Source organism: Thermobia domestica, chromosome 15 (genome assembly GCF_964235325.1).
Source record: "Thermobia domestica chromosome 15, izTheDome1.hap1.1, whole genome shotgun sequence".
NCBI lineage: Eukaryota > Metazoa > Arthropoda > Insecta > Zygentoma > Lepismatidae > Thermobia > Thermobia domestica.
In genome coordinates, this window is record NC_137468.1 from 121,099,626 (window position 1) to 122,253,058 (window position 1,153,433).

Sequence of the window (1,153,433 nt, forward strand, 5' to 3'; positions counted from 1 at the left end):
GAACGATAACACGAAAATTGCATACTGCAGATCAATGATGTCTTTGGAATGTCCTGGTAATTCCCTTGCCCTTTCTCAACAAACATTCGTAAACCGTCTCTATCATGATACAGGTGCTTGCTTTTATATTCTTACGTAATGCTTGTCCAGTATGATAAGTCGATTCTTCACAATCATATTGTAAAAATTTTAACTATGACGTGAATAAGATTTGAACCTATGTTAGATAGTTGTATTATGCGTAAAGCCACTGCGTTACCCGAACACTTTCATGCCACCTGAAATTAGAAGCCAAATATTACTTACTTTAGGTGTGATCTTTGGAACGAATGAAAGTGCACAACGAAATTGATTTATTCGACGGCCTAGAGAAATTAGTGCCCACTAATATATAAAGGAAATGCATACAATCCGGGAAAAATTACAGAAATAAAACATATTTTTCAGTAATTTCGTAGTGCAAGTTCAGAAGTACGTGAATAATAATAATAATAATAATAATAATAATAATAATAATAATAATAATAATAATAATAATAATAATAATAATAATAAATGTGTACATTCACACTATAGTAGTCTATTATTATTATTATTATTATTATTATTATTATTATTATTATTATTATTATTATTATTATTATTATTATTATTATTATAAGCATCAATTACCCGCTTCATTGGGTTAAATTGAGAAAAAATGTTAATATGTTCCGTTACTCAGTCACTGTCAAGTATTACTAAAGCCCTCTTTAATATCGGTCGTTTTCGATGAGTTTTATATATCTCCTCCCCAGCCTATGTTGTTGGGCACAGCATCTGCAGTGTCATTGTTGATCTCAGCGAGCCGGAAAACTGTGAATTCGACACTGATATTGGTTATTTCGATCATTTTTATATGTCTACCCCTCCTCCCAGTAGAGGGACTGAATTTGGATTAAAAACAGCATCAAATGTGTCACTATTAATCTCAGCGACTCCAAAAATTACAGATTCACCACTTATACCAGTAATTTTTCATTCTTTGTTAAATGTCTCTCCCCCTCTTCATCTCTTAAGTTCCAACGTCCAAGTGATATGACAGAAACCAACTCAGGTTCGAACTTCATCTAGGCTGAAAATTTGATCGTGATGGATCATTTGTTTCGCGAGTTATCACCTTTTATTTATATATTTTAACTTCTCCCTCTCCTCAACCCTAAGCTATATCGTCAAAGTGAATAGATAAATGCTATCTTAGGCCCGGACCTGATCTGTGTTGAAAATTTGACTGAGATCGGTCGGGTGGTTCAAGAGATTAGGAGCCACACACATAGTTACTTTCAATTTTATAATATAGGTTATAATAATAATAATAATTATTATTATTATTATTGTATTATTATTATTATTTGCTTACTTTTGAACTTGCACGGAGAAATTACTGCAAAATATGTTTTATTTTCACATTATTTCCTCGATTGTAAGTTTTTTTTTTATCAGTGGGCACTTGTTTCTCTCTAGGTCGTCGAACAAATCAATCTTGTTGTGCACTTTGTTGCAAATAACGTTACAGCTAGAAGCCGATTTGTTCCAAAGATCAGGGCTAAAGAAAGTAATATTCGGCTTGAAATTTTAGATGGCATGATAGTGTGGGGTTAAGGTAATGGGCTTATGAATAATATTGCTATCTACGAGGGCCATCCAGAAAGTGATACCCGTTTGTGCCGCTTGAAGCGCTGCCGACACGGAAAGCCGCTGGGCAAGGTCATACCGCGTCAGTGGCTTGTCTGCCTGCTCTGTGCGAGGTTGCGTGATGCTAGCAGTGCCTGTGTTGTGTCTGTGCTCATTTATAATGATTAAACGAATTGAGAACCCCGCCAGTTGTGAAGTGAGGGCCGTGATTAAATTTCTTAATGAACGAAACGTTCGACATTGTGAAATTCATCCCCAATTAAAGGAGATGTATGGAGAAACTGCGATGGACGAGTCGTCTGTTTGGCGCTGTTGTCGCAACTTCAACCTGGGGAGGGGAAGTACACACGACGAGGAACGTTCAGGGAGACCATCTGTCATTACAGACGAACTGCTGAGGTCAGTAGACGAATGAGTGAGGAACGATCGGCGCGTCACATTTGATGAATTCTATGAACATTTTCCTAATGTGTCTCGACTTTCTGGCGGGAAAAAGATTTGACAGCGATGAAGAACTTAAACGAGGCGTAACTACGTATCTCAATATGCTGGCGGCGGAGGACTATGACGCTGGAATAGAAAAACTCGTCACACGGTATGACAAATTGCACAAAAGTGTACCACTTTCCGGATGACCCTCGTAACATAGTGATTGTGAAGAATCGATTTATCATACTGGACAAGCAATACATAACAATGTGCAAGGAAACACCTGTATCATGATAGAGACGATTTACGAATGTTGGATGGGAAAGAGCAAAAGAATTACCAGGACATTCTAAAGACATCATTGATCTGCAGTATGCAATTTTCGTGTTATCGTTCTCAGAAAGAAACACTACACCATTTGTTAAACAAAGTTTGACTAAAGCAATAGGTGGTGTAGTGGTAACGTGTCAGACTTCCAAATGGAAAATCTTGGTTCGATTCCCCACCACGTAGTATGATTTTTTCACATAAAATAATGGCTGCAAACAGAGATTCATCTTCTGATGGAGAACTTACAAGGCACCACTAGCGATAGTTCAAGTAAATAGTGTTTGCGTTCTATATCATACACTGCAATAGTAAGTATGCTTCATATTTATATTCGTCCCCGCCCTCTATTTCTTTCTTTCTTGACATTTCCCTATCTGTCTTTGCATTTTTCACTTCTCTCCCTCTCACACATACATGCAGTTCATAGGTTTGGGTACAAAACCTTGCGGCCAGAACCTTGCGGCGACAACCTCGCCGGGCCGAAACCTCGCCTGGCCGAAACCTCGCCGCCCAAAACCTCGCGGCCCAAAATCTCGCCGGGCCGAAACCTCGCTTGGCCAAAACCTCGCCGCCCATAAACTTGCGGGACAAAACTTCGCCTGGCCAAAACAGCCCGGCCGAAATCTCGCCGGGCAAAAAACTCGTCTTCCAAAACCTCGCGCCCCAAAATATCGCCCTACCCACTATATATATTACTATATGTATATATTTAGTAACACATAATTACATTCAAATAATGACAAGAACAATTGTAATGCATGCTTTGGAAATCTATATATATATAAATTAAATTACTATGTTACATTATACTTCTTGAGCCATCTTACCGACCTCAATCAAATTTTCAACATAGATGAGGTTCGAGCCTAGGATGTCTTTTATAATTTCACTTTGTCGGCACAACAAAAGGAAGGGGAGTGGGATATATATATATATATATATATATATATATATATATATATATACAGAACCGTAGCTAGAGATTTCCCCTACTCTCACCACACTAAGCTCTTCCTTTTTTCTTTTTACTTATAAGAAAAGCAGCAGATATTGTTATACTACACTAAATTTTGGCTGCGAGGTTTTGGCCACGCGATGTTTTTTGTGTCGAGGTTTTGGCCCGGCGAGATTTTGGGCGGCGAGGTTTTAGCAACGCGAGTTTTTGACCCGGCGAGATTTTCTCCCGCGATATTTTGGGCGGCGAGGTTTTGGCCCGGCGAGATTTTGTCCTGCGAGGTTTTGGGCGGCGAAGTTTTGACCACGCGAAATTTGGGCGGCGAGATTTTGGCCAGGCGAGATTTTGGCCAGGCGAGGTTTTGGCCGGCGAGATTTTGGGCGGCGATGTTTCGGCCGCGAGATTTTGTCCGTAACCCCAGTTCATATTCCAAAGTTAAAACGGAGCAGAAGCCCGCTTTACCTGGTCCAGGGAATCTAATTAACTGTTAACTTCGCCGTCGTGTTTTTCGTGCTCTGGGGATAACATCAACGGTCCTAGTCATCTCTGACCGAAATACTGATTAAACGCAAGGAAATAAGTAAAATCTCTTCTTTATCCTCTGGGTTAACGAATCTCAGTCGAATAACTGGTTCATTACGGATTTAAATTCCTCGATCCAGTGGTGGTCTATAACCTAGCCAACATCATACGACTGATACGATGATGCGTATGAGTTCTTCGCGTGTTCTTTCTCTCTGTGCAAATTACGTTATATTCGGAAGAGATTAAACCATGCTGGATGTTCGGAACAAATAACTCTTCGGAAAAGACTAGAAAATGGCACCTCTCTGGTTATTTGAAAACAAAATTTTATTTTACTAGTTCGACACAATATTTGTTCCCGTCCTATAATTCAATGTGTTTTATTCACGTTGAAATTTGAAAGATGCTACATCTATGAGAAACATGAACTTTTAGTTTCCAACATTTGTAGCTTTTCATTACGATACAGTTTGGACTCTTAATATAGGTTATATCTGATAGATATTTAGCAATAAAATAGCACTCTTCAATTTTCTCTTTTTTCTTTCTTTCTCTTTTCTTTTCGTTTCGTTTTTTTCGTTCAGTTTGCATTAGTAGTCTGAAATGGAAGATATGACCAACGCTATCTACTGGATATATTAGAATGTATTTTGGATCATTACGTCAAACGAACACTACCGAATTTGCAATCGAACCACGCGGAAACAAAGCATGTGAGTTAAATCTTTCACATTATCCTAGATGTGTCTCAGAGATCTACAGTTCTACTTGAAATTGAGTATGCTATTCATTTTGAAAGTAACATAATAAGTATTTAAAGGATCGTCTATATATTCGAATAGTTCTGAAAAACTATGTAAAAATAAACGTTATTTCTATATTACTGTTGGATTCTGGAAACGGAACATTATAATGTTAGGTTATTTTCTTACTACGTTTGAATTCCACAGTCTTATCTATTATCCCGTTACTTTTACTTCTTCTCCTCTCCTTTCCTATTCTCTCTCTCTCTCTCTCCCTCTTTGCTCATTTCTGAATCTCTGTGTAATAGACATTCATTGGTTTCAATTTTTCATTGTGAGTGTTTCAGTTTCTCCCTACATCAACCTATGAATCTTGTTTCGTCTCGGTTTTGTTACTTCTTTTTATCTATACTAATACATGTATAGTTTGAAACAAAAATTGCGCTGATGTTGTTAGCTAATTTTAGTATGGAAGAGAAGAAAGGAGGTGAGAGAGGGGTCTCTAGCTAACACGCCTATGTTATAAGAAGATGTATATTTGGGAGCCTATCTGCACGGCGTTAGCTGTCGCAATTTTTTGATGCGGAGTTTACCATTTGAAAGGCTGCTGTATTGTGATAAAACGAGACCTGAAGCATGATCATACGATAAATGGGGATGATGCTGATGTCGCTTTACTGAATGTCTTTAATTTACTTTTAAACATCGGACACCTTGTAAAACAGAGCATACTCTGTGTCAGATGTGATGTAAAACAGATGTGTCACAAACGAGCTCGCATTCTAATTTGTAGGAATATTAAGGTATAAGTTAGTCTGAAATCATAACCTTTTATATTTAATGATATTGTGTGATATGCAATATGGCGGAATTCAAGATCAGTTCGAAGGTGACCCCACTCCAAATCGATGCAATAATGCCAATTGTAACATTTTTTGCCTCCATCCCCGCACGTCGTTATTATTGTTCTCTCCCAATACTTTTGACTAACCCTGTATACTGCTCCACATGTGTCTTCTCACTGCAAAATTAAACTAATCGTTTTCACATAATATTTTTCATACTATACTTTGATCGAGGGCTAGAAATGGGATTTTAGAACTAAGGGGAAAATTAATAATAAGTTTGATTAGGCTATGTAACGGGAATACAAACTCCGAAAGACGGGAGTGCAACCTTACTTTAATGGAGAATGACTTAGGCAATAGCATTTGTTGCAGAACAATCAACAACCAAACAAAACTTATATCACCATTCAAATTTCCTATTTGTTACTAATAACTACATATATTTTTCCTTCTTTTGCACAAAACCATCAACTTACCAAAGGGACAATATACACTTGTGCATGTCTGATTTTTACTCGTGCTTTGATCTCAGGCTTTTTAGCCGTGGAACCGGGCCCTTTTGACACGGAGCCTTTTTCACTCGGGACTATTTTACGCGTGGCACTTTCGACTCAAACCGTATTGACGCGTGGCTGTTTTGACTCCGGACCTTTTGACCAGGCCACTTTTGAAACAGCGCCCTTTAGACGCGGGCTCATTTGTCGCCGACTCCTTACCCGGGCTCTTTCTAGTCGGTGCCGTTTTGACTTGGACCCTTTTGACTCGGCCCCTTTAGTCGCCGAGCCCTTTTGACAAGAGCCCTTTAGACGCGGGACCGTTTTTGACTAGGGCAGTTTTCTCATGGGGCCCTTTCGCCCGGAGCCCTTTTGGCTCGGGCATTTCGGTCCTCGCCCTTCTGGTATAGAATATATATTCACCAGCTGAAATGCGTTGGGCAGGGAGAAGTTATGAGTAAATAGATGATCAACGATCCAGGGCACAGTAAAATTACTTACGCAAGTGGTCATATATCTTTCTTTCTCCTGATTTCCACTCCTGTTCTCAGGCTTTTTAACCGTGGAATTGTATTTATCGGGCCTTTTATCGCCAGGCCTTTCTGACGCGGGGCTTTTTTAGCACAGCCTCTTTTAACGCGGGCCCTCTTTTGAGTCGGGGCATTTTTTAGCGTGGCCCTTTCGACTCGGGATCTTTTGACACGGGACCGTCTTCACCCGTGCCGTTTTGGTGCGGTGTCCTTTTTCACCCAGCATTTTTTTAGATAAACCCTTTTGTCGCGACGACCTTTTGACTTGGGCACTTTTGACAGCGGGGCCCTTTTGACTTGGACCCTTTTGTCGCCGATCCCTTTTGGCCGGGGTCCAGTTTACTTGGGCATTTCTGTTTTTGCCTTTTCGTCCGTGTCCTTCTGACAGAACTATATATATATCAACTCTGCTTGGGGCAGGGTAGGGGGCAGGTATGATTAAATAGATGATCAATGATCAGGGCGCAGCAAAATTAATTATACCGCTGGTCATATCTCTTTCTTTCTCCTGATTTCCACTCCCGATCTCAGGCTTTTTCGCCGTGAAATTTTATTTGCCGGGCCCCTTTGACGCGGAGCCTTTCGAGTCGGTCCTTTTTGACGCAGGGGTCTTTTGACTCGTCCCCTTTTAACGGAGGCCTTTTTGACTCGGGCTTCCTTTCGCGGTGCCATTTCATTTGTAACCCTTTTGACACGGGACCGTTTTGACCCGTGTCCTTTTTGAGGTGAGGTTCTTTTTGACTCGGACATTTTTGATAGGGCCTTTTTGTGGCGACGTCCTTTTGATTCCGGCCTTTTTGACAGCGGGGCTGTTTTGATTCGGATCGTTTTGTCGCAGGGCCCCTTCGACCCTTTTGATTCGGGCATTTCTATTCTTGTCCTTTGTCCGTGACCTTCTGATATATCTTATATATAAAAGAGAACGCACAAATCCTTTGTTCCCTCATCACGCTAATACGGCTGAACCAATTTCTTTCATTTTTGGGGGGTTATTAGGATTTGGACCCTAGATGGTTTTTATCATATCACTTTAATTTTGAATTACCAGTGTCTTGAGATAATTGACCATTCAAGTGTCCATAACGTACAAATCCTTTGTTAGTTCATCATAGGTAAAAATAAACGTATTTATATGCAACCCGCATGAACGTGTCACTCGGCGGGTTAACATAAATGACAGGCGATATAATGTTAACATTTACTGCAATCTTCTATGGTTTTTATCATATCACTCGAAAGCGAAAAAGTAAAAATTATCTAAGTAACAAAGTTTATTGCGTTCCGGGGTGACCGCAGCGAAGCGGGGTGAACGCTGCTAGTATATATATATATACCAGCTGAAATGCGGGCGGCAGGGGGAAGGTATGAGTAAATAGATGATGAACGATCAGGGCACAATAAAATTAGTTACGCCACTGGTCATATGTATCTTTCTCCTGATTTTCACTCCTGGTCTCTGGTTTTTTACCCGTGGAATTGTATTTGCTGACCCCTTTGACGCGGGGCTCATTTCACTTGGCTCCTTTTCACGCGGGGCCTTTTGTCAAGGGGTTATTTTGACACGGGACCGTCTTGACCTGTGCCCTTTTGAAGCGGGGTCCTTTTTGACCCGGCTTCTTTGACATAAGGCCCTTTTGACTCGGCCTTTTTACTCGCAAGGATCTTTTGACCCGTGTCCTTTTGAGGCGGTGTCCACTTTGTCCGGTTGTTTTTACATAGGGCCCTTTTTCTTGGTCTCTCTTCCCGCGATTATCTTTTGACCCGGGCCCTTTTGACGAGAGGAACATTTTTGCGCTGTGCATTTTCGACTTGGGCATTTTTGTCGCGGGGCCACTTTTGACCTTGCTCTTTTGACGCGGGGCCTTTTAAAACCGAGCCCCGTTTTGACTCGGGCCTTTCTATCCTCGGCCTTTTTCGGGCCCTTCTGACATGGACATATATATATAACGCAGCAGTTGAAATGCGTGGGACAGGGGGCGGGTATGAGTAATGGATTATCCAGGGCACACTAAAATTTGTTACGCCACTTTTCATATCTCTTTCCTTCTTTTTCTTTTACATTATATCTGGAGATGTATGTTCTGACTAATAGGTTACACTGGCGATTTTAAAAAGTAAGAGGATATACGCTATCAATGATAAACTATGACTTTTAATATATATAGGGTAATAAATCGAAAAACTCTATATCGGTCTTTTGCCCCCCCCCCCCGTTCGAAAAAAATCCTGCGGGCGTTAGTGATTATCATGTTGGTTAATTACTGTATTATATTGTGCTATACATGGAATAGATACTTCTGTGTTTTATTTAATAATAAGAACCTTATTTACATTTATTACAACCCTTGCTTGACGACAGCGAAACATACGTTCAGCATATTCAGTTTCCATTCTGAAATAAGGACAGTGAGACGAATGAAATAATTCACGCATACATTTAGGACTTAGAAAAGTATCTGCGAATATGTCGTGTTAAATTCCTGAAGAGTGAAAAGCGCTAGTAGCAGTTGTCAGCAGTTATTAACTTAACATATAAGAGAATAAAATGAAAAACTGAGAATACGAATCTTTTCAGAGATGATAGTGTACTGATGCTTCAAATCTATGCCTTTACTCCCTATATCTATGTTATTTCCCTAGTCAAAATCAAAACTGTTCAAAATTAATCACAATTTCTTATGCAACCATCCCTTCCTTGGAGTACTGCGCTGCCACATACCCGTCACGGCGATGTAAAGGCACTTTTGGCGACGAGGATACAACATATTGCTTATGTTTATATTTTGGCAATTTTTTACCCATCAAAGGGAACAAGGTGGACCACCCAAATATATACTGATACATATTGAAGTCATGTACTATGATACTTAATCCTTAAATTGGAAAATTTCCAAAATTCAAGGGGTGGGTCAAGGTACCCCTCCCAAAACTTTAAAGAGGTGCATCAATGTACTTATGTCTGATGATAGGTAATGGACCCCTATACACGACCATACACCCATATAATGTAATAGGACCTCATTCAAGGGGATAAATTAGGTCAAAAACCTAACACGTGGTACAACGTATTGCTTACGTTTATATTTTGACAATTTTGTACCCCTAAAAGGGAACAAGGGAACAAGGTGGACCACCCAAATTTATCATGATACATATTAGTGTCCAGTACTATGACACCAAATGTTTAATTTTGACAATTTCCAAAATTTAAGGGGTGGGCCAAGGTACCCCTCCTAAAATTTTAAAGGGGTACTTTAGTGTACCCACGTGTTATGAAAGCTAATGTACCCCAGTATACGCCCATATAGCCATATAGGGTAATATTACCTCATCAAAGGGGATAAATTAGGTCAAAAACCTCCGAAATTTGAATTTTTGGCAATTTTTACCCATGAAAGGGAACGAGGTGGAACCTCCAGTACTAATAGAGGTACACACTATGGTTCCAGGCTACAATATCCAATTTTTAGATTTAGCAATTTCCAAAATTTAAGAGGGGTGGTCCTTCGTACCCCTGCCAAAATTTAGGGGTGGGCCAAGGTTCCCCTGCCACAATCTAGAGGGAGTGGTCCTAAGTATCCCTAGGTCATTGAGCCCGGGCCTAGGGCATTGACCTTGACGTCACAAAAATTTTGCTGACTCGACGCAATATACACCGGGGCATACTACTACAGCTCATCCCAACCGAGTCAACTCGTGCTGATGGCTTATCCCAATAGAGCAGACTCGAGCTTTTCAATCAGTTGAAGCGAGCCGATACGGTTCACATCACTACCCATGTTGGGATTCTGCTTGGGCTCGAAAATTCGACCGCAACACTAAAAGTATTCCACGTTACTGCTTACATTGCTCATAGCTTTCGCTTTCCAGTCTAATCACTTAGAAGGACCATGGATGATGCACATAAAAATGAGATCTTACTCTTTTCTCAAGATTTTGAGATTAATCTCAAGATTGCATACATAAAAAGTAGTGTTGCCACGGGACGAGACATTTTTCGTGACTCGTCTCGTAAACGAGACGGGACGTCTCCTGAAATGTCTAGTCTCGTCTCGTGTTTCGAAAATGCGAACCGCTGGCGTGAAAGGCCAAGATTGAAGCTACCAGCAGTCATATAGATTGCAAAAGGAAATCCTCTTTGTGAGAAAACATGTTGAAAAGCCATCCTAGAAAAATGTCCTCTGTCTATTGAATGAAACAATCGTGATACATGAGCTTCCAAGAATATCATCCTTAATCTCTTGTTCCAAATTTCCCTTGCTGTAAACTCAGGAATTCTCTCTTTTTTATTTCTGGCTGGAATGATGACAAACAAAACAAAGACGGAAGATTTTTACAAGGTCAAGAAACCGAACTACCACCACCAGCCATTCAATTTGAAAACTGGGGTAAGGTATACACTCATCACAGGCTGTAGTTGAAAGTTCTGGCTTTGGTGGCGGGTGGCGGTATTCTTTTTGCTAAATGAACCGAAAACGGCAATTGAAGTACGTCATGTTGCAACTAAAATTTTGTCTTCTCTTTCTCTCTCTCTCTCACACACCACACACACACACACACACACACACACACACACACACATATATATATATATATATATATATATATATATATATATATATATATATATATATATATATATATATATATATATATATATATATACATATATATATATACATATATATATATAAACACGCTTTTACCATTTTACCAATCGCTCGCTTACAGCAGTCAGGTTGTAAAATTCACCTCTTCGTTTAGAAGGCGGGCGAAGGACAAAGAAAGCAAAGATATTGTCGACGAACCCTTCAAATTGTTTGCTTTCAGCAAATTTATGATACTAAGAATAACACTGAGGTAAAGAGGTTTCACAGGGGGGCCTTCATTTTGTGTGCGAAATTGCCCTCTGCTCCGTTGAAAGCAGAAAATATAATGATCAAAATTCGAACATTGAAGAATATAATTAACAGAAAAGAAATAGGATACCCAAACCATATTTTTTACCTTGCTATAAAATGTATATCCTATATTTTTACTAATTCCTTACTCCCATGAAAGTAACCTGGGGAAGATATTCTCTCCAAATTTTTCAGACTGGAATCCTTTTATCCCGTACGATTTCGCCACCTGACACAATACGAAAAAAGAAATGCTGTTAAAATCCGTACAAATGATCCTTCTGGGACTCATCTCGGAGCATTCAAGCCGATGGTCTATCGCCTCAGACCGCTCGGCTTGGTGTGAAAATGTACGTTGTATGATTACGAATAGATCACGATAATATAAGAAACTTAAATCATTTTTTAGACCACTAGCTAATCTTGGTGTACTGTCATGAGTTTGTTACACAAACGGGGCAACCACCATTTAGGGGCATACACACCGCGGGTATGGGAACAGATTTTTACCATGGAGTTGAAGACTGGCCCCAAGCATTCTTTCCTCCGATATGTCGTTAAGCTCACATTACAATGGCATTTTAAGTAGAGCTTACTGTGCAGTAACGTATAAAATTTCAATCAAATACTTTGCATTACTCAATAAAATTATTTGGTTCCAAGCTTTAAAAAAAATTGCAACAAATCTACACAAGCTAAAAGAAAAATTACAAATCTATCTATCTATCTATCTATCTATCTATCTATCTATCTATCTATCTATCTATCTATCTATCTATCTATCTATCTATCTATCTATATATCTATCTATGTATCTATATCTATCTATCTATCTATCTATATCTATCTATATATATATATATATATATATATATATATATATATATATATATATATATATATATATATATATATAGATAGATAGATAGATAGATATTCCGACACTATAAAGCAAGTGGGCTGATAGTATACGGTAGTGTCGGGGATGGTGTGACACCTTTACATCGAACTTTCCTTGTCGAGTAAACATTATTTGACATTAGTGTCTTCATCTTCGACGTACCTATGAGCAATTTACTGTATATTCGTGTATTGAAACTGGTGAAACAAATTTCAGTTTCAAAATGTAAAAAAAAAAAAAAAAAAAAAAAAAAAAAAAGCCAGGGTCGAGAAGCCTCAGACAACTAACAGCAGAGATATATTATCTTGTAAACTATTTGTCCTTGCATTGTGAGCTTATTTGAATTTATTTTTTAAGACCTTTAGGCAATTTTGGCCCACTCCGAATGGATGATGATTGGAAAATTAGTGGAATGAAGAAAGTGGTAGGATACAATTCAAGTTCGAGAAAACACACACACTCGATGTTTGTCCACCACAAAGTTCACATGGCACTAACCGAGATCGAACCGACTACCAGACACTCCAAAGGTGAATGCTTCACGGTGTAGCTACCGTGACATTTCTTGTCTTGTGTGTTCTGGGTAATAACTTAGTTGTATCTTGATTAGCATGGTGCAGTCTGCTACATTTTACTTTCGTTCCCATGGTATGCTACTATATTTTTTACGAGACAAAACGAGACGAGACGGGACAGAACCTCTCGAGACGAGACACGAGACTAAATGAGCACATTTTTTCGAGACGAGACGAGACAGCCTGAAGTCTCGTCTCGTCTCGTTGCAACACTAATAAAAAGCGAGACAACGTGACGTCATTTGAGTTTAATCTAAAGTGCCTGACTAATAGAGCCCATACACGGTCCACGGTTTGTGCAAAGAAGGCTGTTTGTGCAAACAGTTTGACCGTGTATACTGCTGTATGAACTGTTTGCGCAAACGTTTGTGCAAACATTTTCCACATCGAACTCGTTCGAAAATTGTTTACATGAACATGATGTTTGCGAAATCACATGGACCGTGTATGGGCATGTTTGTGCAAACACGAGATTTATTTGTTTATTATAGAAACGCTTATTTCTTGCGTTGTGGCGTCAATGAATAGGATTCAAGAATTCTGGGGAGAATTTATTGAACTTTATGGAAATTTACCTGAACTGTGGAAGGTAAAGAGTGAAGATTATAAAAACAGGAATCTGAAAATTTCGGCCTCACATGTTTCTATAATAATTTGTTCAAGCGTCTGGGGTGCAATGACTGTTTCAAATTTAAGTCCTCGTACGTGTTTCCCCACACAAGATAACGCAAAGTAGCAAACAACTTCTGATCGGGAGATATCGCATCTCTCATATTTGTATCCTGCATCTGAATAAGAGGCGTAACCATTTCCAATATTTCACCAAACATAGTTGAATCCATTCGTAAATAAGTGCATAGTCGAACTTAATGTCAAGCTCGGCTATTAAATTTTGATGACTAAACTAGACCGTTTCTTGAACCACCCTTTCATCCACACCCTCTTCTTCCTTTTTGGTTTCGCGGGTCTTTTCCCTTCCAAAGCACAAGCAATTACTATCGCTAAACAAGCAGCTTCAGTGGATACGTTTATGCGATCAAACTCAAAATTGAACTGAAGTTTGTGCAAATAGTTGAATCGTGTATGGTCGAGTGTTTACGCAAACACAGGGTTTCCACAAACATGATGTTTGCACAAACCGTGGATCGTCTGTGGGCCCCTTAAATGCTCGGAACTGATGAATCAATCTGTGATTTCTCACTTTTCGTATGCATAAAGTTGAGTATAGCTCTCAACTAGCTGAGATTAATCTCCAAATTTTGTGAACCACCTCAGTACCTAATTCACTCGTCTAACAGTCTGTTAGATTGGGTCGATGGCTGTATTTACGGATGTGTAAGTACAAACTTCGAAGAGACTCTGATGTGCATGACTATAAAAGTCTAAATAGATTTTAAAAAAATCAAAATGTACAATGGATGGCACAGCGTTTGCTTGGGAATTTACTGGAAACCAGAGGTGAGGCTCTGAATAATGAGAAGAAGAAGAGAGTTTTTCTCTCACGTTGCACTCTCAATGATAAAAAATACAATAAATAAAAAAGTGTTTAAAAAAATAGTGGCCCCGCTTAGAGTAGTCGCTAAAGCTCTCGCCTTCGGTGCGAGCGGTCCCGTATTTGATTTCCGGTAGAGGCACTCAGTGGAAAAAGTGGAAAAGCTTTCTCAGACCAGCCATCCCTAATGAAGTTTTCCTGGGTTTTCCTCATTCACACCAAGAAAATGCCGGGGTGGTACCTAAATTCTAGGTCCCAGGCCGCTTATTTCCTTTCCCAATCCTTTCTTCCTTCCCTTTCCCCGGATAGTGTGCTCGCCGAAAGACGTCATCCCTCATGTACGTGACGGGCTAAATGGCCTTCGATGCCGAAGGCTCAAAAATCTAAAATCCTAAATATTAATATATCATCATCATCATCATTATAGGTATTCAGCCTTTATTGGCAGGTCACTTGCCGCAGCTGAGAAGCTTCCATGCTCTACGGTCCTCCGCTAATTTCTTCGTATTCGCGTATGATCTTTCTGTTTTTATAATATCCATTACTTGTAGTCTCCTTCGACCCCTCCCTCTCTTTCCCGCCACCATACCCTCTAAGGACGTCCCTCATGATAGAATCTCTTCTTAAGCAATGTCCCAATCAGTTTCTCGTCCTCCTCCTAATAATATCAAACAGTGTTCTTTTCTCACCCACCATTTCTAACACTCTCTCTTTCGTTTTCCGCTCGACCCAACTAATTCTTTCCATTCTTCTCCACACCCACATTTCGAAGGCTTCCAGTCGATTTTCATCACCTTTACGTAATGTCCACGTTCCCGCTCCATACAGTAAACACTCCACACGAAGCATTTTATGAGTCTTTTTCTCAACTCTTTATCCAAGGTCCCAGAAAACAGACTTTTCTTCCTCCTAAAGGCTTCTTTTGCCCATTCCTATCCTTGCTTTTATTTCACGTTCTCACTTCATGTTATTACTAAGAATACTACCCAGATATCGAAAACAATTCACTTGTTCTATTTTCTCCCCTTTTACTTTTATATTTGACACAGACCCCTTCGTTCCAGTCACCATGGCTTTTGTCTTTCTAACATTTATTTTCATCCCATATTCTTCAAAGCCCTTTCTCATTTTTTCTAACATTTTATTGATTTTCTTTTCAGATTCTGCAACAAGCACCATATCGTCTGCAAATCTTATACATCTAATCATTCTACCTCCTACCGAAATGCCATCATCATCATGTAGGCTCTTTTTCACTATTTCTTCTACATAGACATTAAATAGTGTTGGCGAGAGGCAGCATCCTTGTCGAACTCCCCTTCCAATTGCACTCTCTTTCGTCAGTTCTTCCCCTATCCTAACACTTACTTGTTGTTTCATGTATAAGTTTCTTATGAGTCTTCTATCTTTCCATTCCAACCCTATCTCCGTTAGAACTCCCACCAACAATTTCCAATTCACGCGGTCAAAAGCCTTTTCTAGATCAATAAATATAACATACACCTCTTTCCCTTTTTCTATAAATCTTTCACCGATCGCCCCTAATAATCCAATTGCATCTCTTGTGCCCTTGCCTCTTCTGAACTTGAACTGCTCCTCCTCAACTTCTTTATTTGTTCTTTCATATAATCTTCTGTTCAGTATTCGGAGCAGAATTTTAGCTGCATGAGACATGAGACTAATAGTTCTATAATCCTCACATCTCTTTGGGTTCGATTTCTTAGCGATGATCGTTTTCAGAAAGTCTTTTGGCCATTCTTCTGTTTCATATATTTCATTGCATAGTCGAAACAATTCTTTCTTTCCCTTGTCTCCTATATTTTTAATGAATTCGATTGGTATGTAATCTATTCCGGTTGCCTTTCCATTCCTCATCTCGGATATAGCCTTTTCAAACTCATCCCTAAGAATACTAAATCCTTTATCATCCTCGCCTACTTCATTTTCTACTTCAACATTTAGGCTACACCGTCTATCCCTACTCTCATATAGGTTTTCAACGTATTCTTTCCACCTTCCTATGACCTCATTTCTCTCGCTGACTACCTTCCCATTCTTATTTTGTACTGCCATCATAATACCCCCTTGTTTCCTCCGAAATTCCATAGATTTAATCTCCTTGTACATTTCCCCATATTTCACAACTCTTTCTAATTCTTCTATGTCCTCGCATTTTCTTTTGTAAAACTCTTCCCTCGCTCTGTCTGTTTCTCTTCGTAATTCATTATTTAACTTTCTGTACATCTTTCTGCCCTCTTCTGTATCAACCTGTTTCCACATCTTCCTCTCCCTCATTTTCTGCAACATCCGCTCTGTAACCCATGGTTTCTTAGCAGTTTTGTGTTTGCGATAACCTACTGCTTCTTCTGCAGCCTGCTGTAAGCAACGTTTAATATGTTCCTACCGTACGTTACTATCTGAACCTATTCTTTCCTCGTTTGAACATTTTTCTTCGAATTTTTTTAACGAAGAGATTTCTTATTTCCTTGTTTTTCAACTTTTCAGTATTCAACACTTTGTTACCTACTTTTCTTCTTCCTACATTTTTCAGTTGAATATCTAATTCGGCCAGCACAAGATTATGATCAGAGAAAATATCAGCCCCGGGAAGGGTCTTCGCGTTCTTTAAGCTATTCCGATACCTGTCCTGAATCATAACATAGTCTATCTGATATCTTCCGCCGTCTATTGGTGATTTCCATGTATATTTTCTTCTCTTGTGCTGATTGAACCAAGTGTTTCCAATTACTAGTGAATTCTGTCTACAGAAATGCACCAGTCCCTCTCCCCTTTCATTTCTTTCGCCTAAACCATATTTGCCTGCGATACTACCTTCCTGTTTCCTCCCACAACTGCATTGAAATCTTCCATTAGAATTATGCATGCACCCTTCTTCTCCCTATCTATATTTTCTTCTATTTTCTCATAATTTTCCTCTACTTCTTTAGTTGCATGCGAAGTCGTCGGTGCATATGTCTGTATCACCACTAGATCCTTCGTTTTTCCTTTAAGTCTTAACATCATAACTCTATCATCAATAAATTCTACTTTCACTACCTTCTCCTTTAAGCGCTTTCCAAGAATTATTCCTACGCCATTATGACCGCACTTTTCACTACCTGAGTAAAACATTCTATATTCTTCGCTGTTCAATACCCCATTACCCTCCCATCTAACTTCACAAACGCCTACCAAACTAAATTATTTTGTTTCATTTCTTCTTTAAAATTTTCTAATTTTCCTCCCTGTAACATAGTACGTACGTTCCATGTCCCTATCCTAAACCTTTTGCTCTTCCTTGTCTTTCTTTCTCTGTCTGTCTTCCCCCCATTATTACTTTCTCGTCCAAAAGTCCTTCCCAAGCCATCCTCCTCCCGGAGATCCGAATGGGGGGATATTTTACCTCCGGAACTACATTTTGACATGCGGAAGACATTGTTCATATGTTCTCTTTTTGCTGCCAGCAAACTAGGTAAAATAGAGTGGTGGTTTCCCGCCACTCCGCAGTATCCCAACCGTTAAAGTCACTCTGAACACGCCTGGGAGTAATGTCCAAGTTGCCGTACCGATCACTATGATTTCCGCCAACTTGGCTACTGGAGAACTGCTGCCTGCTCCCAGAACACTCTTCGTCTGGCTACTCCATTTAGACCAATTCGGTAGGGGTAGCCCTTCTGGTAGTGAACTACCACCGACACAGCTCTAAATTTCACTGTAGCACGCAATCCTCCCCACCCGACACATAAGTGTCTTCGTAAAGGTGGTGTTTATCGGGGAGGTATATATATATATATATAATATGATAATGTACGAGAAACCACTTCTTGTTCTTTAGTATTTCATACTGGACTCCATTTTAGGGTCAGTGGTTCCCCGTCCACTATCAATTTTAATATGTTCGCTCTAATACTTGCTATATGTGATTACATGTAACCAGTGATTTGTTTGTGGATTTTGTAGAAGGGGGGAATATTTATGCAAGATTGGGTTCCGTATAACACAACTTTAAAGTGGGGTTGGGACAACGTTATTATTAAACCTACCTACTATGAAATTATGGTACTCGTTTGATAGGAGACCCCCCCCAGTTCATAATTTTTAAAAGTTTTTTAAGAACAATTTTATGATAAATAAGGATAGGTACGTTAGGTAAGATTTGGTTAGGTAGATTAGATTGCATGCGTTAGTTATCTTACTACTTTTATCTGCACACCTTGTCGTAACAAGTGTCACACTCCTACGTAAAACGGTTTTGCTATGACAAGTAATTCTTTAGTCTGTTCTAATTTGGTCCTAAGACCAAATTCCCCGCCAAATACAACAAAAGGTAAGAGCTTACTTTGGGCAGAACAGTGATAGGTGTACATATACTTGAGCCTAATTTTATTAAATAGAAGGGGAAAGACGCTACTAAATGTCATTCCTCATTATCATAAATAAGTTTTAGTATCATTTTGCTCCTTGTACTTAATAAAATTAGATTTAAGGGTGTGTGCACCTATCAGTTTTCTGCTGAAAGTAAACTTTTGGCCAACAAAACATACTGATATTAAAATGAATCCAGAATTGAACAAAGACACGGTTAAGCTGAAGTATGATTTACGGCATGTTATCTAACACTGTCTTTAGAAATTAACAATACTTTCACACCGTACCTCACTTTAGAATAGTGTAGCAATACGAGGTTGTTTTACATCGGATTCCGTCTTTTTTCCAGTTGGTTTGTTGGTAGTAGCATAATGTCATGATGTCCATTTTTTATCCAGCTGATGGCATACTTTTCTGCATTGAACGAGGTAATATCTGGTCCATTAACGTTTATGCAAAGAATAAATTCGAGGGTTTTTACAGATAAATGGTTTCTAGAATAAGTATGCTGGAAGTTTAAGCTGAAATGGCCTTTCTCATACTCGGCAGAAGAAACTGGAAAAACACTGATTTCCATGTTAAGATTTTGTAGATTTGGGCCAGTATTAGGTTTCATCTTATGCTCTCGAAATTCCTGCAGAATTTTGGCTGAATCATCAGAGGAAAATTTTAATTCTTTTACTTTTTATTTTATTTTTGAAATTTGCATTACTTCTTTGTCGCCGTTTAACTTTCTTGCAGACAATTCTTCTCGCCAATTGGATTGTAACAAAATCTCGGTCGCACTAAATGTTTCGATCGTATGTAATCTGCTAGACCCTTGCAATCTTATTTTCTGGTGCTTCTCAAGAGAATTGCTTAAGGATTTTGCCAGTGAGACTTTACAAAACTGACTAGTTTCTTCAAACTGACGTAATTGTTCCATGGACATGCTGCCTTATCCTTTCAACGTTTCCAGAACATTTACAGTTTTTCAATTTTGTTTATTACCTGTACAAAGGATGCAGACCTTTCTTGTAGAAACAGGTTAAGGATATGTAGAGGTTCCAGAGCATCTCGGATCATGGACATTTCATAAACAAAATTCCACTTAGTGAGTTTTATGTACAGATCTGAAAATATTGCACGTTGCTGAAAACTTCTCTGCAAATTTGTAGAAGCTTCTCGAAAGTGTTCCACTAACGCAGGGTAGGACTTCCGCAATGCTTCTACTGAACGGAATGAAGAGCCTAACCACCGTACATCAAAAACTTTAGTAATATTAGAGAAGCGAATACTTAGTTCTGATATTAATTCGATTTCTCTCCTGTTCTTCGGGAACATTGAGTAAACACTGTGCAATCGCTCTACAAGGCTTTGAAAATAGACCAGATCTGTATTTACAACGTTGTGAACAGCCAGTTCCAGCTTATGACTCATGCAGTGAAACACGAATAAATTAGTGTCTAATTCTCGCTGGAGTAAAGAAACAACACAATTTATTTCGCCTTGCATCTTATTTGCGCCATCAATACAAACTGCTATAAGCGGTGTTTGAAGTGGAAAAAAGGCAGAGGCGGTATGTAGTAGTCATAGTAGGCGGTTTTACTATGATTTTGACTCAACATACCGGCTATTTAAGTATTGTTTTGATCACTGAAAAAACAGAGACGGTATGTCCTCATTACTGAAAAACCAGAGGCGGTATGGCGTACCACCGCATACCATCTCACTTCGACCACTGGCTATAAGTCTTTCCCCTAATATCATTTTGGAAAGATTCATACTTTTACATATTTTAACTATGGAATCACAAACTTCTCTGCCTGTTGTTACCTATAACTCAAATAAACCTAAAAATATGTTGCTACACACCTGATTAACTACAGTATGGATATACACAATGAGAACAGATTTATGAGACACAGTGAAGGATTCGTCCATCATTAGCGCGAAGGATTCATCGGAATTCGCAAGATACTGGGTCATTTTTCGTTCATTTCTGTAGCTACAAAATCAATAATATTTGAGCACGTAACATTAGAGTAGAGAACTCGTTCGAGGTTCATTCCATTTATTTCTCCTTATTATTTAATAAGATGCACGGTCAGTGGCGTATTTACGATTTTGTTTCGGGGAGGGCTTTGCCTGTAAATATGAAAATTCTGCAAGATATTTCATTTACATCACTATAGTAAGATTTCGGGGGGGCTTAAGCCCGGAAGCCCCCCTTAAATACGCCACTGTGCACGGTAAACGACAGACGATTTTGGGTAATAACATAGGCAGTTCTAAATATCACAGTTGTTTTTTAAACACGAATTTCATTCACAATTAACACGAAAGCCTCATACTTTCTTACCAGCTTGCGAGCCTTTGAAGTTTTAACTGTCCTCTATGTTTCTGTGTTCGTGTATCTGTCGTTAAGGAAGTTACTGGGAGACCTGTAGACCTGTGTACTGTGTGCAGTGAAAAATAGTAAAATAAGGAAATTAAGTTACTGCTACTTGTTCGGTGAATCAGTTAACTTTTAAAAAAGTGGTAGAGCGCTAACCTCTAGTGCGTGGGGTTTTCGTTTCGGTCCCCAGCCAAGTGAGGTGGTGGACAACATCGTGTCCGTGGATTTTTTCGGGATATTCACATTTCCTTAAACTTTTTCATTCCACTAATTCTTCCATAATAATTAATTTGCTTTAATCATCGTCCTCCTTAGTCTAAATCAGCGTTTCCCAACCGGTGTGCCGCGGCACACTGGTGTGCCGTGAATGGACTGCTGGTGTGCCGCAAGGAAATCGAAACAAAATTATTAATTTTATAGCAACCAAGTTGCAAGACACAGGAAAAAATGTATATTTTTGTATTTCACATTACTATGAATTTCTATCATGGAAAAAATTACTGTAATTGTAATATATTATTCTACATCTATTACTGTGTAGCAGACAGTATTTCGGCTCGTACACATTTCCACGGTTAGCGGCTATGTTACGCTTCAATTGAGGGTCATACTAAATCCGAGAAATGGAAGAACTTGTACGGTACGCGTCAAGTGAACGTTCGTAGAACACTCATTCGCACGTGAATGACAGAACAACATTTTGTTGAACAGGTATGTTTTGACTTCGACACATTGCAAGCTGTGTGATTGCAATAATATGCACCGTTTTGGTTAAAACAGCAAAGTTAAAAGTACAAGACATTTGTTTGTTCGTTCGTTATTTAGTGATCTTCGTTCTTAGTGAAAGGTTGGATACAGTTTTCGAAAAAGAAAGCGTATTTTTAAAAATCTGAGTACTATATTTCATTGTAAATTGTTTTTTTTATTTTAAAATTAGAATAAAAAATAAGGATAATTAATTAGCATAGGGGAAAACCAATGATCGAGCTTTCATCTCTGCGAGAAGGAGATCAGTAATCACAGCAAAAAATTGCCATGGTATTTTATATTTGCAAATAATAATAATAATAATAATAATAATAATAATAATAATAATAATAATAATAATAATAATATCTATGAGTGTGCCGCGAGAATTCAAGTTACACCTGTAGTGTGCCGCAAGTTGAAAAAGGTTGGGAAACGCTGGTCTAAATGGTATAATAGTGAGACGTTAAACTGTAAGTTTTTTTTTTTATTTTTATTGTTGCATGATCTAGCACTTCCGTTTTGTTTCCCTCTCAAAAATGCAAGTTTTCCCAACTTTTTTCCTCACAATTGAAACAAGAGTTTCGGCCGTATAGTGAAAAAAAACTTGGTCGTCACTGATTTAGTTGCTGGAGTATTCAAACGAAAGTAGCCGTACTATAATAAATTTCCAACCGAAGGAAAAGTCGTACTTTTGTGCTGAATAAATAACGCTAATGATTTTCATTTTACTGACATGCTTTTACTTGCTACATACCTGTGAATTCCTAATTTAGAAAAAGGAAGAAAATAAACATCTCATTCATTACGTCATTTCTGTATGAAACGTCATAAAAGCCAAGTTTACATGAGACGGAACTGCCTGTCACAGTAGAACAATCTCATTCTTAATCGTTCTTTTTATGCATACGAATTACGACTAAGAGCTCACTTATAGATTAATCTCGTTCACGAGGTGAGATTATACTCACTAGTACTTAGTCATCTTTATGCATATCACCCCATGATTTCAAAACGATCTAAAACGAGCTGAACGAGCGAGCCATTTATCAAACTCGACTCGACTCGACATTTTTACACATGGGTTTGCTGTCCATATCGAAGGATATGAATTAATGTATGTGGTTAGAGTTCAGTGGAAGTTTTATTTTTAGTTTTGTTAGTTTTTTTAATGTAATTTTATTATTATTATTTTTTTTAAAGCATTTGAAACTGCTATAAGCAATGAATAAAATTACAACAGCATACAACCTTTCTTTTCTTCTCCTTGGCCAAAATCTACATGAATACTCCATAATTTACTTTTAAATTACGGTAAAATATTTACAATCATCCACCTGCGTCTTCCTTACACCATGTCCAGGGTTCAAGTCCTGATTAGAAGAGCCTTGAAATTTGATCGTATTACGTTGCTTACGACTCTACCTTAAATTGAAGGTCACCGTATCATATAACCTTGGTACTCAAAGGTATGCTCGAAACGATTGCAATAAGCAGTCCTATCTGCTGGTGTAGTGGCTAGCGCGTACTTCCTTTATTGTACGTGTTTCAAGGTTTGATTCCCGGTAGGAGAGAACAAAGTTTAATTTTTCATCATCACTCACTTTCATTAACCATTTATCTCCTTCAACCGAAAGATCATAATGGTGGGACTATAAATTAAGATTTTTTTAATGTAATAAGCAATCGAATATGGTTTAGTCTTTGAACTGTATACACGGAAGAATAAGAGGTTTATTCAAAATATTCGAAATGTATATTTGAAGAGAAATTTATTTGTTATCACAATCTTCTAGTAGGTTTAATAGTTCTATTCATCTCTAAAAGTTATCAAAGGTTCTACGGAGATCTATTTGTTCTATTAGACTAAACTTGAGATTGAATGTCATATCTTTCACCAATCAGCTTAGGAACTCTTAAAAATGTGGATTCGACATGGATATAGGTCGTTCTCGATTATTTTTACATGTCCCTCCTTCTATCCACCGCTAGGGGGACTGGAGATGTCTTATCCCTACAATATTATTTTCTGATCGTATGTCATATGTGTATCAAACTCGATTGAAATTGCTCCTAGCGTTCCAGAATTATGCTTGAACATACACAACATACTCTAGGGATGATACCGAGACCGACACTACTCCAAGTATCTTGTTTCTCGTCTTGAAATTTCGAGACGACACCGAGTTTGAGACAGACTTTAGTAAATCGAAACGAGACCGAGATTCAACATATCGAGCCTTTCTCGAGAGTCCAAAACAAACCCGTGAACGAGACAGAGAGTTGCATTTCGAGACATGCCGAGACAAGACCAAGCTCAATCTCGAAAGTCTTGGTCTCGTATCGAATAAAATTACATGCCTTGCCCAAAATTTGTTACTATTAAGTTATATGTTAGTTGGTGGAACAATTGCCCTTGGGTGGTCTAAGTCATAGACGTGTGCACGCGAGAGAGGGAGAAAATGTCACCTCTAATAGCTTAATATTTAGGTATAACGAAAATGAATTAAACAACACATAATTTGAATTGGGATTCAATATATCTTATTCTCTTTCCAGTCTTCAAAATGACCGAAATACTACGTTGCCAAAATATTCCGAAACTTAGTTTTGTTAAACAAACATATAATGTTTCAGTTTTCAAACATTTATTTTTAGACAGCTTAAAAATTGTTCTTGGAAGGATATGTTTCTTTTATTTTATTTATTTATTTATTTTTTACTGCAACTGCTCGTGTTGTATCAACTTTGTTCTGAAACTGAGAATAAAATGCTAAGATTGGTAGAGAGTAGGAATTTCAGAATAAGACAAGATCATGGGAAGAGAAGAATTATCAGATTAAACCAGAGAATTGATTAAAAATATCAAGATGTAAATTGCATAGTTGGTTGGCTTGGAATTTAGCGTCCCTTTCAGCACTGAAGCTATACGAAATGTCGACCTACGGTTTAAGGTGGAATCTAAGCTACCGATATGCGTTGAAACTTTTCAATGACCTTCCACCAAGATTTGAACCTGGAACTCCATGCTCCCAGGCACGTGCTCTGGCTAGTAGTATAGTGTCTGTCTGTCTGCTAGTTAAGAATAATGTAATGCAAAGTGTTTTAATTAATTGATTAAGGTTCAATGTTGATTTTCGATACCGATGATATCTCAAGCAAAATGTCTGTTGCTCCGTCACATTCGACTATATCAGTGAGGCTACATCAGATGTAAACTACAGTTTAACGTGGGATCCTAACCACATGATCTGCCGGGAATCGAATCCGGATCTACCACGCCAAAGGCACGTACGCTCAAGCCCGTGCTGGCCCACCGGGACATGTCCCGGTGCACCCTCCGAAATATCACATTATAAATAAAGGTACATTTTTAATAATAAATTCTTACAGTTATTGATAAAGAACCGTTATAAACGGTTTTATTTATTCTTCTGTATGGCACAGTTCTATACAATGAATACATAGTGTTACTGTTAGTAAAGAACCCGTGAAGGATACAGTGAGCCCTTTACGTAAGGCGCCCTTGCAAAACCACATCAAAGATAAACGGTTTTATTTATTCTTCTGTATAGCACAGTTCTATACAATGAATACATAGTGCTACTGTTGGTAAAGAACCCGTGAAGGATACAGTGCGCCGTTTACGTAAGGCCCTTGCGAAACTACATCAAAGATAAACGGTTTTATTTATTCTTCTGTATGGCACAGTTCTATACAATGAATACATAGTGTTACTGTTAGTAAAGAACCCGTGAAACGTAAGGCGCCCTTGCAAAACCACATCAAAGATAAACGGTTTTATTTATTCTTCTGTATAGCACAGTTTTATACAATGAATACATAGTGTTACTTTTGGTAAAGAACCCGTGAAGGATACAGTGCACCCTTTACGTAAGGCGCCCTTACGAAACTACATCAAAGATAAACGGTTTTATTTATTCTTCTGTATGGCACAGTTCTATACAATGAATACATAGTGCTACTGTTGGTAAAGAACCCGTGAAGGATACAGTGCGCCGTTTACGTAAGGCGCCCTTGCGAAACTACATCAAAGATAAACGGTTTTATTTATTCTTCTGTATGGCACAGTTCTATACAATGAATACATATGTTACTGTTAGTAAAGAACCCGTGAAGGATACAGTACGCCCTTTACGTAAGGCGCCCTTGGAAAACCACATCAGAGATAACCGGTTTTATTTATTCTTCTGTATAGCACAGTTCTGTACAATAAATACATACTGTTGATAGTGAACCCGTGAAGGGTACAGTGCCCCTACGAAACATCACATTATAGATAAGTGGTTTTAGTTGTTTTTCGCTATGTCAGTTCTGTATAGTAAATTCATATAGTGGGTGACAATAGAGAACATGTTAAGGGTACAGTGCACCCTTATAAAAGGCGACCTGCGAAATATCACATTATAACTATTCAGGAGCGTCATTTCAGATTTTGCTTGGGGGGAAAGACCCCTTGATATAAGTAAAATTTCGCGTTTTTCACTGATTTACTACTATTCTATTTATTATTCTATATACATCTCAAACTCAGGGGGGGGGCAAATGCCCCTCCCTGCCCCCTAAATGACGCCCCTGAACTATATATTTATTTTTAAATTCTTCTGTACACCAGTTTTGTATAATGCATTAATAATTACTATTGGCAGAGAACAGGCAAAGAACACAAACACTTTTCACAAAATATGTATAAAGCCAGTATAGCCATAGGGGTTTTTCGTGCTGCTACAAATTTATTGCCAAAAAACTTCCAAAACCTAAGTATAATCTATATAGTGCAGTTTAAACAATTCAAGTTTTTAAGCTCTTTATTTACAAATTTGATTATTCCCATATGTTTTAGAGCAGTGCTTGAATAATCAGTGCCTATTGTATTTCTATTAACAAAAAAGTGTTTCTCTAGTAAATACATTTTCACAGCTCAGCTATGTACGTTACTAAACAAATTTAGTGGTTTTAATACATAAAATGGCGCCCGTATATATACAGGATGCAACTTAATGACTAAAACAAATGTCGGGAGGTGATTCCTGACACCGGGATAAAACGAAAAGCATACAACAAGCTGTGTGTAAAAATGCCTCTTTTCAGCGCCTTGAACATCCGAAAATTTGTCGGAAAATGTAAAAGCAACCATAACTTAATGACAAAACGTCGGATCGAAATCTGGTAAAATAGAATATCCATTATTTTTAGTCATAGATTCCATCAGTGTAAAATCGGAAATAGTGCAGTGGAGGCGCAAGAGTGACTTTCAAAGAAACAAAAATATTCCTTTGAGTATTTTATCAAACGTTGATTGAGGGAAATGAACAACAATCAAGGACAAGATTTGAACAATTGAAAATAATAGTACATCGTTCAAGTTAGAAGAACACTTAGAAAGACAGATACACATATGTGATTAGTATATTTCGTTTCAGCACAGAATAAACTCTCGGAAGAATGTAAATGAAACGAAGTCTTTAACGTATCACAGTTATATCTTTTAGGCTAATGGTGACGGATGATAAATGAACGTCTTCCCGTCCACGTTACGAGTGTGTAGAAATGAAAAAAGAAAAAATAACCCAGGTTAGTTTTAAATCGAATGTGCATAGGACAGTCAGGCGGCATGTAAAACATATTTCATATAGTATCCAAAAATGCAAAGATCATATGTGATGAACGAGTGTATAAGAGATTCTCCACATGACAGGGATTCTCAAATATTGCGTAAATACATATTGGGGCAAAACTAAGCTGCATTAAAAGGTTTCCTCCTCGTAATATGTAATTCTGTGGAATATGATGTTTCTGTGTACAGAAGCAACAAAAATGGAGGAAATACGAGACGTTGTACACATTGCATAACGATACAAAAACTGCTCTGGGACAGTATACTTGATTTATCCGTTAGGTGAATCTTCTTCCAGGGATACTTTCAAGGGGCTTTCCCCCTCCCTTGGAGTTGGCAAACCTCCTCTTACCCCTGATCTACGAACAACTACATTGCTATTGTGAATGTACCAAAATAGCGTCGAAGTGTGGCCCACTTACATTTTGATTTTGTCGCTGCTGGAGAAATTTTCTAGAAGGAAGCTCGTTGGAATTACATCCCAAAATTGGAGAAAATCTTTTTTCGACGTTCTAATGTACCTTGGAACTGAATGGAATGCCTACACGGAAGAAAGAGAATGTGGCACTTTTGCATACACTTAGTAGCACGTACGTAGCTCATAGTACTTTCACTAAGGGTGTGATGCTCTGGTCGCACACTACGGAACTATTGTCCCTTGTGTGTCAATTGGGAGTGGCTCGAAAGAAGGCTGTCTTGCAGTTTTGTTGTGAAATGACCTTAATTAGCGTAGCTGTATTGTAGTATGCATCTATGTAACTTGTGAGTGATATACATAGTCCGATGCTCTGGTGTTACGTGTGGATTTGCTGTATAACAGGATATTAAGTGTTGCGTTCAACGGTAGAGGGTTATGTGTAGGTATTCACAGTAGTGTAACGGTGTAGACGTTGGTGTTTAAGTAAAATTGATTATGTTAATCTGCACGTATCTGCGCTATGGCAGATTACTCTGTCCACAAGCTGGCAGATATACATCTCATTTATGGAGAGGCAAGGGGAAATAGCCCAGAGGCAAGGCGTTTATATCGTGACCGTCGCCCCCAAACTCAGAGTAACTTTCCTTCTATTTTTTCCACGACTCCATCTTCATCTTCGAGAGATAGGGTCTCTTCAATTTCCTCTACGTGAAATCGGAGGAAATTGTACTATGTGGATAGTTGAATTTGAAGACAGCGTACTGGAAATGAGCAGATACTGTCCTGAAACTAGCAATAGCCATGTGTAGGGCGTAAAAATCCACATGCCACTCTAGTGAACAATCAGCAGCAAAGATTTAGTGTGAGCGTGCGTGCGGTGTGGTGGATAATTCTGTGATAGGACCTTATTTATTACCGACCCGAGTGTGAGGGAGTGCGTATCTTTTTATTTTTACGTAATGTTCTCCCAAAATTGTTAGAACATGTCCTTGAACATAAGACAGCAGATGTGATTGCAGCATGACAGTGCACCTGCAAATTTTGACAGGAATATGCAGACCTACCTAAATGAAACATTCTCAGGTCGTTAGATTGAGAGAGATGGACATGTGTTAAGACCACCTCCTTCACCTGAAATCACGCAAATTTATTTCAGTTTTGCGGGGGAAGAAACGCCTTTGTATGCAACACCAGCCACGACAGGCGAAGAACTTTTTGCTTAAGTCAATATATCTGCGGCAGTGATCTCCGAAAATTCAGGTGTGTTTGACCGCACGCGGAAAAATTTGTTTCGCCGATATTATCATTGCAATGCGGTCAACGGTCAACAATATCAAATTGTGAACTGTTATTCTTTACAGCTGTCTCGTGTACACGTATTGCATTGCACAGATACTGTATAAGGTACCTCTGAGTATTTTACAGCTTTCCTACTTTGTACGGAACAGGATGAATCGGTAGTTCGAAACTGTATCATTGTGCAACACGCGCTACAGCTTGTGTTTCGTCGAGTTTCATTGCTCCTGTGCTCGGGATTATAATCTTCCACGGAAATACGTATTATGAGGAGGAAATCATTTAATGCAGCTTACTTTGGCCCAAATTGAATTCAAATAATTTGTGGAAATCACTGTTGTCAAGTAAAATAATCCGTTGTACTCTCGTTCATCATACATGATCAGTGGCGAAGGGTGATAGTTTCAAGAGGGTAGGCCCAATGTTCTACTACTATTACTAATAATAACGATAATAATAATAATAATAATAATAATAATAATAATAATAATAATAATAATAATAATAATAAAATGAAACAGATTAGACATAAATATTTTACTACAGAAATACAAGAAGACGAATTCACATAAATTTAATGCAATTGTAGCTCATCGACAGCACTTATTCGATCCGGATCTCAATCTTCATAATGAAATTGACGTATCTGACTCATAGATGATCTTAATTCGCCATAATGCAATTTAATTGTTTTAATTGGCGTGATCGGGTGGGGAAGATGGACTATCACATTATCTGTGCTTCACAAGAAACATATATTGTTTAGTCTACATGTACTGAAACAAACTCTGCTTGTAAAATTTTTTCTTTAATTATATTGTTCAAAACACATGACAAGCATTCAATCAAGATATTTTGTCACTTAATTCCCCTTTAAAAACAGAATCAGACTTAAATATTTTTATACACTGCTCATTATTTCAACAACTACAAATATATATATTTATACCAATTCATGCAAAACTCTCTTGCCCTCTGTTTGTTCTATTTTCAACACAGGCGTTAGTCTTCGTTCCTTAATAACACATTAATTTTCAAAAGACCACTGACATAGAAGATTCTTTAATAGGAATTATATTACGTATATTCATATTCTCCAATTACTGACATTTCCTTTCATTCACTTTTGCAAATGTAAGAAAAAAATCTCTCATAATATTTCAAAAACATACACTCTTTCTAATGAACTGTAAGAGGCTGATTTCGTCCAGGTTTGCGCCAACGCAGGGGAATAAAGGGGCATTAGTTTGCGTTAATAGGCGTAGCGCCTTTAGAATTTCTTGTTCCAGTTTTTGCGTTGCGCTAGAGTACGCAAAATTAAGCAAAGTTGGAAAGGAATGGAGCCCACGTTATCTTGTTCTTTATTTGCTTGATATATCGAATCGAAATCGAAGGTCTCGAGAGAAACTAGTAGGTAAGAACGAAAGTCGATAAGCGCTGAGGCCGGTCTCTTTCGCAAGTTATACGCTGGTGAAGAAAACGTCATTTCCAACACGTTCTCTCGCGGGGTTTTCTGAGTAGCTTGGCGGTAATTCTACTGTCGCCTGAGACACTGCTCGGTGAGCCTCCCAGCAGTGGTGCCAACCATGATTTCTTTATCGAACTTTTTTTTTTCTACTCAGAAAATATCATGCATTCTGTGCAAAGAAAATAATTATAAATTATAATTTCTGAAAGTAAATGGGTAGGCCGGGCCTCAGGGCCTCTTACCACCCTTCGCCACTGTACATGATCTTTACCGCCTGACTGTCTTAGGTACAGTTGTTATAAACCTAATCTGGATCAAAGTTATTTTTTCCATTTTCACACACTCTTGACTTAGACAAGAATCCCTTCATTTTCATCCGTTGCCATTAGCTTAGATAATATGCTATAACTTTGATACATTAAAGACTTATTTTTATTTAAATTCTTCTTCGAGAATTTATTCTATGCTGAGACAAAATAGACCAATCACACATGTGTATCTCTCTTTCTTTCGAATTCTAAGTGTTCTAATTTGATCGATGTACTATTACTTTTGATTGTTGAAATCTTGCACTTGACTGTTGTTCATTTTCCTCATTCAACGTTCGAAGGAATATTCCAGTTTCTTTGGGAGTAACTCTTGTACCGCCACTGCACCATATCCGATTACACACTCATGGAATCTAACATTATGACTAAAAGTAATGGAAATTCCCTTTCGCCCCATTTCGATTCGACATTTTGTTCTTGAGTATGGCTATTTTTCTACACCCAGATTGGTCTATACTTTGCATTTTATATTTTATGTCGGGTACAGTAATCAATCCCCCCGCGACGTTTACTACATTAAGTTACACACACACACACACACACACACACACACACACACACATATATATATATATATATATATATATATATATATATATATATATATATATATATATATATATATATATATATATATAGTGATGTGAGGCGGAAAATTTTCCGCTATATTTTTTCGAAAAATTTTCCGTTTTTAAAAAATATCAGTAATCAAGTAACAATTCCTCAGCAAACAGAAAATTGATTGAATTCATGTATAGAAATGTTAAAAACTGAAAGATCGTTTAAAGAATCTGAAAATTTTCATGGCTCAGACAATTTTCAGTACTATGTAGGAACAAGTTAAACAATTGTTCATGAATCGAAATATTTCCTGCCTTATATGGAAAAATTGAAGAATTTTTTATGAGTCGGAAAGTTTTCATCATTTCGAAGCAAGAAGTAAAACAACTGTTTTCTGAATCGGAAAGTTTTATTGCTCTGTAGAAACAAGTGAGAGGAATTTTCATAGATCGGAAAATTTTCATCACGATGTAGAAACAAGTGGAAAACACTTTTCATAGGCCTGAAAAATTTGGATATTATGTATAGTGATGTTAGGTGGAAAATTTTCCACTATATTTAACTGCACATAGAGCTACAAAATTGAATTTCGGTAGAGGAAAGTTAGTCAGTAACAAATTATAATTTTCCAATTAGCTTTCGGGAACCGGAAAATTTTGTATTTCAAGTTGGGAAATAAACTTTTACCACAGTTTTTTTCTCTCTCTATAGAAGAACATTTTTCACCTCACATCAACGATGTAGGAATAAGTGGACTATTCTTTTACGAATCGGAAAATTTTCCGTTTCAAAATTTCCCGGAAAATTTTCATCACTGTAGAGGACACAATTTTTCGATTCATGAAAAATTGTTCCACTTGTTCTTACATAGTACTGAAAATTGTGAGAGCCATGAAAAGTTTCAGATTTTTTTAAACGATCTTTCACTTTCTAACATTTCTATATATGAATTCAATCAATTTTATGTATACTGACGAATTGTTACTTGATCATTGCTATTTGTTAAGAACGGAAAAATTTCCGGAAAATTATAGAAGAAAATTCTCCACCCCACATCACGGCTAAACAACGAAGTAGGAATAAGTGGAGTATATTTTTACGAATCGGAAAATTTCCCGGAAAATTTTCATCACTGTAGAGGACACAATTTTTCGATTCATGAAAAATTGTTCCACTTGTTCCTACATAATACTGAAAATTGTCTAAGCCATGAAAGTTTTCTAATTCTTTAAACGATCTTTCACTTTTTAACATTTGTATATATGAATTCAATCAATTTTATGAATACTGACGAATTGTTACTTAATTACTGATATTTGTTAACAGAAAAATGTCCGGAAAAATATAGAGGAAAATTTTCCAATTCTCATCTCGACTAAACAACGATGTAGGAATAAGTGGAATATATTTTTATGAATCGGAAAATTTTCCGGAAAATTTTCATCACTGTACAGGACAGACAACTTTTCGATTAATGAAAAATTGTTCCACTAGTTCCTACATCGTACTGAAAATTGTCTAAGCCATGAAAATTTTCAGATTCTTTAAACGATCTTTCACTTTTTAACATTTCTATATATGAATTCAATCAATTTTATGAATACTGACGAATTGTTACTTAATCAATGATATTTGTTAAGAACGGAAAATTTTCCGGAAAAATATAGAAGAAAATTTTCCACACATCTTAACTAGACAACGATATAGGAATAAGTGGAGAATGTTTTTATGAATCGGAAAATTTTCCGGAAAATTTTCATTGTACAGGACAGAATTTTTCGATTCATGAAAAATTGTTCCACTAGTTCTTACATCGCACTGAAAATTGTCTGAGCCATGTAAATTTTCAGATTCTTTCAAAGATCTTTCACTTTTTAACGTTTCTATATATGAATTCAATCAATTTTATGAATACTGACGAATTGTTACTTAATCACTGATATTTGTTAACGGAAAATTTTCCGGAAAAATATAGAAGAAAAATTTCCACCTCACATCTTAACTAGACAACGATGTAGGAATAAGTGGAGTGTTTTTATGAATCGGAAAATTTTCCGGAAAATTTTCATTGTACAGGACAAACAACTTTTCGATTCATGGAAAATTGTTCCACTAGTTCTTACATCGTACTGAAAATTGTCTGAGTCATGGAAATTTTCAGATTCTTTCAACGATCTTTCACTTTTTAACGTTTCTATATATGAATTCAATCAATTTTATGAATACTGACGAATTGTTACTTAATCACTGATATTTGTTAACGGAAAATTTTCCGGAAAAATATAGATGAAAAATTTCCACCTCACATCTTAACTAGACAACGATGTAGGAATAAGTGGAGTGTTTTTATGAATCGGAAAATTTTCATCACTGTATATACGTATATAGAACATTTTAAAACATTTTTCTGACCAGAAGTAGTCAGGAAAATGCTAACTGACGGCTGAGGAAGATATAAGATTTGCTGTCATCTGTCTTTTCTCAATGTCTGATGAAGAGGACGTTAGATCCTTGAAACTGTAACAAAAATAGTATAGTTATTAAATAATTCATTTTGTTCTGGTCAGAAAAATGTTTTAAAATGTTATTGTGATTATCCAGAACTATGGAGTATATTTAATATATAGAACGTATTCACGTTTGATGGACGCCCTTTTGATTGACTTGTCCACCGCCCTCGTTAGTAACCGAGGACGGCCCTGCGTACGCTAACCGCTTAGTTAAGAAGGAGCTTCATATATTGATCGAAACGACACCGAGACTGATACGATGTTTTTTGACTCGAGACGAGACCTAGAGTGTATTGAGTTCCATCTCGTTTCTATACCATTCCTATCGTACACATCCTTTTTATACAGATACATAAATTAATATGGATGTGGGGATAAATTGAAATAATATAACACCAACTGAGTTTTCCAAGTTTGATTAAGATAAAGTAAGCTGTTTTGGTCGTTTACTTCGTCTGTACTTAGTTCAACAATGTGGAAAAAAATAACCGTGACAAAGTTTCCTATATGCTAATACTATGGTGATAAATTTACCGATGACGAAATTACTGTGTTAAAATTTCCGGAGATGGAATTACCTACATGCTAATATTTTGGTGGCAAAATTACCTAAGTTCGGCAAATTGCCCAGAATGGAGGTAGCACATTTTCCGGTTTAAGGAAATTTGGTGCAAATTGTTCGGTGTCAAATTGACATACACCCCTTAAATGGGACTTGTATCCAGTTAATTTTGAAACCACACGCACGATCACTATGATCGCGCTAAATTTGGTCAACATAACTCAAACCATTTTCGAGAGAATTATCTGTAAATAAACGTTTACAGTGGATGCATAAGTTACGTACGTTCAGCTTAATTAAGCTTTGTTGATTGATAAAGTTTAACGAAGTTTATGAAAGGCGAATCTCTATATTAATTTGGAATCTGAATCACATGACTTCCCACTGGTCATCACACCATTTCTTCTGTACAAGAAAAAAGAATTTAGTTTGGAGGTAAGTTTATATTAATTAAAAGCATTGCTAGTTCTTATAAATTGATTATTATTAAGCATTTAAGTTTGATGTTTTTACTTTTCTCTGAAGAAAAAATACATTGAATGTTATGAGAAAGAAGAGGTGAGATAAACTTAATACGATAATGAACAGGAAGTACTTAAAGCTCCCTAATTTTCTACATAATCATCTTCGTATTTCGGGTAGAAATCATGGAGACTAGATCCTAAAATGAGTTTCTACGCCAGATTAAACTATAAGTCTCGATGATGAAAACGATCGTTTGAAGTGACATCCCTTACCGGGCCAAAGCATCCGATTTGGAAAGAGTATGCCTATCTACTGCTGTGGCATTCAATGATAAAACTTAAATATAACATGTTTCTGACCTCTTAGATAGAAGATGCTCGAAAATAATATTTTTTCAGTACAAAAAAAAGATATGGCTTCATATCAGTAAATTTATCGAGTTTTGTGAAGTAGGCATGATGGTAATCAGAATCTGATCAGTATTTAGGAAATTTGAAGAAAATTACCAGCTTCCTTCTTTGAGATTTCCCCTCATGTCATCATCATCATACGTATTCTGCCTTTATTGGCAGGTCACTTGCCGCAGCTGAGAAGCTTCCATGCTCCACGGTCCTCCGCTAACCTTTTCCCCTCATGTGATGAGGAATAATTTTTAAAAACACTTAATTTTCAGCCTGCTGTTGATTAGGAATCTCAAAGCCTAATCTGCCGTAAGCAAATTAACTTTGAGGAGTAAAATAATTCAAAATTTTGGATAAAAGTGAGTGTGCAAATGAGAAATCTGATTTATCTGTGAATGTACGTGACATTGAGTATGAGTACTTACAAATATTCTATTTTGGTAGGATCAGTCTTTCTTCAAGAGAATTTTGAGGGAGCAACATCATAATGTTAAGGGCTGCACTGGGACACTATCTCCTAAAACAACGTTCACAAAAGTAACATATGTTCGCAATTTATAATTTATCTTAGTTCCGCGGACTTTGCCCCAACTCCACCCGCGAAGTGTATCTGGAAGAAACACTGACGTGAGTAGCATTAGGAGCTCAGGAAATATAAAGGAAGAACTAGCAAACTTATTCCGCTCTGATACGCCGCCATGTAGATAAAGAGGCTGGAATTGGAAAGAAAAATTTGAGTTCCATTGTTTTGAGGGCGCTACCGATTTCTAAGTTAAAAACCGATGAATCGAAATTCGTAGTCATCTCCCACCTTTCAAAATAATACCTATTACTATTTACTTAAATCATTGGCTAATCCACGCTTAATATTACCATGAATATGTTCAGATAAAATTTGAATAAAGATTCCTTTACATGTAGATATATAAGATTTGTGTAAGGGATTCAGTTAGTTATTTACACGAAATTAGTTTAGTGAATTTCGTTAAAAATTCCAGCAAGAATACCCTTTGTAATAGGTCTATGTGGTATATATTTCCTATGTGGAAAAATCTTTGACACACTTTTTAAAGTTTGAATACAAATGTCACTTTTATGTGTAAAAGTTATTATTTTTACGTATCACAGAAGACACCTGCACTAAATTCAAAGAAATTTCCGAGTCATTACAGGACGAAGGGTTATTCGGTTTTCCCTAAGGCGAGAACACTCACCACTTATTCGCAAGAAATCAATACGAATTTAAGTGCCCCGCAACATTTGGCTGTTTCGTCAGATATATGCAAATCTTTTTTGGAATAGGAACTAATATATCCTCAATTAAAATATTGTCACAAACAACACCAAAATCGAGTTATGGCAAACGACATACCATTGTTTCAGAGTAGGTTTCTTAAGTGCTACTCTTGTTTGTTGGGATCTATAAAACCTACACTGTAAAAAATGAGGTGTTGAAACAACACAAAATGACTCCACTTTAGCGTGTTACTTGTGTTTTAATTCAGCACCAAGCCTTTTTTTTAATGCTAGCCCGCAGGCTAGCTACCCTGTAGAGGGCTACACCCTCTTTAAGGGAAGGGTTGCATAGGAATTATATGGATGTGGAATGACGGGCGTTGGGCTATGAGACTTTCTTTATTTAACAATTACTACAGATGTCAGGTCATTATGGTCTTTGCGACCATAATCATTAGTGAGGCAAAGGGTACACAAGACATAGGAAAATACATACCATACATACATTATAGATTACTGAACTAGTGGATTAAAAGTATTTTATTGCAGAGATGATCATGAGGGATGGAATGAGTGCAGATGACGCCACAACACGTAGGGAATGTTAGCAGAACAAATGCGGGTTATCTTCTGCCTAGGGGCGACGCTAGGCCAATGAAGACGAGGGAAGCCCTGTTAGGTACAGAGGGTAATCACTGTGCTTGATGCGAGGGAAAAATATGAGGAAGATGGACATGCAATCGATGATCCTGCAATAGTGCTAGGTCGGGATGATTTGGTGGTAAGGTATAACAGTATAATGTAAACAGCAAATTTAGAGGGAGATGGTAATATCGAGGGCGAGCAGATGAATTGGCAAGGTAGTGCATAGTGGCGAGTAGAAGTGGTTGCTGCTGCATATATCGGACAGTGATGAACTTGAGGCGAAGAGATTCGAGGTGGTAAAGTAATGTAGGGAAAGTAATGAGTGAATATAGGTATCTAGTCGGACTGGGAAGAGAAATGCGGTAGGCAATGCAGAAGGCATGACGTTAAAATGTTGCAAGTTTGTAGTAGTACGAGGTAGGAGCTGAGAGCCAAGCGGTGAAACCGTATGTAAGGACAGGGCGGAGAAATGCTTTATATGTGTTGAGAACCATGGTTGAGGTGGGGCCCCAGGTAGTGCCAGTGAGACGTTTAAGGAGATTCAGACGATTATATACTTTGGTTTTGGTGTAATTAAGATGAGGAAGCCAGGTGAGATGGTGGTCAAAAACAATACCAAGGTAAGTAACAGTTTTTGATGGACGGATCGCTGTATCTTGAATTTTTAGAGAAAGAAGTGATGGATTTCTGTGGGTCTTGGAGCGTTTGTGTGGCGGCAGAAATACTATGGCCTGTGTTTTCGAAGCATTTATGGTAAGGTGCCATTTATGACACCAGTGCGAAAAACGATTAATAGATTCTTGTAAGATGAGGTTGATATTGTTGATGGTGCGACCAAGGGCAAGGAAGGCTGTATCATCTGCATATTGGAAAGTATACACGTTTTCTGGAAGAGAAGGAAAATCGGAAACAAACAGTAAATACAGCAAAGGGGACAGAGCTGAGCCTTGTGGGACACCAGAATTTAGGAAGATAGGATGTGATAGATGGTTGTTGATATTAACATATGTGATACGGCATGCCAAGAAGTGAAAAATGAAGCGAATGTAAGACATGGGCAATTTAAGCTTGATGAGTTTGAAAATAAGTGCAAGGTGCCAGACTTTATTGAATGCTTTTCCTAGGTCGAACAGAACAAGGCAGGATGGACGAACGGAATTATAGTGATTTGTAATGAGAGTGGTTAGACGTTGAAGCTGATCGTTAATGGAATAAGACGGGCGGAATCCGGCTTGAAAAGAAGGAATGAGATGACGTGCGTGGAGGTATAGATAAAGTCTGTTGACAAGGATGCGCTCAAGAATTTTGCAGAAAGTGGAAGTAAGTTGTATAGGTCGGTAGGAAGAGACTGCGCTAGGAGGTTTGTTTGGTTTCGGAAACATGAGGGTTTTGGACATCTTCCATTCAGCGGGGGAAAAGCCAGTTCTGAGAATAAAAGTGTAAATAGAGGCTAGAAGAATAAGTAGAGAAATAGGACTTTCTTTGATATGACGATATGTGATGGAATCAAACCCAGGAGCAGAGTTTCGTTTATGCTGCACGACTGTTGTGATGTCTGTAACAGTGATTGGAGTTGTGAGTTCATGCTGCGGCAAAATATGATTAAGGTTTGGTTGAAGGATAGGATGTGCGGTGTTGACATGATCGACTGGATGAGCAAAAATGTGATGATGACGGGATGGTGTGAAAATGTCTTGTAGATAGTCAGCAAAGGCGTTTGCTTTAGCTTGATCAGATGGTGCGTGACTGTTGTCGATGATGGGAGGATATGGGGTTTTGCTGTACTCGCCACAGAGTGCATTGAGACGTTTCCAATAACGTGAAAGGTGTGCATGGTCAGTAAGGTTATTACAGGCTTTGATCCATTGACGGCGTTTGTATGCTTGAATGTAGTTTTTGACTGAACGTTGCAGTTGATGGTGAAGTTGAAGAGCCTCGGGGTTTTGTGTTCTTATGTATTCTCGATAAGCTTGCCGGGAACGTTTGATGTGAGTGAGGTAATGCGGAGGTAATTTAGGCTGATAAGGGGTGGAACTGGTGGTAGGAATATACAGTTCTGATGCATGGGTGATTTCTGAGGTGATCGTTTCAATATGTGTGTAAAGCTCATCTGATGTAGTGGGAGGGTGCAAATGAGCTACGGCAGTGGTAAGATAGTCGCGGTAATGATCCCAATCAGCTTTGTCGAAACGTGGAGTTCGAATTGGCGGAGGTGCATCGTGAGGTCGAGCAGTGCCCATATGATATGAGAGCTTGATCGGGGCATGATCACTACCGAGTAGGTTCAGGACTGTAAGGGTGATCTTAGCAGCAAGTGTATTTGAAGTGATAGCAATGTCAGGGGTGGTATTTGATACAGGTCTAGTAGGAGTCGGAGGAATGTGTAGAATGCCAGTGGTGTGCGTGGTTATATGATCTGAGAATTGTGTGCGTTCAACAGGAGTGCGACTATGATAGTTGATGTCAGCGAGGATGATATAATGTTTATAGGTGTGAGAGATGTGACTAAAAAATGCGAGTGGAATAGGATGACCTGGGCGAACGTAAATAGTAGCGAAGGTGATCATGATAGACTTGAAATATAAGGTAGTGATTATATGCTCTGGGAGGTGAGGAATGGAACAAATGTGATTGCGATGAGGTATGTGATTTCGAAATCCAATTGCTACGCCCCCATTTGCCCGTAATGCTGGTGCTGTGTTGTCGCGACGTACAAGCGTATAACGAGGAATGTTACAGGAGGTGGTTTTCGTAAGAAATGTTTCGTTCAGCAAGAAGGCTGAGACTTGTTCTTCAAGTAAAAGTGCTTCAAATAGAGTTTTATTCTTGGGTAGAGAGCGGATATTTAGGAAGAGAAAGACTAAATCCATAATGTACAGAGTTAAACGGCTGTTTCTTGTGGAGTTGTATGGAAATGGACGTAGTTGTTCGTATAAGTGGCGTAGAAGTTAACGTTGAAAACAGATTTAGCGGCCTTGGTGAGTTGCTGTAGAATGTGATTGCGCTGAAAGGGATGGATGTTCTGTAAACCGAGAGTTAGAAATTGAAGTAGTTGTTGAATGGTAACTGGATCGGTAGTTTGTTGGCTGGGAGGAGGTGAAGAGTCTGGGATACGGAGTGGAACTACTAAATGTGGGTGTTGTTGGTCAGGCTGTGGTTTATTCTTGCACTTATAGCTGTAGGCCGGATGTTGGTCGTGGCAGGTTGGACATTCGGGTGGCCGTTCGAGATTTCGACAAGTGCGTGTTTGATGAGGGCCTGCACAATAACCACAGACTGGTGGATTCTTGCAACTATCTGTGCTATGATCACTGTAAGTTTGACAATTTTCGCAACGCACAGGAAGAGGAGCAGGCGAGCGTGAGGGTTCGACCCTGTGCCGACGATAATAGATGTAAGCGCCAGTAGTGAGCAATGAATCTATGGTATTTTGTGAGGCAGTGAGTACACGTACCATATATGTCTGCCCAGCATTGTTACGTATACGCATGACTTTATGGATGGTGTGACCTGCGAGTTGGAGTTCTTCCTGTATCTCATTGTCAGAATAGGATGGGTCGACCCCTCGGATGACGACAGACAGGAAAGGTGGACGTCTAGGTGGCGGTGGTTGCTTCTGACGTGCAGCAGAAAGAGTGGTAATGGTAGCATTCTTTCCAAAGATTTCGAAAGAAGCCTTATTCCTAACTGTGATGGCAAACTGTGGATCTGTGGATTTTAGGATATAACCATTTCTAGTTTTGATTACTTCTGTAAGTGGTATACTTGGAAGATATTTCCGAAGTTGTAGGGTAATGAACTTTTCGTTACTGTATTTAGTGTCGAAATGCTGGAGAAGGAAGGAGTGAAGTATAGGTTTAGGAGGTTGGTTTATGTTCGATTGTTGAAATTGAGGAATAATAGGAGTGCTCATGTTTCCGGTTTCCATGTCAGAAGGTTCTGAAGTATTGTCTCTGTGCGGTTTCTTGGCCTGATGGTGAGGTTGTTTGATAGTTTCAGAGTAGAGTTGATGCTGCCTTGGAGACCTGGATCGAGTAGACACATTTGAAGCAGTGGATGCAGTTGAACTGCCCGACTGCGATTGTTGTCCTTGCCCTTATCCTTTCTTTTGACCACCTTCGTGGTTGAAGCAGACGGAGTGACGAAAACAGGGGGTAAGCCAGAATGGCGTCCTTCCCCTAAGGATCCAGGAGGAGCATCTGAATCTCCCATCGCAAGAAATCGGTGTGTGCTGGAATGTCGTAAGGCAGTACAATGAATATATGAGAGATGTAGTGGAGCTGATGAAGATAATGAAGGTGGGACAACCCGTTTGGATAGTTGTCCAGGGGGGGACAGGTCCCCTGACTCGATCTGTAAAACCAGCTGCCCTTGGCTTGATGAGTCTCACAGACGGTTTTCGAGAAAGAGGCAGTGAGAGAAGCCCAGGATGTGGAAAAGGAAGGTTATAACAAAACTCGTCACCATGCAAGTGGTGGCGCTTCAGAGCAGAACTCTGGGAAAGTATGAGCACCAAGCACATCGCCTTCCGAGCACATCATAAATAGCTCGTTACTACCTGGGAGAATTTGCATTGGCATTTATCGTTTAATATGATCAAAGCTTTGCGAAATATATTTGGCACTTATGCCAAGTAACGAATAATGTTCTATGTTTTCTGTAATCATTCACAATAATATTGTTGTAGCCTGTGATTCGTCTGACAAAAGTTACATAAGCAACAGTTCTGCCATCTTCTGTTCATACGTGCTAAGACACAAGAACAACAGATAAAGAAAACAGATGGAAGCACTTCTATCTATGTAACTGTTGTCAGATGATTCACAGGTTTACAACAATGTTATTGTGACTGATTACAGAAAACATAGAATGTTATTAGTTATTTGTCATAAATGCAAAATATATTTCGCAAAGCTTTGCTCATACCAAACAATAAAAAACATTGCAAATACTCACAGCCAGTAACGAGGTATTTCTGATATACTCTGAAGGCGATGTGCTTGGTGTTGAATTGACACACAAGTAACATGCTAAAGTGGTAGTCATTTTGTGTTGTTTCAACACCTGATTTTTTTGCTGTGTACAAATAAAATAATGCATATTTCGCCCAACATTTTTATAAACGCATAGTTTCATTAGTTGTTAGTATATAAATTTCCTATCTCGGAAGTTCAAAAGGTTTCCTTACTGTACGATCTTTATGTAAAAAGAAGGGGGTCATGGAATTTGTTACTAAAACAACAAATACAAATGCCAGCCTCAAACACCACTCATAAAAAACTATGAAGAAAACATTTCTATTTCCAAAAACACCCTCAAATGTCACACATTCTTCAAGTGGATAAATATAACACATTACAAATAGTACATCGGCTCCCTCGTCCGACCCAATCGATACGCTCAGCCACTCTCACCCTCAATCGACTCCCCCTGCCACCATCATTCTCAATCGACTCCCTCACACTCACAGTTACTTTCATATACTAAATAAACAATAAGTTAGGATAAATAAGGTAATACAAAGCTCACCGGACATAAGCTCACCGGCAGTCTTATATTACAGGAGCGGACAAAAGCTCACTGATAGCAAACATAAGCTCCATTGAGGGACTTGTAATAAAATGCACCAAAAATTGAAATTTAGACTTTGGCTACTTCCTAAGCGTAAAGTGGAGCTACTATTGCATATGACTTATCAGGTATAAAAAAAATAATAAGGTCGTTGAGAGGTTGAGTTGTATTAAACGTGGACGGACCTTAAGGAACTTGTAACAAAATGCCCTGGATATTAAAATCTAGCCTTCTACTACAATTACAAATAGGCCTTATAACTCAGTAGAAAGTAGAGTTACTAATGTCGTATAGCAGTTATCAGGTATCAGAATAAAACAGGGATATTATAAGTTTAATATGTGAAGCATGGGAGACAGTAGGCCTAATTTTCGCCCTGGAAATTTTGGAACCAAATTTTTCTTATAGGCCGGACAATTCATCACTGCATGAATACTTACATAATAGAATTTGCTTGCTTAACAGGATTCGTGATTCTGGTTTGTGACTTTTTTTTTTTTTTTTTACGAATTCATCATACTCAGATATATTTAGGCCTTGCTTCTTAGTACCGTCGTCTTGTTTGCAGACCAACACTCAAAGAAATCTCTTTCTTATTTACTAAGCTTTCTTTTGATTATAAGTTGTTATTTTGTTCTTAATAAATAAAATAAGAAAGAGATTCATTTGATGCGTATTGGTCTGCAAGTATAATGACAGGCTTAAGACTTGAACTCTGTAACATTCTTAATATTTTATTCTGATGTCTGATAATTTCTATATGACATTAGTCATATAGCCTACTTTCTATTGAGAAGGTAGGCCTACTAGTAGTCAAAGCCCAGACTTAAGTATCTGGATCACTTTATTACAAGTTCCTCAAAGCCAACCCACGTTTAACACATTAAACCCTGCAACATCCTTATTATTTTATTCTGATATCTGACAACTGATATATATTGTGTTTTTGGCAACACTTAAATAATCTACCTTCCTACCAAGAGATGGCGTGTCGAGGTCGGGTCGACTTACGTGACCTGCAGCAGTCACGTGCAGCCGCAGGCAGTGAAACTTGTCGAAACCAGTTGAGAAAAAGGCCTCCTTGTGTTAAGCCGGGTGAGTGTCAGTGTGTGATAATGCCGTATTCGATACCCGAGCGTGTTGCCATTGTTGAAGGGTTCATTCTCACTGGATCTTTTGTGAAAACAAAGAATTTGTTTCGGGAGAAATTTCCAGGACGTTCTGTGCCAGCAAAAAAGCACCATTCAGGAATTGGTTGAAAAATGGCGGCGTACAGGATCGGTTCAAAATGCTCCCAGGAACAGACGACCATCTGTCTGCACACCTGAATTAAAGATGCAGGTGGAGGAGATAATGACAAGAAGTCCTCGAAAGTCAACCAGGAGATTGAGTCAACAGGTTCAATCGAGTGAGAGAAGTTGCAGACGTGTTTTAAGGGGATTGAAATTAAAACCATACCGGATAAGTGTTGTGCAAGAACTGAAGGAGCCTGACCTGCAGAAGAGGGTGCATTTCTGTTCATGGCTGTTGAGCAATGTTGCCAGTGGTTTCTTGGATCCACTAATGCTCATCATGAGTGACGAGGCGTGGTTCCACCTGTCTGGGTACGTAAATTCCCAAAACAACCGGTATTGGTCGACAGAAAATCCACACGCAATCCAGCAGGTACCCTCGCATGATGAGAAGATTGGTGTTTGGTGTGCCATTTCCGCCACACGCGTTATTGGGCCCATATTATTTGAGACGACAGTGAACAGTGACGTGTATATGGGAATCCTGGAGGAGTTTTATACACACTTGACCGAAGAGGAGCGTCAGTTATGTTACTTTCAGCAGGACGGTGCAACATGCCACACATCAGCTGCATCATTGTCCCTTGTGCATGAGATGTTTACACCAGAGAGGACAATCAGCAAAGGCTTGTGGCCTCCTCGGTCACCAGACTTCTCCACGTGTGACTTTTACTTATGGGGACTGTTAAAGGGAAGAGTATACGAAACAAATCCACACACAATTGAAGAACTCAAGACCAGGATCCAGGATGTCACCAATAGCATTACAACACAAGAACTGACAAGGGTATATATGAATCTCCTCAATCATGCTCACATGTGTGTTGAAGTGGGCGGAGAACACTTTCAGCACCTGCTGTGAAGGTGAGTAGTCATATTCAATACATTACATTTCATTTTATGTGTTCACTTTACGGACCGGTTTAACGTGCCGCACTCTGTATATATATATATATAGATAGATAGATAGATAGATAGATAGATAGATATAGATATAGATATAGCATTAGTAACTCTATTTTCTACCGAATCAGTCCTACTACTAGTCAAAGTCTAGACTTTAATACCTCCTCATACCCATCATACGTTTTTCTAAAGGGGGTAGTGGTGGCTGTCGTAGAGCGTTCACCTCTAATGCTTGGAGTCCCAGATTTCATCCCAGCCAAGGCCAAGTGAACCTTGTGGTGAAGAACCACCGTGTGTGTGGCTTTCCTTGGGGTTCTTCCGTTTCCTCCATTTCATTCATTACTCATAATCACCATCTCCTTTAGCCTAACCGGCATAACGGTGGGACGTAAAACTCAAAGATTCACTTTTTTCTAAAGGAAAATGAAATATATCTGAGTTGATTTCAGCCATAGTACAGTGAAACCTGTCTATGTTAGCCACCATCGGTTCCATCGAAAAGTGGCCAACTTAGACAGGTGGCGAACTTACAGAAGATAAGTGTGATTTGTGTATTTTTAGAATAGGATTTCTAGTATTACTTGATTGTAAAATTTTAATAAGCAGTGGCACGACAGCTACTTATAAATAATGTATATAGAGTATTCATAAAGTATACAGTACTAGAAAATATTACTATAGTATGCAAGAGCGCCGATTTTTCTGTAAATTTTGGGGGGGGGGGCATTCAGATGCAGAAGGTATATATATGAAGATTTTAAGACAAATTGCACTCAAATTATACCAAATATTGTATACTCATAAATAAAATAGGGGCCACATGAGCTTTGGGGAGCCGGGTCCCCCCAGGATCGGCCCTCTTGATAGCATGTTTAATATATATGCATACCTTTCTCTTCCTGAAAACTAGTCTGGTACATTGGATTATTCGCATTGAAACCACAATAACACAAACAACCATGAAATACAAGTGTATGTAGGCAGTTTATTGAAATTGATATTATAGCACACTGAGTTAATCAGATTGAAAACAAGAAAAGCTAAGTTATAAATTGAGAAATTCATATGCAATTTATATGACTTCTTTTCAGTTGTTACTGAATGGTGGTTCATTCTAAACATATTTGCTTTATTCTTTTTGGCAGATATGCACATTCTAATATTGTAGTTAACTACTTCTTGTTAATGAGGTAGAAGTGTTTCCCTCGGAGCAAAAGATGTTTTGAGAAAATTTTGAGGGAATTCATATCTCAAAACCTCCGCTACGTTTTGACATGCGGTCAGGTGCCAATAAATGACAATTGAGCTTTAACCTTGAGAATTTTCGGGAATTACTAAAGCTTCCCACTGATGAAAGGAGTCGATATAGCTAATGGTTTTACCAAAACAGACAGGGTAAACAAATACGTACACACATCTTATTCACATCTTCGTTCAGCACACTTTTATGAGGATAGTCATCTGGCCATTGACCTCCAAGAACAAATCGTGCGAATCTAAGCTTCTTTGTGTCCAGTCACAAATACAGAACATCTGCCTTTCATATCGGAATTCGAAAGAGTTAAGAAAAATAACAAAACTGTATTTTTCGTGGCCAAGATACGCAGGTAAATTTACCATTATCATCATAGGGTAAACATTGCTTAAGTGTGGCCAACTTCCAAGATAAGCAGGTGGCCAACTTAGAGAGGTGGCCAAGTTGACAGGTGTCACTGTAAAAAGAAAAAAAAAAACATAACAAGGAGATACCCTTTCACCAAAATTTCGTTTACCAATATTTCTGTGCTGCAAAATTTCCTGCACCGAAAGTTTCAGCAGAGGTGAGGGAGTTGGATTGCTTTCTTCAGTAAAAGGAAGTAGTATTTTTTTGTTTGTCCAAACCTGTTTTCAATTTATATTTTAATATTAAAAATCTACTTCATGTTAATATTCAAAGCCTGGTTTTCATTTTTGTCTTATTTTCCGTTTGCTACTTTTCGTTGCTTTTTTTAAATTTTCCTTTGCAATTAAATTGGTTAACCTATAAATGTATGTAGTTATCATTATTGTATTCTTTGTTGCATTTATTATCTTATAATACAATTACATTATTAGTGGTGGGCTTGCCAGGGGAGTTTTTGTCCGCTTTTGCCAAGCACACAGGTGAGTTTATGCCCGGGGAGCTTTTTGCCGGTGAGCTTATGTCCGCGACCCTACAGTGGCAGATCCAGAAATAATAGTTTGAGATGGGCTTCACTCAGAAAGGCTTTTTTTTTTTTTTTTTAAGAAATTGTGGACGTTTTCAGGGGCTTGAAGTTTATACGCATAGGAATTACTAACATGATTTACAAATATATATATATATATATATATATATATATATATATATATATATATATATATATATATATTTGGGCGGGCTTCAGCCTGAAAGCCCCAAACAATGTAAATCTTCCAATGATTTCGGTGGAGATTATATTCTTGGACACAAAGAGCAAGCAAGGAAATTAAGTTCAGGGGATTTTTTTTTTTTTGTTCCTCAGTTGACATTCTTGTGGGATATATGGTAAGCTATCAGAATGTGGTTCCTGTGCCGGTTCCAGAAAATACATAATTTTCTTTACAAATATCGACAATTCCTACAAAGTACTGATACCAGTACCAAATTCTAATATCAATATTTGTAGATTGCTTTAACAAAAGAGACACTGACCAAAGCTTAAAACCCACTTTATTTTAAATTATAATTTGTAACTGTTTCGGATATCTAGCATATCCTTCTTCAGACACTATCGAAAATAAATGAAAATACAGATATATATATAAATATTGTTATGACAAAGTTTAAATTATTTAACCTTTGTATATAAAAAGTTACAAATTATAATTTAAAATAATTTTTTACGCTGTTCTACTTCTTGGCGTGAAGTCGATTTACTAGAGAAGTTTGACACCGTTCTGAAATGTGGACTGGAATCGTTACTCAACTGTAACCTAAATAGCAACGCATGGATACAGGCCTCCCTTCCAGTTGATTCTGGAGGTCTTGGTATTCGTCGGGCTGTCGATTTGGCGTATCCTTCATTTTTAGCGTCGTTCTATGACTCCCGGCATACCATTGAGATACTCCTCAACCAACTGAATGAGCCTCACATAGAATCTGACGTCCAAGACTGCATATCTGACTGGTCTAACCTAGTTGGTTTAAGCCCTCCTGAAATAACGGGCAGAAGTTCGCAATCAATTTGGGACAAGCCAATCATCAAATTACATCAATCAGTGTTATTACAAGAAGCAGACAGTCAAGAGGATAAGGCTAGACTTCTCGCCTCCTCATCAGCAATTTCAGGTGCTTGGCTACAGGCATTACCTTCACACACCCTAGGACTGCACCTTCCAAACGAAAGTTTTCGTATTGCAGTTGCACTTCGCCTAGGAGTAGACATCTGTGAATCACACAACTGCTCTAAATGTGGTGCATCAGTCAAGCAGAATGGTCTACATGGTCTGTCTTGTATAAGTAGCTCCGGAAGACATGTGAGGCATTCGAACGTGAATGACATTATCTGGAGAGCACTCACATCGGCGGAAGTTCCATCTGTCCGTGAACCTGTGGGGTGTAACAGATCTGATGGCAAAAGACCAGATGGCATGACGCTGGTACCATGGAAGAGGGGAAGGATTCTTCTCTGGGATTTCACATGCTCTGACACTTTCGCGTCATCTAATTTGACTCTTTCTTCATCTCGAGAAGGAACTATTGCAGCCCGCAGAGAATGCGAGAAAAGAAGAAAATATAAAGATCTGCTCAATAGATACATGTTCGTGCCCGTAGCCATTGAATCGAGCGGCATTTGGGGTCTCGAAGGGCTCAATTTCATCAAAGAAGTAGGCCAACGTATAGCACACCTTACTGGTGACAAGCGGGCTTCTACTTTTCTGATACAACGTATCAGCATAGCAGTTCAGCGAGGAAATGTGGCTTCCATTTTAGGTACATTACCTTCTGGAAAATCATTAGAAGAAGTTTTTGTTTTATAATTAATCTATACTGAATAGTATGCAGTGATAATATGTACATATATATTATCTCTCTTTTACTTAATCTTTTACAAGTATCGAATTGTAATTTAAAAACTGGATTGTTTCGATTTACGAATCGTTTTATATATTTCAGGATTTTATTAACATTTAAAATGAAAATTTTAAAAGTAGCTTTTCTAAATTTGAATAATTATAAAATTTAAAATAAAGTGGGTTTTAAGCTTTGGTCAGTGTCTCTTTTGTTAAAATAATCAATCCAAAGCCATGGATAGTCTTACTATTGTAGATTGCGTGCAGCTTTGTGTAGGAAGTGAAACGTATAAATACTGAAGGGAAAACATTGCACAAAAACATTATGTTTCGTATGTTTGACGTATTTTTTGTACGTGGTGCAAAGTATACTCATCTATGGTGTTGCTTTACACCAAAGTTTGTATTCCAAGAAAATTATTACTACTGGCACCCCCTGCCTTCCAATTTTAGGTAAATTTCCTGTTTAGGTAGATGCTGGAATGGATTTATTGTTGGAAAATAAATTACGAACGTTGGCAGATCCAGGAAAAAAATAATTTGACATGGTCTTCACTCAGAAAGGCTTCGTTTTTTTTTCTTTCTTTTTTTTTTTAAAGAAATCGCTGGACCTTTTGGGGGGCTTGAAGCCTATGCGCATAGGAATTACTAACATTATATATATATATATATATATATATATATATATATATATATATATATATATATATATATATATGAGATATAAATAATTAGATACCGTAGATATAATGTATACCTATGTATATTATAATATATAAATTTCTATCACTTGAATGAGAATCATATTTACCCTTACTTATTGTTTATTTAATACATGAAAGTAACTGTCAGTGTGAGGGAGTCGATTGAGGGTGAGGGTGAGAGAGTCGACTGAGAGTGAGTTGGCTGAGGGTGAGAGTGAGGTGGCTGAGGGTGGGGTGAGAGTCGACTGAAGGTGAGGGCGAGGAAGTCGATTGAGGGTGAGGGTGTGTATGAGGGGGTCGATTGAGGGTGAGGGTGTCGATTGAGGGTGAAGGTGGCTGAGGATGAGGGTAAGGGTGGATGAGGGTGAGAGTGAGAGTGAGTGAGTCGACTGAGGGTGAGGGTGGCTCAGTGTGAGGGTGAGGGAGTTGATTGAGGGTGAGGGTAAGAGTGTCGACTGGGGTTGAGGATGACTGAGTGTGAGGGAGTCAACTGAGGGTGAGGGAGTCAACTGAGGGTAAGGGAGTCAACTGAGGGTGAGTGAGGGTTAGCAAAAATGCCCATCTCTGCTCAGAACGTACGTAGATTGCCAACTTCGAACATCCCCTCAAGAACAAATAGAGAATCTCGCAAAAATTAGGGACATTGCAAGGACGAATCTCATAAGCAGCAGGAGAAATCTTATAACAAGTGTTATAGAAACACTTTTCCAGACCAAGAAATCGTTATTTACTTCTCGTTCTGTAAAAAAGCCAAGCAGAAGGTTTTTCTGAAACTTTCCACGAAGCAGCGATTATTATTTGTGAACTAAATTCTTATACAAGGTAAAGTTATCAGAAACATTTAAAACAAAAATCCAGGATCCTTCGTCGATCGCATTAAATGATTGTTTTAAGAATAAAGAAAAGGGAGTGAAGAAATAAAACAAGACATAAAACTAATAGGGTATATTTACTACTAATATATACTGAATATGACGTCTTATTCAGCATGTTTTAGAATGTACTTCTTATAACGCACGTTTACTTATTGTTTTTCTAGTAATTCGCGTAATCCCTTATTATCCGTATAAGTACAGTAAACATACACTCCTGATGCACCTCACGCAAATAACGAAACCCCTTTAGAATTTTCCCAAGTAGCTCAGGTCATCGGGCCGATGTATTTTTATTGTCGGCATCGTCCATTTTCGTGCGGTCATTTTCGGGACAATGTAGCACGTAGGCCCTACGTCCCAAATTGTCGGGAAAAAGACATCCTTTTATGCACGATTAATTGATGTCGGCCCGATAATCAAAGACATCCAGAAAAGAACTGCCAATATTTGCCGGCATTTTTCTTCTGCCCTACATCGGGAGTTTGTCGGCAATTCCGAAATTAAGAGATTGATTGGAGAGATCTAAAATGATATCTTTCGTTTACATATTATGAATTCCATTTGTTGTGAATCCAGATAATGGACTAAATTAATTTGAAATGTGTGTCTCTAGCAGAGATTACTCGCGATTAGCTGAATTCTAGGACTGAGAATTGGAGACCGTTTCAGCTGTGGTTTGAGGAAGTTTAGTTGAAGCACAGATATAATAACAAATTGTAATTGAAGAAACGTGGAAAGGTGAGTTGTATTTCTTTATTAATTATAAATTGAATATATTTGTATTTTCATTGAATAATTACAATGTAAAAATGCTTATATTTTTTTCTCAAAATTTTTGGTGAGAAAGTTTTAATTGTCATCCTTAATGTAATTTATATGTGCCGAGTTGTTTGTTTTGCTTGAAGAAAAAGCCCATCAGCTTACATTCATGTTATGTATACTTAACGATACCCTGTCTTGTCTAAATTAAAGCCGTAGTGTTTATTCATTATATGTACGGTACGTGGTCTGAGCCACAGATACTAGAGGGTTTTAATACAAAATTCAAATGTACGGTTCGATGGAGAAGTGGTCAAGAAAGAGCAGAACCAATCGTAGTCCTACATATACAAATTAACTAGATTCTGAGGCGTAATTTTTTTTCATGACTGCACAACCGAGCGTCACACACAAAAGAACGACCCTAACAACACAAGTAACCTAACGTAATTTTCATCATTCTTTATCGTTCAGGTTTACTTTTGCCGCACCAGTCAAATTTGTTGAAAAATTATAGTTCTTCCGCCAATTTCCTTCTTATTGTTTCTTAAATGAATTGCACACGGCGACATAATAATATCTCACTTGACATAGATGAAATTCAAGGGGGCCGTCAAAAGTAATTATTGAAAAATTACAATTCTTTTACGATTTGCGTATATATGAAGTCTGGAAGTGTGACATAAAAGCTACAGCGGCAAAACACAAACCGACCTGTGCTAGGTGACCACTAAAAAGCACGAGTCATCTAACCAGGTCAGGGCGGGGTGAAGCTGGGGACCCGAGCGTTAGCGAGCGCGTATATTCGAAGAGATCTGGCGCGTCAGAAACTGTGGGTAGACGCTCAAGCGAGAGTAGTGAAAACAAGTGAGTGTTGACAATGATACGAGTTGCAATAGTAGTTTTCATATTTTCATACTAGTAGCTCTCCACTTGCAAACATACAATGCAGCTTCTGTATACTGTACAGAAATATGCCGCGGGCGGAAAATTGTATCTAATACAGTCGTCTTTCACATACACTCATTTATTTTACCCGTCGTAAAGCACTTGTACCGGTGTCACAAATATGATTTAGTGACATTTCTTATTATTTAATTTGCATTTATTAAATTACCTCATATTATTTCAGTTCATTCTCATATATTCAAGTATTCAAAGTTATTTTTGTAAGCTTATTGAATGTGTATTTGTATGTGTGTCAATGTTAAATAGTATTGTAACGATGTAGTTACAAATAGCGGCAGGGTTCAAAGCTCAACTTGTATGCAAGCGGTGCTCGAATTTCATCAATTCACTCACACAGACAGGTTCATGCGCACCGAAAGACCTTCGTTGCTAGGCAACGGCAGAAAAATTCTGATTGGCTGAATCCAGTCACCTTATTCTTTTAGCAGCAAGAAAAGGAAAAGAATAAGAGCAGCGTTTGTCGCTTTGTGTGTAACTTCGTAAACGTGTTCCAAAGGAAGTGGCTGTTTGTAATCTTAGATTTTAATGAGACTTTTAAAGAAAACTACAGTATAAAGGTCCGTCTAAAGGGATATTCAAGATGTGGAGTCAACGTAGTTTTCGTCGCTGGATTTGAATGGGCAGTTTCTTGCTCTAAAATGGTAAAGGAAGGCTAGACATAAGTATACGAGCTTAGATGCGCGGCTCTTATGGAAAACAAGGACATTTGGTTAATATACTCTGAATCTTTACACATTCGGAACTATGTTAAACTCAACTGTATTATCATTATTTGTTTGTAATTACTTCAATTCAACTAGTACCATTAAAGTTAGTGTTATTACTGGAACTTGACAATCTTCCTAGATGTCAACAACCTCTTAAAATTGTCGATGCAACCCTTTCCGAAGTGTACGGAGACCACTCAGTACGGCGGGAAGGAGTAATTACCAGGGAAACAAGTGTGTTGAGCTATTGCTCCCTAAATAATAATAATTTGTCAAATGTCTATCACACCTGAGGGAACAGTTTTCAATAGTTAAAGTGGACGAGGCGGCTCCTCAAGGCTATTTTCCCCTTTAGGTCGGTGATAGATAAGTGGTGCCGGGAGTTATTTTGTGTCAACAATTAACACTATTCGCAAAAGGATTATTAAAAACAAACTATAACAAAGAATTTTTGAAAAGTGTATATTAAAATAGAAAAAATGTTGTATTTTATTGCTACAAAACAACACCTCAAGTTAATGCAGAACATTGTATGTTTACCGTTTGCTTAAGAAATTGCTTTTGTGTGTGTGTGTGTGTGTGTATGTATGTATTTGTTTATCATATATGTATATGAATTTTGTTTGTCTCTCTAGTAAGAAATATCTTCCCTTTGACTAAGAATATTGTTTGTTCACATAATGGATAAGAATACAGGTGATTTGAAAAGCGTGTTTTCTGAAGAAAACGTAAATGTCGATAATGGCGCGTTAGACCTAGCTGAACAGAATGTAATTGCGAGTACTCCGGAAATTAACCGTAATATGACAATTGAGGACTTAGCTAAGATAATATTAGCTAATTTGGGTGTTGTAAAGAGCGAAGTTAATTCAGAAATTAGCGCTGTCAGAAGTGAAGTTAATCGTGTTAAAACTAGCATTAGTGAAGACATTAAAACGTGGATTAATGATAAACTTACCTCTGCTGTGGAGTTACTAGAAACCAATGTAACCACATTAATTCGTGATATAGATAATTCTCATGGAGAATTTGTTAAGCAGGTTAATGAAAAGTTTGAAAAGGTCAGTAAGCATATATCTACCGAAATTGCTAATATGCGTGCTGAGATTTCTGAAGTTAAGATAGCTTGCGAAAACAGTACTAGAACTCTCCAAGAGCAGTTTAATTTTCAGACTGAAATTCAAGCTAGGGTCAGCGAATCATTCAAGGATAATATTCGTGGTTTGACGTTATCTGTTACTAATGTTGTTGATCGCGTTGATGAGAGTGATCTTAAAGTTGCGCATGTTGAGCAAACCACAGAAAGTTAACAAAAACAAGTTGATAATGCTTTTAAGCACATTGAAGCTTTAAGACCTAATGTGAACTTTGCGTGTGAAAGAGTTGTCGATCTTATTGGACAAATTAGTACTTTAAAGCAGGAAGGTGAAGAAAACCGAAAGGTTACCACTGCGCTAGTGAAAACGGAAGTAGAAGAGAAAGTACGTGAACTTACGTTCCAATTTCCTATTGATGGTAGAGATTTTCGTTTTTCACCTGTTGGTCATAAGTACGCCTAAGCATGTAAGTTTTAGGATATCACCAAATTTGAACACGCGTTGCGGGCAAGTTAGTCCAGACTCTCAATATAGTTCGGATGCTGATAGTTTTTCTGACCTGAGGATTAATGACGTTGTGAATAATAAACCTTTCGCGTCCTCACAATTTCATCGAAGGAAACCTCGTAAGATTCCTCATTATCGGGATCGTCCTTCGCAAAGTAATCGACACAGTCATTCGCAATTACGCTTAAATGATTTGAAGTCTCTTACGAAATTTTCAGGAAATGTAATAGTGAAGAGTGCTTCCGAATTCTTACGTAAATTTCGTGCTATGATGGAGTTTAGTAGCATTCCCGAACACAAATATTTAAGATACATTCCTATGGTTCTTGACGATGGTGCTAATTCATGGTACCTAAGCAATTGGTTTAGTGGTTGGAACGATTTTGAGGCAAAATTCTTGCATACCTTTGTAAATACTTGCATCGTTGCTACACGTTTGAACAAATTGCGTAATTCTCGCTTCAATCCCAAGGAAGACAAGTCTGTCGTAGATTTTCTCTTAAGCCGATACAAGTTGAAGATGGCTCAGCTGAACGAAGAAGAAGAAATGCTAATGTCTAATCTCGTTAATTTACTACCTTATAAAGTTCAATGTGCTTTGTTGGGACGTCGAATATCGTGTTTGTCCGAGTTAATGCAAGCTGCACAAAATGTCGAAATATTCTTTCATCAAAATCGGAAATGGGAAATGGCTGAAAGGAAATCGGCTGAGAATGTGAAGCGTGTGAATAATGTTAAGGTTCAAAGCAAGAATTTTTCTGCGGAATCAAAATCTCGAGGGCGTAATAAAACACTCGTGAAGAATGAAGAAATTTTCAGAAGAGATACCAACAATGAAGATGTGGAAACAAAGGACAGAGTGGTGGTCGCAAGTGCAGTTATTCCCAAGAGCAAGGTAAGCAAGACAGCTACAGCGGCAATTATCAGAAATCCGACCAGTGCCATCACGACTTTAATGGAAGTCACAGAGACAGGAAATTTGGAAGAAATCGGCGAGGGCGAAGCTTCAATCGGAACAACTGGAGAGATCGTCGAGAAAGCCGGCCAACCAGGAACAGGAGTCTTGTAGATACTCGGAATCAGCTGACAATTGCAGATGTCCACATGATAATGGCGAACAAAGGGGTGATCCTTTAAACATGTAGTTCCTTGTTCAGACTGTGCCCCGTGGGCAAGGAGTGACGCTCTAAATTTCTCGGAACATTCCCAGCATATTTATATGAAACCAGGAAAAGGGGGCACCTATTCAAATGGAAGTTGTGAGAGATTACCATGGAAAGACGCTCGTGCGGAGGAATTTATTTCCACACCATCAAAGATAGAGGATGAAGATAAGAAGATACAAGTTTGTAATGCCGAGTTGGATCGATCTAGTGTAGAAGGTGATCGGGACAGTGAAGGTGCTTCAATCACAGCCTTGGACGACAGTATATCATCTATGAGGATTTTTGCGCATTTGAATGATCGAAAATTAAGTTGCCTAGTTGATTCCGGATCTCAAACCTCGTTGCTACGTAAGGAACTATACAAGTCGGTAACTGGCTGCATTTTCAATGCGAGTTTATCCCATAAGGAAAACTTACAATTACGTGATTTCACTGGGAAGGTTGCAGTCAACAGAGTATTAGGAACAGTCATTTTACCCGTCCGTGTTGGACAAATGGAAGTCTTGACTGAGTTTGTAGTTATAGAGAGGTTAAGAGAAAACGTGATCCTTGGATTAAATTTTCTGGAGCGTTTGAAGGGCATTATTGATTTGAAGGCCGGAGAAATAACACTATGTAAGGACGATGTTTGTGTTACCACCCTCATATTGCCGCCGAAGATCGAAGAATATTCGTCTGATGTTCGTTTGGTTTGCATTGAAGAAGCTGTACCCCGCCTCCTACATTTTATCGATTCTGCGAATGTAAAGTTCAAAGTTAATGGAGTTAACCCCACTATTGTCCATTATTGTCAATTAAAGCCAAAGATGGAATAACAAGAAGAATCAGAAGCTTTACAGTCTATTTGTACTGAAGATTCTTGTAGCGTAAATAAAATTAAGAATGAACATTTTTGTGATAAAACTTTGGTGTCTCGTTCTTATCCTTGCGAATTGAATTCATGTAATAGTAATCTTTTAGATGTTAAGTGTGCTCAAGTTAATGATCAGTTACATATAGGGAAAGTCTTTAGTTCTAGTACAAACCAGGTTGATATCAATGTCAAACAGGGTTACCAACCTGTAAAACAACCCTGTAATCCTAATAAAGAAGATTTTCCGGAAGATTTATATTTTTCAATTCAAGATATATGGGAATGTGTTGTTAAAGCAGGAATGCTTAACAATGAGCAAAAACAAAGTTTATTCCTATTACTAGTGAAGTTCATACCAGTATTTGCCAAGTTTCCTGGCAAATGTAATAAGTTTAGTTATAAGATAGAGCTTCTGGATGAGAAACCTCTCATCGGACCAGTGTATGGTATTCCAGTGAAGTACCGTGAACAAGTCCCAGAACAACTTCGGGAAATGGAGAAATTTGTAGTCATCCGGCGCAGTAATAGTCCATTCTTAAACCCGTTACACGTAGTACCCAAAGCCAATGGTAAACTAAGGCTAGTTCTTGATTTACGTGCCCACAACGAGAAGGCGTTGCTTCCAAACTTGAGAGTAAAGAAAATACCCGACTTATTGCATAAATTCGCCAATAAACCCTACCTTGGGCAAATTGATCTCGTCTCATCGTATAGCCAGGTACCCTTAGCTAAGGAGTCGAAGAAGTATATGGCATTTTCGTTTGGTGGCGATTTATTTGAATATGAACGCTGTGTATTCGGACATAAAGCTGGCGGAGCTGCACTTCATCTGGCGTTGAATGAGGTGTTTCCTGAACATCTAAACGATAAATTATTCCGATACGTTGACGACATAGCCTTGGTAGGAAGAACGTTTTACGAATTCCTTGAGACGCTTGAACAAGTACTTACCTGTTTGCTCAATGCTAATATGACAGTTAACCTCGAAAAATCCATTTTCGGAGTAAAAGAACTAAACTTTCTGGGGAATATTGTTACACCTTATGAAATACGAAAAAATCCGTCAGCTGTGCAGACTTTAATGAAGTTGCCACCACCACATAACTTGAAAACCTTGAGAAGTTTGATTGGTGCATTTCTGTGGCATTCGCGGGCGATTATAGGTTTTGCAGTTATTGCTAATTCTCTATTTTCTCTGCTCGAAAATTGGAAGAAATGGCAATGGCTAGAAAAGCATCAGAGGTGTTTTGAGACAGTGAAAGCTGCATTAGCCGAAAATGTCTCATTGTCTCACCCGGATTTCCAGTACCCATTTTTCATAGAGACGGATGCATCCACCTTCGTGTTGGCTAGCGTCGCATATCAGATTATCAATGGACGTAAGATTTTGGAATATGCGAGTAGATCTTTGTCCAAGTCTGAGAAAAATTATTCTGTCGTGGAACTAGAATCTCTTTGCTTGGTGTGGTCTACACGTAAGTGGCGATCATGGTTGGTTGGCAACAAGATCATTTTCGTACCGACCATAAAAGCCTCATTTATTTACACAAATTCAGGAGTTGGAATGCTAGATTACAGCGATGGGCTTTAGAAATTCAACAATTTGATTTTTCCGTTGAGTATATCAAGGGGAAGGATAATCTTCTCCGCGACTATCTGTCACGTGCATTTCCAGAAAGGGAGAAAACCTTCCATGTGAACCCAGTACAAGCTCTTCAAGACGATGTACGGGATATCTCTTTAGACGACTTGAAAGAAGCTCAAGGGAATCATGGACCTTACCTTGCCATCATCAAGTATCTGGAAGAGCAAACCGAGGATCAGTTAAGCGTTCCTGGTAGCAGAAATTGGCATAAATGTTTCAAAGTTGAGAATGGAATACTTCTAAACCGAGATTTCCATTTTTCTGATGTTTGGAGAATTTGTGTACCTCCGAAGTTCGTTCGAAGATCTTACGCGCATATCATGACAGTTAAGAACATTTTGGTGACGATAAGACTTGGACTTTTATCTCCAAATCATTTTATTGGAAGGGCATGAGAAATGACATCAAGAGGCACGTTACGAATTGTCTAGATTTGCTAGAGAACGAAAGCTGATAAACATTCTCTTCCAACTTTAATGGGGACTATTCCCACTAAGGGAATAAATTATATAATTGCGATCGATCTTATAGGGCCCCTTCCTCGATCTAAGGAAGGCTATGTCTGGATCCTATCTGTCTGTGACACCTTTTCCAGGTATACAGTCATCTATCCGTTAAGGACGGCGACATCGAATACCATCATACTATCCTTGACCGAGAGATACTTTCTCCATTTTGGATTAGTTTCGTACATACTCTGTGACAATGGTAGCCAGTTTTCCAGCTGGAAATTTCGTCAGGAGATGAAGCGTTATAACCAGGGCCCGGATTTTGTTGACCTAAAATTTTCTAAAAAGTGACCTATAAAATGACACTAAAATTCCTGAAAAATGACCTAAAATTCACAAAAATTGACCTTAAAACTTGCGATTCTTAAAACGTTTATTTCGTTAAATATTGCCATTTTTTGAATACCTATTAGATTTTAGTTACTACTTTTCATTCTCAAAAGTTTTTTTTCAGTTAGTTGCAGTCTATTGATCAGTCCATTGTATGGCATTGCACGTACTGAAAGCGTCAATTCACTCCCGAGTTGAAACTAGGAAACACACTTAAAGAATAGATGTTCGCAAGTGTAGACTTTATACATGAGAATAACAGATAAAAACCCCGTTTAAAATCTTTGAACATGTTCTAATCCATTTTTAGTTACTCACGTGATCGCATTCTTTGTGGTCAATAATCCAAAACCATCTGTTTGGCCACCTACGAACTCAACCAGCTAAAGCTTAGTTTTCATTAACTTTTTAGAAATGCTGTTTTTCCACTCCAATAGTCAGGAAACAGGAAAAGAGGTAACTTCGTATTTTTCAAATCCGTAAAAAGCGTTCATTTTAAGATTTCCTTATGTAGAAGGAAAAGACTAAAATGACCATAAGTGACCTGAAAGTTACCTTAAAATATTTAAAAAATGACCTGAAACTTCAAAACGGCAAAAAGTGACCAAAAGTTGACCCTAAAACAATATACTTCTAGAACCTTGAGTTGAAGGATAACGTTTTTATTTCAGCTTGCCTTGCCCTATGTGTAACAGAAAAAAGTTGACTTGTCAACAAGATCCGGGCCCTGGTTATAACATTCACATTAAAATTCACATTCACGCCATATCACCCTCGTAGCAACATTGTGGAACGCATCATGCGGATATTGTACGAATCCTTCGACTTTTGTGTCGACAGAAGCATCAACGGTGGCCCGAACAAGCGTTACAAGTTTGGCTTTTACTGAACTACACTATTAGCAGTAGTTTAGGTGTGGCACCTTGCGAATTGCACTTAAACGTTTGGCCAAATTCCCACGTCTTGGACCATTTTGGTATCCTGGACATCTCTAATGATCAAGATAGGGAACTTTGAAAGAACAAATTGGTGATGGCGGACATCAAGAGAAGAAGAATCATACAGAAGAGAAATGAAAAGCTGAATCATGACGTTAAGGTAGAAAGATGCGTCCGGGAAGGAGATTGGGTGTTCGTAAAGTGTCATAACCAGAGTAATCTCCTATGTATATTCTTACTTTTTGTCATTTCCTATGTATATTCTTACTTTTCTTTGTTACCACCGAAATTTGAAAGGGTATGTATTAAAGTTTTGTTACTTGTTGATTTCTTTGCATGTATAATACGTATGAAGGAAATAACTAACCGGCAGATAACCAAGGTCAAGCACCAAGAAATCAATCTTGTCTAGGATGAAGAAATCATCATAATGGCGAGATGGAAATTTATAAACAGTTCTTGGACGATAAAGGATAAGGAAAAGTCCGAAGTGAAAATTCTAAACAAATATAAAATATTACATTTCTTTGATTATGTTGAATTGGACGGTATAGTATGTGATTTTATATTTCGATAGTAGCAAAATTGCTGATCATATCTATTCGTGTTTACTTTTTTTGTTATGAGGAACTTTACATAAACAATACTAAAAAAAACTGCAATCAAAGATTATCTTATATCCACAAATTTATGTATATTTTGTAATTTTTCTTTTGGATCCCGTTCATGTGAACGAGTGTAAAGTTGTGAAGTGGTTCGGTCCGCTTTTCGGGCGCCACTGTCACAAATATGATTTAGTGACATTTCTTATTATTTAATTTGCATTTGTTAAATTACCTCATATTATTTCAGTTCATTCTCATATATTCAAGTATTCAAAGTTATTTTTGTAAGTTGATTGAATGTGTATTTGTATGTGTGTCAATGTTAAATAGTATTGTAACGATGTAGTTACCAATAGCGGCAGGGTTCAAAGCTCAACTTGTATGCAAGCGATGCTCAAATTTCATCAATTCACTCACACAGACAGGTTCATGCGCACCAAAAGACCTTCATTGTTACGTAACGGCAGAAAAATTCTGATTGGCTGAATCCAGTCACCTTATTCTGTTAGCAAAAGAAAAGGAAAAGAATAAGAGCAGCGTTTGTCGCTTTGTGTGTAACTTCGTGAACGTGTTCCAAAGGAAGTGGCTGTTTGTAATCTTAGATTTTAATGAGACTTTTAAAGAAAACTACAGTATAAAGGTCCGTCTAAAGGGATATTCAAGATGTGGAGTCAACGTAGTTTTCGTCGCTGGATTTGAATGGGCAGTTTCTTGCTCTAAAATGGTAAAGGAAGGCTAGACATAAGTATACGAGCTTAGATGCGCGGCTCTTATGGAAAACAAGGACATTTGGTTAATATACTCTGAATCTTTACACATTCGGAACTATGTTAAACTCAACTGTATTATCATTATTTGTTTGTAATTACTTCAATTCAACTAGTATCATTAATGTTACTGTTATTACTGGAACTTGACAATTTTCCTAGATGTCATCAACCCCTTCAAATTGTCGATGCAACCCTTTGCGAAGTGTACGGAGACCACTCAGTACGGCTCGAAGGAGTAACTACCAGGGAAACAAGTGTGTTGAGCTATTGCTCCCTAAATAATAATAATTTGTCAAATGTCTATCACACCTGAGGGAACAGTTTTCAATAGTTAAAGTGGACGAGGTGGCCCCTCAAGGCTATTTTCCCCTTTAGGTCGGTGATACCGGCAACGATTTTACACTTGTAAACATAAAATGCAGATGTATTACTTTGTATTTAATTTTAACACGTGCTGAAATTTGTCTTTTCATGCAAAGTATTTAATTTTACCTGTAAATCTTCCAAAATGCGGTACACCAAAAGTAAACCAGCACCTTCTTTATAACAATTTCAAACAATAATAATAAGGCCGTAATGTGACCCCAGTTGCATAATCCTTTACTTCGTGGATTCAGTAGAGAATCCATCAAAAATGTAACCCTTACAAATATTCATTTACAGTCTTTGTATCTCTAGCGAGAAAGGAAGTAGGTAGTCCTATCATAGAACATGTATACACGACTCTAAAATTGCATTACCACCTGCAATTCTACTTTTCCTGCAATAGCAGGCAACCCAAAAAGCCCGGCGTTTGGGTTGGTTGCAAATTCGAAAGGCGTTGGACTAAACCTCAATTTTGTGACAAATATATCTGTGTGGCAAACTGCAAATAAGAGAATAAAACAAATTGTTAAGAATGACAAGTTTATTATTGTGACGGAGTTGGATGACTTCAAAAGTTAAAAATGACTTACCTAAGCAGTTCAAACAAGATGAATGGTAAGAAACAGATATAAGAAAGCATTTCTTTCTTTCCCCCATCCCACCCGAAAAAAGAAACTTATAAAAAGAAAAAGTTATATAATATAAAGGTTTCATATAAAAGCCTAACAGCACAAAAACAAATAGATAAACGAAACGAAAAAGAGACAAACACAGAATAGGGGACACCAGTGGCGTAGCAGACTTGCGGCCCTCGCATGCAAGATAAAGAAATGGGACCCTAGTTGTAAACTCCATTTTAATAATAATAATAATAATTATTATTATTATTATTATTATTGTTATTATTATTATTATTATTATTATTATTATTATTATTATTATTATTATTATTAAAAAGTCGTTTCCTTTTCAAAATCTCTGACTGCCTAAGAGCATGAATGCATATAGCGATCATGTGTGCACCTTTTGTCAATGAGCAGTCCCAAAGGCCAAAAGGGGTAATAATCTTCAAGAGAGAGAAATAAAAAACTTTCTTATGGTAAATTCTAGTTCAAAGTTCGAAGCACTTGCTTTTGCACGTGATTTTTTGTTTCTTTTTTCAGGGAACAGAAAAGTTCTGGCGCCTAAGAAATTATACCATCTAATATTGTAAATTTGCAAGTGGATGTATTTACATTGCAATTTGTGGTAATAAAGTTATTATGATTAGAAAACAATGTTGTAAAAAGTAAGTTTAATTTCTTCATCTCTCGCAAGTCTTAGGGGCCCCTTATACCTCGCCGCCCCCCGAATATCGATATCGAAAATTTAGAATGATATACTCATGTCCATATATTCGCGATATCGAATGTTGATATATGATAATATAGATATCGACGATAGCGGTGTATCGACATATCACAGGCCCAGGTCCGAGAAGTGATGCTTGAAATATACTGGAATCAACAATCAAATTCTAAATAAATTCTCCATTTCCGTTTTCAATATTGAGGGGGAAGGGTGTGAACCCGAATAGAAATTTTCAGAGAAACAAATGTTAAGATAAAAGTAGGTTTTTCGTCTCCCCTTGAATACAAAAATTAATAGAAAACTATTACTGTAATGTACCTTTTACTTCTATTTCTGATTGTTATCACAAATCAGCGACAGTACACATATTTTACATAGTATACCAATACACTCTATAACTTTTCACAACCAAGCAAGCCGGAAGATGAATTTCCTGTGATATTAAAGTGGAATGTTCTAAAAAAAAATAGTCATAATTCATTGGCCATATTTCTATCAGAACTTTGGTACGGACTAAGAGCTACAAGACTAACAGAACTAGAAATTAGAGATTTCATTCTTTTTTTTTCTCTCAGACTAAAAGACTTCTGCATTTTCCTGAGATTTTCATTTTCTTAATATACGTCCCCTATCGTGGGCTAATTCTGGCTACCGCGGTTTCGAGGTAATCGGTAAACGAAAGAGCAAAGTTTGTCGACTCTCAACTTTCGACAGTTTGTGAGAAGATATTTCACAGTTCATGTTGTTATTTCTTCGTTACAAAAACACTTCTAGTGGTGAATCACAGAATTTATAAACATTTACAATTATTGAAAAACGAATAATTATTTTTAAACATAAAAGTCGTTACAGTTCAGTAGAATGCAGAAGTGAAAGAAAATATTGTTTATTTGTTGAGACGTGCAAACTGAATGTGAATAATAAGTGTTTCCCATTCTCTTGTCAACAGGCGGATCTACGATGGACTTCTGGGGGCTGGGTGGTTGGTAATACTCCTTTTTAGAGCTACTTTTAAGAGCTCCAAACTCTACAATGGGTTTTATTTATATATAAAATCAGAAATATCCCTTTTCTGGGAGGCAATTGCCATGATCGCACCATGGATCTGCACCCGCTCTTGTGTCGCAGACTTTGAAGATATTTAGCTCGTGTATGCTCCTGACGATGCTGATTAGGAATTGCCACATCTGGATAGTTTTTTATATTGAAATCGGATAGAAACTTATCCGGATTTGCAATTCCGGTTGACGGATAACAAAACGGATGATGGATAACGGATAATATCAGGATAACGATGACGGATAATATCGAGATAAGGTAAACTATCCGCAAGATGGATAACGGATATTATCCGAATAACGAATGACGGATAAGATCCGGATAACGGATGATATCCGGATGACATATAACGGATAATATCCGGATGTCAGATAATATCCGGATAAGGATTTATCCGGATAATTTATAAAATTAAGATAACGGATATCTGGATAATAGAACATTCGGATAACTGATCACATCCGGATGACGAATAAAGGATAATATCCGGATAACGTATATGGTTTGAAAAAGACCATATAGGAGAGGAACATATCAGTCCTTTCTGCTCATGGAGTTATTAAAAGACGATCATCGGGCAGTGGTCTTTACCATTGAAAGATATTGCTTTTTAAAATGTTTCCTAGTAACTTCCAATTTTCTTGTTCTTGTTGTGGGGCTCAATGGTAAACCGCTTACTCTGGTGCGTGTGGTCTTTATTGTTTCGATCCCCGGCCAAGTGAGTTTGCGGTGGACAAGATCGTGTCCGTAGGTTTTCTCACGGTACTCCCGCTTTTTGCCACTTTTCATTCCACCAGTTCTTCTATTATCATTAACTTCTAATCATTGGGTGCGGTGGTTCAGTGGCAGAGCGCTTCCTCTCGTGCGTGATAACCTTATCTTTTCGAACCCCAGCCAACTAAGTTGTGTAGGGCACAGGATCGTATCCGTGGGTTCCCGCTGGGTACTCCCGCTTCTTATCACTTTTCGTTACACCAGTCCCTCTATTATCAATGACTTACTTTATTCATTGAGCACGGTGGCTCAGTGGTAGAACGCTTCCTCTTGTGCGTGGAGTCCTTATTCTTTCGATAGCTGGCCAAGTAAGTTTGTGGTAGACAAGATTGTATTAGTGAGTTTTCTCAGGGTACTTCCGCTTCTTCCCACTTCTCATTCCACCAATGCCACTATTATCATTCACTTGCTTTAATCATTGGACGCGGTGACTCAGTGGTAGAGCACTTGCTCTCGTGCATGGAGTCCTTACTGTTTCGATCCCCGGCATAATAAGTTTGTAGTGGACAAGATCGTATCCGTGGACTTTCCCAGGGTACTCCCGCTTTCTCCCACTTTTCATTCCAACAAATTTTTTCTATTATCATTGACTTGCTTCAACCATTGGACGCAGTGGCCCAGTGTTAGAGCGCTTCCTCTGGTGGACCAATTAAGTTTTTGGTGGACAAGATCACACACGTTGGTTTCCTCAGTGTACTCCCGCTTCTTCCCACTTTTCACTCCACGAATTCATCTATAATCATTGAATTACTTTAATCATTGGACGCGGCGACAAAGTGGTAGAGCGCTTCCTCCCGTGCATGGAGTCCTTACTCTTTCGATTCCCGTCCTGATAAGTTTGTGGTGGACAAGATCGTATTCGAGAGTTTATTCAGGGTACTTCCGCTTCGTCCCATATTTCTTTCCACCTATTCTTCTATTATCGTTGATTTGCTTCAATCATTGGGCGCAGTGCCTCGGTGGTAGAGCGCTTCCACTGATGCGTGGGGTTCTTATTTTTTCGAACCCCAGCCAAGTAAGTTGTATAGTGGACAAGATCGCATACGTGGGTTTCCTCAGTGTACTCCCGCTTCTTCCCACTTTTCACTCAACGAATTCATCTATAATCATTGAATTACTTTAATCATTGGACGCGGTGACTCAGTGCTAGAGCGCTTCCTCTCGTGCATGGGGTCCTTACTGCTTCGATCCCCGTCCTGATAAGTTTGTGATGGACAAGATCGTATCCGTAGGTTTATTCAGGATACACCCGCTTCCTCCCACATTTCTTTCCACCAATTCTTCTACTATAGTTGAATTTGCTTGAATCATTGGGCGCAGTGGCTCAGTGGTAGAGCGCTTCCACTGGTGGGTCTAGTAAGTTTGTGGTGGACAAAATCGTATCCGTAGGTTTTCTCAGGGTACTCCCGCCTCTTCCCACTTTTCATTCCACCAATTCCTCTTTTATCATTGACTTGATTTTATCATTGGGCACGGTGGCTCAATGGTAGAACGCTTCCTCTGGTGCGTGGGGTCCTTACTGTTTCGATTTCCTGCCTGATAAATTTGTGATGGACAAGACCGTATCCGTGGGTTTTGTCAGGGTACTCCCGCTTCCTCCCACATTTCATTCCACCGATTCTTATATTATCATTGACTTGTTTCAATCATTGTGCGCGGTAGCTCAGTGGGAAAGGAAGTTTGTGGTGGACAAGATCGTATCCGTGGGTTTTGTCAGGGTACTCCCGCTTCCTCCCACATTTCATTCCACCAATTCTTCTATTATCATTGACTTGCTTCAATCATTGGGCGGAGTAGCTCAATGGGAAAGCGTTTCCTCTTGTGAGCCAAGTAAGTTTGTGGTGGACAAGATCGTATCCGTGGGTTTTGTCAGGGTACTCCCGCTTCCTCCCATATTTCTTTCCACCAATTCTTCTATTATCATTTACTTGCTTCAATCATTGGGCGAAGTAGCTCAATAGGAAAGGAAGTTTGTGGTGGACAAGATCGTATCCGTGGGTTTTGTCAGGGTACTCCCGCTTCCTCCCACATTTCATTCCACCGATTCTTCTATCATTGATTTGCTTCAATTGGGCGCAGTAGCTCAATGGGAAAGCAAGTTTGTGGTGGACAAGATGGTATCCGTAGGTTTTGTCAGGGTACTCCCGCTTCCTCCCACATTTCATTCCACCAATTCTTCTATTATCATTGACTTGTTTCAATCATTAGGCGGAGTAGCTCAATGGGAAAGCGTTTCCTCTGGTGAGCCAATTAAGTATGTACTGGACAAGATCGTATCCGTGGGTTTTGTCAGGGTACTCCCGCTTCCTCCCATATTTCTTTCCACCAATTCTTCTATTATCATTTACTTGCTTCAATCATTGGGCGCATTAGCTCAATGGGGAAGCGTTTCCTCTGGTGAGCCAAGTAAGTTTGTGGTGGAGAAGATCGTATCCGTAGGTTTTTCAGGGTACTCCCTTTTCTTCCCACATTCCATTCAACCAATTCTATTATCATTGACTTGCTTCAATCATTGGGCGCAGTGGCTCAGTGGTAGAGCGCTTCCTCTGGTGGGCCAACTACGTTTGTAGTAGACAAGATCGTATCCGTGGCTTTTGTCAGGGTACTCCCGCTTCTTCCCACTTTTCATTCCAGCAACTCCTGTATTATCATTGAATTGGTTTAATCATTGGGCGCAGTGCCTCAGTGGTAGAGCGCTTTTTCTGGTGGGCCAAGTATGTTTGTGGTGGACAAGATCGCATCCGTGGGTTTTGACAGGGTACTCCCGCTTCCTCCCACTTTTCATTTCGCCAATTCCTCAACTATCGTTGACTTATTTTAATCATTGGGTGCGGTGGCTTAGTGGTAGAGCGCTTGCTCTGATGGGCCAAGTAAGTTTGTCGTGAACAAGATCGTATCCGTGGGTTTTCTCAGGATTCTCCTGCTTCTTCCCACTTTTTATTCAACCAATTCCTCTATAAACCTTTTCTTGGTGTACTCATTGGAGAGGTCTTGGTCCCTTGAGCATTGCGGTGATGTCAGAAATCAGATTTGGTCCCAAGCATTTTGGTTGTGATGTAAACCTTTGCTGTGGTTCAATCTCAGTATTTTATTACCCGAGATAAAAGCATCCATACAGCTATAAATGTTGTTCTATCTTGCGCAACCAGGTATTGATATTGAGCCAATTCGGAACCTGATTTCTAGCGCTTTGAGGGCAGGAACCTATTTCAGACATTACGCTGTCCTCAAACGACTAGGATCTTTCCAATGTTACCATCCGCGTCCAACAACCCTATGTTTAAAAGGGGAATAGAAAGGACCCGTGTCTAAAAATCCTTTCAAATGCCGCGAACGCCGTCCAAGAACTTCATCTTTAATAGGTGAAAAAAGGACCCGAATCCATAACGTCAGGACCCCATTCCTTGAGCTTCGTGGCCTGGGCCAGACTTCTGACATTACTACTGCACTCAGGGGACCCCGACCTTTCCAACGCTACCACTCGCGTCCAGCAACTCCATGTCTAACATGGTCGTCCTGACGTAGGAGAATCGACTCCATGCTTTTTTCGTAATTATTCTCCAAATGGATTTGTATACAAGGTAGTTTGGCAAGTTTAGCAGCAGGTCTAAAATAAACCTCTTGAGAGCAGCTCCTATTTGTTAAAGAATACATAACGATCGCTTTTGGCTGTTGCAATGGTCTGTCCAAGCGGCTTGGTAAAAAAAAGAAAAAGAAAGAAAATCAGCGTAGCATAGCAACAAAAAGGTGTTTCTCTTATATGTTAAAAATAAAAGCAAAGAAAGGAAAAGTCAAAATTTGGTAAGGTGAGTGTCGGGGGACGCTGAATTCTACTTCGCCCCGGGCAACGAAATTTCTAGCTACGGCTCTGAGCTCCAACACTTATCGGTCTTTCAGAGTCTCATCTCTTACCTACAACAACGTAGTTTGATTAACCTGTTATACCAAAACGTTTGAAAAAACCTGTGAGTGTGACTTATTGATAGCTATGCAATATGTTGACAGAGTGCTAGTCTTCAGTTTAGCAACGAAGGTGCCCTTAGGCGAAATATCAGGTTGCTCTCTACTTTTGTCTGTGCCTTGAAAATCGTAACATTGTGTTTAAGGCTCGGTTCAGACGTGCAGAAAAGTCTGTTGCGGGTCCGCAACAGACTCGCAGCAGACTCGTGCGGGCGTCAAAGATCAACCAGTTCAGACGTGCAGAAAAGTCTGCTGCTGGCCCGCAGCAGACTCGTGCGCGCGTCTCAGCTTAGCCACTTCACATAGACATAGAAAAAAGCTCATTTTATTTTCAGCTGCAGTTGAATGAAGATGGAAATTGAATGAAGAAAACGTGCTGTTTTTGTATACTTAGCTAGTAAAATCCTAAGGAAGAAACAGAGACGATACTGGGTTCATCCGTACGTAAGCTCACGACTGCTTAAAGGTGAATTTTCTTCCATGTTTATTAATTTGCGCAATGACGAAGGAAAGACCTTTAATTATTTTCACATGAGCATCACTTCTTTTGATGAACTCTTATCGAAAATAAGTGATAAAATTAAAGCAGAAGGTACTTTCATGAGACTTGCGATACCACCAATTGAAATATTGGCTGTTACATTAATGAGTTGATTTTGATTTTAACGTCCCGCTCTGCAGCGAGGCTATATGAGACGTGGACCTACTGATTAACGTGGAATCCGAACCACATGAGCTCCCGACGAGAATCGAACCCGCGCCTCCCACGCCAAAGGCTGGTACGCTAACCGCTTAGCCACGGAGGAGCTCTGGCTGTTACATTAAGTTAAGTTAATTATGTTAACTAGTTATCGTTTGTAAGAGCACAGAAAGTTAAACATTCGGAGACCTATTCATAAACATTTTCAGACGTTATTAGCGGCCACTGGCGTAGTTTAACAATTGCGTGACTAATTTCGATTTTTTGAGATAGTTTGGCTTTAAATTAAAAATAAGACATTTATTTGAGATTTCCCGAATATTCCGCCCAAGAGGGGGCGTTTCAATAATAGTAAAATTTCCCTTTATTTATTCACAAATTACCGAATGTGAGGATTCGCTTCAGTTAGAGATGTAAAATTCGGCATATAAACTCATATTAAAGATAATGGAGCACAGGTTTCAGCGTCTTTGAAAATTTTCTCTTGAAGGGGAGATGGGGGATTTCTATAGTAGTGGGATCCGGTGGCTCAGTGATAGTGTGTTCACCTCTGGTTTGATCCCAGCTTGCGTCAAGTGGGCTTTGTGGTGCGAGAAGCACCGTGTGCGTGAGTTTTCTCGGGGTTCTCCCGTTTCCTCCCACTTTATTCATTCCACCATTTCATTCATTTATCATCATCATCATTATTTCCTTTAGCCTACCCGGTATAATCGTGCGACGTAAAACTCAAGGATTTAATTTCATTCCTATAGTAGTGACATTTCCCGTTATATATTGAGAAAGTATAGGACTCGCTTAGATTGGAGATGTGAAATTCTTAATGTAAACTCTTAAATAAAAATAATGGATTTAGTGTTTCCGAATAATCCATTTCTAAGGTGAGAAAAAGGAAACATTTTTATAATTGTGACATTTAACGATAGAAGGTTTTGAGGAAATCTCCAATACGTGTAGCACACCAAAAGGAGGCAACACAGCCAACGGAAGCAGAAACAGATGGGCTGATTATTTTGTAAGCGACATAGGTAGAGTTCCATGGCAAGATAACTATGTTTAAGTTGTTCTTTATGTAATAAAACATTCAGTTGTTATCTCTAGAATAGCAACGACGTGCACAATATTATCAATTGCACGAGAAACAAAAATATTTCTGTTACATCTCGAGCATGCTTTTTTATTTTTTAACCACATGAGTACCCTGATGTTCAACAATTTTCGTGTTAACTCTAATTTTTTTTAAATTTAGTACATTAACAAATAAAGACAAGAATTGTCAGCTGAAAAACGATGTTTTTTCTTTCTTTTCTGTTCTGCTATTATGTTGATGGTTGTTTAGGACTTCAGCGTCACTTTTGAGCACAGAAGCTATATAATACGTGACCTCGACCCATGAGCGCCCATGTTGTGGTTTTTTAAGGGGGGGGGGCAAATATAAGCGACTTTTCAAATATAGTTTCATTTTTTGCTGCAACTAAACATTGTTCAGCGTAAGCTCTAAACTCCGATATTTGTATCCTTCCGCTTGTCACAAATACGATTGGCTCCCCACTCCCCATGGGGAGGAGCAAATTATGCATGTGCATTTTAATAATAATGTCTCGTGTTGTCCAGATACTTACAGCAGCAGCAGAAAAGAAAGAAAAGGAACTCGAAAGATTAAAAAAAAGTATTTGAATTTCGCTCGTAAACAATTGTTGCTTAGTGAATAATAAAGTTTTACCTTGTTGGTGTTTCACCACACCACTCGCGGAACCGGGATTCATGCCAGTCTTCTTTCAGACTTTAAAAGCAGAATACCCGTCCACAGTTGAGTTGGCGCCATAATTACTGCGCATGCTTAGTGTTTATTTCTATTGTTTCATTAGCCACACTCGATTGCAGTATTATTAGATAATCCGTATTATATTTTTGTCATTTATAATAATATAGCAGTTTTGTATGAAGCTTCATAGTAAAAGTAATAATGCAATCACATGAACTATTTTGCGGAGAAGTACAAGCGTCGGTAGGACAACAGCAAATTAGTGAGTTTTAGTTTCACGTGGCTTTGTTTATCGCAGTTTAGAGCTTACGCCGAACAACGTATAATGTAAAAATTCTATTGGGTTTTCGATATTCCCAAGTACAATTTCCTCTTAGGAGGGGGGGCTACCGCCCCACCTTGCCTCCCCCCTGATGGGCGCCCTTGCCTCGACCTAAAGTATAATGCAACGTACGTTATAAACAACCGGTTCATTCCGGAGTGAGTGACAAGAAATCTCATCAAAGAAACTGCATTAACAATAAAGGCTTTTTCTCCAAGGGTGTTTGTTGTCTGTTGTTATCACAAAAAGATATTCATAGCCTCTCTGCTGGAAAGGGACGCTAAACGAAAATCAAAGGTAAACACTACATGAATATTAGATTTTTACATTGAAAAGTAATAATAATACATACCAATGCTGTTTTTTTCTTCTTCTGTTTTTTCATAAAATTTCTAACATAAGGTTTCATACATCTTATTCCATGCATCACGTTTTTTATTTCAATCTCTATACATTTCGCACTTTAAATTCCATATCTAGTGATATTTTTGTATTTCGTTAATGAATAGTTCTTCATTCAGTTCTTCGCTTTCCATTTCTGCGGGCGCGAGAAAGTCTGCACGTGTGGCTTGCCTCATTGCCGGCAATGGTTTTCCGACCCGCAACACCTGTGCGGACTCGCTGCGAGCCAGCAGTCCCCGCAACTCAATTTTTGCCCGCTGCGGGTGCGCAGCAGAGGCGTGCGGGAAAGTCTGCACGTGTGGCATGAATGATATGAACCAATGTATTTCCGGCTCGCGCGGGTCCGCAACAGCTTTCTGTTGCGGGCCCGCAACATACTTTTCTGCACGTCTGAACCGAGACTAAATGCAAACAGAAACAACGTCAGTTGTTTAGTAGTTCTTTGTAGAACCACTGATAAGGCGTTTGTGTCTTTTACACAAATACTTTTTGCCAGTTTGCTTTTTGAAGCCTTTTTGCATTATACACTATAAAACAAGGTATCGAGATTCAGAGAAGCCCAAAGAAATTTTAAAGAAGGGTGAAAAATATCTTTATTATTCAGATGCTTTATTATTATTATTATTATTATTTTCTTGAGTACAGAGATACAAAGAACAAGAACTCCGTCACCATTAACATGGAAGCGAAAATGACTTCGAATTGGAAATAATAGATCAATGCTTTTAATTTCGGGAAGAGGCTATAGGGCAGGGACGGATCCAGGGAGCGATCGGGGCAATCCCCTCCCTCCCACGGAAGAGGAAGCTTTCTTATTTTATATATAAATAAAACCCATCCCAGAATTTGTAGCTCTTAAAACTAGCTAAGTAGCAGTATTACAATCCACGCCCCCCAGAAGTCCGTTCTTGATCCGCCCCTGCTACAGGGGTACTTAAGGGTTCACTGCTTTTCCTTGCAATCCACGCTCATTGTTGGATAAGTATTATATTTTATTATATTATTGGTCAAATTTTGCGAAATAGTTTTACCACAGCGACAAATTCAAAATTTGGTTTAGGAAAAACAACGCATTGGTTCAAACACACACAGAAATAGAGAGTTCATTTGTTCGGGATGTTTTTAGAGGTTCGCTGCGTCTCCCAAGAAGAAATCTTGCTAAAACATATGTTGGTTTTAACAAAGAACGTAAATGGGCATCCGGTATATCAGTACTTCAAATGAAAAGCAAAAAGAAAAGAGAGACAAAGATGAGTGTATTTTCCTATACTGTATTTTCGGCATTGAAGAATACCGTTACTGTTTTACTGATCTACTGTACGCACTTCTGCGTTTTACTAACCAAGCCCCAATCACGCTATATATACCATATATCGGCAAGGTCCAATCTGCTGCCAATGCGCCTTTTCTTCAAGGAACTTCTTTTATTATTATTACACGCTCAGAATCAAAGATAATGACCCGAAACCTGAGAAGATCTGGAGAATGACCCAGTAACAATAAACTGACAAAGGGAAGGAAAGACAAAAGTGGAAAACTATTGTAATTCAAAGTCGAGGCATTTTTTCTTGCAATAACCGACCCTTCAAGTCGGGGGAAGTTTCTTGAAATAATAGTAATATATGTTTAACTTGCTCTTTATTTTAGCTTACGTGGTAATTTAAGACACAAAGATGTATGCAATTTGCAATACATTTTTCAATTTGCATTGCAATTTCATGTTTGCACTGCATTGCATTCTCATTTGCACTCCAAAGTGCGATGTGATACTCCATTTAAAAAAATGCAAGGAGATTCCTGACCAGTTGTTCTTTCAGAAAAAAATGTTCCGGGTGGGGTGGGGGGGCATTGCTGGTACTATTCAATTTATTATTGTATTATAGACGTATTATTTGGTCTCCTCCGAGGGACACTTTCAGAGCTCCGGAGGGGGAAGCAGTGCCCCCAAAGACATATCTGGAAGAAATACTGTTCCTGCACCAAGATAAGACAAAAGGTAATAACCAAACTGGGTGCACAAATGATTAATTTCGGAGTTATAGGCTGCCAAAAACTTTATGAAGAAATGAACTTTAAAGATCCATAGCTCCGAAACTAGGCGACCTACCGTAGTAGGGTCAATAATTTATTTAGGAACTAGTACGTGCGTTATCCAAATATCCATACTTCAGCATTCTGCCATACTTCAGCAACAATTTCTATACAGGTATTTGCTGAGTACTTCAAATTATATGCACATAGCCAAAGTTCCTAAAAATTGTCGCGTGTGTACTTTAGATTCTGAAACATTGTATTTTTGGATAGCGCACATATTAGTTTCTAAGTGAAGTCTTAACCCGACTACGATAGGTAGGGATGCACACGAGACAAGATTTGAGGCTGTCTCGTCTCGAAAATGTGCTGTAAAAGTGATGTCTCGATTCGAAAAATGTATTCTTTTCTATTGGAAGAGCTGTGTCTCGACTCGAAATTTGTCAGGAAAATTCTGTCTCGACTCGTTTCGTGCGCATCCCTAACGATAGGTCCCATAGTTTTACAGCTATGGACCCTTAAAGCCGCGGATCCAGGATATGATCAAGGGAGCGACTAAATCACAGTTTGCCGCTTTATCCAGTGTAAATCACGATTGAAGCCTATTTTATCCAGTGTATACCTGAGTGTCAAGAGGGCTGTAGCTCCCCTTGGATCCGCACCTGTACAATATATATATATATATATATATATATATATATATATATATATATATAACTGTTTCTGAGTGATTAGTTTCTTCAAAATTATATTTAAAAATATGTGAAGAGTTTTGAGACATTCGAGTCGAATCAAGATTTTTACGAAGCAGTCTCGATTCGACTCGAATTTTACAAATTGTGTCTCGACTCGTGCGCATCCCTACTTCTCGGTTCGGTTTGATATTGAATAAGCTGTGAGCCAAACCGCACAACTCGTTTGCAACCGTATACCCAGGCAGAACAGTTTTAAACATGTTTGCTGGTACGTTATAACTTTTAACACATTTTGGCCCAAGCACGAATACTTGCTCCTCCGGAACTCAAACCCAGAACCTTGTGAACGATGTCCTTTGGACTTTGATTTCACGACTACCGAAATCGGCAGTCAACTAGTTTTAGTATTCAGACGCAAACGGCTTATCTTTCAAGTTTAATTACAGAATTTAATAATAATAATAATAATAATAATAATAATAATAATAATAATAATAATAATAATAATAATAATAATAATAATAATAATAATAATAAGTTGTAGTGGAAGTAGCAACATTGATCATAATTATATTGTTTATGTAGAATAAGTGAAAAGGGAACTTGAAACTAAACACAATATTAGCTCGATTTGGGTCGACTCGACTCGAAACTCGATCCAAATTCGAGTCGAGTTTCGAGTCGAGTTGGAAGAAATTTTTCGAGTCGAGTTCTCGAGTCGAGCTAAAAGATGTCTGTTTCGAGTCGAATCGAGATAAAAAAAAAACTCGCTCGTGCCCATCCCTAACCACTGCCCCTGAGAGCAGTAGTAATGTCAGAAATCAGGCCCAGGCCACGAAGCTAAAGGAATGGGGTCCTGATGTTATGGGCTCGGGTCCCTTCTATTCACCTATTAAACATAAAGATGTTGGATGGCGTTGGCAACATTTGAAAGGTTTTGATCCGTTGAGCACAATTGTGATGTCAGAAATCGATCCCTAGCCTTGAACCTCAAGAAACTGGATCCGGAAGTTTTAGACACGGGTCCTTTCTATTCCCCTTTTAAACATGGGGTTGTTGGACACGGATGGTAACATTGGAAAGATCCTAGTCGTTTGAGGACAGCGTAATGTCCGAAATCGGTTCCTGGCCTGAAAGCCAGAAATGAGGTTCCGAATTGGCTCAATATCAATACCTGGTTGCGCAAGATAGAACAACATTTATAGCTGTATGGATGCTTTTATCTCGGAAAATAAAATACTGAGATTGAACCACAGCAAAGGTTTACATCACAACCCAAATGCTTGGGACCGAATCTGATTTCTGACATCACCGCAATGCTCAAAGGACCAAGACCTCTACAATGATTAAAGCAAGTCAATGATGATAGAAGAAATGGTTGAATGAAATGTGGGAGGAAGCGGAAGTACCCTGGGAAAACCCACGGATACGACCTTTTCAACCACAAACTTACTAGGCCGGGAATCGAAACAATGAGGACCTCATGCACCGGGGAAAGGGCTCTACCACTGAGCTACCGCGCCCAACGATTAAAGCGTCAATGATAATAGTGAAATTGGTAGAATGAAAAGTGGAAAGAAGCAGGAGAACCCTGAGAAAACCCACCGATACGATCTTGTCCACCAGAAACGTACTTGATCCACCAGAGGAAGCGCTCTACCACTGACCCACCGCTCCCAATGATTAAAGCAAGTAAATGATAATAGAGAAATTGGTGGAATGAAAAGTGGGAAGAAGCGGAAGCACCTGGAGAAAACCCATTGATACGATCTTGTCCACCAGAAACTTACTTGGCCGGGGATCGAAAGAGTAAGGACCCCACGCACAAGAGGAAGCACTCTTCCAATAAACCACTGTGTCCAATGATTCCAGCAAATGAACGATATAAGAAGAATTGATTGAATGAAACGTGGGAAGAAGCGGGAGTACTCTGAGAAAACCCACGGATACGATCTTCTCCACCAAAAACTTACTTTGCCCCTCCAGAAGAAGCGCTCTACCACTGAACCATTGGGCCTGTGTTTACAGTAAGTCAATGATAATAAAGGTATTGGTGGAATGAAATGTGGGAGGAAGCGGGAGTACCCTAACAAAACCCACGTATACGACTTTGTCCACCACAAACTTACTTGGTCCATCAGAGGAAACGCTCTACCACTAAGCCACTGAACACAATGGTTGAAGAGAGTCCTGAGAAAACCCACGGATACGATCTTGTCCTCTACAAACGTACTTGGCCTACCAGTGGAAGCGCTCTACCACAGAGCCACCTCGCCCAAAGATTAAGGTAGGAGAATGATAATAGAGGAATTGTTGGAATGGAAAGTGGGAAGTAACTGGAGTACCATGACAAAACCCACGGATACGATCTTGTCCATTACAAACATACTTGGTACATCAGACGAAGCGCTCTACCACTGAGCCACAGTGTCCAATAGTTAAAGTAAGTCAATGATAATAGAAGAATTAGTGGAATGAATTGTGCGAGGAAGCAAGAGTATCCTGACAAAACCCAAGGATACAATCTTGGAAACCACAAACTTACTTGGCCCACCAGAGGAATTGCTCTACCACTGAGCCACCGCGCCCAATGATTAAACCAAGTCGATGATAATAGAGGAATTGGTGGAATTAAAAATGGGAAGAAACGGGAGTACCCTTAGTGAACCCACGTAATATATATATATATATATATATATATATATATATAGTAGTAAAGATTTAGTATTGTACAGAAAGGAAGCCGCTCTCTATTTATTTTTGATAAGATTAGGTATCTATTTAATTAAGATAATGATATTTAGTGTTTCACAATGATAGATGACGAAATAATGTTAGGAAACAAGAAAGAGTCGTGACCACTACGAAGGTCACAGTGGATGCTCCCTACCGCATGGCCCCTGCTTTTGACGTTATTAGGACCCAAAAAATGGCTCCTTCCATGACCCCTGTATAGGGACCATGGTCTTTTTGGGACACCCTCCCAAAGAATCTATGATTCTGGTGTAATAAAATGTAATTATATTATATGTATAACATATTCGAAAACTTTTCCTTTACCCTCATCCTCCTCAACCCCCAGGACCCTGCAGGCACCCTCCTATAGCCCCTGATTATTAATTGGTTCGCTTCATTAGAAGCGGGTTGTTAAAAATTAAAATTAGTGTGATCCCACCTATAGAACACCTCCCCCTCCTCCTTCTCTTTAATGAATTTTTAAAAAAATATGAAATTATATTTATGTGAAAAGCTGTACACATGAATTGAACTCGGGAAACCGTTTAATAGGAAAAAAGGGAAGTAACTTTATTTTATTTTATTGCATTATTTTGTATGTACAGCCATACTTGGCGCCCGTACATCCATCACCGAAGAACTCAAGACATGAACTGAAGTTTTCGCGCGCCTTTGGAACCCGAATGAAGTGACCTTAGTACCATTAGATAAACTTGTTGAACGTTGATACATGACGAAACATTATGTGACGACGCCACGATGAGTAATTTTGGCCCTTGATACATGATTAAACATCATGTGATATTGCGATAAGTAATTGGGGTTATCGACGTATGAATAAACATCATGTGATATTGCGATAAGTAATTAGGGCTACAACCGTATGATTAAGTAACATGTGATCGATGACTAACCACGTTTGATTTTGCATATTGTGAACACGTGATGGGATGTTCACCAACACATGAATTAGCATCATATGACATTGCGACGAGTAATCATGATTTTGCATATTGTGAACACGTGATGGGACGTATGATTATTAGAGAAAGTCGTTGACGGAATGATAAGATATTATAAAAGAAACTGACAACGTACCACGAAATAAGATAGATAGGGTATTGAACTTATACGATTAGAGAACCATGTTATTAAGATTGGCAGAACGTTGAATACACAAGCGAGAGATTACCAATGATAAATAAAACTGAATTTAACATTATAGATGGATTGAACTTTGAAATAAAGTTTGTCATAAATAAAAATTGAGATAATGAATGTTAGAGAAAAATGTCTTGGAATAGTAAAAAAATTTTAATATGATCACAACCTATGATTGTTCTGTTAAGAAATACATGTTTTATTTATAATTGATTAAGAAGAACAACATTATTGTTTTTCCTTAAAACATACACAAGATGTGAATGACTGGAATATGGTGTTGTTTTAAGAGATTAAGTAAATAACACGTATTTATGAAATTGTTGAAAACTTGTTGTTTTCGAAATAATATTTGCATTTTTTGTAATAGGTCGGCTTAAAATATCATGTGGTATGATCTCATTGGTAATGTGAATGACCACAACATGATATCATATTGTTGTTTAAGTGCTCACATGTTTTCCTTATATCATGTGTTTATGATCACGGGTTGTTTTCGAAATTATATTTTAAAATTATAATGATCATGTGATATGACGTCGGTGATAAAATGTTTCTTTATATATTGGGGTTTGAAGAGAAGTTGATCATAGAGTCATCAACGTTGTAGAGTCGTTTAAGAATCAAGTAGAGAGGCAAATTTGAGATGGATTGTAATTCATCGCATTATAATATTGAACCGGCGAAGAAGAAGTTTAAGTCTTCAGAGTATTTTTCTGAGATATACATAGACGCTCCGGAATCTCCAGATATAATTATTGAGGAGATCATTGATCTTAGAGATGAACCGGTTTTAATTCCCATATCTCCAGTGGGATCACCATCATTATTGGAATCATCATCATCATCATCATAAAATACTGGACCGTTCTTTGGTACACCATTAAAATACCAACAATGAAATTTACCTTAACGCCAAAAGAAGCAGGATTATCATCGTCATATGTGGAAGAAGAAGCAAGGCCCCCATTGATATATGTGGAGGAAAAGCAAGGCCCCCATCGTTATATGTGGAGGAAGAAGCAAGGCCCCCATTGTTATATGTGGAGGAAGAAGCAAGGCCCCCATCGTTATATGTGGAGGAAGAAGCAAGGCCCCCATTGATATATGTGGAGGAAGAAGCAAGGCCCCCATTGTTATATGTGGAGGAAGAAGCAAGGCCCCCATTGTTATATGTGGAAGAAGAAGCAAGACGCCCATCGATATATGTAGAGGAAGAAGCAAGGCCCCCATCCTTATATGTGGACGAAGAAGTAAAGCCCCCATCGCCAGAATTATTTAGTGAGGTGGAGGGAGAAGAAATCCTTCGATTATTTCAGGAGTTGAACGATTTTAAACCTGATACATCAGATGCAAATGTTACACCATCAGCACAAAAGGAACCATTGGATTTGTCAGTGCAACGGAAAGAAAAGTGTCAGTGCAGTTCTGATAATGTGGACAAAAACTGTGTTCAAGAAAGTATTTTAAATTGGAAACCGGAAAGTGTGCTATAATGTGAAGGGGGTACCTTTAATTATTAAAAACCAGTTAGGACATAAATGTTTGCTGGCAAACAAACTAACACTGGAGGCAGAAGCTTGGCTTATTATGGCAAGTGAAAATGTGAGAAATGATGTCTATGTTATTTATATGAACTCACATGTTAATATTCAAGTAAATGAACATTTGTTTGGCGAACATTATGAACAATTATTACAAAATCCAAAATATATTGAGGACTTACCAAACATACTTCTGGAGAAAGACAGAAGTCTAACATTTAATACGTATTTTTTGTATATACTTTTCTTTTGTTCGTATATTATTTGTTTGTATTATTGTTATTTTGCTTGTATATATATTTGTGTTACTGAAACAAATATATAGCCAAAATTTTATTTTTTGATTTTTATTTATTATTAAAAACTTTTCCTGAATAAAAAAGGTAATATACTATTATTGGGTATAAGAATTGGTATTTACAATGAGCTTTAATACGAAGAAACTTAATTTTTCACATACACAAATTGTAAATCATTAAAAGTTATTTTCATATACGTTAATTAGAATTCCAGAATCTTATTCAAGCAATATAAAATGAATTTTTATACATGAAAATTTGTTTTCATCATACAAGAATGAAAACTGTAGAAAGTTTTTCACATACATGCGGTATAAAATGCTGAAAACAAGTTTAAAACAAAATGCAAGTTGTCAAAATGAAAATGCAACTTTCAAAATTAAAAACAAGTTTAAAAACAAAATGCAAAAACGTAAATTAAAAATTACGACTTTCAAAATGAAAATAAAAGTTTAAAACAAAATGCAAAAACGCAAAATAAAAAAGTTTTCTCACATGCATGCATTATAAAATGCACAAACAAATTTTATGTACCTGGATCATGACATGTGGATTTTGTTTTGTTATATGCACATGTTAAAGTTTTTAGTTGCATGAATCAATTTTCACAGAATACTTTAAGTATAATAATGTAAAACGCATTTACACATAAGAAAGTTTTAAAAACATACATATAAGGAAATAATAATAAAAATGAAAACAAGTAATATACAATGATAAAATTTTATTTACAAATTACAATAAGATATATATTTTACAGACAGATACATTTGTAATTTTAATAATGTTAACATTCTTTGATATATTGTTTAATACATTCAAGATTTATTGTATTAAACAAGAAGGCACAATTACATATTGGCCAGTTTATTGCTGAAAGTCTTTTACTTTTCATTTTCTGCTAATTTATATACATTGTTTTTATTATTTTGTAATTGATTAACAGAAGAGTTTTCATTTTCCATTACAACTTTTAAAAAATGCGTATTATATTTTAAATCTTTTCGTAAAAATAATTCAGTAATTTATTCAATGTTGTCTTTGTTTAATAAAATGTTATATAATGCATATGTAAATTCCCAATCATCAATTTCAAAATTAGTATGCACTGTTGCAAATTCTTAATATAGCTCATCAAAAGTTTGTGTGCTTACCAGTGTACGCCATGCATTATAGCATAACATATCATAGTCCGAAGTAATACAATCGTGTTCTTCTATTTTGCTCCTGTTTTGAAAACATCCGTAACACAAATGTTCTCGCTGTGGTTTCCAACGAGGAATACACATTAATACACATTGTACTTTTATAGAAAAAGAACACTGATATTCGCAATAGTCGTATGTATTTAGGGAAATACAATGTTCACACTGACGATTGGTGAAACACATTTTTATCCTTTCCAAGATATGCTTCTCTTAAATCAGAAATATGATAATCATTAAATGTAATTTCCTGATATGTATAGTTAAATTTGTTTATAAGATTTGGAATAATGTTGGTATCTATATATTTGACATGAATTTTTAGATATTGTTTTAATATTTGATCACGTTTTGATTTTTTAATTAGGAAATTCCATACAACAGTATTTAATTCCTCATCGGTTTCAGTTAAACTTTTGTGCAGTTTCATTTTCACTACGATTTGAACAGCCTTCACAAAGTAAAGGTTCAGAAAGTTTATAATTTTCTAGTAATTGTTTTACACAAATTTCACTTACGTTATTAGGAGTACAATCACACTTTAGCTCGTTGAATATAAGATTATCATTAAAAATTGTATTTTGATTTGTTACTTCTTCTTCAAATGGTATTTCATTTGAATATCTGAATCTTCTTCTATACACTTGTTGGAGTATTGGCTTCTGTCTGGGAAATATTGTGGGACATGTATCATCTTCTTCAGGAATTTCAGCATCATTTGGATGGACAAGAATAATTTTCTTTTGTTTTTCAAGTTGAAATTGTTTTTCACGTGGTGAAATATACTTAGAGTCTACAGTATTACTTTTGGATAATAAAGGATTAGTTTGAATTTCACCTTTCCGTTTTTTATTATGAGAAGTTGAAAATGGTTTTATATGTAGTGATGTATTTCTTTTTCGTTTTGCACTAGCGGAAACAAACAGCCTTTGACTGTAAATCTTATCACGGTAGAATCCGCTTTATATCAGTATGAACCATGACCTGATTTATACTCACAAACCTGCGCAGAAGATTGCGCATTAACATATTTAATTTTCTATATACATTGTTTTTTATTTTCAGAGAAGTTTATGAAGATTTTTATGTGAGGACATGCTATTGTTTTAGAAAACATTTTACCATGTTAGTAACGAATATTGTACTTTTAAAGCATTAAACCATATATTATTAAAATTTCAAAGACAAGGTAAAGGACACAATGCATAGGAATATATGCATATATTTAAAGGTTGAAAATATTATTGAGCGCAATACGTTTTGCAGTGCATAAAGCTATACAGTGTATATAGTTAAAATAAAAGGAAATTTGGGAGTGTCAGAGAATTATATAGTTTATTGCAGATTCCTTTAAATGAAACAAGAAGCATGTGGATTTTATGTGCAAGTAAAGGATACAAGGAAAAAATATGTACATAAGAATATCAGGAAGAACCAACGACTGAGGTACATTTGTAAAATATTCTTGAACTTATTTTATGTGGACAGCGAACTAACTTGTTAACTTACTTAATGTAAACACAATGTTGAACACCAACTTATTATTACATATAAAGACATTAAAAATGAAAATAAACCGCTATCGTTGTACTTGCTTTTGTTTATTACATTTTTGAGCGCAAACTATTTTTTATATTCTCCCAATATTTTTTATGGTATGCTTCATTAGAAGCTCAGTTTATTTATTTTAATTCTTTCGCTTCCGTAGGAAGCTCTGAACACTCAATGAGTGTAAATTTATTAAAATTCATTAGAAGCTCAGCTTATTTATTAGATCATTTTATAGCAACTTATTTTTAATTTCTCCTTTCATATAGAAAGTCGTAAGAACAAACGTAGTTTGTGAACTTTTAAAAAAATTCGTGTTATTTCTTAATTCGTGTTATTTCTTATTTCGTGTTATTTATTTCTTAATCGTTTTATTAAAACTCAGAGAAAATATGTTTCGAAACTATTAAGAGTTCGTTGTTAATATAAGATTGTGGTGGACAGTAGAACTCGAGAAAAAATAATTTTGAACATGTTTATGATTTAGTACATGCGAAGGAGTGACACAAAACAAGACATTTTATAAAGTAAAAGAATAAAGACATATAGTTGTAAAAAGGTTAAGTATGAGAAATTCCTAGACAAAACATTTGAATCATATGATAAAAGTTGTAGCGAAACTATTAGTTAAATTATGATTCATATAAGCATGTTTTCTCTAAGTTCCTAACACATTAGTGCATAAATATCAGGTAGAAGTTTAAATATGTACATCGTGACTACTACTACTACTACTACTACTACTATTAAAAGCATAAACTCAGCAATATTTAAAGATTCAATTCTTATATAAGAGTTAAACTCAAAGGTATTTTTCACGAAATTATATTTATTAGTAATGATCATGTAGTTGATGTACTACTAAAACTGGGTAAACTACAACAACGCCGTGGAACACTATTTTTGGGATGTCAAAAAATAATAATTATAAACAAGTATATCTATTAACGTTCACGCAAAACGCTCACTGATCAGTACAATTGTACTATTATTAATGTATACTTTGAGTAACAAAAATCTCACACATGACAATGATTACTATCTTTCATATATTCCTTATACAAAGTTGATGTCTAGTAAAATAGATGGTATAGGTTTAAGAATATAATTTGTCTTTTGATTTATCTACAGTCTTTATTTTAGGTTTTCCATCATATTGTATCTTAAGGAAAAAACTGTTCAGATTTGCAGAATACAGAGAATCACTTGTTATCATTAGAACTATAAAAAAGTCACTTCTTCGAAACGTATGCACCCCTTATACTCAAAAGAATTGTTTAATAATAGTTCACAGCAGTGTACATCAGATTTTTTTGTGGTCCAGATGATAACAGTTTTACGTCAGCACTGAAACATTTCAAGTTTTAGTTACACACATACAACATTTTCAAGTTTATGCCTTTTAAAGTCCTTTTCTTGGAATATTTTTATTAATTCATTAATAAATTCATCATTTTCAAGTGCTTTTTCATATATATTAAAAATTGTTGTAATATTGTAAATGTTTTTCCATGGGATTTCTGAAATTGTAGTAATATTTCATCTTGAATGTCCATATTATTAATTAAACATAAGACACTTGTTTTTAAAATATCCTTGTGTATGACCAGACATTCTCGGTTAATACTTTGTTTATATTTGTCTGAACACAACGCACACTAACAAAGTTCTTCTCTTGGGCTCCCACAATTGGAAGGTTTTTATTAAACACTGAATGTTAATTTCATTATTTATGCATTGGCGTATGTTATCCGCCATGATTCAACAGTACGTAGAAACAAATTTTTTCAAATAAGTCTTTTTCATATATACACAAAACGGATAAAACTAAGGAATTGACTAGATCTCTTCATTTTAACGCTGTATTTATATACATTGTTTTGATGTCATTGAGCAAATCTTAGTGGAAACGCCCACTTAAATTTATGCAACCAATAGCTTTCACTCTTTTATGACTCTTTAAGAGCTCTCTTGTAAGAAGTCTGTATTATTTTAAAATTATTATTCAAATGGTTAATAAAATGTATTTTAGGACTCCTCATAGCTCAGATTAGTACTAGTACTACTACTATTACAAATAATTATAATAAATTGGTAACTTTAAATTACGAGTTATTTTTTCAATAACAGTCTTCATTGATGAAAAAATGTTCTTTTTTATAATGTTAAAATGTATCGATAGACTGAGTAACTATTTCTTAACTTTAGTAAAAAATAAATTTTGAATGAGATTCCCCAAAGCGTAGAAACTATTGTATAAACTGGTAATTATAATTAGGTGTGCCATGCCTAGAGCACACTTAATATCTGTTTCTAATTTTTAGTTTGGTTATAATATGTTGGGGAGTGCAAAATATATTGGTTCAACTCACTTATCTGCTTAACATTTTCAACTACCAAAAGATTTTTATTACTTTAACTCTGATGTGATATAGAGATACAGATTATGGTTAGGTTAGGTTAAGAATTCAATCATAAAATAAATAATCAAATAACCACATCCAGAGAAAAGAAAAAAAGAAACAAAGAAAAGCAAATTAATACAAAACGAAAGACTCCAACTAACATGTGACAAAGATGCAGAGTAAGGTTAGCTTGGGTTAGGTTAACTTAGTTCTTAGGAGCATGCTCTGGCATTTTTTACAAGTTCGCAATTTTTAATATGTTCGAAATTATTTGTAGGTTCACACTGTAAGTGTTCTGAGCTTGCTTAGCAAGCGATCGAATTAAAGTTAACAACAAGCTTATTTTAGTACATTCACATATTGTTCGAACATGTTATACATGTGAGAAAATAAAAGATACAAACCACCAAAAAAATTGAAATCGATTCGTAAAAATAAGTTGCTACGACTAATTTATTAGGAGAATACAAAAAAGAACGACTTTCTATAAGAAAGGAGAAATTAAAAAGCAAAGGAAGTTACAAAATAAAAAGCAAAAGATAATTAGAGAACATACATAGCAAACAGAACAAATACCCAGGCAGAGAGATAGCTATGAAAATAGGAAAGAAAATTATTTGTGTATGGCATAGGTAAAGAGCAGTGAAGACAAAAAAATGCAGACGAGAATAGATACAGAGGAACAGAGGGGATACTACAAGTGATGGAGAAGGAGGAAGAGCAGAAAAAACCAGAAGATAAAGAAAGGAAACAACCAAATAACAGAAAACATAGAGCAAAGAGCTTAGTTTAGATTTAGTAGTTAATAAATGATTTAAATAGAGGAAAAACAAATAATATCACCACATATTCATCCTAAACGCCTAGTAAACAAATAAGTAGATACTCAGGGAAATAAACAGAATACACCTACGTAAAGAGAGAGAAGGAAGTAAAGAATGTTGGAAATACACAGATCATCATGTAAAAAGAAGAGAGGGGTAATAAAGAGAGATAAAGAAGAAAAAGAATAAAGAAAATCTCCACTGAAACGTATTATTTATAAGTTGACACTGTAGCGAGACACAGACTGAAACGATGTTTTACCATAATAAAGATAGAGAATTTTTCGTTTTGGAAATTATTTGTAGGTTCACATTTTTAATATGTTCGCAATTTTTTAAATATTTTCGAAACATTTTTACAACGAGTATGCTCTGGCATACGAACCAACAAAAAAATTGAAATCGATCCGTAAAAATAAGTTGCTCCGAGTAATTTATTATGAGAATATAAAAATATGTATGTATAATTTACCGTTTTCAGAACTAATAGCTAATGTATATCCTGTCTTAAATAAATCTTGAAATGAGGATGTGAACCCTACGTATTAGCACTTTTCGTGTAATAAAAGTCTGTCAAAGGAAGGGAATCACGTTTGTCCATTGCATGCTGGCTCACAAATGTGTTCAATTGATATTTATTGTCATACAGTATTGCTTTCCATACTTAGTTCATATTTGCAATTCTTTTTGAACACTATTATATGGTTAATGGACCCAATAAAATATGTTTTTCCGTTCCTTTATAGTATGCATTCCAACACTACGACAGTGTAGTACCTGATTGCCTAACCTCATAGGATAAAACCGTCCTAATATTGTTGACAAATGTACTTGAAGGGAGCCCTTCCGCGTACTGTGTAGTATCCATGTAACTGTATTTGCTTAACTAATTATAAAACAAAACCGTGACAAGTCACAATGCCATTTTCAGTAAACCGTCCCAACACTCTTATCTTGCGCCGCCCCTGTCATGGAATTATTTGTAGGTTCACAATTTTTAGTATGTTCAAAACTATTTGTAGGTTCACACTGTAAGTGTTCTGAGCTTGCTTAGCAAGCGATCGAATTAAAGTTAACAACAAGCTTATTTTAGTACACTCTCATATTGTTCGAACATGTTATACATGTGAGAGAATAAAAGATACGAACCAACAAAAAATAGAAGCGAACCGTTAAAAATATTAGGAAAATATAAAAATAAAAGTGCACCAAGTAAAATTGCTTAGTCCAGGATCAAACCGGGGATTGCAAGTGTATGAGGCAAGCGTTTTACATACTACACCACAATATGCCGATGTCACTCTAGAGGCGGGTGCGCTGACTTAATGTTTGCAGCCTAATTGTATTAACGTATGCAAGTTCTGCATTTATTTTATATACAGTGTTGAATTGTTTTTTCTTATCTATAAACAGCACTGATCTATAAACAGCCCCTACTCTCATAATTTTGGCAAATGTAGCTATTAGCTCCGAAAACACACAGTGTGGATGTTCAATTAAGTTTATGTATCTTGCAAACTTTCTTCCGACATTCCCTATGATTTACTTTTGTTATAAGTTGTCTCGTGTCTTCCGTGAAAAAAATCTTATTACAGCCTGACCGAGGATCAAACGTGTGACCTTTAGTGTATGAGTCCTGCGCTTTACTCACTAGGCCACGGGACGACGTGATCTCAATCTAACGCTACGCTTTCCCGGGCGACACATGTGTATGTCTACGTATCCAAGTTCTGTATTTATTTTTTACCACTGATATAGTATGCTAGTCGAATTATATTTCGGCATTGAATATGGTAGTACATTTGGTTTCTACACTGTTTCATTTAATTTTTATTACAATATATTTAAAAACTTGGAAGAGAAGTTTCTACATTAAATATGTTTCACCCCAATACAAATAAATTCGATATCCTAGTATATTAGTAAGTTTCCCATTACTGTAGCCCAATGCACTCCCATGAAATTGGAATTTATTTCTGTGGATTTGTATTTTCAAACATGTATGTATATATGTATTACTGATACCCTAATATGGATGCCCTTCTACACTTGTCTACAAAATTTCAATTTAGTATATGTATGACACCATTCATCTTGCTAACATGTAAATGGATTTTAACTATATGACCTACAAAATCCGTCAACCCTAACTTTGTGGTGCAAAACAGAAAAGAACTTTTAAAAAATATGCAGTAAGAACCGTAAAGTTTAGTAAAATTTTTGCAGAGTGTTTGCAATGGCATTATCCATTTGTCTTACCTTTTTAAAACATGATTATATTCCAATAAGCTGATTGAAAGTTAAGTGTTCAAAATATTTTCATAGTTAACCGACACCATAGTAAGTAACTAAGTAAGTAATTTTTGATTTCTAAGAGAAAGTTTCTATTTAATCTTCACAAATATTGAGAGTTTAATTCCTGGGTGCACAAAGAAAATATTCTGAAATTTAAAAACTGCTGTGGCACCAATAAGTATCTGAACTAAACTGAAGTTCTTCTTCTTTGGGGATTGCGCTGGGGCAGTGGTTAAGCGTTCAGCTTCGGTGCTTGGGGTTACTGATTCGATCCTAGCTTACTCCAATTATTTGAATATTTTCATGACAAACACCAAGTTTGGATTTTGCGGTAAGTAAACACTGTATGCCTGTGTTTCTCAGGGTCGCTTTCTTTCTTTCTATAAAGTTTAAAGAGCTTATATAAAAGCTATATAATACAACAAATCATCGTAGCCTAAGTGTGGGGGTTCCATTTCATTTTTCTTTAATCCAAGTGGATAAATGGTATCTGAATTAATATACATTTTATAGTTTGTCATTCTACACTGAAGCCCTTCATCCATACTTTACCTTAGATAGCTGGATATTATCATGTTTTTGCAGAACATTTCATATAAAATAGCTTAGGTCGCAAATCTATAATTTTATACCCAAAAGAAATACATAATTAATTATTCAAGGAACTCATTGTATGTTCCCTGCTACCAAGTAAATTTTACTATTCAGAAAGGAAAAGTTTTCAAATTCTTTTAACTTGTCTGCATAAAATTTCTCGAAATTCTTCCGTTACCTCCCACTCTCATCATATACTTTTTCAAGAGCTTTTATAAAGCGAAACAACATAAAATCATTCATTCAGTCTCTTAAACGGATCTACTCTGATTTAATCAAGAAATAAAATTCAAAGATTTATCTTTCAGTATTGGCTCATTTCTTAAGAACAGACTAATTAGTAAACGAAAACCATGTTTTAATTCTTATTTATGGACACAAGCAATTATCTCAATGAGTTTGTTTCACCCTACAACTATGTATATTGGTTAAAAAAACTACATGAAAATCACACTAGTTATCCTGAAAACTCAAGTGCAATTTAAAAACTAAAGGGAAACCAAATTAGTTATGGTAGACATTGTATCAAAACTTTAAAAAAAAACTTTTCATTGGTGGTTGTTAACTAAATAGTGCGTCGTACTGGAAAAGCATGAAGATTTTTTCCTGTTTTTCTTAAAAAAATTCTAACGACAATTCTTATTATCAAAAGATCCTTTGCGTTCTCCAAAACGCTGATGTTAATAAAAGACATCTATATGTTGCATTACACAATATTCATCAATATAAATTCAATGTGACCAGGAAAGAAAAAAGTTAGACATTTATAACCTTTGTTAGGTAGGTTTAAAAAATGCAAAGGAAAGAAAACTCAAATTTTCCCATTCACCCAAAAATACACATTTATTTCACAATATTTACATTTTTATTTTTTTATTTAAAATATTTCTCTTTAAGTTTTCTGGCCCTCTCTAACCTTTCCCATCTTGCGTAGGCCCTTATAAATACCTCGTCCTCCCCGTCATTTAAAAAAACGTAAATCATCATTTCCCTCCACCACCACTGCTACTGGTACTTTTGGGTCCATCGATGGTTCTGCTACTGCGGGTTCCATTGGTGGTTCTATTACTGCCGGTTTCGCTGCGTTAGCGTACGTGCAATTTTAAAAAGTGCAAGCAGCATGTGCTAGGTGCATACACTAATTTTCACTAATTCGCTTTTTTAAACTTGTAGACATAGCATACTATAAAAAATTACCATTTCTTAATATATAATACGTTTATTAATAAGTTATTTCAATTAGTAAAGACACTCGCAATTCGCAAAATTTAGATGCGGTATCGCAAAGCATCATTAGTGCTGCCTCCTGCTGGGCGTAATCCTAAGTATGCAATGTGTTGCTGGTAAGTGATTAATCATAATGTGATACGCAGATACATGGAGTTCTGGTGAGTAAGCTGTTTTTTCAATTCTTTTATATGTATATATAATATGTTCCAGTACGTTAAAAGTATACAATAATTTTTGCGGAATTAGATATAGCATCATTTATTATTAATAGGTGTTCCGTGTTTGTGCTTTTACAAGAAACAATAAAATATTACGTATTAATTCCTTCGCTAGCGTTAAAAGTTAAAGTTAGTAAAAATCAAATATAGTTGTTGCTACGATCATGAAAAAAACACAAAAAATTATTCATTGAATATCTTACATGTAGGTAAAATCTAGAATACTAATTTATTGATAAAAACGTACTAGTGTGCTTGTACTTTCTGTATAATATTAACCATTACCAAAAACACGTGTTCATTATCTTAAATTATATATGTATCCACTAACAATAGTTTACGTTTCATATACAAGGAAAAAGTACTATTACTATTCAATAAACTTAAAACATTAGCCAACGATAATTGTACTATGGAATAATGCTGCTCGAGCAACAGCAAAAAGTACATGCTATGTGAGGGGTGGGGCGCCATCAATTGTACTCCAAGTGCTTTAAAGTTTTACAATCTTCAGTTTTTTTGTGAACGCGTCGTCAAATATAACTTGCTATGCAATGTAATGCATTCAAGCCCAACTTGTGATAGATGGTCCCCAAAACAAGTGCGCGGTGTAGACCGTCCTACATGTATTTTATTGCATTTAAAATACAGTGTGTGTGTTATTACTAAATTTCACGTCCCTAAGCGTATGTTAGTAAAACAAGGTCGTCCAGTAAAGGCGCGTTAGCGGCGGTTACGTTAGGTTAGGTTAGTAACAAACCACAAGGTCGTCCAGAAAAGGCGCGTTAGCGGCGGTTACGTTAGGTTAGGTTAGTAACAAACCACAAGGTCGTCTAGTAAAGGCGCGTTAGCGACTATGGGCCGCTTAGGTTAGGTTAGTGACAAACCACAAGGTCGTCCAGTAAAGGCGCGTTAGCAACTATGGGCCGCTTAGGTTAGGTTAATGACAAACCAGTTTTACACACTTTTAGTACGCTTACACTGTTTGAATAAATATTATAAGATATTAAAAGAATGCAATCAAGACCAACTTGTAATAGGTGACCAATTTAATTTTCGTGCTAGCAATAGTGACTAAATGCAACTAATTCGTCCGCGCAAGTTATAATAAATAAATAAATAAATGCACCATGCCAGCGCGTAAAATTAGAAGTTCGATCCCAAACAAGGCGCGGCATTAATGGTAAGAATATTTTATAATTGTTCACTTTTTGTAAACGACGCGTTCTCAAATATAAGTTGGTATGCAATGCTATCGTGACCACTTTGGGTTAAATATCCGTATTAATTATCGCGTTAGCGTACGTGCAATTTTAAAAAGTGCAAGCAGCATGTGCTAGGTGCACACACTAATTTTCACGATAATTTTTATTTCGCGTTCGCGTAAGTACAATTTTAAAAAGGTACAACCAACTTGTGTTAAATGGCGATGGCATTTTTGAAAATTATTTCATCTAAGTCCGTAAATGCTTGCTATAATAAAAAAAATAAATCTCCGTGTGAGCGCGCAAAATTAATGGCATTCCGAACAAAGGCGCGGCATTATTCGTAAAAATATTTTACAGTTGATCACTTTTTTTGTCAAAAATTTACATTACGTTTCAATGTAAATGTCCGCGGGGCGCGTTAACGATTATGTGTTATTGCATTATACTTTTAAAGTGATTTACAATTTTTACATTTGTTCGTCAGCCCTAGGTTTAAATATTAATTTACAAAAGGCGCGGCAGTGAATATGTGCGGATATATCCATCAAGTACAATAATAACTTACAATTTTCGCTGGTTGTCCAAACTTTGTTTTAGAAATCGCAAACACACACACACACACACACGCAAAGTCACACAATTAATTATTATAAAAGGCACACTCAATAGTAACAATTATATTATACAAAAAAGGGAACAGAGGGATTTATATAAGTACTTTATTTAGTATAGGCGGAACCATTTTTCCCATAACTCCGTGTACTTTATTGCATATAGGCGGGGCATTATTTTCATAGATCAATGACTTACTCAATGTTCTCACCATGGACATTGAATCCGCACAGTAATAATTAATATTCGTATTACAATTCCATTAGTTTATTGTTCAGTTCGGGGCATTAATTTCTGAAGTTACAGCTTATTTTTTCGCCGTTGTCAGGTTATCTCTAATAATAGCGTTTCCGAAATTGTTTATATATATTTACAAATACAAGTTCAGTTTGTGATCCATGAGATAGGTCAGGCGTTCAATAACCCATGTGTGTAATCAGTTCTCGTGATTTTGATTAATCTATTTTTTCTAAATACCCGTGTTCGTATCAATTAAACTTGGACACATGATCTCGTGATCATTCTGTGATTAACTCTGTTAGATATTAGTCATGCTTGTATATAATAAAGGTTTTTAACCTCGCACGTAATTGTTATTCAAAGTTCTCGTGATACACACAGTTTCTTCATTCTGATTAAGTTCAAATCATACAAATGTTTGTAGATGATTGCAATTAATCTGTGTTTCTTGTAAATAAGTAAAGTCTATAATGATATAGGTCAATCAGTTTCCTCAATCTGATACTGTACAAAGTTAATCTTGACGTCACTAAAGCCAAGCCAAACGGCTTTCGTCTCGTTCATTTCGATTTCATCGCCTCTCAAGGAAGGATGTGTGGGGCTGTTACTCTTCAGCTCACAAGTAAAAAAAAAGATGTTTTTAATAAAGTTTATATCCCATCTCACAATAATGTTCGTGACGTCTTTTCAGACGGAGAATCCATAAAATGTCCCATCTTATAGCATAGCTATACCGTATTCACAATAATCTACGCGATGTCTTTTCAGATGGAAAATCCACAAAATCTTCGCGACGTCTTTTCTTTAATAAGTATTGTAAGGTTCTCGGTTCAATTCCTGTGTCCATCTTTCATTTCACATTCATGAGTATGTATAGCATACGATCCAATTAAGAATACATAAGCTAGGGTCCATTGTAGTAGGGGGAAGGAGGAGGAGGGGGTCTTGCTTTTAATATTTCAAATCATACAATCTTCAGTTTTAACAAGGAGTATAGCTTGCTATACGAAACAATAAAAATATGCTCACATGCTGTTCGTTGGGTCCTGCACAGGGGCAGTCTTCAGTTTTAACAAGGAGTATACCTTGCTATACGAAACAATAAAAATATGCTCACATGCTGTTCGTATGGGTCCTGCACAGGGGCTCTGTTCAGGGGCCATTTTCTTTTATCTGCTCACACACATAGTGTATGAGTATAGATTGCTATATTTTTCACTTCTCACATATTGTTCGTGTGGGTCCTGCACAGGGGCAGTCTTCAGGGGCCATTTCCAGGGGTCATGCGGTAGGGAGCATTTCCAGGGGCCATTTTCTTTTATCTGTTCACACACATAGTGTGTGAGTATAGCTTGCTATATTTTTCACTTCTCACATATTGTTCGTGTGGGTCCTGCACAGGGGCATTCTTCAAGGGCCATGCGGTAGGGAGCATTTCCAGGGGTCATTTTCTTTTATCTGCTCACATGCTGTTCGTATGGGTCCTGGGAACCAGGTATCATCGAGTAAATTGCGAGAGAATAAAAGACAAAGGTCATTCAACTACCAGCAGGAAAAAAACCTCACCCATTTTCATCAAACTCTTGCATCAGCTTCCTCCATACTGACTATCTTCCTTTATCCATAGTTAAACAGTAGATATGTGTTATCTCTTATCAAAAATAAATAGATAGCGGCTTCCTTTCTGTACAATACTAAATATTTACTACTATATATATACAGGGTGCGGCACGTAAAACCGGCCCGTAAACTGTACACATAAAATGAAATGTAATGTATTGAATATGAATGATTAACTACAACGCATAAATGAAATGTAATGTATTGAATATGACTACTCACCTTCACAGCAGCCTTCACGGCAGGTGCTGAAAGTGTCCTCCGCCCACTTCACCACACATGTGAGCACGATTGAGGAGATTCATATATACCCTTGTCAGTTCTTGGGTTGTAATGCTATTGGTGACATCCTGGATCCTGGTCTTGAGTTCTTCAATTGTGTGTGGATTTGTTTCGTATACTCTTCCTGTTTCATTTTCACAAAAGATCCAGTGAGAATGAACCCTTCAACAATGGCAACACACTCGGGTATCGAATACGGCATTATCACACACTGACACTCACCCGGCTTAACACAACAAGGAATTTTTCTCAACTGGTTTCGACAAGTTTCACTGGCTGCGGCTGCATGTGACTGCTGCAGGTCACGTAGGTAAGTCGACCCGACCTCGACACGCCATCTCTTGGTAGGAAGGTAGATTATTTAAGTGTTGCCAAAAACACAATATACCAGAATATTACGTGCCGCACGCTGTATATATATATATATATATATATATATATATATATATATATATTTACATCAGCTAATGCTTCTGGCAACAAATACTATTCGAAGCTTTCTTGCACCCACTGGAAAACGGGAAGTATATTAATATTTATTTGCATATATTGTTATTGTAGACTGTTCCCATAATGCCCACCGACTTCGATTTTACAAAATTTGAGAAATAAATTTCACTTTTTATTTAGTGATCAATTTGAAGGCATTTTGTTATACTACCATTAAGAAACCCATATACATCATATTACGAATCAATCATTATGGAACAATCTCATGTGTGACACGCAGCAGTGGTACCAATCTTTGAAAGTTTCATTTACAACTTTTTTCTTTTTTCTTTTTTAACTGATTTTGTGAGTAATGGTGCATTCAGTATAAAGGTACAACAAGATATTCTCTTTCTCTCTCTCTGTCCCTGTGTGTGTGTGTGTGTGTTTGTTTCTAGTTTCCGGCGTAAGCGTGTGGATACTACCAGGTATACTTTCGTGTGTACAAATGCTAGTGTGTGTGTGTGTGGCGCGGGTATATGAACTATTAATTGGGATCGCGTAGTGGAACTTATCAATATTAGTACGTACATACAAACGGCTGTTACTTCACACGATAACTTTGGACGAATGCGAATTTTTAAATTCTGCTTTTTGCAATAAATAAGTAGAGTGATTCCTCTCGAGGGAGTTCCCCTAAATGGTAGCCCCTACCATGTCCAATTAAATCACAAATTGCCGCAATCGTTTGTACATCGTTTGTACAGAAATGTGCACCCGAAATTTTCGTTTGTACATAATTAAGGGCGTCGCCAGAACAGAAAAAATGGGGGCTGTCTAAGTTGTAGCCCCCCCCCAAAACCAATTCAATCACAAGTTGTCGCATTCGTTTGTGCATCGTTTGTACAGAAATGTGCAGGCGAAATGTTTGTTTGAACAAACTTAGGGGCGTCGCCAGAACGAAAACAAAGTGGGGAGCTGTCTGAGTGGTAGCTCCCCCCACGATGTCCAATTGAATCACAAATTATAGCAATCGTTTGTACTTCGTTTGTACAGAAACGTGCAGGCGAAATTTTTGTTTGTACACAATTAGGGGCGCCGCCAGAACAGAAAAAAATGGGGGCTGTCTAAGTGGTAGCCCCCCCCACCATGTCCAATTGAATCACAAATTGTCGCAATTGTTTGTACTTCATTTGTACAGAAATGTGCAGCGGAAATGTATGTTCGCACGCCATTAGGGGCGCCGCCAGAACGAAAAAAATTGGGGGCTGTCTAAGTGGTAGCCCCCGACCATGTTCTATTCAATCACAAATTATCGCAATCGTTTCTACTTCGTGTGTACAGAAATGTGCAGGAAAAGTTTCGTTTGTACACAATTAGGGGCGCCGCCAGAACGAAAAAAATTGGGGGCTGTCTAAGTGGTAGCCCCCGACCATGTCCTATTCAATCACAAATTGTCGCAATCGTTTGTACTTCGTTTGTACAGAAATGTGCACGCGAAATTTTCGTTTGTACATAATTAAGGGCGCCGCCAGAACAGAAAAAAACGGGGGCTGTCTAAGTGGTAGCCCCCCCCCCCACCATGTCCAATTGAATCACAAATTGTCACAATCGTTTGTACTTCGTTTGTACAGAAATGTGCAGACAAAATGTATGTTCGTACACAATTAGGGGCGCCGCTAGAACGAAAACAAAGTGGGGGACTGTCTAACTGGTAGCCCCCCACCAACATGTTCTATTCTATCACAAATTATCGCAATCGTTTCTACTTCGTGTGTACAGAAATGTGCAGGCAAAAGTTTCGTTTGTACACAATTAGGGGCGCCGACAGAACAGAAAAAAGGGGGCTGTCTAAGTGGTAGCCCCCCCCACCATGTCCAATTCAATCGCAAATTATCGCAATCGTTTGTACTTCGTTTGTACAGAAACGGGCAGGCGAAATGTTTGTTTGTTCACAATTAGGGGCGCCGCCAGAACGAAAACTAAGTGGGGTGCTTTCTAAGTAATACCTCCCCACCATGTCCAATTGAATCACAAATTGTCGGAATCGTTTGTACTTCGTTTGTACAGAAACGAGCAGGCGAAATGCTTGTTTGTACACAATTAGGGGCGCCGCCAGAACGAAAACTAAGTGAGGCTGTCTAAGTGGTAGCCCCCGACCATGTCCAATTCAATCACAAATTGTCGCAATCGTTTGTACGTCGTTTTTACAGAAATGTTCAGGCAAAATTTTCGTTTGTACACAATTAGGGGCGCCGCCAGAACGAAAACAAACTGGGGGCTCTCTAAGTGGTAGCTTCCCACCAACATGTCCAATTGAATCACAAATTTTCGTAATCGTTTGTACATCGTTTGTACAGAAATATGCATGCGTAATTTTCGTTTGTACACAATTAATGGCGCCACCAGAACGAAAACAAAGTGGGGCTGTCTAAATGGTAGCCCCCACCATATCCAATTCAATCACAAATTATATCAATCGCTTGTACATCATTTGCACAGAAATGTGCAGGCGAAATTTTCGTTTGTACTCTATTAGGGGCGCCGCCAGAACGAAAACAATGTGAGGGTTTGTATAAATGGTAGAAGCATTAAAAAAATGTGTCACATTTATGGAGTATTTTTCTAACAGGACTTTGTTCACACTATTGTGTGGTTTGGTTTGTTCACACTATCGTGTGATTCACTATATTGATCTTATCCTAACGATGATGGAATTAAATGTTTGTTTTTTTTGTTTTTTTATATTTATATTTATACTTACAATCATTATTGCTGAGTTAGTTTTTCACTCCTCGGCTCTTATTATTAAACTTATTCATTATTTCTTACGTGAACTGAATCCTTATGAGAAAAATGTATTTTTTTCTTTCTATCTTGCGCAGAAACCGTTATTCTCATCTCGTACAGGAAATTGATAAGTGGAAGATATAACAAATCCATAAAGTAGACTGTTAAAGGGAAAATTATAACACAGTATTTTGTTTTATATGATCATCTTCATTAAACTCATTTTGCAGAAACTATAGAATGCATGGTGAAGTATTTTGGTGCATTCAGCATTCTGATTTACGAGTAGAGTTGCTAACTGGCCGGTATTTGCTTTAATTTTGATTAAGGCCGGTGACCGGTACAAACTTCTTATTAGACCCCTTCTGACCGGTATTTTGGAATCTGCAATCCAGAATATAACATTGAACATCGAAATTTTTCAACAGTGCCTTTACAAACACAAATTTCCGTTGTATTATACATTATCGATATTTTTTTAACGTATGGCAGTTTTTTTTATTTATTTAACATAACAAATTTGATAACACTTATATCTTATTGTAAAAGAATTTTATTCATTTATTGAGAGTAGAAAATGACTTTTTAAAGCAATTTCCTTTGTTTGAAGTGAAGCTTATAGAATAAATTTCATTTTATGAATCAACTATTGTTACATAAAGATTAATATCCAGTATTATTCATCTGTTTCGATAATTTTAAACAAGTGGCAATTGCTGGTAAATACAATAACGATCAATACAGTCTTCAGTTTCTCATTTGTACAGAGAATTTTGAGGGTGTGCCGGTAATTTTGTTTTCCTGAGTTGGCAACCTATTTACGAGGTTTTGTTTCAACTCTGCTACGTAGTGGCTCCGTACTGACACTCCGCATGCAAATAAGTATGTAAGGCTACCATACGCCCCGGTTTCTTAAAATTTGTCCCGGTGTGCAGAAATTTTCCTTCTTGTCCTGTTTTTTTCTTTATTATTATTATTAATTACATATCAAAATTTCTGAAAAGATAATAAAATCGACTTATTCCTTTTGCTTTCAATTCCGACAATACTATAGGAACAATTTCATTCTAATCTTTATTATTATTGCAATCGCTGCTTCCCCGGATATAACATGCAATGTTTAAATCCTCCTAAGTAGCACTCTTATCACTAAAAGTAAGAATGTATACCCCGAGGTGGCAACAAATTCTTGTGACGTTGCAGACCAGCCCCGAAAACACATTTTTTTTCTGCTTCAGAAAAACAATTATGCAAATTGCTTTCTTTTAGTTCGCATTTTAGGTTAACAACAATAAATTAGCCTATTGAAATTTTGAAACAACTTCATAAATCTGGATATTTTTCTTTATAGACATGTAGAGCATGTAAAGGTGGTATGCGTAATAATATTGAAAATATAATTTTTGCCTAAATATTGTATGTTCACTGATTGCGTTTATATTGTATAACAGCTTCTAGCTTCTATAATAATTTTTAGCACTGTTGATTAAGTATGGATAGTGGCGTACTTTTCGATTTTGTTTCGGGAGGGGCTTTGCTAACTTCCGGGGGTGCTTTGCCTGAAAATATGAAAATTCTGCAAATATTTCATATACTTTACTATAGTAAGTAAGATTTCGGTGGGGGGCCTGAGCCCGGAAGCCCTCCCCCTAAATACGCCACTGAGTATGGACTATATTAATACATTATTTTAAGTTGTATAACTAGTGCGATACTGTAGTAAAATTCGAAAGATAAAATTAATACAAAATGCAATATTTACTACTAATTTGTAAGATGTCCCGTTTTTTCTGTTTTCAAAAAGTATGGTAGCCTTAAAGTATGCTAAACCATACAAAATAAATTGTACTGTAAATAGTACCCCTCTGATAGTGCTCTCAAACGGGTCGGGTTGTCGGGTCGGGTCAGTCGGGTTAGCTCGTGTCGGGTCACTCGGGTCGGGTCGTCACATTCTTCACTTATTTTCTATACGGAATACTATAAAGAGCTTTGTTGTGGAATTCAATTCGAAGTTGGTGAATGAATGATAAATGTGACTAATTGAAGGTGAAATAGTAATAAAATTTTAATTTTACCCTATATTAACTAATTGGTATTGTAATTGTAATTAATATTACTACTGACTTTTTTCCTTTCTGCGTTTCTATGTCAAGTTAAATGTCACATTAAGTGAAATTGAAAGGAAATATCTAGTTAACGTCCCACGTTATGCACCAACGCTAAGAGAGACAGTGATGATGAGAAATAATTGAAGTGGTTGAATGAAGAAAGTGGGAGGAAATGGGAGAACACCGAGAAAACCCATGCACATGGGGTTTGTCCACCAGAAAACTTACTTGGTACGAGCTGGAATCAATACCCATGGACCTTCGGATCAAACATCTGCCTTTGGGCAGGACACATTATTATTATTATTATTATTATTATTATTATTATTATTATTATTATTATTATTATTATTATTATTATTATTATTATTATTATTATTATTATTATTATTAGTATTATTATTATAACTTTAAGAGTGCCCAAGAAAGTTCCGCCGCCTTTTCACCAACACCTTCGAACATTGGTATTTAACCTAAGACGTACCTGGAATATCAAACATCGTCTCCATCAGCCTCGACGACCTTCTGAAAACGTTCTGGAAGACCATGGATTCCATCGCAGTCGAACTTGGTGGGACGTGAAGTGAAGAAGATATCAAGTGCATATTGAACCTCTACTAGCTGTTTGAATTGGCGTTCTCTAAGGTGATTGTCCAAGGAATGGAACAGGTGGTAATCGGACGGTACAATGTCCGTGGAGTATGGCGGATCCAATAGTGTTTTCCATCCAAGGCGTAGAATGATGTACTGGGTCATTTTAGCCACGTGGGGCTTAGCGTTGCCTTGTAACAAGAGGACCCCTTTGCGATTCAGAACTGCTGGATCCAGACAGTACACAGTGACAGTACACAGTTGCATTGATGATCTGACCAGCTGGTAGCAGTTCCCGATGGACGATACCTCGAGCAGTCCACAAAATGCACAGGAGAACCTTATTCTGGCGTGGTACTGGCTTGGGCTGTTTTTGAACCGGTTCATGGGATGCTAACCAACAATGACGGCGCCGTGGAGCTTCGTACAGGACCCACTTCCCATCACATGTCAACACCCTGTTCAGAAATTGCTCCTTCCTCAGACGAGACACCAAAGAAACACAGGTGTCTGCTCGCGTTGCTTTCTGGCTCCAAGTCAAATCATGTAGGACCTATCAACCCAACTTGCAGTGCTTCCCAAGTTGATGGTGGTGGTGCAGAATGGTTTCTCCACTTACACTGAAAGGTAGTACCAGTTCCTCACATGTCTGTCTTCGCCTCAATTGCTGCCCGAAGATCTTTATTTTGAACATCTGTTTGTCTTCCGGCACGTGGTGCGTCTTCGAGTGTTTCGTCACCGTCCTTAAACCGTCATACCACTGCACTCTCCGCGTAGTCACGACACCCTCACCAAAGGCCTGTCATATCTTCCGCTCCGCGGAGCAGCAATTTGAACTCGTACAGCAAACAAGCCCTTATGACGCTCTGTGAAGGCTCCATGTTCACCCAGTCCTTACGCACGTTCACGGTGCATCTGAACAGCCACAACCAAGTAGTATGTTGGATATACTCACTAGTGTTGCTCACGAGACCTGGTTTGGGGCATTCTCGTTTCGAAAATGTGTCGTGAAGGTAGTCTCGTCTGGAAAAGTGCATATGTTTCTATTGAAAGAGCTCTGTCTCATCTCGTACCCTTTCATGAAAATTCTGTCTCGTCTCGTCTCGTCCAACAACTGACCTTCACCTTATATCCATTCGTATTCAACTCACGGTGTGAGGGCCAATTGAACACAGACCTCCACAAAGAGACAGAACTTTCTTGGTCACCTTCAGATTATTATTATTATTATTGCTGGAGTAGTGATTTGACTTTCTCCGCAATAAAATACTTGCTAATTTTATATAACGTTGCAAATATCTTCTAGATAAATTAATCAAGAAAAAATAAAAGGTAATTCCCTACAGAATGATATTTCAGTGCAATTAGTTCCTTATGATTCTATCAGACAGCAACGCTGTTTTTAAATAGAAAAATCGGAATGTTAACGTGATGAAATTGTTGTTTGTTACACAGCAAAAAATATTAAAAGAAGTTCTATATACATTCCTTACTAGAAAATAATGTTGTCTTCAGAACTTTTATTCTTTTAGCCTTCAGAACTTGTCTTCAGAACTGAATTTTATTTTGACTTTTGAACTTGATTGCCTAAATTTTAACCTTGGAAATTTGGATGTGGAGTAAAATAAAGAAGGTTAGCAGGGTAGAGAGGAAAACGAATAAGGAAATGCTGAAAAAATGCAAGAGACGAGAGCAATATTAGACGATATAAGGAAGCGAAAAATGGACGGATCACAAGTTTTGATCTTGCTAAGGGATTGCATTCTGAGAGATGTAGTAAAGGGGGTGATATCAGGAGAGCGAGAGTGTGTAAGAAGGTTGGAATTGATAGATTGTAATAAGGAGGGTGGTACTTTATGTTGGGTTGCGAGGCAGATATTAGCGGGAAATCGCAAAAATGGAAGCTTCTTACCTAATTCACGGAAACTGGCCTGTTTATTAATGGGAGAACACTGAGGAGGAGGAGGAGGATAATTATACTACAAGTAAAAAAAGCCGAAACAATGGTTTATGCATAAGAATTGGTCAGCATTTTTTTTCTGGTGGCAGTTTTGTAAAGTTCTAGCTCTCTCAAACTGGTTAGATTGTAAGGTCAAGTCACTCGGGTCGGTTGTCGGGTTAAGTCACCTCGGGTTGGTTCACTCGGGTCACTTTGGGTCGGGCCAATCGGGTCAGCTCGGGTCGGGTTGTCGGGTCGGGTCAGTCAATTTGGGTCACGGGTGGGGTCGGGTCGGTCTTCAACACATATAATTTCCACGAAAATTACAATATACCACGGTTTATACCTCATTGGACTTCCAATAAAACGTTTTCAATGATGTGTACACCATGTCACCATTTTTGTATGAGGGAATGTCTAGAGGGATTTTGTGGGAATTTGATGGAGTGTAGATTCCTGTGTGTGTGTGTGTGTGTGTGTGTGTGTGTGTGTGTGTGTGTGTGTGTGTGTGTGTGTGTGTGTGTGTGTATGTGTGTGTATGTATGTATGTGTGTGATACCTTACAGGATACAAGATGTCGAGGAAGTGTGTAAATAAACCGGACAATTTCTGTTATGTATGTGGGGAGCTGATATTTAAATCACAACGTCGATGTTTTACTCCACTTGTGAGGAAGTGTTATCAGTTATATTTTGGTTGCTGTGTAGGAGACCAGGATAAGAACTGGGTTCCTCACTACATTTGTTGTACTTGCGTGAAACGTCTGACTGGGTGGGCAAATGGTGGACGAAACATGTACTTCGCAGTACCGATGATCTGGAGGGAACCAAAAGATCATTCTTCAGACTGCTACTTTTGTATGACACAGATAAAAGAAATAAGCAGTAAATCTAACCACACAGTACAGTACCCTAATTTGCATCAGCAATTAGGCCAGTTCCACACAGTGCAGAATTACCTGTACCGGTACCTCCTCCTCATCTTACGGTAAATGAGGATTACGTACTTGAGGCAACTATTGAAGTTCCAAATGAAGATGATGATCCTACTTATGTAGGAAGCACATCTACATTGGATTCCCATCTGATAACTCCGGGTGAACTAAATGACCTCATACGGGATTTAAAACTCTCCAATACACAGACAGAACTTCTTGATTCTAAACTTAAGGCTGGAATCTGCTCCATCGTGACACTAAAGTGTGTATTTTTCGAAACCTTCATACAGAGTTTCAAAACTACTATTCTCAAGAAAATGATTTAGTGTATTGTAATAATGTCTGTGCTGTGATGGATAGACTTGGACATGCACATATAAGTACAGAGTGGAGATTGCTTATTGACTCTTTGAAAACTAGTTTTAAGGCTGTCCTTTTGCACAATAGCAACAAATTTCCTTCAGTGCCTTTGGCTTATGCAACTAATATGAAGGAAACCTATGAAAACATCGAAATAGTGTTAGAAAAAATTCAGTATGAGAAATACAAGTGGACCGTTTGCTGTGATTTACAAGTCATTTCTTTGTTAATGGGTTTGCAGCTTGGTTATACGAAATATTGTTGTTTCCTCTGCGAATGGGACAGCAGGAACAAAGCGGAACATTACATCAAGAAGGAATGGCCAACGCATGTATTAACTCCTGGACAGAAGAATGCTGTTTATTCCTCACTGGTGAGCCCTGATTAGATAATTCTACCTCCTCTTCACATAAAGTTGGGGCTCTTCCAAAACTTTGTTAGGACAATGGACAAAAGTAATGCAGGATCTTGTTACCTCAAGGAAAAAATTCCTCGGGTTAGTGACGCTAGGGATTTTTGTAGACCCCCAAATAAGATGTTTGATTCGTGACCAAAAATTTGAGGATCTCTTAACTCTGGTTGAGAAAGCAGCTTGGTGTCCATTTAAATGTTTAACAGAGATTTTTTTAGGAAACAAGAAAGCCCCAAATTACCGTGAAATTGTGAGTGATTTCCGGCAATCATTCAATGAAATGGGTTGCAACATGTCCCTTAAAGTTCACTTTCTAGACTCCCACCTGCATTTCTTTCCTGAAAAGCTTGGTGCTGTTAGTGATGAGCATGGGGAACATTTTCATCAGGACATTTCCTCCATGGAGAAGAGGTACCAGTGACAGTGTAGTTCAAAAATGCTAGCTGATTACTGTTGGACACTTAAGAGATGTTCCAGAAACCAAACACAGAAGAAAGTCGACAACTAAAACATATTAGTTGAGGTAAGTAAGTGTCCATTTATTAAGAAGATACCACTCACTTCTTTTGTATTATTTATTAAGTAGATATAAAATGGTGACACGGTGTATACATCATTGAAAATATGTTTTATTTCAAATCCAATAAGATATAAACCGTGCTTATATTGTAATTTTCGTGGAAGTTATATGTGATTTTATCTGCACTAATGAATATTGTAAAATGAACAGTACACATAGCATATTTTTTATATAAATATGTTTATTTCTCTAGATAGAATAATGCTATTCTTATGAAACTTATAGGGCTTACTAAGTATAAATCAGGCTAACATACAATATAATTTGTGCGTTTATATACCTAAGGTACCCAAGCTACAAGTATGAAAATGGTTTTGAAAAAAGAAAAAAAGAAAAAGAACAGAAATTTGAGGGGAAATTTTCCGAAAACACCTCTGTCACGGGAAAACTGAGGGTGATGGAGAAAAACTGATTGCAGATTCGAATTCTACGTGAAAAGTTCTATTAGAATCAGGCATTTTCTTCCGTGTGCCAGAGAAAAAGAATTTTTTTTTCAACTAGTGCAATAGGAACCATTTTCAAACTCATCAACCGTTATCCAAACCGGTTAATGTTGATCGCAGATATTAAAAATACTCACATCCGTATATTATTTAATACAAACGAAAATTTTACCTGCACATTTCTGCACAAACGATGTATAAACGATCGCAACAATTTGTGGTTCAATCGAACACAACTGGTGGGGCTAGCACTTAGACAACTCCCCTTTTTTTCGTTCTGTCCACGCATCTGATAGCTTAGAAAAAAATTTCGCCTGCGCATTACTGCTCAAACGATGTGCAAACAATTGAGATGATTTTCTTTTGAATGGGACGTAGGGGGTGCTACCAATTAGGTAGCCTATACTTTGTTATCGTTTTGGCGCGCCCGCAATTGTGTACAAACGAAAATTTCGCCTGCAAATTTCTATACAAAACCGTAACAAACAAGTGCGACAGTTTGTGGTTGAACTCGACATGGTGGGAGGCCTATCAATTAGAGAGCCCATAGTTTGTTATCGTTTTGGCGGGGCCACATTTATGTGCAAACTAAAATTTCAGCTGCACATTTATGTACAAAGGCGTACAAACAAGTGCGACAGTTTGTGGTTGAATTGAACACGGTGCGAGGGCTAACATTTAGACAGCCCCCCACTTTGTTTTCGTTCTGGCGGCGCCCCTAATTGTGTACAAACGAAAATCTCGCCTGCACATTTCTTTATAACTATATTCAAACGATTGCGACAATTTGTGATTCAATTGCACATGGTGGGAGGGCTACCATTTAGACAGACCCCACCTTTGTTTTCGTTCTGAGGTCGCCCCTAATTGTGTACAAACGAAAACTTTGCCTGCATATTTCTGTACAAACGATGTACAAACGATTGCGACAATTTGTAATTGAATTGAACATGGTGATTGGGCTATCACTTAGAAAGCCCCCCACTTTGTTTTCGCCCTGGCGGCGCCCCTAATTATGTAAAAACGAAAATTTTGCATGCACATTTCTGTACAAACGATGTAGAAACGATTGCGACAATTTGTGACTGAATTGGACATGGTGGGGGGCTATCACTTAAACAGCCCCCACTTTGTTTTCGTTCTGGCGGCGCCCTTAATTATGTACAAACAATAATTTAGCCTGCACATTTCTGTACAAACGATATAGAAACGATTGTGACAATTTGTGATTGAATTGGACATGGTGGGGGGCTACCACTTAGACAGCCCCCCCTTTGTTTTCGTTCTGAGCTCGCCCCTAATTGTATACAAACGAAAATTTTGCCTGCATATTTCTGTACAAACGATGTACAAACGATTGCGACAATTTGTGATTGAATTGAACATGGTGATTGGGCTATCACTTAGAAAGCCCCCCACTTTGTTTTCGCCCTGGCGGCGCCCCTAATAGTGTACAAACGAAAATGTGGCCTGCACATTTCTGTACAAACAATGTACAAACGATTGCGATACTTTGTGATTCAATTGGACATCGTGTGGGGAGCTACCACTCAGACAGCTCCCCACTTTGTTTTCGTTCTGGCGGCGCCCCTAAGTTTGTTCAAACAAACATTTCGCCTGCACATTTCTGTACAAACGATGCACAAACGAATGCGACTACTTGTGATTGAATTGGACATGGTGGGGGGCTACCACTTAGACAGCCCCCATTTTTTTCTGTTCTGGTGGCGCCCTTAATTATGTACAAACGAAAATTTCGGGTGCACATTTCTGTACAAACGAAGTACAAACTATTGCGACAATTTGTGATTGAATTGAACATGGTGATTGGGCTATCACTTAGAAAGCCCCCCACTTTGTTTTCGCCCTGGCGGCGCCCCTAATTGTGTACAAACGAAAATTTCGCCTGCACATTTCTGTACAAACGAAGTACACACGATTGCGACAATTTGTGATTCAACTGGACATGGTGGGAGGGGCTACCATTTGGACAGCCCCCACTTTGGTTTCGTTCTGACGGCGCCCCTGATTGTGTACAAACGAAAATTTCGCCTTCACATTTCTGTAGAAACGATGTACAAATGATTGCGACAATTTGTGCTTGAATAGGACTTGTTGGTGGGGGGGCTACCATTTAGACAGCCCCCACTTTGTTTTCGTTCTGACGGCGCCCCTAATTGTGTACAAACGAAAATTTCGCCTTCACATTTCTGTAGAAACGATGTACAAATGATTGCGACAATTTGTGCTTGAATAGGGCATGTTGTTGGGGGGCTACCATTTAGACAGCCCCCACTTTGTTTTCGTTCTGACGGCGCCCTTAATTGTGTACAAACGAAAATTTCGCCTGTACATTTGTGTGCAAACGATTGAGACCATTTCCGATTGAGTCTGATAAGGGGGGGGCTGTCTAAATAGACGTCTCCTTTTCACCTCTACTGTAATTAAATTCTTCCTCGAGAAAATCTGTAATCAACACTGTCAGTAGCTACGTCCTCGACTAATATACCTTAACAAGTACAGCTTTATTTTCGTATATTTTTCAACAGTTAACCAATTTAAAACTATCGCAAACAAGAATATGTAGTCAACTTCTTAAATACTTCGCTCGCCGAAACCCGTTCAGCGCGTGCAACAAGCAAAAACAACATGTTTGGCGTCTCACAAATGGAAAAGGGGGAAAAAAGAGAAGGAAAAGCAGCACGGCAGTGCCTTATCGCAGTCAGAGCTGACAACATAGTTTCGGTCGTCACTAACGCGAATAGACCTACTAGCGGTGTACAAGAGTTATACAGTTACAATATACGACGTGCCACAGTAGCGCTACAGGCGGAATGTGCACGAACTACAAATGAATATGTTCCCTTACAAGCATCAGTCACTGTTGCACCCTCTTTACATTCTACACATCCTTTTTTCTCCCACTTTTTGACCTTGACAAGCAGAAGTACCAGGCTTTCCGAGTTCACAACCATAAACTGTTTGTGTACAGAGTACGTTTTCAGTTCTTCGAATGACTGTGCGCGCGAAGAACAAGGGTGATGATCAGGCTACCGTATACGGAAGTCAGTAACACCCGGTTGCAATAATAAATGTAAAATACAAATATAGAGCCTTGACAATGCCGTGAGGATGAATATATATATATATATATATATATATATATATATATATATATATATATATATATATATATATATATAAAATCAACAGATTAGATATTAAGATAGGGCCTAGCATTGACAGGAAAAGACACAACACAATTAATCTACTTAGCCTACATTTCATTCACTGGTGTTCCTTGAACAGAAATTCTAGCTGACGAGGACCTCCTTAGCGAATCTTGTAACTGCTTGCTATATGAACGAATTCTTGTTTACAAGCACCTGTTTCCGGTGGGCACAATATACACAGTCCACTGAGTCTTTCCTCCTCCATTCTAGACCATAACCAAGTTTTCGCTCTCATTAAAGTACTAAATGAACGTTCTACTGTGCAAGTAGTTGCTGGAAACGCATGAAATGTTTCTGTTACACTTCCAACAGCGACAGTCGAGGTTTCGGTAGCCGTGTATAGTTGGTGAAAGCAAATGAAATGAAATCTTTAAGTTTTACTTCCCACGAATATGCCGGCTAGGTTAAGGGAGACAGCGATGATGAGAAATGAATTAAATGGTGGACTGAAGAAAGTGGAAGAAAACGGGAGAACCCCAATAAAACCCACCCATATGGTGTTTGTCCAAAACAAAGTTCACTTGGCGCGAGCTGGGATCGAACCGAGCACCCCATGTACCAGATGTGAAAGTCGGTGAAAGCAGTTGGTGACATCTCAGCGATGATTTTCAAACCTCCAAAATAACTTCAATGTGTTCTCGTACCTTGGAAAGATCAACTGCCTCTCCCTGTAGAGAATTTGTAGTTGGCTCTAAAATAGCACTGTATTTGGCAATGTTTTGCATTGATATTATAAATGTACCTGATGACACTGAAGAATGTATGTACGTAATGAGTACTTTGTTGCGCGCTTCTGTTTCCACCAGGGGCAGCTGTTTTATGCAATTCACTATTTTTGAAATTTTCCCAAAAATATTCTGATGCTTTTGTTCTTTGCAGACCACCATGTTTCACAAAAGAGAGGCATATTAGGAACAATACTTTTTCTGACAGATCTTTCACGAAAAAAAAAAATTGATTATATTTTGCATAGTTGCAAGTGAATTTCGAATGTGTTTAACTTCATTAGTGTCATTAATAACCAAATTTAATTTATGGCTAGTACAGTGAAGAAATAACTCCTTAGAATATTGTTTTTGTATTATTCTGTTCACACCACCTTCCGCTCCTATCATTGTGGCGTATTCGCCATAACCCTGCCCACATATTTTCGACATATGGAGGTCACATTTTGACAAAAAGGATAAAACTTAATTACCTTTGCATTAAGTTTCTGTAGAACCACGAAACCAAGGAATGCTTTTATTTTGGGTTGATTTAGAGTTGAGTCTAAATATCTAATTCCTACTGACAACTGCTCTACACCAGAAATGTCTACACTTTCATCAGCAATTACTCAGAATGATTTTCTTTATTTGTTTCCTTAACTAAAACATCTTAAACTTCCTTTTCACAAACTGAAATCAATTCATTTTGAATTCATTGTGAAATATATTTCGCATTGCCAATCGTCCTTCAATGTGTCCTTTGAATACAGTGGGCCTCATGCAGAGTCGTTCTGACGAGTAATTAGTGCCATACTAAAGAGTTCAACTAACATATGTTTCCTACAGTAGTGAGGCCTTTAGTATGATGCTAATCATACGTCAAAACGACTCTGCATAAGGCGGAGTGTCTCCAGCCTCGACACATATGTTTAACAGATCAAGGAACACGCCCGAATTTGATTTATCACCTCGAAGTGATATATCATGTGTTGTGCAGAAAAAGATGGAAGATAATATACGAACTAGCTTTCTTTCTGTTACTTTCAACTTGCTTGATTCCGGAATTCGGACAACGCTATTCGCATCTTTTTGCCTCTTAGAAAAAAAGTCTCATATCCATTCTGAACACTCCACCATTAACAGAGATTAAAACAAAAAACAAGCATCTTCGGCTTCCGAAAGCAATTAAACTCTAACTTTTGTCAGCAGAAGAACCTATAAAAGTTAACATTTCCGAAACTCTAAGGGGGGCAATTACCCCCCGTCTGTGGGCGCCCATGATTGGTTCCAACTTCCGCTGTGATTTGCTACTTGCCTACGGCTTTGTAGATATAGTACGCCATTTGTGACGATGCCACTACAGCTTTGCGTAGATGTAGCTGCAAGACTTACGAAATATTTCGAGTGGAACATTATTCTTGTTTTGGTGTGTGGAACTCGGCCTTAAAGTTTTAACCATTAATTTCTATCCATCCTGTACACACACACACACACACACACACACACATATGTGTGTGTGTGTGTGTGTGTGTGTGTTCTTATGATGAACCTTTAGCTCTTCCTCCACATGTTTATTTGTACTTTTAATAGTTTCTAATATGCAAACAATAAGATTTTTACTACATCTTGCCGATGTATGTGTGGAAACAGAATAGTCCTAAACAATAATTTAATGCAGATTAAAGAGCATAAAGTTGTTTATAGAAACATGTGATGAGTCATTAGTGTGTGTAGAAGAATGAAATGAAATCTTTAAGTTTAACGTTCCCCTATTAAGTGTGTAGAGTCAGTTCTATTTGTTTAATCATTTATTACTGTTTTATGTAAACTACATGCTCAGCAAAGTCGTAAAGAGGAAAGATACAAGCAGTAATAATTATAATGGTAGCAAAAATTCCAGTTTCCAAGTAACCAACGAAATTTTTCGTATAATAAGAGTAATAATCAAAGGAACCAGGATCAGCGTGTAAATAATATGAGAATTGATAGGAATCAGAACCGAGGTCGTACGCGACATGACAATAGTAGCATTAATGAAAGGAGAAATAATAACAGTATAAATGGTAATCATAGGAAAAGAAAAAAGGCAACCAAGACTTTGTATATTGATACAAATTTTTCTTCTAGGAAAGCAATATATTTCGTTTAACCTTTCTTTCGATGTTAGGTGATAAACATGTATTCATTTTTCTTCCTTTTGCTTTTAGTTTTGATGACTCACGGAAAAATGGAAAGAGAACTACGCATAGTTTTCAAACTTCTTTTGCTTCTAGCTTTTAACTGTTCAGCAAAGAGCAGATAACACGCTTTTCCTTCTTTTTTATTTTGATAACATAGCCGCTGCATTTTCGACCACCTGTTTATGTCGATGAACAACGAGCGACACACTGCTGATTGATTCTTTTTCTTTTTCTTCTGTCTTTGCTCATCGTAGTACTTCACACTTAAACCAGCTGTGTACTAGTGTTGCAAACCTTATTAATAATTTCCTTTTACTTTAATGTCATTATTTTTTAAGATGTTTGAATTTAGAATTTTTAGTAAAAACGCATTCTATATACGTAGGGGAACCGTACTTATCTAAAAGCGCTTTGAAGTAGTAGCGCAGTTCCGTACCTTAGCCAGTGGGAAGATATTTTGGCGTCATAATATATTTTATGGTGTTTTAAGATTTTAAAATTCTTTTGAGAATCCCTTCTCACTTTCCAAATGTTTAAGCATGTTATCATACGTATGACACAATTAATGTTCGATTTTCTTTTCAGAATTAAAAAAATATGTATCGAGACACGGAGTATAAGAAAATTTTTAGTTGTTTATATATATATATATATATATATATATATATATATTTGTATATTGGTAATTGAAATTCGATATATAATCTCATGCGTAGAATATGAAATTTTACATTTATAATCAATGTTAAATTTCTTTTCAGTGTTAATCTTAAGTTTTCGTTTTCATCTTGAAGTGATTACTGTAATTTTCTTGTACCTCATTTACGTCTTATACCCGATTTTGACTTATTTGAATTTCCAGGATGTGACATGATATATTTTGTTCGAAGAGAAAAGTTTAGAAAGGAAAGTAGGCTAAGCCTTAAACGAGTGAAAACAGGCATTTCCATGATGGTTAATAGTATTTGCAAGAATGTCGTGTGAATAGCATATTCTCCGAACAAAAGCAGTAATCTTTTTTATTTTAGAAGAAACTATATGAAAGATACTATGATAGTGAACGGTCGTCTTTCTCCCACATTGATATGTATGTGGAAATATGTTTAATACTTACTTATCTTGCAATTTTTGATTAACGTTCTTTTAGTCTCCTATAGACATCTTGCGACCGTAGGGAAACTTCTTCGGGTAGAATATTTCATGGGGATAAATATATATATATTTTAGGGGGGCAATATTTCCTGGAATTGCAGATCTCTTGCAACATGGACGTTTCTAATCCATTGGATATTCCATAGCTAACTGTATATTCGCCATCAATCGCAAAATATAGTTTTTCATTTCTTTTTTTCCTTTATAGCAACGCGTAACTAAGCATGTGTATTCTTAGGTTAGATTTTTTCAGTATATGTTATTGTCTAGTAATATTTCAGCGAATATTTTAATGTTTATGAATTGTAATTAGATGATGTGTATTGGTATAGTAATACGTTGTAATATTTTTCATATTAATTTTGAGAAAATTGTATTTGAGTTACAGTATGTCCTAGAAACTATTTGAATTCGATATAGATCCCGAAAATAAACTTATTGTTTTCTTTCCAACAGCATGAAACCATAACGATTTATGAAAATTACTTTGTTAATTATTTTATATGCTCGACGAATGAATTTTAATGTGTTAATAAGACCATTTTGAATATTTGTAGCGAACATGCCTAAGAAAGTTTAACTGTCATGGTATGACATAACTGTTTCGTAGGGAATTTAATCTGGATGTTTCAGACCGACAAGAAAGTTGTAATGTCGTTGACTATATTGTTGTTTGTATCCCATGTTTTTCTTTTAATAGGTCTCATGTGTTTTGTCTTATAAAAACATACTTTACGATGCTACGAGACTATTTGTATTTTGTGTGTTTACACATCTTTTCTAGGTGGAAGACATACGTTATGTTCCAGGGAACATATGTGTATTTTCTGAATATGAAAGTGTTTATATTTCAGTTATGTATAGAAACATTTTTGTAAGTGCCTTTGGTTGCAGGCCTTTTCTCATTTCTAATTTTGCCTCGCAGCTGTCGATGGCATATTTTGTGTGCCAGTATGTGTAGTATTACACATTTTCCCCACCTATGGTTCTGGTCAATCCACGGTGTAATGACCATTTATTTTCAGGAATGTTTGGACTAGTGAGTCAACTTCCTTGATTCATACCTTTGGAAAACTTGGATCAATATTGTATAGTTTTCAACGCTTTATTAATAAATTTTTTGCAGATAGTAGCCACATTTTCGGATAACCCTACAATATTTACGTTTTTGGAAGCGAATAACAATTATTTTTCTAGGCCTAAGCTAATAATAACTTTGTTTCAGAATGAAACCATTTGTTGTATTGAGCATTATCGAATTAGTCTCGATTTGCACATGGCGAGCAGATGGTATTTTGATCTTATGGCGTACCGAGTTTTCTTCATACATGTCAACGAAATCACTATCATTTTACTTGATATATAGAATCATGCTTGTTTGTTGGAATTACTATGAACGTCAATTTTGACACTTAAGTTTATTTTATTTTTATTTCGTTTTCGGAAAAACGATTTTTCGTTCTTTTTCTTTAAAGAACACAAGGCACTATTAAAAAGGAGGAACATACAGGTGGAAACCTTATTCTGTTTACATATTGTTAGTTTATTATGTGTTTACATTTTCATTCATTTTATTTTTTCAATGATTTTCATATTTTTCAAATATATTATACTAATATCGAAACTTTGACAATAATTTTAATATTTTTATACGTTTAAGATTTTTGCTATTTGTCTATTTACATTTTGATATTTTAAATACAGATATCGGTATATTTACTAATTCTTATTGAGATGTTTGATAATTCTTTAAGTCGATATTTTTTTAATAGTTATTTAGTGTGTATATTTACTTCACATCACACAAAACAAAGTGATCGAAACGGAACACTTAAAACATTTTGCGAAAAGTATTGATTAGTGTTTTAAAAAATAATAATAACAATTTAAATAGCCCTATAAACACTTCCTGCGACCTTTCAGTGAAAAGGAAGTAATCATACAGGTGTTTTAAACAATGCCTCGTTTCTCACACCAGTGTTAAAAAATCTTCCCTTCTCCCCTCATCAACTCATTGTTGGAGAATCATGGAGGATATTCAACACAGGAAGACACCAAGGTTTCAGCATGTGAAGAAACGGAAGATAAGGAAACTCAACTGCACCAATCGTCCAAGAGGATCTTATTACTTCATGGAACACTTGGATTGGATACTGCTCACGCAGGAACCTGATCATGTTGTAGTGAGTGAATAACTCATTTAACTATTTTAAATAGCCCTTTTTCAGGTAAAAAACCATTCAACGTTTATACACGTAAGTCTCAAACCATATCACATTGTTGCCAATTAACTAATTTTAAATTTTTGATGAAAAGCCTAATTTTATTAATCCTTCATTATACGGCCAGAATTTCTCAACCTGTCTACGTGTGCACTTAACAGGTCGTTCCACACGCCAGGCTCCATCTATAACCGCTACCATGTTATAGAAGTATTTTGTGGACGCTCTGTATATTTCATAAAGACAGTGATTATTATTTTCGATGGAACGCTGTCAACTCCTCATTGTCTTGGTGACCCAAACTGCTACAGGCAGAGTGGCTAAGGTCCATAAACAAACTCAGGACCTCTCAAATGAAAGCAATTGTATAGCACACCAGACTTAGTGCGTGGAGCTGTCTTGAAGTATCACAAGTGGAAATTAACGTATGTCGTCTAAAGGCCTCTAGCTGTGGATGGTTGGTCAAAGATGAATTCAGCTCTCAAATAATCTTAAAGATTAGGCCTTCGTCACACAGCAACTCCACGCACAATATGAATATTAGAAGTGAGACCTCTTGACTCACATTGTTTTAGTTTATATAGTTGCCGTTTGCGGAACTCTACATTTTTTAGCAAACGGATTTCTATTTCAGATTTAGGTACTGAGAGTTAAAAAAGAATATTAGATCCTGATTTCTCTTTTTATCTGGACTACATACACAAGAATAAACTGTTAACCAAATGATGTTTTCCATTTTGCAATTATTAAATCAAAATGAATTTATTATTTTTTCATATTGTCCTAGTAATGTACGTGGTGGTGTTAAAGATTCATCAAATTCCTCCTCCAAGCTTTTACCACTCGGAGCAACTCTGAGTAATGAGTGGTATTTGAATGTATTTTCATATTTCCTGGTGGGTGACATGCAGGAGGAAAGTCCGAATGAATGAGGTTCACTGTATGGTAAAATGCACTGAAACTTTTAGATGCACTAGTGTTTCACCTGTATATACGAAAGTTAGGTCTCAAGTGCGTAATGATGAATATTCAACAAAATGTTGTGGTCTTCACCTGTGAATTTGCGTGGTGTCAAAAGAATGAGGAAGTGAACGTTTGGTGGTTAGTCACCCTGTATGAGGTAGTTAGTAAACGAAGATGGTTTTCCATAATTTCTAGAAGTTCTTGCACTGTCATCTATGTGTGTGTTTGGTTTCTCTATTGAAAGCATGGGGCCTTGCAAAATTCAAATATTAAAACACGTGTAATCTTGCATTCTAGAATCACATGATGACAAGAAAAAACGTTAATATCAAGTGTTTAAATGCTTTGGCATATTTTCTGTATACTCATTTTTTTTATTGTAAATGTTATAAAGCTAGAGGATCCGTATCTCAATACCAGTTTTTTGGAACAAGAATGAAACAAACAAAAGAATGAACTTAAATCTAAACACCAAATGAAATTGAAAGTCTTTAACCACATCTATTTTGAGTTGAAAGTCTTTCATTGATGGGTCACTTCATTGTCACTATGAGCATCACTTTAAAAATGCGGTTCCGAAGTAATACATCAAAGTACCTTTCTGTATTCTTTCAGTGACGTCTAGATTCCTCTCTTCTGTCAAAGTCCATGTTGTCCTATCTGAGTACTTTTTCCATCAGAAACAATTCCAGTCGATTATATTGTAACATAAACAATGTGATACGTTAAAATTAAGCTAGTGTCTGAAGTACTAAGGGGATTGGGGAGTATGAATGATTTAACAACAATAACTTATACATACAAATGTAAGGTGTGTCTTATTATGTTAAGAAGCGTGCTTAGAACAGATTGTGCAAGATATAGGCTATATTCTGTAAGGAGGCCAATTAATCAATATCATTAAAATAATCGGAGTTTGTAAGAACTTGAGACGTTAATGGAAATGATGACGAATTAGTGTCATTAGTTGTCTCTATTATAGAAAATGACATTTTCCTTTTAGAAGTGGAAGTACACTGGAATTGAATTGTTTGCTGTGGTCGAGCTACTGGGAGTCTTGAGCCACTGGGAGGCAGAATACGCCACTGCATGCGGGACGGTGGAATTGAGTCGTGAGTGGAGTCTGTTATATTTGCGATGACAACAACACTTTCGTACATGAATGCAATACCACAAGAGAACACTTAAACTAGCCAGAATTACTGTAGCCAAAGGAAGAATCACTGATAAGTGATGATGCAACATCTTGAAGTTTAAGTGATGTACTGTGATTTGCCTTGACCAAAGTCTTATTTCCCAAGTCTGATACGAAAATGAAAGTGAAAGTGATTGTAGAAAGTGAATGAACCTCGTGGTGTGGTCAGTTTTGCGAAAATGTAAACAAAAACAATCTAAATCACACGAGTGGAATAAACTTTGTATTGAAGATTTTGAAGAATGCTAAGCCTGAGGCAATTTCTTGAAATAAATGTGAAAGCTACTTTCTGACAAGAAGTGCATACGAACCTGACAAGATTGCTAGTAGTTTCTTTTGTTTAAAAATAATGAAAGAAGTAAATGCCAAAAAGTCTTGTTTAAATGATTCTTGTAAAAACTATTCTGAAAAGTCATTAATATGACTAAAGTTAGTCAACTTTTGAACTACAAGAAATCCTTGATAAAATTAGCTTGTGAATGAAACTACTCATAACAGCATGTGTAATACACTGGCACCATAGATGTTCTAATTTGCCTGAAAAAGAATGCTCAGTGAGTCGTTGAACGTGGTGTTGTATGAGTGGAACAATTTCTACTCGGTTTTCTGGGATTTTTGCTAAACGGGAACCCTTCAATGTTTAAAGTAAAGAAAATTAGCTCGAAGAAATTGTGTTGATTATGGTTGAAATGATAGTGACTCCTTTTTAAAAAAAGGGGGAAATCTTTAGCTTTCAGTGTGAGAATAAATTCGGAAACTGAAGCATATGATTTTTTAAAACTAATATGTTACAGGCTTACAGAAAGCGTCTATACTTTGTGACAAATTCCGGATGTATGTTTTCATCCTCATAATAGATTTTCAATTTTTTCTTTACTATTTTAGTGTTCTCCTCTTTTATTTCTAACAAATACGAGATCTGATCGAGTTCAGAAATGACTTTGAACGGTCCTTCATATAGACTAGGGAAAGGGGGAGCTTCATTCGCCCTAGTATATAACCGTTTGACTAGTACTAGTGACCTTGGTAAAAACACAGTTGGAGTTTTCTTTGCATGAACTTTCTGCATATGTCTTTCGAAAATCTTTCGCCGTTTGTAGGTTATGTAATTCCTCAAATCTAGAAGGGCTGTCAAGCGTTCATTTACTTCTACGTGTTCAGTAGGTATTTGTAGTAACGTGTCAATAGCAAAAATAGAGGTCATCCAAAAACTACCTGAAAGGGAGAAACTGCTAGTTGGGTGCGAGTGGCAGTTTGTAAGTGATCGCTCCATTTAGAATTATCATCCTTCGTCAGGAAACGTAGTACAGTATGTAAATATCCTATTCTGGATTCTGAATAACCCAAAGAAGAGTGTATAGCGAACCTCTACTCCTAAAGCTTTTAAGAATTCTTTGGTTTTCATACTTGTATGATTGGAGTATTTCTAGTAAGACGATTTTCGGACAAGAATACGGAATTACAATTTTGTGCATGAAGAATTCTATAAATTCTTTAGAGGTGGGACAATAGGATGTGTAATTGTAAAGGATGACATGTGGTCAACTGCTGTATAAAATATTGATACCTTTTGCCACCAGATGGCATTAGTTTGCCACAGATGTCTATTGAGAATGTCTCAGCGCTGGGCCGGGGGTGTTTTTGCGCTGTGAGATTTACTGGTGGTACACCTCGTTTGTAAATTGAGCACTCCTGGCAATGCTGCAATTTGTAATGCAGCCATTTCTTAACCTGAGGGATGAAACACTTGTCCCGAAGGATTAGTATCATCTTTGTAAATCCAGGATGGGAGAGAGAGTGTTTGTGAAGTTCGTCAAAAATGGAATCTCGCATGCTTTTTAGGATACATAGTAAATATTTATCTTTGGGCATATATTGTACTTTTTTGTATAAGATTCCTTTTTGGATAGAAAAACCCTTTTGATATGTAACATATTGTGGATGTTTTGTATCCTCTGTCTGTAAAACTCTAAAGATTTTACCAAGATATGAATCTTGTTTCTGGGGAGTACCAACATCTACTGATTTGTCGAGCGCAAGGAGTTGTAACGCATGAGGCTCCTCGTTTGCTTTCTTATAAGTTTCATCTGTTAGTAGTAACGCATTGCGACTAAGCTGTTCAGGAATAGACTTACTAAGCCCACTGGTGTGTTTAATGTCAAATTGAAACGACATAATTAACGAGCGCCATCTTTGAAGTTTGGGTGTCAAATAATGTGAACTTTTCATGGCTTGTACAGCAGCATTATCAGTAAATAGTGTAAATTTTGAGCCAATTAAGTACTTATAAAACTTTTTAAGAGAGTAGAAAACTGCATAATATTTTAATTCGTAAATTGGAGGGGTCGTTGTTCTGGGGAAAAAACGCGAACTAGCGTACCTTAGTGGTTTGTAACCCTTTTCTCATATCTTTCTTTGTAACAAAACTGCCCCCGTTCCGGTTAAACAGCTGTCAACTGCAACCGCATGTTCCGTGTTATCTGTAGAGAAGATCTGCAAAAGCGTGGGAGAAATCAGTGCATTTTTCATCCATTGAAATGCTTTTTCTCGGGTTTCATTCCATTCTAATTTGCGTGGCTTGTTCTCAATGCTTCATAAAGCGGTGCAAGCTCATTGGACATGTTTTTAAAAATGACCGGAAATAATAAACACTACTAAGCCATGATCTGAGTTCTTTAATTGATTTTGGTTTAGGAATAGCTGAAATGGCTTTTGTTTTCTCTTCATCCGGGCGAATTTGGTCATCTTTGATGTGGAATCCCAGACACTTGATTTCAGTGTTGCCAAATGTAGATTTTTCTAGGTTGAAAATAACTGAATATTTTTGTGCGGCTTGTAGCACTTTCTCAAAGGTTTCTAACAATTCTGAAAATGTTTTCGTCCCTACGTACATATCATCCACATAGACTGCGTGATTTTGAGAGGGCACTTCTTCCAAAATTTGTCTTAATACTCTTTGGAGATTGATTGTGCTATTCGTTGCACCCATGGGAGTCATCTTAAGCTGAAACATACTGTGATTTAAGTGCAAAGACGGGACAGAACACGCAGTAAATTCGCAGTCTTCTTTACGAAGTGCCAATTGAAAGAAGCCCTGATATGTATCGACAACTATGAAGAAGCGAGCGTCCGCGAGCTTCTGAATTGTGTTATCGAGAGAAACTATCGCGTCTTTTACAGTTCCACCGTGACTGTTCAATTTTCTGAGATCAATGACGACCCGAACCTCTTCCGAGTTTTTTGGGGTAAAACAAGGATGGTGTTACGTGTACTACTATTGGAAGATTCGATAATACTTTGTCGCAACAGCTTGCGTATCTGTTTGCACGCTTTTGCCCCTAATCTATGTGGTATTGTGAATATAAAGCTTTGAAAACTTTCACGCGATTGTGGGTTAAGTGAAGATTCAAAGACTGTTATGTTCGTGAAGTCATCAGTGCTCCAGCGGAAAACAATAGCATATTTTAAAAGAAACTGTCGAAGTTGTTCTTGTTGTTCAATCGGTAGATTCTTATTTATATTGAATTTGCAGGCGTCTATGAGATGACTGATTTTCTCTAGTCGTTTTCGAGTATTTTCCTCTACTTCCTGCTGACTGGGGTTGTACAACTTAGTAATAGTGTTTAGTTGTACATTGTTGTCATTTTCTGCGCAGAAAATTGATTCCGTGGCTAATGGACATCCTTGGCGAAAATGTTTAATTTGCTTGGACAGATTTACCATAGGAACCACTAAAAGTTGCTTTTTAGCTACGGTATGTACTATGTAACACTTTCGAAGAGTACTGTTTAGGGGAGTATGTATATAAATATACTCGTTCGTTGTTTCAATGGGAAGTACTAGTTCCACTAACTTAGCACTGCGAGGGGGTATGGAGAAATTCCGTTTTGCAATTAAAGTGTAATGCTTATTTTTCTCTATGTACTTACATAAAGCACAAGTGACAGTGCTTTCTACAGCTGTATTCGTATGTTTGCGTATTGGTTTTCTGCCAAAATGTAATAATTCTACAGTATTTGTAGTGTAATTTAGATTAACAGAATGTTCCCTCATGAAATTATTCCCAAGGATCATTGGAAAATGTGGAACAGGTACTAAACGAAATAAAATGGAATGCCTTTTTCCATTAACCCTGGAATACACAGACAAAAAAAGCTTACGTGAATACACAGGTGGGGTGCCAGCACACCCCATATAATTAAACGCTATTAAAATTATAATACACGAAGTTAAATATATTTATTTTACTTTATCAGTTACAAGAATACACAATAGGAGTTTGTATGTATCTTTGAACAGACACAGCTATACCTTACTTCACGAAATGCAGACTTCCTTTCTGTGCTCAACAGAGCCACAGTCGCGGTGAGTATAACGTCTGGGGTGCTCCAGCACCCCCTGTGTATTCCAGGGTTAAGCTGTACTTTGATTACTGCAGCGGAATTTAAATGCAGGGGTTCTGGACGAATCCCATACAAAATTGTCTGGAGGGGAAAAATTTTACAGTGTTTAGGAACGCTCAAGACCGCACACAGACAAGTCTCTTCCCCAGAATCCAGCATCACAAGCTGTTTTCTATTATTTACTAGACCTTCTACATAAGTTAATTTCCCGGAAAAATGTAAAGACAAACGTATTACTTCAGAGGTGCATTTCTCAGAAGCAACATTAGATGGTTTTAAGATCGACTCATAAGTTCCCATTGAAAGATCGTTTTCAGAATTTGCAATTTTTACACTTTGAACTTCTGATGCAGGCGAGTGCTTCAGGTGGGGAACGGCCACTTCCGAAATAACATCAGGGGAGGAAGGAGAAAGTGAGGCCTTCTCACCTTTTGTCAAAAGTAAGGAACTGGAGGGAACTGGAGAAGCAGTTTCCTTCTCCACTGTTATGCGTGTTTTGAATTGCCAATATGTTCCGAGTTACTGGGGCTTGGGGGAGGCGGTAACGCTGGTATGTGAGGTGGAGGCATTGCAGGAGAGTAAGGGGAGTAGAAACTAGAGTAAAACGGGTAGGGAAATGGAAGTTGGGTGTGAAATGTTTGTTTCTGAAATTTCTTCTGCTTCATTTTAATTTTCTTCTGCTGTTTTTGTTTGTTTTTCCGTACTGTTTTCACTGTGTGAAGAACAAGATTCTTTGGAACTGCTCTGCCGTGAGCAATTGGAACAATAACTGATTTGGCGTTCTGACTGATGACGTCTGTCCAGTCCATCGGTAGAAGAGTCGCGTTTGTTACGGTGCTCCGCGTTTGAATATCTATGATTACGTGAGCTATTTTCGTAGATATACTCTCTCCGTGGAGATGGGGTACTTCAAAACTTGTAGTTTTCAGGAGCGCGAGGGGAGGTTTCCCTTGAAGAATAGCGCTCACCCTTTGAAGCATAATTCACCGATGTGCAAGTTTGAGAATTTGCTAATGTATGCAATTGAAGTTTGAGTGATTCGATTTGTTTTGTTAACTCGCTAATTTGGTCCGCGTTTCCTGAAGGGGAGGGAAGTAGCAAATTGGATGTGGGGCGGCTGCACAGAACCATGCAAAGAACTAGCTTGTCCATTAGAAATTGAAGATTCTAGCCTTTCTCGTTTTAAAGAGTCTGCTGTTTCTAAAACTTGCACCTGAGTAATAAATTCATCAAAATTATTGATTGCTCTTTGCGAAAAGAAATGCAAGTAACCTGGCAACAAACTACATATACATTCTGCAAAGAATTCTTTAAAAGTTAACTTTGGATTGTATTGATCGGCCATAAACTTTGTGGTAAAATGAATTGACACAGAGATTCACCTGGTTTTTGAACTTTGAACTTGTACTCGGTGAGAGCCGTGATAGTTGCTTTTGAGTTCCCAAAATATGTTAAAAATTCCTGCGGGATATCTGCCCAAGATTTATTTTTCACTTTAGCTTCCTGCGTTTTATACCAATAATGGGAGGTGCCAGAAAGAGAAGTAGCAAAGATACTACGGATTCTTTTGTTATCTCAGTTGTGAATTGTGGCCTGTCTTTCAAAGTTGGATAAGAACTCCATGATATTTTCATGCGACCAACACGAAAAAACCTCTAATGAAACGGGGGGCATAATTACAGTCGTGGGGGGAGGGGGCGGATTATCTCTACGTGATGTCATTTTGCAATATCAAAGAAACACTCCAATATCTCTGTAATATTCTCGAGAAAACTTAGACTGGATTGCTCTAATGAAAACAACACACATATACAAAAGGACAATTATTAAACACTACATTAAAAATGCACAAGAAAAGGGGTACATAAAATCACTGTTAGATACACTCTAAAAGAAACTCTCCCTCAAATGATTCCAACGGTAGGGAGTCATAAGATATTACTATTTCAATTTTGTAGTAGTAGTGGTAGTCTGCGAGAGACCGGACTATAAACTTTAACCTTGGCAAGGTAAGATCAATCTCCTTCAAGATAGGCAACAAGCAATGCTGCCCTAATATGAAAATAAATCTTTCTTTCAAAGTGACTGAGCTCTTGGTCACCGACAATACACACTTAAAGGAAATCTGTTTTACAATTACTAAGCTCTTTTGCAGTAATTCATTACAACTAGATTAGTGCCTTTTTTCAACCTCTGGGTGATTATCTTAAGAAATTTTCGACACACTATTTTGTTTTATTATTATGAGTGTTTATTCACATTACTTGTATACTTAGGCTAGGTGAATGCCCTATACAAAGAACTACATCAAGATTGGAGATTTAACGATCCTCACAAAGAAGATTTAGTTACCTACATGCCAGAGCTATGAAATCATTGTTACATTAGTTTTAAAGTATAATTAATAAAATGGATTTAAATCAAAATACATTAATAGCTAGACACTCCATAGGTCATTTAGCAGTGATTCATGAGAGAAACTTCTTTCAGAGTGTATCCTTTAGAATTCAGAAATTTACATTGCAAGAATTACTTACATTGGCCGCTTGGTTCTGTCCCAGCTTCATGAACACACGAATTGAGTTTTATTCACTTCGCACACTAATCATAATATCTGTCTTTCGAGTGATTAGAAGGTTTTTTCACAAGCTCCTCCTCCTCTGTTCTCTGTGATGGAACGCTGTCAACTCTTCATTGTCTTGGTGAACCAAACTGCTACAGGCAAAGTGGCTAAGATCCATAAACGAACCCAGGACCTCTCGAATGAAAGCAATTTTATAGCACACCAGACTTAGTAAATGGAGCCGTCTTGAAGTATCACAAGTGGAAATTAACGTATGTCGTCTAAAAGCCTTTATTTCAGATTTAGGTACTGAGAGGTTAAAGAGAATGCTGGATCCTGGTTTCTCTTTCATCTGGACTACATACATAAGAATAACCTGTTAACCAAATGATGTTTTCCATTTTGCAATTTTTAAATCAAAATGAATTTATTATTTTTTCATATTGTCCTGGTAATGTACGTGGTGATTTTAAAGATTCATCGCACAATGTAAGGAAATATTCCATTAAATTCTCATCAGAAGCAACGTTTACTAGACATAAAAAGATCTTACGTGCTCTATCTCCGCAGCATACTGCATTGAAGAAAAAGAAGTTGTTACTACAAAAAGGTGTCGCGCTTCTACCGTTAATTTTGAGACCACTTCTTGCAGCAGCAGGAAGTAGTATTTTTGTCGCTAAGTATGCCAGAATTACGTAAAACGATTTTACTTCCTGAAAATGCTATACACGAAGCTCAATTGAATCTTATATCCATAGATTCACATAAGTCACGTTTAGATGAAGAAATGAATAACATTTTAAAACGTCGTGGTCTTAGTGTACAACAAAAGTGGAAATTATATCAACAAGCTTTGCATCGTTATTTACAGGATACTTCTTCACAAAAACCTATTACTTTACCTGTCGTTCAGGAAGAAGAAGAAGAAAAATCATCATCATCAACTTTCAAACATGATAACAATAGGGCCTACTTCTATTTTACCATTTGCATCACACATTTTACAATGAGTAGCGAAAACAGTTCCTAGGAAAACAGATCTATTATTAAAACAGCTGACAAGTTCTGATAAAATGAAGTGGGAAAAATCTGTTATAGTACGTATTCATGGAAAAACAATACCAGGTTCTAATATTATAGATTTAGTAAATGATGTTCGTACACGAAAATATTCACGATATCCTATAGGTATTCATGAATTTCAAAATTTACTAGATCTTAACGTTCCTAAAGAACTTATTGGTACACCCATTAGCACACCAGCGTCAAATGTGAATAGTAATACTAGTAGCCAACGTATTCGTGAAGTAAGAAAATTACCTAGTCCTGCAGTAGTAGCTAATTTATTTAAACATTGGAAAGAATATAGTATGTAAAATGAGAAAATTATCAAAAATATATAATGATTATTCAAATTCTGATTCTTAATCAAGTATACAAACATTATAACGCAAAACAGTTATCTAAAAGGAAAATTACGAAATGGTTAGCTTCTCAAGATGCTTATACATTACATGCATCAGCTCGTAAAGTTTTTGAACGTAAAAAATATTGTGTTAGTACGCCAAATGAAACATTCAAATGGATTTAGGTGATATGCAAAATATTGCAAAGTATAATAGTAATTATAAATATTTATTATGTTGAATTGATATTTTTCACGTTATGCATATTGTGTTCAGTTAAAAATAAAGAAAGGTCCTGAAATGGTAAAAGCAATAAAAAATACAAAATTTCAAGTTTCCGTCTTTAACGTACAAACAGATTTAGTTGGTAAATTTTATAATCGTCATGTAAAACAATTGTTTAAAGAATATGAAATTAGTGTTCATTCGAAAATTAAATGCGCGTCAACAGAACGTTTTATACGTACATAAAAAGAAACATTGTATCGTTATTTTACTGCAAAAAATATTTATCGTTATATGAATGTCTTAGATCAAATTGTAAATACTTATAATCATTCATATCATTCAAGTATTAAAATTACACCAGCACAAGTAAATGATTCCAATATGAATCAAGGGTGGGAAACATTATAGGGAATTAAAATGAATGAAAAGAATATTACTTGTGAATTTGGTACTGTGATTACGTGCGTGTTATAAGTATAAACATATATTAGAAAAAGGACATTTACCTAAATGGTCACAAGAAATATTTATTGTTTAAAAATGTATTAAATCAGATCCTGTCACTTACAAATTAAAAAATTGGAATAGTGAAGAAATTAAAGGAATATTTTAAGCACAAGAATTACAAAAAGTAATTTTAAATTCAAAGAACACTTATCTCATTTAAAACGTATTGATACGTAAAAATGGGTGGATATATGTAAAATGGTTGGGATATCCATCAAGTATGACTGCGTGGATTATATCTGCAAAATGAATTCGAACTTTGCACACGACTTTTGCGTTATTCTTCCTTCAAATGCAAGAAGCAATCTTTCTGATAATAATACTACATAATCATTTCGAGTTAAATTAACACAACCTATTGATTTAAGTGATCATGAATAGAGTGATGCATTATCACAAATTAATATTACGTGGAATTTTTATAATGTTGGTGAAAATGCAGAAATATAATTATTACTCTTATCGATGATAAAGTTGAACGTCATCATGTTCCAGTAACACCGGGATATTATTCATCAATTGAATCTATTCTACAGTTGATTCCTGAGAATGTTCTTATGTTACATTATTTACAAAATAAAAATCAAATTGTCATTAAACATTCTTTAAAATTAAAAGATCAATGCATTATTGGTATTACACCAGGATTACAACATATTTTTGGATTCATTAATGAAAATATACTTTGATATTAAAAATGTTTGATACACAAAAGATAGAAATGTTGATTTAATATTAACGTGTTGAAAACTTCCATGTGATTTAGATTGTAATATTACCAATACAATCAATGTATGCATTGATATTGTAAGACAACACGGTCGTATAAAATCTTTTCTGTTTCGCATACCGCATTATGTTAAAGTTAAAAAGAAATATTTTGATACGATAGAAGTAAACTTAAAAGACGAACACGGCTTAAAATTACCTTTTCGTTTTGGAACTTCAAAACTAATACTTCAGATTAAACGAAAATTATTTCTGAAAGTATTGATGATAGTTTTTACATTACATTAGTTTCAAATGCTAGTGCTGATGTATATCCTACAAATAGTCCAACACATTTTATTAATCAATTAAAACATAATATTCGTTTATCAGAATCCGATTGGCATGTAGGATTAAGTGAAGTACATATTCTATTAACATGTTATACTGTTACCGAGAGTGAAAATATTATATGGTACAAATTTGAAAATGCAGATCCTATGAAAAGTAAAATTATTGTTGGATATTATCCATTAATTCATAATCTCTTAGAAGAATTAAACGCAATATCAACTTTTATAAGATTTAATTTTTCAAATGTTGTACATGTTGTATGTAATGAACGTGTTGAATCAGTTACATTGTCGCCTACATTAGCTTTACAATTAAGTTTGTCTGAAAAATCAGATCTTGTTTAAGAATTTCGTGGATTTAAACAACCATGCGTAGTTATCGGATATCCACATCAAATTTTTATTTATACAGATATGGTACAATATCAATTTTAGGTGATACAAAAGCACCATTATTACGTATAGGAACAATCTCTGATATTAAATACGGAAAAGTTTAAACAATTACTTTTGAAGATATTCATTGTATGCCACTTGCAAAATTTTATTTTAACACAATCGATATAATATTAAAAGATCTTGCAGGGCGAAAAATGCCATTTCGTTCTGGGACACTGATCGTAACACTACATTATAAACGCTCTCCTGCATCCGCTAAATAATAATAGTAAAGATAAGACCAGGACGTATTACTTATCATCGTGGTCGTAGAATAACATTTTTCAGGACCTATATGTCAAAGAGGACATGGGATAGGTAGTTTCTTTAAAGGGTTATTTAGTTTTGCTTTCCATTTCTTAAACAAGGTGCAAAAAACTGTAGGACGTAAGGCATTACAAACGGGTATAGAAGTTGCGGGTGATGTATCACAAAATCGACCATTTAAAGAATCTGTTCGTGCGCGTCTAAAAGAAGCTTGTGATAGCTGAAAGTCAAAAGCCATTAATAATGTTGGGCAGTTGCTAACTAGTAACAGCAAGAGACGGTCACGCAGGAGGAAGGCTCCTGCATTGTAAAGTTTGAACCGCCAATAAGACCCAAACATATAAACGATAGTTTTTCATAATGGCGCTCCTAAATTCAAATAGTTCTGAATGTTGTACCAAAGAATTTGATTTATTTTCTATTCCAATGACGCAAGTAGCTATTGAAGCAACTACAAATGCTGAATATGATCCTATTTCTACATTAACCTCAGAAGTACCTATTGAATTTGTTATTCCTGGAGAAACAGGGGAATTTACTCATCTTGCATATTATGTACGTTGTAAAATTACAAAAGCTGATGGTACAACTTGAACTCAAGATGATAGTGTTGAAACTGTAAATAATTTCCTATATTCATAATTTACTCAAATTGATGTTTCGTTAAACTATAAATTAATTAGGTCATCAGGATCTTATCCTTTTCGCGCATACACTGAAACATTATTAAATTATTCTTATGATGCTTCTGAAAACATTTAGCAAGTGCTACGTGGCATAAAGATATTGCAAAACATTTTAATAAATTAGATAATACAAATGCTGGGTTTGAAAAATGTGCTAATAAGGTGATAAATACTAAATCTTTTGAAATGTATGGAATTCTTCATACTGATATTGTAATTTTAGATCGAATGCTTCCCAACAAAGTAAGTTTACGTTTAAAATTACACCGTAGTAAAGATAATTTTTGCTTCATATCTCCTGAAAATTCAAGTTATAAAGTTGCATTTGCGGAAGTTGTTTTATGTACGACGCATTGATGTAGCTGAAGATTTAGCTATGCAATTATATACGCGACTGGTTTCGGAAACGGCCAAGTTACCTCTGACAAGAGTGGAGACAAGATCTTATACTATATCTGTAGAATTAGTCTTACAACATTCATAATCTCTTTCTGGGTCATGCTCCTAAAGGCCTGGTTATTGTATTCTCCTTTAACACAGCCTTCAATGGGAATTCACATCTTAATCCCTATGAATTTCGAAACTTTAACGTTAACAAACTGCAACTACAAGTCGGCTCAAAATCATTTCCTCCCAACCCCCTCAGCCCTGATTTTAATATCGATTTATAGCTTCTAAGTTACTATACTTTCATTTCAAGTACTGGTATATATTATCAAAATTATTCACATACTGTTACCCTTGATGAATGTCCAAACGGATATTCTCTGTATGCTTTTATTCTATCTCCAACAGGAACTTTAGATGACAACACATGGGATGTAGTACGCGATTCCCCTGTAAATTTAAAGGTATGATTTTCAGAAACTCTAACTAAACGTGTTATATGCATTGTGTATGCACAATTTGATTCCTTACCAAAAGCAAAGATAGAAATATTTATACTGATAACACATTATAATTTATTCAGTTGAATACGATGAGGGTTGTTGTACACTCCTCTGCCTATCACGATAATGATGATGAATTTATTGTAAACGAGCAAGCCATTGTAAATCCTGACGTTCCATTTCTTCATAATTGGAATTTTAAACCACAATTTCCTTTAAATAAGTTAGCTGAGCCGATCTTATCTACAAACAAGTATCTAGGTGAGAGTGTGTATGGCATTACCTGGCACGAAGGCGATGTATTATATTCATATCTTAAGGAGACACTTCAAACATTGTTCAAATCCAACAACCATCCACACATACGGAAATACTAGAAAGTGTTTTCTTCAAGAAATTCTTCAGAGTTAAAAATTTTTTAAGAAATAAACTGTCCAAAATATGATGCTTTAAGTTTTCAAGTTCATAGTTGTGCACATATTAAACATAGTTTCGGACAATATAAGTGCAGTGTTCATGAAGCACTACTGTATAGTGAATATGTGAAAGTGTATGATTATGTGTTACATTTCAATAACAGCGATAGTTACCGACTAAAAATAATAATCTTCATCATGTATACTGACGAATTGTTAAAAGTGTTACCAACTCATAAAGTGACTGGTGCAAGTGTTACTAGGATTTGCCCTATTGAGAGAGTTCCTGTAACGTTAGAACCTCCTGTTGCACTTGTGATTAATCTCGATACATCTGATTCAACCGATCGCATTGGGTTGCAGTGTACATAGATGAAAAACATGGCTATTACTTTGATAGTCTCGTTACGGACATTCCCAAGGAAATAAAAACTTTTTATCAAAAAATACTGAAATGTACTTTACGAATAATGATCAATATCAACATGATAATTCTGTGTTGTGCGGATATTTTGTTTTATTCTTTTTGCATCCTATTATTAGCACTCAATCATTTCAAAACTGTTTAAAATATTTAACAAGAAAACTTTGAAAAAGAATGATGATATCGTTTATAAACATGTAAATAAATATTGTTAAAAAATTTTTTTAAATATTTTTTTATTTTTTATATATTTACAATTTCTTATTTTTTACTATATATATATATATATAAAATTTTTATTCTTAATCCAATTATTTTATTTTTCAATAATTTTGTAAACTTACATCCCTGCATTTTATTTACAATTCTTATAAAACATTACAATCTTGATAATGCATTAATTAATGCTGTTGATCTTTCATATTTCCACCAATAATTCAACTCTTGTGCATTACGATATGCACATCCTGATTTCTTTACAATATTTGTGTGAAAAGTACAATCTTCATTAAAAAGGTATTACCACATAATTCACTTAATGAAGGACAATGTTTTGTTTCTAAATCAATGGCATTATCTAGTGCAAATATTCTCTTAATGCAAAGAGATTTCTCTAAACCTTTACAGCAAAAGGTTGAATTTTTTCACTTAATTGATATACAAGGTTTCGTATGCATAATACAGTATATCCAGTTTTCCTATTCCATTTCAAACCATGTAAATTTAATGTTAACCAATCTAATTTTTGGACAACCTAGTGATAATAAATTATAATCTATTGGTGATTTTACGAAGCAATGGAAATTTACTGTATCATCGCATGCAGTTAAACAAAACTCATGAATGATAAATTCGTTATCAGACATTTTTAGAAACTTGAATATCAATAATATACTGATTTACGCATCGTGAAATTTCATTTGTCTGATGAATGAATAATGGTATAATGTGACCAACAAATTCTGTATTTTTTAAAATATCACAAGTTTTACGCATAAACCATATAAATGAGATTTCACTATGTTCTTGTTCAAACAATTCAAGAAGTTCACAGAGAGTTTTATCAAGAGATAAGTGCTTCGCTGCAAATGTTCCAGTATTATGAAGATGAGTACAGCCATGAGGAACATTATCTTGCGTTCCATGCATTCAAATGGGTTATTGTTACGTAAGAATACTTTTATTGTTTTTAATACACAATTCACATTTATGTTTTCACCACTACATAGCACACATGAAACACTATAACTATTCGAATACATTTTTTCAATTTGGAATTTCCGACTTCCGTTTGTCTTTTCTTATGAAAATGTCCAGTAATTCCGGAACAAAGTCTATATCACTTAATAATTCCGCATAAATTTCATAGAATTTTTGTTTTGTAATTATTGCAATATTATGAATGTTTGCATACAGGTAAAACATATCTTCTTCAACACTACGACTTGCTATAATACTTTAAGCACAGGTTTCGAATGACTTTTGGTGCACATTCATAGAATCATGGGCAAAATTATAATGTTATCCTTACCTAAATCCATCGCATATTAATATATCGTTGAAATTCCATTTTTCAATGGCCTTTTTTATACATTCAGGGTCCACGTTTTGCGTATTACAACAACAATCTAAACCCCAAAATCGCGATGTTCTTGATAATACAACTGGAGATGACGCTGGGAATGGTGAAACTGTTAGCACTGTTGATTCTAGTGTATCAAAATCATATTCTTCATCTGACGATGATTCGTTCAATACTAGATATTCCTTCAGTGTTAACTACGTAGGGTTCTCCTTTCTCAAACAGATGCATGATGTCTCTATACATATTTCCCGGTACAATCCGTATTTAAAGTATTTTCATACCCGCAAGGTAATCAGATGTTCGCCATTCGTGGTGCGAAACTTCTTTTCTATTGCCAATTAGCATAAGAGCAAGTTTCAACATGTTCAACTACCGCAACCTCAAACTTCTTTGTATTCTCCAACGACAATGTGTTATGTTCACCTACCGCGGCGCCAAACTTGTTTTTATTACTCTGTCGGCACTCTGTGATGTCTACTCGACATGGCGTCGATCTTCTTTTGTATTTGTCTTCATGTTTTTACACGTACCTGTAAGATCATTACTCGACAACGCCATCTTTCACTCTCGCTCAACCGGTTTCCAAAAAGTGCGCGAAAAGTCCAGTTCTTGTCTTGAGTTCACCAGCGAAACACTTACGAGAACCACGCTCTGTATATGTACCAGAATAGCATAGCATGCAAAACAAATTTTTAATATGTTTCCACTCAAAGAGTGTTCTGAATTTGCTATGCAAATGATCGAATTAAAAATAGCCTGCATGAATAAAGTTTGTTCCCTCTCCCATCTTTAATATGATCACAGCATAGCTGTTCTACGCCTTTTTATTTTTCGGAATATAATTCCTTTGACTTTTCTTTAATGAAAACGAAAGAATAAAAAAGATACGATCCAATTAAAATAATAATATGAAAATCCCTATAAAGAAATCATGTGATACAGGTCATTCAACCTTTTCTAGAAACTACTCCATCCCTCCTAACGCTCAACCTTCCAGGAACCCGTCTGAACACCTCACGGTCGGACAACAATTCCTCCCCCTCCCAGGAACTTACCCAGGGCTGCCCGGCCCCACTGACAAGAAGAATATATAGTAGTTAACAAACATTATCTTCATTCTTGCCTCCATCTTATTCACATTCTTCCATCTTATTCTTGCCTCCATCTCATTCTTGCCTCCACATTATCTTCATCTCCTGGCTCCAAACCTACTGTTAATATTCATATGGTTCCGGTTACAATCCCAATGAAGGTACTTGCCTTTGAGAAATGTCATAGTAATGTTTTGAATCTAATATATGAAATAGGGTTTATCCACATAGCCTCTGTGTTAAACTATAATATTAATACCCAATCAAACAATCGCTTGTGAATTTTACATTAGGATACACGACGATGCGTCAATATGGGTTACACCAAAAAACTCATTTCCTGAGTTGCAATACAAAAGATCAGTACCTGGTTGTCCTGAAGTTTCGAGTATCCATTACTTGTCGAACAAAAGAAAGTCAACAAACATTCTGATAAGACCAGTTGCCACCCTCCCCATTTCCATAATTGCTAGAAGAGTTTCGTGATCAGAATATTCTTAGAAGGGACACAAAAATCACAAAGAAAACTTGGTTGTTTGTAGGCATGCACAATAGGCCTTTTTTCTCTCTCTCTGCCATACATTCTCCATCTATTTTGCAGTATTGCTTGTCTGATTCCATCTACATTACCTGTGTCTATTGTTGAACTCATGTTGTTTGGTTCCGTCCTCTAGTTCCATTAACTGAATCCACTGTCTCAATCCGTCTCTTCCTTCCGCTAAGCGAATCCGTCTTTTGATTCCGCAAGTCGATCCGGTTCATTTCACAGATTCGATCCCTTCATTCCACTAAAGGATTCGTTCTTTGGGAACAAATCGTTGCGGAACTACCCATCACTAATTGAGAGTACAAATATTATCGAAGTTTCGGATATTATCGAAAGTTTGAATATTATTAACGTTTCGAGTATTATTATAAGTTCGAATACTATCGAAGTTTCGGATATTTGAACGTTCTAGTGTTATCAAAATTTCACGTAATTTTGAAAATTTGATTATTACAGAAATTTCGTGTAAACTTGAAACTTCGAATATTAACAAAATTTCTGGTATTCTCAAAACTTAGGGTGTTATCAAAATTTCGAGCATTATCCAAACTTTCAATACAACAGACATTTCGGTTATTGTCGAACCATTACGAAACTTCATTAGTCGAGTATCCAAAAGTTTTCAAATGTCACCAAATTTTGTCAGCCATGATTTTTTTTTGGTGTGGTGTTAGGCTCGTCTCTTATGCGCGAGGCTAATGACGTCAAAAGAAATATACTTACCTGACAGATATTAGAATCAAGGATTTCTAGCTTCGGAGTGCAGCAAGCTAACCCCCTTTGCTATCAAGGTTGGCATGAAATCTTCGACAACAATGTTGATCAGTGCCGATAACAATGAGAAAATTAAGTTGTATTGATTTCGAATTTAACGTCCCTTTCAGCAAATGTGGAAATTAATATTATGTCAGGTATGAAGGAAAAAAGTGCTTATTAATGTTTGATATTTTACCTGTAATTTGAAAAGTTTAGAATTTATCAATGTTGGCATATATGAGAGGGGATGGATACTACTACCCCATCAGGATCCTGCGCCTACAGTCGGACAATTTGTCCATACTGACAAGATGCCGCGGTCGTATTACCGGCCCCGGACACCGACGTCTTTCCGCGCGATTTTTCGACCGCGACGAACAGTTGCCTTGCCGAGCAGTCGGCAAACAGCCGGAAATGAGCATTAAATGCGTTGGCGCCGGCGTTGGAAATTTGCCTTGCCGAGCAGTCGCCAAACAGTTGTAAAGGTGCATTAAATGCGCCGTCCCCGCTGTCGAAGAGGCGGCCGGCAGAAGGAGTCCGCAGAAGGTCGGAAAGAGGCCTTTCCGACTATTTTACCGTCTCTGACGGTCGGGAACAGTCGGCAAAGAATCGGCAAAGGGAATTTTATTTTACGAATTTAGACCGCTTGCCCCCTCGGCAAAAAGACGGCCACTTTGAAAAACTAGATCGTCGTGCCGCTGCGTACTGGTGCCCGCTGCTTCCGGTGGCAATCCCTGTTTCCGACCGCGACTTCCTGGAAACAAACCTTACAGCCGTCGAACATTGCACTCTAACCTACTTGTTCTCCCCATTTAACCCACTATAAGAAGGGACGCGCTAGAGTAACATCTGGTAACGTGTATGTGTGTGTGTGTGCCATGCTAAGGGCACCGGTTAGTGCCACAGACAACAGAACCGGCACCGTAAAAGTAGTCAGTCGCAGCATTTCATTTCAACATGGTACCAAAAGAAAATGGAGGCAACCGGAAAGTGACGAACTATAATCGCACTAATATTCTAAATTGATGAACCGAATCGAGTGATTCTATCCACGCTTACTGACCTTAGTAACCGACAGGTTACAGGCTTATAATTTCACATGGGGCGGGCTCCGGCGGGTACCAAAAGGAATGTTCGAAAACGGCAAAAATGAAGGTTCTTCTGCGAACCTTAATATCTCAGGAGGATTGTCCGATTGGTTCGGTAATTGGTCATAGTCATTTTAAGATGGTCGCAAAACGGAAATATTGGTGATAGAAAGACGCGCTGAAAACAGAAGGCGGTCTCAATTCCCGATTTTTAATCGTTACGTATTACTGCAGTACGTGATCATAGTCATTTCAAAAGGGCAGCAGAGAAGAAAATATAGAGAAACAAGATGGTGGTAAAAAAAAGGCAAACACTGGCGGAAGGGCGAGTGAAGCTTATTATTCATTCACATTCAGCAAGTATTTGATGGAAAGAGATCTTTACCAATGTTATAAAATTTAGTTTTCTATTGTCATTCCAGTATTCGCCTTTTTTGATTGTAGTTTGTATTCTAAAACATGTGAATAATTTATTGTAAAATCTACCTACTTCCCATAACCTACATAATAACATGAGTCTACTATGAAGAAAAGAAAAAGGCTGGAATATATCACTAAAACGTATTAAATGTTAGATCAAAAAATGATAGTAAAAGATTACAGTGGTAATATTAATACGGAGAAAACCGTGAAATTAATAACAGTCATAACATCACGAATACGCTTGAAGTAAGGACAAATACTTTAATTCAAGAAAGTTCACCTTCTCGTAAGGCAACTAAACACAACATTTTGATGAAAGCAAAGAGAAACATTTTAAAGTAAGTTCCTTCAAAATCGTACAATCTGTTCGAAAGCTATCACCGGACATCACATATAAACAGACAGAGCGTTTATAAAGATCTTCGCACTCAAAATTTCCAAAGTTTTTTTAACTGATACTCGAAGTTCATATATTACAGGATATGTAGACAATCTTTGGATTTACTCGCAGGGTTTCATGTACCGGATAATAAATTCTCCAAACCGAAGTTCGATAAGTCTTCAGTCTTATCGAACTTCCTTATTTCTACCTATATCAGAAACTATTTCCATCCAGAACTTTAATTTAAATCCCCGAAACCATGTACAAAATTGTCCTTTTAACGCCTACGATATTACTGACGCAATCGGTTACATGGCAGTTCGTGTACTAAAAGGGTCGTATCAGTTGGTTCTGTCAGGGTACTACCGATTCCTCTCACATTTCATTCCACTAATTCTTCTATTATTTTTGACTTGCTTCAATCCTTGGGCGTGATGGGTAAGTGGTAAAGCCTTTCCTCTAGTGGGCCACGTAAGTGTGTGGTGTACAAGATCGTATTCGTGGGTTTTGTCAGGGTACTCCCGCTTCCTCCCACATTTCATTTCACCAATACTTGTATTATTATTGACCTGCTTCAATCTTTGGACTTTGACAGGACTTTCCCGCTTTCTCGCACATTTCACTCCACGAATTCTTCTATTATCATTCAATTTTTTCAATCGTTGCGGGCAGTGGTTCAGTGGTAGAGCGTTTCTTCTAGTAGGCCAAGTAAGCTTGTGGTGTACAAGATCGTGTCCTTGGGTTTTGTGAGGTACTCCCAGTTCCTCCCACATTTCATTACACCAATTCTGCTATTATCATTGGCTTGCTTCAATCATTGTTCGCATTGCCTCAGTGGTACAGCGCTTCCTGCGGTAGACCACGTAAGTCTTAGGTGGATGAGATCGTATGCGTGGGTTTTCATAGCCACTCCCGCTTCCTTCCACATTCCATTTCACCCATTCTATTATCATTCGCTCTCTTCAATCATTGGGCGCAGTGGCTCAGTGGTAGAGCGTATCTTCTCGTGGGCCAAATAAGTTTGTGGTGTACAAGAGCGTATCCGTAGGTTTTTCAGTGTACTCTCCCTTGCTCCCACATTTCATTCTACCAACTGTTCTATTATCATTCACTCTCTTCAATCATTGGGCGCTGTGGCTCAGTGATATGGCGTTTCTTCTAGTGGTCTGAGTAAGATTGCGGTGGACAATATCGTATCCGTGGGTTTTGTCAGGGTACTTCCGCTTCCTCCCACATTTCATTTCACCAATACTTCTCTTGTTATTGACTTGCTTCAATCCTTGGGCGCATTTGCTCAGTGGTAAAGCCTTTCTTCTGGTGGACCAAGTAAGGTTGTGGTGCACAAGATCGTATCGGTGGGTTTTGTCAGGGTACTCCCACTTCCTCCTACATTTCATTCCACCAATTCCAATTTATTATTGATTTGCTTCAATCGTTGGGCACCTTGTCTTAGTGGGAAAGCCTTTCCCTTGATGGGCCAGGTAAGTTTGTGAAGGACAAGATCGTATCCGTGGCTTTTTTCAGGGTACTTACACTTCCTCCCACATTTCGTTCCACTAATTCTACTATTATCATTGACTTGTTTCAATAATTGTTCGCATTGCCTCAGTGGTACAGCGCGTCCTCTGCTAGACCAAGTAAGTTTGTGGTTTACAGGATCGTATCCGTGGGTTTTTTCAGGGTACTCTCGCTTAATCCCATATTTCATTCCAGCAATTCTTCTATTATTATCGACTTGTTTCAATTTTGGGCGCAGTGTCTCAGTGGTACAGCGCGTCCTCTACTAGACCAAGTAAGTTTGTGGTTTACAAGATCGTATCCCTGGGTTTTCACAGGGCACTCCCGCTTCCTCCCACATTTCATTCCACTAACTCTTCTATCATTTTTGACTTGCTTAAATCCTTGTTTGTAGTGTATCACTGGTAAAGTCTTTCCTCTAGTGGGCCAAGTAAGTTTGTGACGGACAAGATCGTATCCATGGGTTTTGTCAGGGTACTTACACTTCCTCCAACATTTCATTCCACGAATTCTTCTATTATTATTGACTTACTTCAATCATTGTGCGCATTGGCTCAGTGGTACAGCGCTTCCTTTGGTAGACCAGGTAAGTTTGTGGTGGACGAAATCGTATCCATGGGTTTTGACAGGACATTCCCGCTTCCTCGCACTTTTCAGTCCACGAATTCTTCTATTATCATTCAATCTCTTCAATCGTAGCGGGCAGTGGTTCAATGGTTCAGTGGTACAGCGTTTCTTCTGGTGGACCAAGTAAGTTTGTGGTGTACAAGATCGTATCCGTGGGTCTTGTCAGGCTACTCTCGCTTCTTCCCACATTTCATTCCACCAATTCTTCTATTATTGTTGATTTGCTTCAATCCTTGGGCGCTGTGACTCAGAGGTAAGGCATTTCCTCTGGTGGGACAAGTATGTTTGTGTTGGACAAGATCGTGTCAGTGGGTTCTGTCAGGGTACTACCGATTCCTCCCACATTTCATTCCACTAATTCTTCTATTATTTTTGACTTGCTTCAATCCTTGTGCGTAGTGGGTAAGTGATAAAGCCTTTCCTCTAGTGGGCCAAGTAAGTTTGTGGTGGACAAGATCGTATCCGTGGGTTTTGTCAGGGTACTCCCAGTTCCTCCCACATTTCATTCCACCAATTCTGCTATTATTATTGGCTTGCTTCAATCATTGTTTGCATTGGCTCAGTGGTACAGCGCTTCCTCTGGTAGAGCAAGTAAGGCTGTGGTGGATGAGATCTTATGCGCTGGTTTTGACAGAGCACTACCGCTTCCTCCCACATTTCATTCCACCAATTCTATTATAATTCACTCTCTTTAATCATTGGACGCAGTGGCTCAGTGATATGGCGTTTCTTCTAGTGGTCTGAGTAAGATTGCGGTGCACAATATCGTACCCGTGAGTTTTGTCAGGGTATTCCCACTTGCTCCCACATTTCATTGCACGAATTCTGCTATTCTTGTAGACCTGCTTCAATCCTTGGGTGCAGTGGCTCAGCGGAAAAGCCTTTCCTCTAGTGGGGCACGTAAGTGTGTGGTTTACAGGACCGTATTCATGGGTTTTGCCAGGGTACTCCCGCTTCCTCCCACATTTCATTTCACCAATACTTCTATTATTATTGACTTGCTTCAATCGTTGGGTACCGTGTCTTAGTCGGAAAGCCCTTCCCTTGGTGTGCTAAGTAAGTTTGTGACGGACAAGATCGTATCGGTGGGTTTTGTCAGGGTACTTACACTTCCTACCACATTTGGTTCCACTAATTCTACTATTATCGTTGACTTGTTTCAATCATTGTTCGCATTGGCTCAGTGGTACAGCGGGTCCTCTTGTAGACCAAGTAGGTTTGTGGTTTACAAGATCGTATCCGTGGTTTTTTTCAGGGTACTCTAACTTAATCTCATATTTCATTCCAGCAATTCTTCTATTAATATTGACTTGCTTCAATCGTTGAGCGCAATGTCTCAGTGATGAACCCTTCTTCTGGTGTGCCAAATAAGTTTACGGTAGAAAAGATCGTATCCCTGGGTTTTCACAGGGCACTCCCGCTTCCTCCCACATTTCATTCCACCAATTCTTTTATTAATATTGACTTACTTCAAACCTTGTGTGTAGTGTATCAGTGGTAAAGCCTTTCCTCTAGTGGGCCAAGTAAGTTTGTGACGGACAAGATCGTATCCGTGGGTTTTGACAGGACTTTCCCGCTTTCTCGCACATTTCAGTCCACGAATTCTTCTATTATCATTCAATCTCTTCAATCGTTGCGGGCAGTGGTTCAGTGGTAGACCGTTTCTTCTGGTCGGCCAAGTAAGTTTGTGGTGTACGAGATCGTATCCGTGGGTTTTGTCGGGCTACTCTCGCTTCATCCCACATTTCATTCCACCAATTCTATTATTATTGACTTGCTTCATTCTTTGGCCGCAGTGACTCAGTGGTAAAGCATTTCCTCTGGTGGGACAAGTATGTTTTTGTTGGACAAGATCGTATCAGTGGGTTCTGTCAGGGTACTACCGATTCCTCCCACATTTCATTCCACTAATTCTTCTATTATTTTTCACTTGCTTCAATCCTTGGGCGTAGTCGGTAAGTGGTAAAGCCTTTCCTCTAGTGGGCCAAGTAAGTTTGTGGTGGACAAGATCGTATCCGTGGGTTTTTTCAGGGTACTTACACTTCCTCCCACATTTCATTCCACCAATTCTGCTATTGACATTGGCTTTCTTCAATCATTGGGCGCTGTGGCTCAGTAATATGGCGTTTCTTCTAGTGGTCTGTGTAAGATTGCGGTGCACAATATCGTATCCGTGAGTTTTTTCAGGGTATTCCTACTTGCTCCCACATTTCATTGCACCAATTCTGCTATTATTGTAGACCTGCTTCAATCCTTGGGCGCAGTGGCTTAGTGGTAAAGCCTTTCCTCTAGTGGGGACGTAAGTGTGTGGTGTACAAGATCGTATTCGTGGGTTTTGTCAGGGTACTCCCCCTTCCTCCCACATTTCATTTCACCAACACTTCTATTATTATTGACTTGCTTCAATCCTTGGGCGCATTTGCTCAGTGGTAAAGCCTTTCTTCTGGTGAACCAAGTAAGGTTGTGGTGCACAAGATCGTATCGGTGGGTTTTGTCAGGGTACTCCCACTTCCTCCTACATTTCATTCCACCAATTCTTCTATTATTATTGATTTGCTTCAATCGTTGGGCACCTTGCCTTAGTGGGAAAGCCCTTCCCTTGGTGGGCCAAGTAAGTTTGTGATGGACAAGGTCGTATCCGAGGGTTTTTTCAGGGAACTTACATTTCCTCCCACATTTCGTTCCACTAATTCTACTATTATCATTGACTTCTTTCAATCATTGTTCGCATTGCCTCAGTGGTACAGCGCGTCCTCTGGTAGACCAAGTAGGTTTGTGGTTTACAAAATCGTATCCGTGGGTTCTGTCAGGGTACTATCAATTCCTCCCACATTTCATTGCACTAATTCTTCTATTTTTTTGACTTGCTTCAATCCTTGTGCGTAGTGGGTAAGTGATAAAGCCTTTCCTCTAGTGGGCCAAGTAAGATTGATGTGGACAAGATCCTATCCGTGGGTTTTGTCGGGGTACTCCCAGTTCCTCCCACATTTCATTCCACCAATTCTGCTATTATCATTGGCTTGCTTGAATCATTGTTTGCATTGGCTCAGTGGTACAGCGCTTCCTCTGGTGGAGCAAGTAAGTCTGTGGTGGATGAGATCGTATGCGTTGGTTTTGACAGAGCACTCCCGCTTCCTCCCACATTTCATTCCACCAATTCTACTATAATTCACTCTCTTTAATCATTGCACGCAGTGGCTCAGTTGTAGAGCATTTCTTCTGGTCGGCCAAGTAAGTTTGTGACGGACAAGATCGTATCCGTGGGTTTTGACAGGACTTTCCCGCTTTCTCGCACATTTCAGTCCACGAATTCTTCTATTATCATTCAATCTCTTCAATCGTTGCGGGCAGTTGTTCAGTGGTAAAGCCTTTTTTCTGGTGGACCAAGTAAGGTTGTGGTGCACAAGATCGTATCGGTGGGTTTTGTCAGGGTACTCTCACTTCCTCCTACATTTCATTCCACGAATTTTTCTATTATTATTGACTTGCTTCAATCGTTGGGTACCGTGTCTTAGTCGGAAAGCCCTTCCCTTGGTGGGCTAAGTAAGTTTGTGATGGACACGATCGTATCGGTGGGTTTTGTCAGGGTACTTACACTTCCTACCACATTTCGTTCCACTAATTCTATTATCATTGACTTGTTTCAATCATTGTTCTCATTGACTCAGTGGTACAGCGCGTCCTCTGGTAGACCAAGTAAGTTTGTGGTTTACAAGATCGTATTCGTGGGTTTTTTCAGGGTACTCTAGCATAATCCCATATTTCATTCCAGCAATTCTTCTATTAATATTGACTTGCTTCAATCGTTGAGCGCAATGTCTCAGTGATGTACCCTTTTTCTGGTGTGCCAAGTAAGTTTGCGGTGGACAAGATCGTATCCCTGGGTTTTCACAGGGCACTCCCGCTTCCTCCCACATTTCATTCCACAAATTCTTTTATTATTATTGACTTGCTTCAATCCTTGTGTGTAGTGTATCAGTGGTAAAGTCTTTCCTCTAGGGGGCCAAGTAAGTTTGTGACGGACAAGAATGTATCCGTGGGTTTTGACAGGACTTTCCCGCTTTCTCGCACATTTCACTCCACGAATTTTATTATCATTCAATCTCTTCAATCGTTGCGGGCAGTGGTTCACTGGTAGAGCGTTTCTTCTGGTCAGCCAAGTAAGTTTGTGTTGTACAAGATCGTATCCGTGGGTTTTGTCAGGCTACTCTCGCTTCATCCCACATTTCATTCCACCAATTCTTCTATTATTATTGACTTGCTTCATTCCTTGCCCGCAGTGACTCAGTGGTAAAGCATTTTCTCTGGTGGGACAAGTATGTATGTGTTGGACAAGATCGTATCAGTGGGTTCTGTCAGGGTACTACCGATTCCTCCCACAATTCATTCCCCTAATTCTTCTATTATTTTTGACTTGCTTCAATCCTTAGGCGTAGTGGGTAAGTGGTAAAGCCTTTTCTCTAATGGGCCAAGTGAGTTTGTGGTGGACAAGATCGTATCCGTGGGTTTTGTCAGGGTACTCCCAGTTCCTCCCACATTTCATTCCACCAATTCTCCTATTATCATTGGCTTGCTTCAATCATTGGGCGCTGTGGCTCAGTAATATGGCGTTTCTTCTAGTGGTCTGTGTAAGATTGCGGTGCACAATATCGTATCCGTGAGTTTTTTCGGGGAATTCCCACTTGCTCCCACATTTCATTGCACCAATTCTGCTATTATTGTAGACCTGCTTCAATCCTTGGGCGCAGTGGCATAGTGGTAAAGCCTTTCCTCTAGTGGGGCCCGTAAGTGTGTGTTGTACAAGATCGTATTCGTGGGTTTTGTGAGGGTACTCTCGCTTCGTCCCACATTTCATTTCACCAATACTTCTATTATTATTGACTTGCTTCAATCCTTGGGCGCAGTTGTTCAGTGGTAAAGCCTTTCTTCTGGTGGGCCAAGTAAGTTTGTGGTGCAAAAGATCGTATCGGTGGGTTTTGTCAGGGTACTCCCACTTCCTCCTACATTTCATTCCACCAATTCTTCTATTATTATTGACTTCCTTCAATCGTTGGGCACCGCGTCTTTGTCGGAAAGCCCTTCCCTTGGTAGGCCAAGTAAGTTTGTGATGGACAAGATCGTATCCGTGGGTTTTGTGAGGGTACTTACACTTCCTCCCACATTTTGTTCCACTAAATCTAATATTATCATTGACTTGTTTCAATCATTGTTCGCATTCGCTCAGTAGTACAGCGCGTCCTCTGGTAGACCAAGTAAGTTTGTGGTTTACAAGATCGTATCCGTGGTTTTTTCAGGGTAGTCTCGCTTAATCCCATATTTCATTCCAGCAATTCTTCTATTATTATTGACTTGCTTCAATCGTTGGGCGCAGTGTCTCAGTGATATAGCCATTTTCTGGTGTGCCAAGTAAGTTTGCGCTGGGCAAGATCGTATCCCTGGGTGTTCACAGGGCACTCCCGCTTCCTCCGACATCTCATTCCACCAATTCTTTTATTATTATTGACTTGCTTCAATCCTTCTGTGTAGTGCATCAGCGGTAAATACTTTCCTCTAGTGGGCCAAGTAAGTTTGTGACGGACGAGATCGTATCCGTGGGTTTTGTCAGGGTACTTACACTTCCTCCCACATTTCATTCCACCAATTCTTCTATTATTAATGACTTACTTCAATCATTGTGCGCATTGACTCAGTGGTACAACGCTGTCTTTGGTAGACCAGGTAAGTTTGTGGTGGACGAGAATGTATTCGTGGGTTTTGACAGGACGTTCCCGCTTTCTCGCACATTTCAGTCCACGAATTCTTCTATTATCATTCAAACTCTTCAATCGTTGCGGGCAGTGGTTCAATGGTTCAGTGGTAGAGCGTTTCTTCTGGTGGACCAAGTTAGTTTGTGGTGTACAAGATCGTATCCGTGGGTTTTGTCAGGCTACTCTCGCTTCTTCCCACATTTCATTCCACCAATTCTTCTATTATTATTGACTTGCTTCATTACTTGACTGCAGAGACTCAGTGGTAAAGCATTTCCTCTGGTGGGACAAGTATGTTTGTGTTGGACAAGATCGTATCAGTGGGTTCTGTCAGTGTACTACCGATTCCTCCCACATTTCATTCCACTAATTCTTCTATTATTTTTGACTTGCTTCAATCCTTGGGCGTAGTGGGTAAGTTGTAAAGCCTTTCCTCTAGTGGGCCAAGTAAGTTTGTGACGGACAAGATCGTATCCGTGGGTTTTGACAGGACTTTCCCGCTTTGTCGTACATTTCACTCCACGAATTCTTCTATTATCATTCAATCTTTTCAATCGTTGCGGGCAGTGGTTCAGTGCTAGAGCGTTTCTTCTGGTCGGCCAAGTAAGTTTGTGGTGTACAAGATCGTATCCGTGGGTTTTGTCAGGCTACTCTCGCTTCATCCCACATTTCATTCCACCAATCCTTCTATTATTATTGACTTGCTTCAATCCTTGGGCGCACTTGCTCAGTGGTAAAGCCTTTCTTCTGGTGGGCCAAGCAAGTTTGTGGTGCACAAGATCGTATCGGTGGGTTTTGTCAGGGTACTCCCACTTCCTCCTACATTTCATTCCACCAATTCTTCTATTATTATTGATTTCCTTCAATCGTTGGGCACAGTTTCTTAGTCGGAAAGCCCTTCCCTTGGTGGGCCAAGTAAGATTGTGATGGACAAAATCGTATCCGTGGGGTTTTTCAGGGTACTTACACTTCCTCCCACATTTCGTTCTACTAATTCTACTTTTACCATTGACTTGTTTCAATCATTGTTCGCATTGCCTCAGTGGTACAGCGCGTCTTCTGGTAGACCAAGTAAGTTTGTGTTTTACAAGATCGTATCCGTGGGTTTTTTCAGGGTAGTCTCGCTTAATCCCATATTTCATTCCAATAATTCTTCTATTATTATTGACTTGCTTCAATCGTTGGGCGCAGTGTCTCAGTGATATAGCCTTCTTCTGGTGTGCCAAGTAAGTTTGCGGTGGGCAAGATCGTATCCCTGGGTTTTCTCAGGGCACTCCCGCTTCCTCCCAAATTTCATTCCACCAATTCTTTTATTATCATTGACTTGCTTCAATCCTTGTGTGTAGTGTATCAGTGGTAAAGACTTTCCTCTAGTGGGCCAAGTAAGTTTGTGACGGACAACATCGTATCCGTGGGTTTTCTCAGAGTACTTACACTTCCTCCCACATTTCATTCCACCAATTCTTCTATTATTATTGACTTACTTCATTGTACGCATTGAATCAGTGGTACAACGCTTCCTTTGGCAGACCAGGTAAGTTTGTGGGGGACGAAACAGTATCCGTGGGTTTTGAAAGGACATTCCCACTTTCTCGCACATTTCAGTCCACGAATTCTTCTATTATCATTCAGTCATTCAATCGTTGCGGGCAGTGGTTCAATTGTTCAGTGGTAGAGCGTTTCTTCTGGTGGACCAAGTAAGTTTGTGGTGTACAAGATCGTATCCGTGGGTTTTGTCAGGCTACTCTCGCTTCATCCCACATTTCATTCCACCAATTCTTCTATTATTATTACTTGCTTCATTCCTTGGCCGTAGTGACTCAGTGGTAAATCATTTCCTCTGGTGGGACAAGTATGTTTGTGTTAAACAAGATCGTATTAGTGGGTTCTCTCAGGGTACTACGGATTCCTCCCACATTTCATTCCACTAATTCTTCTATTATTTTAGACTTGCTTCAATCCTTGGGCGTAGTGGGTAAGTTGTAAAGTTTTTCCTCTAGTGGGGCAAGTAAGTTTGTGGTTGACGAGATCGTATCCGTGAGTTTTGTCAGGGTATTCCCACTTCCTCCCACATTTCATTGCACCAATTCTGCTAAATTTGTAGACCTGCATCAATCCGTGGGCGCAGTGGCTTAGTGGTAAAGTCTTTCCTCTAGTGGGGCACGTAAGGGTGTGGTGTACAAGATCGTATTCGTGGGTTTTTTCAGGGTACTCCCGCTTCCTCCCACATTTTATTTCACCAATACTTATATTATTATTGACTTGCAACAATCCTTGGGCGCAGTTGCTCAGTGGTAAAGCCTTTCTTCTGATGGGCCAAGTAAGTTTGTGGTGCACAAGATCGTATCGGTGGGATTTGTCAGGGTACTCCCACTTCCTCTTACATTTCATTCCACCAATTCTTCTATTATTATTGACTTGCTTCAATCGTTGAACGCTGTGGCTCAGTAATATGGCGTTTCTTCTAGTGGTCTGAGTAAGATTGCGGTGCACAATATCGTATCCGTGAGTTTTTTCAGGGTATTCCCACTTGCTCCCACATTTCATTGCACCAATTCTGCTATTATTGTAGACCTGCTTCAATTCTTGGGCGGAGTGGCTTAGTGGTAAAGCCTTTCCTCTAGTGGGCCACGTAAGTGTGTGATGTACAAGATCGTATTCGTGGGTTTTGTCAGGGTACTCCTACTTCCTCCCACATTTCATTTCACCAATACTTCTATTATTATTGACCTGCTTCAATCCTTGGGAACAGTGGCTTAGTGGTAAAGTCTTTCCTCTAGTGGGCCAAGTACGTTTGTGACGGACAAGATCGTATCGGTGGGTTTTGTCACGGTACTTGCACTTCCTCCCACATTTCATTCCACCAATTCTTCTATTATTATTGACTTACTTCAATCATTGTGCGCATTGACTAAGTGGTACAACGCATCCTTTGGTAGACCAGGTAAGTTTGTGGTGGACGAAATTGTATCTGTGGGTTTTGACAGGATATTCCCGCTTTTTCACACATTTCAGTCGACGAATTCTTCTATTATCATTCAATCTCTTCAATCGTTGCGGGCAGTGGTTCAATGGTTCAGTGGTAGAGCGTTTCTTCTGGTGGACCAAGTAAGTTTGTGGTACACAAGATCGTATCGGTGGGATTTGTCAGGGTACTCCCACTTCCTCTTACATTTCATTCCACCAATTCTTCTATTATTATTGACTTGCTTCAATCGTTGAACGCTGTGGCTCAGTAATATGGCGTTTCTTCTAGTGGTCTGAGTAAGATTGCGGTGCACAATATCGTATCCGTGAGTTTTTTCAGGGTATTCCCACTTGCTCCCACATTTCATTGCACCAATTCTGCTATTATTGTAGACCTGCTTCAATCCTTGGGCGGAGTGGCTTAGTGGTAAAGCCTTTCCTCTAGTGGGCCACGTAAGTGTGTGATGTACAAGATCGTATCCGTGGGATTTGTCAGGCTACTCTCGCTTCATCCCACATTTCATTCCACCAATTCTTCTATTATTATTGACTTGCTTCATTCCTTGGCCGCAGTGACTCAGTGGTAAATATTTTCCTCTGGTGGGACAAGTATGTTTGTGTTGGACAACATCGTATCAGTGGGTTCTGTCGGGGTACTACGGATTCCTCCCACATTTCATTCCCCTAATTCTTCTATTATTTTGGACTTGCTTCAATCCTTGGGCGTGGTGGGTAAGTGGTAAAGCCTTTCCTCTAGTGGGGCAAGTAAGTTTGTGGTGGACAAGATCGTATCCGTGGGTTTTTTCAGGGTACTCGCAGTTCCTCCCACATTTCATTCCACCAATTCTGCTATTATCATTGGCTTGCTTCAATCATTGGGCGCTGTGGCTCAGTAATATGGCGTTTCTTCTAGTGGTCTGAGTAAGATTGCGGTGCACAATATCGTATCCCTGAGTTTTGTCAGGGTATTCCCACTTGCTCCCACATTTCTTGCACCAATTCTGCTAAATTTGTAGACCTGCATCAATCCGTGGGCGCAGTGGCTTAGTGGTAAAGTCTTTCCTCTATTGGGGCACGTAAGTGTGTGGTGTACAAGATCGTATTCGTGGGTTTTGTCAGGGTACTCCCGCTTCCTCCCACATTTCATTTCACCAATACTTATATTATTATTGACTTGCTACAATCCTTGGGCGCAGTTGCTCAGTGGTAAAGCCTTTCTTCTGGTGGGCCAAGTAAGTTTGTGGTGCACAAGATCGTATCGGTGGGTTTTGTCAGGGTAATCCCACTTCCTCTTACATTTCATTCCACCAATTCTTCTATTATTATTGACTTGCTTCAATCGTTGAACGCTGTGGCTCAGTAATATGGCGTTTCTTCTAGTGGTCTATGTAAGATTGCGGTGCACAATATCGTATCCGTGAGTTTTTTCAGGGTATTCCCACTTGCTCCCACATTTCATTGCACCAATTCTGCTATTATTGTAGACCTGCTTCAATCCTTGGGCGCAGTGGCTTAGTGGTAAAGCCCTTCCTCTAGTGGGGCCCGTAAGTTTGTGGTGTACAAGATCGTATTCCTGGGTTTCGTGAGGGTACTCCCACTTCCTCCCACATTTCATTTCACCAATACTTCTATTATTATTGACTTGCTTCAATCCTTGGGCGCAGTTGTTCAGTGGTAAAGCCTTTCTTCTGGTGGGCAAAGTAAGATTGTAGTGCAGAAGATCGTATCCGTGGGTTTTGTGAGGGTACTTACACTTCCTCCCACATTTCGTTAAACTAATTCTACTATTATCATTGACTGGTTTCAATCATTGCTCGCATTGCCTCAGTGGTACAGCGCGTCCTCTGGTAGAGCAAGTAAGTTTGTGGTTTACAAGATCGTATCCGTGGGTTTTTTCAGGGTAGTCTCGCTTAATCCCATATTTCATTCCAGCAATTCTTCTATTATTATTGACTTGCTTCAATCGTTGGGCGCATTGTCTCAGTGATATAGCCTTCTTCTGGTGTGCCAAGTAAGTTTGCGGTGGGCAAGATCGTATTCTTGGGTTTCACAGGGAACTCCCGCTTCCTACCACATTTCGTTCCACCAATTCTTTTATTATTATTGACTTGCTTCAATCCTTGTGTGTAGTGTATCAGTGGTAAAGTCTTTCCTCTAGTGGGCCAAGTAAGTTTGCGACGGACAAATCGTAACCTTGGGTTTTGTCAGGGTACTTACACTTCCTCCCACATTTCATTCCACCAATTCTTCTATTATTAATGACTTACTTCAATCATTGTGCGCATTGACTCAGAGGTACAACGCTCCCCTTGGTAGACCAGGTAAGTTTGTGGTGGACGAGATTGTATTCGTGGGTTTTGACAGGACATTCCCGCTTTCTCGCACATTTCAGTCCATGAATTCTTCTATTATCATTCAATCTCTTCAATCGTTGCGGGCAGTGGTTCAATGGTTCAGTGGTAGAGTGTTTCTTCTGGTGGACCAAGTAAGTTTGTGGTGTACAAGATCGTATCTGTGGGTTTTGTCAGGCTACTCTCGCTTCTTCCTACATTTCATTCCACCAATTCTTTTATTATTATTGACTTGCTTCATTACTTGGCCGCAATGACTCAGTGGTAAAGCATTTCCTCTGGTGGGAGAAGTATGTTTGTGTTGGACAAGATCGTATCAGTGGGTTCTGTCAGGGTACTACGGATTCCTCCCACATTTCATTCCACTAATTCTTCTATTTGACTTGCTTCAATCCTTGGGCGTAGTGGGTAAGTGGTAAAGCCTTTCCTCTAGTGGGGCAAGTAATTTTGTGACGGACAAGATAGTATCCGTGGGTTTTGACAGGACTTTCCCGTTTTCTCGCACATTTCACTCCACGAATTCTTCTATTATCATTCAATGTTTTCAATCGTTGCGGGCAGTGGTTCAGTGGTAGAGCGTTTCTTCTAGTAGGCCAAGTAAGCTTGTGGTGTACAAGATCGTATCCTTGGGTTTTGTGAGGTACTCCCAGTTCCTCCCACATTTCATTACACCAATTCTGCTATTATCATTGGCTTGCTTCAATCATTGTTCGCATTGCCTCAGTGGTACAGCGCTTCCTGCGGTAGACCATGTAAATCTTTTGTGGATGAGATCGTATGCGTGGGTTTTCATAGCCACTCCCGCTTCTTTCCACATTCCATTTCACCAATTCTATTATCATTCGCTCTCTTCAATCATTGGGCGCAGTGGCTCAGTGGTAGAGCGTATCTTCTCGTGGGCCAAATAAGTTTGTGGTGTACAAGAGCGTATCCGTAGGTTTTTCACTGTACTCTCCCTTCCTCCCACATTTCATTCTACCAACTGTTCTATTATCATTCACTCTCTTCAATCATGGGCGCTGTGGCTCAGTGATATGGCGTTTCTTCTAGTGGTCTGAGTAAGATTGCGGTGCACAATATCGTATCCGTGGGTTTTGTCAGGGTACTTCCGCTTCCTCCCACATTTCATTTCACCAATACTTCTCTTGTTATTGACTTGCTTCAATCCTTGGGCGCATTTGCTCAGTGGTAAAGCCTTTCTTCTGGTGGACCAAGTAAGGTTGTGGTGCACAAGATCGTATCGGTGGGTTTTGTCAGGGTACTCCCACTTCCTCCTACATTTCATTCCACCAATTCCAATTTATTACTGATTTGCTTCAATCGTTGGGCACCTTGTCTTAGTGGGAAAGCCCTTCCCTTGGTGGGCCAGGTAAGTTTGTGATGGACAAGATCGTATCCGTGGGTTTTGTGAGGGTACTTACACTTCCTCCCACATTTCGTTCCACTAATTCTACTATTATCATTGACTTGTTTCAATAATTGTTCGCATTGCCTCAGTAGTACAGCGCGTCCTCTGCTAGACCAAGTAAGTTTGTGGTTTACAAGATCGTATCCGTGGGTTTTTTCAGGGTACTCTCGCTTAATCCCATATTTCATTCCAGCAATTCTTCTATTATTATCGACTTATTTCAATTTTGGGCGCAGTGTCTCAGTGGTACAGCGCGTCCACTACTAGACCAAGTAAGTTTGTGGTTTACAAGATCGTATCCCTGGGTTTTCACAGGACACTCCCGCTTCCTCCCACATTTCATTCCACCAAGTCTTTTATTATTATTGACTTGCTTAAATCCTTGTTTGTAGTGTATCACTGGTAAAGTCTTTCCTCTAGTGGGCCAAGTAAGTTTGTGACGGACAAGATCGTATTCGTGGGTTTTGTCAGGGTACTTACACTTCCTCCAACATTTCATTCCACGAATTCTTCTATTATTATTGACTTACTTCAATCATTGTGCGCATTGACTCAGTGGTACAGCACTTCCTTTGGTAGACCAGGTAAGTTTGTGGTGGACGAGATCGTATCCATGAGTTTTGACAGGACATTCCCGCTTCCTCGCACTTTTCAGTCCACGAATTCTTCTATTATCATTCAATCTCTTCAATCGTTGCGGGCAGTAGTTCAATGGTTCAGTGGTAGAGCGTTTCTTCTGGTGGACCAAGTAAGTTTGTGGTGTACAAGATCGTATCCGTGGGTCTTGTCATGCTACTCTCGCTTCATCCCACATTTCATTCCACCAATTTTTCTATTATTGTTGATTTGCTTCAATCCTTGGGCGCAGTGACTCAGAGGTAAATCATTTCCTCAGGTGGGACAAGTATGTTTGTGTTGGACAAGATCGTGTCAGTGGGTTCTGTCAGGGTACTACCGATTCCTCCCACATTTCATTCCACTAATTCTTCTATTATTTTTGACTTGCTTCAATCCTTGTGCGTAGTGGGTAAGTGATAAAGCCTTTCCTCTAGTGGGCCAAGTAAGTTTGTGGTGGACAAGATCGTATCCGTGGGTTTTGTCAGGGTACTCCCAGTTCCTCCCACATTTCATTCCACCAATTCTGGTATTATCATTGGTTTGCTTCAATCATTGTTTGTATTGGCTCAGTGGTACAGCGCTTCTTCTGGTAGAGCAAGTAAGGCTGTGGTGGATGAGATCGTATGCGCTCGTTTTGACAGAGCACTACCGCTTTCTCCCACATTTCATTCCACCAATTCTATTATAATTCACTCTCTTTAATCATTGGACGCAGTGGCTCAGTGATGTGGCGTTTCTTCTAGTGGTCTGAGTAAGATTGCGGTGCACAATATCGTATCCGTGAGTTTTGTCAGGGTATTCCCACTTGCTCCCACATTTCATTGCACGAATTCTGCTATTCTTGTAGACCTGCTTCAATCCTTGGGTGCAGTGGCTCAGTGGAAAAGTCTTTCTTCTAGTGGAGCACGTAAGTGTGTGGTTTACAAGAACGTATTCATGGGTTTTGTCAGGGTACTCCCACTTCCTCCCACATTTCATTTCACCAATACTTCTATTATTATTGACTTGCTTCAATCGTTGGGTACCGTGTCTTAGTCGGAAAGCCCTTCCCTTGGTGAGCTAAGTAAGTTTGTGATGGACAAGATCGTATCGGTGGGTTTTGTCAGGGTACTTACACTTCCTACCACATTTGGTTCCACTAATTCTACTATTATCGTTGACTTGTTTCAATCATTGTTCGCATTGGCTCAGTGGTGCAGCGGGTCCTCTGGTAGACCAAGTAAGTTTGTGGTTTACAAGATCGTATCCGTGGGTTTTTTCAGGGTACTCTAGCTTAATCTCATATTTCATTCCAGCAATTCTTCTATTAACATTGACTTGCTTCAATCGTTGAGCGCAATGTCTCAGTGATGAACCCTTCTTCTGGTGTGCCAAGTAAGTTTCCGGTGGAAAATATCGTATCCCTGGGTTTTCACAGGGCACTCCCGCTTCCTCCCACATTTCATTCCACCAATTCTTTTATTAATATTGACTTACTTCAATCCTTGTGTGTAGTGTATCAGTGGTAAAGTCTTTCCTCTAGTGGGCCAAGTAAGTTTGTGACGGACAAGATCGTATCCGTGGGTTTTGACAACACATTCCCGCTTCCTCGCACTTTTCAGTCCACGAATTCTTCTATTATCATTCAATCTCTTCAATCGTTGCGGGCAGTGGTTCAGTGGTAGAGCGTTTCTTCTGGTCGGCCAAGTAAGTTTGTGGTGTACAAGATCGTATCCGTGGGTTTTGTCGGGCTACTCTCGCTTCATCCCACATTTCATTCCACCAATTCTATTAGTATTGACTTGCTTCATTCCTTGGCCGCAGTGACTCAGTGGTAAAGCATTTCCTTTGGTGGGACAAGTATGTTTGTGTTGGACAAGATCGTATCAGTGGGTTCTGTCAGGGTACTACCAATTCCTCCCACATTTCATTCCATTAATTCTTCTATTATTTTTCACTTGCTTCAATCCTTGGGCGTAGTCGGTAAGTAGTAAAGCCTTTCCTCTAGTGGGCCAAGTAAGTTTGTGGTGGACAAGATCGTATCCGTGGGTTTTGTCAGGGTACTTACACTTCCTCCCACATTTCATTCCACCAATTCTGCTATTGACATTGGCTTTCTTCAATCATTGGGCGCTGTGGCTCAATAATATGGCGTTTCTTCTAGTGGTCTGTGTAAGATTGCGGTGCACAATATCGTATCCGTGAGTTTTTTCAGGGTATTCCCACTTGCTCCCACATTTCATTGCACCAATTCTGCTATTATTGTAGACCTGCTTCAATCCTTGGGCGCAGTGGCTTAGTGGTAAAGCCTTTCCTCTAGTGGGGCACGTAAGTGTGTGGTGTACAAGATCGTATTCGTGGGTTTCGTCAGGGTACTCCCCCTTCCTCCCACATTTCATTTCACCAACACTTCTATTATTATTGACTTGCTTCAATCCTTGGGCGCATTTGCTCAGTGGTAAAGCCTTTCTTCTGGTGAACCAAGTAAGGTTGTGGTGCACAATATCGTATCGGTGGGTTTTGTCAGGGTACTCTCACTTCCTCCTACATTTCATTTCACCAATTCTTCTATTATTATTGATTTGCTTCAATCGTTGGGCACCTTGCTTTAGTGGGAAAGCCCTTCCCTTGGTGGGCCAAGTAAGTTTGTGATGGACAAGGTCGTATTCGAGGGTTTTTTCAGGGTACTTCCATTTCCTCCCACATTTCGTTCCACTAATTCTACTATTATCATTGACTTCTTGCAATCATTGTTCGCATTGCCTCAGTGGTACAGCGCGTCCTCTGGTAGACCAAGTAGGTTTGTGGTTTACAAGATCGTATCCGTGGGTTTTTTCAGGGTAGTCTCGCTTAATCCCATATTTCTTTCCAGCAATTCTTCTATTATTATTGACTTGCTTCAATCGTTGGGCGCAGTGTCTCAGTGATATAGCCTTCCTCTGGTGTGCCAAGTAAGTTTGCGGTGGATAAGATCGTATCCCTGGGTTTTCAGAGGGCACTCCCGCTTCGTCCCACATTTCATTCCACCAATTCTTTTATTATTATTGACTTGCTTAAATTTTTGTTTGTAGTGTATCACTGGTAAAGTCTTTCCTCTAGTGGGCCAAGTAAGATTGTGACGGACAAGATCGTATCCGTGAGTTTCGTAAGGGTACTTACACTTCCTCCCACATTTCATTCCACCAATTCTTCTATTATTATTGACTTACTTCAATCATTGTGCGCACTGACTCAGTGGTAGAACGCTTCCTTCGGTAGACCAGGTAAGTTTGTGGTGGACGAGATCCTATCCATGGGTTTTGACAGGACATTCCCGCTTCCTCGCACATTTCAGTCCACGAATTCTTCTATTATCATTCAATCTCTTCAATCGTTGCGGGCAGTGGTTCAATGGTTCAGTGGTACAGCGTTTCTTCTGGTGGACCAAGTAAGTTTGTGGTGTACAAGATCGTATCCGTGGGTTTTGTCAGGGTACTCTCGCTTCATCCCACATTTCATTCCACCAATTCTTCTATTATTATTGATTTGCATCAATCCTTGGGCGCAGTGACTCAGTGGTAAAGCATTTCCTCTGGTGGGACAAGTATGTTTGTGATGGACAAGATCGTATCAGTGGGTTCTGTCAGGGTACTATCGATTCCTCCCACATTTCATTGCACTAATTCTTCTATTTTTTTGACTTGCTTCAATCCTTGTGCGTAGTGGGTAAGTGATAAAGCCTTTCCTCTAGTGGGCCAAGTAAGATTGATGTGGACAAGATCCTATCCGTGGGTTTTGTCGGGGTTCTCCCAGTTCCTCCCACATTTCATTCCACCAATTCTGCTATTATCATTGGCTTGCTTGAATCATTGTTTGCATTGGCTCAGTGGTACAGCGCTTCCTCTGGTGGAGCAAGTAAGTCTGTGGTGGATGAGATCGTATGCGTTGGTTTTGACAGAGCACTCCCGCTTCCTCCCACATTTCATTCCACCAATTCTATTATAATTCACTCTCTTTAATCATTGCACGCAGTGACTCAGTTGTAGAGCGTTTCTTCTGGTCGGCCAAGTAGGTTTGTGGTGGACAAAATCGTATCCGTGGGTTTTGTCAGGGTACTCTCACTTCCTCCTACATTTCATTCCACGAATTTTTCTATTATTATTGACTTGCTTCAATCGTTGGGTACCGTGTCTTAGTCGGAAAGCCCTTCCCTTGGTGGGCTAAGTAAGTTTGTGATGGACAAGATCGTATCGGTGGGTTTTGTCAGGGTACTTACACTTCCTACCACATTTTGTTCCACTAATTCTACTATTATCATTGACTTGTTTCAATCATTGTTCGCATTGACTCAGTGGTACAGCGCGTCCTCTGGTAGACCAAGTAAGTTTGTGGTTTACAAGATCGTATTCGTGGGTTTTTTCAGGGTACTCTAGCATAATCCCATATTTCATTCCAGCAATTCTTCTATTAATATTGACTTGCTTCAATCGTTGAGCGCAATGTCTCAGTGATGTACCCATTTTCTGGTGTGCCAAGTAAGTTTGCGGTGGACAAGATCGTATCCCTGGGTTTTCACAGGGCACTCCCGCTTCCTCCCACATTTCATTCCACCAATTCTTTTATTATTATTGACTTACTTCAATCCTTGTGTGTAGTGTATCAGTGGTAAAGTCTTTCCTCTAGTGGGCCAAGTAAGTTTGTGACGGACAAGAATGTATCCGTGGGTTTTGACAGGACTTTCCCGCTTTCTCGCACATTTCACTCCACGAATTTTATTATCATTCAATCTCTTCTATCGTTGCGGGCAGTGGTTCAGTGGTAGAGTGTTTCTTCTGGTCAGCCAAGTAAGTTTGTGTTGTACAAGATCGTATCCGTGGGTTTTGTCAGGCTACTCTCGCTTCATCCCACATTTCATTCCACCAATTCTTCTATTATTATTGACTTGCTTCATTCCTTGCCCGCAGTGACTCAGTGGTAAAGCATTTTATCTGGTGGGACAAGTATGTATGTGTTGGACAAGATCGTATCAGTGGGTTCTGTCAGGGTACTACCGATTCCTCCCACAATTCATTCCCCTAATTCTTCTATTATTTTTGACTTGCTTCAATCCTTGGGCGTAGTGGGTAAGTGGTAAAGCCTTTTCTCTAATGGGCCAAGTGAGTTTGTGGTGGACAAGATCATATCCGTGGGATTTGTCAGGGTACTCCAAGTTCCTCCCACATTTCATTCCACCAATTCTGCTATTATCATCGGCTTACTTCAATCATTGGGCGCTGTGGCTCAGTAATATGGCTTTTCTTCTAGTGGTCTGTGTAAGATTGCGGTGCACAATATCGTATCCGTGAGTTTTTTCGGGGAATTCCCACTTGCTCCCACATTTCATTGCACCAAATCTGCTATTATTGTAGACCTGCTTCAATCCTTGGGCGCAGTGGCTTAGTGGTATAGCCTTTCTTCTGGTGGGCCAAGCAAGTTTGTGGTGCATAAGATCGTATCGGTGGGTTTTGTCAGGGTACTTCCACTTCCTCCTACATTTCATTCCACCAATTCTTCTATTATTATTGATTTCCTTCAATCGTTGGGCACAGTTTCTTACTCGGAAAGCCCTTCCCTTGGTGGGCCAAGTAAGTTTGTGATGGACTAAATCGTATCCGTGGGGTTTTTCAGGGTACTTACACTTCCTCCCACATTTCGTTCCACTAATTCTACTATTACCATTGACTTGTTTCAATCATTGTTCGCATTGCTTCAGTGGTACAGCGCGTCTTCTGGTAGACCAAGTAAGTTTGTGGTTTACAAGATCGTATCCGTGGGTTTTTTCAGGGTAGTCTCGCTTAATCCCATATTTCATTCCAATAATTCTTCTATTATTATTGACTTGCTTCAATCGTTGGGCGCAGTGTCTCAGTGATATAGCCTTCTTCTGGTGTGCCAAGTAAGTTTGCGGTGGGCAGGATCGTATCCCTGGGTCTTCTCAGGGCACTCCCGCTAACTCCCAAATTTCATTCCACCAATTCTTTTATTATTATTGACTTCCTTCAATCCTTGTGTGTAGTGTATCAGTGGTAAAGTCTTTCCTCTAGTGGGCCAAGTAAGTTTGTGACGGACAATATCGTATCCGTGGGTTTTCTCAGGGTACTTACACTTGCTCCCATATTTCATTCCAGCAATTCTTCTATTATTATTGACTTACTTCATTGTACGCATTGACTCAGTGCTACAACGCTTCCTTTGGCAGACCAGGTAAGTTTGTGGTGGACGAAATTGTATCCGTGGGTTTTGAAAGGACATTCCCACTTTCTCGCACATTTCAGTCCACGAATTCTTCTATTATCATTCAGTCATTCAATCGTTGCGGGCAGTGGTTCAACTGTTCAGTGGTAGAGCGTTTCTTCTGGTGGACCAAGTAAGTTTGTGGTGTACAAGATCGTATCCGTGGGTTTTGTCAGGCTACTCTCGCTTCATCCCACATTTCATTCCACCAATTCTTCTATTATTATTGATTTGCTTTATTCCTTGGCCGTAGTGACTCAGTGGTAAATCATTTCCTCTGGTGGGACAAGTATGTTTGTGTTAAACAAGATCGTATCAGTGGGTTCTGTCAGGGTACTATCGATTCCTCCCACATTTCATTGCACTAATTCTTCTATTTTTTTGACTTGCTTCAATCCTTGTGCGTAGTGGGTAAGTGATAAAGCCTTTCGTCTAGTGGGCCAAGTAAGATTGATGTGGACAAGATGCTATCCGTGGGTTTTGTCGGGGTTCTCCCAGTTCCTCCCACATTTCATTCCACCAATTCTGCTATTATCATTGGCTTGCTTGAATCTTTGTTTGCATTGGCTCAGTGGTACAGCGCTTCCTCTGGTGGAGCAAGTAAGTCTGTGGTGGATGAGATCGTATGCGTTGGTTTTGACAGAGCACTCCCGCTTCCTCCCACATTTCATTCCACCAATTCTATTATAATTCACTCTCTTTAATCATTGCACGCAGTGACTCAGTTGTAGAGCGTTTCTTCTGGTCGGCCAAGTAGGTTTGTGGTGGACAAAATCGTATCCGTGGGTTTTGTCAGGGTACTCTCACTTCCTCCTACATTTCATTCCACGAATTTTTCTATTATTATTGACTTGCTTCAATCGTTGGGTACCGTGTCTTAGTCGGAAAGCCCTTCCCTTGGTGGGCTAAGTAAGTTTGTGATGGACAAGATCGTATCGGTGGGTTTTGTCAGGGTACTTACACTTCCTACCACATTTTGTTCCACTATTCTACTATTATCATTGACTTGTTTCAATCATTGTTCGCATTGACTCAGTGGTACAGCGCGTCCTCTGGTAGACCAAGTAAGTTTGTGGTTTACAAGATCGTATTCGTGGGTTTTTTCAGGGTACTCTAGCATAATCCCATATTTCATTCCAGCAATTCTTCTATTAATATTGACTTGCTTCAATCGTTGAGCGCAATGTCTCAGTGATGTACCCATTTTCTGGTGTGCCAAGTAAGTTTGCGGTGGACAAGATCGTATCCCTGGGTTTTCACAGGGCACTCCCGCTTCCTCCCACATTTCATTCCACCAATTCTTTTATTATTATTGACTTACTTCAATCCTTGTGTGTAGTGTATCAGTGGTAAAGTCTTTCCTCTAGTGGGCCAAGTAAGTTTGTGACGGACAAGAATGTATCCGTGGGTTTTGACAGGACTTTCCCGCTTTCTCGCACATTTCACTCCACGAATTTTATTATCATTCAATCTCTTCTATCGTTGCGGGCAGTGGTTCAGTGGTAGAGCGTTTCTTCTGGTCAGCCAAGTAAGTTTGTGTTGTACAAGATCGTATCCGTGGGTTTTGTCAGGCTACTCTCGCTTCATCCCACATTTCATTCCACCAATTCTTCTATTATTATTGACCTGCTTCATTCCTTGCCCGCAGTGACTCAGTGGTAAAGCATTTTATCTGGTGGGACAAGTATGTATGTGTTGGACAAGATCGTATCAGTGGGTTCTGTCAGGGTACTACCGATTCCTCCCACAATTCATTCCCCTAATTCTTCTATTATTTTTGACTTGCTTCAATCCTTGGGCGTAGTGGGTAAGTGGTAAAGCCTTTTCTCTAATGGGCCAAGTGAGTTTGTGGTGGACAAGATCATATCCGTGGGTTTTGTCAGGGTACTCCAAGTTCCTCCCACATTTCATTCCACCAATTCTGCTATTATCATCGGCTTACTTCAATCATTGGGCGCTGTGGCTCAGTAATATGGCTTTTCTTCTAGTGGTCTGTGTAAGATTGCGGTGCACAATATCGTATCCGTGAGTTTTTTCGGGGAATTCCCACTTGCTCCCACATTTCATTGCACCAAATCTGCTATTATTGTAGACCTGCTTCAATCCTTGGGCGCAGTGGCTTAGTGGTATAGCCTTTCTTCTGGTGGGCCAAGCAAGTTTGTGGTGCATAAGATCGTATCGGTGGGTTTTGTCAGGGTACTTCCACTTCCTCCTACATTTCATTCCACCAATTCTTCTATTATTATTGATTTCCTTCAATCGTTGGGCACAGTTTCTTACTCGGAAAGCCCTTCCCTTGGTGGGCCAAGTAAGTTTGTGATGGACAAAATCGTATCCGTGGGGTTTTTCAGGGTACTTACACTTCCTCCCACATTTCGTTCCACTAATTCTACTATTACCATTGACTTGTTTCAATCATTGTTCGCATTGCTTCAGTGGTACAGCGCGTCTTCTGGTAGACCAAGTAAGTTTGTGGTTTACAAGATCGTATCCGTGGGTTTTTTCAGGGTAGTCTCGCTTAATCCCATATTTCATTCCAATAATTCTTCTATTATTATTGACTTGCTTCAATCGTTGGGCGCAGTGTCTCAGTGATATAGCCTTCTTCTGGTGTGCCAAGTAAGTTTGCGGTGGGCAGGATCGTATCCCTGGGTCTTCTCAGGGCACTCCCGCTTCCTCCCAAATTTCATTCCACCAATTCTTTTATTATTATTGACTTCCTTCAATCCTTGTGTGTAGTGTATCAGTGGTAAAGTCTTTCCTCTAGTGGGCCAAGTAAGTTTGTGACGGACAATATCGTATCCGTGGGTTTTCTCAGGGTACTTACACTTGCTCCCATATTTCATTCCAGCAATTCTTCTATTATTATTGACTTACTTCATTGTACGCATTGACTCAGTGCTACAACGCTTCCTTTGGCAGACCAGGTAAGTTTGTGGTGGACGAAATTGTATCCGTGGGTTTTGAAAGGACATTCCCACTTTCTCGCACATTTCAGTCCACGAATTCTTCTATTATCATTCAGTCATTCAATCGTTGCGGGCAGTGGTTCAACTGTTCAGTGGTAGAGCGTTTCTTCTGGTGGACCAAGTAAGTTTGTGGTGTACAAGATCGTATCCGTGGGTTTTGTCAGGCTACTCTCGCTTCATCCCACATTTCATTCCACCAATTCTTCTATTATTATTGACTTGCTTTATTCCTTGGCCGTAGTGACTCAGTGGTAAATCATTTCCTCTGGTGGGACAAGTATGTTTGTGTTAAACAAGATCGTATCAGTGGGTTCTCTCAGGGTACTACGGATTCCTCCCACATTTCATTCCACTAATTCTTCTATTATTTTAGACTTGCTTCAATCCTTGGGCGTAGTGGGTAAGTGGTAAAGCCTTTCCTCTAGTGGGGCAAGTAAGTTTGTGGTTGACAAGATCGTATCCGTGGGTTTTGTCAGGGTACTCCCAGTTCCTCCCACATTTCATTCCACCAATTCTGCTATTATCATTGGCTTGCTTCAATCATTGGGCGCTGTGGCTCAGTAATATGGCGTTTCTTCTAGTGGTCTGAGTAAGATTGTGGTGCACAATATCGTATCCGTGAGTTTTGTCAGGGTATTCCCACTTGCTCCCACATTTCATTGCACCAATTCTGCTAAATTTGTAGACCTGCATCAATCTGTGGGCGCAGTGGCTTAGTGGTAAAGTCTTTCCTCTAGTGGGGCACGTAAGGGTGTGGTGTACAAGATCGTATTCGTGGGTTTTGTCAGGGTACTCCCGCTTCCTCCCACATTTCATTTCACCAATACTTATATTATTATTGACTTGCTACAATAATTGGGCGCATTTGCTCAGTGGTAAAGCCTTTCTTCTGGTGGGCCAAGTAAGTTTGTGGTGCACAAGATCGTATCGGTGGGTTTTGTCAGGGTACTCCCACTTCCTCTTACATTTCATTCCAACAATTCTTCTATTATTATTGACTTGCTTCAATCGTTGAACGCTGTGGCTCAGTAATATGGCGTTTCTTCTAGTGGTCTGAGTAAGAATGCGGTGCACAATATCGCATCCGTGAGTTTTTTCAGGGTATTCCCATTTGCTCCCACATTTCATTGCACCAATTCTGATATTATTGTAGACCTGCTTCAATCCTTGGGCGGAGTGGCTTAGTGGTAAAGCCTTTCCTCTAGTGGGCCACGTAAGTGTGTGATGTACAAGATCGTATTCGTGGGTTTTGTCAGGGTACTCCTACTTCCTCCCGCATTTCATTTCACCAATACTTCTATTATTATTGACCTGCTTCAATCCTTGGGCGCAGTGGCTTAGTGGTAAAGTCTTTCCTCTAGTGGGCCAAGTACGTTTGTGACGGACAAGATCGTATCGGTGGGTTTTGTCACGGTACTTGCACTTCCTCCCACATTTCGTTCCACCAATTCTTTTATTATTATTGACCTGCTTCAATCCTTGGGCGCAGTGGCTTAGTGGTAAAGTCTTTCCTCTGGTGGGACAAGTATGTTTTTGTTGGACAAGATCGTATCAGTGGGTTCTGTCAGGGTACTACCGATTCCTCCCACATTTCATTCCACTAATTCTTCTATTATTTTTGACTTGCTTCAATCCTTCGGCGTAGTGGGTAAGTGGTATTGCCTTTCCTCTTGTGGGGCAAGTAATTATGTGACGGACAAGATCGTATCCGTGGGTTTTGACAGGACTTTCCCGCTTTCTCGCACATTTCACTCCACGAATTCTTCTATTATCATTCAATCTTATCAATCGTTGCGGGCAGTGGTTCAGTGATAGAGCGTTTCTTCTGGTCGGCCAAGTAAGTTTGTGATGCACAAGATCGTATCCGTGGGTTTTGTCAGGCTACTCTCGCTTCATCCCACATTTCATTCCACCAATTCTTCTATTATTATTCACTTGCTTCATTACTTGGCCGCAGTGACTCAGTGGTAAAGCATTCCCTCTGGTGGGAGAAGTATGTTTGTGTTGGACAAGATCGTATCAGTGGGTTCTGTCAGGGTGCTACCGATTCCTCCCACATTTCATTCCACTAATTCTTCTATTATTTTTGACTTGCTTCAATCCTTGGGCGTAGTGGGTAAGTGGTAAAGCCTTTCCTCTAGTGGGGCAAGTAATTTTGTGACGGACAAGATAGTATCCGTGGGTTTTGACAGGACTTTCCCGCTTTCTCGCACATTTCACTCCACGAATTCTTCTATTATCATTCAATCTTTTCAATCGTTGCGGGCAGTGGTTCAGTGGTAGAGCGTTTCTTCTAGTAGGCCAAGTAAGCTTGTGGTGTACAAGATCGTATCCGTGGGTTTTGTCAGGCTACTCTCGCTTCATCCCACATTTCATTCCACCAATTCTTCTATTATTATTGATTTGCTTCATTCCTTGGCCGCAGTGACTCAGTGGTAAAGCATTTCCTCTGGTGGGACAAGTATGTTTGTCTTGGACAAGGTCGTGTCAGTTGGTTCTGTCAGGGTACTACCGATTCCTCCCACATTTCATTCCACTAATTCTTATATTATTTTTGACTTGCTTCAATCCTTGGGCGTAGTGGGTAAGTGGTAAAACCTTTCATCTAGTGGGCCAAGTAAGTTTGTGGTGGACAAGATCGTATCCGTGGGTTTTGTCAGGGTACTCCTAGTTCCTTCCACATTTCATTCCACCAATTCTGCTATTGTCATTGGCTTGCTTCAAAAATTGGGCGCTGTGGCTCAGTAATATGGCGTTTCTTCTAGTAGTCTGTGTAAGATTGCGGTGCACAATATCGTATCCATGAGTTTTTTCAGGGTATTCCCACTTGCTCCCACATTTCATTGCACCAATTCTTCTATTATTGTAGACCTGCTTCAATCCTTGGGCGGAGTGGCTTAGTGGTAAAGTCTTTCCTCTAGTGGGGCACGTAAGTGTGTGGTGTACAAGATCGTATTCGTGGGTTTTGTCAGGGTACTTACGGTTCCTCCCACATTTCATTTCACCAATACTTCTATTATTATTGACTTGCTTCAATCTTCGTTCGCAGTTGCTCAGTGGTAAAGCCTTTCTTCTAGTGGTCTGTGTAAGATTGCGGTGCACAATATCGTATCCCTGAGTTTTTTGAGGGTTTCCCACTTGCTCCCACATTTCGTTGCACCAATTCTTCTATTATTGTAGACCTGCTTCAAACCTTGGGCGGAGTGGCTTTGTGGTAAAGTCTTTCCTCTAGTGGGGCACGTAAGTGTGTGGTGTAAAAGATCGTATTCGTGGGTTTTGTCAGGGTACTCCCGCTTCCTCCCACATTTCATTTCACCAATACTTCTATTATTATTGACTTGCTTCAATCCTTGTTCGCAGTTGCTCAGTGGTAAAGCCTTTCTTGTGGTGGGCCAAGCAAGTTTGTGGTGCACAAGATCGTATCGGTGGGTTTTGTCAGGGTACTCCCACTTCCTCCTACATTTTATTCCACCAATTCTTCTATTATTATTGACTTGCTTCAATCGTTGTGCACCGCGTCTTAGTCGGAAAGCCCTTCCCTTTGTGGGCCAAGTAAGTTTGTGATAGACAAGATCGTATCCGTGGGTTTTGTGAAGGTACTTACACTTCCTCCCACATTTCGTTCCACTAATTCTACTATTACCATTGACTTGTTTCAATCATTGTTCGCATTGGCTCAGTGGTACAGCGCGTCCTCTGGTAGACCAAGTAAGTTTGTGGTTTACAAGATCGTATTCGTGGGTTTTTTCAGGGTAGTCTCGCTTAATCCCATATTTCATTTCACCAATACTTCTATTATTATTGACTTGCTTCAATCCTTGGGCTTAGTTGCACAGTGGTAAAGCCTTTCTTCTGGTGCCAAGCAAGTTTGTGGTGCACAAGATCGTATCGGTGGGTTTTGTCAGGGTACTCCCACTTCCTCCTACATTTCATTCCACCAATTCTTCTATTATTATTGACTTGCTTCAATCGTTGGGCGCTGTGGCTTAGTAATATGGCGTTTCTTCTAGTGGTCTGATAAGATTGCGGTGCACAATATCGTATCCGTGAGTTTTTTCAGGGTATTCCCACTTGCTCCCACATTTCATTGCACCATTCCTGCTATTATTGTAGACCTGCTTCAATCCTTGGGCGGAGTGGCTTAGTGGTAAAGCCTTTCCTCTAGAGGGCCACGTAGGTGTGTGGTGTACAAGATCGTATTCGTGGGTTTAGTCAGGGTACTCCCGCTTCCTCCCACATTTCATTTTACCAATACTTCTATTATTATTGACCTCCTTCAATCCTTGGGTGCAGTGGCTTAGTGGTAAAGTCTTTCCTCTAGTGGGCCAAGTACGTCTGTGACGGACAAGATCGTATCCGTGTTTTTTGTCAGGGTACTTACACTTCCTCCCACATTTCATTCCACCAATTCTTCTATTATTATTGACTTAATTCAATCATTGTGCGCATTGACTAAGTGGTACAACGCTTCCTTTGGTAGACCAGGTAAGTTTGTGGTGGACGAGATTTTATCTGTGGGTTTTGACAGGACATTCCCGCTTTCTCGCACATTTCAGTCCACGAATTCTTCTATTATCATTCAATCTCTTCAATCGTTTCGGGCAGTGGTTCAGTGGTTCAGTGGTAGAGCGTTTCTTCTGGTGGACCAAGTAAATTTGTGGTGTACAAGATCGTATCCGTGGGTTTTGTCAGGCTACTCTCGCTTCATCCCACATTTCATTCCACCAATTCTTCTATTATTATTGACTTGCTTCATTCCTCGGCCGCAGTGACTCAGTGGTAAAGCATTCCCTCTGGTGGGACAAGTATGTTTGTGTTGGACAAGATCGTATCAGTGGGTTCTGTCAGGATACTACGGGTTCCTCCCACATTTCATTCCACTAATTCTTCTATTATTTTTGACTTCCTTTAATCCTTGGGCGTGGTGGGTAAGTGGTAAAGCCTTTCCTCTAGTGGGGCAAGTAAATTTGTGGTGTTAAAATCGTATCCGTGGGTTTTGTCAGGGTACTCCCAGTTCCTCCCACATTTCATTGCACCAATTCTGCTATTATCATTGGCTTGCTTCAATCATTGGGCGCTGTGGCTCAGTAATATGACGTTTCTTCTAGTGGTCTGAGTAAGATTGCGGTGCACAATATCGTATCCGTGAGTTTTGTCAGGGTATTCCCACTTGCTCCCACATTTCATTGCACCAATTCTGCTAATATTGTAGACCTGCTTCAATCTTTGGACGCAGTGGCTTAGTGGTAAAGCCCTTCCTCTAGTGGTGCCCGTAAGTGTGTGGTGTACAAGATCGTATTCGTGGGTTTTGTTAGGGTACTCCCGCTTCCTCCCACATTTCATTTCACCAATACTTCTATTATTATTGACTTGCTTCAATCCTTGCGCGCAGTTGTTCAGTGGTAAAGCCTTTCTTCTGGTGGGCCAAGTAAGTTTGTGGTGCAGAAGATCGTATCCGTGGGTTTTGTGAGGGTACTTACACTTCCTCCCACATTTCGTTAAACTAATTCTACTATTATAATTGACTTGTTTCAATCATTGTTCGCATTGCCTCAGTGGTACAGCGCGTCCTCTGGTAGACCAAGTAAGTTTGTGGTTTACAAGATCGTATCCGTGGGTTTTTTCAGGGTAGTCTCGCTTAATCCCATATTTCATTCCAGCAATTCTTCTATTATTATTGACTTGCTTCAATCGTAGGGCGCAGTGTCTCAGTGATATAGCCTTCTTCTGGTGTGCCAAGTAAGTTTGCGGTGGGCAAGATCGTATCCCTGGGTTTTCACAGGGAACTCCCGCTTCCTCCCACATTTCGTTCCACCAATTCTTTTATTATTATTGACTTGCTTCAATACTTGTGTGTAGTGTATCAGCGGTAAAGTATTTCCTCTAGTGGGCCAAGTAAGTTTGTGATGGACAAGATAGTATCCGTGGGTTTTGTCAGGGTATTTACACTTCCTACCACATTTCGTTCCACTAATTCTACTATAATCATTAACTTGTTTCAATCATTGTTCGCATTGGCTCAGTGGTACAGCGCGTCCTCTGGTAGACCAAGTAGTTTATGGTTTACAAGATCGTATCCGTGGGTTTTTTCAGGGTATTCTAGCTTAATCCCATATTTCGTTCCAGCAATTCTTATATTCATATTGACTTGCTTTAATCGTTGAGCGCAATGTCTCAGTGATATACCCTTCCTCTGGTGTGCCAAGTAAGTTTGCGGTGGACAAGATCGTATCCCTGGGTTTTCACAGGGCACTCCCGCTTCCTCCCACATTTCATTCCACCAATTCTTTTATTAATATAGACTTACTTCAATCCTTGTGTGTAGTGTATCAGTGGTAAAGTCTTTCCTCTAGTGGGCCAAGTAAGTTTGTGACGGACAAGATCGTATCCGTGGGTTTTGACAGGCTACTCTCGCTTCATCCCACATTTCATTCCACCAATTCTTTTATTAATATAGACTTACTTCAATCCTTGTGTGTAGTGTATCAGTGGTAAAATCTTTCCTCTAGTGGGCCAAGTAAGTTTGTGACGGACAAGATCGTATCCGTGGGTTTTGACAGGACTTTCCCTCTTTTTCGCACATTTCAGTCCACGAATTCTTCTATTATCATTCAATCTTTTCAATCGTTGCGGGCAGTGGTTCAGTGGTAGAGCGTTTCTTCTGGTCGGCCTAGTAAGTTTGTGGTGTACACGATCGTATCCGTGGGTTTTATCAGGCTACTCTCGCTTCATCCCACATTTCATTCCACCAATTCTTCTATTATTATTGACTTGTTTCATTCCTTGGCCCCAGTAACTCAGTGGTAAAGCATTTCCTCTTGTGGGACAAGTATGTTTCTGTTGGACAAGATCGTATCAGTGGGTTCTGTCAGGGTACAACCGATTTCTCCCACATTTCATTCCACTAACTCTTCTATCATTTTTGACTTGCTTCAGTCCTTGGGCGTAGTGGGTAAGTGGTAAAACCTTTCTTCTAGTGGGCAAAGTAAGTTTGTGACGGACAAGATAGTATCCGTGGGTTTTGTCAGGGTACTTACACTTCCTACCACATTTCGTTCCACTAATTCTATTATAATCATTGACTTGTTTCAATCATTGTTCGCATTGGCTCAGTGGTACAGCGCGTCCTCTGGTAGACCAAGTAAGTTTGTGGTTTACAAGATCGTATCCGTGGGTTTTTTCAGGGTATTCTAGCTTAATCCCATATTTCGTTCCAGCAATTCTTATATTCATATTGACTTGCTTTAATCGTTGAGCGCAATGTCTCAGTGATATACCCTTCCTCTGGTGTGCCAAGTAAGTTTGCGGTGGGCAAGATCGTATCCTTGGGTTTTCACAGGGGACTCCCGCTTCCTCCCACATTTCGTTCCAATAATTATTTATTATTATTGACTTGCTTGAATACTTGTTTGTAGTGTATCAGCGGTAAAGTCTTTCCTCTAGTGGGCCAAGTAAGTTTGTGACGGACAAGATCGTATCCGTGGGTTTCGTCAGGGTACTTACACTTCCTCCCACATTTCATTCCACCAATTCTTCTATTAGTATTGACTTACTTCAATCATTCTGCGCATTGACTCAGTGGTACAACGCTCCCTTTGGTAGACCAGGTAAGTTTGTGGTGGACGAGATTGTATTCGCGGGTTTTAACAGGACATTCACGCTTTCTCGCACATTTCAGTCCACGAATTCTTCTATTATCATTCAATCTCTTCAATCGTTGCGGGCAGTGGTTCAATGGTTCAGTGGTAGAGCGTTTCTTCTGGTGGACCAAGTAAGTTTGTGGTGTCCAAGATCGTATCCGTGGGTTTTGTCAAGCTACTCTCGCTTCTTCCCACATTTCATGCCACTAATTCTTCTATTATTTTTGACTTGCTTCAATCCTTGTGCGTAGTGGGTAAGTGGTAAAGCCTTTCATCTAGTGGGCCAAGTAAGTTTGTGGTGGACAAGGTCGTATCCGTGGATTTTGTCAGGGTACTCCCAGTTTGTTCCACATTTCATTCCACCAATTCTGCTATTATCATTGGCTTGCTTCAATCATTGGGCGCTGTGGCTTAGTAATATGGCGTTTCTTCTAGTGGTCTGTGTAAGATTGCGGTCCACAATATCGTATCCGTGAGTTTTTTCAGGGTATTCCCATTTGCTCCCACATTTCATTGCACCAATACTTCTATTATTAATGACTTGCTTCAATCCTTGGGCGCAGTTGCTCAGTGGTAAAGCCTTTCTTCTGGTGGGCCAAGCAAGTTTGTGGTGCACAAGATCGTATCGGTGGGTTTGGTCAGGGTACTCCCACTTCCTTCTACATTTCATTCCACCAATTCTTCTATTATTATTGACTTGCTTCAATCGTTGTGCACCGTGTCTTAGTCGGAAAGCCCTTCCCTTGGTGGGCCAAGTAAGTTTGTGATAAACAAGATCGTATCCGTGGGTTTTGTGAGGGTACTTACACTTCCTCCCACATTTCGTTCCACTAATTCTACTATTACCATTGACTTGTTTTAATCATTGTTCGCATTGGCTCAGTGGTACAGCGCGTCCTCTGGTAGACCAAGTAAGTTTGTGGTTTACAAGATCGTATCCGTGGGTTTTTTCAGGGTAGTCTCGCTTAATCCCATATTTCATTCCAGCAATTCTTCTATTATTATTGACTTGCTTCAATCGTTGGGCGAAGTGTCTCAGTGATATAGCCTTGTTCTGGTGTGCCAAGTAAGTTTGCGGTGGACAAGATCATATCCCTGGGTTTTCTCAAAGCACTCCACTTCCTCCCAAATTTCATTCCACCAATTCTTTCATTATTATTGACTTGCTTCGATCCTTGTTTGTAGTGTATCAGTGGTAATGTCTTTCCTCTAGTGGGCCAAGTAAGTTTGTGACGGACAAGATCGTATCCGTGGGTTTTGTCAGGGTACTTACACTTCCTCCCACATTTCATTCCACCAATTCTTCTATTATTATTGACTTACTTCAATCATTGTGCGCATTGACTCACTGGTACAACGCTCCCTTTAGTAGACCAGGTAAGTTTGTGGTGGACGAGATTGTATCCGTGGGTTTTGACAGGACATTCCCGCTTTCTCGCACATTTCAGTCCACGAATTCTTCTATTATCATTCAATCTCTTCAATCGTTGCGGGCAGTGGTTCAATGGTTCAGTGGTAGAGCGTTTCTTCTGGTGGACCAAGTAAGTTTGTGGTGTACAAGATCGTATCCGTGGGTTTTGTCAGGCTACTTTCGCTTCATCCCACATTTCATTCCACCAATTCTTCTATTATTATTGACTTGCTTCATTCCTTGGCCGCAGTGACTCAGTGGTAAAGCATTTCCTCTGGTGGGACAAGTATGTTTGTGTTGGACAAGATCGTATCAGTGGGTTCTGTCAGGGTACTACCGATTCCTCCCACATTTCATTCCACTAATTCTTCTATTATTTTTGACTTGCTTCAATCCTTGGGCGTGGTGGGTAAGTGGTAAAGCCTTTCCTCTAGTGGGGCAAGTAAGTTTGTGGTGGACAAGATCGTATCCGTGGGTTTTGTCAGGGTACTCCCAGTTCCTCCCACATTTCATTCCACCAATTCTGCTATTATCATTGGCTTGCTTCAATCATTGCGCGCTGTGGCTCAGTAATATGGCGTTTCTTCTAGTGGTCTATGTAAGATTGCGGTGCACAATATCGTATCCGTGTGCTTTTCAGGGTATTCCCACTTGCTCCCACATTTCATTGCACCAATTCTGCTATTATTGTAGACCTGCTTCAATCCTTGGGCGCAGTGGCTTAGTGGTCAAGCCCTTCCTCTAGTGGGGCCCGTAAGTTTGTGGTGTACAAGATCGTATTCCTGGGTTTTGTGAGGGTACTCCCACTTCCTCCCACGTTTCATTTCACCAATACTTCTATTATTATTGACTTGCTTCAATCCTTGGGCGCAGTTGTTCAGTGGTAAAGCCTTTCTTCTGGTGGGCCAAGTAAGATTGTAGTGCAGAAGATCGTATCCGTGGGTTTTGTGAGGGTACTTACACTTCCTCCCACATTTCGTTAAACTAATTCTACTATTATCATTGACTTGTTTCAATCATTGTTCGCATTGCCTCAGTGGTACAGCGCGTCCTCTGGTAGACCAAGTAAGTTTGTGGTTTACAAGATCGTATCCGTGGGTTTTTTCAGGGTAGTCTCGCTTAATCCCATATTTCATTCCAGCAATTCTTCTATTATTATTGACTTGCTTCAATCGTTGGGCGCAGTGTCTCAGTGATATAGCCTTCTTCTGGTGTGCCAAGTAAGTTTGCGGTGGGCAAGATCGTATTCTTGGGTTTTCACAGGGAACTCCCGCTTCCTCCCACATTTCGTTCCACCAATTCTTTTATTATTATTGACTTGCTTCAATCCTTGTGTGTAGTGTATCAGCGGTAATGTCTTTCCTCTAGTGGGCCAAGTAAGTTTGCGACGGACAAGATCGTAACCTTGGGTTTTGTCAGGGTACTTACACTTCCTCCCACATTTCATTCCACCAATTCTTCTATTATTATTGACTTACTTCAATCATTGTGCGCATTGACTCAGAGGTACAACGCTCCCTTTGGTAGACCAGGTAAGTTTGTGGTGGACGAGATTGTATTCGTGGGTTTTGACAGGACATTCCCGCTTTCTCGCACATTTCAGTCCATGAATTCTTCTATTATCATTCAATCTCTTCAATCGTTGCGGGCAGTGGTTCAATGGTTCAGTGGTAGAGCGTTTCTTCTGGTGGACCAAGTAAGTTTGTGGTGTACAAGATCGTATCTGTGGGTTTTGTCAGGCTACTCTCGCTTCTTCCTACATTTCATTCCACCAATCCTTCTATTATTTTTGACTTGCTTCATTACTTGGCCGCAGTGACTCAGTGGTAAAGCATTTCCTCTGGTGGGAGAAGTATGTTTGTGTTGGACAAGATCGTATCACTGGGTTCCGTCAGGGTACTACCGATTCCTCCCACAATTCATTCCACTAATTCTTCTATTATTTTTGACTTGCTTCAATCCTTGGGCGTAGTGGGTTAGTAGTAAAGCCTTTCCTCTAGTGGGACAAGTAAGTTTGTGACGGACAAGATCGTATCCGTGGGTTTTGACAGGGCTTTCCGCTTTCTCGCACATTTCAGTCCACGAATTCTTCTATTATCATTCAATCTCTTCAATCGTTGCGGGCAGTGGTTCAGTGGTAGAGCGTTTCTTCTGGGCGGCCAAGTAAGTTTGTGGTGTACAAGATCGTACCCGTGGGTTTGTGTGGCTACTCTCCCTTCATCCCACATTTCATTCCACCAATTCTTCTATTATTATTGACTTGCTTCATTCCTTGGCCGCAGTGACTCAGTGGTAAAGCATTTCCTCTGGTGGGACAAGTATGTTTGTGTTGGACAAGATCGTATCAGTGGGTTCTGTCAGGGTACTACGGATTCCTCCCACATTTCATTCCACTAATTCTTCTATTATTTTTGACTTGCTTCAATCCTTGGGCGTAGTGGGTAAGTGGTAAAGCCTTTCCTCTAGTGGGGCAAGTAATTTTGTGACGGACAAGATAGTATCAGTGGGTTTTGACAGGACTTTCCCGCTTTCTCGCACATTTCACTCCACGAATTCTTCTATTATCATTCAATTTTTTCAATCGTTGCGGGCAGTGGTTCAGTGGTAGAGCGTTTCTTCTAGTAGGCCAAGTAAGCTTGTGGTGTACAAGATCGTATCCTTGGGTTTTGTGAGGTACTCCCAGTTCCTCCCACATTTCATTACACCAATTCTGCTATTATCATTGGCTTGCTTCAATCATTGTTCGCATTGCCTCAGTGGTACAGCGCTTCCTGCGGTAGACCACGTAAGTCTTTCGTGGATGAGATCGTATGCGTGGGTTTTCATAGCCACTCCCGCTTCCTTCCACATTCCATTTCACCAATTCTATTATCATTCGCTCTCTTCAATCATTGGGCGCAGTGGCTCAGTGGTAGAGCGTATCTTCTCGTGGGCCAAATAAGTTTGTGGTGTACAAGAGCGTATCCGTAGGTTTTTCAGTGTACTCTCCCTTCCTCCCACATTTCATTCTACCAACTGTTCTATTATCATTCACTCTCTTCAATCATTGGGCGCTGTGGCTCAGTGATATGGCGTTTCTTCTAGTGGTCTGAGTAAGATTGCGGTGGACAATATCGTATCCGTGGGTTTTGTCAGGGTACTTCCGCTTCCTCCCACATTTCATTTCACCAATACTTCTCTTGTTATTGACTTGCTTCAATCTTTGGGCGCATTTGCTCAGTGGTAAAGCCTTTCTTCTGGTGGACCAAGTAAGGTTGTGGTGCACAAGATCGTATCGGTGGGTTTTGTCAGGGTACTCCCACTTCTTCCTACATTTCATTCCACCAATTCCAATTTATTATTGATTTGCTTCAATCGTTGGGCACCTTGTCTTAGTGGGAAAACCTTTCCCTTGGTGGGCCAGGTAAGTTTGTGAAGGACAAGATCGTATCCGTGGGTTTTTTCAGGGTACTTACACTTCCTCCCACATTTCGTTCCACTAATTCTACTATTATCATTGACTTGTTTCAATAATTGTTCGCATTGCCTCAGTGGTACAGCGCGTCTTCTGCTAGACCAAGTAAGTTTGTGGTTTACAAGATCGTATCCGTAGGTTTTTTCAGGGTACTCTCGCTTAATCCCATATTTGATTCCAGCAATTCTTCTATTATTATCGACTTGTTTCAATTTTGGGCGCAGTGTCTCAGTGGTACAGCGCGTCCTCTACTAGACCAAGTAAGTTTGTGGTTTACAAGATCGTATCCCTGGGTTTTCACAGGGCACTCCCGCTTCCTCCCACATTTCATTCCACTAACTCTTCTATCATTTTTGAGTTGCTTAAATCCTTGTTTGTAGTGTATCACTGGTAAAGTCTTTCCTCTAGTGGGCCAAGTAAGTTTGTGACGGACAAGATCGTATCCGTGGGTTTTTTCAGGGTACTTACACTTCCTCCAACATTTCATTCCACGAATTCTTCTATTATTATTGACTTACTTCAATCATTGTGCGCATTGGCTCAGTGGTACAGCGCTTCCTTTGGTAGACCAGGTAAGTTTGTGGTGGACGAAATCGTATCCATGGGTTTTGAAAAGACATTCCCGCTTCCTCGCACTTTTCAGTCCACGAATTCTTCTATTATCATTCAATCTCTTCAATCGTAGCGGGCAGTGGTTCAATGGTTCAGTGGTACAGCGTTTCTTCTGGTGGACCAAGTAAGTTTGTGGTGTACAAGATCGTATCCGTGGGTCTTGTCAGGCTACTCTCGCTTCTTCCCACATTTCATTCCGCCAATTCTTCTATTATTGTTGATTTGCTTCAATCCTTGGGCGCAGTGACTCAAAGGTAAGGCATTTCCTCTGGTGGGACAAGTATGTTTGTGTTGGACAAGATCGTGTCAGTGGGTTCTTTCAGGGTACTACCGATTCCTCCCACATTTCATTCCACTAATTCTTCTATTATTTTTGACTTGCTTCAATCCTTGTGAGTAGTGGGTAAGTGATAAAGCCTTTCCTCTAGTGGGCCAAGTAAGTTAGTGGTGGACAAGATCGTATCCGTGGGTTTTGTCAGGGTACTCCCAGTTCCTCCCACATTTCATTCCACCAATTCTGCTATTATTATTGGCTTGCTTCAATCATTGTTTGCATTGGCTCAGTGGTACAGCGCTTCCTCTGGTAGAGCAAGTAAGGCTGTGGTGGATGAGATCTTATGCGCTGGTTTTGACAGAGCACTACCGCTTCCTCCCACATTTCATTCCACCAATTCTATTATAATTCACTCTCTTTAATCATTGGACGCAGTGGCTCAGTGATATGGCGTTTCTTCTAGTGGTCTGAGTAAGATTGCGGTGCAGAATATCGTATCCGTGAGTTTTGTCAGGGTATTCCTACTTGCTCCCACATTTCATTGCACGAATTCTGCTATTCTTGTAGACCTGCTTCAATCCTTGGGTGCAGTGGCTCAGTGGAAAAGCCTTTCCTCTAGTGGGGCACGTAAGTGTGTGGTTTACAAGACCGTATTCATGGGTTTTGCCAGGGTACTCCCGCTTCCTCCCACATTTCATTTCACCAATACTTCTATTATTATTGACTTTCTTCAATCGTTGGGTAACGTGTCTTAGTCGGAAAGCCCTTCCCTTGGTGGGCTAAGTAAGTTTGTGACGGACAAGATCGTATCGGTGGGTTTTGTCAGGGTACTTACACTTCCTATCACATTTGGTTCCACTAATTCTATTATCGTTTACTTGTTTCAATCATTTTTCGCATTGGCTCAGTGGTACAGCGGGTCCTCTGGTAGACCAAGTAAGTTTGTAGTTTACAAGATCGTATCCGTAGGTTTTTTTCAGGGTACTCTAGCTTAATCTCATATTTCATTCCAGCAATTCTTCTATTAATATTGACTTGCTTCAATCGTTGAGCGCAATGTCTCAGTGATGAACCCTTCTTCTGGTGTGCCAAGTAAGTTTCCGGTGGAAAAGATCGTATCCCTGGGTTTTCACAGGGCACTCCCGCTTCCTCCCACATTTCATTCCACCAATTCTTTTATTAATATTGACTTACTTCAATCCTTGTGTGTAGTGTATCAGTGGTAAAGTCTTTCCTCTAGTGGGCCAAGTAAGTTTGTGACGGACAAGATCGTATCCGTGGGTTTTGACAGGACTTTCCCGCTTTGTCGCACATTTCAGTCCACGAATTCTTCTATTATCATTCAATCTCTTCAATCGTTGCGGGCAGTGGTTCAGTGGTAGAGCGTTTCTTCTGGTCGGCCAAGTAAGTTTGTGGTGTACAAGATCGTATCCGTGGGTTTTGTCGGGCTACTCTCGCTTCATCCCACATTTCATTCCACCAATTCTATTCTTATTGACTTGCTTCATTCTTTGGCCGCAGTGACTCATTGGTAAAGCATTTCCTCTGGTGGGACAAGTATGTTTTTGTTGGACAAGATCGTATCAGTGGGTTCTGTCAGGGTACTACCGATTCCTCCCACATTTCATTCCACTAATTCTTCTATTATTTTTCACTTGCTTCAATCCTTGGGCGTAGTCGGTAAGTGGTAAAGCCTTTCCTCTAGTGGGCCAAGTAAGTTTGTGGTGGACAAGATCGTATCCGTGGGTTTTGTCAGGGTACTTACACTTCCTCCCACATTTCATTCCACCAATTCTGCTATTGACATTGGCTTTCTTCAATCATTGGGCGCTGTGGCTCAGTAATATGGCGTTTCTTCTAGTGGTCTGTGTAAGCTTGCGGTGCACAATATCGTATCCGTGAGTTTTTTCAGGGTATTTCCACTTGCTCTCACATTTCATTGCACCAATTCTGCTATTATTGTAGACCTGCTTCAATCCTTGGGCGCAGTGGCTTAGTGGTAAAGCCTTTCCTCTAGTGGGGACGCAAGTGTGTGGTGTACAAGATCGTATTCGTGGGTTTTGTCAGAGTACTCCCCCTTCCTCCCACATTTCATTTCACCAACACTTCTATTATTATTGACTTGCTTCAATCCTTGGGCGCATTTGCTCAGTGGTAAAGCCTTTCTTCTGGTGAACCAAGTAAGGTTGTGGTGCACAAGATCGTATCGGTGGGTTTTGTCAGGGTACTCCCACTTCCTACTACATTTCATTCCACCAATTCTTCTATTATTATTGATTTGCTTCAATCGTTGGGCACCTTGCCTTAGTGGGAAAGCCCTTCCCTTGGTGGGCCAAGTAAGTTTGTGATGGACAAGGTCGTATCCGAGGGTTTTTTCAGGGTACTTACATTTCCTCCCACATTTCGTTCCACTAATTCTACTATTATCATTGACTTCTTTTAATCATTGTTCGCATTGCCTCAGTGGTACAGCGCGTCCTCTGGTAGACCAAGTAGGTTTGTGGTTTACAAGATCGTATCCGTTGGTTTTTTCAGGGTAGTCTCGCTTAATCCCATATTTCTTTCCAGCAATTCTTCTATTATTATTGACTTGCTTCAATCGTTGGGCGCAGTGTTTCAGTGATATAGCCTGCCTCTGGTGTGCCAAGTAAGTTTGCGGTGGATAAGATCGTATCCCTGGGTTTTCAGAGGGCACTCCCGCTTCGTCCCACATTTCATTCCACCAATTCTTTTATTATTATAGACTTGCTTAAATCCTTGTTTGTAGTGTATCACTGGTAAAGTCTTTCCTTTAGTGGGCCAAGTAAGATTGTGACGGACAAGATCGTATCCGTGAGTTTTGTAAGGGTACTTACACTTCCTCCCACATTTCATTCCACCAATTCTTCTATTATTATTGACTTACTTCAATCATTGTGCGCACTGACTCAGTGGTAGAACGCTTCCTTTGGTAGACCAGGTAAGTTTGTGGTGGACGAGATCCTATCCATGGGTTTTGACAGGACATTCCCGCTTTCTCGCACATTTCAGTCCACGAATTCTTCTATTATCATTCAATCTCTTCAATCGTTGCGGGCAGTGGTTCAGTGGTTCAGTGGTACAGCGTTTCTTCTGGTGGACCAAGTAACTTTGTGGTGTACAAGATCGTATCCGTGGGTTTTGTCAGGGTACTCTCGCTTCACCCCACATTTCATTCCACCAATTCTTCTATTATTATTGATTTGCATCAATCCTTGGGCGCAGTGACTCAGTGGTAAAGCATTTCCTCTGGTGGGACAAGTATGTTTGTGTTGGACAAGATCGTATCAGTGGGTTCTGTCAGGGTACTATCGATTCCTCCCACATTTCATTGCACTAATTCTTCTATTTTTTTGACTTGCTTCAATCCTTGTGCGTAGTGGGTAAGTGATAAAGCATTTCCTCTAGTGGGCCAAGTAAGATTGATGTGGACAAGATCCTATCCGTGGGTTTTGTCGGGGTTCTCCCAGTTCCTCCCACATTTCATTCCACCAATTCTGCTATTATCATTGGCTTGCTTGAATCATTGTTTGCATTGGTTCAGTGGTCAAGCGCTTCCTCTGGTGGAGCAAGTAAGTCTGTGGTGGATGAGATCGTATGCGTTGGTTTTGACAGAGCACTCCCGCTTCCTCCCACATTTCATTCCACCAATTCTATTATAATTCACTCTCTTTAATCATTGCACGCAGTGGCTCAGTTGTAGAGCGTTTCTTCTGGTCGGCCAAGTAGGTTTGTGGTGGACAAAATCGTATCCGTGGGTTTTGTCAGGGTACTCCAAGTTGCTCACACATTTCATTCCAGCAATTCTGCTATTATCATTGGCTTGCTTCAATCATTGGGCGCTGTGGCTCAGTGATATGGCGTTTCTTCTAGTGGTCTGAGTAAGATTGCGGTGCACAATATCGTATCCGTGAGTTTTATCGGGGAATTCCCACTTGCTCCCACATTTCATTGCACCAATTCTGCTATTATTGTAGACCTGCTTCAATCCTTGGGCGCAGTGGCTAAGTGGTAAAGCCTTTCCTCTAGTGAGGCACGTAAGTGTGTGGTGTACAAGATCGTATTCGTGGGTTTTGTGAGGGTACTCTCGCTTCGTCCCACATTTCATTACACCAATACTTCTATTATTATTTACTTGCTTCAATCCTTGGGCGCAGTTGTTCAGTGGTAAAGCATTTCCTCTAGTGGGCCAAGTAAGATTGTAGTGCAGAAGATCGTATCCGTGGGTTTTGTGAGGGTACTTACACTTCCTCCCACATTTCGTTAAACTAATTCTACTATTATCATTGACTTGCTTCAGTCATTGTTCGCATTGCCTCAGTGGTACAGCGCGTCCTCTGGTAGACCAAGTAAGTTTGTGGTTTACAAGATCGTATCCGTGGGTTTTTTCAGGGTAGTCTCGCTTAATCCCATATTTCATTCCAGCAATTCTTCTATTATTATTGACTTGCTTCAATCGTTGGGCGCAGTGTCTCAGTGATATAGCCTTCTTCTGGTGTGCCAAGTAAGTTTGCGACGGACAAGATCGTAACCTTGGGTTTTGTCAGGGTACTTACACTTCCTCCCACATTTCATTCCACCAATTCTTCTATTATTATTCACTTACTTCAATCATTGTGCGCATTGACTCAGAGGTACAACGCTCCCTTTGGTAGACCAGGTAAGTTTGTGGTGGACGAGATTGTATTCGTGGGTTTTGACAGGACATTCCCGCTTTCTCGCACATTTCAGTCCATGAATTCTTCTATTATCATTCAATCTCTTCAATCGTTGCGGGCAGTGGCTCAATGGTTCAGTTTTAGAGCGTTTCTTCTGGTGGACCAAGTAAGTTTGTGGTGTACAAGATCGTATCTGTGGGTTTTGTCAGGCTACTCTCGCTTCTTCCTACATTTCATTTCACCAATTCTTCTATTATTATTGACTTGCTTCATTACTTGGCCGCAGTGACTCAGTGGTAAAGCATTTCCTCTGGTGGGAGAAGTATGTTTGTGTTGGACAAGATCGTATCACTGGGTTCCGTCAGGGTACTACCGATTCCTCCCACAATTCATTCCACTAATTCTTCTATTATTTTTGACTTGCTTCAATCCTTGGGCGTAGTGGGTAAGTGGTAAAGCCTTTCCTCTAGTGGGCCAAGTAAGTTTGTGACGGACAAGATCGTATCCGTGGGTTTTGACAGGGCTTTCCGCTTTCTCGCACATTTCAGTCCACGAATTCTTCTATTATCATTCAATCTCTTCAATCGTTGCGGGCAGTGGTTCAGTGGTAGAGCGTTTCTTCTGGGCGGCCAAGTAAGTTTGTGGTGTACAAGATCGTACCCGTGGGTTTTGTGTGGCTGCTCTCCCTTCATCCCACATTTCATTCCACCAATTCTTCTATTATTATTGACTTGCTTCATTCCTTGGCCGCAGTGACTCAGTGGTAAAGCATTTCCTCTGGTGGGACAAGTATGTTTGTGTTGGACAAGATCGTATCAGTGGGTTCTGTCAGGGTACTACGGATTCCTCCCATATTTCATTCCACTAATTCTTCTATTATTTTCGACTTGCTTCAATCCTTGGGCGTAGTGGGTAAGTGGTAAAGCCTTTCCTCTAGTGGGGCAAGTAATTTTGTGACGGCCGAGATAGTATCCGTGGGTTTTGACAGGACTTTCCCGCTTTCTCGCACATTTCACTCCACGAATTCTTCTATTATCATTCAATCTTTTCAATCGTTGCGGGCAGTGGTTCAGTGGTAGAGCGTTTCTTCTAGTAGGCCAAGTAAGCTTGTGGTGTACAAGATCGTATCCGTGGGTTTTGTCAGGCTACTCTCGCTTCATCCCACATTTCATTCCACCAATTCTTCTATTATTATTGACTTGCTTCATTCCTTGGCCGCAGTGACTCAGTGGTAAAGCATTTCCTCTGGTGGGACAAGTATGTTTGTCTTGGACAAGGTCGTGTCAGTTGGTTCTGTCAGGGTACTACCGATTCCTCCCACATTTCATTCCACTAATTCTTATATTATTTTTACTTGCTTCAATCCTTGGGCGTAGTGGGTAAGTGGTAAAACCTTTCATCTAGTGGGCCAAGTAAGTTTGTGGTGGACAAGATCGTATCCGTGGGTTTTGTCAGGGTACTCCTAGTTCCTTCCACATTTCATTCCACCAATTCTGCTATTATCATTGGCTTGCTTGAATCATTGGGCGCTGTGGCTCAGTAATATGGCGTTTCTTCTAGTGGTCTGTGTGAGATTGCGGTGCACAATATCGTATCCGTGAGTTTTGTCAGGGTATTCCCACTTGCTCCCACATTTCATTGCACCAATTCTGCTATTATTGTAGACCTGCTTCAATTCTTGGGCGCAGTGGCTTAGTGGTAAAGCCTTTCCTCTAGTGGGCCACGTAAGTGTGTGGTGTACAAGATCGTATTCGTGGGTTTTGTCAGGGTACTCCCGCTTCTTCCCACATTTCATTTCACCAATACTTCTATTATTATTGACTTGCTTCAATCCTTGGGCGCAGTTGCTCAGTGGTAAAGCCTTTCTTCTGGTGGGCCAAGCAAGTTTGTGGTGCATAAGATCGTATCGGTGGGTTTTGTCAGGGTACTCCCACTTCCTCCTACATTTCATTCCACCAATTCTTCTATTATTATTGACTTGCTTCAATCGTTGGGCACCGTGTCTTAGTCGGAAAGCCCTTCCCTTGGTGGGCCAAGTAAGTTTGTGATGGACAAGATCGTATCCGTGGGTTTTGTCAGGGTACTTACACTTCCTCCCACATTTCGTTCCACTAATTCTACTATTATCATTGATTTGTTTCAATCATTGTTCGCATTGGCTCAGTGGTACAGCGCGTCCTCTGGTAGACCAAGTAAGTTTGTGGTTTACAAGATCGTATCCGTGGGTTTTTTCAGGGTACTCTCGCTTAATCCCATATTTCATTCCAGCAATTCTTTTATTATTATTGACTTGCTTCATTCCTTGGCCGCAGTGACTCAGTGGTAAAGCATTTCCTCTGGTGGGACAAGTATGTTTGTCTTGGACAAGGTCGTGTCAGTTGGTTCTGTCAGGGTACTACCGATTCCTCCCACATTTCATTCCACTAATTCTTATATTATTTTTGACTTGCTTCAATCCTTGGGCGTAGTGGGTAAGTGGTAAAACCTTTCATCTAGTGGGCCAAGTAAGTTTCTGGTGGACAAGATCGTATCCGTGGGTTTTGTCAGGGTACTCCTAGTTCCTTCCACATTTCATTCCACCATTACTTCTATTATTATTGACTTGCTTCAATCTTTGTTCGCAGTTGCTCAGTGGTAAAGCCTTTCTTCTAGTGGTCTGTGTAAGATTGCGGTGCACAATATCGTATCCGTGAGTTTTTTGAGGATATTCCCACTTGCTCCCACATTTCGTTGCACCAATTCTTCTATTATTGTAGACCTGCTTCAATCCTTGGGCGGAGTGGCTTAGTGGTAAAGCCTTCCTCTAGTAGGGCACGTAAGTGTGTGGTGTAAAAGATCGTATTCGTGGGTTTTGTCAGGGTACTCCCGCTTCCTCCCACATTTCATTTCACCAATACTTCTATTATTATTGATTTGCTTCAATCCTTGTTCGCAGTTGCTCAGTGGTAAAGCCTTTCTTCTGGTGGGCCAAGCAAGTTTGTGGTGCACAAGATCGTATCGGTGGGTTTTGTCAGGGTACTCCCACTTCCTCCTACATTTCATTCCACCAATTCTTCTATTATTATTGACTTGCTTCAATCGTTGTGCACCGTGTCTTAGTCGGAAAGCCCTTCCCTTGGTGGGCCAAGTAAGTTTGTGATAGACAAGATCGTATCCGTGGGTTTTGTGAAGGTACTTACACTTCCTCCCACATTTCGTTGCACTAATTCTACTATTACCATTGACTTGTTTCAATCATTGTTCGCATTGGCTCAGTGGTACAGCGCGTCCTCTGGTAGACCAAGTAAGTTTGTGGTTTACAAGATCGTATTCGTGGGTTTTTTCAGGGTAGTCTCGCTTAATCCCATATTTCATTTCACCAATACTTCTATTATTATTGACTTGCTTCAATCCTTGGGCTTAGTTGCACAGTGGTAAAGCCTTTCTTCTGGTGCCAAGTAAGTTTGTGGTGCACAAGATCGTATCGGTGGGTTTTGTCAGGGTACTCCCACTTCCTCCTACATTTCATTCCACCAATTCTTCTATTATTATTGACTTGCTTCAATCGTTGTGCGCTGTGGCTCAGTAATAAGGCGTTTCTTCTAGTGGTCTGAGTAAGATTGCGGTGCACAATATCGTATCCGTGAGTTTTTTCAGGGTATTCCCACTTGCTCCCACATTTCATTGCACCATTCCTGCTATTATTGTAGACCTGCTTCAATCCTTGGGCGGAGTGGCTTAGTGGTAAAGCCTTTCCTCTAGAGGGCCACGTAGGTGTGTGGTGTACAAGATCGTATTCGTGGGTTTAGTCAGGGTACTCCCGCTTCCTCCCACATTTCATTTTACCAATACTTCTATTATTATTGACCTGCTTCAATCCTTGGGTGCAGTGGCTTAGTGGTAAAGTCTTTCCTCTAGTGGGCCAAGTACGTCTGTGACGGACAAGATCGTATCCGTGGGTTTTGTCAGGGTACTTACACTTCCTCCCACATTTCATTCCACCAATTCTTCTATTATTATTGACTTAATTCAATCATTGTGCGCATTGACTAAGTGGTACAACGCTTCCTTTGGTAGACCAGGTAAGTTTGTGGTGGACGAGATTGTATCTGTGGGTTTTGACAGGACATTCCCGCTTTCTCGCACATTTCAGTCCACGAATTCTTCTATTATCATTTAATCTCTTCAATCGTTTCGGGCAGTGGTTCAGTGGTTCAGTGGTAGAGCGTTTCTTCTGGTGGACCAAGTAAATTTGTTGTGTACAAGATCGTATCCGTGGGTTTTGTCAGGCTACTCTCGCTTAATACCACATTTCATTACACCAATTCTTCTATTATTATTGACTTGCTTCATTCCTTTGCCGCAGTGACTCAGTGGTAAAGCATTTCCTCTGGTGGGACAAGTATGTTTGTGTTGGACAAGATCGTATCAGTGGGTTCTGTCAGGATACTACGGATTCCTCCCACATTTCATTCCACTAATTCTTCTATTATTTTTGACTTCCTTTAATCCTTGGGCGTGGTGGGTAAGTGGTAAATCCTTTCCTCTAGTGGGGCAAGTAAATTTGTGGTGGACAAAATCGTATCCGTGGGTTTTGTCAGCGTACTCCCAGTTCCTCCCACATTTCATTGCACCAATTCTGCTATTATCATTGGCTTGCTTCAATCATTGGGCGCTGTGGCTCAGTAATATGGCGTTTCTTCTAGTGGTCTGAGTAAAATTGCGGTGCACAATATCGTATCCGTGAGTTTTGTCAGGGTATTCCCACTTGCTCCCACATTTCATTGCACCAATTCTGCTAATATTGTAGACCTGCTTCAATCCTTGGACGCAGTGGCTTAGTGGTAAAGCCCTTCCTCTAGTGGTGCCCGTAAGTGTGTGGTGTACAAGATCGTATTCGTGGGTTTTGTTAGGGTACTCCCGCTTCCTCCCACATTTCATTTCACCAATACTTCTATTATTATTGGCTTGCTTCAATCCTTGGGCGCAGTTGTTCAGTGGTAAAGCCTTTCTTCTGGTGGGCCAAGTAAGTTTGTGGTGCAGAAGATCGTATCCGCGGGTTTTGTGAGGGTACTTACACTTCCTCCCACATTTCGTTAAACTAATTCTACTATTATAATTGACTTGTTTCAATCATTATTCGCATTGCCTCAGTGGTACAGCGCGTCCTCTGGTAGACCAAGTAAGTTTGTGGTTTACAAGATCGTATCCGTGGGTTTTTTCAGGGTAGTCTCGCTTAATCCCATATTTCATTCCAGCAATTCTTCTATTATTATTGACTTGCTTCAATCGTAGGGCGCAGTGTCTCAGTGATATAGCCTTCTTCTGGTGTGCCAAGTAAGTTTGCGGTGGGCAAGATCGTATCCCTGGGTTTTCACAGCGAACTACCGCTTCCTCCCACATTTCGTTCCACCAATTCTTTTATTATTATTGACTAGCTTCAATACTTGTATGTAGTGTATCAGCGGTAAAGTCTTTCCTCTAGTGGGCCAGGTAAGTTTGTGATGGACAAGATAGTATCCGTGGGTTTTGTCAGGGTACTTACACTTCCTACCACATTTCGTTCCACTAATTCTACTATAATCATTGACTTGTTTCAATCATTGTTCGCATTGGCTCAGTGGTACAGCGCGTCCTCTGGTAGACCAAGTAGTTTATGGTTTACAAGATCGTATCCGTGGGTTTTTTCAGGGTATTCTAGCTTAATCCCATATTTCGTTCCAGCAATTCTTATATTCATATTGACTTGCTTTAATCGTTGAGCGCAATGTCTCAGTGATATACCCTTCCTCTGGTGTGCCAAGTAAGTTTGCGGTGGACAAGATCGTATCCCTGGGTTTTCACAGGGCACTCCCGCTTCCTCCCACATTTCATTCCACCAATTCTTTTATTATTATTGACTTACTTCAATCCTTGTGTGTAGTGTATCAGTGGTAAAGTCTTTCCTCTAGTGGGCCAAGTAAGTTTGTGACGGACAAGATCGTATCCGTGGGTTTTGACAGGACTTTCCCGCTTTCTCGCACATTTCAGTCCACGAATTCTTCTATTATCATTCAATCTCTTCAATCGTTGCGGGCAGTGGTTCAGTGGTAGAGCGTTTCTTCTGGTCGGCCTAGTAAGTTTGTGGTGTACACGATCGTATCCGTGGGTTTTGTCAGGCTACTCTCGCTTCATCCCACATTTCATTCCACCAATTCTTCTATTATTATTGACTTGTTTCATTCCTTGGCCCCAGTAACTCAGTGGTAAAGCATTTCCTCTTGTGGGACAAGTATGTTTCTGTTGGACAAGATCGTATCAGTGGGTTCTGTCAAGGTACAACCGATTTCTCCCACATTTCATTCCACTAACTCTTCTATCATTTTTGACTTGCTTCAGTCCTTGGGCGTAGTGGGTAAGTGGTAAAACCTTTCTTCTAGTGGGCCAAGTAAGTTTGTGACGGACAAGATAGTATCCGCGGGTTTTGTCAGGGTACTTACACTTCCTACCACATTTCGTTCCACTAATTCTACTATAATCATTGACTTGTTTCAATCATTGTTCGCATTGGCTCAGTGGTAGAGCGCGTCCTCTGGTAGACCAAGTAAGTTTGTGGTTTACAAGATCGTATCCGTGGGTTTTTTCAGGGTAGTCTCGCTTAATCCCATATTTCATTCCAGCAATTCTATTATTATTGACTTGCTTCAATCGTTGGGCGCAGTGTCTCAGTGATATAGCCTTCTTCTGGTGTGCCAAGTAAGTTTGCGGTGGGCAAGATCGTATCCTTGGGTTTTCACAGGGGACTCCCGCTTCCTCCCACATTTCGTTCCACCAATTATTTATTATTATTGACTTGCTTCAATACTTGTTTGTAGTGTATCAGCGGTAAAGTCTTTCCTCTAGTGGGCCAAGTAAGTTTGTGACGGACAAGATCGTATCCGTGGGTTTTGTCAGGGTACTTACACTTCCTCCCACATTTCATTCCACCAATTCTTCTATTATTATTGACTTACTTCAATCATACTGCGCATTGACTCAGTGGTACAACGCTCCCTTTGGTAGACCAGGTAAGTTTGTGGTGGACGAGATTGTATTCGCGGGTTTTAACAGGACATTCACGCTTTCTCGCACATTTCAGTCCACGAATTCTTCTATTATCATTCAATCTCTTCAATCGTTGCGGGCAGTGGTTCAATGGTTCAGTGGTAGAGCGTTTCTTCTGGTGGACCAAGTAAGTTTGTGGTGTCCAAGATCGTATCCGTGGGTTTTGTCAAGCCACTCTCGCTTCTTCCCACATTTCATTCCACCAATTCTTCTATTATTATTCACTTGCTTCATTACTTGGCCGCAGAGACTCAGTGGTAAAGCATTTCCTCTGGAGAGAGAAGTATGTTTGTGTTGGACAAGAACGTATCAGTGGGTTCTGTCAGGGTACTACCGATTCCTCCCACATTTCATTCCACTAATTCTTCTATTATTTTTGACTTGCTTCAATCCTTGGGCGTAGTGGGTAAGTGGTAAAACCTTTCTTCTAGTGGGCCAAGTAAGTTTGTGACGGACAAGATCGTATCCGCGGGTTTTGACAGGACTTTCCCGCTTTCTCGCACATTTAAGTGCACGAATTCTTCTATTATCATTCAATCTCTTCAATCGTTGCGGGCAGTGGTTCAGTGGTAGAGCGTTTCTTGTGGTCGGCCATGTAAGTTTGTGATGCACAAGATCGTATCCGTGGGTTTTGTCAGGCTACTCTCGCTTCATCCCACACTTCATTCCAACAATTCTTCCATTATTATTGACTTGCTTCATTCCTTGGCAGCAGTGACTCAGTGGTAAAGCATTTCCTCTGGTGGGACAAGTATGTTTGTGTTGGACAAGGTCGTGTCAGTTGGTTCTGTCAGGGTACTACCGATTCCTCCCACATTTCATTCCACTAATTCTTCTATTATTTTTGACTTGCTTCAATCCTTGTGCGTAATGGGTAAGTGGTAAAGCCTTTCATCTAGTGGGCCAAGTAAGTTTGTGGTGGACAAGGTCGTATCCGTGGATTTTGTCAGGGTACTCCCACTTTCTTCTACATTTCATTCCACCAATTCTTCTATTATTATTGACTTGCTTCAATCGTTGTGCACCGTGTCTTAGTCGGAAAGCCCTTCCCTTGGTGGGCCAAGTAAGTTTGTGATAAACAAGATCGTATCCGTGGGTTTTGTGAGGGTACTTACACTTCCTCCCACATTTCGTTCCACTAATTCTACTATTACCATTGACTTGTTTTAATCATTGTTCGCATTGGCTCAGTGGTACAGCGCGTCCTCTGGTAGACCAAGTAAGTTTGTGGTTTACAAGATCGTATCCGTGGGTTTTTTCAGGGTAGTCTCGCTTAATCCCATATTTCATTCCAGCAATTCTTCTATTATTATTGACTTGCTTCAATCGTTGGGCGCAGTGTCTCAGTGATATAGCCTTCTTCTGGTGTGCCAAGTAAGTTTGCGGTGGACAAGATCATATCCCTGGGTTTTCTCAGGGCACTCCACTTCCTCCCAAATTTCATTCCACCAATTCTTTCATTATTATTGACTTGCTTCAATCCTTGTTTGTAGTGTATCAGTGGTAATGTCTTTCCTCTAGTGGGCCAAGTAAGTTTGTGACGGACAAGATCGTATCCATGGGTTTTGTCAGGGTACTTACACTTCCTCCGACATTTCATTCCACCAATTCTTCTATTATTATTGACTTACTTCAATCATTGTGCGCATTGACTCACTGGTACAACGCTCCCTTTAGTAGACCAGGTAAGTTTGTGGTGGACGAGATTGTATCTGTGGGTTTTGACAGGACATTCCCGCTTTCTCGCACATTTCAGTCCACGAATTCTTCTATTATCATTCAATCTCTTCAATCGTTGCGGGCAGTGGTTCAATGGTTCAGTGGTAGAGCGTTTCTTCTGGTGGACCAAGTAAGTTTGTGGTGTACTAGATCGTATCCGTGGGTTTTGTCAGGCTACTCTCGCTTAATCCCACATTTCATTCCACCAATTCTTCTATTATTATTGACTTGCTTCATTCCTTGGCCGCAGTGACTCAGTGGTAAAGCATTTCCTCTTATGGGACAAGTATGTTTGTGTTGGACAAGATCGTATCAGTGGGTTCTGTCAGGGTACCACGGATTCCTCCCACATTTAATTCCACTAATTCTTCTACTATTTTTGACTTGCTTCAATCCTTGGGCGTAGTGGGTAAGTTGTAAAGCCTTTCCTCTAGTGGGCCAAGTAAGTTTGTGGTGGACAAGATCGTATCCGTGGGTTTTGTGAGGGTACTCCCAGTTCCTCCCACATTTCATTCCACCAATTCTGCTATTATCATTGGCTTGCTTCAATCATTGGGCGCTGTGGCTCAGTAATATGGCGTTTCTTCTAGTGGTCTGGGTAAGATTGCGGTGCACAATATCGTATCCGTGAGTTTTGTCAGGACATTCCCACTTGCTCCCACATTTCATTGCACCAATTCTGCTAATATTGTAGACCTGCTTCAATCCTTGGGCGCAGTGGCTTAGTGGTAAAGCCTTTCTTCTAATGGGGCACGTAAGTGTGTGGTGTACAAGATCGTATTCGTGGGTTTTGTCAGGGTACTCCCGCTTCCTCCCACATCTCATTTCACCAATACTTCTATTATTATTGACTTGCTTCAATCCTTGGGCGCAGTTGCTCAGTGGTAAAGCCCTTCCCTTAGTGGGCCAAGTAAGTTTGTGATGGACAAGATCGTATCCGTGGGTTTTGTGAGGGTACTTACACTTCCTCCCACATTTCGTTCCACTAATTCTACTATTATGATTGACTTGTTTCAATCATTGTTCCCATTGCCTCAGTGGTACAGCGCGTCCTCTGGTAGACCAAGTAAGTTTGTGGTTTACAAGATCGTATCCGTGGTTTTTTTCAGGGTACTCTAGCATAATTTCATATTTCGTTCCAGCAATTCTTCTATTAATATTGACTTGCTTCAATCGTTGAGCGCAATGTCTCAGTGATATACACTTCCTCTGGTGTGCCAAGTAAGTTTGCGGTGGACAAGATCGTATCCCTGGGTTTTCACAGGGCACTCCACTTCCTCCCACATTTCATTCCACCAATTCTTATATTATTTTTTACTTACTTCAATCCTTGTGTGTAGTGTATCAGTGGGAAAGTCTTTCCTCTAGTGGGCCAAGTAAGTTTGTGACGGACAAGATCGTATTCGTGGGTTTTGACAGGATTTTCCCGCTTTCTTGCACATTTCAGTCCACGAATTCTTCTATTATCATTCAATCTCTTCAACCGTTGCGGGCAGTGGTTCAGTGGGAGACCGTTTCTTCTGGTCGGCCAAGCAAGTTTGTGGTGTACAAGATCGTATCCGTGGGTTTTGTCAGGCTACTCTCGCTTCATCCCACATTTCATTCCACCAATTCATCTATTATTGACTTGCTTCATTCCTTGGCCGCAGTGACTCAGTGGTAAAGCATTTCCTCTGGTGGGTCAAATATGTTTGTGTTGGACAAGATCGTATCAGTGGTTTCTGTCAGGGTACTACCGATTCCTCCCACATTTCATTCCACTAATTCTATTATTTTTGACTTGCTTCAATCCTTGGGCGTAGTGGGTAAGTGGTAAAGCCTTTCCTCTAGTGGGCCAAGTAACTTTGTGGTGGACAAGATCGTATCCGTGGGTTTTGTGAGGGTACTCCCAGTTCCTCCCACATTTCATTCCACCAATTCTGCTATTATCATTGGCTTGCTTGAATCATTGGGCGCTGTGGCTCAGTAATATGGCGTTTCTTCTAGTGGTCTGTGTGAGATTGCGGTGCACAATATCGTATCCGTGAGTTTTGTCAGGGTATTCCCACTTGCTCCCACATTTCATTGCACGAATTCTGCTATTATTGTAGACCTGCTTCAATTCTTGGGCGCAGTGGCTTAGTGGTAAAGCCTTTCCTCTAGTGGGCCACGTAAGTGTGTGGTGTACAAGATCGTATTCGTGGGTTTTGTCAGGGTACTCCCGCTTCTTCCCACATTTCATTTCACCAATACTTCTATTATTATTGACTTGCTTCAATCCTTGGGCGCAGTTGCTCAGTGGTAAAGCCTTTCTTCTGGTGGGCCAAGCAAGTTTGTGGTGCATAAGATCGTATCGGTGGGTTTTGTCAGGGTACTCCCACTTCCTCCTACATTTCATTCCACCAATTCTTCTATTATTATTGACTTGCTTCAATCGTTGGGCACCGTGTCTTAATCGGAAAGCCCTTCCCTTGGTGGGCCAAGTAAGTTTGTGATGGACAAGATCGTATCCGTGGGTTTTGTGAGGGTACTTACACTTCCTCCCACATTTCGTTCCACTAATTCTACTATTATCATTGATTTGTTTCAATCATTGTTCGCATTGGCTCAGTGGTACAGCGCGTCCTCTGGTAGACCAAGTAAGTTTGTGGTTTACAAGATCGTATCCGTGGGTTTTTTCAGGGTAGTCTCGCTTAATCCCATATTTCATTCCAGCAATTCTTCTTTTATTATTGACTTGCTTCAATCGTTGGGCGCAGTGTCTCAGTGATATAGCCTTCTTCTGGTGTGCCAAGTAAGTTTGCGGTGGGCAAGATCGTATCCCTGGGTTTCCACAGGGCACTCCCGCTTCCTCCCACATTTCATTCCACCAATTCTTTTATTATTATTGACTTGCTTCAATCCTTGTGTGTAGTGTATCAGTGGTAAAGTCTTTCCTCTAGTGGGCCAAGTAAGTTTGTGACGGACAAGATCGTATCCGTGGGTTTTGTCAGGGTACTTACACTTCCTCCCACATTTCATTCCACCAATTCTTCTATTATTATTGAATTACTTCAATCATTGTGCGCATTGACTCAGTGGTACAACGCTGTCTTTGGTAGACCAGGTAAGTTTGTGGTGGACGAGATCGTATCCGTGGGTTTTGACAGGACATTCCCGCTTTCTCACACATTTCAGACCACGAATTCTTCTATTATCATTCAATCTCTTCAATCGTTGCGGGCAGTGGTTCAATGGTTCAGTGGTAGAGCGTTTCTTCTGGTGGACCAAGTTAGTTTGTGGTGTACAAGATCGTATCCGTGGGTTTTGTCAGGCTACTTTCGCTTCATCCCACATTTCATTCCACCAATTATTCTATTATTATTGACTTGCTTCATTCCTTGGCCGCAGTGAGTCAGTGGTAAAGCATTTCCTCTGGTGGGACAAGTATGTTTGTGTTGGACAAGATCGTATCAGTGGGTTCTGTCAGGGTACTACCGATTCCTCCCACATTTCATTCCACTAATTCTTCTATTATTTTTGACTTGCTTCAATCCTTGGGCGTAGTGGGTAAGTGGTAAAGCCTTTCCTCTAGTGGGCCAAGTAAGTTTGTGGTGGACAAGATCGTATCCGTGGGTTTTGTCAGGGTACTCCCAGTTCCTCCCACATTTCATTCCACCAATTCTGCTATTATCATTGACTTGCTTCAATCATTGCATTAGCTCAGTGGTACAGCGCTTCCTCTGGTAGAGCAAGTAAGTCTGTGGTGGATGAGATCGTATGGATTGGTTTTGACAGGTCACTTCCGTTTCCTCCCACATTTTATTCCACCAATTCTATTTTAATTCACTCTCTTCAATCATTAGGCGCAGTGGCTCAGTGGTAGAGCGTATCTTCTGGTGGGCCAAGTAAGTTTGTGGTGTACAAGATCTTATCCGTGGGTTTTTTCAGTGTACTCTCGCTTCCTCCCACATTTCATTCTTCCTCTTCTTCTATTATCATTCACTCTTTTCAATCATTGGGCGCTGTGGCTCAGTGGTATTGCTTTTCTTCTAGTGGTTCAAGTAAGGTTGTGGTAAGGACAAACTGTCACTTCTCCAACTTCTACTTTCATTTTAAACTTTACTTATGTGATAGCGTATCACACAGTGATAGCAGTGACCAGTGCATGTAACTTTACTTTTGTCTTTCAGTGTTATAGTGCATTTCCGGTGTATACTGTGCCCTATTTGCCAATTCCACATGCTGGCACCAACAAAGAAAAAATAATCCATATATTTATTGATTCCAGTGGCTTATATTTTTCTACGCCCCGGGGTAGTAAGGATCCTCAGGTCGCCGAACCATGCAATAGCCATGCGTACAACACGGGTTGATAATAAACGCAAACAAGCATACGACGATCCCGAATTGGAGTCGATCACCATCGCCAACAGTCGGAAGGACGAGAATCAACGAAGGAAGCCGAGAATACAGGATAAAAAGGAACTGCACGCCTCGACTAACATCAATCTTCGCGGATTGATCAAAACACCTAAAACCCCTCTCACGACGCTTGGTCTCCGAGAGGTACCCATCCTTATACCCAGGACGCTTGGTCTCCGAGAGGTACCCATCCTTATACCCAGGACGCTTGGTCCCCGAGTACATTTTATTGCTCTACCCAAGAAATTTTACAATATAGTAAACATATATTTAAAAAAATCAACAGATTAGATATTAGCATAGCATTGACAGGAAAAAGACTCAACACAAATAATTACTTACCCTATATTTCATTCACTACACGAAATTTCATTGACGTTGAACAGAAATTCTAGCCGACGAGGACCCTCCTTAACGAATATTGCAATTGCTTGCACTATGAACACGTTTTTGTTTACAAGCACATGTTTTCGGTGGACACAATATACACAGTCCGCTGAGTCTTTCATCCTCCATTCTTGAGCGTATCTAAGTTTTTACTCTCATTAAAGTACTACATGAACGATATACTGTGCAAGCAGTCGCTGGAAGCGAAAAAAAATATTTCTGTTACACTCCCAACAGCGACAGCCAAGGCTTTGGTAGCTGTGTATAGTTGGTGAAAGCAAATGAAATGAAATCTCTATGTTTTACGCGTCACGATTTTTCCGGTTAGTCTAAAGGAGACGGGGATGATGAGAAATGAATGAAATGGTGGAATGAAAAAAGTTGGAGAAAACGGGAGAACCCCAATAAATCCCATGCACACGGTGTTTCTCCAAACCAAAGTTCACTTGGCGCGAGCTGGGATCGAACCAAGGACCCCATGTACCAGATGTGAAAGTTGGTGAAAGCAGTTGGTTACATCTCAGCGATGATTTTGAAACATGTCCAAAATAACTTCAATGTCTTCTTGTACTTTGGAAAGATCTATTGCCTCTCTCTGTAGAGCATTTGTAGTTGGCTCTAAAATAGCACTGTATTTGGCTATGATGCGCGTTGATATTATAAATGTACCAGATGACACTGAAGAACGTAAGTACGTAATGAGCACTTTGTTGCGCACTTGTTTCCACTAGGGGACAGCTGTTTTATGCAATTCACTATTTTTGAGATTTTTCCAGAAATATTCTGATGCTTCTGCTCTTTGCTGACCACCATGTTTCACAGAAGATAGGCACATTAGGAACAATATTTTTTTTCTCACAGACCTTTCACGAAAAAAAAAAGTGATTATATTTTACATAGTTGCAAGTGAATTTCGAATGTGTTTAACTTCATTAGTGTCATTAATAACCAAATTTAATTTATGGCTAGTACAGTGAAGAAATAACTCCTTAGGATATTGTTTTTGTATTATTCTGTTCACGCCACCTTCCGCTCCTACCATTTTGGCACATTCGTCATAACTCTGCCCACATAATTTCGACATATCAAGGTCAAATTTTGACAAAAATGATAAAACTTCAGTTACAATTGCCTTTGTATTAAGTTCCTGTAGAGCCACAAAACCAAGGAATTCTATTTTGGGTTGATTTGGAGTTGAGTCTAAATATCTAATTCCTACTGACAACTGCTCTACTCCAGAAATGTCCACATTTTCATAAGCAATTACTCGGAATGATTTTCTTTATTTGCTTCCATAACTAAAACTTTATAAAATTCCTTTTCAGAAACTAAAATCAAATCATTTTGAATTCATTGTGAAGTATATTTCGCATTGCCGATCGTCCTTCAATATGTTCTTTGAACACAGTAGGCCTTATGCAGAGTCGTTGAGTGATTAGTGTCATACTAAAGAGTTCGACTAACATGTTTCCTGCAGTAGTCAGGCCTTTAGTGTGCTGCTAATCATACGCCTAAACGACTCTGCATACGGCGGAGTGTCTCCAGCCTCGACACGAAAGTGTAACAGATCAAGAAACACGCAAGAATTTGATTTATCACCTCGAAGAGATATATCATGTGTTGTGCAGAGAAAAAGATGGAAGATAATATAGCAACTAACTTTCTTTCTGTTACTTTCAACTTGCTTGATTCCGAAATTCGAACAACGCTATTCTCATCTTTTTGAATCTTAGAAATAAAAAGTCCATTGTGAACACTACACCATTAACTGAGATTTTAAGAAAAAGCATCTTCGGCTTCTGAAAGCAATTAAACTCAAACTTTTGTCACCAGAAGAGCCTATAAAAGTTAACTTTTTTCGAAAATCGAAGGGGGTAATGCCCTCTCTTGCCCCCCTCGGTAGGCGCCCATGCCTATGTTTCCTTTAATGAACAAAAACAATCTCTGTGGTTTGAAGAACCAAACAGTTTACTAAATTCATATTTAAAAACTTTCATTCTTTTAAATGAAATGCTAAAATTAAAATAAAAAGTGGCAAACGGTGCCGTTACGGTAGCGACATTAAAATTCTTTTTGAGTCTGTAAGTATTGTTAAATGGTTGTAATTCTGTGGGTGGGAGAGAAAAGAAGAATGAAAAGCAAATGTTTGTTGCGTAATACAACACCCTCTGTCTAGAAAAAATCAATTAATACGATAATATGTAATGACAAGAAGGTTAATTTTTATAAATTACACTTTATTTTCAAGGAAAAAGTATTTTTTGAATTAATTTAACGGCTAATAAAAAAGGCAACAATGGCAAAAGAGTTTCATAAAATAAGTTATATTTAAGGCTATAAGCATTTCATAGATTTGTATGGCTAAATGCCTCTCCAAATATGCTAGATTTAGCCAAAAATAGGCTAAATTGGCATCACTGCTCCATAGTTGTCATGCATCCACTCTCAAGCCTCATCGAGTGCGCGGACGTTTCAACAAAGTAAGAGTAAGTGATTCAAACACTTGATTCAAACAAACATTTTTGATTGGCTGAGAAGGGACAGGAGTAGAGAACAAAAGCCAATGATAATTGTCCTTGTTCTTTCCACGTGGTGGAAGTAAGTATCGTTGAAGGCATGCTGGGAAAAACAGACACAGTTCGTCAGCTACTGCAGTTTACAAATACAGACACAATTCGTAGCGCTCGGTGATGAGAGCAGTCACAGTTGCTCCAAACAAGTGTCACTGATAAGAAGTTGAATATATTCGAGCCACAAAACGTTCACTGCGGAAAGGACTGTAGAATCCCTCGTTGAAGAAATATTGCGGAATTTGGGCTGTGATATTAAACAAAATTAGTAACTTACGCTTGATATTCATTTGAATAATTCAGTCACTGTCAAGGACAGAATTAGAACCAAAATGTCTCGAAGACTTTCGATTATATAGAGGAAAAAATTATGAAATATAACAGTGCCTAACAATCTCCTAGATATAGAAGGGAGTATAATAATCTTGAATCGTTGTGTAGCAACATTTTTGCAGAACATAATATTTTAAGGAAATCAAAGAATTTTATTTTTGACCGCGGCGCAGTTTTGGACTAATATGTTGGCTTTGTCATTTCAATGATACTACAAGGATTAAAGTTGTAGTTGGTCAAGTAATGGTAATAATTGCATTCTTTTAAGAGTTTTATGTTTTATTCGATGCATTTTTTTTAAAATTTGTGAGAAGTTCAAAGTGGAATATCCATATATATATATTCTCACTCTAAGAAGAAAATCTAGGGTGGAGCGAAATGCACTATTATTTATCATGTTATGTTATCATTTGAATATTAGAATAAGCAGTGTGCGAATTAGATAATCTATGTTGGGGGGGATAAAATTAGGCCAACAGGACATAAATTTGAAGGTTCAAATTACAAAATGAGCCTCCATTTATATATATATATATATATATATATATATATATATATATATATATATATATATATATATAGGGGAAAGTCGGATAGTATCGGACAGTGTATAGTTCACTATTTTTGGAATAGGATGGCGACACTCTTTAACCACGTGTTAGTAGTTCTTTGTGGGGGAAGCGTGGCGCCAACATTCTGAGATAGTACGTTGAAAGGTGTATATGTGGTGCGACGATTTGTAGTTTTTATGCGGTTTGTGGTTGCACGTACTTAATTTTGTCGGCTAATTACAGAAACAAAGGTAAATGAAATATGAATTTAAGTAGTTGTACATTTTTGTTGTAGTTTTGTATCCTAATTGGCATTATATCATTGCCTACATTGCAACACAAATTATTTCAGGACTCTTTATTATCATGCACGTTGGTCGGGTGGTATCGGACAGGGTGTTGGCGGCCAATATCGGACAGCAATATTCGAAGTTTCAATGCGAAATCTTATAGTTTTTCAGGTAGAAATGGACAAAAAGAGAGGTAAATGGTCAGTGGAAAATATGAAAACAGCAATTGAAAAAGTAATAAGTGGTGGGATGAGTACAAGAGAAAGAAGTAAACAGTCTTCCGCCCTGAAAAGCACTTTAGGTGACAGGGTAAGATTTCTTTCCTTGGGAAAGGAAATTCAAGTAAAACCGCCAATGGGTAAATTTCAAAACACTTTTACGAATGAACAAGATAAGTTACTCTATAATCTTGTCAAACATCTGGACAGCCAGTTGATGCCTCTCAACAAGAAATAATTTTTGAAACTAGCATTTCAGTTCGCTGAACACTTTAAACTGAACCATAAATTTAACGGAAATAAAGGACTAGCCGGGAAAGATTTTTATTGTTTTTGCATGAAGAGAGATCCCGATTTAAGTTTGAGGTGCGCGAAGTCCACAAGTTTGCAGCGAGCTATAATATTCAACAAGGAGCACGTTGGTATTTTTTTGACAAACTCTCTGAACTTATGAATAAATATTATTTTAAACCATCGAGAATTTTTAATGCTGATGAAACTGGTGTGTCAGTAGTTCATCAAAATCAGTAAAAAGTTGTGTCTATAAAAGGGAAAAAGCAGGTAGAGAAATTTAACATCTGGAGAAAGAGGCAAAAACGTAACAATTCTTCTGTGCATAAACGCGTCAGGTGATCAATTTATCCCTCCATCATTTGTGTTTCCAAGAGTAAGAATGAACAACGAACTTACGAAAGATGCTCCCGAAGGAAGCCGTATTTGATGCTCAACCAAGCAGTTGGATCAGCAAAGAAGTCTCTGAAATTCGACGGTGAAACAAAGACTGATTGCATAATTTGTGGGGAAAACTTTGATGAGAACTGGATACAGTGTAATTCGTGCAAAGGTTGGGCACATGAAAACTGTGTAAGTCTTGAGAGAGATGCATTTTATTATAAATGTGATATTTGCAATACCGTACAACATAACAATCTGCAGTTTGTAAGGTATGTAAGAAGACATGTAAGGAATCTAAGAAGGTAATAACAGATCTGTCCGATATAATCCGCCAGTTTTTTATATCTTGAAAAATTAGACTTTTACATTTTTTTCAGTTTCTCTAAATTTTGTAGTAAAAGTAAAATATGGTTTATATAGTGTTATAAAGATATGTATGAGGATTGCACATATGAGGTTTTTATTTAATTTCTGATTATCATAAAGTTGTTACATCACATGTTCCTTAAGTGTCCGATACTACCCGACCTTCCCCTATATATATATATATATATACAGGGTTTTCATAAAGTCTGGACGGATTTAATTTGCTTATAATCATACAAATGCTCATAATAAAATCAAATAAAGTGCAAACGGTAGCGGAAGGATTAAATTTTTACTTGGCAACACTGTTAGATAAGCGGCAACTCTGAACACGTTGAGAGAGGGCAAGGGTCAGTTTCAACAGCCCACAGAAGTCGATTCCTAGACGGTCCATGGAACTCGGAATTCCACAGACAACCGTGGTTAAGATAGCCAAGAAGACGATCAAGGCCAAAGGTTAAAAAATCAAGATAGTCCAGGATCTGCATGATGAAGATTTGGACATCCGGTTCAACTTCTGTGGCATTTCGGATCAAACACGGCGGAACGCTGTGAGTGGATTCCAGCGCCGCCTACGCGAATGTGTGGACGTAAATGGCGCCCAGTTGGAGGTGTGGCGGTGAATGAACTGAGCTGGTGCAGATTACAGGTAAAAATTTAATCCCTCTGCTACCGTTTGCACTTTATTTGATTTCAATATGAGCATTTTTATGTAAATTATAAGCGAATTAAATCCGTCCAGACTTTATGAAAACCCTGTATACCGTGTGTGTGTGTGTGTGCGTGTGTGTGTGTGTGACATTTGTAATAAATAAACAGATTTATTAATTTAATAAATCTACCGACAATAACTGATAATAACTATATATTGTCTGACATATACACACCCCACCAAACCTTTCTGGACGTGTTTAAATGTTGACTCACTCTTGTCCCCGTAGCTCTTTAAGGTTTATTTAATTAGTAATTCGGCCCGAGCAATAGCTGATCACAAGCATATGTTAATTTTTCCACTCATATTGAAATCTTACACTTTGTGTTATTACATACAGGTAGCAAAAATAATAACAATAATAATAAAAACAGTCTTATGAAAACCACTAAAATTATCAGTTAAACCGGGCATACTTTAAAAAAAAAAGAAAGAAAGAAAGAAAATCTAGATATTAGCCTATCAAACAAGAAATGGATTGTTGCTGGTCCCGATTTCTGACATCAAGGTCAAATCGAAGGCCAAATATTTAAAATCTCTCAATTCATATTTCGAGCTTGTGCTCCTACTCCAGGCTAAAGCTGCGTTCTTCACGACTTTTTTTCTTCCAAATATCGATTCCGTGATGGGGCTCAGGAAGTCAACACTTACAATTACTTTACTGTTAAGTTGAAGATGAGTTTCACTATGGGCTATGTTATTCAAATAAAGCTTTTCAGACATTATTAGCGTGGACAGCATACTGTACAGCGAAAAGAAAGATGGAAAAATGAAGGGTTAACTAAAAAAAAAAAAAAACGCTCCAGTTGAAATGCTTATACAGACACGGAGAACCAGTCGTATTAACAAATGCTGAAACAAATCTTTAATTGTGCGCTTATTCACCTAAAAATCACCTTCACTAATATGTCTGCTCACTAGGAGCGTATCCACAGCGTGTACGTAAACATATACTTACTACAGAATACCTATATCTCAGACTTTGAGTACAGTTTCAAAAGTTCATTTCCGTAAACTGTAAAAGGCAGTGATTACTATGCTAATTATCACAAATTAAATGCAACTTTTGAGTTGCATACACACAAACTATTAGGGAATGAAGACCATGTGCTAATAAAGCAGTGACGTGGCGTGACACTTTGACGATTGTTACCGGTTGCTGATACTACAAGTAACTCTTGTTTCTCAATAACAGAAAATCTAGTACTCACTTTTTCTTTCAGAGTATCAACCATTTCAAACTATTGGCAAAGGGGTCAAATTCCACTTCATTTACTCTTGACCTTTTTGAACAATGTGACTCTTCAGGTTCTTGCATTTCATTACTAAATATTATTTTATTACTAAACTGTCTCTCAATGATCTTAGACATTCTTCAAACTCAACTGTTTTCTTTCTGCAGTAACCTACATCATGAACTTTCTTTTGTAAGATATTGAACAAGATTTCTTATCTTGATGCTATAACAGAAAACAGTTTAAGTAAAAAATTGAAGTCAAAACTTTGAAATGTTTGATAGAATTTTGCTACACAAACTTTGGTTTGAGAATCCTATTCGTCCGTTTTATCAATCATGGATTTAAAGACTCCTAACAATTCATCTTTAAAGACATACAGCACATCATTTACCTTACTTCTATAGTTCCATACCCTGTGTTTGAGACTGTTGGGATACTTTTGTTGACTAAATAATCCAGAGCATTTGTTCTTTTTGAAGACTTCGAGGAAGAAGAAGCAAGTCCCAACACAATTTAAAAAAACAACTTATACCCTTTTCCAGTAGCGTAATTTGAAGCTTCAGTGCCCCCGCAACCTAGTTATGCGCCCCTAGTTTCGATATATTTTGCGACCCTGGAGCTCGTGCGCTTCCCCTCCGCCGCGGGGGTGCTATTTACGCCTGTGTCCTTTTGTATAATCAACGGACTTTTCTAAAACTAAATTAAGTCTATGGGCATAAGAATGAAAATATAATTAACAAGAGGCTGCAGTTCCTTACCTCACCAACCATAACTGGAGTTTCATCGTATGTTTGAGCAACAAGTTTTCCGTATTGAAAATTAGTCATACAGTCAAACTGCGGCACGATGAAGACGATTGCACAGTTCTTTTTCAACACATCAAACTGCATCAAAGTGCAAATTCAACTAGTAGGCTAGCGGCTAGAGTTGGAAATTTGTTACATCGAAAGTTTTCTATACTAAATTAAAAACAAAATATTTTCAACTTAATTAGCATAAATCCTAAATAATAATAATTACTCGAATTGGAAGGAGCGCGGGCAACATCTCTGCTTCGCTCTAATTATTACTATTTCCCCTTGCTCTTGAAACAGTTCCCATATAGCACAATGTGTTTCATAGATAGGCATTTCTATATATTTAATGACACTTCAGGGATTGACAATATCTTTGGTCCTTCAGGCATGAGATAACCATCTAAATTTATATATACCGTTTAAACAGAAATAAAACCTCAATTATATATATATATATATATATATATATATATATATATATATATATATATATATATATATATATATATATATAGGTATATAATGCCCGTAAGCTCAAATTAACATTCAATGAGAAACTTTATTTTGAACCAAAGTAAACCTATATTAAATTTTTGTTAGAATATCCTATAGAATATATTCTTCTTGTTCACTGTTGCTGTATTATTCAAATTTAAAGATAACGTATTAACATTACAAAGTCGTGTAAAAATGATAGATTAACATATAAATAATGCACTGGAACATCAGTCTCACAGTAGCACGTGTTAAATGCTATTAGTATGAAAAACCTGCTACTTATATTTGTCCGAAATTGTATGTTGTTAAGACAGTGAAATAACCTTATGAATACTGAAATTACAGCCAAGTTTCTATCCTTAGAATGGGGAAGCAAACGAAACAGTATAGTAGAGTTACCGCCCGCTCGATCCTCACAGCGAGAGGAGAGCATATACATGTTGATGGTATTCTAGATTCTCCTTGTTTTGACAGGGAACGTTCCTATTTTTTCCTGTTCCACTCAGCCGAACGGTAACATAAGGGCTATTCCGAAAGTCCAAATACGAGCTCGCAGGATGCTTCTGGCTGGCACGCTAAAAGGTGCTTCTGGAGTGAACGAACGCTATCGGGGTTCGCGTTACCTCTGAAATCTGCGGTATCAACAACAGTAGGCTCCTATTTGGTGTTGGCATGTTGCATTCGTTCACAATGTAAATGAAGTATAGGCCATCCAAACTTTAAAAAAGAAAAAAGAAAGAAAAGAAAAAGGAAAATGTAAACATCTTCCCATGTCGATAATGAAATTTGAAGACATACGAAAACAACGAAAAACTGTAATATTTTTACTGTTACCGCCGGTAACAGCGGTAATATGCACTACACGTCCCTGTAATAAAGAGTATACTGGAAAATGAAATAACATGTTATAACAAAAATTAAAATAAGATGATAATCGATACAAATGTAGAGGATGAATATGACATGTCCGAACTTCGCCAAGTATGGTGGAAGAAGCTATTTGTTTACTTCTTCTTGGCTAACCGCTAAGAACATTTATAAATCCATAAGTGGCTTTGTTATACGCAATTAGTACATTCAAATTCACGAAAGATGACGAACTGAAGGGTACGTAGGTACAGTTGCAAGTAACAACCGTAGTCATAATAATATAGTTCAACTAAACAACTTGAAAATAGTGGGTAATTAGGTGGTAAGTAGAAATGACCTAAACTGAATAGTTTACATCGATCCTTCAGAAGAAATTTGGAGTTATACTGAGCATAGTTTGGCGGGGAAAGCAAGCATCCCCGGTGGGGATACTTCACATGGCTTCTTTGGGGGGGAACAAAATGCGATTGAGGGGGAAAATCCCCCTCATCCCCCCCGGTAATTCGCACCCTGAGAATAAGTGAATAATTTTAAGAGTTAAGATAAGTTCTGGCAGTATTTCACACAAATATTCTCTCTCTCTTCGAAATGGATAACATATGGGAGTGGGCAAACTATTAGTGGTTTAGAATTGGTAAGATTATATCGTTGTTAATAAAGTATTGTAGAGATGCTTTCGGTGTTTTATCTACTTCGTTTATCAAGACAATTATTGTTGACTACACATTCTTGTGTTATCAGTGAGTAGGCCCCCACAAACCGGTACACCCGAAAGGAATAAGTTAACGGTACATTACGTAATGACTGTGTTATTACACGCCTCCTTTAATGGATGTGTCGCCAGATGGTCTGTTAGGTCATTAGGATGTTGATTACATGACCGATATGTGGTTGGTTTTGTTTTTGGAAAGTTCGTGTCCTCTTTTTGAGTGTGAATACGTGTATGTACACGTTTGTATATTGGATATATTTTTTTTTTAAATAATGGAAATTTAAATTTGAATTCTAATCTGTTCGATTTGAATTAAATCTGATCGTGTGTTAGTTGATTAGAATATTGGTACTTATTATGAAACGCTATTTTGTAGTACTTAAAGTTTTTTTTTCGCATTAATTTATAATATGATTAAATTAATAATATTGAATATATTTACATTATTGAAGTACCTGCATATGATATTTGTTTTATACAAGACCCAGTAGCGTAGCGTGGTATTCCGAAATGGGGATGCCAAAGTTAGTCACTTGTCTGATATAATACAATACAATGCAATGCATGTTCAATGTGTATTTTCCTTAACAAGTGAAAAGATTCACTATGCAGCAAATGTTGCTTCGATGACTCATGTTTTAGAGCTTTCTTCATGAAATTACCCAAATCAGAAATACCGTTTGAACACCACTCCGACCCCTTTGCCCCAAACATAATGCAGACGAAACATAACATTTTATTCCCTACAGAACACCCAGAAAGCCAAGAATACCCATCATCATACCACGAAGACTGAAATATTTGCGTCAGATTGCTAGTTGTCATTTTTATGGAAAGCTTTGGGGTAGGTCGTATCCCATTCAGAGAGCAGCGCTGCTCGTAAGCCAACCGAGATATGGTAGTTGTTAACAAAAAAAAAAAAAAAAAAAAAAAAAAATTGTGTCTGGTACTGTTATCGCAGTCATCATTTGCTAAAAGTTAGTAAGGTACCATACCTTGTAGCAGCCGAACACTTTCCACAGCTTTGTCTCTTAGTTATAAATGTAATTTTCTTCATACTACAGTAAAAAAATAAAACAAATATTCATTTCAAATCACAACGAAAAAAAAAATTATACCGCCAATTTTTCTTGACCACCAACGATCAATGTTGCTAATCAAAAGCATAAAGCTAGTACAGAACGCAAGGGCATAGCCAGGGAGAGGTGAGCCAATAATTTATCACAAGAAAGGAGTGTAAAGCCATGTTCATTAAACAACTTGCAGAAGCTTTATATTTAGCACGGCATAATTTGCAACCATCCCATACGATTACACAACACAAATAGAAGATTAACAGGCTGAGTCTGCTCATTAAGGCCCACAACCAGCCATTAAAGTTTAGGAGAGAGGCACAAATATGCTAGGGGGCCCAATCGTCACAATTTTGGATCTCTTTTATCAATAACTACTCTTAATAATTAGGAGGCCAAAACATTTAGGGGCCCAGGCTCCCGTAATTGCACGCCTGGTGGTGCATACAGTAGCAAATGTGTAGATTACGTTAGACGCCAATAAGCAATTGTCTCAGCTCCTTTTCTGCCACTAGCATTGTGACGAGAAAAACCGGCTCCACTTTTGTATAAATATAGTTTTCAGTATAATTCCCTTTATTTCTTTCTCGTGGGCAGCTTCTTTCTCCGCATACCATACTTCAATCTCGTTTTTTAAAAAAAATGTCACCCCTAGAAATTTGTCATCTTGGGTCCGGACCTCAGGTGCCCGCTCGTGAATATGGGCCTGAGTGTTTATATCATTTGAAAATACAAATAGAAAGCACTTAAAGCAACTCTGGGGGTCTATTTCTGTGTATCTACTTCATTGTCAGATACCCAGATACGGAAGAGCACAAATAAACTTTGTGAAGGGCAGAGGGTGGCCTACCGGATCGGTGATCGTGATTCTACAGAATGCATTACAGTTATGCTTGTGTATGTGAGTCCTCTCAAAGAATATCTGGCTACATTCTGGGACATGATATGTATTTATGATGTAGATTATTAGTTCGTCTTTAATTACTATTACAATTACGATGCATTTAATTACGATTAAAGCATAACTATTTTTATACTATCACTTACATAAGCGACATGCTTCATAATGGCGTTGAACTAACTATTTATGTTTTGTTCTATTTCCTTGACAGCGTTCTATACAGAAACCACAGCTCAGTTCAAAATATATAGAGTTGGCAGTACTTGAGCATACGCCAGCTTATATCTAAAGCAAATGTTGGGTTGCAAAGGGATGGCGGGGAGTAGTTGGGCATGCGCATTCGACAGAAAGCAGACGAAAACCCCGATGCTTGCAGTAGGCCTGGATGCCCGAGGAACGTAGCATACAACAAGAGGAAAGACTGAAAATGTGCATCTGAGTGATGCGCATGCGTAGGTTCCGCTTGCCAAAGTAAAGCGAGAGAGCGCATCCACAAGATTGCAGTGGAAATAATTGTGATAATTATAAGCAAACAATTTATAAATATAATGAAATACGTACTTTTTTCTTATTAACAGGGGATGCCGGGCATACAGGCGTTCAGTTACGCTACGCCGCTGACAAGAGCCCCGTTCGAATCTCGTATTATACAGATGGTTTTGACTAATAAAAACTCACATTGAGATCAAGACCCCCGTTTGAATCTTGTATTATACAGATGGTTTTGACTAATAGAAACTCACATTGAGATATGTAATTTGAAAAAAAAATGAAATCTTTGAGTTTTACGTTTCCCATGGAAAGTTGTTGTTGTTAATTATTTATAAAAGCTCTTCAAATTGGGAGGAAACCATTTTTATGTTTTTGTTTTGTAAAAAGTATTGAAATAGTATATATTATGAAAGTTTACTTGGTGGAGGCTGGGATTAAATTCGGGACCCTTAGCATCAGAGGTGAACGCTGTATGAGAGAATTATTGCGATTCCCATATGTAACTTGGAGAGAAATAACATTGGGAGATGGGAAAATGAATGTGGATTGAATATTTTTATTTATTTATTTCGTTTATATTCATTTTTATTGATTTTGTTCATAGCTTTTAGTTAACTCACTTCTTATAGCATGTTTCTAAGTTACAAATGCAGACACAGCGAATGTTTTTTCTATCTTTCACAGAGGCTATCTTAGAAATGAATACTCATTGTTATTTTGCAAAGGATTTGTTTCCGGGTAGGCAAGTATGCACGCCCTCCCTTCTTACAGTTAGAAAATAGCTGAAATCTGAGTGGCGACCCACTTAATTTCCTTTGTATGGTCTGTGTCTGAACTTGCATAGCTATACAGTGTCATTGAACTTTCTACTTTTATTCCCCCTTTCCCCTTTATGTGTACTGAAGCAACTTCCATTATCCATGATTGACATTGATTTACTTATCTGCATTGTTGAAGACAGATAGATAGACATTTAACGATTGGGACATGTATAAGCATTTCTTTTCCTTCCTCCACAAGTTGTTATGGACAAACACTTGAATGTGTTTTTGGCGATATCTGATTTTCGCAACGTGAAAGTTTTACTTGTAACCCATTTCCTTTAATTACTTGAGAAAATGTGTATATTGGGTAAACAATTGAGAACCGTACGATGTGATGTAGTTTGTACATGAAATATGGCATCAACTTGTCGGGAATAAGGAAAAATGCTAGCTTTCCTTTAAAGTTCAATCACACATGGTTGATAATTTTCAGTGTAGATTTACTGTTAAGATGTTTAGCCCGGTTGGTGAATTTGTAAATAATTTTTTTTAGATTTCCTGCTGGAGGACTGAATACTTTATAACTTTGAACGTGTCGAGTTTTAAGCATGATGAATAATGATCGATACCCTTTATGACCCTCTAGCTTCATAAGAGAAAGAAGCAAAAATTGTGTACATTGAACGTTATAGGACATTATGACTTCAACTATAATTAATGAAAAACGTTTTTTATTTTTTCTTGTTTTAAAACATGACGAAAAGATGTTTGTAATAGGGGAATTTTTGACGGTTAGAAGGAAGTCTGATTTAAGGTGAGAATCATTTAACTTTTTTATATGTTTAAACTTGATTTGATTTGATTTTATTATGACATAAGTTTAACAACGTGGCTATATGAGACGTGAACTTACAGCTTAACGTAGAATTCAAACCACATGAGTTGCTTCCGAGGATTGAACTCTGAACTAATTGTATTGTAACTCTATTAGGAATTGAACTCGGGACCATTTGTATTAAAGGCAAGAGGTTTAGGATTTGTGCCAGGCGGGGTTGTTATTTCACAGTGGAAATGTAATCTGATTTTTTAATGTCAAAGTTGCTTGTATTACCCAGTTAATTATAATGGAAGTTTCGTGACAAAGTATTTCCGAACTACACGAATTGCTTTTGAGAAATTGAACTAGGAACTAATTGCATTGTAGGTCTATTAGGAATTGAACCCGGGACCATTTGTAATAAAGGCAAGAGGTTTAGAAACTGTGTTAGGCGGGGGTGTTACTCCTCAGTGGAAATGTAATTTGATTTTCTGTTACTAAAGTTATTATTATTATTATTATTATTATTATTATTATTATTATTATTATTATTATTATTATTATTATTATTATTATTATTATTATTATTATTATTCTAGGAGTACATGTTTTGGGGGAGTTGAGATATTTTACTTAAGAATATATGGATGAACATCTGATTCCCTTTTAATTATTTGTAAATGAATATACTTGCCTTTCTCCCTTAAGAACCACCACTTTGATTTTATCATTGGCTAAAGACGTACCATTTAGTTGTAGAGTTTTATTTGCTTAATTATAGTGTGCTTAATTACAATGTGTTTGACTGATTTGTTACGAATTTTAACTTTATTGCATATTGTTACACCGATTCTGTACTGAAATATGATCACTTTACACTTTGAAAACACTTACACCCGATATACGAGGGCAAGTCAAGAAAGACATGGACTGATTTTTTTCCCGGCAGTTCTGTTAACGCTGGAGCTTCATAGTTTGGCATACAAGTAGGGTGGGTCTTGCTGTGCATATATATAAAATGTTGTTAAGGAATCATTGCATGTTTGGTAACCACGACGTTTTATTGCAGGTGATGTTCTGCGCCGCCTCTAGAAGTCGCCTGTAGAAGAAATGGAGTCATTACGAGATGAACAATTTGCAGCTATACGGTTCTGCTATCGCCTGGGGAAAAGTGCAACAGAAACTCTAGGAATGTTGAGAGCAGCCTACAAAGATGACGCTCTGCCACGAAGTACCGTGTTCTGGTGGTTCAAAGAGTTTAAAGAGGGCCGAATGACAATCACGAAAGCTGGTGGACCAGGTGTATCAGCGTCAGCTGTTACTGAGGTGAACATTAACACGGCAGCAGTCATTGTTAGAGAAGATCGCCGCATCAGTATCGACGATCTGGCAGCCGCACTACGCATATCTCATGGCAGTGCCTTCAAAATTTTGCATGACCACCTCCACATGAGCCGAGTGTGTGCGCGATGGATTCTGCGACTCCTGACACCAGAGCAGAAGCCGTTCGAGTGGAGACTTGCAGAGACCTGTTGCAAAGGTTTGAGGATGGTGGAGACGCCTACCGCACCGTGCGACTTTTTTCTATTCCCTCTCCTAAAATCCAGACTGCGTGGACGCCGCTTCTCCGATAATTCCGAGGTTCTGAAGGCATCGGAGGCGGTTTTGAAGGACCTCTCAAAGAATGGCCTGCGACACGTGTTTGAGGACTGGAAGACTCGAATGAAAAAGTGCATTCAAATGGGCGGGGACTACTTTGAAAAGGATCATGTGCCTGTTGCTGAGTAATAATAAATTGCCTAGAAAAAAAATCAGTCCAAGTCTTTCTTGACTAGCCCTCGTATGTTCCCACTGTAGACTATTTGAACTTAACTAAAAATGTAATTTAAAATTTTGCCGTTAGATGTCATACAAGTACAGTTGCTACTATATTTGATAATCTTTTAGGAAAACAAATGTTTGAAGACATTTATATAAGGATTAGTAATGACTTATTTGAAGAAAGAAAAAAAAGTTTCAGTTTGGGGGAGGGGAACCCACTGGCATAGAGTTTGTATGTTATACGCGGATGCCTTACACATTTTTGTAGTTGTGAAAGTGTTATATGCACATATAGAAAAAAACTGTAATGATTAACGCACTAAAACTTGTCACAGTTTTTTTTGTATTGTAATGCTTGGAATGCGTAAGGCAGTGAGACTTGTTCCATTGTTTTTGTGCATTTCGTTTGCAATCATTGTGGTGCGTAACACAGTGGAACTCGTGTTTTTTTTGCGGTTGTAATTATATATATATATATATATATATATATATATATATATATATATATATAAACTGCGTTTCTGATTGTGAAAATTTGTTTTTTTAAGAGTCAAGCATTATTACTGGTCCACTGTGAAAAACTTAAAGCTAGATAAAGTTGCGATGCAGATTTTAAAACATGTTTTGCTAAGAGAGGTTTTTTTTTTATTTTCGTGTTTTAATAGTAAATATTACTGAATGTTATTTACTTGTGAAGTGATATTCGTGTGCCCCATGACGCGAACACTAGCTTTAACGTTAAGAAAGAGAGAAAATCGAAATTTTACGGGTAGGGCCCTCCCCTAAATAAATTGAAGACTGTCTTTTGATTTTGAAAATTTGGTGTGTATCCTCGAAGCGAAAGAAAATTGTAAATGCTTATTCCTAGCATGGGACCCTTTTACATAACTATCCCTAGATTTAACAGTATTAAAGATAGATTAAACATATATTGTATTACAGCGAAAGAGAATTATGTAGGCTATTCGTAGCATGTCCCCTCCAACTAAGGGACTGTTGCCCGCTAGCTAGGCTTCACCCTAGATTTTAACAGTATTAAAAAAATATTAAACATATATTGTATTACAGCGAAAGATGGCTCATCTTAGTGAATAACCGGTCAAGTCGGGAATTGTTAATTTTACAGGAGAGAAGTTTGAAAGTTCTACTGGTTCCTGTGAGTATGAATATAGCCAAATCAACTCAATTTTTTGACGATATAGTTATGTCATTATTATGTGTTATGTTGCAAAATCTCATCCAGAATATGCAACAATGATGTGTGATTTTACACTGTTTTATTCAGTTGCCTGCTTATGCACTGCGAAATTGACCTACTTACCTGGTTATGCACGTGTATGCTATATAGTAAAAACCTGTAAAATATTAAAAATGCGAATAGTAAATGTTACCAAAACAGTTTTATTACATATTTCGTACTGAATAGTTACTCCTGAAATTGACAGTTCTTTCAATACTGCTCACTAAGTTTAAAACAGTGGAAGTTATCTGAATAATAATTCCTTTGAATCATGAACTGTTCAGACACAATACTTAAACTTTTTTTTTAACTTCCCAGTTTCATGTAAAAAAAAAAATACAATGTAATGGTTAAACACTGTTCACATAATGGGATTCAAAAAGAACACACGTGCTTGTAATGAATACAATAAGTTCAAGGATCCGGATCAAATTCTTCTAAGTCTGGATTGATTTCGGAAATTTCATCAGATGTTCGTAAATTTCTTTAAAAGTCATGGAATACAGGATCTATCAATGGAAGCAAATCCAGAAGGTCCTTCTTCTTTTCCTTACTGATGGGTACGGGATCTTCATGAATCAAGGACAATGATGGCATTTCTGAATCCTTTCGCCGTCGTCTCAAATTCAGCATCGGGAACGGATCTTCGTCTTTTGATGAGTGCTTCTATTTAAACTGGAAGGAATGCTTCTCATACTGAAGCCACTGCACAGGGTGCCAGAGAAAATTTTCCCTGTTTTTATTTAGCTTTCGCAATACGAAGGGACCGTCACCTTTACACAAATTGCTAAAATAAAAAAAAGTTCTCCTTTCTCATGGAAATCACATTGAAAGGTAACTTCCTGTTACTTGTGCGTACAAGCTGCATCCAGTCATGAGGGTGATGGATCTTCATGCCAGATCGTTTCTTTTCCCTTTCTATTATTGAGTGATCGGTATCACATTCCATATGGGTATGGCCACTTACTAGAAACTTGTGGTTTATTACTTGCAACTCTGTTTTCTTGTGAAGGGCATACATAAACATTAATGCTACATGAATGTTCTTATTTTGCCCTCCACAAGTATCAGAATAGAAAGTCGCTTCTTGAACATGAGATGATAGATTCAGTATTTGTTGGTAAAGACATGATGCTATTTGATTACCTCCTCTTCCAGACACAGATTCATCCCACATGTAACACGTAGCTTCATCTGAAGCGAGATTGTGAATTGCTAGATTAAAGGTCCACAGTAATTGTTCGTAAAATGACACAGATGATGTTAAATAAGGAATAGGGAGGCATTGCTGGAGGTCAAAAGCAAAAGTCATCTTTGTGTTATCTTCTTTAGAGATTTCCTTGTCCCTTCGCTTAGCGCTGTACGCTTCTTCGGCGAGTGTGTGATGTTCGGTACGTTCACTAATAACCTCTTCCAAGTTACCTTCTTCGGAAGCTCTAATTTTAGCTTCCAATAAATCACATTTGTGGCAAATATCTTTCTTGGTTTTTTGAATGCAAATTTCAACACATGAAAGTGCTTAGAATATAGAGAGAGTGAAATAGGGTTGTTTCTTCCTTCTGTATGCAATCGGTACATCTTGAGAACTTTTTGGGTGTTCTTTTGCGACAATAGTGACTTTCGTAGCTTGGAAAAGACAATATGTAATTCCTCGCATCTTGGACTTTCTCTTCTGGTACTGTTTTTGATGTTTTCTTTTTCCTCTCAAGTCTTCAGGAACCACTCCAGCGTGTGACTGCTTTTTCTTTTGAAGAACGCACTCAAAAATGATTTAGTTTCTACAAGAGTTTTTAGAAGGCATGTCTTACAAATTGGATGTCTGTCATTTCTCACAATGAAACTATACGTACAGTGACACTCACGTGTCTTCTTTTTACCTACCGGACATTTTTTCTGTTTTCTTCTCTGTGATAGTGATTAAAGAACTCACGTATTTAGCACGATTATCACGAGAACCTAGTTTCCAGTGCTCATTGAAACAATTGGCCATCACTTTCTGTGAATCTACTATACCCTGGCCGGCGAACGATGATTTCTGACAGCTCAGCTCGCGAGGACGACTGAGAAGTGCGGTGTTGCCATGTGCTTCTCGCGAAGGGGGAGAATCGTCTGCTTTCTCGTTGAGGGTGAGAAGGGGTGAGTGAAAGTTTGGCAATGTGCGGTGGTTACCATGGAGACGCGACAGGTTCTGAACCTCAGGTTGGTTGACCTGCTGACTTCTGCTCGCTCGACGTGGCCTTGTTCAAAGCTGTCAGAAATCATCGTTCACCGGCCAGGGTATAGCACACTTCATTTTACACTCAGTAAGTTTACTCATCTTTCTTGCCGGAACTTCCTTCCCCTTTTCTGTGATATATGCATGCCTTTCATTCCTTAGTCTTTTGCTTCTTTCTCTCTCTTTTCTACTACGTCGTTTTATTTTCCTTTGGATCACTTTCTCAGGTAACGGATTCAAAGTTTCACTATTTTTTGCACGCACTGCGGTAGATTTATGGAAATCACTCCACACTCTAACTTTGCGTTTCCAGTTTGTGTGCAGACTGTATCGACTACAGAACTCGAAGAAGCGAAATTCTCCAAATTAAAGTCTTTGGGAGCACCTACACCTTTTGGTTTTTCCTTCTTACGACCAACTTGTTTTCTGGACGTTATCACTTGTTCGTCGCTACTTGACGAATAGCTTACATGAAAATCTGGATCTCTTGTGCTGTCATCAGAGTCTAAGTCACAATACGATCGAGAGTCATCACAAACAGTTTTTGTATGGGTGGATATTAGTTTCCTAGTCTTCCTCAGGCTTCTAGAATCTGAAAACAAAGAAAAATATGTTGTATTAATCAAAAGAAAATCAGCATTTATAACAGTAAGAAATGTTAAGGTTCTTTGAACAGTTGACTTCGCAATAAACCTGTGATAGTCTCATTCGGATTAGTTGGTACTCATTTTAGTGCAGCTTTGTTGTTGTTATTTCTTTAAATTATTATTATTATTATTATTATTATTATTATTATTATTATTATTATTATTATTATTATTATTATTATTATTATTATTATTATTATTATTATTAACTTTTTACATTCATTAATCCATTACTTAAAAAAAGCTTTATTTCAATAAGAGAATTGGCTAGTATTGAAGCATTGCGTTCCCGTGCAAAGCATTGGTTTCGTATTCGAGAGATCTTGAGTTCGATCCCCACCACTGAAAATTCTGAAAAGAATTTTCGGAAATTTCCTGCTTTACCAAACAAATCTCAAGATGATACCACAGCCGACCCTTAAACCTTCAAACAAACATATTATTTATTAACCGGAAGATTTGAATGATAATTACATACTTCTCTTTTTCCTAAGACTTTACAGTTTCTTATGTAATATGAGTAATTTAAAGAAATATGCTTACCTTCATATTGTAAGCTATATTCACCAGAATCGGACGTGTTTTCGTTTTCAAAATAAGCTCTTTTTGCAAGTCGTACTGTTTCCTGTGCTCGAGACATCTTGGAGTACGAAATTTCACACTCTGCCCAATACGCTGGAATGGATGTTTCTGCTTGCAACACACCAAACAACACACCAACAATGTGATCGGCGCCCTTGATAGCTGCAATAATATTTGCAGCATATCGGCTTTCGGTTCTTTAGAAAGTAAACAAAGGCATCAAAGGAAAGCGAAATGTGACACACAAAGTCTCCGCTTTTAGTTAACATAAAAGGTTATATCAACATGAGAACAACGAAATATGTATTATACGAATTTATTATAACAGGTCATCTCGATTTAACCGCTTATTCACGCTCAGTGCAAAGTTCATTACAACGGATACAAACAGGTAAAATGACTTACCTTGTTATTCACGAAACAAATATTACCATTAATAAGGAGTTAACTCGAGTTACCTTGTCAATTTTGAAATAACTGGTTATACACATGCTGTAACTTCATCAATTTTAGGAATTCGACTTAACCGTTTCTACACTATGTAGAACTCGCCAATAGAAGCTTATATCTTTAAAATCTCAATTTTGAAAAAAAGTCGACTTAACCGGTTATTCACTAAGAGGAGCCTCGGCTATTTGTAGCATGGGACTCTTTTAGATAGCTCCCACTAGATTTTAATAGTATTAAAAAATAGATTAAACATATATTGTATTATAGCGAAAGGAAATTATGTACGGCTATCCATATCATGTGCCCCTCCAACTGAGGGGTGTTGTTTGCTAGCTATGCTCCCCCTAGATTTCAACAGTATTAAAAATAGATTGATTGTACACAGTAATGCTGCAAGAGGGGGCTATGTTCAAGTGAAAATGGGCTTTTGCCCGTTAGGTAGGTACCCTACAAATGATGGGGCTTTTTTCCGGATAGGTAAACGTTTTTTATGCTTTGGTAATAAACGTATACTGTAATAACATAATGGTTATGTCCAACTGATGGGAGTTTTCCCCTATGTATTGGTAGGTAGGTAGGTCCCCTAGGGTTTTGTAACACATTGAACGTGTGTTGGATTACTGATAGAAGAAGCTATGCTTCATAAAGTATTTTATTGATAGAACATAAGTGCGAGAAGGGTTCATGCCACTTATTTAATGTAATATTGCAATTATTTTTTATTATTATTGTTAGTTTTGCTATCACTAGTATTTTTACGGTTAAAAAGAAATATAGCATGCTTTACGTTTAAAATATAAAAATATTCTGAAGCATCGATGATATGTCCGCACTACAGATGGTTTTGAACTGAACTAAGGTGTAATGTAAAATTTTGCCGTTAGAAGTCATACAAGTACTGTTGTTAGTATATTTGATTTTGTATTAAAGTAATGAAAAAAATGATAATTTCTTAGGAAAACAAATGTTTGAAGAGAATTATATAGGAACTAGTACCGGGTTATCCGAAGAAAGAAAAAAAATAAGTATAGAAGAAATGTAATTTTACTGTTTTAATATGGTTATTGAAAACACATAATCTTATTTTTGTTTATCGTTGAAAGAATATTTTTAAGTTTAAATTGATATAGAGATGCATAAGAAAACCGATATACATTTCGTTTGTTTATTTATGATCGATTTAGGGCTTGAACTAAAGACACTACTCATATGAAGCGAACGCATTTTCACTTTTAATAAATCACTTTGTTTGTTTGAGTTTGTCCGGGTGGAAATTTGATTTATATATATGATTTTCTGTTTGCGAGATTTTCTTTTGTATTTATACACTGAAAAAAACTTAATTTGTTTAACCCGTTAGATTTTGAGGGCTGAGTATACTTTTTGGGAAAGGGAGTAAAAGATATATTCAAGTATTACAGAATAAATTTGAATGGGGAAAAACTTTACTTGAATATCCTATAGCTAATTGGACTGGACTGCCATACCTTTGGCATTGAATAAAACCCGAAATTAAATATGGTGCTTGCCATCGAAAATCAAACTTCCGAGCCTTTGCAGCGTTGGCGGTGTAGGGAATTTAAATTAGCTTTGTTTGTTGGCGCACGTAGGCCCGCGCGGGAATTGAATCCGCACGCCGGTGTAGGGAATTTAAGGTGAGTTTGTTTACACGCGTAGGCCCTCCCGGGAATTGAACCCGCACGCTGGTGTAGGGAATTTAAGGTGAGTTTGTTTGCGCACGTAGGCCCGCCCGGGAATTGAACCCGCACGCAGGTGTAGGGAATTTAAGGTGAGTTTGTTTGCGCACATAGGCCCTCTCGGGAATTGAACCCGCACGCCGGTGTCGGAAATTTAAGGTGAGTTTGTTTACGTGCGTAGGCCCGCCCGGGAATTAAACTTGTGCGACTTAGAAAGAAAGGCGACAACATTAAGAACTACGACTCGCGAAACCTGTAGTTGAGATCGCAAACATGTATGCAGCAAAGATGGTTGCTTTAGTGAATATGCTACGTGGTACCAGGGTTTTGTTTGCACCAAAGGCGGAAGCATTAGCGCTTAGAACATGCCGGACCAGTGGAAATTAAATTTTGACTCACTTCTACCAAAGGCGAAAAATTTAACATAGAACCTTTAGGTTACAACCGGAAATTGAACTTAGGTTCGCTAGCACCGAACATTAAAATATTAGCGCATGAATTTTTACGTGGTAGTTTTTATTGACGAACATATTGTAAGATTTATTATTGGTAGCTTAATTTCAGTTAACCAAACGTTCAGCAGCGATGTTATGTGAGACATGAACCTATTAGCGATCATTGTAAAATGAACTCGAAACTTTGGGACCAAAGACGCGTATGCTATCGGTTAAGTTTGAATTGATTTTGAGTTTGCGGTTCCGTTTAGTAGCGTGGCTATATGAAACATGGACCTACATAAAGTTTAACTTTATGAGAGTTTAGCTTAGACATATTAAGAATTTTTTTCTTATTTGATACGAGTACAAAGAAATCAAACAAAATAAGGTAATATCCCTTAGATTTGTTAGTGTAAGCTAGGAATATATTTTGTATAAAAAAAGAATAATTATAATTGATACTAATTACAGGTTTTTATTTTCTTTATTTTCCAGAAGAAAATTGAGTTTCAACGATCAACTTCTGCTGCCTTCCCCTCCTCTTCGTCGCGCCACATCCAATGGTTCAACAAAATGGAACAATATTGGATATGGTCGAAGGAAGGAAAAGAAGAAAAGAGCGGGAGAGCAGCAAATTAAAAAATAAGCGGGGGCGATACAACCCAGTGGTGGAAGAAGAAGTGCACAAAGAAGTAATAGTGGTAGAAGAAGTGATGCCAGTGGGGCAGATAGCAGCACCACCAATGGAACCGGCAGTAGCAACATTACCAATGGAACCGGTACTAGTAACACCAACGATGGAACCGGTAGTAGCAACACCGCCAATGGAACCGGCAGTAGCAACACCGCCGATGGAACCAGCAGTACTGGCACCAGTGGGAGAGGGGGGAAATGATGATGATCATTTATTGCTATTAGAAGATGGGGAAGACGATATTTTAATACACGCATATAATAAATATGAAAGACTCGAAAAAATAAAAAAAAATGAAAGAAAAATATTTAAAATGAAAATGTAAAACAAAGTTAAAATAAATGTGTTTTTGTGGGTGAAGGGTAAATTTGAGTTTTCTTTCCTTTGAATTTTTAAACCTGCCTAACAAAGGTCATAAATGTCTAACTTCTTTGTTTCCTGGTCATATTGAACTTATATTGCTGAATATTGTGCAATGAAACATATAGATACCTTTTATTAACAGCAACGTTTTGAAGCATGCAAAAGATATTTTGATAATAAGATTTGCCGTTAGAATTAAAAAAACAGAAAGAAAATCTTTATGCTTTTCCAATATGATGCACTATTTAGTTAACAGTTACCAATGAAAAGATTTTTTTAAATATGTTGTAGGGTCTACCGTAACTAATTTGATTTCCCTATAGTTTCAAATTGCACTTGAGTTTTCAGCATAATTAGTTTGTTTTGCTTTTATTTTTTTAACCAATATACATAGCTGTAGGGTAAAACAAACTTTTTGAGATATTTGTTTATGTCCATATTATATAAATAAGAATTAAAACAAGGTTTTCGTTTACTAATTAATTTGTTGCTGATAAATGACAGTATACTGAAAGAGAAGTCTTTGAATTTTACTTTTTGATTAAATCAGATTAAATCAGTTTAAGATGATTGAATAAATAAAATACAGGTAGTGAAAACTGGGAGGAAACTGGCGAATTTCGAGAAATTTTATGCAGACAAGTTAGAGAGTTTGAAAACTTTTTTTTCTGTGAACACTAAAATGTACTTGGTAGCAGGGAACATACATTGAAATCAGTTTTTTTTTATTCCTTGAATAATTAACTAGATATTTCTTTTGGGTATAAAGATATGGATTTGCGACCCAGGGCATTTTATATATAAAATCTTGTGCAAAAACACGATAATGTCCAGCTATCTAAGGTAAAGTATGGATGAACGGTTTCAGTGTAGAAGGACAAACTATAACCTGTATGTTAATTCAGATACCATTTATCCACATGAATTATAGGAAAACTTGAAAAATGAAATGGAGTACCACACTTAGGCTACGATGATTTGTTGTATTATATAGCTTGTATAAAAGCTCTTAGAAACTTTATAGAAAGAAAGAAAGAAAGCGACCCTGAGAAACACAGGTACACAGTGTTTACTCACCATAAAATTCAAAACTTGATACTTGTCATGAAAATGTTGAAATAATTGGAGTAAGCTAGAATCAAATCAGTAAACCCAAGCACCAAAGGTGAGCGCTCTACCACTGACCCACCGCAATCCCCAAAGAAGAAGAAAAAGAAGAAGAACTTCAGTTTAGATACTTAATGAAATTATCGAGATACCATAGCTACGCTTTTAAAAAAATATTCAGAATATTTTTTGTGCACCCAGGAATTGAACTCTCAATATTTGTGAAGATTAAATAGAAATTGTCTCTTAGAAATAAAAAAAGATACTTACTTACTTACTATGGTATCTGTGTACGCTTAACTATGGAATTATCTTGAATAATAAATGAAATGAAATGAAAATCTCTGAGTATTACATCTCACGATTATCCCGGTTAGGCTAAAAAATGAATGGCGGAATGCTAAAAGTGGTAGGAAACTAGAAAACCTCGAAAAATCTCACGACCACGGTGTTTGTCGAGCACAAAATCCACACGGCGCGAGCTGAAATTCAACTAGGGACCCCAAGCAGCGGAGGTGAACGCTCTACCACTGAGCCATTATGGTCCCGCTATGACAAATGAATACCCAATGAAAAAGTCTAACTGTAGGAAGCAGTGATCTCCCAACTAGCACCGAAAAACTAACATTGAACGTTTGCCATCATAGTAAGTACCATAATTGTGTAAAACATGAACGTATCTTTTTTATTTTATTGGATTGCTCAGAGGAATTGTATTCCAAAACTGTTAAAATTGATTGTGAATCATGGGACTGACTTGTTATGAAAGAATAAAAGTTTGGTCTTGAGAATCGATAAGAAAACAATAGTGATCTATAGCTAACGTACTTATAGATTTATCATTAAATCTTTGAAAAATTTTGGATAAATCTTTTCTGTTTTCAACAGTACATAAGAAATAAGTAGGCAGTCCAAAGGTAAGGTTAACGGACAATGTGTGTCAAATAAGTAAGATTAATACGTACTAAAAGATGGTTGTTTTCAAGAACTTGAACTGAAAATTGTTTCTAGCAGTCTTCTTTTTAAGACAAGTGGGTAAATGAATAAATGAAATGATAGGAAAGGTAACATAAGTGGTGGAGAATAAGTTTAGTTGACTTATGTTTAGTTTACCTCCCCTTTGAACAGCGAGGGTATTTTATATAATCTCACAGTTATTGTTATTGTTCGTGAAGAAATGTGTAAATAAGTTGATTTCCTATAGGTAATTGAACCCGGGTCTACCACCCCGATGGTATGTACGCTATCCGCTTAGCAAGGAGGAGGAAGCTCATGCTGGAGATTGAATCTAATTCAATACATTAGAGATGTATAACCTATTGCATTTACATAAAAAGCTATTTGAATAAGTAAATGATCTTTGAATACGACATGAAATGTCTACAAGAATAATATGATCCTTAACACTTAGCGAGTTTTCGATAGCATTTGTTTTTCCCTATTGTACGTCGTACTTTATCTGTGCACATATTTTAGCGAAAGTTCAATAGCTACTGTGTCATGATAACAACTCTAATAAATTTTTTCAAGCGCGAAGTATTCTGTAGATAAAATGGTTTCACACAATGCTAAAAGTTGTCAGAAAAGGAAGTAATCCACCATGTCTTAAATGCAAGATAGCCAAAAGTATAGAATAGTCTAGTAGACATTGTTAAAATCTCTCCTATAACTTTTTAAAAGGATTATTTACCAATCAAGTCAAACTGGCACGATGCGTTGGAATCCAACAGTCTAATTAAAAGAAGCAAATGCAAGGGATCTATTGGTGTTCAGGCATCGTGATTTCTAAGTATTGCTTTAAATGTCAGTATATAGAAATTCAAGCAAGCGCGGGTAAACGGTATGGGTGACGACAAGGGTAACTTTGTTGTAAAAAAACTGTTGCAAAAAACTGAGAATATTTTGTTGCAAAAATGTGATGTTCAAGTTAATCTGAATATAAGAATCACTTCATAATCATAAAGAATAACATCTAAAATTAATAGGGGGCTGGAAACTATGAGTTTCAGGTCTACCTTAAACTTGTTCAAACCTGTTTTCATTGGTTAATCGAAATAAGACAATACATCCCACGCTGAAAAGTATATATACCACAGTGAAGAAAGGTACATAAGAATAATCTTGCGCTGGTTGTAGTCGATGAAAAGATTTCTTCGTATAGTGGGATTTAGTCAGCGAAGATATTTGTGCTTAGTGTTTTAGAAAAATACATAAAAAGACTATTTTCAAAATTGCTTGAACATCGGCATCGTTTACTTTTTTCCTTTGTAACTATTGAAGATTCGAACTGAAAAAATGTCTAATGCTGAGAATAGTGAAAACGTATGGGCCTGTTTCTGCGATAGTATTCACATAACCATTCAGTGCTTAATAAACGCGTTTCAAATGTAGGAATCTAAAAGAAGAAGTATGCTACTTTGCAGTGGATTTGCACGTGGATTAAAAGACGCAATAAACCATGACTGTATTCTGTTACATAAAAATATATTGAGAACAAAAGTACTAAGTGTTGTTACGGACATGGATATACAGGATGAAATTTGGTATGAGTTTCAAAAGATACAGGGCAATACTTTTAATAAATTAGAACAGTTTTTTCATATATATGATGATGTCATTCATAATGATACAGTTGTTAATCAACTGATAGAAATATTCTTGCAGATAGATTTTAAGAAATTCTTAATTCGGAATAAAAACCATAGTGATAGTAATACTGTTTGTGATTGAAAATATGAAGAAATAATAGACGTATGTTTTAATGAATGAAGATGTTACTCTTCTGTAGCTGTATTACATGTACAAACTGTGAAAAGGTACGCTTTGCTATGATTTTTTTTGTGAACGTTACAACTAAATCTTACTCAAGTAAATATCTAAGAAAAATAGTTACTGTGTAGTACAATACAGTGCAGTGCGGTGCAGTGCTATCATACTAAACATTTGTTTAGATATTCATGTGAATGACTTGAAAATGTAGCGAAACAAAAACTGATTAACACAATACAGATTAAAAAACCGTGTAGAAATCAATATAAACTAATGAAAGTTGTCCCATTATAGCAAATAAGTGTTTATAAATCTTAAGAAATGTGTAGGTGTGTCTTAAAAGTTTCATAATGGTGAATAAATGAAGACTTTATACTAATAATAATAATAAATCGGAATTTTTTTTGTAATTTTGCAAACAATAATTGCAAAACCCATCGGTTCCCAAAAGTTTACGGATACTGCTTACCAGTTGGTAGTGAGTATTTACGTATAGCAAATATATTCTTTACCACCCTTAATTCCCGGATATATCACATGAAATTCCCCTGTCATTTGATCTGATTTCTTTCATACACATTAATTTGGTATTTGGGTCCGAGGTGGGTCTGTTTCTTTATTTTACTGGATTGGTTTCATAGGAATCTCAGCTTTTATTTATTGGCTCGCTTCATCAGAAGTTCGTTGTTTAAGTATTTCGAATATATTAAAATTTGTTCTGTTGCATTTATTTTCAAGCTTTTTGTCTAATTTCTTGCTTGTTTTAACAAATGTTTTAAACTGTTTTTAATTCGTAAACTTGTTCTTTTCAATGATTGGTTCCTCTCATCCATAGGAAGTAATTTATCTTTAAGAAGTCATCCAATGGAAGATAATTTTTATTGATTTGTACACGTCTTTTACCTTTTCCCTTTTGCGGATGCACAGTATTCACCTTAAACGTAATGTGACTTTCGAATAAAAACTTCTCATTACTATTGAAGGTGTTTTCCACTATGTAAAAGAGAACCTTTGGGTTCAATTCCAATTTTTTGCGCCATGTTATGTACATCGTTTTAACTTCGAGGTAGTGCTCTCGATAGTTATTCCTACATTTGCGTTTTTATTAATGACATTTAATGTATGACACATTACGAAATCAAAAAGATTTCGTATATATTTTTCCAGATCTTCAATTCCATTTGCAGTCATACATTTAATAGTTAGTTTTGTCCCCCTTTAACCCGAAATACGTAAAATTACGAGATCCATTTTTCACAATCTGAAATTCTGGTGCACACATACGAAACATTGCTTTTGGTACTTCCCCAGAACTTTCAGAACTTGGTCCTGGTAAGTTCATGGGTTCACCTAGTAGTTTAGCATTGTCCTTAAGAAATAAGTCAGCTGTTTTTCCTCTTAGTATTAGCTCCTTCAGCTTTTCGTAAGCTTGATTTCTTATATCACCCTCAGCGAATAATCCTGCCCGGTAAAAGTTAGTAATATCGGGATCAAATTTGCACCATGCTAAAATAACATCCTGCATACCTCATAATGCTATTGAATTCATTAAATAATCTCTGATATTGTTCGTTGGGTACACGTACCCCACTATTATTATGAAATTTATCTACTATTGTTTTCCAAGTATAATATACAACTTTAGGAGCATCGTATCCAAAGCGTTGTCCCATGGATAATAGTTCACTTAGTTTTCTTGCACTTGTAGAAGCCATCTGTAATCGGAATAATATATTCTTCTAATGAAATAATAATAATAAAATATTAGAACTTCAGTATTTCTACTATCTAAAACCCGATTGTTAATATGATCTTTGCACAAATATGCATGTATTGTTCTTCTAAGATTGCAAAAGTCCTAGTATTGTCAATACGATATAAAGATTTATTATTGTCTTTACCTTCTCTTTTCCAACTTATCACTTTATTTTTTTTCTTGACGTGCATGTATGTGAAAATCACGTTTATCACCAGTGGGTGTTACAATTTGTACTTCGCACTGCGTTTACATCAGATATGTCAAAAAAATTTTCCGGAGTGTCAACAATCACGGATTGCAACAAGTTCGTTCTTTGTTCTTCATTTTTTTCCACAAAGTGAGTTGACGAATATTTTAACCATATTTCTCAATCCTGGGTTCAATTCAATATTTTCTTCATTTAACTGTATGCATTCATTTGCATGATACTCTTCAATGTATTTATTTCCGTCTTCTTTAGTTTTACACGAAGAAAACCATAAGCTTCGTTTTGATTTGAAGAAACGAATTCTTATACTTGTAAAACAAACTATTTGAATTACTAAGTTCGTAAGCACATGGATTGAAATCCAATCTTCTTTTCTCTGATATCACAATTTATTTATTTTTTAATATATCGTTTGTTCCCACATTGCTTTAGCAAACACTAAGCGTTAGTGAATGAATTACAAAGTATGCATTTGTTAATATTAATTTCATCCCCAACAAAACACGTACATGTCTATTATTACATATAAATGTTCCAATGATATAATAATGCACTGAAAAAAACTTTATACAATCATACCTGTTTCTTTTCTCGATGTATTCGAACATGTCACATAACAATATAAATTCTATGCGTGCGCATACTCGTACTAGGATTTCCGCGCATGTCAAATGCGTGTGTACACTTGTACTTGGTTTTCGCGCATGTCACATTATAATATAAAAGCACGCATGCGTATAGCTGTACTAGTACAGATAAAGTGAGTGATACGCTATTACAATGTACAGTCAGAAGCAATCTGTTTCCGCAGGTAAAAAGCAAAAAAACAAATTCTGGTTCTTCTTCATCTCATAATAAGAAACGGAAAGGTGAAATTCAGTCCAATCTTTCTTTATCGCAAAGTGAATGTGTAAAGTCTAAGTATATTTCACCACCTGAGAAACGTTTTGAACTTGAAAAACAAAAGAAAATTATTCTGGTACATTCAAATGATCCTGAAATTCCTGAAGAAGATGATACATGTCGAATAATATTTCCCAAACAGGAACCAATACCCGAACAAGTCTACAGAAGTTTCAGATATCCAAATGAAATAGCGTTTGAAGATGAAGTAGTAAATCGAAATACAACTTCTAATGACATTTTAATTTTCAATTAACTAAAGTGTGATTGTACTCCTAATGAAGTAAATGAAATTTGTGTGAAGCAAATACTAGAAAAATATAAACTTCGTGAACCATTGCTTTGTGAAGGCTGTGCGAATCGTAGTGAGAAAGAAACTGAGCACAAATGTGTAAGTGAAAGTGATGAATTAAATACTAGTGTGTGGAATTTCCTAATCAAGAAATCAACACGTGAACAAATACTAAAACAATATTTAAAAATTCATGTGAAATATATAGAAGTGAACATTAATCCATATCTTATAAACAAATTTATATATACATATCAAGAAATCACGTTTAATGATTATCATATTTCTGACTTAAGAGAAGCATATCTTGAACACGATAAAAATGTGTATCAACAATCGACAATGTGAGTATCAATGTATTTCACTAAATACATACAACCATTGCGAATATCAGGCTTCTTCTTTTTCTATAAATGAACAATGTGTGTTATTATGTATTGCCCGTTGGAAACCACAGCGAAAACTTTTGTGTTACGGGTGTTTTCAAAATCGCAGTATTTTAGATGAACATGAGTGTATTACTTTGGACTATGATATGATATGCTATAATGCATGGCGTGTGTTGGTAAGCATACAAACTTTTGATGACTTATATGAAGAATTTGCAACAGTGCATTGTGATACTGAAATTGATGATTGGACATTTACATATACATTATATAACATTTTGTTAAACAAAGATAACATTCAGTTAATTACAGAGTTATTCTTACAAAAAGATTTACAATATAATATGCATTTGTGTTAATCAATCACAAAATAATAATACAAAGAAAGTAAATAAATTAATGAAATCATGTGATAAAAGAGTTTCACCATTACATTGACCAACATGTAATTGTGCATATAATAATAATACTATAAATATTCAATGTATGAAACATTATATCAAGGAATATTAACATTTTAAAATCATAATTGAATTTGTAAGTAAAATTTATATATCTTATTGAAATTTGTAAATAAAATTTTTTCCCATTTTATATTGTTTTATTTATTTATTTCCTTACACATCTTTTTTTATCGATTCGTTTCCTATCTTATATATTCTACTTCACCGCGGATAATTTCAAAACACTTACATTGTAAAGGTAAACTATGTTTCGAAAATAGTAAAAAAATTGTGTAAAATAAGATTACAATTTCATACGTAGGAAAAAAGATTCTTTAAAATTTTTTCATGTAGTTAGGACGTTAACATGTGTATATGAAAATATCTTTTTACAATTTTGTTTTTGAAAATTCTATTTTTACAATGTAAGAGTTTCATCTAATGAATTATTTATACGCTTTTAGCACAACTGCTCTTAGGAATTACGTACTAAACAGTCTAAGTAAAATTGAAAATTACATTTTTAATTTTCGTTTTTTATATTTTACAATGTAAGAGTTTCATCTAATGAATTATTTATACGTTCAAAATTTTTTAATAGTTTCGAAACTACTTTTACAACGAGCTTAGTTTAGTACACTCCCATATTGTTCGAACATGTTATACATGTAAGAGAATAAAATTCTATAAGAAACGATTCGTAAAAATAAATATTTTAATACATTCACAATCTTAGATTGTTTAGAGTTTGTGAAACAAACGAACGAATAAAATGATCACAGCGTAGCTGCTCTTACGACTTTCCAACTTTAAAAACGAACTTACTTAGTATTTTCGAAACAAATAATTAACACGGAACTTTTTATGAAGTGATTGAACAAAAAGCAAATGAACCAATTTAAGATAAATAACAAGAACGAACAAAATAATCACAATCTTAGATTGTTCAGAGTTTGTAAAACAAACAAACGAATAAAATGATCACAGCATAGCTGCTCTTACGACTTTCCAATTTTAAAAACGAGTGTTATTTTAAGTAACACGAACGAATAAAATAATCACAATCTACGATTTTTCAGAGTTTCCATAGGAAACGAATCGAAAGAAGATACGATCCAACTAAAGTTAACAACGAGTTTTTAATTTTATTCCATCAGAATCAGATTTTATTAGTTTCAGAACTTTTTTCAACAACGAGTTTATATAGCAAATGAGAAAATACAAAAGCTGAGCTGGAAGTAATCCAACATATTTTAATACATTCACAATCTTAGATTGTTCGAGTAATTTATCATGATATATTAAAAGATACAATCCGATTAATAAATTTTAATATTTTCACACTCATAGAGTTCTGAGTTTCCAACGGAAACAGTCAAAGTAAGATTAGAAATTGGATTTTTATATTCATTCGAATATATGTGTGAAAACTTTTGCATTCCACATTTTATAATATGAAGAAAAATAACCTCTTGTATTTTATATAATATAAAAATTAAGTTTAGAGTTTTAAAATTAATAGAACACTCCATAACTTTACCATTTCCTTTTTATTTTTACATTTCGTTTGCTGTTCAAACTCCTAAGAGCAGCATGCTTGCGAAAATAATAATAAATTTTGTAAAACTTCACGAACAAAATAATTCTAAGTATATTAAAATTATAACACAAACTTAGGTTATTTATTGTTCAAGAAAAATATTCATCAAACTTTTAAAAAATAGTTGAAAAATAAAATAGCATTCATCATATATAAAATCGTGTGCTATATGAAAACTTGCACCTTGTAAATACAAGTTCGTATACCAATAATACTAACCTTTATTATCTAAGAAAATTTTATTATTATTAAATACCAATCATAAAATGATTTTTTATATATATTTATTTATTTCAATATAATAACATAAGCAAAAAGAAATATATACATTTATACAATATGATAATACATAGACAGACAGACAATTATAAAAATATATATACATATATACAAAATCACACGCTGTTCTCTCTGTCCTTTTCTAATAATATCTCAGGTAGGATTTCAATATAATCAACGTTCGTTATTAAATTATTATACGCTTTCATAAACATTTGTTTACTTACTTCAATATTATTATGCGTACTATAATAAATATTGTACAAATCATCTCTTACACTTTTACTCGCCATTATTTTCCAGGCTTCTGCCTTTAACGTAAGTTTATTTAACAATAGCCATGTGTGCCCCAATTGATTGAAAAAAATTTAAGCGGCAGCTATTACATAATGAAACATTATTACGGTTACAGTTAATAATGCTATCTTTTACACACTTTTCATCTACGAAGTCACACTTACACTTACACAGTTTACTTTGTATACGTAAATCCAATGGTGAAACACTTGATGATGGTGTGTGGGGTTTACACTCGTCCAGTTCATCAAATAGGCGAATAATTTCTTCCTCCTCTTCTTCACTAAATAAATCATGTAAGGATGCTCTTTCTTTCTCCTCTTCTTCACTAAATAAATCAGGTGTTGTGCTCTTTCTTCCTCCTCGTCTTCTTCACTAGACATTTGGATAATTTCTTCCTCCTCTTCCTCACTAAATAAATCAGGTGATAATGCTCTTTCTTCTTCAGCATTTAGTGTCCATTTTAAAGATGAAAAATGAATGTTCTCTGGTGCTCTTATTCCTAATAATGATGGGGATGCTGGAAGTACTGATGAAGATGCCACCAATCCAACAGGCGTGGATGGGATTAATACTGGATCCTCACGTAAATCAATAATTTCTGCTTCTATAATGATATCTGAGGATGCTGGTGAAGCTAGAGAAAAATACTGAGTTCCCTCGTCAATAAATATATCTTGTAAATCTCTCGCAGGTTTAAACTTTTTCCTGGGCGATTCTACAAACTCAAACGAAGAATCCCAATCTACCTCTTCGCACAACTGAATTTCTCGTCGTACTTGACTCTGAATCGACTCCATGACGATACTATACCAGTCTTCTCTTCATGCCCCGTATATAAGGAAAACTTTACCGTTAACACCATACCGTTAGCACTCCTACTACATCAATATAAGAAATATTTTCACATGTACGTTTCCAATTCTCTATAGAATTTTTATAAATATAGGGATAGCAAAACATGTTCTCATATAATCTTTTAAAACATCAATATTTGGTATTTTCACTTTGGTAAAATCATTTCCCATTTTTACAACGGTATTCCCTCATTAATGTTATTCATAACGCGTACTATTCAATCATCTGTCATCTATGTGCAAAGAAAAGATTTAGATAAATCACGTGTAAATAAATAGTTTACATGCTTTTAAAATAAAATTTGTTATTTACAACTTCTATTATTATTGTTATTCGTGTAAACAACACATCTACCATACAGCAACATATCGTCCACGTAAAATAACGGAATCAATCATACCACAAACTACCGTTGTATTCGCATTCAATCATTATTACATTAATATAACAATTTTCTATTACAATCGTATTCAACACCCCTTCATGTTTCAACACGATCATCATTCAATACAGGAATGTTCTTTTGCATTCGCCTTCAATGTCGTCATACGTTCTACCATTCGTAATGTAAAACTTCTTTTGTATTCATTGTTAACAAACTATTATAAAACTTGTTTTTATTATAAGTTCATATTCTCTAATGTTTATCCCCAATCTTTCCCCACGTTCCCCAATCTTTCTTTTGTATTTTTCGCCGCTAATGTCTTTTATTCACCTACCGCGACACCAACTTGTCTTTATTAGTGTGTCACCATTCTGTAATGTTTATCTTCCACGTTCGCAATCTTTCTTGTGTGTTTTTCGCCGACAATGTCTTTTGTTCACCTACCGCGGCACCAAAGTTATTTTTATTAGTCTGTCTCCAATCTGTGATGTTTATCTTCTACGTCTGCAATCTTTCTTTTGTGTTTTTCGCCAACAATGTCTTTTGTTCATCTACCGCAACATCAAACTTGTTTTTATTAATGTGTCCCCATTCTGTGATGTTTACCAAACGTGTCAACGTTCTTCCTTTGTATTTAAATTCGAGTTTTAACACCGCCCTGCAAGCACACAACATCATCTTCACTCCTACCCAACCGGTTTCCCAAAAGCGCGCAAAACATTCAGTTTGTCTCTTGAGTTCACCAGCAAAAGACGTACGGAAACCATGCTCTGTATACGGATATTTACCAATACGCTTCTAATAAAGCAAACCAATAAATAATTACCAATAAGCTTTTTAATATGCTCACACTGTTCGAGTAATCAATACGAAAAATTAAAATAAAAATAAGGTCCCGCATAAACAACTATTTCCCACCCATCATAGAGCGTTCACCTCTGGTGCTAAGGGTCCCGAATTCAATCCCAGCCTCCACCAAGTAAACTTTCATAATTATACTTTTTCAATACCTTTTATAAAACAAAAACATAAAAATGGTTTCCTCCCACTTTCAAGAGCTTTTATAAATAATTAACAACAACAAATTTCAATGGGAAACGTAAAACTCAAAGATTTCATTTTTCATTTTTTTTTCAAATTACATATCTCAATGTGAGTTTCCATTAGTCAAAACCATCTGTATAATACGAGATTCGAACGGGGGTCTTGTATAATACAAAGATCATATGCAGGTACTTCAATAATGTAAATATATTCAATATTATTAATTTAATCATACTATAAATTAATGCGGAAAAAAAGCTTTAAGTGCCATGGAATAGCGTTTCATAATATGTACCAATATTCTAATCAACTAACACATGATCAGATTTAATTCAAATCGAACCAATTAAAATTCAAATTTAAATTTCCATTATTTTTTTTAAATATCCAATATACAAACGTGTACATACAGGTATTCACACTCAAAAAGAGGACACGAACTTTCCAAAAACAAAAGCAACCACATAACGGTCACGTAATCAACATCCTAATGACCTAACAGACCACCTGCTGACAGATCCATTAAAGGAGGCGTGTAATAACACAGTCATTACGTAATGTACCGTTAACTTTTTCCTTTCCGGTGTACCGGTTTGTCGGGGCCTACTCCAGTGATGGCAAATGTGAACCCTCATTGGTAAAATGTTATTGAATTCTATCTGTTATATTAGGTAAAAGGTGTAACTTAGACTTGATATTCATGTGAATAACTCAAGTTTTCTTCAATGACACAGAATTCTTGCTAGAAGCAGAATGCACAGAGTGTGTGTAGAACCAAAATATAGGGTTGGTGGCGCTCTTCTATTTAAGCTTTATTTCGTTCAAACGTCTCGAAAACTTTCGCCAATAAAGAGGAGAAAATATTTAAAACATAAAATAGCGTAAGAATTTCTTGCATGTAGAATGAAGTATGATATATTGCTGAGTCGTTGCGTAGGTACTTTTTTGCTGAAAATCAGAAAACTCTAACGATATGAAATAAATTCGTGGGAAGGATTAAAGTCGTACTTGGTCAAGAAGTTGTAATTGAAAATGATAATTTGAAAATGAATAGCGGTTTAGAATCGGTATGACTTTTCCGAACTAAATAAAAGTCATTTTATCGATGCTTTCGATATTCGATATACTTTGCGTAATTCTTTGCGCTTAATGTTGAGACAAAGAAAAATTCTTCTACTTTTCATAATTGCAGCTGGAGTCCTGAGTATAAAGGGATTTTGGTAGCCTTTTTACGTTGCCATTTTTGTTACGGTTTAGTAGCTTTCTTTGCTCGATTAATTTCGATTTAATGCTGTAAATTCACGTTTTTCACATAGTTTTTTCTCAATGTCCTGATTTGATTAATGTATCACGGGCCATATTTTGACAAACTTGAGGGAGTAATTTGGTAACTAACTGTGCAAGTGACTTAATTTTATTTTCAGAATTACACAAATTCAATTTTTCAAAGAAAATGTCTAGCCTTGTATTTGTCTATAACTTGGTTCCAATTATAAGATTTTTCGTGGGGAAAGGGATACATTTTTAAGATGATTTTTAGGTACCCTTTATTGCATTTGAGTCGACATTTCACACTGACCCTCTTAAGTGAGCTTTACGAAGATTTTCGGTGAATTCAAGAGATTTTTATTTAACGTATAATTATAATTACACGAACTACAGGATTGACGTAACGATTATTTCGTTATGAGATATAACTTCAGGAATTTTTATATTAGCTCATGTTTTGTTGTTTATAAGGAATTTCGTAATTGTGACATTGACAAATGAAAAGTGCTGAAATTTTATGATTACTGTTCTACATCTACAATAAGTGAACCGATATAAATTATGTAGTTCCTCTTTATGAAGTTTCCGACATTCACAATTCTCGTTCCTCTTGGGTCCGGATATTTGTCTCAGGATCCTGTTCTTAAATACTTTCAGTCTACGTTCTTCCCTCAGAATAAGCGACCATGTTTCGCAACCATACAGAACAACAGGTATGATTATCAGTTTATATATAGGCCTATTAAGCTTCAAATTTCCCGATAGAATTCACGACGACAAAAGATTTCAAGCTAAATAATATGACGAATTCCCTGCTTTTAGTCGACATTTAATTTCTTCGCGAATATAGTTTTGGTCTGTTGATATTGATCCTAGATATTTGAAAGAATCAACTTTATCGAAAGTATTATTTATTTTAACGCATCCATAATTTGCAATATTATGATCTCGACAAACTTCCATGTATTTAGTTTTCTTTGCATTTACTTCTAAACCCAAGTCCCTGCAAACGTTTAATAAGACCTCTGAATTTTTTCTATAGCTATTCTATCATTCAATATTAAATTTACATCATCACCATACGCCATAACTTGATGAATACCATTCAGTTCTAGGCCTGGGTGCTAGCTTTGATTTTTCTTATAGCGTATTCCAGAACAAAATTGAATAATAATGGCGACAACGCATCTCCTTGTTTCAGGTCATTCTCGACCTAAAAGCTCGTGGACAAAAATTTTCCTTCTCGGACTTTGCTTTGGGGTTCATTTAAACATATCTTAATTAATCTAACTAGCTTTCTCGGCATTCCAAATTCTATAAGAATGCTGTACAATGTTTCTCTCCTAACCGAGTCGTAAGCTTTTCTAAAATCAATAAATGGTAGATGTACGGGGGTCGTATTGCCATTTCTTTTCCAGTATTTGTCGAATGGTAAATATCTAATCGATAGTTGATCGATTTCGCCTAAATTCGCAATGATAATCTCCAATAATTTCATCTGCTTACGGGAGCAATCTGGCTAATAGAATGTTTGAGAGGTTTTTATAGTATGTTGACAGGAGAGAAATGCCTTGATAATTATCGCAATCAGTTTTGTCGCTTCTTTTGAATTGGAAGAATGATTTCTTTTCATTCTTGTAGCAATTCTTTCTTATTTCAGATAAGGAAAATGATTTTGTGTATCTTGTTCCACAATGTTTCCCCTCCAGCTAAAATTAACTCAGCCGGAATTTCCCTACACTCGAAGATTTGTGTTTCTTTAATTTCTTTATAGCGATTTCTGCTTTTATTAAGGTAAGATATGGAATATACGGTTCTGCGGCGTGCATTTCTCTTTCTTCACGCACATCAGTTTCTGGCTGCGTGTTAAGCAAATCGTCAAGGAAACCTTTCCATCTCTTTAAGATACTATCTCTATCAGTGAGAACTGTTCCGTTGGCATTCTTTAATATACCGAACGTATAAGCCTTTCTAAAATTCGTAGACCCCCTTATACATGTCTCGAATGTTTTTATTTTTACTATTATCTTCAAGTTCCTTAATTTTAACTTACAAAAAGTTGCGTTTCTTTGTTCTAAAAGTTTTAGAAGTTTCCCGCCTGATGTCTACGAAATTTTGTGTAATTATTTCGTTCGAATTTTGTAGTGAATGCCATTTTGCATATTTTCTCTTCTCTCCTAGTTTAGTGCATTCCTGGCCAAACAATGGTTTGTTCCTACGTATTCCCACATACATATTCCTAAAGTTTATAAGTTTATATTTTAGAAAAAGTATTGCTATTTTAGAACAAAGAATGAAACCTTTGACAATAATCTATGATAATAGTAGTTATGACATTTTCTATCTTCTGCGAATTGTAAGTGAAGTAGACAATTATAAATTTCCTTCTGTTTGTACTCGAACAACTGGTTATTTATATAATGAATTGATACCATTTATTATAAGTAATAAGGAATGTAATTCAATTTCATTAGCCTTCTTAGATAAGTTCATTTCTTTATCTACACGGGGATATCTTACACCTTCAAGATTGTATGGGCAAATGTAACCTCAAGAAAATACTCTTGACTACGTTCACAATATATTTAATTGTGCTTGTGTTCTACGTATTGGGAATGAAGCGGAGGTGGTTGATATAATAATACAAAGTATCGATTCTACTTACCGTTATAGGTGTTTCGCCTATTCTATGCTCAATAATGTGAAAGAAGTGAAAGCTACGATACAAGCCTTTGATAACTAAAAACAGTAGAGATATTATTTAGATAATCAATCGTTCCTGCTACCTGAGTCTGTGTTAGTTAACCTAGATTTCCCGTAAAGTTCTTTGTGTCTATAACTAGTAATAATTTGTTAGTGCATCCTAGATCCTTTAATAAAACTCAACCTTTTGCTAATTCGTCTGACAAACATTCTTTCGTAAATAATGAACGAGAATATTTACGAGGTGACAATAAAACCCAAGTAGGGAAAAGGAGGGGACATTGGTACGATTTTTACTTATCCGAGATTTTAGAACATATCGTCAGCTTGAAAAACATGATTTTTTCCTACTTAAACTGTGATTCTTTAGCTACATTTACAATGTATAATATTGTTTCTACTAATGTCCTACCTGGAGTAAATTACATTTTACGAAAGGTCTGAAATCTGTACTTATCTTCCCCATGTGGGGGCAGATTGGTACAAGCAAAGTGAAATCGCACAGATTTTTTGATAATAGAGATACCGTAATTTTTTGTTTTAATTTTCCATTAAATATTTTGATATATTTTATTCTATTAAACTTCCACAAACTCCAGTATTTTAACAATAGATTTAAGGATCTACAGCAGCAAAAATACAAAATAAAAACATGTTTCATAAAAAGAATGTGAAATAAAAGATTTGTCAGAATCTTTAGTAATTCAATAGATCTAGTTCAACCTGTTACAAAAATAAATAAATAAATAATATAAAAAGTCCAATGTTGCTTGTGTTTTCATCAAAATTTAAAAGTTCCGCAAATTATTTACAAAGATAAAAACACTATAAATGAGGTTCTGTCTCTATAAGAAAAAATAGAAGTAAATAATCCAAGGGCTGCCTACAGCTTACAAAATTTTGAAATCTTTCATACCTCAACTACTAACTGGAAAATATATTATTTTGGTTCGAGCGTCCCCTTGTCTCCAAAGGAGGCGGGGCTTTATTATTATAAAGGTAACCAAGAAACTTGTGTCGCTTTCTTACCCACAAACTTTGAACATCGATATGCCACCTAAGACGTACCTGGAAGATCAAAAATAGTCCCATTAGCATCGACGACCTTCTGTCAACGCTCTGGAAGACTATGGATTCCATCGCGGTAGAACAGCTGGTAATCGAATGGTTCAATGTCCGGGAAGTATGGCGGATGCAGTAGTGTTTCCCGTGAAAGGCATAGAATGGTATCCCGGGTCATTCTAGCCACGTGGGGCTTAGCGTTGTCCTATAACAGGAGGAACCCTTTGCGATTCAGATGTGTTGGCTCTAGAGTTTTGAGTTGTTCTTGAATACAAACCAACTGCTCAAAGTACACAATTGCATTGATGCTCTGACAAGCTGGTAGCTGTTCCCGATGCACGATGCCATGAGCACTCCACCAAACACAGGAAGACGTTCTTTTGATACAGTACTGGTTTCGGCTGTTTTTGAACCGGTTCCTGGGATGCTAACCAATGATGAAAGTGCCGTGGAGCATCGTACAAGACCCACTTCTCATCATATGTCAGCATCCGTCCAGAAATTTCTCCTTCCTTAGACAAGAAAGCAAAGAAACACAGATATCTGCTCGCGTTGCATTCTGGCTCGGATCCAATCATGTGGAACCCATCGACCAAACTTGTATTGCCTTGCAAGTTGATGGAGGCGCTGCCGAACGTTTTCTTCACTCACACTGAATTGTAATCTCAGTTCCTCACATTTCTGGCCACTATTCGCCTTAATTGCTGCCTGAAGGTCTTAATTTTGTACATGTGTTGGTCTTCCGGCACGTGGTGCGTCTTCCAGTGTTTCGTTGCCGTTTTTAAACTTGTTAAACCGCCGTTGCACTGTCCGCGTATTCACGACATTCCCACAAAAGGCCTGGCATATCTTGTCCCTTGCGTTTGATCCCAGTTTGAACTCGTACAACTTACTCGTCCTTAGGGCTCTCTGTGGAGGTTCCATGTTTACTCTGTCCTTATGCGAGTTCGCTGTGTAACTGAACTGCCACAATCAGGTAGTATGTTGGGCATATCCACAACAACAACTGACCTCCGCCTTATCTCCATTCGTATTCAATTCACGGTGTGAGGGCCACTTGAACACAAACCTCCACAAAAAGCGACAGAACTTTATTGGTTACCTTTATAGTATTAAAGTTTCAAGTACTTCGCCGAATAACTTTCAAATAGGTTGCTGAAAGTTGAATAAATATGACGCTTACTACACGCTGGCTTTTAGCGTCCATGTACAAATATATATTTGAGGTTGATTTTGTTAGACATGTGTCTATTAAAATCACTCGCATGTTATTGGGGAAAGAATCTTTACATATTTGCTATCAAGGCTCCTAAATGGTTAAATAATTTTCCATTCGAATGTGTTTGTACCTATCGTCTATACCTATTGTTCCGGAAAGTCGGAAATATAATAATAGGAAAGGTTTCCATATTATTTTTGTTATCTTTATGCTTTGATTACGGAAATCAAGCGATAACACAAGAAATAGCCTATATTATTAGTAACTTTTTCTACTTGATGTTAATCACAACGAAAACTGATACATGGGAAATGCACAAAGAGTGGTCTACCCTTATAATTACAAATGGAAGGGGTAGATTAGTACAGAGTAGCGGGGGCACATTGATCCGTACCAATCCACCCCACATGCATGTGTACTAATTTGCCTCAACCGAACTGCAGGATCATTAATTCCTATAACTGAAAAATTACTCCGCGCAGGACAATTCCAGATAAATGAAATTATTTGAAAAGAATTACACTTTCATGCCACATTCATAAGTTTTCAAAAATCCAGTGCTTATTACAAATATAAGGTTAAAAAGACATAAGTGAAAACTTACTTTTGCTATAAGAAATCAAGTTTTTTTTCTGCACAGAGAAAAGAACGTTGCATCCATTCATCAACTGTGCCTCACGATGTTCGTTTGTCACCAATGTTGCTAACACCAAACTGTTGTCCATTTACCTCTTCACAGTGGAAAAATCAACCTCGTATCTATGTGCTCCGTGTACTAATGTTCCCCCTCTCCCCTATATTCTGGAGTTGAGATGAAAAATAATTCGAGAAATAATCCCTCAGTACTAAAATAGCATACTAATATCAATAGTAATACATCTACAAAAAGGCAAGGCAGCGTAGAGAGCAAATTTAGTAGGATCCGATTGTGGTTCCAATCTTTCATTGTCAGTGACAACTTCATCGAAATGTGGTTCAACAAATTCAGTCGTATGGTCGAATGCACCAGCTATACGGATCTGTATCTCTGTTATGACTGAAGACTTTGGGCGAATGAAACTTCCGATCTATGTTGATATAAACTGTTGTGTTAATTTGGTGACTAAATAGTTAACTACCTCATGTCGCAAACGTCGCCAACACCTAGTGGCCCACTTGCCGGTAAATGTCGATCGTTGCTATAGCGACTCGTTGAGGGACTACCGCTAGTGTGCCACTGACTGCAGGGTTTCGTCCAGTCAAAAGAGATATCTAGAGTCGGGGTATTGAAGTTACCACTACGTAGCAGAGTGGACTTCATTCTGGCCTGCGCCTAATCGATTCGTAGCGGAGAATCGCGAAGGGACCAACACGAACTATCTCCAGTCATGTGCATGCGGTTATTATTATATATTATTTTTCCTGACGAATTTTTCCTAAAGTGAGCTACGGGGACCAAGAGTAATTCCTGCCTCTACATCAAATGAAAAATCTTGAGATGAGTGCGTATAATTGTATGAATTTAGATGACAACTGTAGCCGATCATTTGAAAGTGAATATGGAAAAACCATTAAAAAAAGTAAATAGATGCGCGTCATTTTGTTATAAAATTACATGGCGAACGGATTTTATCTAATCTCAAACGGTTATTGTTGAATATACACGGTTATAGGAGCACTCTGATTAGCTAAATTAAAAATATCTCAACGATTTATGCCTCTCCATGCGACCGTTTCTCCATCGTCTCCGTGGCCAAGTCGGAAACTCTTGAGCATCGCTTACAATATTGAACAATGATTCAAAATATCTGGCAACAGTTTAGCCTACTTGTAAGTAAGATTTTCGCTTGTCTCCACACTACTTTACGGCTACCAATATTATTATCTATCCTGATTTTAATTATTTTCCTAAAGCAAAAAATAGTGTAATTTGGCTCGCTGTATATACTCTTCTATATGTGCTTACCACACATCGACCGTATCATGTCAATGTGTATTCGTCTTATCTCTGACACCAAGTGCAGAAAATTCCTGTGCAGTATAAACAAAAACATTTCGCAAATTATTTGATTGTCCTAGCTTCATAAACTAGTATCTACTTCTCTTAATTGTAAATTGTTATCTATATTTAATCCATCTTATTTTGTATCGACTGAAGAACAGCCCAATGTAATGACTATAAACTCTTTGCAATAATTTGATCGCCTTACCTTCATAACACTTGTGTTTACTATTCATAATTGTCAATTGTTCTTTCTTTCTTTATTTTTTATTTTTTAATTTATTTTTGCAATTTACTTTTATATATTTTTTCAAATACATTGCTCCTGTATTACTTTTCTAACTGCCAAATGTAACTGTAATTAAATTGTCAATAAAGTCTTAATAAAAAAAAGTCGGAAGAGCACGCGCCTAGTAATCCAAAGGTTGGTGGTTCGCGCCCAGCCCGGGGCGCGTTCCTTTGTGTGTGTTTCGTGGACTCTCCTTAATGTAACAAATTACGCATATAGGCGATTTAACATATTTTGGGGGAGTAATTTCGTTGTTCATTAGCGTTTCGTCGCGTCTCTGCCGCTGGTGGTATAATTTTCAAAACGGAAGTGGGGCCACCGCGGATCGTCGCTGCGAGGTCGCCAATTTTTGGCGAGATATCTCTAGTTGCCCATCGGTAGTCCACCGACACTTACGGCAGGGGGTAATAATCTGGATGATAAACTTTTATCTGCTAAAGGTATATGCCCAATAAATTTAGAGATTGTTGAATCCTCGAAGACAACAGAACCTGTTGAAATGTTGGTGAACCCCGATTCTTAATGAACTAGAATTCTCTGTAAATTTTGTCGGATTGATACATGCGACAATATAATATGTGTGCCATTTTTAAGGGCTTCTTAATCGAAAATTAACAATTGAAGCAAGCGACTGTGGGTTCGGAGCGTACATTTTATATTCCATTGCTTTGAATGGATTTGAGCATACTTTCGAGAGGAACAAGAGTTGTGCATGCTGGTAATAATATTGGCATCCTGGTTCATGTAGTCATGGATGAAGGAGTAAAGATACTAATCCTTGTAAAGGACTTCGAAGTATCTAGAAGAATAAGTGAATCCCAAATTAATGAGAACGGATCCCTGGCAGTAGAGTGTAAAGAAAGTGAAGCTGCAATCGGAATCCTTCAATTATGATGTTTCTGTTGTTTTACCCTTCTTTGATGCCTTATTACCTGGTGTTATGATTATTGGTGTTCACGAAAACCGGTTTTTCGGTTTCTGGTTTTTAGAAAAACCGAAATAGGTTTTTAAAAATTTTCCAAAAACCGATTTTTCGCCGAAACCGTTTTCAGTTTTTCCAATACTGGTTCTATTTCTGACCAGAATAGTGCTTCGTTGTTGTCCGGAATCCAATTCCGTTTCTAGGGAAATAGTTTTATGTGTTTTTCAAAACAGTTTTCACCGAAACCAGTTTCGGTGAAAACCGAATCGTTTTTTTTAAGAAAACTGAACGTTTTGGAAAAAAAACGAAACCGGTTTCGGTGAGAAACCAAACCGGTTTATGGAGAAAACCAAAACCGGTTTCGGTGGAAACCAGCCGGATTTGGAGAAAACTGAAATGTCGGTTTTCGGATTTCAGTTTTTTAGAAAACGGTTTCTGGTTTTTATAAACACTGGTTTTGTCCATCATTAGTTATGATACTTCTAATAATCATTGGTAGTTAGCATTGGAAATTATTGGTTGCTATTTACTCAGTTTTTACATATAAATAATCTTGTAGGTGAGAGCGTATGTGTGTTTGTTTTCTGCAAGGTCGATGTTATTTGGTTTTTCTCTATGAGGGGAAGCTGAGCGTCATCAATGGTAATCGCTCAAAAGACGCGAAAAAAAATTATCGTGAAAAAAAGTAGATTACGTCTCTCAAGTCTCCGAGTGGATGACGATTATAACAATGAGAATTTCTTATTATTACATTGTAACACTTTTGTTCTAGATATATAAAATATAATGTAAAGAATCCATAGAAATTATGCAGAAGGTAACCATATGTTCATAGCTGATGAATCCGAAGATTGATTTATATACAACCTGCATTTTGTTAGTGGGTAAAAGTTTCATTGTTTCTATTCTTAAAGCAATGGCACCCGCAAGAATGTTCCTTGTTTTACCAAACTTTGAGCAAGATTTTATGCGAAAGCGAATACTTACTACATTAAGTATATGAACACCTGAAGTGATACAAAATTCGAATCTTCAATTCACCATGATTAAATTCGGCATACCCCACTGATTTACAACATATACTGCGGCGTATACCACTGACGTTCACTAAGGTAGTTATACTTTTGATATTTTACATTGTTAGTTATCAAGAATTCTGCCCAAGTTTGGTATTTTTTCTAATAACTAAGGAAGAGCGTACGTAGTTATAATAAACATAAAATATACTTCTTTTAAACTTTATTATATGTCAAGAACAAGGTAGTTTGATGTTCATAATAATAAAATAAACTTCGATATCTCAAAAATATTTTCCTTCTACTATAGAGTACTTTTCCTAATGGATTAATTTGCATTAATCCCAACATTTTTTAAGTTAATGTTAAGGATACAATTAATATAAGTATATAAATACTCTTGGAAAAATTAAATACCTAATGACATTCTTTGAAACAAAATGTTTTAGAAATATATATGAATTTAAAGCTAATGAGTGTAGTCATACATTTCATAGTTAACATTGAAGTTACATTTTGATATTGTTACCACTTGTAGTTATAATGTATATTCATGGTGTACTGCCGCATGAAAAGTCTTTTCATTTCCTTGCTAATCTCATGGTGATGTAATGTTTATTGTAGCTTACATCTGAGTGTAGTAGAAAAATGTTCTGTATTAGTGAATATCTTAATTTCTGCTTCCATATGTGTGTGTTAGAATGTAAGGAACGTAAATGTACAGAATATTTGGACTTCGGTATGTGCTTCATGTAAGATTTTGTATTATTTACTCATAAGAAGCCAAACTCTGTTGTTTCTGTGGTGTTTATGAAAACTTTACTTTTCGTATACACATTTTCTTGATCTTCTATTTAAGAAATATACTTCAATTTCATACAAGGTCTTTCCTTTAGTTTCTGGCAACACGAAGAGAACGTAACAAAATCCTAGGAAGGAAATACCACCGTATAGCCAGAAAACTGTCTGTTGGCCTAAAGAATCCAGGAGAAATGGGTAAGACTTAACAACTATAAACACAAATACGTATACAATTGACGCAGTAATACCACTTATAAGTCCTCGACAACGACTCGGAAATATTTCACTCATCATCACCCAAGGCACTGCAAAGAACCCTACTGTATTCATACAGATGTACAACGTTAGGCATAGAAGAGGAATAAGGCTTCCGCCCGTTTCAGTTAGGGTCATTGAATCTTCTATTCCTGATATATACAAATATGTTCCTAAACCCACCATTGCTACAGTCATGCCAAGGCCAGAAACCAAAGACAATGAACGACGGCCACAGTGACGAAGAAGAATACAAGTTATTACGGTCATAATAACCCTTGTAAAGCCAATAATTATTGTAGATAAATTTCCATTCAATTTACTTCCAGTCTTTTGAAACATGGTCACTGTATAAAATACGACAGCATTCATTCCACAGAATTGCTGGAAAAAGAAAAAGGGCAACATTATTATAAAAGGTTCCAAAGTGGAAGATGCAAGTAACTCACGAAAAAGTTTCCTCAAAGATATTTTAACATTTTGCTCTCCGCTGTACGCTAAAATTATTTCAACTTCATTTTCTCCTATCGCTTTGTCGCTTCGTAACCATTGTAGAGATTCTACAGCCTCTGTTGTTCTCTTATTTCTTATAAGCCAATAAGGGCTCTCTGGAACAGTAAGCAACATTAGAAACGCTATAATAGGAAAAGCAGTGCAGATTGCAGCGGTGAATTGCCATGACATCAAGTATCCCAAAATATAGACTAGGAGAACACCAAAAGTGAAACTGAGAGAAGGAGAAGCAGCTAAAGTTCCTCGCAAGTCAGGTTGAGCAATTTCTCCAATATATACTTGGCATGAGGAATCCACCATTCCACCTCCCACGCCAACCAGAAATCGACCAATGTATAACATTGAAACGTCACTTGCAGCCGCAATCAATGTCCAGCCAAAGACACACGGAATGCAAAGAATTTGCAATGTTCTGCGACGACCAAATGTTTCCATCAGCCAACCAGAAAATAGGCAGCCCAGGGAAATTGATACGGCAGTCAAACTAGCTGAAAGAAAATAACGAATGAAAATATTTTGATTAACATGTTGGTCATAATTAGTTTTATACTGATAATAAAAGAAATTCTTGAACTAACAACTATGATGGTAGAATCTTCATTCTTACAAATATTTTTGTTGTTGATATCCAATTACACTGATAGAAACGGGTTTAAGAATATCAATAAATAGTTACATATCTGGCCCAAAAATGATACGCAAGGAGAAAGTGATGAATGAGCTCGTTATCCCTCAACATAACTCCAATGGAAAATTCGGAACATGTTATACTAGAGCTCATGCAATACTAACTTAATAATACGTTAAAGCAATTTAGTCGATCACATAAGCAGCTATTTAGATGGGTAGCCAGTCGCATAGATGCTGAGTGTCCGAGTAAATATGTATTTCACATCCACTATGCATGTTGCAGAGCTAGGCAATGTTTGGTGCCGAAGTCTAGCTAGCATTATGTCCATCACATTTTTAATAAGGCTTTAATTTGGATATTTAAATGGCAGGGCGCAAGGCGCACTAATTACAGCACATTGGATTACTCAGGTGGTATCAGAACTCCTGTTGATCTGATGAAAGACTGGGTATCGGAGAATGTTCAGGTAAGTGCGGAGAACAGGGTTGTCTGCGTCTCGAGTATGTAGCCCATTGATCATACTCTCCTTAATGTAGACCAGAGAGCAGAAAAATACGTACCTTATTGTCATCTATATGACAATAACAGATTGAGTCCTGTATAGCAAGTGCTGGGCTGTAGTGTTGACCTAGACGTTTACGTACACGATAATAAGTCCTATCGCTGAATTGCAGCATCACCAAAAGTGTTCTATAGGTAATGACTAGAGCAACCCACATTATGCTTTATTTTTAGTTTAATTATGCTTTATTTTTTTCCAAATTATGCTTTATTATGCTTTATTGTTAATTTCAATCATTGGTTTACATTAATCGTGTATAATGTATAATATTTACTTTACATTAAATATTCTAAATATCTTGATCTATTTATTTATATTTTATGCAACCAGTTTCTTTCATATTTAAAGAACTTTCTACTTAATGCACTGTAAAGAGATATGCTTTACTCGAGTCATTTTTTAAAATCTTTTGTGTGCGCCTTAGAGGTGAACATATAGAAAAGGGAAAGTAAAATATGCCACCAAAAAGTACAGAAAGTGCCGAAGTTCAAGAGGTACACATAACAATATAGTGTGAAGTTCTTGTGTACTATTCATTGTTGGAGGAAAGTTTTCTTTTTTACCTTTTTTTTCTCAAAACCAAAGGCTTACACCGAAAAGTTTACAGAAATAAAAATAAGCTTTTCATTGTGGCATTGTTATGTTCTCAATGATTTTGCATTGTAAATATTGGTTCTAAAAAATATTAATACAGTATGCTATACTTGCAGTTAAACAGAATTTTCCAATAATTGTGCTATATATTTTAAATTATGCTTTATGCTTTAATTTCTAAGATTATGCTTTATTATGCTTTTAAAATTAGTTTCTTCTGGACCCTTAAGCAACTATATGTGTAAATTGCTATTATGCTTTTTATGCTTTTGGGTTGCCCTAGTAATGACCATCTGTCAAGAAGAAACACTGAAGGTAAACCTGCATTTGACAATCAATTGTTTAGTGGTGATGCGCTTACATATGTGGTTACTGGATTATAGCTGCTATGGCAGCTGCTGCTTGAGTCCACACGGATTCACGCTAGAGTTGTCTGATATTTGGGGATATAAAACGGAAAATATGAGATATTCAGAATTTACATATAACAAACATATATGGTTTCACATAGTAACGTAGAATAATTTGGTTGGAAGCTTTGACAGTTTCCTTATCAATGTTACAAACATAAAAAGCACACAAAAATACCCTGCGGAAGCCCATGTTGTTTAGATCCCACGTTTCTCTATAGGTCTTACATAGCCTCAGTGCTCAAATGCACGCTAAGCTCAAGCTCAACCAACAATGTTACATAACTATAGATTTTGTTCCCTTTAACTTGAATTTTCATGAAAATTTTGCATATCTTAAAAATCCCACATTCTTGTACATTTTCAAAACCCTTTACAAAACATTGAAATTCACAACCACTTTTATTTCTGTTTTTGTTAGTTCGCAGTAGTTTCAGTTCATGGCATCAGTTTATTACGATCGATTGATACTATAATATATTCGAGATAGTATGGTGCTGAGGTGCTTAAGCTTACATGATGCTTAAAGGAAATTATTCTTAAACATGAAACTGCGACGCTAGTTAAATAGGAAAGAAGAAAGCAACCTTTTAGTACTAAGTTACATCGTTCGGTTGCATTGTTAACATTGAGAGAGAAAGCAGTTTCTCTTATTAAATAATCATAGTAAGATTTAAAAAGATATTTCAGCTGTCCAGGATTATAATTTCTTTTATATATTAAAATCGGAAGAAATAGTTTCGTTGGAAATATAAAAATGTATAACGCAAAACGTGCTAGAAAAACGTAAAGCTTACGAAAGAAACATAAGATCTCACAACTCTATTTCACAGTTGTTACATTGTTTGACAATTTTCAATCTGGAAGCAACACAGCCCTGAACAGACACTATAATCAGTCAGTACTTCAAACTAGGAATAGCATGCCGTCTACAGACACACATTCTGTGGTACGTATGTTATCGGAGCGGATAATTTATACGATGTGTTCTTAAATCATTTTCAATCAGTGTATTTGGTCCAATTCGATATTTCATTAATTCGTCCGTACAGTAACTGAGGCTTAAATTAACAACATAATTATACACTAGAGTAAAATACGAAATTTCATGTTTCTATATATTGTAAATCAAAAATAAGTGGATAACTTAACTTTATTTTATTGTAGTACGTTCTGATGTACTAAAAGCAGTTTTAGTAGAGGTTACACAGATACTATGATGGATACTTTAAAATAAAGATTTCTTGCAAATTATCTTTTAACCATTTGTGCCCATACTTTCCAATTCTATTTACCGGTGACTGTAACGTAACCACGTTTTCTCTCTGAGCTACTTGGAGAGAAGTTGAAATCAATGTGGAGTGATAGTTTTATTTAACTAGAAAACTCCCAAATGACACCACACTTCGTTTAGAACTACCGTCTTAAACTACTATAGTCTTGTTGCTGAAAGGGACGTTAAACTCAAAATCAACACAACTCGACGTCTAGCACTGGGTTTTTCTTCGCTATTATAAATGAAGCTTATTTGGTAATGAAGCTTTGGATAACACTTCAAAGTTTTATAAGTTGTTGCAGAACATAATCTCAATTTTGACACTGTTTGCTAGCAGATTTTCTAAACTCCACACAACATGTTAAGAATAATTCTTTATTTTTTAACCATCAATTGATGTAGTGTATGTAGTTTATATTATGCATATATAAGACCATATTCGTAAAGAATTATATGGTGGTAGACTTTACTATTGTCATTGTAGTGATTTCATTTTTTGGTATTAGAACTTTAAAATCCAGTTATCTGAGTGATTAATGAAATATTTTTTGTATTCAAATCGCAATTGGTTGAAATCAATCGCTTTCGGTTTCAACACTGATGGCCATAGGACATCAACGGTAATAGATAGAGAGGTTGTTCAGCGTTCTCAGCTCTCTCTCTCTCTCACACACACACACTTTGATGGTATATTTTTAAATCTATTAATGCATTTAAATTTTAATACATTTTGGAAATTAATTTAAGCGTAATTTTCAAAGTTTGATACACTGTGAACCAGGCAGGTAGCCAGGGGGGGCTCCGAGGGGTCCGGACCCCCCCCCCTTCGAGACCAGAAATGAGAATAAAAATAAGGAAGGATGAAACAAAATGAAATGAGAAAAAGAAGGATCAGCGTTATAAAAAAAAAAAAAAAACATGCAGGAACCTTTTGGTTACTCTTTCTTATGAGGAGATTTGTATTTCTTGCAATACATGGTGGCGAGGTAAGCGAGGTATTCTGGAAGAGTCACGGAATTTGAAATTTCTAGAAAAGTTACGGAATTCTCAGATTCTGCTACTAGTTAGGGAGATTTTAAGCTTCCAAAAGCATAGTGCCGTTGTGTGACAGTGTGGCCATTTTTTTTAAAATCATAGTTTTTCGTCATCGCATCCTTGCAGTATCAAACATGTTATTTCAAGAACAATTTTCTACTGCTCCTTTAATAACCTGTCATTTGGAACCGACAGTAGCTGACGGAATAATAAAAACAAAAAAATATGTGGAAAGAAATTTCTGTTAGAATTTAATTCAACAGAGAAAGGAATGCAGATATTGTAAAATAGTTTATAAGACATTGTTGAGTATGTGCATTTTATAATAGTTGAGGTCATAATGAAAGGAAAATTGTTATATTTGAATAAACAGAGGAAGGACGTACATATTGTAAAATCTTTTTCAATACTTTTTTTTATTATTATTTTACTCGAGATTTCTTCATAGTTTATTAAAATACTTACCAACATATCCTCATTTTATTGTCCTAACAAACCAATACATGTTGATAATAAAGTAGTTTAGATTGATCGATCTCCTGGGCCTTCAGAATTTCATAACCTCCCCCCCCCCCCTGTTACGAAATCCTGGCTAAAAGAACCAATATATGTTCCAGAAAATAGTTTAGAATAATCAAGCCCCTGGTGTGATGACCACAATATTTCATGTCGCGGACCCCCCCCCCCTTCACGAAATCCTAGCTACGTGCCTGTGTGAACATAAGCATATGGAAAAAAATCCTGATTATTATTACTTCCTTTTATTTTCATCAGAATTGTGTGCAAGATCACTTTTCTCGGTCCCACTCAATAAGCAATGATTGAATAGAATATTTGTTGACAAGTCAAAGTAGAATTATTATTATTTTGTAACGAAACCAGCACAATCAAACACTCTTAGCAAAGCTTCAAGGACAAGTGACTCATTTGGCATTTTCTTGATTGCGATCTCAACAATAGGAATGTAACTTCATGCTTCACTTGTTGCAGATTTTTTCCTCACTCCCAAAACTATCCCAAATTCTCCATTTTTTAAAAGAATTTGTGGAATGGCAATTGAAAACAAAGACCAAAACTATGTATCCACTCCCCTTTGCACCGGGATCAACCCCCTCATAGAGTTCTGCAGTTTAGCTACAGTGACTGGATTAAAAGGTTGTGTATTATTGCATTCTTACCTTTCTAGATTTGCTTAGACTTTTAGAGATGGCAAGAATTTTTCCATTCCATATTTTAACCCACATTAAAATTGTGTAATGTAGACCTTGCATATGGGATAAGATAACATACTCTTTCAAGGACAGAATTGAAAAACAAAAAGCATGGCGAGAAGTTTATGCAAGCCTTGCCCAGGATTTTGAGTTCATGGACAAAAAGAAACGAGAAACGACAGGTATGTATGCAACAGCGCAAATCTGTCTTCAACATTGGGGAGGGGGACGGGTAAGATCAGTCGAGAAACAATGCCATGGAGGATCAGGGGAGCAGAGTTGTCTTCAACATTGGGAGGCGGGCACTTTTGAGGCTTATTCTGAGTGGACATTAATTTCATCTCACTTTCCTTTCTGGCGACCGGACACAAATAATCAAATTTCTCCCTTAAAAAACACATTTCTAATCGGATTATTGGGGGGGCAATCTCCCCAGTTCCAAGATTGGAGGGGACACGTTTCCTTCATCCCCCCGGGATTTGCGCCACTATGTATGGAGCAATGTAAAACAAAATCACTAATTCGAATCTTATAATTTAATCTACTATGACATTAGTGTTAATTGCATGGAAAACAAAATAATATACATACATACAATATGTAACAGTGTTTCAACAAAAATTAAAAACTAATATAGTTTGCAATGTACCGCAGCATCAATTCTCATCGAAACAAAAATAGTATGTTTACGACATATATTTAAAACGGCACTGTTAAATCTAAACATGTTTAGGCATAGGCCTATTTTTTCTGTTTTGTACCGTTCTCCACACCTCTTCAGATTTTTAGAAGCAGTGCAGAATATATTGTGTGTGTCGCTTACTTCACTCATCACCGGCAACGATATTGTCGGGGCTTCCACCGATATTGTCGGCGACGTGTGCAAAGTACGCCGACACCGACACCGATATTATCGGGGCTTCCTCCGATTTTGTCGGTATCGTGTGCAAACACGCTAAGTCATACTCTGGCCCAGTAGTTGCAGAACTCAAAATGGTTGATTTACTCATAATACATGTAGAAAGATACTATATTTATATTTGTATAAATAGATAAAACCCGAATTTATCTTTTGGGTATATAAAAGCCTCGATATTTGTATAAATTGATAAAAACCGGAATGCGTCCTTTGGTTACCTAAAAATAGGTTCGATCTTATTTTAGAGGAAACGCGATACTGCTATTATTGATTTGGTTTGTGTTTAGCGTCTCTTTGAGTATTGAGGCTACATAAAACGTGCACTTATTGTGGGATCCAAACCGCATGAACTTCCACCGGATATAAAAAAAAATGAAATCTTTGAGTTTTACGTCCCACAGTTATGCCGGTTAGGCAAAAGGGGACGGTGATTGTGAGAAATGAATGAAATGGTGGAATAAAGAAAGAAGGAGGAAACGGAAGAACCCCAATAAAACCCATGCACACGGTGTTTGTCCACCACAAAGTTCACTTAGCGGGAGCAGAATTTGAACCCGTGACCCCATGCACCAGAGGTGAACGCTCTACCACTGAGCCATCGCAGCCCCCCACCGGAGATCGAACTCGAATCTCCCACGCCTATTGATTGATTGGAGATGCAATTAATTTATTTTCTCTGTTTGGGAGACAACTGTTTCGTCTTGTCTGGAATTTAAAAGATGCACGTCCTTGATTCAGATTGGCTAAAATCAACACATTAGAAAGAATATCAGAAACTAGTATCCCAGTATCGTTTTCGAGAACTGGATTATGACCTAAAGAATGAGCAAGTATAATAGAAAATAAAAGCATATGGCATAGTTGAATTGTAAGGTTAAGTTATAAGTAGTAATCCTATGTGTGTAAAAGAGTGTGTGTGTCACTTCGAAAAATACGAAGATCTACAATTTGCTAGTTAACAGTGCATTAAACTACTCATACATTACGCAAGCCAAGAACTATCTCTTTCAGTAAAATTAAACACTGTCATTTTGGTTAAAGAACCGCATAGTTTTCATCACTACAAAAGCATTTTTCTCGATTTTCTAGATACTACGCATAAGAATTTACCTTCAAACATGTGGTTTTGTTCAGTTCAATGCATTATATTGATGCATACATATAACTAGTTAGGTATATCTCATTTTTGTGCAATGGTACACTAAAACATATTTTTAAACATTAATAATCATTTTGGTATATATTTTGGGGAGAGAGTAGAAGGGGGTAATTGGGCGGAAAACTTTTTAATAATTTATATAAATATTTTGCATTTCAGTATATTTCTATGGAATTTAATGACACAAATTTTGGGTAGGTAGATGTTGATTACAAAAAAAAAAAAGCTTAGGTGAATTTTGAGAGGGTGTAATAATGACAAAAAACCAAAAACTGATTTGTTGAGAAATGACATATTTGGAACCGAGTTTCAAGTGTGTATGTGTTTTGGTTTGAGTTACAATAAATCGCTCATCTATTAATGTTTTGAGCCAGAATTTTTCCTGCTGCTTAAAAACTTCCTAAGGATGGTGCCGTGAAGAGCAGCAATCTTGAATCCTCACTGTGAGGCAGTTAAAATTTTGTTAAAATTTGTTCCTTCCAAATACCTCCACGGGGTTAATTGGGCGCATGGTGCGGGGGTAAATGGGAGGAATGCCTTAAGTGAACATTTTTTGCTTAGAATTCATTGAAATGCTGTGCTATCTTTGTCTTTTATGGTGTACACTTTAGTTTCATAGTGCATTGTGTTTATTAAGCTATTTTGTTCAACTTAAGTCTCTAGTGGCCGTTGCGTATGCCAATAGTGCTGATGCTGTAAATAGGATCTGTTTATCTATCCAGAGTTCCAACACTTGTTCTATTGCAATAGTTTATAGTTATTTAGTGTTAGTCTTATTACTATGTTTGTTTGAATATCAGGGCCTGATCTCTTGGCTTTTCTATTTATTTTATTTTATTTTATTTTTTTACATTTTCGGCTAAAGTTTTGACCGCTTATAGTTTTTTCGTATGTGATACATTTTGGATTAAATTCACAGGACAATCTGCTATGCTATAAACAATAACGGGAAGGCTTGAAAAGGCATTCAAATATCATTGAGATTTAGAAATAAGTTACTTCTTATTTTGCGTAAATAAAGGTATATTTTTTTCTAAGCCACATAAAACTGTTAGTTTTTAAGTGGAATACAAGTTGTTTACACCAAAGGAACGCTTTAGTTTTCTTTATTTACATCCAATCACCCCCATGGTATATATTTACTGCTTACGGACCACCGCACTGAACTTTTTCGCTCTGATTTCTTAAACAAAAATATGCTACCGGTATTATTGAAACATTTGTGAAAAATTCTTTCTTTCTTTCCTGACATTTCTTTCTTTCCTTTTCTTTCTTTCTTTTCTTTATCAAAACTTTGTTCGAAGAAAACAGCCTCAAATCAGACTACCGTATGTAGACTTTGTAATTACAAATGATTAGCAAGTAGTAGAGTTATTTATGGAATTTGTTAATGTAACGTCAGTAAAATCGCATGAGTCATATTTGACGATATAGTAAATACTAACAATAAATAGGAACCCTGTTAAACATTTTCCTAACGAGTGATTAGTACAACATTGTAGAGTTATAAGTGACATATAAACAAAATCTTAGTTGTTTTACGATCACCATACTTTCTTTTCTCCTATCGACACTTGTAAGTAAAAATGGAGAAAAATCGAAGAAAAGGATAAGATCACTCTCGTATAGTTATGCGATAGTAAACTGTCTGCATCACTTAAAAAGAAGGTGGGTGTTTATTTTTCTTTAAAAATAATATTATTATTTAGATCTAGTTTAACTTCATTGTTAGTGAATTAAGAGGTGGCGAACTGTGATCTAGAAAACCACAAATAATAGCGCCTGGGAACCGATACACTGTCACTCCTCACCCAGTTGAATGTGAGCCATGTGGCTAGTCATAGTCTTTCATGGCTGTAGCGTCAGGAAGTTTAATTTATTATTTACCAAAGTTCATCAGTATTTCAACACTGTGTAACTACAGAAAACTGGAAACAATTTAACTTCTTTCTTATCTGTCTCACCTGCAATTCGCCTCACCTCTATATGATGAAATACAATACTAAAATTCGTGTCACAAAAGCCCATGAAGCACTCTGGCTGACCATATGTCCCACATTTCAACCGATAGCGTCACATAATGTTTGCTATATGTGTACGTGTACGTGTGTGTGTGTGTAAGCGTTTTTTTTCGTTATGCAATAATTAGTACTTTCTTTGGTATAGTATATTTATGGCTATGCCACTGATCAGTATTGTACTAATTATTGAATTTGGGAAATTCATAATTGTTATGAGTTGACGTTGTTTAGATTTTTATCTTCAGATCAATATTATTAAATACGATAGTACAAGTAATTCACTCATTAACATAAAGGAATACTTATAGGTAGAAACAAAATTTGGACACGTGATTCCATCACGAAAACAAATCATAAGAAGGCATTTTTAAAAATATGTATATAAGGGGTTCAAATCTTTTTCAAAGAATGAAGAATCTGACATTAGGAAAAACAAAACCTGGCATTTGAGCTCTCCATTAAAATTAACGGAAGTTGAATTTCCATTCTTTCAGAAAATTCCGCTCTGAAATAGCGAAATTAGGGTAAATTCTATTTTACGAACTTCGTCTCTTTATTGTGAAACTGCTAAATGTGAGATAGAGGAGAGGGATTAGATATTTAAACTTTTAATCAAAATAGGAGAATACATGTTTCGAGTGTTCAGGTTACATTGGGGAAAAGTAATAATTTCTATAATATTCAAATTTCCAATTTTTTATTAATAAAGCTTTATGTGAGTATTTGTTAAGTTAGAGGTAAGAAGTCTGGTACATAAGCTTTTAATTGAAATTAATCAAAAACGTATTTCAGCCCTTCCAAAACTTCGGCAGTTTCTATAGTGGGGCAGTGTCTATAACATTCAAATTTCCACTTTTATGTTCGTTTAAACCTTATTCTTCCCATGTAAAGAATTGGCACTTCTATTTGTTCTATTATATGCATTATTTTGCTTTAATAAACATGTTGAAGTAAAGATCTAACAGTCGAACTTCATTTGGGAAACAGGAAGTCATGTGGGAGGTCGAGCCCCAATTTGTCCCCTTGGGTGTATCCCTGCCCTCAACTAAAGGTTTATGGGTAACGAAAAATGTCAAATTTTAAGTCTGGTTCGTAAATAGATGTAGATAAATACCCACATGAGGTCTAGACGGGACGTTATAGGCCCGTTTCGACCTCTTTTCCAAGGCATTCAAATACCATGAGGTCTATAGAGAACTGGAGGTATTTTTTACATGTATTTTTTTAAAAAATAGCATTATTGGACTCAGCATCATGAAATTAGTTTTCAAAAACATGATTAGAAATTTTTCCAAACGTGGGTATTTTACACTATTGACATGATCGTTATTTCTTTAATGCCCACTTTCTGGGGTGAACCATATATGTCAATTTTTAATTGAACGCTTTCGGTCCACATGATAAATGGATTGTTTTCCTACGTGTTTGAGAATGTACCTGCAGATATTATATTACTCTATTCGTAATATCAAGAGTTCTACATATTTTTTGACTTCTTGGGCCTGAAAGCATTAGTTTGATACCAGACTGCGCAATTACGTATATGGTTGCATTATATGTGCGTAAACTTCCTTAAAAAACTAACGTTTATTTACACTTTATAAATCACTTTTCTTTTCACTATCTTGTACAGCTTATAATTACTCGCATAACATCAGGAGATAAAAGTTTTTCTCTCGCTTCATGTACACACACACACACACACACACACACATATATATATATATATATATATATATATATATATATATACTTGTGCTCATAAATTAAGGATAATGCGGATACATGGTGAAACAACGCTCTGGTGGGCGGTTTTCGGTTGGATATCAAATCGGGGTATGACCATGCCGTGCATTTGACCATTCGGTGTGGTGCATGCGGTGCGGTCATCGCACGGTGGCGCTGGTAGCAGTCCAAATACGCAGAGGTGTGTTGGTGCACTTCAGAGTACGGTGCAGCGTGTAAGTTTGCAGATGTTGTCAGACGTGCTAATGGTGAATGTGTGTTGAAAATGGCTCAAAGAACACATATTAATGACGTTATGAGGGGTAGAGTAATAGGGCAACTGGAAGCTGGTCATACACAGCAGGTCGTAGCACCGGCCCTGGGTGTACCACAAAGTGTGATCTCAAGATTATGGCAACGATTCCAGCAGACAGGAAACGTGTCCAGACGCTACAATATGGGACGCCCACAGTGTACAACACAACAAGAAGACCGATATGTCACCATCAGTGCCCGCAGACGGCCACGGAGTACAGCAGATAGCCTTGTTCGGAACCTTGCCACAGCCACTGAAACAGTTGTCTCCGGTCACATAGTCTACAGACGACTGAACAGAAATGGTTTATTCGTCCGGAAACCTGCAAGGTACATTCCACTTGCCCCTGTTCACAGGAGAGCCCGTAAAGCCTGGTGTCAAGAACACAGAACATGGTCAATGGAACAGTGGTCCCAGGTTATGTTCACGGACGAGTCCAGGTATAGTCTGAGCAGTGATTCTCGCCGTGTTATCATCTGGCGTGAACCACGAACCAGATACCAACCCCATAATGTCGTTGAAAGGGACCTGTATGAAGGTAATGGTTTGATGGTGTGGGGTGGGATTATGATTGGTTCACGTACACCCCTGCATGTCTTTGAGAGAGAAACTGTAAGAGGTCAGGTGTATCGGGACGTCATTTTGCATCAGCATGTTCGCCTTTCCAGGAGTGCAGTGGGTCCCACCTTCCTCTTGATGGATGATAACGCACGGCCAGGGTGCGAATTACTGGAGAACGAGAGAGATATTCCCCCTCAAGCCCATTTGAATGATCTCCAAAGAAACTAACTGAAACATCCCTTGTGGGAATGTTTGCTTTCTTCTCGCCTCAAACCGTGTTTAGTGGTTTCAAGTTCGAAAAAATTCCACTGGATTTTTTTTTTTTTAAATATATAATTTTAATCTGATAGTTGTATTTCAGAGCGGAATATGTAAACTTTTGACTTCTAATTTTAACTCAAAACTAACTACAATTTATTATATTTTCTTTTTTTTTTTATCGTTGCCCACTTGAAGTATTGTATAGTCCCTATAGTTGTAACTGTGTTCTTAAATCCTTCAGTTTGTCATCGTAAGTGAATTTGTATGACGATGTTATATTAACTCTTTTAACGAAGTCATTTATGGATTTGAAGATGTCTGACATTGTACATATCTTGTTAGACACATTCAATACTTTACTCGAATGTTCGGAAAGATTACTTGTAGGTATCCCACAAAATACGTCATTAATTTAGTTGTTGTCAAAATTATTAATTTAAAAGTTTTATTTTCACGACTGTTACCAGAGCGGGAGAGGTTAAGAAGACGATGTATCATTTTGAATAATTGCATCTTTAGAAGTCTGTGTCATGTTGAGCGTTATTTTACTTACCCACAATGTCGATAAACGAATTCAAACATTGTATATAACAACGAACGAGCTCCCTTGTGGTACATAGTTAGCATACGCGTCTTTGGGACGGAAAAGCCCCGGCGAAACTCTTGAGGTTCAGAGTCTACGTTAAACGGTAGGTCTCCGTCTCAAACAGGCTCGCTGTTGAATAGGGTGCTCAACTTCAATCGTTGAGCAAAAATAGTGATGTCTCCTAAGTATTATTATGATATATGTCTTGAATGCCGCAGCATCTTTGAAGTTCTTTTCCTTCTTTCTGGCTTGAACGTCCCAGACAAGTCTAAAGGAGACAGTAGTGACGAGACCGAACAAACTTGTGAAATGAAGAAATTAGCAGAAAACGGAAGAATACCGAGAAAACTCATACACAAAACTTTCCCCCCACAATTCCCACTTGGGTAGGAGCTAGGATCGAACTTGGAATCTCATACACCGGAAGTGAGCGCTCTACCACCTACCATTAAGGGCCTCGTTACTAACTTTGGTTGAATATACAAAATTTTAGGTTTGTGCTGGAACACTCAGTTACGTATGTGTTAACACCTTTTAAGTTATATCTTCATGCAAATAGGGTTTCTCACGAGACGGGACGATACAGAGTATTCGTGACGTGATAAGAGATGAGACAACACTCCTCCAAATGGAAATAGTACATTTTCCGAAACAAGACATCCTTTCCACAACACCTTCTAGAGACGAGACAGCTTTAACTCTTATCACGCAGTCAACTCTAAAATAAAAACAAGTTACAAGGAAGGGTAAAAGAAAGATACATTAATTTAAAAAAATGCACGACTTTACAAGAATAGATAATATATTCTCCAAGTGTTGATTTCATCTGTCTCTTCCTACATTTCATTTTGTTCTTGAAGCCTATGCTACATGAAAATACAAGAAAGTTTTTGCAGTTTGTATTAAATGTGTTTGTGACTTGTAACTTTTTTTCTAACATCGATGTTTTGGAAGAACTGGATCGAATGCTGGTTTCAACCAATAATTGAAGTGTTTATTTTGTTTACGACGTAGAAAATGAAGTTGATGGAAAATTACGAATTGCGGTATCGTTTCATTAATGCGCTAAAACTATTAAATGAAGGGAATTCATGTTCGAAGTACAGTATTGTACGATATTATATCAAACATGTTTTATTTCTTATAGCCGCTTTGGAAAATACTACGTTCAATCATATATTTTTAAATGGATATAAAGATCATAATGTAGTATAGAGCAATTTGATATCTCAAATTGTTCCGGAGATGTGATAAATAATGGAGATAAGCTTGCAACAATGCTAAGAGTTATGTAATTCCGAAAATTTTCTGTAGTTCCTTTTAACCAATTCGTGTTATAATAATAATAATAATAATAATAATAATAATAATAATAATAATAATAATAATAATAATAATAATAATAATAATAATAATAGTCGAAGCCTTATAGCCAAGTACACTTTATCACTAAGATTGTTATGATGTAATTGCTTATAATATAAGAGATACAATAGCTACAACATAAACTGTTAACAAAATTGCCTGGACATGAATCCGAATAGCTTGGTCTTAAGTTTAAAATAAGAAATTGTGGTAAATAAACTTTGCCGATGACGCCAGATAAATTGAATTTTTTCTAAATAACATAAAGATTATACCAAAGTAAAAAGAATCTAAAATTGAAATATTTAGTAGAAACTATAAAAACTATGAGTTTTTTAAGCTCGTGTACTAATCTGGCGACCATCATCTTCTTGCTCAATTTGTTATAAATACAATTTTCAAAAACAATCGATATAATGTCATGGAAGCAAAGGAAACCAACAATGTTTTAAAAGGTTCCTACAGATACGCCATTTTATGCAATACAACAATCTTTAACAACGTTCTTTCATATGTAAGTACGGATTGATTTATCAAATTGTTGTAAACGGCATTATAATCTTTGTGTCTATTGAAAACTATTATGCGCTTGGTTGTTATAGTTAGTACCTTTTTCAAAATAAAGAATTTGATGTATCATTTTTTCCATTTCTTCGTATTGTCATCGCAGTATTCGACACTAAGGTACTTCCAATACGGATTTTCCCTTGCAATTCACTTGCCATATTATTGTAGTAGAGACCTTTGAAATTTGAATGTTTTCGATACTGCAACGCCTTCGGTTTGCAGCATTAAACAATAAAGGCAATAAGTTTTCGTTTAACATGCAAATTTCAAATATAGAAAAACATTGCTTAGTGTTATTTGAAAAATCTTGTTATTGGGATGGCAACACTGTTAATTTTGTTGCACCAAATAATACATCAAACAATATCTCCCTGTTAATATTTCCATGGTACGAAATTTCAGCGATTTTTGTTTGTGTAAAATGCAAAATAATTTAATATGTTGCATTTTACACAATATCTTTATTTTGATTCTTGAAGTTGTTTTAAAGTATGTTGGCAGCCCTGAAGTCATATTTAGACCTCGAAGGACCTACTTAGACCTCGCGAGGACCGCGTTAGACCTCACGAGGATCGAAATAGACCAGTGAAGTTCGGCATAGACCTCATAGGTGTTTGAGTGCTTGGAAAAACCGGTCTTAGCAGGACCTTTTTGACATGAATAAACCTCATGCATCTATCTATCTATCTATCTATGCATACATATATATATGTCGGATTGATTGAGGACTAAAAGAGCGACTTCGTAAATTTACGGAACGCGTGTTAACACAACAGTAACGAAATCTCGTAGCGTTGTTACGTAACACACGCAGTGTAAATAAAGTTTCAAAACCAGAAGTCGGAAGATCTGCCGTGGGTAAGTCTGTAAGACGTCTGCTTGCTGAGTGGAGAAACCCGGGTTCAAATCTGGGCTGATACGTTTTTTTTTGTTCCGTTGAAAATACATTTCTATATTTTTGCGTTTGAAATTGCTTTCTTTCATTTTTATAGATTATCTTAGTGAAGGCCAAGTAAGGTCATGTTACATATATGTCTGCTTTATCTGTGTGTACAGTCCAGAGATGGAGTGAGTCAATTGGGTCAAGATTTATGAGTAGGTCAGTGAGTCGTGGGTCAACAGGACGTGACTCACTGTGACACAGCACCCACCGTGACCTCCCTGACTCACACTGACCCTACGTTTTAAATTTTAAGGTCTCCCTCTTTATTCGGCCTCCCTCCTTCAAGGTCTCCCTTCTTATTATTAAATTCAATGTATAGATAATTATTGAGTTGAGTTAATTTTGAGTTTAGCGTCCTTTTCAGCAGCGAGGCTATATGAGACGGGGCCTACTGATTAACATAGAAACCGAAACACATGAGCTCCCGTTGGGAATCAAACCAGGGTCTCCCACGCCACAGGTATATAATTGTGTCTTATATAGCAGTTACTATTCTTGCTATAAAGTATCAAATAACTAAACATTTGATTTTAACAAAAGAGACACTGACCAAAGCTTAAAACTTTACTTTATTTTAAATTATAATTTGTAACTGTTTCGGATATCTAGCATATCCTTCTTCAGACACGATCGAAATTAATGAAAATACAGACATATATATAAATGTTGTTATCTATTTATATATATGTCTGTATTTTCATTAATTTCGATCGTGTCTGAAGAAGGATATGCTAGATATCCGAAACAGTTACAAATTATAATGTAAAATAAAGTAAAGTTTTAAGCTTTGGTCAGTGTCTCTTTTGTTAAAACAATTAATCCAAAGCCATGAATAGTCTTACTAAACATTTGATGTAAATAAATGAGAAACCTAAAATATTGCAGATTACTGCAATTGCGATTTAATTCAATTTTAAGCATTATACATCCTTATGATTGTTGAAGTTGCTTTATAAAGATGCAGATTATGAATTATAGTATTTTTTCAATGAAACTAAATTAAGTTTGACGTCCCATGCTTATGTCGGCTAGGTAAAGGAGACGGTGATGATGAGAAATGAATGAAAATTGTGCAACGATGTAGGTAGGAAGAGACAGGAGAATCCTGAAGAAACGAACGCACACGATGTTTCTTCACCACAAATCTGACTTTGTTCAAGCTGGGATCGAACCAAGGACCCCATGCACCAGACGTGAACGCTCTACCACTACGCCACCCCGGCCCTATGAAAAATAGAACCATATTTATTCTCTCTCTCTCTGTCTCTCTCCATACATATAGGTATCAGAAGCATGAATAATTTTTATTTTGGGGGGCGCGGTGGCTCAGTGGTAGAGCGTTCACCTCGGGTGCTTGGGGTCCCTGGTTCGATCCCAGCTCGCGCCGTTTGGAGTTTGTGGTGGACAATCGCCGTGCTCGTGGGTTTTCTCGTTGTTCTCCTGTTTCCTCCCACTTTCTTCATTCCACCATTTCATTCATTTCTCATCACCACCTTTCTCCTTTAGCCTAACCGGCATAACTGTGGAACGTAAACCTTAAAAATTTCCATTCAAAACCATTACCCTTACCCTTTTCTTATATGGAGAGAAGTGCTGAAACCAGAAATCGTTAATTTGAAGCACTTACAGTATAAATAGAAGGTTAAGGTAAGGAGTAGAACCTATCCTTGCGGCATTAAATCGATCGAAAGATAACGCCACGACATCTTTTACAGTTGATTCTCTGTGAAAATTTGAAACCAGATGTATTAGTCAATTCAACCACTCCTACTTTTGATATGGTGCTGCAAGCTGTGATGATATATATACAATTGAGAGGTTGTATCCATTGCAAATACCGTTTGTCACTATCTATTACCATTTCTGTTTACCATTAGTGATAACCTTTGAAACCAGAAATGTTTAATTTGAACGTGTTTTGGATTGAACATAGACTTAATGGACTTGAAGGAACCTATTCTTGGAAAGCTAAATCAATGGAAAAAATGCATCTCGTATCTCCTACCATGTTTGCTTTATAGAAATACGTATTACAACCGGAAGTAATAGTAAATTTGAATCACTTTCGGTTTAGTAGTGTGTTGTGGATTGTCAATTTATGTTATCTTAAGACACTGAATTGTTTGTGAATAAATATGCTTCTTTCTTTCTGCTATCATTTGCTTTCAATGTCGATAAACGTTGAAATCGAAAATGACAACTTTTAACCACTTCCGCTTTAACTAGAGCTTTAACGAAAAATATGGAATCCATTAATCAGACGCTGTGGTTATTCAGGTAAAACCATTATAAGTCTTTCTATTTTCTCGGGACAATAATGCATAAGCATAGGTCACTTCTACTGTAACTTCGCGGATTAAAGGAAACTTGTAGCTTCACGAAAGGCATTTGTTGGTCCTTCAAGGTCAACACAAGAACAAAAAAACTAATACTAGGTGTGCCTTTACAAGTGACTCTACTATGATAACAACAGAATGCTGCCTACGTTTAACATATTATGCCTCCGGGGGTTAGTAAACGCTTTACTGTGTGCAAATCGCTGCACACAACAGCTCTTAGGAACACTCACAAATACGTAAAATTGAAAGAACAGAAAATAGTGCATTTTTGAAATGACCATACAATTCACACTTCACGCAAAGTTCCAATATGGGAAATCAGTCAATATCTTCAGTTGAAATTAGTGAAAAAGACAGAAACTGGCTATTTAAAACTCCAAGTGTAAACCTGCACTTGGAGCGATTCAATTAGCTATATCACAACGCATTTTCGTGAGTTGCCTCTGTGGTCAAGCGTGCTTAATAGTGCTGTTAAAGTTCTAGAACCGGAGGGCGGCGGTTTGAGCCTGAGTACAGTAAAATTCTTTTTTCAAAATAGGGATGGCTTTTTTAAAAAATATATAAAGCTGTATTTGAAGTGATTGTAAAACAAATTAAGATGAACTTTCACATTTCCAAGCTCACTCGTATTTATTCGCCATGTCCCAAATTTCACCGAAATAATTCCATACGTTAAGCGGGTTTTCATATCCAGACTCCTAAGTATAAAAACATTTACGCTCACTCCAACCTCAATCACTTCATGAATTAAACCTGATTTACGTATGTTATTAGGACGTAAAATTGAATGTGATTTATTCTACAAACACTTTTATAAATTGCGAGAGCTGTGACGCCCAAATATTCACTGAGAACTCATAGTCGTATCGCAATAAACAAAAGCGAGTACGGAACAGTAAACTGCTTTCACAAAAGTTAAAAGAAAGTCTGCAAAAGCATGCAAAATGGTCTAGTGGTTTAGGTCGATACTCTATCAATCATATGTTTGTGTGTTAAAACCCGATAATAAGATTTTCTAAGTGTCTTTCTATTTTCATTTGGAGGCGGAAAACATTTCTTTGAGTGGCTCATTGGAAACTTCTTTTGTTTCAAATTCGGCTAAGACGGAACAATATATCAATTACAAATCTAAAATCCATACCTGAAAACAAAATAGAAAGTAAATTTACCACTCCATTATTATCCTCTGATTTGTGACGAAAAACTAATTATAAACAGTGGTGATTTGACAAAATTACCCTCTGGGGAATTTTTAATAGGGGTGCTGGGTATACTCACTGGTAATCCACATTAAGCATGATCCACGGTATGGTCCCGAAGGTAGAAATTTCTTAGCTTGAGAAGAGTCTCAAATTCTTCCTCTGATCACTCCCTGAAATTATCACTGCTTAAAAGCTCTTCGTAACAAAATATAATATTACACTTCTTTCTCGTTCTACATTTTGAAATAGTAGTATCATAACTTATACAGAATTATAATAAAAACATAAACAATTATAATACTAACCATGTAAAAGTTATCCTGTAAGTTACAATTGTGTGTTTGATTAAAACTCAATTTTTTTTCGCATTGCACTTGAAAGTAACTCATCTCTATATAATCCTGACCTGAAAGCCATTCTTAACTCCAATTAATTAACCAATATTTATTAGAATATGTTTTTACTTTACTATTTTCACTATTCCATATTATGTACACTTCCAAAATAAAACTCTCGAAAGCGTATATTAGACGAGTGGAGACTCACAAATAAATTATCATTTATCATACATATTGGTCTCTATTCGAAATACTATTTAATCGAATCCGACAGGAATATAGACAGAAACATCGAGAACTCGTAAAAAGAGAGAGAAAAAATGCGTTGGACTCTCCGGGGACTCGAACTAAGCTCTCAGGTTATTTTTACAAAAAGGATCGCCTTAGACCACTTGGCCATGGTAGCAACTAGTGATTGTAGCAAAATCTTCGAGTAGCAGTTCTTCTTACAGAATAGCATGTATTTTCTATTGGTTAAATTTTAAGCCTAATTTACTTTGATATAATATGTCTATTAATTTGTTTTATGAACACGTTATTGATTACTTTGACGAATGATGTATGTTGTTGATATAGATTCTATTGCACGTTCTTTCATAAATACTATAGAAAGTATCAAGGCTATGTATTATCTTTCATGAAAGTTGACTGGTGCATGCGCAGTACAGAGTGAAAGCGAAGAAGGAAATGCTAACAGACTGTTAGAATGTTTCGCTCGCAAGCAGTAGTTCTCAACTTGGAGGCGCGCTTCCTCCTTCTGGGGAGGCATGAACAGTTTACGAAGTCCCTTCGTTTCGTTATATCTCTTGAATGATTATATACAATATCCAACGACATCTTCTACACATTTGGAAATGATAAATCGTAGTATAAATTAACCGTCCTCCACACACGGTGTTTGTTGATTTTCCAAGATTAAAAACAGAAATATTTTTTATCTCAATAGAATACAAAAGTTTCAATGAGAGGGCTTGCAACACCTTAATCCCATGACTCTTCGATACGTCACTGCCTGAACTGTAACTTTCAAGTTAGAATAGAATAATATAGATATGTGACGTACTAAATATATTTTTGGTTCACTATACGCTTTCAGAAATATCCACTATTACAATGTCAGTAAATGTTAAGTAATTTATTGTAAATCTTTGTACTTTCAGTTTTCCTCCTTCTTTCCAACTAAGGTTAAAAAATGTAATAATCAGAGGTTAAGAATTCGAAATATTACGTATATTTTAGCGTATTACGAAATTATATTTAACACAAATAGAAACGTCAAGAAGAGGTAAAATGAAAATTGTAGTCTGGTGAGATTCGAACTACCCTTGAGTGGTGCCTCAAAAATCTACAGTCGAATGTCTTAATTCACTTCTTTTTATCTAGTTATTGCTAGTTACTACTTAATTTTATTCACTTTTTACTTGTTTAATTTGCTTCACCAGTAACCTAAAACGACAGGGACATGAGTACAGAAACATCGAGGAAAGTTAAAATTTCAAAGGCTCTCCCACTGGGAATCGAACCCGGGAGCCCGTACTCCAAAGTGGCAAGTGCAAGCCACTAGATCAGCGGGGAGGGCATCCACTCGACTATTGTAAGCAGTTACGATTGTAGTAAGCGTGTTTCATGTTACACCTTTCATTACAGTATGAAATTTACTTTGTATTACCTGAAGTTTAAGCCTATTTTGGCCTTGTGCAATATGTCTATTGAAATTATTTTGTGTTAACTGTATTCATTACTTTGACGATTGATATGTATTGTTTATATAGGCTCTATTACGTATTAGTTCATAAATATTAAGTAATTATCAGGATTATTTGAGCTTACGTAAAAATTCACTGGTGCATGTGCAGTAGAAACAGAAAGATACACTTTACCGACATTATTCATACAAGTCAGAATTCAAATTTCTAAAAGGTTGTCAAAATGCCTCGCTCTAAGGGCTGTGGAGAACTGTCTCTTGCTCTGCGAGGAGAAATCATAGACCGAGCAACAGTGGGACAAACTCTGCCTCACATCGCTAGGAATCTGGGCTGTGACAAGAAAACAGCCAAGAAATGGATTCAGAGACATAAAGAAGGTGGTGAATGGTTCAGGTCTCGGTCAAGAAGTGAAAGGCATAAAGCGACAACTGCAGCTCAAGAGCAAACGTTAGTTACAGAAGCAATCAACAAACCTCTACGCCACGCGTCAATCCTTTTGGACAAAACCATGGAATATAATTGTTCTCACGAAACAATAAGAAGATTATTGGGGGCTGATCTCCACTGCTCAAGACCCGCTAGGAAGACTCTTCTGACTGAAACGCAAAAGACCAGACGAATGGAATGGGCACAGGAGAACACAACCCAACCTCTGTCATATTGAGACTTAGTCATCTGGACCGACGAGAAAGTTTTCAAGTCTAACCAGCAAGGCAGAGTTATATTGTATAGACCACGCGGAACCAGGGATGCTGAACAAAATATCAGTACTTCTTGTTCAGAATGAATATTAGCACACTTTTGTGGGTACATGATGGCTGCTGGTCCTGTACATTTGGTTGCAGTGCCCGAGAGAATGAACAGCACTGTTTACGTTAATATCTTCGAAAATACACTGTTACCGTCCTTAGAAAGAAACTTCCCCGAACAGGAAGAATATATATTTATGCATGACAACAGTGTTGTTTGCACTTCCCGGCAAACACGAAAGTGGCTAAGTGAACATCCGGAGTTAATTTGTATAGTGTGGACCCCTCTAACCCCAGACTTGAACCCAATTGAACATTTGTGGGCCTAGATGGTGCAAGAATGGAAAGACAGAAGTGACGACAAACGCAAAACGTTTCTTCAAAATCAAGTTACGGAACTGTGGCAACACTTACCTGACACACCGTCATATTGCTCGAGACTTGTATCTATAAGTGAAAAAGTTTGTAAACAGAACGCTGCAGCCTAGTTGTTGCGCACCTAATCCTACATTTTCCCACTCCCTTCTCCGCGACGATGATGTTTTGCAGTGTTGCAATCTGGAGGGAGCGGAATGGTCTGAGGATTTTCTACGACATTTGAGTGTAAATGCTGTATATTGACTGCACTAAATTTTTAATGCATTTTAATATTTTCTCTTTGAATATTAAATGAATTAAGTATGATTAGGGGTATTCCTTACCAACGTAATATATGAATTAAAAGGTGGAAAAGTTCGCAATGAATCTTAATGAAAAATAAATAAATAAATGATAACAGAAATCACCTTCTAAATGTTTTCCATTTCTCCTTCAGTTTCACTCTCCCACTCATCTGAGTCTGTATCGGCCGATGAATCTGAGTCTGTATCGGTTTCACCAAATCTAATTATCAGTTCATCTACACGCTCACCTATAAGCCCGTCTCTTTCAAAGTAAGAATCTTCAATTTTTTTCACGTGTTCACAACATTTTACCCATTTCTGTGGTGAATATTCATTAAATAACTTTCTTTTCATCCAGTGAATCGGAAATGCATTGCCTTGCTTTGCTCTTGATCCCCCCCCCACAAGTTCAATAGGATGTAAGTCTGCGTGGTAAGGTGGAAGTCTTATTATAGTGTGCCTCGTGTTTATAAATTTCTTGTCAATCGCGTATTGTTTCACATAAGGTACATTTTGAATTCTTAAGAAAAATTGTCTTTTGTTCATTCTCCACAATGTATTTACTCTATTCTCCGCTTCAATTTCGGTTTCGTTTATAGGTTTGTCTGTCGCTGATAGCCACTGTATCATGTCGCTTTTAAGTGAAGAAATAGATAGTCTTTTATTGATTTGAACATTGTGATAACTGGCATTATCAACGACAACAACGCTGTTTTCGGGAAGATTAGGAAGTAGTTTTTCACCGATCCATTTTGAAAAATTTCTACTGTTCATGTCATCATGATAATCTCCACTTTTTTGCTTAGATTTGAAGAATAATAGAGCATTATCAACAAACCCAAATTCCCCTCCTGCATGGACAATAATAAGACGTGGCCCTTTTCCAACAGTTTCTGTTGCACCTATTTCACTCTTACTTTGCCAACACGCCGGTACTGAATGTGATGCGTGAATGTAGGTTTCATCTCAGGCCGGGCCCGTGAATTAATAATGTGAGGCCCGACTCGAGTTAGAAATATGTGAGACCCGACTCGAGTTAGCATTTAGGCCCGACCCAAGGGCGCCGATTTCTCTGTAAAGTTGGGGGGGTGGCATTCAGATGCAGAAGGTATATACATGAGGATTTTAAGACAAATTGCATTCAAATTATGCCAAATAATGTATATTCATAAATACAATAGGGGGCCCACATGACCTTTGGGACCTCGAACGTATAACTAGGGTGATAATTAAATCAAATATTTTAATTGCAATTATGCCAAATATTTTGATCCGCACTTCTGGAAGAGGAACTAGCTGAAATAAAAGAAATCGTTGAACAAAGTTTTCTCTACTAGTTATCAGTTGTTATAGTTTTTTTTAACACAAGTTGTATCTTCGGTCTTGGAAGTTGAATAATTATTCATTCTTACTCAGAAGGATGGGGGGCGCAAAATGTTAAACATTATAACACTTGAGACATAGTTTGTACTAACAATAGACTGAAAGCAGCTTATTTGTTGTCTTATATTGACAAAAATACTTTTGTCAACTCGTCTCATTGAAGTAAGACAGAAATATTTCCCTTTCAGAAAGATGCGCCCCCCGTTCTGTATTTGCCCCTGGTTCAGTATCGTAATGTTCTAGTAGGCTCGGCTGTCAGTTCAGTCTTTAATGTGGAATCCAGAAAATTAAGTCATTCGCCTTTTGGTTTCTCTTCGTTATAAAGCTTAATAACGAACATACGCAGAATATACTACCGTAGAATACGAAGAGCTACCACCGCAACGCATTTTCAAAAGCGGGACTAAATGAAATGGACCACTGATATGAGAATTACGAGTCGATACTGTAGGTATAAGGCTACACGGTAATATTTGTCATTTATTTTAGCAGGTGATATTTGTTGAAGCATAAGTTTGCTGAGTTAGTATCACTGGTACTTTCAAGGCCAGATCAGTGGATGGAAGAGTAGTGGGGAGGGTGGTGGAATACGAAGTGCTCCGCAGCGATCTGCGCATCTTGGTTTGAAACTTGTCGAGTTATAGTATTCCCTCCAGACTTCAAGAAGTGATTGACTCTGGAGGTGACTACATGAAGTACTAGTGTGTTATTTTTGTGTAGACATTTATTTTTCATTTATTTGTTATATTTGTTTCGAGAGCAAGACATTCGTTCGTCTTTCATTTCTTTTGTTTGTTTACTTATTAGTTCGTTAAAACGTAAAGAAAGAGTAGTATATCTTCAATAACTATTTGTAAATTTACTTTGAACGTTTCTAAGAACACCTTTATGTCTTTTTCTTACTCGTATATCATGCCCAATATTACTTTCATTCCAGTTCACTAATTACTTAATTTCACATCTTGGATAAAAGTATTCTTATCTTTTTAATGATGCTTTCACTTTTGGTTGTTTACTTTCTAGATACAAGTATTATCTTAATTCGAATGAATAAAGCTCATTTTGTTCATTATCACTTCTTTAATAGCTGAGTTCGAATTCAAGAACAATGTAGTGTAATTTACATTCTTTATTCTTCGTATAGTATAGTACTGCCCGTATTAAGTATCATTTCTCATGAGTCTAGTTGATTAGTGAGAACTTGGACAAACTTTAACTGATAATTCTTTACGCAATAAAAACACTAAAATAATTTAAGCTGTTCCTTATACTTCACAACAATGAAACCAATGTTTTGTATTGGTTAAAAAATAAAGCAACCAAGTTTCCTAAGAAGACCTATCCTTCCATACAAAACATAGCCCCAAAGTAAAGTGAGGCAGTACATTACTAAAATATATTAATATTTCAAATTATTAACCTCCTCTTGTTACACCTTTCAGGCTTAGTTGAGAAAAAAGAGGGAAAATGAAAGTACAAAGATTTCCAATAAATTACTTAACATTTACTGACATTGTAATAGTGGATATTTCTGAAAACGTATAATGATCCAAAAATATATTTAGTAGGTCACATGTCTATATTATTCTATTCTAACTTGAAAGTTACAGTTCAAGCAGTGACGTATGAAAGAGTCATGAAGTTGAGGGGTTGTAACCCCTACCATTGAAACTTGTATATTCTATTGAAATAAAAATTATTTCAGTTTTTAATCTTGGAAAATCAACAAGCACCGTGTGTGGAGGACGGTTAATTTATACTACGATTTATCACTTCCAAATGTGTAGAAGATGTCGCTGGATATTGTGTATAATCATTCAAGAGATATAAGAAAACGAAGGGACTTCGTAAACTGTTCATGCCTCTCCAGAAGGAGGAAGCGCGCCTCCAAGTTGAGAACTACTGCTTGCGAGCGAAACATTCTAACAGTCTGTTAGCATTTCCTTCTTCGCCTTCAGTCTGTACTGCGCATGCACCAGTCAACTTTCATGAAAGATAATACATAGCCTTGATACTTTCTATAGTATTTATGAAAGAACGTGCAATAGAATCTATATCAACAACATACATCATTCGTCAAAGTAATCAATAACGTGTTCATAAAACAAATTAATAGACATATTATATCAAAGTAAATTAGGTTTAAATTTTAGTCAATAGAAAGTAACGTTATTCTGTAAGAAGAACTGCTACTCGAAGCCTTTGCTACAATCACTAGTTTCTACCATGGCCAAGTGGTCTAAGGCGATCCTTTTTGTAAAACACCCTGCGAGCTTAGTTCGAGTTCCCGGAGAGTCCAACGCATTTTTCCTCTCTCTTTTTAAGAGGTCTCGATGTTTCTGCCTGTATTCCTGTCGGATTCGATTAAATAGAATTTGGAATAGAGACCAATATGTATGACAAATGGTAATTTATTTACGAGTCTCCACTCGTCTAATATACATTTTCGAGAGTTTTATTTTGGAAGTGTATATAATATGGAATAGTGAAAATAGTAAAGTAAAAAAAATATTCTTATAAATATTGGTTAATTAATTGGAGTTGAGGATGGCTTGCCCGTTAGGATTATATAGAGATGAGTTACTTTCAAGTGCAATGCGAAAAAAAATTGAGTTTTAATCAAACACAAAATTGTAACTTACAGGATAACTTTTACATGGTTAGTATTATAATTGTTTGTTTCTATTATAATTCTGTATAAGTTATGATACTACTATTTCGAAATGCAGAACGAGAAAGATGTGTAATATTATATTTGTTACGAAAACCTTTTAATCAGTGATAATTTCAGGGAGTAATATGAGGGAGAATTTGAGACCCTTCTCAAGCTAAGAAATTTCTGCTTTCGGTACCTATCTTCGATCATGCTTAATGTGGATTACCAGTGAGTATACCCAGCACCCATATTAAAAATTTCCCCGAGGATAATTTTCTAAAATCACCACTGTTTATAATTAGTTTTTCGTTACAAATCAGAGGATAATAATGGGGTAGTAAACGTACTTTCTATTTTTTTTCAGCTATGGATTTTAGTTTTGCAATTGATATGTTGTTCCGTCTTAACCGAATTTGAAACAAAAGAAGTTTCCAATGAGTTACTCAAATAAATGTTTTCCGCCTCCAAATGAAAATAGAAGGCACTTAGAAAATCTTATTATCCGGTTTTATCACACAAACATATGATTGATAGAGTATCGACGTAAACCACTCGACAATTTTGCATGCTTTTGCAGACATTCTTTTAACTTTTGTGAAAGAAGTGTACTGTTTCATGCTCGCTTTTGTTTATTACGATACGACTATGAGTTCTCAGTGAATATTTGGACGTCACAGCTCTCGCAATATATAAAAGTCTTTGTAGAATAAATCACAATTAACTTTGCATCTTAATAACATACGTAAATCAGGTTGAATTCATGAAATGTTTGAGGTTGGAGTGAGCGTAAATGTTTTCATACTTAGGAGTCTAGATATGCAAACCCGCTTACCGTGGGGATTTACTTCTGTGAAATTTGGTCCATGAAGTTATACAAAAACGATAAAATAAGAAACGTTAACATTCTTACAATGAGAACAGATTTCAATTTCCGGTGGGAGTTAGCGTACGCGCGCCTTTATCGTGGGAGACCCGGGTTCGATTCCCGGTGGGAGCTAATGTGTTTCGTATTCCATGTTAGTCAGTATGTTCACGTCTCCCATAGCCACGCTGCTGACCGGGCAGTTAAACTCAAAGTCAGAATCACCACCACACGGCGGGAGTTTACATGGTTCGGGTTTCACGTTAATCAATATGTCCACGTCATATATGGTCTTGCTGGTGAAAGAGACGTTAAACTCCAAATCAAATCAACTCATTAAGATCAGAGTTCTGAGTTTAATACCAACTTGAAACCATACGTTCAAAATAAAAATTGAAATAAAATGAAATCTTTAAGTTTAACGTCCCATGGTTCTGCCGGTTAGGCTAAAGGAGACGGTGATAATGAGAAATGAGTGAAATGGTGGAATGAAGAAAGTGGGAGGAAACGGGAGAACCCCGAGAAAACCCACGAGCACGGCGTTTGTCCACCACAAACTTCAAACGGCGCGAGCTGGGATCGAACCAGGGACCCCAAGCACCCGAGGTGAACGCTCTACCACTGAGCCACCGCGCCCCCCAAAATAAAAATTATTCATGCTTCTGATACCTATATATATGGAGAGAGACAGAGAGAGAGAGAATAAATATGATTGTATTTTTCATAGGGCCGAACTGGCGTAGTGGTAGAGCGTTCACGTCTGGTGCATGGGGTCCTTTGTTCGTTCCCAGCTTAAACAAAGTCAGATTTGTGGTGAAGAAACATCGTGTGCGTTCGTTTCTTCAGGATTCTCCTGTCTCTTCCTACCTACATCGTTGCACAATTTTCATTCATTTCTCATCATCACCGTCTCCTTTACCTAGCCGACATAAGCATGGGACGTCAAACTTAATTTAGTTTCATTGAAAAAAATACTATAATTCATAATCTGCATCTTTATAAAGCAACTTCAACAATCATATGGATGTATAATGCTTAAAATTGAATTAAATCGCAATTGCAGTAATCTGCAATATTTTAGGTTTCTCATTTATTTACATCAAATGTTTAGTTATTTGATACTTTATAGCAAGAATAGTAACTGCTATATAAGACACAATTATATACCTGTGGCGTGGGAGACCCTGGTTTGATTCCCAACGGGAGCTCATGTGTTTCGGTTTCTATGTTAATCAGTAGGTCCCGTCTCATATAGCCTCGCTGCTGAAAAGGACGCTAAACTCAAAATTAACTCAACTCAATAATTATCTATACATTGAATTTAATAATAAGGGAGACCTTGAAGGAGGGAGGCCGAATAAAGAGGGAGACCTTAAAATTTAAAACGTAGGGTCAGTGTGAGTCAGGGAGGTCACGGTGGGTGCTGTGTCACAGTGAGTCACTTCCTGTTGACCCACGACTCACTGACCTACTCACAAATCTTGACCCAATTGACACTCCATCTCTGGACTGTACACACAGATAAAGCAGACATATATGTAACATGACCTTACTTGGCCTTCACTAATTTAAGATAATCTACAAAAATGAAAGAAAGCAATTTCAAACGCAAAAATATAGAAATGTATTTTCAACGGAACAAAAAAGAACGTATCAGCCCAGATTTGAACCCGGGTTTCTCCACTCAACAAGCAGACGTCTTACAGACTTACTCACGGCAGATCTTCCGACTTCTGGTTTTGAAACTTTATTTACACTGCGTGTGTTACGTAACAACGCTACGAGATTTCGTTACTGTTGTGTTAACACGCGTTCCGTAAATTTACGAAGTCGCTCTTTTAATCCTCAATCAATCACACACACACACACACACACACATATATATATATATATATATATATATATATATATATATATATATATATATATATATATATATATATATATATATAGATATGTTGGTGCACCAGTAAGCTCCCAAGGGTACAGATTAATTCATTCTTGATTTTAATCTACAGAACAAATGCTTTTTATGAAAGCAAGGGGACTGCTACCCATAGATGGCTAAGTGAGGTTAATAAAATTTAAACTTCAAATGGAACTGGGGTGGCTCACCGACAATGGCTGATTTGACACGTTTGATAACAGCGCGTGTAATAGCTGATTTATAAACACAATAGATAGAGCCTGTGTAGGTAAGTGGATACCGCGTGAGACTGTCATTTTAAGGGTCTGTGGTTCGAGTGTCGGCCTAGACTGAGTTAAAATTTTTTCAAGGAATTAAACACTATAAATGATGTTCGCGTTTGATACTGAAAGAGATTTATCCTATGAAGGGAGAAAACCCAAGATGGGGACAGGGAGAAAGATGGACACTGTTTATCCTTAAGTGTTAAAATTTAATTTATTCCCATGTCTTTTGCTCTTTCCTTTCCCTCCTTCCTTTTTTTCTTATTTTGTTTAGCTTTCCGTACCTTTTAGGTTTCTGCATGAAGCGTATTATTCTTTTCGTTTTCTTTGCGTTAATTCCTATCTCTTTGAACTTAATGTGAATGGAATTTCTGCAGATTTATGTCGTGGTTGTTTCTCTAAATGATTCTCAGATAGTAATACTTTTTCCTCCAAGCGGAGGAATATCCTAGCATGTTATGTTTTCGGGCACGTATTTGCTGTCTTGTTGGTTGTCCAACTATCAGACGTAGAGTGAAACTATTCTGCTACTGGAAAAAGCTATCATTTCTTATGTATCCAGCCTCCACTTATTACTGTTGCTGACTGTACAATCAAGGTTTCTGAATCCTATTTTATCTTCATTTGCTGTAAAACGCTTTTCATAAAAATTTTTTGAAACATTGTTCTCGGGTATCCAAGTTGGGTCTGCATCCGAGTCATCTTGGTTAAGAATATCATCCTGAAAATAAACGTACAATCAATTTTAATAAGATCCTAAAGTGAAGGGGTCTGACGAATTTTGTAGTGTAAACTACAAAATTTATTTCGTTTACCTGCTATTCTTAAACGTGAAGGAATAAATCTGCTTTAACTCAACATGATTGAATTCAATATCAAATTAATTCCTCATATCTCTATTTTTATGTAGGTATATGATATAAAAAATTGAAAATACAACAATAGCCATTTTACATTGGGTTTAACATAGGAAATGATTTATCAAGGCTAGGCTTGAGCTTTACTGAGGGCAGACTATGTCTCTAGTACTTCCTGATGAATCCAGAACTTTTAAATTTTTATGGAATGCATTCGTGTTACCGAGAAACTCAACATGAGAAAGAGGGTCAGTTTTCCTTCTTCATTATGAAAAAAAAGAAACACTCCAGGCGTTATGAATCACCGTATATCTGGATTGCCAGTATAGTTTCAAAATTATTTTAAGAAAACTTGACTGCCAATTCTAAGTTATAGAATCAAGAATCATGCAATAATAATAATAATAATAATAATAATAATAATAATAATAATAATAATAATAATAATAATAATAATAATAATAATAATAATAAATAATTGAGTTAGAAAATCAACTTACCAATACAGTTGAATCATCACTCCAGTTGTCGGTTTCCTTATCTTTTCTCAGACAATCTATAGTTTCGGGTCTTGTTTCTTGAATACCTTCAATAGTAGTAACATTAGCATCATTCTCATCACTCCTTCTAGTAGCCACATCTGTTATTGTCTCCTTTGCAACCAATCGAGCATCGTTACTCAAAACAATCTGATTACTTTCAGAAGACGTAACTATATCCAGAGAGTCAGATCGATAACATTCTTTATTCACATCCGATTCTGTGCATTCGTTGAAATCCATCGCATTATAACCTGATTGCCTTATAAGTTTACAAGTATGTGATAAGAAGTTTACATATGAATAGAAATGGTCAGATCACTCCGTACACGTGAGCATCTCAATTACAAATGAACTGCTGGTCTTGAAACAATATCAGCTGTATAACAAAAGGTTTCAACAATAAAGACAGCAAGTCGAAGGCGGGAAAGGCACCATTTAACGACAATATCTGGCCATAGGCGGCTCCTATTCCTTCCGTAAGGAATACGAGCCAGCTATGATCCGGCACAAAGAAAACATAAGAGCGGAATTGATGATATGTTGACGAAACAACCCTTTCGGCATGAATAAGTTTTTTTTTTTTTTTTGAAAGGCATAAGCAGATATGTTAATATTATTTATATTGCCAATTTTGAGAAAAAGAATCAGCTTGTTAAATTAAAGATGGCAAATCCAAATATGTTACATATATTATTTTGGTATCCTGTATTCAGCATGCAAAATATGTTTAAAAACAGAGCCAAAATGTTCGAAATAACATACATATTTCTGGCATCTTGGAAATTTTGCAAATATAACATCTATGAAAATGCCAAGGCTTATATCTCCGTAAGTAAGCACATTTACCTTATATTACTTTGGTCACACATAGATCTCAGCGCAACAAGCTTAAAAGTACAAAAATCCGGATTTCGTAAAAAGTTAACATATGTGCTTATGCCTTTTTTTGCGCAGAATTACAAGATTGTTGCCACAGCGTGGACACAGTACAGGATCGAAATGCAATATTTACTCATAGGGAACGATGCCATACAACTGAAATAAACGAAGCCCTTGGGAGTTAGCTAAAGGTATCTGATTGTCATTAAATCTTGTCCCTAGTGTGCACCTAAATTAAACGAACTCAGCCTTCCTGGCTGTATTATATCCATAGGATCCATTTCCTTACGAATTTATTGAGCTCAATCGTCTGATTTCCTACTCTTTCAAGAGTTAATATTAAACTAACAATCAGTGTTGCCAGACACAGCAAGCGAAATTACACACACCTTCTGTCCAAATTGCAAAATTTTACACACAAACGGGAAGACAGTGCGCACAAAACTGCACAATACATAACTACCTGTCTATATGTATACACATACCTATACGTACACCGACCAGCCATTGTTCATCAAAGACTCAGCGTTTGATTTTATTGTTATTGTTATTATTATTATTATTATTATTATTATTATTATTATTATTATTATTATTATTATTATTATTATTATTATAACTAAGTCTATGGCCTATGGAACCCGGAGGTTCAATGCCGCGTTCACAAAAGGTGTCCACTGACTTCTATCCTAACTAGATCCGGTTTCTACTTTGTATTCCCATTTCTGCGAGATCCATCTTTATATTGTCTTCCAATCTGCGCCTAGGTCTTCCTAATGGTCGTTTTCCGATTGGTCTTCCAGTTAAGACTTTGAAAGCGTTTCTATTTTATTTCATCCTAGCTACATGCCCTGCCAACCTAAGCCTGCTAGACTTGATGGCGCTAACAATGTTCGGCAAACCGTATAAATTATATATAAACTAATTATTTGCTGAGCAAAACTATATATTTTCGTTAAAATTCAACACGTGTTACATTTTCGCCAACTAACTCTTTGGCTTCATCAGACACTATGTGATACAGGATAACTGTACACTCGTATATACATACATCAGCTAAGGTATATAAGATAATTATATAATGAAAATATATAGTTTTGTTCAGCAAATAATTAGTTTATATTTAATTATAACAAAGCAAAGCTTCTACTTATGGAAAATATCACAGTATAAATTATGAAGTTCCTAGTTATGAAGTTTCCGCCATTCCCCATTCCCGTTCCTCTTGGGTCCGAATATTCGTCTCAGGATATTGTTCTCAAATACTTTCAGTCTTTGTTCTTCCCTCAGAGTAAACGACCATGTTTCGCAACCATATATAACAGCAAGCATGATTATCGTTTTATATATTTTAAGCTTCAGATTCCTCGACAGAATTCACGATGATAGAAGATTTTGAACTGAATAATAGCACGAATTCCCTGCTTCTAGTCGAAATTTAATTTCTCCGTGAATATGATTTTCGCCTGTTAATATTGATCCTAGATATTTGAAATTATCCACTTTATCAAAAGTATTATTTAATATTTTAACGCATCCATAATTTGCCGTATTACGCTCTCGACGCACTTCCATGTATTTAGTTTTCTGTGTATTTACTTCTAAACTAGGCTGACCAACCGTCCCGTAAAAACGGGATTGTCCCGTTTTTTCACTACCATTCCCGGTGTCCCGAAAACTTCTCCCGGGACGCCAAAATGTCCCGTATTTACGTACATTGGGTACAAATAACCTTTCGAATCACTAAAATTTCCTAATTTATATTATTATTTTCTAAGCTATGTGATTATATTGGAATATGTCTAATTATTGAGCAACGTCATTATGACGTTTGCAATATTGGATGTGGTGGCAGCACTGTTTTCCCTCCTAGGCCTCCCCACTCCGCATACGACAGTGCAAAGGGTTGAAAGTCTTATGGAGAACAAATGTAACCTGTTTTTACTCTCTGTATCGGGCGGTGGAAGAGGCGCTGTCATCGGTACACTACAGTGTTTCCGTGATTTGACTAAGATGTAACATACTTCTATTTACGAAAGGTGACCAGAAGTATAGAACTATAAAAGTGAAAGTAATAAGAAAACTAGTTGTAAATGAAATAATGTCTAGAAGTAAGACAATGCAAATAAAAGGAGTTGGAATCCGATGCTGAGAATAATTGTAAATCCTGTCGGTGATAGATTTGAGCGCTCATATATTTTTAGTAATGTTTTCAAATATTTCATTTTTTGTTAGCTGCTGATAGTTACTTATTATCTAATTAATTCTACAACCGTTTCAATACGTTTTAAAAGGAAAAAGTGTAAACTTGCCCTGTTTTGTGAGAGATACAAAGAGAGAGAGAGAGAGAGAGAACGGAGAGGCTAAAAAAATATATTTAGGGGAGCAACCTATCCAGAAATAAAAGTGTCCCGTTTTTTCTAGTTGACGATTTGGTCACCCTATTCTAAACCCATGTCCCTGCAAGAGTTTAATAAGACCTCTGTATTTCTTTCTATGGTTTTCCTATCATCCCCTATTCACTTTACATCATCAGCATACGCCATAACTTGGTCAATAACATTCAATTCTAGGCACTGGTTGCTATCTTTGATTTTCCTTGTAGCGTTTGCCAGGACAAAGTTGAATAATAATGGCGACAGCGCATCTCCTTGTTTCAGGCAATTCTCAACGTGAAAGCTCGTGAAAAAAATTTTCCTACCCGGAATTGGGGTTCATTTAAACATATCTTAGTTAATCTATTATTATTATTATTATTATTATTATTATTATTATTATTATTATTATTATTATTATTATTATTATTATTATTATTATTATTATTATTATTATTGTCGTGAACCGTCACCTTCTCACCCATTGTCACTTTCTTTTCACTTTCAACGTACTTAATGTTTTTAATTGGATATCGGGCGGTTATCCTGACAAAGTTTTTACGTTTTAACTTCTCTCTCTTTTTCCATTTTTTTCCTTCGTTCAATAAAAGACCTCCCATCCCTCTCATTCACTCTGTTGTTCATTTGTTTGCAAAATGGCATTTTCTTGACAAGTAGTGAGAAAACAAAAAACACTTCTTATCCCCTCCGCCTCATGGTTTGGTCAACATCAAGAGTCAACATTCATTCGCATTGCTTTGCTTGAGCACAGCGGCTTTGCTTGGAGACATGGGCTAACGGTCATGACACCCGCTTCTGAAAAACAAGAAGTGAGGTACCAAGAAAGCAAGATAGGTTTTATTGTGCCGCCCTGGAGTTAGGCGTTGGCGCTCGTAGTTTTTAGCAGGCAATTTTCAGATAAAAGGGGAAATTATGAATAATTGAATGAAAGGAACTTCGCAAAAATCATTTATGATCAAAATTTAGAATTGTGCCAAACTACACACAAAATGTACACAGATTGGCATTGCACACAAAATGCACACACAGGGCAAAATTGCACACATTTTGTGTAATTACACACACATTGGCAACGCTGCTAACAATACAATTCCAAGGTTGCCAGGAAACAAAAAGTAGCAAAGGTGAAAATACTGGGTAAATCTCGGCAATAATAAGCCGTAGAGACACAAACGCAGAAAGTGATACCACGCGTTATTAAAACAATAATTATCAAGATAATTTATTTATTGAACAAATTCCCAGATACAGCATAACTTTGATTTTACACAGGAACATGCTAACAAAAGAAAGAAAAAACAAGACAACAATAACAACAACATGGAAAAAACAGTGTAAGAGTTAAACTGTTCCGTCAAAACTCGTTTAATTGCTCTTTCAAGCACTGGGTATCTCGAACAAATGTCCACATCAGTTGTTACTTGATATAAACAGTTTGGTATTCCATAAAAAACAGACCTCTGTTTAATAGCCAACTTAGGACGGGCAAGATGGAATAGGTGGGTATTCCGGGTGATTGGGGAAAGGACACCTAAGGATAGTTCCTGAAGTAATATTTCCGATCTTAAGTTTCCATTAACTATTTTATATAGATATTTCAGGTCAGAGATAATTCTGCGTACTTCAGGAGTCTGAATATTAAGATGTCGCAAGAGTTCCTTCTTAGATAATATTCGAAGTGCAGGAACACGAAAACGGACTATAGCGATGAAGAAATTGAGAACAGAATCAAGTCTGGAGAGATGTGTAGGTGCTGCCATGACCCATATGGGAGAACAATATTCTATCTTGGACGCTATTAAAGTTTTATAAAAAGTTGCTAATGAAGAAACAGTGCGTAGTTCGGTGAATCGATAAAGAAGTCCCAATATGCGCATTGAATTCTTTAGTATTGAGGAGATATGGTCAGAGAATGTGAGTTTTGAATCAAAGATGACACCAAGATCATTATGACTAGCAGAATGCGTGATAGGGGAATCGTTGATATGGCATGTGGAGGGAACAGGAGACTTCTTCAAAGTAATAGTAATACTGTTACATTTCTTACTGTTGAGTTTCAAGTGCCATATTTCACACCAGCCTATAAGGTAATTTATGTCTTCCAGTAGAGCAATTGTGTCATGGAGACATGATATTTCTCTGTATAACTTAAAATCGTCAGCAAAAGGCAGAAGGCCACTAGGTTGAGCTGGTAAGTGCGTGTAGAGATCAGCCATATACAGGACAAACTGCAGAGGCCCAAGTACACTCCCCTGAGGCACCCCTGAGATCACGGGTTGGTGGTTAGAAGTCGCCCCTGAAAGAACAACTCTCTGTTTGCGGTCCTTCAAGTAGCTTGTGATTAGAGAGAGAGATTTGCCATGTACATTAAATCTATTGGAGAGCTTATGAAGAAGATGAATGTGACTGACAGAATCAAAGACCTTCGAGAGATCAAAGTAGTTAACATCTAATTGAGTATTGTTATTCATACATTTGACTGCACAGGAAAGAAGAGTACTTAAGTTTGAGAGACTTGAGCTTTTCGGTAGAACGCCGTGCTGAGAACTGTGGATGTAAGGTGAGATGAATTTAAGTAGCCTGTCTTTGATTATTTTTTCGCAGATAATTGATATTACAGAAGAGATATTAGCCTATAGCAGGATACATGGTCTTTAAGTCCTAATTTATATATTGGGGTCACGTGAGCTAGTTTTCAACTGGTGGGATAATACCTTTCCTTGAAGCATCTATTGAATAAGATAGCTAGAGGAACCGCAATAACTGAAGCAGTTTTGTTGAGAAAAAGATGATTAATTTTATCAGGTCCAAGTGATCTATGTGGAGATAACGATAGCAAGAGAGCCAGAACTTCGCCCGGGGTGGTAGAGAGATTGGATAAGGTGTGAGAACAGATGGGGCGGAGAGGGGGCAGATGGGTTGTAGAGGGAAGGGAAGTAAATGTTTTGCAGAATTAGTTATTGAAGAGGTCGGGTCTTTGATCATCACTCGGTTCAGTATTTTCATCTTGAACTGTTGTCGGTATGCCCGGAGATTTTGTTCTAGATTTAATTACACACCAAAAGACTTTAGGGTTACTAACAGTAAAATCACCAATTGAGCCCATGTATTCTAAATATTTAAGCCGCTGTACCTTCTTGGCAAGACTTCTAATTTTAGCAAAGTTTCTGTATGTGTAATCACTCGGATGTGATTTCCATAGAGTCCGGGCAAGCTTTTTGTTTGTAAGAAGTTCACGAAGTTCATTGTCGTATCAGACCGGAAACTTGTTCGATTTTGATGCTTTCACCGGCACAAAGTCCTTTATGGCTGAGTGGACAACAGATGTAAATAAGTCCACAGCGTTGTCAACAGTTGCTACCTCTAACAAACACCAAGGAAACAGTTCATTAGCCCGGCAGATGTCACCCCATGGGGCTTTCTTCCAAAGAAGTTGTGACCTACTTTTGAGGGGCTGGTTTGTAGTAGTGGAGGGGAGGAAATGTCAAGAAACATCCAAGGAATCGTGATCTGAGGGAAAAAGATTTCTGCATGGGACAACAGAACGAGGTTCGAGGTTAGAGAGAATATAGTCAAGATTGCTATTATTGCGGGTATTATGCATACTATGTTGACCTAGATCAAGTCCATGAATAAAATTGTCAATGAAATAACTGTCGTTTCCATCTTTAGCGACGCCATGCTTGCTGCCCTGCCACGTGATGGAAAGGTTGAAATCACCCAATAGGATGACGTCACCGTGTGATAACGCATGTAACAATGAGTCATGACAAGCTTATAAGATGTGCTGGGGATATTCTTGTGCGGCCTATAGAAGCATCCAATAAACACAGAACGACGCTTTGGAATAAACACTTCCACCCAAATGAGTTCACAATCCCGTTCGAGATCCAGTCTTCCCTTGCTCTTCCACTTATTATTTACACAAATGATCACTCCAGCTCCACGAGTTATGCGGTCTTTGCGATAAATGGTGAAATTATTAGAAAAGCAAATTTCACTGTCGTTCAGTGATTCATTCAGCCACGATTCGGTCACTGCGAAACAATGCAGTTCCCTTATCGCACCTAGGTTCAATGAGCACTCATGTAATTTGCTTTTAATACTACGAACATTTTGATAATATATATTGAAAGCACTGGTGTAATATGGACAGGGTGGGCCAGGGTTTACGTGAATATCACTACAAAGGAGGAAAAAACAAACGAAAATGAGGTACTTTTTTTTTTTTTTTTTGCTTTTGACTCATACCTTGGCACAAAATCACTGGTACTTCCTCCGTCACTGTTAACAGTACCAGAGAGAGCAGATGGCGGTCCTCTTGGTATGAAGGCAGCAGCAATAAAATGGAATCATCTTCCACTACATTTCAGTGCATGTTTCATTGGCAATGCTTCATCTGGGAAAGCCACAGCACTGATACTACATGAAGACAGTAGAGCACGCACATAAACACTACACACAACCACGAAAAAAAGGTAAACAATAAGACCACCACTTTGCATCGACTTCGAGCTTGACGCCATATTGGATTGGCAAAAATGTATTATTTAAACTCTTAATGAATTCATCATCATTATCATCATCATAGGTATTCTGCCATTTTTGGCAGGTCACTTACTGCAACTGAGAAGCTTCAATGCTCTACGGTCTTCTGCTAACCTCTTCGTCTTCATATACGATTTCACTGTTTTCATATCATCCATTGTAGTCTCCTTCGCCCCCTCTCTGTCTTTCCTGCCACCATACTCTCTAAAACCTCCCTCGTGATACACTTCCTTCTTAGCCAATGTCCCAATCAGCTTCTCTTCCTCTTCGTAATAATCTCTAAAATTGTTCTTTTCTCACGCACCATTTCTAACATCCCTCGTTGGTTTTCCGCTAGACCCGGCTAATTCCTAATTCCCTCCATTCTTTTCCATACCCACATTTCGAAATCTTTCAGTCATTTTTCATAATTTTTGAGTAATGTCTGTGTAAGGACCCCTACAGCACAATACTTCACACCAAACACTTTATAAGTCTTTTTCTCAACTGTTTATTCAGGGCTCACAGAATAGTATTTTATTCCTCATAAGGTCTTTCCTCATTCCTATCCTTGCTTTTATTTCACGTCCACACTACATATCATTACTAATAATACTATCCAGGTATCGGAAACTAGTCACCTGTTCTATTTTCCACGTTCCTACTTCTGTATTTGACACAGACCCCTTCGTTCCAATCACCATGGCTTTTGACTTTCTAACATTTCTTTTACATATTCTTCACAGCTCTTCCTCAAGTTTTCTGACATCTTATTGATTTTCTCTTCAGATTCTCCAACAAGAGCTGTATCATCTGCGAACCGTGATTATTAGATATAACCGGTATACAAGGTAACATCTAATTATTCTACCTCCTACTGAAATGATATCTTTATTCTGTAGGTTCTTTCTCACTATATCTCCCAGACTGATATTAAATAATGTGAGAGATAGCATCCCTGTCGAACTCCTCTTCCGATCGCACTCTCCTCTGTCATTTCGTCCCCTATCCTAACACTTACTTGTTGGTTGATATATGTTTCTTCGAGTCTTCGATCTTTCCATTCCAACTCAACCTTATTTAGAACTTCCAGCAACAATTCTCAATTCACGCGGTCAAAAGCCTTTTCTAGATCAGTAAATACAGCATAATAATCGGATTGCATCTCTTCTGCCCTTACCTCTTCTGAACCCTAACTGTTCCTCCTCAACTTCTTCATTTGTTCTTCCATACAACCTTCTGTTCAGAATTCGAAGCAAAATTTTTGCTGCATGAGATATGAGGCTAATAGTTTTAATTTCCTCACATGTCCTTGGGAACGATTTCTTAGCCATCGGTATCATGATCATCCTCAGGAAGTCTTTCGGCCACTCTGCTGTTTCATATATTTCATTGCACGGTCGAAACAATTCTTTCTTGCCCTTGTCTTCCATATTTTTCACTAATTCGATTAATATATTATCAACCCTAGTTACCTCTCAATTCCTAATCCCAGATGTAGTTTTTTCAAACTCATCCCGAAGAACATTAAACTATTTATCATCCTCACCTACTTCATTTTCTACTTCAACATCTAGGCCACAGTCTATTCCTACTTTCATATAAGTCGTCAACATATTCTTTCCATCTCCCTAAGACTTCGCTGATTATATTCCCATTCTTGTTTTCTACTGCCATCGTACTATCCCCTTGCATCCTCCTAGTTCTATAGATTTCATCTCGTTCATATTTCCAAATCTTACTATTTTTTCTACGTCTTCGGATTTTCTTTTGTAATACTCTTCCCTCGCTCTGTCTGTTGCCCTTTGCAACTCGTTGTTTAACTTCCTGCATATTTTTCTGCCCTCTTCTGTATCAACCTGTTACCACGTTTTTCTTTCCGTCATTTTCTGTGGCTTCTATTCTGTAACCCATGTTGTATATTTAAATAGTACAGATAAAATTTTTATTTTTCTTTCTATTAAAATCCTGAAAATTGTGTGATTACCTCCCATTAAAACAACATGATTTACTGCATGCTAAGCTGAACAGCATGCAGAAAATGTCTTTATTTACGACAATAATAAAGGGAACTAATTATATTTTTTCCATCATTATGAACAATGCCATCTGCTACCTACGTACATGTGATTACTTGAGACCGTATTTCTAGTTTCATCGTACTTTTGTCTTTAATTCATAATCTCAAAGCTTGAACATAATTTTCTGTTTCATGCTTACCGAATTATAATGTGTGAATCTTATTAAACTTTACATAAGACTAAATAGACATAGAAACTTAGAAAGGAAAAAAAGCCTTCTATGAAATAAATAAAGCAAATTACTAATTATTGTTCTCAAATTCGCGCAGAAATCTATTGCTTTAAATTCACGAGTAGTTAATTTTATGAAATATGTGTTAATTATCCCTCTTTCCCTCAAGAGTCTTTTCTGATGTGTCTTTCCAAAAAGTGTTAAAATTCAATATTCAACAAAAAGGCCTCTACTCTAGAAAAGTTACAGTTGACTGTTCACAGGAACAATGTCAAAATGTGAACTCTGTGGTGGTGTGAAAATAGTGGCACTTTTCCCAGACCGTATGTACCAGTTCTTTCCTATTTTTTTTAAAGTGTGATTCTTATAACCGTTTTCTAAATGTATTTATGAAATGAATATATCAATTTATTTCAAGTTGAATTCTGGAACAACAGTATATTATATTAGGTAATAGTATTAGTAAGTAGAAACACATACTAATTTCCTTTACTTGCTTTGATTTTTATGCTACCCTTCACAGTCTATCCAAACACGTAGAACAATGTAGCTATTCATGATAAGCGCCGGCACTTTTTCTTAAAACAGAAAAGAAAGCACTGGGTAGTAGTAATAATCCTTAAGGAGTATTCAGTCAGCCGACAGTGCTTAAATCGTTATTATTATTACTAGTAGTAATAATTCCCTCGTAGCTATATGGTTAGTGTACTCGGTTTCGGTGGGAAAGACCTGTTTTAGATTTCCGATGGAAACTCGTGTGGTTCGTATCCCATGTTAAACTTTAGGTCTACGTCTCATATAGCATCAGTGCTGAACGGAACGCCAAACTCATAACCAACCTACTACTACTAGTAGTAAGAGTGTTCCTTGAGAATCCAAACATATGCGCCTACATGTTTCAAACGGGTGATTTACTATTTTTTCAACCATTTATCTTCGCCCTTCGGCAAACTATTTAGATTTTTCTTTTCCAAACTTAAGAAAAACAACATATTTACAATTTTTTAATGATATTACTTCTACTAACTACACTTTATTCATTTATGATTCTAGCGGAATTGAAGAATGAAGTATAAATCGATTCTAAGAAATACTTAAGTACAAATAATATTTTAATTTGAGAAGTAGATAGCGTCTGAAAGTCTCATAGACCCACTAATATTGTTTCTACACTCTGATATGTTTCATTATATGTAAAATTCGCAAAAAAAAAAAAAAAAAAAACCTCCTTTATTACTTACTGTAATTTTCACTTATTATTTTTAGAATTAATGTACCTTCAACTACATCATCGCCACTTCTCAAATATGCTGTATAGTATTTTATAATGTAATTTGAAGTATAATGTCATATTCTATCCTGTTTATTGTGTTTGCTCTAGTTATCTGTTAGATATTTGAGAAACGAAACGAACACTTTGAAAATGTTATAGGTCTTATAAATGGCTAAGAACACGAAGAGAAACAGGAAGCCCAAATGCTTTCTGGACCTTGAGTAGATGGAAAGCTTCATGATTCATTCAACACTTCTATGGTATTTTGTTAAATGTTTCTATAAGCCAATCAAATAGGTTTTTATAAACTCTTAGCAATATGGTATATTTGTTCAAAGAACTAAACTTGAGGTTCTTCAGTCAATGGCTAAGGACGAAAAGGAGGAGATTTTTGCTTTTGTCAACGTTCGCAACAGCATCTCAGAAGCAGTAGCTAATATTGACGTTAACTGGAGAAATCGAGATACCGAGATAGCTCGAGATACCGAGAAACTAGAGAATTTACTAGACTCCATGCCAGCGGAAGAAGACGTTTGACAACAGAAGAACAAAATTACGAGCTTATTATTGTTGCACAGAATTGACGTTATACTACCTCTCGACGACTAAGGCAGATAGCAAATTTCCCAATTTCTCGCTTCATTGTTAGTAGATGAGATAATGAAGAAGGTCAGTTTCCTGTCTGTACTGCCCCTCGCTTTGGATGTCCTCTCCTTTGGCGATGAACATACTCTTACCCAAAATATTGTTGTTATTTGGTGAGATTTAGTGTCCCTATTCAATTCTGATATCATATGGGACGTGGATCTACAGTTTAAGTAGGATCCGAACGACCGTAATTCAGTTGCCAACACTGAGCTGTGATTAATGCCGAAGGCCACTGGACCTCCTACTGATTTAAGGAATATTTTGTATCAAAAAGCCTTTATGAGGGCTACCACATTACTACCAAAAAGTTTAACTTTGGTCTGTTACATATTTGTTAATCTCTATGTTCAGGTAATCACAAAAAAAGAGCCTATAAAATGGTGGGAATAGAAACGACAACCCTTTAAACCAATGCTCAACTCTTTTCCACTGTGGTGGACAAACACCGTGCTCGTGGGTTTTCTCGGGGTTCTCCCGTTTCCTCCCACTTTCTTCATTCCACTATTTCATCCATTTCTCATCTTCACCGTCTCCTTTAGCCTAACCGGCATAACAGTGGGACGTAAAACTTAAAGATTTCATTTCATTTCATTTCTTTTTCACTGCTCTACGGTGTTCTTTCAATTCTTCGTACATGGATGCGTTCTGAATATGTAAGCCACAGAAACATTTTTCATGCGAATTATACTTAATGGAAAATGTACTTTATCGCATAAAAAGTAATCATCATTAATCACAGAAGTTGCCATGATGATTTTCTATACAATATTGATAACATCCAAAAATATTTTTTAAAGTTTTAAATATTGTGATATTACTACCAGGCGATAGCTTAATTAGAATTCTATTTGAGCCTTCAAGCTCAACTCAATATAAGAATTTCGTTCGTATAAATTTTAGTAAAATAAATTGCTGTGCTGAGTATCGGAAAATTATATTACTCAAAGATTTATCGGAAAAAGCTTAGAGGACTTCTTAGAAAATACTAATAGTACTTCAACCATTACTACTGATATTATTGCTTTTGGTTTTGCTAATAATTAAAATAACAATAATTAAATGGAGAGCTTCTCTTAATCGACTCTATCAGGATTTGTATGTCTATCCGTCCATATGCTCCACGTTAACTCTTAAAATGTATTTAATTTTAATGAAAGTAATAAATGTTTTCCTTCACATTTCTCAAATACTTATTGTTAGGAATATCAGTCTCTAAAGAATAAGAGAGCAGAAAAGGATAAAATCTACTCCATGTTGGAAATATGAACATATACTTACAAAAAATGACCCAATATAAACAGTAGGGCGTCGATTATCCGAACGTCGGTCAACCGAACGACCGCTTAACCGAACTGTGTACTCGCTCGCACCTGTTATTCTCCCACTCTACCGTCCATCATTCCCCTCACTCCCAAACCAAGTTTCCCACAGTAGACGCCGCACTGAGCCACCGCTGCAGGAAAATTGCTTCTAATGGGGCCTTCATAAGGCGCTGCTGACCGGCCAAGCCGCACCCCCGTGAAGTTAGCGACCAAAAGTTTAATAAATCGATACTTTTTTAGAGTTCTGAGTAGCACTCAAACAGTTCTAGAGTTCTTGATAGGTTAGACCAACAGTTCTGGGTAAATAAAGATTTTATAGCGATTTTAAAGTTTCAGTGCTAACTTCACGCAACACCAAAAATCTTAAAATCTCTATATTTTTTTAGAGTTCTGAGTAGCACTCAAAGAGTTCTAGAGTTCTTGGTAGGTTAGACCAATAGTTCTAGGTAAATAAAGATTTTATAGCGATTTTAAAGTTTCGGTGCTAACTTCACACAACACAAAAATCTTAAAATCTCTAAATTTTTTTAGAGTTCTGAGTAGCACTTAAAGAGTTCTAGAGTTCTTGATAGGTTAGACCAATAGTTCCGGGTAAATAAAGATTTTATAGCGATTTTAAAGTTTCCGTGCTAACTTCACGCAACACCAAAAATCTTAAAAACTCTATATTTTTTTTAGAGTTCTGAGTAGCACTCAAAGAGTTCTAGAGTTCTTCATAGGTTAGACCAATAGTTCTAGGTAAATAAAGATTTTATAGCGATTTTAAAGTTTCGGTGCTAACTTCACGCAACACCAAAAATCTTAAAATCTCTATATTTTTTTAGAGTTCTGAGTAGCACTTAAAGAGTTCTAGAGTTCTTGATAGGTTAGACCAATAGTTCTGGGTAAATAAAGATTTTATAGCGATTTTAAAGTTTCGGTGCTAACTTCACGCAACACCAAAAATCTTAAAAACTCTATATTTTTTTAGAGTTCTGAGTAGCACTCAAAGAGTTCTAGAGTTCTTGATAGGTTAGACCAATAGTTCTGGGGAAATAAAGATTTTATAGCGATTTTAAAGTTTCGGTGCTAACTTCACGCAACACCAAAAATCTTAAAATCTCTATATTTTTTAGAGTTCTGAGTAGCACTCAAAGAGTTCTAGAGTTCTTCATAGGTTAGACCAATAGTTCTAGGTAAATAAAAATTTTATAGCGATTTTAAAGTTTCGGTGCTAACTTCACGCAACACCAAAAATCTTAAAAACTCTATATTTTTTTAGAGTTCTGAGTAGCACACAAAGAGTTCTAGAGTTCTTGATAGGTTAGACCAATAGTTCTGGGTATATAAAGATTTTATAGCGATTTTAAAATTTCGGTGCTAACTTCACGCAACACCAAAAATCTTCAAATGTCTTTATTTTTTTAGAGTTCTGAGTAGCACTCACAGAGTTCTAGAGTTCTTGATAGGTTAGACCAACAGTTCTGGGTAAATAAAGATATTATAGCGATTTTAAAGTTTCGGTGCTAACTTCACGCAACACAAAAAACCTTAAAATCTCTTTATTTTTTAGTTCTGAGTAGCACTCAAAGAGTTCTAGAGTTGTTGATAGGTTTGACCAATAATTCTGAGTAAATAAAGATATTATAGCGATTTTAAAGTTTCGGTGCTAACCACGTAAAAACAAAAATCTTAAAATCTCTATATCTTTTTAGAGTTCTGACTAGCACTCAAAGAGTTTTAGAGTTCTTGATAGGTTAGACCAACAGTTCTGGGTAAATAAAGATTTTATAGCCATTTTAAAGTTGAGGAGCTACCCTCACGCAAAAACAAAAATTATAAAATGTCTATATTTTTTGGAGTTCTGAGTAGCGCTCAAAGAGTTCTAGAGTTCTTGATAGGTTAGACCATTAGTTCTGGGTAAATAAAGATTTTATTGCGATGTTAATGCTTCGCTGCTAACTTCAGCCAAAACCTAAAATCTTAAGATGTCTCTATTTTTTAGAGTTGTGAGTAGCACTCACAGAGTTCTAGAGTTGCTGATAGGTTAGACCAATAGTTCTGGTGAAAGAAATATTTTTTTAGCGATTTTAAAATTTTCGTGCTACCTTCACGCAAAACAAACAATCATAAATTGTCTATATTTTTTAGAGTTCTGAGTAGCACTCACAGAGATCTAGAGTTCTTGCTAGGTTAGACCAATACTTCTGGATAAATAAAGATTTTATAGCAATTTTAAACTTTAGGTGCTAACTTCACGCAACACTAAAAATGATAAAATGTCTATATTTTTTAGAGTCCTTAGTAGCACTCAAACATTACTAGAGCTCGTGCTAGGTTAGAGCAATAATTCTGGATAAATAAAAATTTTAGAATGATTTAAAGTGTCGGTCCCAACTTCATGCAAAAACTAAAATCATAAAATGTCTATATTTTTCAGAGTTCTGAGTAGCACTCAAAGAGTTCTAGAGTTCCAGCTAAGTTAGAGCAATAGTTCTGGTAAATAAAGATTTTATATTGAATTTAATATTTCGGTGCTATCTTCACGCAAAACAGAAAATCTAAAAATGGCTGTATTTTCTTAGAGTTCTGAGTAGCACTCAAATAGTTCTAGAGTTCTTCACAGGTCAGACCAATAGTTGTTTGTAAATAAAGATTTTATAGCGATTTTAAGGTTTCGGTGCTAACTCCACGCAACACCAAAAATTTTATAATGTCTACCCTTTTTAGAGTTCTGAGTAGCACTGAAAGGGTTCTAGAGTTCTTGATAGGTTAGACCAATAGTTCTGGGTAAATAAAGATTTTATAGCGATTTTAAAGTTGAGGAGCTAAATTCACGCAAAAACAAAAACCATAAAATATCTATATTTTTTAGAGTTCTGAGTAGCACTCAAAGAGTTCTACAGTTCCAGCTGGGTTAGATCGATACTTCTGGGTAAATAATGATTTTATAGCGATTTTAAAGTTTCGCTGCTAACTTCACGCAAAACCAAACATAATAAAATTTCTATATTTTTTAAATTTCTGAGTAGCACTCAAAGAGTTCTGGAGTTCCTGCTAGGTTAGAAAAAAAAGTTCTGGATCAATAAAGATTGTATATCGATTTTAATGTTTCGGTGCTACCTTCAAGAAAAAAAATCTTAATATGGGTATATTTTCTTAGAGTTCTTTCACTCTAATTGAGTTAATAGAGCACTCAATAGTTCAGGAGTTCTTGCTAGGTTAGACCAATAGTTCTAGGAAAACTAAGATTTTATAGCGATTTTAAAGTTTCGGTGCTAACTTCATGCAACACCAAAAATCTTAAAATCTGTATATTTTTTAGATTTCTGAATAGCACTCAAAGAGTTCTAGATATCTAGTTGGGTTGTTCAACAATTCTGGGTAAATAAAGATTTTATAGCGATTTTAATGTTTCGCTGCTAAGTTCAGGCAAAACCAAGAATCTTAAGATATCTAATAATTCCGGGCAAATAAAGATTTTATAATGATTTAAATTTTGCTGCTACCTTCACGCAAAAGCAAAAATCATAAAATGTCTATATTCATAATCATATTCATGTCGTCTTTATTGCAGAAACTTCAGAGGACATCTAAAGCATTACAATCGTCAGATCTTAAAGTTACAGATTAAAATGCATACACAATATTTACAAAAGGAAAAAAATTGGATACATAATATTTACAAATATGGATACAGAAAAGAAAGAAAGAAAAAAATATATAAAGATATAACTGTAATACATTTAGAGTTCTGAGTAGCACTCAAAGAGTTCTAGAATTCTTGCTAGGTTAGACCAATAGTTCTAGGAAAATGAAGATTTTATCGCGACTTTAAAGTTTCGCTGCTAACTTCAAGCAAAACCAAAAATTTTAAAATCTCTATATTTTTAGAGTTCTTAGTAGCACTCAAAGAGTTCTAGAGTTCTTCATAGGTTAGACCAATAGTTCTGGGTAAACAAAGATAATATAATAATTTAAAGTTTCGGTGCTACCTTCACTCAACACCAAGAATCATTAAATGTCTATATTTTTTAGAGTTCTTAGTAGCAGTCAAAGAGTTGTAGAGTTCCTACTAAATTAGACCAATAGTTCTGGGTAAATAAAGATTTTATAGCGATTTTAATGTTTTGCTCCTAACTTCACGCAAAACCAAAAATCGTAAAATGATTATATATTCAGAGTTCTAAGTAGCACTTAAAGAATTCTAGAATTATAGTGAAGTCTTACCAATAGCTCTGCTTAAATAAAGATTTTATAGCGATTTTAATGTTTCGCTGCTAACTTCAGGCAAAACCAAAAATCTTAAGAGGTCGATATTTTTTTAGAGTTCTGAGTAGCACTCACAGAGTTATAGAGCTCTTGCTAGGTTAGACCAATAGTTCTAGCAAAATAAAGATTTTTTCGCGACTTTAATGTTTCGCTGCTAACTTCACGCAACACCAAAAATGATAAAATGTCTATATTTTTTAGAGTCCTGAGTAGCACTCAAAGATTACTAGAGCTCCTGCTAGGTTAGAGCAATAGTTCCGGATAAATAACGATTTTAGAATGATTTAAAGTTTTGGTGGTACCTCCAAGCAAAACCAAACCTAATTAAATATTTATATTTTTTAGAGTTCTGAGTAGCACGCAGACAGTTCTAGAGTTCTTGAAAGGTTAGACCAATAGTTCTGGGTAAATAAAGATTTTATAGCGATTTTAATATTTCGGTGCTACCTTCACGCAAAACAGAAAATCTTAAAATGGCTATATTTTCTTAGAGTTCTGAGTAGCACTCAAATAGTTCTAGAGTTCTTCACAGGTCAGACCAATAGTTGTTTGTAAATAAAGATTTTATAGCGATTTTAAGGTTTCGGTGATAACTTCACGCAACACCAAAAATCTTAAAATGTCTACCCTTTTTAGAGTTCTGAGTAGTACTGAAAGGGTTCTAGAGTTCTTGATAGGTTAGACCAATAGTTCTGGGTAAATAAAGATTTTATATCGATTTTAATGTTTCGGTGCTACCTTCAAGAAAACAAAAAATCTTAATATGGGTATATTTTCTTAGAGTTCTCAGTAGCACTCAATAGTTCAAGAGTTCTTGCTAGGTTAGACCAATAGTTCTAGGAAAGTTAAGATTTTATAGCGATTTTAAAGTTTCGGTGCTAACTTCACGCAACACCAAAAATCTTAAAATCTCTATATTTTTTAGATTTCTGAATAGCACTCAAAGAGTTCTAGATATCTAGTTGGGTTGTCCAACAATTCTGGGTAAATAAAGATTTTACAGCGATTTTAATGTTTCGCTGCTAACTTCAGGCAAAACCAAGAATCTTAAGATATCTAATAATTCCGGGCAAATAAAGATTTTATAATGATTTAAATTTTGCTGCTACCTTCACACAAAACCAAAAATCATAAAATGTCTATATTTTTTAGAGTTCTGAGTAGCACTCAAAGAGTTCTAGAGTTCTTGCTAGTTTAGACCAATAGTTCTAGGAAAATAAAAATTTTAACACGACTTTAAAGTTGCGCTGCTAACTTCACGTAAAACCAAAAATCATAAAATGTCTGTATTTTCTAGAGTCCTGAGTAGCACCCAAAGAGTACTAGAACTCCTGCTAGGTTACAGCAATAGTTCTGGGTAAATGAAGATTATATAATAATTTAAAGAGTCGGTGCTACCTTCACTCAACGCCAAGAATCATTAAATGTCTATGTTTTAGAGTTCTGAGTAGCACTCAAAGAGTTCTAGAGTTCCTAATAGATTAGACCAATAGTTCTGGGTAAATAGAGATTTTATAGCGATTTTAAAGTTTCGGTGCTAACTTCACATAAAACCAAAAATCTCAAAACGTCTATATTTTTTAGAGTTCTGAGTAGAACTCAAAGAGTTCTAGAATTCTTGCTAGGTTAGACCAATAGTTCTAGGAAAATGAAGATTTTATAGCGTGTTTAAAGTTTCGCTCCTAACTTCAAGCAAAACCAAATATTTTAAAATAACTATATTTTTAGAGTTTTTAGTAGCACTCAAAGAGTTCGAGAGTTCTTGGTAGGTTAGACCAATAGTTCTGGGTAAATAAAGATTATATAATAATTTAAAGTTTCGGTGCTACCTTCACTCAACACCAAGAATCATTAAATGTCTATATTTTTTAGAGTTCTTAGTAGCACTCAAAGAGTTCTAAAGTTCTTGGTAGGTTAGACCAATAGTTCTGGGTAAATAAAGATTTTATAGCGATTTTAATGTTTTGGTCCTAACTTCACGGAAAACCAAAAATCGTAAAATGATTATATATTCAGAGTTCTGAGTAGCACTTAAAGAATTCTAGAATTATAGCGAAGTCTTACCAATAGCACTGCTTAAATAAAGATTTTATAGCGATTTTAATGTTTCACTGCTAACTTCAGGCAAAATCAAAAATCTTAAGATGTCGTTATTTTTTTAGAGTTCTGAGTAGCACTCACAGAGTTATAGAGCTCTTCCTAGGTTAGACCAATAGTTCTAGCAAAATAAAGATTTTTTCGGGACTTTAATGTTTCGCTGCTAACTTCACGCAACACCAAAAATGATAAAATGTCTATATTTTTTAGAGTCCTGAGTAGCACTCAAAGATTACTAGAGCTCCTGCTAGGTTAGAGCAATAGTTCCGGATAAATAAAGATTTTAGAATGATTTAAAGTTTTGGTGGTACCTTCAGGCAAAACCAAAACTCATTAAATATCTATATTCTTTAGAGTTCTGAGTAGCACGAAAATAGTTCTAGAGTTCCTGCTAGGTTAGACCAATAGTTCTGGGTAAATAAAGATTTTATATTGATTTTAATATTTCGGTGCTACCTTCACGCTAAACAGAAAATCTTAAAACGTCGATATTTTTTAGAGTTCTGAGTATAACTCAAAGAGTTCTAGAATTCTTGCTAGGTTAGACCAATAGTTCTAGGAAAATGAAGATTTTATCGCGTGTTTAAAGTATCGCTCCTAACTTCAAACAAAACCAAACATTTTAAAATAACTATATTTTTAGAGTTGTTAGTAGCACTCAAAGAGTTCTAGAGTTCTTGGTAGGTTAGACCAATAGTTCTGGGTAAATAAAGATTATATAATAATTTAAAGTTTCGGTGCTACCTTCACTCAACACCAAGAATCATTAAATGTCTATATTTTTTAGAGTTCTTAGTAGCACTCAAAGAGTTGTAGAGTTCCTACTAGGTTAGACCAATAGTTCTGGGTAAATAAAGATTTTATAGCGAATTTAATGTTTTGGTCCTAACTTAACGCAAAACCAAAAATCGTAAAATGATTATATATTCAGAGTTCTGAGTAGCACTTAAAGAATTCTAGAATTATAGCGAAGTCTTACCAATAGCACTGCTTAAATAAAGATTTTATAGCGATTTTAATGTTTCACTGCTAACTTCAGGCAAAATCAAAAATCTTAAGATTTCGATATTTTTTTAGAGTTCTGAGTAGCACTCACAGAGTTATAGAGCTCTTGCTAGGTTAGATCAAGAGTTCTAGCAAAATAAAGATTTTTTCGCGACTTTAATGTTTCGCTGCTAACTTCACGCAACACCAAAAATGATAAAATGTCTATATTTTTTAGAGTCCTGAGTAGCACTCAAAGATTACTAGAGCTCCTGCTAGGTTAGAGCAATAGTTCCGGATAAATAACGATTTTAGAATGATTTAAATTTTGGTGGTACCTTCACGCAAAACCAAAACTCATTAGATATCTATATTCTTTAGAGTTGAGTAGCACGCAGAGAGTTCTAGAGTTCCTGCTAGGTTAGACCAATAGTTCTGGGTAAATAAAGATTTTATATTGATTTTAATATTTCGGTGCTACCTTAACGCTAAACAGAAAATCTTAAAATGGCTATATTTTCTTAGAGTTCTGAGTAGCACTCAAAGAGTTGTACAGTTCTTCACAGGTTAGACCAATAGTTGTTTGTAAATAAAGATTTTATAGCGATTTTAAAGTTTCGGTGCTGACTTCACGCAACACCAAAAATTTTAAAATGTCTACACTTTTTAGAGTTCTGAGTAGGACGTAAAGAGTTCTAGAGTTCTTGATAGGTTAGACCAATAGTTCTGGGTAAATAAAGATTTTATAGCGATTTCAAAGTTGAGGAGCTAAATTCACGCAAAAACAAAAACCATAAAATTTCTGTATTTTCTAGAGTCCTGAGTAGCACCCAAAGAGTACTAGAACTCCTGCTAGGTTACAGCAATAGTTCTGGGTAAATAAAGATTATATAATAATTTAAAGAGTCGGTGCTACCTTCACTCAACGCCAAGAATCATTAAATGTCTATGTTTTAGAGTTCTGAGTAGCACTCAAAGAGTTCTAGAGTTCCTAATAGATTAGACCAATAGTTCTGGGTAAATAGAGATTTTATAGCGATTTTAAAGTTTCGGTGCTAACTTCACGTAAAACCAAAAATCTCAAAACGTCTATATATTTTAGAGTTCTGAGTAGAACTCAAAGAGTTCTAGAATTCTTGCTAGGTTAGACCAATAGTTCTAGGAAAATGAAGATTTTATAGCGTCTTTAAAGTTTCGCTCCTAACTTCAAGCAAAACCAAATATTTTAAAATAACTATATTTTTAGAGTTTTTAGTAGCACTCAAAGAGTTCGAGAGTTCTTGGTAGGTTAGACCAATAGTTCTGGGTAAATAAAGATTATATAATAATTTAAAGTTTCGGTGCTACCTTCACTCAACACCAAGAATCATTAAATGTCTATATTTTTTAGAGTTCTTAGTAGCACTCAAAGAGTTCTAAAGTTATTGGTAGGTTAGACCAATAGTTCTAGGTAAATAAAGATTTTATAGCGATTTTAATGTTTCACTGCTAACTTCACGCAAAACCAAAAATCGTAAAATGATTATATATTCAGAGTTCTGAGTAGCACTTAAAGAATTCTAGAATTATAGCGAAGTCTTACCAATAGCACTGCTTAAATAAAGATTTTATAGCGATTTTTTTGTTTCACTGCTAACTTCAGGCAAAATCAAAAATCTTAAGATTTCGATATTTTTTTAGAGTTCTGAGTAGCACTCACAGAGTTATAGAGCTCTTGCTAGGTTAGACCAATAGTTCTAGCAAAATAAAGATTTTTTCGCGACTTTAATGTTTCGCTGCTAACTTCACGCAACACCAAAAATGATAAAATGTCTATATTTTTTAGAGTCCTGAGTAGCACTCAAAGATTACTAGAGCTCCTGCTAGGTTGGAGCAATAGTTCCGGATAAATAAAGATTTTAGAATGATTTAAAGTTTTGGTGGTACCTTCAGGCAAAACCAAAACTCATTAAATATCTATATTCTTTAGAGTTCTGAGTAGCACGCAGAGAGTTCTAGAGTTCCTGCTAGGTTAGACCAATAGTTCTGGGTAAATAAAGATTTTATATTGATTTTAATATTTCGGTGCTACCTTAACGCTAAACAGAAAATCTTAAAATGGCTATATTTTCTTAGAGTTCTGAGTAGCACTCAAAGAGTTGTACAGTTCTTCACAGGTTAGACCAATAGTTGTTTGTAAATAAAGATTTTATAGCGATTTTAAAGTTTCGGTGCTGACTTCACGCAACACCAAAAATTTTAAAATGTCTACACTTTTTAGAGTTCTGAGTAGGACTTAAAGAGTTCTAGAGTTCTTGATAGGTTAGACCAATAGTTCTGGGTAAATAAAGATTTTATAGCGATTTTAAAGTTGAGGAGCTAAATTCACGCAAAAACAAAAACCATAAAATGTCTATATTTTTTAGAGTTCTGAGTAGCACTCAAAGAGTTCTACAGTTCCAGATGGGGTTAGGTCAATACTTCTGGGAAAATAATGATTTTATAGCGATTCTAGAGTTTCGCTGCTAACTTCACGCAAAACCAAACACAATGAAATTTCTATATTATTTAGATTTCTGATTAGCACTCAAAGAGTTGTGGAGTTCCTGCTAGGTTAGAAAAAAGTTGTGGGTCAATAAAGATTTTATATCGATTTTAATGTTTCGATGCTACATTCAAGAATACAAAAAATCTTAAAATGTGTATATTTTCTTAGAGTTCTTGGTAGCACTCAAGAGTTCTAGAGTTCTTGCTAGGTTAGACCAATAGTTCTGGGTAAATAAAAATTTTAGAATGATTTAAAGTTTCGGTGCTACCTTCATGCAAAACCAAAAATCATTAAATATCAATATTCTTTAGAGTTCTGAGTATTACTCAAAGAGTTCTAGAGTTCCTGCTAGGTTAGACCAATTGTTATAGGCAAATAAAGATTTTATAGCGATTTTAAAGTTTCGGTGCTAACTTCACGCAAAACCAAAAATCTTAAAATGTCTTTATTTTTTAGAGTTCTGAGTAGCACTCAAAGAGTTCTAGAGTTGTTGATAGGTTAGACCAATTGTTATAGGCAAATAAAGATTTTATAGCGATTTTAAAATTTCGGTGCTAACTTCACGCAACACAAAAATCTTAAAATGTCTTTATTTTTTTAGAGTTCTGAGTAGCACTCAAAGAGTTCTAGAGTTCTTGATAGGTTAGACCAATAGTTCTGGGTAAATAAAGATGTTATAGCGATTTTAAAGTTTCAGTGCTAACTTCACGCAACACCAAAAATCTTAAAATCTCTATATGTTTTTAAGAGTTCTGAGTAGCACTCAAAGAGTTCTAGAGTTCTTGATAGGTTGGACCAATAGTTCTGGGTAAATAAAGATTTTATAGCGATTTTGAAATTTCGGTGCTAACTTCACGCAACACCAAAAATCTTAAAATGTCTTTATTTTTTTAGGTTTCTGAGTAGCACTCAAAGAGTTCTAGAGTTCTTGATAGGTTAGACTAATAGTTCTGGGTAAATAAAGATTTTATAGCGATTTTAATATTTCGGTGCTACCTTAACGCAAAACCAAAAATTATAAAATGTCTATATTTTTTAGAGTTCAGAGTAGCACTTGAAAAGTTCTAAAGTTTGTCATGAAAATTTAGAAGAGTTTTCGCAAGATAGGGGATTACATGGAAAATATACGTTTGGTCATAATATATTGACCACGCATGTAATCCGTGCAAATCATTAATAAGTACATAACAATTGCCTAATAAAATGCAAACAATGTTACCCAAAACATTATAGAAATCGACAAGTGCTACTCAAAACTCTCATCAGAACTCTATTTCTTTACGAAGTAAAAGACTTTTATCGCCTTGTTCAGAGCCGGTTAGCGAATGACCCATAGATTTTTGGATTATATTGTTATAAATAAAGATTTAATGATTCTACGAACAGAACTTTATAGAACTTGAAGAGGGATACCAAGAACATTCAATCGAACTCTATTTCATTGCGTAATAAAAGAGTTGTGTCACTTTGTTCAAGTCGGTTCGTGAATAGCCCAAAATTTTTGATTATATTGTTATAAATATTTATATATTCTACGAACAGAACTATATAGAACTTGACAAGTGCTACTCAGAACTGTATTTCATTGGGAAATAAAAGAGTTCTGCCAGCTTGTTCAGAGTTGGTTCGCGAGTGGCCCAAAAATTGTTAATTCAAATTCTCATAAATAAAGATTTACCCGTTCTACGAAAAGTACTTTATAGAACTTGACGAGTCGTACTCACAACTCTCATAAGAACTCGGTTTCATTGTGAAATAAATGAGCTCTATCAGCTTGTTCACAGTCGATGCGCGAGTGGCCCATAAATTGTAAAATTAAATTGCTATAAATAAAAATGTAACCATTTTACGAACAGAACATTATAGAACTTGACGAGTATTTTTAAAAATACTGATCGAAACTCTATTTCATTGCGAAATAAAAGAGTTCTATCACTTTGTTCACAACCGTTTCGCAAATGGTCCATAAATTGTTAATTTAAATTGTTGTAAATAAAGATTTAACCACTCTACGAACAGAGCTTTGTAGAACTTGACCAGTTCAAGTCAGAAATCTAATCAGAGCTCTATTTCATTGCAAAATAAAATACTTCCATCAACTTGTTCACAGTCGGTTGTCGAATGGCCCATAAATTGTTAATTTAAATTCTTATAAATATAGATTTAACAATTCTACGAACAGAACTATACAGAAATTAACGAATGCTGCTCAGAACTCTACTTTATTGCGAAATAAAAGAGTTCTATCACCTTGTTCACAGTTGGTTCGCAATTGGCCCATAAATTGTTAATTTGAATTGTTATAAATAAAGATTTGATCATTCTGCGAACAGAACTTTATAGAAGTTTACTAGTGCTAATCACAACTTTCATCATAACTCTATTTCATTGTGAAATAAAAGAGTTCTACCAGCTTGTTCACAGTCGGTTCGCGAGTGGCCAATAAATTGTTAACTTTAATTATAAATAAAGATTTGACAATTCTCCGAACAAAACTCTAGAATTTGACAAGTATTACTCAGAACTCTCATCAGAATTATATTTCGTTGCGAAATAAAAAAAAGTTCTATCACCTTGTTTAGAGTCTGTTTGCGATTGGCCCATAAATTGTTCATTGAAATTGTTATAAATAAAGATTTAAACATTCTACGAACAGAACTTTATACAAGTTGACCTGTGCTACTCAGAACTATCATCAGAACTCCATTTCATTGTGAAATAAAAGGGTTCTACCAGCATGCTCACAATCAGTTCGCGAGTGGCCCATAAATTGAAAAATGTAATTTTTTTAATAGTGGCGCGTCTTAATTTGTTGATTAGTAACGCAATATAAATTCCATAATAGGTACGAAACTACAGGTTAATAACAGGTAAATAACTAATAAATTATTTGAGTCTTATTCAATATAAAAGTCATTAAAACAAAACTTATTCTTGTTCAACATGTGAATTATTTCTCATCATATAAGCATAAAAATAAGCATTCTTCTTTACAATCTGCAAGTATAAAAATATGCATTTCACTATAATACGACTAATAACAGATCATTTCAGTCTTTTGTATAAACGTATACAACTACTCGTTAATTTGGTATTTTTGATATTTACAGTGAATTGCCAAATCTTGCAAAATGCACAAAAACAACTATCCTAACTTGACTTTATATAATCACAAAAAACAACAGTCTTTTTATTCTAATTAGATTCAACTAGTTCAAAGAATCACAAATTTTGCTTCGATCTCTAGCGTTCATATTTCGGCATACATAATAACATGAGGACAGACGATTGTGGTTTTAGGAGCGTGAACATGTTTCTTAAGTAGATCATCATAACCTCTCCATTCTTTCCCGTTGAAAACATAAGCTACGTAATGACCACTTTTGTTTATACCGTAGCTGATATAGTGTGTGCATCCTATCAAGTCGTATTGCTTTCCGCCTACCTTGATCTGCTTTTGTATGTCATCCAGCGTACTTTGTTCCACTTTAGAGTTAAAGTTGATGGGGATGTTACACGATGCTAAGTTCTTCAATCTTGTGTCAAAGTAGTTGGGATCAGTGTTTACAGATACATCAAACAGTAAATGCGATGCGAATGTACATACTTCAGGAATACGGCTTTGACATTTCCGGCATACACGTCCTGATTGCTGGAGATTAGAGTCTACTGCTTCTTGTATGATTGAAAAGCCTTTGTTTAGAAGCATGTCAGTATTTATAACAGCAAAAGTAGATTCTCTGTAATTCTTGAAATCACATTTCCTGCAATACCACTCTGTTGTAACACATGGCAGCTTTGAAAACAGATATTCAACTAAATGTGGACAATTTGAGTCAGCGTCCAAACTTTTCATTTTCTGTGTGTTAATAAATGTTTTTACAATTGAAATCGATTCTAAAATTTCGAATCGAGCTAGGTAATGGCTTTTTCTGACTTGTCCTTGTTGCAGGATTTCTTCTGCCAGTTTCCCAATTTTCAGACCTTTCGATTCAATTTCCTGTTTGAATTTATCAGACCTGCAAAGTGCCTGCATAACAAGGGTTAGAAAGCTGTCAAAACTGCACGTTCTTTTGATTATAAGTGTTTTACACGAATGCTTCACGTCTTCCGATATCAAACCATTCAGTATCACAGGGATGTTCGCTTTATTATTTCCTTGGGTCCAGTTCCATTCTGGATAGTCTTCCAAATAGTTGTGTCGTCTTCGCTTCCCTGCATCGGTTTTCATTTCATCCATATCGACATCTTCAAAGTTTTTCCCCACAGTTGACGAGTTCTGATCACTTTTCCTAGGTGATACGTCAATTTGAAGAACTCCATCAGCAACAGGTTTGTCAATCAACGTCGAATGGAAAATTCCTGTTTCGTTCAACGGGACAATAAACGTTGCGTCGCTGATAGTTTCCTCATGTGACTCTTTGAGTTGATTGATGGGAACGTGAGGAATTGATCCGGTAGATTCGTCGACTAGATTGACGTTGAGTACTTCAGATTTTACACAAGTATTAACAAACTGCTTCTTATCATATGCTCCTCGAGCATGCTTGTTTCGCCAGTTTTCCTGAGCATTTAACAAACTGACTTCATCTTCTTCTGAGTCCATTCTTTTCCTTTCTTTGCCCTTTGCCATTTCATTTGGTGAAACTTTTTTTGTTAAAACTCCATCAGTGTTTAATTTTGCTGCTACTTGGTTCACTTCTCCTTCAAGGTATTTCACATGCTTCAAAACGAAGTTGTCCAACCTCAAGGGTGATCCATCCACTCCATATGTCTTGAGCTTCGAAAATTCAGCTTCCACGGTTGCCGATGATTTTATCGACGTATCAATCGATTTTTTCTTTCCAACGCATGCTGTCCATAGAGGCAGATAGTACATCAATTCTTTTGACATTTTATGATTTTTGGTTTTACGTGAAGTTAGCAGCGAAACTTTAAAGTCGTGTTAAAATTTTTATTTTCCTAGAACTATTGGTCTAACCTATCAAGAACTCTAGAACTCTTTGAGTGCTACTCAGAACTCTAAAAAAATAAAGACATTTTAAGATTTTTGGTGTTGCGTGAAGTTAGCACCGAAATTTTAAAATCGCTATAAAATCTTTATTTCCCCAGAACTATTGGTCTAACCTATCAAGAACTCTAGAACTCTTTGAGTGCTACTCAGAACTCTAAAAAAATAAAGACATTTTAAGATTTTTGGTGTTGCGTGAAGTTAGCACCGAAATTTTAAAATCGCTATAAAATCTTTATTTACCCAGAACTATTGGTCTAACCTATCAAGAACTCTAGAACTCTTTGAGTGCTACTCAGAACTCTTAAAAACATATAGAGATTTTAAGATTTTTGGTGTTGCGTGAAGTTAGCACTGAAACTTTAAAATCGCTATAACATCTTTATTTACCCAGAACTATTGGTCTAACCTATCAAGAACTCTAGAACTCTTTGAGTGCTACTCAGAACTCTAAAGAATATTAATATTTAATGATTTTTGGTTTTGCGTGAAGGTGGCACCGAAACTTTAAATCATTCTGAAATTTTTAATTACCCAGAACTATTGGTCTAACCTAGCAAGAACTCTAGAACTCTTGAGTGCTACCCAGAACTCTAAGAAAATATACACATTTTAAGATTTTTTGTATTCTTGAATGTAGCACCGAAACATTAAAATCGATATAAAATCTTTATTTACCCACAACTTTTTTTCTAACCTAGCAGGAACTCCACAACTCTTTGAGTGCTAATCAGAAATCTAAATAATATAGAAATTTTACTGTTTGGTTTTGCGTGAAGTTAGCAGCGAAACTCTAAAATCGCTATAAAATCATTATTTTCCCAGAAGTATTGACCTAACCCCATCTGGAACTGTAGAACTCTTTGAGTGCTACTCAGAACTCAAAAAATTATAGACATTTTATGGTTTTTGTTTTTGCGTGAATTTAGCTCCTCAACTTTAAAATCGCTATAAAATCTTTATTTACCCAGAACTATTGGTCTAACCTATCAAGAACTCTAGAACTCTTTAAGTCCTACTCAGAACTCTAAAAAGTGTAGACATTTGATCGATTTAGCCACATTTGTGTTGTAAAATGAGTTTGAATCTAGTAAGTCGTCACTTTTTGTTAGCTCTGCTTCATTCCGAGCTTTCAAATATAGAGTATTAGACCACTGTATCCAGTTTTCAGGCGCGTCCTCTGCTGTCGGAGCTCTGAGCTCTGAATAGTCAACTTTTGGATCCTCTATATTCGATGTTTCTTTTATCACATTATGCATCTTATAGAGATGAACAATCGTTGGAGAGTGACTATTTGCGATATCACTGTCATCTCTACTTAAATGACTGCTTAGCGCCACGACCAACAGAGAGAAAAGATGTTCCTGTATTACTGTAAAGTCTTCCATATTGTAAATATGGCCAAGAGCTCGCAAGTAAAATTGGCGAACACCGGAAGGTTTGCCTTTCAGTCCTTTCCACCGTTTGATTATCCCCATAAAATGACTGACGTCTATCCGTATGTATCCGTTTGGTTCGTCAACTTCGCTTGCATCTAGAATGTATTTATAGCATTTCTTCAAATATTCTTTTAAACTGGAATAGTTGCAGAAAGATCGAACCAATGCATTCAATAAGGCCTTGCTGAAATCGCATACTATAATTCTTGGAACTGGTGCCCCTTTTCTTAATATCTCAGTGAAGAAAAATGAAATAAAATGAGCATCTTGTCGTTCGGACAACATTTGGTACACTGGCACACTAATATCTTTGATCACGTACATTACTTGGTACAAATAAATGTACTTTGAGTACTGGTCCACTACCTCAGCTTCATTTCCTCTCGCCAAAGGGACTTTCAACGCCACCCCTCCCGTCGCGTCGACAACTAAATATGAATCTTTATTGGCACTCATTGCTTCGTGCAGTATTTGTTGTTCGGGTGACCAATATATTACATAAACGGGATAAGATCCGACATGTCGAATACTTCTGTGATGAGTTGAATTTGCAGCGATCGTCAAATTTCGGATAACGTCCGGGCTTTCGACATTCAGTCTTCTGTCTCCTTCTTCTTGCTTTGCTTTTCGCAGAACCGCAGCGTTTGGAACGTTTGGAGGCACTCTTTCCCAGAATTCCAGTTCTTGAGCTTTTTCATTGAGCCATTGGTTTGCATGTTTCCGGCCGTCAATCAAGTCGCCTGCTATCTGTTTGCGCTTTTCCCCACGAAGTTGCCTTTTCTTCTGATGAGGAAAATCATGCTGCACATTTCGAATTACACATTTGAAAATTGCGTCTTGCTTTGTTTGTGGCTTTTGTAAAAGTACGCCCTCTGACGTCGCTCCACATTCGTTGCAATAACCTATGAACTTCACATGGTATTTTGCGTTTCGAGTAGAGGAAACTACAGATTTTTCAAATGATAAACCACAAACTATCTTGTGGTGCTCATAGATTTTGTCGGCAAACACGTTTGTCCATCTGCTCCTGCGCATGCATAGTTTCCCTTCTCGATTCTTTCTGGGTTTCACCCGTTTCCACAATCCTGCAGCAATCACCAAATCAAACATTTTCTCGTTCGTTGTTGGGGAAGAGCTGAAAAGATTATAACTTGTGTCTGCATTAGCGAAATCGTTGGAAGATTTGTTTAGCTTGTATGAATCTTTGTTCATTTCAAACAGTCCGCACACTAAATCACGGTATCCGTTCCTGTTGTTTTTAATCGTTGTATAAATATGTTTCGCAGTCATCGGAGATCCTTGTTCAGCCATTTTGACTGATAAGTCTGCCCACACTTTATCTGACGGAAAACGCAAGGAGCCATTTTCGAAAAAAAAAAAAAAAAACATTATAGTCTTTCGTCGCAAGTAAAGTCTGCAGTTTCTCCTTATCATACATTATGAAATTTGTGAAGTTATGAAATTATGAAATATTTTCAAGATAACATTTGGTAAATTTGTATATTTATTTGTTTTATATAATTTTTACTATACCTCTATTATTACTTCACAATTTGTCTAGCAAAAGTTGACTATTTATAACACCAGCTTTTCTAAAAATAAAACTGCTACAGAGTCCGTCAACCATATCCGAATGAGATGCAGCCTTTCTAGAGAACCAGCCAACTTTCCATAAAAAGTCATAATCTGAAAACATAAAATTGATTTAAGTTGATTTGCCTTACACGGAATGTACTTGAACCTGAACCCACAAAGTGGGCGTCATGTATATATTTCCTGAAAGCTTGGGTCAAGATAAAATCAAACCGGTTACCGAAATTGGGGAGGTCTGAAGCAATCCGCTTGAGGGCAGCACGTTCCTCATTTTTATTAACACCTTAAAGTGTCTTAAAGTCCGTTGGAACCCCGAAAAATCTGAAACGGTGGGATAAATATGAAAACAGAAAACATGTCTTTCATCATTTCAAACCTATAACGTATCAAAGTAAAATAAATTGTCCCAGGGTCCCCCGCAGGGACCCAGATGAGGTCCAACTCAAAATTTTTAAATGGAAAAGGGGCTCAACTTGCATATCATATGAAAGTTGGTGTTAAATAAAAGAAGATAAATGAAGTCGCAAATCTCTACGATAAGCCTGTACGAAATAGCGGTGGGTCAAAATATCAACTCAATCTTTATTGCGAAGTCTATGGCCACTCGTATGAACCTGAAACGGTGGAACAAGTGTAGAAACAAAAACACGGATATGTCATTATTAGAAAAGTATAATGATTCAAAGTTAAAAAAAATGTTCCAGTGTCCCAGACGGGGTCCAACTCAAAATGTTGAAATGGAAAGGGGTACAAGTTCAGTATCGTATGAAAGCTTATGTTAAGTGAAAGAAGAGAAAACAAATCTCGATCCTTGATGAAAAGGTCTATTGCCACTCCCATTAATTTGAAGCGGTGAGACAGGTGCAAAAACAAAACAAAACAAAACAATAACTGAAATGTATGAAAGGAAATGAATCGTGCAATTTAGCAATGCTTATCGACAGTCGAGACTTGTCCAATATCCAATTGTGTATCATTTAACATGAGCTTTCACATGATGTGTTTATTTAGCCCCCTTGGCACTTGAAACCTTTGAGTTGAACCCGGTCTGGGATCCTGCAGTTGAAACTCTGATAGTTTTGATACATTCTAGTTTTTTTTGTTTTTTTTTACACCTGTCTCACCGTTTGAGATTAATAGGAGGGGCAATAGATTTTTTCATCAAGAGTCGAGACTTGTTTTCCCTTCTTTTACTTAACATAAGCTTCCATACGATACTCAATTTGAACACCTTCCTATTTCAACATTTTCAGTTTGACCCCGTCAGGGACCCTGGAACATTTTTTTTTACTTTGAATCATTATACTTTTGAAATAATAACATATCCGTGTTTTTGTTTCTACACCTATTCCACCGTTTCAGATACATACGAGTGGCCATAGACTATGCAATGAAGATTGTATTGCTATTTTGACCCACCGCTATTTTGCACAGGTTTATCGTAGAGAGTCGCTACTTGATTTATCTTCTTTTATTTAACACCAACTTTCATACGATGTGCAAGTTGACCCCCCTTTCTACTTAAAAATTTTGAGTTGGAACCCATCTGGGACAATGCGGGGGACCCTGGGACAATTTATCTTACTTTGATACGTTATACGTTTGAAATTATGAAATAACATGTTTTCCTGTTTTCATATCTGTTTCACCGTTTCAGATTTTTTGGAGTTGCAACGGACTTTAAGACACTTTAAGGTGTTAATAAAAATTAGTAACGTGTTGCCCTCAAGCGAAATGCTTCAGAACACCCCAGCAACGAAAATTTAATTTTCGCTTTCAATATTGAAATACGCCAAACTGCTTATATCGAAATATGAGAAGAAAGATCCCAAAGGAATTTCCAACAATGTTCATTTTTACAAAGTTATAAACAACTGAATTTTTGTGAAATGTTGTACCAAAAAATCATAATTTCAAATGTAATTAATAATATCATTTGACATTCAACATGTAAATTTTCAGATTCAAACACTGTGAAATAAAGAAAAGAAACTCTTGAAAAATGGTAACTTTTAAAATATTTTTCTTGTAAAATTAGGTCGCAAAATTGAAAAAAAGAGGTATTTGTCCGAAATGTTTCTTTGCTCCACAAAACCTCTTTTTCTTACCCCTTTATTTAAAAAGTAGTGAGGATTTGCGTTTTGATTTCGATTCCGTGACAAATTTGCCTATTCCACACAAAATATTTTTGACGTTTAATTACAGTTGTAACGAAAGGCAATTAAATTTCATAGAATAGAACTTCAATATGAGACAGTTTAAGCACGCGACAAAAGATATGCGTCTCATCTAATAAGTCTAACTCTTTCACAGACTGAAACATTAAAGTTCCAAATGCTTCCAAACATTTTATTTGGAAAATAACAAGGACAAGAAATGTTATATTTTTTTTTAATAATTCATTCATTAAAATTTATCATATTGAAGTTGGAGGATACGCTTGTAGCGAATTTAGCGCCATACTATATATATATGTGTGTTTAATAAGTAATGGTCATAAATTAAACCGTAGATAGTACATGCCAAAACTAACAAAAAAGCCTTAGTAAACATGTGTCCGGAAACGCTTCGTAACGGAGATAGGGGCTGTCGAAAGTGTGGGAAAATGAAGTTTAGAGACGAATATCTCAAAAAGTATGAATCGGACAGAGGGCGGTCCAATGAATGACTATCGAAGTCAGACATGCGCTATGCAGAAATGCATGGTTGATAACTCTGCAATGCGCGCGCAAGGGATTCCCCAAAGAAACGGAGGGATTCCCGGAAAATTATCTAACGAAAGGGAGCTCGAGATGAACATCGAGGGCGAGTCTATCCACCAGTAATTCATACGTCGTGGTACCAGGTCGAAAGCTCGAAAAGATACAAAATGGCGGACAATGTTTACGTGCCGTGTGTGGTTGCATAACCAGCAGGAAATGAGAGAGGTAATCGAAGTGTGGTGATGTACGTTCAAAATTGCTCCAGGAAGAATTCCGACAACTAATGCATACGTACAAGTGTGGCAGCACCCAGGTAAATCAAACGGTATGCAAGGCACTGATGAAGCATTATGTGCTAAACAGTTAACGTAACGAATATCCGCAAACTGGATTGCTATGGGAAAAGCATGACAACATTCGAGTATGTGGGAGGCGAATCTGAAACATTCCGTATGTTGAACGTGTAAGTGTATTACAACAAGCAAAAAATGATGGACATATCGTGTTTCCCCATATCAACAAACAGAAATCGTCATGTTGGTAATGTGTACAGCATTAATCATAAGGTAAACAGTAAATACCCAGGTGTGTAACCACAGAAGAGATGCGTGAGAAATTAACGTACATCTATCATTAAAGTAAATGTTGGAAGTGTCGTCCATTCATGCGAATGCATGCTCGTATCCGTTTTCGCAAAGATCCACGTACTCGTGATAACATGTCGGCATCCTGTTGAATATGTCCCCACCATTGTTCCACCCTTTCTCGACGGTCTTCTAATGTTGCAACAGGGGTAAAATAAACTTGCGATTACACATGGCCCCAGAGAAAGAAATCTAAAGGATTTAAGTCCGGGGAGCGCGGTGGCCTAGCAATAGGAAAACCCCACGTCCTATTCACTTTCGTCCGAACTGGGCATGTAAATGTTCTCTGACACGATTAAGGAGATGTGCTGGCGCTCCATCATGCATAAACCACAGTCGCTGACGCCTATCGAGAGGTATATCTTCGAGTAGAAGCGGCAAACCGTGTTGGAGAAAAATCCAAATATGAGACTGCAGTTAATGCATTAGGAAGAAAGAATGGTCTTACGAGCTGATCACCTAAGAGTCCTACCCACACATTTAAGGAAAACCTACGCTGATGTCCTAACTCCACTATTGCATGTGGATTCTTAGGGGTCCATACATGAGAATTGTGAAAATTAACAATGCCATTCCGGGTGAATTGTGCTTCATCAGTAAATAGGACGTCATCAGTGAAATGAGGATTGCCAGTAATTTATCTGCGAAGCCACTGACAAAACTGCATTCTCGTCGGAAAGTCTGTGGGAGGGCAGAGGTTGGACACGTTGCAGATGTTATGGGTACTACTGCTGTTCATGGAGAATGTGCCATACGAGAGCATTGGATACGCGTTCGGCAAGTCCCACACGTCTTGTGCTCGTTCCTGGGTTTTCGTCCACTGCCTGTAGTACGCGTTCTTCTATTCAAGGGTACGTACTGTCCTTGTATTTATGTAACGAATTTATTTTTTTGTATAGATAGAGAAAATGCATATAAATTTGTATTTCAAAGCCTGACGTATGTTCCACGTGTAATGTTGCACCTAACAGAAAATGCAACACGGACTGATAACTCACTTGTACTCTAATCTCTTAAAAATACAAAAGAGGGAATTGAATTGCATTTTTAGCTAATGATTATTAGTTATATATAAAGTATATGATATGCATATACTTTACACTTTATATCTAGCAGATAAACTCTATTGGAAATGGAGATTTACTTCTACATAGTCGCGGATTTACAGTATGTATATACAATTTCTAAATCGGATATTATTTATAATTGTTTTAACAAATGAAGGTGATATTTAAGCCTCGCTATACCTGCAAAACAGGGTCGGTCACAGGGTAAAAACTAATACACAGAATAAGTCAAAACTATATCTATCATAGTCTAACAATGAGAGATTAATGTGATATTTTTTTGACTTATTCTGTGCATTAGTTTTAACTCAGTAAAATAACCTACCCAGTTTTGCAGGTACAGCATGGCTTCAACGTCAAATTAATTATGTTCATAAATTTAGAAATATTTCAAAATATAAAGAACAAAAATATAAAAAAGTTAATTAGATCATTCATTTCTAAGCTAACAGTCTGAGATATCAGCATTTGTTCAAAGTAAACAAGACGTTTTCACATGCTAACAATCCCATCGCCTTCTATAAAACGCATCTTAAGGTTCAATCATATCATTCTTTGATACTTTAAACATAAATCATTATATCAAAAATATTTAACTTCTACGTACAATTAACATAAATTCAATTCACCTGAGTCAGAACCTTGAAATAAATCTTGAATCTTAATATAAAAATAATGATAGGAATCTAACAAGTGTAGGTGCGTGAAGTTGGCACGACCACTAACAGCTCAAATTCTGAAACTCGGTGCAGAATTTGAGTAGAATTTGGGCTCTCAGAAAATCCAACTCCCAAAATTTGAGCTTTCAATTTAAAGGCTCTAAGTCCATTTGAAAGGTGGTCCTGCCAACTTCACGCTGCAGGACCACCGAAAGCTCAACTTCTCAAACTCCGTAAAGATATTCAGTAGAATTTGAGCTTTCAAAAAACTAGCTCCTGGAGTTTGATATTTCAATTTAAAAGGTCTAACTCCACTTAAGACTTGCACCACTAACAGCTCGAATTCTGAAACTGGCTGCAGAACATGACTAGAATTTGAGCTCTCAGAAAAACCAACTCCCAGAATTTGATCTTTAAATTTAAAGGCTCTAAGTCCATTTGAAAGGTGGACCTGCCAACATCACGCTGCAGGACCACCAAAATCTCAGATTCTCAAACTCCGTCCAGATAATCAGTAGAACATGAGCTTTCAAAAACACCAACTCCAGGAGTTTGAGCTTTCAATTTAAAAGGTCTAAGTCCACTTAAAAATTTCAACACTAAGAGCTCAAATTCTGAAACTCGGTGCAGAATTTGAGTAGAATTTGAGCTCTCAGAAAAACCAACTCCCAAAATATGAGCTTTCAATTTAAAAGCTCTAAGTCTATTTCAAAGCTGGTCCTGCCAACTTCACGCTGCAGGACCACCGAAAGCTCAACTTCTCAAACTCCGTCCAGATATTTAGTAGAATTTGAGCTTTCAAAAAAACCAACTCCCGGAATTTGAGCTTTCAATTTAGAGGGTTCTAAGTCCACTTCAAAACTCCGCCACTAAAATCTCAAATTCTGAAACTCGGTGCAGAATGTGAGCTCTCAGAAGAACCAACTCCCAAAATATGAGCTTTCAATTTAAAGGCTCTAAGTCCATTTCAAAGCTGATCTTGCCAATTTCACGCTGCAGGACCACCGAAATCTCAAATACTCAAACTCCGTCCAGATATTCAGTAGAATCTGAGCTTTCAAAAAAACCAACTCCCGGAGTTTGAGCCTTCAATTCAAAAGGTCTAAGTCCACTTGAAACTTGCGACACTAACAGCTCAAATTCTGAAACTGAATGCAGAATTTCAGTAGAATTTGAGCTCTCAGAAAAACTTACTCACGAAATATGAGCTTTCAATTTAAAGGCTCTAAGTCCATTTGAAAGTTGGTCCTGCCAACTTCACGCTGCAGGACCACCGAAAGCTCAACTTCTCAAACTCCGTAAAGATATTCAGTAGAATTTGAGCTTTCAAAAAACTAGCTCCTGGAGTTTGAGATTTCAATTTAAAAGGTCTAACTCCACTTAAGACTTGCACCACTAACAGCTCGAATTCTGAAACTGGCTGCAGAATATGACTAGAATTTGAGCTCTCAGAAAAACCAACTCCCAGAATTTGATCTTTAAATTTAAAGGCTCTAAGTCCATTTGAAAGTTGGACCTGCCAACATTACGCTGCAGGACCACCAAAATCTCAAATTCTCAAACTCCGTCCAGATAATCAGTAGAACATGAGCTTTCAAAAACACCAACTCCAGGAGTTTGAGCTTTCAATTTAAAAGGTCTAAGTCCACTTAAAAATTTCAACACTAAGAGCTCAAATTCTGAAACTCGGTGCAGAATTTGAGTAGAATTTGAGCTCTCAGAAAAACCAACTCCCAAAATATGAGCTTTCAATTTAAAAGCTCTAAGTCCATTTCAAAGCTGGTCCTGCCAATTTCACGCTGCAGGACCACCGAAATCTCAAATACTCAAACTCCGTCCAGATATTCAGTAGAATCTGAGCTTTCAAAAAAACCAACTCCCGGAGTTTGAGCTTTCAATTCAAAAGGTCTAAGTCCACTTAAATCTTGCGACACTAACAGCTCAAATTCTGAAACTGAATGCAGAATTTCAGTAGAATTTGAGCTCTCAGAAAAACTTACTCACGAAATATGAGCTTTCAATTTAAAGGCTCTAAGTCCATTTGAAAGTTGGTCCTGCCAACTTCACGCTGGAGGAACACCGAAAGCTTAACTTCTGAAACTCCGTCCAGATATTCAGTAGAATTTGAGCTTTCATAAAAACCAACTCCCGGAGTTTGAGATTTCAATTTAAAAGGTCTAAGTCTACTTAAAATTTGCGCCACTAAGAGCTCAAATTCTGAAACTCGGTGCAGAATTTGAGTAGAATTTGAGCTCTCAGAAAAACCAACTCCCAAAATTTGAGCGTTCAATTTAAAAGCTCTAAGTTCATTTGAAAAGTGGTGAGAATTTGAGCTTTCGGTAGTCCTCCAGCATGAAGTTGGCAGGACCACCTTTCACATGGACTTAGAGCCTTTAAATTGAAAGCTCAAATTCTGGCAGTTGGTTTTTCTGAGAGCTCAAATTCTACTCAATATCTGCACGGAGTTTCAGAATTTGAGCTGTTGGTGTCCTGGTACGATGTGTTCAAAGTTGCAGCTTTTAAGTGGACTTAGATCCTTTAAATTGAAAGCTCAAATTCCTAGAGTTGGTTTTTTGAAAGCTCGAATTGTAGTGAATATCTGGACGGAATTTGAGAATTTGAGCTTTCGGTGGTCCTTCAGCGTGAAGTTGGCAGGACCATCTTTCAAATGGACTTACAGCCTTTAAATTGAAAGCTCAAATTATGGGAGTTGGTTTTTCTGAGAGCTCAAATTCTACTCAAATTCTTCACCGAGTTTCGGAAATTGAGCTGTTAGTGGCGCAGTTTTGAAGTGTAATTAGACCCTTTAAATTGAAAGCTCAAATTCCGGGAGTTGTTTTTTTTTTTTTTTTTGAAAGCTCAAATCTTAGTGAATATGTGGACCGAGTTTGAACTTTCGGTGGTCCTGCAGCGTGAAGTTGGTAGGACCAACTTTCAAATGGACTTACAGCCTTTAAATTGAAAACTCAAATTATGGGAGTTGGTTTTTCTGAGAGCTCAAATTCTACTCAAATTCTGCACCGAGTTTCAGAATTTGAGCTGTTAGTGATCCTGCCAACTTCACGCACCTTCTTAAGGTTCAATCATATCATTCTTTGATACTTTAAACATAAATCATTATATGAAAAATATTTAACTTCTACGTACAATTAACTTAAATTCAATTCACGTGAGTCAGAATCTTGAAATAAATCTTGAATCTTAATATAAAAGTAATGATAGGAATCTAAAAAGTGTATATGGGGTAGACAATTCAAGTTATTTTAAATTAATTATTTCAGAAAGTATCTATATTAAATTTTATTGTCTAGAAGATTATCTGTTAAAGTGCAGTTTGGCACAGCGAATTCAACATCGGAATTTGTATCGGAATTTTTTTGGGCAAATTTGTGTTTTGACACTAAAACTTAAATTTAATACATTATTTTCTTAATATAAAATGAATAAAATTCCCCATAATTTCACTATTATCTTAATTAATAGACCTGAAAAATCTAAAACTAATAATAATTGCAAATCTAAATCTAATTTGCATTTTCAGATTCATAATAATTGTTGTAGTTACTTACACATTTAGGTTACATTTTTGGTTTTCTTACTGTAACTTGCTGCAACCGGATTTCAAACAGAATTAACAAAAAATGTATAAGAGAGTTTTATAAGTTAACGGACTGATTTCATTTTGTTAGAATAAAAATAATTAAATTTTCATTCGGTTTAATTGAACCATTCTTCAGTGTAGTATGTAAAACTTATTATTTTTTAGATAACATTATTTGCATTTAATATGCGATAATTTTATATAAAAATAATAATTGTACCTTTTACTAGAATGAGATAATTTCTAAGGCGGAGCTATGTGGACTACTCGATGGTCATCGTAAGCTACTACTTCCTCTACGTATACAATTTCAGCTGAAATCAATTTATTTTATTATATTATCAATATAAATTTCATTTTGTTTTTTCTATATACAAGGAATAAACAATAAACGGAAACAATATACCGTATTTACTCGCGTAATTTTCGCACTTTTTTAGACGAAAAAATTGTTTTCAAACAAGGGTGCGTAAATTATGCGAAAAAAAAAATAGCCACATCAGTGAACATCATCTAATTTTTTCCCCAGTCAAAATAACACGAAAATCCGGTACACATTTTCTTTGTAGCAAGAATTGACAACAAACAACTAATTCTAAATTTGTAGAAAAATAACATTAAAACATTGATTAAGAAGTCGTGTGGTTTCTTACCTTAGAACAATGACTTTGCTGCGTTGCCAATTGTTCATTAGCTACCGTAATTGATTCCTGGAAAAATGATCTTTCACAAAAAGTTTCCGCGTGCGCAAATTACGCGAGGAAAATAAAATATACAGAAAATGCCCTTCAAAATTGGGATGCGAAAATTATGCGAGGGCGAAAATTACGCGCGTATTTACGGTATATGTTCTTGTTGACATTGTTGAACACAAGGATTGTTGTTAACATTGTTAACAAAAAAGTCGGGCGACAAACTTACTTTTTTAAAATTATAAACAGATCACAAAATATACGATAATGCCCATTAGTCAATACTTTAAGGTTATGCTGTTTCCTCTCCGAGAATGGTTAACTTTTTATTTTATAGCAACGTAAATCAACAACTGAGGAGCTTGTTCCCGAAATGTACTATATCACAGTTCTAAGGAATTTTGAAAGAAATAGAAAAAACAAATATGATCATTAAATTTTCCTGTAGAATGGTGATTCAGTTTCATGTAGGTAGAATATTTTACAATTTATTTTTATGATACATAATTCGGTGAATACATGTAATTAGTAATTTTTAATAAAATATTTAAAATTTTAGAAATTATGTACACAGTACCTTTTGGTTTTATATGTGGATGTAGTAAATTTTCGTACTATACATTTTGGTGCTGGGTAAGAGTTTCGAGTATCACTCGTAAAGTTATACAGGGTTCTGTTGGTAGAATGGTTAAATATTTATTTTTTACAATTGAAATCAACAATTTATGCGCCACTCGCGAACAGACTCTGAACAAGGTGATAGAACTCTTTTATTTCGCAATGAAATAGAGTTCTGATGAGAGTTCTGAGTAGCGCTACTCAAGCTCTATTAAAATATTCTATAAAAATTTAGATTAACAATTTATGGGACGCTCGCAAGCCGACTGTGAGCAAGGTGTTAGAACTCTTTTATTTTGTAATGAAATAGTGATCTGATGAGAATCTTGAGTAGCACTTATCAGGTGCGTGAAGTTGGCAGGACCACCGAAAGCTCAAATTCTCGAACTCCGTCCAGATATTCAGTAGAATTTGAGCTTTCAAAAAACCAACTCCCGGAGTTTGAGCTTTCAATTTAAAAGATCTAAGTCCACTTGCGCCACTAACAGCTCACATTCTGAAAGAGAGTGCAGGATTTGAGGAGAAATTGACCTCTCAGAAAAAACAACTCCCAAAATTTGAGGTTTCAATTTAAAGGCACTAAGTTCATTTGAAATGTGGTGAGAATTTGAACTTTCGGTTGTCCTCCAGCATAAAGTTGGCAGGACCACCTTTCACATGGACTTAGAGCCTTTAAATTGAAAGCTCAAATTCTGGGAGTTGGTTTTTCTGAGAGCTCAAATTCTACTCAATATCTGCACGGAGTTTCAGAATTTGAGCTGTTGGTGTCCTGGTACGATGTGTTCAAAGTTGCAGCTTTTAAGTGGACTTAGATCCTTTAAATTGAAAGCTCAAATTCCTAGAGTTGGTTTTTTGAAAGCTCGAATTGTAGTGAATATCTGGACGGAATTTGAGAATTTGAGCTTTCGGTGGTCCTTCAGCGTGAAGTTTTCAGGACCATCTTTCAAATGGACTTAGAGCCTTTAACAAAAACCCTACTCAAATTCTTCACCGAGTTTCAGAAATTGAGCTGTTAGTGGCGCAGTTTTGAAGTGTAATTAGACCCTTTAAATTGAAAGCTCAAATTCCGGGAGTTGTTTTTTTTTTTTTTTTTGATAGCTCAAATCTTAGTGAATATGTGGACCGAGTTTGAACTTTCGGTGGTCCTGCAGCGTGAAGTTGGTAGGACCAACTTTCAAATGGACTTACAGCCTTTAAATTGAAAACTCAAATTATGGGAGTTGGTTTTTCTGAGAGCTCAAATTCTACTCAAATTCTGCACCGAGTTTCAGAATTTGAGCTGTTAGTGATCCTGCTAACTTCACGCACCTTCTTAAGGTTCAATCATATCATTCTTTGATACTTTAAACATAAATCATTATATGAAAAATATTTAACTTCTACGTACAATTAACTTAAATTCAATTCACGTGAGTCAGAATCTTGAAATAAATCTTGAATCTTAATATAAAAGTAATGATAGGAATCTAAAAAGTGTATATGGGGTAGACAATTCAAGTTATTTTAAATTAATTATTTCAGAAAGTATCTATATTAAATTTTATTGTCTAGAAGATTATCTGTTAAAGTGCAGTTTGGCACAGCGAATTCAACATCGGAATTTGTATCGGAATTTTTTTGGGCAAATTTGTGTTTTGACACTAAAACTTAAATTTAATACATTATTTTCTTAATATAAAATGAATAAAATTCCCCATAATTTCACTATTATCTTAATTAATAGACCTGAAAAATCTAAAACTAATAATAATTGCAAATCTAAATCTAATTTGCATTTTCAGATTCATAATAATTGTTGTAGTTACTTACACATTTAGGTTACATTTTTGGTTTTCTTACTGTAACTTGCTGCAACCGGATTTCAAACAGAATTAACAAAAAATGTATAAGAGAGTTTTATAAGTTAACGGACTGATTTCATTTTGTTAGAATAAAAATAATTAAATTTTCATTCGGTTTAATTGAACCATTCTTCAGTGTAGTATGTAAAACTTATTATTTTTTAGATAACATTATTTGCATTTAATATGCGATAATTTTATATAAAAATAATAATTGTACCTTTTACTAGAATGAGATAATTTCTAAGGCGGAGCTATGTGGACTACTCGATGGTCATCGTAAGCTACTACTTCCTCTACGTATACAATTTCAGCTGAAATCAATTTATTTTATTATATTATCAATATAAATTTCATTTTGTTTTTTCTATATACAAGGAATAAACAATAAACGGAAACAATATACCGTATTTACTCGCGTAATTTTCGCACTTTTTTAGACGAAAAAATTGTTTTCAAACAAGGGTGCGTAAATTATGCGAAAAAAAAAATAGCCACATCAGTGAACATCATCTAATTTTTTCCCCAGTCAAAATAACACGAAAATCCGGTACACATTTTCTTTGTAGCAAGAATTGACAACAAACAACTAATTCTAAATTTGTAGAAAAATAACATTAAAACATTGATTAAGAAGTCGTGTGGTTTCTTACCTTAGAACAATGACTTTGCTGCGTTGCCAATTGTTCATTAGCTACCGTAATTGATTCCTGGAAAAATGATCTTTCACAAAAAGTTTCCGCGTGCGCAAATTACGCGAGGAAAATAAAATATACAGAAAATGCCCTTCAAAATTGGGATGCGAAAATTATGCGAGGGCGAAAATTACGCGCGTATTTACGGTATATGTTCTTGTTGACATTGTTGAACACAAGGATTGTTGTTAACATTGTTAACAAAAAAGTCGGGCGACAAACTTACTTTTTTAAAATTATAAACAGATCACAAAATATACGATAATGCCCATTAGTCAATACTTTAAGGTTATGCTGTTTCCTCTCCGAGAATGGTTAACTTTTTATTTTATAGCAACGTAAATCAACAACTGAGGAGCTTGTTCCCGAAATGTACTATATCACAGTTCTAAGGAATTTTGAAAGAAATAGAAAAAACAAATATGATCATTAAATTTTCCTGTAGAATGGTGATTCAGTTTCATGTAGGTAGAATATTTTACAATTTATTTTTATGATACATAATTCGGTGAATACATGTAATTAGTAATTTTTAATAAAATATTTAAAATTTTAGAAATTATGTACACAGTACCTTTTGGTTTTATATGTGGATGTAGTAAATTTTCGTACTATACATTTTGGTGCTGGGTAAGAGTTTCGAGTATCACTCGTAAAGTTATACAGGGTTCTGTTGGTAGAATGGTTAAATATTTATTTTTTACAATTGAAATCAACAATTTATGCGCCACTCGCGAACAGACTCTGAACAAGGTGATAGAACTCTTTTATTTCGCAATGAAATAGAGTTCTGATGAGAGTTCTGAGTAGCGCTACTCAAGCTCTATTAAAATATTCTATAAAAATTTAGATTAACAATTTATGGGACGCTCGCAAGCCGACTGTGAGCAAGGTGTTAGAACTCTTTTATTTTGTAATGAAATAGTGATCTGATGAGAATCTTGAGTAGCACTTATCAGGTGCGTGAAGTTGGCAGGACCACCGAAAGCTCAAATTCTCGAACTCCGTCCAGATATTCAGTAGAATTTGAGCTTTCAAAAAACCAACTCCCGGAGTTTGAGCTTTCAATTTAAAAGATCTAAGTCCACTTGCGCCACTAACAGCTCACATTCTGAAAGAGAGTGCAGGATTTGAGGAGAAATTGACCTCTCAGAAAAAACAACTCCCAAAATTTGAGGTTTCAATTTAAAGGCACTAAGTTCATTTGAAATGTGGTGAGAATTTGAACTTTCGGTTGTCCTCCAGCATAAAGTTGGCAGGACCACCTTTCACATGGACTTAGAGCCTTTAAATTGAAAGCTCAAATTCTGGGAGTTGGTTTTTCTGAGAGCTCAAATTCTACTCAATATCTGCACGGAGTTTCAGAATTTGAGCTGTTGGTGTCCTGGTACGATGTGTTCAAAGTTGCAGCTTTTAAGTGGACTTAGATCCTTTAAATTGAAAGCTCAAATTCCTAGAGTTGGTTTTTTGAAAGCTCGAATTGTAGTGAATATCTGGACGGAATTTGAGAATTTGAGCTTTCGGTGGTCCTTCAGCGTGAAGTTTTCAGGACCATCTTTCAAATGGACTTAGAGCCTTTAACAAAAACCCTACTCAAATTCTTCACCGAGTTTCAGAAATTGAGCTGTTAGTGGCGCAGTTTTGAAGTGTAATTAGACCCTTTAAATTGAAAGCTCAAATTCCGGGAGTTTTTTTTTTTTTTTTTTTTGATAGCTCAAATCTTAGTGAATATGTGGACCGAGTTTGAACTTTCGGTGGTCCTGCAGCGTGAAGTTGGTAGGACCAACTTTCAAATGGACTTACAGCCTTTAAATTGAAAGCTCAAATTATGGGAGTTGGTTTTTCTGAGAGCTCAAATTCTACTCAAATTCTGCACCGAGTTTCAGAATTTGAGCTGTTAGTGATCCTGCCAACTTCACGCACCTTCTTAAGGTTCAATCATATCATTCTTTGATACTTTAAACGTAAATCATTATATGAAAAATATTTAACTTCTACGTACAATTAACTTAAATTCAATTCACGTGAGTCAGAATCTTGAAATAAATCTTGAATCTTAATATAAAAGTAATGATAGGAATCTAAAAAGTGTATATGGGGTAGACAATTCAAGTTATTTTAAATTAATTATTTCAGAAAGTATCTATATTAAATTTTATTGTCTAGAAGATTATCTGTTAAAGTGCAGTTTGGCACAGCGAATTCAACATCGGAATTTGTATCGGCATTTTTGTTTGGGCAAATTTGTGTTTTGACACTAAAACTTAAATTTAATACATTATTTTCTTAATATAAAATGAATAAAATTCCCCATAATTTCACTATTATCTTAATTAATAGACCTGAAAAATCTAAAACTAATAATAATTGCAAATCTAAATCTAATTTGCATTTTCAGATTCATAATAATTGTTGTAGTTACTTACACATTTAGGTTACATTTTTGGTTTTCTTACTGTAACTTGCTGCAACCGGATTTCAAACAGAATTAACAAAAATGTATAAGAGAGTTTCATAAGTTAACGGACTGATTTCATTTTGTTAGAATAAAAATAATTAAATTTTCATTCGGTTTAATTGAACCATTCTTCAGTCTAGTATGTAAAACTTATTATTTTTTAGATAACACTACTTGCATTTGCGAGTGATTCCATTTCAAATCGTCCAGGGTGGTCCACACGACTGTCTCAGATTTAGTTCATTTTTTAAAATAAGAAACTACGTACAAAATTATTAGACCCATATTTTTTCTTTTTGATGAAAAATTCTTTTTCTTCGATATACAGCCTCCCAAAATGGCTGCCCTCCTCTCGGATTGCTCGAAAAACTGAAAAATATGTCAAATTAAAAATTTTATTGTAGAGAAACGATTGTACTTAGTAACATAATCGCGATAGCATTAAGAGTATAAAGTTGTATGTTTCGGTGGATGGCCAAAATTCGTTGATTGGTCCAATAGGAATTGCGCAATTCACTCGCAATGTTGCCAACTTTGGTGAAATTTTTGCTAACTTCAAACATTTTTTTTTCTGTCCTCACGAGCAATATCAACCATCTGCTTCTAGCATCGAAATCTACTCCATAAGGTCTTTTGAAAATGTAAATGACTTACGTTTCTGATTATTACATCCAACTTTATAGCATGATGAAAAGCTGAAAATTTCATTAAGACGCCATGTTTGGACGCCATTTTCTCAAAAACCCCACCTTTTAAAAATCTGAATTTTTTACATGTATTGGAGAAGTACCTAAGTATTTAATATCCGTTAACCGTTCATGCGGCTGCAGCCCCAAACATTCGCAATTAATTATTGAAATTTCGATTTTTGTACTGGAAATGTAAATATTTCGTATGGGTATTTAGATCCTATACAGAAGGCGAATTGAAAGGGAGTATAAAAATTTTGAGAGATGAATCCTGACATCAAATCCAATAGAAAAGTTCCTATAAAGATGAGTCGAATTCCGCTTCGTTTTCGAGTTACAGGGTTTCCAACTCAGGATCCAAAATCAGCTTGCGACAATGGAAAATAAAATATAAATTTCGCGTTAAATCAGAACTGTGTGTTAAAGTTATGGTTAAGGTCAGAAAGTTGATTTGTATCTACATGATAATTCTTAACGTGCGTTGCAATTCGGTTGGCAGTGTTGCCAACTTGGTAGAACTTTTATTTGTTTCCAAATCACACTACGTGGATTTTATTTGATATTTGGTATTCATTAATGATTGTAAACATCACATGAAGCACTATTTTCCCCACATCACCACAGTTTTCGAAAACTTACATGTATTTTATTAAAAAGTTTTATTTCGTGCGTTATTGTTAGTTTGCGTGACTCGGTGTCGTGAACATCGTCCTAGTGTTCTCTGGAACCATAAAAATTGTTTTGACTGGTAACGTGACATTGTAGTGCACTAATTACAGTGTTTGTGTGAATAACAATGGAGAATTCCTATTACAGTAAGGACTATTAAATGTGTTGATTATGCTAAAAGCCATAAAAGGATTGTGCACAGAAAGAATTCTAGACAAAAATTTTATCTTGCGGTAAAATATATGAATTCCGTATAGCGTGTCTGCCCAAACGTACTATTAGGGAAGGATGATTATTTGTGCCTTATACACAAGGCGATTTCAACGGCAGTATGAAAATTTTTGAGAGGTGAATCCTTCACCGTAGTCTGGGTTTCACCGATAACGGCTGATTTTAATGGCGACACATTCATATTTAGCATGTTAACTGTCTGGTTAATGGTTTCCAAATATACATTCATAGGAACAAATTCTTTATCTTGCTGGTGCATAATTTCATATTTACACCTTTCGTGGTCACCAATATCTCACACACATTTACGTTGTTCACGGTAAATATTCAAAGCACCTTTTACACAAATAATCATCCTCTCCTAATACTATTGTCCGTTTACTGTAGCTTGGCGCTGTGTTTTGACACAAAACCTGGCCAGCGAATCTTAGCAGTCCTTCCCCTACTTTCCCCTTATAGCAGTTGTAACAGTGGAACTAACTCATCAATTTTAGCACTAGTAGAGTTTGGTATTTGCAAGTTGCGTAAATTTCGAAAGAGTTTACTTCTTCTCTAATCAGGACCGTAACTTGTGTGGGACAGGGGAGGGGCAACTTCCCCCCAGGGAGGTTCCTCGCCTTTCGAAGGGGCCCATTTGGAGACTAAATTTTCTTAATCCATATACAATACGAACATGAAATTATAAATGAAGCATTAAACAGTTTCACTACATTACATAAAGCAGTGCACAAAAGGTAAATAAAACAAAAGTGAGCCTTGTGCCCACTTCAGTAAGAAACGTCTATTATTAGGGGCCCTAGAAATAACATTTATTCGTATGGCTTTGAGATTTGTCAATGTTGTCCCCTTAATTAATTTGTCATGTATGGAATGGGCCCAAGGGCGTAAGTAACGGCCCCGCAGACCTTGCCGTGAGGGAGGGCCGACAGGCTCCGGGGGGCATAAATAGTAAGAAAAAGTTAGAAAGAGGGGGGGGCCAAGAATGAGAAAAACAACTTTTTCTAGGAGGCCCAAATACACATATTAATGCTTGCCCCCCAGAAAAAAATATAAGTTACGGCGCTGTCTCTAATGTGAATTTATTGGTACACTTCTGCTAATAGTTAACTATATCAGGTTGGTCTCTTTAAACCTTGGGCCGTGGAGAGAAACAATATTACAGGAGGATAGTATTCATATTTTAAGAAGGTGGGGAAAGGAGAGCAAGGATGAGAAAGATGAGAAGAAAGAAAGAAAGAGAATGAAAGAAACACTTCTACATTTACTTCATAATGAATTTAAACACACATAAACGAAAAAGGGATGTCGGAACCCACCACCATAATATTTGTGGAAGAGTTGACAATATAATATTCTGAAGGAATATATTTCCCGCCAATTCTGGGGCCTCGGTGTTTGGCCCAATTCTGGCCTTGCAGCAGTGGCGGATCCAGGGGGGCGATCATGGCGATTGCCCCCAGGAAAGGAACCTTTCTCATTTTATATATTTAAATAAAACCCAATCCCAGAGTTTGGAGCTCTTAAAAATAGCTCTAAGTAGCAGTATTAAAACCCACCGCCCTCAAAAAGTCCATCCTGGATCCGCCCCTGCCTTACAGAAGCTACTATCTAGTCATTCACCTCGTGGGACTGAGGAAAACCTTAATAAAGAATACCGGCCAGAGCCGCGTTCATGCCCACGCTCGATCTACCTATTTTAATGCCTTTTTTCGTGTTGCACAGTGTCTGGTAAGGGCACCCAAACAGGGCAAATGTGTACAGCTTTAAAATGTTTAAATGTTAAAATTCGCTTTATATTGTACTTTGAACACTTAATTCAATGTGTATTATATTATTCTTACAGCAGCATGGTTTATTTCCTAATACTTTAAGTCTATGGTTGTTAGTATTTATAATTATTGCATCATACTAATCCTTCTCAAAGCTCGTTCAATTAGTATGAAATTCTACACTTAGCAGTTTGCAACATTGCAAACCTTCACCAACAGGCAATATGTGGGGAGAATATTTCCACCTATACTCGCATCGAAATTCCCAGCCCTTGTTTACAATCAGTACAATATGTTTCTGTCGCCTTATCATGAAAACAACGCTGTCCAGCGAACCTAACGGTCTTCGCTACCTCTGTTTATTGTTTACAACACAAACTGCCATCTTCCAATATTGCCAGGCGTACAAGGTTTTCGCACACTTTCGAACAAGAACACTTGTACAAAATTGAGTGTGCATTATATGTAAGATTGTATTACATAATAACTAACTCAATTTTTCATAACGTTAATATCTCAGTCATCTCAAAAGCAGCAATTTATGTAGTAATAGCATTTGGTCCATGACTGTGCAGAAGTAGGTACATTCGGTTCGGAGATTCATTTGCCTGGCAACCATGAATTAACCATGTAGGGGTGAGAAGCAAGGTTTTGACGCTCGCACTACAATTGTTGTTTGTAAACAATCTTCCATCCTAGAGTGAACAGACAATACGTTTTGGCAGACACGCTGTACGCAATACATATATTTTACCGCAAGATAAAATTTTCGTCAAGAATTCTTTCTGTACACAATTATCTTATGCCTTTTAAAATAATCAACACATTTAATACGGTCCTTACTGTAATAGGACTTCTACATTGTTATTCACACAAACACTGTAACTAGTGCACTACAATATTATGTTACCAGTGAAAACAATTTTCATGGTTCTAGAGAACACTAGGACGATGTTCACGACACTGAATCACGTTATATAAACTGTTTCGTGGTTGCAGCAGAACTTATTGAACAAGTTCGAACTTGATGCGCGGAGTTACGAGAGGTTTTGCAATAATAAAAGAAATTTTCTTCTTCTTCTTCTTCTTCTTCTTCTTATTATTATTATTACTATTATTATTATTATTATTATTATTATTATTATTATTACAATTTACAAAGACGTAGCTTTTATTCGATATTTTGGCTTTACTAATGATGGCAAACATCAAGTGAAATTCACACTTATTGTTGCATCTGTCAATAACGCACAAGATAAACATTTTAATGAAATGCATGTAAGTTTTCGAAAACCGTGGTGATGTGGGGAAAATTGTGCTTCATGTGATGTTTACAATCATTAATGAATACCAAATATCAAATAAAATCCACGTAGTGTGATTTGGAAACAAATAAAAGTTCTACCAAGTTGGCAACACTGCCAACCGAACTGCAACGCACGTTAAGAATTGCCATATAGATACAAATCAACTTTCTAACCTTAACCATAACTTTAACACACAGTTCTGATTTAACGCGAAATTTATATTTTATTTTCCATTGTCGCAAGCCGATTTTGGATCCCGAGTTGGAAACCCTGTAACTCGAAAACGAAGCGGAATTCGACTCATCTTTATAGGAACTTTTCTATTGGATTTGATGTCAGGATTCATCTCTCAAAATTTTCATACTCCCTTTCAATTCGCCTTCTGTATAGGATCTAAATACCCATACGAAATATTTACATTTCCAGTACAAAAATCGAAATTTCAATAATTAATTGCGAATGTTTGGGGCTGCAGCCGCATGAACGGTTAACGGATATTAAATACTTAGGTACTTCTCCAATACATGTAAAAAATTCAGATTTTTAAAAGGTGGGGTTTTGAGAAAATGGCGTCCAAACATGGCGTCTTAATGAAATTTTCAGCTCTTCATCATGCTATAACGTTGGATGTAATAATCAGAAACCTAAGTCATTTACATTTTCAAGAGACCTTATGGAGTAGATTTTGACGCTAGAAGCAGATGGTTGATATTGCTCGTGAGGACAGAAAAAAAATGTTTGAAGTTAGCAAAAATTTCACCAAAGTTGGCAACATTGCGAGTGAATTGCGCAATTCCTATTGGACCAATCGATGAATTTTGGCCCTCCACCGAAACATACAGCTTTATACTCTTCCTGCTGTTACGATTATGTTACTAAGTACACTCGTTTCTCTACAATAAAATTCTTAATTTGACATGTTTTTCAGTTTTTCGAGTAATCCGAGAGGAGGGCAGCCATTTTGGAAGGCTGTATATCGAAGGAAAAATTTTTTTCAGCAAAAAGAAAAAATATGGGTCTAATAATATTGCATGTAGATCCCATATAAAAAAAATAAATGAAATCTGAGACTATGATGGGGACCAATTGTGGTTTGCCTGGACGATTTGAAATGGAATGCGATAATTTTATATAAAAGTGCTACTCAGAACTCTAAAAAGGGTAGACATTATAAAATTTTTGGTGTTGCGTGAAGTTAGCACCGAAACCTTAAAATCGCTATAAAATCTTTATTTACAAACAAATATTGGTCTGACCTGTGAAGAACTCTAGAACTATTTGGGTGCTACTCAGAACTCTAAGAAAATATAGCCATTTTAAGATTTTCTGTTTTGCGTGAAGGTAGCACCGAAATATTAAAATCAATATAAAATCTTTATTTACCCAGAACTATTGGCCTAACTTAGCTGGAACTCTAGAACTCTTTGAGTGCTACTCAGGACTCTGAAAAATATAGACATTTTATGATTTTAGTTTTTGCGTGAAGTTGGGACCGACACTTTGAAATCTTTATAAAATCTTTATTTACCCAGAACTATTGGTCTAACCTAGCAGGAACTCTAGAACTCTTTGAGTACTACTCAGAACTCTAAAGAATATTAATATTTAATGATTTTTAGTTTTGCGTGAAGGTAGCACCGAAACTTTAAATCATTCTAAAGTTTTTATTTATCCGGAACTATTGCTCTAACCTAGCAGGAGCTCTAGTAATGTTTGAGTGCTACTAAGAACTGTAAAAAATATAGACATTTTATCATTTTAGTGTTTCGTGAAGTTAGCACCTAAAGTTTAAAATTGCTATAAAATCTTTATTTACCCAGAAGTATTGCTCTAACCTAGCAGCAACTCTAGAACTCTTTGAGTGCTACTCAGAACTCTAAAAAATATAGACATTTTACGATTGTTTGTTTTGCGTGAAGGTAGCACCAAAATTTTAAAATCACTAAAATATATTTATTTCACCAGAACAATACGTCTGACCTAGCAGCAACTCTAGAACTCTGTGAGTGCTACTCAGAACTCTAAAAAATAGAGACATCTTAAGATTTTAGGTTTTGCCTGAAGTTAGCACCGAAACTTTAAAATCGCTATAAAATTTTTATTTACCTAGAACTATTGGTCTAACCTATGAAGAACTCTAGAACTCTTTGAGTGCTACTCAGAACTCTAAAAAAATATAGAGATTTTAAGATTTTTGGTGTTGCGTGAAGTTAGCACCGAAACTTTAAAATCGCTATAAAATCTTTATTTACCCAGAACTATTGGTCTAACCTATCAAGAACTCTAGAACTCTTTAAGTGCTACTCAGAACTCTAAAAAAATTTAGAGATTTTAAGATTCTTGTGTTGTGTGAAGTTAGCACCGAAACTTTAAAATCGCTATAAAATCTTTATTTACCTAGAACTATTGGTCTAACCTACCAAGAACTCTAGAACTCTTTGAGTGCTACTCAGAACTCTAAAAAAATATAGAGATTTTAAAATTTTTGGTGTTGCGTGAAGTTAGCACCGAAACTTTAAAATCGCTATAACATCTTTATTTACCCAGAACTATTGGTCTAACCTATCAAGATCTCTAGAACTCTTTGAGTGCTACTCAGAACTCTAAAAAAATATAGAGATTTTAAGATTTTTGGTGTTGCGTGAAGTTAGCACTGAAACTTTAAAATCGCTATAAAATCTTTATTTACCCAGAACTGTTGGTCTAACCTATCAAGAACTCTAGAACTCTTTGATTGCTACTCAGAACTCTAAAAAATATCGATTTATTAAACTTTTGGTCGCTAACTTCACGGGGGTCCAAGCCGTCAGTCGCTGTGTTTCAACAATCAGCACACTTCTTTTTATGAATAAATTTACTGTACAGTACTTCTTTTTAGCAAATAAACATGTACAGTTCGATTATCCGAACAAACCAGTTTTCCGAACACCCATGTCCCCCAATTACTTCGGATAATCGACGCTCTACTGTACTTAAAAATTATTTGATTTTCGTGAAAGAATGTATAATTCCTGTCAGACATCCCTATCTTGTTTATAAGCTGCAACCTTGAAATCATGAACCAACAAAAAACCTAAATATTCGGATCAAATATAGGTTGGCGATGGATAAAAGGGCGGAAAACAATTGTTTTCACTGGATATTCAAGTATCGAGGTCGGTATATCTGGAATTAAACTTAACAAATGTAGTAGCATCGAACATATTTGCGTGTAACAATGTTACCCTAGCGCCTTTGTAGCAGTTTTTGACTCGTTGATACGAGTCTTAGGTGCTTGTCAGCTCTATCCACATTTTTTTTATAAAAAGTAATATATTTGTGTAATTTTCTAAGAACCACGAAATACTATCTAGTAAACTAACCAATATTTCTAAGGTGATACTGCTCTTAGTTTGACCTCTGAGCCAATGAAATCATAATCAGTTGAAGATTATTCTTTCAGAATTGAACACATGCCGACAACACGAATTATTCCACTAAGTAGCATTTTCTAAGTATCAAATAATTACGTAGATAAATTTTACCACTCAATGTTCTTTTTTTGTAATATTTTAAAAAATGTGGAAAAGTGATCAACAACAAAACATCAAAATTTCACTAAATATAAAATAAATTATTGACTTCAAAATGTTACAACTCAGAAACAGAAAAATATTGCCACGAGAAATATTCGTTCGTCACTTGTCACTTGTTCACCACTGTTTCTTTTCTCTGCTGATAGTTTGCATTTAAATTGAATTAGTCATTGCGAAAAGGCCATATGTCCATCCCTATCACATTTTCATTCTAGCTCAAAGTTGAGACGTACGCGAAGAAACGCGCATCCCTGTGAAAAGACCAATTCTCTGGTCACATTATGTTACATGTCCTACACTATTGCCTCAATATTATTGATGAAATTGTACACGTCGAGTTTGCAATCCAAAGTTATTTCTTCCTCCTCAACAATTTACTTTGGTGGGTTTATGGCCTTTTCGAAATGACTGATGCAATTGTATTTTGGGTATTTTATAGTAACTGAATAAATAAATCACACAAAAGTCATATGTGCAATCAGTCCAAAGCACATGCAACATTTTCATCATATGTTAATGAAAGAACCGTCACTTGCAATTGATTTCAAAGAATCCTTTTTATTGGAGATTTACTTTTATGCTCATTTTTGGGAATGAAGAATTTTATGTCCAAATGCATATTTCCAATTTCAAATCACAGGAAAACATTTTTCTTAAAATCAATTTGAATTTTACTGCATATGTTCGTCTATGGGGAATTCATGTTTATACGCCTCCTTCTTTTTGTGCTAATATTTTAAAATTAATTAATGTTGACAATAACTTTTGGATATTCTACAATTTTATTCGAACTCAAGATATTTGTTCAACGTTTTTAGAAAATTTACGATTTTTGAATTCAACTTATTTACAACTTTCATACCTTTATTGTATACTTTAAAGGTAACCAAAGAAAGTTCTGCCCCTTTTTCATCCACCCTCTTCGAACATCGATCTTTCATCTAACAGTAAGACGTACCTGGAAGATCAAACGTAGTCCCCATTATCATCGACGACTTTCTGCCAACGTTCTGGAAGGTCATAGATTCCATCGCGGTAGAACTTAGTGGGCCGTGAAGCGAAGAAGGTATCAAATACATTTTGCACTTCTACTAGGGATTTCATCGCGTCACCTAAGGTGATTGTCCAAGAAATGGAACAGGTGATAATCGATGGGAGAGTAAGGCGGATGCAATAGTGTTTCAAATTTTAAGCGTGGAATGGTGACCCGGGTCGTCCTAACTACGTGGGGTTTAACGTTGTCCTGTAATAAGAGGATCCCTTTGCGATTCAGGAGTGCTGGCTCCAGAGTTTTGAGTTTTTCTTGAACATGGCTCAACTGCTGACAGTACACAGTTGCATTGATGCTCTAATCAGCTGGTAGGATTTCCTGATGCACGATGACGCGAGCAGTCCACCAAACACAAAGGAAAATCTTCTGGTGCAGTGCTGGTTTCCGCCCAGCTGCAGAGGCTTTTGACCACAGTTTGAACTCGTACAGCATATACGCCCTTATAACGCTCTGTGGGGTTCCCATGTTCCCTCTGTCCTTACGCAAGTTCACGGTGAAACTGAACTGGAACAACCAGGTAGTATGTTGGATATACTCACATCAACAACTGACTTATCTCCATTCGCTTTCAACTTATCTCCATTCGTGAAGGCCAATTGAACACAGACCTCCACAAAAAGAGACAGAACTTTCTTGGTTACCTTTATAATACTATTTTTTCTCTAAAGTGAAGTGTTTTTGAAATAAAAATAAAAGATCCTTGATAGCTTTTAAATCACACCTCTTTCCATGAGACTAGAATTCATTGCCTTCTGTTCATGCAAGGAGCCTGATTCCAATGTATGTCGTACACTAATGTTGTCTGCAAACACGGGGTGGAATTGTGGGAGTATACAAAAGGACGCGTCCTCTTGGTTATAATTTTACATGCTTTTGAATTTTGAGAGATAAGCTTTCATCGGAAACGTACTTCCCATTATGCTATGTCTATCTCTTAGTTTTCGAAGTTCCATTTTAAACCAAGTCTGTAACTTATAGTTGCAAACGAGTAGGGACCGTACAAATGGTACTGCTAGACACTAAATCACGACACTTACCAAGAGAATGACCTTCAATCCAATTCTCTTAAAGGTGTCTTTATAATGCTAGAAAGCCAATTCCAATATACAATGTATACACGACTCCAAAAGTGCATTATCAAATGCAATTTTCGTTTTCCTGCTATAGCAGGCAACCCAAAAATCTCGGCGGTTGGGTTGGTTGCGAATTCCAAAAGTGTTGGATGAAACCTCAATTTTGTAACAAAAATATCAGTGTGGCAAACTACAAATAAGGAAATAAAACCAATTGTTAAGAATGACAATTTTATTACCGTGAACGGACTTGGATGACACCAAAAGTTACAAAATGATCTTACCTAAGCAGTTCAAAAAAGATGAATGGCAAGAGACATATATCAGAAAAAGCATTACCCTTCTTCCCCCCCCAAAAAAAAAGAATTTCATGAAAAAGAAAAAGTTACATAAAGTAAAGGTAATGTAGAAGCCCCACCCAAAATTTTTGAAATTTGACACCCCAAAGGCAAGAACAACTGAACCGAAGTGAATAAAATTGTGCACAAATATTGCAGACGTAAAATGAGGCAATACAGACTTCATATTTTCCTGAAAAAAAGTGTTGGGTGCGGCACGGGTTCCTCCAAACCTTTGATCACGAGATTCAAAAGTGCTAGTAACAGTATGTCAAATGTGTGTAAAGGACATGAAGAATGGTAACGAAACTTTTTCTATGGACAACACGCAAAAAATACACGAATACAGTTTTTATTTTCAGCGGGAAAACGGCTTTAGGGGGTAAAAGCTCCCACGAAATATTTTAAAATTTGACGCCCGAAAGGTAAGAATAAGTGAACCGAAGTGAATGAAATTCTGCACAGATATTGTAGACATCAAATGAGGGAATAAGAGTTTCTTATTTTCCTTTAAATAACGGTTAGATGGGACACGGATACCTCCAAACATTTGATCACGAAATATCAAAAGTACTAGTAACAAATGTCAGATGGGTGTAAAAAACGTGAAGATTTGCAACGAAACATTTTGTATGGACAATACGAAGAAAATAAAGTAATACGGTTTTTTCTACGGAAAGACAGTTTTATGGGGCAAAAGAACCCACAGCAAAATTTTAAAGTTGACGCGAGAAAGGTAAGAAGAAGTGTACCAAAGTGAATGAAATATTGCACAGATATTGTAGCCTTAAAATGAGGGAATACGGGTTTCGTATTTTCCTGGAAAAACAGTTGGGTGGGGCGCCGACTCCTCCAAACGTTTGATCACGAAAAATCAAAAGTGCTAGTAGTAGTATGTCCGATGTGTGTAAAGGACATGAAGAATTCCAACGAAACTTGTTGTATGGACAATGCGCTGAAACCAAAGGAATATGAGTTTTTTATTTTTGCGGGAAAACGGTTTAATGGGGCAAAAGACCGCACCCCAAAATTTTGAAATTTGACGACGAAAAGGTAAGAAAAAGTGAACAGAAGGGAATGAAATTTTGCACAAATATTGTACACATAAAATGAGGGAATATGCGTTTCGTATTTACCTAAAAAAACGGTTAGATGTTGCACGGACCCTTCTGAACCTTTGTTCACGAAATATAATAAGCGCTAGTAACAGTATGTCAGATGTCTGTTAAATACATGAAGAATTGCAATGAAACATTGTATATGGACAATACGCAAAAGGTAATTGAATACTTCTTTCTCATTTTCTGCGGAAAAACTGTTTTCAGGGGTAAAAGAACCCACCCCAAAATTTTGAAAGTTGACGCCCGAAAGACGAGAAGAAGTGAACCGAAGTGAATGAAATTGTGCACAGATACTGTAGACGTAAAATGAGAATACGGGTTTCGTATTTTAATGGAGGAAACAGTTGGGTGGGGACGGACCTCTCCAAATATTTGAAGACGAAATATCAAAAGTGCTAATAACAATGTCAGATGTTTTTAAAGGCCACGAAGAATTCCAACGAAGCTTTTTGTATGGACAATGCGCATAAAATAAAGGAATACGGTTTTTCTATTTTCTGAGGAAAAACAGTTTTAGGGAGCAAAAGAACTCACCCTAAACTTTTGACGCCCGAAAGATAAGAAGAAGTGATTGGAAGTCAATGCAATTTTGGACAGATATTGTAGACGTAGAGGGAATACGGGTATCGTATTTTTCTCGAAGAAACGGTTGGGTGGGGACGGACCCCTCCAAATATTTGATCACGAAATATCAAAAGTACTAGTAACAGTATGTGAGATGTTTTTAAAGAACATGAAGAATGGCAATGAAACTTTGTGTATAGACAATACGCAAAAAAGGAATACGGGCTTTTTATGTTCTGCGGGAAAACGCTTTTAGGGTTCAAAAGCCCAACCCAAAAGTTTGAAAGTTGGCGCCCGAAAGAGGAGAAAGAGTTATTCGAAGTGAATGAAATTGCGCGCAGATATTGCACACGTAAAATCAGGGTATGGGTTTCGTATTTTAATGGAGAAAACGATTGGGTGGGGCACTCCATTTGATCACGAAAAATCAAAGGTGCTAATAACACTGTCAGCTGTAATTAAAGGCCATGAAGAATTGGAACGAAATCTTTTGCATGGACAATAATCAAAAAATAAAGGAGTACGTTTTTTTATTTTCTGCAGAAAGACGGTTTTAGGGGGGCGAAAGAATCCATCCCAAATTTTTGAAAGTGATGCCTTGTCTTGTCTTGAAAGTTGACGCCAAAATATACATCTTGTTTCAAAAAGATTGAATGCATTCTTTATTGCTGTTTTGAGGCAAAAATTTTCTAAGTCCAACTTCGTGTATCTTCGGGAAAAAGTAAACGAGGTTCAAACGTCGATGCCAACCTTTGCAATCGGAAAAAAATTCGCAGATGTGTTTTTCTTCTTTTAAATATAATAAGACTTGTTACTAATTGTATAAAAAAGCAACATTGATTGAAATACTTAATGATAAAATATTTAAACTTTGTATTAATGTCAGCACATGCTTGTTTGTCATTTAGCTCTCCATACGTAATGAAACACTTAAAAGCGTAAACGAATCTTTCCATATGTGAAAGAATGCTGAAAGTTAAAACATAGAACATAATTCTGGCCTGAGTACTAAAACAAAATTCAAAATAGAACAAAATCAGCGTTTGCAGTGGATATGAATCAGAGCCGTGTACGGGCTGGGCGTGCCCGATTCGGCCCGGAATGTGCCCGGCCCGGTCCGTTTCAAGTAATATCAAACTGGACCGGGACCGAACCGGGTCGGACACAAATGATATAGGGCCGAACCGGACGCATGTATTTCCGCGCCGAGAAGCCCTGCTCGGCCCGGGCACTGAAAGATGGATCAGAAACTAATGTCATTTTTTTCTTAAATGTCCTCCACTATCCCTGCCTTTGCCGTGTTCGTACAGTCTTGCTGTCAGCCTATGTTAATCGTAAGTCGCGGCCACCGATAAGCGTCCCTTACCCATACCCTTCGTAAGAAACAGCCCCGTCCGCAAGCATGGCCACAAGTGACCACAAAAGGGTTTTCTGCACGTGCTGAGCGAACAAGGTTGTCACTTTTTTTCTTGAAAATGTCTGGACACCATAGGTTTTTTGTTCTAGAGAAGCCATTGAGAAAACCGTAGTAGAAACGTATGGACTCGTAAATTGTGTAATAAAAAGTGATCTAAGAAAAATGTTAAATGATCGAGTGCCAACATAATTCAAATAGGGCGAAAATACCAAAACTGAACACGAACTATTTATGAGTTTTTAAAAAGATATACTTATATACACTATTATATTTAAAAAATTAAAAAAGATTATTTCTAAAGTGACTTACTCATCAATACCTTACTCAAACTATTATAGATAGAAACATGGATTTGTACAGAATATTCCTTTGTCAAAAGGCAAGGGCTAATAAAAGAATTTTAAAAACATATGTATTATAGGAGAGTGAAACAGAGTTCAATTTTTTTATTAAAAATAGAATTTATCATAAATTCTAGAAGTTAAGAAGATGTAACTAAGGGATTAATTATTCATTAAAATTAGCCGAAAACACGTTTCAAAGATTGCGAAAACTTCGCTCCTATAGGAGAAAAGAGGGGCTTTGTATTAATATTCAAATTTCCGATTATTTGTTTAGAAAATGCCCAATGTGAGGATTCGCTTAAGAAGGCGTAAAATTCAGCACATACATTTATTTAAAAAATACAGGCCGCGACCTTCGGATTTTCTTTTGTTTTTTTAAATTCCGTTCCTGAGAAGGGGAAATGGGGTTAATTTCTATAATATTATAACTTTAGTTGTATTAAAGAAATATTCTCAGGTAATTAGAAACAAAGACTAGTGCAAAATGTCAGCAAAATTGCAAATTTGTTTAGCACTTGGTTGATAAATCTGTCAGTGCCGAAACAAAATAAAATTGAAAATAAGCTGTTGAGAATGATATGTGTAAATTACTTTTGTATTGAAATCAATGTAATTCAATTGAGTGCAAATATCTTACATGAAATTGTATCCTAAGGTTACTGACGTGGGCTGGGTATATGGCTTCATCATTGAAGCCAATAAACTGGTGATATAAAATAAATGTTGTTTAAAGTTATTTTATACTATTCCGATATGTGATCTCCTTTGATTAAAGTAAGGTCACTGGTTTTGGGACACGCAAAAACGATTTAACTCAGCCTTAACTCTTGTTGTCCACGAGACGAGACGTCTTGTTAAGTTTGAAGAAGTTTCATCTTGTCTCGATTCACAAATTATTCTCTATCCTCTTTTTCGAAAATTTTCTCGTTTTTTAAGTAATTTTACATCTTTGACTTTTGAAAGTAATGTACGTCAAGTTTGCACTTAGTAATAAGAAAATTAAATGCTTTATGGGGAAAAGGTCGAATAATTAGCATTAATTAAAAAATACATATCGCCCGGATTTCTTAACCAATGTTCATATCGAAACCAGACCCTAGCTAGGGGTAGCTAGGGTTTGAGCCTCTTTCGACCAACTTCAGCCCACTGAAACTTTCATGTTTTGTTTCCTCTGCTTTGCTTCACTTCCAAGTGCACGATTCTTTTATTTGTTACTTAAACTTCTCTGGCCAAAAGGACCAGGTTGCTTATCATCTGGTACCGCCGAAAGAAACTAGACACTTCCAATCAGTGAGAAAATACGTAGACACCACCATCATACTACAATCTCTTCAATCAAAATCTCAAGGGAAAGTAAAGAACTAAAACTTACCAACTGACAACTGTGAAAAACATTGATGGTCATAGACATGAAATTGAAGCGTTCTATAAGGAATGAAATTTTTTGAGAAAGCATTCCAAGCTAATATTTTCACTTCCTTCTCTTCGTTTCTTTAATTTTCAAAAAAGTACAGAAAGTTTTAATGTTTAACTTCTTTTTGTGTTGTTACTCAATTGTGGAAGAAGACGTAACACATACTGCCTTTCTTTTTTTCTTTTTTTATATAAACTTCAAAAAATTCATGCTTACATTTACAAATATACGATTCATTTTATTATGGCTTGCAAACATCGAAAAACTATAAAGGGAAAAAAGGAAAATCACCCTACTACCTGCCTTAAGTTGTAACTATAGCGCCAAAAGTTAGGCTCTTGCAGAAATTGATAATAAATATTTACCTTTTAAGTGCGTAAATTTTTCTCTTTCCATACCTTTTTTCCTTAAAAAATATCATCCTGAAGAAAATAGAATTCGTTTAAAAAAATGAGATACTTCGTTAGCTCATTTTCCCCACAGATCTTTTATGGCAATAAATAAACATATCACTTTATCGAAAACTTTCAAATACTAACATAATGCAAGTTGGGTCTAGGTTGAACCAAAATTTGTTTTTATTTCTACTGTTCCCATATATGACAATCTGGAATGGAAACCTTCAAACAGAGAGAAACAAGTTTATTCAGTTTAGAAATCTGGCAGCATTGGCTCCATCGCGACCTCCAGTGCACTTTGCGGTTGCTAAGCCACAGGGGGTAGAGGAAATTCTTTCCTTTTCCAGGAAAAATAATCGCGTATCCATGACCCCAAGATTAATACTACAAACATTACTACTTCTACCAACTTATTGTACAAATACAGGGATGTGTTTTCATACAGGTCAGAGGATTTAGGCTATTTTAGAGGATATGAACACAAAATTCGTATAGATAAAAGTGTGTCATTTCATCACCGTTCCCCACCAATTCCATTAGGGATAAGATCAAATTGATAAGCAGATACAAAACTGTTAGATGCCAAAATCATAACGGAGACACAGACTAGTAATTTCTCCTCACCTTTAATTGCGATCAAAAAGCCAAACAGTTCGGATTTCAGGCTTGCGCTGAATCTCCAGGTATGTAATAGCTATACCAAATATTTAAGCATACCGTTTCAAAATACAGAGGACGTTTTGCAGGTTTTAAAAGGAAAAAACCTAATTTCAACCTTGGACATTTCGCAATCGTACTTCCAGATAAAATTGCATCCAAAAAGCACTAAATACATGACTTTCGAGGTAAATCATACACGCAAAAGTTATAAATTTTTTAGATGCGTAATGGGTCATTGTTCCTCTTCCCCATCTTTAACTATAGTAATAAAATGCTATTAGGCGGCTTACCAAAACGCATAACCAATTTTGCAGATGACATCGTAATCGGTTTTTACACGTGGGAACAACAACTCTCAGATTTGGAGCTTTTATTTCAAAAATTGAGGAAGCACGGCTTCCGAGCCAACCCCAAGAAGACGCACCTGTTATATAGAGAACTCCCAGTACTAGGATTTCTTGTATCCGGAGAGAAGAAAAGCATCTCACAAAAAATAGCAAAGAAGATCAAGAATTATAAAAAGCCGACTACCAAACGCATACTTAAGAGCTTTATTGGCCTCTGTTCTTATTTACGAAGTCATATCAAGGACTTCACGACCAAGATAGAAACTTTCCAACAGCTTCTTACTAAAAATACCAAATTTAAATGGACAGAAAATCATGACGAATTATTTGAGAAGTTGAAAGAAGACATTTTGAAAGCCCCTTCTCTCTATCATTTCGACGAAAAGCTAGAGATAAGGCTGTACACAGACGCACCGTCCCACCAGATCGGAGGGCTATTACCCTGTTATGACCCCAAAACTAACGAAGAAAGAATCGTTTCCTATTATAGCAGACGTCTCACAAAAACTGACTAAGAGCTCAGTCTGGCAAAAAGAACTATACGCTATTATATATGCATTACGCAAATTTAGATATTTCTTACTCAATCGTAAATTTAAATTGTTTACAGACGCAAAATCTCTAACCTCTTTGCGTACTCACCCGGACAGAGTAGGAAAATACACTCGCTATACACTTTTCTTGGCTGACTATAATTTCGATATCTGCCACATCGAAGGAAAGAAACATCCGGTTGTTATCATCAGTCGCTTAGAGCAGAATAGCAGTGATACTTCAGAACCCATGGACCCACATCAGCGAATCGAAAATCTACATGCATACAGATCCAATTCTCTAGAGGAACCCATTCTCCAAATAGAATACTCAGGATCATTGAAGAACTTACGAGAAAAGCAGCGTAAGGATGACGCATACGCTGATATTATAACAGTTTTAGAAGGGAGAGAACCAGCAAAAAGTTCCACCACGAGGGCAGCCAAATATTTTCGATTAAAAGATAACATATTGTATCGTACACAAAAACACTCAGAACTTGGGCTACTTCATCTTTTGTGCATCCCGAAAAACTTGGCAGGACGTTAGTTCGAGTCTATTCATAAAGACCCGTCAGCTCCCCATTTTGGGTTTTAAAAGACATATAAAAATATCCTTAACAAATACTACAGGCCAAACATGAAATCATACTTGGCATTCAGAATCAAGTACTGCAGGGAGTGCCAACTATTGAAAAAAACAAAAAACGACAGGGAGAACTCCTTCACCATCCACCAGGCCTCATAGGAGAAAGATGGATGTTTGACGGTTTAGGACCCTATCCGCACGAAGAAGGGAAACCAAAATATGTTTTAGTCGCCATCGAAACAAGTACACGTTATATAGTGACAAAGGCTGTTAATGGAATTACGGCAGACACAATTGAACAGTTCTTATTGGAAGAAATAATTCTGAAATTCGGCGCCTTTTGTTTCCTTCATCTGGACAGACATCCCGCACAGGGCGAAGAAACTTCAAAAACTAGCAGAGATGTATAACTTTCAATTTAAGTTCTAACCTGCTTTCAACCATCAAGACATAGGATTAGTCGAAGAACATGAACAAAACACTGCAGAATTCCTTAAAATTTTTCGTCCAACAAAATCACGAAACATGGCCAAAGTTATTACCTCATATTACTTTTGGTTTAAATAGTTTCGCTTAATTAGGAACGAAGAAATCCAGCTTCTTTCTCATGTTTGGATACGAACCCACGACAATCAGCGATTGCAAACTACAGATTACCCCTCAGCTATAGCTTGAACGAGACCAACTCGTAAAACTTCGAAAAAAGACACGGCATAACTTACTGAAGGCTCACGAACAACAAAAGAAGTATTTTGATAAAATACATAAACAACAAACCTTTCACACTGGAGATAAAGTGCTCATTTACTTCCCCTTTCGAAGAATTGGAGAGTCATCACAATGGACCGATAGATACTGCGGACCGGCTACAATAATCTCAAAACTAAACAATAATCTCTATCGAGTTCGCATGCCCCATAATTTCAGGGATAGAGAACAGAATACCTCCATCGATAGAATCAAATTTTACCATGATGGAGAGGAACACATACCACACGAGGAAAATGCAGAACGCAGCGGATAAGATGATAAACCGAACAGAAATAAGAAGACAGGAAACAGTGATTATCATCATCGCAGCAGATATACACGTGCGACATGCGAAGCGCACTCTTCATGTTTGAGCGGCAGACAAAAAAAAAAAAAAAAAAAAAAAAAAAAAAGAGCGAGACAAGAAATAAAACATGGAATAGAAGAAAACAAGATACACCATATGATACAGCTAACTATTTTAAGTGACCAAATTTAGTACCTACTTTAGTATTCAAATCGCAAGCGATCCCTTTTTTCGCTCTTATAATTCCTAACCAACCTGCATTCTGTCATATAAACAAGCATCCATACATACAATTTCCTTCAGTGAACAAAATTGAAAGCCAGCATTTTCTTTCGACTTCGAGCGAACGAACTTTACTAGGCCAGCTACAACATTTTTTCTCTTCGCTTCTCCGTTACGAATCAAATAACTGTCACTAACATATTGACCTAGATGTACAGAGTGTTCAGAAAATCAGAACTTTTGATTGGCAACCTTTTTTCCGGCGTGACTACATTCATCCAAGTACTGAATTTAACCGTTCTCTAAGTGTGTTCTGTCATCTATTAACTAGTACTAGCCAGACCTAGACCAATATTAGAAACTTTTATATAATAGCACCATATGACGTGCGAACTTCATAACATATACTGCGGACATTACCATCAGTAACGTAGTTATAACTATTAACTATTAACCAGAGCTTCGACAGCCCCTCCTTTGAGGGAGATGACGTAATATACGAATCCTACTTAGATTAAGAGGACAAACTGTCAGTGCTCCAACTTCAACTTTCTTTATGTGATAATATCTCAAACAGTGATATCAGTGACCAGTGCCTTTTAACTTTACTTTGTGTTTCAGTGTTATAGTGATTTCCAGTGTATACTGTGCCCAATATGCAGATTCCATATCTTGGTACACGAAAAAAATAATCCAGTGGCTTATTTTTTCTACGCCCCGGGGGTGTAAGGATCCCCACGTTGCCGTACCAGGCAATACCCACGTGTGAACTACATGTGTTAGTAATAAATAAAAACGAACAGACGACGGTACTGAAGAGGAGTCGATCACCATTGCCAACAGTCGGAAGGACGTGAATCAACGAAGGAAGCCGACAAAACAGGACAAAACGAACCTGCACACCTCGACCAACATCAATCTTCCCGGATTGATCGAAACACCTAAAACCCCTCTCACGACGCTTGGTCACCAAGAGGTACCCATCCTTATACCACGACGCTTGGTCACCGGGTTTCTTTCCTCTTTCTCACGACGCACGGTCACCGAGAGAGAGATACCCAATCTACACCCCTCTCACGACGCTTGGTCACCGAGAGTACCTCACCTCAAAGCCCACGACGCTTGGTCAACAGGCTTCTATCTAATCTTAACCAAATATTAGTGGAATTTCTTATAATAATTTGTGTACATAAACATTTTATAATAAAAAGGTGAAGGGAAATCCCGAGTACATTTTATTTCTCTGCCCAATAAATTTTACAATATATATAATTTTTAATTTCTTATACACAAAAATGAGTATTTTTTTTAAAAAAAAGACAAATAGGTAGCAAAATTGTATGTACAGTAGTATTTTTACTTCAAAATATCACACACCGTCTTTTTGAAAAAAAAATAAAACATGAGAGAAATATATTTATATGATAATATTAAAAGCTGCACCTCAAGAGCTTGGTTTCTGGCGGTTCTGTACATTCTTGAAACTTTTAAGTTTTAACTTTCATATACATTGTATGAATATTGCATGAATATTTCGAACAAATTTTTAATTCATATATCACATACGTAATAATGTTACCACCTATCAGAAGCTTAGAATCTGTAAAATCGGTAAAATTACGAATTCTATAATGCGCTGACTGTTTCTTAAGCGTGTTGAGAATCGGGAAAGTAATAAATTTTCTATTAATTGATCATATGCGTAATAGACTGTTCATCTGATTGTGCGGTTTCCTAAACTTATAACCACCATGACGGTTTACCCAGTCCTGAAGGTTTCTGAATTCTAACGACAGGAATACAACATATCATTACGATTTTTTTTAAAAAAAGGAGAAAAACTATGAAATACATCTAAGAAGAGTGGAAAAAATCAATCACGGTTCCAATTCACAAGAAAGGCGACAAAACTGAATGTAATAATTATCGAGGCATTTCTCTTACATTTTACTAACAAGATTGAGGCCTTAGAGCTGAATTGTATTCACAAGGTTATGGCGTATACTAATGATGTAAAGTAAATAGGGGTTGATAGGAGAACAATAGAAAGAAATACAGAGTCTTTATTAAACGCTTGCAGCGATATTGGTTTAGAAGTAAATGCAGAGAAAACTAAATACATGGAAGTTCACCGAGATCGTAATATGGCAAATTACGGATGCGTTAAAATATCAAATAATACATTCGACAAAGTGAATACTTTCAAATATATGGGAAATATATACTTTCAATATCACCAGACCAAAATCATATCCACAAAGAAATTAAATGTCGACTGAAATCAGGAAATTTGTGTTATTATTCAGTTCAAAGTATTTTGTCGTCAAGAATTTTGTCGAGGAATTTAAAGTTTAAAATATATAAAACGATTATCATGCCTGTTGTGTTTTATGATTTTGAAACATGGTCGCTTGAGGGAAGAACGCGGACTGAAAGTATTTGAAAATAAAATCCTGAGACGAATATTCGGACCCAAGAGGAACGGGAATGAGGGAAACTTCATAACGAACAACTGCATAATGTATACGGTTTACCAAACATCGTTACGCTCATCAAGTCTAGGAGGCTCAGGTGGGCAGGTTATGCAGCCACAATTGAAGAAGGTAGGAACGTTTTCAAAATTTTAACTAGAAATCCACTCGGAAAACGTCCATTAAGAAGACTTAGGCGCAGATGGGAGGACAATATTAAAAAGGATCTCGCAGAAATAAGAATACAAAGTAAAACTGGATCCAGTTGGCTAAGTCAGTGGAGTTTTTGTGAACGAGGCATTGAACTTTCGGATTCCACAAGCCATAGAGAGAGAGAATATATTTAAGTTAAGCACAACTGCACAACAACCATGAGTGAGTGATTAGCTTTTGCGCTTCTATCGGGAAGTCCGGGATTCAACCCCGCATTCGACCATTTTGACTAAAATTTTTCTTAAATGTATCTGTGAATGTAAAGATAATGCCTGTACCGTGAGTTCTGGCCAGGGCTTGCTAACTTAACATAATGTGCGTTATTATTAATTCGTTATTTGTTACCATACCTATATGATAACGAAAACTGAGACAAAATGAATAACGTTACTGCGTTAAATACCGTTTTAGCTGTTACTGATAGAATTACGGTACTTATTAAAAATAACGTTTTTGTCAGGCGAAGAGAGCATTTCGTTATTAAGGCTGGGTTACTGCTGCAATAAAGTTAATGCACGATAACGTAATAGGTTTCATTAAAATGATAACGTTAAAGACATGACTGTTTAACTCAATATAAATTGTACTTAATTGCATCAACTATATTCGCTATTTGTTACGGTTTCAATATCGTAACGAAAAACGAAACCAATTTAGTAACGTTATTGTCATAGGTATCATTTCAAATGTTACTCTCACAATTACGGTACTTATTAAAAATACCGTTATTGGCAGGTGAAGAGAGCATTTCGTTATTAAGGTAGGGTTACTACTGCAACGAAGTTAATGCATGATAGCGTAATAGGTTTCATTAAAATGATAACGTTAAAGACATGACTGTTTAACTCAATATAAATTGCATTTAATTGCATCAACTATATTCGTTATTTGTTACGGTTCCAATATCGTAACGAAAAACGAAACCAATTTAGTAACGTTATTGTCATAGGTATCATTTCAAATATTACTCTCACAATTACGGTAGTTATTAAAAATAACGTTATTGGCAGGTGAAGAGAGCATTTCGTTATTGAGGTTATCGTACAGTTGCAATAACTTATTGAATGCTAACTTAATAGGTTGTATGTCAATGATAATGTTAAAGACAGAACTTTTTAACGTAATATAGTTGCATTAAAATATTCGTAACTTGTAACCGTTCCCATACCGTAACGAAAAGGAAAACTAACTGAATGACATTATTATTTTAGGTATTATATCAACTATTACTCTTATAATTAGGGTATAGAGCTCCTCCGTGGCTAAGCGGTTAGCGTACGCACCTTTGGCGTGGAAGATCCGTGTTCGATTCCCGGCGGGAGATCATGTGATTCGGATTCCATGTTAATCAGTAGGCCCTGTCTCATATAACCTCGCTGCTAAAAAGGACGTTAAACTCAAACTCAACTCAACAATTAGGGTATAAAAAGTAATGTTATTAACAGAAAAAGCAGCATTTCGTTACTAATTGTAAGATTAAGAATCAGTTCTGTACAGTTGCATTAAATGTTATTGAACGGTAGTGCGGTAAATCGTAAAGGAGAAGACTTGCTTAAAAAATGAAAATGAAGTATTTGGTTTTACGTCCCATGCTTATGCCGGATAGGCTAAAATGCATGTCGATTGTAAGAATAAATGTGAGAGAATTAAAAAAGTGGGAAAAAACGGGATAACCCCAAGAAAACCCACACACATTGTGTTTGTCCTCCATAAAACCCAATTGGCTCAAACTGGCATCGAACCAGGAACTCCACGCAGCAGAGTGAACGCTCTACCACTGAACCACCGCGGCACGACTAATATTTTTTTCTCTAGTTAAAGAAAATTATATCAAAACTTAGCCAATATCCAATATTTGTTAAATATATGAGTACACTCTCCCAAAGGGGCAGTTTTGGAATTCCAACCAATGACGCTTCAGAAAATGCTAAGAATGGAAATTGAAGAAGTACTGATGAATTACTATAGTAACTCGTAAATGTTACAGGAAAGTGTACTATCTCAATTTTGAATCCAAACTATTAAATTATAAACATCATTTCATTTCTTCTGAGCACTTGTCTTTTCTGCGGGACGCTCGGGGTTAATTTCCGCCGTGAGCTCATGTGATTTGGATCCTACGTAAAACCACATCACAGAAAGTCTTGATAGTAAACATTATGTTAAACTCCAGACAAATAAGCTTGTTTTAATCAACCTTCAGTGTCATATTTTTCTGTGTATGATTGGTTAATTGATTGGTCTGGAGTTTACACTTATCCATCACTGAAGCTATGTGAGACGTGGATCTAGGGGTCTATAGCTAACGTAGGGTCCTAAGGACTTGATTTTCTACCAGGAATCAAATCCTGCTCTCCCGCGCCAAAGGTTTGTACAGTAATCATATAACCACGAGGGAGTATCATTGTTCTATGTAGTGATGAGCAAATGCAAGACCAAGACCAAGACCCGGGTGGTCTTGGTCTTGGTCTTGCACATAAAGTCTTGGTCTTGGTCTTGCACTGGAATCCTTGGTCTTGGTCTTAGTCTTGCTTGCAAGAGTCTTGTAAGTCTTGCTTTTTAGAAATCTTATGCTTTTCATAGGTAAATTTTACTCTGGATATAAGTTATAATAAAGTCTACAATGGGCCAATAGTAACGGAAATATATACAATGGACGTTCCTAAATGTAATATAGTTTACCTTCGTGTAATATGACGATAGTGTACAACGTAGGCGATGACCTTTATTTTCTTTTTCAATGGGTATCCACGCTCAAGACTGCTCTATACAGTAGTAGTCTTGATCCACGCTTCACTATTTACAAGATAAATCACAACGTTTCATAATCTTTTTATGTTTTTTAACAGATCGAACACTCCACTGGTTCTTAAACTAGAGAAGTTACCCCTGAGACACATGAAAGAAAATCAAGACAGAACAGCTGATTGAAATACCATGAATTGCAAAATTATTTTTCACTATAAAGGCGTCAGATTTTTGTCTTTTCAACCACGATTAGCTAACCTTTGTATTAAACAAACTTCCAGTTAAATATTAAGATTTTGTTGTATTGATTCCAACATGTACCGTATGGGGTAGAAACATGGGTATGGAGAGAAAAGGAGAAAATTAACTGGATTGAACGGAAAACGAATGAGAGATGTTAGAAATAGTAGCAATAGGGGAGAAAAATAGATATTAAGAGGGGGATGAGGAACTGGTTGGGATATTGGCTGAGGAGAAAATGTATTATGAGGGACGTGCTAGAGGTATGGTGGAAGGAAAGAGAGGGAGGGGAAGAAGGAGAGTGTAGTTGAAGGAAATTATTAAAACAGAAAATTGATGCGTCAAGACGAAGAGACCAGCTGAGGATCACCGTACATCGAAGCTTCTTAGTTCCAGCAAGTGACCTACCAATAATGGCAAAATAGCTATGATAATGATAATTATGGTGATATGTTTATTAATATTGGCCAAAAAGAGAGAGGAAAAATTAAAATAATAATTATTATAATAAAACCTCTTTATATTTTAGAATAATTTGAGTGAAAACCGAATACGACTATTGCGTAAAGAATACCATTACTCTATGTGGCCGGTAGTTCGAATTTGAGCTTTTCTTTATTTCAGCATCGGATAGGAACAGGATACAACTATGGAAAAGTTCTGAGGGTTCACCTATTGGAAACGCTCGTAATACTTTCTAACACGCGTACTTTATTTATTTTCGCACAACCACATGAAAACGCAAGGGGAAATATAGCACAAAAGACACTAAGAAGATGAACGTCGAAACGGAGGGGTGGACAAGCTGTTGATTTTGGATCCCTTCAACAGAAGTATACAGCAAGATCAAGGGACAAAACAACTGAAAGTGCGGAATCAACATCAACAACCTCTACAGACAAAACGAATTTTGGCAACAAGCAAGCTTCAAAGCTTTTCGTTCTGAAATTGTCGGTTGCAATTGTGTGATGGGGGCCTACAATTCTTGGCCCATGGCACCTACGTTCAAGCTGCGTTTTCACGTTATTCGCCAGCCACATGAGTCAATGCGAGATTATACTAAGTCCACACTGAAACAGGTCAGGCCTTTTCTGCCTTTATTTTGTATTGACCGCGTGAATAGTGTGCTCACAAGCTTAAGTAGTACATGAAAAAACTGATTTGAAGGAGTCAGAACTACTGTTTTTGATTTACAGGGAAATTATAGTAACAATACTAGCAGAATACAGATACATACAGCAGATACATACATTTTTCTATGATAATACAAAAATGATTTGAGAGCCGGGCCCATTGGCCCCTTATGACAGGCCGCCTCTGCTTTTGACCGCTCTGCTTATATTAGAAATAGAAAATAACAGTATCAAACTCGAAGTTATTTGAAATAACTGTACAAAATCAATCTCACTTGTTAATATGGATCATTTATTGTTGTATAGGCATAATGTTATATCGCTCAATCCTCATGAGCCGTATACCTAAGGAGGCTAAAAGTTATATTGATAAACAATTATTCAATGTATATATAAGCATCCGCCATGAAATCAAGCTTGCGGTCACATGCACTAAGTTTTTGTCAACGTCATGAAAACGTTATTTCGATATTAATTTAATGAGCACACATTAACAATTTCCAATGGATGCTTGAGCCTCGGAGCCAATGCCATACCCATGTAGTTGGCACCTATGGTGTACGGAATTACTGATCTTGTCTCCGGTGTGAGCGGTCCCGGGTTCGATTCCCGGTGCGGGCACTCAGTCGAAGAAGTGTAAAACGCTTTTTCAGGCCAGCCTCCTTGAATGAGGTTTTCCTGTTTTTTTTCATTCCCACCAGGCAAATGCCGGGGTGGTACCTAACTTATAGGTCCCAGGCCGCTTTCAGAGTTGGCGTGGGTCAATGAAAACTTGACCCACCACTCACCATGACCCACTCTGACCCATGACCCACCACCCACCGCGACCCACTCTGACCCACCACCCACCATGACCCACTCTGACCCACCACCCACCGCGACCCACTCTGACCCACCACCCACCATGACCCACTCTGACCAACCACCCACGGTGACCCACTCTGACCCACCACCCACCGTGACCCACCATGAACCACTCTCATACACTTTGACCTACTCTGGCTCACCAAAATCCATCGTCATCAACTCTGATCACGATCCACGGCTTCTTCTGAACTAACTAAAGAGTTTACACCTGTAATAAAACAAGACTGTGAAATTGTTACTAATCGGAGTTTGAATTTCTAGTCAATCGCTCAAGCACCACTCTGTTACAATAACGGTGGATCTGACCTTTACGATATAAAATGGTAAAGTGTTTGTTAGTGAGGAAATTGAAACAGTTCGAGGTGGGGGGAAATTAGTGTGTGCCTAAAATATACTTGTACTAAGAGAGTATTCTTGCAAGTGTTAATTTCTGAACGCATTCCACAAGAAACTTCTATTCGCAAGGAAAATACCCCTGTACAATATGGAAAAGGTTATGGTTTCTCACAAGTAAGGGACCATATGGTTGTCGCGCAAATCAGATGCAGACATGCGTCATCTGATTGAGCATGAAAAGATATGGAGAACACAGAAATTTAAGGTGCTAAGAGCCATAGGGAGCGGAGCGAGGAAAGAGGAAACATTGAATGTCGGCAAAATTGAAGAAAGTCAGGAATGACGGGAAAAGTTAATTTCTTGCAAACAGGGAAAGAAAGTCAACCAAAAAAAGAAACTAAACATAACAAGGGCATCAAGGACGAAGAAATATCATAATCAGGGTTGCCATCCGGACCGCAGTGTTGCCAGCGCTGTATAACATTGATATGGAAGATATAGCACAGTATAGCAATTCATGCACAAGGAAAAATATTAGTAACACAAAAGACAATTGAAAAGACTCTGTACACGTGCGTAAAAAGGTTTAACATAGTCGTGAGTGAATATTACACCCACGCGAATGCAAATGGAGGAAAATAGAAGAATTCCCGGTGGGGACACAAAAGGTTCGGATCCCTCGTTAAGCTGTAGCTCCCGTCCTTTATACGTCATTATCATCCCATGGAAGGCAATAGCAAACCACCAACGGTTCATCCAGCCCAGGGACCTTCAGGTCAAAACCTGCCTTCGGGCAGAACACCGATCATCATCATCATCATGGAACAATGCTCCCAAACACTTTCGTTTCTGTGTTAACATGTGTACCCCTTTCACTTTCATGTCTATATTTGTCCTCCCTCATGTACATTATTCACTCACGACTATCATTAAATCTTTTTAAACACGTGTACAGAGTCTTTTCAATTGTCTTTTGTGTTACTAATATTTTTCCTTGTGCATGAATTGCTATACTGTGCTATACCTTCCATATCAATGTTATGCAGCGCTGGCAACACTGCGGTCCGGATGACAACCCTGATTATGATATTTCTTCGTCCTTGATACCCTTGTTATGTTTAGTTTCTTTCTTTTGGTTGACTTTCTTTCCCTGTTTGCAAGAAATTAACTTTTCCCGTCATTCCTGACTTTCTTCAATTTTGCCGACATTCAGTATTTCCTCTTTCCTCGCTCCGCTCCCTATGGCCCTTAGCACCTTAAATTTCTGTGTTCTCCATATCTTTTCATGCTCAATCAGATGACGTATGTCTGCATCTGATTTTCGCGACAACCATATGGTCCCTTACTTGTCAGTTCACAGTATTTTTCTCACAAAAGACTTGAAAAATCAGTTGTTCATAGGGAGGAAAGGTGCTAGGGTACCCTATGTGAGAGCATCTCCATAAAGTATGCTCATAATTGTAATTTGTGTAATCACTAAAACACCACATTAAATTTAAGTTACAAATATGCATAATTGCAATTATTATGAATATTTATTCAAAGTAGTTTACCTAAAGCAAAGAAGACACTTACTAAAAATTAGGTACAAAGTTGAATAACACAAATAAGCCATTAGTAATACAAATATACATTTTCCGTAACTCGTAATTTTCCACCTTAAAACAAATCTGAAATCGGATTTATTTCCTGTTGGTAACGTTTTGGCGGTTAATCATCTGGAGTGGAATGATGTCCATCCTTCAGCCAAGAAATAACTAACTCGTCTACTTTGAGCATCTCTAGCAGTGGGCCATTAACATTGATGAACAACAAGTTAGACAATGTTTGAGCACTTAGTCTATTTCTAATATCAGTCATCTGTAAATTCATAAGGGGAAATCCCTGTTCGCACTCTGTCGTGGAAATTGATAATACTTCTACCCGATTTCTGCAACCTCTCATCGACAATCTACTTGCTAGACTTAAGTCTGATAACGATTTTTCTTGGTCAGGTTTGAAATACTCAGCAAGAAGTATCATTTCTCTATCACCATACAACATCTTTTCCATATCGACCATGTCAGTTGGCAATGTCGACCCATGTAGAACAGAAACTTCATCTACCACGCCTTTGATAGGGATCTTGTGAATAAATTATCAATTAAAGCCTGATAAACTGATGATTTCTTATTTGTTTATAAATTTAATTTTTGTAATTACACATGAAGGTTTGATGTCTTTACCAAGTTCCCTCCCCCGTCTAGAAAGCGAAAGGGAACGAGGTTCCTGGAAAGTGTTCAGAGGTGAATGGGAATTTCCCTCCTTCTTCAACTTCAATTACCACACTGTTGTTTGCCATGTGCCAAATTACGATGAATTTAAATTAAATTATCATAGTATAATTATTTCCTAGTTGAATTATCAATACTTTTCAGTGGAAAAAAGAATGAAATTTCAAAGTTTCAAATCAAAGTAAGTAAACCAACTTAAAGGGGAAAAAGTGTAATATTTTCCATACAATTATGCATACAATCCAAACTTCAAATTTCTGTGTAATTAAGCTTACAGTACAAATTTTATGCCTATTTTTCTCACAACTTTATGGGTTGATTGCCCTGTGCTGTAAGCGCTCCATAATAAACGTAAGCTTCAGCAATTATTATAGCAGAAAGCAATGGATATATGAAGCCAACCACTGTATTTTTTGTTTGATTTTTTTTCTTAACACGTTGGCCGCCATGTGCATAATTTTGATGCACAAATAGTATGGTGCTAAATACCGCGAAATATGGCTTGGCGGCTAACGTGTTCATCGATCGTTTTCGATCATTTTTACAAACCAACTCACTACCAATTCTCCATATATAGAAAGTGCCCCCCCCCCCACACACATAAAGGAGAATTTAAAAAAATGTAGGACACATTCTGTTTATTTTCAATAAAGAGTTAATACACTGAATTTCAGCTCCGTAAGTTTAACAGCTTGCGAGATACTCATTTTTTTTTCGCAAAAATTCGGATCCTCACTACCTCCTTAGGATATTTTTCATTATAATGAAAGCAATATAACATCCCAATTTGGATTGAGGCCTAACTATATACCAAAAGTAATTTTATTTGACTTTGCAATTTGACCGTGATGATCAGGCACACTTAGTTACATTCAATTTTTTATATAATAATTTATATATTACAGTGATTTAAAAATGTATTTTTTCCAGTAGTTAGCTCTAAAAACTCACAGGTCTTGAAAGCCAAGTTGTAGTGTAAGTCCTATAGCCATTATTACTATTAAAAATATCAATATCCAAAAGTGCCTGAAGTTCTTTTTTCACTTGGTTAGATATACTCACCTCAGGTAAGTAGACAGAAACAAGTGGAAAAGGAAGGGAAATGAAGGTCTTGAAAGTAAAACGGAGACAAATTTACCAGTCTTCAGAAGATACTGTCTATAATGCAGTGAGCAGAGAGGGTCGGTAGATCATGCCTAAAGCCCAGAAATCTAAATCCCATCCCCCTCCCATTACTGATGTTCAATACTACATTTCTCTTTAGTTTTGGAAGAAGAACACCATTAATATGCTTTGAAATGAATGAAATATCTAGTTTAACGTCCCATCATTATGCACCAAGGCTAAGGGAGGCGATGATGATGAAAAATGACTCAAATGGTGGAATGAAAAAAGCAGGGGGAAACGGAAAACCCCAGAAAACCAACGCACACGGTGTTTGTCCACTAAAAAGCTCACATGGCGCAAGATGACACCTGTGTGGCTTGAAAACGAGTAATAAATACAGGAAACGCGAACAACCGATTCAGAAAAGGACATAGGCCTACTGTAGATATATACTACAGGGGTAGATCAACTCACACAGATTGCATAAACTACTGGGAACAAATTCACTCCAGCGGCATTTTTACTGAAGCCACGAAATTCAAGTAGAAGACGTAATTATTTTCCCCCTTTCCTTTTACACTCTATAAAAATATCAAGTAGTACCGGTACTTGTGCAAGACTCTTGCGCAAGAGTCTTGGTCTTGGTCTTGCAGGTTTGGTCTTGTTGTTGGTCTTGGTCTTGCACCCCTTGGTCTTGGTCTTGGTCTTGCATCGGAATTCCTGATCTTTGTCTTGCGTGCAAGACTTTTGCAAAAACTGCAAGAATTCTATGAGTTATTAAAATAAGTACTTTTGGATTGATGCCTACCTACGATGGAGAGCGTTTATTTTTAAATAATAACATAATAATAATAATAATAATAATAATAATAATAATAATAATAATAATAATAATAATAATAATAATAATAAAGCACTCTGACTTCAGATCCATCAATTGCAACAGTACTGTGAATCCTTCAAGCAAAGTTATCTTTCAGTGTAGTTTACCAACAACAAATCATCAAATGAATTTACGCTCATGTGGAAAAAAAAATGAAACATTTTGCTTCTTTGCTTTATCAATTCTATAAACATAGATGTGAAGTACTTTAAGAAGGTAACAGTTTCCGTAAGGATGAGTCGAGTAACGCCTCTCTTTTTTTTCTTTATAACTAACTAACTAACTAACTAACTAACTAATTAAATGAGTTCTGTGACCTATGGAACGCGGAGATTCAAAGCCACATTTACAAAAGCTCTCCATTAAGTTCTGTCCTTAACTAATTGCACCGTTTCTACTTTGTACTCCTATTTCTGTGAGATTCATCTTAATATTGTACTTCCACATGCGCTTAGATCTTCCTAATGGTCTCTTCCCGATTGGCTTTAAAGATAACACTTTCGATCCTGGCCTAATCTAACCTGGTTTATTCCAGTATCCTGGGGCATTTGGGCCTTTTTTAAAAATTATAGCACATTGCTAAATAATGATAGATGCACTAAAACAATTGCAAACATTTTTTTTATTTTAGTTTTAATACGTATATATAATTTGGTGATGTAAGAAGGGGTAGTTTAATACACTGCAATTTGAAATATGTGCTTTCTGAACAATCGAAAAGAAATACTAGAGAAAACTAACGCTCCCGCTGCGTGTGAAGTGCAAGTACAATGGTGTACAATAAGGAGCGGAAAATATGCGGGAACTGACCTCTGAGTTCCGTTATTGTGAAGCGACGATTCTGCATGATGCTTCGCCGAACAAAGTGTACAAGATCGTCTGTGATGACGGTTGGTCTCCCGCTGCCCTCCTCATCATGCACATTTTGACGCCCTGCTGCAAATTGTCTACACCAGCAACGCACCACATCCTTGCTCATGACGTTAGGTCCATAGACCTGGCACAGCTGACGATAGATTTCAATCGGCTCTATACTCTGTGCATTTATAAACTTTATCACTCACGCAGCGGGAGATGGAATAGGAACGTTCATCTTCAACCACTACCACGGCGCTACTGAGAGCACTAGGGAAATTCCGCTGGAGCATGAGCCATGCTACACGCGGTTGCTCTCGGCTTCCTAGCTATGGGACGCGTGAAAATGTTACTTTCTGAATGCGCCTCGTACAAATATTTTGAGTTGATTGATTTTGAGTTTAACGTCCCTTTCAGCAGCGAGGCTATATGAGACGGGGCCTACTGGTTCACGTGGAATCCGAAGCACATCAGCTCCCGCCGGGCAAATATTTTTATAAGGGTGTTAACATGTGCTTACCTACTTTCTAAATTTCGAAATCAGGATCCAAATCTAAATAATCAATTTCACCTTACGAGCCGGAATCTAAACTGTACTCTTGTAAAATCTTTGATATTTCTTCTACATTTATTTCACTTGCTTCAAACAAGGAACTTTTGTCAAAATGAAATAGTTTTCGGTACAAAATGTTCCACTATTTTATCGAACGTTCTGCAATCACACTCAGAAAGTTGATCACAACAATCAACCTGTGAACGTTCGTTTATACTTCGATGGATGTCACGTGAATAGTATTTCTATCTTCGTTTAACAAAGTAACAAATGAAGAAAGCATATCGCGTGCCTGTCTTTTCGACTTCGAGATCGTGTGCATAGAGTCGTGAGTAGTCTAATTTTAGTGTTCGTAATTGTGATGGAAAAAATAATGAAACCACGAGCAATTTTTTTTCTCCGAATACGAGTGGAAAAATACAGACATTATTGAGTGTAAATAGACTGACTTGATGAACGAAATTTAAACTCCCAAATTCGGCCATTCAAGCTCAAACCAAGTTTATCCACCATTTGACCGAGACTTAACCTTGAACGCTTTTGGTGAAACAGACATTTTCACCGAACTTGGTTATGACACTCAACAGTTGAACTTCGTTGGTGCCCACGGCCATAAGTCTCAGTAAGTATTTAATACGGTCAACAACCGACTGCAACCCATAATAAGGTGCATAGAGACTGTTACGTAAAAAAAATTGTTAGACTCGAGCTCCGGCGTTTTGGAATAAACATACAACTCGAGTCTGACTCGGGCTTGGATCGAAAATGTTAATATCTTGACAGCAGTTCTACTTTATTCCATTCTCGCTACATGACCTGCCCACCTGAACTTCCTAGCCTTAACGACTCTAACAATGTTAGGTAAATGGTATAAATTATGTTAATCGTTATGAAGTTTTCGCCATTCGCCATTGTCATCCCTCTTGGGTCCGAATATTCGCCACAGGATTTTGTTCTCGAATACTTTCAGTCTGCGTTCTTCCCTCAAAGTAAGTGGCCAAGTTTCGCAGCCATACAGCATAAGAGGCATAATGGTCGTTTTATATATTTCAAGCTTCAACTTTTTGACAGAATTCGCGAAGAGTTTCGTCGATGTCGATAGTATTGTTTGATATTTTAACGTATCCATTACTTGGAGTTTTGCGATCACGGTGCATTTTCATGTATACAGTTTTTTTTTCTGTATTTATTTCTAAGTCCATGTTCCTGCAGGCGTTTAATAAAACCTCTGCATTTCTTTCACTTGTCCTCACAATATCTCGTATCAAATTGACATTATCAGCATAAGCCATAACCTGGTGAGTGCCATTTAGCTCTAAGGCCTGGTTACAGTGTTACCATTAGACGAGACTTCAAGCTGTCTCGTGCAAAGCATATCTCCTCTCAAAAAATGTACTCGTCTCGTCTCGTCTCGAAGGGTTGTATCCCGTCTCCTCTCATTTGTCGCCTCTTGTCTTGTAAAATGTTGCAGCATATCATGGGAACGAAAGTAAAATGTAGCAGACTGCACCATGCTGATCAAAATACAACAAAGTTATTATCCAGAACACACAAGTTAAGAAATGGATACCTCTGGTGCGTGCGGTAGTCGGTTCGATTTCGTATTCCAGAAAATTTGCGGAATCGGAAATTTTACTTTCCGGATTTCGGAAAACATCCGATGTCGAGAAAGTTCCGAAATTCAGAAAAAATCCGGAATTTAGAAAAGTCCGATTTGCGAAAAAATCCTGATTTTTTCGAAATATGGATTTTTACCGATTTTACTTTCCAGATTTCGGAAGGTAAAAATTCCGGAGTTGGCTATCCCTAATCGTGTGTGTGTGATTTCTCGGAGTTGACTCGTATCCTACCACTTTCTTGAAACGATGTTTTGTCTGAAAGTTGTTCAAAATTTTGTGCTTGTTTCAAAGAAAGCGAAATCAAACATTTTTCTACTTAAAATTTTGCTACCCCTGAAGCGGTATTTTCGGGATGCCCATTTCCAAAAATTGTATAGCTTCATTCCGCATATCTCATTTAATAATTCACTTTAGTTTAGAACCTTTATTTATCGTTCCCTTTGAGTTACAACACACGAAAAGTTCCGAAAACCCTCTAAACCACGATAATTTCGACTTCCAAGTAGATTCTTGAAAGTGCCGAACGGTATAAGCTATCAAAAAGTGCTTCCTCTTAAAGTTGTTCAAAATTTAGAACTTGTTTGAATGGGAACAAAATCAACCCCTGTTGCCATTTAAAACTTTGAACTTGGCCTCCTGTAGAGGTATTTCCGAGGTGCAAAAGCATTACCGTGTGATTCCGCAAATAATCTTTATATATATATTTGCATGCACTAGAATGTAGGGGGGAAGGAAGGGTAAGTGCTTCAGACGGCAGGTTTAGGTTGCCGAAAAAACTAAAAAATAAAAGCTATCACGAAGTAAAATCGCGAATTGAATTGAAATAGGCCAGGTCTTGCCTAAACGTGTTCAAGATTTCAATGCCGACTCACTAAGACTTTTTAAAAAATGTTATTCCGTACAACCTACCTTTCCGTCTAAAACCGCGAGTCAAATCAGATAGGCAGGTCTACTACGGTACTGGAGTTAGTAATATCACATAATAGTAAAGACGGTCGTAAGACAGGTTTAAAAGGCGACGTGACCTTCCTAATGTTCACTATTTGTTCCTAAGTCCTAACATTTATTATATTAGATATGATAATATAAAAATGTTTTTGACAGAGGAAGTAAGAAAATAGAACATGGCTAATTACAATTACGACTGTATTTACTGTTATGATTCGACGCTAGAGCGATGTCATGACAGGCTCCAGAGATAATAAAACCGCGATGGAAGACAATGTTTAGGCCGTCGCGTCGGTGGGTCATGTAGTTTGAGAAAAAAAAACTATGAAAAGTGTGGTGAAACGTAAGATGAATTGTGCTTCTTAGTTGACCAATGAAAAAGTAATTAAATCATGGTATAAGTCGTGAGAGTAACATTGTGTTTAGTGTTAAGCAACATTTTTTTTCTTTTATCTCTATACTGTTTCAATCAAGTGTTCTTTCCAAGTAGGGAAGACGCTCGACTTCTAACTGAGTAATCCATGTTCAAATCTCACTGTAGCTAATTGTTTTTCTCCCACTACCGGAATCAACACCATGTTTTCTGTTGATTTAACAAAAGATGGTATCACGCTGGGTCACCGCATTGTGTTGGATCACTATTTCTTTTACTGTGCAGGACATGCTTTGTAAAAAGTAAGATTAGGGACACATACAAAAGCCATCCAGGGCACAGGTTCGAGGTCACAAGTATGTGAAGAAATTTTATTTCCTCACTCCCAATTAAATTAGGTTTAAGCCATCTGGACTATAGACAATAAAATGCAATTGAACCAAAAGTTATATTTCAACTATATATGTCCCACTTAAATTATCATAGTGAGCACTAGAAGCAGCCGAAAAATTAAAAATAAGGAAATAATTTAATAAAAACAAGCTGACAAAGCTATCACACTTAACTTTATTTTTTAAAAACACACACACAGCAACCGTAACGGTTTCAATGTTTTAACATCTTAATGTATAGTCCGAGGAAGACAATCTTAGAACATCGAAACCGTTACGTTTGCTGTGTGTGTGTGTGTTTTCTAAATTCAAAAACTGAGTTTGTATTTTCGAGACACGAGACGGGACAAAAAACTGTCTCATCCCAAAGGATTCTGTCTCGTCTCATTGCAATACTACCTGGTTACTATCTTTAATTTTCCTTATAGCAAATTCCTGAATAAAATTTAATAATAATGGCGACAGTGCATCTCCTTATTTTAGTCTATTCTGTATGTGAAAGCTCGTGGACAAGTATTTTCCTACTTAGACTTTACTTTGAGATTGGTTGGTTGGATTTGAGCCTTGTGTCCCTTTCATAACAGAAGCTATATGAGACGTAGACCTATAGCAGGGGCGAATCCAGAGGGGGGGCGATCGCCCCCCCCCAGAAGAGGAAACTTTCTTATTTTTTATATAGCTAAATAAAACCCATCTCAGAGTTTGGAGCTCTTAAAACTAGCTCTAAGTAGCAGTATTACAACCCACAGCCCCCTCCCCGAGAAGTCCGTCCTGGATCCGCCTCTGACCCAGGGCCGGCCTTAAGCCGATTGGACCGATTGCTCCAAATCGGGCCCCGCGCCTAAGGGGGCCCGCGCTAGTGCCGTCTACTCTACTGTCCAGTCTAATCTACTGTACTTTCCACTGCCGTTTTACCATATTAGGCCCCAGAGCAAACAAGTGTGTTGTGGTCCCTATGACTAAATTTTGCTCCTAATACATGTAATTAATACATGTCATACTGCTCGCGGGGCCCCCAATGCTTGCTGGACCCCCAACCAAATGGCTATGGTACCGTTAAGATGGTTTTGCTACACTCGGTTGTCAAGTACACAGCAACATATTCTAATACAGGTACAACCTTGGACGCCATAAGGGAGGGTATGGCCTCTCCCTAACAAGAAAATGAATATTTTGTATTAAGTTTCCGGGTATAAGTACATATTTTCTGAATTTAATGCTGCAGTAGTTTATTTTTATACGTATACAACTTCTGTTGTAAAAACAGATATGTCCAGGGAGTATTCTGCACACTCGGAACACGTCTAATACTCCTCAAATTTCCTTACACACACCCTTTTGCATAAAAATATTGTTTTCTTTGAGTTTGTGTAAAGATTATCACTATTCTGGGTGCACACTCTCTTTTGTTTTGAACACCCCACTAAGTAAAAGTCCCTGGCGTTCTCATTGATTATGTCATGTGATACTAACGTGAATACAGAGATGATATCAAATATATCAGACTCACAAGGGAAGGTCACAAACTGTCTCCGCTGAGATCTGAACGAAGCAATTGTGTTTTCATTTGATATGTTTTAACGAGACGAATTCCAAAGTTATCGTGAGTTGGAACATATTTTGTAATGTAAAAGCTATTAGCTCGCAGAATAATTTGAACCCAGTCATTTGTTCGAAAACGGTTGAGTAGATGAAAAACTTGGGGAACACATCCCATCATTTTCAAGGGCATACTTTTTGTGATAAAAAAGTTTGCCCCAGGGTCCACCACAGAGTCCCAGACGGGTCCAACTCAAAAGTTTCAAATGGCAAGGCAGGTAAAATAGAACATCATTTCAAAGCGCTGCGAAATGAAAGAAGATGTAGTAAGTCTCGACTCTACGACAATACTATGCAAAATGGCATAGGGTCAAAATGTAAACAAAAACTTAATTGAAAAGGCCATGCCCACCCCTATGAATCGGAAACGGTGAGACAAATGTCAAACATGGAAAGCACGAGTGGCATTATTTTCAATGTACAACGATTTAAAGTCTTGTCCCAGGGGCTCCGCACGGTCCCAGATGGGGTCCAATTCAAAAGTTTCTAAGGCAAGGGTATATAGTAGCTCATCGTTTGCAAGCTGTTGTGAAATGAAAGAAGATGAGTTCACAATGACGGACTAATTTATGTATGATGAAAACAGGATAGAAAATGAAAGCGAGAATAACAAAGAAATAAGAAATAATCGAAATGGTAAATAAATAAAGAAAACAATAATAGTCTCCGTTCTATGATGCTTCCAATCGTCTGCTGCAGCGGTTAGGGTTGCCGCCTGGTGGCAACAGCTTATTTGTACTTCGGTCGGGTCACCCGTAGATTTCTTTATTTCAACGGGTCGAATGAATGAAGATGCAACATAATTGGCAGCTGTGATTGTCATATGCAACATAATTGTCAGCATTTATATAGAAACTCATTTTTCACGATGGCAGCCCTATTTTATCACAGATGATAAATCTTAAACTTCATTTGGATATCTACTATTAACAATAAACAAAAATATCACATTTCGCTTTTCCAGCTCCAGTGGTTTGAGCTGCACATGCGTGTGATACATAGTGCGGCATTTTGAACTCAGGATGTCGCGTTTTTGAACATTTCATATCTTTTCGTCACCTACGCTTACTGATCAACATGATCAACATTCATGCCAAATTTGGTTTTCCTAGCTTCAACAGTTTGGAGTGCCTATACTTCCGACATAGGTTTTAAGTGGCCATCTTGAATTTGAGGTGGCCATAGACTTTTCAATTAAGTTTGTGTTTACATTTTGACCCTCTGTCATTTTGCAGTTATCGTAGAGAGTCGAGACTTGTTCCATCTTCTTTCATTTGACAACAGCTTTCAAACGATATGCTACTATACCCCCTTGCCATTTGAAAACTTTGAGTTGGATTCCACCTGGGACCCTGCAGGGGCCCTGGTATAAAACGTTTTTACTTTAAATCGTGTACTTTGAAAATAACACCACACGTGGTTTCCTGGTTTCACATTTGTCTCACTGTTTCCAATTTATATGGATGGCCATGGACTTCTCAATTAAGTACCTGTTTACATTTTGACCTGATGTCATTTTGCATAAGATTGTCGTAGAAAGTCGAAACTTACTCCATTTTCTTTCATTTCGCAACAGCTTTCAAATGATGTGCTACTTAAGCTCCTTTGCCATTTAAAACTTTTGAGTTGAACCCCGTTTGGGACCCAGCGGTGGACCCTCGGCAAACTTTTTTTATCCCAAAAAGTATGCCCTTGAGAAAGGATGGGATACGTGTTCACCTAGTTTTTCATCTAGTCAACCGTTTCCGAGCAAATAACCGGGTTCAAATTATTCTGCCAGGTGCCAGCTAATAGCTTTTAGACAATATCCCGGCCGATGGCACGTGTAACTTTGGGACTCGTCTAGTTATAAAATATCAAATTAAAACAGAATTGTCTCGTTCGCATCTCAGCGGACCACTTCGTAACCTTTCCTTGTCAGTGCGACTTCTTTGCATATCCTTTTTCTTATTATAACTATATATTAAAAATACCAAACCTGAGAACAAACTTTGCCCTCTCCTGCGAAATATCCCGTGGATGTTTTTTTTAAAATTAAGTCATTAAAACGAAATGTATACTAGTGCGTACTGAATAGGTGGCTTCTTAAGGTTTGTGTTCTCATCGCCATTTCATTTCGTCTGCAGTCGATAACGATTTCAAACTGATTATACCTTTCATAAGTAGCTACCTACGATGTTCTCATTAGGATTCTCTAACTTGAATTCTTTTCAAAAAGCTGTTAAGAAATCTTTGAACCAACGAATTCATATCAATGTGTATTTCATTATGTCTTACAAATATAAACGTGTGGAAACATAGACTTCACCATTCTATTTCTCGAAAAATTCTAATCTACTTTGATAAATTACATTATCCCCTTCCTATTTAAAAATGTCGAGCGAGATACAAGACTGACTTCAAGATAGCGGCCATAATACGCACACCCTCAAATAGATGTCTACTTCCTCCCGGTGTAGGCTAATGTGTTTTTGTTTTTCATCCCTTTACCCGTTTTACAAATAAAATTAAATTTTCAAACTTGAAACACATTATTATGGATTAATCTGAACAATCAGGTTTTTGGCCACTGCGGCCGATCTATGGACGGAAGCGCTTTAAATTTTGCTTACACTCGTTTCTTGATATTCCATACTTCTCTGCCAAGTTTGGTCAAGAAACTAGATTTCAACATCGATAAGTTTACTTGTAGGAGAAGAAAACTATGAAATACTGGTATAGAACCTTCTTGAAAAATTGCGGGGCGTAAGGGTGAAATATGTATTTTAAAATCATTCACTGTCTGCATTTACAGTTGAGTTATTTCTCTAAAAAAAATTAGTTGCTATAAGCAATGAACAGGACGAGCGTTTTCACCAGAACATTTTGCAGATGGAAAAACGTTATAAAGGAAAATGGGTATAACCACTAGACCAGCAAGGAGAGTTATACATTAAACAGTGGCGGCGATTGGACGCTAAAAGTGGGGGGCAAGATATGATCTGAATATGTGTATATCAATGTTACTGTTTCTCATTGTTTCTAACACTTTGTTTGACGAAAGGTTGTATAACTAATAGGATACTATATTTTTCAGTTAAAATACCGTATATCGTGTTTCATATTTAATTAAGTAAATTGACAAGAGTAATTTACTTAATTGCTCATGATTCCTTGCTCATGAACATCTTAAAATTCTGTCTGGAAAATTGTGTGATCTGATTATTTAATAACATTTGTAAAACAAATAAATAGAAAGGATATTATTAATCATACTAATGAATAATAAGGCTTGTTTTGTAGAAGTTATATTGAAACTGGGGATTAATGAACAACTTACATTTTTAACTCCACACTTGCCATTAAATGTATGTTATTACTCTTAGAAAATGACATGCATATGCTACGACGCAATTGTAATATTAATTCCTTTGAATTGCAATTAAAACGCAATGTAAAACGCAATTCCTGTAACTGTTCTTAACTCCACGGGAAGACAAATAACCAATACACTCTTACGCAACGACAAATATTATATGGTACCATTTTTTCTATGAACCAGTAATATATGCAAAATCTTTACATTTCCAAATGCAACTATATACATTAACCATTTTAAATTATGGCTTTTTAAAGGTAAATTATTGAATTTCAGTCAATCAGCTACAGCATCATCCCTATCTATCCTAGGATCATGGTTAGTACCTCATTCTCTTCAGAATAGAACAACCTTTCAAACGGTTTCATTTACGTTTTCCTATCATGACGCTAAGGCGGGAAAGTTTGAGGAAAATCTGGATTTTTTCTGATTTTTTCATACTTTGATTCCCTCTGGACCCCCTTTATTAACGCACAGATCTCAAAATCAACTGAAAAATACGAAGGGGTGTGCTAAATGTATATAAAAAAAATTCAAGCTTCTATTTTGAAAACTAAGTGCGGGAAAATGTTTACCAATGAGCTAAGAACATTCCCACAATGCTCCAGATGACCCGTATGTAATATAAAATTTTCCTGAGACATCCCTATTTATACTATGATCATTGTTCGTACATCATTCCCTTCAGGATAGAACATACTTTCAAACGGTACCACTCACATGTCTCCATTATATACCTGAGGTGGAAAAATCATGAAAAAATGGATTATTTGTTTAAAAAATATACCTTCTTTGTACTTATTTGCCCCTCTGGACCCCACTGTTTTATCGCAGAAATCTGAAAATAATCTGGAAAATATTAAGGGGTGCACTGAATGTGTGTGCAAAATTTCAATCTTTTAAGTGCAAAAGTAAACCCTGCAAAAAGTAATAAAAAAGTCATAAAAATATTTTTAGTTATGACGTCATCACACTACGTCTCGATGCAGAAAGGCCTGAAAGCATATGTAACATGTTCTACAATGCCTCCAGGCTTCAGAAAAAACAAGTAAAAAACTTTTTTGGTACTTTTTTTAAATCGAATAATGAAAATTCTAGCCTATCACCGAAAAGTAGATGATATAATTTAAAAGAGTTAAGTGGTCACTTCAAAAAAGTGGGGGGGCAACTGCCCCCTCTTGCCCCCCCTAATCGCCGCCCATGTATATATATATATATATATATATATATATATATATATATTCTACAGACCTTGATGCAAGTTTGTTGTAAACCTGGGGCCCCGCAAAATATTCCCAATCGGGCCCTGCACCACCTAAGGCCGGCCCTGCTCTGACCTATAGCTTAAAGTTGGACCAGAACCACTTCAGCTCCGACTGGGAATCGAACCAGAATCTCGAGCAATTTCATGATATAATTTTTTAACATTTTTGTCTCAATTCATTGATCATTTCCACTTTCCTTGAACATCTTTTTTCTTTTCCAGATGAGATCTCTTGCTTCTTACACTAAGTATGGTTTGAAATTCAAATACAAGGAAGTTAAAAATTTCAATGTCTTATGCCTGGAATCGAACCCGGACTTCCGAATTGGAAGTCAGGCGCTCTAGAGATTCTCACACAACCCAAGTAACTTTGCAGTGCTTAAAATCTGTTACATATATTCAGCCGCGGATCCAGGATATGCTCAAGGGAGGGGCTAAACCATAGTTTCCAACTTTATCCAGTGTAAAGAAAGTAGGATTGAAGTCCATTTTATTCAGTGTATACCTGAGCGTCAAGGGGGCTATAGCCCCTATAGCCCTTCTCGTGGATTCGCACCTGCATATATTCACTCCAACTCAAATCCCTTTAAGGTTTCAATCTTGTAAGTTATTATGACTAAAAAAAAGAACATTTGATTTTTTCGAAAAATATGTTCATACATTGCAAGAGGTTTAGCTTCCAATCATTCACTGTAGCCTAAGTTGTATCTCGTTTGTGAAGCAAAGAATTAACACAAAAGCGAAAAAAAAGAGAGAGAGAGAAAGAGAGTGAGCATGAGGAAAACTCGAGTGGTTTCGAATCATACGGTAACAATAATTTATCTCTGTTGTAATTTTTGTGCCATCTTCTAACTTCACCCCGAGACTGAGAACATTTTTTGAGCAACTATTTGGCATTTTATTTCCTTTCAAGTTTGGCTAGGAAGAAATGTTTTACAAATTGCAAATCTAAAATGCACTAGATGAAAACAAATATTACTATTAGTTCAAAGGCCAGACGGGAAGCATGGTTTTTGCGAAAGAACTATTGTCAGCGTTTGCCAAACGATGAAACAAAGGTAACAAAATGAAATGAAATATTTGAGTTTTACGTCCCATGGTTATGCTGGGGATGCTAAAAGAAACGGTTATGATGAGAGAATGAATAAAATAGTGGAATGAAATGGTAGTATTGTCTTTGTTCAGTTCTCAAAGCACCGCCCCGGGTGTCACTATCTAGTTACAACACTGCAGGGCCCTTCGCACACTACGACACTTCGTGTACCGAAAACGATCGACAATTTTTTTTCTGTGGCAGGCTTGTCGCGGGGTAATGAATTCCCATTTGTTACAATAGGTGTTGCACGTGATCTTCACACACTACGCGACAAAAGTGACACTGTCGCAGGCTTGTCGCGGGAATGTACCATATGACACAAGCTAAGACCTTCGCATACTACGCGACTTCGTGGGTCGAAGACACGCCACAGCGCTACAATTTATCATATCAGCATCCAGATACTTATTCTGAAAGATGAGCTCAATGGAAGCTTTCGATACAGACGCTTTCATTGCAGAAATTCAGGCACAACCTAAGAGTATACGGAACTGCAGCAGAGATTCCTATAGTAACAGAATTGAAGCACGTTGCCATTTTGTTCTTTCTTACATTTTCCAAAATTCGTAGCAAGCCAATGAACTGTTTGGAGGAAATTGCAACATAAAATTACACTGTTTATTACTTCATTTTACCATTTTAAGTGACGTAAAGTGAAGTGAAGTGATTTTAAAAATAGCACATATGATCAGATATTCCCAAATATATCACATTCATAAACTGCAATCCCCAGTGATTCTCAACCTAATTCCTATCACGATCCCCATTTTATCACATCCTCTTGCCAGCGACCCCCTTATAATTTCTGGTTTGTAATAAGCTTGTGTTGGATTTTTAATATACCTTATACCTATTACGAAGATCTCACGATATACATCTATTTCTATAACAGTAGAATCCATTTCTTATATATAGTGGATACAGTAAGAGTAATATATTCCCTACGATGAAAGTGCTGGTTGAAGATAGATATTAAACCCATTCATTGAAGAGGTCAGGACAGTAGCTGATCTAAGCCACAACTTCTTGACCAACTAATAGAATTATCGTGCCACAAGTCCTTGCAACTGGGTTTCTGTACGAAGACTTGGACAAGTTCTGTCTAAAGAGGAGAGAAGAATATCGTGGTCTGGTATCTGCTGCAACCGTTTCCGGATCCTGGCTCTTTGGGCTATTTTTGAGACTTTCAGTCAAGCAGCTACTGTATCGTCACTATTTATCCTAGGATCATGGTTCATACCTCATTCACTTCAGAATAGAGCTGGCTTTCAAATGGTATCACTTCCATGCTCATACCATATACCAGAAGCGGGAAAAATGTCAAAGTGAAAATTTCGGAGGGAAATTTTTTTCTCGAACTTTGGCCCCCCTAGACCACCCCTGTGTGAACGTAGCCATCTAAAAAATCTGATAAATAGTACTTGGTATACTGAATGTGTGTGCCAAATTTCAAGTTTCTATCTTGAATAGTAAGGGCGGGAGAATTTTTATCAAAAATTCCCACAATGCCCCAAATTACCATAAAACACTATGATTTCAGGGAAAAAATTTCCTGAGACATCCCTAATTACCCTAGGACTATAATCCGCCAATCATTCTCTTCAGAATAGAACTGTCTTTCAGGCGGTACCATTCACATGTCTCCATCATGTATCTAATGCGGGAAATTCTTGAAAAAAGGGATTTTTGGTCTAAATTTCCCTTTTTTCAACTTTTAGCCCCTCTGGACCCCCCTGTTTTAACGCAGAAATCTGAAAAAAATCTGTTAAATACTACTCGGTCGACTGAATGTTTGTGCACAATGTCAATCTTCTAGGTGCAAAAGTAAGCCCACCAAAAAAAAAAAAAAATATATATATATATACCCACCATGTCCCATTTTTCCCTATATAGAAGTATATTTTTCAAAAAATCCCCGAGACGTCCCTAATTACCCTAGAATAATAATTCGACCGTCATTCTCTTCAGAATGGAACTGCCTTTCAGACGGTATGACTCACGTGTCCCCATCATGTATGTAAGGCGGGAAAATGACGAAAAACGGGATTTTGGGGGTAAAAATATCCTTTTTTTACCCCTTTGTCCCTCTGGTTCCCCCCTGTTTTAGCACTGACATCGGAACAAAAAATCTGGTAAATACTACTCGGTGGACTGAATGTTTGTGCAAAATTTCAATCTTCTACGTAGAAAAATAAGCCCGCCAAAAAATATTGAACATACGCTTAGAAAATGAGAAAAGAAATTTTTGAGTTATGACGTCATCACCTCCTATGTCTGGACGCAGGACGGTCTGAAACCATACGCAATGTCTTCTACAAGGCCTCTGGACTTGGAAAACAGAAAAAAACCGGACGAAAAAGCTCAAATAGAAGAGAAATAACGCAAATGCGTATGGTACAAATTGTACCATAGGATCCCGAAAGGGTATGTAATAATTCCGTACGCCGTACCTGTGCGAAAGTGATTTTTTTTTCTCCCATGGTAAGCATTAAAACAAAGATACGAAATCGCTTATCAGTTGATGACTTGATAATGTGCGTCACGAAGACTGAACCAGATATTGCAGCGCTAGTGAAATCACATAATGCTCAGGTATCCCATTAGCTTTCAATTTTAATTGTATATCAATATGCAGGTTTTGTTGCATTTGTATTCTTCTGGTATTTCAATATGCAGTTTTTATTAGTTTCATACCGTACCCCTTTCATTTAAATTGATTTTCAAATAACTCTGCATCTGTTGAAAATGTTTAGTAGATCTGTTTTTGTTGTTCTTAACAGTATGTGTAAAACTAAAAAGATACCTATCAGAAAAAAAATTCAATTTTTGGTATTAGATTCTAATTATATTTCTCTCTTCCGCTTATCTTCACGACCCTCAGGTTGAGAAACACTTCCCCCGACCAATATAGAATTTTATAACATTTCGTTATTTTTTATACGTTCTATGTGTATTTAATATGTATACTGTACGAAAATATGAAAAATAATGTTTTATAAGCACTTAGGCATGTCTCGCGACACTTCATAATAAAAACTATAAGGAGAGGCCGCGAGGCATGAAGTTAGTGGCAGATTTAGGAATATACTGACTAAGCCCCGGATTTAATCCGCGGCTCAAGGGGGATCGCCAACTCCAGGCTACATACGTGCTCCTTATCAGAGGAGTAACTAGCTTCACTGAGCCCTGGATCGATCGATCATCGATTTACTCATGCCCGCCCCTGCCCCGCGCATTTCAGCTGCTGCGTTATATATATGAGTAAATCGATAAATAATCGAATTTTTTTCTGATAGGTATCTTTTTAGTTTTACACATACACACACACACACACACACACACACACACACACACATATATATATATATATATATATATATATATATATATATATATATATATATTTACATCAGCTAATGCTTCTGGCAACAAATACTATTCGAAGCTTTCTTGCACCCACTGGAAAACGTGAAGTATATTAATATTTATTTGCATATATTGTTATTGTAGACTGTTCCCATAATGCCCACCGACTTCGATTTTACAAAATTTGAGAAATAAATTTCACTTTTTATTTAGTGGTCAATTTGAAGGCATTTTGTTATACTACCATTAAGAAACCCATATACATCATATTACGAATCAATCATTATGGAACAATCTTATGTGTGACACGCAGCAGTGGTACCAATCTTTGAAAGTTTCATTTACAACTTTTTTCTTTTTTCTTTTTTAACTGATTTTGTGAGTAATGGTGCATTCAGTATAAAGGTACAACAAGATATTCTCTTTCTCTCTCTCTGTCCCTGTGTGTGTGTGTGTGTGTGTGTGTGTGTGTTTGTTTGTTTCTAGTTTCCGGCGTAAGCGTGTGGATACTACCAGGTATACTTTCGTGTGTACAAATGCTAGTGTGTGTGTGTGTGGCGCGGGTATATGAACTATTAATTGGGATCGCGTAGTGGAACTTATCAATATTAGTACGTACATACAAACGGCTGTTACTTCACACGATAACTTTGGACGAATGCGAATTTTTAAATTCTGCTTTTTGCAATAAATAAGTAGAGTGATTCCTCTCGAGGGAGTTCCCCTAAATGGTAGCCCCTACCATGTCCAATTAAATCACAAATTGCCGCAATCGTTTGTACATTGTTTGTACAGAAATGTACAGGCCAAATTTTCGTTTGTACACTATTAGGGGCGCCGCCAGAACGAAAACAAATTGGGGCTGTTTAAGTGGTACCCCCCCCCCACCAACATGTTCTATTCAATCACTAATTATCGCAATCGTTTGTACTTCGTTTGTACAGAAATGTGCACCCGAAATTTTCGTTTGTACATAATTAAGGGCGCCGCCAGAACAGAAAAAATGGGGGCTGTCTAAGTTGTAGCCCCCCCCAAAACCAATTCAATCACAAGTTGTCGCATTCGTTTGTGCATCGTTTGTACAGAAATGTGCAGGCGAAATGTTTGTTTGAACAAACTTAGGGGCGTCGCCAGAACGAAAACAAAGTGGGGAGCTGTCTGAGTGGTAGCTCCCCCCACGATGTCCAATTGAAACACCAAGTATCGCAATCGTTTGTACATTGTTTGTACAGAAATGTGCAGGCCAAATTTTCGTTTGTACACTATTAGGGGCGACGCCAGAACGAAAACAAATTGGGGGCTGTCTAGCTGGTAGCCCCCCCCACCATGTCCTATTCAATCACAAATTATAGCAATCGTTTGTACTTCGTTTGTACAGAAACGTGCAGGCGAAATTTTTGTTTGTACACAATTAGGGTCGCCGCCAGAACAGAAAAAAATGGGGGCTAAGTGGTAGCCCCCCCCCACCATGTCCAATTGAATCACAAATTGTCGCAATTGTTTGTACTTCATTTGTACAGAAATGTGCAGGCGAAATGTATGTTCGCACGCAATTAGGGGCGCCGCCAGAACGAAAAAAATTGGGGGCTGTCTAAGTGGTAGCCCCCGACCATGTCCTATTCAATCACAAATTGTCGCAATCGTTTGTACTTCGTTTGTACAGAAATGTGCACGCGAAATTTTCGTTTGTACATAATTAAGGGCGCCGCCAGAATAGAAAAAAATGGGGGCTGTCTAAGTGGTAGCCCCCCCACCATGTCCAATTCAATCACAAGTTGTCGCATTCGTTTGTGCATCGTTTGTACAGAAATGTGCAGGCGAAATGTTTGTTTGAACAAACTTAGGGGAGCCGCCAGAACGAAAACAAAGTGGGGGCTGTCTAAGTGGTAGCCCCACCCCCATCATGTCCAATTGAATCACAAATTGTCACAATCGTTTGTACTTCGTTTGTACAGAAATGTGCAGGCAAAATGTATGTTCGTACACAATTAGGGGCGCCGCTAGAACGAAAACAAAGTGGGGGACTGTCTAACTGGTAGCCCCCCACCAACATGTTCTATTCTATCACAAATTATCGCAATCGTTTCTACTTCGTGCGTACAGAAATGTGCAGGCAAAAGTTTCGTTTGTACACAATTATGGGCGCCGACAGAACAGAAAAAAGGGGGCTGTCTAAGTGGTAGCCCCCCCCCACCATGTCCAATTCAATCGCAAATTATCGCAATCGTTTGTACTTCGTTTGTACAGAAACGGGCAGGCGAAATGTTTGTTTGTTCACAATTAGGGGCGCCGCCAGAACGAAAACTAAGTGGGGTGCTTTCTAAGTAATACCTCCCCACCATGTCCAATTGAATCACAAATTGTCGGAATCGTTTGTACTTCGTTTGTACAGAAACGAGCAGGCGAAATGTTTGTTTGTACACAATTAGGGGCGCCGCCAGAACGAAAACTAAGTGGGGCTGTCTAAGTGGTAGCCCCGACCATGTCCAATTCAATCACAAATTGTCGCAATCGTTTGTACGTCGTTTTTACAGAAATGTTCAGGCAAAATTTTCGTTTGTACACAATTAGGGGCGCCGCCAGAACGAAAACAAACTGGGGGCTCTCTAACTGGTAGCTTCCCACCAACATGTCCAATTGAATCACAAATTTTCGTAATCGTTTGTACATCGTTTGTACAGAAATATGCATGCGTAATTTTCGTTTGTACACAATTAATGGCGCCGCCAGAACGAAAACAAAGTGGGGCTGTCTAAATGGTAGCCCCCACCATATCCAATTCAATCACAAATTATATCAATCGCTTGTACATCATTTGCACAGAAATGTGCAGGCGAAATTTTCGTTTGTACTCTATTAGGGGCGCCGCCAGAACGAAAACAATGTGGGGTTTGTATAAATGGTAGAAGCATTAAAAAATGTGTCACATTTATGGAGTATTTTTCTAACAGGACTTTGTTCACACTATTGTGTGGTTTGGTTTGTTCACACTATCGTGTGATTCACTATATTGATCTTATCCTAACGATGATGGAATTAAATGTTTTTTTTTTGTTTTTTTATATTTATATTTATACTTACAATCATTATTGCTGAGTTAGTTTTTCACTCCTCGGCTCTTATTATTAAACTTATTCATTATTTCTTACGTGAACTGAATCCTTATGAGAAAAATGTATATTTTTCTTTCTATCTTGCGCAGAAACCGTTATTCTCATCTCGTACAGGAAATTGATAAGTGGAAGATATAACAAATCCACAAAGTAGACTGTTAAAGGGAAAATTATAACACAGTATTTTGTTTTATATGATCATCTTCATTAAACTCATTTTGCAGAAACTATAGAATGCATGGTGAAGTATTTTGGTGCATTCAGCATTCTGATTTACGAGTAGAGTTGCTAACTGGCCGGTATTTGCTGTAATTTTGATTAAGGCCGGTGACCGGTACAAACTTCTTATTAGACCCCTTCTGACCGGTATTTTGGAATCTGCAATCCAGAATATAACATTGAACATCGAAATTTTTCAACAGTGCCTTTACAAACACAAATTTCCGTTGTATTATACATTATCGATATTTTTTTAACGTATGGCAGTTTTTTTTATTTATTTAATATAACAAATTTGATAACACTTATATTTTATTGTAAAAGAATTTTATTCATTTATTGAGAGTAGAAAATGACTTTTTAAAGCAATTTCCTTTGTTTGAAGTGAAGTTTATAGAATAAATTTCATTTTATGAATCAACTATTGTTACATAAAGATTAATATCCAGTATTATTCATCTGTTTCGATAATTTTAAACAAGTGGCAATTGCTGGTAAATATAATAACGATCAATACAGTCTTCAGTTTCTCATTTGTACAGAGAATTTTGAGGGTGTGCCGGTAATTTTGTTTTCCTGAGTTGGCAACCTATTTACGAGGTTTTGTTTCAACTCTGCTACGTAGTGGCTCCGTACTGACACTCCGCATGCAAATAAGTATGTAAGGCTACCATACGCCCCGGTTTCTTAAAATTTGTCCCGGTGTGCAGAAATTTTCCTTCTTGTCCTGTTTCTTTCTTTATTATTATTATTAATTACATATCAAAATTTCTGAAAAGATAATAAAATCGACTTATTCCTTTTGCTTTCAATTCCGACAATACTATAGGAACAATTTCATTCTAATCTTTATTATTATTGCAATCGCTGCTTCCCCGGATATAACATGCGATGTTTAAATCCTCCTAAGTAGCACTCTTATCACTAAAAGTAAGAATGTATACCCCGAGGTGGCAACAAATTCTTGTGACGTTGCAGACCAGCCCCGAAAACATATTTTTTTTCTGCTTCAGAAAAACAATTATGCAAATTGCTTTCTTTTAGTTCGCATTTTAGGTTAACAACAATAAATTAGCCTATTGAAATTTTGAAACAACTTCATAAATCTGGATATTTTTCTTTATAGACATGTAGAGCATGTAAAGGTGGTATGCGTAATAATATTGAAAATATAATTTTTGCCTAAATATTGTATGTTCACTGATTGCGTTTATATTGTATAACAGCTTCTAGCTTCTATAATAATTTTTAGCACTGTTGATTAAGTATGGACAGTGGCGTATTTACGATTTTGTTTCGGGAGGGGCTTTGCTAACTTCCGGGGGTGCTTTGCCTGAAAATACGAAAATTCTGCAAGATATTTCATATACTTTACTATAGTAAGTAAGATTTCGGTGGGGGGCTTGAGCCCGGAAGCCCTCCCCCTAAATACGCCACTGAGTATGGACTATATTAATACATTATTTTAAGTTGTATACCTAGTGCGATACTGTAGTAAAATTCGAAAGATAAAATTAATACAAAATGCAATATTTATTACTAATTTGTAAGATGTCCCGTTTTTTCTGTTTTCAAAAAGTATGGTAGCCTTAAAGTATGCTAAACCATACAAAATAAATTGTACTGTAAATAGTACCCCTCTGATAGTGCTCTCAAACGGGTCGGGTTACGGGTCGGGTTGTCGGGTCGGGTCAGTCGGGTTAGCTCGTGTCGGGTCACTCGGGTCGGGTCGTCACATTCTTCACTTATTTTCTATACGGAATACTATAAAGAGCTTTGTTGTGGAATTCAATTCGAAGTTGGTGAATGAATGATAAATGTGACTAATTGAAGGTGAAATAGTAATAAAATTTTAATTTTACCCTATATTAACTAATTGATATTGTAATTGTAATTAATATTACTACTGACTTTTTTCCTTTCTGCGTTTCTATGTCAAGTTAAATGTCACATTAAGTGAAATTGAAAGGAAATATCTAGTTAACGTCCCACGTTATGCACCAACGCTAAGAGAGACAGTGATGATGAGAAATAATTGAAGTGGTTGAATGAAGAAAGTGGGAGGAAATGGGAGAACACCGAGAAAACCCATGCACATGGGGTTTGTCCACCAGAAAACTTACTTGGTACGAGCTGGAATCAATACCCATGGACCTTCGGATCAAACATCTGCCTTTGGGCAGGACACATTATTATTATTATTATTATTATTATTATTATTATTATTATTATTATTATTATTATTATTATTATTATTGTTATTATTATTATTATTATTATTATTATTATTATTATTATTATTATAACTTTAAGAGTGCCCAAGAAAGTTCCGCCGCCTTTTCACCAACACCTTCGAACATTGGTATGTAACCTAAGACGTACCTGGAATATCAAAAATCGTCTCCATCAGCCTCGACGACCTTCTGAAAACGTTCTGGAAGGCCATGGATTCCATCGCAGTCGAACTTGGTGGGACGTGAAGTGAAGAAGATATCAAGTGCATATTGAACCTCTACTAGCTGTTTGAATTGGCGTTCTCTAAGGTGATTATCCAAGGAATGGAACAGGTGGTAATCGGACGGTACAATGTCCGTGGAGTATGGCGGATCCCATAGTGTTTTCCATCCAAGGCGTAGAATGATGTACTGGGTCATTTTAGCCACGTGGGGCTTAGCGTTGCCTTGTAACAAGAGGACCCCTTTGCGATTCAGAACTGCTGGATCTAGACAGTACACAGTGACAGTACACAGTTGCATTGATGATCTGACCAGCTGGTAGCAGTTCCCGATGGACGATACCTCGAGCAGTCCACAAAATGCACAGGAGAACCTTATTCTGGCGTGGTGCTGGCTTGGGCTGTTTTTGAACCGGTACATGGGATGCTAACCAACAATGACGGCGCCGTGGAGCTTCGTACAGGACCCACTTCCCATCACATGTCAACACCCTGTTCAGAAATTGCTCCTTCCTCAGACGAGACACCAAAGAAACACAGGTGTCTGCTCGCGTTGCTTTCTGGCTCCAAGTCAAATCATGTAGGACCTATCAACCCAACTTGCAGTGCTTCCCAAGTTGATGGTGGTGGTGCAGAATAGTTTCTCCACTTACACTGAAAGGTAGTACCAGTTCCTCACATGTCTGTCTTCGCCTCAATTGCTGCCCGAAGATCTTTATTTTGAACATCTGTTTGTCTTCCGGCACGTGGTGCGTCTTCGAGTGTTTCGTCACCGTCCTTAAACCGTCTCCGCGTAGTCACGACACCCTCACCAAAGGCCTGTCATATCTTCCGCTCCGCGGAGCAGCAATTTGAACTCGTACAGCAAACAAGCCCTTATGACGCTCTGTGAAGGCCCCATGTTCACTCAGTCCTTACGCACGTTCACGGTGCATCTGAACAGCCACAACCAAGTAGTATGTTGGATATACTCACTAGTGTTGCTCACGAGACCTGGTTTGGGGCATTCTCGTTTCAAAAATGTGTCGTGAAGGTAGTCTCGTCTGGAAAAGTGCATATGTTTCTATTGAAAGAGCTCTGTCTCATCTCGTACCCTTTCATGAAAATTCTGTCTCGTCTCGTCTCGTCTCGTCCAACAACTGACCTTCACCTTATATCCATTCGCATTCAACTCACGGTGTGAGGGCCAATTGAACACAGACCTCCACAAAGAGACAGAACTTTCTTGGTCACCTTCAGATTATTATTATTATTATTGCTGGAGTAGTGATTTGACTTTCTCCGCAATAAAATACTTGCTAATTTTATATAACGTTGCAAATATCTTCTAGATAAATTAATCAAGAAAAAATAAAAGGTAATTCCCTACAGAATGATATTTCAGTGCAATTAGTTCCTTATGATTCTATCAGACAGCAACGCTGTTTTTAAATAGAAAAATCGGAATGTTAACGTGATGAAATTGTTATTTGTTACACAGCAAAAAATATTAAAAGAAGTTCTATATACATTCCTTACTAGAAAATAATGTTGTCTTCAGAACTTTTATTCTTTTAGCCTTCAGAACTTGTCTTCAGAACTCAGTCAAATTTTATTTTGACTTTTGAACTTGATTGCCTAAATTTTAACCTTGGAAATTTGGATGTGGAGTAAAATAAAGAAGGTTAGCAGGGTAGAGAGGAAAACGAATAAGGAAATGCTGAAAAAATGCAAGAGACGAGAGCAATATTAGACGATATAAGGAAGCGAAAAATGGACGGATCACAAGTTTTGATCTTGCTAAGGGATTGCATTCTGAGGGATGTAGTAAAGGGGGTGATATCAGGAGAGCGAGAGTGTGTAAGAAGGTTGGAATTGATAGATTGTAATAAGGAGGGTGGTACTTTTTGTTGGGTTGCGAGGCAGATATTAGCGGGAAATCGCAAAAATGGAAGCTTCTTACCTAATTCACGGAAACTGGCCTGTTTATTAATGGGAGAACACTGAGGAGGAGGAGGAGGATAATTATACTACAAGTAAAAAAAGCCGAAACAATGATTTATGCATAAGAATTGGTCAGCATTTTTTTTCTGGTGGCAGTTTTGTAAAGTTCTAGCTCTCTCAAACTGGTTAGATTGTAAGTTCAAGTCACTCGGGTCGGTTGTCGGGTTAAGTCACCTCGGGTTGGTTCACTCGGGTCACTTTGGGTCGGGCGAATCGCGTCAGCTCGGGTCGGGTTGTCGGGTCGGGTCAGTCAATTTGGGTCACGGGTGGGGTCGGGTCGGTCTTCAACACATATAATTTCCACGAAAATTACAATATACCACGGTTTATACCTCATTGGACTTCCAATAAAACGTTTTCAATGATGTGTACACCATGTCACCATTTTTGTATGAGGGAATGTCTAGAGGGATTTTGTGGGAATTTGATGGAGTGTAGATTCCTGTGTGTGTGTGTGTGTGTGTGTGTGTGTGTGTGTGTGTGTGTGTGTGTGTGTGTGTGTGTGTGATACCTTACAGGATACAAGATGTCGAGGAAGTGTGTAAATAAACCGGACAATTTCTGTTATGTATGTGGGGAGCTGATATTTAAATCACAACGTCGATGTTTTACTCCACTTGTGAGGAAGTGTTATCAGTTATATTTTGGTTGCTGTGTAGGAGACCAGGATAAGAACTGGGTTCCTCACTACATTTGTTGTACTTGCGTGAAACGTCTGACTGGGTGGGCAAATGGTGGACGAAACATGAACTTCGCAGTACCGATGATCTGGAGGGAACCAAAAGATCATTCTTCAGACTGCTACTTTTGTATGACACAGATAAAAGAAAAAAGCAGTAAATCTAACCACACAGTACAGTACCCTAATTTGCATCAGCAATTAGGCCAGTTCCACACAGTGCAAAATTACCTGTACCGGTACCTCCTCCTCATCTTACGGTAAATGAGGATTACGTACTTGAGGCAACTATTGAAGTTCCAAATGAAGATGATGATCCTACTTATGTAGGAAGCACATCTACATTGGATTCCCATCTGATAACTCCGGGTGAACTAAATGACCTCATACTGGATTTAAAACTCTCCAATACACAGACAGAACTTCTTGATTCTAAACTTAAGGCTGGAATCTGCTCCATCGTGACACTAAAGTGTGTATTTTTCGAAACCTTCATACAGAGTTTCAAAACTACTATTCTCAAGAAAATGATTTAGTGTATTGTAATAATGTCTGTGCTGTGATGGATAGACTTGGACATGCACATATAAGTACAGAGTGGAGATTGCTTATTGACTCTTTGAAAACTAGTTTTAAGGCTGTCCTTTTGCACAATAGCAACAAATTTCCTTCAGTGCCTTTGGCTTATGCAACTAATATGAAGGAAACCTATGAAAACATCGAAATAGTGTTAGAAAAAATTCAGTATGAGAAATACAAGTGGACCGTTTGCTGTGATTTACAAGTCATTTCTTTGTTAATGGGTTTGCAGCTTGGTTATACGAAATATTGTTGTTTCCTTTGCGAATGGGACAGCAGGAACAAAGCGGAACATTACATCAAGAAGGAATGGCCAACGCATGTATTAACTCCTGGACAGAAGAATGCTGTTTATTCCTCACTGGTGAGCCCTGATTAGATAATTCTACCTCCTCTTCACATAAAGTTGGGGCTCTTCAAAAACTTTGTTAGGACAATGGACAAAAGTAATGCAGGATCTTGTTACCTCAAGGAAAAAATTCCTCGGGTTAGTGACGCTAGGGATTTTTGTAGACCCCCAAATAAGATGTTTGATTCGTGACCAAAAATTTGAGGATCTCTTAACTCTGGTTGAGAAAGCAGCTTGGTGTCCATTTAAATGTTTAACAGAGATTTTTTTAGGAAACAAGAAAGCCCCAAATTACCGTGAAATTGTGAGTGATTTCCGGCAATCATTCAATGAAATGGGTTGCAACATGTCCCTTAAAGTTCACTTTCTAGACTCCCACCTGCATTTCTTTCCTGAAAAGCTTGGTGCTGTTAGTGATGAGTATGGGGAACATTTTCATCAGGACATTTCCTCCATGGAGAAGAGGTACCAGTGACAGTGTAGTTCAAAAATGCTAGCTGATTACTGTTGGACACTTAAGAGATGTTCCAGAAACCAAACACAGAAGAAAGTCGACAACTAAAACATATTAGTTGAGGTAAGTAAGTGTCCATTTATTAAGAAGATACCACTCACTTCTTTTGTATTATTTATTAAGTAGATATAAAATGGTGACACGGTGTATACATCATTGAAAATATGTTTTATTTCAAATCCAATAAGATATAAACCGTGCTTATATTGTAATTTTCGTGGAAGTTATATGTGATTTTATCTGCACTAATGAATATTGTAAAATGAACAGTACACATAGCATATTTTTTATATAAATATGTTTATTTCTCTAGATAGAATAATGCTATTCTTATGAAACTTAGAGGGCTTACTAAGTATAAATCAGGCTAACATACAATATAATTTGTGCGTTTATATACCTAAGGTACCCAAGCTACAAGTATGAAAATGGTTTTAAAAAAAGAAAAAAAGAAAAAGAACAGAAATTTGAGGGGAAATTTTCCGAAAACACCTCTGTCACGGGAAAACTGAGAGTGATGGAGAAAAACTGATTGCAGATTCGAATTCTACGTGAAAAGTTCTATTAGAATCAGACATTTTCTTCCGTGTGCCAGAGAAAAAGAATTTTTTTTCAACTAGTGCAATAGGAACCATTTTCAAACTCATCAACCGTTATCCAAACCGGTTAATGTTGATCGCAGATATTAAAAATACTCACATCCGTATATTATTTAATACAAACGAAAATTTTACCTGCACATTTCTGCACAAACGATGTATAAACGATCGCGACAATTTGTGGTTCAATCGAACACAACTGGTGGGGCTAGCACTTAGACAACTCCCCTTTTTTTTCGTTCTGTCCACGCATCTGATAGCTTAGAAAAAAATTTCGCCTGCGCATTACTGCTCAAACGATGTGCAAACAATTGAGATGATTTTCTTTTGAATGGGACGTAGGGGGTGCTACCAATTAGGTAGCCTATACTTTGTTATCGTTTTGGCGCGCCCGCAATTGTGTACAAACGAAAATTTCGCCTGCAAATTTCTGTACAAAACCATAACAAACAAGTGCGACAGTTTGTGGTTGAATTCGACATGGTGGGAGGCCTATCAATTAGAGAGCCCATAGTTTGTTATCGTTTTGGCGGGGCCACATTTATGTGCAAACGAAAATTTCAGCTGCACATTTATGTACAAAGGCGTACAAACAAGTGCGACAGTTTGTGGTTGAATTGAACACGGTGGGAGGGCTAACATTTAGACAGCCCCCCACTTTGTTTTCGTTCTGGCGCCGCCCCTAATTGTGTACAAACGAAAATCTCGCCTGCACATTTCTTTATAACTATATTCAAACGATTGCGACAATTTGTGATTCAATTGCACATGGTGGGAGGGCTACCATTTAGACAGACCCCCCCCCTTTGTTTTCGTTCTGAGGTCGCCCCTAATTGTGTACAAACGAAAATTTTGCCTGCATATTTCTGTACAAACGATGTACAAACGATTGCGACAATTTGTAATTGAATTGAACATGGTGATTGGGCTATCACTTAGAAAGCCCCACACTTTGTTTTCGCCCTGGCGGCGCCCCTAATTATGTACAAACGAAAATTTTGCATGCACATTTCTGTACAAACGATGTAGAAGCGATTGCGACAATTTGTGACTGAATTGGACATGGTGGGGGGCTATCACTTAAACAGCCCCCACTTTGTTTTCGTTCTGGCGGCGCCCTTAATTATGTACAAACAATAATTTAGCCTGCACATTTCTGTACAAACGATATAGAAACGATTGTGACAATTTGTGATTGAGTTGGACATGGTGGGGGGCTACCACTTAGACAGCCCCCCCTTTGTTTTCGTTCTGAGCTCGCCCCTAATTGTATACAAACGAAAATTTTGCCTGCATATTTCTGTACAAACGATGTACAAACGATTGCGACAATTTGTGATTGAATTGAACATGGTGATTGGGCTATCACTTAGAAAGCCCCCCACTTTGTTTTCGTCCTGGCGGCGCCCCTAATAGTGTACAATCGAAAATGTGGCCTGCACATTTCTGTACAAACAATGTACAAACGATTGCGATACTTTGTGATTCAATTGGACATCGTGTGGGGAGCTACCACTCAGACAGCTCCCCACTTTGTTTTCGTTCTGGCGGCGCCCCTAAGTTTGTTCAAACAAACATTTCGCCTGCACATTTCTGTACAAACGATGCACAAACGAATGCGACAACTTGTGATTGAATTGGACATGGTGGGGGGGCTACCACTTAGACAGCCCCCATTTTTTTCTGTTCTGGCGGCGCCCTTAATTATGTACAAACGAAAATTGCGCGTGCACATTTCTGTACAAACGAAGTACAAACGATTGCGACAATTTGTGATTGAATAGGACATGGTCGGGGGCTACCACTTAGACAGCCCCCAATTTTTTTCGTTCTGGCGGCGCCCCTAATTGCGTGCGAACATACATTTCGCCTGCACATTTCTGTACAAACGAAGTACAAACTATTGCGACAATTTGTGATTGAATAGGACATGGTCGGGGGCTACCACTTAGACAGTCCCCATTTCTTCTGTTCTGGCGGTGCCCCTAATTGTGTACAAACGAAAATTTCGCCTGCACATTTCTGTACAAACGAAGTACACACGATTGCGACAATTTGTGATTCAACTGGACATGGTGGGAGGGGCTACCATTTGGACAGCCCCCACTTTGGTTTCGTTCTGACGGCGCCCCTGATTGTGTACAAACGAAAATTTCGCCTTCAGATTTCTGTAGAAACGATGTACAAATGATTGCGACAATTTGTGCTTGAATAGGACTTGTTGGTGGGGGGCTACCATTTAGACAGCCCCCACTTTGTTTTCGTTCTGACGGCGCCCCTAATTGTGTACAAACGAAAATTTCGCCTTCACATTTCTGTAGAAACGAAGTACAAACTATTGCGACAATTTGTGATTGAATAGGACATGGTCGGGGGCTACCACTTAGACAGCCCCCAATTTTTTTCGTTCTGGCGGCGCCCCTAATTGCGTGCGAACATACATTTCGCCTGCACATTTCTGTACAAACGAAGTACAAACTATTGCGACAATTTGTGATTGAATAGGACATGGTCGGGGGCTACCACTTAGACAGTCCCCATTTCTTCTGTTCTGGCGGCGCCCCTAATTGTGTACAAACGAAAATTTCGCCTGCACATTTCTGTACAAACGAAGTACACACGATTGCGACAATTTGTGATTCAACTGGACATGGTGGGAGGGGCTACCATTTAGGCAGCCCCCATTTTTTTCTGTTCTGACGGCGCCCTTAATTGTGTACAAACGAAAATTTCGCCTGCACATTTGTGTGCAAACGATTGAGACCATTTCCGATTGAGTCTGATAAGAGGGGGGGGGCTGTCTAAATGGACGTCTCCTTTTCACCTCTACTGTAATTAAATTCTTCCTCGAGAAAATCTGTAATCAACACTGTCAGTAGCTACGTCTTCGACTAATATACCTTAACAAGTACAGCTTTATTTTCGTATATTTTTCAACAGTTAACCAATTTAAAACTATCGCAAACAAGAATATGTAGTCAACTGCTTAAATACTTCGCTCGCCGAAACCCGTTCAGCGCGTGCAACAAGCAAAAACAACATGTTTGGCGTCTCACAAATGGAAAAGGGGGAAAAAAGAGAAAGAAAAGCAGCACGGCAGTGCCTTATCGCAGTCAGAGCTGACAACATAGTTTCGGTCGTCACTAACGCGAATAGACCTACTAGCGGTGTACAAGAGTTATACAGTTACAATATACGTCGTGCCACAGTAGCGCTACAGGCGGAATGTGCACGAACTACAAATGAATATGTTCCCTTACAAGCATCAGTCACTGTTGCACCCTCTTTACATTCTACACATCCTTTTTTCTCCCACTTTTTGACCTTGACAAGCAGAAGTACCAGGCTTTCCGAGTTCACAACCATAAACTGTTTGTGTACAGAGTACGTTTTCAGTTCTTCGAATGACTGTGCGCGCGAAGAACAAGGGTGATGATCGGGCTACCGTATACGGAAGTCAGTAACACCCGGTTGCAATAATAAATGTAAAATACAAATATAGAGCCTTGACAATGCCGTGAGGATGAATATATATATATATATATATATATATATATATATATATATATATATATATATATATATGTGTGTGTGTGTGTGTGTGTGTGTAATTTATTCGGAACTTTACCACACACAGATTACTCAAGTGAGTAATACATAGTTGAATTTAATGTTTCGTAGACAGTGGGTTCAATATAGTGGATTAGCCAGGGGGAGAGTCCTTTAGTCTGGACCCCTCCCCAAAATTGTTAAAAGCTGTTAAAGCCTTAAATTGCGTTTTAAGTTTAAATACGCCTAAAAAGTTTCTAGGAGAGAACACCCGTACCCTCGAAACTTTTAAGAGTCATTACAATAAAACCTAAAATTGCGTTTCTAATTTTCACATTGCGAGAAAATTTTCATGGAGGACTCCCGCACCCCCTCCGAAACCTGACTACACCGCTGGGTAGACAATTTATGCGTTTGCCCAAGGATTTGAGTTATGCCTTCCATTGGGCATGAGTACTTTTATTACGCCATTCTTTCATTATCGTTAATAATTGATTTTTCAACTTTAGCTCGATTCACAGGTATCTACTGTAGAAGTGAAATGTAAAATGTTATTGTGCTATCATATGATTTTATACCCTGGTAGCACGGAAGTAATTGCACCTGTCTCACTACTGTTACTCAACTTTGCCTGTTGCTGATAAGACGTAGGTAGGAATTTGGGAGCGCTCAATCGAATCGTTCTACGAGAGGTAATTCGCAGGCCCTGGTCTCGTGTTATTTTGCCTTGCTTGCTTGCTGCTGTGTTGTCTTGCCCTCAGGCGATCGAGCGGGATGTTTCGAATGTTGTGTTTACCACTACCAAGAGAAGAGAAACTGATATCAGTTACACGAAGGGAACAAAATAAAAAATACTATACCTTGTATATCCTTTAGAGTTAGTATTGGACAGAGAGCTAGTACATGAAAAATCACGCGAGGAGGTACAAATTGTTTCACCCCTACGTCTGGTGCGGGTCGGCCGGGAATGTAAGAAAAACTTAGTCTTCCGCGTCAAACCGGGGCTTTTGGCTACAGTGAGCTCCTGAATTTTTGAAAAAAGAACCAAAATTTACATCATAAAGCAAAAGAAAAAAACTAACGGGTTTTGGTGTGGAAGGATGCACAAAACTAAAAACCGGCCCATAAGACAAGATTTTCGAGGCCTTTAGCCCCATAAGATAAGATTCAAAATTCGAAAAAGGACCAAAATTTATGTCATAAGTTCCAAGAAAATTTCTTTCACCGTCTTGTTCCTTTCCATGTGCCAATCAACAAAAAACTTCGTAAGACGAAAAACTTATGGGCCAAATCCCCTTAAGACAAGCTTGTTTGAAAAAAGGAATAAAAATTACGTCATAAGTTACAAGAAAAACTTAAGGGGATTAAGGGGATAGTGTGGAAGCATATCGTAATTTAAATAAAAACTGATGACAAGTTGCGAAGTCATATTCATCATTTCTACTGGTGTCTTCCATATTTCGCATGATCTCATGGGCACGTATACTTTGGCCCTATGTTTAAAATGTAAGTATACTCTTGCTCTCACTAATAATACTGCCACCTTATCAGTAAGCCTCCCTTGATATCTTACAAAGGGAGTGTGTAATGAAAAGTTTGCGATGATTTGACTGTATTTACTGTACAGTATGGTTGGAACGACAAAACATATTGTACTTAAAAATGATATGACTACTTAAAAATATTACATGTAAAAAAGGTTCCTTTTTCGGAAACACTCACAGAAGCCTCGGACCAGGACTGATAACTTGGCACGACCTCAGCGAAAAAAAAAAAAGGACATTCGATTTGGAACATAGTGTATATTAGAAGTCTTTACAGGGCAGGCGCGTTAAAATCCGTAACAAGCGAACTCGAGAATTACAGCATGGATCTAGTAGAGGTTCGGAAAGTTGGGTGGGAAGCAGCGCCGTCGCCTTGTGCACTTCGCAAGAACACGTCAACCACCAAATATCGTACACTGTTGCTCATTAAGATATTTAATAATATTTAGAATATTTTTATATTGTCGTTTCATTTCAACTCTCAGCTTGATTTGCGTATATGCATTCCATCACTACACTATGTTCGCAGGAGCAGCGAGCATGATACACTGCTCTGTATGTAGTACAGAAGGGAATCGCGGGCAGCTGGGGGACAAACGATCAGCATTACAGCTGTTGTTGACTAATTTCTAGTAATGTGGCGCTTTAAACAGAATCAAAGAATGAACTGCAATTTAAAATCAGTGATGTGCCGTAAACTATAATTTTACGTCTACGCGATTGTCTACTGTAATCTATACGTAATCTACATTACACCTTTTCTCGTGTAGACTATGTAGACAACCACGATCAAATGCAGTGGCGGCCGGTGGATTGTGGTTTCAAATGTTGCAATACGAACGACAAGAGACAGAAGATATAAACTGCACTCATTGACTAATCAGCATAACTTTAGATGCAAAATGCTATGTGACATGTTAAATTAAATAAAATTCTATTTTTAAAAAATAAAAAATGCAGAACATTTTATCCGATTAATCACCTTAATTAATTAGTAAGTTCATTCTCCTCTCTTTGATTGGAGCAAATCTGTCTAATACATGCTGGTTGATCTCTGGTATTCTTATTGTCAGGTCTTTTTCGATGGAAAGCTTAACCAATGATAATAACCTTTCTTGGGATATTCAATTCCTTGAAAGTTTCAATTCTTTCTCATGTGGAAAAAAAACTTTTCGTCTTTTGCTGACGCCATAGGTACAGTTAATATTAATTTCAGAAGCTTTGTAGATTCACTAATTTTTTTTCTAGATTATTGCGAAGGATTCATTCGAGCAAACTCAGTCCCTGACAATGATCCGAATTCCTCTTCAGCGTTGACTGAAGAGAGTTCGTAGCAGAGATTAGTGTTATAAAAATATGTATACACGACTCCAAAAGTGCATTACCACCTGCATTTCTCGTTTTCCTGCAATAGCAGGCAACCCAAAAAGCTCGGCGGTTGGGTTGGCTCCGAATTCGAAAGGCGTTGGACCAAATCTCAATTTTGTAACAAATATATCAATGTGGCAAACTCCAAATAAGAGAATAAAACACATTGTTAAAAATGACAATTTTATAATCGTGACGGAGTTGGATGAGATCAAAAGTTACAAAATGATCTTACTTAAGCAGTTCAAACAAGATGAATGGCAAGAAACAGATATCAGAGGAAAGCATTTCTCTCCTCCCCACCCCAAAAAAGAATCTCATAAAAAAGAAAAAGTTACATAATGCAAAGTTTTAATATTAAAACCCCACTCTAAATGGTGAAAGATAACACCCGAAAGGCAAAAACAACTGAATCAAAGTCGATGAAATTGTTCACAGATATTGCAGACGTAAAAGGAGGGAATACGAGTTTCGTATTTTCCTTAAAAAAAAAACGGTTGGGTGGGGCACGGACCAGTGCAAATCTTTGATCACTAAATATCAAAAGTGCTACTAACGGTATGTCAGAACTGCGCAAAAGCCATGAAGAATTGCAACGAAACTTTTTGTATAGACAATACGTAAAAAATAAAGGAATACGGGCTTTTTTAGTTTTCTGCGCAAAAACGGGTTTAGGGGCAAAAGCTTCGACCCAAAATTTTGAAACTCGACGCCCGAAAGGTAAGAAGAAGTGAACCGAAGAGAATGAAATTGTGCACAGATATTGTAGGCGTAAAATGAGAATACGGGTTTCGTATTTTAATGCAGAAAACGGTTGGGTGGAGCACGGACTCGTCCCAAACTTTGATCACGAAAAATCAAATGTGCTAGTAACAGTATGTCAGATGTGTGTAAAGGACATGAAGTATTGAAATTAAATTTCTTGTATCGATAATACGCAAAAAATAAAGGAATATCGGTTTTTCTATGTTCTGCGGAAAAACGGCATTAGGGGGCAAAGACTCCCAACAAATAATTTGAAAATTGACGCCCGAAAGGCAAAAAGAAGTGAACCGAATTGAATGAAATTCTGCACAGATATTGTAGGCATAAAATGAGGGAATATGGGTTTCGTATTTTCCTGGAAAAAAAGTTGGGTGGGGCACGGAACCCTCAGAGCCTTTCATCACGAAATATCAAAAGTGCTAGTAACAGTATGTCAGATTTATGTAAAGGAAATGACGAATTGAAACGAATCTTTATGTACGGGCAATACGCAGAAAATAAATGAATAAGGGATATTTTCTGCAGAAAAACGGTTTTAAGGGGCAAAAGCTCTGACCCAAAATTATGAAAGTTGACCCCGGAAAGGCAAACAGAAGTGAACCGAAGTGAATGAAATTATCCATGGATATTGTAGACATAATATGAGGGAATATAGGTTTGGTATTTTGCTGGAAAAAAGGTTGGGTGCCGCACGGACCCCCCTAACCTTTGATCACCAAATATGAAAAGTGCTAGTAACAGTATATCAGATGTGTGTAAGGGACATGAAGAAGTGCAACACAACTTTGTGTATGGACAATACCCAAAAAGTAAACGAATACGGTTTTTTTTCTGCGTGAAAACTAGGGATGCGCTCGAGTCGAGACATGTCTCGAATCTCGACTCGACTCGACTCGAATTCGAGTCGAGATTCGAGTCGAGACACACTTTGTAAAATTCGAGACGAGTCGAGACAAACGTATTTCTCGACTCGAATTTTCGAGTCGAGACACGAGTCGAGTCGAGACGGCTCTTAAAAATCTCGACTCGACTCGAATGTCTCGAAAATCTTTCTATAATTTTTAATATTATTTTGAAGAAAGTATTCACTCAGAAACAGCCTTGAAACCAATTCCAGCTTTTATTCCTTCAGAAAGGTACAGAACGCATAAAATTAATAGTTAATCTTTAAAGATCAAGATTTAATTTTCAGCTCAATTCAGTTAATAGAACTAATAGTTAATGTCGTTGTATTTGGTTGTACTGCAAATATAATGATAATAATAATAATAATTGATTATCTAGTTTGTATAAAACTATTATCCGTAGTCTAAATCTAGTTTGTATAAAACTATTGCGATAAAGTGAACTTCATAAATTCTCTGAATGAGCAGTTGGTAGTCTATAGTAATTTAGCATAGTTATAATTATTGTGTTTTCGTTCCCATGAACGCAATAGGGTTACGTAACTTCTGAATTATTCGCTTGCCCAACTATTCTGAGGCTTTAATATGTTGCAGCATATCACGAGCTACGGATAATATATAATGTAACATTTGTTGTACATCACATATTATGATACGAGACTATTTTACATAGTATATCTTATCTAATATAAATAAAATAAAGAGTTTGTTTGTGTGTTTGTCTGTCTGTCTGTGTGCGACCTGGGGACCAGACGAGTGGACCGAGAGTTCCCAAAATTTGGTCACGGGTACCTTAGTCCAGGCCCCAGATCAAGACAAAGCGTTTTTTTTTAAATTTCGAACCAGGGGGGTCTCGGGGGGGACGTTTACTGGGACTGACCTGGGGACCAGACAAGTTGACCGAGAGTTACCAAATTTTGGTCACGGATAGCTTGGTCCAGGTCCCAGTCTAAGGCGAAGCGTTTTGTCAAAATTGGAACCAGGGGGTCTCAGGGGGGCGTTTAGCGAGACATGTAGTAAAAGTAATCCAAATTGATGGACATTAGTGTCAAATCCATAGTTTTCACGGTCGCTGAGATCAATGGTGACACTTCCATCAGCGATGACTTGCAAATTCAGCTACTATTGTATGCGGGCCGGGTGTCAGCGGGTGAGGAATACCGAGACATGTATAAATAGCCCATATTGATTGATACTAGTGTCAAATCCATAGTTTTCGCGGTCACTGAAATGAATGGTGATACTTCCACAGGTGTTGACTTCCAAATACAGCCCCCATGCGAAGAATGGGTATATTAAGCTAGTATTACAATAAATGGATTGCTTGGATGCCAAGAACTAGTACAGATAAGCACCATTCACTTCTATGAATAGGTATTTTTTTAAAGGATTTTTGTAAACACTAAGTTATAAAACAATGAACTACATACAGTAGCTATGGTTTTGGTTCCCAACATAAAAGAAATATGGATTGTTCATGAGATATTGAACTTTAACTTTCACTCCTGGAAAATTTCAATTTTGGAGTTAGGCCACTTGGCATCAAAGCAGTTCACTGTAAGATAAATACATTCCGCACATTAAGTAACATAGTTGTTCAGGGGCCTTCGATTTCCATCCTCTCAAATGAAAGCTGAACGATTGCTTGATACATGCTGACTATATAGGATAAATAGTGTATTAAGTTTTCGAGCTTTGGTGCGTATCCGTATTTACACTCTGATATAACTTTAAGTTCACACTCAAATCGAGCTAATTGTTTAATGCATTTCGAAAGCTTTTGTTTTTATGCAGCTCATTAAGGAAAATCTATTTCATAATCGTAACATTTATGTACTAAGAAACTATGAACGTAAATTGGACTCGACCTAGCCCCGTGGCCGCTGTGACTCAGTGGCACAGCTCTCACCCTTGGTGTGTGAGGACTCTGATTCTGTTTGTGTGTGTGAACTCCGCGGCTAGTGTACGCGTCTTTGCCGTGGAAGACTCGGGTTCAATTCCCGGCGCGAGCTCATGTAGTTCGGATTCCACGTTAATCAGTAGGTCTACATTTCATATATCCTCGCTGCTGAAAGAGACGGTAAAGTCAAAATCAACTCAACAATATATATGTGTGGGTGCTTATGTGAATTTCTTCGTGGCTGTATGGTTAACACATACGCCTTGATCGCGGGAGACTCTGGTTCGATTTACGGTGGAAGCTCATGAAGTTGTTACCGGTATCCCACTTTAAACTGTAGATCCATGCCTCATATAACCATAGATATAATATATATGCCTTTGATACACTTATTTTCCGACTTGGAAGCCATCGAAAATTTCCGGACACAGAGTCCCATAGACCGAAAATGAGAAACATGGGTACAGAGTAAAACAGCCATAGAAATTTAAGCTTTTTAGGCTAACTTAATCCTTACATATAATGCAACTAGCTTGGCCAAGTTGTGATGGAGGAAATGCTATCATTGCAACACTCTGAGAACAGAAAATGTTCGTCAGGTATTACTATCCCCCCCTCTCCTGCAGAATGAAAACCCTGACTAAAACTCAATATATCTATCTATCTATCTATCTATCTATCTATCTATATCTATATCTATATATATATATCTATATCTATATATATATATATATATATATATATATATAACTATTTTGTGTAATGTAACAAACAGTGGCGGATAGTATTCATGTTTCCTTGCAGAGGTCCTTACGAGGGTTCGCTTCCATCTTCCTCTCCCCAAGAACTAAAATAAATTAAAAAATTGCTATTACTTGTTAATCTTGTACAAAGGACGCAATTAAAGTCCCAGTGTAACACCCCTTCACATTTAGATTTTTCCCCTGGAAGAAAACCAGTTATTATTGTTTCTTGATTTCTCAGTCTCACCTACATAAACATGCGAATAGAATTACAGGATAGGACATGTTTAGAGTGCTTGCACGTGACATCTAACTATATTTCTCATCAAATGTGTCACAGATGAAAATTTCCGTTTGTACTGCCTCTATTTTCTGGTACATATGTTTCATTTATGTTATGTTGCTAAAATTCGTTCGGAAACAAGTACAGACTGCGCCTGTGTGCCTGACAAAACGTAAATGTACTGGATAATTATTTCTTTACTTTCTTCCAGAAAAAAAAGTAACCCATCTCATGTCGGCTAAGAAAAGGAGGTAGCGGACCAAAGATAGCCGTTGTTTACCTAAGGTCGTTACACAGCAGGGGTTTCATTCAGTCAGAGGGAAAAGAAAAAAATATTTAAGGTTTCTACATTTGTTTTGAACTGCAATATACTTCTTCCTTTTATTTTAAGAACCATTTCCTTCTCATTTGTCTGCATCAGAAAAAAATGCAAAAAATCACTAGAATGTGCCTATTTACCCAAAGTACGTACTAGATCACTAGTTCAATAGTAAAATCACTAAATCTAGTACGAAATCATAAATGTGTCATCCCTGGGTTGGAGCGAAAGTAATGGTTGGAGTAAAAACTAGTCCGTATTTCTACTGTGTTCTGTTGTTGAATTCACAGAAATGTTCAAAAATAAATTCAAGAAGTAAAACACGATCCTACAAAAGACTGTTTACTTGCTCACTGGTTTTCGTATTGTGAACTGAAACTCAAGTGCGCAGTCATGTTGTATACTTCTGTCCCTTTCTACTTTACAACTTGAGGTGGGATGAGGGTCAGGATAGATCTAGTGATATACCGCTAAAGGAAGTGCTTCAGTACAGAGTCGGAAGCGGTATGTATTGTTTACACTACTTACAACGTTACCCCCCCACATAAAATATAAATTCACCCTTTCTCCCTTCCCTTTTTCGAATACAATGAAGCGACTCTTTTGCTGAAGAAAGATGCTAAAAGAAAATTGAAACATCTGTGTCTAAACTTTCTTTGAAGCGCAGTCTTTTGTATTTGTAAGGTTTTGCGAGTGTTTTCGAGATAACCAAATCTTTTACCATGGACTCCTGCTGCGAACTGACCGTGAGTAAACACCCGATCTCGCTGTGCTCAATTTCTCTCGCACACGTGAAATGGGTTTGTTGTTTCCAAAACAAATAGGAAGTTTTTTGCATTTCTGCACGCACACAGGTACCATTGTTGTTTTAATGATCAGAAGAAATATCAAAACCATCCGATATATATGATACGAAACAGCTAACAGAGGGAGGCAAAGATAAAAGTAGGCCTATACCAAGTTTTCCGCGTGGTACCATTATGGAGAATAAATATTTGATAAAGTCACGTAGATGCGCTTAAACCTATTCCATCTGTCCTTATAACTTTTCTGGTCTCATCAATTTCTCAGGAGAATACGTACAACATATGTCCAAATTCCATATATACTCTTTCTAAACTAATGAGTAAACTCATTAAGAACACCAACTGATATCAATAAACAGGAAAGAAAACAATACTTTATACTTCTATCATTTGGTACACATCTCTATGAAGCACAGATTGTTTCTTTTCGAAATAGCTCCTTCGTGTCACAGCTGTGGTTAGATTTGTTTTGTTTTAGGATGAAAGAGAGAAATGCAACATTTGCTTCGCGGTGAAGTTATATATATTATTAAGATGAGCGGTGATAAGCGAGGTTTAACAAAGAGTGCCTTTCGGATGCACAATTTAACGGGAAGTTGCAGTCCGTGTTGAGAATCGAACCAAAGCTATGTAAGACATGTTATGACAAATCCAAAAGGTGTGTTGTATCGGTGCAGTACCAGTTTTTCACGTTTTTCAAAATGTTCCAAAACCCAAAGAATAATCTTTAATTTCTTATATTTTAGTCGTCACAAATTACAATTTTATAATGTAGTCAATGTTTATAATTACTGGGCAGTTGGGCGTTTAAACTAATGACATCATAATCAAGTCAAAACCATAATTTTGAGTTGAATTGATTCTGAGTTTAACGTCCCGTTCAGCAGCGAGGCTATGTGAGACGTGGACCTACTGATTAACGTGGAATCCGAACCACATGAACTCCCACCGGGAATCAAGCCCAGGTTTCCCACGCCAAAGGCAAGTATGCTAACCGTTAGCCACGAAGGAGCTCCACCATAATTTTAGTGGGCGATAAGAAATATCTCGCCAGTGCTTTTACAATAAATAAAATTTTATAAGTATTAAAGAATAGTGGTAAGAGATTTTATAATAGCTCTTTTATTTATGAGATATGAGTATTTTGAAAAAAAAAACAACTAAAGAATAGGTTGGCGGAACCACAAAAGACTCGTAAAATAAACTTTCTTATAAATACATACGCACCTTACTCACCTTTTATAATTGCCATGCTTACGTTCTCCATAAAAACAGAAATTCTCTTTTAGTGATACTTTACACAAGATCATGAAGTGGGTTCAAATTTAATTAAAGGCAAAATACAATACAATAATCCACAAATATTGCCTCAAGTGAGTTTAAAGATTTCTAAACACTAGTGCGAAACCGGGCTCTGCCGTTGCGATCGATTTACAGGTCTTGAGACGAAAGTAAGAAGGGACTTACGCACACAGTAAGTAAAAACAATTAATATGCCTGTAACTTTCCCCCAAATGGGTGTATCTTAAAACTAACCTTACCATTATTTTTCTAATTAAATTCTAGCCCGAAATTATGTATCACATATTACCCTATTCCCATTTTGAAAACTTGACCTTAATTCAAAATGGCGGATTTCAAGATGGCTGCCATCAAGGTCATATCTACCATACGACTTCCCCCCAGAACTTATATGTATCCACATGCGTGTTTTCTTCACTTTTCTTCATTAACGCTCCGTTTACAAAGAGTAGTAAGGGACTTCTGTAGTAATCTCTAATAACCACATCACAACTCTTAAAAGTTATTAAAAAAATAGAAAACATGCACCATGGCAAAAATTTGTCATCACAAGTAATGATGCATATATGCCTTCTATCAGCAAAAAAAGTTTCATTGAAATTGGAGCCGGACATTTGAGTGATGTCCCTTGTGGGATGTGATTGAACGTGACGTCAGAACACATCGCCCCCCTTCCCGGAATTTACAGGAATTAGGTGACCTGAGTGAGCACATGTGGTGCCAGCTCTCTCCAGCGACCTATCAAGGATCATTGCGTGTATGCCAAGACGTGTCGCCGTTTTTATCCATGCCAAAAGTCGACATACTGACAATTAGGTAGGTAGTCATAATGGTCTGGCTGATGTGTGCGTATATTTTAACTCGTACATTTTGTCTCGACTCGAATTCGAGTCGAGTCGAGACAGAGACTGTCGAGTCGAGACACGAGTCGAGACAGAAACATATTTTCGAGTCGAGACACGAGTCGAGACAACATTTTCTCGAAACGAGTCGAGACAGGCTTAAATCTCGACTCGACTCGACTCGAATGCATCCCTAGTGAAAACGGTTTTAGGGGGCAGAAGCTCTCAAACAAAATTTTAAAAGTTGACTTCCGAAAGGCGAAAAGAAGTGAACCAAAGTGAATGAAATTGTACGCAGATATTGTAGACATAAAATGAGAGAATATAGGTTTCGTATTTTCCTGGAGAAAACGGTTGGGTAGGGCACTGAACCCTCAAAACCTATGATCACGAAATTTCAAAACTGCTACTAATAGTATGCCAGATGTGTATAAATAACATGAAGAACATGAAGCTTTGTGTATGAACAATAGGCAAAAAGTAAACGAATACGTTTTTTTTATTTTCAAGGGAAAAATGTTTTTTGGGTCACAAGCCCTCGTTCAAAATTTTGGAATTTGACCCCAAAAGACAAGAAGTGGACTGAAGTGAATGATATGTGTACTATTATTGTAGAGGTAAGATGAGAAAATACGTGTTGCGTATTTTCCTGAAGGGGAAAAAACTATTGAGTGAACCGAGTCGTTGAGTGGCGGTATCAGTGGACCGAACCGAATGAAATTGTATGTAGATATTGGATATGTAAAGTATAGCCTTCCGTGTTTCACAAATGTCGTGTCTCCATCCGATTTCTTCAAATTTGGTAGATCAAGTAACAGCAAGCGCAAACAGTATAGCGTATTTTATAGTATTTCAGGAGGCAACTTTAACCCTTGCAATGTTTTTCCGCATAAACAAAAACACATGTCGATTTATTTCCATATTGCTGTTGATCTGTCAAATTTGAAGCAAACCGGATAGGGACACTTGAGAAACACGATAGGACTTATTTTACATATGGTCTATATAATATGAAACACACAAGTTTGATTTGCTTGGGTCCACTTCTTCCTGCTCTATTATGGTAATATTTCCCATTTTTTTCAGATGGGGGTTAGGCCCCAAGACAGTTCTTCCGCAAAAATTAAAACACGTTTCATATATTGTTTTAAAAATAGCCTTTACGAAGTTTCGTTGCAATTCCCCATATTCTTTAGGAACTTCTGACGTATGCTTATTTGCACTTTTGATATTCCGTAATCAACAGTTTATGAGATCCGTGCCTCACTCAACCGCTTTTTTCGGAAAATACGAAACCCAATTATCTCATTTTACATCTACAAATACATTATCTGTCTACAATTTCATTCAATTCGGTGCACTTCTTCACGCATTTTGGGCGTTAAATTTCAAATTTTTTGTGGGGGCACTTGCCCTCTAAAACCGTTTTTCCGCAGAAAATAAAAGAAAAGTCGGATTCATTTTTTTGTGTATTGTCCCTACACAATTTGTTGTTGCAATTCTTCATGTCTTTCAAGCACTTCTGACATACTCTTATTAGCAGTTTTGATATTTCGCAATCAAAGTTCTGGAGGTGTCTGTGTCCAACCTAAACGGTTTTCTTTTTCTCCGGAAAATAAGAAAAACGTATTCTCTCATTTTATGTCTACAATATCTGTACACAATTTTATTCACTTCGATTCACTTCCTCTTGCCTTCCGGGCCTTCACTTTTGTTTTGGAGGGGTCCGTTCCCCACCTAACCGTTTTCTCCAGGAAAATACGAAACACGTGTTCCCTCATTTTATGTCTGCAATTTGTGTGTAAAATTTCGTTTACTTCGGTTTACTTGGTTTTTGCCTTTCGGGCGTCAACTTTCAAAATTATGGATGGGGGCTTTTGTCCCTTAAAACCATTTTTTCCGCAGAAAATAAGAAACCCGTATTCGTTTGTTTCATGTGTACTATCTACCTTTCAAATTTTATCGAAATCGGAGTGTTACGCTTCGTAAGTGTTAATTGTTAGTAATAATATTTCTTTAAAATTTTACGAACAAATAGAGGGAATTAAAGCGAAAGATTGGGATCAATTGGAACTTTCGGCTCCTAGCAACATTGAAACAAATGACAGTACAAATGTTTGGATGCAAGGTAGACATGAAATTTGAAACTGAGATTTAACTATATTTCTGTCATGATTTAATGCACACTGCAATGTTCTTAAATGCTAATTAAGTCAGGATTTTACATCCAAATTAAGTTGCAACATAATAATTCTTGTTAGAAAACCCGAATTGGCAATGCGAATTTAAGATTAGCTGATACTTTAGATAGCTTGGGGAAAAGGTTGAAGAGTGTAACCTAAGTGTGTGGCCAAGTGGGTTGCGAGGCGATTTAATATATTGCATGTCTTCTACTTGGCAACATCCACCTCAACCGTTTCATTTTATTTGAAAACAAAACATTTTTATCATGAGTTACATTTAAGGATTCGCACGATACGAATCGAGACAGGATTTTCCTGACAAAATTCAAGTCGAGACACGGCTCTTCCAATAGAGAAATATACATTTTTCGAGTCGAGACATTACTTTTACAACACATTTTCGAGACGAGACAGCCACATATCTTGTCTCGTGCGCATCCCTAGTTACATTAGCACACACCACATGAGTGACAATTTATATTATGATAGAATATACTATGAGCTTTAATAGAAAAAGTGTAGACACTCGATAATTATTACGTAGTAAGATTTCAATAGATTCAGGGTTGATCGTGCCGTGTGTGAAGTTATGAAATTTGAATTGGTTGCAACAGGCGTGGATCCAAGGGGAATTTTATAGGGGTTACAACCCCCATGACGCTCAGGTCTACACTGGATAAAATGGGTTTCAATGCTACTTTATTTACACTGGGTAAAGTTGGAAATTATGGTTTAGTTCATCCCTTGATCATATTCTGGTTCTGCGATGTTATTGTCTGGTCAGAACTTGCTGTTCTAGAAGCCTCAAGTTCATACGAAATAAAATAGTATTTCTGCATTATGCACCTTTTTAAACTATTTTCAATATCTGTATGTATCTTCAGACGAACCCTACTCGAAAAGTTTGCTTTATTGGATACGTTCTCTTTTATATATATAGATTGTATTTCTGACGATGCTTCCATTATCAAATACTGTATGTAGTTTTAATTAACATAGAATTGAATACTCGAAAAACAGTTGAAAACTTTCTAATTGTTTTAACTTTTCTTGAGTTGATTTTGAGCTTAACGTCCCTTTCAGCAGCGAAGCTATATGATACGTGGACCTATTAATTAATGTTGAATTCGAATCACATGAACTCCCAACGGGAATCGAACCTGGGTCTTCCATGCGTTAACTTTACTTGAATTTGCACTCGAACGCTCTCAAGTGGATTTAAGAGGGTGCACTTGCTAACCATGAATTTTTCAATGAATGTATTTTTTAGTAATTATATTAATTTTACTTTTCAAAAGGTGTAAGCATTTCGCTTTTTTTTTTAAAAAAAAAACCTTGAATGATACGTAGTCAGTGTTGAACACAGGTTTAATTTTTATACTTGACAATAGTAATTTGCATAGTCCCCTCTCTTCTACCTCTAGACACAGAAATATTGCTTTTAATAACTGCCAAATTACGATTTTAATCAATAAAGAGTAGCTGTCCTACTAGGGTGGTCCTTATTTATATGGGGAAAAAAAATTAGGAATTTCCTTGGACGAGCTCTCTAAAATGGTTCCATATGGGACTAAATTAAGCAAAAAGAAAAACTAGATCCATTGAATAATTTTAAATGGTGCCTCAAGCGACCTAAAGTTTTGAATCCGATTACAATACGTAGTATATGGAGAAAATCTGGAAGAATCCTTTGTAATTTAGAAACGGTTTAAGGAAATGGGAAGATATCTTGAATAATGGAACTAGAAAACAGACCAATCTAATCCTGTATAGCATTATCATGGCGGCCATCTTGAAATCCGCCATCTTGAATTCAGGTAAAAAGTTTTAGACAGGAAGAGGGTCACAGGACATATCGTTTTGAGGTAGTGTTTTACCAGAAGCGCAAATCAATCAAGTGTTTTGAAATCTGGCATTATTTTCAAGATACCTATAATCATGTAAGAGTCATTACACATGAAAAACGAAATGCTTCTTATTGTAGTTATAGGCAACATATTTGTAAGAATTTTGAATTTTTTTTTTACATAAAGTGAAACAAACTGCTAGAAAAACCTAAATATTTGTTTCGCTATGAACTAAAAATAAGTTTTCATCATGATGACTCATAGTCCATTATGAGGAAAGAGAAAAAATATAACTTGGAAGAAGTTTTCAATCTTATTTGCTACACAGTTCACTTCGGACACATCTAAGAAAAGATTATCTGTGGACCTTCACTATCCGCAAAAGAAACTGTTTCTGTACCTCATTTTTCGTAAGAACGTTGTTGTAATCTTCTATTAGTTTCACTTCTCTTTCTGTTGCATCGTTTGTTACGTGAATGAACTTAATAGTCATTATTATTTGACCATGAAATCTTATCACACTCAAGAAACCCTTTAGGTATTTTAAATCTCTCGAGGAAAATTTGTGTTTATTTTAACAAAACGACTGATTTCTCTTTTCACAAGAATTTTTATCGTATCATCTATTGAATTAAACCTCTTTGCTGTTTTACGGTTTCCCCTTACAGTTTTCATTCTTTCAATCATTTTTTTCATAATGCTAAGTACATATAAAAAACTACGTGTTGCTTCGCCAAGTACCAGAGACGGCGAGAAAATTTAGAGAGTGAATTCAGCATCTATTTGTCTATAACTGTACAAACCTTTCAAAAGTTGCAGGTCTTGTAATGGTGAATGAGATGCTCAATTACATTTAAACCAAGCTTGCACATATAGTTGTATCAGAAAAATGCATACTCTCCGAAGGCCCGTTTCTATTTGCTTCGTTAAACGAAATTGTTAGCGAAAGAGAAATGTTTTTAAACAGTAGATTACTTTTCCCTTCCACCCTGCATGGTGAGTTGTTCCAGGCAAACGAAAGAAACGCCTCGAAGATGTATATCACCCAAGAATATGATGACCAGTCCTAAAAATTCCCTGTAGTCTTCCTGTGGTGTCCTGTTTCTACAAGTTTGATACCAACATTTAAAACTTCATTTCTTCCATCGGAAATATTGTTCCTTACAAAGTACGAATTACAAATTAAATCATAACTATATTCAAAGTGAAACTAAACAAGAATTAATGGAATATGTTTTTGACGGACGCCAAAACTTTGGGTCTAGGTCAAAACCCCCACAGCCAAAACCCCCACACTCAAGAAATGTCAAAACACCCACACGATCGGTCATAACTCCCACAGAAATGGACAAATCTCCCAAACGCACGAACGATCAAAATCCCCACAGCCAAAACTCCAACACTCAAGAAATGTCAAAACGCCCACACAATCGGTCATAACTCCCACACAAATAGACAAAACAGCCACACATAGCAACGGTCATAATCCCCACATAAATGGACAAAACTCCCATACAAATAGTCAAATCTCCCACATGCAGAAATTGTTACAACTGCCACACAAATGGACAAAACCCCCACACAATCGGACAATTCCCCCTCACTCTGAAATGATCGTGATTGCACGTCTTTGTTGCGGCTCTTTATGACGCGAACTTTAGTATTTCTTTCGTTAGAAAACAGTGCAAGAAGAATAGTTGCATCATCAGTTTAAGTGGAATAAAAAATGTTATTAAAAGTACAAGGGCAAGACATGCAAAAAGGATCATTTCAGAGTGTGGAAGATTTGTCCGATTGTGTGGGTTTTTTGTCCATTTGTGTGGCAGTTGTGACAATTTCTGCATGTGGGAGTTTTGTCCATTTGTGTGGGGGGTTTGTCCATTTATATGGGGATTGTGACCGTTGCTATGTATGGGAGTTTTGTCCATTTGTGTGGGAGTTCTGACCATTGGAGGTTATGACCGACTACCAGTGGGCGGACTTTGGCTGTGGGAGTTATGACCGTTCGTGCATTTGGGAGATTTGTCCATTTGTGTGGGAGTTATGACCAATTGTGTGGGCGTTTTGGCATTTCTTGAGTGTGGGGGTTATGGCTGTGGGAGTTTTGACCTGTTCCCAAAACTTTAGCTTAGGTTACTTTAGCAAACGATTCGATTAGGTTACATTGAATGGCATTACCGTACTTCTTATCTTGAGTACCGTTCTGTATATTACATATTTCTAAGGTTCTTTGGTTTATATTTTGAGAATTTCTGCCACCTATGAAGTTATCAATTTCGAGAAAAATTAGATATACTGTTTGCCTGATTAAATGCTGTACGATTACCATTTCTGTTTCTTCTGGAATTGGGTTCGGTTCTATTACCGGAATAATTGAATCTATCATTACTTCTTACATTAGGACTACATTCTTCACGCACATTGATATTTCGGATTAGTTTATGATTGCCTTGGTTTCGGTTATTACTAGTTTGGTTTTGAGCTAGTATTATTTTGCACCATTGATTGATTTTCAAAATTTTGCACTATAATAATTAGATGATTGAAATTAATGCATTGTACAGAAATCAGTATTTGCTGCAACCTAAAAGATAACAATATCCGGATTGATGCTATAATTCGAGATGGCTTTTGGTATAGACTAATTAACTTCGACTCATTATATACGGAAATTACAAAATCAGTAAGATTCTTATCAATTCTTGGATCATAACGTCTGTTTCGAACCAAAGTGTAAGCAGTCGAACTTACATCATCATCAATTCCTGGAAGAAAGTTAGTGCAACTTATTTTAGACCACTCGTTCTGAGAAACGCTTAAATAGAGGAACGTCCTGTCCAGCTGCAAACCAAACACAACACTTATCAAATACACATTTTAAAACTAATTCATAAATGTGGTGTCTACAAGGAAGGTATAGAAGATTTTTTTGAGCTTCTGCTTTAGCAGAATGCAAGAACCGTTGACCTCGTCCCTTCTGTCTTTGACACAAAAGAAACTCTCTATCTTTTTTTTATTTCAATTATACCTATAGCATTAGTGTGTGCTATATCAAATAAATCAGGCAAGATATTTGAGAAGACTACTTCTTTTTGCCTTTGCATTTCACTCGACGTTTCATTGTTCTTCTGTAATGCTCACCATTTCTCATACAATATAATAAGTTTGTCAACACTGCGTTGGGCATCCTTTACCGAGATCTTTGCCTTTTGCCAAAATACCTCAGTTTCTTTGACAGCTAATCGTGCACTTTCCCTCACTGTCAGATTTACCGCTCTCAAGTTGTAGAAAAAGACAATCAACACTTGCTTGTTTGATGGTAATTTACTTACCAAAATCTGTTCATTGACACTACCAATTAAATAAATTCCTTTTCGACATATAGTATGGTTGTATCCGTAGCTTGTATTTTTCCATTAAAACTAACTAGAAAATTGAAATATTCAAATGTTAACCCTGACATTTGAACTAAAATAACATTTGGGGGGGGGGGTAAACAAGAGTTTCATTCCCGAAATAATTTCATAGGTAATAATTCTTACACGACTAAAGCTATCTTTACAATACTACCAGATTTGTGTTTCTAGTAAAACGCTACCTCAAAACGACATATCACATGACCCTCTTCCAATTTAAAAATTTTGATCTGAATCCAAGATGGCGGACTTCAAGATAACTGCCATGCCAATACTATACAAAATTAGGTGAGTCTCTTTTTCTAGTCCCATTATGCAGGGAATTTTCACATTCCCTTAAAGGTTTCTAAATTACAAGAGTTTATTCCAGATTTTCCCCATGTGCTATGTATAGTAATCGGATTCAAAACTTTAGGTCGCTTGAGGCACCATTTAATATTATTCACTGGAGCTAACTTTTCTTCTGGCTTAATTTAGTCCCACATGGAACCATTTTAGAGGGCTCGTCCAAAGAAATTCGGAAATCAAAAATTAAGGACCATCCTACGTCCTACTAACTCTGCTATCGATTTCCTGCTAAGCAGGGATAAAGTGAATCTGAAAGGGTAGGGGGACGGTAGGTAGCGGCATGACGTCACGCCGTCCTCCATGCCTATCTTTGCCCATTGTAATTTCTTAGGAACTGGGGGGACGCCATACACATTTTTTGGAGATGGGAGGGCGTCCCCCTGCGTTCCCAAGCACTTTTACCCCTGCTGCTAAGTATTAATTGCTGTGAGGACTAACGAAAAACTATTATGTGATACTACTACTACTACTACTACTACTACCACTAATAATAATAATAATAATAATAATAATAATAATAATAATAAAGGATCTGAATGATAAAGATATTTTTTCAACTTTCTATCCTGTGGGCTTCCGTGAATCTGGATATATTGTTTTTATAAGGAATAAAGAGGCTTCAAACAACAACCTTCTGTATGATAAAAAAAATTTATCAGTTGTTTTACGAAGACTGCTTTTTTTTAACACAATGTTACAAGGCACAGAGCCACGCCTGCGGGCATTGTGCTTGGAAGGCAGCTTCAGTACTAAATTCAAGACTTTCATTCTGTCGTTGGCACGTGTCAAATCAGCTTGTTTGCTGTGCGATGTTTTGCCTTCGGGCGATCGACTAGATAGATAGAAGAGTCAAGAAAGAAAGGAATGAAACGATATGCTTATTTCATGGAGATATGCTTGCTTCTTGGCATTAAGTGTTTGAAAACCAAAACTGTTCTGAATATCCATTTTGCTATTTCCATAATAAGAATAAAGGGAAATGTTAATTCTCATATATAGTAGGGGTAAAACTGAGGGGGAACGTCGGGGGACGTCGCCCCTTCACTTCCAGAAAATATATGTGGCATCCTTCCACTTTCTAAAAATTTACAATGGCAAAGATAGGCACGGGGAGCGGCGTGACTCATGCCTCCCCCTACCTTTTCAGATCCACTTTTACCCCTGGTATATAGAAAGAAAGAAAAAAAAATATTTCACACAAATAACAAAATAAGATATTATACTTAACTTCGCATTGGGTGTAACTGGGTAACATTTACTGTTGTCTGGGTTTAACAAACGGTTCTGCGAACTGAAAATATTTTAACAACCGGTTCTAGCGATCCGGCTGAATAGCACCACTGGACCGTGGGGAATTTCCTCGTAATAGTTAGAGTGCTTATTTTCGGCACGGGAGACCCGGCATCTATTCCTGGTGGGAGATTATGTGGTTCAGATTCCACGTTAAGATATAGGTGCACGTCTTCAATTGCCTCGCTCTGAATAGAATAGTAAACTCCAAATCAATCCACCACCCAACCAATCGACGTCGGAACCGGGAGCGCCTTTCCGTCACAATGAGAGTATTGTGGCTCAATGATAGAGCGCTCACTTTTGGTTTCAAGGTCATAGGCTCGATTCCAGACTATACTATGTAAGTTTATGTTGAACATCTTTGTGTCAATTTGTTTCTAAGAGTTCTTTATTGCCTTCCACTTCATTCCTCAGTTCCTTTCATTAATTATTTAGTTCACTTATCATCTGTTTCCTTTAGCCTCCAGGATATAATTGTGCGATGTTAAAATTCCCATTTCATTTCAAAGTATTAGACCAATAATGCAATCTTGAATTTCCGAAATCACTTTTCATTGTTCACATTTCAATTACCTGTGAGTAGATCATGAGTATTTAGATATCTAAATTAATTATAATAGGTAATCTGGCAGTTGTAGACTACTATGAAAGAATTATTTGTTTTGTTTTCCACCTCTGTCTAAAAGCACTAAACTTAGTATCGAAAAGAACATTGCTTTTCAGCAGATACTGGATTTGTTTTGGGATAGCTGCTTACAGACCTCACGTGAAAGCAGCACGTCTCTCGGAGAAGTTAACTCACGTGAACAGGGTTGGGAATATTTTCCCCTCTTGCCCGCCTGACTTATTTCTTTCGTGACTACGTTGTAATCCCTTCCCCTCTTTTGCCCACTGTGTGAAATTTAACTTCTTTTCTGTAGTGAGTTACAGAAATGATAATGCTATTTTCAATAAATGACATCAAATAAGATTGACGATTGTCACAATATATTCAAGATAACAAATATTCATTTAACAGTCGTCGTACATAGTTGTCTGCACTGAAATTCCCATAATGTGCTTTCTTCTTTACTAATATGAGCTCCGAGCTTCGTGACTAAGTGGTTAGCATACGCGCCTTTGGCGTGAGAGACCCCGGCGAGAGCTCAAGTGGTTCGGATTTCACGATTAATCAGTAAGTCCCGTCTCATATAGCCTCGCTGCTGAAAGGACGTTAAACTCAAAATCACATCAACTAATATGAGCTACTTGGCAATGGTACTGGGTTATTTCATAACTTCTTCGAGAAGATCTTTGTAGGAATGAAGAATCATCAAGTAGTTAATCTATGTTGGGACATGGTACTCCGAAGATAAGATTTCATTCTTGATAGAATCGAAAATAATCTTTCTGGTGTCACTGAAGTCATAGGAACAGTAAGGTAAAGCATTGCTAGCTTATTAAATTCCGAAAACAAATAACGAGTTATCTTTTTTGGTTGAGATTTGAATGAGACAACCAGACCTTGAACACCTTCAATGACGTTCAAAGAATCATTTTTGCTTCGGTGAAGCCAGGAAAGTGCTAATAACAGTATGTCAGAAGAAATATAAGAACATAAAACTGGAACGATACATTCTTTAGGGACAATACGCAAAAAATAAACGAATACGGAAAAACGTATTCGTTAATTTTCTGCGAAAAAAGCGGTTTTAGGCGCCAAAACCCCCAACCAAAATTTTGAGTGTTGAGGTCCGAAAGGCCAGAGGAAGTGAACCGAAGTGAATAAAATTGTGCACAGATATTGTAGACATAAAATGAGGTAACACGGTTGGATTTTGATATTTGCAATTGTAACAATGGAAATGGCACTTACTACTTGGCTTTTGAGATGCAGGCTGTGAGTTTTTAGAGTAGCTAACTACTGACAAAATTGGTTTATTACAAATATAACTTCTTTAGTCAGTAGAAAGGATGGCGTTGATCACGAATCAAAGTTAATGACGATGTATTTTAGTGGGTCAGAGTTGGTTACAATGGTTCAGAGTTATTTATAGTTGGTGGTGGGTCAGAGTGGGTTAGGTTGGGTGAATGGGTTACGTTGGTTGGTGAGTCATTGTGGGTGACGGTGGGTCGTGGGTCACGATATGTGGGGAGCCAGTATGCTGTGGATCAAGGTTTCATTGACCAACGCCATCTCTGGTTAACATTGTACTAAAGAGAAGAGGCTCCGAAGGTGCTCGTCGGCGATTTTCTCAAATTTTGCACATAGATAGTACCCCACCAGAAAGAAATAAATCTCGAAACGGTACACAGTACCATCTCACAGAACTCAACATAGAGGGATTTGATTGATTGGCTAAATGAAGACCTCAAAAATTTATTCTTCTACAAGCCAGATTTTCTTCATCCTTTCCGTGGCGAAGTCAGAAAAATACGCGGCTAGTAAACTTAAGGTTCAAGGTTCGCGCCCAACTCGGGGTACTTGCTTTATTTTCTAGTGTTCTTGCTAGGGTTGGTCACAAAGTTCCGGTACGGCGGAACCGGTTCCGCGAGGAACCGCTTCTCGCAGATCCGGTTTTCAGAACCGATTTCAGACCTCAATCCGAAAACCCGGTTCCAGAACCGGATCTTCTATAACCAGATCCGTTCAGACCAGAAAACCGGTTAGACCCGGAACCGGTTCTGGCCATCCCTATTTTTTACACTCACCTGAATATAAACGAATCAGGTATATAGACGATTTAACATATTTTGGGGTAGTAATTTTGTGGTTCGTTGGCGTTTCGTCGAGTCTCTGCCGCTAGTGGTATAATTTTCAAAACAAAAGTGGGGCACCACGGATCGTAGCTGCGGCATCACCAACTTTTGGCGAAAGGTCGTCAGTTGCGTATCGGTAGTCCACTGACACTTACGGCATGGGGGTTTGTATCTGAAAACTAAGAGAATAAAGAAGCATGGTATCCATGAAGCCTGTTGGCACTCCTAAAAGTCTGAAACGATGAAACAGATGTCAAAACTCATAATTTTATAATATCAAAGGTACCCCGTATCGAGGTAAAAGGATTGCGCCAAGGTCCCCAGGAAGAGTGCAACTCAAAATTTGAAGATGGAAAGGGGAGTCAAGTAGTATATCATTTAAAAGTATTGCCAAAATTAAAAGAGATGGTTATAGTCGAGTCTTTATGCTAAACTTGTGCAAAATAGCGAGCGTTCAATATGGTAATAAATCTTTCATTAAAAATTCCGTGACCACCTCTACAAATGTGAAACTGTGAAACTGATATCAGAAGAGGTAAACACTTGTCTTACCATTTCAAAAGTATAATCCACCAAGGTAAAACAAGAAGTGCTCCATTGTGGGTTTATTACATCATTAATATTAAATTCTATTCCATGGTTGTGTCTTTAGTCTAAAGGACAAGGTGATTGTGAATTATGAAATTAATGGTAGAATACAGAAATGGAAGGAACGTTGGTGCATTATACTTTTTGTTTTACATTGGTGCATTATACTTTGCAATGATAAGACAAGTGTTTACATCTTCTGATATCGGTTTCACAGTTTCACATTTCTAGAGGTGGCCACGGAATTTTCAATGAATTTATTGCCATGTTGAAGACTCGCTATTTTGCTCAAGTTTAGCATAGAGACTCGAGACTCTTAAAATATTCCTTCTTCTAGCAAAACTTTCAAATGATTTACTAAATTCCCCTTGCCATGTTCAAATTTTAAGTTTGACCCATCTTGGGACCATCCGAGGGCCCTCTGGCATATGTTTTTACCTCGACACGGGGTACCTTTGAAAATACTAAATACGTGTTTTCCGATTTTCAAATCTGTTTCACCGTATGAGATTTTTAGGGGTGTCAACGGACCATGCCGTAAGCGTCGGTGGATCACCGATGGACAACTAACAATCTCTCGTCAAAAATTGACGGTCCCGCAGCGACGATCTGCGATTGCTCCACTTCAGTTTTGAAAATTATAACACCAACGGCAGAGACACGACGGAACGGCAACGAACGACAAATCTACGTCCCCAAAATACGTTAAATCTCCTATATGCGTGCTCTTATATTTATATTTATTCTATATTCCATCTTTTATATTTAGGTGAATCAGCAAAAACACTAAAACAAATATCCCGGGGTGGGCGCGAACAATCAACGTTACGATTACTAGCCACGTGTAATTCTGACTTCCTTAGGGAAACGATGATAAAAAGCTTGCTTGCGGTAGGATAAATCATTGCGGTCTTATTAGCAAAACAGACAAACCCCTATATCTCGAGTTCTAGGAGGTGGTACCGTGAACTGTTTCAGATGTACTGCTTCCTGGTGGGATACTGTCTATGTGCAAAATTTGAGCATAATTCGGTGCCTCTTCTCTTGAGTACAATTTTAACGAGAGATTGTGTAGGTCAATGAAAATTTGATCCACGACTCGCAATGATCCACCATCATCCATCACCCAAATAACCCATTGACCCACTCTGACCCACCACCAACGATGAATTACTCTGAACCATTGTGACCAACTCCGACCCATCAAAACCCATCGTCATTAACTCTGAACCATGATCCATGTCCTCCTCTCCTTTCACTAAAGAGGTTACACTTGTAATGAAACAAGACTGTGAAATTATCACTTATCGGAGTTTGAATTCCTACCGTCAATCGCTCAAGCATTGCTCTGTTACAACACCGGTGGATCTGACGTTTACGATTTACATTGGTAAAATATTTCTCATCTTCCGAATTAAGATGAATTTAAATTTATCATATATAATTATTTCTTTGTTGGCTTACAGATACATTTTGGTAGAAAAAAGGATGAAATTTGAAAGTCTCAAATCAAGATCAAGTAGATCAACATAAAATATAAAACTAGTTTTCTATATAATGAAGCATGCCGTATTAATTTAAAATTGCTCTTGTAATTAAGCTTGGAATGCAAATTTTATGGACATTTTTCTCATAATTTTATGGCTTGATTGCCTTATGCTCTGAACGCTCCATATATTAAAAACCAGCTTCAGCAATTATTATAATAGAAAGCAGTGGGTATAAAATGCGAAGAACTGTAGTTTTCATTTCTTAATATGTTTCTCAACTAATATCAATCGTTTTCGACTATTTTTACAAACCAATCCACTACCAATTTTCCATATATAGAAAATGCTCCCCGCTCATAAATGAAAATTTAAAAAAAAATGCCAGGACACGTTCTGTTTATTTTTAACAAAGAGTTATACTGAATTTCAGCTAACATTAACGGCTTGTGAGATACTCAATTTTTCGCAAAAATTCGGACCCCTACTCCCCCCTAAGGATATATATTATATTGAAAGTGATACGCGTATGATAACTTCCCAGTTGGGATTGGGGCCTGATTACATACCAAACGTCATTTCATTTGACTTTGCAATTTGACCGTGATGAACAGGCAGACATAGTTACTTTCAATTTTTTATATAATAACTCATATATTACAGGCGATTCAAAAATATGTTTTTCCAGTAGTTAGCTCCTCTAAAAGCTCACAGAATGCATCTCAAAATCGACCACCTATTGCTATTGCCACTCTTACAATTGCAAATATCAAAATCCAAGAGTACCTGAACATTTTCATTAGAAACAAGAAAAATGGAGATCTTGAAAGTAAAACGTAGACAAGCTCACCAGTGTTCAGAAGATGCTGTCTACAATCTACTGAACAGAATGGGTCGGTGGGTCAGTGTGAGTCACTGTCACTGGCGTTTTGCAGTAGGTCACGTCCTTTTGACCCACGATCCACTGACCCACTCACAAATCTTGACCCATTTCTCCCACTTACTAACCGACCCATTGACTCAGTCCATCTTTGATTTTAACATGTCTTATTTCACTTAAAAGATGAAACATACATCGACACAATTTTTTCATCGATTGCGAAGGTTGGCTTAATATAATAGTTGAAGTGGTCATTTCTTCTCACGGTGGGAAATTGGTACGATTAAAAAAACATCTTGAAGTGGGTACAAACTACCTTCCAAAGTTATTAGAATCGCTTTCTCATCCCCGAAAACTATGAATTCCACAAATATGTCAGTATTTTTTTAGATTTTACTTTTAGCTCTCCCAGGCCATCATCCTGTGAAGATGGGAAGGAATTTGATTGTAAACTCCATTGTGAGCATCACTATCCACGTCAACGACCGAGAAAATTATGGATGAAACACTAAGATCAGTCGTTTTACATTAATTTTACTGTCACACCTCCCACTTCCAAAATTCCATACTACTACAATATTTTCTTCTTAGATTGAAAGTAATATGTCCCAAAATTTGGTAAAGGTTGTCCCAGACATTCCGCAGTTAGGTTGGAATATTCATTTATACAGAAAGATTAAAATATTTAGAGCTGTGCGAGCAATGGATTCTATGCTGCCCCTCTAAATTCAAAATCCAGCTGACATGTTCCTTCAGAAGTTTTGCTATTGATCTCTGTTATAACGAAATTATGGACTCTACACTAATAACAGTCGTTTTGAATCATTGGATATGTTACTCCCTTCGACTCTCTTTATTATATGTGCTAGGGAACCTTACACCTACTGAAAGATGAACTTAAAGGTAATCAGAATTGTTCCCAATGAACTTAGGGACCCCGAAAGATATGGATTCGACACTAACATTGGTCATTTTCAATTACTTCTACATGTCATTTTTCACACACTCTTTCAGGGTGCTAATAGGAGCATAACTTACATGACATCTGGATTGCAACTCTTTATCTAAGCGACCCCCAAAATTATGGATTTGACACTAATATCGGTCTTTTTTATAATTTTGATGTCAGCCCCTTTCATTCCTCCTAGGAGAGCAAACGGATGCTGCCACCACTAGGACTAAATTTGGTCTTAAATGGCATTAACATTTCTACCAATTAATTTAGCTACCAGTGCTGCATTAAAACGTCTGCGTCCCTACTTTTGCTCTCGCCGCCCCCAATTACTACATATTTCTCCGACCCTTGATCCCTAACTTCATAATAAAACAATTTGTGCTTAATTAATGAATTCATTACCATTCACTAAATTCTACAGCTACAACTATGTACAAAAAATAACAAGTGGGAAATATGTTCTGAATTATTTTTAGATTTCTTACGCTTTCACTAAACATATTAGAATAGTAAAAGAAGATTGTTTATGAAATAGTATATTTCCTCTTGATTTTTTTAACTTTTTCATACGAAAAAATGAAAATATTATTTAATTTTTAAACATTTCGCACTTCAAAGATGTTGCTCTCTAGGCACGAGCCTAGTTGGACTGATGGGAAATGTGGCACAGTTAGCGGCGCTACGTAACCACTCTGGGTGCTAATGGGAGATTAATTGGACTTGGATTGAAAGTAGAACTATTTACCTAAGTCACCACGAACTATGGATTCGATACTAATATCGATTCTTTTCTAACATTTTTGATATGTATCCCGACAGTACTCTTTTCCGTATTGTAAGAAGTATGGTTAAAATTGCTCTAGACATATCAGAATTATGTTGACGCACACACACATACATCCAAATTTATATATATATATATATATATATATATATATATATATATATATATATATGTATGTATATATTTATACATTCTCATATATAATACCGACCTACTGTGAACACTTATATCAGATGTTATATATTTACCATAATAATTACTATGTTCTGCAATGATTATGTTATATATATACAACTGATGTATTTAATGTAATTATTTTATATAATTTTTCATGCATTGCAGAAAATAGAATTTCAAAAAGAAAACAAGACCCAGATGTGAATCGAACTCATAACCTTACAATTTGGAATCCAACGCCTTGCCACTTTTTAAAAAAAGAAACTTCCTGAGTTATTTTCTAATTTCACCACTTTTCAGGACTACTAGACTCGACAGAGACACGAACACAGATACAGCGAGAACAGTTACAATTCCACCCTTGAGCTTCAAACGGATTCGAACCCCCAATGGGTTTCACCTAACGACTGTCAGCCTAACGCCTCAGACCGCTCGGCTACAGCCACCGGCATCCACTGAGCCAACGCACACACTCTTTGAAACGTGCTTCTAGCGATGTATTCGGCTCTCTAGATAATTATGACATTCATATCAGAGTCCTGCAAACCCAGGCCCAAAGACGGCCCAGCCCGCCCGCCCCGGATGGACCTGTATTCTGTGCCAGGCTCGACCCGGCCTGACCCAATGGAAAATGAGATATGTGTCGTCATAATATTGATGTCCTTTTGTCCTCCTTGAATGGGAAAATCGTTTGAAATGTTACCCAAGGTTTACTTTCTATATTCCTATTCTATCTGTCTATTTATCTTTACTTGCTCTGTCCAGCCATGTTTATTATACAATAATACAGCCTATGGACGTAAAAGTCGTGTACTACACTCATTAGTGAGTTACGAGTAACAGAAAAGATATGCAAAACTGCTACACTGTATATAATACTAATACTACAACTGCTACTGCTAATACTACTATTACTATTACGATTACGAATGATAGTGTTAATTCCACTATGGCTGTCACTCCTACAAATATTACTACTACCAATACTACTACTACTACTCATTACTATACCAATACGACAGCGAATACCACTACAGCTATTACTAGTAATACGAAAACGAAACAATGAAAATGAAATCTTCGAGTTTTACGTCCCACACTTATGCCGGCTAGGCAAAAGGAGATGGTGATGGTGAGAAATAAATGAAATGGTGGCATTAATAAAGTAGGAGGAAACGGGAGAACGTCGAGAAAAACCCCACACACGGTGTTTATCCACCACAAAGTTCACTTGGCGCGAGATGGGATCGAACAAGGGACCCCATGCACCAGAGTGAACGCTCAACCACTGATCCACCGTTCCAGGAACACCTAATAGACCCTGGCGTCTTGGTGATTTATCATGATATTTTTTTATATTTGTATTATCAAACTATAAACAATACAGGAACATGTAACACCATTTGCTATTTGCCTTGCTAATTGAACATTACTAGAAATTGCACTGATCTTATGAACACGTCAGTTCACGGTTTCGGCCTCCGTGGGCTAATGGTAGCGTACCAAATTTATTTAGTAGGTCAAGTACTTGACTTCATCATACGTTCTTTAGGTAACTACGGCTCAGGCCGTATGGATGATGACGGGATGAATTGGTGGAATGAAAACAGTGGGAGGAAACGGAACCACCCCGAAAACTCCCACGTACACGGTGTTTGACCACCACAAAACTCACATAGCATGAGCAGGGATTGATCCGACGACCTCTAGCACCAGAAGTGAGTGCTTTATCTACTGAGCCACCGTTGTCCCTCGTAGATCAAGGATCGCTTCACATTCTATGCAGACCGGCCATAACAACTAGCGTTTCTCTGTTTTTTCTCTCTACTTAGAATGTAAATTCTGTACCACCAGACATGTCAACTCTGACGCGAAATCGTAGCAGTTATAGTAAGTAGTATCTAGCTGTGGTCGTAGTGCTAATAATAGAAGAAGTAGTAGTAAAAGAAGTAGTAATATTAGTAATATTACAGTACTTTGCGGTCTTGAATAAAGAGTCAGTTTCCCAGACACATTACGATTAACATAAACTTGCAGTAAGACCGTACAATCACGGCAAAGTCAGGGGTAGTGGAGGACATTTAAGAAAAAAATGACCTTAATTTCCAATCCGCCTTTCAGTGCCCGGGCCGAGCCAGGCCGGCGGGGCTCGGCCCGGAAATACATGCGCCCGATTCGGCCCTATAGCATTTGCGTCCGGCCCGGTTCGGCCCGGAATGTGCCGGTCCGGTTAGAGCCCGGTCCAGTTTGATATTACTTGAAACGGGCAGCGCCGGGTTGGGTCGGCCCGGGCACATTCTGGGCTGAACCGGGCACGCCCGGCCCGTGCAGAGCTCTGGTTCATATCCACTGCAAACGCTGTTTTTGTTCTATTTTGACTTTAATTTAGTACTCAGGCGAGAATTATGTTCTATGTCTTAATTTTCAGCATTCTTTCACATATGGAAAGATTTGTTTACGTATCTAAAGTTTTATTACGTATGGAGAGCTAAATAAAAAAAGCATGTGTTGACATTAATACAGTTTCGAAATATTGTATCATTAAGTATTTCAATCAATGTTGCTTTTTTCATACAATTAGTAACAAGTCTTATTATATTGAAAAGAAGGAAAACACATCTGCAAAGTTATTCCCGATTGCAAAGGTTGGCTTCGAGGTACGAACCTGGTTTATTTTTTCTCGAACATACCCGAAGTTGGAAATTTTTGCCTCAAAAGAGCAATAAAGAACGCCTTCTACCTTTGAGACAAGATGTACCTTTCGGAAGTCAATTTTCAAAATTTTGGGGTTTGTTATTTAGCCCCCCTAAAACCGTCTTTCCGCAGAAAATAAAAAAAAAACGTATTCCTTTATTTTTTGCGTATTGTCCATACAAAATGTTCATTCCAATTTTTCATGGCCTTTACACACATCTGACATACTGTTATTAGCACTTTTGATTTTTCGTCATCAAATGTTTGGAGGGGTCCCTGCCCCACCCAATCGTCTCCATTAAAATACGAAACCCATATCCTGATTTTACGTCTGCAATATCTGCGCACAATTTAATTCACTTCGGTGCATTCTTTCTCGTCTTTCGGCCGTCAACTTTCAAAATTTTGGGTGGGACTCTTGCCCCCTAAAACCGTTTTCCCGCAGAACATAAAAAACACCTATTCCTTTATTTTTTGCGTATTGTCCATACACAAAGTTATGTTGCAATTCTTCATGTCCTTTACAGACATCTTACATACTGTTACTAGCACTTTTAACATTACTAGCCCCACGCAACCGTTTTCCTCAGGAAATACGAAACCCGTATTCCATCATTTTATCTGTACAATATCTGTGCACAATTAGTTCACTTCGGCTCACTTCTTGGCTTTCGGGCATCAACTTTCAAAAGTTTGGAGTGGCCTCTTTTTCCCCCTAAAGCTGTCTTTCCGCAGAAAATTAAAATACGTATTCCTTTATTTTTAGCGTATTGTCCATACAAACAGTTTCTTTGGAATTCTTCGTGGCCTTTACATACATCTGACATGCTGTTAATAGCACTTTTGATATTTTGCGATCAAATATTTGGAGGGGTCCGTGCCCAACCCAACCCTTTTCTTCATGGAAAATAAGAAACCCGTATTCCCTCATTTTACGTCTACAATATCTGTGCACAATTTCATTAACTTGAGTTCACTTCTCTTTGCTTTTCGGGCGTCAACTTTCAAAATTTTGAGTGCGGGCTTTTACACCCTAAAAGTATTTTTACGCAGAAAATTAAAAAAAATCAGTATTCGTATATTTTTGCATATTATCCATACACTAAGTTTCGTTGCAATTCTTCATGTTCTTTACACACATCTGACATACTGTTACTAGAACTTTTGATATTTCGTGATCAAATGTTTGGAGGAGCCGGTGCCCCACCCAACCCTTTTCTCCAGGAAAATACGAAACCCGTATTCCATCATTTTAAACCTACAAGTGTTCAATATTTCATTCACTTCGGTTCACTTCTTCTTACCTTTCTTGCGTCAAATTTAAAATATTGGTGTGGGTTCTTTTGGCCCACAAAACTGTCTTTCCGCAGAAAATAAAAAACCGTATTCCTTTACTTTTTGCGTATTGTCCATACAAAAAGTTTCGTTGCAATTCTTCATGTCCTTTACACTCATCAGACATTTTTACTACTACTTTTGATATTTCGTGATCAAATGTTTGGAGGGGTCCGTGCCCCACCCAACCGTATTTTTAAAGGAAAATAAGAAACCTGTATTCCCTCATTTTATGTCTACAATATCTGTGCGAAATTTCATTCACTTCGGGTCACTTCTTCTTACCTTCCGGGCGTCAAATGTAAAAATTTTTCGTGGAGACTTTTGACCCCTAAAACTGTTTTTCAGCAGAAAATAAAAACCCGTATTCCTTTATTTTTTGCGTGTTGTCCATAGAAAAAGTTTCGTTACAATTCTTCATGTCCTTTACACATTCTGACATAGTGTTACTAGCACTTTTGGTATCTCGTGATCAAAGGTTTGGAGGGGTCCGTGCTCTACCCTACCGTTTTCTCTAGGAAAATACGAAGCCTGTATTCCCTCATTTTACGTCTGAAATATCTGTGAACAATTTTATCCACTTCGGTTCAGTTGTTCTTGGCTTGCGGGTGTCAACTTTCAAAATTTTGGGTGGGGCTTTTATATTAAACATTTACTTTATGTAACTTTTTCTTTTTTATGAAAAATCTTTTTTTGGGGAGGGGAAGGAGAGAAATGATTTTTTCTGATATCTGTCTTTTGCTATTCATCTTTTTTGAACTGCTTAAGTAAGATCATTTTGTAATTTTTGATGTCATATAGCTCCGTCACGATAATAAAATTGTCATTCTTAACAATTTGTTTTATTTTCTTATTTGCAGTTTGCCACACTGATATATTTGTTACAAAATTGAGATTTGGTCCAACGCCTTTCGAATTCGGAACCAACCCAACTCCCGAGCTTTTTGGGTTGCCTGCTATTGCAGGAAAACGAGAATTGCAGGTGGTAATGCACTTTTGGAGTCGTGTATACATTGAACACACTTTATTCACAGTTTATCCAGGAAAATTTAAAATAAATTGAAGGAATGTATTTGGTGCAAACCACACTACTGCCATAAGATATCCTGTAAATTTAAACTGGATTTTTTTTTGGAACACTCTCCTGAATTGGTCTTTGCTTGTTTTGTCTAAGCCTTAATTGCAAATTTTTCCTCAGTTGAAAGTTGGTCAAATGTTTTTTGCAAGTTATTTACAGAAGTCATCGTATATAATTCATTCAGAATTTGTAGGTTATTTACAGAATTAAAGCACACACAATAAAATTAAACCTAATAATTAAAAACCAAAACAGCTGATACAAAATAGGTACTGGTATATGAATTCCGAATGTCACATATTCGTACATCAACATACACACACACATGTGCGTAAAAGAAAACACTACATTCCAAATTACCTGTCTTGGTTGTTACGCAATGCACGATGAACACAATATACTTCCACACAGGGGCGGATCCAGGAAGGGAGTCATCGGGGCGATCTCCCCCCAGAAGAGGAAACATTCTTATTTTATATGTATAAATAAAACCCATCCCAAAGTTTGGAGCCCTTAAAAGTAGCAGTATGACAACCCACCGCCCCCCAAGAAGTCGGTCCTGAATCCGTCCCTGCTTCCACATGAAGCAAAACAATGCTTACCAATGTGATATGTCCTGAAAAGGAAACCTCGAAACCCGCCAGGTGATGGATCAGCATGTAACAGAACCAAAAATGAAAGAACATCAAAACAAACAGCACTGCCAGTTCTACACCCAGAAATGTTAACTGGGAGGGGTCCAAAGTATTTGAGGGAGGTGCAATACGTCTACATAATATGAAACCTGTCTTATACTGCACCCGAAAAGACGATAAGTAATTCTTACTTACTATCATCTATATTTTTAGAAAAAATGATAGAACGATTATTTTTATAAGAAAAGAAGAGTACATGATGAGGCGTAAAATAAAATATTTAGCCTACATCAATCGTTTCTCTGTTAAACAAGTATAGTTCCTTAAGAAAGTCTACAAATGTTAGTCAAGTTTCGAAATTTTTGGGAGGTCCGGACTAGGGATGGCCAGACGGATCCGGATCTCGGATATCCGGATCCTATGGGATCCGGACCGGATCCTTTAAGATCCGGATCTCGGATCCGGATCCGAAATTTCGGATCTTGGATCGGATATCCGGTTCCTGGATCCGGATCCGAAATTTCGGATCTTGGATCCGGATATCCGGTTCCTGGATCCGCATCCGAAATTTCGGATCTTAGATCCGGATCCGGAATTTCGGATCTTAGATCCGGATCCGAAGTTTCGAATCTTGGATCCGGATCCGAAGTTTCGTATCTTGGATCCGGATCCGAAGTTTCGTATCTTGGATCCGGATCCGAAGTTTCGTATCTTGGATCCGGATCCGAAGTTTTGGATCTTGGATCCGGATTCGGAATTTCGGATCTTGAATCCGGATCTGAAGTTTTGGATCTTGAATCCGGATCCGAAGTTTCGAATATTGGATCCGGATCCGGATATTCGGTTCCTGGATCCACACCCGAAATTTTGAAGTTCAGATTCGGACTCCTGTTTTGAATATTTTAGGCCTTAGATTGAGACCCAGAACTAAAATATCCATATGTATAAAATTTACTAGGTGAATTTTATCTAACTCAGTGGGAAGGCAATTCAATTTAAATGACAAAAGATTACATGAAAATCTCATTTTCACATTTTTCGGGGTTAGACCACTGTTGCGCACACCCCATCATTTAGTCTTTTGTATATCTTTAAACGTATTACAAGTATGCCACTTTCATCTCAAGTCAGTAGTTGTATAGATCTGCCTTTTGTTATATATTAATCGAGTTAGGATTAAAATTCGATTGTTTGTGAGATCTATGATAATATTTTCAGAATGAGTTATAACGTTGAAAAACTGCATAATGATTAATTCAATGATATGAACTCCTGCAGCATTACGCTAAAATCATGGATGTCTTTGAATTTTCGTCATCATTTCTATTTTTTTATTACGAGCAAAATAAATATCATAAGCGGCATTTTACATAATACATATAGACGCAGATCAGTCCGTTGATTGCTTAAAGTTTATAGCAAAGCTATTACATTTCTAAGACACTGGCGGCCTTAGGACAAAATCCATGGCTTTCCCATAAAATCTTAAATATCTCTATATAAAAAGGGCAAAGTCCTGAGTGACTAAGTGAGTGAGTGACAGATCACCGTACAGGCGAAATCGCTTAAGCTACAAACTTGAAATTTGGACAGTTTATAGGCTTTGTGACGTAGGATACCACTAAGGAAGGACTTTGGGAAATTCGACGAGGAAGGGGGGAAATGGGGTGGAAAATATTGATGATTCTTGGCGTTAGATACTTCAAATTTGGTATTTGGGTTTCTCATTGAAAATAATTTGATACTTTCGTTCTTTGATTTCGTTCTTCTACGAATGCAAGTGTTCTTTTATTGTATTTTTTCTCATCTTTCAGAGGATTTCATTTCGATTTCAATATTTTTGTTGTACTGATTATGCATTATCATAATGTATTTACAATTAACTAGAGATTATTGTTTAATTTTCGTAATCATCTAGAAATTCTAACATTATTTAGAACTGCGAGAAGATTTGAAATCAAGTTTTAAGTGAAAATTTGATACTTGTTTAAGTGCTTTTTGATATTTACATTAGAAGGGGCAGGGAAGATGTAGAAAGTAAAAGAACGGGTGGTAATTGCAATTATTCCAATTAGTATAATAATATGCCTATATCTCGGAAACTTAAAGTGTTAGAAACATGGAATTTGGTATTTGGACTTCTCACTTAAAATAATTAGATACGTATTTCAACGTTTTTTTGATATGTGGCCCAGAAGGGAAGAAAAAGGGCGAGAAGAAAATTAAGTGGGGATTACAATTATTGTATTAATATGTTCAATCCTTTAAGGTTAGAGACTTGAAATTTGGTATTTGCATTTCTCATTGAAAATAATTTGACATGTGTTTCAGTGTTTTTTGACGTTTTAGTAAAAAGGAAAAGAAAAGAGATGGAAAGGAAAGAGGGTGGGTATTGTAATTATTATAATAACATGCCGATATCTGGGAACCTCTGAAGGTTAGGAGCATAGAATTTGGTATATGGACTTTACATTTGAAATAATTAGGTATGTACTTAAGCGTTTTTTGATGCATGTCTTAGAGGGGAAGAAAAGGGGCGGGGAGAAAACTTTTATATCTCGGAATCCTGGAATGTTAGAGAAATGAAACTTGTTATTTGAACAAAAATTCGTTATGAAATGAAATCCTTGAGTTTTACGTCCCACGCTTATGCCGGTTAGGCTAAAGGAGACGGTGATTATGAGAAATAAATGAAATTAAGAAAGTGGGAGGAAACGGGAAAACCCCAAGAAAACCCACGAGCACGGTGTTTGTTCACCACAAAGACCACACGGCGCGAGCTGGGATCGAACCAGGGATCGAACCAGGGACCCCAAGCACCGGAGGTGAACGCTCTACCACTGAGCCACTGAACGGACTCCTGGAGGGGGCGGATGGATTCTTAGGAGGCGGTTGGGGATGCTAGCAGTGAAAAATTACTTAGATGATCTGAAATTGCCACAAATTACTACTAAAGTACACTGTTAATGGTGGCGCTGGGTAGGGGCGAACGACTTTTCGCCCTCCCCTTGCATCCGCCTATGTGTTTACATGAATTATATAGCTCCTTATACAACCTATGCAGAGTTAATAGTAGTGGATTACTAATTACAAAGATACGTGTTACTGCTCGAGGCTCCATATGTTATTTTGTATACACATACAGTACATTAATACGTTGATTTTGATACATTAATTGCCATTTAGAACTTCATCTCTACTACAATTCTTAATTCTAACTGGAGTGGTTCGGTCACAGAGAAACGTATTTTTAAAGAAAAAAAAAGCTCATCAAAGAGCAAGAAAAGAAAATTGCTCCTTTATTTGATTTGATCTATATTTTATGTGCTGTTCTATTAGCAATGGCCTAGCCCATCACGACTAGGAAATGGCCTCATTCAGTGACCACAATAACTCAGAAAGAATTAGAAAAGTAAGCAGCCTGAGTCTAATGAAGAAGCTTGGGCTTGAGACTAAGGTTTCATCCCAGCATTTGACTAGTGTTACAGAAAACAAAGGACAAATTCCCATCAGGACGACCGCTTTAAAAAAGATTTACTATCTTTTCGGTCAAGTATTTCCACTAGAATCGAATCTGACAATGAGGTTGCTCTCACCTAAGTCGACAGTTTTACTTAATCAAATTTGGAGTAATTGTGACATATTAAGACACGAAAACCAAATATCAACAGAATGAAGAGAACGCAAGACTGTCACACGACCAGATACCAAAAGTGTCTTAAAATCTTATTTTAAGCATAGGAATGAAAATCAGTTTGTCAATAATTTCGAAAATTTTGCTGATTCGGAACACCCGAATTTTCTGACACGGAGTTTCGAATCCGAATCCAAGATCCGGTTTTTCAGGTCTGGATCCAAGATCCGGATTTTCGGATCCGGATCCAAGATTCGGTTTCTTGAATCCGGATCCACGATCCGAAATTTCGGATCCGGATCCAAGATCCGAAATTTCGGATCCGGATCCAGTGTCCGGATAACCGGATCTGGCCATCCCTAGTCCGGACCCGGTGGACCGCCCTCGTGGCTACGCCCCTGAGCATTGCTAACTAGTCCCAAATTCAATGTGGCGTTCCCCATCATACAGTTTTATGTGGAAATTATCAAGAGTATAAAATATACTTATTTTATAAAATAAATAGATTTATACTAAAATACTATCCACAGAGGGAGGGGAAAGCGATTCTACATACTGTACTAAACTGTACATCTTGTTGTATGCAGCCTAGCCCCTCGAACAGAGAACGTAAATACAAAATAAACAGTTATGGAGTGTCTGGAGACAACAATACAAAGGTACTTGGACAAAACGTTCGTAATTAAAGTTGCCTCTTTTGATACATTGCATGTTTCGTGTATACGTATTGTTAAGAGTTCAGAAAACAGCATACATGGCAACTCAAATATACAAAACAGCAGACAGCCGTCTACTGAAGATTCCATTTAGTATATTGTTGTGAAATTGGTGGTTAGTCTGTAGAAAGAGAATGACATACAACAAAATTAATGAAAATCATAGTAAATAATCCGATATTGACTTCAGAAACGAAGTTGTTTCTAACATATTGAAGAATATAAAAGCACTTAAAGGAGTGCCATAGCTCAAAATAGTCTCAGTGATTTAGCTGTACTATCAACAGAGAAAAATGTAAAAACTAAACTTCGGAAGAGTTATTGACAAGTTGATTGCCCAGAATAACATCAGAAGTGATTTCATATACGAATGAAATGAAACATTTGTTTATGGATGGGTACTTCTTATTATATGTGAATATATATATAGTTATTTTCATTGATTTTTTAAAGTTTTTCTTATTTAGAATGCTGAAAGAATTCTAGAATTAGAATTTTCTAACGGCTGTGGACTACCAAAAACTTATGTCACGAGACGCTACTGGTCACAACTCGAATGCCAAAAAGAAGGAAAATAAACAATACAACTGTTCAATAAAATTTTAATTATAATAACACATGTGTTACTTACCACACTACTATTGGTAAATGTAATTAAGTGTTTTAAAATACGTAATGTTATTATGAAAGTTGTAATGTATTATTTAGACATATTTAGATACACTCCGTGTGCGAGGACTGATGGGGGAAGACGAAACACCAACATTCATCTGTACTTGACCGTGGTGGGGGAAAACTTTTTCTTTTTTTCTATGAGGTTATGTGAAACAGATTTAAGTCTTGTGCGTGCGGTTATTATTATATATTATTTTTCCCTGACGATTTGTTTGTAAAGTGGGCTCCGCAGGTCAAGAGTAACCCTTGCGTCTACATATGAAGTGAAAAATCTTGAGATGACCACATATAATTGTCTGAATTTGGATGGCAACTGCCCGATTATTAGAAAGTGAATATGGGAGAACTATGAGATAAAGTAAATAGATGCACGTAATTTTATTATAACATTAGGAAATCAAACCAGAGATAAGATTGCTCCTTAACAAGAAAGCTCGCAACGTGAGTGATGCACCAACCTATATCTACTTGCACATGCTCCAAGTTATTTAGATTGTAAACCATACAAAGAAGAATGGGAAAAGCCGTGTAAAAAGCATATTTTACTGACTTTAATTAAACTAGTTTAAAAAGCTGGGTGTAAATTTAATTTGTTAGATGTCTGTATTTTGATGGATAAGTTTTGATTAGTGGGGTATGGTGTTAATTTTTAGCATACATTTCGGGCTCCTTCTTCATCCCCTTGACGTCTGGTTTGTGATGGTTTCGGCCGGTTTCTTCTTCCCCCTCCTTCTTGGTTTCTGTCCAATATGTTTCGAGGTTGGAATGTATGTCCGTTTGAACTTGTGATTGGTCGCAGGTGTGCCGTCATAATCTGTTGTGAGGTTTTCTTTGATGGTTAACTTTAGTAATTTTCTATATTCTTGGTGTGTTGTGTGGGTGAGGATACTTGACACCCACATCATGATGTTATCTTTTGCTTCCCTGATGGTTTTATGTATGTGTTGCCTGTTGTGGTCCTGTACTGCTTGTGCTGGTTTCTTCTGTACTGTTTCTGCTGTTGGTTCCTGTTATTTTTGTAGTATTGGCTATATTCTTTTAGGTTGTTCTTAATGGCTGGTCTTCCCGTTGCGCTTGTGCTGGTAAATAATTCTTTTATGCTGTAGCATTTCTGTCCTATGTCCTTCTATGGTACAGGTTGCGCAGAAAGTCTTGTTAACAGGTTTATTGCATGACTTCTCATGCGTTTGTGCACATCTGAAACATACTCTTTGCTGGCACTGGTGACCATACCGGTAACAGTTCCAGCATGGATCCGGTCTCACCTGAACTTTTGACTCTTCCACTATGTAATGTGCACCTTTGATGCTTACTACATGACTTATCAAGAAGTGCATTGCTCTGGGTTAGTAGAGAAGAGGCGTAATAAATTGAGTGGTGGCACTTAAATGAATTCTTGTGATATTAGTGAATGCTATCTTCTGTTTACGGAGGTCATTCTTCATAGATCCCAATTCCTTGAGACTGTATTCCTTTAATCACGCAAGTGAAAGTTGGATTCTATCTTTCCCTCTGAGTGGTCTTTTGCATTTGTGGCGCATTTGGGCCTGATAAGGCCCGGTTATTCGGTGATTCATTCGGTATTCAAGAGAAGTTACTTATTTCAGCACCACAAAATCAGCCTTATCACCTAGTTGACCAAAGCCCTTGACCACTTACTGGAGCTTTAGGGGCCCTAATTACAACTACAGGTCTCACTAAATGATTCCATCAATACGATCCCTCCTTATTCTTCCTTGGCATACTAATCACAATACTAACTATAATTCAATGATGACGAGATGTGACCCGAGAAGGAACATATAAAGGATTACACACTATTCAAGTAACATTAGATCTTAGATGGGGTATAATCTTCTTTATTGTTTCCGAAGTATTCTTCTTTATTTCATTCTTTTGAGCTTTCTTCCACAGTAGACTAGCACCAACAGTAGAAATTGGGTCATTCTGGCCTCCTACAGGAATTATGCCATTCAACCCAATATACATTCCTCTCCTTAATACTGCAATTCTACTAGCCTCAAGATTTATTGTAACATGAGCTCATCACAGATTAATAGAAGCTAACCGCACTCAAGAAACACAAGGCCTATTATAATCCTTTTAGGTTTATACTTTACAGCCCTACAAGCTTACGAATACTACGAAGTCCCATTCACCATTGCAGATGTTGTATATGGATCAAGATTCTTCATAGCAACACGATTTCATGGCCTACATGTTATCATTGGCTCCACATTCCTAGCCACATGTCTATTACGCCATCTCCTATCACACATTTCCCCGATACACCACTTTGGATTTGAGACCGCTGCCTGATACTAACACTTTGTAGATGTAGTATGATTATTCCTTTATATTTCTATTTATTGATGAGGAGGTTAGCCTTTTTAATATATAAAGTATATTTGACTTCCAATCAAAATGATAATCTAAATAAAATAGGTAATCAACACAATTCTAACAATCACTACTAACCATCACTATTTGTCTAATTGTCATAGCCATTTCAACTCTTCTCTCAAAGAAAACCATTAATGATCAAGAAAAAAAGCTCTCCCTTTGAATGTGGATTTGACCCTAAATCATCTGCCCGAATTCCCTTCTCCCTACGATTCTTTCTTATTGCAGTAACCTTCCTCATTTGTGATGTAGAAATTGCCCCTCTCTTACCAATAACAATTATTATTAGCAACACTAACACACTACCATGATCCCTCGTTAGACTAACATTCTTAGTTACTCTCCTCATAGGACTTTATCATGAATGAAACCAAGGGTCTTTAACATGAGATGACCTATTTTCTACGCACCACTCCAACGTGGACCAGGCCATATGTTGTTCTTCAGCTAGACAACTTACTGAAAAGGGGTTTAGAATCAATTATTAATTATACATTAAACGAAAGTCAGTGGAGGCAAGCAAGTTTACCCATACGACTAGGTGGTTTAAGCATACGAAAAATATCTGATTTGAGTTTTCCTGCTTTTTTGTCTTCATGTCATGGAGCAGTTTCACTCGTCTCCAACATTTTACATAACACAGTTGATGAAGTGAAAATTGCACATTTGACAGAGGCACTAGAGATATGGAAAGACACTTATAACGAAATTCCAGAGACAAAAGGAGTACAAAGGAAATGGGATGACATATTATTAAATCAGATAAGAGAAAGGGAAATAGTTTCAGAAAATCCTATTGATACAGCCCGTCTTAAAGCGCTTCATAAGAAAGAGTCCGGAGCAGGGTTGCAAGCTACACCCTCAAAAAACATAGGAACATTTATGGAAAATAATATCTTTCAAATAAGTGTAGCCTTACGCCTTGGCATAAATATATGTCATGAATTCATGTGTGTATGTCAGAATCAAATGGACGCTAAAGGTCTTCATGCTTTGAGTTGCATCAGAAGCAGTGGGAGATTTTCACGCCACGGAGAACTAAAGCAAATATTAAAGCTTACTTTCGCCAGCATAGACGTTCCTAGCATTTTGGAACCAACAGGAATGTTACGGGATGATGGCAAAAGACCAGACGGAATTACTTTAATTCCCTGGAAGAGAGGCCAAAGTCTAGTGTGGGATGTTACATGCGTAGACACTTTCGCACCCTCATACATAACATTAACCAGCGAGGAGGCAGGAAGTGCAGCCGAGGCAGCTAGTAAACGAAAGCATTCGAAATATTCAAAATTAAAAGAAGATCATTTTTTCTTTGCTTTTGCTACTGAAACCATGGGTGTTTTTAGTAAAGAAACAAGTAAATTTTTTGGCAAATTTGGGGTCAGCTTTAATTAATAAATCAAGTGACCCTAGAAGCAAACATTTCTTGTACCAACGGGTAAGCCTTGCCATTCAAAGAGGCAACGCAATAAGTGTTTTAAATTCATTCCCATTCACACACAAAATGGATGAAATTTTTTATTTAAAATAAATCGTAAAATATTTTGAAAAAAATTACCGTATTGTAAGTTTGGTTGAGAATTGTCAAGAATTATACATGAGAAGCTCAAAATAGTACACGTGTACAAGATGTTCTACATGTACCGTTAAAAAATTTAACTTCTGCATTTCTATTGGCATGTTAGATCATTTGTTTGGAAAAGCTGTTATACAGAACCATGTACTCCTTATAAAATGCTGTTAATTGTTTGTGAAGTCTAGTTAAATTAATATGTAACAATATCATATAATTACATTGTTAATACATGTTCATTGTCAATGCAAAACCAAAAAAAAAAAAAAAAAAAAAAAAATGGGGATAATAGTTAAATATAATATTTGGGTTGCATCCAAAAGGTGTTGTTAGCAACTTACCTCAAACAGGAAGCAAAAATTGCACTCAGTTTCGACCTGACTTCTCGTCCCTTGATTCGTATTTGCTTAGTTGAAGCCAGAAAAGAGGCACTTCACTGTTAATAATATCACTGGGACTTTATCTCCCGAACTAAGGAGATATGAATATCCAAGAAGAAGCTGCTAACTTCTATCTTTAGCGGATTAGACCGCTCACATCTCTTAACATCAAATGGCCGTAACCATAGGCGCCGACTTTGGGGGGCAGGGCACTTTTGGCCCCCGCAATATTTAAAGGTGGGGTCCTCGCCCCCCCCAATATAATCCAGTTGAGGAAGAATTACCAAAGAGGAGCAAGAATTTCTGTCGTAAATTTAATTCAATATTAGGAACAGCCTTCTTATTCAATAAAAAGTACCGTTTTCAAATCGGCGTTTAACCTTTTTAGGATTTCCACTTTTTGAGGTAAATTTTAGACTTTCACTCAAGCAGCTACTACTTCCTTACTATTTATCGTAGGGTCGTGGTTCATACCTCGTTTCTCTCAGGATAGATAATACTTTCCAACGGTACCACTCTCTGGTCCGTATTATACAGCAGAAATAAGAAAATTGGAAAAAATGAGATTTTTCGAAAAAAAAAAACGAAATTTTTGTGCCCCTCTGGCCCGGGCCTGGGTTCACGTAGGGATCTGAATCTTTAAAAACAATCTTTTTATATACATAATACGTGCGCAAAATTTCGTTCTTGTATCTTGAAAACTGAGGTCGGGAGAAATTTTTGAAAGTCTGAAGGTGACCCATCTTTTCATATATGTATATAAATAGAGGAAGTTCGGGTATTATGGAATAGTCGGATAATATGGAATACCTAATTAGCTCGCTTGTGATGTGTTGCTTCCAAGCGGAGACGAAAGAAACTACTACCTCACGTTCCATGATGCTCTACAGTCAGTCTCCTTGGGATTGTGACATTCGTTGTGTTGGTAGACGTGAAAATCTGATTTCTTATTCCTGAAAACTTTTACAGGTAAGTGTGTTACAACCTGTATTTTCCTATTGAAATGTAATAGAACAACAATTCTTTGTTTACTATGACGTTGGATATACAGAGTGGTAGTTTGATAAGCGTCATTACCCTATAAGCCTTCGAATGCGTTTAACAGCTCTTTCGTTTCCAAGCTGGCGTGGAGGGCAATATGGAATACCCGCAAGAAAAGCATGGAATTCCGTATGGTATTCCGATTACAAAAATATCTATCGGTATTGGGCAATTAAACATACATTTATGATAACAACAATGCTAAGTGTAGTTTTTATTACAGCTTATGTCTGATGATATAAGGGGTGAGCTTGGGTTCAGCGTTCATCATGTTTAATGTGAGCACACAATGACTGTGCCGATCCTGAGGCAACGTATTATATTTATGACTTTTGCAAGTAATCACAATCAGTTATGGCTTGGCATTTAGAATTTTCATATATTGTCACTATATTCATTGTATGTTCAACAGAAAACTTTTTTCTTTTCTATATAGCATTTGTATTCCATATTACCCGACTATTTCATATTACCCTCCAAAGTGGTTTCTTTACAAATTATACATTTTACCCACCCCTGTAACGAAACTTCTTTATCAAAATATACATAAATAAAGCAATATGTAAGGCGTATACTTGTTTTCCTTTTTGTTTCAATGTGTCATTATTAACTGTTACAAGCGAAACAAAATGATATTCCATAATACCCGAACTTCCTCTATAATATATACCTAGGTATAAAATATTTTTTAAAAATGTACTGTGTCATTCCTATTTAGCCATGGTTCAAACGCCATTTTCTTCAGTATAATAAGCCCTTTCCAACGGTATCACCCACATGTCCGTATCATACACCTAAACCAGATAATTAGGGAAAAACTCGGAAGTATTTTTGCAAATCCAACCAAAATATTTTGCCCCTCTGGCCTAGGCCTGGGTTGACGTAGGTATCTGATTTTTTTTCTAAAAATACATTATGTACATAATACGTGTGCAAAATTCCAATCTTGTATCTTAAAAACAAAGGGCAGAAAAATTGTTGAAAGTGTGAATTTAGGCTCTCTCTTTATACACACACATACGTATATACTTATTATAAAAATTTACTGCGTCATTACTATTTAGGCTAGTCATGGCTTAAACGTTATTTTCTTTAGTATAACAAGCCCTTTCCAACAGCGCCACACACATGTACGTATCGTATTCCTGAACCGTAAAAATCGGGAAAACTGATTTTTTTTTTCTAAAAAAATCAGGCCCTCGGAACATTTGCGGCCCTCGTGCCCAGACTCGGCTTCACGTAGAGATCTCAGAAAAATTTGAGAAATATCCAAAGGTACATAAAACTCCAATCTGATATCGTGAAAACTACAGGTGTGAAAAATTTTTGAAATTTGCCTTAAGAAAAGTAAAAAGTCACGCCCTTCCGCACCCACTTGGCACAGCCGAGTTGACCATGAGGTTCCAAAACGCATCTGGGATGTTCTTTGGTCCATCCTTGACTTGACTAATAAAAAACGACTTAAGTACCTGTTATAGAACCTAAATAAGAGATCAAAGACCATAGTACGCCATGGTAACAAAAGTTACCGAAAATCCTAAAAGAGTTAATAGAGCACTGACGCTTCAACCAACACTATGGTAACACTGATATGAGAAGTGAAGATCAATGTGGTTTAGTGAAGTTCCCAGAATTTAAGCTTGAATTTGTTTTAATGCGTTCACACAAATTTGACTTGGGTCATGCATTTAGAAGCGGGGCGGATGCAGCAGACCGAGGTCTGGAGGGAAGGGGGCCTTTATCCAGCAGTTGGTAGAAAACGGCTGAATATGATTATATATTTATTCATTGTTTTGGCCCCCCCAATATTTTCTTCAAGTCGGCGCCTATGGCCGTAACCCCCTTAGTGAAACAACATTACATTACCTTTTCGAGTTAAAAAATAGAGTACTCTTCTCAAGGAGTGATATTCAGAGGATATACTTCTTAGTATCTTCAATACTATGCTTTGAATATAAGCTATCTGAATATACAAATATAAAGAAACAAAGAAAAATAGTAAAAATTAAAAAATGATAAATACATTTTAAATAAATTGTCTTTTGATCTCTGAATTAACATTGAACCACCCTTAAAACAGTCATACATATACACGACTCCACAAGTGCATTACCATCTGCAATTCTTCTTTTCCTGCAATAGCAGGCAACCCAAAAAGCTCTGCGGTTGGGTTAGTTGTAAATTCGAAAGGCGTTGGACCAAACCTCAATTTTGTAACAAACATATCAGTGTGGCAAACTGCAAATAAGAGAATAAAACAAATTGTTAAGAATGACAATTTTATTATTGTGACGGAGTTGGATGACATCAAAAGTTACAAAATGAACTTACTTAAGCAGTGCAAACAAGATGAATGGTAAAAAACCGATATCAAAGGAAACCATTTCTTTCTTTCCATCCAGAAAAAAGAATCTCATAAAAAAGAAAAAAAGTTAAGTAATGTAAAGGTTTAATATAAAAGCCAATCCCAAAATTTTCAAAGTTGACACCCGAAAGGCAAGAACAACTGAATGAAATTGTGCACAGATATTGCAGACGTAAAATGAGCAAATACAGGTTTCGTATTTTAATGGAAAAAACGGTTGGATGGGGCACGGATCCCTCCAAACATTGGATCACGAAATATCAAATGTGCTAGTAACAGTATGTCAGATGTGTGTAAAGAACATACGAATTACAACGGAATATTGTGTATGAACAATACACAAAAAAATAACTAATACGGGATTTTTATTTTGTGCGGAAAAAACGGTTTAGGGGGAAAAGCTCCTACCCAAAATTTTGAGAATTGACGTCTGAAAGGCAAAATGAAGTGAAGCAAAATGAAATTTTGAAAGTTGACGTCCGAAACGCAAGAAGTTAACCGAAGCGAATAAAATTGTGCACAGATATTGCAGACGTAAAATGGGGATACGGATTTCCTATGTTTCTGGAAATACGGTAGGTGAGGCACGGACACCTCCAAACATTTGATCATGAAAAATCAAAAGTGCTAGTAACAGTATGTCAGATGTGTGTAAAGGACACGAAGAATAGCAATGAAATTTTGTGTATGGACAATACACAAAGAATAAACGAATACGGTTTTTTAATGTTCTGAGGAATAATTGCTTTAGGGGGCAAAAGCCCACTCCCAATTTTGAAAGTTGAAGCTCGAAAGGCAAAAAGAAATGAACCGAAGTGAATGAAATTGTGAACAGGTATTGTAGAGATAAAATGAGGGAATACGGCTTTCGTATTTTCCTGGAAAAAAGGGTTGGGTGAGCCTAAGACCCCTCCAAAGCTTTCATCACGAAATATCAAAAGTGCTAGTAACAGTGTGTCAAATGTGTGTAAAGGACATGAAGAATTGCAACGAAACTTTTTGTATGGACAATACGCAAAAATTAAATGAATGTTTTTCTAATTTTTTTGGTGGAAAATGCATTTTAGGGCAAAAGCCCCCGTCCAAAATTTTGGAATTTGACCCCGTAAGGCAAAAAGGAGTGGTCTGAAGCGAATGAAATGTGCACAGATATTGTAGAGGTAAGATGAGGGAATACGTGTTTCGTAATTTCCTGAAAGAAAAAAAAACTGTTAAGTGGGCCTAGGCGTTGAGTGGCGTGAAGACTAAATCGAAGCGAATTAAATTGTATGTAGATAGTCGATATGTAAAATATCGCCTTTCGTGTTTCACAAGAGTTGTTTCTCCATTCGATTTCTGCAAATTTGGCAGACCAACTAACGCACAAACAGTATAGCGCATTTTACAGTATTTCAGGAGGCACCTTTAACCCTTAGAATGTTTTTGGGCATAAACAAAAAGACGTGTCGATTTATTTCCAGTTTTTCTTGTCTGCCAAATTTAAAGCGAAACGGATAGGATCACTTGAGAAACACGAAAGATCCTATTTTACATAGAGTCTACATAATATCTACACGCAATTTCATTTCCTTCCGTCCACTCCTTCCTTCCTTATTACGGTATTATTAACTGTTTTTTCGGATGGGGCTAATGTTCTTCTGGAAAAACTAAACCAGGTTTCTTTTAATGTTTTGCAAATTTTCCCAATACGAAGTATCGTTCAATTCTCCATATTCTTTAGGGACTTCTGACTTATGCGTATTTGTATCCTCGTCGCCAAAAGTACCTTTACATCGCCGTGACGGGTATGTGACCGCGAGGTACTCCAAGGAAGGGATAGTTGTATAAGAATTTGTGATTAATTTTGAAGAGTTTTATTTTTACTAGGGAATTAAGATAGGTATAGGGAGTAAAGACACAGATTTGAAGCATCAGTGCACTGTCACCTCTGAAAAGATTCGTATTCTCAGCTTTTCTATTTATTGTCTTATATGTTAAGTTAAACACCACAACATGTATCACTGATACCGTAGATCGTATTTTTTTAAATCGTGTCTGTAACGTGTTGTCAAAACATTTATCTCCAGACATAATGTAGAGAGAAGAGAAAAAGATACATCTGTAATATATGTATATGTGATTTTTGAAATAAGTGTAGGAATTACGTAGTTAAAGGACACGTAAGAGAGCCAAAAGGAGATAGGGATGTCTGAACTTTCAGAAACGTCCTAGATGGGTGAAAATATAGCTAAAAATTGCAATAGGTATCACGTAATTTATCTTTCTTTTCTTATATTCTAATATATTTTTTCACATCCAAACATCTCTATCCAGAATTACGAGATAAAAGTGAATAGAGAAACATTTCCATCTGAAGGATTAAATCAGAAAAAAGTCTTTTGACTCGGACTAGTTTCAAACTCACAACCCTTTAATCCATGAGTCAGCTCTACCGATTGAGCTAACAACTCCTGTTGTAAAGACTCATTTCTACAACTACCGGTTGATGAATGATGTGTACTGACCAAGTTGGCCGAGATAATTGCTTTATATAGCTATTGCTATAATAATAATAATAATAATAACAATAATAATAAGAAGAAGAAGAAGAAGAAGAAAAGGAAGAAAAAGAACAGAATTTTAAAAGCCGCATTTGTTAAATGTTTGTCTTGCAGAGTAAGTCCTAATATGAGATTTTAATTAATATAAATGTATGCGTGGTTTATCAGTACGTGTTGCTCAAACTGCGCAACTCTCTACCATAGTCCCATCGGGGCTGTACGCGTATGGTACAGTAGTCTTGCTTCCTCTAACCATAAAGTAAGTTTCGGTTTGAACCTATGCGTGTTCTAAGGGAGAGGAGAGGATTCAAAGAGAGGAAAGTGGTTTAGAAATTATAGAAAAGTAGAATATCTCATGAGGTGAGGTGATATAGAGTTTAACGTCCCTTTCGGCTTCGAGTCTATATAAGACATGGTACAGCCATGGACTTTAGAAACTGGAGGTTGGATATGTAAGAAATGCTAGCTTTTTCCAGTACCAGAATAATTTCACTGGATGTCTGATAGTTGAACAACCAACATGGCCAAAAACATAACATGCCAGGATATTCCTCAACTTAGAGGAGAAAGTATTACTATCTCAGAGCATCAATTAGAGAAACAACCACGAGATAAATCTGCAGAAATTTCATTCACATTAAGTTATAAGAGAGAGTAATTAATGCAAAGAAAACGAAGATAATAATACTTATCATGCAGAGACCGAAAAAGTAGGGAAAGCTAAACAAAATGAGAAAAAAGAGGGAAAGGAAAGACCAAAGGACATGGAATAAATTAAATTTTAACACTTAAGGATAAACAGTCTGCGTCTTTCCCCCTTGCCCCCGGCATCTGTTTGGGTTTTTCTCCCTTCATAGGATAAATCTCTTTCAGTATCGAACGCGAACATCACTTATAGTGTTGAGTTCCTTAAAAGAAAACGTAATTCATTCTAGGGTGAGACTCGAACACAGAATCCTTAGAACGACAGTCACACACGCTACCGACTTATCTATACACGCTATATCATCTGCATTTATAAATCTGCTATTACACGTGCTATCAAACGTCTTAAATCAGTCATTGTCGATGAGTTACCTCAGTTACACTTGAAGTCTGAATTTTATTTACGTCCTTTAGCCATCTACGGCAACAGGCCCCTTGTTTTCATTAAAAGCATTTGTTCTGTAGATTAAAATCAAGAGATTTTGAGACTCCCTGTTTGGAAATTTAAAAAGAATGCCTCTGGCCCCCAGGCGATGGAAGCTGTATTTAGAAAAAATGAAATGAAATAAAATTTTAAGTTTTAAGTTATGCCGGTTAGGCTAAAGAAGACGCTGAATTTGAGAGATGATTGAAATGGTGGAATGAAGAAAGTGGGAAGAAATGGGAGAATCCCGAGGAAACCCACGCATACGCTGTTTGACCACCACGAAGTTCACGTAGCGGGTGCTGGGATAGAAACCCGAGACCCCAAGAACAGAGGTGAACGCTCCACCACTGAGCCACCGCGACCCCAGCTGTATTTACAAGCCAACGTCACTGAAAGAATCACCATTCATCTCAGCGACCGTGAAAGCTAGGGATTTGACACTAATATAGGTCATTTTGGATTATTTTTTACGTGTTTCGGTACCCCCCGTTGACCCCGGCCTGCATACAAAGGTAGCCGATTTTGAGTCATTGCTAATGGGAATGTCAACATTGACATCAGCGACCGTGAAAACTATGGATTTGACACAAATATCGGTCATTTTGGATTACTTTTACATGTCTCGGTAACCGCTCTCCCCCCGGTGACCCCGGCCCGCATACAATGGTAGATGATTTTGAAAGCGATCGCTACTGGCAGGGTCACCATTGATCTCAGTGATCGTGAAGACTATGAATTCGACATAAATATCGGGCATTTTCTAATATTACATGTCCCGGTAAACGCACCCCTCCCCTGAGAACCCTGGTTCGAATTTTAAAAAAAACGCTTCGTCCTAGTCTGGGCCCTGGACAAAAGTATCCGTGATCACAAACTAGTAACTTTATGTCAACTTGTCTGATCTCCAGGCCGCACAAAGACAGACACACGAGCAAACTCGTGCTTCATACACACAACAGATACAACAAACAGCGTTCTTTCGCATAGAACGTTGCTATGTTCTTTCTACCCAGATAATCCTTCTACTAGGTGTCGGAGGGCATTAGTCTTTTATACGTAAACACGTCTGTTGAATCTGCCTCTTCTATCGAAGTAATGGGTCGCGTGTACTCCTAATATTAGCTGTTTTGTTGTTATTGACCTTGAAGAACCAACAAATGGTTTTTCATGAAGTCACAAGTCGCTTTGGTCCGTGAAGTTGATATACAGTAGAAATGACCTATGCATTACTCACCCGTTATGAAATAGAGATTACTAAACCCGTATTCCCTCATTTTATATCTACAATATCTGTGCACAACTTCATTCACTTTGGTTTACTTCTTCCTGCCTTATGGGCTTCAAAATTCAAAATTTTGGGTAGGGGTTTTTGCCCCTAAAACCTTTTTTTCAGAAAATAAAAAAGTATATGTTTATTTTTTGCGTATTGTCTGTATACAAAATTTCCTTGCAATTCTTCATGTCCTTTAGACACATCTGACATACTGTTAGTAGCACTTTTGATTTTTCGTGATCAAGGGTTTGGAGGAGTCAGTGCCCCACACAAACGTTTTCTCCTGAAAAATTCGAAAAATCGTATATTCATTTTCACTGCAATATCAGTTCAAAATTTCATTCACTTTTGTTCATTTCTTCTTGCCTTTGGGGCGTCAATTTTCAAAATTTTAGGTGGAGGATATAGCCCATAAAAACATTTTAGCTCAAAACAAAAAACCCGTGTTCGTTTATTTTTCTTATTGTCCATATACAAAGTTGTGTCAATTTTTCATATTCTTTACACACATCTGACAGTGGTATTAGCACTTTTGATATTTCGAGATCAAATGTTTGGAGGGACCATCTTTTCCAGGAAAATACGAAACCGTATTCCTTCATCCTATGTCTACAGTATCTGTACAAAACTTCAGTCACTGCGGTTCACTTCTTCTTGCCTTTCGGGCGTCAACTATCAACATTTTGTGGTGGGTTCCCTTGATCCTAAAATCATTTTTCCGCAGAAAATAAAAACCAGTATTCCTTTATTGTTTGAGTATTGTAAATACAAAAAGTTTCGTTGCAATTCTTCATGTCCTTTACACACATCTGACATACTGTTACTAGCACTTTTGATATTTCGTCATCAAATATTTGGAGTGGCCCTTGTCCCACCTAAAAGTTTTTTTTTTCAAAAGAATACGAAACCCGTATAATCATTTCACGTTTACAATGTCTGTGCAGAATTACATTCAGTTTGGTTCACTTCCTCTTAGCATTCAGCATCAACTTTCAAAGTTTTGGGGTGAGATTTTTGCAACCGGAAAACCGTTTTTTCGCAGAAAAAACTGTTTTCGTTTATATTTGGCGTTTTGTCCATACACAAAGTTATGTTGCAATTCTTCATGTGCTTCACACACATCTGACATACTGTTACTAGCACTTTCGATATTCCGCGATTAAAGGTTTGGATGGGTCGGGACCGCAAACAACGCTTTTTTTTCAAAAATATACTAAACCCGTATTCCCTCATTTTATATCTACAATATCTGTGCACAACTTCATTCACTTTGGTTTACTTCTTCCTGCCTTATGGGCTTCAAAATTCAAAATTTTGGGTAGGGGTTTTTGCCCCTAAAACCTTTTTTTCAGAAAATAAAAAAGTATATGTTTATTTTTTGCGTATTGTCTGTATACAAAATTTCCTTGCAATTCTTCATGTCCTTTAGACACATCTGACATACTGTTAGTAGCACTTTTGATTTTTCGTGATCAAGGGTTTGGAGGAGTCAGTGCCCCACACAAACGTTTTCTCCTGAAAAATTCGAAAAATCGTATATTCATTTTCACTGCAATATCAGTTCAAAATTTCATTCACTTTTGTTCATTTCTTCTTGCCTTTGGGGCGTCAATTTTCAAAATTTTAGGTGGAGGATATAGCCCATAAAAACATTTTAGCTCAAAACAAAAAACCCGTGTTCGTTTATTTTTCGTATTGTCCATATACAAAGTTGTGTCAATTTTTCATATTCTTTACACACATCTGACAGTGGTATTAGCACTTTTGATGTTTCGAGATCAAATGTTTGGAGGGACCATCTTTTCCAGGAAAATACGAAACCGTATTCCTTCATCCTATGTCTACAGTATCTGTACAAAACTTCAGTCACTGCGGTTCACTTCTTCTTGCCTTTCGGGCGTCAACTATCAACATTTTGTGGTGGGTTCCTTTGATCCTAAAATCATTTTTCCGCAGAAAATAAAAACCAGTATTCCTTTATTGTTTGAGTATTGTAAATACAAAAAGTTTCGTTGCAATTCTTCATGTCCTTTACACACATCTGTCATACTGTTACTAGCGCTTTTGATATTTCGTCATCAAATATTTGGAGTGGCCCTTGTCCCACCTAAAAGTTTTTTTTTTCAAAAGAATACGAAACCCGTATAATCATTTCACGTTTACAATGTCTGTGCAGAATTACATTCAGTTTGGTTCACTTCCTCTTAGCATTCAGCATCAACTTTCAAAGTTTTGGGGTGAGATTTTTGCAACCGGAAAACCGTTTTTTCGCAGAAAAAACTGTTTTCGTTTATATTTGGCGTTTTGTCCATACACAAAGTTATGTTGCAATTCTTCATGTGCTTCACACACATCTGACATACTGTTACTAGCACTTTCGATATTCCGTGATTATAGGTTTGGATGGGTCGGGACCGCAAACAAAGTTTTTTTTCAAAAATATACTAAACCCGTATTCCCTCATTTTATATCTACAATATCTGTGCACAACTTCATTCACTTTGGTTTACTTCTTCCTGCCTTTTGGGTAGGGTAGGGGCTTTTGCCCCCTAAAACCTTTTTTTCAGAAAATAAAAAACAGTATATGTTTATTTTTTGCGTATTGTCTGTATACAAAATTTCCTTGCAATTCTTCATGTCCTTTACACACATCTGACATACTGTTACTAGCACTTTTGATATTTCATGATCAAATTTTTGGAGGGTTTTGTGTCCCACCCAACCGTTTCCTCCAGGAAAATACGAAACCCATATCCTCATCTTACGTATGAAATATCTGAGCACAATTTCATTCACTTCGGTTCACACCTCTTGCCTTCCGGGCGTCAACTCTCAAATTTATGGATGGGGTTTTCTCACCCTAAATCTTTTTCCGGGGAACATAAAAACCCGTATTCTTTTTTGTTTTTGTTGTATTGTCCATACACACAGTTATGTTGCAATTCTTCATGTCCTTTAGAGACATCTGAGATACTGTTACTAGCACTTTTGATTATTCGTGATCAAATGTTTGGAGGGATCTCTGCCCCACACAAACGTTTTCTCCTGAAAAATTCGAAAAATCGTATATTCATTTTCACTGCAATATCAGTTCAAAATTTCATTCACTTTTGTTCATTTCTTCTTGCCTTTGGGGCGTCAATTTTCAAAATTTTAGGTGGAGGATATAGCCCATAAAAACATTTTAGCTCAAAACAAAAAACCCGTGTTCGTTTATTTTTCGTATTGTCCATATACAAAGTTGTGTCAATTTTTCATATTCTTTACACACATCTGACAGTGGTATTAGCACTTTTGATGTTTCGAGATCAAATGTTTGGAGGGACCATCTTTTCCAGGAAAATACGAAACCATATTCCTTCATCCTATGTCTACAGTATCTGTACAAAACTTCAGTCACTGCGGTTCACTTCTTCTTGCCTTTCGGGCGTCAACTATCAACATTTTGTGGTGGGTTCCTTTGATCCTAAAATCATTTTTCCGCAGAAAATAAAAACCAGTATTCCTTTATTGTTTGAGTATTGTAAATACAAAAAGTTTCGTTGCAATTCTTCATGTCCTTTACACACATCTGTCATACTGTTACTAGCGCTTTTGATATTTCGTCATCAAATATTTGGAGTGGCCCTTGTCCCACCTAAAAGTTTTTTTTTTCAAAAGAATACGAAACCCGTATAATCATTTCACGTTTACAATGTCTGTGCAGAATTACATTCAGTTTGGTTCACTTCCTCTTAGCATTCAGCATCAACTTTCAAAGTTTTGGGGTGAGATTTTTGCAACCGGAAAACCGTTTTTTCGCAGAAAAAACTGTTTTCGTTTATATTTGGCGTTTTGTCCATACACAAAGTTATGTTGCAATTCTTCATGTGCTTCACACACATCTGACATACTGTTACTAGCACTTTCGATATTCCGTGATTATAGGTTTGGATGGGTCGGGACCGCAAACAAAGTTTTTTTTTAAAAAATATACTAAACCCGTATTCCCTCATTTTATATCTACAATATCTGTGCACAACTTCATTCACTTTGGTTTACTTCTTCCTGCCTTTTGGGTAGGATAGGGGCTTTTGCCCCCTAAAACCTTTTTTTCAGAAAATAAAAAACAGTATATGTTTATTTTTTGCGTATTGTCTGTATACAAAATTTCCTTGCAATTCTTCATGTCCTTTACACACATCTGACATACTGTTACTAGCACTTTTGATATTTCATGATCAAATTTTTGGAGGGTTTTGTGTCCCACCCAACCGTTTCCTCCAGGAAAATACGAAACCCATATCCTCATCTTACGTATGAAATATCTGAGCACAATTTCATTCACTTCGGTTCACACCTCTTGCCTTCCGGGCGTCAACTCTCAAATTTATGGATGGGGTTTTCTCACCCTAAATCTTTTTCCGGGGAACATAAAAACCCGTATTCTTTTTTGTTTTTGTTGTATTGTCCATACACACAGTTATGTTGCAATTCTTCATGTCCTTTAGAGACATCTGAGATACTGTTACTAGCACTTTTGATTATTCGTGATCAAATGTTTGGAGGGATCTCTGCCCCACCCAACCCTTTTCTCCAGGAAAATTCGAAACCCGTATAATCATTACACGACTTCAATATCTGTGCATAATTTCATTCACTTCGGTTCACTTCTTCTTGCCTTTCCGGCGGCAACTTTCAAAATATTGGGTTGGGGCTTTTTCCTCCAAAAACCGTTTTTTCGCAAAAAAATAAAAAAAAACAACAGTATTCGTTTATGTTTGGTGTATTGTCCATACACAAAGTTATGTTGAAATTCTTCATGTCCTTTACACACATCTGGCATACTGTTACTAGTACTTTCGATTATTCGTGATCAAAGGTTTGGAGAGTTCGGTGCCCCACCTAACCGTTTTCTGAAGGAAAATACGAACAACCGTATTCTCAGTTTACGTCTGCAATATCTCTGCACAATTTCATTCACTTCGGTTCACTTCTTTTTGTCTTCGCGTGTCAACATTCAAAATTTTGGTCGGGGGATTTTGCTTCCTAAAACCGATTTTCCGCAGAGAAAAACAGTATTCTTTTAGTTTGTGCGTATTGTCCATACACAAGATTATGTTGCAATTCTTCATGTCCTTAAAACACATCTGACATACTGTTACTGGCACCTTCGATATTTAGTGATCAAATGTTTGGTGGGGTCTTTGCCCCACCCGACCCTTTCTTGCAGGAGTATACGAAACCGGTTTTTTGTCATTTTATGTCTACAATATCAGCTTTCAAACTTTTGGTTGGGGAATTTTGCTCCTTAAAATGTTTTTTTCCTCAGAAAATAAAAAAAACTGTGTTCGTTTTTGTTGCGTATTGTCCATACAGAAAGTTATGTTGCAACTCTCTATGACCTTTACAAACATCTGACATACTGTCACTACCATTTTTGATATTTTGTGATCGAAGTTTGGAAGGGTTCGTGCCTCACCCAACCGTTTTTCCCCAGGAAAATACGAAACGCGTTTTTTGTCATTTTACGTCTACAATATTTGTGTACAATGTCGTTTACTTCGGTTCACTTCTTTTTGCCTTTTGGGGTCAACTTTAAAAATATTGGGCTGGGGCTTTTGGCTCCTAAAACCGTTTTTCCACAGAAAATAAAAAAACGTATTCGTTTGTTTTTTCGTATTGTCTATACGTAAAGTTTCGCTGCAATTCTTCATGTTCTTTATATACATCTGACTACAGTTACCAGCACTTTTGATGTTTCGTGATCAAATGTTTGGAGGGGCCCATGCTCCACCCAACCGTTTTTGCACTAAAATACGAAACCCGTATTTCTTCATTTTACACCTGCAATATCTGTGCACAATTTCACTCATTTCGGTTAAGTTGTTCTTGCCTTTCGGGTGTCAACTTTTAACATTTTGATTGGGGTTTTTATATTAAACCTTTGCATTATATAACTCTTTTTCTTTTTTATGAGATTCTTTTTTGGGGGTGAAGGAGAGAAATAGTTTCCTCTGATATCTGTTTCTTGCCATTTATCTTATTTGAACTGCTTATCATTTTGTAACTTTTGATGTGATCCAAATCCGTCACAATAATAAAATTGTCATTCTTAACAATTTGTTTTATTCTCTTATTTGCAATTTGCCACACTGATATGTTTGTTACAAAATTGAGATTTGGTCCAACGCCTTTCGAATTCGCAACGAACCGAACCGCCGAGCTTTTTGGGTTGCCTGCTATTGTAGGAAAAGGAGAATTGCTTGTGGTAATGCACTTTTGGAGTCGTGTATACCTTGGACCCCAACATATTCACTTCAATCCTGATCAATATTATTATAATATACCTCCTACATGTAAAGGTAATTTAACAATATAATTTGTTGAAAGATAAGACAAAAATCATATACTTCCTATTATTGTAGAACTGAAATAAAACTTTGCACATACTAAGAATAACTAGTTAACAAAACACCAAACCACTATGGTATTCCGCATAGTGCTAAATTAACCACATTCAAGCAAGATAAAGTAAGGGGCATTTAACCTACAAGTGCTTTTATTCTACGGATATCTTGTGTGTCTCCTACCCCGTGGATAATCGCTCCCGCACATAAAAAAGAGTATTGCCTTAAATAAAGCATGTGTAAGTAGATACAAAAAAGCTAATACAGGGAACCCTATACATAAAATCATTATTATAAGACCAAGCTGACTTAAAGTAGACAACGCGATAATCTTCTTTAAATCATATTTATAATTAGCACCAATACCAGCTATAAATATTGTTAAACCTGATAATAGGAGTAATACATCGCCCGCATACACATTTAATAAAACGTCTCTAAAACGAATTAATAAAAAAACGGCAGTTACAAGTGTAGAAGAATGAACCAAGGCAGATACTGGTGTTGGTGCAGCTATTACCGCTGGTAATCATGCGGAAAAATGAATTTGTGCCCTTTTTGTTATTGCTGCCAAAATAACTAAACTAGAAATAATTACTATTTCATTATTATTCAATACTCTGTGCAAATTAAATACATAATTTCAATTACCATAATTTAATATTCAAACAATGGCTAGTAAAATTGCTACATCACCAATCCGATTAGAAAGAGCTGTTAATATGCCAGCATTTTAAGATCGAACATTCTCATAATAAATAACTAAGCAATATGATACTAATCCCAGTCCATCCCAGCCAAGGAGGATTTTAATTAAATTAGGGGAAATGATTAACAACACTCTTGAAAGAACAATTATTAACACTAATATAATAAACCGATTAAGATATCGCTCAGAACCTATATATTGTTCAATATAATAAATCACTATACTAGAAATATAAAGTGCAAATCTTATAAATATAAATTATATTCAATCAAATAAAAGAGTCATAATATTTTTATTTCTATTAAAAGAAATAACTTCTCACTCAAATAAATACAGTATATCTATTAATTAAAAAATTCAAGCCTGTTATGAATAAAAAATATTTATACTATTCAAAAAACAAATCTAATTACACAAATTGAAAAAGGTCAAACCACGGCCTTAGGGCACCAAACCTTCCTTAGTTCCACAAACTAAAATTTTCTCTTAAACAACTCAAGCAATTACAATCATAAAAATCTCGGCCCTGCAAAACGATTAATAAATTTAAAGCAATCAATGTATCATTAACAATAATTACTTCCGGACATTTCCGCCTCAACAAGAATATAAATTAGAATAAGCTATTCCATGTTGGGTATATGAATATAAATATAATCTATAGGCAGCACTAATAAAAGAAAGTAAGGCCAAGCCTAACATCTCAACAATGATCAAACAACAATTCTATTCAACAAACTAATTTCCTCTAATAAATTAAACGTAGGTGGTGCAGCTATGTTAGCAATTCTCAATAAGAACCATCATAGACCTATGCTTGGTATAAAAGATAATATCCCACGGTTAATTAATAATCTCCGACTTCCTAAACACCCATAAGAAATATTTGCAAGACAAAATAATCCCGAAGAACATAGGCCATGTGCAATTATTAATGTAAGAGCACCTCTAAACCCCCACAGACCCATCGTTATTAACCCTATTGGTACTAAGCCTATATGAGCAACAGAAGAATAAGCAATCCAAGATTTTATATCAATCTGCCGTAAACATACCAATCTAACTGACCAAATACCCACAACACTAATAATAAATCAAATTAAATTTATACTCACAGCTATATTTTCCATAAAATATATAATACGCAATAATCCATAGCCCCCTAATTTCAATAAAACTCCTGTTAAAATTATTGATCCACTTACAGGCGCCTCAACATGCGCCATCGGTAGACAAAGGTGAACCAGATACATAGGTATTTTAATCAAAAAAGCAACAACTAAGGCAAAATACCATATATAGTATGTAATTCCTAAACCTATTACACTTTCTATATTAACCATCAACAAACTACCCTTAATGTATTCTAAATAAAAAATACCAATCAAAAGGGGCAGTGAAGCAAATAAAGTGTAAAATAATAAATACACCCCTGCCTGTACACGCTGAGGCTGATAACCTCAGTCCAAAATTAAAAATAATGTAGGAATTAATGAATCTTAAAAAACATAAAACATAAATAATCTAGAAGAAGAAAATACAAAATAAAGTAATACAAGTAATACTAAAACTAGACTAATAAAACTCGTATTATATAATGAGCTATTTAATACACCTTCTCTAGCCATAATTATAACAATTCAAATACTCAACAAAATTAATGAATATCTCAAATTATCTCTTCATAAATAATAGCCTACTTCCCAAAGATTTTTTCCCATACTATTTCCTGTTATAAATAAAAAACAAAACGTTGGTCTTGTAGACCATTAATGAATCAAATTCTAAAAGCATCAAGAGAAAGTATGAACTTATCTTTAGTCCCCAAAACTAATAATTTATAAACTATCTCTTGAAATTAAAATAACCTGAATATTACTCATAATTTTAATAGCCCTAAGATTCTTTTTAATTCAAATATCACACCCCTTATCGATAGGACTAATACTCATTATCAACACCATCACTACCTGCTTAATTATTTCAAGTATAAGAGAATCGCCTTGATTCTCTTACGCTCTTTCTCTAGTTTTCCTTGGAAGTATGCTAGTCCTATTCATTTACGTTATAAGACTAGCATCAAACGAAATAGTCACTCTAACACCCAATCTTTACTTATTAACTTTCCTCATTCCTCCTCTCTTATTCTTCATCTTAATTTTTGACCCTCACCTCTTACCAAACATAATATCAATTCCTGACCTCATGTATGACAACTAACAACCAAGAAATTCCTGGTATAAAATTTTACATAACATCAATCTTAATAAATACTATTATATTAGCCACATACTTATTTATTACATTAATTGCTGTAGTAAAAATTACTTCTTTATACCAAGGACCTCTTCGGCCTTCTAAAACATATGTCAAAACCAATTCGTCTACATCATCCTCTTTTTAAAATTGCTAATAATGCTCTAGTCGATCTCCCTGCACTAATTAACATTTCATACTGATGAAACTTTAGGTCCCTCCTTGATCTATGCTCAATTATTCAAATTCTTACTGGCTTATTCTTAGCAATACACGATGTATTAAGAATTGAATTAGCTTTTGTTAGAGTATTTCACATTTGTCAAGATGTTAACTTCGGATGACTTTTACGTACATTACATGCTAATGGCGCATCCTTTTTCTTCATTTGCCTTTACTTACACGTCGGCCGAGGAATATATTATGGCTCTTACCTTTACTTTCATACTTGAAGAGTAGGAGTTGCCACCTTACTTTTAGTTATGACAACAGTCTTCGTAGGCTATGTGCTACCTTGAGGTCAAATGACCTTCTGAGGGGCAACAGTCATTACAAATTTACTTTCAGCTATTCCTTACTTACAGACAATACTAGTACAATGAATTTGAGGAGGATTTGCCGTAGATAATGCTACTTTAAATCGATTCTTCGCCTTTCATTTCCTTTTACCTTTCATTGTAGCTGCTATATCCACAGTACACCTTCTATTTCTCCATTAAACAGGTTCTAATAACCCTTTAGGGCTTAATAGAAATCAAGATAAAATTTCTTTGCAACCCTACTTTTCAACAAAGGATACTATTGGTAATAATAATAATGATCTTAATATTACTTACTCTTTGAAATCCCTACATATTAGGAGATCCAGAAAATTTCACCCCAGCCAATCCCCTGTACACATTCAACCAGAATGGTACTTCTTGTTTGCTTATGCTATTCTTTGCTCTATTCCCAATAAACTAGTAGGTGTTATTGCATTAGTAATATCAATCCTCATTTTAATAATCATACCATTCTTCCACACCAGAAAAATACGAGGATTACTATTCTACCCTGTTAACCAAATTATGTTCTGAATTATATTGTGTACAGTAATCCTTTTAACTTGAATTGGAGCTCGACCAGTGGAAGATCCTTATATTTTAACAGGACAAACCTTCACAGTTGTCTACTTTGCTTACTTCCTATTTGTACCTTACCTCTCTATCTTATGAGATTTCTTATTAAATAAAACCTAGTTCTTTGGCTGAGAATAAGCATATATTTTGAAAACATACAAGAAAGCAAAGCTCTATGAACTTATCCTCAATTTAATACACTTAAATTAAAAGAGAAATAAAAAGAAGTTTCATACCACATAAAAATAAAAGATAATTAAAAGGAAGAGGTAAAAAAAACACTTTCAAGCAAGATATATTAACTTGTCATAACGAAACCGAGGTAAAGTACCCCGCATTCAAATAAACCCTAAAGAAATAAATACTATCTTATAAAAAATAAAATAGAAAAAAATATCATGACCTAAAAACAAAATGCTAAAAAAACTCTCAAAAACAAAATACTAGCATACTCAGCCATAAAAATAAGAGCAAACCGTCCTGCTCTATATTCAATATTAAATTCCGAAACAAGCTCTGACTCTGCGTCAGCAAAATCAAAATGAGTTCGATTAGTCTCCGTTAAACAAGAAGCAAATCATAGCAATGATAAAGAAAATGTAATTCACAAAAATCATAACTCCTCCTGAAAATAACCGAAATTTAACAATGTATATCTCTGTTAAAAATGCAAAGGATAATAAAATCAAAGCTAAACTAACTTCATAAGAAAAAGTCTGCGCAACTGCCCGTAATTCCCCTAACAAAGAGTATGAAGAATTAGAAGATCAACCAGCAATCATTACAGTATATACGCCCATTCTAGTACAACACACACACACACACACACACACACACACACACACACACACACACAAATAACCCTAAAGAAGAAGTCAACACAATACTTAAGTAGGGGATTCTTAATCACACTAATAAAGATAAAAATAAACTAAAAACGGGAGCTAAATAATAAGGATAATAATTAGATGTAGTAGGAAAAACTTGTTCCCTAGTAAACAACTTAATTGCATCTGCAAAAGGTTGTGGCAAACCACGACTCCCTACTTTATTAGGGCCCCATCGGATCTGAATATACCCCAGAACCTTTGGCTCCAATAGAGTTAAAAATGCAACTCCAATTAAGACACAAATAATCAAAATTAAATCAGAAATAACACCTATAATATAATCATAATATACTATTACCTGGACTCACTACATCCATTATTAGATCCTAAATCTAATGCAGTTATCTGCCAAAGTAATTATGAATTGTTTTTATTCCTTAATAATAAATATTATTAGTACTTGGTCCTTTCGTACTAAAGTACTACTTCAAATTAAGGGATAGAAACCGATATGGCTCACGCTGATCTGAACTCAGATCATGTAAGATTTTAAAGGTCGATCAGACCTATACACTAAGCTTCTGCACCTAGATAAAATCTTAATCCAACATCGAGGTCGCAATCTCCTTTGTCGATTTGATCTCTCTCTCAAAAAAAAAAAAAAAAAAAAAAAAAAAAAACGCTGTTATCTCTGAGATAACTTAGTCTAACATTCACTAATAAAGGATCATAAAAATACTCAAAAGTAATCATCATAAAAAGAGTTTATTTATCTTCTCGTCGCTCCAACGCAATACTTAAACAACAAATATATTCACCCCCAACTATAAAAATTACTGCTTAAATATAAAGATCTACAGAGTCTTATCGTCCTCTTAAAGCATTTAAGCCTTTTTACTCAAAAGTAAACGTCAACATCACCACAACTAAAGACAGTCTTCCACTCGTCCTACCTTTCATACAAGCCTACAATTAAAGGTCTAATGATTATGTTACCTTTGCACGGTCAAGATACCGCGGCCGTCTAAACTTTCACTGGGCAGGTCAGACCTTATATTATAACAAAAGGACATGTTTTTGATAAACAGGCGGAGGAAAACTTTCCGAATTCCTTTATTTATTTTCCCTAATATACTAATAACACCATTATAAATTATCCAAGATAATTCAAGATAATAAATTAAATGTAATAAAATGTAATGACACAACTCGAATAAGTTATAACAAAATTATAAATGATAGCTACTTCTATTACTTACAGAAAATTACAACAAAATTAAATGCTTAGTAACCTAGCCGCAGTTAAATTATATTCAATTCTTGTGCAACCAGGTATAATGGAAACCAAAAGGCATTTCACCACTAAAATAAAATTAGCAAATAACATGTCATTTATAATACCGTATCATTTTATCTCTTTCCATTTTGGGAAATAATTATATAACTATATTATTTAGTGTTCCCTGATACAAAAGATACATCTCATGTTTTATTCCTCCCTAAAAAAAATTCACTTATTTAAACATTCCGTTACGGTACTAATTAACCATAATACTAACAAATTAATTCTATACCTTATACAAGAACACCAATTCAAGTTGATTCATTTAACACTAATATAAATAATAATAATAATAATAATAATAATAATAAGTATATTCTTCAATCAAAATAATCTGAATTGCACAGAAACCTCTTCGATGTAAACGAATAGATCAACTAACAAGCTCTAGCTCAACTATCAATCAAACTAGGCACACCCACTATGTTACGACTTATCTCACCTAAACAAATGAGAGCGACGGGCGATGTGTATATATCCTAGAGCTCTACTCATACTAGTAATATAACTAACATTACATTCAAATCCACATTCATTTAAATAATTTCATGTCAAAATTCGTATTAAACATCATATTGTAATCTATCTCCTCTTACTGATAGGCTACACCTTGACCTGAAGTCTTTCCTAATAAGGACACTGAAGGTACCTAACTTATCTCCTAGTATCATCAACTGCGGCGGTATAAAAACTGTACTACAACAGCAAGTAAAATATATCGTGGATTGTCGATTAAGGGACAGATTCTTCTGAATAGTATAAAATACCTCAAATCCTTTGAGTTTCAAGAACATAACTGCTATTACCCAGGTATTCTATTTGACATTAAAAATAGTAAGGTATCTAATCCTAGTCTAACAAATTAATTTCATAGCCCCAAACAATAGAACTCTTTATTCTAAGTAATAATTTCACGTAAAAATAAAAAATAAAGCAATTCAATTTAAGTTATAACTACACCTTAAACGTCAATTAATCTTCCTTCTGACCCCCTCGTCTCACCACGGCAGGTGGCACGAATTTCGCCAGGTCTTCTTAAACCTTAACTGCTTCAAACAGCAATTAATAAACAAAAGCGAGTACTGCGACCAATTATATCTCATTATTTACCTTCAAGGTCAACAACAATCACTTTCCCACTCATCCCAAAGGTTACATGTACATTCAGATAAATAAGGGAAGAAAAAACCACGATAATAGTTTATCATTAAGATATAACACTAAACTAAATAGCTATTAATTATGCATTTAACTTTAATCAATAAGAATTAGTATTAAATGAACCCCTTATCCCCCTTGTTATAGGATACAATTTTTTTGTTTTCTCTCTCTACACATATACGGTAAAAAAAATAGCACTTAATGGATACCTTAAGCCTGTTAATATACCTTTAGCCGGTATCTCAGGCTAATAAAGATTATTTAATAGATGTTCAAGTTTTAATTATTATTAATATATATTCCTAAATGTAATTAATTTATTATTATCTTGATCTTTTTAAATCCTCACATACCATTATAAATAATAATTAAATAAGATGCCTGATTAAAGGGTTATCGTGATAGGATAAATCAAGTATTTTAATATACTCTTATTACACCTAAAAGAATCAAACTTTCACTTTTGACATCAAAACTGAACGTGCGCCGTACACCAAGATGTAGAAACAAGCTAAGATAAGCTAGTGGGCTCATACTCCGCATATGAAGATTTACTTTTCTTTTTCTAGTGCTCACTAATCCTAAAACCTTATTATTCTCCACAACACTTATGCTAGGGACCCTTATTTCCCTAACCTCCTCATCATGATTTGGTATTTGAATTGGTCTTGAAATTAATCTTCTATCATTCATCCCCCTGATTTCAAAGACCAACAATCAAAGTCATTCCGAATCTGGTCTAAAATACTTTTTAGTTCAAGCCATTGCAAGATCCTTGTTCTTAATAGCAATCATTTTATTTACATTGAACTGCAAAGTGCATATTACCTAATCTCCATCTCTCTCCTATTTAAAATAGGGGCTGCCCCCTTCACTTTTGAATACCAGAAGTAATAGAAGCTACGCTCTGAATAGACTGTTATTTTAAGAACCTGACAAAAATTAGCCCCTCTTGGCATACTTTCTTACAGCTTGTCACCCACAAACCTAATTCACCTAACCTTGATACTATCTTTAGTTGTAGGTTCAATTGGAGGGTTAAATCAAACATTCCTACGTAAAATTATAGCATTCTCATCAATTAATCATACTGGATGAATACTTATAGCTCTATTATTAAGTGATATAACATGATCATTTTACTTTCCATTCTATGCACTTTCAACAATAGTTGTCTCACTCTTCACAATAAACAAAACAGTTCATATTAATCAAACCTTTTCCAACAAAATTAGCCATTTTCACTAGTCTTTTGTCTTTAGGTGGCTTACCTCCATCTTTAGGCTTTTTACCCGAATGAATTATTATCATAAAAACTGCTGAACAAGTATCATTTATTATTCTCACCCTTATAGTAATAACAGCACTAATTACTCTCTTTTACTACATGTGAATTGCTTACGCTGCTTTCATTATTAACCACTATGACCAAACATGAACATCCATACTGAGAAAAAATCAAGAAACATCAATTAGATCAACATTTATTATTATTTCACTGAAAGGTATAATTATTCTACTCTAACAATCAACACTCTTTAAATAACACTTTCAGTTAAAAAACTAATGGCCTTCAAAGCCGTAAATAAAAGGCTGCCTTTTAGGTCTTAGTATATTAACTACTACTCCGGAATTGCAGTCAGACATCATATTATTGACTATAAGACCTAACAGAAGGTTTATTACACCATAAATAGATTTACAATCTATCACCTAGCATTTTGGCCATTCTATTTAATTGCAACGATGACTATTTTCCACAAATCATAAAGACACTGGTACAATATACCTAATCTTTGGTGCCTGACCAGGAATAGTAGGAACATCACTAAGCCTTCTTATTCGAGCAGAACTCGGACGCCCTGGTAGCATAATTGGAGACGATCAAATCAGTAATGTAATTGTAACTGACCATGTCTTCATTATAATTTTCTTCATAGTCATGCCAATCATAATTGGTGGTTTTTGTAACTGATTAGTTCCCTTAATATGCCTGACATGGCATTCCCTCGCGTAAAGAATATAAGATGTTGATTACTACCGTCCTCATTAACTCTCCTCTTAACTGGAAGAATTGTAGAAAGTGATGCGGGAACTGGATGAACTGTGTATCCCCCACTCTCCAGAGCTATTGCTCACGCCGGAGCTTCTGTTGACCTTCGCCTAGCAGGTGTCTCTTCAATTCTCGGAGCAGTAAATTTTATTACAACTGTGATTAACTCCTGGAATAACTTTAGAACTAATACCACTATTCGTCTGATCCGTAATAATTACTGCTGTGGTACTTCTAACTTTACTATCTCTTCTTGTATTAGCAGGAGCTATTACAATACTTTTAACTGACCGAAATCTTAATACTTCCTTAAACTGGTCTTTGTTTCTTGTCTGTGGGCCAGGTGTGATTGGACAGGTCACTAGGAGGGTAAAGATTTATTACCAGTCCGTTAGGTGGTCAGACTGGTTCATGTAAAAATTGACCGTTAGGAGGGTTTCTAGAAAGATTGTTAAAATATGCATAACATACCCTTGAGAAAAATCGAAACGAGGTCATTTTTTAAAATTTAATTCAATAATATTATTATTGAATTAAATAAAATAAAATGACCTTATTATGGAAACTCTTGATACTGGTACATATTCAGAAAATGGTTTACGTACGTCAAGAGACGAACTGAACTTTTCGAGCGCTTTTTGGAAATCGGTTGGGTGGGATTGAAAGATGGTGTTGTCGGATAGTGACCTTATTGCTACATGTTAGAAAATGAAAAAAATGCAAAAGAAGACCGAAGCCGCGTCGGGTAGGCATCACTGAATGCCGACAGAGTAACAAAAACAAGATTGGTGTAACCGTGGTGAACATAAGAGTTTGTCGGTGGAGAATACAAAGAAGATTGAGGTCGCGGTAGGTGAATATACTGTAACATGCCCCTATGCTCATTGGCAATAGAAAAAAAGTTTGGCGCCACGAAAGGTGATCACATGATTACCATGCGGGGATGAAAATAATTTAAATACGGGATATAGCGGGAACTATATATAGAGCTATCATGCATCTCTTTGAGAAAGAGGAACCCTGCAAAGTTAACACTAAAGCATTATCTGATGTTGAAACAGAATAATGTGAATCATCGTCAAATGAAGAATATCATATTGATGCAATAAAATCACCAGTGCTAAGAGTTTCACCAACCCCACCGAAATCCCACGTTCTATTATCAAGAACATTACGATTTTGGGGTTTAGATTGTTGTTATAATAGTCAAAAAGTGGGTCGTGAATGTATAAAAAAGGCTGTTGAAAAATAGGATTTTAACGATACAATGTGGGATTTCAATATGCGGCGGATGTAGAGAAGAGTGATATCTCGAGATGGGTCATGATTGTATGAATGTAGCCCCAAAATCATAGGAAACCTTCTCTTGGAGTATTATAGTAAGTTCTAGTGTTAAAGAAGATGTGTTTTAAATGTATACAAACACGTATGTTATGGAATATTACAAAAAATCTACGAAGCGTTTGCGAAACTAGTGGACATTTTCATAGGAAAAGACAGAGGAAAATCGAACATTCCAGATTGAAAAAATATATTCGCATAGTGCTAGTGTTTCATGTGTTATGTAGTGGTGAAAACATTTATGTGAATGGTGTATGAAGAACTATAAAAGTATACTTACGTAATAATAATCCAACTGAATGAATGAAATGCCAGTTAAATCTTCCTCATGATTGTACTCATCTTCATAATAATGGAACATTTGCAGCGAAGTACCTATCTCTTCATAAAACTCTTAGTGAACTCTTTGAAGTGTTTGGAAAAAAAGAAACTGAATTCTCATTTATATGGTTTATACGTAAAACTTTTAAAAAATACAGAATTTGTTGGACAAATTATATCGTTTTTCATTCATTACACAAATGAAATTTCACCATGCGTAAATCAGTATATTATCGATATTCAAGATTTGAAATGCCTGATAACGAAATTTATCATTCGTGGATTTTATTTCGCTACATGCGATGATACAGTAAATTTCCATTGATACAGTAATTTTTAAAAAAAATTGATATTATATAGAATCTGTATAAATAAAAATTTCATGTGGATATCCGATATCTAGGTATGGTTGTTTGAATCCACGAAATTCTTTAACAAGGTCTGATTTTTCAGAAAAACCTAATAGTAGAGCTAACGTAGGCGACAATGTAACTAATTTTATGAAAAACTAAATATATAAAACTTGGTATTGCGTTTAATTCTACTAGTAAATGAGGAATTAATGGATAATATCCAACAATAATTTTACTTTTCATATGAAATGCAATTTGAAATTTGCACCATAGAACATTTTTACATTTGGTAACATTATAACATGTTAATATAATATGTATTTTACTTAATCCTACATAGCAATCGGATTCTGATAAAAGAATATTATTTTTAATTAATTAATAAAATGTGTTGGACTATTTGTAGGATATATATCTGCACAAGCATTTCAAACTAATGTAATGTAAAAACTATCGTCAATACTTTCAGAAATCATTTTCGTTTGAAGTGAAGTGTTAGGTTTGAAGTTCCGAAACAAAATGGTAATTTTAACCCGTGTTCATCTTTTAAGTTTACTTCTATCGTATCAAATTTTTTCTTTTCAACTTTAACATAATGCGGTGTGTGGAACACAAAAGATTTTATGTCTGTGGTAGCATTATGTACACTCAGTTTTCGAACTGATGGTCCTATATTTTGTTGTTTTCAATATCAATGCATTCATTAATTGTATTGGGAATATTTAAATCTAAATCACATGGAATTTTTACACGTGTTAATATTAAATCAACATTTGTAACTTTTGTGTATACAACATTCATAATACCAAGTGTGTTTTCGTTAATAAATCTAAAAATATCTTGTAATCCTGGTGTAATACCAATCATACACTGATCTTTTAATTTTAAAGAATCTTTAATAGTTTGATTTTTATTTGTAAATAATGTAACATACGATCATTTTCAGGAATCAATCGATGAATAATATCCCGGTGTTACTTGAACATGATGCCGTTCAATTTTATAATGGATAACAGTAGTAATTATAACTTCTACATTTTCAGTAACATTATAAAGACTCAACGGAATATTAATTTGTGTTAATGCAATGCATTCCCCATCACTTAAATCAATAGGTTGTGCTAATTTAACTCGGAATGATGCTGTAGTATTATTATTAAAAAGTTTGCTACTTGCACTTGAAGGAAGAGTAACGTAAAGGTCATGTGTAAAGTATAATTCATTTTGCAAACTGAACAGGATCTGATCTAATCCACGAAGTCATAATTGATGAATATCCCAACGATTTTAAATGCATCCATCCATTTTACGTTTCAATACATTTTTGAATGAGATACGCTTATGTTTATACTTACTAATACGAACATAATCACCTGGATTAAATTATTTTCTTTTTATTAATTTTATTTCCAGATAATGTTTCCCACATTTGATTCACATTGGAATCACTTGTGCAAGCGCCATTTTAAAACTTGAATGATATGAATGATTATAATTATTTAAATTTGAAGTAATACATTAACATAACGGTACGTATTCTTTGCATTAAAATAATGATAAATCATTCTTTTAATGTACGTATAAATATCTCTGCTAAAGCACATTTAATTTCATAATGAACATTATAATGATTAATTTTAAATTCTTTAAAGAATTGTTTTACTTGACGATTGTAAAATTCACCGCCTAGATCTGTTTGTACGTTAAACACGGGAAACTTGAGTTTTTTTAAAAAATGTTATTGCTTAAACCATTTCGTGACCTTCCTTGTTTTAAGCGGAACACAATGTGCATAACGTGAAAAATGTCAATACAAAATAACTTATAATTATTATATACTTTGCAATATTTTGCATATCTGCCAAATTTATTTGTAATGTTTCATTTTGTGCAGTAACGTAATAATTTTACATTAAAAACTTTACGAGCTAGTGCATGTAATGTATATGCATCTTGAGAAGGTAGCTATTTCTTAACTTTTTTTTAGATAACTTTGTTTTACGTTGTAATGTTTTTATATCTAATAAAGAATCAAGATATGAATAATCATAATATATTTTTGATAATTTTGTTATTTTTACATACTATATACTTTCCAAAGTTTAAGTAGATTAGCTACTACTGCAGGACTAGTTGATCTTTTATTTTACAAGAACGATGTCTACTGCTACTACTATTCACTTTTGATACAGGTGTGCTAATATGTGTACTAATAAGTTCTTAAGAAACATTAAGATCTAATACATTTTTAAATTCATGAATGCTTATAGGATTTCGTGAATATTTCCTTGTACGAACAAAATCATTTACTAAATGTATAATATTTGAACCTTGTATTGTTTTTCCATGAATACGCACTATACCATAGTTTTTCCACTGAATATTATCAGAACTTGTCAACTGTTTTAATAATAGATCTGTTTTTCCTACGAAGCGATTTCGGTACTGATTGTAAAATGTCTGATACAAATGGAAAAATAGAGGTATTGTTATTATGTTGGAAAGTTGATGATAAGGATTTTTCTTCTTCTTCTTGAATGACAGGTAAAGTAATAGGTTTATGTGAAGATGAAGTATACTGCAGATAACGATGCAAAGCTTGTTGATATAATTCCCACTTTTGTTGTACACTAACGAGGAAGGTCCATGAACCGTGAGAGTTGAATTTTAATGAAAATTTGTGACAAGATTCAGTTCGAGTTGCTAAGTAACGTAGTAATAGTCACTCGATGCGCAAATTCTTCCTTGATCTGCTACACCGACGCCATCTTGAAATCCAGTAGGCAATGTCCAAGAATACCCTTTGGCCCAAAAATGAAAAGCTTTTGACAGATCTAACTTCAGTATTGTAAACCAAGGTAGAGCATCTATATGTGAGAGTACTTTCAGTGCATGGTCGCATTTTGAAAGCCGCCATTTTGAATCGCGAACAAATATGATAAATGGTAAGGGGGTCATGTGGGGTATCGAATAGCACTGGAATTTACTCCTGAATCCATTTTCGCAACCAAAGTTTACACTTCAGAGTTAAGAGCTCTCTCGCTCACAGGAATATATAAAAACTGTGCAAGTAAAATTTGTGTTATGAAATGCAGTCGTGCGAGCAGTTGCAGGATTTTAACTAATGCAGTAGTAGTCACTTGATCTACAATAGCCACTATACCAATCAGATCTTGAGACTAGTGAGAGAAATCGTTAATTAAATTGTATTTCCTGTATTGAAAAATGAAACAGCAGTACTGTAACAAATTATACCTATTTCAAAGAGTGCTATATATGTGAGTCTATGTGTGTTGCGATTATGCAAACCATTTAAATGCTGTAATATAAATTAGGTGCAACGGCACATATGATTTTACAAGAATATGTCTTGAAGTTATTAGAAAATTAATCGAAAAATAAAATAAACTGATGCACATACAGGTAAGCAAATATTAACCTACTAACCTTTTGCTCTTCAGTTCTGATGATGGAGATCCAAAACGAAGTGATTAGCACACAGTATCATGGAGCAGTACAAACATTTAACAAATGCACTTTCGTCACAATTTTCATGACCACAGACACTATTATCTACTAATCTCCAGAATAGAGCTGGATTTAGGTTTGGTGAGACCCTAGACTACTGAAGATAATGGGGCCCTTTATGTGTCCAGATGAACGTAGGACCCTATATACAGAAATATAGAAACCAGTGATATTTTACGAAGCAGACTAGAAAAAGGGGCCCTATTACTTACATCATAAGGGCCTATACAAACGAAGCACTGTTGTTATATGTAGATATTACTTTATTTATTGTTTTTCTTATATGTTTGTAAAATGTACATTCAATTTTTTCCATGAATTTTTTGGGCCACCAAGAGTGTGGAGCCCTAAGCTATAGCTTGATTAGCTTATACGTAAATCCGGCACTGCTGCAGAACATTTGTAAATGAACCAACTATTGCTCCTGTGACGTACCCACATTTCTGGTATGCATATGCAAGCATGTCCTTTAGGACTGGCGCACAAAGTTGATGATACACAACAGAATGCATTTTCATTGTGAACATTCTACCATATAACTTGTACACCGAACAAGGGAACACCTGCTACAATTAGTTATTTATCACAGTTTTGATATGAAAATTAGTCTTGCCCTTATGATAAGCAAGTGTTTTATCGTTAAAGGTGGAAAGTTGCAGATATTTAATTATTTATTATTGAAGGAAAAAGCAAGAAAGAGGCTTGTTTTATGGATTGCAACTCGGTGTTGAATCTTGTAACAATGTTTATTGCCATCTATTCTTAGCAGGTGTGTATGCATTCTCTTATCACTGACACAAGAAAAGTGAATTCTAAGTTTCCAGGTGTATCTTCTTCTAAGAATGGCAGTAGATATCCCCGCGTATAGATGGCCGAGTCAGCAAAAAATTATCTTGTTTTCCTAGAAATCGATATCATTTCCTGGAATTGGGAGGCAAGTTTCGACAAGCCTTTGGTTGCTATATTCATAGCCTTTTATGGGTAGTACAGAAGCGCGTGGGAAAATTTTGGTTTATTGGAACCTCCGTCACCCCCTACTCCTCCTGGAAAGCCAAAGAGCATAAGCGATTTAACCCCTTGGACCTATTCCCACGAGATGATCAAATGATCAAAGCTTCTCACGAAATTGACTTAGTTGCTAAGGTAAATATTGTATTTCACAATTTTTTAAAGACGTGAGACAAGAAACCATATATGAGTCCCATAACGAAACACATACCTATACACTCCTCCCCCAGACCACCTGCGAATGGATTCTAATAACGGTAGCTTCTCATAGCATATCATATTGTTTAAAACGTAGAATGTGAAATGTGTTATATGAATATTCACATGATGATGTCTGTTATGACAAGTAATTAAAATCACTTATGTAGAGAAATTAAAGATCAGACTATGCCAAATGAATTTGCTGCTAAGTCGTGACGAGAAATTGCAATATAATATTTTCCCATAGCAGAAAAAACTACGTCAACGAAATTTAGAATTGAAATACAGTCCCATATAGATATCTGTGTAAACAAAATGAAACATGACTTTCTCAAGTCTTGATGTGAAAGATATTATCTTATGTATTGAAATCGTAACGAGATATGTTTTCGATTATGGTCGGCATGATCGAACTTGTTGAAACATGTTTCTCTAAGACAAACACGTGTGTGTGTGTGTGTGTGTGTGTGTGTGTGTGTGTGTGTGTGTGTGTGTGTGTGTGTATACAGAGAACGTTTTTGATTCAGAGTTAGAAGACTAAAGTGTGTGTCGATCCTCTTCCTCGTAAAAACTTTCACTTCATATTTGTAATAGTGAGTGTGTGTGTGTGTCTTTGTACGTGGTTGATCCGTTGGATGCCTAAAGCTGAGAGTAAGTGTTACCATCAGACGATTTTATTAAAATAGGTAAGTAAAAAAATATATTATTAAAAATATTACGGTCTATGATTATTCCTGAAAGAATAAAACAATATGTTAGGTTTTCATTTAACTATAAATGTACTTCAGACAATGTATTTACTTCGCGTTTCCGTGTTCGATAGAGAAAGCGAGTTTGTATGATACTGTACGTTGATTTCTGAGAAAAAGATAAGATGAAATTCTTGAATGTTTTCTGATGCACATTGCAATTAGATAGCAGTTGACGACATATATGTGAATGTCTGTTTTGCTAGTCTCTTTCTTTCTCTGTTTGTTAGCACATTGAACTACATCTTAAAATGGTTTAGTTTCAAGAGCAACAGATAAGATGCCATTGTCAAATGTTTTGATGATTCGTATTGCAACGAGATAACAAGATTGACCTAGTTAAAAACACATATCTATAAGTGAGCTTGTTTGATGCTTCTAAGAAAATGATAAGATGGAATTCTTGAATGTTTTCTGGCTCGCATTGCAATTGACGCAAGAAGTGTCTGTAGACTTGGTGTTTTAATTTTGATAATATGATGTATACCTGTCTGTCTTTCTGTCTGTAAATGAAATCTTTTGAACAATGAAGAGTTTTACGTCCAACAATAAAGCCAACAAGGTCTGTCTGTCTTTCTATGTCGGCTATGCTAATGTAGACGGTGGTGATGAGTTGAGTTGATTTTAGTTTAGTGTCCCTTTCAGCAGCGAGGCTATATGAGACGTGGACCTACTGATTGACGTGGAATCCGAACCACTAAGTTTTACGTCTTACAGTTATGTCGGCTATGCTAATGCAGACGGTGATGATGAGTTGTTGAGTTGAGTTGATTTTAGTTTAGCGTCCCTTTCAGCAGCGAGGCTATATGAGACGTGGACCTACTGATTAACGTGGAATCCGAATCACATGAGCTCCCGCCGGGACGGTGGTGATGAGAAATGAATGAAATGTTGGAAAGGAAAGAGTTGGATTAAATTCACGTACACGGTGTTTGTCCACCACAAGTTCGTTCTAAATATAACAAAATTTTGCTCAACTCGGAACCCATGCACAAAAGATGAACGCTATACCACTAAATCACCAAGGTCCCCTATCGCATCACAAGTGAACGCTTTACCATTGATTCACCGAGTCCCCTTAGATCAAAGTACAGTATTCATGTAATAATATTATCTAACATAAAGTTCACTTGTCGAGGAGCTCAATGGGGGGTGATATTCATACACGTAAAATAATTTAAAATAAACAATATTAGTATCGATTCCATAGTTTTCGAAGGTGTTGTATTCAATAAAGACACTTTGAAAACAGTAACATGACATCTAAGGAGTAAAAAGTGGTGAGCTCCCGGGGGTAATATTCATACACGTAAAATATTTTAAAATAAACAATATTAGTATCGATTCCATAGTTTTCGATGGTGTTGTATTCAATAAAGACACTTTGAAAACAGTAACATGACATTTAAGGGGTAAAAAGTGGTGAGCTCCCGGGGGTGATATTCATACACGTAAAATAATTTAAAATAAACAATATTAGTATCGATTCCATAGTTTTCGAAGGTGTTGTATTCAATAAAGACACTTTGAAAACAGTAATTTGAAATCTAAGGGGTAAAAAGTGGTGAGCTCCCGGGGGTGATATTCATACACGTAAAATAATTTAAAATAAACAATATTAGTATCGATTCCATAGTTTTCGAAGGTGTTGTATTCAATAAAGACACTTTGAAAACAGTAACATGACATCTAAGGGGTAAAAAGTGGTGAGCTCCCGGGGGTGATATTCATACACGTAAAATAATTTAAAATAAACAATATTAGTATCGACTCCATAGTTTTCGAAGGTGTTGTATTCAATAAAGACACTTTGAAAACAGTAACTTGACATCTAAGGGGTAAAAAGTGGTGAGCTCCCGGGGGTGATATTCATACACGTAAAATAATTTAAAATAAACAATATTAGTATCGATTCCCTAGTTTTCGAAGGTGTTGTATTCAATAAAGACACTTTGAAATCAGTAACGTGACATCTAAGGGGTAAAAAGTGGTGAGCTCCCAGGGGTAATATTCATATACGTAAAAAAAATTAAAATAAACAATATTAGTATCGATTCCAAATTTTTGGAAGGTGTTGTATTCAATAAAGACAGTTTGAAATCAGTAACATGACATCTAAGGGGTAAAAAGTGGTGGGCTCCCGGGGGTAATATTCATATACGTAAAAAAATAAACAATATTAGTATCGATTCCATAGTTTTCGAAGGTGTTGTATTCAATAAAGACAGTTTGAAATCAGTAACATGACATCTAAGGGGTAAAAAGTGGTGGGCTCCCGGGGGTGATATTCATATACGTAAAAAAATTAAAATAAACAATATTAGTATCGATTCTATAGTTTTCGAAGGTGTTGTATTCAATAAAGACACTTTGAAATCAGTAACATGACATCTAAGGGGTAAAAAGTGGTGGGCTCCCGGGGGTGATATTCTTACACGTAAAATAATATAAAATAAACAATATTAGTACCGATTCCATAGTTTTCCTAGTGTTGATTCCATATGGTGACAGGATTCCAACCTGTGACTTCCCGTGCACTAAAGATGAACGCTGTATCACGTAAGAAAAGGGATGAAATCTTTTAGTTTAAAATGTCTTCCCTCCCTCATTCACACGTTAAGGGGAGCATATGAATAAGACAAGTAAGACACATGTAGGAACGGTTTTCCGGGGAAAGTCAACGCTGTATTACGTAAGAAAAAGAGATGAAATCTTTTAGTTTAAAATGTCTTCCCTCCCTCATTCACACGTTAAGGGGAGCATATGAATAAGACAAGTAAGACACATGTAAGAACGGTTTTCCGGGGGAAAGTCAATAGCATCTTTTCGTTAAGTTGTAAAGAAGATAGCATTGAATTTGTGGTCGCTAAAATTAATGACAGTATAAAAGAAAGACGTGTAGAGAGGAGGAGGATATACGGATTTCGCGTTCACTAAAATTAACGATAAAATTCTAAAACAGAATAAGTATAAAAGGCCGTGTAATCTACATATCTTCATTAGTCAATACATTTGAAAGAGACTGTGAGCATACAATTGTTTCACTCCTCATCCCGTGGAATAGGAAGAAAAGTTAAAAATATTTAAAAGGTATGATGAGAGATTATTTCATTGACATCATAAAGTTCTGTCTTATATAGTATATATTTATATATCTAATATATATTGATTTATAAGTAACAAAATTCATTTCTTTTTTATTTTAGGTTGCATACAAATAAAGATAAGTGTAATCCTTTTCCCTATTCCTGTTGATATTATTATTATTCCTTTTTAATTACTTATATATCACATTTTTACTTATTCGTATATTCTTTTAAACGCTTATATATCCTTTCAAATATTTATATACATATATATTCCATTTAAATAAGATTTATATATCCTATTACATATACTATTATATATCATATTCATATACTATTACATATACCATTTACATATATTGCATTACGTATATACATCTAAGGAAGAAAATGGCAAAAGAGAGTACGCAAGATTTACTGAAGGAGATTACGGTCTTCATTAATGACATTGAAGAAGAAGAAGAGGTAGTGGACGTAAATAACGAAACGCAAGTTCTTTTAAGTGAAATAAATGCCATAATCGGGATAGAAGAAGAAGAAGAAATGCAAGAAGAAGAAGAAGAAGAAGAAGAAGACGCAAAAGAAGAAATGGAAACAGATCATCATGAAAAAATGCAAGAAGAAGAAGACGGAGAAGAACAAATGAAAATAGAAGAAAGAATAGAAGAAACAGCAACAGCATCAGCATCAGCAACAGAAGAAGAAGAAGAAGAAGAAAGAGAAACTATTGAAATTCAAATTCCAGTAGAAAAAGAAGAATATGATGAAGAAGAACTATTACAAATATTGAACAGTGCTAGCAATAGAACGATAACAGAAGAAGCATCAGGCCGTATTAAAGAAATTATAAAGTGGTTACAAGAAGGAACAGAAGAAGACGTCGAAGAAAGGAGAAATGAAGAAGAGCTGCTAAATCTCACGTTTTCCCAAATAATAGGAGAGGATTACAATAAGGAAGAGATGAAGATAGAAGAAGAAGATGATAAGTTTTACAAGAATGAACTAGAAAATTGGATTAACAATTTGTTTCCCGATCCCAGAAAAGAAGAAGAAGAACTAATATATCCCTCAATTATGGAAATATTAGCAGAGGCTAGTACAAAACACGAAGAAATGGAAGTCGATTTAGACGACATAGAAAAAAGAATGGACGAATTGCTAGCCGTATTTCAAGCACAACGAAATTCAAATATACAAGTTGAATTCGGAAATAACAACCGTAATGATGGACACAATAGATTTCATAAAATAGAAGAACGAAGAAGACAATACAAGGGTAGAATGCTACGATTCCGTCTAGCCCCCGTGCGTGCAGATGAAAACCCTTTTACGGCAATTGAAGCAAGTCTACGGGCACTAATAGATTATTTGCTATGTAATGTGGACCAGCATGATTACGTAGGAATAACAACTACAAATGAGAGAGAAGGACATCGCCCTTTTTGGTTATCGTTCAGAGAAGCAAGAAATCTCTCAGCAGAAGTTCTATGGACAAGTTATGAGAAAGTACTGCAAAGTAATGCGGCTTTTCTTATAAATGAAGATTGCATCGTGAATTTTCATCATGTACGCATGCCTAGAGGGCAAGGTCCTTTGAAACAATATGTTATGAATATTGAAGAATATGTAAAGGCAAAACATGGTATTATTACAATTAAGAATAAAGGCACAAGATGTTTAGCACATGCAATCGTAGTTGCCATAGGACTGAAAGAATACAAGGGAAGAAATCAAACTGAATACATTAGATATGTAAAAAATCAAAGTAAATATATCATAGAAAAAAAGCAGAAGAACTGTGTGAAGCTGCCGATGTAGATCTTAGTCATGGTGGTGGAATTCCTGAAATTCGTAAATTTCAGGAATATTTAAAGGATTATAAAATCACAGTGTATAGGGGATTTTCAGGAAGTGATGTTATGTTTGAAGCACCACCAAGTGATAACGAGAGAACTGCTTTAAATTTACTCTTCATAAATAACCACTACAACGTCATTGAAAGCTTGACAGCATGTTTTAGCTCTAAGTTTTATTGTGAAAGCTGTCATAAGAAATATGAAAAAAAGCATGAACTTTTGAAACATTGTACAGCTGTATGTTATCGTTGTCATCAGAAGCCACCATGTGACTTTAAAGAAACCCATATTACTTGCAATGATTGTAATCGAGAATTTTATGGCCAGTCATGCTATGACTATCACAAGTCAGCGCCGTATCAAAATGGAAAGCCTTTATGTTCAACTGTGAAATGCTGTGACCAGTGTTTGAAAATTTATGTAGTGAAAGAAAAACGTTCTCACGTATGTGGAGAAACTTATTGCAATGTTTGCTATGCTATAGTACCACCAATCATGAATGTTACATGGAAGTGAATGAAAGAAGAAAATCGAAAAAAGCCAATGAAAAAATCATCATGGAGAAGAAAGCTATGATGCTGTTTTATGATATTGAATGCACACAAGATACGAAAATAGAAGATAAGGACGCAAACATATATGAACACATACCTAATGTCTTGGTTAGTCAACATGTATGTTACCAGTGTTATGAAGATAACAACATCAAGAATGATTGTGTCATTTGTGGAAAGCGAGAAAATATTTTTGACGGAGAAAATGTAATAGAAGATTTTCTAAAACATCTTCAACAACGTCGACCAAACATTAAATCAGTAACCTGTGTTGCCCATAATTCAAAGGGATATGACGCACATTTCACCATTAAGACCATGGTTGAGAAGATGAATTGGACTCCAGAAGTAATCATGAATGGAGCAAAAATTCTCTCTCTTAAAATAGGAAACGCAACCTTCATCGATTCACTAAGCTTTCTTCCTATGCCCTTAAGTAAATTAAGTGGTGCATTTGGGCTTCAATCGTGCAAAGGATATTTCCCACACTTCCTTAATCGACGTGAGAACCAAACCTATGAAGGGCCGCTTCCAGACATTAAATATTATGGAGCAGATACTATGAAAGTAGACGAAAGACTCAAGTTTCTCGAATGGTATACCGAACATCAAAACGACACCTTTAAAATGAAAGAAGAACTCATCAAGTATTGTGTACAGGATGTCGAAGTATTACGTCAAGCCTGTATTTCCTTTATGAATACATTTGAATCTGAAACTAATGTCAATCCCTTACTTGAATGTATTACAATTGCCAGTGCATGTAATTTAGTGTATCGTAGAAATTTCTTAAAGGAAAATACAATTGGTATCATACCAAAGAACGGATATCGATGGAGAGATGTACAATCAATTGAAGCAGTACAATGGATAGCTTGGGAAGAAAAAACCAGAAACATCCAAATTACGAATGCTGCACGTAGTAAGGAAAAACGAATAGCATCAATGAAAGTAGATGGTGTATGGACAGAACCCAATACAGGAAAAATACACGTGTGGGAGTATGAGGGATGCTGGACGCATGCCTGTATCAAGTGTTACCCTAACGACAGAGATAAATTCATATATAACAATACTACAGATACCATGGAATTTCGATATGAAGCAACAAAGAAGAAAATCCAAAAATTAAAAGATTTTGGCTGTGAAGTGCATGAAATATGGGGTTGTGAATTTAAAAAACAATTGGCAGGAAATGAAGAGATGAAGAAGTATGTTAGTAATCATCCATATACAAAGAAAACACCATTAAATCCTCGTGACGCTTTTTATGGAGGACGTGTGAATGCCATACGTTTGTATCATAAAGCACAAGAATCTGAAGGAGAAACCATACAAAACAAAGATGTTATTTCACTTTATCAATTTATCTCTAAGACTAAGAAGTTTCCAATTCGTCATCCTACTATCTACCTGCCTGGAGATTCAAATATTCCCACCATTGAAGAAGTAGAAGGATTAGTTAAGCTCAGTATTTTGCCTCCAAAACAACTGTTTCATCCTGTCCTCCCTTATAAATCAAATGATAGATTGATGTTTCCACTCTGCCGTACATGTTGTGATGAATTAAACCAAGCACCTTGTAATCACAACGATGAAGACCGAGTTCTACATGGAACATGGGTAGCAGATGAAGTAAGAAAGGCATTAGAAAAAGGATACAAAATAATAGATATTCATGAAAAATGGGCATATGACGTTGTTCAATATGATGAAAAAACAAAAAGTGGCGGCTTATTTGCAGAATACATAAACACCTTCCTGAAAGCAAAAACAGAAGCTAGTGGATGGCCAGCATGGTGTGAAACAGATGAGCTAAAGCAGAAGTACATTCAGCGATTTTATGAAAAGGAAGGAATACGTCTCGATGAAAATAAAATTCAACATAATCCAGCACTTAGAAGTTTAGCTAAATTAATGTTAAATTCATTTTGGGGAAAATTTGGACAACGTGAGAACATGGGTCATGTAAGCATTATTAATGATCCAAAGGAATTATATGAGAAATTAACATCTCATGATATAGACGTTCATCAAATATTTCCAGTTAATGATGATATGGTATATGTATATTGGCAATACACAGATGAAGTTCCTGTTTCACTACCAACAGTAAATGTCGTCATAGCCGCGTACACAACAGCACAAGCAAGATTAGAATTGTACAAGTATTTAGATCAACTGCAAGAAAGAGTATTGTATTTTGATACAGATTCAGTCATTTATACGCAAAAACCTGGTGAAACTACAATTCCAACTGGTGACTTCTTAGCCGATTTAACAAACGAAGTACTCGAGTATGGTAAAGAGGCCTATATTCCAGAACACGTTTCGGCTGGACCCAAGAACTATGGATTACGTATTTTTGATCCCAGTACGAAGAAGGAGTTTCAAGTATGCAAGATACGGGGCTTTTCATTAAACTATGAATCTTCAAAACACCTAAATTTTGATGTAATGAAGAAAATGATAGTAGATAGTGAAGAGGATGCAGAAGAAGAAGAAGAAGAAGAAGAAGAATCTCGTCCCACGGAAGTCAAAATTACCAATGAGAAGAAATTTTGCCGCAGGAAAGACCATACTTTCGTCAGCATGCGGGAAACAAAAATTTATAAGATAAATTATATTAAACGACGTAGAATACCAAATTCATATGATACTCTTCCATATGGCTACACTACTTCCAACAAAAGAAGAAGAGAAATGTAATAAGGCCCTTTATAAATATACGTATGAAGAAAGAATGATCATACTCTTTAACATGGACACGACGTGGAAACATCCCTTTTCATGTATTGTTGCCGGACCAAGTGGATGTGGAAAAACTTCCTTTGTAATACGATTCCTGTCCAATTTATCACGTATGGTTAATACATCGTTTCGTCATATTTATTGGTACTATGCAGAATGGCAAAATGCATACAGAGAAATTTCGACAAAAGTACAATTTATTGAAGGATTACCTCGAACTAAAGACGTTTTACCTGAAACTGGACCACATCTTATTATTATTGATGATCAAATGTGTGAAGTGAACCGCAATATAGTTGATTTCTTTACAAAGGGTTCTCATCATAGAAATCTTAGTGTACTATTTATTACACAAAACATATTTCATCAGGGAAAAGGAAGCAGAGATATGAGCTTGAATTGTTCTTATCTCGTATTATTTAAAAATCCAAGAGATAAATCACAAATTAAACATTTGAGTTATCAACTAACTCCTGAGAATCCAAAATTTCTTCAAGAAAGTTTCAACGACGCAACAAAGTTACCATATGGATATTTCTTTATTGATTTAAAACAGGATACGCCAGATGAACTTCGTTTTCAAACAAATATCTTTCCTGATGATATTTATCATTACGTTTATGTTCCATCGAAATAGAAGAAGAAGATGTGAATACAAGGTTTGTTTTAAACTGTGTTTCTTCATTCTGAGAATATGTCTCCAAGAGTAAAACACGGAGATCTTCTTCGTACGCTGAGCAAAGCAAATCCTAAATTACGTAAAGCTATACTGGCCAATGCAGACTCTTCAGTGATTCGAAGTATTTGTGAATGTTGTTATAATGTATTAAAAGGGAATGTACCTCTTACAAAGACACAGAAAGCAAGATTAAAGCGATACAAGAGGACGCTTCGATATCTTGTGAAGAAAGGAAACTCCATCCAAAAGAAGAAGAAGCATTTATTAATGCAGCAGCAGGGTGGATTCCTACCGGCATTATTAGCTCCTATTTTAACTGGTGCATTATCAAGTTTACTATTCCGTTAGTACAATGGAACACGCAAAGATGATTTTACTTCCACCTGAAGTTCTGAATCGTATACAAACACTAGCATCATCATCATCATCAGCCCTGGAGAAACGTGAATCTAATTTGGATCAAGAAATGCAAGAGATTTTACAGTTATCATCGCTTAGTGATGAAGAAAAGTGGAATCAGTATAACAATATTCTTCAAAAATATTTACATTTAATACGAAAACAAGAAGAACCTGTGACACTTTCAATTACGTCAACTAAATCAGAGAAGCCTGAAGTAGAAGAAGAAATATTATTATCTATACCCAAAATGTTTCGTAAAAGAGCTGAATTACTACTACATAGAATGAAACATGATGATAATATCACGTGGGATAATAAAGGAACTGTTTACATCAGAGGTGATAAACTAGAAGGATCTCACATTGTAGATTTAATTTCTGATGTGTCGCGACCCCGGAAACACACAAACCCACCGGGATGGGAGAAATTTTGTAATTATTTATCTTCTAATAACACACCTCAAGAACTTATTGGAAATCCAAAACGTTTGTCATATATTTTACGACGAACTAAAGCATCACCAACAGCATCATCGTCAAGGGAAAAAATACCTCTGAAATCGTTTCCAGAAGACGACGAAGAAGCAGAAGAAGAAGAAGAAGAAAAGGAAAAAGTAATATTTCCTATAAGGAAAAGGAAACGTGCGTGTAAACGTCTAGTATGGTAAAGGTGGAAACCATAAACAAACATTTAAGCAAGATTTACTACAACCCTTCACATCCTGCCTCGTTTTCAACTGTTAAAAAATTGTGGATAGCTACAAAGAAGAAAATTCCTATACATTGTATAAGAACATGGTTACTGCAACAAACAACATATATGTTACACAAACCTGTACGTCGTCGTTTTAAAAGAGATTTCTATGTAGTGAATAACATTGATGATGAGTGGGAAAGTGATATTAATGATCTTCAATCTCTTCATAAATTTAATGATGGATATCGTTATATTCTTACAGTGATAGATGTGTTCAATCGATATGCATGGGCTGTGCCATTAAAATCTAAAAGTTCAAATGATGTCTTAAAAGCATTGCAAATTGTGTTCAAAAACAGAAAACCAATTACATTCCGAACAGATAAAGGAAGTGAGTTTACTAATAAAACAATACAGAAGTACTTAGAGGACAACAAAAAAACATATTACAACTAAAAATCCTGATATAAAAACTAGTATTGTAGAACGTTTTAACAGAACTCTAAAAGAAAAAATGTGGAAGTATTTTACAAAGTATCAAACGTATAATTATTTAAATGTATTACCTCTTCTTGTGAAATCATACAATGAAGGTTATCATTCAAGCATAAAGATGTCACCTGCAAATGTTTCTCAAAATAACCTATTACAAGTATGGCATAATCAATATGATAATAAAATAAAGAAGAAGAAGAAGAAGAATCCAAATTTCTCAAAACATCTTAAGATTGGTGATACAGTACGAATTAGTAAAACTAAACGTACATTTGATAAAGAATATATGCAAAATTGGACTTGGGAAATATTTAAAGTGAAGAAGATAATACCAAGAGATCCACCTGTTTATGAAATTGAAGATCTAAACAAGGAATCACTGGATGGATTATTTTACAGAGAGGAATTACAACCTGTGACGTTATCAAAGACATTTTACATAGATAAAATCATACGTACAAGAAGAAAAGGCAGCAGAAAAGAATATCTTGTTCATTGGAAAGGATATCCTTCTTCTTTCGATTCCTGGATACCTGCATCATCCGTAAAGAAGATCGAGAAGTACAGTGGAACCTGATGGAGATTTTTACGTTACGCTTCCCAGTAATAGTTCTATGGAATATTTTCCTGACAACACCTTAACATCATACACTGCGAAACTTCATCAAAGAATGGAATTCCATGAAAAGTGGGAAGTGGCTATTGTTGAAATTCATTATCCTCATTCAATATTAAATATTAATGACGAAAATAATAAAATTTTTTACAAACCTGCAAAAAGTGATGAATGGAAATTTATAACTATTCCTGTACGTTATTACACTGACATATCAGAATTGATAAAGATAATAAATACGTACAACAGATTCACAAATTTACATATTTCTTATACTCGTGAGAGTAATACCTGTTTTATACGACGTCTTCATAAAGACATAGATGTAGACGTTGCATTATCACCAAGTGTTAGTGCGATGTTGGGGTTTGACCCAAGCGTTGATTTAAAGGATATGCAACAAGGCCAAAGCGTTCCAAATTTACGTTTAGGACTTCCATCTACAATGTATGTGTATTGTGATATAATTCAATCTGTATTTGTTGGAGATACAGTAGCACCATTATTACGTATTATAAATATGAATCCTGTGAATCATACATTTGGAAGTAGTGTTATAGAAATTTTTAATCCGCCACATTATGTGCCTATAGAGAAGATGCATTTTGAACACATCAAAATAAATATAAGAGATAGTACAGGCTCTCCACTGGCATTCACTTTCGGAACTGTATGCGTTAAACTACATTTTCGACCAGTGCGTCAACATCGACAAATATGAATAATCCATATTTACAATATTATCAAAAACAAGCTCTTTCTGGAACTGGAAACGTTTATGTTGGTTCCCCTTATCAAGTTGGACATGGTATTGGAAGTTTCCTTGGAAGATTATTTCGTTCTGTCATGCCACTAGTAAAACAAGGAGCTAAAACAGTAGGAAAGGAATTATTAAAATCTGGAGCAAACGTTATTACTGATGTCATCATCGATAATCAACCTATTAACGAATCCTTTCATCAACGAATGGGTGAAGCGAGATCCGTCTTGCAAGATAAAGCAAAAAATAAACTGAAATCTATGCTAGGATCTGGATATCAACGAAGGAAAAGAAGAATTACACATCATTCCATCTTTAACCCTTCATCATTACACATCATCAAGCGCAAGAAGAAGAAGAAGGGCAAGAGGAAACGTACACAGAAAACAAAGAAAAATCAGTCTTATAAGAAGAGGAAGTTATCACACGGTATCTTTGATTAACCTTTACTTTACGGCTTGTCAGTACACTGTCAGAATAGTAAATCCGTTCTTTCCCGCGTGTCACTGTACTGACACAGGCGAAAGGTCTACTTTGACCCGTGAGCACACCGGTTGAGAACCAACGTTTCTGGTTCCTTTCACTATGGACTATCTCTTCATACAATAAGGCACATCATTTAAAAAAAAAAAATATATGTGCTCGCGGGTCAAAGTAAACCTTTCGCCTGTGTCAGTACAGTGACACGCGGTAAAGAACGGATTTACTATTCTGGCAGTGTAGTGACAGCCGTAAAATAAAGGTTAAATCATCACCATTATGGCTTTCTTACATCATCAATCCTGCGAGTGTGTAAAAAGTGAACTAGATATTTTTTCTACAAAACCAACGCAAACCAGTATATTGGATAATCATGTTGTTACATACAAACCAATCAGTTCACTAGCTGATAATGCTCCTATAGAGTTTATCATCCCAGGAACAAGTGATGAATACATAGATCTACCACATACTCTTCTTTACAACGAAGCTCAAATTGTTAAGCCTGATGGATCAGCATTTGGTGAAAGTGATAAAGCTGTGGCTCCTATTAATGACTTTTTAAATTCTATGTTCAGTGAAGTGGAAGTGTATTTAAATAACAAACTGATTTCATTTCCATCTCATAATCATCCATATCGATCATACATTGAAAAACTGTTAAATTATGATGATTCTGCTAAAAATACTCATCTTCAATGTGCATTCTGGTTTCAAGATACTGCTGGACATATGGATGCAACATCTAGTGGTAAAGAGGATTTCAACAACGTTATGAATTAACAAAAAAAGTGCAAAATTCGACATGCTTGGACATCTTCATTGTGATATTTTTAATCAAGATAAATTTCTAATCCAAGGAGTAGAATTACGTCTCAAGTTAATTCCTGCAAAGCCAAACTTTTGTCTCATCGCTAGTGATGCGTCTGTTGAGGCTAAAGTGAATATTTTAGACGCTGCTTTACATATTAAAAAGATTAATGTTAGTCCTACAATAAAACTAGCACATAACAAGCTTCTACAATCAACAACAGCCAAATATCCTCTCACAACAAATGAAGTCATTCGTCATTCCAAAGGATCTTCAATCAAAAACAATTGATAATTTATTTATGGGAGTATTACCAACTCGAGTGATTGTGGCGTTTACACAAAATGATGCCTATACAGGAACAATAACTTCAAATCAATTTCATTTCAAGCATTTTGACATCAATTTCTTCTCTCTATACATTGATGGAAAACCTGTACCTTCAAAACCATTACAACCAATTTTCGAAAACAACCTCTATGTTTCCTCATATCATACCTTATTCTGTGGATCAGGCATTCACTTTTCCAATCATGGCAACAATATTCCTCGCCTTGACTTTCCTCAAGGATACACTCTCTTTGTTTTCGACATTACTCAAGATGGAGACGCCAGCGCTGTGCAGCATTGGAATCTTATACGTCATGGCTGTGTTCGTCTGGAAGTTCATTTTACGAAGCCTCTACCAACACCTATCTCCTGCATTGTGTATGGAGAATTCCAATCTCTCTTAGAAGTGGATCATCAGAGGAACATCATCATGGATTTTTAAAGGTACGTTATTTAAATATCATATCATATATGTACATGTCTGCATTTTTATACATGATGTCCTCTACACTAGATTTATTGAATGCTTTGCAAACAAATTCTTTATTTCACAATCATTTCGTTGGCGTATATGCAGCCAATGAATTACCAGCACATGTTCCACTACCTGCAGCTATCATCATAAATACAGATCCCTCGAACAAACTTGGCACACACTGGATTTCCGTGTATATTCATACTGACGGACGTGCCCACTACTTCGATACATTTGTATTTCCTCCATATGTAATGCAACATATTCAATTTCTACGTAGAAATTCCACTTCTTTTACATTTAATAATAAACAAATTCAAAGTGTGAAATCGTCCCTATGTGTGCATTATTCATATCTTTTCCTATGCTTCAAAACTAAAGGAAAGTCCTTAAATAAATTTCATTACACTTTCTCATCAACTCCAGAAAAAAATGATCGTCGCTTGCTGTATTTACTTTTACAGGTAATCATGTCTTCATTCTTCTTCTTCGTTTGTTTTGATAACTTTCTTTTCATATTATTACAGGTAGCCATTTCTTCTTCTTCTTTATTATAATGTGTTTGTATGTACTATTATTTGTTGTTTTATTTGTTCATGATTATAGATATATAAAATAAATTTTGTTTGTTTTTCAATTTTTTTCATTTCAGAGAGTAAAAGATCGTCATCGTGTGTATGGACATCATCTTCATTGTACAGATTGACTTCTATCTACGTTTCATCACCATCATCAACAGCAGTAGTATCATCAGTGAACAGTATATGGCAGTTTTGAAGTTATCATCACATGAACAATAAAAACAAAATCTAACGTTCTTTTAAAATGTACTATACTTACCGTCGTTTTAATTGTGTAAATAGTTTCATCAGCAATAAACACTTTGTATTATTTTTTCTCTTTGAAAACAAATGTTTTATTTCTTATTTTCTTCGTTTCCTAATAAATACATATGTTTTATGATCAGTTATGTAATTAAATACACATATCATAAAACATATTTTTAAGTCATTGAATTAAAGAATTTCATAGTGATTTAAAAAAAAGATTCTAAAACTGATTTTTAATTCAATGATGTAATCATATAACTACATAATAATAATGAATTCAAATACTTAATCAGTTATTCTTTCGTAAATTAAATCAAGTATGTGAATTCAATATTATTATTATTATGATAGGACTTTTGTTTTTAAAATTTTAATATTATTTATTTTAGTTCCTTTTTTTTTAAAAAAAAAGTCCTATCATACTTAAGACAAAGTTGTATAATAATAATAATAATTTCAAATACTAATTTTTATTTTAACATTTATTTCAAGAATTTGAATTCATTATTATTATTATTATTATTATTATACGTATCACTTATAATATACGAGGAAAAAATATGTTAGGATTTTTTCTTATAAAAATCTTTAAAATCCTATCATATTGAGGTGTATGAAACGAACACAAATAAAACATTTCACTTTTCACTATATATATTTTTATTACATTTGATATTACGTTGTTTAGTATACATGAAAAAACAAATTAATTTTCTTCTTCTTCTTTATGAAGAGTCGTTCACTTCATTGATACCCTACGAAGGTTGAGTATCGGTTTCTCCCACCATGGCTGTGTCGATACACTATCAAATAAATCAGCCATAATTGAATCTATGAGTTTTTGTTTGCAAAATACTTTCATTTCCAATTTTAATCGTTCACCATCAATGTTCACATCACTGTTCTTATCAAGAGAGACACTTGGAAAACTAATGTTCTTACCATTAATAATACCCTGTTCATCTACACAGGTATGGATTCCGGCAAGTCCTCTGCATGTAAGACACTGCGATTGTACATGATTACGAATAGTATCTGTACACAAGTCAAAATATTCACGTAGCACAACACTACAAACTTTACTGTTTTTCACAGCATGTTCAATACACGGTAATATTTCCAAGAAATAAAGCCAATCACTTGAAGTTAAGTACACAGTGTTTCGAGGAGCATGAAGTGTTCCTTTCTTCTCTAACATCACTAATTTTTCACCCATTAGTTTTCGCACCAACAGTTCGTTTTTTCGACCAAGAGATTTTATAAATGTAATTTCCACTTGAGAATTTAAATAGTCAGTAACAAATGGGATTAAATGTACAAGTTTCTCACACTCTGCCAAATTTAACTCCACTCCAAACACAAGTCCTTTGCCAACACGAATCACTGGCTCAAATGTATCACTATCCAGTCCGATACAAATTAATTTGGTTTTCATTGAATTAAGTCCATATTCAACATTTAACATGTACTCTTTCTTGGTATCCATAGTTGACGCACAAGTACTCAAAGACATGTTACTCCAGTCGCTGGTCAGCATAGAATAACGACACTATGCATACAGATGACTGTGTATGCATGAAGAGGAGGGGCGAAAAGGAAAATTCATGTTTCATCTTGTTTGTACATGCTACCATACACTTACGATGAGTAAACCAGTTCAGTAAATTCAAGATCGTGCATATTACGCCCAGATACATTAATCTTCATTGCTTTATATATTAAACAGACATTTCCACTTTGTAAATACGTTAATAATGCACCATTATCTGCTTCCAATTTTTCAGTACAACGTCCAGGTAAAATCACTTTTTCACCTCCTTCAAATGTCACACATGCCTTCCTACCATATACCGTTGTAATTATCTCACAGTTTACAATACGAAATGGTACTCCAATCTCCAAATCTCGCATTTTTGTAAAGGGTACCATTGATGGCTTATTAAGCTTATCTAATAAACTCATTGACGATGACATCTTTAAATTTTTTTGACGTTTCTTCCTTTGCAACAGCTGCTAACAGAATGATCTACACAAGCACATACGTTCCGCTTACGCTCTTGGCAAGAGGGGTGGGGGTTTGGGGATTCAAATTATTAGCCAATAAACGACAAGAACACGAAAAGGCATGTTTTATCTTGTTTTCTACATCTAGTAGGCGTCCAAAACTATGAGCATAGCAACAGCAAACCAACATTTTCCCACGGGCTTCTGTGGTAACCGTAAAAGGCTATGAACATAGCAACTAAAGAGGAGTAGGGGTGACGGAGGTTCAAATAAACCAAAATTTTCCCACGCGCTTCTGTACTACCCATAAAAGGCTATGAACATAGCAACCAAAGGCTTGTCGAAACTTGCCTCCCAATTCCAGGAAATGATATCGATTTCTAGGAAAACAAGATAATTTTTTTGCTGACTCGGCCATCTATACGCGGGGATATGTACTATGGCTGTGAACTTATAATTTGAATCTCTTAAATGTTCAATGCGTCAACAATAAATCAATAGTATTTAGACAAACTGGTAATAAATACATTAAAGTATTTTAACTTCGTAATATAAACGGTAAATTATAGGTTGTCAAGTATGAGTATTGGAAAAGAACGCAATATTCTGCAACAATGATGGTCTTTGCCTAAGGTTTCAAGATTGGAGAAGAAAATTTAACACACTATAACGGACCACGTAAATTGCTTAAAATAGATTTTTGGTTTGATTCAGTCCAACGTCCCACACTTATGCCTGCTACGCTAAAGGAGACGTGGACCTACTGATTATAGTAAATTCCAAAACATTTTGGCCGTTCAACTAATATTCACCAATTTGTATCATTATTCTAATATACTTCCGGACAATCCCTTTGGTATTCTCTGCTCGTCAGTACTATTAGGCATGTGTTTCATCGACGAGCAGTCTATTCCATCGCACTTTGAAATAGGTATTACTTGTAGCATGCTGCTATTCCATTTTTCACTACAGGCATTTCAATTTAATTAACGATTTCTGTTACTAGTCTCAAGATCTGATTTGTATAGTGGCTATTGTACTCCATTAACTACTGCATTAGTAAAAACCCTGCAAGTGCTCGCACGACCGTGTTTCATATCACAAGTCTAACTCACACAGTTTTTTATATTTTCCTGGGGGTAAGAGAACTCTTAACTCTGAAGTGAAAACAGATATGTAAACTTTGGTTGCGAAAATGGATTCAGGAGCAAATTCCAGTGCTATTTGATACCCCACATGACCCGCTTGTCATTTATCATATTTGACCGCGATTCAATATGGCGTCTTTCAAAATGGCGATCATGCACTGGAAGTACTCCCTCAAATAGATGCTCTACCTTAGTTTACAATACTGAAGTCAGATCTATCGAAAGCTTTTTCATTTTTATGCCAAAAGGGTATTATTGGAGATTGCCTACTGGATTTCAAGATGGCGTCGGTGTAGCAGCTCAACGAAGAACTTGCGCACCGAGTGACTATTACTACGTTACTTAGCAACTCGAACTGAATCTTGTCACAAATTTTCATCAAAATTCAACTCTCACGGTTTATGGACCTTCCTCGTAAGATCACGATGTTTTAAAATGTTATTCATTTCTTCATCTAAATGTGACTGATGTGAATCTATGGTTTTAAGTTCGGATTGAATTTCGTGTGCAGCATTTTCGGGAAATAGAATCATTTTAGGTAATTTTGAGATACCTAACAACTAAAAATACTACTGCCTACTGCTGCAAGAAATGGTTTCAAATGAAATGAAATGAAATCTTTAAGTTTTACGTCCCACACTTATGCCGGTTAGGCTAAAGGAGACGGTAATAATGAGAAATGAGTGAAATGGTGGAATGAAGAAAGTGGGAGGAAACGGGAGAACCCCGAGAAAACCCACGAGCACAGTGTTTGTCCACCACAAAGTCCACACGGCGCTAGCTGGGATCGAACCAGGGACCCCAAGCACCGGAGGTGAACGCTCTACCACTGAGCCACCGCACGAAATGGTTTCAAGATTAACGGTAGAAGTGTACGACCTTTATGTACTAACAACTTCTTCTTTTTCTTCAATGAAGCAGGCTGCCGAAAGGAAATACGTAAGATCTTTTTGTATTTACGTAAACGTTGCTTCTGACGAGAATTTAAAGGAATGTTTCCTTTTATTGCGTTTTTAGCTACTTGAGAAATTGTTCTTATTAAATCCTCTAAGCATTTTGTAAAATTTGTTTTCGTTTTGTACTCTTGCATTTGCACAGAGCACGCAGCGTGTTATAGTGTCGTTTCACCTTCAACATCTTGATGCAGACTGAACAAAAATTTTAGTGTGCATGTCTTTTATGTTAGCGTACACATACATCATTTTAATGGTAATGAAATGAAATGAAATCTTAAAGTTTTACGTCCCACGGTTATGTCGGTTAGGCTAAAGGAGACGGTGATGATGGGAGATGAGTCAAATGGTGGAATGAAGAAAGTAGGAGGAAAGGGGAGAACCCCGAGAAAACCCACGAGCACGGTGTTTGTGCACCACAAAGTTCACTTGACGGGGGCCGGGATCGAACCTGGGACCCCAAACGCCAGAGGTGAACTCAGGTCTACCACTGAGCCACCGCGCCCCCTTGATTTTATTGGAAAAAATATTTGTACATATTTGCAATGAATCGCTTGTTTTCTGTGTCAGGTCAAATAATAAACAAATGTGAGGTTTAAGTGTTACTATTTCGAACACATTCACGATTTCTTTACTATACCGGGGTATAATTTGCCTAGCAAAATATTGTGTTTGTAATTGGTCACGAGGATTTTCAAATATTATAATATAATGCGCATTTAAACTAATATCACGTGCATATTTTCTTTTTGGAAATAAATTTTGAATATTAAATATTACAGTTAAGTTTTTATGATGCGCATACTTGGAAATAAGTTAGCAACACCACCATTACTTTCTGACATTAAATCATCAAGTATTAATAACGAATTTTCTTTACTTTCAATATTATTTATGTAGGTATTCCCTCTACAAAACGTATTTTTCCATTTGCATCTAATTTTGGTATTACTGCAACATAACACCAAACAATAACATGAAATGTTATACTAAACATTTGATTACATTCATTAAGTAAACGAATTGCAAAACAAGTTTTATCAGCGCTTGAAGGACCAGGGAATAAAATAGTAGAGGGATGTTGAAATTTTAACATCTTCTACTTAAATGAAGGCATACAATAGAGCATTTGCTTTATATACACACATACCCACACATTGAACACTGAGCTTCCATGGGAAGCGATCCAACAAAAATCACTGGCTTATAAGAATATTAAAGCTTCAAATGACTAGATTTAAAGACTTTCCACGAGAAAGGAGAATAAAAAAGTAACGAGTTTGGTCAGCAAACGGTAGGTAAATGATAAGAAACGATCTAACAAAAAATTTAAAAATAAATTAAAAATAAATTATGAATAAATTAAGAATAAATAATTTAAAGGGTTCACGGCACGAAAACTGACATTCGTGTATTTCACATTTACTGGTTTGTGGACCTATAACCGTAAGGTACACTTGCATGTTTTCGTATAGGATCATCGTTGTCATGTCATGTTCGTCAATAAGTTACCGTTTCTTGTTGACCTCACGGTGTGTCTTTCTTCCTCTACAGCTAAAGTTAGACAATCTTGGTGTTCGCACGAAGCTGTTTGGATTTTCTAATACTCAGGACTTTAATTGTCTAGACACTAATTTATAGAAACTCACAAATTTAATTTTCTGAGAGGTCCTGTCATTTAGTGTCATCCCCCTAATTTTTAATATATGCCACACAAACACTTGTTAGCCTCATAGCTCAAAATAGTTTCCGAGCGGTAACAAAGGTTCGTCATTTTTTAAGGTACATGATTCTGTCAGTGTCACAGTAGATTGCTCTCTTTGGTCCTACAGTCGTCAGTAGCTCGTAGAGTCTAAGTCTAGCCCACGAAGTAATAAATGCGGCTAGTATTATATTGGCAAATTCTAACGATATACATAAGCCATTGCATAGCTCTAGTAGTATGCTCGTCTTATGATGGAAACCCAACACGGGAATGTCAGAAATAGTATTTTCTGGTAAGTGTAAGGTACGATATGTCCGCCTCGCAAGGCTTCCAATGGTGGATGAAGTAACAAAACATTGCAAACCCTGTTTCGATTATATCGCTAAATTTGATCACCGCTTCTGTTAGAATTCTAACTTCATTTTCGCAATGATAAACTCCTCGTCAATAGTCCTTGTCCTCGTCAACCCCCTTACCGCACGCCCTTGGTGCCAGGCTTCTAGTTGTCTTTCTTCCGTGGTTCGTGCTGGAGGGCCATAGAACTCAAGCAGAGGACAGGGACCGACATTATTTTGATTCTCTTGTGTATTAGACAAAAATAGGAAATCTCCCTTCTGTAAATTTTGATTAATGCCTAAAGTTTACGTAATTTGGATAATTCAACACTAGGGAAAAGGACAGAATCACGGAAGAATATACGATTAACTATGCTGATATTTAAAATCCTCTGATCCTGGATTAAGAGCACTAAGAATAACATGCTGCTCTTCTATCAGAGATCTAAGACAGAAGAGGAAATGGTAGCGACTACTATTATGCGCTATTATCTTCTGAAAGACAGGACGCTCTACTAACACATGGTTATTAAATGGCGTCACCATCTTAAAAGAAAACGAACGATTTCCAACATTATCACCGAACGATTTACAAGGCCCATCGATACCTTTCCTTATACAAACGTGACAAACATGGCGACGACAAACCACTGCAACATCGTGTCCCCTTTAAGCGCGCTAATTCGGTGAACTCAACATTGTCTCTACATTGTACGTTATGTACGTAAAGCTGTTTGTATCCACAGGCCTCTGTCTCTGTACAAAAGAGTGTGGTTTGCATCAACATGTGCGTGACATGTCGAAAAGAAATGTTCACAACACACGTGATCAGATTTTCGACGCCTGTTATCAAAGATGACACCGCAATCGATGCAGACCTTTACATTATCGCATACAGACCTAGCCGTTTTATTACGCTTCACACGGCTCTCAAAACATACACCCTCAGCAAACTCTCTATTGCATGCATTAGTTTAATTTTGTTTACAGTATAATAGCGTTCGTACGTGTGTTCGCAAAATGAACATCGAGTTTCACACTTGTGTTTACGGTATCTCTCATCAGAAGCTTCCAAATAATAATAACAATACCTCTGTGCCTTGAGAAAATTTCTAATGTTACGAATGGGCTAAAATGGCCAACAGTGTTATCTCTTTGATAGTGGGTAAAGATCTTATTTTCTGCGAAGTCTCCCGGGTAAGGAACTATATATTCTCGGTTATTCTTTTCATGCTCCTCATAAATCACGTTTTGATACTCCCCTTTGAAATTTGGTTGCAAATCATCAACATCTGTAAAGCCACAGCCTCTCTTACTTTGAACGTTAACTCCTGGCATTTCAAAGAGAACTTCTGCGTTAAGGAGCCATGTTTCCTGGTCTCTTGTTCTTAAAAGACAAAAACTTTGACCACTTGACTTATATCTTTTTATCCACTAAACAATGGACAGGGGCAGGCAGTAAATATTCAATGCGTATTAAACGATTTTCCAAATAGTCTTGCTATTTTGAATATTTGTCAACGGTGCTCGTTGGATTATTTCTTCCCTGGCCATGTATGCTGTTGGCTATGTGGAATCAAAAGATTACTTCATGCCCGAAAAGAGACACTTCATTTGAATTTAGTACTCGTTAGATTGAAGTGAGGACTGTCTTAGCAGAGAAATTGCCTTTTCTTCTTCATGGGACATACACTGTTTTATTGTTGGTACTGTTGCTACTATCTATGTATAGCCCAATGTAGTCCGAGGCGCCTGCATTGGAGATCACATGTTCCAACACAAAATCAATTAAATTTTCGATATATGCCTCAGGGTTATTAATATTCCTTTCATCACCCACAGGTCTAACGGCAATTTCATGGCCCGTAAGATGAAACTTACGATTCCTTCATCTGCTTTCTCTTACAACTTCGAAATTACTATTAGTTTCATTTTGCCTGTCATTATTTTTATCACAACTACCACCACTTGTACTACCACTATTAGTACTACTAGTAGTACCACTTTTACTATAATTTTGATGTTGCCATGTCCAACCATTGTTGGAACACAAGCATATGACGGATTAGACAGAGGAGACAAACATTTGGTTCCCATAGTCATGATTATCCTATACACAGTGTTGAGGGGTATTGTATACAGGATTTTCTCCCAGGACCAGTTGCGTGGGTATAACCACAACGTTGTCCTCATTTTGAACAAATCTCCTCATTTCCTCAACTGGTATTTCATCGGAATTTATATTGCCAATCCCACCTATCTAATCTAAGAAAGCTAAATCTTCACCGGTTAAATGATTTATTATTTTAGAATTATTTTCAGGTGGGATTAGCATGGTTCTGAAGCAAACCGCTTGCCAAAATCAAAAAGTTCGATAACTCTGTATCTTTTATACTATCCACCTGACCTTCCCCACAAGATAATAAATACACTAGGAATGCAATGGATATACCCGATTGCAATGAAATGAGCTGAGCGAGCTTAAACTAGTAATCAGGAAGCGTTTTTCGGTGATTATTCCTCGATGGTAGATCGGATTTTTGATTTCGACCTATGTTGTCACTCAGCACGACATACTCTATCAGCGTGCAAAGTTTGGTTGAGATCGGCCAAACGGTCTAGCAGGAAGCGTTTTTCGGTGATTATTCCTCGATGGTACATCGCATTTTTGATTTCGACCTATGTTGTCACTCAGCACGACATACTCTATCAGCGTGCTAAGTTTGGTTGAGATCGGCCAAACGGTCTAGGAGGAAGCGTTTTTCGGTGATTATTCCTCGATGGTACATCGGATTTTTGATTTCGACCTATGTTGTCACTCAGCACGACATACTCTATCAGCGTGCTAAGTTTGGTTGAGATCGGCCAAACGGTCTAGGAGGAGTTCGCGGACAACCAAACGGCTAACCCGAGTATAAGAGCTTCGCTTCGCTCAGCTCAATAAGTTTCTGCTGAGCCTGATCATAAATTTCTTTAGTACGGAAAGTCATATGCATAAAGAAGTCTAGAAAATCAGCAGTGGATACTAAGTGCTGCAGAATTAATACATTATTAGCTTCAAAGGGATGAATGGCGCGTAGTAGTGCATCGCATCTCTCTGACCCCCGATGTCCCAGGCGCTGCATATCCATGATACATTTCTTGCAGGTAGATCTCATGAACCATATTAATTTCCTCGCTTGGACAGAAGAAATCCATCTGAAAGAAATAAAACTAACAATTATTTTGAGTTATCAAGTTCACTTTAATATAAAAGAGAGGTACCAATCAATTATTTTCAAGCTTCAGTTGAATAATAATATGCAAAACAGAAAGCAATCGCTTATTTTCAAGCTTTAGTTAAATTATAATATGCAAAAGAGAAACTAATAACTTATTTTCTAGTTTCAATTAAGTAATGATATACAAAAGAAAGCAATCCGATTAGTTTATGAAGAGAAATGAAAAATATTAACTTTATATCTAGTTGTAAACTGTTATCTTTAAAGAAATAGGTATTAAAATACTCTCGCTATATTCATTAATAAGGCTAAAAACAACTCAACAACAAATATAATATGTATGATTTCTTTTTTAAAAACTTAGTAAGTATAAGAAATATATAATAGAAACCTCTGAAGCCTTAGTTGATCTTTAACAAAAAACAGTAAAAAAGAGGAAATGATGACTACGTTGTAGTAAGAGGGCTCAAAAGCAAGATAGATGCCTTTCCTTAATGCTGTTACGCGATACAGCGTTCAACAAAGCTTCTTTCTTTGTAATATAATAGGTTTCACTGAATATTTTAGCTCTTTATTCCTCTTCTAAAATTTTTATATTTATATATGATTTGTTTTAAAAACAACTGCTTAGCAGTCAAGGCCATGTTCTCTACAATCTTCTACGTACGCTAACGTGGAAGGAAATGATACCCACACACGCCAAATCCACATTATATCGGGTCCTAGCATGTATCGTTTCGTCAATACTACCAGACACGTAGCGGCAGAATTTTGAATTAGACATTACTTGAGCGGTGGATGTTCTTCAGTGCACACGCATGTGACACAGTGTTCCGTATAATTCTATGTTTTAAGGTGAGTAGAGTACTGTTTATTTCAATAAACAGTATATTTGTATTACATGTGTCCATTGTGTAGCAAGGCGTCAGCACACATTCGCTATTTCAATCTTAATGTGAGGTACTAGTTATTACTAACAAAAGCAAAACATATTTTGCTTGCGCTAGGTTTCTCTCACACACAAGATTGAGGCATTTTCAATACTGCCATAAATGTGCATGTATGTTCTGGTAATCTTAACATTAAGTTAAAATGTTTACGATTAATACAAGTATGAGTAAACTTAACATGAAGTTGAAGTATTGGGCTGAATACTGGGATAACCCCTTCTCGCAGCAAAGCAATAGTTGATTATTTTGAGGACCCTACTAGCATCAAAAACGGGTATAACCCCCTTCTCTCAGTGAGGTAAGAAGTTTTCAGTTTGGGATCCTATAACAAAGGGACGTAGTGAATTGTCTTCAGTGATGCAAAAGATTAGGGGAAAGTACCTAACAACAGATAGGAGCATAAAGCCCCTTCTCGCAGTATTGCAATAAACGTTTAGTTTGGAATCCTATTACCAAAGAAGACGGAGTAAAAAGTGCTTAGTGATGGAAAAGTCTAGAGGAGACTACATAACAGATAAAGGCATAGCCTCCTCCCTTTCTGAGCGAGGTAAGAGGTGTTTGCTAAGGGGAAACCCGCTAACAAAAACAACATAAAGAGCGCTCGGTAATGGAAAAAGCTTAGGGGAGATTTACTGTTAAAACACATTTATTATCACCTCTATAACATCATTGCATGTATGTATGCTGTAGCTTTTAGCGTTTTTCTTCCAAATCCTAAAACCTACACTAACAAGATTTCTTATTTTTTGAGAGGCAGTTATCGCGAGTGTATGTCCAAAGACGGAACATCCATAAAACAGCATCTAACAATTTTTTCCCACCGAAATACAAACCAATATTTTTTGCATCATGGAAGAGGTCCCCGTCTTTTCCCTTTCGCAAAACTTACAATAGCAATACTGTTCCCCCGCAAGTCCGAAGGGGACCCGCGCAATTCCATGAGAAAAATAAACAAACCTGTTTCTTTCTTTCGAATCTAAATGTAGAAAAGTGCCACAAATTTACAGGAAGCTTATGCCCATCCACGTTAAAAAAATAAGCGAACGCAATTTGTGCGATGTTCAAATTTAACTTTGGGAAGCTGCCCACCGCACGCTGAAACCTCTTTCTCTATTACTTCTTTTCCCATATATCTTTGCCTTATTATGTCTACACTTTTCAGTATAATAATACTTCTTCGAACACATTTAAAACACTCTTAAACATTTAATACTAATTGAATTTTCAAATATCCCGCAATATATGTCTATTGTAATTTTTCTTTCCATTCATTCTTGTTATACAAAGCCAAACAAAAGTCAATCTTTCTGTTAAAATAAGATTACAGAAGTCAATCTTTCTGTCAATCTTTCTTAAATAATTAATATTATACACTACACTAAATAAAACAATATTTACTACATATGTTGTTAGGAAATATATCAGCTATGTATGTATTTTAAAGTGTTCTTTATGTGTAAAGTACTCATTTTCCTGAAACCTTTCTTAATATGGTTACAGATTCTCACCAAATAGTTCAGACAATGTTATAACATAGTATCTAAATTATATTTAATCAACATAGTAAGTAAAAACAATCAAAAATGTTGGTCAGCCCCCTATTCTGTTTAATCTCGCTTTGAGGATTACGTAAAAGCATTCAGTTATAAAGATTCGAGCGAATTGCACAACTAGTTTCAGCACTAATCTATGAACTATGAACTCCAGTTCTTCATTTTTCCTTCATTGGGGACTCTAAGGAGAGTGTCTATATACTTTTTAAAAAGCCTGACTTTTTCGTAACTAGCCAGATATTTCCGTGTAAATAACAAGAAAGTATCATATGAAGTTTTGGATTCGAAGATATCCTTAGTTATAATACCACAGATCACTGTTCGCCTCCCCATCCCCAATGTTTCAAATCTCTAGGAATATACACATAGAAATGTGTACACTGGTAGTAATAATAATAATAATAATAATAATAATAATAATATTAATAATAATAATAATAATAATAATAATAATAATAATAATAATAATAATAATAATAGTTTCGTCCTTTGATCTTTAATGTCAGGCTTGTCTATAAAACGAGACGAAGCAAACACGTACCCTTCAAACAAGAGTTTCCTGGTTAAGTTGCCCACGAAACGAAGGAAAACACACACTTCAAACAACAATCTCCTTATAAATCAGACAATTGTCAATTCCGTTCATATTAGTTGATCACACAATTTTATAGTATCTCAACATATTATTTGAATTCATGGTCAAATAAAATATTCAAAAAATTCGGGGGTAAACCTGGCCCGGTAGCACCCTCAACTAATCTTTTCAAAAAGTAAATATCTCTCGTTCGTGGGACACAGTGATTCAGTGGTAGTTTACGAAGATGGTGGTGGCACAGTGGTAAAGCACATATCTCTGGTGTGTGGGGTCCCCGGTTCGATCCATGGACACATAAGTTTTTGGTGGACAAACAATGTGTGAATTTTGTAAGGGTTTTCTCTCATTACAAATATATCAAAGCTATTATTATAATAATAGTAATGTAAAAACTTACATGGATTTGATGTCACTTGAAGAAAAACACAAGATAGACGAAAAACACATTAAAAACACACTTCTTGCACCACAAAAGATAACCACGCCGTAACAGCAAAGTAAATTTTACAAAATGTAGGTGCAGTGGATTTATATAGTATATTTATTTAGAGGAATATAACGTACATGAATTTTCATCTTTAATTTTCGTTTGTAAAGCCGCTTAAGTAGTAATAAATATCATTGTACAAAGAGTAAAAGGAAGGGATATTCCGCTTCCAGACAAAAACGTCGGCACCGTCTCGTTTTTCTAGTCATCAATTCAATTTTTTTTCTTTTCATAATATTACCGAATACATTCAAAGATAACCAACGTGAACAAACAATTTATCAATTTTCTTCCTTTTTGATAGTTCCACAGAGATTTCGGCAAAATACCTATGGAGGTAGATGATCATTAAATGTAAGTTTCTTTAAAATGATAATCAGTTATAAGACAGTTTCACACTGTGCGTAAATTCCGTAGCCGCGACACATTTATTTCATAGCATCAGGTATGTCTATAAATCGTGGCGAGCGAGGCTATCAACACGAGACATTTTGTTGGGTTTAATGAGCTGAATGGTGACCATGAAACATTCAAAAGTGAAATCTACAATGGACTAGGAAAACTCATTTTCCGCTTGTTCCCTCAAAAAGGACCATTGTTGAGGCCAGGTGGTACCAGTAATTTTCTTTACACCGGTATACAACAGTGGTTTCATACTAATTTAATGACCCATACTTTCTGTAAAGGAATATGAAAGCCAATGTCAGTTTTTAACAAAGAGCTTCTGCAATTTGTTTAAAACAAGTAATCTATTAATAGCTTTTTAGTAGGATCACAACTAAAAAATTGTTCATCGATTAAATTACAATAAAAGAAGCTTTGGAAGCTAGGTTGGCTTCTGGCGGACTAAGGCAGATTTTAATTTTATTATATCATAATTAGAAATTGTTCAGTGATTAAAGTAAGAGAAGAAAGCTTGTGGAAGCTATGGATTCCATTTGAATGCTTATAGTGGAGTTCTCATGGACTGAGACACAATTTAATGTTATTAAATCTTACTTTTAGTACACTCGTACAAAATGTACGAGTAATTTATTACGAGAGAAATAATTTTTAAAATTTCGATTAAAGAAACATGTAGGATCACATTTCAAACAGCAGAGGTCATTCGATCTTCCAGGGTCCACCTCAACCCCTACTAACGGTCGGGTAATAAATCCTACCCTTCACAGGAACCTGCCGAGGGATGCCATGCCTATTGACAAAAAATATACAGAATACCAGTTTAATTAGACCCCTGCTGTTCCATTGTTGTATATAAAGCGCTTCCTTTCTAGTTACGTCTGGTATTTAATATACGTAGTTTGCTATATTACGGATACATTTTCGTGAACGAGGGGGCCGGGCCTCTTGCCCCCTCTCTTTGGGCTCCCGTGGTTGAAACTAAGTAGTCGTTGTTGGAAGCGATATTTCTTCTCTTCTTGTTAGATTAGTGATCGTAGTTTAGGATATATTATGTAAAGTCAGATATGGTTATGTATGTTCACTGTTCCGTTTCTTTCTTTCAAAATGCATTCCTATCTGTTCCCATTTATTACTAATAATTTATTTCTTGCATTTCTTAATAACTATCTGAAAACCCATTATTCGCAAGGTGGCTATATTTGGAAGTCAATGCCTGAGTTGGTATCACTGTTAATTACAGCGACTGCTAAAAGTATGGATTTGACTCATTAATATCAGTCATTTTGGATTATTTTTACATGTCAGGGAATCCCCTCCGTTACCACCGACCCGACGCCAAATGGGGTGAATTTGGAAGTTAATGCAATCGGAGTTTTACCATTGATGTAGGAGACCTCAAAAACTATGAATTCGACACTAATATCGGTCATATTCTACTACTTCTACATGTCCCTGTAAACGTCCCCTGAGACCCCCCTGGTTCGATTAAGAAAAAGCTTCGTCTTGGTCTGGGACCTGGACCACGGTACCCGAGATCAAAATTTGGTAACTCTCGGTCCTCTCGTTTGGTCTCCAGGCAGCACACAGACACATACATACAGACTGACAGACACACAAACAAACTTTTTATTTTATTTATATTAGATTAGGTGTATTTCCAACAGTGTTACTTCCAGAAATGTTTCTAGGGAACACTGCTCCCCCGGAACGCTGAGAGTGCCTCCCTATCAGCATAAGTACATAGCAGGCATATCCCTATCCTGTTCCCTCAGGTACATGGGAATGTGCCCAGTGTGTGTCTTATGTAACTATGGGAGAGAAATCACATGGATGGCAAATGATAGCCACAGTCTATGTCCGCCTCTAGGTACAAGCCCGATATGTACCTACGGAACGTGCCTAGTATGTTCTAGGTATGTTCCCCATGCCGTGTCAATAAACACAAAATTACTCCCCCGAAATGTGTTAAATCGCCTATATGGGTAATGTGTTTACATTTAGGTCAGTCTAAAAAAAAACTTTAAAGAAGTGAGAAAATTAACCCTAGGGTAGAGTGTGGTGGGGTGGATTACTAGCCGCATGTTTTTCTGACTTGGCCACGGAGGCGATGAACAGAACGTCGCTTGTACAGCCTTAAATTATTGAGGTCTTTTGAATTTGACTAATCAGAGTGCTCGCTCCTTTAACCGCGTATATTCGACGATAACCGTTTGGGATCAGATAAATTCTGCTGGCCATGTAATATTATAAAATGACGAGTATCTATGTACTTTATTTCATGGTTCTTCCATATCCACTTTCATATGATGGGCGACAGTTGCAATCTAATAAAGTTGATGTGTTTGTTGCTTTTAGTACACAATCACTTGAAGCAAAAAGAAGCAACAAATGCATCAAATGTAGAAGATGAATTTAGAACAGCAGCATGTCAAGCACAGCTTTTACCGTTAGGGTGTCTGAAACAGTATTTACCTAAAGGACATACAAAGATCGTGACAGATATGTGTCTCAATTGTCGACATAAAAACAAATGACTGTTACAGTGCGAAATTGAGCCAGGTATATAAATGCTAAATTTACGGTATCTTGGCGGATATAAATCTTCGATCAGGTAATGGCGACTGCTTTGAAACAAATCAGGAATATAAAAATTAAATCAGTCATATCTGTGGTTTCGTGTGGAGAAGAAACAAATTTGTGAACCAAAGGTTTAAGAACAACTCAAGTTATTAATATAAACTTTGCCGAAGATTATTCACTTATATCATTATAAAAGGAATACGAAAAACGGGTTCTGAAACGAAGAAATATAACATACAACTTTGCAAGCGGAGGCAAAGAAACCTAAAGCAACTGCACTAAACACGAATAATTTACCGCGTGGTGATCGTGGTTCAGTGGTCAAGGCGCTGGACCAGTAATCTGGAGGTTCATGGTTCGAATACACGGCGGGCATTTTCTTTACCTTAGGATTTTTCATAACGATTGATCGACGATAACACATCTTTTATTATATTCAGATAATTGAATATTCGGATGTTTCTATACGTGAACTAACAAATCTTCATGAATAATAATATTAATAATAATAAACAAATAATAATTAGTATTATCTCCTAGAAGATTAAAAGCTAGGAGATAATTGTCGCTCAGGTCATACCATTACAAGAAGAAACGTGACATTTGGCAAGAATATTTCTGTTTTGTTTAATGTTGCCCACGAGAAGAGGAATTTTCCACGTCGTTTCTAAAACAAACAAAAAAATGAGAATTAATATTTTACATTCGAGACGGGACAAGGCTAACTCAAATTATCGTCTCGCTTTGGAGATGAGAATCTAGACGAGACGAAAAGTATCGTAAACATTTCTCGTCTTGTCTCGATTCTCGAAATAGTGTAAGTCCATTCTTTACGTAACAATTGCTCTGTAGACTGAATCTTATAAACTACTTTGTTACTTTGTGCTTCAGAACTGTGCATGTATTTTTGAAGGATAGCTTGTCTGTGTAGGTATTTTTGTAGCAAAGCTTTTATAATTACTTCTGCATATCCTAAAAATTAGTTTATTATATGCCTTACTGTTGAGTGATATTCAGTTATTTTTATTACAGTTATTTTCCGTAAAATATACACTACAATACTTTCTAAATGAAACTTTAGTTGTAAGCTTTTGTTTAAAATGTGGGTAGTTGTAAAGGTGTGTCTTGAAGGTACGAAACCAATTCTTCGAAATCCCTACGTTTAAGTAAGTTTTGCCAAATTTTAGGGCAATCATCATCATTATTATTATTATTATTATTATTATTATTATTATTATTATTATTATTATTATTATTATTATTATTATTATTATTATTACTGAAGTGTTGTTAATTTAATGGTTCACCCTGTTCCTCCCAGCTACAGCCTAGTGGGCATTCTGCTGAATAAACACCCTGTGTGTAAGTTTTCCCCGGGGTTCCTCTTCCGCCCACTTTCTTTATTCTAATAACACATGGGCTGAAAAGTCCCGGGCCTAACAAAGAAAACACCGTTTTTTTTGGTTCAAAATTAGCTTTATTCATCAACGTAATCTCCATGAAGAGCAACGCAATCAGTCCAGCGCCGCTCTAACATTTCAATACCACTTTTGTAGAACGATTTATCTTTTGCCTCAAAATAGGCCTCAGTTGCAGCGATAACCTCTTCATTCGTGCGAAATTTCTTACCGGCGAGCATTTTTTTCAGGTCTGCGAACAGCCAGTAGTCGCTGGGAGCCAAATCTGGCGAATACGGTGGATGTGGGAGCAATTCGAAGTTCAATTCATGTAGTTTTGCCATTGTTTTGATTGACTTGTGACACGGTGCGTTGTCTTGATGATACAAAAGTTTTTTCTTTGCCATATGCGGTCGTTTCTTTGCAATTTCGGCCTTCAAACGCTCCAATAACGCTATATAATAGTCACTGTTAATGGTATGTCCTTTCTCAAGATAGTCGATGAATATTACACCACGCACATCCTAAAATACCGAGGCCATAACCTTGCCAGCCGATTGTTGTGCTTTCGGGCGCTTTGGACGAGGTTCACCAGTTGCTGTCCACTCAGATGCCGATCGTTTTGATTCCGGAGTGAAGTGTTTCATCCATGGTCACATATCGACGCAAAAAGTCCGGTTTGTTACGTTTAAACATGGCCAAACACTGCTCAGAAGCATCAACACGTTCTTGTTTTTGGTCAACAGTGAGCAAACGCGGCACCCACTTTGAACAGAGCTCTCTCATAGTCAAATGCTCATGCAATATAAAGCCAACACGTTCTTTTGATATCTTTACGATGTCAGCTAACTCACGCACCTTCACTTTTCGATCATTCAAAACAAGTTTGTGGATTTTTTTATGTTTTCTGATGTTACTGCCTCATTTGGACGTCCACTGCGTTCTGCATCATCGGTGTCTCTACGACCACGTTTGAAGTCAGCAAACCAACGTTTTATTGTTGTTTCTGATGGAGCGGAGTCCCCATAACACTTTTCAAGCCATTGCTTCGCTTGAACGGTATTTTTTCCCATCAAGAAGCAGTGTAAAATTAAAACACGAAATTGTTTTTGATCCATTGTTTTGAAACTAACACAAGTAGGGTCACTCTTAGCACAATAACTCACAGACGAATGAATAGAATATCATGAAATTCTCACAGCTGTCTTGTGAAGGTTAGTATTCACTGAAAACAAGGTGACTGCAATACAACTAGCGCCATCTATGTGTTAGGCCCGGGACTTTTCAGCCCATGTGTTATGTCTTTCATTCTCATCATCAACGTCTTGTGTAGCTTAGCTGGCATAACCTTTACTTAAAAACAAATTTTCTCACGGCTCTTGTGAGTTCTGTATCCCTACTTTCTACATGAAATTTGCCTCGAAACTTTCCGTTCTAATATTTAGCTATTTTTAAGAGCGTATTCAGGGGGTATGTCCTGATGGTCCGGACGTTTCTCTCCAAACCCGGCTATTTTGTAACTTCTGTCTAACGCTACTGGCGATTTTCAGATGATTTTAATACAATGTGTCGTCATACATAATTTGTCTTCTACATTATTATTATTATTATTATTATTATTATTATTATTATTATTATTATTATTATTATTATTATTATTATTATTATTATTATTATTATTATTACTGTATATTTGAGACCTCAATATTACGTCCTATTCCAATTCAAATAAGCATACTCAAGTTAAGAAAAATAAAAAGAACATTTTTGGAAGTCTTTAAGTTTAACGTCCCATGTTTATGCCGGTTAGGCTAAAGGAGACGGTGATAATGAGAAATGAGTGAAATGAAGAAAGTGAAAGAACCCCGAGAAAACCCACGAGCACGGTGTTTGTCCATCACAAAGTCCACACGGCGCGAGCTGGGATCGAACCAGGGCCCCAAGCACCGGAGATGAACGCTCTACCACTGAGCCACCGCGCCCCAGAAAATTTTTGGATCTTCTATAAGAATGAATTGCCTTATAAGAGATACTTTGAAAAGAAAAGAAGGGGGAAAAGAAGGTGTCAGCTACTGGACAATATGAAAATCGAAAATTCGGATGCCGTAACAGAAACTAAGTAGGATTTGTCTTCAACACGATACATAATAACGCCCTTTCTTTGTTTAAAAGACATTGGATTATGTATGCGTTATATTGATATTTTAACAAAATATATAAATATAAAAGAAGAATAGTTCCTTCATACTTCAGGCCTAGATGACTCATGCTAGGCCTGAAGTATGAACCGTTTGTATTTATGAATTGTTAGCGAAACACACGAAGTTTTCAAACTGTAGAAAACGAGATTGTAGACTGTGACGTCATGTTGTTAGTTTTTCCCCTGTGGAGGAAGTCGTTTCAATTCTAAATTGAAATAACGAGAGAAATTGACTATTTTTCATGTTATTATACATCAGAAATATCTACATTCTAAATTATAAAATTTTTCTGAATATTGTCGGAGGGACTCGAACCGCTGGCCTCCTAATTCACGAAACGAATCCTGAAGCCACTACCTCAAGACCACTGTTTTACATCAGAGTCAAGAAACACTCGTCTGTGTAGCAAATTGCAAACGTTTAAGCTTCCAATATATTATTAACGACGAAACACTGATTTCGGTAATGGTAAAGTACTATAGTCCAGAGAATTCAACTTTAAATTTTAAAAAAGACCGAAAGTATCTCCATAACTTATCTCTAATATATTCGGTTATTCTCGTTTTACAGGTATTTCCAGTAACCTTGAACGACAGGGACACAAACACAGATACATCGAGGACATGTAATATTTCAAAGGCTCTCCCACCGGGAATCGAAATTGAGACCCCGCTTACTGAACTATCTGATGGGTGCGGTGCCTGGTTCATTCGCAAGGCAAGTAAGCTTCAGATGGACATACCGTGCTCGTTGGTTTTCTCGGGTCACTTCCACTTTCTCATTCCATCAATTCGTCCATCTTAATTCATATGTTTTAATCAGTCTTTCTCAACCTAACACACATAATCGTTGGACATTAAACGTATTGATTTCATTTTTAAGCTCTAAACCCAAACCAATCCGAACCGAAAAAATTTGTACTTTCTATTGCTCATGAACGTGTTTTTACAAAATATATATATGGAAAAAACGTGGGGAATCGTAATTCCATTCAAAAGTGAAACAACCGACTCATAATACTTTAACATAAAACGAAACAATTACATATCGTTTCGAACTTTTCCAAGATATATACGGTTATTCTGAAAAGTGGCAATTTTCTACCAAAACTGATTCAAATTACGGTTCGTTTTCTGAAATAAACGGACACATTCTGTTTGAAGTTTAAACCGAACCCAAACCAGTTAACAAAGAGATGAAACCTTGACCCAGCACCCACCGTGACCCACGACCGACCAACAACCGTGACCTAGTCTGACCCATGATCCACCGTGACACACTATGGCCCACTCCGACCCACCAAAACACATTGTCATCAACTCTGACATGATCCGCGGCCTCTTTACCGACTAAAGTGTTTATACTTGTAATACAATCAGGTTGTGAAATTCTAACTAATCGGAGTTTGAATTTCTACCGTCAATCGCTCAAGCTCCGCTCTCTTACAATAACGATGGATCTGCCCTTTACGATATAAAATGGTAAAGTGTTTGTCGTGGGTAAAATTACGATGAATTTCAATTAAATTATCCTGGCCTACTTATTTCCTTGTTGAACTATCGATATTTTTTACTGGAAAAGCGGATTAAAATTTGGAAGTTCCAATTCAAGGTCAGTAGACCAACGTACAGGACCTAATATTACAAATATTGTGTCTATTTTTCTCACAACTTTATGGGTTGATTGCCCTGTGTTTTAAGCGCTCCATATAATAAACAAGCTTCAGTAATTATTATAGTAGAAAGCGCATGATAAGCAGAGGCGGATCCAGGGCGAACGCCTCTCAGAAGAGTAAGCTTTCTTATTTTGTAAATAAATAAATTCCAGAGTTCGGAGCTCTTAAAAGTAGCTCTATGTAGCAGCATTACAACCCACCGCTCCCGCAGTAGTGCGTCCTGGATCCACCCCTGATGGTAAGCATATATGGATATATGATGCAAAGCACTGTATTGTTTATGTCTCAACTAATATCGATTGTTTTCGATTATTCATACAAACTAAGCCAATATGAATCCAACATATATAGAAAGTGCCGCTCTTCCCATAAAGGAGAAGTTTAAAAAATACTAGGAGACGTTCTGTTCATTTTCAATAAAGATATAATATACTGAATTTTAGCTCCGTAAGTTGAACGGCTTGTAAGATACTCAATTTTTTCGCAAAAATTCGGATTCCCACTATACCATACGATATTATTATAATGAAAGCAATATGATAACATCCAAGTTTGAAATAAGGCCTAACTATATAGCACAATTCATTTTATTTGATTGCAATTTGGCCGTAATGATTAGGCACACATAGTTACTTCATTTTTTAAATATAATAATTTATATATTACATTGATTCAAAAATGTATTTTTTTTCCTGTAGTTAGCCTCTCGAAAGCCAAGTAGTAGTATGAGTCCCATTGCTATTATTACAATTATCAATATCGAAGAATGGCACAAGTTTTTTTTTCACCTAGAAATACTCATCTCAGGTAAGTAAACTGAAACAAATGAAAAAGGGAAATGGAGGCCTTGAAAGTAAAACGTAGACAAATTCACCACTGTTCAGAAGCATATTTTTAAAACACGCTCGACCCTACTCATAGGAGGTGGTTAGTTGTAGTTATCAGTTTCTCGCCAGGTAGCATATATAAATACAGCAGAAATCAAATAACTGTTACTGGCGATCTTCGTGGCCGTGCGTACTAGCGCAGTGCACTAGTAATTATAATTGCTTTTGGCGTGATTTCAAACCAGGTCCAAGGATTTTTCTATTTTTATAAAAAAAATAATATTAAAAATGTGATTTACTTACGTTACGTGTGCAGTTTTGCTATGATTCCACTGTATAAGAAGAAGAAGAAGAAGTAGTAGTAGTGGTAGTAGGAACGGATTAGAAGCCCCGCAGGGCTCGGTTGGTTCCACCTTGACTGCCATGATATAAATTTAACTTCAACAGCTTCTTCAATTTTCTTCTTCAACCCCAAGAAAGTGACAATTTTATTCTATTACAACACAATACATACACAGGTTTGGACCAGGCCCGTAACCAGCCACAGAGGTTTAGAGGGGCCATAAATATGTCAGGGGAAAACAAGTGATTAAAAATTCGGTTAAACATACCTAAATTGTGTTTCATGTGTTGAGGTCTGGAGATACCACGAAAAGTTTAGGGCGCCAGGCGCCCTAGCCCCCTCTGGTTCAGAAGGTGCTGTCTACAATGCAGTGAGTAGGGTGGGTCGGTGCTTATGGGTCACAGTGGGTAATGGTGAGTGGTGGATATCAGTGGGTCACGGTGGTTGGTCGGTCGAAGTGGGTCACACGTTGTCCCCGACCAATTGACAGTCAGCAAACTCGACCCAATTGACCCACTGATCCACTGCAACTCTGATTGACACTTTTCAGAATATCCATATATATATATTTTGGAAAAGTTTCAAACAATATATAATGGTTTCATTTTAGGTTAAGGTATCTTGAGTCTGCTGTTTCACTTTTGAATGGAATTACGATTTTCCATGTTGTTTTTCTACATATTTTTGGGAAAAAACGTTACTGAGGAATAGAAATACAAGTGTTTTTTCGATTCGGATTGGTTTGGTTTAACAGCTTGAAAATGAAATCTTTACGTTTAATGTGCAACGATTATGTGTGTTAGGTTGAGGAAGACTATCATTCAAGAAAGTGAATTATGATCGATGAAATGGTGGAATCAGAAAGTGGGAGTGTCCTGAGAAAACCCACGAACACGATGTTGTCCATCTGAAGCTTACTTGCCTTGAGAACGAACCAGAGACACCACCCATCAGATAGTTCAGTAGGCGGGGGTCTCAGTTTCGATTCCCGGTGGGAGAGCCTTTGAATATTACATGTCCTCGATGCATCTGTGTTTGTGTCCCTGTCGTTCAAGGTTACTGGAAATACCTGTAAAACGAGAATAACCGAATATAATAGCGATAAGCTACGGAGATACTTTCGGTCTTTTTTAAAATTTAAACTTGAATTCTCTGGACTATAGTATTTTATCATGACCGAAATCAGTGTTTCAGCGTTAATAAAATATTGGAATAGTACGGTCCCAGGGTAGTGGTTTGAGCATCCGTTTCGTGAGTTAGAGGTCAGTGGATCGAGTCTCTCCGAGAATATTCAGAAAAATTTTATAATTTAGAATGTAGATATTTATGATGCATAGTAACATAAAAAATAGTCAATTTCTCTCGTTCTTACAAGCTAGAGTTGAAGAGACTTCTTCCACAAGGGAAAAACTAACAACATGACGTCACAGTCTACAAACTCGATTTCTACTGTCTGAAAACTTCGCATGTTCCGCAGACAATTCATGAATACGAACGGGTCATCCTTCAGGCCTAGCATGAGTCATGAATTTGTCTGAAACGTCATTGTAGAATTGTTATTAAGTTTTCCCACTCTTACTAGTGATAATAATAAAATTTTCTTTCGCCATTTCCAACACGTTCCATATATTCGTTCAACAAAATTTCTTAAATAGGAACTATTCATTTTTTATATTTGTATATTTTGTTAAAATATCAATATGACACATACATAATACAATTTCTTTTACCCAAAGAAAGGGCGTTACTATGTATCGTGATGAAGACAAATTCTACTTAGTTTCTGTTAAGACATCCGAAGGATCGATTTTCATATTGTCACGTAGCTTTGCACCCTCTTTTCTTTTGAAAGTATATCTTATAAGGCAATTCATTCTTATAGAGGATCCAAAATATTTCCTTTTATTTTTCTTAACTTCAGTATGCTTATTTGCATTGAAAAAGGACGTAATATTGGGGTCTAAAATATACAATAATAATAATAATAATAATAATAATAATAATAATAATAATAATAATAATAATAATAATAATAATAATAATAATAATAATAATAATGTAAAACTTTGTCTCATATAGGATTTTTGGGTAGAGCATTTAATAAAAAGAGCGTCTGGAATCGATCTCCCACTACCAATTTTATTATAAAATTTCCACTATAAAAGTATTTCCACAATATACTGTGCAAATTAATCTCTCTAATATCAAAGGTTAGTTATAGGTGGTCTTTGACCGTAAGGTCGCAGACAGGATCTCCAACAGAGCCCCGAAGCTGGCTAAGAGGAGTGGAATTTAGGAGCCCAAAGCTTCCACGCAAGCAGTGGGTATGTTAGATGGCCAACAGAGCCCCGAAGCAGGGTAAGCGGCTGAGGTTAGGATTTCCAGTCAGAGCCCCAAAGCAGGCTAAGCCACGAGAAGGGATACGCGTAGTCCCGAAGGAGACTAGAGGCCCTGGGGTTAGGTTACTCCTAAAGTTCCGAAGCAGACTAGAGGAGGGTCACCAGAAAACTGGTACTGAATAGCCTTTCTCCATCCAATTTATAGGGTCCTTTCGGTGGCGGAGGCGCTGCTGCTCCGATGTCGTCTTCTGCTCCGTGGGAGGAGCCAGAAGGCGTCGTCTCCATGTGACTGTAGATCCATCTAGTAGGTGATCCTCTTGCCAAGCCACGTGGTGGTCTTTGTAAACAATGATGCGTGGAATTGTTTGTTTACAACATCACATTGGATATTACAATATAGAAGACAGATTCTGTATGACGACACATTGTATTAAAATCTGTAAAATTGCCCATATCGTTAGGCAGAAGTTGCAAAATAGCAGAGAAGGGTCAGAACCATTATGAAATAGCCTCTGCATACGTCCCTACAACTAGCTAAATGTTAAAAAAGAAAGTTTCGAGGCAAATTTCATGTAGAAGGTAGAGATACAGAACTCACAAGAGCCGTAAGAAAATTTGTTTCTAAATAATGGTTATGCCAGCTAAGCTACAGAAAACGTCCATGATGAGAATGAAAGAAATATTGTAATAAAAAAATTGGAGGAAGCGGAACCCGGAGAAAATCTACATACAGGGTGTTTGTTTAGCATAATGTCCACTAGCGTAACCGTTTGGTTTTCGATTTTTGTATAGCCCTGTTTTGGAAACCATTATTCGTAACCGTCGTGGTTCGAATCCTGTTCGGTGCGCTATATTACCACAATGGGTTCGAACTAAAACTGTGAACTACTTAGTGATCAGATCCTTCAGTAGAGCGCGAACATACTGAGAATCACCATATGAATAACTGTATGAAATTCCGGTACGATTATCATTCAGTTATTCACTTGAAGCACAAACATTACTAATTTAACATGCAAACAACTTATAACTAACCATGTAATTAAATAGGAACACTTTCATTAGGCAAATTCAATTTAGTTTAACATGTATATTTTAGGGCTGTCTTACTCACATTTGTTTTACTGCCCTCTTTACTATTTACAAATACTTACATGTTTTATATTTTACAATATTATAGACATTTTAATATTTTCACTTCAAACCTGAATTTATGAATAGCAGTCCTTTAGCCCATATTTAAGGAATAAACCGACGCAACACACACACGAACGATTACGATAATGGACGCGGAATGCGCACTGTTTATTATCAATTCACATATTCAATAAATTTTAGTGATCACTATAAAAGTACAAACAAGTTTTGTATTAACTTCATGTGAACTTTTCTTTTCACTAATTTTACATAATATCTGCAGTACGCTGTTCAGTTTGTTCCTCCTGTTTGCGTGTGTTATTCAGAGTGGGTGTGTGCATGATTTGTTCGATTGTATTCTTCCGCTACTGCTAAACTGCCAGATCATACTGTATTTACACGTGATATAACTAATTCACTAATTATATGTATTTCTTCAAACTTGATGAATCAATATTGAAGTAAAAAGTATTTGATTTTAATAGTTTTATAGTTATATTACGATAATTATAGATTTACAAGAACTACTTTTTCACAAAAACATTCTATTCCTCCGCAAGTCTATTCAGGGTTCCCGGCTGCATACTTTTCCTAAATTAGGATGTGATTTTGCACCGGAAGATCTACTCACACTAATACAAATTCACACACGTTCAGCCACAGATTACTCGAAACAGACTATCTTGCAGTTCACCGGAAGATGTCCTCATTCCTTACTACTTTTGCGATTTAAAAACAGTTTTTTTAATAACTGGCTTGCACAGTTACATATGGCGGACAACAAGACGATCATTCTTTCCAAAGGATCATCAGAATCCTGGAAAATTATGAATTGTAATCTTCTCCAATGTTCTTGAACGTTACATCTCGACGAAAATAACTGAAATCACCAAAACGTGAAACACGAATTCGGAAAACGCGAAATGGGCTATTCACGTATACGAAATGGGCTTTTTGATTTAAAAGTTCATGAGTTTTTCTTTTTCTTGTGCTATTATTGTTAATTCTTTCCTTGATGACTTTTCAACATTATTTAAACAAATACTAGAAAATATAATTAAACACAAAGAACATCACATTAAGCTACTTTTTTTACGTACCATTTTGTTTGTGTTAACTCTGGCTTTTTTACTTAAAACTACACATTTGAACAGAAGTTCGAAATTAAAAAATATTCAATATTATATTTAAAAATAAAATAATAACTTCATATAAAAATTTACGACTAAATATTAAATTATAACAGATAAAGATATTTTATTTTTCCTTTCCAAAGTTTCGTTACTACATTAGACATTACTATACACATACGAAATATTAATGACATTAGAAATATAATTAAATATATGTATATATTTTCAAATTATATGAAAACATTTTCTATGAACTATAAATTCCACTTCATGGAATATGTTCATATTCAATAACATCAACACCAAGTTCTGTAAATATGTAATATACAACAAAATATATATTTCATTTTGTTGAGATTTGATTTCAAAGATTTCGACGCATTCGAGTTTCACAACTAAACCTTTACAGAGTAATAATTCAGTTGTAATTCTTTCTGACCACTCGACAAGACCTGCCTTGCAAAATTTTAACATACCTACCCACTTTAAAATCATTTATTGCCCAACCCCGAGAGGAGTGTCAAGGACAGAACATCAGGTTAAAAACTTAAAACAATAAAAATGGGGATTTTAAGAAAATAGCCTATACCAGGCTCTACAAAATATAATATTACCCAATAGTTGGAGGGAAACTCATCTCAATGTCTTAACATACAGCCTGGCTGTGTTTTGCATTACTTTGGAGACAAACATACAGGTATTGCGGTTAATGCATTGCAAGCAACAGTTTCAACACTACTTTCCAAATCTGAATCTTTGAACTCATTTGAAATTACATTGTGATACTTTTCTGAACTATGTTTAACTGCTAAGTCATGACGGATTTTTCAAGTTGAATTTGTGGGTTTCTACACCTTAAGTTGATCTACAGAATGAGAACCAATAGATTTCCCAGTCAATTGATCCAATGATTCAAATATCTTTTCTGAGTTTCATTGCTTATTCACGCACAAATAAGGTCCCTTGAAAACATTAAAGAACTTTGAAATTTTCTTGTCAACTGCTGAACTTACATTTGTTTGTTTTAGGAAAACCAAATCATTTACTTTTACCGTAATGTACTCTCCTGTTGTAAGTTAAACATTTTGTTTCGCTTTTGTAATACCTCTTTTCTTTTGAAATCTGCCATTACCAATTTATTATTCCAATTTTCACAATCGTCATCACTTATTTCATTTAGAAAAATACCAAAATGTTCAAAAATTGGTTTTTCAGCTTTAATATTCACATGCAAACTGTCTGGGCTGACGCCAAGTCTGCTCGAAACTGAGTAGTTCAACAACACAACAACTTGCGGTATAAATTTTCCCCTTGTTGCATCATCGTCTCTACAAAACAACCTAAATAAACTATTCGTTTCCCGATAGATTCGAAGAAAGGTGGTAAGGAGTCACGTAAAAATATACACCATATTCTTCCATTTCTTGTTTGAAATATTTTGAAACAAAACAACTTCCATAGTCTGCCAGAATCGCAAAGGGCATTCCCAGATATATAAAGTACAAAGATTCTAAACATTTAACTACACACTTCATGGTAGCACTTCGAATTGAATAAAGGACAAGGTATCGAGTAAAAACGTCCAAAAAAAGCATAAATTTACATTTTGATGGAGATGGCAGAAGAGATCCAATTATATCGATCGATATCAACATTTTAGGGGCTTTCACCTGTATGGATTCTAAAGGTCTAGCTGGTGGTGTAGTATCAGCTTTAGTTCTTTTGCTATCGAGACAATCATTAATATAACTCATTACGTCTCTCCGCATGGATTTCCAATAACACGTTTCACTAATAAAACCTAGTGTTTTTCACATCCAAAATGTCCATGGTTATTGTGCATTTCTTCAATCACTAACTTAACCAAAGAGGGCGGGACACAAATTCTCCAATTGTTGGGAAAATGAAAGTTCTTGTACAACAAGATTCCGTTCTCTAGTTTATAAAATGTTTCCACATTTCGATTTTTAATTTTGCTATAAGGATCGTCCGGTTTCTTTAAATACCTCATAATTTTATGATATTCAGGATGTTCCTTTTGTTTCAAGGCTAACTCTCCTGGCTTGAGTTTTCTGAAAAATGAACGAAGAAGTTCCAAATTATTTATGTCCAAACATTCATTAGGAGGGGCCAAAACTATTCTAGAAACCGCATCGCTGGCAACGTTCTCTCTGTCTGAAATATGTATTATCTCTAGGTCAAATCCTTGCAATTCGAGACTCCATCTAGCCAAACGAGAATTCCAATGACGGATTTTATTTAGAAACTCTAAAGAGTTATGGTCCGTATAGACCCTCAAATGATGCCCATATAATAAATGTCCCCATTTTCGTATACCAACAACGATGGCATACGCTTCCAGTTCAGTTATGCTGAAATTTTGTTGTGCACTGTTCAAAGTTTTACTATTAAAACCAAGTATGTGCTACTCACCATTTACCTCCTGAAACAATATATTTCCAATCGCTCCTAAGGAACTACCTGTTACTAAATAAAAATCATGATCCAACAACGGGTGATTCAACAACAATTCTTCAGCTAAAGATTCTTTTAATTTGACAAAACTCTGTTCGAATTCATCAGTCCAAATCCATTTTTATTCTTTTCCAAAAGTTGAAATAACGGATTAGCCAAATGAGCAAAGCGATAAACGAATTTTGAATACCATTCAAACAAACCTAAAACTCGTTTTAACTCTCTTACATTTTTAGGACGTAGTAATTTTCGAATTGTTTCAACATACGATGGATCTTTTTTCACGCCTTCAGGTGAGACCACAAAACCAAGAAACTGAAAACTCGTATTGCAAAAAACGGATTTTCTGAAATTTACGATTACATTAGCTTCTACTAATTTTGCAAACAACAAATTTAAAATATCTAATTGTTCATCAACAGAAGAACTTGGTACTGAAATATCATCTATATAAATTACTAATTTATCAAATAAGGCATTGCCTAAAACAATTAAAAGACATGCCATTAATCCTACATCTCCATTGGAATAACCAAAAGGAATAGAAGTAAATCTGTACATTTTTCCAATCCAAAACAATGCTGTATAATCTCGACAATTTTCAGAAATTGGAACTTGCGTATAACTTCCCACTAAATCAATATTCGTTACATATTTAGCACATTGAAACTTCAACAACAAGTCATCGATTTTATTTACCTTTAGTTTTATTTTTACATGTAAATTGTGAAATACCAGATCCACTACTACTCTCATTTTACTGGTGTTTTTCTTTGGAACACAAAAAATTGGTTGAGAATGTATCGAAACACATGGTTCTATGACTCCGCATTTCAACCATTCATCTATTTGAAAATCTATATGTTCTTTAAATTTATAAGGTAATGTATATTGTCTTTCCAGCAAAGCTTCATTCGTATCTACCTCAATTCTGTACTCAAACTTATTGCAATGACCAGGAGTATTCTTAAAAATTTTCTTGTTTTAGCAATGATTTAAACAACCTTTCTTTCTCTATCTCAGATAACTTAGCTTCATTAACGTTCTCCTAAATTTCCGAAATAGAAGCAAATTCACTCTTTGACTGATTAACATTTGCACTACAAACTACAACTCTATTTGACATATTACAATGCGATTTTCGGATTTCGTTATCAATTTCCGAAATTTGTTGTGAGTAATACTCAGACAAAAATTTATCCTGACTGGCAATTTCTAAATTCAACCCTTTCATTTCTTCTTCATTATTGCAAGTATTTCGAACTTTAGTGTAAATATGGTCAGTTTCAACGAAATGATTTATCCACTCTTCCTCTAAACGTTTTTCACGAATCAAATTATTTACTATGAGACATTCTAGATTTACCTTTCCAATCTTAAATAAACATTCCGACTCATCGTGAGTATCACTATAAGATATTTACATTACTATTGTCAGCTTTAAAAACAAAATTTACCTTTTGCTGCTTTTCATTTTTAGTCAATATTTTAGTAACCTTAATGTTCTTTTCTGCATTACTCAACATAGGTAGTTACAATTTCTCTTTCCTGTTCAACAATGACAGAGTTACTACCACAATCTATTTTAGTCTGAGATTGAGTAAGGAAATTTCTCCCCAACAAACATTCTGTATTGAAATCAGGACAACTAACACACGTACGTCAAAAGTAATATTTCCTATTTCGATACATAATATAGTTTCACCTTGCACCTGTTTCTTTTTCTTCCCAGAGAAATCTACCAACAAAACATGTGGAGCAGATCGCAAGTAAGGATGGGAAATTACAAACGCTATTCCTTTCCATGCCTCCAAAGACAATAATGTAACAGAAGCTCCAGTCACACAAGGCAACAATATATTGGTTTAAAACCTGTACCATTATCTCAGCTGATCTAGATTGATTTTCTAAAATTTGTTCATCATCGCTATTCTCTCATAAGTCAACGTCCCAATTGACCACATTTACTACATTTTTGCCAATTACAACAAATTCGCATCGAGAATTTTGTTTGTGCATGTTCATTTTGAATACATTCATTACCAACTCTACCAACCGCACTCGCGTTGGAGAGCGTACTTAGTTTAAATTATGTTATTTTGCGGAAACATGACTTTTGGATTAAAATATGGGAATTGTGGTGCAGATTGACAATATGATGGCAGGGATTGCTGTCTATTCATAGTTTAATTATGATTACTGTTTACAAAACTAACCTTTTCATTTTGATTTGACATAGTTTGATCGTAATTGCCGTCATAATTATCTTTACTTGTGCTTCGACCCTGATTGCTATCGTTATCTGCAACTTGATCATTCTTACGGTTTTACCAACGAAAATTTTTCTTTTTCCAATTTCCCTTTTGATTTGATCCTTTAATTTTTTGTTTACCTTTATTCTCACGATTTTCATTTTTAAATTTACCCTTTTTGTTATAGTTGTTATCATTACTTTTAACTTCATCTACCTGATTAACTTGAACAGTTCTACTACGAAAGTTATTTCTATCTCCGCTGTTCCTACTGTCATAATACAAAGCTTCAAGATTTTGTATAGCCGTTAAAAATGCAGTAAAATCTAAATTTGGAAACAATGCAAACTGTCGCCTGTAAGAAATGGGTAACAATTGCTTAATTGTGTTCACAATAAATGTTTCCGCTATGGAAGATGACAAACAAACCAGCGTATCTTATTAAATCTTTTCGAAACAAAGTCGGTAACAGTACCGTCTTTTTTCGGATCAAACGCTTGAGATTGTAACACTGACAACTTACTCGCAATAATTTGTTCGGTAGCGAACTGAGCTTTAAATTTTTGTGTGAAGTCCGAGAATAAGCGGAACGTACCTAATCTTGACTTATACCATTCACGTGCGTTCCCTGTGAGAATGAATCCTAAAACATTTAAGAATTGAAATGCTGGCAAATCTACAGCATGTGCGGAGGTTTGAAACTGCTCAAAAACGAAGTTGGTGACTCATCATCATCCAAACCTGAAAATTTAGGGAACATTTCAATGTCACCACGACGTAATATTTGCCGTTTGTGTTTTTTACATCGCTAAAATTTTTTTCCTAATTTTTATTCGCTTTTTCAGCTTAGTTATCTCACTAGAAGACGAAGAACTAAAATCCGTTTGATTAGAACTGCTACTTTCCTTTTCACTACACTTTGACTTATTACTACTTCTATCGTCATGAAATATATTCGATCTATCTAACCTACCTTCACGAATTAAAATATCACGGTCATTCCCGTCTTCATTAACATTCTCAACTAAGGAAGTTAACTGCATTTGAGTTTCATTCACTTCTATTTCCAATCCTGACAACCTATCACTTACTAAAGCAATATCCTGGCTCATGTTAATTACATCTATGCTTTGAGGAACAGTATTTTGGGATAAGCTATCAACCCTGTGGTGTAATATAGCAACGGGTAGTTACGGGTAATTTCACTCACTAAGATTAACGTCTTTTCTTTATTTTCTAAATTCTTTTCAAAGTTACTTACTGACACTTCAATAGATTCAATTTTTTCTAACAATTGTTTGGCCTTTTCATCGCATGTGCCTAAATTAACCGTAATAATGTCGAGTTTTTCGGTATTTTCAGCCGTTTTAGCTAATATATTCTCATACTTTTCGTTCAATTGTTCATATTTTCCATTTGTCTCCTTAGATATTTCTTCATACCTAGCCAAACATTCCTCTTTAACCAATTGGAATTGTACTTCGAACCTATCATCAGTTTGTTTTTTTGTTTCCTCACTAATTTCTACTATTTTACTTTCCAATGATTCACGCAAAACTTGAATCTCTTTACTAGAGGCAACAATTTTAGTTTCTAATGATTCGTGCAAAGTTTGCATTTCTTTATTTGCCCTATTTACATCCAACAATAACTTGACATCGCCTTGATCCATTTTGTTACACTTAAACAGAACAACTTTACACTGGGAATTTATGTAGGCACAGAGTTAATTTAATGATTCTGTTGTCACGCTTTGAAGTCACTGTCACTGACTATTAACTAACGGTTCACTGTTTGTGTGTCTGTTCGGAGCACCATTTTCGTAACCGTTTGGGGTTCGATTTTTGTATATCCCTGTTAGCGAAACCATTATTCGTAACCGTCGTGGTTCGGATCCTGTTCGGTGCGCTATATTACCACATTGGGATTCGAAATAAAACTGTGAACTACTTAGTGATCAGATCCTTCAATAGAGCGCGAACATACTGAGAATCACCATGTGAATAACTATATGAAATTCCGGTACGATTCTCATTCACTTATTGACATTGACGCACAAATATTACTAATTTAACATGCAAACAACTTATAACTAACCATGTAATTAAATAGGAAAACTTTCATTAAGCAAATTCAATTTACTTTAACATGTATGTTTTCGGGCTGTCTTACTGACATTTGTTTTACTGCCCTCTTTACTATTTACAAATACTTACATGTTTTATATTTTACAATATTATAGACATTTTAATATTTTCACTTCAAACCTGAATTTATGAATAGCAGTCCTTTAGCCCATATTTAAGGAATAAACCGACGCAACACGCACACGAACGATTACGATAATGGACGCGGAATTCGCACTGTTTATTATCAATTCACATATTCAATAACTTTTAGTGATCACTATAAAAGTACAAACAAGTTTTGTATTAATTTAACTTCATGCGATTTTTTCTTCTCACTAATTTTACATAATATGTGCAGTACGCTGTTAAGTTTGTTCCTCCTGTTTGCGTGTGTTATTCAGAATGAGTGTATGCATGATTTGTTCGATTGCATTCTTCCGCTACTGCTAAACTGCTACATCATATATTATTTACACGTGATATAACTAATTCACTAATTATATGTATTTCTTCAAACTTGATGAATCAATATTGAAGTAAAAAGTATTTGATTTTAATAGTTTTATAGTTATATTACGATGATTATACATTTACAAGGACTACTTTTCCACAAGCACATTCTATTCCTCTGCAAGTCTATTCAGGGTTCCTGGCTGCATACTTTTTCTAAATTAGGATGTGATTTTGCACCGGAAGATCTACTCACACTAATAAAAATTCACACACGTTCAGCCACAGATTACTCGAAACAGACTATCTTGCAGTTCACCAGAAGATGTCCTCATTCCTTACTGGTTTGCGATTTAAAAACAGATTGTTTTAATAACAGGCTTGCACACTTACACTAGGGATGGCCGCATCCGGATCTGGTTGGATCTGAAGATTCGGATCTGGTTGGGTCCGGACCCTTTGGATCCGGATCTCGGATCTGGGTCCGGATCTCGGATCTAGATCCGGATCTCGAATTTGGATCCGGATCTCAGATTTCGGATCTGGATCCGGATCTCGTATCTCGGATCTGAACCCGGATCTAGGATCTGGATTTGAAGTTCGGATCTGGGTTCGAAATTCGGATCTCAGATCTTGATTCTTATCCAAACCCACATCCCACCCAAATTGTGATAAACTTGAATATCAAAAATTCGCCGAAAGTAATTTCACGAAGTCCTCACAGTGAAGAACAAACAGAAAATTAAGGCGAATATTGACAAGTCTATTTGACTCCTTCATTCTACACTAGATAAAATGCTTGCCTTATTAAAAAAAAATCTGATTTGATCCGGATGAGAGTTCGAATGTCGAATCTAGGTCCACCCGGTTGCAGGACCGAGATGAAATACACACATATTTATATTTGAAACCGGAATACAAAACTCGAATATTTAAAATTAATCAATACACCTATTTCATTGACAGTTAAGAAAACGTAAACAGTTAAGACATGTATTGACTAGTTTTTACGTATATTTATCTTGCTCAGTCTGCTCAAAATATCAAATGTATACCTTACAATTAGATTTAATTATTATTTAGTAAATCACAATATGAGCACCGAGAATAAACTATGAATTTTGGTTCCCCTTATCGAGATTTGAAATTTCGGATTCATACATAGAATCAGGCTGAAAGATAAATATTTGAGATCTGGAAACCGAAACAAGTGCTAGTACCAAGATCGTAGCCGTTTGTATCTAGGTAATGCGACCGGAAGGCACTTGCACTAATTCCGCATGTACTTTGGGAAACACGAGAAACTAAAATCAGATAAATATTCTTTTTCAGGGGCAAGTCGCGCTTTAACATGACTTTCATGAGTGTTGTGTTTAAATACGAAAACTGTAATGGCGACTTGTTTGAAATAAATACCTTTTCTTTTTTAGCAATAAAGTTAGGTACTTTCACATTAAATAAAAATTAGCAAAGCACATTTCACTGATTAGAGTGCTGGTTCTTATGGAAGCTTTCACACTGAACCGAAGATTTCCTCATGTGGGTATTCCACTGAACCGAAGATTTCCTCATTGCCACACTTCACCTTTCTGAAAGACGTGGTTTATCAGGAAGTCGGCCAAGATTCTTTTGGACTTACCCTGTAGACTGCTTCTGCTCTCAATTATTCCCATATAACAAGACTAACCATATATATAGTTGGTTCGAAATGATTTAAAATAGGGAGCGCGGTCGCTCAGTGGTAGAGCGTTCCCCTCCGGCGGTGGGGTCCCTGGTTCGATCCCAGCTCGCGCCGTGCGGACGTTGTGGTGGACAAACGTTTTGCTCGGGGCTCTCCCGTTTCCTCCCACTTCCTTCATTCCACCATTTCAGTCATTTCTCATTATCACCGTCTCCTTTAGCCTAACCGGCATATGCGCGGGACGTTAAACTTAAAGATTTCATTTCATGATTTAAAATATCACTAATTGACCTTAAGGGGATAATCGCGATTTAAATATTCGTAAATCAGAAGAGATGTAAAAGTTAAGCGTTAAAATAAATCCGATAATTCTTAATGCAACCTAATGATAGTAATAAAACTCCTTATGTAACATTTTCAAAGCTAAGCTTAACAGTTATGTTTTTGAAGATGGTTTATGGCAACATAGAATATCATAAATCTAATTATTATAAGTAGTACCTCTGACAGCCCCGCATTTCACATCACCATCACCCTTCATCCTGACAAGTGGCAATTCACTTACCCACCATGGCTTTTCAGGCGCTCCAGTGACATCAATATCTCAGTTTGGGTTTGGGATCATGCTTCGGTGAACCTTGACTATCACCATCAGCAGCTATTAGAGAATCAGAACTTATTTCTGTATTAGATAATGTAGGTAACTATAGCTTTTCATCTATAGAAGACGGAGAGCGTACCTTCGGTGCCCGTGGTCATGGGTTCAATTTCCGGAAAGGCACTCAACATCGTGAAGACAATTGGGGAGTTATCTTAAGTAAGAGGTAGCGGACTCCAGTCTAGAAAGCCGGCATTAGGGACTTCGGGTGTCGATGCGTTGATTACACATCCCCACCGGTAGGAACCAAAGGACTGTCGTGCCAAGAATTTAGTTTGTTTTAATTATCATAAATGCCTTCTTTATTATTAAATTTTATCCAATATTTTCTTTTCAACTAGTTTGCGGAACTCAGAGCTAGCTACTTGTTTTCTTTTTAATTCATGTTCATAGTTAGCACAACTAACCACTAAGGAAAAACAATCTTTTCAATAAAATTCGTCTCGCGTCTTTCGTAGCTCTAAGTTTAGTTATTTTTATTTTTATTTTTATTATTATTTTTAGTTGAAGGGCGGTTTATCATTTCCCCTCGCTTTCCCTATTTTTTTTCTAGTTTTACATATGTTTCTTTGCACGGACATTGCGCCTATACGCACGTGCTTAGTGTGTTCGTTTACAAAAGCCGGCCATTTTCCTGCCACTATAGAAAGTAAGAGTGCACTGTATCAGATAAATATTAATTGACGTATGTAAGTGAATATATCTGTGACGAAGTCATAATTACTCAGTTTTTGCATCGTACATAGTTTCCTCATCCCCATTAATCTCTTCACCCTCGCTTCCTGAATTCCAGTTCTAGTATTCTTTCTTGATGGAGGACTGATGTCTCATGTAGGCTTATTAACTATAACATCAGCAATAAAGAAAGTACGGTTTAATTTGCACTAATTTTAAAACATTACGTTAATTAAGTAATAATAATTATTATAATACGGAGCGAGCTCAGGCTACTTGTTAGGATTCTTGCTTCGCAATAGGATAATACCGGGTTCGAATTTGGAGACCAGCCATCCTGACTGAGGATTTTCCAGGGTTGTTCCTCAGTTATACTGGGCAAATGCTAGGTTAGTACCTTGATCTAAGGCTCTGGGGACCTTCCTTCCATTCCTTTTCCAATGTTTTCATCTGTTGATTACTACAGTGCAGTGTTGGGTAAGTTACTTGTAAAAATGTAACGCGTTACAAGTTACCTTACTATCTCTTAAAATGTAACGCGTTAGTAACGCGTTACTTGCAACAAAAAAGTAGCTGTTACTTTACTTCGAAAGTAATGCGTTACTACCGCGGAACTTTCAGGTCCGAAACTTTAAAAATGTGAAAAAAAATTATGACTTCAATTTTTCGTACTACTATTACTACCGCTATTATTATTATTATTATTATTATTATTATTATTATTATTATTATTATTATTATTATTATTATTATTATTATTATTATTATTATTATTAATTATGACAACACTGTATATAAACATGAAAGATAGGCGGTTTGTATTTGAATACTAAAAAACTAGTTGATTGCCAACCTCGGTAGTCGTGAAGTCGAGGAGTCAAGGACATTGTTCACTAGCTTCTGTGTTTGGGTTGAGGGTCTATGTTGAGTATTCGGCTCGAGCCAAACACTATTAAAAGTTATAGGGCACTGGCAAGTATCTTCAAAACTGCTCGGCCCGGATTTAGAATTGTCAATGACTCGAGCAGCTCGGCTCACAGCTCATTCACTATCGACCCGAACCGAGAAGTGAGTCGAGCCAACAGCTCACCCAACCGACTCGGCTAGAGCCCTCGGCTCAGTTGAGCCGAACCGAGCAGATGGCTCATCCCTACCTAGCCAGCTCGAGCCGATGGTTCACCCCAAGTGAGCCGGCTCGAGCCATCTTCTCAGCTGAGCCGAGCCGAGCTGAGCATGTTATAAAAAATCTCTTGTAGTCTCGCTATCGACTGTTCCCCTCTAGTGAACAACATTAAAAGTATTCCATATTACTGTTTAGCTTACATTTCTCATGGCTTTCGTTTTCCAGTGTAATCAGGCCATGATTTCAAGACGAATTAAAACGAACGAGCCATTTATCAAACTCGACTGGACTCGAAATTCGACGCGAAAAACTGAATCGGCTCGGAACTCGACTCGAGGATATTACCTTTGACTTGTCGAGTCGAGTCGAGTTTTAGCTTGACTCGTACTCATCCCTATGTGTTAGAAAAAATGGTTGCTTATTATTATTCTGCTAAACTAATTATATAATAATAACAATGTTATTATGTAAAATTAAAAATACAGAATATAGAGAAACATTATACCACAACTAATAAAATGAGAACACATGAACTGGGAGTGAGTCAAAACTTGAAAGTAACTCTAAAATCGATACATGCTTTTTAAAGCTAGTTTCAAACTCTATAATCAACGGGACTCTAGGATAAGCAAACTGATCTGAAAGAACTCCGATATTACATACCATCAGCAAACTATTTTCTAGTAATAAAGTAGGCCTGCTCATCAGAACATAATTTATTCATATTAACCCCTTACTATAAATCGTTAATTACACTAGTTAACAAAGGTTTTGTTACTTTTTGCGCTGAATTCGAATATGCACTCGGTTTTTCTCCATCACGTACGATTTTCCCGTAACAGAGGGATTTTTGGGAAAATCCCTCAAAAATTTCCCTTTTCGTTTATTTTACACCTCAAGATCTTGTCCCCTTGCATATACTAACATAGAAATTATACCTAAGTATACTTTGATTCATATTTAACAAACCCTCCAAGTTTCGTAATAATCGCTTTATTCTTTCTAGAGAAATAAATATGTTTGTATGTATACTGTGTGTACTGTTTATTGCACCTTATAGTAATGCTTTCAGATCTCTTAAGTTGAGGTAAAACGTTTTGCTTTATTACCACAAACACATATATAAAATATAATACAATATAATTTACAAGTGTGACAATTTACAATAAACAATAATGCAAATGTACCAAAAGGTCATGAAAAGACAATCAAAACTATCACAATATATGAAACTTCCATTGGGTTACAAAAACGTACACTACTTCCTTCTTTTGTAAGAAATGTTGCATTCTCTAACAAGACCCCAACAATAGTCCCCCATCATTGAAGGATCCCATCGTCCCTGGTACTTTTTCTCCATTGCCATTATATCTTGGTGGAATCTTTCCCTCTGTTCGTCGCTGAGAGCACCTAGGTTAGCAGGAAAGAAGCTGAGGTGGGAGTGCAAAAAGTGGATTTTTAAAGACATCCTACAACCCAACTCTTTGTATTTCTGTATCATGTCCTGTACGATTTCTGTGTAACTCTCAGCTTTGTTATTGCCCAGAAAGTTGCGCACAACACACTTAAATGCTGTCCAGGCAGCTAGCTCAGCACTGTTTAACTTGCTGTCAAAGCTATCATCAAGCATTAATTTCCTAATTTGGGGACCAATAAACACTCCCGCTGAAATCTTAGCATCACTCAGGTTAGGGAACTTATCTCGCAAATACTTGAAACCTTCACCAGATGTGTCCATGGCTTTGACAAAGTTTTTCATAAGTCCTAACTTGATATGAAGTGGCGGTAGTAATATCTTATTAGGATCTACCAAAGGAGCGTATTTGACGTTGCATTCTCCAGGTACGTAATTCACTCTAGGTTCCCATTCCTTCACTTCATAATGTTTGTCATCAGTTCGGCTATCCCATAAACATAAAAAACATTGGTACTTCGTGTAACCGCACTGCAGTCCTAATAAAATACCAACTACCTTGAGATCACAACATATTTGCCAACAATGGTCCTTGTAATTTATAAGATTTAGCAAAGTTGACATGGTGTCATAGGATTCCTTAATCTTCACTGAGTGCGCAAGTGGTATAGAAGGTTTTTTATTTCCATTATGTAAAAGGACAGCTTTAAGGCTGACCTTTGACGCGTCGATAAATAACCTACATTCTTCTGGAACGTAAGGAATTCCTAGCTCCGCCATCAACCCATTTATATCCGTACATACGCACACATTATCTTGCATTGAGAAATAGCTTGAAAATTGAACATGCCTTTTCCTGAACACTGATATGTTCGTTTCTGCATCCAATAAGTTCCACTGCTGGAGCCTTGATCCCAGAAGTTCCGCCTCTTGTTTTGTCAGGTGCAAATCACGGACTAGGTCATTAAGTTCACATTGCCGGATGAAATGTGGCTCGCGAACACAGTCAGGGATGAACGTTGGATCCTTGGATGTACATGTTGATGTCGATGGTTCATCAAGGTCATGATCATCATCAGAGTCTTTTGGCCATATCTCTTCCCAGTTGGTAGGGTGCTCGGGAAGTGGAAGTTCATCCCCGTGCGGAATAGGTCCAATTGCGGATTTAACGTTGGGATAACTTATTGTGTATTTGCTTTTTTTAGAATGTCCCTTAACTACTGTGAGACAAAAATAACAATCATCCAGATGGTTGGTGGGTTCTCTCCACACCATTGGTACAGCAAATTTCATGAACCTCCGTTTCCCTTTTGCCCATGCAAGTAAAGTGACGTAGCACGACGCACAAACTATGTTTGATAACATAACATAACATTTGATAACAAATATTGATAACCATTTCATGAACAAAACGAAAAAACTTGGAGAATTGTATATATATGTATTAAGATATACATATACTGTACGTTTTAAAAAAATATACGTTGGAAGTACATTCTATTTTTATACACGTTTCTAATTTACAGAGAGCAATACAAGTGTGTTGTTGACTATTGTAAATATTCATTTTTATGTCTGTGTTTGTAGTAATAAAGCAAATCGTTTTTACCCCAACTCAGGAGATCTGAAAGCATTACTATCAGGTGCAATAAACAGTGCACACAGTATACATACAAATATATTTATTTCTCTAGAAGGAACAAAGCGATTTTTACGAAACTTTTAGGGTTTATTAAATATAAATCAAGGTATACTTAGGTATAATTTCTATGTTACTATATGTAAGGGGACAGGAGCTAGGGGAATAAAATATCTGAAAAAGGGAAATTTTTGAGGGAATTTCCCGAAAATCCCTCTGTTACGGAAAAACTGTACGTGATGGAGAGAAACCGAGTGCATATTCGAATTCAGCGCAAAAAGTTTCTTTAAGATCAGGTGATTTTTCTCATGTAACAAACAAAAAGTTTAAATTTGTTAACTAGTGTTATTGATAAATATTTTCCGCCGAGGCACTTCAGACACTTTACTTTTAAATTCTATCCACCATCATCTTCAGTTCTTAAGAAAAAAGTATTTTTTCAAATGTTCGAACGGTAAAATATTTTCGTTCTCCATCTTTATAAAAGCAACACCAATCAAAGTAAAATAGACTATCGGTATCATTGCACTCCTAGTTCACTCACTGAATGTATTGATTTGGAGCTGTCAAAATCTACGACAAAATCTTCCAGGTGCTTGCAATCAGTACACCTGATTTCCCTGAGGCTGTCCTCATCTTCCAAAAACAGCAAATGGCACTACGAACTTATCTGTTTCTCTGTGTGTCGGTGACTTTCGGTCACTGACATACGTAGTTCATGCTCGATTGTTTCATTCTGAGAAATCCACTTACAGGAAAGAAACATTTGTTTTCGAAAAAAGTATACATATATTGTAGTTACTCATCCGAAATGTAACGCGAAAAAAGTAACGCAAACTAGGTACGTTACTTAAAAATTTGTAACGCGTTACCGTTACAGTTATTTTGGAAAAAATGTAACGCGTTACTAGGAAACGTTACTTAAAAAGTAACGCGTTACGTGTAACGCGTTACTTGCGTTACGTTACTTCCCAAGACTGCTACAGTGTAAAGTGGCCTCTGAGGATGTATCTGGTAGCTTATAGTAAATAAACAATAACGACGTAATATATGTTCACGAAACGTGTGGGTTAATTTAACTACACAGCCTTACAGTCCCAATAGATGGCTCAAGTTTTAATATCAATTTCCTGACTTTAAATATTATTTTCATATTGTTTCAGCTTTCAATTTTATCATGTATGTTCCCACCGAAAATTGAACCTGAGATCACATGAACAAATGTGAATATGTTAATTTTTTTTGAACACTTTAATATACAAAACACAAAACGCTTCAATGATACGGTGCATGGATATGTTTTGGTTACGTCCTGCAATGTATGTTTAAAGAAACCTGGAGGGTGAAGAAAAAATAACAGAAATCTCTTTTATATTTATTCCTTCAACAAACTCCCGACCTCAGAAGGGCAAGCCATAAGTTAGGTAATAAAGTCATACAACGAACACAACCATATCGCTCTCCTGAAATTCTCGTGTGTATGTTTAAAAATCTACTGTTGTTCCACGCCAACCAGTCTATATTTTTTGTTGTATATACCTTCGAAGTGAAAGATATTCATTATTACATTTGTTGATCGTTGGACTCGAGTGAGTCAGAAACTCCTATTAATAAATAGTTTGTTTTGTCTAGTACTCCTGGGATTAGAAGGGCCTTATCTAAAAGATATTTCATTTCTATATGAGAAAAGGAGAAAGTTTATTTTCGAAGAATAAAATAAATATTTTTAATGTGAAGCTAACATTAAGTTTCGAAGAGGAGCTAAACAGAAGAATTTGTTACCATTTACATTAGTTTTCAGACAGTTCACTATACTCTGAAATGGGAAGAAATCAAACTTGGAAACATTTTACTAAAGAGACTTCGACAGAAAGTGCAACATGTAAATATTGCAATGTTAAAATAAAATAAAGAACAAAGGTAGCACAAACGTGTTACGGAAACATTTAAAAGCACAGCAACCTACTATATCAGTGAATCCGAAAAAAGGTTTAATGAATTTTAGAAATTCAATTTTATCATCACAATTTCAGATGTAGGTTTGGATACGAATCAAGATCTGAGATTCGAATTTCGGACCCAGATCCGAGATCCGGACCCAGATCCGAGATCCGAATTTCGGATTCAGATCTGAGATCCGGATCTGAGATTCGGATCCGGCAAGATCCGGATCCGGATCTCACTGAATCCGGGATATCCGGATCCGAAAATTTTTGGCCATCCCTAACTTACACTAGGCGGGAGCTGGGTGGAACAGGGTGAACCATTATATTAACAACACTTCAGTAATAATAATAATAATAATAATAATAATAATAATAATAATAATAATAATAATAATAATAAGATGATGATCATGAAGAAGAAGAAGAAATAATGGTAGTAAAAGTTTTAAAGTTGCCCTAAAATTTGGCAAACTTACTTAAACAATGAAATTTTGGAGAAGGGGTTCCGTACCTTCAAGACACAGCTTTGCAACTATCCACATTTTAAACAAAAGATTTCCACTAATGTTTCATGTAGAAGGTATTCTAATGTATGTTTAAGGAAAATAACTGTAATAAAAATAACTGAATATCACTCTACAGTAAGGCATATAATAAACTAATTTTTAGGATATGCAGAGGTAATTATAAAAGCTTTGCTACAAAAATACCTACACAGAACATAATTCAATGAGCTCTTAAATACAAAGTAACAAAAAGGCTATAAAATTCAGTCTACAGAGCAATTTTTACGTAAAGAATGGACATACACTATTTCGAGAATCGAGACAAGACGAGAAATGTTTACGATACTTTTTGTCTCGTCTAGATTCTCATCTCCAAATTTGAGTTAGCCTTGTCCCGTCTCGAATGTAAAATGTTAACTCTCATTTCTTTGTTTGTTTTAGAAACGAGATGAAAAATTCCTCTTCCCGTGGGCAACATTAAACAAAACAGAAATATTCTTGCCAAATGTCACGTTTCTTCTTGTAATGGTATGACCTGAGCGATAATTAGTTCCTAGCTTGTAATCTTCTAGGAGATAATAATAATTATTATTAGTTTATTATTATTACTATTATTATAAATGAAGATTTGTTAGTTCAAGTATTGAAACATCCGAATATTCAATTATCTGAATATAATAAAAGATGTGTCATCGTCGATCAATCGCCATGAAAAATCCTAAGGTGAAGAAAATGCCCGCCGTGTATTCGAACCATGAACCTCCAGATTACTGGTCCAGCGCCTTGACCACTGAACCACGTTCACCACGCGGTAAATTATTCGTGTTTAGTGTCGTTACTTTAGGTTTCTTTGCCTCCGCTTGCAAACTTGTATGTTATGTTTCTTCGTTTCAGAACGTCTTTCGTATTTCTTTTATAATGATATAAGTGAATAATCTTCGGCAAATTTTATACTAATAACTTGAGTTGTTCTTAAACCTTTGGTTCACAAGTTTGTTTCTTCTCCACACGAAACCACAGATATGACTGATTTAATTCTCATACTCTGCATTTGTTTCAAAGCAGTCGCCATTACCTAATATAATGATCTATGTCCGCGACGATACTTAGTTGCAAATATCAATCAGGTGTAAAAAGTACCCAAAACTGTAGGTACCTGAAGTACATACTTATCACATGAACATCATAGGTGCCAATTGTCGGGTATCTAAAAAGTAGCTGGGACACCTAAATGGCACATGCCTAGCACATCTTGTGCTGTTAGGACCTTCAGAAGAGACCAAAATAATTCGTCTATATATAATAACAATAATAATATATAGAATAATGGCAACACTGCCAACCGGAATTCGAAGTGTGCCCTTCCCCTGGAACATAGTTTCTGAAAGGAACATTGATTTCAAACACAACATATAGAACCAACGACGTAGACTTTCCAAAATGTATGGGGGTGCATATCAATGGCGGGGCTTGTTATATGTCTTCATGGGAGTCTCGAGTTTTTCTGATTGATTTCTTTTTAGTTAAAATCTTTTATGAACATTGTCGTAAAGGGATGTGATGTGATAAAGTAAAATATACCGGTAATATAAGGATAAGTTGGGGCTGTCCTAGCTCAGTCGGTAACACGGCTGACAAACGTAAAGAAGCAGGGTTCAAGTTTAATTTCTGTAATGGATTTTCCCAACATATATAATCGTGATATTAAGTGTATACTTTCAACAACTTACATGATGCACAACGCGCGCAAGAAGCAGTGATAATATCAACACGTTACTAAAACAAGATACTACATTCATACAAATTAAAACGAAAACAAAATCATCATAAAAGCAAATAATTTTAATGGTATTGCAGAAAGAACTTGCAAGGACTTTGTTGTGGACATAAAGTATAAAGTGACTAACAGTGTGTTCAATGGTTGCCTTTGCACAAACACACTTGAAACAAGGAATTATGTTTTAGAGGTTAGAAATTTTAAGTTCCATCTCTATGTTTTAATTGTTTATTTTTTGATTATGGCAAGTGAGAAATATTTATTTTATTGTGTTTCTATGAACCTAAAAATCTTGCCTGCAGCGCCCTGACAAAATTATTTGTGTGAGTGATGGAGCCAGGGAGCATCCACGTAGTCGGAGCACATGGACAGAACAACCCTACCATTTCTTACACAACACAGCGTTGTTTGGCATAGAATGTTCCTACTGTACTAGGGAGTTCCAGCTAGTTAAGCCTTTTATTAACTGCCGGAGGCAGCATTCTGTTATATCATTGTAGTGAGTCGCGTGTTAAAATACACCTAGTATAGCTTTTTCATTGTTCTATTGACCTTGAAGGACCAACAAATGCCCTTCGAGGAATGCAAGTTCCCTTTAATTCATGAAGTTGATATAGAAATCACCTTCCAACTTGTTCTGTGCATATATGCTGGAAGTCTCATAGAACGGTTTTATCCGTGTGTCTGTCGACAGATATCAGAGCAAAGGCAGTAAGCGATATCGAGAAGCGATTTTCTGTCATTGATTAAGCGTCCAATGAAATAGATTCCATCTCATCCGTTAACTCTATATTCAAGGCGGATGTGCTTCAAATTAAGAATTTCTAGTTTTAATATTTAACGTCATAGATTAAACGGCAACGTAAGGGAGAAGTATTTTTCAGCAAAGAACTCCTCGTGTGAAGACATCATAATTTTCCCAAATACTCTACCAAAACCGTAAGTGGTTGAAATTTACTATTATTTCCGGTTTCAATACCGATTTCCGTACAATAGAAACAGTAAATGCTTCAAAATGCGGTCTTTTGCAATTAATTAATCGTCCAAAGAATAGGTTTCATTTCCTCTGTTAAACTTCTACTCAAACTGGAACTTGTTCCAGTTAGCCATTTCCGGTTTCAACGTTTGGCGCCATAGGAAAAGTGACAACTTTTAGCAACAAGCGGTTTGTTCAAACGAATCAGTCTAGAGACAACATATCATAAATATTTACAATACTATATCAAATCCGTATGTGGTTAAAACTTACTGTAATTTCTGGTTTGAATAACGGTTTTAACGATTATCGCTATAAAAAGTATAACAGCAACAAATAGCGAGATGGGGATTTCAGCAAACGATTCAGTTTCTCAACAAACATACTGCAATTATCCACATAATTCTACCAAAACCATGAAATTATTCAAATTTACTAGTACTTCGGATTCCAATACTGATTTCCATAGAGCAAAAGTGGTAAAAGAGAGTAAGAAGCGGCTTTTCGCAATTCAATTCGTTGTCTCAAAAGTAGCTTCCTCTTCCTCCGTTAAAGCTTTGTCCAGAGCAGAAGTTGTTAAAATTAGTCATATTCTGTTTAAACGTTCATCAGCATAGAACGAAAACAGTAATAGAAAGCGAAAAAAAAAATTACAAAAGATTCAGCGTCTCAAGAGAAGATAACATAATTATTGCCAACACTTTACCAAAACAGGAAGTGGTTCAAATTATCTATTACTTCCGAATTCAATACTTATTTCTATAGATCAAAAACAATAAGGGATATTGAGACACGGCTTTCAGCAATCATTTCAGGGTTCCAAGTAAACAGGCGGTTTGTATCTGAATACTGAAAATTTAGTTGATACTGTTTACTGTTTTCGTTCTATGGTGATGAACGTTCAAACAGAATATGAGTAATTTTAACAACTTCGGCTTTGGACAAAGCTTTAACGGAGAAAGAGGGAACTACTTTTGAGAGGATGAATCTAATGCAGAAAGATGTTTCTTAATATCTTTTACCACTTTTGCTCTACGGAAATTAGTGTTGGAACCGGAACTACTAGAAATTTCCACAATTTCCTGTTTTGGTAGAATTGTGTGGTTAATAGCAATATATATGTTGAGAGGCAGAATCGTTTCCCAAAAATTGCTTCTTGCTATCTGTTGCCGTTTTCGGTCTATAGCAATAAACGTTGAAGCCGTTGTTGAATCCAGAAGTTATAGTAAATTTTAACAACAGCCGGTTTTGATAGAGTATTGTAGATAGTCATGATATGTTCTCTTTAGACTCTAACTCGTTTGCAGAAACCGCTTCTCACTACCTAATATCGTTATCTTTTTATAGCGACAAACGTTGAAAGCGAAAGTGGCTAAATCGAAACTATTCCGGTTTGAGTAGATGGTTAAGGGAGGAAAAGAAATCTGTTATTTAGACGCTAAATTAATTGCTGTTTCTATTCTACGGAAATCGGTATTGAAACTGGAAGTACCAGGGAAGCAAGAAAGTTCGTGCGCTTTTATACTATGGAAGAAAACTGTCAATTACAGGGTTTTAACGGTTTGTTTATTCGGCAAAATAGCCTCCATTTGCTTCTACAACCTTCTCCCAGCGCTCAACAAGCTTGTAAATGCCAGTTTTGTAGAATATTTGTTCCCGAGACTCGGAAAACTCAGCAACTGCATTTTTGACGTCTTGTTCAGTCTTGAACTGCCTGCCACGCATAAAGTTGTCTATGGCCAAGAATAAATGGCAATCCGAAGGGGCGACATCTGGGGAGTAGGGAGAATGAGATACAAGCTCCCAACCAAGTTCTGAGATTACTTCCAGCGCCTGTTTTGCGGTGTGAGGGCGCGCGTTGTCCTGGTTATAGAGCACACCTCTTTTGTTTACTAGTGCTGGCTGTTTCTGGGTCAGTTTGGTGGCTACCGTTCTCAGTTGTGATGAGTACACATCTTTGGTAATTGTCTTACCACGTTCCAAGAATTCGTAGTGCACGATACCGTTTGTAGTCCACGAAACACAGAACAAAACCTTGTGTTGATGGATGTTCGGTTTTGCAGTCAAAGGCTTCGGATCATTCGGTGATAGCCAATGGTATGACCGTTTTTTATTGTCATACATGACCCACTTCTCGTCACAAGTTATTATACGGTCCAAAATTGGACAGATTTTGTGTCTCGTCAACAAAAATGAACAGATATTCAGTCTTAGAACTTGGCTCATAGCGGTCAGCTCGTGAGAGACCCACTGACCCAGTTTTCAGGTCTTCCCCAACTGATGCAGACTTACCCGAATAATTTTCCTGCTTACCTCGAATCGGTGAGCAAGTTCCTGGCATGTTTGACTGGAATAATCTTCAATAGAGGCCTTCAGGTGGTCCATATCCACTGATTTAGGCCTCCCAGAGCGAGGCTTATCTTGAAAGGTCTCGTCACCAGTTGAAAAGGTCTGGAACCATTTTTGTGCTGTACATTTACTTATTACACCCTCTCCGAGCGCAACACATATTTTTCTAGCTGCTTCTGCACCATTTGTCCCCAATTTAAACTCGTAAAGCAAACAAGCTCTAAAAACTTCATTTGACACTGACATGATCACGAGCGATTTTTACACATTACACTGACAAATGCGTTGTTATATTCACCGTGGCTGATGCGTCAATGTATAAGCTTTTCCAAACAGTCAAAACTTTCATGCTACGGGGACAGATGTCGCCGCAGCAGCCAAATGGAAGCGGGAGTGGTTCAAAAGCGCACGAACTTTCTTGCTTCCCTGGTAATTGTAAATTTCAACCACTTACAGTCAGGGTTGATATGTTTAAAACAAAATATTTAAAACAAGTGTTTAAAACATGTTTAAAACGAGGGCTGTTGTTTTATTCAGTTTGTTTTAAACGTTTTAAACAAATTATTTTAAACGTGTTTTTTTCGATGGTGGTTGAACATGTTTAAAACAACTAAAATATCAGATTGAGTAAGTTAATTTAATTTTCTAACAACAACCCATCCTCCGCAGGATTTATACGTGAACTAAATTACAAGCAGAGTTATATTTTTATTATAACAGCAATTACTGAACGAAATTCTGCACATCAATGTGCGTATAACTAAATCAACAGAAATTCAAATGAAGTATTTCAACATTTTTTAATTTCCAAAAATAACGGAGGTTAAACACACTATACACTATTCTAAAATTCAAATTCACAAATTCAAAACTTGGGTATTTTTTGATCACTATCATTTCCATAATAATGAAGAGTTCTCACATCATAAGCTAGAAGAAATGCTCTGACAAATACAATACAACTCATAGAAAAGAGCAGTGACTAGCCTACAAGGAGCAAATGACATATTTTAACTAAACAGTTTTCAAGATACATCTCTATCTGCAACATGGATAGCTAATAATGATTAATGTCTACGGCACAACAACACATAGACGCCCGCCAGGGATTTTAACAAAATGATAGACTCTCACGTTCGGGGCTCTGGTGACCCCCCCTAATTATCACAGTCATGAGTTATACACCATTAGAAAGCTTATAGCCCACAAATTCCAATGAGATAACATTCGTGAAATTCTCGCCGTATTCGTAGAAAAAGAACACACATAAAACTCATTAAAAATATGAAAATATTGACTTTGCGGGGCCCTGACAACCCTTGCAGTCACCCTACGCTGTCAAAATGATGAATGTGTAAGCCACATACTTGTGTCAATAATATAAGAAATGGTAGTCATTGCTGCCATTGCGTAATGAATTCGTTTTATGTAGGAAATATTTTCAAAAAAAAAAAAAAAAAAAATGCGCAGAAAACATTCATTGAATTAGACATTCTCTCCCCTCCTCCACTATAGTACCACGTCCATATGCAAATCATTTTTGCCGCACACATTATGTATGCGAACAAGAATTATGCTTCTAGACCACTTCAGTGAAATATATCTTGTGTTATATGGGACCGTCCCGAAAATAAATGTAAATTAACCAAATTTGACCCCCTCTTCCTCTATAAACAACAAGTACACATACAGGTTACTATCATGTAGGGAACTACCTCATTGCTTCACATACCAATTTTTATGGATGTACCACAAAGGGGGGAGGAATACCCGCCAAAAGGGGGGAGGAATTACATTTGAAATTTTTAGGAAAAAATAGTAGAAGGTTGCATATTTTTATAACGATTTTAAGTTAGAATGTTTACAAAATCAAATATTTTATATATACCTTCATGTGCATAGCTTGCTTTCCGGTAAGAGTCAGTTGAGAAATTAATTTGTGTTGATGTTCGCCTGGGCTTTTTTTTTCTAGTCCCTCAGTGGGGTATTTAATTATAATTATAGGCAGTGTGCGAATTAGATAATCTATATTGGGGGGGATAAAATTAGGCCAAAGGACATAGTCTGAAGGTTCAAATTTCAAAATGAGACAATAAATGCCTTACCCCTCATATATATATATATATATATATATATATATATATATATATATATATATATATATATATAACATGTGTGTGTGTGTGTGTGTGTGACATCTGTAATAAATAAGAGATTTATTAATTTAATAAATCTACCGACAATAACTATGCACATATATATTGTCTGACATACACACACCCCACTAAACCTTTCTGAATGTGTTTTAATGTTGTACTCACTCTTGTCCCCGTAGCTGTCTCAGGTTTATTTAGTTAATAATTTGGCTCGAGCGATATCCATGATCATAAGCATATGTTAATTTTTCCACTCATATTGAAAGCTTCCACTTTGCATTAATACATACAGGTTGCGAAAAGAAACCTACTTCAGTCTTGTGAAAGCCACTAAAATTATCAGTTAAACCGGACATTTTTTTAAAAGAAAATCTAGATATTAGCCTATCAAATAAGAAATGGATTGTTGCTGGTCTCGATATCTCACATCAAGGTCAAATCGAAGGCCAAATATTTAAAATCTCTCAATTCAAATTTCGAGCTTGTGCTTCTACTTCCCGCTAAAGCTGTGCTCATCACGACTTGTTTTCTCCAAATATCGATTCCGTGATGGGCACGGAAAGTCAACACTTAAAAATTACTTTACTGTTAGGTTGAAGATGAGTTGATTCACTATGGGCTACGTTATTCAAATAAAGTAAAACATTACACTGAAGTTTTTCAGACAACATTAATTGCGTGGACAGCAAACTGTACAGCGAAAAGATGGAAAAATGAAGGGTTAACTTTAAAAAAACCCGCTCCAGTTGAAATGCTTATACAGACACGGACAATGACACGGAGAACCAGTCGTATTAACAAATGCTGAAACAAATCTTGAATTATTCGCTTATTCACCTAAAAATCACCTTCATTAACATGTCTGCTCACTAGGAGCGTATCCCCCAGCGTGTACGTTAACATATACTTACGAGAGAATACCTATGTCTCAGATTTTGAGTACAGTTTCAAAAGTTCATTTCCGTAAACTGTAAAAGCAGTGATTACTATGCTAATTATCACAAATTAAATGCAACTTTTGAGTTGCATACACACAACCTACTAGGGAATGAAGACCATGTGCTAACAAAGAGTACACTGGAAAATGAAATAACATGTTATAACAAAAATTAAAATAAGATGATAATCGATACAAATATAGAGGATGAATATGACATATCCGAACTTCGCCAAGTATGATAGAAGAAGCTATTTGTTTACTTCTTCTTGGCCAACCGCTAAGAACATTTATAAATCTATATGTGGCTTTATTATACGCAATTAGTACATTCGAATTCACAAACGATGACGAACTGAAGGGTACGAAGGTACAGTTGCAAGTAACAACCGTAATCATAATAATATAGTTCTACTAAACAACGTTGAAAATAGTGGGTAATTAGGTGGTAAGTAGAAATGACCAAAACTGAACAGTTTACATCGATCATTTCGAAATACAGCTAGAAGATTAAATTTTAAAAAAATAACAAAAATCAGTGAAATTTAGAGTTATACTAAGCATAGTTTGAGGGGGAAGCGAGCATCCCCGGTGGGGATACTTCAGCTGACTTCTTTGGGGGGGACAAAATGTGATTGAGGGGGAAAATCCCCCTCATCCCCCCCGGTAATTCGCACCCTGATTATAGGTAAGTTTACAAAATTTGCTTCTGAAATTTATTAATTTTGGTCTGCATATGTGTTCAGTATAATCGAAAGTGGCTTTCGTGGATGATGTTACAGAGATTTAGATCGAATTTCTGAAAGGTTTTAACATCCAATAAATCCCTTTACCACAGGTCTGATCGACAACAGATTTGTGCCAAAGGACCTTACTGGATCTTAAATCTTTTCAGGAATTGGATCTGGATCTCTGTAACAATACATCCTCTACGAAAGTCACTTTCGATTTTCAAGTTAGAAATCCACGTGGGAGGTGTTGAAGAGATGATAACATATGACCTAACTTCGACATCTTAAAGACGTGCCCACTGGTACCAATAATCGACATCATGTTTTGACCAATTACACACCTATAATACCACGTTCCAAATTAGTACCCTAGTGGCCTGCTTTGCACGTCAAAACTGACGTCAAACAGCACGTGTAATTTGTGGACATTTGTACGTTTTCCGACACGTCGAAAACAGATCATTCCTTGACGTGAAGTTGATCACTTTTCGACCCCCCCCCAAAAAAAAGGGCGGGGAAAGACGTCCATAAGCATGTGAGGTGGTTGCTTGGGATATCTCGGTTTGACTGCTACTTCTACGGATATAGGATACTACTTTTGTGAGTCTGTCCATTCCTCGATCTTTTTTTCACATTTAGTGAATAGGGTGATAATACTACGATTTATTTTATAGAACAACATTTCTTTTCCATAAAGTTCTGTGAATCTTAGTTATCTGGTTGGTTTCACTACGACAGTTGTTAGTGCCATTGAACCTCAATCCATTTTGAGGACATCAATTTTATTTCATGACTAAGATAAATTGCTGTTATTCTGCCTGCTAAAGGTAAGTGTCGCCGGCAAGTTGTTGCGAACTGCAATCCGTCGGAACAAGAGACTATCCCAAGAATAAGTAACATTACTTACCAGAGTATATACTTTGTTATTGAAGCTAAAATAAAGTGTTACAGTTTCGACAACTTAACGTTATCTTCATCTGACGCTAACTGAGAGACACATCTTCAGTTATATAGATATAACCACAGAAATAACAGTAATTAGATAAAAGCACAGGTGTCTTCTAAAACAATGAATGTAAGGTATTTCTGTTTTAAGTATATATTTCAATGTTGTGAAGATGTTTCTTTCAGTAGTGTCTGATGAAAATAACGCTCAGTAATCGAAACTGTAACATTTTATTTTGGTTGCAATACAAAAGTGAATATACTCTGGTCAGAAAAGTGTTTTAGTTATTATTGTATTAAGTTCCAGAATCGTGATGGATAGAGCTAGACTATCCCAATGAAATTATTTCCCAATTGTATTATCATTTTGTCAGCATATTACACAAAGATTGGTTATTTATTTTGTGTAGACTTCCAAAACGCTACTGTTTACAAACGGTGCGTGACTGGTAGATGCACCTAGTGACTTTATGTTGTTCAGACACATTATCCAACATATGAAACATTCAGTTCATAGGAATTATTGTTGCATCAATTGTGCTTCATGCTACACGTGAACGTACCATTTTTGCTACATTTATGTGTTTACATTTTGGTGGGATGTGCCCAGTTGACAGCACTCACGTTTAGTGCGTGGTATCAAATAGGTTTGTTCCCATGGCCATATCTACGGTTGTTGGGATTAAATGTACCTAGGTCCTCTAATCAAGGACTTTCGTTGGTCCATGATCACAGGAACTGCACTAGACGGTGGGAAAAATACTTGCTCTGGCTATTCAATTACACAGTGAAATCGTTTGCGATTAGCAAAGAGAAATTAGGCTGGAGAATGACATACTCATAACTTGTGATGCGTTTCTTTCATTTGAATATTTTGTTTCCTGTTCTGGTTTATGATGGTGCCTTTTTTGCCTTATATCTTATGATACGTAAGTATATATGGTTAACAAGAATGTAAACAACAGAGATCAATGATGGATAGACTGGCACATGATAAAGTGAAAGATGCAAACAACGGGGCAGAAAATAAACAATGTGAGTATCACAGTTTAGGAGTAATTTCTCTTTTCGTAAGCGGAACCATTTTACTGTACAATTGAACATACAGAGGAAGTATTTTTTTCCCACCATCTCGGGCAGTTCCTGCGACCATGGATTAACCAATGTCCTGGCTACAGGACCTAGATACGTTTAATCCCAACAACTGTAGATATGGTTCATGGTAACAAACCTATTTGATACCGCGTACAAAAAGGTTTGAGTGCCGTCAACTGGACGTATTCAGTACTAGCAACTAAAGCGTTCAGTACCTGCAACTATATCCATTTGGTGCCTGGTACTAAACCTATTTGGTTCCGCGTACAAAACGTTTCAGTGCCGTCAACTGGACACATCCAGTACCAGCAACTAAAGTGTTCAGTACCTGCAACTATATACATTTGGTGCCTGGTACTCAACATATTTTATACCGAATACTGTACGATCAGTGCCGTCAACTGGACGCATCCAGTACTAGCAACTAAAGTGTTCAGTGCCAGCAACTGAACGCATACTGTCTGCAGTGTCCACCACTAAACATTTGGCTGTCCCAACTAAATGTAACCAGTAATTGCAGCATGAGTCCAGTACCAGACACTGTAACACTGTTTACTGAACACATTGTTGCCATTTACTACATACATTTCACTGAATACGTTCAGTGCCCCCAGCAATTTGTTCGTCAAGCCCATATGGAACTGATCATTCCACTGTGTGTTACTAAACTTTTTTCTCCGTGCAGGCCACCAAAGTAATCTTATAAATATTGATTTGTCTATTGTATTCACATTGCGGATAGGCGAAATTGGAACAATATGGCATCGGAGTTGGTCAATTAGTTCAAATAAAATCTGTGTGTTATACATAGCAATGCCCTTCGAGAACATTTGCAGGCTCTGGTCAGTAACCCACAAATCGACAGAAATAACCAAATATGTAAAAATACTTATATGACTGCAGAGATGGAGTGGGTCAGTGAAAACTTAATCCACGACCCACTGACTCACCACCTACTGTGACCCCCTCTGACTCACAACTAACCATGAACCACTCTGACCCATTGTGACCAACTCCGACCCACCAAAAACCATTGTTACCAATTCTGACGCACGATCCGCGCCCTCCTCTCTACTAACTAAAATGTTTAAACTTATAATAAAACAAAGCTGTGAAATTATCATTAATCGGCGTTTGAGTTTCAGCGGTCCATCGCTCAAGCACCGGTCTGTTATAATACCGGTGGATCTGACCTTTACGATATACAATGCTAAAATAAAAATAAACACTTCTGACCAGAGTATATACACTTGTTTATTAAAAACTAAATTCCAGTGTAACAGTTTCAACAACGTAACGTTGTCTTCATCAGACACTAACTGAAAGAGATATCTTAGAGCGCAGTTATTTATACTAAAAATGAAAGTCCTTGTGTGCATGGGAAGCCACCTAGTTCAGACTTCCCCGGGCGTCATCTGTCGGCCACCTGCCCTGACTTACTTACCCTCCCACCTGTGTTTATCTTTTCCAGACACACCTGTTGTTTATACTTGACCAATTGCCTTAAAACATTTTCTCTTAATCTACCTCTGATGCCTATTAGAAATAAATAACAGACTATACTACATACAACTGATTATAAATACAGAAATACAAATATACATAAAAATTAACTATAAAATATAACAATATATAAAACTCTATATAACTATATACACCTGTACAATATTAAACTATATATAATATTAAATATATGAATATAAATTACATATAAATATGTTCAATCTTGTTTTTTCACTTCAGTGGTGAAACAAGAAGGAAGGATTAAAAAGATGAAAGGATTCCCGAAGATTCACAAGGAAGAGATTAAACTAAGGCCAGTGTTGGATTGTAGAGGAAGCTGTCTAGAACCATTAGAAGAAGAGTTAAGAAAAATAGCAGAAGAGATACGGATAGGTCAAGAGAGTCATCGAGTAAAGAATACGGAGGAAGTGAAAAGAACGTTAGAATGTATAGGAAATAAGAAGGAGAAAACAATTATGTTTAGTATTGACGTTAAAGCAATGTTTCCGAGTATAAAGAGGGATTACATAGTGAAAGTCATAGAAGAAGAGATGAAAGAGAAAGAAATAAGAGACTGGAAGAAAGAGAAGATAGTGAAAGCCTTGAGAGTAATATGGGACAATAGTTTTTTACGATAGGGAACAAACTAATCAAGATCAAGGAAGGACTGAGTATAGGTTCAAGATTAAGTCCAGTGTTGTCAGAACTGGTGATGAACAGATGGGAGCAGAAAGTGATAGAAGAAGGTGGAAACAACCTAATATTGTTTTGCAGATACGTGGATGACTGTTTGGGAGTATGGAGAGGAACAAAGAGACAACTGGAAAAATTCGTAAAGAAGGTTGAAGATGAAGAAAAAGGGATAAGACTGGAAATGGAAGTGGAGAATAACAACATTATAAACTTCCTGGACATGACTATAGAGAGAAAAGATGGACGATTTAGAACAAGATGGTATAGGAAAGAATGTGCGGCAGGAGTTTACTGCCACGAAAGAAGTGATGTGGATTACAGCACCAAAAGAAACTTCATAAGGAACATGGAGAGAAGAATAGAAGAAATAGATACTGAAGAAAAGAAAAAGAAGGAGGACATAGAGAAGTTCCACAGTTTACTAGAGCAGAACGGGTACAACAGACAGAAGTTAAGGAAGAACAGAATTGAAGAGGAAAGAAGGAAAGGAAGGAGAAAGGAGAGAAAGGAAGAGGAGGAGAACAAATTGCACGGGATAGAGAGCATCGGGAAGAAGACAGAAGTACTAAAGAACTTACTTAGAAGAGGTGGTGTGAAGACGTACAGAAAAGGAGGAAGAAGAATTTTGGAAATGATTAAGAAAGCGAAAAGTAGAACGTAGGAAATATGTGAGAAAGATGAAGGTGTAGTGTATAAAGTGACGTGTAAGGATTGTGATATGATATACATAGGGGAAACAGGGAAAAAACTTAGGGAGAGAATTAAACAACATAGGGATGATGTGAGACTTAAGAGAGAAAATAATGCCATATATAAACATGTTAAAGAAACGGGGCATGATATAGATTGGGAAGGTGTAAACGGGCTAGAAAGGGAGAATAGACCAATGATAAGGAAATGGAAGGAAGCACGAAGGATAAAGAAAGAGAAAAGTGACAAATTAATGAACTGGACAAGTGGACTGTTAATACATGATCTATGGGATGAATTATTAGAACAAATTGAAGTGAAAAAACAAGATTGTACATATTTATATGTAATTTATATTCATATATTTAATATTATATATAGTTTAATATTGTATATAGTTATATAGAGTTTTATATATTGCTATATTTTATAGTTTATTTTTATGTCTATATATATACACTACCGGCCAAAAGTATTGCATCACCACCGATATCAGTAGAAAACGAAATGAATGTACATAATTATGAACACAAATAGAACAATTTTATATTTGCGAAACAAAACAACAAAGTGTAATACAAAACCAAAACAGAAGAATCAGAATGTGAAACGAAATCATTCAAATTTGGGATTTATCAAAATATCCACCAATAGCTCTCAATACAGCAGCACACAACCTAGGCATCCTCGCGAGTAATTTCCGTAATGTTTGGGCTTTAAGTCCATTTCAACACGTTTGTAAATGTACCCACAACTGTGTTTTATTAACTGGTCGACGTTTTGGAACGTTTCTGTCTAACTTATCCCACAATAACTCTATCAGATTTAAGTCTGGGCTTTCCGGTGGCCATCGCATGTTTATCAGTTCTTTTCGTCTTTCTTTCTTTCTTTCCTAAGTACGACTTATACAAATGAAATGTGTGTTTGGGATCATTGTTTTGTTGAAAAATAAATCCCTGGCCGACAAGCCTTTGGCACTGTCTCTCCATAATGCGATGATAATCTTTTTTTCATTATTCTCTCAATTTTCACTAAATCACCAACATTTTCACCCGCGATACAACCCATACCATGACATACCTACCACCATGTTTGACACTTGGATTAATGCATTGTTCGAGCATGCGTTCTCCACGAAGTCGATGAACAAACTTTCTGCGTTTAGTTCCAAAAATTTCGAATTTACTATCGTCATGAAAGAGTACTTTATACTACTGTTGTACTGACCAACTCTTATATTCTTTAGCCCATTGCAATCGTTTACGTTTGTTTTGTTTACTCAAAAGTTTTTTGTTCTTGTTGTTACAACGCATCTCCTTGGTAAACCGCGTTTTCAAAGTCTGTGTTTCAGTGTTTTAACAGATACGACTGTTTCTCGGGTAGCATTAAGTTTTTCTCGAATTTCTGGGGCAGTTGGTGTTCGTTGACGTTTGCTTGTGACCACAATAAACTGATCTTCATTCTTTGACGTTATTCGCGGTCTTTCAGGTCATCGACGATTAACATTTGACAGAGTTTCGTTGAAACGTTGAATAGTGCGAACAACTGTAGGTTGATGTATGTTCACTCTTCTAGCGATCTGTCATGTAGAAAACTTTAACGTGTACAATTTCACAATAACAGCATCTTGTTCTTTACTAAGTTCACGAACTTGAGCCATAGTGTTCATATGTGTCGAACAAACAATCACTTATTTAGTATATTTTCGCTGACAACTCTTGATGACCACTGGTCCCTGAAACGAGAACAGAAAAGAAAACTAGGCACAATTGCAGCTGGTTTCGTACTTACAATGACATTTTATGTTATATGTAAACAAATATTCATATTAATAATTATACCAGGTAAAAGCATATTATCTTCCTACTTGTCAATAACTTTTCTTTTTGCTGTGAGGGTGAGGTCTCGCCACATTTTGAACTAATTTTTGATCGCGAGAAGTTATTTTACTGGTGACAAATTTAGAAACGTTTCAGAATGACTTAACGATAATTTATGTATAACATTCCAACACATTTCCATGAAAATCCGTATACCTTGTACGTATTTACAGCATTTCCATGGGTGATGCAATACTTTTGGCCGGTAGTGTATATATATATATATATATATATATATATATATATATATATATATATATATATATATATATTTGTATTGCTGTATTTATAATCAGTTGTATGTAGTATAGTCTGTTATTTATTTCTAATAGGCATCAGAGGTAGATTAAGAGAAAATGTTTTAAGGCAATTGGTCAAGTATAAACAACAGGTGTGTCTGGAAAAGATAAACACAGGTGGGAGGGTAATTAAGTCAGGGCAGGTGGCCGAAAGATGACGCCCGGGGAAGTCTGAACTAGGTGGCTTCCAATGCACACAAGGACTTTCACTTTTAGTATAAATAACTGCGCTCTAAGATATCTCTTTCAGTTAGTGTCTGATGAAGACAACGTTACGTTGTTGAAACTGTTACACTGGAATTTAGTTTTTAATAAACAAGTGTATATACTCTGGTCAGAAGTGTTTATTTTTTCTTTAGTGAGTTGCAGAGTCGTGATGGATAGAGTTGAATGCTAAAATGTTTGTCATGGGCCAAATTGCGATGAACTTAATTTCATTATCATATATAATTATTTCCTTATTAACTTACATATACTTTCCAGCGCAAAATAGGATGAAATTTAAAAGTGTCAAATCAAGGTAAAATAGGCCAACGTAAAGAAATAATCTAAAAATTTTCCATATAATTAAGCATCCCGTATAAATGACATCTCCACGCAATGCATTTGTTGACTCCCTGCCGTCTTGACCGCTGAGTACCGGTTGATATAGGTATGTAGAGAACTTGTAGGCTCTGTAGGTCACGAATACGTTGGTTTCTATGTTACAAAGTGAAGTGTGTTCGAACAGGAGTCGAAAAACCGATCGACGGTCCCGACACTGTAGCCACTTCTCGGATCGCAGTGCGCCACTGGAGGGGCTTTGTATTTAAATATTTAGGTCTGTCTTCATCTCCTGATTCAGTTGCGTAACTCTATGCCCCATAGTACCCATGAAACTAGCCTCATTATCCAGGAGGACCCTCACAAGAAGTGACGAGACTGGCCGAGAAACATGGATTGTTTACTTGTGCGGGCGCATATCTCGGGTGACCGGCGGGCCACTCGGGCGTTGTGGGTATGGGGAGAAGGTGCGGACATTGTAGTTTCCTAATATGAAAATTCTCATGTCACATTTAAGTTGTTTCAGTCCCAAGGTCCAAACAGTCAGACATTGATGATCGCTCTTGGCTATTTCGCCCCATGCGCCAGTTGAGCTTGGTTTGCGTTTGTTTGTCAGGGAACAAATTGGACTCTGCCTTTCTAGCTGCGGGCCTGCTGCATATGACAAATAAGCTTTGAACCAAACCAAGCTCAGCTGACGCATGGTTCGAAATAGCCGAGAGCGATCACCAGTGTCTGCCCGTTTTGAGCTCTAGCACTGGCACAACTTTCAAGGTGACATCTCGAAAACTAGCGTGTCCGCACGTTATCGTCATACCCACAATGCCCAAGGGGCCGATCGGTCACTGGAGATACAGGTCCCACAAATAAGCAATCTGTGCTTCTGCGGTTCTCGTCACTTCTTTTGAGAATTCTACTGGGACTGGTTTCATGATAATATGCAGCACAGAATTACGCAGCAGAGTCAGGACATGAGGGTACAGACCCCAAAGATTTAAACACGAAGCCTCTCGAATGGCGCACGGTGACCCGAGAAGTGACTTCACTGTCGGAACAGTCGATCGCTTTTTGACTCCTGTTCGAGCACACCTCACTTTGTGACATCGATACAAACGTATTCGTGACCTACAGGGCCTACTGATTCTCTACATACCCATATCGACCATGGTACTCACCGATTAAGAAAGTAGTGAATTATTGGAGATACCTTTTAAAGTTCCCATATAATTAAGCTTGTAGTATAAATTTTATGTCCATTTTATTCATAACTTTATGACCTGATTGCCCTATGTTCTGAACGCTCCATATACACAAGTTTTAGTAATTATTATAATATAAGACAGTAGATATAAAATGCGAAACACTGTAGTTTTTGTTTCTCAATTAATAATTGTTTCTCAATTAAAATCGATCGTTTTCGACTATTTTTACAAATCAACCAACTACCAATTTCCGATGCATAGAAAATGCCCCCTTTAAAAGATAATTTTAAAAATTCTATGCGTCTATGACATGTTTTGTTTATTTATAATAAAGAATTAATATACTAAATTTCAGCTAAGTTGAACGGGTTCTGAGATACTCAATTTTTCGCAAACATTCGGACCCCAACCACTTGAGATATGTATTATAATGAAAGCGACGCGCGTATGATAACTTTCCAATTGAGATTGGGGCCTAACTACATGCCAAAAGTCATTTCATTTGACTTTGCAATTTAGCAGTGATGATCACGCACACATAGTTACATTCAATCTTGTATATAATAATTCACATATTACTGATGATTCAAAAATATTTTTTCAGTAGTTAGCAATTTAGCAGTGATGATCACGCACACATAGTTACATTCAATCTTGTATATAATAATTCACATATTACTGATGATTCAAAAATATTTTTTCAGTAGTTAGCTCCCCTAAAAACTCACAGGCTCCGTCTCAAAAACCAAGTAATTATTCTAATTGCTATTATTACAATTGCAAATATCAATATCCAAAAGTGCTTGAAGTTCTTAGTTTAGATAGAAACAATTGAAAAAAAGAAAAAGGGAGGCCTTGAAAGTAAAACGTAGACAAATTCACCAGTGTTCAGAAGCTGTCTACAATGCACCGATCAGAATGGATCGGTGGATCGTAATACGTCGGTGAGTCAGATTGGATCGGCGTGGGTCGGCGTGGGTCAGAATGGGTTGGTTGGTCAGTATGCGTCACGTTCTTTTGACCCACTTGACCCACCGACCCACCAACTCACTGACCCACTCCATCTCTGGACTGCATACACGGATAAAGCAGTCATACATGTATCTTAACCTTCCTGACTTTACTTAACCTCCACTAATTCAAGATAATCTACAAAAAATGCAAGAAAGCAATTATTAGCACCAAGTATAAACATATAGAAACGTATTTTGAAAGAAAACAATAATCCGTGTCAACCGAGATCCGAATTCACGTTGATTTGTGCAATGGCGTCGCAAGGGATTCCCCAAAGAACGTTAGGGATTCACGGACATTTTATGATGCAAATTGGGTGGACAAGAACATGTAAAGGACGCCTCACTGTCTGGGAATAATACTACGTGGCAGGTCAGAACTCATACGCACACATTTTCACCCGGGAAGAATATGAACTCCTCGGGGGAGGGGAATTGGGGTGAAGTAATTTCTACATTTTGTGATTGAAATTTTGAGAGTTTCTCCGGGGGGGATAAATTTTCTTCGGGGGAGAGATTCCCCCCGGGCTACCCCTTGAATTCATCCCTGGGTACAACGCAAGTCGATATGTACTACAGGAATTGAACAAGAACAACTATTAAAAAACAAATAAAGAACGCGTAATAATAATAATAATAATAATAATAATAATAATAATAATAATAATAATAATAATAATAATAATAATAATAATAATAACAATAATAATAATCATAATCATAATAATACATAACTGAGCACATTCATTTCGATCAGTACATCACGTAAATGCGACTACAGTGCGTTCTTCTTTTCAATGAAGGTTCTAAATTGACGGACGTGAAACAAAACATTCGATCCATTTGTCACGTTTGTTGTAACAAGGGCTGATTTTTCTGGCTCCAAATTGTATAACGGGACTGCATACCGAAGAGAGTTGTAATGAGCAAGGTACAGAATAGAGTCTTTGTTGAAATGAAAAGAGGATTGTTGTCAGAATTGCCACTACAGAAGGTGTTCAAAGTATCGACCCTACACTTCGATGCAAAGGTTACAGTGGCGGCGGATTGACCTAAAAATGCGTTGAAACACTGTGGGCGTTTCCCTAATGCTCCAGGCAGCAGCAACAATTCGAACAATCAAATCCTTCTCTGATTGTACAGGTCTCGCATAGACTAGTCGTTTCATATGACCCCAGAAAAAGGAAGGGGTTAAGGTCTGGTGAGATACTGGTCCTTCTCTGCCGATCCATTTATTCGGAAAGGACGCCTTGAGAAAATTTCGCAGCTCCGCAGCGAAATGTAATGGAGAACCATCGTGCATAAACCACATGTTTCGACAAACAGCCAGTGGCACAATTTCTAATAGTTGAGGCAGAAATTATTCCAAAAATATGCGATACTCCCACCTATCGGCTTGTGCTGTACGTATTTTTACATTGTACCGACGTGACGTTTCCAGTGAATTTTTGTACAACATCCTTACTCGTACTTTTTGAGGAGGTAATGCAATCACCCACAGTTATTATTACCTCATCCGCCATCTTTTAATCTGCGTGTATGAGTTCTGACCTGTCACGCAGTATTCCCAGACAGTGAGACGTCCTTTACATGCTCTTGTCCACTCAATTTACATTATAAAATGTCCGGGAATCCCTAACGTCCTTTGGGGAATCCCTTGCGACACCACTGCACAAATCTGAAAACTGCAAATTTGGATAGAGCAGGTTAGGATCCTTTGACGATACCATGCCGCATCATGTCTACGGTAAGTAGTTTGTACAATACTTAACTCTAAAATTTGTTTTCCCACGCTTCCGGAAGCTTAAACACGTAAACGACGAAGTTTTCGCCCTATGTTTATTGGAACTTTTTTGTTTGTTTTAATCTCAGGAATCATTCCTCTGCTTTTGTACAACGAATTTAGCGCCATACTGTATATATATATATATATATATATATATATATATATATATATATATATATATATATATATATAGATAGATAGATAGATAGATAGATAGATATAGGGATGCACGCGAGACGAGACGAGACGAGAAATGGAAAAGTCTCGTCTCGTCTCGCAGCCTCAAATGTTGGTCTCGTCTCGCGTCTCGTCTCGTCTCGCAAATGTGAAGTCTCGTCTCGCGTCTCGCATAAAATTTTGAGTCTCGTCTCGCGTCTCGCCCTAGACTTTCTCGCATGGTCTCGCAATCTCGCATATATTCTGGTCAAAATTTTGCAATGTGTTATTCTATGGCTGTTAATGAATGATGATGTGATATTCTGTCCGAAGGCAGGTATTTGACCTAAAAGTCCCTTGGCAAGCTGAATCCTTGGTGGTTTGCCATTGCTTTCCACGGGATGAATGTTCATAACATTCTAAGGAGATGGAACCTAAAGTTCAACATGGTATCCGAACTTGTGTCCCCTCCGCTCCAAATTAAAAGAAAAGTTGTGCTGGAATTTGATTCCTGGACCATTAATTTTCGTCAAATTAACCCTTTCCGGTACCCGGCTTTTTGGGCTATTTTTTAGACTTTCAGTCAAGCAGCTACTGCATCGTCACTATTTATCCTAGGATCATGGTTCATACCTCTTTCTCTTCAGAATGAAGCTGGCTTTCAAATGGTACCACCTGCATGATCATACCATATACCAAGAGCGGGAAAAATGATGTCAAAGGAACAATTACGGAGGGAATTTTTTTCTCGCACTTTGGGCCCCTCTGGAGCGGCCCTGTGTGAACGTACTCATCTAAAAAATCTGATAAATAGTACTTGGTATACTAAATGTGTGTGCCAAATTTCAAGTTTCTATCTTGAATAGTAAGGGCGGAAGAAATTTTATCAGGAATTCCCACCATGCCCCAAATTACAGTAACACACCATGATTTCAGGAAAAAAAATTCCTGAGACATCCCTAATTACCCTTGGGTCATGTTTCGCCCATCATTCTCTTCAGCTTAGAACTGCCTTTCAGGCGGTATGACTCACATGTCTCCACCGTGTATCTAAGGCGGAAAAATCCCAAAAAAGGGATTTTTGGGTCTAAATATCCTTTTTTTTCAACTTTTAGCCCCTCTGGACCCCCCTGTTTTAACGCAGAGATATGCACAATTCCGATGTTCCAGGTGCAAAAGTAAGCCCGCCAATATATATATATATATATATATATATATATATATATATATATATATACCGACAATGTCCCATATTCCCGTATACAGAGGGAAATTTTTAAACATTCCCTGAGACATCCCTAATTACCCTAGGATCATTGTTTGCACATCATTCTCTTCAGAATAGAACTGCCTTTGAGGCGGTATCATTCACTTGTCTCCATCATGTATCTAAGGCGAGAAAATCCTGTGAAAGGGATTTTTTCGTAAAAATTTCCCTTTTCAACGTTTAGCCCCTTTCTACCCCCCCCCCATGTTTTAACACAGAAGTACGAAAAGAAATCTCGTAAATACTCCTCGTTGGACTGAATGTTTGTGCACAATTTCAATCTTCTAGGTGCAAAAATAAGCCCGCAAAAAATAATACCGAAAATGTCCTAAATTCCCTTATACAGAAGTATATTTTCATAAAAATTCCCTGACACTTCCCTAATTACCCTAGGGTCATGTGTCGCATATCATTCTCTTCAGAATAGAACTGCCTTTCAGGCGGTACCATTCACTTGTCTCCATCATGTATCTAAGGTGGGAAAATCGCGAAGAAATTGATTTTTTGGTAAAATATCCCTTTTTTCAACTTTTCGCCCCTTTGGATCCCCCCTGTTTTAACGCAGAAATCTGAAAAAATAATCTGGTAAATACTACTCGGTGGACTGAATGTTTGTGCAAAATTTCAATCTTGTAAAAATAAGCCCGCCAAAAAATAATGAACATAGACCGGCCCCGCAATATTAAAAGAAAGTATATATATTTTAGAATTATGACGTCATCACCTCCTATGTCTCGACGCAGGAAGGTGTGAAACCATACGTAAGGTCTTCTAGAATGCCTCTGGACATGAAAAAAAAACGGACGAAAAAGCTCAAATAGGAGAGTTATAACGCAATGTACCATGAAACATCCCCTATGGCACAGATTGTACCATGGGATCCCCAAAGGGTTAATAGCATAATTTACAGCAAAACCAGCATAAATTGTTGCTGGATTCAACATTGTTTTCCAGCTTAGTGGTCTCCAGCAATATTTGGCTCTTCTAAAATATCGTCGCCACTATCAACATTTACACGTTTTGGTCGTTTCCTTGAAGGGTGATTTTCCATTATAAAGATGTTTTTATACCGCCAAAAGCGCTTGTAGACAACAAAAGAACTCCTCACAACACAATACGACCCAATTCTTTTGGTTCGTTCGCGCTTGTAGCAATGTTGCATTATCGCATTTTATCAACTTTCGCTTTCAACTTATATAGTGTTGCCAGATCTAGAAAATAAAATTACTGACAGATATAGGGCCATTCCTACCATCTCGCATCAAACCTATAGGGCCATCCTACCAAACCAGTGTTTGAATTAAACTTCCAAACTAGAGGGGGATGTTTTGATAAATATATAGAAAGAAAATACTTATTCCATGTAAAAAAATATCATGTTATTTCTACGAGACGGACCCGGGATAAACTTTGACGAGAGGGGATTTCCCCACCATCCCCCAACATAAATCGCTAGTAGTAATGTGAAAAAGACAGAAACAACAGAAATATCACATTTTGCAGCAATAGGGAGTCTTATTCGCTTTCCAGACCAAAAAACAGAAGTTCATGTATTCGTGCGCGCCCGCGTGTATGTGTTTGTGTCGCAAAATAAAGTCCTAAATCGATGTTGTAATAAATTTTCAATTTACAAAGCCTTTCTTTATTAATGATGTTTAGAAACTAAAGAAGGCTTTCATTCTGAAAATCAACCTTGAATAATAATAAATCTCATAAAATGTCTATTGCCCCAATCACTTTTTTGTTCCTGGAGGCATTAACACTCAACTTAGAAAATTCAATAAATGTAAAATCACTAAATATATAATTACATGTAATTCATAAATGTTGCGAGACTGCGAGAAGTCTCGCGAGACTTCTCGTGCGAGACTTAACTGAGTCTCGTCTCGCGTCTCGTCTCGCATGGTTTAGTCTCGTCTCGCGTCTCGCATAAAATTTTCAGTCTCGTCTCGTGTCTCGTCTCGCAAATGCGAGACGAGACGCGAGACAAGACGAGACTTCTCGCGTCTCGCGTGCATCCCTAGATAGATAGATAGATAGATAGATAGATAGATAGATAGATAGATAGATAGGTAGCTGCAATGGGTCTATTCCGGACGTTTTCGTTCAGTTTAGACCCCTTTTGCAATGCACGAAAATACACAAGGGGTCTATACGGGACGAATGGGTCTATTGAGGACCAAAAATGGGTCTAAGCCGGACGATAGGGGTTTAAATGGGACGGAGGGGTCTAAGCAGGACGATCAGTGCTACCAACATACTTTTCTTAAAGTGTTTACTGAAACTTAAATTATGCTCATCTGATAGTGATTTGAAGTTTAGTGTTTCTTTTCAGCAGTAAGGCTATTAGACACTTGAATCTAAAGTTCGAGGTGGAATCCGAACTACATTTGTGCGTTCCAATTTCTGTTCTTTTTCAACCGGGAATCAAACTCGGGACCCCACGTACCAAAGTCTTGAGTGCTAGTCACTATAGCAACGAGAATAGCAATAATCATGACATAAGAGCTTGTGGTAGCATTATAGTATCAAACTACATATACCCATTATATTTCTTCCATCTCATTTGGGATTTTTTTTTTTTTTAAATGAGAAATATTATACTAGTTTCCAACTCTACCATTATACCAAGATCACTAAAAGTACAGTCATCCAAGTAAACAAAACACATCTTAATCCCAAGTAATTCGGAATACTTAATAAATAAAAAGATAAATACACAAAAAACATTAAAATAGAAACGTAAAACATTAAACACTTGATGTAGCACTTACAATTTGGGACATCTTTTCGGTATAGTTTATAAATATCTTATTGATAAAGTGGTAGACCGTTTATGGTGGCGTTTCCTGGTTCGATGGTTGGCTACTGCCAAGACAGATTTGGAATAGAAAAACACCGTGTGCATCGGTTTTCTCTGGGTTCTCCCGTTTCATCTATTATCAAGTGTGGGAGGATTCAGTAGCCTCCGTAGAAAAAATCATTTTGGAATCTCCACTATTTTCACGAAATATGGTCAAAGTCCTTTTTCAAGTATGATGTTGCAAACTAAATGTGTTTCAACTTTCATAAAACTCAAACCGGTTACAAGTATGTGGGGAAAGACTATGACGATTATTGAAGTTTAGCATCTCTTTTATGCACCAAGGCTATATAAGACGTAGATCTACAGTGAAATATGGAATGTGAACGACCATAATACTTTAAAATTTAGGTACTCTTTCATCACGAATCGAACCCATGATCTAATGAACCAAGGACGCGTGTTAATTACTAGACCAGCGAAAAGTTTGGGGAAAAACTGAAAGTGTATATATTACATCTTGAAAATTGATCTATCAGCTTTCACAAGAACTAAAAAAAAAGTAAAAAAGTAAAAAGTCGGGATACACGAAAACGAATTAGATTAGTCTTGACTTATGAAACAGTAAAGAGATACCTGTAGTATGCATTCAAAGTTCACTACTCTTACGCTTTTGGTAAGGAAAATAATTAACTTGGGAAAAAGTATTTTAAATCCATCTAGTGGCAAACAGTTTCTAGTCACCGCGCTCCAATCACCGCAGGCTTCTTAGAGGCACGCATAATGATTTATTTATACTTTGTCATTTACCCCACACTTCCCTGGCTACAACCCAATTAAGAATTAGATATTTGGAAGCTTCCAGTTGGATGGATGGTAAGTTAGGCATAAAGCCTAAATGTATATCAAATAACGAAGGGGCACTAGTATGTTTGGTTTAAGTTAAACATGAAAGATAGACCTATATGTCATCTCATTGAATCCGTGCCCTTATATGTGGAAGCCATACCATGAATGCGCACTTACAAAATGGGCCAACCTGTTTCAAAATGAGTGTTTCTTTAATTGACAATTTTGTAATACAAATTTTGATTACTCCCTCAGTAATCACCATAGCTAATAGGATCATTAATAACAACTAGCTTTTTATTTGTGTTAACATTCTCGGATTTACAGATTCTATAATTCAAAGAGAGAAGGATTACAATCATTAGATTGAATGAGTGGAGAATTGCGATATGTGTTATCAGTGGCGTATTTAAGATTTCGTTTCGGGAGGGGCTTTGCTAACTTTCGGGGGGGGATTTGCCTGTAAATGTGAAAATTTTGCAAGATATTTCATTTACTTTACTATAGTAAGTAAGATTTCCGAGGGTTTAAGCCCGGAAGACCCTCCTAAATACGCCACTGTGTGTTATTGTTTATATTATTTAAAAAATATGATCATTCCAATGCAAAGTAAACATTTTTAATGCACTTAATTTTCCAACTTTAAAAAAAAATTCTAATGTTTCTTAATATGCCAGTATTTACTCTAATTTCTCATCTAAATTTATGTTTTGTGCAGTTTGTGTTTAGAGTATATTCTTCTATAGTTATTTTGCGTTTTTTTAAATTCAATTATTGTCAAATTACTTTAAGTTTAAGGCCACACGAAAGTTCTATGAACAACAGAAATTGATATAGCATAATTAAATAAAAATATTGTTAAACCTACCCAGGGATTAGTGGCCGCATTGGCTTAGTGGTAGAGCGTTCACCTCTGGTGCTTGGGGTTCCTGGTTCGATCCCAGCTCGCGCCAAATGAACTTTGTGGTGGACAAACACCATGTACGTGGGTTTCCTCAGGATTTTCCTATTTCCTCCCAATTTCTTCATTTCACCATTTCATTCATTTCTCACCATCACCGTCTCCTTTAGCCTATCCGGCATAACCGTGGGACATAAAACTCAAGGATTTCATTTCATTTTCTACCCACGGATCAAGGCCGGATTAAGGAGGGCTTAGGGGGCTGTAGCCCTGAGCCTAAAGGTGGATGGGGCCCCCCAATTTGATCAAAATCTCAACTGGCTGTCTAAAACGAATCATACAAGATACAATCATCATAAGATAAAATATGACCAAAAATATTATTCTCTTAACTTTCCTATTGCACTTTCACAGAAATTTATTAAGCAAAGTCTACAGGGCTCACTATTTTTTTTTTTCTAGCCCCGGGTTTCCAGATGATTTAGTCCAGTTCTGCCAAGGTTCTGCTACTAGAAAGTGATGCCTCTGTGCATGCATGTGTACTTGTAAGGAAGTATTCTGCTGGACACAGTCGAGATTAGTAGACTAATAGTACACAATTAGAAAGAGCAATTCTAACTTGTTCAAAAATGTATGTAAAAACTGCAGAGTATAAAGCTATAGAATTAGAGATTTTACGTATACAATAACAGAGTAACTACGGCTTCATCATACTGAGGTTTACTTGCCCACAAATATGTGTATCAGTAGAGGTCAAAGCAGGATGTGTGTTTACTGGTCGAGCATCGGTAATCTTTACTGATTTGCAATCGGAAAATCCTGTAACCAAGCATTCTGTTGAAAATAAAAGTTAGCAAATGGTTTTATGTACATACAGATACAAAAGTATTTTAAACTCATGATAAAAATTTTCTATTTTTGATTACTATATTACAATATGTTGATGTTCTTAGGTTTAGTATGTTTGGTTACACCAGACCCACCACTCTCTGCTAATACTTTAATATATTAACAGTACAAAACTATTTCTGTCTCCAACTGCTTTTTCATCACGTGACCATTTTTCTATATAAGATTGTTCTGTTTCAGCTTCTAAGCTGTAAGTTATCTTCTCGTAATTGATTCTTCGAAATTTCTTTCCTTCACAGTTTAATTTATTATGACTATTACGGTGTTGCTCTCGTGTTTTAAGGCAATTGGGAAACCCTTACATTATGAGCTATCAAATCTTTGTTTCGAAAAAAAAAACAATAAATAATATTGGAAGTCAACGCGCTGCCCACACACTATTGAGTCAAAGTATGCCATTTGATTCGCTGTAGCCATTTGTTGTAAGTTCAGATAGATAGAAGCGCCTCATATCCAAGGGGTCTATTCAGATCTTTTCCGGCGCGTTTAGACCCATCTTGGAATGAACTAAAATATGCAAGGGGTCTAAAACGGACGACTAAATGAAACAACGTTTCCGACTATTTTTCTATACACTGTTATTACTCCCGTTTTAAAAGGCTGAGGTAGCTAGCTACCATGAGACAAAAATAGCCAAAACTTGTTACAAATATAGTTTTGGCTCGCGCTGGTTATAAAGTATAATCTATATTCTCGATATGCTTTACAGTATTTTCATTCTCTTTGTGAAGAAGAAAAGATACTGCAATTATACAGTAAATAGACATGATTTATGGACACTACAGTGCGTCAATGCAAGTTCTCGCTTACTCTCAGCTAGTATGCCTTCTGTCTATTTACACGAAGCATCTCGGAGATTATTGTGTATTTATAATTGATTAAATATGGAACATGGTAGGTATTAAATTTTGAAAATAAAAAATAACAAAATTATTACTGAAAATCATAACAAACACATCATTTCCACTTACTTGTTATGGTATATCGTGTATAAGTTGAAACTACAGGTAAAGTGAATTCCCAAGAGGAAAAGAATATTATTGAGGTACTGACACGTGAAAACTAGAGGTGATTTATTGCTTTACAGATCCTTTTGTCTGCCTTTACAACAGGCTATGCAAAGAATATGACAATCAATGAAACGAGCTGGTGAGTACGGTTGATTTTTGCTTAGGTGGTAACAAGGAAGTATTCCTGGGTATATAGCGTCTTGTAGTGATAAAATTGTGCCAAGTATAACAAATAAGTTTTCGATTATTTTATTAGGTGCAATCTGACGTTCTTGTTCATAAACGAAGCTACATAATATAATGTTTCTGTAAAGATATGGTCCGTTTTGTCTGTTCTTCATTCATTGCTTACTATGCTACCGAGAATAGATCCTGGAACAAGTACTTTGACCACTATTCTACGTTGCGGCACTAAACTATCTCACGTAGTCACATCTCGACTTTTGAGATTGACTATGTTTCTAAAATGAATTATAATGTATTATTGTCTAGTTGAATTCTCATAATATAGAGTTTTACCGTCATCCATTTATAATTCTTTAAAGGAGCAATATAAAAATAATGGAATGGAACACAAGATAAGAAAATTCAAATTACACAGTTTACTTTCGAAACTATCATTTCCATTGTTATTTCTACGGCCAAATTCTCTTGTTACTTAAGAGTTCCAAAGTAGAATTGGACTTAAAGAGAAGCGTAAAGCCAGGGGTATAGCCAGCAGGTTTTAGTAGGGGGGCCGTCGTTTTTGAAGGGGAGCAGCTGCAATGTACAAAATTAAAAAAAAAAAATGTGTTAAGCTAGTGTTTCTGAGCCCTGAAAAAACCTGAAAATTTTTATTTCCTTCATTGTTTTTAGCTTATTATTATTATTATTATTATTACTATTATTATTATTATTATTATTATTATTATTATTATTATTATTATTATTATTATATTTATTTATTTATTTATTTATTGTTTTTCTTCATAAATTATATTCATGATATGTTTATTATGTTTAACTAAGAATACTGCCTCGGACCAAACACTACACTTTTGTGCATAACTATTTCAATTTAAGCCCTTGTACACAGAACCTATCTATAAAGGTAACCAAGAAAGTTTTATCGCTTTCTCACACACCATCTTCCAACATCCATATGTCACCTAAGACGAACCATTTCACTATACTTATCCACCCACGCCCTTAGTTGAATACCATTGTTTTATGGTATTTGTTAGCAGTGGCGGCGATTGGACGTTAAAAGTGAGGGGGTAAAATCTGATCTGAATATTTGTGTATCAACATTAGTTTTCCTAGTTGTTTCTAATACTTTGTTTGCCGAAAGGATACTATAACTAATAGGATACTATCTTTTTCAATTAAAATATCGAATATTGTATTTCATATTTTATTAAGTAAATTGGCAAGGGCAACCCAAATAGGTACTAGCCTTTTGTAGTCTAAACAACGAAGGTGTAAGAAGAGATTTGATTCCTTGCTCATGCACATCTTAAAATTCTGTCTGGAAAAGTGTATGATCAGATTATTTAATAACAAATTTGCAAAACAAATAAATGGAAAGGATAATATTAATCATAGTAATGAAGAATGACATTTTAGGCACTGTCGATTTTTTTGCAATTTAAGAATAACTTGTGAAAGACTTATTATTTCTTTTGCGAAATGTTCTCTCAATTAGTTTCAAAGCGGCTAACATATCGAGTCCCTGTAAGAAGGAATCGTTACTACGCTAGAATTGTTGCGCTCCAATAGGTTAAATTTTGGGCAGGGCCGTAAACTTGTGGGCAGCAGGGGGCAACTGCCCCCCAGAGAAGCTCTCCGCCGTTCGATGCGGGCTAATTTTAAGTCAAAAGTTTCTTACTCCATATACAGAACATGGAAAATATAAATGAAGCATCAAACAGTTTCACTACATTACATAAACTAAAAAGCACACAAAAGGTAAATAAAACAAAAATAAGTTGTGGGCTCATTTCAGTAAAAAACTGTCTACTGTTAGGGTCCCTAGAAATAATATTTATTCATATGGCTTTAAGGTTTGTGAATATTGTCCCATTAATTAATTTGTCATGTATGAAACGGGCCCAGGGGAATAACTAACGGCCCCGCAGATCATGCCGTGCGGGAGGGCCCACAGGCTCCGGGGTCCCATAAAGAGTAAGAGAAAGATGAAAAGAGGGGACCCAAGAATTAGAAAAACAACTTTTTCTAGGGGGCCCTAATACCCGTATTAATGCTTACCTCCCCCAAAAAAAATCTAAGTTACAGCGCTGTTTTGGAGCCATTGTCCGTGGCAATTGAAACGGAAATCCTGTAGCTTTCTTAACTCGACGGGAAAACAAATAATCCATACGTACTCACGCAACGGCAAATATTATATGGCGCCATTTTTTCTATGAAGCAGTAATATACACAAACTTGTTAGGATGTTTGTCTTCAAACTGTCAAATACAAATCACAGTAAATTGTGTAATCTGTTGTCACAAAAAACTATACCATACTATTTTCCGATCAGTATAAGGAAGAGAAACCATACTATTTTTCGATTGGTATGGTAAAATACTATTTTTCCATAAAATATTAATATGTAAACTTTGTTATTTTAAAATGATTGAAGCGAGGTAATCTCACTATAATGTTTTAAAAGCTGGTCCATTTGGGGGGGCCTGGCCCCGATGGCCCCCCCGTGGCTATACCCCTGCGTAAAGCCATGTGTAATATTCCCTTAAGAATTCTTCTATCAGCATATATTTACAAGAAAAATGTCCGTTTTCAAGGGTCCATAGACCATTCGATAATTATCGTAATATAATCACCTATTTATGCGTTACTCTCTTGAGGAAAGACAAACAATTTCAGGAAAACTGAAATTTCAAACAATTTGGACTATTTTGCAAGGGTTTCAATACTTCTCGGAGAACTGAAAATGCACATTCCGAAAATATAGTTACAACTACAAATTGATTTGCTTGTGTAGTCATGTGGGTCGTGTATTATATGTCATTATCCTCAGCACGGACGTGCTTTCCGAACAAAACCACACACACATGTATTCTGAATTCCTAGTTCTGGTTATATTCGTGAATATTTAAGAATATCCTGCCAAAATAGTGATTTGTTTCCTTTTACACAAAATGGTGCACAATCGCGGACCCAGAGGCCGGTTAAGGCACGAGAAATACCACGAATATCCTTAGAAGACTGCCAGATTACTACAAGTAGGAATGGGTACGAGTCGAGTTTTCAGCCGAGGCAGAGAAATTTTCTGTATTCTAGTCACAGTTTTTAGGTTGATTTTCGAGTCGAATCGAGTTTGATACTTCGTTTACCCGTGCGGCTCCTTTTAGCTCATTTAGAGATCATAGATTTCTTTGTTTCGAAAACGAAAGCTATGAAAAGTAAGCAGTAGTGTAGAATAATTTTAGTGTTGCTCCCGAGAAAGGGCAATTCTCACATCTCGTCACATCCCGAAAACGAGACGAGACTACATTACCCTGAGACAATCTCAAATATCGTCTCATGAACATCGCTGCGTGTAGCAAAATCAAGCTAAAATTTTGTAAATAGGATTCTTTCTCAGTAATTCGAGAAAAAGCTAGCACAGTGCTTACTAACTTGCGGATGAACTCGGAAGAATACTGTGAAAATCTATTACCGTAGAACCCTGATAATCCGCCGCAAGGAGCCCTGACCAGGACACCGAAGAACCAAGCGTAGGTATAGGCCCTTATATTCCATGTTTCTACGCATGTGGGTTTCGTCCCCAAAGCTTCTCTCGGGGCTTCTCCCTCAGACTCCGAAGTAACTTTTTTAACTTCGAGAATTAGAAAACACTACTTTTTGTAACAGTTATCACTTAAAATTTTCAAGTTGACCTCAGAAACACTATGACAGTTTTCTTTGGAGAATTTTTACAGAATTGATACTTTTGAAACTGTTACACTTTATTCTCATCCATTTCCCTCACATGCATATAGTTATTTTTTTAGGCTGGTCTTTTGATTCAAGGGTTACTAATACGAGTACCTTGAGAGCACTTCTTATATAGAATTTAAAACTAAGTTTAATTATATAAAACTTATTTTCATTCATTTTAAACCTAATAGCACCAATTGAATGCATGTATGCCCCAACTTCAATTTTTCATTTACTGTTCCCGTTTTTTTGGTGGAGAAATTTACTTATTCAAAGCATTGTTTTCTGAACGCTACGTTTCTTGAAGAAACTATTCAGATCATTTCAACAAAATGGACAAGGAATAAGTATTTTTTTCTGTTGCAGTGTAGCTGCACCCAACATTCTGCAACGATTCAATTTCTCAGGGATTTCTAACAATGTGTTACAGGTTTTGTGAAAGATTTGTTTTCAATATTATTAAAAACATCTGAAGTATGATTACTTTCATGAACAACAAACGTCCATCTGCACACATTATCCCCGTATATACAGTATATTATATAGGATGTGAGTGTACTGTATAAATAAACTGTGTCCCATAAGTCTGGTTGCATAGGCCATCTAGATAGCGATTAAAGATATGAAAAAAAGATGAGACATAAGAAAGCAATGTTACTGGAAAGTATAGGCTTTCGGTCTAAAATGTTTCTATATTTCAAATTGAACCAAACACGAAAGATGAAAGATGGAAGAGACGGGCATATGAAGGATGAAGGATCACATCCCACTTCAATGTTTACGGCACTGGCGCCACCACCAACCTTAGTAATACATACGTTGATTCAACGTTGAAATTTCATTTATTGTGAAACGAATAAACCGTTTAATAGGCAGACATTTTCCCTTTATCCAACGCTGGAAAACACTACGAGTTAACAATTAACTACCAGTTGTTGTTCTGAAGACAAATTCTTTAATCTATTAGGTCACCTCTATTTAGATAGTAATGCTCATTGCTCAGTAGACAGATATTTCTTTTTCTATATTTTCTGTTATTAATCATAACTAAATATCAACGTTTTAATAAACATATGTATAGTAAAATTCACCCTGTTTTAATTTAATTTTGTTTTGTATTTGCCCCTTCCTCTTGTTTGTGAGTAGTAACGGTACTGCCATGAATATTGAAGTCGTGTGTAATCACCAGCCAGTGGAGTAGAGATCACTATGCCTGCCACGCGTTATTTAGTAGGTCGAGGTTGGCAAGAACCCATGCTCCGGTAGGACATCCTGACTGAGGGGTTTCCTGATTTATTCAGTCCCTCCAGGTGAATGCTGGGATGATAGTTACTCTTTTAGACTAGAGCCGCTTTCTTTCTTAATCCTAGCCCAACCTAAAGGGCAAATGTGACCTCGGTGTTGAAGGTCCGAACTCCTCCTTGTATCCTTCCCTTGAACAAAGAAAATGCTGGCGTATGATCCTTTCCCCTTCATATATTCGCCCATTCAGTGTACTTCAAACTACACTGGATTTGATTCGAGTCGAGTTGGATAACATTTCCAAGCCGAGCTCCCGAGTGGAATTGAAAGAAAACTCGCTTCGGACTCGTCATGTCCATCCCTAACTACAAGCCATCATGGCAGTAGATTCTGTCTTTTGGGAGAGTTTTGTTCCGATTCTTTGATTTCCATATTACTTTGTTTTTGCCACTTCCAAATTTAATAATCGATTAAAAAGATAGAATTATGACGTCGTTCTATTAACATCTAGCACTCCAGAATTTTCCGTGCCTTCGCAGTAGAGACTGAGATGAAATGTTTTGAATCTGTGGAAATTTATTTTCCGCGATTTCCAATTACACAGAAGTATTATTAGCGAGGAAAAGGGGGATTAGAAGGTCAATAGCCAGCCGGAAAAATGAAATGAAATCTTACGTCCCAAGGTTATTTCGGCTAGGCTAAAGAGAGGGTGATGCTGAGAAATAAATGAAATGGCAGAATGAGGAAAGTGGGAGGAAACGGGAGATTCACGAGGAAACCCACGCACACGGTGTTTGTCCACCACGAAGTTCACTTGGTGGGAGCAGGGCTTGAACACGGGACCACATACACCAGAAGTGAACACTCTAGCACTGAGCCACCGCGGCCTCGAATAGCCAGACGGATTTCTTACGTGAGGGAGATATGAATACCGAGGGTGCAATGACAAAGTCACCAAAGATTACAAGAAAGAGTTTATTTATTGCATACGGAATCTGGGAAGAATTGAAGCTCCTTTTACAAAACTTATGATATAAACTCACTTGGCTCATGAATATTTATGCTGTAACAGACATGCCATTTGTGTACTGTAATAGAGATGCATATTACAGCATACAAATCCAAGACTAGAATGTTTTATCAGCAATACAAGAAAACTAGAAAATATAGCGGTACATAATTTAATTCAGTTACATACTTTATGTTTACAGAAAAATACAAAGTATTGATTTTAGAATACTTTGGTTTGAAATTCTTGAAATAGCAATATCCCTGAGGAACACATTTGCTATATCTACTAAGAAGCATATCAAGTATCACGCTTTATGCAAAAATAAGTAAAATGTGCTTTATTGATCAAGATCAGTAATAAAGACATTAAAAGATACATTAAACGAATGTATTACATGGTCTCATCAACTACAGAATTATAATCCCAGTTTTCCAGCTATGTGATATATGAGTGCTACGTCGTGAAAAAAGAATGATATAAATCAATAATAATATTAATAATAATATACAGTGAAACCTCATAATGACACCGATAAGATAAAAGGTTGATTCAAATTTGTGTATACACCTTTGTAAGTTGGAAAGTATTGTACTGATTGCAATGGAATTTGCGCTATAGCTATTCTGGTTGATGCTTTTATCGGTAATATATTTTAAAACCTATAAAATATACCCATATTTTTAGAACGTAGTAGGAAGAGAGAAGCTGCTGAATATTCGACACACCAAGGAATTTGCTACATGCATCTAAATATTGCCTTTAGGAGTGTTAATAAGAATAATATCATAATTCATGTTATACAGACATTAATAATGACTTATACCAAACATACACACATCATGCCCCAGAAGAGTTAATAAAAAGATGAAAATAACGGAATGTAACACTCATAGGCGCCGACTTGAAGAAAATATTGGGGGGACCACTCGCGCAAATCCCAGGAGGATGAGAGGGGCATGTCCCCCAATCTTGTACCTGGGGAACAGTCCCCCCAATAATCTGACGTGAAAAGTGCTTTTTGGGATAAGTGTTATGATTTGTGTCCGTCTGCCATAAAGGAATGTATGATGGAATTTATTTCTCTTAGCTTTTACCGGTATATATATATATATATATATATATATATATATATATATATATATATATATATATATATATATATATATATTAGAAAGAATCGTGTTCTGTAGTAGTTCAAACTGAACTTCGTGCTGTAGTGCGTTTAGTAGTTTCATCAATATGTATTAATTCCACATCCGCTACTTGGGCACAAATTGCAATAAATGCCAGAGGAGAATATGTTCCTCTTCTCATCCTGGAAAATTGTCTCAGCTGTAGGTACGGGCAAAATTCCGGGGAAATTGGGAGACATGTCCCCTAACATTGGAACTGGAGGCTGAGGCTCTTCCAATAATCCGATTTGAAAAGTGCTTTTTGCAGATAAGTGTGATGATTTGTGTCCGACTGCCTCAAAGGAAAGTGAGATGAAATTGATTTCTTTTGGCTTTTCTATTTTTAATGAAAATGAAGGTGTGCGACTGTGCGTGACGTAACCTGATGTGAAATCTTATCTCCTCCTCTCCCATAGGCCCTAGCATACGAAGAGTATATAGACTACCCTACGTCAGTACAACCCATCTTTTCAGTAAACTCGCATTTCATCTATTTGTAGTATCAGACTAGGCATCTACTCATGCTTCGTAAGTAAAGAAAAGAATTTAATTGCTGGAATATTTTTCTCCGTAATCTTAAGGTTACATCTGTTAACTGCAGTGTCAGATTTCTGTAATGCTATTGAGATTATCATAATTTTGCTCAAATAAGAGTATTGTTGCGTCATACATAATTTTCTTTCTTCATAGTTTTGGGGAAGTCATTCTTTAACCGAAATTTTAACGTGGATCATTGTTGATGCCTAATTGGAAACATACCAATTATAAATATTCAGGTATTAAGATTTCAGAATGCGTTCACGGCAGTGATTTGTAATACGGATATGTACTACTACTACTTCATCTACATCGCCTAATATATAATATACTCTACAACATGTTTACCTCAGAAATCAGATTCATCTACCGTAATATGAAAATCTTTGAGTTTTATGTCCCATGGTTATGCTGGCTGTGCTAAAGGAGACTGTGATAATGAGAAATGAACGAAATGGTGGAACGAAGAAAGTGGGAGGAAACGGGAGAACCCCGAATAAACCCACGCACATGGTGTTTGTCCACTACAAAGTGCACGTCGCGGGAGCAGGGTTTGAACCCGGGACCCGATGCACCAGATGTGAACGGTCTACCACTGAGCCACTGCGGCCCTTTACCGTAATATGGATTTCATCTCCCTTTCCTAGAATAAGTCTCAAGTCTGCCCACCTCGCAATGTTGCAGACAACCAGTGGGGCCTTTAGGATTGTGTTTCGAGGGGCTACGCCCAACACAGGAAAGGAAGTGGCAATTGCCCACCTGAGTTTGAGTATTAAATGTATTTTAATTTATGCATGAATTGAAATTTCAATGGCAAGAATTGCAGACCGATAAATCTTATATGGTATAATACAAAAACTTAGGAGTGAATCTCAACTTTTATTATATCCATAGAAGAAAAAGGAAGTATGCTCTTGGCCTACCTAATTTTCCAGGTTAATTATTCCCCCCTTTTGATTTTCTTTAATTCAAACATTTCCTTCTTTTTAAAATAACAAAACGATATAATTTTTCCTTTGTTATAATAACTAAAGTTCCGTCATGTTGATATCCGCTCAAGTTGGTGTGGAACACCAGTTTCGCTTATCGACTCCTCTTAGTTTAGGTGTTATTGATGACGGCCGACTTGAATCACAACTAACAACGGTCGATAAAGTATGATAGGCGAAACCAAAGATAGTAACATCAAGAAAAAGAAACAGAAAATTAGAAAGGACAAAAGAAAGAAAAAGAGGACGCAATTCTTATATTATATGAAATTTGGCAAATACAGTATTATTTCTGAACAAAGAGCATAAGAAAATGGAAAGCCAATGAAATTCTTAGAAATGCTAAGAAGGATTATTGATTATTGTTCTAAGTGAAATGCGAAAAACAAACAGATTTATTACGAGGTGATCTTGAGCACCCTATACGCCACTGAAGACAACTCTGCTCCCCTGATCCTCCACAACATTGTTTTTGAATTTCATAAATATTTTGAACATTGCTTATATATATATATATATATATATATATATATATATATATATATATATATATATATATATATTACCCCTCTCGCTCAATATTGAAGACGGATTTGAGCCGATCGGAGGGGGGGTAAACAATGAATAAATATATCACCATATTCAGACGTTTTCTATCAGGTGCTGGATGAAAGCCCCTTCCCCACAGGATCTCGGTCTGCTCCATCCGTTCCGCTGCGAATTTCAAGACCTAAATCAAATTCGCCTAAAACAAATTCAAGTTCAAAATTTGGGAACTTCACTGCAAGTTTGCGCACCACATTGATCGTCCCTTGTCATATCAGTGCTGCGATAGTGTTGGTTGAAGCTTCAGTGCTCTATTAAACATAACTTTAAAAGTGGCGTTTTGTATCGAATAAGAAGGCTGTTCCTAATATTGAATTGAAGGTACGACAAAGTTTACGACAGAAATTCTTTCTCCTCTTTGTTACTTTTTCCTAAACTGGATTATATTCGGGGGGCAAGGCCACCACCTTTAAATATTGAGGGCCAAAAGTGTCCTGCCTCCCCCCCCCCCGAAGTCGGCGCCTATGATGCCCGCTATTCGAACAGGTAGAATAAGTTTTATGGAAAATATTTCAAAACATTGCAACAATGAAAAACTCGATCGACGGATTTTAGACATAGAACTTACTCGTTGCTCGTAAATTGTGTTTAAAACTACGGGTTTAGTACACTACTTTTAAAAATAAAACTCATAATTGAAGAAAACTCGACATGAAATGAAAGCTTAACCTATTTTGGTTTTTGCTTTGTTTGAGTTTAACGTCCCACTCTTACGCCGTGGTGGCTGAAGGAGACGTGAACCTACTTATTATTGTGGAATAAGAACCACTTTTTTCGTATCACAGTGGGAATCGAACCTAGGGCTACGCACGCCGAAGGCAAGCGTTCTAACCTCTAAATCAAGCATGAGTCCTCAACATCTTCGTTTTACTCCCATTGAGATGAAGAACAACAATGATGTACAGTGAATTATAATGGAGGAACCCATGTAACGCCAAAGAAAGGTAGAATAAAGCTCAAACACCGCGTTGTACACTATAAAATTCACATGAAACTTCCTGCCATTAAGCAAAGGACGAATATCACCAGATGTTATACCTTTAGCACTTAGTCACTGCACTACCCTTTAGGGATCATTAACCCGATGACCCTTTCCCCCTTTTTCACAGGTGTCTCTTTCGAAAGTGCTTGTGATCCATGTTACCTCTGTAAACTGCATCTCAAGTATCCAGTTGTGTAAAGAAATCGGTAGTGGATAGTCGGGAAACGGAAAAAGCTAAATCACAGCAAAAGGTTTCATAATGCGGAAGGGGGGGAATTCCTTCCATGTGGCAAATTGTTGGTTCAATACATGAAAATAGAACAAAAATTTTACACGCCTGCATTTCTGTTACTGACGGGAGTGAAATAGATGTTCTATCATCAAGTTAATTTTTTTTCCTTTGTGTTCTAAAATCCTTTGAATTTCCCTTTACAATGAATGTTTCAAGAAAACTGTCAGTTGTTTTTTCATTCTTTTTCTTTTCTTTTTTCTTATTATGAAAAAGCAACGCTCTCTTGTCACTTGCTCAAGTGTTACGAATGAGCTAGTGCATTTAGAGTAGATAATATTTGCTTTCATTGTTTGTAGGCTCTACTGTCTGTGTACCCTAAAAAACTTCAAAGATATGGTTATCTTTCCTTTTTATCTGGCACATAGAAATAAGCTTAATAAAATATGGTACCATTCTTATCATTCATGGCATCAGCCATTCAAATTTTACATATAGTTGTATCTGACACCGCCTGTGTGAACAACAGTCCTGGTGATGATTTATGGTGATTTATTGATTACTCTCAATACCTATCGCTAATAATGATCGCAAATTGATATAAAATTGATCATAAAAAACATTAAAACTTTCTAAATTAAATTATAGATTTTTTTGAGACTGAAGCTCTTTTAAAGAATCGTCAAATTTGAAGGAGTTCGGGTAGGGATGGTGTATAAACGAGGCTGCAGTTCCGGTTTCGTCTCGTTTGACAAAAGTGGTCTCAGTCCCGATCTCGTCTCAAAGTAAATAGTATAAAATAAAAATAAAATGTGTACGTAGTATATTTTTTTGCTTTTATTATTCAATTTGAATTGTTGTGTGGCATATCCATTCGTAGGTAGGTGGCCAACACTCGTGCTTTTTATGCGTGTTCGCGGGTTCAATCATTAGGGTGTATATCAAGCATTGGATAAAACTCGAATAGTGATCCACATTTCACTTTACACAACATATCTTATCATATAACCTCAGTACTTGCTATGCAGAGAAACTCTTCACAGTCAACTTCAATACTATAGTTAATTTCCTTCCTGCTGAATCAGAGTTATTCAATATCCTACCAGATAACACAGTAGATAGCAGCAAGAATGTATTTGAATGATAGGAAATTTAAATTTTACAATTTCTCATTTATTGTTCGCTACCAGAATGCCCGTTTTTTGCACGGGGAGAATAAGTTTCATTTTGGACATAGCAAAAATACTGTCACCCATCAACTATGAATTCGACACTAATATCGATCATTTTCAATTATTTTTAAGTCACTATCCTCTTTAAGAGCACTAATGGGAGCTGGACTTAGAAGATTTAAACAGCATCGGAAGTGTCACTGTTCGTCTCAGCGACCCCGATAATTATGGATTCGACACTACTATCGGTTATTTTTACATATATATATATATATATATATATATATATATATATATATATATATATATATATATATATATATATATATATATATATCGGGTGTCCTAAAAATAGCGCCCACAAACTACAGAACACTATTCTGCAGGTCAAAATAAAGGGAAAATCTTATATGATGGAATGCTCCCCAGGGCCTCTCTCAGCTGGCATGGGGAATTAAAATTTCACTATGTGGCAGAATCGCATATTAATTTTGAGCATTAGCATCGCTCTACAAATCCACCAAACAGTTATATCGATTGTTAAGATAATAATTGGTGCTAGTGTTAACTCTATTGACTTCACGGGCGTCTCTGGCGGTCTAAAGGGGGACGCGTCCCCCAAATATTCTGAATACGAGATAAATGGATCAATGCCGAAAGTATTTAGATCTATGTGGAAGAAGTAAAAATATAGGCAGAACAAATTAAAATTATGCCTGTTCTTAAACATTAGGTTAGCGTGAATAGAATGTCCGCCTGACGTATGTCACTTTGAAAGAAGGACTTTGTTTATTCATTTATTTTTAAAGTTATGCTTCTTAGTTAGTCAAAGTAATATCTGCTACAGGCACATAAGTTTTTCATTGCCTAACCAGCAACAATTGGTTTCCATGACGGAAGGGGGACTGGATAAGGGAAGGAAAGGATGTATAGAAAGTTTATCTTCGAATTAAGAAGGCAAATCTACAAGGACGGAAATATACAATAGAAGCGAAGGTGACCAAAAAGAATTTAAAAAGATAGAGAAATTTGAATATTATATATGAGAGTAAATTTCATGCGAATACTGTAGGAGGGCAGCAAGGGACAACTACGGTACTATGACAATATAGAAATTAAAGATAGAAATGAGTGAATTGAGTTTGAAGAAGATGGAAAGAATACATTGAGGAGTCGGATGACAGCAAGAATAAACAGTACATTTTATACATTAAAACGGAAAATGAAGTAAACGAGGATAGTTCATTGGACAAATTCAAAAACATACAGCGAAATTAAGAACAAAAAGGTAGATAATATACATTTTGAGTTCATTAAGAATGCAGAAGAAAAATTTAAAAAAAAAATCGAAATTCACAATCAAATCAAGCATCATCGTATGACTTCTTTCAGAGAGTTAAGATTTTGTTAGCTAAAGAATCGAAATATATCAGGACTATGAAACTATACTGCTTCAAATGCGTTTAAGAAAACTGAGCAGGGATTCAACGGTAGGAATATCAAGGTGAAGAAATTATCTAATAATCATATTATATACAAACATACTTTTTTTCGGCAAGTAGTCTAAAAGTGATGGAAGAAAATTATGAAGAACTGTGTTGCTAAGGCTAGAAAGAGCGGATGTCATTAGTAAAGTAGATTTCAGTTTACTCATAATTTTCACATAACTTTAGTTGAGGTTTACTAGCATTCTAGTCGTCTCCGCCCCCCAATTTTAACATGCTAGAGACGCAAATGATTGACTTTAACTGTCATCTGGCAAGAATCGATGTAATTATTTGATGCATTGGTAGATGTAATCAATGGTTCTTCATCTGCGACGTTGCCACAAAGTGCAATTCGCTTTTGAAGATAAGGACCCGAAAGGTATACGTACCCATTCCTTCCTCCAATTTGCAGAGCTGAATTTGGATTTAAACGGCATCGGAAGTGTCACTGTTCATTTCAACGACACTAAAACTATGGATTCGACATTAATATCGGTAATTTTCGATCATTTTTAAACGAATCCCCCTCCCCCTTCCTTACATTGTACCGTTAAAATGAAATAATAAAAACCATCCCAGGCTGGAACTCATCTATGTTGAAAATTTGATTGTGATCGATGGGTGGTTCAAGAGTTATTAAGTCACAAAAGTAGTTACTTTTATTTTGTATATAGCCTATAGATTACATTCTGCTTTGACTGCCATATTAAACAAAGAAAATCACGTTCATTATCTAAACAAATAGATATTTTACTACTACAATAATTGTTTCAAATATATGAAATGCTTTATTACCTTTCACAAGACCAACTTTAATTGACACTTTATAACACGGCCTTCTTACAATCTCATGATGAGCTTATTCTCCATAATACTATAGCTGCACATTAAGTTGTAGGACCACTTCTCAAATACTCTCGGTTCAGAAGGGAATGCTAAACTTAAATCAAACAATCACCTTTCCTTATCTATAATCTCGGTTGCATCTTCAATCGAGTTAGGTTTAGGTTTGAACTCAGGTGTCTCTCCTAGTTCGAATTGACCTTTCTGTTTCTTATACAAGCTCATAAGATCCTGATGCATTATATAGGCATGTTTTTTTTCTGTTGTAAAGAATGAAAATTACAAATTGTTGTATACTTTCGTGTTTATAGTGGAGCAAAACGAAACTGCTAGAATTTTTGATATAATTACGAAAAAAGTACAGTTGCGTAACGATAACAGAAAATTTAAATCTCAAAATGCTGAATACTATTAGTGATGAGCGCAAGAGTCTTGGTCTTGCAGTGTTTGCAAGTCTTGCATGCAAGACCAAGACCAGGAATCCCGATGCAAGACCAAGACCAAGACCAAGACCAAGGTGTGCAAGACCATACCTGCAAGACCAAGACCAATACCAAGACTCTTGCGCAAGAGTCTTGCAAAAGTACCGGCACTACTTGATTTTTTTATATAATGTAAACAAGGAGGAGATGAATTTCTTGGCTTCAGTAAAAATGCTGCTGAAGTGAATGTATTCCAGTAGTTTATGCAATCCGTGTGAGTCAATCTGCCCCTGTAGCTTATAGCAACAGTATGTCGTTTTCTGAATTGCTTGTTCACGTGTTCTGTAGATACTACTCGTTTTCAAGCGACACAGGTGTTATTTCGCAGCATGTGAACTTTTTTGGTTCACAAACACCGTGTGCGTGGTTTTTCTCGTTATTTTTTCGTTTTCTCCTACTTTCTTCATTCCACCTCTTCAGCCATTTCTCATCATTACCGTCTACCTTAGCCTTGGTGCACAATCATGGGACGGTAAACTAGATACTTCATTTCATTTCAAAGCATATTAGTGGTGTTCTTCCAAAACTAAAGAGAAATGTAGATCGAACATCAGTAATACCGTACACCATAGGTGTCGACTACATGGGTATGACCTTGGCTTCGAGACTCAAGCATCCGTTGGAAATTTTCAATGCGTACTTTTAAAACTAATATCGAAATAACATTTTCATGACATTGACAAACACTTAGTGCATGTGATCGCAAGTTTGATTTCATGAGCGGATGCTTATACATTGAATAATTGTTTATTAATATTTAGCCTTGTAGGTATACGACACATCGAGGATTAAACAATATAACATTATACAACAACAATAAATTTATATTATAAAATTGAAAATGACTATTTTTGGGACTCCTAATCTCTTGAACCAACAGACCGATCTCAATCAAATTTTCAACATAGATGAGGTTTGGGCCTGGGAGTGTTTTCATCATTTCACTTTAACAGTAAAACTTAGGGGAGGGGAAGGGGGAGTTATAAAATAATAAATAAAACTTAAACCAAACGACCAATCTCGATCAAATTTTTAACATAGATGAGGTTCTGATTTGGGGTGTTTTTTTAAGGGGTGTAGGGGTGTTCTGACTTGGGGAATGATATCTGTCAGTTCACTTTGACGGAGCAATGTAGGGGAGCAGGAAGAGGGGAATATGTACAAAAATCAATATAAATAAAAATAAAAATGACTAAGTTTGTGACTCAATAACTCTTGAACCGATCTCAATCAAATTTTTAACATGTATGAGGTTCGGTCCTCAAAAGGTTTTTAGAGTTTGTTTCACTTTGATGGTAAAACCTAAGGGAGGAGGAAAGGTGGTATATATATATATATATATATATATATATATATATATATATATATATATATATATATATATATATATATAATAAAACTTAATAACTTCTGAAACACCCGACCGATCTTGGTCAAATTTTCAACATAGATGAGAATCGGACCTGAGATGGTTTCTTTCTATCACTTTGACGGTGCAGTTTAGGGGAGGGGAATGAAAGATATTTTAAAATGATCGAAAATGACTCATATTAAAATGGAGTCTATAGTTTTTGCGGTTCCTAAGATAAACAGTGACACTTCCGATGCTATTTAAATCCAAGTTCACCCCGTAGCTTGGCGGAGGGAAGAGAACATATATAAAAATGATCGAAAATGACAAATATTATTGTCGAATCCATAGTTTTCCAGTTCGCTGAGTTGATTACTTTCACTTCCGATACCGTTTACGACCAAATTCAGCATCGTAACTTGGGGAGAGGGAGATACATAATAATGATCAAGAATGACCAAATGTTAGTGTCGAATCCATACTTTTCGGCGTCGCTAAGATGAACAGTGATACTTCCGATCCCGTTTAAATGCAAATTCAGCACCGCAACTTGAGGGAGGTACAAGATATATAAAATTATCAAAAATTACCATTATCAATGTCGAACTCATGGTTTTCGAAGTCATTGAGATGAACAATGACACTTCCGATGCCGTACCTCGCAACATGGGGGTGAAGGAGATATATAAGTTTATTGACAATGACCTATATTAGTGCCGAATCCTTAGTTTTGGGGGTCTCTGAGACGAACAGCGACACTTTGATGCCATTTAAATTCAAATTCAGCCCCGGAACTTGGGGAGGAGAAGGAGAAAGAAATATAAAAAATAATCAAAAATGATCGATGTCAGAGAGCGCTTTACTAATAGTAAAAAGTGACTAACGAAATATATTATTATTATTATTATTATTATTATTATTATTATTATTATTATTATTATTATTATTATTATTATTATTATTATTATTATTATTATTATTATTATTATTTAAGTTTAACCCAACGAAGTGGGTAATTGATGTTAGTAATCCATATTCACAAGTGAGACTTCAAATAACTTGGCGTTTGATGCCGTTATTTTGTATTTCCAATACAGGTCAAAAGTATTTATATAGATTGAATTTACACAAAAGGCATAGACAGTTGAATCGTTTTCAGTTTTCACTCAAATTATTCTACAATATTAAGAGGTTTGATTTCTCTTTTTTAGTCAATATTGCTAAATATATCATGATCTTCATAATAGCTATTCTGCCATTATTGGAAGGTTACTTGTTGCAACTGAGAAGCTTCGATGTTCAGTGGTCCTCAGCTAGTCTCTTCGTCTTGATGTAGCAATTTTCTGTTTTAATACCTTCCTTCAACTAGTCTCCTTCGCTCCGTCCCTCTCTTTCCTTCCACACTACCTTCCAGCACGTCCCTCATAATACAGTTCCTCCTCAGCCAATATCCTAACCAGTTCCTCTTCCTTCTCTTAACAATATCTAAAATTCTTCTTTTTTCCCTACTGCTAATTTTTTAATACCTTCTCATTCGTTGTCCGTTCAACACAGCTAATTCTCTGCTTTTTTCTCCATGCCCATGTATCGAAATCCTGCATTTTTTCATCACTTTTGCGTAATGTCAATGTTTCTGACCCATAGAGTACATATTGGAATCAGTAAAACAAAATCTCAATATTTAATTGGAAGTTTGATTAATACAAGGATTAGCTAATCGTGGTTGAAAAAAATCTGGCGCCTTTAGAGTGTAAAAATAATTTTGCAATTGGTATTTCAATAATCTGTGCTGTCTTGATTTATCTTTCATGCGTTTCAGGGGTAGCCTCTCCAGTTTGGGAACCAGTGGAGTGTTGGATCTGTTAAAAATATAAACAAATTACGAAACGTTGTGATTTAGGCATATCTTACAGGTAGTGAAGCGTGGGCACCCATCAAAAAAGGAAAGGTCATCACCTATGTTGTACACTACCATGATACTTACACAAAGTTAAAACTATGTTACATTTAGAAACATACATTGCATTTCCGTTACTATTGGCGCATTGTAGAGTTTATTATCCCTTATATCCTTAAAATTTACCTATGAAAAGCTTGAGATTTCTTAAATGCAAGACTTGAAGGCTCTTGCATGCAAGACCAAGACCAAGACTGGGTGTGCAAGACCAAGACCAAGACCAAGGGCTGCAGTACAAGACCAAGACCAAGACCACCGCGGTCTTGATCTTGGTCTTGCATTTGCTCATCACTAAATACTATGATTGAATTACAGTTGACCGAAAAATCCCCTTTCGGGTATCATGGCTTAAAATTCTGTTTGTGGCACTCATGCCTGTAGGGGTGACGAGTGGTCAGTACTCGACTCTCCTCGCCGTTAATGCTGGCTTTCTCAACCGGAGTTCGCTATTACTTTCTTTTAAGTAGCTTCCTAAATATCCTTATGACGCTGGGTGCATGCCATAATGCCAATACTATCTAGAGAGTATGCATGGTCGACAATCGTTCCTCGAGCCAGACCCAACACTCCTTAACTTCGCTGATCTCACTAGGGCATTGCCGAGTTATATAAACATTTACAACTTCGCTTTCCACTACATTAATTAGTTTTACATCGTTATCTACGTAAAATAGAAATTTATTTTTATTCCATACATACAAGCTGTTGTAATAAAATAACAGGGAATTTTAAACGTATATTTCTGTGGATAATTCCTTAACTGTGTAACCAGGGACGGATCCAGGCTGAGTATTGCCAGGCGAGCAATCGTTCGAGCTCAAAACAAGTAATAATATATTACAAAAAAAAAAAAAAAAAAAAAAAAAGTCAAACAATTTATAAAAGGGAATGGGCTCTTCTGTACAATTAACTTGTTTAAACGTTGATACTGATGGATTACTACTACTACTTCTGCTACTGCTACTACTACTACTACTAATACTAATACTAATACTAATACTACTACAACAACAACAACTACTACTACTACTACTACTACTACTACTACTACTACTACTACTACTACTACTAATAATAATAATAATAATAATAATAATAATAATAATAATAATAATAATAATAATAATAATAATAAGTACTAGTAGTAGTAGTAGAAGAAGAAGAAGAAGAAGAATACGATGCCAGAACCTTAGGTCTATTAACTTTCTGCACTATCAAACTAGAATTTCTAAAACGGCAATATTGACAAACACTTGCGAACAGATAGCGTTTAAAGCTTATTGTCTACCAATTGTTTAAGAAAAGCAGAAATCGGTTTTCAGAACGGTGCTGATTGTCATTGCTGCTGGCCGATTACCACAGCCAATTATTGGTGCTGATTGCCACGACTGGTGCTGATTGTCAATATCAAGGTGCTGATTGTGACGATGGCGTGCTGACTGCCATGAGCCTGAGGGGAAGTTGCTAGACGTAACATTACCGGTCGTCAAGAAGCATGAAAGAAACGTGATGAACCTTAGGATCGTGTTGTTCAGACCAACTTCTAACAAACGTAAACAGGTCTCTGTATGTACTTTCAGTTTTGTCAGGGAGCGGTACGTACAAAATTGGTACGATTTATGTGTTCTCACTTGAACTCCCTATGTCAGCATGAACTGTGTACAGCTGCGCAAATTGTTTCGAGCAGCTCTTGAAAATTACATTAAAAAAAAGAAAAAAAAAAACACTGCTGGCTGTCCCTCACAAGGGAAGTTCGGGAGAAAGCACTCACATGCAGAGAAGCTAAGCATGCCATTTGAAGCCCTAATTCATGCTGATTACAACAAGCTAATAAATTTCATGTACGTTTGAGAACTGTTCGAGATATTCAACTTGGCATTATGTGAGAAAATGAGGATATGCACATTTAAACGCGTTAAGTGCAACATAATTAGCAATGAATATTGACATACGAATTGAAAGCCATCGGAAGTTATAGAAAAAAAACTGTTTTGCAATAACTAACGGGTTTGTTAGATACAATTAGTCATTATATTGTTCACAATAATGATAGGTTAGAGATGAAAATTGATCACTGTTGTTGTTCTGTCTTATGAAGAAATGACACAGGCAAAAGACTTCCTTGCACCATTAACATTTTATATGTACAATTGCGTTGCATCCGTCAAGGGAACAGTTCGCAGAACCAAAGCAGAAAGAAAATTCGACAAGTGATTCAAAAGGTATAGGCCTATAACCTGCCTTGTGAAACGCAAAATGAAACAATCCAATGTATTGCGGTGATTGGAACTGATTCGTATGGACACGAACTGTCTTTGATTATTTCGTTGGTACATCATAACGTTCTGATGAAGTTGTTTCATACCGGTACTCTGTACAAATCTTCTGCCATAATCTTTGATTGATAGGAATCCAAACACATCAAATGGTTGTATCTCCGTGTGCAGCAGTTCTTTGGTATCTTCTCAACCATTACGTCTTTTGTCATCCGTCATGCAACTTGTAATTAACAATTTGTCTGTAAATGGACCCAGTGATCAAGCAGTAGCAAGTTCAAAACATCAGGCTTCGCTATGGGAGAAAATACTTAACGCGTTTAAATATGCATCCACTCATTTTTTCATATAAACTTCCAATCTGAATATCTCGAACAGTTCTCAACTGTACAGGAATATTATTACCTGTTGAAATCAGCATGAATTGGTCCTTCAAATGGTATGCTTAGTTTCTCTGCAGGTGAGTGCTTTGTCCCGAACTTCCCTTGTCAGCACTGACTTCAGACCATCATATCCAAAACACAAAATCCGTTTATCTTGTTCCAATCTATCGTACTGCAGAAAGGAAATTCCATCTTCGAAGCGAAGATGATCACCCGGAAAATCTAGTTCTTTAGACGTGGAATTATTATTATTATTATTATTATTATTATTATTATTATTATTATTATTATTATTATTATTATTATTATTATTATTAATGCCAAGAACTGTCCTTCTAGCATTGTTTAAATAGCCCTTCCTTTGACTCTAAAAACATTATTTGGGTGAATAAATACACACTAATTTTACTTTATAATACTTATCCATTAAATAATACAATAAAACAATTAATTTAAACGACGAAATGTGCAAATTGTACATATAACAGAAAAAACCCAATCCCTTTATAAACATCCAAGCGTATGTTGTTACACTTAGTGAGCAACTTTGTAACTTACAGGATACTATATAGATTTGCTGTGATGATTACTACATTAATCCCTCATATTAATTTAGTATGATGATTAGTAAATTTAGTATGACGGATAGTAATTCCGCTCTTTCCAAATAGTTTCTCTCAGGCTCGTGGCAGTCAGCTCACCTTCGTGGCAATCAGCATCTTGATATTTGCAATCAGCGCCAGTCGGGGCAATCAGCACCAATAATTGGCTGTGGCAGTCAGCGCACGTGGCAATCAGCACCAAACCTTCAGAACGAAGCAATAGCGCAAAATATCACATCTTAAAAAGAAAGAACAAGAAATGGCTACCTGCATTTTCGAAGGTCGAAATTTTCTGAGCAAGAACGCCAATGCAAGTAATTTCTTGCGATGTATTGCTTCATTAAACTTCTACAACGTAAAAAAAAAAAAAAAAAAAAAAAAAAAAAAATCCTCTGGATCTACCGCTATGTGTAACAAAATAATATTGGAAGGTAGAAATCTTATGTGCTTGTTTTACAAAATTAGGTTTCGGAATTTGTTGAAAACATGTTATTTGACTAAAAATGACTTGAAAGGGAATAGATCTGCAGTATATTGAGTCACAACTCAAAATTTGAGTTGCTTTAAACACTTTCGATATACCTTGTGATCAGAGGTGGAATTCCTCTTTCTCCCGTGTATAGGGCTACCCCTCTGAACACGGTCACCCAAGGGTAATTGTTTACTATCAGAAATGTAACTTAACAATGTGTGCATTTTGAGTAAAGACAATGGTATATATATGTATTTTTTTTTGTCGATATTCGAAACGAGAGACCGAGACTTTCGAGAGTGAGCTTGATTTTTTTTTTTTTTTTTTTTTTTGTGACGAGCTAGTTTCAGGAAGTTACTCCCTCACGAACTTAATCCCCAGTATTTTCAGGTAGCGTGTTGTTTGCCACGACTTGATTTTCATGTTGATTGCCACCATTTTGCCACGATTTGCATTCCGATCTTACCATATCACATTATCGCGAAAATTCACACACATTTGGAGTAAAAGGAAGGATTGCAAAGCACGTCTCTTTTTGATTCTCTGGAACAAGTGGTAAATGTTCTCGCCTTTGAACACAAAACATCATTAATTTCACAATAGCTTAGTAAATTGATATAATTGCATTTTCTCTTTTAACTGAGTTTTTAATATGGGCTGTTACAAAATGTTACTTTTTCCGTTATGCTACGCGACTAAAGAACTGGGTTTTATATACTTTAGAAAAATGAAATGAAATATTTCAGTTTTACTTCCCATGGTTATGACGTGTAAGCTAAAGGATATGGTAATGATCAGAATGAATGAAAAATAGTGTAATGAAGAAAGTGGTAGGAAACAGAAGAACCCACTGCATCGCTGTCATCTAAAGTGTTTACTCTGAGACTTGCTTGAAAAATTAAGCAAATTTTTCTCATTTCTGCACCCCTAGAATCCATCTGAGATACGATCTTGTGTACGATTACACCACAAAAACAATATTTTAAATTGTTCTTTTTTTCTGGGGGTGGTTCAGTATCGAATGATTTATCTTTCAATTGCGGAATTCAACTTCTTACATTTATATGGTCTAAATTTTACCTTCAAACGTCCGAGAGAATTAATGGTTCAAACCTAGAGAAATGTAATCTGCTAGTTTACTTCTGCCATAGGTTTCATTGTATCAAATCGAACACAGTGCTCCCTTGTGGTTATGTGGATAGCCACACGCCTTTGGGTTAGGAGACCTGGGTTAGATTACCGGCGAAAACTTATTTGGATCGGATTCCATGTTAAGATGTAGGTTCATGTCTCAGTCTGCTGCTGAATGGGATGTTTAACTCAAATCTACTCCAATTCATGCACATTCCATCTTGTTTCAAAAAAGCTATGAAGGGATTGCCGACCTATATATTTTAATAATCTCTGTTGAATTGATTTGATTTAATTTTTAGTGGCCCGCTCAGCATCGAGGCTATGAGATGTGGACCTACAGTTTAACGTGGAATCCGATCCACATGAGCTCCCGCTGGAATCGAACCCGGGGCGCGTACACTAACCGCTTAGCCACAAAGGAGCTTTCTGAGTGGGCTTGAAATTAGCCAACTAACAATACAAAATTCACTAAATTTTTGTATTACCAAGAGAAGTTTCCTTCCTCTCACCAAGGATGTTTAAAAGATTGCTAAATCCATATATTTAAATCTAATTTTGTTTAATTTAATCTCTAGGAAAGCTATGAAAGATTAAAAGAAAAAAAAAACATGCCCCTCTGAAGGTCCGGGTTCTCATTTTTCGAGATGGTTACCTCCTACTTATGGGTGGTCCTGATGAAATACCTACATTCAACATTGGCTACACATTCGAACACACACAAATTGTACGTCATATAAATTTTGAAACTGCATTTGGGGAGATTTTAAGCACACAAATGATTGCATCGAGTGCTTGAACTCAACTTGAATAAATTTAACAACGGCGTTAGCAGCTGATAGCGTAGTAACCCAATAACGTGCTTCGGACAGTTTGTATTGTATGTATTATGTTTATAAATATAATAGATTTGATTTTTATGATATGGTCATCTGGCAACCCTCAACTTATGAGTCGATTATGTATAAATCTTCACGATTGTGATATAAGATAAGCCAGAGATAATACCGTGGCAAACAACACCAAAATGAGGTCGTGGCAAACAACACGTAAACTATTTCCAGCCGTTTATCTTTAAAAAAAAAAAAAAAAACTCCTGAAGTTTGGGACTTCACTCCTAAGTCCTCGCAAACAACTCCTAAACGATTGATATTCACGAAGAGTTTGACTAATGGGAGACCCCACTATTTTGTTGCACTGTATATCCAGAACTTTTAACTCATAAACTTAACAATTTCACCCATAAATCCTTCGAAACAAATCCAAAACAATTAACGTAGTTTTAATTATTCGTGACAAATGGGGGCCCTCCTTTATTTTACTGGCTGTATCTTGAGAAGTGTAAACTTCTAAACTTTAGGATTTCAGTCTTAAATCCTCTCAAAAAATTTTAAAGCAATTGATGTAGGTTTTAAAATTATATGTGACGTATGGGATGCTAACTTCACGAAGTTGGCCCCCAATTTTGCGGTAATGTATCTTAGCATAGAAAACACTTCCTATTTCTAAAGTGGGTTGTTGCATGTCTCCAGCCGCGGCCTCAAATTTATTGTTGCTTTAACTTGAGAAATGTGAGCACGGAACTGGGGATATAACCTGACATAGAAAAGACTTTCAATTTCTAAAGTGAGAGGTTCATCCCGCACCTCCAAATTTATTATTGTTATAACTTGAGAACGACAAGAGCACAAAACTTGGGGTTTTCAGAGTAAAAGGGTTAAAAACAACTTTGGTATAGAAAAGATTTTCAATTTATAAAATAGTGGCTGGAGAGATGGGTACCCCATATTTAATAGAGAGAGAACTCGAAAATGGCAAGAGAACAAAACTAGGAGTTTTCAGCACAAAACTAGTACAAAACTTTTGCACAGAATGAACTTTCAATTTCCGAAGTCTCCAGCCCTCCCAAATTATTCTTGCTATAACTTCAAACGGCGAGAGCACAAAACTTGGGGTTTTCGGTACAAAAAGTAAAAAACATACCACAAGACTTTGCCGTACAAAAGACTTTGAATTTCAAAATTGTGTGTTTGTAGGGGGAGGGAGGCTTGACACATGGACTCCTAACTACGGGACCGCGGTGGATCAGTGGTATAGTATTCACCTCTGGTACTGAATCCCTGATTCAATCTATCTCATGCTTATTGCACTTTTGTGCTGCGCAAAAACAATGTGTATAGGTTTCCTTGTGGTTCTGCCCTTTACTCCTATTTTCTTAATTCCACTTATTTCTTTAATATCATTCGTTTTTCTCATCCCTTACCATCCCCTTTGCTTGTTGTTTATTGAAGTTAAACGTCTCTTTTTAACAATTAGACCATATGACACATGGGCATACAGTTTAAGAGCTTCACTCACATCTTCCTCGTTTAAATCTATTAATGTTTATTATAATAGTGACAACCCGAAATATTTCATCGTGAGTTTGAAATGAAAACTAAAAAGAAACGGAACGCTGTGGTAGGTTCCAAGCAAACTGGTATCGAAAATAACTTTCAGATTAATTATTTAACTTGCACTTATGAGAAATACATCAGGGAAGCAGTGACTGGGATAACAAGTCCGCAGTCGCTGCAGTGCAAGACGGCCGTGACATTTAGTACCCCTTCCTCAAAGTTGTAAAACCAGATTCGTACAGGGTTAACTTTTTTTTCTCGGGGTTATACTGACACTGCATAGAAAAACTTAATATCAAACTAAAGTGAAAAAAATACATTTCATAGTCAATTTGTGCTACTTGGCACTGAATGTTTCAATAGAACTAGAGTGCCTATCCAGCCCGGTCCTGTTTTTCTTGAATAATTATTTCGCCATAGCATATACAACGAGGTTTAATACCATTGATAGTTGTAGGACCTCCATGTCGTTGAAATTAGAAAGTATAATAAATGCGATAAATTGTTTGGAAGCTGGATTATTTGTGTAAATTTATTCGTTATTACAAAAAATTCCTTATCTTCTTTAAATAATATTATTCGAACATTGTTTTGAAAATTTTCACAAAAATAAATAAATAACTACTCCAACAGAAGAGAATGAAAAGTTTACACTTGGCTCACACACACAAGACACAGCTAGACAACGTCTCTGGTCTGTGACCCCACTAGGGCGGCTTTGAAACGAAAATATAAAATAGGGTGAGTGCTGCGCCCACCTGTCGACCGTTCCCGGGTTAAACAAAATAAAGCATCACAATAATAATAATAATAATAATAATAATAATAATAATAATAATAATAATAATAATAATAATAATAATAATAGTAATAATAATGTCTATTCCCATGTCTCTTTCAAAGCAGTTTTTCGCGCAAAAACTTCAGTAAAGATACTTTTTATAAAATGTTTAACTTTACAAGAAAAATCAATAGGAGATCCGCAGCTACACGAAGAACTAATTGTTGTATGAATAATTTGCGGTCACTAGCACCCATATGCAGTAATATTTATCAAGAGGTGGCCCAAGGTGTTGCTCCCGGAACTACGAAATTTACCCCAGGGCATATTTCATATCGAGCTCAATGGGGATTCCCAGTATTTTGCTGTAGTACTTTTCACATCCAATGTATTGAAATCCATCAGTAACAAATCTGAAATCATTACTGCCCATATGAGATATCGCCAAAGGATCGACTTTAATCCCCAAAGTAACTACATATATGAAGTGTTTCTAAAGAACAAGTAACAACTCCGTGAACAAATAGTACTCACAAGGGAACATTCCGATTTGGTGAATTAAATTACTGAAACTGATTACTAGCACTGGATTCAACACCAAAATAAACAGAGAAAAAGAGAGTGTTTAGTGGCAGACCGTATACTGGGTGGGAGATAAGTGAGGGCAAAGTGCGAAGATAGAACGTAGAAAATGTCTAGAAATGCCACGTTAATTTTGAAACGAGTACAGAGATTGAAACGAGTTCATGCAGACATGCTTAATTTTACACACTCCTTTTTTGTTAAGGCTATTGATCAGAACGAAATAATTATTCTACCATCCAGTAAAATGTTTTCTTTGTTTTGAACTTTCTTTTATGATCAATATTCCAGGTAAATTATGTCAGTTGTCTTTTTTCGTTCCTATTTTCTTTCTTTTTTTTTTATCGCTCACTTGTCGCACTCTCCCATGTTTAAAATGAGCGAGTTGATTTAAAGCAGATAAAATTTCTGCTTTCATTGTTTCCGCTTGTCTTTCCTTTTGTTTGGCACATAGAAATAAACTTCACAAAACATGGTACTATTTCTTATCATTCACGGCATCAGCCATCCAAAATTTTACACATAGTTATATTTGTCACCGCCTATGGGAACAGTTCCAGTGGTGATTTCTTGAATATTCTCAGGACCTGTGTGAATAGTTCCCTAATAATGTTGGTAAATTGGTATAAAGTTCATCATCAAAAAATCATGAACATTTTCTAAACTATGTTACAAATGGTTGTTGAGCCTATAATTCTTTCAACTTCTTTTAGAGAATCGTCCAATTTAGAGGAGTTCGGATTAGGGGTGGTAAAGAGACGAGACCGCAGTGTAGAGCTTGACTCGTTTGACAAATAATGGCCTCGATCCTGATCTCGTCTCGATAAACACACTGTACGCTTGTCTCGATCTAGAATGTCAAGTCTCGATTTCGTCTCGGAATAAGTAGTGTGAAATAAAAAAATGTGAAAGTAGTATCACCGTACAGACTGTCGTTTCATCTTTCTTATTTTTAGCCTTCATTCTTGAATTAGAATTATTGAATGGCGTGTCCATTTGTAGCTAAGTTGCAATGCTCGTGCTTCCTATGCGTGTTCGCGGATTCAATCATTAGTACGTATATCAAGCCTTGGATAAAACTCGAATAGTGATCCACATTTCACTTTAAACAACATATCTTGTATCATATAACTCAATATTTGTTATATAGTGAAACTCTAATCAATCAACTTCAACACTATAGCTTATTTTCTTTTTGCTGAATCAGGGTTATTCAACATTCCTACAAGATAATGCCGTCGATAGTAGCAAGAATGTATTTAAACGATAGGAAATTTAAATTTTACAATTTCGTATTTATTATTAATTAATTCTTCTTTGACTGCCATGTTAAACAAAGAAAATCACGTTCATTATCTTAACAAATAGATATTTTATTAATACAATATTTGTTTCAAATGGATGAAATCCTTAATTACCTTTCACAACACCAACTTTAATTGACACTTTATAACACGAGGTTATTGCAACCTTACGATGCGCTTATTCTCCATAATATTATAGTTACACATTAAACTGTAGGTCCGCGTCTCATATAGCCTTGGTGCAGAACGGGACACTAAACTCAAATCCAACAATCATCTTTTATTATCTATGGTCTCGGGTTGTGTCACCAAACACGAGATTCAAACTCAGATATCTCTCCTAGTTCAGATTTCACTTTCTGTTTCTTATACAAGCTCATAAGACTGTGATGTATTATATAGGTATACAACCTTTTTTTTTTCACCTAACAGTATGAATAGTTCCAAATTATCGTACACTTCCGTGTTTGTAGTCGAGCAAATCGAAACTGCTAGAATGTTTTATATCTATATAATAACGAGAAAAAAACATATTATGCAAAATGGAAAAAGAAAAATAATAAATCTCAGAATACTACCTACCATCACTGAATTAAACTTAAAAAAAAAACACTGGCGTAACAGCCTTTAGCGGACCATGGCTTAAAAGCTGGTTTACGGCACTTATGACTTTGGAGTGATGTGTGGTCAGCACATCGCTCCCCTCGCCGTTAATGCTGGATTACTAGACGGGAGTTCACCGGGCTTCAAGTTTTGCCTATTCAAGATTCGCCTAATACCTCAGCTATGCAAACGTCAATCAAAGCGATGACACAGTTAATTTTCTTACTAGGCGAAAGTTGATTTTTTAAAGCACTTCGTTTAGCTCGCATACGTTGGTAATCCTGTATTTTATTAATAGTTATCATTTTTTCTTGAAAGTATTTTCACGTTCTTATTAAATAGTCCAGTATGTAGCGGAAAATTTTGACAAACCCAGCGCAAATTGGTAGCCTAACGAAACTTGCAGGATAGTTTCCTTTTGTCAAGTATAGTAATATCCTGAAAGTCCCCGAACATTCCTCTTGAGCTACATTCAATGTGGCTGCCATATTCAATTTGGCTGACACTGTGTATAGAAAAATAATGATGTCCTTTATTTCTTAGCTTAGGTTCAATTATACGGTCTTGGTACTTGTAACAAAATATTTTTTGTGAATAAAATTTAGTTTCGTTTCATATATTCATCTCTGTAGGTCAGGTAGATATAAATCTAGAAATTAAGGAGTAGGCTTGTATCGCTTAATGTTATGCCTGTGTTTCTGTCAAGCGTATTTTTCTGATTTCTTTGTTTGTTTATACAAATAATATTTATATAAGTAAAAAAAAAAAAATGAGAAAAAAATTGTGAACATGCTAGAATTACACTTGACATATACAAAATATGATGCATTTGAGAACAATAGGTAATTATACGGAAGTTTCTGTAATCTTATTTAGCAAAATAATCTATAGAGAAAACGTTATTTAAGCAAAATTCAGTTTTTCATAAGCGATAGAAATAATTTATGGTACATAAAAGACAAAAAAAGTCCATTCCTGGCACGGTACACTGTTGGGACATAAACGATACGGTTGGCGCCTTTGGCGCGGGAGACCCGGGTTCGATTCCCGGCGGGAGCTCATGTGGTTCGGATTCCACGTTAATCAGTAGGTCCACGTCTCATATAGCCTCGCTGCTGAAAATGACGCTAAACTGAAATTCAACTCAACTCAACGATACGGTTGGGTGTAAATAAAGGCCCCGCAGACCCCGCATTGCGGGGGGGAGGCAAAGTCATCACGGGGCCCCAAATCGTGATGTAGGACAGAGAAGAGGCCCCATTCCACGTTGTCTGCTGGGTGGCCCCCAAGCCCTTACTTACGCCACTGCATGTCTGAGTGAAACAATCTCGAACATAAACAATAGGCCCAAGTACGTGAGAGTTTTACATTTGCAATACACGAGCTTTAAAAAAAAAATGGTGCTGCTATGTCCAAACAACGAACTAGGTAGCGTTCCCATTTTCTCTTCCGATCCCCAATACTTGAATATGTTGCTCCCCCATATTAATTACTTGAATATGTTGCTCCAGCAAAGTTAGCTCCTTGTGGCACACTTTCTATACGTGCCGTCTGCTCACACTTGCTCTTAAGAGTAAAACTGAGAGGTAAATGACTGGTGTGAAATAGGTCTGTGAAATATCGACAGAAAGCCAGTGTGTCACCCCATGGGATGCATAAAAGTATAATTGGAAACGTTATCCCACTTTTACTAGTTCTTCAGGATTCGTGTTAGAATTATTGAATATACTCACAACCTATTACAATTAACTGTATATCTCTTGAGTAGTTTCAAAGGTTTTCTTCCCTTTTTGCAACAGAGACAAAGCCATGTTACTTCCTGAAAATTAATGTAAAAATATCATCACATCATCCATGTTTCCTCCTGTATTTTCATGTATTTAAACATTTTGACTGATTGATCAAATCTGCTTTCTTTATGAAAAATCAGAAAAATACGCTTGAAAAAAAATACAAGATTAAACGACACAACCCTCTCCTTCATTTGTAACTTTACATCTACCTAACCTACAGAGATTGTACTTTATATCAAACGAGAAGAAATTTGTTTACAAAATATTTTGTTATAAGTTTCATAATCGTATAATTGAACGAAAGGTAAGAAATCAAGGAAACATGGATATTCTATAGACTGCGGCGATCACATGAGATATGGCAGCCATATTGGGTGAAGCTTAAGTGAATATCTGGTCACTTTTAGGATATGCCTATATTTGATTGGAAGAAGCTGTCCCATAAGTTTTATTGTTACTATTCTTTTTTTCTTTTCGGTTCAGACCCCTGCATACTCACTAGCGGATCTAGAAGGATCGTTTGAGAGGGGCGGTCCGCTTCCTGGAAGATGAGTGTAGCTTCAAGGTGATCAGAATTTTAATTTGCAAGAATGGGATGCATATGAATCCGGGACTGAAGCGGAGCGGGTGTAAACCTGATTCCACTTTGGACCCGAATTTGTAACTTTTTTTTTTTTTTAATGGAAGTACATTCTTTCTGTACATTTAAATTAAATACGTACTTCCGTTTCGGAGGCGTGGCGGTGTCATGACTCACTTCACACACAATCACCGCAACATATCAGATGCACTGTCGTTGACAGTACCGGTATTTGCACAAAAGAAAATACTGTATTGACGATAATATTAATTTTAACGAAAGAGTGTACAATTTGCTCTAATCATTTATATTTTGAATAACAATTGCGGGACAACAGTTAGAACCTGCCGTTCTTTCAGAAAAAGTGTTCCGGGCGGGCACACGTAGTATTCCGGGGGGCACTGCTGGTACTATTTTATTAAACACGTATAATTTTGGTCTCGTCCGGGGGGCACTGTCAGAGGTCCGGGGTGCAGTGCCCCCAAAAAACATGTCTGGAAGAAACACTGGAGGCTCGAGCTACGCAAAAATAGATAACAAAAGTATATGTGTATAAAGAATAATACAAAATCTCTATATTTGTGTGCGGTCCACGAAACATAGTATAATTATTAGTCTGCTTACAACAACAATAAAATTATATTTTGCTAGCCTTAGTCTAGGTAGGGCTTCGTTCCAGATCCCCAATTTGCTCGGCATACGGCCTTGCACAATATAGCAAATGCTCTTACGTGCTACTGGGGCAGAATATTTCGCATTCCTCCTTCTGTCTTTCATATAGAATTGGATTGAGCTAAAACTCTGTCACGAAATTCAAACATCTCGTAAGGTACTTTAATGAACCACCCCCATATCTTTTCCTTCTTTTCTACGTTAAGTGAAAGAAAACCGCTCAGATAGAAAAATCAAACTACTAACTTTCATGTTTCTAATCGCAAGGGATCCCGAGATATGGGCATGTTATAATAATAATAATAATAATAATAATAATAATAATAATAATAATAATAATAATAATAATAATCCACCCCTTTTCTTCCTTCTAAGTAAAATATCAAATACGCTGGAACAAGTATTGAATTATTTTAACTGAAAAGTCCATATACTAAATTCCATGTTTCTAACCTTTAACGATTCTTAGATATTGATATCTTATTATAATGTTTGCAATTCCCGCCCCTTTTTCTTTCCATCTCTTTTCTCCGTTTTACTAAAATATCAAAAAACGTTGAAAAGCGTGTCAAATTATTTTAAATGAGAAATTCAAATGCCAAATATCAAGTCTCTCGTCTTAACTGATTCGAAGAGATGGCCATCTTATTAAAATAATTTCCACCCAATTCTCCCTTCCTTTCTTCGAATTTCCAAAAATTCTTCCTTAGTGATACTCTACGTAAAAAATCTTACCTAGTTTCCGATTTTAAAGTTTCTAGCTTAAGCGGTTTGGCCTGTGCGAAGTTTTTCACTCAGGATTTCGTCTTTTATATATGAATTACAATAACGGCTTGTGTTATTTCTCAATAAAAGATGAAATGCCATTAGAAGTCACAATGAATGACTGGTCCTTCCTAATGTTTCCATGTTGAACCCCAAAAGTCACGGGTCTCTTTATTGGTCTAGTAGCTAGCGAACGTACTTTTGATCTTTGATGCATGAGGTCCTGTGGTTTGATTCCCGGTGAGCGAGCATGGAACGCACTACGGTGGTTCAGATCCAAATTTAAACTCTAGTTCTCGTTCTGTAAAGCATCGATTTTGACAAACGACGTAAGTACACTAATGTCTAAAATGATTGTCGCATATCTATAACTGTCTTCTTGTAAGAATATAATTTGATAATAGCTTTGCAGGATACTTTTAATACTGATACTATGGGTATAATCGGGAAACGTATATTTGTGGTAAATTTCACAGGAAAAGAATTATAAATACGAAAATTAGAATGAGTAAAACAAAATGTTGCTAAATGAACAAGAAAGTTTTATTTTCGTTTTATTGTTCTTATTTACTGCTCTTTTGACATGAAATTTGCCACATACATGTCTTCGCCGATTATACACATACTAACATTATAAGAAATACCGGGCGAATTCGTTATCAAATCATATTCCTACAACAACATATTTATAGATATGCGACAATAATTTTGGACATGAGTGTACATATTAATCAATCAACCAACAGAAAATTTTCCTTGCAGATTCAGAGAGCTATTCGGTAAGAAGCGCTGTAGATTCTATATTTCTCTTTATTCAAGGTCGCAAAGGTAATTGAGGTTATAATCCGGAATTCCGAAATCCATTTCATATCCTTTTTCTAGGACACAATAACACATTTTTAGTTCAAAGAGTGAGTCGTCTTACCCCCTTCCTACAGTTGTTCGTCCAACGTCCAATGAATCGTATTCACGCTCCTTTGGAGCTTATGATGACAGTCCAAAAGAACTAGGGAGAGAAGTATTCACAATTCAAATATATCTGTATTAAGTACAATTAAGTACCACACATTTTGATTAGACTCTGCTAGGCTTGTCACAGATTGGATCGGTCGGGAAAAGACCATATTAGTATTTCCCAATAATAAATGCTGAAAGTTCAAAAAACTCTTTGGAGGGGGCAGTCGCCCCCTCCGCCCTCCCGTGGATCCGCCAGTGTGCATACTGCACTAAAACAGTTTGCACTTAATTAAAAATTTACACTTTTAATGGTGATGCTCGATGTCAAGTGTATACTATCTATACCGTAATTGTGCTTATACTGATCTTTGGTGCTTTGTTTAATTTTATTTTATGAATTATGCAAACTCTCGTCGAATTTGTGACTTCACTTTATATTTTCTGTAATGCATCTTGTAACTTCACGTAATATTTTCATATCTTGGTGTCAAACATATAATATCTATTCATATAGCGTAATTGCGCTTATACTGTTTTGATGTGTACGTTTTTTTTTTTTTTTTTTAAATTTAGAAACTACAAATTTCTTAAAATTTGTCATTTCTTGTCAGTACTACCAACATAATTTCACATTAGGCAATCTTGAATTCAAGATTCGCTTACACTTTCTCTTGAGTTAACATCTACAAATTTCATTGCCTGAGGTTATTAGACGAATCTTGAATGGCCGAATGTTGAAGTCACCGAGTTCAATACTTTCATTCAAGTAGTTCCCCAATTGTCCTCACGACGCTGGGTGGATACCGAAATGCCGATACCATGTAATGAGTACGCATGGTCAACCGGTACTATTTAACTTTGCTGATCTCACTAGAACATTGCCGACTAAATTAAACATTAACAACTTTGCTTTCCAGTTAACATTAATTAGTTTTACATTGGTATCTACGTAAAATAGAAATTTCGTTTTATTCCACGCATGCAAGCGCTTGTAATAAACAACAAAAAATTTTAAATGAATCTTTCTGTGGATCATTCCTTAATTGTGTAACTAGAGGCGGATCCAAGTTGAATATTGGGCGGGGGGGGGGGCAGTCGTTCGAGCTCAAAACAAGGTAATAATATATTGCAAAAAAGAAAGAAGAAAGAAAAAACGAAAAGTCAAACAATTTTAGAAAAGGGAATGGACTGTTCTGTAGAATTAATATGAACAAAAACACCAGAGGTACAAAAAGTGCAGCCAAGTTCGTCAGTCTCAAAAAGTGTTGAGATGAGGATGGATGAGCCAAGCTCCTTACCACTGCATCTGCGAGATGTCTAACATATTCGAATACATTAAGATGTCTGTTTCTAGTTTCACGGCGGGACATTTCAGCCATAAGGCTAATGGTGACCCCCAAATCCACCACGCTCACAAACACCATCCCTAAGGCTCGTTAACATCATTTACCTTGACACTTCGTGAAGGAATATAAGTTTTCCCTGTCTGGGTTTCGAACCACCAATCTTACTGCAGTATACTGTATATGTGCCTTAGCGCCTTAGCGAAGTTGATATTCCTAAGGTTGGTGGTGGTTCCAAACCCACCACGCCCACCACCACTATCCCGCGCCAAGTTCCAGTGTTCGTTTCAGATGCAGGGCCAAGGAACTTGGTTCATCCATTCTCATCTCAACACTTTTTGAGGCTGACGAACTTGGCTGCACTTTTTGTACCTCTGGTATTTTTGTTCATATTTCACTTCTTTTTGTAGTTCACCATGTCAATATCGTATATCTTAATTGTAGCATATTGGATCATTGGGGAGTACCTTATCAATTTGATGAGTGAGTGAGTGAAACGATTTCTTGCTTAACTAAGGACAGTTTTTTGCCCATGAAAAATTTCCCATAGCACATTCATCAGATTTTGGACTTTTTCTATACTCAGGTCATTATAAAGTACCTTTGTGCTAAGTTTCACGTCTCTGTCTCATTGGGAAGTACCTAATCAATTTGATGAGTGAGTCAGTGAGTCAATGAGCCTGAAAACTGCATATTTTAGGGGTCCAGTACTCGAATATGGTTGAAGGTAGGAATGTGAGATTTGGTATATGAGCACATCTCTCGGATATCTCCTTAAATTCTAAATTTCATGTTTCTTCGCGTCACTAGAATCGGTTTTACAGAGCCTCGAAATCGGTGATTTTACCCAAAACTCTTGTTCGTGTATAATATGCTTACGGCAGGTGCAGGCCAGTTTTCATTTTCTTCGCGGAACTTGGCTGCCATGCACTGCCGTACATGTTGACTTGTTTAAATGTTGATACTGATGGATTACTACTACTACTACTACTACTACTACTACTACTACTACTACTACTACTACTACTACTACTAATAATAATAATAATAATAATAATAATAATAATAATAATAATAATAATAATAATAATAATAATAATAAATAACAGTAGTAGCAGTAGAATAAGAATAATAATAAGAATACGAATTCTTCTTGAATCATTAACTTTAATTTCTATTCATACGCTAGTTATATTGCTTCCTTCTTTGTATTTTCAATTGCACTTGCATGTAAAATGCCAGAACCATTACGTTTATTGACTTTCTGTACTGTCAAACTGGACTTTCTAAAACAGGAATATTGGAAAAAAAATTGCGGACAAATGGGTTTATAGCTTACTGTTTACTAATTGTTAACAAGAAGCAGAAATCAGTTTTGAGAAGGAACGGATAGCTCAAAATATTGCATCTTGAAAAGAAAGAGGAGAAGCGGCCACCTACATTTTCGAAAGTGGGCATTTTCTGAGCAAGAACTCCAATGCAAGTAATTTATTGAGATGTATTGATTCATTTAACTCATGCAATTGAAGACTTACTTATTTTAGGTTTTATTCTACAATTATAATACAAAGTTTAAAAAAAAAATCAAGAGCTACAACTTTGTCATGGGTTTTATTTTTTTTTAAATCCTATTCTTGGGGTTGCGATCGCTATCCTGGATCCACCCCTGTGTTTGTTTTACAAAATTAGATTTCGAGATTTTTAGGGAACATGCTGTTTGAGTACTAAAAATGACTTAAAAGGAATAAAGTATAATATTTGGAATACATATTTGTGATGAGAGGGGAGCTAACTTCAGGAAGTTACAATTAATAGGGATCAGGTCCCTGTATTTCACCCCCTACAGTCCCCGCTCTGTTCTAGTGGTTAGCGAGCATGATGTAAGAGGCTCCAAGTTCGATTCTTGATCAGCTTTAAAATTTGAACTCATTAGCGTAGATCTGATTCGATCTTAAGGTATGGATTCACTTATACGAAAACCTCGGTGGCTCAGTGATAGAGCACCAACCTACTTCTTAGGATATGTGGCCCCAGCTTCGGTCCTGGTTCTCGCCAAGCCGGTTTCATTGAGAATGAAAACTATGTGCACGGGTTTTCTCGAAGATCTTCCATTACCACCCGCTTTTTATATCGCCAAGATTTTACCATCATTTGTTTGTTTCATTCGCTACCATATCCTTCAGCCTTGGAGCATAATTTTGTGGCACTAAACTCAGAGATTTCATTTTCAAGCAGTGATTATTTCAGAGAGTGACAGGGAGCCCCTTGGAGCTATTGAATTCCTCCTGGGCATATTAAATGTGGATTTCCTACCATTTCCACAATATTACTTTTCACACCTAGTGTATTAAAATCCTCACCCCTGAGGGAAAATCTAAAACCATTACTGTTTTCAAGCAACGTATAACTTCGGTACTAGAAAGAGGTCATATATAAACTCATTTATTCATTGGTAAATCCTTTGGTAAAGATGATGCTGAAATTATAACAAAGCAAAGTTTTTATAAAATGCATTGCAAAGAAGAAACTATTTTTGAGAAGGTAAAATGAAGAAATTAAAAACATTGAGTGCGGTTTTCTCGAATATCAGGGAAGTAGTTTAGTTTATAGAAACATTTAATCTCGCAAATGCTTTTAGTGTTAATTTCATTTCTTCAATTTACCACCACAAAAACTATTTTCTCCCAAAATTATTGTTTTCAAAATTTCTTGATGTTATTAACTATATTATTTGAATACCACTCATTCTAGCTTTGGAACTTCTTGTATAAATTAAAAGAGACATTCTGGCCAAAGCATATATTGACTAATAAATAATAGCGTTACAGTTTCGGAAAACTAATTTGCCGAAACTGTAATACTATTATTTATTAGTTAATATATGCTTTGGTCAGAATTTGTCTTTAAATTTAAACTATATTATTATTATTATTATTATTATTATTATTATTATTATTATTATTATTATTATTATTATTATTATTATGAGTATCTACATACCTAAGCGATTAGCGTACGCGTCTTTGGCGTGGGATACCTGGGTTCGATTCCCAGTAGGAGCTCATGTGTTTCGGATTCTACGTTAATCAGTACGTCCACTTCTCATACAGCTTAGTTGCTGAAACGGACGTAAAACTCAAAATCAACTCAACTCACAAATAATGTAATAATAATAATAATAATAATAATAATAATAATAATAATAATAATAATAATAATAATAATAATAATAATAATGATAAACGACACAATGTAAGGAGTGAAAGGCAAGAAACCATATAAAAAACTGCATGCGATCAGATGAAGTCGGAACCTCTCCTTTCAGTGTAATTACCAGTGAGACACTAAACCATAAATAAAACAAATATAACGGTCTTATTGATGGTGTTCCTGAAAATATGGGATATATTGTAGAGTGGTGTTACATTGGATTATTTAATTATCATTGAGTAACATGTATTTCTTATTCTATATACATGTATTGTAGTTATATATTATAATATTTCAAATGGTGTGCGTCTTTTAGTCTAGGGCTTCTACATATTTTCTCAGCTTTAAATATGTTTGTGTAGAGCACAGCCTATACAATTGTTATTGAAATCTGTAACCAGTCTTTCTTGTTCGCTTTACTGCTTTATAACCAGCGGAAGAAAACAGCTATAAAGGAACTTCAGGTGTCAATCAACTATTGAGCTGCCCTGCGTGGCGCATGTGGGGAGGCCTCCTCCTCTACATAATTCCCCCTTCTCAATAGCGTTTGTTTTGAGCGAACGGTGATGCGACTTTCTCCGAAGCAATTGTGTATGGAGATGATGTTCTATCTGAAATGTTGGTAGACACTGTTTTTGTCAATTTTCCATCCTAATTTCTGTGAACTGTTTAAACAGAATAGTTTATGAAATGAAAAATGCTTGAGAAGAGACGTTTTAAAGAATACGCTCACAGTTGCCGACATTTTCTTACACATTCTGTTGAGAGTTGGATACCTGGAAATAACCAAAAATCGTCCCGAAAAAACCCCTTGACCATAAAAAATATCGTCATATCAATCAACGTTATTTCTATCTAATTACTGACACATCTCGGGAAAACGTTTCTTATGCTACTTAGATTGAATTATGTCAGATTCATTGCAATAAGATGTAAAATATTGATGTTATTTAAAAAAAATCCAAATTATTGGAAACATTTCGTCCCGTTTAAACCCCTCAAAATTATAGATATGTATAAATATGTTATTTATTAAAATTAATTAACGAAACTTTCTATAACGATGTTTCTCACAGTCCTTTACCACTCTCAACAAAATTTATTGGAAAATATAAACTTTTTTGTCCTTCGACTTTTTCGCCTCACAGAAAGATGCCTTGGTGGTATGTAATGAACAAAATACATTTTGTTTCTTAAAAAACAACAAAATATTTATTTGTGAATAGATAATAGGGTCGATAAAGGTTTTTATACGTATTTCTTTGCAAAACGGTGACATCAAAAGTCATTTCTGCAAAAATAGTGATATTTTAGGAAATATATCATGACATTCCGAAAACTAAATTAGAACAAAACGTGTTGATGGCAATAGCATATTCATAGTTTTATTGTTTCACGCATTTCTTCAGATCAAGATTTAGTCAATATAGTATAGAGAAGAGCAAATAAATCAAAGTTAGAAAATTTAGAATATATCTATTGTTTCGTCCTTTTTAGACCCCTAGCAGCTAAAGATAGATAGATAGATAGATAGATAGATAGATAAATAAATATCGATAAATAGACAGAGGCGGAACCAATGGGATTATAGGGGCTATAGCCCCCCTTGACACTCAAGTATACACTGGATAAAATTGGCTTCAATCCTGCTTTACACTGAATAAAACTGCAAACTATGGTTTTTGGGGTCGCATAGACTAGTCTGGTCTGGTAAGATACTGGCAGAAAGGGAGACTTGCAAACTATGGTCTATGCGGCTACCTCCCTTGATCATATCCTGGATCCGCCACTGTATATATATATATATATATATATATATATATATACTGACAACAGTAAGTTCCCAGGAGTATAGATTAATTCATTCTTGATTTTAATCTACAAAACAAATGCTTTGGATTAACTGCCACAGATGGCGGCCCCGAAATACAAAGTTTACGGAGAAATGAACAAACGTGAGAAAGGTCATCACTGTAGATTGATTAATAAGGGAGAAAATGTAAGTTAAATTGTGGACTGTATGTGTTCGTGGCTTGATGCGATATGAGGTGAGGTGGAAATAGAGCATAACCTGACAGCGTTTTAAACCCACTGAGTTATTAACTTAGTATATGTACGAGGGTATTATCATGGGGGTCAGGGCAGAAAAAACGAGCCCTGCGAGGCTTCTGACCTCCTTCGCTCGCTGACGCTCGCTCAGCTATGTTTCGTGCTGTAGATATATCATTTTTTATCAATAAAGTTGTGCCTGTGTGCAAAGTGGACTAAATACTACGTGATATTACGTCACCTCGAGTGGTGCATCTTCAATGTAAATTTTACCTCACCCTTTGTTAAGACATTTAATTGGCAACATTTTTTTAGTCATTAATGAGTAGTGTGTAGTTTGCAACACTTAACAGTTCCAAGATACTAATTTTGCGCAGTAATAGTATGCTGATGTATACTGCTGTACGAAGTAGCAAAAGCTTGAAAACAAGAAATATTTGTGATTAATACTGAATAGTTTAATCCAGCAATAGAACATATGTAATTGTAGGTAAGATGTATGAAAGTAAGAACAGATGAGTTATAATACAACGCCAAAAAGAGATTCATGTGGGTTTTATCTCGGGCCGCCATCTGTGGAAGTTTAGCCAATGCTTTTTGCGAAAGCAAGGGGCTTGCTACCTATCTGGTTAAAGGCCGTAAATAAAATTTAAACTTCAAATGGAACTTGGGTAACTCGCAGACAATTGCTGATTTAACAACACGTTTGGTAATAGCCAGTGTAATGGCTGATTTAAGATCATACTTGATATAGCCTGTGTAGCTAAGTAGACAGAGTATGCGGCTGTCGTTCTAAGGGATCTGTGTTTGAGTCCCAGTCCGGGTTAATATTTATTTTGTCATGGAATTAAACATTGTAAATGAGGTTCGCGATTGACACTGTGAATGAGGTTCGCGATTGACACTGAAAAATATTTATCAATAAAGGGAGAAAATTCAAGACAGACACGGGGGGGGATAAAGACGCAGACCGTTTATCCTTAAGCGTTAAAATTTGATTTTTTCCCATGTTTTTCGCTCTTTCCTTTAAGTCATTCCTTCTTTTCTCATTTTCTTTCGCTTTCCATACTTTTTCGGTCTTTGCATGATGTGTATTACTATTTTCCTTTTCTTTCTATTAATTCTTATCTCTTAGAACTTAACGAGAATGAAATTTCTGCAGATTTACCTAGTGGTTCTTTCTCCAAGTGATGCTCTCAGATAGTAATACTTTTTCCTCCAACTGGAGGAATATCCTGGCGTTATGTTTTCGCGCATGTATTTGCTGTCATGTTGGTTGTCCAACTATCAGCCATACAGTGAAACTATTCTGCTACTGGAAAAAGGTATCATTTCTTATATATCCAACCACCAGGTTCTAAAGTTTCTGACTGTACAGTCACTCACAAAAGTATCACCCCCAAAGTTCTCTAATTCCATTACTTGATAATTTTGTAAATCACTTCTTCAGCATTCTCCTTATTCTAACATCTTTTTCTTTCTAGGGAAGAAAAGATCTTGCTTGTCACACTGAGGATGAATTGTAATTGAAACAGGAACACTTGAAAAAGTTTCAGCTTGACTGGGATTCGAGCCCGTGTCTACCGAATAAACGTTCAATGCACTAACCTCTCATCTACCGCGCCACTTAACCTTCCACCAAATCTAATACCTAGTTAAAATAGTTTCATGGAAAAAGATAAACAAGATACTCAAATATAAGAAAAACAAACAAATATAAACAAAATATAAATAAAAATATATACAAGAAAATACAAGCAACTTGTGTGTGTGTTTGAATGACTTACTCGAGATTTCCTTATTTGACTAAAAATTGTTATATAGACGTTCCTCAATGAGGAAAATATCACGAAACGCTCCTCAAGTTGAGCCTACGTCATCAGGAAAGCCGTAACTTGTGGGGCGGCAACTGCCCCCTCCCAGCGAAGCTCCCCGCCGTTCGAGGGGAACTATTTTGAGAAAAAATTTTCTTACTCCATTTACGATACGAACATGAAATTAGAAATGTATCATCAAATAGGGTCGCTACATTACATAAAAAAAACGGCACTCAAAAGGTAAATAAAACATAAATGAGTCGTGGAACAATTTCAGTTAAAAAATGTTTACTATCAGGGGCTCTAGAAATAATATTTATTCGTATGGCTTTGAGATTTATCAATATTGACCGCTTAATAATTTTGTCATGTATGGAATTGTCCTAGGGGGTATTTAACGGAACCGTAGCCGTGCGGGAGGGCCCAGAGGCTCCGGGGGCATAAACATCAAGAGATAGTTGGAAAAGGGGGCCCAAGAATTAGAAAAACAACATTTTGTAGGGTGCCTAAATAAGTTTATTAATGCTTGCCACCCAGAAAAAAATTAAGTTACGGCGCTGGTCGTCGGTTGCAAGGATGGTCCCGATTTAGATAACATTTCGTCTTTACCATAACTACCAATTTTCAAAGAAGAAAGGATGACATTATTTTCACATTCTTTGAATTGTATAAACACGTGTAGAAATAGACTGTTCTATGTTTATGTTCCATAGCTACTAGTTTATTTTCCTATATTCATATGAGAAATTTGTGGCAAATTGTGCCGGTGGCACTAGCCGAGTGATCTCGGGCGTTCGGCTTCTGATCATGAGGCGCAATTCATCAGAGATTCGAATTCCTTGAAGAGCAACATCGGAATTTTAACTGTCCTCAGTATTTCTGTGTTCGTGTTCTTGTAGTGTTTGAAATGCGTCGAAAGAACATAAGGTGCCAGTGGCAAACAATACTCCGGTTGGGGCGAATTGTTTTTAAAAAATTGTGAAAGCAGGAAACTCCAATTTCAAATACCTGGGTTCAAATCCCGTCGTGGCAGTTATTAACTTTTCTAAATGGAAAGATAATGTTTATGTAATTGGTATTGTAATTATATTATTCCTTTATTATTATTATTATTATTATTATTATTATTATTATTATTATTATTATTATTATTATTCATAGAAACAAAAGAGATATACAGTATGTCAGATGTTTCTTAGGTTGACACATGAACGCAATAATATTATTACGTTTATGGATTTACAGATAGAATTATCATTTTATGACAATAAGAAATGGAATACAAATATTTGTTAGCTGATAAAAGTAATGCATTTTGTTTCGCCCTTCTTCTAGCTAGAAAGGTGAGGTGACATCTTAAATAGGTTTATTCTCGTGACTAGCGATCCCTATTGTAAGTTCGATCACTATTTGCAATTTGTGCACAGCTAGGAACAATTTTTTAGAACTCATTTTTGGCCCATGCTACAGCAGTAAGGACGTTTTTAGCCCTTATGTATTCATCAATTCTTGTCCAAACACGTTACTTCCCAGACAGTTATGAATGAAGTTCATACGGATGACGTAATTTTGTAATGTTGGCTTTTTGACCTGTGAAAGAAGTCATTTCAACTCGTCTCGACCCAGAGAAAGTTAATATTTTTGTGTTAGTATATGTCAGAAGTATCAGTATTGCAAATTATAAAAAAATACTGTATTGGCACAGCCGGTATCGAACTCGCGTTTCCAACATTATGAAACTAACGCTTAAGCCACTACTCTAAGACATCACTGTTCTGTAAGAAGGAAAAATGTGGAGCTGCAATGAATTCAGTAATTACACGCTTTTAGAATTTTAGTGTATTAATGCTGAAATTTTCTGATTTCAGTCATGATAAAATTAGTAAAGTATTATGCAGAAAGAATAGTCCAGAGAAGTCAACTTCAAATTGGTAACTCATATGTACGGAGGCGCTGCCATATGCTCTAACCTCTGGTCCTGAATTTTCACAGGACGGCATTGGACAGAAACATATATTGATTGGAATCTGTTGTTTTATGCCACTGGATTTTTTTAAGTTAACTAATTTAACGAACCTTTCTCAGTACCTTGCTTCCTATTTTTACGCGTTTTACTTACTTTTACAGTCTTTCCACTAACTCTTTAAGAACAGGGACCAAAACATAGAAACATTGAGAACAATAAAAATCACAAACACTATTCGCGCGTCCTTCCCATGCCTGAAGTAAGACAATAAAATATGGTGAGCATGAAATTTTTGGTCTTCCATTTCTATGTAGTGTCAAATCCAGAGCTTTAGTGGGTCAGTGTGTCAAATGGATCCAGTTTTTTGAGCGGGTCAGTGGGTCGTGGCTCAACAGCATGTGACCTACTGCGACCCATCATCCAGCGTGACCCACTACGACTCACTAACCTCCGTTACCCACTCTGACCCACCGACCGACTCTGCTCACTGTTTTGTAGGCAGCATCTTTTGAACAGGATATTTTTTCATCCTCGACCTTAGCCATAGAAACTAAAAACTAGTTTCTGATCGGTTGCATCTTGCGATTGTCAAAACCTTCTTGTGTATGAATTGTGTATTATAGTAATAATAAAAGAACACTGTCACTTTGTTGGAATTGAAGGAAAAGAAAATTGAAGAAGCAGTTGAGGTTACTTGATGGCAGTCAAGGGGAAACAAAACGAGGCCTCCGGGGCTTCTAACCCGCTCCTCCTTCTCCTCCTCCTCCTCCTCCTCCTACTACTTATACTGTGGATTCGTATAGCAAAACTGCACAAATAGCGTAATAATTTTTTAAGTATTATTTTCATTTTATTTTAATGAAAAAAGTCTTTTAATTTTAAAAATAAAATATGTAAATAAAACCTTTCCTTGGCCCGAGTGTGAACCCACGCCAAAAACAATTATAATTAATAGCGCTAGTACTTTCGGCCACGAAGACCGCCAGTAACAGACACTTCATTTTTCCTATATTTCTCCTACGTGGTGAGAAACGGTTAATTCAAACTTACCAGAACCGCGTATTTAGCTCCTATGAGTAGGGTCGACCATGATTTAAAAATATGCTTCTGAACACTGGTGAATTTGTCTACTTTTTACTTTCAAGGCCATCATTTCCTTTTTCATTTGTTTCTGTTTACTTACCTGAGTTGACTATCTCAAAGGCAGAAATGAACTGGGAATTTTTGGATATTGGTATTTGTAATTGTAATAATAGCAATAGGACGTATACTATACTTGGCTTTCGAGACAGCCTATGAGTATTGGAGGAGCTAACTACTGGAAACAATACATTTATGAATCACTGTAATATATAAATTATTATATAAAAAGTGAATGTAACTATGTGTGCCTAATCATCACGGTCAAATTGCAGTCAAATAAAATGGATTTAATTATATAGTTAGGCAGTGGCGGCTCGTGCTGTCAGTAACAAAGCGTGCTATATATCCCTCGAGTAGTCGCGCGCGGTCAAAAGAACCGCACGAACATAATGTTTTGTAAATATCGTTTTAAACATTTTTTCTTGTATTAGAAACGTAATTTTGTATATTTTCTGATTAAGAGGGATTAAAAAATTTATTATTATAATAAGTTTTACAGTAGTAACTATTAGTGGAACCTACTATTAGACATGTACTGTTTTCTTTTTTATTTCTTATTTGGAATAAAATGTTTTTTTCGTTACATATTTCTTTACATAGATAACTACGCACTGGTTTTATTGAGAATTCTAATTCTGATGACAATCTTTTGTTTTTGTCAACTCTTTGGTTCGTCTAAAATTAGAAATGCAATAGTAAATTAGTAAAATAAATACTATATACACATGACAATAAAACAAAGTTTCAAAGCGCATTTTACATTCAATTATAGCTCCCTCGTAGCTAAGCGGTTAGCATACGCCCCTTTGGCATGGAACTTCCGGGTTCGATTCCCGATGGGAGCTCATGAGGTTCGGATCCCACGTTAAGCAGTAGGTCTACGTCTTACATAGCCTTGATGCTGAAATGGGCGCTAAATTGTAATCAAATCAAATTTACATTGAATTATTTTACGGTCCTATTATTTTGAAACTTCACCTATACAACACTACATTGAATTATTCTAGGTTGTATTCAAATTTTCACTGTTTTACACTTCGTCGTCGTTTATTTCGGCATCTGCTTCGCTGACTACATTCGGGGAATCGCTGGTCATTTCTGGGTTTACGATCTTCAGACTGGCTGGCAGACTCCTCACTTCCACTTTCGTGTTCACTCACTTCTACATTATCTTTTTTGTTATGATCTTTCTCAGACAAAGCTTCCACGAGATCATCATGGCTGATTTATCCGAATAGTCCATTCCTAACATTTCCCTCAGTTCTTTTAAGCCGTTCATTTCTAATTTCCTCTTTCTCCACACTTGGTATCAGTTTGTTAACTTTGTCGACCTCTCTTCCATCCATTAAAATAATGTTTATGTTTATAATGCTTAAAACATCTCCAAAGCAAAGGTCACGTGCAGAGCGAAACACCGGGAAAAAACACTACACGGTTAGTCGCGCGCGGTGCAAAGCACCGCAGAGTCACTAAAGAATCAGTAGTATTTAAACTAAACAGCGGATAAGGGAGTGATTGAGCAGGAATGTTCGGGAAGGTGAGGGTTAAGATTAGGTAGACGGTGGAGTCTGTCGGACAAACGGAGGGGGCACACGATAAAAAATAATTTCCCTGCGGTGCTTTTAACCGCGGCGCGACTACTCGAGGGATTATATATATATATATATATATATATATATATATATATATATATATATATATATATATAGATAGATAGATAGATAGATAGATATAGATATATATACGTGTATTTACCCACTGAAGTGTGAAGTTGATATCCATCCTTCGATTCTTAATGCTGGCAAACTTTTCTAGAGTTGAAATCTAACATGTTGTTGATCAAACTTTTTTCTATCGAGAGCATGGCAAGGGCAGTTAACCTTCCTGACCTACGGAAATTCCTCACGAATGTCTTAATTTTTTTTAGAGACGAAAAGCATCTCTCAGGCTCTGCTGTGGACATTGGTATGGTCACTGTTATTTGCAAAAGGGTTGTTATTTCGCTAAAATTATCCTGTAAGTTGTTTCTAAAGATAAGCTGACAGAACCAAAAGCTCAGTGCGAAGTCACTGCTTACCTAACATTGGGTAACTTTCAACCGCAGTGTCCAGAAATGTTCCGGAAAAATCACTAAAATTTGCAGAATCCAGAAGTTTGGCGGCATCCAAATGGCTTGTTTTCTCAAATTGATTTCGCGCTCCGCAGAAATGCGATCACATACTTCTTTGGCATTGGGTACTCTGCAAGATATAATCCGCCCACATTTGTTTTTAGCAACTGTTGGAAGAAACATATCACTTGTCCTAATGTTGTCTGTGACATTCCGAATTTTCTCAGTGGCTTCAATGAAATATTTTTAAGTGATGTTTGTACTTTAATGTTAGGCCTGCACTGAATTTGATTATAGAAAATATTCACATGCGGCATTATTTTGTGAAATAATTCTGACCAAAACATGAATTCCCTGTGTTAGATTTCTCTAGTTCTGAAAAGCACTCTTTCGAAACATTTTAATTTTCATAGACGGAATTAACGGTTCGTGACTTGAAATTCCATCGAGTAGCTGACCCACTTGAAATACGTCGTACAGCCACTTTTTCCAAAACAGGTACACGCTGTGGGGAGCAGGAGGAAAAATATGGAAAATCCTGAAAGACTACAGGGAAAAAAAACCCCTTGTCGATTGACTTTGAGATGCAGTTCTTCCCATTATCAAATTTAATTGGTTAACAATGGACGTAGTGTGCCAAAGGAAAGTGTTCTTTTTTTTTAATTTTTAGATTGTACGCCATTAATTGATCCCTTATTACCGATGCCCCATTAAATGTATGTGCTATAATTTTGCTACGATCTGAATCTGTGTCAAAAATGTTCAATTCATTTAATATACACTCCCGACAATTCTGGGCTCTCGGACCTTCAGGATTAAAGAAAATAAAAGAAAAGGAGAAAAGAGAGAACCGAGCGGCGAGCGCCGCCAGTAAGCAGAAGAAAGTGAGAAAGAGGAATACTTGGCGCTTGCGCAGAATGTCTTCGGGCTCAACCTAACTCAGCACGGTGGAAGCTATTCTGGGTGTAAAAAAAGGAAAGTGGACAAGGCATATTGAGATCTTTGCTCCATGCTAGAGATATGTTTGTTGAGTAGGCTTGTATAGTTCAAGCGGGCTCCATTCAGTATAGCCCGCTCGGTTCGTTAGTACAACTTTCACACTGCTGAAGGCGCTGATAATTGCGCTCCACGCTCGAAAAAGAAGATCGTCATGGGAAAATTCTGTATTTTGTTAATTGACGAACAGTTTAAACAAATGAATAGATGAAAATTTTTTGAACTAAAGTTAGTCTAACACAAATACACAAACATAGGAAGCGTGCTGTAGCTCGGTAGCCCTACGTCAGAAACCGCTACTGTAGTTAGGCCTTAATCCAAACTGTGATGTTATCATATTGCGTTTGTTATAATAATATCCTAAGGGATAGTGGGGATCAGAATATTTGAGAAAAAAATGAGTCTCACAAGCCGTTAAACTTACGGAGCTGAAATTCAGTATATTAACTCTTTATTGAAAATGAACAGAACGTCTCCTAGCATTTTTAACATTCCTTTATGGGGAGAGGTGCACTTTCTACATATGGTAAACTGATAGTGGGTTAGTTTGTAAAAATTATCGAAAACGATCTATATTATTTGAGAAATAAGTTGAGAAAGAAGAAATAGAGCCAGGTTCGATTTCCGGCGGGAGCTCATGTGGTTCGGATTCACGTTAATCCGTCCTTCATGTCGTAAGCGTCGGTGAACCACCAATGAACAACTAGCGACATCTCGCCAAAAAATCGCGGACCAGCAGCGACAATCCGTGGTGGCCCCTCTTCCGTTTTAAAAATTATACCATCAGTGTACCACCAGTGGCAGAGACGCAACAAAACGACAATAAACCACAAAATTACACCCCAAAATATGTCAAATCGCCTATATGCGTAATTTGTTTACATTAGAAGAGTGAAAAACACTAAAAAAGTTTTAAAAAACTGTCCCAGGGTTGGCGCGAACCACAAACCTTTGGATTACTATGCGCGTGCTCTTCTGAGCTACGGAGGCGATGATCAAGAAGTCGCTTGTAGAAGCATAAATCCTTGAGGTATTTTTAATTGGCATATCAGAGTGCTCCTGTAATCGTGTATATTCAACGATAACCGTTTGAGATTAGAAAAAGTCCGTTCCCCATGTAATTTTATAACAAAATGATGTGCGTTTATTTACTTTATTTCATGGTTCTCCCATATTCACTTTCAAATGATCGGCTACAGTTGTCATCTAAATTCATACAATATTACGTACTCATCTCAAGATTTTTCACTTCATGATGTAGAGCCAGGTATTACTCTTGACCCCCGTAGCTTACTTTAGGAACAATTCCTCAGGGAAAAGTAATATACAATAATAACCGCATTGCGATTTTCCGCGACAAATCAAAGAAGCTCGAACCAAAATGTTGTCCTCGCTGCTATATGGTGGTATCTTCAATACGCCGACTCTAGATATCTCTTTCGAATCATCGAAACCCCGCCGCCAGTGGCACACTAGCCGCAGTCCTGCGCGTCGCTATAGCGACGAACGACATTTACCGGCAAGTGGTCCACTAGGTGTTGGCAACGTTTACGGCATGGGGTTCCTATGCGAAAATCAAAATTCACATGTTAATTTGAATTTTTAATAGTTACATTTTATTTTAGAGGCTTTTCAATATAATACAACTTGTAGAACAACGTTTAAGCTTTCTAATGGTAGTTGTTCCACGTCTCTAGTGCACATATTAACCATTTTATGACAATTTTTAACAATCACTGTAACTGAAAAAATGCCCTTTTTTGACATCCTGTTTGGGGACACTTTCAAGAGGAGAGAGGTAATATTTGGGAATTTTAGATCTCCCACTGTAATAAAGCTGTGCATTTTTTTTTTTTTTACAAAAATCTGAGATGGTGAAGTCTGATGACTTGACATGGAATGACCCTGAAACATGAAAGATAAGAAGATCTGAATAGTAAACACTACTTGACTGCTGACCTCAGTAGTCGTGAAGTCTAGGAGGCAAGGACATCGTTCAGAGGTTCTGGATTTGAGTTCCGGACAAGCAAGCTTCCGGGCTCAAACCAAAAATCGTTACAAATTAGAGGGCCCCGGACAAACTTGTTCAAAACTGCTTGGCCCGGGTTTAGTTAGGGTTCTCAACAGCTCGAATGAATCGGCTCACAGCTCATTCCCTATCGAGCCTAGCCAGTTGCTCACCCGCCCAAGCCGGTTCGAGCCGAACCAAACCGAGCTGATGACTTACCCCAATCAAGCTGGCTCGAGCCGTTGGCTCACCTGAGCCAAGTAGGTGCCTAATCTCAACCGAGTCGGCTCGAGTTGTTTGCTCAGTTGAACCGAGCTGAGTCGGTTAACATCACTGCCCGGGTTGGGCTGCTTCGGCTTAAATCTTCGACCGTGCAAGTCTTAGCCTTGGTGGTAAGAAATATAGTATATACTTATGTTAGTGGTTACAACATTTCAGGCTGTCTCGTTATAAAAATCCATTGTCGTCTTTTAATCGAGACGAGACGAGATGCGAGCAATGTCCCATCTCATGAGCAACACTAAAAATGTTCCACATTACTGCTTACATTTCTCATAGCTTTCGCTTTCCAGTGTAATCAGGTAATGATTTCAAAACGAGTGAAAACGAGCTAAACGAGCGAGCCATTTGTCAATCTCGACTCGACTGAAACCCAACCTCAGAACAGTGACTCGACATGGAACTCGAATCGAGAAAATTACCTTTGACTAGACTCGAAACTCGACTCGAATTCGCTTCGAGTTTCGAGTCGAGTCGAGTTTTAGCTCGACTTGTGAACATACCTAAAGAATTGTAATGTAAATCGGGACCATCATAGCCTACGTTATGACGTAGCCTTAACTTGAAGAACGTTTCGTGATATGTTCCTCGTTGAGGAACGTCTATACGTCTTTTTTTGGTTTAAAGAGAGAAATCTTGAATAAGTTATTGTGACTCTCACAAAAGCAACGTCTCCTTACAGAGGGATAAATCGTTGAGACCTTTTAATTTGAGCAACGGAGTACTCCTTTAACCGTGTATATTCGTCGATAACCATTTGGGATAATATAAAATGCGTTCGCCTTATAATTTTACAATAAAATTACGCGCAACTATTTACCTTATTTCATAGTTCTCCCACATTCACTTTCTAATAGTCGGCGACAGTTGCCATAGAAATTCATACAATTGTGCGTATAATAATAATAATAATAATAATAATAATAATAATTTAAACAATGCCTTCCAATAAAGAAAAAGTAAATGTCAGGTCGGGATTCGTACCCGGGTCACTGAAATGCCAGTTCTCTACTTTCACACTTTGCCATCAATTCCTCATACAAAGATAAGAAAATAAACTAGTAGTTATGTTAAATAACATAGCACGCACTATTTCTACAAGTGTTGATACAATTCAAAGAATACGGAAATAATGTCTGCCGGCTTTTCTTCTTTAGAAATTACAAGTTACGGTGAGGAACAATTGCAGTAATGTAAATTGGAACCAGTTAAAAATGATGAGGTAGCCTCAGCTTGAAGAACGTTTCGGGATATTTTCCTCATTGACGAATGTCTATATCACTTGTTTTTGAGTTAAAGAAGGAAACCTCGAGTAAATCATTGTGACACTCATAAGGAACGCCTCCTTGTACGAGTATTAGTACGAGTATTTTGTGTATAGTCTTACATGCAATGCTTTTAACTACCTAATAGTGTAGATGGAAGATGAAGTGACGCGGTAGGTAAGTGGTTAGCGCATTGAACTTCTATTCAGCGGACTCGGGTTCAAATTCCGGACAGGTTCTAAATTTTTCAAATGTTTCAATTTCAATACATGCTCATTGTCACAGGCAAGATCTTCTCTCATCCAGAAAGAAAAAGATGTTGGAATGATGAGAATTGGAGAAGGTCTCTCAACGAAGGCTATCATTTACTAACTTATTTCCAGCAGTTGTTCTACATTTATGTTTTCAGCTACTTTCAAGAATTTTCTGATTCATGCGTGGTCAGTATTTTTATTTCTCTAAACATACAGTGTATAAAGAAATAATGCATTACATACACAGCAATATTAAGATAAATATATGGTGTTCTTTGGAAAACACGAGCCCAACCTTAGAGATTTATCTTAGAATGGAGAATTGTTTTGTTAGTTACCTACTTTACAATTTTACCTGGATAAACACCTGAATCAGGGCTACCAACTGCTGTCAGTGCCGAAAAAAGTTACGTGTATGTTGGGTTGCATCTGTCTAGGCAACTGCACATTACCTGGACCCCAAGTAATGGAATTAGAACACTTTGGAGGAGATATACTTTTGTGGTTGGGTGTACATCGTAAATTGGAATCAGTCCCGTGGTATGAACGTAAGATACCTCACAAATTTCGGCAATGTGTGACAGCTCTCCATATACCCCACAATGCCCCTCACTAATACTTAATAGTAAGTAGAAGTAAATAGTGATTTCCAAAATCAATGAAAGCTCAATGTTAGTAAAAAAAGAACATATATTTTATAAGAAAAGAGAGTACAAGAAATTCATAATTTTTATGTTTTTTTTCTAAATGAAGTGTAAGTATTATTTCAATTCTCTTATTCTCATTTCAAGAAGAACACAAGAATTTTAACAATCGTAGGAGCTCATTCATAGTGAGAATAAGACAACAAGGAAGCAAGGACTCTCGAACAATTAATAGAGTAGCCTTGAAACAGACATGAACCTTGCATTAACATCGCAAATGTAGATGAAACTGTGGAATTTCAATTCAACAATTTAATTGTCCCTAAACCTTTATAAAATTTTAGGAGAACTACAAATACTTTGTAACGGGAAAGTTCTTCATGAGTTTCAATGCATTTCTATAACTTTTTCCTCCTTTTTCCATCTGATGAAACTTCTAATGAAAGCTTCTGATTACTTTTTCGTGCTGTCACAACATTATTTCCAAATTAATTCAAATTCAACACCATTTTACAAAATCACTATTATCAATAATAATATCTAGTGTTCAAGTGAACTGGAACAGTAATACCAATTGCAGCTATTAGTCAAAATTTTCCAAAAGTTAGGAATTTAGTCATATTAATGTCATGGTTCTCAAGTCTCGAATTGCAGACATGTGCCGGCTTGACCTCTGCGACACCATGCCACTAATGGTAACCGATCTGAGTCCCATAAGTATTGTTTCATAATGACAGTACTAATTCAAATCTAAAATCATTTTTTTAAATATTTCTTCATTTGATGTCGGAATAACAGAATTCACATACTCAATGGATAAGGAACATTGATTTTTTCATTTTTTTGTGCTAAACAGTGAAATCTACATACAAAAAACCACAGGTATGTTCACGACAATTCGGAGATATTCTTATCAGGAACTGTACATGTCTTTCCCAAATAATTACACGAAAAAACTATTCATAATGTAATAATCGCATACAGAGCACTTGTTTCAATCATATAGTACAACTGCAGGATACTTTGGACGATGCCAATTCAAATCACAGTTATCAATTCATATTTTATTTCTCTTTTGCATATTTTTGCTGTATGAACCTTTAGTGACTTCATAATATGTTTATCAAAATAAGTTTGCAATACTTTTTGCTTTCTGTGAGAATATATCTTTTGTAATATAAAATTTTGCAGGTATGCATTTAAGATTCTTACCTCAGATATACTTTGTCAAGAACATTGTTGTCATAATGATGAATATTCATCCAGATAGACTTCCATGAGTAGAGCATATGGGCAGTCACTTGTTTAACGTAATAACTTGAGTACAACTACTAGACGAACATGAGATCATTCCACGCCAAGAGAAGAAGGAACTATAACATTTCTTCCAACTTGTGAGAAAATGCACGCTGTGCAATTTAGCCTGTATACTACTTGGAGCACATGAGCTTCATTACTGTACATATACAATCGAAAGACATGTTATTTCGTATATACTATTTTAATATGAAGTATGTTAATTCAATAGAGTTGATTAATTTTCATATTTGTTCTTAGTATTGGTATTTTGAGTGTTAACATAATATTTTATATGATAACACTCAAAATATCATATGTAAACGCGAAAACAATGTATTAATCATGATGTCGGGGTAAAAGAAGTTATGCAATATGTATATGATTTATCATGAATTACTTTAATTTCACCCGCGATTACTTCATTCCTTATTCTTCACTGACAGTTTGGAAGTACAAGTATTTTAATATAGTGAATTGTGAAAACTGTAACAAAGAATAAATATCTGCAACATATTCATCTTATGTGTAGTGCTAAATATGAGATTACGTATGTTAGTATTATTAAAAGTGTTCTTTAGTGCTAGTGCTGAGCATATCAATCTGAGTGAATAACAATAAATTGAATTGTTTCAGGTAAATGTATATCTTTCATTTTGCATGTTTTATACTTTCCATGATAATAATGAAGCGGAATGCATATATCGGTGTAAGTAAATATTTTGTCAGAGATAAAGACTGGTTCATATTTCTCCGTGGGGTTGTTTAAAGCATCATCATTTTATTTTCGATGCGTTTTCGTTTGCAAGAAAAGGGACAGACCCGAAACCACAATTTATGTTTAGTAAGTAATTTAGGTACTAACCGGACTGGATAGCAACAACATGATTGGTCACATAACCTGATACCCAGACAGACTTTGACCAATAGTATTTCTTAGACCAATAGTATAGTTTTTATCAGGGTTAAAAGTATTCTACGGTTTTAAAATGGTAATCATTTCTGTATAATAATGTAACAAATCTGTGATATAAATTAAATTCCGTTGACACTCTTTTTCTTCAGTTTTAGCAGAGAAGAAAAACAATAGTGCCAGTCCGGGATGTTGTAAATCCAGCATTTTATCTTTGTTGCAACACTTCAATTCCAGGATGATGAACAAAACAGGTGCAAGGTAACGGAGTATCTAGCATCAAACAAATTACGAATATCAAAGTGAAAGTTCACTATTGAGCATCGTACACAAATATAACAGAAGAAGAGGTTAGAAAATTGAAAAAGCAGATTCTTTATCTTACCTATCCATGAAGCTTGTTCTTTCGTGACATGTATAAAGCTACTCATGCTTTCCAGTTGTGGTAATGCAACAGAAGAATACCCTAAAGTTGTTCCTAGCCCAATAGCTGTGATATTTGCTGCCATCGAAGCAAAAATCTGTAAAATAAAGAACTTATATTGTAAGTTTGAAACAAAACAAAATATAGTTGTAACAATGATACAGATTTCACTACTTGGTACGGAATATTAAAAGTGAAAAACCCGGAAGAATTAACTTTGTTTTTGAATTGAAATGAATGATTGAAATCATTCTGAGTATCAATATCGTCGATATCACTCGAAGAGTAAATTAGATTAATATTTACCTGTTCTACAGTGATCTTTCCTACGATATAATCACGGAAAGAATGTGGACGATCAACATTTCATCAGGATAGAAATTGATAAAGCTTGCAACACTGCTTAAAATGAAGTATATTAGTAGGAAATAAGTAAACTGATAGTTGTTTACCTTGACTTCTAGGTATAACATTATAGCGATAATGTTTGGTAGTTGTAATTGCGACAAATTCTTGCAATTACATACTTTTAAATACTATGCAAACTTAACTAATGTTTACCATATCTCTGGGACTGTTTGAGATACCAAATTGCTGTAAATGAAACTATGATTGTTTTGTCTATTGAAAACCATATAACTCCTTTGATATGGTACTTAGTTGAGCACTTGTTTTCTAAAGAAATCGTTTTAAAAAGAGTCAAGTTACCATTTTTTTTTTAAATTTGTTTCCATTTATTCAAAATACATCCGTTTTATCCGACACTTAGATGTTATTGGACGGACTTATTCGAGACGTAACTCCTCTTCCAACTCAGTTGTGTTACTATTGTTGTCGAGTCCTGCAAAATGTGGATGTTTGTGATACAGTAGCATTCTTAGTTGGCAAAACTGAATTATAAATATGATATTGCAAGTTTTCACTTCACACGTAGACTTGAAATATTTAATTGCCTGACGTTGTGAGTCACTAACACTGCTAATCTTGTGGTATTGCGGAGTATGTAAAATCACCTTTCCTTATGATATTTACTTGTTACTAAATTTCATCTTTTTCTGACAATTGGTTTAGGAGTTTCAAGTACGGATTACTTTAAATGGTTCACCCTGCATATCTTTCCAGCCTTAGAAAAAAGTGGATGTAAACAAACCCACCTGGCTACCAGTGGATCGATGACCAGTGATTGGTTGTTGGTCTCACTGTACTAATATCCTACCGCAATATAATCCCTACTAAAATAATAATTTCAAATAAAAATATACGAATTTATCCTGTATTTTGTGATAATAAACGCAATATATATAATATTTAACAACAGATGTAGCTCTATTTCAACCTCACCCGTCCTTGGACATATAGTATTTACTGCGCATGCGTATGCATTCGCGCACCGACCCCACTCATTTGAAATTTTAGAATGCAGAGTTCCATGGCGAAAAAGTGTTACAATAATCCACCTTCCTCTCTCGTGTTCTAAAACACAAAAGAGAACCACAGAAACAGAGGCAATCTCGTTTATATAACAATTTAAGAAAATGTGTATTTCCTACATAACAGTAGTCAGTGTCAGTGCGTTAATTATATACCAATCAACAGAGTCTTACACTTTGGAAATTATGCGGCGACAATAAACTAGCTGTTCACGTCTCTTGTTGTCGAAGCACGTGTGAGCCGCGGAGTATTACATTTCGCTTTATTTACATCTACTTTGTTCTAAGGCTGGAAATACTTTTTTTTTTTTTTGAAAGAGAGAGAGAGAGAGAGAGAGAGAGAGTTGGTGTAACTGTTTTGTAATCGCCCACACCAGACTACTATAGGTAGAACGTAACATTTGTAGAGTGTACTGCTTTTGTCACGGAAGCAAAGGATAAGGAAGGATTCTTTTGAAATATGTATCAAAGCAGGGTTAAGAAAGGGGGTAAATTTCCTGCCAATAATCAAGTAGCTTAAGTTTTCCATAAATCACAGAGGTAAAACTCAGCGAACAGAATCTCAAAAATAAACTAATAAAATAAAATATGAAGATAATTAGGAAAACGTGATTAAATAAAACGTGATTTAGCGTTTTTAAGAATTCCACTCATAAAGTGGTAGAGGAAGGTAATTTATGCAATCAAATTTCTCTTTATTTATACAGGTCCCAACATGAGGAAATTTCAATGAAAAATCGAATTTCTAATTGGAAGTTGTCGATAGGCCTATATAAACTCTAAGTTAGCAATAAGGCAATCCTTCGGAGTGTATCTCATTCCGAAAGAAATATTTTTATATTTTCATGAACTTTCTACATTTGAAAATAACCGTACACACGTGAACTGTAACCGTAAGATACACACTTGAATAATTAAAATTTAAAAGGAATTTACATTTATAGAATTGATAAGTAGCACAATGGATGGTACAATTATCTTCCTCATATAATTTGGGCAGTAGGATATATTTAGTACTTGTATTTGCTTTTGTTTTTAACAATTTAAGTTCAGTTTACGATTCCTGGCTAAAAGTTCATGGATTTTAATGTTTAAATTTCCTTTTATCTTTTCATCGTTATTAATTCTAACGTTCCTCCATGTATTAATGCAACCTTTTTATATATCTACAGGTGGCAGCCATTACATAGACATAATAGTTTTTAGTGAACATTTGGGTGAGTTTACAATTGACTAGTACCAAGTGAATAAATTGTTACTGTTTTATGTGTGTTAACACGTTTCAAAGTATTGTTTCATAGTGCACCTTTTAAAAACATGGCGGAAGAAAATAAGTGCATTTTCACCTGTCAGAAAACACAAGAGTGGCTTATAACTGGAGGACCAGCTCAAGTTTGATCAATTATGTTGGCAAGTAATCTTAGACGTGACGGACGGTTTATTTCTCTTGAGGAAAATGTGCCAATATACTTTCATAAGGACTGCGTATCAACATATACTTCGCAGTGGCATATCAAGAGAGCCAAAGAGCAGTCAACTTCAACTTCCTCTGAACCACAGGTAAAACGAATTAGAAGATCAGACGCAAAACCTTTCGATTTTCGTACTGACTGTCTATTCTGTGGAGAGATCTGTTCCTATCCTGATCCAAAAAATCCAAGTCGATGGCGCAAATATCACCTTCTTACAACGGTCGATCGTCCAGGACAACCGACTATTCAAGAAGCTATCCTCAATATATGTGATGTTAGAAATGACGAACTATCCGAAGCTATTCGAGTGCGTGTAAATGGAGCTGTTGGAGATCTACATGCGGCAGACGCTCATTACCACAAAGACTGTTACAATCAATTCTTGCACAGTAAGTCAGCTAATATTTGTTCACTGAAACGCAGCATAAATAAAGGAAGTGACGGAAATGGAATCATCGCAGTCACGACAGCTTTAAAAGAGGACACCTCTCGTATTTGGAACTCCATCGAAGTTTAACATCTTTATCAACAGAACGATGGATCTAGAACTGATCATCTTGCAATTATAAGAGATGTTCAGGAAAAAATAGGTAAAGACCTTCTAGAATTGTCCTCTCCTGGTGTATCCAGCATTCTTGCCTTTAAAAATCAAGCTGCTCTTGCCATGAATATTACCGAAGATGATGACGATGATGGAGAAACAATAAAAGAACTAAGTACAAAGATAATGAATGAAGTGAAGAAGCCTGATAATAGATTGAAAAGTTACGAAACTACCCTCTCTGAAGACAATATTAAAAGTAATGTTAGTGAAACTTTACTTTCCCTATTAGAGATACTTGGAATTACTGAGCTACATACAATACTCATTGGAAATATCTCTAAATGGCCAACGTCAAACTCACAGTATGGCTCTGCTGATAACTCATTTGGAGAAGTCATGGAGTTGCAACAGTAACAAAATTTGTCGCATTACAAAGGAAGAAATGAAGGAACGTGTGACTAGTGGAGTGCCTGTACACCGGAACACAAGGCCAAAAAAGCCACCAATGCCCCAATATTTCTCAGTAAAGGAAGTGCCAACTCTAGTATTACTTGCATCTCAAGTTTATTCAGTGTACAGAGCACAGAGAATAGATTTCGAGTTTTTAAAGTCGATCATTAGGAATCCTGAAGTCACTCCTGAATATGGTGGCTATAATACAAAAAAAATCAACAACCATTAAACACGTGTTAAAAGGGGTTAGCTTGAAAAAACTGAGGTCTCAGGAAAAGATAGCCAGTGATATAGAACAAGAATCAACTGACTTCGTAGCTGCGTGCTATGGTGTAGCAAGTGTAAAGTCTATGATAGAAGTTCGTATTAACGTTTGGAAGAAAAAAACTGCATCTGCGCACACAAAAGCCCCAGTACTTTGCTCTCTTCCACCCACGTCGGAAGCTTTTAAACTAAATGTAAACCGCGCACATCTACAAATGCTAATTTTGCTGAGTGCAGACAGGACAGACGAACCAAATGTTGATCCAACTTGTTATGGATGGACACATGATGAAACAATCAAATCATTAAGGCCAATTATGCTTCCTCCAAATGCTGAGCCAGCTCCTCCCGATGTACTTCACTTCATAAAATGTCCCTGTTCGTCAGAAAAATCTTATTCAATAAGAAGATGTAGTTTTGTAGGTAAACTACCTTGTACAATATTCTGTAAATGCTTTGATGGTAAATGCTACAACAAACTGAACACGTACTCACATAACGACGCTGACAAGAGTGAAGAAAGTGGTGAGAAATAATATTACAAATAAACATGATATACTGTCATTATGTAAGTTTATCTTGAATAACCATTTTTACAGGTAAGTGTGGCTTTTAGAATACCACTAGAACATTCATTTTCTAAGTGTGCGAAACCTACATCTTAATCAAAAATATAAAAATCGAAGAAAGTTATTAGAATATTTATTTTTTTAAAAAAAAAACATGCGATTTATTAATACATTTTACTGGTAATAGAAAATTTTGGAACAGTCTAAATACATTACATTCATGCTTAATAAAAATGTCTCGAAATTGCAAATGTTGCCCTAAGGGCTGATATTGTTAGAAAGATTGTTCGAACAGAAGCAGAAAGGGATGAAGCATTATCCTTTGTTAATTTGTATAGAAGTTCAAGTTACATTTCCAGCAATGAACTATTTTTAATATAGATGATGGGAAATCATGAGTTTAATGGGAAACGGTAAAGGTGGCAACTTTTCTAATATTGTTTACTAGTGTAGAAAGTTCATGAAAATATAAAAATATTTCTTTCGGAAGGAGATACACCCCATCCCTTTTGTACGTTAAGAGCTGAAATATCCTTTGGGAGGAAATTTTCCGGAATTTCCTATTTTATTTTACTTTCCTATTCATTGCAGCCCCAAATGGTTAACATTGTTGGAAAGACTGTTCCAACAGAAGCATAACAAGGTCTGAACCGTTATTCTATGTTAATTACTGTAGAAGTTACAGATAATTTCCCAGAAGTCAATAATTTTTTGGTAAAATACAAATGATGGGAAATTGTGAGTTTTGTGGGAAATGTTCAAGGGTGCCAGGGCGGTACCCTTCCTAATATTGTTTGCTAGTGTCGAAACTTCATGAAAATATAAAAATATTTTCCTTCCGGATGGAGATTCGAGGTACGGCTCTTGGATATTAAGAGCTGAAAGATGCTTTGGGAGGGAATTTTCCAGAATTTCCCATTTTGTTTCCCTTTCCTGTTCGTCGCAGCCCCAAGTGATTAACATAGTTGGAAAGACTGTTTCATTAGAAGCAGAACAAGGTTTGAATTTTATTCTACGTTAACTACTGTAGAAGTTACAGATAATTTTCCCGAAGTCAACGATTTTTTAATAAAAAGGGGGGGAAAGGAAATCGTTAGTGAGTTTTGTGGGAAATGCTCAAGGGTGCCAGCGTTGCACCCGGTAGTTTTGGATTCAGCACATCAAAATCTATAAGAAAACATCAAAAAACCTTGGTCACCCCAAAATGCAAGGTTCTCTTGCTCTGCCACCAGACTAATTTGTTGAATGAAGTACAGCGTCGTTTCAATCATCCAGGTCTCAAACAACTCATATAACTCGAGAAGATGCTTTGTGAAGATGCTGTATGCTGTGAGCATCTCTCAAGAGATTATTTGAGGCAGCAATTGGGAGTTCATGCGTCGGATTTTAACCTGGATAGATTATGCGCTCAGCTCTCGCTGCTTCCATCTACTTCGATGACGACCACCAGCATATTAAAAATTATTAGTCCTGAAACCCAAACTGTTCGCAGCCTTCTCGACCAAATTGTTCGTCTAGAGACTCTCGTTCTCACTTTGACAGCTTCTCCAGCATCTTGCAAAAGATCATTCAGTTCTTTGCGTCGTCTAAAGATATATTTGAGGACTTCTATGACGTAGAAAAGATTGTCTCATCTGCTGTTGTATGTACATAACGACCAGATTTCAATGTGAGATTTAAACACCATTGCAAGAGAATTCATATCAAAGACAAGCAAAAGGAAAGCCACTTTTGGTCAATTTTGAAAAGAAATAAATTTAGAATCAAGTAAGTGAAAATGTTAAGCGTTATATAACCAATTCTTTATATTACAAAATAGCACCTAAAATTCAATATAAATTTAATTATTCCTTATTATTTGTATAGTACTTTATTAGTGTGAAGTGAAGTGAATATAATAACATTAGGAGGAGAGGTGAATGTAATAACAAACTGGATATACTAAAGTAAGTGTAGTAAAAGAAAATACAGGTAACTCTGGATAATTAGTATAATTGAATTTTCTATATAAATTTCATGAAGTCTTTAGTGAAAATTCCATTTTTCCATTTCTGGCACGTAAGTAGAAAAAAATATATTTTCTTATTTTTCACTTGATTATGTAGCCTGTTTTATAATGTTCAAGTTACTTTTTACTACAAAGTACTAAAAAGTTTGTAGTTCTAAATAGGAATTTCTAATATTACAGTGTACTGCAACAACAGAACTGGATTTTTAAAAATATAATTTTAATTTCCAAGTGATTTAGGTAGCTTTAAGATTCTTTAATAGTGTCCGCGTTGTCATTTCCAATACAGTTAAAAATATGTACCGGTATATAAAATGGTAAAAATTGTACTTACAAACATTGTAAGCAGTACAATTTTTACAATTTTGTATGTTTTTATTTGTGATTTCAGTGCTTGAAAATTGCTACATCAGACCAAATCCAGCACAAAACGGACACTAGATTCAAAAAAGGCTTTTAAGAACTATAGCAGGGGCCAAAATAAACGACCCATGTAGGCCAATATTTAAGGAATTTAAAATTTTGCCGTTACACTCTCTTTACATGTTTCGACTGCTGCTCTTCGTCAAAAACAACATTGACTTATTTAACACACCATCAACACATAAATATGATACCAGGCGCAAGGATAAAATCCCCAGCAAACAACACTTCACTAAGTTATATGAAAGGAATCCAATGTTTATGGGTTCTATATTGTACAATAAACTACCTCAGAACATTCGAAGGACAGAACAAAAAGAAGAGTTCAAGAGGTTAATGAAAACTTATCTGTTGCAGCACTGTTTTTATTCTGTAAACGAATTTTTAGATATGTAAGTGAATTTGTCTATTGATAGTTTTGGGTAGCATAGTAGTTTAATTCAATTGTCTATTGATAGTTTTGGAAATATATTGTTATGTAATGCTTTTATATCGTAGATGTAGCATAGTAGTTTATTTCAATAGGTATGTATTTGTCATTACGACGTGTTTTATATATTTGTACCCTTGACGAGTCTTATTCATACGCACGTAATCGTGCAATATGTATGACTAAAAAGACGAAATAAATGAATGAATTAATCTAAAGATGTATTTTCTAAACCAAGACGCTTCTCATAAATGGAAATTTCACTCCCACGAAACCGTTTACAGCTGTATTGTATTATTAGGCTCTATTATTATTATTATTATTATTATTATTATTATTATTATTATTATTATTATTATTATTATTATTATTATTATTATTATTATTATTACAATAATAAATCAAATTATTGTTACATGACGAACATATATTCGTATTATCTTATCTATGTTACATTCCCGTGTCTATTTTCAAGACAGCAGTTTCCCCCCCCCCAAGCTGAAAAATACTTGCGACGCCACTGTATATCACCGATGAGTTTGAGGCAATCGTCTAATTCTTAAATCAATAGATAATAAATGATGAAACTTTGTACGAAGCAAATATCGACAGGAAATAATCGTGTGACATATCTTGTAGTACCAGCAGGTAAAGAGTATTGCCAACTCAACATATAGGTACATTGCTTCAAGCGATAAAACATCACATTGATACATAGGCCTATTTCAAATCTACATGTTAAACGAAAACTTACAATATCAAATTCCTTATTGAGAGTTGTAAACTAAGGAAGCTATAGTATCGCAAGCATTAATATTTTCGACACTTCTACTACACTAATAGCACAACCAAGAAAAGTGCAGCTGGATACCATAATCATGATATGACGTACCCCTAATAAATGGGGACGAGGTTACTAGGGGTTCAAACTGTGTTTTTTTTAAACGTTAAATTCGAAAAAAGAAATGTTTAGATACACTATGTGATCAAAAGTATCCGGACACCTGACTGAAAAAGACTTACAAGTTCGTGGCGCCCTCCATCGGTACTGCAGGAATTATATATGGTGTTGGCCAACCCTTAGCCTTGATGACAGCTTCCACTCTAGCGGGTATACTTTATATCAGGTGCTGGAAGGTTTCTTGGGGAATGGTAGGTACTGAACTGAGGAGAGGTATCGATAAACAAAGCCACGTGAAAGTAAATCTTGCTGATTTGCTGTTGGCCTACGGACGCTTGTACTCCTCCGCAAAATAGTCCATATCATTTGATTGTTAATTTCACTATGAAGATTCGTATAAAACTGCTAGATTATCATAAATGACAGAAATATAATACGGATTATCTAATAATACTGCAATCGAATGTGGTTAATGAAACAATACAAATAAACACTAAGCACAGGCCCGTGTTGGCCCACCGGGACGTTTCCGGTGCACCCTCCTAAATATCATAGTATAAATGAAGGTACAAGTTTTTAGTAATAAATTCTTACAGTTTTATTGGTAAAGAACCCATTAAAGGTGCAGTGCGCCCTTTACATAAGGCGCAATACGAAATATCACATTATAGATAAGTGGTTTTAGTTATGCTTTATACCAGCTTTGTATAATAAATTCAAATACTGACTGGTAGTAAAGAACCTGTGAAGAATACAAGGCGCCTTTTACATAAGATGCCCTGTGAAATATCACATTATATATTACAACGAGATACTTTGTATTGGTTGATAATTACCTGTATCTTGGGCAGAAAGTGCTTCTACACAAGCACTATACCTGATATAATGTTAATTGAAAATAACAAAAGAAGAATGTTTTAATATATATGTAAGAAATATACATTGTTGTACAGTTGGTTGCTATGTAGTTGTTTATGGATACCTAATTAACATGTATGTTTGCAAGACAGTTTTGTGTGAATATACGTTAAAAGAGAATCAACGAATAAATTATTTAATACTCATCATCGACTTGTAATTTTAGTAGAAAAGCTGATAATACTAGTGGATATAATTACTGAAGATATTTTAAGGTGTAAACGGTTACTGCCACTAAAAATATTACGTATATTATTAGCCGAACCAGGGTTGACGACTACCTTTGGTGAGTCGTTGTAAAATTTTTGGCTTACCTCACCCGGGATTCTTGTAAATTCATATCCTGAAGTCTAAAGTAAGGGTGAATTTACCTCAGTAAGAAGGTTCATGAATACGAACACAACTATTCTTAGAAGTGGCAGAGTAATCACAAGAACAAGCATGGTTGGTGAGGCAGTGGAGAAAGAAACTGTTGACAGTGTTAACAACGAACAAAATACAGCTCCTATTGCACCTGAAATGTTGACATTGGAAGACAGAATTATACTAACATTACAGCGACAAGAACAGCGACAGGAAAAAAGCCGAAAAGACGATTTAGAAGTCATGAAACAAAATTTAGCACAAAATTTAGCCCAGATGTCGGAAGAATTAAAGCAAACGATCCAGCAGAAATCCGAAGAATCAAGTAGGCAATATGAAGAATTAAGTAAACGATTGGAGCAAATAGATCAAAAATCAGAAGAGACGAAACAATCTGTTATCCAGGCGGTGAGAGACATCACATTACAGTTTGATGAAAAGCTAAAAGGATTATCTGAAGATTGCCAGGATAATTACAACCATGTAATCCAAGAAGTCAATTGTGTAAAAAAGGATTTGGAAGTAATAGAATCTTCTGTTCGTCAGCAAAAGATTCAGGTCACAGATAATTCTAACCAAATACGTGCAAATACTCAATTGATATCTACCTTACAAGAGGAAATTAGGACGTTACAGATTAAGGACAACGCATACCCCAACAACATGGTTAATGATCGTTTGGAGTTCCCTTGTTCACAAGAGATGACCTCGCATTCACCCGCAGCAGATCAACGTGGACCTTACGTTATCTCTTCTTCAAGTAATCCATCCGATGAGGACATTATTTTGGAAAGAATTCATCCAAGGAATACAGATGGGCGGAAAAGAGATGGTGGAACCACACATCACGCAGTAGGTAGAAATTGTCCCTCAACACGAACACGAAATGGTGAAAGGAAGGTAAAGTTAAGTGTAAAGATGAGCGAAATACGTGCTATGAGTAAGTTTAGTGGTAAATGTAATGAAAATGCTACCTCTTTTCTAGAAAAATTTCAGGATGAGTGCAATATAATGTGTATAGATAAATCCCAATATATGAAACTAATCCCTCATTTATTACTCCCACCATGTTCTTTATGGTTTAAAGCAGTACGGGATCACGTCAATACATATGCGGAATTCAAAGCAGCGCTGATTGCAAACTACGAAAACGACTTTTTACTTGCAAACAGAGATGCCACGATTAGAAACCAACCTTTTAATCCTCGCTTGCACAAATCTGTTGTTGATTTTGTTGTAAATACGTATAACGAATTAAAAGTCGTAAATCCACTGCAATCGGAATCTAGAGTGATTGCATCTATTCGAAATTTACTACCGTTTAAACTACAACAGATCCTGCTTTCTACGCAATGCATGAGCTTTAATCACCTATTAATGCTTGTCCAATGTTATGAAACTCAATACCATGCTCAGAATCATCAAGCGGGATTAGACAAAATTAAAAACAATTCAGATTACCTTGTACCTGTTCGGAATCTAAATATCCGTAATGCAGACAATACGGAACATAACTTAATTCGATCAAATTTAAACAATCAGAACGATCAAAATAGGCAAAGATATGATGGGAATCCACCTAACCTAACCAATCGTGACAATAATTATGTCAGATCACCTAATCGAAGTAGACTCAAAAACAGTCGAAATACATGGCGAAATTCTAGAAATGCTATAAATCCTATGTATAGACATAACCGTAGTTCGAGAGATGGCACTTCGTACCAAAATCAAAGTCATGACGCAATTCATGTACAAAATAATGCGGAACATAATCACGATTGTGCAGTACAATGTACTTTATTAGAATCATATGCAAGTACGAATTTAAACTGACTGCAGTTGATGAAGTAAGGGTTAAACCCATATCAGCTATAGATTCTTATGAACATTTATCTTCAAATTTATGTGTTAATGTCAATAACGAAAACAACCCTTATGACTTTTAGATACTTTATCACTTTTGTTTCAACAAATGATAATTTTCAAATGATTTTAATTCTTTCTTGTTAATGTGAAGAATTATAATTCGATTCATAATTGATTAAAAGCAAAGGTTATTTATATTATATTGATCGGTGTTGAAACTTTGTTGTCAAAGATTATGTTAAGTATAAGGTTCATTCTATTAAGCTAATTATCCGACGACTGTCTTCATGCGCTACCTTATATGTTAACGAATAAGATTCTTCTGTATTCTGACGCCTTATTGATACGATGTATACATTAAAAATATCATCTAACGTAGTTATTATATAATGCGCCCTGGAAAGATCAAACATTTTTTTTAACATCACCGTTTTTAATGATGATTGAAACTGTTAATAATTGTGATTTATGTTTTAAAATGTAATTGCCTCTTACGTTTTTGACTTCGCACCCTTCGTTGATTATATTAGTAAGCGATGACGTTTTTATAATAAAGGATAAATATTAATGGAATAAAAGACTTATTATAAATGTATCTATATGAAGGAAACTTAATGAAGTTATATACGAGGGGCGATCAAAATGTAAAGGACATAATTAATGTAATATCATTATTATAAACGGACCAGTGGTTCTTAAATATAAAAGTCAAGCTCCCTTGTAACTTTTATATCTAGTCCCATTATCGGGCGACATTTTATACAACGAGATACTTTGTATTGGTTGATAATTACCTGTATCTTGGGCAGAAAGTGCTTCTACACAAGCACTATACCTGATATAATGTTAATTGAAAATAACAAAAGAAGAATGTTTTAATATATATGTAAGAAATATACATTGTTGTACAGTTGGTTGCTATGTAGTTGTTTATGGATACCTAATTAACATGTATGTTTGCAAGACAGTTTTGTGTGAATATACGTTAAAAGAGAATCAACGAATAAATTATTTAATACTCATCATCGACTTGTAATTTTAGTAGAAAAGGTGATAATACTAGTGGATATAATTACTGAAGATATTTTAAGGTGTAAACGGTTACTGCCACTAAAAATATTACGTATATTATTAGCCGAACCAGGGTTGACGACTACCTTTGGTGAGTCGTTGTAATATATATATCTTTATATATCTATATATTGTTTTATTCTTCTGTATTTCAGTTTTGTATTATAAAATCGTACAGTTGTTATTGGCAGAGAACAGGTAAAGAGTATAGTCGCTTATAAAAATATTATAAAGTTATGTAGCTATAAAAGGAACAATGTGATACATCAAGAATAGTTCGGATAGTTAAACGTACGATGCATTTATGTAATACTACACTGACACTAGTCTCTAATTTACGACTTTTACGGCATCGAATCTTTCACAGTCTTAATATGCATCCATATATCCGAACATATTGGTTGTTCCTGTGTGTTTTAAAGCAGTGTTCGGATAATCAGTATCTATTGTATTTCTGAAATATAGCTATATTAAATTCCGCAAAATGTGGTTTTCCTGTCACCACTGCACGGCGCGTCCTCAGGTTATGGATCGAGGAGAAGGCCTCTGGGATATAGAGGTTAGCTGCGAATATACTGAATAAGCAGTCGCGGACAGACAAGGGCTGATCCTCGAACTTGGGGATTTGGTGTGGAGCTAAAAATCTCATCCTGTGAAAAAGAGAAGGATTGTTCAGATAAATTCGCAGAATCCTCGGATCAGAACTGATAACTTGGCACGAACTCAGCAAAGTAAAATCGACATGAGATTTGGAACATGGAATATAAGAAGTCTCTATAGCGCAGGGACGTTAAAATTTGTAAAGAATTATTTTAGAAATAGAGGATGGACCTAGTGGGATATCAGGAAGTTAGATGAGAAGGAAATGGATGAGTCAAGTCGGGAAATTTTACGTTCTTTTACGGGGAACTAATTAAAAATTACCAACTAGGATCAGGGCTTTTCACAAACGAATACGTAATATCAGCAATTGCATGGATTGAATTTGTTAATGATAGATTTTCTTTAACTTCTCTTAAGGGTTTGTGGTGTAATATTATTGTTTTAAATGCACATGCTCCAACAGAAAATAAGGATGGCGATAAAAAACAAAAAAACAAAAAAAAAAAAAACAGTTTTTACGAAAGAATAGAACGGGCATTTATCATATCCTGCAATGCCTTATGAAAATGCTGTTAGGCGGTTTCAATGTGAAGGTAGGACGAGAGGGTACCGTGCCCCTTTCAAACTGATTATAGGGAATAAATGTTTGCATAAGGAAGGTTGTGACAGCAGCATTAGACTCGTGAACTGTGCAACATCCAGAAACCTTATCGTGAAGATTACAAAATTCCAACATCGCGACATTCATAAATATACTTCGACTTCATCAGATGAAAAAACACATAATCAAACTGATCATGTTTTAGTAGACAGAAGAAAACAGCCTAGCACAACTGATGTTCGGTCGTTCAGAGGAGTTGATTGTGATAGTGAGAGAGAGACTATAGTTGAATGAAGAAAATATTCAATATCTGAAAACGGAGCGGTTTAATTTTTTAAAAAAAATAGAGGAGAGTCAGGTGAGAGGGGAGCCAGATTGAAGTGTCGAATAGATTCTCGGTTTTAGAAGGTTCGGAGTGCAGTATTGTTCAGGATACTTGGTTGAAATTAGAGATGACATTAAAATTTCAGTAAAAGAAATATTGGGACACGCAGAAAAACGTAGGAACAAACCATGCTTCAACCAAGAATGCACTAAAGTAGAAGAGAAGAGAAAACAGAAGAAACAGCTCTGGCAACAAAATCCGAACAAAATAACTACATAAAATTTCATTGTTATCTGGCAGAAAACTTCCAAAACTTTTAGAACAAAGAAACGCGACTTTTGAAAGTTAAAATTAATTAACTTGAAGATAATAGTGAAAACAAAAACATTCGGGACATGTATAAATGCATCAACGAACTTAAGAAAGTCTATCAACCTCGTGCTTGTATATTAAAGAAAGCTAACGGAACAGTTCTCACTGATCAGGATAGCATCTTAAATAGAAGGAAAGATTTCTTTGACGATTTGCTTAACACATAGCTAAAAACTAATGCGCGTAGAGAAAGTGAAATCCATACAGCATAACCGTATATTCGAGAACCTAACCAGACAGAAATAGAAATCGCTATTAGAAAATTAAAGAAACACACATCCCCGGGTGTAGACGAAATTCCGGTTGACTTAATTTTAGCTGGAGGGGAAAAATTGTAGAGCAAGACACACAAACTCATTCTCCTTATCTGGAACAAGGAGGAATTAACACAAGAGTGAAAAGAATCAATCATTGTTCCAGTTCAGAAGAAAAGTAACAAAACAGATTCAGTAATTATTGAGGCATTTCTCTTCTGGCAATATCCAATAAATTCTCTTTAACATTCTATTAGTAAGATTGACCCCACACGCAGATGAAATTATTGGAGATTATCAGAGCGGACGTAGATAAAATCGATCGATTATCGACCAGATATTTACCATTCAACTAATACTTGAAAAGAAATGAGAATACAATATCCTGACACATCAATTTGCCTATTGACTTTAGACCCGAGTAGGAGGAAAACATTGTACAACATGCTTACAGAATTTGCAATACCGAAAGAGGTAGATTAATTAAGATATGTTTAAATAAATCCCAAAGTAAGGTTCGAGTAGAGAAATTCTTATGCACGAGCTTTCACGTTGAGAATGGCCTAAAACAAGGAGATGCGTTCTCGCCATTATTATTTAATTTTGTTCTGGAGAACACTATAAGGAAAATCAAAGACAGCAATCAGGTACTAGAGCTAAATTGTATTTGCCAGGTTATGGCGTATGCGATGACGTAAATTTAATAGGGAATGATAGAACAATAGAAAGGAATGCAGAAATCTTAATTAACGCTTGCAGGGATACAGCCTTAAAAGTAAGTGCAGAGAAAACTAAATAAATGGAAATTTGTCGAGATCGTAATACTCAGTGGTCGAAGTGAGACCGTATGCGGTGGTATGCCATGCCGCCTCTGGTTTTTCAGTGATTAAAACATACCGTCTCTGTTTTTTAATGATTAAAACATACCGTCACTGGAAAGTAGATGCTAAACACCTTTAATAAATCCATTTTTATAGACGAATAACTTTGCACGTAAAAAGATTATATTTCTTATGTATAGATAATTTCTAAGTTGGCAACATCGACATTTTTGTTATCGTTTTCCTACCTTTTGTGCTTAAAACAAGGCGTCTTCGAAGAAGTTCACCTAATTTACATTTTGATGTGTCATATTGAATTGTTTGTTATGTATGTGTGTGCGTGTGTTTTCTTCCCTTAATGCATATAAATGTCGTGTTTTGAGCATGGGTGGATTTAGGGGGTTGTCTGCTGTGGGGGCGGACCTTCCAGGGGTTTGGAATAACTCACAGTCGAAAGGAGACCAGTTTTCCCGCAGGAAATTGTTAATAACCTCATTCGATTTTTGAGCATTTTCGGTGGATAATTCTCTATAAAGTAACATGAAGAGCATAGGCAGAAACACCAGACATTCATCTGTTAATGACATCATTTTGCGAGCCCTCACGACGGCAGGAATTCCTTCGATTCGTGAACCCTCAGGCTGTTGTCGTTCCGATGGTAAACGACCTGATGGCATGACATTAATACCTTGGATGAGAGACAAATCTCTATTATGGGATTTTACATGTTAGAACACATTCGCCCATTCAAGCATCTCATTGACCGTTGTGAATGCTGGAGGAGTTGATAGACGTAGAGAGGCAGAAAAGGAAAGGAAATACAATAATTTCCTCGATAAATTTATATTTGCTCCAATAGCTATCAAGACCAGTGGAGCATGGGGTTCTAGAAGCCTTGATTTTATCAGAGAGGTAAGCAGACGCATATCTATCGTTTCTGGAAATGTTCGTTCAACATCCTTCTTATTCCAACGTATATCCATTGCGGTCCAACGTGGCAACGTTTCGTCAGTTCTTGGTACGTTGCCGCCTGGAAGGGAACTGGAGGAGGTGTTTCTTCTCTAGTACAACAGAAACAAGCGAACAATAGAATAATAAAAATAATATATCAACGTTCAGAGAAATTTAACAGTATTTATGTTTAAACTTTAAATGTTGATCCATCTACCCGTAATATAATATTTATTCAAATTGCGTTTGCTCCTGAGAAATCATGTTTAAATTTCATTGTTGTTATTGTTATAAAATATTAATATAAGATGAAGCCTTAAAATGCAATTGTAGAGATCATCATGTATTTTGACATTATTGTTTCCTGTATTTCCTGTTATTATTTCGTTTTTCGGCTTTCACAAGCTTTTCTGTTATTTTTCGTGTATTTTATGTGTATATAGGAGAATACCCTGTATATTTTCAAATTCACTATCCTAAGCATGGGTGGTACTAAATATCTATTATTGCTTTCAGTTTTCTCTGCGTTTATGCAAAATATCCTATTCGTGCTTTTCCTGCTTATCTACATTATGTAGCTTATTATTTTGTATTTCAATTAGTGTTTCTGTATTTGTGTGTCTGTTTGCTCAGTGCATTGATGGATATATGTAACAATATTTAACAACATTAAAAGTATTTTCGCGTAAAAAAAAAAAAACATAAAGGGAATATTTTTATTTTTTCAGAAAGTTGTTGGCGGGGATCAAAGTCTTTCCATATTCCTCCCCCCCCCCCTCGTTACTACAGAGAAGCTCTCCAATTTTTTTGAGTCATTATGTAAATAGAAATGCAATTATTAGGCAACATACACTCACTGCATTTCTACAGTTAGATAGCCGGTATGTCGAGGTAAAATTGTAATTAAATATTTCATTGTAAACTTGTAATTGTAATTGTAGTGCTTTCTTTCCATTTCGAACACTCGTAATACTGCATTTTATGGATGTGTTAAAATACCAAATAATATTTTGTTTCGACAAAGTGGATACTTTCAATTGGATCATTATTAACAGACCAAAACCATGATCACTAAAAAAATTTATGTCAACTGAAAGCAGGGATTTCGTGTTATTATTCAGTTCAAAATCTTTTGTTGTCGCTAATTCTGTTGAGGAATTTGTAACTCAAAATATAAAGAATAATCATGCCTATTGTGCTGTATGGTTTAGGGATGGCCGGATCCGGATCCGGATCTCGGATTTCGAATCTGGATCCGGATCTCGGATCTGGATCCAGATCTCGAATCTCGGATCTGGATCCGGATCTCGGATTTCGGATCTGGATCCGGATCTCGGATTTCGGACTTGGATCCGGATCTCGGATCTGGGTTCGAAATTCGGATCTGCATCAGAAATCCGGATCTCAGATCTTGATTCTTATCCAAACCCACATCCCACCCAAATTGTGATAAACTTGAATATCAAAAATTTACCGAAAGTAATTTCACGAAGTCCTGACAGTGAGGAAGAAAACAGAAAATTAAGACGGATATTGACAAGTCTATTTGTCTCCTTCATTCTACACTAAAGATCAAATGCTTGTCTTACAAAAAAAAAATCTCATTTGACCCGGATGAGAGTTCGAATGTCGAATCTAGGTCCACCCGGTTGTAGGACCGAGATGAAATACACACATTTATATTTGAAACCGGAATACAAAACTCGAATATTTAAAATTCCTCAATACACCTATTTCATTGACAGTTAAGAAAACAAACAGTTAAGAGAAGTATTGACTAGTTTTTACGTATATTTATCTTGCTCAGTCTGCTCAAAATATCAAATATATACCTTACAATTAGATTTAATAATTATTTAGTAAATCAAAATATGAGCACCGAGAATAAATATGAATTTTGGTGCCCCTTATCTAGATTTGAAATTTCGGATTCATACATAGAATCAGGCTGAAAGATAAATATTTGAGATCTGGACCCCGAAACAATGCTAGTACCAAGATCGTAGCCGTTTTACCTAGGTAATGCGAGCGGAAAGCGAGCACTAATTCAGCATATACCGGTACTTTGGGGAACACGAGAAACTAAAATCAGATGAATATTCTTTTTCAGGGGCAAGTTGCGTTTTAACATGACTTTTCATGAGTGTTGTGTTCAAATACGAAAACTGTAATGGCGACTTGTTTGTAATAAATGCCTTTTCTTTTTTAGCAATAAAGTTAGGTACTTTCACATTGAATAAAAATTAGCAAAGCACATTTCATTGATTAGAGTGCTGGTTCTTATGGAAGCTCTCACACTGAACCGAAGATTTCCACATGTGGGTATCGAATTGCCACAATTTACCTTGCTGAAAGACGTGGTTTATCAAGAGGTCGGCCAAGATTCTTTTGGAGTTAGCCTGTAGACTGCTTCTGGTCTCAATTATTCCCATATAACAAGACTAACCATATATAAAGTTGGTTCGAAATGATTTAAAATATCACTAATTGACCTTAAGGGGATAATCGCGATTTAAATATTCGTAAATCAGAAGAGATGTAAATGTTAAGCGTTAAAATAAATCCGATAATTTCTAATGCAACCTAATGATAGCAATAAAACTCCTTATGTAACATTTGCAAAGCTAAGATTAACAGTTTTGTTCCTGAAGAGGGTTTACGGCAACATAGAATACTATAAATCCAATTATCATAAGTAGTACCTTTGACAACCCCGCATTTCACATCACCATCGCTCTTCATCCTGACAAGTGGGCAATTCACTTACCCACAATGACTTTTCAGGCATTCCAGTGACATCAATATCTCAGTTTGGGTTTGGGATCATGCTTCGGTGAACCTTGACTATCACCATCAGCAGCTATTAGAGAATCAAAACTTATTTCTGTATTAGACAATGTGGGTAACTATAGCTTTTCGTCTATAGAAGACAGAGAGCGTGCCTTAGGTGCCCGTGGTCATGGGTTCAATTCCCGGAGAGGCACTCAACAATTTCGATGTTGACCCAGCATCGTGAGGACAATTGGGGAGTTATCTTAAGTAAGAGGTAGCGGACTGTAGTCTAGAAAGCCGGCCTTAGGGACTTCGGGTGTCGATGCGTTGACTACACATCTCCACTTTCAACGTAAGCCCGCTGCTATGAACCAAAGGACTGTCGTGCCAAGAATTTAGTTTGTTTTAATTATCATAAATGGCTTCTTTATTATTAAATTTTATCCAATATTTTCTTTTCAACTAGTTTGGGAAACTCAGAGCTAGCTACTTGTTTTCTTTTTAATTTATGTTCATAGATAGCACAACTAATCACTAAGGAAAAACAATCTTTTCAATAAAACTCGCCTCGCGTCTTTCGTAGCTCTAAGTTTAGTTATTTTTAGTTCTTTTTTTTTTTTTCAGGTTGAAGAGCGGTTTATCATTTTCCTCTCGTTTACCCTATTCTTTTTTCTAGTTTTACCTATGTTTCTTTGCACGGACATTGCGCCTATACGCACGTGCTTAGTGTGTTCGTTTACAAAAGCGGGCCATTTTCCTGCCACTATAGAAAGTAAGAGTGCACTGTATCAGAGAAATATTAATTGACGTATGTAAGTGAATATATCTGTGACGAAGTCATGATTACTCAGTTTTTGCATCGTACATAGTTTCCTCATCCCCATTAATCTCTTCACTCCCGCTTCCTGAATTCCAGCTCTAGTATTCTTTCTTAATGGGGGACTAATGTCTCATGTAGGCTTATTAACTTTAACATCAGCAATAAAGAAAGTACGGTTTAATTTGCACTAATTTTAAAACATTACGTTAATTAAATAATAATAATAATAATAATACGGAGCGAGCCCAGGCTACTTGTTAGGATTCTTACTTCGCAATTGGATAATACCGGGTTCGAATTCGGAGACCAGCCATCCTGACTGAGGATTTTTCCAGGGTTGTTCCTCAATTATACTTGGCAAATGCTAGGTTAGTACCTTGATCTAAGGCTCTGGAGACCTTCCTTTCATTCCTTTTCCAATGTTTTCATCTGTTGATTACTACCGTGATCTGCTGTGTAAAATGGCCTCTGAGGATGTATCTGGTAGCTTATAGTAAATAAACAATAACGACGTAATATATCTTCACGAAACGTGTGGGTTAATTTAACTACAGCCTTACTGTCCCAATAGATAGCTAAAGTTTTAATATCAATTTCCTGACTTTTATATACTATTTTCATATTGTTTCAGCTTTCAATTTTCTCATGTATGTTCCCACCGAGAATTGAACCTGAGATCACATGAACAAATGCGAATATGTTAAATATTTTTGAACACTTTTACAAAACACAAAACGCTTCAATGATACGATGCATGGATATGTTTTGGTTACGTCCTGCAATGTATGATTGAAGAAGCCAGGAGGGTGAAGAAAAAATAACAGAAATCTATTTTATATTTACTCCTTCAACAAACTCCCGACCTCAGAAGGCAAGCCATAAGTTAGGTAATAGTCATACAACGAACACAACCATATCGCTCTCCTGAAATTGTCGTGTGTATGTTTAAAAACCTACTGTTGTTCCACGCCAACCAGTCTATATTTTTTGTTGTATATACCTTCGAAGTGAAAGATATTCATTATTACATTTGTTGGTGGTTGGACTCGTGAGTCAGACACTACTATTAATAAAGAGTTTGTTTTGTCTACTATCCCTGCGATTAGAAGGGCCTTATCTAAAAGATATTTCATTTGTATATGAGAAAAGAAGAAAGTTTATTTTCTAAGAATAAAATAAATATTTTTAATGTGAAGATAACATTGTTTCGAAGAGGAAGAAGAATTTGTTACCATTTACATCAGTTTTCAGACAGTTCACTATACTCTGAAATGGGAAGAAATCAAACTGGAAACCATTTTACTAAAGAGACTTCGACAGAAAGTGCAACATGTAAATATTGGAAGGTTAAAAAAAATAAAAAAACAAAGGTAACACGAACGTGTTATGGAAACATTTAAAAGCACAGCAACCTACTATATCAGTGAATCCTAAAAAAAAAATTTAACGAATTTTAGATATTCAATTTTATCATCACAATTTCAGATGTAGGTTTGGATACGAATCAAGATCTGAGATTCGAATTTCGGATCCAGATCCGAGATCCGGACCCAGATCCGAAATCCGAATTTCGGACCCAGATCCGAGATCCGGATCTGAGGTTCGGATCCGAGATCCGGATTTGAGATTCGGATCCGAGATCCGGATCTAGGTCCGGATCCGGCAAGATCCGGATCCGGATCTCACTGGATCCGGGATAACCGGATCCGAAAATTTTTGGTCATCCCTAGTATGGTTGCGAAACATGGTCACTGACTCTGAGGGAAAATCGCAGACTGAAAGTATTTGAAAACAAGATCCTTAAACCAATGTTCGAACTCCAAGAGGAATGGGAATGAGGACTTCATAAGGAGGAACTGTATAATTTTATACCGTTCACCAAACATTGTTAGGGTCATCAAGTGTACAAGGTTCAAACGGGCAGGTTATGTAGCCAGAATAGAAGAAATTAGAAATCATTTCAAAGTTGTAATTGGAAATCCAAATAGGAAAACGACCATTAGGAAGACCGAGGCGCAGATGGGAGGACAATATTAAAATGGTTCTCGCAGAAATTGAAATATAAACTAGAAACTGGGTCCAGTTGGCTAAGGACAGAAATCAATGGAGAGCTTTCGTAAACGCGGCACTGAACCTCCTGCGTCCACAGGCCATAGAGCTATATTAAGTTGTTCATACATTTCATCATCATCATCATCATCATCATAGGTATTCTGCCTTTATTGGCAGATCACTTGCCGCAGCTGAGAAGCTTCTATGCTCCACGGTCCTCCGCTAATTTCTTCGTCTTCGCGTATGATCTTTCTGTTTTTATATCATCCATTAATTGTAGTCACCTTCGGCCCCTCCCTCTCTTTCCCGCCACCATACCCTCTACGACGTCCCTCATGCTTCAGTCTCTTCTTAGGCAATGTCCCAACGAGTTTCTCTTCCTCTTCCTAATAATATCTAAAAGTGTTCTTTTCTCACCCACCATTTCCAACACTCTCTCATTCGTTTTCCGCTCGACCCAACTAATTCTATCCATTCTTCTACTCACCCACATTTCGAAGGCTTCCAGTTGATTTTCATCACCTTTACGTAATATCCACGTTTCCGCCCCACACAGTACAACACTCCACACGAAGCATTTTATGAGTCTTTTTCTCAACTCTTTATTCAAGGTCCCACAAAACAGACTTTTCTTCCTCCTAAAGGCTTCTTTCGCCATTCCTATCCTTGTTTTTATTTCACGTTCGCACTTCATGTTATTACTAAGAATACCACCCAGATATCGAAAACTATTCACTTGTTCTATTTTCTCCCCTTCTACTTTTATATTTGACACAGACCCCTTCGTTCCAATCACCATGGCTTTTGTCTTTCTAACATTTATTTTCATCCCATATTCTTCAAAGCCCTTTCTCATTTTTTCTAACATTTTATTGATTTTCTTTTCAGATTCTGCAACAAGCGCCATATCGTCTGCAAATCTTATGCATCTAATCATTCTACCTCCTACCGAAATCATCATGTAAACTCTTTTTCACTATCTCTTCTAGATAGACATTAAATAATGTTGGCGAGAGGCAGCATCCTTATCGAACTCCTCTTCCAATTGCACTCTCTTCCGTCAGTTCTTTCCCTATCCTAACACTTACTTGTTGGTTCATGCATACATTTAGCTTCTTTTTATTTGACAGAAATGCTATTACAGGAACTAAAAACTTTTTCTCTAGTAAAGAGAATTTCCCTTCGAGGTTAGCTATTTATGTTAACACTAAAACAAATTTGGTGGTGATTTTGATATAAAATGGCACCCACACTTTCTTTCAAAGTCTCTCTCTCTCTCTCTCTCTCTCTCTCTCTCTCTCTCTCTATATATATATATATATATATATATATATATATATATATATATATATATATATATATATATATATAAACCGTATATTTCCGCTTGTATGGGCGCCCTTTTAGTAGACTTGTCCACCGTCCTCATTAGTATCTCAGCACGGTCCTGACTAAGCATGCGCAGTAATTATGTCGCCAATTTAACTGTGGAGGCGTGTTCTGCTTTCAAGTCTGAAAGATGTCTGGCATGCGTCCCGGTTCCGCGAGTGTTGTGGTGAAACACCAACAAGGGAAACGTGCTCAAAATAACATTAAAAAATATGTTATAGATCAGGTTGCTGAAGAGGCAGGTCATGTTGTAGTTCGTTTGCCTCCATATATTGCAACCTAATCCATATTGAGCTTATATGAAGTCAAAGGGTTTCGTAGTCAAACACAACAAAACATTGAAGTTACGTGATGTAAAATTTCTCGTTGGGTCTGTCGTGCCTGGCATTACTCGAGAAGACTGGACAAAGTGCATTCAGCAACTAATAAAAGAAGAAAAGAATCATATTATATATATATATTTAAATCAGCTAATGATTATGACAACAAACACTATTCTTGCTCCCACTGGAAAACTCGAAGTTATTTATATTAATATTTTATTAATATTTATTTGCGTATATTTTTATTGTAGACTGTTCCCATAATGCCCACCGACTTCGATTTTACAAAATTTGAGAAATAAATTTCACTTTTTATTTTGTGGTCAATTTGAAGGCATTTTGTTATACTACCCTTAAGAAACCCATACACATCATATTACGAATCAATCATTATGGAACAATTTCATGTGTTACACGCAGCAGTGGTACCAATCTTTGAAAGTTTCATTTACAACTTTTTCCTTTTTCTTTTTTAACTGATTTTGTGAGTAATGGTGCATTCAGTATAGGGTACAACAAGATTTTCTCTCTCTCCCTCCCCCTCCTCTCTCTCTCTCTTTCTCTCTCTCTGTGTGTGTGTGTGTGTGTGTGTGTGTGTGTGTTTCTAGTTTCCGGCGTAAGCGTGTGTATACTACCAAGTATACTTTCGTGTGTACATATGCTAGTGCGTGTGTATGGCGGGAGTATAGAAGTATTAATTGGGATCTCGTAGTGGAACTTATCGATATTAGTACGTACATACGAGCGGCCGTTACTTCACACGATAACATTGGACGAATGCGAATTTTTTAATTTAGGGAGTTCCTTAATGGAGGTGATACGCCAACTGGAAGTGGTAGAGATGGGTCATTTCCGATTTTAACATTGATCACTATAGAGCTTACAAAATTTGGACGATTACTGTGTTTGAATTTCATCATAATCTTTGAGTCTACGTCTCATATAACCTCGCTGCAGAAAGGAATCCTAAACTTAAATAATTAACTAACTCGAAACCGATTAGAGTACAAAACTCAAGGTTTCGGCAGAAAACTAGCACAAAAATTTGGAATAGAAAAAGTATCAAGTATCCAGTTGGAGGGGGAAGGAAAGGATGGGAACACGGACATAAGACCATAAAACACATTACTGAAATGGCAGTCAGAGATGATTATAGAGGTGGCTCTTGGACCTAGAGCTTCGAAATTCCCTCTATGGCATTTCCCGAGCGTGCACAATCTGAGTTACTAGAATTTTCACAGTACTATATTCAGCCATCGTTTACTCAATTCCCCCGCCCTGAAAAATCTAAAATGAATATTGCCGCCTATCGTGCTCAATATGAATTAAATGTATTTTTGCAGTATCGCTTTTCACGTCCATTTAGACAGCCCCCCTCCCTTTCAAGACCTTTCAAGACTAAATCGGAAATGGTCTCGTTTGTACATCGTTTGTAAGAAATGTGCAGGCGAAATTTTCGTTTGTACACAATTAGGGGCGCAGCCAGAACGAAAACAAAGTGGGGACTGTCTAAGGGGTTACATGCACAGGACCGACACGGCGTAGGGCCGACACGGCATAGGATCGACACGGCGTAGGATTGACACGGCATAGGATCGACACGGCACAGAACCGAAACGGCATAGGATCGACACGGCACAGAACCGAAACGGCACAGGATCGACACGGCATAGGATCGACAGCAGAACTTTCATACGATCGAAATAATAAAAAATACATTATTTTATAATCACGCAATATTAAGTAACAATTATTTTCTTAAGGATATATAGGAGAGAACCGTCATACGATCGAAACGGCATAGGAACGAAACGGCGTAGGATCGACACGGCATAGGACCGAAACGGCACAGGGCCGACACGGCATAGGACCGAAACGGCACAGGATCGACACGGCACAGGACCGAAACGGCATAGGATCGACACGGCACAGGACCGAAACGGCATAGGATCGACATTCTGTAGGGCGGTCAACACTTTCTGAATATATCAATATCGCATATCCCTCACCTTGAATTTGTGGGTATAAAAAATTGTAAGGATAATTAATTCTAAATGGTCTATTTTTAAAAAAATATATAGCCTATATTGTATAAAAATACTGTACGTAATATATCCATGTCCCACACCTTTAATTTTGTGATATAAAAAAAATGACGCTAAATAACTCCAATAGTTGATTCGAGGTTTTCAATACCGAATAAATAATATTATTTGTCTGATATTTTTATAATGCTGTAATCTTTTATGTATACTAAGTTGAAGTATGTACATGTAACTGCAATTTTAAAACTGTAGGCTTAGAATTTGCGTTTGGAAATTTGGAATTTTTTAAGGGAATCAATGCACCTATGTGAAGTTGCCTCCTTTCAAATTTCGAATTGAAATCGGAAGCCAATCGTTTGTTTTTCGTTTGTTATTGACTTTTTTGAAGAAAAAATAGTAAAAATCGTATCTTTCTTAAAACATAAAGAGATGTTTACATAATAAAGTTGGTATATGGCCAAATTTACCCTTGTTCCTCCACTTAAAATTTTGATTGAAAATCAAAATCAATTGTTTGATATGCGTTAATTATTTTGAAAAAGAATAGTCTGTTTCGAAAAACATAAAGAGTCTTTTCAAGAGAAATGGGTGATGGAATTTCATATTGGCTCCACTTTATAGTCTCGAATCAAAACCGAAGCCAAGCGTTTCTTATTGGTTGTTTTTAAGAGCAAATCGCTTGTTTCGAAAAAATAGAGAAAGAGATTTACAAAATAAATTTAGAATGTGATCAAATTCAATCTGATTCCTTTACTTACAAATTTCGATTCAAGACCAAAATCAATCGTTTGATATGGATTTGTTGTTGCTTGTTTGGAAGAAAAGTAATTTGATTCGAAACACATAAGAATATAATTAAGAAATGATGTTGATGATGGTGATTTGTTTCGGGGCGGTTTGCTTATTTTGAAGAAAAAAATCACTTGTTTCAAAGCAACCAGTAAAATATATCTATTTGCAGGATACATTTGGTGGTCAACTTCATACTGTTTTTTTTTTTTTTTTTTTTTTTTGCTTTTAAATATCGATTCAATACTCAAGCTAATAACGTGTTTTCCTTTCTTATTGATTGGTTTGAAGAGAAAATAGTTTGTTTTGAAAATTATTAAGAGGCATTTACAAAATAAGGTTGGGTGGGCCAACTTTCTGGTGGTATTTCAAATTTCGATTCAAAATCAAAATCAATCATTTATTTTTCGTTCGTTATTGATTGTTTTGAAGAAAAACTGAGAACCATTAAAGAAATTTTGATAGTAAAGGTGGTCACCTTCACAGAGTCCCTGCACTTCAAATTTCGTTCAAAGCATAAAACGGTTAAAATAATAAGAGAAACACAATCAGTACTCTATGCAAATGTTTAGGGGGTTCAGGGGCTTTAGGAACACAAGTTTATATAATATCAAGTGTTTATATATATAAACGTGCTAATATGATAAACGTGCTTACTTTTGCATAATACCTTGCTCAAGGGGGTTTCAAAGTCCTTAATCCCTTTCCTTCAGTACGCCACTAAACATCAATTATAAACCATTCGTTATCCAAATTGTACTTCTTGTACTGATTCAATTCTTAATTTCAAAGTTTAAAATTATATGAGCACTTATTATGCTATTGGAAAAGAGCACATATTTTATGACAGTGCAAGGAAGTTTCTTGTTTTAACAATTGAAAGAAAGGAAAACACCAATAAAAGTAATAATAATACCTGACACGAATTCCGATAGTAAATCATATTTCATTATCTTATTTGAAACTTTGAGAAAATTGAAGCTCTACACCGAATACAAATTGGATAATAAGCAATGCTTTATTATTGCTTGATACATTTCAAATTGAGAACAAAGAGAGTGATACTGTTTAAAAGAAAGATTGGATAAAAACAAGAATTTTTAGGAATGATCTAAAAAATGGATCAAAATATTATGATCTTGGCTAATATTAATTTTTGGATCAGTTACCATAAAATATTCGAACGGTCTCTAAATCGAGTTTTCTCCAGATATGTAGTTCTCCAGGTATAAGGAGTACAAGAAAAATTTCGATTAATGAAATATTTTGGATTTTTTTAATAACGGGCCACAAGATTTTTGGAGGTCCCTAAATCGACTTTTCATATTTTTTACGCAATAAGCATATCACACTGAGTTAAGTGATATCTTGGGCTGGGTTACAGTATATGTAGTTCTCCATATATAAGACAACAATAAAATTATTGATTGAATGAAATATATTGGACTTTTTGGATCAGGGGCTACAAACGTTTGGACGGTCAAGGTTTCGTATTTCTTTCGGAATAAGTACATCATGCTGAGTTAAGTGATAGTTTTGGTTTGGCTGCACTATATGTAGTTCTTCAGATATAAGACGTACAAGATTTATTTTTTATTGAATGAAATATATTAGATTTTTTGGATTAAGGGCAACAAAATTTTTGAATGTCCCCTAAATCGAGTTTTCGTATTTTTCAGGCACTAAGCACATCATATTGACTGTGAGTTCAGTCATAGTTTAGGTTTGGGTACACTATATGTTGTTCTCCAGATATAAAGCCTACAAGAAATTTTTTGTCTGAAATATATTGGATCTTTTGATCCAATAATAGTCCTTCATCCTCCATTTATACATTAAGCAAGTAACAGTATAACGTGTACATTACGTGATACACTTTGTATTTTATGGTGTGATGTTTAATAATAAATTATTAACAGAATACCAGTTCTTCGCACGGGGAGAATAGTTTCATTTTGAGCATAAAGGGCAATGGTATCTGAGTGTGGATTTAAACTGCATCGGAAGTGTTACTGTTCGTCTGAGTGACTCCAAATACTATTTCATCGACACTAACATCGGTATTATTTTTTATCATTATATATATAGGGTGTAACTTAATTAATGTAATGAACGTCTGGAGGTGATTCCTGGACTCGGAAGAAGAATTTAAATGAAACGAAGTCTTTAGCTTATCACAATTATAACTTCTATGCTAATGGTAACGGATGATCAATGAACGGCTTCCGGTTCAACTTAAGAGTGTGTAAAAATGGAAAAAAAATAACTTTGATCCAGAGTAGGTTTATAACGACTGTGCATAAGACAGTCAGGGGCAAAAGATCATGTATGATGAACTAGAGTATAAGGGATTCTTCACATAACAACAGTGATTCCCACAAATTATGTGAATATAATTTGAGCCAAAGTAAGCTGCATTAAAAGATTTCCTCCCCATAATGCGTAAATCCGTGGAAGATAATAACTACGAGTACAGAAGGAATGAAATTCGACGATACTCAAGGTGTTGCGCGTGTTGCACAAGGAAAGAAAGAAATACAATTTCAAATTATCGATTTATTCTGTTTCGTACAAGGTAGGATAACTGTGAAATACTCAGAGGTGCCTTGTACAGTATTTGTGCAATGCAGTATGTGTACACGAGACAGCTATGAAGAATAACAGTTCACAGTCGACCGTTGACCGCATTGCAAAGATGACATCGGCGAAGCAAATTTTTCCGCGTGTGGTCAAGCACATCTGAAATTTCGTAGATGATTGCCGCAGCTATATTAAATCGAGCTACAAGTTCTTCGACTGTCGTGGCCGGAGTTTCATACGTATCCCCGAAGTAAAAAATCAAGCAGCGTGAGGTAGAATGAACGAGGTTGTCATAACACAGGTTTTTCTCTCCCAATCAAACGATCTGGGAATGTTTCATTTAGGTAAGTCTGCATATTCCTGTCAAAATGTGCAGGTGCACTCTCATACTAAAATCACATCTGCTGTCTTATGTTCAAGGGGACATGTTCTATCAATTTTGGGAGAAAATTACGTAAAAATAAAAGATACGTACTCCCACACAAGCAGGCCGGTAATAAATAAGATCCTACCACAAAATTATCCACCATACCACACCAAATTTCTGCTGCTGATCGTTTACTAGAGTTGCATGTGGATTTTTGCGCCATACACATGATAGTTTCAAGACGGTTTCTGATCATTCGACGTACGCTGTCTTCAAGTTCAGCTGTCCATATGGGGCTATTTCCTCCGATTTCACGTACGAGAAACTGAAGGGACCCCTCTCTCGAAGTCGAATATAGAGGCGTGGAAAAATACAAGGAAAGTTACTCTCTTTTGAGGGCGACGGTCACGATATAAACGCCTCGCCTCTGAGCTATTGCCCCTTGCTACTCCATAAATGAGTTGCATATCTGCCAGCTCGTGGACAGGGTAATCTTCCATTGCGCAGGCGTGTACAGGTTAACACAATCAATTTTACTTAAACACCAACGTCTACACTTTTACACGACCTTAAATACCTGGACACAACCCTCTACCGTTGAACGCAACACTTCCCATTCTGTTATACAGCAATTACACGTGTAACAGTAGAGCATCTGACTATGTATATCACTCACAAGTTGCGTAGATGCTTATTACAACTCAGCCATGCTAATTGATGCCATTCCACAATAAAACTGCAAGACAGCCTTCTGCAAGCCACTCGCAATTGGCACACAAGGGACGATAGTTCCGTAGGTATTCCTCCGTGTAGGTATTCCATACAGCTCTAAGGTACAAATGGTGATCTGAAAAATGGAAACACCTGAACGAAATTGCAACTTACCAGATTAATATGGTGTCGGGCCACCTTTCGCCTTCAGAACAGCCTTGATGCGACGTGGGATGGAGGCATAGAGGTCGTGAATGGTAGCAAGTGGAATTTTACACCATTCCTCGTGCAGGGCATCAGTCAGTTCTGTGAGAGAGGATGGAGGGGAAATCATCGCTGGAGTCGTGTTTCCAAGACGGACCACAGATGTTCAATTGTGTTGAGATCTAGGGATTGGGCGGGCCAGGGGAGGTGTTGAACTTCATCCCTATGTTCCTCAAACCACGCTGCAACAACGCCAGCTGAGTGAATGGGTGCATTATCATCCTGGAAGATGGCGTCATTGTCCGGGAACAACATCCAGACCATAGGATGCAAGTGGCCTCAGGTGCCAAAATTGCGACATAATTGTTGGCAGTGATTCGTCCGCTAAGTGTGACCACAGGACCCAATGAAAACCATGATATGGCAGCCCACAGCATCACCGAGCCTCCACCATGTCTCACAGTTGGGCGGAGACACTGCAGATCATAAGCTTCTTTGGGCGTTCTCCACACATAAACACGGCCCGTGGTTGGGAATAGGGTGAAGTATGACTCATCCGACCATATCACACGTTTCCAGTCCTCAACGGTCCAAGTTGCATGGTCGCGGCACCATTTGCGGCGTGCGAAAGCGTTATGGTCCCTGATGAGCGGTTTGGCCCGTGCAACACGACCCCGTAAGTTCATATCATGTAATTCGCGGCGGACTGTGATTGTCGAAACAGGGTGGGGGAGATGCTGATTGAGTTCCTCCGTCACTTGCTCCGCAGTGGCACGACGGTTCTGCGTGACAATGCGCTTTAATACCCGGCGTGACCTGTCACTCATGATTTTCTTTCGCCCACTGTACCGCTTCCCCGATGTTAGGGATGGTACCGAGACCGAGACTAGTCTCGGTATCGTGTCGATAATTCGAGACGAGACCGAGACCGAGACGGACTTTTATATACCGAGACGAGACCGAGACCGAGACGGACTTTTACATACCGAGACGAGACCAAGATCGAGACAGACCTCTATAAATCGAGACGAGACCTTGGACAGTCTCGATAGTTTCGGTCTCGTCTCGAATATTGATAGTTATTTTGCCTTAACTCAAAATTTGTTTCGTTGCTGTGTGAGCTAATATGGGAACGGTTGACTGATGTACAGTGGCGTATTTAGGGGGTAGGTATGGGGCTCAAGCCCCTCCCGAAATATATTTATGATCATTTTTTCGCATTACACGTACAACACAAAGGTTTCTTACCCGTTCCTCAAGCCTCTCCCGAAACAAAATCCACTGCTGTTGTACATAATCTCCCCCTCTCTCTCTCTCCCTCTCTCTCTCTCTCTCTCTCTCTCTCTCTCTCTCTATATATATATATATATATATATATATATATATATATATATATATATATAGGCACAGATCTAGGATATGATAAAGGGAAAACTTGAGGGCCGGGAGGGGAGAGGAGGGACCATACTTTGCCTCTTTATCCAGTGTAAAGCAGGAATGAAGCTCATTTTATTCATTGTATACCTGAGCGTTAAGGGGGAATATAGCCCCTTGGATCCACGTATATATATATATATATATATATATATATATATATATATATATATATATATATATATTCAAAATGCTGAAATTTTGTACCATGTTGTGTGAAATATTGTAAATATTAGCTGTAAATACATATTTAATGTAGATATTAAATAAAACCACAATACCACATACATTATTCCGTGTAACAAAGGACAATACAGTATCACTAACATCAACATTTTGGAGATGACTAATAACTCAAATGGAATGGTGCAATGCTCATTATTTGTATCTTAGCTTCAAATACTATGATCATGGCATAATGCATTTCGAATGAATGAAGGAACAAAGTTATAAGAAATGAAAAAAATAACTTTTTCTGAAGACTTTACTTCGAAAACGTGCTGACATATCACGTCTCATCATGTAGATTCTTCCAAAAGACGTCATTTACAACAATTGTTATTTCAAACCGTTTCAGAGATACCAAACACTTGGATAGTGATTGTTATACTGCTTAAAATATCGTATTTATGTTAAATTTTTATAATGATTGGTACTTTAGTTTGCTTCTATAACATTACAACAATAGTTTCTGGTGGTTTTAATTACAAGTCGCAGTTCCATTAATTTAAGCAGTGTTGCCATCTTAAATAAATGCTAGATATTATTCTAAATACAGTGAAAATAACGTAGCTAAACTGCAAAATATTTTTAAATTACACGTAATTTGTTTTATGGTACAAAAATGTTTTCAAAAGACGATGTTTTTCACAGTCTTTATAATGTTAATATTAATGTCAAAGTTTTGGTTCCAGCAATACATGTAAATGCAAATTGTAACTGAAATTAAATGTAACTGATAACTTTTTAGCAACACTAGTTGTTCCCCTTAGCCTTAGGCCTCATATACACAAAACCATACTTAATTAAAAGTTCTAATTACACCCTACTTACATTTCACTTGTTTTTTTGTTTGACTACCGACCACCTCAAACTCGATCCATACCATATAGCTATATGCAAATTATTTAAGGACTTACAGTTAGTAATACACACTGTGTTGATTTTTGGTTTGGTTTGTTTTAGTTTAACGTCCCACGATTATGCTAGAGCGTCTAAAGCAGACGTGGAGCTAATGATTATAATGGAATCCGAACCACTTCGGTCGTTCAACTGTACCCCCACCGGAAATCGAATTCGGGACCACGCGAAACGAAGTCAAGCATGCTAGCCGCTAGACCAAATGGAGGTCCTCATATTGTGTTGATTTAAATCATTGAGTCAGTGTTGTTAGATTCAACACAAAGATAAAAAAACTAGCATTTCTGTGCTCCAAGAGTAGCGGATTTGAACTATTTGTAGGCCAAATGTATAAAATAGAAAGAATTATTCGGCAATTAATGACTGGTACTAATAAAATTATTTTTAGCATGGGCTGGAAAATGTGCTGGACATATTGCAAGAAATTATGATCGATGGACAAAAACAATTCTAGACAGGATACCACGAGATAGAAACAGCCTAGGAAACGTCCTTATACAAGAAGGTTTGACGAAATCAAGAACAACTGGGGAGTGACCTGAAAAAGAATTGGTCAAGATAGATAGTTGTGGAGAAGACTTGGAAAGACCATCCAGCAGTGGATTGATAATGGTTGATTATGATTATGGCTATGACTTTATTATATCTGGACCTCAGAGGTAAACTAAACCAAGTCACAATTTCGCAATTTTACAGGAGAAGCGAAAATCCGGTTCCTTAACTAAGACCTATAGTACTGTTTTCAAACTATACTAAGCAGTTACAAAGTAATAGGTTGCTTTTAGGCTTACATTATTACACCACTGGAAAGAACATAGTATATTTAAAAAAAGTATAGTTAACTCAATTTCGACCAAAAAGTGACTTAGCATAGTCTACCTCTAAAATTTAAAATTCATATATATATATATATATATATATATATATATATATATATATATATATATATATATATATATATATATATATATATATATATATATATATATATATATATATATATATAACTTTTACTAGGTAAGGTAGGGTAAAAACGGATCCAAAATTTAACGAAATTCGTACAGCGAAAAAAAAAATATTGTTGATCCTTCATATTCCAGCAAAACTACGAAAATTAATAGAAAAGAAAACTAGAAAGTTAATAATAACTTCTTTTGCCGGGACAGAGAAAATAAATACAGATAGCTCGAATTACCTATATACTTATATAACAGTGGTGTCCAATTATAATGAGCCTGAGGGCCATAACCGTCTTTGCTAACAAGGTGAAGGGCCGCAGCTAATAATAATAATAATAATAATAATAATAATAATAATAATAATAATAATAATAATAATAATAATAATAATAGTAATTATTATTATTATTATTATTATTATTATTATTATTATTATTATTATTATTATTATTATTATTATTATTATTATTATTATTATACTACAAAAGAAAAATATAAAAATGTATTTGAAATATTACATTCAATGTGATAAATGAGGATGACTAGGAGAGTTTACAAGGGCTGGAATATCTACATCGAATCCTATTGCTGCGAGCCGCAGAAGATGTAAAAGAGAAGAATCTCCAAGGCAGCTTCTGAAGCGGTTCTTCACAATTTTCATGGTGAATTGGTATGGTTTGGTTTGGTTAGGTTTGGTTTGGTTAATTGAAGTAATCGTTCTTTCAGCAACGATGCCTTGCCTATAGCTACATTACTGACTCCAGTGTTGCCTTGGATGTCCGGGCCTTTTTGTTGTACAGAAGCGCTAAATGGATGCCCTATTTTGAAAGAAGAGTGGAAACATTAAAAGAATGAACATAAATGAAAATATTATCAGTAGTAACAATCGTATGTTGTGAGAGCTTTGTGGGCTGCAAAAAATGGTGTGGCGGGCCACATGCGGCCCGCGGGCCGCCATTTGGACAACTCTGTTATATAATATGTGTGTCCATGTTTCGCAAGTAATTTTCAATCAATATAAAATTTCAGCGTAATGAACGCATGATTAGTTTTCTCTAATAAAGATAACATGCAGCGCTGAGAGCTCAGGAATAAGCTTAATCTATGTTACGACACTGAATATATGCTTATGTAATACATAACGACTTATGAACTTGTATAAGAAACAGAATGTACTTAAAGTGAGACGCATACTATACGAAGGATCGGACTTAAAATCTAACTTGTTTGGTGATCCAACCAGAGACCACAGACACCAAAGATTAGTGTCGTAGCTTCCACCACAAGGTTAAGGAAGTGCCTGTTTTAAAGTGTCAATTAAACACTGAGATGTGAAACGGTAATAAAGCATTTGATCAATTTGAAACAAAATATATTGTAGTAATAATTTACTCTATTTGTTAAGATAATGACCGTTATATTCTGTTTTTAAAATGACAGTCAAAGCAGAATGTATTGGATAGTAACTGAGAAATTGTAAAATTTCAATTTCGGTATGATTAAATACATTCGTGTTGCTGTGTGTTGCGTTATCCGTTAGGAGGTATTGAACAACTCTGTTTCAAAGGAAGGAAATAAACTACTGTATAGTACTGGAGCTAATTTCATAGATTTTAATTGTATAGGCAGTAATGAGGCTATATGAGACAAAGTCTATTACTGAAAGTGAAATATGGGTTACTATTAGGGTTTTATCCCAGGTATATTATACACACACTGATGATTGAACCTGGAACACACGCATGGAAAGCATTAGCGATAGCAAATTAGCTACGAAGAGGTACATCATACCATAATTCTAAATCAAGAATGAAGGCAAAAAATAAGAAGCGAAAACGACAGACTGTACGATAATAATACTTTCACAATTTTAATTTCACACTATTTATTTCGAGACTTTCGAGACGAGACCGAGACCGAGATCGAGACAAGCATCTGCTGACCGACACGAGACCGAGACGGCGATTTTTGACTCGAGACGAGATCGAGACCGAGACCGCTACTTATCTACCGAGACGAGACCGAGACCGCAACTTATCTACCGAGACGAGACCTAGACTGTACAAAGTCTCGTCTCGTCTCGTCTCGTCTCGATACCATCCCTACCCGATGTGGTTTTCCCGTGTGTTGTGTAGGCCGTCATCACCTTCGACACTGTCCCACGCGACACACCTAACACAGTAGCCACTGCCGTCATACTCACTCCACATAACCGCGCACCAATAGTTTGCCCTCTTTGAAAATCTGAGAGGTCTCACATTTTACACTACCTCCGTCTGCTGCAGCCACTGGACACTGCTGTTCCACTGCGCCTGACGTAGTATGGATACCGACCTAACACACCACCACCAGCGGTCCGGCGCTGCGGGCGCACGACACCACTGCCAACCCATACATCTGACGTGTTGCCAACTACAGGTGTTTCCATTTTTCTGATCACCATCTGTACATTAGAATGTCGAAAAAAGACTATCCTTTTTTTTAAATGTACTTTCAACGAGCTTCCTTTTAGAAAATTTCTCCAGCAATGACAAAATCAAAATGTAAGTGGTCTACACTAGAATAGTATTTTGGTATATTCACAATAGCAATGAAGTTTTTCATAGCTCAGGGAAAAGTTGAGGTTTGCCAACTCGAAGGGAGGAGGAAACGCCATCAAATGTATTCCTGGGAGAAGATTCACCTAACGGATAAATCAAGTATACTGTTCCAGCGCACTTCTTGGTATCCTTATGCAACGTGTACAACATCCCTTGTTTCTCCACTTTTGTTGCTTCTGTGCACAGAAGTACCATATTCCACGGAATTACATATTACGAGGAGGAAACCGTTTAATGTAGCTTACTTTTGCCCCATATGTATTCACACAATATTTGGAATCCCTGGGTCATGTGGAGAATTCTTTATAATCAAGTGTGCAGGCGGGACATAGAGCCCGGTTCCTCTATTTACACCTAGAATTCTTTTCCTTTGCTTCAAGAGAGCTTGGTTTCTCCTTTATACCAGCGTTAGGGTCGAGTCGAGCCAAATCTGGTGTGTAGTTTCGAGTATTCTCTTCAAGTATCTTGCATAGACAATATAGGTTATCAATGATACTAGTACTACTACTAGTACAACTTTTATTATTATTAATAATAATAATAAATAATAATTATAATTATAACAACACTGTAATTAAACATGAAAGATACGCGGTCTGTATTTGAATACTAAAAAAACTATTTGATTGCTAACCTCGGTAGTCGTGAATTCTAGGAGTCAAGGATATTGTTCACGAGCTTGTGAATTTGGGTTGAGGGTTTAGATTGAGTATTCGGGCTCGAGCCAAACACTGTTAAAAGTTATAGGGCACTGGCCAAATATCTTCAAAACTGTTCGCCCCGAGTTTACAATTGTCAACAACTTGAGCAGCTCGGCTCACAGCGCACTCACTATCGACCTGAACCGAGAAGTGAGCCGAGCCAACAGCTCACCGAACCGAGTCAGCTAGAGCCTTCGGCCCAGATGAGCCGAACCGAGCAGATGGCTCATCCCAACCAAGCCAGCTCGAGCCGATGGTTCACCCCAAGCGAGCCGGCTCGAGCCATCGGCTCAGTTATTACTTCCCAACTGAGCTTCTTATTAAAAAAATCTCTTGTGGTCTCGATATCGAGACGAGAAGACATGCGAGCAGTGTTTCCTCTAGTGAGCAACATTAAAAGTATTCCATATTACTACTTAGCTTACATTTCTCATGGCTTTCGCTTTCTAGTGTAATCAGGCCATGATTTCAAAACGAGTTAAAACGTAATAATAATAATAATAATAATAATAATAATAATAATAATAATAATAATAATAATAATAATAATAATAATAATAATAATAATAATAATAATAATAATAATATATAAGTATTCCATACATATAGAAGTGCTTTTGACCAAGCACACAAGAAATTATATTTTGTCCATTTAGCACTATCATTCTTTTGTCACTCACAATTATTAATATTCGTATAGTAAATATCTTATAATTCTTATATTTTAAAATCAATTGACAGGGCTCTGATTGCTTTTATGAGAAATAAATCTTTGGTTTTATAGATCCTACGCAGTGGCGATGATCGTGCGTTGTTTCGGTCCTATGCCGTTTCGGTCCTGCGCCGTGTCGATCCTGTGCCGTTTCGTTCCTATGCCGTGTCGATCCTGTGCCGTTTTGGTCCTATGCCGTGTCGATCCTGTGCCGTGTCGATCCTGTGCCGTTTCGGTCCTATGCCGTGTCGGCTCTATGCCGTTTCGATCGTACGTATTCTATGCATATAACTTGCACAGGCATAGAATCGACAGGAGTTTATAATTTGTAAGAGCAAAGAATAAACAGATAATAAAAATATTATTTTTTAAGGCACATGATTAAAAGTTAAATTATTTCAAAGCAGCGGCGTGAGAGCAAAACGGCACAGGACCAAAACGGCATAGGATCGACACGGCATAGGACCGAAACGGCACGGGATCGACACGGCACAGGACCGAAACAGGTTTCTGAGCTGAATTGTCGGTCGTATGCCGTGTCGATCCTGTGCCGTGTCGATCCTGTGCCGCATCCCCTGTCTAAGTGGTAGCCCACCACCATGTCCAATTGAATCACAAATAGCCGCAATACTTTGTACATCGTTTGTACAGAAATGTGCAGGCGAAATTTTCGTTTGTATGCAATTATTGGCGCCCCAGAACGAAAACAAAGTGGGGGCTGTCTAATTGGTAGCCCGCCACCATGTCCAATTCAATCACAAATAGTCGCAATTGTTTGTAAATCGTTTGTACAGAAATGTGCAGGAAAAAATTTCGTTTGTAGACAACCAGGGGCGCCGCCAGAACGAAAACAAAGTGGAGGCTGTCTAAGTGGTAGCCCACCACCATGACAAATTCAATTACAAATAGTCGCAATCGTTCGTACATCGTTTGTACAGAAATGCGCAGGCGAAATTTTCGTTTGTACACAATTAGGGGTGCCGTCAGAACGAAAAAAAATTGGGGGGCTGTCAAAATGGAAGCCTCCCCCACCATGTCCAATTCAATCACAAATAGTCGCAATCGTTTGTACAGAAATATGCAGGAAAAGTTTTCGTTTGTACACAATCAGGGGTGCCGCAAGAACGAAAACGAAGTGAGGGCTGTCAAAATAGAAGCCCCCCACCATGTTCAATTCAATCACAAATTGTCGCAATCGTTTGTACGTCGTTTGTACAGAAATGTGCAGGCCAAATTCTTATTTGTACACAATTAGGGGCGCCGCCAGAACGAAAAGAATATTGGGGGCTGTCTAAGTGGTAGCCCACCACCATGTCCAATTCAATCACAAATAGCCGCAATTGTTTGTACATCGTTTGTACAGAAATGTGCAGGAAAAGTTTTCGTTTGTACACAATTAGGTGCGCCGCCAGAACGAAAACGAAGTGGGGGGCTGTCAAAATGGAAGCCCCGCACCATGTCCAATTCAATCACAAATTGTCGCAATCGTTTGTACAGAAATGTGCATGCAAAGTTTTCGTCTGTACACAATTAGGGGCGCCGCCAGTAAGAAAACAAAGTGGGGGCTGTCTAAGCGGTAGCCCCCACCATGTTCAATTCAAGCACAAGTTGTCGCAATCGTTTGTACAGAAATGTGCAGGCCAAATTTTCGTTTGTACACAATTAGGGGCGCTGCCAGCACGAAAACAAAGTGGGGGCTGTCTAAGTGGTAGCCCCCCATCATGTCCAATTTAATCACATATTGTCGCAATCGTTTGTACATCGTTTTTACAGAAATGTGCAGGGGAATTTTCGTTTGTATACAATTAGGGGCGCCGCCAGAACAAAAACAATGTGGGGGCTGTCTAAATGGTAGAAACATTAAAAAAAAGGTGTCATATACTATGGAGTATTTTTCTAACAAGACTTTGTACACACTATTGTGTCGATTGGTATGTTCACACTATCGTGTGATTCACTACATTGATCTTATTGTAACGATGATAGATTTAAATGTTTTCTTTGTTTTCTTTGTTTTTATATTTATATTTATACTTAGGGTAGACCGAGGTACGTTGATACAGGGTATAAGTTGATACACTGCTTCTTACGTCATAGTGCGCGCCCGCAGCTTCATTGTTTTCCAGAAGAAGAAATACTGCAAAGGCGCCATCAGTTTGAGTCTGACATTCGTTCACGTTGCGTTGAAGTGCTGGTGTTATTAAGCAAAACTTGTTTTTGATAACCCGGAGTAAATTTTTTTGTTCTCACATCGTGTGACTTCAGCTTCTGGAGCCTAGGCATTGGCGACCGACTGGCGTGGGAACTTATTGGACCCTTTAAAGGTAAGGTATTTTTATTCTTGTTGATTGTTTTCATGAGCATGTTTCTTGCGTATTACGTTACAAGTAAGATGGTGTCATTTGGGGCAGGTTGATACGTTTAAAATGAGGCAAGTTGATACGGTGTATCAACTTACCCTAACCAGTGTTTAATTTTTCCTTTCTTTTTTTTTCAGCAGAAGATGGTTCGGGATTATGTGAAGAAAACGAAGAGAGGAGAAATTCCACTTGAGACATTTGAAAGAGCATACGCCGATATGAAAGAAGGGAAATTATCATTGAGGGGGACTGCTAAGACCTACGGTATTGACAAAATGACTTTACTAAGGTACAAAACGAAAAGGGAAACTAAACCTGTTGCTCGAGTCGGCTATTCTAAACATCGACAAGTCCTTACAGATGATCTGGAACTTCAGCTGAAAGAGGATGTACTTCACTGCTCATAGTTATTTTGTGGGTTATGTCCTAAAGATGTTCGTCGTTTGGCCTATGAATTAGCAGTTGCGAGTAACCTTAACATTCCAGACACTTGGTAAACTACGAAGTTAGCAACATGTGAATGGTTTACAGTTTATATGAAAAGGCACTCCACGCTTTCCCTCAGATCTCCTGAAGCAACAAGTCTTAGCCGCGCCACTAGTTTCAACAAGCACAGTGTTGGGATTTTTTTTTTTTTTTTTTTTGCAAATTTAAAAAAAGTTTTAGATTTTCACCAGAAGGTATTTGGAATGTTGATGACACGGCTGTACAAACAGTACAAAAGCCAGCCAAAATAGTGGCTGGAAAAGGTTCTCGTCAAGTGGGTAGGGTGACGTCGGCAGAGCGGGAATCAACAGTGACAATGGCCATTGCTGTAAAAGCTATTGGAAATTCAGTTCCGCCAATGTTTATTTTCCCCCGGGTTTTCTACAAGGACTATTTCGTTAGCAGTGGACCTCCTGGATGCATTGGGACAGCATATCCATCCGGGTGGATGACTGGAGAGACATTTTTGTTATTTGTGCAACACTTTCATAAGCACGTGAAGTCTGCAAAAGAACGCCCTTGTTTGCTTCTTTTGGATAACCACGAATCTCACCTATCCGTAAGTGTTGTGAACTTCTGTAAGGACAATGGTATTATATTATTGTCATTCCTACCACACACATCACATCACTTACAACCATTACATAAATCAGTCTTCGGGCCTTTTAAAAGATACTGTTTCGCTGCAGTGGACAATTGGATGACAAACAATCCTGGAAAAACAGTGACAATCTATGACATTCCAGGTATTGTGAATGCTGCTCTTCCTTCCGCTCTAACGCAGAAAAATATTTTATCTGGCTTCAAGGCTTCCGGTAAAGCACCATTCAATCCCGAAGTGTTCAGTGATGATGATTTTCTGTCATCTTCAGTAACTAATCGCGAAGCTAATGCTGGCACAAATACTATTAAAAATGTTCGTGAGAGTTCTCATCAATCAACATCCACAAACATGAATCTAATGGAAAACACGGCTTTAGAAAAACAATTTGAAGCTGTTCCTTCCACCAGCAGTGCAAAAGACAACGTTGAGGTATCGAATAGGCCAACTTCAGTAGGTCTAATTCCTCAAGATATTCGACCATATCCAAAGGCCACTGAACGCTCAGTGAAAGGAAGAAACAGACAACGTATGACATCATCCATTCTTACATCAACTCCAGAGCTGGCTAGATTGGAAAATAAATCTCGCGAAAGAAGGGTTAAAAAGCAAAGCAAGGCAACAGTAAGGAAAAATTTATCAAAGTTGTTAGAGAGCCCTAAGAAGACACAAAATAGAAGTGAGAGAAAACGTTTAAATCAACATGACGATTCAACAGACTCAGATGAAGACGAAGATTGCTTGTGTTTGAGGTATCTTGAGCCTTTCTCTGTTTCTAAGTCAGGGGAGAAATGGATTCAGTGCATTTCGTGTAAACAGTGGGCTCATCTCAAATGTGGAGAAGACAGTCCAACATACATGTGCCTTCACTGTAACTCAGATTTGGAAGTTTCATCCACCGACAGTGAGGAGAAATAATCTGTTGTTTTATAAAGACTGAGTGAGGAAGTAGCTAGGTCCATTTCATGACTCTTAAAACTGTCGTCAAACAACTTTCAAATATTTCTACTTTTATTTAGTTTTAGTATCTTTATATAAAAATATTTTGTTATGAAAAGTAGTAAAAGAATATAGCCAACAGATGTTTTATAAAGACTGACTGAGAAAGGAGCTAGGTCCGTTCCACGACTGCTGAAACTGTTGTCAAATAACTTTCAAATAGGGTTACTTTTAATTAGTTTTAGTATCTTTATATAAAAAATATTTTGTTATGAAAAGTAGTAAACAGAATATAGCCTACAGCGGTTTTATAAGGACTGAGTGATAAAGTAGCTAGGTCTATTTCACGACTGTCGTTAAAACTATAATAGAAAATTAAATTTCGAATAGGGATACTCTTATTTAGTTTTAGTATTATATGTAGCTATATATTGTTATGAAAAGTACAAAACATAATATATAGTTCAGATAATATAATAGCCTATGTCATGAAATGCCGTTGGTTTCATTTTTCTTGTCTCTACCTGAACTTACATTTTTCTAAATGATATTCTGGAAACACTGAAATTTCTACGGATGGCAACACAGAAAATTATTTTTTTTCTTAACTTTTCTGGTTTAGAACATCATTAGGCTATCCATGTTTGAGTAAGTTACATTTCATCACTTCCTTTCGTTTGTGAGGAACAGGATAAAGGAAAATGGCGAATTTGTATATTCCTTTTCACCTGCCCCGCTTAAATTCAGCAATCCACCATAGATTTGACTAGACAGTTCATCTTTCTTTTTTGATATTCAGTCACAAACATTTTAAATTCTCAAAAGCTCATAATTATGTTTGGATTATGATTAGTATATGCAAATATCGTTAATATGTAGCAATGTATCAACGAACCCCATGAACTGTACCAACTTGCCCCGCTATTGAGGTAGATTGATACGTTGCGACTTATCAAACAAAAATTGTTTCTATGTTTCAAGGAATTTGGTGTAAGGTTAGATGTCAAGCTTTTTGAAAAGCCTAAGTATGAAGCTATAATTTGTGTGTACTTTAAAGTCTGTAATATGATTAGTATAAATTACAAAAAATCCGAAAGTGTAAACTGTATCAATTTACCCCGGTCTCCCCTACAAGTATTATTGCTGAGTTAGTTTATCACTCCTCGGCTCTTATTATTAGACTTATTCATTATTTTTTACGTGAGCTAAATCCTTATGAGAACAATGCATTTTTTTTCTTTCTAACTTGCGCAGAAACCGTTATTCTCATCTCATACATTAAATTGATAAGTGGAAGGTATAACAAATTCACAAAGTAGATTGTTAAAGGGAAAATTATAACACAATATCTTGATTTATTTGAACATCTTTATTAAACTCATTTTGCAGAAACTATAGAATGCATGGTGAAGTATTTTGGTCCATTCAGCATTCTCATTTACGAGTAGGTTTGCTAAGTGGCCGGTATTTCACCGGCCTGGCCGGGAATATTGCTGTGATTTTGATTATGGCCGGTGACAGGTACAAACTTCTTATTAGCTCTCTTCTGACCGGTATTTTGGAATCTGTAATCCAGAATATAACATTGAACATCGAAATTTTTCAACAGTGCCTTTACAAACACAAATTTCCGTTGTATTATGCTTATCGATATTTTTTAATCTATGGCAGTTTTTTTTTTATTTATTGAACATAAGAAATTTGATAACATTTTATTGTAAAAGAATTTTATACATTTATTGAGAGTAGGAAATGACTTTTTAAAGCAATTTCCTTTGTTTGAAGTGTAAGTTTATAGAGTAAATTTCATTTTATGAATCAACAATTGTTACGTAAAGATTAATATCCAGTATTATTCATCTGTTTCGTTAATTTTAAAGAAGTGGCAATTGCTGGTAAATAGAATAACGATCAATACAGTCTTCAGTTTCTCATTTGTACAGAGAATTTTAAGGGTTTGCCGGTAATTTTGTTTTCCTGAGTTGGCAACCTATTTACGAGGTTTTGTTTCAACTCTTCTACGTAGTGACTCCGTACTGATACTCCGCATGCAAATAAGTAAGTAAGGCTACCATACGTCCCGGTTTCTTAAAATTTGTCCCGGTGTGCAGAAATGTTCCTTCTTGTCCTTTTTTTTTTTTTTTTTTTTTTTTTTTTTTAATAATTACATATCAAAAGTTCTTAAAATGTAATAAAATCGACTTATTCCTTTTGCTTTCGATTCCGACAATACTATAGGAACAATTTCATTCTAATCTTTATTATTATTCCAATCGCTGCTTCCCCGGATATAACATGCAATGTTTAAATCCTCCTAACTGGCTTTCTTATCACCAAAAGTAAGAATGTATACCCCGAGGTGGCAACAAATTCTTGTGACTTGCAGACCAGCCCCGAAAACACATTTTTTTTTTCTGCTTCAGAGAAACAATTATGCAAATTGCTTTCTTTTAGTTCGCATTTTAGGTTAACAAAAATAAACCAGTCCATTGAAATTTGGAAACAACTTCATAAATCTGGATTTTTTTCTTTATAGACATGTAGAGCATGTGAGGTGGTATGTGTAATAATATTGAAAATATAATTCTTGCCAAATATTGTATGTTCACTGATTGCGTTTATATTGTATAACAGCTTCTAGCTTCTATAATAATTTTTAGCACTGTTGATTAAGTATGGACTATATTATTACATTATTTTAAGTTGTGTAATTAGTGCGATGCTGTAGTAAAATTCGAAAGATAATATTAATACAGGGGGGCGCAGTGGCTCAGTGGTAGAGCGTTCACCTCTGGTGCTTGGGGTCTCGGGTTCAAACCTTGCTCCCGCCAAGTGAACTTTGTGGTGGACAAACACCTTGTGCGTGGGTTTTCTCTGGGTTCTCCCGTTTCCTCCCACTTTCTTCATTCCGCCATTTCATTCATCTCTCATCATCACCGTCTCCTTTAGCCTAACCAGCATAACCGTGGGGCGTAAAACTCAAACATTTCATTTCATATAATATTAATACAAAATGCAATGTTTACTACTAATTGTAAGATGTCCCGATTTTTCTGTTTTCAAAAAATATGGTAGCCTTAAAGTATGCTAAACCATACAAAATAAATTATACTGTAAATTGTACCCCTCTGATACTGCTCTCAAACGGGTCGGGTCGGGTCAATCGGGTCAGCTCGGGTCGGGTCACTCGGGTCGGGTCGTCACATTCTTCACTTATTTTGAAATACTATAAGGAGCTTTGTTGTAGAATTCAATTCGAAGTCGGTGAATGAATGATAATTGTGACTAATTGTAGCTGAAACAGTAATACAATTTTAATTTAACCCTATATTAACTAATTGGCATGGTAATTGTAATTAATATTACGACTGACTTTTTTCTTTTGCGTTTTTATGTCAAGTTAAATGTCACATTAAGTGAAATTGAAAGGAAATATCTAGTTAACGTCCCACGTTATGCACCAACGCTAAGAGAGACAGTGATGATGAGAAGTAATTGAAGTGGTTGAATGAAAAAAGTGGGAGGAAATGGGAGAACACCGAGAAAACCCATGCACACGGTGTTTGTCCACCAGAAAACTTACTTGGTAATAGCTGGAATCAATACCCATAGACCTTCGGGTCAAACATCTGCCTTTGGGCAGGACACATTATTATTATTATTATTATTATTATTATTATTATTATTATTATTATTATTATTATTATTATTATTATTATTATTATTATTATTATTATTATTATTATTATTATTACTTTAAGAGTGACCAAGAAAGTTCAGCCGCCTTTTCACCAACACCTTCGAACATTGATATGTAACCTAAGACGTACCTGGAATATCGAAAATAGTCTCCATCAGCATCGACGACCTTCTGCCAACGTTCTGGAAGGCTATGGATTCCATCGCAGTCGAACTTGGTGGGACGTGAAGCGAAGAAGGTATCAAGTGCATATTGAACCTCTACACGCGATCTGAACTGGCGTTCTCTAAGGTGATTGTCTAAGGAATCGAACAGGTGATAATCGGACGGTACAATGTCCGTGGAGTATGGTGGAAGCAATAGTGTTTCCCATCCAAGGCGTAGAATGGTGTCCTGGGTCATCTTAGCCACGTGGGGCTTAGCGTTGCCTTGTAACAGGAAGACCCCTTTGCGATTCAGAAGTGCTGGATCCAGAGAGTGACAGTACACAGTTGCATTAATCCTCTGACGGGCTGGTAGCAGTTCCCGATGGACGATGCCATGAGCAGTCCACAAAATGCACAGGAGAACCTTATTCTGGTGTAGTGCTGGCTTGGGCTGCTTTTGAGCCGGTTCACGGGATGCTAACCAACGATGACGGCGCCGTGGAGCTTCGTACAGGACCCACTTCCCATCACATGTCAACACCCTGTCCAGAAATTGCTTCTTCCTCAGACGAGACACCAAAGAAACACAGGTGTCTGCTCGCGTTGCTTTCTGGCCCCAAGTCAAATCATGTAGGACCCAACAACCCAACTTGCAGTGCTTCCCAAGTTGATGATGGTGGTGCCGAATGGTTTCTCCACTCACACTGAATTGTAGTACCAGTTTCTCACATGTCCGTCTTCGCCTCAATTGTTGCCTGAAGATCTTTATTTTGAACATCTGTTTGTCTTCCGGTACGTGGTGCGTCTTCGAGTGTTTTGTCACCGTCCTTATACCGTCCTACCGGTGCATTCTCCGCGTAGTCACGACACCCTCACCAAAGGCCTGTCATATCTTCCGCCCCGCGGAGCAGCAATTTGAACTCGCACAGCAAACAAGCCGTTATGACGCTCTGTGAAGGTCCCATGTTCACTCTGTCCTTACGCACGTTCACGGTGTATCTGAACAGCCACTACCAGGTAGTATGTTGGATATACTTACTAGTGTTCCTCACGAGACCAGGTTTGGGGCATTCTCGTGTTGAAAATGTGTCGTGAAGGTAGTATCGTCTCGAAAAGTACATATGTTTCTATTGAAAGAGCTCTGTCTCATCTCATACCCCTTCATGAAAATTCTGTCTCGTCTCGTCTCGTCCAACAACTGACCTTCGCCTTATCTCAATTCGCATATTATTATTATTATTATTATTATTATTATTATTATTATTATTATTATTATTATTATTATTATTATTATTATTGCTTTAGTGATTTGACTTTCTCGGCACTAAATTACTCGCTGATTTTACATAACGTTGCAAATACCTTCTAGATTAATTAATCAAGAAAAAATTAAAAGGTAATTCCCTACAGAATGATATTTCAGTGCAATTAGTTCCTTATGATTCTATCGTCTGATCATACACCCGCAACGCTGTTTTTAAATGAAAAAATCGGAATGTTGACGTGATGAAATTTTTGTTTATTACACAGCAAAAAATATTAAAAGAAAAAAATGAAATGAAATCTTTGAGTTTTACGTCCCACGGTTATGCCGGTTAGGCTAAAGGAGACGGTGATGATGAGTAATGAAAGAAATGGGGGAATGAAGAAAGTGGGAGGAAACGGGAGGACCCCGAGAAAACCCACGCACACGGTGTTTGTCCACCAGAAAGTTCACTTGGCGGGGGCTGGGATCGAACCCGGGACCCTAAGCACCAGAGGTGAACGCTCTACCACTGAGCCACCGCGGCCCCCAAAATATTAAAAGAAGTTCTATTTACATTCGTTACTAGAAATACATTTTGTCTTCAGAACTTCAAATTTTATTTTGACTTTCGAAGTTGATTGCCTAAATTTTAACCTTGGAAATTTGGATGTGGAGGAAAATAGAGAAGGTTAGCAGAGTAGAGAGGAAAACGAATTTTGAAATGCTGAAAAATGCAAGAGACGAGAGCAATATTGGACGATATAAGGAAGCGAAAAAATGGACGGATCACAATTTTCGATCTTGCTAAGGGATTGCATTCTGAGAGATGTAGTAAAGGGGGTGATATCAGGAGAGCGAGAGTGTGTAAGAAGGTTGCAATTGATAGATTGTAATAAGGAGGGTGGTACATTATGTTGGGTTGCGAGGATGATATTAGAGGGAAATCGCAAAAATGGAAGCTTCTTACATAGTTCACGGATACTGGCCTGTCATTAATAGCAGAACACTGAGGAGGAGGAGGAGGAGGATAATTATACAACAAATAAAAAAGCCGAAACAATGGTTTATGCATACGAATTTACCAGCATTTTTTTCTGGTGGCAGCTTTGTAAGGTTCTAGTTCTCTCAAACTGGTTAGATTGTAAGGTCAGGTCACTCGGGTCGGTTGTCGGGTTAGGTCACCTCGGGTCGGGTCACTCGGGTCAACTAGGGTCAGCTCGGGTCGAGTTGTCTGGGCGGGTCAGTCGGGTCGAATCAGTGTCGGGTCAGTCAATTCGGGTCACGGGACGGGTCGGGTCGGTCTTCAGCACATATAATTTCCACGAAAATTACAATATATCACGGTTTATACCTCATTGGACTTCCAATAAAACATATTTTCAATGATGTGTACACCATGTCACCATTTTTGTATGAGGGAATTTCCAGAGGGATTTTGTGGGAATTTGATGGAGTGTAGATTCCTGTGTGTATATGTGTGTGATACCTTACAGGAAGTGTGTAAATCAACCGGACAATTTCTGTTATGCATGTGGGAAGCTGACATTTAAATCGTAACTTCGATGTTTTACTCCACTTGTGAGGAAGTGTTTTGGTTGCTGTGTAGGGGACCAAGATAAGAATTTCGCTCCTCACTACATTTGTTGTACTTGCGTGAAATGTCTGATTGGGTGGGCAAATGGTGAACGTAACATGAACTTCGCAGTACCGATGATCTGGAGGGAAACAAAAGATCATTCTTCAGACTGCTACTTTTGTATGACACATGAAAGAAATAACCGGTAAATCTAAGCACACAGTACAGTGCGCTAATTTGCCATCAGCAATTAGGCCTGTTCCACACAGTGCAGAATTACCTGTACCAGTACCTCCTCCTCATCTTACGGTAAATGAGGATTACGTACTTGAGGCAACTACTGAAGTTCCAAATGAAGAAGATGATCCAACTTATGTAGGAAGCACGTCTACATGGGATCCCCATCTGATAACTCAGGGTAAACTAAATGATCTCGTACGGGATTTAAAACTCTCCAAGATACAGACAGAACTTCTTTCTTCTAGACTTAAAGGCTGGAATCTGCTCCATCGTGACACTAAAGTGTGTATTTTTCGAAACCTTCATAAAGAGTTTCAAAACTATTATTCTCAAGAAAATGATTTAGTGTATTGTAATAATGTCTGTGCTCTGATGGATACGCTTGGACATGCACATATAAGTACAGAGTGGAGATTGTTTATTGACTCTTCCAAAACTAGTTTGAAGGCTGTACTTTTGCACAATAGCAACAATTTTTTTCAGTGCCTTTGGCTTATGCAACTAATATGAAGGAAACCTATGAAAACATCGAAATAGTGTTAGAAAGAATTCAGTATAAGAAATGCAAGTGGACCGTTTGCTCAGATTTAAAAGTCATTTCTTTGTTAATGGGTTTGCAGCTTGGTTATACGAAATATTGTTGTTTCCTCTGCGAATGGGCCAGCAGGAACAAAGCAGAACATTAAATCAAGAAGGAATGGCCAACGCATATATTACCTCCTCGACAGAAGAATGCTGTTTATTCCTCACTGGTGAGCCCTGATTAGATAATTCTACTTCCTCTTCACATAAAGTTTGGGCTCTTCAAAATTTTTGTTAAGGCAATGGACAAATGTAATGCAGGATTTTGTTACCTCAAGGAAAAATTTCCTCCGGTTAGTGACGCTAGGGATTTTTGTAGACCCCCAAATAAGATGTTTGATTCGTGACAAAAAATTTGAGGATCTCTTAACTCTGGTTGAGAAAGCAGCTTGGTGTTCATTTAAATGTTTAACAGATAATTTTTTAGGAAACAAGAAAGCCTCAAATTACCGTGAAATTGTGAGTGACTTCCTGCAATCATTCAAAGAAATGGGCTGCAACATGTCTCTTAAAGTTCACTTTCTAGACTCCCACCTGCATTTCTTTCCTAAAAACTTTGGTGCTGTTAGTGATGAGTATGGGGAACGTTTTCATCAGGACATTTCCTCCATGGAGAAGAGATACCAGTGACAGTGGAGTTCAAAAATGCTAGCTGATTACTGTTGGACACTCAAAAGAGAGGTTCAAGAAGCCAAACACAGAAGAAAGTCGACAAATAAAACATATTAGTTGAAGTAAGTAAGTGTTCATTTATTAAGAAGATACCACTCACTTCTTTTGTATTATTTATTAAGTAGATATAAAATGGTGACACGGTGTATACATCATTGAAAATATGTTTTATTTCAAATTAAACGAGAGATAAACCGTGCTTATATTGTAATTTTCGTGGAAGTTATATGTGATTTTATCTGCACTAATGAATATGGTAAAATGAACTGTACACATAGCATATTTTTTATATAAATATGTTTATTTCTCTAGAAAGAATAATGCTATTCTTATGAAACTTAGAGGGCTTACTAAGTATAAATCAAGCTAACATACAATGTAATTCGTGCATTTATATACCTAAGGTACCCAAGCTACAGGTATGAAAATGGTTTAAAAAAAAAGAAACAGAAAATTTAGGAGAAATTTCCCGAAAATCCCTCTGTCACGGGAAAACTGAGGATGATGCAAAAAAAACTGATTGCAGATTCGAATTCTACATGAAACGTTCTACTAGAATCAGATATTTTCTTCCGTGTGCCAGAGAAAAATATTTTTTTGTCGACTAGGTACCATTTTCAATCTCAGAAACCGTTATTCAAACCGGTTAACGTTGATCGCTAAACAGCCAAAACTGTAATACATAGCTGTAGCCCCTACGCGTTTCTTACTTTCTAGGTTAAGTATCAAAAAACGTTAAAACACGATACACTGGTTTAACATTTGAAATGAGAAGTCGAAATAACAACTTTCATATCTCTAACTTTGAGCAATCCCGAGATATATACATAATTACATTATTTACAATTCCCATCGCTTTTCTTCAATTCTAGGTCAAATATTAAAAATACTCAAATCCGTATATTCTTTAGTACAAACGAAAATTTTACCTGCACATTTTTGCACAAACGATGTATAAACGATCGCTACAATTTGTAGTTCAATCGAACATGGTGGGGCTAGCACTTAGACAGCTCCCCTTTTTTTTCCTTCTGTCAACGCACCTGATAGCGTAGAACAAAACTTTCGGCTGCGCATTACTGTACAAACGATGTATCCTCATCCGCAAAAAAAAGTTCGCATATACTGTAACTTCCACATTTTCATTAATAACTCGCTTTTCTGACTATATTATCGCTTCTTTGTGCTTTCCTTAACAAAGCAGTGTAATAATGCATAATTATTTATTATTTTAGAGAAAAAATAAAGCAAAATAAGAAAATTATAAGCAAAAAACCTTTAATCTTATGAAACCTTAGTGTGTCAAATAATTACACGAAGAATATCCCGTGGGAAAAAAGAGGGAAAATGACACAGGTATTAGGAAACACTCACTAACATGTGAAGCTATTGAACAGAAACATGAACTGAAGAGTCAACTACGTATTTCTGCGTTTAATATGTAATTCACACTTCATGCACAGTTCCAATATGCAAAATCAGTCAATATCTTCAGTTGAAATTACTGATATAGGGAGAAAATGACTATTTAAAACTTCAGGTGTGAACGTGCGCTTGGAGCGATATATGAGCATTATTACAGCGTATTCTTTCATGAATTATCTCGGTGGTCAAGCGTGTTTAGTAGTGTTCTTGAAAGTCTAGCATCGGGGGGCGGCAGTTCGAATCTGTCTCCCGGCAGTTTTGATTTTTTTTCAACATATGGAAACATTTCTTTAAATATAAAGTTCTGCTTTGAAGTGCTTGAAAAAAATATCAGATGAACTATCACGTTTCAAAGCCTGTTACATTTGTTCACCCTGTCATCATTTATATACGAAGACGCTAAAATGAGGAACGTTAACATTGTTATAATGGGAACTACTTTCTGATTTGAATACCAACCTTAAATCACACGTCCAAAATGAAAATTATTCATGTTCTGAAACCTATTGTAATATACAGGTGTGTATATATAGAGAAAGAAAGAGAGAGAGAGAAAGTATATGAGAGAGGTAGAAAACAATATATGCTGTAATTTTAATTACAACGTAAAAAGTTATTGCAATTCATAATCTGGATTTTTACAAAGCGATTTGAACGCTTGAAGCGACTTAATATTCATAAAGCATCTTTTTCTTGAAGTGTCGCAAATAGTCCGATGCTTTGTAATATGTGCCAAAGAAATAAATGCAAGTTTTTAACAGGATAGTATCGTCTACCTTTTGCTTCAATTGATGGTATAAAATAATGTTGAGTTGATTTTAACATCCCTTTTAGTATCGAGGCTATATGAGACGTTTACCTACTGATTAGCGTGAAATCCGAACCACATGAGCTCACACCGGGAATCGAACCGGGTCTCTTACGTCAAAGGTGCGTATGCTAACCGCTTAGCTACGAAGGAACTCGGTATGAAACTAGAATAGCACACATTACCCCATATTATTTCACCGAAAGATTTCTGTTTTATGATCAGTTAAAATAGTATTTCTGGACACCGTAGCGAAAAATGTATTTGCTTTTTCAAGTAGTGTACGAAAAATACAAAGAATAAAGACAGTAGAAACGAAACCAAGAAATGAATTCAAAGTAAAGTGCTTTGCCTCTCTCGAATAAATCACTCAATGTATTACAAGTGCATATCTCGTGCATTTCCAGTAGAATTATTAAAACGCGCTGGCTTTATAACTTGATTGTGTGGTCTAGTGGCTTGCATGTGTGTCTGTGGTGTACAGGGTACCGGGTTTGATTCCCGGTGGGAGAACTTTTGGAATTTTAAATGTTCTCGACGTGTCTGTGTTTGTGTCCCTATCATTCATGGTTACTGTAAAACGTGTATAACCGAGTAGGAAATATACAGAAAGTACTGATAAGGGGAAAGTAGACTTTGGTAAGTGAACGTCGGGGCCGCCTTTCGCGACGTAAATTAAGAAGAAAATAAGTGGGTTTAGCGAGGCGCTTGAAAGTACAGTAATGATTGACGGTTCGGTTCCCAGTCCGGTTTTCTTTCAATTTAAGGATATTTTATTTTTTCTAAATACAACGTTACATTTTGAACATTTGAATTGGTTATAAAAACAAAATCAGATAAACTGTCAGCTTTCAAACCTCTCTCACTTTTATTCATCATCTGTTTGTATACGAAGATGACGCTATGGAAATGCTATGATTTCTAAGTTAATATCAAATTGAAAACACACGCCCAAAATGAGAATATATGTTTCTGCTTTATATGTATAGTTCAATTATACCAAACAAAATCCGCTATCCCCATTCCCTTTGGCGGTAGGGGTAACTTTAAAATTTTAAAGTGGGACCCCCATTTCTTATTGGACATTTCGATTCTCCAGAAAAAAGTGTCTGATTTCACCCAGAATTGAAAACAATTCCTTCACGGATGGCACTTTAATCGATACGGGAAAAGGAGGGGTAGCAAAACGTTATGAAAATGTTTTTTTGTCAGATCCGTGCTCTGTGGTCATACAGTTAGCATACTGGACTGCACAGTCAGAGATCCTGATTTCAATTCCTAGTAACCCTAGGGGAACACCAAATGAGTACATAACAAGTAGTGACTATTTTCATGAATATATGCATCATATAAAAATCGCTTAAAGTTTGATACTAAGATATTATTATTATTATTATTGTTATTATTATGTTACATATTACTTGAGCTTATAATTAGGAAGACCTAGGCGCAGATGGGAGGACAATATTAAGATGGATCTCGCAGAAATAGGAATACAAAGTAGAAACTGGATCCAGTTAGCTAAGGATAGAAGTCAGTGGAGAGCTTTTGTGAATGCGGCATTGAACCTCCGGGTTCCATAGGCCATAGAATTAGTTAATTAGGAGGGTAAGTGTGCCTAAAGTCAGCCGTCTCCAGTAGTCAGCCATTTTTCAGTAAAAAGCATATTAAATAAACATACAGTAGCTTGTTATCAAACAAATAATCAACTACAACTTAAATCAGAGCTCCAGTATTCAACATCATTTGTTCTGGCCTGGTGTGACTCCTCGTGGCAGAAAAGAAAAATTATCATTTGAGGTCTGCTGATGCAAGTGAGCAAAGTGCGCATTTTGTTAATAAAAAAATAAGGAAGAAGCTTTACTTCAAAGTTAAGTTAAAATTATATTATTGTAAAATAGTACGAGTTATTGCTTTCTTCTATGCATGAATGTATCGTAGCTTATCAAAAATTCGTGGTTTATGATACAACACAAGATATTGCGTAGAAATAAGGGTGGCTGACTACAAGTTTCATTTTTGATAACGTTTTCCGGTAGTCAGCCATTAGGGGCTGACTACTGGAAATGACTCTTCACTTCAATTTCCAATGGTCAGCCCCCCATTACTTTCAACGGACGACTACTGGATACATATACTCCAGTAGTAATCCACTTATCATTCATTCAATTTAAATGACACATGACATACAACTAAGACACTTAATTAATACGTAGAAGACTTTTCTAACGATTTAATGAAAAAGTAACTGTTATGATGTCACTAATTGCATCATACAAGTATAATACAGTTATAAAGTACGGGACAAAATTAAAGGATCGAAAATGCCATTAAAACTTATGACGATGTTGGTCGTTTATTTTTGTCCCGTACTTTAATATCAGTCTGGTATTGTAACCATTTCAATTCTTGTATTTTTCTAGAACTGAGGGAAAAAAGGTTAAGGATTTATGGCTGGTCTGAATTATTTCTCTAAAATTTAAAAAGGACAGGTAATGAGTATTTATTTTACCCTAAGCATACACCCTACATAAGCTTTGGGGGCCCGGGCCCCCCGGCCCTAGCAGGATCGACGCCCTTGACCCTGATCATAGCTTAGTCTTTTAATCTAAGGTAGCTATGAGGAAGTAAGGGTTATAAATATCTAATTGATTTATTTTTTAAATTACTCCGCACAATGTCGCGTTTCTGCACGTTTTTAATCCCAAGGCTGCAATTGCTCTTCAACTATTATTATTATTATTATTATTATTATTATTATTATTATTATTATTATTATTATTATTATTATTATTATTATTATTATTATTATTATCTGTTCTTATCTTCTCTGTTCCTAGAGTTGCCTGATTGCCGAAACAATACAGAATAATCATAAATATTTACATTCTAACTCACTATGAGCGTGAGGAAAATATGTCTAACAGTTTAAAAACGCGTGATTTAGCGTTTCTTTCAACCAGTCCAAAGACATCTACTGGAATAGACTCAGTGTCAGATGTTTTTGCAATCAGGTGCGTTGAGGATACTCTATCCAAAGAGTCTTCTTATTCTACACTAATGAACACATATAAGGCTATTGTTCTGTCCGAAGAGGATCGATCTGCTATCAGTAGATACTTGCTAGTGAAATGCTCGATATCTTAGTCCTGGAACATACCAAATTTTAGCAATTGGCCGTCTAGAGCCTACAAATATATCTTCGATATCAGAAATAGACGTTACGTCTGACTCAAACCAAGAAAACAACATATCCGTTATGGCATCTTGTACTGAAGCGACGCAAGGTGAAATGTCTGCTTCTGTTTTTACAGTCAGTAGAGCCAGAAATAACTCGATATGATCTCAGAAGAAATTCAAAGAAAACCTTCGTAAAATACTTCCATATCATCTGGCTTTGATTAGCATCTTTTCTGGCTAGCTCCAATCAAAAACAAAACTATCAAATGCCCAGAGAAAAAGTTCAAAGTGCAGTATCCTCCCAAGCATGGAGAAATTATCAGATGGTAAAGAATGAAAAGAAAAGAAAACTAGAAGAGGAATGTCTAAAATGAAAAAGGGAGACAATACAAAAGAAAGGAAAAATTTTAAGTCAAACAAGAAGAAAAGGACTGTCAAGCCAAGTAGCACTAGTAGTTAAAAAGACGAGACGCAAGAAGTTGTTGAAATGCCGTCTAAGGCCTGAAGAAGAATTCATAAGTGATATTGAGAACGATACACTTTAATATATTGGCTGTCACTTTTGTGATCACTGGTACCACTTAAAATGCACGTGCCTCAGTGTATTATCGTACGAGGAACCTGCTAAATAAGTGCTTGTGTGTCCTGAATGTGCTTAATGAACTTCATATTAAAGGGTTAATGTCATAGCTAAATATAAATATCAATGTAAATATAAATAGGCCTATATATTAGTTTTAAATAGGCTAGTCTAGGCCTAGGCACATTTTTCTTAGTTTATGGTAAATATCATACAAGAAGTATTTTTTCCTGTATCGCAATATATTTTCCACCAGGCCTGCTTCTAGCCACAGAGGTTTGGGGGGCATAGATATGTTAGGGGGGGCAAGTCATTAAAAATCTCTTACACATATCTAAATTGTGTTTTTTGTGTTGAGGTCTGGAGGGGCCACGAAAAGTTTAGGAGGGCCATGCCCCCTAGCTCCCTCTAGTTGCGGGCCTGTTTTCCACGTAGTTTTTCTTTGTAGGAACTCTGAGTGCAATATATTTGTCCCTTAATTTGCTACTGAGGAATTGATCTCTAAAATTCCATTTAAAAAGTCAATTCTATAGTGTGGCTGAGTACTGGTTAAAGTAATGGCTGACCTTTGGTTTTCATAGGCCGATTACTGTTTTTTTCAGGGTTTCTGGTTTTTTCTTTGTCCTGTGTAATTATGTATAAAAGATTTCCTATGCGAGCTACACAAACGTAAAATTTAAACACTGTTCTTTCTAATGATATATGCAGTAAAAGTTATTAGTAAAAAATGATTTTTTTATACTTTAACAAAGTTGAAAATCTCCTTAAATGGTCGACTACTGGCACATTTACCCTATTACTTGAGATGCAAACTATAGTTGCAATTTTTTGAAGGAATGTTGTCTAACTGGAAAGTAGAACTTTACATATTGTTTAGTCTGTGAAACATATGCTTCTTTAGCTTTATTTGAAAGTGTTAATTTTGCCAAAAATATTGAACGTTGGAAAACCGCAATAGCATTTCCTTATATGGGCCAAAAAAAAAGAGAGCTGATATTTCTAAAGGAGGCAATCGTAACAAAAACGGATAGGAGATAAACATAAATCGAAAATGTTATGTTGAAAACATTTTCATTGATTTTGTCTTCTGCCTCAGGCACTGACAAGGTCAGACAAATATTGTCTATTACGTTTAAAATTGCCTAAAGGAAAGTTGAACAGAATACCACAGATCTTATCACTCAGTAATCAGTTGTGAAGTGCTCCCTTGTAGTCAAACAACATATATCGAAATAACGTGTTTTCTGCCTCTTAGCAAATAAAAACTACGATCTTACTAGCTCTTGGAGTAACCAACTGCGCATGTCGTTTAATAGCTTCAACTAAAAGGGGTGCTCATTCAACGTGCAACTCGTGAAAAGGGTAGAAGTCAGAAATGGCTGAGAATAGAAAAGAGCGTGTTCTTGCTTTAGTGCAAGAAGGCTATTGCGCTGCACAAGCCGCTGAAAGGTGTGGAGTTTTACCAAGAACAGCACAGAAGTGGATAAAGCGTTTTCGAGAGACTGGAGAAACTATGCGGCGCCGAGGTAGTGGTAGGCGTCGTGTGACAACACCTGAGCAGGATGCCCAGCTTGTTGCTGCTGCGTGACTTAATCCCAACATGACCGCCAGACAAGTTCGGCACGCATCACCTTTTCCAGGCTCTCGAGATACTGCTGTACGGCGTCTTAGGGAAGCTAATCTTCACGCCCGTCGTGCTGCTGTGAAAGAATTCCTCTCGGAAGAGCATATAAGACGACGGCTTCAGTTTGCGGAAGAAAATGTGAACCGTGATTGGAGACATGTTGTCTTCACAGACGAATGCACATTTTCTTCCTCAAATAATGGCCCAGTAGTCGTGTATCGTCCGAGAGGCTCCAGGCATGATCCCAGATACGTTTTCCACAAACGTCACTGTGGACGCGTATCTGTATCTGCTTGGGGTTTCATGATATCACAGTGTCTTGGAGTACTCCATAGGGTAGAGGGGCGTCTTACAGGTGAGCAATATTTACATATCCTTCGGGATGTTATGTTGCCATCTGTGCGTTTTATCTACCCCGATGGAGTAATCCAGTTTCAGCACGACAGGTCTCCGGTTCATATGTGTCAATTAGTTCAGAATTGGCTCTCGCAGCAGGCTGATTTAGAGGTCCTAGATTGGCCACCGCGTGGAGCCGATATGAATATAATTGAGACAGTATGGGCAGAGGTCAAAAGGGTGATGAAGGAGAACTGGCCTAACCCGCCTCCATCCACAAAAAATCAACTATGGGAAATCGTTGAAAACAGCTGGGAGGAAGTCTCCCGTAGTGAACGCTTTCTCCGCAGACTTACCGAAAGCATGCCCAGAAGGCTCCAGGCAGTCATCGATGTAGAAGGTCATTGGACCTCCTATTAGACACTTATATATAAACAGCCCTTTTCAGGGCTACGTATTCCCTTCCATTCTTTTTTTTTTTGAATGCCAATGAAAATGTATCTATGTCACTTTCACCGTTAAACAATGAAAATGAAAAAAAAACGTAATAGCAGTGGACAAGACTCGAGCGTGCGAACTTGCGTATTGTAATCTCTCACTTATCCCCTGAGCTACGAAGTAACACGTAGATTTTTTGAAATGAAATCTTTTAGTTTTACGTCCCACGGTTATGCCGGTTAGGCTAAAGGAGACGGTGATTATGAGAGATGAGTGAAAATGGTGGAATGAAGAAAGTGGGAGGAAACGGGAGAACCCCGAGAAAACCCACGAGCACGGTGTTTGTCCACCACAAAGTTCACTTGGCGGGGACTGGGATCGAACCCGGGACCCCAAGCACCAGAGGTGAACGCTCTACCACTGAGCCACCGCGCCCCCCAGTAGATTTTTTGAAAAAGATATTAGTAGTTCATAACAACACACTCCCTTTTTATGTAATTCATGTGCCCCTTGCTGCTATCGATGGCGTGAAAACAAAATGCTACACATTACCCCATATCATTTCACCAGTAGATTGCTGTTTTCTGATCAGTTAAAACAGGATTCCTGGATATCTAAGCGAAAAATGTATTTCTTTTTCATGTATTCTACGAAAAACCTAAAGAGTAAACAAAATCGAGACAAGCAACTTTCTCGAACAAACCACTCAATGTATCAGTGTCATTGCAAACAACGTCTCGCTGATGTAATGAATAACAACATGTAGTAAAGATCATGGGGTCTTCAGATCAAATACAGCTTGTCATATGGTTTTGTTTTCTTCAGCACAATAGAATTTTTTAAAAAAATATCCAGTCATGTGAGAAAAACAAATTTTGCAGAAATATAACATTTCGTTTTGAGAGGCGTATTAGCACGAAGAAAGAGTTTTATTTCTTGCAATCCAAACCGTGAAGAATGAGCTAATGAATAGCGTTTATGGGTCTTTCAATAAGCACCATCCAGCGTGTTGTCGTCGGCAACGTTACGTTTTTCCTTTTTTTTCTCGTTTTCGCGCATCACATTCTGTTTTTCAATGACTTCTAATGCTAAATTTTAATCCGCTGTTACTTCGTTCGTCGTTTTCACTTCCACCTACAATATTAGATTTAGGCATAGCTGACTATCCTCTAATTTGTATCGAAGTTTTGTCAAGTTTCTAGTGAACGTCAGCTAACCATTTTCTTCCAAGTACTAAATGTATTCAAATATTTATTTCAAACGTCTGATTTGATTTCCCGTGATGATCGGACAGACAAACACGACGTCACTTTTACATATTGACCGCCTTATTTGGAACTTGCCCGATTTCCCCCTCAAAAGTGGATTTTTAAGGACAACGGAAGATGGGCTCACATATTTTAAAATAAGGTGTTTATATCCATCTGTTCCTCTTACGACATATGTGTTAATGAATCCGACTGGACCAAATGCTAAATACCGTATATTTAAAAGATAATTTCAAGTGCTTCATACGTTTTGCTGTGAAGACAAGACACAATCTCGATGTCATCATTCTTAAATATTGAGCAAAAACGATACAAATTGCCCCTCTTCTCCATTTGGTACCGAAATTTCTAAACACGGTCGGACACGTGCACACTCGTTTTAAATAAGGAATTTATGTATCATATTTCATCTCACAAACGTGAGAGATTCTATTTTTGGCATACATTTTAACCCCCTCTCTTCTGTTTGGATACGCATTTCAATAAAAATGGCGTGACAACAACCCAGTCCGAGGTAGGTGTTAACTATGTTAATAAAATTCATTTCAAACGGTTCAGCCATTTTTCGTTATGATAAACAACGTGTTTTTAATTTATATACTATGCAAATAGAGGTTAATAGTATTGTTCTGTCTTGTTATTTATTTATTTAAGTTATTTATTGATATAAAATTGAGGTGTTGCGTTTAATGTTTAACAATACCTAGCATTTACCATGTTATCAACCGTGAAGTAGCGAATTTTGTGTCTAATATTTATATTATATTCAATTTAATGTGTCACGCTAGTAGCAAATTCAGCATAAATGCGAAAACATTGTTCACTTTCAGTTCTCAAGAGAATTTCTTTCCTGTCTTTCTATTATTTTGTCAATAGCTTACAAAACACTGGCATCAGACTTTTGCAATTATATTTTTTTAACGTTTTTCCCATAAACTCCCCTGAAAATTTAACCTGAATCGACCCTTACCGGGAATCGAATCCGAGACTACAAGAACCAAAAACACTCGCGCTAGCCACTAGACTTTTTTTATTTTTATTCCACGTTAATTAGTAAGCCCACGTTTCATATAGCCTCGCTGTTGAAAGTGTTACGTGAATATAGACTAGACCAAAATTAATTATTGGTGTCCATTTCAGGATCACTCAGTATTATGTTTTGAAGTGTTAGAGTGTTACAAAATCCAACACTTTTCAGTGCCTTATTTTTTTAAAAAGTCTTGAATGTGTATTCACGGATACAATAAGAATAAAAATCACTATTAGAAACAAACATTTGCAGTAAAAGGAAAAGCAGAAACTATTTGTGTAATAAAAATGTATATCTTTGTCAAAATATTTGTGACTTGGTGTAATCTATATTCACGTAACATTCCTCCACTAAAAACATGCTACCGAGTGATCCTGAAATGAACACCAGTAAAAAATTTTGGTCTAGTCTATATTCACATAACAAAAGGAACAAGAAACTAAAAATCAACTCAACACTACTTTTATACCACCAATAGCAGCAAGGGGCAGACGATACTATCCCGAAAAAAATGCATTTATTCCTTTGACCCGCATTGCAAACCATCGGACAATTTGCAACATCAATTACAAAAGCTTGAAGAGAAAGAATCTTTATGGACAATAAGTTTCTTACATACAATATTCAATTATAAAATGCCTACTACTTATCTTTCTTATTTAATTTATGGGGCGCGATGGTTCACTGGTAGAGCGCTTACCTTTGGTGCATGCGGTCTCTGGTTTTATTCCGTTCAAGTAAGCTTGTGGTGGACAACATTATGTCCGTGACTTTTCTCAAAACATTTCCTTTTCCTTCCACTTTCTCATTCCACCAATTCTCATATCATTTTCTTACTTTAATTATCTTCTCCCTTAGCCTAAAATAGCAGGATTCTAGAACACTGGTCCGTATACCAATTGAGTGGTGATGAAGAAAGCAATCAACCTGGTTAACCTGCCTTCACTCGCTATCGCTTGCTCGACATTACTATATGAATTGTGTATTGAGATTTATAAAGAAAAGAACCAAACTGGTTACTAAACCAAATTCTCCTTTATGTGAGGACCAGCAATCTAGAACCTTCCCGCCTAAAGGGCGTAATAGTGGGATGTTAAATATTTCATTTCATTTTTCTAATTTAATTTAGCTCTTTCACATAATATTTTATCTGAAATAATAATAAGATATTATCAAGTGCTCGCAAAGCTGGGAGCGATCTCGGAATCTACCGTAATGTGCGGTAATCTTATTAAATATGTTTCACTACTAGATGAGTTGTTGAATGTTTCATAATGCTATACTAAATTCCATAAACATTCAAGCGAAATAAGTAAAATTGATGAGATTGACAATTTAAACCGCACAGTATTGCAAAGCTGGCGGTGTAAATATTTACTCCATTACGCAAACTCTGTTTCAAATACAACCATTATTATACAGTTCATTTTCATAAACTTGTTCTTATAGCAACTATATCATTTCCTATTTAAATTCAATTTATAGATAATTTTGTGTTACATATCACCTGATACTCATGCTATAAACTATACAATAAGTTAACATTCGATGTAAATAAATAAGAAATGTATAATGTTACAGATTCTGGAATTGCAATTTAATTCAATTTTAAACTGTATACATTTTCTATATGATTGTTTCATTTACTTTATAAAAATCCATATTATGATTTACACTAACTGTTTTAATTAAAAATACAAGCTTATACAGGGTGCGGGAAAAGTCCCGGAACGGTCCAATATCTCGCGAAATATACAGATCAGCAAAACAAAAATAACACGTGTTAAACAGTTTTGAAAAATCTATCCAATGATACCAAACGCAACCCTCCATTCTCACACGGGGGGCTAACTTTAAAATTTTAAATGGAAATCCCCATATTTTGTTGCACATTTGGATTCTTCAGAATAAGTAACAGTGATTTGACCCAAAATTGAAAACAGTGCCTTCACGGATAAAACTTGAATCGACACATAAAAAATGGAGGCGGCAAATCTTTATGAAAATGTGGCCTCTCAGTGTCGAGCTCTGGGCCATGCGGTTAGCGTACGGGACTGCGGCATAAAAGGTCATGAGTTCGATTTCCATGCAGAGTAAAATTTTCATGTGATTTTTTTACCCACATAACGAATTCATACATTTTAACTTCCATAAAATAATGCATTTGTCCATATTTATTAATTTGCAAGAAAATACAAATGGTGACAAAAATGGCTTATTTTTGTTGTAAATAACCCTACTACTAAGAACTACTTCATAAAGCTACTTTGCAAAACAATTATCGATATTGTATTCCATGTAACTTCATCTTCGCACACACTGTTTTCAATTTTTGATCAAATCACTATCACTTTTTCTGGAGAATCCACATATGAAATAAGAAATAGGGGTTCCCATTTAAAAAAAAATTAAAGTTATCCCCCGTAGTCCCCAATGAGGTAGGGATAGGTGATTGTGTTTTCTATATTGGATAGCTTCTTTAAAACTATTTAACATGTGTTATTTTTGTTTTGGTGATATTTATACTTCGCGAGATATTGGACCGTTCCGGGAATTTTTCCGCACCCTGTATACAGTATTTTATCTCTCTCTTTCGCACTCTCACTCTCTATATTACAACTGAGTGTTGCAATAGGTATCAAGAACATGAATAATTTTCATTGTGGACTATGGTTTAAGGTTGGTATTCAGATCACAAATCTGTTCTCATTATAACGGATGTGGTATTAACGTTAATAAGGATCGTTAACGTTCCACATTTTAGTGTCTTCGTATATAGCCTAATTGATGAACATAGTGAATAAATGTGACTGAGCTTTGAAAAGTGATTGTTCATCTGGTCTTGTGTTTTTAAGCACTTCAAACTAGACATTTATATTTTAAAAAAATATTTCACTATATTGAAAAAAAAAAGCGTTCCGCAGTCAGGCTCGAACTGCCACCCTTCGGTTCTAGAATTTCAACAGCATTGCTAAAGCCGCTTGGCCACGCAGGCATGTTACGAAATAACGCGTTCTGATATTAGAAATAGACTCGCTCCCAGCGCAGGTTTACACTTGGAGTTTTAAATAGCCATTTTCTGTTTTTTTCAGTAATTTCAACTGAAGATATTGATTGATTTCCCATATTGGAACTTCACGTGAAGTGTGAATTGTATGTTCATCTCAAAAACACATTATTTTCTGTTCCTTCAATTTTACGTATTAGTGAGTGCTCCTAATACTTGTGCACTGTATGGAGTGAATTTCCCTCGGGATATTCTTCGCGTAATTATCTGACAGACTAAAGTTTCATAACAATCACAGTTTTTTGCTTATAATTTTCTTATTTTGCTTTATTTTTTCACAAAAATCATAAATAATTATTCATTACTACACTGCTTTGTTAAGGAAAGCACAAAGAAGCGATAATATATTAAGAAAACTGAGTTATTAATGAAAATGTGGAAGTTACAGTATATGCGAACTTTTTTTTGCGGATGGCGATACAAACAACTGAGATAATGTTCTTTTGAATCGGACGTGGGAGAGGTGCTACCAATTAGTCAGTCTATACTTTGTTATCGTTTCGGCGGCGCCCCATTTATATGCAAACGAAAATTTCAGCTGCATATTTATGTACAAATACGTACAAACAAGTGCGACAGTTTGTGGTTGAATTGAACATGGGAGGACTACCATTTAGACAGCCCCCCACTTTGCTTTTGTTCTGGCGGCACCCCTAATTGTATACAAACGAAAACTTCGCTTGCACATTCTTGTACAAACGATGTACAAACGATTGCGACAATTTGTGATTGAATTGGACATGGTGGAGGGGCTACCATTCAGACAGACCCCACTTTGTTTTCGTTCTGGGGACGCCCATAATCGTGTACAAACGAAACTTTCGCCTGCACATTTTTGTACAAACGGATGTACAAACGATTGCGACAATTTGTGATTGAATTGGACATGGGAGGCTACCATTAAGACAGCTCCCACTTTGTATTCGTTCTGCCGGCGCTCCTTATTGTGTACAAACGAAAATTTGGCCTGCACATTTTTGTACAAACGATGTATAAACGATTGCGACAATTAGTGATTGAATTGGACATGGTGGGGGTTACCACTTAGACAGACCCCCACTTTGTTTTCGTTCTTGCGGCGCCGCTAATTGAATACAAACGAAAATTTCGCCTGCACATTGTTGTACAAACGATGTACAAATGATTGTGACAATTTGTGATTGAATTGGACATGGTGAGAGGCTACCATTCAGACAGCCCCCACTTTGTTTTCGTTCTGGCGGCGCTGCTAATTGTGTACAAACGAAACTTTCGCCTGCACATTTTTCTACAAACGATGTGCAAATGATTGCGACAATTTGTGATTGAATTGGACATGGTGAGGGCTACCACTTAGACAGACTTCCACTTTGTTTTCGTTCTGGCGGCGCCCCTAATTGTATACAAGCGAAAATTTGGCCTGCACATTTCTGTTCAAACAATGTATACACGACTCCAAAAGTGCATTACCACCTGCGATTCTCCCTTTCGTGCAATAGCGGCAACCCAAAAAGCTCAGCGGTTGGGTTGGTTGCGAATTCGAAAGGCGTTGGGCCAAACCTCAATTTTGTTACAAATATATCTGTGTGGCAAACTGCAAATAAACGAATAAAATAAATTGTTAAGACTTACCATTTTATTATCGTGATGGCAATGGATGACATAAAAGTTACAAAATCATCTTACCTAAGCAGTTCAAATTAGGTGAATGGTGAGAAACAGACATAAGAGGAAAGCAGTTTCTTTTCTTTTTCCAAAAGGAAATCTCGTAAAAAAGTAAAAGATTATATAATGTAAAGATTTAATATAAAAGCCTACCAACTCCATTACAAGCATCCACACGACACAGAAAGAGAGAGAAACACAGAATAAGGAACACCAGTGGCTTAGCTGAATATTAGGCCTCTCACACAAGATAAAGAGATGGGACCCTACTTGTAAACCTAATTGTTATTATAATAATAATAATAATAATAATAATAATAATAATAATAACTATTATTATTATTATTATTATTATTATTATTATTATTATTAAAAAATCGCCTAATTGCCCAATCTCTGACCTACCTAAGAGCATGTCTGCATATAGCGGTCGTGTGTGTACCTTTTGTCAATGAGTGGAACTAAAGGTCAAAAGGGATGCAAATCTCTGAGAGAGGAACAAAAAAACTTTCTTATGATAAATTCTAGGAGAAAGTTTGAAGAATTGCTTTTGACGGGTGCTTCCTTGTTTTTCGGGGACAGAAAATTGTATCGGCTAAAAAATTACAGTATATAATATTGCAAATTTGCAAGTGCATTTATTTACAATGCAATTTGAGGTAATAAAGAAATTGAAGACATCGGGGCAAACGACCTGTCAAGTCCAAAAAGTGAAAGTATAAAGGAGATAGCTTCACAAGGATTTCTCTTCATCCGATTTTCTTCAAACTTGGCACATATATACTAGACCGAAAATAAATACACACTGTTTTTTTTTGTTTCTTTCGGAGAACAGGTTAAAGGAGGCAAAGGGTCCCTTTTAGAAAATGGTATCTTTGATTTAAAAGGACCAAATTAAAGAAACGAAACTCTGCCGATGCAAAGATGATTTTAAATACAAAATACGGGGTTTGAAGTTTCTCAGAGAAGTTTTGCAGAGGCAATGCTCCTTTGAAATGAGAAAGGACCTCGCACAATCTTTATGGAAATTGGATTTCGGTGGAATTGCTTGAAACCGTGTTATGTTGTAGATATGATGTTCCTGAGAAAAAGTCTCAATGGGCACAACCACAAATCGTTGGCAGTTTGGCCACCACGAGGCCACTTTCTTTAAAAAAGCCGAAGGAAACGACATTCGAGATTTTGGACAAAATGACTAAAACCGTGATGTTGTAGATATTGTGATTCCGAAAAAGTCTTAATGGCCATAACCACCAATCACTGATATTTGGCCACTACAGGGCCACTTTTTTGAAAACAGCCAAACATAATGATATTCTGGATTTCAATGAAAATCTGTAAAACTGTGATGTGTTGCAGATATTGTGATCCTGAGAAAAAGTCTCAATAAGCACAACCAGCAATCACTGACGGTTTGGTAACTACAGAGCCACGTTTTTGCAAACAGCACAACTTAACGTTATTTTGGATTTCATAGCAATTGCTTGAAACGGTGATATGTTGTAGATATTGTGATTCTGAAAAAAGGTCTTAATGAGCACAACCACTAATCACTGATCGTTTGGCCACTACGAGGCCACTGTTTTGAAAGTAACCGAAGATGGCGATGTTCTTGATTTCGGTAAAAATGACTAAAACTGTGATATGTTGTAGATATTGTGGTTCTGAGAAAATGTCTTAATGGGCACAAACACTAATCAATGACCGTTTGGCCACAACGAGGCTACTTTCTTGAAAGTAACCGAAGATGGCCATGTTCTCGATTCCGGTAAAATGACTGAAACTGTGATATGTTGTAAATATTGTGATTCTGAGAAAATGTCCTAATGGGCACAACCAATAATTACTGACCGTTTGGCCACTACAGGGTAACTTTTTTTGAAAGTAACGGAACATGGTAATGTTCAGGATTTCGATAAAAATGACTGAAACTGTGATATGTTGTAGATCTTGGGATTCTGAGAAAAGGGCACAACCACTAATCACTGACCGTTTGACCACTACAGGGCCACTGTTTGGAAAGTAATCGAAAATGTTGATGTTCTGGATTTCGGTAAAAATGACTGAAACTGTGATATGTTGTAGATATTGTGATTCTGAGAAAATGTCCTAATGGGTACAACCAATAATTACTGGCCGTTTGGCCACTGCACGGCCACTTTCTTGAAAGTAACGGAACATGATCATGTTCTGGATTTAGGTAAAAATGACTGAAACTGTGATATGTTGTAGATCTTGTGATTCCGAGAAAAGGTGTGAATGGGCACAACCACTAATCACTGACCGTTTGGCCATAACCAGTCCACTTTCTTGAAAGTAACCGAAGATGGTGATGTTCTGGATTTCGGTAAAATGACTGAAACTGTGATACGTTGTAGATCTTGTGATTCTGAGAAAAGGGCACAACCACTAATCCCTGACCATTTGGTCATTACAGGGTCACTTTTCTTAAGGTAACGGAACATGGTGATGTTCTGGATTTAGGTAAAAATGACTGAAACTGTGATACGTTGTAGATCTTGTGATTCCAAGAAAAGGTCTCCATGGGCACACCCACTAATCACTGACCTTTGGCCACAACCAGGCCACCTTCTCGAAAGTAACCTAAGATGGTGATGTTCTGGATTTCGGTAAAAAATGACTGAAACTGTGATATGTTGTAGATCTTGGGATTCTGAGAAAAGGGCACAACCACTAATCAGTGATCATTTGGCCACTACAGGGCCACTTTTTGTAAAGTAATCGAAAATGTTGATGTTGTGGATTTCGGTAAAAATGACTGAAACTGTTATATGTTGTCTATATTGTGATTCTGAGAAAGGACTTATTAGGCACAACCACTAATCACTGACCATTTGGGCACAACCAGGCCATTGAAAGTAACCGGAGATGGTGATGTTCTGGATTTCGGTAAAAATGACTGAAACTGTGATATGTTGTAGATATTGTGATTCTGAGAAAAGGATTTAATAGCCACAACCACTAATCACTGACCGTTTCGCCACTACAGGGCCACTTTTTGGAAAGTAATCGAAATTGTTGTAGATCTTGTGATTCCAAGAAAAGGTCTCCATGGGCACACCCACTAATCACTGACCTTTGGCCACAACCAGGCCACCTTCTCGAAAGTAACCTAAGATGGTGATGTTATGGATTTCGGTAAAAATGACTGAAACTGTGATATGTTGTAGATATGGTGATTCTGAGAAAAGGTCTTAATAGGCACATCCACTAATCAGTGACCGTTTGGTCACTACGAAACATCTTTTTTGAAAGCAGCCGAGTCGAAGATAGCGATATTCTAGTTTTCGGGCAAATTGTGTCTCTCACGATCATAATATCTACAACATATCACGGTTTCAAGCAATTGCACCGAAATCCAAAATAACGTTACCTTCTGCTGTTTGCAAAAAATACGGCCCTGTAGTTGCCAAACGGTCAGTGATTTGTTGTTGTTCCCATTGAGACTTCTTGTGAGGAACACCATATCTACAACATACCACGGTTTCAAGCAGTTCCACCTAAATCCAATTTCCGTCAGGATTGTGCGGGGTCTTTGGTATTTCGGAGTATTGACTCGCAAAAACGACAAAACCCACATTTTCTGCTTTGAAGTCATCTGTGCATCGGCAGAGTTTCGTTTCTTTAATGTGGTCCTTTTAATCAAGGGGGCCCCGTTTTGAAAAGGGACCCTTTGCCCCCCTTACACATTTTCCGAAAGAAACAAAAAATACCTGTCGATTTATTTTCGGTCTAGTATATATGTGCCAAGTACGAAAGAAATCGGATGAAGAGAAACCTTTGTGAAGATATCTCCCTTACACTTTCAATTTTTAGAATTGACGGTTTTTTGCACCAAAGTCTTCAATTGTCATTAGAAGTCATTATCGAAAAAATTAAGTTCTATTTCTTCATCCATCGCTCCCATGTCTTATGGGCTCCCTGTACCTCGCCTCTCCGAAGATCGATATCAAGAATTTAAGATTATGATATATTGATGTAGATATATTTAAGATATCGAACATTGATATGTGTTAATATCGATTGTGACAATTACGCTCACACACTCAATTAATTGTTCATATATTCAAATTAAAACATATTTATATGTAAATTCAATTTATTTTAAAAAGTAAAGGAAAATTTTATTTTGTTTCATTTAGCAGCCAAGCGAACCTCTTTCATTTGTCCCAGGTAAAGAAGTTTCTCTGCTTTTCAGAAAGAAAAAAAAAACATAAGACGGTAACCGCACTAATTGACCACCCACTTTTCTACCTCGCCAGTAAACGGTAATGGAATTTGCTATTGTTACTGTCGCACTACCTAAGTACCTCGATATCGCAAATATCACGTCACAGACAAACAGGAACCAACATTTTTTACCTACAATCTTCGCAAGTGATTATGAAACTCTTTAACATCACGTACTAGCCCAGAAGAGACGCTAGAAACCCAAGCCAAATTATCAACCGATTTTTGGGAAATGGTGTCACGAACTTAAAGCGGCGAATCAGAATCCGAAATTCAAAATTCACAAAGAGAAGAATGAAGCGTCTATTTTTTTAAAAAAATAAAGAAAGCTGGGAGAACGCCTACACGGAAGAGAGGTTACTCTAAGTCGACACTTCATCGTGAAAACATCACCAACACGCGATTCATAAGCATACGTCAACTCATATATATATATATATATATATATATATATATATATATATATATATATATATATATATATTTAAGTGTTTAAATTTCAGAAAAATGGCTAGCTAAAGACCCGTTAGCAGCCAGCTACTTAAAACCACGCGTTATCCACAGCAACTTCGTCGTTACAAGATTATTTATACAAATATTTAAAACATCGAAAGATAGACATAATTCTTATCATCTTACGGTAACGCTACATAATTGGTGATTTTGAAGTGAGTCTGTGATTCTATATACGTTGATTTCCCGCATAAAGTGCAAAGACAGGAAAAGTAGTGCGATGTATGGCGGATATATATATAAACTGTGCGAGTGAAATTTAAGTGCAGATAGTAGGATTGGGACACATTATCGCCTCGCCTTTTTTAATCCTTGGGACAGGTATAGAGGTATATACGGGCTTACGATAGTTTTTATACGGTTAGAGGGACTTTTTTACCTGTTTGTGGCCTTATAATGACGTAATTTTACCCATAATTCACCTGATTTTTCATTAAATAAACACAATTCATTTTTTATTTTCCCTATTCATTTTTTATTAAGCATTAGAAACCCCTATTTATTTTTTATTAGCCCACAGAAAGCCCTATTCATTTTTTACCAGTCCATAAGAAACTCCTATTTATTTTTTATCAGTCCACAGAAACACCTATTTATTTTTTATTACCTCACAGAAAGCCCTGTTCATTTTTTATCACTCCTGTTTATTTTTTATCAGTCCTCAGAAGGCCCTGTTTTTTTTTTACCAGCCCACAGAAAGTCCTATTTATTTTTTAACACTGGTTTATGTTTATATTTTATTACGTATTTGAAAGCTTTATTTATTTTTTATTAAGCAATAGGAAGTTTTATTTATTTTTTAACAGTGCTCAGAAGCACTGATTGTTTTTTATTTAATTTATCACATATGTGTGACCTTTGCGCTGGCGCCATTACCGTCGCGAGTTTCCCGCCCGCCCGCTTTGTATATTTGCCGGCTGGCAGCCACGGACGCTAATGGTATTTTCCTTTATAGATAATGACACACTTTGTATGTTTATCTAATACTTTAACTTAAGTAAGAAGACAAAGTTCACTTACCTTTGATAACACCTCCGCTGCTGCGAATTTCCTAGTTGCGGTTGGTGGTTCATTGATGTTGACAATTTTCTTTATGACGTAAAAGAACTTGTTGCGCGAACCGAAAGCAAACAAATATTGCGATACCGCCGTTGTATTTTCCGATTTTAGATATATTTATAACCTCGGTTGACTATTTGATTCAGGCTATTTTTGAATTTTATAAAATAATAATTAATTGGGTGAATATATAAAATTGATATTGTAATTTTATGAAAAACATAATTATTGTGCACTTATGTATTGAAGAATATTTTTTAAAAAGTACGAGAAACTATATATTATAGGAATGTGGATATTTTTATGGCGCTTACACGTACACTATCCGAAACTAACTATGTTTACAAGCTAACGTTGTATGTTGGTACTTTTATGTTGCCTTTTCCGGAAACATGGCTTATTTGACACTGATTGCAGGTACAGCATTTGATTGTAGGATATTTGTTGCTCCTTGCAAGTCAGAACCATGTTTTTATAGAAAACTCTTTTTGTTATTGTTAATACAGCTTGAATTGGAGTTTATTATTATTATTATTATTATTAAAATTATGAAAATAATTATTATTGTAAGTAAATAGAATTGGAACTTGGGCTCTTTGAATTACTACTTCGTTATGTCAGGATATATTTGCGTGGAAGAGAGTTAGTTTTGTATGTTGCAGGAAATTATTATAAGCACATGATTGCGTTTTAGTATATGAAATTGGATATAGAAATAACAGTACATAACATGTAGATACGATTGTTTTTATTGCACGTTCCTATTATTTAATTGTGAAATTGCACGTTACAATTATTTGATATGCAATTATTATTTTGTTACTAATTGCGGAGACCATATGATTTTAGTTTACTTTTGGATTGTGATATTTAGATTTTAATGTTTAGTGTGTGTATCCTACTAGTTATGTAATCGGTAGCAACGAACAATTAATTTGAAAATGCGTAGAAGTTTTGTTTGCCAACATAATTTTGCGCTGTTTAGATTTCATATTATATATGCATAAGAATAGTTATTCCATACATAGGTTGAAACTGAAATTGTATTTAGATATTTGGAGGGTGGATTTTAAGGATACCCATTTTTTTGTTTTGTTAGATACTTATTTTTTATTTAGGGTGCTGCATTTTTTTATTTACAATATTAATGCATAGACATTTAAGATATAAGACCCGAATTTAATAATTTTATTACTAATTTAATACAGCTTGTATTCAAAATAATGGTGAGATTATGGATTGTCAAGTCAAGCGTGAATTTTACTAATTAAACTATATTTATTACGTATGGCACTAATTTTACTAGAACCTACAATGGTTTTAAGCTGTTTTGCTTGCATGAAATTAGCTTTAACGGTTTGATTTACATTGAATTTATTTGAATTATGCTTCGAAATTAGAATTTTTTTCTTTATAACGGGAAACTTTATAGTTGAGTTTACTTAGAAAGCTTGTTACAGCGTTTGAATGGTATATACGTTTATTGCATGATGGTTATTGTTTTGTAGGTGAAATGAATATTTGTTTACTGAATGAAGACATGATTACAGAAATATTTTATTTTGATAGTCTTATGAGCAATTGAACTAAAAATTTTACGCTCCAGAGGTTACAATTGTACACTAAATAATTTTAAGTTTATCGTCCTACGATTATGCGTGTTATGGTAACTTGTATCAGAACACTTTGTGGTGACTTTCCCTTTTAAGATGAATGAAACGGTGGAATGAGAATGTAGGAGGAAACGGGAGAACCCCGAGAAAATTCCATATGTACGATGTTTGTCCATTACAAACATACATGGTCCAGAATTGAACCAAGAGTATTGACGATACTAACTACGAAGTGTGTTTACTATAAGTAAGAATAGAGGGTATTCCATTGTTGGAAGTGATTTTAATGGGAAATTGTTGATAATTGTAGGGTAAAAGTTATTCAATTTATGTGATAGATAGTGTTGCAGAACTATTTATATATTATGTGGACTTAAGACTTACAATGGATACAGTACCGAGACTATTGATTTAGGCGAAGATCATAGTTGATGCCTTTTATAGGGAGTTTTTTTAGCTTAAGCTTGCCGAGGAGTGTATTATTATACTTTGAAGTAAATATACTACGAATATTTAATTTGTACTCACAACTGGGCTTGATTCACAAGCCTTTTGGTTAACACTTGGATGTGGTAGCTGATTATTTATTTTATGTTGTACAACAATATTTTAATGTATGTGCTTTATTTGACTTAATTTATATATATTTAAATTACTGTTGGAATTATTATAGGTAAAAATTGTTTTTGTCTTGAAATTTTATGTTAAGTGTCTTGGTTGTTTACCGTAAAAATATTTTTATGGAGTATATGTGAATTTGATTATATCTAAGACTAGAATATATTGTTATTGGCAGAGTATTTGACATAGGTTTAATTGAAGTTGGGAATCAGAGATTCACAAATTGACATGTGATGCATATATGGCACATTGATATTTAGTATAGTGTAGATATATTTAAATTTACAATGCACGATAACATTAGAATTTGACATGAATTGCATTGTGGTACCCTACAAAACCAGCATATGAAGATTTGGCTGATTACACTTTGTATTTTGCTGAACTAGGTCCTTTAGGAGATTAGTTTTGTATAGAGATACAGATGAACTACACGCTATTACTGTATGATGGTGAAAATGATTGATACTTTATTGTTTGGATATTAGATATAAGGCTTAATGGTTTCTAGAAAAGAATTTACGGAAACTTGTGTGCATTAAGATTTTGGAATTTCAGATTGCAAGATAGAACTTTGTTTGATGTTATTTGGTTTATTTATGGATGTTGATTTAAATTTGTTGAATTATAATTACACTATTCAAACTTGAAACCTGTTTAATGTATTATATTTATGTAACATTACCAGAAACAACTACAAATTAGTTTGTTATATCACATTAGGCCATATTAGAAACTATTTATCAGAATTGGTAACTATATTTGAAATAAGATTGAAGACAAAAAAGAACTATGCTTGAATTTAGCGATGAATAATATTTACTTATTATACCGATTAGAACTTTAATTATGTGTCCACTGATTTACTACTTTATTGTTTATATATTGCATACATTTTAGGATAAATTAGTTTTCTACGACTATTTGTAGATATTACAGTAGGATTAGAATTTATTTTATATTGAAATATGACACAATATTAAGTATGAACTATTGATAACTAATACTAACTACGGTTTACTAGGAACATAAGTTTAGACTATACTTTGTAGGTTTGAAATTACTAGTCTTTTAAGAAGTAGATGGTTACTATGTTTTAAGAGCAAGGACAATTGATTTGTACAATAGTGACAGCTATTATACTGGATTGGAGATACTCTATTTATATAACTTTAATTCATTAGTATTGCAATTAGCAGATAGAAGTACATTTATAAATATTGATGATACCGACTCTTTTAATTATCTATAAATGGTATGTTTATTAATGTCATTTAGATTTACTTAAATGGAATTAACTAAAGTAACAGTTTTAACTATGTCCAATATTAAGATTTATTGGAGAATGTTTTTGAGTTGATATTAGTGAAAATGTACGGTAGAGACTTATTATATCCTTGGAATTATAGTTTTTTACTAAGAAATGCTTTGATTATGAATTATTATGATCTTGAGAGATATATTGATATGTATTGCTTTAATAATAAGAATTAATTGATTTAGAATATTAGGATTGACAGATGATTCCTGGAATATTGTTATTTATTTCTTTATTTATATACAAAGCACCACAGCTAGTGAGAAGTATTATCCTCTTGAAGTATTAAACACATAATTGACAGATTGCCACATAGTACTTTATAACATAAATGCATTGCAATTACATGTAATGCTAACTGAAGAGTGTACTATTGACATTTAATTAATAGATAGCCAGGCCACCACAAATAGTGACAACTATTGTTTTGTTTAAAGCCATTTAAATATAATTGACAGATGGGTATGTTTTGCTTTTATAATAAGATATATTTGGTTTACATTTATGGAGACACTTATGTTTTCGGCATTAGTCACTTATTTTAGATATGAGGCAGCGCAACTAGCGACAGCTATTATTTTATTTGAAGTATTAAATACATGAATGTTAGCGTGATTTGCTCTTTTGTCATAAGATGTATTTGTTTTACATTAAAGTTGGATATTTTGATTATTACAATACTGAAATCTATATATGTTAGATAGAAGGCAATACAACTAGCGATATCTATTAACTTATTTGAATTATTAGAATGTGTGAATGCCAATTTGATTTGTTTCCTTTTCATTATAAGATATAATAGGTTTACATTTAAGGATTGATTAGTATAATACCAAGATTACTCATGTTAGATAGGAGGTAGCACAACTAGCGGCATCTGTTGACTTCTCCGAATTATTAATTGCATGAATGTCAGATTGAATTGTTTTACTTCAAATATTCATTTATTAAACCATAAATATTTTAAAATGCCTGTACAGTAACAGGGTATATTGACGTTAAATACGACTTAGTATACGTCATTACCATGTACTACATCGTATTTAAATTATTAGATTTTGAATGACAGACTAGGACGTTTTGCTGTTATACTAAACGACTAATTATTTTGAATACTTATTTATTCAATCAATAAATACTAATGGATAGGCATTATATTTTCTGTTACATAACTTTATGTTTCATTTATTTTGCTGCTTATATTAACTTATTATTGTAGACATTTTTTTTGTTAAAGAAATTTGATAAGATAAATATAATTGTATAAACACAGGTAAATTGAAATTATATATTTATAGCCTACATATTGAATAAATACTGGTTTGATTTACGAGTTGATGATGAAAGTTGAACAAACACACTGTGAGTTTTATATTTGTATATCAGTAAGCATAACATTAGGGATAACTTTCTATGAATATAGACTAATTCTTGTACTGAAGAACACTGTATCCTTATTGAACAGAAATTTTTCAAATACATGAAGTTTAAAGAATCATAAGGAATATTTACAAGTAATTGGTAAAAAACTAAAAAGATGAGACCTGACTTTATGATGAGGAGACATATCAGGAGAATATGATGGATAAGAAAATAGCATTTTTACTTATGAAGACTATGTATTTTTGTTTAATAGTGACATCAAGTATTTTTTATTTCAGATTGTTTACAGACACAAACTATACACTATTTTCACTACTGATGAATTACATGATAATTTAATTGTATTATAGATTATGACATTTTCAGTATTAAGTGTTTTGAAGGTTTGAAATCCTCCCAAAACAATGTTTGTGAATAGATGAATGTTATGTCCATTTATAAATGTTTTAATAAACGTATTAATCAGGGGATCAACACATTGTAGGATTTGTTCATAATTTCAGCACATACAAAGAATAATTTAGTTATCAGTAACTATAAGCGCTTGTTTATCTTAGGTGACAGTTTTGAGACTATATTGACTTTAACAATTTCATATTATTGTTTTCATTATAATGATTCCTTTATTTTCTGCAAGATATGTTTTATGTTACGTTTGTTGATCCTATCTCTTCAGTATAGTGACAAATGTTTCAGCTGTATTATGATATTTGAATGGAAATGATACCAACCAATTTGTTTTATTATTAGAGGTTCATTTTGCGGAAGAGTATGAAGGATATGAGGCTGTAATGAAGGAGAAGATGGATTGATTGTGTCGGCTGGATGTCTATATGAATATGTGGGACTTGTGGTGTGAAGATGTTTTGAAGGAAATCAGCAAAAGTATCAGCTTTGGAGGAGTCTGTCTATATAGGTAAGACATTATTTAAAATGAAATCTTTGAGTTTTACGTCACACGGTTATGCCGGTTAGGCTAAAGGAGACAGTGATGATGAGTAATGAATGAAATGCTGGAATGAAGAAAGTGGGAGGAAACGGGGGGAACCCCGATAAAACCCACACACACGGTGTTTGTGCACCACAAAGTTCACTTGGCGGGGAAGACATCATTTAATAGTGGATATGGTGTTTTACTATGTTTCCGCAAAGAGCATTGAAATGTTTCCACTATTTGTTAGGATGAGTGACGTCAGAGAGTATTACAGATTTTAACACGACATGGTAGCTTGTAACCACAGATGTAATTTTTGACCATCCTCTGAAGTTGTCGGTGATGAAGAGTGATTCTGGATTTTTTGTACATTGATAGTCATGATAAAACTGTTGAGAGCGAGTGATAAATGTGAGATATTTTGGTGGCAATGTTGGTCGATAAGGCGTTGATGTACTTATTGGTATGTAAAGTGAATTAGCTTCTTGGATTGAAGGTGTGATGGTATGAATGTCATGATACAGTTTGTCCTTTGATGTACGAGGTTGCAATGGCTCTACTGCTGTCGATAGATATGTTTTGTATTGTTCACAGTTGAATTTGTCAAAATGGATGCTAGTTCTTCGAAATTCTGTAGATTGAGTCGTATGATGAGTACTAAGTTGTAATTTGATTGGAAGAGGCTCACTTCCTAATGGATCGAGAACATTAATTTGGGTTTGTGAAACGTGATTAGCAGAAGTAATGGCAATAGCTGGTATGCTTTGTAATACAGGCCTAGTTGGTTTGGAAGATCATGAATGATACCAGGTATGTAAGTTATGACAAAGATTTGAAAGGTAGATTTGTCTATTTTTGATCTGCTGTGCGTGTTGAATTCAACCATAATTATGATTTTTTTTATAATTATCGGAAATGTGTTGCACGATTACAGTAGGTAGTGGTTTTACAGGTCTGATATAAACTGTAGCAACGATTATAGTTACATTACGGAAGTATAAAGTAATGATGAGATATTCAGGAAGATCTGGCAGCCTTCAAAAGTGCCGGCATGATGGAATACGTGGAGAAAATTCCACATCTGTTTATTTATTTGTGTGTCTCCTAGGAAGGTGTTAGCCTGTAGAATTAATGTATATCCAGAAAAATGACAAATGATGGAGGGAGTGAGAAAGGTTTCGGCAAGGATAAACATTACAGCTTTTTCTTTCACTAACAGCGCTTCGAATAAAGCTTTATTTCGATGAATGGATCCAATATTGAGAAATATAAAGACTATATCCATGATCACTAGGTTAGACAGTAGTTTCCAAAGGTACTGTATGAAAATATATATTTTGACCAGAATAAGTAGTATGAAATGTAACATGGAATATTTCTTTTGCTGCGTGGGTGACTTGTTTTAAGACATGTGAACGATGAATTGATTGAATATTTTGAAGAGTAAGCGCTAGAAAGGCAACAATATTGCGTACTGTTATAGAAGAGTCCAGTGATTGTAGAACGTTTGCAGAATAGTTGTATATACGTAGTGGCACCACTTATTCAGGGTGAACTTTGGTACGGACGGATTTGCCTTTACACTTGTAACTATATGTCGGGTATTGTTTATGGCAAGTGTAACAATTTCGGGGTTGTAGATTGGGATATGAATGACTGGAGTGATCACTAGATCAATAGCTGCAGACAGAAGTATTTGGCAATATTGTGGTAGAGTGTTGATTATATGTATAGCATTTTTCGCATTGAAGTGTTAGGGGTGTTGGTGACCGTGAAAATTTAACTCTGTTTTTGTTATAAATGTATGCCTCACTAGTTAGAAGAGAATCATTAGTGGTTTGAGAAGGTGTTAGTACTTGAACAATGTACGTGTGACATGTAACATTTCTAATTCGTATAACCTTCAGAAGTATGTGTCCTTCGTAGGTAAGTTTCCCTGAATTTCTTTATCGGTATAAGGATCATCACCACGATTCATCACGGAAAGGAGAGGAGAGGAGGACGGCGAGGTGGTGGTATTTGCTTGCCTTGAGATGCATTGTGGTTAGCAAATTTAACATTTTTTGTCGAAGATATCTATATGTACTTTTTATAGCGCTGATCATGTTTGCCTTTTTCTGTTTTGAAAATAAAGCCGTTCCTAGTTTGACTATTTCTTTGGGTGACGCGCGAGGAAGGTACTTGTACAGTTGTAGAGCAACTTCTTTCTCAGTCGAGAAACGTGAATCGAAACGGGTCAACAAAAACGAGTACATTGACTGAGATAAAGTTTGACGTAAAGTTGGAGTCGCAGTAGAATTTGTTTCCATGTTCATACTGTTGTTTACTATATCTGGTGTAGCGTGTGCTTTCTTTGCAGCTGGTGAGAATTGCAAGCGGTTAGAATAAGTTTGCATGATTGAAGAGCGGGAAGCCACAGACATAACAGAGCTTCTGGTCCGACCAGATATGGTTTGTGACTACACTTGCATTTTTTCCACTTTAGTGGAGCAGCCAGGAAGTTTACGCTAATTATTGCTACCTAGTAAGGTTACGATTGATACTTTGATACATTTTGACAGTTTATACTTGGGAGTTGGCATCAAGAAAGATATGGTAGAGAATTTTTATTAGCGAAAGATGAACCATATTATAATTAAAAAATAAATGAAATATGGAGAGTTTAATTGACACGTTAATGTGTTTTAGGTTCTGATAAGAACTATTTGATTTATAATGTCACAGAACAATATTTGATTAGTATAATATTGTTATTCATATGCAATAGATACAGCATATCGTATCTAGTATCAATAATTATATTATTTGAAATATGACAAGCACACATGATAGTTGCCAATTTAACTTCTAAAATAAGGTATGGTTTATGAATTCTTGTGGATTAATGAAAAAATGAAATGAATTCTTTGAGTTTTACGTCCCACGGTTATGCCGGTTAGGATAAAGGAGATGGTGATGATGAGAAATGAATGAAATGGTGGAATGAAGAATGTGGGAGGAAACGGGAGAACCCGAGAAAACCCACACACACGGTGATTGTCCACAACAAAGTTCTTGTGGATTTGATTACTACAGAACCGTTATGTATCAACATTAAATATGAACCATCATACCAATTGACAAATATTATAATATTCGAAATTTTTTGTCTGGATGATTGTCAGACTGAAATGTCTAGTTTCACAAACGTTACGTACATTACAATATTAAATCAAGAGTAATCAATATTATACTCTTTGATTACTCTTCAAACTTCAAAATTAAATGTTGAACTTTGAAAAAAAAACAAAAATGTAGAATCGAAATAAAAACTGGAAACAGTATTCAAAATGTAAGTCTTGCAATGAATTTGCAATTGCACACACATTACAAGACTTGCATTTTGAATACTGTTTCCAGTATCCACACCTTCAATCCAAGAAGCTAATTCACTTTACATACCAATAAGTACATCAACGCCTTATCGACCAACATTGCCACCAAAATATCTCACATTTATCACTCGCTCTCGACAGTTTTATGATGACTATCAATGTACAAAAAATCCAGAATCACTCTTCATCACCGACAACTTCAGAGGATGGTCAAAAATTACATCTGTGGTTACAAGCTACCATGTCGTGTTAAAATCTGTAATACTCTCTGACGTCACTCATCCTAACAAATAGTGGAAACATTTCAATGCTCTTTGCGGAAACATAGTAAAACACCATATCCACTATTAAATGATGTCTTCCCCGCCAAGTGAACTTTGTGGTGCACAAACACCGTGTGTGTGGGTTTTATCGGGGTTCCCCCCGTTTCCTCCCACTTTCTTCATTCCAGCATTTCATTCATTACTCATCATCACTGTCTCCTTTAGCCTAACCGGCATAACCGTGTGACGTAAAACTCAAAGATTTCATTTTAAATAATGTCTTACCTATATAGACAGACTCCTCCAAAGCTGATACTTTTGCTGATTTCCTTCAAAACATCTTCACACCACAAGTCCCACATATTCATATAGACATCCAGCCGACACAATCAATCCATCTTCTCCTTCATTACAGCCTCATATCCTTCATACTCTTCCGCAAAATGAACCTCTAATAATAAAACAAATTGGTTGGTATCATTTCCATTCAAATATCATAATACAGCTGAAACATTTGTCACTATACTGAAGAGATAGGATCAACAAACGTAACATAAAACATATCTTGCAGAAAATAAAGGAATCATTATAATGAAAACAATAATATGAAATTGTTAAAGTCAATATAGTCTCAAAACTGTCACCTAAGATAAACAAGCGCTTATAGTTACTGATAACTAAATTATTCTTTGTATGTGCTGAAATTATGAACAAATCCTACAATGTGTTGATCCCCTGATTAATACGTTTATTAAAACATTTATAAATGGACATAACATTCATCTATTCACAAACATTGTTTTGGGAGGATTTCAAACCTTCAAAACACTTAATACTGAAAATGTCATAATCTATAATACAATTAAATTATCATGTAATTCATCAGTAGTGAAAATAGTGTATAGTTTGTGTCTGTAAACAATCTGAAATAAAAAATACTTGATGTCACTATTAAACAAAAATACATAGTCTTCATAAGTAAAAATGCTATTTTCTTATCCATCATATTCTCCTGATATGTCTCCTCATCATAAAGTCAGGTCTCATCTTTTTAGTTTTTTACCAATTACTTGTAAATATTCCTTATGATTCTTTAAACTTCATGTATTTGAAAAATTTCTGTTCAATAAGGATACAGTGTTCTTCAGTACAAGAATTAGTCTATATTCATAGAAAGTTATCCCTAATGTTATGCTTACTGATATACAAATATAAAACTCACAGTGTGTTTGTTCAACTTTCATCATCAACTCGTAAATCAAACCAGTATTTATTCAATATGTAGGCTATAAATATATAATTTCAATTTACCTGTGTTTATACAATTATATTTATCTTATCAAATTTCTTTAACAAAAAAATGTCTACAATAATAAGTTAATATAAGCAGCAAAATAAATGAAACATAAAGTTATGTAACAGAAAATATAATGCCTATCCATTAGTATTTATTGATTGAATAAATAAGTATTCAAAATAATTAGTCGTTTAGTATAACAGCAAAACGTCCTAGTCTGTCATTCAAAATCTAATAATTTAAATACGATGTAGTACATGGTAATGACGTATACTAAGTCGTATTTAACGTCAATATACCCTGTTACTGTACAGGCATTTTAAAATATTTATGGTTTAGTAAATGAATATTTGAAGTAAAACAATTCAATCTGACATTCATGCAATTAATAATTCGGAGAAGTCAACAGATGCCGCTAGTTGTGTTACCTCCTATCTAACATGAGTAATCTTGGTATTATACTAATCAATCCTTAAATGTAAACCTATTATATCTTATAATGAAAAGGAAACAAATCAAATTGGCATTCACACATTCTAATAATTCAAATAAGTTAATAGATGTCGCTAGTTGTATTGCCTTCTATCTAACATATATAGATTTCAGTATTGTAATAATCAAAATATCCAACTTTAATGTAAAACAAATACATCTTATGACAAAAGAGCAAATCACGCTAACATTCATGTATTTAATACTTCAAATAAAATAATAGCTGTCGCTAGTTGCGCTGCCTCATATCTAAAATAAGTGACTAATGCCGAAAACATAAGTGTCTCCATAAATGTAAACCAAATATATCTTATTATAAAAGCAAAACATACCCATCTGTCAATTATATTTAAATGGCTTTAAACAAAACAATAGTTGTCACTATTTGTGGTGGCCTGGCTATCTATTAATTAAATGTCAATAGTACACTCTTCAGTTAGCATTACATGTAATTGCAATGCATTTATGTTATAAAGTACTATGTGGCAATCTGTCAATTATGTGTTTAGTACTTCAAGAGGATAATACTTCTCACTAGCTGTGGTGCTTTGTATATAAATAAAGAAATAAATAACAATATTCCAGGAATCATCTGTCAATCCTAATATTCTAAATCAATTAATTCTTATTATTAAAGCAATACATATCAATATATCTCTCAAGATCATAATAATTCATAATCAAAGCATTTCTTAGTAAAAAACTATAATTCCAAGGATATAATAAGTCTCTACCGTACATTTTCACTAATATCAACTCAAAAACATTCTCCAATAAATCTTAATATTGGACATAATTAAAACTGTTACTTTAGTTAATTCCATTTAAGTAAATCTAAATGACATTAATAAACACACCATTTATAGATAATTAAAAGAGTCGGTATCATCAATATTTATAAATGTACTTCTATCTGCTAATTGCAATACTAATGAATTAAAGTTATATAAATAGAGTATCTCCAATCCAGTATAATAGCTGTCACTATTGTACAAATCAATTGTCCTTGCTCTTAAAACATAGTAACCATCTACTTCTTAAAAGACTAGTAATTTCAAACCTACAAAGTATAGTCTAAACTTATGTTCCTAGTAAACCGTAGTTAGTATTAGTTATCAATAGTTCATACTTAATATTGTGTCATATTTCAATATAAAATAAATTCTAATCCTACTGTAATATCTACAAATAGTCGTAGAAAACTAATTTATCCTAAAATGTATGCAATATATAAACAATAAAGTAGTAAATCAGTGGACACATAATTAAAGTTCTAATCGGTATAATAAGTAAATATTATTCATCGCTAAATTCAAGCATAGTTCTTTTTTTGTCTTCAATCTTATTTCAAATATAGTTACCAATTCTGATAAATAGTTTCTAATATGGCCTAATGTGATATAACAAACTAATTTGTAGTTGTTTCTGGTAATGTTACATAAATATAATACATTAAACAGGTTTCAAGTTTGAATAGTGTAATTATAATTCAACAAATTTAAATCAACATCCATAAATAAACCAAATAACATCAAACAAAGTTCTATCTTGCAATCTGAAATTCCAAAATCTTAATGCACACAAGTTTCCGTAAATTCTTTTCTAGAAACCATTAAGCCTTATATCTAATATCCAAACAATAAAGTATCAATCATTTTCACCATCATACAGTAATAGCGTGTAGTTCATCTGTATCTCTATACAAAACTAATCTCCTAAAGGACCTAGTTCAGCAAAATACAAAGTGTAATCAGCCAAATCTTCATATGCTGGTTTTGTAGGGTACCACAATGCAATTCATGTCAAATTCTAATGTTATCGTGCATTGTAAATTTAAATATATCTACACTATACTAAATATCAATGTGCCATATATGCATCACATGTCAATTTGTGAATCTCTGATTCCCAACTTCAATTAAACCTATGTCAAATACTCTGCCAATAACAATATATTCTAGTCTTAGATATAATCAAATTCACATATACTCCATAAAAATATTTTTACGGTAAACAACCAAGACACTTAACATAAAATTTCAAGACAAAAACAATTTTTACCTATAATAATTCCAACAGTAATTTAAATATATATAAATTAAGTCAAATAAAGCACATACATTAAAATATTGTTGTACAACATAAAATAAATAATCAGCTACCACATCCAAGTGTTAACCAAAAGGCTTGTGAATCAAGCCCAGTTGTGAGTACAAATTAAATATTCGTAGTATATTTACTTCAAAGTATAATAATACACTCCTCGGCAAGCTTAAGCTAAAAAAACTCCCTATAAAAGGCATCAACTATGATCTTCGCCTAAATCAATAGTCTCAGTACTGTATCCATTGTAAGTCTTAAGTCCACATAATATATAAATAGTTCTGCAACACTATCTATCACATAAATTGAATAACTTTTACCCTACAATTATCAACAATTTCCCATTAAAATCACTTCCAACAATGGAATACCCTCTATTCTTACTTATAGTAAACACACTTCGTAGTTAGTATCGTCAATACTCTTGGTTCAATTCTGGACCATGTATGTTTGTAATGGACAAACATCGTACATATGGAATTTTCTCGGGGTTCTCCCGTTTCCTCCTACATTCTCATTCCACCGTTTCATTCATCTTAAAAGGGAAAGTCACCACAAAGTGTTCTGATACAAGTTACCATAACACGCATAATCGTAGGACGATAAACTTAAAATTATTTAGTGTACAATTGTAACCTCTGGAGCGTAAAATTTTTAGTTCAATTGCTCATAAGACTATCAAAATAAAATATTTCTGTAATCATGTCTTCATTCAGTAAACAAATATTCATTTCACCTACAAAACAATAACCATCATGCAATAAACGTATATACCATTCAAACGCTGTAACAAGCTTTCTAAGTAAACTCAACTATAAAGTTTCCCGTTATAAAGAAAAAAATTCTAATTTCGAAGCATAATTCAAATAAATTCAATGTAAATCAAACCGTTAAAGCTAATTTCATGCAAGCAAAACAGCTTAAAACCATTGTAGGTTCTAGTAAAATTAGTGCCATACGTAATAAATATAGTTTAATTAGTAAAATTCACGCTTGACTTGACAATCCATAATCTCACCATTATTTTGAATACAAGCTGTATTAAATTAGTAATAAAATTATTAAATTCGGGTCTTATATCTTAAATGTCTATGCATTAATATTGTAAATAAAAAAATGCAGCACCCTAAATAAAAAATAAGTATCTAACAAAACAAAAAAATGGGTATCCTTAAAATCCACCCTCCAAATATCTAAATACAATTTCAGTTTCAACCTATGTATGGAATAACTATTCTTATGCATATATAATATGAAATCTAAACAGCGCAAAATTATGTTGGCAAACAAAACTTCTACGCATTTTCAAATTAATTGTTCGTTGCTACCGATTACATAACTAGTAGGATACACACACTAAACATTAAAATCTAAATATCACAATCCAAAAGTAAACTAAAATCATATGGTCTCCGCAATTAGTAACAAAATAATAATTGCATATCAAATAATTGTAACGTGCAATTTCACAATCAAATAATAGGAACGTGCAATAAAAACAATCGTATCTACATGTTATGTACTGTTATTTCTATATCCAATTTCATATACTAAAACGCAATCATGTGCTTATAATAATTTCCTGCAACATACAAAACTAACTCTCTTCCAGGCAAATATATCCTGACATAACGAAGTAGTAATTCAAAGAGCCCAAGTTCCAATTCTATTTACTTACAATAATAATTATTTTCATAATTTTAATAATAATAATAATAATAATAATAAACTCCAATTCAAGCTGTATTAACAATAACAAAAAGAGTTTTCTATAAAAACATGGTTCTGACTTGCAAGGAGCAACAAATATCCTACAATCAAATGCTGTACCTGCAATCAGTGTCAAATAAGCCATGTTTCCGGAAAAGGCAACATAAAAGTACCAACATACAACGTTAGCTTGTAAACATAGTTAGTTTCGGATAGTGTACGTGTAAGCGCCATAAAAATATCCACATTCCTATAATATATAGTTTCTCGTACTTTTTAAAAAATATTCTTCAATACATAAGTGCACAATAATTATGTTTTTCATAAAATTACAATATCAATTTTATATATTCACCCAATTAATTATTATTTTATAAAATTCAAAAATAGCCTGAATCAAATAGTCAACCGAGGTTATAAATATATCTAAAATCGGAAAATACAACGGCGTTATCGCAATATTTGTTTGCTTTCGGTTCGCGCAACAAGTTCTTTTACGTCATAAAGAAAATTGTCAACATCAATGAACCACCAACCGCAACTAGGAAATTGGCAGCAGCGGAGGTGTTATCAAAGGTAAGTGAACTTTGTCTTCTTACTTAAGTTAAAGTATTAGATAAACATACAAAGTGTGTCGTTATCTATAAAGGAAAATACCATTAGCGTCCGTGGCTGCCAGCCGGCAAATATACAAAGCGGGCGGGCGGGAAACTCGCGACGGTAATGGCGCCAGCGCAAAGGTCACACATATGTGATAAATTAAATAAAAAACAATCAGTGCTTCTGAGCACTGTTAAAAAATAAATAAAACTTCCTATTGCTTAATAAAAAATAAATAAAGCTTTCAAATACGTAATAAAATATAAACATAAACCAGTGTTAAAAAATAAATAGGACTTTCTGTGGGCTGGTAAAAAATAAACAGGGCCTTCTGAGGACTGATAAAAAATGAACAGGGCTTTCTGTGGGGTAATAAAAAATGAATAGGTGTTTCTGTGGACTGATAAAAAATAAATAGGAGTTTCTTATGGACTGGTAAAAAATGAATAGGGCTTTCTGTGGGCTAATAAAAAATAAATAGGGGTTTCTAATGCTTAATAAAAAATGAATAGGGAAAATAAAAAATGAATTGTGTTTATTTAATGAAAAATCAGGTGAATTATGGGTAAAATTACGTCATTATAAGGCCACAAACAGGTAAAAAAGTCCCTCTAACCGTATAAAAACTATCGTAAGCCCGTATATACCTCTATACCTGTCCTAAGGTTTAAAAAAGGCGAGGCGATAATGTGTCCCAATCCTACTGCAGATGGATTTGATAAGTGACGCATCGTTGCATTTCAACAACATGGAGATGAAGGACGGAGACACGGGTTCGATCCCCGATACTCGAGACAGATGCCTTGCCACAGGAAAACCCAGACGCTTCAGACAAACGAGGACCTCTTCTCCGGGAGTTGAATCCAGAGGACAGCGGGGTCTGAGAAGGGACATTAGGAAGCATTGTGACGGTCAGTTAAGTACAGTGCAGTTTTCTTCTGAAGTGTGGAAATATAAGCGGAAAGACTTATTAAGGTAGGACAAAGTATTCTGCTATTTTCTTTATTGAAGAAGGACTATGGCCAATATTTCCGTGATTCGTGATCTCCATACTCACCTTTTCCTAGAAACTTCGGGACATTGTTTATTCATACGGAACTGTCCGTAAACATTTAGAGCATTTTTTTCTTTCTTTTTAAAAGAAGTAAACAAATAGCCTAATGCCTTGGTTGCATTTCCAAAATTAATTCACGGATATAGGAACTATTAATTTCATTCTTGAATAAGTACCATAAAATTTTTGATTATTTTACTAGTGAAATTTGTATACTTTGATTGGATCTTCAATCATGCATTTATTTGTAATCGTCATGTGTCAATATTTAGATACTTGAAGCCGTCATTATAATCATTTATATGCAATCCAGTATTTATTTATATCAAGTATGGATTATTTCTCTTTTAAACATAAATCGCGTTTAAGATGTGTGAATGTAATGTAATTTCTGTTTTGAGTAAACTATGATTTAGCGTCAAAGTCTAGTTTTTCAAATTTTAACATTTGTATAGGTTGTGTTAGGGAAATATGTGTCAGAGCGGTAAACAGGCTTAATATGATTTTATTGTAACTTGTCAATTTTTATTATACTCATTCTTAAAAGAAACAATCAATATAAAGCTTCCAAAGACGTGCTATGTTGAGTAAGTTTCAGACAAATAAGTGTAAATACTCTTATCTCGTAACATCGTTAGAGTCTCATAAATAAGGTAAACAACTTAAGATACTCGAGTAAATCCCTTCGGAGGTACCTATCTGAGCAACGAACGCAGATAGGGTCCATAGCTATGGAGAAACGTGTATTCGCAAAATAAGGAATCAGTGAGAAAATCAGAAAGCGTCGACAATGTAATTATTTTGATCAATTGGCCAAATTATAATAATAGTAGTACTATATATATATATATATATTTCTGTGTAGTGCATTTGAATATGAAATATTTGTGTAGTTAGTGTTGTGTAACGATTTTTATTGTGAATGGTATTATTTTCCAACTGATATAGTATGTGTACAAAGCTATGTTTTGTTTATGCAAATCTTTTAATATTGAAAATTCATTAGAGTTCATTAGAAACAGTGCACTAAATTTTCTCAAAAGCATACTATCGCTTCTAAACTATCTCTCCAGTGAGTCTTGCAAGCAACCTAAACCATTAATTCTTTCATTCCGCAATCCGATTCTTAAACTTATTTCCATTTCTTTTATTAATAAAAAAAAGGTAGTAACTGTGGGCGAATTACTTAATAGTCGTTTATGCCTAGGGGAAAAACAATAAATCATTTTGTTAATTAATATTCAGTTTAATAGAAATTTTTGTTTGTATAACTACGTCATGGTAATTATAAAGAATCGAATATTGTCAGTTTAGTTGAGTAGAAATAGATTGTTGCTAAATTTTACAGTCAAGATTGAATAATTTGAATATTACGTTGTACAGTGAAGAATGTGTTAAGAGAAATCATATTATTTGGTCAAAACAGTCAAAAGTCTGATTCATTTTCAGTAAAGTCAATTAATTCATTTTTTTTTGTAAATCCAAATTAACTTTCTTGTTGATTTTTGTAGATATCACCTTATTTCTCGTTAAATTTATTAAAAGTCTATTTGACGTTAGAACCAAAGCATTTATGTGGTTATCATTTCAAAGATATGCCTATTTCTTTAACCGGTATTAGCATACCTAGAAGAACTGAAAAAGTTGAAATACGGTTACATTGACCATCAGAAATTTTTATCTAAATTAACTCATTTTTTTTAAACTTTAAATTAAACTTTCCTTGTTTGTTGTTTTTTAACTATTTTTGCTATCTCCACACACTTCGGTGACAGAGTGATAGTCAGTGTAGCCAACTGAACAAGCCATTAGCGAAAAATCTTTCTTTCAGCTTTGCAGCTTGTGAGATTTTTGCTCCGCATGTTTAAATCACTTAACTATTAACTACGCACCTGTTTTCCTAGCGCCTTGGAGACACCGTTATGGGGAAAACAGGATCGATTAGACATTACGTCATCTTTCGTTGTATATATATCATTTTTTTTTAATTCCTAACTATCTTAGCAAAACTGTATCTTTACCTTGGAGAACTGAAGTTCGAGCCCCGTGGAGTCAACTTCAATTCTCCAAACTCTCATTCATTTTTTTAAATGTTATTTGTGTAATAGGCAGATGAGTTGCCACTCATCAATACCATTCACTTTTCAAGTACAAGGTCAGGTATTCATTTTTCTGATGCATATTAGGCTCATCCGTGAGTGCCTTAATTATTCATTCTAGTGCAGATTAAATATGCAAATTAGAGATAAGGAATCGAATTCCGAAAACAATACGTTTCATATTCCTCGTCGCCCGAATACGTAAGATCTGCTTATTGGTAATATCACGCAGTAATTCTATTTGGCAGCCCGAGCAGAAACTTTCCTTTAATTATTAGTAATTTTCAATCGTTGCAAAACTTAGCGCCCGAGACAATAACATTATCATTACAAAACTTGGCTTCCAATACAGGAACCACAGTGTTACACGATATCGACGATATCGATATATCGACATATCGTACAGGCCTAGATCCGAGAAATTGTGCTTGATATATACCAGAATCAACAATCAAAATCTAATTATGTTCTTCTTTTTCCATACTCAGTGGAAGAGGATGAACCTGGACAAACATTTTAAGGCCAAAAATTTTTTAATATAAAACTAGTTGTTCTTTCCCCTTAATAGAAAGCTATTAATAGAAAACCATTACTGCAATTTAACTTTTACTTCTGTTTCTCATTGTCATCGCAAATCAGCGACAGTACAAATAGTTTACATAGTTTAGCAATATACTCTATATTTTTTCAGAACTAAGCAAACCGGAAGATGAAACTCTTGTAATATTAAAATGGAATGTTCTACAAAATATTCATAATTCATTGTCCTTATTTCTATCATTTTTTTTGCCACAGACTCAGAGCTACAAGACTAAGAGAACTAGAAATGAAAGATTTCATTCTTTCTTTTCTCTCAGACTAAAAGACTTCTGCATTTTGCTGAGAATGTCATTCTTCTAAATATAAGCTCCCTATCTCGGGATAGTTGTGGCTACTGAGGTTTCAATGTAATCGGTACCCAAAAGTGTTAAGTTTGTCGAATCTCAAATCTCAACAGTTTGTTAAAAGAGATTTCACATTTCATGTTGTTATTTCTTCATTGCAAAAACACTTCTGGTTGATTGTATTCATGGTGAATTATTGAACTTATACACACCAAAAAAGTGTGACAGCTAACACTGTGCAGCTAGACCATCCAATATATCCCTTCTTATCCCATAATCGTGTCTGGTAAAAAGACCACCCCTCTCTCTTCTCGTTTCCTTTCTGCTGTATTAAAATCAACAACAACATGAGCACAATTCTAATTTCAAAATATACATGTATTAGTATCAATAAAGTGAAAGAATAAAAATGAGACGAAACGAGATTCATAATTAATGTAGGGAGAACACTTCTCAATGAAAAATTGAAACGAATAGATATCGGTTAGAGGTACAGAATTGAGGCAGAGAGAGAAAAAGAGACAGAAGAAGAGAAAGAAAAGTGACCACAGATAAAAATATTCGAGGTAGTAAAAGAACTTAACATTATAAAGTTCCGTTTCCAGAAGTCCGTCAGTAATATGGAAATAGCGTTTGTTTTTTTAATATTTTTCAGAACTATTGGAATATATAGAAAATGCTTGAAAGATTCATTAAGTCACTTTCAAAATGAATAGTAAACTTGGTTGTCAAATTAATTACTCAATTTCCAGTGACACTGTAGGGTTCCGAGACACATCTAGGATCATGCCAAAAGTTTAACACACACCCTTTCTTTTAGCGTAGTTCGGTTACAAATTCGGTAGTGTTCATTAAACGTACTGATCCGAAATACATTATAATTAACCTAGTAGGACTGTTCCTTGGACAATCACCCTAGAGTACGCCAGCTCAAATCTTTAATAGATGTGCAAAATGCAGTTGATACCTTCTTCGCTTCAAGGCAAACCAAGTTCTACCGCGAAGGAATCCATGGCCTTCCAGAACGTTGACAGAATTTCGTCGATGCTGATAGGGACTATTTTAAATCTTCCAGGTACACCCAGGAACTTTAAAACCTGGAGGTTGGATATGTAAGAAATGATAACTTTTTCCTGTAGCAGCATAGTTTCACTGTATGTCTGATAGTTGGACAACCAATATGACAGCAAATACATCTCGAAAACATAACATGCCAGGATGTTCCTCCACTTGGAGGGAAAAGTATTACTATCTGAGAGCATCACTTAGAGAAACAACCACGAGATAAATCTGCAGAAATTCCATTCACGTTTAGTTCTAAGAGATGCAAAGAAAACGAAATTAATAATATGCATCATACAGAGACCGAAAAAGTATAGAAAGCTAAACAAAATGAGAAAAGAACGAAAGAGGGAAAGGAAAGAACAAAAGACATGGGAATAAATTAAATTTTAACACCTAAGGATAAACAGTCTGCGCCTTTCCCCCTGCCCCCTACATCTGTCTTGGTTTTTCTCTATTCATAGGATAAATCTATTTCAGGATCAAACGGGAACATCATTCATAATGTATATTTCCCCGAAAAGGATGCAACTCAGTCTAGGGTGAGACTCGAACACAGAATCCTTAGAACAGCAGTCACACACGCTACTCACTTATCTATACAGGTTATATCAATTGCGTTTATAAATCACTAGCAGCGTTCACCCCGCTTCGCTGCGGTCACCCCGGAACGCAATAAACTTTGTTACTTAGATAATTTTTACTTTTTCGCTTTCAAGTGATATGATAAAAACCATAGAAGATTGCAGTAAATGTTAACATTATATCGCCTGTCATTTATGTTAACCCGCCCCGCTTCGCTGCGGTCACCCCGGAACGCAATAAACTTTGTTACTTAGATAATTTTTACTTTTTCGCTTTCAAATTGCAGTAAATGTTAACATTATAGCGCCTGTCATTTATGTTAAACCGCCGAGTCACATGGTCATGCGGGTTGCATATAAATACGTTTATTTTTACCTATGATGAACTAATAACAAAGGATTTGTACGTATGGACACTTGAATGGTCAATTATCTCAAGACACTGGTAATTAAAAATTAAAGTGATATGATAAAAACCATCTAGGGTCCAAATCCTAACAACCCCCCAAAAATGAAAGAAATTGGTTCAGCCGTATTAGCGTGATGAGTTCACAAAGGATTTGTGCGTTCTCTTTTATATTTATAATAAATCATCTATTACACGCGTTGTTATCGAACGTGTTAAATCAGCCATTGTCGGTGAGTTACCCCAGTTACACTTCTAGTCTGAATTTTATTTACGGCCTTTAGCCATCTCGGCAACAGGCCCCTTGTTTTCATTAAAAACATTTTTTCTCTAGATTGAAATGAAGAATGAATTAATCCATACTCTTAGGAGCTTACTGGTTCACCAACACACACACACACACACACACACACACACAACACACACACAGACACACGGATATATATCGGATTTATTGAGAAGTAAAAGAGTTATTTCGTAAATTTAAGAAACGGGTTTGAAGGAGGTCTTTGCTACAGTAATGACATCTCGTAGCGTTGTTACGTAACACACGCAATATAAATACAGATTTAAAACCAAAAGTTACAACTTCTGCCTGGGTAAGTCGGTAAGATGTTTGCTTGTTGAGCGGAGCAACCCGGGTTCAAATTTTCTTATGGTTCACTTTGATGTTTTTTCAAAATACAATTCTCTATGTTTGTAATTGTTATTAATAATTGCTTTATTGTATTTTTTTGTAGATTAACTTAAATTAGTGGAGGTTAAGTAAAGTCAGGAAGGTTCAGATAAATACATGGCTGCTTTTTCCATGTGTGCAGTCCAGAGATGGAGTGAGTCAGTGGGTCAATTGGATTAAGATTTTTAAGTGGGTTGTGGGTCAACAGGATATGACTCACTGCGACACACAACCCACCGTGACCCACTCTGACCCAACAATCCATTCTGACGCACGCTGACCCACCGAACCACTCTGACTCACCAACCCTTTCTGCTCAATGCATTGTAGACAGCTTCTGAGTTCTGGTGAATTTGTCTACGTTTTACTTTCAAGGCCTTCTTTTTTCTTCTTTTTTCATTTGTTTCTATTGAAGAAAGAACTTCAGGCACTCTTGCAGAACTTTAGGAAATCGATCATATTTGCAATTGTATTAATAGCAATAGGACTTACTTCTTGACTTTTCAGATACAGCCTAAGAGTTTTTAGAGGAACTAACTACTGGATTTTTTGAATCACGTATAATGTATGAATTATTATATAAAAATTGAATATAACTATGTATGTGTGATCATCATGATCAAATTGCAAAGTCAACTGAAATGACATTTGGCATATACATAGTTAGGTCCTAATCTTAATATCATTTTTAAAACTCCCTTTTGTTGGGGGGGCATTTTCTATATATAGGATTGATTTCTAAAAATAATCGAAAAGGATCGATATTAGTTGACTGCCTAATATTGATAATAGGCAGTCCTTGATATGAACCACATTGACTGCGATGATATAAATTTAACTTCAACTGCTTCTTCAATGTTCTTCCTTTTAGATTTTAGTTTCTATGGCTAGAGTCGAGGGTGAAAAAATATGCTGTTCAGAAGATGCTGTTTACAATGCAGTGAGCAGAGTGGGTCATGGTGGGTGATGAGTCGCAGTGGGTCGCGCTGGGTGGTGGGTCACAGTGGGTCATGCTGTTGACCCACGTCCCACTCAGAAAACTCGACTCACTTGACCCACCGACCCACTGATCCACTTCAACTCTGGTTAACGCTTCAGCGTCTGGAGTAAACAAGTTCTGCCAGGAACTTTTTTCTTTCAAAATATATTTTTATATGTTCATATTTTTTATTATTATTAATTACTTTATTGCATTTCTTCCTACATTATCTTAGATTAGTGACTGCGGTTTAGGGTAGATTATGTAAAGTCAAATACGGTTATGTATGTTTACACTTTCGTTTCTTTCTTTCAAAATACATTCCTATCTGTTCATGTAGTCCAAAAACAGGCATACACCTCTATATTGATCAACTATAACATTCTAGTTTATGAGTTTATTTGCTTCTGCTCTCCTGAGCTTAAGATGTAAGTAAAAACATATTAACAACCAATAATAAAGAAACTAAGTCTACCTGATGGATAAAAATAAGAAATACAAAATGCAATGAGCTGATCAGTACGGTACTGTATACGTACTTTTGGGCCACCCTGTATATTATTAATAATTTATTTCTTGCATTTAATAATAACTTGCTGAAAATAACCACTTCTCGCATGGGTCAGATAAAATATCTATGTAAACAAACTGAACAACGAAACGAAAATATATCGGTAATTTTCTACTACTTTTACATATCGCGGGAAACGCCCCTTGAGACCCCCTGGTTCGAAATGTAAAAATAATGCCTCTGGCTCCCAAGCGATGGGAGCTGTATTTAGAAGTCAACGCCTCTGGAAGAATCACCATTCATCTCAGCGACCGTGAAAACTAAGGATTTGACACTAATATAGGTCATTTTGGATTATTTTTACGTGTTTCGGTACATCTCCCCTTCCCGGTGATCCCGGCCCGCACGCAATGGTAGCTGATTTTGAAAGTCGTCGCTAATGGAAGTGTCACCATTGATCTCAGTGACCGTGAAAACTATGAATTCGACACAAATATCGGCCATTTTCTAATATTATTACATGTCTCGGTAAAGTCCCCCTCCCCTGAGACCCATGGTTCGATTTTTTTTAAAAACAAAAAACGCTTGGTCGTGGTCTGGGGCCTGGACAAAAGTATCCGTTATTAAAATTTAGTAACTTTTTGTCAACTCGTCTGATACCCAGGCTGCACACAGACAGACACACAAGCAAACTCGAACAGATAGAACAAACAGTGTTCTTTCGCATAGAATGTTGTTGCTTCCACTCATGTTAGAAATAAGAGAAGGTAAACCCACGCGCAGCCTCTCCGCGTGACGTCACCTTCGACACCAAGTCACTGTTTCTCCGAATAAGAAATCATTGTCTCACCCTCTCAGTTGACAAATTGTTAGTTGCATTTGTGTTGAAGATTTTCATTTTTTTAAATAAAGATTTGGTTAGTTTGTTATAAGTCACATAAGTTAATGTCATAATAGTTGTGTATGACATTTTCTGCGTGTAAATATTGTTGTATATCTCGTAAATCTTCTCTGTGCATCTTGTGTAAGTAGAACTCATCTGTACTTCTTACATTGACTTTGAAAACTTTAAGAATGCCCTCATGCGCTGTGTGCGGCTGTACAACGAACACACGAAATAGAAAAGTTGGTGGAGAGAATTCTATTCATTTCCAAAGCAGGAGGATTTTTAAACTAGGTCTACTGGGGATACTACTTAAGAAAAAAACGCACTACGAACGATGCCTCTAAGGTGGTGAGGAAACTTGTGTAAATAGTCTTTTTCTCGATTTGCATTTTTTAAAAACAAAATATATTCCCATACCGGAATAAAATTCCAGTAAATAATAGACATGCAGCGACGTAACTAAAGAGGGGCAAACGGGGCTTGTGGCCCGGGCGCCGGATTGGGGAAGCGCAAAAGTGGGCAAATATTTATTTTTACTATAAGACAAGGAAAGGAGTTTCAGCAAACTAAAAATCATAAAAATTACTTCAGAAACTTAACAGGACTACAACGACTCACCAACCTTAGGATCATATCCATAGAACATGAGTTAGCTTCAAAGCTACCTTTTGAGAACATTGTAAAAACCTTTGCAGTCAAACAGCGCCGTAACTTATAAATTTTTTGGAGGGGAGGGGCGAGCATTAATAAGCGTATTGGGCCCCTAGGAAAAGTTGTTTTTCTAATTCTTGGGCCCCCTCTTTCCATCTTTCTTTTACTCTTTGTGGGTTCTCCGGAGCCTGTGGGCTCTCCCACACGGCAAAGTCTTTGAGGCCCTTAGTTACGCCCAGGGCCCGTTCCATACTTGACAAATTAATTAAGAGGACAAAATATTTCAAATCCCAAAGTCATACGAATAAATATTGTTTCTAGGGCTCCTAATAGTAGACATTTTTTCTGAAATGGTCCCACGACTCATTTTTGTTTTTGCCTTTTGTGTGCTGTTTTGTTTATGTAATGTAGTGAACCTGTTTGATGCTTCATTTATAATTTCATGTACGTATCGTATATGCAGTAAAACATTCTGTCTTAAAGTGAGCTCTCCTTGAACGGCGGGGTGCTTTCCTGGGGGGCAGTTGCCTCCCTGCCCTCACAAGTTAAAAGAGCCCACAAAGTGAAATTTCAATTCCAGCTTTTTATGTTTTCATTTAACTTACATTGATTTAAGAGATTTGCAAACGTCCAAGCAGAATACTCGAGATAACAGTTTGACTGTTTGTAATAATTCAATATTCTATTCTAAAGCAACAGACTGTTGATTCATTCTACACATATGCACATCCCGACATAGTTGCAAAAATATTGAGATTTGTAGTTATTATGATAAGATTATACGAATGTGTCAAGCAAGCTACTCATAGATTATTCGGCAATCATACTAATTAGCTTGGTGTGTTTAATTATACTAAAAATTAAATTATGTACTGCAACTTGAAATCAAGCTTTACTACTTGAAGAAAAATGAAATAGGAGAATTCCTGTGTGATGCTATTATCAGGTGTAGTCAGGGTGCGTTTTCATTTGGCTGGTCAAAGACGATAAGGCGAGTTATTGCCCCGGGCGACAACTAGTCTAGTTGCGTCGCTGTAGACATTAAATTAGAAATATCAAATAGACATATGAAAGTAGGGAATATACGCCAGCAAGCAGACGACAGCACTACTCATGTGGTCTTGACCCGAACGTGTGTCCAAGGTGACGTCAATGCGCGAGTAGGACGAAAACGCGTCCGCTGATGGACTTACCTTGTCTTATTTCTACCATGCTTCCACCCAGTCTAAGTGCCGGAGGGCTTCTTTTATACGTAAACACGTCTATTGAATCTGCCTCTTCTATCGAAGTAATAGGTCGCGTGTAGTCCTAGTATTAGCTATTTTGTTTTTATTGACCTTAAAGAACTAACAAATGGTTTCTCATGAAGTCACAAGTCGCTTTGGTCCGTGAAGTTGATATACAGTAGAAATGACCTATGCATTACTCACCTGTTGGGAAATAGAAAGATTATGTTGATTTTATCTGAACACCCACAAATATGTTATAGCAAGAGGCCTTTCCACAACTACTTCCAATTTAGATTAAATTTCACGGCTAACTTTTTGAATCATACACAAAAGTATCATTGATATGTTAGTGTTATTAATATTTATGGAACCAAAGACAGGTTTTAAACTTCCAAATTGTGCTGTGCATAAAAGTCGGAAATCTTATAGAGTGGTTTCATCCGTGTGTCTGTTAACAGATACTAGAGCAAAGACAGAAAGTGATATAGAGAAATGGTTTTCTGCTATTGATTCTTCATCCAATGAATACAATAGGTTCCATCTCATCCGTTAACTCTATATTGAACCCAGAAGTGGTTCAAATTAGCAATTTGCGGTTCTAACATTTAACCCATAGATGAAAACGGTAACATACATGAAAACGTTTTCTTTTTTTCTTTTCTTTCTTTCTTTCTTTTTTTTTGTAAACGATTGCGCGTGTATAGGCAACATATGGTCATTCACAATCTCTACTAAAATTGAAAATGGTTTAAATTTATTATTACTTCCGGTTTTAACAACGGTTTCAACTTTATCGTCATAGCATAAAACGGTAACATAGCGAGAACTGATTTTTGAAAACGAGTTACCATCTAGAGACAACATCATGGGTACACAAAATATTCTACCGAAATTATAAACGGTTGAAATTTACTATTAGTTCCGGTTTCAATTTCCAATTTCTGCCTAATAGAAATAGTAAATGCTTCAAGAAGTGGTCTTTTACAGTTAATTCAGTATCCAAACAATATATTTTATTTCCTTTGTTAACCTTCTACTCAAACCGGAATTGCTTCAAATTAGCCATTTCCGATTTCAACGTTTGCCGATATATAAAGAAAATGATAACGGATAGTGAGAAGTGGTTTCTGCAAACGATTTAGAGTCTAAAGACAAATATTTACAATACTAAATTCGGCTGTAGTTAGAATTTATTATAACTTCTGGTTCCAATAACGGTTTCAACGTTTATCGCTATAGAATGAAAACGGCAGCACATAGCTAGAAACAGTTTTAAGCAAATGATTCAGCCTATCAACAAACATATCGCTACTATCCATATAACTCTACTAGAGCTGGAAATTGTTCAAATTTACTAGTACTTCTTGTTCCAATACTGATTTCCGTAGAGCATAAATGGTAAAAGATATTAAAATGTGGCTTTCTGCAATCAATTCATCGTCTCAAGAATAGCCTCCTCCATCTCCGTGGCAGCTTTGATCAAAGCAAAATTTGTTAAAATTAGCCATATTCTGTTTCAACGTTCCACGCCATAGAACGAAAACAATAACAGATAGCGAGAATATCTTTGTCCAAAAGATGTAGCGTCTCAAGGCAACATACCATAATTATTGTCAACACCTTACCGGAACAGAAAGTGCTTCAAATTAACTATTACATCCCATTTCAATTTTTTTCCATAGATCAAAACAATAGGAGATATCAGGATACGGCTTTTTTTTTACGATCAACAGGAAGTGGTTCAAATTAACTATCATTTCCTATTTCAATTCTTGTTTCCAGAAATCAAAACAATAGGATATCAAGATACGGCTTTTTAAAATCAACTCAGGGTCGTAAGGAAATATTCCTCCAAGAATTCAGCATCCCAAGAATATTTTCCACCAATCCCTATTCAAACCAGAAGTAGCTGAAGTTAGCCAAGTTCGGTTTCAACGTGTATTGCTACTAATCTATGACAAAGAGTGTCAACTTGTTGCATATATTAGACGAGTTACCAGTACCAATACCAAAATAAAATAAGTGAGTATCGTTTCACAGTGTGAAACGAAGATCTCCAAACTATATGAATTCAATAGTGAAGCTTGAAGTAGTGTTATCAACTGTCACAAAAGAAAATGCACGTTTTTTGCGGGATAGTATCTTTCTATCACCTCTCGATTTAATTAAATGTTTTAAAGGACCAATCCCTAACCATAAATCCATAAGTGTATTACCTCTAGTTTTGCAGCTCAGACAAGATATGATAGAAATATCGTAAACCTTAATAGAAAGACAAAACAACTACGTTCTTTTACAAGCTTGAAACTTACGAATATTAGCAGTATATATTTACAGAGTAGGGAGTTTCTGCTACGTTCTTCCGTAGTTCATTGTATCCGTACAGAACTACCACCCAGATGCTATGTGAGCTTTGTAGTGGACAAATACCGTGTGCGTGGGAGTTCCCGGGGTGGTACCGCTTCCTCCACTGTTTTCATTCCACCAATTCATCCCATCATCATCCATACGGCCTGAGCCGTAGTTACCTGAAGAACGTATGACAAAGTCAAGTACTTGACCTACTAAGTAGAATTTGGTACGCTACCTTTAGACCACGGAGGCCAAAACTGTGAGCTGGCGTGCTCATAAGATCAGTGCAATTCGTAGTTATGTTCAATTAGCAAGCCAAATACCAAATGATGTTACATGTCCCTGTATTCTTTATATCATAGTATTTGGTCTAGGAATTAATTCATGCGGGTGGACAAGAGATGGCGCAACGAACGGAGCGTCCCACAGTTCCGTGTATCCACACATGTGTTGCAAACCCCTGTCATCGCGTATCGTTCGTAGTATAGGGCAGTGAATTAAAGCGTCAACAACATCAGTTTGTAGTTAAGTGAACATGGCGCAATTTGTGCCTGATAAAGTGTTTTTGCGGGGTGTCCTGCTGCATTACTTTAACATGCAGAAAAGTGCGACTGAAAGTCATCGTATTTTGGTGGAAGTGTATGGTGACCATGCTCTAGCTGAGCGAACGTGTCAGAAGTGGTTTGCACGGTTTAGAAGTGGTGATTTCGGCTTGGCAGACCAAGAGCGAGCTGGACAGCCAAAAAAATTTCAAGACGAAGAATTGACAGCATTGCTCGAGCAGGATACGTGTCAAACGCAGGAACAACTTGCAGCAGCATTAGGCGTTGATCAAACAACAGTCTCCAAACGCTTGAAAGCCATGGGAATGATTCAAAACATGTCACATTGGGTTCCACATGAATTGAAAGACAGAGACGTTGAAAGACGAAAAACCATTTGCGAATTGCTGCTTCAACGACAGAGCAGAAAGGGGTTTCTGCATCGAATTATTATGGGTGATGAGAAGTGGATCCATTACGAGAACCCTAAACAAAAAAAGGCCTGGGTGAAACCAGGTGAACCAGGTCCATCACAACCAAAACGAGATATTCACTGTGCAAAGGTTATGCTGTGCATATGGTGGGATATGAAAGGTGTGGTGTACTATGAGCTGCTGCAACTGGGTGAAACTATGAATGGAGAACGTTATCGACGACAATTAATGCGTTTGAAGCAAGCTCTGGCCAGAACACGACCAGAATGGGAGAACAGACATGATAAACTTATTGTTCAACATGATAACCCTCGCCCACATGTCGCAAAACCGGTCAAAACCTATTTAGAAAATGTCGGATGGGAAGTTTTACCCCACCCGCCGTATTCACCAGACGTTGCTCCTTCGGACTACTACTTGTTCGATTGCATGAACAACGATTTGATTGGACAGCGGTTTACTTCTTCAGAAGATATCGAAACATGGGTCTCTGACTGGATCGCTTCCAAGGATGAGGACTTCTTTCGCCACGGAATCCGTACATTGCCTGACAGATGGGCGAAAGTGGTGGCTAGCGATGGACAATATTTTTCTTAAGGTTTATGTATTTTGTGTTTGTACTACAGCTTCAATGTGTGCGTACCAACCGCACGAATTAATTCCTAGACCAAATATGATATTACAAATATAACAAAATATTATGATGAAATAAATCACCAAGACGCCAGGGTCGATTAGGTGTTCCTGGAACGGTGGCTCAGTGATTGAGCGTTCACCTCTGGTGGATGGAGTCCCTGGTTCGACCCCAGGTCTCGCCAAATTAAATTTGTGGTGGACAAACACCGTGTGTGGGGGTTCTCGACGTTCTCCCGTTTCCTCCCACTTTATTAATTCCACCATTTCATTTATTTCTCATCATCACCGTCTCCTTTAGCCTAGCCGGCATAACTGTGGGACGTAAAACTCAGATTTCATTTGCATTGTTTTGTTTTCGTATTACTAGTAATAGCAGTAGTGGTATTCGCTGTCGTATTAGTACAGAATAAATAGTAGCAGTAGTGGTAATAGTAACAGTAGTAGCAGTGGCAGCAATAGTGGAATTAGCACTAGCATTCGTAATCGTAATAGTAATAATAGTATTAGCAGTAGTAGTTGTAGTATTAGTATCACATACGGTGTAGAAGTTTTACATATCTTCTCTGTTACTCGTAATGCACAAATGAATGTAGTATAAGACCTTTACGTCCATGAGCTGTATCAATAATAAACATGACTGGACAAAGCAATCAAATAACAAATAGACAGACAGTATAGGGATATAGAAAACAAACTTTGGGTAACTTTTCACACGATTTTCCAATTTGAGAAGGACAAATAAACATTGCAATATTATGACGACATATTTCTCATTTTCCAATGCATATTGAAGGATTGACTTGACTTATCAACTTGGTTGTTCTCAGGCCGGTTACGCCCGACCCGTTTAGAGCCCGGCTCGTTTGTGCCCAGCCAGTTTAGGGTCCGGACCGTTTGTGCCCGGCCCGGTTAGTGCTCGGCCCATTCTCTGCCCGGCTCGAGATTCGGGCCGGATCGGGTCGAGCCGGACACAGAATACAGATCCATCCGGGCCGTCTTCGAGCCTGGCTTTGCAGGGCTCTGGTCTGCAGACACACGGATAAAACCGTTCTATAAGACTTCCAGCATTTATGCACAGCATAGGCTTCAAGGTCTTTTCTATATTAACTTCATGCATTAAAGGGAACTTGTATTCCTCGAAAGGCATTTGTTGGTCCTTCAAGGTCAATCGAACAATGAAAAAACTGATACTAGGAGTATTTTAACACGCCACTCACTACAACGATATAACAGAATGCTGCCTCCGGTTGTTAATAAAAGGCTTAACTAGCTGGAACTCGCTAGTACAGTAGCAACGTTCTATGCCAAACAACGTTGTGCTGTGTAAGAAATGCTAGGGGTTGTTCTGTCCATGTGCGCCGCCTCGTTGATGTTCCCTGGTCCCAGCACTCACACAAATAATCTTGTCAGGGCGCTGCAGGCAAGATTTTTAGTTTCAAAACGTAATAAACATAACAAAATAAATATTTCTTGCTTGACACTATCAAAAAATAAACAATTAAAGCATAGAGATGGGAGGTAAAATTTCTAACCTCTAAAACATAAATGTTTGTTTCAAATGTGTTTGTGCAAAGGCAACCAAGAAACACACTAAGTTAGTTACTTTATACTTTATGTCCAGAACAAAATCCTTGCAAGTTCTTTGCAATACCATTAAAATTATTTGCTTTTATGATGATATTTTCATTTTAATTTGTATAAATGTAGTATTTTCTGTTAGTAACCTGTTGATAATTCACTGCCTCTTGCACTCATTGTGCATCACGTAAGTTGTTGAAAATATACACTAAAAATACCACGATTATATATGTTGGGAATATGCATTACAGTAATTAAACTTGAACCCGGGTTTAAACCTGTTTCTTTACGTTTAAGCCAGCCGTGTTACCGACTGAGCTATGACAGTCCCAACTTATCATTATATTACCGGTATATTTTACTTTATCACAGCACAGCCCTTTATGACAGTGTTCATAAAAGATTTTAACTAAAAAGAAATCAATCAAAAAAAATCAAGACTCCCCTGAAAACATATAACACGTCCCGCCATTTATATACACCCACATACATTTTGGAAAGTCGGCGCCGTTGGTTCTATCTGTTGTGTTTGAAATCAGTGTTTATTTCAGAAACTATGTTCCGGGGGGAGGGCACACTTTGTATTCCGGGGACACTATTGATAACTTTCTATGTTTTGTTATATTATAGACGTATTATTTTGGTCTCTTCCGGGGGGCATTCTCAGAGCTCCGGGCGGGCAGTACCCCCTAAAAACACTTCTGGAAGAAACACTTTGAAATACACCTAATCTAATATAAATAAAATAAAAAAGTTTGTTTGTGTGTCTGTCTGTCTGTATGTATGTATCTGTGTGCTGCCTGGAGACCAGATGAGAGGACCGAGAGTTACCAAATTTTGATCTTGGATACCTTGGCCCAGGTTCCAGATCAAGACGAAGCGTTTTTTTAATCGAAAAGGGGTATTACAGGAGACATTTACTGCGACATGTAAAAGTAGTAGCAGATAACCGATATTAGTGTCGAATTCAAAGTTTTGGCGGTCGCTGAGATCAATGGTGAAACTCCGATTGCATTAACTTCCAAATTAACCCCACTTATTTGCCGGTCGGGGTAGTTGTTGATTTTAGTTTAGCGTCCCTTTTACAGCGAGGCTATATGAGACGTGGACCTACTGATTAACGTGGAATCCGAACCACATGAGGTCCCGCCGTCATCTACCTCTGGGCTTTCGGCATCTGAGACCATTTAGCTCGTCACGTTCGAGGGATGACGTCTCTAGGCGAACACATTTTCCGGGGGAAGGGAAGGAAGAAAGGATTGGGGAAGAAAGGAAGCGATCTGAAACCTAAGGTATCACCCTGGCATCTGCCTGGTGTGAATGTGGAAAACCAAGGAAAATCTCATTCAGGGTGGCTGGCCTGAAAAACTTTTAAATTTTTCGACCGAGTGCCCCCACCAGGAATCGAACACGGGACCGCCTTCACGTAACCATATAAACGAATGTTTGTCAATTCCATTACATTGCGAATAGGCGAAATTGGAACAATGTTGCATCGGAGTCAGTCAATTAGTTCGAATAAAATCTGTTATTCGTAGCACAATCCCTTCGAGGACATTTCCAAGATCGGAGCAGTAACCCACGTGGTCGAAAGTAGTGTTTCCACGAGATGAGACGAGAGGAGACTTCAAGCTGTCTCGTCTCGTCCCATATCTCGTCTTGTGAGATGAGACATGAGAAGCGTCTCGTCTCGTGGCAACACTAAAGCGGATGAGGCCCACAAAAAGGAGCTGTTATACAAAGTGGTTAAAATTTTCGTTTGGTTATCAGCACAACACACAACACGACTACAATCTTCCAATCAGTGTTTCTTTCAGAAAAAATGTTCCTGGGGGTTACATTTAGGATTCCGGGGTACTGCTGGTATTATTCTATTTATTATTATATTACAGATGTATTATTGTGGTCTCCCCGTCTAGGGCACTCTTAGAGTTCCAGGGGACAGCACCCCAAAAACATGTCTGGAAGAAACACTCCTTAAAACAACGACTACTTAGTTTCGACCACGGGCGCCCGAAGGGAGGGAGAAGGGGCCCGGCCCCCCGTGCTCTCGAAAATGTATGCGTAATATAGCAAACTACGTATATTAAATACCAGACGTAAAATAGCAATCAAGGAGATGACCCCCTTAAAAATTTCTTCGGTCGCCAATGGTTTCGAGTAATGAATTCTTACGACAGGAATATTTGCCAATATCGTCGGTACAGTCGAAAGGCAAGCTTTCCCCACTTATTCTGAAATCCTTTTTTCAAAACTTCTAGCGCCACTTCAAAAAATAAGAAGGCCTATGTGACTTTCTGATTTCAAAAGTGACTTTGGTTCGAATAACATCATAAAACAATAAAAAGAAACTAAATTATATTGTCAAACCAGCATCCTTTCAAACTCAGTACAGAAAAAGGCCTACACATTTCTGTCTTTGTTTGGAACGTGAAAACTCATGAAACAATGGTTAGATGCTGATGAAACTGGGATTAAGAGAACTTGTATTTCTATAAAGGATTTTTATACATAGATATAACAAACAAGATCTCGAAATGAAATCTTCTGAAACACTGATCTCAAAGAGTGGTTTAACATTTTACTTGAATCTGGAACAGTATCACTAAATATTTAAACTTGAATCGGTTGGAAAATGCAAATGAAAGCTCTTTGTAAGAATCATTTAAAAAATAACTTTAGGTCATCCTTGTTCTTTTAGGATAGTCCTCATTTGAAATAATAAACGCTGCTATACTTTCGAAGGCAATAATTTATTCCGAGTTAATAAATTTTTAAACAATTTCAAAAACTGTCTTTGCATTTTTGAGACATGAGACGATACGAGGCATTTCAAGAGACGTCTCATCTCGTCTCGGAAATGAGATGGAAAAAATAGTCTGTCTCGTCTCGTGTGTCGTATCAAAGGTTTCTGTCCCGTCTCGTGGCAACACTAGTTAAAAAAAGAAACAATTGAAATGTTTGAATTTTACGTCCCATGTTTATGCCGGTTAGGCTAAAGGAGGAGGTGATGATGAGTAATGAATGAAATGGTGGAATGAACAAAGTGGGAGAACCCCGAGAAAACTCTCGCACACGGTGCTTGTCCATCACAAAGTTCACTTGTCGGGGACTGGGATCGAACCCGGGACTCCAAGCACCACAGTTGAACGCTCTACCACTGAGCCACCGCGGCCCCAAGAAAGAAACAAATATCTAAGACACATATATGAGTACACACACACACGGATAAAGTAGTCATACATGTATTTTAATATTCTGACTACTTAACCCGGACTAATTTAAGAATGCAAGAAAGTAATTATTAAGAAGAAATATAAACATATAGAAATGTATTTTGAAAGGAAAAAAAAAACATACCAGCTGTGATATGAACCTGGGTTGGCCACTCAACAAGTAGACACCTTACCGAATTATTTGCGGTAGAACTTGCAATTTGTGGTTTCGAAGCTTTATTTATACTGTGTGTGTTACGTAACGACGCTACGGGATGTCATTACTAGTGCGACCACCTCATTCAAGACCCATTTTGTAAATTGATTGAGGGAAAATCAGTGATTTCGTAAATCTACAAAACGGATCTTGTATATGGAGGGTGTAACTAAAAGGTACGGCAAAACTTCATGGGTGGATTCCTAATAGGTAGACAAGCAAAAAAGTTCAGATGATCATATGTCGTTAAATGCATCGTTCCAGAGTTACGACCTTTGATCCTACTAATGGGGTGAGATAGTCACATTCTGGTCGCTCCTTAATGTGTCTCAATTTAAACATCAATATATCAAACTCTGATTAAGATAGGAAGATAATTTTAGTAGCAATGTGTTCTGCAAAAATTAAGCTTTCCGCTGATATGCATTTTATGAGTGTATCCCCAAGGAATGCCATCCCCAAAATACTGATGCAAAATACAAACAAAAAACAAGTAATTACCCTCCCATGTCCAGCGTGGTACTTCCACACATACATAAAATATACAGGGTGAGTCCTTGGACACTTGCATAAGTTTGAAAATCGACTGGAAAAGTAAAAAGTGATGATGGGAACAGAGGTTTGATGAGGGGCCGCAACTTTTGAAGTGTATGTCACTCATGGCCGCCATATTGAAATCCGCTATTTTGGATTCAAGTCATTTTTTAAAATGGGAAGGGGGTGTATGACCCATCAAATAACACCAACTTGAGGTCAGGAATTTAGTGGTGTAATTTGTTTTTCCTATCTAGTACAATTTAGAAGTTATTAATGTTCAAAGGTGGGAAATTACCTTGATACTGAATGCTACAACACATGTTCTACGTGTTGTCCATCCCGTGCGATGCACAACTGTAGTCACCGCAATCACTCTGACTGCATACGGAGGAGAAGTCTCCTGAAATTTGGTCACAGGCTTGTTGGAAGTATACCTTCAGGTGTCTCAAATCACGGATTGTCTCAGCATACACTATCTGCTTAAGATGTCCCCATAGATAAAATTCAAGAGGCGCTAAGTCAGGGGATCTGAGTGGCCACTCCACGAGACCACGGCGACCAATTCGCTTCCCTGGCAGTTGTTCACCCAACAATTGACGGACACCAAGTCTATAGAATGGAGGGGTTCCATCGTGCTGAAAATAAGATGGGAAAATTCCGTCAGCTTTCAGTGTGGCAGAGAACACAAAGTCCTGCAACAGCATCAGATACTGTGGTGCAATTAAGGTGTTGTAAATGAAAAATGGCCCAATGATGCCCAAAGAACATACTGTTCAGCGACGAGGCGTATTTCACTTTGAACGGGAAGGTTCTCGACTCGACGGGTAGGCTGGACTATGTTCTCGACTCGGGTTAACCCAGTTCGGATTTGCGTCACACCAGTATCGACAATTCTGTCGATTAACCTCCCTGTTCAAAGTGAAATACGTCTCGTCGCTGAACAGTATGCCCTTGGCAAACGCAAGATCCAGTTCGTGTTGTTTAGTAGCCCACATGCAGAACTCCCACCGGCGATCAGGGTCATCCTCGTTCAGTTTATGTTGCATGTGCAGCTTGTAAGAATGCCACTGATTGGCGTGCAATATCCGGACAACGGAGAATTGGCTTATTGCACATGCTGGGGACACACGACGGGTACTTCGTTTAGGACTTTTCACAAACGACGCAACAACCGCCGTTGCAGTTTCCTCATTGGTGGCAGTCTTTGGTCGCCCACTACGTGCCCTATCTTGAACAGAGCCCGTCTCCCGGAATTTGGCGATCACGTGAGCCACCGTGCTTTGCGATACCGGTTCTCTGTCTGAGTGCCGTCGGTTGTAATCAGCTGCTATTGTTCGGTAGCTGCGTTTCACTGATATAAGGATGATTTCGATCTTCTGTTCACGTGTGAGACCTATTTTAGATCACATGGAACAGAGAGAACTTGGTCAGTATCAAGGTAATTTCCCACCTTTGAACATTCATAATTTCTAAACTGTACAAGATAGGGAAAAATTACACCACTAAATTTCTGAGCTCAAGTTAGTGTTATTTGATGTGACATACACCCCTTTCCCATTTAAAAAATGACTTGAATCCAAAATGGCGGATTTCGAGATGGCGGCCATGAATGACATACTCCAAAAGTTGCAGCCCCTCATCAAACCTCTTTTCCCATCATCACTTTTTACTTTTCCCGTCGATTTTAAAACTTATGCAGATGTGCTAAGACTTTTGACTCACCCTGTATATATAGGCGGAAAGCATCGTTCTTTAGAAATACATAGATACCAAAAATATCTTTCTAGGTTAATTAGGGTCTGAGTTATTGAGATTTAAATTGAGTCACATTAAGAAGCGACCAGAATATGACTATTTCCACCATTAGGCGGCTCAATGGCCGTAACTCTGTAATGATACATTTTCCTTCATATGGTCATATGAACGATTTTGCTTGTCTACCACTAAGGAATCCACCCCTGAAATTTTGCCGTACCTTTTTGTTACACCCTGTATATATATATGTGTTGGTGCAACAGTAAGGTCCCAAGAATACAGGTATAGATTAATTCATTTTTGATTTTAATCTACACAACAAATGCTTTTTATGAAAGCAAGGAGCCTGCGAGTTAAAGATGGTTAATGACCGTAAATGAAATTGAAGATCTGAATTTCAGAACATCCGAAGACCACCGGAGTACTTTTTTTGTTTTTAGAAGAAAGACAAGAAGGTTATACTTGAAATGCTATTCTGTTTAGTTGAAATTATTTTGAATTTTTTTGATAGTTTTTGAAAAGTTTTGATTTGGACTTGGTATTATGCAAGTGATTAGCCCTGAAACATAGATGCTAACATAAAAAACAGAAAACAAAAAATACGACGAAGAGTGGACTTGGGATGTTTGCAATTCAGGTCTTCAATTCAAACTACAAATGGAACTGGGGTAACTGACCGACAATGGCTGACTTAACACTTTCATAATAGCGGGTGTAATGGCTGATTTAAGAACACAATTGATATGGCCTGTGTAGCTAAGTAAACTCCCGCCCTTCCCCCTCAACATTGGATACGGAAATGGAAAACTTAATTAGAATATGATTGTTGATTCCAGTATATTTCAAGCATAACTTCTCGGAATTTTGGCCTGTGATATGTCGATATATCGCTATCATCGATATCTGTATTATCATATATCAACATTCGATATCGCAAATATATGGACATGAATATACCAATCTAAATTTTCGATATCGATATTCGGGGAGTGGGGAGGAGAGGTATAAAGGTCCCCTAAGACTTGCGATGGATGAGGAAATTAAACTTACTTTTTGCAAGATTGTTTTCTAATCATAATATCTTTTAACCAAACGTTGCAATGTAAATACATCCACTTGCAAATTTGGAATATTATATGATGTAATTTCTTAGGCGCAAGAACTTTTTCGTTTCTTGAAAAAAGAAACAAAAAATCACGTGCAAAAGCAAGTACTTCGAACTTTGAACTAGAATTTACCATAAGAAAGTTTTTTATTCCTCTCTCTTGGAGATTTCCATCCCTTTTGGCCTTTTGGACCGCTAATTGACAAAAGGTGCACACATGATCGCTATATGCATTCATGTTGTAAGGCAGAGATTTTGAAAAGGAAACAACTTTTTAATAATAATAATAATAATAATAATTATTATTATTATTATTATAACAATGGGGATTACAACTAGGGTGCCGTCTCTTTATTTTGCATGGCAGGGCCGAAAGTCTGCTACGCCACTGGTGTCCCCTATTCTGTGCTTGTCTCTTTTTCGTTTCGTGTAGATATTTGTTTTTGTGTTGTTAGGCTTTTATATGAAACTTTTATATTTTGTAACTTTTTCTTTTTATGAGTTTCTTTTTTTGGGTGGGGTGGGGGGAAAGAGAGAAATGCTTTCTTCTGATATCTGTTTTTTACCATTCATCTTGTTTGAACTGCTTAAGTAAGTCATTTTGTAACTTTTGATGTCATCCAACTCCGTCACAATAATAAAATTGTCATTATTAACAATTTGTTTTATTCCCTTATTTGCAGTTTGCCACACTGATATATTTGTGACAAAATTGAGGTTTAATCCAACGCGTTTCGAATTTGCAACCAACCCAACCGCTGAGCTTTCTGGGTTGCCTGCTATTGCAGGAAAAGGAGAATTGCAGGTGGTAATGCACTTTTGGAGTCGTGTATACAAGCGATTGCGACAATTTGTGATTGAATTGGACATGGTGGGGGCTACCACTTAGACAGACCCACACTTTGTTTTCGTTCTGGCGGCGCGCCTAGTTGTGTACAAACGAAAATTTCGCCTGCACATTTCTGTACAAACGATCTAGAAACTATTGCGACAATTTGTGATTGAATTGGACATGGAAGAGGGGCTACCATTCAGACAGCTCCCACTTTGTTTTCATTCTGGCGGCGCCCCTAATTGTGTACAAAAGAAAATTTCGCCTGCACATTTTTGTACAAACGATTGCGACAATTTGTGATTGAATTGGACATGGTGGTGGGCTACCATTAGGAGAGCCCCCGCTTTTTGTTTTCGTTCTGGCGGCACCTTTATTGCATACAAACGAAAATTTCGCCTGCACATTGTTGTACAAACGATGTAGAAACTATTGCGACAATTTGTTATTGAATTGAAGATGGTGGAAGGGCTACCATTCAGACAGTCCCCACTTTGTTTTGGTTCTGGCTGCGCCCATAATTGTGTGCAAACGAAAATTTCGCCTGCACATTTCTGTACAAACGATTGAGACCATTTCCGATTGAGTCTGAAAAGGTAAGGGGGGGTTGTCTAAATGGACGTCTGCTTTTCACCTCTAGTTTAATGAAATTCTTCCAGGAGAAAATCTGTAATCAACACTGTCAGTAGCTACGTCCTCGACTAAGATACATTTACAATTACAGCTTTATTTTCGCATTTTTTCCCACAGTTAACCAATTTAAACCGTATTAAAATTCAAAGTACTTATCATATTTCTATCGTAAACAAGAATATGTAATCAACTTCTTAGATACTTCGCTTCGCAGGAACCCGTTCAGCGTGTGCAACAAGCAAAAACAACATGTTTGGCGTCACACAAATGACAAAGGAGAAAAAAGAAAAGCAAAAGCAGCACAGCAGTGCCTTATCGCAGTCAGAGCTCACAACATAGTTTCGGTCGTCACTAACGCCAATAGACCTACTAGCGGTGTACAAGAGTTATACAGCTACAATATAGGTTGTGCCACAGTAGCGCTACAGGCGGAATGTGCACAAACTACAAATGAATATGCTTCTTACAAGTATTAGTCACTATTGCACCCTCTTTACATTCTACACATCCTTTTTTTCTCCCACTTTTTGACCTTGACAAGCAGAAGTACAAGGCTTTCCGAGTTCAAAACCATAAACTGTTTGTGTACAGAGTGCGTTTTCAGTTCTTTGAATGACTCTGCGCGCGAAGAACAAGGGTGATGATCGGGCTACCGAATACGGCAGCAAGAAACACCCGGTTGCAATTTTAAATGTAAAAGACAAAGATAGAGCCTTGACAATGCCGTGAGGATGTATATATATATATGAGGATATGGAAATATACTGTGAGAAAGCATGAATTTTTTTATTCATACAGATGTAATTGGGTGACAATTCAGTATTTGGTTGTTACACCCCTATATCCATGAGTAATGTTTCATGATACAGTACATATACACAAAGTAAAGAAATATAGATGTAACAGTAGTCATGTACGTATTATGTTGTGGCTGAAAGTAATATTAACAAATGCAGACATTGTGATACCACTTACTGTATGTTAAAGCTTTATAGCATTCGACAACAAACGATATATTAATAAATAATTTGAGTTATCATAGAAAACGAAAATGTCAAACATGGGAATTCTAACTCGTAGGTTCTGAGCTTAGTAATTTTAATAGTTTGTTACGTGACTACGTGAATTCTTTTCTTCAAATGAAACAGGAATCTTTAGGATTTTCTACCTCATGTCAAAGCAAAGAAGACAAAGCAAAATACATGAAAGAGTAACATACACATGAAGGAATAGAATTAATGGTGAATAACATTAGGACGAAACCAGGCATGAAACATATTGCAAAAACATTCTACAATTCAATGTACGGAAAATGGACACAACGATCAGACTTACTACAGACAAAAATTTTGTCTTACTTGCTGTTAACGAAATGAACATGCAAACAGCAGTGTCACACATTGGTGAACACCATCTCATTATTACATACATGCACATCGAAAAGGAAAATAATTCGTTATAGTTTGAAAGGAAATGGTAAACACATTGATAATGCTAATAGGTTTATAATGTATTGACAACAGTAGAACAATGCAATATTACACGGACAATATTATATTTGAGCAAAGTTTAACTGGATCCTACCTGGGAAAATTAACTACTGAAGTTTGGTGATATAATATCGTCCCATTACAAGAGTTCGTCTCATTAACATTGTATTTCGTTATTACAATTGTAATGGATGGAATTGGCCAAACAAGCTGATGAGCTTATTCATTTGCTTCATCGATTTGGTTATTATGTTCCAGAGGTGGTATATTATACCTGGAAACACCAGGTGGATACTTATCATTGCATGGGGATACGTGTACATAACGAAAAATATCAACATTTGTTGATTGAGCTATAGACACATTTTAAAGGTGGACAGGATATTATTTTAGCAGAATGTAAATTAGTATTTGATATTACTGATCTTTATTGTGATATTGGTAAACTTGCAAAAAAAGAAACGGTAATAGTATACAACAGTGCCTCATGATCTGTGCGCGTGGATACTTCCTACTGTCGCACTACGTATAAAAATGATTTTATTACATTTAGAAGTAGTAAGAAGCATCCACGTGTACGTGACATGCGATATGTGTTTCAAATCCTCCACATATACTCATACACTACGTACAAGGGCACATTATTATTCTTCGCATACCATAAAACACAACGAAACGCAACGCAAACCGACGTACATTTTATTTTATATTACTCAGTAATTAAATGAAAGTCGCCTTGTTACCTCATTTTCAAGTTCCTATATCCTCAATGAATAATCCTTAAAAGACTGCACTTCGTGAGTCCTCGCTAAATGATGAGGCACTCTCGTATACTATATCCAAAGAAACAATATCAGGACACGTCAATTATCATGCATGGTACCACAAATTGAAATAGTAAAGACAACATTTTGTAATTATACGTACAGTGTGCTAAAGGGGAAAGAAATAAGTATTAAGTGTACAAGTGAAAAAGAAATTTTAAAAAATCCTGAATCCTATATCCAGGCAATATTTGATTTGTAATAAATAACATGTTCAAAGACAATGATAAGAATAATGTTGTAGGAATAACAACTGAAAGCACAACTTCATAGGTGAACAAGTCTCTATATGTTTCATGGAAGCGTAGAAAAGGAATTGAACCCCAATATATTGTTCCATACCGTAGAAAATGTCTTAAATACTAATGAACATTTTTCCTTTGGGAAGAAGGTGGATTTTAAGATCCACATTGCTAATCCACGTAAGGGAAGGGGTTGAACCCATGGATCGGTCAAGTATGAGGATTATACCACTGTTTTGGAAAATTGTACCCCCTCAATGGAAAGAAATATCTATTGTCTTCCCAAAGCTATCATTTTCGGTAAGGCTAGGCCCGATCATCGTCGTTACTACGTTATGAACTAAAAAGAATCCTGATCGACTATTAAACAGGCTAAGGATTTATGTGATGATAATACCATTGAACATAAAAATTGTTGTACTATTGTTGATGCGAAAAAAGTTCCAAAACAAACTAACCTCTGATTACCAGATAGTCATTTATGAGAAGAACAAGATGAGTTGAGAGTATAATATAATATATCCGGGAATTAAAGTTGACAAACAAAATTTACATCTTGTATGAGGACAAGTATTATCATTGATAACTAACATACGTAAACTTTGGGAACCATTAAATTCTTGTGATCATTGTTTGTAGGATCTCAAATTTATTATTAGTGAACATGTTACTATCACTTATTTAGTAAAATTGTTCATTCATTCTTACATTATGAAACTTTTATCAGACGCTATCATCTCCTCAAGACTTATAAACACTTATTTGCCATAATAATTGTAGCAGAGGAGTATCTTTCAATATTTTAAATTGGGTTGTTCATAGTTTTCATTTTGTAATGGCGTTAGCCAGTTCTTCTTTTGCAACATTTACCACTTTCTTCGCAACATTATCAAAAGATGTGTTTAAAATTATTGCACTGTACTGCACTATACAGTAACTATTTTTAACTTTCTTAGACAGTTACAACAGTAAGATTAATTTGTTATCAGTTTTTTACATCCACAGAAAAAATCAAGTGATACCATTCCTTTTTACACTTTGTATGTGTAATACCCTTACAGAATACTGACAAGATCATTCAATGAAATATAGTTCTATCAATTGTTGGGTTCTTTCAATCATGAACACAATTCAAAGTTTTTCTATTCACAAACAGTTCTTAACTTAAAATCTTGCAAAAATATTTTTATCAATTGTTTAAGAAATGTATCATTATGAACTGTTTCATAAAGTACCGTCATGCATCTTCTGAAACTGATGCAGAATTTTATCTTGTATGTTTTTATCCGTAATAATACTTATCACATTTATCTACAATATATTTTTTAAACAGAATACAGTCATGGCTTATTTTGCCTGCTTGTAGATCCACTGCAAAGTAACAAACTTCTTCTTTTAGATTCTCACATTTGAAACGTGTTTATTAAATATTGAATGCTTATGTGAGTATTATTGCAGTAACACAGGCACATCTTCACTAGTAATTTCATTAGACATTTTTGACTTCTAATCTTCAGCACTGACAAAAAGAAGAAATAGAAGATGTCTCTATTCAAACACTTTTTGAAAATATTGTCTATTTATGTAAACAGTACGAAGGTTTACCACAGTGTGTGAAATACAGTCACACATAGATTTATCCTTTCTCAACTGTGGTATTTATTTAGTTTACTGACCTCATTGTAGAACTTTCACCTTATTTTTTATTGTTTTTTATTTGGAGGACTTAGTTAAATCAGGTTTGAACAAGTATGACCCTGAATCTTCCAGTTTTTATTGTGTATTACCAATAGGCTACACTCTTTCATGATTATGTTCACTTTAAAAATACTTTTCTAAGTTCAATGAAATATTTTTTGCACCAGAATATTCACATTTTCGCTTTCACAGGTTTCAAAACGGTTCATTGTAATCATCTAATTATTTTTCAATGTATATGTGTTCACAGGACGAATTCACATTACATGTTGATCCAGTAATATTATATTTTAATTTGTTTTCGTTTTAATAAAGACTATCCCACATATAGTATAATATAAAACATTTAAAAGTTAAAAGAGAGGTTTTAATAATGTCTGTCTACTAGATTCTCCTATACTTAAGTAGTATTTGCACTTGTCATTTTCCAACAATGATTATCTTAAGCTGTATCTATTAGTGATGAGCGCAAGAGTCTTGGTCTTGCAGTTTTTGCAAGAGTCTTGCATGCAAGACCAAGACCAAGACCAAGACCAGGAATCTTGATGCAAGACCAAGACCAAGACCAAGGGGTGCAAGAACAAGACCAAGACCAAGACCATACCTGCAAGACCAAGACCAAGACCAAGACTTTTGCGCAAGAGTCTTGCACAAGTACCGTTCTACTTGAATTATTTTATAGAATGTAAAAAAAGGGGAAAAGTCATTACATCTATCTTTCACTTGAAGTTCTTGGCTTCAGTAAAAATACCGCTAGAGTGAATGTGTTCCCAGTAGTTTATGCAATCCGTGTGAGTCGATCTGCCCTATAGCATATAGGTACAGTATGTCATTTTCTAAATTGGTTGTTCTCATTGTCTGTAGATATTGCTCTTTTTCAAACTACACAGGTGTCATCATGCGCCATGTGAGCTTTCTCGGTAGAGAAACACTGTGTGCGTGGATTTTCTCGGCCTTTTCCCGTTTCCTCCTACTTTCTTCATTTCACCGTTTCAGTCATTTCTCATCAGCACCGTCTCCCTTAGCCTTGGTGAATATTCGTGGGACGTTAAACTAGATACTTCATTTCATTTCAAAGCATATTAGTGGTGTTCTTCCAAAACTAAAAACAAATGAGTATTGAACATCGGTAATTCCGTACATCATAGAGTCGACTACATAGGTATGGCCTTGGCTCTGAGACTCAAGCATTCGTTGGAACTTTTTAACGTGTCCTCATAAAATTAATATCGAAATAACATTTTCATGACATTGACGAAAACTTAGTACATGTGATCGCAAGTTTGATTTCATGGACGGATGCTTGTTCGTTGAATAATTGTTTATTAATATAACTTTCAGCCTTCTCAGGTATACGGCCCATCAAGAATTGAATGATATAATATACTACAATAAATCTATATTATAAAATTGAAAGTGACTATTTTTGTGACTACTATTCTCTTGAACCACCCGACCGATCTCGATCAAATTTTCAACATTGATAAGGTGCTTGGGAGTGCTTTCATCATTTCACTTTCACGGTAAAACTTAGGTCCGGGAGAAGGGGGAGTTATAAAATAATAAATAAAACTTAATAACCCTTGAACCAAACGACCTCTCTCGATCATTTTTTTAACATAGGTGAGTTTCAAGCCTGGAATGTTATCCGTCAGTTCACTTTGACGGAGCAACTTAGGGGAGGAGGGGAAGATGTATAAAAATCAATATGAACAAATATAAAAGTTACTAAGTTCGTGACTTAATAACTCTTGAACTGATCTCAATCAAATTTTTAACATGCATGAGGTTCGGTCCTGGAAAGTTTTTTACAGTTTGTTTCATTTTGATTGTAGAATGTAGGGGAGGAGGATGTGAGGGGGATATATATGAAAGGACCGACCGATCTTGATCAAATGTTCAACATAGATGAAGTTGAAGCCTGGAGCGATTTTTATAATTTTACTTTGATGGTGCAACGTAGGGGACGGGAAGGAGGGAGATATATGTAAAACACTAAAAATATTAGTGACTGTCATTGTGACTTCATCACTCTTGATCCAGCCGATCGATCTCAATAAAATTTTCAACATAGATGAGGTTGTGGTTTTTATCAAATCACTTTGACGATAGAACGTAGGGGAGGGGAAGGGAATGGAATATGTACAAAAATAAATAAAATTTAATAACTCTTGAACCACGCGACTGAACTCGATCTCGTTTTCAACATAGATGAGGATCGGACCTGAGATGGTTTCTGTCATGTCACTTTGACAATGAAGCTTAGGGGGGGAGGGGAGAGATATTTAAAAATGATTCAAAATGACCGATATTAAAATGAAATCTATAGTTTTGGGGGTCGCTGAGCTAAACAGTGACAATTCCGATGCAGTTTAAATTCAAATTGAGCTCCATAGCTTAGCGGAGGGAAGGAAAGAGATATAAAAATGATCAAAAATCACTAATATTAGTGTCGAATCCATAGTTTTCGAGGTCGCTGAGTTGAATACTGACCTTCCGATACCGTTTACGACCAAATTCAGCCTCGTAACTTGGGGGAGAGGGAGATACATAATAACGATAAAAATGATCAAATATTATTGTCGAATCCATAGTTTTCGACGTCGCTAAGGTGAACAGTGATACTTCCTATCCCGTTCGAATGCCAATTCAGCACCGCAACTTGGGGGAAGAAGGAGATATATAAAAATTATCGAAAATGACCATTATCAATGTCGAACTCATGGTTATCGAGGTCATTGGGATGAACAATGACACTTCCGATGCCGTGCCTCGCAACATGGGGGAGGATGAGATATATAAGTTTATTGAAAATGACCGATATTAGTGCCGAATCGGTAGTTTTCGGCGTGTCTGAGACGACACTTCTGATGCCGTTTAAATCCAAATTCAGCCCCGCAACTTGGGGAGAAGGAGGGGAGAGAAATATAAAAATAATCGAAAATTATCGATATCAGAGAGCGCTTTACTAGTAGTAAAAGGTGACTGACTAACGAAATATATTACTTTTTTTAGTGGATAATTGATGCTAGTAATTCATATTCACCAGTGAGACTTCAAATAACTTGGAGTTTGATACCGTTATTTTGTATTTCTAATACAGGTCGAAAGTATTCATATAAATTGAGTTTATACAAGACATAGATAATTGAGTCATTTTCGGTTTTCACTCAAATTATTTTAAAATATTAAGAGGTTTGACTATAATAATTATTATTTTAATTTTCTCTCTCTTTGTTTTGGTCAGTGTTGCTAAATATGTCATCATCATCATAGCTATTCTGATATCTTAGGATCTGAATATCTTTCAAATAAGGAAATTTGTTGTGTGATAAATCTTTATGGGTGGTTCGAGCGAGTTACTTTTAAAGTTGTAGCGGATTTACCTTGTGACTATATTTTGGGAACCCCTTTCTTGAGGGCGACTTCTTCAGTAATAGACTATTCGAAGAATAGACTCCTACTCAGAAATAATAAAGAGACTGTGCTTCTTCATTACGATTTGGGTGTTGCAAATTCGATTAGTGAAATAGACTTGAATAAACGAGGGTTTAAATCTGGTGGTCGTGCTGACCAGTTTATATCAGTGAAGAATGGTGCTTCTGGGAAGATGTCTTCGTTATTTTTGAAGAAGTTAGAATCAACTAATCGACGCAACTTCTCTGTTCAATGTGACATCGAGTTAAATAGTGTTGAAAAGAAGTTGTTAGAAATAACTGTTCCGGATCCTGTGCAATTGAAATCACTTAGAACTTTGTTCGATGATTTGGATCAGCCAAATCATTCGTCGAGTTCTTGTGTGCATGAGATAGGATTGTCAGTGAACTTTGATTCAGTGATCGATCAGGATAATGAATTTTTTTCGGAGAATCACTCTACTCATCAAGAGACTTTGGAGAAAAACAGATAACTAGTGAAAGAATAAATAAGGAATTTGGGAGTATTCTTGAAGAGAAATTAGCGATTGGTCAGAATCAACAAGAATTTAGGAATAAAGATGAACTAAGTGAGAAAGTGAACAGCATAGTTAAGGAAAATAAAAAGAAGAGAAAAAACAAAATTCATCTTAAATCAGGTTCTACCCAGTTGGACAATAGTTTGGTTGGAGTGAATGAAAGGGATGATAAACAATTATTGGTAGTGTTAACTAAAGATGAATCCAGCGATAATCAGTTTAAAAATAATTTGGAAATTGAAGATCAGAATAATGATAGTGACTCCGAAGTTTCGGATTTGGATATAGACCAATATAATAAATTTTATGAATTAGTTAGGAAGAATTGGAAGCTTTCTCCTTCGGAAATTAAAACTATGGAGTCAAGGTCGGGAATTATGAATTCAGAAAATAATGAAAGGTCTAATATTTTGGATAAGTACTCTGAAAGAGAAGTTCAGGATCTTGTCGACGGGATTCGGAATGAGTATTCTGATGTGATTACTGATAAAATAGGATGTGTAAAAAAGTTTGAAGCTAAATTATATCTTCAAGAAGAAAACTTTTTAAAGATAGACCATTTCCTGTCCCTCGAAACAAAGAAAAAATATTTTATGATTTTATTAAAGAATTAGTTTCCCAAGGAATTCTAGTTGAGGTTGACCATTCTAATTTTGGTAGCAGCTGTTTTCTTGTAAAGAATAAAAATAATACTTATCGGATCGTGGGGAATTATTGTAAAGCGAATTCTTTAATTATTGATGATGTTTTCCTTTCTCCTAATACGGAGGAATGCTTAGTAAGTTTAGCAGGGAAGAAAGGGTTCTCATTGATCGACTGTCGGAAAGCTTATTTCCAGCTCCCCCTGCATAAGGATTCACGCAAGATAACCACAATAGTCACACCTAAAGGTAGTTGCCAATATACTAGAGTTCCGGTTGGAATAAAGACAGGAAGTAGTTTATTATCACGTGCAATGGAAAAAATTCTCGGAGATCTAAGAGATCAAGGAGTACAAATTTTTGACGATCTCCTTTTAGCAACAGAGTCAATAGAAGAACATAAGAAAATTTTGAAAATTGTATTGAATAGGTTAAGGGAAAATGGAGTTACGATTTTTTCGGACAAAAGTTTATTTTTCTATAAGAAAATCAAATATTTAGGTTTCATTGCAGATGGTAAAACAATAGAAATTGATCCATCGCGAGTAGCAGCAATAAAAAGCTTCCTCCTAAAAATATGAGAGGAGTTATGAAAATATGTGGGATCTTTAATTGTTATTCAAAGTTTGTAGGTGAATTGCAGGAGTTAATGGCTCCAATAAGTGAATTGTGTTGAATGGACTAGAGAGCATCAAAAAACTTTAGATAAACTCAAGGAAGTACTGATAAATAATGTTGTGTTAAAAACACCAGACTTAAATAAGACCTTTATTTTACACTGTGACGGAAGTGGAAAAGCCATAGGAGCTTGTTTGTCACAATTAGATAGCGAAAATCGCTTAATTCCCATGGCATATTTCTCGAAAAAAACTAACTGAAGCGGATCGACAGCGCACCATATATGAAATCGAGTTTATAAGTCTGGTTAAAGCTATAAATCGGTTTCGCCACTACCAAGGAGTTTATCGTGTATACTGACAATAGAGCATTATCTTGGATTCTGGGGAATTAGAAAAGATTGCTTAAATATGGTCCCCTAGTTGAAAGTTTATGCCAATTTTCGTTCAAAGTAAAACACATTAGATCGCAAGATAATTTAGTGGCCGATTTCCTTACCCGAGCTTATGATCCGTATTGATTTGTCCAGGTAGATGGTCCGGTAGGCATGGCTATTATGAGGAAAAATATGAGAATTTCTAATAATTGGAACTTACCATTAGTGAAAGAACCCATAGGCGAATTGCAGAGAAAGGACCCAGACTTGTTGAATATTATAGAAAGAATAGGGTGCGGAGAAAATGTACGAAACTATGTAGTTAATAATGACATTCTCATGAAGAAAAGTAGAGCCTTTAATTGTCCTTATAAAATTTGTATTCCTAAAGACCTTCAAAAGTTAGTTATTGTAAATTTTCATGATTTGGTATTGTCTGGTGGACATTCGGGTGCGTATCGGACCTTGAAGTAGATAATGAAAAAATATACGTGGGGCACTTTAGTGGAGGACGTCAAAGATTACGTTAGATCATGTCCTCAATGTCAGAAGGTAAAGGATAATAATGTTAAGAGAATGGGACTTTAATTTCTACATACTCTAAACGAGTTTGTGAAAATTATATGATAGATATAATAGGGCCAATGCCGGTTTCTAAGGGCTTTAAGTTTGTTCTAATTGGAGTAGAACCCGCCTCTAGATATGTATTTCTGGAGAAACTACGAGTTTTGAATTCTCGTAGTGTTTGTAATAAACTATTAGAAGTATTCAGTAGGTTTGGTTTCCCAGAAACTCTTTCTACTGATAATGCTTCTATTTTTGTCTCGCATTATTTCAACATCTTTTTATTTAGTATGGGCATTAAGCATATTCGCATTAGCCCATATCATGCTGAGGCAAATCTATCTGAAAGATTTATCAAAACTTTAAAATATTCTTTGAGAGCATATTGTTCCAGTAACCAATCCAATTAGTCTGATTATATCCCGGAAATTCAGTTTTCTTTAGATCTTTAGGAACATTCTGGGCTGAAAGCTGTACCAGCTGAATTATTCTTAGGACGTCCGTGTAACACCGCATTGGAAAATCGCTGGCAGGTTAACAGTCCTGAATTATTTGAGTTAAATAGATCATAGCTGTGGGGAAATGCTCTGAAGAATATGCGAAATTCGTGGAAAAGAAGAAAGCAAATATCTAAAAGTAGAGGACCAGTTGTCATCCAAGTTGGAGATCAAGTTCTGGTAAGATCTCATATAAAGTCATCTTTAGAAAATAAGGTAACTAAGTCTTTATCTGATGAATGGGAGGGCTCGTTCAATGTCAAAAAATTTTTGACTACAAACACAGTATTGGTGACAGACCAAGATGAAAATGAAAAGTCTTTTAGAAGAGTTCATGTTTCGGAAATGAAGAAATATTTCCCACGTCGTCAAATTTGTTAAACTATTGATTGTTTGTATTAGATTTGAAATCATTCATTAGAGTCTGATTAAAAATCTGTTACTAGGAAATAATAGATATGTCATATATTTAATAATATTTCTAACAAGTAATAAAGAAATTTAATGGTTCTGTTTAGGAATTTTAATTTGTATGTTGAAAATTTTTAATTTTGTATGTAAAGAATTAAATTATTTTAGACCATAGTCAAAACAAAAAAAATTGAAAATTTAATATGGCTAGCCAATAAGAAGTATTTGTTGAAATAATTAAAATTTAATAAATTTAATGATTCTAATGTGTACACATTTTAATGACATTTTTTATTTTATTGTTCGTTGTTTATTTTATTGTTTGTTTCAGCCTTCCAGGTGTCGGAGAATTTCCTGCGAAAATTTTTCTTCCCTGGCGGGAGAGTTTGTGGTAGAGGCAAATGGTGGCCACAATAATTATAAATGCTTCTGCATCATTATTTCTAATAAAAGACGTGATTTTGGATTGTTTTCTTAATAGTTGTAAAATAGCTACCGACGCCCATGTTCTGGGGTGAGAAAAAAGAAAAAGTAAGATAAATTATTTGAGTGTTTGTCAATATAAGTCATTATAACTTAGAAATTATGAAAATAATGAAATCTTGTATACTGTATTTTTTCTTTTTTTAAAAAAAGTAAAACGAAAGAAGGAAGAAGAAATGTAACTAAGTATGAATTATGAGTTAAAAGCTATTGGTTTTGTGTTAGCTACTTCGTTAGCTTTAAGGCAGGAAGAAAAGGTGTATTGCTTCGGTGTGTGCTGGTATGACGTCAGCTATCAATCGCGTGACAGGTGAACCTTCACGGCTGCTTCGCTGTGTGGAGAGAGGCAGTTGTGTTTGAGTTCTTTAACCAAGGTTGTCTTTCGCTATCCAGGAAGTCTTCCTTTAACAAAGTTAAGTGGTTCATTCAACGAGACAGATTGGGAGTTAACAAGGAACAACTTTTATCTAGAAGTTGGCTTTATTAAAAAAGTAATCTTTAATAAGGAGTAGTAGTTGCTTCGTCTTGACTTACGTGACGATTCAGTTTAACAAAAGTGGACTTTTATTCAATGGGATAATGTTCCAGAGTTTGTGAGAAAAGAAAAGGACAATAGTATGCTGTTAAAATGGAACTTTAATTGTGTTTCAAATTAAGGATTTTGGAATTTGTAACCCTCTATCATCGTCGGGTTTAATCTTTGAAGTTGAAAGCAGGACTTTCGCTATTCTGTTAATTGTGCTGGTTATTGAGTTTACTCAGCTGAATGGACAGGGCTAGGAGTTCGACAGTCGATTTCCGTTTTGAGTTTAAGCATTTCTGAATGAGTGGAAGTAGTAGCAGTAGAGAGCGTGACAATTTACCAAGGGCCAGGAAGCAGTAACAACGGCAAGTGAACGTAGATAGTACCTTTAGACCCCTCTTGTCTGCGTCAATTAATTATTATTGTGGGTTGTGAAATTTGGTTCAAATTGGTCGATTCGTTCTGATTAGTTTGAAATTTCTAAACGGCGAGAATTCTCCATAGATTAAAAATCAGGTTGCGTTGCAATAAAATTTTCAGTTGCTAATAGGTCTTAACTGGTTCTAAGTTTCTTATTAGTAGAGGGTTTGTAATAATTAAGAAGAGTAATACCGATTAAATGTTCTTGAACCCATTTTGAATCAGCAATCAGTGCTTTTGAATGGGAAACCGATTGATAGCTGACTCAAAGGGGAAACAAATAAATATATTAGTTAACTGAGAACTGATAGTTCAGTAACAATTTTCCTGAATCTTGTAAGAGTAGAACAATTACGTTTGCGAAAATAAAATTTAAGATACATTATTGGAAGGCAATTTGGTGTTTTGTGGAAGTAATATTTCTGTAAAACTTCCTACGAGAATCAGCAGTTTTTGTTGAAATCAAGACTAATTTTCTATGTAAAATTTCATTTTTTTAAACAATTTTGTTGTTTGGAACTATAGATCAATTGTTAAATGGAGACTTTATTAAGGAATTATTATCTTTAAGGTTGAAAGTTATTTAAATTGTTGGAAATCCTTGTTTGTTGAATATTAAAATAGTTTGAATAGTTGTCTCTTGAATATTGAAATTTGTAATAAATTGTTGAACTGAAAATTGATTTTAATTCAGATGAGCCATTTTCAAGTATTCCAGAAAAAATAATAACCAGAAGGTTTGAAAAAATCTTTTCCAGGTATTTAAAGTAGTGACCATTTTATATGGTAAGTGGTGTTACTTGTTATGGTGTTTTTGAAGCCTTGTGAAGCAACCCTTCGTACTCTGTTTGCTTTTGGAGGCCTGAGAAGATTATAGATTCTTTAGCTTATTCCATTTTGCAATCGGAACAGGAGGGGAAGCGTTACAGACCGTCTTGGCTAAGTGGATAGTACATCAGTCTTCGGCATTTAATTTTTATTTGTACGAAAACATTTTCTAATATCACTTTCCATTGTTGACACTCATCGAGGATTCGATTCCCAGCGATAGGTCATGTGGCACGGATTAATTCTCACGAGGAATATTATTCTAAGAATTTAGAAGAAAATAGAGCCTTATTGCTGAAAAAAAGAAAGGGGACAATAATCTCAAAATTCAACCAATCAAAAATAGAACCTGCAATAATTTCAAGTATATATAAAAGAAGAAACTGTATGTTTTGCACAGAATGAATTTTCATTATACAATAGTTATTGAGACTATTATCAAAATACTTCAGCACTGTTAAGAAAGTTAAGATTTTAAAAATTCAGAAGAAAGAAAACACAAATTTCCCAGCACCCATCCAGCAATACACAATTTACATTATATATACGAATATTTACAGATATTTTAGAATTTTTTCTTTCAATTTTTTTCTTAATATTTCTATCTCGTTCAGTCTTTCAACTTTTTCCCATGCCCTCCGTATTACGTAGCCTTCCCCACTGTCCAAATATATATCAAGTTCATCTGCTCCCCCGCTATTACACCGCTCCCCCATTATTTCAACTGCTACTTCTTCCACTGGTCGAAGTTCTTTTCTTTCTTGAGCTAGTGGCACTACTACTTCTTCCACTGCTGTAGCTTCTTTTCTTACTAGAACTACTGGTGTTGGTGCTACTACTACTTCTACCACTGGTGAGTAGCGCTTCTTTTCCTTCGTTTGTAATGTCTCCTCATCTCTTCTCCTTTTCTTTCCCTCTGCTACATCTAATAAATTGTGTATCTTTTCAAAAGTCGATGTGGTTAAGGTAGGACTAAGAGGCGGATGATGATGATTGTGGTTGGGATTCAATTTTTCTTCTGGTTCAAACCCTGCTCCCGCCAAGTGAACTTTGTGGTGGACAAACACCGTGTGAGTGTTTTTCTCGGGGTTTTCCCGTTTCCTCCCACTTTCTTCATTCCACCATTTTATTCATCTCTCATAATCACCGTCTCCTTTAGCCTAATCGGCATAATCGTGGGACGTAAAACTCAAAAATCTCATTTCATTTCATTTCCATTTTTCTTCTGCAAAATAAAAAAATAAAAAGTGTTATTAGTACAACATATTTTCACCAATATAGTGCAAATTATAATTATTGTTTTTAATGGGGACAATAAAAGTTCTGTTATTCTAACCATGTACAAGAATCAGTTTCTTTAGCGTTCGAATCCTAAAAAATATCTTTAGTTTGCTAGAGCTATGTAGAATTCTGGACAGTACTTCATACATTTTCGGATTCTTAATAAATCTGACACAAGCAAACTAACTGTGCTGTGTAAGAATCATGCTTAATTCCCAATAAAATGTTCATATAATTCGATTTGCCCGTTAAAATTCTGAAAAATCTACAAAAAATACCGGCGCTAAACCGTAACGTTAAACTTAAGATCAATTGCGAGCGGCCCCGGGTTCTATTTCCGGTAGGGGAACTAGTGTTCCTCCGCAGCGTAGTCACTAACGCTCTCGCGTTCATGCGGGTGGTCCCGGTTCGATTCCCGCTGGGAGAGTACATCCCCGGGTAGCGTAGTCCTAACGCTCTCGCGTTAAGTGTGAACGGTCCCGGGCCCGATTCCCGACAGGTGTCGCGATGCGAACGGACCCAGCAGGAGCTGCGGTGCAAACTGTCCCGTCAGGTGCTTCGGTGCGAACGGTTGCCGGTTAAATTCCGACAGGAGCTCCGGTTCGAGCAGTTCCGTGTTCGATTACCGGCGGGGAATTCGATCAAAAAGGTATATTTTAGGATATTCTGAATGAAGTTTTTCTCATTCACACCAGGCAAATGCCTTGCGTGGTACCTAACTTCCCTCTTTCCCCGAATAGTGTGCTCGCCGCTTGCCGTCATCCCTCAGAATGTGAAGGTTAAAAATGTCTAGAGCCCAGAAATATGAAATCAAGTCAATCTTTCACCGAAGTATAAAAGATAAATCTAATTCGCTCACAAAACTCTTGCACTTGGAAAATACTATATCTCAATCTTGGTGAAAACTTATATGATTCCCCCCAACAACAACCAAACAAAATTTTCATTCTGTAAAACGTAATTCATACAAAATTATTTATTTCAAAGTGGTAAAGCATTCATTTCATATGTTTTAGGGGCTTTGTAGTTCAATCCTGGCTCTACCAACTGAACAAACACTATGTCTACGGTTTGCTTATACTTTATACTGTTACTAACTATATGTTTTCCAAGAAAAAAATTTCAGAACCATTACACTAGCAATAGTAATTTAATACTATTTTAATAGAACTACCAGTGACATCTAGCGGCAGAATTCTAAATTAGAGATTAGTTGTTCGTTGAAAGTCCGGCACTGCCGTGTAACACTGTTCGGTATATTTCTATATATATATTTTAAGGTGAGTATAGTATATTTGTATTATATGTTTTCAATGTGTAATAAAACAATGGCACATTTTCACTATTTCAATCTTATTGTTATACAGTAGTTAATATTAACAGAAGTAAAACATGTTTTCCATGCGCTAATTTTTCTCTCGCCCATACGATTCAAACATTTTTATTCAATACTCAAATACATATGCTTGTATGCTCTGCTGGTCTTAATACTCTGTTAAAGTATTGGAGATCGACACAAGTAGAATTAAATTTAATAAGTTAAACTATTGGGTTAAATAAGGGGACATAAAGCAGTCTTTCAGTAACACAATGAATATTTAGATAGGGAAACTCTACCCACTTCACTTACAGGGCATGAAGCCGAGTCTTTCAGTAACGGAATTCGTATTTAGTTATGGGACCCCGTACGCACTTCATTTACGGTGGATATCTACCTCTACCAGTATTGCTGCAAACGTTCATTTTGAAATTCTAATACCAAAAAGACGGAGTAAATTGTCCCTGGTAAAGAAAAAGTCTAGGGGTTACTATCTAACGACAATAGGGGTAAACCCTCCATCTCTCACTGAGAAACAAAAAAGTGTACGCTTTGAGGAAGCCATCTAGCAAAACAAATAGCGTTCGGTAATGGGAAAGTCTCGGGTGAATTCAGTCTTAAACAAGGATATATCTCCTCTTCTCTGTGAAAAAGACCGTTCACTTTGGGGAAACCATGTATAGAAAAAATAGCGTTCAGTAATGGAAAAGTCTAGGAGGATTTACTCTTAAACACAAGGGGTAAAGTCCCGCTCTCTCACACTACAGTGCATTGGGTTCTCTTTTTGCATCCCTAACAAGATATTCTAGAACTAACAATGGTTATCAAAATTGTATTAATCAGTATCAAAATTTTAATGTTTTACCCATGGTTTAGCGTGCAATACAATTTTTCGTATTTCATTTTTTACAGACTATGTTTGCGATTATTTACTTTTCTGTAGTTGCAATATTTATTTATTTTTTCTCACTTGTTACATTGGGATTAATCATACTCAAATCACCTATTTACTTGTATTCAAAGCAGTACACCTTCCTTAATATAGAGTTAGTATGTAACAAGTCTGTGACTAGCACACGATTAACAGTCTGAATACTGCCTCACATGTATAAAATACGCAACTCCATATTTCTTAAATTTTTTCAAATATATTCTCAATACTTATCCAAAGAAAAACAACATTTAACTTAAATTTCTTCACTAATTTACAAGCAATATTTCAAGAGTTTGGAAAAACATTAGGATATTCACTACGTTTCGCAAGATTTGGGATGGCTATGTTATTCTAACGCAAATTCAAAGGGGGAAGTCTACCGCACAGTTCTATGATCAAAAAAAAAATAAACGGAGGTAGTTTTTTCTTTCGAGTCTAACTGCGGGAATGTCCCACACATCTACAGGAAAAGCTTACACATTTACGTAAACACAAACGCAAACGCACCGAAAAATTTGCAATAATCAAATCTATCTCGGGAAATTGCCCCACTGCAACTGAGAACTTTTTATATCTATATTTTTTCAACATAGGAACACATTAAAAACATTTTTGAATACTTAATACTCCTTGATTTTTTTAAATACTAGGGAATATATCTCTATTTTATTTTTTCTTTGTATTTACTCTTGTTATGCAAGTCTATCTTTCTGTTGAAGTTAATTATTTTACACTACAGTAAATAAAACAATATTTACTACAGATGATGTTGAGAAATATATTGAGTATCTATCTGTTCCAAAAGTGTTCTTTATGTGTACATTGCTCATTTTCCGGTAAGACTCCCCAATATGATTACAGATTCTCGACAAATCATTCAGTCACAATGTATTTACATAGTACCTGCATTATATTTAAACAACATAATATCTTCAATCAAAAATATTAGACAGTACGCAATTCTGTTTAATCTCGCTTTCAGTTATAAAGATTCAGACAAATTGCACATTTGATTTCTGTCGTAAACTATAAACTCCATCAGTGGTAGCTCTTAAGTCACATCACCAAACATTTCTAAAAAAGACCAACTAATCTAGACTTAATTTCTGCAGTAAACTATAAACTTCGTCAATGGCGAGTCTTAAAGGACGCCGCCAAAAGGTTAACACTATTAAGATATTTTCCGTGTAAATGAGACACTATTTTGTTAAAAAAAAGTGTCGTTGTAAAGTTTTAGATCTCCACATATTCCTAGTTATAATAATAACAATAGTTTCATCCTTCAGTCTTTTCTTGGTTAAGTTGTCCACAAACGCCGCAAACATGTACTGTTCAAACAATATAAATTTGGATGGACTGCCTATGAAATGAAACGAGACTACAACATAGTCTTCAAACACCGGTTTGCTGCTTAAGTTCACCACGAGACACGACGAAAGTAAAACAGTGTTCAAACAATAATTTAATTAATCGTAAAACAATTGAGGGGTAACGCTAAAGGGGCGCTACCACCCTCAACTAAACTTTCTTTAAAAAGCAAACATTTCGCTCGTTCGTGGGGACCCGGGCCGTTCAGGGATGGTCTCCCCCGGTTTGGGAAACACGGAGGGCGCTATGGCTCAGGTTTGGTTTCCCCCGGTTTAAAACCTAATGGGTCAGTGGTAGTTTTCTGCGATATTGGTGGAAATTCTTGGTTCGTTTCTATACCGTGTTAATTATTTTGTAGGGAGGGTTCCCCCTTCGATCCTTATGCAAATCAATTACAAGTAGCATTCTCATGATAAAAACAAGTGGTTTGGATTTTTTGAATAACTTGTGATGGACAGACACTGTGTGCGTGAGTTTTCTAGGGGTCCCCTCCACTCTCAATACAAATATATCAAATCAATAATAATAATATAAAGATTTACTTGAATATATCTTCTTTTGACAACACACAAAAAATATCCAAAAAGAAACACGGACAATAATATGCAGGATAAAACACGTTAAAGAAAAACTTAACTTAACCACGTCGGAACAGTAAACTATCTTTACAAATGATTGTGTACTACATTTATATATTATATTGTTTATTTATTAGAGATATAGGCGGGTGGATAGAAGGAGAAATAAGGTACATGATTTTTCCTTTGTAATACCGCTTGGTTCAGTCTATAAAAAGTAAAAGAAAGGGATATTTCGTTTGTAGGCATTTTGTCAGATCAAATACATTTCTTTCTTGCTTATTTAGGTCATTGAATCTCATTTTCTTCAAAGTATTAACGGTTATCAGACAATTTCATACTATGCCAAAAGTTTGAAGATGGTCAGTATGTCTGAATTCATAACGGTTTCCTCTCTTAAAAAGGAGCCGGAGTGTCGTATTTTAATATCATATGGCGCGTCATCAGACAGCCAAACTGATAACTACAAACAACTAAAAAATTCGTTAAGCTGGGCTCAACCAGCAATTTTCATAGAAATGTAATTTTAATGGTACATACATTTCACCGAAGGAATTAAACCCGATGTCAGCTTTGAAATTTATTGCCTTAATTTCAACAACCGTTTCAATAACTCTTGGATATTTGCCGAAAAAAACAGATCATCCATTTTGTCTCTAAATACACATAAACCTATAAACCCTTCAAGAAGGGTTAATGTTGTCTGCAAGACTAGTTATGGACGCCATCCGAAAACAAATGCAAGAACCCAAGCGTTTATCCATCAGGTTATTGGTATAAGAGAGCCAATCAGTCGATGGTAGGCTGTTCGTCACCCAGCGTGAAAAGAAAGGTGGGATGGGGAAATGAGCTGGGAGAAGACACTAAAGTGGTCAAAGAGTTGGGGAAAGAAAGAACAATCATCCTTTCGTGACAAGAGTTGTGTGCTCATTCAGTGGTAAAGAACAATATGGCTTGTAGATCATTGTGGGAAAGGGATGTGTTCACTTGTTCAAACAAGAAACTCTGAACATTAATGGGGCAAAAGGAAAGGGGAAAAATGAAATCTTCCATTCAGTCAAAACTAAAGGAAATGATTGGCAGCTAAACATCTCCCATGGTTAAACAGTGAAAGGTGTGGTTAAAAGGATTTTGGTTACCAATCAAATCGCAAGGATGTTTGTGTAGCGGAGTAAGTTGAGGAGAGAATCGTCTGATTTCAAATGGGAGCTACAAGTGAAGAAATCGCATGAATGTATCATCGTTGCTGGAGCGGCGGACTCACTCATTTCAGAAGCGAGCTAGAACTAAAACGGACTGCACTTCGCAAGGAAAAATAAATGAAAAATAAATAAATATTCATTCCCTTTCCTTCCCGTTCCTTATTTTCAAAGTTACTGTAGCTCATCTTAAGACTTTACATAGTAAAACAAACCACCATTAAAAAAACATTGCTAAACATAGGAAATTCATTGTTAATGCAGGAACTTGATGCGTAATGCTTCAGGGAGTCCTTCAATGGTGTAATCATATTCATTATTTTTAATTTATTCATAATTTTCTAGTTCTTACAATGTGTTCGATTAAATTAAGGGGAAATAGCTTGTGGGAGCTAGGGATCGCGTTTTAAGCCATATACTGAAGTTCTAATTATCTGAAACATATTTTTAATTTTAATTTAATTATAATTTTTAAAATTAAAGAATCGTGTAGGATCATGTTCCGACAAGAAAAAAGGTCATTCCACTTTCCAGAAACCACCTCATCCCCTTCTATTGCCAAGGTAATAAATCTTTCTCCCCCAGGGACCTACCCAGGCCCCACAGACAAGAAAATACACAGACTTCCAGTTCAATGGACCCCCTGCTGTTCTATTCAGGTGTAGAAATCCAGAATTTTCTACTGCAGACAATTTTGAGCTGTTCTTGTCTATTAGGAAAGCATAGTGAGCATAATTGTCCTTATCTTCTTTTCTCTCTATACATCATATTAAAATCGGGGTACTGTTCAAGTAATGCTCCAAACTCTTGCTGGAAATCCTAGGTGCTTGTGTGGTATTCAATGTTTGGCGACAACCGGAGGCCAAGTCTTTGTGGAGTCAAGAATCATACTGGAAGAGCACAAACATGGTGCAAAGAGATGACCACATAAACTCGTCTGCACTGTGATTTTTGTAAGCATTGGGGCCTGGCTCAAGGAGGTGCTGTATATTGGTCGTAAATCTACCACCATGGAAACGAAAGCTACAAGGGTGATCAGAAATACTACTCCAATGGGCTGCATAGTTAGAAAGAAGTTTCTCTCCATGACAGCTAATGAGGTTTGGTTTGCTTCAACAGAAAGGCTAGTTACAGAACTAGTACGTTCTAGGTAATGTACAGTGCGAAGCTGCTTCCGCATAGAGACGAAGAATACAACCCTATTTCAATTTGGACCGAATTAACCTATGACATAATCTCAACGAAACTTTGCAATCTGCATCCCAAGTGCTATGGGAAAGTATTCGAAGCAAATTAAGAATTCAGAGAGAAGATTAGCTAGTAAGATTCCGAATTTAAGGTGGTCATGTAAGCGACGATCTAGAGTCAAATCCAAAAGACGGACTGTTTCAAAAAAAATAAGAGACGAATGCCATTGAGATACAAATCCGGATCTATAAGGCAAGTTCGTTGAACACATTGAGTTTTGGACCAGGAAACTAAATCTCTGTCTCGTTAGACCAGCCATCGCCGGCTACGGTCCCTTAGCGCCTTACCATTTCCCCCTTGTAACATGAGATTTAGCGTACACGGGATAGTTGACCTTTCGGCCGTTGTGGCGCTACTAACGTGGACTAAACGGAAGGACAGGTTGTCTATTTTCACGTAAGTCTGAGTGGATTTTGACACGTGTAGTGTGATCAAGGATCCAAATAAAAACAGTCAAAATAAGGGACGGGTTGACGAGTTTCAATGAATATTAACGGGAAGGGTTTTGATAAACATGATGTAATGGTAAGAAATTAGCCAGGCATCAAATAAAAAAATAATCATTTTTAGACTGACAGAAATACAAAAGTGTGAACTAATACAAAGAGTTAATATAGATCTAAGAAATTTAGGTAAATCTTACTTTTAAAACATTGGATTTACGTCAAAAAAAATCGTACTTCACGCTTGACTTAACTGTACCTATAATCTTTTCCAAGTTTTGATTTTTCTTTAGGCTTTTTTTCTGTATTTATGTTTCTGAGCAGTAATGGGATTTATGCGTAGGTTGGTTCGTTTCTAAAGAAAAAAATAGACCTAGTACCTTTAGCGTATGGGCAAGGCTGCCGATTTCTGTGTAACTTTGGGGGAAGCCCTATGGCAGATACACTTTAGTAGAACAGGAAAACGAATTACCATGTATTGTAGAAATTGGAGAACCTACTTCAACATACCATTTTGGGCCCCCATTAGGAAAGTCCATTTCAACTTCGGGGGGCCCGGGTTCCAAAGCTTTCCGAGATCGATGCTGTTGCTAATGGGATAGAAGAAGAAATCAGACCCTTTATTTCAGATACTATCCCAGTGTTTGGTGTCCCAGTGGTAACTCCAAATTTCCCTAATATTTATCTAGATAAACCGATATTATTTACTTTTGTGAAATGTAATATCGTAGTAATACATGGTGGCCCAAAAGTAGATATACAACACAGCACTGATGAGCTCATTGCATTTTATATAATTTCTTATTGTTATCCATCAAGTAGACTTAGTCTCTTTACTATTTGTTCTTAATGTGTTTTTACTTATTTCTTAAGCTTAGAAGAGCTGAAGCAAATAAACCCATAAACTAGAATGTTAGAAACTATACTTAATCAATGCAGGGGTAATAATGATTTACAAAAGTGCCATGTTTTAGAAAGATATTTATGTAGTTCTGGCAATATAACATATGAAACTTACTAATACGATAATACCAGGGAAACAATGTAACCATTTTGCACTAACATAGGAGAAAATTAGACACATTCATTAAAGTGTAAACTAAAATTCAGTAAATTATAACGCAAATGAAATACAATCTCTAACAAGTCACTCTACTCAAACTATATCCACAATAAGAAATTAGTCACTTCACAACATTTTTAAGAAATTAGTCACTTCATAACACTTTTAAGAAATTAGTCAATTCAGAATATTTTAGCTTATTGTTCACTACTATTGTCACAGTTTGTATAACATTCCAGTATTCCCATTTATGATTTTCTTTTCAGACATTGGATTAAGAACAGCGAAATTAGCTTCTATGGTTTTCTTAGGAGATTTTGTAGTTCGGAAAATTATTCAAAATGCTATCCTACAAAAGAACTAGTATGGGTGATTCACGATGTTGAAAAGGCTCGTTCGGTTTGTGAACACCAGAGTTCCGCCTTTTCGCTTACATTGTTACCTTTCTGCAATATTTTTACAAGTAGACCTCACCCGTTCGCCGTTGGATTAGCAAAAGGAAACAACTACTGTCCTAATGTAGGATTGAATATAAGCCACTGACAAAAATTTTAGTTGCTAATGAGCACTAGAAATATGGGAAAACGAACTAGAAACATGAATATGGGAAAGCAATCTACAATTTAATTTGATAGTTACAAGACCGATATTTTTTCGAAATAGATGGAGGAACAATAGCTATGACTTCAACTATGTAAATCGAACTAGGAGGGATGTTTTTATGGCATTCTGGATCTTGACCTCCATCTTGAAATCCGCCATATTGGATCGACGTTAACTTTTTCAAATGGAAAGAGGGCCATGTGAGGTATCAAACAACAATGATGTTTTCCACCCAATCTCATTCACTAGTTAGTTTGTCCATATCTAGAACGGTTTACAACACAGTTCTTTGAATGTTGAAACATTCGTTGTTTGTAGCAGATAACAGATAACTACAGTGGCAATGAACATAGCTCCAGAGATAGCATTTTTATAGAACAAAATTACAGCAATGCAAGATTCCGTATTCCTCAGCATTCATAAAGTGGTTCTGACCTCGCCACTTCGTGTGTGCGTTTGTGCATTCAAACTTAAACTATAAGCACTAGGGGCAGCACGATGAAGAAACTAGCAATATTGGTTGCCAATGCCATTCCTGGTCGTAGCAGCTACGGTATAATGTAGGAGCTTACGTGCATCATGTACCATTCTACATCGACAAACTCCTTGTATGGAGACAAGTTGCGGAAATATATTATTCTCACTGTCAGTTCTAACCGTGAACATGGAAGTGTTTGAGAAAGAATTATTTCGTTTATTGCATTGTGCCTGTAATTCTGTGAGATGCGTGTGTGTTACGGAGAGTGTGTACAGGCAACAAATATAAACTAAAAACAGCAGACCATGGCGTTAAATAAGACAAACATTGCCATGTACCTCTTGCAGCAATTGCAGACATTGCGGTTCAAGCATAGCAACAAATATATCAGAACAAGAAAGAGTAATCGCAGATGACAAAATTAGATTGCTAGTTGATGAAGAACTGGAATTCGAAATGGAATACACTCTGGATATTCTAGAGGAGGCACATCATGAGATAAACAATCAAGAAGTTAGGGAGGAAGGGGGTAATCACACAACAGATTCCGAAGATGCAGATAGAACACCAAGCGTCCAAGAAACTACGTTAGACGCATCACTTCCATCATCATCGAAACGCAAGAAAGGCGCTTCACTCTCGGTTGAGAAGACGAAACAAATCATTAACTACATAACACAACATCCAAACCACGGTAAGAAGACAATATGTAACCGATTTCCCATTAGCAAGTGGACCTACGATCGTGTTGTTTAGAAAAAAATAAAGGACTATTACGCGAAGTCAAGCGTTCCCTTTCACAGCAGGCATTGTACGTGCAGTTTACCCACGCACGTGAAGTAGTTTTCCAAACGGTATCAGACAGTGATCTTCAGCGAATGGCTTGCACGTTATGCGTTGAATTGGGTATGAACAGCTTAAAGCCTCGGAGGCCTGGCTGCTGAACTTCAAACGACATTATAATAATATCGAGCTACGGAAAGTGACAACCTTTAAAACAAGACTTCAACATGAACGCCAGCCACACTTAATGCAGACTGCTAAAGAGTACGTTCACAGCATCAAACTGACGTTGCCTAATATTGAGTTTAAATATGTCTGTAATGCTGATCAAAGTGGTTTTCAATTGGAAATGCATCGCCCGAGAACTTTGGATATAAAAGGCAAAAGGAAAATTGAGGCTCTTGCAATAAGTATAAATGCTATGACACATTCCTACACAATCATGCCTTTAATTTAAATGAAGAGTTAGTTGGTAAACTTGCAACCAACCGGGGATCGGGTCGCTGTTCGGGCTGTAATTTATTTGTAACCGCTCAGAGTTCGGGTCGCTGTTCGTGGTTCGTGGTCCTACCAATAAGTATTCTCCTGAGACTTGAATTTACCTGGATAGGACAATGAAGGACCTCTCCAAGAAGGGATTACAAATTGTTTCCAAATCGCTCGTCGGTCTCAATGATAAGATGAGTATTAGGCGCCGAGAGGTTCGGATGTCTCGTCTCGAAAACCTCACGGACGATCAGACGGTCATTCAGATCATAAAGCACACAAACATCATTCACACACACAACGAAAACACACTGGATTAAATAACACTATATTTGTTTATTAGAATATTAATATATAAAAAAATAACGAAGAGGAATGATCACAACACAACACAGAATATGTATAATAATCTCCATTACTAAAATCACACTTTGCCCTTTTAATGCAATGTAGCCCTTTATATATAGGAGATTGTGTCTGAAATTTCACTATAAATGCTTCTCTCACACCATTGACGCACTTGGGGGATTAGCACTGGGGGAAAAGTTGCCGGGATAATGCCACGTAGAAATCCAGTTGCTGCGCCAAACAATCCTGAAGCGTTAAGATGAGTCTTCATCAAATAAAATTTTAAAAAATCCCCACGGTAGAATGCTAATGTTGGAGGGCGCGTTTATAACTTTTCAGGCGCACAAGGTTTGTGAACCTGGGACTTCACTAGTTGGGGGCAAGCCGTAGGAAAACGTCCTTCGCCGGCTAATAGCTTGTGTCCCTTAACACAAAATCATACTTAATTCCCGATGCAACGTGCGTGGTGGCTGCAAACAATTCCGAAGTCAAACTCCTCGATCTCAAAAGTTCTAGATACGAGCTGCAGTGGTTGACTGAAGAGTGTTGGCAGTTCATTCTAAAAACCACTCAGTTAACTCACCTATATGCACATACAAACAGATTACGGAAAATAATTTAGGTTAATTTTAGTTCACTTGCCACGATGCACGAGACATTGCAATAACTCGGGCGTTTGAAAGTGCAGATAAGAAGCTGCAAAAGCAATGTGACTGGCGTCACTCTACTCACTTGAGCACCTGGTCAGCTAGTATTTCCATAAATGATTAAAGAAAACAATTCAGTTCCAAATAACTGCAGAATATATACTGTGCATATTAATAAGTCAGAAAGAAACACTGAGAAGGTTCGTCGCTCACTGAAATGTTCTCACCAAAAAGCAATGTTTTAAATATATGTATGAAAAAGCAATGAAAGACTTCTTTGTCCGGTTACGTGGGAAGGAAGCAATTCCCACCGAAGAAAGAACTTATATGAGTCGCAGAATAAAGCATAAATCGAAAAAATAATCACTTCTAGAAGACTCTTTACGAAATATACAGAACGTCCACAAAAAATACTCCTATAACCTGGTAGCGGTTATAAGCTGTTCATTGTTCTCCAAGAAAAAAACGGACTAGTGGCTGTAACATTGCAGACTGTATTTAATAGGTTAGTGCAGAAACTTGGCAATATACATGTGACAGCATCAACATCTGGTAAATTGGGATTACATGAATTGCGAGAATGGTATGTGAATTGCTATTGACCGAATACAAGGAGCAGGAATTCATTTATGTTGGATAGCTGAGAATCATTTAAAAGGTGCGAAGTACAATAGCTCCACCTGGGAAAGTAGTGGAAGTGCGACAAATTCCAAAAGGTACCACTGGCATATTTCAACCTTTGAATGTATTTTTTAAGACAATACAAAACATTGGCGTACCATATGTGATTATGCAATAAAGCATGAATATTTCCATTCAAAACTGCATGAGAGGGATACTATTGTCACTCTGCATTCCCTTGTGTACAATCAATTTTAGTCTCCTCGCTTCAGAGGAATGATTCAATAAGCATTTTGTGAATCAGTATATATTGTTGAGCCGATCGAATTGTTCGAGGTGCCGAAGAAGTACGCTTTCAATATTTCCAGCATTAACTTTTGTGATATTTGTGACGCTTCATTTTTTATTAGGTGTTCATCGTGCTCTGCAAAATTCTGTTTTAACCATGTTATGAATGCTAAGGACTTGTATTTCTTGCATTGACGTAATTTTGTTCAGTATGAATGCTATCTCTGGAGCTATGTTCATTGCCATTATAGTTACCTGTTATCTGCTACAAACAACGAATTTTTCAGCATTCAAAGAACTGTAAGTTTTAAACCGTTCTAGATATAGACAAACTAATTAGCGTATGAGATTGGGTGGAAAAAAATCATTGGTTGATACCTCACACGGCCCTCTTTCCATTTGGAAAAGTTGACGTCGATCCAATATGGTAGATTTCAAGACGGCGGCCATGATCTGGAATGCCATAAAAAAAACCCTCCTAACTCGGTTTACATAGTTAAAGACATAACTATTGTTCCTCCATCTATTTCGAAAAAATAGCCTTGCAACTATCAAATTATATTGTAGGTGTCTTTCACAAATTCATGTTTCTAGTTCGTTTTCTCATATTTCTGGTGCTTATTAGCACGTAAAATCTTTGTCAATATCTTATATTCAACCCTACTCTAGGACAGTAGTTGTTTCCGTTTACTAACGCAACGGCGAATTGGTGATGGCTACTTGTTGGTATTTGCAGTGCCCCTTTTCGGACAATCATTCATTCAAATTAAGTGCAAGAATTTGCGATGTAATAGTTCCAGTGTTGCTGACGAGCATAGCAGATGTTGAAACAGAATGTCTTAAACATGCAAAATTTCTAAGTGCCAAACCATTATCTGGGGAAGTGCTTCGTTTGTAATTTGTAAAGGATTTTTCCCGGTGTTTTTGTATTATCTTTTATTCTTAATTCATTGATACTCAATTATAAAAACAATTCAATTTTAAAAACAGTTTAGTTTCTGTGATACTATGCGGGGAAAAACTTTAGAATTATTTTCCTGTTATACTGTAGCTATTTCATTTGCCTGCTCTACAAAGTCGTCCACGTAACTAGCGCCATAGCGGACCTTAAAGGAACTAGGCCCTGTTCGCTTGTCTGTGCTATTTCGGAAGGCGCTAAGAGATCGTAGCCGGCGATGGACCAGCAAACAATACGATTTAATGTGAGCTTGCGCTGTCAGTGAAGATATCTGGAATAACATAAATAACGAGATCATTAATATACAGTAGATCATAAATAGGAACCTAGAACACTATTGACAGCGAGAGCAAAGAGAGTGACACTGAAGATGCTACCTTGAGGGACACCAGTTTCCTGCAGAAATCACTCTGATATGATTAGAAACCATACACCGTACAGTAATGTTTGTCAAAGAAGTTACTTAAACGTTTAGCTAAAGGGCTACAAAGTTGTTTTAAATTTCGTAACGACACGTTATGTCATAAGACTTTTCCAAATTGACAATATATCAACAAGGTGCTCATAGTGTAACAAATATTCTTGAATCTGCCTTTCAGGATCATAAACATTATCAGTAATGAAACGAAAAGAGAGAAACTCACAATAATTTTTGCTTAAAAAGAAAGCTTGTCTTCAAATACCACACAAGTCACTATGCTTTCAAACAGCTTCCACACACAACTCGTAAGAGCAATGGGCTTGTAGTTGGAAATATTCGTTGCGGTGTTCTCCGCTTTTAAGATCGGAAGACTAGAGTCTCATACCATTGACTGGGAATAGCCTCCTCTTCCCAGATACAATTGAATAGCTGGAATAATGCGAGATGAGTATCGCGAAGTGAGGAATTTCATAGACATAAATTTATCTGGTAAGGATGTATGTTATATAGAATGCACTTAATGTTCTATGTCATCTGGATAGTCGCTCCAGTAACATACTTTTTTCTTCCAGGTTTTCTTTTTTCTTAGAAGACAAATCCGGTAGAAGTCCGTCACTGGATTATAGCTTGTGTATATTCTGCCAAATCTATGAAGGGAAAGTTCCCACGAGTACACCAACTCATCATGGACTTAATACAGTAAAGTCAGCTGCCTGAAGCAGAAGGAAGCTACAGGACTTAAATTATCTTTTCTTGACTACGGGTCGATCCATATAAAATCACCCAATTTTAAGCAAAATTGTTGCTTAATATTTTTTTTATTCTCATGACTTTTTAAATCATGAATTCCCTACAGCTAGATAGTCACAAAATACTGTTTGAAAAAATACATGTCACAGTATTTTTGATTAGGGATGGTATCGAGACGAGACGAGACGAGACTTTGTACAGTTTCGGTCTCGTCTCGGTTGATAAATAGCGGTCTCGGTCTCGATCTCGTCTCGAGTCAAAAATCGCCGTCTCGGTCTCGGTCTCGTCTCGGTCAACAGATGCTTGTCACGATCTCGGTCTCGGTCTCGTCTCGGGTCTCGTCTCGAAAGTCTCGAAATAAATAGTATGAAATTAAAATTGTGAAAGTATTATTATCGTACATTCTGTCTTTCCGGTTCTTAATTTTTGCCTTCATTCTTGACAGAATTATGGTATGATGTACTTCTTTGTAGCTAATTTGCTAGCGCTAATGCTTTCCATGCGTGTGTTCTGGGTGCAATCATCAGTGGGTATAACATACCTGGGATAAAACCCTAATAGTAACCCATATTTCACTTTCAGCAATAGACTTTGTCTCAAATAGCCTCAGTACTGCCTTACAATTAAACTCTATTAAATTAACTCCAGTACTATACAGTAGTTTATTTCCTTCCTTTGAATCAGAATTGTTCACTACCTCCTAACGGATAACGCAACATATAGCAGCACGAATGTATTTAATCGTACCGAAATTGAAATTTTACAATTTCTCAGTTATTATCCAAAATACACTGCTTTGATTACCATTTTAAAAACAATATAACGTTCATTATCTTAACAAATAGAGTAAATTATTACTACCATATATTTTGTTTCAAATTGGTCAATTACTTTATTACCGTTTCACATCTCAGTGTTTAATTGACACTTTAAAACAGGCACTTCCTTAACCTTATGGTGGGAGCAACGGCACTCATCTTTGCTATCTGTGGTATCGGGTTGGATCACCAAACAAATTAGATTCAAAGTCTTATGTTTCATATAGTTCGCGTCTCACTTTAAATACATTCTGTTTCTTATACAAGTTTATAAGGTCGTAATGTATTAAGTAAGCATATATCCAGTGCCTTAACATAGATTAAGCTTATTCCTGAGTTCTCAGCGGTGAATGACGCGGCGGTGGCTCAGTGGTAGAGCGTTCAACTCTGGTGCTTGGGGTCCTGAGTTCGATCCCAATCCCCGCCAAGTGAACTTTGTGGTGGACAAACACCGTATGCGTGGATTTCCTCGGGGTTCTCCCGTTTCCTTACACTTTCTTCATTCCACCATTTCATTCATTACTCATCATCACCGTCTCCTTTAGCCTAACCGGCATAACCGTGGGACGTAAAACTCAAAGATTTCATTTCATTTTTCTCAGCGGTGCATGTGATCTTTATTTGAGAAAACTAATCATGCATTCATTACGCTGAAATTTTACGCTCTTATATCGCTTGAATATTACTTGCGAAACATGGACATACATATTATGTAAGTATATAGGTAATTCGAGCTATATCTATCTATTTTCTCTGTCACGGCAAAACAAATGATTCTTATGATTCTTAATTTTCTAGTTTTCTTTAGTATTAATTTTCGTAGTTTTGCTGTAATATGAAGGATCAAATTTGTTTTTCGCTGTACGAATTTCGTTAAATTTTGGATCTCTTTTTACCCTACCTTACGTAGTAAAAGTTATATATATACATTAATTTTAGAGGTAGACTATGCTAAGTCATTTTTTGGTCGAAATTGAGTTAAGAATACATTTTTAGTAGACTATGTTCTTTCTAGTGGTGTAACAATGTAATTCTTGAAGCATCCTATTACTTTGTAATTACTTAGTATAGTTTGAAAGACAGTACTATAGGTCTTATTTAAGGAACTGGTTTTTCGCTTATTTTGTAAAATTACGAAATTATGACTTGGTTTAGTTTACCTCTAAGGTCCAGATATAATAAAAATTTTAGCCATAATCATAATCAACCATTGTCAATCCACTGCTGGATGAAGGTCTTTCCAAGTCTTCTCCACAACTATCTATCTTGAGCAATTATTTTTCAGCTTACTCCCCGGTTGTTTTTGATTTTGTCAAACTTTCTTGTATAAGGACGTTTCCTAGGCTGTTTTTATCTCGTGGTATCCTGTCTAGAATTGTTTTTGTTCATCGATCATAATTTCTTGCAATATGTCCAGCACATTTTCCAGCCGATGTTAAAAATTATTCAATTGGTACCAGTCATTAGTTGCCAAATAATTCATTTCTACTGTATATATTTGGCCTACAAATAGTTCAAATCCGCTACTTTTGGAGCACAGACACGCTAGTTTTTGATCTTCGAATCTGGCAACACTGACTCAATGATTTAAATTAACACAATGTGAGGATCTCCATTTGGTCTAGCGGCTAGCACGCTTGACTTCGGTTCGCGTGGTCCCGAATTCAATTTCCGGTGGGGGTACAGTTGAACAACCGAAGTGGTTCGGTTTCCATTATAATCATTAGCTCCACATCTCCTTTAGACGCCCTAGCATAATCGTGGGACATTAAACTAAAACAAACAAAACCAAAAATCAACACAATGTGTATTACTAGCTGTAAGTCCTTGAATAACTGCATACAGCTATGGTATGGATCGAGTTTGAGGTGGTCGGTGGTCAAATTAAACAATTGAAATGTAATTAGGGTGTATTTAGAACTTTTAATTAAGCATGGTTTTGTGTACATCAGGCCTATTGCTTAGGGTAACAACTAATGTTAGCTACTGAAAAGTTATTCAGTTACATTTAATTTCAGTTACAATTTGCATTTACATGTATTGCTGGAACCAAAACTTTGACATTAACATTATAAATAGCCCAAAGACTATGAAAAACGTCGTCTTTTGAAATCATTCTTGCATCATAAAGCAAATTACGAGTTAATAAAATATTTTGTAGCTTAGTTACATTACTTCCACTATATTTAGAATAATATTTAGCAATTTATTTAAGTTGGCAACACTGCTTAAAATAATGGAACTGCAACTTGTTTTAATTAAAAACAACCAAAAACTATTGTTGTAATGTTATAGAAGCAAACTAAAACAACAATCATAAAAACTTAACACAAATGCGTTATTTTAAGCAATAAAACAATCACTATCCATGTGTTTGGTATCTCTGAAACGGTTAAAATAACAATTCTTGTAAATGACATTATGATCACTTAAGTCTTTTGGAAGCATGATGAGACGTGATATTTCAGCACGTTTTCGAAGTAAAGTCTTTAGAAAAAGTTAAATTTTTCATTTTTTGTAACTTTGTTCCTTCATTCGTTAGAAATACATTATACCATGATCGCAGTATTTGACGCTAAGATACAAATGTGGCGCATTGCACTGTCTATGCTATTTGAGTTATTAGAGATCTCCAAAATGTTGATGTTAGTGATACTGTATTGTCCTTTGTTACGCTGAATAATATATGTGGTATTGTGGTTTTATTTAATATCTAAATTAGAAATAGGTAATACCTTACATAGTGCAATATGAGAAAATATAACTTTATTTTGCGTTGGTAACACTGCTTGTTTATATATAGGCGCGAATCCAAGGGAAGGGCTATAGAGGCTATATCCTCCCTTAACGTTCAGGTATACACTGAATAAAATGAGCTTCAATCCTGCTTTACACTGGATAAAGAGGCAAAGTATGGTTTAGCCCCTTCCTTGATCATATCCTGGATCCGCGCCTGTGTATATATATATATTTCCTATTTGAGTTTTTGTTCAGTTTATTTATGTTCAATCGTTTTCGAGATATTTCCGTGGAAAGATTAAAATACAGGGTGGCCCATTTTAATCTTTCCACGGAAATATCTCGAAAACGATTGAACATAAATCAACTGAACAAAAACTCAAATAGGAAATACTATGGTGTAAATCGAATGGTGATGTCATGGTGTCCCCCAGGGCCGCTCTTCAAGGGCGCCCGGGGCCCAACTTTAAAATTTTAAATGGAAACATGGGGCGAGTGACACCTCGTTCGATAGATCTTTAAAAACTGAAAAGGAATGTGGCAAAATATTTTTTATATCGGTCACCGTTTTCAAAATGGCAGCCAAAGTAATTATGTTACCTCGATCAGCTAATTGTTCACTAGCACTAATTTGAAAACGGTTGAACATAAATGAACCAAACAAAAGTTGAAATAGGAAAGCTATGGGAGTACATCGAATGGTGTTGTCGCGGTGTCCCCAAGGGCCGCCCTTCATAGGGACCCAGGGCCCAACTTTAAAATTTTAAATGGAAACATGGGGCAAGTGATATCTCGTTCCATAGACCTTCCAAGACTAAACAGAGTTATGACAATGAACAAAACAAAAAGTGAAATAGGAAAATGACATAAAGCACGTCGGATGATGTCGTGGTGACCCCCAGGGCCGCCTTTCATGGGGGCCCAACTTCAAAATTGTCAATGGAAAAAACATAGGTCAAGTGATATCTCGTTCAATGGATCTTTAAAAACTAAAAAGTGTTGTGCTAAAAGATTTTTCATATCGGTTACTGTATTCAAAATGGGCGCCAAGACATGGTGCCTGTATTAGATAAAACGTCCAGTACCACTAATATGAAAACGGTTGGAGATGAATGAACAGGGTAAACAGGGGTGTAGCCAGCAGGTTTGTGTAGGAGGGGGGGCGTCGTTTTTGAGGGGAGGGCAGCTACAATGTACAAAGCCAAAAAAATGTGTTGCTGCTAGTGTTTTTGATACCTGAAAGAAACGAAAATTTTGGTTTCCTTCTGGAAAACTAAAAACACTACTTTAGCTTCTTCTTCTTCTTCTTCTTCTTCTTCTTCTTCTTCTTCTTATTATTATTATTATTATTATTATTATTATTATTATTATTATTATTATTATTATTATTATTATTATTATTATTATCCATAAATTATATTCAAGACAGTTTTTATTATGCTTAATCAAGAACTACTGTCCGGGACCAAACCCTATAATTTTGTGCATAACTATAAAGGTAACCAAGAAAGTTCTGTCCCTTTTCGTGGAGGTCTGTGTTCAATTGGACCTCACACCGTGAGTTGAATGCGAGTGGAGATAAGGCGAACGTCAGTTGTTGGTGTGGGTATATCCAACATACTACCTGGTTGTGGCAATTCAGACACACCGTGAACTTGCGTAAAGACAGAGGGAACATGGGACATCCACAGAGCGTCATAAGAGTATATATGCTGAACGAGTTCAAATAGAGGTCAAACGCCGCTGTAGCGGGACAGAAGATATGCCAGGCCTTTGGTGAGGTTGTCGTGACGACGCGGACATTGCGGCGATGGTTTAACAAGTTTAAGGACGATGACGAAACACCCGAAAACACCACGTGCAGAAGACCAACACATGTACAAAGAGGAACTGGGACTACAATTCAGTGTGTGGAGAAACCATTCGGCAGCACATCCATCAACTTGTGGAGCACTACAAGTTGGGTCGATGGGTCTCTCATATTTTGACCCCGGGCCACAAGGCAACGCGGCATTCGCCTGTGTTTATTTACTGTTTGGGAGCCATTTCTGGACAGGGCGTTGACATGTGGTAAAAAGTGTGTCCTATACGAAGCTCCACGGTGCCGTCATCATTGTTAGCATCCCATGAACCGATTTCAAAACAGCCGAAACCAGCACTGTACCAGAAGAAGGTCCTTCTGTGTGTTTGGTGCATCGTGCATCGGGAACTGCTACCAGCTGGTCAGAGTATCAATGTAACTGTGTAGTGTCAGCAGTTGAGCTGTGCTTATTAAAATCTCAAAACTCTGGAGCCATCACTTCTGAATTGCAAATGGGTCCTCGTTTACGGGACAACGCTAAGTCCCACGTGGCTAGGATGACTCAGGACACCATTTTTCGCGTTGGATGGGAAACAATATTACAACCACTATATTCCCCGGGTATTGCACCGTCCGATTATCACCTCTTCCATTCTTTGGACAATCACCTTAGAGGACACCAGTTCAAATCCCCAGTAAAGGTCCAAAATGCACCTTATACTTTCTTCGTTTCACGGCCCACCAAGTTCTACCGCGATGGATTCCATGGCCTTCCATAACGTTTTCAGAAGGTCGTCGATGCTGATGGGGACTATTTTTTATCTTCCAGGTTAGGTGACATATCGATGTTCGAAGGTGGTGGGTGAAAAAGCAACAAAACTTTTTCTTTGTTACCTTTATATTTAAATTTAAGACCTTGTATACAGAACCTATCTACACAACACTGATTTTCTTTGAAATTTCACTTATTTTCTTTACGGTTTTCTGACAAAAATATTTATTTATTATTCGTGACTAAAAAACAATTATTTTATTACACTGAGTAGAAATAAAAGAGACAGCGAATGAAATCCAAATTGAATAAAAGCATTGTTTCTTACCAAATTTTCCATCCTCTATGTCTTTTAAATCACTTGTTAAGGCATATAAAAATATACTGTACTTACAAATCAGTTTAGTACCTTTGTTTTATGGCTGTATTTGTAGTACCTTGTTAAAACGTTTGTCTTCAAACTGTCAAATATAAATCGCAGTAAATTGTGTAATCTGCTGTCAATATATATTATATTATTAATTATCAATATTATATTATCAATAAATTATTATTAATTGTCAATAAACTGTTACTTTTAAATGAATGAAGCGAGATAATTTTACTGTGATGTTTTAAAAGCTGGTCATTTTGGGGGGGGGCAGGAAACCATTTGGGGGTGCCTGGCCCCGATGGGCCCCCCTTGGCTACACCTCTCAGGGTAAAACTTGTATAGAAAATCGCAGAAGGTATTTATCATTCCACGCCTCGAGAATAATCCAATAAGATTATTAAAGTATAAGTGAGATAATGCTAAAGAGGAAATCTAATTCTTAGAAAATTATCTTTCCTATCTCCGTAAGTGGGTGAAGCGGAAATGAATGGTAAAATCTCAAATGAGAACCACACTTTTACTTCCAATAGGTATGGTTTGTCTGAAACACTTGGGTGTATAAGTGACTGGTACTGTAATGAAGTAATGAACTAATATTGTGCAGACGACTTTTGAGCAAAACCAACATTTGTACACGTTGTTCTAAAATTGCATTGTTCGACAAATTGGTTTCACATTTCAGTTGATTCATTTTTGCACAAATCATTGCCTGCAATCAAAATGGAAAGTAATATTTAACAGGAATTTTAGCTGCCTTTTTTTTTAAGACACCTATCTGTTATAAAATCACATTTCAGATAATTTTGTTGTGTAGATACAATTTGCAAAACCTAAGGTTCTCATTTGCAATTTCACCGTTTCTTCCCATCCCGCTTCACTCACTTACGGAGGACGTTGGAACGATGATTTTCTAGGAATTAGATTTCATCCTTTGCATTATGGCACTTTTACTCTAGGCATCTTCTCCTCCGTTGCAACATTTTCGAGTCCTAGAATGATAAATATCCTCTGTGATTTCCTATAGGAGTTTTATTCTGGTCATCCGTTATTATCTTCAACCGTTTTCATATTAGTGGTACTGGACGTTTTATCTACTACAGGCACCATGTCTTGGCAGCCATTTTGAAAACAGTGACCCATATGAACAATCTTTTGCCACACCGCTGTTTAGTATATGAGCATCTATTGAACGATGTATCACTTGACGCATATTTTCGTTTAAAATTTCTAAGTTGGGCCTGGACCCCCATGAAAGCCGGCCCTAGGGGCACCGCGACAACATCATTCGATTTTCCCCGTGGATTTAATATTTGAATTTTTGTTTGGTTCATTAATGTTCAACCGTTTTCATATTAATGGTACTGAACCTTCATCTGATGCAGGTAACATATCTTGGGGGCTATTTTGAATACGGTGACCGATATGAAAAATATTTTGCTACATCGCTTTTAAGTTTTTAAAGACCTGTCGCACGAGGTGTCACTCGACCCATGTTTCTATTTAAGATTTTAAAGTTGAGCCCCGGGTCCCCTTGAAGAGTGGCCCTGGGGGGCGCTGTGACATCGCCATTTGATCTGCCCCATGATATTTCTTATTTTAGTTTTTGTTCAGTTCATTTATGTTCAACCGTTTTCGTGATATGTCCGTGGAAAGATTAAAATGGGCTACCCTATATATATATATATATATATATATATATATATATAGATAGATAGATAGATAGATAGATAGATATAGATAGATAGATAGATAGATAGATAGATAGATAGATAGATAGATAGATAGATAGATAGATAGATAGATAGATAGATAGATAGATAGATAGATAGATAGATAGAAGATACAACAGCAGTGGATTTTGTTTCGGGAGAGACTTGAGGAACGGGTAACAAACATTTGTGTTGTACTTGCAATGCGAAAAATGATTGCAAATTTATTTCGGGAGGGGCTTGATCCCGATACCTACCCCCTAAATACGCCACTGTGCAGGTACATCAGTCAACCGTTCCCATATTATCTCATACAGCAACGAAACAAATTTTGAGTAAAGGCAAAATAACTATCAATATTCGAGACGAGACCGAGATTTTCGAGACTGACCATGGTCTCGTCTCGATTTATAGAGGTCTGTCTCGGTCTCGGTCTCGTCTCGGTATGTAAAAGTCCGTCTCGATCTCGGTACCATACCTATTTTTGATAGCCATTTTTAAAATGGCGGTTGGGGAAATTTTAGCGAAAAATGTGGTTTACGGAAACTTTAATTGCCAAGCTAATTTTAGTTATCAGAATAATTAAAAAACAGTGTTCAGCATAAAATGAACTTCAGGTATACATTATTTTAATATTTCTATCATGCAGGAGAGTTAATCAAATTCTTTACTGTAAACTCTCGAAAAAATGTATCAATCGTTAATTTTGAAGACCATTAGTTTTATGGAGGAAAGGAGACTTACTAATGATATGTTACTTCTGTGTTGAATACTTATATAACTAGCTGCAGTATAAGTTTTAGTACTAAGAATGCAAAACTGTTTCTTCTAGAGCTTTTCCAAAATGATCGAAAGTCTTATAACGTCAATTTTCTTAGGTCAATATCTGAAAAGAGACTGAATGAAAACAACTGAAAATTTTACAGAATGTTCTTTATACAAATACAAATATTTCATTAAAAATTATGACTGAGTCTCACCTACATTTAGAGTAATAGAGCAGTAAATTTCAGTAAGAAAAGCTACCATTCTACGCACTTGTGCACTGCCAAGGTAGAAAACCAGGGCTTGAAATTATACAATTGACATTGGTCGAATGATGTTTAAAATATTGGACAATAAACAATAAAACATTTCTAGTTTTAAATAACAATGAGCAGTGCTTACAATAGGTGAGAGATCTAATTCTTAAACGTAACTTACCGATACATTGTACCGTACTACATTGTACAGTATGCACACAATAATGTTTCTCTATGTAGCGTTGTGAGTTCCAATGGAGTCAGGTTTCGTATTATTTCCTTTGCAGGCACCAATGTAATATCATTTATGGAAAGTTGAAAGACCGTTCTAGATCCAGATGGGTGATAGAAATGCACCAAAATATCGTTGTTATCCTCAATTCAATTTTTCCAAACCACCACTTTTCATTATACACTATGTGATCAATAGTATGTGGACACCTGGCTGAAAATGACTTACAAGGTCGTGGTGCCCTCCATCGATACTGCTGGAATTAAATATGGTATGGGCCCACCCTTAGAATTTATGACAGCTTCCACTCTCGCAGGCATACTTTCAATCAGGTACTGGAAGGTTTCTTGGGGAATGACAACCCATTCTTCACGGAGTGCTAAACTGAGGAGAGGTATTGATGTAGGTCGGTGAGGCCTAGCACGAAGTCGGCGTTCCAAAACATCCCAAAGGTGTTCTATAGGATTCAAGTCAGGATATGTGCAGGCCAGTTTTTTACAGAGACCTTATGGTCGTGTAACCACTCCGCCAGAGGCCGTGCAGTGTGAACAGGTGCTCCATCGTGTTGAAAGATGCAATCGACAACCCCGAATTGTTTTTCAACAATGGGAAGCAAGAAGGTGCTTAAAACATCAATGTAGGCCTGCGCTGTGAAAGTGCCACGCAAAACAACAAGGGTGCAAGCCCCCTCCAAGAAAAACACGACCACACCATAACACCACCACATCCGAATTTTAGTATTGGCACTACACACGCTGACAGATGACGTTCACCAGGCATTCGCCATACCCATACCCTGCCATCGAATCGCCACATTGTGTACCGTGATTCGTCACTCCACACAACCTTTTTCTACTGTTCAATTGTCCAATGTTTACGCTCCTTACACCAAGCGAGGCGTCGTTTGGCAATTACCTGCGTGATGTGTGGCTTATGAGCAGCCGCTCGACTATGAAATCCAAGTTTTCTCACCTTATGTCTAACTGTCATAGTACCTGTGTAGTTTGGAGTGTATCCTGATGCAGTTTGGAATTCCTGTGTGATGGTCTGGATAGATGTGTGCCTATTACACTTTATGACCCTCTTCAACTGTCGGCGGTCTCTGTCATTCAACAGACGAGGTCGGTCTGTACGCTTTTGTGATGTACGTATCCCTTCACGTTTCCACTTCATTATCACATCAGACACAGTGGCACTAGAGATGTGGAGTGTGGAAATCTCGCGTACAGACTTTTGACACAAGTGACACCCAATCACCTGACCACGTTCGAAGTTCGTGAGTTCCGGGGAGCGCTCCATTCTGCTTTCTCACGGTATCTGATGACTACTGAGGTCGCTGATAATGAGTACCTGGCAGTAGGTGGCAGCACAATGCATCTAATATGAAAAACGTATGTTTTGGGGGTGTCCGGATACTTTTGATCACATAGTGTATATACAAGCATCAAAGTTATTATTTGTAAAAGATGATACGTTTGTAAAAAGTATAGAAGTTAGAAGATCATCATAGTTTGAGCCTTTCGAAGTAATAAAACATCTTATTTGATTGTCACATATGGGGATGTGTGATAGCTTCTTGTTCCTTTCATCAGTAAAGAACATTCAAATCTCTCAGTCAGTTTTGTTTTCATTTGTTCAATATCAGCTGAAGAAGCAAATATATATTTAACTCCAGTAATATTCTCTCCCCAGTATATGAACATATCTTGTGGAACCAGGATCTGTTTTGGGTAAGGTCTTTGAAGAGAAGCTCGCGTAACTTCTCGTTTTGTTTGCGCCTATCCCAATGATATTTTGGTGCATTTCCTTCACCCTTCTGGACCAAAAACTGCCTTTCAACTTTCCAAAAATGATACTGCTTGGGCGTCTGCAAAGGAAGTAGTACGAATAGTGACTCCATTGGAACTGAAAACAGTGTTTGGTAAAACATACAACATAATTGATAAACCATGCAATGAAAATTGTAGCTGGAAAGAAGTTAAAGTTTTAAATATACATACATAGAAAAACATTATTGTGCATATACTGTACTCAAGTGCAGTACAGTAAAATGTATCAATAAGTTAGTCTTGAGAATTAGAACTCTCACTTAACGTTAGCACTGCTCATTGTTACTTAAAAGTAGAAATGTTTGATCATTTATTGTCTGTAATGATTTAAACATCATTCGATCAATATCAATTGTATAATTTCAAGCCGAAATTGCTACCTTAGCAGTTCTCAAGCGTGTAGAATGGTAGCGTTTTTACTAAAATTCGTGCTCTATTATTCTAAATGTAGTTAAGTCTCAGTCATAATTTTTTGTGAGATATTTCTATTTGTATAAAGAACATTCTACAAAAATTTTCAGTTGTTTTCATTGTCCCTTTTTAGGTACTGACCTCAGAAAATTGACGTTAAAAGACTTTCGGTCATTTTGGAAATGCTTTAGAAGAAAAAGGAGTGCATTCTTAGGACTAAAACTTATACTGCAGGTAGTTATATAAGTATTCAACACAGAAATAGCATATCATTAGTGAGTCTCCTTTACTTCATAAAACTATCATCAAAATTAACAATTGATACATTTTTTCCGAGTATTTACAATAAAGAATTTGTCTGATCTTCTTGCATGATAGAAATATTAAAATAATGTATACCTGGACTTCATTTCATGCTGAACACACTGGTTTTTCAATTATTCTAATATCTTTAACAATAGCTTAGCATTTAAGTTTCCTTAAACCACGTTTTTTTAAATGAAAATTTGCCCAACTGTCATTTGAAAAATGGCTGCCAGAAAAAAACTATGACGTATAATTTCTTTTCAAACAGTGTTTTGTGACTAGCTAGCTATAGGGAACTCATGATAAAAAATCATAAAAATAAAAAATTATCGGTATCAGTGCCTGGGTAATTTGAAATGGATTGAACCTTACAGAGTTGGCATGTGATTGGCTGGGTTGATAGACTTCATTTCCGTTGAGGCTAAATATTACCCCAACTGTCTAAGTACTATGAGAGCTCCGAAACTAAATAAGAATTTTCTAAAACTGATATTGTGATGGTTACATCTGGAGCTACTTTTAGCAGCAGTCAAAGGCAGCATACTGTTGTTTGCAAATGTCTGGGAAAGCTATAAGGAGTGACCGACGAATCATCAACCACGATTCCAAAGTCATACTACAGTAGGAGCTCCATGCTTAAGGATAAATTGCAATCACAGTATAGAAACCTTTTCACCTTTTCCAGCCACTCGGAAAGTGCCATCAGATCGGAAAATTCTTAAGTAGCTAGTAGATGAACAAGATGGTCCTGTCATTACACTAGATATTACAACAAACGAACATATCCACTACATATGTGTCTCGATTGATAACTAGGATGAAAGGCTTGAAACAAATACATTTCATGCAACCCAAATGGCTGTCTGGCAACAAGACAAAGCACTAGATGCTATTATAAAGATGTTTCAGTCATTCTCTAGGAGTACTCTTGTTGTGCTCCTTGAAGAGTTGCATCGTACCAATGTCCCCCTAAATACGTGTGAACGTTCGTTCATCAGTAGGATGTATGAAAAAAACAACTTGTTTTCAAATGTTATGGTGGATAGTGCGGAAAAGTGACCAGATGTGGCCAAAAAGACGCTTGATTTCTCCAGAGTTCTTGTAGTTCGTTTAGGTGGCGCTTGATGCTTTGATATTATCGTTTTACAGTATGCTTTCAAAGTTAGACTCGAAAAAGCCCGACAAATATAGTTGTATATTTAAAAATTCACAGCCGGAGCCCTGTTCGGGCCCGAAGTGATAGATGCTTTGTAGGCCCGAGCTCGTGTAGACCTCTAGTGCAGAGGCATCCCATGTGGTGTGCGACTGCGCAGGGCCTTGCATCTTTAGGAATCTCACAAAGACTGAACCTGAAACGATTTGGCACTCACTTTTGTCGATGCAACAATAGAAACAAATATGAATTCGGACTTATTTACCGAACCGAAAAAAATACATAAGGCTTCAAATTAACTTATATTAGATCGCTAGCATAGGCGACAGGCGTCAAGTTTATTTTAAGATCGCAATAATGAATGTGTAAAAGTCTTTATCGTTGAGATGAATTGTTTTCGATAAACTTTATTATAATTGGCAATTTTTAAAAAAGGAGGCAGGAAGGATAAACCTTACTCGCCTTGCTGTGCACTGGATAGTGAAAGTGTAAGTGTAAAGGGTAATATGGAACAGAGAAACAAGAGAACTTATTGTACCTCGATAATTTCTGTGTCTCGCTGTCCAGCCACCAACATTAGAAACTGGAGGTTGGATATATAAGAAATGATAGCTTTTTCCAGTAGCTGAATAATTTCACTGTATGTCTGATATTTGGACAACCAACATGATAGAAAATACATACCCGAAAACATAACATGCCAGGATATTCCTCCACTTGGAGGAAAAAGTGTTACTTAGAGAAACAACCACGAGATAAATCTGCAGAAATTCCATTTATGTTAAGTTCAAAGAGATATCAGGTAATGGAAAGGGAACGGAAATAATTATACGCATCATGCAGAGACAGACATCTTTGAGCTCGACTCGGAAACTCAACTCGAAAAATTTGACTCGAGTTTCAATTCGAGTCGAGTCGAAACGAAGAAAATCGATGCAAATGCTGTGTGTAGTTTCAAATACTTTCTTCAAGTATCCTACATAAACAATATAATTACTATCAACGATGTTACTACTACTACCACTACTATTTCTAATTATTATTATTATTACTATTATTATTATTATTATTATTATTATTATTATTATTATTATTATTATTATTACTTTTACTATGGATCCGTATAGTAAAACTGGTAGCTTATTTTAATGAAAAAAGTGTTATGAAAATTTAAAGAAGTCCTTGGGCAAGGTTTGAACTCACGCCAAAAAGTATTTTCATTATTAGAACTTTGTCCTAGAACACTGGGCCACGAGGGCCGACAACAGTTTGCCTTAATTTCTACTATATGTAGGTCATGACTCTAGATGTCCTATCTGTATCGGCCAATAAGATCAGAGGATATCTGAAACTCTTAGAATCTCGCGCACACCAAGGTCTGCGGGGTCGTTAGTTACACCTCTGGGCCCGTTTCATCCACGACAAATTAATTAATGGGACCCATACTGACAAATCTGGCAATACTATACGAATATATATTATTTCTAGTGCCGCTAATAGTAGACAATTTTGTTACTGAAATGGGCCTACGACTCACTATTGTTTTATTTACCTATAGTGTGCTATTCTGTTTATGCAATGTTGTGAACCTCTTTGATGCTTCACTTATATTTTCATTTTCGTATCGTATATGGAATAAGACAATTTTCTCTTAAAATGGAAACCCCTTGAACGGCGGGGAACTTCCCTGAGGGTCGGGGCAGCGGGCCACCGCCCCCAAAAGTTACGACCCGTCGTCGTGCAATCACTTTTTATTAATTGGAAGGTATTGTTTAGTGATTCATTTTGTAATTCTGTTATTTCTTTATTATTATTATTATTATTATTATTATTATTATTATTATTATTATTATTATTATTATTATTATTATTATTATTATTATTATTATTATTATTATTAGAAAGTCGAGACTTGGCTACATATTTTATATTTTATGAATTTTCTGATTGGATTTCAAGTCTTTTTCTTGAATAATCAACCCACTCCACTTTTGGGGGTTTGGAGGATGGAAATATTATCCTGTTGCTTTTCGTTGGTTTACTTGCACGCTACAACAAGCGTTGATACTACATTTCACCTTTCTATATCTACGGGAAGTACGCTAAAGGTTGTGATAATCATAAGAGAATAAGTGAATAAGGGATAAGATCAATGAACTTTGCGTATTAACAAAATTTCAAATATCAGGTTGTCACAAAGATCATGACGTATTTCGGAAACATATGACAAATAACGATTTGTGGATATATTAGAGTTATTCGGATCATGCGATTGTTTGTCAAGAATAGTTAAGTTGTTGAGCGTTTTGTGTAATAGTATTGATCTTTGTTTGGTTTGGTTTTACAGATTTGATCAGAGATGGCGTGGATGAAAACTTGACCCACCATTCACCGCGACCCACTCCGACCCATGATCCAACACCCAACTTGGCCCACTCTGACCCACTACCCACCATGAACCACTCCGATCCACCACACACCATGAACCACTGACCAACCAAAACTCATCGTCATGAACTGTGACACATAATCCAGGTCCTCTTTTCTACCGACTAATGAGTTTATACTTGTAATAAAACCAGGTTGTCAAATTCTAACTAATCGGAGTTTGTATTTCTACGGTCAATCCCTCAAGCACCGCTCTGTTACAATCATGATGGATCTGGCCTTTACCATATAAAATGGTATGTTAGAATAATGATGGATCTGGCCTTTACGATATAAAATGGTAAAGTGTTTGTCATTGCAAAATTACGATGAATTTCAATTAAATTATCATGGCCTAGTTATTTACACTTCTCAGTGTAAAAGCGGATGAAATTTGTAACTCCCAAATCAAAGTAGACCAATATAAGGAAACTTACATTACAGATTTTATGTCCATTTTTCTCACACTTTTATGAGTTGATTGACCTGCGCTCTAAGCGCTCCATATAATAAACAAGCTTTTAACAAGTATTATAAAGCGCATTGTAAGCATATATGGATATATGATGCGAAGCACTGTATTTTTGTTGAGTTGAGTTGTGTTGATTTTGAGTTTAACGTCCCTTTCAGCTGCGAGGCTATATAAAAATGGACCTACCCCATACCGTAAACGTCGCCAAAACCTAGCGACCCACTTGCGGGTAATCGTCAATCGTCAATATAGAGGCGAGTCGAAGGATTGCCGCTAGTATCCCACTGCCGGCAGGGTTTCGTCGAGAAGCAGATATATCGCGTCGGGGTGTTTAAGTTACCACCGTGTCGCAGCGAGGACTTCGTTTTGGTCCACGCTCCTTCGATTCGTCCAAGCTCCTTCCAGAGAATCGCGAAGGGACGAACACGATCTATCGCACTCATGTGCATGCGGTTATTATTATATATTCTGTTTTCCTGACGAATTGTCCCTAAAGAGAGGCCTGGGGGTCAAGAATAACCTCTGCCTCAACATCATGAAGTGAAAAATCTTGAGTGCGATAGTTATATGATTTTAGGTGGCAACTGTCGTCGATCATTAGGAAGTGAGTCTAGGAGAACTATGAAACGAAATATATTGACACGCGTCATTTTGTTATAAAATTACATGGCGAACGCATTTTATCTTATCCCAAACAGTTATCGTCTCATACGGTTAAAAGAGCACTCTGATTGAGCAAATTTAAACGATCTCTATAATTTATCCCTTTACAAGAGTTAGCGGAAAATCTGTAGAAGTGAGGAAAAGGCGTAAAAATAGAAAACAAGGTACTGAGGAAGGTTCGTTAAATTAATTAACATAAAAATAATCCAGTGCTCTGAAACACCAGATTCCAATCAATATAATTATCTGTCCAATCCCGTGCCATGAAAAATCATGGCCCGAGGCGAGAGCATATTGCAGCGCTTCCGTACATGTGAGTTGTCAATTTGAAGTTGACTTCTCTGGACTATTCTTTCTGCATAATACTTTACTATTTTATCATGAATGAAGTCAGAAAGTTACAGCATTATTACACTGGACTCGTAAAAGTGTGTAATTACCGAATTGACTTCAGCTTCATTTTTTCCTTCTCCCAGAACAGTGATGTCTTATAGTAGTGGCTCAAGCTTTAGTTTCGTAATGTTGGGGACGTGAGTTCGATTCCCGGTTTGGCAATTCAGTAAATTTTCACAATCTACAAAACTGATATTTCTGATGTATAGTAACATGAAAAATACTCAATTTCTCTGTGTCTAAGAGTTGAGACGACTTCCTTTACAAGTGAAACGCCAATAACACAAAATCACGTCATCTGTATCAACCTTCGTAACTGGCTGGCAAGTAACATGTTTGGACAAGAATTGATGAACACATAAGGGTTAAACAGTCCTTACTGCTGCATATGGCCCAGAAATGAATTCCACAGAATTGTTCGTAGCTGTGCACAAATTGCAAATAGTGATCGAACTTACAATAGGGATCGCTGATCACGAGAATGATCCTATTTAAGATGTCACCTCACCTTTCTACTTAGAAGAAGGGCGAAACAAAATCCATTACTGTTATCAGCTAACAAATGTTTATACTCTAAATCCTAAACGTAATAATATTATTGAGTTCGTGTGTAAACCTAAGAAACATCTGACATACCCTACATCTTTTCTGTTCCTATGAATGTCTTCGACTATATTACTTTTTCTTTCCATTGTGGTAATAATAATAATAATAATAATAATAATAATAATAATAATAATAATAATAATAATAATAATAATAATAATAATAATGATAAAAGAATAACATAATTACAACACTAATTATATAAACATTGCCTTCCCATTCAGAAAAATTACTAATTACCACGACGAGATTTCAACCCAAGTAGCTGCAATGGGAGTTTCCTGCTTTCACATTTCTTTTTTAAGAAATCGCCCCAACCGGAGTATTGTTCGCCAGTGGCACCTCATGTGCTTCCGGCGTATTCCAAATACTACAGGAACACGAACACAGAAATACTGAGGACAATGAAAATTCCGGCCTTGTTCTTCAGAGGAATTCGCACGCCTAATGGATTGCACCTCATGATCAACAGCCTCATGATCATGTGGCCTAAATTTGCCACAAACTCCTCATATGAATATAAGAAAATAAACTAGTAAATAGGGATCATAAACATAGAACTGTCTATTTCTACACGTGTTGATACAACTTTAAGAATCTGAAAATAATTTCTGTCGTCTTTTCTTCCTTGGAAACTAGAAGTTATATTAAAGACGAAATGTAATGTAAATCGGGACCATCCCTGCAACTGATGACCAGCGCCATAACTTACATTCTTTTCTGGGGGGGGGGGGGCTTTAGAGTGGGAGACCCGGGTTCAATTCCCGCCAGGAGCTCATAAGGTAGGATTCCAAGTCCACGTATCATATAGCCTCGCTACTGAATGGGACGTTAAACTCAACTCTTTTCTAGGGGGGCAAGCGTTAATAAGCTTATTTGGGCCCCTAGAAAAAGTTGATTTCAAATTATTGGGCCCCCTCTCTCCAACTTTCTCTTAATCCTTATGGGCCCACCGCAGCCTGTGGGCCCTCCCGCACGGCACAGTCTGCGGTTCCGTTAGTTACTCCCTGTACCCATTCCATACATGGCAAAATTATTAAGGGGACAATATTGATAAATCTCAAAGCCATAAAAATAAATATTACTCAAATGGGACCACGACTCATTTCTGTTCTATTTACCTTTTGTGTGCTGCTTGGTTTATGTAATGTAGCGACCCTATTTAATGCTTTATTTCTAATTTCATGTTCGTATCGTATATGGAGTAAGAAAATTTTGTCTGAAAATGGGCCCTCTCGAACGGCAGGAGCCTTCTCTGGGGGCAGTTTCCCCCCACAAGTCACGGCTCTGCCGATGACGTAGGCTCAACTTGAACAACATTTCGTGGTACTTTCTTCATTGAGCAACGTGTATATAACTTGTTTTTGAGTTAAACAAGGAAATCTCGAGCAAGTCATTAGGAACCTCACACAAGTTGCTTATATTTTATTATTTATATTTTGTTTATATTAGTTTGTTTTAGTTATATTTGAGTATCTTGTTTACATTTTTCCATGAAACGATTTTAGCTAGTTATTAGTTTTGGAGGAAGTTTAAGTGGCGCGGTAGGTGTGTGGTTAGCAGATTGAACTTCTCTTCGGTAGACTTGGGTTCGAATCCCGGCGAGGCTGAAACTTTTTCAAGTGTTCCTGTTTCAATTTCAATTTCATAGAATACTCAGTGTGATAAGCAAGATCTTCTCTTCCCTAGAAAGAAAAAGATGTTGGAATGAGGAGAATTGGGGAAGATCTCTCAATGGAGGCAATCATTTACAAAGTTATTTCCAGATTTGATATTTTCAACTACTTTGAAGCATTTTCTGTTTCATATATGTTCAGTGCTTTTTTATATAATATACAGTATATAATGAAAAAATACATTACATACACAGTAAGATTGAGATTAACATATGATATTCATTGGACAACACGCTCTGAACCAGAGAGATTGATCTCAGAATGAAGAAGTGTTTCGTACGTCATGTACTCACAATTTTACTTGCATAAAGACTTGGTTCAGTGCTACCAACTGCTGTCAGTTTCGAGAAGAGTTATGTGTAAGTTGGGTTGCATCTGTCTAGGCGTTCTTGCAGCTGCAAAAGATCTGGACCCCAAGTAATGGAATTAGTGTCCAGGTCTGGGCTTAGGGGGAATTACTTTTGTGGCTGGCTGTACCAGGTATTATATTCCCAATTCTTTTCGAGTATTTGTTGAATGGTAAATTTTTAGTAGATAGTTGATCGACTTCGTCTAAATCCGCACTGATAATCTCCAATAATTCCATCTGCGAATGGGGTCAATCTTTCTAATAAAATGTTTGAGAGGATTTTATAGGATGTTGACAGAAGAGGAATCTCTTGATAAGTGTTACAATTAGTTTTGTCGCCTTTCTTGTGAATTGGAACAATGATTGATTCTTTGCACTTTTGTGGGAATTCCTGCTTGTTCCATATAAGGAGAATAAGTTTGTGTTTCTCATTCTACAATTATTCGCCCCTAGCTAAATTTAATTCAGCCAGAATTTCATCTATTAAGAAAATCTTTCCATCTTTTTAAGAAGCTGATCCAAAACCACAATGAAATTTATTCAAGACAGATATTTACTTCAAATACCATACCAAGTCTTGTTCATCATATTCTCAAAGCGTTTACAGACACGACTTGTATAAGCAGTATACGTGTAACTGGTAGATATCTTGTCTACAAGATTGAAAGAACCAGATATTGGTGAGTTAAGTGTCCTCGATTCAAAGATATTTAAACAGCTGTAATATTCAGAAAAACGTTGCGCATTGTATTATAAGATATATGGTCTGCGGGTGGAGCTGTATTGACAACTCACCTAAGAATAACACGAACTCAATAGCAATGAAGCAGGCATAATATTTCTCAATGTTAAGTGCCACAAATCTTAACGGGCTTCTCTCGATTTGAGTATGAAAGAGATTAAACTTGATGGAATAGTTTAAAGAGTAATGGCTAGAAGAATAGTATCAGCTCAATCAGCTCAATCTATTGTAGAGTTTCAGTCCAGGGTCCAGTTTACTGCTGTAGAGCACACAAGAAGCCTAGTAGTTGTCACTTAGTCAATAAATTTCACTCCAAATACTTCTTGTAATTTCGACTACTGAGTAGTGGAACAGTTATTTCAGATTTGAATCTATGCATGTATAGTATGATACAGGTCAGGAGCTCTCAGAATATAGAACTGTTGAAGGCTCATCAGTGTGGAGCTAGTTAAATGTAGTAAGAGCACACTGACAAGCCAGGATAGCATCATGGATTTCCGAAGACTACTATGGAACTTCTAGTCCTGGATTATCGCTCTGGAATGGAACCACAAGCAGTCTGCGTGAACAGTTTTATCGCAGTACATATGGACAAAGCAACAAGGGACTCACTGATATCTCGAAATGTTGACCAATCATCACGTCCTAATTTAAATCATTAGCGGTAGTAGGTAGACCTTCAGTTACCACAGGAAAATGATAAGTGGCAGAGATCTGGGTTCAGTCTCTATGGAACTGATGTCGTAAAGAATACACTGCAGGATATAATATGCAAAGGACACCATGAACGGCGCATTTATCTACGGCGTCAACAGAGACAAATAACAATGCAATCAACATTGTACTAAGAAAGGATGGGAAATCTCCATCCAGAACAGGCTATTTATTCCGATCTAAGAAACTGTTTGGAGTACAGAAATGTTACAGAAAAGTGAATACTGTATGTATTTAGTGCTGACAACATATAAAATTGAGGCCCAATTTGCCGTCGACAGAAATGCTGTCTAAAGCGTAAATCAGTTCCTTATACAGGTTTATTCTGTGTGATGGGATCTAATTTTATAATTTCATCCAGTGGAAACACGACGACAGTTTGAAACTAAAGAATCTGACGAAATAGAAAACTAGGAGAAAAGTCTTACTCAATAAGCAAGGTATTTTGTATGACCATGCTCGTCCACTGGAAAAAACTGTATCCGACATTACTAAGAGGTTCATTACGTCAAAAATTCAGCTTAGTAGTTTTAGTTGCATATAGTGGGTGGTAAACTGTGTACGTTCTGGTAATTCATCCTGCTATCAATGAGAATGAGTGCTTAAAGGTATAACTCACGAAACGTATTCGCCTACATTTGCCACATATAACCTTTAGCTATTTCCTCAGGTGGAAAAGCAACTCGATGTGCACAAATTTAACACTGATGATGTTCTTTAAAAAGTGTATGTTGGATATTTTCAACAAGGTTTCAAAACTTGGGCTTCACGTAGTATTCCAAATTGAATAAGCATATGAGACGAGAGCATTCAGATGCAAGGGGAGTACTTTAAAGGATCCTAGTGTAATGAACTTTTTTAAGATCATATCGTAAAGATGCAATCAATCTGTTCTCTTTTATATATAATCTTCGTGCATCATAAATTCAACTATGATGAATGTTTATATTCGTAACTTCGCACTTACCTGCCTTAGAGTAGCCTGCTTGTTCTTGGAGAAAGAGGAAGTTACAGGAAGATTGAGGAGAGTAGCGTTTCCTGTTGTCTTCTCCAATCTCGCATCTCGTTGACTGAAAGGGAAAACAAATGCAGATGTTTAAGAAGATGAAACTGCCATCTTTATATAAAAGTGAGAACTCTTTAAGAATCGGTAATTGAAATCAATAAATTATTTACTTGGAAACAAGACGCTTCTCATAACTTCACTAGTAAATATATGATTTTTTAATATGCATTGCATTTAGTCTCTCTGGCTTTTGATTTACTATTATATGAAATTAAGAAACACTTTGTCGTCTAAGCTATTAGTATGAAAACTGACTTGTGAGTTGATTTGAGAACTCAAATAGTGTAGTAAAATATAGTATGCCATAAAGGTTTATTTCACAATACTGTTTCGAAATTCCAGACACGGAAGCGGTAAGAAAGAACTTCCTGTTTAATATCAAATTGTGGAACTATGGTAGATTCCAAGCTATGCGCATTCAGTATTGAAACGGAAAGTAGTTGATTTATAACTTCCGGCTGCAAGAGATGGATAAGGTTATACATGTAACACTGAATCTACTACTTTTCGGACACTGAATTCATATCAAAAATAATTTTTCGCAATATCAGACAATCACTACTATATAGGAACAAAAATTCAAACCCGAAGTTATCCTAGTCTTACTATTTTCAGTTTCAGTAAAAGAGTAGCAGCTGCGATAAAAACTCCCTTGGTACCTGAAATCCATGAGTTTCTCTAGGTATATGTTACCAATTTTGCGCAATAGAGATCAAAATTGAAAGAGGAAGTGGTACTACATCTTTAACACTTCCAGCTGGAATAGAAGAATGAGGTCGGAGATAAAATCTATAATACGGCACTAAAACCATTGTCGTACTGGATAGGGTGGCGACGCGGACATCTCCGCCTGCGCTCCATCCTCTTATGCCGCCTTTTTTTCACAATAGAATGGGCCTACTTGTATTGAATTCAAGAAAATTTTCGTTCAGCTATAAATAATGGATGACACTTCGAAAAGCAGCATAATAGTCAAGAAAAGAATATTCGGGAGCACAGAATAGGGCGAGATGAAAAAGAGAAATTAGCCAGTCTGCCGTTGATATAAGGGAAATTAACTTTTTTTAGTGTAGAAGCGGCAAGTAATTCAGAGAAGTTTAGGAAAGTGTTTCTCAAGGCGAAGCGCAGGTTTCTGTCTGATAAATTAAATTTGACAGACAGAGTGAATTTTGATTCAGTTATAGTTCATCAGTCAGAGACTCCGTTTTCTATTCTTGTTTCAGCTAACAATCCTATCATTTTGCCAAAGAAATCGAACCCCTCTTCAGATGACAAAGAAGTCTCGGTAGCCGAAAATGTGGGCGACCAGCGGATTTCTTCTGCATCCACAACAGAATATTCTGAAATCGGAGCAGAGGATCAACATGGTTGCCTCTCTGTGAGTTCAACACATGATGACGTTGAAAATGCTATACACAACCTAGGACAATTTACTGCACCTGATAGAAACGAAAGAATTTACTGCGCCTGTAAATTTGCGTTTCTTGAAAACCATCCTATACAGTCTGTCAGTGACAAGGGTACAAAATTTCCATTGATCGTACAAAAGTTACTACCGCGTTCTTCCACATGGAGATTTAGTTTAACTAGTTGTGGTCCTATAATACTGAAACCAAAAATGTTCGTATGGTATTCTCCAATGACTTTAGTATTTATTTTGTTACTATATTTGAGTCAAAAACATCATTTTCCAACCAACATAGAGAAATACGAAGTATGTGCAAATCACAAGTATTCCGTTTTTGCTCTCACATCCGCCAAACGCAGTGGAGACGTCGGTTCGCTTCTGAATTCCAACTTAGCAACTGTCCGCAAGAAGGAAACAGAAGAAAGGCGTCGGGTTGTTCAGCGAATAATTCATGTTGTTTTGTTCATCGCTCTTCAGGGTATTTCGTACCATGGTAAAATGGAAAGTGCCTACAGTCTTTCTCACACAAGTTGATTTGATTTGATTTGATTTCAGTTTATCGCCCCTTTCAGCAGGGAGGCTATATGAGACGTGGACCTACTGATTAACGTGGAATCCAAACCACATAGGCTCCCGCTGGGAATCGAACCAAGGTCTCCCACGCCAAACCCCTAACCGCTTAGTCACGAGGGAGCTCTTCCGACAGCAGTGTAAACTATGGAAACTTCTTAGAGTTGGTGCTGATAATTGGTGAATATGATCCATTGTTAAAAAAGCATCTTGAATTGTGCACAGAACATAGTCAGAAAAGAAAAGAAAAATGAAGAAGAAAGTCAAAGAGCACTCTTTAGATGCGGTTCCACAATTACATTTCCTTCAAAATCTTTCGTTAATATGGGAATAATTATACAGTATTAGGAAAACATTTTGAGGAAACTATTGTTAGTAAAGTTCTGTCTGCTGGAATTTATAGTTTGCAAGTAGATTCCCCTCAGTATGTGTGAATTCTAGATCAACTGTGCGTAGTTTTACGATATATATATATATATATATATATATATATATATATATATATATATATATAAAACGTTTGTTTCTGAAAGCTTAGTTAAGCTAATTACTGTTCACAAGACCACAGGAAAAGACATGCTGATAGTTATAAAACAAGAGCTCAGCAATATTGGACTATCTATTGACAAGCTTATTGGGTATTTATTTGACAGGGCTAATGTGAAGAGCAAATATTTAGTATAATGATTTGTTGCTAAAACAGGAGAATCCTAGAACGGTGTATACTCATTGTATGGCATATGTTCTTCATTTTGTTGTCACTGGTAGAACACTGTGCTGTGAAGAAACATGATTACTTCAATCTACACGAAATTTCATTCGCGATTCGAATTTGCGACTGTCGGTTTGGATGGAAGCCAATGAAAAGAATTATAGGCCTACGAGTCATGAAAAGATTAGAAGACTTCAGATTCATCAGTTACAGTTTAATAATGACTATACTGCAATAAATAATTAAGATATCCAGCGACTTTGATGGAAATACTAAGTCACAGCAGGAAGTTTACGAGACAAACGGTTGAAAATAGAAATTCTAATGACAGCAGTTCTTTACACAGAGCTATTTTGAGCTCACAACACCACCCAGGTTGAAATGTTTGCTGGAAAATTATTGCTGGATCACACTGAACTGCAGTTTCTCCAGCAAAAGAGTTCCAGAAATCCAGCAATGATTTGTTGCTGGACCAGCGAAAAGATCTAACACTTTCCCTGGTAATTGGGGCTACTTCCACTACGTGTGCTAAATTCTCCCGCTCTATTTGATGTATTTCTAGCTAATTCCAGCAAAGAATTTTAGTATGCTTTTCTAGACTTTTAGGCCGGTTTTAGTTAGGAGTCCTACTATGTTTTGCTGGATTGTATGCTAGTTCTAAAAAGATACTCTTGCATCCTTTGGTGAATATATGTTCTAGTTCCAGCAAAGAATTCCAACATTTTTGATGGATTTCTATGTTGGTCCTAGCGAAAAATTCTAGCATGCTTTGTTGGACTTTATGTTGGTTCTACCAAGAAATTCTAGCATGCTTTTGTGGATTTATATGCTGATACCAGGAAAGAATTCCAGATTCTTTTGATGCACTTCTTTGCTGATTTCAGCAAAGAATTCAAGATACATTTCATGGACTTCTTTGCTGGTTCTAACACGGAATTCCAGCATCATTTGACAATATTATGTATGATACAGTAAGGAGCTTCCTCCTAATTTGGTTGATTTGTATGCTGGTTTTGAAACTCCTGTATCCTTTTCCCACGGTTATCATTTCATGTTGGTTATTACATTATGAGATATGAGATTACCTTTTCAAACCTAAATCTTTGCACTTGAACTCACGAGTAATAGTCGATATAAACTGTAAGCATTTATCCATAAACTATCGAGACTCGAGACTAAACAACTTATAATTTCAAAAGCCAATTGTACTCACAACTCACATTAAGAACAGTAGGCTTACATGGTGTAAATTTACCAAGTAAACAGTAGGCACATACATGTTATCACTGTGAAATTTGAAAGGTAGAAAAACATGCTCGGAATGCACCATACCATGAAATGTACAAGGAATATTAAATTTATGAATTCATTTAAGAAGAACTGTTCATTAAATTCCATTCATTTATCTGTAATCGGTCATTCGATGCGAAAAGGGCCATGACAAAAAGTAAACATCTATATATTAATAGCGGTGTCTGTGAACAAAAAACTTCAGATCCAAGTTGACTATGTTTGTGACTCTTAATCTCTTGAACTACCAGACCGATCACGATCAAATTTTTGACGTAGATGCAGTTCATGCCTGGAAGTGTTGATGCCTATTCACTTTGACGGTAGTACTTAGGGGAGGAGAGGAAGGGTAATTATAAAAAATAAATAAAACAGTAACTCTTGAACCACCCGACCGATCTCGATCAAACTTTCAACATAGATAAATCTTTAAATTATGCTGTTTTCGTCACTTTACTTTGACTGCACAATGTAGGGGAGGGAAAGGAGGACATATATATGTAAAGGAAAATAAATCAAATTTTCAACATACATGACATTCGGGCCTGGGATAATTATTATCATTTAACTGATCTCGATAAAATTTTCAACATACATGACATTCGAGCCTGAGATAACTTTTATCATTTAACTTTGACGATGCAACGTAGGGGAGAGGGAGGAGGAGATGATCAAATTTTCAACCATCTGACCGATCTCGATTAAATTTTCATCAACCTAGATGAAGTTCGAATCTGAGATGGTTTTTGTCATATTACTTTGATGTGTAACTTAAAGGAGAGGAAGAGACATTTAAAAATGATGGAAAATGACCGATATTAGTGTCGAATCTATAGTTTTGGAAATGAAAAGTGACACTTCTGTTTTTGGGGTCGCTGAGATGAACAATGATGCTTCCGACGCCGTGCCCCGCAACATGGGGAAGGGACAGAGAGATATAATAATAATCGAAAATGACCAATATCAAAGAGCTCTTTAGTAATAGTAAAAGCGGAACATATTAGGTCTACTATTTTTCGTTAATTTAACCCAGCGAAATCGGGTTGCGTCTTAGATTCGAGCAAGTCTTAAATTCGAGTAATTATTGAGAAATTCTTAATTATAGATATTCCATGATATTCGGGAGATGGTATCTCAATTGATCGGAAGCATCCCATTACTCTTGGCTGAATATTTCTGATATCATCATACTGAAATTTCCTGGATTGTGGTATCTTTTGATTCATATCGGGCCAATATCCTGTTTGTTGCAAACTAGGTCAGGTATGCACTGGTCGTGCAACATAACCTTGAGTTGTTTTTGCGTTTTCTTGACTAGTCATCCGATGCCTTTGCGTCAGGAAGAGAACGAAGTGTTTACGTAATTTCCATGTTTGGGTGAAACTGAAATGTATTCGTCATCTAACCGTTATCTATTTCCTCTCTTCTTGAGCCACTCACTCCTTGAGGTAAATTGGAAAATTTAAAGGAAATGACAATCAAACATTACGATTCCTGTTCCTATAAACAATGCATATGTAGAACAAAGAAAGTAATGATAAAATTTGTTTCCAATAACGTTAAGGAGAATTGAACCAAGGACCTGGGAGTATATAGAATGGTCACAAAAATATAGCCCGTGACCCCAAGGATAAAGCTTTCAGATACTGATTCGTTTGTTCTAATGCAGGCAACAAGAGGGAAACGTGAAATATTTTATGAATTTTTCACTTAAAATCGGGAATTAAAATTTTCTGTACTCGGAAACACTGCTAGTAGATAGACGCAAAGTATCTTAAAATAAATCTTGGTAGCCCATTAATATATCCTACGAGTATCATGACGATATCTAATAAACTAAGCATGTCTTTAAAAAATATCTCATTCTACCGGGTCCATTTAGTTGTAGTGCGACATCTTCAAATTTGAATTTTAAGTAGCTCAGAAGTTTGCCCAATTTTTATCCATTTTTGTCCACCCAAGAAAAAATTGTGTACCCTTCAAATAAACGAGGGAGGGCCATTTTAAAATTTGGGCCACTTCGATCATCTGTAGTGCGTCATCTTGAAATTCGAATTTAGACTAGCTGAGAATTTTGTCCAATTTTTGTCAATTTTTGTCCACCTAAGAAAATATTTTGTACCATTCAAATAAAAGGGAGGGCCATTTCAAAATTTGGCCAAACCATTTAGTTGCAATGCGACATCTTCAAATTCGAATTTTAATTAACTCAGAATTTTGTCCAATTTTTGTCCATTTTCGTCCACCCAACAAAAAATACCGTACCATTCAAATAAACGAGGAAGGGCCATTTGAAAATTTGACCAAACCATTTAGTTGTAGTGCGACATCCTCAAATTCGAATTTGAACTAGCTCAGAAATTTGTCCATTTTGTCCACCCAAGTAAATATTTTCTATCATTCAAATAAACGAGGGAGGGCCATTTCAAAATTTGGGACACTTCGATCACATACAGTGTGACATCTTCAAATTTGAATTTTAAGTAGCTCGGAATTTTGTCGAGTTTTGGTCCATTTTTCTCCACCCAGAAAATATTTTGTACCATTGAAATAAACGAGGGAGGGCCATCTCAAAATTCGGCCACTTCGGTCACCTGTTGAGCCAATCTTCAATTTCGAATTTTAATTATTCAGATTTTTTCTTGTTTCTATACATTTTTGTACCAGCAAGAAAAAACGTATTCCAGTGAAATAAACAAGGAGAGTATTTTCAAAATTTGTTAACTTCCAACAGCTGTAGTGTGGCATCATATTCCAATTCGAACTAGCTCAGGACTTCGTATATTTTTTAACACAATGAAAAAATGTACCATTCAAATAAACAAGAGAGCGTCACTTAAAAATTTGGTCAATTCGATTACCTTTAGTTCAACATAATTCAAATTCCAAATTTCATTAACTCATACTTTTGTCCGATTTTTTGTAACATTTAAATAAACTAAGCTGGGTTATTTTAAATCTTAGCCACATAGATCACATGTAGTGCGACGTCTTCGAATTCGAATTCTAACAAGCTTAGAATTCTATAAATTTTTTGTACATTCTTTTACCACTAGCAAAATATTTTATACCATTCAAACAAACAACATAGAATTATTTCAAAATTTGGCCGCTTCTAACACCTGCAGTGTAATATGCTCAAATTCGTTCTCAAATTTAATTAACTGAAAAATTTTCCGGTTTTCTACATTTTTGTGTCACGAGGTAAAAATTTTGTACCTTTCAATTATACGGACAGTTAAAATCGTCCTCCTCCGTTTATTTAAAAGGTAGAATTGTTTTTCTTCATGGTACAAAAATATACACGAATTCGGACAAAATTATGAGCTAATTAAAATTCGAATTTGAAGATTGTCGCACTACAGGTGATCTAATTAACCAAATTTTGAAACGACTCTTCCTCGTTTATTTGAATTTTACAAAAAAAATATTGATGGTAAAAAATGAACGAAGTTCTGAACTATATAAAATTCGAATATGATAGTGTTGTGAATGGCTCGAACGGCTATTCTCACCAGGGTTGATATGTTTAAAACAAAATGTTTAAAACAAGTGTTTAAAACATGTTTAAAACGAGGGCTGTTGTTTTCTTCAGTTTGTTTTAAACGTTTTAAACAAAATGTTTTAAACGTGTTTTTTTTTCGATGGTGGTTGAACATATTTAAAACAACTAAAATATCAGATTGAGTAAGTTAATTTAATTTTCTAACAAACAACCCATCCTCCGCAGGATTTGTGCATGGAGTAAATTACAAGCAGAGTTATATTCTTATTATAACAGCAATTACTGAACGAAATTCTGCACATCAATGTGCGTATAACTAAACCAACAGAAATTCAAATGAAGTATTTCAACATTTCTTAACTTCCAAGAATAACGGAGGTTAAACACACTATAACAGTCCATTCAAAAAGTCCATAGGATGACACAGAGATGGCGTTACTAGACTTTTTTCCATATGATTTTTATTTAGTACTAACCTTCAAACGATACGTGTATACATTTGACAGCAATCTGACTATTGATTCGTGAGTTATAGCTTTTTGTGTGAAGCAACTTGTGTTAGTGCAAAAACAATGGACAAAAGTGAATTTCGAGTTGTAATAAAGCATTGCTTTTTTATGAAAAAAAAAAACTACAGTGGAAACCAAACAATGGCTTGATAAACATTATCCGAACTCTGCTCCATCGAGACAAATGGTAGAGAAGTGGATTGCTGAATTTAAACGTGGTCATACCAGCACAAATGATGCAGAGCATAGTGGACGCCCAAATGAGGCTGTTATTCCAGAAAACATTAAAATAAAAAAATCCACAAATTGGTTATGAACGATCTCAAATTGAAAGTGCGTGAGCTAGCTGACATTGTAAAGATATCAGATGGTAGTGTTTTTACCATTTTACACGAACATTTGGGTATGCGAAAGCTCTGTGCAAAGTGGGTGCCGCGTGAGCTCACACTCGACCAAAAACAACAACGAATCGATGCTTCAGAGGAGTGTTTGGCGGTGTTAAACCTCAATAAAAGGGAATTCTATCGTCGATATGTGACAATGGATGAAACATGGCTTCACTATTACACACCAGAATCCAAAAGACTGTCAGCTGAGTGGACAGCAGTCGACGAACCGAATCCAAAGCGAGCAAAGACGCAACAGTCGGCCAGTAAGGTGATGGCGTCTGTATTTTGGGATGCGAACGGAATAATATTCATCGACTATCTCCAAAAAAGAACCACCATCAACAGCGACCATTACTGTGCACTTTTGGATCGATTGAAGGCTGAAATCGCAAAGAAACGGCCACATTTGCAAAAAAAAAAAAAAAAAAAAGTTGTTTCACCAAGACAATGTACCATGTCACAGATCGATGAAAACGATGGCAAAATTGAATGAATTGGGCTTCGAATTGCTTACCCAACCACCATATTCTCCAGATTTAGCCCCCAGCGACTTTTTCCTGTTTTCAGATCTGAAGAGAATGCTTGCTGGAAAGAAATTTAAGTCCAATGATGAAGTCATCGCTGAAACTGAGGCTATTTTGACGAGAAAGAGAAATCGTACTATAAAACTGATATCGAAAAGTTGGAAAACCGCTATACTCGTTGTATCGCCCTCGAAGGCAACTATGTTGAATAATGAAATCGAGTTTTGTCAAAATTTTCTTTTTTTCTTACTTATCCTACGGACTTATTGAATGACCTGTTACACTATTTTAAGATCCAAATTCACAAATTCAAAACTTGGGTATTTTTTGATCACTATCATTTCCATAATAATGAAGAGTTCTCACATCATAAGCTAGAAGAAATGCTCTGACAAATACAATACAACTCATAGAAAAGAGCAGTGACTAGCCGACAAGGAGCAAATGACATATTTTAACTAAACAGTTTTCAAGATACATCTCTATCTGCAACATGGTTAGCTAATAATGATTAATGTCTACGGCATAACAACACAATTAACTCTAGACGCCCGCCAAGGATTTTAACAAAATGGTAGACTCTCACGTTCGGGGCTCTGGTGACCTCCCTAATTATCACAGAGTCATGAGTTATGTACCATTGGAAAGCTTATAGACCACAAATTCCAATGAGGTAACATTCGTGAAATTCCCGCCGTATTCGTAGAAAAAGCACCGACATAAGAAAAAAACATTAAAAATATGAAAATATTGACTTTGCGGGGCCCTGGCAACCCTTGCAGACACCCTACGCTGGCAAAATGATGAATATGTAGACCACATAATGTAAGAAATGGTAGCCATTGCTGCCATTGCGTAATGAATTCGTTTTATGTGGAAATATTTTCAAATATATATATATATATATATATATATATATATATATATATATATGCGCAGAAAACATTCATTGAATTAGACATTCTCTCCCCTCCCCCAGTAGTATCACGTCCATATGCAAATCATTTTTGCTGCACACATCATGTATACGAACAAGAATTATGCTTCTAGACCACTTCAGTGAAACATATCTTGTGTTATATGGGACCGTCCCGAAAATGAATGTAAATTAACCAAATTTGACCCCCTCTTCCTCTATAAACAACAAGTACACATACAGGTTACTATCATGTAGGGGACTATTTCATTGTTTCACATACCAATTTTTATGGATGTACCACAAAGGGGGAGGAATACCCGCCAAAACCTGATGAAAAAAATTGATGAAAAATTAAAAAACGAACTTCATCCTCCCTTTCTCGGCCGTACAACGTAGCCCCTATATACATAAAATGCAACTAACGGAAAGGTTCATCCCTCAAAAATACTTTGGTACCAAATCATCTTTCTAGCTTAATTAAGGACTGAGCTATTGATGTTTGTTGTAAAAATAAATGATTTTTACGTCAACAAACTTAAACTCCATAAATTGGCTAACTTTGCCCCCTCCCTTCTCCCCCATATAAGCAAGAAGTACAAATACGCGTTATTACCATGTAGTGGCCTACTTCATTGCTTCACGTAACATTTTTTATGAATCTATCCCCTAAGAGGGGGAATGGCCCAAAAAAAAAACTGTTGAAAAAAACACGATATTTACCCTCTTCCCATATACACAAAATGCACACCAGCAAAGCTACATCTTTCAGGAATAAATTGGTACCAAAACCATCTTCCAGCCTTAATTTGATGTTTAAGACTGAGCCATTGAAGTTTAGAGCCCTGACACAGCAGTTGCGTCAATGGGCGTTTAAAGATTAAGAATGCAGACTACCAGTAGAACGTAACACAAAGAAACTAAACTACATATTCCGTGAACGGAGATCGGGAAAATCCCGATTTCTTTCTCCGGAATTGAACATTTGGGCGGATCGAGATTAGGGAAGATCCCGAAATTTGATCTAGCGGTTGAATATAGATGGCAAGCAATACCTAAGAGTGTAAAAATGTAATATATATGCGTATTTAGATTATTGTTTTAAACAAAATAAACACTTTAAACATGTTTTTTTTTTGTTTAAAACAAAGTACTTTGTTTTAAACGTTTAAAACGTTTTAAACAAAAAAACATGTTTTAAACATAAAAAACGTTCTTTTTGATTTTTAAAAAAAAATCATGTTTTTTTTCAACCCTGATTCTCACGGCTCAGTCACCACCGAGCCGTGCCGAGAATTCAGCCGAGCCAACAGATAACATACCGAGCCGGATCGAGCCAATGTCTCACTTGAGCTGAGCCGAGCCGAGCCAAAGCGAGCTGATGGCCCATCGCAAACCAAGCCGGCTCGAGACGATGACTCAATTTCGCCTAACCAAACCGAGCCCATGGCTCAGGAATTGCCAAACCGAACAAAGCCGTGGCTCACCCGATTCGAGCCGATTAGTCACCTGAGCTGAGCCGATGGCTTTTTGCAACCGAGTCGGCTCGGGCCGAGCCGAGCCGGTTGACATCACTATGAAGATGTCGCATTACAAATGTTCGAAAACCAAACTTTGAAATCACCCCTTCTTGTTTATCCAAATTGTAGAAACTTCTTTACTAGTGATAGAAGAATGTACACTTCTCCAAAATATAATTGCATGCCCGAATTTTTCCAAGTCCCTTAAAATTCTAAGTTTGGCAACAACGCATTCTGATTGAGAGGAGGGGAAGGAATGAAAAAAGAAACAAGACTTATGAACACAGCTCATAGTTCGCTGTTTTAAATTCTCAGTTCTTCTTTTGTTACTTCTAATAACGATACTTCTAGTACAAAACAGTACCTTAGCTTAATGCAGCAAACTATTTTCTCTTTTTTTTTTAAAACACAAACTTTTCAACTAAAAACGAAGATCGTCATAATAACAAGGGTTGTTAAGGAGTTCGTTATCTATCAATGCAACTGAAGGAGCGTTCTCTAGTTATTCCGATAGCTATGCGTGTTAAGTAGTCTATTTTTGGGTTGATGCAATACTTTTTAACAGGGTTCCAATCCCACTCGATACATTTATTTAATTTTTTTCAGTCATTCTTGCTGTACATTTTTATAGTATATGCATTACACAGAAGTGATGGACAACTTTCTAATTTATCCAAAAATAAGGTGTACAGGCGTAGAATCTTTTCTATATATCCCAATGTGAGACGTATGTGAACTTGCTCCCCCCCCCACTTTCAAATTTCGATTCGAAACTAAAGCCAATCGATTGTTTTTCGTTTGTTATTGATTGTTTTGAAGAAAAAATCGTTTGTTTCGAAAAACGCACAAAAATATTCAAAAAATAATGCTGGGGGCCAACTTTACACTAGCCCCCCCACTTTAAAATTTCGATTCGAAACCGAGGCCAATCGTTTGTTTTACGTTTGTTATTGATTGTTTTGAAGAAAAAATCGTTTGTTTCGAAAAACGTACGGACATATTCACAAAATAAACTTGGGGGGGCCAGCTTCACGCTACTCCCGCACTTTCAAATTTCGGTGCCACTAATGCCAATCGTTTGTTTTTCGTTCGTTATTGATTGTTTTGAAGAAAAAAATCGTTTGTTTCGAAAAAGTTACGGAGATTTTCACTAAATAAAATTTGGGGGTTAGCAATTTCCCGCTTGGCTCTCTAGTATTAAATGTCGACTCAGAATTGAAGCCAATCGTTAGTTTCTCGTTTGTTATTGGTTGTTTTGAAGAAAAAATCGTTTGTTTCGAAAAACGTACAGTAATATTAAAAAAAACATGGGGGCACCTTCACACTAGCCCCCACTTTCAAATTTCGATTCGAAACACAAACCAATCGTTTCTTTTTCGTTTGTTATTGATTGTTTTGAAGAACTGATCGTTGGTTTCGAAAGACATACCGACATACTCACAAAATAAAGTTTGGGGGGGCAACATCACACTAGCCCCCACTTTGAAATTTCGATTCGAAACCGAAGCCAATCGTTTGTTTCTGGTTTGTTATTGATTGTTTTGAAGAAAAAATCGTTTTTTCGAAAACCGTACAGAAATATTCAAAAAAATAAAGTTGGGGCCAACTTCACACTAGCCCCCACTTTAAAATTTCGATTCGAAACCGAAGCCAATCGTTTGTTTCTGGTTTGTTATTGATTGTTTTGAAGAAAAAATCGCTTGTTTCGGAAATGGTACAGAAATATTCAAAAACTAATGTTGGAGGGGGCAAATTCACACTATCCCCCACTTTCGAATTTCGATTCGAAACCGAAGCCAATCGTTTGTTTTTCGTTTGTTATTTATTGTTTTGAAGAAAAAATCGTTTGTTTCGAAAAAGTTACGGAGATTTTCACTAAATAAAATTTGGGGGTTAGCAATTTCCCGCTTGGCTCTCTAGTAAATGTCGACTCACAACTGAAGCCAGTCGTTAGTTTCTTGTTTGTTATTGGTTGTTTTGAAGAAAAATCGTTTGTTTCGAAAAACGTACAATAATATTAAAAAAAAAACATGAGGGGTAACTTAAAATAGCCACCCTTTGAAATTTCGATTCGAAACACAAGCCAATCGTTTCTTTTTCGTTTGTTATTGATCGTTTTGAAAAAATGATTGTTTGTTTCGAAAAACATACCGACATATTCACAAAATAAAGTTGGGGGGCCAACCTCACACTAGCCCCCACTTTGAAATTTCGACTCCAAACTGATGCCAATCGATTGTTTTTGGTTTGTTATTGATTGTTTGGAAGAAAAAATAGTTTGTTTCGAAGACCGTATAGAAATATTCAAAAAATAAATTTGGGGGGGCCAACTTCACACTAGCCCCCCACTTTAAAATTTCGATTCGAAACCGAAGCCAATCGTTTGTTTTTCGTTTTTATTGATTGTTTTGAAGAAAAAATCGTTTGTTTCGGAAGTGGTAGAGAAATATTCAAAAACTAATGTTGGAGGGGGCAAATTCACACTATCCCCCACTTTGAAATTTCGATTCGGAACCGAAGTCAATCGTTTGTTTTTCGTTTGTTATTGATTGTTTTGAAGAAAAACTCATTTGTTTCGAAAAACATACGGACATATTCACAAAATAGAGTTGGGGGGCCAACTTCACGCTGCCCCCCAACTACAATTTTCGACTCCAAACTGATGCCAATCGTTTGTTTTTCGTTTGTTATTGTTTGTTTTGAAGAAAAAATCGTTTGTTTCGAAAAATGCACAAAAATATTCAAAAAATAATGTTGGAGGAGGCAACTTCATGCTAGCCCCCCACTTTCAAATTTCGATTCAAAACTGAAGCCAATCGTTTTTTTCTTTTGTTATTAATTGTTTTGAAGAAAGAATTGTTTGTTTCGAAAAACTTACGGGGATTTTCACTAAATAAAATTTGGGGCTTGGTAATTTCCCGCTGGGCCCTCTAGTATGAAATTTCGACTCAGAACTGATGCCAATCGTTAGTTTTTCGTTTCTTATTGGTTGGTTTGAAAAAAAAATTGTTTGTTTCCAAAAGTATACGGAAATATTGAAAAAATAAAGTTCGGGGGGCCAACTTCACACTAGCCTCCCACTTTAAAATTTCGATTCGAAACCGAAGCCAATAGTTTGTTTTTTGTTTGTTATTGATTGTTTTGAAGAAAAGATCGTCTGTTTCGAAAAACGTACGGACATATTCACAAAATATAGTTGGGGGATCAACTTCACGCTTTCCCTCCACTTTAAAATTTCGATTCGAAACTGAAGCCAATCGTTTGTTTTTCGTTTGTTATTGATTGTTTTGAAGAAAAAAATCGTTTGTGTCGAAAAAGTTACGGATATTTTCACTAAATAAAATTTGGGGGTTGCCACTTTCCTCCTTGGCCCCTCTACTTTCAAATTTCAATTCGAAACTAAAGCCAATCGTTTGTTTTTTGTTTGTTATTAATTGTTTTGAAGAAAAAATCGTTTGTTTCGAAAAACGTACAAAAATATTCAAAAAAATAAAATTGGAGGACCAACTTCACACTACCAATATATTTAGACTTCAAAATTTCTATACAAGTTTGGTCGCGGATGAGCGCAGCGCTCAGTGAAAGAATACAGTTGCAACAATTAGTTGCCAAGAACGGTACCTAATATCTTTTGCCTAAAACGGTACCATATAGCAAGAAGTGGATTTCTGCAATCAATTAAGAATCCTAAGAATATACGTATTTTCTGTACCCTAATATCTCTACTAAAACCAGTAGAGAAACAAATCTACTGCCACTTATAATTTCAATATTAATTAAAAAAAATATTACACCATAAAAAGCAAATTAAATCACGTGGTGTACACGTGACACTGTCATTCGTTTAATGTGTAAAGAGAGGATGAAACACTATTGTTTTAGTCAATCTTTGTTAATCTCAAATACTACCGTATTACTCTCTTTCTCCTCAATTTGTAATGTATATACCAATTATAAAGCATCGCATATGTGTTGTACTATTTCAATTCTCATTTTTAAAGATTAAAATAAAAGAATGAAATACTAGTTTATTATCTAGTCTATATTCGATTTCGCGATTTAAAAGCTCCCTGTAGCAAGGTACTATGCAAAAATAAGCATATCACACACACACACGCACACACACACACACACACACATATATATATATATATATATATATATATATATATATATATATCTGTGTGTGTGTGTGTGTGTATGTGTATGTGTGTAGCTAAGGCAAACAAAAAAAAAAAAAAAGAAAAAGGTAAGGCAAAATTTCAGGGGTGGATCCCTTGTGGGTAGACAAGCAAAAAAGTTTATATGACTATATGTCAGGAAATGCATCGTTACAGAGTTACGGCCATTGAGCCGTCTGATGCTGTTAACAGTCAAATTCTGGTCGCCCCTTAACGTGACTCAATTTAAACCTCAATAGTTCACCCACTAATTAAGCTAGGAAGGGACTTTTAATATCAATGTGTTTCTGAAGAATGAAGCTTTCGGCTGATATATATTTCATGTATGGGAAGGGTACCACGGTGGACAGGGGAGGGTAACTACTTTTTTTTTGTTTGTTTGCTTCTTGCATCAGGATTTTGGGGAAGGCATTCCTTTCCCAGGGGCGTCATTTCAGACTTCGCTTGAGGGGGGCAACAGCATCACCGACATAAGACTTTCACGTTTTATACTAGTATATTAGTAGACAATTGATTAAAGTAAATGTATTCCTCAAACTCTTGGGAAGGCAATTGCCCCCTCCTGGTCCCCCTAAATGACGGCCCTGTCCTTCCCCCTTCGGGGTACACTCAAAAAATTTGGTATGTGAAGCAATAAAGTAGTCCACTATATAAAACCCCAAGGGTGTGGTTTGATGATGCGAACTTGTATTCTTGGCTCTGATGATGCACATTTTGTGTTCGTAATTGTACTGATCTGAACAAAATCGTAGACTCTCACAATGGGAACTCTGGTGGCACATTTAATTACCACAGAGTCCTGATTCATACATCGTTGGAAACTCTAAAGAACGCAGATCTCAACGAGGTAACATTTGTACAATTCCCTCCATATTTTTTAAAAAGTTGCCCTGAAAATAAAGGTAATTTACGACAAAAACCTGAGACTCAAAAACTTGTCCAACTTTGGCCTCCTCCCCCATACAAGCAACAAGTACGCATATGGGGGTATTAGCATGTAATGAACTACTTCATCGCTTTCTAAACTAATTTTTATGAGTGAACCCCAAGGAGGAAGGAATGCCATCTTCAAAATCCTGATGCAAAAAAAAAAGGGAGTTTCCCACCCCCGTCCGTTGAAGTACTGTCAGATACATGAAATACATATCGGCGAGATACTTCATCCTTCATAATCACATTGATACCAAAATTATCTTCCTACTTTAATTAGAGAGTAAGTTATAGAAGTTTAAATTGAATCACATCAAGGGGCGACCAGAATGTATTCTACAGCATGAAACGGCTCAATGGCATCCCTAGCCTTATTTTTTGAATAATTCTGTACGTTTTTCCAAACAAACAATTTTTTTCTTCAAAACAATCAATAACAAACGAAAAACAAACGATTGTCGGTTTTGAGTCGACATTTCATACTAGAGAGCCCACCGGGAAATTGCCCACCCCCAAATTTTATTTACTGAAAATCTCCGTAACTTTTTCGAAACAAACGACTTTTTCTTCAAAACATTCAATAACAAACGAAAAACAAATCATTGGCGTCGGTTTCGAGTAGAAATTTGAAAGTGGGGGCAGTGTAAAATTCGCCGCTTCTACTTTATTTTGTTTATATGTCCGTAACTGATTCGAAACAAACAATTTTTTCCTCAAAACAATCAATAACAAACGAAAACAAACGATTAGCGTCGGTTTCAAATCGAAATTTAAAAATGGAGTCTAGTGTAAAGTTGGCCCCTGAACTTCATTTTCTTTATGTCAGTACAATTTTCGAAACAAACGATTATTTCTTCAAACCAATAAATAACAAACCAGAAACAAACGATTGGCTTCGGTTTCGAATTGAAATTTCAAAGTGGGGGCTAGTGTGAATTTGCCCCCCCAACTTTATTTTTTGAATATTGCTGTACATTTTTCGAAGCAAACGATTTTTTCATCAAAACAATCAATAACAAACGATAAACAAACGATTGGCATCAGTTTGGAGTCGAAATTTCAAAGTGGGGTCTAGTGTGAGGTTGGCCCCCCCAAATTTTATTTTGTGAATCTGTCGGTATGCTTTTCGAAACAAACGATCATTTCTTCAAAACAATTAATAAAAAACGAAAAAGAAACGATTAGCTTCTTTTCGAATCGAAATTTGAAAGTGGGGGGCTAGTGTGAAGTTGCCCCCCATGTTTTTTTAATATTACTGTACGTTTTTCGAAACAAACGATTTTTTCTTCAAGATAGCCAATCACAAACGAGAAACTAACGATTGGCTTCAGTTCTGAGTCGACATTTCATATTAGAGAGCCCAGCGGGAAATTGCCAACCCCCAAATTTTATTTAGTAAAAATCTCCGTAACTTTTTCGAAACAAACGATTTTTCCTTCAAAAAAATCAATAACAAATGATTGGCATTAGTTTGGAATCGAAATTTGAAAGTGAGGGGCAGCGTGAAGTCGGCTCCCCAACTGTATTTTTTGAATATTTCTGTACGTTTTTCGAAAAAGCGATTTTTTCTTCAAAACAATCAATAACAAACGAAAAACAAACGATTGGCATTAGTTTGGAGTCGAAATTTCAAAGTGGGGGCTACTGTGAGGTTAGCCCCCCAAACTTTATTTTGTGAATATGTCGGTATGTTTTTCGAAACAAACGATCACTTCTTCAAAACAATTTATAACAAACGAAAAAGAAACGATTGGCTTCTGTTTCGAATCGAAATTTGAAAGTGGGGGGCTAGTGTGAAGTTGCCCCGCATGCTTTTTTGAATATTACTGTACGTTTTTCGAAACAAACGATTTATTCTTCAAAACAACCAATAACAAACGAGAAACTAACGATTGGCTTCAGTTCTGAGTCGACATTTCATACTAGAGAGCCCAGCGGGAAATTGCAACCCCCAAATTTTATTTAGTAAAAATCTCCGTAACTTTTTCGAAACAAACGATTTCTTCTTCAAAACAATCAATAACGAACGAAAAACAAACAATTGGCATTAGTTTGGGATCGAAATTTGAAAGTGGGGGGAGCGTGAAGTTGGCCCCCCAACTTTATTTTGTGAATATGTCAGTACGTTTTTCGAAACAAACGATTATTTTTTCAAAACAATCAATAAGAAATTAAAAACGATTAGCTTCGGTTTCGAATCGAAATTTTAAAGTGGGGGGGCTAGTGTCAAGTTGCCCCCATGCTTTTTTGAATATTACTGTACGTTTTTCGAAACAAACGATTTATTCTTCAAAACAACCAATAACAAACGAGAAACTAACGATTGACTTCAGTTCTGAGTCGACATTTCATACTAGAGAGCCCAGCGGGAAATTGCCAACCCCCAAATTTTATTTAGTGAAAAATCTCCGTAACTTTTTCGAAACAAACGATTTTTTCTTGAAAACAATCAATAACGAACGAAAAACAAACAATTGGCATTAGTTTGGAATCGAAATTTGAAAGTGGGGGGGAGCGTGCAGTTGGCCCCCAACTTTATTATGTGAATATGTCAGTACGTTTTTCGAAACAAACGATTATTTCTTGAAAACAATCAATAACAAACGAAAAACGATTGGCTTCAGTTTGGAGTCGAAATTTTAAAGTGGGGGCTAGTGTGAAGTTGGCCCCCCAACTTTATTTTTTGAATGTTTCTGTACGTTTTTTGAAAGAAACGATTTTTTCTTCAAAACAATCAATAACAAACGAAAAACAACCGATTGGCTTCAGTTTCGAATCGAAATTTGAAAGTGAGGGGGCAACCTCACAGGTCAATGTGAGTCCCCCTTATTGCAAATAACTTCCTGCATCGATCCATAAAATTTTCGAAAACATGTAAATAAATCCGGAGATCTAGTGTTCAGAAAATTAGTATCAGATCCAATACCTCCTTCATCACTACCAGAACGTAATTCGTATTATTATTATTATTATTATTATTATTATTATTATTATTATTATTATTATTATTATTATTATTATTATTATTATTATTATTATTTTACATGTCTTTGGCGTGGGAGACCCGCATTCGGTTCCAGGCTTGAGTTCATGTGGTTCGGGCTCTACGTTAAGCTGTACGTTCACTTCTCATATAGCCTCACTGCTGAAAGGGGCGCTAACTCAAAATCAAATATACTATTACTATTATTATACGTATTTTTGGCATGGAAGACTCGGATTCGATTGCTGGCATGTGCTCATGTGGTTTGGGACCTACGTTAAGCTGTAGGTTTACTTCTTATATAGCCTCACTGGTGAAAGGGAAGCTAAAATCAAAATCTATTATTATTATTATTATTATTATTATTATTAATAATAATAATAATAATAATAATAATAATAATACAAGCAGTGGCGTATTTAGGGGGGGCTTCCGGGCTTAAGCCCCCTCTGAAATCTTACTTCCTATATTAAACTATATGAAATATCTTGCCGAATTTTCACATTTTCAGGCAAAGACTTCCCGAAAGTTAGCAAAGCCCCCCCCCCCCCGAAACAAAATCGTAAATACAACACTGATTATAATAGGAAATAGAAAAAAATGTTTTAGGGAACTAAATTTGGTGAGGCATTTTATTTCTTCCCAGTATGGACTTTATTGTTGGCTTGGTGTATCAGAACCACTTTAGATAAGTTTTCACGACGATATCACATTTTTTAAACTTAAAAGTCTTAATAGCTTTCAATAGTATCACCGCTTGCTAGGAATGAAATCTTTGAGTTTTACGTCCCACGGTTATGCCGGTTAGGCTAAAGAAGACGGTGATTATGAGAAATGAATGAAATGGTGGAATGAAGAAAGTGGGAGGAAACGGGAGAACCCCGAGAAAACCCACGCACACGGTGTTTGTCCACCACAAAGTTCACTTGGCGGGGGCTGGGATCGAACTCAGGACCCCAAGCACCAGAGGTGAACGCTCTACCACTGAGCCACCGCGGCCCCAAACACCGCTTGCTAGAGTCAATTGCATCTCACAAGAATGCACTCAGTTACATAATACCTTGGCCATTGCCTTCCTTCTAACATTCCACTTAGTATTTTACGAGAGGAGATGAGATGTGTTCTCTACTGTTTCCAAATCGGTTTTGTCTCAGGTTCAAAGTAGTGTATGTAAGACATACATTGAATTATGATTTTTTCTTTTTTTTTAAACCTGGTTGTATCCTCTTTTTAAAGATAAATGATGTGCTCAAAAGTGAGATATCTTTCACATTTTCCTATAGAAAAGCTAGTCTGAAGAGAAATGAAAGTGAGTTGAGGCCATAGTGGGACACTCTTTAGTATATCTTAGATCCTGCGCAGGGCGATGTTTCAACCTCGAGGGGAAACGTACACCTAGAAAAAACACTGCACTCGCTGCCAACTGTGTTTAGCATTCAGATTTGGGAACCTCCCTCGTCAATATTTTCCTCATGCTCTGCCACATTTGTATCTTCATGACTTCATCAAAGGATGTTGTAACTTCTGATACAAAATGCCTATAATTTCTATAGCACACCAAAAGTTTTGATTTTGCAATACTGTCATGGGTACATCAATGTTTTCTGTGGCAGTATTATTGAAGGTGCACTGCAGCGAAGTTAATTAAAAATACCTTTCACCTTTTAGAAATCTGCAACGGAAATTCTCACAGTAGCATTAGAAGTTGCACGGTTTCTCAACAATTTACACATATTTAGTTGGATTTTTGGGGTGATATCTTTCTAGTAGAGGTACCCAATAAAAGCTCGGTAATGCGCACCACAGAGCCGGTTAGGTTGCGATGAACTATCCGCTCTCTTCGACTCGGCTCAGATGAACCATCCTCTCGATTCGGCTCGGTTGAGGTCCGCCACATCTCGGTAGACGTGATATATGAGCGGTCTTTCTGAGCTCGGCTCTGTGGTGAACAAGCATCGAGCCGACCAATTTAAACCAATTGCACAATTACGGTCGGCAAGTTTCATTCAACGCATTCAAATGGACCGATTTTCGTCGCTAGAGATTAGATCGGTTGTCGCTTTTATGGAAGTGACTGTATGTCCGGCTTAGTGAGTCTTCCTGTATCTGACCTCTCCTTAAAGAAATCCTTGGTTCGGCTGTGAAGAGGATTGTTACAAAACAAACTTCTTGTAAAGTCAGGTGTAAATTTCCTATTCGATAAATTTCTTGTATAGCTATCTTGAAGAATTAATGGATTTACGCAGTGTTCAGTAGCTTTTATCATTTCAGGTGAGTAGGGCCATAGCTTTTATTGGACATTTAAAAAACAAACATTAAAAAGAATTATGTTTCTTTTTATTATTGAAAATAAAACTTCACGGTTTTTTTTCACAACATCATGTTTCGCATCCATACAGCACCACAGGATTTTCATTGGAGAAAAGATATTACTGTTTATGCTCTCTGCTGTTGGAGATATCAGTAAAAGTGTTTAATGAGTATCAATTTGGACAAGAACGACACCCTGATGTTCTCTCGTGCTTCACAGCCTAAGCGTGATGATTCATGAATTATCGGAAATTAATTTTCTAAAAGGTAGTTTAAGCTTTTGAATATATATAGGGCAATTTTGAATAGGCTTAATATAGGCATATTAAAAGCAAAATGATGATATAGAAATATAATATGACAGAAACGTGAAATATCTTGTCTAGAGTTCAATCTGTTGGTTAAGTTACTTTTAAAATGCATCGCGTTACTTTGTCATCAACTTTTCCTTATATACAGTATATGACACAAGTTATACTAGGTGATAGTTGTTACTTATATAACTCATAGTCGGTTTGGAAGTAGCGCGCTATTTGTAGCGAAGCTACAATAGCTAGCTAAAATTTTGTAGCTCTAAATGTAGCGGCGCTACAAGTTTAAACCTGTAGCCTGTAGCTGTAGCTGAACTACATATTTTTAGTGTGTAGCGAATTTTGCACTAAAGCTACAAATAAACCTTTTCCAGGACGCAAAAATATTTTGTAACTCCAACACTTCCTCACAATTTTTAGTAAATTTTTATATGATGATAGGGAGAAAATATGATCGTTTTCTTATTTCTGTCTCCAATTACTTTGCAACAATATTAGAAGAAAATTTTCAGAAATTAATTGCGTACTGACGATGGTCAAAAAGATAGTAATGACTCTTAAAATAGACCTACATGCCATTCTAGCAGAGAAAGCATAGACATTTTTTTGGAGGAGTGGGTTATATATATATTTAAAAAGAGTAGACAAAATGCATACTTTACTGCGAAATGCAAATTGACAGACAAAGCTTTTATAGTATATTTAACTTTTAAGTTTTAAGTTTTTAAGTTCAGTTACGGATGTAGATGCCATGACATATATTATAATGCATGATGCCAAGTAAACTGTATTTGTGACAAGAGCTTAAGTAGAGAATATATTTCTGGAAAACTAGCTAATAGTTGTAGCGAGCTACAATTTTTATCATGTAGTAGTAGAGCAGCTACTTTTGAAAAGTAACTTTCCGATCACTGCTCATACTAAAATAATGTTGGCAAATGGTGAATATATTGTATACTTGCCTTCTATGTTGCCTCTCGGGTCTACTCTAGGCGACCTTGCTTTTCTCGATTTCAACAAGCGATAGAAGGAAATTTATCACCTATCTCAATTGGTTTTCTGTATGCTCAGAAAACTATTAAAGTTAAGGATATGATTTAGAGTACTCGGGTCATAACCAAAGAAGGGGCATGAAAACCATGGCCCTACTCACCTGAACCGATGAAAAGTACTAAACACTGATTAAATCGATTAATACTTTACGATAGCTATGCAAAAACTTTATCGAGTTGGAAATAGTGATGTTAACCGGCTCGGCTCGAGCCCTCAGCCACCGGCGCAGCTTGAACTCCGGCTCGGTTCAACTGAGCCAACAGCTCGAGTCGGGATGATTGGAATGAGCCATTTGCTCGGTTCGGCTCGGCTCAGGTAAGCCATTGGCTAGAACCGGTCGGTTGAGATGAGCTACCCGCTCGGCTCAGCTAAGCTCAGGTGAGCCATCTGCTCGAGCCTGCTCGGTTGGGGTGAGCCATCAGTTCAGTTCGGCTCAGCTCATTTAAGCCATTGGCTCGAGCCGGCTCAGTTGGAATGAACCATCGGCTCGAGCCGACACGGTTGGATGAGCTGTTGGCTTGGCTCGCTTCTCAGTTCGGCGCGGTGGTGACAGCCGGGAGCCCAGCTGCTCTATCCGTTGAAAGCACTACTACTTGGAACCTGAAAAACACTGATTTGAAAGAAGTAAAGAAAACACCTCATCTCCACTCGCAAAATACTCAGAGATTGTTCGGGGTAAGATGATGACCAATGTTTCATGAAAGTGAGAGCATTCTTGTGAGATAGACTCTAGCAAACTGTGATGCTATTGAGAGCTATTAAGACGTTTAAGTAAGAGATCGTCGTGAAAATTTCTCTAAAATGGTTCTGATACACCAAGATAACAACATACAGTCCATAGGTGTAACCAGCGCCGTAACTTAGATTTTTTCTCGGGGGTTAAGCATTAAGACGCGTATTAGGGTCCCATAGAAAAGTTGTTTTTCTAATTCTTGGGTCCCCTCTTTCCATCTTTCTCTTACTCTTTATGGACCCCCGGAGCCTGTGGCCTCTCCCGCACGGCAAGTGTGCGGTTCCATTAGTTGCGCCCCTGAGCCCTTTTCATACATGACAAATTAAGGGACAATATTGACAAATCTCAAAACCATACTAATACATATTAGTTCTAGGGCACCTAATAGTAGACATTTTCTTACTGAAATGGGCCCCAGACTCATTTTTGCTTTATTTGCATTTTCTGTGCTGTTTTCTTTATACAATCCGGTGAATCTGTTTGATGCTTCATTTATAATTTCATCTTCGTATCGTATATGGAGTAAAAAAAAAATTGTCTTAACATGGGCCCCCATCGAACGGTGGGGAGCTTCTCTGCAAGCGGCAGTTGCCCGATGCCCCCCACAAGTTACGACCCTGGGTGTAACAACAAACTGGGAGGAAATAAGGTCTCACCAAATTTAGTACCCTAAAACCTTTTTTATATTTCCTACTTATAATAATAATAATAATAATAATAAAATAATAATAATAATATCATATTTGATTTTGAGTTTAGCGTCCCTTTCAGGAGCGAGACTATATGAGAAGTAAACCTACAGCTTAATAGTAGTGGAGTATATACCGGTTCTAGCGCACCCCTAACCAACGAATTAGCCCAAATCTTTTTAAAAAATCTAGTTTCCGCACACTTTTTGACTATCGTTTTTTCTCTAGGTGTTAGTTTAAGTATACATTTTCCCTCCCAGTACTTTTGACAAATATTATTTAACACAGAAGGATAGTACAATGCTAAAGTGAGATTGAATAGGCTTTTATGACATTTAAAATCATAAAAAAAAAACTTACATCTAAAACTTATAACTTATAGTGTTGTCTTTGATTGAAAAAATAGTTTTTGTTTGGTGCAAATCGCTTCAGAAATAACTGAATTATAAAAGCTTAAAGTTTAGTGTATTGCATACAGCTGTTACAGGTATATATGTATATACACTTTAGCTATCATTGTACACACGCACACACATGCATTCAGTTGAGAGAAGCAATAACATACATGCACATGAGATTCATGATCATTCTCTTTCTTTCTTTTTTTGAAGCGTGATTAACAATCCAGTTTCTTTTTCCTTCTTCTCAGGCTAACATACATATATACATTAGCCTCTTCCTTTAACAGAACTTCTAGCTAGCAGCCATGAGATGGCGCTGTATCAATGACGTAGTCTCCATGAACGAGACAACGTAATACATGACGTCATTGAATCCGTGACCAAATATATCTTGGGTCTCTTTCTCTCTTTCCTTACGATCAACATTCAGTGATACTAGAATATTAGAATTAAATCCTAAATTGCAATACACATTCTAGAAACAGGGTTGGAAACTAATTATTTTTAACATGCTTTTCCAGAATTGATAAAATTAAGAATTAAGCTTTGAAACTATTACCAATGAATTATCACCAAATGAGGTAAACATGATAATTTTTGGAACACGATAACCAACCCTGTCATCAGTGGCGTATTGGTGGGGTGCTATTTTTAAAATCGTCATATCTCCGTTGTTTATTAACCGATTTTCAAAATTCAAACGGGAATCAATAGAGAATTAAAGGTTCTATTTTTCTGATGTCTAACTGGCTGCCTACCTTTAAGGATACGGTTTTAATTTTTAATAATTTTACTAATTTTTGTCACTTGAAAAATAGAAAAGTACTACCATAATTTACACAAAATTCTAAGACTTTTTTTAAAGAATAACATTTTCCCGAAAACTCGAAACTAAACTCGCAAAAAATTCCCGAAATTTTCAAATCGCTATAGCTCCGTTGTTTATTAACCGATTTTCAAAATTCAAACGACAGCCAACAGAGAAATAAATTTGCAATTTTTCCAATGTATTGTGAGTAGTATAACTCTAAGGATACTATTACGAAACTCAAATAAATCTCTTACTTATGTATAGAACTTTAAAAATCGAACATAGCGCTGGGTATGTCTAAAGATCTCAGTTTTTATAGTCTTGAAACCATAAAAACACTTATACACTTAGAACATATTTAAAATTACAAGTTTGGATACTGATAATGGAATCTTCTGTTAACCTCGTTCTCTATGGGAAACAATGATTTCTTAAACTCTGTCCACTGATCATAGTTCAAGCTGAATAGACAACCATTAATATCAAAAACTACTTGGACTTCGGTTTGCACATTTTTCACAATTAGATTGAAATTATTAGTAAGAATGAACTTGTTTGAGGATCCATACTAACCACTCCATTTTTTACTTTAGAAAAAAATTAATCATTTTTGTTACTTCTTAGAATCATTTTTGTTACTCTTACAGTCATTTTTAAAACACAATTGATGTATTTTGTAACCATTAGAAAGATCCTTCATTCCATCATATCTCATAAACAGTTTCTTAGTTTTCATCTCTTTTAAAACTTGACCAGTATCTTCATTATATATCTCTGTCGCAATAAGGTTTTGTATTTCTCATTTAGATGTATTTCTCTCTCTCTTTCTTTCCCCAGTGTATTTTGTTTGTATCAATTTCCATGAGGTTATTTCGTATGATTTTCCTTCTTCCAGATCTTGCAATTTAACAAGCTTTAAAATGTTAATATTGTTTCTCTTGTTTAATTGTGAGGCCATTTCTCATTTATTGTATAAAACTTTTAAAAATTTGTTCATTTTTGTAGTGATCGTATCTCGTTATATATATAGTTAATTCTATCAACAATGTCTTTTATATGTTCGCCTGTTAATTCTCCATTCATTACTTTAATAACATTAAGCTCATCCTTAAACACAGCAATTTGAGTAACCATATTTTTATAATACTCTTTCTTTGAAGCTATATTAAATCGTTGAGTTGAGTTGATTTTAGTTTAGCGTCACTTTCAGCAGCGAGGCTATATGAGACGTGGAACTACTGATTAACGTGGAATCCGAACCACATGAGCTCCCGCCGGGAATCGAACCCGGGTCTCCCACGCCAAAGGCGCGTACTATATTAAATCGTGTTGATAAACCAATGATAACGACAGAAGCAGATGCAAATGCTGTTTTAATAATTGAATAGACTGTAACAGGAATAAATATATTGATAAACCCCGTTGAAGCAGAAAGTAGTATCGAAAATGCAATAAGAGTAACATAAATACATTTTAACCTCTTAAATTTCCTCTTATTTTTCGCTAGTAAATTTTGAAGTGTTAATATCCTATCCTCAATTAACGCAATTAGATTCTCTCGTGGAATGTTATCTGGTATATTCATTTTATTAAATAAGTTTTTATGATCGTTTTTAAATTATCGGTTTCATTAAATAAACAAAGAGGAACAATTCGGTACTATTAAACACAATCATCATTCATCTTAGCTCAAACACAAGTGGAACGATTCGTTCCTATTAAACAAATTATTCTAGTCATCTTAGCTTAAACACAAGTGGAACGAGTCGTTCCTATTAAACAAATTATTCTAATCATCTTAGCTTAAACACAAGTGGAACGATTCGTTCCTATTAAACAAATTATTCTAGTCATCTTAGCTTAAAAACAAGTGGAACGATTCGTTCCTATTAAACAAATTATTCTAGTCATCTTAGCTTAAACACAAGTGGAACGATTCGTTCCTATTAAACAAATTATTCTAGTCATCTTAGATGAAACACAAGTGGAACGATTCGTTCCTATTAAACAAATTGTTCTAGTCATCTTAGATTAAACACAAGTGGAACGATTCGTTCCTATTAAACAAATTATTCTAGTCATCTTAGCTTAAACACAAGTGGAACGATTCGTTCCTATTAAACACAATCATCATTCATCTTAGCTTAAACACAAGTGGAACGATTCGTTCCGTTTTGTACGGCTTGGATCACAATCTGTTTATCTTCTTGGTCTATATATAAGTTTTTATGATAATTACCATAAAAACACTTTACAAACTAAAAAACATTTAATCGAATTTAAATTTTCTCAATCATATTTTCTTTCTGTACATCATATTCAAAGTTTTTCTTACCAATCATAACCACATAACAAATGGTTTTATCAGGAGCATCACTTCCAAAATTCACAGTCAATTTCAAATTAGTTCTATCACTTACGGTTACTGATTTATGCTTGCTTGTATTAATAATAAACATTGGTCTATTTTCTAAGAATTCTCTTGGGTAGTAATACATCTCCGTGTTTCCAATTGTAACTCTCTTATATACCGTATACATTTCGTAAGCTTTGAGATATTTGTGTTTTTCGAAATCTAAGTTCAAAGATTATAAGGGGAAACATTCATTTCTTCCATTCTTAAAGTGAATATTTTGAACCTTACAGTGATCGAATTTGCTTGAGTCTTTTTCTTGATTATCATTTCTATCAGTTTGGAAAAAGGCAATCACGAAATCAGGCATATCGAATTCGTTAGAGTTAAATTGTGTGGTTAAATCAAATTCTAAATATTTACCTGTAACTGACTTTTGTAAACATTGATATGAGTTGAAGGAAATAGGAATCTTACCTTCTTTTAACATGTTAGTTCTTAACAAGGTACCATAGCTAGATTCATAATTAACAACAGGCATTCTTAACTCCATATTTGTAATCTTAACTTTACCTGGATGTGGTTGATCATCTTCAAATGTTCCATCTTGTTTCTTAGTTTTCCAAATGAAAAATGCGCTATCATCAGATCCACTTTTAAATATATATTTCAATCCTCCTTTCCACATAATGTCTTTATAATCAGAACAAAACCCACTTAAAGTCTTAATAGAAATAATATTTCCTTATCTGTTCTCCACCATTTGATTCCTTCCCATCCACTTCCATCATAATGATTTGCTTCTGGTTCTGAAATCGTACATGTATTTACAGCTGTGGAAGTTAACTCGGTATGGCCTATAGTATCTAATATTTGTCCATGCTTGCTAATTTGTATTTGAGAAAACAGATGTAGAAAGAAATTATTAATGAGTTTAATATTTGGTTTACCAGTGTTCTCACCGTCGGCATCTCTTCCTCTAATTTCAAAACTTACATACATATAAGCATAATAAGGATGAATATACCCGTCACCAATATCTATATCAAACTCAATTGATCTGTTTGGTTTGTTTAGGTTTTCAATTGTTCTTTTATTAGGTTTAAGGGTTTGTAACTCATATGACTCTATCTTAACCATATTTATTATAAAGAAGAAAGTGTTCTTATCGTTTTATGAATTAAATCCATAAAACAACTTAAGTGTAACTTCTCCAAATATCCTTATTTCTATTCACCTGGCTAATGATTTCTGAAAAACTATATCCATCTGTAAACATTTTTAATACTACAATACATAAATGCCCACAGATTACTTCGTTAAAATGTTGTATTCGATTGCTATTGTACTCCATATTATTACCAAGGTATTTTACGAGGGTTTTTGGTGGATTACCTCCGAATGAATCAAACACATACTTTCTATTTCCTTCTTTCCAGTAACAAATCCAATGTGTTCCTATATTTTTAGATGCATCAAAGTTAACAATACCACACTCATTCTTCCTTGGCTGTTTAGGCAATTCATCACTCATAAACACACCTCTAAACTTTCTTATCTTAAGTTCTTATCTTAAGTATTAGGTCTAAATTAATTAAAGGTTTAACTTCTTCTTTTTCTTTACTTTTTTAGGCTTTTCGTTTTTTGTAAGCGTACCACCTTCTTTCTGTTCCATTGCTAAATTATGTCTCTTTTGTTCTTCTAATTCCTGTTTATTCTTTTTTACATCATCTACAGCTTTTACAATAGTAGCTACACCTCCAGCAGCTGAACCAAGAGCACCTATTAAAGCTAGAATGGTCGGAATTGTAAATATAAAACCTCCATATTGAACTTTATTATCAATTGACTTTATTTCTTTGTTTATTTTCTTAACTTGTGGTATAGAAAGAGTTAAAGACATGCATTGTCCTTTACTTAGTTTCGCTTCTTTTTGTTTGATTTGTTTCTTAGTTGAAATGTGATCAATATTTAATTGTTCAAGTTCTTCGTTAGGAACTTTAAATGTAAAACTAGTCAACTTCATACTTATATATTTATTATAAAACTTTTATGGTAAAATCCATAAAAATTAAACACAAATACTTATAAACCTAAACCAAATCTTACTTTTGTATTCATAGCCAAAGCAGTTCCTAAAGCAGGTAATCGTTCTGTTAAGAAGTTTGCATCTTTAGCAAAGCTCTTTCCCATGCTTTATTTTCTAATTCTTTGTCTGCAATATGTCTAGAAGCTGTATCTTTATTGTCTCTGTAGTATATATCGTGTTCTTTACAAGCCTCATCTAATGGGTTAATACCTTTATCTCCTCTTTCTAACCTTTCTTGTAGCTTCGTGAAAGGCCCGCAAAATTTATAGCCTGGAATATGTAACTCTGGTATATCCTTCATGTTTAAAATCCTATTCATTAATCCTTTTCCATGCTTCTCACTATTCCAAAACTTTGGTGGTAACGTATTCAATATCTTTATCAAATAACCCATACCCTTTGGATCATTAGGAATAAATTGTGCGAGTTTAGAATTAGTCATATCCATTATACCTACTTCCTCATTGTAAAAGTTATCGTTTCCAGCTTTTTCTTCTCCATCTATAACATTCAATCTATCAATTAATTTTCTCACATCATCCATCCATACATATTCTTTAGGTAATTCGTTGTATATTTTTATTCCCTCTCCTGACTTTGGTGTTATCTTTCTTGGTGGTGTTAGTCCTAATGTTGGTTTTATATATTCATCCCAAATGGGTTTAATGATTTCAAGATATTTTTTACCTTTGTTAGATCTTTGTTTTCTTCTACTTGGGTCGCTATCTTGAAATGCTACATTAGATTCAACAACTATCTGAGTATATTTTTGTAAATCATTATCATCATAATTTGTTGGATTGTTTCTTGTCAATAGTTCCCATAAGCCTTCTGTTCCTGTATAATGTTGATTGTTTATTATTAAATCATCACCATTTAATTTAACTTCTTTATCTCCAACCATATTTATTATTTTCCCATCCTCATTATATGTTTGTATCCCAAAAACCTTATCATCTCTTGTTGTATAATATCTTGTAGCAACTTTACCAAACCTGTTCCTTTTTCAATTGGTTCTATACCTTCTACTTTGTCTTTAATTTATTATCTCATATACTTAATTTCTTTAGTCACAGGCGAATCATCATCACCTAATGAACTATCATAACTTGTTCTTGGAGGTGTTTCAAATAAATCAGAATCTAGTCTTGCAATTTTATTTACAACTGGAACTAACTCTCGAATTAAATTTTTATTTTCCTCTGTTACTTTCGCTATATTTTGTTCTAAGCCTTCAATTGCATCTATAACAGGCTGATATTGTTCCTTATATTTGTCATATCTACCTCGATTAGCTTATTTAAATTCCTTAAATCTTTTCACAAGTTCTTCTTTTAACTTTATATATTTCCTAGCTACAGCAGCATCTAACTCACTCATTTATTAGATAAAGAAAAATAAAAACGTACACGTTCAAGTACGTTCATTCACGTTCATTATACTTTTAAAAAGTTTTTAATTTTATTTTTGTATTTCCCATTATTCGTTTTCCTAGTCATATCTATTATCAAGAAACCATGCTCTTTTTCCCAACACTTATTGCAAAGTGATTGTAATTTTTCAAACGACATATCAGATCCAACAAATTCATCATATATATGTTTTAAATTCACATTGTCCTGCCTAAAGATACAAAGAAAATTTAAGTTGTCTCTTATTAGTTGTTTTGGTACTTTAGAATATGTTTGTCCAAGATAGAAACAATTTAAACCTTTATGTCTACCTCGAGTAAAATATTCTCTAACATGGTTTTGTTGTTCTAAAGTGAAATCATCAAACACTACCACAGAATCGTTCTCACACTCGTCTAATGGAATAATCTCTTCGTTGTTTCCTTTTACTATTGCAATTGTCTTTTTAATATCTCGTTCTGTCTTGGAAAAGTTGTGTTAGCTGTTGGTATTTAGATTGATGTAATCTTTTAGAATACATATAAACATTTGTACATCTAAGCCAATCCGGTGCTAGTAAAAAGTTATCAATCATTAGTGTTGTTTTACTAAAACCACTAGGTCCTAAAATTAAATATCTTATATCATCAGGTAGCAATATACCATTCTTCTTTTTTACAGTTTGGTCTGATAACCTTACTCGGATATCCCATTTATTCATTTCAACTTTTATTATATAATAAATGAAAGTATTTAACTTAAACGGTTATTCATCTGTACTAAGCATGCACTTGCATTATCCATTTGAAAACGATTTAGAAGTAGCTGTTGCAGGATTTTATGCAACATACTTAACACGAAACATTACAGAGAAAAATAATAAGTTAACGTTTTGTAGTAACTTTTCTAACTATCCTATTCTTACAAAACAACTCATAATTCAACCTGGTCAATATAATTTAAAAGAGTTAGAAGAATATATTAAATCAAATCTTCCATACTCAGGCGATGCTTATAAAAATATTAAATTTACTGAGGACAGAGAACAATAGAGTTAAAATATTTAGCCAACATTGTGATATAACCTTAGATACCATTAACACTGTATTAGGTTTTAGTCAGAAGAAATTAGCTAAAGGTTCAGAACATGTTGGAGATAAGGTGCCAAAGTTTCACCCATTCGATACTATAAATATTCACTGTGATTTAGCAGAAGGCATGATTTTAAAAAATAATGATACAACACATAACGAAACAGATTTAATTGCAACGTTTAGAACAAATGCAGAATTTAGAGAGCCAATTATATATGAGCCTAGAGAAAAGATATTTTTCCCAATACATCGCAACAAATTTAATAATATCAAAGTTTCAGTTCGAGATGAGAATGGTGATTTGATTGATTTTGATGGAGCTCGTATAACCGTTCTTCTCGCTGTTATATAGGTATAAATTTTGTATATAATAAATATGGATATCTTTGGTAATGTTAAAAGTAGGAAGAATGGCGTCATTAGCGAAGAGTTCGAAAACCTTATTGATTTAGATAAAATTTTTACATCATATAATAGAACGTGGGTTGACTTTAAAAAGAAAAGACTTGTTAATGTATCTGATGCTATTGGCCAACAAGATGTAGTAACTTTTCATCAGCTTGAGTCAATAAATAATCAATTAGAAAGTGATAGAAACAAATTTGAGGATGTTTTAAAATCATTACACAACACATACATAAAGATGGATGATACTAACGCTTTTCGGAAAGAATATATGGAAGAAATCCAAAAGACTAATAATAATGTAGTTATTTTGTTTAGTGCAAACGTTCCTATATCAGAGTTCAATAAATACAAAGCAGAAATTTCATCAAAGTTAGAGAATGTTGTTAGAAAGAATGATATAGATAAATTTGTTACAAAAGATTTCCAAAAATCAAACAAAGAAGCAAATATGATCATTATGAAGAAAGAAACTATAAATCTATTATGTCGATTAAGAACTAAGAATGTTTAGAATAAGACCCAATCTTTAGAATATTTAATCTATCGAATTGTTATAAGTTTCTCTATAATGGGAAAATAATGCATATGGAATTAAGTTTGAATAAATACTATCTACATATATTTTTGAACGATACTTTAGTTGAAACTTTTCCTTTAGACGTGAAAAATGGTGATATAATTACGTTTCAAGGAGATAAAAATTCAGCTTTCGAAGAAGGACAATTACTATCTGTTATTATGTACGTAGAAAGAGAACTTAAATGATTTTCTATATAATAAACAGGATGTATTGTGTTAAGTGTAAGAAATCAACAGATACGAAGAAAATTTCCATTAGAAAAGTACAAACAAAGAATGGAAGATATCTAAAGAAAGGTATTTATTCTATATGTGGTGTTACTAAATCTCAATTCGTTAAAAAGATAGATTGACTAGAAGAACTTAAAGGTATTAGAGAAAACATTATAGAAGAAATTCACAAACCTTCTAGAAACAACTATCCTAGGCAAAGTGTTATTACTAAAGGTATAGATGACTTATGGCAAGCTGATCTTGTAGAAATGGATAGCGGAGTATTAAAAGGTGTTTCCAAGTTAAACAAAGGCTATAAGTATTTCCTAACGATTATAGATGTGTTTTCGACATATGCTTTTGCTGTTCCCGATAAAGATAAGAGTGGTAAAAAATGTTAGAGCAGCGTTCGAGCCAATATTAAAAATTAGAAAAGAGTTTTACAATAAGGAATTTAAGTTGATGGAGGTAAATAAGATTAATCATTACTCAACCTATAACGGTAAGAAAGCTCCTGTTGTTGAAAGATTCAATAGAACACTTAAACAAAACATGTGGAACAAATTTACAACACAAGGAAATTATAAATGGATAGAGATATTACCAACACTAGTTAGCGGATATAATAATCGTGTGCATAGAACAATTGGTTTGAAGCCTATAGAAGTTAACAAGAAGAATGAACGAACAATATTGGAGAAAGTTTATCAAAAACAATATAAGCATGTTAAACCCAAATACAAATTAGGCTATTATGCTCGTATAAGTAAATCGAAAGGATTATTTGAGAAAGGATATACACCAAATTGGTCAACAGAAGTATTTGTTATTAGCGAAGTTATTCCATCTAATCCACCTACGTATAGAATTAAAGATTTAGAAGAAGAGGATGTACAAGGCAGATTTTACGAACCAGAACTATTAACGACGAAACACAAAGATGAATACTTGGTGGAGAAGGTGTTGAGAAAGAAAGGTAACAAAGAATACGTTAAATGGCTAGGATTTGATGATTCACATAATAGTTGGATAGATAAAAGTAATGTTGTAGTGTAAATATAAATGTTATCTTTTATGGTTATTATTCTTTAAAAGGCTAGTATATTATAATAACAAACTAAGTGGACCGAATTCGGACTACTTTGAAAACTCATCTTACACTGTAACGAAAAACTTTATCCTTCTAATTCTAGGAACTTTATTAAAGCAACTTACGAAATAAAACTTGCAGATAGCGAGGAAAAATAAGTTAAAAAATTATTTTCTAAACAATAAATATGGGTACTATGGATAGTTCTCTTAGTTTAAACGATATTTTTACGAACAGATTAAAGACAATTATTGGTATGGTATTTTTGGTGATTTCAAATTGATTATAGATAAGAGTACAAGATATTTCACTGCTACTAAGTTGTGTCGAAATGGGGGAAAAGAATTTAAACATTGGGCAAGATTAAATAAATCAAAAGATTTCCTACGATCTTATAACAAGAAATTAGGTGGGCCAGATCTGCACCACCAAAACGCAATTTACATAGTTGATTCAAAAGGAACAAATAAACAAGATCTATTAGTATCAGGAACATATGTAAGAAAAGAATTAATATTGAATATCTCGTTTTGGATTTCAAATGAGTTTTATGATAAGTGTTACAATATAATCGAAGATTACTTCACACAAGACTTTAAACAGATTCAAGAAGACCAAAAAGAGTTGCAAATAAGAGTAGGGAAAATAGAACAAACAATGGAGAGATTGAGAATTCAAAACGAGGGCTTAAAAGAAATTGCAGCACCATATACAGACGATAATTCAAAAGATAATTGCCTAATCATATACAAGAAGAACAAACTTAATGATCCTTTCCCTTATTATGCTATCACATGCCAAAACAGAAGCATATATAAGCCTTTTAATAAAGCAGAAGAAAAATATCCGAATCACGAGATAATATACGAAAAGTTTAGACATCCTAACAGTATTAAGTTATTCAACTTAATGCAGCAAGAACTAGATATTCGTACAGGTAAGGGTAATGAGTTTTGGGCATCCCTATCAAAAGAAGATTTGGTTAAAGAAATTGATGGTTTATACGATCGGTTAATATCTAATCCTATGTAAAATCTTTAAATATAACTTTTATGATTATTGTTCATAAAAGCTTAACATTAATCTACACTAACCTAATTCCAGTCTTCTTTTCTATAAAAAAAACGTGCTATCAATATCATGACTTTCAGGATATCTAGAATAAACCGGGTTATCAAAATCAAGTTCTTCTGTAGAATATTCAATATCGTTGTCGCTGTTGTCGTTGTTGTTGTTATGTATAACCGCTCCACACAAAGGACAAGTGTTATTATTTCCTAACCAGGTAAGCATACACTCAACACAGAACACATGTTCGCATGTTGTTTTGCACAATTGAGTTTTTGTTTCTTTGCGTATTGGACATTCTTCTGAGTTTTGTATTAAGTGTAAACCTGATGAAAGTAATGTTAGTTTGTTTCTAAGGGGATTGCTAACATGCTTATTTACTCTTAAGAATTGAACTATATTGATCTTGTCTTTGATCGCTATTAGAAAGTTTTCAGAGAACCTCCTATTCCAACAAGTATATACTATCTTGCTTAAATCTAAGCCTTTTCTTTCAAACTCGAGAATGAATTTTTCGCTTTTATCATCTAAACTAACTTTTGGCCAATAAACTTTATTTTGGTATTTTCTCACATGTGTTTCATCTAGTTGTGGTGTAATAGCTTGCTAATCGATAAGAGAATTAAATTCGCTCAAGAAGGTTGCTAGTTCTTTTCCTTCAATGTAACGCCTTTTAGAAACTATATTTCAACGGGGTTTATCTTTAAAGGTTCTTAGGAACGCAAGTTTGAGCAAATTTTAATGATGAGAGATTTAATCCCGAAGTAAGTATTCTCTGAATTGTGTGCAAAACTTAATAGCTTGTTTCTGTGTATACTTTCTCCAGTTATTTTTTTTTCACTGAACGCAAGCCAATCAATCTCTTCTTTAAACACATTAAGAAAATCTTCACTCATTTGTCGAGCATATTCGTACGTGTAGTAACCCCAATAAATGTTGTCTTGTATATTCTTTATGTTTTAATACGAATTCTGGTTTTAAATGAGGATAAGACCTTGATGTATACTTTGGTTCACACAATTTGTCCCAGGAAAGTTTATCACCATACTTGTTAATGATGTTTTCGTGTTTAAGTAGGTCTTTTCTTTTTGATAATCTGACCCAATCGATGTGTTCTTCATGATTTTCAATAAACGAAAGTGATAGTTTATGGTTTGATGTAACTAAATACCAATTTACCTTGTTTTCAAAAGTATGTAGAAAGTCATTGGATAAGTTCTGTATTTCTGAAATTTGCTTCCATTCTTCGAAATTTCGACTATTAAGTACATCTATAACTATATTTCTACAAAGCGGATTTTGAAAGTATGTTTACAATTTGTTCAGGATTTAATTTTTGAGCCATGTCTTTTATAAGTTCAGTTAGTTGTTGTGAATTTATTACAGTTGTTTCATCTTGCTCACTTTTTTGTTGTGAATTTCTAGTAGCTGTTCTTAGAGACTTATTTCTGTGCTCGTTGATTAAGGTTATTAGTTCTGGTTTCCTAAGCTTTGAACAACCATGTATTCCTTTCTCTCTGCAGTATTGTTTAAGTTGGGGAATGGATTTCCTTTCCATAGTCTCGTTTTGTATATAAATTTTAAAAAATAATAATCATTTTTGCTAATTTTCTATATAATAAATATGGAAGCACATTGTAAATTAATACAAAATAAGCTTATCCTTATTCATCAACACCTTAAACTCATAACAGCACTACTAGAAAAACAGATATTAGTAAAAGAACAAGAAATGCTATTAAAAGAACAAGAAATGTTATTAAAAGAAAGATTTACACCAGAATCAAATTGGGATAGCGATAAAGAGATTGAGTCCACAAATGATGGTGAGGAGGCAGATTTAAAAAAAGAATAATAAAAATGAATTATTTTTCATTAAATCAATAGTAGCTTTGATGGGTCTCTCCATGAAAGCCATGTTCTAATACAATATGCTAATAGACATTGAGATTTCCTAGGTCGCATGAATATTAGCTGTTGTATTAGAAAACGAAAATGATTAAAATTATTTTTTATATAATAAAACGTGATAGAGTAATAATGAGTTTAATTAAGAATACCGTAATAGAATTAAAAAAACTTGTGTAAAGAAAAGGGGATAAAAGGTTATTCCCGATTAAGAAAAGCAGAACTGATAGACCGTATTAAACAGCATGAAGATGAACAAAACAGATTAAATTTTAACCAAACATTTCCTTTTCAAGAAGACATTTTTGAAAACCAAAACCTAAAAGATTAAGTAGAAAGAAAGCTTTAAAACTGTTCCCATTTAAAAAAGAGACTTTTGGAGAAGTAAAGCCTAAAAGAGTGAATATAAATGTTGAACTAAAAGAAACTTCATTTAAATATAGATTACATACTTTCAAAATAAAAAACACAACTGGATATAGAGGTCCTTCTAAATTCCTACGTTTAATTAGCAAACCAGTTAAAAGTATGATAAAAAATGGATTTAAATATCTTAATGCATTTAAGGTAATATGTCATTCACATGCAGCTTCAAAAAAGATAAGCAGATTCGAGAACATAATTTTAAAACATCAAATGAAATTATACTTCAATTCACCGATCTAAATGAGTATTATAAAAATGCAACTAGAAAAATTAGAGCAGAGATGGAAGAGTTTCAAGGAAAGGGTTCAGGTTGGACTTTGCATTCTGTCGACTATCTTGAGCTAAGAATTAACAAATACGTAGCAATGAATGGATCATCATATATAGAACTTCCAGAAACAATTAAAGGAAGAAAAGCATGCATTACTATTAAAAACAAAGATCAAAAATGCTTCTTATGGTCTGTTCTAAGAGCATTACATCATGTTAAGAAAGATCCACAAAGAGTTCCTAGACAATATGAGCAAGAATTAGATAAATATTTTAAAGTTATTCCTTTTCCTGTGCAAATTACTGATATACCAAAATTTGAAAATAGAGCTAATATATCTATCAGTGTCTTTACCATAGGTGATAATGAAAAGATATATTCACTTAGAATACCCAAAGAAAGCAAGCAGAATCATTTTCGTCTTTTATATTTAAAGAAAAGAGATAAAACACATTACTGTTTGATTAAAGATTTATGGAAGCTTGTTGGAAGTCAAATAACAAAAAATGAACATAAGAGATTTTTATGTGAGGGATGTTTAGCTAAGCATTTTAAATCAGAGGAATTACTAAAACAACATGAAGAATACTGTGGTTTACATTCTGCTGCTAAGATCATTTTACCTAGAGAATGGAATAAGATATTAGAATTTATAAATGATAAGCGTTCTTTTTTATAATAAGACAGATGTTCTTCAACTAACAGGTATTATTGAAAATTTCAGAGATACAGCTCTTAAAACATATAAATTAGATCCAGCATGGTATCTTACTGGTCCTGGGTTTTTCTGGGATGCGATGTTAAAGATGACAAAACAAAAATTAGAATTATTGACTGACTATGACAAATTACTATTTATAGAGAATGGTATAAGAGGTGGAATACCTCAATGTTCAAACCGATATGCAGTTACTAATAATAAATACTTAGATAACTTTGACAAGAAAAAAAGCTCTTATATAACTTACATGGATGCAAATAACGAGTATGGTCGGGCGATGAATCATCACATGCCGTATGGAGAGTTTCAATGGATATATGTTAATAAGTATAATGAGAAACGCTTAGCAAAAACAATACTACAAACAAAAGATGATTCTGAAGATGGTTATATTTTAGAAGTCGACTTAGAATACCCAAAGAAACTCCATAATAAGCATTCAGATTTTCCCTTAGCTCCAGAAAACTACATTAATAACAAAAAGCTCCCAAAGTTGTTGACAACTTTATATGATAAAGAACATTATATACTACACTATCAAAACCTTAAATTCTATTTGTCACAAGGAATGAAGCTTAAAAAATACATAAGGTAATAACATTTAAACAATCAGTCTGGTTAAAGAAATATATAGATCTAAATACTAATATACGATCACAAGCAAAGAATGAATTCGAGAAGGATTTTTATAAGTTGGCTAATAATGCTGTTTTTGGTAAAACTATGGAAAATATAAGAAAAACAATAAATGTAAGATTAGTAGATAATGAAAATTTGTTAGAGGATTTAGTAGCTAAACCTACCTTCAAACATAGAACGATATTCTCTGAGAATTTAGCTGCTATTCATATGTATAAAACTAAAATTGTATTTAACAAACCTATCTATGTAGGGATGGCAGTATTAGATATTTCTAAAATATGTTTCTACGACTTTACTATAATGTTTTGAAAAAGAGATATGGAGGCAATGTAAAATTGTTAATGACTGATACTGATTCTGTTATAGCACATATAGAGACAGAAGACTTTTACAAAGATATGAGAGATATGTATGAATATTTAGATACCTCTGATTATAAAGAAAACAATGAATATGGATTGAATTTAGTTAATAAAAAGGTATTAGGAAAATTTAAAGATGAATTGAAAAGTGTTGTAATAGAGAAGTTTGTAGGTCTAAAATAAAAAATGTATGCTATTAAAAAGAAAGGGGTAGATCAGGATGAACCGATTAGAAAAGTAAAGGAATAAAGAAAAGTAGTTATAAAATATATATCATTTTAGGATTATGAGAACTGTGTTTTAGGAAGGAAAGAGATATATAAAATACAAAATCATATTCGTAGTAAAAAGCACAATGTATACTGAGTAGAAGAAAACAAGTTAGCTTTAAGTGCTTATGACGATAAGAGATATATATTGAATGATGGTATACATACTCTAGCTTGGGGTCATTATAAGATAGAATTAAAGAAAGAAGATTTGATTCCCAAGTTAAAAGATTTATATGATCAATGTATTAAGAGTAGACGAGAAAGAGAAACACAACGAATAGAAGAGCTAAATTAGATTTAAGTTCTTTATAGTTAAGTGCTATAAAGTTCTATACGCAAACAACTCTTTGGCCAATTTTCATATGCCAAAAGTCTAGTCTCAAAAATATAGTCAAAATTGTGCTAGTCAACTAATGTTAAAAAAGCTAAAATTATTCAAAGAAAATGCTTAGTAATTACGTTAGTCATCTAGTGACGATTTGTAGTGATATTATACCCATTTTCTTTAAATTCTGACAATTTACTTTGTATCCAATCATGAAGTTTTATATGGGATATGGAACAAAAGGTTTCATTATAATATGCAGGAATTCCACATACAACACATTTATTATTAATATTTCTTTCATTAATTAAACAAGATGTAGTATAGTTCCTTCTGGTAAAATATAGTGGGAAACCAACACGTATTATATATTTAAATAAAATAACTTGTGGTGCTGGTAATGTAAAACCTACGGGGCTATATGTTGAATCAACAAACTTACATTCTGATAATGTAGCTGGTCTTAAAATCATAAATCGTGTGTCTATATCCTTAAAGAAAAGATACATTATTTTTATAGTCATGCTCTAACATTTTATTATGTACTTCAACCACTCGTTCTTTTGATGAGAGTGAATAATCTATCAACGGTCCACAATATTTTACACCATGTTCAATCTCTTTATTCATATTCTCTACTCTATAACATCTTTTACAGTTATCAGACCTCTTGTTTCCATTTCTAGTGAACTCTTGGAATTGTTTTAATTCTCCACAAATTACACACTTTTTCATGATTTATTAAATATAAAATATCCAAAATAGTTAGTTCATTTTTGTTTAATTTTAAATGCTATAAAAGCCTATTCAATCTCACTTTAACATTGTGCTATTCTTCTGTGTTAAATAATATTTGTCAAAAGTACTAGGAGGGGGGAATGTATACTTAAACTAACACCTGGAGGGAAAGCGATAGTCAAAAAATGTGCGTAAACTAGATTTTTTTTTAAAGATTTGGGATAATTCGTTGGTTAGGGGTGCGCTAGAACCGGTATATACTCCACTACTCTTAACGTAGCCCCGAACCACATGAACTCCCGCCGGGAATCGAACCCGGGGCTCCCACACCAAAGACGCGTATACTAATAATATATTTGATTTTGAGTTTAACGCCCCTTTCAGCAGCGAGACTATATGAGAAGTGAACCTACAGCTTAACGTAAGCCCCGAACCACACGAGTTCCCACCGGGAATCGATCCGGGTCTCATACGCTAAAGAAGCGTATAATAATAATAATAATAATAATAATAATAATAATAATAATAATAATAATAATAATAATAATAATAAGAAGAAGAAGAAGAAGAAGAAGAAGAAGAAGGAGAAAAAGAAGAAGAACTGCCTTCTGGTAGTGATGAAGGAGGTATTAGGGCTGATAGTGATCTTCTGGACACTTGAACTCCGGATTTATTTTGAGGTTTAGGATCGATGCAAGAAGTAATTTGCACTAAGAAGGAATCACAATGAGATATATAGAAAAGGTTTTACACCTGTACACCTTCTTATTTTTGGATAAATTAGAAAGTTGTCCATCACCTCCGTGTAATACATAGACTATACTCAGAGCCGTAGCTAAGGGGGGCCAGCGGGGCGCCCGCCCAGGGCGCTGACAAGGGGGCGCCGAACGAGCAAGGAGAAAGAAAAAGTTGTGTTGGACATGAATAAAAGACGAGTCGCCCCCAGAAAGTATTGGCGCCCTATTAGATCAATATTGCTGTCGGTTATCAATGAAATACGTAGATTTCTTAAAAATTTTCTTGCTCGCTTCGCTCGCAATCCGAAAGTTTAAATAAGTCACAACAAGTTTTTACTTATTACTTAAAGAGTTATAGATGATTTCTTAATGACATGTGGTATACAAGGTGCCGAGTAATGACTTATAGTGTACGCAGGAGCATTTTCAAACTCAGAAACGAGCAAAGTCGTGTTCGGCGTTTTGACAGTGATGAGTTTGCTTAGTTCAAAACGTTTTTCTACCCCTGGGGGCTCAGTGGTAGAGCGTTCACCTCTGGTACTTGGGGTCCCGGATTCGATCCCAGCCCCGCCAAGTAAACTTTGTGGTGGACAAACACCACGTGCGTGTGTTTTCTCGGGGTTCTCCCATTTCCTCCCACTTTCTTCATTCCACTATTTCATTCGTTACTCATCATCACCGTCTTCTCTAGCCTAACCGGCATAGCCGTGGGACGTAAAAATCAAAGATTTCATTTCATTTTTTTCCCCTATCCAATCCGATTAATCACGACGCACAGTAGAGCCAAGGCACTGAATTCTTGGCAAAAATAAGAATTTGCAATATGAAGCAGAAAATTGAAAGAAAACCAATTAGTTTGGTGTGTGCAGTGGCTACAATAATGTTATTTCGAAATTATTTTATCAAAAACATAGAGTGTTACATCATAAAAGGAAATATTCCTTATATTCGCGCCTAAATAATATAACAGATTATATGATTGGCATAAACAAACGCGTGGGCAATATGCTTTGATTTGGCAACTTACGATTGACTTACATTCTTACGCATGAAAGGAAAAAGTGTACTTATTCTTTTTACAACTGAAGAGTAATAAAATTGAAGAAAAGTTCTTGCTTCTCAAAATTATTTCCAAGTTGTGGAGGATTCGTTATGACAATGAAGATGCAAGGACGCTTCAATACATAAAAATTATCTCATCACAAGTTCTCGATATATTATCAGATGTGTTAAACATATGATTTACAAGTATCAGTAACCTGTTCAGCTTGTTTCATATATTGCATCGTGCATTACGTGGGCTGATTTCAGGGTTTGATTGGAACACTCTGAGCTGGAGCGAGCGGAGGCTCATTACAGTTGATTCCAATGTCACTTCTGTGCACGCACCGCATCACAAAAAAGCGCAATACTGAATTGATCAACACCATTTTAAATATGGTCCATAGATTGTTTGGCAAACATTGACGTTTCAAAATATCGCCACCATTAATCACACATGTTTGACTAGAGTTTAGTTCTGTTGGCGAATACCAGAGAAGTATGATTGGATGTTGGTAACAAGATGGGTGCTAGGGGGCGAAGCACCAAGTAGGTTTGGCGGCAAAATTCCCAGAATCGATCTATATTCAACTTTGTCACTGCGTGCATGGGGATCACACGTCTAATAATCTAACACTTGCTCTCACATTCATCCCACCTCAATTCAAAAGCAGCATTGCATCCAAAATGCGGTTTTCCTCAAACATTTTCATGCGCTATATTTCCCAAAAGTGCAAATATGTGCAGGTTTTCACTTTGCATACAGTAAGAACAATGTTTCCGCTACGATATATTAAAAAATCACAGGCATAACATTATTATGCCATATTTTCTACTAAAATGCCATTCTATCGTTCGACTACAGTTTATATGCTTTCAGTACCACAGCATTTTCCAAATATGATATTAAATAGGGGATTACCATAGGGATATGATACTGATATTAACATCATTCCAAATATGATTATTGATTACACATTACCTCAACATTCTAAATATACAAAACGATACATACATGTCGGTCGTGTCACCATGTTTACCAGTCACGGAATATCTACACGCAATGTAGGAATAGTCACATTCAAAGTCAATTTCCTATCTTCTGTCACTAAGCAGCACCTTTCCTGCTTCGGTGGATAACCAAATTTACACTTCCCATGAATTCATTGTAAATAGCTATCACTTCTTTTCCTGCACACTATCTTATGTGTACACTATTAAGGTTTCATTATAGCAAATTATATCAAGTCAATCTTTTACTTCATTCTTCGAGTTTTTGCTAAGAATTGCCTGGTTTGGCCCCACTGTGCGACGTTGAGAATGAAGGTATGAAAGTGAGAAGAGTGAAGAGACACATTCAAGCTGCTGTTTGCGCGAGAATATTAAAAATAAAAGTAAACGAGGGAAACAATAACATTTTCGAACTTCAAGCAGTTGTAGAATAAGGGCTTAAGGGATCAGAACTTAGCCCGACGAAGTTCGACTTTTTTACACACACTAATCACTACCAATGATTTATTTTAAAATTCCAGTGACATGTCAAATGCTTCCAATCTATTGAGGTCATTTTTCATCAACTTTTTATATCGGCACCATATTATTTTGTGTATGCGTGTCTAGTTGTGTGATGTTTTTATCTATCTACATACATACAAAACATAAGTACACACATTCTTATTATATGTACGTGTTAGTATATTTTAATATGTTAATTAATAATAAGTACCTTAAATTCGGAACTTTCATTCATTAAGAAATTAAGTAATTACTATAATTTCAGGTAGCCAAAGTATATTTTGGATTTTAAGTACGAACATTGAACATATTTTTCACCTCCATCGATCAATATTTAGAAATTCACAAAGAAGGATCCTTCTGAATTTCCATTACATTTCACAAAATATTTTTTACCATTGAGAGATCGAAATTAACATACTATTGATGTGGTCACATACAGAATAAAATTAAAAAGTTTACAATTATTATTGGTAACTAATACTGTCACCCATTAGGAACAATTTAAAAGCACATAGTTTTTAATGTATTAAAATTTCATTTCTTATCAATAGTATGAAATGCTGTAAATAGCAGTAACTTTCCGTAACTGTTCTCCTAGCGAATTTGTATACAACCAAAGGTAGGTTTGTCAAGTTTAAGAAAAAGTCCAAAATAAGACTCTCGAAAACAGCTCTTATTTGGAAAAGGATACATAATGATCGTTTTTGGTTGTTGTAATGGTCTTTCCAAGAAGATTAATAAAAATTCAGCGTAACAACAAGAGCTGCTTTTCTTATATACATACATATATATATATATATATATATATATATATATATATATATATATATATATATATATATATATAATGATTGCTAAAGTGAGTGTAGGGGCGCTGAATTCTACTTCGCCCCGAGCACAGAAATCTCTAGCTACGGCTCTGCATATACTATAAAAGTATATTGCAAAAATAAATGAAAACTTACAAAATGAAAAAAGTAAGAGCATCAAGTGGGACTGGAACCAGGTTCAAAAGTACTAAATCCGCATAGAAAGCCAGAACTTAGCTCTCATGGCTATCGAAACAACTATGAATTTCCATTCCTATTTCATGAATAGAGAACGAATTTCTTAACAACTCTTCCTCCCTTTTTTAACGAATATTGTGGTCGAAAAACGTGTGTGCTTTACTTACAACCAAGTTTTCTGCATTTACCAAGTACTATGATGTTCTAAATGTATTATTACATTTAGTTATAAAAAGATAACTGAGTATTTCAAACAGCAAAGTGTGAGCTGTGTTGGAAAGTCTCGTTATTTTTTCTTTTCACTTCTCCTACCATTACGTCGACTGCGATGTTGTCAAACCTACAATTTTAAGGGACTTAGAAAAATTCGGGCATGCAATTATATTTTGGAGAAGTGTACAAAAATTAGACAAAATTCTAAGCTTGTTAAAAAGTGGAATTTAAAGATGTTGCACTACAGATAATCCATGTGGCTAAAATTTTAAAATGTCCTTCCTTCTTTCTTTTAAATATTACAGAATTATTTTTGATTCTACAACAACGTACACGAATCACACAAAATTATGAGTTAATTAAAATTAGAATTTGAATATTGTCGCACTACAGGTGATCGGATTGGCCAAATTTTGAAATGACCCTCCCTCGTTTATTTGAGTGGTACAAAGTTCTTCTTGGTAAAAGAAATGTACGTAGTTCTCAGTGAGTCAAAATTCGAATAAAAAGATGTCGCACTACAGGTCATCGAACTGGCCACATTTTGAAATTACCCTTCATTGTTAAATTTTGTATAATTTTCTTAACACAACAGCATACAACCACTAGTGCGCCAAGAGAAAAAATGCACATACAATACTGATTACATCACAATACTATACATAGAATTATATATGTATAGTAAACTATTGATACAAATGAAGTACAAGTATTAGAAATTTGGATTAAAAGAATTAATGTTCTTGGTACTTAGGCCGATCTTCGTCCTCAATGTCCTCTACAACTATTTAAGATAAAAAACTTCTTCCATAATAGGTGCAGAGGGGAATGATTTAAAAATACAAGTTGCGTTTCCCCGCTGAATTGCTAAACTGAGTCTTTGTATTAAAAATTGTTTGCTCCGCGGATCCCCTGTTTTCACAATCAGCTGTGAACCAATTTGTTTCACTAGATTCTTTGCCTCTTTGCTGAAAACACCCATTGTTTTAACCGCAAAGAGAATGAAAATATGGTCCTCTTTTAAGCATGTATATTTTAAATGTTTTCGTCTGCACACTGTTTCTGCCGCACTTCCAGCTTCCTTAGATGTTGATACGATATGAGAAGCTGCAAAAGTATCAATACAAGTGGCATCCCATATTAGACATTGCCCCTTTTCCCAGGGGATTAACGTGATGCCATCTGATCTTTTTCCATCATCCCTTGATAAACCTGATGATTCTAAAATTGAAGGTACGTCTATGGTGGCCAAAGCACGCTTTAGGATATCATTTAATTCAACGTGACGGGACACTCTGCCTGCGCTTTTGGGACAGCTCAATGGATGCAAACACTTGTCATTGACTTGCTCCCGAAAAATGCATGTAAATTTTTTACACATGTTCATGCCAATGCGTAGAGTAATACAAAGACGAAAAGAATCCATGAAAGTTCCAATATTCCTCGATGGAATTGATTGCAACCATGCGCCAGATTCTTTTTCTTGTAAGTCTTAAAACGAGCTATATGAAATACATTATCCAAGAATAGCTCATGTTCAATAATTGATTTTAAGATCATTTTCTCCCAGCTTTTCTGTAGTTCCAATGTGGATAGTATATCGTTTCCATATAAGAACTTCCATACGTCAATTGCCTATGTCAAGTGATGAATGACCACATCATCAACGGGAATGTTAAGAATGTGGGAAATGAGTGGACTCATCCTATAACAAGAAGAAACCAAAGCTAGAAGACTGAGGTCGGAGACTCTGCGGATGTTCAAACCTCCGAAACGAATTGGAAGACTAGCTTGTGTCCATTGTGTTTGATTCATGGATATATTTACAATAGACTCTAATGCTCTTTTCAGGCAGGCATCCATTTGGAGAAGTAGAGATGGCACATACCATGTTGGAGTAGTTCGAAGAAAATATTGTAACCTTGGTATACCAATGCAATTTCCTAAAAGGAACTATGTCAAGTGAAATGGTAAAATTTTTAACCGTTCAACAACAGTTTTAAGCTCATTTAGGTGCTCCTTAAAAGCTATTTCGTAACCTGTTTAATGCAAGGGAGCACCTAGATGAAATAACTGGTTCGCATTAACTGTTTGAAGACCAGGAAGAAGCTGTTGAAATTATGATACAATAGTGGAGTTCTCTTGATCAGATGTGAAAAACAGTTCGCATTTAGAAGGATAAACTTTTAAACCAATGCGTTTAGACTCTGCTCATAAAATATTCACATCCTGCAAAACGGATTGTGGGGAACCACCCAAAGTACCATCATTCAGATAAAATAAGTTTAGTTCAGATGATAATTGGCGAACTATAGGATGAATTGATAAGCTGAAAAGAATTGGGCCAGCGGGATCTCCTTGTTGACAACCGACCTGAGACAGTATTGTTTTCTCACCAAAAAACAGCATTGATGGACAAGCATAGATTTGCCAGAAAAAGGGGTAGGTGGCAGGGAGCTGTTGCTTTATTTCACTTAACATGGTATCACGTTCCACTGTATTAAAGGCATTTTTATAGTCTATTTTGAGAATGACGTGCTGTGACTTTTCATGGTTCTTGATAAAAGTAAGAGTTGAATGGATAATTGCTTCACACCCTCTTTTGGTTGCGAATCCTAATTGGTTGGGCTCAAAATAGGAAGAGCATTGCTGATAAACACTGGCGAATGCAAGCTTAAATTGAATGGTACAGTCAGCGACTGTAATAAGTGGAGGTTGGATACATAAGAAATGATAGCTTTTTCCAGTAGCAGAATAGTTTCACTGTATGTCTGATAGTTGGACAACCAACATGACAGCAAATACATGCCCGAAAACATAACATGCCAGGATATTTCTCCATTTGGAGGAAAAAGTATTACTATCTGAGAGCATCACTTAGAGAAACAACCACGAGATAAATCTGCAGAAATTCCATTCACTTTAAGATCAAAGAGATAGGAATTAATGCAAAGGAAACGAAAAGAATAATACGCATCATGCAGAGACCGAAAAAGTATGGAAAGCTAAACAAAATGAGAAAAGAAGGAAAGAGGGAAAGGAAAGAGCAAAAGACATTGGGAATAAGTTAAATTTTAACACTTAAGGATAAACAATCTCCGTCTTTCCCTCTAACCCCTCTATTGTCTTGTTTTTTCTCCCTTCATAGGATAAATCTCTTTCAGTATCAAACGCGAACATCATTTATAATGTTTAATTCCTTCAAAAAAATGCAAATCAGTCTAGGCTGAGACTCGAACACAGAATCCTGAGAACGACAGTCACACACGGTACTCACTTATCTACATAGGCTCTATCAAGTGTGTTTATAATTCAACCATTACACGCGCTGTCATCAAGCGTGTTAAATCAGCCGTTGACGGTGAGTTACTCCAGTTACACTTGAAGTTAAAATTTCGTTTACGGCCTTTAGCCATCTACGGCAACAGGCCCCATGTTTTCATTAAAAGCATTTGTGCTGTAGATTAACATCAAGAATACATTAATCTATTATGAATTAATCTCTTGGGTGCACCAACACACACACATACATCGTATATACGTATATAGAGATATAATCGGATTGATTAAGGATTAAATGAGTTATTTCGTAAATTTACGAAACGGGTCTTGAAGGACAGTAATGACATCTCGTAGCGTTGTTACGTAACACACGTAATATAAATAAAGCTTCAAAGCCAAATGTTACAAGTTCTGCCGTGGCTAAGTCGGTAGAACGTCTGTTTCTTGAGTGGAGCAACGCGGGTTCAAATCTCGACTGGTTCATTTTGATTTTTCTTTTTCTCAAAATACATTCCTATATGTATGTATTTGTCAATAATAATTGCTTTATTGCATTTTTTGTAGATTAACTTAAATTAGTGAGGTTAAGTAAAGTCAGGAAGGTTAAGATAAATATATGACTGCTTTATACGTGTGTGCAGTCCAGAGATGGAGTGAGTCAGTGGGTCAATTGCGTCAAGATTTGTAAGTGGGTCATGGGTCAACAGGATGTGACTCCATTCACTTTAAGTTCAAAGAGATAGGAATTAATGCAAAGGAAACGAAAAGAATAATACGCATCATGCAGAGACCGAAAAAGTATGGAAAGCTAAACAAAATGAGAAAAGAAGGAAAGAGGGAAAGGAAAGAGCAAAAGACATGGGAATAAATTAAATTTTAACATTTATTAATAAACAATCTCCGTCTTTCCCCCTACCCCCTGTATTGTCTTGTTTTTTCTCTATTCATAAGATAAATCTCTTTCAGTATCAAACGCGAACATCATTTATATTGTTTAATTCCTTGAAAAAAAATGCAACTCAGTCTAGGCTGAGACTCGAACACAAAATCCTGAGAACGACAGTCACACACGGTACCCACTTATCTACATAGGCTCTATCAAGTGTGTTTATAATTCAACCATTACACGCGCTGTCATCAAGCGTGTTAAATCAGCCATTGACGGTGAGTTACCCCAGGTACACTTAAAGTTTGAATTTTATTTACGGCTTTTAGCCATCTACTGCAACAGGTCCCATGTTTTCATTAAAAGCATTTGTTCTGTGGATTAAAATCAACAATAAATTAATCTATTATGAATTAATAATCTCTTGGCTGCACCAACACACACACAAACAACACACATACATCGTGTATATATATATATATATATATATATATATATATATATATATATATATATATATATGTTGTGTATAATCATATATATAATCATATAATCGGATTGATTAAGGATTAAATGAGTTATCTGGTAAATTTACGAAACGGGTCTTGAAGGAAGTCCTCGCAAATAATGACATCTCGTACGGTTGTTACGTAACACACGCACTATAAATAAAGCTTCAAAACCGTACGTTACAAGTTGTGGTGTGGGCAAGTCGGTAAGGTGTTTGCTTCTTGAGTGGGCAGTGCGGGTTCGAGTTTCGAGTACACCGATTACTTTTTCTCTCAAAATACATTTCTATATTTTTATGTATGTTATTAATAAGTGCTTTTTTTTGCATTTTTTTGTAAATTATCTTAAATTAATTGAGGTTAGTAAAGTCAGGAAGGTTAAAACACATATATATGATTGCTTTCTCGTATGTGCAATCCAGAGATGGAGGGGGTCGCTGCGACTCACCACCCACCGGGACCCACTGTGACCCACAGATCCACTATGACTTAACAACGCATTACGACCCACCGACCCATTTTGCTCAGTGGATTACAGACAGCTTCCAAACACTAGTGAATTTGTCTACGTCTTACTTTCAAGCCATGCTTTTTGTTCTTTTTTTATTTTTTTCTATTGAAAAAAGTGCTTAAGGCAATTTTAGATATTTATATTTGCAATTGTAATAATAGCAATAGGACTTATTAGTTAGCTTTGAGACGCAGCCTGTGACTTTTTAGAGGAGTTAACTACTGGGAAAAAATGTTTGAATCATGTGTAATATATGTATTATTATATAAAAAATTGAAATGAAAATGAAATGAAATCTTTAAGTTTAACATCCCACGATTATGCCGGCGAGGCTAAAGGAGACGGTTATAATGAGAAATGAATGAAATGGTGGAATGAAGAAAGTGGGAGGAAACGGGAGTACCCCGAGAAAACCCACGAGCACGGTGTTTGTCCACCCATATATTTGTGTGTGGGGGGGTAAGACATTATTGTCTTATTTTGAATTATTTTACCTTCAAACTCTACGTCCTGTTGCCTAATTTTATCCACCCAATATGAATTATCTAATTCGCACACTGGGTTCTTTTATATCAGATTACTTTGAGGCAGTGTCCAAACAGTGGGCAATTTGTTGTTATAATTCTAAGAACATACCGTAATGCCTTTGATACCAGGTGAAGTTAAAGAAAATTTTTAAATGGGATTACAATTTCGATTCCGTTCTGTTTATGACGTTAATGTATTAGGACGATACACTTACTGCCATTTGCTACTTTTATATGATATACGTAGCAGACAGTTTTCCTTACATGTGTCTCAAAAATATTTTTTGATTTTGTTTGTGCTACAATGCAGTTTGTTTAAAGTAAAGCGGTTTATAAATGAAAAGTAAGAAAAAGTTTAAGAAAAATACAGAACTGTTTCATTATTATTATTATTATTGTTATTATTAATAATAATAATGATAATAATAATATCGATAATTTGAAACATTAGAATTAAGTGCTTAGGAGGATTCGTGTTTTGCCCCATCCGAAAAGAAAACTTGAATACGTGCCTGCACTGAATGATAGACGTATGAGTCATGGTGTAGACGGGCGTGCTAGGCGATAGAGTCCAGAGCATCAAAAACACACACAACCTGCAGTTCTTCTTGCCGATTGATCCTACTTTTTACCTGCAATGATATGTCGGATAATACGGTATGTGGAATAAATACGGAAACGGTCTTACTCGTCCCCCTGCCTCTCCCCCCAATGTTGAAGACAGATTTGCGCCGCTGGTTTGAGGCTCCTCGACCCTGAACTTTTCTTCTAACATTCTGAAACATTGAAATTTGTTTTACCGGCACGAATACACGAATATATATTGCTCATAGATACGTCGAAAACGAAGACATTAATGTCAAGTAATGTTAACACAACAAGTAAAGTTCGATGTGACTGCACTGGTCCCAGACGATACTGATTGTTGTTAGGAGCGAGTAAGGGCACGTTTAGAGGGTGGCAAACAACTGAAAATAAAAGCTCCTACGAAGTAAAATGCCAAACTGAATTGAAACAGGCCTTCCTGAACGTGTTCAAGATTTCAATACCGACTCACTAATTTTTTTAATAGTATTCCGTAGAACCTACCTTACTCTCTAAAACCGCGAGTCAAGTCAGATAGGCATGTCTACTGCGATACTGGAGTTAGTAATTGCACACGACAATCATAATAGTAAAGGCGGTCTTAAGACAGGTTTAAAATGGCGGCGTGATTTTCCTAACTTCCACTAATCGTTTCCAAGTCCTAACACACTTATATTAGATATGATAATAGCCATATAAGAATGTTTTTGACAGTGAAAGTGTAAAAAAAAATAAATAAATAAATAAAAATAGAACTTGATGGGTATTCCAATTACGACCGTATTTACTATTATGACTTGACGCTAGTAATAGCGATGCTATGATTGGATCCAGAGATAATAACAAAAGCGCGATGAAAGAAAATGTTTTGGCCGTCGCGTCGCCAGGTCGTGTAGTGGCTTAAAAAAATAAAACTACAGAAAGGGTACTGAAAGGAATAGGGAAATGTGCTTCTTAGTTGACGATTGAAAAAGTAATTAAATCATGGTATATGTCGTGAGAGTAACTTTGTGTTCAGTGTTCAGCAACATTTTCTTTTTTTTTTATCTCTATACTGGTTTAAGGGTTTTTTTCTGTCTGATGAGTTAGCCAATTAGGTAAGACGCTCGACTTCTAACTGGCTAATCCATTCAAATCTCCCTGCAGCTAACCTTTTTTTCTCCCACTACCAAAATCAACACCGGTGTTGTGTTGATTTAACACAAAAAGTGGTAGTCACGTTGGGTCACCGCATTGTCTTGAACATGGGCGGAGTTAGGATTGCCTGCTGGGGGGACAGACCTTTTGGTCGGTCTCGACCTGTGGAATACTTCCTAGACGAGTGTGGAATTAATATGAATAACTCATTTTTTGTCTAAAAGTTGGGGGGACAATACCCTCCATCCCCCCATAGCTCCGCCAATGGTGTTGAATCAACACAGTTATCTTTTTACTGTGCAGGGCATACGTTGTAAAAAGTAAGGTTAAGGACATATACAAAAGTCATCCAGGGTAGGGGTTCGAATTCACAAATACGTGAAGAAATTTCATTTCCTCAGTCAAAATTAAATGTGTTGTCAGGCAACTTTAATATTGACAATAAAATGCGATGGAACCAAAACTTAAATTCAATTATAAATGTCGGACTCAAATTACTGTAGGAAATTAAGGAGTGATCACTAGAAACAACCGAAAAATTAAACATGAAGAAATAATTTAATAAAAATCAGCTAACAAGGCTATCACACTTAACTTTATTTAAAAAAAACGCAGAGCAAACGTAACGGTTTCAATGTTCTAACATCTTAATGTGTCATCCGAGTAACATCGAAAACGTTACGTTTGCTGTGTGTGTGCTTTAAATTCAAAAACTGTGTTTGCAATTTCAAGACAGGAGCCGAGACGAGACATTTCAATAGACGTCTCGTCTCGTCTCGTCTCGAAAACGTCTGCCTCGTCTTGTCCCAAAGAGTTCTGTCTCGTCTCGTTTACGAGACGAGACGAGACACGAAAAATAGCTAATTTGGACCACTTCTGGCTTGAATATGGAGTTAACGGATGAGATGGACCTATTCTTTGCATGCAGAATCAATGGCAGAAAATCACTTCCCGATATCACTTCTATCTTTGCTCTGGTATCTGTCACACACACGGATGAAACCACTCTATGAGACTTCCGACTTTTATGCACGGCACAGTTTGGAAGTTAAAAACTTGTCTAGTTCCATAAATATTATTAACACTAACATATCAATGATACTCTTGTGTATAATTCAAAAAGTTAACCGTGAAATTTATGCCGGATTGGAAGCAGTTGTGGGAAGGCCTCTTGCTACATCAAATTTGTGGGTGTTCAGGTAAAACCAATATAATCTTAGTATTTTACATCGGGTTAATAATGAATAGGTCATTTCTACTGTATATCAACTTCACGGACAAAAGCGACTCGTGGCTTAATGAAAATCCATTTGTAGGTTCTTCAAGGTCAATACATCAACAAAATAGCTGTACTAGAAGTACACGCGACCCATTACTTTGACAGAAGAGGCAAACGCACGTGTTTATGTATAAAAGACTAATTGCCTCAGGCACTTACTAGAAGGTTTGACTGCGTGGAAGCAACATAACAACGTTCTATGACAAAGAACGCTGTGCTATGTAAAAAAGAAAAAATGCTCTGGGTTGTGTTATCTGTTGTTGTGTATGAAATACGAGTTTGTTTGTGTGTCTGTCTGTGTGCGGCCTGGGAATCAGACGAGTTGACCGAAAGTTACTAAACTTTGGTCACGGATACTTTATCCAGGCTCCAGACCAGAACGAAGCGTTTTTTCAATTCGAACCAGTTTCTCAGGGGAAGGGACCGTTTACCAAGACATGTAAAAACATTAGAAAATGACCGGTTTTTGTGTTGAATTTATAGTTAGCGCCGTCGCTGAGAACAATGGTGACACTTCCATTAGCGATGACTTTGAAAATAGGCTACCATTGTATGCGGGTCGGTGTCACCCTGGGGGTGGGGTACCGAAATATATAAAAAATATTCCAAAATGACCAATATTAGTGTCAAATCCTTAGTTTTCACGGTCGCTGAGATGAATGGTGATTCTTCCAGAGGCGTTGACTTTCAAATACAGGCCAATCGCCTGCGGGCGAGAGGCGTTCTTTTAAATTTTGCACCAGGGGGTCACAGGGGGCGTTTACCGGGATATGTAAAAGTATTAGAAAATGACCGATATCTTTTCGTTTCGTTGTTCAGTTTATTTGCATAGGTATTTTATCTGACCCATGCGAAAAGTGTGTATTTCAGCTAGTTATTAATAAATGCAAGAAATAAATTATTAGTAAAATACAGGGTGGTCCAAAAATAAGTTTACAGTGCCGTACTGATCAGTTCATTGCATTTTATATAATTTATTATTGTTATCCATCAGATAGACTTAGTTTTTTTATTATTTGTTCTTAATGTGTTTTACTTACATCTTAAGCTCGGAAGAGCCGAAGCAAATGAACTCATAAACTAGAATGTTATACTTGATCAATGAAGAGGTGTATGCCTACTTTTGGACTACGTGAATAGATAGGAGTGTATTTTGAAAGAAAGAAACGAAAGTGTAAACATACATAACCGTATTTCACTTTATATAATCTATCCTAAACCACGGTCATTAATCTAAGATAATGTAGGAAAAAATGCAAGAAAGTAATTAATATGAGCTTATCAAAATATATATATTGAAAGGAAAAGGGTCCCGTGGCAGAACTTATTTACTCCAGATGTCGAAGCGTTAATCAGAGTTGGAGTGGGTCAAGTAGGTCAACAGCATGTGACCCACTGCGACCCACCACCCACTATGACCCACTCTGAACCATTGTGACCAACTCCGACACGCCAAAACCCATCGTCATCAACTCTGACCCATGATCCAAGCTCTCTTTCAAACTAAATAAAGTTTACAATTGTAATAAAACAAGGCTGTGAAATTATCACTAATCGGAGTTTGAATTTTCACGGTTCAACGCTCAAGCACCGCTCTGTTACAATACCGGTGGATGTGATCTTTACGATATACAATGATAAAGTGTTTGTCATGGGCCAAATTGCGATGATTTAACTTTAATTATCATATATAATTATTTCTTTGTTGACTTACAGACATTTTCAGTGGAAAATAGGATGAAATTTGAAAGTCTCAAATCAAGGTAGAGATGCAAGGGCTCGGAAAAAAACCGGCTTTTTTGGAAAAAAACTCGGTTTTTTCTGCTTTGCTTTTTTGCTTCGGAAATTTTGGGCTTTTTTCAAAATACTGCTTTAAATTGATAAAACAGACTTTGTATCGCTTCTTTATAACACAAAAAATCATTTAATTAGTGGTTGATGCTGATAATAATATAAAACATCAAAAATAAACTATGAATTTCGAAAAAATATTTCAAACAATTTTTCTTCAACATATTTACATTATGAATTCCACAGGATTAACCAATGTATATAATAAGAATTTTTTAACCTCCTATATACAAAAGTAAGCAGAGTTGGCAAGAACCGTGGTTGTTTTTGAATATGCCAAAAACCCGTTTTTTGGGGGATGTTTAAACCAGGCTTTTTTGGTTTAAACCAGGCTTTTTTGACTTAGATTTTTTCTTTATGTATTTATATTACATATTCACAGAAATAGCCTAAGTTTCTTTCCCCTTGATGTTATTATGCAACAGCGGGGTTATGCCGGAAGAACTCCTTTAAGCTTAAAGAAGTGCGGTCAGTAAATTTCTTAAGTTGAGAATCTCCCGCCCTAGCCATTGGGAAAATCCCGTCATTACTTGAAATGTAAGACAATAACGGGAAAATCCTGTTATTGCTTTGCATGTAAAATTTAAAGGTCAACGTACCATAATCAGTACGCTAAAACTGAGGTATTAAATTACAAATTTATTACCGGTACGTAGATATCATTGAGAGTCCAATCCAAGCTAATGTTGGAAGCTACGTAGGCAATCGATAAATTTTACCAATTTCTATCAATATATTTAAGCAATATTGGCTTCTTTATAAAACAACACGCATTTAGGCATGTAGAAATATACAATTTGGTTTGTTTCGTATATTTAGGCTTAACATCCTTACGAAATACCGAGGTTATCAAGGAGAAGACTTTTGCTTAAACTGACATCCGAACCGCTACTTGGGTTACGCATGAAAGAAGGATTGTGGTTCGACCGAGAATTGAACATGGGACACCTTGATTAAAAGGTGAAAGGGAAATAAAACTATTGCAGGTGGTTTGATGTCTGGAAACGTTACCATGAAGTTCACACGATTCGCATTTTTCATTCTTTTTATTTTTGTGGTTTAAACCAGTTATTAAAAAAAAAAAGTTGGTGTAAATCAGCCAACCCTAAAAGTAAACACTTCTTTTTAAAGAATACACAAATAACTAGCAAAGTAGTATGTAGTATTTTTACTTCAAAATATTCCATACCCTCTTTTTGAAACAAAATAAAATTAAAATAAAACATAAGAGAAATACTTAGATTTATATGATACACATAAAGGCTGCACATCTACAGCTTTTGGTTCTGTATATTCTTGAAATTCTACAGTTAAGTTTTATAGAACCACCATCACAGTTTACCCAATCCTCAAGTTTTCTGAATTTTTAACAAGAGGGATTCAACATATCATTACGGAACTCCCCCCCCCCAAAAAAGACTACGGAATATATTTAAGTTAAGCTAAATACAACTGCACAACAAACATGACTGAGTGATTAGCTTTTGCGCTTCTATCGGGAAGTCCGGGATTCAACCAGCATTCGACCATTCTGACAAAGCTTTTCTTCATTCCATCTGTGAATGTAGAAATAGTGCGTGTACTGTGAGTTGGGCGACTTCCTTTTTTATTGTTTTTAAATCGTTATTATTACTAATTACCAGCAGTGACGGTTTTGCGAAGGTTAGGGGAGCGGTCTTTCGGACTGAAGCCCGTTCCCCAAAGTTACGGAATGTCTGCAACAAACGAAATATCTATTATTTATGCCTTTACTCATAAACTTTAAGCTCCCGTCAAATAAAAATTACGAATGTTTAAAAAAACTAAACATTAGTAAGAAACCCTTCCCCAAATACTTTTCTAAATCCGCCACTGATTCTCAGTATAAAATGATTTTTAAAGTTGTATCCGGAAGATTATTGCTAAACGTATAAACGAAACGAAACATTAGTTATGCCTGTACTCATAAACTTCAAGCACTTCCCAAATAAAATTAGGACTTTTTAGGAAACGAAACAATCAGAAAAAACCCTCCTAAAGTACTTTTCTAAATCCGCTACTGATTATTTGTATAAATTGGTATTCAAGGTTGTGTCCGGAAAATTATTGCTAAATCACTTCACAGCTACAGTATAACAGAAATGTGGAAGTACGGTTTGACGGATATATTGAAAAACGTACGCTTTGACGGATAAATAGAAAAACGGGCAAGTTTAACTTTTGCGCTAGAAGCTAGAGTACTAAAAGCTCTTAGAAATGAAACACGGATGACAAACTAGAGAAGAAAAAAGATGTCGATAACTCAAAAGTTAAAATAAAGTTAAATAGCCTCTAAAATTACCCTCAAATACTACATTCTTCATGTTAGCTTTAATTCGTAAAACATGTGCTCCATCCATCTTGATGGTGAATTTCAGAGCGAAATATCACATTCAGGTCATGGAATTTTATCTAACTATAGAATATACTATAAGAAAGCTATTTAGATAGAAAAATCATGAAGTTGAAAAAAGCCAAAATTTCCAAAATTCTCGTTTTTTTCCCAAAAAAGCCGGCTTTTTATGTGAAAAAAACCATCGATTCAAAAAAGCCGGCTTTTTTGCATCTCTAAATCAAGGTAAAGTAGACCAAAGTAAAGAGAAGTCTAAAATTGGCCATATAATTAAGCATCCCGTACAAATTTAAAATTCCCATGTAATTAAGCTTGCAGTACAAATTTTATGTAAATTTTCCTCACAACTTTATGACGTGATATCCTTATGCTGTAACGCTCCATACATAAACACAAGTTTCAGCAGTTATTATAATAAAAAGCAGTAGATGTAAAATGCATAAAACTGTAGTTTTTATTTCTCAATAATTGCTTTTCAATTTGTTTCTGAAGAAATATTGATCGTTTTCGATTATTTTTAGAAATCAACCCTATATATAGAAAATACTCCCTCCCAATAAAAGAGTTTTAAAAATGATATTGAGATCAGGGCCTAACTATGTATATACCAAATGTCATTTCAGTTGACTTTGCAATTTGATCATGACGATCACACACACAGTTATATTCAATGTTTTATATAGATATTCGTACATTATAGGTAATTCACATTTTTTTCTCCAGTAGTTAGCTCCTCTAAAAACTCACAGGATGTGTCTGAAAAATCAAGAAGTAAGTCCTATTGCTACTATTACAATTCCAAATATGGTCAATTGCCTGAAGTTCTGCAAGAGTGCCTGAAATTCTTTCTTCAATAGAGACAAATGAAAAAAGAAGAAAAAAGGAGGCCTTGAAAGTAAAAGGTAGACAAATTCACCAGTGCTCAGAAGAAACTGTCTACAATGCATTGAGCAGAATGGGGTCGTAAGTCAGAGTGGATCAGTGGGTCAGTGTGGATCAGAATGGGTAGTTGGGTCAGAGTGAGTCACGGTGGGTTGTATATCGCAGTGAGTCACATTCTGTTGAACCATGACCCACTTACAAATCTTGACGCAATTGACCCACTGACTCACTCCATCTCTGGACTGCACACACGTATAAAGCAGTCATATATTTATCTTAACCTTCCTGACTTTACTTAACCTCACTAATTTAAGTTAATCTACAAAAAATGCAATAAAGCAATTATTATTGACAAATACAAACATATAGGAATGTATTTTGAGAAAAAGAAAAATCAAAATGAACCAGTCGAGATTTGAACCCGCGTTGTTCCGCTTAAGAAACAGACGTTCTACCGACTTAGCCACGGCAGAACTTGTAACTTTTGGCTTTGTAGCTTTATTTATATTACGTGTGTTACGTAACAACGCTACAAGATGTCATTACTGTCCTTCAAGACCCGTTTCGTAAATTTACGAAATAACTCATTTAATCCTTAATCAATCCGATTATATCTCTATATACGTATATACGATGTATGTGTGTGTGTTGGTGCACCCAAGAGATTAATTCATAATAGATTAGTGTATTCTTGATGTTAATCTACAGCACAAATGCTTTTAATGAAAACATGGGGCCTGTTGCCGTAGATAGCTAAAGGCCGTAAATGAAATTCTAACTTCAAGTGTAACTGGAGTAACTCACCGTCAATGGCTGATTTAACACGCTTGATGACAGCGCGTGTAATGGTTGAATTATAAACACACTTGATAGAGCCTATGTAGATAAGTGGGTACCGTGTGTGACTGTCGTTCTCAGGATTCTGTGTTCGAGTCTCAGCCTAGACTGAGTTGCATTTTTTTTCAAGGAATTAAACATTATAAATGATGTTCGCGTTTGATACTGAAAGAGATTTATCCTATGAAGGGAGAAAAACAAGACAATACAGGGGGCAGGGGGAAAGACGGAGATTGTTTATCCTTAAGTGTTAAAATTTAACTTATTCCCATGTCTTTTGCTCTTTAGTTTGCCTCTTTCCTTCTTTTCTCATTTTGTTTAGCTTTCCATACTTTTTCGGTCTCTACATGATGCGTATTATTCTTTTCGTTTCCTTTGCTTTAATTCCTATATCTTTGATCTTAAAGTGAATGGAATTTCTGCAGATTTATCTCGTGGTTGTTTCTCTAAGTGATGCTCTCAGGTAGTAATACCTTTTCCTCCAAATGGAGGAATATCCTGGCATGTTATGTTTTCGGGCATGTATTTGCTGTCATGTTGGTTGTCCAACTATCAGACATACAGTGAAACTATTCTGCTACTGGAAAAAGCTATCATTTCTTATTTATCCAACCTCCACTTTTTACAGTCGCTGACTGTACAAGAATTTTTCGTGGTGGTACAAAAATGAACAATAGCTAGGCTAAATTTTGAATAATTAAAATTAGAATTTGAAGATTCTCACTACAAGTGATGCAAGTGGCAAAGTTTTGAAACGGCACTAGCTCTTTTATATGAACGAGGACAAAAATTGGACAAAATTCGAAAAACTGGAGCTAGTTAAAATTCGAATATGGAAACAACATACTATAAGTAATCGAAGTGGCCATATTTTGAAGTAATCCACCCTCGTTTATTTGAGTGGAACAATAATTTCCCTTTGGTGGTCAAAAGTGGACAAAATTCTGAGCTAGTTAAAATTCGAATTTGTAGATGTCACAGTACAGCTGATCCAAGTGCCCCAAATTTTGAAATTGCCCTCCCTCGTATATTTGAATGTTACAAAAATTTTTATTCGGTGGACAAAAATGGATAAAACTTGAACAAAATTATTAGCTTCTTAAAATTCAAATGTGAAGATGTCGCACTACAACTAAATGGACCCCATTCTACCTAAAAAAAAAAGTCACAATTTTCTATCCACTTAGGGACCTAGGTCAACTTTAAACCTCTACAACACTAATATATCCTATAAGTACCATGTTGATATCTAAGAAACGAGCTTGTAATTGAAAAACATAGATTATGGTAAACAGAAGAGTAAAAAAGTCATGGTTTAGAACCTAAATTCAAACTTTTCTTGCGACCCCTAACTACTCAATTGTAACGATCTGTACTTGCTTTTGTTCAGTAAGAACTGATGTTTGACTGGTGTAAGTTGACTTGAATTCGTACATATGGGTACGGATTTATAAATATAAATTTCGAATTTTTTGACCGAAAAATAGATAAATTTTAATTTCCCTACTTGGCAACAGTGGTTTTAATTTGTTCAAATTGGTCTAAAAATAAGGTATCCAAATGGGGTAAATGTCTGACAAGTCCTAAGTAGATCTCTCTATAACGAAGGAAGTTATATTGGAGAAATCTTTTAAAAATTCGAAATTGGAAAATTATCGAATTGTTTACTTTGGGCTCAAATTTGAGAGGAGAAATTAGACACTCAGGAAAAAAATTACCATTAGGATAAACTATAGTCCAATTCTATTTGGCGTAGAAAAAATCATTCCGATATCTTAATGTTCACACAGCAGAGGATTAAGAAAGAGGCACACCCGTGTGCGTTACTTTCCTTACCCTGTCTCCAAAAGGGATAGAATTTGATGGCGTTATATTAGAACTGTCCTGCATTAATGATCCAATTTTCTTATTCCTTTCCCTATTGAAAGATTGATTTCATTCCTTGTAGTTCTTTCTTTCTACGGGTATTACCAAGTGTTGGGACTTAATTATTTTGAAATAGTGTTATTTAAGAGATGATAATGTTAAAGTTTAAATTAAAAAGAGATGACTTTGATTTGTTGGAGACATTGGTCCGATTTTGAATTTAACAGGTTGATAAAGCTTATTGAAATTTTGATTAACCCATTTGGTACCATAATTTTTCTACTGCATATATTTGATTGCATGTTACACATTTTCTTATACACGGAACAATATTCGACAAAAGGAGAGTTCGGTTTTGTGTACTGGGGTACGTCCAGTACAGTCTGTCTTATGTATAGGACATCGGACGTTTGGGTTGACAATTTAAAAAAATAAAAATCATACCTGATTTCGACTCACGGTCAGTTATATTAAACTACCATTTTTGCAAGACTACATACCGGTATATTCTGTTCTAAAATCAATACACAGCATTTTTACATTAGCGATACTAATCATCAAAGCAAGGCACTGCGAAAAAAAAAAAAACATTTCATTGATGGCACTATATTACAGGTTTCTTCGGACATGCTTCGCATCTTCTTTGCTTTCCTTCGTGATTTCATATTAACGTATGTTTGCTTACTTTTCGTGTCTCTGGACCAGTATTCGAGGTGGGAAAAGAGCAGGCGGGTGGGAGGCGGTATGGTTTATTACGATTTTGACCCAACATACCGGCTATCTAAATGTTGAAATATAGTGAGGGTATGTTGCCTAAAAGATTGCATTTCTATGTTCATAATGACTGAAAACCAATGGAGAGCTTTTCTGTAGTTACGGGGAAGGAGAACATGAAGAGACTTTGACTTCCCGCCAAATTAAAAAAAAAAATATCCCTTTCTGTTGTATTATGGAGAATTATGCACGAAAATTCTCAAAAACCGAGTTTTTATATTAACAAATTCCTGCGGGAAAACTCCCAGACCCCACTCGACTAAGCGGTACACCAAACCTCCGATTGTCCCCACAGCAGACAACCCTAAATCCGCCCATGCTCAAAACATGTCATTTATATGCATTAAGGCAAGAAGACGCATACATCGCAGAAGACGCATAAAAAAGACGCAAGAAGACGCATCAAGAAACAATTCAATATGGCACATCAAAATATAAACTAGATGAACTTCTTTGAAGACACATTATAAAAACAAACGGTAGAAAAAGGTAACAAAATGTCGATGTTGTCAACTTAGAAATTATTTCTATATAAGGGTACGAACATGCCGAAGAGACCTCGCGACCGAGGTCGAGATTTAAGTCGCGGTTGCTACCTCGATGTCTAGGTCGCGATGGATGAAGGGCGCACATAGCGAGGAGATCGCGCCCTCGCAGTACGTTTTCGGTTTGAGGAGTAATATTACTGTGACGCGTGTGAAATTATTGCATAAAAAAACACTGCAAAACGATATTTTGACATTCAAAGGACCAAATAGTTTATAAATAGGGATGGACACGAGATGAGACATAAGAAATGTCAGTCTCGTCTCTTGTTTCGCAAAAATATTTGAGTTTCATCTTTTGTCCATCTCTATCACTAAATCAAAAACTGTTACCTTTTTCTCAATTTTTTGTGAAAAAATTCCCTCTTTCAGCACTCAGGCGAAAAGTCATTTCCCAATAAAATTAAAAAAAGAAAGAGAAACAGGCATGTCTTCAGGTTTCAAGGTGAAGGGGGTATTAACTTCGGCAAATGAAGTTTCATCACTGTAGTTCCATTATTCGACGTTTTCTCCCTATGGATACGTGCCTTTCTTTACAGGTATTTCTTTACCTTACATTAGTAACGAATTTAGAAGAAACCCTTCTTTATTAATCTCGGAATTGGGGTAGTGGTGGAGTTTTTAAGTATAGATATGGATAACATAGCTTCTATTGATGTCTACATCCCTCGACTAAAATTAGGATCAACAGTAGCAAGTAGAATTTACAGTAGAAGCTGAGACGACTCAAGAGACCAACGAGGCACAGAGAACCACATCCCTATCTAACACAGAACAAGAAAACACACTGCCAGAAGTAAAACAAAAGAACACAACCCTCTCGACATCCTAGTTGCAGAAGAGGAGGAAGCAGAATGTGTCACACACAGTCTCCAACAAGTACATAATTTTATCAGACAAACAATAAACAAAACTGTACAACAAATCATATGAGGCTTAATCACAATGCTAGACGACACAGTACAAGGGCAGCACAACCGGCTAGAGAATAGCATCAAACTCGCTACTAAACAAATCATGAAACCCAATATACCGGTACAACTCATCCATCCTAAGCTATAAAAGAGCCCTGCACATTGAACAGAATAGGCCACACACATACACACAAGTACACAACACACGCTAGAAACACATGCAGCCTATTTCTTGCCGATTTTATGTTCGAAACGGGAGGTATTGCCAAAAAATACTATGTATAATTGCTATTACGTATTTACACATGGATATTTTCGAAACCCTCAAATCGACCATACTCAAGAAAAACCATCAAACAAAAAGGTATAGGTATAGGTAACCACCTGAGAAACCTAATCGATTAATTTTCTCATGCCTAATTTTATCTATTAAATTTGAAATAAACTCCACGACAGTTCTCCTTGCACGGTAGAGAAAATTATAATTTTTTGTCTTAATTTTAATCAGTTTTGAGGGTAATTTTAATTGTAACTGTCACTTTCTTTTGAGACTAATTTTAAATTTAATAGTTTATTTTTAGAGCCTTAATTTTTATTCCTTAAATTCTTAATAAGTCTTACAACTTTGCCTTTCATATATGAACAAGATACCAGATTGATTGATTGAAAGTTTAAGGGGAACGTCAGCATCGAGGCTCAATAAAATACCAAAAAATGTATTTCACTCAATATTGAAGTCTTCTTTAAACGAGATATAGCTTTGTAAACTTTGGATTTAGTATGGTTAAAAAAAGTTTTTGAAAATTTATGCCGGACTTCGTCTTTTGAAGTGATTTCTTTAAAGAAATAATACATTTCATTCCGTTTTTTTCTATACTACAACAAGATCGCCAATAATACTATATGACGAAACTGAAATGTATATCACATTAAAAACTACTATTATGTTACATGCAGTGTCTGAGGAATTATCAGAGAAATATGTGATTACCTTGTTTCCGTTGCCATGCGTCTATAAATAGAACACAAAAGAAATGTCTAAGTAGCTGTATCTAGGAAGCTAATATCCACACGACACACCAAAAATGTTCCAAGTGACTAGTTAGATACATGGAAATGTACGCGTGAATGTGTGCTGGTCTCATGCCAAGATAACGTGAGAAGAATCACGCGACAAATTCAAGGCTTTGTTGAAAACGAAAAGAAAAGAAATCTTTATCTTGAACGATATCTATCTGTGTAGCGCTCACCTAATCACAGTCATTAAAAAAAAGAAAAAGAAAAAGAAAAAAGAAAGAAAGAAACTTGGCCTGAGTTCAAGCTGGAAATAAAATATGTGTTGTAAATTTCAGTTAAATTGATCATAATTACATTTCCGTTTAACACACTTTCCGCCTCAAAATAAGTATCAAGCAAGATCGTTTAAAAAAACAGTACTTGTTAGCAGAAGGAAGTACAGATAGGTTAGTCATCATAACAGTTCCGTTAATACAGTTTCAGTAAACTGTATTTATAGGATTGTAAACACTCATGTTTGAGATCAAGTCACTATTTACGAGCTCAGATCAACTCAAACTCAAGCTTAGAAACTGATCTGAGTTCACGTTTAAGTTCAAAATTTCAAAATCAACTGCTGAACTCAAATTCGTTTTTCATTTGAGTTACGCTTATTATGAAAATAATCAATACAGTATAAATAAAAAGAAAATTGAGGTTTTCTGGGTAAAATGGTTAAATCTATTGACTTGAATTTTTGAACATAGCACAGGCCTTGAACCAATTTTTATCATTCTAATTAAAATGCGTATCGTAAGCGGAGAAATTAGATTTAAAATGTTTTCAAAATTGGGTATCTTGCGAACCTCTCAAATTAGAAAGATGAAACTCATCATAACAACTTCTTATTCAAAGTAAGTTAACTCTCTCTCACAAAAAAAAAAAAAAAAAAAAAAATGTTTTTCGGGATTTTCGAAAATTTCGCTTTTAAGGAACAGAACATATTTTCTTTATGTTAATTTCCGATTTTATTTATCCGGAAAACGACCATTAGGATGACCTAGGCGCAGATGGGAGGGCAATATTAAGATGGATCTCGCAGAGATTGGAATACAAAGTAGAAACTGGATGCAGTTAGCTAAGGATAGAAGTCAGTGGAGAGCTTTTGTGAACGCGGCATTGAACCTCCGGGTTCCATAGGCCATAGAGTTAGTTAGTTAGTTAGTTTATTTACAAACTAGCTAATGTATGGAAACGAATGAAATGTTTGATATGATTATATGGAAGTGCACTTGACTCAAACTGGATTTTTATAATTTCATTGTGAAATACTTTTTCCAAGGGGAAAAAGGGGATTCAAATTTACTTTCAAGTATTTTCCGCTAACCACATTCTTCCCACTTGAGTTGGTTAGTAATAAACAATAAATCTATATACAACGAATTTTAGGACACCACTATTCAGAATTGATAAGCTCTGCAACTACACAATTTTTGTTTTAGTTGCCAATGTTCTACATATAGACAATGTTTAACATCTTCTCAACTAAAGGAAGTGAGCCAATGGAATGATTAAATTTTGTATCTCCTTAACATGAGTTGTTTGATATATTGATGTAGTCCTCCTACCTTTATTGTCCAGTTACTATGTGCTTGATCTTTCTCATTCAATTCACCTTCAAATTTCTTTCTAGGAGTACATTAATTCATTTCATCGACGAATTATTTTTCATGGTCAGTCACGTTGTTTCTTCTTTCCCTATTGCTGACTGAATGCAGAGTTTGTCATTTGGTTCTTCTAATATGTCTGTTACTTCGTCTTTTTGTCCATCATGCGCGCAGAATTCTTCTGCAGTACATGTGGAACACATGCCCGTAGTCAAAGAATAATAAGGGGGCAACGATGTCAAGAAACACTAAGGAAGTGATTTTCCACGAAAGCTTCATGACTTTTTCCATTACTTTTTGTCTCATTTCATTATTCATTCCCATTCAAGTCAGATTTCATTCCATTATCGTCCAAAAATGATAGTAAGATTTAAAAATACTAAGCGTAAAGTTCATGGCACTATTTAATTGAAAAAATAACAAGAAAATAATACTACATATGTACCACGAAAATTGTAAAATTTCATCTTCGTTCATTTTGTATAATAATTTTGCTTGTAAGGTATTTTGTTTCTTATTAATCGTTAAAATTGAAGTAATCTTTCCCTTATGAATACGAAGATAATTATATTGAAGATTCTTCATGTGATAGCAAGAGAGAATAAAATTCTACATTCCATTCATGGCATGCACTTATTTAACATTTGGTTTTAAAACGAAATCCACTGGGCATTTTCAAAATGCATAACTCTCTGCATATTTGGAGCAAAAGTCGTCGGCATAATATCCTTCAAACGCCTGCGGATCCTGTGAATGGCTATGACAACGAATTTTGTTAATAATAACTGGTGTACAGTTTGCGCTTAAAATTGGACCAAAAGTCGTCAATAGGCCGCAGTTGCGGAGTCCTTTGGCATGTTTCGCCATTCATATTAACATTTTCTGTGAAAATTTCGATTTGGTACGAAAATGCACTGTATCGAGTTTATCAGCAGTGCGAGGACCATAGAATGATCTAATTTGTAGTATATCTCATGAGGGAAGCCGCAGAATTTTTTCCAAAAGGAAGGGGGTAAAATCCTATACACATCGCATTCAAAAATACACCTTCCATCACTCCTTGTTGCACGCGTGCACATAATATATACGTAATTTAAAACAACACTTATTACGCCGCTATGTCCTTATTAACTACAGTAAATAAACTATAGCACTAAAGTATTTAATATAAATAAAAGATAAATATACAAAAGTATGTGGAAACATCCAAACAAAGCAGGATTTTAAAAGAATTACACAAGTAATGCAGTAGGTTAGTAGGACAGGTAAGGGGAAAACTTTTAGGACATGTAATGTCGATGGATCGTGAAATCCGTAGACGGATCGTGGAATCCGTCATTTTGAATGTGCTTTCATTTTCTTAAATGGAAACTATATACTGTGATACCTTGTTCTGATCTGAAATTATCTCAGGAATTCAACGCTGTGTTTGGTTTCGCTTTATCATCATAACGAAGTTATGACTATTGTTTGGTTTCACAACGTTAGTCACTTGCTTATCACAGATTTCTCCCAATCAAAGGATGTGTTCGATGTATTGTCCAAGGATGGATAACTTTATTAAAAGTGTAATATGTGCACTGTTAAAAATGGTTTCTTAAATTCGAGAAAAAATTCTCGTATTTGAGAACATCCGTTTCTTACCGGAGCACCGAGTAATACATTCTTAAAAGTGAGATTTCGATTTTCTCAAATCATTTTGAGAAATAATGACTCAAATGCAAGGAATTATGTCTCATTTCTGAGGGTGCAAATGCTTTCTCAAATTTGAGAAAAAATGTATTTTTTCTAAAAATTGAGAAAGTAACATTTCAGGAAATGAGATGTATAACCCCAACTTTGAGAAACACATTTCTCGAAGAGATTTGAGAAATATCTTCCTCAAAAGCGAGAAACGGTGCACAGAAACGGGGTTCTGAAATACGAGAAGATGTAAAAGGATATAAACAAAATATAAACATGCAAAAAAAAATTCAAACTATTAATACACCCAGAATTTATATTAAATAAACACCTATAGTTTAAAACATAACACATTTAAATCTTCACTTCAACTCAAGAAAATTCCACGAATACCATGACGACTTGTACTTTAGGTACGCTACTTATTCCTACTGAATCAGGCACTTCAACATTTTCCTTTTTATCACTGTCCACTTTTTCAAGACTTTTCTTTTTCATCGACGTGGTTTACTCAAGATTCTCCCGTTTCCTCCAACATTATACCAACTTCTTGATAATTCAGATTCAAGAATTATCCATCTACTTCAGAATAACGGCAACAATTTCTGCTGGAGTGTAACGTCCCACGCTTATGCTACGAGGATCAGGGAGACGTTATGATAATAATGAGCGAAAATGGTGTAATGAAGAAAGTGAGGGAATCCCGAGAAAACACACATAAGATGTTTACTCACACTGCCCACTTGACGGAAGTGGAATCAAACTAGGGACCCCATGTATCGGAGGCTAGTTCTACCACTGAGTCACCGCAGTCCAATATGTATACTTCTCTACCATAAAAAAAGTTGCCTACATGAGAAAACACCGTGTTTGTGGGCTTTTCCAGGATTCTCCGGTTTTCTCCTACAAGAAACGTACACAGGAATTTATTTCGAAGGGTTCCAAGTTCAATACGAGGACAAATTGTATTAAAATATGTAAAATTGCCCCTAAAAATTAGATAAAATTTACATAAAAGTAGCGATTTCGGGGAAGGTCCGGAGTTCCAGGACTCAGCCCCTACCTTTCACCTTCTTCATTACGGCAGGGGCATGCGACAGTTTCTGCTCCTCATAAACGTGCTGAAACTCCACTGATAAGGATTCAATTCAGATTGGAAACTAGATCACAAACCCCTCCAAAAACTGCCAAGAAACGTACGCCCACATTTTCATTGCAACATTATTATCCATCTCTATCACTATCTCTCTTAGCCTTGGAGCACATGCGTGGACGTTGGATTAAAAAATAAATGAAATTTTTGAGTTTTACTTCCCACAGTTGTGTTGGGTAGGCTAAAGGAGACAATAATGATGAAAATGAAAAAGATAGTGAAATGAAGAAAATGGGAAGAAATGGGAGAATCCCGAAAAAACCCATGCACACTGTGTTTATCGACCAGAAAGCCCACTTGCCACGAGTTGAGAATCCTGGGATCAAAGCAAGGGCCTCATCGCACCAGAGGCGAACGCTCTACCAATGAGCTACCGCAGCCTCTACGTTAAATTAGGAGCAAATGCGTACAGTACTACGCCACAAATAACCTGCAAACGTGTGTCGTTAAAACGTTTACTGGTGGTGAAACAAAGGAGACGCCAATCTATGCTCGGTGATCAGTACAAAGTACCTTTGTATTACAATTCCATAATAATAAATCGTACGTTGTTTTGTAACTCTGTTTCTAACTACACAGATGACTTATGTATTCTTTGTTTCCATACATAAGCTATTTTGCACATTATAACGAATGATGTAAAACATTGACTAGAAAACAACGTGACCTACGGGGCTCTAACCCGCCTTCACTTGTTATTACTGCAGTCGTTGTTATGTGAATTGAGTACTGAGCTTTGATACATAAAGAAGCCAACCTGACTGCTATAGCCTATATAACCTGTTTGAGGGGGTCAGCGTTCTACACCCCAATGAATGTACTACAGTAACTTTTAGTCTATGGCAGTATGTTTACAATTCACCCAAACTTACGTTCGAATGTTGATATGTATGCTGCTCCTCGCCGCTGTCACATGACATGTATCCATACGCCACCTCAGCTACATCACCTACTGCGTACTCAAATCCATTCGCACTCTGCTACAGCTGAAATCCTTTTTCTCGTTTCCTGAATACTAATTGAACCCTAGCAATATTACTCCCTAGTAAAACATAGTAATATTATTTCGGTAAGATTGTTACTGTTATTTTTTAATCATCTATGATATTGCAAATCACGCACTATTCCATTCTCGTTTTTAAGAACTGAGATCTCAAAAATGGGGACCTGAAAATTTGCCTTCAGCTCACAAATGAAAACACATTTGGAAATAATGAGACATTTTCCCTCAAATATGAGTAAACATTACTTATTTTGTTTTGAACTTGCATTTTTCTCATTTCTGAGCAAGGAAATTTTTAAGAGTGTGCAATTCGCTATCTGTTTTCGTTCTTACTTTATAACCAATTCCTGCGCAAGCTAAATAAGCTTATTAGCGTAACTTTTAATAAGCTCTGAATAACGTTATGCTCTGAATAACATTATTGAGTTCCCTCATGGCTAAGCGGTAAGCGTACACGCCTTTGGCGTGGTAGACCCAGGTTCGGTTCCTGGCGGAAGCTCATGCGTTTCGGAATCCATATTAAGCCGTAGGTCCACGTCTCATATAGCCTTGCTCCTGAAAGGGACGTTAAACAAAAACTCAAATCAAATCAAATTGTATTATTCCCCGGAACATTCTGCATTTTGGTACAGTAGTTACCGCCACGAATGGAATAACATTATTCGACATCCTACCTTTGTCTTACTTATTTGAAATTGAGAAGATAAAACTGGTTCCAAGAAGTGCCAGTTCTTTCTCGAACCCGATGAGTTTTGTTCTTTGCTTTTAGGGTTATAAACGTATTGAAGTTCTCCAGATCATTTTTGTATGAGATGACTTATTTCCGTTATGATAAGAAAGTACCACTTGTATGGCTTTCTTTTTTTCTCGCTTAGCGTTTATACTGATATTTCTTCTTCAACAATGATGTTCTTGGTGCCATTCTCGAATAACGCTAAAATCATTCTTGGTGGCAGGGGGACTAAGGTGGGATCAGAAAGAATCTCCTGAACAGAGATGGGTACCCTCGCTCATTTTTGCCCTCAAGAGGGCCGCCCTCACCCTCACTCACCCTCATTTTGGTGGGTGAGGGTGAGGGAGTTGATTGAGGGTGAGGGTGGTTGAGGATGAGAGAATCGACAGAGGGTGAGGGTGGCTGAAGGTGAGGGAGTCGATTGAATGAGGATGAGGGAATCGACTGAGGGTGAGGGTGGCTGAGGGCGTGTGTGAGGGAGTCGATTGAGGGTGACGGTGAGGGTGATTGTGAGGGAGTCAATTGAGGTGAAGGTGGCTGGGGGTGAGGGAATTGATTGAGGGTGAAGGTGAATGAGGGTTAGCAAAAATGCTCATCACCAAAATGAATTCCTGAAGGATGTTTGTTTGAAAGTTATTTGTTTGGAAAATGGTTGAAATAGCACTTTCCTGCAAACTTCAAATAGAGTGACGTAATTAGGTCATAAAACATCAGCTGGTCCAGTGTACGAATTGACGGGTAAAGTGAAGGAGATATTCCGTGTGACAAAAACTTAGTTCCCTCCCTGAGGAACATTTTCATTTTACCCCCTCTCTACGACTTTTTTCGAGTGGTTATATAGATAGAAAAAATAACAACGTATTTTACGTAACCAAACAAAAACATTGCATTTATATCTGACTTTAAACAGGTTATAAACATTTTTGCAGTTGTTAGAATCACACATTTTGTTTCTTAAAATAGTTCCTTGCTCATGCGGAAAACAAATTCCTTTGTCAGAAGCGAACTATAGAGGCTCGAGAGGGGTGGAAAGGTCACGAAAATTCTGTAATTCTTGGAAAAGCATTCCTTGTAAGGCCACATTACCACGTTAAATGAATCTGGTAGCTGTCATAAAAAAAAATTGCAACCCGATCTTTCTATTTAGTGTGTACAGTGGGCCACAGAAATTCTTGATGTACAAAGTCCGTGAGTGAGGCAACCCAACTTACGTCTGCTCGAAGATTAATTACGCTTGGTAGAGTAGCAGGAACAGCAGCATGAAGTTGTCACACCTGTTAAAAGAACTTATCGTAATATCGTATCGCAGCTGCCGATTTCCCACATTGCTCTTACCTTCGTTGTTAGAGGCCACCGCTTTTAGGTAAAGAATCGAATTTATCTGTATGCTTGGTACCAGAAATTGACCAAACTTGACTCACCCATCGGATTACCACTGAGATATCTGGAAAACGGTACCTGACGATTTCACATATTGTTGTTATTCTCATTGTTGAGGTCACCATTGCCAAAGAACCATCGTTGAATTTTTCCATTGTTAAATAAACAATCAACTTTATCGTTTATACTTTCCAACACTTACTAACCAAATTTGACACACACACTTACGATTGAGATGTGTATGGAATGGCTCGTGTTTATTTCACATATTGTTGTCAGTTTCGTTGTTAGAGGCCACCATTTTTAAATAAAATATCAAGCTTACCCGCTACACTTTGTAGCAGAAACTGACCAAACTTGGAACACCCAACGGATTATCACTAGGAATGGTACCAGTCGATCTCACATATTGTTGTTAGTCTCATTCTTGCAGTCACCTTTCTTAAATAAACCATCGTTGAATTTCTAAATTGTTAAATAAACAGTGAACTTCATCTACTTTATACCACTAACTAACCAAACTTGGCGCACACATTTCCGATTGAGATATCTATGGAATTTGACGTGTCGATTTCACATATTGTTATTAGTTTCATTGTTACAGGCCATCATTTTTAAATAAACATTCAAGGTTATATGTAATACTTTCGACGAGAAAATCATCAATCTTCGCAAACCCATTTAGCTTGAATTTTTTATTTATTTATTTTTTTTTTGGAATGGTACATGTAGATTTCTCATTTCTTGTTATTTGCATTGTTATTATTTGCAAGGCGACAATTCTTAAATAAAAAGTCAGTATTATCTGAAATATATTCTACCAGAAACTAACCAAACCTGGCGCACTCATTTAGAGCTGATTTTTTTTATCTATCGTATGGTACCTGTCGATTTCGCATATTGTTCTTAGTTTCATTCTTGGAGGGCACCATTTCTAAATAAACAATCACCTTTATCTGCCAAACTTTCCACCAGAAACCGACCAAACTTTGCACTCCCATTTAAGATTGAAATATGTAGGTCATTGTACGTGCCGATTTTAAAAATTGTTGTTTGTTTCATTGTTGAAGGCAACCATAGTTAAATCAACAATCAACACTTTCTACCACAGATATACCAGGCTTATGACGCCAATTTATCAATGAATCTTTTTCTCTATCGCATTGTAATTGTTGATTTTACATATTGTTTTTTGTTTCGTTGTTGGAGTAAAAAGTTTTATTAAACAATCAACTTTATCTGCAATACTTTGTTCCTGAAACTGACTAAACTTGGCACACCCACCGGATTGCCACTTAGATATCTAGTGCCACAATTCTATATATCGATTTCACATATTGTTGTTAGTTTCGTTTTTGGAGGTCACATTGTGAAGTAAACCATTGTTAATTTCTCCATTGTTTAACAAACAGTCAACTTTATCTGTCATTCTTTCTTCCAGAAATTGAAGAAACTTTGCGCAACAATTTCAGATTGGAACATCTAAATAATGGTACGTGTCAATTTCACATATTATTGTTAGTTTCATTGTTGATGGCCACCATTCTATATAAACAATCAACTTTATCTGCTACAATTTCTACCAGAAAATGACCGTACTTGGCACACATATTTACGATTCATTTTTTTTATCTATCGTAAGGTACCTGCCGATTTTACATATTGTTGTTAATGTCATTGTTGGAGGCCACCATTTTAAAATAAATAATCAACCTGTCTTCTATACATTGTACCAGAAACTGACGAAACCCGAATTACCACTGGGATGTCTATCAAATGGAACAAAAAGTTTTTCTCACTGTTTGTTAGTTCCATTGTTCCGGTTCAACATTGTTAAATAAAAAAAGATGAGTTTTTCCAATTTTAAATAAACAATCAACTTTATCTGCTACAGTTTCTGCCACTAACTACAGTTTCTTCTCACACATATATAGCCTAGAGATATCTATGGAATGGTACGTGTTTATTTCACATATTGTTGGTAATTTCATTGTTAGAAGGAACCGTCTTTAAATAAACAATCGAGTTTATCTGCTGTATTGTCTTGCAGAAACAAACCAAACTTTCCATACCCATTGAACATTGAAATATCTAGGGAAAGTTACGCTTGAATTTCACATATTGTGATTAGTTTGGTTGTTGAAAGCCCAACATTCTTAAATAAACAATCAACTTTCTATGCTACACTTTCTACCAGAAACTGGCCAAACTTCGCCCACACATTTCCAATTCAATTTTTTGTCTATCGTATGGTACCTGTCGATTTCACATATTCTTGTTCGTTACGTTGTTAGAGGCCTCAATTTTTAAATAAACAATCAATTTTATCTTCCATACTTTCGACCAGAATCTGCTCATTTTTTCCCATGGTTATACGATTGAAACATCTAAGGATGGTACCCATAGATTTTACATGTTGTTGTTAGTTTGATAGTTGACGGCCAACACCGCTAAATAAACAATCAACTTCAACTGCCCTACATTCTACCACGAACCAACGAAACTTGACACTCATTAACAATTCATTTTTATTAATCGTATAGTATATGTCTTTTTCTCATATTGTTGTTAATTTCATTTTAACTGTTTTAAATAAACAAACAAATTTATCTACAGCACTTTCTAAAAACAAACTAACAAAACCTGACACACCCATCGCATTACCACTGAGATATCTAGAGAATGGCACCAGTCGCTTTCACATATTGTTGTTATTTTCATTTTTGTGGTCACCATTTTCACACATACCATTGTTGGATTTCTCCATTGCTAAATAAATAATCAACTATATCTGCCACACTCTAAGTAACCAAACGTGGCACACACATTTACGATTGAGATACCTATGGAATGGTACGTGTTTAGTTCACATATTGTTGTTACTTTCATTGTTAGAGGCAATCATTTTTAAATACACAATCAACTTTATCTGCCAAACTTTCGAACAGAAACTGACAAAACTTTGTACAACCATTTAAGATTGAAATACAGTATTTAGAGAATTTTACGTGTCGATTTTAAATATTGTTGCTAGTTTCATTGTTGAAGGTAACCATTATTAAATAGAGAATCAACACTTTCTACCAGTAACATGCCAAACTTGCGAATTATTTATGATTCAAGTTTTCATCTATGTTATTGTTCCATTCGACTTCACATAATGTTTTAGTTTCATTGTTGGAGGCCAACATTTTTAATTTAAAAATCAACATAACTGCTATACTTTGTACTGGAAACTGACCAAGCTTTTCACACCCATCTGATTACTACTGAGGTATCTAGGAAATGGTACCAGTCGATTTCATCTATTCTTGTTAGTTTCATTGTTGTTATCACAATTGTCAAACTAACCACCGTTGGATTTATCCATTGTTAAATAAACAAAATAATCTCCACACTTTCTAAAACTAACTAACCAAGTTTGGAACACACATTTGCGATTGAGATATCTATGGAATGGTTCTTGTCGATTTCACACATTGTTATTAGTTTCATTGTTACAGGCCATCATTTTTAAATAAACAATCAACTTTACCTGCCAAACTTTCAACCATACACTGACCAGACTTTGTACAACCACTTAAGATTGGAATATTTACAGAGTTGTACGTGTCGATTTGAAATATTGCTGTTAGTTTCATTGTTGAAGACTACCATTTTGAAATAAGCAATCAACACTCTCTACCACTAACATACCAAACTTGCGAAACTATTTATGATTAAAATTTTTATCTATCTGATGGTTCCTGTTGACTTCACATATTGTTCCTAGTTTCATTGTTGGAGGCCAACATATTTAATTAAACAATCAACTTTATCTGCTATACTTTGTACTAGAAACTGACCAAACTTGGCAAACCTATCGGATTACCACTGACGTATCTAGGAAATGGTACCAGTCCATTTCACACATTGTTCTTACTTTCCTTGTTGGGGTCACCATTTTCAAACAAACCATCGCTGGATATCTCCATTGTTAAATAAACAATCAACTTTATCTAGCACACTTTCTAACACTAACTAACCAAAATTGGCACACACATTTACGCATGAGTTATCTATGGAGAAAGGTGTTTATTTCACATATTGTTGTTAATTTCATTGTTGGAGGCCACCATTTTTAAATAAACAATTCACTTTATTTCCCGTATTGTCTTGCAGAAACTAACTAAGCTTTCCACGATCATTTAAGATTGAAATATCTAGGGAATGTTGCATGTCAGTTTCACATATTGTTGTTTGTTTGATTGTTGAGGACCACCATTATCAACAAAACAATCAGCTATACATGTTACCCTTTCTACCAGAAGCTGACCAAACTTCGCACCCCCCATTTACAATTCATTTTTTTATCTATCGTGTATTACCTGACGATTTGACATATTAGTTTCATTGTTCAGGGCCACCATTTTAAACAAACAATAACAATCACGAAAAATTGTTATTGTTATTGTTAAGATATTGTAAGTTGAAAATGTCTCTGTGCTATAAATATTACAAAAAGTGAGGGAGCGAGTTTTTTTAATGTGTGGAATGTGAGTGAAGTATTTTTGAAGTCTTCGAGATCATTTTTGTAAAATCTGTTTTTAATTTTGTCAATCGGTTGAAGTGTCATAATCGAAAATGCAGAATTCGGTTAGTGTGCTAACGTTAAATTTTTAAAATTTTCTAACAATGTACATTCTTTCAAATGAAATATCTGTACCTTTCTTGTTTCATATGGAAAATAATACTGTGATTTTTTCTAAAAACATATCTTTGTCAATTAAAATCGAAGCTCAAACATGTTTGGAGTGTGGCAAGGAATTTCCAACATAAAAGGGTTTGAGCATACATAAAACTCGAAAACATGCCACACAGGAAATACCTAGAACCAATACGCAGGATTTTGTTCAAGAGCTCACTAAATTAAAATCAAGCACTTCGCTCATTAAATTAATCCCAAGAGGAGATAGGAATGTAGCAGCAACAAAACTCTCATCTGTAGTAGAGGAATGCATCGACAAGAATGATTTTGTTTCTTGGAAGATATTATTATTATTCTCTTTTTACAATTTATATCTACCCAGAAATCGTAGCCTAACATCTGTCACAAACATCATAAAACAAAATATAAACGGAACGTCCTCTATGGACACTTCTCCCGCTCCTAGTAGAAAATGTAATATTGATTTAACAAATAGGATAATATCCAAAATTTCTGAGTTTGATACAAAAGGGGCTTTGACATTACTAGCCTCAGATAATACCTTGGCTCCTGCAAATGAGGAAACATATAAACTCCTGCATGGAAAACAACCATCACCATCTAGAGTTCAAATAATGCCAGATCCTCCAAATGAATTAGACCCATGCTTAAAAGTTAATGAGGATGATGTATTAAAGTCCATCCATAGTTTCCCTGCGGTTCGGCTTCAGGGATAGACGGACTGTCGCCTCAACATTTAAAAGACCTAACGTCCAAATCCGCAGGTGATTCAGCGCTCATGTTACTAAAATCAATAACTAGAATGACAAATCTAATTTTAAATGGAAAGGCAAATCCTGAAATATGTAAATATTTTTACGGAGAAAATATATGTGCCTTACGAAAGAAAGATGGTGGAATCAGGCCATTAGCAGTAGGTTGTGTTTTTCAGAAGATTGGCTTCAAAGATTGCTGTTTCATTGGTCTACAATCGTTGTACTAACTATTTACAACCTCGTCAATTGGGATTTGCCACAAAAAAGGGCAATGAGGCCATCATCCATGCTACCAGAACATTCATAAAAGCAAATGTAGATTCGAACAAGGTAGTCCTCAAAATAGATTACAAAAATGCTTTTAACTCAGTCGAAAGGGACTCCATGTTAAAGGAAATGAAACTAATTCTACCTCAACTATATCCATATTTCTCGCAGAGCTATTCTAGTCCATCAGTGTTATTTTATGGAAATAGAACTATTTCATCACAAGTAGGATGCCAACAAGGTGACCCTGCTGGACTGATGATTTTTAGCATAGCAATCCACCTAATAGTGCGCTCGCTTTCTTCTGAAATAAATTGATTTTATTTAGATGATGGCACATTAGGGGGCTCACCAGATTTGGTTATACAAGATCTAAAATTTCTTATTGACAGAATCTAAGAAGATAGGTCTGAAAATTAATCCTTCTAAATGTGAACTGTTCTTCACGTCGGGTAAATCAGATCCAATTATAGAAGCCCATTTTTAGAATTTTTTGCCTGGAATTCGGACAATACAGGCCCGCGAGCTGTCGTTATTGGGAGAACTACTACTTGAGGATGGCTATGAAAGTTATTTTGAAGACCATTTGAACAGTTTAAAAAATGATGAGAGATAGATTAAAGGGACTGCCATCACATATAGCCTTCTTTCTTCTAAAAAATTGTCTGGGTGTCATCAAATTAACTTACTTTTTGCGTATCACTCCCACATGGCTTCTCCCATCAAAGGTTCTTTAATTGGATGGCTCCCTGAAAACATCTTTACAATCAATAATAAATAAGGTTTTGGATGAAAGTCAATGGGCTCGGGCAAGTTTGCCAATACGGTTCGGTGGTTTGGGTGTTCGAAGAGCATCCGATTTGAGCCTTCCTGCGTTTCTGTCTTCTTGCTGTGGGGTGTTGTCACTAGTCTCCAACATTTTGAAAATTTCATTTGACGAAGTGAAAATCCCTCATCTGTCGGAAGCATTGGAATTGTGGAAAGGCATCTATAATAATGCCATTCCGGAGGCCAAGGAATCACAAAGAAAATGGGATGAAATCCTACTAAACGAGATAGCTGGAAAGAAGGTAATTTCACAAAATACATTTGATGTTTCTCGCCTAAAAGCACTTCAGAAAAAAGAGTCTGGCGCCTGGTTACAAGCTACATCTTTTTAAAAAAATCGGAACTTTTTTTTACACGATAATATTTTCAAAATATGTGTAGCATTACGCTTGGGACTAAATGTTTACCACCCATTCACATGTACGTGCCAAGATCGAGTGGACGAGAAAGGCTTATATGCTTTGAGCTGGATTAGAAGTGGTGGAAGGATCACGCGTCACACAGAATTCAACCAAATAATCAAACGAGCACTCGCCAGCATTGATGTTCCTAGCATCATAGAGCCACAAGAATTGTTTCGAAATGATGGTAAACGACCGGACTGAGTAACTTTAATCCCTTGGAAAATGGGCCAGAGTCTTGTATGGGATGTAACATGTGTTGATACTTTCGCTCCTTCATACATAACACTAACTTGTGAGGAAGCAGGAAATGCAGCAGAAGCAGCTGTTAAACGGAAACACAAAGTATTCCAGACTGAAAGAAGATCATGTTTTTGTTGCCTTTGCTACAAAACATTACTGTGTAAACCCATGGTTGTAAAACCATGGTGATGGACATCGAATTTGTTTTTTTTTAAAGGAATGAAAATGGATATCTGTCTTAATTTGTAAATAGGTTCATATGGAAATTTAGCACTGGAAGACTCATCTATTGCAATACAAACAAGAACATAGTTTGAACACTGTTACAGGAAATTTGATCAAGCGCAATTGAAGTTCAAGGTTGTGCGTGACGCTTGCTGTAATGAAACATTTTCGTGCGTTTCTTCGTAGCATGTGAATGGAATTTGGTTGAGTAGGGTTAGTCATAATCAGTCGGAGGAACAGTGGAGTGATTTTTGGTATTACAGTTATTAATTATTTCCACTTGTCCAACTTAACTGATCTGTATTTGCATCTTACTCTTAGAGAAAATATTTAATATTATAAATTTGAATTAAACTGTAATTTGTAACAAAAAAATTCGTATTTGTAGCAAGTAAAAAAAAATGGTATAAATAAATTTATAAGTATGGAAAAAAGTCAAAACAAGTCTGTAAAGAATTTAAATGATTACGGGAATATAATCGTATTGTTAGTTTTATTGTGACTTATTGTAATAGCTTGTTACTATAGAATATTTTTAAAAAATGATTTATAGTTACTACTTCAACTCCAGCACTCGAATAGTTTCTTTATTTCTTGATATTGAGTATTAATTTTTACGACTCTACATCTATTAGTTACATCTCATATGTTATTTAAATTGTTTTATGTTCCATTATTTACTTATGCATTAATATACTGTGCTAGGCCTTTACTTTATTCGTCAAATATTTTGTCTAACTATAAAATCTTAAAATCATACATTTTGTCTTATATTATTATTCAAAGAGTTCGAGAGATAGTAAGCATAATTCATTATTTTAATTAAAGATGAAAAATAATGTTATAACCTAATAATAATACTAAATATGTGAAATTTATTTGTGAATATTAGATCTATGTAGGCAAGTATATTGTTAGTATATGTGTATCTTTCATATATTTAAATAACACACTCGAAATATAAGTATTATGAATAAATAGTTTTATTTAACAAGTGAAAATTGAAATATGAAATTTGAATAATTTATTACACCAAAGTTAGGATATGAACATAATACAGGAAATATCAAACGCTTACCTACTACGTACCTCATTGTCCATGCCAAGGCTGCTATACTTTCTTCGCTGTGCTCCATCTTGGCGGGATGCTGATCTTCTGGAATGCTATGACAACACCTTAAAAGCCGGTCTAGAATCAGCCGTGAATTGCTCACTCAACAAGAACTCTTGGTTGCAGGCGTCCCTCCCAGAACCACGGAGGTCTCCGCATTTGCCGCGCCATGGACCTGGCTATTTCATCCTTTCTGTCTTCATTCTATGGTGCTAAGCCATTGATCGAGACCATTCTCCAACAAGATCTTAGCATTGTAACGGATTCGAATGTCAACGACAGCATTTCTAAGCTGTCATTTATCGTGTGATCAGATCCCCCTGATCTTGATAAGAGAGGATTACAATATTCTTGGGACGATCCCATTATAAATCATCACTTTTCTTCTCTACGTCAGTCATCCGATAACCCAGAAGACAAGGCCAGACTCCTACTACATCATATCCTGAAGCAGGCGCTTAGCTCCAAGCTATCCCATCACCTTCTTTAGGACTTCATCTTCCCAATGGCAGTTTTCGAATTACCAGTGCACTGCATTTGGGACCAGATGTTTGCGAGCAACACAGACGTTCTGCCTGTAGAAGTGTCGTAAACAAGAAGGGCCTTCACGGACTCTCCTGTACCAATAGTGCGGGTAGACATTCACGCCACTCCAGCGTGAACGAAATCATCATGAGGGCTCCAATTTCAGCAAGCGTTCCTTCTATACGCGAACCGTTGGGATGCAGTCGTGCAGACGGTAAGAGGCCAGATGGTATGACCCTAATACCATGGAAGAAAGGAAAATCACTTTTATGGGATTTTACATGTTCCGATACCTTCGCTCCATCAAATTTACATTTTTCTTCAGCACAAGCTGGCAACGTGGCTGCTCGCCGTGAAAGAGAAAATCGCAAAAGGTACAGCAATTTACTTGACAAATATCATTTTGTCACTATAGCTATCGAATCAGGTGGTTCCTGGGGTCCCGAAGGGCTTAACTTTATAAAAGAAGTCGGACACCGCATTTATTTATCCTCAGGAGACGCTAGAGCAACCTCTTTTCTACTGCAACGCATCAGTATGACAGTACAAAGAGGGAATGTTGCATCAGTTTTGGGAACGCTACCATCTGGTAAGGAATTGGAGGAGATCTTTTTTCTGTAATCATCTCGGCGAAAATTTGAAAGTGCTGTTGTTTTAAAGTTTTTCGACAATTGTTAATCATTTTAAATTAACCTATATATGTTTTTCTTGTAATTATGTTCACTTGCTTATTCTTTTATATATCGGAACAATTGTTCCGTAAGTGTTGTCAATTTCCAATATTATTGTTCTCACAGTCTATGTTTCTACACATATATTGTTAAATTGTCTTGCATTGTTAAATTTGTCTACATGCTTGTGTTGAATAATAGCTTATTTTTTTAAATTTGTACATTATATTTAATGTAAATCACAGTGTATATCCATAAAATATAAATCGTTATATTGTTAATTATAGTGTACATAAATATCAAAAGTTATGTACCTTGAAGGGATGCTTTATTAAAGTTGAATTTCTTTAACATCAATTATTAATGTTAGTAAGTACACACTTTTTATAATTGCCATTACTTCCATAGGCATATAAAACGATAATGACTATTTTGGGTGGATATGAATGCCATATACATGTGCATATACCAGAGAAGAAATATATATCTTTATATCAGATAATATGTTTAAAAAAATAACAAAATATTTTTCTTTTATCGTTGCAAGAAGTAATTGGTTAATAATATCTAAATATAAAAATATACATCTTATGATGCAGTTGATGTATTATTCAAGTGAGTCAATTATCAGATGAATAAACAGTACGAAAAGAAAAATAAACAATCAACTTTATTTGCCATACATTCTACAACAAACCAGCCAAACCTGACGCACTCATTTACAATTGATTTCTGTCAATCGTATAGTATATGTCGGTTTCATATATTGTTAATTTTATTCTTAGAGGCCATCATTTTTAAGTAAAAAAAAAAAACTTTTTCCACCACAAATTCTACCACAAACTGACCGAACCTGACACACCCATCGGATTAACACTGAGATATCTAAACATTGGTACAAACCTATTTCACATATTCTTATTATTTTCATTGCTGGGGTCACCATTTTCAAAAAACCATCGTTGGATTTCTTCATTGTTAAATAAATAATCAACATAATCTGCCATACTTTCCAACACTAAATAACCAAGATTAGAATACACAATTCCGACTGATATCTACGGAATGGTTCGTGTCGATTTCCAATATTGTTGTTAGTTTCATTGTTAATGGCCATTATGTTTAAACAAATAATGAACTTTGCCAAACTTTCGACCAGAAGCTGACAAAATTTTGTACAACCCTTTAACATTGAAATATCTAGAGAAATGTTCGTGTTGATTTTAAATATTGTTGTTAGTTTCATTGTTGAAGGCAACCATTTTTAAGTAAATATTCAACAGTTTCTACCACTAACATACCAAATTTGGCACAATGTTTTATGATTGTACTTTTGGTCTATCTTGTGGTACCTGTCGACTTCACATATTATTCTTAGTTTCGTTGTTGCAGGCCAACATTTTAAAATAAATAATCAATTTATCTGCTATACTTTGTACCAGAAACTGACCACATTTGTCAAACCTTCGGATTACCAATGAGGTACCTATGGAATAACAACAATCGATTTCACATATTGTTGGTAGTTTCCTTGTTGGGGGCAATATTGTTAAGTAAATCTTCGTTGAATTTCCTCATTGCTTAAAAAACAATCAACTATACCTGCCACACTATGTACCACTATCTAACCGAACTTGGCACACACATTTACGATTGTGATATCTATTGAAGGATACGTGTCGATTTCACATGTTGTTATTAGTTTTCTTTTTAGATGCCACCATTTTCAAATAAAGAAACAACTTTATCTGTCAAACTTTCAATCTGAAAGTGACCAAACATTGCACACTCATTTAAGGTTGAAATATATGAGGAATGGTATGTGTCAGTTTCAAAATTGTTGATAGTTTCACTCAAGACTACCACTTTAAATAAAAGTAGTCAACTTTATCTGCAACACATTGTACTATAAAATGACAAGCAACACATTTACGAATGATTTTTTTCTATCGTATCGTACCTGCCTATTTCCCATATTCTTCTTAGTTTCATTGAGGATACCATTTTTAAGTAAAAAATCAACTTTATCTACTACACTTGGTACCAGATACTGACCAAACTTGGCACACGCATCGAATTACCATTGAGATGTCTACACTACGCTACCTGTTGGTTGCACATATTTGTGTTAATTTTATTTCTCTAGATAAACAATCGTCTTATTTGTCCATTGCTAAGCAAACAATCCACTTTATCTGCCATACTTTCTACCACTAACTGACCAAACTTGGCACACACTTCTATGAACGAGATTTTTATTTATCGTACACACATTGCGATTTCCCACATTGTTCTTACTTTCATTGTTAGAGGCCACCATTTTTAGATAAAGAATCGAATTTATCTATATATTTTGTAACAGAAATTGACGAACCTTTACACACCGATCTGATTACCACTGAGATATCTAGAAATCAGTACCTCACGATTTCACATATTGTTGTTATTCTCATTGTTGCAGTCACCTTTGTTAAATAAACCATCGTTGGATTTTTCCATTGTTAAATAAACAATCAATTTTGTTTCCCAAAATTTTCGGCCAGAAAATGACCAAACTTTGTACAACTATTTAAGATTGAAATATGTAGGGAATTGTACGTGTCGATTTTAAATATCGTTGTTAGTTTCAATGGTTAAGGCAACCATTGTTAAATGAACAATCAGCACTTACTACCACTAACAAACCAAACTTGGCACAATCATTTACCATTGAACTTTATTATCTATCTTATGGTACCTATCGATTTCACGTATTCTTCTTCGTTTCGTTGTTAGAGGCCAATATTTTTAATTAAACACTCGACTTTATCTACCATAGCTTCGTCCAGTAAGTGACCAAACTTTGCACACCTATTTAAGATTAGAATATTTAAAGAATTGTACGTGTTAATTTTATATAGCGTTGTTCCGTCCATGTTAAATTCCACTATTGTTAAATAAACTATCAACTTTACCTTTTCCATTTCTACCAAAAACTGACGAAGCGGCCCACCCATCGGATTACCACTCAGACGTCTAGGAAATGGTACAAGTCGATTTCACGTATTATTGTTTGTTTCATTCTCGAGGTTCATCATTCTTAAGTAACCAATAGTTGGATTTCCTCATTGTTAAAGAAACATTCCAATTTTTTTGCCATACTTTCTACCACTAACTAACCAAACTTGGCACACACATTATGAACGAGATCTGTATTGAATAGTATGTTACAATCTCACATATCGTTGCCAATTTCATTATTGAAGGCCACCATTGTTAAATAAACAATCCACATTATCTACTGCCCTTTCTATCAGAAGCTGCCAAATTTAGCACAACAATTTACGACTCATCTTTTTGTCTGTCGTATGGTAGCTGTCGATTTATCTTGTTCTTGTTAGTTTCATTGTTAGAGAATACCATTTTTAAATAAAAAGTCAACTTTATCTGCCACACTTTCTACCACAAACTGACCAAATTTCGCACACCCATCTATGAATGAATTTTTTATCTATCGTATCGCACCTGCCGATTTCCCATATTGTTCTTAGTTTCGTTGTTAGATGCCACCATTTTTAGGCAAAAAAACGACCTTTTCCGTACACTTTGTACCAGAAGTTGACCAAACTTAACACACCCATCTGATTACCACTGAGATATCTAGAAAACGGTACCTGCCGATTTGATATACTGTTGTTATTCTTATTCTTCGTGTCGCCATTGTCAAACGAACTATGGTTGGATTTTTCCATTGCCAAATAAGCAAACTTTGCACACACATTTAAGATTGAGATATCTATAAAATGGTCGATTTCACATATTGTTTTTAGTTTCATTGTTAGATGCCACCATTTTCAAATAAACAATCAACTTTATCTGACAGACTTTCGACCAGAAACTGATGAAACTTTCAACACCAATTTAAGATTAAAATATCTAGAGAATATTACGTATCGGTTTATATATTGTTGTTTCTTTCATTGTTGAAAGCAGGCATTGTTACTATACAATCAACAATTTCTACCACTAAAATACCAAGCTTGGCACAAGTCTTTACGATTGAATTTTTTAATGTATCTTATAGTATTTTCAATTTCGCATATTGTTCGTACTTTCATTGTTGCATGCCAAAATTTTTAAGTAAATAATCAACTTTATCTGCTATACTTTGTACCAGAAACTAATCGAAATTGACACACCCATCGCACTACCACGGAGATATCTAGGGAATGGTACATGTCTGTTTCACATATGACGATTTCAGATATTGTTATTAGTTTGGTTGTTGGAGGTCACATTGTGAGTAAATCATTGCTGAATTTCTCCATTGCTTAATAAACCGTCGAATTTCTCTGTCATTCTTTCTTCCAGAAACTGAAGAAACTTTGCATTACCATTTAAGATTGGAATATCTAGGGAATGGGACGTTTCAATTTTACATATTGTTGTTAGTTTAGTTGGAGAAGGCCACCATTCTATATAAAAAAATCAACTTATCTGCTGCAATTTCTACCAGAAAATGACCATACTTGGCACACACATTTACGATTCAATTTTTTATCTATCGTAAGGTTCTTGTCGCTTTCACATATTGTTGTTAGGGTCATTCTTGGAGGTTACTATTCTAAAATAAATAATCAACGTTATCCGCCATATTTTGTACCAGAAACTGACGAAACTTTGCACACACATCGATTACAACTGGGATGTCTACCAAATGGAACCAGAAATCTCAAGTATTATTGTTGGTTACATTCTTGCGGTTCAACATTGTTAAGTAAACAAAAGTTGGATTTCTTCATTGTTAAATAAACAATCAACTTTATCTGCAACACTTTCTACCACTAACTAGCCAAAATTCTCACACACATTCAGGTTTGAGATATCTTTAGAATGGTACGTGTTTATTTCACATACTGTTGGTAATTCCATTGTTAGAAGGAACCATCTTTAAATAAACAATCGACTTTATCTGCTGTATTATCTTGTACAAACTAACTACACTTTGCACACCCATTGAAGATTGAAATATCTATCGAATGTTAAGAGTGAATTTTACATATTGCTTCTACTTTGGTTGTTGAAAGGCCACCATTATTAAATAAACAATCAACTTTATATGCTTCACTTTCTACCAGAAACTGACCAAACTTGGCCCACACATTTACAATTCAATTTTTCGTTTATTGTTTGGTACCTGTCGATTTCATATTTTCTGGTTAATTTCATTGTTAGAGGCCACAATTTTAAAATAAATAATTAACGTTTTCTTCCATACTTTCGACAAGAATCTCTCCATTTTCTCACATAGTTTTACGATTAAAATATGTAAGGATGGTACGTATAGGTTTTAGATGTTCTTGTTAGTTTCATTGTTCAAGGCCAACATTTCTAAATAAACAATCAACTTTAATTACCATATATTTTACCACAAACCAGCCAAACTTGCCACAGTCATTCAAAATTCATTTTTATCAATGGCATAATATATGTCGGTATAACATATTGTTGTTAATTTCATTCTTAGAGGCCACCATTTTCAAACAAACTAACAACTTTATCTACCACAAAATCTAACACAAACTGAAAAAAAAAACTGACACACCCATCGGATTACCACTGAGATATCTAGAGAATGGTACCAGTCAATTTCACATATTGTTATTATTTTCGTTGTTGGAGTCACTATTGTAAAACAAACCACCGTTCGACTTCTCCATTTCTAAATTAACAATCAACTTTATCTGCCATACTTTCTAAAACTAACTAACCAAACTTGACACATACAAATTTACGATTGAGATATCTATGGAATGGTACGTGTCGATTTCACATATTCTTTTTAGTTTCATTGTTAGAGGCCATCATATTTAAATAAACAATTAACTTTATCTGCCAAACTTTCGACCATAAACTGACAAAACTTTGCACAACCATTTAAGATAGAAGTGTATATAGAATTAAACGTGTAGATTTTTAATATTGTTGATACCTTCACTGTTGTAGGCAACCATTATTAAATAAAGAATCAACACTTTCTACCACTAACATACCAAACTTGGAAAAAACATTTACGATTGAATTTTTTATCTATTCTACGATACCTGTCGATTTCACATATTGTTCATAGTTTCATTATTTGGAGGCCAACATTTTTAATTTAAAAAAATCAACATTATCTGTTATACTTTGTACTAGAAACTGACCAAGCTGGGCACACCCATCGAATTCCAACTGAGATATATAGGGAATGGCAACAGTCGATTTTTCATATTGTTGTTATTTTTACTGTGGGTATCATCATTGTGAAACAAACCACCGTTGGATTTCTCCATTGTTAAATAAATAATCAACATAATCTGACATACTTTCCAACACTAAGTAACAAATATTAGAAAACACATTTGCGATTGAATATCTATGGAATGATTCGCGTCTATTTCACATATTGTTGTTAGTTTCATTGTTAAAGGACATAATTTTTAAATAAACAATCAAATTTATCTGACAAACATTTAAGATTGAAATATCTAGACAATTGTACGTGTCCATTTTAAATGTTGTTGTTAGTTTCATTGTTGAAGACAAGCGCTTTTAAGTAAACATTCAACACTTTCTACCACTAACACACCAAATATGGCACAATCTTTACGATTGTATTTTTTATCTACAGTGTGGTGTCTGCCGATTTCACATATTATTCTTAGTTCCGTTGTTGGAGGCCAACACTTTTAATTAAATAATCAATTTATCTGCTATAATTTGTACCAGAAACTAACCAAACTCGTCAAACCCATCGGATTAGCACTGATATATCTGTGGAATAATACCAGTCGATTTCGCAAATTGTTGGTAGTTTCATTGTTGGGGTCAATATTGTTAAATAAATCATCGTTGAATTTCTTCGTTGCTTAAAAAACAATCAACTATATCTGCCACATTTTCTACCAGTAACTAACCGAACTTGACACACACATTTACGTTTTTGATATCTATGGAAGGTAAGTGTGGATTTCATATGTTGTTATTAGTTTTCTATTAGATGCCAGCATTTCCCAATAAACAAACTACTTTGTCTGCCAAATTTTAAATCTGCAAGTTACCAAACATTGCACACACATTTAAGATTGAAATATGTAGGGAATGGTAGGTGTCAGTTTCAAAAATTCTTGATAGTTTCCCTGCTCAAGACCACCATTTTAAGTAAAAAATATTAAACTTTTTCTGACGCACCTTTTACCACAAAATGGAAAAGCTTGGCAGACACATTTACAAATGATTTTTTCTCTATCGTATCGTACCTACCGATTTCGCATATTGTTCTTAGTTTCATTGCGGCCATCATTTTTAAGTAAAGAATCAACTTTATCTACTATACTTTTACCAGATATTGATCGAAATTGAGACACCCATCGCGTTACCACTGAGATATCTAGGGAATGGTACATGTCGGTTTCATATATGTCGATTTCAGATATTGTTATTAGTTTCGTTGTTGGAGGTCACATTGTGAAGTAAATCATTGCTGAATTTCTCCATTGCTTAATAAACCGTCGAATTTCTCTGTCATTCTTCCTTCCAGAAACTGAAGAAACTTTGCATTACCATTTAAGATTGGAATGTCTAGGGAATGGTACTTTTCAATTTTACATATTGTTGTTAATTTCGTTGGTGAAGGCCACCGTTCTATATAAAAAAATCAACATATCTGCTGCAATTTCTACCAGAAAATGACTATACTTGGCACACACATTTACGATTGAATTTTTTATCTATCGTAAGGTTCTTGTCGATTTCACATATTGTTGTTAGGGTCATTCTTGGAGGTCACTATTCTAAAATAAATAATCAACGTTATCTGCTATATTTTGTACCACAAACTGACGAAACTTTGCACACACATCGAATTACAACTGGGATGTCCACCAAATGGAACCAGAAATCTCACGTATTATTGTTGGTTACATTCTTGCGGTTCAACATTGTTAAGTAAACAAAAGTTGGATTTCTTCATTGTTAAATAAACACTCAACTTTATCTGCAATACTTTCTACCACTAACTAGCCAAAATTCTCACACACATTCAGGTTTGAGATATCCTTAGAATGGTACGTGTTTATTTAACATACTGTTGGTAATTTCATTGTTAGCAGGAACCGTCTTTAAATAAACAATCGACTTTATCTGCTGTATTATTGTGCAGTCTCCCCTTGTCGGTCTGAAAGCTCAGATTATTTACTTAAAAAATGACGTGATTGGGGATGACAGAAACGACAAGTTGGGCCCAGGATTTTGTATACGTCGAACTTAACATGATACGAGGTACGGGATCCAACCTGGGTTGCATTTAAATAACATCCAACACGTACAAAAGAAGCAGACCGTACTGTAAAAAGGGGATGGAAAAGGGGTAAGAAGGGAGTAACTTTCAGGATAGGTTAATCTACATGCACTTACTTGCGGGATTGATGGTTGCCTTCTCGACGATTCCTCCAGCGTGTTGATGTCCGTCCATCTCTCTGCTTGGCTGGCCGTTCATCCAAGTAACCAAGGTTAAGGGTCGGCGAAACCCGGACTGAGAAACCAACTTTACGAAGACCGCAACTTTAGTTAAACTTAAAACTTCTTCTCAAAAAGCAATACATCGTCGTAGATGGCTATCTGACATTAGCCGAAACAAAGGTGCTCTATAGGACAGAGCAAGGCTATCAAACGTAAATTTCAAAATGAAGTTCGCGGTCTACATTCTAACTCGTCTCTCGCTCCATGTCGACTGTCCCTTCCAATAGTCTTTCAATCGACTTTTGTATGGCGTTCCTTCCGGGTTCATATCCTCGGTTATTCACTCTGATTTGCGTTTCGATGAAAAAGCGCGTGCTCGTAGATTAACCAGGGTAAGGTGATGATAGGAATACGGACGGGGAAGCAATCTGTTATTTTATTAATTGAGAAATTACAAACGTAAGAAGTAAACGACAGACAGCAAAGGCAAATGAACTTAGAAAAAAAAAGACGAAAGGTGATTTGACTTAAAACGAATGGTAATTCTTTTCACTGTAATGTTCTTTTAAAATAAAATATCCCATTGTTCAAAATAAGATATTTTGCCATGTGTCCAAATACACATATCTTCACATCCCCCCTGAAATCAAAGTCCCGAATGAAAACATTTCGGAGACAAACAAAAAAATCACTTTTTAGTTTTTCAATAAAAGAAAACAGTAGCATCTTTGTGGTTTCATTCAGTGTTCATGATAAAAACACAGCAGCAAATATAGTCTGGAAAGAATCATATGATAAGAAATGATGAGTACAGCATAAACTTTCACACCTAACACAGTTGACAGCAGAACAGTCAATGCCAAATGACGTAAGCACAGCAACGTCGATGTTGTGAACACAGCATCACTAAGCACTAATGTAGGTCTGGAAATCAAAGGTACAATGTCCTTACACATCACATAACTGGAAAGTTCATTCAGTACAAGTAGATTATAGGAGTAGGGTAGAGAGGTATATAATAGTGACATTACAAAATTTAGGGGATACAGTCAATGACTGCCCAAAACACGTAATATACGAAAATAGGGACAATAACTGGATAAAATAATGGAATGAATAAAAATCAACGAAAAATCAGGGGGGAAAAGCAAAAGAAATAACTAAACCATAATCCATGCGTATATATCTATATATATGAACTAAAGAAAACTCCAATTCCTATAAAATTGTAACTCTATAATCAATATAATCATTACGCGGAAGAAGAAAAATTAATCTAGCTACCCATAGAAAGAACAGATTAAACAACACAAAAGGATGTTGATTTCAGGTTTAGAAAAACGAATTGTGGAGAATTTAGTTCCACAATGTCCGACGTATTGGCAGAGTTATAGCCCTCTGCACTGGCTATTAAAACCTTAAAAGAAATCAACATGGCAGACTATCACCCAACATATTCCTAAATCCCTAACTAGATATGAGCTAAAAGAAAAAAAACTTCTTTTTTTATACAAAAGTAAAAGTACGTATGCCCACAGGAAAATGTAGAATCAAGTCAAATATTCAAATATACAAAAATATACATGAAATAAGCACAAATCTTCATCATACATAAATCCGAAGTCATCTTCATGATGAAATACACAAATTTATTATATAACTGCAGGCGATGAAAAATTGATCATTCCAAAAGATCACTAAAGTCACACAAGAGGTTATAACAGTGTATATTCCTTTGAAAAGAATACATTGACTGAGTATATTCCCAATAACTAATAACAAACCGTAGGATCGAATCAAAAATCCAGGGAAAGAAAAACTTCATTCTTCTTCACATCCACATTTGGGTCATAAAATGCATCTTGGAAAATGCAAAAAAACGTAAGAATTTTTTCTTCGTCACTATCATAACATAGATAGCATACAAATATCAATTCACAGTTGCGTCTATCTCCCTAGTTTTCCTCTGCAAAACATAATGTATCAATAAGATGTTGATTTGGCGCCTAGATACTAATTTATTCAGTTCATATGCTGTTGATAAGATGACCAGGAAAAAGAACGTATTCTACAAAGTTAACCAACAGTTCTAAGTAACTGAAAAAACAATGATGTCTATATGAGTACTCCTTTTTCTCCTTCTCTTCGTTGTAATTGTTATTGCCGGCAAGACTTAGAAACACAAACAAACCAAAACAGATTCCATAATGACATGGCCAGTGTCAAAACAAAATTCGTTACCAACTTCACACATGTTCCTAATCCATCAAATCTTCCTTTGAGAACCGTCTTCTTTTTTTCTCTTTTTTTAAAAAAAACTTCATTGCAGAGAAACAGCTTCCACTTCTTTTCCTTAAAGACGCTGATAGACATCCCAATTCTCCTAGTCGAAAATACACAATACAATACGGTCTACGTTGTCATCATGATCCTCTAAAAATTTTCGTGTACTCAGCAATGCAATTCTCGCAGCAGGTTCTTTAGGGAAATGAAATCCACCAGCAGCGATGCAAGGAAAAGCCACAGTTGAAAACTGATTTTTCAACACAAAATCAAAATAATTGTTATAACAATTCTCCAAGGTCTTCTTGTTCGCATCTCTGGGACCACACGTCAATAATACATGATCAGCGGGGAGATTATAGCCTAGAGAAATCTTCACTTGTCCTGGTTTCAAAGAACGTATTTTCTCGCAATCTTTACGAAATTCTTCTCCTGCAGCTTCTTGGATACTTCTGTCTGCTCCTCCTAATGGAATAAGTAATTCATTCGTGGGGTTGACAACAGCGTCAGCTTTAATCATAGCAATATCTCCACGAAAAACACTGATTTTCTTGTTGATTGCAGAATTGGCACCAAACTTCGGTTTCAAACCGGAACAATTCTTCCCTGTTTCAGCCCAAGTGGGTAATTGGTTGGCAATCACAACTTCACGAAGATTCACAGATGGAATATTTTCTTCTTTTTCTATCATGTTCACCGCAGGATTAAAAATGATTTCATAGTGTTCTTTTTCTCTTTCTTTCTTCTGTTTCTCTTCCTGTACTTCGGCACAGCAGGCATTCGCAGTAGCATCCTCGATAACGTCTTGTATATCCAAGTCAACATCATCTTCTTCTCCCTCTTCCTCGTTTTCCTTCTCCTGTTTCTCGTAGTACTTCTTCAATCTTTGTACTGCAATCGAATCAACCTTGAATCTTCCTCGCGTAGTCCTGAACTTAACAAAATAGGAATTTGGGTGGCCAATATCCTGAATTATTCCTGGACCAAAATAACGTCCACTGAAAGCTCTGGTGGATCCTTTCTTCATGGTACTGTCCAAAATCCATACCTTGTCTCCGACTTTGAAATTAGGTTTCGAATGACGTTTGTCATAAAATTTCGTCGCCGTCTTATGTCTCTGGAACCATTTATCATGGGCTTTGTCTCGTATTTCTCCAAGTTGCTGTAAACGTTCAGCATTGTCCTGAAATTGACAAGGGATGTCCAAAATTGCTTCGTGTAGCATTCTACATTTGAATCCATGCAAAAGTCCAGAGGATAAATTAACAGTTAAATTGTGGGCTAACGCAACAGATGGCAGCAGTTCGACAAATTTCCATTGATCTTTATTACACAACGCAGATTTCAGTCTCTGTTCAATGTTTCGGATAGCTATCTCAGCAGTCCCGTTAGCGTAATGAGCTTGAACATTAACAAATCGAATCTTAGCCCCAATCATTGCACACAACTCCTTGAATAGGTTACTTGTAAAACATGGACCTTTGTCTGTGATTAATTCTTTGAAAATACCGTATTTCAAAATTACATTTTCATAAAAAAATTACTTACAGAAGATGCTGTTATATGAACCACATATAGTATACCGAGTAGCAGCATCGACAACGACAATCAAATACTTGTGTCTCAAAATATTACTCGAGAAGTACACCCCTCCAATGTCTACGAAAATGCGATAGAAGGGCGGCACTTGAGGATACGTTTGCAATGTACCATAAGCAGAAACAGGTTTATTTTTGCTGGACTGGCAAATTAAACAATCTTTGCATTTCTGATAGATATATTGTTTCATGTTAGGGAAATACACAGATTTCACTAAAAGATCATATGTCTTAGAAAAGCCTCCGTGACTTGAACCAATGGCAGAAGTATGAGTCGCATCAAAAACTTTATAGCGTAATGAAACAGGTACAGCAACTAAAAATTTCATACCACTGATGTTTTTTGTTTTCTATACAAAACTCCTTTTTTAACCGTGAAATAAAATGCCTGTCTTTCAATTTTGGGATTTTTCTTTTCGTTGTTTTCTAACCAATCAAAAATATCCTTATAAAACGGGTTCTTCATTTGTTCATCTCTGAGAGAAGGCTGGTCACTTAGCATATTGTTACACTCAGTAACAGTGGAAGAAAATATACAAGGGTCTTCCTCATTTTGTTGCTCATCAGAAATGTCCCTGGGGACACGAGAAAAACGTGAAAGTGCATCAGCTTCTATGTTAGATACCCCAGATATGTGTGTCACAGTAAAGTTATACTGTTCAATAAAACTAAGCCACCTAGCAAATTTATCTATATTTTTTGTCTGCTTCAAAAACAAAAGACTTACAATCGTTTGTCAAAAAAAGTGACGTCCTAGCAAAAAGTAACGAAAGGATCTAAAGGCATATATAATACTCAAAAGTTCAAGTTCATAGGGATGTCTAGACTTCTCGCTTTTACTTAAGCTACGGCTACAATAAGCAATAGGTGCTAACTCTGGGTCATCTGGAGAGCATATGGGTTGTTTGAGCACGGCAGCCAGACCGCGAGTTGATGCATCACAGAACAAGTATACAGGGTGTTTCGGATTATAATGCATTAAATATGGCGATTTTATGATAAGGTCTTTAATTTTCTCAAAAGCATCTTGTTGTTTTAGTGTCCACTTAAACGGTACATCCTTTCTGAGAAGTGAGTTCAAAGGTTCCACAATTTCAGAAAAATTAGGTATGAATCGTCTTACAAAGCTAGCTAATCCTAGGAAACGTTTCACATGTTTTTTCGTCTTCGGACGTTCATAATTACTAATGGAGTCAATTATTTTCTTGGAAATTCGCAAGCCACCGTACGAAATATCGTGTCCCAAAACTGTTAATGAAAAATAAGCCAATTTCGTTTTTTCTGGTGCAAGTTTAAGACCATGTTCTCTAATTCGTTCAAATAACTTCTTGGTGAGATTGATAACATCCTCAAAAGTATTCCCACCCCCCAAAAAATCACCAAGGTACCCGAAAATTTGTTCAGATTCTAATCCTTCCAATGTCATTTTCACTAATCTGTTTAAACCAGCGGAACTAGTAATAAGGCCCTGTGGGAGTGCTGTGAAACAAAATAAACCAGCTCCTGTGATTGAAAAGGCAGTGACGTGTTTGTATTCTTCCGCGATTTTCACTTGGAAAAAACCACTGAGCAAGTCCGAGCAGCACAGGTAGCGACACTTACTAAGACGCGAAAGAATGTCTTCTATCGACGGTACAGGAAAACTGTCTGGTGCAATGTGTAGATTGATCGCTCTACAATCTAAACAAAATCTATAAGATCCAGACTTCTTTTTCACGAGAAGAATAGGCGAGTTATAACTCGAGATGCACCTCCTAATAACCTTTTGTTTAAGCAAAGTATCAATCTGTTTTTTAACTTCTTCTCTTAAGTGGAAGGGGATAGGAAACTGATTGGTGTGAACTGGGACGTTATCTAGCATTTTAATTTCATGTACGTAGCCCTTGGCCACTCCAAAATCATCCTCTGACCAAGAAAATCAATCCTTATACTCCTCTATAACAGAATAAAACATTTGCTTCTGATCGTCGGAAAGTTGAGGGTTAATGTCCACACGCTTGACATCAAAACCAGCAGGAAAGTTAGCGTTGTCTTGTTTACTGGCTAAACCATGATTTTGAACACTATCTGTATCATTAGGATAATGTGCACCCGGCCTAATGTCAATAGCTTCACCTAAATGAAGATTTTTCTCTAAACACAACTTTTTGTTGGTTGGGTTGACTACTCTAATGACAGGATTAACAGGATCCACTCTAGACTCATTGACAAAAATTTCGGCTTTAGAATCGATTTTCTCATTTGGTTGCAAAATATTTTTAACTCCCACTAAATCATTAATTTTACGAACAGGTACTGAAACACTGGAATTTGGAGGCAAAGTAACAGATTTCGCCGTTATGAAATAGGCTTGCATGAGGTTCGCTGTTTGTTCAGAAACTGTGCCTATAGCATGACTTTCAGGTAGCGCGTGATTAGTAGGTTTCCCAAACCTAACTATATGAACTACGTGAATATCCTGGTTAATAGTGACATGCTGAGGAAGTAACCAATCGTTCCCCAACAAAACAGAAGATACAAAATTGTCTACAACTCTAAAAGTATGCGTAAATGAATAGCCGTCAATTTTGAACTTCAGCACAGCTAACATGTTAGTTTCAAGTCCTTTACCCGAGATGCCACGGTTGATAGTACGTCTTTTAACAAGTCTAGTGTTCGGAGGAAGGAGCTCCCTAGTGCAAATTGAAATTTGACTCCCAGAGTCCAACAATGCTTTATACTCTTTATTTCCAATAGTAATTTTGATGCAAGGCAGAATCCTATCCCTAACAATAGGCGTAGTTATCGTGTGGGTCTTAAAAGCAGGTCTCTCACCATTCCCTGAACTATTTCCGCTATGTAAAACATTACAATTATCATTTCCTTTGAATTGTGCCATGTTGCACTCTAATGCTTTGGCCGGACAGTGTATTTTATTATTCGCGTGAGACGTACTATGATTCTGTTTGCGCTTGTTCTGTTCGTTTTTAGGAATAACAGAAGTATTCGTCGCAGAGCCCATTCTATCATGCATATTATTATTATTATTGGCACTCTTACATTCAGAGGGACAAAAAGAAGAAAAAGCGTTACATTTCTGTTGATGAGACGGAATAGAATCTACTGACTGTTGATCACCGCATTCTTTCCCAGCGGATGAGATATGATAATGCAAACGTGCAAGCATTTTTTTCCCTGTTGTTCTTCGAGAGGAAATGAAACATGAGAATTATCGCGCAATGAAACATCAGCTATCTTAGCGATAAATTCCGGTGTACTATACTGCAAGACTTGTTCTTTCGAATTAGCTTTAATGAGCGTCTTATAATTCACTATTAACTCAGCTGATTGTTCCTGTAATAGAAACTCACATAACGCATCAACGGATGGAAACGATTTGTTGCATGTAAGCTTAAAATACTGAGGCAATAACCCTTCAATAAGGAAATTAATTTGCTGTTGTATAGGCATGGCTTTATCGAAACTAAGTATGAGACCTAGCTTCTCATAAATGTATTTCATAATAGGTTCCCCCTCTTTTTGATCTCTGGAACGAATAGTATGATCCGTCACCTTCTTAACCACAAAACCACCAAATAATGTGATCATTCGTCTCTTTATGTCTACATACGACAAGTTCACAAATTCGTCTGTCCTAGTTAAGGCTAGAAACCACGCCAAGGCTCCGTCCCGTAATAAATATGGAAGCAAATGACGCTTCTTTACTGCATTGAACTCATAAATGACGCAGTAAGATTCGAAATACTCAAAAAAACGAATGACATCTTCCCCATACTTGCCGTGAAAAAAATGTGGGGCGCACAATAGAATCTAGAGACGTAAGACAAGCTTGTGCCATAATGCTAGTATTCACCATTTTCTCTCAATATTTCTAAATAATGTAACTAAAATGCACATAAAACAAAATAACACAATAAATTGAGAGGTTGGAGGGAGGGTAGAAAACAAATAGAATTTCATTAAATTCTAACGGTGGGCGGCAAACAAACTACAGCGAAATAAATCGCGGGTCGCAGATATGTGTGCATTCACACAAATTAAAACCACATCTCCGCCATGTGCAGTCCCCCCTGGTCGGTCTGAAAGCTCAGATTATTTACTTAAAAAATGACGTGATTGGGGATGACAGAACCGACAAGTTGCGCCCAGGATTTTCAAACATAGAACTAAACAGAATATGAGGTACGGGATCCAACCTGGGTTGCATTTCAATAAAATCCAACACGTACAAAAGAAACAGACTGTGATGTAAAAAGGGGATGGAAAAGGGGTAAGAAGGGAGTAACTTTCAGGATAGGTTAATCTACTTGCACTTACTTGCGGGATTGATGGTTGCCTTCTCGACGATTCCTCCAGCGGGTTGATGTCCGTCCATCTCTCTGCTTGGCTGGCCGTTCATCCAAGTAACCAAGGTTAAGGGTCGGCGAAACCCGGACTGAGAAACCAACTTTACGAAGACCGCAACTTTAGTTAAACTTAAAACTTCTTCTCAAAAAGCAATACATCGTCGTAGATGGCTATCTGACATTAGCCGAAACAAAGGTGCTCTATAGGACAGAGCAAGGCTATCAAACGTAAATTTCAAAATGAAGTTCGCGGTCTACATTCTAACTCGTCTCTCGCTCCATGTCGACTGTCCCTTCCAATAGTCTTTCAATCGATTTTGTATGGCGTTCCTTCCGGGTTCATATCCTCGGTTATTGACTCTGATTTGCGTTTCGATGAAAAAGTGCGTGCTCGTAGATTAACCAAGGTAAGGTGATGATAGGAATGCGGACGGGGTAGCAATCTGTTATTTTATTAATTGAGAAATTACAAACGTAAGAAGTAAACGACAGACAGCAAAGGCAAATGAACTTAGAAAAAAAAGACGAAAGGTGATTTGACTCAAAACGAATGGTAATTCTTTTCACTGTAATGCTCTTTTAAAATAAAATATCCCATTGTTCAAAATAAGATACTTTGCCATGTGTCCAAAATACACATATCTTCACATTATCTTGTACAAACTAACTACACTTTGCACACCCATTGAAGATTGAAATATCTATCGAACGTTAAGAGTGAATTTTACATATTGCTTCTACTTTGGTTGTTGAAAGGCCACCGTTATTAAATAAACAATCAACTTTATATGCTTCACTTTCTACCAGAAACTGACCAAACTTCGCCCACACATTTACAATTGAATTTTTCGTCTATTGTTTGGTACCTGTCGATTTCAAATTTTCTTGTTAATTTCATTGTTAGGTCACAATTTTATAATAATTCATCAACTTTATCTTCCATACTTTCGACAAGAATTTGTCCATTTTCTCACATAGTTTTACGACTAAAATATGTAAGGATGGTACGTATAGGTTTTAGATGTTTATGTTAGTTTCATTGTTGAAGGCCAACATTTCTAAATTGTCAATCAACTTTAATTACCATATATTTTACCACAAACCAGCCAAACTTGCCTCAGTCATTCAAAATTCATTTTTATCAATGGCATAATATATATGTCGGTATAACATATTGTTGTTAATTTCATTCTTAGAGGCCACCATTTTCAAACAAACAAACAACTTTATCTACCACAAATTCTAACACAAACTGAAAAAAAAACTGACACACCCATCGGATTACCACTGAGATATCTAGAGAATGGTACCAGTCAATTTCACATATTCTTATTATTTTCATTGTTGGAGTCACCATTGTAAAACAAACCATCGTTGGATTTCTCCATTTAAAAATTAACAATCAACTTTATCTGGCATACTTTCTAAAACTAACTAAATAAACTCGACACACACACATATACGATTGAGATATCTATGGAATGGTACGTGTCGATTTCACATATTCTTGTTAGTTTCATTGTTAGAGGCTATCATTTTTAAATAAACAATCAACTTTATCTGCCAAACTTTCGACCATTGTACAACCATTTAAGATAGAAGTGGTTATAAAATTAAACGTATAGATTTTAAATATTGTTGATATCTTCATTGTTGTAGGCAACCATTATTAAATAAAGAATCAACACTTTCTACCACTAACATACCAAACTTGGAAAAACCATTTACGATTGAATTTCTTATGATTCCTGTCGATTTCACATATTGTTCTTAGTTTCATTGTTGGAGGCCAACATTTTTAATTAAAAAAATCAACATTATCTGTTATACTTTAACTAGAAACTAACCAAACTTGTCAAACTCATCGGATTACCACTGAGATATCTGTGGAATAATACCAGTCGATTTCACAAATTGTTGGTAGTTTCATTGTTGGGGTCAATATTGTTAAATAAATCATCGTTGAATTTCTTCGTTGCTTAAAAAACAATCAACTATATCTGCCACATTTTCTACCAGTAACTAACCGAACTTGACACACACATTTACGTTTGTGATATCTATGGAAGGTAAGTGTGAATTTCATATGTTGTTATTAGTTTTCTATTAGATGCCAGCATTTCCCAATAAACAAACTACTTTGTCTGCCAAACTTTAAATCTGCAAGTTACCAAACAGTGCAAACACATTTAAGATTGAAATTTGTAGGGAATGGTAGATGTCAGTTTCAAAAATTCTTGATAGTTTCACTGCTCAAGACCACCATTTTAAGTAAAAAATATTAAACTTTTTCTGACGCACCTTTTACCACAAAATGACAAGGGTTGGCAGGCACATTTTGTCTATCGTATCGTACCTGCCGATTTCGCATATTGTTCTTAGTTCCATTGCGGCCATCATTTTTAAGTAAAGAATCAACTTTATCTACTATACTCTGTACCAGATACTGACCAAACTTGGCACACCCACCGGATTACCATTAAGATGTCTACAGTACGGTAACTGTTGATTTCACATACTTTTATTAGTTTAATTTTTCGAGATAACTGTTTTAACATAAACAATCGTTTTATTTCTCCATTGCTAAGCAAACAATCAACTTTATCTGATATATTTTCTACCACATATTACCAAACTTGGCTAACTCATTTGCAACTGAGACATGGGGAGCGCGGTGGCTCAGTGGTAGAGCGTTCACCTCCGGTGGTTGGGGTCCCTGGTTCGATCCCAACTCGCTCCGTGTGGACTTTGTGGTGGACAAACACCGTGCTGTGGGTTTTCTCGGAGTTCTCCCGTTTTCTCCCACTTTCTTTATTCCACCATTTCACTCATCTCTCATAATCACCGTCTCCTTTAGCCTAACCGGCATAACCGTGGGACGTAAAACTTAAAGATTTTCGCAATTGAGACATCTATGGAATGTCCCTGACACATATTGTACTTAGTTTCATTGCTGGAGGCCAAAATTTTTAATTAAACAATCAACTCTATCTCAAATACTTTGTACCATAAACTGACCAAACTTGGCACACCCTTCAGATTACCACTTAGATATCTAGCGAATGGTATATATCGATTTCACATATTGTTGTTAACTTCCTTGTTGGAGGTAACATTGTTAAATAACCCATTCTTGGATTCCTAACTTGTTTAATAAACAATCAACTTTATCTGTCACACCTGTCTTCCTGAAATTGACCATATTTTGCACACACATTTAAGATTGGAAATCTTGGAAATGGTAAGTGTCACTTTCACATATTGTTGCTGGTTCCCTTGTTGGAGGCACCATCTTTAAATAAATAATCAACTTTATGAGGTATAATTTGTACCAGAAACTGACTAAACTTGGCACACCTATGGGATTACCACTGAGATGTCTGTGGAATGGTACCAGAAATTAAAGGTATTGTTCTTAGTTTCATTCCTGGGGTTCAAAATTGTTAAGTAACCAATCTTTGGATTTCCCCATTCTTAAATAAACATTCAACTTTATCTAGCATACTTTCTAGCACTAACTAACCAAACTTGGCAGACATATTTACAATTAAGATATGTATGGAATGGCATTTTACCGTTTCACACATTGTTGTTACTTTCGGGTTTGGAGGTCACCATTTTTAAATAAAAATCAACATTATCTGCCATACTTTTGACCAGAACCTCAACAATCTTTGCATATCCGTTTACAATTGAAATGTTTAAGGAATGTTACCTCGATCTCACATTTGTTAGTTTCATTGAGTAAGGCCACCTTGTTAAATAGAGAATTGGTTTTACCTGCTATACATTCTAGCAGAAACTAACCAAACCTGGCTCACTCATTTACGACTGATTTTTTTTTTATCTATTGTATGGTACATGTCGTTCTAGTATATTTTTCTAGTTTCTTTGTTGGAGGTCACCATTTTTCAATGAACAATAAACATTATGAGCTATACATTATACCCGTAACTAACCAAACTTGGAGCACGCATTTACGATTGAGATATCTATGGAAAGGTAGGTGTCAATTTCACATATTGTTGTTTGTTTCATTGTTAGATGCCACCAGTTTTAAATAAATAATCTCACATTTGATATATATATATATATATATATATATATATATGGAATGGTACGTATCGATTTCATATATTGTTGTTAGTTTCATTGTTAGATACCATAACTTTTAAATAAACAACCAACTTTAACTGCCAAACTTTCGACTAGAAACTGACAAAACTTCGTACAACCATTTAAGATTAAAGTTTTAAAAAACTAAACGTGTGATTTTAGATATTGTTGCTAGTTTCATTGTTGAAGGCAACCATTATTAAATAAACAATCATCACTTTCTACCATTAACATAACAAACTTCGCAAAGTCATTTACAATTGAACTCTTTATCTATCTTACGGTACCTGTCAATTTCATATATTGTCCTTACTTTCACTGTTGGAGGCCAACATTTTTTATTAAAAAATCAACTTTACCTGCTATATTTTGTAGTAGAAACTGACCAAGCTTGGCACACCCATCGGATTACCACTGAGGTATCTAGGGAATAGTACCAGTCGATTTCACATGTTGTAGTTATTTTCATTGTTGGTATCACCATTGTCAAACAAACCACCGTTGGATTTCTCTATTATTAAATAAACAATCAACACAACCTGCCATACTTTCTAGCACTAACTAACCAAGATTGGAACACACATTTACGATTGAGATATCTATGGAATGGTTCGTCTAGAGTTCACATATTCTTGTTAGTTTCATTGTTAGAGGCCATCATTTTTAAATAAACAATTAACTTTGTCTTCCAAAATTTCGACCAGAAACTGATTAAACTTTGTACGACTATTTAAGATTGAAATATGTAGGGAATTGTCCGTGCCGATTTTTAATATCGTTGTTTATTTCATTGTTGAAGGCAACCATTGTTAAATAAACAATCAGCACTTCCTACCATTAACAAACTAAACTTGGCACAACCATTTACCATTGAATTTTCTTTTATCTATCTTATGGTACCGGGCGATTTCACATATTGTTTCTCGTTTCGTGTTAGGGGGCCAATATTTTTAATTAAACAATCGAATTTATCCGCCATACTTTCGTCCAGTAACTGAGCAAATTTTGCAAACCTACTTAAGATTAGACTATTTAGGGAATTGTACTTGTCAATTGTATATACCGTTGTTCGGTCCATTGTTAAATTCCACCATCGTTAAATAAACTATCAACTTTATCTGCTACACTTTCCACCAGAAACTGACGAATCTTGGCACCCCATCGCATTACCACTGAGATGTCTAGGGAATGGTACAAGTCGATTTCACGTATTATTGTTTGTTTCATTCTCGGGGCTCATCATTCTTAAGTAAACAACAGTTGGGTTTCCTCATTGTTAAAGAAACATTACTATTTTTCTGGCATGCTTTCTACCACTAACGAACGAAACTTGGCACACACATTATGAAAGAGATCTGTATTTAATAGTACGTGCCAATTTTACACATTGTTGTTAGTTTCATTGTTGAAGGCCACTATTGTTAAATACACATTCAACTTTATCTACTTTACTTTCTAAACTTGGCACAAATCTTTACGATTGATTTGTTTTATCTATCGTTTGGTACTTTCAATTTCACATATTGTTCTTAGTTTCATTGTTGGAGGCCAACATTTTTAATTAAACAATCAACTTTATCTGCTATACTTTGTACCAGAAACTGACCGAACTTGACACACCCATCGGATTACCACTGAGGTATCTAGGGTATGGTACATGTCGATTTCACATATTGTTGAAAGTTTAATTGTTGAGGTCACAATTTTTAAATAAACGATCGTTGAATTTCTCCATTGTTTAATAAACTGCCACACTTTCTACCACTAACTAACCAAGCTTGACACACACATTTACGATTGAAATAAGTATGTAATAGATTGAAATAAGTATGTATTTTGTCGATTTCACATATTATTGTTAGTTTCATTGATAGAGGTCGCCATTTTTAAATAAACAATGAACTTTATCTGCCAAACTTGCCCAGAAAATTTGTTCTGAAAATTGACCAAACTTTGCACACCTGTTTAAGATTGGAATATCTAGGGAATAGTACGTGTCAATTTCGTATATGGTTGTTAGGTCCATTATTGAATTCCACGATTTTTAAATAAGCTATCAACTTATATGCAACACATTGTGCCAGAAACTGACCGAACTTGGCATAACCATCGGAGTACCAAGGAGATGTCTAGGGAATGGTACAGGTCGATTTTACTTATTGTTGTTAGTTTCATTCCTGGGGGTCATAATTCTTAAGAAAATATTCGTTGGATTTCCTGATTGTAAAATAAACATTCCAATTTATCTGACGCATTTTCTACCAGTAACCAAACATTGCAAACTCATTATGAATGAGATCTGTATGGAATGGTACTTGCCAATTTCACACATTACTATTAGTTTCATTGTTCAATTCACAATTGTCAAATAAACAATCAACTTTATCTGTTACACTTTCTACCAGAAGCTGACCAAACGGGGCACTCCAATTTATCATTAAATTTTTATTATCTATCCTATGGACCTGTGAAATTCGCTTTTGCTTATTAGTTTTATTGTTAGAGGCCACCATTCTTAAATAAACAATCAACTTTATGTGCCCTACTTCCGACGTTAATCCGATCAATGTTTCGAGACAGATTTACGATTTAAATATGTAGTGATTGGTACGTATCGTTTTCACATATTGTAGTTAGTTTCATTATTGAAGGCCATTTTTACTAAATAAACAGTCAGCATTATCTTCCATACATTCTACAAGAAACTAGCCAGCCTTGTACACCCATTTACCACTCACCTTTTATCTATCGTATTGTATATGTCTATTTCGAATATTGTTGGTAATTTCACCACTTTTAAATAAACAATCAACTCTCTCATCTATACTCTGTTCAGCAAGCTGACCAAACTCGGCACACCCATCGGATTACCACTGAGATACCTAGAGACTGATGCATGTCGATTTCGCATGTTGTTGATAATTTCATTGTTGGGGGTCACCATTCTTAGATAAACCATCGTTGAATTTCTCAATTCCTTAAAAACCAATCAACTTTATCTACCACACTTTCCACCACTAACTAACCAAAGTTGGCACGCATATTTACGATTGACATATCTATGGAATGGTGCTTGTCGATTTCACATCTAGTTATTAGTTTTATTATTCGAAGCCACCATTTTTCAATAAACAATGAACTTTATCTACCACACTTTCAACCTGAAAGCGACCAAACTTGGCACACCCATTTAAGATTGTAATGTCTACGGAACTATATGTGTCAGTTTCACATATGGTTCAAAACCACAATTTTAAATGAACATTCAACCATATCAGACACACCTTGTACCACAAACTGATCAAATTTGTCAGACAGATTTAAGAATGAATTTTTTATCTACCGTATCGTACCTGCCAATTTACAGTACCTTAATTTTCTTAGTTTTATCATCGAGGCAACCATTTTTAAATAAATAATAGACTTTATCTGCTATACCTTCTACCAGAAACTGACCAAATTTGGAAAACCTATTGGATTACCATTGAGATATCTACCGAACAGTACCTGTTGATTTCACATATTGTTAGTTTCATTGTTGGAGATAACAGTTATTACGAAAACAATTGTTTTACTTCTCTATTGCTAAGCAAACAATCAAATTTATCTGATATACTTTCTACCACATACTAACCAAACTTAGCAAACTTATTCACAATAGAGATATCTATGGAATGATGCATGTCCATTTCACATATTGTTGTTTCATTGGTAGAGGCCATCCTTTCTAAATAGACATTCAACTTTATCTGCTATACTTTCTACCATAAGCTGACCAAACTTGGCACACCCATCGGATTACCACTGAGATATTTCGGGAATGGTACACACCTGTTCACAAAAAGCTGGAAACTCGTTCAGAAACTAAGTCCGAAAAGGTGAGCCTAGATCCGTCACAATTCCCGCAGATCTATACACAGGGAATTGCATTTTCCCTCCATTCTTTATATAGATACTAGCTGCAAACCGTACTGTCATCTGAGCGATGTGAAAAATTAAAAACAAAATCAAACTACTTATTTCTGAGATTAATATTAATTGCACATTTCCTGCACAGTTCCAATATGCAAAAACAATCAATGTCTTAAGTTGAAGTTACTGAAAAAGGCCGAAAATGACTATTTAAAACTTCAAGTGTCAAGCTTAGCTTGCAGCGATACAATTAGCAATATTATAACACATTACCTTCTAAGTGCTTCTGTAGCCAAGCGGGTTTAGTAATGCTGATTGAATTTTCTGAAGCGAAGGGCAAAGGTTCGAGACTCCGTGAAGAGAGTTCGTTTTTATTTCTTACTTTTTTTTTAAATATATGGGACCATTGTTATAAATATAAATTTCTACTTTGAAGTGCTTGGAAAAACAATTAGACGAACTGTCACTTTTCAAATCTCTGTTACATTTACTAGCCCGCCATTTCCAGAATTTATGTATGAAAACGTTAACACTGACGTCCAAAATGTTAATTATTCATGTCCCTGATATATATATATATATATATATATATAGTGTTGTAAATAGAAAAAAAACCGTTCGTTTTTTTTTCAGAAATGTACGTTTTTTTTAGAAAAAAAACATTGCCTCTCGTTTTTTTTCTAAATTTCGTTTTTTTTCAAATAGTCATTTCTAATGCATCTTATGTCTATTTAAGTATTAAATATTTTTATGTAGGTATAATCACCGTAAAATGCAACATAAATTAAACGCTAGATACTGATACGCTACAAATATTTTACAATTTACATGAATACCATACCTATTAACAATTCGGGTTTCAGCAGTTTTCATCAATATCAACTAAGAAATAAAAGTAGAAATGAAATTTTGTTTTTTCGTGAAAGCATGTCTTTAATAAGTACGAAAATAATGTCACGAACAGTATAAAATTCATATAACTTGTCTAAAGATAAAAACTAATACTAATTTGCCTAATAGTATTTTTCTAAATGTCATATATAAATAATTTGTCGACTAGATACATATGATATGCAGAGCCGGCTCTACCATATATGCAAAACGTGCATTTGCATGGAGTGTCAAGTTTGGATGGTCCGGCAAAATCTGTCATAAGTATATTATTTAAATTAAATATTTCTTGTTGGAAACAGACTTTATGATGATGGTAGTTACATTTACTAAGCTGACCTTCTATTTGAATACTACATTCATAAATTATGTTTAGGATGCATTAGTTTAAGGCCACATGGACAATGCTAAAGCAAATAGTCGAATAAATCCGAGCACAAATTGCTTGATTGTTGCCAAATGCAAGAATTCAATTCTCGAATAGTAGTGAATATCTGTTCCATTTAGTAAGTTATCACAGTTTTGATATGACAACTAGTCTTGTTTTTGTCAGAAACAAGTTCCTTATCATTGAAGATAGAAACAAGTTTTTTAGAAAATGTTAACAGATATAGAAGAGAAATCAAGAAATAAAGATAAAAGAACTAGTTGCACTGGAATTGCAAACTGATACATTGAGATTGAAGCTCGATAGTGAATTCTATAAAAAGGATTACCATCTATCCTCTGCAGGTGTGTTTGCTTTATGTTTCACTAACATAATAGATTAATATTTAAAACACACACACACACAACGGGATTGCATTTTTAGTGAGTATTTAACCCTTATCCGGGCAACCGGGGCCTCCCAGGCCCAGTAGCTTCATTTTTCTAAAATGTCTCAATAACCATACATATTTAGAAGACATAAAATACTGAATTCTTCTATCTTTCGTCGAAGTTAAAATCATGAACATATCGAGTTGGTAAAGCTTTTTTTTTTTTTTTTAATTTGAAAATCTTTTCCTGACGTAACCGGGCAACCGGCGCCTAGGAGGCCCCGTATAACTTTAGTGAAATTCCTGTCAAATATTAGATCAAATTGTCACATAATTATATATTGAACACGTGACTATTGTAACCTTTAGTCGGAACAGTATGCGGCAACAGACATTGAATTTTGAGTGTTCTGCACTTAAAATATATACTGGGCCTGACAGGCCCCGGTTGCCTGTTTACGTTACAAAAATGTCTGGACCGGATTTGCTATTCTGCTTGGTCGGCTTACAAAAGCGTGACACGAAGTTTCGCTACTTGACAAAAATATATACCGGTACATTCTAGGCTAGTCTGAACAGTAAGTGACAATAGGCATTGATTTTGTGTATTCTGCACTTAAAATATATACTGGGCCTCACAGGCCCCGGTTGCCCGTTTACGTTACAAAAATGTCTTGCCCGGATAAGGGTTAAGCCTTTCTGAGTGCAACTGCACTTACCCTCACCTTTGTTGTTCATGCTGGAGTAGCATACTTAAAATCATGACTTTTAAGATTTGTTCTTTCTGGAGAAAGGGGGAGGCGGCAAATTATGCCATTGCATGGGGCGACAAATTGACTAGGACCGGCCCTGATGATATGTATATAAAAGACACGAATATAGGGTGACTCAAATTGAAGCAATGCAGGATGTTTCAAAATTAATATTAGGGTTTTGAAACTTTGTAGTATCTATTACAATTAACTTACAATTATAAATATTATATCAAATGAAAGAGCAACTCAAACAGTTTTGTACGCACGCATGTACATGCATTGTTTCTTCTGTCTGCCGTTAGAAACAGCAAGCAGCAAAGATGTAAACTGGAGAGCAGAAAGTTTTTTTTGTGTTTTAATAAAGACTGAATCTGTACAGTGCAACGGTCTGTGTGGAGAATATTAAGGAGACGCTTGCAACTACATCCTTATCGTTTGCAGTTGCTACAGGTCTAAAGTCTACAGACTACGGTTTACATGCCAATTTCGCAAGTGAAATATTGCTGCATAACAATGAAGATTTTCTGGATCGTGTCGTCTTCAGTGGTAAATCGACATTTCACCTAAGAGCTAATGTGAACACTCATAATGTTTGTATCTGGCCGTCAGCAAATCCTCAGGAGATGGTACACTTGAAACGAGACTCTCCTAAATTGAATGTGTTTTGTGCCATATGGCGGAAAGTTTATGGGCCTTTCTCGCCTATCGACTAGATGTGTGCCGTGTGACGAATGAATCTCACATTGAACACTTGTAACAAAGACTGTTTGAGATGCTCTTTTACTTGATGCATTGTTTATAATTGTACGTAAAATGTAATAAGTACTACAAAGACTTAAAACCCTAAAATTCATTTTGAAACACCCTGCATTTCTCAACAGTGTTGGAACTAAGATGTAAAAAGGAGAAAATTTTCCTTATAAAGTTATTGTTTACAACTACGATAGTATTATTAGTCGAGACTATAACTACAACAACAACACGAGTTAGTAGTGAAACAAAATGTAATCAAATGTATACTCAGTGGCCCAAGTGGCCAAAGTGGCACACACGGGTGTGTCAGTTGCTTAATCCACTCCTGTGTGGACACTAATTAAGATATCGGGATATTATTCTTGCAAAATATGGTTGGACTATAGTTTATTATATTATTTTTTTTCTTCTGGTGTCGAATTTCCTTCTCAAATTTCACCCCAGTCAAAAATGATTTTTCCGATTACAAATTTCCTTTACTACTTTTTTCCCTGTAGCTTCCTTCGTTGTAGAAAGACCTCCTTAAGACTTGCCAAGTAGATACCTCGGATGGATACCTAACTGATGACATCAATTGGACGGGCCTGCGCGCAGTGTTGCCAATTAGGGAAATTAAAATTTTCCTAAATTTGAGCAAAAATTAGAAATTTTTATTTATAAATCCGTACCTATACGTCCGAGTGCAAGTCAACTTACGCCAATCGAACATTTGTCCTTACTTAAGAAACGCAAGTTCAGATCGTTACAATGGGATAATTAGGGAACGCACGAAGAATTCATATTTAGGTTCTAACCCTTGATTTTTCTAATTTTTCCCTACTTTTCTGTTTACCGTAATATATTTTTGGTAATTACAAGTTTTGTTCCTTAAATAACGTCATAACACTTGTAGAATATATTAGTGGTGTACCAATGTTTAATTTAAGATAGTTTACGTCTGTCTGGTAGCAGTATTACCAGATACAGAAAATTTTAATTCCAGATTTCAGGGGGAAATTTTGGAAAAAATATCTGTTTTGTCTCTATTATTTCCCTCTTGTTGGCTATATCGGACCAAACGTACCAGTATCTGGAAGTCTCGTCTTTGCTCTACACAACGCACTATAGAAAGTTTCAATAGGATAATTAGGGGAAGTACAGTTGAGGTTTACAGTAGACCTTGTTCTCTAATTGGGAAGATAACTGTGATTTTTTTAAAGGTAGAATGAGATATTTTTTATTGACATGCTTACTTTATTAGATGTCATACTACTTGTAGGATATATTAGAGGGATACCAAAGCTTATTTTAAGATAGTTTGTGTGTGTCTGATAGCAGTGTTGCCAGATACAGAAAATTTTAATTCCAGATTTTAGGGGCAAATTTTGGAAAAAAAATCCCTTTTTTTTTTTTTCTATTATTTCCTTCTTGTTGGCTACATTCGAACAAACGTAGCAGTGTCTAGGAGCCTCATTCTTAGCCTAAGCAGTGCACCATAAAAAGTTTCACTAGAATAATTAGGGAAAGTACAGTTGAGGTTTATAATAAACCATGTTCTGTAAGTGGTAAGAAAATGGCGAATTTCTGAGGTAGAATGAGACTTTTTTAAAAATTTCATGCTTACTTTGTTATATATCGCCATGATACTTGTAGGATATATTCTTGGAGGACGAAGGTTTATTTTTAGATAGTTTTCGTCTGTCTGATGGCAGTGTTTCCAGCCAAAACAATTAATTCCCGCTTTTAGGTGAAAAATTCGAAAAAAAATCCCTTTTCCCCTCTAATATTACCCTCTTACTGGCTACATTCAAACAAACGTACCACTGCCTGAAAGCTTCCTCTTTGCCCTCCAGAACGCATCATAAAAAGTTTCAATAGGATAATTAGAGAAGTTGTAGCCCCGGCATATTTGATTTTTGCTTGTGAGGCGTAAAAAGTGTCAAAATTTCATGTGTATGACAGAATTTTTTCTTTCTCTCTTTGGATGGAAGCAAGCGACTACAGGATTTCACTGTACCTTGTCAACACACCAAAGATTCTTTTTGGTGATTTGAACCCATATAGCAGGAGTGGTACTAGATACAAAAAAAAAATTGAAATTCGGTTAGGGATTTTTTTGTAAATTTTCACCCCTACATTTCCCTCAATAATTTCCTACCCATTGGCAACACTGCAATGCAACTTACACCAAAAAATAGTCACATCTATTTTCTAAAAAACAAGGCCTTAACCATATCAATCGAATGAATGGTTTTTGAGCAATAAGTCACTAACTGGAAATGTAGGAAAACGCCAAAAATGACCTGGGGCCGAAAGGAATAATCACACAATTTTGCTAGTATATATGTATAAAGAAACAAAAGATTTGTAAGTTACGAGAGCTTCGACTCAAGTTCGGTTGATTATTTCAATAATCTGCAACGTAAATCAATAAATAATAGTTGCCAGAAAAAAAACAGACATTTGAAAAAAAACATGAAAAAGAACGGTTTTTTATTGAAAAAAAAACTTCACAGAAAAAAACCGTTTTTTTACAACACTATATATATATATATATATATATATATATATATATATATATATATATATATGTGTGTGTGTGTGTGTGTGTGTGTGTTGTGTCACACAACTCTGTAACACTTTTTTTTCGTAAAAAATGATGAACTACGAAAACATGATGTATGCCTTGTCGCACCAGACGAGTTTCTCCACTTAAGCCTACGAGTAACAAAATCATCTACAGCCAAACAGCTGCAATTTATTCATTAGTCATGGCACATCGTGCTCAGAATGTTCGCGAGTAGCTTAGTGGTCTTGTTGAATACGGTGGTATGAGTGTGAGACAAGCTAGCGAACGTCTTGGTCTTCCCTGTTCTACAGCATATACTTGGTGGAAGAAATACTCAGAAACAGGTAACGTGTCTAGAAAACGTGGCACTGGCCTTCAAAGGGTTTCAACCTTACAACAAGATCGGGCCCAAGTTGATATAAGCCGTCGCAATCCTTTTATATCATCTCGGCAGTTAGTGATAGCGTCTCGTTTTCCTGGCTCCTTCCTCACTGCTCGGCGAACCCTTAAAAATGCAGGGCTTCACGCATATCGAGCCGCGGTTAAGGAGCAATTGACGGATGGTCATAAAGTTGATCGACTAGCATTTGCTGAGGCAAATATTGGTCGTAACTGGGATCATGTAATCTTCACAGACGAAAAGATATTCTCTTCAGCAAATGATGGTCCTCGACTTCTGTATAGACCCACAGGAAACGTTACGATCCACAGTACATGCACAGAACGCATCGAATGGGGCATGTTACTATTCCCTGCTGGGGATGGCTATGCAAGGATACAGTTGGTGAATTACACCGTATAGAAGGCCGATTGAACAGCCACAAGTATGTGGATATTGTGCAGTATGGTTTCCTCCCCGCTGCGAGAAATTTATTTGAAGACGGCATTGTAGAAATTCAACAAGATCATAGCTCAATACATGATTCCCATCTAGTTCAAGCCTGGTTTCAAGAGGAACCCAATGTTGAGCTACTCGACTGGGTTCCAAGAGGATCTGACGTTAACCCAATGGAAAATCTATGGGCGGAAGTTACAAGAACTCTATACGAAAATTGGCCTGATCCCCCACCAAGGACAGCTGACGCACTTTGGGAGCTAGTTTCTGACGCGTGGGAAGAAATAGCACAGGGACATCAATATGTCGCTAGCTTCGTTAACTCATTACCAAGAAGATTGAGATGCGTCATCGAAGCTAACGGCGATTATACGAGATATTAATACCTGAATAAAGATTTGTCTTCATACCCAGGTGACCTTCGATCTCTTTCAAGAGTTCACTAAGTATTTCCATTACAGATAGTCCAGTGGTTAGCACGTGTGCTTTTTGTGCACGGGGTACCGGGTTCTATTCAGGCTGGGAGAGGCTTGTCTCTTTATGCATCAGTGATAATTCTGTGTTCGTGCCCCTGTTGTTAAAGAGGTACTGCTAAAACTATAAAACCGAGTAAAACAATTACAAATAAAACAATCAGTTACTGAGGAACGTTTGGTAAGTTGGTTATGTTTTAATATCTAATTCCTAGCGCATTCGTTGTTGGGTCTTATAGTCGCGGGTTCAATTCCCGTTAAGAGTCCACTAAACTTTTACTTGAACTAGAATTCATTTGCATGAATCATCCGTCTTATTTTGCCTAAAGGACTTAAACGTTGAGAAAAGTATATGGTAAAAATGAAATAAATAATAAGACAGTATTCATGCTATTAATCTGTATCTATGCACATAGGATATAAATGAAAAAGAAGTCGTCTATCAGAGTAAAAATGGCTTAACCGTTTGAAATGATTTTTATTAGTTAACGCTTTCACCTACCTCTGACTGATGGGCAACCGAAGGGGGCAGGTGGGCCGTCCTCTGACTCACGAAATGTATACAAACAGAAATACCAAACATAATGTATAGCAACCATGAAGGTACCCCTCCTAGAACATTTTAGGGTGCCATGCGCGGACTAGCTTGTTGTCACGCCATTTTTATTAAGATGCGTATCCTAACAGAGGAGGGGAGTTAAAATTTGTGCCAAAAATAAAATATCTCACATTTGTGAGAGGAAATTTGACCTCATGCCGTTAACGTCGCCTATATCTAGCCCACTTGCCGGTAAATGTCGATCGTCGATATAGCGACGCATCGAAAGATTGCCGTTAGTGTGTCCCAGGCGCCAGGGTTTCGTCGAGTCGAAATAGACATGTAGAGTAGGGTTGTTGCAGTTACCACCACGTAGCGGCGATGACTTCTTTTCGGTCCGTCTTTCGATTCGTCGTGGAGAATCGGCGAAGAGACCGAAATGACTTATCGCCAGTCATGTGCATGCGTTTATTATTATATATTTGTTTTTCCTGATGAATGTCCCTAAAGCAGCTCCGGGGTCAAGAGTAACCCATGCTTCTACATCACAAGGTTGCTGTTTCGAGCCATTCCGGGAGAACTTTTTATATATATATATTGTAAGTGCTTTTTAGACTAGTCTCAATGTAAATGAATCATGCATACAGGCTAATTAACATATTTTGGTGAAGGAATTTTGTAATTCGTTGGCATTTCGTCGCGTTTCAGCCACCGGTGGTCCACTGGTGGTATAATTTTCAAAACGGAAGTGGGGCCACCGCGGATCGCTGCAGTGGGGCCATCAATTTTTGGCGAGAGGTCTCTAGTTACCCACCGATGGTCCACCGACGCTTACGACACGGGGTAACTCTAAATTAAATTTAATTAGGAAATCACTATAGTTGCAATAACAACAAGTTTCCGAACTTGGACTGTGTAATATTGGTCTTTTGAGGCAAACGTTTCCTAAGTTCAACTTCGAATATCTTCGGGAAACAGTAAACCAAAGATGATAGGTTCGAACCAACAATCCAACGTTCACAATCGAAAACATTCTGTAAATCTGTATTTTCCTCTTTTAAGTGTAATAAGATATGTTATCCGTTATTAACTGTACTGTAGGAACAATTCCTCATTGTAATACTTAAGGATAAAATATTTCGAAATTATGTATACATGGGTGCACATGGTAGTTGCCTCAATCCAGCTATAATCAATGTCCTCAATTTCCTTCGTGCAGTTCAAACCGATTTTTCTGCAAGCTGTTACAAACAACAATTTGTCTAGCTATCTACATGTCGAACTGCTGAGCCAAAGGATGAGGGATCGAATCTCGGAGATGAATATGTAAATTTTTATTACTTGCAGAATTATACATTTCACCCATAATAATATGAGCATTAAAACAGTTTGTGTTTCCGTGGAAAAGTAAGAATTTATTTCCAGTTAAACTTGTGAGCAGTAAAGCAAAACGAATTGGGCTCATGGTTGTCCGAATACCTGACGATCTGAATAAATCATACGACATGCCTTTAGTATGGAGTTAAAGAGCTTTCTGATACGTATAAAGAAATCCCACTGACCTAAAATCCACTACGAAATAGGACCTACCAGAAGCTTCAACACCACGTCTGCGTCGCTTCGGTGAACGCTGTATCGAAGGTTCCTATTTAAATTTCACTCACTTGATGTCTAGTCAGTCGACCGTACTTGGTTCGTTAGCTAACTATATTGAAGGGGTATAGATAAACAATATTCAAAATCCATTTTTCAATTTTGTCAGGAAACGAAGAAAATGTGAAGCCCTTATGTTCCAGAATTGTTAAAACTTTTTTTTGGGGGGGGGAGTAGGTTTCACTCATCTGCTGTAAGTAGTGACTAAATCTGTTAACCATTGCTTTCTTTCATTTTTCATTTACACATCCTATCCTCTTTCAAGTTCGGTTCCACATATCATTCCATTTAGTTTCATATATTCTGTTCGATTAAATATACATTCCTCAATCTCTTATAATATGTCCAATTTAACAAAATGGTTCTCTTGCTTTCTTTCTAATAATGGTGATCTAGATTTCAAAGGAGTTAATTTTAAATAAACTTGCAACCAAATTGTTAATTACTACGAGCATTGAGTTCTCCCTCATTGTGTGTTAATATATATTCTTCAGTGTTTACATTCTAATAATAATAAATATTTATGCTACAATTAGATATAATTGCAGTATACGAAGGTTAAGTGGGTAATAAAGCAGTTCAAGCCAATATCTTACTTCAATCTGTATCGTATATTACAATTATCGTTAAAAGAAATTGAATATTCGCATCCAGAAGTTGACTTTATTTAGGTAGGATGGATAGTGATGCGCACGAGACAAGGTTTGAGGCCGTCTCGTCTCGACAATATGCTGTAAAAGTGATGTGTCGACTCGACAAATATATATTTTTCTATTGGAAGAGCTGTGTCTCGACTCGAATTTTGTCACGAAAATTATGTCTCGATTCGACTCTGCGCATCCCTAAGGGTGGACAGTTTTAAGAGCCCAGTATTCCAAAGCTGGCGGGTTAACAAATTACACCATTACGCTACATCTATTTCAGATACAACCATTATTATACACTTCATTTTCACAAGCTTCTTCTTATAATAACTATATCGATTTCCTACTTAAATTCAATTATAGATAATTGTTTCTTATGTAGCAGCTAATATTCATTCTATACAGTATAAAACAAGTACACATTCAATGTAAATAAATACGAATGTAAAATATTACAGATTACTGGCATTGCGATTTAATCCGGTTTTAAGCAGTACATATTTTCTAAATAATTGTTCAAATTGCTTTATAAGAATCCAGATTATGAGGTACCCTAAGTTTTTATAATGTAAAAAAAAACAAGCATATATATAGGTGTGTTTTAGGGGACTTCCGGGCTTGATCCTCCCAGAAATTTTTTTTTTAAAAATAAAATATTGTAAAGTGAATGAAATATCTTGTAGAATGTTCACATTTCCAAGAATGAAGTTAGCAAAGCCCCCCCCCCGAAATATATATATATATATATATATATATATATATATATATATATATATATATATATATATATATATATATATATATATATATATATATATGAATAATTTTCAGTTGGACGTGTGGTTTTAGGTATTCAAATGTGTTCACATTTCTCATTTTAGCGTTTTCGTATATGAATTATGGACATGGCTGGCTAGTAAATGTGACAGGGATTTGAAAAGTGACAGTTCGTCAGATAATTGTTTCCAATCACTTCACAGTAGAAATTTATATTTATAAAAGTCCTCATATATTTTTTGAAGAAAAAATAAAGAAAGAAAAACTTTAACTTTTTGCACGGAGGCTCGAAACGTCGCCCTTCGTTTCAGAAATGTCAGTAGCAGTACTAAACCCGCTGGACCACAGGTGCAACTTACAAGAGATTGTGTTATACTATTGATAATAGAATCGCTCCAAGCACAGGTTCCTACTTACAGGTTTAAATATCCATTTTCTGTCGTTTTCAGCAATTTCTGCTTAAGATAATTGTTGATTTTGCATATTGGAACTGTGCATGAGGTGTGCAATCAATATTAATCCAAGAAATAAGTAGTTTGTTTTTGTTTTTACATTTTCACATCACTCGGATGACAGTACGGTTTGCAGCTAGTGTCTATATAGAGAACGGCGGGAACTTGCAATTCCCTGTGTATAGATCTGCGGGAATTGCGACGAATCTAGGCTTACCTTTTCGGACTTAGTTCCTGAACGAGTTTCCAGCTTTTTGTGAACAGGTGTCTACATGACGACTTCACATATTGTTATAAGTCTCATTGTCTTTGTCACCATCGTTAAGCAAACCATCGTTGGATTTCCCCATTGCTAAATAAATAATCAACTTTATCTGCCATACTAACTAACCAAACTTGCCACATGTATTTGTGATTCAGATATCTATGGAATTCTTTGTGTCGATTTCACATATTGTTGTTAGTTTCGTTAATAGAGGTCACTATTTTTTCAATAAAGAATCAATCTTATCTGCCAAACTTTCGAACAGAAAGTGAGAAAATTTTTCAGACTCATTTACGATTGATATAAAGAGAACTGTACATGCCGATTATAAATATTGATATTAGTTTCATTGTTAAATCAACAATCAACTTTTTCCACCACAAAAATATAAATTTTTGCACATACATTTATGATTGAAGTTTTCTATCTATCTTATGTTACCTGTCGATTTCACATATTGTAATTACTTTAATTGTTGAAGCCAATCACTTTTAATTTAGAATCAACTTTATCTGCCATACTTTGTATCAGAAACTGACAAAACTTGGCACACCCATCGTATTACCACTTAGATATCTGAGAAATTGTATATGTCGATTTTACATTTTGTTCTTAGTTTCATTGTTGGAGATCACATGGTTGAATACATCATCGTTGTATTTCTCCATTGCTTAATAAACAGTCGACTTTATCTGTCATACTTCTTCCAGAAAATGACCAAACTTTGCACACTCATCGGATTACCATTGAGATATCTAGAGAATGTTCCCTGTTGATTTCAGATATTGATGTTAGATTTATTGTTGTAGGCCACCATTTTGAAATAAGGAATCATCTTTATGTAACACACTCTCTACCACAAGATGACCAAACTTGACAGACCCATCTTATTACCATTGAGATAGGTGGAGAATGGTACCTGTCGATTTCACATATTGTTGTTGGTGTCATTGCTGCTGCACACTTTTGCTAAATAAACCATTTTTTTCCATTGCTTAAAAAAAACTATGTATCACACTTTCTGCCACTAAGTAACCAAACTTGGCACACACCTTTAACGACTGAGATGTCTATGGAATGGTACAGTCACGCACATATGTACCTTGACCACAAGTAATGGAATTATAACAGTAAGGGGTCTAGGTAAGTATGTGGGTGACTCTACATTCCCATTTCACATATTGTTGTTAGTTTCATTCTTAGAGGCCACCATTTTTAAATAAAAAATCAACCTTATCTGCTATACTTTGTACCAGAAACTGACCAAAGTTTTCACACACATCGGATTACCACTGAGATATCTAGGGAATGGTACCTGTGTATTTCACATATTGTTGTTAATCTCATTCTTGGGGTGACCATTGCTAAATAAAACATCCTTGGATTTCTCCATTGTTAAATGAACAATCAACTTTATCAGCCATACATTCTACCACTAACTAACTAAACTTGGCACACGCATTGACGACTGAAATATCTATGGAATGGTACGTGTCGATTTCGCATATTGTTGTTAGTTTCGTTGTTAGAGGCCAACATTTTTAAATGAACAATCAACTTTAACTGCCAAAGTTTCAACCAGAAAAGGACCATACTTTGTACACCCACTTAACATTAAAATATGTAGCGAATTATACTTTCCGATTTAAAAAAAATAGTTGTTAGTTTCATTCTTGAAGGCAACAATTGTTAAATTAACAATCAGCACTCTACTAAATTTTGCACACCCATTTAGTATTGTTTTTCTTTTATCTATGGTAAGGTACCTCTCGATTTCACATATTGTTCTTAGTTTCATTGTTTTAGTCCAAGATTTTCAGTTAAACAATCAACTTTAACTCCTATATTTTGTACCAGAAACTGAAAAACTTGGCACACCCATCGGATTACCACTTAGATATATAGGGAACGGTATTCGTCGATTTCACATATTGTTGTTAGTTTCATTGTTGAAAGTCACATTGTTAAATAAACCATCGTTGAATTTATCCATTGTTCAATAAATAATCGACATTATCCTCCATACCTTCTTCTAGAAACTTAGCAAGCTTTGCACACTCATTTAAGATTGGAATATGTAGGGAATGGTACGTGTCAATTTCATATATTGTTGTTAGTTTCTTTTGTTGAAGGCCAGCATTCTTATATAAGCAATCAACTTTATCTGCTACAATTTCTACCAGAAGCTGACCAAACTTGGCACACACTTTTACGATTCATTTTTTTATCTATCATAAGATACTGATTGAATTCGCATAGTTTGGTTATTTTCATTGTTGGAGGCCACCATTTTCAAATAAATAATCAACTTCATCTGCTATACTTTGTATCAGGAAGTGACGAAAATTGGCAAACTGATAGGATTACCACTGGGATGTTTCGAGAATGATAGCAGAAATTTCAGATATTACTTTTATTTTGATTCTTGGAGTTAGAAATTGCTAAGTAAGCAATCGCTGAATTTCTTCATTGTTAAATGAACATTCAACTATATCTAACATACTTTATACCACTAACCAAACTTGGAATACAAATTTACAATTGATATATGTCTGGAATTGTATTTGTCAGTTTCACTAATTGTTGTTAGTTTCATTGTTGAAAACCACCATTTTTAAATAACCAATCAACTTTATCTGCCATACTTTTGACCAAAACCTCATCAATCTTTTCACAGGCACTTCTGATTGAAATTTTTAAGGAAAGGCACGTGTCTATTTCACATTTGTTCTTAGTTTCATTGTGGAAGACCACCATTTTTAAATAACTAATCAACTTTATCTTCCTTACTTTGTACCAGAAACTGACCATACTCGGCACACGCATCGGATTATCATTAAGTTATCTAGAGAATGGTACATTTCAATTTCACATATAGATGCTAATTTCATTGTTGGAGATAACCATTATTTAATAATCAATCATCTTATTTCTGCATTGCTAAATAAACAATGCATTTTATCTGTCATACATTCTACCACATACTAAGGAAACTTGACACTCATTTACAATTGAGATATCTATGGAATGGATATCTCTAGAAACTGACCAACCTTGGTGCATGCTCCGGATTACCATTGAGATATCTAGGGAAGGCTACCTGTCAATTTCGCATATTGTTCTTAGTTTCATTGTTGGAGGCCCCTTTTTAAAATAAACAATCAATTTTATCTGCTATACTTTCAATCTGAAAGTAACCAAACTTTGCACTCACATTTAAGATTGAAACATTTAGGGAATGCTATGGGTCTGTTTCACATATTGTTGTTAGTTTCATTGCTCAAGCCACCACTTTAAATAAAGAGTCAACTTTACCACCACACTTTCTACCACACTTTCTACCATAAACTGACTAAACTTGGCACACATATTTACGAATGAATTTTTTATTTATCGTGTCGTACCTGCAGAGCAAACAATCAATATCATCTCCCATACATTCTACTACAAACTAACCAAAACTGGCACATTCATTTACGATTGAATTTTTTATCTATCGTATTGTACCTGTCAAATTCACATATTGATGTTAGTTTCATTGTTGGAGATAACCACTGTTAAGAGATAACCATTATTCAATAAACAATCACCTTATTTCTCCATTGCTAAATAAGCAATCAATTTTATCAGTCCTACTTTCGACCACATATTAACTAAATTTGGGACACTAATTCCCAATTGAGATATCTATGCAATTCTACATTTCCATTTCACATTAAGACCGTGTTATGTTCATGTCATACTAATGGGACCAAAACACAACAGTCCGTTTGTATTTCAACTATCTCCGAGAGGGATTCGCCAAAATGCGATAGTTGTACGAGTTCGGTGTAAAGTTGTTTTGGATATATTGGGGTTTTTCTCTGTGTACTCACAGTCACTGACCAGGCCACACGATATTGTTACAGCTTAAGATTAAGTTTCGTTGTCCACTCGTCTGCGTTAGCCTGGGTTCGGATAATAACCATGTCTCCAATACCCTGAGGGGAGCATATATTAAATCAAAACGTAAATAACTTGATCATTGAGTGGTTGTTTAGAGAGTAAGCGCAAAGTCATACTGTACTACCTTATGTATATAACAAGTAAATTAATATAGAACTCTCACAAACATATTTACCTGGAATATACTTCTATCGAAAAACTTTCAAGAATATATATCAATAACAGAGAATCGATAAATCACATATTGAACACAACCACAGCACTGATTTTTATGACAAACCTTGATTTTAAAGGACTAAGGAAAATTTGTAGTTGATGTAGATACTTTTATTTCAAACACCTTTTAATTTAAAAACACTAATTATATTTCACTACCAAACTGTGCGGGTATGGTACTCATTGGCCCTTTTCCGAAGTTGTAGGAAATACGCACGAGTGTACGACACGATGGTATCTCAGATACGCGTCACGCAAATAATAGTGAAATTGTCTTCGATGATCGAAAAATTTTAATTCGGTCCAGTTGTCCTTTCCTGGTGAAAAAATTTGATCCTCTTCTCCTCACTGCTGGGCTCTCGCTGCAGGTGGGTGTCTAGTAAATTAATATTCTTCCATGGGTTTGGGATATGCAGGTTTATAAATCATATCACTCATTTTTCACAGCTATTAAATGGATTTTTTGGAACTAAGTTACGATATTAAATTGATTACTTCATTTTAACATATTAATAACATAAGTTGTAGTATTTCTGATGCACTGGAGCGATTATTGGTGGGATTTATTCAAGACATTTACTGCAGTTATTGTTCACTAGTTCGGTTCCATCTTCCCACGGTTCTCGTTCTTTGTGAAAATCGAGCTTCTGTCACAAAGAAGGCATATAAATACACTGATAGGTTGATAGTTCCCACAAAATATTTAGCTTTTATGCAGTTGTTTCACTTACAAGAATTAACTGGATAATTAGTACATTATTGGATGCACGTTAACCCCATTTAAACACAAGGCAGTATGAATAATCCATATTTAACACAAAGTACACACATTATAAAATATAGTTCGCTTCTGCCTTTTAGTCTGGCAAATGAGCTTGCGAAAGAAGGGTTAGAAAACCAAGCTGAATTGAATTTTTCTTGCAAATAAGGTTATACGAAGAGATCAGTGGGCACGTGGCCACACACACATATACAGAAGGTTGTGAGCGAGAAACTTCACAGCATTCCAATTCAAAAAATTTTCTCTTGGTGCGCACTTATTCTAAGAAATCCCCTTCCGTATATGAGGGTTCTTCAAAGAGTTATATCGGTAGCGATTTAATTGGGGTTCGGACAGGACTGTCCAATGGTGATGTTCTAAAAATGGACAAGAATCTTGGTAATCTGTTTCTTCAAGATTTGCCTTGTTTCATAATAACACAATCACATTACTACTAATTTGCATATTCCAATGATTCACAAGGGTTGAAGTTCACACGCAATAAAATATTGCAATTCGTAAGTTCACTTCCGAACACGAAATCACGAAAGTTTGTACGGTATAAGAGCAAGGGCCTTTTACGATTACGCGAGGGCAATTTCCATAATGTTTTTAAGTCCATTGTAAATCATCCACATTTTTCTTTTATTTTAATTGCCTTATAATTTGTAATACAAGTATAATTCTTAATATTCGAACACAAAGTAACATTGTTCAACATAAAAGAGCAATTCAATGTCAATTTTATGGCTCAAAAACTTAATATGGTTCAGAAGTTACATATGTGATAAAAAATATAAATGTTATGTATTTGATGCCACTCTAAAACTAACAATGCATAATAAAATATGATATAAACCAAGTATATTATTATAATTTTAAGTGTGTCGATAAATAGTACATTTTATTACAAAATAATATTTCTTTTTCTAAAGTAAAATATGTGACAATACCAATAACATTTTTCATTTTTTTGCAAAATAATTATTCATCAATACCGAATCCATCAATAAATGAACTAAAATCATTATCATCTTACCTTTTACAAAGTAAGCATACATCTTACTTATTCAGCACATAAAGAAATATTTGTTACACCTGACAGAACAAAATATTTAAATATTGACACTATTCTTAAGAATTCAGAGTTACATATTCCTTCACATTTAACATGATATATTTAATGAAAATGTTCAATGTAATTCCATACAACTTAAACATAACGCACACTTATTCTAATATTCATGAAGATTACAAATTACAATATATATGTAAACACAACATTGTAAGAAATAGTATTTCATTTATATAAATTAAATATAACTACGCCTACGCGAGGTTGTCAAACTCGAAGCGCATATATAGATATATATATATGCTGCCTGCGTGAATTGTGGAAGACCCTACCCTAAAAATTTATTAATATTTCCCATCCCCGAAGCAAAGTGGAAAGGATAGAGAAGATTAATTGTAAATAACAATATAGATGGAGCAAATACGAAAATTGCGTCTCTGATGCGTTAAAAATATGATTAAACCCAAAACTTAAGGGGGTGGAACTTTGCTTCCAAGCCTAATATTCAACTTATCGTGTTTTTCGTATTAAACGAAAAGATTAACACAAAATATGTGTAGTAACAATTGCTTACAGTAAGCACATGTGTTTTATCTTTAATAATGTTACATCAAAGATTCCTTAATACCTTTTTATTTATTTCCTGGTTTGTGACCCAGTGGTTCGCCACGTTGGCGTGTTTAGATTAAAAACAAGGCTGCGGTAGCCCACCACACAAGTAGGAGTTAGTCACCCTAAGTAGATAACTATGATCTTACCGCAGTGCTAATTAAACAAAACGAGAGGGTTAATAAAATTTACTAATGCAAATTCTAAATTATCGACATTGCGTCAGAGAGATTCTGTGAGATTTCAAATAGAAGTCTAATTCCAAAATTTCATCAAGGGTTTTATAAATTCTATTTTGGTTGATTTTTAAATCACATAGGTTGGAAAGATTTACAATTACAGCATTGATAGCATTATACATAACCTCCTCAATACAACTATGTAATTTTGAACTTTTGCCTTCTTCTTTTAGAATTTCATCGCTTTTGTTTCCTCAATGTTTAGTAGCCAAATCAAGACAAATATTTTTAGTTTGTTTAGTCGGTTTCCAAACCTTTAACCTGTGTACAGAATGTAATCCTAAACATTTACCTGTGAGTGGATCCGTTAGTTCAAACACCTTTTCAGAGACTTTTTCAGAATACAACAGTGGGCCCTTACAAATGGAGAAACTTTGAGATTCTTTTATCTATTGCTGAACTCAAATTTGTATGTTTTAAGAAAACAAGCTCATTTTCTTTTGCCATATACTTAGTTTTTTCTTCTACCTTATACTGAGTTTCTTGTTTCAGGTTATGCTTAACATTTCGTTTACGAAAATTCTCACTTCTTTTCAAGTCTGCAATGAACGATTCATTGCCCCACAGTACATGTTCGTCTTCAGTATTTTCGTTTGCAACAATGCCAAAGTATTTGAATATCGATTCGGACTGTTTTATGTTTAAATGCAGACTAGCAGCACGTACTTCTAAACTACTAGAAATCGAATAATTTAGTAAAATTACAATTTGAGGAATGAATTTTTCCCAGGCTGTGTGGTCTCCACTAGAGATCACTTTGAACAAGCGATCAGTTTCACGATCAATCATTTCAACTGGATTAGAAGAAGCGTGATAAGGTGTCACATAATTTATTTTAATTCCATACTCTGTCATTTTTGTTTAAATTTTCGAGAAATGAAACAACTACCAAGGTATACCAAAATAGCATTAGGAATACCTAAATACAAAAATACAATGATTCTAAAGAATGTAGGACACATTTAGGGTACCATTTCACATTGGATACAATGTGTAATACCTTATAAAACATCAATGATTGACAATGCATATTTACAACCTGATGAAGAAGAAACATATGGTCCTAAAATATCAACTGAAACAAGTGCACGCGGACTGTTAACAGTAATACTTTCCCTTCGCCCTGCCCGAGGGAAAGTTTCTACCTGTTTCCTTACATACAGTACAATCGTTAAGGAAATTACTAATACCTTTTCTTATAGTTTTCCAATAACAAATTTCATTCACAAAACCAAAAGTCTTTCAATTCCAACTTGCCCTCGTTTACAATGCAAATGTTCTAGAACAATAGGAACTAACGAAGGTGGAATACAAATTCTCCAGGAATCTGGAAAATGAAAATTTTTATTCAAGACTACACCATTGTCTAGTGTGTATTTTTTTCTAAATTTCCGTTTCTCACCTTGCAATATGCACCTTGGATCATTAGGGTTTTGGGTGCCTTCCATTTGAACACAGGCGAAAAAGTAAAATTATACAATCACCATTTCAGATATGGTTGAAACCTTTTTATAGCAACTAGACATGTTTTTAAGAGACCCATCCTTTTTGTTTTGTCGAAAAAAATTTCCCGCCAAGTAATGGGGCATGAAAAACGGGGAGTACAATTTATGAATTGTAGAAGACATGGAAAATAGTCAACTTCGGAGACTTACCATTAAGCTATGGAGACAGTTAGAGTTATAAGTTATTGTTGTGGTATGTAGTGTTATATATGATGTTTTGTTGTTCTGAGATTGGCGTAGCAATTGTGAACACTTTCCTTTGTGAAATCGTAATTGAGATCACTTCTTCACTCTTCACCCAATATTACAAAGTTGGTTCGGAGTCCAGCTCCCTATTAGCCTCGGTCTCGAAAAACGTCTTCGGCTTATTGGTTCGAAGATGATGAGAAAGTGCACTAACAGTGGTAGAGCTTGGTACTGGAAATCGAAACCCAGGTAACACTTGAAGACTGTGAGTTGAATCTAACTAGGTGGGATAGCTTGACTGAATCAAAGAGACCATTTCACTTTACTTTTTATTAAAAAAATTAAAAATAAGAATACAGATGAATTTAACAAAATCGGTTACTTGGAGTTACAACTTGGAAGTTTTTCTACATTATTCAAGTGGGAGCACAACCCTATAATACTCAATAGGTGCTAGAAGGTTTTTATGCTAAACCGCGAGTTATTGAAAATAGTAAAGTGTGAACTTTGTACATCGCAACTTGCATTGGCCTGAAAGGAAAAAATGTTAAGTCTCGAAGAGGGAATGTGGTCTCAGATTGATGGGACTTGGAAATAAAACTCATATTGATCACTAAACAATCTCAAAGTGCTCATCCCGTGTGGAGGGGGAACTTAGAAAAAATTAGCACATACCTGATTTTTCTGAAGAGCGTCCCTAACCAGAGCGAAGTTCACTGTTAGCCGTCCGTCCGTAGAATCAACCGGTGCGGCAGACAAGCCTCGTTTATAAAGGCGCTTCGTCCCACGCATTTCTGCCTTTTCTGACGTAGCTCGAAGGCGACGTCACGAGCCTCATCGAGCATGGGAGAGACTTCTTCACGCGCATGCTCAATAGTGGTTAAGAATTCTAGTATTTCTATGATTTTTTCTCTATCACGCCGGGATTGAAATTCCTATTTTACATTTTTTTTTACAGTTTTTGTTTTATACCTGGTTCTAACTACATAATAGATTTCATATATTTATTGCTCTCGTGGTATTCCCTAACTATTGCCTCTAGGACCCAGCTCTGTGATCTGAGTAAAATCAAAGCTAGGGTCATACCACTAATACATGCGTGTGGATTGGTGTCAATGAGGCATCAGGTTGCTAAACCAATTTAAACCTCAACTGACTCCGCTCTCCCTATCTCTCTTTTCCTTATTACACATACAATTTGAAAAGCGCGGGCGTCTCGCCCATAATGTGAGTCCGGCTTAGGACTACGAGGCACAACTGTGTAACAGTAGATAGGGATATAAATAAACTATATTTTATTATAGTTTGGTTTGCGTATCCATATCTTTTTATACATAATAAATGAACGTTAGTTTATCTGAAAAGTCGAAGTTTGCGAATTTTTTCGAGCACTTCCTGTTCGAATTTTAAAATTCTCTTTGCACGGTTGGTAAGACCTAGTTATCCGCTGTCAAAAAAATTATATCGCTTGTGTGTGTAACCGTTTCGTCGCAAAAAATTTGAGAAGTAAAATTTTAAAAATTTGCCATTTTTGGGCGCCATTATCTTGAAAATACCATATTTTAAAATTATAAAGCTATGTCATCTGATTCAGCTTTATATGAATAATAAACATACCAAATGTCATTCGCGACCAATGCTTCATGAATTAACTACATCCTTTTGAAGTTAGCGAAGTTTCGTTAACTCTGATCTTACAGTTGACAACACTGGAAATAATAAACGTGCAACGATTTGATGATTTTTGTGGTTCACATTCATTAAATGAAGAATAAAATGTTTTTCTGACTTCTTTTTATTATTTTCATTAACACTTTAAGCGCCATGTGCATATATTTTATGCACACTTGGTCTGTTCCTGGGGGCCATTGCATATATCTTATGCACACTTTTGTTTTCTGCTGGAGGCCAATGCATAAATTTCATTTTTTTCTGTTTCGGGTCTCTCTTTTTTTATTCTTTGTTTGTTAAAAAATATTAATTTTCTTGTTGTTCTATACATTTGATTATATTTTATGATGATTTTTTGCGAAAATACGAGTGTGCATAAATTATATCCACATGGCCCCTGGGATAAAATTGAGAAGTAAATTTTCATGTTATTGAAATTTACGATAAATTTATTTCAAAAGTTTGGCTAAATAAGTTCTTATAATTCTCGAAATTTCAAAGTATTTGGAGATAACATTTCAAACAAGTATGTTTTTCATATTTTTTCTAAATATTCATTCTTAGCTTTTATAAACCAAGAGATAACCAAATATAAGAAAATAAGATAGAATATATAAGAAAAGAAAATATAAGAACAAATGACAGTTTATCTCAAGAGTTAGTAGGGAAATCACAATTTTTTCAGTTTTTCAAACTTACACTGTGTTTTTCAAAAAAACAATCTTGGCAAATCGCTTTGTCCTCTGAACATGCGGGACACACGGTTAAAACTTGCTTAGAGTGTTTTGCTGCATGTGCTCTTCCAAAGCTCTGAGACAGCTTGGTATAGCATTGTGTACAACGACGCCTTTTCTTATCTGATGTTTGGAGAATGTGTTTTCTTGAAGAAGGTTGCCCATCGGGATGAACTGTATCTTCTTTCTTCTTACGAAATATCAAAGCAAGGGAAAGTTTTTCACGAAAGTCAGTAATTTGGTAAGTTTCGCCCATCACCTTTTTGAAAATTGCGTGCGCATTAACTACAGCCGTGTTAGTAAGTAGTTCTATTGCCACTTTTCGGTGCCATTTCACTCCCTTCCGTGTTGTTGTTGCATAAGAAGCCATCTGGTCGGATACATCAATATACGACTTAGCTTCATTGTATTCCAAAATCGTGGAAGGTTTTTTTGTTGTGTTTTTGTTGTGCTTCTATGTAACTTCTGTCATGGTTGGCACATCTTTGGTGGAAAGAAATAAAACATCACGCTTATTCTCCACTTCTCCACAATCACATTGGTATTGCTTTGCAGAGCGATCATTTCACGTTTTTGGAGTTTCGCTGAAACTACTGGTTTTGGATTTCCTTTCCGTTTTTTCCTCAAGGTTCCTATCAAATGCGTTTGATTGCTGTTGAGTTCGTGAGCCAAAGCAACACTGGTATAAAAATTGTCTGTGAACAACGTTCTACCGGCATTCAATAACGGACTCATCATTTCCATCACTATCTTTGTTGACACAGCTTGCTTTGTTGATTTGGCCTCCTTTCCTCCGTAGAGTTTTGCGTACCAAGTGTATCCACCCTTGACACAAAGCTTGAATAATTTCAGTCCGTATTTGTGTCTCTTACCTGGTATGTACTGCTTGAAACTAAGTCTTCCTCGAAACGGAACCATTGTCTCATCAATACATACAGTTTGTTCGGGTATGTATACAGTCTTGAATTTTTCATTCAGCATGGCAATAAGGGGATTGATCTTACGCATTCGGTTAGATTTGTTTTCCACTGATTCGTTATCAGAGAAATGAAACATACTAAGAAGTAGTTCAAACCGGTTTCGAGACATACACTTACTAATATTGTTTTCATATAGTGGACTTTTAGACCAGTATTTCCTGATATTTGGTTTTTTATCCAACCCCATCCATAAAATCAAACCTAGGAACTGGAGTATTTCACTCTTATCTGTATCATACCACATGGACAATCGTGTATGATCAGTTGACGTTTCGTTTTCAATATGACAAATAATACATTGCTCTGCGTATCTGTTCGTTTCAGTTATAATTAAGTCCAATACTGAGTCATCAACAAATAGCTCATAGTATTTTAGAACGTCTTTTGTACCTTGCAAAATGTCAATAACCTCGCCCGTCACACCACTATCGAAATCACATTCGAACTCGTGCAAGTTTCCAGACACTGGATATCACACAATTTTTTTTGTGGAACTATTCCCAGATTCGGTTTCCTTTGGGTCCGTTTCGGAATCACTCACTTGATGGCCACTAAATATTGATTCACTATTCTGTGATCTACGTCTTCTTTTCCGGCATGGCTTAAGGATATGTTCGTATTCTTCACCGCTAGAAGAATCACTGACAGTCTTGGGTGGTGAAAAAGTAGGATCATCAGAATTAGTAATGTTACTAAATAATTCTTCACTTAAGTCACTCACATCACTTTCCATTACTTGCAAGATATCTCTTATTGCGTCCTCGTTTGCCATATTGAGGTGAAAAAGAATTATTACACGGAACAGGTGCTTCTCACAACAGCGTAATGTTAACTGAAATGCACTACAATTTAGCTTCTAACAACAATGAACTTTGACTGCCTGCAGCGGTACCAACTTTTGAGTAATTAACGGCCTGTCGCTATATGCTGTTCCCGTGGGCCAGTACTAAATATCTGTACATTTGTTTCAACGATAAATGTATAGAAAATCTCTACACAAGCCTATAATCTGTACACTGAATCATGCAGAAAATATATGCACATGGCCCACAGGTAAAAACTTTTTGTGCATACAATTTATGCACATGGCCAAATAAGGGAAAATAGAAAATATGTAGTTGGTCCCAAGAGGAAAATTCTGATTTTGACCCTTGGCGCTTAAAGTGTTAAAAATGGTCTCTGAAATAGTAAAATTAGCCTCTCTCTACGTTTTTTTCAACCGAAGTAATCTGAGATGGAAATCACGATTACGAAACACACAAATTTTAAGTTCACTTACCTATAATGGTCTTCGGAAACAAAATTTCAGTGAATTTTTTCACATTAACCAATCATTTGCTTACTTGGTGTCGTCTTCGCTAGCAGCATGTAATCGTGCAGGTGTTCCAATAGGTGTTCGTGCATTCACAACTCGTAGCACACTGTCGATAGTCACAAGACACTTGTTTTTACTTCTCTTATGCTCTTCTGGAACTCCGTACCCTGTTGAAGGTCCATGTGGAAGCATAACAGTACTTCAACTTCACGTAATTCATGATTTATTCATAATATTTCCGTTACTCACCACTAGTTTTCATACATGTATGTAACAAAAGTTCTTTCTTCCAGTTTCTTAAATCTACGTTTTGAATTGCAGAAGCTGCAAAATTGGGGGAGGCATGAAGTTAGTTCATGGTGACCCATTACTGATAAAAACTTCTCCGTTTTCCGAAAGCCAAAGGTGACTTCGTTGAATACCAGTTGCCGGTCGCACACTTTCCCATTCTTTCATTTTTATTATTTCCGGAAATTGTCGAATTCAGTTCCAGGCAGCGAAACGAGAGTAATACCCGGAATTTGTACCTTCACTACACTCACGAATTTTTCTGCAGTTTTAATAATGTGTATCTGTTTTTGTTTAGGGTTAAGAGACGTTGCTACATTCTTTACAACTCCCCTCCTCTCAATACCGTCGAAGAGAGACTTGCATTGCCGGTTTCAGTGGGAAAAAAACACTGTTTTATCGGACCTGTCTGCATCTCGAACATCTGAAAGCGATTTTTAAAGTGGGATGCAGCACCATCAGAAATCACTGTCACGGTTTGGAAAATTGTAGGCAGTTATTTTAATATATTCGAAACTTTTTTATAACCTATGTTTTCGCTTATCTTCGAATATTTTTAGAATCTTGTCTATGGCTATGATTACATGAGCCGAATCATGTGTTTGTCGTCGCTTATTACAACAAAACTGGCAGTTGTTGAAAATAATAACTCCCGTAAATTTGCTCGTTTTCTCGGTGATAACTCTGAATTTCACTTTGCAGAATAACAGTCCAGTTTTCAATGAATTTCAAACGAATTAAAATAGAATTTGTATCTTGAAACTTTATATACAGGCTTCAATACAGGCTGCACATTTTATCTTTTTCAACGCAGTAGCAGCTAACTTACAATTTGCTAAATACACACACAGATTTCCCTCGCAGGTTGCAGACTGACAGCTGGTCGAATACTATAAAATTTCGAGTGACCCATTCGTATGCTGGGATTGTTCTGAAAAAGTGCATAAATTTTTTTGATGAAACGTGTAAGAAAACGTTTCGATTTTTTAACTTATTTCAATTTTCAATCACTGTAATGACGTCGCACTCAATTGAGATTTTCTCTGGAGCATTCCAAATCATCACTGAGGTAATAGTAAAGGCTTTTTACAGATCATCTGAATTTATTGGATGGCCGTTTCAAGTAAACTTATAATTTGTGTTTCGTAATCGTAATTTCCATTGTAGATTATTTCGGTTGAAGAAAATGGAGGAGTAGGGGAGGCTCATTTTACTATTCCAGAGATCATTTTTGATCAAAATAAAAAAAGAAGTCAGGAAAACATTTTATTCTTCATTTAATGAATGTCAACGACAAACATAATCAAATCCTCGCACTTTTATTGTTTCCAGTGTTGTCAACTGTAACATCAAAGTTAACGAAACTTCGCTAACTTCAAAAGGCTGTAGTTAATTCTTGAAGCATTGATCGCGAATTATATTTGGTATATTTTTTACTCATATAAAGTCGAACCATCTGACAAAATTTCAGAATTTTAAAATATGGCGTTTTCGAGAAAATGGTTGCAAAAATTGCCATTTTGAAAATTTTACAATTTTTCGATTTTTTGCGACGAAACGGTTACACACACAAGCGATACAAGAATTTTTCTGACAGCGGGTATCTAGGTCTTACCAACCGTGAAAACTGAATTTTAAAATTCGAACCGGAAGGGCTCGAAAATATTCGCCAACTTCGACTTTTCAGATAAACTAACGTTCCTTTGTTTAGTTATGTGCAAAAAGATACGCATACGCAAACCAAACTATAATAAAATATATTTTTTATATCCCTATCTACATACCACAACAAGAATTATAATTCTACCTGTCTCCATAGCTGAATGGTGGGGCTCCGAAGTTGACCAATTTCCATGTCTACTACAATTCATAAATTGTACTCCCCGTTTTTGATGGCCCATTACTTGGCGGGAAATCTTTTTCGACGAAACAAAAAATATTGGTCTCTTAAAAACATGTCTAATTGCTAAAAAAACGTTTCAACAATATCTGAGATGGTGATGGTTAGGCTCCGGATTCTTAGGTTCGAACCTATTTTATTCCTGTACAGTGAATGCAAAAAATTCGTGTCTTCTTTACATTTCAAATTGCTATATGTAGAACTATATTAGTTTTTTAGGACCTAAAATATCCTAATTGGGGGGTTAGGACCCAAAAAATCCTAAATGATATTGTATATATATAATCCTTTATTTGTCTGTAGTTCTTCTTCAATTACTGTAGTTGTAAAGGTAGATGCGTTCTCAAAAGCATTGCGATATCATTAATATGAGCAGATCAGCAATCGGAATTTCTTTATTTTCTGTTAGTTATCGGCTTGTACCGTACGTATTTTTACATTCTAGAAACGTAAAGTTTCCCGAGAGTTCTTGTACAGCAACATTACTAGTACTTTTTGAGGAGGTATGCAACCACACACAGTCATTTTTACTTCTACCGCCGTCTTTTATCTTCGTGTATGAGTAGTGACCTGCCACGTAGTATTATTTCCAGGCAGTGAAATGTCCTTTACATGTTGTTGTCCACTCAATTTACGTCATAAAATATCAGGGAATTCCCTGCGCCGCCATTGCACAAATCTGAAAACTGCAAATTTGGATAGATTAGGTTAGTATATTTTGTCGATATCATGCCGCATCACGTCTACAATCAGTAGTTTGTACAGTATTTAGCTCTAAAGTTTGTTTTCCACGCCTTCGGCAGCCTTTAACACGTAAATGACACGCTTTTATCCTATGTGTACTGGAACTTTTTTGTTTGTTTGTTTTGCTCTCACAAATCACCCCTCTGTCTTTGTACAACGAATTTAGTGCCATACTGTGCAGCGTCATCAGAATCAATTTGACTACACTAACGCGACAAAAGTAACTGTTCTCAAAAACAGCATAAATTTTCTTGGTTACCTGATAATATTACACACGATATGTTCCACATACAGGTGCAAATCATGCTCCCCCTAGTTATTTCAAGACGAACTTAATGTTTCATTCTAAACGTAGCTTCTCCTGGAATAGCATCCACCCTTCAAGTAACTGCCACCGCTACCACGGTATCTCCTAAATCCACCCATGCCGTAAAGTTGTCTTCTAACTTATAATAAGAGTTTTATTCCAAAATCCAAAGCATCAGTAAAAGTACCAACACAAGTACGTCCCCTAAATTGTTTCAGTAATATCGAAATAATTTTAATCTGAATAAAGTTATACCGAAAAACGTAACATTCACCCTTATTATAATGTCTGGGTGGACGGTTGCTAATAATGAAAACTGCATTTCTGTCGATTTCAAATATTGAACTCAAACCGAACAAAACAGTCCTCAAAAAGGGCCCAACAGTTCTTAAACCGAACCGAACCATTCCACAAACCGAACCGAACACTTTACAAACCGAACCGTTTTAAAACCGAACCGAACCGTTCCCAAACTAAACCGGACCGGTTTGAAGTCCAAACCGATTGAGTCGGTTTAGACTACAAACCGAGCCGAAAATGGTTAACTGGTTCTTGGAACACCCTTAGTTACAAAAAGTTTATATCTAATCAGAACGGCTCATCCACCAAGTCAACTTTTGGAACATCCCATTAAGTTAGCTTTCAACGTAGCTAAAGGAAACGTACGTGAATCAATAAAGAGTTCTCCGTAGGAGAATGGATAAAGTCATGGATCGATAACTACAAGGTTCGCGGTTCGAAACCCGTCTCGGAAGCTGCAGCTTTTTAAATTCTTGATTGCTCAGTTCTACAGATCTTTCACTCCATTCGTAATCATCTGATGCTCTAAAGTGTTTTCCACCTTAATTCGACAACTGCCTAATATGATCCTCGCAGTTTGAAATCTTCCCTTTTTCTGTACCACAAAATCACAATTTTCATCATAATATGAATGCTATCCGATCACTTTTTCCAGTTCCAAATCTGTGTATATAAATCATTCCAATCTGTCTCCATAGTTCAGTCTCTCTCTCTCTCTCTCTCTCTGTGTGTGTGTGTGTGTGCGTCTCTCTCTCTCAATGTCGTCCAGGAACTCATATCGCTTGAGATCAAACCTTCGACTCTTGAAACCTAATGTGAGCTCTCTAGCAATGTGCTATCGTAACTTTATAGGTTTGTTATTAAAAGCAGTGTCATTTTAGATTTTATTCGGGGGGGGGGGGAGTCTCCGCCGACAAAAATTTTTTACTTTTTTGTTAGCGTAATACTATACATTTGCTCAAAAAATATGTATTTATGAAGCTCAAGGGAGGGGAAAGTACACTCTCCTGTCCTGCCCAAATGACGCTCTTGGAACATTTGCTCCCAATTAATGACAAGAAATGAAATGAATCATTGAATACCACTTATTTCTGTCGGTAGATATTCTCGAGCTCTGTGCGTGCATTACAGATTTCAGGAAGCACAAAACCTACTGCCGTTATTGGCAATTTTCATAGATTTCTTAGGAAGCATCTTACTATCTTGCAGTCTATAAAGAAGGGAAAGAATGAAACTAAAGGTATTAATGAAGATTGTATGACTTTTTTAAAAAAATAGGCTCTTAAGAAGATATTTCAGAACAAACGAATGAAAAAGACTTGATTCCTGTTTTTCTCGTCTGTATGGAAAGAGTGTACTACGTCCACTGCTTTAGACAATGAGAGGTGGAGGAGGGGAGGAGTTGGAGTTGGATCGTACTACAAGCAACTAATCGATTGAGATATGTATTTCTGGATGCATAAGAAAACGGGGCAAGAGTTTGTTATTAATTTGGACTTAGAATTTTGTAACAATCTCTATGCCGCGAACTGTACTTACATTTCACTTGTGTTCTCATATATTATTCACCTAATGAGAACATTCTTTTGAAACAACATCATTAATGTTATTTACATTGTGCTAGGGTCATTCGCTTCTTACAGCGGTATTCCCTCAATAATGTTATACCTTTTGCGCACCAATCAATCATTTTTCGTCTACGTACAAAGAAAAGATTTATAAAGTCCGTGTGCAATTAAATAGTTTACATATTTTTAAAGGTAATCTATGTTATTCATGTGGTCATTTACATCTTGTATTACAACAGCATTCCATCATTACTGTTATTCGCGTAAACACAACATCTTCTAGCCATTCACACATCATCTACGTAAAATAAAAGGATTTCGACTAATATTCTATTATCAGTATCCTTCATACTACCAAACTTCCTTTGTATTCAAATTCGGTATCACATCACATTCATCCATCAATGTGACAATCTTCTTTTGTATTCACGTTCAGTACCGCATCATGTTTCACCAGGATATCCGTTATTATGGTAACATTCTTTTGTATTCTCCACTGACAATGTCTTATTCCACCCACGGAGGCGCCAAACTTGGTTTTATTAGCTGTTGTTATTTCTGTGATGTTTATCTACCGCAACCCCAATCTCCTTTCTATTCTCTCTCGACAACGTCTTATGTCCACCCACCGCTGCACCAAACTTGCTTTTATTATTCTGTCAGTGTTCTATGATGTCTACCCGAGGCGGGGTGTGTCTTCATTGTATTTGCCATCATTTTTAACATGTACCTGCAAGGTCATTACCCGACAACACCGTTTTTCACTCTTAAGCGAGCGGTTTCAAAAAAGCGCGCGAAAATTCAGTTCGTCTCTTGAGTTCGACAGCCAAAGACGTACGAAAACCATGCTCTGTATATGTACCAGTATCAAGAGTTTCCATAAGTTCTTCACGAGTATGCTATGCATACGATACATCAAATTAAAAACCAAGTCCCGCTTTAATAAAGTTTATTCCCTGCCATCTCTTAGTATTTCAAAACAAAGTTTCTCTTGAGTATGTATACGATTTGCGAAAAATAATATGATCACAGCACAGCTGTTCTACGGAATATGCCATGCATACGAACGAATTAAAAATAATTTATTTGATCACAGTCTAGCTGTTCTACATTATGTAAATGAATAATTAAATTAAATATTTTAGCATGATCACAGCATAGCTGTTCTACGTGTTTTCTAATGTTTCGGAACATTTTTTCCAACCAGTATGGTTTGGAATGCGATCTAATTAAGAAATAATATTGTTGAATAAAATAAAATAAAATGACGTTAATCTGATTTTTCCCAAGAATATCCTATGCATTTTTTAACAAGTTGTTTTATTATAAATAATACGAAAGAATAAAAGATACAGGTCATTCAACCTTTTCTAGAAACTACTCCTAACGGTCAACCTTTTCCATGAACCAGTCTGACCACCGAAAAGTCTGGTAATAAATCTTCCCCTCCAATGTCCCTCTAACGGCCTGACCGGCCACACCTGGCGCACAGACAACAAATTAGTCAGACTATCAGTTTAATGAGACCCCATGCTGCTGTATTCCTGACGAGAGTCTTGTCTTAGTCTACTGCTAGTTACCTGTCGACTTCGCATATTGTTGTTAGTTTCATTATTGGGGGCCACCATTTTTAAACAAGCAATTAACTTTCTCAGCTATACATTGTTCAAGAAACTGACCAAACTCGGCACACCCATTGGATTACCACTGAGATATCTACAGATTGGTACATGCCGATTTCACATGTTGTTGATAGTTTCATTGTTGGGGCCAGCATTGTTAAATAAAACAACGTTGAATTTCTCAATTTCTTAAAAAACAATCAACTTTATCTGCCACATTTTCTACCACCAACGAGGGTTTGAGTTAGTGAGCCCACACCAAAAAACCCACCGGAATTTTGGGTTTTTGACATTTTTGTTAGTATATTATAGGTACAACTAAGGAGCTAACACATTAAAATGACTTTTATCAGATTTTGGACTTACCTTGAGCGAATTACATGCTTCCACGTTAGAATATACAACAACATTCAATGTTAGATCTATATGAAGTTCTAAATGCACTGAATTAATAAAAATGCTTACCTTAGCTCAAGATAATTATAGAACAAATTAATGTATGGATTGTGCTTATAGCCTATTTGAAGTACAATATGCAATTTTTTATTTTAGAAAATACTTTTCGTGAATAGTGTGCTGGACGACGCCGTGGGACATTATCCCTCATACATTTGACGAGTTTAAGGCCATAGATTCCTGTATCACAAGTAAGTATGTAAATACATTAGTAAAACTAATATTATTATCTCATACATAAGATGGTAACACAAGTATTCTTCCGTAAAATTTGGTTTTTCAATAACAACAGTTTAATTCAACCATCATTTGCTACTCTTCAAATAAGCATCTGAAGAACCAACAATAGCAATAGCGTAAAAATTCTTGTTAAATTTGAAAAACTTAACTCCCCGAGTTCCGAAGACTATATTACCCTACTATTTCAGGTACTGAACTTAAACTTCAATACTAGTGGAAGTGTCGATGTACAGTAAAGAAAGTTGTATTTTCGGAGAAAACCTGTCATGAAAAAGTGCTCGGGAAATTCCCGCAATTGAACGCAGAAAGCATTGGAAGTGAATATCTCAACAATAAAACTATTTAAGCTGGAAGATATTTAATTCATTTAAGACATTTACCTTATAAAATATGAAATATCTTTTTGTTAATACTTTTAAATTTATTTTCGAGAAAGAACCGTCTTGCTAGTGCTAGTGAAATTCCCGTAGTTGAACGCGCAAAGTATCGGAAGTGAACTTAAACAATAAAACCATTTGTTTTACAGTTGAAAATATTTGCCATATAACATATTTTGAAACATTTATTTTATAATACATAAATTATATCTTTGTTTTAAATTAATATATTTGATATTTATACAGTATTTGGAGAACGTTACTGAGGCTCCTGGAATGATACGATCTTCATTTGTTCGTTTGCCTGCCTGTAGCACACAAATATTACAGGGTACAACTTTCGGTCTTTTAAGTTTAACATTTTAGAGTACAAGCACGAGACACACTAAATTTCCTGCATAGATATTGGTGGCATTCCAACGTAAAATTAAAAACTGGCGGCCATTTTTAAATTACCGTGCATTCATGCTACAGGGCTCACCTTTCGATCTTTTAAGTTGAAATTTTAAGGTGGAAGCTAGAGGCATTCTAAATTTGCTGTATAGATTTTCTCGTCGATTCAATATAAAATTTCAGAATGGTGGCCATTTTCTCGAAACAGTAGTGAACAGAAAATTGTTGCAAATTGCGACAATGACAATTTTGAAATATAAATTACGTTTTAACAGTTTTATCCCCAAAGACATTGAAATACATCGAAAAAACAATTAAATACGAAAAAAAACAATTAAAACCGTAAAACACAACTATACCCGAAAATACCCGAAAAGCCACATGGGCTTATGAGGGTTGTTTTTTTTTTTAAAAAAAAATACCAGGTTTTTCTCACACCCTGCCACTAACTAACCAAACTTGGCAGACACATTTACGATTGAGATATCTATGGAATGTAACGTGTCGATTTCACATATTGTTATTAGTTTCATTGCTAGACGCCACCATTCATAAATAAACAATCAACTTTATCAACCAAACTTTCAACCTGGAAATTACCGAACTTCTACACCCATTTAAGATTGAAATACCTAAGGAATGGTAGGTGCCAGATTCACATATTGTTGTTACTTTCATTTTTCTAGGCCACCATTTTAAATAAACAATTAACTTTATCTGTCACACTTTCTATCACAAACTGAGCAAATTGGCACAGCCATTTACGAACAATTTTTTTTATTTATCATATCGTACCTGCCGATTTCTTAGTTTCGTTGTTAGAGGCCACCATTTTTAAATAAAGGATCAAATTCCTCTGCTATACTTTGTACCAGAAGCTGACAAAACTTGGCACACCCATCGGATTACCATTAAGATATCTCGGAAACGATATCTATCGATTTCACATAATGTTGTTAGTTTCATTGTTGGAGATGACCGTTATTACACAATCATTTTAATTCGCCATAGCTAGCATACAATCAACTTTATTTGCCATACTTTCTACCACATACTAACAAAACTTGGCAAACTCCTTTACAATTGAGATATCTGTGGAATTGTACGTGTTCATTTCACATATTGTTGTTAGTTTCATCGTTAGAGGCCACCATTTACAAATAAATCATCAAATTTTAATGCTATACTTTACACCGGAAACTGACCCAACTTGGCACACCCATCGGATTACCACTGAGATATCTAGGGAATGGTGCCTGTCAATTTAACATATTGTTCCTAGTCTCATTCTTGTGGTCACCATTGTTAAATAAATCATCATTGGATTTCTCCATTCTTAAATAAACAATCAACTTTATCTGCCATACATTCAGCCACTAACTAGCAGAACTTGGCACATACATTTATGATTGACTTATTAATGAAATTTTCCGTGTTCGTTCACACATATTTTTTAGTATCATTGTTAGAAGCCACCATTTTAAAATAAACAATCAATTTGATCTGCCAAACATTCGACCGAACTTTGGACACTCATTTAAGATTGAAATATCTAGGGAATTGTACGTGCCGATTTTAAATATTGTTTGTTAGTTTCATTTTTGAAGGCTACCATTTTACATAAAAAATTAACACTTTCTATGACAAACAAACAAATTTTCCATACCCATTTACGATTCAATTTTATCTATCCTATGGTACCTGGAGATTTCACATATCATTTGTTGCAGTTTCGTTGTTGCAGTTCAACGTATTCAATTAAACAATCAAACTTTACCTGCTATACTTTGTACCAGAAACTGACCAAACTTGGCTCACCCATCGGATTACCACTTACGAGGGAACCTATCCAACTGTAACTCTGACTTCGAGTCGAGACTATTGCCGTTGGATACCTTGTTCCAAAAGAACATAACACAAAAAGGGATACATCCTCGATCGCAACCGTTGCGAAGATATAAGGGTGAAAAGTTAGAAATTGAGCTCCATACTATACATTAGAAAGTCAGATTCCGGGTCAGATTTATCGGAAACGGTCAGGTATGGAAACTCACTGAATACATATCAAATTAGTGTGGGGAGCCCAACACCTTTTGAATGAAACATTTGAATGAAACATCAGAAAATCTATGGCCACGCTTCTAAATCCGTTAAGTTGCGACAATAACAAAACAGAAAAACACGTTTAAAAGTGCAAGGTATTGAAGTAAAGAAAATTACTGCAGAGTTTCTCTCTCAAAAGCATGCTCCGATGTATTTTATTTCTGCACCATTATTTCCGTTTTCTCCAATCCCAATCCTCTCCAACTTGCCTCACAATTTCAAAGTCACTCCTATTCGTCTTTACCATCATGTTTCTCGTTCAGCAAACCCTCCGATAGAAATTTCTCGGTGCAATCAGCGAATCTCGGGTCCCTATGCGCGAAGCATATACCGTTGCCTTTTGACCTTATCACCCTCCACGATGGTTGCGATTGACAATATATCCTTTCTCTTCTAGAACATGATATCCAATGGTCATGGTTACTCTATGGTCCATTGGTCATTCGAAGTCACACTTATACTTGGATAAGGATCGTTGTGCGACTCTGTGAAAGACTGCAGCAATTTGCCTTACTTCAATACCTTGAACCTTTAAACGTATTTTTCTGTTTTGTTATTGTCGCAACTTAACGGATTTACAAGCGTGGCCATAGATTTTCTGATGTAGGTTGTATTGACATTTTGACCATTTCCCCGTTTGCACAGGGTTATCGCAGAGAGTTGAGATTTGTTCTATTTCCTCTTATTTAGCAATAGCTCTCATACAATATACTACTTGACCCCCGGTTCCATTTGCAAATTTTGAGCTGGACCCCGCCTAGGACCTTGCGAGTGCCCCGGGGACAAACTTTTCTTTCAAAAGGTGCTGGGCTCCCCACACTAATCTGATATGTATTCACTGAGTTTCCTTACCCAACCATTTCCGAAAAATCTGACCCGGAATCTGATTTTGTAATGTATAGTAAGGAGCTCAATTTCTAACTTGTCACGCATATATCTCCCCAACGGTTGCGATAGAGGAAGTATCCCTTTTCGTGTTATGTTCTTTTAGGACAAGGTATCCAACGGTCATAATCGCGACTCGAAGTCAGAGTTACTTTTGGATAGGTTCGCTCGTTAGATATGTATTGAATGGTATATGCCGATTTCCCATATTTTACTTAGATTTATTGTTGGAGGTCGTATTGTTAAATAAACCATCGTTGAACATCTCCATTGTTTAATAAACAATCGACTTTATCTGCCATACTTTCTTCCAGAAACTGAGCAAACTTTGCACAGCCATTTAAGATTGGAATATCTCGGGAATGGTACGTGCCAACTTCACTTATTGTTGTTAGTTTCATTGTTAAAGGCCACCATTTTTAAATACAATATCAATTTTATCTGCTACAATTTCTATCAGAAAGTGATCAAAATTAGCACACCCATTTTTGATTCAATTTTTTATCTATCGTAAGGTACACCTTGTCTCAAAAAGGTTGAGCGGATTCTTTATTGCTGTTTCGAGGCAAAAATTTTCTAAGTCCAACTTCGGGTATCTTCGGAAAAAACTTAAACTAGGTTCAAACCTCGAAGCCAGCCTTTTCAATCGGGAAAAAAATTTGCAGATGTGTTTTTCTTCTTTAAACGTAATAAGACTTGTTACCAAGTGTATAAAAAACAACATTGATTGAAATACTTAATGATAAAATGTTTCGAAACTTTGTATTAATGTCAGCACATGCTTGTTTGTCATTTTGCTCTCCATACTTAATGGAACATTTAGATACGTAAACGAATGTTTCCATATGTAAAAGAATGGTGAAAGTTAAGACATAGAACTTAATTCTCACCTGAGTACTAAAATAAAAGTCAAAGTAGAACAAAAACAGCGTTTGGACTGGATATGAATGTCATAATTATCTTAAATACAGCTATATGTCTCTAGAAGTATTTTCCGAAGAGCGCTTGTGTTAGCTCAGTGGTAAGCCGTTGGATTTAAAATCGTATGATTGTGAGATCGATTCCCATCTGGGTCAATGCTTCTTTATGAAATTCTATTTTCCGCAATGCATGAAAATTATATAAAATAACTACATTAAAATACGTCAGTTGTGTATATATAACATATAATCATTGCAGAACGTAGTGATTATTATGTTTAAAATATAACAGGTGTTCTCAGAACGTTGGTATTCTATGTGTGAACGTTAAATACAAATTAAGAAAATAATATCATCCATCGCAATAAATAAATTATGTAGTGTATTTATTTGCAGTTATTTGTTATATGGAAATTACTTCTCAACTTTCTCATTACAGCAAGTGATCTACGCTTTCTGAAAGGTAAAGAGACTTGAACAGAAATTATTATACAAACAGAAATTATTATACAAACTCCAATCTCGGTTACAGACACAAAACTCCTGATCCCCAAAACCATGTAAACAGGGTATCTACGAACACGAAGTGATGTCTAAGAGATTTCTTTATACTTTAGAAAGAAGGCAGAATAGGATTTCTTTCTAAAGGATTGCAGTTCAATAATCTGCAATGCTTTTGTATATGGATGTGGCCCCTTTCTCTCCGCCTCTTATATATATATATATATATATATATATATATATATATATATATATATATATATATATATATATATATATATATATATATATATTGTGTGTTGTGTATGTTCCATCAAGCAAATAAACTTCCTATATATAGTGCTTACAGTCTAAAAAAGAGTACTCTCGGAGTAAGCTATTGCGAGTTGGAGGGGGGTATATATAAAGTACAAGCAATCGATATTAGTGTCGAATCCATAGTTCTCGTTCTTGCAGATATTAATAACTACAACTCCGATAGCGTTAAAGTCCAAATTTAACTCTCATCGTAAAGCTCATTTGTGGTTAATCGTATAGCGTACACGCTTTCGGCGTGGGAGACGCAGATTCGGCCCCCAGCGAGAGCTCATGTAGTTCGGATTGTACGTTAATTAGTAGGTCTACGTCTCGCATAGCCTCACTGGGGAAGGGGACGTTAAACTCAAAATCAACTCAATCGATTCAAAACCCATCATCATGGAGGGCGATAAAGGATGAAAAATAAAATGTCTCAAGTGACTGAGATTAATGTCAAATCCATTACAAACATTGTCATTTACTGTTAAGTTTTCGCATGAGCGACTTGCCACCTGGATTTTGAATTTACAGGAGCAACATCAAAAGCGTTGCTCACACAGCCCTAAATGTTTTGATGTATGTATACGTGTATATTCCAGCGAAACTCCGGAATGTCTGGAGCAACTTTTACCTAACATGCGAGACATATTACTTTCAATATAAGAAAAAATATTGTGGAAGTCAGATACCTCAATAGATGGAAGTTGGGAGGAGTGACATGTAAAAATACTGTAAAACGACTGATTGTAGAGTGTTATCCATTGTTTTCTGGGTCGTTGAGATGAGTAGTGAGACAATCAATGGCGTTATATCTAATTTCATCCCCATCTTCACAGGATGAGGGGCTTGGAGATATGATTAATAAAATATAAAAAATTAGTTAAATATTTGTCGAAGTAATAGTTTTCTGTGGTCGCGAAAGCGATTCCAATAACTTTGGAATGTAGTTTGTACCCACTTCAAGATGGGCTTTTTAATCGTATCAAGTTCTCACCTTAAGAAGAAATTACCATCTCAACTAGTAATGTATCAAGCCAGCCTTCGCAATCGAGAAAAAATTGTGTAGATTTATATTTCATCTTTTAAATGATATACTACATGTTAAAATCAGAGATTGAGTGGGTCGGTGGGTCAAGATTTGTGTGTGGGTCAGTGGATCGTAGGTCAACAAGGCGTGACCCACTGCGAAACACCACTCACCGTGACTCACACTGACCAATTGACCCACCGACCCATTCTGCTCAGTGCCTTCTAGATAGCATTTTCTGAACACTGGCAAGTTTGTTTACGTTTTACTTCCAAGACCTCCATTTTTCTTCTTTTTTTCATTTGGTTGTAATGAAGAAAGAAGTTCAGGCTCTTTTGGATTTTGATATTTCCAATCGTAACAATGGCAATAGGACTTACTACTTGGCTTTTGAGATGCAGGCTGTGAGATTTAGAGAAGCTAACTACTGAAAAAATTGGAATATTACATATATAACCTCTTTAGTCAGTCGAGAGGATGGCGTGGATCATGGATCAAACTTAATGACGATGTATTTTAGTGGTTCGGAGTTGGTCACAATGGTTCAGGGTTGTTTATAGTTGGTAATGGGTCAGAGTGGATTATGGTGGGTGAATAGGTCACGTTGGGTGTTTAGTCATTCTGGGTCACGGTGGGTCGTGGGTCACGATGTGTGGTGGGTGAGTATGATGTGGATCAAGGTTTTATTGACCCATACCATCTCTGGTCAACATTATACTAAAGAGGAGAGGCTCCGAAGGTGCGCATCGGCGATTTTCTCAAATTTTGCACATAGATAGTACCCACCAGAAGGCAATAAATCTCGAAACGGTTCACAGTACCATCTCACAGAATTCGAGATAGAGGGATTTGTTTGATTGGCTAAACTAAAACCTCAATAATTTATCCTTCTACAAGCAAGATTTTCTTCATCGTTTCCGTAGCAAAGTCAGAAGAATATGCGGCAAGTAAATTTAAGGTTGAAGGTTCGCTCCCACCTCGGGATACTTGCTTTTTTTCTAGTGTTTTTTACATTCACCTGAATATAAACAAATCAGGCATATAGGCGATTAAACATATTTTGTGGAAGGAATTTTGTGGTTCGTTGGCGTTTCATCGAGTCTCTGCCGCTGGTAGCATGATTTTCAAAACGGAAGTAGGGCCACCACGGATCGTAGCTGCGGGATCACCAACTTTGGCGAAAGGTCGCCAGTTGCGCATCGGTGGTTCAGTGGCGCTTACGGCATGGGGGTTTGTTTCTGAAAACTAAGAGAATAAAGAAGCATGGTATCCATCAAGCCCGTTGACACTAATAAAAGTCTGAAACAATGAAACAGATGTCAAAACCGGAAAACACGTATTTTATAATTTCAAAGTACCCCGTGTCGAAGAAATAGATTTGCCCCAAGGTTCCCCGGAGAGTCTCAGGAGGGGTGCAACTTAAAATTTGAAAATGGCAAGGGGAATCAAGTAGTGTGTCATTTAAAAGTATAGCTAATTTTTATTTTAATTATAAGAGTCTCGAGTCTTTATGCTAACTTGTGCAAAATAGCGAGCGTTCTATATGGTAATAAATCCTTCATTGAAAACTCCGTGAGCACCTCTAGAAATGTGAAACTACCCAGAAGAGGTAAACACTTGTCTTACCTTTGCAAAAGTATAATGCACCGAGGTAAAACAAGAAGTTTCCCAGTATGGGTTTATTACATCACTAATATTAAATTCTACTTTCCACGATTGAGTCTTTGAGCTAAAGGACAGGGTGATTGTGAATTACGAAATTAATGGTAGAATACAGAATGAACCCACCACCAACTATGAACCAGTCTGTACCATTCTGACTAACTCCGACTCACCAAAACTCATCGTCATCAACTCTGACCCATGATCCACGTCCTTCTCTCCATTGACTAAAGACGTTACACTTGAAACAAAACAAGACTGTGAAATTATCACTTATCGGATTTCGAATTCCTACCGTCAATCGCTCAAGCAAAGCTCTGTTACAATACCGGTGGATCTGACCTTTACGATATACAATGGTAAGTGTTTCTCATCTTCCAAATTAAGATGAATTTAAATTTATCATATATAATTATTTCTTTGTTGGTTTACAGATACATTTCAGTAGAAAACAGGATGAAATTTGAAAGTCTCAAATCAAGATAAAGTAGACCAACGTAAAAAACTAGTTTTCCATATGATTAAGCATGCCGTACTAATTTAAAATGCCCATGTAATTAAGCTTGGAATACAAATTTTATGTCAATTTTTCTCACAACTTTATGGCTTGATTGCCTTATGCTCTGAACGCTCCATATAATAAACATCAGCTTCAGCAATTATTATAATAGAAACTAGGGGGTATAAAATGCGAAGGACTGTAGTTTTCATTCCTCAATATGTTTCTCAACTAATATCAATCATTTTCGATTATTTTTACAAATCAACAAACTACAAATTTCCAATATATAGAAAATCCCCCTCCCGCTCATGAAAGACATTTTTAAAAATGCCAGGACACGTTCTGTTTAATAAAGAGTAATATACTGAGTTTCAGCTCTCTAAGTTAAACGGCTTGTGAGACACTCATTTTTTTGCAAAAATTCCGACCCCTACTCCGCCCTAAGGATATGTATGATAATGAAAGTGATACGCGTATGATAACTTCCTAGTTGGGATTGGGGCCTGATTATATACCAAACGTCATTTCATTTGCCTTTGCAATTTGACCGTGATGATCACGCAGATATAGTTACTTTCAATTTTTTATACTAGGTATAATAAATTGGTATGTAGCAGGTATAATTACTAGGTATAATTAATTCGTATATTACAGGTGATTCAATTTTCTTCCCAGCAGTTAGCTCCTCTACAAGCTCACAAGCTGTATCTAAAAATCGAATTCCTATTGCTATTGCCACTCTTACAATTGCAAATATCAAAATCCAAAAGTGCCTGAACTTTTTTCATTAGAAACAAATGAAAAAAGAAGAAAAATGGAGATCTTGAAAGTAAAACGTAGACAAGCTCACCAGCGTTCAGATGCTGTCTACAATGCACTGAAGAGAATGGGTCGGTGGGTGGTTGGGGGTCGTTTCGTCCAAAGATATTTTGTCCAAAGGACATTTCGTCCAGAGACATTTAGTCCAAACACATTTGATCCAGGGACATTTCGCCCAAAAGACATTTCCTCCAAAGGACATTTTGTCCAAAGACATTTGGTCCAAAGGACATTTCGTCCAAAACACAATTAATCCAAAGGATTTTTCATCCAAAAGGCATTTGGTCCAAAAGATATTTCGTCCAAAACACAATTGGTCCAAAGGACATTTCGTCCAAAAGGCAATTGGTCCAAAGGATATTTCGTCCAGAAGACATTTGGTCCAAAGGACATTTCTTCCAAAAGACAATTGGTCCAAGGGACATTTCGTCCAGGTATGTTTAGTTCAAAGCACATTTCGTCCAAAGAACATTTGGTCCGGTAACGCTTGGGAGTCCGGGGTTTGTTTCTATTAGAAGAGTAAAAGTGATGCATATAACATTATGACTCACAAGTAATACTTGCCAAATGTAACACTCCGATTTTGCTAAAAATTTCGCAGGTAGATACTACACATAAAATAAACGAATACATGTTTTTTCTGCGGAAAAATGGTTTTAGGATTGCAAAAGACCCCACACAAAATTTTGAAAGTTGACGCCCGAAAGGCAAGAAGAAGTGGACCGAAGTGAACGAAATTGTGCACAGATATTGCAGACGTAAAATGAGGGAATACATGTTTCGTATTTTCCTGGAAAAACGGTTACGTGGGGCACGGACCCCTCCAAATCTTTGATCACGAAATATCGAAAGTGCTAATACCAGTAAGTCAGATGTGTGTAAATGACATGAAGAATTTCAACAAAACTTTGAGTAGGGACAATACGCAAAAATAAACAAATAAGTTTTTGATTTTATTTTCTGCGGTAGAACGGTTTTAGGAAGCAAAAGCCCCCATCCAAAAGTTTGGAACTTGAGGCCCGAAAGGCCAGAAGAAATGAAGCAAAGTGAATGAAATTGTGCAGAGATATTGTAGACATAAAATGAGGGAATACAAGTTTCGTATTTTCCTGAAAAAAAAATAATAAAAAGGTTTGGGTGGGACACAAACCGCTACAAAACTTTGATCGTGAAATATCAAAAGTGCTATTAACAGTATTTCAGAAGTGCTTAAAGGAGATGAAGAATTGAAACGACACATTGTGTAGGGACAATACGGAAAAAATAAACGAATATGGGTTTATTTTTTGCAGAAAAACAGTTTCAAGGGACAAAATCTCCCACCAAAAATTTTGAAATTTGAGGCCTAAAAGGCAAGAAGAAGTGCACAGAATTGAATGAATCTGTGCACAGATATTGTAGACGTAAATGGACGTAATTGGGTTTCGTATTTTCCTAAAAAAAATAGAAAAAAGAAAGCGGTTTCATATATAACGGACCTTTTAAACCGTTGATTACGAAATGTCAAAAGTGCAAATAATTATATGTCAGAAGTTCTTAAAGAGTATGGAGAAAGGAACGAAACTTCGTATAGGGACAATTCGCAAAACAATAAACGAAATGTGTTATAATTTGTGCAGAAAAACAGAGTTGAGGCCTAGGCCTCCTCTGAAAAAATGTAAATATTACCGTAATAGCGCAGGAAGTAGTGGACCAAAGCAAATGAAATTGTGGGAAGATATTTTAGAGACCCTATGTAAAATAAGGCCTTTCGTGTTTCTCAAGTCTTTGCTTCAAATTTGGCACATCAAGAGCAAATAGGAAATTAGTCGACACGTCTTTTTGTTTATGCGGAAAAACATTGTAAGGGTTAAAGGTGCCTCCTGAAATGCTATAAAATACACTATACTATTTGTGCTTGTTGTTGATCTGCAAAATTTGAAGAAATCAGATGGAGACACTTGTGAAACACGAAAGGCCTTATTTTACGTATCCAATATCTACATACAATTTCATTCGCTTCGGTCCACACTTTCCGCCACTCAACGCCTCGGTTTGCTCAACACTTTTTTTCGTTACAAGAAAGAAAAAAGTGTTACTTGTAAGAAGCTTCTTATTTCTAAAGAAAATTTTTAAATAGAGATTTATTCCGCAATTTTCATTTCGATAGAACAAACATATGCTGAGATATTCAGAAAAACGTAAACGCTTGAAAACTAAATGGTCACCTTTCTTTGCCTTCATCAATAATTTTACAAAAATACAGTTTTAGCTTCGCAGAAATACAGTTGTAGCTTCGTTGGTTAAGGAATTCGCCTCCTCCCGAAATAATAAAAAACCCTTTGAAGAGCAAACTCCCTCTTCATTTGAGGAGAACATTGCCTCCGCATGGTCACGTGAATCTTTGTATTTGGTTTGAGACTTTGCAATGCATATCTTAAATGTACTGTACTGTACCGAGAAAATTAATATGAAAGCCAAAGTATATACTGCATTTGCATGAGGAGTAACACTGAAATAAAAATACAAAAGTTAACAATTTTGGTTTGTCATACAACTCACTAATTATATAGAAACGTCTGCCGAAGTTACGCACTATCAATAGTCTACGAATAGAAACCAGACTTGTGGCTAGCCTGAAAAGATACATATATTCTACACGAAATGTTCCAACTTTCATCTTATATTTGTCAATCACTTTTCACAATTGCAGCCAAGAATGTGGCTGTTTAAGAGTATTGTCTTTGGACACTAAGAATAAATTTCACACATGTGTATTTTTCTATTCTCAGTATTTCTTCAAAGATACTTGACACATTATTTTTCACTTTTCTAACACAAGGGTTTGAATACTTAATATTTAACTTACTCAAATTTAAACTCCATTAATTTTAGTTATCGGTACTTATTTTAGAACTATTTCATTCACAAAATTTTAGATGTCATGTTAGCAGTTATTACAGCAACATACTTCACACTGCAACTTTTCCCTCATCCCTGTTGTTCGGCCATTTTGTTTTCAGGCGTTTACGTTTTTCTGAATACCTCAGCATATATTTGTTCTATCGAAATGAAATTTGCGGAATAAATCTCTATTTCAAATTTCCTTTAGGAATAAGAAGCTACTGAGTCATAATGTTATATGCATCACTTTTACTCTTCTAATAGAAACAAACCCCGTACCCCCAAGCGTTACCGGCCAAATGTCCTTTGGACCAATTGTCTTTTGGATGAAATGTCCTTTGGACCAATTGTCTTTTGGACGAAAGGTCCTTTGAATCAAATGTCTTTGGACGAAATGTCCTTTGGACCAATTATCTTTCGGACGAAATGTTCTTTGGACCAATTGTATTTTGGACGAAATGTCCTTTGGACCAATTCTCCTTTGGCCGAAATGTCCTTTGGACCAATTGTCTTTTGGACGAAATGTCCTCTGGACCAAATGTTTTTGGATTAAATGTCTCTGGACGAAATATCTTTGGACGAAAAGGGTGGTCACCCGATGGGTCAGTGTGTCACGTTAGTGGTGTTTCGCAGTAGGTCACGTCCTTTTGACCCACTCATAAATCTTGACCCATTTTACCCACTTACCAACCGACCCATTGACCCACTCCATCTTTGATTTTAGCTTGTCTTATTTCATTTAAAAGACCAAACATACATCCACGAAGGTTGGCTTAATGTCATAGTTGAAATGGTAATTTCTTCTTAAGGTGTGAAATTGATATGATTAAAAAGCCCATCTTGAAGTGGGTACAAATTACATTCCAAAGTTATTAGAAACGCTTTCTCACCCCGAAAACTATGAATTCGACAAATATTTAAGTAATTTCTGAGATTTTATTTTTAGCTCTCCCAGGCCAACATCCTCTGAAGATGGGGATGAATTTGGATGTAAACTCCATTGGAATCATCAGTATCCATCTCAATGACGGAGAAAATTATGGATAAAACACTAAGATCAGTCGTTTTACATTATTTTTACATGTCACACCTCCCAACTTCCATAACTTCATACTACTACACTATTTTCTTCTTAGGTTGAAAGTATTATGTCCCCAAATTTTGATAAAGGTTGTCCGAAACATTCCAGAAATGCGCTGGTATATTATTTTATACAGAAACATTAAAATACTTAGAGCTGTGCGAGCAATACCTTCGATGCTATCCCTGTAAATTCAAAATCCAGCTGACATGTTCGTTCAGAAGTGTTGGTATTTATCTTGGTGATAACGAAACTATGGACTCTACACTAATACCGGTCGTTTTGAATCATTGTATATGTTACTCTCTTCAACTCTCCTTATTAGATGTGCTAGGGGATCTTACTTCTACTGGAATTTGATCTTAAACTTAAAGGTCATCAAAACTGCTCCCAATGAACTTGGAGACCACGAACGATATGGATTGGATACTAACATTGGTCATTTTCAATTACTTCTATATGTCACAAATTTCACACACTCCTTCAGAATTCTAATGGAGGCTTAACTTACATGGCATCTGGAGTGCCACTCTTTATCTAAGCGATCCCCAAAATTATAGATTCGACACTAATGTCGGTCTTTGTTTATAATTTTGATGTCAGCCCCTTTCATCCCTCATAGGACAGCAAACGGATACTGCCACTACTAGTACTAAATTTGGTCTTAAATGGCACTAAAATTTCTACCAATTAATTTAGCGACCAGTGCTGCATTTAGAAGCTCGGCGTCCCTACTTACTTTTGCTCTCGGCGTCCCCAATAACTTCACATTTCTCCGGCCCTTGATCCCTATCTTACAAATAAAACTTAATTCGAATATGTTTAATTAGTGAATTAATTGCAGTCAAATACCACTCACTAGATGCTACAGCTACAACTGCCTAACAAAAAATAAATGGGAAATATGTTCTGAATTATATTTAGATTTCTTACGCCATCATTAAATATATTAGAATAGTAAAAGAGGATTGCTCATGAAATAGTATATTTGCTCTCGATTTTTTTTAACTTTTTCATACGAAAAAAATTACAAGTTTAAACTTTGCTCTCTTCAAATGAGCCTAGTTGAACTAATGGGAAATGCGGCACTGAAAACTTACGATTCGACTCTAATATCGGTTGATTTCGATATTTTTTTGTCGCTACGTAACCACCCTGGGTGCTAATGGGAGCTTAATTGGACTTGAATTGAAAGTAGAACTGTTTACTTAAGCGACCACGAAACTATGGATTCGATACTAATATCGATCCTTTTCTAGCATTTTTGATATGTATCCCGACAGTACTCTTTTCCATATTGTAAGAAATATGGTTAAAATTGCTCTAGACATATCAGAATTATGTTGAAACTCACACATACATCCATTTTCATATATATAAATACAGAGTGAGCGAGCGAGAAATTGAAAGAGAGTGACCAAAGGAATCACCACTTCCACATTGCAAAAGCATATATCAGGTATTGAATTGAAAATCTATGAAAAGACTTTCTGCTGTGGCATGCTTCGTAAGAACAATTCCAGTCTGCTCACGTGACCTTTGGGTTCATGAATTTCTTGCGAGCTTTCCGACTTTGGATTCTCTGTTTATACCCTCTTTTTATCCCTCGGATAATTTTTCAAGAACATCAATGACATGCTGTAATACGAATGTTGACAAGTAACCTCTATATGACAAATAGCTGCCAATAAATACACTACATAATTTATTTAATGCGATGACATTATTTTCTTAATTTCAATTTAACATTCACATATAGAATACCAACGTACTGAGAACACCTGTTATATTTTAAAAATAATAATCACTATGTTCTGCAATGATTATATGTTATATATATATATATATATACAACTGATGTATTTTAATGTAATTATTTTATATAATTTTTCATGCATTGCCGAAAATAGAATTTCATAAAAAAAAGCATTGACCCAGATGGGAATCCATCTCACAACCATACGATTATAAATCCAACGGCTTACCACTTTTTTTAAAAAAAACTTCCTGACTTATTTTCTACTTCAACCACTTTTCAGGACTACTAGACACGACAGAGACACGAACACAGAAACATCGAGGACAGTTAAAATTCCACCCTTGCTACTACAGAGGGTCTCGAACCCCCAATGGGCGTCACCTCACGATCATCAACCTAACGCCTCAGACCGCTCGGATACACCCACCGGCTACCACTGAGCTAACACAAGCGTTCTTCGAAAAATACTTCTAGAGGTATATAGCTGTATTTAAGACAATTATGACATATCCAGTGCAAACGCTGTTTTTGTTCTACTTTGACTTTTATTTTAGTACTCAGGTGAGAATTAAGTTCTATGTCTTAACTTTCACCATTCTTTTACATATGGAAACATTCGTTTATGTATCTAAATGTTCTATTAAGTATGGAGAGCAAAATGACAAATAAGCATGTGCTGACATTAATACAAAGTTTCGAAATATTGTTTCATTAAGTATGTCAATCAATGTTGCTTTTTTTTAGACACTTGGTAACAAGTATTATTACATTTAAAAGAAGAAAAACACATCTTCAAACTTTTTCCCGATTGCAAAGGTTGGCTTCGAGGTTCGAACCTAGTTTACTTTTTTCCGAAGATACCCGAAGTTGGACTTAGAAAATGTTTGCCTCGAAACAGCAATAAAGAATCCGCTCAACCTTTTTGAGACAAGGTGTACCTGTTGATTTCACATACTGTTGTTAATACACTTTTGGAGTCAACCATTTTTTAAAAAATAATCTTCTGTATATGCTATACTCTTTACCGGAAATTGATGAGACTTAGCACACCCATTGGATTACCACTGAAATGTCTAGGTAATGGTACAAGAAATTTCACGTATTGTTGCTAGTTTTATTTTTGGGGTTCAACCATGTTAAGTAAACATTCGTTGGATTTCTCCATTGTTAAATAAACATTCAAATTTATCTGGCATACTTTCTACCACTAACTAGCCAAACGTGGCAGACAGATTTACGATTGAGATATGTATGGAATGGTATCTGTCAGTTTCACACATTGTTGTTAGTTTCATTGTTGAAGACTACCATTTTAAAATAAACAATGAACTTTATCTGCCATACTTTAGACCAGAACCTCATCAATCCTTGTACACCCATGAGTGAAGTATTTATGGAACTGTACATTAGGGTGGGCCGAAAAAACTCATTTTTTTATTTCGAAGTTGTAATAGCGCGGAAAAGTTGTGAATTATATAGACAAAAAAAAATTTTAAAAATATCAAAATCGATTGACATCTTCCGGTCGCCCATAGACCCTAAATTTTGACAAAATATGAAAAAATCATTTTTGCTATTATTTTTTTTAATTAAATGCTTTCGTAATGTAATAGTTTTTAACGTCTTCAAATAGTGCCAAATAACATTGTATTTTAATTTTTTTAGATCAGTTGATATCTTCCGGTCGCGCATAGAGCCTAAAATTTGTCAAAATATTGAAAATGTTACATTTTTACGAGTTTTTAAAAATATTATTAACATACTGTTTTTAAACATAATACTTACTTCATACATCAGTGTTACTTACAGCCTAGTCATCTATTTTTTGGTGAAGATATCATACTCTCCCAACGAGGTGTTCAACAAGGCGACCCCCTAGGACCTGCTTTATTTGCGTTAACACTTCACTCTATTGTCAGAAATATCAATACAGAGTTAAACATTTGGTACCTCGACGATGGGACTATAGCTGGAGACAAGGAAGATGTCCTCGAAGCTTTGTCAAAGATTCGTACTCAATCTCGTGACATTGAATTACAGCTCAGTTTCTGCAAATGTGAAGTCGGTTTCCTGGGAGTCTCAAACGAACAGGCTAACACCCTTTACTCTCTTTTCAACGAAGTTGCACCTGGAATTCAACTTATATCATCCAACAGAGCCTCCCTTTTAGGTGCAGCGCTACACACTGATAGTCGACGCATTTTGTTATTGGACAAGATATCTAAATTAGATCTCTTCTTCACTCGCCTATCTAAGATATCTACCCACTTAGCTTTTTATCTCCTACGTGCCACATTAGGCATTCCTAGACTGTTATATTTCCTTCGTAGTTCTCCATCCTGGCATGAGACAGATATTTTGGTACAATATGATGAATCCATCCGACTTGGCCTAGAATCTCTTCTCAACTGCTCTCTCACAGATAACTCATGGCTACAAGTATCTCTCCCTGTGGATCACGGACGTCTAGGAACTCGTCGAGCCCTTGAATTGGCTACTCCATCATTCCTTTCATCCATGTATAGCTCTATGCCTTTGATCACTTTTTTTCTTCGCCAGGATATTCATCAGAATTCAGAAGCTGAGACAGATGATTCTATCTCCTAGTGGATATCGTGCGGCGGACTCGATCTACCTGATTTTGATAAGAGAAGTTTTCAAACTTCATGGGACGCTCCTCTTATAGACTCCAGATTATCTTCTATCCTCCAACAATCCTGAAGATAAGGCACGTCTTCTTGCTACTTCTTCCCCTGAAGCAGGTGCCTGGTTACAAGCTATTCCATCTTCATCCCTAGGGCTGCATCTTCACGACAAAAGTTTTCGAATCGCTTGTGCGTTACGTTTGGGAGCAGATGTCTGTGAACAACACCAGTGCCCTGCTTGCGGGAGTTTAGTGGATAAGAAAGGTATACATGGCCTATCAAGTGTTCACAGTGCTGGCAGATACTCTCGACACTCCACTGTTAACGATCTCATTATGAGAGCCCTCATCTCCTCTGGAACGCCTTCCGTGAGAGAGCCAATGGGGTGTAGTCGCTCTGATGGCAAGAGACCTGACGGAATATCTTTGGTGCCTTGGAAACGAGAGAAGGCTTTAATATGGGATTTCACTGTTACCGATACCCTAGCCCCCTCTAATCTTCCTTCATCTTCCACAAAAGCTAGGACGGTTGCAACTCGCAGAGAATATGAAAAGAGACCAAAATATAACAACTTCTTGGACAAATACCACTTCGTCACCATAGCCATTGAAACTTGTGGGTCCTGGGATCAGGAAGGTCTAAACTTCATTAATGAAGTTGGGCACCGCATAACTATTAACACAGGAGACACCCGAGCCTCAGCCTATCTTATACAAAGAATAAATATGGCTGTGCAAAGAGGGAACGTAGCAGCGATGCTAGGAACTCTCCCTCCGGGAAAAGCTTTGGACGAAATTTTCCTTTTGTAATCACTCTCCTCTCACCAAACTCTCGCAATTGCTACTAGACGAAGAATCAACCATTTTCATGTATTTTCATATATTTTCATATATTTAAAATGTAATTGGCCCTAGGACCGTTCCTTGTGGCATTCACTTCGAAAGTTTCCAATTTTGGACAGTATGTTTTGTTACATAAATAGCTACAACCCTCATCAAATAATAAGTGATAATTAATAATACTTACAGTATTTTTATTTTTGAACATAAGAACATTGTGGTTTATTAAGATGCGAATAAATTAGCAACTTCACATTGCGCAATGATCCCAATGCTATAGAAAAACAGTACCTAAAAAAGATAGTCCTGTGGCATGATGTGTGATAACAGTAACAACGTGCATGGTACTTTTTGACTTTCTCTATATTTAAAAAGCTTAAATATTTATTTAAGTTATAATGTTTTTTTAAAAATAAACTTACTTTTATAAAAAAAGAGAAAGAAACAGAGTTCTGAATAAATAGTCCATGTTAGTTGAACCTGTCGAGTGTCCATTAGTACTCTTCTCTATTTTGTGGCCGAAGGTACTTTGAAGACTGATTTGCTGGTGAATTTAGGCATAGATGATCTGGACAGCAGAGTGGTTCTTATAAATGCATCTCGTGATTCAGCTCCACAAACTTTTCCTGATGCTTCCGTGACGAGTTTTACACAGCGTTCAACAGCCTGCGTGTGAACTGGGAATTGCTTGAAAGTAATATTCCAGTCAGGGATTGAGTCACTGCCGATGTGCGATTTGATCTCGTCGTCACTTATTTCTGACAACAATGGGGGAGAAGATAATTCACATTCCATCCAGTTGATAATTTCTGAGTATTCTTGCGCATTAAAGTTGATTTTTGGTGACATGAATGTTCTTACTGTTGTCCTTCTTGCATGTCTCTGCCTTACCTTCAGAATTCGTCGCAGTCCGAGCTCTCTTATGTGTTTCCTGTCATCTTGAGTCATTGCTAACAGTAAGTGTTCTGGGTGGGCGAAAAAACCATTCCGTTCGATCACAAGGTCGACAACATCAAGCAAAGGTTTTGGCAAATACCTGGTAGACTGTACTGCTTGGTAAACAAGTTTCGGGCCGTCTGTAAATTGTTTAATTGTTTTGATAGTAAACCACATTGGCATGTATGATTCTAATATAAACAAAACTAGTTCTTGAAGTTCAGGTGAGGGGCTTTCATCACTAATGTATAATCTGAGTGTTCTGTTTGCTTTTGTCAACCACCTCGAATGTGATAAGTGCCCAGGATCACGTACAGCCAAATCTTCATTACAGGTTCATGATTTTATTGCCTTTGATATATCAAGTAAGTATTGCTGATCTTTGCTAAGCACGTTTCTGTCTATCTCTGGGATCTGACAATCAATACTCTGGACCTTAACCACCGGAAGTTTTTGTCAGCCTACTAAGTTTTCACCGATTGGCCCATTAGAAGTACTAGGCCCTGTTGTCTTGCCATCCAGGTGCTCAAACATGTGGCGGAAAGGTAACTCATTAAAATGAAGTAGGCAAATTGCCCATTGTACAGGTTTCCTCAAATGAAGTTCAACTCGGCGAACCAGACCACTTTTTCAACCTGTATTCACAGCAGTACCACGCTCAGACAGGTAAGAAATTACAGACTTCACAATATCTTCAGAGCTTCCAGAATTTGGAGTAACGTGGCCAACGTACAGTGAGCCGGGTTCTTGAATCAGCGAGTAATGCTCTTCCTTTATAATTGTACGAAACCTTATTGAATAAGCTTGCTCTGTTACCAACGTGTCGTCCATTCTTCCATCTAAATAGGGACCTAACAGCGGAAGTTCGTTTGATTTATTACACAATTCAGCCTTAACATTTTCCTTTCCCTCCTTATTTTGTTCTTATCTATAACATGGGAGGAATCTGAATCAGTAACAACGCCAAAGTCGTGCAAAACACTTGATGCAATCGCCGCAGTGGCGCGATCGGAAATACCATAACGGTTGCTTAGTATTGCAGTAGATTTTAACTTAACTCTCATCTGCCAAATAGGTTTAGAAGATTTTTTTGTTTGTACTAGTGTATAATCTTGGTCGCTATCACTGTCCGAGTCCGTACTAGGAAGACAACGTCCTTCATCTTCAGTTTCGACTAAATTTAAAGCAGAATGTGAGCATGAGAGTTTTGACACATCTTCTACATATAAATGACTGTCACGTAACTTTCTTTCCAATGCTTTGTTACTCTTGTTTGTTTCACATATGTCTACCGCTCCAATTTTTCCTATTCCGTGTACTCGCAGTGAGTAAACAAATCTTAGCTCAATTGGGGTATTTTTTTTCACAACTACAATCAATAGTTAATTTGCACCGGCACAAATCTGGATTTTTCTTGCAAGTGCAATCAACAACGCTAAGGCATTTGCAAGCCGCTACGTCAAAAAGGAGTGAGCGCTTTCGTTGTTTTTGTCTCGTGTATATGATTTCCTCAGGCTATAATACTTATCATGCAACGTAGTTATGAGCTGTGTGATTCTCTTATCTGTAACTGTAGGGATAGATGCTTTTTCATATAAGCTGATTACTTTGTTAGTTACCGTACTGGCAACTTGTTTAGAACTAACGCTCTTATTATTAGTTTGTAGTGCCAAATTGTACCTTTCTTGAGAACAACACCGAATGATTTCCTCGCCCGTAAGCAGTTTGTTTGTTGGCAGGTCTTTTGGAGTACCAAAAATGGGGCAGTCAAATATTTGTCTCGTTATTACTTTCCTCGGTACAGCCATGGCGATACCGTTTCTTTACATCACAGTCAACACACAACAATGTCATAACACAAAGCGCCAAGAGTTGCAGAACGAACTGTGCACGAGAGTTTCTAAGCCGTTGCGCGACTGGAAAGCATTGACTGGACTGGACGGGTGGACAGTTCTTTTTTCTTCCTCACTATCAGTTCGTGTGAAAAAAGATTACAGCTATTCCATTTAAATATGGTCTACTAATTATTTGTCAAATACCAAAAATTCGTTAAAAAATGTAACTTCTTCATTATTTTGGAAAATTTCTGGGCTTATGCGCGAACGGAAGATATCAACTGATCCAAACCAAATTAAAATACGATGTTTTTAGGCTCTATTTGAAGACGTTAGAAACTATTGCATTACGAAAACATCTAATTCAAAAATTTTAACAAATAATCGCAAATATGATTTTTTTCATATTTTGTCAAACTTTAGGGACTAAGCGCGACCGGAAGATGTCAATCGATTTTGATATTTTTTTTAAATTTTTCTTTGTCTATATAATTCGCAACTTTTCCGCGCTATTACAACTTCGAAATAAAAAGATGAGTTTTTTCGGCCCACCCTACTGTACATGTCGATTTCACATTTTCTTTTAGTTTCATTGTGGAAGGCTACCATTGTTAAATAAACCATCAGTATAATCTGCAATACATTCTAGCACAAACTAACCAAATCTGACATACTCATTTACGATTGAATTTTTTTATCTACCGTATGGTACCTGTCGATTTCGCATATTGTTCTTAGTTTATTGCTGGAGACCACCATTTTTAAGTAAAAAAAAAATCAACTTTATCTGCTTTACTTTGTACCAGAAACTTACCAAACGTGTCACACGCATCGGATTACCATTTGGATATCTAGGGAATGTTAGCTGTCCATTTCACATGTTGATGTTAATTTCATTGTTGTAGAAAACGATTATTTAGTAAATAATCATCATATTTCTACATCGCTAAATCAACAATCAATTTTAACCGTCATACCTTCAACCACATACTAACCAAACTTGGCACATTTCTTTACAATTGAATATCTATGAAATAATACATTTCCATTTCAGATATTGTTATTAGTTTTATTGTTAGAAACCACCATTTTTAAGTAGAGAATCAACTTTATCTAACACACTTTCTACCACAAATTGACCAAACATGTCACACCCATCGGATTACCATTGAGATATCTAGGCTTTGGTACCTGCCGATTCATATATTGTTGTTAGTTTCATTGTTGGCGCTCACCATTGTTAAGTAAAATATCTTTGGTTTTCTCCATTGTTAAATAAGCAATTAACTTCATCTGTCACACTCTCTACCACTAACTAACCAAACATGACACACAAATTTACGATTGAGATATCTATGGAATGGTTGGTGTCGATTTCAAATATTGTTATTAGTTTCATTGTTATAGGCCACCATTTTTAAATAAACAATCAACTTTATCTCCAAAAATTTCAACCTGAAAGTGACCAAACTTTGCACACCTATTTAAGATTGAAATATCTACGGAACGGTATGTGTCAGTTTCACATATGGTTGTTAGTTTCATTGTTCTAGATCACCATTTTAAATTACAGTCAACTTTATTTGCCACACTTCCTACCACAAACTGACCAAACTTGCCAGACACATTTCCGAACGAATTTTCTATCTATCCTATCGTACCCACCGATTTCGAATATTTTTCATTGTTTCATTGTTAGAGGCCACCATTCATAAATAAATAATCGACTTTATCTCCTACAATTTGTAAAAGAAACTGACCAAACTTGGCACACCTATCCTATTACCATTGAGATATCAACGGAACGGTACCTGTCGATTTCACATATTATTGTTAGTTTCATTCTTGCAGATAAGCGTTATTACGTAAAAATCGTTTTATTTGTCCATTGCTAAGAAAAAATCAACTTTATCTGCCATACTACCATATACTAACCAAACTTGGCAAACGCATTTACAGTTGAGGTAACTATGGAATTGTACGTGTCGATTTCACATATTGTTGTTACTTTCATTGCTAGTGGCCACCATTTTTAAGCAAACAATCAACTATATCTGACAGACTTTCGACCAGAAACTGAACTAACCTTGCACAGCCGTTTAAGATAGAAATATGTAGGAAACTGTACTGCCGATTTTAAATACTATTGTTAGTTTCATTGTAAAGGGCAAGCACTTTCAAATCAAGAATCAACACTTTCTTCCACAAAAATACCAAAATAGCACACCCATTCACGATTGAATTTTTTAATCTATCGTATTGTACTTGTCGATTTTGTATATTATTCTTAGTTTCATTGTTTGATGCCAACATTTTTGTTAAACAATCAAGTTTATCTGCTATACTTTGTACAGGATAGTGACCTAACTTGGCACACCCATCGGATTGCCACTTAGATATCTAGGGAATGGTATATGTGGATTTCACATATTGTTGTTAGTTTTATTGTTTGATGTTAAATAAACCATCCTTGAATTTCTCCATTGTTTAATAAATAATCGACTTTATCTGCTATACATTATTCCAGAAACTGACGAAGCTTGTCGCAACCATTTACATTTCATACTTTTGTCTATCGTAAGGTATCTATCGATTTCACATGTTTAATTTAATTGTTGGAGGCCACCATTTTTAAATAAATAATCAGCTTTATCAGCTATACTTTGCACGAGAAACTTAACAAGCGTGGCACACGTATCGGATTACCATTTAGATATCTAGGGAATGTACATCTCTATTTCTTATGTTGATGTTAATTTCATTGTTTTAGATAACCATTTTTAGTAAACAATCATCTTATTTCTCCATCGCTAAATTAACAAACAATTGTAACAGTCATACCTTCAACCACACACCAAACAAACTTGGCACACTCCCTTACATTGGAGATATCTATGGAATGGTAGGTGGCGATTTCACATATTGTTATTACTTTCATTGTTAGAGGCAATAAACATTGTTAGAGGCCTTTTTAAATAAACAATCAACTTTATCTCCCAAACATTCAATCTAGAAGTGACCAAACTTTGCACTCCCATTTAAGATTGAAATATGTAGGGAATGGTATGTGTCAGATTTATATATCGTTGTTACTTTTATTGTTCTAGGCCACTATTTTAAATAGACAGTCAACTTTATTTGCCACACTTTCTACAACGAACTGACCTAACTTTTCACACCCATTTCCTAATAAATTTTTATCTATCCTATCGTACCTGCCGATTTCGCATATTCTTCAAAGTATCATTCTTAAAGGCCACCATTCTTAAATAAAGAATCCACTTTATCTGGTACAGTTTGCGGCTTAGAAATTGTTACAAAAATTCTAATTCCAAATTAATAACAAACTCTTGCCCCGTTTTCTAATGCAATCCAGAAATACATGTCTCGATAGATTAGTTATTTCTTGTCTTCAATCCAACTCCCTCCCTCCTCCACCTCTCCTTGTCTAAAGCAGCGTGTGCGACTTAATACACTCTTTTCATTCAGACGAGAAGAAAACAAAAAACAAGTTTACAATGTTATAGCTCTAAAACAGTCTTTTTCATTGGTTTGTTCTGAAATATCTTTTTAAGAGCCTATCTAAAAAAAAGTCACACAATCTTCCCATAGCTTTATTAATACCTTTAGTTCCATTCTTTCCCTTCTTTAAAGACTGTAAGCTAGTAGAATGCTCCCTAAGAAATCTATGGAAATTGTCAATAACGGCAATAAGTTTTGTGCTTCCTAAAGTCTGTAATGCACGCACAGAGCTCGAGAATATCTACTGGCAGAATTGAGTGTTATTCAATGATTCATTTAATTTATTTTCAGCAATTGCAAGCAAATGTTCAAAGAGCGTCATTTTAGCAGGACAGGAGGGTGCAATTTCCCCTCCCTTGAGCTTCATAAATACATATTGTTTGAGCAAATGTATAGTAATACACTAATAAAAAAGTGAAAAACTTTTGTCGGCGAAGACTCTCCCTTTCCCCCCTCCCCCCGAATAAAATCTAAAATGACACTGCTTTAAGCAACAAACCTATAGAGTTACGAAAGCACATTGCTAGAGAGCTTACATTTGGTTCAAGAGTCGAAGGTTTGATCTCATACCATATGAGTTCCTGGGCGACATTGAGAGAGACAGACAGAGAGAGAGATTGAAATATGGAGACAGAGAGTAATGGTTTATATACACAGATTTAGAATGGGGAAAAATGATCGGACAGCATTCGTATTATGACGAAAATTGTGATTTTGTGAAACAGAATAAGGGAAGGTTTCGAACAGCGAGGATCACATTAGGTAATTGTGGAATTAAGATGGAGAACACTTTTGAGAGCATCAGATGATTACGAATGGAGAGAAAGATCTTGAGAACTAAGGAATTAAGAATTTAAAAAATCTGAATCTTCCGAGACAGGTTTCGAACGGCGAACATTGTAGTTATCGAACCATGGCTTTATCCATTCTGCTACGGAGAACTCTCTCCTCTTGCACATACATTTCCTTAAGCTACGTTGAAAGCTAACTTAATGGAATATTCCAAAAGTTGACTTGGTGGATGCGCCGTTCCGATAGGATATAAACCTCTTGTAACTTAGTTACAATGTGCATAATGAACTTTTCCTTGTTCAGAACACTTTTTAAGGCAGTAAAATTTGTTACTATTGTGTTAATTAGGTTACATTTGATAGAAAAATCTGATAAGGTAGTGCCAAACCTTGGGCGTCATTGTCTGTTAGGTGAATGGTTAATGTAGGTTACTCCTACATGTATGGTCCGAGCTTCGAATCAAGACCATTCTTATTGATTATTTTCTTTGAGCTACGCTCATACTGTGCATTCCACAGGTTCAATTTTGAAGTAATGTAGTCACAGCTAGTTTAATTCGAAATTATTTTCAAATATGATATTTGTTATTACATGCGTTTCTTTAACTTCCGATGTTTCAAACTTGATATTAAATTTTACAACCTTAATCCAACTCATTTCCCTACGGCATATCATCATGAATGTTTGCACAACGACTACAGTCAGGCATTAATACAAAATTCAGTTCTTACTGTAATGTATGTATATATATTTAGAAGTTTGACTCAGAAAAAACATACAGTGAAACATTGACTCTTGGAGGAATTTCAATCGAATTTACTATACGTATAAATTACCATCACAACAATCTACTGTGGTTTCTAACACACTGAAACCATTCCAGCGAGGGAAAGGGGTTATAAGTAAAAAAAACAAAGTAATAGAATACGAAAAATATTAGAGTCAAAATCATAGTTTTCTGATTCGAATATAAGAATAGTGGCTACCAAATGGCACTCCTCACTTGTTTGTAGTTTTGCACAAATGGAAAATTGTTTTAAAAGTATATTTTACATTCAAGTATGATTGTTTAAAAAAAGTTTGTCCTTCAAGATTATGTTTATAATTATTATCTACTCTTTTTCTTATTTATAATAGCATATTTTCTATATATATTGTATTCTATGTTATACGTTTCTTAATTACACATTACGTCCTACATTTGAAGAGGATCTTATGACATTTCACAGAAGCGGGGACATACACATAATGCAGGCTTTCGCAATGCAGAGCTCCTCCTCCACGAAATCACTATTTTTCTGTAAATTATATCTAATTTTAGAGATGATGATAGACATTTTAGTAAAACATGCCCTCAAAAAGCCTTGTCTACGGCCCTGCAAAGCGGTGAAAATTTTAGAGTGTGAGCAGTTAGTAACGTTTCCCCGGAAGTTATATCTCCGATAATTCCGAGTGTGATATCAGTATTTGTGCATTATCACTTTTCACCCACAGTGTATTGAAACACACTAAAAAGGAACAAATCTGAAGTCTTCACTGGTTCCCCCTATGAACTGATGCCAATAGGGTCAACCTTGGACATATCCACATCTGAAATATCACGTATTATTTCAGTGATTCAGGAAACTATCCATTCGACACAAATATAAGTCATTTTCGATTATTTTTGCCTGTCCCTCTCCCATTGTTAACTCCATGCCAACCAAGGCTTGATTTGGACTTACACAGCAACCACAGTGTCACTATTCATCTTTGCACATGGATTCAACACTAATATCGTTCGTATTTGTCGTCTTTTACATGTCATCTTCACCTCTTGGTAGGGATGGTTTCAGTGTCTCTCCCCCATAACTATGGAGAAATTTCAACCAACGTAAGTATAATTATAAATTACCATTTGGAAAATAACTGTACAGGTGATCTTTGTCGCAGAGGAATTAGTTAACTATTTTTTCGATATCAATGTCTTACCTTTTTTGCTTGGCATGGTAAAAATTGCCAAAGGGCTCAACTTCATCTGCACAATTGTGCTATTTATATAGGTTTTAGTGATTTAACTCACTGAATGTTTGCTTAGATGTTGCTCTCGTCACACGAAAAGTGAGATACAATTATAAAGGAAAATGAAATGGAATATTTACATTTTACGTCCCACGGTTATACCGATTACGCTAATGGAGACATTGATGCTGAGAAATGAATGAAATCATGGAATGAAGAAGTAGGAGGAAACGGGAGAAACTCGAGAAAAATCATGCACACAGTGTTTGTCCATAATAAAGTTCATTCGGCGCTAGCGGTGATCGAACCAAGGACCCTATGCATCATAGGTAAAGTTCTAAAAAAAAATAGGCCTCTAAACAAATACGGAACATTACTATCAATGAGATTTATATAAGATTAGATGTTTAGCTATTTCATTCTAAGGTAAACTTTCAATGAATCTTGTTCTTCATTACTGTTCGAAAACGTAAAATTGTTGCTGCAAGCACGTGATAAATGTTCTCCGTAGACTTCACAGTCTATAGCATCTTCACAACTTCTTTTTCATTTAAGGCTAAAGTAGTTGCATTTTAGACATTGAGGAAAAGGTGTGAAATTATATAAAAACCTCCAAAGTGGAATTACGAAACTTCAGTGGGTCCCTTTTCTCTGTAGGACTCCCTCACCACACTCCCGTTAGTTACGCCGGGTGCACGTACATTTTCGCCCTTTTAGGAATATTTTCTAAGGCAGTACGAGTTTTCTGTACTGCTGTGTGAATTGAGTTGTATTTGTTTGAAATGTTTTTTAAAGGAGACGATAGATCATATACTCAAACAAGAATCATGTCTTTCAAAGCTGTAATGGAAAATGAAACGAATCGTCGTATTCCTGTTTCGGTTTTGAAGAGAAAAGGAGCAAAATTTTGATTGCACAAACGTATAATGGTATCATTTGCATGCAAATGTATAACATATAAAACGTGTTGGCTTGTTAGATGAGGGGTTAGTAAACGGGATTCTTCTGCTGGTGGCCCTACCTTCGAATCTCGTCCATTCTTGTTGCGTTTTTCTTTCAGCTACACTGAGTTTGTGCATTCCAGATCTTCAAGCTTGAACCAAATTTAATACCAGTTAGTGAAGTAAAGTAGCTGACATTATTTTCAAACAGGAGAAGTCATTACATGGTTTTCATTGGCTTACAGTACTCAACTTTGATATCAACTCTTCCATCCTTCATTCAACTCATTTCTTGACGAGTTTTGTTACAAAATTCATGAATCCTGACGGAAAAATTGCTTTACCACTTAACGGTGACTGCTTTGAAAGTAAGTGCAAAACGTGAGAATTAAATGTCATATCTGCAGTTTCGTGCAGAGAAGAAACAAACTTGTGAACCAAAGGTTTCAGAACAACTCAAGTTATTAATATAAACTTTGCCGAAGATTATTCATTTATATCATAATAAAAGAAATCCGATAGACGTTCTGAAACGAAGAAATACAACATACAACTTTGCAAGCGGAGGCAAAGATACCTAACGTAACAAGACTAAAGACGATTTGTTTACGGCGTAGTGATCGTGGTTGAGTGGTCAACGCACTCGATTAGTAATCTTGAGGTTCGAATCCGCGTCGGGCACATTTTTTACTTTAGGATTTTTGATGGCGATTGATCGACGATGACACACGTTTTATTATATTCAGATATTTCAATACTCGGATGTTTCAATACTTGAACTACCAAATCTTAAGGGATAATAATAGTAATAATAATACTTACTATTATCTCGAAGAAGATTAAGAGCTAGGAGCTAATTATCGCTCCGGTCATACGGTTACATCAGAAAATTGACATTTGGCAAGAACATTTCGGTTTTGTTTAATGTTGCCCACGAGAAGAGACACTTCTCATCTTGTTTCCTAAAACAAACAAAATAACATGAGAATTAACAGTTTACATTCGAGACGGGATAAGGGTAACTCAAATTATCATGTCGCTTTAGAGATAAGAATCGAGACGAGATGAAAAGTATCGTAAACATTTCTCGTCTTGTTACGATTCTCGAAATAGTGCATGTCAATTGTTTAAGTAACAATTGCTCTGTAGACGGAATCTTATAAGCTTTTTGTTACTTTGTATTTTACAGCTCTTTGAATTATGGTCTGTGTAGTAATTTGTTTTTGCAAAGCTTTTATACCCTCAAAATTAGTATATTATATGCCTAATGTTGAGTGATATTTAGTTATTTCTATTACAGTTCTGTTGTTCTTAAAACATACAGCAGAACACTTTCTACATGAAACGTTTAAAATGTGGGTAGTTGCAGAGGTGTATCTTGAAGGTACGTATACCCTCCTCCGAAATCCCTACGTTTAAGTAATTTTTTTTTTCAAATTGTAGCGCAACTTTAAAATTTTAATACCATTATTATTATTATTATTATTATTATTATTATTATTATTATTATTATTATTATTATTATTATTACTGAATATTTGAGACCTAAATACTACATCTTATTCCAATGCAGATAAGCATAATGAAGTTAAGAAAAATCAAAAGAAATTAGTTGGACTCTCTATAAGGATGAATTGCCTTATAAGAGATACTTTGGAAGAAAAAGAGGTGGAAAAAGAAGGTGTCAGCTACTGGACAATATAAAAATCGAACCTTCAATTGCCTTAACAGAAACTATGTAGGATTTGTCTTCATCACGATACATAGTAATGCCCTTTCTTTGGGTAAAAGACATTGGATTATGTTTGCGTTATATTAATATTTTAACAATATATATATTAATATATACAAGCATAGTTCGTATTTACCAATTTTGGTTGAACGAATATATGGAATGTGTTTAAAAATAACGAACGGAAATATTATTATTATTTTCAATAAGAGTGAAAGAACGTACAAACAATTTCACAATGTCGTTTCAGACAAATTTATGACTCATATTAGACCTTAAGCATGACCGTTTTGTATTCATGAATTCTTTGCGAAACATGCAGTTTTCAGACAGTAGGAATCGAGAGTGTAGACTGTGGCGTCATGTTAGTTTTCCCCCTGTGAAGGAAGTCGTTTCAACTCTAACTTGTAACAACGAGAGAAATTGACAATGTTTTATGTTATTATACATCAGAAATATCAACTTTGTAAATTATAAAATATTTCTGAATTTCGTCGGCAGGACTCGAAAAACGGACCCCTGACTCACGAAACGTCTGCTCAAGCCACTACACTAAGACTGCTCTTCTAATAAGAGTCAAGAAACACTCGTCTATATAACCAACTGCAAACGTTTACGATTGCAATATTTTATTAACGATGAAACACTGATTTCTGTCATGATAAAATACTATAGTCCAGAGAATTTAAGTTTAATTTTTTAAAAAAAAACACCGAAAGTACCTCCGCAACTTACCTCCATTATATTCGGTTATTCTGGTTTTACATTTATTTCCAGTAACGTTGAACGACAGGGACTGAAACACAAATACATCGAGGACATTTACTGTTTCAAAGGTTCTCCCATTGGGAATGCAGAACTTAGACCCCGCCAACTGAACTATCTGATGGGTGGGGTGCCTGGTTCGTTCCCAAGGCAAGTAAGCTCGAGGCGGACAACATGGTGCTCGGTGTCTTCTCTGAACACTCCCATCTTTTCATTCTAGCAATTTGTCCATCATAGTTCACTTGCTTTAATCATAGTCTTCCTTAGCCTAACAGGCATAATCGTGAGACATTAAACGTGAAGATTACATTTTCTAGCTGTTAACCCAAACCAATCGGACCAAAAAGGAGTTGCATATTATTGCTCATTAAAATGTTTTCACAAAAATTATCTAGAGAAAAACGGGGAATCGTAATCGTGTTTCGTTTTAGGTTAAGGTATTATGAGTCTGCTGTTTCACTTTTGAATGGAATTACGATTCCCCGTTTCTTTTCTACATATTTTTTTGTGAAAACACGTTAATGAGCAATAATATGCAACTGTTTCTCGATTCGGATTGGTTTGGATTAGCAGCCTGAAAATATCATCTTTACGTTTAATGTCCCACGATTATGCCTGTTAGGTTGAGGAAGACTATGATTAAAGAAAGTGAATTATGATGGACGAATTGGTGGAATGAAAAAGTGGAAGTGTCCCGAAAAAACCAACGCGCACAATGTTGCCCGTCACAAGCTTACTTGTCTTGGGAACGAACTAGGGACCTCACCCATCAGATAGTTCAGTAGGGGGTGGCTCAGTTACGATTCCCGATGGGAGAGCATTTGAAATATTAAATGTCCTCGATGCATCTGTGTTCGTGTACCTCTCGTTCAAGGTTACTCAAAATAAATGTAAAACGTGAATAACCTAATATAATAGAGATACGTTACGCAGATACTTTCGGTCTTTTTTAAATTTAAACTTGAATTCTCTGGACTATAATATTTTATCATGTCCGAAATCAGTGTTTCATCGTTAATAGGGATGCGCACGAGTCGAGTCGAGTCGAGATTTAAGCCTGTCTCGACTCGACTCGAGAAAATGTTGTCTCGACTCGTGTCTCGACTCGAAAATATGTCTCTGTCTCGACTCGTGTCTCGACTCGACAGTATCTGAGTCGACTCGATTCGAATTCGAGTCGAGACGTCTCGAAATTCGAGTCGAGACAAAATATACGAGTTAAAATATACGCACACATCAGCCAGAACATTATGACTACCTACCTAATTGTCAGTATGTCTACCTTTGGCACGGATAACAACGGCGAATGCTCTTGGCATGGACGTAATGATCCTTTGTAGGTCGCTGGAGAGAGTTGCCACCACACGTGCACACACAGGTCACCTAATTCCCGTAAATTCCGGGGAGGGGGGCGATGTGTTCTGACGTCACGTTCATTCACATCCCAGATGTGTTCGATTGGGTTCAGATCCGGCGAGTTGGGGGGCCAACACATCACTTGGAACGCCTCCCTGTGTTCCTCGAACCACTCTATCACACTCCCGGCCTTATGACATGGTGCATTATCTTGTCGAAAAATGCCACTACCGTTGGGAAACATAGTTGTCATGAAGGCGTGTACGTAGTCTGCAAGCAGTATGCGATACGCCTCAGCCGTTATGGTGCTTTACTCGAGCTCCATTAGACACATGGATGCATAAGCATAACCTTGGTCCATATGGTTGGGGGGGAACGTTCGTGCACACACACACACACACACACACACACACACATATATATATATATATATATATATATATATATATATATATATATATATATATATATATATATATATATATATATATATATAATACTCAACCTTTGCCGACCCACTTCTGGATGAAGGTTTCTCCAATTCTATTTCACACTTATCTATTTTTGGCAGTTCATTTCCAGGATACTCGACAGTGCTTCCTAATTTCGTCACACCACATTGTATGACAACGTTTTCTGGATCGTTTTCGTTCCCTTAGGATGCAGTCAAGGATTGCTTTTGTCCACCTTTTGTCAGTTCTTCTTGCAATATGACCAGCTCACTGACACTTGAGTCCTTTTTATTTTCGCGATCATATCGGTCACTCCTGTCATCTTCCTTATCCATGTATTTCTTTTTCTATCTCTCCGGGTTATTCCAAGCATATATCTCTCTATGCTTCTTTGAGTTGTATATGCTCTCTCCCTTTAGAAGAAAGAGCATTATACATTAACAACTGATCACAGAAAGTTGTGAATTCAACCAAGCGTAGATTTTTATTCCTACTTTTTGATTGGAAGCAGCAACATATTTCACATTATTGCTTTTGGTATAAAAATCGATTATAAAGTTTGAATTTGCGGTGGCAGCTACATGGCATGAGTGTGAACTGCGATTCTTCTTTTCTTTCATTATTAAGAGACAACAAGTTTTATTTATTGACTTTATGATTCACAAGCTGTAATTAGAAGTATATAATATACATTACTCACTTGTGCATGTTAAACTTTTCTTTGTTTCGACAAAAATATATTCACAAATTTCCACTTGCGCAGGTAGTCTTCGACCTTAAATTGTCACTTTTTGAAACCAACAATACATTTGCATCTAATGTTTTAACCAAATATTTAGTACCGTAGTTTCGAGAAACCCTCTCTGATTTTGGATCACCATTGTGTAGTTGGAGTGTGTGAATGATATAAATACTATTCAGGCAGATATCCAGCCTAACTTTACGTCAGTTTTTGAGGCTGAGACCTAAAATTAAGCCTTTGCCTCTATGCTAAAAATTGTCTTAGTCTATTGCCGGAACGCCTTTCCCTAGAATAATTTCGTGGAACACAATGACGCAGATCGAAAAGTTCTAGATTATTTCTTTATCGTGCTTTAATAGGGTATTAATCTGCTTAAAAATATGACAATAATAAACTTAAAATATACAAATTTGGAGCGAGACAAGTACAGCACAGGAACTGATTCGGACAACTCACTGACTTACTGAAACGCAGAACTGGTGCGTTCCGGCCCATTTTAAGCCCCGCTTAGCCAATCTTTTCCTGATCTTTGCCCAATCCCTCATATTGACCTGAGCCTTAAATGTTGTTAAGGAATTACCTGGAACAACCTATCGGCACAACATCCACATATTCATTTACCCCAGCTCATCAATAGTGTTTCTTTCAGAAAAAATCTCCAAAGAGGGTATCTTAAAAGTAAAGAGGGGAATTATAGTTAAACAATTGTTTCTTGATATCCTGATTTTCCCTGAAAATTTGCCTGAAGCGTATTTTGCACTTGACTGTGTGTGTATAAAGGGGAAAGCCCCGGCTCACCCTCTGAAAGAAATACTGCCGATCAATAATACAAGGAAATCGCAATATTAGGAAATCCAAATATTAGCCAGTAAATATCACATTTATAATTTTGATTTAATAAGTTAATATTTCACTTACCACTAAATGTAATGATATGGAAACTGGACTTGAACTGTTAATGGAGCCGCAGCCGCCTTCCTCGAAGTGTTGCTTCTGAATCAAATTTGTCGATAATCTGAGAAACGTTCATGTCGTAAGACCTTTCTATGCACAACACAGCTAAACTACGAAATTTTTCTTGACCCATAGTGCTACGAAAGTATGTTTTTAGCCGTCTGAGGCAAAAAAAGGAACGTTCATTGGTTGCGGAACTGACAGGCACGGTTAGAAAAGTCTTATAAACTTGGTTCAAGTTTGGGAAGCATGCGTAAAGGTTCAATTTTTAAAACAAATTAAGAAGCGATGAAAAAATAATTTTCAGTCTATCTCTCTGCACATAAATTGGAGAAAACTGTTAACTCTGATGTCAGCTCAACTTTAGGGATTTTGTAGATGTTGCTGACAATTGTGATACTTTCTGCTGATGGCTTGTGTTGATTCAACACGTCGTGCAGGGAATGAAGAACCTGCATATCATTTTCTTTGAACTTTTATTGCTAATATCTGCTCCCGCAAGATTGTCAATAACGGAATAATACACTCCGCGTCTGTAATATTCAGCTGCTGTCTCACACTCGAAGAAGTATCACCGCCATCCAATGCTCGTGGGATTCGTCCTCGCGGAACGTTCGGTGCACTGAATCCCATGGTTTCTGCAATTGCTTCTGTTTCTGCCCACAGCGTTTTGAAAATTTTCTCATTCCGTAAGGACTGAAGGCTGCAGATATTGGCTTGCGACAAATTTTTCACAGTAGAAAATTGGTACGTGTATTCTGTAAGTGCATGGACAGTTGATTCGTGTATTCAAGAACACGTCTCATCAATTTAAGACGAAACAAAAATTTTAAAAAAAATCATGAACGTTTCTTAACAGGGAATGCGCATCTGGACCGTAAATTTGATAGTGCTATTTCCTCTAAAGTTTCAACTACAGGTCCAAAATTTTCTAAAACTGCACGAATAGCTTCCGATTTACAGTTCCATCTAGTGTAGCTCAAAGATTTTAATGTTATCGAATGCTTTAAGTTTTCTCCTTGACGTTGAACATTTTCAAAAATAGCGTGCTTTCTTGACGGCGCTTCTATGCAGGAATGCAACTGCTCAGAACACCAAACATGTTTCGAATCGTAGACAATTTTCCGCACACCCCGGATCCTCTTTGCAACGCCAGAGTACTGACCACGCATAGCGGCTGCACCATCGTAACATTGTCCTCGGATGTTATCTACGCTCAGACCCAGTGATATTAACACATTTGTTAACAGTTTGTCCAAATTGTTTCGCCGTGATTTTTCTGTATTGTAAAACCCGATAAAATTTTCTTGAACGTTTAATATTTCATCACAGTATCGCAAAACAGTCGCTTCAAACTTTGAGTTTCATCCATGATGACACCATATATACCTGCAGTCTTCACACGATCGATTATTTTTCTCAGCACATACTCACATATTAAATCTAAAAAATGATTTTGGTATTCGGGACTAATGTATCTAAATGTTTTCTCTTTGTTAACATAATACCGAAAAATCACGTCATTGTCTTTGGATCTTAGCGAAAAGAGTTCTAGTAAATTCCCTTAGTTTCACTTTCGTTACTTTCCTTAGGGTCTCTAAGAGGAACACATTGGCGAGCACAATACAAAATACTATTTAGAAGTGCTTCCAAATATATTCTATTGCCGTTAACTATTTGGTTCGTATGCAAATCTAATTTACGCGCAACTGATCCGTGCAATAGTGTGCGTTTCGGAATTCCGCAGCCTTAGAAATACAAGTCTTATAAGCGTTACTTGCTTCATGAGTACCGAATTTATCTACGATCTCTTCCTGTTACGGAAACCCTCCTTAGTAAAAGTGTCTTCAGATTTCGGAATATTTTCGGAGAATGCGCGACAATAAAAGCAAAAAGCACTATCTCGAGAAATGTTATATTCTAACCAACTAAATTGCCTATACCAGTGGTCGAAGTGAGACGGTATGCGATGGTATGCCATACTGCCTCTGGTTTTTCAGTAATGAGGACATACTGTCTCTGTTTTTTCAGTGATCAAGACAATATTTAAGTAGCCGGTATGTTGATTCAAAATCATAATAAAACATACCGCCTCTGCTTTTTTCCACTTCGAACACTGGCCTATACCACTCAGATCGGAACTGGCGGCCATTTTTATTGGGGTACGTTTTCAATTGCGGTTGGACGGGACCTAGACCTACTACCAGAATGTCTTTGCCTTTTCACAACCTTTGACTGGATCACGATCTTCTGAAACTTCATCTTGTGACACTGTTTCCAAAGTAATACCGTCATTTGAATTCTTATCTTCTGAGACTTCATCTTCTGACACTGTTTTCACACTAGCACTTCAATTCTTATCTTCTGAAACGCAAGAATTATATTGTGTAGTCACTATTTCATTATCTCCTCTGGCACTGTCAATATTGCTAAGTTTCGGCTTCTTACTAAAATATTCCAACAAAGTCCTTTTTTTTAGCACTGCATATTAGTCACAACTACTTCCTGTGAAACTTGAGAAATGTTCAAATACCCCAGATAAGATATAAAAAATGAAACCATTATACACCGATACACATGAAGGCTATATACACGGAAAAAATCTTCAAACGAACTGCTCACTGCCAAGGGCGCCGATTTCTTTGCAACTTTGCGGGGTGGGGTGGGGGAAAATTCAGACGTGGGTTTGTATATTCATAAAAAATACATATAACAATACAAAATACATATTGAGAAAAATACATGGGGGCCCATATGAGCTTTGAGGGCCCGGTCCCCTGGCCCCCCAGAATCGGCGCCCTTGCTCACTGCAAACACAAGCTTCAGAATAAATCAAGTGTATTATTTTTGGTTTGGGTGCCAGGGTGGCTATTAGTAAAAAAATCATTGTTTTAACCTTATAATGCTCCCATTCCACTTTACAACAATACCAGATGTTGATATTTTTGTGACTTACAGGGAAAGCAATAAAATATCTTTTGTATTTAGGACCACAAGATTTCCGACAAAGAGCCGAGTTCTGAATGTCTCTGCTTATCCTTATAAAACACTTCCTGTATCCCAGACAACAGACCGACCTGTTCTTCCTTTGACCATCAACGAACACCACATCCCCTTTCTCCAGCACGCTCAAAGTTCACTGACCATTATTAAGATGGATGTAGCAAAACATTTATTGCAAGACATTACCAGACATGGTTAAAATCAGAGTTCCATTCCCGTTGTTATTCTAGAACTTTTTTCATACTTAAAGACAGTTTACAGTCGAACATTTTATAATAATATCAGCATAGATACCGTAAGACAAAATTTTTAATAACTGTCCATTGCCTAAGAAACAGCCAGAATCAGTAAGTGAAAAGGTATAGAAACATCTCTGAATATGAGCATTTTTTAAAAAAAGATATATTCAATCAGAATTTTACACTGCCTCTGTGATCCTCCACCCCCACCGCCCAAAAATATTCTGAATAAGTCCTATATTTATTCAAATTACAAGCATTTCTGATGTAACAGAAAAATAAAGAAATCATGACAATACAGTTTATAAATTATTATTACCCTCGTAAAGGAACATGTAATGTCTAAAAACGAAAAAAAGCAATAAAGTGAGGTGTGAATCAATTCAGAACACATGCATCGAAAGTGAGTGACAATTACCCAGCTAGTAGTAGAGAGGCAGTGTCAAGGCTTAAAGTGAGCCGGAACGCTCGGCACTAAGTTCTGGCAAATCAGCCTGTTGTCAGAATTTAGTTCGTGTACAACAATTGTCACTTTACAAACATTGTGCATTAATTTTTAATTAATATTTTGGTTTCGTCAATGAAACGACTGTTAATATGATCTATCAAATCAGATCTGGAACATGGATCAGGGATTATTTACTTCTATTGTTGACTGCGTCCTCGCAAATCACTGCGGATAAGCATTCTGGTGAGGTGGCTTTTCACTGAAGCCACTTAAAGCCCTGGGCAGTGTGTATGCCTAACAAGCAGCATTTTAAAGGTGGAGCATGGCCACGAACTCTGTTCCGATCGCCCATCCTGACAGAGTGACTGAGGTTTAACCTAGTATCTTTTGTCAGGCCAGGGTCGCTGTTTTTTCACTTCCTTGCCCCTCCTTTCTCTTGGCCTCGTTAGTCGCCTAAAGACCTTAATTCTGTGAAACAAAACATAAAATTAAGCAAAATGGTGTTCGCTTCAGCTCAGTTTATAGATAGCACTGGATGACTATCCTAATAAACTTCAGAAATGTGGGGGCAGTTGCCTCCCTTGCCCCCCTCTAAGTTACGTCTATGCATGGCTGCTCACTTGAACTAGTTTCAAGACTGTTTCTGAGTAAGTACTTTCTTCAAAATAATATTAAAAATTACAGAAAGATTTTCGAGACATTCGAGTCGAGTCGAGATTTTTACGAGCAGTCTCGACTCGACTCGTGTCTCGACTCGAAAATTCGAGTCGAGAAATACGTCTGTCTCGACTCGTCTCGAATTTTACAAAGTGTGTCTCGACTCGACTCGACTGGTGCGCATCCCTAATCGTTAAGAAAATATTACAATCGTAAACGTTTCCAATGTGTTATATACACGTGTGTTTCTTGACTCTTTCTTAAAACAGCAGTCTTAGGATAGTGGCTTGACCAGTCGTTTCGTGTCAATTTCTCTCGTTCTTACAAGTTAGAGTTGAAACGACTTCCTTTACAGGGGGAAAACTAGCATGACGTCACATTCTACACTCTCGATTCCTACTGTCTGAAAACTGCATGTTTCACAAACAATTCATGAATACAAACCGGTCATCCTTAAGGTCTAGTATAAATCATAAATTTGTTTTTAAGGGCTTTGTGGACTTTTTTCTACGTTCTTCCACTCTTACTAAGAATGATAATATTTCCGTTCGTCATTTTCAACACGTTCCATATATTCGTTCAAACAAAATTGATAAATTTAAACTATTTTTTGTATATATATATTGTTAAAATATCAATATAACGAAAACATAATCCAATGTCTTTTACCCAAAGAAAGGGCGTTACTATGTATCGTGATGAAGACAAATCCTACTTGTTTCTGTTAAGGCAATTGAAGGTTCGATTTTTATATTCTCCAGTAACTAACACCTTCTTTTTCCCTTTCTTTTTCTTCCAAAGTATAAGGCAATTCATCCTTATAGATGGTACAAAAAACTTCTTTTGATTTTTCTTAACTTTAGTATGCTTATTTGTATTGGACTAGGACGTAATATTTAGGTCTCAAATATTCACTAATAATAATAATAATAATAATAATAATAATAATAATAATAATAATAATAATAATAATAATAATAATAATAATAATAATAATATAGAAGACAAATTCCGTATGAGGACAGATTATATTAAAATCTGTAAAATCGCCCCTAGCGTAAGGCAAAAGTTAGAAAATAGTCGGCATTAGAGACAATTGTAAGGACGATCAGGACATAGCCTCTGCATACGTCCCTACAACTAGCTAAATGTTAAAGGGAAAGTTTCTAGGAAAATTTCAAGTAGAAAGTAGGGATACTGAACTGAGAACCATACAAAAATGTGTTTTTAAATAATGGTTATGCCGGCTAAGCTACAGAAGAAGTCAATGATGAGAATGAAAGAAATATTGAAATAAAGAAACTGGGAGGAAGCGGAATCCGGTGAAAATTACACACACGGTGTTTATACAGCACAATGCCCACTAGGCGGGAGCTGGGTGGAACAGGGTGAACCACTAAATTAATGACACTTCAGTAATAATAATAATAATAATAATAATAATAATAATAATAATAATAATAATAATAATAATAATCATAATAGTACAAGTTTTAAAGTAGGTCTAAAATTTGGAAAAACTTACATAAACTTAGGGATTTCGAAGAAGGGTGTCCGTACCTTCAAGATACACCTCTGCAACTACCCACATTTTACACAAAAGCTTTCCACTAACGTTTCATGTAGAAAGTGTTCTAGTGTGTGTTTTTTAAAAAATAACTGTAATAGAAATAATTGAATATCACTCAACAGTAAGGAGTATAATATACTAATTTTTAGGATACGCAGATGTAAGTATAAAAGCTTTGCTAAAAAAATTACTACACAGACCATAATTCAATGAGCTCTAAAATAACAAAAGCGTATAAGATTCCGTCTACAGAGCAATTGTTACTTAAACAATTGACATGCACTATTTCGAGAATCGTAACAAGACGAGAAATGTTTACGATACTTTTCATCTCGTCTCGTTTTTCATATCTAAAGCGACATTTTAATTTGACTTACCTTTATCCCGTCTCGAATGTAAACTGTTAATTCGCATGTTATTTTGTTTGTTTTAGAAACAAGATGAGAAATTTCTCTTCTCGTGGGCAACATTAAACAAAACATAAATATGAAGTATTATTATTAAGTATTATTATTACAATTATTATCCCTGAAGATTTGATAGTTCAAGTATTGAAACATTCGAGTATTGAAATATCTGAATATAATAAAACGTGTGTCATCGTCCATCAATCGCCAACAAAAATCACACAGTAAAAGAGTGCCCGACGCAGATTCGAACCACGAATATCCACATTACTGAGCCAGTGCCTTGACCACTCAACCACGATCACGACGTCGTAAATAAATTGTCTTTAGTTTTGTTACGGTAGGTTCCTTTGCCTCCGCTTGCAAAGTTGTATGTTATATTTCTTCGTTTCAGAACGTCTTTTATTTCTTTTATGATGATATAAGTGGATAATCTCCGGCAAAGTTTATATTAATAACTTGAGTTGTTCTTAAACCTTTGGCTCACAAGTTTGTGTCTTCTACACACGAAACTACAGATATGACAAATTTAATTCTCATGCTTTGCACTTGCTTTCAAAGCAGTCACCATTAACTGGTAAAGCAATTTTTTCCGTGACGATTAATGAATTTTGTAAAAAAAAAAAAAGTCAAGAAATGAGTTAAATGAAGGATGGAAGACATGATATCGAAGTTGAGTACTGTAAGCTAATGAAAACCGTGTATTAACGTCTCGTATTTGAAAATAATGTCAGTTACTTTTAATTAACTAACTGGTATTAGATTTGGTTCAAGCTTGAAGATCTGGAATGCACAAACTCAGTGTAGCTAAAAGAAAAACGCAACAAGAATGGACGAGATTCGAAGGTATGACCACCAGCAGAAAACCCGTTCACTAGTGCCTTATCTATCAAGCCAACACGTTTTACTACTTATAAATTTGCATGCATATGATACCATTATACTTTTATGCAATCAATGTGTTGCTCTTTTTCTCTTCGAAAACGTAACATGTGCACGACGATTCGTTTTGTTTTCCATTAGAGCTTTGAAAGACATTATTTGTGTTTGAGTATAGGACCTTACTTAAGAAAAGGCAATACATTGATATGGGAAAAGGACTTAACAAATTACTCTCGGAAAATCATCACCTGTACACTTATCTTTGAAATGGTAATTTATAATTATACTTACGTTGCTTGAAAATTATCCATATTTATGGAGGCGAGACACTGAAACCATCCCTACCAAGACGTGAAGATGACATGTAAAAGACGACAAATACGAACGATATTAGTGTCGAATTCATGTGCAAAGATGAATAGAGACACTGTGGATGCTGCGTAAGTCCAAATTAAGCCTTGGTTGGCATGGAGTTGACAATGGGTGAGTGATAGGTAAAAGGAATCGAAAATATTCTATATTTGTGTCGAATGGATAGTTTTCGTGATCTGTGACATAAAAGGTGATATTTTAGATGTGGATATGTCCAAGGTTGACTCTATTAGCATGAGGTCATAGGGGGAACCAGTGAAGAATTCAGAACAGTTTCTTTTTAGTACGTATCAATACACTGCGAGTGAAAAGTGATAATGCACAGATACTGATGTCACACTCGGCAAAATCGGAGATATAACTTCTGGAGAAAGATTACTAACTGCGTACTTTCTAAAATTTTCACTGCTTTGCGGGGGCGTAGACAAGGCTTTTTGAGGGCATGTTTTACTAAAATGTCTATCATCATCTCTAAAATTAGATATAATTTACAGAAAAGTAGTGATTTCGTGGGACAGGAACTCTGCATTGCCAAGGCCTGCATCCTGCGTATGTCCCTGCTGTTCTGAATTGTCATAACCTCCTCTTCAAATGTAAGACGTAAAATGTAATTAAGAAACGTATAACATAGAATACAACATATACAGGAAATATGTTATTATAAATAAGAAAAATTTTATCACAAGTTGGCTGTCAACAAGGTGATCCAGCTGGTCCAATGCTTTTTAGTCTGGCCATCCACCCAATAATTCGCACTTTATCGTCTGAACTAAATATCTTCTACTTGGATGACGGTAGCTTAGGTGGTTCTCCACAGTCAGTTTACCAAGACATGAAGACTGTGATAGAAGAATCAAAGAAACTTGGTCTTGAAGTTAACCCGTCTAAATGCGAACTTCTTTTCACATCTGGGAATCCAGACAAAGAAGTCGAATTCCAAAGTTTCAAGAATTACTACCTGGGATACCGACGGTACTCAAAAGTGAATTAACTCTCTTGGGATCACCTCTCCTTGATGATGGATATGAGGAAAATTTTGATGAGCATTTAAATAGATTAAAAACAATAACTCAGCGTCTGAAGACTTTACCAGCGCATATTGCCTTTTTTCTACTTAAGAATTGCCTGGGAATACCGAAACTTATCTACTTTTTACGCACCACTCCCACATGGTCCATGCCTTCCAAAGTACTTCAGCTTGATAATTGCCTAAAATATGCACTTCAGTCTATCATCAATTATTCTTTGAATGAAAATCAATGGACTCAAGCAAGCTTACCAATTCGCTTAGGAGGTTTAAGCGTAAGAAAAGTCTCTGATTTAAGCCTTCCAGCTTTCCTGTCCTCATCTTTTGGAGTGAAGCCACTTGTCTCCAACATACTAAATATACCAGTTGACAAAGTGGAAATTCATCACCTGACGGAGGGATTGGAGATATGGAATGGTATATACAATAATGAGACTCCTGCCGTGTTGGACTCACAACAGAATTGGGATAAAATTATATTAACAGCAATAATTGATAAAGAATTGGTCCCTGAAAATACATATGATATAGCCCGTTTTAAATCCTTGCAAAGAAAAGAATCTGGTGCATGGCTACAGGCAACACCGTCAAAAAATATTGGAATTTTCTTGGACAACAACACGTTTCAAATTTGTGTCGCTCTACGTCTCGGTTTAAATATCTGCCATAGTTTCAAATGTACTCCCATGCGCAAAAAATATTGCGCGTATACTGTAACTCACGATTTTTCGCAATTATTCCATTTTCCTTATGTTTATGGGTAAAATTCAGTTATTAGTATGTGGAGATAATAGAAAGCAATCCATCTAAGGAGATATTTCCAAAAAATATAATAAAATAATAAAAATATAAGCAAAAAACAAAATTATGTTCGGTTTTGTGTATACTGGCAATAATGTTTTCGAGGGATTTTTTGCAGTAGCACAGCACGATTGCAGAGGGAATAACTTTAGTTGAATCAAGGAACTGGAAAGTGGACTAATATATTGCATTTATTGGCTTAAATCTAGGGTGTAAATTGTCTACCAAATATAAATTAGCTTCTGTAACCAAGATGTTATACGGAAGTATAGAAACAAAGAGAAAAACTGTCGTCTTAAGTTTGGAAGTGACATGCTCTATAGCCATGAGCATTTATTTGTTAAGAAAAAGACAGGCAACGAAAGGTAGTCTGTGTGGTCAAGTGGGTAGAGTGGCGGACTAGTAATTCTTATATTGTTTTGACACCAGATCGAATCCCATGCGATCCCATCCAATTTTTTCTTTAAAAAACATTGTAGAAAGTGTATAATTTTTATATTAATAAGAACCGACACAATATAATAATGAAATAACTTTTTGTTTTTTCTGATGACGTATTTATTTAGAATTAGTGTATTATTACTAATAGCGATTGTTTTCAGTTTATGGTATGATATGCTTAATCATTTCCTCTCCGTCAGCAGAAGTAACTTCAACTCACTGCGAGTGTCTGTGAGTCAGGAACAGAAAAAAAAAACATGCGCGACCTGCTGCCTTACACACAGCGTGGCGAACACAGTCACAGCGATAGCTCGTTGTCATGAAGAAAAAAAAAGCTGATGTTAAATTACTGTTCTAGTGTTTCAGTGTGTGTGTTTCTTTTTAGAGTATTGACTCTCTCTCTCCTTTTGTTTCATATCCACAAGTGCAACAAATGCAATCATAAGTCTGTGTAAGGAAATAAATAATGCTTTCTTTAAACAAAACTAAATTAACAGCTCTATTTGTGAGGAACACGAATGCTTCCAAAAGATGCCATGGATATTAATTATAATCATACCGAATTATACAGTAGCGTGAAAAACTGATAATAAAATGATGTAACATGCATAAGCTTTTTTTTCTAGCGTGACAACACATTAAACATAACAAATTAAATTTTTGGGATTACAAATTATCACCTTACGTGTCGGTATAGGCCTATTCGTTTTCACAGTCGAGCGACGAAAGAAGAAAGTGTGGTGATAGTTATAAAAACCGAATACCAGATTTCAATGAATTCAAGCTACAATGCTCCTACATATCGAAAAAATTATTTTTCGATGTCTGTCCATCTATTCGTCTCTCGGTTCGTCACGCTTTTACATGCACTCAAATAGAGGCCATACTGTTCAACGTATCTGGACCGAATTCTAGACATAACGTTTTAATAACATACTATCTTTCGAATTTTATATCCTTCGACACCTAAAAGTAAGGGTAATTTACTGAAGGATTAAAATTTAAAATAATTCAATTTTCTCAAGAAAAAAAAGCTGTGACGATTTTATTTACTTTTTATAAATATATATTTTATTAACAAATATCCACCGTATATGAATATTTTTTCTGAGAAAATATATATGGTGTAATTTACTGTATGGTATGCGTTCTTTTTCCACAATTTTCTCAACCACATTTCATAAATAAACGTATTATTAATAACCTAACAATATGACAACTCGTTCGAAGGAGTAGTTTACTCTTAGGGTGAGCTTTCCCCCGATGGTTTTCCCATTAATGCCTCAGGCAATTTTGTTCATATTTCGTAAAGAAATGTTTCATTAATAAACTAAGATACAGCATAAATCGTTTAATCCGTTAACATACAGAAGAAGTGGTTTTCTCAAGGGTTGAATTTTTTTTTTGACAATTTTCTCAGTAATAACTGAGACAAATTTCTTCTAATTTCTGTAAAAATATTGTCTGTAACACTCTTACAATATGCATAACTCGCTTGTTCCGAAAAGAAAAATCCAAAAGAGAGAGTTTACTTTGACAGTGAAATTTTTCCCGACGATTTGCTTAAAAATTATTCGATATACTGTCAAAATTACAGATAGAAGAGTTTACGTTTGGGGGTAAGCTTTTCCCGATGACCTTCCTAAAAACAACTCAGGAGATGTTTGTTGTTCATATTTTATAAATACATGTTACATAAATAACCTAGCTATATGGTATAATTCCCTCATCCGGAAAATCTAGAAGTGGTATAGTAATTTTGACAGTAAGCTTTACCCTGCAATTTTCTCAAGAACGACTCAGGCGATTGTGTTCGTATTTCATAAATAAATGTTTTATGATAACACTAACAATATAGCATAGCGTGTTTGTCCTGAAAAGATCCACAAAGGATAATTTATTCTTGGGGTGACTTTTTTCATGATTTTCTCAGAAATTACTCAGACGCTTTTGCTTATAGTTCGCATACAATTATATCCTTAATAATTCTAATATATGGATCAAGTTATTTCTAACCAAAATATGACCAATGGGTACTTTACTTTTGGGCCTGAAGTTTCTTCTAGCAAAGTTTTCCAAAATATTATTTTATTCGCAATTTCCCAAATAAATGTTTCAATAATAGTTGCAGCCTAACACGAGTCAGTGTAAGAAATTCAAGCGAGAAAGTAAAGTGCGTTTGCTCCGTACCCTTTCTTAAATGTATTTTTAATGTTACACCTAATCACAATTTTCCGAACAAAATCGAAACCTCTTTTTAAATGTGCCTTGTTGTGGTCAAATGGTTCAAGTGCATTGGTTCTGGATTTGATTTCCAGTGAGAGCTAGTGTATTTTCGTCCAAGAGATGTTACACGTCGGTGCAAAGAAAAAAAGTGTTTAAATAAGCCTAACCAAGCTAATCAACAAAGAAATAATACAATGTTACGAAATTATCGTAGAAACATTGTTAATATTAGGTAGGTTCGACTGAAATGTCCAAACGATGATTGTCAATTCCAAAGGTAAAAAAGTGAAAAATACAATGCCAGGTTAATCAGTGGCCTCTAGGTAAAGCTATCCTACTAACATAAGAAGTGATTGAGACGCCAAAAAATGTTGTAATCGCCGGGAGACATGTTAGGAGAATACAGAGGTGAGAGAGAGTTTAATACTGCGAATCATGGATAGTCTTCACTTTCGTTTGAGGGCGAATATTGAAGTCCGTAGGCCTACATAGGTTTGCATTGAAATGAACATTCTTTGTTTTCGGCCGGCGGGAGCTCAGGTGGTTCAGATTCCACTTTAATCAGTAGGTCCACGTCTCATATAGCCTCGCTGCTGAAAGGGACGGTAAACTCAAAATCACATCACACATCTTTGTTTTCGCCTTTGTTTTAGCCCATAAATGTCTCTGTTCATGAGCTCCTTAGTGGATATGCGGTTAGCGTATGCGCCTTTGGCGTGGAAGACACGGCTTCGATTCCCGGCGAGAGCTCACGTGGTTTAGAGTCCACGTTAATCAGTAGGCCGAAGTCTCATATAGCTTCGTTGCTGAACGAGACGATAAACTGAAACTCAATGTCTTTGTTCATAAATTTCTTTGTGTATGGTTTTGCATATACGTGGCATGGATATTAAATTTTGATTTCTACGCCATAGGTATCTAATTACATACACACCTATAAAACGAACACAACAAACTTGGAATATCTACATTGTTTGCGTATGGAAAATCATCACGTTCTGCTGCACAGGAGAGCCGTGTGTATGGAATTCCATACACGTGGCAATCAACCTATTAAGAAATGTATAATAATAATAATAATAATAATAATAATAATAATAATAATAATAATAATAATAATAATAATAATAATAATAATAATAATAAACAGAAAACGATACGATCATTTACATAATTTATAAACATAAGTTAACATTTAATAAGCATATAACTGCAATGGAATTAAGTTGTTTCTCTCTCTCCCTTAACGCAACAGCCCTTATTGTGCTAAGGCGTAGAAGAGAACTTGTAGCACTCACGATTTGGGGCGGTGTGCGGTCAGAACATCGGATCCCTTTGTTGTTAGTCCTAGCTTTCTAGACGGATGCAGTTATTCCCGATAGAATATACAAGCAAATAGACTTTTGCATTATCCCTCAATGTGATACTTGTGGTTGCTTAACCGTATACAGACAGCTGTCCATGGAAGAATGGTTAATAATAATAATAATAATAATAATAATAATAATAATAATAATAATAATAATAATAATAATAATAATAATAATAATAATAATAAATAACAGAAACTCGACAAATATTCTTGCAAATAATAGGAAACAGTTTGCGTCACACTGTTCACTTTGCTAGACACACCAGTGTGCCACGTTATACCAATTGTGCCACACTGGAATATAGGGTATGGCTTTTTAATTTTTTCCAACTATTCCAACTGCTTCAATAACAATAAGAGAGTGAATTTAGTCTTCTTACCCTTCGATTTAGAAATAAGGTTCGCGAGAATTTCATAAAAGAATAATATACTCAGAATTGTATATAGTAGTTTGTTTTATTCGAAATTACATACTTCCTACAACTGTTTTTTGATTGAAATGATTTGAAATGAAACCTTTAAGTTTTACGTCCCACGTTATGCCGGCTAGGCTAAAGGAAAAAAATCTTTGGGTTTTACGTCCCACGGTTATGCCGGTTAGGCTAAAGGAGACGGTGAAGATGAGTAATGAATGAAATGGCGGAATGAAGAAAGTGGGATAAAACGGGAGAACCCCGAGAAAACTCACGCACACAGTGTCCAGCACAAGGTTCACTTGGCGCGAGCATAGATCGAACCAAGGACTCCATGCACAAGAGGAGAACGCTCTACCACTGAAACACCGTGGCCTCTGAAATTGCTTAAAGGAGAAAGGGACTACTTTATGAAAACTTGATGACAAACACATTTGTTAAAAAATACATGCTTTTCGTGAAATATTGCTTATAGACATGGGCGGATTAAGGCTTTTGGGGACCTAGAGCCGAATATTGTAAGGGGGCCCTATGTTAAGAATAGTTCCAGTGCATAAATTTTCTTTGCTGCCTTCCACAGCCTCATAGGTTTATGGAACTACCGAGAACTATGCTGTAATATTTGAATGTGCTCCAAGTTTACAATAATTAGTTTAGTTAAATCCATTATTAACAATTAAATAATTGCATTCATTATTAACAGTTAAATGCTGCTGATGGAAAGACTTAAATCTAGCGATACCGCGAGCGTAACGAGCGGAAAAAAATTAGCATCGGTCTGGAGCCTATAATATAAGTTGATTACTATATTTTACTGTTAAACAGAGGGATTTTAAAGTGCCCCCTGAGCTTGGGGTCCCGAAGCCTGGGCTCCATTGGCTCCGCCCTTAATCCGCTAATGCCTATAGATTATAAATTAAAGGGGACGGGCAGGGTCCGTTCTAAAAATTCCGGCCCGTGCAGACCGCTAGCCCCTGTGTATATGCTATCTTTGGAAATACAGTAGAGTTTCGTTTATCCGACATAAAACAGACAGGCAGAATGCCGGATAATATGGGTGTGTTAAGGAAAGACCTATTAAAAGTCAAACTATGATATAATTTTACATATTACTCATCTAATAATTATGTTTTGCAAGAAACAAATATAATGCATTGACTCAGGGACGTATCCAGCGTGAGGTCCTGGAAGCTGTCCCTTTCCAAACCTCAAACACTTTTTAATAAACCTACTTTTTTCCTTTTGAGGTTCTTTTATATCAGATTACTTTGAGTCAGTGTTCAAACTGTGGGCAATGCGTTGTTGTTATAATTCTAACAAGTAACACTTCCCCAGTGTAACACTCCGATTTTGATAAAATTTGGCAGGTAGATACTACACATAAAGTAAACAAATAAGTGCTTTTTTATTTTTTGCGGAAAAACGGTTTTAGGGGGCAAAAGCCCTCACCCAAAATTTTGAAAGTTGACGCCCGAAAGGCAAAAACAAGTGGACCAAAGTGAACGAAATTGTGCACAGATATTGCAGACGTAAAATTAGGGAATACGTATTTTGTATTTTCCTGGAAAAAACGGTTAGGTGGGGCACAGACACCTCCAAACCTTTGATCATGAAATATCAAAAGTGCTAGTAACATGTAAGATGAAAGGACATGAAGAATTGCAACGACACTTTGTGTATGAACAATACGCAAAAAATAAACGAATACGGTTTTTGTTTATTTTCTGCGGAAAAACGGTTCTAGGGGAAAAAGCCCCCACCCAAAATTTTGAAAGTTGACACCTGAAAGGTAAGAAAAAGTGAACCGAAGTGAATGAAATTGTGCATAGATATTTTAGACGAAAAATGAGGGAATACGGGTTTCGTATTTTCCTGGAAAAAACGGTTAGGTGGGGCACAGACTCCTCCAAACCTTTGATCATGAAATAACAAAAGTGCTAATAACAGTGTCAGAAGTGCCCAAATTTACATGAAGAATTGGAACAAAACTTTGTGTTAGGACAATAAGCAAAAAATAAAGAAATACGGCTTTTTTTATTTCCTGTGAAAAAAACGGTCTTAGGGGGCAAAGGGTCCTACCCAGAATTTTGAAATTTGACGCCCGAAAGGGAAGAAGAAATCGACCGAACTGAATGAAATTGTTCACAAATGTTGTAGAGGTAAGATGAGGGAATACGTGTTTCGTATTTTCCTGAAAAGAAAAATACTGTTGAGTGGACCGTGGTGTTGAGTGTCGGAAGGAGTGGACCGAAGCCAATGAAATTTTCTATAGATATTGGATATGATAAATAAAGCCCCTCCTGTTTCACAAGTGTCTCCATCAGATTTATTCAAATTTGGCAGATCAACAACAATCACAAACAGTATAGCGTATTTTATAGTATTTCACGAGGCAACTTTAACCCTTACAATGATTTTCCGCATAAACAAGAACACGTGCCGATTAATTTCCTGTTTGCTGTTGATCTGCCAAAATTGATAGGGACATCTTAAAAACACGAAAGTCCTTATTTTACATACAGTCTATACAATATCTACACACAATTTCATTTGCTTCGGTCCACTCCTTCCTGCACTTTTACAGTAATATTTTGTTTTTCGGAGTGGCTCTAGGCTCCAACACTGTTTTTCCTTAGAAATTAAAACACATTTCATTTATTGTTTTGCAAATTGTCCCTATACGAAGTTTCGTTGCAATTCTCCATACTCTTTAGGAACTTCTGACGTATACTTATTTGCACTTTTGATATTTCGTAATAACCAGCTAAGAAGATCCGTGCCCCACTCAACCGTTTTTTTTTTTTTTTTTGTTTTTTTTTTCAGGAAAGTACGAAACACAATTACCTCAATTTACGTCTAGAATATGTGTGCACGATTTCATCCAATTCGGTGCACTTCTTGTTGCCTTTTTGGCCTCAAATTTCAAAATTTTGGGTGGGGAATTCTTCCCCCTAAAACCATTTTTTCGCAGAAAAAAACCGTATTCGTTTGTTTTTTGTGTATTGTCCCTACACAATGTGTCGTTCCAATTCTTCATGTCCTTTAAGCACTTCTGACATACTGTTATTAGCACTTTTGATATTTCACGATCAAAGTTTTGGAGGGGTCTGTGTCCCACCCAAACGTTTTTCTTTTCTTTTTTCCAGGAAAATACAAAACCCGTATTCCCTCATTTTACGTCTACAATATTTGGGCACAATTTCTTTCATTTAGATTCACTTCTTCTTGCCTTTCGGGCATCAACATTCAAAATTTTGGATGGGGGCTTTTGCCCCCAAAAGCCATTTTTTTTTGCCAGAAAATAAAAAAAAACAGGTATTCGTTTAGTTTTTGCGTATCGTATATACACAAAGTGTCGTTGGAATTCTTCGTCCTTTACACACATCTGACATATTGTTACTAGCACTTTTGATATTTCATGATCAAAGGTTTGGAGGAGTCTGTGCCCCACCTAACCGTTTTTTCCAGGAAAATACAAAACACGTATTCCTTCATTTTACGTCTGCCATATCTGTGCACAATTTCGTTCACTTTGGTCCACTTGTTTTTGCCTTTCGGGCGTCAATTTTCAAAATTTTGGGTGGGGGCTTTTGCCCCCTAAAATCGTTTTTCCGCAGAAAAAAAGAAACATGTGTTCGTTTATTTTATGTGTAGTATCTACCTGCCAAATTTTATCAAAATCGGAGTGTTACTTGTAAGAATATACCGTAATGCCATTGAAACCAGGTGGAATTAAAGCACACTTTTAAATGGGATTATAATTTCGTTTCCGTTTTGTTTATAACATTACTGTATTAGAACGATACACTCATAGCCATTTGCTATTTTTTTATGTGATATACGTAGCAGACAATTTTCCTTACATGTCTCTAGAAAATATTTTTTGATTTCGTTTGTGTTACAATGCAGTTTGACCGGTTCATAAATGAAAAGTAAGAAACGTTTAAGAGAAATACAGAACTGTTGCATTGTTATTATATTATTATTATTATTATTATTATTATTATTATTATTATTATTATTATTATTATTATTATTATTATTATTATTATTATTGATATTTTTGAAACATTAGAATTACATGCTTACGAGAATTCGTGTTGGGCCCCCTCCTAAAAGAAAAGCTGGATACGTGCCTGCACTGAATGATAGACGTATGAGTCATGGTATAGACGGGCGTGCTAGGCGATCGAGTCCGGAGCATCGAAAACAGACCACAACTTGCAGTTCTTCTTGCCAATTGATGCTGCTTTTTACCTGCTATGATATGTCGGATAATAATGTGGAATAAACGAAGGTCGAGATCATGGCGTATTGGTGTTTCATGCACCTAAACCTGTAAAATATTTGTGCCGAAAACATCTTTCACTCACTAGCTAAATTTGTGGGTATGATCGCACATCTTCCCTTATAAAGTATAGTCTTATAAAGAATATATATAGCATGCTAAAAACCTAAAGACCAAATTCAATAATTTTCTATAGTTTTCTTTTTTAACAACGGGAAACTTGTTTAATTCATCACGATTAATCACGTTTGATACTAAGATGTCTGTTTATGTCTATATATATTTTTCATACTTTATTGGAGACAATTTTTTTTCAAGAAAAGAGGATGATAAAAGAAGCTATACAACAGCATACACTAATTCTAAATAAATACGTCATCAGAAAAAACAAAAAGTTATTTCATTATTATATTGTGTCGGTTCTTATTAACATAAAAATTATACACTTTCTACAATGTTTTTTAAAGAAAAAATTGGATGGGATCGCATGGGATTCGATCTGGTGTCAAAACAATATAAGAATTACTAGTCCGCCACTCTACCCACTTGACCACACAGACTACCTTTCGTTGCCTGTCTTTTTCTTAACAAATAAATGCTCATGGCTATAGAGCATGTCACTTCCAAACTTAAGACAACAGTTTTTCTCTTTGTTTCTATACTTCCGTATAACATCTTGGTTACAAAAGCTAATTTATATTTGGTAGACAATTTACACCCTAGATTTAAGCCAATAAATGCAATATATTAGTCCACTTTCCAGTTCCTTGATTCAACTAAAGTTATTTCCTCTGCAATCGTGCTGTGCTACTGCAAAAAATCCCTCGAAAACATTATTGCCAGTATACACAAAACCGAACATAATTTTGTTTTTTGCTTATATTTTTATTATTTTATTATATTTTTTGGAAATATCTCCTTAGATGGATTGCTTTCTATTGTCTCCACATACTAATAACTGAATTTTACCCATAAACATAAGGAAAATGGAATAATTGCGAAAAATCGTGAGTTACAGTATACGCGCAATATTTTTTGCGCATGGGAGTACATGTCAAGAACAGGTTGATGAAAAAGGCTTACATGCGTTAAGCTGTTCTAGGAGTGGAGGTCGAATTTCTCGTCATTGAGAACTGAATAATATAATAAGACGAGCTCTTGCCAGCATTGATGTCCCAAGTATTTTAGAACCATCTGGAATGTCTCGAGATGATGGGAAACGACCAGATGGAGTAACATTAACCCCTTGGAAAATGGGGCAACGACTGGTATGGGACGTTACATGTGTTGACACTTTTGCACCTTCCCATTTACCTTCAACATGTAAAGAGGCAGGAAATGCTGCTGAGACAGCCTGTAAACGAAAACACACCAAATATTCAAAATTAAAAGAAGATCATATGTTCATCGCCTTTGCTACAGAAACTATGGGAGTTTTTAGCCGGGAAGCTAGGGAGTTCCTAAAGGAAATTGGGTCGAACTTAAACCTCAAGACGGGAGATACGAGAAGTGCACAATTTTTACTTCAGCGTATTAGTTTAGCAATACAGAGAGGTAATGCGGTCAGCATTTTAAGTTCCTTCCCTTCTTCAAAAATGGAAGAAGTTTTTTATTTGAGATGAACCTGAATTTATGAACACTTTCGACTGAAAAGTTTATAAACTAAATTTTGTCAACTCCGTGATATTTTCTCCTGTTACTTCCAAACATGTGGAGGATGGACTTATTCGCTATTTTTAGTAATGAAGTTAATTTGTTCTATACACACACACACACAAAGTACTAGTTGCATTTTACATCATTGTTACTGTCATTATCCTTATTATTTATTTTGTAAAGTATATGTAGCAACCAGCAAGTAATATGTACTTTACATATGCAAAAAAACAAATATAGAAACAAATTAGCAATGTAAAAAAATTACTGTAACATTATATTTTGTATTACAATACAATTGTGAAAATTGAAAAAAAAAATAAGAAAAACAGTAGATAATAATTATAAAACATAATCTTGAACGACAAGCTTTTTTTAAACTATCATTCTTGAATGTAAAATATAGGCTACTTTTAAAACAATTTTCCATTTCTGCAAGGCTACGATCAAGTGAGGTGTGCCATCTGGTAGCCACTATTCATCTCTTCGAATCAGAAAACTATGGATTTGACTCTAATATTTTTTGTATTCTATTACTTTTTTTTTTACTTATAACCCTTTCCCTCCCTCGAATGGTTTCACTGTGTTAGCCCCTATAGTAGATTGTTGAGATGGTAATTTATACGTATAGTAAATTCGTTTGAAATTCCTCCAAGAGTCAATGTTGCACTGTACTTTTTTTTTCTGAGTCAAACTTCCTAATATATATATAAATATATTACAGTAAGAACTGAATTTTGTATTAACGCCTGACTGTCGTTGTTGTGCAAACATTCATGATGATATGCCGTAGGGAAATGAGTTGGATTAAGGTTGTAAGATTTAATATCAAGTTTGAAACATCGGAAGTTAAAGAAACGCATGTAATAACAAATATCATATTTGATAATAATTTCGAATTAAACTAGCTGTGACTACATTACTTAAAAATTGAATTTGTGGAATGCACAGTATGAGGTAGCTCAAAGAAAATAATCAATAAGAATGGTCTTGATTCGAAGCTCGGGCCATACAAGTAGGAGTAACCTACATTAACCATTCACCTAACAGACGATGAAGCACAGGGTTTGGCACTACTTTATCAGATTGTTCTATCAAATGTAACCTAATCAACACAATAGTAACAAATTTTACGGCCAAAATAGTGTTCTGAACAAGAAGAAATTCATTATGCACATTGTAACTAAGTAACAAGAGGTTTATATCCTATCGGAACGGCGCATCCACCAAGTCAAATTTGGAATATTCTATTAAGTTAGCTTTCAACGTAGCTAAAGGAAACGTATGTGCATGAGGACAGATTTCTTCGTAGCAGAGTGGATAAGTCTCATGGTTCGATAACTACAAGGTTCGCGGTTCGAAACCCACCTCGGAAGCTTCAGATGTTTTAAATTCTTAATTCCTTAGTTCCAAAGATCTTTCTCTCCATTCGTAATCATCTGTTGCTCTCAAAAGTGTTCTCCACCTTAATTCCACAACTGCCTAATGTGATCCTCGCAGTTCGAAACCTTCCCTTCTTCTGTATCACAAAATCATAATTTTCGTCATAATGCGAATGCTGTCAGTAGTTTCATAGATACCAGTTTGAGCCCAACCACCAACCAACGAATTAGGCTAAATCTTCAAAAAAAATCTAGTTTTAGCACACTTTTTGACCATCGTTTCCCCTCCAAGTGACAGTTTAAGCATACACACCCTCCCAGTACTTTTGGCCAGTATTATTTAACACAGAAGGTTTATTGCAAACAATTCTAAAGTGAGATTGAGCAGGCGCATAGGCTTTTATAACTTTTTAAAATGAAACAAAAATGAAATAAATATTTTCGATATTTTACATTTATCGAATATGGATGAACGATAATGGATGAAATCAGAGAAGAGCAAGAGACATACAGAATTAAGAACACGGAAGAATTGAAGAAGAAGCTAGATCAGATTAAGTTGAATCAAGAGAACATGTTAATGTTTAGTGTAGATGTTAAAGCCATGTTCACAAGTATAAAAAGAGGTTATGTTTTAAGGGCGATAGAAGAAGAAATGGAAGGATGTCAATGGAAAAAAGAAAAAGTTATATGAGCGCTTAAGACGTTATGGGAAAATAGTTACTGTATAATTGGAGAAAGACTAGTAAGAATAAAAGAAGGTCTAAGCATTGGATCCAAGCTGAGTCCAGTTTTAGCGGAAATAGTGATGAATAAGTGGGAGAAAAAAGTGACAAAAGAAGCAAAGGGAAAGTTAATCTTCTTCAGCAGGTATGTAGATGATTGTTTAGGGATATGGACAGGGAATAGAGAACAACTGGAGAAATATGTTGAACTCATAGAAGACGAAGAAAAAGGAATAAGGTTAGAATTAGAAGTAGAAGAAAATAAATCCATCAATTTTATGGATATGAAGATAGAGAAGCAAGGTGAGAAAGTAATTACCAGTTGGTATCAAAAAACGTGTTGGGCAGGTATTTATTGTCACTGGAGAAGTGATGTAGACAAAGCAACTAAAAAGAACTTCATTAGGAACATGCAAAGGAGGATAGAGAACATGAATAGTGAAGAAGAGGGAAAGCAGAAATATTTGGAAAATTTCAATAAACAACTTAAAAATAATGGATATAGGATAGAACAGATAAAAGGAAAGAAAAAAGAAGAAAATATAAAAAAGAAAGAAGAGGAAGAAAATAAGAAGTGGTATGGAATTCAGAGCATAGGAGAAAAGACGGAAGTGTTAAAGAGGTTATTAAGAGAAGGAGGTATTAAGACATATAGAAAAGGAGGAGAAACGTTGCTGAGGTGTATAAGGAAGAAAAGGAGGGAAAGCAATATAGTGGAGAAAGAAGAAGGAGTTATCTATGAAGTGAAATGTAGGGAGTGTGACATGAAATACATAGGGGAGACGGGAAAAAGGCTCATGGACAGATTGAAACAACATAAAGATGATGTTCGAATGAAAAGAGAAAATAATGCTATTTACAAACATGTGAAAGAAACGGGACATAGGATAGATTGGGAAGGGGCTAAAGGTTTAGAAAGAGAAAAAAGAAAGATTATTAAGAAGTGGAAGGAAGCGAGAAGAATAAAGAAAGAACAAGAGGAGAACTTAACGAACTGGACAAGTGGTATAAATATACATGAGCAATGGGAGAAATTACTAGAAGTGATAGAAAAGAAAAATGCATAAGACTATTAGTGCCATTTGAATATTTCCAAATTTCTGTTATTTTGTTTTATTTTATTTTATATAAAGATCAATAGAATTGTAAATTGCATTGACAATTAACATATATTAACAATGTAATTATGTGATATTGTTACATATTACAAATTTAAATTATATATATATATATAAACAACAATTAAAATTATATAAATGAAAATGCTAACTAATGGCTGAGGAAGATATAAGATTTGCTGTCATTTGTCTTTTCTCAATGTCTGATGAAGAGGACGTTAGGTCCTTGAAACTGTAACAAAAATCGTATAATTATTAAATAATTCATTTTGTTCTGGTCAGAAAAATGTGTTTTAAAATGTTATTGTGATTATCCAGAATCATGGAGTATATTTATATTTAATAAATCATGAAAAATGTGTAATTTGTGGAGATTTAAAACAATACCAAGAATTTGCTCGAAATGGAAATACAAGACGAGATGAGTGTAAAGCATACCGGATTAAAATGAACAAACAAAATGATGAAATAGAAAAAATTTGGGCGCGTTTGCTTATAATGTTGTAAATCCTAAACAATTACCTGAAGAAGATTGTACAGACTTACAAAACGAAATGAATTATATCAAAGTAATGTTTTTAGAATTTTACATCGACTATAAGTATGGAAGAGTTCAACTTGGTGAAAGAGCAAAATATCATCTTCATAAAATATACGAGCTGTGGAATAATGCTTTGCCCTACAAGAATTTAGACTACTATTTCAGTTTTAAGAAACATCATATCTTTATCAATCATATTAATAATAACAAGTGAAGTGATTATATAAATGCATTTTTGAAATGGAGGGTAAGGATGATGGCTTATTCACATTGGGAGTAAAGATAAATAAACTACTGTTTTGTGAAATTACTCATAAAACCCTTATATCTAAAATTACTTTAATTTAGCTCTTCTATTCGCTGTGTTTCTCTTTCCTGTCTACTCTTAGTATATTGATCATATAACTCTTTTAACTTAGGAATCAAATCTTCTTTCCTTTATTCTATCTTATAATGATCCCAAGCTAGAGTATGTATACCATCATTCAATATATATCTCTTATCGTCATAAGCACTTAAAGCTAACTTGTTTTCTTCTACTGACTATACATTATGCTTTTTACGGCGAATATGATTTTGCATTTTATATAACTCTCTTTTTCTGAACACAGTTCTCATAATCCTCAAATGATAGACCTGTTATAACTATACGTTTCTTTATACCCTTTGCTATTCTAATCGAATCATCCTGATCTCTCCCTTTCTTTTTAATAGCATACATTTTTTTAATTTTAAACCTACAAACTTCTCTATTACAACACCTTTGAGCTCGTCTTTAAATTTACCTAATTCCTTTTTATTAACTAATTTCAATCCATATTCATTGTCTTTATAATCAGAGTTATCTAAATATTCATACATATCTTTCATATCTTCGTAAAAGTCTTCTGTTTCTATATGTGCTATAACAGAATCAGTATCAGTCATTAACAATTTTACATTGTCTCCATATCTCTTTTTCAAAACATTGTAGTAAAAGTCATACAAACACATTTTAGAGATATCTAATACTGCCATCCCTATATAGATGGGTTTGTTAAATACAATTTTAGTTTTATACATATGAATAGCAGCTAAATTTTCAGAGAATATAATTCTATCTTTGAAACTAGGTTTAGCTACTAAATCCTCTAACAAATTTTCATTATGTACTAATCTTACATTTATTCTTTTTCTTATATTTTCCATGGTTATACCAAAAACAGCATTATTAGCCAACTTATAAAAATCCTTCTCAAATGCGTTCTTTGCTTGTGACCGTATATTAGTATTTAGATCTATATATTTCTTTATTCAGGCTGATTGTTTAAATGTTATTACCTTATGTATTTTTTTAAGCTTCATTCCTTGTGACAGATAGAGTTTAAGGTTTTGATAGTGTAGTATATAATGCTCTTTATCATATAGACTTGTCAATAACTTTGGAAGCTTTTTGTTATTAATGTAGTTATCTGGAGCTAAGAGAAAACCTGAATGTTTATTATGGAGTTCTTTTGGATATTCTAAGTCCACTTCTAAAATATAACCATCTTCAGAATCATCTTCTGTAGTATTTTTTTGCTAAGTGTTTCTCATTATACTTATTAACATATATCCATTGAAAACCTCCATACAGCATGTGATGATTCTTCGCCCATCTATACTCGTTATTTGCATCCATGTAAGTTATATAAGAGCTTTTTTTCTTCTTGTCAAAGTTATCTAAGTATTTGTTATTAGCAACTGCATATCGATTTCAACATTGAGAAATTCCACCTTTTTACCTTTCTCTATAAATAGTAATTTGTCATAGTCAGTCATAATTCAAATTTTTTTGTCATCTTTAACATTCCATCCCAGAAAAAACCCGGGCTGGTAAGATACCACACTGGATCTAATTTATATGTTTTAAGAGCTGTATCTCTGAAATTTTCAATAATATCTGTTAGTTGAAGAACAACTGTCTTATTATAAAATTGAGTATATTCACTTAGTGTTTTAAAATTAAATTCTTTACAGACTTTTACATGATGGTCATAACGCTCAGTACTCATTTCCTCTCCAGTTAACCTGTTTCTAAATTTGTCTCTAGATAATGGAACGGGTTCTTCTAACATTTCTTTAGAATCAACAAAATCATATGGATAATCCCCTTTAGTACGAACTAATTCAAGCTGATTCTTTGAGAAAAACTTCGATGTTTCTCGAAATTGTTCTAGCTTTAAAGTCTTTGCTAAATCTGCGAAGCCTTTTAGTAGAAATCTGAATGAATCAATGAATCTTAACTTGATAGATCTATCTTTTCCTTTTGGATCCTTATACCGAATGATTTTTGAGAATGTAATGTACTTTTCTTCAGTGTTAGCTATTACATCTATTTTTTTTCTTTCTCATCCCCACCTTCTAAACTTTTTATAAATAAATGCGCATAATACCTAGAGAGATTGTGGAAATATACAGGAATAAATCTTGGATTTGTATATTTTATATTACAATAACAATGAGCAGCACCTCTAAATTTACCTGTTAAATGATCATGATCACATACTTTTGTTTTACATGCATCTCTACTATTTTTCAGCTTTTTATATTCTTCCTCACATTCTACTAAGACTTCTTTTATCTCTTTTCTTTGCTCTTTTATCTCTGTTATGCTGTCACCCTCCTCGTCCTCTATTTTGAAATGATGTTCTTCTTCCAAGTGTATAGCTCCTTTTTTTTATCTTTTTCTTTAAATACTCAATTTTAATCTTTAAGTTTTCTATTTTCTTTACTAATAAATGTGGCAGAGCTTCAAGACTTCCTTCACAAATATGACATATTGTAACTGATTCATATATCTCTTCTTCTTCCTCAGATAATGGAGTCATAGGTGTATAAGTATCATATATTTTTGCTATTTTGATTGCTTCTTCTGTTAGCCTTTTTATAAGCTCATCTGCTACATTATCTTATATGTATTATACTGGTTCACTTGTATAGGAATCGAAAGTGCTTTTTACATAGTAAGTAAAACTATTAGGTTCATGTAGTTGATAAGCATTTGAGTAGGATCTTTCAGGATCATATTGACATGCGCTTATTCTTCTTAGTATTGATTCTAAGTCTGCTGTTATTGTGAATGGTATTCTTAAAGAACGCTTATCATTTACAAATTCTAATATCTTATTCCACTCTCTAGGCAAAATGATCTTAGCAGCAGAATGTAAACCACAGTATTCTTCATGCCGTTTTAATAATTCTTCTGATTCAAAATGCTTAGCTAAACATCCCTCACATAAAAATCTCTTATGTTCATCTTTTGTTATTTGACTTCCAACAAGCATCCATAAATCTTTAATCAAACAGTAATGTGTTTTATCCCTTTTCTTTAAATATAAAAGACGAATATGATTTTGCTTTCTTTCTTTGGGTATTCTAAGTGGGTAGATTTTTTCATTATCATCCATGGTAAAGACACTGATAGATATATTAGCTCTATTTTCAAATTTTGCTATATCAGTAATTTGTACAGGAAAGAGAATATCTTTAAAATATTTATCCAATTCTTGCTCATACTGTCTAGGAACTCTTTGTGGATGTTTATCAACAGGATGTAATGCTCTTAGAACAGACCATAAGAAGCATTTTTGATCTTTGTTTTTAATATTAATGTATGCTCTTCTTTTTTGAATTGTTTCTGGAAGTTCTATATATGATGATCCATTCATTACTACGTATTTGTTACTTCTTAGTTTAAGATAGTCAACAGAATGCAAAGTCCAATCTGAGCCCTTTCCTTGAAATTCTTCCATCTCTGTCCTAATTTTTCTAGTTGCATTTTTATAATACTCATTTAGATCAGTGAATTGAAGTATAACTTCATTTGATGTTTTAAAATTATGTTCTCGAATCTGATTATCTTTATTGAAGCTGCATGTAAATGACATATTTACCTTAAGCGCATTAAAATATTTAAATCCATTTTTAATCATACTTTTAACTGGTTTGCTAATTGAACGTAGGAATTTGGAAGAATCTTTATATCCACCTGTGCTTTTTATTTTGAAAGTATGTAATGTATATTTAAACGAAGTTTCTTTTAGTTCAACACTTATATTCGCTCTTTTAGGCTTCACTTCTCCAAACATCTCTTTTTTAAATGAAAACAGTTTTAAAGCTTTCTTCCTACCTAATCTCTTAATTTTGTTTTTTTTCAAAAATGTCTTCTTGAAACGGAAATGTTTGCCTAAAGTTTAATCTGTTTTGTTCATCATCATATTCTATAATATGGTCTATCAGTTTTGCTTTTCTTAATCGGGAATAACCTTTTATTCCCTTTCCTTTACACAAATTTTCAATTACAGTATGTTTAACTAAATTATTCATAATTACTCTCTTGTTTTTATTATATGAAAAAATAATTTTAGTCATTTTCGTTAACTAATACAACGGCTAATATTCATGTGACGTGGGAAATCTCAAAGTCTATTAGCAATTGTATTAGGACATTGCTTTCATGGGAATACCTATCAAAGTTATTAGTGATATAATAAAAGTTATTCATTTTCGTTTCAATTATATAAATTTCTTGGTATTTCTACATCTGTGAACACTTCCCAATCAACTTTGTTTCTAATTCTATCATGTATGATTCAGATAGTTTATTAGTTCTATTGTCACTATATTCTATTATTCCCCAATCTACCTTGTTAGCATATTCCCTCATAATATCTTCTGATAACTCTTGATGATATGATAAATCATAAAAGTCAAATCTATCGTCATAATCTCTTATAAAATCATTCAAAGTTAATTTTATCATCGTATCTTCTCATCCAATCTTCACACAAATTACCTGTACAAATTGTATCCCACTGTTCTTCAGTTAACGTTTCTAGTATATTAGAAGGAAGATCCATAGCATTAGACTTTAATATAAAACACTCTAGTTCTTTATGGTTTCTGTTGTTGATTTTTTAAATAAATGATCTAGCATGTCTAATGATTTACTAAACTCAATTTTGTCTTCAATATTTAAATAATTACACACGTTGTCAAATATAGGCTTAACAGCAAATATCGACATCATCCCTTCGATTATAGAAAATATTGAAAAAAATTTAACCATTTTCGTTATCTAATACAACAGCTAATACTCATTGTGACATGGAAATTATGTTGTTTATTATCGTATTGTATTAGAACATGGCTTTCACGGGAATACCCATGAAAGTTTACTAATTATCTAATGAAAACTAATTCATTTTATTATTCTTTCTTCAAATCTACCTCATCATAACCATCACTATCATTTGTAGGCTCAAATTCTTTGCCACTATCATTTGTAGGCTCAAGTTCTTTGTCACTATCCCAATTTGATTCTGGTATATATCTTTTTAGTACTCCATTCTCTTTTTCTTTTAATGACATTTCTTGTTCTTTTAATAATATTTGTTTTTCTAGTAGTGCTTTTATGAGTTTAAGATCTTGATGAATAAGGCTAAGCTTATTCTGTATCAAATTACAATGTGTTTCCATATTTATTACATAGAAATTTAGCAAAAATGATTATTATTTTTTTAATTAATGCAAAAAACGAGACTATGAAAAGAAAAACTATTCCCCAACTTAAACAATACTGCAGAGACAACAGAATTCGTGGTTATCCAAAGCTTACGAAGGCTGAAATAACCTTAATCAACGAGCACAAAAATAAGTCTCTAACAACAACTACCACAAATTCACAACAACCATGTGAACAAGATAAAACAGATGCTACAAATTCACAATGACTAAATGAACTTATAAAAAATATGGTTCAAAAATTAAATCCTGAACATATTGTAAACTACTTTCAAAATCCGCTTTGTAGAGACATAGTTATAGATGTACTTAATAGTCGAAATTTCGAAGAATGGAAACAAATTTCAGAAATAAAGAACTTACCCAATGACTTTCTACATACTTTCAAAAACAAGGTACATTGGTGTTCAGTTACATCAAACCATAAATTAACACTTTCGTTTATTGAAAGTCATAAAGACCACATCGATTGGGTCAGATTATCAAAAAGAAAAGACCTGCTTAAACATGAAAACATTATTAATAAGTATGGTGATAAACTTTCCTGGAACAAATTGTGTAAACCAAAGTATGGATCAAGGTGTTATCCTCATTTAAAACCAGGATTCGTATTAAACCATAAAGAACATACAAGACAACTTATTCATTGGGATTACTACACGTATGAATATGCTCGCCAAATGACTGAAGATTTTCTTAATGAGTTTAAAGAAGAGGTTGATTGGTTTGCGTTCAGTGAAAAAAATAACAGGAGAAAGTATTCACAGAAACAAGCTATTGAGGTTTGTACACAATTCAGAGAATATTTATATTGGGACACACTCTCTCGCCAAACACATTTGCTCAAACTTGCGTTCCTAAGAACCTTTAAAGATAAACTCCGTTGGAATATAGTTTCTAAAAGGTGTTGCATCACAGGAAAAAGAACTAACAGCGTTCTTGAGCGAATTTAATTCTCTTATCGATTGGCAAGCTATTACACCACAGCTAGGTGAAACACATGTGAGAATATATCAAAATAAAGTTTATTGGCCAAAAGATAGTTTAGACGATAAAAGCGAAAAAATCATTCTCGAGTTTGAAAGCAAAGGTTTAGAATTAGACAAGATAATATACACTTGTTGGGATAGGAAGTTCTCTGAAAACTTTCTAATGAAAATCAGAGACAAGATCAATATGGCTCAATTATTAAGGGTAAATATGCATGTTAGCGATTCCCTCAGAAACAAACTAATACTACTTTCAACAGGGTTTACGGTTAATAAAAAACTCAGAAGAATGTACAATATGTAAAGAAACAAAAACTAAATTCTGTAAAACAACATGTAAGCATGTGTTCTGTGTTGAGTGTATGCTTACCTGGTTAAGAAGCAATAACACTTGTCCTTTGTGTAGAGCAGCTATTATACTTAACAACAACGACAACAATAATGAATATTCTGAAGAAGAACTTGATTTTGATAACCCGTTTTATTCTGGATATCCCGAAAATCTTGATTTTGATAACACGCTTTTTTCTGAAGAAGAGTGGAGTTAAAATAATGAAGATTGATGTTAAGCTTTTATGAAATAATAATCATAAAAGTTATATTTAAAGTTTTTATATGTGTTTAGATATTAGCCAATCATATAAACAATCAATTTCTTTAACCAAATCTTCTTCTGATAGGGATGTCCAAAACTCATTATCCTTACCTTTACGAATATCTAGTTCTTGCTGCATTAGGTTGAATAACTTAATACTGTTAGGATCTCTAAACTTTACGTATATTATCTCATGCTTTGGATATTTTTCTTCTGTTTCATTAATAGGTTTATATAGACTTCTCTTTTGGCATCTGATTGCGTAATAAGGGAAAGAATCATTAGGTTTGTTCTTTTTGTATATGATTAGATAATTATCTTTCGAAACATCGTCTGCTATTTCTTTTAGGTTATTATTTTTACGATATAATTCTTTCATTTGGTTTTCTATCTCTTGCATTCGTGTTTGTAGTAATTCATTGTTGTTGCGATATTGTTGAAAGTCTTGGATGAAATAGTAGATAATAATTTCATTGCATTTAAGATAAAACCTAGGAGAAATCCATCGAGATATGTCCAGAATCAATTCCTTTGTTACATATGTTCCTCTAACTTCGCTCCATATTTCTCCTTTACCACCTGTTGCTTTTTTGATAATTTCTACCCCTAGAATTCCAGTTCTGGAAATGTATGCTATGAGTTCTTTTGATTCTTTATTTTGAAACCAAGTATCAAACCTCTTACCACCATCTTTACACAACTTAGTAGCGTTGAAATATCTTGTGTTCACCTTTTATGGTTATTATTCCATAAAAGACATTTAAATTTACATTACATTACTTTTATCTATCCAGCCATTATGTGAATAATCAAATCCTAACGATTTAACGTATACATTGTCACCCTTCTTTCTCAACACCTTTTCCACCAAGTATTCATCTTTATGACTCGTCTTTAATAGTTCTGGTTCGTAAAATCTACCTTGCACATCATCTTCTTCTAAATCTTTAATTCTATACGTGGGTGGATTATACGGAATAACTTCGCTAATAACAAGTACTTCTGTTGACAAATTAGGTTTATATCCTTTCTCAAATAATCCTTTCGATTTACTTATAAGAACATAATCACTAATCTTATACTTCGGCTTAACATGCTTATATTTTTTCTTATACATTTTATCAAATATTGTATGCTCATTCCTCTTGTTAACTTCCATAGGCTTTAAACCAATTGTTCTATGCATACGATTATTATACTCGTTAACTAGTGTTGGTATTATATCTCTATCCATTTATAATTTCCTTATGTTGTAAATTTCTTCCACACGTTTTGTTTAAGAGTTCTATTGAATCTCAACAACAGAAGCTTTCTTACCACTGTAGGCTGAGTAATGATTAATCTTATTTTTCTCCATCAACTTCTTAAATTCTTTATTGTAAAACTCTTTGCCGGGATCAGTTTGTAAGTTACTAGGTTTTCTCGTTCTTAATATGGATTCAAATGCCTCTGTAACATATTTACCGCTCTTATCTTTAACAGGAACGGCAAACGCATATTTTGAGAATACATCTATAATCGTTAGCAAATACTTATAGCCTTTGTTTAACTTGAAAACACCTTTTAATACACCACTATCCATTTCCACAAGATCTGCTTGCCATAAATCATCTATACTTACTTACTTACTGGTCGGCGCTACAGCTCTTGAAGGGCCTTGGCCTCCCTAACCACTCTCCTCCATTCTTCTCGATTTTCTGCCTTTCTTCTCCAGCCTCTAATTCCTAATTTCTTTACATCCTCTTCTATGTCGTCTATCCATCTTTTTCTGGGCCTGCCTCTTCTCTTTCGACCGTCTGGTTTCCCTACAAACATTTTCTTAGCAGTTCTACTTTCCTGCATGCGCTGTACATGTCCTGCCCATCTTAGTCTTCCTTGTTTGATTCGCGCAACTATATTAGGTTGGTCGTATATCACTTAACCTAGGATACTTTCTGGAAGATTTGTGAATTTCTTCTATAATGCCTTCTATAATACCTTTACCTTGTTCTAGTCAATCTTTCTTTTTAACGAATTGAGATTTAGTAACATCACATACAGAACAAATAACTTTCTTAATATATCTTCCATTGTTTGTTTGCTCTATCCCTTTCCAGATTTCGGCTTTTTAGGCTATTTTTTAGACTTTCACTCAAGCAGCTACTGCATCGTCACTATTTACCCTAGGATCATGGTTCATACCTCATTCTCTTCAGAATAGAGCTGGCGTTCAAATGGTACTACTTGTATCCTCATACCATATACCACGAGCGGGAAAAATGATGTCAAAGGGAAAATTTTGGAGGGAAAAATTTTTTCTCGCACTTTGGCCCCCCTGGAGCGGCCCTGTGTGAACGTAGCCATCTAAAAAAATCTGATAAATAGTACTTGGTATAGTGAATGTGTGTGCCAAATTTCAAGTTTCTATCTTGAATAGTAAGGGCGGGAGAAATTTTATGAAGAATTCCCACAATGCCCCAAATTATCACAAAACACTATGATCTAAGGGGAAAAAAATTCCTGAGACATCCCGAAATACCCTAGGGTCATGTTTCGCCCGTCATTCTCTTCAGAATAGAACTGCCTTTCAGACGGTACCATTCACATGTCTCCATCATGTATCTAAGGCGGGAAATTCCCGGAAAAAGGGATTTTTTGGTCTAAATATCCCTTTTTTCAACTTTTAGCCCCTCTGGACCCCCCTGTTTTAACGCATAAATCCGAAAAAATCTGGTAAATACTACTCATTGGACTGAATGTTTGTGCACAATTTCAATCTTCTAGGTGCAAAAACAAGCCCGCCATAAAATATATATACCGACATTGCCTCATATTCCCCTATACAAAAGTATATTTTGATAAAAATTCCCTGACACATCCCTAATTACCCTAGGGTCATGTTTCGCACATCATTCTCTTCAGAATAAAACTGGCTTTCAGACGGTATGACTCACGTATCTCCATCATATATATAAGGCGGGAAAATTCCGAAGAAAGGGATTTTTTGGGTCTAAATGTCCCGTTTTTCAACTTTTAGCCCCTCTGGACCCCCTTGTTTTAACGCAGAGATCTGAAAAATATCTGGTAAATACTACTAGGTAGGCTGAATGTTTATGCACAATTTCAATCTTCTAGGTACAAATGTAAGCCCACCAAAAAATATATATACCGACAATGTACCATATTCCCGTATACATAGGGATTTTTTTTAAAAAAAATCCCTGAGACATTCCTAATTACCCTAGGGTCATGTTTCGCACATCATTCTTTTCAGAATAAAATTGCCTTTCAGACGGTATAACTCACGTGTCTCCATCATGTATATAAGGCGGGAAAATCCCGAAGAAAGGGATTTTGGGGAAAAAATATCCCTTTTTTCAACTCTTTGACCCTCTGGTTCCCCCCTTGTTTTAACTCACAAATCTGAAAAAAATACCTGGTAAATACTACTTGGTGGACTGAATGTTTGTGCAAAATTTCAATCTTCTACGTGGAAAAATAAGCGCGCCAAAAAATATTGAACATAGGCTTAATAAATGAAAAAATATATTTTAGATTTATGACGTCATCAGCTCCTATGTGTGGACGCAGGAAGGTGTGAAACCATACGTAATGTCTTCTACAATGCCTCTGGACTTAAAAAACAAAAAAAAAAAAAAAATGGGACGAAAAAGCTCAAATAGGATAGTTATAACGCAATGTACCATGAAAAACGCGTATGGTACAAATTGTACCATAAAATCCCCAAAGGGCTATTCTAATGGTATTTTTCTTCGTATCTGTTGATTCCTTACACTTAACACAATAATTCTGTTTATTATATAGAAAATCATTTAAGTTCTATGTACATAATAACAGTCAGTAATTATCCTTTTTCGAAATCTGAATTTTTATCTGCTTGAAACGTAATTACATCACTATTTTAAACGTCTAATGGAAAAGTTTCAACTAGAGTATCGTTCAAAAAGATACGAATGTAGATAGTATTTATCCAAACTTAATTCCATATGCATTATTTTTCCATTGTAGACAAACTTATAACCATTTTATAGATTAAATATTCTAAAGATTGGGTCTTTAACATTCTTAGTTCTCAATCGACGTAATAGATTTATAGTTTTTTTTTTCTTCATAATGAACATATTTGCTTCTTTGTTTGATTTTTGGAAATCTTCTTTTGTAACAAATTTATCTATATCATTCCTTCTAATAACATTCTCTAACTGCGATGACTTCCGCTTTGTATTTATTGAATTCTGATATAGGAACCTTTGCACTAAATAAAAAGAACTACATTATTATTAGTCTTTTGGATTTCTTCCATATATTCTTTCCGAAAAGCTTTAATATCATCTATCTTTATGTATGAGTCTTGTAATGTTTTTAATACATCTTCAAATTGGTTTCTATCACTTCCTAATTTACTATTTATTGGTTCAAGCTGATGAAAAGTTACTACACCTTGTTGGTCAATAGCATCAGCTACATTAACAAGTCTTTTCTTTTTAAAATCAACCCATGTTATATTATTTGATGTACAAACTTTATCTAGATCAATAAGGTTTTTGAGCTCCTCACTAATATTAATATCACTTATCCTACATTTAACATTACCAAAGATATCCATATTTATTATATACAAAATTTATTATATACAAAATTTATATCTATTTAACAGCGAGAAGAACAGTTATACGAGCTCCACCAAAATCAATCAAATCACCATTCTCATCTCGAATTGAAACTTTGAAATTATTAAATTTGTTGTGATGTATTGGGAAAATATCTTTTCTCTAGGTTCGTATAGAATTGGTTCTCTAAATTCTGCATTAGTTCTAAACGTCGCAAATTAATCTGTTTCGTTATGTGTTGTATCATTATGTTTTAAAATTATACCTTCTGCTAAACCACAGTGAATATTTATAGTATCAAATGGATAAAACTTATATCCAACATGTTCTGTTTTCAGTCAAGTTCTTCTCACTAAAACCTAATACAGTATTAATAGTATCTAAAATTATGTTACAATGCCCGTTAAATATTTTAACTCTACTTTCTTTCTACGTAAATTAAATTTTTTTAAAAGCATCGGTGGAGTATGGAAGATTTGATTTAATATATTCTAACTATTTTTAAATTATATTGACCAGATTCAACTATAACTTGTTTTGAAAATTCAGGATAGTCAGGAAAGTTACTACAAAATGTTAATTTATTATTTCTTTCTGTAATGTTTGGAGTTAAGTATCTTGTGTAAAATCCTGCAAGAGCTATTTCTAAGTTGTTTTCAAATGGATAGTGCAAAGACATGTTTGATACAGATGAATAACCATTTAAATATATTGAAAATTGAAATGAATAAATGGGATATCCAAGTAAGGTTATCAAACCAAACTGTAAAAGAGAAGAAGAATAGTAAGTTGTTACCTGATGATATAAGATTCTAATAGTTGGACCTAGTGATTGTGGTAAAACAACACTAATGATTGATAACTTTTTACTAGCCCCAGATGGCGGGAGATAGAATATACAAATGTTTATATCTACTCTAAAAGTCTACATCAGCCTAAATATCAACAGCTAATACAACTTTTCGACGACACAGAACGAGATATGAATAACACAATTGCAATAGTAAAAGGAAATAACGAAAATCTTATCCGTTAGATGACTGTGAGAACAACTCTGTGGTAGTGTTGATGATTTCATTTTAGAACAACAAAACCACGTTAGAGAATATTTTACTCGAGGTCGTCATAAAGGTTTGAACTCTTTCTATCTCGGACAAATATATTCTAAAGTACCAAAACAGCTAATAAGAGACAACTTAAATTTTCTTTGCATCTTTAGACAGGACAACACCAATTTAAAGCACATATATGATGAATATGTTGGACCTGAGAAGTCGTTTGAAAAATTACAATCACTCTACAATAAGTGTTGGGAAAAAGAGCATGGCTTCTTAACGGTAGACATAACTAGGAAAACGAATAATGGTAAATATAGAAATAAATTTAAAGACTTTTTAAAAGTATAGTGAATCAAAGACCAAGATCTAGCAGTTATAACAGACACAGAATGTAATCCATGGTTTAAAGGCACGTGATAAGAATATTTGCTTCGTTTGAATAGGGAGATGTAACACAGCTCCCGGACATCTATTGTATGTTGAACCAAAAATGATAAAGTCTAAACAATAATACCATTTGAATAAACGTCCTTGGAAGTTCTATCGAATAATTTCAATGCTACAATATTTAACTTCGAGAACAATACGTTAACTGTACTATTAGATTCAAATGGTATTCCATGGTTTAAAGGCAATGATGTAGTCATAATACTCGAATATGAAAATGCTACAAAAGCAATAAGAGATAAGGTTAGAGAAAAATATTGTAAGATATTTGAAGAAATAAGAGGAACTGGTAGTTCCCCTTCAAATATCCATCCACACACAATCTTTATAAACGAACTTACTTCAATGTAATTGAACGTACCTAAACATGTATGTTGTGTTCCGTTAGGTTACGTTTTTATTTTTCTTTATATAATAAATGAGTCAGTTATATGCTGCTGAAGCTAAGAAATATATAAAGTTAAAAGAAGAAATTTCTAAAAGATTTAAGGAGATTAAACAGGCTAATCGAAGTAAATATGAGAAATATAAAGAACAAGATCAACCTGTTATTGATGCAATTAAAGATTTTATTAGAAGATATATCAAAAGTAGCAGAAGAAAATAAAAAAATATAATTCAAGATTTAGTTCCAGTTGTAAATAAAAGCACGAAAGTAGATTCAAGCTTATTAGTAACCCCACCTATGTATGAGAGTTCAATAAGTGAAAGTGATACGTTCATAACAGAAGAAATAAAACATATGAAAAAGCAAATTAAGTATAAAGTAGAAGGATTAGAATCTTTAGCAACTACCAATTTTGGCAAGATTGCTTCGAGATATTATGCAACTACAGATGACAAAAGTTTGGGAATACAACCATATGATGAAGATGGAAAAATCATACATATGATAGGGGATAGTTAAAATTCATGGTGATGATTTAGTTATTAATAATCGATATTACACAGCAACAGAAGGTTTGTGGGAATTACTAACAGAACATAATTCAAATAACTATAATGAAGATGATCTAGAAAAATATACACAAATATTCATTGATTCTAATGTAGTATTTCATAACAATGATCCAAATACAAGGAAACAACGATCTAGTAGAAGCCAAAAATACAAAGAAATTATCAAACCTATTTGGGATGAATATATAAAACCAACACCACCAAGAAAGAAAACACCACATTCTGGAGAAGGAATAAAAATATACAACGAATTACCTAAAGAATATATATGGATGGATGATGTAAGAAAATTAATAGGTAGGTTAATAGTTATAGATGGAGAAGAAAAGGCTGAAAATGATAACTTTTATAATGAGAAAGTAGGCATAATGGATATGATTAATTCTAAACTCTCACAATTTATTCCTAATGATCCAAAGGGTATAGGGTATTTGGTAAAGATATGGAATACGTTACCACCAAAATTTTGGAATAGTGAGAAGTATGGAAAAGGACTAATGAATAAGATTTTAAACATGAAGGGAATACCAGAGTTACATATTCCAGGCTACGAACTTTCTGGGCCTTTTACGAAGCTTCAAGAAAGGTTACAAAGAGGCGATAAAGGTATTAACCCATTAGACGAAGCTTGCAAAAGCATGATATTTACTACAGAGAAAATAAAAATACAGCTTCTAGACATATTGCAGACAAAGAATTAGAAAATAAAGCATGGCAAGGAGCTTTTACTAAAGATGTAAGCTTCATAACAGAACGATTACCAGTTTTGGGAACTGCTTTGGCTATGAATGCAAAAGTAAGATTTGCTTTAGGTTTATATGTATTGTGTTTAATTTTTATGGATTTTGCCATAAAAGTTTTATAATAAATATAAGTATGAAGTTAAATAGTTTTACATTTACAATTCCTAACGAGAAACATAAACAATTAAACATTGATCACGTTTTAACCAAGAAACAGTTAAATGATAAAGCCAAAAAGGTAAAAGAAGGTAGAAAAATGCATTTAACTCTTTCTATACCTCAAGTTAAGAAAAAATCAAAGAAATAAAGGCAAATGATAATAAAGTTCATTATGGAGGTTTTATATTAACAATTCCAACCATTCTAGCTTTAATAGGTGCTCTTGGATCTGCTACTGCTGGGGTTGCTACTGTAGTCAAAGCGGTAGAAGATGTGAAAAAGAATAAAGCAGAGTTAGAAGAACAAAACACACATAACTTAACAATGGAAGAAAAACAAGGTGGTAAGCTTCCAAAAAACATAAAGCTCAAAAAAGTAAAGACGAAGAAATTAAACCTTTAAGTAACTTGGATCTAATTCATCTTGTCATACAGCTTAAGATAAGAAAATTTAGAGATGTATTTATGAGTGATGAATTGCCTAAACAACCAAGGAAGAATGAGTGTGGTATTGTTAACTTTGATACGTCTAAAAATATAGGAACTCATTGGATTTGTTATTGGAAAAAAGGAAATAAAAGATACTATTTGATTCATTCGGAGGTAATCCACCAAAGACACTCGTAAAATATCTTGGTTATAATATAGAGTACAGCAGCAATCCTATACATTTTAACGAAGTAATCTGTGGGTATTTATGTATTGTAGTATTAAAAATGTTTACAGATGGATATAGTTTTTCAGAAATCATTAGTCAGGTGAATAGGAATAAGGATATTTGGAGACGTTATATTTAAGTTTGTTTTATGGGTTGAATTCATAAAAGGATAACAATATTTTTTCTTTATAATAAATATGGATAAAATAGAGTCATATGAATTACAATCTTTTAAACCTAATCAAAAGAAAATTGAAAATTTAAATAAACCAAACAGATCTATTGAGTTCGATATAGATGTTGGGGATGGGTTCGTTCATCCTTATTATGCTTATATTTATGTAACTTTTCAAATTAGAGGTAGAGATGCTAATGGAGAATATACTGCTGGTCAAAATATTAGACTTGTTAATAACTTCTTCCCACATCTGTTTTCTGAAATACAGGTTAGTAAACATGGACAAATATTAGATATTATAGATTATCCTGGTTTAACTTCGACAGCTGTAAACACATGTACAATTTCAAAACCAGAAGCAAATCATTATGATGAATGTGGATGGGAAGGAATTACATGGTGAAGAACAGATGAAGAATTAGTATTTTTACTAAGACTTTTACCAGGATTTTGTTCTAATTATAAAGATATCATGTGGAAAGGATTGAAATATACATTTAAGAGAAGTGGTTCTGATGATAATCCATTTGTTATTTGGAAAACTAAAAAGCAGGATGGAACTATGAGAATGATCAACCACATCCAACATCCAGGTAAAGTTAAGATTACAAATATGGAGTTGAGAATGCCTATTGTTAATTATGAACCTAACTATGCTACCTTGCTAAGATCTAACATGTTGAAAGAGGGTAAGATTCCTATTTCTTTCAACACATATCAATGTTTACAGAAATTTGTTACAGGTAAATATTTGGAATTCGATCTAACCACACAATTTAACTCAAGTGAATTTGATATGCCTAATTTTGTGATTGCATTTTTCCAAACTGATAGGAATGACAACCAAGAAAGAGATTCAAGCTATTTTGATCATTGTAAAGTTCAGAATATCCATTTTCGTATTTCTAGAAATGAGTCTTTTCCTTTAGAATCTTTGAACTTAGATTTTGAAAAGCATAAATATCTCAAAGCTTACGAAATGTATACGATATACAAGAGAGTTACAATTGGAAACACTGAGATGTTTTATTATCCTAAAGAGTTTTTAGAATATAGACAAATGTTTGTGATTATCACAAGCAAGCATAAATCAGTTACTGTAAATGATAGAACTAATTTGAAATTAACTGTTCATTTTGAAAGCGATGTACCAGATAAAACGATTTATGTTGTAATGATTGCCAAGAAAAATTTTGAATATGATCTGCAAAGAGAAAAGATGATTGAGAAGATATAAATCAATTAGATATATTTATTAGATTTGTTTAGTTTGTAAGTGTTTTATGGTAATATCATAAAAACTTATTTAATAAAATGAATATTCCAGATAACACCCCCACGAGAGAATCTAATTGTGTTAATTGAGGATACTATATTAACACTCCAAAACTTACCAGCGAAAAATAAGAAGAAATTTAAGAGATTAAAATGTATGAATGTTACTCCTATTGCATTTTCGATACTGCTTTCTGCTTCTACAGGATTTATAAATATATTTATTCCTGTTACAGTCTATTCGATTATTACAACAGCATTTGCATCTACTTTTTGCTGTTATCACTGGCTTATCTACACGATTTAATATAGCTTCGAAGAAAGAGTATTATAAAAATATGGTTACTCAAATTCCTATGTTTAAGGATGAGCTTAATGTTATTAAAATAATGAATGGAAAATTAACAGACGAACATACATATATATATATATATATATATATAACGAGATAAGATCATTGCAAAAATAAACAAGTTTTTTTAAAAAAATTGTATAATAAATAGGAACTGACATCACAATTACACATGAAAAACAATATCATTTTAAAACTTTTTAAATTGCAAGATCTGGAGGAAGGAAAATCATACAAAATAACCTCATGGAAATTGATAGAAACAAAATGCACTGGTGAAAGAGTATTATTACATCTAAATGAGAAATACAAAACCATATTATCCCAGAGATATAATGAGGATACTGATCAAGTTTTAAAAGAAATGAAAACTAAGAAACTGTTTACGAAGTATGATGGAATGAAAGATCCTTCTAATGGTTATAAAATGCACCAACTGTTCTTTAAAAATGAATCTAAGGAGTAACAAAAATGATTTTTAAAAATTTCTAAAGTAAGAAATGGAGTAGTTAGTAATTTAACCTCAAAAGAAATTCATTCTTTCTAATAATTTCAATGTAATCATCAAGAATGTTCAAGAAAACACAGAAGTCGTCTTCGAAATTAATGGCTGTTTATTCAGCTTGAACTATGAGCAATGCAAATAGTTCAAGAAATCATTGTTTCACATAGAGAACAAAGTTAGCAGAAGATTCCATTACCAGTACCCAAACTTGTAATTTTAAGTATGTTTTAAGTGTTTTTATGGTTATAAGCTCATAAAAACTGAGATTTAGACATTTGCAATGCATAAGGAGAAGCACTACTTTCGAATGCCATTTGAATTTTAAAAATCCATATATAAATAAGAAAGTTATTTGAGTTTTTGTAATAATATCCTTAGAGTTATGCAACCTACAAGACCTTCAAGATATTATTTTTACTTCTCTATTGATCTTCGTTTGAATTTTTGAAATCGATGAATATTTGACGAAGTTATAACAAATTCAATATTTCGGGAATTTTTTACGGGTTTATCTTTGAATTTCCGGGAAAATGTTATTCTTGATAGAAGTCTTAGAATTTTATGTAGATTATGACTATTTGTATTCTTAAAGGTAGGCGACCCGCTACACATGCAAAATCACACCTTTAATTCTATCTCGATACCGTTTGTATTCTCAAAATTGATCTATAAATAAGGAAGATAAAAACAGTTTTCATTTCTTGCCCCTGAAATTTCAGAAAATATGCAACCAGCAATACTTGCGCCTGTAAAGTATGTAGCCCGCAATACATATAGGGCTCCAAAACTGTAATCAGATTGTAAAAACATTTAATACGAGCCGAGATATCGATAGTCTTATTACTACTATATTTTGAATTTGCTGGCTGGATAAACATATTCAAGCAGTTACTCACTTACTCAAAAGATGGCATTACATATCATTTAGTTTATTACTTTGCTAATAGATGGCGTTGCTTGTAGAAGTATTTGTTCATATATAAGAACTGATTTTCACTTGATTTCCTTGAGTACGTGTTAGCCGAGCGTGTTCGCTCATGGTCTGGCCAACTGTGAGTAGTTATCGGCGTAGTCATCGCAGGTTCGAATCGCCTCCAAGCCGGAAGAAGGATTTTCACTTTCTCCTCTACAAGCCAAACAGATCAGAGGGACTTGATATGAACGGAGACTAGCGCTAGTCGGGAAAGGAAAACGGAGGCACAACAGAAGCAGCAGCAGAAGCAACAGAAAGAGAAACAGACAGAAAAAGGAGCCTGAGAGGCAGCCAAAAGCAAAACCAAACAAACAAATAAGAGAAAGGCGTAAGTCCTCTCAGGCCCACCTGTCCACAGGTTTTTCTGCTTTTTACTTTGAAAATGTAGTTTTAGATATAAGTATTTTATGATTTTAAATGTCATAAAGTTCTATGCGCAAAGCATCCTGCCCAATATCACTTTAGAATTGTGTTTGCACTAACCTTCTCTGGTAAATATTATTTGCCAAAAGTACTGGGAGGGTGTGTGTGCTTAAACTGACACTTGGAGGGGAATCGATGGTCAAAATGTGTGCTTAAACTAGATTTTTTTGAAGATTTACCCTAAGTCGTTGATTGTGGGTTGGGCTCAAACTGGTATCTATGACACTACTGCCGTCTCATCATTTTTCCCCAGTTCTAAATCTGTGTATATAAATCATTCCTCTCTGTCTCCATATTTCAATCTCTCTCTCTCTGTATGTCACTCTCAATGTCGCCCAGGAACTGATATGACTTGAGATCAAACCTTCGAGTCTTGAAACCAAATGTAAGCTCTCTAGCAATGTGCTATCGTAGCTCTATAGGTTTGTTGCTAAAAGCAGTGTCATTTTAGATTTTATTAGGGGGGGGGGAGTCTCCGCCAACAAAAATTTTTCACTTCTTTATTAGTGTATTACTATACATTTGCTCAAACAATATGTATTTATGAAGCTCAAGAGAGGGGAAATTACACCCTCCTGTCCTGCCCAAATGACGCTCTTGGAACATTTGCTTGCAATAACTGAAAAGAAATTAAACGAATCATTGAATAACATTCACTTCTGTCAGTATATATTCTCGAGCTCTGTGCGTGCATTACAGACTTTAGTAAGCACAAAACCTACTGCCGTTATTGGCAATTTCCATAGATTTCTTAGGGAGCATCTTACTAGCTTCCAGTCTTTAATGAAGGGAAAGAATGAAACTAAAGATATTAATGAAGCTATGGGAAGATTGTGAGACTTTTTTTAAAAAATAGGCTCTTAAAAAGATATTTCAGAACAAACGAATGAAAAAGACTGTTTTAGAGCTATAACATTACAAACTTGATTCCTTTTTTTTCGTCTGAATGGAAAGAGTGTATTACGTCGCACACGCTGCTTTAGACAAGGAGAGGTGGAGGAGGGAGGGAGTTGGATTGAAGACAAGAAATAACTAATCGATCGAGACATGTATTTCTGGATTGCATAAGAAAACGGGGCAAGAGTTTATTAATTTGGACTTAGAATTTTTGTAACAATTTCCAAGCCCCGGACTATACAATTTGTACCAGAAACTGACCAAACTTGGCACACCAATCCGATTAACATTAAGATACCAAAGGAATGGTATTATCTATCAGGAGAGTAAATGTACACCTATTTTTCAAGTCTGGCATTCCTGCGCTCGATCCGTGGAGAGTATGAGAATTAAATCAATCAAATATTTACTGAGGGGCAAAAAGAAAAGTTTAATCTGAATAAGACATTGCAGAGGGGCACAAGCTGTGAGTACGAATAGTGCATAGTGTAAATAAAGGACGACACCGAAAGAGAAAGCCAGAAACAGCTGTTAAACTTAGAAAAAAGAGTAAAAATTGTCGAACTGGAAACATAAAACAAAAGTAGAACAAATACGCCGACAGCTAAACGTTCACCAATCCATGATCTTGGTGTAGTGGTTAAGGTGCTGGATTACAAATGCAAAGGTCGCCAGTTCGAATCCCCGTCAAGTACATTTTTAAAAATTTTTGTTGATAATACATACAGCTCGTGAGAGGGTAAAAGAGGTCGTATTTAGTTTTTCGTAGCAATTATTATTGGTAATGTTTAGTACTGATAATACTTTCTGTCTTTGCGTATTGCTTTTATTCTTTTCTTCATTTCGAAAGAGAAGAATATCCGAACAAATGCCATCAAAATTTCTCTTGTTTTGAATGTAAACGCCATTTGCCATGAGTGAAGAATAAAAATTGAACGTTCCGAAGTAGCTGCAAAAAGTAAAAAGAAAAACATGGAAATGGACCATACTCATGGTTACTAAAAATACAATTTCTACACGCCTTACACCTCCCGACCACGATTCTATGTTAGCAAGTAAGAGGCTTGTGTTTAGGTTAGGCTGGTCAATACGATTTGCAACGGGGCCCGGTTTAGCTCTGACGCACCACAGGTGCGAGAAGGGAGCTAAACACTTTTTCTCTCTCTCTGTGTGTGTCTATTTATCTACTTATCTGTATATATATAACGCTATTTGCGAATGCCATAACCACCCTAATTTTCAGCGGATTGAGACGAAACTTGGCACAAACATTAATTGTTGAAATATCTTGATGAGTTCGTTAACCAGAATAATCAGATGAAAATGTTCAAAATGGCGGCCCTTCAAACTCTTAAAAAGTTCTAAGGGAACCAAATTTCGCCCATAAATAGGTATTCAGAAAGTTTGAATAATTTTTCCTCTTTTACTGAAATATTAGTGTGCAGGGACTTATCCTCTTTAAATTGAAATATTGGACCTGATTAATCGCCTAAAGAAGGTTCACGCCCTTTCGCTACGGTCAGGCTTTTTTTTGCAGGAGGGGGTTATTTTCGTATCGGAACAAGATGATTATTAGTGATGATATGGAATTACACATTGAAAGTGAAGTAACTTGTGAAACATGTTATTTGAAAGAATAATATAATAAATGTGCTTTCCTCTAACACAGAGAACTGTAAGTCATGTATTTCGAGTTCGGGAGCGTGAATGGCAAGGAGTGTTATTTGATTTGCTTTTTAGTAACACTTTGCAATGCAAATAAAGGTAGGCAACATTAGTGGTCAGTAAATAATAGTAATAATAATAATAATAATAATAATAATAATAATAATAATAATAATAATAATAATAAAAGTATTGTTTGTGGCAAGGCAATATCTTCCTCAATTCTTCTTCAAACGTAATGATTTTAACGCCATATCTCCCTTACAAACAAAATATTAGCAATTTATATCGAGAGAACGGAAAATTGTATAGTGATGGGAGCAAGGTTGGACAGTATGCACTCATAGTACTCAGAAAAATAAGCGATTTCAATGCAAAATGAACGCAGTCATTGAAATGGGGAGTCATGGCGCCATGGCAGAGCCCTCTTTATGCAAAATGTCGATAAATTATATCGAGAGAACAGGAGGTGGTGGGATGGGACCAACGTTGGGCACCGTGGTCCAAAAGGCGCATCGAAAAAGTTCGCAGGGCGGACGCTAGCGAGCCTTACTTATTTCCACATAATAATATAAAATTATATTGTCGAAATACACACACGAGTTAGCTACTAATATCTCTAATTATTATTATTATTATTATTATTATTACTATTATCGACAGAGTCTTTTCATTACGTGAACATGCGTGACATGAACCCAAAGAAAAGATCCATCATTCGTAGAAAGAATAAGAATAGTCAGTTATTTTAACTGTGAGCGACAGCGAAAATTACGAAAAGAGTGACTACCTGTAGCGAAAAGGAACATTACTTTCTCTCAAATGGATAAAAAATCAAGCCGAGATAGATTCGAACTCGCAAGGACGGCGCGAAAAGCCAGTGATTTGTCCACTTTTTTAACTGACTCACCGAACGTGTTTCAGTAACTTACTTATTGCTAATTTTACTTGCTTCATTCGTTTAACTTGCTTTTTCTAATAACTTATAACGACAGGGACACGAACACAGAAACATCGAGAACAGTTAAAAATCACAGATTCTCTCCCGTCGGAAATCGAACCCGGGACACCATACACCAAAGGCGCACGTGCTAGCCACTAGACCAGCAGGGAGGGCATAGCTCAGCCTCTGTGTCGTTAGGGATTACGATCACTGTATTGCCAGCTATCACTTCTGTAGGTTGCATACTATGATCACATGTTTCTTCTTTGCTGGAAGAGTTAAACCTACATTCTATGTAAGACATGAGGTATTTAGACCTACACGCTCTTCATATAATGTAATAAAAGGGTCATGCTGGCAATAAGAAAAAGAACATTCCTTGGACAAAACGGAAACTATTGGCATCAGAAATATTTATCTCGTAGATAAATATTTCTAGGAGATATATTTATCTACCTCTTTTATCTACCTCGACACTGGTCGATCTCGTTGACGCGACATATTTGCTTTTTTATACCCGTTTCTGAAATATACTACGAGGCATGCGCAGTAGTATATTTCAGAATAGTTACTGTTTAGTTCAGTAAACGAAGAAAGGGGTATAGAAAAGCAAATTTGTCGCGTCAACGAGATCGACCTGTGTTGACAGAGGCGGAAGCAGATGTGTAGTAATACAACAATTTGGTTAAATTGATAATTGGTTCTTTATTCTGTAGTAGATCGTACTTTACGGAAGAGCAGAGAAAGACTTACTGACGCTATCATATAGTAAGCTTTAGTAACACGATCATATGGACACAAATGGATGTAACTGTAAGTACTGCAACTTGGATTTAACGAAAGCCGTTTAGATATTCAATGGTTTGCAGGGTTGTATAAGACACAATACAATTCTTCATACCTCAGCTTTCTGTAGCTAGATACATGCAATTTCTGGTTAGATACTGAAACTGCTGTCGGATTTTAATACATGACATATTGCAGGATACAAAATGCTTTGCATTACTTATTTGTTTGTAGACAGCTACTAGCTTAGTGTTCCGAAAGATTGTGTATAAACTAGAGATAGCCAATTCCGGAATTATTACTTTTCGGACTCCCGAAAGTAAAACTGGAAAAATTCCGGAATTCAGAAAATTCCGATTTTGGAATAATTCCGGAATTCGGAAAAAATCCGGAATTTAGAAATTTCTGATGTCGTTAAGATTCCGGAATTCGATAAAATCCGGATTTTTTTCGAAATCCGGAGTTTTTCTGAATTCCGGAATTTTCTAAATTCCGGATTCTTTCCGAGTTCCGAAATTCTTCGGAATTCCAGAGTTTAACTGAATTCCATAATTTTCCGAAATCCGGAAATTAAAGTTCCGCTTCCAAAAAATAAATGTATTTTGCTTAATATGATCGTGGCGGAAATAAGTCTTTGACCAGGTAATGGCGACTGCTTTGAAAGAAATGGAGAGTATGAGAATTTAATCTGTTATATTTGTAGTTTCGTGTGGAGAAAAAACAAACTTGTGAACCAACGGTTCAAGAACAACTCAAGTTATTAATGTAAACTTTGCCGACTTCATAAAAGAAATACGAAAGACATTTTGAATCGAAGAAATATAACATACAAGTTTGCAAGCGGAGACAAAGAAACCTAACGTAACTAGACGAAAAACGAATCGTTTACCGCGTAGCGATCGCGGTTCAGTGGTCGAGGTGCTTGTGCGAATGCACTTTTTTTGACTTTAGGATTTTTGATGGCGATTGATCCCAGATAACATGCGTTTTATTATATTCAGATATTTGAATACTCGGATGTTTCAATACTTGAACTATCAAATCTTCAGGAATAATAATAGTAATAATAATAAACTAATAATAGTTATTATTATCTCGTAGAAGATTAAAAACTAGGAGCTAATTTTCGCTCAGGTCATACCATTACAAGCAGAAACCGTGACATTTGGAAAGAATATTTCGGTTTGGTTTAATGTTGCTCACGAGAAGAGGATTTTCTCATCTCGTTCCTAAAACAAATAAAATAACATGAGAATTAACACTTTACGTTTGAGACGGGTCAAGGCTAACTCAAACTTTTCGTCTCTCTTTGGAGATGAGAATCGAGACGAGATGAAAAGTATCATAAACATTTCCCGTCTTGTCTCGATTCTCGAAATAGTGTATGTCCATTCTTTAACAAACAATTGCTCTGTAGACTGAATCTCATAGGCTATTTCGTTACATTCTATTTCAGAGCTCATTGAATTATGCTCTGTGTAGGTATTTTGTAGCAAAGCTTTTATATTTACCTCTGCATATCCTAAAAATTAGTTTATCATATGCCTTACTGTTGCGTGATATTCAGTTATATTTATTACAGTTATTTTCCTTAAAACATACAGTAGAATAATTCCTACATGAAACTTCAATGGAACGTTCTAGTTTAAAATGCTGGTAGTTACAGAGGTGTCTTGAAGGTACGGAACCCTTTCCCTGAAATCTCTACCTTTTAGTCAGTTTTGCCAAATTTCAGGGCAAGTTTAAAACTTTTATTATTATTATTATTATTATTATTATTATTATTATTATTATTATTATATCAACACCGTGTATAATCTTTAAAAGATATACGGTTTGTATCTGAATAGTAGAAGCTAATTGACTGTCGATCTTGGCGTCAAGAAGTCTTCAGGAGGCAACGACATCGGTCACGTTCTGGGTTTGAGTTCCGAAGGGGGCAAGTATTCGGGCTCGAGCCAAAAATTGTTAAAAGTTATAGGCTTCAGCCAATATCATTACATGAACATGTTTGGAACGAACCAATAATGTTTCTGTAATGATATTTCCACCAAAGTGCATGCCGTAGTTAATTTATTCGTTGATCTAAAGACAATTTAGTGCCCATTAATAAACTAAATAACATACAATGGAGTAAAATTACAGAAATGATATTGTATTATACAGTAATTTCGCCGTGCAAGTTCAATAGTATAATAATAATAATAATAATAATAATAATAATAATAATAATAATAATAATAATAATAATAATAATAATAATAATAATAATAATAATAATAATAATAAATTTTCATCGGTCCTGCGCGGAAAGTGAGAATTAAATCAATCATATGTGTAGTCAAGGTAAGGAGAAAAGACTAAACTGAATAAGACATTGAAGCGAGTCACAATCTGGGAATAAGAATAGTGGATGATCTAAATAAAGGACGACACCGACAGAGGAATCCAGAAACAGCACGTAAACGGAGAAGAAAGGGTAGAAATTGTTGAAGTGGAAACATAAAATACAAATACGAATAGGGATGAGCACGAGTCGAGCCAAAATTCGACTCGGCTCGAGTTCAATTCGAGTCGAGTCAAAGGTAATTTTTTGAGTTGAGTTCCGAGCCAAGTCGGTGTTCCGAGCCAAGAGCCGAGAGGTCGACTTTCGAGTTGAGTTGAGTTTGATAATGGCTTGCTCGCTCCTTCAGCTCGTTTTAACTCGTTTTGAAATTAGACTGGAAAGCGAAAGCCATGAGAAATGTAAGCAGTAACGTGGAATACTTTTAGTGTTGCTCACGACAGGGGTGCGTCTTGTCTCGTAATTTTAGTGCATCTCGTGGGGCAATTTTAGTGTATCTCGTCTCGTCTAGATAACGAGAAGACAAGAGTTTTTTTTTATTATTACGAGACATCCTCAAATGTCGTAATCACCAATATAAGTATATACTGTAGTTCTTAAAATCAAGGCTGAGACCTGCACGGCTGAATTCTTGAGCCCAAGCAGAAGACCAACTCGGGTAGTGATATCAACCGGCTCGTCTCGTATCAACTGAGCGAACAGCTCGAGTCAGCTCGGTTGGGATGAGCCGTCGGCTCGGCCCAATTGAGCCGATGGGTCGAGCTTTCTCGGTTGGGATGGGTCACCTACTCGGCTCATATGAACCGGTTCGAGCCAGCTAAGTTGAAACTAGTCCATCGGCACGTTTCGACTCAGCTCAACTAAGCCGATGGCTCAAATCGGATCGGTTGGGTGAGCTGTTGGCTCGGCTCACTTCTCGGTTCGGTTCGGTAGTGAATGAGCTGTAAGCCGAGCCGCTCGAGCCGTTGGGTAGCCTAAATCCGGTCCCAGCTGTTTAGAACATGTTTGGCTGAAGCCTATAACTTTTAACAATTTTTGGCTCGAGCCCGAATACTTGCCCCATCGGAACTCAAACCCAGAAAGTGACCGATGTTCTTGCCTCCTGAAGACTTCTCGACGACCGAGATCGCCAGTCAATTAGCTTTTACTATTCAGATACAAACCGCATATCTTTTAAAGATTGAGATCCGGGTTCGATTCCCGGCGGGAGCTCATGTGGTTCGGATTCCACGTTAATCAGTAGGTCCACGTCTTATATAGCCTCGCTGCTGAAAGGGACGCTAAACTAAAATCAACTCAACTAAACTCAATCTTTTAAAGATTATACACGGTGTTGATATAATAATAATAATAATAACAATAATAATATTAAATAATAATAATAATAATAATAAAAGTTTTAAACTTGCCCTGAAATTTGGCAAAACTTACTAAAAGGTAGAGATTTCGGGGAAAGGGTTCCGTACCTTCAAGACACCTCTGCAACTACCAACATTTTAAACTAGAACGTTCCATTGAAGTTTCATGTAGGAAGTATTCTACTGTATGTTTTAAGGAAAATAACTGTAATAAATATAACTGAATATCACGCAACAGTAAGGCATATGATAAACTAATTTTTAGGATATGCAGAGGTAATATAAAAGCTTTGCTACAAAATACCTACACAGAGCATAATTCAATGAGCTCTGAAATAAAATGTAACGAAATAGCCTATGAGATTTAGTCTACAGAGCAATTGTTTGTTAAAGAATGGACATACACTATTTCGAGAATCGAGACAAGACGGGAAATGTTTACTATACTTTTCGTCTCGTCTCGATTCTCATCTCCAAAGAGAGACGAAAAGTTTGAGTTAGCCTTGACCTGTCTCGAATGTAAAATGTTAATTCTCATGTTATTTTATTTATTTTAGAAACAAGATGAGATATTCCTCTTCTCGTGAGCAACATTAAACTAAACCGAAATATTCTTTCAAAATGTCACGTTTCTGCTTGTAGTGGTATGACCTGAGCGATAATTAGCTTCTAGCTTTTAATCTTCTACGAGATAATAATAATTATTATTAGTTTATTATTATTACTATTATTATTCCTGAAGATTTGATAGTTCAAGTATTGAAACATTCGAGTATTCAAATATCAGAATATAATAAAACGTATGTTATCGCTGATCAATCGCCATCAAAATTCCTAAAGTTAAAATAAAAAAAATACAACGTGCATTCGCACAAGCACCTCAACCACTGAACCGCGATCGCTACGCAGTAAACGATTCGTTTTTAGTCTGGTTACGTTAGGTTTCTTTGTCTCCGCTTGGAAACATGTATGTTATATTTCTTCGATTCAAAATGTCTTTCGTATTTCTTTTATGATGTTGGCAAAGTTTACATTAATAACTTGAGTTGTTCCTAAACCGTCGATTCACAAGTTTTCGGAAACGGAACTTTCACTTTCCGGATTTCGGAAAATTATGGAACTCAGTTAAACTCCCTAATTCAGAAGAATTCCGGAACTCGGGAAGAATCCGGAATTTAGAAAATTCCGGAATTGAGAAAAACTCCGGATTTCGAAAAAATCCGGATTTTTTCGAATTCCGGAATGTTAACTAAAACGGAAATTTCTAAATTCTGGATTTTTCCAAATTCCGGAATTATTCCAAAATCGGAATTTTCCGAATTCCGGAATTTGTCCAGTTTTACTTTCGGGAGTCCGAAAAGTAATAATTCCGGAATTGGCTATCCTTAGTTTATACACAACATTTCAGAACACTAAGCTAGTAGCTGTCCACAAACAAACAAGTAATTCAAAGCATTTTGTATCCTGCAATATGTCATGTATTAAAATCCGACAGCAGTTTCAGTATCTAACCAGAAATTGCATATATCTAGCTACTGGAAGCTGAGGTATGAAGAATTGTATTGTGTCTTATACAATCCTGTAAACCACTGAATATCTAAACGGCTTTCGTTAAATCCAAGTTGTAGTTTTCACAGTTACATCCATTTGTGTCTATATGATCGTGTTACTAAAGCTTACTATATTATAGCATCAGTAAGTCTTTCTCTGCTTCCCCGTAATGTGATACGATCTACTACAGAATAAAGAACCTATTATCAATTTAACCAAGTTGTTATATTACTACTCATCTGCTTCCGCCTCTGTCAACTCTAGTCGATCTCGTTGACGCGTCATATTTGCTTTTTTATACCCCTTTCTTCGTTTACTGAACTAAACAGTAACTATTCTGAAATATACTACTGCGCATGCCTCGTAGATAAATATTTCTGATGCCAATAGTTTCCGTTTTGTTCAAGGAATGTTCTTTTTCTTACTCCCAGCTTGACCCTTTTATTACATTATATGAAGAGCATGTAGGTCTAAATACCTCATGTCTAACATAGAATGTAGGTTTAACTCTTCCAGCAAAGAAGAAACATGTGATCATAGTATACAACCCACAGAAGTGATAGCTGGCAATACAGTGGTAGTAATCCCTAACAACACAGGGAGTGAGCTGTGCCTTCCCTGCTGGTCTAGTCACTAGCACGTGCGCCTTTGGTGTATGGTGTCCCGGGTTCGATTCCCGGCCGGAGAGAATCTATGATTTTTAACTGTTCTCGATGTTTCTGTGTTCGTGTCCCTGTCGTTATAAGTTATTAGAAAAAGCAAGTTAAACGAGTGAAGCAAGTAAAATTAGCAATAAGTAAGTTACAGAAACACGTTCGGTGAGTCAGTTAAAAAAAAGTGGACAAAGCACTGGCTTTTTGCGCCGTCCATGCGAGTTCGAATCTATCTCGGCTTGATTTTTTTATCCATTTGAGAGAAAGTAATATTCCTTCTCGCTACAGGTAGTCACTCTTTTCGTATTTTTCGCCGTCGCTCACAGTTAAAGTAACTGACTATTCTTATTGATTCTACGAATGATGGATCTTCTCTTTGGTTTCATGTCAAACATGCTCACGTAATGAAAAGACGCTGTCGATAATAATAATAATAATAATAATAATAATAATAATAATAATAATAATAATAATAATAATAATAATAATATGAAATATTAGTAGCTAAGTAGTGTGTGTATTTCGACAATATAATTTTATATTATTACGTGGAAATAAGTAAGGCTCGCTGGCGTCCGCCCCCCGAATTTTTTCGATGCGTCCCCTTATGGGTCCACGGAGTCCAACGTTGGTCCCATCCCATTATCACCTCCTGTTCTCTCGATATAAGTTATCGACACTTTGCATAAAGAGGGCTCTGCCGTGGCCCCATGACTCCCCATGACAATGACTCTGCGTTCATTTTGCATTGAAATCGCTTATTTTTCTGAGTACTATGAGTGCATACTGTCCAACCTTGCTCCCATCACTATACAATTTCCCGTTCTCTCGATATAAATTGCTAATATTTTGTTTGTAAGGGAGATATGGCGTTACACTCAATACGTTTGAAGAAGAATTGAGGAAGATATTGCCTTGCCACAAACAACACTTATTATTATTATTATTATTATTATTATTATTATTATTATTATTATTATTATTATTATTATTATTATTATTATTATTATTATTATTATTATTTATATTATTATTATTATTATTATTATTATTATTATTATTATTGTTTTACTTACCACTAATGTTGCCTACCTTTATTTGCAATGCAGTGTGTTACTAAAAAGCAAATCAAATAACACTCCTCGACATCCACGCTCCCGAACTCGAAATACATGAGGCCCGGATTTGATTCCCGGCGGGAGCTCATGTGGTTCCGATTCCACGTTAATCAGTAGGTCCACATATCATATAGCCTCGCTGCTGAAAAGGGACGTTAAACTCAAAATCAACTCAACTCAACTCGAAATACATGATTTACAATTCTGTGTGTTAGAGGAAAGCACATTTATTATATTATTCTTTCAAATACCACGTTTCACAAGTTACTTCACTTTCAATGTGTAATTTCATATCATCACAAACAATCATCTTGTTCCGATACGAAAATAACCCCTCCTGCAAAAAAAAAAAAAAGCCTGACCGTAGCGAAAGGGCGTGAACCTTCTTTAGGCGATTAATCGTGTCCAATATTTCAATAAAAGAGGATAAGTCCCTGCACACTAATATTTCAGTAAAAGAGAAAAAGTTATTCAAACTTTCTGAATACCTATATATGGGCGAAATTTGGTTCCCTTGGAACTTTTTAAGAGTTTGAAGGACCGCCATTTTGAACATTTTCATCTGATTATTCTGGTTAACGAACGCATCAAGATATTTCAACAATTAATGTTTGTGCCAAGTTTCGTCTCAATCCGCTGAAAATTAGCGTGGTTATTCCATTCACAAATAGCGTTATATATATACTGATAGATAGATAAATAGACACACACAGAGAGAGAGAAAAAGTGTTTTGCTCCCTTCTCGCATGTGTGGAGCGTCAGAGCTAAACCGGGCTCCTTTGCAAATCGTATTGACCAGCCTAACCTAAACACAAACCTCTTACTTGCTAACGCAGAATCGTGGTCGGGAGGTGTAAGGCATGTAGAAATTGTATTTTTAGTAACCATGAGTATGGTCCATTTCCATGTTTTTCTTTTTACTTTTTGCAGCTACTTCGGAACGTTCAATTTTTATTCTTCACTCATGGCAAATGGCGTTTACATTCAAAACAAGAGAAATTTTGATGGCATTTGTTCGGATATTTTTCTCTTTCGAAATGAAGAAAAGAATAAAAGCAATACGCAAAGACAGAAAGTATTATCAGTACTAAACATTACCAATAATAATTGCTACGAAAAACTAAATACGACCTCTTTTACCCTCTCACGAGCTGTATGTATTATCAACAAAAATTTTTAAAAATGTACTTGACGGGGATTCGAACTGACGACCTTTGCATTTGTAAGCCAGCACCTTAACCACTATTTTTTTTAACAGTGAGTTTTATTGCGCCAAATTACATTACATATATGTATATATAATAAGAATAAAAGAGTAAGCACAAATTACAAAAAGGATACCACTGCAATACAATTGAAAATCAATGACATGAAGTATACACACAAACACACACGAAAAAAAAATAGTAAACAGCAGTCGGGTAGTGGGCAAAATGACGCAAGCGTAGGTCTGAAGGCATTGTTTTTAAAGAGCACTGTAGTCTAAAAATGTACATGGCTTGTGTCACCAGCTCATTTTCGGTAAGTAGGATAGCCGCTGCGTGAATAGTTAACCACACTATGATGTTGTGTTTAGGACGTGGGAAGTATTTGAAATCAGGCAAAAGAAAATACGGCTCACTATTAATAATCCGTTGATCAACACGAAGTATTCGTGCTATAATATGTGTATAGCTACGCCAGAAATGCTGGATGGATGGACATGTTTGCAAGCGATGGATGAGTGTGTCGGCTTGTCCACGTCGGATACATTGAGCATCTGGTCGAAAACCGAGTTCCCATGCTCGATGGTTAGTAAGAAATACATTATGCACTAACCTATACCATAACTCTCTCATTCCAGAGGGTAAAAAAGAGGAATTAATATTATGCCAAATTTGCACCCAAGAATAATTGGGATGGCGAGTAACACATTTAGGGGGGGTATAGAGATAACACTAGTTAACAAAGGTTTTGTTACATAGAAGGAAATACCTGTTCTTAAAGGAACTTTTTGCGCTGAATTCGAATATGCACTCGGTTTTTCTCCATCACGTACGATTTTCTCGTAACAGAGGGATTTTCGGGAAAATCCCTCAAAAATGTCCCTTTTCGTTTATTTTACACCCCAAGATCTTGTCCCCTTGCATATACTAACATAGAAATTATACCTAAGTATACTTTGATTCATATTTAACAAACCCTCCAAGTTTCGTAATAATCGCTTTATTCTTTCTAGAGAAATAAATATGTTTGTATGTATACTGTGTGTACTGTTTATTGCACCTTATAGTAATGCTTTCAGATCTCTTAAGTTGAGGTAAAACGTTTTGCTTTATTACCACAAACACATATATAAAATATAATACAATATAATTTACAAGTGTGACAATTTACAATAAACAATAATACAAATGTACCAAAAGGTCATGAAAAGACAATCAAAACTATCACAATATATGAAACTTCCATTGGGTTACAAAAACGTACACTACTTCCTTCTTTTGTAAGAAATGTTGCATTCTCTAACAAGACCCCAACAATAGTCCCCCATCATTGAAGGATTTCATCGTCCCTGGTACCTTTTCTCCATTGCCATTATATCTTGGTGGAATCTTTCCCCCTGTTCGTCGCTGAGAACACCTAGGTTAGCAGGAAAGAAGCTGAGGTGGGAGTGCAAAAAGTGGATTTTTAAAGACATCCTACAACCCAACTCTTTGTATTTCTGTATCATGTCCTGTACGATTTCTGTGTAACTCTCAGCTTTGTTATTGCCCAGAAAGTTGCGCACAACACACTTAAATGCTGTCCAGGCAGCTAGCTCAGCACTGTTTAACTTGCTGTCAAAGCTATCATCAAGCATTAATTTCCTAATTTGGGGACCAATAAACACTCCCGCTGAAATCTTAGCATCACTCAGGTTAGGGAACTTATCTCGCAAATACTTGAAACCTTCACCAGATGTGTCCATGGCTTTGACAAAGTTTTTCATAAGTCCTAACTTGATATGAAGTGGCGGTAGTAATATCTTATTAGGACCTACCAAGGGAGCGTATTTGACGTTGCATTCACCAGGTACGTAATTCACTCTAGGTTCCCATTCCTTCACTTCATAATGTTTGTCATCAGCTCGGCTATCCCATAAACATAAAAAACATTGGTACTTCGTGTAACCGCGCTGCAGTCCTAATAAAATACCAACTACCTTGAGATCACAACATATTTGCCAACAATGGTCCTTAAAATTTATAAGATTTAGCAAAGTAGACATGGTATCATAGGATTCCTTAATCTTCACTGAGTGCGCAAGTGGTATAGAAGGTTTTTTATTTCCATTATGTAAAAGGACAGCTTTAAGGCTGACCTTTGACGCGTCGATAAATAACCTCCATTCTTCTGGAACGTAAGGAATTCCTAGCTCCGCCATCAACCCATTTATATCCGTACATACGCACACATTATCTTGCATTGAGAAATAGCTTGAAAATTGAACATGCCTTTTCCTGTACACTGATATGTTCGTTTCTGCATCCAATAAGTTCCACTGCTGGAGCCTTGATCGCAGAAGTTCCGCCTCTTGTTTTGTCAGGTGCAAATCACGGACTAGGTCATTAAGTTCACATTGCCGGATGAAATGTGGCTCGCGAACACAGTCAGGGATGAACGTTGGATCCTTGGATGTACATGTTGATGTCGATGGTTCATCAAGGTCATGATCATCATCAGAGTCTTTTGGCCATATCTCTTCCCAGTAGGTAGGGGGCTCGGGAAGTGGAAGTTCTTTTGCATTCTGTTACATTTGATAACAAATATTGATAACCATTTCATGAACAAAACGAAAAAACTTGGAGAATTGTATATATATGTATTAAGATATACATATACTGTACGTTTAAAAAATATACGTTGGAAGTACATTCTATTTTTATACACGTTTCTAATTTACAGAGAGCAATACAAGTGTGTTGTTGACTATTGTAAATATTCATTTTTATGTCTGTGTTTGTAGTAATAAAGCAAATCGTTTTTACCCCAACTCAGGAGATCTGAAAGCATTACTATCAGGTGCAATAAACAGTGCACACAATATACATATAAATATATTTATTTCTCTAGAAAGAACAAAGCGATTTTTACGAAACTTTTAGGGTTTATTAAATATAAATCAAGGTATACTTAGGTATAATTTCTATGTTACTATATGTAAGGGGACAGGAGCTAGGGGAATAAAATATCTGAAAAAGGGAAATTTTTGAGGTAATTTCACGAAAATCCCTGTGTTACGGGAAAACTGTACGTGATGGAGAGAAACCGAGTGCATATTCGAATTCAGCGCAAAAAGTTCCTTTAAGGTCAGGTGATTTTTCTCATGTAACAAACAAAAAGTTTAAATTTGTTAACTAGTGTAATTTGCATAAGAAGTCATATCTTCAATAGCTCTGTGACTGATAAGAGCATACGAAATGTCTAGAATGACGGTGCGCAGGTAATGGTAAGGTTGGAATCAGTTCAGAATAGAAACAGGTGAACTGAGAGTCACGTGCCGAAGGCAACGCATGATATGGCACGCGGAGAAAGACTCAGAATAGGAAGTTAACAGCTGACACGTACGTTGTAGTAGTAGACAACGACCTTGAAGAGCCACGTCTTTAATACCTAACCCTCCTACTTGCTTGGTCGTACACACAGTTCGACGATGTACTCGCAGTGTTGATTGATACCACAAAAAGGCAAACAGATGTTTGTTAAGTGTGTTAGCGTCTGAGACAGAAAGCTGAAAAATCTGCATTATATAGTACAATAGACTCAAGGCAAAAATATTTAAGAAGGTCGCTCGCTCATGTAATGTAAGATTGCGAGCTTTGTGTGTATAAAGCAAGTTAATGACCTTAGGAACAGCCACTCCATATGTTGCCTGAATAGATGCTTTTATATTGGTATGCCAAGTAATGCCGAGAATTTTATGAGTGTTAACGACAGGGAAGGGGGAGACAAAAGGGCAAGAAGACGTATCATTCAAAACAAGTAATTTGGTTTTCGTGGGATGTAATTCCGCACCAGACAGTTGACTAAATATCTGGAGATTAGTAAGGATAGTATCTAAATCGCACTGGGAGCGAAAGAAAAAGCAAATATCATCTATGAAACTCTGAACTTTAATAGTAGCCGGAGGAACACACAATCCCGTCATTTCATTCCGGATCTTATGTAGAACCGGCATAACGGCAATGCTGTAAAGCATGGGGGACAAGGGACAGCCCTGAATAAGCCCCCGGTTAATTGGAAAGACGCGCGTTAAGGCTCCGTTCAGTTTTAGTTGGGCAGTACGCTGGGAGTATAACGTCTTAACCATATTTAAAAATACTGGCCCGAAATGAAGTTTCTCAAGAACTGTGAATAAGTACTGATGGCTTAGTTTATCGAAGGCCTGAGAAAAATCAGTACTCAAAAGCGCTGCAGTTAATTCCGGACGACTTTCAAAATAAGCGATCGTGTCCCTAATATTCGATAAAGCCAGATATGTAGGATGCTGCTGATCGTGACCAAATTGTTCCGGTAACAGAATGGAACTTAAAGTATTACGTAACCGAGCTGCTAGAACTTTTGCAAGAAGTTTATAATCACAACATGCGAGACTGATAGGTCTGAATTGGCTGATGCGGGTGCTCTTGGGCTGCTTAGGAATGATCACTATAATACTGTGTGTAAATGTTTTGCCGACTTGTAAATTAGAACGAAAGGCATTAAAAAGTTCAGTAAAAAAAGGAATGAAAAGATCTGGGAATGTCTGGTAAAATTCATAAGGCAGGGAGTCAATGCCACTAGATTTATTCGTTTTTGCCTGGTGGAGGGCATGCTGAATTTCTGCTTCAGTAAAGGGAGCATCAAGCTCTGCTTGGAGTTCAACTGGGAGAGGGTTCAAGGTATCGAAAACACCGTCATTACTAACTGGAACATCATGGTTGCGATATAAATCAGCAAAATAGCGCACAAAGTATGGAATAATATTAGTGCCTTCATATAAAACACCTTTATCGTCCAGTATATTATGAATAATCTGTTGCTTGCCTCTGCGACGTTCGGCACTGATATGTACAAGACTCGGAGGCTCATTGGGTGACATTGATGAGATTTTGCTGCGAACAGTAATACCGTGGAGTCTTTTGCGGTGTAATGTTAACAAAAAAGCCTTTACCTGTTTAATTTGTGGAAGTACAGGTTCACCGTTAAGGAATGCCGTATGATAGTCGTGTAGAAGCTGAGAGTAGTAATTATATTGTTCATGGAATCGCTGTGACCGTTCTCTGCTGTATTCTTTACAAATTTGTTTCAAAGCTGGTTTGCCCCGTTGTTCCCACCATTGGATAATATTGTTCCGTCGCAAAAGTTGCTGATTAATGTCTCTCCAGCGGTGGCGTAGCAACTGCTGGAATTCTGGCTCAGAAAGGATGCTGGTATTGAGGTGCCATAAGCTATTATGGTTCAGAAGCTTTTGAAGCGGTAGCTGGATAGTAATAACTAGCCCCATGTGATCCAAAAAACAAACAGGAATCCGTTCCACAGATTGCACATGTGGAAGTAATGACCGTGAGATATAAAAAGAATCGAGGCGTGAAGATCCAGTGGCGTAGAAAAAAGTGTGTTCAGGATTGTGGGGATTAAAATGACGCCAGACATCACATAAATTAAATTGGTTAATCACCTGTAATAAAGTAGGGCAGAAGTTCGAAGTAGAAGTGGAATCTTGAGCGGAAACTATACCGTTATGATCTCCACCCCATATAATCAGACGAGAACTGTCATGTAAGGCGGAGACTACCTCGGAATTAAAGAAATTATTACGTTCACGCCATCTGTGTGAACCTGCAGGGGCATACGAGTTGCAAAACCGGATATTGGCCACATTTCCAGTAATAATGCGGCCGGTGGGATGTTTGTATAACTGTTCAAATTCTATATCATTACGAAATATAAGTGCAGTACCCGTGCCGTTAACAGTTTCGTTAGAAAAAAAAGTGTGCTGATAAAGGCCTTGAAGGTCGGTCAAGGTCACTTCCTGAGCAAACAGTATATCAAGAGAATAACATTTAATGAAATCCAAAACAGCACTTTGCTTGGTAGGAGATGTTAGACCATTAAAATTGACCGTTCCTATTTTAAAAAGAGTACATTAAGAGCTGCAAGGAAAGGCTTGGTGTGGAGAAAAAGGCACACACCAAAAAACCGGCAGGCCCAAGGAAGGCAGCAAAAAGATACAATATTAACAAAAACAAGAGTTCCAAACAGACAATTAGCATATTCTCACTGCGTAGCGGGTCTGTCCAAAGTCTCGGGGACAACCTCCCCATCATTACATGTAGTAGCGTCTAATTGAGACATCTGTCGTAATCTAGTGCGGGTTATTCTACTGGTCGAATCATAGGTCTTCCCGGTCACTTTCAGAACTTTCCCAGTATTCACCTCGTGACTGGAACGTTTCTTCTTTTTCAGTTGTTCACTAATAGGGGGTTCAGGAGTGACATCAACACTGGATGTAGGCGTAACTGGGGAACCACTACCAGTCGAGTCGAGCACATCGGAGAGAGGAGGCACCGTTTCAAGGAAATCACTAACAACAGGTTCAGGCCGAGCAGGTGCTGAAGTATCGAAAGTCATTGGCTGGGGTCCGGGACACTCAGTCTTATCAGATAAGTCACGTACCTTATTTGCGTCGGAGTTGACCTCAGGAAGAATTTGGCTGGCCATACCCTCTTCATGAAACGGGATCTGTGAGGATGTATCACTTGGTCGGGACACAGAAGCTGCCTCGCAGGGGGCTGGCGGGGTAGAATCATCCAGAGTTGTCGGCATGGTAGTAGTAGCGGGCCCGCTTTTTGTCGGCAAAACCGGAAACACACTATAGTTGTGAATAGCAGGCGCATTCTTCAGTTGTAGGATAGGTCGAGCAATTCGGCTACCCAAAGTAGAAATTCCAGAAGGATCACTGGTCCGATGATCTAAACGGGCGCTAAACGTTCGGCGATCACACTGGGAGACCAAATGCATGTCACTGTCACACCTCGCACAAGTTTTTGTCTGTCCGGGATACGTCACCCAACAACGAAGAGAACTGAGAGTAATATAGGAAGGGATATTCTTTTTTTAAATCATTTTCACAACTTTGCGGCCAGTACGTACTTTATAATAATGACCATCAGTATAAAGTTCGTCACTAACACTAAGAATTTCACCATAAATTTGAAGTACTTGTTTCACTTGGTTATCAGAAATTTCCATAGGTACCGCGTGGATACGTACCAATTTAATTGTATGAGAAGCCGAGTCAAGCGGAAGGTCGTAAGTACCTTCTGCATCTACATACTTTACTTTATTGTCAAATTAAGTAATGATCTGTTCACAGAGCTGTTGAGTAATTAATTTGATATACAGAAGTTTACGTGAAAAGTCTAGTTCAATACTTAATACTGCATCTTGTGCAAGCTCAAAGGTGGTTCGTATCCACTCATGGACCGAAATCGAAGTGGGAACTTTGGAGACAGGTTGAAAACTAATGCGAAGAGTGTTAAGCCTAATATTGGCCATCGTAATCAGTCGTAATCTTGCACTTCACTTAACAAAAACGGGGAGAAATCACCCAAATCAAGTGGTAAGCTCACTCTGCTCAAGTCCAAAAAGCACAGCAAAAACTCGCACAAAAAAAAACTATCACTACTGGCAGAATCAGCACCAAGGCGCGAGCAACACAGGACGTGTTGCCTCGACGAAAACTCACCAACTACACCAAGATCATGGCATGGTGAACATTTAGTTGTCGGCGTATTTGTTGTATTTGTGTTTTATGTTCCCACTTCGACAATTTTTACTCTTTTTTCTAAGTTTAACAGCTGTTTCTGGCTTTCTCTTTCGGTGTCGTCCTTTATTTACACTATGCACTATTCGTATTCACAGCTTGTGCCCCTCTGCAATGTCTTATTCAGATTAAACTTTTCTTTTTGCCCCTCAGTAAATATTTGATTGATTTAATTCTCATACTCTCCACGGATGGAGCGCAGGAATGCCAGACTCGAAAAGTAGGTGTACATTTACTTTCCTGGCAGATAATACCTGTCGATTTCACATATTGTTGTTAGTTTCGTTGTTGGAGATAACTGTTATTACGTGAACAATCGTTTTATGTCTCCATTGCAAAGAAAACAATCAACTTTATCTGCCATACTTTTTACCACATACTAACCAAACTTGGCAAACTCGCTTCCAATTGAGATATCTATAGAATTTAACGTGCCGATTTCACATATTGTTACTACTTTCAATGTTAGTGGCCACCATTTTTAAGGAAACAATCAACTTTGTGTGACAAACTTTCGACCAGAAACTGTCCTAACTTTGCACAGTCATTCAAGATTGAGATATGTACCGAATTGTGCGTGCCGTGCTTAAATACTGTTGTTTCATTATCGAAGGCAACCATTTTCAAATCAACAGTGAATACTTTCTTCCACAAACATATCAAACTTGGCACACCCATTCACGATTGATTTTTTTTAATCTATCGTATTTTACTTGTCGACTACATATATTGTCCTTAGCTTCATTGTCCGAGGCCAACATTTTTGTTTAAAAAAGCAACTTTATCTGCTATACCTTGTACCAGAAAGTGACCTAAGTTGGCACACCCACCGGATTTCCACTTAAATATCTAGGGAATGGTAAATGTCGAATTCACATATTGTTGTTAGTTTTATTGTTTGAGGCCCCATTGTTAAATAAACCATCGTTGAATTTCTCCACTGTTTGATAAATAATCGACTTTATCTGCCATACATTCTTCCAGAAACTGACCAAACTTTGCACACGCATTTACGTTTCAATTTTTTATCTGTCGTATGGTACCTGTCGATTACACATTTTGTTGTTAATTTAATTGTTGGAGGCCACCATTTTTAAATAAATAATCAGCTTTATCAGCTATACTTTGTACCTGAAACTGACGAAAGTTAGCACACCCATTGGATTACCACTGAGATGTTTGGGGAATGGTACCAGCAGGGCCGCCCACAGGGGGGATGTATGGCTCAAGCTGCGCCATTGAGAAAAATTTTGGGGGGGATTTTACTCTACTTTCGAACTAGCAATTTTACTGTCGGAATAGCATTAAAACACGATTTTGAGAAGTTAATTTTCGAAAATTTTCCGGGCTAAACCCCCGTACCCCCTGCTTCGATACTCGATTAATGAAGTACCGCGCAAGTTGCTATATGAAAGGATGGCGCCAAGTTCTGGTGAACAACAGTTACAAACACTCAAGGAATCACTTTCAAATTTAGATTTGAAACTTGCCTATGTTGTCTGTTGAAAATTATAAAGTAGTTTGACATAATTGTGAGCTAGTGGTAACCATACAGACAACAGCCAAGTTTCAAATCTAAAATTGAAGTGAACCAGTGAGTGTTTGTAACTGTTGTCCACCAGATCTTGGCGCCTATTTTTGTGATTTCAATTCTTTTTAAGGCCACTCGTACTTGGCTCTTTTACAGGAATGTTTTTTTTGTTGGATATCACTCCTTTTTGTAGGCTAATTTCGAGGATAACATTTTCTTTTGGTACAGGGTGCGAAATCATTTGAAAATGGTGGGGTGGAAAAAGTTCAGCGATCCACACTAATGCTTCGTGGAGCCTCCAGAAAATTGAAATATTAATGGATTAATAATAATAATAATAATAATAATAATAATAATAATAATAATAATAATAATAATAATAATAATAATAATAATAATAATAATAATAAATGTTCAAACTAGTCGTAATTGCTATTTAAAAATACTTTAATGCTATTTATTCATTTAACCAAAATTGGTAACTTATCTACTGCATTTAATATACACTTCGGTGTGTATGGTCCAGGGTTAGACTCTAGTGGGAGCACAGTACCCTTGTGTTTACCATTATATTGAAGATTACATTCGCGAAAATAGTAGTAGAGATATATAAGTCAGAAATAATAGTCCCTGAGAACCGATGTCCTAACCAAGCATTAGAACTACTAACTTAAAGCGCTCCACCTGGCAAGCCATAGATCCTCATGAGCTGTAGAGTCAGAGTATAGTTTTTATTATTATTTATGAAATTCTCGTTTCTTCGCTACGTACGTAGTTTCAGTTTGGTCGTTCAGATATACGGTCACCTTTGTAAGTCTAAATAATACTATGTATCTATATTGTATTATTAGCAAGAATATATTATTATAAATAATGATTTCAATACAAATACTTGATAGACAACGAAAAGCCGTGTTGCCTCAGTGGTAGAGCGCTCACCTCAAATGCGTGGAATCATCGGCTGGATCCTAGCTCGCGCCAAATTCTGCTTGTGGTATACAAACAATTGTGTGTGGGTTTTCTCGGGGTCCTCTCGCTTCCTTCCACTATCCTAATCAACCATTATAATTCATCTCATCATGACCGTCTTCCTTAGCCGTGGTGAATATTCATAGGACGTTAAACTTTAGAAAATAAAAGCACAAACACTATAATACGATTGCTTTGCTGATTTAAGTTTAATGACCCTTTTCAGCAGCGAGGCTATGAAATGTGGACTTACAGTTTAAGATGAAATCCGAACCACTGTAATCGTTCAAATTTTTGTCCTGCGGCATCTGTGACTGTCGCGATACTTTTAAGTGTTGCAGCTGTAGATGACTTACTGAACACCTGGTAAAGTTTGCCTAACAAACATGCAAAGTTGTGAACAGCATTCACAACACCAAAAACTCTTTCAGAAACAAGATCAATTCGATGTGCCATGCAGTGTACGCTAATTAGGCACGGGTTGACATTTCTTCTAATTTGAGCAGCAACACCTTCGTTTCTCCCAGTAAACTCTGCATCCCCGTCCGAACTAAATCCAACCAGCTTTTCTTTAAGATTAAAAATATCTATGCCATCTTCGGAAAATGCTTGAATAATTTTCTCTTTAAGGGATTTTGCATCGGCATTTTCTACAGGCACTAATTTATAAAAACGACAACAAGGTTTATTTTCTTCGTCCACATATGTTCATATAACAGCAAGTGCTTATCCGCAAACCTGTTTGTAGGTTCGTCCAACGAAATTGATGTTTGTTTGAGGAATTTTACCAATTTTGCATGCAACTGGTACGCTTGAGAATAAAGGTCTTCATCTCGTCAACAACCGAACAACCTAAAAAGTTAAACACCTGATCCTTTTACAAATAAACTACGTTTTTTAAAACAGCATGCATTTAAAATTATTGTTTGTCTGAAAATTTTCTTTATAGACCTACTTATATTTTCCTATTAAGGTGTCCCCCCTTACAGATTTTGGTGAGGGGGAAAAGTAAGTGTAAAATTTTTGGTGGGGGGAAATCCCTCCCGCCCCCCCCCCCGGGATTTTGCACCCTCTTTGGTATCAAACTCAATAACTTGTAACTTGCGTTTTACTTTTCATGTACAAGGGAATTATATCAATATTTTGTAAAGAAAAAAATAATACTACTAATTGTAAAAAAGGAATACCTGTGCCATACACAGTGTGTAGAAGTTTTTATACCCTTCAATATCCTTATAGAACATATTTAGTATTGTACACTACCAAGACTACTAATAAAAGTAATGCCATTTTTATAATTACTACTGCCCCTACTACTACTACAAGCATTCTATAATACTACTACAGGAAATAAAAACAACAAAAATAACAATTACTAGTACTATAAAAACTACTGCTACATGGGCAATTGTTTTTAGAGGACTTGGGTTTTGAGGAGGGAAGAGATTATTAGTTTTGGGGGGAGTGCGCCACCAGCTTTGGGGGGGATGGGCACCCCTGGGTACCAGAAATTTCAAGTATTGTTGTTAGTTTCATTCTTGGGTTTTAACATTGGTAGGTAATCAATGGTTAGATTTCTCAATTGTTAAATACACATTGAAATTTATCTGGCATACTTTCTGCAAACTAACTAACCAAACTTGACACACACATGTACGCTTCAGACCTTTATGGAATGGTATGTCGATTTTACACATCGTTGGGAGTTTCGTTGTTATAGACCACCATCTTTAAATAAATAGTCGACTTTATCTGCCGTACTGTCTTCCAGAAACAAACCAAACTTTCCACACCCATTTAAGATTGAAATATCTAGGGAGTTTTCCGTGTCAATTTCACATATTGTTGTTAATTTCATTGTTGAAGGTCATCATTATTAAAAAACAATCAACTTTATATACTACACTTTCTACCAGAAACAGACGAAGCTTGGCACACTCGTTTACAATTCAATTTTTTTTTATCTATCGTATGGTACCTGTCAATTTCACATATTCTTGTAAGTTTTATTGTTAGGGGCCACAATTTTTCAATAAACAATCAACTTTATCTGACACACTTTCAACCAGAAAGTGACCAAACTTGGCGCACCTATCGGATTGCCATTGATATGTCTACGGAACGGTACCTATCGATATCGTATATTGTTGTTAGTTTCATTCTTGGAGATAAACAATCGTACAATAAACAATCGATAACAGTTTTTACATAAATAGTGGTTTTATTTCTCTACTGCAAAGCAATCAATCAACATTATCTGACATACTTTCTATGACATACTAACCAAACTTAGCAAACTCATTTACAATTCTGATATCTATGGAGTGGTGTGAGACCATTTCACATATTGTTGTTTGTTTCATGTTAAAGGCCATCATTTTTAAATAAATACTCGACTTTATCTGCCAAACTTTCAACCAGAAACTCACCAACCTTTTAACACCGAATTAAGATTGAAATATGTAGGGCATTGTATGGGCCGATTTTAAATGTTATTGTTACATTGATGTGATGTGATTTTAGTTTAGCGTCCCGTTCAGCAGCGAGGCTATATGAGACGTGGACCTACTGATTAACGTGGAATCCGAACCACATGAGCTCCCGCCGGGAATCGAACCCGGTCTCCCACGCCAAAGGCGCGCACGCTAACCGCTTAGCCACAAAGGAGCTCGTTATTGTTACATTGTTGAGGGCCACCATTTTAAAATAAACAATCAACTTTATCTGTCATACTTTCGAACAGAAAATCAACAATCTTTGCACACTCATTTACGACTGTAATATTTATGGGATGGTTAATGTGCATTTCACATTTGTTCTTAGTTTCATTGTGGAAGGCCACCATTGTTAAATAAGGAATCAGTATTATCTGACATACATTTTACCCCAAACTAACCAAACCTGGCACACTCACTTACGATCATTTTTTTTTTTTTTTTTTTTTTTTTTATCTATTGCATGGTACCTGCTGATTTCGCATATTGTTCTTAGTTTCATTCGTGGAGACTACCCTTTTTAAATAAACAATCAAATTTATGCGCTTTACTTTCTACCAGAAACTGACAAAACTTGGCACAACCATTGAGGTACCATCGGATTACCATTGAGATATTTACGTAATGTTACCTGATGATTTCACAATGGGGGCGCGGTGGCTCAGTGGTAGAGCGTTCACCTCCGGTGCTTGGGGTCCCTGGTTCGATCCCAGCTCGCGCCGTGTGGGTTTTGTGGTGGACAAACACCGTGCTCGTGGGTTGTCTCGGGGTTCTCCCGTTTCCTCCCACTTTCTTCATTTCACCATTTCACTCATATCTCATTATCACTATCTCCTTTAGCCTAACCGGCATAACCGTGGGACGTTAAACTTAAAGATTTCATTTCATTTCATTTCTGGATTTCACGTATTGATATTAGTTTCATCGTTGAAGATAACCATTATTTAATAAACAGCCATCTTATTTCTCCTTTGCTAAATTAACAATCTATTTTATCCGTCATACTTTCAACCACATACTAACCAAATTGGCACACTCATTTATAATTGAGATATCTATGGTATGGTGCATTACCATGTCACATATTGTTGTTAGTTTCATTGCTCGGGCCAACCACTTTTAAATAAGGAATCAACTTTTTCTAATACACTTTCTACCACAAAATGACCAAACTTGCCACACCCATCGAATTACCATTGAGATATGAAGAGAAGGGTGCCTGTTAATTTCACATATTGTTAGTTTCATTGCTACGGCTCACTATTATTAAATAAACCATCTTAAATTTCTCCGTTGTTAAAATAAACAATCAACTTTATCTGCCACACTTTCTACCATTAACATAGCAAAGTTGGCACACACATTTACGATTAAGATATCTATGGAATGGTACGTGCCGATTTCACATATTGTTATTAATTTCATTGTTAGGGACCACAATTTTTAAATAAACAATCACCTTTAACTGCCAAACTTTAGACCAGAAACTGACCAAATTTTGAGCATCCATTTAAGGTTGATATATCTAGAGAGTTGTTTGTGTCGATTTTAAATGTTGTTTTATTTTCATTGTTAAAGGCAACCATTGTTAACCCGTAAGTCCTATGGACCGTCTCTCAGACCGCTTGCTACTTTTCGTATCACTATATTTTCTACAGTCCCACTACTACAAGTATATCTTTTCGTCTACCTTCCTGTCTAGCAAGTGGTTACGTATTGTGAAGTTCGTGTTATAATTGATCCACTGTGCGCGACGCTGGAGGGGTCGAGCGGTATCACAGACGTACGATAGTAGTTACGTGAGTATTTTGCTGTTCAGTTGTCTTTCGTTATCTACTGATTATTAGCTGTTTTGTGTCTTACCGTGTGGCACGTCTTGCACCGCACATCAAATAATGACCCAGAGACGGCAAAATCTGAAATGATCATATTTTATAACATGAATAAAGGCGGATTGGATACTCTAGACAAACAATGTACAGATTACACATCAAGTCTTCGAACAAGACGATATCCATTGACAATTTTCTTTATGCTGCTAGAGATTTCGTGTGGTGTCAATGCGTATGTCTTGCATCAAGTGTACGCTAAGTCCGCAGTGATGACAAGACTTGATTTCATGAAAACGTTGGCAAAAGGACTTCTTAGGCCTCACATAGAACATAGATTGTTCATCAGGCATCTCCCACGAGACCTGAGTTTCTCAATCAAGAGCATACTACAGCTTGAAAGTAAGTTTCCCACTGTCGCGCACAAGGAGTTGAAGAGGAAAACATTGTCTTCTGTTCACGAATATCTAAGCGGAAAGCAAAGATATTCGTGTCAGCGGTGTGGGGTACCGATTTCGTTGCAGTGCAGAAAATAAGAGATAAGTGCCTACCTGAAGAAAGTACATGATGTCAGAAAAGTTCGATCGGTAGTTTCTTTACCGGCAAAACGTATTTTCTTTACTTTCGCCATCACATACGAAGTAAAAATAGGTTTTATTCATTACATTTTCACCACAAAAAATGTAGCAGTACAACTATAACACTACCTTCTTGTAAGTTTAAAAGAGCTAAAATTCTATGTTTTATTATCCGATTTTCCTGTATATTTTATTTTCAGTGCATCTAAAAGAATAGTGTATTTTAAAGTAGTGTTATTTTGACAACATAGAAACGGAGAAAAAATTGAATGCTTCAACAATTACAATTTTGAAATAACAATGAAAGCATTGTTGCAAATTTTGACTATGTTCCCTTTCTCATTGTTTTAAAAGTACACTGAGAAAAATCCGTTCTCCGGACAGCGGTATATTGTACAAATATACGGTATCCTCTTGCTTACTATAGAAATCAGAACGGAGCATACGTTATCCGTATGCTACATAGGCACTGCCCTTAGATGTTACATCACGCCGTTGCAGGATGTCTGACATCTAACAGTTTTCCGTATATCACATGCATATACTTATGTTACCATCGTCAGCTATATGTTATATACATCCATTTGTATGTGAGATCCTGACCGCCTACATTGTTTCATACGGAAAGTACGTATAGATGGAACACTTATATAGAAAGTATTATAAAACATGCGTTTTCAGTTATACGTCTGTTGTACGTTAAGTCCAAAAACTACAGGAATTACGCATGTAACCTATCTTTTTAAGTACGCCACCTACAATTTTTTTTCTCAGTGTATAAAGCATTTTTTACATCGTGAAATTACAATGTTTTATTTTTCTATAAGCAACTAAGATATGTAGGGTAGCATTTTAAAAAATATGCAATAAAACTACTATTCAGAAATTGCGAAACAACAATGCGGTCTGACAGACCGTTCCATAGTAGTTACGCGATTAATTTCGTCCATAGTACTTAAGGGTTAAATAAACAATCAACACTTTCTACCACTAACATACCAAACTTGGCACAAGCATTAACGATTGAATTCGTTTTATCTATCTTATAGCAGCCCTCGATTTCAGGTATTGTTCGTAGTTTCATTTTTGGAAACCAACATTTTTAATTAAACAATGAACTTAATCTGCTATACATTTTACCAGAAACTAACCGAATTTGGCACACCCATCGGATTATCACTGAGATTACTACGGAATGGTACATGTCGATTTCACATATTGTTGATAGTTTCATTGTTGGAGTCACCATTGTTAAATAAATCATCATTGAATTTCTCCATTGTTTAATAAACAATCAACTTTATCTGCCACACTTTCTACCACTAACAAACCAAACTTTGCACACACATTAATGATTGAGATATCTATGAAATGGTACTTATCGACTTCACATATTGTTGTTAGCTTCATTGATAGAGGTCACCATTTTTAAAGAAACAATCAACTTTATATGCCAAACTTTCGTCCAAAAACTGACCAAACTTTGCACACCTATTTAAGATTGGAATATCTGGGGAATATTACGTGTCATTTGCATATGTGGTTGTTAGGTCCATTTTGCAATTCCTCAATTATTAAGTAAACTATCAATTTTATCTGCTACACTTTCTACCAAGAACTGACTAATGTTGTTAACGCCTCGAACGGCTCGGCTCACAGCTCGTTCACCACCGAGCCGAGCCGAGCCAACAGCTCACCAAACCGAGCCGGCTCAAGCCCTAGGCTCATCTGGACCGAACCGGCTCGAGCCGATGGCTCACATGAGCCGAGCCGAATCAAGCCGGTGGCTCATCGTGACCGAGCCGGATTGAGCCGATGGCTCACCTGAGGCGAGACGAACCGATGGCTCACCCGATCCGAGCCGAACCGAGCCGATGGCTCACCTGAGCGAGCCGAGCCGGTGGCTCATCGCAACCGAGCCGGCTCGAGACGATGGCTCAGTTGAACACTACATCACTATTGACATCACTACAAGACGCCATTGAATCTAAGCATGAATTTTGGACGTCTGAATTTTGGACGTCTATAAGCTGACGAAAAGGTGCGCCTTATATTCGAAGAAATATGCTAAGTCATTTGTATCACAGCAACTTTTGACTCATTGGTAGTTTGAAGATGAATGCTACTGTCCATTGGACACTTCTACTGTTGATAAGAAAAAATTGTTAACTTTGTAAAATCACTATAAGAAATTTATCGTAATTGTAATGTGATAATTATTATAGTTTAAACCTACGGTAATAATGCAATAAAATTTTGTGGAAAAACACACGAAAGACTAAAATGTATATGGGAATCTCCATGATTATTACTTTAAAAAAAACACTAAAAATGCGCGTTTCCTATTTGTTGTGCAGCTGCGAGAGGGTTCCCTCTCCCGGATATCGTCTTTTGCCGATCGCTGCCTTACACTGTATAGCATACTGCAGAACAAAATTGGATAATAATGGTGACACCGCATCTCCTTGTTTCAGACCATTCTCAAGGTGAAAGCTCATTGACAAATATTTTCCTACACGGACTTCGCTTTGGGATTCATTTAAACACATCTTAATTATCTAAAAACGTGTTTAAAAAAAACATGTCTGATTGCCTTAGGGCAGGTATACAGTGCTTGGAAGGAAACTAATTGATTCTTAAAAAATAATATAAAATGAGACTTTATTTGATATGCGTACATAATGAATAACTGTCACCAAAGAGTTAAAAGGAAACGTATAGCATTTTAAACAAATGAGTATATAGTAGAGATAATAAATAAAATTTTAAACAACTCGGGGTACATATTCTCGTTTTGAAGGTAAGTTTGCCATATGCGTATTTCACTACAATTACTAACAGAGTTCATGGATGCGTATTTACATCTGAAAGTAGTTCATGGTTATACACGGTTAATTGTTGGCAGAGTCCGTGTAGCACTAACACTAAAACTGCAGAACACTACTGTAGGCTGGATAAATGCGTAGGCGAGGGTGTGTGAATGCGTTGTGATGATTTGGTAGAAGTTCTTAGGGTTTATATACTTATTTTGGTTAGAGGGAAGCAAACTGGGCCCCATGTTTTTTCACTTGATTCTTGTAGTGTGTGACGAGACAAACTCGGCGGTACCAAAATTATCGAAATTGCACCGGGTGAACATGGGAAATTTGGATAATTTTGTACCTCGCTATGGAAAACGAAGGGGAGGGAGCAAACTGGGCCCCATGTTTTTTCACTTGATTCTTGTAGTGTGTGACGAGACAAACACGACGGTACCAAAATCATCGAAATTGCACCGGGGGAACATGGCTAATTTGGGTAATTTTGTAGCTGGTATGGAAAATGAAGGGGAGGGAGCAAACTGGGCCCCATGTTTTCTCGCTTGATTCTTGTAGTACGTGACGAGACAAACACGACGGTACCAAAATTATCGAAATTGCACCGGGGGAACGTGGGTAATTTTGTTGTAAAATGAAGGGGAGGGAGCAAGCTGGGCCCCATCTTTTTGTCGCTTGATTCTTGTAGTATGTGGCGGGAAAGGATTAAGGGAGTTGTCTGCCAGGGCCTGTGTCGAAAGTGCCATCCCAGCAGTTGCCTGGTGTGGCTGAAGGCAAACCTAGAAAACCCTAAGTCAGGATGATCCGTTGTCGGTGGTATCGAATTCACGAATTCCCAAATGCTACGGCTACGCTGTACAACTGAGCTGCGGGGGATCGGTAAGTACTTTGCAACCAAGCACTGGCTCCCTTTTCTTGAGGTCGGTAGTGTCGTTTTGTTTATATCAGAGAACAGGTACTTTCTGAGAGTTGCTAACAGTTTAAAGCGCTAGGAAATTAAAGTGCTAGAGACAAAACCAGAAAGTAATCGAGAGGGAGAGGCAGTGTATAGCAGATAATACATGTTGTTAGTGCTCTGTATCTTATCTTTCTTAAAAGATTGGTATCCGAACAACAGAAAGAGTGATTATTTCAGAAATAATAAAAACTTGTGCTTTCTTCTAATATTAAACCAGGCATTAGAATTTGATAATAATAATTTATTATTATTATTATTATTATTATTATTATTATTATTATTATTATTATTATTATTATTATTATTATTATTATTATTATCATTTAATAGTTGTGATGCATTTGTTGTGACAGTGGCGTCGCAAACGGTGGGCGATGACCCAGGGCCACGCGCTATAAGACCAACAAACCTAAATACAATTTGACACTGTCTTTTGTAAAGACCCATCGATTCAAGAATTAGGAATGTAAATACAAACAATTATGAATGCGGATTTATTTACATAAAACATTACAGAATGATGCTTTAAAAGAAACTTATCATCTATTCTTGTAATATTAGGCCACTAACATAAGCGACAGGCAGTGAGCTTGAGACGTTACAAACTTCTCTTGCCCAGGGATCCGCGAACATTTCTCGCCGAGGGCATCGTAAGAATTTACTACGCCGCTAGCTGAATGTTGACTAGTGCTCTGAACGGTCGGGTCGGGTCGGGTTGAAAACGGTTCCGACCCGACTCAACCCGTGACCCGAATTGACTGACCCGATCCGACCCGAGTGACCCGACCCGTGATCCGATCCAATTGACCTGACCCGAGCAGACCCAACTGACCCGACCCGAGCTGCACCGATTGACCCGACCCGAGTAGCCTGATCCGACAACCCGACCTGAGTTGACCCGACTGACATGACCCGTTTGAGAGCACTAATTGACATAGTGAATCGGAATTAATTTCTTTATAATAACTAGCGTTCGAAAAGTGCTTCTGTCCAACGCAAGTGTAATGTTATACTGCAGTGTATAATTTTGTAAACTTCCCGGATTTTACCACGATTTTCAACATTGAAGTGAATGAGAATGCCGACTGATTTGTATTTTCTTTCTGCTTTGTCGAAAACAAAGGAGATATCTGCGAGATAAGACATGTAACAGAGGTTAAAAGAATGTTCAAATGGTGAGGTCAATGCATGCACTCCGCAGATTTCGGGGAACTAAAAACACCTGACAACTCCTTTTTATACTTTTCGTGTGAAATTTTAAATTCCAATACGATCAATCGGTCCGCATAACTGTCATACCACCGACAACGGATCATCCTGACTTAGGGTTTTCTAGGTTTGCCTTCAGTCACACCAGGCAAATGCTGGGATGGCACTTTCGACACAGGCCCTGGCAGAACACTCCCTTAATCCTTTCCCGTCACATAATACAAGAATCAAGCGAAAAAAAGATGGGGCTAAGTTTGCTCTCTCACCTTTATTTTACAACAAAATTACCCAAATTACCCATGTTCCCCCGGTGCAATTTCGATAATTTTTATATCATCGTGTTTGTCTCGTCATGTACTACAAGATTCAAGCGAAAAAACATGGGGTCCAGTTTGTTCTTCCCTTCATTTTCCATACCGAGCTACAAAATTACCCATGTACCCCTGGTGCAATTTCGATAATTTTGGTACCGTCGAGTTTGTCTCGTCACATACTACAAGAATCAAGTGAAACCGGTTGCTTTTCGTCGCCATTTGATAACACTCACCACCAACAATCACACACCTACAAGGTCAAACACAGCAGTGCTCTCACCAACAGACACATAGTTCCAGCATCAAACGGCAGGTTGCAGCACCACATAACAATGTTGGATGTAAAGTAAAGAATTCTCTGTATTTAAAATAAGACTAATGGTATGTATCCACAACGATGTAATTAGACTTGCATGCTGTGTGAATTCGTGTATCTTGTATATCTCCATGGATTCCATAAAGAAAATTGTAAGCTGACGTGAAATGCTTTGGGTTCCATCTCATACTGCTTTACTATAATCTCATACTGATTGGTTTAGTGGATGCCGGTGCAAATGGCCGAGTGGTCTTCGGCGTATAATAATAACAATAATACCTTAACAGTTTTTCTGTCTTGGGGCGCCTTTCTGTAGTACCATACCGTATAATAAATGAATAATTGTCCATTCAAGACATTATTAAATAGTTCATTGGAGCAGTAGAAATATATTACAGGGAAATCACTTGTGGTAGTTGTTATTTTTATTATTATACATTTCCATATCAATATACTTATTTCCATCGATCACCTTTATTATCTGATCAACCTAACTTGCACTATTTAGCAATTGCGACGCGAAACAAAAAATATTAAAAATAGAAACTACAATATTATGAGATTTTCTGTGGTTTTGTGTAAATATCACATGCCATGCATATGGAAATAAATGTAATTTCTACGAAAAATACGTACTTGTTTTCAATTGATTTTCCTTTGTTTTCAGTTTGTGTACAGACGTCGGGAGATTGAATGTTTACTTTCAACAGATGAAAAGACTCACAAAGATGTTTCATACGTACCTTAGTTAGTAATGTGTCTACTACTCATCGTTGTCCAAAACGTCTTGCATTCGCTGACGCATGCTGCCAACTATAGCCTGCTGCACATTTCGGGGCGACGTCGCAGCGATTCCCAAATGTCAAACACATGTTCTATCTATCTCGCCGTTGTTTGTCTTTGACCTGAATCCCAATCTTTAACCATTATGGCCCAAAGGTTTTCAATGGGGTGGAGGTCAGGTGGTGTTGATGGCCACTGCAAAACTTCGATTTCTGGATGTTGTAATAACCAGTTGCTAGTGTGATGCGCAGTATGCACACTGAAGTTATGAGTAAAATTCAGTTATTAGTATGTGGAGATAATAGAAAGAAATCCATTTAAGGAAATATTTCCACTAAATATAATAGAATAATAAAAATATAAGCAAAAAACCAAATTATGCTCGGTTTTGTATGCTGGCAATCATGCTTTTCAGGGATTTTTGCAGTAGCAAAGAACGATGCGGAGAAAAATTGACAATAGGCAGTGAACGTGCTGGCGTAAGGAACTGGAAAGTGGAGTAATACATTGAATTTATTGGTTTAAACCTAAAGTGTAGATTGTCTGCCAAATATAAATTAGCTTCTGTAACCAAGATGTATTAAAATATAGAATCAAACAGAAAAACTCTTACCTTAAGGTTTAAAGCGATACACACCATTGTTATGAGCATTATTAGTTAAGAAAAAGACAACAAACAGAAAGTAGTCTCCGTGGTTAGGTGGGTAAAGTGGCGGATTAGTAGTTTTTATACTATTTTGACACCAGATCGGATCCCATGCCATCACATCCCATCTTTGTTTTACAAAATATTATAGGAAGTGTATAATTTTGATATTAATAGGAACCGAAACAATATAATAAAGAAATAACTTATTGATAGTATCCTTTAATCGACATATTTATTCAGCATTTGAATACTATTTGCAACAGCGATTGTTTTCACTTTATGGTATTGTATGTTTACTTCTCCCCTGCCAGTTCTTGGACAGCAGACCAACTCACATCGGACTTGTGTGTTAGGAACAGAGAAAAGAACACACGCGACCTTCACAGTCTTCCTAGTTTTACCCCTTGTTAGCACCAAACATGACGTTATCGAATGAAGTAGAATAGCTTCTTAGTCGCGTGAAGTTGGCCCCACCATATAGTCGAAATACAAAAAGTATGTCAAGATTTAGTGCTTAATTAGTGTTTATTAGTGTTCAAGCCCGCAGAATTAGTGCTCAATTGGTTTTCGAGATATATTGTTTACTAAGATGGTTGGGCCAACTTCACGCTTCCTAAAAGTTGTTTCAAAATTCAAATTAAACGGTAGAGGTAATTAGTGCTTAATTACTGCTCTTCATCCTACATGGTTCCAGTATTAGTGCTCAATAAATAAGGTCATACGGGGCATATGCATTTTTGAAGTAAATGTGAGTTGGCACAATCACTTCCAAAGAAATAAAAAATTGTCACGAATTAGTGTTTAATTAGCGCTTTCAATCCCGCTCGGTCCCAGAATTAGTGCTCAGTTTATTCTCGAGATATATTGATTATTAAGATGGTTGGGCCAACTTCACGCTCTCTAAAAGTTGTTTCAAAATTCAAATTAAACGGTAGAGGTAATTAGTGCTTAATTACTGCTCTTCATCCTACATGGTTCCAGTATTAGTGCTCAATAAATAAGGTCATACGGGGCATATGCATTTTTGAAGTAAATGTGAGTTGGCACAATCACTTCCAAAGAAATAAAAAATTGTCACGAATTAGTGTTTAATTAGTGCTTTCAATCCCGGATGGTCCCAGAATTAGTGCTCAATTTATTCTCGAGACATTGATTATTAAGATGGTTGGGCCAACTTCACGCTTTCTAAAAGTTGTTTCAAAATTCAAATTAAACGGTATAAGCAATTAGTGTTTAATTAGTGCTCATCCCACATGGTCCCAGAATTAGTGCTCAATAAATAAGGGCATACAGGGCATATGTATGTTTGGGGTAAATGTGAGTTGACCCAACCACTTCGAAAGGAATAAAAAAAATTTCATGTCACGAATTAGTGCTTAACTAGTGCTGCCAATCCCACTTGGTCCCAGAATTAGTGCTCAATTTAATCTGGAGATATATTGATTACTATGATGGTTGGGGCAACTTCACGCTTTCTAAAAGTTGTTTCAAAATTCAAATTAAACGGTATAGTTAATTAGTGCTTAATTAGTGCTCTTCATCCGACATGGTCACAGATTTAGTGCTCAATAAATAAGGGCATACGGGGCATATGTATTTTGGGGTAAATATGAATTGGCCCAAAACACAAACACGAAACTAATCAAAAATTTTCATGTCACGAATTAGTGCTTAATTAGTGGTCTTCATCCCATATGGTCTCAGAATTAGTGCTCAATTTATTCTCGAGATACATTGATTACTAATTTGGTTGGGCCAAATTCACGCTTTCTAAAGATTGGTTCAAAATTCACGGAATAGGTAGTTGGCTTAATTAGTGCTCTTCATCACACATGGTCCAGAATTAGTGCTCAATAAATAAAGGCATACGGACGATATTTAGAATTGGGTTTTAATTGAAGTGTCTTAATTAAGCTATACTTATTCCTATAGAAAATATTCCTAAACATATAGAAAATATTTTTGTAACCTAAGGATTTTTCATACATTTCATTTGGGGACCCGGACAAATCTGCCAATTACCAAATCTGCCAATTACTAAATGCGCCAAACGCGAAAATGACCAAATCTGCCAATTGTGAAAACGGACAAATCAGCCAATGGACAAATCTGCCAATTGACAAATCTGCCAAGTGACAAATCTGCCAATTACTAAAGCTGCCAGTTACCAAATCTGCCAAACGCGAAAATGACCAAATGCGCCAATCGCGAGAAGGACAAATCTGCCAATTACCAAAACTGCCAATTACCAAATCTGCCAATGGACAAATCTGCCAAACGCGAAAATGACCAAATGCGCCAATCGTGAGAATGGACAAATCAGCCAATTACCAAATCTGCCAATTACCAAATTTGCCAATTACCAAATCTGCCAATGGACAAATCTACCAAACGCAAAAATGACCAAATGCGCCAATCGTGAAAATGGACAAATATTCCAATTGACAAATCTGACAAACGGAAAACACCCAATTCTGTTTGAATTATCATCAAATAACTGGATAATCTAGTAAAAAGCATACAGAAAGAAAGTATTTATGAATATCAAGCAAGAAATTAAGAGTAATTAATAGAAAGTAATCAAATCATCGCCCAAATATTTGAGGATTTGAACGAGGTAACCATTTACAAGAACATTAACGTTTACTTAGTGGGGGAGACCGCGGCTGGTTGACGAACTGCATATAACTCCTTCATTAATTAACATAATGAGCTGTTGCTGCTGTTAAAAGAGCGACCTATGGATGCAGTTGCTACCTTCATATGGAATTTGTAACTTGCGGATTATGGCATCTATTAGGTAAATAGTGTTTTTGCCAGTCTGAAGTATTTTTTTCAGTTCTCCGTCACAACATCACAGAATCGTCACTACTTGGAGTACAGAGGTAAGTAATATAGCATTAGTTAGATCTGACTTTGTTTTTATGGATATTCAAATAATAAAATGTAAATGCCAAACAATTGCTGAGTAATTACGACTTTGTTGCACAACATGGGCTTGGGGTTAGTTGGCGTATAGCATTTGGGGTTGGTTGGCAAGTGCGCCAAACAACCCTGTGTGGAATTTTAATTCATTTTACTTGTATTGTTACATTGTTTGTTTAATTGTTATGTAGTTTACAGTTCTACCAATATTTTACTTCAATGTTATAGAATAGCATGCACGTATTGGATTACTGTCAAAATTTAGAAATCGAGATAAGACTGTATGCCAGACTCTGAATTTACTGAATAGGCCTAATTCTCAGGACCAAGAATATTTTGTATGTGCTCTTTTGTTACAAAAATAGAGGCCTAGCTATTGCTTTTTCTTTCTTTGTGGAAAGTAGGAAATAAACTGCATTTCTCAATAATTCAGCTAAAACATATCTTAGTTTCTCTTAGCTACTTTGTGAACAGCGGGAAATAAACTAGCTTTCTTGATAGTTCAGTTATTTTAATTACATTTTGAAATAATATGAAGAATTAACCTACACCAAATCATATTAAAACTGATGTGCTTTGATAATCTTGTAGCTTTCAATGTCAATGACAACCAAGCTAGACTGAAAGAAAGAAGTTTTCATATTTCATAATGCTGATTCTTTTAAATGTTGTGAATAAAAGTCATTTCAAACTTCAAATAGCCTACTTCATTGCAAAATATATATTAGAATTTTAAAAAAATATCGTTTGTTTCTTATAAATCCAATTTTTTTTTGTTTTGCTATATTTAAAAAGTATGCCAACTAGCCCCACAATATCAGCCAACCAGCCCCTTAGTAGGGGTCGGTTGGAATACTCCGTTTTAAAATAAAGAAAAAAATTTCTCGAAAACTGTAAGCAACAAAACAAAAACAAAAAATGGATTTATTAGAGGAAACATTGGACTGTCCGTATACATCCATTGCAATACAGTGCACAATCTGTTCACAAAAAAATAAACAATGAAAAGTTCGCAAATCAGCCCCGGTCTCCCCTATATGTTTAAAAAGTTGGTTATTTTGTGAAAACCGGAGAGACATATGATGTAAAATTTCAATAAATCGTACATGCTCTAACGCAACGAGAGATAATTTGTTTGTAATTATGTGTTAATTTTGATGAATTTATAACTGTTAAAAATGAATGTTCTTGTTATTTGCTGAAGTAATTGCCCCCTTTCTGCACTGAGGTTATATTTTGGGGGCGCCTGACCTCTTGGACATTGCCATATATGCATGTTACAGTTGGCAATACTTCTTAAAATGACGTAGTTACGAGAAATTTTTAAAGCGATCGTTGCTTGTTTTCGTACCTTTGACACTTGAGTAGTGTTGTCAAATTTCCGGAAATTTTGAACCCGTTGTAAAAAACCGTTTTTTCCGGTTTATTTCCGGAAAATTGAAAAAATTGGGAATATAACCAAAGTCTTTGTATCAGGTTAATTTTACTAGTAATGGAATCGTTTTTCCTCAAATGCGTGAAAGTTATTAGTTGAGAAACTTCAATATTGCGACTATTTAAAAAAGAAGCAATCTAAAATAAAACTGTTGTAATTATTCCTTTGAAAATTAATAGTCTCCACTCATTTCCTTTATATGCTTTTTAGTCGTTTATTCGTGGTTGTGCATTAATTACAGAACTTTAACAGCTGCATATACATCTACCATCATGAAGCGTTTCTGTTGCAACAAATAGAGTTCTTGAATGAAACTGGGTTCTTAATGTACTCTTTGATCTGTTGAAATTTTGTTAATTTTAACCAAATTACTTCTTAAAAGAGACAGCAGTATGCAAATTTTACTAATACTCATGCACTAAAACATATAATTACTATTATTTAATATTCTAATATGGACTTTTATATAAACTTTATGCATAATATTTTGTATGTAAACAAATACCTGTTTTCTAGTGTGACAAATTATATCAAAATGAAAGTGACTATATTTGTAACTTAACAACTTTTGAACCACCAGATCGATCTCGAAAAAATTTTCAACATAGATGGGGTTTGGACCTAGGATAGTTTTTATCATTTCACTTTGGAGGTGCAAGTTGGAGGAAGGAAGGGGGAATACATATTGAAAATGACCGACATTAGTGTCAAATCCATAATTTTCGGGGTAGCTGAGATGAACAGTGACTCTTTCGATGCTGTTTAAATCCAAATTCATCCCCGCAAATTGGGAGGTGAGATGTATTTATATAAATGATGGAAAATGACCTATATTAGTGTCGAATCCATAGTTTTTGGTGTCGCTGAGATGAAGAGTAACTTCTGATGCCATTTAAATACAAATTCGGCGCCATAAATTGGGGGCGTGGGTTCCATGCTGTCTAAATCCAAATTCATCCCCGCAAATTGGAGAAGGGGAGATGTATATAAATAAATGATCGAAAGTGACCGATATTAGTGTTGAATACGTAGTGTTTGGGGTCGCTGAGATGAACATTGACACCCCCAATGCCGTTTAAATCCAAATTCAGCAGCGTAACTTCATTGAGGGCTAAGGATTGATATATTAAAATATGATCAAAAATGACCGTTATTAGTGTGAATCCATAGTTTCTGGAGTCGCTGATATGAGCAGGAACACTTCCGTTGCCGTTTAAATCCAAATTCAACGCTGCAGCTTGGGGGAGGGAGAAGGGAAAAATGACCGAAAATAGCCAAATTAGGATTTAGGATTTAGATTTCTGGACTTTCGGCACCTAAGGCCATTTAGCCCTTCACGTTTTTTGAGGGATGACGTTTCACGGCGAGCACACAATCCGGGGAAAGGGAAGAAAGGATGGGGGAACAAAAGAAGCGCCCTGGGACCTAGGTACCACCTTGGCATTTGCCTGGTGTGAATGAGGAAAACCCAGGAAAACTCATTCAGGGTGACTGATCTGAAAATGCGTTTTACACTTTTTCGACTGAGTGCCCCGAAAATGGCCGATATTAGTGTCGAATCCATGTTGATTATATTAGTGTTGAGATGAACAGTGACACTTCCGACGCCGTATAAATCCAAATTCAGCCAACATCAATACTCCTAAAGGAGGAGGGTAACGTAAAAGTAATTGAAAATGATTGATACAAGTGTCAAATTATTGTTTTTGGGGTGCCCTTTATGTTCAACATGAAACGTATTCTCCCCGTGCGAAGAACGCTTGTTTTGCTAGTATTTATTAATAACGAACGGAAGTGTTAAATTTTTAATATATTTCTCGCTGCTCAAATTTACACTTATGCGGTGTATATGTATTTGTAAATAGGATAATTTCCTTCTGAGTTGTTCTAAAAATATACAAATAATAAAGAGGGATTTTTATCAGAAATGAGAAAACTTAAAAGTAAAATTAAAACCTGTTGCTTTAAGTACTTTACTGCTAGCAAAATACATCGTATATATGCTGCAGACACGTTACAGGAAATACCAGGGAAGCAAGAAAGTTCGTGCGCTTTTGAACCACTCCCGCTTCCATTTGGCTGCTGCGGCGACATCTGTCCCCGTAGCATGAAAATTTTGACTGTTTGGGAAAGCTTATTCATTGACGCATCAGCCACGGTGAATATAACAACGCATTTGTCAGTGTAGTGTGTAAAAATCGCTCGTGATCATGTCAGTGTCAAATGAAGTTTTTAGAGCTTGTTTGCTTTACGATATTAAATTGGGGACAAATGGTGCAGAAGCAGCTAGAAAAATATGTGTTGCGCTCGGAGAGGGTGTAATAAGTAAATGTACAGCACAAAAATGGTTCCAGACCTTTTCAACTGGTGACAAGACCTTTCAAGATGAACCTCGCTCTGGGAGGCCTAAATCAGTGGATATGGACCACCTGAAGGCCTCTATTGAAGATTATTCCAGTCAAACATGCGAGGAACTTGCTCACCGATTCGAGGTAAGCAGGAAAATTATTCGGGTAAGTCTGCATCAGTTGGGGAAGACCTGAAAACTGGGTCAGTGGGTCTCTCACTAGCTGACCACTATGAGCCAAGTTCTAAGACTGAATATCTGTTCATTTTTGTTAACGAGACACAAAATCTGTCCAATTTTGGACCGTATAATAACTTGACGAGAAGTGGGTCATGTATGACAATAAAAAACGGTCATACCATTGGCTATCACCGAATGATCCGAAGCCTTTGACTGCAAAACCGAACATCCATCAACACAAGGTTTTGCTCTGTGTTCGGTGGACTTAACGGTATCGTGCACTACGAATTTTTGGAACGTGGTAAGACAATTACCAAAGATGTGTACTCATCAAAACTGAGAACGGTAGGCACCAAACTGACCCAGAAACAGCCAGCACTAGTAAACAAAAGAGGTGTGCTCTATAACCAGGACAACGCGCGCCCTCACACCGCAAAACAGGCTCTGGAAGTAATCTCAGAACTTGGTTGGGAGCTTGTATCTCATCCTCCCTACTCCCCAGATGTCGCCCCTTCGGATTGCCATTTATTATTGGCCATAGACAAATTTATGCGTGGCAGGCAGTTCAAGACTGAACAAGACGTCAAAAATGCAGTTGCTGAGGTTTCCGAGTCTCGGGAACAAATATTCTACAAAACTGGCATTTACAAGCTTGTTGAGCGCTGGGAGAAGGTTGTAGAAGCAAATGGAGGCTATTTTGCCGAATAAACAAACCGGTAAAACCCTGTAATTGACAGTTTTCTTTCATAGTATAAAAGCGCACGAACTTTCTTGCTTCCCTGGTAAGATTAACATCAGGCGAAGAAATAATTTTTAAATTGTATTTGCGGCTTTTGCCGATATTTCCGAAAGTTTTTTTAATGGGTTCAAAGTTTCCGCAAATTTTACACAGCACAAGTAAGATACATATCTCCATAAAATATATATTTCATTTTAACATACCGGTATTAATGATTCTGGCTCCGTTATTTTAACTCTTCCCTCTCATAAAGCGGGAACTTCATAAGATTACTTAAGATAATTTAAATGCATCTATCTTAATTAATTTTATTCTAGTATCTTTTGTAGCCATAATTCCACTCTATCATGGTGTTAACATTAAAAGAGAGGTGCACATACATTTATTGACACAAATTTTCCCTATTCTAATACAAGAAACATAAACACTCAATGATCTTAACTGTAAACTAGTAAATATAAAATATTTTTCATTTTAAAAACATAACGAAGTAAAATATTCGAAAATTTCAATTTTTCCCAAATTTTCCGTTTTTTTTCAAGCTCGGGAAAAAAACGGTAAAAAATTGTTTTTCTTACCCAAAATTTCCGAGTTTTTTCCAGGCCTTCACAACACTACACTTTACCAACAGTTTTTGGTAGTTGCGATTACCACATATTCTTCAAATTTCACGAGTTTTAGCATTATTGCCAAGTTTAACATTCATTATCATATCTCCTAAACGGTGTAAAATATCAAATTGCTGTAAACGGCATTATGATCATTACATCTTTTGACAATAATCTACGTAATTAGAGTGATACTTATCTCAGCTCTTTTTCGAAATAAAGCCCTTTGCAAGAAGTCAAGTTTTGAATTCCTTCTAGCTATTTTCTTCTGTTTGATGGAATTACATCATATGCTGACCATAGTATTTCGATGTGCAACGCACCATCCGTCTCACTTGCGTCATTACTGTTGTAGAGACCCCCAAAATTAGGAAGTTTCTGGATTTTTGTGATATTATAGCATAAATAGTTTCCAACACTGAACAATAAAAGTTGTATTGTTTGTTTTCGATTTGTATGTAGACTTAAAATTTGTAATAACTTAACGTAGTGCTATTCAAAAAATAAAACTTTGTGTTGAGTTGGCAACACTTTTCATCCGGTGATATTAACCAATACGTGGCTAGTTGTCTCCCTTCCTACAGTTGCTTCATGCAAAGTTTCGCTTCTCTCCCTCTTTTAGTTTTTCTGTTATCACAATTGGACATTATAAATGACGCACCCTGTATATATATATATATATCTGCGAAATGGTGTCTAGTAGTAAGCCAGAAGGAGACCCACACGTTGAGAATTAGTCGACGACGTATGGAACCGGCCGGATTAGCCACTTATGTCCTACCCGTACCTCCTAGACTGGTTACTTCTTGTCCATGGTGAAACTTACAGATTTCCCTAATGATAGGAAGGCGAACAGGGAGGGCTATCACCAACATGCTGGCCGGCACGGTGATTTTTGCCAAATACCTTTAGCTTGTAAACAATCATGCTAGAACACAATAAGCCAAGACCCTCATTCTCCGGAAGCTGAACTGTGTCTGGGCAAGGCAACGTTCAGAATCACATGCAGGCAGAGTGTGCTAAGAATCCCCGGATTTGCACACTAGGTTGTCATTTAAAACTGACCATGGCTACATACAATGCAAGATCCCTGGCTACAGAAGCAAGATTTCAGGAACTGGAAGAAGAGCTACAGAAATTCAACTGGGACATGTCGAATTGAGCAAAGTAAGAAGAAAAGGAGAAGAATTAATCGAATTGAAGAACGGACATTTATTCTACTACAGAGGATCATAATGTGGCAAGACCGGCAGAGTGAGATTTCTTATCAACGAAAAATTGAAAAACAATGTCCTTGAGGTATGTAGTATATCTAGTCGAGTAGCAACGCTTGTAGTCAAACTCTCCCAGAGATATACACTACAAGTGATTCAAGTGTATGCACCTCCCACAACCATTCAGAAGAGGAAGTGGAAGTGGAAATGGAAGATAGGTCGTTGTGGAAAAGAGTTGGAAAGACCTTTAGCAGTGTATTGAGAACGGTTGACTATGATTATATATATACAGGGTGGTAGGTAACTCCACCGACAAACTTTGGGAGGCGATTCCTTATACGAAATGAAAGAAAAAAGTTCTAATAAACATGGGCCGGAAAATGCCTCCTTTCAGAGTTATGGTCCATTGAAAATTCGCAAAATCATTTTTCAAAACTCTATAACTTAGAAACTATAGGACCTATCCCAAGCGGTTTAAGGAATTACACAGGAACTGGTATAAGCTCTATCTAAATATCGATGTTTCAGAATTCACCGGTACCAGCGAAACGAACGCACCACTAGTACTTCAACTTCCTTTTTACAGTTCCTTTCACCGATAACAGAGGGTGGTAAAACATGGATATTTAGATAGAGAACCTTAGATACACCTTTCATCCGTAGGAGGGTCGCAGGAGGATGATATGTAAAAAATAATGTATGTAGGTATGTCTGTATGTATCTATATATTGTCTAGCATAACTCTGGAACGCCCGGAGCAATTTTAACGAAATTTGGTGCACATAATACTTATAACCAGGAAAAAATGTTGTAGGGGTGATATAGACCTATCATCCCCAAGAGGGTCACAGGGGGATGACATATACAAATGATCGAAAATGACTGGTATTAGTGTCGAATTCTTAGTTTTCGGGGTCACGGAGATATGGTGACAATCCAGATAGCGTTTCAGTCTCAGGGGGGTCACAGAGGGAATGACGTAGAAATAATCGAAAATGAGCCATATTTGTTTGGAATCCATGGCTTTTAGGGGCTGTGGAGATGAATGGTGCCATACCCGATGGCGTTTCTGTCCAAATGTGGCTAAGAAACCCCTATCAACCCTTCGGGGTCACATGGGGGATGACATGTATAGTCGGTATGAACCGTATAATCAATCATTGAAATGTATATTGTTAAGGTAGTTGGTTGTCCAAATATTTTTATAAACCTGATCTCCCCGTTCGAAGGACGGGCATTTCAGCTAGTTTAACCAATAAAATACAAACCAGGGACATATACAGGTGATAGGTTCTGGTGGTCTGGACTCAGCTCCCCCCCATAAAAACTGCTTTCTGTAAATTTAGTCTAATTTTAGGGGCGATTTTTTAAATTTTAAAATTTGTAAAATCCTCAAATTGAAATTGGACCCCCCTCTAGAAAGAAATTGCTGCGTATGCGCCTGATACAAACAGTAGAGGGAAAGTTGGTTGGATTGATTGTTACTACCGTTTTAAGAGTGATTCGTCAAATTAAATAGTGATTTTCATTGGTTAATCAGAATTTAGGTGACAATCATTTTCTCCTCTGCATCGATCGGCATCAGAGTGGATAAATTTCGAAATAAATTCCAGCAAAAAATTGTATGGGTGCTGAACGCCTATCAAAAATCCTCTATAAATGTTTGTTCCTACAAGCAACCATTTACTTAGTTAATTATTAGTGTTCAGCGTTTCTTTCCAGCACCGAGGCTATATGTAACTTGGACCTACAGTTTGAGATGGGATCTGAACCACCGCAATGCGCCTAAACTTAAAACCTCTCCCACTGGGAATCGAACCCTGGACCTCCTGTGTGGCAGACAACTCCTAGGCACTAGACCTGTCTCAAATCCAGTCTCATGCGTAATTATAATATGTGCTTATCCTAGACACTTTTGTCCGATTATCAAATGAAAACCACCGATCAAGTTGTAAATTAGGTATATGTATACAATTACAGCAGTAATGAAAGTGATGTTTACTTTTGTATAGGTGAAAATTCTTTGCACCTCCTTAACATGCACAACAATATGTTCAAATAATATTTCAAACGTTAAAGAAACCACTTGTAGACCTTGTAAACATATTTTATATTTAACTTAATAGTCGTAAAAAGGTACAACACTTTTTAGTAAAAACTGCATAAGATGTGAAGTTTCAATGCTAAAAGAGTATCTTCATCAGACTTAAACACACTTATCTAGCGGGACGGGACATACGCAGGGTCTTGACACCCCGACTTGTTTGTAAATTTAGTCTAATTTCAGGTGAAATTTTACACACTTTAATATAATTTAGCTTCAAATTGTATTTGGACTCCCGAAAAGCTTAGGGCCTCTCCAAAAATAAATTCCTGCCTAGTCTCTGGCTATTCATATTACTCACACTTCACCGCTAACAAAGAAATATCAACCACTTCACGGTTTAGTTTGTATTGAAGAGTTTGCCAGAGAAAACATGTTGTGTGACGTTCTTTTGTACTTACAATTTGCCATCTCGGACGTAGTGGTGGTGAGATATTGGGCGGGTGGGTGGGTGTTATTATTATTATTATTTTATTATTATTATTATTATTATTATTATTATTATTATTATTATTATTATTATTATTATTATTATTATTATTATTATTATTATTATTTATCTTTCTATGACTATACTAAGCAGAAACATGTCGCGTAAATGTGTTTGCAGTGCAGAGCAAATTGTTGTTTTTAAGGAAGTGAAGCGGAAAGTGGAATTTCGCTCCTATCATAAAGAAAGCCTATCACTTGTACTTTGGCTGTAAAGTGGGAGATGTGGACAAGAAGTGAGCACCACTGTAATAAGCCTCTCACCTCTCTTTGTTATTGCTAAACCTCCCATAACATGATGGATCCTGTTTCAGTCATGGGAAGCTTATAACTAGGATTAATTTATCAGACTTCGATTTTGAAGTGCAAGTTCGGCACGAGTAGTGAGTTAATTGAATAGTTAAATTTCCTTTGAACAAATTCAAACCAAACTATCTAAAATTTCTAATAATGAAAATAACTTATTATTTTGCAAGCAATAATAATTTTTACCTCTCTTCTAAGAAAAGAGCTTTGTTACATCTTCTCACAATCCATAAGAAGAAAAAAAATTACACCTACTCAGTATTTAAAGAGATGACAAGGTCTCAAGTACATAAAGCTTATAAACATGAATGCAAAATTCTAACAAAATTTAATACATTAAAATAACATTCAGTAATCAAATTTAAACAAATAAATATGTCAATAATTAAACGTTGAATACAACTATTTAGACAAAATAAAACGAACAGATTGAATATAACTATTTAGACAAAATAAAACTGGAACAGGATAAACAGTCTGTTACAGATTACCACTGTCACCGAAAAAAAATGTGAATATATTTTTACAAGACCTGATATTTCTTCAATAAATCTTGCCTTTTTGCTAAAGAACAATTAAATAATTTAATATTTCTAAGATTCTGTGTTCCAATCGACTCTCCAGTTAGTGAGTGCTGCACAGCACAGTTTCTCAATAGTTTATATACAACATATGGTCCAGTGTAGGTATCCATATATTTATGCGTTTGAGATTTGTGAGCTACTGATAAGTGATGTGTCTTAAGCATAACTAAGTCACCTTCCTTTAACATTGTTTGCGACTTATTCTTTAAAATTTTCTTTGGTTTTCTTTCTACTAGTAAATGTCTATCTTCCACATTAAATGAAGTTATTTCTGGAGGCCATGGGTAAGAACTTTTAAAACTGTCAGTTGCTGAATAGGATAAAAACAATTCCGATGGACATTGGTTGGTAGAAGAACAAATAGAATTATTCAGTAAATCATGCGTTTCCTTCAATATGTTACTCCATAGAGCATGATTTTTCCCACATTTCAATCTCATCAATATGTTAAGTTCCCGATGTTGCCTTTCTACTAAGCTATTAGCGTGGGGTGAATACGGAGATGTAAAATGGATATGATGACGTTTACAGAAATCTTTCCACGATTTAGAAGTAAATTGCGAACCATTATCTGTGACAATATGGCTGGGGTATGGAAAATTATGAAAATAACACCGGAGCAACACCCTGATAATTTCTTTAGTATTTGCATTACGCAAGGGATAAAAACTAATGAACCTCGAATAAACATCTATGATGGAAAGTATATAATGAAATCCCTTGCTAGAAGGTAAGCGACCTACTAAATCTAAACACAATTTTTCATGTGGCCGCCTAGCATCAATAGTAAACTTTCCAGCGTCTATACTTCGATTGCTAAACTTAGTTCGAGCCCATAGCTCACAATCTCGAATGTACTTCACAAAATCACGTTTTTGACTCTTCCAGTAAAATAAGACTGCAAAAAGATACACACTTTTTCACACCGAAATGTCCTTTGGAATGTATTTTAGATACCACATCGTTCACTAAGGTTCTAGGAATTACTAATAACCATCGACCAGTGGATTTGTCCGTAACAAATAATAAGTTTTCAAAACTCTCGATTTTCTTTCGATGGTTTCCAGAATCCAACAATGTTTTAAGTTTTTTACAATACTCGTCTGTTTGCTGTTCTTCGACAACTCGATGTACATTTATAATTTCTGGGTCTTCTCTAAAAACAAAATTTCTGGCGTGAACCTCCGTTTGTAAATGATCTTCAATTTCCTCTTCGCAACATGAGACAAGCTTTATGTAAAATTGTTTAGTATCTCCACTGCATTCTGGCGGATGTCGACTTAGAATATCTGCAATTGTATTGCATTTACCGGGTATATGTTCGAATTGTAAGTCAAATATTTGTAACTTGAGTATAAGTTTAGTCGTACGAGGATCCAAGTGTTTCAGCGTAAAAGCGTGTGTAGCAGCACTGTTATCACAATGTACTATAGTGCTTCTACCTAGTATGTAACTAGAAAAATATTCACATAAATATAGTATTGCCAAAAGTTCCAATTGAAATACAGAAAGCGAGAATTCATGCAATTTTAATCTACGACTTCCGTACGCAATAACAACAGGATTATCATCATTATTAGGAAATTGCGCTAAATAGCCAGCTAAATTATGCGCACACGCATCACTAAAAATATGGAAATTTATAGAGAAGTTGGGTTGGCTTAGTGCTGGTGGATTGCTCGCTAAATTTCGTAGTACGTTAAATGCATGTATTGTATTTTCATTCATTACGAACGGTTTATCTGTTTTTAATAATTCGAACAATGGAGCTGCAATAATAGTATAAGCCTTTAAATACGGATGCCTCCATCCGACTAACCCAAGGAATGAGCGTAAATGTTTTCTAGTTCTTGGCATAGGAATACAACGTATAGGCTCATTTGACTTCGGGTCCACTTTGATCTCCTTTCCATTTACTAGATGACCTAAAAATTTTCTGATTCAACAGAAATCGACACTTTTTGAAGTTTAGTGAAAAGTTAGCGGCATCGAATATTTGGAACACTTTGTTTAGATGGTCAAAATGATCATCCAAAGAGGAAGAAAAACACAACTCGTCATCTAAATATACTATCACAAAATCTCTTGTATTCATTTTAAAGAAGTTATTCATGGTTTCTTGGAAAACTGCGGGTGCAGATCGTAGACTCATTGGGAGAACCAGCATGCAATATTGCCTGCCTAAATAAACAAAGCTCGTGCATTGATAAGAGGAGGGATGCAGATGTACACCATAATAACCTCACGTGCAGTCAAATGAAGAGAATACAGATGCTCTAGTTAATCGTGATAGTAAGTCATTAATTGCTTCAACTTGTACACATGGCGAGATAACTTTGGCATTTAAACCTCTTAAATCCAGGACTAGACGTACTCCTCCTGTAGCTTTACTAACGCAATGTACTGGATTTCTATAGGGAGATGACATTTCTGCAGCAATGCCATCATCGATCCATTTCTGAAGTTCCTGTTCAAATTCTTCTCATAGACTGAGGGATACTATATATTTTGCCAAAGACTGGTATATTGTCTGTTAATTCAATTTTATAAGGCTTAGTTTTGATTCGCCGAGGATATTCGGTGAAGAGATGCCTGTATTTACATAAAAAAGAGTATAGTTTTGCTTTATTATCTGGAGAAATGTCTGTACGATCATGCACATATCTCTCTAACTCCTCGTCCGTGACATTAGGCTCAGGTACCTTACAGAAATTAACTGCTTCTACTAGTGTTGGAATTTGGCAACTAGCATTCCGAAAATAAAACATGGTATTACATGATTGGTGCCCAACGTCAGAAATCGATAAATAGATTTCTGTAGGTTTAGTTAACTAATGCACACTAAATTTCCTTGATTGTCAGTTAATTGCAAGCGTTGATTTCCACTGTCAATTATGGCATTGAATTTTTGTAAGAACGGAGTTCCAAGTAATAAATCAGGTCGCATAGCCATCATAACAAAAACTGGTACCTCAAACAGATGTTCATTAATACAAAAATTCAATATCTGCATTCCTTTTAGTTTGAAGTTACTGTCTCCAGTAAATGTTGCTACTTTCACACTGTCATATTTTAGTAATTAGGCAGACGGAAATTTCTCTTGAATTTCAAACCAGACTCGTTCACTAAGCAAGTTCAAATCAGCTCCTGAGTCTATGATCGCCGTTAAATTTACTCCCTCAACGCTACAAGATACTGTGGGAGAAGAAAAATAATAATCATCATTCTCCAGTTTTTCTTCTTCAGGATCTTCACTAACTACAAATAAGATATTATACAACAACGAACACTCAACTTGCGCAGGGGACATTAGTTGCGCGCATCCTTCTTCCCCCTCTACATATGGATGCGCGTCTCGTTTCCCTGTTCACTAACATTAGATATTTCATTGCTAACGACTAACGCGTTAGCAGCTTGCAACATTGCCTCCGATGTTTGGCAACTCACATCATTTCGAGTCGATTTTCCTTGTCTCGTATTAAATGAGTTATTAAATCTTCCACGATAATTCCAAGAACCATTATTTCTTCGCGCGAAGTATCTTTTGTTATTACCTGATCTCGTGTAACTAGCTTCTGTTTGACATTGCGTGTTAGGAGACTCATATCTAAAGTTATTTTGAGCCATTCGTATATACGGAGTTTTTGTATTGGTATTATGTCTTGAATTAACGCTCCATTGGTTCGCTTCAGCTTCCGCTTCCGCTGAGTTGATCTCAATAACACTCAACAAAACTTCCACTGTTTTTACTTTCGATAACCTCAAAATCTTAGCTTCTTCCAACGGAAGACACGTTATCAGAATATCACGGAGCTCTTTCTCGTCATAGTTCACAGTTATATTGTGATTTTTCTCCACTATACCCAATGCGAATTCAAGAGTATTAGGATATCTGGATTTATCGTATCTCGTATTACTCAGCTGGCGTTTCTGAGCCTGTTCGAGTTGTGTTGACATATACTGATCCTTGAAATGTTGCTCAAATTTATCAAAAGTAGTTACAGTATCCGCTATAATTTTAAACCAACCGATCGCCGCTCGTGTTAAACACTGAGGTATTATAATGAGCTTTTCGGTGTCTGAAAGATTATACAATTTCTAGAGTCGATTAAACTCTTTCAAGAAATTTTTCGCCGCTCCAGGGGTTAATTGTCCACTATATCGTGGGAAATCGCGCAAGTATTTTGGTTTTAACATACTGTTAGACGTATATTCGTTATTTGCAATTATTCTGCTCTCCTTAGGAGTCTCTTTAGTAATATGATATATTGGTGACTGTCTTATAGGACTATCAACTTCTTCTCTAGTGATAGTTTGTTTTTCCAATTTACGAATTACATCTTCAAAATCTAAATGTGGAGTCGGTTGAAAATGATCCCGATCACTCGCACAATCGTCAACTCAAAAACGGTTGTTTCCTACCTGAAAAAAAGGAATCCTCTTTTCTGATACAGCACATCTACCACCAGATTCAAAAGTACTGATTACAGTAGAAACTGTTGAAGTTACCGTAGTATTACTAGAGGTAAATGTAGGTATTGATATAGAATGCGTCCTGTTATCTGAGGATTTTGGAAAAGGTACATTAACATAATCAACATGATTGCTATCAAAATTATTATATGCTTCTTCATACTTACGCTTTATAGCATCTAGTTCCTCTTGCAACAGTTTATACTTACGGTTTATTACTTCGTGACAATGTTTACAACTATTCTCTATTCTTTTTATGTTCTCATCCGTCATTTTAAAGTTTGATTTTAGTACATCAACTTCTCTTTCTACTTCCTGCGATTGCGCTTAGCACAGAACCATAACTGCTTTTAAACCTTCCGAATTTTTCGAATGTTTTTCCATTTTCTTATTTATTTCCACAAGCTCTTGGTCCAAACGTGCTACTTCCTTATTCAATTTAGTTTTCCAGTCTTCTCTCATCTCTTTCACTTGATTACTCAATTCTGTAAATTTTTCATTTATATCCGTCCTGTTCTGAGCATATTCTTCTCGCAAAATTTTTGTTTCCTCGCGTAAAGTATCAAAGCGCTGATTCGTATCCTCACTTAAAGCATCAAAACGCTGATTCATTATCAGGACCAAATCTTCCAAAGTAAATTTTGACTTCTCAGTCGCCTTTGTCTTCTCTTTTGAAACGTCTCCTTTATTTGTTTCCGGCATTCTTGGTATATCACATTCCTTACAATACCAGTCTACTTCAGAATTACTAAATTCGTCGTATCTTTCATTATCAACATTTACACAATTAAAATGGTACCATCTGTGGCAACGTCCGCACATAATGGAATTCACCACTTCATCACTTTCCATTGTCTTTCCACTGCAACATGCATAATTTTCGCTGGAATCACCAGCTCGCAGTCTTTTCACTTTCTTATCCCTAGGCATTTTCTTCTTTCAAAGTGTTAAACATCACTACCAGAGTTATAAATAGATGGTACTCTGCTCCAAATCATCCTGTCACGGTCGCCATTTTGTAATAAGCCTCTCACCTCTCTATGTTATTACTAAACCTCTCATAACAGGATGGATCCTGTTTCAGTCATGGGAAGCTTATAACTAGGATTAATTTATCAGACTTCGATTTTGAAATGCAAGTTCGGCACGAGTAGTGAGTTAATTGAATAGTTAAATTTCCTTTGTTTGAACAAATTCAAACCAAACTATCTAAAAATTTCTAATAATGAAAATAACTCTTATTATTTTGCAAGCAATAATAAGGTAAAATTATTCTAAGAAAAGAGCTTTGTTACATCTTCTTCTCACAATCCATAAGAAGAAAAAAATTACACCTACTCAGTATTTAAAGAGATGACAAGGTCTCTAGTACATAAAGCTTATAAACATGAATGCAAAATTCTAACAAAATTTAATACATTAAAATAACATTCAGTAATCAAATTTAAACAAATAAATATGCCAATAATTAAACGTTGAATACAACTATTTAGACAAAATAAAAAGGGAACAGAATAAACAGTCTGTTACACCACATATATGCTATAATACTTGTCCTACAAATTTGCGACACGGATAAAGGCCATGCGTGCCATTTGCAATTCCAATGATATGGAGAGAACTGACAGATCATACTCCAAACCGCTATTTTTGCATAGTTCTTCCAATTAAAGGTCTATCCAAAAAAGAAAAAAGTGGACTGCTACTTATTCAAATATTCCTTGAAACGTTCGTCACTGTGCCACACTCTGAAGAACTAAAGATTCCACAACTTCCCGTACCTTACTCCAGTGTTTTACCCGATGAAGAGCAAAAGGCGAACAATGTCGACCCACATTGTCAAATTCTGCTGCAGATTCATCGTCTTCCACCGATCCTAACCTACTCAACCTGAATTAAATTACCTGGGGTTGTCAAAAAGTGGCGCAGAACTGCTGGCATCCAAACTCAAGAAGTGGGGAGCTTATTCTGAAGATCTAAATGTGTTCGTGTTTTGAACACGTCAGAATCCCTAAACAATATTTTCAGTGGAAAGTGACATATTACATTGTAACAATGTAGGCCTAACTGGTCTTATGAGTAAACTTAACATAGACGATAATCTCGATGAATGGCGGCTATTCATAGACGCATCAAAACATTCTTCAAATATATTCTGCGTAAACTTCCACAAATTGCTGAAACTAAAATCAGGTAAGAATCCTTATTGGCACTCAAATTCCCTAACTTTTCAATGATCCTGAATTTGGTGCAGTGTTAGAAAATGAGGAGAGGATTGCATGAGATTCTTTCCGAAAACTGGTGACGAATGTTTTTGGAAAACGAGCGGTCTCAGAACTATAAGGAACTAGAGGTGCACCAATACCTTCTACCAAGCAATAGGGTGTAAAGTATCACTAAAAATGCATATGTTGCACTCCCACATTGATTTCTACCCAGAAAATTGCGGAGCAGTCATTGATGAACGTGGGAAACATTTCTACCAAGTTATATCTGTGATGGAGAAACGATATCAGGGCTACTGAAGCAACTCTGCTCTTGCCAATTGTTGTTGGACGGAAAATTCCCAATTTTATCCCAATTTCCCCTTTTCTCGTACAACACACACAGACACATATTATCATGATACCATTTGAAAGCCTGTTTTATTCTGAAGAGAATGAGGTATAAGTCATGATACTCAAATGAATAATAGGGGCCGCGGTGGCTCAGTGGCAGAGCGTTCACCTCTGGTGCTTGGGGTCCCGGGTTCGATCCCAGCCCCCGCCAAGTGAACCTTGTGTGGACAAACACCGTGTGCGTGGGTTTTCTCCCACTTTCATCATTCCACAATTTCATTCATTACTCATCATTACCGTCTCCTTTAGCCTTACCGGCATAAACGTGGGACGTAAAACTCAGATTTCATTTCATTTCAAATAAAAAATACTGTTCGGATTCATTTGATTTTATAGTTATCTCACTTTCTTCCTATATGAAATTTGGTATTGTCTAGCAGAACTGAGAAATATTTTTTCCGTCATAACTATTGTAGGTATTACAATGAAACTTGGCACATGTATTACTTATAAACTACAGTAGTTTTAAAGATACATTATATTTGGGTACCTGTAATCGGGGCCGTACCAGGGTGTGCTAAATTTGAAAAAAGGGACTTTTGGACGGGAAATTTCTAATTTTACCTTGAATTTCCTTCTTCTTATACATCATGTACACATGCGCGTAGTTCCATTTGCAAGCTTGGTTTATTCTAAAGTGAAATTTATTCTGAAGTTATATGAACCAAGATAATCGGATGAACAGAACTGAAGCAATAGCTACTTAAGTGAAAGACCAAATAGAAAATTCAAGAATCTAAGTGTCAACACTACATAACACACATTTCTATCGATTACACTTAAAGTCGAACCAATTCATCATTTTAATTTTTATTTTCGTATTCAGCATCCTCATTTGCATAAGAAAATGTACTTTTCTTTCCGAAGTATTAAAATAGTTAAAATTTGTTGTCTAGTGAAATTATTTGTTGGCTATCCAATAATTACAACAAACATTAGTCTTTTCGGGTTCGATTCCAGTGAGAGGACATTAAAATTCAAACATGTTACGTTACGTCTCATATAACCTAAGTACAGCAATGTCATACTAAACTCTAACAACCAACATCAGTAAACATTCATTTTGAAACATAATTGCGAATTTATAAAAGTAACACACATTAAAACTAAAATACCCCTTTTCCGCTTTCTTTCATAAATAATTCTTCTTCTTCTTTTTCGTAATACTGTGGGATGATGATTGAAGAATTCATCTAAAATAAAATGATAATTCGGTGACTTATCCATTGGCAGATTTCTCCATTGGCGGATTTATCCATTGGCAGATTTGGTAATTGGCGGATTTGTCAATTGGCAGATTTGTCCATTCTCACGATTGGCGCATTTGGTCATTTTCGCGTTTGGCGCATTTGGTAATTGGCAGATTTGGTAATTGGCAAATTTGGCAATTGGCTGATTTGTCCATTTTAGCAATTGGCGCATTTGGTCATTTTCGCGTTTGGCAGATTTGGTAATTGGCCGATTTGTCCATTATCACAATCGGCGCATTTGGTCATTTTCGCGTTTGGCGCATTTGGTAATTGGCAGATTTGGTAATTGGCAGATTTGTCAATTGGCAGATTTGTCCATTGGCGGATTTGTCCATTTTCACGATTGGCGCATTTGGTCATTGGCAGATTTGTCCTAGGTCCTTCATTTGTAGTATCTCTTTTCTTATTATAACCATGTACGCATAGATGATGTACAGCGACCTTTCTCCGTCCTCGTAGTGGAGTTGACCCTTTCCCTCGCGAGGAAATTTATTCATTGCGCTTACTCCCTTTGTGATGGAAACTTGCCTTCGTCCTTGCGTATTCTCCTCCTTGCAGTGGCCCTCACACTCGTTCACCCTCCCCCTCGCGAAGAGAGGTGCCTGTGGCCCTTGGTCGACCATGTCCTGGTGTAGGAGATTTGTCCTCTCGCTCATGCAACCTTGTCCTCGCTCTCGAAGCTTGTCCTCGCCCTCATGCACCCCCGCACTCGCGTCATTGTTGGCAAAGGAATTTGGGGGTGAAGATCAAGAGAGTCTCAAGAGAGTCACCCTTGCGAGAATGAACACATCTGCATGAAGTTACATATTTTTTATACTGTACAGGGTGTCCGAGAAGTCCTTCCCTGATTACAGAAATTGATAACTCAGGCTAGAAATATGAAACTGGTGTTGAATTGTTTACAAACTATAAAAGTTTTTGTCTGTGTTAGGTTTGTTCTGTTTTACCAAGTCTCATTTTTTGTTTTAGGTTTGTAGTACGTAAGTAAGAAGCCCAAGAAGCCATGCCAACCAACCAGGAGAAGGCACAGTGTGTCCTGTGGTACCATGAGACACGATCACCAACCACGGTGCAGAGACAGTTCCAGACAACATTTGGGAGGACTCCACCTGATGTCAAGAGCATTAAAGCCTGGTATGAGAAGTTCAAGAACACAGGGTCGGTTGCTGACCTTCCGAGGTCTAGTCGACCAAGAACCTCAGCAGACACGGTGGAGGCTGTGCGGCAGTCTTTTTTGAGAAGTCCTAAGAAATCGGTGCGCAGGGCATCACGTGAATTACAGATGCCAAAAAGCTCTATCCATGACATTTTACACAAACGTTTATTGTTTCGTGCTTACAAAGTGCAACTCGTTCAGGCCTTGTTGCCCGACGACGGTACACGTCGATATGACTTTGCGGTCGAAATGCTATCACGTATTGAGGACGATAATGGTTATCTCAGACGAATTGCCTTTTCCGACGAAGCGACATTCTTTGTCAGTGGAGTAGTGAATCGCCATAATGTACGCATTTGGGGTTCAGAACCCCCAGGGAGGTCAGCGAGTTCACCAGAGGCTGTCCAAAGGTGAATGTTTGGTGCGCGTTATTGCACGATCGAATTATCGGGCCATTCTTCTTCGCTGAGGATACCATCACATCTGCAGTGTACCTGGATATGTTGCAGCTGTGTGCTGTTCCTCAGCTGCTTCAGTATCGCCCCGATGTCGTTTTTCAGCAAGACGGTGCACCACCTCATTGGGGTTTGGTGGACGTCCGCGAATATCTTGATAGGACATTTCCTGGGCGATGGATTGGTCGTGATGGACCAACAGCTTGGCCTCCACGCTCTCCTGACATAACCCCATTAGACTTCTTTTTATGGGGTTATGTCAAGAATGAGGTCTACCGAACACGTGTACCAGATCTTGAAACCCTGCAGCAACGAATAACCACAGTCGTTGCATCGATCCCTCCAGTGATGTTGGCTAATATGTGGATGGAAATTGAATATCGCCTAGATGTGCTACGTGCTACCAAGGGTGCTCATGTGGAAGTGTACTGACGTGACCAAAACTTTTATAGTTTGTGAACAATTCAACACCAGTTTCATATTTCTATTTTATTTCTAGCCTGATTTATCAATTTCTGTAATCAGGGAAGGACTTCTCGGACACCCTGTATATAAGAATTTGGGTACCAACACTTAAAAATTACTTATTGTCTTTAGGATTTTATAATAACACCGACTCAATGCTAGATAAAGTGTCCCGTGTATTAGACCCGAAAACTTTGGACCCCCTCCCAACAAAATTTTTGGGTGTGCGCCTGGATTTAGGGCTATGCGTTTGACGTCTTTAAGAAAACGTGTCACTTCCAATAGAGTTACCTACAATAACAATCGGATAGTTCAGTTTAATACGTGATGATAGTTAATAACAATTAGCAACAGCCTTTGGCGCGAGATGCTCGGGTTCGATTCCCGGCGGGAACTTAAGTAGTTCGGATTCAACGTTAAGCTATGTCCATGTCCATGTCTCATATAGCCTTGCTGCTGAAAGTGACGCTAAATTCAAATCAAACTAGAAACAATTATCAACATCAGCACCTTTGCTATCTTAGGCAGCGTTTTTCAGCTCAAGAATGTACTATTGAATCAAAAGCAGTTTAACGACATTTTATCTTCATTTAATTTTTTCTCCCCCTCCCCTGCAAAAACAATTACGTCTGCCGACAGTGCACTTACAATTGCATTAGAAACAGTATTTTATTCTGATTCCAGTTGCATTCTGTTAAGCATTTGCAGCATAAGAATCATCACCATTTGACATCCAAACGCCATGGGCGGCGATTAGGGGGGCAAGAGGAGGCAGTTGCCCCCCACTTTTTTGAAGTGACGCCCTAATTTATATAGTTTTATTTGGAAATGTAAACAGGGTGTTCACACAATTTGGAGGAAAAAAACCGACTTTTCCTTGACTTTTCATGACGAAAGTTCCAGATTTCCCTGAGCCCTGAACAACTTAAAAATAAAGAAACCCCAGCCTCTACACTCCTAATAGTTGGCCTTGTTCTCTTCCGCTTCTGTTTATTTCTTTTTTCAATTTTCTTTCCAAATGAATGTAAATTTACAAACATGTGCATTAGGCCGATATTGATTAGGCCTACATATTACACAAATTGTAAAGTTACAAACGAAAGTGTGCAGTACAAAGAGTACTTAAGATATCGAAAAAATACACATTATAATACCAATTACAATATTATAATATTGCCTATAGTAATAAACAGTTCATACATGATTTTACTGATTATTAAAAAAAACATACACACACATTATGTAACACATACTTTTGCTGGTGCAGTTGTTAAATGCAACCCATTTAGAAATTTCTTTCCATCTTTTCTCGCATAGTTTTCTTCTCATTGATCTGAATATCCTTCTTGTTGTCTCCGCAGTTTAATTTTCTTTTCTTCTTCTTCCAACACCTTTAGTTGTTGCTGAATCTTCCGTTTCTCCCTCCTCTTCTCGTCTCCAGCATTTATTTCTCTTTTCTTCTGATATGGTCTCATTGAACTTCTCACTGAATTTGTCATACCTCTTGTAATTATTAATCTTGATGGTCTACCTATTCTCATCACAGAATCATATATGATCCGTTGAGCTACCAGAGATTCTTCTTGTAAGTTCCCAACAATGAGAATTTTATTTATTGTGAAACCACTTTCAAAAAATGCGTTTCCGTGAAAGAAGATAAAACACAATTTCACAACTGACCATGAGTCAACGAAATTCTTCCCATTTTCTAAGACTAAGTAAAAAACTCATCAAGTCCAATACAATCTCTGTCATTGGCTATGAATTCACTCGAGTGTTCCTTAAATTCTTCGTGTCTGGGCTTTCACTGTGAGCTAGAGATACTACTTCACGTTCTCAGCCGCTTGTCCAGATATCCTCTTGGCACCATGCAATTCTTCTAGAACAGCGTCTACCCTTTTGAGCAAATATGTCAGGATGCAGTTAGACGTGTTTCTCGCAGAAAATTAGTTTCAACAACTATATCAGAGAACACTGACTCCCTCAATATCATCATTGAGAACACCAGATTTTGCATCCATTAACAGTAAAAAAATCAACCCTATTTCATAAATTCAGTAATTGAACAATGGACCTAAATCGATTTTTCCCTGACTTTCCCTGACCAATCTGCCATTTCCCTAACTTCACCTGATACATTTTTACTTCCCTGACCTTGCCCTCACTTTCACTTATTTTCCAAAATGTGGACACCCTGGTAAAGGTTTTGTATGTATTACTGTTTCATAGAAAAAATGGTGCCATATATTTGCCGTTGCGTGAGTACGTATTGGTTATTTGTCTTTGCGTGGAGTTAAGAAAACTACAGGAATTGCGTTTTAATTGCAATTCAAAGCAATTAGTATTGCAATTGCATATTTCTTTAAATGTCATAGCATATGTTTGCAGTACTTACTGTATTTCATTTTCTAAGAGTAAAAACATTCATTTAATGGCATGCGTGGAATTAAAAGTATAAGTTGTTCATTAATTCCTAGTTTCAACATAACTTCTGCAAAACAAGCGTCATTATTCATTACTATGATTAATATTGTCCCTTCTATTTATTTGTTTTGCAAATTTATTAAATAATCTAATCACACGATTTTCCAGACAATTTTAAGATGTTCATGAGCAAGAACTCAAATCTCTTCTTACACTTTCGTTGTTTAAGAGTATAAACGGTTAATGCCTACCTGTATTGCTCTTATGAATTTACTTAATAAAGTAGAAATACGATATGCGGTATTTTAAGTGAAAAAAGATAGTATCCTATTAGTTATACAACCTTTCATCAAACAGTGTTAGAAACAATCAGGAAATCTAACATTGATATACAATTGTTCAGATCATGTCTTGCCCCCCCACTTTTAACGTCCAACCGCCACCACTGCCAAACGCTAATTAGTTTTTAAGTATGAGGTGTTTGGAAAGGAAAAGAAGGACTCCGTAACTTACATTAAGTAAAACAGTATTGTTACTACATGCCTTCCATTGCTCCAACAATTGGATTTGGTTTTGCTACGTTTCTTTATTTGAAACGCTTGAAACTCTAACAGTCAGTGTTGCCACACTTGGTACAATTGTACCAAATTCAGGCCTTTTTGTCATTCATCGACCCGTTGGTACCACGCTGGTATTTTCAGCCCCTTTTGTGAAAAAGTTGCTACAATTCTACCCAATTCAGCACCGTTAAACAAATACTTGTTACATTTTCAAAAATGTCAGTAAGACTTTTCTTACATCTCATGTTACCCATACTGCGTGTTGGACTCTTAAAAAATACTGTTGAACATTCATTCTGTGACGTTGCACCGCATAACGCTACGAACTTTTTGTGGAATATTCGTAATTCAAACTATATTGGGAAACAAATGACACTAGATGGGCTCATCTGCGCCGCGCATGGAGACAAGAAAGAAGCAGTGTGGTGGAAATTTTAACTTGAAATTAAAAAAAAAAAAAAAAAAAAACATTGAATGTTCTGAAGAAGACCAGTGCGTGCTAAAGTAAGTCTGTAATTTATGTGTCGTTACAAAGATTCTACAAGGAAACGGTTCTATACTGGGTCCTCCTATTTGGATGGTTTTAAAAAGTAATTTTTAAAAAGAACACTTTCTTGATTTGGACTCTTCGAAGAGGGGGACGAGTGTAATAGAACTTTACCCCTTTTAGTTTCATGTTATAGAGTCATGTATTGCACTGGTATAAAATAATGATGAATTCAGCCCTTTTTGTTTCAATTTGGTACTATTTTTCAGCCCACTCCAGAGCTAGGACTGTGGCAACACTGCTAACAGTATTCAAAAATGAATGCAACATTATCAGAAGTTTGCTTAATTTTCAGCTTACAGTAAAAAGGATGAAAGGAAATTACAATAATATGATGTCTGACAGTGGAAGAAAATGAAAAGAAACATAGATACTAGAGACTAGAAGAAAAAAATAGATTTTTACAACATAATAGAATATATGAACAATCATAACTTATACAGTAAGTGGAATATTAGCAGTGCAATAGCACTAGAAAAAAACTCCCTGGTATTGGTTATATTTTATATTACCAGACATACTTCAGAATGCAAATGTTCCAATTCTTATAATACAATAAATTTTCATAAAACGAAGTAGGTCATTTTCATTATCCTGCATAAAAAGTATACCCAAATTCATGTTATAATTCAGTATCTAATAACGAAGATTAATTATAAAAGTAATAAAAAAAGATTAATTTTTTAAATAATACAGTGTTCTTTTCTTTCTTGCCTCGACCATAGATTGGTGGGCAACATGGAAATTTTAAAACTTTTCTCGCCCTGGCGAGAGCTGTTTTATACTTTGATAAGGTCGTAACTGCATCTAGATTCCTTGGTCTTCCTCTTCCTCGTTTTCCATTTTCCTTTCGCACTATCCACAGGATGATCCAATCGGATTGCCGAATAAGATGGCCAAGGATATTGTTTCTTCTTTTTCCTATTATCTTTATGATCTGTCGTACTTCATTAACTTCCTTTAGTCCCACACAGCAAGGAATATTTCCTCAATCAAAAGAAAATATTTTCCTTGGTTTCCAAAAGGTTTTCCTTCTCTGAAGATTTCCATGCTGGTATCCCCAATGTATTCCGAATATTTCCCAAAAATGTTTGTAAAACATTTTAGAAATTACCAGGAGTACATTTTGAGAATGCTTGCTGGAAAGTAAAACCAGGAAAATATTCACAAAATATATTAGAAATATTGTTTTGGATCTAATTTAATGTTTTCACTGTTGAGAAGGGAAATATTTTTGAAATGATACTAAAAATGTTTTCTATATATGATACGGAAAACAATGAAACGAAATATATTCCACATATTTAAAAAATGTTTTGTAATACGTTATTTGTAATATTTTCTATTTTTACGAGAAAACGTATTAAATATATATATATATATATATATATATATATATATATATATATATATATATATATATATATATATATATATATATATATATATATATATATATATATATATATATATATATATATATATTTAAAACATTTAGAATATTTTAAAAATAAATTATTTCGTAATATAAGAAATATTTTTCAGAAATGTTTTAAAAGGGTTTACTTAATTTTTACAAAAGTATTTTGGTAATCTTCTCCTGTAACTTAAATTAAATATTTTCGTTATCATATTTTAGTATTATTTCCAGAATATTTTATCGAATTTTGAATATAAAACTTTAAAACAGGTAAAAGAAAACATTAAAAATGAATAGAAAATGTTTTCCATTGTGTTTTGGAAGATGTTTTGTGTTTTTAGTGAACAACATTTTCTTATATAGGGTTATGGCACTATATATCGAACACGTAAGGACATTCCTATGAATATTTAATCATTATTTTCTATCAATGAGGAACAGGGCACTGTTTTAGCGATAAAACTGTAAATGTGTTATTTATTGGTTGAAACCAGCCCTTTATGACAATTATAATTAACAATTTTGAAATTTGAAGAACATTTAAATAGCAAAGTTGTATTACTTAATGTATCGAACGGGTTGTGTTATATATCGATCAATGAGGTTTTAATTATCGAACAGGCTGTTTTATATATTGAAGAGCGGGGTTTAAATATAAAAAACGGAATATTTTATTTTTAAACAAGTTCACTTTAAGGACAATACGGATGTAGTTTCATTGTAAACACATTGAAATAATTCTAAAATATAAACTAAGATAGCAAACGCAAAGAGAAATACATATTAAAATATTCTAAGCTACAAAATGTTTATTTCATATCGTCGCTATTCAGCACAGAGAGGAGCATCTTACGTTAATCTTTTTGGTTGCCTTTCTTCTTCTTCGGTTCTTTCCGGTATTCCTCGGAAGATATTGCATACACTTTCTTCAGCTTAAATTGTTGGGGTTTCTCCGTGGCTTCAGGAAGTTTGAGAAACTCTTTGAAAAATCGTCACTGTTACTTGAGAAAGGCGAGCATAATAATTCCGAAGCAATCTCATCTTGATGCAATATTTTGACTGGTGAATTTTTACTCCAGTTTTTGAAATGATGGCACCTAGAAGATCCTTCTTAGGTGAAGGTGTACATATTTAAGCGTTCATTATGCCATGTGAATTCACCATTATCACTTTCTTACTCTTCGTTTTCTTCTTCTGAGCTTCAATCATTTGTTGTTTAGTTTTTATCAGCCAATTTAGTTTCATGTGTCACACTGTATCGGGTTTTAACATTTTTCCAATAAAGATCCATATCTGAATAACCATCACTCTGTTCCTCTTCGTCGAGTCTTAGTTTGTCACGGAACATATTAAGAAGACGAGGAGGCATGAATTCTTCCAAATCATCAAGCACGAACTTCAGTTTTTGATGAAGAATAGGGAACTTTTGTTGAGAAGATGAAGGGATACTCTAGTCACTCTCTTTTTGTGGTTTTCCCACTGGGATCTTCCGAATATCGTCAACACACTTGGTATAGTCCACAGCAGCAGGACTCAATGGATAAAGACCACACTCACGAAATTCGCTTTTCACAATTTCTGGTTTGACGGCATCATTACAAACTTTCTTCAATTGGGGTGCAAAATTTACATTCGTTACCGGGAGTTTTGATTTTCTCGTCCTAAAGAGCATGCTTCAATGCTCGTTTCAAGGGTGAAAATACGCCTACATCTGCTGGTTACAGAAGATGAGTGGCATTGGGGAAAAGACAGTACACCAGTATTCGATAATCGTGACAATATCCACTGACTTGAAGTGATAGATGATTCCTGTGCCGATCAAGAAAGATAATAAAAGGAAGTGTGATTTTCTCAGTCTCCAGCCAAAACCGTTGGAGGTAAGTTAAAAATGTTGCAGTCTTCATTCAGCCACTTCCTGTTTTCTCATAGATCCATAGCTCAGGTACATTTTTCTTCATAATTTGCTTAAGTCGTATGTTGCTGTAGATAATCATGGTTTCGGCGCAAAGCTCGTCAGCACAGAAATTGCCAAGTACTGTTATGCTCTCTTTTTCTTGAGATGTTGCTGAATTTGACGCTGTACTTCTCTCACACCAAGGTACTTTCCTGAAACCATGTGGAACAGAAAGTTTATTTTGTCTGCGTTGAGGATTCTTCTTGGGTCTTCCATTATTGCACTTAATCCCTCAGATTCAAGATAGCTCTAAAGTTCATCGAACCAGCTGCTCATTCTCTCTTCCAAAACCGCAGCCCTGCCCTTGCTAGTAGTTTCAACCTTCTTCTGAGACAGACAAGGGTGTCTTCGCATAAAACACCTGAATCAAATTTTCCCTGGTCTTCCATGCTTGAACGATGTGCTTCTTCCTAAAGACTGTGCAATTTTCTGAACAGTGTCCAGTAAATTACTTTTCTTAAACGGAAATCCTCTCTTTGCCATGTTCATTACCCATTCAGAAATTCCCTCTTCTTCTTGTGGGCTCAGGAACGGCTTCCGGGCAAGAGCAATCTTAGTCTTCTGACACCCAGATAATTTATCGTTTAAAGTTGTGATAGGAACCTAGAAGGTTCTCGATGCCTGCCTTTGGGACATCATACCGGACCTCACGTGCTGAACAGCTTGTCAAGGCAGATAACGAATAATGGAATGGTTTCATTTTCTGACAGGTTTGATTCTGATTTTGGGGACACCTTTCTTGTTGGTTTTCTTAATTTTGCCCATTGCCAAATCCTGAGCAGTAGTTAAGGATACTCAACAAAAATGTAAACAATTATTTATGATTAACTTCAACTGGGTTACTAGTCTATACATTGAGAACAAGATCCCGGATCAGAAGTGTGAAATAATGCGATCAGCACGACGTAAGACCTTGATTAGATAGGCTCTCTTTGACGAAACATTACTAAAAATTGTAAATCTAAATATTTTTATAACGGTTTGAACCCATGAACTATCAGATACAAGGTGGATGGCTTACAATTCAGTGTAAAACTCGGTATTCACTGCAAAATAAATCAACAACTTAGTTAAATTAATACTTAAATCACGAATAGTCCTTCCAATTACAATAATGTTCGATACAAAAGGACACTTTTCCTTAAAGAAACCTCTTTTATCGAACGGCATTTCGATATTACGAAATGGGTCTCGAATATCGAACATTATTTTCTTTTCCCTTCAAATAAGATGATAGCTGAAAAGAAACATTATAACAAATAAATATACACATATTGATATTAACACATCGCATTATTAAAAGGATACTTTATAATCACACCATCACACAAGGGAAAAAGGATTATTACTGCGGTGCTGCACCTTACAAAAAATATAGCGATTTCTCCAATCTCCCACCAAAACCACAGACTAGGAAACTTTCCGGCGTTCGCTAATATCGAAACGTATCGACCTATTGATTTTTATAAGGCCAGGTTTGGAAGGGTGTGTTCACAAATTTCACACAGTATGCAACGTTTTTGGTTTTCTTATTACTTAACGAAATAATCAAGGTTTTCGATATTTAGGGGGCGTTCGATATTTACTGCCAATACCCTATTATAGAAATATTTTTACATTGTTTTCAGAATATACTCTTCCGTCACTGGAGAAAACATATTCCTTGTTATATCTGAGAAGTATCCCAAATATTTGCCGGAAATATTTTTAAAAATGTGTTTGGAGAATATTTAATGAAGTACAGAAAACAGTGGCGTTAAATAAGCTTTCTTGGGCTTAACACCCCCGCGAAATTCGTTTTACTATATTAAAGTAAATGAAATATCCTGCACAATTTTCACATTTTCAGGAATAAAGTTAGCAAAGATTCCCTCCACGAAACAAAATCGTAAATACGCCACTGAACAGGATGTGCATTTTAAGAACGTTAGTAGGAAAATAATGTAAGAAAAATTTTGACAAATTGTAATAGAAATATTGTGTTGAATGTAATGTAATATGTTTTCAATTTTGAGGGCAGGGGTAAAAGTGGATCTTAAAAGGTGGGGGACGGTAGGCAGGGGCGTCATTTAAGGGGGGCAGGGGGGCAATTGCCTCCCCCAAGAGTTTGAGGAATACATAGGCCTATACTTTAATAAATTGTCTACTAATATACTAGTACAAAACGTGAAAGTTTTATGTCTGTGGTGCTCTTGCCCCCGTCAAACGAAGTCTGAAATGACTCTCCTGACGGTAGGTAGCGGATGACGTCACGCCGTTCCCCTGCCTATCTTTGCCCATTGTATTTTTTTTTAGGAACTGGGGAGACGCCGTATATATTTCTTCGAGGTGGGGGCGCCGTCACCCCGCACTTTTACCCCTAGTTGAGAGAGAAAATGTTTTCGAAATAACAGAAAAAATGCTTTACATACATGATAAAGAAAACAGAATAGGCATATGAACAGAATAAAATGTTTTCCAACATGTCATTTACAATCTTTTCTATTGTTACAAGAAAACATATGACATATAATTTTTAAAATATTTCGAACATTTTAAAAATAAATTCGTTCGTAAGATAAGACATATTTTTAAAACGCCTATTAATATTGTATGGAAATGTGTTTGTTACCTTGTCCTGTAACTTAAATGAAATATTTTCATGCAATATTTTAGAATTATTTCCAGAATATTTTATCGAATGTTGAATAAATTCTCTCACGAGAGTATCGTAGTAGCATTATTACCAATCATTATATTAATTACACCACCATCAAAGAAATATATTTGTTAAAAATTTGAAATTTATGATATTCCGTGTGACATCGAATAGGCATTTATTTGAGATTGCAAATTAGCCCTTTCGGGATTCGGGTTTTTTTGGGGTATTTTTTAGACTTTCAGTCAAGCAGCTACTGCATCGTCACTATTTATACTAAGATCATGCTTCATACCTCATTCTCTTCAGAATGGAGTTGGTACCACTTGCATGCTCATACCATATACCAGGAGAGGGAAAGTGATGTCAAAAGGAAAATTTCAAGGGAATTTTTTTTACAATTTGGGCCCCTCTGGAACGGCCCTGTGTGAACGTAGAGATCTCAAAAAACTCTGATAAATAGTACTTGGTATACTGAATGTGTGTGCCAAATTTCAAGTTTCTATCTTGAATACTAAGGGCGGGAGAAATTTTATCAAGAATCCCCACAATGCCCCAGATTACCACAAAACACCATGATCTCAGGTAAAAAAATTTTTGAGACATCTCTATATACTCTAGGACTATAATCCGCCAATCATTCTCTACAGAATAGAACTGCCTTTCAGGCGGTACCATTCACTTGTCTCTATCGTGTATCTGAGGCGGGAAAATCCCGAAAAAAGAGATTTTTGGGCCTAATACCCATTTTTCAACTTTAACCACCTGGACCCCCCTGCTTTAACGCAGATCTGAAAAAATCTGATAAATACTGCTAGGTGGGCTGAATGTTTGTGCATAATTCCAATTTTCCAGGTGCAAAAGTAAGCCCGCCAAAAAAATATATACCGACTATGTCCCATATTCCCGTATACAGAGGGATATTTTGTAAACATTCCCTGAAACATTCCTAATTGCCCTAGGATCATGGTTTGCTCATCATTCTCTTCAAAATAGAACTGCCTTTCAGGCGTTACCACTCACATGTCTCCATCATGTATCTGAGGTGGGAAAATCCCGTGAAAGGGATTTTTTGGTAAAAATATCCCTTTTTCAACTTTTAGCCCCTGTGTACCCCTCTGTTTTAGCACAGAAATATGAAAAAGTCTGTTAAATACTACTGAGTGGACTGAATGTTTGTGCGAAATTTCTGACACGTGTAATCTTCTACGTGCAAAAATAAGCCCGCCAAAAAATAATGAACGTAGGCAAAAAAGAAAACATAAATGAAATATATATTTAAAATTATGACGTCATCATCTCGTATGTCTCGACGCAGGAAGGTGTGAAACCATACATAAGGTCTTCTACAATGCCTCTGGACTTGAAGAAAAAACCGGACGATAAAGCTCAAATAGGAGAGTTTAACGCAATGTACCATGAAACACCCGTATGGTACAAATTCTACCATAGGTCTCCCAAAGGGTTAGCATCGCTACATCAACCGTCATTTGTTCATAAAAGGTACCAGCATTCCTTGTGCGCTGTGTTGAATTTGAGATTTTGAGTTGCAAGCGAACTTGGTTGCAAGACAAGACAGTATGCAAGAAAAGTCTGTAAGTATAACGTCATAAAATAATTTAGTTTTATTGTCTGTATAAGTAATTGAGAAATTGGATATAGTATACATGAAGCTGCATCAGTTCCCGAAGGACCAGGACGCTCATACTTCTAGGGATTATTCATTAAACAAACTCCATGGCTCTGCATAAGTAGAGTTACAAATAAAACACAGTTCTGATCAGAGCTGAATGAAATGTATTAAAAACTATACTTACCGTAAGTATAGTTTTTAATATATTTCATTCAACTCTGGTCAAAACTGTTTTATTTATTATTCATTGAGTATGTACGAACTTACAAAGGAGGTAACAAAGCGACTTTTATTTTCTTATCGACTGATACGAAAATAAAAAAGAAATACCTGTACTTTATATCTGCATGTGTAGTGCCCTTGTACCTTATCTCTGACTGTGTGGTTTGTGTGTGTGTGGGGGGGGATTCAACGCATATCGCATGTGTTGTGCACATGGATACTTCTTACTATTGCACTACGTAGAAAATTTATGGTATTTCATGTAGAAGTGGTAATAGAACACAGAAGAAACGCAGGTCAGGGGGTTCTCATGTATACTATTACCAGGAAAGTTATGTTTACAAATTAATAAAGGCATTTATTCCGAAGTTGGGCATCCGCTTTCGCCACGTTTTCTCGCTGTCATCTCCTTTCCACACTTTCTGCAATTTTTTATTAGGTTCATTAATCCGTGCTCTTCACAAACTTTTAAAAGATTTTGCTCGTTATCAACGTATTGCCTCATAAATGCTAAAACTGTTAGTTCATTGCCCTTGTACATTCGCCATGTTCATAACATAAATGCTCGTTTCTTTCCAACAATGCAACTGTTCAGTTACCTTGCGCTAAGTAGTTCCCTCCGCTCGCCGTATAGTCCCATGTTTATAAGCGCTTATATGTAACAAATAAACAGATTTTTCGAGACTCTTATATATTATCAAGCATATAAACGATCAAATTATTCATATTCTTCCTGTAAATTTTTAAAAAGTTGCTGCAAACGGACGCCCAACTTAACCCTTAATAAAGACCAAAACAATTTACTATTATAGTGGAGTGGATTAAAGGAAAAATTCATAAGAATCATGCATATTGTGATAAGAACATACAATTTTGCACAGAGTCTACTAATATAATAACAAATAAATTCCGACGTAGACCCCAAAAATCCGACGCCAATTTCCTGGAATTCCAGGCGCTGGAACATCTGGAGCACTGGAGAACGGTATGTTGTTGCTGGAATAGCCATTACGTGAAAACGGCTTGACCTACAGAGCCAAAGTAAGACTCAAATGCAAGAGAAATAACAAGCCTTTAATTTAAATTCTATATTGTCTTAATTGAACATCATCCAGGGCCGCACGAGGGGCCCAAAATTCATTTAAAAAAACCTATGGCGTTTGTTTATGGTTTTATCCATCTGGAAGCTTTGGTTTAATAGATATCGCAATAACACTCTTGTAAATCGTTTAGCAAAACCTTAAGCTTTATGTTGATATCCTTTTAGTGTATATGAGATCAATAGTCTCGGAGCTATGTGCATTTAAAGTGATGCACTACACCACTGGTTTCCGTTCATGTTAGTATTGAATAGAAGCCTGCAACCATCACACTTTACTTTATCATTTTGTGAGCAAAAAATGAATGCAAAAGTGACCCACCCAGTGGTTGTATCTGACATCGAGGGAAGCATAACAAAGGTATGTAAGTGTTTCCTCCCAGTATACAGTTTCAAATGTTTAGGCAGCAGTGAGAAATTAAGCACGGCCAACAAGAGATGGTCCCTGACGTTTCTTACCACTTGCGGTGGGACATTGCAGCCCCTACTTTGATACCAGTGTTACCAACCACTATCACTCTGTCTTATACCATTAATTAAATAGCCACTACAGTTGCACCGAAAAAAAAACTTGACACGCGAGTAGTGGCAATGTCACTGCGAGCTATTAGAGACGTTCTCTTACTGGACACACTTACTTTCCCATACGTTCCCTTACTTTTTTATATAGGTAGATGTTTGCAGATAATTGCAGTGGTTGGCTACAGTGACTCCCAGCTGAAAATATGGTTGTAATGATAGCAACTTTGCGCCGTAACTGAAGAAATCTATTTATATTTGACAAACGGGTTGTTGTCTTGAAAAATCAAATTATATTTTATCATTAAGAAAGCCGTTTAATATTACATATGTGTGAAAAAAGCTTGAAGGTGGAACTTTAAATAACCAGCCGGTCTTTCTGCTGTTCATTGGGATGTATGCTGATATTCAGGTAATGTAGATAAAGTTTTTGTTTAACACAAACAGAGTTGAGAGAAGATTTATACATCACAAGAATCTACGTTGTTTAAGCTACCAGAATATATTAAAATTCCTACTCAACTACTGAATAACTTTCTCGCAATCTGTATGAGAAGTTCTAAAAATGTAGTTTATTTACATTGTTACTGACATGATCCTAATAAGCGATATGTCCAACATTAGGTTGGATTAGATTTTAGAAAGTGGAGGTTAAGCAACTAGGGGTACAACAGTGTTTGTGATGTGAGATGCTAAATAAAAGAAAACTTAGCTGTTGAATTTTTTGGATTACGGTTATTTTTTTAATAGATTTTTTTTCTGAAAATAAAAAGGTGAATCCCGACATCTGCGGAATGCATTCGACTATTTACTTCCAGAGTTCTATTTTGTGGATATATATCTGGTTAGGTTTGGTTATAACATATCAAAAAAGAAAAAATCTTTTTTCTTGGAATGAAAACTATTCTGAGGTTATTTTGTATCAAATTACTGTTATACATTTTTGGTAAAATATCTGACTGTAGATTTTTTTTTTTTTGAGATTGTAAAATATAAAAACAGATTGGACAAAATATCACAGAAAACAGGCGGTAATGTGAAATGTTAATTTGTATGTATGAAACAACTACTGAACAAACAGTAACAGCTACAAAAATGTTGAAAAGAAGGAAATGTGAGATTGTTAAGATCCCAGCCGATTTCAGTCATTCTAATTCTGAAACCATAGACTGGAACATGTGTATTTTATTTCAGAACGATAAAGCTGAATCGGTCTGTCCTGCTAACAGCTCGCGCATGGACAAGGGAGCAGGCTATAAATCTTTGTGCAATGATCTTCTAGATTTTAAAGAAAAAATTGGACTTCCATCAAGCATTCAACTTAATGTTCTCGACGATGGAAATGGAATAAAGGAGACGATGAGTAGAAAATATGCGAAATTTCACAAAACTTGCCGAAATAAGTTCGATAAAAGTAAGCTAGCGCGGGCTGTTGCTGCCAAACGAAAGCAAGAAGATAAAAACTCTCAAGCGGGACTATCTACTCGATCATCATTCCGAGTAGGTAAAGTCAAATTCACTTGCTTCTTTTGTGATGAAGCAGATGATGAAACATTAGTAAACGTGCGCACGTTGGAACTAAGTAATCGTGTACACGAAGAAGCTGTGATCCTAAATGACACTAAATTATTAGCAAAACTGATTACTGAGGATATGGTCGCAACAGAAGCCAAATATCATCATAAGTGTCTTGTGCAGTTACACAACGGTGGACGTAAGGCCAAGAAACAGCCCGCATTTGTGGATGGGGACAACAATGCAATAATCTATGGAGCTGTTTTAACCGAAGCTATTACTTATATTAAAGATATCCTGTCTCGTGGTGAATCTTCACCAGCTTTCAAACTTTCAGAACTTTCTCGCCTTGTTGCTAGTTGAATGTCAGAAGTTGGAGTAAATAATGCTGAGAAAATGGTGCACAGCTCACGGCTAAAAGAAACAATATTAGCACATATACCTGAGATGACAGCACAAAAGCGAGGCCGTGATGGCCGAAGCAGACCATAAATCCATTATCATCAAAACGGTAGATTCAGATGTAGTTGTCCTGGCTTTGCATGCTTTCCCCAAACTACTTCTGTCCCACCTGTGGGTTGAGTATGGTGTTGGTAAGCATAAATGCTTTCTTCCTATTCACCAATACGCGGAGAAACTATGGACAGAAATCTGTGACGGCATCCTGTTTTGGCACGCATTCACCGGATGCGATACTGTATCTGCCTTTGCAGGTCGGGGAAAGAAAACAGCTTGGGAAGCGTGGCGGAGAAATATAGAAATTACTGCTGCATTTGTAGAACTCTCACATGCACCTTTAAAATTAGACGATACTACATTCATGAAATTGCAAGGTTTCACCGTGTACCTATATGATCGAACCAGCAACCTGCAAAATTTAAACGACTGTCGTCGAATGCTTGTAACTAAAAAATGTCGTCAGTTGGAAAGCGTACCCCCCACTGACGCTGCACTTCTTCAACACGTGAAAAACTCCATTTTTCAAGGAGGATATATTTGGTCACAGTGGTCTGCGCTACAACCTAATTTGCCAGATCCTGAACAGTGGAGCTGGAAAAGAAGTGATTCAGGTATTTACCTTTATGGTCTGTGCTTCCAGAACTTTCCAAGCACTGCCGAGAACTTGTTCATTGCTGATGCAAATCTCTGTGCACTAATATGTGTATATGTGCTGGCCTATTCCTTCCATGCACAGCCTTGTGTGCTTGTGATGGTATGTGTAAATGACTATAAACTGATGCAATTACTACAGCAAGAAACTGTGGTTTACTTAATTTAAATTTTGACTTTATTACTATTTTATGTAACGTTTTCTTCATGAAGTGACCAAATAAAAAGCACAAAGAAAAAGTACGCCATAGGTTTTTTTGTTTTTTAATGAATTTTGGGCCCCTCATGCGGCCCTGGATGATGTTCAATTAAGACAATATAGAATTTAAATTAAAGGCTTGTTGTTTTTCTTGCATTTGAGTCTTACTTTGGCTCTGTAGGTCAAGCTGTTTTCACGTAATGGCTATTCCAGCGATAACATACCGTTCTCCAGTGCTCCAGATGTTCCAGCGCCTGGAATTCCAGGAAATTGTCGTCAGATTTTTGGGGTCTACGTCAAAATTTATTTGTTACTATGTTAGTAAGCTCTATGCAAAATTTCATGTTCTTATCACAATATGCATGATTCTATCATTATGCTATCCCACTATTATGTATTAATGAATTTATTGCTATCTATTGAACACTAAAATTAACTAACGATAAACTCTATAATTTGCCTTAATAGGAAAATGAACTGAATAGTTATGTAAGAGGAACTTCATTTAAAATTCTATTTTAAAACAAGCAAGAAAAGCGTAATTCAAATCATAATAGATGGACTTTTTTTTTTTTTTGAATTGGCTACATTGTAGATCCGATTCAACTGAAAGCAGAGCCTTTGCATGTGGGATGCTAGATTTCTATTTTTTATCTCTATACATAAAATACCGTGCAGGTTTACTTTTGGCTCACCAGTCGAAATAATTGCTGAAAAATAGACTCTTTTAATAATTTTCTTTTTTCTTGTTTCCTAAATGATTTGCGCTACGCGATTTGAAATATGTCACATGGCATAGATGACATTCAAAAGGAGCGTCAGAAGTAATTGTCGAAAAAGTATAGTTATTCTTTTATGATTTGCGTAGATATATATACGCTGCCGGATGTATGACGTAAAAACTACAGTGCAAAAAATATAAATCAGCCTATACTACGTGGTCACTAAAAAGCACCAATTGGCAGGGTTCTAGAACACATGTTCCTCTTCCCATTTATATGTAATAAAGGTAGAAATCAACGTGCCCTGCGGGGCTCTAACCCGCTTTCACTTGCTAACACTCGCTCGGCAATACTATGTGAATTAAGTACTTTAATTTGGTGCCGAAAAAAATTATCAATTAACCTATATGGGGGACCTGTGTTCTAGAAGCTTCCCGCACCAATACTATCTGAGTCAGGGCATTGCAAAGTTGGAGGACAGCAGGAGCGAGGGGATGCTTCCAAAGGCAAAAGATGCGGGCAAGTCTTTACTTTAGGCAAGGCAGTGACAATAACCAATTGATCTGAACTGGTTCCTGCAGTTACAGTTTCCAAGAAGGAAAGGGAGAAAACAACGTGCCCTGCGGGGCTCTAACCCGCCTTCACTCGCTTATGCTCGCTCGGCAATACTATGTACTGACATAATATCACTGCCTTGCTCAAAGTAAAGAGTTACAAAAGATACGTACATTACAATTTCTATGACATGTTATAATAATTCTGCGTGCAATTTTACTTCTGGTGTGCCACTCGAAAGCAGTGTTTCTTTCAGAAGTAATGTTCCGGGGGCATTGCTCATGCTATTCTAGTTGTTATTATAAACGTATTGTTTTGGTCTGCTCCGGGAAGCCACTGCCCTCCCCAAAAACAAAAGGTCTGGAAGAAACACTGCTCGAAATACTTAGTGAAATATAATTCTTTCGCTACTTTCCTTCTTGTTGTCTATTTAATGGTTTTCGCCAAGCGACGTATAAATTTTTCGCTTATAAATTCAAGGGAACCGTCAGAATTAATTGTCGAAAAATTACAATTGTTTTATGATTTGCGTATTTATACTGATGTGTGGATAAGAAGTACAGTACAAAAAATACAAGCCAGTCTGTGTTAGGGGGCTACTAAAAAGCACGAATGCCATCTAACAGAGTCAGAGAGGGTGAAGGCGGGGGGCACGAGGGGGTGCTTCCGAAGGGAGTAAGCACGTACATTTCTGTTTTGATGACTGGTTAATTGCGCGTATAGTACCATTTTAATGACGTATTTTAGATTTTTTTTTCAGGAGAGAAGGGCTTTGCTAACTTTGTTCTGCAAGATAATTCATTTACTTTAATATAGTAAGTACAATTTCAAGGGACTTAAGCCCGGAAGCCCCCCTTAAATACACCACTGGGTTATAATAATTCTGGGGTTCACTCGAGCAGACGTTTACACCGAGAACAAACTTTATAGATAAAATATGATGTGAAATATTTTTCGTAAAGCAATGAGAGTGTTAATGTAATTATTTCTGTCATTGCACAGCTTATTGAAATGGGTTTTGAATGCAAATAGGGTAGAAGTAAGCGCCGGGAATTTGCAGTTCATACGTCAGTTGTGGACATCTACGATGGCCATAATGTAAACATTTTTTTTTAAGAATTGTGTAATAAAAAGAAGGATTATAAAGTTTCTACAGAGTCATGGCATGGTGAAGCGCGTAAAATCAACTGCGCAAAGTGTGTAAAAGATTTATTCAAGAAGAAAAATTCAGAACAGAGGCAGTAGCCCTACATACACTATTTTCTGTCGTAAAGGTAAGAAAGAAAGGCGGTGTAACACTCGTGTATTAGCTGTGAATTTTTTTCAAGGATCGAAATTAAGTGTTTTTGAAGATAAGAATAATTACAATTACTGTAAATGTTTTTCCACCATCCTCGTTTACGCGTACCCCCTCCCTTGTCGCTGACGTGCCTGCTCGCTATGGTGTCGCTCGCGGTGCTGTGTCGCGGTGTCGCTCGCGGTGCTGTGCTACTGCCCTGACTCAGATAGCATGCGTGTGTTTTTAATGGCCACCTAACAGAAGTGTTTTCGCTTTTTCTTTTAGAACTCCTCATTTAGTGCATAGGGGGCCGCGGTTGCTCAGTGGTAGAGCGTTCACCTCCGGTGCTTGGGGTCCCTGGTTCGATCCCATCTTGCGCCGTGTGGACTTTCTCGTGGGTTTTCTCGGGCTTCTCCCGTTTCCTCCCACTTTCTTCATTTCACTCATTTCTCATTATCACAGTCTCCTTTAGCCTAACCGGCATAAACGTGGGACGTTAAACTTAAGGATTTCTTTTCGTTTAGTGCATCTTCTGCAAAAAGGAACCGGAAGATGCAAGAAATGAGTCAAAATTTGGTAAAACAGTCTGCTTGAGTATTACCTAATTCTGCGTACAGGTTTACTATTGGCATGCCGCTCGAAATAATTGTTGAAAAATTATAATTCTTTCGCTAATTTTCTTATTGTCTCTTAAATGGTTTGCGGCAGGCGACATGTAAATATTTCACCTGGCATATAAAAAATTAAAGGGGGGCATCAGACTAGATTTCCCGAAAGATTACGATTATTATTTTGCGATGTATTGTATTGTATTGTATTCAGGGTTTGCCCAAGTGGGCCCAGCCCGGAAAAATCCACCTGGGTTTTTGAGCTTTTCGTTAGTACACTCTGTAAAGAAAAAATAGTGACACTTGGTCGGATATGGTTTTCGCAACATCCTTTAAACAATATGATTTTTTACATGATAATATTACAATGAATATTCCTAATGAGTAGTTCATTCTTAATACTTGCGCCAGAGTTTCAGGCTTTTGACATGAATTTAATGAATTTATATGCATATATAAGCAGCTATGTGTGTTTTGAGCAAAATCGTTTATAGGAAGAGTTATAGATAAAACTGAAAAAGATCAACAAAAATTGCAGAAAACAAGAAATGGAATTTCTTAAGGGTAAGACATATTATGTGCAAACATCGGGAAGTACCATACACCAAACTAGTATTTTGTATGTGTACCATGGGCTTTCTGCAGTGCAGCGAATCATCGGAGCCCTTTGGTAACAAGGCCATTGCAAATGCAACCTCGATTTCACGGAATAACACCCGGATTATCTTTTCCTTGATTTCCATTCTGTTTGCGATAGTTGTCTATTGAATCTTCTACTCATATTGATCCACAAATTTTCAACTGGATTCATGTCAGGTGAGTTTGTAGGCCACATGAGTCTCTAAATAGTCATTTTCGCTCGGTAACATGAAGTATTGTCGTCCTGGAAAAGGAAGTAGTCCAAATTTTCTTCAGAAAAGTCGTCTTTAGCTGTTGTAAGAACTTTACGTACCAGAATTTGAAGATATTTTCGTGCATCAAATGATCCTTCACATATATCCGTTGATCTGATGTCTTAAACGGTGAACCAAGCCCATACCATCACTCAGTAACTGAATATTTCATCAGCAACTGAATAAATTACAGAGTGTATATTATTGGTGCAATGAAGGTGATCACATTGGAAGTAATTCTTATTAGATTTTGGGCTTTCCTTGGGCGAATTAGTTGCTTTCACGTTAACATACATAAGATTCAACGTAAGACCTTTATAAAGTTCTGAATGCATTAAAAAAGCCGTAGCTTAGATTGAGATAATTATACAACAAATTAATGTATGGATTGTGTTTATAGCCTATTTGAAGTAAAATATGCAATTTTATATTTTAGAAAATACTTTCCGTGAATAGTGTGCTCGCCCACTGCCCGACGCCGAAGGATATTATCCCTCATACATCTGATAGGTTTAGGGCCATAGGTGCTGGTACTACTAGTAAATACGTAGTGTATTAATAAAACTATTAGTATTATTTTTTTATTATCTTTGATGGTAACACTAAACAGTTTAGTTTAGTTATTTGTTGCTAGTTTTCAAATAAGCTTTCTGTAGAATCAACAGCAGCAATAGTGTAAAAATTCGTGTCAAATTTAAGAATATTAATGCTCGGAGTTTCGAAGAGTACGTAACGCTTACTATTTCAAGTGCTGCATTCAAACTTCGTACTAGTGGAAGTTTCGATGTACAGTAAAGAAAGCTTGCATTTTCGAAAAATAATAATAAACCTTCGTCGCGAAAGAAGTGCTCGGGAAATTTCCGCAATTAAACGCACAAAGCGTTGGAACTGAATACTTCAACAATAAAACTATTTTTAAAAAAATGAAATAAAATCTTTCAGTTTTACGTCCCACGATTATGCCTGTTAGGCTAAAGGAGACGGTGATTATGAGAAATGAATGAAATGGTGGAATGAACAAAGTGGGAGGAAACGGAAGAACCCCGAGATAACCCACGAGCACGGTGTTTATCCACCAAAAAGTCGACACGGCGCGAGCTGGAATCGAGCCAGGGACCCCAAGCATCGGAGGTGAACGCTCTACCACTGAGCCACCGCGTTCCTAATAAAAGTATTTATTTTACGCTGTAAGATATTTAGTTTCATTTAAGTCATATTGATACATTTACTTTATGAAATATGAATTATACATGGTGTTTCAAAACAACACCGACGACGTTTTGGAGATGGTTCCTGACACCAAGATAAGACAAAAAGTATAGACCAACCTGGGTGACAAATGCTTCCTTTCGGGCTTATAGGCTGCCGAAAATATGAAAAGATGGACTTTAAAGGTCTATAGCGCCAAAACTATGGAACCTACCGTAGTAGTGTCAAGACTTTACTTAGGAACTAAAATGTGCACTATCCAAAAACACACGTTTCAGAATCCTGCGGTACTCACGCAACAATTTCTATAGAGCGAGGGGGCTTTGCTACGGGCATATAATTTGAAGTACTCACCACCTACCTCTTTTTCATGATTTCGGCAGCATATAACTCCGAAAGGAAGCATTTGTTCACCTAGGTTGATCTATACTTTTTGTCTTATCTTGGTGTCAGGTATCACCTTCCAAACGTTGTCGGTGTTGTTTTGAAACACCCTGCGTATATATTAATTGTTTTAAATTAATTTTCTGGGAGAACGGTGTTACAACAAGTGCTCGGGAAATTCCCGTAATTGAACGCACAAAGTATCGGAAGCGAACTTCAATAATAAAACCATTTATTTTACGCGAGAAAATATTTAATTTTATTTTAAGACATTTTGAAACATTTATTTTATAAAACGTGAGTTATACATTGAGTTGTTCTAAATTAAATTAATATATTTGCTTTAAATTAATATATTTGGTGTTCATATTTGACGAATGTCACGGAGGGTATTGGGGTGATTCGTTCTACATTTGTTCGTTCGTCTGCCTGTACCACACGTACAACAGGGTACAAGTACGAGACACACTAAATCTCCTGTACAGATTTTGGCGACATACTAACCTAAATTTCAAAATAGCGGGTATCCACGCCGCAATTTTCTGTTTTTCAAGTTGAAATTTTCAGAGTAGATGCACAAGACACACTACATTAACTGTATATATTTTGGGGCGATCCAACGTAAAGTTTCAAAATGACAGTCATTTTTTAAAACAGCAGTGAATAGAAAATCGTTGCAAGTTGTGACAATCATAATCTTGAAATATAAATCACATTTTAACACTTTTACCCCAAAGGCATGACAATCATAATCTTGAAATATAAATCACATTTTAACATTTTTACCCCAAAGGCATTGGAATACTTTAAAAAAAATCAAACCCGAAGAAAAATCAATTAAACCCGAAAAACCCCATATGGGCCCAGGTGGGTTGGGCTTTTTAAAAAAACCCGGGGTTTTCAAACCCTGATTGTATTGTATTTATTTTTACCCGTTTTCATACAAATTGTTCACAACGTAAACGTATGAGTTGGACACGTCACAAGAACATTGAATGTGTACGTATTTATACATTTAAATCTACATGCAATAATAAAATAGCGTCAATTTAAATAAAAGAGATACAATTTTTCATTATTCTAATTTACTTACAACGATATAAAATAATATAACTGTTAATAAAACCTTACATTATACATATGCTAAAATATATATACACTTTAAACCTTATTTACTACAGACATTTTTAATATAAGTGATTGTGGATTTGCGAGATATTCTTCTACAGAATAGAAGCAGTGCTCGAATAGGTAGTACTTAATTGCTTCATTGAAACCGGATGGTTTGTTTTTTAAAGTGGAAGGAAGCTTGTTATAAATATTCACTGCCATAGGAAATGTACTATTCTTATGCACTTTTAAACGTGAAGACTACATGACGGTCTGACGCTTGTCTTGTATTATGCATATGAATATCTGAGTTCAACAGGAAATTGCTTGTACCTGTCTATATATCTTTTCTTACAAATTGTAGAAGTTCATATATATATATAAACATGGAAGAGAGATTTCTAAGAAATTTAAATAGAGGTTTAAAAGAAGTTCGAGAAGAACTACAGTGCTAAGAATAAAAGCCAACCAAAAGTCATACTAGTAGTGCTTTACTTGTAAATATAAAATACAGCTTCTGTACACTGTGTAGAAATACGGCGCCGGTGGAAAATAGTATCTTATACAGTTGTCATTCACATGGGCGGCGATTAGGGGGGGCCAAAAGGAGGCAGTTGCCCCCTCACTTTTTTGAAGTGACCCATTAATGTATACCATTTGGAAATATAAAGATTTTGTATGTATTACTGGTTCATAGAAAAAATGATGCCATATAATATTTGCCGTTATGTGAGTACGTATTGGTTGCCTTCCCGTGGAGTTATGAAAGCTGCACAAATTACGTTTTAATTGCCACGGAAAATTGCCCAAAATTAACCTATTTTAGCTCCACAATTCCAGCGTACTTTCATTTCTTCTTACAAGGGCTCGATATGTTAGTCAGCCGCTTTGAAACTGAGAGAACATTTCGAAAAAAGAAGGAAAAAAGGAAAAGTTTTTCACAAGTTATTCTTTAATTACACAAAAATTGACAGTTCCTGAAATGTCTTTTCTTCTTTCTAATAGTAAGGAATATTGATTAAAAAGAGAATAACAAGAAACAACTTATATCTTTTGTATTGTTTTGCAGTGTAATATACTAGTGAAGTGATGTGTTTAGGGGTGTACGAGTGTATATACAACTAAATTTAGTGAATTCAACAGAATTCTAGATTCTAGGATTATTTTGTATAATTGGAGTGTGGAGTAATTCTAAGATTGTTGAGTTTTGATGTATTCCAAGAAAGTGAAAACTGCACCTAATGGCAATGAACATGTTTCGGGAAGCTGCAGATGTATTTCTTTAAATGTCGTAGCATACGCTTGTAGTATTTACTGTCTTTCTAAGAGTAATAACATACATTTAACAGCATGTAGAGAATTAAAAATATAAGATGTTCATTAATCCCCAGTTTCAATATAACTTTTGCAAAACAAGGCTCATTATTCATTATTATGATTAGTATTATCCTTTATATTTACTTGTTTTGTAAATTTGTTATTAAATAATTAGACCATACAATTTTCCAGACAGAATTTTAAGATGTTCCTGAGCAATGAATCAAATTTCTTCTTACACCTTCGTTGTATAAGAGTACAAAGGGCTAGTACCTACTTGCGTTTCTCTTGTGAATTTACTTAATAAAATATGAAATACGATATGCAGTATTTTAACTGAAGGAGATAGTATCCTATTAGTTATACAACCTTTCGTCAAACGAAGTGATAGCATCAACCAGGAAAACCAACATTGATATACAAATATTCAGATCATGTCTTGCCCCCCCCACTTTTAACGTTCAATCGCCGCCACTGGTCATTCATATGCACTTACGTATTTTATCCGTCGTAAAGCATTTGTAATTATTTTACACTTGTAACGCTTCACTTATAAACCTAAAATACATGTATATTACTTTGAATTTAATTCTATTGCCTGCAGCAGTGTCTTTTCATGCATAGTTTTTGAATTTTGCCTGTATATCTTTCAAAATGTGGTGCGCCAAAAGTAAACCAGCACCTAAAATTTAAAGGTCTGAGTGACGACTGACTGATCCTCGCACAAGCCAAGCCAATTAAATTAAAAACTTGAAATTTGGACAGTACATAGGATTTGTAACGTATGGTACCACTAAGGAAGATTTTTTGGTAATTCTACGGGAAATGGGGAATAAAGAGTGGGGAGTACTTTAATAAGGTGGCCATATCTCTGAATCTCGTAAGCTTAGATGGTTGAAGTTTTATTTGGACTTCTCATTTAAAATAATTTGATACGTTTTTAAGGGTTTTTTGATATTTTAGTAAAAATGGGAAGATAAGAGGGGAAAATGAAAAACAGGGGATGGGTTTGCAATTATTATAATCAAATGTCGATATCCCGGAACATTTGAAGGTTAGAAACGTGGAGTTTGGACTCATCATTTAACATAATTAGACATGTATTTCAGTTTTTTAAAATTATTATTTTATATATATATATATATGACAACTTAGAATGGAAGAAAAAGGGCGGATACGCGGAAAGTGGTGAAAAGCATTTTGATAAGATGGCCCATCTCCGAATCTCTTAAGCTTAAAAACTTGATGCTTTGTATTTAGGCTCCTCATTCAAAATGATTTGTACGTGTTTCACTGATTTTTGATATTTTAGTAAAAATTTGAAGAAAAGAGGGCCAAAGGAAAAAAAAAAGGTTTTGGTTTGAAGGTTAGAAACATGGAATTTGGTATTTGGACTTCTAATTTAAAATAATTAGATACGTAATTAAGCTTTCTTTTTTAAATATATGTCCTAGAAGGGAAGAAGAAGGGCGCTGACGGCGATGGAGGGAGTTGGTAAAAATTAGTAGACACGTGTCCGAGAGTTTTTGAAAATTCCGTATATTAGAGTGAAAGGGGCTTAATTGTTGGTCTGACAGCGAAGCGAGTACGTTTAGAACTAGTTGAAACGTTTAGAAAGTACGTAGTTCATCTCTGCTGCATGGGGTCCTTGGTTCGATCCCAGCTCGCGCCAATCGGGCTTTGTGGTAGACAAACTGTGTGCGTGTGTTTTCTTGGGGCTGTCCCATTTCCTCCCAATTACTTCATTCCACTATTTCATTCATTTCTCATCATCAGCGTCTCACTTAACCTCGATGCATAATCGTGGGATGTTAAATGTTTCAAAATTAGTATGTAACTTTCTTTTATTGGGAAAACGAAACGTCAGTGCAAATATTAATTTTTGAGGATGCGCCAATTGCAACTGACTCCGTGACACTGTCTAAAATCAATGTAATTTGTTTAAGGACATCAGTTGTATGCTCTAAATTTCCATTACTATTACTTGAGTGCTTAGTGTGTATTTCGTTACAGGTGTAAGAAATGAAAAACTTGGATGTCACAGCTTAGAAGCCATCACAAGAAAACATAATGAAAAAGAAAGGTGTAATAGCTGAGTAATTTAGTTCGCACGGTGCAAAAGGAAAAAGTTTTCACTCAATCACTAACACAATAATAGGTAAGAAAATCTCCCTACTGTTCTTTAATCTCATTTTCAGAGTGGAAAAAATTATAGAAGTTGTCATTTGAAGAGGGATACACTATGTTTAAATTCTTGTAAAAAAAAAATCTGGTACCCTTTTTATAATTCGCTTTAAATACATACTCTTGTGCCATGAATACTTCTCAGAATCATCTTCCTGTAAACTTTATTTCCCAAAAGCATGTACTACAAGCGCTGTTATAACATTTAAAACACTTTGAAAATCCTTATTTTTAGCAAAATGTGCAATTTTCCCATCTTCAAGTCACACGTTACATTTAAGTGTCCGTGGAAGAGAGAGCTGAACATGTATAGAGTATATTTCATCCTATTACTGAATTGTTCTGTCATGTTGGTAGTTTTCTTGAGCATTTCATGATTCATTCCTACATTCGCGATTTTTTGTATTCTTTGCAATGCAACGTTATCAAAATTATTCATTTGTATAAGGCAAAGTAATATGTATGGCCTGCTCCGTGGGAAAGAAATCGAGGAAGGTAGCTTTCATCAAGGCCTTAGTAACCATCTGGGCATTCACCTGGTGCGACTGAGAGAAAAAGAATGATCGGCTCCAGATTTGAGATCGGAGCCTTCGGAATGAGATGCTAGTTCTTCATCAACTCAAATGCTGCCACGTTTTCAAATTATTATTATTTTTTTTAATATTAGGTTTAATATTTATAAGATGCTATACTTTTAAAAAATAAATGTGTGACCGCTTAAACATGTTACAACGTCCGTAATTAAGCTACAGTCTGAGGTATGTCACTTTCAGCTGTAGCTGTTCTCTTCCTTGCCCTTTATATTTTCTTCAGGATGTTACTTTTGTAATACAATATTGTCTTCACAAGCTGCTGTAGGTCCTACACAAACATTTTAAATATTTTTGTAAGTTTAAGATGTAATAATTGATCTTTAATCATTCCCTGCTGTTATTATGTTATTAAACGCTGCCTATTATTTTTATTTTCAGAAACTGTGTAACACAAGAGTAACGTAACTAAGATGAGATCGCGTAGATTATTGGGATTTGGCTTCAACATGTCATATAGAGACGAACAAGATCAGTTAAGAATTCAGCTGCAGTTCCACAGAACTTTAACTGACAATTTGCAGCGTCGAAATTATAGTTAGTTGTGGTAATCAAAAGTGACATTATAAAGAAGTAAATATGTATTTCTGGTTATTCAGCAATGTGATATTTCTTGATAGTAGTAAAAAGTGGCATTTCGTGAAAAGATTATTCCCCATGCGCCGTAGATTTGTAGAACATATTTTCAGCAACATACATTAAATATTGTTGTTGATTTTTATTTAATTAGTGTCAGTGACATAATTTTCTAGAACAAGTGTTCACAAGTTAAAATGTGAATTTCTAATATTTGAGAAGATTGTTCTTAATGTATAGAAACAAATAATACGAGCAGCATGAAGATGCTGCTGAAGAGAATTTAAATAAATAAAGCCAGAATAGTGTACATTTATATTTTCATTTAACTACTAACCGATATAAACTTACATAGATGTGTATTTATTATAGTGGACAGTGTAAATTATAACTACATAATGTCAGCTTGCTCTCATTCTTATTAACTCAAAATCTTATTTACACACAGAATGCTTCTGGGTGTTCCACTGCTACTACTGGTATGTGGCCACGCCGTCTATGTATGTTGGGGTGTCTTATGTGATGTTGCGAGGTTCAGACTGCAAATTAGAGCCTTCACAATCATCGCGTGCCAGTTTTCAAAGCGGCTATATTGGATTTATTATTTTTAAGATAGGAAAAATATTGCCAACAATTGTTTCTTGAAATGGGTGTCTAAACTTCAATCCTTTTCGTATTAAAAAAAAAATCCAATACAGCCGCTTTCAAAACTGGCAGGCGACGATTTTGAACACACTGATATGCAGTTTGAATCTCGTAAGTCACATGAGACACCCCAACATATATGCACGGCGTGTCCACATACCAGTAGTACCAGTGAAACACCCAGAAACATTATGTGTGTAAATAAGATTTTGAGTAAGAAAAGAAAAAATGTTTAAAATTATGAGAGAAGCTAACATTATGTAGTTATAATTCACACTGCTTATTATTATTTAATTTTTTATTTTTATTTTGTTTTTATTTATTTATTTATTTATTTTTTGTCAGTCTGTGGGCCGCAAATTGTTCCTCGTCATGAAGACAGAATGAGGCAAAGACGTCTAAGCAGGTAAAATTGTACAGAAGAATCTTATGTTTTCTTCCAGCTGCTATGTCACAGCCTGGCCGCCTTGTTTTCAACCCACTATTTGTTCCGAGCAAGAAGCCGTTATATATGCAGAGTGACGCAAATGTCCGGAGCCCATAGGCCAACTCGGTTACTATTGCAGGTATGCAAACACGGTAAGATATGTAAGGACTCTTTTAAATTCCAGCAACACTTTTGTTTTTGTACTAGTGTACCGCTCAATAAAGAAAATGCGTTACCATACATCATGTCGGGCTACACGAATGAAAGAATGTGTGGTTTGAAATTAGCTACATCGAGAAGACTTGAAAGGAGACACAGTGAAGGATAAACATGCAAATGAAATATCCACGCCAGTGGCGTAGAAACCACGGTGTTGGGGGGAGGGGGAGCAGATACGAAGGACGCGAAATTGGGTCTTGCACTATATTTTTCATTGTGTCTTTCCGTTCCCTTTGGTCCAAATAATTTTAAACCACACTTTCTTTCATTCATTGTTGTCCAACAGTGGCAGCGTTGTACTTTTCGTTACTATTGGGCGGCATACTAATATAAAAACAAAACTTGCTGCATTTTAAAAATTTCCTTCTGTATCTTACCTTGTTTTCGTATCTGCAGTAGTAACCGAGTTGGCCTATGGGCTTTGGGTTTTATCATGTACAGAAAATATTCTGTAAATATTTTGTCATGTACAGAAAATATTCTGTAAATATTTTGTGATGTACAGAAAATATTCCCTAAATATTTTGTCATGCACAGAAACTATTCTCTAAATATTTTCTGTGATGTACAAAAAATATTCGCTAAATATATTTTGTCATGTAAAGAAAATATTTTGGCATGTGTAGGAAAATATTGTCTGCGTTATTGGTAAATAATTTTAAAATATTCTATGAGAAACATTTTAAAAAACATTCCGTTAACATTGTATAAAACGTTTCAAATACTTTTTCAGTAATGTTTGGAAATCGTACAGGAAACATTTTTAGGAAAACTTTTTTAACGGCGTATAAAATATTTCTACAACGTTTTTGAGTGTATTCAGAGAATATTTTCAGTATTATGTGGAAAATGTTTTCAACAACATATTGAATATATTTCCTTAAGGGAAGTAGGATACATTTTCTGAAGGAAAATGGTGGCATGTTTTAGAAACGTTTTGAAAATATTTCATTGCTGTGTGGGGTACATCATCACACACACAGTAATACAGTACCACATATAAAATAGTCTTAATCATACTTGCATTTTGTTTGTTTACAGATGATTAGACAAAAATTTACATAAAACATTTTACCCCAGAATTAACCCTCCGTTATAAAGGTAGGTTCGCGCAAAGCCACTGAAAGGTGGGGTGTATTGCACCCCATCACCTCAAATAGCTTTGGCTATATTTTTAGTACACTTGTAATGAGTTGGGATATAGTATTGTTATTATATGATTTTACTATTATATTATTGATTGTTTTTGCTTTTTTTGCTTTCTAACCCGTGGAGTCATCTAGTAGTTACAACTATAAGTCATACACCCCATCTTTACGACGGAGAGTTAGGAAAATGTTAAATTATCATATTTCCTTCACCAAAGTCACCAATTTAAAACATGTAACTTTAGAAAGACAGACAATACACTGCAGGGACGCACTTACGAAGGGTCTACCGGGTCCGGACCTCCCCCCAAACTTCGTAACTTAATATATACAATATGAAGGAAAAGTAACGGAACTTTTTCTTTACAGATAACCACTAACTCCATCTATTGAAGCAACTTATCTGCTGAACAAAACTGCAATCATGAGAACCGATAAACAGTGTCAAGAAAAGTGAGTGTATCTGGTGTCACCTTGTTACAAAAATACGATAGAGCAGCGTTTCCCAACCGGTGTGCCATGAATGGGCCGCTGGTGTGCCGCGAGGAATCGAAACAAAATTATTAATTTTATAGAAATCAAATTGCAAAACGTAGGAAAAATGTATATTTGTATTTCACGTTACTATGAACCTCTACTATGAATCTACAATTTTAAGTTTCATGCTCCTTTATTGTCGCAGACTATTTCGTAACTTGAAATTTTAAAATATCATTCAATCGTTTCGACAAATTACCTACATTTGTGTTTTAAAAGTAAAAGAGATTTGTTTGTTCGTTCATTATTTAGTGATCTTCCTTCTTAGTAAAAGGTTGTATACAGTTATATATATATATATATATATATATATATATATATATATATATATATATATATATATATATATATATATGAAGAAAGCGTATTTTTGAAAACTTGAGTCTAATATTTCATTGCAATTGTTTTCTATTTTTAAATTAGAATGAAAAATAAGCATAATGATTTACCGCGGGGAAAACCCAGTGATAGAGCTTTCTTCTCTGTGAGAAGGAGATCAATAATCACAGAAAAAATACCACTGTTTTATATATTTACAAATAATAATATCTATAAGTGTGCCGCGAGAATCCAAGTAACACTCATAGTGTGCCGCAAGTTGAAAAAGGTTGGGAAACGCTGCGATAGAGCAAAGAGACAATATTAAATTTTGTTTCAAGCTACGTAAATCATTTACACAAATATTGAAAATGATGAAACAAGTGTATGGTGATGAGTGTTTATCTCCTATACGTGTGTTCGAGTGGTATACGTGATTTCGGGACGGTCGTGAGTCCTTGGAAGACGACCCAAAACCAGGCAGACCGAAAAACAAAAATCTGGTGGAACAAGTGCGAGAAATGATTGTATACGATGCGAATTCGACTGTAAGATGGATGGCGGAGGAATTAAATACAACAAAAGACATGGTTCACGAAATTTTACCAAAGGCTTTAAAGAAACGAAAAGTCTGTGCTCGATTTGTTCCGCACACCTTAATTGGTGACAAAAACTTGCTCGCGTTGAACATTGCAAGGACCTGATTAAAACAGCCGGATGGAACAGAACATTCCTGAAATCGATTGTAACTGCTGACGAGACTTCATGCTTCGAGTACAACTCGCAAATAAAACTCCAAAGTGCTACTTGGAAGTCCCCAAGTTGTTCGAATGTAAAAAATTGCGTTTTCAAAAGTCACGTGAGAAGACAATGTTGATATATTTCTGGGGGGGCGCGGTGGCTCAGTGGTAGAATGTTCACCTCTGATGCACGGGGTCCTGGGTTCAAACCCTGCTCTCGCCAAGTGAACTTTGTGGTGGACAAACACCGTGTGCGTGGGTTTCCTCGGGGTTCTCCCGTTTCCTCCCACTTTCTTCATTCAACAATTTCATACATTTCTCATCATCAGCGTCTCCTTTAGCCTAACCGGCATAATCGTGGGACGTAAAACTCAAAAATTTCATTTCATTTTTACATTTTGATTTATTTTTATGATTCCGAAGGTATCATGCGTCGGAAATTCGTTCCACATAGTCAAACCGTTAATGGTGAATATAATCTGGGTGTTATGGAGCGTTTGTGGCAGCAAATCGTTCACGTAAGGTCCGAGTGTCAAGCGCCAGGCAGTTGGTCTTTATTGTACGAAAATCACAATGTCACAGAACCGTCGCAGTTCGTGACTTCGCTTCTGCATCCTCCGCATTCGCTTGATTTATCACTGTGTGATTATTCCTTATTCCCAAAATTAAAATTGGCCATAAAAGGAACCTTTTATGACAATGTTACACATTTCCAGTCTGCCGTGACGACGGTCATTGAGGCGCTTCCAATAAAGGACCATAAAAACTATGCTAGCATTGGTGGAACGTGCCCAGCGGTGTATTGATGCGGAAGGGATGTATTTTGAATTAAAAAAGTACAATTGCTAAAATACTTAATTCATTTTGTTTAATTTAAAAAGTTACATTATTTTTCCAACATACTGTGTACATTTGCACCCTTTCTTAATAAAATTATACGTGCTTAGCAGATAAATCCTTGATATAGGCTAAAGATTTGACCTTACTCATCATCTGTACTATTTCTTTTCTGATAAAGACAATCTAATTTTAACATTTTTCGTGAAAGTATAGCTGTTAGTACTTAAAAATTATTTATATTTTTGTTTTCGGCTGTTGAATAATACACATTAGATACTAGATAAAGATAGTGACTTGTATTATCGAAACCTTCCCAACAAAAATTTCCCTGTTATGCTACACAGTTGTGAGCAACACAAATTTTAACAGCATTTACTTTTAGAACAATATCATAAGAATAAAAGTGAAACAATCAGATAAATATAAAATGTATCAAGCTCTGATGAACCGAACTCAGAAGCTCCCGACGTGCAAAGCTATGGAACACCTCCTCTCCTGTCGAGCCAAACCACTGTCAGGCCGAGCTCAGCTATCAAATATACCAAGATTTAAAGAATATTTAGTTGTAGTGCGATATATTCAAATTTGAATTTTAACTACCTCAGCATTTTGTCTATTATTTGTACATTTTCGTACAACCAAGAAAAATTGTACCATTCAAATAAACAAAGGAGGCTCATTAAAAATTTGAGCCACTTCGGCCAAACGTAGTGCGACATCTTCAAATTCGAATTTTAAGTTGCTCAAAACTTTTTCCATTTTTTGGATATTTTTTTACAAGCAAGAAAAAATGTACTATTCAGATAACAAAGAAATCTCTCTTAAAAATTTGAACCACTTCGATCAAATGTAGTGCGACATTTTCAAACTCGAATTTTAACTAGCTCAGAATTTTGCCCAATTTTTGTACCTTTTTGTACCACCAAGAAAAAAATTGTACCATTCAAATAAACGAAAAGGAGTCTCATTTTAAAATTTTGGGGTTGCATTCAGTTGTAGTGCAATATCTTCAAATTCAAATTTCACTAGTTCATAATTTTGTACAATTTGTGTACAGCAACAAACATTTTTGTAACATTCAAGTTAACAAAGGAGGCTCATTACAAAATTTGGGCTATTTCGATCACCTATAGTGTGATCTCTTCAAATTCGAATTTTAACTAGCTCAGAAGTTTGTCCAATCTTTGTACCTTTTCGTACCACCAAGAAAAAACTGTACAATTCAAATAAATGAGGGAGGACTATTTCAAAATATTCGCCACTTCGATCACCTTCGGTGCAACGTCTTCAAATTTGAAATTTTACTAACCCAAAATTTTGCACTATTTTTGTACGTTTTCGTTCCACGAAAAACAAAATGATACCATTCAAGTAAACGAGGAAGGGCCATTTCAAAATTTGTGGGTGATTTAGTCGTAGTGCGACATTTTCAAATTATAACAAGCTTAGAATTTTGTACTATTCTTGTAGCTTCTTGTATCACCAAGAAAAAAACTGTTCCATTTACATAAACGAAGGGAGGCCAATCCAAAACTTTTTGAGTCCACTTAGTTGTAGTACGACATCTGAAACATGAATTTTGACTGGCTCAGAACTTTTACTATTATTTTTCTACGGAGTTCCTACAGGAAATATTAGAAAATTTGATTCTTATCAGGTAAAGTAGGATAAATTGCTGAAAAGTACCTTAATATCAGGAAATAATTGATAAGCTTTTAATAGGAAAAACTTGGCGTTCCCGAAAATTTAGGAAATGTATACATCATTAAAAATTCAAAATTTTGGCCACTTCGATCATCTTCAGTGCGACGTCTCCAAAATCGAAATTTTACTAGACCAGAATTTTGTACTATTTTTGTAACTTTTCGTTCCACGAAGAAAAAAATTCGAATTTGAAGATGTCGCACTAGAACTAAATGCAGTCCAAATTTTGAAATGGCCCTCCCACCTTTATTTTAATGGTACAATTGTTATGTAAAATTAGTACAAAGATATGAGCTAGTTAAAATTCAAATTTGAAGATGTTGCACTACAACTAAATCGGCCCTAAAAATTTTGAAATGGCTGTCTCTCTTTTATTTGAATGGTATCGTTTTGTTTCTTCGTGGAACGAAAAGGCACAAAAATAGTACAAAATTCTAACCAAGTAAAATTTTGAAGTTGAAGACGTTGCACTGAAAGTGATCGATGTGGCCAATATTTAGAAATAGTCCTCCCTTGTTTATTTGAATGGTATAAAATCTTTTCTGTTTGGTACAAAAACTGAACAAAATTCTGAGCTAGTTAAATCCAAATTTGAAGATGTCGCACTACTACTAAATGGACACCGAGATTCATTCCCCAGACGATGAGCTACTTGCCCTACAAACAGTGTTGAATTCAGACATTTTCGCCCGGGAGGAAATGTGAACTCCTCGGAGGAAGGGTTGTATTTCTGTATTTTTGCAACAAAGCAGCGTATTCGACAATTCCATTCACATGCACATCTTACCTAATATTGAAACTAATTGCTAATAAATATTCAATGTGAGATTATATTAAAAAAACCAATCGTTTAATTTTATCTAAAACATTAAATAAAGACTGGCAAAAAATATTTTAGACTAAACTTAAACTGCTATTTACTATAACTATTTTTATTATTATTTCCTATATTCAGTAGTTATTGTTTGCAACTAATGTAGAAGTTTTTAAAAAGATTTAATTTAACTCAAATATTTTTTGAGTTAATTTAAATCTTTTTAAAAACTTCTGATTCTAAATCAAGCGTATTAGCCTTGGTTTCTTCACTATATACACATCAATAGTTTACGAAATATTCAGTAGGATTAGTGCCGTGTCGTGGAAAATCAGCGCTTGGGGCGAGCGTATACGACTGAAACCCCGTACATATGAGTGAGGTCGACAGACCACCTGCGAAAGGTGAGAAAATTTTAAAAAGTAAACCCTGCTTTTTCTTGATTTTGAGCACTTTTTATTACCTTTTTCCGTTCATTATATATATATATATATATATATATATATATATATATATATATATATATATATATATATATATATATATATATATATATGCACATGCCCAAATGTGCACATGCGTTTCATTCCTCTCTTTTTATCTCCCCTTCTTTCCTTTTTCCCTCCCGAATTTTGCGTTGCGTTCTTACTTCGGCCCCCTGGCCGTTCCCCCACTTGACCCTCCCTGAGCAGGATCTTCATCACCTTCAATAGTAATCTTTCACTTATATACTACTATTATATTGATACATTCTATATAAATCTCTGACCCACGTGGGATAACTGTTCGTCCTTGATCCCTCTAAATGACGCCCTCTGAACCTCACCCTTTAACTGACTAATTTTTAATTAAAGAAAGGTGTATTTACTTTAATAATCGTAAAACACATTTACGTCTGTCACTTCCGATGTGAGAAATGGGATTTAGGCGCTCTATTTCAAATAATGCAAGAACTGTACATTTTCAAGAACTGATGTCCGCTGACAGCAGAGTTCATATGGAAAGATCGAAAGATCTTCCTTATCTTTCCTTTCCTATCTCAATCTGTGCTAGTGCTACCTACTAACATATAACATAGGGCAATTGTATAGTACCTACTAAAATACAAACCTTTCTTCAAATTTTGGAAATTTTCCAATTTAACATTCGGTATCATAGTACAGGACCTCAACATGTATCAGGATAAACTTGTGTGGTCCACCTAGTTCCCTTTCATGGGTAAAAAAAATTGACAAAATATAAACATAAGCAATATGTTGTACCCCGTGTTTGGTTTTTGACTCAATTTATCCCCGTTGATGAGGTCTTATTACCTTATATGGTTATATGGTCATGTATTGGAGTCAATTTCCTATCATAAGACATGGGTGCACCCCTTTAAATTTTGAGAGGGGTACCTTGGCTTATCCACTCAATTTTAGAAATTGTTTAATGCAAGCATTTGGTATCATAGTACAGGACTTCAATATGTACCGCTATAAATGTTGATGGTCCATCTCGTTCCCTTTCATGGGTAAAGAACTACTAAAAATCAAATTCCGAAGGTTATTGACCCCTTTGATAAGGATTTAGAACGTTATATGGGTATGTACAGAGATTTATTACCTTTATATGTTTATGTTCCCTGTTAAATTTGGGAATTATCAAATAACAAGTTGGTGTCCCTCTTATGGACAAATATTTGAATTTTAAAGGTTATTGACCTATTTTATCTTTCTTGATACGGCTTTATTATTGAATGAGTACAGGATTTATTACTTTTTGCATAAGACACAGGTGTATTTGTGTACAAATCTTAAATTTTGGGAGGGGTACATTTCTTATTTTCATATCAACAATTGGTAATTGTTCTTAAAATTGGATGGTATCTCTTTCTTTGGGTAAATCATTGTCAAATATGAGTATGATCAAGTGATCAGTTATTGACCTATGATGGGATTAGGAGTCCAGAACATTGGTACATTGAAACTTTGTAGGATAATTTGAGAATTGTCAAAATGAAATTACGTCATTGGTTTTGATTATTCCCGCCAAATATAACGTAAGCAATACGATGTACAGTCCGCGGCATTTTGTTACAAAAATTCTAAGTCCAAATTAATAAAAACTCTTTCCCAGTTTTCTTATGCATTCCCGCAATACATGTATCAATCGATTAGTTGCTTCTAGTATTTATTCCAACTCCTCCCCGTCCTCCACCTCTCCTTGTCTAAAGCAGTGTGTGTGACGTAGTACACTCTTTCCATTCAGCTGAAAAAGAAACAGGAATCAAGTTTACAACGTTATAGCTTTAAAACAGTCTTTTCCATTCATTTGTTCTGAATGATTTTTAAGAGCCTAAATTAAAGGAAAGTCACACAATCTTCCCAGAGCTTCATAAATATCTTTAGTTTCATTCTTTCCTTTCTTTAAAGAGTGCAAGCTAGTAAGATGCTCCCTAAGAAATCTATGGAAATTGCCAAGAGCTCTGAAATATGTACGGACAGAAACGAGTTTTATTCAATGATTCATTTAATTTCTTTTCAGTAAGTGCAAGCAAATGTTTCAGGGGCGTCATTTGGGCAGGACAGGAGAGTGTAATTCCCCCTCTCTTGAGCTTCATAAATACGTAGTTTTTGATCAAATGTATAGTAATACACTAATAAAAAGTGAAAATCTTATGTCGAACTATGTCCCATGGCAAAAGAAGCAACAGAAGTGCAGCAAGCCAGTTTGCCAGTAGCCTGTTCGCCTATTTTATTTGAACCACTGATAAACCATCCACAGCAGTATAGTTTACCAGATCCCGTGGATAGGCAACCGATAACGCAAACGCAGCGTTATAAGGAAAATTTAGCTAAGTTTGTAGAAACTTGCAATAAAGTAGCATCCTTGACTCCGTTGGACAGTACACAATATAAACCAGTTGTTGCGAAACGCTCAATTTTCCTTAAACCAGATCAACTGACTAACCCTTCTAACGAAGGTGCAGTTAGTTCTTCCGAAGAATCTCCTGGCATTATGACGAGTGATTTTAAGTTCGATCCCAAGTTAGCTTCAAGACCTTTAAAGAAGGAGGAACAGCACTAAATAGTTGCTTCAGAAGTGGTCAAGGATGAAGAAGTTTATTTTCCATTTGATATACCACCTCACGTGGGAAAACCCTTGGAAGGTAAACTGCCGGAAAGTTCGCCACCTGAATCCAGTAAATATGATTCCGATGATGAAATTAAACAACTGGCAAAGGAGCTCCATCAGGAAAAGACTACACGTGACGTACTAACACCAAGTCCTTTTTCATATGACTCCGGCGAAGAACTTAAAGAGTTTATAAATGAAGAACCTTGTCTTGAGAATCTAAGTTTTCCTAAATATCTGCAAATTGCTTCTCACCCTCCTCTAGTGAAATATTCCCTCACTGCTGATAACGCACTTGCACTTTTGCTGTATAATAATATTAGGCAAGAAATTTTAAATAATCACGAAGTAAAGACTCCCTCAGAGGATCCATTACCCTTGGACGAGAATAAGTCAATAGAAGTTAATTCACCCCCTCCGAAAGAACCCCAAGTAGAAAATAGACAAAATCTTGATGAATCAAGTGCAAGAGAAGAAAATCGAGATCGAGTAGCCAGTGTACCGGTATTGAAATTGCCGAAATTTAAAGGAAGTCCTAAAGAATCTGTTACTAGATTTTTTGATGAATATCAAACCATCGCTCGTGCTCTTAATTGGCTCTACCAGTAGCAATGTATTTATTTAGCGGCCTGTCTCGAAAAGGCGGCTCTCGACTCGTACTTATGTCGTAAGAATGCCATTCAACAGTTGCAGTTTCGGGAATTAAACCAAATGATTTCTCGAGCGTTTCCTGACGATTTATATAAAGGTCAGCTTGAACAAAAATTAAAGAGAAAACGACTACCTCTTCGTTTCCCTCCTGATAACTTCGCGTATACTTTAATACGAGACTGGAAGTCCGTAAGACCTGACATGGGAGAGAGAGAATTCTTACGCCTATTGTATAAGGCGTTGTCTTCAAATTATGTCCAGGCTTTGGTATTGAAGGAAGTATCAACCATGGATCAAGCTATTCATGTGTTATGTTTATTGTATTTAGCTGACATTTATACTGAATCTAATCGGGAAATGAAGAGAAAATGTAGAGAATTAAAAAGACCACATCATTTAAAACCTTATATGAGTGCTAGGAACGGTTCGTTTGTCAAAAGAATGTGGATGTATAAACGTGAAATCGGGAGAGATGGTAGGCCAATTGAAGTGAAAAGAGCTCGAACGAAATTGTGTGATCACAGATTGCCCACGATTCCCATTCGAATTTTTAATAAAAAAGTAGATGCATTGTTAGACACTGGTTCGTAAATCTGTTTTGGCTGAAGAAATGATTCCTCAAAATTGTCCAATTGCTAAGCGAATGCATGCCACAATTCGTTTGCGCACATTAGGGGATAAGTTAACTCAACCACTCCCAGTGGTTCGGTTGTTTCCAAGTAGGAACCTATGGTCGAAGATCGCGTCGTTTATGGTTAAATGTGGCATTAGTTAAACAGTCTCAATTAGACGAGAAAATGATTCTAGGAATAGATTTCATTCAGCATTACACATACAGTATAGGGTTACAGTCTATAATTATTAACGGCAATCAAAGACAGCCAAACGTGAAGTTTCATGTTCAGTATTTGCCAAGTCGCAAGGAACAAACAGTATTAAATCTGTCACATGTTCAGTTTTACAACAAAAATGGTAACCCTCGGACAAATAGACATGTTAGCTCAATATCAGTAACACGTATGAACGCTGAAGTGACTCAGAATAGTTTAGAGCTCAATGATTCTAGTTCCTCTTCTGAAGATGTTTTTTAAATTCACAACCGGAAAATGAATGTCCTATTTTGAGGATCAATTGTATTGAAATTCAATCATCTCGTAATTTAATCAAAACAGTCGAGCGTATGCAAATACCTGCTGGAAAAGTTGGCTTAGTAAAAATTAAGCCAAATTATCCTATAGTTGGAGATTATTATGTGGAACCGAATGATGTTTTACATCGATCTTACTCATGTTTAATACCACCCACTATTTTTGTGGAAGAGAATGGGTTTGCTAAACTGCCTGTATTCAATTTGAGTAAACGAGATGTGATTATACCTGACTCTCAAATCATAGGACATTTAGAGAAATATGTTCCTACACCAGAGGTAAGAGTGAACAGGGTTCAAGCCAGCTCACTCCCCGCTGAGAAAGTTGAAGAATCGAAATCTAAACTACGACACGATATTGGCAAAGAAATTGACATTGCGCCTGATCTTTCCCCTGAAGATCGTAAAAGAGTAATAGATCTATTGACTGAATTTCAAGATATTATTGCGTGAACAATAAATGATATAATTGTATCACACGAATATGAGCATAGGATAGAATTAATTTCAAACATTTCTGTATCTTCACCACCCTATAGAGAGACTTTAGAGACTAAGAGAGCCACGAAAGAAGAGATTGACAAATTGCCTACACAAAACATCATTTCCCCTTGTCTGTCTGTATATGCGTCTCCAGAAATTTTGGTCAATAAGAAAGATAATTCTATGAGATTCATAATTGACTATAGAAAATTGAACTCCGTCATATCTCTTGACAGTTACGTTCTTCCATCACTCAACGACTTGATAGATTTATTCACAAATATTCAATTTATAAGCTCAATAGATCTCAGATCTGGTTTTCCACAAATTCCCTTAAGGGAAGAGGATAAATTGAAAACTGCATTCATTTGTAGTGCCGGTTTGTTTAATTTTAATGTGGTCCCAAAAGGTCTTACCACTTCCCCTACAGCATTTCAAAGAATGATCGATAAAGTGTTTGCCGGGTTAAAAATTAATATTATGGCATGCTTCGTGGATGACTTGATTCTTTTTGGAAAATCTATAGACGAAAAGTTAGATAGACTTCGGAAAGTATTCTCTCGTTTGCGAGAAGCCAATCTAAAATTAAACCCCTCAAAATCCCACTTCATGTATGCCGAACTACCAATTCTAGGATTCATCGTAGGACGCGATGGGGTTAAAATAGATCCTAAACAAATCGAGGCTATTACTAACTTTCCCGAACCAAAAACAGTTGTGATGTAAGTACTTCGTTGGATTAGCTAGTTATAATCGAAGATTTATTAAGAACTTTTCAGTTATCGCGAAGCCTTTAATAGATTTAACTAAGCCTGACGTAATCTTTCAATTTGGAGATAAAGAACGTCAAGCCTTTAGTATTTTAAAGGAGAAGCCCATTACTGCCCCTGTATTAGCCATCTTCGATCCGGAAGCAGATGCTACCGAGTTGTACGTGGATGGCTGTGAATACGGAATTAGCGCTGTATTAATGCAAATCAAGAAGGGATAGAAGAAACCGATTGCTTATTATAGCAGAAAAATCTCAGACTATGAAGCTAAGTCCTTAACGACCCCAGAAAAAGAGACCATGGCATTGGTACAAGCTGTATTACATTTTCATGAATATCTGATAGGATTGCCACACTTCACTGCATTCGCGGACAGCTGTTGTCTTTGTTATTTGAGAAACATGAAAAATCTAAAAGGAAAATATCTTCGTTGGTTAATTCGCCTTCAATCTTACAGGTTTTCAATTAAAGCGATAAAAGGCAACGCCTCTAATAGACATAGTGATTGCATGTTCAGAAATCCTACGCAGACCTTAAGTGAGGAAGAAAACGCAGATCGAAAAGACGGACTTTGTATAAACACAATGAAAATTGACGCGACTGATGTAATCAAGGCACAGGAAGAAGACGAATATTTTGGTAGAATACGCGAATTAGTAAAGTCTGATCCTACTAATAATGAGGTTCGTCCTTATGTATTAGTAGACGAGGTGTTATATCGTAAAACCAATAACGATTTAAAACAACATGTTCCACGATGTATGGTTCCTGAAATTTTATATGCTATCCATACATCATGTCTAGAAGGCGGACATCTTGGAAAGAGAAGAGTGTTTTCTCGTGTCAATGAGCGATTTTATTGGCCTCGGATGGGAACTGATATCAGAAATTTTATCAGAGCTTGCCGAGAATGTCAAGAACGCAGGGACTCAACCACTAAACCATTAGGGTTGCATGAACCAATCAAACCAATAGCTCCTTTTCATACTTTAAATTTGGAAGTGTTTGGCCCAATACCCTCCTCTAATGGTTATAAATGTCATCACCGCTGTCGATATGTTTTCAAACTATGTAGAGGCACGACCTTTAAAACCCATAACAGCTTAGAATGTTGCAAAGTTTTTATTAGAGGATATTATTTGTTATTTTGGTCCACCCCGCCAGGCAGGATTTCATAATAGGGGGGTCCGTGAGGAAATACTGTGTTTATCACACCACGGGCTCGATCATACTAAACTATTTTACTGGCAACATATGTTGTTTTGTTTAGCCAGTATTTTGTAATAGGGCGTGACATGAGTACTGTGGTTACACACCAGGGGCTCGATCCATCTAAACTATTTTACTGGCAGCATACCCATATTGGTTTGTTAGGACACTAAAATGAGGATATGTCAGTAAGTATTTAATAACAAACTATGAAGAAATCTCGAATAAAAGAATATGTAAAACGTTTTGAAAAAGATACCATCTTCCGAGGTCATTCGAACTCAGTTCTTGTATTCTTTCTTCTTTTCCTCATCTTCATTTAATGCCGTCAAGGATGGCAACGAGATCTCTTTCGGCAGTAAACACATCCTATAAAATGAATTAGTGTTGCCGAGAAATTGAAAATTTCTTCAACAAGTGTATATGTTGCCAGGCTCATATTATTGGTGATTGGGAGCATTTCTTAAGTTCTACCTGAGAATCTGTCTGTTCGAACCAGTTTATCGATCGTCATTTGTAGCCCATAGAATTAGCATGGAACTAGATGGAATTCGGTATGCTCCATTACAATATATATACATTTTTAACTTGAATTTCCCCGTTTCCTCCACACATAGCTCCTCATAAGAAAGAGTAACCAAACGCTTGCTGTGGCTTTTTATTTTTAATGCTGGTTCTTCTTTTTGATTCATCCTTCCTTAATACTTTTTCATTTCTGGTCTGAAGGGGGGGTCTGGGCCCCCCGGACCCACCCCTTGGCTACTTGCCTGACCCCGCCATATATTGTCAGACCTTGGTTCTGAATTTCACGCTCAAGTAACTAGCGAAATTATGGCTCTAGCAGGTATACATCAAAAGTTTAGTACTACTTATCATCCTAGAACAAATTCACGAATCGAGAAATATGATCATACTTTGGCAAACTATTTGAAGAAACATGTGTCTACTTCTCCAAAGGATTGGTCTCTATTTGTTAGAACTGCTTGTTACATTACAATACTGCGAGACACGAACACCATCCTTATTCTCCTTTTGAATTGGTGTTTGGTAGAAACGCTGTATTAGGTATCGAATTCGAGACACCATGTCGAACCCCGTATGGGAAACTCGTGAAAAAGAATCTTAGTCGTATAAGAAAACTAGCACAAAAGACCTTAATTAGTCAGCAGTAAAAACAAAAAGCCAAAATTGATAAGCATAGGAAAGCCCATACGTAAAAGGAAAATGATTTAGTCTTTATTAGAAATTTAGCCGTGGTTATTTCTTAAATGTTAACGAAGAAGATCAGCCAAAGGATGTTAATGTTGAACGAATGAAGTTGTATTATCCAAGTTCTCTAGTTCCAAACCTGATCGATTTTGTTCAATCATCTCACACTGCAAGTCTATTTTTTTTAAAATGTCACTTAAATATGTTATCCCGGTAGGCGTAGGAACTTCTAACGTGTAATTCAATGATAATGCAGGCTTTCTGAAAGAAATGTTATATTAATAAATAAATAAACAAGTAAATGGGTAGCCAAACAATTAAGTAAATGTATCTATGTGTATAGAGGAATAAATAGAGAAAAGAGTTGTTAGAGGAGTACAGGATTGTTTTGAAATCCATGCATGGCCGGAAACCCTGCTACAAGACAAAAAAGACAAAAGAGAATAAAAAGAATAAATATATATATAACCAAGGAATTAAATTGATTTCCTTAGGTAGATATACATTCCTGGTGTAGACTAGCAGACCAAAGACAGACAGACAAAACAAAAAACACCAAGAGAAAAGAAAAGAGAGAAGTGGAAAGAGAAATGAAAAATAAAAAGTTTTATTTGTTTGTAAAAAGTAAAACTTCCGTTAGAAGGATTAAGAATCGCATTAATGAGAGAGAATAAGAGAGAATAAGAATTAAAAATAGGATACACCTTCGTATTTTATAGGTCCAGATAGGCTTTTGCCTTCGCAGTCTCTGCTAAGCTTGGTGAACCAAAGCCTTATTGGCAAGACGGAATAAAACACCTCATGAACGTTTTCGAATTAGGTATGCAGTTCTAAGGGCCTGTAACATACTAGAGTTAATTATAAGTACATATTACATATTAAAATGGTACATATTAAACGGTTTGGATCCCGTGTATTGAAAATTGTGTTTACTCGTGAGCCAGGTCGTGTGTAAATGAAGTTGATAGACTACTAAAATTGTATGAATTTTCTAAAGTTCTAGCAGGTTTACGTGTCCTTGCTGATGCTTCCTTGGTGCTCCGTCATGTGGAATGTAGTCAACCCATTTAAAATCAATCGACAAAGAGCATAACATCGTGGAAAACAATGATTTTATAATAATAAAGGCCGTGGTATAAGAGGTCAGTATAATAATAAGAGGCCAGCCGTTAAAGACAGTAGACGATATCGTGAATAACCGTAAATAATAGTGGAAGACAGATTACCAATGAGGATAGAACTTAAAATGCAGGACCCATATATAATACTCAAAAATAAGCAAGCCTTAGTAATTATTTTCTTTTATCTTATTCCTTCTATTTCTTTATTTTTATTTTCCTTTCTTTTGCCGTTAATGTCTATAATGCGCAGGTAATTAGTAATTAGAAGAGTTAGCTAAGGAAATAAAAGTGTACAAAAAAAGGGACTGATATAATAATTTATATTCCCTTATATCGTAAGATAACCAACCATGAATCACTGTATGCTTCTCCTCGTATAGCAGAATGGTGTACGTTTCCATAATTCTATTAGTGTTTTTTACTCTAGAACATTATATAATGAAGCAGTGAGAACGTAGAAGTTGTCATTTAAAAACAAAAACAAAGACAAGAAAAGAACACGAGCAACAACAATCTTAATTTTGTATAATCATGTTTTACTTCCTCTTACAGATAATGCCTCTATTAATTGTCAATTGTCGTAAGTAATTACGTCTTGTTTCGTTTGTATTAATGCAATGCAACATTATAGTATATTCTATATAAAGTATTATAGTTACATACGTTATTGTATTAGAAATATTGCAGATGAATGAAAATTCACAATTCACCGTTGCGTGAGCACTATAGGTTGCCCCGAAATACCTGTGTACCCCCCTTTCTTTTTGGATTGACATGAATGTAGGTAATGTACTCTGTTACGAAGCCAGGACTCCTTCTTCCCCCTTTACTTTTTTCATTTCCGGTCTACTTCCGGCCTGATCCTGCAACGTTCTGTACCTTTTTCAAAAGTCTCTCTCCAAACAAGTATATGTTTTGTTATGTATTTCATATTTATTAAATAAAATATTGTTATATACTTCATACTTGTTAAATCAAATATTGTTTCTTTTCTCAACGACCTTACTTCATAACAGTATTATCTGCTATTATGTAATAGTGTACTCTTGCATAGTTTCTGCATTCCGGAAGTAAGTTATCTACTTCCTTACTCAACTGTTATCAGCACACACTCTTAGCAAGAACACAAAAATCTTTATCTACAATTTGCATGCAATGAAGTGTATTAGTTTAAAAAGAAGGTTCTAAAATATAAAATCACCATCATTACTATTTGAGATTAATGCTCTACTATTGGCATTAGGTCAAATTGAATAGCAGCAGCCTTACTCTAAAAGTTTTCATGCAATACTAATAATACTAATACTAATACTAATAATAATAACAATGATAAAGCACATATAATTTGTACTGTCATCTAAGATAAATAATAATACTAATGAGCATATATAAGCTATTCACTTTTCGATTCCCCGTGTAAATTACCATAGATCCCCACTTACTTAAAATCGTTACGTTCAATTGAAAAATGTACATGTTACATAACAATTGCCTTCATTACTCTTCCTATAACAAATATTGTATATAAGAAGTATTACTTCCTATAACAAGTATTATTTGAATACCTTCCAATACCACTACTTCCATTGCGACCACTTGCATAGTTTCCTGTGCGTATTTCTTGTGCGCTCAATATAATCGTTGCAACTACCATTTACTATTGCAAAGAATTTTATTTTCTTTTTCTAAATACTTTTTTCTGTTAATTTTGTTTCCTTACTAAAAGTTCATTTTTATACTACTTGCTATATCTGTATAATTTTTATCAACATTGCGTTAGGAAATTCTGCTTATACTATGGTGTATCATATCAGTCTTTTAGTTAAATCGAGAATTACCTTATTATTTATTTATTAGTTATTTAAATCTTTTAATTGAAAACAGTATATTATAAACAAATCGTGTTTTATTCTATTTTCATGGATCTAAATGACTTCTGAGTGCGAGTTCTGTTCCTTGAAAAATCGAAGAATACCTAAGGGTCGAATTTGTAACCCGCTCCCACTTTGGAAATAATTTGGAAATCATTACTATGCTTTGGACATCAGACTACAACTTCAGGAAGTAATTGTCTTTAAAGGTGTATAGTGGTGTATTTTAGAGGCATATTTCATTCAAAACGTGGCATTACATTCAATTGTTAGAGTATTATACTATGTGGTATTATACTATGTCAGAATATAGTTTCTACTTACCACTGGACACTTTTCCCATGGTAATCCATAGGTAGGATGCTGAAGTAAATCACGCCGACGCGATTATAATATTTCCAAAATGATTTAAATCCCTAACTACCCGTAGTATTACACACACTTTTATATTTTAGTAAGAATTGTTGTACTTGCATTCAATATGCATTTCTTACTAAAACAACACTCACACAAACACCTACATTACAATCACTTCGCGACTCTCAAGAATAAGAGTAACTACGATGTGCATGTCAATCCGCGAATTACCAACGTTTGACTACGTGGTCACAAGCTTTGCATAATACAAAATATCCGGCGTCCGCCCATACGCTGCATTAAGAGACCAAAAAAATTGAGACACCTATTACTTTCCTTATATGATGTATGGTGTCATCCTTAGAACATTAACCGAATAAGGACTATCCAACCCGACACTTTATTTGTGAATTATGAAAACTCAATAACACTCACAATTAAGACCCTGATTCTTGTGGATTCCAACAGTAAAAACAAAAAGAAGTATAGAATTACTTCTTATTCAGTTGGAAATTCTGTAAACGTTTTCCTAGACGAAGTGGCACACGCTTCCTGCCTATGCAAATTATAGCCAGTAAACAGGAAATGCCTGCGGTTTTACCTAATCTAATATTGCGAATAATCGCCTGTGGCAATATACTTTAATGCCAGCAAGAAGTTAATAAAATGTGAATGATTAAAATTCTGTAATTGGCTAAATTCGATATACCTGATAACTCGCCCACGACCTCTAGTGAAAGTAAGAACCACTAGGTGTTGAGGTTCCAAATCTATGGTTCGCTTCTCCGAAATCCCCGACTAATAAACAACAAGGGATCCTTTCCTTCCTCGCTCCTTTTGAATACACCTGTAAGCTTTTAAAACGCAGAAAAGAGGAGAAAGGAAAGAGAGGAAATCACCCCGTATTTTGGGTTCAAAATGAGAACACTCATAACGAAACAGGGTTCCAATATTATAGTTTCACCGACATGTAGACTCAAAGCTGCGACTACTATTTGTCTTGTTGCTTTTGTCATGCAAGAAATAATATAACATACAATGGAATAGTAAATTAAAATTAAAATGGTAGTATTAAAAACCTGCAAAACTCCAATGTTGCCACCTTGATTCTTCGTGATCTTACATACTAGGATTTCATTGTTTAAAACAAAAACTAATAAATCAATGGTAGTCAACAACAGTATGTCAGCCCCTCTTAGATATCTTGAATCTGTATGTATTCAAATCTCTGCATTGCTATGCAACTACAGAAATTGACTTCTAAACCCCATTAATTGTTGTTGTTACCAATTACTCACTTGGGGAGACAAATTTATAAATATTCACTCATCTTTGTAAACAACATAACAAGGCTGATTTGCTACGTAATCTACCATCACCTATGTATTGGCATCTCTTCTTTTCCATTCATGTTAAAATTTTGCTCTTCATTTTGCCAATGTCATTCAATTAGATGCCACAAATGCGCTAACCCCTTAACCAATTGTTGATGTTTCATTCATTCAATCACTTCATAAGCACAATACTGATAATAAAATCTATGTAATGTAATGGAATAATACAAACTAATTTTGCTCCTGAATTTACAACATTCGTTACTAATTATAGCAATACTAATTCTTACTTACTTGTGTATTGTTCAATTCTAATGGGACCCTATTTCGTTGAATATGAGATGGTACACATCTCACTAGATTGTAAGCATTTAACATACGTAACCGTATATCAATACTTACTTTTAATAAAGTTCAGAATTTGCCATTAGTGACTACTGTACTAAAGAAACTGAATTCGAATCTGAGATAGTGTTCTAAATATTACAAAATTATCGTTCGAATGATAAACAAAACGGTTCTCTGTTATTGTCAAGTAGTCTAATTCACTCTCCGTCATTAATTTTGCTCTATGTCCTATTTTTGCATATATTACAAGATGTGAATGCTTGTCGTTAAAATTGTTATGCTAAGTTCTTGAATCTTTAATAATGAATCTTTGGAGCTGGGGATTGTTAGTTGTTAATGAACATTATGTAGGTTGTTCTGTTACATTCTTGCAATCGCAGTATTTGTGAAAATAGAGAAAATTGACTTTTTATATTTAGTCTAATATCTGATTCAAGTAACTTCTTGCAAATGTAACATGTTCAATCTGTTATTGACTTTTCAATTTTGATGTAGTAATTCATTCACGTAACGTCTTGCAAATGTAGTATGTACAATATGTCATTGACTTTTCAACTTTAGTGTAATATTTCGTTCGAGTAACTTCTTGCAATTGTCGCATATTAAAATGTTGTTAATCTTTAACTTTGATATAGTACATCAGTAATGCTATATGCTGTCAGACTAACATATAATTGTTAACTGGAAACTACTTATAATTGATCATTAGTATTTCCATTTAACTGTGTTATGTAATGGAACAGAGACACCATCCTTGATAGTTGTAAACGTTCTCTGTATTGTTGTTAAGAAAAGGTGAAATACGACTATGTTGAAAACAGGCTCATAATTATGTGCATGACCTATAATATTCTTCGCTTTGCAATTTTTTTTTATTCGATATAATTTCTTCTACGAGGGCCACTCGGAAAGTAAGTTACCCATGTTCCGGCTCTAACGCTCGCTTCTTGGTAATTTTCGTGGTCGAAAATTATTACGCAGTGGGAATGTGATGCTGAATCCAAAAATATGGTTACATTGCTCTTTATTGAAGGAATTGAAAAGATCATTTTGAATTAATATGCAGTTTAAAAGACATTTTTCTCTCTTGCCTTGCTGCAAGCTAGTAACAGAGAAAGGAAATACGTAAAACTTTCTGAAGGTGACTGATGTTGCTTTTGTTGTGCAATTTTGTGGGAAGTTTACTTGTCGAACGTTACTCATAGTCATCATACAGGATATATAATCATGATTTTGACCACGTGACGCCGCATTAATGTGCGGAAATTGGTTAAATAGTTAAGAATCTATGAATAAGTCTAGAAATCATGCTATTGATTTCATTCGGCTGTGACAGTACACGTGTGTACATGTGTGTCACGCCACGTATTCTGGGTGCGGCAGTCTCTAAGAGCCAATCAGAATGCAAAAGAGCAATAAGTTTCCATATTTCTGGAGAAGATAAAACGGATGAACTGACTGATACGAGGCTTGGGTGTGTCCCTCGAAAATAATATTAAAGAACCTCAAGGTCTCAAACGGTTGTTCAGAAGCTCAGAAGTTCAAAAGTTCCGAGGTCCAGAGGTTCAGAGGTTCAAGAAATTCGAGACGTCGGTTGTGAGCAGACAGAATCATCGTCAAAGTTTCTAAGAGTTACAAGAATACTACCATAAAGTATGTATAAGCCCTTGTTGCATCATAAAATTCAAGTTTAGAGATGTCATGCAGTACTATAAAATGATTTGTCCTCCTACCGTAAAACTTTCAAGGTTAATAACTGTTGTCGCATATTCGTATATCATCTTCCATCTCCAATAACTTAAATATCTGAATAACTTGCCTGTTAATCGATCTATTCTAAGATATATAACTATCAAATGAACTATCAGATATCAAATAACTCTTGTGAATTACTCAATTAAATGTTGTTGTATATTACCATCTTAGTTATGTAATAAACTTACTTTTTATAAATAATGTCATTCCCCTAGATTAAACCACTTTTCCCATGAAAATCAAGGTGTAATTTAATTATAATACTTCTGTGACACCCGCTAAATTATAGCGTGATCAGTTCTCTAATGAATGTGGAATTTAACGAGCTAAGTAAACAGAAAGAGACCTGCACATAGTCACAATACATAATGTGTAATTTACTGTATGGGATGCATTTTTTCGAACAATTTTCTCAATCACATTTCATAAATAAATGTATCATGAATAACTTAACAATATGACATAACTTGTCATATAAACATTCAGAATGGGTAGTTTACTCTTAAGATAAGCTTATCTCCGACGATTTTCCCATTAACGCCTGACGTAATTTTCTTCATATATCATAAATAAATGTTACATAAATAACCTAACGATATGGTATAACTCCATCATCCTGAAAATATAGAAGTGGTATAAATCCGAAGTAAATTTTACCCTACGATTTTGTCGAGAACGACTCAGGTAATTTTGTTCGTATTTTAGAAAAAGCATAACCAGGGTTGGGTAATTACGCGTAAAAAAAGGTTTTCTACGTGACGCGTAGAAAACGCGTAATTTACGTAAAATACGTAAAGTACGTAAAAAATTAGAAACAGGTCTACAAATTAAAAGAAAACGTTCTACGCGGTGAGCTTTAAAAAAATTCTTCCTAAAATTTTGTATGGAATCTAGCTGGATTTTGCAAAACTTAATCCCTAAACATAAACTGGGAGTTTTGTATTGGCTTTGTAAAGTAGCATTGTATAATACGGTTTGCATGTGTAACTCTTCAAAACCCATTTCATCGTGTTTCATGTTTTAAAACCTCTGTAATCAAGAAAAGTTTTATGCCAGAGAAGCCGTGGGAGAAACTATTGTATATTCAATACAATAATAATGGTAAGCCTTCGTGGTCTCCATTTGCGACGACTTTCTGCAATCTCTGAGAAAAGCATCACGAACAAGTAGAGGAGTTTCTGTTGAAAAACCTCGGCCCTTCAGGAATATCTAGCTACCAGCAATATCGGGAAAAATGTGGAAAATTTGAAGAACTTATGAAGAAGGGAATTACAACACCACGCACATTCTGGTATTTCGCTACTCGGCAACATAAGGAGTTGTCGAAATTTGCTATGAAGTTACTGAACATCCTAGCATCTTCAGCCAAAATTGAAAGACTTTTCTTAAATTGATCCTTTGTCCATAACGTCACAAGGAACCTGCTCAGCTTCGAACATTCGAAGAAACTACTTCAAATATACTACACCCTCAAATTACAAGACCACTTAAATTATGAATATGAGTGTGATTAAGAGTATTGTGTTCGAATTGTACTAAATTATAATGGAAATGGCATATAACATTTTTTAGAATTAAAATAATGGCTGTTTTAAATGAAATGATATACTCAGTGTTATTGGAACCAAGTGAAATATATTCAGTATTCGAACTAGGAAGAAATACAAATTGTTTCTTTCCAAAAACAACGAAGAAACAAGTAGTTCAATATTCTGTTGAGTATTTTCTTCAGTTTTGTCGATTTATTATGAGCATGAAAAAATTCTACATTAAAAATTTGTGCTAAGGGAAGTAATATATTTAGTGTTGTTGTTGAACTTGGAAGAAAAGAGCAAAATAAGTGAGTTCATTCCGAAAAATGTAGTGTGTTGAAAATGAGAATCTAATAACTTTTACATCGAAAATTCAATATGTCCCAGTGCTAAGTGAAGTGGTACATATACTACCGTTGGGACGTGGAAGAAAAACAAATCAGTTTATTCTAAAATTTCATTACTTCAATATTCTGTTCAGTATTTTTCGTATCAGTTATGTGTGTGTGTTAGCGTGTAATATGAAGGTGAAGTGAGCCTAACAGTCAATCTCTTTCTTTTCTAATAGAAGTTTCAAAGTACACTGAAATGTTTCGAGTTTTATATTAAAAGCTGCAAAAGTATAACAATAAATTGTTATAATCAAAAGGTTACTTGATACTTTCAAACATAGCCGAACCAACACACATTTATAATGTGTGTGCTTATATGTTGGATGGTTGTGCTTGTGTGTGCGCTAATAGGTGGAAAGTAGTAGTGGGCCGGCGAGGGGCTACCCAAAATTATCTTTTATCACTATGATTTGGCATGAAATCATTACTTTTAAACATAATGTTTAGAAGATAATAATGTTTTAATACCTAAATAAGAAAACTAAGCTTACAATATAATTAACTATTCAAAATGATCTTAGTTTTAATGAAAGAAATATAGTTTTCTACGTCTGCGTAAAAAACTGGTTTTCTACATGACGTATATTGCTGGTAAATTACGCGTAATTTATGTAAAATACGTAACAAGTAAATTACCTTGCCAACCCTGAGCATAACTCATTTGTCCTGAAAAGATCCACAAGGGATAGTTTATTCTTGGGTTTTGACTCTTGACTTTTTTGACGGTTTTCTCAGAGAGTACTCAGACACTTTTTCTCATAGTTCACATACAGCTATTTCCTTAATAATTCTAATATATGGCATACATTATTTCTAACGGAAATATGACCAATTGGTACTTTACTTTTGAACCTAAGTTGCTTCGAACAAAGTTCTCCAAAACACATTATGTTATTCGCATTTCCCAAATAAATGTTTCAAAAATAGCTGCAGCCTAACATGAGTCACTTTTAAAAATTCAAGCGAGAAAAGTCAGTGAGTTTCATCCGTATCCATTCTTAAATATATTTTAAAATGTTACACCTAATCACAGTTTTACTAACAAAATCGAAACTTCTTTTTAAATGTGTTCTAGCTAAATGGTTGAAGTGAATTGGTTCTACATTTGATTCCCGGTGAGAGGTAGTGTATTTTTATTCAACGTTAAGGCAGGGGCGGATCCAGGACGGACTTCTGCGGGCCGGTGGGCTGTAATACTGCTACTTTTAAGAGCTCGAAACTCTGGGATTGGTTTTACTAATATATAAAATTTTAAAAACCTTCCTCTTCTGGGGGGCGATCACCCCGATCACCCCTGGATCTGCCATTGCGTTAAGGTATAGGTGTTACGTCGGTGCAAAGAAAAAAGTGTTTAAGCAAGCCTAACCAAGCAAATCAATAATGAAGAGAAATAATACAATATTACGAAATTATCGAAGAAACGTTGTTATTAGGTATTTGTGAGTGAAATGTCCAACCGATGACTGTCAACCGCAAACGTAAAAAAGTGAAACATACAATACCAGGTTAATCAGTGGTCTCTAGGTAAAGCTATCCTACTAGGAAGTGATTGAGATACAAAAAAAAAAAAAAATGTTGGAATCGCTGGGAGACATGTTAAGAGAATACAGCGGGTGAGAGTGTTAAATCTGCAAATTATGGATAGTCTGCACTTTCCTTGAGAATTGAAGTGAGTAGGCCTATATAGGTTTCCATTAAAATGAACATTAGAACACAATATCTGTTGAACATTACGGGAGGCTTGCGGACAGGTTTGCTAAGAAATGTATAATAATAAGCAATAATAATAATAATAATAATAATAATAATAATAATAATAATAATAATAATAATAATAAACAGAAAACGAAACAGTTCGTATTTACATAATTTACTGCATTTAAGCATGTAAGTAAAATGGACTTAACTTATTTCTCCCTCTCTCTCTTTGAAGGCAGGAACCATTAGGGTGCCAAGATGTACAAGAGGACTTGTGGCACTCACGACTTTAGGGTGGTGTGTGGTCAGCACATCGGGTTCTTTTGTTGTTAGTCCCAGCTTTCTAGACCGGATGCAGTTATTCCCGGTAGAGAACAAAAGGAAATAGACCTTTTTATTACTATTAAAGTAAATAGTTACACTGATTCCCTCAATGTAGCACTTGTTTGCTTAACTGTATACAGACAACTGATCCGTGGAAGAATCGTAGATAATAATAATAAATAAAATAAATAGGGATGGGCACGAGCGAGTTTATTTGGAACTCGACTCGACTCGAAACAGACATCTTTGAACTCGACTCGAGAACTCGGCTCGAAAAATTTCCTCCAACTCGACTCGAATTTGGTTCGAGTTTCGAGTCGAGTCGAGTCGAGCCAAAAGAAGTCAAATCGAGCCGAATCGTGTGTGTAGTTCAAGTACTCTTTTCAAGTATCTTACATACACAATACAATTATTATCAATGACACTACTACTACTACTACTACTTATTATTATTATTATTATTATTATTATTATTATTATTATTATTATTACTATTATTATTATTATTATTATTATTATTATTATTATTATTATTATTATTATTATAAGGGCCGCCGTGGCTCAGTGGTAGAGTGTTCACCTCTGGTGCATGGGGTCCCGGCTTCCATCTCTGCTCCCGCCAAGTGAACCTTGTGATGGACGAACACCGTGTGCATGGGTTTCCTCGGGGCTCTCCCGTTTCCTCCCACTTTATTCATTCCACAATTTCATTCATTTTTCATCATCCCCGTCTCCTTTAGCCTAGCCAACATAATCGTGGGACGTAAAACTCAAAGATTTATTATTATTACAGCGTTTTTGCTTCGAAATCGGGAAGTCCCATGCTCGAATCCAGAGTTCAGTATCCTGACTGAGGTTTTCTAGGGTTTTCCTCAGTTACACCAGGTCAATGTTGAAATGGTACCTTAAAATACAGACCCTGGTCGCCATCCTTCCACTTCCTTTCCCAATGTTATTATTGTTGATTTGTTGAGTGCTGAAGTGTAAACTGGCCTCTGAGATTGTATCTGGTAGCTTAGTAATAAATAAATAAATAAATCTCTCGTTCACTTAATTCTGCAAAGGATGGGTGATAGTGGACATGAAGTCATACGTTTCCAGGTACATATACACTCCCTAAGAGCCCACCACCATTACGATACTTTTTCGATACGAGACAGCCACAAACTTTGTCTCCTAGACTATTGTCATGGTCTATATATGAGTAACTTAAGACTTACAATCTATGCTACATTCGCGAAGTGTTCTCTCGGGATTCGTGTAAAATTAATTCAAATGCAAAGTTCTCCACAGCCCAATGCATATTGCACTAATTTTAACGGCCCATATGTAATTTTCATATTTATGGGCCTTCACATATCCCGAATTCAATCATACACAGCTGGGGAACAAAATTGTTTTAACACTAGTTTCTTTAGATGGAACTGGACGTGAATGTGGATATATGCAAAACAAATTGGATCAAGCATTGGATCAAAGAATTGTTATGAATATTAGTCTAGTAGTACTTTACTGAGTAAATAGACAGAACGATATGGAGGAGAGATTTGAATCGGATAACCACAACAGTGGCTTGTGATTGAAGAAGACAAAATTATATATGCAACACTGTTGTCAGAAATAAGATAAAGTATGAATAATGATAATACATTGTAGATATTTATTATTATTATTATTATTATTATTATTATTATTATTATTATTATTATTATTATTATTATTATTATTATTATTATTATTAATTTCAGCACGCAAAGTGTCACACATGTAAATATTTTGTGAAAGCAGAGAAATGAACTTGTTTTTCCGATTGCCTTTGTAAAAAGCTGTGTGATTCTTCCTGTTATTTGAGGAGTGTCTGCAAATTTTGACTACCATAGCTTTGCTTAAATAAATGAAAACTGCCACAGAAAGGTAATATTCTTCTTTTCCTTTTTTATTGCCTACTATAAAAGGGAAAGAGCTTAAATCTATTCAGTAAAGAAGTCTGAACCTCTGAAGGGACCTCTGATTACAGATTCCGTTTGGTGGTAACTTGTTTACTTGCAGAGTTGCAGGGCTGTTGAACAATAAACCACACGTGTTCAGTTGCAGTCCAGTCTAAATCTGAAAGAACGTTTGCCTCCAATGAATAAGATAAAAGAGAATTTCCGGCCATACAAAATATTAAGAAGTGAAGTCAGCACTTTATTTACCATGATATGAGGGAATTGAGGGAACATCATGGGAATTGTCACTTCTGGTAAGATTAAGTTGTTAGGTGAACTGGATTAGTATTAAACCACAAGGAAAACTTGGTATGTGTCTTTGTATCGAATTGCACAGGAATGATGAACTTTCTTTTCATTCTTACTCGAAAGTTTGAAAATGTTGCATACCATTGTGTTTCCACGAGCTGCCAATATTATATAACAACATTGTTATCCGGAATAGGCTTTTTGCAAATATCGGTATCCTTTCACTATTAATAATGAAAATATTGGTGTTCTGGGGCAGCTTAATAATCAGTAAATAATAATAATAATAATAATAATAATAATAATAATAATAATAATAATAATAATAATAATAATAATAATAATAATAATAAGTGACAATTATTCTTCTCTCAAGAAATTCTAAATATGAGGAATTTAAAAAAATAGGAAAATTACAGAGTTAAAGACAATATAGGAATATTACAAAAGAGTATTATGAAGATAATTTAAAGTTAAGAATGAGTTCTTTTGTCACTAGAATTCTTTATAATGATTGATACTAACAAAAAAACAGACTAATAAAGCAATATGTTAATACTGAAGAATTAGTAATTTCTCCAGATAGCCTATGATAAGATATTCAGAAAAGTGATCAATTTTGAATTATCCCTTTTATTAATCGTTCATAATGGGAGCCATTTCAACTAAGCTATACACAGTCACAAATATAAAGACAAGGAGATTTAATGTTGATAATTATGGTTGAAGGGGGTAATTCGAGATATATGATAAAATATTGGAAAATATGGTAAATTTTACGTATTAATTAATTAATTACGAGTATTCATAACGCGAGAGCTGCTTCAACACGGCTACAGTATAAAGGTATATACCAGGAGATAAATTGATACCGACATCAATTTGATTAAAGAGGGATTACATGAGTCACATCCTGTATAGGCCTATATCCATCTTTGAATACCCCGGCAACCTCGTTATTTTTCTGTTCTGTAGATAGCAGTTATCTGAATCACCGCAGTGCTCGGCTCGGGTTCAGGAGTGTCAACGGCTCGAGTGGCTCACCTCACAGCTCATCTACTATTTAGCCGAACCGAGAAGTGAGCCGAACCAACACCTTATCCAACTCAGCCTGCAAAAGTCGATGACTCGCCTGAGCTGAATCGAACCGAGTCGGTGACTCATCGCGACCGAGCCGGCTCAGACCATGGGCTCAATTCAACCGAGCTGATGCTTCATCCCAACAAAGCCGGCTCTAGCTGTTCGCTCAGTTGAACCGAGCCGAGCTGGTTGACATCACTACCCGGATTGGGCTTCTGCTTAGGTTCAGAAATTTGACTGTGCAGGTCTCAGCCTTGATGCTAAGAACTACAGTACATACTTATATTGGTGCTCACGACATTTGAGGCTGTCTCTTTATAAAAAATCTATTATGGTCTCGTTATCGAGAAGAGATGAGATGCAACCAGTGTCCCCTCTCGTGAGCAACACTAAAAGTATTCCATATTACGGCTTACATTTCTCATGGCTTTCGCTTTCCAGGTTAATCAGGCCATAATTTCAAAAGAAGCTAAAACGAGCTAAACGAGCGAGCCATGTATCAAACTCGACTCGACTCGAAGCTCGATCTGAAAAACAGTAACTCGGCTCGGAACTCGACTCGATAAAACTATCTTTCACTCGGCTCGAAACTCGACTCGAATTCGAGTCGAGTTTCAAGTCGAGTCGAGTTTCAGCTCGACTCGTGCCCATCCCTAAAAATTAACTCGAAAAATATTTTTGTAAATAATAGGTAAAAGTTTCCGTCACACTGTTCATTTTGCTGGACACGCCACTGTGCCGTGTTATACCGGTTGTGGCACACTGGGATATAGGGTATAGCTTTCTACAAGTAATTTTTCCAAGTATTTCAACTGCTCCAATTGAAATGAATCTAGAATAATAAAAAAAGTGAATTTAGTCTTCTTACCATTCCAATAAGGTTCGCGAGAATTTTATATCTAAAAAAATAATAATACTCAGCATTTTATAGAGTAGTTTGTTTTTTTCGAAATTACATACTTCCTGCTTCTGTTTGGATTGGAATTATTTGAAATGAAATCTTTAAGTTTTACGACCAACGGTTATGGCGGCTAGACTAAAAGAGACGTTGATGATGAGGAATGAATAAAATGGTGGATTGAAGAAAGTGGGCGAAAACGGGAGAACGTTTCAATATACGAAGAATGTGTCCAACTGTCAAATGATATGCTACATAAAATGCCCTACTTAACATCATGTAGTATACCTGATGGAAATATCGAAAGAGATACGTTAATGGTATTAGATGCAAACTATTGTAAAAATGAAACATTTAAGAAAATCTCAAAAATCTGAAATCACATATCCAAATTGATTGATTGTTAAGTAAAACTCCAAAATCTAACTAAAGCAAACAAATGTATTAATAACCTGTGTTACAGTTTCAGGCATATCATTTTCATATTAAAACTACGATAGAAATAAATCATCAGTATAGCTGAATTTAAAGTTCTAGAATACCAACAATTGATTTTGCTAGATGTAAATTTTGGGAAAACTCTAAATCGGTCAAGGGTGTTTTGGAAAAATGGGGAACATCTTCCGACTGTGTCTTCTGCATAATCCATTTAGGATCAAGTCGAATCAAGGCTACCGCACGGGAAGATAGGGAAAGTGAGACAATCGGTCCAAGCACTACGCTCGAGACACTCCTTCTTGTTCAAGGCTTAGACTTTGCAGGAAAAGTAACACGTTTATTATTTGTAATTTATTTTATTTTATTTTATTTTATTTTATTTTATTTTATTTTTTTTTTTTTGAGTTCAAAACATTTTGCGATATACCATCGTTTTGTAAGATACTTTTCCGATTGTATACTATTAATTTCGAAAATTGTACTCATAATGTTATACCCCATCATGGATTTGAAAAAATCAAAGTTCGAACAAAGAAAATCTCTTCATGTTTGATATAGCATTCCTGCTGTGGAAACCTTCCAAACTTTCAAACATATAAAGGAAATGCAGACATTTTAAAACAATGTTAGCTTGAAGAGACGCATCAATAATTTTGCTCATACCTATATATTTGAGCACACTTCATCCCCTTAGGATACGCTTATAAATCAAAGTTAAATGAGAAAAACCATAGCCAGACCCACGCCGTAAACCTAGTGGCCCATTTGTCAGTAAATGTGATCGTCACTATAGCGACCCGTCGAAGGACTGCCGCTAGTGTGCCACTGGCGGAAAGGTTTCGTCGAGTCGAAAGAGATCTAGAGTCGGGGTATTTAAGTTACCACCGCGTAGCAGCGAGGTATTCATTTTGGTCCGCACTTCTTCGATTCGTAGCGAAGAACCGCAAAGGGACCAACACGAACTATCGCCAGTCATATGCATGAGGTTATTGTTATATATTATTTTTCCTGACGAATTGTTTCTAAAGTGAGCTACGGTGGTCAAGAATAACCCCTATCTCTACATCATGAAGTGGAAAATCTAGAGATGAGTGCGTATAATTGTATGAATTTACATAACAACTGCAGCCGATCGTTTGAAAGTGTTTATGGGAGAATCATGAAATAAGGTAAATAGACGCGCGTCATTCGACTATAAAATTCCATTGCGAACGCATTTTATCTAATCTCAAACTGTTGTCGTCGAATATACAAAGTTACAGGAGCACTCTGATTAGCCAAATTAGAAATACTTCAACTATTTATGCCTCTACAAGCGACGTTTTGCCCGTCTCCTTTGTGGCCAAGCGATTCGAGTGCTAGCCGTCTTACTGCGCGGACGTGTGGAAAGTGCTCTGCGAGTATATTACTATAGTGTTTTGTTTGTTTAGCGAGCTATTTGCTAACCGTTTAGTTTCTGTTGGTGTTTTGGTTTATTAGTGCAATATGAATACAATACGTAAAAATACCGTCAAATTTGAGTTTGATAAGAGTTTACGCCATTTACGACCGACGCCACTTGAGGTTCATACTTGGCTTGCCGAGAAAGTAAAGCTCACCTTGGACCAAGTTGAAGCCATTCAATTGCACAACGAACATTATTGTCTTTATGTTAAGTTCAGTGCCCCTAGTACTTATGATAATTTTTTGCGTACCACACCTGAGAAATTGATTTTTACTCACTCCACTGGAGCAGAAAGTTTCGTCCATATTTCCAGTGCAAGTGAAGATGTCACACGAGTGCGGGTTTTAGAGTTGCCCATTGAACTTAGTCTCGAAGTGATTCAAGCAACATTAAGTCCTTATGGAACTATTTCTAAAGTAATAAATGAACAATGGTCTGATAAATTACAATTTCCAGTGTCTAATGGAGTTCGTGTTGTGTATATGACTCTAAAAAAGCATATTCCGTCTAAATTGACATTTCAAGGTCATCGTGCTACAGTCATGTATCCTGGTCAGCCCCCTACTTGCTTCTACTGTGGCAACAGTTCCCACGTATATAGTAATTGTAATAAACGCCAACCTCGTAATCTACCTGCTCGACATTCGTCTGGTACTTTACAGATGACTGAGTTGTTCGTAGGACCTCTACCCCAAACTCCTCAGTATTCAAGCTCTACTGCGTCTCGTCCCTCCCCTGCCGCATCAGAAGCTGTGGAGATGACCGAACTTGAACCAGATGTTCCTAACATACAAGATGTGCAACTTTTCCCCTCTTTACGAACATCAGATTCACAAGCATTATCCCCTGTTATTACTAGTGGTATCACCTCATGTTCCGATATTCATATAAGTGCCTCTCCTCCAGAAGTTCCGGAGAGTTCCCAGCATAATTCTGTGCCTCCCCTCTCTGTTACTTCATCAAGTCTACCCCTCCATAGTGGTGATGTGTCTGATAACTCCAGTGCTTTACAACACGATAACTCTACAAGTGAAAAGTGTGCTGATAAGCTATTGTTGCCTAATGTTGAAGACACAGGTGGTCGGAACAAAAAACGCAAAGTGTCAACACCCAAACAACCGTCACGTGATCCACGTGTACTTACTCCAGACAGTGTTAAGCCTACTTCAGAAGCACCAAGTGAAGGTCCGTTACCTCCCAAGGTTACTTCTGCAGTTCCCACTTAACCATAGTGTTTACGTTTTTGGTGCTTTGTTTTCGTATTGATACGAGCGACTTACCTGTCTCTCGTTCACCAAGATGTTGTTTACATATTGGAGTTTGTGCATTCTTATAGTTTTTTTTACTCAGTATCTTATGTTTCCCTTCCATTTTGCAACAATCAATTTTAACAAATCTATCAGCGTTCTTAAATTTACTGCTTTACAGAACTTTTTACGTTGTCATTCCATTGATGTTTGCTTCTTACAGGAAGTTGGTACTGCATCCCTTGTGAATGTTCAAGGTTACAATGTTTATAATAATTTCACTTACAACGCTACCGGTACAGCTATTCTTGTTCGTCAGGGTATAGAGTTTGACAATATTTTTTACCATCCATCTGGTCGCTTAATTAGTGGTATGATAGGAGATGTCAAAATTTTGAACTTGTATTCACCTTCGGGGAATAATCAAAGGGCTGCCCGCAACGAATTTTTCGACACAGTGGTTGCTCCGGAATGTGCGGGAAATTATGCTGGTCTTATCATTGGGGGTGATTTTAACTGTGTCATACATCAATCACAGCAAATTCCGGGCTACAATTATTGTGCTACTCTACATAGGTTGGTAACAGGCCTTGGGTTAAAAGACTGTTGGCTTACGTTACATCCGGATTCTCCAGGTTTTACTTTTTTTACGCATACAAGCTCGTCCAGAATTGATTGTTTTTTGTTTCTCAACCTTTGCTTCGCGGGCTACTTGATATGCAAATTTCTCCCACATGTGCTTCTGATCATTTTGTCCCACATTTAAGTATTATGTTAAATGTTAATAAAATACCGAGAGGCAGAGGTCTCTGGTATCTCAATACATCTATTCTAGTGGATCAACTATATGTGCAAGAGTTTACCGATACCTGGCATCGCCTCGTTCAGCGGCGTTCTCCTCGTAAAACTATTGTTGACTATTGGGAATACAATGTTAAACGCACGATTCGTTATATGTCTATTTCCTATTGCGAAGATAAGGTACAGGGTTTTAATCAAATGTACAATTTTTATTATGGTGTCCTCCACAATTTATATACTCTGGCTCTTCAAGGGGACAAACGAATAGCATCCATTAAAGAGGTGAAGGCAAAACTATTACAAATCCATCGTCGTCAACGAGCGGGAATTCATATTCGGAGTAAAACTCTATCCATGGATTCCGATGAGTGTGTGTCTGTATATCAAGTATTGCGCGAGCATCAGCGCTCTAGGTCTCAACTTATTGAAACTATCACTGATGAACATGGAGAATCCGTCACTAAGTTTTCTGATATCCAAGCTATCATCCTTCGACACTACCAACAATTATTCACTATGCAGGATGTCGTCACAGCACCTCCCATTGACTACTTTGCCCATCTGCCGCATAGATTAACAGTGGAACAACGACAAGCGCTCACTCAACCATTTTCTCAGGAGGAAGTGAAGCAAGCCGTCCTCACAGCCCAGAATTCTAAAACGCCTGGCATAGATGGCCTAGGTATAGAGTTATACAAGACATTTTTTCATTTAATGGGACCCATGCTTACTGAATGGGTGAATTATGTACTACAAGTAGGCATTTTGGGAGACTCCTCTCGGACTGCTGTCATTGTGTTAATTCCGAAGAAGACTCATCCTCGTACAGTGGCGGACTATAGACCTATATCTTTACTCACCTGCGATTATAAAATAATTAGTCGATGTATTAGTGCCCGACTACAAACTGTTCTTGCCCAACTTGTTGGGCCTCTTCAACATGGTGGTCTACCACATAAACGTGCTCAAGATATTCTTGTTGCTATACGTGACGTCATCACCTACCATCAAGATATTGACCAATGTGCTGCGGCCTTAGTTGCCTTGGACTATTCCAATGCTTTTGATCGAGTGAACCATACATACTTATTTTCTTGTCTTCAAGCCTATGGATTTGGCGATGATTTCTGTAATTGGATTAAGCTGTTATATTGTAATTGGACAATCAAACTCAAAATTAGTGGATATCTCAGTTCTGCCTTCCGCATTAGTAATGGCATCCAACAGGGCGGTCCCTTGAGCAGTCAACTTTTTATTCTTAGTTTAGGGCCATTTCTATATAATGTCCAACATGCCCTTCATGGTGTCACTATAGGTAATACTTCTGTGCGAGTTTACTCATTTATGGACGATGTAACATGTTTCACGACTGGTCACTCTGACTTCGCCGTTTTACTACAGCACATACGGCTCTACGAATCAGTATCCGGAGCCAAGCTTAACCCTAATAAAACGTCCGTTATGCCTTTGGGTAAGTCAAAAACTATTACTACTACTTCCCTTGGTCAGTTACAACCGTCAGTTAAAATCTTGGGAGTGACTTTCAGTTCCAGTGTGGTGGACATTATTACTAATAATGTTGGCCTTACAGTGAATCGGCTAACTTATGTTCTTGACCAACATCGATTTCGGAACCTTAGCCTTTTATCTCGCTTAGAATTTGTGCGTTTGTATGGATTATCTCAATTATATTACATTGCCCAAGTCCTGCCTTTTTCTAACTGTCATCTTGCAAAAATTAAGAAAATTGTGGGTAATTTTTTGTGATTCCTACCAAATCTTGTGCAACGATTTCCAACAAGGTGGATTAAATTTGAAAGATGTCGAATTGCAGACCCAAGCCCTATTTCTCCAACGATGTTTACATTTACTCCATGAGCATCCTGATCATCCTACCACTCAGCTTCTCATGAACTTATTACACCGTGTTCCATTAGAAGCACCTTTCTATCTTGGACACCTCCCGCCTCAATATACATATCTGAAACCGGTTTTGTATGAGATTTGTTATCGATTGTTAAATCATGATTTAGACGAAGTGCCCACTGTTAAAAGACTGTATTCGGTACTTCGACAACCTTGTACTCTTGTTCCTACCATTGTTACTAAGCATCCCCATCATAATTGGCAACGTATCTGGCGTGTTCTACATGCTCCTTATTTAACTTATCGTGCAAGATCCGTATGGTTTATTGTGGTGCATCAAACTGTTGATACTGTATCCCGACGACATTCACTTGGATTTAGTGACTCTGACCTTTGTGCTTCTTGCAATGTAAAGGACACTATTGCACATCGTCTTACCGAATGTGGTGAAGCAACAGTGGTGTGGCCTCAGTTCTGTCGCTATCTGGCCCACATGTGCCGCACTACTCCCACGGCTATTTCAATAGACTTTATACTTTTTCCCGACTTTACTTTTTTTCCGAGAACAAAATATCAAGCTGTTAATTGGTTGATTGGCAACACTGTTTTATACTTGTTCGTAGAATCTCAGAAACTTGTTCATACTACCTATATTATGTTTTTATATGCTCAGCTAAACCAAATTCCTTTTGCTATGCGCAATAGGTTGTTTGCAAATTTTTTTAGTGTTCTATCTGCTTAATGTACCTTTTCTTGTATCTGCCCATTTGTATTACATTCCTTAGTTTGTTTATTGACTTGTACTGACATTAAGTTGCAATAAAAAAAAAGTCGGAAGAGCGCGCACCTAGTAATCTAGAGTTTGCTGGTTCGCGCCAACTCTGGGGCACGTATTTTTTACTTTTTTAAAGTGTTTTTTAGACTCTCCTTAATGTAACAAATTACGCATATAGGCCATTTTAACATATTCTGGGGGAGTAATGTTGTTATTCATTGGCGTCTCGTCGCGTCTCCGCCGCTGGTGTTATAATTTTCAAAACGGAAGTGGGGCCATCACGGATCGTCGCTGCGGGGCCGCCAATTTTTGGCGAGATATCTCTAGTTGCCCATCGGTGGTTCTCCGACGCCTATGGCATGGGAGGCTTAAGTCACAAATTAATTTTAAACGGTTTAACTATTTTGTGAATTTGGTTGAGTTGATTTGGATTTAATGTCTTTTCAGCAGCGAGGGTATATGAGACGAAACCTACTGATTAACGTGAAATCCGAACCACATGAGTTCCCGCTGAGAATCGTTTGTGAATCTGGCTGTTTTGTAAATAGATAATGGGAATTTAAAATATTGTGGAGTTTAATTTTTCTTCTCAAAGTCAAAATTTTCGAAGGTGATGGGACTACTATCAGCTTTCTCATATACAGAATTTGATCTGCCTATCTTAAATTGATTCTAAAATATATTCTGATATTGTGATCAGTGTTATGCCGTAGATTTCCGAAACTTCCGGTTGGCATGTAGGTATAAAAGTTTAAATAAAAGTAGTTGTTTTGTTGGGACGTTTCATTGGTTCCGAAAGACCGATTCTCGATGTCTCTTAGCGCTTTTATCCTATGCAGGTGCGTAAATAAGGGCCGCGCAGACCACGCATTGCAGGGGGCAAGCCATCAGGGGTCCCCAAATCTTGAAGATGACGAAGAGAAGGGGTCTCACTTCACGCTGTCTGCGGGAAGGCCCCCAAGCCTTTAGTTACGCCACTGGCTCTATGGTTATCAATACCTAGACCAGAAGTACTAGTAAATCTTTACTACTTCCGGTTTTAGTTGAGAAATAAAGATGAGATGACCCTTTTACTGAGATATTAAATCGAAATCCCGCTTGTCTCTTCTATTACCGTTTTTGTTCTATCGCGATCAACAATGTAACTAAAAACTCTTTGTGTCAGGAGTTTTAGTTTGAATAGAGGTTCACGGAATAGGTGGAACCTATGCTTAAAACGCTGAATCAGTTATAAAAAATATCGCTTCTCGATATCTTAATATTTTTGTTCTGACAGGTGTCGGAGACTTTCGATATTTAAGCATAGCATAGTTTGCAAGTCTAATATCCTTGCAGGAGCAAAGTCATAACTATGTTCATTTCAGACGATTCTGCCATTTTCCTGTGATGATGAAGTAGACAATTTTAGAGTTCATGTTGATATGAGTTATCTAATTATATATTTTATTTTTTCTTTAGATTTAATGTCCCAAGATTATACTCTGAGGCTAAGGGAGACGGCGATAATGAGAAGAATGATAATGATGGAATGCAAAAGTGGAGAGAATGGATGAACCCTAGAAGACCCACGCTTTTTATAAAATTTCTGATCATTGTAACATTCTTTGAAGACATAATTTTGAATTCTTTGAAAATATTAAAAAATCTTGAATGAAGATAATAGTACTAAGAAACATTATTACAACAAAACATTATTGTTTAACGAATTGGCAGAAGCTAGCTTTTCTTACAAAAAAAAAAGAAAGAAAGAAAGAAAGAAAGAAAAAAGTCAGAGTAGGGTATGGGATTTGAACTGACAATCGTGGAAAAAGTTGAACGCCCAACGAACACGTCATAACCAACTGCTCTACGAAAGCAACTTAATATAGGCTCACTTGGTACTAGGTAGTGACACTTACTCATTTATAAGGAAACCACTGAGAGAAAATGCCTTATCGTTTCTCTTATTTTGTAATTGTTTCTATTTAATTTTTTTACTTGTACAATCTTTAATACCTATGATATTTGTGGCATTTATTGCTGTTTCTTTTCTTACATTCTTTATGTAATCAGTATGTATTGTTTATTTTTCTAAATGTTATTCTTTTATTTGAAACATTATAATTGCAATTATTTTTTTTTCGTGAATATTAAAACAAATAATATTAAAACAAATAAAGTCACAAAAGAACTATAGGAATTAAACAAATAGTTGAAAATAGACTGACAATAATTATGACAATGAAATTTCACTTCCAAAAATAAAAATTATTATTAAACATAAGTTCAAAACTTATTTATATTCAAATCTTCTGCTTCCATCTTATTAAATATTTGTTAATGAAATCTATAGCCTATAAATAAAAATGAAAAGATTCTACTTTCTTCAGGTTGTCTTCAAGTTCTCCTTATGCCAGTTTAAAGTGTTCTATCTAAGGTAAAAGATTTCTTCAAGCTTATGGGAAGAAGGGAAGGAACTCAAAATACTGACAGCATTGCCTTTTTGTATGGCTATGCTTACGCGTTGCAGTAAAAATTGATAGCTTCTAGGGTCTCCTGTTTTTGCTGTCAGACTTGCTCCTAGTTCTTTCAAAAAATCCATTGCTTCTTTGCTGAAGACACCTGTTGTTTCGGTAGCAAAGGCTATAAAATGATGGTCTTCTTTAAGTTTAGAGTACTTTGAGTGTTTGCGTGAACAAGCCGCTTCCGCTGCGCTCCCTGCTTTTATACTTGTGGATTGTAGATAAGATGGAGCAAACGTATCCACACATGTGACATCCCAGACTAATATTAGACCCTTTTTCCACGGAATTAATGTTATTCCGTCTGGCCGTTTACCATCGTTCCTGAGCATTCCTGGAGGTTCTAATATACTCGGAAAGTCGATGCTTGCAAGAGTTCTTTTGAGTATGTTGTTTAATTCGCTATGACGTACAAATCTTCCTCCACTTTTGTTCCAGCTCAAAGCATGAAGACCTTTCTTGTCCATCTTGTTGTTGCAGGTGCAAATAAATTCATGACAAATATTCAGGCCTAAGCGCAATCCTATGCAGATTTTGAAAAAGTTGTCATTCAAGAATGTCCCTATGTTTATAGATGGTGTTGACTGTAGCCATGCTCCTGATTCCTTCTCTCTTAAAGCTTTGATGCGTGCACTTTCAATGTTGTTTTCAGCGACTATTTCGTGTTCGATTACCTCGTTTAGAATAATTTGATCCCATTGTTTCTGTGACTCTTTTAAAACCGGGGTTTTTCCATCGTAAATGCCTTTCCAAATTTCCAAAGCCTCTGCCAAATGGCTTATTCCCACTTCGTCAACTGGATAATTTAAAATTTTGGAAACTAGTGGCAACGCTCCGTGGCAAGAGGAAATGAAGGCAGGAAGGCATAGGTCTGAAGCCTTTCTTATGCCTAAACCACCAACTCTGATGGGAAGGCTTGCTTGAGTCCATTGCGTTTCGTTGATATTGAAGTTTATTGTTGATTGTAACGCTTTCTTCAGTATGTGATCCATTTGTAAAAGTCTGGAGGGATTGACCCATGTTGGAACTGTTCGGAGAAAGTAGGTTTGTTTAGGAATGCCGAAGCAATTTTTGAGCAAAAAGAAAGCAATGTGGGCTGGTAAACTTTCTAATCGGAATGATATTCTTTTGAGGTCATTCAGGTGTTTCTCGAAATGGTATTCGATTCCTTCTTCGTGTAGTGGTGAACCCAGCAATGAGATCTCATTATTTTTCACTATTCGTAATCCGGGTAATATGTTTGAAAATTCAGATACAATTTTAGGGTCGCTTTTTTCAGAATTGAAGAAAAGTTCACATTTTTGTGGGTTTATTTGTAGACCTATTTTCTCTGAATTTGTAATCAACTTCTTTATATCTTCCAACACGGTTTGTGGTGATCCTCCAAGAGTTCCGTCATCAAGGTAGAAGACATTTAGCTCTGAAGAAAGAGAAAGGGCAATTGGATGTATTGCTAGACTAAATAACATCGGGCCTGCTGGATCGCCTTGCTGAACTCCTACACATGAGGATATTTTCCTTTCTTTGTAAAATAGCGTGGATGGATTTGCATAGCTTTGCCAAAAATATGAATAATATTGAGGAATGATTTGTTTAACTTCCTTTAAAATGATGTCTCGTTCAACTGAGTTAAAGGCATTTTTGTAATCGATTTTTAGAATGACCTTGTTCGATTTTTTATTTGCATGTATAAATGTTCGAGTGGCGTGAATGATAGCTTCACTGCCCTTTGGTGTTGCAAATCCCAGTTGATGAGGCTGTAGATACTGAGAACATTGATTGTAGACTGAGGACACTACTAACTTTGATGCCAAACGTCTGAAAACACTGCCGATGGCAATAGGTCTGATTCCCCCGTCCTTCTTCTTTAGGGCGCAGAGGTTAGCTCCAAACAAGTATGGACACACCTCTTGATTTACTCTTCCATTAAGGATGAGATTCATCAATTTCGTGATCTGACTCAAAAGAAAAGATCCTGCTTCACCTGCAGATCTCGAGATTAAGTCTTTAAGATGTTGAGGGGAAATCCCATCTATCCCAGACGCTGAGCCGGACGCAAAATTATTTATGGCTTTCTGAACCATTTCTTCATTTACGTATACAGATGAATCTTAATTAGATGGGGGTCCGGCATTTCAAGGGCTCTAGATGGAGCCGGGTGCTTGTTCACCAGGCAGTGAAATGTTTCTTCATTGGAAGGTGCCAACGTATCATCAGAAGTTAATAATCTTAAAGCGCCTCTTGTATCAAAGTCTGATATTTTAGACATTATCCTTTTAGCCAAATCAAACTTTGGTTTCGGCCTTTTGGCTGTAACAGGAGGTGTTTCGGGCGCATGTGAATCATTAAGGTTATTTTTGATAATGTTAGTGATTGAAGCTGCAGCACGCTTTTTTGGAATTTTAAGGTGGTAGAAAGCGAAAATGAAGAGTTTCTTCCAAGTGCTGAGATCGTTTTGGTCTACACAATCAACGATGGTTGAGGCAAGTTTGTTTGCTACAGCGCTTCTGGCTCCTCTAGGTATTCTCTTTATTATCCATGTATTAGATTTTAATAGTGTTAATTCTTCAGAGAAATCGTTCGAATTATTTAGATCCTCTGTAGAATGCTTCCTCGATTTGTGTATATTTAAACCCTTTCTTGTAGGAAATGTTTTGTTACAGTGAGAGCAATCAAAATATTCGTAATCATTGGGATCCAGGCCTTTCTGAGATTGTAGAAGGATTTTCGTTGAAATATTTTTCTCCATTTGTTTGTTGGAGACATTTGAATTATTCTTCATTGTTTCTTCATTGTTGGATTATTTAAACTAAGACTTGAAAAATTCTTATTGTTGAAGAATTCGATATTTTTTAACTGACATGCAATTTAACGAATAATAACTGACATTCATTTTGCACTATGAAACAAAACACAAAAACAGCACAAAATGAAAAAAAAATTCCACTCTGTTCCCTCAATCACCCACACAGGGCAAAGCACTGCACAAAGAAGACTGCTTCAATTACACAAAAATGCAATGAACGACAAAAGGAAGATGACACCAAACAGCAGACTCACTCCCAGTGCCTATCAGTGCCTGCAAATCATGAAATGTCCTCAGAATCACCGGAACATGTTGAATGTTAAATTAAAACACTCTCTTCATCAATAAACCACACTTTCCCACTCAAAATGAAGCAAATTCACGTAGCGGATCAAAAGCACCTATGATTGTTAGACCTGTGCTATATGTATAGCAACTAACATAAAAGATTTACGCTATATTTTTAATAGAGAATAAAATTCCCTCTCTCCAAATTACGCTGAGCGTTTACCACGTTTACGAATATGGAACTTACAATTTAGCGATCAAATTTTCGGAGATTTCTTTTTTAAACTATAACTTGCTTATTTCTTAATTTTTTATTGAAATACTTTTTGGAAATATGTGTTTCCTTGTTCTGCATGTTTCCAAGGAAACATGTAACAATTTTGATCATAAGAAAGATAGTTATTCTCATTTATGTAATTTCTAAAGACATGCGACAGAAATTCTGGACAGAAGTGTACCTACAGGGCATGAGGAATTACAAGACTACGTGAACAGACAATACGCAAAAACTAAACGAAGGAGGTTTTTATATTCTGCAGGGAAACCCAAAAGTCTTAAATTTGACGTTCGCACGGCAAGAAGTGAACTGAAGTGAATAGAATTGTGTATGAATAGAATTGTGTACAGACATTGTAGACGTAAAATGAGGAAATACTGTTTCGTTTTTCTGGAAAAATGGTTGCGTGGGGAATAGACACCTCCAAACAGTTGAACACGGAATATCGACTCTAGTAATACGTGTACGTGAAGAGAGAACTGCGACAACACACTACGCAAGGAAAATACGCAAACAAAATAAAACAATACGTATTTTGTTAGTTTGTGCGGAATAACCGTGAAGGGGACCAGCCCTCTTCGAAACGAGATTTTACTGCAGGAGCACATTAATTCCACTTGATATAGAAAGTAAATAAAACAAAGCACTTTGCGTGGACTCTAACCCGTGACGCTCTACGCAGAAGTCCTATACACTAACCATTCATCTAAGAAACCTAATGGAAAGCATTCCTATGCTTAAATTTATAACCCAGGAGCATTATTATGTGCAGGTCTAATGTATCTCTCTCTCTCTCTCTCTCTATCTATCTATATCTATATCTATCTATCTATCTATCTATCTATCTATCTATCTATCTATCTATCTATCTATCTATCTATCTATCTATCTATCTATCTTATGTTTCACAAATATCATATGTTTCGGACACTTTTGAATATTAGAGTAAGGCCGCGCTAAGAAGAGCTCTGACAACTCTCACGTGCGATGAAGCGCGGTTGTCACATGTATCTTCTGTAACAATACAATATAACAAGGGGCACATTTTGTGGGAAAAGAATCACTTATGTATTACAACAAAAGTATTATTGTATTATTTAACACTATGCCTGACGAAAGTATTAGTCCTAAGAAACAAACAAATTAGTATTGCGTTAAGATTACAACCGTTACTTCTAAACACACAGGGCCTTATGCAGAGGCGTTTTGACTTATGATTAGCGTCATACTAAATGCCTCACTGCTGCATGGAAACATGTTAGTCGAACTCTTTAATATGACATCGAGCTTCTTCGTAGCTAAGTGGTTAACGTACGCCTTTGGCATGGGAGACCCCGGTTCGATTCCCGACGGGTTCGGATTTCATGTGGTTCGGATTTCACGGTAATCAGTAGGTCCTGGTCTCATATAGCCTCGCTGCTGAAAGACACGTTAAACTCAAAGTCATCTCAACTCTTTAGTATGACACTAAACACGCGTCAGAACGCCTCTGCGTAAGACCCATAATGTTATATCTTTTTTTTAAATTGAAAACTACTTACGTTAGAGAATAACTTTCAATTGTAGACAATTTAATTTCGTTTACTGTAGAAACCTTTCTCTTTTTTCTAGAGTGGATAAAGTTTCCGTCTATTCAGCGAAGTCTTTCGGACACTTCTCTTTTGTGATTGTTTTCACAGTTGTAGGGCTAATATATAAAGCTGAATCTACTCTTTCAATCACTTTATTCAATGGTAATAAAGGACTGTCGTTACGTTCTTTTTCGAAATATTCCCTAAGATTACACACAAATTCCGGTACCTGACTTGTCAAGGGCACCCCCTTTCCGCACTTCAGGCATTGTGTTCATAAACACAAACACACACACATACACATACTGAATTTATAATTTAAGTCTATGTGAATAATACGAATATAAACTATGTCCCACTGACGAATGAAAATAACAACGATTTCACCACAATATTCACACCAATGCACTGATATGATAGAACAAAAAATCAAAACAACCTGACAACACAAAAACTCTCATAGTAATGAGTAGGTATAAATGCGGCAACACTGTTCTGTTACCATGGAAACAACCTAGTGTTTACAAATGTATTTTTCTGGGTCTAAACCTATCCTCCCCTTTAAATATTGGTGAAAAAATATCTTCTACGAAAAGACAAACATAGCTGGATCATGTTCGTTACTTTCCAACAACTCAATTTCTAAATCAGTCCTTATGAAAAGCTCGTTATAACGGTCTCTGTAATATATAGACTGTGCACACTTTTCCCGATGTCAACAAATTTATTACAAAGACCATTAGAAATTCTACCAATTTCAGCCTGACATTCCAAATCGACGCTTGGCTACAACACGGTTTTTTCACCTGGTTTCTAGATTTTTCACGGACACCATCATGATTTTTCACAACTAATTCCTGCATATAGTTTCTGTTCGGATTTACTTTTGACTTTTTGAACAACTTACAAGACTTACTAAATTTCGACTTTTCATTTTGATTTTCACTTACATTTTCTGATTTTGGTTTCTCTGAAGTGACTACATTGTCCGTTTCCTTAACATTAGCTACCAAGGAATTGCCTTTACGCTGACATTGGATTTTCTTAAAATTTCTACGGATAAATATTGACATTTTCTCAAAAGATCGCAAAATTCTGTGCATGCCTTTTATTTTTCGTTTTAGTTTACTCAACTTTTGTTTCTTACCGTACGTATGCTTACCACGCTGTGACCAATATTTATACTTTCTAACGGATTTACTCAAAATGTACTGCAGCTTGCTAAAACCATTTTGACAACTTTCAACTTGTTTGCGCCATGATATTCCACTAACATTATTCTCATTGATGCTATTCGTGCCTGAACTGATTTCATCATTCATTACACATATTTGGGTGCATAGAAAACAATAAAAACTTATGCGCTTGAAGTTTATAACATACACATTCGTCACTACCAAGTGAGAACTGTTCCCACTGTTTTCCATATTGTCAATCTGAACCCTAACTATGTTCACGAAGTACGAACATTTGTCATTACTCGGAATACATGCTAACTTATGCTTATCTGTTTCTGAGGTGGTTTGGACGCATCCTAGCTCCATTAAATTCAACATATGACTAATGAGTAAAGAGCGCATTCTCTTGCCTCTATTCATTAATATTACTACATTAGTACAATTACACGCACAAAACCTATCAATTCACTTTCCTCCGTAACATGACAAATATTTTATGTTCAACACATCTACCTGCTGTTTAGACTTCGAATGAACATTAGGCCTACTTGACGTAACAGTTTGGCTAACTAAACCTTTACGTTTGTATGACACTGGCTGACTACTTATTTCTTTAACATTGCAAGCGCTAGCAACAACTGACTCATTTACAACCTTTTGGCACCCTTGTTCTACATCTGCACAACTAGACTTTTCAATTGGAGCTTCGATTGATTCAATTTTTTCAAGTGCTTGGTCCCCCTTTTCTTCACATTTACTCCAAATTTCTTTCCTTATAACTTCTACTTGTGCCTGGAGTTTATCGTTGATCTGCGTTTTTTTTACCTCTGATATTTCTAACATCTTATTTTCTAGTGATTCGCGTTAAGTTTGCATTTCCTCTTTGTTTGCTTTAATTGCGTCTAGCAATATCTTAACGTTACTTTCATCCATTTTCCCCAATTATGTAAAAATTTTAAACACGAGTCAGAGACTTACCTTGTACTCTTATGTTTCTACGCATGAATCACTACTTTTGCTTTACTGTGCAGGAGTTCTGTTCCTGTTTCGGAGCGCCATTTTTATGACCGGAAGGGTCAGATCCTTACCTGTTCCCATTCGGGATAACCAATTCTCATAACCCTTCTGAGTTCGAATCTTGTTCGGTACGCCTTACCTATGGTGGACTCTAGTAGTTGGTGGGAAGAGGACATTCGCCGCACAGCTGACAATACTAAAATGAAGTATGCGCAAAACTCCAAGTAGGATCTCGAACCTATATAACTTACAATTGAGGTTGCGACTGCGAGTGCCCACCGTCCTTACCACGCCTGCTGACATCAACAGAATAACCACAAGTAGTCAGATATAATATCCACCATTTCAGTAGTGATTTGTGTAGAGCACACCGTAAAGGTAATTGCAAACAAAACATATACAATATGTAACTTTTATTCAATTAACACAGGTTATGTATGATAGTTACGTGTTCAACGTTACTACATTTTATTGAGAAATTTACTCATCATGTACTAACACATAACAAGCCCATATTTATGCTCATTCAGAATTTTTACGAAGAAGTAATCATGAATAATTAATTTCTTTCTTTCTTGGAAGAAAATAACGCATTGTAGATGCTGGCTAGACTTTACATTACACGATGCACTAACATTCAACACACGCTATTTATTCGCATCACACTTTACTGCACTGTAAATTGATGGATTTAGGGGGGGGGTGTCACGTAGTTATTCCCAGTGGTGAAATTTCTCATAGATGCTTGTTGTCCGACCAATGGTCATGATTTAGGCTCCATTCTGGTTCTTCCTTCTCAACTGTGAACATATTCAACCATTTACCTGCATGGATTCCTTGCTCACAAATCATCGGTTTTCGTTGTTTTGGATATCAGGCGATATTTTTGCATACGTTCATTGGTTTTGTATGAATTTTACGTTTAAATACTTACTTCGATGTTACTTTGTTTTTACATGACTAAGTTCACAATACTTTCGAAGATGGTTAAGGAAATCTCAGATTTATCGATGGACGCAACGTATGCAGGACAGTTTACATAGCCACCATCACCAAGCACACCTTCGCGCGTTTTTTTACTAAGCGTCAGTAAGTTTGCGCTAGTCATGACAGAGAAATATTTTAAAAATATCTATAATAAATGTTCTTTATGAGAAATATACATATCGAAAGGCGTTAAATGAGTTCACAATTAAGAAAAAATAATTAAAATATTAAAAACAATAAAAATATTTCACGATTACATTTGAGTCGATGGTACTATATTTTATAACATCACGACAACATCACATCCCTTTTGTTCGGTGAACAGGAAGTACAAGTCACCACTCACAGGACTGCCAACTCATAGATAAAGATAAAACCATAACACAGTTTGCGTTAACGTACAGTGCATGGAGCCTTATTCCAATCCAGCCAAAAGTAACTGGGAAATTTAAAATGGAATGGGAGTGAGGGGGGCCACACGCTCACAAGTGATAAAGTAATTCGATTCCTTCATCGTTCTGTCAAATGGTCGCTTTGATTCTTCCTGCTATGCCAGGTCACAACACTGTCGTTAACTTACACGATGTTACATCTGTCAGAGATCAGGTTATGATGGCCTTAGAATAGCTATGCTTTATGTCTGATTGTTTGGCAGTAGTTTTTAGCAGACGGTTCTTCCAAAAAACTTAACCAATACAGTAGTAACCAATGTTTTGTTTACTAATTTTCTAGAAGGGGAAGAACTTAGACTCTTGGCAACTTAAGAATTACAGCCCTCCCCCTCCTGGGCGAGAGGTGACTATCCATCCAAGTGCTTGGGCGAAATTTCTCCCAAATTTATCATTCTCCTCCTCCCCCAGAAAGAGTGCCTAAATTGATAGCGAGATTTCTCCACTCCTCTAATGAATTCCACATTGATTTGCATGTCACACACATACGAGAGTACATCACTCGATGGCAGGGGAGTAACCAGGATTTGCTTTTGGATGGTCGCCGGCTGAACGTTCATTTGGGGGAATGCGGGATGTCCACCCGTGGAAATTTTTTGAATAAACCCCCAATTTAGATCTTATTTTAACAACTTTTACAAATGTCGGAGGTTCAAGACCTCCAGCCTACGCCATTGCTTGGTGGCATCCACTGTTAATAAACTTCATCAGTCTCTGTCCAATTCCATCTTCAGCCATAATTTTATTCTTTCAAGCCAAAGATAATACATTCGTTCTCCTTCGCGTTCTTAAAAGTAAAATTATGGTATAATTAAATGTGCGACTTTGCCATTTTAAATGTAAATGTATGCCCCTTCCTCCTCAAAACAAATCTCATGGGCGTAACCTGCTCCCTAAACCCCGCGTGTGTGACCCCCCCTGTTCCAAATGCAAAAGTTGAATTTGGATATTTTCTACAAGACTATTCGCGAGATATAGAATTTTATATCCGGTGCTTCTCTTTACCTGGTGCTGGAATTAATAGAATTGGAAGTAATTGTTTTGTGTAAGTATAATTATGCAGAACAGCCATGGATAAATGTTTTGTGTTGCTAAAAATGTATGAAAAATTTTATGGAAGTTTCTAGAGGGATGGAAAATATTCTTCCCTGGCTGGGCCAACAGTAATTAAGTTAGTGCCAGGGAAAGAAAAAGTAGAGACGGGGAATTTCCTTAGCTTTCCTCCTTACAAATAACCGTTTTGTAAGTAACAAATGTTTGTGTCTGACGCATCACTGCCTATCATTCAATATGGCTCCGTTGATGAGTGAGTAGAGTCGTTGGTTGGTAACCTTGCGATTCATGGATCGAATCCCATCCAGTGCAGTTGAAATTATTTCATTCTTTGTTTCCCATATCCTAAGATGTTTCTCCCTTTCCATAATCATCTGACGTTCTAAAGTAAGTTCTCCACTTAATTCAACAATTGGTAGTGGGATGCTGTCAGGTTTGGGTGAGCTTTCACATGACTACTTACAAAATCAACATTTTCAATAAAATATGGATGCTATCCGATCATTTGTCTCAAATTCTAAATTTCCATATGTGACTGTATCTCTCTTTCAACATATTTGCATCTCATGTTCTCCATTGTCATCAACTATGACATAAGATGGCTTGGGAGAAAAACTTCAAATCATAAAAGCGCTATACCAATGGGCTCACTCTCACTAAGCATTTAATTAAATGTATGTTCTCACACTGAAGGAGTGGGGATTCGCTCTTTCTACTTTCCTGAAGTGACAAAATATTTATTCAGGCTCAGCAAAGTCATTTCAGATCAAACGACTGAAAGAGTGTTCATTCCAAGGGCAACATGATTGGACTTTTATTTATTTATTTATTTATTTTGCACTTTATCTTCACGAATAGGACAAATATCAAGTAATATGTTTGGCATATGAACTACACGTCTGAGATTCATCTCATTTTGGAGAAATGATGTTGTAGACGATAGTGGGAATTTCACCCAAGTGTACGGGAATTTTCAGTGGCTGGCGATTATGCCGCCCTCTTACGTTTAAAGCTAATTCGGTTGCAATACTTCCCGGCAAATGCTTTGGACTCAACTGGTGTAGCACTCTTGCCATAAATCTCCATATGGCTGTATGCTCAGCCAGAAAAGTATCTCCCCCCTAAGTGCTCTAATTCCATTACTTGGGGTCCACGTCTTTTGCAGTTGTGAGAACGCCTAGACAGATGCAACCCAACATACACGTAACTTTTCACGACACTGACAGCAGTTGGTAGCCCTGATACAGGTGTTTATCCGGGATAAATTGTAAAGTTGGTGACTAACGAAAGATTTCTTCGTTCTAAGATGAATCTGTGTGGTTCGGATCGTGTTTTCCAAAGGACACCATATATTTATCTTAATATTGCTGTGTATGTAATATAGTATTTCCTTATATACTGTCCTTATATACTATACTGTTTAGAGAAAAAACATACTGACCACGCATGAATCAGAAAATGTTTGAAAGTAGCTGAAAATATCAAATCTAGAACAACTGCTGGATATAAGCTAGTAAATGATTGCCTTCATTGAGAGACCGTCTCCAATTCTCCTCATTTCAACATATTTTTCTTTCTGAAGGAGAGAAGATCTTTCTTGTCACACTGAGTATGTATTGAAATTGAAATAGAAACATTTGAAAAAGTTTCAACCTAATCGGGATTCGAAACCGGGCCCGAGAAACAGAAGTTCAATTCGCTATCAACTTACCTACAGCGTCACTTAACCTTGTATCTAAACTTTTTCAAGTTAAAATCGTTGCATGTAAGGCTATACAAACTACTAATGCTCGTATAAGAAGACGTTCCTTATGAGTGTCACAACGACATACTCGAAATTTCCTTCTTTATTTCAAAAGCGAGTTATATAGACCTTCGTCAATGAGGAAAAATATCACGAAACGTTCTTCAAGTTGAAGCTACCACATTGTTTTAACTGCTTCCGATTTACATTACTACTATTCATCTTCATCGTAACTACTAATTTCCAAAGAAGAAGAGCCGGCAGCATTTACGCCGATACCAAAAGTTTCAGTATTCGCGAGCTACCCTAGCCAGCTGTTTCAAGTTGGTCATATAAAATGTATAGAAAGATTTGAGCAAGAAAACAGAACCTAACCAGCCATCCAATGCTGGGCTTTTAAACTGTTCCTCTGATTATTATTATTATTATTATTATTATTATTATTATTATTATTATTATTATTATTATTATTATTATTATTGATCCGTATAGTAAAACTGCAAGCTTATTTTAATGAAAAAACTGTTATGAAAATTTTTAAAATTCTTGGGCAAGGTTTGAACCCACGACAAAAACTATTTTCGTTACTACAACGTTGCCCTAGAAGACTCGGCGACGAGGGACGACAGCAGTTGGCCTTAACTTCCGCTATATGTAGGTCATGACTCTTGATGTCCTATCTGTATCGGCCAATAACATCAGAGGATATCAGAAATTCTTGGAATCTCCCGCATATCAAGGTCTGCGGGGTCGTTAGATACGCCTCTGGGTCCGTTCCATACAAGACAAATTAATTAAGGGGACAATATTGACAAATCTGACAATAACACACGAATATAAATTATATCTAGTGCCCCTCATAGTAGACATTTTTTTTTACTGAAATGGGCCCGCGACTCATTATTGTTTTGTTTACATTTAGTTTACTGTTCTGGTTATGTAATGTAGTAAACCTGTTTAATGCTTCACTTATAATTTTATTTTCGTATCGTATATGGAGTAATACAATTTTGTATTAAAATGGGAAACCATCGAAAGGCGAGGAGCTTCCCTGGAGGGGCAGTGGAACCCTGCTCCCACAAGTTACGGCCTTTGCGTCGTAGCAATTATTTTCTCTTAATTGGAAGGTATTGTTTACGTGATTCATTTTGTAATTCTGTTATTCCTTTATTATTATTATTATTATTATTATTATTATTATTATTATTATTATTATTATTATTATTATTATTATTATTATTATTATTATTTTATTATTATTATTATTATTATTATTATTATTATTATTATTATTATTATTATTATTATTATTGCAAAGTCAAGACTTTGCAACATATTTTATATTTTATAAATTTTCTGATTGGATTTCAAGTTTTCTGTTGAACAATCAACACACTCCACTTTAGGGGGTTTGGAGGAGGGAAATATTATCCAGTTGCTTTTCCTTTGTTTACTAGCACTCTATACCATGCCTGGATACTACATTTCACCTTTCTGTATCTACGGGAAGTACCCTAAAGGTTGTGATGAACATAGGAGAATAAGTGAATAAGTAATGAGAGCAATGAACTTTGCGTATTAACAGCATTTAAAGTATCAGTTTGTCCGAAAAGTCTGTGGATGTGGATATACTACAGTTATTCGGATCATGCAATAGTTTGTCATGAATAGTTAAAATGTTGAGCGTTTTGTGTAGTAATATTGCTCTTTGTTTGGTTTAGTTTTACAGATTTGATCAGAAATGGCGTGGGTGAATGAAAACTTGATCCACCACCCACCGCAACCCTCTCTGACCCATGATCCACCACCCAACTTGGCCCACTCTGGCTCACTACTCACCATGACCCACTCCGACCCACCATCCTCCATGAACCACTGATCCACCAAAATACATCGCCATCAACTCTGACACATGATCTACGTCGTCTTTTCTACCAACTAAAGAGTTTATACTTGTAATAAAACCAGGTTGTCAAATTCTAACTAATCGGAGTTTGAATTTCTACAGCCAATCCCTCAAGCGCCGCTTTGTTACACTAATGATGGATCTGATCTTTATGATATAAAATGGTAAAATGTTTGTCATGGGCAAAATTAAGATGAATTTCAATTAAATTATCGATTCTTTTCAGTAGAAAAACGGATGAAATTTGAAAGTCCCAAATGAAGGTACGTAGACCAACATAGAGAATCTTACATTACAAATTTTATGTCTATTTTTCTCACAACTTTATGTTTTGATTGCCCTGTGCTCTAAGCGTTCCATATAATAAACAAGCTTCAGCAATTATTATAAAGCACGTGGTAAGCATATATGGATATATGATGCGAAGCACTCTATTTTTTCTTAAAGTTGAGTTGAGTTGATTTTGAGTTTAACGTCCCTTTCAGCAGCAAGGCTATATGAAATATGGACCTACCCCATTCCGTAAACGTCGCCAACACCTGGTGGCACACTTTCGCGTAAACGTCGATCGTCAATATAGAGACTAATCGAAGTATTGCCGCTAGTGTTCGACTGCCGGCAGAGTCTCGTCGAGTCGAAACAGATATTTCGCGTTAGGGTGTTGAAGTTACCATTGAATAGCAGCGAGGAGTTCGTTCTGGTCTGCGCTTCTTCGATTCGTCGCGAAGAATCGCGAAGGGACCAACACGAACTATCGCCATTGCATGCGGTTATTATTATATATTATTTTTCCTGGCAAATTGTTCCTTAAGTAAGCTCCGCGGTCAAGAATAAAGTCTGCCTTAACATTATGACGTGAAAAACCTTGAGTGCGATAATTGTATGAACTTAGATGGCAACTATCGTCGATCATTAGAAAGTGAGTATGGAAGAAGTATGAAATAAAGTAAATAGACACGCGTCATTTTGTTATAAAATTACATGGCGAATGCATTTTATCTTATACCAAGCAGTTATCGTCTCATATATACGGTTAAAAGAGCACTCTGATTGACCAAAAAAAAGATCTCAACGATTTATCCCTTTACAAGCGACATCTCCTTCATCGCCTCCATGGCGAAGTCGGAAGAACACCCGCCCACTAATCATGAGGTTGGTGGTTCGAGCCCCCTCCCCCGGCTGCACTATTTTGGTACTACTTAGCTTAATGTAAACAAATGACACATATAGGCGATTTAACATATTTTGGGGGAGTAATTTTTTGGTTCATTGGCGTTTTGTCGCATCAGAAGATCCTGTCTAGAGTGCAGTGAGCAGAAGAGGGTCGGTGGGTCAGAGTGCGTCATAGTTAGTGGTGGGTCACGGTGAGGGGTGCGTCGCAGTGGGCCACGGTGGATGATGTGTCGCAGTGGGTCACATGCTGTTGACCCATCATCCAATCAGAAAACTCTATCAATTTGACCCACTGACTCACTCCAACTCTGGATTTGACACCTCATAGAAAATGGAAGACCAAAAATTGCATGTTCACCATATTTTATTGTTTTACTTCAGGCAAGAAAAGAAAGCGCGAATAGTTTTTGTGATTTTTACTGTCCTCCATGTTTCTGTATTTTAGTCCCTCTTCTTGAAGAGTTAGTGGAAAAACTGTAAAAGTGAGTAAAATGCGTCAAAATAGAAAACAAGGTACTGAGGAAGTTTCGTTAAATTAATTAACTTAAAAACAAATAATCCAGTGCCCTGAAACAGCAGATTACAATCAATATAAGTATCTGTCCAATGCCGTGCCGTGAAAAATCAGCGCATAAGGCGAGAGGATATGGCAGCGCCTCCGTACATATGAGTTGTCAATTTATGGTTGACTTCTCTGGACTATTATTTCTGCATAATACTTTACTATTTTATCGTGACTGAAATCAGAAAGTTTCAACATTATTACACTGGAATCGTAAAAGTGTGTAATTACTGAATTCATTGCAGTTCCATTTTTTCATTCTCCCAGAACAGTGATGCCTTAGATCAGTTTGGTCTGTGCAGTCGCGGTGTGCACATCGCTCGTCTGGTGTGTGCTTGTAAGCTGTGTGTAGTTGCGAACGCTTCGTTTTTGTTCCTCGTGTTTTGCACATTGTGTGTGGAATTGGACTGTGAACGTCTTTATTACATCCCAGTGCTATTCTTTTGGTCTTTTGATAACGGTTTTGCGACATGGTTAGTTTACGAGTGAATGCTATACGAATTAATTTTCGTCTTGTCAGTAATCGTCCCACGTCTGTTAAACTCCATGAATGGATTGCTTCAACCTTCAAATTATCCCCGGACCAGGTTATCTCAATAGAAATGGACTTCAACAGGAAAATATTGTATATTAAACTCTTAAACCAGATTACTTATGAGCAAATACTTCGTGATTCACAGGGTAAAGTGGTGTACAAAGATGATGATAGTGAATTTGTTCTGGACCTTGATTCTGCTAGTAATATGTCACAATTAGCTAAACTATATGTATGTCCTAGTGAACTAGATAATGCTAAAATCATCAGTGTGCTTTCTAAGCAAGGTGCAACATATTGAAGACGAATACTATGATGCAGGTCACATTTATAAAACTCGTACTGGCAGGAAGTTGATACGCATGAACATTAAGCATTCCATACCTTCCTATGTGGATCACTTATAATGGTCAAATCAAGACATGCAGTTTCTGTGATAGTCCTTTACATTTTTTCCAAGATTGTGATAAGCGTCGCTCTAGTACCCTTCCCCTATCCTCTCGTACCGTACTTCGATCTTCGCTTTTGTCCCGCCCTGCTCCTGTTAATCTTCCTACCGCAACGCCTACACCAGAGTTACTTAATTTCAACACCTTCTCAATCTTGACCTCGCCTCGTGACATTCCTGATGTCAAATCGCTCGACCCTCCCGTGAACCTTCCTTGTGATTCCATGATGCATACAGTTCCGTCGACTTCTGATACTATTGACTCTGCCAACGCCACAGTGAATATTGAAGAGGCCCCTTTCATTAGTGATGACCATATTGTTGATTCTCCAAAGGAACCTGATACTGGTTTATGTTCTCTCTCTGACCAACGTGTGCTCAACAGTGATGAAGTTCCCTCTGTGCACCGCCAATCTGATGTAACAACTATCACCTCTATGTCCCCTTCTGTGCCCCAGCTATTGTCACCGCGTCACTTACTAGTGCTAGTGCTTTGCCCAGTGATGTGATTGTTTCTGCTGCTCGTAACCTTAGTTTAAGTGAAAATGCGTTTTTGTCCCAAACCCGGCGCAAGAAAAAGAAAACAAAGTGGTGACAGTGATATTTCTTTGAAATTAATAAAGTCTCATTATAGTTATATTGTAGAGTCCACTCGTACCCGTTCAAAGTCTCGTCCTAGGAAAGGGACTGACAGTGCATCGGATCCTTCGTAATATCCCTTCTCTCTCTAATGTCCTCTTCATTCTCTTTTCTACATTTGTTTCTTTGGTGGATCCAAATGTATAGTTTTCGTATCGCCACTCTAAACTTAAACGGTTTAAGTTCCTTGGTTAAGCACCATGCTTTGAGTGATTTCATACGTAAAGCAGAGATAGATATACTCTTCACACAGAAAGTGGCTTTGCCTGAATTTTCCAACCTCTTTAATCACTCCTGGTGCTCTAATTTTCATCCCCAAGGCTTAGGACTGCCATTATCTATAGAAGTGATATAGACTTTATTGAACATCCTACCCCTCTAACTGATAGACTTACTGTGGGCTAACTACGGACTATACCGTTATGTAACACTTATGCTCCTGCTAGGAACTCTCAAACTAGGACACGGAACAATTTCTTCGAAACTGATCTCATGCAGGTGTTATACAATCGGTTCAACCCCTGTATCCTCGCTGGAGATTTCAATGCAGTACTTTCAGAGATAGATGCCCAGCCTCATTACCCCTTCTCACCTTCCCTCCACAAAGTGATAGAAACATATGACCTCGTCGATGTGTGGCGTACCTATTTTCCCAGCGTTCCGGGTCATACTTTTTGGACATCGCATTCATCCTCGAGACTCGATCAAATTTACGTCAGCCGCATCTTATTGCCTTACGTCAAGGACATCAAAACTGAACCTGTGATTTTTAGTGATCATTATTTTATCGTTATGACTATCAATTTACCCGTAACTAAATTCCTTAAAACTAATTCATTGTGGTATTTTAATACGTCGATACTTGCTGAAGCAGACTACCAATCTGTGATTCGTGTTGAGTGGGCATCCTTAATGGAGGATAAACGTAGCTATAAAGGTACTCTTATGAACTTTTGGGAGAAACGTGTAAAACCTGTGTTTCGCTTTGTTAGTAAACAATACAGTATTCATCGTCATCAGGCCTTCTGTGAACAGTATGCATATTATTCTAAGCTTTTACGGGACTATGTGAAGGCGCAGGCTCAAGGAGAACCTGTTCGGCCTCAAATCCATCAAATCAAGGCATTTCTTCTCTCTATGCATCGCCGACGTATGTACGGCCATATTGTTTGTAGCAAGATTCTTTCGACAGACTCCACAGAATCTGTTAGTAGTGTCCACGTACAGAGAGAACGCAGTAGAGGTAAACAACAACTGATTTCGCATCTTAACGACCCCGATGGACACTTATATGAGGGACCTCATGTGACTGCAAATCTTATAGAACATTTTAAACATCTCTATGCCAAGCCTTCTTTGTTTGTCAGTGATGATACTATTTTTGATCACATACCAGCTACTTTAACCAATAGTGACAGGGAGCGTCTTAGCCAGCCCTTCATGGTAGACGAGGTCATGACATCCATTAAACTTGGTAAGCGAGGGAAATCCACTGGTGTCGACTCCTTGCCCGTGGAATTCTATGTCACTTTTATTGACATCCTTGCTCCCTTTCTCACTAATCTTTTTAACGAGTATCGTGATAGTTGCATTTTAGGAACCTCCTTACAAACGGGTATCACTATGTTGGTACCCAAACATGCAAACGCTCATGACGTTGATGCCCTTCGACTTCTCAGCTTACTGTGTACGGGCCTAAAAATTTTGACCCGTTGTCTCATTCTGCGAATGAAAACATACATTGAAGACCTCTTAAGCCCCTGCCAATATGGCCATGGACAGACTCGCTGTATGTATGAAGCTTTATCCAATCTTCGAGATTTTATAGCAAATTATGAGTGTAAAACTGATCATACAGTGGCTATTCTTTCAACGGACTACTCTAAGGCTTTTGATAGAATTCAGCATCAATATTTGTTTAATGTGCTAACTCGCTTTGGCTTTGGTGACAAATTTATCTCTATGATTAAGGGTGTCAACGAACACACTAAGCACGTGCGTATAGGCGCAATGTCCGTGTAAAGAAACATAGGTAAAACTAGAAACAAAATAGGAAAAGCGAGGGGAAAATGATAAACCGCCCTTCAACTTAAAAAAAACACAAACTAAAAGTAACTAAACTTAGAGCTACGAAAGACCCGAGGCGAATTTTATTCAAAAGATTGTTTTTCCTTAGTGATTAGTTGTGCTAACTATGAACATGATTTAAAAAGAAAACAAGTAGCTACCTCTGAGTTTCGCGAACTAGTTGAAAAGAAAATATTGGATAAAATTTAATAATGAAGAGGGTATTTATGATAATTAAAAGAAACTAAATTCTTGGCACGACAGTCGTTCGGTTCCTACCGGCGGGCTTACGTTCAAAGTGGGGATATGTAGTCAACACATCGACACCCGAAGTTCCTAATGCCGGCTTTCTAGACTAGAGTACGTTACCTCTTACTTAAGATAACTCCCCAATTGTCCTCACGATGCTGAGTCAACATCGAAATTGTTGAGTGCCTCTCCGGAAATTGAGTCCATGACCACGGACACCGTAGGCACGCTCTCCGTCTTCTATAGATGAAAAGCTATAGTTACTCACATTATCTAATACAGAAATAACTTTTGATTCTCTAATAGCTGCTGATGGTGATAGTCAAGGTTCACCGAAGCATGATCCCAACCCCAAACTGAGATATTGATGTCACTGGAATGCCTGAAAAGTCATTGTGGGTAAGTGAATTGCCCACTTGTCAGGATGAAGGGCGATGGTGATGCGAAATGCGGGGCTGTCAGAGGTACTACTTATGATAATTGGATTTATAATATTCTATGTTGCCATAAACCCTCTTCAAGAACATAACTTAATCTTAGCTTTGAAAATGTTACATAAGGAGTTTTATTGCTATCATTAGGTTGCATTATGAATTATGGGTTTATTTTAACGCTTAACTTTTCATCTCTTCTGATTTACGAATATTCAAATCGCGATTATCCCCTTAAGGTCAATTAGTGATATTTTAAATCATTTCGAACCAACTTTATATATAGTTAGTCTTATATGGGAATAATTGAGACCAGATGCAGTCTACAGGCTAAGTCCAAAAGAATCTTGGCCGACTTCCTGATAAACCACGTCTTTCAGCAAGCCGATACCCACATGAGGAAATCTTCGGTTCAGTGTGAAAGCTTCCATAAGAACCAGCACTCTAATCAGCAATGTGTTTTGCTAATTTTTATTTAATGTGAAAGTACCTAACTTTACTGCTAAAAAAGAAAAGTCATTTATTTCAAACAAGTCGCCATTACAGTTTTCGTTTTTGAACACAACACTCATGAAAAGTAATGTTAAAGCGCGACTTGCCCCTGAAAAAGAATAATTATCTGTTTTTAGTTTCTCGTGTTCCCCAAACTACATGCGGAATTAGTGTAAGTGCCTTCCGCTCGCATTACCTAGGTACAAACGGCTACGATCTTGGTACTAGCACATGTTTCGGTTTCCAGATCGCAAATATTTATCTTTCAGCCTGATTCTATGTATGAATCCGAAATTTTAAATCTCGATAAGGGGAACCAAAATTCATAGTTTATTCTCGGTGTTCATATTGTGATTTACTAAGCAATTATTAAATCTAATTGTAAGGTACATTTGATATTTTAAGCAGACCGAGCAAGATAAATATACATAAAAACTAGTCAATACTTGTCTTAACTGTTTATGTTTTCTTAACTGTCAATGGCATAGGTGTATTGAGGAATTTTAAATATTCGAGTTTTGTATTCCGGTTTCAAATATAAATATTTGTGTATTTCATCTCGGTCCTGCAACTGGGTGGACCTAGATTCGACATTCGAATTCTCATCCGGATCAAATCAGATTATTTTTTATTAAGGCAAGCATTTGATCTTTAGTGTAGAATGAAGGAGACAAATAGACTTGTCAATATTCGTGTTAATTTTCTGTTTTCTTCTTCATTGTCAGGACTTCGTGAAATTACTTTCTTCCAATTTTTGATATTCAAGTTTATCACAATTTGGGTGGGATGTGGGTTTGAATAAGAATCAAGATCTGAGATCCGGATTTCGAACCCAGATCCGAGATCCGAATCCAGATCCGAGATTCGAGATTCGAGATCCGGATCCAGGTCCGAAATCCGAGATCCGGATCCAAAGGATCCGGACCCAATCAGATCCGTATCTTCGGATCCGGCCATCCCTATTCCCCCACTTGGCCCGGGTTCAACCCCCAGTATGCGCTCAGATTCAACATTAAGCTGTATTTCTAGCATTAACGCTGAAGGGACGCTAAACCAAAATCAACAAATTTCTCCTGCTTACTTCTAATGTGTGGATGTTTCTGATTCGATCCCCGGTCAAGTAGGTGAGGGTACTCCCACTTATTCTTCCATTTGCTCTCCCAGAGACTAAATATTTCATGCTAAAATAAAAACAGTGGTAACAATGATATCCTCATGCGTGATACGTTTCAAAAGCACTCCACGGATATTTAGAAACGCGGTTAATGAAACTGTTAATAAACTTACCTCAAATTCAAGGAACGGAGTAAAGTCACGCTGACACAAGAGGTACACCTGCTCAATTTCAAGATCTTCGTGGAAGTAGGACTTGAAAAATGAAAAATGTATTTTTATTTAGGTCTGAAACATGTTCAACTATAAAGTGACATCACTATCAGCCAATCAGAAACGAGGAAATTAATAAATGAAATCACAGAGAACCAATGAAAACACAGCTTTCATCATGTATTATGAGCCGAAACGTGATATAAGAAACAATCTGATTGGTTGTGACATTATTCACGTTTTTCTCCTTACACATCAATCGTTACGACATATAGAATCGCAATTTTGATCGTGACATCATACCGTTGACTCGTTAGTTTCTTACGACATTCAAATTAACACATCTAAAATGTGATTCATTTTTCTTAAACTTGATTAAAAAATGTAACACTCATCGATATGTTACGAAACTGTCTTTAACATAAATGTAAAGTTGAGCTTTAAAAGTCCATCAGCTGAGAAAAATGCTATGTAGTATAAGCACATTCTGCATTTCACAATAACAAACTTCTATGCGTAACAACGAGCAGAAATGTGTAATGTAACATAATCTGTTTAAATCTGCTCGTCTTCTTTTCATACGCAAAACTTCTCGCACAGAAAATTAAAAACTTCTCAATGGGGCACGGTGACTCAGGGCTTATTTCTGATGTATGAGGTCTCTGCTTCAATCCGCAAGCAAGTAAGTTTATGATGTTTTCTCATTTCATCATTTTTCATCATCATCCTTTCGATTAGCTTCGAGGGGTGTTAAAATTTCCTAACACTAGCACCAAGAATCAAACTCGGACGATTCCAATGTTTATAACGTAGTAATCAACAAACTAAAACTTCTCAATGGAGTACGGTGGCTCAGCGCTTGTCTCTAATATGTGAGGTCCCTGCTTCAATCCTCAGTCAGGGAAGTTCATGTTTTTCCTCTATTTCGTCCTATTATTTCTCATCACCATCATTTTGCGGGGACGTTAAATTCAAAAACATTTCCTAAACTAGCACCACGAATCGAACTCGGGACGATTCCAACACATGTAAGGTATCCATGTTCACCCCTGAAGCGGAACAAAATGGATCACAAAGTACTTATCAAATTTAAGGGAATAATTTTAAATATGCCTCCATATAACGTAATAAGGCTCCAAAATCAATACCCATCAAAGGGAACAATGACTCCCAAATTTAAAAAAGTAAACCATTGTACTCTATTATATAACGAAAATGTCTCGTGAAAGATAATAGGATAAGTTAAAAAAAACTTCCAAATTTTAATATTTATATACTCATCAAAGGAAACGAGGTCCCTCTCCTCACGTGGATCAAGGTGATCATATGTGTCCTAAGTGATCCTATGCATTCCCTGGCCCCTGAGTAAACATAAGCAAAATTTCAATAGGTAATGCAATCCCGGACCAAAGCATCTCTAACTCATTCATATTAACACTATGGTCCATGTATATAATCAAGAGTGAAATAGGGTCACCCCAACGTCAAACAAACACATTAGCTCAAACCAAATACCTCTACTTCATTCGTACCAGTAGAGAGCGCAGTGGCTCAGTTGTAAAGCGTTCACCTCTGCTGTATTGGGTCCCTGGTTCAAACTCCGCGAAAGTAGTTTTGTGGTGGGCAACATTATGCTCGAAATACTCCAATTTTCGCCCATACTTTCACCTTTCCCATCGTCACCGTCTCCTTTAGCCTAACCGGCATAATCGTGGGACGTAAAACTAAAGATTTCATTTGCACCAGTCCATCTCATCAAAGGGATAACATTCTCCAAATTTTATGCCATAAAAGGGAACGAAAAATAAAAAGCATTCATAAACCTGTACTAATTCATAACGTAATCAATCATCAAGACCATATTTTTAATAATTTTAAAGAATAATCATAACCTTTAATCCAAAAATCCTAATTCAATGACGTCGTAGCCAGAGCCAAGGTACCTCTGACTCATTCGCACCAGCGTGCATGGCCCCTGAATAAGCATATACAAAATTTCAATAGGTGACGCAATCCCGGGCCAAAGCATCCCTGATTCATTTACTATGGTCCATGGTGGACCCAAATTGGATAATCAAAAGTTAGATAGGGTGGGGCCAATACTACTGGCAGCCCCCCACCATGTCCAATTCAATCACAAATTGTCGCAATCGTTTGTACATCGTTTGTACAGAAATGTGCAGGCCAAATTTTAGTTTGTACACAATTATGGGCGCCGCCAGAACGAAAACAAAATGGGGAGCTGTCTAAATGGTAGCCCCCCATCATGTCAAATTCAAATTCAATCACAAATTGTCACAATCGTTTGTACAGAAATGTGCAGGCGAAATTTTCGTTTGCACAAAATTAGGGGCGCCGCCAGAACGAAAAAATGTGGGCGCTGTCTACGTGGTAGCTCCCCACCATGTCCAATTCAATCACAAATCGTTGCAATCGTTTGTACATCGTTTGTACAGAAATGTGCAGGCGAAGTTTTTGTTTGTACACAATTAGGGGTGCCGCCAGAACGATAAAAAAGTGGGGGCTGTCTGAATGGTAGCACCTCCATCTTGTACAATTCAATCACAAATTGTCGCAATCGTTTGTACATCGTTTGTACAGAAATGTGCAGGCGAAATTTTCGTTTGTACACAATTAGGGGCGTCGTCAGAGCGAAAACAATGAGGGGGTTGTCTAAGTGGTTGCCCCACACCATGTCCAATTCAATCACAAATAGTCGTAATCGTTTGTACATTGTTTGTGCAGAAATGTGCAGGTGAAATTTTCGTTTGTACACAATTAGAGGCGCCGCCAGGACGAAAACAAAGTAGGGGACTGTGTAAATGGTAGCCTTCCCAACATGTCCAATTCAACCACAAACTGTCACACTTGTTTGTACGTCTTTGTACATAAATTTGCATTCAAAATTTTCGTTTGTACACAATTAGGGGCGCGCCAAATCGATAACAAAATATAGGCTGCCTAATTGGTAGGACCTCCCCACGACCGATTCAAAAGAAAATTATCTCAATCGTTTATACATCGTTTGCACAGTAATGCGCAGGCGGAAGTTTTGTTTCTACGCTATCACGTGCTTCGACAGTACGAAAAGAATGGGGAGCTGCCTAAGGGCTAGCCCCACCATGTTCGATTGAACCACAAATTTTCGCAATCGTTTATACATCGTTTGTGCACAAATGTGCAGGTAAACTTTTCGTTTGTACTAAATAATATACGGATGTGAGTATTTTTAATATTTGACCTAGATTTGAAGTAATGTGATGGGGATTGTGATTATTGTAATTATGTATATATCTCGGGATTGCTCAAAGTTAGAGATATGAAAGATGTTAGAGATATGCCGAATTCTCATTTGAAATGCTGAACCAGTGTATCGTGTTTTAACGTATCTTGATAGTTAACCTAGAAAGTAAGAAAGGGGGTGGGGCTACAGGTATGTATTGCTGTTTAGCGATCGACGTTCACCGGTTTGAATAACGGTTGCTGAGATTAAAAATTGTGCACCTTGTCTCACAAAGGTTGAGCGCATTCTTTATTGCTGTCTTGAAATAAAAATTTTCAAAGTCCAACTTCGGGTATCTTCGGAAAATAGTAAACCAGGTTCGAACCTCCAAGCCAGCCTTTGCAATCGGGGAAAAGTTTGCAGATGTGTTTTTTCTTTTTTAAATATAATAAGACTTGTTACCAAGTGTAGAAAAAAAAGCAACCTTGATTGAAATACTTAATGATACAATATTTCGAAACCTTGTATTAATGTCAGCACATGCTTGTTTGTCATTTAGCTCTGCATACGTGATGGAACATTTAGATACGTGAATGAATTTTTCCATACGTAAAAGAATGCTCAAAGTTAAGACATAGAATATAACTATCTCCTGAGTACTAAAATAAAAGTCAAAGTAGAACAAAAACAGCGTTTGTAGTGGATATGAATGTCATAATTTTCTTGAGAACCGTTATACATCGCTAGAAGAATGTATCTAGAAGTCCTTGTGTTAGCTCACTGGTAAGCTCTCGGATTTCAAATCTTAAGGTTATGAGTTCGATTCTCTTCCGGGTCAATGATCTTTTTATGAAATTATATTTTCCGCAATGCATGAAAAATTATATAAAATAATTACATTAAAATACATCAGTTATATATATATATATATATATATATATATATATATATATATATATATATATATATAAAACAATCATTGCAGAACATAGTAATTATTATGTTTAAAATATAACATCTGAGATAATTTTTACAGTAGGTCGGTATTATATATGAGAATGTTAAATACAAGTTAGGAAAATCGTTTATTAGCAATAAATAAATTATGTAGTGTATTTATTTGCAGCTATTTGTCATATAGTTGTAACTTCTCAATATTCTCATTACAGCATGTCATTTACATTCGTGAAATACAGTATATTCCTACGGATATAGAAAGTGTATAAACAGAGTATCCAAGGTCGGATCCTGCTTCAAGATAACTTTTCCCGATCCCCTTAACGTAACGGGAAGAAACATAAATTCTCTTTAGAACGGAATGTCGTTACTTAGAGTCTCATTCGAATACGTTGAATATGCTTTTGTATATTCATCTCTCTCTCTCTCTCTCTCTCTCTTTCTCTCTCCCTCTCTCTCGCTTTGCTTATGTGTGTGTGTGTGTTGTGGAATATCCCAAGTTGAATACAACATTTGGAAAGTATATGAGCATCATTGTCATCGAATACCGGAAATTGGAAGTCGTGTTTCTTCAGGTTGGGATGGCGTGTTTATGTTAGCTCACTGGTAGAGTACGGGCTTGGCAATGAAGAGGTCCTGAGTTCAAAGCGAATTATCGTTTTTTGTTAGTAGAATTGCACAGATATCGGATACAAGCAGTGATTTACTTCTAGAAATATTTTCAGAAGCGTTTAGGTAGCCCTGAAAAGGGCTGTTTTCGGGAGTTAAGGCGGGGACATTAATATTGTGTCCAAGACCCTTCTGAATTTATTACACGCCCCATTCTTCTGGGCATGGAATCTATTAAATGGGTGACAAATCCATCTCCTTCCCCTACCTCCAGACATGCTTCGGAAACAAGATGCCACAGGTTATCCTGAGTTCTTGGTGGATCAGCCTCAGGCCAACTGTCCCTTTGAGTACGCTTCACTTCTGCCTACATATTTTCCATGGGATTGAGGTCTGTTCCACGAGGCGGCCAGTCAATTAAATCAATCTCAGGCTGCCCTGCGAACCATTCCTGAACCACATGGGAAGTGTGTATTGGCGACTGGTCTTGCTGGAAGTGAATTACACTAACAGGCTGAAATACTCTACAGATGGCACCATGATATTACTCATAATGCCTAAGTACTGAGCACTGTCCAGATGTCCTTCAATTTTGTGAAACTGTCCTGCTTCGCGACTGGAAACCCAACCCCAACATGAAATAGATCATGGCCACTGCGATTGCAAGCAGCCACATATCCAGACTCATATCGGATGCCTCTCGGACGATACACAAAACGGCGTCCCTCATTTGATGTGAATATGGATTCATCTGAGAAAACTACGTTTTCCCAATTGCGACCCACATTCGCCTGTGCAAACGTGAGACGGTAAATTTTGTGATCGTCTGAGAGTTTTTCCTTCACGGCAGCGAAACGGCCACATAACCCAGCATGACGAAGCATGACGTAACCCAGCATTCGCAGAGCTGTATGCTTACTACCAGGAAAGAGAGAAGCTTCCCTTAGCGGCCTAGACGTCTTTAGTGGGTCTAACCGGGCTTCGTTTACTAATCTCGCATATTCGGCTTCGGTTGACACATGCGGACGACCAGGAGATCGTAAATTACCAGTCTGACCTGTAGCACCATATTTCCGAATCCATCGCCTTCCTGTAGAGGCTGGGACACCTACTCGCCTGCTAGCTGCAGTTGTAGAATATCCTTCCAACTCCCAAAAAGTAATTACTGCTGTACGTCTATCCATAGTTACCAATGTTCTGAGCTGTGAGCAGGAAACATTAGGTAAAAGCTAGTACCTGACGTGTGATTAGTTACTTGCACGACATGCCTATTGTAGGGAACGACTAGGTCAATGACTCGCGAAAGAAATCTGAAAATGGTGCGCCGTAATAATAATATTAAAAACAGTTCTTATAAAGGAATATTAATACATACGAAAAGCTATTTAAAGAATGAATTGTTATACTGACTTTACACGTATAAAAATATATACCATACACCAAACAGATTGAGCGATATGATGATAGCTGTTTTGAGACGAACACTTTCGAAGTCCAACTTCGGGTATCTTCGGAAAACAGTAAACTAAAGCTGCTGGTTCGAACCTCCAAGCCAACCTTAGAAATCGGGAAAAAATGTACAGATATGTTTTTCCTTCTGTTAAATATAATAAGACATGTGGAAATGGTATTAAGTTTAGAGAAAAAGTAACATTGATTGAAATACTTAATGATACAATATTTCGAAACTATGTATTCACACTCTCGTTTCGTTATTGTGACTTCCATACGGAAAAGAACATTTACGTATGACCTCAGTTATATTTCAGAAGCAGCTTCCAAAAAGCGGTCATGTTAGCTCAGTGATGCACCCCCGAGCGTTTAAATCGTGAGTTCGATACCCGTTCGGGTGAGATTCTTTTATGATATTCTACTTTCCTCAATGCATGAAAATTATGTAAAATAATTACATTACAATTCATCTGTTGTATATATCAGTTGAATATATATATTCATATCATTTCACGACATAAGTAATTCTTATCTTTAAAATATGACATCTGAGATATTGACAGAACGTCGGTATGTTATATGTGAATATTAAATACAAATTAAGAAAATCGTGTAAATGCAATGTAAGTGCAAGTTATGCAATGTATTTATTTCCAGCTATTTTCATACGCAGATAACTTCTCAATATTCGCATTACAGCATTTAAGTAGAGCATATAGAAAATTGGTTCGTGGTTCAAGACAAAAACTAGCTAGCCCCAAACTGTCACGTAAGAAATTCACGAATCTCAAAAGTAAAGTGAAGAGATTGAAAGTAGTAATACCTTAATCGCTCTCTCTCAACTCTCTCTTATCTGCATTTATACATATAAAAGTGTATTATGTATGTTCCAACATAACTCATGTATGCCTAGAGCAGGGTTTCTCAACCTGGAAGTCGCGGCTCCTAGGGGGCCGCGAATATAAGCGGAAGAGATAAATATAGTTAGAATCTAATACCGGAAATTATTTTTAAATATTATTTTGAATTTTGTTCTGATAGGCATACTTCTATTTTTTATACATACTATAAAGAACAATAAAAAATAAGTGTACTTAACATTTTCAAAGGGTGCAGAGAGTTGTTTAAAAATGAATTTAAATCAAAGAGGTATGATATCAAACTAATGAGAACTGTATATAGAAATACTAGAAAAATACACATGCAACGAAACCTGCACATTGAAATACAATTAAAATTGAAACTAATGAGATACGTGTAATTTCATTAGTGCAGCAATGCCCGGTTCAATCTTCGTGACGAACATTATCAAGCCATTTTCAACTGATAAGCGATTTCTTGTCTGTTTTAATGTTTACCATGAAAAAAAAACACTTTCGCACAAGTACAATATAGCAAATGGAATTATTACTTTTAAAGCAGCAGATACCAGACCAGGATATTCTTCTCCCCTCATCAGGCAGAACTTGTCCAAGTTTGCGTTACAGAAAACCAGTTGCAAAAACTTGTCGCATGATCATTATATTATTTGGTCAATAAGCTGTGGGCTTAGATCAGATACGTTAATGGCCTCTTCAATAAAGGAGTGTAACATCCATCTTGAACCAGCACCTTCGTCGTTGGGAATATAGATATTACAGTTAGTGTATCCACTGTCAGTGCCGGGCGCCGAAAAAAGGGGGCACAAATTTCGGAGGAAGTGTGTTACTCATGTTAGAAAAGTGCATGTGCACATGCATAAAATAGAAGGAAAAACGTAATAAAATGTGCTCAAAATCAAGGAAGGGCAGGGTTTACTTTTGAAAATTTTATTGACCTTCGTGCCAATCATGGTGGCGCTTCGTAGCTAGTCTGTCAACCTCACTTATATGTACGGAGACATCGTCGTATACTCTCGCCCCGGGCGCTGATTTTCCATGCCACGGAACTGTTCACTATAAATAAGAAATGGATTCTACTATTATGGAAATAGGTATGTTAAAGATCCCATATAAGCTTATTATAAAACAAATTATAAAAGGGTCGCTGGCAAGAGGATGTGATGAAAGGGGATCGTGATAGGAATTAGATTGAGAACCACTGGCCTAGAGTACACAATAACACTGAGCAAGGCTATGTGATAATATGTAAAGAACAGTATCACGTAACAGTTTTAACACTATAACTGTGTCTTCATCAGACTTCCACTCCTTCTGGCTGCTTGGGAGTTGGTCATCACTTATATACTCTCCGGAGATCAATTTTTAATTACGCTCCTCCTCTTCATTAAAAAGTAACACTTGTGTGGCTTTCACTTTCACTTTTTAGCTGCACACGTGTCCAATTAAAAGTTTACTTCTTTCGCTGGATACATTCTGTCCTCTAATTATCCTTATTTTCCTTGTTAATTTTTTCCTTTCTTTCTTCTTCCTTTTCGTTTCTTCTTCTTTAAGCAGAATCTTCTCCCACTCCTTATTTATCGAGAATCTTGCATTCCAGTTCATTACCTTGTCTCCTGCCTTCATAATCTCCCTGGCTTCCTTCCATTTTCTCACCAAAGTTCTGTTCTCTACTTCTGTGACCTCTGCTCCTTCCCACCCTATCCTGTGGTTTGTCTCTTTCTAATGCTTGTATATCGCATTGTTGTCCGTTTTCAATCTTACATCATCCTGGTGCTCTTTAATCCTTTCTTGCATTTTCTTTTTTGTTTCTCCTATGCAGTGTTGGGTAAGTTACCTGTAAAAATGTAACGCGTTACAAGTTACTTTACTTTCACTTGAAATGTAACGCGTTACAAGTTACTTTATTTTCACTTGAAATATGACGCGTTAGTAACGCGTTAAATGTCCCAAAAAAGTAACTGTTACTTTACTTCGAAAGTAACGCGTTACTTTTAGGTCCGAAACTTTAAATATGTGAAACAAATATTACTTCAATTTTCCGTACTACTGTTACTACCGCTATTATTATTATTATTATTATTATTATTATTATTATTATTATTATTATTATTGCACTTCTGAATCGCTTTATGTAAATGCAAGGACAAATTTTTACTTGTTATATGAACATTTCATTTTATGTAACATTGTTAAAATGCCATACTGCGTTACTCGTAGGGATCGGCACGAGCGAGTTCGAGCGAGTTTTCTTTGAAACTCGATTCGACTAGAAACATACATCTTTGAGCTTGACCCAAGAACTCGGCTCGAAACATTTCCTCAAACTCAACTCGAATTGGGGTCGAGTTTCCAGTCGAGTCGAGCCAAATCCGGTGTGTAGTTTCGAGGTCTCTCTTTAAGTATATTACATAGACAATATAATCAATGACACTACTACTACTACTACTACTTATATTATTATTATTATTATTATTATTATTATTATTATTATTATTATTATTATTATTATTATTATTAATTGTAACAACACTCTATATAAACATGAAAAATAGGCGGTTTGTATTTGAATACTAAAAAACTCGTTGATTGCCGACCTCTGTAGTCGTGAAGTCTAGGAGTCAAGGATATTGTTCATGAGATTCTGAATTTGGGTTGAGGGTCTATGTTGAGTATTCGAGCTCGAGTCAAACACTGTTAAAAGTTATAGGGTACTCTTCAAACTGGTCGGCCCGGGTTTAGAATTGTCAAAGACTGAAGCAGCTCGGCTCACAGTTCATTCACTATCAACCCAAACCGAGAAGTAAGCCGAGCCAACAGCTCACCCAACCGACTCGGCTCAGTTGAGCCGAACCGAGCAGATGACTCATCCCAACCAAGCCAGCTCGAGTCGATGGTTCACCCCAAGCGAGCCGGCTCGAGCCATCTTCTCAGTTGAGCCCAGCGGAGCTGAGCTTGTCATAAAAAATCTCTTGTGGTCTCGCTATCGAGACGAGACGAGATGCGAGCAGGTCCCCTCTCGTGAGCAACACTAAAAGTATTCCACATTACTGCTTAACTTACATTTCTTATGGCTTTCGCTTTCCAGTGTAATCAGGCCTTGATTTCAAGACGAGTTAAAACGAACAAGCCATTTATCAAACTCGACTGGACTCAAAACTCGATGCGAAAAACTGAATCGGCTCGGAACTCGACTTGAGAATGTTGCCTTTGACTTGACTCGAAACTCGACTTGAATTCGAGTCGAGTCGAGTTTTATCTTGACTCGTGCTCATCCTTATGCGTTAGAAAAAATGGTTGCTTATTATTAATCTGCTAAACTAATTATATAATAATAACAATGTTGTTATGTAAAATTAAAAATACAGAATATAGAGAAACATTACACTAAAACTAATAAAATGAGAACACATGAACTGGATGTGAATCAAAACTTGCCAGTAACTCTAAAATCGATACGTGCTTTTTAAAGCTTGTTTCAAACTCTATAATCATCGGGACTCTAGGATAAGCAAACTGATCTGAAAGAACTCGTAACGAATTAAATATTTTTTGTTATTCAAAATACATGTAATTTAATCCATTACGTAATCAAGTATTGCAATGGGAAAGACTTTTAATACATTGATACTTATTTTCTGCGCATTTGTTTCGCGCATCCCCTAACCTTGCACTATAAATCCGGCGCATGCGTGTACTTGTACTAGCACAAATAAAGTTATTGATACGGTGTTAACCAATCTTTCCTTATCGCAAAGTAAAAACGTTAAGTCTAAGTATTTTTCACCACGTGAAAAGCGTTTTGAACTTGAAAAACAAAAGAAAATTATTCTTGTTCATTCAAATGATCCTGACATTCCTCAAGAAGACGCCCCACAAGAGATATTACGCGATGCTGTGTATAGACGAGATTTCAGATACCCAAATGGAATACCCTTGCAAGAGGAAGTAATAGTAGATCAAATACAACTACTAATGCCATTCTGATATTCAATGATGTGAAGTGTGGTTGTACTCATAATGAATGAAGTGAAGTTTGTGTGAAACAGTTACTAGAAAAATATAAACTTTCTGCCTCATTGCTTTGTGAAAGTTGTGCAATTCGAAGTGAGAAAGTAACTGTGCATAAATGTGTAAGGGAAAGTGATGAAGAATTAAATACTATTGTGTGGAAATTCCTAATTAAGAAATCAACACGTGAAGAAATATTAAAACAATACCTAAAAATTCATGTGAAATAAATAGATAGAAACATTATTCCACATCTTATAAACAAATTTAACTATACATATCAGGCGATTACATTAAATGATTATCATATTTCTGAATTAAGAGAAGCATATCTTGAACATGATAAAAATGTGTATCAACAACCCATACTGTGAGTATTAATGTTTTTCCCTAAATGTGTACAACCATTGCGAATATCAGTGTTCTTCTTTTTCTATAGTTGAACAGTGTGTGTTATTATGTATCGCACTATGGAAACCACAGCATAAACCTTTGGGTTACGGCTGTTTTGAAAATCGCATTAATTTAGATGAACATGATCGTATTACTTTAGAATATATGCTATGCTATAATGCATGGCGCACTATGGTTAATGTGCAAACTTTTGATGACTTACATGAAGAATTTCAAAGTGTGCATTGTAATATTGAAATTGATGATTAGACATTTACATACGCATTATATAATATATTTTTAAACAAAGACAATATTCAGTTAATTACAGTTATTCTTACAAAAATTTACAATATAATACGCAATTTTAAACTTGTAAAATGGTAATAATGTAAATGAAAACTCTTCTGTTAATCAATTACAAAATAATAAAAACAAAGTGTATAAATTAACAAAAACAACTGATAAAAGACTTTCAGCAATAAATTGGCGACCATGTAATTGTACATATATTAATATAAATATTGATTGTATTAAACAATATTTCAGGAAATGTTAACATTTTAAAATCACAAGTATACTTGTATGTAAAATATGTATCTTATAGAAAATTATAAATAATTTTTTTATCACTTTATATTACTTCTTATTGTTATTTCCTTACATGTATGTTTTTAAGACTTTCTTATGTGTAAATTAGTTTTACATTATCGTACTTAAAATATGCTGTGAAAAATTATTTCTTGGAACCAAAAATTTTAACATGTGCATAAGAAAATGTTTTCCCATTTTTATAATGTAAAACAAATCTGCGTGTTACGATTCGCGTACGTAAAAACAGTTTCTGCATTTTTTAAACGTAAAAAATTCTGCATGTTATGATTCGCGTATGTAAAAACATTTTCTGCATTTTGTTTTGAAAATTACATTTTCATTTTGGCAAGTTGTTTTTTTAATTTTGAAAATTACATTTTCATTTTGGGAAGTTGCATTTTTAATTTTGAAAATTACATTTTCAATTTATCAACTGGCACTTTTAGTTTACGTTTCTTGATTTTATTAAACTTGCATTTTTTAATTTTTGAAAGTACATTTTCATTTGGCAAGTTGCATTTTTTAGTTTACGTTTTTATATTTGGTTTTCGAAAACACTTTTTTGCATTTTATACCACATGTATGTGAAAAAACCTTCAAAATGTTATCATAAGTGTATGTAAAAGGTTTCTGCATTCTACATGAAAAAACTTTCAGCATTTATATTGCGTGCATGTGCAATACTTTCTGCTTGTTATGATTCGCGTATGTAAAAACATTTTCAGGATTTTAATTTGCATGGATGTGAAAACGTTGCCTTTTGTAAGGTAAGTATATAAAATCACACTATAATATTACAGTTTTTAAAATTCATTATTAGATCAGTTTTAATCATGTTGGTTTGCTTCATGTAGAAGCTAATAAGAAAACTTAAGTGTGAACTTAGAAAAGTCGTTTCCCATTGCAAAGTTGGCGTTAAATTTTGGATTCTGAATATTTTATTCGTTTATTTGTTTTACTGTTAAATAAATACTACATAAATTTCTACGAGCAAATTTCCTTTGCGTACTTACAAAAATTCCTTTCTTATTTTTATTATTTGCTATCTTTTAGTATCTCGTAGTTATTTTTGGTTCGCTTCCATAGGAAGCTCAGCTTATGTAGTAGTTCGTATGTGAGAGCATACTCCTTGTAAAAAGTTCTGAAAATTTGAAATTGTGTGATCGTATAAAAAAGAGTTCCTATACAAGTTCTGAACAATCTTCGATTTTCAATATATTAAAAATTCTTGCAGAAACTCTGCTTACTCTTCCTAACACAATAGTCATAGAGTGTGATTCCTGAAATGATTGTTGCACAAATTCGTTCTTGTTTATTTATATGGTTCGTTCCTTAAATGAACTTTTCTTATTCAATGGTATCTTTGTTATAAAAACTTTGAGGAACTGTTTCAAAAATTACCAACTTGTAAATAATTCAATGTGAAATTTTCAAGAAAGTAAAAATACCGATCAACCTCTTAAATATTTCAAAGTAATAGTAAAAAGTTCAAGAAAAATAAAAAACACTCGTCATCAATTTTTAAACGAGTTTTCAAAAGTAAACGATAGAATAAATAAATAAGTTTCACCTTGTAAAATACCCATCATACTTTTTATTTAGGAAAGTTTTTTATTAAATAAAAATCAAGAAATGATATTTGTATATATTTATTTGAATATAAAGATATATACAAGCATACAAACATAAGTATAAAAAATAGTATATACATATATATACAATCACAATAACACACACACAACTATAGAAAATGATATATGCAGATAATATTATATACATATATACAAAAGAAAATCACTTTGCAGCGTTTCTATCTTTTTCTAGTAAAATCTTCACTAATACTTCAATATATTTGGATTTTTAAATAAGTTGTTATATTTTAAACTAAACAAGTGTTCATTTAATTTGCTACTAAAATGTGATTTCACATAATTTTCATACACCTTGTCTCTCCCATTTTTGCTAGCTATAATTGTCCACGCTTCTCTTTCAAGTGTTAACATGTTCACAAGGAGAAACCTATGGCCAAACTGATTGAAATAATTTAGGGTACACCCCTCATAAAGTAAAACTGTCTTCGGTTCAAACTTTAAAATACATGTTTCGCTCACATAGTCACTACTGTACTGGCATTGGCACTGCTTCGTTTGCCACGCAAATCCAGTGGGGCCTTTTGGGAATGAAGTTGGAAAATCCAGTGGTGAAACACTTGGTCATGGTGTGTCGGGTTTACACTCATCTATCTCACTGAACAATTTCCGCTGACATTTGTTCCTCTTCTTCCTCATTAAATAAATCAGGAGATGTTGGTCTTTCTTCTTCAGCAAGTCTCCACTTTATCGATGGAACTTTGTCGATGAAAATTTTGTTAGCATCTTCCTGCTGATGGTACTGATGAAGGTGTTGTTGATCCAACAGGCGAAGTTGGAATTAGTATTGGGTCTTCTCTCAAATCAATAATTTCTTCCTCTATAATAACATCTGGGAAAGCTGGGGAAAAATAGCAAGTTTCGTCATCAATAAACAAGTCCGGATATTCTCTACTCGATTTAAACTTTTTCTTGGGAGATTCAACATACTCAAATGAAGAATCCCAGTCTACTTCGTTGCAAAGCTCAATTTCTCGCTGTACTAAACTGCCAAACGACTCCATGATAATACTATGCCAGTCTTCTCATCATACCCCATATATAAGGAAAACTTTCCCTACGACGTCATATCACGTGGTACTTTAAAACACTCACCCTACATAATTTAAAATATTTTCATATGTACTTTCCCAATTCTCTATACAATTTTCATAGGTATAAGGAGCGGAGAAAACTTGTACTTACATTTCATTTATGTTCTCATATATCATTAATTTGATCAAGGGGGCCGCGGTGGCTCAGTGGTGGAGCGTTCACCTCTGGTGCTTGGGATCCCGGCTTCGATCCCAGCTCACGCCAAGTGAACTTTGTGGTGGACAAACACCGTGTGCGTGGGTTTTCTCGGGGTTTTCCCGTTTCCTCCCACTTTCTTCATTCCACCATTTCATTCATTACTCATTATCACCTCTCCTTTAGCCTAACCGGCATAACCGTGGGACGTAAATCTCAAAGATTTCATTTCATTTTAATTTAGTTTGATCAAACATTCTTTTGAAACAGCATCATTAATGTTATTTACATTGTGCCACGATCATTCACATCTTACAACGGTATTCCTTCATTACTGTTATTCATATCCTGTTCAGTGTCGCGTCATGTTCCACCATTCGTGGTGCCAAACTTCATTTGTATTCTCCGCTGACATTGTCTTATTTTCATTTACCATGCCATTAAACTTGTTTTTATTACTCTGTCGGCACTCTGTGATGTTTATCTACCGCAACGTTAATCCTCTGTATTCTCCGCCGACAATGTATTGTGTTCACCTAGCGCGGAGAAAACCTCCTTTCTATTACCAATTAGCATAGGGGCATGATTCAACATGTTTACTTACCACAACCTCAATCTTCTTTCTATTCTCCGGCGACAATGTTTTGTGTTCACCTTCCGCGACGCTAAACTTGTTTTTATTACTCTGTCGGCACTCTGTGATGTCTACCCGACACGGCATCTATTTTCTTTTGTATTTGTCTTCATGTTTTAACATGCGCCTGTTACCCGACAATGCCATCTTTCACTCTCGCCCAACGAGTTTCCAAAACGCGCGCGAAAAGTTCAGTATATCTTGAGTTTAACAGCGAAAGACTTACAAAAACCATGCTCTGTATATGTACCAGCATGGCGTATCGTACCGGAGTATACGTATTCCGTACGCGACGTCTTTCAGACGGAGAATCCACAATGTGTCCCGCATGAATAAAGTTTATTCCTTTACCATCTTTAATATGATCACAGTATAGCTGTTCTACAGAGTATGCTTTAGCATACGAACCAATTAAATTAATTAATATGATTACAGCATAGCTGTTCTACAGAGTATGTTTTAGCATGCGAACCAATTAAAATAATTAATATGATCACAGCACAGCTGTTCTATACGTTCTTAATTTTCGGAATATAATTCTTCTGTGTTTCCTTTAATAAAACGAACCAATTAAATTAATATGATCACAGCATAGCTGTTCAACAGACTATGTTTTACGATACGATTTGGGAAAAATAATATGATCACAATCAAATTTAAGAACGAGCTTTCTAGTATGCCCGAGTAATTATTACGAGGGGTTAAAAGATACGATTCAACACATATCCAGAGTTTTCTTTAATAAAAGGAACAATCAAATTAATTTGATCACAGCATAGCTGTTCTATAAAGTATGTTTTAGCATATGATCCAGCACATATCCCGACTTCGTTCTCCTTTTTCTAGAAACTACTCCATCCCTCCTAACAGCAAACCTTCTAGAAACTATTCCATCCCTCCTAACAGTCAACCTTTCCCAGGAAGCCGTCTGACCACCTAACGGTCAGGGTAATAAATTTTCCTCCCCCCAGGGATCTACAGGCAAATAAGTACACGACTACCAGTTTAATGAACCACGTGTGGTTCTATTGTCGTGTACAAGTAGCTCCAATCCTACTCGAGGACGTAGGCCGAGTTGGAGCGAAGCCCCCGGATGGGCAAATTTAGAAATATGAAGAGCAAGTTCACGAAATTCACTGTTACTGCAAAGGCCAATAGATAAGAAATGCGAGGCTGTAGGCCGAGCAGACTCGGGGGTCTGGGGCGGAGCCTCCAGCTAGTCAAAAGCTAGTCTTTACTATATATAAAACTGCATGAGCTGACATAAATTATTTAGCACTTCCTGTAGGGCTACAATAATTAAATTTGGCATGATTGTAGATTTTCGAGACTAACCAACAGGAAAATTGCCAAAAGTGAGTATTTTTAATTTTTAGGATGTCTAAAGGAGAGATAAAGAAATTCGCTGTTATTTAAATGGCTGTTTCTTTGGACCTATACTCTCATGTTGTAGGTACTTGGAATTGGAATAAAAACTTGAAATTCGGCATGCTTGTATGTTTCTGTTACCGTGAACTAAGTAAATAAGTAAAAATAAAAAAAATTAACTGTAGAGTGGTTTCATGGGGTACCGAAAAATCTTTCCCATGTTGTTTATATGGGACACCTTTTACAACCCCAAATAATTGAGCACTTTCTCTAGGGCTATAATTATTAAGTTGACATGATTGTAGCTTTTTAGAACTAACCAACAGAAAAATTACTAAGAGTGGTTATTTTTAATTTTTAGGGGTCTAAAGGGGAGATTAACAAATTTCCCACGCTATTTAAAAGGGCTCTACAAAGGAAGATAAAAGGCTATGACGAAAATATCTGTGCCATTTGTATGTGTAACTATTGAAAGTACAAGGGTGGAAGTGAGTGGATTCAATGTGTCCTGTGCAAAAAATGGGTGTGTGAGTTTTGTAATGATGATCCTCAGTATGCTTGTTACGACTGTGATGTTGACGACTAAGGTTTTTGTTTCCATTGTTACATGTAAAGATAACATACCAGTACATATGTAATTATGTTAAAAGTAAAGTAAAGTATAAAAAATAAAGTAGAGTAAAAAATAAAGTAACAATGTAAGGTAAAGCACCGTGTATGTTCAAAGTAAAAGATGTTAAAAGTAAAGCTTTAGAAAAACTTGTATAGTGCTGTATAATGATGTATCACAACAAAATAAAGATTTCGTGCTTATCAAGTATACAGCATACCGTACCTTACACATGACCGAAACAGTGTTTTATACACTTTACATAAAATCCATGTCAAAATAACTCCATACGTTGAGTAACTTTGATCTTATGCAGCAAATACATAAGATGTCAAAGTAGCCCCACCCCCGGGGCTACTTTGACCGGTATTTCTTAATTTCTTCCCGCCAAAACTTACTTGTAGAGACTTAGGTTTAGTAGTGGATCTGATAGCCTAGATCCCTATTGTTATGATGAGAATAGTATCATTCATTAGTTGCAGAAAGTGTCCTGTGTACACATCTAAACTAGTCCAAAACCTGTCAAAGTAGCTCCGTTTTACGGTACTTGAAATTGGAATTTGAAATTCGGTATGCTTATACGTTTTCGTTAGCGTTAACTAAGTAAATCGCTAAAATTTAAAAAATCCAAATGTAGAGTGGTTTTATGGGGAACTGAAAAATCTTTCCCATGTTATTTATATAGGACATCTTCTACACCCCAAAATGTTTAGGAACTTCCGGCAGGATTAGAATGATGAAATCTGGCATGATTGTAGCCTTCCGGGACTAAACTACAGGAAAATTGCCAAAAGTGAATATTTTTAGTTTTTGAGAGGTCTAAAGGGGAGATGAAGAAATTCCCATGTTATTTAATGGGCGTTTTCTTGGGATACAAAATCTTATCTTTTAGATAGTTGAAATAGGAAAAAAATTGAAATTTGGTAGAATTGTAGAGTTAAGAGGTGCGACGCCGTAGGCTGAGTAAACGTGATGGTCAGGAGGCTAAGCCCCAGCTGTGCCAAATTCATGAAATGTAATTAAAGAGCAAATGCACAAAATTCACTATTGATGCAAAGTCTGATAACTAAGAGATGCGAGGCCGTAGGCCGAGAAAATGCGGGGGTCTGATTGCGGAGCCCCCAACTAGCCAAAGGCTAGTCTATATTATAAAATTGAAAGTGATTACGTTTGTGACTCCTAATCTCTTGAACTATCCGACCGATCTCGATCAAATTCTCAACACAGATGAAGTTCAGGCCAAGAACGATTTTTATCATTTTACTTTCACGGCGCAACCTAGGGGACGGGAAGGGGGAGATATATATGTAAAAAATAAAAATAAAAGTGACTGTCTTTGTGACTTCATCACTCTTAAACAAGCCAATTGATCTCAATAAAAGTTTTAACATAGATGAGGTTCGGACTCTAGGGTGTTTTTTTTCATATCACTTTGACGGTAAAACTTAGGGTTGGGGAAGCGGAGGGGAGAATGTAAAAAAGTAAATAAAACTGAATAACTCTTGAACCATCTGACCGATGTCAATCACATTTTTAACATAAATGATTTTCAAACTTGAGATGGCTTTTGTCATATCACATTGACTGTACAGCTTAGAGGAAGGTGAGAGGTGAGATATATATATAAAAATGATCAAAAATTACGAATATTAATGTCGAATTCATAGTTTTTGAGGACTCTGAGTTGAATAATGACATTTCCGATATTCTTTACGACCAATTTCAGCCCCGTAACTTGCGGGAGGGGGAAATACGTAAAAATGTTCAAAAATGACTAAATATTAGTGTGGAATTCATAGTTTTCGGGGTCGCTAAGATGAACAGTGATGCTTCCGATCCCGTTTAAATGCAAATTCAGCACCGAAACTTAGCGGAGGTGAAGGAAGGAGATATATATATATAAGTTATCGAAAATGATCATGACCAATGTCGAATCCATGGTTTCCGAGGTAATTGAGATGAACAGTGACACTTCCAATGCCGTGCCTCCCAAGATGGGAGAGGAGATATATAAATTTATTGAAAATGACCGATATTTATCAGTGCCGAATCCATAGATTTCGGGGTCTCGGAGATGAACAGTGACACTTCTGATGCCTTTTGAATCCAAATTCAGCCCCGCAACTTCGAGAGGAGGATAGGGGAGAAATATATCAATCATCGGAAATGACCGATATCAGAGAGTGCTTTTGTGATAGTAAAAAGTAACTGACTAACGAAACATATTATTATTTTTATTAATTTAACCTAACGAAGTGCGTAATTGATGCTTGTAATCCATATTCACAAGTGAGACTGATTTGTACATTTATTACAAATAACTTGGAGTTTGATGCCATTATTTTGTATTTCTAATATAGATCAAATATAGATCTATACATATTCTGTTTTAAAATAGATCAAAAGTATTTATATCAATTGAGTTTACACAAAAGACATAGACAATTGAGTCTTTTTCAGTTTCGAATTAGGTCTATTCTAAAATATTAAGAGGCTTGGTTATAATAATTATTATTTTAATTTTTTCTCTCTTTTTTGATCAATATTGCTAAACATATCATAATCGGCAGCTGTATATTAGCTATTCTGCAATTATTGGCACGTTACTTGTTGCAACTGAGAAGCTTTGATGTATGGTTGTCCTCAGCTAGTCTCTTCGTCTTGATCCGGCAATTTTATGTTTTAATACCTTCCTTCAACTACAGTCTCCTTCGCTCTTTCCCCCCCTCTCTCTCCCATCATATCCTTTGGTACATCCCTCATAATAGAGTTCCTCCTTAACCAATATTCCAAACAGTTTCTCTTCTTCCTCTTAATATATAACATTCTTCTTTTTCCCCTACTGCTAATATTTCTAACACCTTCTCATTCGTTTTCCGTTCAACCCAGCTAATTCTCTCCTTTTTTCTATATGCCCACATTTCGAAAGTCTGCAATATTTTTATCGCTTTTGCGTAATGTCCATGTTTATGCCCCATAGAGTACATATTGGAATGAGTAAAACAAATTCTCAATATTTAGTTGAAAGTTTGTTCAATACAAGGATTAGTTAACCGTGATTGAAAAAAAAAATTCCGACGCCTTTACACTGTAAAGATAATTTTGCAATTCATGGTATTTCAATAATCTGTACCGTCTTGATTTTCTTTCATGCGTCTCAGGGGTATCCTCCCCAGTTTGGGAACCAATGGAGTGTTGAATCTACTAAAAAAAAAAGAAATATAAGAAAGATTACGAAACAAGATTACAAGATTACAAGATTGTCTTATAATTGGTGAAGCATGGGTACCCATTAAAAAAATAAAGTGTTATCATCACCTATGTTGTACACTATCACCATACTTATCCGAAGGTAAACTATATTACATTTAGAAACATACATTGCATTTCCGATACTATTGGCGCATGTAGAATTTATTATTCCTTATATCCAGATTTTATTGTATTTATGGATATTGTATTTATCTAGTTATAAGTAGAATTTATTGATGATAGAGTTATGATGTGAAAACTTAAAGGGAAAACGAAGGATCTAGTGGTGAACAGACATATACACCGACGACTTCGCATGCAAATGAAGAAGTAGAGGAAAATTATGAGAAAATAGAAGAAATTATAGATAGGGAGAAGAACGTCGCATGCATAATTCTAATGGGAGATTTCAATGCAGTTGTGGGAGAAAAACAGGAAGGTAATATCGTAGGCAACTATGGTTTAGGCGAAAGAAATGAAAGGGGAGAGGGACTGGTGAATTTCTGTAGAGAGAATTCACTAGTAATGGGAACACTTGGTTCAATCAGCACAAGAGAAGAAGATATACATGGAAATCACCAATAGACGGCGGAAGATATCAGATAAACTATGTTATGATTCAGGACAGGTATCGGAATAGCTTAAAGAACGCGAAGACCCTTCCCGGGGCTGATCTTGTGCTGGCCGAAGTAGATATTCAACTGGAAAATGTAGGCAGAAGAAAAGTAGGTAACAAAGTGTTGAATACTGAAAAGTTGAAAAACGAGGAAATAAATCTTTTCGTTGAAAAATTCGAAGAAAAATGTTCAAACGAGGAAAGGATAAGCGCAGGTAGTAACGCACGGTGGGAACATATTAAACGTTGCTTACAGCAGGCTGCAGAAGAAGCAGTAGGTTACCGCGAACACAAAACTGCTAAGAAACCATGGGTTACAGAGCAGATGTTGCAGAAAATGAGGGAGAGGAAGATGTGGAAACAGAAGAGGGCAGAAAGATGTACAGAAAGTTAAATAATGAATTACGAAGAGAAACAGACAGAGCGAGGGAAGAGTTTTACAAAAGAAAATGCGAGGACATAGAAGAATTAGAAAGAGTTGGGAAATATGAGGAAATGTATCCTCGTCGCCAAAAGTGCCTTTACATCGCCGTGACGGGTATGTGACCGCGCAGTACTCCAAGGAAGGGATGGTTGCATAAGAAATTTTGATTAATTTTGAACAGTTTTTATTTTGACTAGGGAAATAACGTATGTATATGGAGTAAAGGAACAGATTTAAAGCATCAGTACACTGTCATCTCTGAAAAGATTCGTATTCTCAGTTTTTCAGATTATTATCTTATATGTTCAGTTAATAACTGCTAACAATTGCTACTAGCGCATTTCACTCTTCAGGAATTTACTACGACATGTTCGCAGGACACTTTTCTAAGTCCTAAATGTATGTGTCAATAATTTCATTTGTCTCACTGTCCTTATTTGATAATGGAAACTGATTACGCTGAACGTGAATATGTTTCGCTGTCGTAAAGCAAGGTCCGTAATAAAGGTAAATAAGGTTCTTATTAAAAAAAAAACACAGATGTATTTATTGTGTGTATAGCACAATATAATACAGTAACTAAGCAACATGATAATCCTTAACACCAGCAAGACTTTTCCAAGAGGAGGGGGGAGCAAAAGACCGATATAGAGTTTTTCGATTTATTGCGCTATATATATTAAGTTAAAATTCATAACATTTGTAATTGATAGCATATATCGTGCTACTTTTTAATATCGCCACTGTAGCCTATCAGTCACAACATTCATCTCGAGACATGATATAGAGAGAAGAGAAAGAAAGAGATATGATCAGTAGCGTAACTAATTTTACTGCGCCAGGCATCGATTAATAATCGATTTACTCATACCCGCCGCCTGCCCCACGCATTTCAGCTACTGCGTTATATATGGTTCTATGTCAGAAGGGCCAGACGAAAGGGCGAGGACAGAAAGGCCGGAGTCAAAAGAGCAACGATCAAAAGGACCCGAGACATAAGAGCTCAAGGCAAAACGGACCCGCATCAAACGGGCCCGTGTCAAAAGGGCCCTACGTCAAATGGCCCGGTGTCAAAACGGGCCCCGCTACGAAAGGGCCTCAGTCACAAGAAACCTGCTCAAAAGGTCTCTGAAAGAAAAGTGCCCGAGTCAAAATGGACCCGCGTCAAATGAGCCCGGGTCAAAATGGCCCCGCGTTAAAAGAGCTCGGGTTAAAAGAGCCCGGGTAACTGCCTCCGCGACAAAACGCACCGACTAAAACAGGACCCGGGTCATAAGCTCTCTGCGACAAAAGGGCCCTGTGCCGAAAGGGCCCGAGTCAATACAGCCCCGCATCAAAGGAGTCGGGTCAAAAAAGCACGGGTAGAAACAACGCATAACAAAAGGGACCGAGTCAAAACGGACCCGAGTCTAAAGGGCCTGGGTCAAAAGGTCTCCGCGACAAAAGGCGCGAGTCGAATCTACCCTGCGTCAAAAGAGCCCGGATCAAAAGGATCCGGACTCAAAAGGTCCTGGATCAAAAGGTTTTCGTGACACAAAGACTCGAGTCAAAAGGTTTCTGTGTCAAACGTGGCAGAGTAAAAACGGCTCCGCATGAAAAGAGCGTAGGTTAAGATGTCTGCGAGTCGACAGGGCTCGGGTAAAAGAGTCCCGAGTAAGAACAGCCTGGGCCAAAATATATCCGTGACAAAACCGCCCTGCGTCAAACGGGCCCGACTCAAAACGGCCCCGCGTCAAAGGGTCCCGCAACAAAAGGGCCCTAGTTCAAAAAAGGCCGGGTCAAGAGAGCCCGCCTCAAAAGGGCACCGATCTAAACAGGCCTGCTACCAAAGAGCCCGAGTGAAAAAGGTCCCGCGTCAAAAAGGCCTGGGTCAAATGTCTCCGCGACAAAAGGGCCAGAGTCTAAACGACCCCGCGTCAAACGGTTCTGAGTCAAAAGGGCTCGAGTAAAAAGTGCCCTGCATCAAAAGAGTACGGGTCGAAAGAACCCCGCCTCAAAAGGGCCCAGGTCAAAACAGCCCAGCGTGAAAAAGGCCCGAGACAAAATGACCCCGCGTCAAGAGAGCCAGGAATAAAACGACCCATCGTGAAAAAGGTCCGGGTCAAATGGGTCCCCCGAAAAAAGACGCTAGTCAAAAGGGCTCTGCGTCAAACGGGCCAAAGAAAAGAAAGCCCCACGTCAAGAGAGCCCAGGTCATAACGTCTAAGTGTCAAAAGGGCCCTGTAAATGACCCCTGCGACAAAAGGCTCCAAGTTAAAACGGCCCCGGGTCATGAGATCTCCGCAACAAAAGGGAACTAAGCGAAAAGGGCCCGAGTCAATACGGGCCCTTGTCAAAAGGGCCCGCAACAAATTGGCCCTGGGTCAGAAAATGCCGGGTCATAGGAGCGGCCTCAAAAGGGCACGAGTAAAAGCACCCCGCAACAAAAGGCCCCGAGTCAAAAGGACCGGTTTCTAAAGGGCACGGGTCAAAAGAGCGAAGCAACAAAAAGGCCCGAGTCAAAACGGCCCAGCGTCAAAATTGTACGGGTCAAAAGGGATCAAGTTAAAAGGCCCTGTGTCAAAAGAGCCTGGGTCGAAAGGAACCCTTCTCAAAAGGACCTGAGTCAAAACGGCCCAGCGTGAAAAAGGTCTGGGTACAAAGGTATCCGCGACAAAAGGGGATGAGTCAAAACGATCCTTGCGTCAAAAGGGCTCGATTTAAAAGGGGCCTGCGTAAAAAGAGCCCCGGTCAAAAGTATCCCGTCTCAAAAGAGCCCAGGTCAAATCGGAACAGCGTGAAAAAGTTCAGGTCAAAATCGTCCCGCGACAAAAAGACTCGAGTAAAAAAGAACCTCGTGTTAAGAGAGCTCGAGTCCAAAGGGCTCTACGCCAAACGGACTGTAACAAAAGCGGCCCCGCTACAAAAATGCCCGAGTCGTAAATTCTGGGTCTAAAGCTCTTCGCAACAAACGTTCTCGGATCAAAACGGCCCCGCGTTAAAAGAGCTCGTGTCAAAAGTGTCCTGCGACAAAAAGACCCGAGTCAAAATGGACCTGAGTCAAACAGGCCCAAGTAAAAAGGGCTCCGCGTGAAAAGAGCCCAGGTCAATAGGGCTCGGATAAAAGAATCCCCCCCCCCGACAAAAGGCCCGGGTTCAAAATATCTCTGCAATAAAAGGACCCGAGTCAAAAGGACCTGAGTGAAAGGGTCTTCGGGACAGAAGGACCCGAGTCAAAATGGCCCCACGTCTAAAAGGTTCAGGTTAAATGGGCTTGAGTTAAAAGAGCCCTGCGTCAAAAGAGCCCGGGTCAAAAGGATCCCGCTACAAAAAACCCGATTTAAAAGGTTACTACGTCAAACGGGCCCGAGAAGAAACGGCTCCGCGTTAAAAGAGCGCAAATCAAAAAGTCTCCAGTCAAAAGGGCCTAGCGACAAAAGGCCCAGAGTAGAAACGGCCCGCGTGAAAAGGAGCCGAGTCAAAAGTCCCCGCGACAAATGGTCCCCAGTTCGAAAGAGGTCGGATCAAAAGGAAGCAACTCAAAAGGGCACGGTTCAAACCAGCCCCGCAAGAAAAGAGCCCGCGTCAAAAAGACCTGGGTCAAAAGGTCTCCACGACAAAAGTGCCCGAGTCAAAATGACCCCGCGTCAAAAGGGCCCGGGTCAAAACAGCCCAGAGTGAAATGTCCAGGTCAAAAGTATCCGCAAAAAAAGGGTCCAAGTCAAAATGAGCACGCGTCGAAAAGAAGGCTCGAGTTAAAAGTTTCCGGGATAAAACGACCGAGCGTGAAAAAGACCTGGGTCAAAATGGTCCCGCGACAAAAAGAACCGAGTTAAAAGCGCCCTGCGTCAAACGAGCCCGATTATAAACAGCCCCGAGTCAAGGGAACCTAGAAAAAATAAAGAAACATTGGCAATATTGTTACCTCGCCGGTTTTGAATGCTTAAGGCACCGGCTGAGAATTACGCGGCTGAGCGAATGTAAAAAAGAGCCCAGGTCAAAAGGTCTCCGGGTCAAAAGGCCCCGCGAGAAAAGTCCCCGAGTCAAAAGATCTCCGCAACAAAAGGGCTTGAGTCACAACGGCCCCGCTACAAATAGATACGAGTCAAAACGGCCCGCGCCAAAAGGGCTTGGTGAAAGGGCCCCGCTATTAACGGGCCCTACGTCAAAAGAGTCCAGGTCAAAATGACCCGTCTCTAAAGGACACGGGTTAAAAGAGTCCTTCATCAAAGCAGCCCGTGTCAAAAATCCCTGCCTCAAAAGGGCCCGAGTCGAACGGCCCAGCATCAAAAAGGTCTGGGCGTAAGTGCTCCGCGACAAAAATGCACGAGTCAAAATGGCCCCGCGTCAAAGTTACCCGGTAAATACTGTTTCAGGTGTAAAAAGCCTGAGATCAAAGCTTAAGTCGTTCTCCATCAAAGTTCGCTTGCACTTCCGACTTTCTGAATCAAACCTTATCTATTATTCATTTTCCCCTTAGTTCTAAAATTCCATTTCCACCCCTGGATCAAAGTATAGAATGAAAAATATTCTGTGGAAAAGATTAGTTTAATGTTGCTCTGAGAAGACATATGTGGATCTGTATACAGAGCATTGGGACAGAACAATAATATAGTTTTTCGATTTATTGCCCTATATATACGGCCCTGTATTTATTGCCCTGTATTAAAAGTCATAGTTTATCATTGATAGCGTATATCCTCTTTTTAAAATTGCCACAGTAGCCTATTAGTCAGAACATACATCTCCAGATATAATGTAAAGAGAAGAGAAGGAAGCAGATATGCCCAGTAGCCTAACTAGTTTTACTGTGCCCTGGATCGATTCATTCCATTGGTGATCGATTTGCTCATACCCTCCTGCCCCACGCATCTCAACATATATATACTAACAGTATACAAAGTTATTTTTATTAAGAATTCTAGGTTTTTACTTATCTTTTTCCTAAGTTATCACTACATACTTAACTCGTAACTACTATCGTAGGGGATCAAATTTGACCTCAGCAAACACATTTCTAGCTGTGGACAATATATATATATATATATATATATATATATATATATATATATATATATATATATCTTGTTTCACTGAGGCTTCAGTCGTCTATTCTCAGTCGACCTTGCTAGGGGTCCGCGGTGGCTCAGTGGTAGAGTATTCACCTCTGGTGCATGGAGTCCTGGGTTTGATCCCAGCCCGCGCAAGGTGAACCTTGTGCTGGATAAACACTGTGTGTGTGGGTTTTCTTGGGGTTCTCCAGTTTCGTCCCACTTTCTTCATTCCACCATTTTATTCATTTCTTATTATCGCCGCCTCCTTTAGCCTAGCCGGCATAATCGTGGGTCGTAAAACTTAACGGTTGCAATTCTTCAGTTGATCTTGAGATCTCGTAGCGACTTGTTGTTCGTGTCCATGCACTTTGTTGTTTCGATAGTTTCGGACCTCTGGAGTCGAAATTTTCCCCAGGATAGTACTTGCGCTATACGTTTCCTGCATTATATTTTTTCTGTGGTTTTCTTGCGGAGTGTTACAGAGATGTGTGCAGAAATCGGAACTGGCAGATTTTGCAGAAGGTCGTTTCTTGCAATTTTCTATAGAATATTGGACGTTTCATGCTTAAATAGCATTGTTTTTTTTACCATCTTTCCAACGAACCAAGAAGACTTCAGAGACATAGACTTCATGAGGAGTATTGCGATGATTCTCACTCAAGATCACCTAAAATTAAGGGGCGAATGCTGGACACTTTCTCGTATGCTTCGGCAGTCATTGTTACGACTAACTGATGGGAACGTCAATGAAGACCGTCCGCAAACAGATTCTCCAGCTAAAAGGAGGAGATGTGCTATTTGTCCTTGAATTGATGAAAAAAAAAACGTTCTTGGATTTGTTCTATGTGCAACCGAAATGTGCATAAGGGTCAATCAAGAAAAATCACTATATGTACTGACTGTCAGTAGAAGAACTAAAGTGTCTACATTTGTTATGTGTCTAATGGATATGTGATTAAGACACATTTAGGGGTCGTCCACATATTATGTAACGCGGCAAGGAGGGAAGGGGGTTCGGCCTTGCGTTACGAAGCGTGATAAGGGGGAGGAGTGGCTTTAGTTCTTCGTTACGTAACAGTTTCTTCTGCTGTATTTTTTATTTTTATTCTCAGATTTATATGCAATCTTTTAAACAAATAATTTTATTGTTTTTTTTCTTTTTTATAAATTAGCTTTTTCATACGGGGAGAATACGTTTCATTTTGGATATATAGGGCACCAAAACTGTCATCATCAACTTACGGACTCCAAAAACTATGGACTCGACACAAATATTGGTCATATTCGATCACTTTATATATATATATATATATATATATATATATATATATATATATATATATATATATATATATATACCCTTCCCCAAATTGAATGGCCAAATTTTAATTTAAACGGCATCGAAAGTGTTATTGTTCATCTCAGCGACACCAAACACCATGGTCTCGACTCTAATATCAGTCATTTTCGAACATTTTGTATATGTCATCCTCCACTTTACCCAAGTTGCGGGGTGAATTTGGATTTAAACTGCATCGAAAGTGTCACTGTTTGTCTCAGCGACCCCGAAATCTATGCATTTGACACTAACATCGTTCATTTTCAATCATTTTTATATATTCCCCCTCCCCCAAGTTGGACCTTCAAAGTAAAATGATA

At 36.3% G+C, this 1,153,433-nt stretch overlaps 1 protein-coding gene and 2 long non-coding RNA genes across 4 annotated transcripts; 2 read left to right on the top strand and 1 right to left on the bottom strand.

Moving 5' to 3' along the window:
- The first annotated feature begins 197,964 nt into the window (after positions 1–197,964).
- Positions 197,965–216,590, top strand: LOC145671897 (uncharacterized). Of its 2 annotated transcripts, none has more exons than XR_014128564.1 (2): positions 197,965–198,224; positions 216,034–216,590. It is a non-coding gene; the product is annotated as an uncharacterized LOC145671897 (long non-coding RNA). The 2 variants fall into 2 exon arrangements; XR_014128563.1 differs by lacking the exon at positions 197,965–198,224 and adding an exon at positions 206,170–206,446.
- Positions 216,591–239,603: 23,013 nt separating this feature from the next.
- LOC145671221 (facilitated trehalose transporter Tret1-like) lies at positions 239,604–826,773 on the bottom strand. Its single transcript, XM_081740103.1, has 4 exons — positions 826,587–826,773; positions 760,530–760,632; positions 596,356–596,491; positions 239,604–241,446 (listed from the first exon to the last, which is right to left on the bottom strand). The coding sequence occupies exons 1-4, from the start codon at positions 826,601–826,603 to the stop codon at positions 240,209–240,211; spliced, it is 1,494 nt and encodes a 497-aa protein (XP_081596229.1). The 5' UTR covers positions 826,604–826,773; the 3' UTR covers positions 239,604–240,208.
- Positions 826,774–1,047,432: 220,659 nt separating this feature from the next.
- Positions 1,047,433–1,063,941, top strand: LOC145671898 (uncharacterized). The gene is made up of 3 exons (XR_014128565.1): positions 1,047,433–1,047,517; positions 1,062,310–1,062,454; positions 1,063,452–1,063,941. It is a non-coding gene; the product is annotated as an uncharacterized LOC145671898 (long non-coding RNA).
- Positions 1,063,942–1,153,433: the final 89,492 nt, after the last annotated feature.

Bases quoted from the DNA above. Each gene is read 5' to 3' on its own strand.
- LOC145671221 (XM_081740103.1), bottom strand. The intron at 596,492-760,529 runs GTAAGTGCGAAG...TTTATTTTACAG, and splicing joins AGCAGGCTACTCTAAGGCAG to ATTTTTGCTTCGATGGCAGC. The intron at 241,447-596,355 runs GTAAGATAAAGA...ATTTTCTTTCAG, and splicing joins AGAACAAGCTTCATGGATAG to CTAGTTTGACTGCCGTATCA.